This window comes from Lampetra planeri, chromosome 1 (assembly GCF_965212315.1).
Source record: "Lampetra planeri chromosome 1, kcLamPlan1.2.h2, whole genome shotgun sequence".
Classification (NCBI taxonomy): domain Eukaryota; kingdom Metazoa; phylum Chordata; class Hyperoartia; order Petromyzontiformes; family Petromyzontidae; genus Lampetra; species Lampetra planeri.
Window position 1 is genome coordinate 6118032 of NC_136107.1, and position 1153433 is coordinate 7271464.

At 44.9% G+C, this 1153433-nt stretch overlaps 8 protein-coding genes and 1 long non-coding RNA gene across 17 annotated transcripts; 2 read left to right on the top strand and 7 right to left on the bottom strand.

Annotated features, from left to right (window-relative positions):
• Positions 1-49246: 49246 nt before the first annotated feature.
• On the top strand, positions 49247-67783 carry LOC144733290 (indian hedgehog protein-like). Its single transcript, XM_078615153.1, has 3 exons — positions 49247-49856; positions 62151-62412; positions 66360-67783. The coding sequence occupies exons 1-3, from the start codon at positions 49512-49514 to the stop codon at positions 67097-67099; spliced, it is 1347 nt and encodes a 448-aa protein (XP_078471279.1). The 5' UTR covers positions 49247-49511; the 3' UTR covers positions 67100-67783.
• Positions 67784-74059: 6276 nt separating this feature from the next.
• Positions 74060-89313, bottom strand: SLC23A3 (solute carrier family 23 member 3). The gene is given in 13 exon segments (XM_078615279.1): positions 74060-74774; positions 74777-74932; positions 74935-75150; positions 75817-75984; positions 76436-76541; positions 77553-77806; positions 81116-81239; positions 81704-81821; positions 82187-82368; positions 83468-83535; positions 84186-84298; positions 86236-86432; positions 88312-89313. Coding segments are annotated over 13 exon segments (1878 nt in total). The 5' UTR covers positions 88459-89313; the 3' UTR covers positions 74060-74745.
• A 6335-nt stretch (positions 89314-95648) lies between these two features.
• Positions 95649-152584, bottom strand: RBM33 (RNA binding motif protein 33). 3 transcript variants are annotated; one of them, XM_078615468.1, is made up of 19 exons: positions 152499-152584; positions 149722-149803; positions 149441-149480; positions 148704-148789; positions 136296-136563; positions 135367-135576; positions 130640-130802; positions 129005-129249; positions 123915-124917; positions 122603-122667; positions 120426-120585; positions 119194-119750; positions 118360-118851; positions 117513-117890; positions 112130-112906; positions 109608-109751; positions 107022-107225; positions 106026-106114; positions 95649-105100 (listed from the first exon to the last, which is right to left on the bottom strand). In XM_078615468.1, the coding sequence occupies exons 2-19, from the start codon at positions 149799-149801 to the stop codon at positions 105049-105051; spliced, it is 5013 nt and encodes a 1670-aa protein (XP_078471594.1). In that variant the 5' UTR covers positions 149802-149803; positions 152499-152584; the 3' UTR covers positions 95649-105048. The 3 variants fall into 3 exon arrangements, with proteins under 3 accessions (XP_078471594.1, XP_078471682.1, XP_078471516.1); XM_078615556.1 differs by having other exon boundaries at positions 130640-130799; positions 152206-152569; XM_078615390.1 differs by having other exon boundaries at positions 152206-152569.
• A 62631-nt stretch (positions 152585-215215) lies between these two features.
• Positions 215216-237241, bottom strand: EN2 (engrailed homeobox 2). Its single transcript, XM_078615673.1, has 2 exons — positions 236673-237241; positions 215216-215595 (listed from the first exon to the last, which is right to left on the bottom strand). The coding sequence occupies exons 1-2, from the start codon at positions 237184-237186 to the stop codon at positions 215261-215263; spliced, it is 849 nt and encodes a 282-aa protein (XP_078471799.1). The 5' UTR covers positions 237187-237241; the 3' UTR covers positions 215216-215260.
• A 69792-nt stretch (positions 237242-307033) lies between these two features.
• On the bottom strand, positions 307034-362018 carry INSIG1 (insulin induced gene 1). 7 transcript variants are annotated; one of them, XM_078615837.1, is made up of 7 exons: positions 340154-340531; positions 326281-326402; positions 324704-325204; positions 321768-321892; positions 320526-320692; positions 313508-313634; positions 307034-312012 (listed from the first exon to the last, which is right to left on the bottom strand). In XM_078615837.1, exons 3-7 carry the CDS (start codon positions 324996-324998, stop codon positions 311971-311973), a joined length of 756 nt encoding a protein of 251 aa, XP_078471963.1. In that variant the 5' UTR covers positions 324999-325204; positions 326281-326402; positions 340154-340531; the 3' UTR covers positions 307034-311970. The 7 variants fall into 7 exon arrangements, with proteins under 7 accessions (XP_078471963.1, XP_078472100.1, XP_078471903.1 ...); XM_078615974.1 differs by lacking the exons at positions 326281-326402; positions 340154-340531 and adding an exon at positions 361832-362018; XM_078615777.1 differs by lacking the exon at positions 326281-326402 and having other exon boundaries at positions 340154-340525.
• A 19594-nt stretch (positions 362019-381612) lies between these two features.
• Positions 381613-388429, bottom strand: HTR5A (5-hydroxytryptamine receptor 5A). The gene is made up of 2 exons (XM_078594090.1): positions 387686-388429; positions 381613-381939 (listed from the first exon to the last, which is right to left on the bottom strand). Exons 1-2 carry the CDS (start codon positions 388427-388429, stop codon positions 381613-381615), a joined length of 1071 nt encoding a protein of 356 aa, XP_078450216.1.
• Positions 388430-404254: 15825 nt separating this feature from the next.
• Positions 404255-493220, bottom strand: PAXIP1 (PAX interacting protein 1). The gene is made up of 20 exons (XM_078616301.1): positions 492986-493220; positions 491705-491839; positions 489517-489560; positions 487182-487245; positions 475631-475744; positions 472094-473173; positions 470191-470332; positions 469145-469239; positions 468780-468875; positions 467080-467217; positions 465660-465781; positions 458457-458641; positions 456894-456937; positions 453791-453855; positions 450400-450502; positions 448597-448765; positions 438066-438166; positions 424938-425072; positions 423142-423217; positions 404255-415828 (listed from the first exon to the last, which is right to left on the bottom strand). Exons 1-20 carry the CDS (start codon positions 493217-493219, stop codon positions 415752-415754), a joined length of 3219 nt encoding a protein of 1072 aa, XP_078472427.1. The 5' UTR covers position 493220; the 3' UTR covers positions 404255-415751.
• A 1859-nt stretch (positions 493221-495079) lies between these two features.
• On the bottom strand, positions 495080-897788 carry LOC144734254 (inactive dipeptidyl peptidase 10-like; the record flags this gene model as incomplete). Its single annotated transcript, XM_078616418.1, has 26 exons — positions 495080-499093; positions 504899-504972; positions 507085-507157; positions 510621-510679; positions 514042-514141; positions 517542-517596; positions 518608-518802; positions 520808-520877; positions 524611-524709; positions 525613-525660; positions 531574-531692; positions 535917-535964; positions 539420-539523; positions 543354-543461; positions 546626-546664; positions 549660-549783; positions 557967-558064; positions 569184-569338; positions 608822-608942; positions 631566-631647; positions 639541-639593; positions 671975-672049; positions 675073-675167; positions 704376-704474; positions 762125-762239; positions 897672-897788. Coding segments are annotated over 26 exons (2469 nt in total), but the record flags the coding sequence as incomplete, so codon positions are not given.
• Positions 897789-1085745: 187957 nt separating this feature from the next.
• LOC144734357 (uncharacterized) lies at positions 1085746-1087696 on the top strand. Its single transcript, XR_013588506.1, has 2 exons — positions 1085746-1085917; positions 1085979-1087696. It is a non-coding gene; the product is annotated as an uncharacterized LOC144734357 (long non-coding RNA).
• Positions 1087697-1153433: the final 65737 nt, after the last annotated feature.

The window sequence follows — 1153433 nt, forward strand, 5'->3', positions numbered from 1 at the left end:
TGCTCTGGTTTCCTCCAAGCTGAAGCGTTATTCGCAGAAAAACATTGGCCAAATGTGCGAAATAATTACGGCCGTCGCATATTTTCCGATGCAGAAACAACAGATTCAATTATCATTGTTAATGAAATAAGAATAATGATAATACTCGTTTGATAAGCTGTCAGCTACTGGTCATGCATCTCAACTGGTGACAATGTCCGAGCCTAGGAGCCCAGCCTGGGCGCCACCTCTCGCTGCTCCCTCACCCTTGGCCATCTCTGGGAAAAAAACGAAAGGCGCTAACCCCCAACACTCCACTTGAGTCGATTCTTCCCACCCGCAAATCCAACATGGGCCCTTCCCAACATGGACACTCTTGCGCGCCTGATCCTTGTCACTCGGGGCCGAACGTCTCGCTCAATATCGTCCGGGTCACTCGTAGACCCGAAGCGGTGGACGTTTGACAAGTGAGCCACAGCCATAGCGAGAGGCATATACTGCACGTGGTATGCCGGATGCGGAAAGATATTTTCCTGGTCAACGACACAGACGACAAGATCCGGCTGAATGAAAATGAAGCCCTCATGCCACTGAATCCGCCCGAGGGCTGCGTGGCTAGCGCGCAGGCTGCTTGTTGTTTGCGTGTGCGCCTCCTAACGTCTCGCGAGCACCCGTGGGTCCCGCTGGGCTCTTAACAGCAGTGACAGCCCTTGGCACAGGCAGCTTTTCGCACGGTGAATACTGACAGAAGCGCATTTATTTAATTCTGCTTTGTACATCGCGTACACTTGAAACAATAAAAAAAAAATCCCCTGGGGCGTGGCCACTCGCCCCAAAGGCGCCCCCGTGAATGAAGGTGTTCAATTACAGCGTAGTCGCGAGGCGGCAGGCAAAGTCACGTCTTCGCCAAGGCAAAATGGGGTGCGCAAACAGGCGTTGGCTCTTATCGCAAAGTGTAAGAGTTTTGTTGGCCGCACGGTAACGACGAGGTGTGTTGCAATCGCGTGCTCGTGATGATGGCGGAACGAGTTGAATGGCGCGGTCGCGAAAATCGGCGCGTCCAATTTACGCTGGCGCGGAGTACGCTTTGTTGCTTGCGTTGTGTACAGCGCCACGTGCCATGTTATTGACCGTCGATTGGAATGACTGCTACTTTTTAAATGAATGCAACGTTTTACCAAACACTCACTTTTTTGAAGTATGTTTTTTTTGTGTCGAACGGTGGCTTCGGAGAAAGAACCCGATTTAAGGCTTTTTGAATGGTGCGGTTGCAAAGTGATTGACTTACGATTGAGTGTTTTGAAGTTCCCTGTGTGGGAGTGCTCATCAGCCCTCTGAGTTTTATAAGTTGATTACCACATTGTAAGAGATTAACGGTTGTCCTATATATAGAGACTGGCCCTTGACGTAGAACACCCCCAATCTAACATCCAACGGGATGCTGCAACACTGAGGGAGTATAAGAAGATCTCGGAAAGTCAAAATCTCCCTCTGCTGCACATCCACATAACATTACCACCAAACCCTCGCTACTGAAAATTGAGAAGTCCATTTTGGACGCACGCCCTCGACTCTTCTGTCAGCCAAAAAAAGGACCCCAAGTTGCCAACCAAATGGCGCGTGACGTGGGGACGCAGCGGTGTCCCCAAAGAAGAAACCGAACTGAAGACCCGGACGAAGGCACACAGCCCTAGTTTATGTCTGCTGCTCTGACGACAATTGGGGACGGCTCTCAACCAACGTCACAACAACAAGACGGGGAAGATGATGGTGTGGATATTGCCTCCATAACTGGAACGATCAACGTCTTGCCAGGCTGCGAATGCGGCTGAGGTGCAATCCATCAGGCACAATACCGCCGACTGTTCGCCAAATACAAAACGTGTACTCTGGTGAAACGTAGATGTATATGTTGAACTTCTTTTGCACCGTACGTAGCCAACCGTAATCGACGGTGCGGAACAAGCGGCCTCCACTCAGCTGCCCCAGGTGCCATGCAATGCCTTACCACGTTTCAAATGCAATTGTAGCCTGCTTTTTTTAATACGGCATACAAACATAAGAAGATTTCCACCAAATGGCAGAGTGCCATCAATGAAGGTGAGCACACTGAATGAAGCTGGACAACTTTCACAAGATGGGAATAATTTCCATGAGGTTACCAGCAGCTGCACCATGCTGAAAAAGATCAGCAATCGACGACTTGAGTGGTCTACTTTGCCAATTATAAAAAAAAATGTTGTATCAATGGACTCTCACCTGCTTTAGCTAGAGGACTGAACATCATTACCACGCCTTGTTTCTATAATATCACAATTGTCTGCCAGGACGTCCATGTTTCTCAACTATCTACCCTCGTCAACCTTTGTCATCGTCACCCACCCCCACCGTCTTCTTCCTGACATCACCATCTCTTTTGTGAACTCCATGTCCATCATAGGCTGATGGTAGTGGGACTCTTTAGCATGGGTAGTGTTTTCCGTCTTTAGAAGGAGCAAGAGTATGTACATGATTATATCCCTACCACATGTTCACGTGGAGTCGGCTCCGGCTTTCTTCAACGGTTAGGCGTTACCTTGGCCAAATATGTCGATAGTGGATGGTGAAAAGTAGTGTCCAAATTAATTGAGCATTAACTAGCTACGTACAGACTTGGTTTATGTTCGACTGCCTTCTGTGAGCGCACATGGTCACGTGCTGTTTGCCATTCGACGGTTCGACCACCGTTTGACCCACATGGTACAAGTGCCACGTTGTCGCCGTGTTTTTCGGAGTGGAAGATGGCAGCCTTCACGCGGCCCGCCCTGCTAAGTGATAAATCGCGACGGACGCCGCCGACGCGGCGACCGAACATCGATAATCGATCTCCCGGTCTCCACGGCAACAAAAACACTGAGTGCATCAAGTCAAAACGTCGACGCCAACGTAGACTTAATGTTCAACTATAGTAACCCCAATCTAATGCAATGGCGTTTTTTTTACCACAGTGGATTACGCTGCCAACGAGCCGTTTAGAGAAGGAGTTATTGACTTTTAATTTTAACTTGCGGCACAGCAACAACAAAAAAACCGCAGGCAAGGATTACCCAGCACTATTCAACGAAGGTCAATCCCATGCTGATCTCAATTCTGCCATTTCAACCAATCAAATCGATTAACAATTAAATATGCTATGTACAGTACCGAGAATATATTAATTATTATTGTAATTATATAAACACTGCTCCGTGAGCCAAACCCAAAGTCGCAGCAAAGCCACAGGTACTTTGCAAGCGTGCCTTTTTAAATACAGCTCCATTGAATCCAAGGAAGTCCTTCGCACTAGTTGAGTGATGCACGTCAAGGCACTTTTTGAGTCCTTTCCAAGCGTAATTACACACTACACACGGCAGGCGTGTGCGCTGCTCAGGAGGAGGAGTGCGAGATGCCTGCACGGTCTGGCCCGGAACCCGAGCGTATGAAGTGAGACCGGCAATGATGCTACTCTTGGCCTGCCAGCTCACAAACACGCTTTCCCTGTTAAACCATCTCGTGACGTCCCCCATCAAGAGCCAGCCATTAATTTCACTTTAATAACAGGCCGCGTTCAATATGCTGCTGATGACGATGATAATAGAGGTAGCTGGATGGTTCAAGGCGACTTCCTTCTTCCGGACGTCTGCGACAGAGAGCGTAATCGCTCTTCGGATTCCTACAGTCTAAATAAAGGTTCTGATTCTATGGATCCGGTGCCTGTGGTGTTACTTTGGCGAAATATTAGACGCAGAAGTAGTCTCAAGTCGTCCTCCCAGCAGCCGCAATGATATATATCTGAATGTGTGTGTGTGTGTTCTGGGGATACAATTTGTTTTCATTTCCTAGTGTGTGTTTAAGCAAATTGTGGTTTTTTGGTGCTGTTACCCATCCCACGTGGGTCTCATGATACATATTCCAAGCGGTGTGGCCGCAGCGTAGAACGCGACTTAGGGGCCGTCCATAAATGACGTCACGCGATTTTGGACGATTTTTTTTTACCCCCCATCGTCACACGGCGTCACAAAAAGTCAGACCCCCCCTCAAATATGACGTCACAAAGCTCTGCCCCCCCCCCCAAAAAAAAACTAAAACATGCTTCAAATCGCTTTAAACTATTGTCATTTCATGGGACCTCCTTTGCCAGTACCAAAATATACTAATAGGGTTTTTCCCCTTTTTTATGGCAACAAAGCTGACACCTTTTGCAAGGAATCATGTTTATATTAACCACAATACTTACAGTCAAATGCAAACAAAAACAATACTCTGATAATTTATGCATTGTCCTTGAAACGGATTTGTCCGCACCAGAGACAGCTTTCTTTAGAGCCTTTTGGCGTCATCTGGTCGAACACCATATGAGACTAGGCTCATATGGTGTGGGCAAGGCACCCCCTGCCCCCACGCTCTTTGCACAACTGCAGCGGGTGCAGCTGTAATGCTCGCAGATTGCGACTGCACCAGTTGCTGTAGCACCAGCTGCTTGTTTTTCCTGCATAAGTAGCGACGGTTGGCTACGTACGGTGCGAAATAAGTTATACATCTGTAGTGGGTTCAACTGAGTCGCAGACGTAGACTTGGAGGCAACACATGTATTCAGTTCCAACACACGGGGTAACTTCCCCTGAACAGAATAACAACCTAAGGTGGTGACCACCAGGCTAACTACACTCGTTAGAACGTAACTGCTACTACGGACTGGGACCAACGACTTCGGCCCGGGTCCACGTGTTGGAGACTCGTTGAACGGAGATCGTAGACAAATGGTTTCTTCCAGGATGAACAACAACCCCGGTCCATCTCGGGACCCGGCTCATATTCTCTGTGGCGTGGCCGGCTCCGCCCTTGGCCACGACCACCTTCCAGAATCCTCTGGAAGGATCTGGGTCCCAATCACGTGACTCTCTCCCTAGGCCCCTTGGCAACTTAACCGGTCACGTGTCCTCCTGGGTCAAGCAGAGCACCATGGCCTCACACAACCTCATCCTTCGGCCGGCACCCACACACACCCTGTCCTGTAGGGTCGGCACTGCACGCCAAGCGTGGTGCCATCTCGCGCTAATATTCAACGCACACCGTGCCCCTCTAGGGCCGGTACTGCACCCACAGCCTGTTGACATCCAGCGATGTCACTCCACGTACAGCTGGATTTCAGTGGCATTTCCTGGCCGTTGCTGCGACTACTGCGGCGGCTGCTACTGCTGGGGCGCCTTCTGATGCTGCTGGGGGGATGTTGTAGTGGGCGAGCCGCTCCGTGCCACTCATTTTAACGACCTCCTAAAAGGGATGAAGAGCCGAGTCAACCCCTGAAGCACGCGGAGTCAGTGGCTCGTTGCTGAGCGTCTGCGAGCCGCCACGGCGAGGCGGTGGTGCAATAACTTGCCGAGCCTCTTCACCAGTGGCGGCTCCTGCAAAATCTCTCAGGGGGGGGGCAAATGTCTGGATGATTGATAAGGATAAGGTCCACCCATGCAATGGATAAATTAACAGCTTAAGCATGTAAAGGCAACTTCACTTATTTAATATTAATGAAAAATAAAGTGACTAAATTTCGATTTAAAGCTTTCGTGACTGCAGGGATTCATCTTCTTGGTTCTTTCGGTAAAGTCACGTAGAAGGGAAGTAATAAAATAATAAAAATAAAACATAATAGAATGAAATAATTATCACGACGTTTCGGCTACAACGCAAGCAGCCGTCCTCAGGTGAAGATTGAGGCACTACCAAGCTAGGAGCTTATATAAAAACTGGGTTGGAGGTGGAAGAGCGCCTTAACAAAAAGAATGTGCATATGAAGAGGAATTTAGCATATTCATGGCAAATGCGTAGGAGGTGGGCGGGGGGGGTTTCAAAGTCATATTATGCCAATGCATTATGCAGGATCAGCAGCACCAAGGGGGGGTGCAGGGAGTAGCATTAACAAAGGAAAGGAATGTTAATGATATGTAGCTGCAGTTACTAAACAACCACGTAGAAAACTAAAGTATAAACTACATAAAAAAACTAAAGTATAAACTGCATAGCACCATCAGTATACTTACTATACTCTACAATAAGCTGAGTTACTAACAGCAAGTAATACATTACAATTCTACGTCGTAAAAATTATATAATATGCTTCCATCTAAACTTTATTCTCTTACATCACACGAGCATATACCATACTATATACTGCCATAGATAAACCCAACATTAAATTATATACTGTATTACTATAAACCACCCTCTACCTTATACATTTCAACATAACACTATGTATTATTCTACCCACCCTAATGTGTATCGAAATGGTTTATTACGTCCTTCCAATGATTGCTAAGCCAGAATCCATCTTCTCGGTTAAAATTGTCTCTGTGTTTGTATATGTGGATCGCCTCATGAACGAATCTCTCATGATAGCCAGATGGCTTGCAGAGAACCTCTGTCTTGGAGAAGTCAATGTCATGTGAGCCCACTGAATTGTAACAGTGATCTGCCACGGCTGAGGTGTTTGTCCTACCGTGTTTCAGGTCTGCTTTATGTTCACGGATGCGGTCCGAGACATGTCGTTTGGTTTCCCCAATGTAACTGCTACCACAGAGGCAACTTAGTTTGTAGACACCAGGGTACTGTATGTCTGGAACCACATCTTTTACAGACGGTACCAGATCACGGATTTTATGTACTGTGTTGAATCGGACCTGGATCTTGTGTTTAATCAGGATTTTGGAGATCTTTTTTGTGACCCCAGCAATGTAGGGTAAGGTGATGGTCTTGAAAGGCTCCTCAACAAGATCCTTCTTGATGGTTGGAGTGATGGCTTTGCGGATTGTGTAGTCGGAGTAACCATTAGCCTTAGGAGCTTGGCGTACGTGTTTGAGTTCACTGGAAATGTGTTCATGGTCGGAGATGCATTGGGCTCTATGATATAGAGTCTTGATGAGGGAATTCTTCTGGGATGGATGGTGGTGGGAATCCGGTTTTAGATAAGCATCCGTATGGGTGGCTTTCCTGTAGACAGAGTGGCTCATTGAACCATCAGGTCTCCTTTTGATTAGGACATCCAAAAAGGGTAGCTTGCCATCATTTTCGACTTCCATGGTGAATCTGATGGCTGGGTGTATGGAATTGATGTGGTCGAGAAATTGGTCTAGAGAAGGCCGGCCATGTGGCCAGATGACAAAAGTGTCGTCTACGTACCTCTTCCATAAGGTCGGGCGTAGAGTGGCAGTCTGGATGGCGTCCGTCTCAAATTTCCCCATGAAGATGTTGGCTACAACCGGAGATAGGGGGGAGCCCATTGGGGTGCCCTCAATTTGCTTGTAGAAAGTTTCATTCCAGGTGAAGTATGTATTGGTTAAGCAGTGTCTCACCAGGGGGGGTACCCCAGCATTCAGTCCTTGATGAACCAAGTCTTCAATGATTGTGATGGTGTCAGGAACAGGAACCTTGGTGAATAAGGAAACCACATCAAAACTGACAAGCAGGTCGTCTGGGGACAGGGCAATACCCTTGATTGTCGATACCAGGTCAGTAGAGTTGAGTACTGCAGAGGTGGTTTTTCCAGTGAAAGGCCGTAGGATTTCAGACAAAAAACGAGCCAGTTTATAGGTGGGGGAGTTGATAGTAGAGACAATGGGACGAAGAGGTGTATCTTCTTTATGTATCTTTGGCAAGCCGTATAATCTTGGTGGCCTGGCTGCAGAAGGTTTCAACGAGAACTGGCTTAGCAATCATTGGAAGGACGTAATAAACCATTTCGATACACATTAGGGTGGGTAGAATAATACATAGTGTTATGTTGAAATGTATAAGGTATAGGGTGGTTTATAGTAATACAGTATATAATTTAATGTTGGGTTTATCTATGGCAGTATATAGTATGGTATATGCTCGTGTGATGTAAGAGAATAAAGTTTAGATGGAAGCATATTATATAATTTTTACGACGTAGAATTGTAATGTATTACTTGCTGTTAGTAACTCAGCTTATTGTAGAGTATAGTAAGTATTCTGATGGTGCTATGCAGTTTATACTTTAGTTTTTTTTATGTAGTTTATACTTTAGTTTTCTACGTGGTTGTTTAGTAACTGCAGCTACATATCATTAACATTCCTTTCCTTTGTTAATGCTACTCCATGCACCCCCCTTTGGTGCTGCTGATCCTGCATAATGCATTGGCATAATATGACTTTGAAACCCCCCCCGCCCACCTCCTACGCATTTGCCATGAATATGCTAAATTCCTCTTCATATGCACATTCTTTTTGTTAAGGCGCTCTTCCACCTCCAACCCAGTTTTTATATAAGCTCCTAGCTTGGTAGTGTCTCATTCTTCACCTGAGGACGGCTGCTTGCGTTGTAGCCGAAACGTCGTGAGAATTATTTCATTCTATTATGTTTTATTTTTATTATTTTATTACTTCCCTTCTACGTGACTTTACCGAAAGAACCAAGAAGAATAAAGTGACTATTACAATACATCTTGTTTGTTTCTATACTCACTATTATTACAATCCACTCAGTTTCTTTTATTAAAGATTTCACTAGGTGGCGACAAATAATATTGTTGACTGAAACGTGCTTACGTATGATGACGTAAGCACGTTAGTGCGAGCCCTCCCGGAAGCCATAGAGAATGCATTGCAGCGCCCGCCGTTCGAAAAAAAACATCTTTGAATGTAAGTCTATGGGAACACTCTTGGCGATTCTCAGCCGGAGTGAAATCGCCCAAAAAGAGGCGGTACTCCACAGAACGTGACATGACGCTGATTGGACTATATCTAGAGGCACAGTAACGGCTAGCATGATTCTGTGGTTGAATGAGATTGGTGGTGCGTCGCCCAATCGCCCTAATGAAGAAACCGCCCCTGCTCTTCACACACCCAGATGGGTTTGTCGCGGCTGCGTGGCTGACACCGCCCGCCAGAACACAGTGTTCGCAATCGCATTGAGATATCGATAAGTAGCCAGTATCACCAATTAAAAGGAAACCACAAGTGCAGAGCAGAGTTAGCAAAGCAGCGTGTTTATCCGGCACTGGCACTCGTCCAAGCAAAACAAATCGCCTGTCAGTGTTTGTGTGAGTGAGCGTGTGTGTGACGTGTGTGTGTGTGAGAGCGTGCGTGTGTGAGCGTATGTGTGTGTGAGAGTGCGTGAGTGTGTGTGTGAGCGTGCGTGCGTGTATGTGTGAGATTGTGTGTGTGTGAGCGTGTGTGAGCGTGCGTATGTGTGTGCGTGTGTGAGAGTGTGTGTGAGCGTGCGTGTATGAGCGTGCGTGAGTGTGTGTGTGAGCGTGCGTGTGTGTATATGTGTGAATGTGTGTGAGCGTGTGTGTGAGTGCGTGTGATCGTGCGTGTGTGTGAGCGTGTGTGTATGTGTGTGAGCGTGTGAGCGTGCGTGCGTGTGTGAGCGTGCGTGTGTGAGCGTGCGTGTGTGAGCGTACGTGTGAGAGCGTGCGTGAGCGTGCGTGAGCGTGTGTGAGTGTGGGGAGCAGCAGTGTAGTGGTTAGCGCGCTCCGCTACGAACCTGGCGACCCGAGTTCGATTCCCGCTTATGGCCAACACCAGTGACGATTATCTGAACCGGTCCTGGGCCTCCAGCAGGTCGACTCAGCCTCAAATTAGTACCTGGTGCGATGTGTAAACACCGCCACGAGGGAGACAAAGACGGCCGGGCGTGGTGCTGGCCACCCACCCCCTTGTGTGCCGTGCCGGCCTTTATAGGTGCTCGCTAACAGCGCTTTCCCTAACAGTCTGTTAAAGGGTCTTTTGTATGGGAGAACGGTAGCGGTTAGCGCACTGCGTAACGAACCCGGCCACCCCTGTTCGACTCCCAATCACGACCAACAACAGTGGCAAATATCTGAACCCAACCTGGACCTGTCCTAGGTCGACTTAGCCTTAAATTACTACCTGGTGCGGTGTGTAGGACTGGGGAGACAAATGCGGTCAGGCGTGGTATTGGCCACCCACCCTCTTGTGTGTTGTGCCGGCATTTCTTTATAGGTGCTTGTTAACAACATTTTCCGCAACAGTCTGTTAAGGCTTTTAAGGCTTTCACGGCGGTGTACTTTGTGTGTGTGTGTGCTCTCTCACCCCAGCACCTACAAGAGCGTGTATGCGAGGGGTGTTTTCATAACTGTTCACACGCTGGGAGAATCAATGTTGAAAGAGCGTAAATAGCCCAGCTACCTGAGTTCTGTTCCCGGCCGTGATTTCATAGCGCCAGTGGCAAGTGATGTCTAAATCTGTATTGCACCTCGCCTAGGTTGACTTGACCATAACCGAGGGACTGGTGCGGTGTGAACATCAGGGACCGGGGGGATTTGGCTACACCGCATCCTTTGCGTGCAATGATGGCCTTTGAATGGGTGCTCGCGAACAGAAACTTGCATCTCAAGTACGTTCTGTGAGGCTAAATAACATGGGGGGATCCGCTGTGCGTGTTTTTGGGCGTGTGTGTGAACGATGCAAACAGCTGCTACTGAATCTGTCGGCAATCTGATACTGCAGAAGGAGGGAAAGGCAGCCTCAAAGTGAGCCCTCTGCACTGTTTACAGAAAACAAAATCATCCTAATATTATACTCTCTGTACATCAACTTTTTTATGTGGCTGTTAAAGTGGAGAATTTCACGTGGCCGTACCTGGAGGGCAACGTAAAGATTGATAACAACAATGTTTACACTGAAGGCCCTCACTCGACCCCAAGAATCACTGTTTTCGGGAGCCCTGTTTTAATTGGAATTTTGGCCAATTCGTGTTTTTTTTTATTTTGTGAGAATGTTGGCCATTTGATATTCCTTTAAAGTATATTGTGTGGGATAGGAAACGCGAGCGTCAGGAGAACTTTACACATCAGTAGAGAACACACTGCACACGTAGAACATACACCGACTTGCTGTACTGCCTCTTGGTGGCAACTCGTTGCCCTCTTGCAGGTGGGTGCCTCGTGAAAAAGTGGTGGCTTTACATTTCTTGAGTGATTTCCCCCAACCCCACCACCCCTCCACCAACGCCTCCACATCGCCGGATTACAGCCGTGCGCCACCACGCGAAGAGCGTAAAGCTGCCAAATGGAACCGGTTGCTGTTGATGCTGCTGCTGCCAGAAATGAAAATGTTAAAAGTAGCCATGCTGGGCGGGACAATTAATGTGTAGAGGGATTGTGGACCCCGCAGCATCGACGCCGTGGATCGCTGATGCCTGCTAGGAACAGCATCCAGACACATTGTGCCAGTCGTGTGAACCTTGCCAAGACCAAGGTCATTGTGAGTGACCTAAGTCTGTGAGGACAGTGTTCTGCTACGCTATGATTGGCAGATATAACTTCATAAAATAAACAGATAAAAGTCGATCTCCGTCGCACAAAAAAAATATTCTGTTTCTCATAACCGTCCACGACAAGGCATGGTGAGTTTTTGTAAAGTATTGCTGTGTTGTGCTAAATGGGCCCCACAGTTGTCATCAAATGCTCTTTCCAATAACATCTGTCACCCAGTGATATTTATTTAACAGGCCTGACTCTGTTGTTGCAAACCAAAAAGTTTAAACTGATTTAAAGGTTTTTTTCCAGATCAATCACACGATCCTGGAGAACATTAGTCCAAGAGGCCTAGAGGCTGATGGACACAGTGTAATATTTTTTTATTCTGTTTATTTAGTTACAGCTGTAACTGTTTTCAAATTTTTTTTGTATGTGGCAAGCAGATGTAGAATCGTATGCTGTTGGATTTGAGTCACTGTCGTTTTGTTTCAATATTATAACTGGCCAAGTGACATTGTTACTGGTCGGCGTTGGTGTTTTTTATAGACTTGTCCCCAACATTGAACTATGAAATCTCCACCAACTGGCACATGGTGGCCAATAAAGATGAGCACTGGCAATGAGATACTTTGACTATTGTATGCGTTTTATTTATTTAGTGCACTTTCCTTTTGAATGGGGGTTTCTTAACGTCGGGTGGCTCTGTGAACAAACGCAATGACTGAAACAAATGATGACAATGCAAGATCATATCTCGTGAATATTCAACAGAGTGGTCGTCATTTCATCGACCCTGGATGAAAATGAACCGAGCCCACCCCTCGACCGATCGAGTGTGGGAGCGCACACACGCACGCACGCAAAGCCGATGCTCTGCATGGCAGCCATCCACCATCCGCCGCCAACACAAGGCGCTACCTGCTGGCTCGTTGCCCCCGAAGCGGCAAGCTCCTTCCCATTCCGAGTGCTCGACAATCACTCGGTCGGCTGCAGCCAGGAGGGGAGCCTCACCTGGGAGTTAAACGAGCAAGGATTATTGCAACGGGTACCCCAGCAAGTATGCCTTTTGTCATTTCCCCCCGACAGCATTTAACGACGTACTTACAATGTGTTCCGCTGTGTCCGGACTTTTTTGTACGTGACACAATTTCTACGACAATGCCAGCTTGAGTACATCAGAGGGCATTGCAGAGTGTGGATGGACTCTGCTGCTCCGTCTTCCATGCAGCCCCGATGTGGCACGCTCAGTTCAAGCTTTTCAGGCCCTTTGTAGGAAGTCCATTTAGGCAAAAAAAAATGTAAATGACGCGGCTTGTAGAGCGCTGTTCACAAATGATTTCACAACGCGGATAAATCTTCGCTTCCTGTGTGATGGATGTTTGTGTGCAAGTGCACAGGATAGGATGCTGACGTCCGGTTGATACGTACTCGGCTAAATGTTCATAATATTCCCATTTTAAGGAAAATCTCACATTTTATATCAATTTCGCCAAAAACATATTGAGAATTTTTTTTTTTATATTTCGAGGGCATTATTGGTACGCGTGCTATACCAAAAGGACAAAGACAAAGATCCTCCGTATCGCATTAACAGATTGTTGGGGAAGGTGCTGTTAGCGAGCACCAACGAAGGGGGGGGGGTGGAGGCAGCACCACGCTCGGCAGCCTTTGTCTCCCTAGTGGTGATGTTGACACACTGCACCATGTACTCATTTGAGACTGAGTCGACCTAGGGGAGGCCCAGGACCAGTTCAGATAATCATCACTTGGTGTTGGCCATTAGCGGGAATCGAGCTTGGGACCCAGGTTCGCTACCGCTCCCCACGAAGGAAACTAACACACAAACACACCGCTATAAACCTTCGGCTGGGGGAAGTATCCGCTGCTGGCACGGAACGAGGCGGTGCCCCTCCGGCGTTCTCTCTCACGACTGCTTTTTTTTTGTCACAAAGGCGAATTGTAGAGAAGTGGAAGTGTCCTTCGGAGGTGACCGGAGAATCGGCGTGCCCCCCCCCACAACCAACCCTCTCCCGCCCCGTGCCCCGCGACCCACGGTAACGCGAGATACGCCGCTTCGGTGACGATCACACCCTGGGACGCGCGTGACTCGTCGGGGCTGGGAAGGGGTGGTGGTGGTTGGGGGGGTGTTTTCAAGGCCTTTTGTCTATGTTTTGGTTTACTTCTCTTTGTGCGCACGAGTGTGTGTGTGCCCCTGTGTACGTGTGTGGTGTATGTGGGGAGCGGTGGTGCAACGGTTAGGGCGCCGCGCTACGAACCCAGCGACCCGACGAGTTCGATTCAGGCTCACGGCCACCAACACCAGTGACGATGATCTGAATCGGTCCTGGGCCTCCTCTAGGTCGACTCAGCCTCAAATTAGTACCTGGTGCGATGTGTAAACATCGCAACTGTCTTTGCGTGTGGTGTGCCTATTGGGAGCGGTGGCACAGCGGTTAACCGAGCCTGAAAAAACCCGAGTTAGATTATCGCTCACGGCCAACAAAAGTGACGCCTATCTGAACTCTTCCTGGGCTTTCCCTAGGTGTGTAAACATCGCTGCTAGAGAGACAAAGGCAGCTGGGCATTGTCCTGGCAACCCTCCCTTTCGTGTGCTGTGCTTGCCTTCATAGGTGCACGCTAACAGCACTTGACCAAACATTCTGTTTTGTTTGCGTCATTTGCGTTGACGACTCCGCAATTAATGCCATCGGTACTCTTGCTCAGGTGCGTGATCTGCTGAGCATCACAGTGAACGAGCAATGGCTTCGACCACCAAGTCACATCACCTCTCGTATATCCAAGGTGTCTGGCCATCTGATACCGAGGTGATTGTACGTCGTGTGGTTTAAGGGGATATGTTTAGGAGCTTTTGTTTGGTTGAAGGGTAGGCTGTAGTTTTGTGGTCATGTATTTGAATGCATACACTATTTATGCTCATATATTCATGTCTCTTGTTAAGCCACTGCAGGCTGGAGGTCTCCCCATACCATGTCGGTCAATGGGGATGGTCGCCCATAATTATTTACCTACCAAGCGGTTTACTGCGGGGTTTTGAAGGGGTATGGAGGGGGGAACCCAGGACCAGTTGAGATGCAGTATTGTTCAGCAATGATGATGTTATCCATGGCCAGGATTTGGACTCAGACCACCGGGCTCCCATCCAACGACACGCGCGTCGAGGCACACCTAGCATCATTGTACATAGCGAATAATACACACAATGTTGGAGCGATGTAGCCTCGAGTCACGTGGCTTCGGATTCAATTAAACCCTCTCGGTGTGTCGTGGCACCGACGCTGCCTAAAAAGTGCAAATTATAGCAGAGCCAAAAGCAAATATTTGAAGTGGGCCGTGAAGACAAAAGTCAACTTTACACCGTAGCTATAAGACACAGGGTCCACAAAGAATCGTTTAATACCAATCACACACTGTGTGACTAACATTTAACAGCCGCTTCCACGGCAGCTCACGTGCAGTTTCGGAGTTCCATGAAAATAAACGAATTACTCGCAGTGTCTTTTCAGAGCAACAATACTGAGCGCAGAATTCAAGTACAATAAAAATGTGTTATCTTTGTTGTCAGGCCTTCTTGAAGTGCAACTGCATCTGGAGACGCCGTGCAAAGAGCGGGGAATTTCAAGGGAAGAAGAAGACTTCTGTGCAATGAGCTTTGATGTCGGTGACATGATGATGATGATGGTGATGTAGGTCGGAGAGGGAAATGGTGAACGTGCGGATGAGGACTCTTGATACAGAGAGCCAGGCATAGACAGAAGTGGAAATGCACTGGTTGGTTACTTACTATGAATTCCTATTATTTTATTCTAAACGTTTTAATTAACTTCCATGTTCATTGAAAATTATTCCCAAAGCAATGATTTGGAAAAGCCATTGAGCGAACAGATTTGGGTTCATGTGAGGAGAGGCAAATTTGGATGGGCATTGGCGATCTAGGAAGCTACTATACCTTACAAGGCTGCTTGCTGACGGTGTGCGTGATTGTCTTTTTTATTTTATGATCACTTCCGAGGATTACATGTTTCACGTAAGATATAAATTCACGCGTCAGTGTGTCATACCGCACAATTTGAAGCTGTAAATTCAAAATCCTGGTTCTGGGTCAACTCGGTCCTTTATCCCTCATGGGTTTGATGAAATGAGTACCATTTTTTGTAAGTCAACAATAGCCACCCTTTGAAGAGAATGGCCTTCACCATAGTAATGTAGAATTTCCACTACTGGATCTGGGCCTCCGCAGGAAAAACACCACCGCCCACTCATTTGATCTGGGAGACCATTCGACTTTGACATGTAGAGTCGGCTACTGCTTATCATCATCATTTTTATCACACCTTTCACGAAAGTCGCACAATGCAAACACAATGATTAATGATCACATGGCTCAGAACTGGCTTTCTGGAAATTTTCTATAGCTTGGGAAAAAAAGCACTACAGTAAAGCGCTTTGATGCAGGTGACAGTCAGGGAAATTCGAACGCGTCCACACTGGCGATGAGGTTTTGAAAGGAGGCTACGTTGGTTAGCGCGAGGTATGCGCGGCGTGTGCGCGGGGGATTTGAGCATCTTAGGAACGCCGCGCTTGTCCCGTGGCAGCGAGGTGAGTGTGAGTGTTGGCAGCAGAGATCAGCCTTCTCAACACTTCAGGTGTATCGGGCAGCTGTGGCCTCCTGCGTAAGGAACACCACTGCACGACGCACACCTCCTCCAAGCACCACCTCGGTCACTCCCGTAATCGTGCGTGCGTGCGTGTGACGGGCCCTTCTTGCGATGCGAAGTATTTGGCGAGTTAAGAATCTGCGAGTGTCATTGTAGCTTTGTAAGAAAATACACCGAGCAGTGGTCGTAAATTATTTCCTTTAGTTTTTTTTACCGTACAGATGCATTTAGCCGAATAATAATGGGGGTGATACAAGTGAAGTTAATTTGCTCACAATCTCGTTTGTCCAGTGGTGGAGAGCAACTCGTTAGGAGCAATGCATTACTTTCAGAATACCAAGAATTAATATTCAATTTTCACGTTGCATTCTGAATACTGTCACTTAGCATTGGCCAGTTGATTACTTTGTATGAAGATTTTCATATAAAAAAAATCCATAATTACTAAGAAAAAAAACAAGTGTATATAAGGAAATTATTATTTCAAGAGCAAAGGGACAGATGCAGCAGCTGGTCCGCACATATCCTCAACAATCGTAGCAAAGTACCCCCTGAATTTTGATTTAAAGCTTTCGTGACTGCAGGGATTCATATTCTTGGTTCTTTCGGTGAAGTCACGTAGAAGGGAAGTAATAAAATAATATTGTTCTATATTTTATTTATTTTATTGTTTCCCTTCTACGTGACTTTACCGAAAGAACCAAGAACATAAAGTGTCCCCTGGTTACGAGGCTAAATCGGCCGAGTGTAAAGTACTTGTAAACATTATCAAGTAAACAAATTGCGCTACGTTGCAAATAGCAGGCGTGGAATTGTTCTAGCTGAACCCGACCGACGGACATCGTGAAGTGCACACGTGACATTCACGATGCAATTTGTTTTGTATGTTCCAACTTTGCAATGTTTCTTGCTGTATTATTTGACGGGGGGGGGGGGGGGTTTGACAGAGATCCCCACTTAATGTCTTGTACCAGAGCCCATGCCAATGATGGCACTCCAATCATAATGCTTGACTCACAATAACATGAAATAAATCCTTCCCTAATCATCACCCAATGTTGATTTGAAGCTTTCGTGACTGCAAGAATTACTCTTTGGTTCTGTCGGTGAAGTCACGTAGAAAGAAAATAAATTAAATAACAGAGTACCACGTTTCGATTGCAACACAAGCAACCGTCATCCGGTAGAACTAAATTTGAGAGAGAGACAAAAACACAGACACAGAGACACACAGACAGACACACAAGCAGAGAGAGGCAACACAGAGACACAGAGAGAGAGAGTGACAACATAGACACACAGAGACCCAATGCCTCTGTCGAGGCCTTAAATAGAGAGAGAGAGAGAGGGGGCAGAGAAAGAGGTGGGTCTGCTGGGGCAGCTGCTGGAGCAGAGAAATTAGCATGTCAATGAATCCACCCAGAAGCGACTGAGGGAAAGAAGATCGAATGGCCCTATGAGAGCCTGGTAAATTTTAGAGACAGAAATAGTTTGAGAAAACAAATTTTAGCAAATCTTTGGAAATGCAATGTAATGCAACACGGAGTCGGCTAACACACAGTTAACGCATAGCCTGGTTGATTATGATCTTCAAAGATTGCTAAAATTAGAAGGTAAGTGTGAAATTTGACGAACAGAGAGTGAGAGAGAGAACAACTTACATCCTCCCCGTAGAGATGGTTCAAACTTGATTTGAAGCTGTCGTGACTGCAGGAATCACTGCAGACCCACCTCTCTCTCTCTGCCCCCCCCCCATCTCTCTATTTAAGGCCTCGACATAGAGGCATTGGGTCTCTGTGTGTCTATGTTGTGTGTGTCTCTCTGTGTGTCTCTGTGTTGTCTCTCTCTGCTTGTGTGTCTGTCTGTGTGTCTCCGTGTCTGTGTTTTTGTCTCTCTCTCAAATCTAGTTCTACCTGATGACGGTTGCTTGTGTTGCAATCGAAACGTCGTACTCTATTATTTAATTTATTTTCTTTCTACTTGACTTCACCGAAAGAACCAAAGAGCATGACCCAATGGCTGATCATATAATAAGTACCACTTTGTAGGAAACCATCAGTGCAGATCGTGTGCAGATGCTGACCCCAATCACGGAAACGTGGAATTTGCACCACTGGTTCTAAATGGCAATGTGTGCTGTCCCATCGCCCCTTTAAGATGAGAGACGTGCTGATTTTTTCTTGTTCCTTGTGCCGTGTTGCTGTGACCAGCCGGTTATGTGATGCAACCTTGGCATGGAATCGCGGTACCGGTTTGTGTGGCTCCATGTAAGGTGGGGCGTCACACGCGCCGCGTCGGAAGCCCGTGTATCACACCTTGACAAATCCTCCCGATCTCGTCACTGCCGCGAACGCATCCTAATCCAAGAGATCCGGCTCTGCTCCACAGAGTCGTGACCAACTCGCAATAAATATTCACTCCAGCAGTCAGGCTCATCGTGCGCCCAGTCGAGGCTTTATAGTGCACACGACACCACGCCCAGACACAAGAGCATTCTCTCAAAATATGTCGGGCACAGACTTGGCACTTACCTGCATATTGGATTCAATGTTATTTAATTCATTTCAGGAGACAAGAAAAACGAACGCGCTTCCCTGCTTTCAGCACAAATATTTAGGAGCTACGAAACAGCGCCATTGTCCATAACATCGCCTATTATATATATGTTTCCTCCGAAGGTCACCGTGTTATTGAGTCATGTTTTGCTGTTTATTTTTGTTCATTGTGCTTGTACGCCATTGACAACGCAGGAGCATCGCCAAATAATGTGCTAAGTATAATGTTTATTTCCCATTCATTGTCTGAAGCAAGCGCATAACAGTTTCGCCTCACTATTATTTTTGCCGCAACTCAATGTGGGATCCCATAATGTTCACCGATGCCACTTTGCCTGTGACATCAGGTTACACGGTAACATTGGTATGAGGGACCACACCCTGTTGATGAGACTTGAGTGAAGCCGTAACTGTGTTCATCACTCAAGTCCTATTTGCTTGTGTAAACAAATGTCACCGGGATGCAATATTCCAGAAGGGACATTGATTACATTTTTTCTGAGCGTTTGCAATTAAAAAAGCTGTAGTCATTGTAAAAATCCACTGGCGATGTACTCCAATATTTTTTAATGAATCTGAAATCTGGAAATCGTGCTTAGATGTAAAATTTCGAACGATCCGAATGTTTTATTTATTTACATGCCTAAATGTGACGTCCTTTCGACAACTAAGCATCGCCCAACGTGGAGACAGTTTGGGGGGTTTGTAGCGGTGTATTTAATTTAACATTACGTATCTCACGCGTGCGCATTTTATATATAAATGCGAAGGCAAAAGTCGGCGTGGCACAAATGAAAAGAGCGCGACAATAAACGCGTGAACAAAAGTGGCCCTCCACTATCTGTATACATAACCCCCCCCCCCCCCCACTTGTTCCTTCATGCGAGAAACATGAATAGAGATGGAGATGGGCGTTGTTGTGGTTAAATTCGCTTCTCCAAGCGGACAGGAGAGCGTAGCTTTGCCCTACGTGTCGGTGTAACGCACACCCTGTGCGCTTTCACGGCACTCGTTTTTCATGCTCCAAACGACTGGCAAGGGACCAAAGCGTCAACACGTGGAACGCGAGCGACTGGAAAGTGTGTCCGCTCTCTGCGCAGGAGGAACCTTTCGTGAGCACAAAGAGGGCGCAGAGCGCGGGAGGCTTGCGAGGCCACCGTCGTCACCCACCAGTTGACCTTTATCGGTGCCAAACGTCCAAACGCCCAGAGCCCTCCCTGAAACGTAAGCCTTTCAGACTCGGTGAAGCTTTGCCTGCAACGAACATATGTTGAGGGCATTATTATAGGCATTTTCACCTCGCCCACCGCGATGGTGAACACTGCAATGAAAACGCTCAACTGCACAGCTATGGAACAGGTTATAATAATAATCATCATCATCAAGTGAAGCTGGAAGTGTCTGCATGCGTGATGACCTGGTAACGCTGAGATTCTGAGTTGAAGTCCATGTAGCCATCGGTTATTAAACCTTTTTCTCCATGGGTTTTCGTTGACTTTATTCAATGTATTCCAGCTTTGAGAATTACATATTTTTTTCTAGATTTGAAGCTTTCGTGACTGCAAGGATTCATACTGTTAGGTTTTTTCGGTAAAGTCACATAATATAAATAAAAGAATAGTGATTTATTATTTTATTTATATAATTATTTTTATTATGTTTGTTTGATGGGCATGCGATAAAAAAAACATTCTTCGCAGGGCATAGTAAAAGGTCTTCCTATACGGTGGAAAATTAGGCCGATTGAAGTGACGTGATAATTTCACATCATCACATCATCTGCAAGAGCCATTGTCTGAGACAGAGTGATGGGTACACTGCTCACTTAAAGTAGTATTCATTATTATGATACGATGCCTAAACTACTTTTGGAATATAATTAAAATAATAAAATAGAACAGTAATAATCTTAGTTTACAGTACCTGCATGATAATGTGAGCTTTGGCCAATAACCATTTCCATAGGGGGCCCTAAACAAGAGATCGAAGTTCCATATTCCTATAGTGGGGACCAGTACACTCAACGGGATATAATTGTTCACTTAACACAAGGTTGTACCTATATTATTGGTTCTTTCGGTGAAGTCACGTTGAAGGGAAACAATAAAATAATAAAAATATAAAACAATAAAATTCTCACGACGTTTTTCTTGCTGTGGGTTTCACACCTGATGACGATTGCTTGTGTTGCAATCGAAACGTCGTGAGAATTTTATTGTTTAATATTTTTATTATTTTATTGTTTCCCTTCTGCTTGACTTTACCGAAAGAACCAAGAATATGAATCCCTGCAGTCGCAAAAGCTTTAAAGTAAAGGTTGTACCTGTTTTGCGTTGGCCTGTCAGGAATGATGGGCTGAGTCAACCCTTTCACAGAGATTTCAAATCACGATGTTATTTCTTTGTGTCGGCTGCATGTTTGAGGGGTTTAGTGTTTTTGTTTTGAAACATTTCTCGTTTTTTGCCAAAACGTTTGAATGTAAATATTTTCTGAATTAAGATAGGGGGGGGGAAGGTTCGGTTAAGTTAACGTCAGGAATCGACATAGCTCAATCATCTCACTGGGATAAGCATAACGATTATCACCTTGTAGGATTTCAACCAAAGTTCCCCGTGATGAGACTGATCTGTGGAATTTTCACCACCGGCTTAGGGCCACCAATTGAAATGAATTCCACCCCATTGCTCGATTTGAGCCGGGAGACACTCCGCGTCCACATCATAGTCCGTCAAATGCTGGTTGAAAAGTGAATCCGTTCAAACTTTATTTGAAGCTTTCGTGACTGCAGGAATTACTCTTTGGTTCTTGCATTACACTTCCAAATTTTACTAAGTTTGTTTTGTCAAACTTCCGAATTTCTCTCTCTAAATGTTGCCAGGTTTGTTTGTCTATAGGTCAATTAATGATGGGAGTTACTCCAAAATTAAAAGCGATCCTACTAACAGCCTAACGACAAAAACCAACAAGATCATCACGAGTTCGACTTCCCTAATCGAACCAACCAAACGTCCCTCTCTAAAACCCTCGGCTGCTAGACCTCCCAGACTCTATGGTCTTCCCAAGATCCATAAAGAAGGCACCCCGCTACGACCCATCGTGTCGACGATTAACTCCCCTACCTACAAACTAGCCGTTTTCTATCAGATACTCTACTTCCCTTCACAGGCAAGACCTCTTCGGCAGTACTCAACTCAATCCAATTATGGTCAAGGACATGGTACTATCTCCTGATGATATCCTCGTCAGTTTTGATGTAGTATCTCTGTTTACCAAAGTTCCAGTGCCTGACACCCTAACAATAATTGAGGACTTGGTCCATCATGGATTGAATTCGGATGTACCTGTGCTGGTTAGGCATTGCCTCAACAACACTTATTTCACCTGGAATGGCACCTTCTACAAACAGAATGAGGGTACCCCTATGGGCTCCCCCTTGTCACCAGTGATAGCCAACATGTCCATGGAAAAGTTTGAATCAGACGCCATCCAGACATCCACCCTGCGTTCTTCCCTGTGGAAGAGGTATGTGGATGACGCTTTCGTCATTTGGCCACATGGCCTTCCAGCATTGAACCACTTCTTGGACCACATAAATTCCAGACATCCATCCATCAGATTCACCATGGAAGTGGAGAAAGATGGCAAACTACCATTCTTAGATATTCTGTTTGAGAGGAGACCTGACAGATCCTTGGGACATTCTGTCTACAGGAAAGCCACCCACACAGATTCCTACTTGAAACCGGATTCCCACCGCCACCCATCTCAAAATAATTCTCTCATCAAAACGCTATACCACAGAGCTCATGGCATTTCTGACCAACACCGCCTGGCCAGTGAATTAAGACATGTGCATCGGGCCCTCAGGATGAACGGATACTCTGAACGCACCATCCGCCAAGCTGTTTCTCCCACCATACAGAAACAGCCACTTGAAACTCCGATCAAAACTGTCACGTTACTATACATAGCAGGCGTGACCAAAAAGATCTCCAAAATTCTAAACAAACATAAGATCCAAGTCCGATTCAGTACAGTACATAAAATCCGTGATCTAATTCCATCTGTGAAGGATGTCATCCCTGACTTGCAATACCCTGGAGTCTATAAACTGAGTTGCAGCTGTGGTGACTGTTACATTGGGGAAACGAAACGTCATGTCTCTGATCGTGTCCGCGAGCACAAGTCAGATTTGAAACACGGCAAAATTGAGTCTTCCACCGTTGCCGATCATTGCTACAACGCGGTGGGCTCTCGTGATATTGTTTTTTCCGAGACTAAGGTGCTCTGCAAACCCTCTGGCTACCATCACAGGTTTGTACACGAAGCCATTCAGATATACAAACACAGACATCATTTCAACCGTGATGATGGGTACAAACTTAGTAATCATTGGAAATATGTTATCAACCATGCAAAAAAGATTTAACTACACATTTTTGGACCATCTTATCTGACAGGCACTATTTTACTTTACCGAGTGTTAACATCCCTAGCATTTAACAGTACTCTCTTTATTGTCAGCCAACACTGGTATAAACATGGGCATTTTCGTATCTTCTCTATCATGTGCATCCACAGTGACTTGCGCACAAACACGTCCACGCCCATGCCCACGAGTACCCGTGCCCTCTTTTAGCCCCGCCCCCCCCCTCCCGATACGTTCCATTCATTGGCTACCACATTCTGATAAGCTCCTCCCCCTCTCCTCCCCCCTTAACTGGTATTTAAGAGCTTGCATCTTGAATCCCTCCCTCACTTTATGCAGCAAATCTGGCTGTGACGGTCCCACCTGATGACGGAGACTTGTGTTGCCTCCGAAACGTCGTGATTTTATTGTTTTATTTTTATACATTTTTATTTAATTTTTTACCTACGTGACTTTACCGAAAGAACTAAGAGTATCAATTTTCTCTCCTCCGGCCGCTCCAATTGACATGCTAATTTCTCTACCCCACCCACCTCTCTCTCTGCCCCCCCCTCTCTCTATTTAAGGCCTCGACACAGAGGCGTTGTATCTCTGTGTGTCTCTGTTTGTCTCTCTCTGCTTGTGTGTCTGTCTATGTGTCTCCGTGTCTGTGTTTCGTCTCTCTCTCAAAGTTAGCAATCTTTGGAAGAAGGGTGTTGACTGTTGTGTTAGCCGACTCTCTGTGTTGTATTGCATTATATTTCAAATTTTACTCGGTTTGTTTTCTCATTCATTCTTACCTGATGACGGTTGCTTGTGTTGCAATCTAAACGTCGTATTCTATTATTTCATTTATTTTCTTTCTACGTGACTTTACCGAAAGAACCAAAGAGTAAATCCGTTCACCTGATGTAACGTTCCAATATGGCATTACGTGACATTACTTTAGAAAGCTCGCGATATCCGTAACCAGAGTATGTTAAAGGCTTCCAAAGTCACCCTCCGGACACGAATAGCGATTGCAATGATATTGTTGTGGGTATACCAGTGAACAAAACTTGTTGAGTACAATGATGCATGAGTCGCTGGGGTTGCGTAACCTTTTTTTTATATAAGCGTTTTGTTTTTATTGAGAGCACTTTAGGCTGCAAACCGGAATCAAACGGACCTTCGAGTCACAACACGGCACAGCATTTGAGAGCTGATCAGGGCACAGAGAAAAGGTTGAGACGTATTTCGCATTTATGCCGGCCACGAAGTGAACGGCTCGCAGCTGTCGAAATGAAGGGACGTTAAATTGATCGCGTTACAAATGACCATCATCATTATTATCATCATCATCAACCGTCCGAAAAAGGGGACTCACTAGGCGTGGAACACGAGGCCAAAGTTGTCATTAATTCGCAAAAGGTCTCCATTGTCTCGCAACAAACAAATGGAACTTCTCCTTCCGATGGGAATGATCGGATGAGCAATGAAATATACAACTCGTGCACACTGGTCAATTTACGCCGTTTTAGTATATCCACGCATGCCACCGCCGAACTGCGGGCAGACCGGCGGTGGCTCGGTCACCGTGTGGCTCGCGTCGGCCCGACTGCGATAGCTCCGTGGCCCTTGGAAAGCCGCCCTCCATCATCATCATCACGAGACCCGAGCAGTACGCCGGCGAGACGAAGAGCCGCCGCTGAACGCGTAAGTCGCGCAGGGCAGCGGAGAAGCAGTAGAGGAAAAGCCGCAATAAGTTCACGGCAATTAACTACAGAGGAGCTGCAGCAGGAGTTGTCGTTGAAGTAATACCGCCGTGGAGCTGGTTTAAAGCCGATTCTGAAGATGTGCCGCTGTGGTTGAAGTTTGATTTTGTAAACAGTCGGCGGTGAGTGGAGATAAGTGCGACTCATGGAGAAGATCCGCAAGGAGCAAACACCTACCGCACTGAACTGTGCCAACAAAGTCACTGAGCCGTACTTAGCACGAGCTAAAGAGTGACCAGAGCTCCAAGTCCGTGGACGATCGTCACGGTATCTGTCCAGCTGTCGCATGATGGGCGGAGAGAGAGAGAGAGAGTGCCATGCTGTCTAGGTCCACGAGGAGATCGCGTGTGTCGTCAGAGTTGAGCACCGACAGCACCGACGCTGCTGCGTTGTCGTCAGCGTCAAGGGGGGCCGTCGTTAGTCAAGCTGCCCAGATGCCACTGCTAGCTTGTGGCTCTTTCGCTGCGGCATCGCGCTGTGAGCATCGATGGGGGCCATCGTGCGCGACGACTTCTAGAGGCGACAGAAGACGCCTGCTCGTCGACTGTTGACTTGAGGATTCCAGACTGTGCTGAACTCCCAATCATCGATCAGTATCATAACTACTTCGCGTGGTTGTGATACTTATTGCATATACATTCACTACTTTTGATATTGGATTGTGTTTTTTTTATTATTCATTTCAATACCGGCATAACAGTATTAAGTTGTACCGAACACCGGTTGCATATGAATGACTGCTATTCTGGGTTTTTATTAAAGAAAGGATTTGCTTACATCAAAGTGATGTTCCCGTGTGTGTGTGTGTGTGGATTACCAGTGTGTTCAACCGTCTACGCTTACACTGCATCGTGCACTTTCGGATGCGCTTCTGTGGCCGTCTGGAACGCTCCTCCTTCGATATTAGGAGCCACTGCACCGATGCACTTTCACATTTAGATTAAAACTGAGTTATTTAGAACTGCTTTTTGTGTTTAATTTGTTGTACTTTCCCCGCATCTCCGATTAGTACGGTTGGCTACGTACGGTGCGAAAGAAGTTCAACATACTTACGTACATTCCGTTGTATGCGACACTTCAAACGAATTTTTTTTCAATTGGCTACTGTCATTATTCAACCATGCCCCAGACAACGAAACATCCAAATAAGATACCAATTGGAACGACAATATTGCTCTCATGGGCTAACATAACTGCTGGCAGATTCCCCTGCGGAGGAGGAGAGTGCCCATTTCTCGATGCGTGTCCTCTCATTCCCTGTGCTTAGAGACATATTTGAACAGTCTGGCAACGCCCGCAGATTGTGACTGGTACAGGACAATACAAAGGCCTCTCTGTGTAGTAAGGAGTCTTAGCCGACACCTATGTATTTCCTCAATTTATTTTCCTTTTCAGTTCTACCATTTTTTTTTACATCCTGAATTACAGGCATGAGAGCGACTGTGAAATGTTGGCACAGGTAGCTGCACATATTGTGACACGCAAAAAAAAACGAGACACTGACAGAGATCCTCCCTTCAGCTTCTCAGACTGTCTGGGGCCAGGACTTTTAGCGAGCTCCTCTTGATGTTGCCCCGACGACACCTCGTGCACGCTCGGCCATCTTTGTCTTCCCAGTGCTGATGTTGATAACATTCAAGTTCGATTTTAGACGCAAGAACTCGGAGGATCGGGACGGGTTCGGATACCAATTAATCAGTGGTAATATTGCACGTATGTTTACAGATTTTAGTCTCTCCGTGTCTCTGTAAAACATACATTTTTGTCCTTCAGCCTATGGGCCTTAAATAGCAATGTTTCGCAGCCGATTATATGTAATGAATTTAATTTAAAACAATTATGCTGGTGTTGTGCATGACCAACAATTGAACCTGAATTACTTTGCTAATACAGTTAACGCGGCCAATATATCCCGTGTAGCCTTATAGACTGCTGGGGCAAGCGCTGACAGCAAGCACAAACGATTATAAAATTGGCCAGAAGCACCTCGGCCGCCTTTGTCTTTCCAGTGGGGATGTGGAAACTCCGTAACCAGGAACTCGATTTAATGCCGAGTTGATCTAGGGGAGGCCCAGGACCTGTTTCAGACATCGCACGCATCCGATTGCTGGGTTCATAGTGCGTCTGTCTGCACGGCGGTCTCACGCACGCAACACGCAGCGGTAACGAAAGCAAACAACCTCCAATAGCGACAGAATTACGCCGTGCTCGAAATTGCTGTTAGCGAGCAGTCATTAAGGAAGAGGGAAACATACACAGGGAGACGATCTGATACACACGGACACAATGTGAGTTGACTTGCAAAGCGAGACACATTTTCTTGCACGCACAGACACACACATACTCACGCGTGCACGCACAGATGCACACACCATTAAACATTTCCTAGGTTGTCCCTGAAATGCTCAGGTATAGGAGGTTGCCGCTGTTGCATGTGTGGACTTAGTGAGTTCAACGTGTGTCTGTCCCATCTGCATGCCTGTTGATGTGTATGTATGTATGTGCAATATATTATAGCCTGTTACAGAATGTCGGAGCATGTGCTGTTGGCGAGCACCTATTACACTTTGTACAACTAATTTGCCGTGCATGCACGACTATGTTGGTGTTTAGTACGTGCTGTCAATGTTTTGTTTGTTTGTCCATGTACTATCGTGTGCGAGTCTGCCCATGAGGATGTTGGTGCCTGAAAATCAGGAGGACACACTAATAGCCAGGCTATGCGTTAATTGTGTGTTGACCGACCCTCTGTGTTGTATTACATTACATTTCGATATTTTACTAGGTTATTTAATTTTAGTGTGTCCTTCTCCTGATTTTCAGGCTTGCTTGCCGTGCCATCGCATTCGCAGCACCACGTCTGTTGACCACTCATTGATATGCTAATTTTTTCTCTAACCCTCCTCCCTCTCTCTGCCTCCGCCCCCTCTGTCTATTTAAGACCACCACACAGAGACGATCACCCCTCTCTGTTACCTGTGTTGCTCTCGCTATGTATCTTGGTGATATCTGTCTGCTAATATGTCTGTCTATAGTTTTCTGGTTAGATTTTATGTCGCTATTTCATTATACCTGATGATGATTGCTTGTGTTGCAATCGAAACGTCGTATTCTATAATTTAATTTAATTTATTATTTTATCTTTAGACGTGACTTAACCGAAAGAAACAAATAATAATTCCTGCAGTCACGAAAGTTCTAAAATTAAGATTGAACCACTTCTACGGGGAAGTTTTAAGCTTATCTTTTTTCTCTCTCCCTGGCGACTTGTTTTCTCTGCCTGTGTCCTCTCTTTAGATTGTTCACACTTAAATTCTAACTTAGCAATCTTTGAAATACGTAATCAACCAGGCTATGCGTTAATTGTGTGTTGACCGACCCTCTGTGTTGTATTACATTACATTTCGATATTTTACTAGGTTATTTAATTTTAGTGTGTCCTTCTCCTGATTTTCAGGCTTGCTTGCCGTGCCATCGCATTCGCAGCACCACGTCTGTTGACCACTCATTGATATGCTATTTTTTTCTCTAACCCTCCTCCCTCTCTCTGCCTCCGCCCCCCTCTGTCTATTTAAGACCACCACACAAAGACGATCACCCCTCTCTGTTACCTGTGTTGCTCTCGCTATGTATCTTGGTGATATCTGTATGCTAATATGTCTGTCTATAGTTTTCTGGTTAGATTTTATGTCGCTATTTCATTATACCTGATGATGATTGCTTGTGTTGCAATCGAAACGTCGTATTCTATAATTTAATTTAATTTATTATTTTATCCTTAGACGTGACTTAACCGAAAGAAACAAATAATAATTCCTGCAGTCACGAAAGTTCTAAAATTAAGATTGAACCACTTCTACGGGGAAGTTTTAAGCTTATCTTTTTTCTCTCTCTCTGGCGACTTGTTTTCTCTGCCTGTGTCCTCTCTTTAGATTGTTCACACTTAAATTCTAACTTAGCAATCTTTGAAATACGTAATCAACCAGGCTATGCGTTAATTGTGTGTTGACCGACCCTCTGTGTTGTATTACATTACATTTCGATATTTTACTAGGTTATTTAATTTTAGTGTGTCCTTCTCCTGATTTTCAGGCTTGCTTGCCGTGCCATCGCATTCGCAGCACCACGTCTGTTGACCACTCATTGATATGCTAATTTTTTCTCTAACCCTCCTCCCTCTCTCTGCCTCCTCCCCCCTCTGTCTATTTAAGACCACCACACAAAGACGATCACCCCTCTCTGTTACCTGTGTTGCTCTCGCTATGTATCTTGGTGATATCTGTATGCTAATATGTCTGTCTATAGTTTTCTGGTTAGATTTTATGTCGCTATTTCATTATACCTGATGATGATTGCTTGTGTTGCAATCGAAACGTCGTATTCTATTATTTAATTTAATTTATTATTTTATCTTTAGACGTGACTTAACCGAAAGAAACAAATAATAATAATGATGTCCACAGTGGTTGAGTGGTCTAAAATCGTGGCCACTGAGCTGCGTTGGATTCCCTGGCCATGCGCATCATCACCGTCACCGACACGCGATATCTGAACCTGTCCTGTGCCTCTTCGAAGCCGACGCATTGCACTCGAATAACATCATCAGCGCTCGAAAAGACAAAGATGACTGGGTGTGGTATAAGCTACATTACCCACGCTTGTGTCAAGCCAGCCTTGATAGGTGATTTCTAACAGAAATCGCCTCTGGTCTATGTAGGTTAGAGAGGGGATCTTTATTATTAGTTTTGTGTGTGCATGCGAGAAAGAGATTGTGTCGTCATCATGTGTTTTTGTGTGTGTTGACGCGCTGCACTACGAACGCGGCCGAACGAGTTCGATTCCCGCTCACGGCCAACACCGGTGACGATTATCTGAACCGGGTCCTGGGCTTCCCCTAGGTGACTCAGCCTCAAATGAGTACCTGATGTGGTGTGTAAACATCTCCACTTGGGGAAACAAAGATGGTTGGGCTCGGCGCTGGCCACAGATCCCTTTAGTTAACGGCACTTTCCCCAATAGTCTGTTAAGACTCGAGGGAGGCCGGGATCTTTGTCTTTGTTTAAGACAATGTGTGTGTGTGCATGCGAGTGATCGTGATAGCGTGGCGACAGGCCGTGTACTGCTCGAGTGGCTGGGGTTAAGTACAGTTTACGGCACGGGTCGCTATGCGGTGAAGGCCGGCTCGATTAGCACGGTTGGCTACGTACGGTGCGAAAGAAGTCCAGCACACATAGATATAAGCGTGGGGAAGCACTGGGTGAAGCGGACGATGCTTACTGTGAGAATCCCAGTGGACGGTTTCTGACCCTCTCACCCCTTAAAGACCTTTAGGGTGGTGGGCAAAGCTGCGTAGCCAGGAGTCAGAGCGAATTCATGCCCACGTCGTGGCACGGCAAAGGTGTTCTCTTTTCATCTTATCAGGTAATGCCCACTGAGATATACAGTTATTTTTTAGAAGCGACCCGATAGCCCAAACGAAGTGGCTTATCACGTCGAAATTCATAGCAGCCAAATGCTCTAAACGCGTAATGTTGATTCTAAATGTGGAGGGATAAACCGCAGGACCCGGAGAAAAATCCACGACCCCCTGTATACCGAGCGAGCTAGTTAACATCTCGCCACCGTGGCGCACTGTTGACCACACCTGATCGATGTCCACGTGTGGCCAAGGGATGGATGGATCTCTCTACTCGTCAACCATGTTGTGTATGCTAATTTACTGGCAATGGCTGCTAACTCGGAAAAGTTGTCAAGATGATCAGCCTCTGTACAGGACGCTACTGGGCAGTTGGAGGCAGTCGCCCTCTCTAACAGCGCACGGCCAGGGGCAACGCTCAGAACAACGAGCAGACCGCCAGGCAGGTAAAACACAGTTGACACAGGCGGAGCATCCAACAGCCATCTCGGTCAAATCCATAGCACCTGGATTCGTTTCGTGATCTGCAAGCGACCCCTTCCACATTTCTCACGTCCTCAAAGTGCACCTAGCCTGGCACGTGCCGTGGTAACGTCACCGTCACTTGGTGGTGAATGGCAGTGGTGTTAGTTGTTGTGCTTGTGTATAACAATGTGTGTGTGTACATATGTGTACATATATATGGGGAGCGGAAATGTAGCAGTTAGCGCGCTGCGCTATGAACCCGGTGACCTGCGTTCGATTCCCGCTCACGGCCAACACCGGTGACGATTATCTGAACCGGTCCTGGGCCTCCCCAAGGTCGACTCAGCCTCAAATGAGTACCTGGTGCGGTGTGTAAATATTGCAACTGGGGAGACAAAGGCGGTCAGGTGTGGTGCTGGCCACCTACTTGTGTGCCGTGCTGGCCTTTATAGGTGCTTGCTAACAGCACTTGCCCCTACAGTGTGTTACAGGCTATACGGGGGAACTTTGTCTTTGTACACATATATACGAGGACAAAGATCCCCCCTGTAGCCTTAATCGGCTGGCGTCATATCGGGGAAGACATTGACACATTTCAGGTTCTCCTCTTGTGAGGACACCTTTCGGATCTTGAGCAATATCTGAACCGCACCTGGGCGGACCCCTCTCCCCACCACCCTTGGACCCGCACAGACGATTGACCAAGGGCTGAATATTGCATGCTTTATATTTCGATTTAAAGCTTTCGTGACTGCATGGATTCATATTCGTGGTTCTTTCGGTAAAGTCACGTAGAAGGGAAATAATAAAAGAATAAAAATAAAAATATAATGAAATAAAATGTATCACGACGTTTCGGCATTACTCGCGCAACGCAACACAGCCCTGTTCTTCACCTGAGGACGGCTGCTTGCGTTGTGGCCGAAACGTCGTGATAATTTTATCTTATAATGTTTTATTTTTCATTATTTTATTATTTCCCTTCTACGTGACTTTACCGAAATAACCAAGAATATTGCATGCTGTACTCTACACACCCTTTTATACGAGTCAAAGTGTCTGCTCTTTGTCATGTCATTAGCACGGTTGACTACGCACGGTGCGAAAGAAGTTCAACATTGTCTCTCCCGATTAAGAAACAAAGGATACGCTGACGCAAGATTGGCTCGCGACAAACAATGCACACGTGCGTACTTAGTTGTCATGTTACTTTTTTGTAAGGGGCCGTCCATAAATGACGTCACGCGATTTTGGACGATTTTTGACCCCACCCCCCTTCGTCACACGGCGTCACAAAAAGTGAGACCCCCCCTCAAATATGACGTCACAAAGCTCTGCCCCCCCCTCCCCCCAAAAAATAAAACATGCTTCAAATCGCTTTGAACTATTGTCATTGTAGTGCGTATTTAATGTGGCGCTGCACTGTGATGTTGTAGGAAAAAACATTTATCAAAAAGTCTATTTAATTAAGTAGAACGTGTTGTCTATATTTATTTAAAGTTACGCATTTTGATGTGACGTCACATTTCTCAACCCCCCCATCGTCACAAATGTTTGACCCCTCCCCCCCCCTAGGTGCGTGACGTCATTTATGGACGGCCCCTAAGGAGTTGTGAGCTCAAGCCAAGGCAGTCACAACGTTGTTTCGAGTGAACAGGTCGATACGGAGGCAACTTGCACGAAGGACCTTTTAGGATTAAGTTCACTGTTAGTAAATACACGCGTTACTCGCGCACCGCACAATTACCATGAGATTCAGAGGCGCGGGGAACCACGGGCAAGCGGTTAAAGGCAAACCGGAACCGGCGCCAACAATTGCCCAAGCTCTATGGCCCTATACCTGGATATCTGGCCAACTCCATCAATGCGTGTTTCGCACACGTGGTAGGAAACTGAAGTAGCCGGTGAAAACTCCCGCGCGCGAGGTTGGGGGGGGTATCACTCAATCCCCCATACAGATGGAAATTAATCCGCTAAATGTCACATACTCGAAGAATACGCTGGACATCCTTATAATTGTGATGTTTTTTTTGTTCGTGGCCGATAGAAACTAGGAGATACATATTTGCAATTGTGGCATAGCCTTGGATTACGCGATCATACTGCTCATCGACATTTCGAGGCATTCTATCTACTGCTGGATGAAGGCCTCCCCATGCCGTCATCATTCCTCAACATATCCTGCAAGAACGCGATCCACCTCACCCCTGCGCACGAACCGATTGCATTGCTATTACTCCATCACTGCACATTGGAGACGTGACATCCACTTGAAGAAAGGAGCGCATGGGTAGGACACATCGCAATAAGGGACGATGCTCGATGGACAAGACGGGTGACAGAATAGCAGGCAAAGGAGGGGAATGCACTCGTTAGTTTAATACTCGTGTTGAGTATTCTGCATTGGGATATATTAGAGTGCCTATCGAATCCACGCATATAAGAGGGGAGAGCACTTACGTTCTGCACAATTGTCAGAAACAAAAAACCGAGTTGCTGTCCTGCCTCCTACTGATATATTGTTACACCATTAATAAACCATACACGTTGACGTTTCAACTTCCGTATTTTGCAGTTCTCTGTGTGCCGAATGCTTTTGATGTGCGTTTGTGTTGCACATAATAGGGTAATGTAGGGCCAGTATTTATGTGGGTTATATTTATGCTCACTTATTCAATTAAATATTGATGACTCGTGATAATTGTTGAATTATTAATGACTCACGCATTTATGACCCTTGACATGTTTTGAAAATTGCCACTACTGTTTAGACGGTGATATTTAAAACAGCTGCAACGTTTCCCTTTATGAAATGTATTAACTTAGTGCAAGATAGAAAAATGGCAAAACTATATAATATTCAGTAAACTTGTCTTGTACCAATGTTGCCTAATGTACACGTGAATCCCATTTGTCCCTCCACTGCTGAACGAGGCCTTCCCCGCGCCGTACATGCAGGGAGGGTTAGTTGACCATACTTCACGACGCCGGTCAATGCTGGTTGAAGGTGGGGAGCACAGAACAATTGATTTTTGCTGCACTGCGCTCTCTCCTGTCCACAATGCTTACTACAGCCATTTTTTGCGCTTGATAGTCCATCACTATCGAGGCTCAAACCCGACGCAGCTTCCGAGGTCCGATGTGAACATTTAAGAGTGATTTTGGTCACAGGCGTTTCCCAAGAGCGTAAGTTTTAACATCGCAAACCCACACCGGTTTCCATTTATTTGAGGGTCATCAGCAGGGTGTGGCCAGCTAATCCATTGCCACCGAGTAACCTAATGTTAGAGGAAAAAGGAATTCATCAACACTACTATCTATTAAAAACATAATCAAATAATTATGCCCATGGGCATTTGGAACTGTTCATATGTATAACACGTAGGCTGTTCATATGTATAACACGTAGGCTTTCGCGACCAATATTAGTCATAATAAACGTTTTTGGGTTAGATCGCGTTATTTATAAATGTGTCGTAACCCTCCACCACCCGACACGCAAATCAGCAAAAAAAGTGTCACGTGAACTATTTAGTCTTTTGTCAACGTGACACTTTTTTTGCTGATTGGCCGTGTCGGGTGGTGGAGGGTTATGACACATTTATAAATACCGCGATCTAACCCAAACACGTTTATTATGTTCATATGTAGCCCAACAACGTAAAGTGGTCTCCCTCTGCTCTCAAGAAGGCCTTTGCCTGGAACGTCAGACTAGTATTACGTTCTGTATTCGGGCAGGGTTAATAACACATTTGTTTTTGTACGAAACAATGTTGTCTGAACAAATTGTAGGGAAATATATTCACGCACAGAAATTAAGTTTCTATAATTGGAAAAAGAAAATAAAATGTATTCAAGAAACAATGGCACTTCCAGATCATTGTAGGGAAGCAGTTTTTATAATATACTGGGGGGAAACCCCATTCTCTCTGGTGTAAACTTGATTTGAGTCTCTTCAGCAATTATCAATTGCAGCCCTATGTCAATCCACCGCTGTTTGAAGGCCATGCTGTATCGATAACACTATGTAACACAATTATTGATCCAGGGTAGCAAGTGTTGTTTCGTAATTGCTCATGCCTAAAAAGTATAGAAAATGGCTATTTTTCCCCATAAAACTTTGCTTTTGTGACCAGGAAAGTGATATTTTGAAATTTACCTATTTTCAATGAGAAAACGGGCGAATTTGTGTCTTTTCGTTCACATAAAGTCAGAAAAAACAACATATGAATCAAAATTAACATGTATTTATACTAAAGTAATACAAAAATTAGGACAAAAGATTTAGAAGTGAGTAGTTTACTGTAAAACACTTTCACGAATCAGCCCCCAAATGTAGTTTCCCATCATGTTCTCGTTATACTGTCCTTGGTAGCGGCGTTCAAAGTCCAGTATATCCTGGTGGAAGCGCTCGCCTTGCTCCTCCGAGTACGCTCCCATGTTCTCCTTGAATTTATCAAGATGAGCATCAAGGATATGGACTTTGAGGGATATCCTATAGCTCATTGTGCCGTCGTTCTTCACCAGAGTCTTAACCAGCTCCACATAGTGTTTGACCTTGTGATTGCCCAGGAAGCCACGAACCACTGCGACAAAGCTGTTCCAAGCCGTTTATCCTTATTGGTGAGCTTCTTGGGGAATTCATTGCACTCCATGATCTTCTTTATCTGTGGTCCGACGAAGACACCGGCTTTGTCCTTTGCCTCAGACAGCTTAGGAAAGAAGTCTTGAAGGTACTTGAAGGCTGCTGACTCCTTATCTACAGCCCTGACAAATTGTTTCATAAGGCTCAATTTGATGTGCAGTGGTGGCATCAGCACCTTCCGGGGGTCCACCAGTGGCTCCCACTTGACGTTGTTCCTCCCCACAGAGAACTCGGTCCGCTGTGGCCAGTCCCGCCTGTGGTAGTGCGCCTTGGTGTCTAAATCTTTTGTAGTCATTAGTGTATTACTTTAGTATAAATACTTGTTAATTTTGATTAACATGTTGTTTTTTCTGCTTTTATGTGAACGAAAAGACACAAATTCGCACGTTTTCTCATTGAAAATAGGTACATTTCAAAATATCACTTTTACAAAAGTAAAGTTTGTTGTGAATAATAGCCATTTTCTGTACTTTTGAGGCATAAACAATTAGGAAATAACACTTACTACCCAGGAACAAAACACATTTTGCTACACAGTGTAATGAGGGTTGATTGAACATTCTTCAACTACACTGGTCAGTCCGGGTTGATGAAGGGAAGTACCCAGGACCAGTTGAGTCTCATCAGCAGTGAGTAAAACAGTAGATATGTAGGGGAAAAACAACAGAATGTGTCTAAATAATCAGTCAAAAAAAATGTGTGTTTGTGAGCTACAAACGCAGACATTGCCAGAGTCAATAAACGGGCACTGCATTCCACAGCGAAGACCTCTCGGGATTCCAGATGAGTGGATGATTAACACGCGCCTAAAATCCCCAGCGAGTACTCATCACATCCCATTGTTAGGTGCTGCTTTGAACTGCCACGCCCGGGAGTACAGCAGTGGCGGCAGCAGTTAGCGCACGGTGAACCTGATCCTCTAGGTTCGATACCCGGTCGCGGCTAATATCAACAACGGCGAGTGAAATCAGAACGGGTCCTGGGTCCGTCCCCCCGCCCCCCCGCCCCCCTGTTCACCAACCCGCACTAGGCAGCGTAGTGAAGTACGGTCAACATCAAAAAACAATGACCGAGACGGCGTGGGGAGGCCTTCATCCAGCAATGGATTGAAAAAGGTCCCATTTTGTTCGTGATTAACGCGTGAGTGCGTCTCATTACACCCGTTCATTCATATCATTTCAGTTCATTTATTAGGTATAGCCCTGTGAGCCATTCGGCTCTTGAATCGGGTGCAACCGTAACAAACAAAAACATGAACAAGAAAACATCTTAAAGTGACTACACGCAACAGACAAATCCAGGAAAAAACAGCAAAGTCTTCCAGAAAAAGCACCGCATATCAATGCTGGGTGCAAAAATCCCAGTGGGATGCAAGTCCACGCGTCTTGTGTGAAATTGCACAATTCTATTCTTCCCAATAATGTGCCAGTTCATAAATTTCCCTCATCGCCATCTTCTGAACTAACACGCCAAAAGCTCGCCACAGTGAACCCTGTGTCCAGCACAAATTGGCCCAGGATTGTTAAAAATTGCTTTCCTCGGTTGTTATTGTCAGGCACTGTCGCACACGACAGTCATCGATACGTGGAGTCGGCAGGACGGTGAAATCTCATCGTGTGTAAGAGATACTCACCTACAGGGCTGCGAGCGGCCAGAGTCAGGCAGTAGAGCAAATAGGTTACTGACCCGTAAGCGATAATCTCTAGAATTTCTCCTCGTCAGAATGGTCACAAAAAAATACTCGAGATAGATTTCGCCGAACATCCTCAGTTGGACTCTGCTGGACGACGGAAACGTGATTTATTATCCTCTTAGTTTATGACACCTTGATGCAGATGAAAGTTGTCATTGCTAAAACCTACGCCAAGTGTGTGTGTGTGGAGCTAGCAAATATTGTTTTCAGTGCTTGAATGTTGCCACTGGCTACATATTACCAGATATAATCCTCTCTGAGCCCCTATTCATTATTTATGTTGTTTGTGTTTGTGCACGGCTGCCAATGTGACTGCAACACAGACTGTCAGTCATTTATATAATCAGATCTTTGAGATTAAATGTCTCCTTTTTTTTAAGAGCTATCCAGGGTGAACAATAAACCCCTCGGCTAATAACAATAACAATTCCAATTCCAAATCAGAGTAGAGTAAAATATAACACAAAGGATGAAACCGAAATAGTTTCTTAGCGCGTCATTCTGCCTACTTCAGCAGTTTGTTCTTGCTGTGGTTGTCCCACCTGATGACGATTGCTTGTGTGGCGATCGAAACGTCGTGATCTATTACTTTTTATACCTACGTGACTTTACCAAAAAAACCAAAGAGTATGGATCCTTGCAGTCACGAAAACTTCAAATCTAGAAATTGACTATTGCTGCTGCGGCAGCATATTTCAGAAGAGTATTTAATATAACTACTTCTGCCCAGGGGCCTCCACCAGCTGGAGCGCCTCCAGAGATTAAGTGAAAAGGTTATTTCACTTGTGAATGCTCAATTTTATTTGCTGTTAGCCTTGTAAAAAATAAATTGTTATTTTTCTTTAACTTTGTTTTCCTTTTCAAAATATTACTGGGGGGCCTCGCTGTACTTGTGTAATGCGAGCAAGGATTGAGGGGGGGCGGAGTCTGGGTCAAGTGGGGAGTGGGTGGAGTTAGGGTCACGTGGGGGAGAGGATTTAGGGAGAGAACCGGAAGGGGAAGAGGGAGTTGAGACGGAGTGAAACACGAGGAGGCCACGCTGGGCAAGACGGAGAGAGTGGCGCGGTCGCCACGCGGTGGGAGACGTCGACACCGACAGCCATCGGTGTCAGACGAAGAGAGCTAACGGGGCAGTGAGAGGCTAGCTGTGAAAGGGGCAGCAGTGACGCTAGACAGCGGGGCAGCGGTGTGGCTGCAAGGATTGCCTGATGGAGCAGCAGGGAGATTGCATATTGGAGCAGCAGGGAGACTGCATAACGGAGCAGCCGAGGGCTGTGGAGAGGTCGTCGAGCAGGACGCGGGCCTGAGCGAGACGCCGTGGTATCGAGATTCTATGAACTCAATAAAGGACAACGGAGATCGACATCTGAGAGAGAGTCCTTTATTACATTGGTGTCAGAAGTGAAACGGCATGTCAAAACAGCTCAGGAGGAACACCGTCCCTGCACCATCTTCGGCAACATCTTCCGACGACGACCTCCCTCCAGCGGTGGCGCTACCCACGATGGAGGAGGAAAGCGGAGCGGGGACGAGCGGGGTTCCAGCTGTGCAGGACGTGGCCGCCTTGGTGGGCCCACCCACGCGACTGGACGCTGAGGACGGATGGCGACAAGTGGCGGCGCAACTGGAGGCGCTGAAGACGGTGTTGGCGCAATTGTGCGTCCTCGTGACGCCGGCGACGACTTCGGGGAGGCCCGGTGAGGAACAACGGGCCGGGGCCTTGCCGTCGCCATCAGCCCTCTCGACCACGCGGCACAAAGATGCCATCTTGGGCGTGGCCGAGGAAGAACGGCGGGAAGCCGCCATCTCGCGCCTTCCGCCGCGGGAAGCCGCCATCTTGCACACGTTGTGGAGCGACGCCATCTTGTCGCTGCCGCGCGTGTCACCATCGGAGGAGGACGGAGGAGCAAGAACCCGCAGCCGTCATTTAACAACGGTCAAAGAATTCTCAATCGGCGGCGATTGGAGCGCATTCGCCTGCCGTTTTCAAGCGGCCGTACGCTCTGCCAAATGGACGGACGCGGAGGCCCTGGAAGTCTTACCAACACTTCTCGACGACGAGTCCGTCCGGTTCTTCCGCTCCATCAAGGCCGACAAGAAGAAGACGCTGCAGGGTGTCTTCGAGGAGATGGCGGATGCGTACGAGCCTCCGGACGACGCCCATCGGAGATTTGTTCAGCGCCAATGGGCGCCTGATGAATCGCCGGTGGCCTTCAGAGGCGCAGTTCTGGAACTGGCGATGGCGGCATACCCCGAGCCCCTCGTGTTGGGCAAAATGCTCCAATTATCTAGAGACCTGGAGATCCCCATGCCGGTGTGCAGCCATGATAAATTGACGTCCCGTGCTGTGGGTAAGTGCTTGGACGCTCAATTTAATCTCCGACGCTGGAAGCAGGTGTCAGCTTGGACGGGGGGGCCCGTCGTTGAAGGCGGTGCTACGGGGTGGGATCCTACGAAGGCGATCTACGTTCTTGACGACAAGGGTCCGCAGGAGTTGACGGCCGCCTCCGCCCAGTGGCCTGCTCGGGGGGGGACGGGGCCGAGGTCTGGGCCGCCGGCGCGGGAGCGTCGGGACAGGGGGGGTGCCGCGCGTCGGAACGACATAGAGTGTTTCCGCTGCGGCCGTAAGGGCCACTTCGCCAGGGACTGTTGGGCTCGCATCCCGGGGCCGCCCCAGCAGGAGGCCTCGACCACGGACGTCGCGCGAAAAGACCCACCAGGACAGGCAAGTCGGTGCGCACCAGACACCCGGCAAGGCCTGTCACCTCATGCATCACCATCGCCGCGCGGTCCGTGTGTCGTTAACAACAAGGTGCCTCCGGTTGACCCGTGTCGCTCGCTGACGCAATGGCGCCAATTGGCACGGAGGGTAGTTGCGGCCGTTACGGGGTCGTCCATGGTACCGGGTTCCATTCAAGGGGTCGAGGTGCGGATTTTGGTGGACTCCGGTGCGTCCGTGACCATTATTTCGGATGTCATTTTCCATCTTTTGGGCATTCCGCCAGGGAGAGTGCGAGCGGTTTATGATTCATGCATAGCGGCGAACGGGGGAAGTATGGGCATTGTGGGCCAGGTGGACGCCAACATATCCATTGGGGGGGTGTCGGCTTCAGGGACCGTGTTGATCTCTAGGTCCCTCACGGTACCCTGTTTGTTGGGGACTGATTTCCTGGCAAAAATGCCCATTCAAATAAGGATTGATCAAAACTGCATTGAATTACCAGGGGGGCGCAAAATTTCGTTCCTACCGTCGCCATGGGGCCGGCCTGCCCCTGTTTGCCAGGTGCAGGCGCTGTCCAAGGTATCTGTTGACATTCCACCTGGTTCGCAGATGCTTATCCCGTTGAGATATCGGAAGCCAGTACCTGGCGTTGAGGGAGAGGCGGGGGTTCTGTTATCACCGTCCACGGCTATAACGGGCGGCTCGGCGCTGGTTGGGGCACAAACAATTGTCCGGCCGGGCCAGCCCCCGTTCTTACAGGTGCTAAATAGGAGTGCAGAGAATGTCAGTGTCCCGGCCAGAACGGTTGTGGCTCACGCCACGACCGCGTTCACGACCCATGACAACTGGGTCCGCCGGGACATGGTAGGGGGGGTTTTGGGGCCAACGGGGCAGGATGACCGTTGGGTTGCCGAGTTATGCGGGGAGAATTCATGCCTGACCAGAGAGCAACGGTCCGCGCTTCGCGCGCTGTTGCTAAGTTATTCCGACGTGTTCAGCTCGGATGATTTTGACTTGGGACGCACCTCCCTGCTTTCCCACCACATTGATACGGGGGATGCCGCTCCGATTCGGTTGAACTCGCATCGGTTGAGCCCGACGGAGCGGGATCAGGTTCGTGGGGCAGTGGAGGACATGCTAGCCGCTGACATTATATCCCTGTCTAACAGTCCATGGGGCGCGCTGGTAGTCCTTGTGTAGTGACATAAGAAGGGAGGGGCTGCTGGGGGCTCTGGGTTCCCGGGCGGGTCCAGACGCTTAAGCGGCCCCTCCCTTCTTATGTCACTACACTTGTGAAGAAGAAGGATGGGAAACTGCGATTTTGCGTCGATTTTCGGAAATTGAATAAGGTGTCCGTCGCAGACGCGTACCCACTTCCGCGTATGGATGATTCCCTCGATGCCTTGTCTGGGGCGAAGTTTTTTTCAACATTGGATCTCTCTTCGGGATTCTGGCAGCTTCCCCTTGATGAGTCCTCGAGGGAAAAGACGGCTTTTCGCATGCCGCAGGGACTGTTTCAGTTTAATTGCCTTCCGATGGGCTTGAATGCGGCTCCCGCCACTTTTCAGCGGTTGATGGAGCTGGTGTTAACGGGTCTGCAGTGAGAGACATGTTTGATTTATTTAGACAATGTCATCGTCTTTAGCCGCACATTTGACGAACATTTGCAGAGATTGGAGACGGTTTTTGCTAGGATGCGCTCCGCAAATTAAAAATTCTAACCGAAAAAGTGTCACCTACTGCAACGATCTGTGCGTTATTTGGGACACATAGTCAGTGCGGACGGGGTGGCCACGGACCCGGAGAAGACGGCGTGCGTCCGCAACTGGCCAACCCCGGCCTCGGTTGGGGACGTACGTCGCTTCTTGGGGTTCGCCTCATACTATCGCAGGTTCGTCCCGAACTTTGCTATGATCGCTAGGCCCTTGCACCTCCTTATGGGTAAAGGTCGGAGGTTCAGTTGGGGTCCGCCGGAGGAAGCGGCGTTTCAGGGCCTACGCGATCGGTTGGCGACAGCGCCGACATTGGACTATCCGGATTTTGATCGACCTTTTATTCTGGATACGGACGCTAGTGACACTGGGATTGGGGCCGTTCTGTCACAGTCCAAGGGCGGGGTGGAACGTGTGGTAGCTTATGGTAGCCGTGTACTGTCCCCGACAGAAACCCGCTACTGCGTCACCCGCCGCGAATTATTGGCTATTGTCTATTTTCTCCGCCAATATCGGCCGTATCTTTACGGCCGGTCATTTATTGTGCGCATGGATCATGCGGCTCTGCAATATGCCCTGAGGGTTGACCAACCATCTGGCCAACTGGCACGATGGTTGGAGACCCTGCAGGAATTTTCCTTCGACATACAATATCGGAAGGGGTCGCGTCACGCGAATGCGGACGCACTCTCCAGATTACCGCAGGGGTCCCCTTGCGCTTGCGCGTTGGGTACGAATAGGTGTACGCCGGTTCAGCTACCCCCTCGGCCTGTCGTGTCAGCTGTCTAGGTGCCTGGGGCTCCGGTGTGCCCAGGACCGGCCGATGGAGTTCTGAACCTGCCGCCCTCGGTATGGATTCGCGAACAATTGCTTGACGACTCGTTGGGGGCTTTACGGAGTCGGGCTGCGAAGGGAGCGGGGAGATTGCTGTCCGGTGGGACGCCGGGGGCCACTCTCCGGGATGGAGAGAGGGATTGCATGACCGCTGGCGTCTGGTAGTATCGTCGTCGCTTCGGTACGAATTGATTCGGACTCTGCACGGCGACACTTTATTACATCTCGGGGTGCAGAAGACTTTGTTAACATTGCAGCGAGACTACTTCTGGCACGGCATGACGACCGATGTCGTCGGACACATTCGGGCGTGTCCCGAGTGTGCCCGGCGGAAGCCACCTAAAAACCCTTACGTGCCGCCGGTGCAGTCTATACAAGTGTCTCGAATCAACGAGTTGGTGGCGCTGGATATTTTGGGACCTTTCCCGCCATCCGCTAGGGGTAATAAATATTTGCTGGTCGGGGTGGAATATCTTTCCCGCTGGCCGATGGCTTGGCCCTTGCCCGACCAGTCGGTGGCGTCCATCACGGACGCCTTCCTATTTGGATATGTGATGGACAAAGGGGCGCCGGAGAGGCTACTCACGGATCAGGGGCGACATTTTTCTTCCAAATTGTTGGCGGAAGTGTGCGCTGCTCTGGGAACCAAGAAGGTTCGTACGTCTCCTTACCACCTGCAGACGGATGGCATGGTGGAACGCCTTAATCGGACGCTGTCGGCCATGCTATGTCACACGGTTGACGAGAAACAAGCTGATTGGGACTTGCATATACCTGGGGTACTCTCCGCGTATCGGATGACGCCTCATGCGTCCACTGGGTATTCTCCATTTTTTCTCATGTACGGCCGCGAGAATGTGCCGCCGGTGGAAGTACAGCTGAGTACGGGGGCGAAGGGTCCTGTTAAACCTCTCCCCGAATACATTCAGGACACGGTTCGATGCGTCGCCAAGGCACGGGAGGGGGCCCAGTTGGCTACTGCCAAGACTCAGGCGCGAAACGAGCGTTGCGCCCGGCGCTCGACCGGTACATACCCCTGGCGAGTGGGGGACATGGCATGGCTGCACTGCCCGCAGGTGCGGCCGGGGACCTCCCCTAAGCTTCACAAACCATGGCAGGGGCCGGTTAAGCTTATTGAAGTCCCTTACCCGCAATCCGCACGGATTCGGTTCGGATCGCGGCACTGGTACGTTCATACGTCTAGGCTGAAGCCCTACGTGGCCCCGCGGACGGATGCGTCATCCCCTGATGTTGCCTTGCCGGTGTCTGTTGCGCCCGACGCACCTCTGTCCTTGCCTGTTGACTCTGCAAGCGCGCCTGTCGTGCCTTCTACAGACGAACCAGCCGTGACGCAGGTGGATGTGGCGAATCCTGCTCTGGGTGGGCCTACCACGGCGACGGGGCCACTTGGCCCCGCTGCCCTTCCAACCCCACCACAGACACGGTTGCCAGAGACCCCGGACTTGGGTCTCCCTGGGGAACGGGACCTTGGTGTTTACGGGCCTCCAACAGCGGCGGGCGGTTCTACTCCCGTCGATCTTAAGACCCCGTCGCGTTCTCGGTCCGTGGGGGGACCGCCGCCCGTTCGGGACGGTCCGGCAACCCGCACGCGTTCCAAATCCCTTTCTTTTCGTTGATTGTTATTGTTCTTGTTGTTCTTGTTATCGTTCTTATATTCTCCGTTGTCCAGTGATGCCAGATGGTTCCAATATTGCTCGCATTATTTTCTTGTAATTATTGCAGCCGAGGACGGCTGGGTTTTCATTAGGGGGGGGGTCGTGTAATGCGAGCAAGGATTGAGGGGGGGCGGAGTCTGGGTCACGTGGGGAGTGGGTGGAGTTAGGGTCACGTGGGGGAGAGGATTTAGGGAGAGAACCGGAAGGGGAAGAGGGAGTTGAGACGGAGTGAAACACGAGGAGGCCACGCTGGGCAAGACGGAGAGAGTGGCGCGGTCGCCACACGGTGGGAGACGTCGACACCGACAGCCATCGGTGTCAGATGAAGATAGCTAACGGGGCAGTGAGAGGCTAGCTGTGAAAGGGGCAGAAGTGACGCTAGACAGCGGGGCAGCGGTGTGGCTGCAAGGATTGCCTGATGGAGCAGCAGGGAGACTGCATATTGGAGCACCAGGGAGACTGCATAACGGAGCAGCCGAGGGCTGTGGAGAGGTCGTCGAGCGGGACGCGGGCCTGAGCGAGACGCCGTGGTATCGAGATTCTACGAACCCAATAAAGGACAACGGAGATCGACATCTGAGAGAGAGTCCTTCATTACACTTGTAGCCCCGGGGGCCTACAAACGCTTAATTCGGCCCTGCTTCTGACCGTGTTGATGCGCTCACGTGTTGCCCGCAGACACAACTCAACAAAGCACTCCACGTGCGTGCGTGCCTGGGAAGCGGAATGACGCAAACAGCCCCCCCGCCCCCCCGCCGCCCCGCCGCGTTCGGCGGAGGAGTAACCCGGGCGCCTGGCTACACATTTCCCCCGGTGCCTCTTATGCACGTGACATTGTCTCTGTGGAATGCAGTCGGGCGAAGAGGACTAATTTTTGCGGGGACAGCTGCTATAAAATAAACACCGTCTTCATTTCCATATGGGGGGGGGTGGGGGGTAAGCGGAGCCGATGGGGTAATTGACGTGAGTCCGGGGCAGACAAACGTGAGGCTGCGCAGCTCCGCATGTGGTCGGGATGGGGATCGGCCGGAGCGCCTTCATCATCTGATCACACGCGGACGTGGACACGCGCGCGCACGTGTACACATGCAGAGATTCCCCCTATAGCATTAACAGTCTATTGGGACAAGTGCTGTTAGCGAGCACCGATGAAGACCAGCACATCACACGAGGAAGTGGGTGGTCAGCACCACGTCCGGTCGTCTTTGTCTCTCCCGAACTGACGTGTACACACAGGTCCTCCAGTAAGTCTGCGTCGACCTACTGGAGGCTCGATACATGGTTCGCACGACGCGAGCCAGGGAGCTCTTACGCGTGGTTGGGATCGGAGCGCAATGCGCAAACCGCCATCGTCAGATGCCGAGTCGAACTCAACGTAAATATTTCGAAGTATTTTTTTTTTATCGTTTAAACCACTATTTTGATAATCTTTAATTGTATTATTTTAAGTCTTAATTTTTTAACACATTTCATAATCTACATCTTTTGTTTCGCATCATTTCATACTGATCACTGTAACTATTTCCTCCAGGAAAGCCTTTACCGAGCCGACACATATATTCGTGTTATCGGCGTCATGTCGCGCACGAGGTGAACACGTTTTCATTTGGAACGCTCGCAGAAAGCAGTGCATCACCCGGCGTTGGAGGTCACTTCCCGAAGCCTCGTATTCGATTCCAACCGATGAATCGGTAACGATGCATCGATTCATCCGTTGTAATCAATGTTTCAGCCTCACGCTGCGTGCATCGAATCACGCGCGTGACGAGCGAACGACGACGCTTTGATTCGTCTGCCCCTCTAGGATGCACGTGACCTGCAGCCGCGAGCGACCGCTGCATTCAACGCATTGGCTTAAAAAAAAAATATCGATGCAGTATTTGAGTTGGGACTGCGACTCTGCGGTACGCAGTCGTTGCGTGCGGAATCTCCTGGGTTCTCTATGCCTTGGGATGCTTTCCGAACGCGGAGACATCTGTGTAAGAATTCTAGATTTTAAGCTTTCGTGACTGCAAGGATTCATACTCGTTGGTTTTTTCGGTAAAGTCACGTAGTTTAAAAGAGAACAAATACATTAAATCACGACGTTTCGGAGGCAACACAAGCTTCCGTCTTCAGGTAAAACCGTCACAGCTACATTTCTGTATCAAATGTCTGTATCACTTGATACAGAGTATATGTGTAAGAGTCGGAGCAACGCGCGGGCGTGTTATCCTGGGCATCTCCTAGTTCGACTCGGCATTAATTGAGTGAGAGTGCCCGTCGCGGTGTGTGAACATCAACACAGAAGATACAAAGGCGGTCGGGCGTGCTTCTAGGGCTGCACAACCCACCCCACCGTGACCCTACCAATCTTAAAGAGGCGCCTTCTCACAGCACTTGCACCATCAGTCTGTTACGTCTATAGCGGGGGGGTGGGGTGTTGTATGCGTGTTTGTGTGAGTTCGCCTACTCCGACATGCTCAGAGTTGTGTAGCAGGTTTGGCTCATCACACACCCAACCAATGCGCTTCTCTGCCAAGTGCAACACTACCGCCACTCTGGTCGTACTAATTATAATGGTCGGATATGAAGTTGGGCAGAGTCCAGCTCTGCTGGATTTGGAGTGGGATGCACGTGGCCTTCTCGCGTGGGGTAATGGATATTCGGCATCACGGATGAAAAACAAATATCAAGGCAACGTCTTGTTGATGATGGTTCAGACACACAAACAAGTTGTTTTTTTATATATATGAAAACCTCACTCTCCACTTCAATAATTGGCTCTGGATTAACGTCAAAAGTTAGTGCACCGCGCTTGCGAACCCGGACAACTGACTTCGATTCGCGACCACGGCTAACATCAGTGGCCAGTTCTATACGAACCGGTCCTGCCCCCCCCCATCCACCCCCAGCGTAGCGAAGTATGGTCAAACAACCCGCGAAATAAGGGATGATGATCGATAGTCAAGAATAATAACAGAGTGGCAGCCAAGGAATTAAACGTGTCCTCCAGGAACTACTTTCAGAATATTCGGAAGAATGTTTTATTTATACTGAACAAATCTGTAACGGGCGCCACGGTGGCGAGATGTTAACGACCTCGCCTGGTGTACAAGAGGTTCGTGGGTTCGTACCCGACCCTGACGCCTGCTGTATATTTGTAGTTTGCGTGTCTCTCTCTCTCTCTCTCATTACCATCACGATAACTAGGAGATGTTAACTACCTCGCCTGGTATACAGGAGGTCGTGGGATTCGATCCAGACCCTGACGCCTGTATATTTCGAGTTTGCGTGTCTCTCTCTCATCATCATCACGATAACTAGGAGATGTTAACTACCTCGCCGAGTATGCATGAGGTCGTGGATTCGATACCGACCCTGACGCCTGCTGCTGTATTTTTGGAGTTTGCCATGTCTCTCTCCCCGTGGTCGCGTGGATTTTTTTCTCCGTGACTTTTGGTTTTTTACTCCACATTCAGAATCAACGTCCGTTGAATGTAATTGGCTGCTCTACATTTCCACGTGATAAGCCACTTCGTTGAGCTATAATTGTGGCCAGGTCGCTTCCGAAAAAAGAGCTATATAGTTAAAGTGGACCTTACCTGGTAAAAAATAAAAAAAAGTTTCGTTTAGATGTAGCAATTACATCAGATTGCGTGCAGGTGCTAGCGGTTGATTGTTTGACAGCAGGATTTGTGAGAGACGGTGGCTGCTTGTTGAGGCTTTCATCCAGCAGTGGATCGATAAAGGTTCCATATTACACCGGGGAACGTTTCGGGGTAAGTGATTCTTCTTTTGCGAGGAGAGAAGGCTTGTGCGGAATGGATGTCTCATTTAAAGTGTGCGGTCTTTTGCAAAATGTCCAACAACTCAAATGAGTTGACACGAACCACTTTTCATGGGCGTATGAAGGGTTTTTCCACGGGACGTTTGAGTCGCGGATACATTTAAACCCGAGCGCACGGCATCCACAAACGAGTTCACGTGTTTTTAAATGATCAATTTGAGATTGCGGAATTGCATCATGGGAGGTAAACATCACAGACAAACAAAGACGTAAAGTAGTAGAGCAATGTCCATTCGCTCTCTTCGCGCACAGCCTCTCCTGCATCACCTTTGTTCATATTCTACCGTCATTACGAAACGAGTTAGAGGTTAGCCAAACATACTCCTCTAAAAGAGGGCAATTGCCCGTAACGTTGGCCTGCTGTTTGTATGTATGTTTCCGCACCCCTGATTAGCACGGCTGGCTACGTAGGGTGCGAAAGAAGTTCAACATACATACAAAGTAGGAGAAATGATGGATATGCCGTGTTATTTTTCGTGTTTGATTACAGACGTGTAAGCGTAAATCGGAGACATCATGCACACAAGCACTGAGGAGGACGCTTTGCCAGCATGGATGATTGTCGATGGTCGAGGCTGCGTGTATGTGTGTTGAACTTCTTTCGCACCGTACGCAGCCAATCGTGAGTTTTCAATTCATATTTAAAAGTGCATGGCTCCAGTGGCGTCCGAATATCAGAAGGAAGAGCGCTCTAGACGGCCGCAGAAGCGCATTTTAAAGCGCGCGATGCAATGGCCGTCTTTGTTCGATGTATAGCCAAAAGCCGCCGTGAGGATGATCCGAGTTCGCGTGATGATGGTTAATACACCTTGACGATGTCAGCAGGGAAGGACGACCACCGGCGCAGAGGACGCGTTGAGTGAACGCCGCTTGATTTGGCATCGCAGGGCCATCAGGGATGAACCGCATCTAGAAGTCGATAAACAGTGATTGATGCTGCTCGTACTGGTTGTGGTGATAATGTTGTTGTACGGTAGTGTAGTGGTTAGCGCGCTTGCGCTACGAACCCAGCGACCCGAGCTCGATTCCTCCTCACGACCAACACCAGTGACGATTGTCCGAATCGGTTATGGGCCTCCACTAGGTCGACTCGGCCACAAATAAGTACCTAGTCACAATGTGTAAACATCACCACTGAAGAGACAAAGGCTTTGTATTAGTGTTTGTCGTGCAGGTGGTGATTGGCGCATTGCGCTATGAACCCGGCGGTCAGAGTTCGATTGCGAGCTGCTCAGCTATTGCTGCTGCTATTGACGATGATCTCAGCTATTGATGCCGCCGATGTGAATGCAGCTGATGAGATTCTGATCTCAGCTATTGATTGTGATGCTGAGCGCATGCGTGGTGGTCCCGTGCGCTGCCTCGATAGAAGCCGCTGGCGGCCGCCGCAGCCGCCGCGCGTTTCGGCATTGGCGGGCATCGTACGGCTCATAAACGCTCGCACGCAAATTGGGGCGGCGTTGCCCGCCCATCCCATTGTGTTGCAACTCCGACACCCAGCCACCTAGTTCCTTTAGAAGGGGGTGGGAGGAACGGGCCGGGGAGGGTGGCGGCGGTGGGAGGTGATTGAGTGGGTTTGGGTCCGAGGTACTTTATAAACGTGCACAACTCGAACACAGATAGTCACGCGCGGCGCAGTTCTTCCGCGGCGGGCGGGCGGGCGGGCGGGCGGGCAGGTGCGACACGGACACGCGCACCCTCGCACTACGCGGGAGAGAGGAGCTCGAGAGAGGAGAGTGGCGGAATAGCGGCCGTCCCAACACCTTGACGCGTGCGGACGAAATCAAAGAGAGCGAGAGAAAGAGGCGCGCGCGCGTCCGTGCGTGCGTGCGTGCGCACACCTTGAAATCTCCCTCCTCGTGGGACGTGGTGAGGACGCCCCTGCCATGGCCGTGGGGTGGATGCGGCGAGCGAGGCAGCGCGTCACGGTGCTCGACCTGCTCGTGCTGCTCGTGGCGCTGCTGGTGCTCGTGAGCTGCCCGGCGCCGGCGCGCGGCTGCGGCCCGGGCCGGGGCTACGGCAGCCGGCGGAGGCTGCCGCGCAAGCTGACCCCGCTCGCCTACAAGCAGTTTGTGCCCAACGTGGCCGAGAAGACCCTGGGAGCCAGCGGTCGCTACGAGGGGAAGATCGCGCGCGGCTCCGAGAGGTTCAAGGACCTGACGCCCAACTACAACCCCGACATCATCTTCAAGGACGAGGAGAACACGGGCGCGGACCGCCTCATGACGCAGGTGAGGGAGACCGCAGAGAGTTTCCTCTCAGCGGGCTGCGCGGCTTTCTTTTGCGAGGCGTTCACGTCGCGACTGATCGCCGTGGCCCCGCGGTTTGGCCCATTGGATACCCGCCGTGGAGTGTGACGGGACGAGCCGAGTGTGTCCCTCAACACTGGGTGCTTGTACGCGCTTGGCGGTGCCCGTGGGTTAAAGTAGTTGAATAGGTGCTATCAGATTAAGGTGACGCGTCTTTAAAGCGCACTTGAAATGTAGTCGAGGGTAATTTCCGAACGAAGCCCCCCTCTGATGCTGTGAGTGCTCGTGTTGGTTTGGGGGCTCAGAGTATGCGGTAGGAATTCCACATTAGGCATGTTCGGAACATAGGATGACCGCTCGTGATATTTCACAAACTAGTATTCATTTTAATTCACCGCGTATGGATGATGGGCTCCAACGAACTGTGAGGTGGGAGTCGAATTAGCAACATTCCGGATTCGTTTCACGATGATGACGCACTGTGTCAATTCACGGCAGTGGAGCAGTGAGTGCGGTGCGCGACGGACCCGGCGACTTGAGTTCCTATCCCGCTCAAGGCCAAACACCGGTGAAGATTATATCTGAGCCGGTTCTTAGCCTCCCCTAGATCGACTCGGCCTCAAATGAATACTTGGTGCGATGTGTAAACATCGTCACGAGGGAGATAAAGGCGGCCGGGGGTGGTACTGGGCACCCACCCCCTCGTGTGCCGTCCCGGCTTTCATCGGAGCTCGTTCACAGCACTTGCCCCAACAGTCTGTGAAGGCTACAGGGGGATCTTTGTCTGTCTTAGCCTCTGTGTGTACAAGCCTTACTCCGATGTAAATGGTAATATTGACAAATGTGGTCTGATTGGTGCCAGCATGAGCGTCAATAGTTTGTAGGACAAGGACATTGGTCGGTCGACCTCCGAGGATGTATATATATGACTTGTGCGAGCTTGCATGGAGTTAACCAACTTCACCGGGGTGGTTCTATCCGCCCCCTAGCGTCACAGCTTCACGTCAATCAGATGATTAACGTGGCCCAATTAATTAATTATCTACACTTGATTTCTGTTACAGCTGACGGCTGATTTCATATTATTATTATGAGATGTGATTGTTTTTTTTGTTTGTTTAAGACTGAAACTATTCTTGTTAGCATGACGCCGCGTTGTCGCTGTGAAAAAAATAAGAAGCAGACGTTTCGGACAATTCCTCTTATAGTAGAACATAAGAACTACACACAGCACGTGAGCTTGCTTGAGTCGGTGGCGCAGGCCTCTGTAATGCGGCGCTTTCGGAGGCAAGGGTTGGTGGATCATACTTCAGATTTGGTAAACTCCTAAACCTTGCCGGGCTGCGAGGTCGCCGAGAGATGGCAGTGCAGAAAACGAGTCCGTAAAGCCGTACGTACGGACCTTTAGAAGCAGTCGCCCTCCAGCAACAACGGAGCGGCTAAAACGCAAGACAGTTGGCACGAAGGGGAGCACAGTTGGTGCATTCTGCCAACCGCGGTGCCTGGGTCTGTCCCGTGACCTGCTCGCCTTCGACACTTCACGTGGCCTCAAAGTGCACCTAGCATGGCACAAGTTCCGTGGTGACGTCACCGCCACTTGGTGATGAACGACAATCGTTGTGGACCTTCGTGTAGTTTTATTCCTCGCATTCGAGGTGGGTTTTCTGCGGGTACTCCCTGCAGCTTCCTCCCACACGAGGTCAAACACTCCTTGAAACGGCATTTGCAAACATACCCAAATGCAGGAATCTCCTGAAAATGAGCATTGACACTGGGTGCGGACGCCATGTATTCGTAAATAGCACGAATAGTTGAATTGACGTGCATTGTTCAGCGATAACGTTCACCATTTATTTAATTCTACGCATTTTCGACCTGCGATGCTACATGCCACGGTGGCGAAATGTTAACTACGTCGCCTGGTCTGCAGGGGTCGTGTGTCCGATCCAGTCCCTGAGGCCTGTATATTTGGAGTTTGCATGTCTTTTTTGGCCCCGTAGTCGCGTGGATTTTTCTCCGCGTCCTCCGATTTTTCCCTCCATAATTTAGAAACATTCGTTTCGAGGATTTGGCTGTTTTACATTTCCATCTGGCAAATCACTTCGTTGAGCTATCATTTGTGGCCAGGTCGCTTCTGAAAAAGAGCTGTATGAGTCAGTGGGCCTTACCTGGTAAAATAAAAAAAATCGTTTAGTTTAGATAAGTACAGTCCTTAAATGGTAATGTAATGATAAGGGGCAGAGCAGGGCAGCGAGGTCGTGTGAAATGTTCACTAACGTTAGACAAGCAACGGTGGGTGAGTCAGCTCCAGGTGATGCCATGTTTAAGCTGCCATCTCGCGTAATGTAACGTCAATAATCCGGTCAGAAAATACCTCGTACGATTGGGCACCAAATAGTGTTAGTAGTAAATCACGTAAGCATGACTGGCCACTTCATTACAGCGATAGATTGTATGTGCATGTTCATGTATGCCTATCTTGCAAACGCGGGATTTCTCGGTCACAAGCATGCCCTCTGGTATCTATGCTTGCGTAACTTGGACCGTTTATGGGAACACCGGCGCCGGCTTGAAACGTTCAGGCTGGCCTGCAAATACGATCCATCGTGTGCTCGTCTTTTTGGTTCTTTCGGTAAAGTCACGTAGTTATAGAATAAAATAAATTAAATCACGACGTTTCGGGCGCAACACAAGCTTCCGTCATCAGGTGGGACAACCACAGCAAGAAACAATTGCTGAAGTGGGCAAAAGGGTCTGATGCTGTAACAAGAGGCTGTGGTTGTCCCACCTGATGACGGACGCTTGTGTTGCGCCCGACACGTCGTGATTTAATTTGTTTTATTTTATACCTACGTGACTTTACCGAAAGAACTATAGAGTATGGATCCCTGCATTCACGAAAACTTCAAATCTAGATTGGTCCATCTTGTGGTTAACCAGACTTGATTTGTGTTGGGAGATTATCGATCCTTGAGACTTCTGGACACAAACCCATCAGCGGGTACCCTCCAGTCGGCGATGATGTGTTGTTTGGCCGCGCCATGTAGCCCGGATGCCCAACCACGTCGCCTTCGTGCCCAATTAGCTTCTGTTTTGTCCCGATAGAGGCGGATGAACGGACGCCGGCACAGGTTAGCGATGAGACCGTTTGATGTGGCACAGGAGGACTTGGGGCTGAATGGACTTGTCGTGGTCTGTCCCGGTGCTCGGAAATTGCAAGGCGGCTGTCCTCAAGCAACAGCGAAATGCGGAGGAGCGACGCTAAACAACAACAAGCGGAGCGAGTGATGCGGCGCAGTGGGGAGCACAAGTGGTGGCATCTGCCAGTTAACCCACAAACACGTGGGTCCATTCTGTGACCTGCCGAAGAACCGTCGACACGTCGCGTGGCTTTTAAGTGCACCTAGCCTGGCACAAACGCTGTTGCGACGCCGCCGACCATCAGTGGCGAAGGTGGATGATATTGCTGTATATATATGTGTATAGCAGGGAGTGGTGGTGCAGTGGTTTGCGCACTACGCTACGAACCTCGTCACGGATATATTTATTGACAGCGGTTTCAACACTTGTCCCAAATCTCCCCTAGCACCTGGTGCGGTGTGTAAACATCACCCGTGGGGAAACAAAGGCGGTCTCGGGCGCGGTTGACGGCCATACCACGGTCACAGCGCTGACTTTAATAGGTGCTCGCAAACAGCACGCACTCCATCGGTGCCTTGTGACGAGTGATCTCTGCCATTGTCTCGCGTGTAGGTACGTGGAGCGCCGTTTCGGCCTCAAGAGGTGCTCACGAACTTGACTTGCTCCCACACCGTGGGAGAATTTCGTCTTTTGTTTTGTATTCGTGGGGATATGTGGCGGAGCGGTTAGCGCACTGTGCCACGATCGCGGAGGGACCGAGGTTTGCTAGTGGCGAGTGATTTCTCAACCGGTTCCGGGCCTCCCTCCGACCTCAACTCGGCCTCGAAACGAGTACCCGGTGCGCTGTGTAAACATCGCTACTGGGGAAACAAAGGCGGTCTCGGGCGTGGCGTAGGCCACCTGTGCCGTACTGTAATAGGTGTTCGCGAGCAGCACCTTGCCCCAACAGTCTGTTCAATGCTATACGGGGGATCTTTTTCTTTATGCGCATGCATGTGTGTGGGGGGGGGGTGAGAAACACAGTGTGTCCACCATACCCGTACTTTGAACGTAAATGCGAGGTCAATGGTACCAAACAAAAAGCGTGTGCCTCTAACGACATCGGTATTTATAGGACCCTCGCTTCGCTGTGTATTGGCCGGCTCGGTGGTCTTACGAAACTCGCCCGCTGCCTTCACTCGCAGGCGATCCCGGAGGTCGCCGGGTCGTGTGGATGGGCAGGTTGAAATTGGACGGTAGGTGGACCAGGTGGGCAATTGGGGGAGTGGACAGGCGTGTAGGTGTGGGCAGGTAACAAGGTGGATAAGTGGGCATAGGTGGTCCTGGGTCTGCCCTAGGTCGACTCGGTCTGAAAACGAGAACCTCGGTGTGTAACCATCGCCACGAAAGAGACAAAGGCGGCCGGGCGTGGTTGTCGGCCACCTTACCCTGTCGTGTGCCGTGCCGGCCTTCATAGGTGACTCGCTCACAACACGTGCCCCAAAAGTCTCTTAAGGCTATATTTTATTTCTTTATTGGTGGATAAGTGGCTATGTGGATATAATGGGTGGGCAGGTGGGTAGGTGGGGTGCGGGGACGTGTTCTTAAAGCTGTGATTGCACTTTGCTCACCTTTTTCCGAGAACTTCGCCGTTGCGGAACCCCCACCGCGCCCTCCACCCGCCGTGTATGTGTTTACCTGTCGTTAGTACAGGTGTTGTTGCATTCGCGTGCGCTTTGTAAATCCAACCTGCGCCCCGCGGTTTAAATGTCGCGAATGTCGGTGTACACGGGTCGGTGTTGTGCCCGAGCTCACGTGTCGGCGAATGTTACTTTTGGTTCGGGCGATTTATTTTCCTTTCTCCTAACACATATATAAAAAGAAAAAAACGCAGCCAGCGGTGGATGATGTCTCACTCACCACCATGGCCGCAGCGTTTCGGCCACTCTCTTGCCAAGGTGCGATTTTAATTCTGAGAATTGGGCCTTCGAGAGAGACGGCCTCGCGAACCGGCAAAAAGGCTCAATGGTCGTCGGTTCCATTCGATCTCCCGACGCGGAAGTTTTATTTTATCTTAACCCCCCCACCCACATACCCACTTTGCCCACCCAGAAGTGTACGCACATGGGGTACAACCACGGTTAATGAACCGATCGGCAGGTTCGTGTGGTGGGGTCAAGTGTGGGTCATCTCCCATCTCGTCGCAATGGAAAAGCGGGAGAAATGTCCTCCAGGGAGGTGCTCTCTTGAACTTCGTCTAGCGGGACGGCGCTTCATCCGCCAGCAGCGGCGTGAGCAAGTCATTGCAGAGCTGCGCCTAAAGGCTAGACACGTTCTACTTGCACTAAGGCGGCGGTGGTTGGCTGTGAACGAAACCAAACCGCTGACGAACACGTGCTTGCTGCTCGGCCGATCATTTGACAAAGTTGGAAATTTTAATGTTGGTTAACCGCGCGAATTGTGCATTAATCCGAATTGTCATATGAATATCGAGCGACCGCCTACGTTGTCCCTGCGACTATAAAAAAGTTCAAATAAGACTGGAGCACGAATGAGACCACGTTCACCGACACATTCTTAAGAGCACAAACGAACATAAACGATTCCCCGAACATCCATCCACACAGACTGTCGGGCAAATGCTGTAAGCGAGCACCTATTGTGGCTTGAACGGGAGACGTTGTTGGCAAAGCTTGTGTCGCCGCTGGTGTTGGGATTTTCTCAGAGCGCCAGGTACTCATTTAGAGTCGAGTCGACCTAGGAGAGGCCCATGTCACGTTAGCCGTGAACGCGGTCGGGTTACCCGGCTCATAGCCCACTGCGCGAATGGAACACAGAGCTACATATGTCGACACACTGCGCGTATATATAGCTTATATATAGCTGTACATGTATATATGTAATGATGATGGAGCGGCCATGGTTGCAATGTTGGATTACTTTGTTTAAGGGGGGTGGAGCGGTGGTGCAATGGTTAACGCAATGCACTATATACACATCCACATAAAATCGACACCTAGCCAGGGCTAACTAACGTTAGTGGCGAGTGATATTTGAACTGGTTGCCAACCTGTGCTGACTAGCGTGGTGAAGTATGGTCAATCAACGCCCATCAAGCAGTGGATCGACAAAGGGCGGAACATTGTTAATTTTGTTTTACAAGAGTGGAGTCGTCTAAGTTGCTGTTTCAGTGAATGTATAAACTGAATTACGTAAAAATAGGCAACGTTTTAACACAGTGCTATCGATGGCAGTACAGCAAGTAGGTTGTCATAATCTGCACAGACTTGTGAGTCCTCATGCGCGAGCTCGACTCGCGACCTTAAAGAGTTCAAATCCCAGCCGATCAGTCGTTGACTCGGCCCACCATCGTAAAAGTCAGTTCAGTGCCCTAAAAAACAACAGTGGCCTTGCTATGTATGGCTCGACTGGCTGAGCACCCATATATACCGTACAACATAGCAGTAGTGCAGCGGTTAGTGTGCCACGAACCCGGCGACCCGAGTTCGATTCCCGCACACGACCAATAACAGTGGCGAATGTATGAACCGGTCCTGGGCCTCCCTTAGGTCGACTCGGTATCAAATGAGTATCTGGTGCGGTGTGTAAACATCGCCACTCGGGAGACAAAGGTGGCCTGGCGTCATGCTGGTCATAGGTGCTCTACAACAGCACTTGCCCCAATAGTCTGTTAATGCTATACAGGAGATATGTGTCTTTGTAGAATATAAAATGGACAGAACTGCAATATAACTAACGCTTCGGGGGGGGGGGTCTTAGAATAGCAATGATTGTTTAACAAGTGTGACACATTCCTGATGAGCTTCCAGATTAGCGAAACTGGCCCATATTTTTATTCAAATGCAATTCCACATAATGGATTATTTCTTTATTTCAAACTTTAGAGCATCAACAAAGTGTAACTGCCTTTATCGACCACGGTAGGATGCCACCGGTTTAAGTTAATGATTGGGGGTGAAGTGGTTAGCGCGCTGCGCTATGAACCCGGCGACCCGAATTCGATTCCCGCTCACGGTCAACATCAGCGGCATGGCAGGTGGCGTTATTAGAACAGGGTGCTATCCTCCCACACTTGCTTCACCAACCTGCACTTGCAAACGTGGTCAAATATGGCACACACAAAAACTACCGTGCAGAATGTGGTGCAGAATGCGCCAGCTACACTTCATCATCATACTACCTTTAACACAACTGAGTTTATTTAACAATGCATATTTTTATTATTGAAGGGTTTGTCTGTTACTCAATAGCTACTAATATCCATATGGCTAATAAAAAAAATTGTTCATCAGGAAACAATTTTAAAATGTAATGATCAGACCCACTGGTGTGTGTCAAGTTTAGTGTGTAATGCACAGTATCCCCTCTATCTCTCTGGCCTGTCTATATGCCATGAAGAAGGGCCATTGCCCGAAACGTCAGCTTTTATATATTAGTCATTTGACGGCCACAGTCTTATTGCCTGAATGTCTTGAGACGCGTTGTTGTTCCATGGCGTGGGGGAGGAAGGCCATCATCCACTTGTGGATAGAGAATGGCAGGGGGTGTGAGTTCGATCGGAGGGCTCCTCTCTCCAGCCTCGCTACCCATTAACTGAAGCGCAAACACAAACGGAAACAATATGAGCTCTGCGGCCAAATCAAACAATGCCGATGCTGCCGCCGCGAATCCATTAACCACGGCATTATCTTCTCCAACTGATGATGAAATAAACATACCCCCCCACCACCCCCACCAGAGTGGAGCGAGATAAGTAACTCGTAGAACTGCACAGTGCATCGCCCAGTTTAACCGCAATGTTACCATTCACGCTATTCCTAATTTATGAACGAATCACAATACCTTGATGATATCGTCAAGGAGCATAAACCATCACGCGAACTCCGGTCATCCTCGCAGCAGCGGCTTTTGGCGAAACATCGAACAAAGACGATGGTCACCGCATCGCGCGCTTTCAGATGCACTCCTGCGGCCGTCTGGAACACTCTTCGTTCCGATATTAGGAAGCTACTGGAGCTATGCACATTTCTTTAGGACAGATTTTTGTGTTTATTTTTAAATCCTTTATATTAAGTTCGCGTGCTTGCTTGCTTGCGTGCTTGCTTGCTTGCTTGCTTAGGACCGTGCAAATCTTTCGGTCGTTTTTTAACCCACTTCCCGTGATCCAATCGAGCTGACATTTTCCACACATACTCGTTGTGCCAGACAATTATTGTTCGTGAAAAAAAATTCCCAAAATTGTACACTTTTTAGGCAAAAAAAGATTATTTTACATATATTCAAATAGAACGCATTCATGGCTTTGGCTGAACGTCAGAGTGTAAGAGCCCAGAGCGTAACCCCTCCACAGGCCGTGGCGGAGTAGCGCAGTTGGTAGCGCCCTCGCTTCCCATGCCAAAGGTCGCGGGATCGATCCCCGCGTCCTCCACAGGCGAATATATTTTTTGAATCCTTTATATTAAGTTCGCTTGCTTGCGTGCTTGCTTGCTTGCGTGCTTGCTTGCTTGCTTAGGACCGTGCAAATCTTTCGGTCGTTTTTTAACCCACTTCCCGTGATCCAATCGAGCTGACATTTTCCACACAGACTCGTTGTGCCAGACAATTATTGTTCGTGAAAAAAATTCCCAAAATTTTACACTTTTTAAGCAAAAATGTTTTATTTTACATATATTCAAATAGAACTTATTCATGGCTTTGGCTGAACGTCAGAGTGTAAGAGCCCAGAGCGTAACCCCTCCACAGGCTGTGGCGGAGTAGCGCAGTTGGTAGCGCCCTCGCTTCCCATGCCAAAGGTCGCGGGATCGATCCCCGCGTCCTCCACAGGCGAATATATTTTTAAATCCTTTATATTAAGTTCGCTTGCTTAGGACCGTGCAAATCTTTCGCTCGTGTTTTAACCCACTTCCCGTGATCCAATCGAGCTGACATTTTCCACACAGACTCGTTGTGTGTGACGATTAATTTTCGTGAAAAAAAATCCAACATTTTACACTGTTTAGGGAAAACAAATTAAATATTTAATTACCAATTGCTTAATGGTGGCAGACAATCATCTGACCCATAGGTGGCAGCCATCTCAAGCCAGAGGACGAGAGGACTCTAGCCGCCACGCATATAAAGGATTTATAGTGAAAAACTTTGTTTTTACGGGTTTACTTGTGTTGTCCTTCCCCCGCACCTCTGATTAGCACGGTTTGCAACGTACGGTGCGACAGAAGTCCAACACACAGTACATACATTTATAATATTCATGGAGTAGCGGTGGCGCAGTGGTTAGCGCACTGCGCTATGAATCCTAGTCCAGCAGTGGGTTCATCCAACTTCCATTAATCCAATAGTGGACTGACGAAAGGCTGTAAATGAATGTTGCGTGTGTGTGTCGTTCATGTATAGAGCAATTGTGATGAATATCGATGGGTGTGTATACAGTATAAGTATACACATAAGCGCACATGGATGTGCAATATGGATAGCGGTGACGCAGTGGTTATCGCACTGCGCCATGCATCCGGCACGGCTAACATCAGTGGCGAGTGGGTTCTGAACCAACCGGTCCTAGGCACTAATCACAAACCTGCATTGACCAGCGTGGTGAGGTATGGTTTAACTACCTTCACAACTGACACGGCTTGGGAAGGCCCTTCAACAAAGCAGATTGATATAAAATATATTTTTTTAAACATTCTCAAGTAAAATGTTCAGTTAACTTACACGATATATTATTTAAAGGGAGCCGATATTCGTCGCGTCATTATTGTTATGCCTCAAGAACATTAGGTTCTTTCGCACCGTACGTAGGCAATCGTGCTAATTGAAGGTGTGCGGAAAAGACAACAAATTATGCAACAAAAGCAGTTATAGAGAAATGAGTTTCAATCTCGATTCAAACTTTCATAGCTCCAGTGGCTTCCTAATATCGGAAGGAAGAGCATTCCAGACGGCCGCGGAAGCGCGTCTGAAAGCACGCGATGCGGTGGCCGCCGTCTTTGTAGGTTTCGTGGACTCCTCCCGTTGTCGTGCCTTCCCGGCAACTCCTGAGCGCTCACTCCAGCCAGTCGCTCGGAAACTCACCACACACGACGCCAATTTTTGCCTTCAAATTGTGGGCAATATCGGCATCTGAATAACTACAACAGAGCGGTCGGGGTTTAGGGTTGCGATGCGAACTTGACGCTCGTGTTTTGCAGCCCGTATGCCGTGCAGGCGACAATTATCATCGAAGAACGGCAGCTACGTTGTCGTCGATAGTGGCTGGGCAGCTTGCGTCCTTCTTGGATGCAGGTTCGACTCCCTGTTTCAGTGGAGGGGACAGTATACATGCCTCCTCGGCTACAACGTATCTCAACTTAATTAGTGTACAGCACTGTGTATACATCACATTTGTAATGTTTTATAAATAGCTTTATTTCAACAATAATACGTGTGCGCAAAATCCAGCATTCTTGTTTTGTTGTTTAAGTTAAACCAATTGGCTCCTAGTTTAGTTTCGCCCCCAAATCTGTCACCCACCTCCCCGTGGCGCCATCTTTTGCTACCACACAACAAACAAAAGCATAGATGCCCCTTGTGGCTTGCGAAGAGTGCTGGGGAAAGTGTTGTTAGCGAGCACATATTCATGCTGGCGTGGCGCACGAGAGGGCTAGTGTGGTCAGCATCACGCCCAGCCACATCTGTTTCTCCAGGGCTGAGGTTTACACACCGTGCCAGGCACTTACCACGTAAGGCCGAGTCCTCCTCGGGGAGTCCCAGAACCAGTTCAGAAAGGAGTCCCAGAACCGGTTCGGATACGATTCGCCACCGATGTTGGTCATGACCAAGAATCTTAACTGAGGTAACCGGGTGGTGCTAACCGCTCCACCACCACTCCTCACACAAACACACACACACAGAGCACAACACGATACGTGTTATAGACGTGTAGTGTAATAGTGCCGACTGCTGTCCAGCAGCGGCAACTGCGGTGGACAAACAGTACACACGCCGGTGAGCATATACACGGGTGTGTCGGTAGGGTGGAGAACTGGGGCAAGGGTCACGGAAGACCCCATCTGGAAGCCCCTGGAACCTGCTAGTGGGTTCGAAAAGGGAGCCGTGACCAGGGCGGAGCCAGGCCGCGCCAGGTAGCATAAAAGCAGCTGAAAGCAGAAGCTCAGGGCTGCCGGTTCTGGGAGTGGACTCGTCTCGTCATCGCTGTCGTCTTCACCGCCTTCGTCGCTGCTGTCTTCACTAGATATTGCGTGACCGGATAGTTGTTGGCTGTCTCGGTCAGCGTCATTGGTGTTACACGGCCAGGGTTGTGTTTAGGCTAGGCTAGACGACTAGGGAGAGTGCGAGGGGGAACCTGTGAAGGTGTTAATAAAGAAGGTGCCTCCTGGAAAAAACCTTTTCTCCCGCTCTGCTGACACTACACATGCGTCGATAGTCCAGGGTTAGGGGTGGGGAACTCTTTCAACACATTTGTCAATAACACTGGGGCCTTAAAAGATAAATAAAACACTTAATATGCTACGTTTCGCAAAACAGCCCTTATTTATAGCACTCAGGTCGAAGAGGACTTTCAATTATCTTGTCACCGCAAGTATGTACCATATGTATGTTGAACTTCTTTCGCACCGTATGTAGCCAACCGTGCTAATCGGAGGTGGGGGGCAGGAAGGACAACAAATTTAAGTATTATATATAATCACACGAGGCCGTTGCCAGTGACAAGTAACTGACCGTGCTGCAATTAGAAACACAACGTTGCCTGGTGAAGCACAGTTCCCGACAGTACCCGGTGAGTGCGGCTACTGTGCTCACCCACAGCAAGGAATGGACATCGTTTGCGGGCCGTTTTGAAGCGAGAGGCCATAATGTGGCTGTGCGAGCCGTGTGACGTGAATGAAGGCGCACCTTTGATTAGCACGGTTGGCTATGCACAGTGTGAAAGAAGTTCAACATACGGGACATAACATGCACCTTCGATTAGCACGGTTGGCTACGCACGGTACGAAAGAAGTTCAACATACATACGAAGTCGCGGAGACAGGTGCAGCCCCCATGTCATACGAGTTGCTTCTCTTCCCCTGGCCCAATCTGATCCACGTACCATGCTGCCCCCTCACCTGCCCGCCCTTGCCTCCTTTCGCTCCGCAGCGCTGCAAGGACCGGCTGAACGCGCTCGCCATCTCCGTGATGAACCAGTGGCCCGGTGTGAAACTGCGCGTCACCGAGGGCTGGGACGAGGATGGCCACCACTCGGAGGAGTCGCTGCACTTCGAGGGGCGCGCGCTCGACATCACCACGTCGGACCGCGACCGCGCCAAGTACGGCATGTTGGCGCGCCTGGCAGCCGAAGCGGGCTTCGACTGGGTCTACTACGAGTCCAAGGCGCACGTGCACTGCTCCGTCAAAGCCGGTACGAATACTGGACTGGGATCGAGTAGTGTGCCAGTGGTTGAACTGCACCAGGGCCCCGTTGCGCCCCGTGGGGTTAGGGGTTGCCCCCTGTATAGGTTTTTGCCAACTGCGTTTTGGGTAGCGAGGAATTGGTTTACACCGAGATCTGGTACCGGTATTGTGTTGATGTGTATTTGAGTTTACTGCATGGTACGTATGTGTGTGTATGTTGAACTTCTTTCGCACCGTACGTGGCCAACCGTGCAAACCAGAGGTGACCAATTGCTGACTGAGAAACGTGTGTGGGCTTGGTCGACAGAGGACAAAAGGTGGCAACCCTAGCTGGAGGGACCCAGGCACCAGACTAGGAGGAGGGATTAGACAGGGGGCCTCATTTAAGTCCTTGAACCAGGGCCCATGCCAACTGCGCTATGCCACTGATCATAATGACATGGGAACATTTGTTTACAGCGCTTTGTCAGTCTCACCCTCGCTTCCATGATTGCAGGTGTGTGCCACCACGCCCGCTCACATCCCTCCATCGCCCAAGCTGCTTATCCTTCTACACTTCTCGATACTCAATTTTCCAATCTGTTTGCGAACTAGTAAGGTTGACTGGCGAGAGCGAGTGACTCGAATCGAGAGATTCAGCCTTGCTGATCTAGTCAAGGAGCATAAACCATCATGCGAATTCCGGTCATCCTCGCAGCGGCTTTTGGCTAGACATCGAACAGATGTGCTTCTGCGGCCGTCTGGAACGCTCTTCCTTCCCATATTTGGAAGCACTGGGGCTACACACTTTTAAATCTAGATTGAAAACTCATTTCTTTCGAAGTGCTTTTCGTGTTTAATTTGTTGACCTTTCCCCCACACCTCCTATTAAGCACGGTTGGCGATGTACAGTGCAAAAAAAGTTCAACATACATCCCTCTGTGGTTTCTAAATTGAAAAGCACGAATTTGAAAGTCCCCACCATGGGAATTTGGAATTCCCAGCACGAGCTCGTGGCCATCAATGGATAGGATAACTATTTTAATGGTCGTTTGAGTATGGAAACATGTTTTACCTTTTAAAGCTTCCCTTACATGCCAATAATAGGTAGCACTAAGAATAGTGAACCAGAGTTACTTAATTATTACCAAGTTTCTAAACGTCTGCTCAAAGTTAATTAAAATGACGTACTGTACACTCTTTTAAACAAAAGCTTGCCGAGAGAACTGCGTCTTGCTGAGATAGTAATCACAATCGTAATATTTGGCTTTGTTTATGTAAATCCAGTTGATGCGATCTTTGTTTTGTAAGGGGTGCACAATAGCCATTGGCGTGCCCTTGGTAATGCGTAACTGAGTGAAAGTTGTTGAACTGTCTTGTATTCAAATGCTGGAGTCAGGATGTAATAAGGACTGCATTAAGGACACATGGCACTGTGGGTAGAATGCTCAATTCACGATCAGAGAAATTCAAGAGTTCAAAGCTTGGTAAGGGGTTGACTTTCGTGCTTTTGCAGCCAATAACAATACCAATATACGTACAGTAATACCCCTGCTTACGTCACCCCCTTTGACGTCGTTTCGCAAATACGTCGTCACTTTATTAATACCAATACCTGATTTGCATTGCCTCAACCCACTTACGGCGCTAACATAATCCGTCCGTTTTCGTATCTGTCGCCTCTCAGCCTCTGCCTCCACCTGCCCTGTAAATTGCTTTGATTTTGCGTCGTTTTGATATTCGTCGTCGCACCTTTCAGGAACGCATGCCCGACGTAAACCGGAATATTACTGCATTACTTTGGGGAACGTCAAAAGCAGTTGAAGTATGAAACGACTGGTCCTTGCCATGATAATGTAGAATTTTTGTCAGGCTCAGGATCACCAGTCGGGATAAGCATTGCTGAGCAATTGTTTGAACGTGGATACATGGTTTGAATCGCGTGATGGAAAAACGCGGATTGTCAGCGATCAAATTGGTCCAAATATGCTTCACTTGATCCAAACATTTCCATAGAGGTGGAAGCGCTGGTCTTCCAGAAGTTGGTGCTGAATTAATTTTAGCTGTGGATAATATTGATCGTAGTGATGGTGGTAAGGTGTGCATCTAAAAGTCAAATAGTATCTCCCTGCTCAATGGGGTATAAGGAGGTGCTTCTCTCAATTGGTGACCCTGCACCGGTGGAGGAAACTCCACATTTATATGACAGTGACCAGTCTCTCCATAGCAAGACAACTGCAGACTTTCCACATCATTAGAACTCGTGTGTTTTTGACTCTTGAGTCGAGTGTTGTTCTAACCACAGTGCTGCCCTGCCGGATTCTAGACACATGCGGAAACTATCGCTTGGAGAGGGAGGCTCTAATCATTACACAATGCAGGCAGCCCATAGTGGCTCCACGTTTGCCTTTTCATCTCAACAATGCAATATCTCTCTACCCTCCCTCATCTCTCTATCTGTGCCGGTTACCCATTCTCTCATCCACATGGCCTCTGCTCCAGAAATCAATGCCTGAGTCAACCACCACTGAGTGGGAGGTCACTCCTTCCCCTCTGCTGCTCCCACAGTCTGGAGCTCCATCCTCATGGCTGTCCACACTGCTGACTCCCTTCCACGAATTCAAGTCCAGGCTGAGCATTTTCTTCTTTTCCTCTGTGTGTGAATTACTTTCCTGGCCTTCCTGAAAGCATTGTTATATTTAGTGCCCCATACTGTTTTGTGACGCTCTGGGTGCATTGCCATTAATTTGTCCACGTTGTAAAATTAGTGACTACATCGTTGCTTACATCAATTTGTAACATCTCAGATAGAGATGTCTCATGCTTGATCACTGCTACACCTACATCCTGTGTTGTCTTTCTTCTGAATGACGCAGTTTCTAGGGATATAATTGTGTTTAGATGCTTTTACAACAACAAAAAGTACACTGTCCTTCTGGGGGTAATTAAACCAAGTACTACTTTGTAGAAAATGTCAACTGTGATCATCCTATGGATATACTTGTAAATGGCATGTAAATTAGTTATTTCCAACACTGGGTCAGAGGCACAAGTGGAGATGAGGCTACCCCAAAGCTTTGTGGGAGCAGGGAGAATGTATCCTTCTTTTATTCCACTAACATCATCGTCAGCCACGATCTATACACTTCTGGATGACGACCTTCCCCAGCCATTACCTTCCCCAGACTATGAGAGATCATAGTCTCGCAATGCAAGAGTCCATCGAGCTCCTGAACACGACCTAACTTTGATGCTCCATCTTCTTGTGATGCCAATCGTACAAATCTGCATATCTGATTCAATGAAAGAGAGTAGACAGTTGAACTATTAACATTGCTTTAAACAATGTCATAAGAGCTGTCTCTTAAAGAGATATGCTTTATTGGGATCAGAGCCATCGTAATCTACACCTTTGTTGATGCTCCTATTGTTTTGCAAAGGCACAGCAGTGGTTATTAATGATCTTGACTCAGACTTGACACAAACGGCGTTCGACACGACACGAATTACTATTCACCCTCGACTATTCGACAAATTGTCCATGATTCAGGGAGTCTTGATTAAATAGTTTTTGTCTAATTCTTACCGCATCATTGCCATTGTTTCAAATAGTTTTATTTAATTTTATATTTTTTGCACAGTTCTATTCCTCTCCACAAGTCTAAATGTTAGACTCGTGGTGTCTGCTCCTGAGACGGTTATCTGGCTTGACCACCTGAATGTGACATTCTAGTTGTCGTACCACATCTACATCAGCCCTACGAAGTCTAAAAGTAACAATGGCACAAACTTTGTTAATCAACCGCTTGTCCGGCTCATAACTCGACGCACTACCCATGGTGCGACGCACCCACGATTAGCATGGTTGACTACGCACGGTGCAAAAGAAGTTCAACACGCGTATGTACAAAGCACGTCTAACGTCCGCTCACTGCCCCATCTCCCTCCCCCCCTCCCCACCGCTCCCCCCCTCAGAGAACTCTGTGGCCGCCAAGTCAGGCGGCTGCTTCCCGGGCGAGGCGAGCGTCTGGCTGGAGGGCGGCGTCGCCGCTCCACTGCGAGACGTGCAGCCAGGCCAGCGTGTGCTCAGCGCCGATGGCTCGGGCGCGCTGCTCTACAGCCCCATACTGCTCTTCCTTGACCGCCAGCCACGCGTCCGCCAGCTCTACTACGTCATCGAGACCGGGGAAAACCCTCGCCGCCGCCTCAAGCTCACGCCGGCGCACCTCTTGTTTGTCGCACCCAACGACACGGACTTTTCCCGCGGCGACGGAGTCGACGCTATTTTCGCGAGCAGCGTGCACCCGGGCCACTTTGTGTTCGTGCGTGAAACGGCGGCGATGCCGGGGGGCCACCCGGGGCGCATGCGGCCGGAGCGCGTCGCTGCCGTCTACACGGAGGAGGCGCTCGGGGCATACGCGCCGCTCGTGTCGAGCGGCACGGTGCTCGTGGACGACGTGCTCGCATCCTGCTACGCCGCCATCAGCTCGCACGAGCTGGCCCACGCGGCCCTGGGGCCTGTGCGTCTCCTGCATGGCCTGGCGGCAGGGTTGGGCCCGGGCCGGCCCGCCAACGGCACGTGCAGCAGCGGCGAGCCGGCAGACGAGCGCTCGTCGGAGGAGGAGGGCGTCCATTGGTTCTCGCGTCTGCTGTACCGCGTCGGCTCGCTCGTACTGGACAAAGCCATGTTCCATCCACTGGGAATGCCGGACTGAGACTCGGGTGGGTGGGGGGCGGGTTGGGGGTGGAGGAAGAAGATGTGGGGGGGGAGCTGTGAAGGAACGGTGAGCGTCGCAGCAACGGACTCGCTTCGTGATAATAATAATAATAGTCAAAGTCAAGTCAGAGCATCATCTCCCTGCGAGTGTGGAGCAGCACTCAAATCTGCTGGCTGCCCTGAGCCGGTAGTGGAAATTCTGCATTCCCATAGCACAACCACTGTTGAATTTCCACAAAGTGGTAGCATTGTATCGACTCCGGAGGGATGATGGTGATGATAATGGGCCAAGTCGACCCCCCCAACCAGGATTTGAACTCGCAAATGTCCAATTGCGCATCTTGGTGCTCTAACCACAAGAGCCACTTGACTGGATTCTCATAACAACTTCCATAAATAACAACACCACACGTGGGCCAGAGTTTATGTGCGGAGATGCGTAGAGTGATTTTGTTTGTCCGTTTGTTTGCTAGGTGGTATTTATTTGTGTAGCGTATTTACAAGTTAACACGGATTGCCGTCATCACGAGAACTGGTCTGCTGGTATATTTATTCGATGCTGGGGCAGAAAATCCCCCCTGCTCCATTTTTAGCAGCCAGGCAGGTCTGTGGTGGCATGTGGAGATGTGTCTATTTTTATATGTGGAAATTACGCATAAACTAATTCCTATAAACATTGCAACACGAGTGGACATTTAATCTGCGAGGTGTGCCAAGTAAATTGTATTACAGCTTATGCTATTTGCCCGCGAACAAATCACTCGCCGGCATGCATGATCTCATCATATCGCCGAAGCTAAGCCAAGCTGAGCCCGGGTAGTACTTGAATGGGTGTACACTGATGCGTTAAAATAGTTTTTATAAGCTGCCGTGGGGCTTCGTGGCAGGCAGAAGAGGGCAGTGCAGCATAAATCCATTGTTGTGCTGTTGCCCCACACATTCACCAACCAGCACTGACCGGTGTGGTGAAGTATGGTCAATTAAACCCCATAACATGCTAGGCATGGGAAGGCCCCCATCCCGAAATGGAACGGACCAGAGAGCTGTAATCCTTTTATGTCGCATCATTCATGCTAATCTAATAACATCCCATAACGCTGTACTTTATTTATATGTAAGGACCAAATCCCATATACAGCTACTACCAAGCAAATGAAAACCCTACTATCAAAATAAATAAACAAATTAAGAAATGGCAGCAAAACAAAAGCACAAATAACAAAAAGGTTATCACAGCATGGAAATTAGTCCATTAGGTCACATCCCAGACCACAACCCCAACTTCCCAAACACAATGTATTCGGAGTGAGTGCATTGTGATATCGGGATGGATGTGCACAATGTTCAGCGAATTCCTGATCGAGCCAAGTCACAGCATCTCCGTGGCTCGAGAGCATTGGGCGGTGCTCACTTCCACCGATTTTCCTGGGCCAGTGCTGGAAATTCCACATTCCTATTACTAAGATCGACATCAGTATACGATATCTGATGACCCACCAGAAAATGGTACTCATTTTGATAAAATACAATGATGAGGATGAGCTGAATTCACCCCAGACTGACATTTGGTACTGTATTTTAAAATTCATGTGAGCTGGGCATTCTAACTGCAGCGTCACCTGGTTAGCTAATGTGTGTAAGGGTACGCAATGCATCAGTCACATAAGAACCCTATTTTAGACTTGGATACAATTTCTAATATCACAGTGTTTCACATTTTAAACAGATAGCAGCCCAGCTGTAACTATGGGTCTTTTATAACCTACACCAGCTGTAAACCTATAAACATCACCAGGACAGTAAACGCACAAGACTATTTCTAGCATGTCCTTATATACTAGAGTGTTGCATCGTTTCCATACATTATTTTGTGATGCTGCAGCGTTGGCATTGGTGCACAAGCACAGTTAAAACTCAACACATTCATCAACAACACTGTTTAAAAAACAAATGTCATCGGCAACGTTTCAGGCAACGGGCCCTTATTCATAGAACATGTGCTATGAAGGATGGCCCTTTTTACGGTTTGAGTGACATATAAATTCCAGGAAGAGCTATACCATAGAGGATGACCAGGAGGCATGGACCATAGACGTCCGTGTCCTCTAGCTCATCTGATCTGTTATCACTTTACTTTGCAGCTTTTGTTACATTTTGGTGTGTGTTCCCAGGACATCAACAGGTCATGAGCTCGGAGCCAGAAGTAAATCCTATAAGTGCTCGATATGAAGTTAAATATCACTGTCAAAATAAACAAACACAATTGCACTGTAAGGTTGGAGAGAAAAAAAATATAGACATTGTCATGTTACATTTGACTTCAGCATAATATTTTCATGTCGTTGGTTAAACAAGCAAGTGCAAAGCTATTCTAGTATTTTTTGACACTTTGGTCTGATAGAATAACTTCAAATATCGGCCTCTCGGTCATTACCAATGACACTCGCAGTTCCCCGAGAGTTTCGATAAACAGAAAACAATCGCTATGGATGACCACCTGTAAGATGCTTGCTGGGGAGCAGGCTAAATGGGCATGGCACGGTCTCGAGAATAGATTGGCTGATGTGCTAAAAGAGGACTTGGAGCTGTGGACTGTGGACTGTTTGTCTACATTTATAAAGAAATAACTAAAACTACCAGTGGCTAGTCAAAGTGCAAACCAGGCTCCACATTGCTTTGCTTTTTAGATTGGACAAGATCTTGGGAGTGTAGAGCGATGGCAGTCGTGTTTGTGTATTTATGGTGCAATGTGTAAGCATTAGCACATAGTTCTGAGCAACCCCCTCTCTTGTGCTTTGCCAGCCTTAATAGGTGCTTGTGAACAGTACTAACCCCCAACAGTCTGTCACTAAATGTGACATCGTTGTGTGCGTGTATGCATATATTGCATAATTGCCTCTGATAATCTGAAATGAGGTTACCATTATCAATACGATGCCAAAGGAAATGCACACAAGATATGGTAGTTACATAACACTGAAAACATATTTTATCTTGATTTGACGCTTTCGTGACTGCGTTGCGCCCGAAACGTCGTGATCTATTTTATTTGATACCTACGTGACTTTACCGAAAGAACCAAAGAGTATAGTTTATCTTAATCAAGATGTTATACAAATATACGTAGATAACTTTGCTCCTTTTAAATAATCTGATGGAATTCCTCGGCAGACATGGGGTTATTTGAAATGAAGTGGGGTGTCTGTTTGGGCCACGAGACGAGAGAGAAAAAAACACCCCATGCTACTGTCGTGATGATGTTCGTTTACAAGGGGCGGGCAGAGTAACGTAGTCAGATGGCTCAAGAGTTCCGGTTTCGAATCCAGGTTTCGGCCACCTGGATCTCAAGTGCAGTGAGACGACGGTTTCATCCCTGAAACAAAAACATCCCCACCACAGTACCTTTGACGTAACACTTAAAAGTGTTGCTAAAATGTACTGCTCTGAGAATAAAAAAAATGCATTTTAACTGCCACGTCACAATCTCGTCGCGGGAGTGTGACACGTGGTAGAAAAATAATTTAAAAAATCAGCTCAAGGATTTTTCAGAAGTCCTGTGTGTGGAGGCCCGGTGGGGGGGGGGGGTTGAAATACGTAACATGTTTGTTAAAGGAATGCAAGGAAGAGGCATGTGGAGTCTCGGTGGAGCTTCTGAACCGTGAAATGTCACGTTTCAATTCCTGTCCAATAATCGCGAGAACGCTCAATAATCTATAGAGATAGGTCTGCAACCCACATGCTGTGTTACCTCATTCTGGCTACCTCGTAGCCTCGTTTCACATCCAAGTATAAGCCACCAACATTACCATCAAAGCATTGTATTACAGGTGTGCAATACCACAAGCTGTTTGGTGATATTACAGACGTTACTGTGAGTTATGAACGCATGTATGTTGAACTTCGTACGTAGCCAAACGTGCTAGTCGAATACAGGACCAGCAGCATCATACAGCGATTACGTAAGCACGTGGTTGCTACACAGTATTTGCAAGGCAAGCCCTTGAGGAATAAGACCCGAGTTATAAACGCATTGATGGTCATTGCAGCTTATTCAGCACCCTGGACAGTAGCCATTGGGCTTTCATTCGACCACAGCGTGATACACATCCAACATCTCCATGTCCCAACACAGATTATACATTTAGAGTTATCCATAGACCGCATACACACAGGACATGTCAAAACAATATTTAATGAAATAACCACAAATGACACTTATGCAAAACATCGCTTTATCGTTAAGCTACAGCCGAATTGTAGTTCATGGTGCTGTACTTACTACATCATTGACTATAGCATGCACAATTTTACTATTGTCATGCAGAGTGTCAGACTGACGCTACATCCCCTGAAACGTTCAAAAGGTTTTTAAAATACTGAGAAAACATTACCATACACATGCACACCAACCTACACGTGACTAACTGCTTTACCATAAAATCACCGTGATCTCTAAATCATAATAAATACATTTACCGTAGACAGTCATGACATTCAACGTCGGCGAGCAACATGTCGACTGGCAATCCAGTAAACATACAACGTTGCCCCAACAGTGCACCAACGTTGTATGTTACTGGTAGAAACCTCCTGGTTACACCAGCCCACAGGGGATTATTGTGTCCGTCCGTCGTGCATCCAAAAATGGGAGGGGTGGGGCTGGGTGGAGAGGGGAGGGTGGGGAGGGTGGGGAGGGGAGGGTGGGGAGGGGCTGGGTGGGGAGGGAGGGGCTGGGTGGGGAGGGGCTGGGTGGGGAGGGTGGGGCTGGGTGGGGGGTGGGAGGGGTGGGGCTGGGTGGGGGGGGTGGGGAGGGGCTGGTGGGGGGTGGGGCTTCGTGGGGAGGGGCTGGGTGGGGAGGGGAGGGTGGGGAGGGGCTGGTGGGGAGGGTAGGGAGGGGCTGGTCACCCCGTGGTGCCCTTATAAAGCTCAACGTTTTCCTACTCACACCGGCTTGTGCCCGCCCTCACAGTCGGGCATATTTGCGGAATACACCACGCCGCCGTTGACCCTGGCCATTGACCGAGCAACTGAACGTTCCTACCAGCTCCCTCCGCAGGAATGTGTTTAAACCCCATAATATGCTCGGTATGGGAAGGCTCCCAAAACTCCACTCTTCATAAATTGCCATTCAAAAATGTCATTAAAAAATCACGAAGTTTTTGTTATTTGTCTCCCTTTTGTTCTGTCTCACTCGTAGCATTGCCTCAGCAGCTTTCCCGCTCTTTTTTCTCCTGATGACGATTGCTTGTGTTGCGATCGAAACGTCGCAGTTTTTTTGTTGTTTTTGTTATTTTCTTTGAACCTATCTACGTGACTTTACCGAAAGACCCAAGAATATTAATTCCTGCAGTCATGAAAGCTTTCAGTCAAGATTTAAAATAATAATTCATTAAAGTCACAACCCTTTATCTGTCTACTGGTGGATGAAGGTGTTATACACCATTGTTGGTCATTGGGATGAATTGACCATACCTCACGACGCTGGACAGTGTGGGTTGTTGGTCAAGAGAGGAGGGGTGGGGGCAGGGGCAAAAGTGATTCAGATCTCACTTGGCAGTAATATTACCTGCAGCCGGGAACTTAACTTAGCTGACCGGGTTCACAGCGCAGTACGCTAACCACTGTGAAACAACTCCATCCCCCATGAAGGTTGTATTTGCGTAAAATTTGCAGTTCTCATAAATAACAAATGCGTATGCACGCGACTTGACCCAAGCATAACAATTCATTATAATTATTTGGTTCTTTCGGTAAAGTCACGTAGAAAGAAATACAATTAAATGATAATAGAATACGACGTTTCGTTTGCAACACAAGCAACCATCATCAGGTACAAATGAATGAGAAAACAAACATAGTAAACTTAGAAATACAATGCAATACAACACAGAGAGTCGGCCAACACAAGATTCAACTCCCCACCCGGTTGATTACGTTCCTCCAAAGATTGCTAAATTTGAGAGAGACAACACATAGACACAGACAGACACACAAGCAGAGAGAGACTCACACAGAGACAAACAGAGAGAGTCACACACATGGGCACACAGAAAGACAACGTCTCTGTGTCGAGGCCTTCAATAGAGAGGGGGGGTGGGGTAGAGGGGGAGTTGTGTGGAATTCCTGCCCAAAGCGGACGGACGAGGTGGGCACTGGACATTTAAATAAACAAGCACGGAGCGTTGTGTGGAATTCCTGATTTCTACCGTGCTTGTTCCGTGCTTGTTTATGGGTCCATTCTCTCCTCTGGCCGCTATGGGCAGGGATTCCACACAACTCCCCCTCTGCCCCCCCCTCTCTGCCCATGTGTGAGTCTCTCTCTGTTTGTCTCTGTGTGAGTTTCTCTCTGCTTGTGTGTCTGTCTGTATGTATGTCTATGTGTTGTCTCTCTCTCAAATTTAGCAATCTTTCGAGGAACGTAATCAACCAGGTGGGGTGTTGACTGTTGTGTTGACCGACTCTCTGTGTTGTATTGCATTATATTTCCAAGCTTACCATGTTTGTTTTCTCATTCATTTGTACCTGATGATGGTTGCTTGTGTTGCAATCGAAACGTCGCATTCTATTATTATTTGATATAATTTCTTTCTACGTGACTTTACCGAAAGAACCAAAGAATCATTCCTGCAGTCACGAAAGCTTCGAATCTAGTTTGAATTCATTATAATTTGATTAATCATTACATTCATATTCGAGCCAGAGCTCCGAACCAAAAACAAAAATCCACCATAGTCGCCTGTACTCTTACATAACAAGACGAAGGTCATCAACAGGCACTTGCGCTGTGGCTCCGACGGTCAGCAGTTGGAGTTCGCGCCCCGCGCCAGCGACTGCATCTCGTGAACGGGGGCCGCGTTTCCCGGCGCCGGGCGATGCCCGTTGGCTCGGGCAGCCCCGGAGGCGGCTCGTGACGTCACAAAGGCACGGAGGGTCGAACAGCGCAGCGCCGCCCAGTGACCGCGCGCGGCACTGCGAGTAGCCGGCCTCCCGGGTTCGCCCTGAAGATCCTGGGCCAGGCGCATCGCGAAGAGACCCCGCTCCTCGGGCGTGCCTGGTGGTCACACAGTGCGGGACAGCTTCCACGACAGGTCCATGCGTGCGTGTGGCAAGCTTCTAGCCCGACGCGGCGTCAACGCGGGCTGCTCCATGCTGCAGCAATGCAGCCTTCGTCAGTGGAATTGTTCTTGTGCCGTAGCAGGTATTGGGCTCTGAAGGCATTGGTGGCCAATCACGTAGATCCCGATTTCAGTTTAAAGACGGGGAAGGTAACCCATAAAACAAGGTTCACCAACGCTGAATGTGAAACTGATATCAAGGCGAAGTTATTTATGCAAGATCCATTGGATTGGCTACTGGTGCCTTTATAAGCAGCTCCTGTGCATGGTGAAGGGAGAAGGATCGTCTACTGTGTTCCCGCTCTGCAGAGTAGCTTTCCTCCATGATAACGCTGCCACCTGCTGTGACCAAATCCTCTCTTAGTAAGTCTGGGCTGCGGTCATTGATGGCAGGTTGAGCCAATATTGTGCTGAACACCGTCAGGTCCGTGGTATTACAGGGATCATATCAATCTTGGAAAGTGCTCCATCCATGTCCCCTGATGCTTCCTCCCGTTCTGCATTTTACCATTATTGTCTTTTATTCCCTTTACTTGAGTAGCTTCCCCCTGATCTTCTCAACACCTTCGTCATAGCTCTTTGCTCTCGTTCTGCACCCGCGATGCCTCCCGCACCTCTGATTAGCACGGGTTGGCTACGTACGGTGTGAAAGAAGTTCGCCATACATACACACACACACGCCTCAATGTATGTGCACATCCACACTCGACGCGTATCTCCGTCGGGTGGCACCTTTCGCGTGAGTTTCCTACATGGGAAGTTATCGTGCACGTGTAACCGTGGTCGATCGTTTCACGTTGGGGTTCGAATCCTTTCCTCCCGTCGATTGATCCCAGTGTACCTGACACGGTGGTGTCCAGCAACAGGGACATGGCGCCTCCCAGGAGTACGGGCGTGCGCAGCAGCGACTGGAGGGGGCTGTACCACGCGCGCCCTGCGCAGGAGTGCACCACGCGCGCATAGACACGCAGATGTGAGCACACAGAGGCAACAACCGCGATCCCACGCGCAGCCAAGGGCCCACATACACATGGACACGCAGGCACAAACGCGCACTGTATTCACACACACACACGAAAATGTAGACGCGAACATATGCCCGCTGAGACAGGCACGCCAACACGAACACGTGTTTGCATGTTCTCCCATTGGTCACGTGGATTTTTCTCCGGGTCCTCCGGTCTTTCCCTCCACATTTAAAAACACGTGTTTAGAGTATTTGGCTGCTATACATTCCACATGATAAGCTACTTGGTTGCGCTATCATTTGTGGTGAGGTAGCTTCTGAAAAAGGGCTACAGAGCTAAGTGGACCTTAACTGGTAAAAATAAATCAAAGTAGTTTTAAACAATGCACTGAGATAACACGACCAAGATCGTAGGTTTGAATTTGAGCCTCACTCACCCGTGATTAAAGTGAGTTCTCAAGCCGAGTGAGCTGATGGTCTCAGTCCGGTCACCAATGACCACGCGGGAAAAAAAACAACAACCCATCACGTTCAATTTCTATTCGACCAACCACATCCACACTCGGACCGAGATCACAGGTGAGCGCCAACGCGGATGCCGTCTGGGACACAACCCGGACGGCGCGGCCGTACCACTGGCAATGCTCTGCGCGTGGTCCTGCATCCAGCGGGGCAGTAGCAGCGCCATGAAGAGGGAGAAGCCCACGATGAAGATGCACCGTCCCGAGTCCATGTCCAAGTACTGGAAGTAGGAGATCCCAGCGCCGACCGCCACGCTGTGCGTCACTCCGAGCACCGCGCCTGCAAGTGCCGCACACACGCTCGCGAGTCGGTGTGTGGAGCACCGAGTTCTGCCGGAGTCTGTTACTGCAGACATGTTATCCGGCGGCACTTGTCGAAATCCACAAACTGGACCGGCGTTGCTCTTCTGGGCAGCATCAGCCCCTTGATAGTTATCAGCTACTGTCGGTTTACAAGACGTTATCGGTAAGTGCCCTCTGTCTGCACCATGGGGCATTAGCGAAAAAAAACCCACAATATTGTTTAAAAACGTCGACGAGCATTGTAGAGAAACGATATAAACGAGGCAGTACGAACGAGTAAAAGAAAAAATATTTCTTGAATGGAATGCCAACCGTGATTCTTGACAATTCATCGAACCGGGGGTTGGAATTGTTAGCCGAGCGTTACATGCCGGGAGTGCTGGTTTGTGCCTAGTGGTGTCGAGCGTTTGGAGGCAGTGCGCACGCACCCAGCACGGGCAGGGGGAGTGAGGCGAGCAACGCTGAGAAACGAGGACTCATTCCCAGCAGCAGACAGAGCACGGCTGCCAGCAGAACGCTCCGACGGCTGCCCTCCTGCCGAACACCCCCCCCCCCCCGTCCAATGGAGGGATGAGTTGGAGTGCGGCGGTGATGGGGGTGCGGGGAAAGGGTTGTGTGGGGGGTGTGAGGGTTATGGCGGGGAGGTTGAGAGAATATAAATAAGGTCATTACGAGAAAAAAGAGTAAACGTGTCGCCAGGTTCAAACACATTGTCCGGTGCCCATCTCAATGTTGCCGATGCAGTGGCTCTGATCCCACATTCATATGGTGGGGGCCAGATTGTCCAGAACATAACAACTGCTGGCTTCCTAGAAAGTGATCCTCAAGGGCATCGGATGTCCTTAGGCGAGCGTTTGATCTGGCGTTGGGGTTGGCTTGTTGGAGGACTTCTGCCGGTTGACAAATGTTGATTCGGTGTAATTATATGAAAATAACGAATCGGCGCAGAAACAACATTCATAATAAAGGTTGTATAGGTTATATCGTGTGAATATAAATGTGTCGTTAATCCACCACCACCCAACACAGCCAATTAGTAAGGTTTGTCACGTAAACAAAATGTCCCAATTAGATACTGCTTCAGCACACCGGTGTGTTGGAGAGTAAACCCACAACATGTTATATATAAATAAATAAAAACCCATGCGGCATTTCTTTTTGGCCTATCCCACGCATTCAGCCAGTCCAAAGACAGCTGGGCAACAGGCGCTGGCCTCGTCACGGTGGCTAGGAGATGTTAACTCCCTCGCCTGGTATGCAGGAGGTCGTGGATTCGATCGCGACCCTGACGCCTGTACATTTGGAGTACGCGTGTTCTCCCCGTGGTAGCGTGAATTTCTCTCCGGGTCCTCCGGTTTTTCCCTCCACATTTAGAATCCACGTGCGTTTAGAGTATTTGGCTGCTATAAAATTCCACGTGACGATAAGCTATCATTTGTGATAGGCAGGTCGCTTCTGGGGAAAAAAATCCAGCTGCACAGCTCAGCGGGCCTTACATAGTTTAGCAGTTTCGTTTAACCTCGTCAGGAGCGTCCACACACTCACGGCGGTGAGCCCCAGGGCACAGGCGTTGGGCAGGCTAGCGGCGGCCGCGGCCGGAGATCCCAGCAGCCCCGAGACGGCGCAGCCGAGCCCCTGCGCGGCGAGGCCGCGCGAGGCGGCGCTCGCGCCCGGAGCCGGCGAGCGGAGCAGTCGCGTCGCCAGCACGTAGCAGCCCAGCGTCTCCGCCGTGCTCGCCGCGGCCAGCACCAGCCCCGCCAGCATCGCGTCGGCACTCAGCACCGGCCAGCCCATGCGGCCTGCACGCGATGAGCACAGTGCGGACCTGGTGATCACCGTGACCGTCAGCAACGCCCGCTGCCCCCATAATCGTTGTCGTCATAGTCACCGTTATCATCGTTTTCTTGTTTATCTCGAAGCCGAAGTGTCTTGCATCGTTCAAAACGAGCACTGGGTGGTGTTTAGTTTGTTTGGCAGTCCTGGAACGTCGGTGAAAATTCGACATTACCACAATAAAGATACGTTTATTTACAAGAGCAAAACTGTTGACTTCTCACTAAACGCTAATTATGCTATTTACCCCAGAGGAATGATAGACGTAGGCAATCCCTGGCCAGGTTTTCGATTCCCAACCTTCGTAAGGGAAATCTCAGTTGGTCAAGCAGTCGTGCTCCAAATCGTGGGGTTTCCCAAGTTCAAATCCCGGCGAGGGTTGACTTCACCCCATCAATGGCATTATCGTCAACATTATCAACATCATCCCTCCGAGTTCAGTCAAATAAGCACCCATCTGATGAGGTGCTATCACCTGGTTAGAAGTCAACAATGATTGTCCTATGAATCCCACTGATCTCTGTCAACTAAATTGAGATTTTACACTTGGCTCATGACTGCCATTAAGTAATGACCACCACCGTAGTTTGTGCACTGCGCAAACAATCTCTGTGCAATTTATGGCCACGGCTAAAACATCAATGACTAGTGGTATCTGAACCGTTCCTAGCCGCCCGCCCCTATTCATGATGAATTATGGTCAAATGCATAGGTGGGACAAAGTCATTGTTATGCAAGTCCAAGTCGAGTCGCAAGTCATCAAATTCATGACTCGAGTCTGACTCGAGTCCAAGTCACATGACTCGAGTCCACACCTCTGGTCAAATGGTCCCACGATCCGAGTGGAGCGGTCTTCATTCAGCAGTTAATTTCCAACATGGCTATGCAAGTGCCGTGCAATCGTCAGTAGCAATGGCAGACAGAGCCACCAGGTGGCGATCGCGTCACGATGCCTCGCGTTGATGACCACCACGTCATGTGCAACATCACCGCGTCACGTGCAACACCACGGGCGCGTGCAAGTGGGCTCCGCCGTCTCTCTGTATGGCTCTGTAACAGTTCCTATGATCACTGTTTCATTGCTTTTATGGCTTTATTTTGGTGATTTCGAAAAGTGTATTGGTTTAGCCATGTTTGTTTGTTGCAGTACGGAGTAAGACTGATGGCCTTAATCTAAGTTGTCTTGTGGTTGTTGTTGTTTGACGTGCATCCCACTGGGATTTTTGCACACAGCGTTGGTGTACGGTGTTTTTTCTGCAATATTTTTCTGTCTTTTCTTGGATTTTCTGTTTGCACTTAGTCACATATTCACTTTAAGATGTTTTCTTTTTCATGCTTTTGTTTTTTGTTTGTTGCGGTTGCACCCGATTCAAGCGCCGAATGGCTCACATGGCTATACCTAATAAATTAACTTGAACTTGAGACTGCAGGCTCTAACCACAGCACTTTAAAATATCGCGTCAAAATGGCCAAGGTGTCTCAGGTAATAAATACCAAGTCAGTGCACTGAGCCAGCACCACTTAAATCCTGGATTCCCCTCTGGGTTTCAGCCATCTGTGATTAAATCAGGTTCTCAAGTGCAGTGAGTTGATGGTCTCAGCCAAGTTACCAAGGACTGCACAAACACACCCATCGCGTAAAACTTAGGTTTGCACTGAATTTAATGTCCATTTCAGCGATTTTAGAAGTAGTATGTCCTCTGACACAAGGTGATGTAGTGCTTGCTGCAAGGGTTATGAATAGAATATTGATGGTTCCATGATTGACACAACAACGAAAGCCCAAACGGCGTAAGGAGTAAAAACAATATAAAAAAAATACCAAAATACAAACTGTCCAAAGTCATTCCCTGCTCAACAAAGCATTGAGGCAATGCTCATCACCTGTTCACAGCGCTGAGCCATGGAAATTTTTGATTATTTAAAGTGTACAAGAAAAACTTGGAGATACATGCTGGGAATTACACCGAAAGGCAGAAAAACATCGATCACAGAACAACTGCAAATTCAGAGATATCTTGTTGACTGTTAAGAAAGTGAATTTGGAAAATGGCTGAGGGATGAGGCTGGTGAGAGAATGTCAGCCAAATGATGGAACTTGTTCAAAGTCAGCAACTACCAAGGAGAGGGAGAGATTAGATCAGCTCTAGTATACGAGCAAATGGTGATTACATCCAGCAGTGGACAGATCGTTTCTGATGATGACGATGATGGAAATGCTAAATAGGCCTACAGATATCTAGATTTGACAGTAAAGTTTTTTTTTACAATTAGATAGGAGAGTGGTGTAATGATTGTCCTATTCATCGATATCAATTCTGACCACGCAGAAGTGACTGATTTACCAAGCACAGTGGGGGAGGGTATGTTCTTTTGACTTCGCAACAGTGCAACAGGTAATGGGCCATGTTTGACGTGGCTGTATTCATCGTCACGACCATTTCACCCAGCACGAGTAGCGAGTCCAGTCGGCACTCCACTGTGAATGAACGCTGGAAATACTTAACGACCACCGTGACCACCATTTCATCATTATTATACGACTCTAACAGGGGTTTTTTTCTTACATCCCATAAACACATTACGTCCTTTAGTGTCTAAATGAAAAAATGTAACGAAACAATGATCAAAGTTGGGTCAACTTGGATGGGGTAGTGTTTTACGATTAAAATACGGCCCCGTCATGAATCGTAATTAAAACATATAAAATGTAAAGTTCCTTTGCCATGTCGTGTCCGTCATGGGGGTTGCTTTATCATACTTCAATTTATTATAAGTACGTAACATGAAGCTGCGTTAGTGTTGCCACTGGTCCAGGTATACTACCAGAAGAATCCGGGTATCAGGAATCGACTTAATTACCATACACTGCATCGTGTTGATAGACCTCGGCCCACCGAGACACGTGTCCGAGTTTGGTCTGTGGAGCACGTGGCAACCCTAGGCCACATGCTCCAGAGGCGGAGGCAGTGGGTGGCCGTGCACTGGGGTGCCACAGTGGCTAGGAGATGTTAACTACCTTGACTGGTATGCAGGAGGACGTGGGTTTGATCCCGACCCTGACTCCTGTATATTTGGAGTTTGCATGTTCTCCCCGTGGTCACGTGGATTTTCTCCAGGTCCTCTGGTTCTTCCTCCATGTGTAGAAATGTGCGTTTAGAGTGTTGGCTGCTATTAATTTCAAAGTTATTAGCTACTCTGTTGAGCTATTATTTGTGGCCAGATCGCTTCTGGGCCTGACCTGGTAAAAAAAAAAATAGTTTAGTGGAGTTTACCTGGGTAGGGCAGGCTGAGCCAGGCCACAGTGGCCGCTCCGTCGTTTTGCGAGCGGCCGGGCGGCAAGGAGAGTGAGGGCAGAGCAGAGCAGAGAGCCCAGCTCAGAACAACAGTGAGCAGCACCTGCCGGCGAGCACAGTGACCCACACAGTGACCAGGACAATGCACACATAACAACCTGGACAAGTGGACAGCACAATTCACACAGCAACACGGACATTGATCGGTTGTGTGTAATGCTTGAACTATGAAAATTACGTCACATTTTCCATTATATTATCTTAAATGTAACACTAATATATGATTTTATTAGAATTTACATTTTTAAAAATGCTGCATGAAGGCCTCCCCATGCCATGTCAGCCATGGGGGCTGTTTGACCATGCTTCATCACGCTGGTGCGTGCAGGTTGGTGAATGAAGGCCCAGGACCAGTTTTAGATTTCACTCGCCAACGCTGCTGCTAGCCGTGAGCAGGTTGGCGGGTTCACATTGCAGCGTGCCAAGCACCGTGCCGCACCGTTGTGCGTACTCGAAGAAAGGTGAGGCGACCGAGGACGCGGAGTGGCAGTGCGTTTCGTGCCATACCGAGAGTTTCCTACAAGCAGCCGGCACTGCCCACAGCAGACGGAGAGGTCCCGCCTTCCCTTGTGCAGGGCGATGCCTCTCCATGTGCTGGGACAGGAGCACCAGCAGCAGCGTCCCCCTGCGGACGACACCACCGTCAAGGCACCGAGTCCAGAGAGTAAAAGCACACGTGCGCGCAAACGAACAATCGGCGGCGGCGGCGTTCACCCTCTCCGGGAGGGTGCTGAGCAAGCGCTGGAAATTCCACATTACCATTTAAGGGGTCGCTCTCGACCGGAATCAACCACTGATGTCTTGCCACAACGCGGTGCTCGTTTTATCGACTCCAGAGACACGATGTCATAGCACGAGACCAGAATATATAATCCCGATTTGCACAAATGCTTTAGGAAACCCGGACAGACCACCGGGACATTTGCTTGAACCCAAGTGGACAGATGGACGGACGAACGGACGGACGGAACGGGATGTGGCTGTAGTTACCCGGCAGTAAGACCCCAGTGGCTGCCGCCAAGTTCGCCCGTGTGCTGGTATCCGGCCAAACCGAGAAGGCAGAGTACGGGCGCCAGCACCATGGGCCCACACAGCACGGCCAGCCGTGCCGGAGCCCCCAGGGCCCCGAGCAGCACCTGCACCAGGCCGGACAGCAGCAGCGCCCCGCCCAGCTGCACGACATTGCACACACGAGCGGATCTCATCGCTGCTCCTTTGCTCCATCTCTCCGCGGTGGATGTGTGCTCCGACACGAACCGCCTCCTTTGGCTGCCACTCAGTCGTGCTGGCTATCGGCCACAATCCCTCCGAGCAATTGCTACATGCCATACTGGCACTTCTCAAAACAATTTCCAATTCCTCTACAGTACTATGTTTCCGCAGAGGGGACATGTCAGTGAACACGGGCTGCAGGATGAAGAGGTTTCATGACAGGGACTTATACATTTACTTTTCGACGAATGGCTAGAAGCCTAATCAAGCACTGATCGCAACTAAACTATTATTGTCTCAACACCAGTTGGTCAGAAGTGAAGAAGCTTGTCTTCCATTGGCCAATCTGGACACCACCCCATATGTATGTCACTGTATTGTGCGCCACCTAATGATTACATTCTGCTTCCACTTTTGAATAAGCTACCCCATTGAGAACAAATTTGTAAGCTTGACAACGAGCACTGCAATCCACTTTGGTGAATCTCAACGGGCTCCGCGATCCACCAGGAAAGCTATGCCCAACGATTAACCGGGATAGATTTAACCCTATAATCAGTGCCGGATTAAGCTAGTGCGGGGCCTGTAGCATATGTTATAAAGGGGCCCTAAATAAATATTAAAACACTTTTTTTTACTTGCATAGTAAATTGTATTTTTTTCATTTGCTATACAGCCAGATAATACGACAAATCGCTAACCTTAAACACACAGTCGTTCATAAACGTTGAAGGCAGTATAGTACTATAGTAATAGAGAAAGTGGAGAATCACTGAACCGGAATTGACAGCTTGAAATAATTTAGCGCGGGGCCCTTGAAAGTGCGGGGCCCGTAGCTGTGTGCTACTTTTGCTACATGGATAATCCGGCACTGCCTGTAATAATATACAGTACTAAAGAAATAACACCTCGGTGGTGAGATGTTAACTACCTCGCCTGGTCGTGGGTTCGATCCCGACCCTGACGCCTGCTGCTGTATATTTGGGGTGTGCATGTTCTCCACGTGACTACTTAAGTGTTTCTGCTGTGGGGTTATGGTATTGAGTGCATTTCATTCACCTCCCCGGTACGCTCTGGCCACTCGTAGTTGGCTGTGGCATTGATGCTGGAGTTGCTGTTATTGGTACCTAATGTGGTTAGGAACAAGTAACACACAGAGACAGATTCGTTACTAATTGCTGCGTAACTTTTATTGGTAATGATATCCCAGAAGGTAGGTGCCGTGTTTATGGTGCCGGATTCACAACCAGAAGGTTCTAAATTCAATTCCCAGCCCAGGGGTAGCCTAAGCCCATCATCTGTTCTATGTTGGTGTATGATTGCCACAGTGGATAGTCAACAGTGGTTGAGATGAGCATTGCCCCATGCTCACATGAGCAGACAAATGTTTGTGTTATTCAACATTGACGAATGTAGGAACAGGGCACTTACCCCCACCCATTGCAAGAAACTGTAATCAATAATTAATATCGACGTATCGTCTTTTGTCCCCCAGTATGTCTCTGCATGTATCCGCGCCTCTATCGGTCTCTGTGCCTCTCTTCGTATCTTTCTCTGTCTCTTGGTAGCTCTGCGTTTGTCTCCGCGTCAGCGCATCTGTTTGCAACCGTGTCCACTATCCGTGTCTCTCTTTGCGGCCACGTCTGTCTTCCAGTCTTTCTCCCTCTCTCCGCGTCTCGCTGTCTCCGCGTGCGTCTCCCACGTGTCAACGCTGAGACTGCCCCCCCCACTCGCTCCCCGCCGTTGTCCTTCCACCCTCGATCACGCCGCCACGTACCCGCGGCTTGCGCGGAACACGCCGCGTCGCCGGGGGGGCAGGATGAGTAGCGGCCCAGCAGCAGCAGCAGCGGAGCCGAGGCCCCTGTGGAGGCCCCTTGCAGCACGGGCAACCTGCACACAGCGCGACCCTTCCCCTTAGACAGTGGAAGTTGAACTCGGGGACATGGCGGACAACAACAACAGCCGCTATTCGCCACTAAGTGGCTGTGACGTCGCCACGGCGCATGTGCCAGGCTAGGTGCACTCCGAGTTCACGTGAAGTGTCGAAGGCTCGTTGCTCGCAGGGGGTCACGGGACAGACCCAGGTGTCATGGATTGACTGACCGGGATGACTGGTAGATGTAGTGCCGGATTAAGCTAGTGCGAGGCCTGTAGCATATATTATAAAGGGGCCCTAAATTTTAGTTTTTGTGTAGTGAGTCCAACTGAGTCGCAGACGTTATCTTGGGAGCAACACTATTTATTCCGCAACTTAACACAACATCACACAATCTTCACTCGCGTCTCGAATTCCCATCTAACCACGCTACGGCAGAACTAGACACGGTTCGCTATCCCGGCCCAGACCACAAGGTGGGTCTCGGACGGCGTGGCTAAAGGCTTCTTCTCCCCGACGTGGATCTTCTTCACACCAGCGCACGAAGAACATCGAGCTCCTCACCGGGCCCCCGTTATATGCCCCCGGGCTGGGGCTGGCTCCGCCCTACACCCCGCCCACCTTCCAGATCTCTCGAGCTCTTTCTCGAAGGCTCCTGAGAGCTATTTTAGACCACATGACCGCCCAGCAGCCTCCGTCCACCGGTGGCCCCCCTCCAATATCATCCGGTCACATGTCAGCAGGTCAACCAACGTAACCCTGTCTGGCTGACGCTCCCTCTCGCTCCCTCACCAGGAGCCCGCACCGCACACTGTACGTGGTGCCTCCGCGCTGACCAGCGCTCACCCAAGCACCACTAGGGCTGGTGGTACTACGCCCAGTAAGCGGGGTGCACATAATGCCAACATATTATTCGCCGTGGCTTCGTAAGCCCGACACCACACAGTGACAATCACAGTCACGACACTAGCATAGTAAAGTAATTGTATTTTTTCATTTGCTATACAGCCAGATAATACGACAAATCGCTAATCTTAAACACCCAGTCGTTCATAAAAGTTGAAGGCAGTATAGTACTATAGGAATAGAGCAAGTGCAGAATGACTGAACCGGAATTGATAGCTTGAAAGCATTTAGCGCGGGCCCCTTGAAAGTGCGGGGCCCGTAGGATATGTCGCTACTTTTGCTACTAAGATAATCAGTGCAAACTTGCTGCGTTTTAGTCGCCCGGCGCTCCGCTCGTTGTTGTGAGCGTCGCTCCACTTGCTCTCCCGTTGTTGTTGGAGGGCGACAGGCACTCGTTAACACCGACAACCAAACCGTACTCGTGTACCTCCGATTAGCGCGGGACAGTTCAAAATACATACATATACTTGACGTAACTTTGGAAATTGTAGGCGCCAACTCTGGCTGCGTTCCCGCTTGTCTGTGGTTTATCGCGCCTCTGGTCATTATCGCTCGGGATGAACGAAAACTGTGCGCCTGACAAATTTTCCATGAGAAATAAAACCTCAGCAGTGAAGACGACCAGTGGGGGAACAGTTTCAGCCTTGGTGAGCAGCAGAGAGGAAGCAGTGATCTCGTACCGAGCGGATGTGGTCGAGACTTTAGTTGCTCAGCAAGGGTGAGCGTCTGTACCTAAACTATTTTTGTTTACGAGGTAAGGCGCACTAAGCTATACAGCTATTTGTTTCAGAAGTGATCTGGCCACAAAGGATAGCTAATCAAAGTGGCTTATCACGTGGAATCGCAGCCACATACTCTAAACGCATGTTCCTAAATTTGGAGGAACAACCTGGAGGACCCGTAGAAAAATCCGCGCGTCCACGGGGAGAGAGACACACCACAAACTCCAAATATATAGGCGTCAGGCTCGGGATCTAACCCACGACTACCTCCTTGTATACCAGGCGAGGTAGTTAACATCTCACCACGGCGGCGCCCTGGTTACCTGGAGCCCAGCGTGAGCTGCACGAGCGTGGAGAGGCCCGAGCAGAAGAAGCCCGTGGCCAGCAGCTGGGGACTGGGCCACGGGCCGTCCGCGTGCAGAGCCGAGCGATGCGAGCCGGGGCCACCGACGCCGGCAGCTGGGGAGAGCAGCAGCAGGAGGTAGCTCGCCTGCAGGGAGGCGGCGAGCAGCAGCACGTGCTGGCGGGAGACGAGTGGGGTCGAGACGAGTCGGAGGGGCCCCTCTGGGCAGTTGTGGAGGGGCCCAATTTCGACACCGACTTTTGGTCAGCCGCCACAGCCGGTGTGTGGGGCTTACGCCAAAAAAACAACAAGGCAGGCAAACAAACTCGCCGATCGGGACCGTCCACCGCAGACCCAGTGCCCGACCTCCTGTTCTACCCGAAGCACCTCCGATTAGCACGGTTGTCTACGTACGGTGCAAAAGAAGTTTTACATACATACAGTACATACAAGCTATTCCTTGCAGTCCAGCAGGTGGCCGAGAGACTACAACTCCGATCTCTGTTTCATACCTGCAGATAGGAACGGACAGCACCTCTGCACGCGAGTACGCGACCCACGGTGACGAGATGTTAACTACCTTGCCTGGTATACAGGAGGTCGTGGGTTTGATCCCGACCCTGACGCATGTTGTGTATTTGGAGTTTGCATGTTCTCTCCGTGGTCACGTGGATTTTATCGCGGTCCTCCGCTTTTTCCCTCCACATTTAGAATAAATATATAAACAGCTTGCGTTTAGTGGCTTCCCTTTTCCCTCCTGATGACGATCGCTTGTGAGTTTTTTGTTTATTTTTATTATTTTTTGAACCTATCTACGTGACTTTACCGAAAGACCCAAAGAATCAACACGCGTTTAGAGTATTTGGCTGCTATAAAGTTCCACGTGATAAGCCACTTGCTTGAGCTATCATTCGTGGCCAGGTCGCTTCTGAAAAAGAGCTACATAGCTCAGTGGGCCTTACCTGGTCAAATAAAACATTGTTTTAAAATAGTGACCCAAAACATTCCTGCCTGATTTACGTGCACAGCCAGCATCGCCCATCCGTGATTCACACTGAGGTCCGAGATCCACAGCCAAAATCGAGGACAGCATCAAGAGCCTCGAAACTGACCCACAGATTTTCTTTCAAATCATCAAACTCCCTGCCCGATATAACATCCCCACGGCCATCGAAAAGCCGATAAGCCGTGTTGGCTCCCTAAAACGGAGGCACTGCTGGGGGCAGCACAAAGCGGACAAGGCAATGCAAAGATATCTCGACTCGGCCCGGCGAGAAACCGCTGAGTATCTCATGTTCGCACGTTCCTGCCATGAAGAGTGGAATCTGCTGTGGACCCTTGGGATGGCTAAGCCTTCCCGGCACCGACCACTCAAATGGCATGGCCAATGCAGTGGACAACGGGCCTCTCCAGAACACCAACGGTCGCAATGAGAAGCCTATTTAGGCAACCAAGTGCTCAGCCGCATCCCAGCTCTCATCCTCTTACACGAGAGTTGAATTTGAGGCCACCTTATTGACCACCAAAGCTGTGAAAGCGACGGGACCAGACAACATCGAGCACAGATGGTTCGCGCAATGTAACGATATTAGACAGCCGCTTGAGCGATGCAAATCTAGATTCAAAACTCATTTCTTTAGAACTACTATTTGTGTTCAGTTCGCCGTCCTTCCCCGACACCTCCGATTAGCGCGGTTGGCTACGTACGGTGCGAAAGGAGTTCAACATCCACTACACACATCCATCCACGAGATAGAGGCATCGCCCTGTGGCAGCCCTGAGGCCACCGAAGGGCAGGCGCGTTCCAGCTGCGTTGCTTCTGGCTCGTTTAACACCGCGACAAACGACCTGCACAGGCCAATGTTTAAAGTTTCAAGTTTCATTTATTAGGTATAGCCCTGTGAGCCATTCGGCTCTTGAATCGGGTGCAACCGCAACAAACAAAAAAAACATGAACAAGAAAACATCTTAAAGTGACTATGTGCAAACAGAAAATCCAAGAAAAGACAGCAAAATATGTCAGTGCGCGCAGAGCGGAGCAGAACATACGACTCACCTGCACGGCGTAGAGGATGGCCACCATCCAGGCGGGCTCGGCCGTGCCTTGCCGCCACCCCTTGGCAACCCTGGCACTGCCCCGGTCCCTCGTGTCGCGAGTGCCACCAATGCACAGGGCCGTGCCTTTGTAGCACCACGGTGACATCTTTGCGATCGGGGAAGCGTTGGGAGGTTACTCTTTGGCAAGTAATCGGGTCCCGTCCGATTAATGATTGCTCGGCGTTTTAGAAATGACGCAGTGTAACCTAATATTTGGTATTTTAAAACGCAAAGGTCGCGTTCTTCAAATGAACGAGTATTGTTTTCGCGTCATAAGAGCACATTCCTGTGACCGTGGGCTTGGTACGGCGATCTCTGTGCGTCGAGTGCTGCTCTCCTCACGTCGACCAAAGCAGCTGACACCATCATTTCCCCCTTTTAATTATTTTTGTAATCATCTTCAAACTTTGAGAAAGTAATCATAAAAAAAGTAATCGCGCTAAGTAACCGTAACCAAATTACACTAACAAGTTTACCAGTACCTACCTTGGCTAATCTTGTGGCAGTAATGTGCTGGCTTGTAACGTGTTACTACTCCTGAACACTAAGCGTAAGCTCCCTGCGTAATTTGGATTTAATCAACAATTGGCAATTTTATGTATTTTATACCTACGTGACTTTACCGAAAGAACCAAAGAGTACCCAACATAACCTCCAGAGATATGACAGCCAGGCAGGCAGTTAGTTATATAAACTATACGACCGTCAGTAATACCAGCTAGATCATGTTACTAAGACATTGCACTGTACATGTTAAGCTCTTTTTTTACAGCTATGGCTAGATGATGCCTCCGCTGTCTAATTTTGTTTGCCTGCGTTATTCATTTGAGAGGTAATTGATCTGCAAGCTCAATAATTAACCTGCACTATTGCCCCAGCTTTGCTAAAGGTGTATCCTCTGGAGCATATAATCGCTGACAGCCTTTCCGTGCTCGGTAATAATTAATTTAGACCTTCTCCAGGCCCCGTGTCTTGTGTGTGTGTGTGGCACGGTTGCATATCCAACAAAGACATTGGTAAACTCTGATTTGATCAGAAGGCTCAGAGCAACAGCTGGTTCAAACCTAATCAACAGGAACCACTAAGTCGTATGTTATTTTTTAATCTGGATATTCTTCTATTGTTAGTGCAACATGTGTTTAGTATTGTGCAGATTTTTTTATCCGTTACAGCCTTGATGTGTGCTCTATATTCCTGCCAATTAATTTTGCACCGATATACTTGTACTATAAACGTTCAGCTCTAGCCATCAGAAAGTGAGATTGTTACCAGACTCATGGATTTCATTTTAGGTAACAACTAAAAGTGGAAATCTTTCCAAATGTTTCAATGTACCCTGGACATAAGTGTTAAAAATTAGATGGACCTGAACACCACGGCAGATCTCTCGCCTACTTCAGCAGTTTTTTCTTGCTGTGGTTGTCCCACCTGATGACGATTGCTTGTGTTGCGATCGAAACGTCGTGATCTAGTGCTTTTTCTACCTACGTGACTTTACCGAAAGAACCAAAGATTATGGATTCCTGCAGTCACGAAAACTTCAAATCAAGATTGTACCTGACCATTTAATCAGCATTGGGGTGTTTTTTTTGTACCCTGGAAGTGTAAATCATTTCGCTTCTATTTCGGGGGTCCTGCTTGTGGTAGGAAAACTGACTGGAACTCAAAGGCGCCACAGTGGCGAGATGTTAAATACCTCGTTCCTGGTATACAGGAGGGTGTGGGTTCGATCCCGATCCCGACTCGGACGCATGTTGAAATTTTGGAGTTTGCATGTTCTCTTCCCGTGGTCACGTGGCTTTTTCTCTGCCACCTCTGGTTTTTCCTTTCACATTTAGAATCAATTTGCATTTAAGAGTATTTGGCTGCTATACATGTACACATAAGCCACTTCGTCGAGCTATCATTTGTGGCCAGGTCGCTTCTGAAAAACAGCTATATAGCTCAGTGAGCCTTACCTGATAAAATAGCTTCAAAGCTTATATTGAATGATGAGGCATCGTGAAAGCGCCACCAACTGGCAGCGGACTCCAGTAGGGCAGCTGTGCGTGTGTGGAGCCTAAGCCAAAGTACAAGCGGGCAGCTTTTTCTAAACTTCACAGGCTACATCTGCAGGACATGTGTAGGGGACTGTAAGGAGAAAGTGCGAGTGTACACGTTGAGATAAACACATTCCTGCGGAGGGAGCTGGTAGGAATGTTGGGTTGCTCTGTCAATGGCCAGGGTCAACGGCGGCGTGGTGTATTCCGCAAATATGGCCGACTGTGAGGGTGGGCACAAGCCGGCGTGAGCAGGTTAAACGTTGAGTTTTATAAGGGCACCACGGGGTGACCAGCCTCTCCCCACCTAGCCCCACCCCTCCCACCCCCCACCCAGCCCCACCCTCCCCACCCAGCCCCACCCCACCCTCCCCACCCCACCCAGCCCCTCCCCTCCCCACCCAACCCCATCCTCCCCACCCAGCCCCTCCCCACCCAGCCCCTCCCCACCCTCCCCACCCTCCCCACCCAGCCCCTCCCCACCCTCCCCACCCAGCCCCTCCCCACCCTCCCCACCCAGCCCCTCCCCACCCTCCGCTCTCCACCCAGCCCCACCCCTCCCATTTTTGGATGCACGACGGACGGGCGGACCCAATAATCCCCTGTCGGCTGGTGTAACCAGGAGGTTCCTACCAGTATTAGGTGGCCGTAAGGTCCTGTATAGATGACACTTGTCCGCATGTTTCAGGATCAATGAAAGGTACACGAAGTACGCCTATAACACTGGTCTACAGCCATAATGTTTCCGAAATAAATGTAGTCCAACTTTACTAATGCTGTGTCACTGAGAATGAAAATTATGCTTAAAATTGTTGATTGGCTCTAGTTTTCAAAATATGCTACTGGGTCAGTATATACGACCATTGACGTGGGAATAGCAGAGGATAAGTGAGTTATAAAGGGAAGGGACCACAATTTAAACCAGAAATGACTAAAATACATATTTGACTGGATCTATGAATAAATCTATGACTGGGTTTGGACAGTACTTGCTTTTTGAGCAAAACAATGAATGATGCAATCTGAACCTGGCATTGCATCATACATGATATGAATTGCATCATGTTATTCGTAGAAATCATGGATGATGCAACAATAACTAGGCTGACATCCATCTGCTGAACAAATTGCCCTACATCAGCTCTAGAAAAATCATAGTGTTGTGCTCTCTTATTTGTCAGTGTTTGATGTTGCAAAGGGTCACATTTATGTTTAGCCAAAGTGAGCAGAGATGCCTCGTACTTGTGTGAACAAAGCAGATAACTTCTGCTATGTTTGTGTTGAAGTGACTTTTGCATCGCAACAGTGCAGTATAACCACTATGGTTAAGAAAGCCTATCACCTTTATTTTCGCTGCAAAATTGAAGATCAGGACAAGATGTGGGCCCCACACAAATGCTGCAACACTTGTGCAACAAATCTTCACCAGTGGTTGAACGGAAAGAGGAACTACATGCCTTTTGCAGTGCCAATTATTTGGAAAAAAGCCAACAGATCATATCAGAAATTGTTACTTCTACATGGCGCCTCCAGTTGGAAAAGGTGTGTCAAAGAAGAAAAGGTGGACTGTGAATTATCCAAACATTCCATCAGCTATACGCCCTGTACCCCACGGAGAAGAACTATTGGTTTCTGGTGCACCAGGATCATTCTCACTTGAGTCAGACGAGGATGAGGATGAAACTTCTGGTCCTGAACCATCAAGGCCACATGACCCAGATGTTCTCCCATCCTCCTCCTCTGAACCACACCTCATAACACAAGTGAACTGAAAGACCTTGTCAGGGATTTAGAACTACCCAAGATTAAGGTAGAGCTGTTGGGCTCCAGACTGCAGCAGTGGAATCTCCTGGCAGGTGATGTTAGGGTTTCCATGTTCCATGACCATCAAAAGGATCGTCCCATTCTTCTTCATGGAAGTTGATCTTGTAGCCTGCAACAACATCGATGGTGTGATGGCAGCCCTCAACATCGTTCATGATCCAAATTAGTGGAAACTGTTAATTGATTAATCGAATAGAAGTCTTAAAGCTGTTTTGCTGCATAATGACAATATTTTTCCATCAATTCCAGTTGGCCATGCAGGCCACATGAAGGAAACATATGACAACATAAAACAACTTGTGAGGTGCAGAAACTATGACCAACATTAGTGGCAGCTTTGTGGCGATTTGAAGGTTGTTGCTCTTTTGCTTGGTCTGCAGACTGTATACACAAAGTACTGCTGTTTTATCTGTGAATGGGATAGTCGTGCGAGAGATTCCCACTACATTAAAATAGATTTGTCACTCCAACAGTCATTGGAGCCTGGGAGGAAAAGTGTTCAGCATCCACCACTTGTTCAATCAAGGAAGATTGTTACCACCCTTCCACATCAAGCTGGGTCTGATGAAGAACTTTGTCAAAGTCATGGACAAAACACAAGCAGCTTTCAAGTACATCCGTGGAAAATTTCCAAGGTTAAGTGAGGCTAAGATAAAGGAAGGTGTCTTTGTTGATCCTCAGATTCGTGAACTTCTTCAAGATGATGCATTTGACAGTGCACTGCGTGGCAAGGAAAAGACGGCATGGAACGCCTTCCAGTTCATGGCAACACATTTTCTCGGAAACAAGGCAGACAACTACAGGGAGTTTGTGGAAAACCTTCTCAAGGCATACAACATGTCACGAAAGACACATTTTTTGCACTCTCATCTCGATTTTTTCCCCACCGAACTGCGGAGCAGTGAGCGACGAGCATGGCGAGCGATTTCACCAGGACATTGCAACAATGGAGAAACGCTATCAGGACAAATGGAGCCCATCAATGCTTGCAGACTATTGCTGGACAGTGACAAGAGATGCTCCGTTTAATGAATACAAGAGACAAGCCAAGAAGCACAGAGTAAACACTGAATAAGAACTAAAAAATGTACTATATATACGTAAGTTTTTAGCCTTTTGTTTCATAATACATTTTATTTATATAACTCTTTTGCTGATTTTTTTAAGTTACATGAACAGGACAGATGACATTTTATCATGTAAAGCATCCATAAACATGTAATGCGAGCAAGGACAGGGTGGGCGCTGCGTCCGCACCACTCACACGGGCCGGAGTATTGGGGAGGCGGAGCCTGGTCGACGGGGCGTGTGGGAGGAGCCACTGCTCACCTCGGCTCCAATGGGAGTCGGGGTGAGTGGGGGCGGAGACAGGGGCAGTGCGGGAAGGAGGAGTCAGGGTCACGCGAGAAGGAGGATATAGGGTGAGAGCCGGAAGAGATCTGGGAGTCGGAAGAGAGTGGAAATAGGGGAGAGCCACGCTGGGTGGTGGCGGAAGAGTGGCGCCATTTGCCACGTGGTCGGAGTCACGGCACCGTCGGCCAGCGGTGTACGTGGGGTAGCAGTAGCTAGCGGGGTGTGAGGAGTTAGAAGAGTGTGCGGGGCAAACGGAGCAGCGGTGTGGCTACGGAGTGTGCGGGGCACACGGAGCAGCGGTGTGGCTACGGAGTGTGCGGGGCACACGGAGCAGCGGTGTGGCTGCAGAGTGTGCGGGGCACACGGGGCAGCGGTGTGGTTGCGGGGTGTGCGGGGCACACGACGCGTGCGCGGGGCACACGACGCGTGTGCGGGGCGCACGACAGAATAGGCGCGGGTCCGAACGCGGACATCGCCGGGTGCGAGACAAAAACCCAATAAAGGACAAACGTAGACCTACATCGCCTAAAGAGTCCTTTATTACAAACACATGAAAAAACCTAGGTTTACAATTTATGAGTAAAACACTATCTACACATTGTACATAGAAGTAAAATGTAAAAACTTAAATATCTTGGGAACAGTAGCCAATCAGCTGTTTTAATTGTCATATTTGAATTCAGCACAAAATGTCTGTTTATGTTTAACGCGCGTGACGTCACTTCACATGCTGCACCCCCCCCTCATTAATATTCATGCGCAGGTGGATTGTTTCACTCACGCAGGTCGAGCTTGAAGTTGGACGTTTCTTTATTGAAAGTGAATCTAATAAATACTTCTACGCAGCAACAAAGTAGATTTGGTGTCTTTATTTTTTATCTTCAGCACTTGAGACAAAAGGTAAGTCTAATTTAAGCTTCTACATTATGTTAAAATAGACATTTCTTAGTGATTTTCCAAATATTGTATCGAATTCCAATTTATTTCAAGCCCAGCGACCGAAAACAGAAGAGAATAAAGTATCAGAGCAGTTTATTTGAACAAATAGGTCAGTTATATACAGTGCTAGTGACATGAAGCGAGGTGTTTTGACATAGTTTTGTGCAAGAATCACTGCCATTAATACAGTGCTACAGTGAAATGCAGGGAAGTGTTTGATGGCATATTTTCGCGCAAGATTCACTGCCATTAAATTTACAAAAGATACAATTATACTCCGTCTTGATTTGAAGCTTTCGTGACTGCAGGAATCCATACTCTTTGGTTCTTTCGGTAGTCACGTAGGTATAAAATAAATCACATTAACATTGGATAGCACTTTCATGCTCACATGTCCTTTGGATTGCGCTCTCATGCCTTTAGATTGCACCACTCTTCGTTCCTACATTAACATGCTAATCTCTCGCATTAACATAGCCACTTCCGTGCCCTCGTCGAGGAGGCCACTAATTTCTCACATTAACATCAATAGCGCCGCCCACTTCTGTATAACCCTTGGGCTACACCCATTTCAAACCTTTTAAAAGTCTGCCTCAGCAGCAGACCATGCTTTCTCACCTGATGACGGACGCTTGTGTTGCGCCCGAAACTTCGCGATTTATTTTATTTAATACCTACGTGACTTTACCGAAAGAACCAAAGAGTAAGGCTCAATTTTTTCGTAAATATTGCAGCTTCCGTCCATATGACGGGCAAACAAGCTAGTCCATAATAAACAGCACATTTCATCTCTGAAGCAGACGTATAAAAAATTGTAGACCAGTGTTATTCTATAAATACACGTTGAGATCATTAAAGACACGTGCCATAGTGGGGTGGATGGCACTGTCCGACAGGAGCGGGCCGAGCATGGATATAAGGGGAGTGAGGCCCGCAGTATGGGCGCTTGCCCAGGAACCAACAAACGAGGTGGAAGGCATCAGGGCTGACTGATCATGGGCGACGAGTGGAAACCATTGGGGCTGACCGATCGCGGAGTTATAAATAAGTTATTCTTAGCAATAAAGACTTCACCTTTTTAAAGAATGGACGTCTCAAAGGAGCTTCATTACACATGTAAGAAAATGAGCAAGAAACAAAGTTGCCTTTTGAAATGTGTTTATTTAAAAACATTCAGGTTTACAGTCTTCATAATATAAAAATAGAATGTTGCTTTAATACAAAATCCTGAATATCAGAAGATTTAAATGTCATGCACATAGTACAATACAAGATCCAGCATCCAGGTGCTAAAAGAAACAAAGTAGCCAATTATTTATAATATTCAGGTTTAAAAAGTCTTAGTATAGGAGTAGAATGTTTCTTTAATACAAATATCTGAATATCAGATAAGGCAGATGTAACACACACAGTGCAATACGTGTTCCAGTATCCATGTATTGATGAACAATGGAATTTCAGTTCTTAAAACTCGACATGTCACGCTTTTTAAGATCTTAATATAAGATTACAAAGTTCAGTTGGTTTCCAAAAAATGCAATGTGTAATGAAACCAGTGGTGTTAAAATCCCAAATCCACTTCGATAGGAAAATCACTGGAGGCCCAGGTAGGATGACTTCACTTGTTCCTGCAAGTAAATTGAGTACACATACAAGGCCCTGCACAGGCCAGCAGGGCATCTGCAACAGTTGGCAAGTTCTACATTGATCAACCGATTTACAAACAACCAAACACTTCACTTAAAAAAAATCATTAATGGCTTTTTACATACAATTAACAAAACATGCTGCAGCAAGGGTTAATGCTGTTTCAGCTGAAAACACACAAACACGTGAGACGTTATGAATTGAGTTTTAAATGAATCCACACGTTTTTATTTACCAATCCGACAGTGTCGATGAGAAGCCCACAAACACACAAATTTGGAGATGAAGAGAAACCTTCTTCCACCATACAGTCACGCCTGATGAAGAAAACACTCAAAACGCTGCAATGAACAAAATGTTAAGTGGGGTGGTCTGAAGGAAATGGAAAGTTGTGTCCTGCAGTCTCCATTGAAGAGTGATGATAAGAAATCTGTAAGAGAATCAAATCTGTCAGTAAGTGATCATTACAAAGAGAAGCAGCTTGGTCCCCCGTGTGTGCCGGCACGTTCCCTGTGAACTCTCGGTCGGTTACTATTGAGACGAGGCATGACGAGTACAAACACGTTATTTCCCCCAAGGGGAATCTGCACATCCAGAAGCCTGAGCGAGCCTTGCTCCTGGTCCATGTAACCTATACCTGGAAAAGGTTTAACTATGACCGTTAATCACTCAAAACCACACCAAAAAAACGCTGTGCCTCCAGCCTGTAATAAAAAGCAATTGACCAACAACCACATGAAAGCACATGAAATGCAATCTAACCCAAATAACTGTATTATGAAAAACGTACAAGTTACCTTGCTTAACACACTAAAAACCTTTAGTAAGCGATACACAATGTTAAAACAGTTTTTAAAAACACAAATGTAACACAAATGGAAATGTATGCTGGTAATTATGAAGGCAGTTGCACACATTTGAAAAAATATACAATCGAAATCTTTGTATTTACATGGTGCTATAATGCCTCAAACTCTGTGCCTTGCAACACATCAAACATTCAAAGGGGACCCCCCCCCCCTCCAGTGGCAGCTGTCCCCTGTGTGGCACAAGGGCACTTTGGTACCGACCTGCGAGTGGACATTGGTTGATCAAATGACTGTGAAGAGTAATCCAAATTATATTACGCACCTACGATTAGCTACGTACGGTGTGAAATAAGTTCAACATACAAATTTGCTAATTTTTTTCCAAATTGTGCCAATTAGGACCATTAAAAACCCACCCAATACAACACAATTCAACATTTCAACTTGTATAAACATATATCACACGTACATAAAGGACAACACTTTTTTTTGCAGGTATAACGGGTATATCTGCACCTTTCAAGGATACCTTTTGCCATTGAGCATTTTGATGAGAATGTTTAAATAAAGTGCAGAAAATGCATGTAGGGCTTTTAACAAACAGTATTACACATACATAAAATGCATACAACCATCACATTGCCAAAACAGACGACTGACACCAAAGCAGTACGATGTGGCATGTAATTTGTTTTAAACCTATATTATTGCACATTGACTCGTGATTTCAGAATTCCAGTGGTGCTTAGAAAACAAATCCCGCTTGTTTTCCTCTAAAATAAACATTAATATGAATGCGATAATGTGTCGATCAAATTGTATACATTGTGCAGTATGGCGCGCGTGCACACACACTATTTTTAATCCTTGTGCAATACCAGAATGCTGCAGGGCAAAATTTAAAATAATCCAAAGAAATACTCATGCAAACTTATGATAAACGGGCAACACAATGTGAAAATCCTGCTCTGGGATGTTGTATATATCACCTGCACACACATGAATACCTCACACCACCACATACCCGAGATTTTCTGCACCACCCCCATCTACAAGTGGCATCTGTACTTCTGAAATGTGTATGCACCAAGTCCCAGCCACTGTGCAATCAGGCCATTCCACCCATTCCTATTCTGATTCACTGCTGAGCTGCATCAGCATTTATAGTTTGCAAAAATAAGAGGAAATTCAAACCATGCTTGGGAATGCAAGCACAGGGCTGTCAATATGTTGGCCGTGTCACCATTGTGCATTCGAAAAAATGCCTATCAAAATTGCTGGTACATTTATTTCTTATGCAATCGTTCCTTATTCTCCATAGCATTGTTTTTGTATACAACAACAAAGTGCATCCTTCCCTTCCAAAAGCAGAAGGGTCCTGTTTAATCCTTCTAAAAGTACAACGCTAAATAATTGGGAATAAACATGTACAGATCCGAACGTAATAACGCACTGCAAGGCACCACAATGAACATACATGTCACAACAAAAGGCATGTATGTGTTGTAGGCCACTCCTTAACAGCCAGTTGTTTAGAATTATGAGCAACAGCATTGCAACATGACACAATTCCCATTCATAGTACTGTTTTAACGAGTGTTGGGATATTGGAATCCTACTGGATATGGGCAGGCCGCAAGTCTAAGTGGCTGTGCAAGCAAGCATAGCCAAGGTTGCACACAGAGCGACACCGACCCTAATGGAAATTGTAAAAAAAATTAACCCGTAAAAACAAAGTTTTTCACTATAAATCCTTTATATGCGTGGCGGCTAGAGTCCTCTCGTCCTCTGGCTTGAGATGGCTGCCACCTATGGGTCAGATGATTGCCTGCCACCATTAAGCAATTGGTAATTAAATATAAAAAAACATTTCCTAAAAAGTGTAACATTTTGGAAAAAAATTTCACGAAAATAAATTGTCACGCACAACGAGTCTGTGTGCAAAATGTCAGCTCGATTGAATCACGGGAAGCGGGTTAAAAATCGACCGAAAGATTTGCACGGTCGTAAGCGTGCAAGCAAGCAAGTGAACTTAATATAAAGGATTTAAAAACCTTCCAGTTAATTGACCACGTATTAGTTCACTGGGAATTGACAAGAGTTGTGCAGAGAAATACCAGCTGAAGAGATAACATGTAATTCTCCAAGAAATACTGAACAGGTAGTGAAAGTACAGCACAAACCGCCTGTTGATTAGGAATAGTCTAAGGAGACCAAATGATTCTATGAAGGGGTGCACAGCCAACAACACATGCATGTGATTTATAAACGAATTATGAGGCATCTTATCCTCCAGTGTAAGAGTAATTAGTTTATAATTCCGATGTAGTTAGACACGTGCAAGTTCATTGGGTGTGCATCTCATCTACACAGCCTTGCAGTCATCCCCTTGAAGTGCTAAGGACTAATTAGGGCTGGGATTCAATGCTCAGGTTGACGAACGAAGCCACAGTGAATACAGTAGTCTGATGTCACCTGATTAGAGGTTTCATTTAGTGCTTGTGCATACTGGAATTCAAGTTCTGTCATCGTGAGCACGTTCAATTAACACTTTTGATAAGACTACGTTGCTTCGTAACAAAATAATTAGTTTCCATGCAATGGAGCTACACACTGATTACTGCCAGCGTGTTTAATATGTAGTCTGCACATCAAATCGCAAATTAAGCATAAATGTACTTCCTAATTAAGTATCGAACGGGACAGCCTTAATAAGCGAGAGATAACATTTTTGTGGCAGGGCCATGGGCATGCAAAATAGCATTATGCTCTATCTTACGAGGCAGAGTTATTTAACTTTTGGATATGGACAAAATGACATTATTAAATACATGACAGTCATCCACGAATGGGTTGGCACATGCAGTACACTAACACTTTAACTTTACATACAACAAATGTACTTCTTAAATTGTTTTAAAATGTGTCTATTGAAAGGTTTTTAAAACACTGTCGCTATTTAAAATGCGACATAAAACCAGTTTCAAACAGTAAAAAAAAAGACAAGGAGCATGCTCAGATTATTGTCCCAAAAAATAGATCAGGCTTCAATTTGCCTTAACATTTCTACAAAACAAATATGGGGCAGGTATTGACAGAAGAGAGGTCAAATAAACAAAACGGATGCCCTGGGTTGTAGATTATGTTCAACCTATAGCGTTACAGTATACTGATAGATTTACAGTAAGTCTCGCTCTGATATGGAGAGGGGTAAGCAAGAATGGGGCCTATGGAGCATCCCACCTGCTCCATTAATTCACAAAAGTTGACAATGACGTGCACAATATGCAATGAAGTATGAAAAGGGTGCATATTTTTGGACCGTAAAGTAATTTGACAAATGTAACATGTATAATCGGATTATTGAAGATGCAAAATCGATCGTCGGTAAGCAGTACATGTCAAGGAGACACGACTGTAGGTTCATGATATCGATTGCAAAAATTACACATTAAATCCCAGCCCTAACGAATTACAATAATAATACATTGTATTAACAATTGTTCAGGACCTGTGCCAAAATGTCCAGCAGTGCAGAAAATCACCAGAATATTTTTACAAGACATAAGTAGTAAAACGTAGCAATGCCCAGTTAGGCAAATGACACTTCCATTCTCAGCATAATTTAAGTCCTCTGTATGCATGCCAACTACTCGAAACAGCTGATGCAGCAAAAAGCAGGTCCCTAAATATCATGGCCCAGGAATGCGTGGCATTGGTACTATTCCATCTGTTCAAATGAAGCCCCTTGTTCAAAAATCCAGTGAAGGAACAAACATCACTCATTAACTTCAGTGTTGTATAACCAAAAACAATCGTTGCAAACAAATCCCATTGTTTTCATGGCACACCCGCTTCGGTGAACACGCTAAAAAGCTGTGTCAAAATGCGGTCATGGTAACATGGCAGAAAAAATACCCATTCTCCTGTGATACCCGAGTATATTATGAAAAACAACAAAAAGCTATTAAGAATTTAGAAACATGCCAAATGCCAAACTTGTATCTATGCAAATTGAGTGCTACAATCTAAAGTGAATTTTGTATTAATATAAAATGTACAGCCATTGTTAACTCTGCACTTTGGCAGTTATTTTCACATCATATGCAAATATGACGTGTCACTAACTTCACGTAACCTGAAGTTCGTGAAAACACGTGGCCAATTAGAACATTCAAGTCTTGAAAAACAAACCCTCTTTTTTAAGGAGCACTCGTGCTGTTTGATATTCAGACTGTCCCACGTATACTTACTGTCATTTTAAATCATGTTTACGAATCAGGCATTATCTGCAGTAAATGCCAAGGTATGTTGTCATCTTATACTGTATAATGCACTCCAAGTATTCAAAAAGATATATCTATGTGCAGCATCACATATAAATAAAACATACACGTAAAATCACCCTTAACTGTGTCACTCATGACAGCGTTTAATGTTTTAATGTTTTCCACAGCAAGTACACGTAAAAAAATTCTCTCCCAAGCCTTGGTTTGTGACAAAAATGTGATTCGGGGAATGACAAACTATGAACGACCTGCATCTACAAGGAAAGCAGACTAGTGGCCTCTTGAGCATGCTATGAAAAGGTCCCAAAATAAATCAAAAGTACCTGTACCGATGGCTCCTGGGAGCATTTTGTATTAGCAAGTTAACGTGCTGTCCAGGGCTCTCCAGTGTACTGCTGGAAGGAGCACACTGAACCCAGGTGACAACAATAAAACAAGCTCCTGCCCCTACCTAAGCTGCTACTCGCATCCACAGTTACTCTGTCATACTTCTGCTCTTTCTGTGACAACGTTCACGATTAGCCTCTTTGTGTAAAGATACGCTGACACAATGTGCCAATCCAAAAGTTAAATCAAAACCATTGTCACACTCAGCTGTCCCCGTTGCACGCAAAAAGGTTTCCTGAAGTCAAAACTTAATGGAGCAAAGTGTCACTACCCACTTTCGAGCTTTAGGAGCCTCTTGAGCAGGCTGCGATACCAAGATGATTCCCATATAAATCATTAGGTCTCAAATAGTTATCCTAATGAAAACAGTACTTAACATCGAAGTAGTCTTTAAAATCCTATGATTAACAACTTAAAGGAATCCAACATGGTCACAATCTTTTTTATAAACACTAACTCATACGCACGCAACTCGGACAGCTATGCACACCTATTGAAAAGAACAAGATTATACAGAGGACAAACAGAAAAAAGCCAAAGTTAACGTCTCTATCTAGGTACGTGTTCTGCAATGTAGATATCCTTTTCATGGATAAGGCAAGTGCCACTGCATAAATATCTCTACTAAAGATATATCGACCTAACAAGGGGACACTGGTCTCATGTGAACTTAAGTCAAGCCTTGGGTGGTGTTGGCAGTTTGTGAATAAACATTATCTTCCAGTGAAGTAACGCAACAGATGACATATCTTTAAGCCATAATTATACTTTAGTCTTTCCAGCATCCGCATGGACATGGTATTTCAGCTGCCTTCTGTAAGATACGCCCGAGTCACAACACTATGGGTCTACGAAGTCCTGTGGATCAGCTGTAGCAAAGAAGCATCAGATGCACTCCGGTACCCGAGCCAGGCAGGCATAGGTAATCATTTCCTCCTGGGCAAAATGCAGAGGAGAGCCTGAAACAGATACTTTTGAATCATTCCCATGAATAACTAATGCATACATGGGACTGCGTCCATCTGGATTCTAAATACATATCCCTTTCATACAACAGGCTCCGAATCTATGTTGACTGTGTTGCATAGACAATTTTTTACAATTATGACAAAGGCTGGAATTAAAGTAGTGATTAATTGATATCTATTTTTAGGAACAGGAACTAATCAGGACACATTCAGACGTCATATAAGTGTATCTACAGAAGTTATTTTAACTGGAATTTCCTGCCACCGTGTTTTTCATTGGCCGTATTAATGATGTGATTTAATACTTCAAAAGCACTTGAAGGGAAGATTCTAACAATGCTGAGGCCATTTCGCAGTCTCCTCTTGAACCACCTCTTCCTTGATAATCATGTGAACTTGATGTTATGTCGTCTTGTGTTAAAATTTACCAAAACTCTGACCCTCTGGCCTGTGCAATGAGGCCCAGCTACCACAAATGTATACATTTGACACAACTGTGATTTTTCCCAATGTGCTCCTTCATATAATCCACCTGTGAAGAGGGTAAAATGTATACAGAGGTAGGAATTACTTTGAACACCACCTTCGGCTCCTCTGGGTAAACTTGTTTTCTTTCCAGGCTAAAGGTACTCCCTTACCAGGCCAGGTGGTGCTATGACTCGAGTGCAAAACTCACAATCATCTTATGGAGACTTGGCTTCCACTATGGGAATGTGGAATTTCCACCACTGGCTATGGGCCACCACAGTAGGACTGAGCACCGTGCCATTGCTCATTTGGACAGGGAGACACTCCACGTGCTCTTGCACCTCTACGCAGTGGAAACACTTCCATGTCAGTCTCAAGCCACTAACAATGCAGACAGTGTTTTGCTGGGGGAAATAACTGAACCCTCGGTGAATGAGCTGCATTCTTGTCCAAAGGGAAATAGTTCCTTCATGACAAAAAGTTTGCGCCCTGTCATGTGCACCTTGCGATAAAAAATCGAATAATTCAAGCCGCAATCACTAAAATTGCCTCAGCTTAAAAAAGTGCCCATTCAACTAAACATTCAGGACCAGCTCAATAGCAAACAATAATTAATAACGATACATCCAGACAAAACTGCAACTGATGTAGACAACCTAACATTGCTGCTCAATTTTACACAACGCATCAGCCTTACCTTATTGCAAAGGCAATGCCAACGCACCTGCCTGTGAGAATGAACCTGTCGACATTACAGCCCAGGTGCCACCAGCAGAACCAACACAACAAGAATTATAAGGATCTGTCTGGCCACTCACTAACTAGTCGTGAATTTTCAATTGCAGACTTAGTCCGTGGCAGTCAAGCTATTGTCAGAGTGCAACAACTGGACTTCTCAAGGTAGGCCAAGAATCGCTTCCCTAATGGCATGAAGATTTCGCAAAGCAGAACTCTGAATTGTATAGTTACATTACCTAATTACAAATACTGCAAATTAGTATTAAGTAATTGTTTAACAAGGCATAAAGCTGCAGTTGATTAAACAAAATCCTGCTGAGAGGTTTTGCCACACAAATGCATCAGGCTGATACACGTGCATTTCACATGGTTCTGTGCCATTTGTTGCACTACAGCTTTCAACTCGTTGTATGCTGCAAAATGCAGGCTTTGAGGAATTAAAAGCAAGGTTTTACTCTCTGGGCCAAGAAAATCAATAGCTATGTTACATGAACAAAAATGTGTTTTGGTCAACATCGTAAGAACTGCCTTCTAGGCTACCTGGTAATTCAAACAAAACGTTAGCCCTGGGATTGCAATGAAAGTCTTATTTTAGAATTAAGTGATCATCTCACTTTAAAAACTATGATGCCCATTGTCTATATATTGGTGATTGATCTGAAATTCTATGAAAGGAGTACACTTGTTTTCTCTGTAAAAAAAAATCTCACTGGGTTCCTCCCTATTATTCTACGATTACTCAAGAGACCACTAACCTGCTTCCTACTATATTTTACAATAAATGACAACGTAAAGATAAGCACAGAGGCGTGAACACAAACCTACTAATAACAACTCTGTAAGCTAAATCGTTGCCCGATTTTATTTACGACACAAGGCAATAAAATGTATAACTTCTGCGACAAAAATAATTACAACATATGCAGTTGACGTAACTGCAGTGGCGGCACATTGTCCGTTCTTCTCATCTGTCGCCCCACGGAGAATTGTCACTCATCCAGAGTCCGTTACAAATCACAGCCCATGCTCCATTGCTGTCAGTTCATCTGAACGCTGTGGCCGACATGGCTCTACACATGTTACCATCGAGTAGCGTACTTTGCTGTGCACACGGGGAGGAGAATGGAGGAGGCTCTCTTGAGGAGGGAGGCGTTCTCTGTCTCGGTCCAACGAGTGCTGCGCTGGGGCAACGGGAGCGCTGGAGGGAGGCGAAGAGTCGCCGACGCGGGCAAAGTTCACCCTTCCATCAGCACCGTGACATTAATGTGCGAGAGGTCTACCATGTGCCTGTGAATCCACAAGGAATGGAGCAATGTGTTAATAATTTAGACTTCAGCTCACATTTCACGAACCATTTTGTTCACTATTTTGGTGGAATATCATAATTGTGATAACATAGTGATGTTATGAAACAGTAACACATCCTTTCAGGATTTCTCAACACCAGCAGGCAAGGGATATTTTGGAAAATAATACCATAACTACATAAAAATGAGAAATTTTGATCAGCCTCTGTTACCCAAGAATATATGGTACTCCTTTTTTCTCTGTAAAGTTAATCTCGTGTTAACTCCACAGTATTTTTCGATTTAAAGCTTTCGTGACTGCAGGGATTCATATTCTTGGTTCTTTCGGTAAAGTCACGTAGAAGGGAAATAATAAAATAATAATGGTGTATTATTTTATTATTTCCCCTCCACAGTATTTCTTATTACTGTTATCTGCCATAGTTGGGTCAGGATAAATTACGTAAATATATAATGTTTAGTTGTTTCTGTAATCATTGGTGACAAGGCTGAGACCATAAACTCATTACACTTGAGAAACTGGTTTTTATCACAAGTGACATCCTGGAATCAAAACCAGAATCTTAGAAGTTCAGGATTAGTCCAACTGCCAGGAGCATCACCAGCTCTTTAAAGTCACTCACCTCTTACTTTTAAAGTAGGCAACCGCACTATGCGCCATTAATTTTGAGTAGAGCTCAACATACAACAATCTAGTGCTGCACAAGTTAAAATATGCAGTGGATGAAAATGTATAGAGATATTTAAGTGAGATGAGGGGCTCACTAATATAATATTTGTTTATTTTATGTGTTAAGTTTGTTGTCCTTCCTCCACACCTCCGATTAGCCACGGTTTGATACATATGGTGCAAATTAAGTTCCACATACATCCATACAATATTGTATCCTTGTCACATAGTTTACCTGTGGTATTGCTGCTGGAAGTCGACAGCATGGGCTGGATCAATAAAGGTGGCGACAGCTCGTCGGTGATGTGGCATCATCTCCAAAGTCTAGGACAAAAGAGAAAAAATCAGCATCATAATTGCATCTTCCATCATATATAGAACTCTGCTTTTCGATTAGGTGGTACGCGCTGGACTCACAATCACAAAGTTGAGAGTTCAAATACTGGTTATGAGTAAACTCGGACCATCGTCCCAGAGGGTCATGAAACATGAGTTCGACTTGTGAGAATTCAGCATTTTTCATCCTATTGAGATATACTGAAAATCTCTTGAAAATATTCATGCATTTTCTTGTGATACTGCGTTGGCAGTGGTGCATAAGCACACAAAACTCAACACATTTGTCAATAACATTGCCCTGGAAAACATGTCAAATTTATGTCATTTCAGGTCAACTATGTGCTATGAAGGGGCATTGCCCAATCCATCACCTATTTATATATATTTTCCATTTAGGGTAGTGTTATTCATATGTTGCTTCCCAGAAAATATGGAATTTCCAAAACATAGGGACACAAACATGAGTGCTACCACAATGCACACAAGAGGGGAAAATCTGAAAACCAGGGGAATCAGCAAGTTTGAATTCACAAAAAACGATTTCAACTGTTGCATTGCTATGCATCAATACTGGAATAAGATAGCACCCAATAGTTTGCATGGTTACAAGTTTAAGAGGCTCCATGGTAGTAGTGGGGCACCACCTTCTGGTTAGGCACTGAAAAAACATTTTCATCACAGCACTCAAAAACTGAGATGAAATCTAGTAATGGGCAATAAAGGTCATCCTTACTACGTCACAATACAGCATGGTAATACCAGTGAGTATCAAAAGTATAATTTAATAAAAAAAATACATGAATTTCAAGTACCACCCTTATCACCCATTGAAATTAATGATGCACTCCATCCTCACCAGTGTCGTCATCATTACCCTTGGACTTCTACGTACCTCTATGGGTCCCACCGAGCCTAAGATGGCCCTCAGCTGGCCCTCAGAGGTGTTGATGGAGAGGCCATCGATAGCAACGCGGCTGGGCTGTGGCCTGCACTCCACAACACGCAAGTTCTGGGGGTGCGGGACTCCTCGTGCCTGCCCCCTGCCTCCAGCCATGTGAGGGGGAAATCCCCCCTTGCCTCGCATCGCCATGGGCATCTGAGAAGATGAGACACACCAGATACTCTTAAACAAAGCCAAGCACGCAAATAACATTTAAAAAAACTCAATACATTAGTCAAAAATATTTCCATAAAAAGCAAAAAATATACAACAGGTGACATTTCGGACAATGGACCGTTTTCAAATCAGAAGCCAGAGGTAGAGTGCCAAATTACTTGTTTGATATAGCAGCATATGATTGCTTGACGTTTTTATGCCACTTTTATTACTTAATTTAATAATAAAATGATAAATCCTATATCCAAGTGTGCCATCGGCATCATGTCACAAGGTGATGAAATGTCCATTCAGAACTCACAGTAAGCAGGGTACCACGTCGTGTCAGTAACCCCATGACATGTCACAACTTTTCTAGTCGATTGAATACGCATCTTATCTACGTTAAGTAGCATGCCCTCTATATGCAGTGCAAGAAGCATTCTTTTAGTCCTCAAACCTCGAATATTTCTGAATTAAATGTGAATTAATACATGATGGTTTTCTAATGCAATCATTTTAAATCAGGCTAAGACCACAAACTCTACACTTAAGAACCCAGACAGTTTCATTCATGCTACTTGCAAAATTACAATCTGAATTGGTGGCCCTGTGGCAGAGCCATCAAATCCCGATTGGTAATTGAATCAACCCATCATCCACCTTGGGTCAGTAAAACAAGTTCCAATTTGTGCTGTCTACCATTAACTCAAGACCACTAAGAGCACTGCAGTGTAAGGTAGCGCTACAAATAACGAAATATATCCTCATATCGAAGCAGCACTCGTTGCAGATAAAATCACAAATGTCATCTGCAACGCCATAAGGGGCACAAAAGAGCATCAAATTTAAAATGATTTGGAAATAAATTGTGAAATAATTCGGAGATAAAATGCCACAAAGCTTGCCATGATAGCAGGCATGACAACAAAGCAACCTTGTTGGTATCTGGTACCACAATCAGCATCAGCTCTTCAAGATTACACTGAGAAATGCAAAACGCTGTAGACCGTGAAGAGTCATGTTCTCACATTAAGCACCCTGTCCGTGACAGAACACCCTGCAGGGTGGGATGGACCATCAATCAACTGCGGAATTTAGGCAGGAGCACTGTATGGCAGTGAGGCAGCAGCATCTAACAGGATGGGATCTAAATAATCAATCTCACACCGATCAAATGAGTATGGGGCGGTGCTCATCTTATTTGGCCACTTCAGTCCAGAGGTAAAATTCAACAATCCCATCCATGGCAGAGGTCTGTGTAACTTAATTACAACCACTGACAACTTCACACAAAGTGGCAATCACCACAAATACCAGAGAAATTATTGGCTGATTAGACCCACAACCGGAATATCAATTAGATTTTGAGTTGAGTGATCTAAACACACTGCTTCCCAGCCTGATATAAATGCATCTATACATATGTATGCATGGTGAACTTATTTCACACCATAAGTAGCCAACCGTGTAATCAGAGGTGCAATACCACAACCAGATTGCTATTTGTGCAAAATAACACTAAATGTGCAAAATGCCTTTGGTGTATATCAATCACTAAGTCTTTGGGGTATAGATTACAATTAGACAATGTAGGATTTGGTAACAATATGCATCAGCATGAAAATAATTGCATGATGAACTGGAGAATAGACATCTGAAAATTCACCTACAAAACAGTCCAGGATTTGCCTTGGTTAAACAAACACAACTTTATGAAATAGGATTTTTTTTTAAATACCAACTACAATTTGCTGATTTGCTTAAATAGTTTTAATAAGAAAGTGAACATTTTTTGAGTCATTGTATGTTATTAGATTAAGGGATCATTCAATTTTTATTTAAAGCTTTCGTGACTGCAGGGTTTCATTTCTTGGTTCTTTCGGTAAAGTCACGTAGAAGGGAAACAATAAAATAAGAAAAATATAAAACGATAAAATTCTCACGACGTTTCGACTGCAACACAAGCAATCACCATCAGGTGTGAAAAACCACAGCAAAAAAAACACTTTTTTCAAATTTTCTTATCGTTTTATATTTGTATTATTTTATTGTTTCCCTTCTATGTGACTTTACCGAAAGAACCACGAATATGGATCATTCAATCTTTATGACTTCTACCGGGAGAGCCAGAAACCAAGGGCACCTTTCAAAATGCTAAATCATGATGTGAATCAGGCCTCCTACTTGTTTTCTCTGTTGCACACATAGTCATGTATCAATAGACTATGTTGCTAAACAAGAAAAAGGTAGTCTTCTTGTGCAACAACTGACAGCCATGAGTGTACTTTTGACATCACCACTAAGATTTGTACACAAACGCTCCCGAGCGCAATGTTGGTCATTGGATGTTCAATGACACAGTGGAAACTATAAACTGACCCTGTTGCCGGGCTGTCCCATGGGCCCAATGCCCGGGAGGTTCCGTCGTTGCTGCATGGGTGTCCCGTGTGCCATTCCCCGTGCCTGCTTGTATTGATGTTGCGCTGTGGGCTGCAACCCAGCCGACAAAATGTTTTCCATGAGCTGCCACACATGAAGAGAAAAACATTTAAACGTAACATTAGGAATGTAGGGCTCATTTCTAAAACCAGTGACGCAATCTCTGTACTGAATACAACGAAGATTAACTTAATTAAATGTTATAGGCAAGTGAGTGAAGCTGCTCATGCCTGTGCTGATACAATCCTATTGTCCACACTGAATAGCGCATTTCCCTTTTCTGAGTGTAATTAAGTACGTGAGCTTGGATAAGATGATTCATTTGAAGGTAAAATCAAATTGCATAGCACCTACTTCTGGGTGGAGATGTCACCGCAGAAAGAGTGTCATCGTTGTTGCCGCCGTTGGCTGGTCGGGACTACCGGGACCTAGAATGCAACTACCTGGACCACCAATGAGACCATCGGAGACTAGAATCTGAACTCCTAGGACCACTCATAGGACCATCGCCTGGACCAATACTGAGACCACTACTGGGCCCACCAGATGCAATAGAACAACCAAGACCATCACTTAGAAAACCGGGACAATGGGGACGACCATGGAGACACCATGAGGACCAATGGGGCCTTCACTGGGATTAAAAGGACCACAAATAGTAATGGGAAAATGAGGGGGAACACCAGGACCACCAAAACTGCAGAGATGACCAGAACACCACAGAACCACCATGAGCGACGATTGGGCCCCACTGGGAAAATCATTGGGATCAGAAAGTTGTGCATGTGCACATGCTCAGCGCTTTCAAAATGTGGAATTTCAAATGAACGTCCCACCATGTCTGGGTTACTCCTCTTATCCATGGTTAAGTGTGGATAACAGGAACATCTACTAATCGATTTGGTGGGGGGAGGGTGTAATATGTAGCATGATCAATAATAGGGGTGTAAGAGGAGAGTAACTGCAGGTGGCACATTGGTTATAGCGCTCAACTTCCAATTGAAAGGCGTAAGTTCAAATCTCCAGGTGGTCAACTCCGTCATTCTCCCTGGGGTTGGAAAAATAAGTTCACCTTAATTTGACTTTGAAGGGCACCAACAGCAGCTAGCCTATGTAATGATTTGATTTCTACCCAAATAGTGGAATTTCCACAAATGACTCGGGACAATAAAGGGATATGAATGCCGATATGTTAAGGACATTGCCCGGTTCAGTTTAAATAAGCAATGGGGAAAAAATATTAAGACACCTTTATCCATAAAAGCCACACGAAGTATAATTTTGGTTTTCAATCATGTTCTGCTTCGGATATAAAGCCAATGTCATGAACGTAAATTTCCAAACAGGGGGAAGAAGAAAAACTCACACATGCAAGTACAGTAATCAAATTACACCCAAGCATATTTAATATATTATTAAGAATGATCTGCTACAGGCAGAGTAAGGACAGTTATTTTCTCAATTGAAAAATCAGTGACAATTGTGATGGCCTAGTAAGTACTTTATGACAAAAAAATTATAGCCACAAGTGAATTACTGAATGTAAACATCCATTTCTGATCAGGCCTACCAGATTACCCTTGCAAAAGGCAAACTTTGTCAGCAGGGCCTGACCTGGTTGAATGAAGGAACACGTTTGATAGCAAACAGCTACCGAGCGTATGAAATATAGGATAAAAATTACACAGATGGGGAGAAAATAAGGTGCAAACACAGTATCTTTTGAACCACAGCAATAATATAAGGGCAATGAGTGTGGGAAGGGAAACCCCATCGAGATGAAGGCCTGAGTGTAAGGATGTGAGTAATGATATCTACTGCAGTGTAAAATATATTACAGTGGATAAACAATGAGATTCAAGATGGATGGCGAAAAGGGAGAATAATGTGGAGTGATAGCAATGGATTAGAATGAGAACGGGTGTTAAATTTACAAATGCAAGTGTCTGATAAAATTCAATATATCACCATCGTTGTCACCAACACTGCTTTCCAACAAAAAACATGAAGTAACACTATGGATAATGGCTCTTCTTCGAAGGGTTATTTACTCCGCAATATCTTCTAACGGTAATGTTCTACGTCAAATATCTAAACATTTCTCAGTGTTTGTAAGAAACCGTATTTTATGACTTTTTTAACACTATTACAGGCCAGTGAATCTAGTCTGGCTTCCATTTATTCTGTCTGTTACAACTGGAACACTGAGAGTTAAAATATAAGTTGTGGGTCAGCTCACCCATATATCCAGCATGTATAACACGAGTATCACCATGTGGGAAGATGGCAGTAATATTTTATGGAGACTTGTCACACCTCCATCTAACCCACAAACATATTGGAAGGATATGCCAATGATATGGTTGAGGTCATTTAGCTCCGTGCACATTCAAACACGAGTATTTTGAACACGTGCCATAAAAGGACTGACTTACAATTGCCAAATCTCAAGGTATCCTTACCATAGTAGGGTCCTCTGTCACCACGCGCACCTTGGCCATTCCCATGTGCTGCCTCTCAGCCTCGCTGTCCTGTCGTTGCACCACAGTGCGCTTCATTCCGACCCTCTCCAGCACCGGAACAGTGTGGCTCAGGCCACCTCCTAGCACGGGGCTGCCCCCCGGTGGCAACTGCTGCACCACCTCACCAACCGCCTGACTACGCTGCTGCATGATGGACACGTTCCTGCGGGTGGCCTCGGCGGTGGCGGCGGCCGCCGCCTGATTGTAACCTAGCTGTCCCACCGCGGGGACTTTAGGCTTGACTGTGTTGAGGCGGCTTTTGATGCTCATCTGCTGTGGATGGGCCGAGGCAGTGGATGCTGTCCCCTGCTGTGCGAACGGCTGCGAGTCTCTCTGCTGCACGACTGCAGGCTGTGTGCGAAGCTGATTGTTCAGCTGCTGCTGCTGCTGCTGCAGTTGTTGGTTTGATGGATGGTTCTGCTGGTGCTGCTGCTGCTGCAGTTGTTGATTTGGCGGTTGGTGTTGCTGCTGTTGCATTTGTTGATTTAGTGGCTGGTTCTGCTGCTGTAGTTGTTGATTTGGTGGCTGTTGTTGGTTATGCGGTGGCTGCTGAAACTGCTGTGCGGGAGTTTGCTGGTTGATGCGCTGCAAGAGCTCTTTCTTGCGCTGGCCCGCCTGCTGGTGGCGCCGAGCCTCCTTGCGACGCATCAACTCCTCACGGAGACGCTTCTGCTGCTCTAGCTTGAGGTGGTACAATCGCATCTCCTCATCCTCATCCTGGGCATAGAAAAATAACCTCATTTAGTCTTACAAACAGCAAATCGCACGTACTGTTAGTTGACATGTAACAATTTACCGCCGTCACAAATTGACGGATTGTTGTAATGTTGGGTCACGATTTGATTTAGAGTGCATTCCTTTTTAAAACAATGTAAATGTAATGCCTCCAGTGGCTGACGGGGGGGGGGGTCACGTGAACCAATAACATAAAACATGAGAATATAATCAATGGTCACATGCCCGATTCGAAACAAGTACAGTCGGCATAAAAATATATTTTAATTGACGAAATGATACATTGTTAAATGCGGTGTTGTTAGTGAGCACCACCTAAGACATTACACGAGGGGGCAAGTAAGGCCAGCACCACATTCGGAACTATGTCTCCCCAGTGCTGATGTTAACATAAACATATCACAGCAGGTACTAATTTCAGGCTGGGTTAACCTAGCGGTGGACCACAGAATTAGCCAATGCCATTGACCATGTGCATGGCCAGGTATTAAACCTATGTTAATTAGAATTAAAGTGCACGTGTTCATAATTTTAAGGCAACAGTCCCCCATATGAAAGCAGGAACACACCAATAGATAATATTTTGATATGTGCATAACTGCATTCCTCACAAGTGTTAACATCAAATAGTTAGCTGGGTTAGCCTTCATTGATCTGTATCAATGACTTGTCAAAAGCATTTTTGCGAGTATTTTCTGTGGAAATTCGACTAGGCGGTGCTACGGAAAAGCATCCATCTCATGATCAGAAGGTTTAGAATTTGGTGTTCAAATCCCAGTTAAGAAATATATTGGCCTATCATCCTTCCAGGATTGATAACATGACTGACACTTGTGGTCAGTCATCAGTTTTCATCCTATTGGAGGACTGATCCCTGCCATGAAAACATGACATTTAAAATACTGGATCAGGGCAGCCAAGGGAGAAAAGTGTAGAGACAATGAATTAGCCTACCGATTCCATATTTGTAATGAATAATACATAGTAAAACACAAATCTGTAAGGAAATAACACACAAACAATTCTCAGTGAAACCAGCAACCTACCTAATGAACTGATATTCTGGCCAATTTGTAGCCCTTCAGGTTCTGTACTGCACACGTGTAGGCAAATCTGCATGAACCACCAATACCACCTCTAAAGTGAGGAATTACAGGTGGCTGTCACCACATCATGCAGTGCAATGTGTTCTGGTGGCATACAACATGCTCACTTAATGGAATGGATGGCCAACTTGCTAACTTAAAATACAGCCCCAGGGAGCACATAATTACGGCACTTGGAAACACAGGCAGCAGGGAGCACTTAGGACAATCCAATACATTGATGGCAAACTTATCAATTAGTTCCATTCTATCTCACTGGATATTAAATTATATTGCATTTTGGTCTCCCCCCCCCCCACAATTCATTCCAATTGTGATGTCAGTGTCATTTCATGGGATGAAAAATCCATTCGGAAATCTCAAGAGCAGAGCAGCCCAACACATTAGAGAATAACCCACAAGCATTTTCTTACAGGACCCTACCGTAACGAGTGCACTTTCACACAGGTTCTACAATAAGATTGTCGCACAATGGTCAAAGCAATGTTTTTATTCTCAGAGCTGGAATTTAGCACACAAATTACAATTAAATGTGATTCTTTTTTGCGTGCAGTGAATCATGGCCTGGCTGAGACAACACCTTACCCAGCTATGCACTAACTTTTGAGCCACCCACTCTCCACCTATATTGAATAGAGTTATAAAATGTGCATAAAACTAGAAATCACTTAATTGCTGGGTGTGGTGTTGCACACATGTAAACCAACTCTTTGTAGGAAAGGCTGACAGCTGACCCTTGGATGCGACTTCTCTGGCAACTCAAGATTCCCCCTCAAATAGAAAATAAATCCCAATTTATGACACCCCTAAACGACTTGTTGAAGCCTGAATAAAGGGCGTTAAAATGTACCATTATTTTACAATCACCAACAAAAATCAGCGACTCACTGCTCAAATAAGCATGGCGTGGTGTGCCCATCACCGCAAATTACGGAGATTTCTATGGCAGGGATAGTTTCTCCATAGGACAACCACTCCGTGCGTGAAAATCGACCCCAGAAGCTTGATGGGCCATGTAAAACCACGACAAAAATTTTTTTACGTGTGGGCTTCTAATTACAAGCAGACCTCCCTGACCAGAGCACCAGCCAAATATATGGTGATGCTAAATAACATTGTTGCATCCCCGTATATTTTCCTACCACTATAAACCCATGCAATACATTTTTTTTAATGTATCAAATGAACCAGTGTTAAAGTCAGTTATTTAAAAAGACCACCTGCTCCAAGTAATGATATTTATCTTCTCATGAATCAATTATTGGCCAATTAAACGCACACTACAGTACATAAGTAGAGTTTTGTTGTTTGAACAGCAGTTTGCACTGCATAATACGTACTGCTCTGCCCCTGAAGTGCATTAGAACTGCAGTGTAAAGCCTTAGACAGGCCCAGAGGGGAGGCAATCGATTTTCTCTTCACAAGGACCTCCCATGCAGACCAAAGCCATTAGTCATTTAATAATGGCCTTTAATCAGCTGGCAGGCGCACTGCCACCTCCTTGTTAAACAGAATATCATATCAGCGGGATCATCCGTCTTCATATCAATCCTTCCTCTTCCCCCACAAATATGCTCAGTGGCTCAGGGACTTTGGTCCACGATGACCAATGGACAGTGAGAATGCACGCGGAGGTGCCCCCAAGGGGGTCACTGTGTGTTAGTGCAGGACCATAAATATCCATTAGGGCTGTCACTACCGCTTCCCACTCACTGGCCGCCAGCACACAAGGCATCACGGTGCACATGTCCGGGAACACAAATTGCACTTAAACACCCATGCGAGCGAGCAAGCATACATGCTGGGGCTCAATGGCTATGTGCGGCAATGCTGAATTAGATATTTTGTGTAGTGGCCTCCACTCAAATGTACTTAGATCAGCAAACAAAACCTCTCGCACTCTCTCTAGCATACTCTCACCACATACACGCAGGATTAATAACTATGTCGCTGCCTTGCACCGTTCTTCATTCTTAACACGTGGCAACATCGAGAAATCTATAACCGAGCCAACCAACTGTGAATTCAATTAGCGTCGGACGAAAGGATCGATCGGCCATCACAAACAGGTTCTGTGAGCAGTGGGAGGAGGATAGACTGAGCTCTTTCCCCAGGGACTCCTAAGGTTTACATTTGTCCTCCATGAGCCCGGTGCCCTGGGCAGCCTACAGGAACATTAGCTCCCCATTATTGCTTTTTTGCCAGTGTAAGGAATAAACCAATAGTTTGTAATCAAATTTCATTAGTCACCTTTGATCTGTAATTAAACCAGCTTAAAAGGAGAGTGTCAGTGTGTGCAAAATCAGGGTCCGTCACCGATATTTGCCGTGCTTGAGTTTATCAGGAACACAAATGTGTGACATCAAAATGCATAATCTATAAACAGTGAAACCTGTGTGCAACAACTGACCGTGTCTAAATGAGTATCCATTTACAGAAGGGCAATCTACTACACGAGATTTGTCTAAGTGAGACAAAATATGCTCCCCTCTCAGTCAACCATGGTCGCTGCCCATGGAATTTCGACAATAATTTCCTATATCTTGGCAATTCCTGACATGATAAAATGTCCATCAAAGTATAATGATTTCCTCATAAATACCGGAAACATCAAGCTGCATGACGACATGTGGCTTGACGTTTTAAGGAAGCCGATAGGATACTTACTGCTATGCTTGGGAAATATTATGACTGTCCATCCATCGGAGGGAACATGTTTCCAGTAAAACTATAAAATCCCTAAATTAATCACTACAAAACTTACCACACATAATGAATGCCAATGGCCACATCTGTGTAGTTTTGGGGAAAATTGTTTACAAAATACCTCAAGGGGTTTAATTACATCAATGATATGCTATGTATGCTCTGTAGCACGGTGATGAGCGCCTTGTTAGAACATGAGTACAAATGCGTATGTTTGCACACTAAATGTGTATGTTTGTGTGGTTGTGTGCTTGCATAAGCTACTTTCGAAATCAGTTACATTACGTAACAAAAGCAAACATATTTTTCAAATGATGCTCGGAGTGAAGCAAATTAAAAGAACAAAAAAACGTAGTTATAACAAATTCAATTATCGGATTACCATTCATGCCAAATTAGACAGTGCTCATTAAAGATGACTTAACATCACATCCAATGACACATATCTTGAGAGTTTTCATATTTATAAGATTAGAACATATCTATAGATGTGGCACTGTAGTCAGAGCACTTAACCCGCAATTATCAGGTCGCAAGTCCAAATATTTGTGGTCAATACAGCCCATCGTCCTTCCAAGGCAGAGAAAATTACTACCAAATTTGCATTAAGTCAACAGTTGCTATCCTATTAAGAGGCTTACCCCGCTGCCACAGAAATGTTAAATTTCCACCACTAGCTCTGGTTCGCCACAGGAGACAAGAGCACCCCCCCCCCCCACTGCTCATCTGCATGGGTAGACACTTTCTCTTTGGACTGCTCCAGTAAAGACGCTCACCTGTGCCCCTTGACCCTTCTCTGTCTCTGGTTCAGGGTTTCTCGGTGCCCCGCTCGCCTGTACTTTAGCGTGCGCTGTTCCACCTACGACCGCCCTGCCCATCTGTGGCCCCCGCTGCATGGAGGCTGGAGCAGGTTTCAGACGTCCAGTCAAGCCCTGTGTTGGTGTGGGCTGGTTTGCGGGCCGAACACCGCTTGCCCCCAGCAGCCTCTGCTGCCTGTTGGCGGCGTTTGCAGCAGCAGCGGCGGCGGCAGCGGCGGCGGGGGTGGTGTTGGCGGTAGCAGCAGGGGTTGGGGGTAGCTCGACCTTGGGTAGCTCACGCAGGTTTCGGGGAGCTGGTGGGGGTGGCTTGGACAGTTGCTGCTGATTCGGCAGGTTCTGTGCAAGGGTCAACAACAGAGGTTAATTTAAATAAACGGGTAATGTGAAATAATATATTATGTCTACCAAGGGGGTTTCTTTTGAAGTAATGTTTTTACCAGTATTGTTTTTAGTGAAGGCACACTCTGGAAAATGCACTTGTCCGAGTAGGTGTGCGATTCCGTTCAAAGACAGGACAATTATGCAATGTATCAGTAGGTTGTATTACAAGTGATCCAATTTGGCTATGAAAGAAAATGCCTGTGAAGCGAGCAAACACTTTCTCAAGAGTGTTTACACAATATAATACAAGCAGGTTTTAAGTGAACCATTTAAAAAACATGTAAACATGAAGAATACATCTCACTAAGTTTATCGAAATAAACTAAATATGTACACTCAATGTGTTTCCACGTTTATGAAATTACCAAATACTGAAAGCATATTTTTTGTTATTTGCGACAAAAAAGACGAGAATATATCTTACTGCTCTGACTTTAGCTTGTCCAGGAGCTTGCAGTCTTTGGGCCCTGTTTGGTGCCTGCGTTGGAGATGGCTGTTGTCTCACCCCTGCCTGAGAAGGGTGCAACCCCTGCATGGAAATCTGGTCCGGTGGCCTCTGGTCCATGTGCTGTTGATGTGGGCTGTGTTGTCCAAACTGGCCCTGTTGTCCAAACTGGCCCTGTGGTCTTGGCTGGCCTTGCAGCCCAGGATGGGGAATGACTTCATTTCTCACTGAGTGTGGGTGCTGGTTCCTTGGCTGGAAAAGGGGCTGCTGCTGCTGTTGCTGCTGCTGTTGCTGCTGCTGTGCCATGTTTGACTGCATGATTGGCCGAAACGGGGCCTGCTGATGTTGGTTCTGATGCTGATGTTGATTCTGATGCAGTTGAAGTTGCTGTTGTAGCTGCTGCTGCACCTGCATCTGAAAGCCTTGAAGATTGATATTCATGGAACGCAAGCTCATTGGCTGCTGGTTGGCCTGCACACAAGCACGTGAAGTATTACACATTCAAAAACGTGGAATACACTACACACCCAGCCACCATTACCATCATCACAACTATACATGCATTTACAAACATGCCAGGCTTCACATTCAAATTGAGCTGAAAGAGTAACAATTTTCACAGGAATACATTTGACCAAAAATGTAAATTTATCCAAACAAAATATGCTTTGTGAAAGCACACTATCTCGGTGTTGTGGTACATGCTAGTAATCCTCTGCGTAGGCAGTGAACTCCTGAAAATGTTATTTGGAAAGACTTTCCCGGGCAAAGGAAAATATTGCTATAATAATGACATTAGTGCAGTGAACACACCTGCATGGGAATGAACGGCTGATTTGACAGCGGGTTAAACGGGGCTTGCTGTCCTGGAAAGTGACGGGGCCCATGCATGTCTGGTTGCTGCTGTTGATACATCCCAGGACCACCTGGTCCACATGGCCCACCTCCTGGCCCACCAGGGCCAATACCAGGCCCACCATGCCCAATGCCAGGCCCAATGCCAGGCCCAATACCAGGCCCAATACCAGGACCGCCTGGTCCAATACCGGGATGACTGGGCCCAACATTAGGTCCACCAGGCCCACCCGGTCCCCCACTGAGACCAACAGGACCTCCAATGGGCCCTGCCAACCCTGCACCTGGACCACTTGGTGCACTGGGCCCACCCAGGCCACTTGGCCCATCCCTCATGAACATGGACTGAGCAGAAAGGCCTGGTCGTGGGCCATTATTGCTAAAACCCAATGGCTGCTGTGGGTTGGGGTTGTTGAAGCCCATTGGGGCTGGAGGAGCAGGCGGCTGTCCGGGGAATTGTTGATGATGACCACGGTCATAGTGCTCGAACCCTCCTTCCCCTGGGAAATGGTGCTCTGAGAGAGAGTGGGGGAGGGAGTGACATGGGATGTGTACGACAACATTTTAATTCGCGAAATATGATTATGCTCACTTAAGTTGTCATCTTCTTATGTAGAAATAATAGAGTTAATATAAAATACATTTCCCAAGTAATAAAATTACAAAAGGCTATTGAATGCCAAATAGGGACATTGGTGAAATACTTTTTAAATTTGCAAATTAAGCCAAATAAACTTCACGCTTGATAATTTTACTGTTAAAATACTTGAAATAGCCAAGTCATAAAGCAATTTCCTCATGATCAGGTCTTAAGTTCAAATGTCATAATGCCTCCAGTGGGTAAAACGAACAGCTCCTGGTGATAACCACTTTGGGAGAAGTCAGCAGCACCCTTCCCAGGAACGACAAATTTCTATCGCTTACCCATGACCCATTGTCAAGAACACTAAATAGTAATGCTCAAAAGAACATGGTAAACTTTGACATCAGTCAACAATGTTGTGGTAGGTTAACAATAGTTATCCTTGAGACTGGTCCCCATCTTAAGAATGCAGAATTTCCACCACTGGTTATTTCGCCATGGGGAACAGTACCCTCAAATACCTATTTGAACCATGAGACAATTCGCTTAAGACTTTATAAAGAAAAAAAATACACAAGTTGTGCACACTGACAGCAGCATATTGTACCTCTATTGAAGAAGTCATCATGGCCCACAGTCCTGGGGGGGCCCCACTGCTCAGGGCCAGTGGGTCCAGGCCTCCCATCAAATACTGGGGGTCTCTGTGGCATGGGTGGCGGAGGCTGCTGCTGCTGCTGGCCTTGGGGTGGTGGTGGTTGCTGCGGAGGCTGAAATTACAAACAGCGGAAACCGGTGAAGTCTGTTGGCCAAAATCCCCAGTCACCCAAACACCACCCCCTCCTCCCTTCTTTATCTGCTATCTGTCCTTCATTTGTAACTAGCTTAGTTTTAAGATGGGTTTTAAAGTGGAACAGTCAAAAGGTTGAGCTCATAAATGGTGAGGATGAAAGATATTGTCTTGCACATCTCAGGCAGCTAGAGATAAATTCTTTCAACACAGCACTGCCAGCAAGGAATGAGGTGTTTAGAAATCCAAATCCAATACCTCTTCAACTCAATGGTGGACCCATCTTTCAAAATCCCAGTCTTATCCTTCTCATTACCCTTAATCCTCTTAGCCCACTGGCTACAGAGCCGTAGCTGCCATTCAGCTGACCCACCATACTACAAATTGCCTCATAACGTACTGAGCCAGGCTAATTGTTTTGATGTTATCGCTATTAATCCAGCTTGAACGGTGGAATGACGGAGAGGGCTGCAGCCGAGTGCTTTTCGACACCTCCATTAAAATGCAAATCCTGGGCAGCTAGGGAGAAATAGCCGAACCCAGGCAGATCTGGCGAGCGTGCCGTCATCTTGCGGGTAAAGTAAAAAGGGGAAAGTAATTGCGGTTTGCTATGATATGACTGTTCATTTACCCATACAAATCAGCCTAATCAAACAATTTATCCACATACAGCGGCCCAGACAAGCTCATAATAACGCCGCTCAATTCTGATTAGGCGATGCGCTTCCATGCTTGTGGGGCCAGGGTAATGGAGCCCTGATTATACAGATTGATGAAGTGGGCCCACTCCCGTCCGCACACGCCATAATGTAGAGGCGACTTGCCTAACTACCAGACACAAATCACTTGGTGGGGCTGCGAGCGCTAGCTGGGCCCTCCGCACACAGACACTGACAAATGAGCGCTCATAATGACCACTCCGATAGCGCTCACCAGAGCCATTCATCTTGCGCACGCCACATTGTGAGGCTCAGCGCTGCTGTCGAAGGACACCATTATGCAAAAGTGAATCAAAGCCAGCCAATCTTAACTGATGTATAGCATGACATGTGTAATGGGTTTTATGGTTCGGGTTTAGCAGAACATACATTTTCTTCAATGCATTAAAAATGGCTAAAAGAACGGGAATACCTACTCTACCTTTTGAGGGAAAACCATGACCCCCCCATATTCGAGGCATTACAGTCAACTTACATTTTAGCTCATCCCAGCTTAACCTGAACGCAAATAAACCTGTGTCCTCCTTGCCGTATGAATTTTAATTAGCGCGGAGTTGTGTCCTTTGTGCAAAGGTGACATGAGGCTGGGGGCAGAGCTAAAATTAGCCATCATGTCCACAACCACAGTTGAGCAAATGCTGAATCTGTACATCGTTCCACTTTAGCATACGTCGATTTCCGGTGATTTTTTTTTAATCATTTAGCTTCTGCGCTTCACAGGAGATCATTAAAAAATGACTGCAAATGCGCAACGAAAAAAGTTGTACGAGTATATACGCATGTCCACAGTGGCTGTCCTACAGACTGGCTCCCACCATAACAATATGGCATTGACACCATCAACTAAGATGATTAGCACGGTCGGCTACATGCGGTGCGAAAGAAGTTCAACATACACACATACTATGTGTGTTAATTGAAATACGTCAGCACAAGAATTACACACTTTTCTATGATATAAAACGTTATAAGTATTGTATAAGACTAAACAACAAAATGTATACAAACAACCGTTTCAAAAATGGGTTTATCAAGGGCTTTTCAGGTCAAATAAGAGCTGACAGTTCGCAAAAATACAACACATTTAGAAACGTCATCCCACTCACAACCAGGACATAAGCACATACACTTATTTTATTTTTTATAAATGCATATAGGATGCATTGAATAATATAAAGAGGATAAAAGTCTAGTGTTGCCATAATTGTATAAAATTATCCCACTTAATTGGAAACCCAGTGAGACTGTAGTAAATTTGTGTTGTACTGGATATCTTACTGGAAAGTGTTGAGGAGCCGGACTAATTCCAGGTTGGTTTGGCGTTGACATCACTGGTAATGGCACTGCGGTAAAACATAAAGACAAAATATAAAACAATGCAGGTATACATGTTCCTCAATTGTTCATGCACAATTCACAAGAGCAGCTATATGCAAAGATTAGAAACCAACGTCAGGACAGCAGGCACTATTTAGCTGTCATCCCTGAATGAGCAAGTCATTGCAGCATTTATTTTCACATGCATCCTCAAAATTTAATTTAGGACCTCACACAGTGTCCTAAATTTTATGGGTCACAATTGGGCCAGCTTTCACTATCTGGCACAAAGGCAGACCCCTTCCTGGGTCACTAACATCTGTCCCCTGTGCCCCTATCCATCATGAACGGTAGAATGGGGCCTCAGCCGCCCTGCATACCAGACCTCCCACTTCACAGATGGGTGATTCACCTTCATGGGATAGGGAACATTTAATTTGCCCAAGACTTGAATTCAATTACCAAATATGCATTTGTTCTTTACAAGGTAATTTTGCGTCCAACACTTCCACTCATCATTCTCCTTTGTAATTTGTGTTTTTAAATGGTTACTTCAGAGGTATAAAATTAGATTTCAAATAAGCAGCACAATAAAGTAACTCACGTCTTAATGTCCAGAGATAAGCCATACATTTCCAATAAACGTATGTAATTTACAAAGGTCACAAATTTAAACCAACTGCATTTCACAAACTGGTCACATTTATTATACAAGGTGATCAGTCAATGATTGGTCAAAATAGATATTTTGCTCTTCACAAAACACGAAGATTTAGTCGTAGAAACGAACTTATAAGAAATGTAAATATTCATACACATGCAAGAGATAATTACTCGTATGCAATTTGGGTAGGTTTGTTCAAGTATCATAGTGGATGGAGCACGTGACTAGCAAATGGACAAGAACGAGTTGGAAATCCCTGTTTGTATGATCTGTACAAAATAGTAGTAAGACAGCAAAGTCAACAGAGTTTAAAGGAGATACTACAAATTATATAAAATGCATGAGAAAGTACAAATACGATAGCGTAAGAGAAAGATAGGAGAGACATGATGGTAAAAATAAGGAGCACCATCAAGACCGCTTACACAAGACAGAGGACACAGGCACGCAAGCCAGCATCAAAAACACAGTACAAATAAAGCACAAAAGTATTACTTCTTGAATCAAACCATGACCCAGGATCATGACAATATATCGCATCAAAGGGTAACGGGTGACTCATTACATGCCCAATGATGAGGTGCCCAGGCCACCGGTTGGATGCGTTACCGATTGGAGGCGACGCAGTGGATGTGGGGCCGCGGAAGTGTGGATTGATGTGGATCTTCTTCGAGAGCTGCTGCTGCTGTTGCTGGATGGGTGTTGGGGAGTGAGGCTGACGCACCTCCAGCCGAGGAGCCTCCAGCCTAGGAGGCGGCTCGTGCCTAGGTGGCTCGTGCCTGGGCACCGCCACCACACTGGGCACCTCTGGACGGGGCACTTCGTTGCGGGGTGGTTCCTTGCGGGGTGGTTCCTTGCAGGGGGATTCCTGGCAAGCGACCACCGAGTGCGGAGCCATCTGACAGGCAGCCTCCTGGTGCGGCGGCGCTTGGCGTGGAGCCGTTTGGCATGGAGCGGCTTGCTGGGAAGGCACCGGACGAGGAACCACGGCGCGAGGCGCCACAGCTTGTGGAGTCGCAGCACGTGGAGCGGCAGGCCAGGGACCCGAGTGCCGTGGAGTCGATGGCCGGGGACCTGCCTGCTGTGGAGCGGCCGGCCGGGGACCTACCGGCTGTGGACCCGCAGGCCGGGGACCTGCTGGCTGGGGAGCCGCTGGCCGAGGGGTCTCCTTGCGTGGGGCCTCCATGCGGGGCAGTTCTGGACGGATGGGTTGCCGGGGAGAATCTTGTTTGGGGGTCCCTTGTTTGGGGGTTTCTTGTCTGGGAGCCTCTTGCTTTGGGGTTTCTTGCCTGGGCGGCTCCTGCCTGTGGGTTGCTTGACGTGGAGCCTCTTGACGTGGAGGCTCCTGCCGGGGAGGCGCTTGCCCATAGGGTTCGGCACGGGGACCCTCGTGATGTGGGCCTCCCTGGTGGGGCCCCTCTTGGCGAGGATGAATCGGGCCCCCTCCACGGGGCTCATGAAAGTGAGGGACCGGTGAGCGGAGGCCCTGCTGTTGCTGCTGGTGGAAGTGAGGGCCGCCCATGCCCATGTCTGCGCGGCCGCCTCCAAACATGAATCCCATGCCACCACCTCTCCCGAAAAATGGCATTGGGTGGTCCATCAGTCCACCCCCCTATTGGGCAGGAGGGAATATCGTAGCACACAGAAAGGTCATTTAGTGCATACAAATAACATTGGGAGCAAAGTGCATTGGTGATGACCAATACTGGACATCCTCATACACATCACTATGCAGTGATGTAATCTGTCTACCTGCATGGATGCATATTGCTTGATTTGTGTCCAATCAATGTAGCCATGTCAATAATCAATATCAACACTAAGCCACCAAAACTTCTCTATTTTGCATGTGTTCGAGATTGTGCATGTTGTTCATATAATTTACAACATTGTGTTGTAGGCCCCACAAGGTGAAAAATATTAATATAAATTGAATGAAATGTTTCACATTTACATGTTTGACAATTGTGAAATATAATGATTCATTACATGGTTAATTTCAACATACCACGCCTACAACATATAATTATTTGCACTATGCCACTGAAAGTGATTTTTAAGGCCGCATAGATGCTGCAAACGCACAAATGGAGCTAGAATTTTACCTGTGATTTCCAATAATTTGAAAAGGTCGTCCACTTGAAATTATTGAAGAGAGTTTGAAGTTTCACAAAACATAGGGCAACTATCAATACCATGCAATGCTCAAAAATGAGCCGTGTTCTTCCGAATTATAATGTGCCAGTTCATAAAGCCTGTTTTCACCAGGCAAAAGTTTTCAATAAATATAATTAACCTGATATGATTTCTGACAAAAAAAAATATATGATCAGACATTAACTACTCCAAACATTTGTATTTTTCTGAAAAAAAAACCTAAATTGTTGATGACTTGATTCAACTTCTTATATTTGAAGACGTACCCCCACAGGAAAACGCTCAATTTAAAGATTCTGTAAATGTTTTATTAGAAAGAACAAAAATGTATGAACTCAATACTCTGAGGGGAAGCTCCTATCTTTTACCATTTTCGAATTATTGAGATTTTAAAACCACTTTAATCCTAAATATGTCAAAAACAATGAAAGATAGAATGGTTCTCACTTAAATTAAATTTGTTTTGCTCTATCAAAGGAAAATACCGCAATCTTATATTTTGAACAGTATCTGAATGGGGCACTTAAAATCGAGATTTGTGGGGTTTAAAAATTACACGTTGGATTTTCTTATATTATTTATTTTCCAGTTGTGTCCTAAAAGATACCCATGTACCAAATGCCAGCTTTCTACCTTGTGGGAAGTACCACATACAGATTAAGGTTTTTATTTATATAGATTGGCTACGTTGAGGAATCAGCATCAGTGTGGGAAATTGACCGTGATGTACCTACGGAAAATGTATTGCAGTGCAATGTGCACAATTATGTATAAAAATTTCTGTTGCAAAACTCATTCCTAAATGCATAAATTGGACATACTTTAATACAAATTAGAAAGCAAAATAATTCATTACATTGCTGCAACATTGTAGCGAGCCGAGGTCAAGTCCAGATTCTCCGTCAATGAGTCTTTGTAATAGCAACATGACATATTGTTAAGAACTACAGGATACTCAATCTAGTGGGACACTATGAAGGTCGCCCTCATATAGAGAAGAGACAAAGGTCCTCCTTCAAGGCTTAAAAGCCTGTCAGGAAAGTGCTAATAACCACAATATGTTATGATCAGCAATGGACACTGGAATCCGTTGGAACACCAACACATTTGGCCACCTTTAACCTTTACTTTAAGGAAACAGAAAAAGGAGCACATGGATCAGAGAAGAAATGCTCATTCATGAGACGCTTTGGTGGCTCAAGTCAGTGGGCTCGGGGCAGGTCGCATCACGAGAAGCGCGGGGTGTTTGCAATGGAAACAATTGGAGACAGAATGGCAGTCAATGGAGGGGACACGCCCAAGAAGATAAAAACCAAGGGAGAGCCATGAGACCGAGTGAAATATATTGTGCAAGGGAAGGGTTCATTCAGCAGTAGAGAAGATAATGGCTGATGACCCTTTTTGTTATCACCACTGGTGCCACGCAGTCTAACAGAATATTTGTGTAAATTTGAAGACAAGGATGATTTCGGTAACATATAAGCAAGTAAGCTACTTTGTAAATACAAAAACAAATACATTCAGCGTTATTTTGCAACGTAACATCATTAATAGATAATATTTTACCGAAAACTGCTTCACTGGATCTCAAAACACAGTAGAGTAATGCTGAGTCCGTTTGGTCAATTACGTTTGAATATTACACTTTTGATACAAAAAACCAGATGAGCAGAAGAAACCCATTCATACTAATCAATGATAGGTCAAAAGCCGACTGAATGTACTGCCCCTGCAGGAACCTCCTGCACCCAAAACATGTGGGTGCATCTGAATTACCTATTCCCCCATTACAATCTCTTATAAAGTTAATATCAAGTTCAAATGCAAGTGCTGTAGCTTATATATTAATGTACAGTGTCATTGAAAAGTAGGACCGAAACTACATTTTAAAAGCCAAAATCAGGCAAAACTGTCGAATTTTGTGCAAACAAGGTTTGACAAAAGATTGAAAGCAACAAAAAAAACTATTCTAATTAATCGTGCACAAAAACTCTGATAACACCAGTTTACATCTGAACCATATTATATTATAATGTAAACACCGGCTATTATCAGAGAGTTGTTCATGAAGCCATCCAGATATATAAACACATACACAACTTCAACCAAGAAGATGGGTACAAACTGAGCAATCATTGGAAGTACGTTATTAACCAGGTAAAGTCTTTACTGTGATGTCTCCATCCGACCTGCCCATGTCAGCTGTTATTTCCGACTCTCTGTCTTTCTCTCTATCTCTTTGTGCTGCCCTGCTCCCCCCCCCTGCAGTCGACCTCTCCAATGCTGCTGACTCACTTTACTCCACCTCATGCCACGGCAGATCTCTCGCCTACTTCAGCAGTTTTATCTTGCTGTGGTTGTCCCACCCGATGACGATTGCTTGTATTGCGATCGAAACGTCGTGATCTATTCTTTTTCTACCTACGTGACTTTACCGAAAGAACCAAAAAGTATGTAAACAAAAAACTTTGCTCTTTTTCACCAATGGGTTTGAAGGATGGTGGCAAGTGGTCTTGTTAAACTATGCCTTTAAAACTGAAATCTACTTCTAGATTTGAAGCTTTCGTGACTGCAAGGAATCATATTCTTAGGTTTTTTCGGTAAAGTCACGTAGGTAAAACATCAAAATTTTATTTTATTTTATTTTCATTAATTTTGATGTTAAACCTACGTGACTTTACTGAAAAAACCTAAGAATATGAAATCTACTTGCCTGCAGTACCTCTATTTAAATATACTATCGAAAAATTATTTACACCCCTCTTTCAATCATCGTGTTTCTCAGTGTGGATTTCGGAGCACACTTTTTAAACAGTGCATAAAATAGTACGCGTTTTCAATGCGCTGTTCATATTGTAACAAGCGTTTATACCAATATTACTCTACAGAGTAGTGGGTCGCCGCTCCTCTTATCCGCATTGATACGAGCGGTATGTGGGGACTATGGCTTAACCGCAACAAAAAAAAAACCTATCTGCACAGATGCATACGGACAAGAGACATTATCAAACAGGTGGAATTAACGGTGCAACGCATCTCATCTTTTAAATGTCTGCAGCTAAATGGATGGTCACTGTCTGGCTGCAGACATTGGTAGGTCACAAATAATAATGAAGATAAGAGAGCAGTTTCACTGTATTATGCATACCGTTATGACAAATAAAGGACTTAAGTCGTGTAGGCAGTTTGAGCAGCTTTGGATAAGACTTATGATCCTGCCCATACCCGAGCATGGAGTGCATTAACTTGTTCAGCTCTTCTGCGCATTCGTCCTCGCTGCGCTTGGACGACATAACAACAATGATCTGCGCCAGGTGGGTCGCGGCGTTTATGTGCACGGTGGGACGGAGTCACCAAAAATAAATTAATTACGATTTTCACTTCCGTTTATTCGGGACCCCGGGGTCCCGCCATAAGGTTCATCTATGTAAATTAAAAATTGCAAAACATATTTGTTATGTTTAACAAAACTCAAAACACATAAAATGAACACGTTGTGAATATTTCAATCAGTTTATTAGAAACAGCATGTGTACATTTACCTGGAATCTGAATTGTGGACCTCTTGATCCCATCATGAAGTGCTGCATGTGGTTGTGCTGGTGGTGCTGGAACATAGGGTGGTCCATGCCCCTGCCCTGCGGACACCAGCCCATGCCCACCGTCTGCTGGCCCACACCCCCCCTGTTGCCCCGGGCCCGGCCCCTGCCTCGCCAGTGCTGCTGCTTGCGCTGCATCTCCTTATCCTCAAATTCTTGCAGCTGCTGCTTCATTTCGTCGGAGAGTTCTGCAGAAGGTGGGAGATGTTGTGGATATGATACAATACAATCTGGTTTTATACATTCTACTAAATTATCTCCAACCAGAGAACTGATCTCCAGCCAGAAAACTATGGTTATAGTACTCAAATCACAATCAAAAGATTCCAAGTTAAAAATCAGGTTGGAAGTCTACTTAGCTCATCAGCCTTTCCGAGCTTGTCAAAAGTCAACTGTGGTTGTCCAACTATATTTGCCTCCATTGTACGAATGTGGAATTTATATCACTGGATCAGTCAGAGCTGCCAAGCAACACCCAATAATCACTTGAGCCAATAGAAAATGTTTTGGGCCAATTCAATTATTGATGATAAAGCCAAAACACATCATGGATCATTTTCCAATTGAAGGTAACGTTGACACTGGTATGCTTTTGCCAAACAGTGGACGAAAAGCAGCATTCACCAACACCTGAATGACCGTTAAGACTTTAAGAACAAGCCTTGCAGATCAGTGGGAAGCTCTGTACCCACTACGCTCTTAATTCAATCATTACATTCATAGTGCTCCATAGGGGTCGGCACGGTTTGGCTCAAACCACCAAACCGCGGTTTGAACCGAACCAAATCGGTTTGGTTTGGCTCTGTTTGAACTGGTTCGGTTTGGTTTGGGGCTACGAAAACCGACTCGGTTTGGCTCGGAGAGGGTGGAACCGGCTCAAACTAGTTTGGTTCAAGCCAACTTAAGAGGTTTGGTTTAGCTTAGTTTGGTTTGGTTTTGGTTTGGTTTGGTTCAGTCGTCGCTGGTTTGGTTTGGATTGCTCAATTTGAAACCAGTTTGAGTCGGTTCAAACCGTGCCGACCCCTAGTGCTCCACATTATTCTGACATTTAATACTGGAACATAAACAGTGAATTGTTGGGACTGAATAGTTAAAGATGCAGCTCAAAAATAAAATGGTTGGCTATGACAGGCTGTCCCCACACAAATGTGAAGTTTGAGGGAATTTTTTAAAAAACTGTCAGCCACATGATTTTCAGGACAACCGCTCTTCGGTCTTCCATTGAAGTCAAAGCCAGACGGGATTATTTTACCTGCAATTTTAGGTGGGTGCCACCCTATCACCCCTGCTACATCGCTAATTGGTCCATGGAGCAAGCTGCTGTGCATGTTCGTGAGCATGAGGAGAGGAATTTGAATTCCCTTTATTGAAAACCCTACATTCCTTTAGACGGAAGCTGGAATTTCTGAGGCGAATCGGCAGGTTTTCATTCACAGAAACCAACTTTTTTATGGATGCATTGCCATGGAACAACATTGCTCTGATAGTTAAGTAAAATAATAGTCAGTTTAGTGGGTAGCATTTTACAATAATCTACCAGCTTTTGACGAGAGCTCTTTTGGTCAGGGTCTGACTCACCCAGTGTGTCAGGAATCTCTCTGTTGGTACGCGAGGTGCTGATCAAAGAACGAATGACCGAGCCTTCCTTGCGCTCCGTCTTGAATCGCAGACGGCCCGAGTCATCCTCATCTTCCTCATCATCCTCCAAGAGCCCATCTTCTTTCGTAAAATCTGGTGTCTGCTAGACCACATGCCATCCAGCAGCAAAGAGTGACAAACACACATTTGAATTCATTGGTAAGTCAGGAATTATTAGATTTGTTGCATGCGAGCTATTTCAATTAACAATATTAAGATGGGTGACAGAGTTGATGCACTGACAAATAAGATTTGCACCAAAGGAAACGGTGAAAGTTCAGTTAAAAGTTAATAAAAAAAATGTGTTCAATAGTTTTTTGTAAGATCAAACAGATAGTCGTGAACAATTACAGGAGTTGGTATTTATATATCTCAAGTGCAGAAAAAAGGTCACAAGTTAAGCTATTTGAAAAAAATAAGTGATAACCATGGGAAGGCAAGAGAGGTGGGGTGGTAGGAGGAAACAGTGTGGGATGTGTGACATGCCAGTGGGGACTTGTAATCTAAGCATGCATTAAATTAAAAAACCTTATTACTTAAAACAATTATCAAATTAAATTGCACTAAAATCAATGTTTTTGAAAGCGTTAAAAAAATTGTGTACCAGCTAAGATACATTGAAAAAATTTAAACCCATTTATAAAACCAGAAGAATCTAGAGATAAATCATTTCTAAGTTGGGAAACCCATACTTGTTAGATCTGGACTCCAGTGAGATCCATGTGTTTCTATAGTTTAAGAATCACTTTCCAGGTAAGCACATCTCTGTGATGCATGATATGATCGAGTGGTTTGTTGAGAAGACAACAGGAGTTCTTCCTGACAAGGATTAGTATTGGGATATTAATAACCAAGGTATAGTATTGCTCTGTCAAATGACAGGATTTTTATATCGTCCTTTGTACCTTACACACAAAAAATAGACCACACATCAGCGTGTGCTACTGAAGTATGAGCATGATATATTTTAATGTTGTATTTTGCTGTATATTTCACGAGTACACATTTACCCGAGTCTACATTCCGAGATAGTAGTTTTTTCTATCACTAAAGGTTGTATATACTCATTCCCCAAAAGTCACCACCACCCTCACCAATGTCGAAAGCACAATTCACATTGGTCTCTCTCTGCTAGGGCCACCCTATGGCGTCAACACAATCTTCACAGTGGTAGACAGCTATTTGAAATGTTTCAATGGCCTTGAGTTGCAGAAGCAGATCTACGACACTACAATACCAATATCTCAACAAGACTGATCCGGTTCCAGCAGATGTAGGAATTCTGTTTTGAACGGTGCCATCCTCCTCGGAATGCTGGTGTATTCTCGGGGCAGTGAACTACACCAACCATGTCACCATGCACACCACGTTCAGACTGGTCGTGCGAGTGATGTCTACTTGTCTAGCATAAAGCTACACTATATTCCCAGAAGCGGATAGATTATTTTTGTTCCACCAGCATCACAACACCTGGGTGGTAGTGCACGCATGTGGGAGTTTTATTGTAGAAGAGGCGAGGTTGATGGTGATGGAGAGGAAAAGCACTTTCCACTTTCCATGATGATGCTAAGAAAGAGTCAAGCTGACTGACTAAGTGCTGTATAAGGACAATATCAGTGGGGGAAATGCCCCAGGTGTACCTGGTCAGCTGCCTTGTTGAAGTACTAATGCAGGCTCTCTTTTTATGCATTGAGCAGGCCAGGCAAAGAGCAATACATATCCAGGTATGGCGGTGGTACAGAATATTCAGTATAGTGCTCCAATAGACAAGATATATTTTGTACGTATTTTCAGGAACTTTCCCAAGCTTTGAAAGATGTCAAAATAAATGTATTTCATTATCTTGTGAATGTTATTAATTTCACCAGAGGCATGCTCCTACGCAGAATTTTGAAAGTATTATTATTAGAAGGCAAAGAGCATGTACTGCTGTTAGCCATGAGCCTAAGCCTTTCAGCTCCCAAAGGGCTGATGCCTGCCTAGTCATGTGCAGAACACAGGAGAGAATTGCATTTCAGGCAGGAAGGGGCCTGCTTGTGTAGCTCTAAGGTGCCACAAAATGTTTTATACAGTCGAGTTCAAATTTACTCTATCCAATATTTAGTTTTGGAATGCTAAAACATGTTTATAAAATATATGCATGAAGTTAAGTCCTGCAAAAAATGTGCAATGAGGTGGCAGCTCGTGGAGATTTGCAGCCCCTAAGCGAGTGGTGGAAATGTGGCATTCCCATGGTAGAGTCAGTAACTGCACAGGATGACCACTGTCGAAGTCCTACAAAACTATACGTATTTTATATAGGAGCCTCCCCTATTTGGGAATTAATGTGAGCAGAAAAAACGAATTCTTTACATGGTCCCCTAAAAGTGTAAAACACTTAGTGTATCAATATTTCAAAGCTGTAATAATCCCTGCTTTGAAGATATTTTTCTTTGCTCCATAAAACCACGAATTGACAGAACTTTCCTTAATTTTCACCCGAATGTTATTTTTCTTGCAAGTGATTCTAAAGCATGCAGAATTGAATGGAAGCTGGGTCTAAATATGGTTATCTCCTAGTTCTCTCATTTCTTTAGCTATATGTGTATTTTGAATACAGAATTTCCCAAGTATTCAGTAAACACACAAATCAAATACAAGTCTTTTTATCATCAGAGCTGAAAATAAGAAAATTAAGTGCAAACACAGAAATGTATTACTGGTAGGAACCTCCTGGTTACACCAGCCCACAGGGGATTATTGTGTCCGTCCGTCCTGCAGGGAGGGGCTGGGTGGGGAGGGGCTGGGTGGGGAGGGTGGGGCTGGGTGGGGAGGGGAGGGTGGGGAGGGGCTGGGTGGGGAGGATGGGGAGGGGCTGGGTGGGTGGGGAGGGTGGGGAGGGGCTGGGTGGGGAGGGTAGGGAGGGGCTGGGTGGGGAGGGTGGGGCTGGGTGGGGAGGGGTTGGTCACCCCGTGGTGCCCTTATAAAACTCAACGTTTAACCTACTCACGCCGGATTGTGCCCGCCCTCACAGTCGCGCATATTTGCGGAATACACCACGCCGCCGTTGACCCTGGCCATTGACCGAGCAACCCAACGTCCCTACCAGCTCCCTCCGCAAGAATGTATTATTGTTTTGGACTGTCGTTGCTGACTGGGCTAACATCAACTTGCTACACTTGAGAACCTCCTCATGTCAACGCAATGCACTGGCATGATATTAGCTGCCCGACCCAGGAGTGGATGGAACTATAGTGCTGTATGTTGCACAGCATAATATTCAAGAGCTTAGAACAAATAATGCAGTTTATATTACTCACCTCACATGAAGTCTCCTTGTCAACATGCTTGGACCACTGCACTATGGACTCGGTGACCTCCATTCAATTCCTCACCACGGCTAACATCAATGGGCAGGAACTTCCGTACGGATCTTGGTCCCAGTCCCTACCCTTTAACCAACCGGTACTGACCAGCATAAGATATGGTTTAACAGCCCCCATGGATGACTTGGTGGGGGCACCTTCACGCAAGAGTGGATCTATCAAAGGGCTGATTATTATAACATACAATTGGCACATTTTTCAGGGCTTATACATTATATTTCCCAGGTATGGACAAGAACACTGACTGAAGTGATAAATACAGTATTTCAGTAACATTATCTTCAAGGGACATTTTTTTTCCAGGACAATTTTTAAACAATGTGACGCTACCACTGGCGGAGCCCCTCAATAATCTGATCGAAATCCCTAATTTCGATCGGATCATCGGGGTTTACTAATACTCTTTGGTTCTTTCGGTAAAGTCACGTAGATATAAAAATAGCTAATAGATCACGACGTTTCGATAGCAATACAAGCCATCATCTTCAGGTGAAACAATACAGCAGGCAGACTGCTGAGGCAGGAGGAAATGTAGCGACAGAGCTACTGCAACAAAAGGTTATATACGTTTGTGGTGGGTACAACCCAAGGGTAAGTGGGCGGGGCTAGGCATGGAATTTGCAAGTAAATGTAAGGCTGGCAAACGTAAGGCTAGTATAAACGTCAGCTAATGAAATTTACAGAGGGAAGGTGATAGAGAGAGAAACAAAAGATATCAAACTTAGCAAACTTAGAAATGTAATGCAACTCAGAGAGTCAGCCAACACAACAGTTAACACTACACCTGGTTGATCAAAGTCCTTTCAAAGACTGATAAATAGCGCAACTGCATTATTAGTAGTAAATCGGCATTTTGCGACCCCCACTAACATTGTGTAGCATATTATCATGTGCCAGGGACTCTATGAGATGATAGGACAATAGTCTGAGTCCATAATTGGCAATAAGTAACGGCAAAGCAGTTATAAGTGACTCACAGAAATGTGCGCAGTTGCGTATACAGTACACGACTTCCCTGAAGGCATTCACCTTCAGCGAGCACGATGCCGTCTAATAACAACACACATGGTTCGAATTCGACCCTCGATCGATGGCTGCGCCATCACCGCACACGCAAGGGACAAGTACTTACTTACTAACAACTCCTATCATTTTTCATTGCTGGAGGGGTTGCCCCCCTACCTGAAAATCCTGGCTCCGCCATTGGATGCTACACTACTAGCAGTGACAACTGCGCTTCACCAATAGCGCAACTGCATTACAATTGCATCATAACTTAAGGGAAAAAAAACGAACACCCACCTCGTCCTCAACTTGCTCTTCTGTTTCCTCAGCAGCCTCTGGAACATCGGGCTCTTTGACTGCTTGTGGTTCCCCTTGCGAGGTCGCACCCTGAGCTTCACATGCCGTCCCCTGCCAGCTTTGCTCTTCCCTGGATGGCTGTTGAGGCTCGGTTTGTTTGCCATGGGAGGCAGCACTCCGGGAATAATCTGACAGCAACAATGAATCATCCTGCAACACACATCATGCTGTAAGGAGCTTGAACATGCAGATAATAATAATGATGTCCTTAACGTATGGAGGAAACCATTGCTAACTGTCAAGACTCCTTTTCAGGAGGGTCCTGCTTAGGGTATTTGCTAATTTTTTTGGTTTTAGCAAATGCAAGGAAACTGGGCTACAGAGGTAAAAATAATTTACTGGAGGACCCTGATGAGGCTTCAAATTCACACCATATGATAAGCAACCATAATTGCTGTACTGCCAACTCCTAATACAAATAATGCCATATGAAATAAACACATGTGTATCATACATGTTAAGTGTCTCTAACATTCAACAAAAGTGACTGAATCCCAATTTTACCACCAAATTAAGATGGCAGAGAAAGTATCAAAGATAACAAGAAATTCAGACAGAAAAAACACGAGGTGAACAAAAGTGAAGCTGTGCTATCAGTTAATCCATCATGCAGATTCTCCATTGGCTTTGCCAGCCAATTACTTTTCAGGGCTGATATGTGCATGTGGGATGAAACTAAACTGCCCAGAGAACTTATGCAAACAAGGAAACCGTGAATCCACTTGCTGCACCGCCACCATCAAACTACCTCGCAGCCCAGCAAATCTGAGAGATACAAAGTACTATAATGCCCACAGTCGATCGCCGCAAAATTTTATGAAAAAATTGCTTGTTTTACAGGTGGCGTCTTCCTTGAAATTAAACTGTACCTGAAAGTCGTCATCGAGGGGTTCGTCAATCTCCAGGTCCAGCACTGCGTCGTCTCCGTACGTGTCCAGCTCGTCATCGTGCCGCGCGGCCCTGGATTCTCCCGCATCCCAGCTCCCCTGCTGCTCATGACTGGAGTCCCCGAAGCTGCTTCCCCCCTCCGGCTGCTGAAGGTAGCTCTGATGGGCCTCCCGCGCACCGCCTCCGTCTCCAGCCCCACTTTGCCGAGGAGGCTGTGCCGACGAGTTCGGGGCCAGTGAGAGGCCTCCGCTGCAATGCACGTGGATTTGGGTTTCATTTAGACAATGTGGTACAGTGCATCAATTCTACATGGAAATCTGTTGCGGTATTAAAATATTGTGCAAGATAGCATGCCACACACTTCAATTTTGTCGTTTCTGTTTTGTAACAGCAGCACATTGAGACATTGTAGTCAATCGTAGCACACATTCATTACGACTGCAACACAGGCTAGAACATTTCAAGACCCTATTGCCCAATACAGTATCTTTAGTGGGTTTTTTCTTTCACAATTTACTTCAGATGTATGCATGTTGAACTTATTTCGCACCGTACGTAGCCAACCATGCTAATCTTGTGCGATGAGAAAATCAATTAAGAATTTCACAGAGCAAAATGCGCAATGTCAGAGAATGGCTGAGAATTTGTATTGCACAGAACTTTTGAAAAGTTATTTTAAGTGGCCTCTATCATTTATAAATTTCCACATGTATTTCCTGAAGTCCCCTTACAAAGAAACCTCTGTGAACAGGATTTCCAATGGTTATAAACTAATGTTGTTCATTAATACAATGAACCATTTTTAGATTTATGAGGGATGCTGCCGTACTGTAATGGCGAGCACAATGGACTTCAAATCCAAAGTTAGCCCAGTTCAATCTCACGGCAGAGATTCAAATAATGAGAACATTTCTTAAACCCACACCCCCTCTGTCCACCAAGCAGTACAAATTTAGACACCAGTTAGTCGATCAGCAGGTCAAGTAGTGGGATAAAGTGTGGGTACATTCACCTCCTTTAAGACATCTTGTCCGGAGGCCTAAATAACCTCCAGAGGTGGTTCTCCCCCAAGAACACTCTGCCAGCAGTTGCTGAGCAAACATTTGTAAGGCTGCACATTTACCTTATATCATTATATTGTGGAAACAATAATTCCCAAACCAATCATGTAAAAAAAATTCTAAAAACTAAACTAAAACCAGACTCAACCAATTAAACAAATGATAACATTTCCAAGCTAAATCTAAAAACTGTTGGCACTGTGGCAACCCTTTATAAAACATTGGTCATGTGCCCACATACTACTCACATCCCTGTTTGGCCACTAATCAAAATGTATACTGATACCAACATAAGTTACATGTAATTTCTCCAATGGTACGTTTGCAGTTGAGCATTGCTGAATAATCATCAGTATGAATGCATAATCATATATATCTTTAAGCAATGATGTGGAAGGTGTGCCTCGTAAATAAGGGATTTTGTTTATGTAGTAGGGTAGTAATCTTTACTGCGATTGGCATCTAAAATACGAGGCATTTATAATACGAGTAAACACAACTGGCATGTAACATGACTCATCGGTTAAAACTTTACTTTATAAAATGTATGGCTCAATGAGGCTGTGCAAAGCTCTAGGGCTACAAAGCAAGGTGGTCTACAATCAAGCTATATAAGTGTAGAATGCAAGAACTGGCACATTTGGGCGCTAACGGTGGCGAGTATTGATCACTCTTGTTCAATGCTCACTCTTCTCATTTTAGAGTTCAGGAAAGCAAACCTAGATAAATGGTATTCTATTAGTCTCCATGAAATACCGGCTAAACGAGAGACAGCGTCCCGTAGCACAGCTGTCTCCATGCAGGACTAATTGGCGCGGTCGCAAGACGAATGTGAGAACAATTTCTTCCCAGTTCCTCGCCTCTTCCTTTGTGTGGTGCCATCCCCTGAGTCTCCCAGTGGCGTGGACACCCCGCCTATTTTAATTATGGCCAATCCCTTCCTCAATTTACATGCACTTGTTCAGGCCCATTACCAAAACAATGGTTTCTCCGCTTCCTGGACTACATGATAAAATTGTAATTAGAAAGCCATTCATTGGCATGCATCAATGCGACAATGGTGGGAGCACCCCATTCATCACCACTGCTGACTTGCTATATTCATCAGCAGCCAGAAGGGACCAAGGCTGTAAAACCCAGTTGGTCCCCAAACAGCCCCCTCCATATTCATGTGCAGGCTTTGCGGACACTCATTTTATACCACAGGTTTGACCATTCAGGTTAAAACATAGCATGTGTATACTCCAACTTCAAGTATGCCAAATTTACAAAACTGATATTTCTTTCTTAATTGTGTAAATTTCACCATAGCCACAATAAAGATGGGTAATACCATTAAATCTTAATATTCTCCAACATGTCTTGCAAAAGCATTGCATTTAACACAACTTACTTTATCTGCTTTATATCATGGAACACTGCCAACATAAACCTTTAAATAATTAATAATACTGCTTTATATAATCTCAATTATTAAACGGTTTGAACATAAGTCAACGCCGCAGGAATCATTGGCAGATGAGTGGCAGCAGGCAGTAACCGGGCCACACGCACTCAACATAATGATCTCCATTTTTTTATATTCCTATATAGCTACAAAATAAGCCCAAAATATTCAACAAAATTTTTATCACCATTTTTACTCGACCAGCAATTGTGGAAGACCCACATATTTAAGTGGAGTAAGGACATCGAACTGAATGTGTGAAAGAAATAAGTTAATCTGTCCATGCATTTACCTATGATGTACTTCTAAAGAAAAAGCCCTGTGGCTTCAATCTGACATTCCTATATATCTCATTCAAACTTTATGAGTTAGGTATACATCCAAATCTTACACGTTTGCGGTTGAGAGTTCAAGAGGATTGCCCAAAGCATCACACTTCTGAAAGCATCCAAAAATCTTGATTATCCACTCACATAAATCAATCATCTTTTCAACAAGTGTTGAAGATCATAATAATTTAATACACATATTATAAAATTTGCAGCCCATCTTTCCAGGCATATCTACTATTTTCATGGGGTGGTGAATTTCCCTAAACTTTTGTTAGCAAGATCTCAATAGGATCATTGCAACTCAGCTGAGGCCTTTGACAATGGAAATGTTACAGTGCCAAACATATAATATTGGTAGTGCTGCATGCGACTGGTCCCCATAATGGGAATACAATTATAACATTTCGAGCCCATTTGGGCAGAGGGACGATGATCAAATTATTTTATCACAATAATATTCCAATAAAATTGGGAGAGAATGTTTTGTGCTTCACATGAGATGAAGTTCCCCTTCTAAACTCTTGCAATGAGCATTATATCACCCTTTCGAAGAGAATTCCATTAACATATAAAAATCACACAAGTACTTATGAACTACTACTGATGAAGTTCTTTCATTTGGCCTTATCATCAACACTTGGGCCACACATGAAAATTATATAACACTCAGACCTGTAATATGTACAATTTAGTGACAAACAAATTTTATATCCTCTTTCAAACAAATGTTTACAAGTGGAGGCCACCCAGACAGCCTGCCTAACTCTGGACCAATTTTGATTCTAATATAGTGAGTTGGTGAAAATGGTTCATAAGTTTAACACAGGTGACAACCAGTGTGACAGGTAATGTACAAAGAGTTGTTATATCATCTTGGAATTTTTCTTATTTCAGATAAATATGTTTTCACTCAGTACGAAAATAAATGGTAGTCCCCAGACATACATTGTGGAGGGAAATGCCACTGTACATGGTTAAAAGTAAAAACATTGCAAAACATGATAACTTTGACCTTCCATGACTTAAATGTTTATGTTTCACTTTATCTAAAAGATGGACCTGGTTCTGCATGTTCTGGCACAATTTACATGCCAGTACTGCTCTGGCACACACTTCTATGAAAATGCGTACCGCAATAAAGCATCCGTATTATTTATCCTGCCAATCCTTTCAAAGACATTGGGATGTTAAATGCCTCCAGATACAAAGCTATGGGTGTTGTAAATATGGCTTGACACCCAAGATGCCTTCCTTTGTGGAAAGCTGATTTGTACGCAGTCCACACTGGGGTAAATGTTTTATACTGATACTTTGTCATTATGCCCTCAGCATAAACGAATTGGCAACTACTCTTAAATTGATCACATTTAGTTTCATTTTTGTGACCATTATTACACAATTGGTGAATTATGGCTATGTTTAATGATCCCACACCTCAAAAGGATGTCCCCCTTTTGTGCCTTAACATCCCTTCCATTTGTATAACCTACCTACCGAATTTTCCCGCATATGCATATAACCCGCAGATGCATATACCCCGCAAAAATAGCGTTTTGTGTAAAACAAATTTCAGATAGCCCACACCTCCATATACCCCCGCATGCATTCATATCTTTAACGTAGTTAATTCCATCATATTAATACGAAGTTTACATTTGTAATACATTCCACTATCAATTGTTAACATTAAAATCATAACGTGCACAAAGAAAACAAACTAACCGGAAACGAGTGAACTTAAAACAGCAAATAAGTAACAAAAGTAAATATCCAATAAATAAGTAACACATAACTGGTAGATAAGTAAGCGTACTGTTATGCTTATCAGCATTCGACCTCATCATATGACCGGTAGTTACCCCTGTACAGTTTTAACACTGGTAGATAGCGCACTGCTCAGACAAAAGCGGCACTACGGTAATGCCATTGCCTCCCCCCCAACCCCCCACCTCTCTCCCCCTAGCTCTCCCGTCGCTGGTAAACAAAGTGTGCCCACTTCAAACATTGTCGTTTAATTGTACAAACAATTTGAATAACTTAAAACGTGATAACACGTGCAATTTTAGTGAGTGGTTTATTCAGCAGTGCTTTAGTCAAAGGTAAGTGTTGCATAGTGGATAGTCCTAGTTATGACATGTCACACGTGTAAAATATTGGTGAGATAGCCCACACCTCCACATACCCCGCAGGGTCTTATTTTGTTTCTAAAAAGTGGTATACCCCGCAGGTTATATGCGGGGAAAATACGGTACTTCTCTAGTTTAAAACAAGTTTTAGAAAATCACTTTTAATTTGGATCCACTCTTCTAAGCATGGGTGGGTTTCTAGTATTGTCTTCCTATACATCTCTCTTGCATCAGAGCTGACTGTTGACCAAAACTGACTTACATACTGAAATGAACAATTCATTCATTGGATGAACCACAATATATAGGTGGCTTCCTGTTCTGGTTCAGGACTTTAATCAGAATTAACTGCAATTTTTAAAGTGTGAAAAGCAATATGTTAATCCCTTTTTCAACCCCAGAGAAATTAGGCCAAATCAATTCCCATTCAAGGTTAAAATTTTCAAATTTCCAATTGCGAGCAAAACTTTTGGCAAAAAGCTATATAGTACTAGAAGTAATCACTAATTAAGAAATTTTACGTAAAATACTTCATTTACATTCATGCCAAAGCCAACAGATAATTTCAAACGATCTAAGGACTACTTATCTTACCCGTGAATGCTATTACCTATAACTTCTCAACCAACATCGAACATTAGTGGAGATTTACCACATTTAATTGTAGTTTTCACAACAAGCTCGCAGTTCAGACACAAAAGTTATCCAAAACAGGTTAAGAAGACCCATCAAGAGACAACCATAAGAAATATATGTTTTCATATCTTTGACAACCCATAGTATGTTGCAAGCATACAAGAGGTAAAATTGGTATCATTGTATGCATGCATGTTCATGCTCGCAAGTAAAAGTTGATTTACACTAACTCCTCACCTTCTCACTTACTTCACCACACATGCGCAGAACAAACGCTTTAAACCGCTGATAGTGATGAGCAGAAACGTGCGGTCGTGCCTGGGCCATGGGCTGCCTGTACTTGGAAACTTCGTCAAAAGTCGAAACCGTATTGCTTATTCAATGAAAGATAAACCTGAGTACCAAAGGCTATTTATCTTAACAAAGCGCAAATCAAGTTTGTAAAGCGGCGGAGAAGGGGTTTGGTGTGCAACAAGAAAGCTGGACTCTAGTAAGCCAGAATTCAGGCTAAGTTAGAAAGGTGACACAAAAATGAATAAAACAAAGAGAAATAAGATCCAAAAAAATTAACGAAAATACACATTTTTAAGACACCCAAAAATTATCCACGGAACACTATTTACACTTAATTAAGTTATGCGTGTTGACATACGGCATTCTGCTGTCCTTCTGCATGCATGAATCACATGGTCTGCTGGTGAGGATGTGAGCACTGTCTTAATTATTTGTAACTGTGATTTAAGTGTAATGTTAAAATTATGGAACTATTTGCATACTCTTTGATTCTTTCGGTAAAGTAATGTAGGTAGAAAAATAAATAATAAATCTCGTCGTTTCAATCTCAACACAATCGTCATGAGGTGGAAAGATACAGCAGTAGAACTGCTGAACAGGAAAGGGCTGCTGCAACAAGAGGTTATATATAGGTTTGAGGTGGATGTCACCCTAGGGTAAGTAGGCGAGGTCAGAGATGGAAAGGAGTCCCGTCGCCGCACGCACAACAGGTGCGTTAAAGGGAGATATTGGCATGTCAATGTAAATTAGTTGAATGGGAAGATAGCATGTCTGTGTCAGAGGACCGGGCATAGCGCCACCTCGTGGGCAACACAAGCAGCTACGTTGGCTGCTGCAGTGATAGGCCAGCGTATCAACGCAAGAAAACCACCGTAACTGTGGCTGTGCCAGTGAGACATTCAGCCTATTAAACAGCGAGAGCTACCGTTACATCGAGGCAAAAGGGAGCAGCGGTGGCTATGTTAGTGAGCCCTTAATCTGTTAATGTAAAGACATTTAACAAGGTGATGTAATTCAGTCGGAAATAACTGCTAAACAATGGCAGGAAGGATGGAAACATCACAGCAAGTTATGACTTTACCTGGTTAATAACATCCTTCCAATGATTGCTCAGTTTGTATCCATCTTCTCTGTTGAAACTGTCTGTGTTTATATATCTTTTTGGTAACACCTGCTATGTATGGCAAGGTGATGGTTTTGATTGGGTCCTCAGATGGTTCTCTCCCCATGGTTGGGGATACAGCTTTGCGGATTGTGCGGTATAAATATCCATTCATCTTGAGGGCTTGGTGTACGTGCTCCAACTCACTGGCTAGGTGTTGAATTTCGCTGTCACCCCTAAACACGTCACCCCAAAACACATCCCAGTGGATGATATCATTGCCCAGGTCGACATAGCCCTCAAAGGTTTGGGGCACATCCCGGCAGACGTGGCAAGATCTGAAATCGCTGCTATCCTCAAAAACGCTAAAAAAAACATCAGTAACATTAGTAAGGACGAGCGGTTTGAACTCGCTCAACTAAAAAAGAGATGATATTGTTATCCTCTCAGCCGACAAGGGCAATGCCACTCATCATGGATAAAACCACACAACAACAAAATTCAGGACCTTCTTAATGATGGCAGTTATACCAAAATCAACAGAGATCCTACCATCCGCCTGGCCACAAAAACCAACAATATCATCACCAATTCGACTTCCCTAATCGAACCGATCAAACAGCAACCCACACGGATTCCTATCTAAAGCCTGATTCCCACCACCATCCAGCCCAGAAGAACTCCCTTATCAAAAGACTTAATCACAAATTTTTTGGACCATCTTATCTGACAGGCACTATTTTACTGTACTTTACCGAGTGTTAACATCCCCAGTTATTTTAACAGTACTCTCTTCATTGTTCAGCCAGCATTGGTAGAAACATGGGCATTTTCGTTCTTTTGTCTATCATGTGTATCAGACCCCCCCTCCCCCTCTCTCTCCATTGTGTTGGCGTGTGCAGTAATTGGCCGCTTGCGCACAAGCGCTTCCACGTCCGTCGCCCACCCTTTTGGCCTCGCCCCCCCCCCGCCCCCCCCCTCCCTCCCGATACGTTCCATTCATTGGCTACCATAGTCTGATGAGCTCCCCATAAGTTTGTACCCATCATCATTTTCGTTCTTTTGTCTATCATGTGTATTAGACCTCCCCTCCTCCTCTCTGCCCATTGTGTTGGCGGGTGCAGTGGCTGGCCGCTTGCGCACAATCGCTCCATTGTGTTGGCGTGTGCAGTAATTGGCCGCTTGCGCACAAGCGCTTCCACGTCCATCGCCCACCCTTTTGGCCTCGCCCCCCCTCCCTCCCGATACGTTCCTTTCATTGGCTACCATAGTCTGATGAGCTCCCCCCTCCCTCTCCCTCCCCCCTCAACTCGCTTTTAAGGGATTACATCTTGAATCATTGCCTCACTTGATACAGCTAATCTGGCTGTGACGGTCCCACCTGATGACGGAGACTTGTGTTGCCTCCGAAACGTCGTGATTTTTGTTTTTATTTTATTTTACTTTCTACGTGACTTTACCGAAAAAACCTAAGAAGATGATTCCTTGCAGTCACGAAAGCTTCAAATCTAGAATCCCTTATCAAACACTACACCATAGGGCATGTTGCATCTCCGACCAGCAACACCTAACCAGTGAGCTGGAGCACGTACAGCAAGCCCCCAAGATGACTGGATATTCAAACCACACATAAGGCAGATTTGAAACACGGCAGAACCAATACCTCTGCCGTGGCTGATCACTCTTTTAACACGGTGGGTTCACACGATATTGTTTTTTCTGAGACCAAGGTACTCTGCAAACCTTCGGGCATCCATCAAAGGTTTGTCCATGAACCCATCCAGAAAAATAAAGACAATTTCAAACGAGAAGATGGTTACAAACTGAGCAATCATTGGAAGGATGTTATTAACCAGGTAAAGCCATAACTTGCTGTGATGTTTCCATTCTTCCTGCCGTTGTTTAGCAATTATTTCCGACTGAATTATATCACCTTGTTAAATGTCTTTACAGTAACAGATTAAGGGCTCACTAACATAGCCACCGCTGCTCCCTTTTGCCTCGATGTAACGGTAACTCTCGCTGTTTAATAGGCTGTATGTCTCACTTGCACAGCCACAGTTACGGTGTTTCTCTTGCGTTGATACGCTGGCCTATAACTGTGCAGCAGCCAACGCCGCTGCTTGTGTTGCCCACGAGGTGGTGCTATGCCCTGTCCTCTGACACAGACATGCTATCTTCCCATTAAACTCGTTTACATTGACATGCCAATCTCTCCCATTAACGCAGCAGCTGTGCGTGCGTGCGGCGACGTTACTCGTGTGCGACTACAGGGCTCATTTTCCATTAAACTCGGTTTACATTAACATGCCAATCTCTCCCTTTAACGCAGCTGCTGTGCATTGCGGCGACGGGCTCATTTCCCTTTATACTCGTTAACATTAACATACCAATCTCTACCTTTAACGCAGCTGTTGTGCGTGCGGTGACGGGACTCCTTTCCATATCTGACCCCACCTACTTACCCTTGGGTGACACCCACCTCAAACCTATATATAACCTCTTGCTGCAGCAGCCCTTTCCTGTTCAGCAGTTCTACTGCTGTATCTTTCCCCATGATGATTGCTTGTGCTGCGATGGAAACGTCGTCATTTATTATTTATTTTTCTACCTACGTGACTTACCAAAAGAACCAAAGAGTATGGATTCCTGCAGTCACGAAAATTCCATATCAAGATTTAACTATTTGCAGTCTGCTGAACATTCCCCATAACAGCAAAGGCTCTCCTCTCAATCAATAGCTTCCAGAGGCTTTTTTATACAAACAAAAAACCAAATAGCTGTTATTTTACACTAGTCTCTAAGGTGAGTGTCTCTCTGTTGGTGTTCAACACAAAGCTGAGCTTCAGTGAGGCCATTGCTGTCAAGAATGCTGCACATGTTAATGCATCTACTCCACAAGGTGGATGGGGAAAGTAGCCAAATTCATCCAGTGCATTAAAAATTGTATAGCAAAGAAATATAAATGGAAAAAGTATTAACCACCTGTTGACAGTCTTATAAAAAACAATAGAAATGTATTATATTAAAAAAACGAATTACTTAAGAAGGCTGCCCAGTTGGGCTAAATATAAACGAAAAATGTTAAGTTATGTGCCAGTTCAGTGGGCAAATTAAAATATTGTTGGAGGGATACAATTGGAAAACCTCAGAGTATATAAACCCTGGGCAATTGTTGAGCAGATAGATAAAAATGACAAGATTAAAGAGGCAAGTGAGATCAGGAAAGAGTGGTTCTGTAAATGTTTATTTGATAATTAAAAGCAATATAGCAATGTTAAGAAGTATCATCAATGCATATTGCCTGCCATGACATAAACATAAAAAAATCTGGAATTAGATAAAAAGCGAAACGCATGATGTAAGAACAATTTCAATTTAGAGACATTTGTTGGTTAAGCAAGAAACACTTACATGATCATCACCAGAATCCTTTCATAAACAGACCACTCAAAAGACTCGCCATAATCACCTTCCTACCCAACATAGCAACCTCCTTATCCAAACATTCATGTCAGCCTCCACATCCACCAAACATTTTATTTTGTTTTTCTAAACAAGAGTGCCTAATTAAGCAACTGCATGAGCGACATACACAAGGCCATACTGAACCTGCTCGGCTGCACACCACTTATCATCAGTCACTACTATGTTTTGACCAAGGTAAAAGGTTACAGGCCATGCATAACTCATCTCCCTTATCCATTGCATCCTCCAAGTTTGCCACACCCTTACCTCCTGTGCCATGCACCACCAAAAGGCACATTCTTACCGAGGTGAAAGGCCACACACTGTACAAAGTTCATCTCCAATATAATCTGCCTCTAATTAATTTAAATACGGAAAAAAGAACTAAATTTTTAAGAAATACTGCCTGGTAAAGGGACATTCACAGCTCCTACAACAAACATGTCAGAACTGCATGTGGTGTCATTTAATGTTTTTCTATAGTACGAGGATTTTCTGCTATGAAAAGGAGGCACGTTATAAAATAAAAAAAATTAGTGATATAATCCCCCAATGTAATCTTTATAATGAGATTATGCAGAACAAATTTAACATTATGTGAAAATCCTCATTGAAAGAAGTCATCTTGTGATAAGCAATACAGGATTACAGTATTGTATTAAGAGTGACAGCCCGATGAGAAACAAAGTCTGTAAATGTTAATCTCAGGATTTTGGAAGGCACCCATGACCTCCAAGGGTACATTTAAGATAGTTAAATGTCATATTTCCCTGTAATGCACCACTAAGGAAGCAGGGTCGGGAGTGACTATGCTTACATAATCATGCATAGAGGATTTCATATGGCCTACAGAAGGCAAAAGCGGTATGTTGCCGGCATATCCAGAGTTTTCTCTGGGTGTCTGGTTTATCTACAAAAAAAACAAGGTTCAGCTATTTTCATAAAATGTTGTGGCTAGGTTTAAATAAAAAATTATCCTCAACCAATAAATCTGCATTGTTTGGGATTTGATACTTTTTTTTAATATTCATATTCTTTGGGTCTTTCGGTAAAGCCACTTAGATAGAAAAATTTAAAAAATATCACGACGTTTCGATCGCAACACAAGGTGAACAAATATAGCGGGAGAGCTGCTGAGGCAGGATGTTATAAAGGTTTGAGATGGGTGTAGCTCAAGGGTCATAAGCGAAGTGGGCGGGGTTAGATGAAATTTGCATGTAAATGTAAGATCGGAGAGCTGAGCTATCTCCACGACGACGAAGCTATGGAGGTGGCAGCCCTTGTATTGTGAGAGATTAGCATCGCAATGTATGCCTTCTATTGGCATAATGAAGCATAATTGATCAGTGTTAATTTATTTCAAGGAACTTTAAAGGAGTTAATTAACACTTGTTAAGATATACCAATCGAATATCTTTGGTGTAATCTAAATTAACTTCTGGTCACATTCAATGCTGTTTGTAACTCTCATATAATCTGAACTGACGAATCAAATATTTTTATATTGAGACCTAGTTATTTCCATGAAAAGATCAACAACCTGTTCAAATATTGCACAAGTGCTCTCAACGTCTCCTACTTTACATGCTGTCGAGTGTCTGCAAGACATGAATCTTCTACCCAACAAAAACTAAAACCATTGTCATTCAGCCTAACATTAGAATGTAACTCTTAATTCTGATTAAGTGATTATCCAAAAGAGAGATCGCCACTGCCATAGTGAAGTGTAATGTCCACCAATTTAACAGCACCGACAAAGAACACTGTTCCATGCTCAATTCATCAGAAAAACTCTTTACTTGAAAGTGACCAAGACCAGCACAATAATAACACTGCAGTAAAAATGAACACCACAGAAATACCAAGAGTACATGAATGAACAACACAGCATTAAATGATTTTAAGGTGGTGAAAACGACTCACCCCTTGAACTCAGCATCTTCATCACTCTCCAGCAGCAGGTCTTCATTGAGCTCCTCATCATTACTTCCCAGTAATCCTGCCGGGCCCTGAAACAAAAAACATACGAGATGGCGTTTTGTGAAAATTGTGCATTTACGAAATTATTCTTCATTCAACGCGGAGATAGGATGTGACTTTGCGTTCATACAGAATACACTCGAAATTATGTGGGCAAACATTCCATGTACCACATGTAATGCGGTTTCTATGAAGAGAGAAACATAAAAAAGTATTGTATCTCTATGTATATTTTTAAGAAATCAAGTCTTATTTCAGGTCTTCAGTTTATAACAATCCACATATATGACATTTAAATTACACTATGAATCCTCTTACAACGTATAAACTTGATTTACAATGCATCTTTTGACATGATTCCAAACACATTTTTCCGATGCGACTTGGATTTTTACCTATTAAACCCTGTTAAATATGGCTGATAAAAGGAAAAACACACCGGAAAGTGATGTTTTAACCATTCATACTATCTATGGGAAAATAGAGTCCGATTTACGACGGGGTTTCCAGGAACAGATTGTCATAAAAGCAGGGACTACCTGTAATGCTATTTTTTTTTTCTCTTGAACAAAGCTGCAATCTGGTGTCTAACAAAGTAGAATACATAGCCAAGGTAAATGTATGTAAGACAGAAGGTGTGTGCGCTTTTTGGGTTGTTTATTCGATTAACGGGTACTCACATTAGTATTAAATGTCTCTTCATCGCTCAATAGTTCATCACTGAAAACACAACGCAGACTATTAGCCTTCAAAACATCGCATGCCACATATGTTATGATAGTCAAAAGTAGACATGCTAAAACAAACCAAAGTGAAAAAAATCATTGTTTTATTTCCAACCCAAACTGCTGTGTCTACAGTTCAGCGCAATAACCAAAACTTTCCAATTGTCACCATGCACCCAGCATAATAAACTCACAGCTGGAGCTCTAACCCATTGGCAGTCCTCAAAGACACTCACCTATCCCAGTCATCGGTTGCCCGCCTCCTACGCAGGCGTTGCGAACCAGGCTTCTCCAATTCAAAGTCTTCAGCCGACATCCCTGAAACACGGGGTTAAAGAAATAATTTCAAACAACTGACACATGTGGTACTTTAGTCATGTCAACTTGTCAGGTAGAAATTTTTACTCAATTGCAAAGTTGCAAACTGTCTGGTCGATTTAAACCATCGACCCTTTGTAATTGATCTAATTAGAATACAAATGCCCTGCATTTTGCCACTGAACATGTGCAAAGAAGTGCAGAGTATAATAATAAAAAAAACATAACCAACAAAGCGTGTTGAGGCCTTATCGCAACAAACTGATAAAAAGCCAGAGATCATCAGTCTGTAGACTTTCATGATGGTTCTGCATTGTGATGTTTAACATTCCAAGTTCAGGAAGATAGAATCAAAATCCATTGTACTTTCAACTCCTCGCAGCCCAAGCATACAACACCTGGTATTCCAAGGCGGTCTCGCTTTCAAGTACTATTCCAAGTATGAAATCTGAAAATCGGTTTTATTCAGGTTGATTTGGTACTAGGCGAATGAGTACTAGTACTTGGTTTGGCAAATTGGTTATGTCCTCGGAATATATTGATCTCTGCCCAGAACTGGAATTTAGATGACTGGCTCAGGATTGCCATCTTAAGTGAGCAATGGTCCATTACTCATGAGCAGGTAGACACTTTCAAGTATGAATTGAAGGCAAAAAATAATGTCCTTTATTGGGAGTAATTCGCTTAATATTATTTTCTGGCTACATTCTTCGTGGTTACTTTCATTTATGGAGAAAGCTGGAGGTCACAAAAAAACCCATACAACCAAAAATGTGCAGGAAAGTCTAATACCATTCACTAACCACGTTATAGCCCTGGAGGAATAATGTTATTGTTATATGTGGCTATTTGGATAATTAGCCTACCCTACCTTGAAAGTGTGGATTATAAGCATGCAACACAACAACCAAGTTACTTTGGAATCATACAGTAATGGAGAACTGTAAATAGGAAATAATGACCAAAGAATCGTACGCTTAATCACACTAATCTGTTTATAAATAATCTACACTGCATTAAAACCATGGAAACATGATATGACTGCTTTTAAACAAAACGGTGAAAATATAGACGTTTGCTCATGTATTCAAAAGCCCTGAAAGCACTGGGAACATTTATGTTAACATTTTCTAGTCCAGTGGCTTGAAACTTAGTTGTAGGAGTCTGGCATATTGGTTTCTGATTGCAACAGGACGACAAGGATCTCCTGAAACTAAGTTTCAATAGACGATGTGGCTGTGTTAACAATCTGGGCAGCAATTGGAGAGCTGAATAAGCAGGTGACAAAACATCACGGTTTAAGTAAGGCTACATGTGTAATGTGATGTTCTATAATTGCTATTGCTAGAGCTAGAAACAGGAAATAAAAAAAAATCCACTCGAGTGCTGGAGAGAACAAAACAATGAAGAAGCCCCCGTGACAGATGGCAGAAATTAGTTGAGGGGTGGGCCAAGATACGGGCACCAGTAGCTGTCCTATAGCCTCACCGCGAGGTGTAGAAAATAGCGATGCTGACATGTTATTTTACGATATTACTGTATTTCAAACCGTTTTACGTGAATACAGTGCAGATGCATTGAGGGCAAGACATTTCATTCAAAATGCCTACAGTATGGGACTACCAATTAACCACAAGTGCGTCTTCATAGCCACTCTGCCAATGTGTCTCTCTACTCAAAAAGGCAATAAATGGGGGTGTCACCTATCTAACCTCTTGGAAGGCCATGAGCTGTTGGCGAATAATTCTACGTTCCCATGGCAAGGGGTGGTTGACGGAAAAATAAAAATGTGCATACAGTATTTGGTGCTTAAACAGCAAGCGCATGATCACGTCTGGTGCCAATCCTACAATGTAGCACTGAAATAGTAACACCTCAATACTTTTAAATAGTATGCATTGTATCATTTTTTTTGTAACGCCTTAATGTTGGCCCTTTGGCCAAATAAACCGGGATGTGCCCGGCCTCGTCACTTTTCGTAAGCCAAGCAGAATTGAACCTAGGAGACTCGGACGCGCAAACAATGTGTCAAAGGGCTCGCATGGTTACGTGGTGGGCCGGAGGGAAGTGCACCAAAATACAATGTTGCTCAGTACTTCAATGCTCCCGCGTTTATCACACCGTGTGTCAGCGTAAAGTCCCACAACCAAAATCCACCAGGGGATTTAAGGATATGTGCAGGTTTATAAGTTAGGAATATATTCAAATAAAACACTGCAACATTCTAAAACAATAGCACGTTATTATTGCAAACACCTGGCAGGGCCAGTCTCGCTAGACAATGGCAACATTCCTTCCAAGCACCTCCCCAGCTGTTCACATAAACGTGCCATCTAAAATTAATACCGTAAAAGCCCCTTTTGTGAAGCCAAGTGTTTCATTTTTTAAACAAGTTCAATTACCTCGCCCAGTTTCGTTCTAAGTCGCCGCGCGGTCGCTGTTCACGCAGGCCACAGAGCTAGGCCGAGCCCTCGTGTTCGCCTAGAAGCACCGCGGGGATTGCGGAGCCCGAGCCGGCAGGAGCGGCCAGGAGTGAAGGGGTGCGGGCCCAACGGGGTAGGCCCAACCTAATGGGCCGCGGGCTGTGTTCGACGACAAATTGTGTCGCATGGCATTCTAAGTAAAAAAAGAAAAACACGAGCAGCCGAAGCGAATACTGTCGCCTAGGTATCTCTGGTAACTAAGTAAAATTTACTTGTATACGACGGTTGTGGAGAAGATGGCGGCGAGGCTACATGCGAAGTGGGGGGGTGCAGAGCATTGTGGGTAGAGCCGGTCGCCGGAGCAGGAGCCCCGCCCCTCAATCTAAGCCCGCCCCAACTATTCTCAAGCCCCGCCTCCTCCAGCATTAGCTCCTCCTACTCCTTTCATCGCCCCACCCCGCCGCTTGCCCCACGCCCATCAATGGGTTGTTCCCACCCTCTACCCCCACCTCTGCACTATCACCCCGCCCCTTAGTCTAGACCACGCCCTTTATCCCCAAACCCCCTCCCCTTACCCCGCCCACAATGCTCCGCCTCTATCCCAATCGATTCGATTCAACATCTAAACAAGTCGATTCGTTATGCTCACCATGCGTGCATCGAATCGACCATGTGGGAATCAACGCAATCAGATTACAAATCGGTTCAACTAAAATAAAACGTAGGGTAGCCGATCTTATGAGCCGTATTAGTTTTTTGGGGTGAGGGTTTAGGTTTATTTTGGTGTAACCAGGTCACCGTGAGTTTTGCCCGTGCCAAAATAGAAACCTAAACATAGGGGCCGTCCATAAATTACGTCACACACCTAGGGGGGGGGAGGGGGTCAGACATTTGTGACGATGTGTGACGAGAGGGGGGGAGGGTTTGAAAAATATGACGTCACATCAAAATGCGCAACCTTAAATAAATATAAACAATACAATTGTTATAACAACACTGATTTTGATTAATTTTCATTATTTACTATTTGATTATTTAAATTTACTAAGGTCACCTTTTATTTATTCCATGAAAGAGCATTTTGCTTCTCCATGGGATAGTGGAGAAGCATACATTTTGTAAATGTTTTGAATTATTGTTATTAAACATTTTGATTTTAATGATTCTACCAAGGCTTTTCATTCTGTGGTATGAATATGTGATTGTTAAAATTGTACTCTCCATTTTGCTTCGTTCTACTACAAAGTTTCAAGTATTTTTTCATAGTTATAATTACTTTTAATATTTTATAATTATAAGAGAATTTCAATCTAATATTCTGAACATCTGTAGTTTTAGTTAGACGCTGAATATTTTCTAGTGAATTTTATGCTAAATTTCAGCTTTCCAACGCCTCCTTTGTAATAAATGTTTTCTCCTACAACATCAGAGTGCAGCGCCACATTAAATACGCACTACAATGACAATAGTTTAAAGTTATTTGAAGCATAGAAATATGGTTGGAGTGGGGGGGGGGCAGAGCTTTGTGACGTGATATTTGAGGGGGTCTGACTATTTGTGACGCCGTGTGACGAGGGGGGGAGGGGGGTCAAAAATCGGCCAAAATCGCGTGACGTCATTTATGGACGGCCCCATAGTAGTCATGCCAAATTTCGTGTAATTTACCCTCCTCTTCAAACGCGTATTCCACTATAACCTCCACTCACGGCCCACCCAATCTCGTAAATTGCACCTCAAATTATTGGTAAAATCACCTCCTGTTCAACTCAGATACATCCGTAACCCATGTCCTATGTATGTATTGGTCGCGAAAGCCTACGAGTTAAACTATGTATGCTGAACTTATTTCGCACCGGAGCCAACCGTGGTATTCGGCGGTGCGGGGAAATCGGAGGTGCTTAGGCACCAGGCAGCGGATCACCAGGGTGTCACTCGCTCACAAAATACTGAGCGCTGGCTCCAGCATCGGTCTCCGAAATCATCTGAAAATCCTTGGCATCATCTCGTCCTCAACACCATCTCAAGGCCCTCCTTGTAGCACATCCCGCCCAACGTTGACTGCAGCCAGAGCAAGTGTACTCTGGCTTGCGGCATCATCCTTGCTGAGACATCAGAAAAAACACCTCAACAAACTTAAGCGGTTCAAAAACAACCCGCTTTGCCATTAAATGCTATTTGTGCTTCGTTTGGTGTCCTTCCCCCGCACCTCCGATTAGCACGGTTGGCTACGAACAGTGCGAAAAAAGCTCAACATAGATACATTAAATGTGACTTTCTAGCTTTCAAGGCTTAGCTAAAAAAAAATCCACTGCCTCTTCATAAAATTCATGATCCAGTGTAAAATCGCCATCCTGTGTCATCGAGCCGTAATCACAAGGTCTTGCGCTATACCTCCTCCATCATGGTCACTCCACTGACCGCAGCAAACAGCCGCAAAACCCTGCGGAGAACGTCTAACAACCAGAACCAGGACCGACTATCCTGGCTGAGCGGCGTTGCTCCGTCGTTGCACTCTCTCCCATGTACTTGCACAGAGGCGGCGGCATCCCAAATCGTCATCCATCGTCAAGCAGCAACTCAAGGCTCTCTCACCCGTACAGGCTCTCACTCGTTCGTGTTGGCATGCGAGGGACTTTGAGCTCTTGACTCCGCGCGTCCGTGTTTTTCGATTGAACGTTGCGCCCGATGCGCAAAAATATGCGCGCGTTATAAATTGTAGTTTATTTTTTTTATACAACGATATATTTGTCAACGTGACAAATCTAGTCGGATGGTGGAGGGTTATTGACAAGGAAGTTGGCACAACATTGCTTGGCCATATCCCAAAGGATGGATATAACTTGTTGCTTTATGCTAAGGGATCAGGTTAAATGGCTTTAAAATGAACATACCAACGCACCTAAAAACACTTTACTCGACATGTACTATTTGCTATTGTCGGTGACGAACGAAAATCTACAAGAAAAGCTGAATAGTGCACAAAGGTGCATGGAGAGATGCCCGCTTAGAATTACACTGAGAGGCATAAAGAGCTCACGAATTAGAGAACACGCGCAAGTGAATTCATCATCCAATGTTTGAAGCAAAGTGGGTTTGGGCATCACACGTCGCTAGGAGGGATCATGACCGAAGGTTGGGAATTCAAATCTTGGTTGGTGGTTGGCTCTCTGGGGTCAAAATCAGCACCACTTTGTGGGAAATCAAAAGTAGTTGGCCTATGGAGACACTTTCCCCTTGCCATAGTAACGTGGCATTTCCACTCCTGGTTCATGCATTTAAACAGGAGATGAGCACTGCCTAAATGTAAATTTTGATGATATCACTTTCACTTTTTTGAGCCAAGAAAATGGAATGCATCCCAGCAGATGTCCTCCGAAGAGACTGAGCAATTAAATCCGTTCATTTAGCGGTGCAAGGTGGATTATTGCATTGTTTTTTTAATGGATTATTACATTGTTGACTTAAAGCCTTCATCCAGCAGTGGATAAACCATGACAACACGTGCAATAAAATATATTAAAACACCAGAGCCTATTTACGTTTATAAAAAAAACCCACATAATCTCATTCATACCAGAATTTTAAATGAGAATTGGCTACCAAAATTGGCATTATTTGGACGAGGTCGGAAATTTTCATATAAATTGCGTAAATTTGTTTTGCAAAATGCGTTCGGTTTTAGGACAACGCACATTGAATTGGTTCCATTGTTTGCTTGGGGTCATTGCCAGTAATTTGTTGCGTTAGCAGGTGTGGTGACATGGAGGAGATATTTACAAATTATGTTATTTAAACACGAATTTATATTAGTATGGTAATATTCCTTTGCAATGAAAATTAATTGCAATTATGAAGTGATACCTGTATTATGCATGATCATCATTCGGCGGCTCATACATTTTGCATTTATGCTGATAGTAAAAAAAAAGACATGGATGTAACATTTTGGGCAAATATTTTTTTTAACGCATATTTTGGACAGCAGGTATTCTAAGCATTTTAAGAATATGGGTTTATGTCAAAATATTTTGTCTTAATTCGTTCATTCAGTAATAGTAAACCCCATTTTAACCCGATAGTCCATGCACCAGGACCAGATATTTTATTTGTTGGTACCACCGAAGTTGGCATAACGTTAGAGGCTCACATTTCTGTATATGACCAAGTACGGTGAATTACGTGATAATCGTTTCACATGAGTGGGTTATTCAATAATTAACTCTTATTAGCCACGTAAATAAATCGGTATGATTAAAGTTATGACGGTTGGCTACGTACCGTGCGAAACAAGTTCAACATACATACGTAACGATTTATGCTTTGGCCATTAGACTACTCGAGGCTTGGGGCAAGTGCTGTTCGTGAACATCTATTATGACCAGCACAGCACACATGGAAACTACTTTACAATGTACACTATTCTGCCTTGTCTCCCCACTCCTGTTATAAATGTTTAGGTTGAATTGACCGAGAGCAGGTTGAGTACAGGTTCAGATACCACGTGCTCATGGTGTTGTGCATGGTCAGGAATCAAACCGGATTGTCGGGGACTGGCGGGGGGCAGTGTGTTGAACACCACTGCTTCTGAACTGCAACACAACTCGATTATCTTCTTCATTGTCGCTTGGTGAGAAGCTGATCAGCAAGTCGAGATTGGTGAGTGGAACAGTAGCCTGGTAAATGCCTGAAATCCTGCTGGCGAATGATTGAAGACGGAAATTGACTGACTATAGGTTGTCCGTGGCTTGAGATCGGAGACCGGAGTCACATTCAGAAATGAACTTTGAACCGACATAGGAGATGGCCACATATACCGTGCGATGTTCTGATATAGTACAAGACAGACTATCGTTATTAATTTATTTGACACAATGATGCACACATTTATAGAAAAAGCAGAATTTCCACATTTACATTTCAGAGACCAATCTGTACATAATGTCTCACAAATACTGATTTTATCAAGCACCGAGGATGATTGGCTGATCTATAATAAGCAGAACATGGTATACGTGGCAAAGTATATTTTATATTCCTGGGAGCTGTACACCTTTTCCACTTGGAGTCCATTATTTTGTGTACGTTAACTCAAAAATATGCCGATGCAGCATCAGCGGCCAGAAAAAAAAACCCTTAGCACAGGATACAGCCCCATAATGGTGAGGCACAGACAGCCAGTTTCATGAGCATTCAGCCTTCCCAGCGTCATCCCAGGCGGAGGAGAATGGGGCGGCATCAGAGCGGAACGAGCCCTGGGCGGCCGCACTGACCCTGAGCTTGGGCAGAATGGCCTCGCGACAGCCGTCCATAATGGTGGTGTGAACAGCGGGGGCCCTGAGCATTATGTCCCTATTTAGATTGGCGACCTGAGCCCCGAAAGGATCGGTCTGGGGAATAAAACGGCAATAGAAAAACGCCGGGTGCTGCAGACAGATGAATTCTATTGAGTACATTTTAGCTCGTGGAACTTTTGCAGGAAATCGTAGAAGGTTTAGCCACCTAATTGAATTTTGGACGTATGTAGATTGCTCTCGTGGGACCCAACCAATGTTTGTCGCACAAACATGTGCGCAACATCCTTGTTGGGTGGTGGTGGCGGTGGTAGTGGTGGTGGCGACGGTGGTGGTGGCCCATGGCTCAAAGTGTCCCCTTGCTCAAACAAGCATTCTCGTAGCACGCATCTCCACTTGCAGCCACAAAGCCAGCCATGAAATTGTCACATTCCTATCATCATCCGTGATCACTCCACTGCTGGATGAAGATATTCCCAAACCTTGTCAATCTCTCACAGTCCTACGAAGTTTAAATCCATTCATGGGAGCTGCATGTACACGCGCTGCCTTTCATCACGAAATCTCTGCGGAGAGCGTCCCCTCAGGTGCATTCCTCCCCTTGGCTGCCACTCTGACAGCAGTCTTGTCCACGAGTAATGTGTCCTGCCCAAACAACTTTTTTTATTAAAAATCTCACAGCGATTATCAATCTCCCTGTAGGACAAGTATTGTTTGACTTCCTACCAATAGGTACTATTGTATCGACCCTGGAGGAATGATGGGCCAAGTTGACCATAAACTGGGATCCGAACCCACAATGTGTTCGTCGATCAGAAAACGTCTTAAAATACTGAAATTGATGGACCCTTGATTGGACTCTTTATGTAAGCTTCGTGTAGAATCGTTGATATAACTTGCTCGGTGAAAGACAAATGCAGCATGAATATCGAACCTCCGATTAGCACGGTTGGCTATGTACAGTATGAAAGAAATTCAACATACATGCGTACATATCGTCCATATGCTTCAACACGCAAGATGTATTGGTGTCTGTGACCGTATTGCGAGAATCACTTCGATTGCAATGGAACTTGCAATGAACAGACCCATGTCCAATACAATTGTCACGTCCTTCTTAGGCCAAGATACTGCAAACAACCCGTTGCTTGTGGATATAATGAGCAATGCACATTGATGTTGCAGCACTTGATAAAAAAAGTTTAAAAGTAAATAATGTAACATGTTTCTCGAAATGAAACAAAAAATATGTTTGCTAAATCACATCTGCTATTTTGTGTTAGACGCATATACATAGGGAAATTTGATTGATCGTTTTAACACCGCTTTAACCAAGCTGTAACCCATTGGACTATTGTTAGATGTAATCTACTTATTTGGCACTGAGGTTAGAGGCACTCAGCTCACAATCAGAAGGTTACTAGTACAATTCCCCTATCATCCCTTTTTATGCATGTGTAATGTAGCTCTCAGAGACGCCGTCTTGTCTTCTGTATATTTATTATGAATAAAGTCCAAGAACAAATCAACACGTAACTGCGAGTGACTATGTACACTTGGGTATTGATATAACTCTCTTCTTCTGAGACAACATAGCTTCCAATCTTAAGGCGACTCGCAGACGATGGAGACAACCCGATCCAAGGCGAAGGCGACGGCAGTTCCCCACACCAAGCAGCCCCAAGCCTCCGCTCACGCTGCCATTTATTCTCGCCCACTCCGGCCACACCCTAAGCCTCAATCCTCCTCACCGCAACTGGCCCTGCCCCTCACGTCCTTCTCACCCTTCCCCGCCATTGGATCCCGGCTGATGAATCCTCATGAACTCGTCCATTAGTAACACTTCCCCGCCATTGGATCCCGGCTTATGAATCCTCATTAACTTGTTCTTCCCCGCCATTGGCTCCCATCTCATTAATAGCTCGTCCATTAGTAACCATGGTCCTGGTAGCTTGTCCATTAGTAACCATGGTCCCAGGGAGCCACACTGTCCCACTATCTCTCTGCACTGTCATTACACATATGCATAAGTGGTCGGAATATGAACACACCTTTGGAATGTGGAATTTTCACGACTAAATCATGGCCCCCAATGCGGATGAACACCACTCAGCACTCATTTGAACTTGGAGACAGTTTTATTTACAGTCCGCCGACGGATAGTCTACTTTTACAAGGTTTATCTCTTGATTACGCTTGGCACTGTTATATTATTTAGTTTTAAATGTATCCCTTGCAATTTAACAATGGAATCATTTTATTTTAGATCTCCCCTGCAAATGAAAATATTATCTCAATAAACTTTTGCTAAGTCAAGTTTACGAGCAGTAACCATTTATACAAGATCCATTTTTCGTTTATCTAAATCTTCAAGAAAAAAGACATGGTCGTGTAAAAATGTGCAGGGTTCAGTCATTGTTGTGTAACGTTCCTCATACCGTACATCAATACGGAAATGCAAAGCTTTTTCAGGATACATTTTTTTTAAACTGTTATCAGCGATGAAGTATAGCATCCTTAACAGTAATTCAGCTATAATGGGAACCAAGTAGGAAACGAGGAGGGCAACATTAATCTGCCGATTGTCTTAGAACTGTGACGCAAGGAGCCACAAAGGGCTTTGTTGTGAGCATTGAAGTTTGTTAACACTGTTGCGTTCCCATCCAAACATGTTTATTCCTCTAAGGGTTAACCAATAAAAATTAATTGTCCTATAACCTTGCTCCGGCCAGTCTGGGTCATATGACATCACATGTCGTCATCACTGCATTTGCTCTCGTCACTGGGACATTTTACAACATTGTATCAGCTGGCTGAGAATTGAGCTACAGCAGACTCGGGCAGTATTTGTGCTGTTACCACTCATCAGTAAGCCATGGTTAAACATTGCTATGTCGTTTTATTTTCCCACACTGCATACTGTAAATTAACTCCGGGACTGCATTGGCAGTCGTGCACAAGCACATAATTTTTTTACAATTCACCACATTCATCATTACCACTATCGCATAATAACAGAAACAGACTACATAATGTTTCTACTCTGAGGGAGGACCATTTCCCTAAACGTTGGCCTGTTTGATATGTTTTCTGTTGAAAGCCAATATATATGATGAACGTGATGAGTTTTGCTTTTGATTCTATTAAAACGTGGCAGGAATTTATTTGGCAAAAGGCAAATTACCAAAAAGGGTTTGACATTTAAAACAAAGTCACACAGCGTTAACCGCATTTCTGTATTTTTACTTCATGCACATGACATGAACTATCTGCATTCTAGATTTGAAGCTTTCGTGACTGCAAGGAATCATATTCTTAGGTTTTTTCGGTAAAGTCACGTAGGTAAAACATCAAAATTAATGAAAATAAAATAAAATAAAACAAAAATCACGACGTTTCTGAGGCAACACAAGTCTCCGTCATCAGGTGGGACCGTCACAGCCGAATTAGCTGCATCACTTGATGTTTTACCTACGTGACTTTACCGAAAAAACCTAAGAATAAGAACTATCTGCAGTTGTATCTATAAACATACACCCGCATATCTGTACACAAAATAGCGGAAATATTATAATTCGGCATCACAACTGTCGAAAACCTTTGAATCATTAGACACAGATTTCGGCTTATCATGAGGTCATTATAATAAAAACGGGTCTCGCCGGCGCGCATACAGACGGGCCAGGCTATTGAAGCCTGCGATCACCGTGTGTGTATTGTGTTCTCCTTGTGCGCCTGACAAACGCCTGTCACTTGTAAGAGGTGACAAGGCCCACGTATCAGACGCACATCCTCACGCGTGAACTTCCATACGCATTATAAAGTAGTCATGTACGTGAACGGCCCTCTTGTCAACTCATTGCTGGATGAGGGCCTCCCCACGCTGTGCGGGTAGTGGGTTGGGGGGTAGTTGACTATACTTCACCACACCCGCAAGTGTGGGTTGGGAAAGGTTTGGAACATGGATGTGGAGGCATAAACGCACAGTAGAGTAATGCATTTTGCTGCATCTGTCAACTGCTGCCAATCATCTAGCTCTGTAGTCCTATTACAAACCTCTTTGTACTTGGGAGGTCATCTATCCAATAAATTATCCAGGCTCAATTCTGCTTCTGGTCGAATCCTCGTGGAAAAATATCTCCCTGTGCAAATGAGAAATGCAGAGGCGGAGGATCAAGTCCATTGACGATGATCCTGAGCCAGCGGAAGAAAATCCAAATGCCCATGGTGGTGACCAGTCTCTCAATAGGATGACAACTGCTTACTGAAACGAATATAAAGATCCCCCGTATAGCCATAACAGACTGTAGTAACAAGTGCTGTTATCGAGCACTTATGAAGGCCGACACGGCACACGAGGGGGCAAGTGGCTAGCACCACGGCCGACCACCTTTGTCTCCCCAGTGGCGATGTTTACTACACACTGCACCAGGTACTCATTTGAGGCTTAGTTGGCCTTGGGGAGACCCAGGATCGGTTCAGATAATTGTTACTGGGTGGTGGCCGTCAATGGTACATGAACTCGCGTCGCCAGGTTCGTAGCGCGGCGCGCTAACCGCTACACCACCGCTCGTCCACACACACCGCAACACACATACACAGATTCACAGAGACACAATCATACTGATACACACATCGACCACAAAGACACTCAGTCTACAAAAACAAACACACGTACACATGTACAGATAAAGATCGCCTGTGTAGCTCACATTGGCTATTGAGGCAGGGGCTGTTAGCAAGCAACTTGGAAGGCCGGCCACGGAGCCCAAGAGAGGTATAGAGCCAAAACCATGCCCGGCCGTCTTTATCTCCCCCGTGCCGATGTTTACAAAAAGCACTATTCATTAAAGGCCGAGTCGACCTAGGGGAAGCACACGACCGGTTTAGATAACATTCGCCAATCGAGCTTGGCGGGGGTCGCCTGGTTCGTAACTCAATGCCCTAACCACTGCACCACCACTCCCCAGCACATGGACAACGTGCAATAACACACGCGCGCGCGCGTGCAAACAGACCTCATTTGCAATTCCTGGCGCACAAGTCGCTACTAGGGCTGTATCACCACGCACAACGCACTTGCTTCAAGAGCCATGGGTAGGAGCCCGCGCCGCGTTGGTAATCTCCGAAAGGCAATTATCGATTGTCATCAGCCGTCCCCTTGGAGGGGCGCGCAGAAAAGGTACACGCGGAGAGCCCGCCGCCGCTGCTGCCAAGTCTCACTTGGCAGCAGCGGCGTGCTAATCAATGTGGAAAAGGGGGGTGGACAGCGGCTGACCTGACTCTTCTGTGGGGCGAGACCCAACCTCCTCCTCCCCCCACCACCACCACCACCAACCAACCAACCACCCCTCCCGGGTCAAGAGATTAGAGCTCTCGGGGTGAATGGAGGGGATTGGGAGCCCTGGGTGATGATAATAATAACAACGCGGCCAGGAAACGACTGTGTCGGTCGGTCGGCCGGGGCGCGTTTAATCGGCGCCGAGCGGGGTCCGCGCGTCCGCGAGATAAGGGGGAGCCGCGCGGCGCGCCGCCCCCATCTCATTACGGGTGACAGCGACGCTTCCCGGCAAGAGCTGTGGGAAACGAGGCGCTTTGTCCGGCCCAGGGGAAGGGGGGGGGTAAAGGAGGCACATGGAGATTTGAGTGCGCCTATATATATACACGCACATTTACACACACACACGCGCACGCATATTATGTGTGTATATAAATCAAATACAGTAGTGTATACGCAAAATTCATTCCATTCTGTCTCTCCATCATCATATCATACTATATTAGAAAAAAAAAGTTTTGCTGGCTGGCTGACTGACTGACTGGCAGGTCGTCACGTCCGGAGGGACAGACGGACCTGTTAAATGCAGAGGACGTGCGGTCTGCTCGCTTCAGTGAAAATATTGGTTTTAGTCCATTGGCCTATTAAGGACCGTGCCAGCAATATTTGATCGAATATTTTATCATTTTACTTTTCATACAGAAGAGTTTATCTAGAAATGCATTGTATTATTATTTATTGAAGGGATTGTCTGTTACCCATTAGCTACGAATACGCAAATATTCATATGGAAATGTAAAAACTTCATCAGAAAACTGTTTTATTTCATTCCTATCAGGCCCCATGGTGCAAAGTGCAGTCTCCAACTTGTATACACTCCATCTCTCTGGGCTCTCTATGTACGTGCAATGAAGAAGGGACATTGCCCGAGACGTCGCCTATTATATATTTTCCTTTTGAGGCCAAAGTGATATAATCGAATGTGTTTATGCAAAGAAAACTCTGAACCGGTTTCGACCGTCCGGGTATCATCAGCAGGCTTGTTCACCAAATGCTGTTAGATTACCAGCTCTTATTGGCCAGAGTGCTCCATTGAAATTACGGGGCGAAATGCAATCCCATATCGGGAACGGGTGCGTTTTGTCCAGCCAAAGAGAAGGCAACTGCAGAGTTAATTGCGCCGCTTTGGAAATGGGGCGCTATGCAAATGCAGCTGGGATGTTCTTTAGAAAGCAATGTTGTATTTGTAGAAACCGCTATTGTGGGCTCGTGCAGTGTACTAACCACTGCGCCACCGTTCTACCCAGAAACCCGAGTCCCAACGCAACGTATACGAATAAAATTAAGTCCATTCATATGCACTACACACACGATTATACGCATACATCCTGAGAAATGGCAATCTTTATTAATCGATGCTGCATCGTTACACCCTTAATACAGTCCTCCAAATAAGTACACTTTAACAATTCAGAAAAGGTGGCGGAGCACTGTGCCACCGAACCTCTTAGTCCGAGTTCGATTCCCGAGCCCCCTCCGCCCCTCCTTCACCAATCCCGTACTGTGACCAGTGTCCCGTGTTTATCATGAGAAAGAAAAAAAACTCCTATCAAGTTAGGATATCAGTCTAGTTATGCAAATGTACATGTCTTTCCATAGGTTGATGCGTACGAAGCACATTACGCTCACCCTGAGAGGAGCGTTGGGGCAGTGGTTAGCGCACTTCCCGATGAACTCCGTGACCTCGTATAGATTCCTTACAACGGCTTATGCGTATGTATGTTGAACTTATTTCGCACCGTACGTAGTAGCCAACCGTGCTAATCGGAGGTGCGACGGCCGCACAAACCCCTTCACTCGCTGCACTGATCACCGTGCTGGAGCATGGTGGTCAAACACACGCCCAGGACTAATACCCACCAGCAGTGGCTTGGACGAAGTCCACTCCTGGACGAACGTTTTCCCACGCCGTGTCGTTCATGGGGTCGTTTGACCACACCTCACCACGCTGGCCATTCGCACCTGATGTCAGCCGCGGCAGGGAATCGAACTCGGATAGACGGGTTCGTAGCCGCCGCTGCTCGTCCTCCTACCACACGCACACAAATCACCACGGACAAAGATAATCGACGGCAAATTTGAGTTAGAATGAGTCGACTCATTTCGCTATACTCTCTACCGCGCGCTGATTATCATCGACGAAGGCCGCGTATCAAGCGCCTCGCAATTAACTCAGCCACTCTCGCCTTAACTTGTATGATGTTAATAGGATTAAGTGACACCCGGGATGGAAACCCGGAATATTTCACTTTAGCGGGCAGATGGGTGGGGAACAGAAGAGCAAAGGGCAGGCATCGGGGGAGTCCGGGGGGAGGAGATGGTGGGGGGTGGGAGGGGGTCTGGGGATTGGGGGGCTGGCGGCGGTGGGATGGCGATGGGGTGGGAGATGGGTGCGGGGTGGCCCCCTTTTTGCGTGATCTCTGTGATCGGCCAGCTATGGCGAGCGCTCTTGTTTGAGGCTGTCCGTCAGCTGACCGCCTGTGAAATTGCAGTGAAGGCGGCGCTCCCGTGCGGCTTCTGCGGAGCCCGTTCACGCGACCAGAGGGGTGATGGGGGTGATGATGGGAGGTGATGGGGGTGATGATGGGAGGTGATGGGGAAGGGTTGTGTTGGGGGGAATGGTACGAGGGGGTATGTTTTACTCCAGAGGGTGTGAATTCACATTCCACCCTTCCCTTACCCGGCTCGGAAACCCTGCATGCGTGGAGTTGAAAGGCGGGAGGAGTTTGTAAGCGAACCCATTGGATCCTCTTTATTGTGACCGGGGAAATCGTATTTCCGTCCCGTCCCATCTGTCCGATGCGGGGCCCAGCGGTTGACTGCACAAAACACCCCTAATTGATTGTATCCCTGAGCTCGCATTGCTTTAAGCGCATTGGCTTACATGGAAAAGCGAACGGGATATTGCACTTCAAATGTTTCAGGCAACCAGCTTCATCAGGCGACACCTATTTGTAATTACTGGCCAAACGTCGTACTCAGATTGTAAATGTTGTGGCTTGGCTCTCCAACACACCGATGTGCTGTACTAGTGACGCATTGGCATGTTCTGTTTACGTGACAACCCATACTAGTTGGCTGTGTCGGGTGGTGGCGGGTTTTAACGACACATTTATTTTGGCGATCCAAAAAACTATGAGGCGTGTGCTCCATTCATGTTTTATGAATATTTACCGTGTCACCCACCACCCCCCTCGAAATTCTATATGAACCCCCTCAAACCCGCTTTAAGCGAGGTGAAGCTGCAGTTTGCAAGTACACTTCCAACGTTTTCACGAAAACGACAAAAATCCCAAAAGCAACCGCTATGAATCTCACCACACAGCTCACCGACACGATACTAAACTCACCACTCAGCTCACCGACACGATACTAAACTCACCACACAGCTCACCGACACGATACTAAACTCACCACTCAGCTCACCGACACGATACTAAATTCACCACACAGCTCATCGACACGATACTGAACTCATCACTCAGCTCACCCACACGATACTAAACTCACCACTCAGCTCACCGACAAGATGCTAAACTCACCACTCAGCTCACCGACACGATACTAAACTCACCACTCAGCTCACCGACACGATACTAAATTCACTACACAGCTCATCGACACGATACTGAACTCATCACTCAGCTCACCCACACGATACTAAACTCACCACTCAGCTCACCGACACGATGCTAAACTCACCACTCAGCTCACCGACACGATACTAAACTCACCACTCAGCTCACCGACACGATACTAAACTCACCACTCAGCTCACCCACATGATACTAAACTCACACACACAGCTCACCGACACGATACTAAACTCACCACTCAGCTCACCGACACGATACTAAACTCACCACTCAGCTCACCGACACGATGCTAAACTCACACACACAGCTCACCGACACGATACTAAACTCACCACTCAGCTCACCGACACGATACTAAATTCACCACACAGCTCATCGGCACGATACTAAATTCACCACACAGCTCATCGACACGATACTGAACTCATCACTCAGCTCACCCACACGATACTAAACTCACCACTCAGCTCACCGACACGATACTAAACTCACCACTCAGCTCATCGACACGATACTAAACTCACCACTCAGTTTACCGACACGATACTAAACTCACCACTCAGCTCACCGACACGATACTGAACTCACCACACAGCTCACCGACACGATACTAAACTCACCACTCAGCTCACCGACACGATACTAAACTCACCCACACAGCTCACCGACACGATACTAAACTCACCACACAGCTCACCGACACGATACTAAACTCACCCACACAGCTCACCGACACGATACTAAACTCACCACACAGCTCACCGACACGATACTAAACTCACCACTCAGCTCACCGACACGATACTAAACTCACCACAAAGCTCACCGACACGATACTAAACTCACCACACAGCTCACCGACACGATACTAAACTCACCACTCAGCTCACCGACACGATACTAAACTCACCACACAGCTCACCGACACGATACTGAACTCATCACTCAGCTCACCGACACGATACTAAACTCACCACTCAGCTCACCAACACGATACTAAACTCACCACTCAGCTCACCCACACGATACTGAACTCACCACACAGATTTTCAACACCAATACTAACTTCAGCTAAACTCTGCACACATCTCGTCAACACCACCAGTACAAACTCACCACGAAGCTCACCCGCACCAATGCCCGCACGGTTATCGATTGAAGCGACGTCGCTTGGGACGTTCGTCTGTGTGTGCGTGTCTGTGTGTGCGTGTCTGTGTGCGCGTCTGTGCGCGTGTCTGTGTGCGTGTCTGTCTGTGCGCGTGTCTGTGTGTGCGTGCCTGTGTGTGCGTGTCTGACCGTTGACTGGCGCGAATTTCTTCGTCAAAAATCAACACGCAGACCATATGTCTCCTTCCCATATTTGTCGCTCCACAAAAAGTATTTACGCATCCCAACAGCCACATGGCCTCCTGTGAGCGGATATATAGAGATATACATATTTTGTGCACCATTGGTTAAATACAAAACAAACTCTGTAGCTGGTTCATACGTTCAGCGTTTCACATCAGCAGGGTCCGGGCTCGCTTAAACTAACCATATCTGGCCTGTAGACATCAGTCAGTTCACCAGCATTGCTTTACTATTACATCTCAACGACAGGGTATTTGTATATCATAGAATGTGGCCTGTTAGTAAAATGTCAGAACAAGTAAATCATGGCCTTGTTGTTCTAAGTTGTAACTTTCATCTGTTGGACTTGCTAAGCATGCTGACTGTGCTCAGTGCACCGTGCAGTATATTTGAATGTGTGTACGTTGAACTTCTTTCGCACCGTACGTAGCCAACCGTGCTAATCGGAGGTGCGGGGGGAAGGACAACAAAACTAAACACGGAAATAATTTCTAAAGAAACAAGTTTTCAATCGAGATTTAAAAGTGCATTGCTCCGCTGGACTCCTCATATCGGAAAGAAGCGCGTTCCAGGCGGCCGCGGAAGCGCATCTCACGTGTAACTTCGTCGGAGTGGAACGCTGTGAAACACAGACAGACGCACGGTCACAATACAGAAATTGCGATTGGTGGCATTCGAGCCCGAGATGAGGGATCCTCTGTGATGATGGGCTGGGTGGGTGGGGGGAGGCGAGAGACGGGTGGCCCGTGGAGTGGCAAATGAAGGAGGAGGAGGAACGTGGACGCTGTGGAGACTGATAGAAGAAGTCAAAGTGCATGGGGATGTGGAAGTCGTGGTGGGGGGAGGCGTAGGGGGGGGGGGTCTCTCTGACTCGAGGGGGGAGGGGTAGGAGGAGGAGGGTGTGTTAAGGGGGGGTGGGGGGCTGGCTATTGGAGGGTACGGGAGGCACGGTAGCCAAGGCACCCGCACAGATCGGGTCAAACGTGCCATTGTGCGGGCCGTGCATGAGGGGGAGATTTACATTTCCAGGCTAAAGCTTTCAAGCCTCGCCGCTTCCCCTCCACTCGGAGCACGCAGAGCTCCGAGCAAACTAATCAGCCAGGACCCTCGCACGCTTTCCTCTCTCTCTCTCGGCTGCCCCCATTGAGTGAGGAGGGGTCCTCCCCGGCCCCCATTGTGATACCAAGTCTCCCCCTGCACAGCGCCCGCGGTCTAATTAACGCGCTTTGAAGATCCTTACTGCCCCCCCCCCCATCACTACCAACACCGCACGCACATCAGCACCCCACCACCACCACCCTGCGCCAGCCAATATGAAAGTGGCGCTAATGAATCTATGGAGCGCTTAATGACGCCTAAATTAAAGTGGAGTGGTAATGCCATTAATGACACTCCGAGCGAGCCGCTAACTCACAATGGGACCGCCGAGGACGGCACAGGGGAACGAGACCCCAGGTCGTTGTTTCGCGCACAATGTGCGCCGTGATTGGGGGGGTCATGCTTCCCACAATGCCTCATCTCTGGCTACAGTTGAGCTCAATCCCCCCCCCCACCACGCCCCATTGCTGTCCGCATCTCGAGACGTCAATCCGCAGCGCGAGTTTCACGAAATAAAATAAATAAAGGTTAAAAGTCGGCGCGGAGCGGTGGCGCCCGTGGTTACCGCACCGCGCTGCGAATCCGGCCACCGGATCTCGAACGCGTTTTAAGAACGGAGCTCGTGGAGCGGTTCGCACGGCGGTTCGCGCTGCGCAATGAACCCCGGCAATCCAGGTTCGATTCCCGGGCACGGCGAACATCAGCGGCGAGTGATACCTCAAATCGGTCCTCCTTATACCAACTCCGCAGATTAACCCAGCGTAGTGATGTAAGGCCAAACACCCGCTAGTAACGATCGGCCTTCTACCACAAGTGGATTCAATAATGGGTGTACAGGTACCAACCGACTGGATAGGCAAGGGCAGCGGTTGGGCAAACCTGCAGCTCAAGAGCCGCATGCGGCTCTTTCACGGGCCCCTACGTGACGTTACGCGTGCTGTATGTGTGTGTGTATTCACATCGCGTTGCGGCTCTCGAAATATTGAATTTTGTACCCGATTCGGAAAAAAAATATTTTCTTGTTATTCTGGTTGCCGACCTCTGGGCTCGGGTTACAGAGAGAAATGTGCGTCGCTTTAGCTCTGCACGTCGCCCCACAGTGGATGTACTGCGACTCAGCTGATCGGGCTGCATGTTCGGTCCATTGTGAGGTTGCATCATCATAACCAGCAGCATCAGTACCATCATAATCATCAGAAGCAGCACAATCAGTCGGAGCAGCAGCAATAGTATCAGCATTATAATCAGAAGCAGCAGCGACGCTATTATCAGCAGCAGCAATAACGGCAGATAAAGCATCTTCGTCGTCAGCAGCAGTAGTATCAACAGTAGTATAGCAGCAGCATCAGCAGTAGTAGCAGCAGCAGCAGTAGCATCATCAGCAGCAGAATTAGTATCAATAGCAACAGCAGTAGCATCAGCAGCATCCCTCTGGATCTGGTTAAATGAGCACCACCTGCTGAGGCTCTACCACTTTGCGGGAAGTCCACAGTGATTGTCCTGTGGTTGTCCTATTAAGGGATTTGTTCCCAAAGAAGCTATGGATAGGGTAAAGGATCTTCAGTAAACAATGGCTTCTAAGGACGTGCAGGGTGAGGGGTGTAGGCTCAGTTGAAAGGCCATCAGTGGGCAATGCATTCGAGATTGGTTTCGAAGGAGCGCCGATTATCCGCCGTAAGCAGACAGAGGAAATGGGAGAATGCTTACAACAGACAGGAAGAGAGCGAGGTTACAAATCAAACAGAGAACAAATTGTCTGAAAGCACGAAAGACACGTTCGCGATGGCGATTCATATAATGAACACAGAGATGCGAAACTTGAAGCTCGAATCACCCTAACCTCTGCAATGATTAGGTAAATAAATGATAAAAAAAAACATCCGAGACAGAACACAAGAATGATTGCAAACGTCATAGCAAGCAATGGGGGGGAGGGGGGAGCAGAGAAACAGCAGAAGAGGAGGCTGATGATTGGCAATTCACAAATCGCAACTTTTAGGGGAAAAGATGGATGCACAACGCATGCATGGTAGAGATAGAATCTTAAAATGAGTGGAAGAGGTTTGTGCAGATCTCTATTGCAAAGAAATACACAGTCCAAGAAGAGAGACCGACTCTACCGACTGCACAATGAAGGGGAGGAAGTTCCGGGTCTTACACCTGAAGCAACCAACTCTGCCCATCGCTGTCTGAACCGTGCAGGGATAGCTCCTGGATCAGATGGTATCACTGTGGACATCGTCAAAGAAGTGGGACCAACTGCTGTAACACAATTAGTGGACCTGTTCACGAAATGTGCACCATTGTGTCTCAATCCTTCTTCTATTTAAATAGAGTGATGGCCAACATTTTCTTCTCACACTATGTTTGCAGTGTTCAGATTCTCGTGTATTTCGCTTGTGGCCGTTAGATATCTCGTTTATTAGTGGTGCAGTATTCCTTAAGGACCAAGTACTCGTTTTCTGCAATGTCGATGTGCTTGTCTTTGGGTTTTTTTCTTGCTATTGGTGTGCTCAGGCAGCACAACGGACCTCGTTAGTGAAATAGCCTGGAAACTGTCTGAATGGGGTCGTCGGTGTAACAAATCAAATAAACCCAAACATTAAGAAGTACAGATAAATTAACCTCTTATCACACGTTTTTAAATTGTTCACAAAGACCACTGTAAACTGGATATGTAACGATTTAGAGGCCAATCAACCACGGGAGTAAGCAGAGTTTAAGAAAGGTTTCTCTACAATCAACCACATACAAACTTTCAATCAGCTTCGGGAAAAGGACAATTAATTTCAAGTGCAGTAGACTTTGAAAAGGCGTTTTACGCAGTAGAAACTGATGGAGTCATCCAAGCTCCCATAAATCTAAGCCTAAATAAAATATATTTAGAAATAATGAAATCCACTTGCAAAAACCTATGAGCCACGCTCAGATTACATGAAGTACCAACATACATATTTTTTGGGTCTCTCAGTAAAGCCACGTAGATAGGTTCAAAAAAAAATAACAAAAACTACGACGTTTTGATCGCAACACAAGCGGTCATTATCAGGAAAAGGGGGTTAGCTTCTAAAGGCAAACTGTTTATAAAGGTTTGAAATGGGCATAGCCCAAATGTCAGCAGCTAATGTTAATGTAAGTGGTGGGCAGCAACCACGACGGTGGTTGGTTTTCCACCAATTAAAGGGCTGCCAGGTGAAAATTTGCATGTTAATGTAAGATCGGTGAGCGGCCTCCACGGCACGCGCTGAGGTGACTATGTTAATGTGAGAGATTAGCATGTTAATTGCAGATTGTAGAGCAGCAATCTCTAGGTTGGCGCGCGAAGTGGCTGTGTAAGTATGAACCTGTTAATGAACAACTAATATCGGAAGGTGGTAGGATGGGAACATCACAGCCAGTTATGACTTATACTGCTTGATAACGTCCTTCCAATTATTGCTCAGTTTGTACCCATATTCTCGGTTAAAATTGTGCCTGTATATATGGATGGCTTCATTCATCTATAGGACTGTGACTTTTTCTGGATAAACAGATGCGCTGTGCACTGACGATCAAGAAGGCATTGTGCCGCTCACAGTAGGGACAGCGTGCAGCGATCACACATGGGACTGCAGCGGAGAACGCCTGAGTATATGTCGAGGATCGTTGCATTTTGATGTCGAGACTTTGGGCAAGCATGCGATTGTCTGTGTGTGCGTCGAGGACGGCTCTGGCAACGTGTTTGCTGTTGCGGCATCCTGTGTAATTATAATTATTATAGGATAAAGACAGGAGCCACGAGCAGGGTTTCCAAACAGGACCTTGTCCAGGGCATAGCACCTCTTGGCATTTATAGGCACTGAAGCTGGGCACGAGGGTTCTAAACGTGCGCTCCCTTACAAAGCATTTGATGGCAGTTGTTAGAGACGGGTTCTCCGCACCTCTATGTATGTTTAACTTTTTTCGCACCGTACGTAGCCATCCGTGCCAATCGGAGGTAGGCAGTGAGAATGGCAGTAATGTGCATAATTCAAGGCGTTGTGAAAAAGAGGTCACGAGACGTTGTCTGATTCTGATTCATGAGAAACGAATGATCGAAGTGGGTAGTGGTGCTACTTATTGCTCCATTAGGATCGAGTTTATTTGATTTGTTAGCCATTTTTCCGGCTAATTTACATGGAAAATCCGTGGTACGTGAACACAGCAGCAACAACAAAAACAAAACAAAAACATCAATATTGCGGAGAACGAGTACAGGATACTCAAAGGGATATTGCACAAATTAAAAACTAGGTATTTTTACAGGCTTAAACAAAACACACGTGAATAAAAACAATATTGCAAATATCATGCGGGAGCAAGAGGCGCCAGAAAAAAACGTTGGTACATTGCAAAATAAGCTTTGTGTTTCAGTCTAATAAGAGACACGAAATACACGCGAATCGAAAAAAGTGTAAACATAATGTGAGAGCAAGAGGAGAAAAGTTAGGAGTTAGTTGCAGGTGCAAGAACGCTCTGTGTTTCGGTCTTACGTGGTGCGAGATTGGTGACTGTGAGCTCGTCTTGTTAAGGCTCATTTTGAGAATCTCACACTGCAAACCATTCATTTCTGTCGCCAACGTTGACTGCGATTTTTGCATAATGCTGCCGTTGAATGGCGCCGTTAACATTAGGGCTGAACGATTAATCGATTTCAAATCGAAATCGCAATTTGAAACAATGCGATTCGCAAATCGCAAAGGCTGCGATTTTTTGTGACTTGAAAAGTTCTATTACTTTCTTATTTGAATTGTTTATTTTGTATTATAACTTTATTTATTTAACTTAACAATTGTTCTATGTTTGATTGATCTATTTCAATTAAACATTTTAATAAATACATGTTGGAAGCAATTCATATATTTTAAGTTCTCATCCTTGCATTAGAATATATAGAACAGTTCATATTGTGATGGCATCATGTGGTAATGCTCCATCACATGTTTTAAATCTTTTACACAGTGAATATTGAACTGAAGCTTGACTAAAATTTGTTTGATCGAAAATCAAAGCGCAATATCTGTCAGAAAAAAAAAGTCACAATTAGATATTTTCCCCAAATTGTTCAGCCCCAGTTTACATCCGGCGCGTGAATGAGTGCAGGGGGACAACCCCTGTGGTCTCCAGACGGGGCGCGCTGTCAATCACAACGCGCTGGTGCAGCCCTCGTCTGGGGTAGCACACAGACATCTCTCCCCCCTCCCTCTCCAGACGCCGGCGTCATATCATCCGCAGCCCGCTCACACAGCCTCAGCTCTGCACTCCCGTCCCACGCCACCCAGCCCCAGCGCAGCCAGCGACTCTCTCATCTCGCGCTCCCTTCAGCCCATTCAGCCAAAAGGCGTCGTCCGTGCACGGATGCTGCCCTACAGCGCGCGAGTGACAGGCTGCCCTCTGTATATAACACCAACAGCTGCAGTGCGTTATTGAGTCAAAGGTTCCCTGCAAGCCATTGTTTTTGTCATTCGTCATACCACACCAGCCACAGCGCGAGAATAACTTCCCAATGAAAAACGCGGCGAAAATGTTAACGACTGCCAACACCGTTTTGGCCCGTTAAGTTTTATTCACGTGGAGAATTGTATGACACGCAGTGTGAAGTGCACTGCTCATGAGCAGCATTGGCCGTGCGTCGCGTCTCTCATTCGTTCTGGTGCATACAGCACGTACTCTTATAATTATAATAACAATTGTTATTATATTGCCTTTTCTTAAAGCCACCGCTGAATTAAGGCCTTCACATGCCACGTCGGTGATGACGGTTCCTCTGAACATACTTCACCACGCTGGTCAGTGAGGGGGGGGGGCTCATGATTAGCTCAGGGATCTCTTACCACTGATCTTAGCCATGGCTGAACATCAAACACAACAGCATCAATAAATTACATCAATATTGCATAGAACGAGTCCAGGATCCGAAAGGAATATTGCACAACTAACAAACGAGGCTCGTCAGGAGTAAGCAGTACAACACGTGGACTAATCGCCATCCGTTTCCATCTGTACGGAGAGTGTTGCCTCTGGGTGTTCCAGTTTACTCCTCCAACGTGCATAATAACCCCTCGTCGTTCATTGGCTGAAGACATCTTAAAATAAAATAAAAACTCAATGCAGGACTCACCAGTCATATGACCAAGTGTAACTCGTGGTTAAGTCAATCATTGTTATTAATATTAATTATAAAATACATGGAATGGCACTCATAATCCATGGTGGTGTAATAAATGACTCTCTCTCAGATGTCGATTTCCGTTGTTCTTTATTGGGTTCGTAGAATCTCGATACCACGGCGTCTCGCTCAGGCCCGCATCCCTCTCGACGACCTCTCCACAGCCCTCGGCTGCTCCGATATGCAGTCTCCCTGCTGCTCCGATATGCAGTCTCCCTGCTGCTCTGTAAGGCAGTCTCCCTGCTGCTCCGCCTTGCAGCCCCACCGCTGCTCCGCTCTCTAGCTTCACTGCTGCCCCATATACAGCTAGCCTCCCACAGCCGCTAGCTCTCTGCGTCTGACACCGATGGCTAACGATGTCGACGTCTCCCACCGCGTGGCGACCGCACCACTCTCTCCGTCCTGCCCAGCGTGGCCTCCTCCTGTTTCACTCTGTCTCCACACCCCTTTCCCCTTCCGGTTCTCTCCCTAAATCCTCTCTCCCACGTGACCCTAACTCCACCCACTCCCCACGTGACCCAGACTCTGCCCCCCCTCAATCCTTGCTCGCATTACACGACCCCCCCCCCCTAATGAAAACCCAGCCGTCCCCGGCTGCAATAATTAGAATAAAATAATATTGGAACCGTCTGGCATCACTGGACAACGGAGAATATAACAACGATAACAAGAACAACAAGAACAATAACAATCAACGAAAGGAAAGGGATTTTGAATGCGTGCGGGTCGCCGGCCCGTCACGAACGGGCAGCGGTCCCCCCACAGACCGAGAACGCGACGGGGTTTTAAGATCGGCGGGAGTAGAACCACCCGCCGCTGTTAAAGGCCCGTCAACGCCAAGGTCCCGTTCCCCAGGGAGACCCAAGTCCGGGGTCTCTGGTAACCGTGTCTGTGGTGGGGTTGGAGGGGCAGCGGGGTCAAGTGGCCCCATCGCCGTGGTAGGCCCACCCAGAGCAAGATTCGCCACATCCGCCTGCGTCACGGCTGGTTCGTCTGTAGAAGGCACGACAGGCGCGCTTGCAGAGTCAACAGGCAAGGGCAGAGGTGCGTCGGGCGCAACAGACACCGGCAAGGCAACATCAGGGGATGACGCATCCGTCCGCGGGGCCACGTAGGGCTTTAACCTAGACGTATGAGCGTACCAGCGCCGCGATCCGAATCGAACCCGTGCGGATTGCGGGTAAGGGACTTCAATAAGCTTAACTGGCCCCTGCCATGGTTTGTGAAGCTTAGGAGAGGTCCCCGGCCGCACCTGCGGGCAGTGCAGCCATGCCATGTCCCCCACTCGCCAGGGGCATGTACCGGTCGAGCGCTGGGCGCAACGCTCGTTTTGCGCCTGAGTCTTGGCAGTAGCCAACCGGGCCCCCTCCCATGCCTCGGCGACGCGTCGAACCGTGTCCTGAATGTATTCAGGGAGAGGTTTAACAGGACCCTTCGCCCCCGTACTCAGCTGTACTTCCACCGGCGGCACATTATCGCGGCCGTACATGAGAAAAAATGGAGAATACCCAGTGGACGCATGAGGCGTCATCCGATACGCGGAGAGTACCCCAGGTATATGCAAGTCCCAATCAGCTTGTTTCTCGTCAACCGTGTGACATAGCATGGCCGACAGCGTCCGATTAAGGCGTTCCACCATGCGGGTGGTAAGGAGACGTACGAACCTTCTTGGTTCCCAGAGCAGCGCACACTTCCGCCAACAATTTGGAAGAAAAATTTCGCCCCTGATCCGTGAGTAGCCTCTCAAGGCGTCCCTTTGTCCATCACATATCCAAATAGGAAGGCGTCCGTGATAGACGCCGCCGACTGGTCGGGTAAGGGCCAAGCCATCGGCCAGTGGGAAAGATATTCCACCCCGACCAGCAAATATTTATTACCCCTAGCGGATGGCGGGAAAGGTCCCAAAATATCCAGCGCCACCAACTCGTTGATTCGAGACACTTGTATAGACTGCACTGGCGGCACGTAAGGGTTTTTAGGCGGCTTCCGCCGGGCACACTCGGGACACGCCCGAATGTGTCCGACGACATCGGTCGTCATGCCGTGCCAGAAGTAGTCTCGCTGCAATGTTAACAAAGTCTTCTGCACCCCGAGATGTAACAAAGTGTCGCCGTGCAGAGTCCGAATCAATTCGTACCGTAACGACGATACTACCAGACGCCAGCGGTCATGCAATCCCTCCCTCCACATGAGCAAACCATCCCGGAGAGCGGCCCCCGGCGTCCCACCGGACAGCAATCTCCCCGCTCCCTTCGCAGCCCGACTCCGTAAAGCCCCCAACGAGTCGTCAAGCAATTGTTCGCGAATCCATACCGAGCGCGGCAGGTTCAGAACCCCATCGGCCGGTCCTGGGCACACCGGAGCCCCAGGCACCTCGACAGCTAACACGACAGGCCGAGGGGGTAGCTGAACCGGCGTACACCTATTCGTACCCGACGCGCAAGCGCAAGGGGACCCCTGCGGTAATCTGGAGAGTGCGTCCGCATTCGTGTGACGCGACCCCTTCCGATATTGTATGTCGAAGGAAAATTCCTGCAGGGTCTCCATCGTGCCAGTTTGCCAGATGGTTGGTCAACCCTCAGGGCATATTGCAGAGCCGCATGGTCCGTGCGCACAATAAATGACCGGCCGTAAAGATACAGACGATATTGGCGGAGAAAATAGACTATAGCCAATAGCTCGCGGCGAGTAACGCAGTAGCGGGTTTCTGCCGGGGACAGTACACGGCTACCGTAGGCTACCACGCGTTCTACGCCGCCCTTGGACTGTGACAGAATGGCCCCAATCCCAGTGTCACTAGCGTCCGTATCCAGAATATAAGGTCGATCAAAATCCAGATAGTCCAATGTCGGCGCCGTCGCCAACCGATCGCGTAGGCCCTGAAACGCCGTTTTCTCCGGCGGACCCCAACTGAACCTCCGACCTTTACCCATAAGGAGATGCAAGGGCCTAGCGATCATAGCAAAGTTCGGAATGAACCTGCGATAGTATGAGGCGAACCCCAGGAAGCGACGTACGTCCCCAACCGAGGCCGGGGTTGGCCAGTTGCGGACGCACGCCATCTTCTCCAGGTCCGTGGCCACCCCGTCCGCACTGACTATGTGTCCCAAATAATGCACGGATCGTTGCAGTAGGTGACACTTTTTCGGTTTGAATTTTAAATTGGCGGAGCGCATCCTAGCAAAAACCGTCTCCAATCTCTGCAAATGTTTGTCAAATGTGCGGCTAAAGACGATGACAGCGTCTAAATAAATCAAACATGTCTCCCACTGCAGACCCGTTAACACCAGCTCCATCAACCGCTGAAAAGTGGCGGGGGCCGCATTCAAGCCCATCGGAAGGCAATTAAACTGAAACAATCCCTGCGGCGTACGGAAAGCCGTCTTTTCCCTCGAGGACTCGTCGAGGGGAAGCTGCCAGAATCCCGAAGAGAGATCCAACGTTAAAAAAAACTTCGCCCCAGACAAGGCATCGAGGGAATCATCCATACGCGGCAGGGGGTACGCGTCTGCGACGGACACCTTATTTAATTTCCGAAAATCGACGCAAAATCTCAGTTTCCCATCCTTCTTCTTCACAAGGACTACCGGCGCTCCCCACGGACTGTTAGACGGGGATATAATGTCAGCGGCTAGCATGTCCTCCACTGCACCGCGAACCTGATCCCGCTCCGTCAGGCTCAACCGATGCGAGTTCAACCAAATCAGAGTGGCATCCCCCGTATCAATGTGGTGGGAAAGCAGGGAGGTGCGTCCCAAGTCAAAATCATCCGAGCTGAACACGTCGGAAAAACTTAGCAATAGCGCGCGAAGCGCGGACCGCTGTTGTCCGGTCAGGGACGAATTCTCCCCGCATAACTCGGCAACCCAACGGTCATCCTGCCCCGTAGGCTCCGAAACCCCCCCTATCATGTCCCGGCGGACCCGGTTATCATGGGTCGTGAACGCCGTCGTGGCGTGAGCCACAACCGTTCCGGCCGGAACACTGACATTCTCCGCACTCCCATTTAGCACCTGTAAGAACGGGGGCTGGCCCGGCCGGACAATCGTTTGTGCCCCAACCAGCGCCGAGCCGCCCGTTATAGCCGTGGACGGCGACAACAGAACCCCCGCCGCTCCCTCAACGCCAGGTACTGGCTTCCGATATCTCAATGGGATAAGCATCTGCGAACCAGGTGGAATGTCAACAGATACTTCGGACAGCGCCTGCACCTGGCAAACAGGGGCAGGCCGGCCCCATGGCGACGGTAGGAACGAAATTTTCCGCCCCCCTGGTAATTCAATGCAGTTTTGATCAATCCTTATTTGAATGGGCTTTTTTGCCAGGAAATCAGTCCCCAACAAACAGGGTACCGCGAGGGACCTAGAGATCAACACGGTCCCTGAAGCCGACACCCCCCCAATGGATATGTTGGCGTCCACCTGGCCCACAATGCCCATACTTCCCCCGTTCGCCGCTATGCATCAATCATAAACCGCTCGCACTCTCCCTGGCGGAATGCCCAAAAGATGGAAAATGACAACCGAAATAATGGTCGCGGACGCACCGGAGTCCACCAAAATACGCACCTCGACCCCCTGAATAGAACCCGGTACCGTGGACGACCCCGTAGCGGCCGCAACTACCCTTCGTGCCAATCGGCGCCATTGCGTCAGCGAGCGACACGGGTCAATCAGAGGCACCTCGTTGTTAACGACACACGGACCGCGCGGCGATGGTGATGCATGAGGTGACAAGCCTTGCCGGGTGTCTGATGCGCACCGACTTGCCTGTCCTGGTGGGTCTTTTCGCGTGACGTCCGTGGTCGAGGCCTCCTGCTGGGGCGGCCCCGGGATGCGAGCCCAACAGTCCCTGGCGAAGTGGCCCTTACGGCCGCAGCGGAAACACTCCACGTCGTTCAGGCGCGTGGCACCCCCTCTGTCCCGACGCTCCCGCGCCGGCGAGCCAGACCTCGGCCCCGTCCCCCCCCGAGCAGGCCACTGGGCGGAGGCGGCCGTCAACTCCTGTGGACCCTTGTCATCAGGAACGTAGACCGCCTTCGTAGGATCCCACCCCGTAGCACCGCCTTCAACGATGGGTCCCCCCTTCCAAGCTGACACCTGCTTCCAGCGTCGGAGATTAAATTGAGCGTCCAAGCACTTAGCCACAGCACGGGACGTCAATTTATCATGGCTGCACACCGGCATGGGGATCCCCAGGTCTCTAGATAATTCGAGCATCTTGCCCAACACGAGGGACTCCAACAAATCGGGCTCCGTCTCGGGGTATGCCGCCATCGCCAGTTCCAGAACTGCGCCTCTGAAAGCCACCGGCGATTCATCAGGCGCCCGTTGGCGCTGAACAAATCTCCGATGGGCATCGTCCGGAGGCTCGTACGCATCCGCCATCTCCTCGAAGACACCCTGCAGCGTCTTCTTCTTGTCTGCCTTGATGGAGCGGAAGAACCGGACGGACTCGTCATCGAGAAGTGTTGGTAGGACTTCCAGGGCCTCCGCATCCATCCATTTGGTGGAGCATACGGCCGCTTGAAAACTGCAGGCGAATGCGCTCCAATCGCCGCTGATGGAGAATTCTTTGACCGTTGTTAAATGACGGCTGCGGGTTCTTGCTCCTCCATCCTCCTCCGATGGTGACACACGCGGCAGCGACAAGATGGCGTCACTCCGCAACGTGTGCAAGATGGCGGCTTCCCGCGGCGGAGGGCGCAAGATGGCGGCTTCCCGCCGTTCCTCCTCAGCCACGCCCAAGATGACGTCTTCGTGCCGTGTGGTCGAGAGGGCTGATGGCGACGGCAAGGCCCCGGCCTGTTGTTCCCCACCGGGCCTCCCCAAAGTCGTCGCTGGCGTCACAAGGACGCACAATTGCGCCAACACCGTCTTCAGCGCCTCCAGTTGCGCCGCCACCTGTCGCCATCCGTCGTCAGCGTCCAGTCGCGCGGATGGGCCCACCGAGGCGGCCACGTCCTGCACGCCCGGAACCCCGTTCATTCCCGCGCCGCTTTCCTCCTCCATCGTCGGTAGCGCCGCCGCTGGAGGGAGGTCGTCGTCAGAAGATGTTGCAGAAGATGGTGCAGGGACGGTCTTCCTCCTGAGTTGTTTTGACATGCCGTTTCACTTCTGACACCAATGTAATAAAGGACTCTCTCTCAGAAGTCGATCTCCGTTGTCCTTTATTAGGTTCGTAGAATCTCGATACCACGGCGTCTCGCTCAGACCCGCGTCCCTCTCGACGACCTCTCCACAGCCCTCGGCTGCTCCGATGTGCAGTCTCCCTGCTGCTCCGATATGCAGTCTCCCTGCTGCTCTGTAAGGCAGTCTCCCTGCTGCTCCGCCTTGCAGCCCCACCGCTGCTCCGCTCTCTAGCTTCACTGCTGCCCCATATACAGCTAGCCTCCCACAGCCGCTAGCTCTCTGCGTCTGACACCGATGGCTAACGATGTCAACGTCTCCCACCGCATGGCGACCGCGCCACTCTCTCCGTCCTGCCCAGCATGGCCTCCTCCTGTTTCACTCCGTCTCCACTCCCCTTTCCCTTTTCGGTTCTCTCCCTAAATCCTCTCTCCCACGTGACCCTAACTCCACCCACTCCCCACGTGACCCAGACTCCGCCCCCCCCTCAATCCTTGCTCGCATTACAGTGGTACTGAAGCCGTGGTGGTTAGAGGGTTAGGGTTATATTGGTCAGGTGCCATCTCAGCCGATCACCATTCTTGGGGCGATAAAGTGAGTTGCATTTTGTGGGAAGTCAATGGTGGCTGGATTCATTGAGTTTTTGAAAAAGTCGAGTCGATGCTCAATATATCGAAGAAGAATCGTTTCCAGTATCGCGATGGACAATCAACAACGCACAATCCCTAGCATCAGTGCATGGGCTGAGTCATTCTACTGCCGTGCTGGCCTGGAAGCCATATCGCTTAAATGTGTAGTGACATATGACGTCACTACCGTGTTTGGTCTGTTCACATGACGTCACTGCTATGTCGGGTCGGTACGAATGACGTCACTGCCGGGTCGGGCAGTGTGGAGGCTGTTGAGTGCCACGGGGGTCGTGTCAGGCCGTGGCACTCTGAGTGAACCCGACCGGACACGTGACCGGATCAAGGTGGGGGCCAGGGGCCTTGGGGGTCACGTGGTCGGGGAGCAGAGCCTTCTCGAGGGTTCGAGAAGGTGGGCGTGGCCTGGGTGTGGCCGACCACGCCGAGGCGCATATAAGCGGGCTCCGCACGCAGAGCGGGGCTGTTCGTGTCCGGAATGAAGACGCCTCATGAAGACTGAAGACAGAAGCCTCAAGTCGTCAAGCAGAAGCCCTCCTGAGTATTCGAGTGTTAGTGAGATTAGGACGGTGGTCACCTGTAGAGGTAACTTCTTTATTACAATCCAACACTCCAACAGTGCAACACTCCAACAGTCCAACACTCCAACAGTCCTGATACTCTGTTACAGCCTAGGTACACAGCCTAGGTACACAGCCTAGATACACTACTCTGGCTACGCTCTGGAACTCGCCCTCACAAGGTCGTAGAGTCGGGAGTTCCAGAGTCCCACCACTGGCCCTCACAACGTCCCAGGGTCCTCAGATGGCTGGTCTTGGGTCTTGGGTCTTGAGCGATAACTGGCCTAGATCGTCCAGGGAGCTCCCCTTTTATGCCTAGTCCCCAACGAGGGGTGGGGCCGTGTGCGCCCCCAGATATCCCACAGACCACACACAGCCCCCCCCGTTGGTGGCGCCAATGGGCTTAAGCGCCTGGGAACCCAGCGCCCGGCGCCAAGAGGCTTAAGCGTCTGGGCCGCCTGGGAACCCAGCGCCCGGCGCCAAGGGGCCCAAGCGCCTGGGCCGCCCAGGGTCCCAGAGCCCCCCAGCATCCCCTCCCCTCCCATGTCACTACATTACCCTCCTCTATGTAGCCTCCAGCTGTCCCGGCTGTCAATAATTAGAAAGTTTAAATTAACAAAAGGGAGAGAGAGAAAAAAATATGCGAGCCTCAACAGGAAAAGAAAAGAGAACAAGAAAGCAACCATAAATACCATAACCAACCTGTACAACTCTATACTATATACAAGCATCAATCAACAAAAAGGTGAAGCAATGACACGTGAACAAACGACCCGCGGCACACCTAGCCCTCCTCGGGATCCGCATAGAAAACGGGGAATTAACAACAACAAATATACAGATTCCGACGCTTTGGATGCGCAACCACTGCATGGATGGCAGGGTTCCACACCACCCTGCCATCCTCCCATCTGTCAGGTGGAGAGAAGGCGAAGACCAACATGTCGAGCATCCCTCTATACACACTAATCCGGACGTCTGTCTACATCCCGGGTCGAGATGTCGTACTTCAGGGCCGACCCATGTACTGGGCAAAGAAGTCGCACTTCAGGGCTGCTCCAGTATCTACATTTTAAAATATATATATAAAATTGACATGACACAAACAAAATAAATCTGCCTGCTCCTGTCCATAAATGGTGGCCGCACGCGCGAACCGCATCTCCAAGGCATCCCGTGCTTGCGTCCCAGCAGCCCTCAATGAGGACCACCACCGACATTATATGTCAACCGTTAGCACCCCCCGCCTTTCCAACGTGGCGTCTCCATCCTAAAACCCCGCACGTCGGCCATATCGGGGGGGAATTTCCGTGTTACCACCCCACCGCCTTTCCGACGCGGCGTCACAACCAGTAGCACGCGTCGGCCATATCGGGGGAACTTCAACCCAGTCTCTCTCCAAGACTCGCATCACAGCATATAGCTGTACCGACTGTGCTGAGACCCAGTCTCTCTCCAAGACTCGCATCGCAGCATATAGCTGTACCGATCGAGCTGAGACGACCCAGTCTCTCTCCAAGACTCGCATCGCAGCATATAGCTGTACCGACCGAGCTGAGACGACCCATCGTTCACTCCCTGCACAACATGCACCCTAACAACTGACGGATACAGTCCCAACGTAACGGGACAACTACACCTGAACACCACGAATCTCCAGCCCACTGTTTCAACGCGCCTCGGAGTGTTTCAATCTCCGGGCCGTCAGGGCGAGCCGTCAGCCATAGCATGACGGGACCACACTCTCCGAGCCATGTGAGCACACAGCCCACTAGGCTAGACATGCCACGGAGTGTCTCTATCTCCGGGCTGTCAGGTCAAGCCGTCAGTCATAGCATGACGGGACCACACTCTCCGAGCCATGTGAGCACACAGCCCACTAGGCTAGACATGCCACGGAGTGTCTCTATCTCCGGGCTGTCAGGTCAAGCCGTCAGCCATAGCATGAGGGGACCACAACTCTCGTGTTTGACACGCAACACCCGCTGGGCCATCCTGGTCAGGATCTGCACCCCAAGATATTTGAGAGCCAGCATGACAATTCCAAATCCTTGGCAGCCTGTCACCATCTCAAGATAAATGCCCCATACAGTCTATACATCGTTAACAATGACAGCACAAGCAATACATTAACAATCACGAACAAAGCTCAATACAAACCATACATTGTTAACAATCACAAGCAAAGTTTCGCACACACATTGACAACACTCACGAGCGAAGCTCCACACAGTTTACCCAACAACAATCACGACTCCCCGACGACAACGAAGAAAATGTCAACAAAAATCATTAATCCGGAGAGCGTAAATGGACGAAGTGTCAGGGGCCTGGTCTCCCGACCTCCAACCTTTGGCCAGAGCAGAGGCGACGACCAGCGTGTCGGTCGATGTGCCGGCCCCGGCGCCGGTTACAGTAAGAATGGCGCTCTCACTGTCCGGTCGCAGCGCTGATGACGCGGTATGCTAGGTTTAAGCCAGCTGTCGTCCGGCGGTGAAGGTCGCAGCGCTGATGACGCGGCGTTGTTTGGTTTGACCGCGCTGGGCCTGGAAGTGACGTTACTCCCAGCGGTCATTGCTCCCTCCGCAGAAGTGACGACACACCCGGAAGTATCCCCCACATTTGTGGCGGGAACGCCGGTCGCGGGAACGGCGGCGACGGCGGGCTCGGGCGAGCGCCGCGCCTCTTCTCTCCCTCCCGCTATCGCCTGTGAGCGCCGCATCCCGCCCAGGAGGGAGGCGGTGGCGCAGAGAAGCTGTGTGAGGCGAAGCAGCGCCTCCTCCATCCCTGCTCCCGACGCTGGAGAGGGGACGGTCGGCGGAGCAGACAGCTGCTCAGCCGGCGATGCGGCATCGTTGTCGGCCGGCGGTGCAGCGTCGTTGTCGGCCGGCGTTGGCCGCCCCATCGCTGCTTGCCCCTCGACATCGCCGTCAGGACTGAAGGTACGTGGCTTACTTCGTGTCTCCATGGCCACTTCTGACTCCAAATGTAATGGGTTCCGAAGACACTTGTAGAGGTAACTTCTTTATTACAATCCAACACTCCAACAGTCCAACACTCCAACAATCCAACACTCCAACAGTCCTGATACTCTGTTACAGCCTAGGTACACAGCCTAGGTACACAGCCTAGATACACTACTCTGGCTACGCTCTGGAACTCGCCCTCACAAGGTCGTAGAGTCGGGAGTTCCAGAGTCCCACCACTGGCCCTCACAACGTCCCAGGGTCCTCAGATGGCTGGTCTTGGGTCTTGGGTCTTGAGCGATAACTGGCCTAGATCGTCCAGGGAGCTCCCCTTTTATGCCTAGTCCCCAACGAGGGGTGGGGCCGTGTGCGCCCCCAGATATCCCACAGACCACACACAGCCCCCCCCGTTGGTGGCGCCAATGGGCTTAAGCGCCTGGGAACCCAGCGCCCGGCGCCAAGAGGCTTAAGCGTCTGGGCCGCCTGGGAACCCAGCGCCCGGCGCCAAGGGGCCCAAGCGCCTGGGCCGCCCAGGGTCCCAGAGCCCCCCAGCATCTCCTCCCCTCCCATGTCACTACATTACCCTCCTCTATGTAGCCTCCAGCTGTCCCGGCTGTCAATAATTAGAAAGTTTAAATTAACAAAAGGGAGAGAGAGAAAAAAATATGCGAGCCTCAACAGGAAAAGAAAAGAGAACAAGAAAGCAACCATAAATACCATAACCAACCTGTACAACTCTATACTATATACAAGCATCAATCAACAAAAAGGTGAAGCAATGACACGTGAACAAACGACCCACGGCACACCTAGCCCTCCTCGGGATCCGCATAGAAAACGGGGAATTAACAACAACAAATATACAGATTCCGACGCTTTGGATGCACAACCACTGCATGGATGGCAGGGTTCCACACCACCCTGCCATCCTCCCATCTGTCAGGTGGAGAGAAGGCGAAGACCAACATGTCGAGCATCCCTCTATACACACTAATTCGGACGTCTGTCTACATCCCGGGTCGAGATGTCGTACTTCAGGGCCGACCCATGTACTGGGCAAAGAAGTCGCACTTCAGGGCTGCTCCAGTATCTACATTTTAAAATATATATATAAAATTGACATGACACAAACAAAATAAATCTGCCTGCTCCTGTCCATAAATGGTGGCCGCACGCGCGAACCGCATCTCCAAGGCATCCCGTGCTTGCGTCCCAGCAGCCCTCAATGAGGACCACCACCGACATTATATGTCAACCGTTAGCACCCCCCGCCTTTCCAACGTGGCGTCTCCATCCTAAAACCCCGCACGTCGGCCATATCGGGGGGGAATTTCCGTGTTACCACCCCACTGCCTTTCCGACGCGGCGTCACAACCAGTAGCACGCGTCGGCCATATCGGGGGAACTTCAACCCAGTCTCTCTCCAAGACTCGCATCACAGCATATAGCTGTACCGACTGTGCTGAGACCCAGTCTCTCTCCAAGACTCGCATCGCAGCATATAGCTGTACCGATCGAGCTGAGACGACCCAGTCTCTCTCCAAGACTCGCATCGCAGCATATAGCTGTACCGACCGAGCTGAGACGACCCATCGTTCACTCCCTGCACAACATGCACCCTAACAACTGACGGATACAGTCCCAACGTAACGGGACAACTACACCTGAACACCACGAATCTCCAGCCCACTGTTTCAACGCGCCTCGGAGTGTTTCAATCTCCGGGCCGTCAGGGCGAGCCGTCAGCCATAGCATGATGGGACCACACTCTCCGAGCCATGTGAGCACACAGCCCACTAGGCTAGACATGCCACGGAGTGTCTCTATCTCCGGGCTGTCAGGTCAAGCCGTCAGCCATAGCATGACGGGACCACACTCTCCGAGCCATGTGAGCACACAGCCCACTAGGCTAGACATGCCACGGAGTGTCTCTATCTCCGGGCTGTCAGGTCAAGCCGTCAGCCATAGCATGAGGGGACCACAACTCTCGTGTTTGACACGCAACACCCGCTGGGCCATCCTGGTCAGGATCTGCACCCCAAGATATTTGAGAGCCAGCATGACAATTCCAAATCCTTGGCAGCCTGTCACCATCTCAAGATAAATGCCCCATACAGTCTATACATCGTTAACAATGACAGCACAAGCAATACATTAACAATCACGAACAAAGCTCAATACAAACCATACATTGTTAACAATCACAAGCAAAGTTTCGCACACACATTGACAACACTCACGAGCGAAGCTCCACACAGTTTACCCAACAACAATCACGACTCCCCGACGACAACGAAGAAAATGTCAACAAAAATCATTAATCCGGAGCGCGTAAATGGACGAAGTGTCAGGGGCCTGGTCTCCCGACCTCCAACCTTTGGCCAGAGCAGAGGCGACGACCAGCGTGTCGGTCGATGTGCCGGCCCCGGCGCCGGTTACAGTAAGAATGGCGCTCTCACTGTCCGGTCGCAGCGCTGATGAAGCGGTATGCTAGGTTTAAGCCAGCTGTCGTCCGGCGGTGAAGGTCGCAGCGCTGATGACGCGGCGTTGTTTGGTTTGACCGCGCTGGGCCTGGAAGTGACGTTACTCCCAGCGGTCATTGCTCCCTCCGCAGAAGTGACGACACACCCGGAAGTATCCCCCACATTTGTGGCGGGAACGCCGGTCGCGGGAACGGCGGCGACGGCGGGCTCGGGCGAGCGCCGCGCCTCTTCTCTCCCTCCCGCTATCGCCTGTGAGCGCCGCATCCCGCCCAGGAGGGAGGCGGTGGCGCAGAGAAGCTGTGTGAGGCGAAGCAGCGCCTCCTCCATCCCTGCTCCCGACGCTGGAGAGGGGATGGTCGGCGGAGCAGACAGCTGCTCAGCCGGCGATGCGGCATCGTTGTTGGCCGGCGGTGCAGCGTCGTTGTCGGCCGGCGTTGGCCGCCCCATCGCTGCTTGCCCCTCGACATCGCCGTCAGGACTGAAGGTACGTGGCTTACTTCGTGTCTCCATGGCCACTTCTGACTCCAAATGTAATGGGTTCCGAAGACACTTGTAGAGGTAACTTCTTTATTACAATCCAACACTCCAACAGTCCAACACTCCAACAATCCAACACTCCAAAAGTCCTGATACTCTGTTACAGCCTAGGTACACAGCCTAGGTACACAGCCTAGATACACTACTCTGGCTACGCTCTGGAACTCGCCCTCACAAGGTCGTAGAGTCGGGAGTTCCAGAGTCCCACCACTGGCCCTCACAACGTCCCAGGGTCCTCAGATGGCTGGTCTTGGGTCTTGAGCTACAACTGGCCTAGATCGTCCAGGGAGCTCCCCTTTTATGCCTAGTCCCCAACGAGGGGTGGGGCCGTGTGCACCCTCAGATATCCCACAGAGCACACACAGCCCCCCCCGTTGGTGGCGCCAAGGAGCTTAAGCGCCTGGGAACCCAGCGCCCGGCGCCAAGAGGCTTAAGCGTCTGGGCCGCCTGGGAACCCAGCGCCCGGCGCCAAGGGGCCCAAGCGCCTGGGCCGCCCAGGGTCCCAGAGCCCCCCAGCAGCCCCTCCCCTCCCATGTCACAACACATGCATACAGACACAGGTGTGAACGGGCATGCACAGTGGCGGCGAGATCAATACAAAGTGTGTGCCGTATACACGTGCCAGTTAAAGCGGGGATGTCTCGTTCACCAAGCAGCGCAGAGCTGAAGCGCAAGCGCCGAGTTTGTATGTGTGTTGAACTTCTTTTGCACCATACGTAACCAACCATACTAATTGGAGGTGCGGGGGGAAGACAACAAACCAAACACATAAAAAAACGTTCAAAATGAATGAGTTTTCAATCTAGAATTACAAATTATAGGCTCATAGAAACACTTTAACTAGAAATGGAGTGACAGGAATTGTAAAAAAATGTATTAATATTACGTACATGGTAATAGTAATCGTTATAACTGCACTCACATTAACGTACGGGCGTGATGTTAATCTGTTGTGCTTTGTAACTGACGCCTGTTTGCCATAATATTAAACATATGGGCTTGCCTCTATCAGCATCATCCTCATCATCCTCCTCATCAGCCATGGTCAATCCACTGCTGGATGAACGCCTCTCCAAGCCCGCGCCGCCTCGCGCGGGTCACTCACCGACGTTACGTAAAACGGTGCAGAAGCAACAACGGCCCACGTGTTCTGAAAAGGTCAAAACAGCTGTTTCTATAACGTGGCGCTAGCGGCCTGCTATCTAATACTGCGGCGATTACGATCTGCTGTGATTTCGCGTCGACTTTATTGACGCAATTTCACACGCTTTATACCCGACCATGCGCTATATATTGTGTATTGAATGGACAATTGACATTTGTATGGCGTAATCCGTTTATGATACCCCACCATATATATTTTTTACATTATCGGGAAAATACATTTGCATTTCAAAGCCTCAACTGCACGCCTCCCGAGCAAATCTCAATACAGGTATTGAATGATTCACCCCCCCCCCATCCTCTCTTTGTCGAGAAACATGTCATCGCTTGGATAATTTTCAATTGGCTGTTGGGAAGAAGACAAACGTGAGCGGTTCGTTAGAATTCACTGGGGTATCTATAAATAGATCACCCCGTTAATGGATCTGCGTTGAGTTTGTCCTGGCTAGTTCAATTCACCCGGGGTCGGGTCCATTTAGCTAAAGAGTTATTTGGCAATGGTGACCCCGAGTAGGGGGGGAGGGGGGTAAAATGATGCAGAACAATGAAAGATTTTAATCCCAACATAACAGTAAAATTATTTTCAAAATTAAAATCCACCACAACAACAGCACCTAAAATAAATAGCCATTTCAGACAGTTATGCTGGTTCTCACTGCAGCAATAACCTCGCTCGCGACCACTCGCGGTTCTTCGTGGAGCGCAGATGACATCACACAGACAAAGATCCGCCGGATAGCCTTAACATACTGCTGGGGTAGGTTCAGTTAACGAACACTTATGAAGGTCGGCACGGCACACGAGGGGGGATGGTGGCCAGCACCACGTCCGACCGCCTTTGTCTCCCGAGTGGCGATGTTTCCACACAGTACCAAGTACTCATTTGGGGCCGAATCGACCTAGGGGGTGGCCAGGGACGGTTCAGATAATCGTCACTGGTGTTGACCGTGAGCGGCAATTGAATTCGGGTCGCCCGGTTCATAGGGTAGCACGCTAACCGTTACACTACCCCTACCGCTCCCGATAAGTCCATGACATCAGAAGCACATAGCCACGTGCACAGGTATAACCCCGTCTACTAAGCTAAATATTACCAATGTGTCGTGTCGAAACACTCAGTCGGACGTGTTCCAAGTCACCTGCTTACACTTTATTACTCTCTCTTGCACCATTTGTAGGCACTCCTATCTGTCTATACGGTCACTTTGTTAACCAACTTCCCCTATCTATCTTCTTGGTTCTTTCGGTAAAGTCACGTAGAAGGGAAGTAATAAAATAATAAAAATAAAACATAATAAAACAATTCTCACGACGTTTCGGCCACAACGCAAGCAGCCATCCTCAGGCGAAGAATGAAACACCCCAAGCTTGGAGCGTATATTTAAGCTGGGTTAGAGGGGGGGGAGGTGGGAAGAAGAGCGCCTAAACAAAATAATTTGCATATCAAGAGGAATTCAGCATATGGAAAATGCGTAGGAGGTGGGCGGGGGGGGTTCCAAATCAATACTATGCCCGTGCATTATGCAGGATTAGCAGCATCAAAGGGGGGGGGGGAAGGGGGGGAGCATTAACAAAGGAAAGGAATGTTAATAGTATGTAGCTGTAGTTACTAAACAACCACGTAAAAAACTACAGTATAAACTGCATGACAAACTAAAGTATAAACTACATAGCATCATCAGTAAACTTACTATACTCTACAATAAGCTGAGTTACTAACAGTAAGTAATACATGAAAAATTCTACGTTGTAAAAAATTATATAATATGCTTCCATCTAAACTTTATTCTCTTACATCACACGCGTCTATACCGTACTATATACTTCCATAGGCAAAACCAACATTAAATTACATACTGTATTGCTATAAACCACCCTATACCTTATACATTTTTAATATAACACTATGTATTATTCTACCCACCCTAATGTGTATCAAAATGGTTTATTACGTCCTTCCAGTGATTGCTAAGCCAGAATCCATCTTCTCGGTTAAAATTGTCTCTGTGTTTGTAAATGTGGATCGCCTCATGTACGAATCTCTCATGATAGCCAGATGGCTTGCAGAGAACCTCTGTCTTGGAGAAGTCAATGTCATGTGAGCCCACTGAGTTGTAACAGTGATCTGCCACGGCTGAGGTGTTTGTCCTACAGTGTTTCAGGTCAGCTTTATGTTCACGGATGCGGTCCGAGACATGTCGTTTGGTTTCCCCAATGTAACTGCTACCACAGAGGCAACTTAGTTTGTAGACACCAGGGTACTGTATGTCTGGAACCACATCTTTTACAGACGGTACCAGATCACGGATTTTATGTACTGTGTTGAATCGGACCTGGATCTTGTGTTTAATCAGGATTTTGGAGATCTTTTTTGTGACCCCAGCAATGTAGGGTAAGGTGATGGTCTTGAAAGGCTCCTCAACAGGATCTTTCTTGGTGGTTGGAGTGATGGCTTTGCGGATTGTGTAGTCGGAGTAACCATTAGCCTTAAGAGCTTGGCGTACGTGTTTGAGTTCACTGGAAATGTGTTCATGGTCGGAGATGCATTGGGCTCTATGATATAGAGTCTTGATGAGAGAATTCTTCTGGGATGGATGGTGGTGGGAATCCGGTTTTAGATAAGCATCCGTGTGGGTGGCTTTCCTGTAGACAGAGTGGCTCATTGAACCATCAGGTCTCCTTTTGATTAGGACATCCAAAAAGGGTAGCTTGCCATCATTTTCGACTTCCATGGTGAATCTGATGGCTGGGTGTATGGAATTGATATGGTCGAGAAATTGGTCTAGAGCAGGCCGGCCATGTGGCCAGATGACAAAAGTGTCGTCTACGTACCTCTTCCATAAGGTCGGGCGTAGAGTCGCAGTCTGGATGGCGTCCGTCTCAAATTTCTCCATGAAGATGTTGGCTACAACCGGAGATAAGGGGGAGCCCATTGGGGTGCCCTCAATTTGCTTGTAGAAGGTTCCATTCCAGGTGAAGTATGTATTGGTTAAGCAGTGTCTCACCAGGGGGGGTACCCCAGCATTCAGTCCTTGATGAACCAAGTCTTCAATGATTGCGATGGTGTCAGGCACAGGCACCTTGGTGAACAAGGAAACCACATCAAAACTGACAAGCAGGTCGTCTGGGGACAGGGCAATCCCCTTGATTGTTGATACCAGGTCAGTAGAGTTTAGTACTGCAGAGGTGGTTTTTCCAGTGAAAGGCCGTAGGATTTCGGACAAAAAACGAGCCAGTTTGTAAGTCGGGGAGTTGATAGTAGAGACAATGGGACGAAGAGGTGTATCTTCTTTATGTATCTTTGGCAAGCCGTACAATCTTGGTGGCCTGGCTGCAGAAGGTTTCAACGAGAACTGTTTGGTCTGATCAATTAATGCGGTTGAAGCAGAAATGATGTTGTTGGTTTTGGAGACGAGGCTGTTGGTGGGGTCTCTTTTTATTTTTGTATAGCTGCCATCGGTGAGTAGTTCTTGAATTTTGTTGTTGTATTCTATTTTGTCCATGATGACAGTGGCATTGCCTTTGTCGGCTGAGAGGATGACAATGTCATCCCTCTTTTTTAATTGAGCTAATTCAAAACGCTCATCTTTGCTGATGTTGCTAGCTGGCATCTTAGCGTTTTTGAGGGTTACAGAGATTTCCGATCTTGCTACGTCTGCAGCGATGTGACTCAAGCCCTTGAGAGCTACATCTACTCGAGCAATTATATCATTAACTGGTATGTGTCTAGGTGTGACTGCAAAGTTTAGTCCTTTAGCTAAAACGGATTTCAAACCTTCAGAAATAGGACTGTTACTGCGATTAATTACGACTTTGTTAACATCTAGCTTTTCAATGTGTGGGTCCGGTTTCTTGTTTGAGAGGCGGTTGAATTTGGAAATCAAGTTGTCCTTACATTTAGTCGACATAGCGGCAGCTGAAGAGGCAGTCATTTTTTCCACATGTTCCCAATCCGATGTGGACATTGTTGCACTCAAGGATAAGTGTGATTTGTAGAGTGTCTTGTCTAACTGATCTAGTTCGGTGCGCGTAAGTCTGATTTTCTCTGAGATAAGAGCTAAGCTAGTTCTAGACAGAATTCGTTTCGCATTAGAAGAAGTTACAGCAGCAGATGTTAGTGTAAATGCGTTCGGTATTACCTTAGAGTCGCGGCATCTCTTCAGAAAGGTGAGAGACTCGATTAGCTGAGCCTTCTTGTCCCGGAGCTTGTTGAAGGATCTCAAAGTTATGTGGAAACCCTCCCCGTAGAGGCGGTTAAATTTCGATTTAAAGCTTTCGTGACTGCAGGGATTCATCTTCTTGGTTCTTTCGGTAAAGTCACGTAGAAGGGAAGTAATAAAATAATAAAAATAAAACATAATAAAACAATTCTCACGACGTTTCGGCCACAACGCAAGCAGCCATCCTCAGGCGAAGAATGAAACACCCCAAGCTTGGAGCGTATATTTAAGCTGGGTTAGAGGGGGGGGAGGTGGGAAGAAGAGCGCCTAAACAAAATAATTTGCATATCAAGAGGAATTCAGCATATGGAAAATGCGTAGGAGGTGGGCGGGGGGGGTTCCAAATCAATACTATGCCCGTGCATTATGCAGGATTAGCAGCATCAAAGGGGGGGGGGGAAGGGGGGGGAGCATTAACAAAGGAAAGGAATGTTAATAGTATGTAGCTGTAGTTACTAAACAACCACGTAAAAAACTACAGTATAAACTGCATGACAAACTAAAGTATAAACTACATAGCATCATCAGTAAACTTACTATACTCTACAATAAGCTGAGTTACTAACAGTAAGTAATACATGAAAAATTCTACGTTGTAAAAAATTATATAATATGCTTCCATCTAAACTTTATTCTCTTACATCACACGCGTCTATACCGTACTATATACTTCCATAGGCAAAACCAACATTAAATTACATACTGTATTGCTATAAACCACCCTATACCTTATACATTTTTAATATAACACTATGTATTATTCTACCCACCCTAATGTGTATCAAAATGGTTTATTACGTCCTTCCAGTGATTGCTAAGCCAGAATCCATCTTCTCGGTTAAAACTACTGACCTGGTATCAACAATCAAGGGGATTGCCCTGTCCCCAGACGACCTGCTTGTCAGTTTTGATGTGGTTTCCTTGTTCACCAAGGTGCCTGTGCCTGACACCATCGCAATCATTGAAGACTTGGTTCATCAAGGACTGAATGCTGGGGTACCCCCCCTGGTGAGACACTGCTTAACCAATACATACTTCACCTGGAATGGAACCTTCTACAAGCAAATTGAGGGCACCCCAATGGGCTCCCCCTTATCTCCGGTTGTAGCCAACATCTTCATGGAGAAATTTGAGACGGACGCCATCCAGACTGCGACTCTACGCCCGACCTTATGGAAGAGGTACGTAGACGACACTTTTGTCATCTGGCCACATGGCCGGCCTGCTCTAGACCAATTTCTCGACCATATCAATTCCATACACCCAGCCATCAGATTCACCATGGAAGTCGAAAATGATGGCAAGCTACCCTTTTTGGATGTCCTAATCAAAAGGAGACCTGATGGTTCAATGAGCCACTCTGTCTACAGGAAAGCCACCCACACGGATGCTTATCTAAAACCGGATTCCCACCACCATCCATCCCAGAAGAATTCTCTCATCAAGACTCTATATCATAGAGCCCAATGCATCTCCGACCATGAACACATTTCCAGTGAACTCAAACACGTACGCCAAGCTCTTAAGGCTAATGGTTACTCCGACTACACAATCCGCAAAGCCATCACTCCAACCACCAAGAAAGATCCTGTTGAGGAGCCTTTCAAGACCATCACCTTACCCTACATTGCTGGGGTCACAAAAAAGATCTCCAAAATCCTGATTAAACACAAGATCCAGGTCCGATTCAACACAGTACATAAAATCCGTGATCTGGTACCGTCTGTAAAAGATGTGGTTCCAGACATACAGTACCCTGGTGTCTACAAACTAAGTTGCCTCTGTGGTAGCAGTTACATTGGGGAAACCAAACGACATGTCTCGGACCGCATCCGTGAACATAAAGCTGACCTGAAACACTGTAGGACAAACACCTCAGCCGTGGCAGATCACTGTTACAACTCAGTGGGCTCACATGACATTGACTTCTCCAAGACAGAGGTTCTCTGCAAGCCATCTGGCTATCATGAGAGATTCGTACATGAGGCGATCCACATTTACAAACACAGAGACAATTTTAACCGAGAAGATGGATTCTGGCTTAGCAATCACTGGAAGGACGTAATAAACCATTTTGATACACATTAGGGTGGGTAGAATAATACATAGTGTTATATTAAAAATGTATAAGGTATAGGGTGGTTTATAGCAATACAGTATGTAATTTAATGTTGGTTTTGCCTATGGAAGTATATAGTACGGTATAGACGCGTGTGATGTAAGAGAATAAAGTTTAGATGGAAGCATATTATATAATTTTTTACAACGTAGAATTTTTCATGTATTACTTACTGTTAGTAACTCAGCTTATTGTAGAGTATAGTAAGTTTACTGATGATGCTATGTAGTTTATACTTTAGTTTGTCATGCAGTTTATACTGTAGTTTTTTACGTGGTTGTTTAGTAACTACAGCTACATACTATTAACATTCCTTTCCTTTGTTAATGCTCCCCCCCTTCCCCCCCCCCCCTTTGATGCTGCTAATCCTGCATAATGCACGGGCATAGTATTGATTTGGAACCCCCCCCCGCCCACCTCCTACGCATTTTCCATATGCTGAATTCCTCTTGATATGCAAATTATTTTGTTTAGGCGCTCTTCTTCCCACCTCCCCCCCCTCTAACCCAGCTTAAATATACGCTCCAAGCTTGGGGTGTTTCATTCTTCGCCTGAGGATGGCTGCTTGCGTTGTGGCCGAAACGTCGTGAGAATTGTTTTATTATGTTTTATTTTTATTATTTTATTACTTCCCTTCTACGTGACTTTACCGAAAGAACCAAGAAGATGAATCCCTGCAGTCACGAAAGCTTTAAATCGAAATTCCCCTATCTACTTTACACCTCGCTGACCTACCTGCGGCAGCTCTTCCTCTCAGCAGCTCCGCACAGACAGCAGCTCACACAGAGCTTGCACACAGCAGTGCTCACACGGAGGCTTCGCTCACACGGAGGCTTCGCTCACACAGAGCTTGCACACAGCTGCTCTCCCTCTGCGCCGCTGCCTTCGCCTACGTTCCCTCAGACCCACTCACTCGTCCAATCCGGGCGGGGGGACTCGTGAGGGTTGAGGTCCGTCCCTGGCTTGAGCGGCAGCGGCGACATGTCTTCACCTTGGTCCCAGAACCCGAACTCCCGCTCCGCTCTCACACACCCCCTTATATCCTCCTCCCAATTATCCAGCTCCTCTCTTGTGTCTCTTTAGGGCCCGACAGGCCGGCGCCTGTCAGGCCATCAATCACTCCTTATTGTACGTTTCCAAGGCGATACCTACGGTGCCAGCGTACGACCCCGGACCGACCCCATCTGCAACGAATCTCCCGTTAAAGAGGTGGCGGTTTGCACGTGTAACCTTACGTTGCACACGCGCACCTGCCTGCCCTCGGTTGCCCTCGGGCAGCAGTGCGCACCACTTATTTTACCAGACTAGAAATGTAATACAGTGTTCCTTATACATGTGTAGTGGGTCCAACTGAGTCGCAGACATTGTTCCTTTTAGAGGCAACACATGTATTTGTAACTCGTAACACAAAGGAGTTACTGCCCCTTTACCAGATACAGCCTAGGGTGGTGACCACCCAGCTAACTACTCTATACAGAGGAGTTACTGCTACGAAGGGTCGGACCCTCGCTCGGGTCTCCGACCACTTGGTACCCCGTAGGACGGGGCGCTTCCAGCTTGAGACGTAGAGCTTCCAGCTTTTAGAATGCAGTGACCCCAGTACCTCTCAGGGACCCGCCTTATATCCCTCCACGGGTCGGGGCTGCTCCGCCCTTGGCCCCGCCTCCTTCTAGAGCCTTCCAGCTCCCTATCGATGCTTCTCGAGAGCTCTCCCCGGGCACGTGATCACCCCCTTTGTTCCCCCACCTGGAGGCCCCTCTGTGGCCACTCCAGATCACGTGTCTGCGGGGTCAACCAGAGTGCCATGGCCCGGAGCAACCCTGCCCCTGGGCTGACACTCTCTCACTCCCCCCCTGTAGGGGCCCGCACTACACGCTATGCGTGGTACTCGCGTTATTCCAGCGCACACCAAGCCCCGCGAGGGCTGGTACTACACCCGCCCACGGGGTGTATGCGATGACGGTGCATCGCGTGCCGCGGCAATCTCAGGCCGGCACCATACAGTGACATCCCTGATGTCACTACACATGTACAACTCAACAAGTACCTTATAGGTGGTGGAGCGGTGGGACAGTGGTTAGCGCCACGGCTAACATTCTCGATAGCAGTAATGAGTGATATCTAAACATGTGCCTCCGTCCTCCTTCAACAACCAGCATCAAGCAGCATTGATTAGTGCGGTTAAGCAAAAACACCCCCATGACTGAGAGGTGTAAGGAGGAGGAGGCTTTCATCCAGACTATACAGCTTAAAAAATGTTTTGCTGGCTAGCTGGAGGGATGGATGAACGGTCAACGGACGTGAGGGCTGCTAGTTCTATGCACACGTTTATAGAGGTAATCCTTTAATTAAATGTCGACTTAAAACTTTCGTGACTGCAGGAATTCATATTCTTTGGTGAATAATAATAAAAAATTAACCCGTAAAAACAAAGTTTTTCACTATAAATCCTTTATATGCGTGGCGGCTAGAGTCCTCTCGTCCTCTGGCTTGAGATGGCTGCCACCTATGGGTCAGATGATTGTCTGCCACCATTAAGCAATTGGTAATTAAATATAAAAAAAAAAATTCCTAAAAAGTGTCAAGTTATGGAAAAAAAATTTCACGAAAATAAATTGTCACGCACAACGAGTCTGTGTGCAAAATGTCAGCTCGATTGGATCACGGGAAGTGGGTTAAAAAACGACCGAAAGATTTGCACGGTCGTAAGAGCGCAAGCAAGCAAGCAAGTGAACTTAATATAAAGGATTTTTAAAAAGAAAGTGAATAAAATTGCATTTTTATAACTTTTTATTTTTATTCACTTTCTTTTTTATTATTATTTTTTTCGTAACTTTACCGACAGAACCAAATAATATAATCATTTAATTACATGTGAAGTATTGGAAATGACGGCAGGAAACTCCTTGACGGGTAACACACTTCTTTTATTAAATCTTCGCTTATCTCGATACAACGTGTAGTCTCTATTCTCCCTCGTACGGTCACCAGACACCGGTACAACTCGTAACCTCTGCTCTTCTTATAACACACCATACTGAACTCGTGTAGACTCCAAGCCTCTGGCTACACACGCCTCACTCGTCTCGTGTAGACTCGCCTCGTGTAGACCCTATGCCTCTGGCTACACACACATCACTCGTCTCGTGTAGACTCTTCTCGTGTAGACCCTATGCCTCTGGCTACACACACATCACTCGTCTCGTGTAGACTCTTCTTGTGTAGACTCGTCTCGTGTAGACCCTACGCCTCTGGCTACACCCATATCACTCGTCTCGTGTAGACTCTAGGCCCCGGCTACACACTCGGCATGCTGACACTGCATGCTCACACTACCCCCGCCTCTGGGTTACACAGAGTCCCGGTCCTCGTAGGACAGCGGGACTAGGTACCGCAGGGCCCTGGCTCTTCCTCCCGTCTTCAGTCTTCGCTGGTTACACTCTCCCCATGCGCCTGTGCGCATCCCCTTATATAGTCGTTCCTCCCGGGAGACGGAGCGGATGCGGACCTCGATGCGAGCATCGCTTGTTAGTGAACCAATCACAACGCGCTATCTCTACGATCCTTTTTCCCCAACGCGTGTTTTCACTCACCAACCAATCACGCCGCGCTGCCACTCGATCACTCCCACACCAGCACGTCACCGGCACCCAGCCAATCAACACCGCACAACCCACAATCCCGCGCTGACCCCTGATCCCTCACCGTCAGCGCGCGTCACCACCCACACACCCAATCACAACGCGCTGGCACCTGATCGCTACCCCAGCGCGTATCACCACTACATCACCCCCCCCCCCACATAGCTTGCAGCCGTCCCGGCTGCTAACCAACAACCTCCCACATCGTTAACACAACAAAACCCCCCCCCCCCAGTGTGCCCCGTAACACAACAACAACACAACAGCAACCTATGTACAATCTGACAATAACCGCAAGAAAAGGTAACAATACCACACACAACACCTTATATATATAAAAAAACTATATACAGCCCGACGAACAACATAATAAAAGCGATTTCTAGAAAACGAACGCGCCCCGCGTCTCTGCAACTAACGAAGTGACGAGGCGCTCCCCCTGCCTCGACTCCTCACGTGGCAGGTCAAACAAAGTAGCGCGACCTGGCGCGAGTCCGTCTGGCCGGTCCGTCATACGGGACGGGACACTGACGACCGTCAGGCGGCTCCAGCTGCTCTAGACGGCGTGGAACGGGCCTGAAAGGCCCGGCCCCGCCGCGAAGATCCGGCCGCCGGTGGTCGGCAGCTGTCAGTTCCGAGACACCTGGGAGCAGATCAGGCGGAGACATGTGAGGATCAGGCAGAGACATTTCCCCCTTTGGGTCGTCGGTCACGTCACATGCTCGGCCCTCACGACACAATGGGAGGCCATATGGAGGCGAGAACGGTTTCAGTCGGGAGGGGTGGACGTACCACCGTCGTTTTCCCCATTTTATCTGAACGCACTGGGGCCGTGCAACGCGCACGATCTCCACGGGCCCCCGCCATGGCCTCAACAATTTAGGCGACGTGGCCAAGGGCGCCTGAGGGCAATGCAGCCAGGCCCTGTCACCCGGTTTCCATTCGTGCACGGACACCTTCCATGCCCGCAGTCGTTCATTAGCAATTTGGCGAGCCCGCGAATTAAGCCGTGCGGCCTCCCTTGCCTCTGTTAGCTTGTGAATATTGAATTTAATATGTTCCGCCAATTTAGAATTGGTTCGTGGAGCGGACAGGCCAAGCTGCGTTTCCATGGGCGGGTCGGCTTCCCGACCGTACATCAAATAGAATGGGGAAAACCCTGTCGCTGCATGGGGGGCCATTCTGTACGCGGCAAGGACCCCCGGGACCTGCAGGTCCCAATCTACATGTGCCTCACACACCTGCTGGCACAGCATAGAAGTCAAAGTCTTGTGAAGTCTTTCCACCATCCCGTCTGTCTGCGGGTGGTACGGGGAGGTACGCACCTTTTTAGTACCCAATAAATCGCACACCTCTTGCAACAATTTACTCGAAATTTTTTTACCTTGGTCGGTCAGCAAGCGTTCGGGAGCCCCCTTGTCCAGGACATAGCCCTGGACAAAGGCGTCCGTCACCGCCGCTGCCGACTGGTTGGCGAGAGGCCACGCCATAGGCCACCGGGTGAAATATTCGACCCCCACCAACAGGTATTTATTCCCTCTAGGCGTGACTGGAAAAGGCCCCAAAATATCGAGTGCAACGAGCTCGTTAGTGCGTGAGACCTGAATCGATTGCAGCGGTGGATTAGCTAGCACGGGCGGTGGTTTCCGTCTGGCGCACTCAACGCACCCCTTCAGAATATTTATCACGTCACCCCCCATTCCCGGCCAATAATAGTCACGCTGAAGCAGGGCAAGCGTTTTGTTTACTCCCAAATGCAAGAGGCGTTCGTGTGCGGCCAAAACAACTTTCCCCCTTACAGCAGAAGGCACCACCAGCGCATGCCGCCGGGAACTGTCCCATCTCATCAACATGCCCTGTTTAAGTACATAGGAGCCAGTTCGCTCCTGGTCCTCTTTAGGACCACCCACCCTGCGGCGCAATGCTAGCAGGGAGCTGTCCGCCATTTGGAGGCGGCCCCACTCCCCCAGCGACAATGAGAGCAGCAAGTCCCGATCCTGATAAGTAGCGGGGACATCCCCGAGTGGCGCGCCCGCAGTCGCAGCCAATGTCCCCTTATCTTCCACAACCGGCGGTTTACAGCGCGCCGATCCCGATAGACACGCACATTTCTGACACGGCAACAATCGCGACAGGGCATCGGCATTTGTGTGTCGCAACCCCTTACGGTATGTGGTCGTGAACTGATAGTCTTGGAGGACTTCCAACCACCGTGACAATTGGCCCGAGGGTTGGGCGACCCTCAATGAATACTGTAGCGCCGCGTGGTCCGTCCGGACCGTAAAGTGACGCCCATAGAGATACGGTCTGAACTGTTGTACAAAAAAAACAATGGCGAGCAGTTCACGACGGGTGACGCAGTAGCGCTGCTCAGCCGGAGACAATACCCTGCTACCATAAGCGACCACCCTTTCGACTCCCCCAACGACCTGGGACAGTACCCCCCCAATGCCCATGTTGCTAGCATCCGTGTCTAGCAAGAAGGGACTCGCAAAATCCGGATAACGCAAGGGTGGGGCACCCACCAAGGCGTCCCGGAGGGCGCAGAACGCGGCCTCCTCTTCCGGTCCCCATTTGAACTTCACACCCTTCGCCGTGAGAGCGTGCAAGGGTTTCGCAATAGTGGCGAAGTGCTCAACGAATCGGCGATAATACGAAGCAAACCCAATGAAACTGCGCACGTCTGCAACTGACGTGGGTGTCGGCCATGAACTGACACAGTCCGTCTTTGCGGGATCGGTAGAGATCCCCGAAGAGTCGACAATGTGACCCAAGTATCTAACGGACTTACGAAACAGGTGGCATTTGGCCGGTTTAAATTTCAATTTAGCCGACCGCATTCGCAAGAACACCCCTCTCAATCGCTGGAGGTGTTCCTCAAATGTTTTACTGAAAACAATGACATCGTCAAGGTAAATCAAGCACGTCTCCCATTGCAAGCCTGACAAAACCAACTCCATAAGGCGCTGAAACGTCGCTGGAGAGGAGTGAAGTCCCATGGGTAACCGGTTAATCTGGAACAGGCCCCCTGGAGTCCGAAATGCTGTCTTAGGTTTAGACTCTTCGTCGAGTGGCAACTGCCAGAATCCCGATAACAAATCAAGAGTCGAAAAATATCGCGCACCAGACAATGCATCGAGGGACTCGTCCATCCTGGGGAGCGGATACGCGTCAGCCACAGAGATCTTATTCAGGCGACGGAAATCTACGCAAAATCGCAAGGAGCCGTCTTGCTTCTTAACCGGCACAATAGGTGCTCCCCACGGACTGGAGGAAGGCGAAATAATGTCGGCTTCAAGCATATCGTTAACGGCCGACTGAACATGTTCCTTTTCGGCAGGACTCAGCCGGAAGGGATCTAACCTGACCGGTGCCGCATCGCCCGTGTCAATGTGGTGGCGTAACAAATCCGTACACCCAATGTCATATTTATGTTTGCTGAACACATCAGAAAATTCCATTAGTAACTCGCGCAGCGCACCCAACTGCACCCCTGACAAATCGTCCGAGCCCGCGCAAAGCGAATGGACCCATTCAAGGTCCTCCCTCGGTTCAATATTCTGCGTGGGGCTCGGATCAACATGCGCAACCAGCCGTTCCTCCGCAGGAACCCGCGCCGCGTGAGCCAGCACGGTACCCTGCTGAATGACGGCTGGCCGCGATCCAGCGTTTAAAACCATCACAAACGGATCCTTGTCCGCCCGAACCAAAGTGTGAGCCACCGACAAATCGACCCCTCCTACAGCCCTGTTAGAAGGACCCAAAAGCATGCCTTGTTCTGAAGTCCCCTCTACCTATGGTTTCCTTAACCGGAGGGGAATTAACATCTGTGAACCCGGGGGCACGTGCACGGTCTGCGTCGCCAATGCTTGTATCGTGGCGCACGCCGTCCGAATCTCAGTAGGGCTCGTCAAAAATGAAATGCGGCGACCCGAAGGTAGTTCAATGCAACGCTGATCGATTAGAATTTTAATGGGCATCTTAGCCAAAAAATCAGTGCCCAGTAGACAAGGAACCGCCAAAGAAGACGAAACAAAAACGGGTCCCGACAATTTGATATCTCCAATGCAAATGGACGCCCTAATCTGACCGATAATGCCCAACGATCCCCCATTTGCGGCGAAAAACGGCACATCCACTGGGAGCAGTGGACGGCACTGGACGGGGAGAATGTTATAAATGAGGTCAGATATAATAGTCGCCGACGCCCCCGTGTTCACCAATACCCTGACCTCTACCCCATCAATAGAACCCGCAACGACGGATGAACCCGCTGAAGCAGCCACAATTCTATGTCCCAACTCCGACCACTCAATGTCTCTCCGGTCCCGGCCGAAACCCCCTCGCCGTACCGAATCCCCGAACCCTAACCGGCCCTCTTCCGTCGCTCCGCGACGGCCCATGCGTGTCGAGTGTGTGGGCCGAGCATGTGAGGTGCCGCGACTTGCCGGGGTTTGTAGGGATGCCTTGGGGCCTTGGTCGTCGTCCAGCCGAGATCCCATGGCGCGCTGACGGGGAGCGCGGCAACCGGACGCCACGTGGCCCCCGAGGCCGCAGTTGTAGCACGTGATGAGGGTCGTCGGTGATCTCGGTTGCTCCAGCTTGCGGGTCGATCGCAGAGGCGACCGACCCCCCGACCTCCAGTCCCCCGGTCGTCCCGCGGTGAACGCCTCCTCTCGCGGACTGACGACTTGTAGTTCGGTGATCACCAAACCCGGAGTTGAGGCCACAGCAGCGTTGCAGACGACCCCCTGTTTGCGTTGAAGGGCCTCGTGCGCTTGTATACTCGTAGCGACCCGTAAGGAAGAAATGTCGATCTCGTCGGCCGTGTTGATGGGGACCCCCAGGTCCTGTGCCAACTTAAGCAGCAGCTCCAAAACCATCGCATCCTGGCCCTCCTCGTCCATCCGAGGGAATGCAGCATCGGCGAGAGCCAGCAACGCCGTGCGATAGGCGAGCGCGGTCTCCGTGTCCGCCTTCCGCCTCGCGTAAAAATGATGGCGGCACGCCGAGGGAGGTCCGTAGACCCTGGCCATGAGACCCAGCGCTGCCTTAAGCGTGGATCGGTCCGACCTCCGAGCTGACATGAAGGCCGCGAGCGCGTTGTCGTCCAACATGGCAGGCAATGCCCGCAGCGCCGTAGCATCGGACCAGGCCGACATCTCCTGATGCGCCAAAAACCTGCGCTGAAACTGGCCCCAGTCCCCGCCTTCCGCCTTGAAGGCTGACAATGCGGGGAGGCGCTGTTGAAAAATGAAGTCGTCCTCTGCGTCGTGGTTCCTTCCCGCCGCGCCGTCGGTGTGTAAAATGGCGGCTCCAATGGCGGACGCCTGATGGCGGTCCGCAGCGCGCGTCGATGACGTAAGATGGCGCGCTTGGAAACCCGCAACCACGTGGCGGTCGCCGTTCCCGCCAAAAGTCGCCGCCGATGAAATGGCGGGAATCGCCAAGTCATTTTAGCGGGAATCTGCAGGGCGACCCTGTAGAATGTCCGCTGCCGTCTCCGCTCCTGCCGACGAGCTGATCTCCGCCAGGATGGACGCGGCGGCGAGCAGCAGCTCCGCCAGACGAGAGTGCGCCTCCCGGAGCACGGCCTCGGTCCCCCGCCGCTCCTCCGGCGCCGCCGGCAGATCCTGCAGCGTGGGCCATTCTTCGTCCTCACCCCCCGACGGCCGCTGGCCCGGGTCGTCAAGGTTGTCCTCGCGGTCACTCCCGTGGGTCCGAACAGTCTTCCTCGTATCCATGCTTGGAAGACAGTTTCACTTCTGACGCCAGTTGAAGTATTGGAAATGACGGCAGGAAACTCCTTGACGGGTAACACACTTTTTTTATTAAATCTTCGCTTATCTCGATACAACGTGTAGTCTCTATTCTTCCGCGTACGGTCACCAGACACCGGTACAACTCGTAACCTCTGCTCTTCTTATAACACACCGTACTGAACTCGTGTAGACTCCAAGCCTCTGGCTACACACGCCTCACTCGTCTCGTGTAGACTCGCCTCGTGTAGACCCTATGCCTCTGGCTACACACACATCACTCGTCTCGTGTAGACTCTTCTCGTGTAGACCCTATGCCTCTGGCTACACACACATCACTCGCCTCGTGTAGACTCTTCTTGTGTAGACTCGTCTCGTGTAGACCCTTTGCCTCTGGCTACACCCATATCACTCGTCTCGTGTAGACTCTAGGCCCCGGCTACACACTCGGCATGCTGACACTGCATGCTCACACTACCCCCGCCTCTGGGTTACACAGAGTCCCGGTCCTCGTAGGACAGCGGGACTAGGTACCGCAGGGCCCTGGCTCTTCCTCCCGTCTTCAGTCTTCGCTGGTTACACTCTCCCCGTGCGCCTGTGCGCATCCCCTTATATAGTCGTTCCTCCCGGGAGACGGAGCGGATGCGGACCTCGATGCGAGCATCGCTTGTTAGTGAACCAATCACAACGCGCTATCTCTACGATCCTTTTTCCCCAACGCGTGTTTTCACTCACCAACCAATCACGCCGCGCTGCCACTCGATCACTCCCACACCAGCACGTCACCGGCACCCAGCCAATCAACACCACACAACCCACGATCCCGCGCTGACCCCTGATCCCTCACCGTCAGCGCGCGTCACCACCCACACACCCAATCACAACGCGCTGGCACCTGATCGCTACCCCAGCGCGTATCACCACTACACATGTAAAAAATCCCCGTGCCGAATAAACAATTATTACGCCATCCATTCACGACTTCACATACACGTGCGTGCTGGTGAATTTGTAATGAGGGTTTACGCGGCTGAATGAAGGACACAATGCAGCTGTTAATTAATTGCTTTCTATGAACAAAGGCACCGCACCGGGGTACGATTGAACGCTACATCGCGAATCAAGTAGATTTTCTCCAGATAAGCCAATACGAGCAGAGCTTGAGGCGATGGTGCGACTGATCTGCCGTTGATAACACATTCCTGCAGAGGGAGCTGGTAGGAACGTTGGGTTGCTCGGTCAATGGCCAAGGTCAACGGCGGCGTGGTGTATTCCGCAAATATGCGCGACTGTGAGGGCGGACACAATCTGGCGTGAGTAGGTTAAACGTTGAGTTTTATAAGGGCACCACGGGGTGACCAGCCCCTCCCCCACCCAGCCCCACCCTCCCCACCCTCCCCTCTCCACCCAGCCCCATCCTCTCCACCCAGCCCCACCCTCCCCACCCAGCCCCACCCTCCCCACCCTCCCCTCTCCACCCAGCCCCACCCCTCCCATGCACGACGGACACAATAATCCCCTGTGGGCTGGTGTAACCAGGAGGCTCCAACCAATATAACTTCCCCATCTATTGGACAGGGATAGACATCCCACTGCAACATTAACGCCAAAAGAGCCCCTTAGAACTCACTAGTCCCTCATTGTTGCGATGGGAGGTCTGATTCGTAACGTTCTGGACGTCTGTGAAACTCGAGCTTTATAGCTCATCGGATTACTCCAGTATGAATAAATATTCTGATTAAGAGATGAAATACAGAAGAGCGTGAATTACAAAGTGTGTCAACAAGACAAATAAATTTGCTCCAAGTCTAAGTGGAACGCTTACATGTACGATCACGCAAAGCATAGGGGAAAACCCCCACGTGCGTTAAATAATTCAAAGTGAGAGTGACAGTTAATTTGTTATACAGTTGAAAGGTCTTTGTTATTTCAAACTCAATATCTGTTTGTCTGTTTAACACGTTGGCTTTCTTGACCAATATCATCGATAATAGAGGTTTTTGGGTTAAATCACGTAAATATATAAATGTGTCGTTAAAACCCGCCGCCACCTAACACAGCCAACTAGTAAGGCTTGTCACGTAAACAGAACATGCCAATTCGTCACTAGTACAGCACACCGGTGTTTTGGAGAGCCAAGCCACAACATTTACAATCTGAGTACGACGTTTCGCCAGTAATTACAACTAGCTTCATCAGGCGACAGCCATATTTGTGGAGAAGTCTTACTGTTTCGTTCCTTATATATAGTGGAGTTGATGTGTTGACCACGCTTCTGCGCTCTTGCACAATGTGGGGTGGGGGGGATTACTGAGGCAACGTACATTTTGCATGTGCATTATGCGAGCCCATTGAACTTGTCTTTCCTGTCTATTGTGTTGATAAAAATAGCCCTACCAAAGGTAATCCATATTGTACTAGTGATGAATTGGCATGTTCTGTTTGCGTGACAACCCTTACTAGTTGGCTGTGTCGGGTGGTGGCAGGTTTTAACGACACATTTACTTATTTACGTGATCTAACCCAAAAACCATGTGGATGGGTATAGTGAGGTGCAGTGCCCCACCCATCTCTACCCCCCTCTCTCCCCCTATCTCTATCCCCCCTTTCTCTCCCCCCTATCTCTACCGTCTTCCTCCCCCCATTGTCCAACACACTTGGACTGCGCCCTCGCCTTCAGCTCCACTTCTATCTTTACCCCACCCCCCTCTCTCTCCCCCTGTCTCTGCCCCCTCCCTCCCCCCATTGTCTAACGCACTCGCTTTACTTGCACTGCTTGTACTTCTGGTGCTTTGCTCCTACATTGGCGCTGGCTGCCCCGCCCATGCTGTTGACGCCGCACAGCTTTGCTCACTCTGAACGCCCGTATAAGCAGTTGCATTTGGTGGCTTGCCCCCTCTTTTCTCTCCGCCTGATGAAGATCGCTTGTGTTGCAATCGAAACGTCGTGGGTTTTTTGCTGTTTTTTTTTCTATCTACGTGACTTTATCGAAAGATCCAAGAATGTGAATTCCTGCAGTCACGAACGTTTTAAGTAAAAAAAAATATCCTCATGCCTCGATGGGATTCTCGCCATTTTATTTGATGTATGGGAGGGAGCCCGAACCTCCAGTTCAGGTTCAGTTGGGATTGCGCCCTCCTCGGAAGGGGTGGGTAGTGCCGAACCCCATGGCACAAACGCTTGAGCAGCTGCGCTTGGCCCGTGAGGCCGCTAGGAGCAACTCGACCCACAGGCAGGCCGGGAACGAGCGGCTGCGGGGACAGGGAGGGCCGGGGTGCCTTGGAAAGAAGGGGACATGGTGTGGTTGCATTGCCCTCAAGTGCCCGTAGGCACATCCCCAAAACTGAACCATCCATGGCAAGGACTAGTCAAGGTCATTGAGGTCCGGCGGCCACAGTGTGTGCATATTCGGTTGGGCCAGTGGCGCTGGTTCATGCATCCATCGCAGTTAAAGAGATACGTCTTGTCCGGTCCTGTAGCTTCATCTCCACGTCCTTTGCGGCCAATGTCTGATGTGTCCGGCGCTCCGACTGCCACACCTGAGGAAACGGGATGTGAGGAGGATTGTTCTATACCGCCTACAGGACCGGAGAGCCTAATGGCCTCAGACGTTGCGATGAGGACTCCTACAGCCGACCAATCATCACGCCCGAGCGGAACCATCTCTACCAGCGGGGACAGTCGTCCCGCACACACTCGTTCTCTACGCATCACTTTTCGTTAATTAGGATGGTTTGTTCTCGCCATCACATTTCCTTCGTTCTTGTTATTGTTCTTTGTTCTTCTACGGTCACTGCTTACGGTTACGTTAGTCATGGGTCATGTTTGTACATATTGACAGCCGGGATGGCTGCATTTTTATTCGTGGGGGGGGGGGATGTAGAGGAGTGAAATACGCGGTGCGCACAGTTAGCTGAGGGCAACTGAGGGCAAACGGGTGCACGTGCGCAAACGTTACGTTTGCACGGACAAACTGCCAGCAGTTAAGGGGCACAATAGGTGCAAACGGGGTCGACCGGTTGTGCACGTCAAGACCGGAGGTGTTGCCAGGGAGACGGAGATAAGGGTTGATTGATGGGCAAACAGGCGCCAGCCTGGCTGGGCTTAAAGAGACACATGAGAGGTCTCGGATAATTGGCAGCGGGTGTGTGCGTGAGCAGAGCGGGGAGTTGTTGCCGGGGACAAGAGTGAATACATCTCTCCACTGCCGCTCCAGCCGTTAACGGAACCTCAACCCTCACACGTCGCCAGGTGGGTGTTGGCTGATCCCCCCGCCCGGGACAGACGAGTGAGCGGGTCTGAGGGAGCGTCGGTGAGGGCAGCGGTGGAGGTGTAGAGTTGCTGTGTGCGAAGCCGCTGAGTGCGAAGCTGTTGTATGCGGAGTCGCTGTGTGTGAAGACGCTGTGTACGGAGTCGCTGTGTGTGAAGACCCTGTGTACGGAGTCTCTGTGTGCGAAGACGCTGTGTGTGAAGACGCTGTGTGCGGAGCCGCTGTGTGCGAAGACGCTGTGTGCAGACTTGCTGTGTGCGAAGATACTGTGTGCGAAGACGCTGTGTGCAGAGTCACTGTGTGTGGAGTCGCTGTGTGTGGAGTCGCTGAGAGCAGAGCTGCCGAGGGCAGGATAAGTGAGGTGTAACGTAGATACGAGTGGGAAGAAGTTAGATCTAAGTGACTGTACAGATAGTTCTAGGAGTGCCTACAACTGGGGCAAGAATAGGTCAATAAAGTGTAAGCAGGTGACTTGTTACAACGTGTCAGTCTGAGTGATTTTGAAAACACAACACGTTTATTGATGCATTTGAGTTCACTTGGACGTGTTGCACGGATAATTCCGTTTTGCCAGTTGCCCAGCTATTTTAAAAGAGCGATCCGTGGCGCATGAGCACATCAATGGCCATGATGATCATGTTAAGTTTCATAAATATATTCAACGTAGTCCTGTATATATTAATATAACCGCCACCCATATATATCCTGCACCACCAGCTTTTAAAACGTTCACATTTTGACTGCTAATGTCACAATGTAAAGTGAATGAGTTTGTGAAATTAAATGTGACAGTGGCTGCTACGTCACAGAATCCGTTTCTTTCACATCATTTGATTCGACCTTCTCAAAGCTGGCCTGGGCAAAATGGTTCGCAAGTTGGACTTGGAATCTGTGCTCGTGCTGGATCCAGCCACATTTGCCAATGCGATTTGTAACGTAGGTTCTTATCCGTGTATCGATAGTTCAATTTTAATGTGCAATTTAATTGAGGGACTGTGTTGTCTTGGTGTGGTTTGGGACTGTTTTTGTTGCTGTTTTGCTGCCTTTCCCAAGCTGTGTTGACAAATATGCAGGAATTTATAAACTTCTGCAATTTATACTTCTGTACTGTAGTTATACTTATTCGTAGCGACTATTTTGCACTCCTCTCTTGCTGAACCCGTGCCCCTACTGGATATCTGCGACAAAGAGCTTAGAAGCTCATCGGATTCCTCCTCCAATCAAAATACAAATTCTGGGGCCATCCATTTAGCACGTGAGCATGGAGGGAGGAGGGGGGGGGTTAACCCAAATGCGTACGCTTGCGTATGGGGGGTCTACTGACAATGTACGAACGCATAGGAAACGAGGAGGGGGGGGGTGAAGCCTCGATAATAATTTGTCTACATTGGCCTTCAAATGAGTTAGATAGTCCGGCGGTGGACTATCTGTTTGCTTAAACACGTTAATATTATGTATCCTTGATCGTTTCTGCATGATTAAATATCGGTCGTTCTATATGATTTGGGGGATGCGGGTGCGTCAAGCATACGTACGCAGGTTGTGGGGTATGTGTAAAAAGTACGTGTGCGTACAGGGAGGGGGGAGGGGTCAAGTTTTGACAGATTTTTGCGTACCTACTCAATGGATGGCCCCTCTGATTCTGCAATCCAGAGGGTCGCCAGTTCGAGTCCGTCCTCCGGCGCGACAGTGGAAACAACGCGGCAATGTTGATCAAAGATTGACCCGTGCAGCTATGGCGCACCTGTGGGTGTAAACGAGGGTCAGAGGGCTTACAATGCTCCTATGGCCCGTCTGACGATGGTAACCCAACGCGTAACCGGAGTGGCGTTCTTGTTGTTGCTCTTGAGGCGCGTGGGCCCTTGACTTTATGGACTCTGATCAGAAGATACTTCTTCCCCCGTGTGTACTGTGGGCTTGACCCCACTACTCTTGCCCCGTGTGGGCTTGATCCCACTCTTCTCCCTTGTTCACTGTGGGCTTGATCCGACTTTTGCCCCGTGTTCACTGTGGGCTGGACCCCATGGTTCACGCGCACGCTCAATCCCACCGTGGGTCGTTTCTATCCCCGAGGGGTTTGCAATGTTCTTCCCCGCTCACTTCCCAGCCCCGGCATTTTGTCGTACTCGTTGTTGGAGCTTGCACTTCTCCACTCCCCCTACCCCACACCCCCACCCTCTCTATCTCTCCTCCCTGGCTCCTTCCCCCCCCTTTCTTACCTATATGGCCTCTTGTTACAAGCAGCCCCCTTTTGCCGACTTCAGCAATTGTTTCTTGCTGTGGTTGTCCCACCTAATGACGGGCACTTGTGTTGCGCCCGAAACGTCGTGATTTTGTTTATTATATTTTATACCTACGTGACTTTACCGAAAGAACCAAAGAGTATGGTTCTTTAATGTATCGCATATTTGACTATTGTAAACTCATATATTTATTTGTTATATGTACCCTGCAGTTTGTTAATATTTCTTGAAACTTGATCATTGGTGTAATGAGCACCTGTTTAAATCTTGACTCAAAGCTTTCGAGACTGCCGGAATTCATATGCTTTGGGTCTTTCGGTAAAGTCACGTAGATAGGTTCAAAGAAAATAACAAAAGACTACAATTTGTATTTTCTTTGAACCTATCTACGTGACTTTACCGAAAGACCCAAAGAATATGAGCACGTGTCTACCAAGGATATTTATATTATGCGATAATCTATCAGACTAAACCATATAGCAGCAACCAGCTGCAAACGCAAGGTTGTCGTAGTCAATAGAATGATCCATATTTGTTTTTGGGTGAGGCCACGTCATAGTGATTAATAACAAGCATTCCAACTTTCACGTGCTCTAGCACAAAAATAAATATTGATCAAAATTGCAACTGTTGCTTATTCATGAAAAAGTTTTTTTAATATACAGTATATAATCATGGTCATTCAAGTGAGCGGTGGCGCTTGGTTGACTCACTATAGCTACCAGAGTTCGATGCCGGGACACGGATGACATCAGTTGGTAAGTTAATATCTGAACCAGTTCCCGGACCATCCCCCTTCTTTACCAACGCCGACGCACCAGAGTGGTGAAGTATGGTCAAATATGGCCAAACAACCATCCATGATTAAGAAATAGCTGAAAATTAAGGACTGGTTGTCTTAGGATATATCTGCGAAATTAATTAGGCGTACTGTACGTTACACATTACAAATACGCTAGAGTCAAAGACAAAGATCCCCCTATAGCCTTAGAATACTTTTGGCAAGTGTTGTTAGTGAGGGGGTATGTGGCCAGCACCACGCCCGGCCGCCTTTGTCTCCCGAGTGATGATGTTTATATATCGCACCAGGTAGTCATTTGAGGCTGTGTCGACCTAGGGGAGTCCCATGACCGATTCAGATTGTCACTGATGGTGGTCGTGCGCGGGAATCGAACCCGGGTAACCAGCAAGACTTTGTGTTTGCAGATATAATGCCCTTCACATTATTGCTTCTTTCGGTAAAGTCACGTGACTTTACCGAAACAACCAAGAATATGAATCCCTGCAGTCACGAAAGCTTTAAATCGAAATGTAATGCCCTTCAAGTAAGCTTATATTGAGTAAAAAGCAAAGATTCGCCTTTGATGATATACTGTATCGATAGACTGTAGGGGCAAGTGCTGCGAGTGAGCACCTATTCGACGCTTAAGTTGCACACAATGTGGTGGTGGTGGTGTGGATAGAACCACTCGGCCTCATTTGTCCTACCAAGTTCTGCTATTAACTGCACCGCGGCAGGAGCAGTCTGGGATGCCAGGAATCGAAGCAGAGTCGCCAGGACGCTAGAGCGTAGCACGTGGATCAATTAGTCAAAGATCCCCCGCATAAATTGTAACAGGCTGTAGGGGGCAAGTGCTTTTAGCGAGCACCTATGAAGGCCGGAACGGTACACAAGGGGGTGGGTGACCAGCAACACGCCCTACCGCCCTTGTCTCCCTAGCGGTGATGTGTACACATAAATACCAGTAACTCGTGTAAACCATTGGAACCTCATTTGCAAGTAAAAAAATATGATAATTGATTTTTTACCCTTCTATCTGGCAACAAAACTGACACATTTTTTTACAAGGAGTCATGTTTGCATAGACCACAATACCTGCAGTCATAATGCAAACCAAAAACATAACTCTGATAATGTATGCACTATCCTTGAAGTTGATTGGTCCACACCCGAGACAGCTTTCCTTAGAGCCTAGTCTCACAGGCTCTAAGGAAAGCTGTGAGACTAGGCTCTAAGGAAAGCTGTCTCGGGTGTGGACCAATCAACTTCAAGGACAGTGCATACATTATCAGAGTTATGTTTTTTGTTTGCATTATGACTGCAGGTATTGCGGTCTATGCAAACATGACTCATTGTAAAAAAGGTGTCAGTTTTGTTGCCAGATAAAAGGGTAAAAAAAAACAATTATCAACTCGTATAAAGTTAAGTCGACCTAGGGGAGGCCCAGGACCGGTTCAGATATTTGTCACCGATGTTGGTCGTGAACAGGGTTCGTAGCGCATTAAGCTACCCACTACACTACCGCGCCCCCACAGACACACATAAAGCCGTCCCAATGTGTCCGATCACATTCAGAAAACCAAAAGAATAATTTCATTCAAAATGTGCCATTTATTCACGAACGTTGTGTGTTTGTGTTTATATAACGCGATTTTCTCTAAAAATCTTTGGTCCGCAGTAGCACGGAATACAGACACGGTGAAGTAATACAAGGGGCATAGCCACTGCTGGTCTTGATGCTCACGAGATGACAACGCCACGACACATCCGACCTCCAGCGCGCCGCGTCACAACAGCACCATACGATACACGGACAACTTCACAAACACACACGCACACACGCGGGGTGGACACGTTCATACAAGCACGGCCAATCAACACTTATATATATACCAATCGATATTTGAGATGCCGGACAAATTCTCTCGTGCGAAGGGATTCGACTTCGATTCATCACCATCATAATTATCATCGCCGTTATTATTCTTATTATATACAACCGGTACAATCGCTCTCAAAAATTCGCAAGACTACATTAATTCTTGCCGTTGGTTGGTGTCGTTGAATAATATAAGTTCATTTTAAAAAGTACACGCAGCGAGTCTTGCAAATGCGCCAAGGATCCAGCAGGTGATTAGTCGTCATCATCACCCCCGTTGGCATCATAACCATCACCGTCAATGCCAAGACAGGGCCCGTCGGTGGAATCTTATTCTTCGGCTGCGGAATAGCTCGGTGCCTCCGAGTCCATTAGCGCTCCTTGTACCAATTAAATTAGCGCTTCCAGAGACAAGGCTTCCCGCTCTCGCTTAACACACGCTGCCCCCCCCCCCACCCGGCCTGAGACAAGGGCCCCCACCCCTATTCACCTCCCCCAACCCTCGTTAACCCCCCCCCATCACCCCCCCCCCCCGTTCCCCATCGCCGCGTCTTGCAGCCCCCTAATGGCTCTCATAATATCCGTCGTGTCATGCTGCTGCCAAGCGCAGCCGCCGTGCGCCTCCATTCATCGGTGGCCGGGCTGGCTCTCACAACTCAACCCCACTCACTCCGCGTTCCCGCGGCGGGTCCCGTGGCGAGATTGTTTTAAGGTGTCCGTCCTCTCTATCTCCTCTCTCTCTCTCTCTCGACCATCTCGGTCGCTCGCTCGCTCGCCAGCTCAGTCGCTCATCTCGTCACGGTCTCCTTCTCCCGCGTGCGACGTGGTGGAGTGGTTGTAGAGGCCCTGCGCGAGCAGCTGCAGCGCCAGTTCGTTGCGCACTCCGTTCGCCTTCTTGAGCTTGGCGCGCTTGTTCTGGAACCAGATCTTCACCTGCGCCTCGCTCAGCTGCAGGTCCCTCGCCAGCGCCTGGCGCCGCGCCTCGCTCAGGTAGCGCGATGCCTGGAATTCGGCCTTGAGGCGCGACAGCTGCTCCGGTGTGAAGGCGGTGCGCGGCCGCTTGGGCTCGCAGCCGCCACCCTCGGCGCGCTTCTTCGCCTTGCGGATCCGCGGGCCTGCGGGATGGGAACACAAAGGGGTGGTGAGTGGGTGGGGGGTGAGGAGGAGCCGGGTCACTTTCGCTGACACACACGCACGGTCTATTGTGTGTGTATATGTGTGTTGCACTTCTTCCGCACCGTACGTAGCCAATCGTGATGATCGAAGGTGCGGAATCCACGCGGCGAATTCACTGCTGGATGATAATGCTGCACCAGCCCACGGCATGTCGCTCTCACGGTGGGGATTTGTTTGGTTGTTATATTTCAAGCTCACGGGCCACAACTCCCGAAGCGCATTCGCACAAAGCGTGGCGGATGAAAATTTTAAACAACATCGCCAGTGCGCCACCGCCACTGTGGTCACTACCCAGACTAGAACCATAGAAAACACAGAAGGACTCAATGTCAGATTCACAAATACGAAGGAGGCAGAATAATCACAACAGCGATTGCATAGCTACGCTACTACTGACGCAATCATCTGGGCTCAACCACCTCGATGTAAAATTATAGCTGTTGCTCTTACATCAGCCATATGCAGAGGAAGCAGACGCCACCACGCTGTGTCAGTGCGGGGTTGGTGATGGCTAGGGGATGGGATGAAAGACCCAGGAGTAGTTCACATCTTCTACATCAACATCGGCTGGAACTGAACTCGGGTAGCCGAGTTCATAACCCAGTGCGCGCTAACCACCACTTGTCATAGATAGAGGGGAATACTAAACTCTCGCGGCTCAGAGACTGGAGAATCGCGGATGCGCTTTGTGTGCGCCCCGCGCTTTAAGGGGACGAATTGGAAGCCCCGCTGTTAAATGGGGGTTGAGGGGGGGGGATTAAAGTCACGCAGGAAAATATCGCTGCAGAATTCTCATTCACGGAAGTGGCCAAGTTTCGCAATTGCAGTGGCGTTTGTGTCAAAATAAAAGTCGTAACAATCGGTCAGATTATCATGGATAAGTAAAAAACATTGTCGTTATTAATTTTAATCACAGTATTGTAACCGTATTATTAGTTTTCATGTAAATATGATTATAATTCGCGATCTGGCTGGATTATGGGTGATACATAATAAAGACATACACATGGTAAATAATATAAAGAATAAACATGGGAGAAATAAACTACAACAATCTAAGTAACATTTTAGTCCATGGCTTTTAAATAGGCATGTCGGACCAATGTTCTCAAGCTGAACGTGTTTACTCGCTGAACGTTTTTGGATCGTGCCGTTTCCACTTTCAGAGGCTCAGCAGCAGCGCGTGGCCTGTTAAAAACTAAACTATTAACAATTTTTCTTTATTTCACCAGATAAGGCCCACTGAGCTACATAGCTCTTTTTCAGAAGCAACCTGGTCACAAATAATAGCTCAACGAAGTGACTTTTCATCATGTGGAAATTTATAGCAGCCAAATACTCTAAATGCGTGTTGATTTTAAATGAAGGGAAATAAACGAAAGACCCTGAGAAAAATCCGCGCGAGCACTGAGAGAGAGAGAACACGCAAACTCCAAATATACAGCAGGCGTCAGGGTCTGGATCGAAAACACGACCTCCTGCATACCAGGCGAGGTAGTTAATATCTCGCCACCGCGGCGAGATGTTAATTCTATTTATTCTGCTGAAAACCATTGCCCCAAAATGCCCATACAGAGGGGGAACAGGTCTGAACGTATATTGCGATTTGAGATCTGATAGTCAAAACAGACTCTTTCCTGTTCATCAATTATTCATAATCAGGGTCAGGTTCCCCCCCCCCGTTATGACACTCGAGTAACGTGAGCTCTATACGTATTAATATAACGTCGGATCAGCGAGGTCGATGTTTTTCACAACTTTGGTGTGCAAACAATGAAGACAATTGCCGTTGTTTTAGGTGCTGCGCTTTCGTTTCATGGCACAGGCAGGACGAGCCAGAATGTTTCAGTTTTGCACATTCGTATTCTTGGGTCTTTCGGTAAAGTCGCGTAGATAGGTTCAAAGAAAATAACAAAAATAACCAAAAAGTACGACGTTTCGATCGCAACACAAGCGGTCGTTTTCAGGAAAAGGGGGGTTAGCTTCCAAGGCAAACTGTTTATAAGGGTTTGAAATGGGCGTAGCCCAAATGTCAGCAGCCAATGATAATGTAAGTGGTGGGCAGCCAACCCGACGGTGGTTGGTTTTCCACCAATCAAAGGGCTGCCAGGTGAAAATTAGCATGTTGAAGAGAAATTAGCAAGTTAATGTCAGAATGCGGTGCCGCAACCAAGGGGTCGGCGCGCGAAGTGACTGTGAAAGCGCAAGTTTGAAATGGGAGTAAAGCACAACTAACATCGGCAGGTAGGATGGGAACATCATAGCCAATTATTATTTCAACTGGTTGATATCGTCCTTCCAATGATTGCTCAGTTTGTACCCATCTTCTCGGTTGAAATTGTGTCCGTGTCTAAAAAATGGATGGCTTCATTAACTAATCTTTTTTGATAGCCAGTGGGCTTGCAAAGTACCTTTGTCTAAGATAAATCCATTTTGTGTGAACCCACCGCATTAAAACAATGATCAGCCACGGCCGAGGTATTGGTCCTACCGTGTTTCAGATCTGCCTTATGTTCACGAACACGGTCCGAGACATGTCTCTTAGTTTCCCCAATGTAACTACTGCCGCAGACACAGCTTAGTTCGTAGACGCCGGGGTATTGCATGTCAGGGATCACATCCTTCAGAGATGGGATCAGATCACGAATTTTATGTACTGTGTTAAATCGAACCTAGATCTTGTGTTTGGCCATGTTTTTGGAAATCTTTTTAGTGACCCCTGCTATGTATGGCAAGGTGATGGTTTTGAATGGGTCCTCAGATGGTTCTTTCCCAACGGTTGGGGTGATAGCTTTACGGATAGCGTAGTCTGAATATCCATTCATCTTGAGAGCTTGGTGTACGTGTTCCAGTTCACTGGTTTGGTGATGACGGTGATAAATACTTCGAGCTCTATGGTGTCGAGTTTTGATGAGGGAAAACCAGCCACCGTCGGGTTGGCTGTCCACAACTTACATTATTTTTTAGTTTTTCTTAGTTTTTGTTATTTGAACCTATCGATGTGACTTTAACGAAAGACCCAAGAATATGAATTCCTGCAGTCACGAAAGCTTCAATTCAAGATTTTCACAGTCCGTTGTGCGGACAACCTCGGAGCCACAGTGGCACAGCACTGCGCAGCTACTTGGGGTGGCCCTGACGGTGCAACGCATTAACCGATACCCAATGTCCGCCTTCCTCCTCGAAGTAGAACCGGCGGCTGGTCCTCTCTATCCCGTGCCCCCCCCCCCACCCCGCAGTTGCACCGTCCTGCACACTCGAGAGCAACGCCACTTTCGTAAACCACGTCCTCGCTTCTTTCATCTCTGCGACGGAGTACGATGCTGCATAACAGGCCGCATTACCCGAAACGTCAGGCCACTCGCTTTGCACTGCTCTTCTATTTATGGCAGCGTTCGTTCACTGTACTGGAACACGGTGTTTTGTCATGTTGAGTGGGAGGTCAGGAAATACAGGAGCGTGTTCATATCGTAAACAAACGTCCGACATGGTAATTTATGTATACTGTACATACTTTACCTGTCCATGCCAAGTACACGTGTGCCTACGTGTGCATAGATAGAAGCACTACGATTTTAATATGTCAGTGAGTGTATGTATCCTCGTATCGACTTGGGTCGTGTTATATACCCCTGCGCATTAGAACCCTGATTGAGATAAGAGTGATTGATTTCAATCATACATACGCTTATAAATCGTGTTATTATTAATTGTATAATTGTCCGTTCAAGTTTGACAAAAGTTTGCAATTTATGAATGTAGTTGGAGATTGCACGTATAGCAAATACTACACATTATTATAACACACGTGTAGTTTACAGGCCTGTACCTATCCACTGCTGTATGCAGACCTCCCATGCCATAACGGCTATGGGGGGGAGGGGGGGGTGGGAAAGAGGTTGACAATATTTCACCACTCTGCTGGTTACGGCACGTTGATGAACGCGGAGTGGACCAGAACCCGGTTCAGATATCACTCGCCACTGATGCTAGCCGTGGCCAAGGGGCGGTGCGCCAACCACTACGCCACCACTCACTCTCTCATCGCTTCATACAGTGCGAGTGATGAAACAGGATTTTGTCAAATAAATCATCTTACCTCACAGTGTTACGTGCCAAGTGTCTCCCTGCTTCGAAAACAAAATTGTGGTGAAGCCTCCTTTCCGTTCAGGACTCTCAGCCATCGGTGGTAGAAATTCAACATTCCTGCGGTTGAGGCTAGCCTCTATATACGACGACTACGGTTGACCTCCTGCAACATGGAACTCGCTTATCAACCACGGACTAATTGATGGGCTGTGCTGGCCACCAAGCCAGAATTGAAGTCACAAACCTTCCGCGTGCGAGAGACTTCTGCAGCACCCAACCTGCCGTGGATTGCGACATCTGTGAAAAAGAGCTTCATAGCTCATCGGATTCCTCCTCCAGTCTAAATCAAGATGATGATTCTGAGTGGGAGATCGCTAGAGATAACCTGCAGGTAGCATTCGAGTGAGATGCATATGTCCTTCATTTCAAAATACACCTGGGAGATAAAGTGTGTTACAAAATACGGGAGGACATATACAAATTTGGAAATCAAAACAATTATTGTAACGCCAAAATAAAAAAAAGTACAAACTCATAACGCAAATAAACACGTACAGGCAAACGTTTTACAAAATGGTTGTCAATGAGACAATTAAATATAATTAATGCTACAATTACAGAACCAAACTTGATTTTAAACTTTCGTGACTGCAGGAATTACTCCTTTGGTTCTTTCGGTAAAGTCACGTAGAAAGAAAAGAAAAGAAATAATAGAATACGACGTTTCGATTGCAACACAAGCAACCGTCATCAAGTAGAAGTACATTTGAAAGAGAGACAACACAGACACCCAGAGGCACACAACATAGACACACTCTGTTTACAAAACCAGTTATACGTCAATTGCCGTACGTGTATGCATGTATACACGTGTATGTCTAAATGTGGAGGGCGGCCGTGTAGTGGTTAGCACACTACGCTACAAACTTAGAAAGTCGAGTTCGCTTCCCGCTCCTGTTCAACATCGGTATCGAATGTCTGAACCGGTCCTGGGCATCCCCTAGGTTCCCTCAGCCTTAAATGAGTAACTGGTGTGAATGTGTAAACATCGCCGCTAGGGAGACAAAGGCGTTCGGACATGGTGCTGGCCACCCACCCCTTCGTGTGCCGTACCAGCCTTCATTAGGTGCTCGCTAACAAACACTTGCCCCAACAGTATTTCAATGCTATGCGGGGGAGCGTTGTTTTTTTATGTATGTGTGTAGGCTACGAGTATTAGATGAGATCATTATGAATAAAGTCTCAATGGCACCACAATGACCGGCGGCAGGTTCCATGGCAATGCAGCTGGTTGGTTGAACTGACGAGACACGATGGAAATACAACTGTCGAATTAAAATGCATGGCGTTATCCAACTTGGAAAGTCGAGAGATTACCATATATTCCTGTGACCATTGCTTCATATCCAAGGCGAAAGACTTTTTTTTTCCATCCTGGGACCGAATTCTGAGTGTATACACGTGCAAAATTGTGCTTTATCTGCACACTCAGTATTGGTGATGGAAATGCCAACATTTCTATGCCGGGGCGAGACGACCCAAGAGAAGACGACCACCATCGTTGGTCTTGCTCCACGCGCCTGCTGTGTTGTCCCCGTGATATCCCTCAGGTCTCTCTTGCTAAAGGAGACGTCGGTTTTGGAGGTAGGATAGGTGGTATAGCAAGCATCGCAATACACGAATGAGTGACAGCACGCGGCGAACTGCCCGCGTTCAATGCGCGCGCGCGCTCGCACATCGAACGCAGAAGTGACCCGCGCGTTCCCCGCGCTGCTCCAGCACAAGGCCGAGACCGACTCTCGCTTTTGACATTGATCTTAGCGTGCGAAGTAAATAAATAATACTATCGACAATGATGCTTGTACTAAGGATACGTTTCGGACAACTGTCATTGCTCTGTGTGCACTGTTCTGATTAAGGACAATGTGCTCCATTTTTATTACGGAGGAGCGGTGGCGCAGTGGTTAGCGCACTTCGCTCCGAAGCTGGCGACCTAAGTTCGATTTCCTGGCCGAGGACGAATATCATCAGGGGGCGAGTGATGTCTGAACACGTCCTGCTATTCGCCCCATCTTCAGCCACCCTGCATTGACCAGCGTGGTGAAGTATAGTCACCCCCCCCCCCTCCCCCACATGACGACCGCCCGCACGGCACGTGGCGAAGGCAATTACGCCGCGGTGAAATGACAAAGCGCCGTGAATTATTAATTCGTTAATAACGACTGTGGAAGACCTACGTCTCGCTTTGCCTGTGGGCCTTTAACACACGGACACACGTCGATGTGCAAAGACCCCCCCCCCCCATAGTCTTTAAACAGACTGTTGGGGCAAGTGTCGTTTGTTATGGAGTAGCAACCCAATAAGGCCGGCACAGCACGCGAAGGGGGAGGGGGGGGCAGCGAGCACTAAGCGCGAGCCGCCTCCGTCTCCTCCAGCGGCGACGATTTACGCACCGCGCCAGGTGCTGGAGGCCGAGATGACCTCGGGGGAAGAAGCCCAGTGACCGGTTCAGATAACCCGGTCGCACTGCTGCTCGCCGTGAGTGGGGGATCGAACTCGGGTGGCTAACGGCAGCACTAAAAGACGTCGATTGGTGCAAAGCAAAAGACAAAGCTCCCCCGGTATAGTATTTAACAGACTGTTGGGGCAAGTGCTGTTAGCGAGCACCTATGAAGGCCGGCACGGCACACGAGTGGGTGGGCCAGCACCACGCCTGAGCCGCTATCGTCTCCCCAGTGACAATGGTTACACACCGCGCCAGGTACTGATTGAGGCCGAGTTGACCTAGGGGAGGCAAATAACCGGTTCAGATAACCGGTCACTGGTGTTGGCCGTGAGCGGGAATCGAACTCGGGTCGCCGGGTTCGTCGCGCAGCGCGCTAACCACTACACTACCGCTCCCCACGTGTGTATGTATGTCAACCGTAGAGACAATTGCAGTTAGCAAGCGCCTATTAAGGCCGACACGGCCCATGAGCGGGTGGTGATGTGACCTGCAACCACGCTCAGCCGCTTTTGGTGTCTTCTCCCAGTGGCCAGCGTGTCTTATTAATACGCGTTGTTTGGAAATAAATATTCTTAAGTGAACGCTCTTAACTGCTCACTTTGACCGGTCGTATGAAAAACCACGTGGGGTCAAATTCTCGCATGCATGTCAATGCATTCCCCACATCCCTTTCTACACAAGTAGCCATTGCCTGTGTAGCAAGCCTGTGCCTGCGCAAGTTGTGATGAAGATGAAACGGATCAAAGTGACATTTTTCGTAGAGTGGAGTGAAAATGATCGAAGTTTTGCCCTTCTTTCGTGTAGGCATCCCGATGAAATTATTTTCCATAAGTCACTGGACCACAAGGCAGCAGAGAGACGCCATTACACGTGTGTGTGTGTGTGTGAGCGAGCGCCGAAAGTGGAGTGGACGCTCGCCCAGAGCGGTTACAGCCGACGCTGCTCAGAGCACTCGAGCACGCAGTGCACATGGGGGGGTGGGGGGGGCGACGATCTTCTGGAACTGCTCGACGGTGGCATTGAGCCAACGGTGGAAATTCCACATTCTCGTGGTGGTGAGACGGGCGATCTCCGCACAGGACAGGTGGACGAACGCGGTGTTGACTTTCTACCAAAAGGTTGGTGGAGGTCCGCCTGTGTTATCGATCATGGGAGAGACGACAGGCCGAATTTACTTACACCCCCCCCCTCCCCTCCTTCCACGGCGACGTGACCGGGAGTTGAACTCACAGGCTTTTTAGCGCGAGGCATGGGGCTGTAACGGCGGCGGCACCGGTGATCGAGCGTAATGAACGAATTCCATCTGCTCCAAAGCAGCTGTAGCCCGCAAGCCCGTCTGCCCACCGCGCTTCGAACTGAGACTAATGACACCGCGACAGGGCGAGACGCCCCATCTCGCGATATTGACGTCAGCACTCCTCACTCACTCACGGACCTATTTATTGGACACGCATGCACCACCATTGAGCGCGGTGGGACAATATGCGTATTGAGACCAAAATCAATTCAATGTGTATTTGTATGTATGTCGAAATTCTTTCGCACCGTACGTAGCCAACCGTGGTAAATCTGGAGGTGCCGGTGAAGGACGACGAGTTTTAGATGAAAATATCCTTCAGCCAGTTACCCAGCTAGGTTTGCAAGGGAGACCCGTGGTGCATCAGCAACAGAATCAGAACAGCGACATCACTGCAATCCGTATGGAGGAAGAGGCAACATCGGAACTAAGATCGCGTCGGAGGACTCCAAGTTGAATTGTAATCGGCCACCTGCATTACCGAAGTTACGGTCTGTAGTTGATTAAACGACTGCTAATTGTGATCAGAGTAGTTCACCAATATTCGATCAAACTACTTTCTAATCCCGTTACCGTGTTGGTCATTAAAACCCCGAAATATCGATTCGCGTGGTGGGTCTTTAAAACAAAACAGCAGTGCGCCGTTTAAGAGTCGAGGTTTTACCTTTTTCCACGCAAAGAGAGAGGAGGCATCCTCACCGAGTATCAAGATATATCCTGCAGGAGGGTCGTCTCGAGGTGTTTGGCAGGTTTCTATAACGGGTGGGTTGACGCGTGCGTGCGCGCGCGGTATGAAGCCAGAGAACCCCCCCCCCCTGCGTCGTCGTCTCTGCACCACCGGTCGCGTATCCGAAATAAAAAAATAAAAATCACACGAGCAGAGAGGATTTGCAGCGAATTCGCGCGGGCACCGAGTTTCACGCGATTTCTTATACCAACAGACTGTTTCTGGGGCTATCTATGATGCAATGGGTTTATATATATAATGAACATATATGCCATAGGTATATATATATGTCACTCCTTCACCGTGTGCGACTGTATGGCAACCGATTACAATGCATATTAGAAATATAACATTATCACCAACTTTGCGTTCATGTTCATGTCAATAAAATACATGTTTCCATGTTTACAGAATTTACATTTAGACGGGTGCATTAACACGGCTAAAGTTTACCACATTATCGAGCAGTTCATCTATGGAACTATTTTTTTACTATTTGTTTTATTTTACCAGATGAAGGCCACTGAACTATGTAGCTCTTTTTCAGAAGTTACAGCTCAACGAAGTGGCTTTATCGCATGGGCATTTATAGCAGCCAAATACGCTAAACGCATATTTCTAAATGGAGGGAAACCCCGTATGACCCGAGGAAAAATCCACGCGACCACGTGGAGAGAGATACGCAAACTCCAAATAAACAGGCGTCAAGGTCGAAGTTCGAACCCACGAGCTCCTGCATACCAGGCGAGATAGTTAACATTGCACCACCCCAGCACCCCTCGAGTTACTTTTCCACCGCGCCTCCTGCCCGTGGCCTATGTTCCGCCAGTCCGCATTAGCACAACGGACAGTCACTTGTCGATCCACTGCTGGATGAATGCTTCAACCCCCTACGAAGTGTCCATCGGTCGTGGTGATTTTTTCCCTCCACTATGCTCCGCCACGCTCTTCTAAGGTCGGGTTGGTGAGAAAGGATAGATGCCCAAGCAATACCGGTTTGGATGTCACTCGCCGCTGATGCGAGCCGTCAAATGCAGGAATCGACTTCATTATAGTAGCCCGGTTGAGTGCTAACCACTGCGCCACCGCTCCAATCTCTCCCCCTAACTCGCCCCTCCCTCCCCCCATCCCAATGCCACGAACCAGTCTCCGAATGAAATGAGTGGTGGCTTTCATAAATGCAAATTGTATGATTTGCAATTTCCCACTATTTATAAATGTATCTGAATTTCACATGAATTGCCAATGATAATCTAAGTAAAACTCTAAATGCATTTTCTATTTCGGGAATAGTAACTGGATGCAATACAGCACAAGTTCGGTCATTACCACGCGTGTTTTTTTGTGTTTAATGAGTTAATGTGTGTGCGTGTGTTTGTGTGTGCGTTTACTCTTGCGGGGAGTGGTGGGGCTGTGGTTAGCGCTGCGCTACAAACCCGGCGAACTGAGTGGTACTGGCCACCCACCTCCACGTGTGCCGTGCCGGCCTTCATTTAGGTGCTCGCCAACAGCACTTGAACCAACAGTTTGGTAAGTCTATACGGGGGATCTTTGTATGTCTTACTCTCAGCTAGCGCCGTGAGTGGTGATCACGACCTCATGGCGTGGGCCCCGCGTGTTCACCAGAAGCGACGATGGTCGCGACCTCTTCACAACAAACACCATTGTCACGTCACACCGGCGTGTGCTGTTGTTTGTGCGCATCTCACGACGAACGCCGATAGGCCAATTAGAAAAAATAACCCATAAGTATCATAACAATATTAATAACTATATTATTAAAGCATAGAAACCAGTGTTTTTGAAATATATTTGGTTTTTTTCCGTTTTTTTCCGTTGACCCCAATAATTATGTAGACTATGTCAATCAGTCTTTCCCCCCATTCGAAGATCGATTGTGCTCCTCTGCCGCCACCGTAATCAGCAGCTCGAGTCCGTTGACTCCCTGCCACTTACTCTTCAAGTCCAGGTTCAAGACCTCCCTACCCTCTGCTCCTCTGCCTAAGACCGACCGCCGCTTTTTCTCTACAAAACCACACGTGTCATCCACTCTCCCTTTTAACAGCGTCTAGGAGGTGCAACGCACGAGGCCTGCAATTCTGTACGTTACACTGTCACGTTAGAGAGACCCCCTTACTTTTACCACTAGCCTCTCCAATATTTTAACAACCCTGGGTCTTCCTTGGCGCTCTGCAAGCCGGGTATGGCTCGCTGAGTCAGCCTTATTATGGAGAGGCAATGTGTGTTCGTTGTTTTTAGGCTTGTCGACTGAAAAATATATGTATGGATCTGAAATTGTTAACTTGTGGGCCTGAACGTAAGACATTTCAAAACGGGACCCTTTGTTATTTAAGAGGTTGCCGAGCACAGGGCCCGACAGGTTTAACAAACAAAAAAAAACTCAAAGGCCACCAACGAATAGGACTCTGAAAATTGTAAGAGACGAAAGATTATAGCGCGTTTTGTTTAATTGAAAAAGATAAATATCGAAACGAAGTCATGGTGAGTTCCTGCGGCCCTCAGTCAGTGGTTGAATAATCGACATCCCCACAAAGTAGTTGCACTGCTCACTGCGTCAGCTCCAAATGTATTTCAATGAATTAGGAGGCACAGCCAGAGGGTATCAATCATCTGATCACTATTTGACTCACCACAAAATAGTGCTGCTTACTTTATCGACCGCGGAGGGATGATATAGTGAACAGCCCCCCCCCGACCCACCGTAATTTGAGCTCGCGAATTTCCGGGAGCGAGTCCAGCGCTCCGGGCACGACGTTCCGCGACTGGGAAAGCCAAAATTAGGGTTCACCAATCATCGGGCGCGTGCGGCGTGGAACGAGTTAATTTCTATGTGGGAGACGTCACGTGTGGTGGGGAGTCGCGTGGACTCGAGTTCGGGAAACCAGTTTTCTACAAACACACACACACCCCTACGCACCCACACTCACGCCCCACACACACACACACACCATACTCACTTCACACACATACACCCCTACGCACCCCCACTCACGCCCCACACACACACCATACTCACTTCACACACACACCCCTACGCACCCCCACTCACGCCCCACACACACACATCCTACTCACGTCACACACACACACACTCCTACGCACCCCCACTCACGCCCCCCACACACACACCATACTCACTTCACACACACCCCTACGCACCCCCACTCACGCCCCACACACACACACCCCCACTCACGCCCCCACACACACACCCTACTCACGTCACACACACACCCCCCTACGCACCCCTACTCACGCCCCACACACACACACACCATACTCACTTCACACACACACACACCCCTACTCACGCCCCCCACACACACACACCATACTCACTTCACACACACACCCATACGCACCCACACTCACGCCCCACACACACACACCCTACTCACTTCACACACACACACACACCCTATATACACCCCACTCACCTCACACCCACACACGCTAAGAGTTACACACCCCACAACATCCCCCACCCTAAACACACCCAACACACACCCCTACGCACCCCCCCATCTCCTCACCCCACTCACACACACCCTACTCACTTCACACACACACGCACACGCGTGAGTACACGCACACACCATAGACACAGACGCAAGTACACAGATACCCGACACAAACAGCGTACACGCCTATGACCCTGCACGCATCGTACAAAAATACAGACATCAGGACATATACCGGACCTCAGACGTGGGTACATATACCGTGTACACACAGTGGGTGAGGGTCCGTACAGCGCGGGACATCAGAACGTGGTGAACACACATACGGGACCACTTACAGGAGATCCGAGCACACACGTTGTACACAAGGAGTCGCGTCCACAAAATATCGTTCAGTTTTCAACATGAAACGTGACCACGCCGAGCTTGTATCGTCGTGTTGCATTAAGGGCCCTATCGATGGGCTAATGTTGAAGAGGAGGATACGGCGATAATTGACAATATCGCCACTGATGCCTCAAACAATGATCGGCAATTGTACACGAGGCACTGCGTATATACACACACACGCATATACCGAAACGCTTGGCAATCCACGCACACATTAGACATGTACAATGCACATGCACGAGTAAATTAATACACATACGCAGATGTTAAACGTACACACAATGACGCACGTGTATATATATATACACACATCTCACAAACATGTTCTCGACCTCTAGATATGCATAAGTATATATATATACACACACACGTGCTTGTAAGCGCGCACAGACAGTACGCACATCGGTATATATGTAATGCATACATCAACGCGCACATGCACATGGGACCGATATACTTAAGAACAGAAATACATAAAACAGTTACGTACATCCGTATCGTTGTAATGCAGAAATGCATACGCTCGACACACAGACAATTGTAATGTATACGTAAATTTATATACACCCGCACAGATCCCCCGTATATATATCCCTGAACACCGATTTGAAAAGGCAACTAAGGCCGACACGGCGATGCTGATGTTAACACACCGCACCAGAAACCCATTTTAGGCTGAGTCGATATAGGGGAGCGCCCAGAACCGGTTCGGATAATCGTCACCGATAGTTGGTCGATGAGTGGGAATCGAACTCGAAGTGGCCGGGTTCGTGCGCTAACCACTGCGCTACCACTGCCCACACAAAGCCACGCGCGCACAATGCGTGTCTAATTAAAACACAGAAAATGCGTTAAACGGTCCGTTTGTTCGCACACCGGATCCATGCGTGTTGATGTGTTAACGCAACACGCATCTTGTGTAAGAGTACAGCAACCTCGACACACCGCATTGCCTCTGTTTACACACACACGCGTCATGTCTACGACCAGTGAGTGCATCCGCGGTTGGCGCACTGGGCTACAAAGCCGGCAACCTGAGTTCGACTCCACGCCACGGCTCATATTGGTGGCACGTGATACCAGATCCGACCCCGCCCTCCTTTCCCCCGTTCTTAATAAACTGCAGTGACCAGCGTGGTGAAGTATGTTTAAAAAAATCCCATAACTGACGTGACGGGGAAGAACCTTCATCCATTGGTGGATTGAGAATGGCTTCAAATATATATATTTTTAAATGTTATATTCAAATAACGGTCCATACTGCGCACATATACACGCATTCAAGTCGCCATGGTGTAAAGATCGTACGCGCGTGACTTACACGCACTTTTTTTTTATATCGAGTGCAGCACTCAATAGCATCGCATTGAGTACGTCGGTGGCTGGGCCGTCACCACACCATCTACAGGACTCGCTGCACTCACGTAAACACACAGGTCGCCCTTGCAAAAAGAAGCGACGTAGTTCCACACGTCTCAATAGGGGTTTACGTTGCTGCGCGCCCCTAAAGTTTAACTAACGGGAACTCTGATGTCGGACGGGACTTGGATCTTTTTTGCATCCCCAGAAGGAAGCTCAAGTCCATGGGCGATTCTCTGGGGCTTCGCTTCCGTGGCAGCACCCGGACTGTGGAACTCTCTGCCCAAGGCTGTCACGGAGTCCGGTTCAGTTGGATCTTTAAAGTTCATCTGCCTAAAAAAAATTACATTTCCCTTTCAGAATGCATTTTCTAATTTAACTCGGTGCAACTTCTCTCCCAACCTCACCCCCCCCCACCCCCCATAATCATGACGTGGAGCGCCTTGATAATTTATGAAAGACGCGATATATAAGCAGTAAATTATCACGTCGTCTTCTGGTTAAATTAAACGATGATGCAGCAACAACAATTTGCAGGGTAAAGTGGGAAGTTGTTTCTATGAGACGAGCTGCTTCATGAGCGGACTGCGACTCGTCATCTCCAAAACCGGACAATAGATTCGTCCACGGGGCACATCGTGAAGTGCGTGGCGTGCCGATGGCCCGTTACGTCTCATTTGTTCACAGCCGTTACGGAAGAAAATATTCGGCTAAAACCACGCGCCCTTGAGAAGATGCTCAAGTGCTCGTGTCGGACGATCTCTGCTGGAGATAGCGATGGACGGTGCCGTGTATCCATACCGACCACGGATGCATGTACAGGAGATGAGTGCATTTCAAACGGAGTTCTACGGGATAAACTATACAGCAGTGAATGCATGCAGACTATCGTGACCGATGCAAATTCTAAGGATGTTCTCGACAAGCTAGAAATATAGTCGAGTCTATGATTGCACCAATGCACAGCCAAAATCGAACTCCTTCGAATTTGGGTCCCCCCCCCATCCCCAAAGCTCATCGTAGGGCAGTGTCAGCCTGCCGTGGAGTGTGACGCGAGAGGCCGTATAGAGCGTAAGGGCCTCTCTCGCGGTCGACACTCGCGCCGATGACGAGCATCGTCGTCGTCAGCCCGAGCGTTGCCGTGCTGAGAACATCTCGACTCGAAGGCCGCCAGTTCAAATCGCCATCGCGGCGGGGTCGACCCCCAGCCAATCATCAACACGGGGCCATTAAACACAAGTACCGCGTAATGGGAATCCAAGAGTGGTTACGTACTACGGATATAGGTCAATTCTGACCTCGCCATGGGAATGTGGAGTTGACGAGCGCTGTCCCAATTTCTTCGCGTGATTATATAGACTTCCTGACAACATTGAGAGGCCAGAAGGGAAACACGCGGAGTCGAGCACACACGCTGGTTAATAGCGGCGGATAAATGAATACAATTAAGTGTGGAGCTTCGGCGGGACGCGTCACTCGAAGGGATACGTGGCCGATGGTCAAGAATAGTGACAGAGTAACGACCAAGGGATGGAACGCATCCGAGAGAGAGAAACATCCACCGAGGAGATGGAGCGATCCACATCAGCTTGTGGTGTTCAGGCGCTCCGTGGAATGTTGCATCGTGGGATCGCGCGAGCTGACGACGGCTTGGGGAGAGGGGGAGGGCGGCATCTATCCAGAAGTGGATTGATCATGGCTGCTAATGATAACCTCGTGTGGGCAGGGAATCAGGAACCATTTAAAACAATGACGCGATGTATGAAAACAATAAAACTCGCATTCGTCAATAACACTGTGGCCTTCAAATAAACAAATCATAATCCCGGACGTTTTTGTAAATCTTCCTTCCTAAGAGCATAAGGTTCATTGCTAGAAACGTGGTCGATTATGTACATTTATTTTTGTATTGAACAAAGTCAAAATAGTTCATCTGTGTATTGTTCAAACGACAAACTCACCATATCGCACGCAGACGAAATCAATCGCTGGTCCGACAAGCGAACTTTTGTTGTTATGTCCACGGACTTGCGCAAGAAGCGAAGTGAGCGTCGTGTGCACGTGACTCGCGAAAACACCTCCCGTGAGCCCCGCAATTCATGCGCGCGTAATTACGGGGCCGCGCAGCGGACAGAAAACGCCTCCACTGCCTTCCACATTATTCTTATTGCTGCCCCATAGAGCAGACACGTTCATTAGGGGCTAACGTTTCGAACAATGACCCCATTCCGGAAAAGATCAGATTAAAGAAACATTTCCGGCGTTGTGCACACACATACGTGTGTGTGCATGCATGCCCATAGCGAGCTCGGTATATTACGGCAGGATATGTATATACAAAAAGACAAAGATCCCCCGAATAGCCTAAAAAGACTGTTGGGGCAAGTGCTGTTAGCGAGCACCTATGAAGGGCAGAACGGCACACGAGGGGGTGGGTGGCCAGCACCACGCCCGGCCGCCTTTGCCTCCCCAGTGGCGATGTTTACACACCACACCAGGTACTCATTTAAGGCTGAGTCGACCTAGGGGAGGCCCAGGACCGGCTCAGACAATCGTCACTGATTTTGGTCGTGAGCGGGGATCGAAATCGGGTTCGTAGCGCAGCGCGCTGACCGCTACACACATAATGAAATAATAATACGTATGAACACATACATAGACACGTAGCGCCTACACACACGCATAAGACCATCTATAAAACTTGAAAACTAAGATCCCTTATACAGTATAGCTTTATCAGACCGTTGGAGCGAGTGCCGACACGGCACACGAGGGGGTCTCCAGGAACCACACCGGACCGCCCCCCGTGTCTCCCCAGTGCCGATGGTTTACACACCGCACGAGTTACTCATTTGAGGCCAAGTCGACCAAAGGGAAGAGCCCAAGGCCGGTTCAGATATTCGTCACCGATGTTGGCGGTGAGCTGCGAACGAATTCGGGTCGCCGGGTTCGTAGCGCGATGCGCTCGCCACTGCACTACCGCCTCCCCCAGCCGCCCTCGGTGAAGTCTCTTGCTGCGCACGTGTTTGCAGTCGCTGTGTGAGTTCAGGTTGGACTTCGCAAATGTAACGCTGCCAACGCGGCTCATACGTTGAATTGGTGCGCCTATTAGGACTTTGTCTAACGCCCTGGGCAGTACTCATTTGATTTCTTGACAGCAAAATATATATCATTCCACTGCTGGATTTAATGCCTCCTTCTCTCGGGGGTCGTTGGGACCATATTTCACCACGCTAATCATTGTACGGCTCGGTGGAACGGGGTGGAATCCAGGACCAGTTCGGCTATCATTTTGCCACCGATGTTAGCTGTGGCCGGAAACGGAACTCGTGATAACGAGTCTGCAACGTAGTGTGCGGACCGCTGCGCCACCGCTCCACCAAGAGGCACTGAGTGACAGTACGACATTGCAGGACGTTATCGCGTGAGATAGTAACGGGCGAAAAATCGTAACGGGCAGTTGTTATCGAGAGTATCGTCGTAACTAGCGCGCATCTGATTAGAGTATCCACACGGACACAAACACATATCGGGCACGTGCACAGAGACAGTTGTGACTGGCTCGTGGACATTCATTCGAATAATGGTTTCGTGAAGGGTTAACGTCTTAACATTTGGACACAAATATAGTCACGTGTATCTGCTTGTGATTATAACATTCGACAAAAAAAAGTTCAAATTCTGGCGCCCGTATAGGGGCAGGGTGAACCCAACGTTTTAAATTGTACCCAAGTAATGCGCCTTCCGTGGTCTCTATCAACGCAAATGTAACCGTGTTTTTTTTACTTTATAAGAATGTATTGCGACTCAAAAGCCGATACCAAAAAAATACGGGCACGAGCTCGCTTTGAGTTTCTTCTACGTAATGACAAAACATTAAGAGAGCGTTTACGTGACCGCAAAACTCCAATCATTGCACCACGCAGAGGCACAAGAAGGCTTATAGAAGTGTGAACTCGAACGGAACGGACCCCATTAAGTCCTTAAAACCTCTCCGATGCTCCTACATACTTGGAAAACTGTCAACGAAGTGTTTTAACACGTATGATTGTTGTCAAATTATTTCAGCTGCTAGCGCGGTTATCCCAGCCAACGGCGATGTTGCCATGATTATTATTATTAGTATTTACGGCAAGTTTATTGCGATTGCTTGGACCTAACCCCCAGCGAAAGATGTTACGCGGCTCTGAGCGCCGCGAGTGTTATTGTGCGGTCCCCCACAGGACGTCTTTGTCGTGAACGCGACGCCACGAGATGCGCGAATATACGCCGGGCAACTTTGCACAACGCGCGCAAACCGATTTCACTACGACAGCAGGCAATCACTGAAGCTTCCCTTCCCATCGGGCCTCGTGCACACCTCACGCTAGTACGACGACAGAGACGTGACATGTACTGTGTGTGTGTGTGATTGTTGAAAGGGGGGGAGCGGTGGTGTAGCGGTTAGCGCTACGCTGCGCTATGAACCCGGCGACCCGGGTTCCATTGCCGCTCACGGCCAACACCGGTGACGATTATTTGAACCGGTCCTGGGCCTCCCCTAGGTCGACTCAGCCTCAAATGAGTACCTGGTGCTGTGTGTAAACATCGCTACTGGGGAGACAAAGGCGGTCGGGCGTGGTGCTAGCCACCCGCCTGCTATATATTTTGAGTTTGCGGTCTCTCTCTCTCTTCGTGGTCGCGTGGATTTTTTCCCCGGGACCTCTGGTGTTTCCCTCCACATTTAGAATCAACATGCTTTCAATTTCCACAAGATAAGCCACTTCTGTTGAGCTATCATTGTGACAAGGTTGCTTCTTAAAAAGCTATATAGCTTAGTGTGCCTTATCTGGTAAAAAAGTGGGTACTTAAGAGTTAAGAGTTGAATGTTGCAGTGAAAAACGCGAAGCTATACGGGCCATGTTCTGCGCAACAGACAAAATTGTCAACGCTCATGAGTGAATTCAGGTTGTTCAATCGTCGAGGTGTGTTCTCGAGAAAAAATTAACTCTATACCCTTCGATATATAATTTGTTTCAATTAAAAACGATGCTCAAATCGTGTTCGTGGTTTTAGCCACGTCCTATCATAATTAAATTGACGTTGTGTTGTGGCAACAAGCTTGGATAGGTTTCGATAAAAATCGCGGTGTGTTCGACCGTCATTAAATGTTCATTAAGAATTATCATCATGATCGGTTCTCCTCAAGTCGCAAGGCTATCATTCAGCAGTGGGTTGATACTTTGGCTGTCAATTAATTGGATTGTTTTCTCCGGCTAAAATATGACTAAAGCAGATGAGCCAAGTTGTAGTCATTGTTTACGTGATCCGATCATATATATATATATGTTATAATTGTATAAATAATTCGTTAAATATATTTTTGGTTTATGGAAAGTGTTATTTGACCATTTAAAGGATTATATATATATGTAAATAATCGGAAATGTATTATTACTAAAATATGGCATAGTATGTGCAATGAGATCATTGGCGAACCTAATTACTAGGTCTTGCGATTCGTGCACAAATCGACGCTATATATAAACAATATTAGTATACACATTGCAAGCTGAGGATTAACTGCGGAGAGAGAGTCATCGATAAGATATTTTACACAGCTACGTGTGCTTGCACCTATATACGATATTACGTATACGTAGCAACATATGCGTCTATTTCGCCACATTTATATAATGCGTGCAGTGTAACTATATATGCCCATCTTCTTGGTTCTTTCGGTAAAGTCACGTAGTAGGGAAATAATAAATAATAAAAATAAAACATAATAAAATACAATTCTCACGACGTTTCGGCCACAACGCAAGCAGCCGTCCTCAGGTGAAGAACAGGGCTGTCGGAAAGACAGCGTCTGAATGAAGCTTGGTGGTGTTCATTCAGACGCTGTCTTTCCGACAGCTCTGTTCTTCACCTGAGGACGGCTGCTTGCGTTGTGGCCGAAACGTCGTGACAATTTTATTTTATTGTTTTATTTCTATTATTTTATTATTTCCCTTCTACGTGACTTTACCGAAAGAACCAAGAAGATGAATCCCTGCAGTCACGAAAGCTTTAAATATACATGCCCACTTAGGCGTATGGAATTACGCGTGCATGTAGCGTGCACATACGTTCAAGAATGGCATGTATATATATGAAAGTCTATAAACCCATATCCACTTACGCCTTTGTAGTACGACATATACGAGGCTGAATATACATGCACACATGGGCTTGGCGAGGCCTTCATCCAGCAGTGGATTGACCGTGGCTGCTGCTGCTGCTGGTGATAGGCATAGCCACACGCGTGTGTATACAAAGACAAAGATCGGCCCTATAACCTTAATAGACTATTGGGGCAAGTGCTGTTAGTGAGCGCCTTTGATGGTCGGCACGGCGTACATCACGCCCGGCCACCTTTGTCTCCCCAGTGGCGATGTTTACAGATCGCACCAGGTACTCATTTGAGACCGAGTCTACCTAGGGGACGCTCGGTACCGGTTCAAATAATCGGCACAGACGTTGGCCTCAAGTCGGAATTGAACTCTGGTCGCCGGGTTTCGTAATGTAACGCGCTAACCGCTGCGCATAGCGGCGGTGTTGTATCTCCAGCCGCGCACGTGCACACGCGTTCGCATGCACAGGCACGCGCGTGTGTGCACAGGCACACGGGGCTGCCGATGCAAAGCGGCACGAAACCGATCACGCGATCTCATGCACGCAGCTCCAACGGCAGAAACTCCACTCGCTGCAGCAAGGCGTGGGAGCTCTTCTTACGCGCGTGCGTGCGTGGGTGCGCGTCGGAGTGTACGTGTGCGTGTGTGTGCACGTGTATGGGGAGCGGTAGTGCAGTGGTTAGCGCTACGCTGCCGCTAGGAACCCGGCGACCCGAGTTAGATTCCCACTCACAGCCAACACCGGTGGCGATTATCTGAACTGGTCCCGGGCCTCCCCTAGGTCGACTGAGTCTCAAATGAGTACCAGGTGCAGTGTGTAAACATCGCCCAGTGGTGAGACAAAGGCGGCTGGGCGCGGTGCTGACCACTCACCGTGCCAGCCCTCATGAGGTGCTCGCTAACAGCACTTGCTTCGACAGTCTGTTAAGGCTATACGGGTGAGCTTTGTTGCGCGTGTGCGCGCGCGTGCGTGCGTGTGCGTGCGTGCGTTTGCATGGTTGGAATACGCACACTTACCGGACGAAGGCCTGTCAGAATACCGCGTGCAGTACACCCAAGCCGGCCACATGAGCGGTTTGACCCCGCTCGGAGGCTGCCCGTCCGCGCCCGCAGCGGCCCCGGCGCCCACTCCACAGGCCCCGGCCGGAGAGCCCACGGGCGGCGCGCCTCCGTCTCTCTCGCCGAGCCCCACGGACGGAACTCGACCCTCCGCGCCCACGGCTTCCAGCGAGCCGGCTGCCAAGACCCCCCGCAAGGCATCGCGCTGACCGGCAAATGTACCACCACTGCTACCGCTACCACCACCGCCGCCGCTGCCAGCATCAGCACCAGGAGCGCTGGCGGCATCGGCGCTCCGCCGTCGCCCGAACTCGGGGCTGAGGATGGTCTCGATGAAGAAGTCTGTGGGCCTGTGCGGCGCTGGCGGCGGCGGTTGCTGCTGTGGATCGCGGGGGGTGATTCCGTCCCCGCACGATGATCCATTGGCTTCTCCACCGTCTCCCGGCGCCGCTGGCGACTCGGCCATGGCTCGCGGAGATCGTCGCGGCCGGCGCGGTGAAACTTCAGCGGTTTTGCCAACTTTCGCCCAGCCTCGGGGGTCAACGCTCCACAGTTCACGACTCGCCGCTGGCGGTCACCGTAAAAGCGATCTGCGTGTCGCCTAAGGTGTCGATCGCTTTCTCTCGCTCTCCCTCCGTGTCTCTCGACCGCGCGCGTGTGACGGATGGCTCTGTCAATTCATCCAATTCGCATGCGTCTGTCGTCCCTTACCTAAACCGCACGCACGATAGCCTGCACTCGAGGCGTGTGTGCGTGCGTGAATGACGCGTAATGTTATCCCTCCACAGCCCCCGTCTGACCGTCCGATTGTATTTCTCGCCGTTTGCCATGCGAGGAGGTCGCCGTGAAATTGGCTCGCAACGCCGCGCGCAAAAAAACTTACACGGAGGCCAATGCGCGCGCGTGCACGCGGCCACCGGCACCCCAGCCCCGGCTATTCGTGGCTACAGCAGCCCGCGCGTGCTGTGCCCGTGTGCAGCCCGCGGAAGCAGAGCGCAGACACCCGCCACCCTACGACTACCCGCGCTCCCTACGACTACCCGCACGCGGTGCGTCCACGCTCCTCCTGTGGCACCCCCCCGGCTCCGTGCCTGGGTGAAATAAGGCCCCACCTCTCCTGCCCTCCATTTTTTTTCTTCTTCTTCTGGGCAGGTTGGACGTCAATCTTCTCATTCGATGAGCGTGTTCGGGGTAGGGTGATGATGGAGGTAGGTGGCTGTGGGGGGGACGGGGGAGGGGAGGTGTGATGCTAAGGTTGAGAGCTATTGGCTAAGACGCCGACAAAATGCGTCCCTGCCCAGGCACCCGCTCCTTCCCCCCCCCCCGTGGCACCGCCACCTTCTCATAATCGTCATCACCATCGCCACTCCCCGCGTCGTGCTTGGAGGAGCTACCATCCACTGTTCTCCCACCAAAAAACCCACACGACTGCGCCTACGACTTAAACGAGTATCAATATCGCGAGTACTGCAAATGTAGATCAGACTCACGCTTACTACAAAGCTCACACACGTATAGGCAGCTACATGCAAAAGACGAATATCCTCTATAAGGCCGGCACATGAGGCGGTGGGTGCCCAATACCACGCCTTTGTCTCCCCAGTGCTGTTGTTTACACACCGCACCATGTCTTAGTTAACTCTGAGTCGACCTAGGGGAGACCCAGGACAGGTTTTGGATAATCGTCAAATGGTGTTGGCCGTAAACGAGCATTGCACTCGTGTCCCTGTGTTCGTAGCGCAGTGCGCTAACCACTGATCCACAGCTCCCCATATGCACACACCGATTATTCACATGTAGAACCGCTTTCGGCACCGTACGTAGCGAACAGTGCGAATCGGAAACTAAAATACACAAAGGCGCGTGCACACATGTACATAAACAAACACACGTGTGCGCATGCAGAATAAGCGCGCAAAAGCTCACACACGTGTGTGACATGTATCACATGTTACACGCGTCCCCCTGTACCAACCCGCACGCGAACATTATATATAAACACACACACACCAACACCACGTATAAACCCAGACCACACACGCACACATCCAAACCCGCAGAAACACACAAAGACGAAGGTCCACCCTATTGCTTTTAACAGACTATTGGGGCAAGTGCTGTAAGCGAACACCTAAAGGCCGGCAACGCACACGCAGTGGTGGGAGAACACCAAGACCGTAATTATAATATATATTGGGGGGGGGGGGGCATCCCCGTAGCCCCCCACAATATATTGCTATTAAATAGATTTCTGTTTATATGATTGTGGTTATGGTTGTACTTGATTAATCCCTAATCTCTGCCATTACATACAATGCAACAATAAAAAGTAGAAAAGAAAAAACAGAGCAATGTAATACAATACACTATTAGACATTATTGTAAAAAAAAAGTCCATTCTATGTGTTAGTTAATTATTTTTATATTTATATTTTAGGCAGGAAATGGCAGGAAATTCGTTTTCAAATTTAGATTTTTATTTCTGGGGGGGGGGGGGACCCCCAGACCCTCTGGAAGATTTGGTCCCCCCCAATGTTGACTCCATGGCTACGGCCTTGGAGGATACCAACACGCCCAGCCGCCTTCGTCTCCCCAGTGGTGACGTTTACACACACACACACACCCAATCGCCTATTCAATATAGATGCGCACACATGCATGCTTTCTACGATATAAAAACACACAGAGGAAGCACAGTTACATAAGCACTTCGTATTACATGTTTACGTCAACGTCCGGTCACGACTAACATTGTTGGCGAGTGACATTTGAACGGGTGACTACATGGGCTCCGCGACTTCACCGAACCGCATTGATCGACGCGGTTCGGCATGGTCAACAACCAACCCACGTGACCAAGAAGCCCAGATATAGGCTTTCATCCAGCGGTGGATTGAGAAAGGACTCATTTTTTTTATCATGCATTCTCGTACTGTAGATGTGAACACGAGTTCGGCGAATGTAGGGCAAGCCAATCATATAGCGGATTACATTGCTCGAGCGCGCTGTGCCACTGCGTTGCATTCGTGCAGCGTCGCCTCGCCGTGCTGCATTAGGACCGTGGAACGTCCACAGGCCCGGGATGATGGCTGAAACTAACGTTTCAGGCAATCGTCATGTCTGTCCGTCATACGGGTTGCTTGACCACACTTCACACTGAGCAGTGCTTCTTGTTGTTGAAGACAGGCGGAGCCCATGGACCGGTTTCAGATTGAACTCGCTCACTGCTGCTGTTAGCCGTGGTGTGGACTCTAAACAAAAACAAAGAGCACCCCCCCACACCACCACACCCTCCGTTTCGACTTTAACAGACTGCCCGGGGCAAGTGATGTTAGTGAGCGCCGATGAAGGGCTCTGTACACGCACAGCCACACAAAACCCTCTGGAAAATAACCTCCTCCTGGACTCAAACCTTGCATTTTGGTGGTGGTGCTCACGTCCATTTGGCGGTAGCCAAGCCACTGATAAATATTCCACATCGCTACGACTTGTCCCTACGACAGCGATGGCCTTTTGGGTTACGTTGATCTCGAGTTCGATTCCCGGTTATGTCTATCATAAGCGGCGAGTGATGTCTGAACCCGCCTAATAGGGAAATGCGCACAACCTTAAGAAAGATTCGCACGCGCAACTCACGTTCTTACCGAGGACTGAAGGCGACCGAGACTCGCATGAAGACGAGCACGTTCAGGACGATCGCTCCACGTCTCTGCCTGCGCTCCCTCGCTTTCGCATTTGCAGCCATCTACCTCGAATGTCGAGCGTACAGTTGTATTTATTCAATATGGCTCTACAATTAAAATAGACCTCCGTGTGGAGCTGTGACGCAGTGGCTTCCGGTCCTGTGATATTGAGCCGGCTACTTTAAGTTCGATTCTCGCCTGGGAGCTGCTCTGCATGCAGCAAACCGCACTGACCAGCGCAGCGAGTGAATGCGTGGTCAAGCAACTGCCATGAGGTCTGCAGCCAGCAGTGCCGTGGCACAGGGACGCTGGTTAAAACCCTGAGTATCATATATACTAACGTGCTTTGTTTACCTTTCCTAAAGTTTGCAATCCTATCGTGTTTTTTTTGCACTGGCCATTTACACAAATGTACAGTATTTCACAGAGGTCCGTCTGGAGCGCGTCCCATCTACACAACAAGGAGGGACCCTCAGTTTAAATCACGCAAATGAAGATGCTACGATCTGCTACAGACACGCAGTGTATTATGCACACATACGTACGTGTAGATACATGCAGATACGGACGCATCCACACGTGCCCGTGTGTGTATCTGCGTCCATGAGCCTGTACGTGTGTGTGTCCGCACACGGGTGAGTTTCCGTACGTGAATGTGAAGGTGTATGTATGAATGTGAATGTGGGGAGCGGTAGTGTAGCGCATTTCGCGACGAACCTGGCGACGATTATCCAAACCGGTCCTGGGCCTCTCCTGGGTTGACTCAGCCTCAAATGAGTACCTGGTGCAGCGTGTAAACATCGCTACTAGGGAAACAAAGGCGGCCGGGCGTGGTGCTGGGCACCCACCCTCTCGTGTGCCACCGTGCCGGCCTTCATTTGCTCCGTAACAGCACTTGCCCCAACTGTCTGTTAAGACTGTACGGGGGATCTTTGTATGTGTTTGTTTACATGCATATCTGAACTCGGCCGTAGTTCATAGATATTTCATTCATACGGTTACGTGTGAAACGTGTATATACGAGACTGCCGGTGTGAATGTGCGTTTCGCGGATGCATGTGTTTATAGATTAACCGGTCATCGCTTTCAGAACCCATTATCGGTTACAAACTCATAAAACCGATAATTATATAATCGAATCCATTGGAAATGTTCGTATGAACCAAGGCACCCAATCGATTGGCACGTGCGAACGTTCAACCCGCACGGCGCGCTCAGTCACCGCAATTTACGTTCTCAAACAGGGTTGGCCAACGAAAATAAACAAGGTGAGACATTTTTTGGAATTCGATTAAAAAAAACTCAATATTTCAAGAGCCGCAATGCACGTGGTGGATACGAGACGGCGGTCCTTAATAAATAACGTCCTGAAGCAGCCCATTAAGAGGGCCGCAAGTTGTCGACATCCACAGGGCTGTGCATTTATTTGCATCGTTCGACATCTCAAAATCAGTATCATCATCATCAACAGCGAGGCTGAATCCTACCGATGGATTTAGGCCTCCACAATAAGCCGTCGCCCTCCCTCGCGACTCTGCGATGTAACAACTCACACGCACACGCGCCGATTTCACGACTCCATCCCGTCGGTGGAAGGACTCGACGTGTGCGTTCCACTCCTTTTACTGTCATGCCGTCGTTACTCTCGACGACCGGTCATCATCATCATCAACGGTGCAGAGCCCGCTTACTTTCATTGCAGAGTTTTAATTGTGCCATTAGGCTGCTCTGTGTTCTCCGATCCGAGCGTTCATCTCGCCATGCTCCGTTGCATCCTTCCCGGTTTTTGTTTCGTTTTCTCTATTAATGTTCGCTTTTAATCCACGTGCCATATAGCGGGCAATTCATGTAGATATAATATAGACCGCGTGCAACACGGTCTGCTTGACATGCCCAAAAGCACTCAAACATCGCTCTTTAAGTAAGGTGTTGATTCCAGTCCGTCTTCAACAGCTGTCTTTGTCTACCGTCTAGGCTGTGTTTACCAGTCGCGTATCCCACCGACAGACATCTCCAATTGCGTTCGCAACTTTAACATTTGTTGAACGCGTTCTTATTCTGACCCCCCCCCTCCCATCTATACAATCTCCGGTTCGTCACGTATCTCTAGACTAGTGGTTCTTAACCTTTACTGCAGCCTTGCACCCCTTTGGTTCTCAATTGTATGTGTTTTGAATATGTTAATAAATACATAGGATCGATGAAACAACATCAAGTTGTACCTACGTGCCCGTGCTTAACTTTAGTTTTCGATGCTTTACCTTCTAAAAGGATCTGGCCATGTCTCGCACCCCCAGAACGGGCATCTCGCATCCCCAGGGGTTACGCGCGCCCCAGGTTCAGAACCACTGCTCTCTAGACGTGTGCACCTTCGCCGCAAACGCTACACAATGGATTGACAACCTTGGTGGGCAGCGAGGTGTGGTGATGTCGTGGTCAGGGAACTGTGCTACGTAGCCGGCGATCCGAGTTCGATTTCCGGCTAAGATCAAGTAGCAATAATGCGAAGCGGCCCACAAGCTGTACGCTCCCTGGTGGTCTGTGAACGATCAGGGCGCCGAGGGGCCACCGGACGTAGTTCTGACCACATGATCACAGACAAAGACCCCCCCCCCCCACCTCGGAATAGCCTTAAAATACTTTTAAGGGCAAGTGCCGTGAGTGAGCAACTCTGAAGGCCGGCACGGCACGCGAGACGGTGGGTGGCCGGAACCAAGCCCGGCCGCCTTTGTCTCCCTCGTGGCGATGTTTACACATCGCACCAGGTACGCATTTGAGGCCGAGGAGAAGCCCTGGAGCGGTTGAGAAAATCGTCACTGGTTTTGGCCGTGAATGGGAATCGAACACGGGTCGCTGTACGCTGTGCCAGACTTAATAGGTGCTCGCTAACAGCAATTTCCCAACAGTCTATTACGGCATTCGAGGGATCTTTGTTGCGTAAATGCGGACAGCGGCGGCAGAGCGTGTCACGCACGCCTCTCGCAGCGGCCAGGTTCGACACCAGGTTATGCACAACACCAGCAGCTTGGGTATCCACCTAGGTAGACTCAGCCTGAAATAAGTAAGTATATCTGGTTTTGTATGCCAACAATGAATACGAGAAACAAAGACGGCCGGGCGTGGTCATGACCACACCCAATAGAAAGTCGTGCTGAAATAGGTGCTCGCCAACGGAACATTCGCCAAGTCAGCCTAAATTATTAGTATATTTAACCTTCATTAGGGATATGCCCAGTGCAGATTATAATCAATATTGAATGCCATAAATGCATACACATGTATTTTATTAATCGAACTCACGTCGCCGGGATCATAACACATTGCGTAACCTACCACACTACCGCTCACCACACATATGCTGTACTGACACACACACAAGAATACACAAAATGGTACAACAACAACCGCCATTCGCCACAAAGTGGCGGTGACGTCGCCACGACGATTGTGCCAGGCTATGTGCACCTTGAGGCCACGTGAAGTGTCGAACGCACACACACACACGGGTATACCCACACGCTTAAAAATACACGCACGCGAGTACGAATGCGTTGACACGGGAGGGAAGCAAGCGAGTCTCCCACAAGCACACACGAGTGTGAGCACACGGTGGGTACGGACGTGCAGTGGCTGTGCATGCATCGACACGATTCAAATAAGTGTGCACACACGCATCCATACGGACACGCTCATAAACGAACGCACGTATATATGTACACACACGCACAATTATACATATAAATGTACAAAAACAACCAAAGGCAGATATCTCCCCGTGTAGCCTTAACAGACTGTTGGGGCAAGTGCTGTTAGCGAGCACCTATGAAGGCCGGCACGGTACACAAGGGGGTGGGTGGCCGCCACCACGCCCGACCGCCTTTGTCTCCCCCAGTGGCGATGTTTTTACACACCGCACCAGGTACTCATGAGGCCGAGTCGACCTAGGCGAGGCCCACGATCGGTTCAGATAATCGCCGCTGGTGTTGGTGGTGAGCGGGAATCGAACTCGGGTCGCCGGGTTCGTAGCGCAGCGCACTAACCGCTACACGACCGCGCCCCAATGTTTCTGAACCCATTAGTCTCATTGGGGCAGTGACATACATGCGAGTCTACGGCCTCTGCAATTACAACGCACGCATCGGCGGGCATATGCAACTCAATGATCCACGCGGCTATTAAAAAGGAAGGTAGTTTACGACACGTGCCCAGAACGGATCAATGTATGCATAACCCCCTCTCTTTACGAGCCGCTGAGAACGCGTTAAGTCATTAAACCATTAAGCTAGTGTCTGTTTTACACGCGATCGGCTGCCACTGGCTTCAAAAATAAACAACGGGACATACGACTCGCGACGGGCATGTACAACACGCGTGTGACATGTGTGTGACATATGCTACACGCGTGTTGCAAAGGATATTACAATGGGCCGTCGTATATACACACGCACGCGCGCACGTACAGCGTTGCACACTGCACGTGTACGTGAGCGATTGGCATGTTTCACATATTTGCAAGCGGTATGACGGGTTACAATACATGGCACGCATGCATGTTGAGCCACCGACATGAATCGTACATAATGCGCGATGGCTGTGTCATGGTGATACATGTTTTTGTTTGTTATTGTTCGCAGCGAATATCTCAACAAATTGCCGGAGGAAATCCTCCCACCGCGTACGCCACATCGGTCGTGCGGTTTTGTTTGACCATACTTCACCAAGCCCGTGATGTGTGCGGGTTGGTGAATGCGGGGGCGGGGTCCAGAACACGTTCGGATATCACGCGCCACTGCTGTTGACCGTGCGCCGATAATAAATGTAATCGATGATCCAGACGGCACCGAGTCTCGTCTGCAAGCACAGGTCCCCCAGACTCCTCTTCGGAGTGTCCAAGTTGCTGTGTGTGTGTGTCCATTGGCGACACGATGTATTTTTTTACAAATCAGAGCGCCTGCAGTGCTGTGAGCGACTGTCGTCACAGCTATTTCGTATCGACATTGATCGTGGAGACACGATCTATCTACCGCTGAATGAACGCCTGCCCCCAAAGCGGTCACCCGTCTTTATCTCCTGCAGCTCACGGGCCGATTTCATCGATCCATCTCTCGGGTGCCTTTTTCCCTCCTCTAGCTGCCACGCGTTCCTTAGCCTCGACCACCGGTCATCGTCCCGTGCAGCGGCGCGTCCTGGCCATGCCCAATTCATTTCCTTCGCAGTCAAAAAAACCATCACCTATCCTGGGTGTATATTCTTGACCCATGCGTCTTCATCCTATCGGTGATTATAGACGGAATGTAACGATCGCTCACATAGAGCGGCTGCGCGCCTACAGCCGTGCACATGCACGGCGACAACAGAAAAAAACGACTTGGCGCGTTTAGCATCAAAACGGCTTTGTAACCGATGAATAGCGTGACAGGCTGACGTTTCGGGCAATGGCCCTCGCCCACCCTCCTCCTTCGGAGCACGTCACAGAGTACGATATCCAAAGATAAATACGTGAATCTCCCCTTCTCGTCTCCGAGGAAGGGGACATTGGTTCGAAACGCCAGTCTAATGTAGCTGCTACGAAAGGTTGTTGTTACTTTATGACTGCGGTGAGTTTCTTACGTACGTGTTTGTGTTCTACTAAATACATGTGTGCGGAAGATGTGATTGACCAATTTAGTAATTCAATGCGGAGGTAAAATATCACGATGGTTTACAACCGTTGTTAATCGGCATCGCTTTGTAACTAAACAAACACATCGGCCTGCGATATATCGGGAAAATAGACTGTCGTGTGTGTAGGATACGCGTATCCGCACGAAATCACTTGCTTATACCAGTAGACATATTAAACAAATATAAATATACACACAGTATTGCCTTTGACCGTAGAATGCGGCCTAGTCAAGGATAAAGTCAATGGGCATTCCTAAAGTTAGGCAAACAATTAATTTGATTCATATTCTGCCATAAAACGAGACTATTTGTATATACTACGGTATTTCCTTAATCGCAGTAGTAGGAGTGCATGCTCGAAACATCACCCGCAGTGCTGGTAGTAATAGCATAGACGAGGCAGACTCTGCACACAGAAGAGTTCCAATTTCAAATAAAAGTAGCAACGTCGTCTAGAGAGACTCGTGGGCAGAATGTTCATCAATATTGGTGGCGTTATATGTTAGCCAGACCGCGTTTACACTCGGCCATATGTCTATACCCAATACGCGAGTGGCAGCCCTTCGATTTAAGCATATATATACACAACCGTACCTGTCCATAGCCCCGAAAAGGACCAACAATGTCATCGTCATTACGCCGACTGACGTCAATGAAGGATATGCCAGGTGGTGTTTCGCAATCTCGTGTTTAAATGTAAGATGGTCACACACCGATTAGGTGGGCACGTGGCTGTTGATTTACAATATAATAATGTTTAGACAACACGTCGGCGTTAGCTGCAAATATAATTTTAGACAACATATCGGTATCAGCTACAATATAATTTTAGATAATGCATCGATATTAGCTGCAGCAATTGTAGCCCGGCCCATATATACACAGATGCTCTACGTACACTCCGACCGTTGTCAAACAGTAGCCGCTAAGGATATCGATTCGTTAATGACGACACATTTACCTAGTCTTTGACGAAACAAGTGTACGATTGGAAACCAATCGAGTTGTGCCTCTAAACATGCCCCTTGCACCTCCGATTAGCACGGATGGCTACATACGGTGCGAAAGAAGTCCATCATACAGTACACAACATTGGGGAACGCAACGACCCTCAACTCGTACAGGACAGCTGGTTAATGCGGGTGCATGAAAGAAGGGGGGGATCGTTCACGGCAGGTTCAGAGATACACACACACATGTAGCACGTGCCACTGATGTTAGCCGTGACCGCGGATCGAACTCTATTCGTCGGGTTAAGAGAGCGGTGCGCGAATCACTGTGCCATCTATACAAGTAGAAATATATCCACTTGTCACACACACCCACACGTGACGCCGATATGTTTACGCTATACAATACATGATGGTACTATGGTGTAGTGGTGGGCCTCGTGACAATGAGGTAAGATCGCAATCGGAAGGTTACGAGATCAAAGCCCGACCTATCGTCGGCTCCTGGAGTCGAAGGGATACCTCGATGCAACTCTGAGCGGAGAGTCAATCAACAATGGTCCTCTTGTTAGAGCGACTGATCCCCGCCATAGGGATATCGATTTTCTCCACGGCCAGTTCAAGGTCGCTGGTGAAGATGAACGACGCAAGAAGAGTCGTCGACTCGACTCGCAATTTCTTGTGCACACGCACAGACGAATCGTGCACGCAGGGACGCGCGCACGCCAAGATACGCTCGTTCGCGTGACGCCTCCAGGGTGGCGTTTTGCTCTCTTGAACGTTGGGCTTCGACGGCAAAACACTGTCGCAAAAAAAAATGATCGTGGCCGATGGTCGAGGCTGATGACGGAGAAGCAGCCGAAGGAGGGACAATCACCGCGGAGACGGAGCGATGGGATCAGCTCGTGTGCAGGGAGAGCGATATGGATTGTCGTGGCATCGCCCCAGCGCGGCGTGGGGTTGCCTTCATTCAGCAGTGGATAAAGCATTGATGTGGATGCTGCTTGATCATCATCACCATCATGCTGTCAAGTTCAAAATCATCATCGTTATTTATCCTGGGGAGAAACCCGATGAGTTATAAAGATATTTTTCACAGATGTCCAGGAGAGGGGGGTGGGGGGGGGGGGGAAACAGCGAGTTACAAACAATAAAACAATACAAGGACAACGAGAGCAAGAAAATAATGAAATTAATTAAAAATGAAAACAACTAAATAAATAAAAATACTTACGTGACTTTACCGAAAGAACCAAAGAGTATGGATCCCTGCAGTCATGAAACCTTCAAATCTAGAAGCAAGAAAAGAAGTAAGCAAGTCTCTATGAATATATTAATAAAATCTAAGTATAAATTGAATCGTCCATGCAACATTTGCATGTGCCATGCATGATTAATAGACACGAGTCAGTCTCCACGCGTAAGAGTTCAATAAAATAACATTGACTTATCGGCCTTCGGAAGCTATATTTTTCGCTTCAGCAGCATTTGGTCGAACGGGCAAAGTCTGTCCCTTTTTCGACTCTGATTTCTCATCAAGAGAGAGAGAGCATTGTCCTCTTGAAAGCAGGTCACACCTGCCGTGGTAAGATGACCATTCATAACACCGTCGTCCCATAGACAGCCAACCGGCGTTACAATAGCGTACGTGATGTTGCATAACCACATTTCCCATGTTATAATTATGTTCGGGAGGACCGAGGAATACGGAATTCCCACCGCTATTTCCGGGCCGTTTACGGAATTGTGCGCTTGCAATGCACGCTCGTTTCAAGGAGGTTGATACATCTTTTGCTCACTCGCTAGTTTTTTGTTGTTCCACGGTTTAGGTCAATGTTTCATGCTTGTGATCATTATGCCATAGCAGGCGAATAAGTATGGGGATATTTCAGAGAATCGTGTTGGGAATTACATCGAGCGGCGGAAGAGTAACACACGGAGAATGGAACATACGCAGGTGAGAGTCAAGATAGACATACATATATATAAGTGGGCATGGACGGGACACGTAGCGAGATATGACGAGGACCCGTGGTCAAGACTAACGTCGGAGTGGAAGCCAAAGAGCGGACACACCCAAGTGTGAATTCTGCGGAGACGGAGCGGTGAAATCGGATCGTTTGCAGGACCGCGACGAGTTGCTATTTCGCTGGACCGATTGGTGACATGGCTTCTGCTGATGACGACGACTGATATTTACTCCAGGACAGACTTACACTTTGGGGAAACATGCGAAGCACCGAGAAACCCCCACAACCACGCAAAGTCTCCCTCTTTAGCCAAAGTCGTGACACAGGGCCAGGTCGCGTTTATGCTCAAGAAGGGGGCGAAATATGAATCGACGCGAATCCAGTTCACGTGGTTCCGATGAAACGCCCTTAAAACTAAAAACAACAAAAAAACGGCCGAGCAAGCGAGAGCTTGTCAAATGGGCGCAACGCAGAAACGCGAAACAAGCGAAGGATTATCTGTACCACGCGTAAGCCAATCAATTAATTAGTATCAGCTTCATCACTCATGTTAATTAAATATCGTTAAAAAAAAGCTCACGCGGGCGTCTACATTTTGTTCGTGCTGATTCTTTGCAATAAACACGCGTAACGATCAATTACATATCTAGATACACAGGTGCAGTTATTAGGTAACCAGATGTAATTCATGGCTAGCAGTTTGATCATTCACAAATGACATGGCGACGCGGTGGCCGAGATGGACAACCACGCCCTCGTACGCCCGGGTTTAATGACGGGGAACCTCCGGGTTTCCACCCACACGTCGCGGAAGATTCTATACTATATATATGTTCACTGGTCACACATGTCAGGGCGTCACCCTCCTGTAAAAAAACGTCTTTGGACTGAATTACGTTTCGTGGAAAACGACGAATGGTATTATGATAGCATTCCAGGCCGATCCTTTGTTGTTGCACGTTCAAGTTTCCGTGATGTCGTTCGCAAGAAAAGACCATTGTGCCGTGACCATGCAAATATCAGCGATGAATGTTACCTGCAGCGACTAAGACCATCCCGTACACTGGCAACAGCCCTTTACATTTGCCTGTGTGTGTGCCCCGGCTTAATAGGTATATGTAATAAATACATATATAAATATCGACTCGTAACCGCTGGACAACGTTTGGCCAGTTTTGCGTGGTGTTCAATCCATCGCGTGCACACAATTACAAGCAAAACGATCCTCCACGCGGATCTGCTGGGGCGAGTGACGTCTGCCACAATCTCGTTGTTGTTCGGGCTCTGAAACGGCGCACGAGGTTGGTGGCTGTGGCCAGCACCTCCTGCCCAGTGCCGGATGAAGCTAGTGCGGGGCCTGTAGCATATGTTATAAAAGGGGCCCTAAATAAAAAAAACATAACTATTAAAACACAATTCTTTTTACTTCCATAGTAAAGTAATTGTATTTCTTCATTTGCTATACAGCCACATAATACGACAAATCGATAACCTTAAACACCCAGTCGTTCAATAAAAGTTGAAGGCGGTATAGTACTATAGTAATAGAGCAAGTGCATAATTGATAGCTTGGAAGCATTTAGCCCGGGGCCCCTTGAAAGTGCGGGGCCCGTAGTTACTACATATGTTGCTACTGTTGCGACGAGGATAATCCGGCACTGTACCTGCCGCGCATTTCCCTGCCTCCATGTGTTGGATGTTTACGCACCGCGCTGGACAACTCGTGAAAAAGAGAGGCGACGACGTCGACCCGGGGCGATGCGAGGCAGTTTGGTAGCGATTTTTAGGAGGTGGCCGAGAATTCACTGTGTAACACGATTTTTCCCTGGGTAGTAAGTGTTATTTTTTAAATTGCTCATGCCTCAAAAGTATAGAAAATGGCTAATATTCCCCACAAACTTTGCTTTTGTGACAAGGACGTTATGTGAAGGAAAGACACATGCACACGTTTTCTCATTGAAAATAGGTACATTTCAAAATATCACTGTCCTGGTCACAAAAGCAAAGTTATTGGGGGATAATATCCATTTTCTGTACTTTTGAGGAATAAGCAATTTGGAAATAATGCTTACTACCCAGGAACAAAAAAATATATAATTTTTTTCTTACACAGTGGAATCCAACGCAAGATGGGCAGGGTTTGTAGCTCAGTACGCCTACACCTGCGGGTTTGCGAATGCTTATACATTCATTATTAAAACAATAACACTTTTTTATTCATCAGGTAAGGCCCACTGAGCTGCATAGCTATCTTTTTTGTCAGAAGCGACCCGACCACAAAATGATAGCTCAACGAAGTGGCTTATCAAGTGCGAATTTGTAGGTAAGATATACGCATACATAGCAGGCAAATACTCGAAGCGCAATTTTTCTAAACGGAGGGAAAAACCAGAAGACCCGGAGAAAAAGACACGCTACAACGGGGAGAAGAAACTAAAATGAATAGGTGTCAGGGTCGGGATCGGGATCGAACCCACGACCTCCTGTATACCAAGCGAGGTAGTTAACATCTCGCTACCGTAGTGCCCATTTATTAAGGTTTTTCCTTCCGATTGACCATAGTGCCATACGCATGAGATGGGTCGTTACTCATCTCCTTGATATACAGTCCTGGTGGAAATTCCACATTCCTATGGCAGGGGTGCGTGACACCACACCACAAATTGTAGGCTTATAATGTAAACGCTACTCATTTAATTGTGATTGGTATGGATATGCAAAAGTGGATTTGCAGTTCATGTTTTTTTTTTGAAAACCGTGTTGTGTTTTTAGAGTGAAAATGTTGAAACATTCATTATGACTATTTAATAAAATAACTAAATAAAAGTACTTTTGGACATTATTCAAGCACAATAAAGACCGGGACACAGTTTATATATCCATGTCATTGCGTCTTGCGAACAAATGCATTTCGGACGCAGTGTGAAATATTATACTAATACACATTAGCAGTCCTCCCAATTTCTACTGGAATTACAGGGCCGGTTTGAGTGTTTATATGGCTGTCTGTATGTATATTTGTGTGCGCGAGGTCCTTGCGGGGAGCGATAGTGCAGCGGTTAGCGCGCTGCGCTACGAACTGGGCAACTCAATTTCGATTTCCCGCTCACGGCCCACTCTGGCGAACATTCGAACCTGAACTGGGCTTCCCCTAGGTCGATTCAGCCTTAAATGGGTACCCGGTGCTGTGTGCAACTATCATCACTGATGGCCAGTCGTGTTGCTGGCCACCCACCTCGTATGCCAAGCCGGCTTTTATCAGGCTCTCGCTCACAGCACGTGCCCCCAACAATCCACTAAATGCTATACAGGGGATCTTGGTCTTTTTGCTCGTGTTAAAGATCCAAGGGTCATATGTATGGACACTGATCTACAAGCCAATGATTACCTATTACACGAAAACTGTATGTAGGGAAACTATTGATATGAATTGTGGTTATGATAAAGGAACGCCCAGATTATCGGGTATTACATGTCTGCAACAATCCTACTAAAAGATAACCTCGCTAAGACGTGAATTAATGGCTCTGCGGTTGTAGTTGTACGTTTAATGTATACCGTTTTGTAAAACCCCTCTTAGCGCAATTTATCAATGCACGATTACAAAACGCGTGTACTGTATATGTATACATGTGCGGAGTGGTGGTGCAGTGGTTAATGCGCTGCGCTACGAAACTGGCAATCAAAGTTCGTGTCCCGCTTACCTGGTGCGGTGTTTGAACAATGCCACTAGGGAGACAAAGGCGGCCGGGCGTGGTGCTGGCCACCCACCCCCTCGTGTACCGTTCCAACCTCAATTAGGCGCTCGCTAACAGCACTTGCCCCAAGTCTCTTATAGGCTATACAGGGGACGTGGGGGGGCTGTATTTGTATATATGATTGTGTGTATGTACATGTCTGTGTGGGGAGCGGTAGTGTAGCGGTTAGCACGCTGCGCTATGAACCTGGCGACCCGAGCTCGATTCCCGCTCACGGCCAACCGATCCTGGGCCTCCCCTAGGTCGACTCAGCCTCAAATGAGTACCTGGTGCGGTGTGTAAATATCACCACTAGGGAGACGAAGGCGGTCGGGCGTGGTGCTGGCCACCCACCCCTTCGTGTACCGTTGCGGCCTTCATAGGTGCTCGCTAACAGCACTTGCCCCTACAGTCTGTTAAGACTACACGGGGGATCTTTATCTTTGGTTGTGCGCAGGTGTACATGTGTGTGTATTACTTGCTGGATGTATGTGCGCGTGTTTGTACCTGTGTGTGTGTGCTTGGTGTGCAAAGAGTAGTGTGGACTGTGTGTCAGTACTGGACACAGACGTGTACCAAAAAGGTAAATGGGTTCGAATTCCCGTGTAGGTGGGTGTCAAGTTTCTTCATCCTTATAAAATGCACGGGAACCACACCGCCACTGAAACGCAGCTACTGTATATGGTGCGCGCTTGCATTACACCTCACACAGTATTGGTCATATCGCTTCAACGCAAAACAGACAACGCGCGCTGGCATCCCGGGCTGTTCCAACTTCAAAACGGTATCTGGCAGATCCGCGCTTATCGTGAATTATGATACATAAAAAAACACAGCGCTTTCGCGACCAATAACACAGAAATCGAGCGCAATCCAACATTTATCAATTTCCAACACAACACCGGTGGTGCTGCCGAAGCTGTAACAATAACATTAAATGCGCGTTTAATCACCGACAACTTTTTTCATTGGCTGCGTCGGGTGGAGGGAGGTCTACGACACGCATTTTTCTTCCACGATCGTACTCAGAGGGATCAACAATGAAGCTCACGATGAATAGCAATCTCGTAGGTTGGTTCCAGGAGCGGGTGGCGTCAGTGGTTCGAGTGCTCAGCGTCTGGCCGCGGATAGCATCAGTGGCGAGCGACATCTGAACCGTTCCAGGGCCTCCATCAGATCTTGCATCTCGCACTGCGCCGACCGCCGCGGGTGAAGTTCGATCAAACAATCTCCGTGAGCGACGGAGGCGTGGGGAGGCGTCCATCCAGCAGTGGATTGACACAAAGGGGTTGTAATGCAACGATTACATCTCAGAGCGTCATCGTCGTCATCCCGCAGTGAGGTCGGGCGGAACTGCGGTTGCGAGGGGCCCCCACGCCCACTATCGGAACCCGCTGCCGGTGAAATTCCGCTCGGGCTACGACTCTGCCCCCACTCCCCCCTACCATACCTCATTAGGATGGATAAAATAAGCCCCACCTTTGTGGGACGTCGACAATAATTGTCGGTCTGGACGGACTGGTCCTCCGTGATCGTAATGTGGATTTACACGAATTGCTCGGTGCTGTACTGTGAATATTATCAGTGGGGGAGGTGGGGAGCGTGGTGCTGCTAGACACACCACACCGCCTCGTACGCCGCGCCTGGCCCTACCTGCCCATCTGCCTTAATAGGTGCTCGCTAACAGAACTGGCTCCCGCAGTGTCCGATCAGGCCACGTGGGTAATCTGCGTGCAGCTGCAGGGCAGAAGTGGTGCCAATTGCGCCACCTTCAGCACAGGCGCGGAGCCATGAGAACGATTTATCCAACCACACACACGCAATGTTAACTCGCTAGCCATCAGGGTAAATAGCTTAAGGTCTAAAGAAAACAATGATAATAATCAGTTTCAAAGACAATGAATATATTATCAGAGTATGTTTTTTTTATTTTTTGCATTCTGACTACAAGTATTGTGGTTAATGCAGACATGATTCCTTGTAAAAGGGTTCAGTTTGGTGTTTTAACATCTTAACACCTGTTTTGTTGCCTGAAAAAAAGGGGAAAACCTATTCTCAATAATAGTTTTATTTATGACCAAATCTCAAGATTCAGGATTGCCCTCACGCGCTGTGATGTTCAGACAATCACCTTTCGAGAGAGGAGTGGTTTTCTTTCGAGTGCAAGGAACCTGGAGTGTCAGGAGGAAACTTTAAAAAAACACGCACACGCAAAAAAAAGGTCCGCACAGACTGGCTCAGGGAACTACTTTCAGGAGGATTTATCCACAAATCTGACTGTCGCCTGATGAAGCTAGTTGTAGCTACTGGCGAAACGTCGTACTGAGATTGTAAATGTTGTGGATTTGCTCTTCACACTCGTACAGCACACCGGTAACGAATTAGCATGTTCTGTTTACGTGACAAACCTTACTAATTGGCTGTGTCGGGTGGTGGCGGGATAAAAGACACATTTATATATTTACGCGATCTAACCCACAAAAACCTAGATTATACTTGCGGTCGTCTCATCTCCTGGACACTTTCCAACCCGGTGGGTGTTTTTAGAAGGTTCACAAATCTGTACGTGACCCACCAACCCTCGCCCGGATCACTGGCACGCATCAACCACGCTCGTGGAAAGGTGCTGTTCTTGCGCAAATTACTTATCGACGAATTCTCTCTGGCCTATTATTATTTATTACCTTATTTTAAGGCCACAGCGTTGACAAATCTATTGCATTTCTGGAGAAAACTCAAATGTTGTTTTCCTTCCCGCGTACAATTACAATTATCTTGTAAACCTATGTAGAACTTCTTTCGCACCGTCCGTATAGCCACCAGCCCCAGGTCTCCCCTTGCGATGGAGGCCCCGAGTCTCAATGGGCTCGCAAGCTCGTTACAATATCCGTGGTCGGTCACGTTTCGGTCTGACGCTTTGCAATTCGCCGCTTCTTTTACAAAAGGAGACAACGCCCATCAGTCTGTGAACCCCAGGGCATGTTGTGCACCAGCAGCACTGCGTGCAATACCCGCGTCAGTATAGGCAACTCCTATCTCGTTACACAAAGGGAGCACGAAGACGCCCCCATATAGACTTTAACAGAACGTCGGGGGTAAGTGCTGTTAGAGAACACCTATGAAGGCCGGCACGACACACGAAGGAGTGGATGGCCAGCGCCATCCCCGGCCGCCTTTGTCTCACCAATGCCGATATTTTGTACCCCTCACCAGGTACAGTACGCATTTAAGGCCGAGTCGACCTAAGGGAGGCCCAGGACCGGTGCAATTATTAATGTTTGCCGTGAGGAGGGAATTTAGCTCGGCTCGGTGGGTTCGTAGCCCAATGTGCCAACCACTGCACTACCGCTCCCCTCGTTACACACACACACGATCCAATGAAGTGTGCACATGATGTGTGAAGAGCGATCCAACGCCATGACCAAACAACGCAGAATGCGCCCCAACTCCGAAGCTAAAGCAGGTTTTTGAGCCCGGATAGCGTTTGGATGGGTGACCGCCGTGCGTAGAACGAGCATCAAAAGGCTGCAGCCGCAGGGCTACGTTGTCGGCAGAGGGCAGTGTGGGAAAAAAATCCATGCCCCCCCCCCTCACGTACTGACGAGCGTGGCGAGGAAGAGAAAAAAAACCTCCACGAGGCCCTCATCCGGCAGCGGATTTGACCCAGAGGAGAGGTGATGGGGGGCCGTGCACGCATCATGCAATCGCGCCTCGACGAGTGAACAAAATCATTCCTCTGCAACATCAACGACAGGAAGCAGCCGCGTTCCCCTCGCCACATTTGTCCCTCAACCCGACTCCAGGTGCGGGTCAAACATCGCACAAAACTCGCCAATGACAGTGACTTTGTTGGGCATGAATTCAAACAGCGGAGGCTTTCATTTTTGACTTTGAGCCTGGATCGCGTTTGGATGCGGCTGCAGCCTTTTGATGCTCGTTTCTCTCCGCCTGATGATCGAAACGTCGTGAGTTTTTGGTTTCTTTTTCTTTTTATTAGTTTTCTTTTATTTGCTATCTAGGTGACTTTACCGAAAGAACCAAAGAAGCGGAGGCTTTATTAAAGCCTAACACAGTGGTCACGATTCCACTTCCTAACAGCTGGTTAGAATTGTCTTTGGGCAACAGGTGAGGAGGGCGGGGGGGGGCTTTAATTCTCCACGGAGCAGACCCGAGTTTGTTCTCCGTGTCCCTGTGGTGGATCTTGGTTTCATCTCCAGACGCTAAATTGGATGTTATCATTGTCTGGATCAACATTGAAGGCGGCCAGAAGTTTATAAGTTGATGGCGGGCAAGTTTGGTGCCGAGGGATCGATCCATCATCAAGCGCTCTTCTCAGACCACCCCTACGTGGGCGTGCAAGAGTCATCGCAACGTTCTTATGAGAATGCCGACCTGGCAGCGCATTGCACTATTGCCCCCCTACATTGAAGATCGTATTTATCGCCTTTTCCCACAGTCGAAATTGATGGATACGCATTTGTGTTGTGGTTGCCACCTTTCCGGGTCAAACTCGGGTCAATCCCAGGACAGTGGCAACCCTAACACAGGATAGTCGGGGGGATTGGCATACGTGTGGTGTTAATGGCAGGAATTGGCTTGTACCGAAATCTGGTGACTGTGTGCGCACGTGGAACTGTTATTATCTCCATATATATAAGGAAAAGTTGTGAATATGTTTGACTATTCGAAATGTTTAGTGTATTTCCCGACATACAACAAACTGGAAATTTGCCATGTGGGTACTTTCCAGACTGTACACCATGAAAAAATTATAACAATACACTTTTTTGGGGGGGGGGCTCAATAATGCATATTTTTTTGCACGGCAAGTGAGCTGTGACGTCAAATCTGTCACGTGACCCGCGCACGTGGAAGCGAAGGTTAGGGGCCGTCCATAAATGACGTCACGCGATTTTGGACGATATTTGACCCCCCCCCTTCCCTTCGTCACACGGCGTCACAAAAAGTCAGACCCCCCCTCAAATATGACATCACAAAGCTCTGCCCCCCCACCCAATCCATATTTCCATTTTGAAAATAAAACATGCTTCAAATTGCTTTAAACTATTGTCATTGTAGTGCGTATTTAATGTGGCGCTGCACTCTGGTGTTGTAGGAGAAAACATCTATTAAAACGTATATTTAATTAACTAGAACGTGTTGTCTATATTTATTTAAAGTTGAGCATTTTGATGTAACGTCACATTTCCCAAACCCCCCCCCCCCCTCGTTACACATCGTCACAAATGTCTGACCCCCCCCCCCCCCCCCAGGACGGCCCCTTATCCCAAAAGTCTTGCCTCCAATTTTTAGTTAACAATAATTTGTTTCATGCAACCGATACAGAGATTTAGATGTTAATTGTTGAGAATGTCATTAAAAATGGATTTGGCTCATAGTCACCACATGAAGTCTCTTATCCTCTCCGATGCATATGCGACAACGTGGAATCTGGAAAAGCACGACTTAAATGGCAAGAGGATGCATCATCATAATGTAACAATTGGCAAACAAAAAAACTAATTTGTACAACAGGTGTCATTTCCTAAAATATTACCCAGATAGGGCATCATTCAACGAGCCGAACAAAGAGTGCCAGACAATGGCGGAGCCAGGATTTTCAGGTAGGGGGGGCAACCCCTTCAGCATTGAAAAATAATAGAGGAATTGTTAGTAAGTAAGGACTTGTCCATTGCTTTTTATTCGACGCGTGTGCGGTGATGGCGCAGCCATCGATCGAGGGTCGAATTCGAACCGCGTTGTGTGATCGGCATCGCGCTCGCTGAAGGTGAATGCCTTCAGGGAAGTCGTGTACTGTATACGCAACTGCGCACAATTCTGAGTCACTTATAACTGCTTTGCCGTTACTTATTACCATTTATGGACTCAGACTATTGTCCTATCATCTCATAGAGTCCCTGGCACGTAATAATATGCTACACAGTGACAGTGGGGGTCGCAAAATACCAATTTATTACTAATAAACCCCAATGATCCGATCGTAATCCCTAATTTCGATCGGATCATTGGGGGGTGCACGTGCCACCCACCCACCCCCCACTGGCTCCGCTAGTGGTGCCAGATCTGGTCTCCACCGTGGCCAGGGGAAGCACCGTCGTCCACCTGCATCGTCGCGCAATGATCTCGGGTGTTCTCTTTGCGCGCGCGCGGTCCCACGTTGTTTGGTGTCGTCAGAGGGAGGGCATCTGCAATTTAATAAGTGTATGCCATTCATGACATTCGCTTGAATTAACTCCTATAAAGCGTAATGTGAGTTCAATAAAAAGTTCCTAAAATATATATAACAGAAGTATTTTTTGGGTTAACAAGCACATTCCGAAAACAAAATATAAAAACGGGGCGCTCATTTACCGATAAAATAAAATGTGCTATTCGATTTGCCAATTGTACAAAAAAAAAATCCGAACCTACCTGACGGCATGTGTCACTGATGTTGTGCATGGCCGGGCTTTGAACTCAGGTCCATGGGATTGTAGCACAATGCACAAACCACTACGGTCACCATTCCACATAGCCTTCAGACTCACGTGCTGGAAAGCACCTCTCCTGGCCGTCTTCGTCTCCTCAGTGCTGCTGTTTATACGCCACACGAAGTTATCGCGTATGGTCAAGTCGACTTAGGGGGAGGCCCGGAGCCGTTTCTCATCACCGCTCGCCCACTGATGTTATCCGTTGCCGCGGGAATGCAATTCAGGCCGCTGCGTTCGTAAACGCAGTGCCCTAACTACTACGGCCACCACTCCTCACAAAAGACAAAGAGATCTCCCTGATAGCCTTAAGACATTCGGGGCAAGTGCTGTTCGCGAGCACCTATGAAGGCCGGTACGGGGCACAAGAGAATGGGTGACCAGTAGCACCGCGCACCTTTCTCTCCCCAGTGGCGATGATTACACGTCGCACGAGGTACTAATGAGACCGAGTCGGCGTAGGGGTGGTCCAGGAACCGGTTAGGATAATCGTCACTAGCGTTGTCCATGAGCGGGAATTGAACTCAGGTCGCCGAGTATCGAAGCGCGGCAGCCCTCATAGAATACACTTACACAGCACTGCACATACACACGTAGGTGTGTGTGTGCGCGTGTGTAGTATGTCGGCAGTGAAAGCTGTAGCAATTAGCGTCCGATTCAAACGCTGACACGTACAAGTGTTATTTCTGCACGGAGCACGCCGGCTATTTGCGCACGTGTGTAGTAGTAGTAGAAGTATGCCGGCCAGCTCTACAAAAGACGCCGTCAGCGGTAGTTAAGGGCTTATTTTGGTGACCCGCTAGCTACATCCACGGAACATTTATTTTCACTCGGTAGTCGTAATCCGTAACAGAGTTTCCTCTCGGCGCCGCGCGCGCGTTGGTTCATTGCTCGCCGGGGGGAGGCATTGACACGGGTCCGGCTTTGCTGTGGAGCGTTACGCGCATGGCCCGGTTCCAGCCACCAGTCGTAGGCTGCCGGGATCCAAACCTGGGATTAGAGCTCCTCGCGGTGCATTTCCCCAGTCACCGGGTAGACCGGCACGCGGCGAGTTGGGGCAGCCGTACTCGGCGTGGTGTGACGTACGTGGGAACATTTGTTTAACTGCTTTGTGTTTAGTTTGTTGTTTTCCTTCTCCTGCACCTCCGATTAGCGCGGTTGGCTACGTACGGTGCGAAAGAAGTCCAACATAGTTTAACACGTAGGCTTTCGCGACCAATATCATCCATAATAGAGTGTTTTTTGGGTTAGATCGCGTAAATATTTAAATGTGTCGTTAAAACCCGCCACCACCCGACACAGCCAACTAGTAAGGGTTGTCACGTAAACAGAACGTGGCCAATTCGTCACTCGTACAGCACACCGGTGTGTTGGAGAGCCAAGCCACAACATTTACAATCTGAGTACGACGTTTCGCCAGGAATTACAACTATCTTCATCAGACGACAGCCAGATTTGTGGAGAAGTCTTCCTGTTTCGTTCCTCATATAGAGGCGTAGATGTGGTGAACACGCTTGTGCGCTCGTGCGCAAAGTGGGGTGGGGGGGATTACTGAACCAACGCACATTATGCATGCGCATTATGCGAGCCCTGTGATCTTGTCCTTCCTGTCTATTGTGTGTATTAAAATAGCCGTACCAACGGTAATCCCTATTGAAGTATGGTGGCATGTATAGGCAACAATGTATTATTTTATGATTCGCTACCACGCAGCACTAAGGCGGTAGCTATCCGAACGGTTAAAGTTATTTTTTTTCTTTCAAATTCGATAAATTCTCTAATTAGTCTTGGCCAGCAGTAGCTAGTTTTGCACAGAACTTCAACATTGTCAAAATAAATTCTAGTGTCTTTGTTGGCACGAGTGTTCTGCTACTGCTGACAGTTGTATTTGGGAGTATTTAATATTTATCTGTTCTTTAAGTCTTGTTTACCCAACAACATTTGCCACACGTGTAGTTAATCCTGTACACACCTTCTGTTGATAGCTTCGGTAATACATCTTTTGTACCAGATATTAATTTCTGTATTTTATGTACCGTGCCAAATCTGACTCGGATGTTTTGTTTTTCCAAACATCTGGCTAGTTTATCAGTTGCTCCCGCAATGTACGGTATTCTGATCGTTTTAATTACTTGGGCAGATTCAATGCTCATGTTATTTGATTTGGTTTTGGCATTCAGTGCCCTGTTGATTTGTGCATCATTGCAACCGTTCATTTGCAGCGCTTCTTTAACATGTTGAATTTCAGTTCTTAGACTGTCACTATCTGACACTTTCTTAGCTCGATGAATGAGCGTCTTGATAAGAGCAGATTTCTGTGCAGGGTGATGGTGTAACTCTGCATTCAGATAGGCGTCAGTATGCGTTTTCTTTTGGTAAACGCTGTGTGTTATTTTACCGTTTCGACCCCGTCCGAGCAGAATATCCAAAAATGGTAGAGTTCTGTCAGCTTCCACTTCCATGGTGAACTGGATGGATGGGTTGTGCGAGTTGAGATGATTTAGAAATGCATTCAGTGTATCTTTGCCGTGTGGCCAGACCACCAATGTGTCATTCACATATGTAAACCAAGCAGAGGGTTTTAGTGTGCTTGAAGCTATTGCTTTTGTTTAAACACGTTCCTTCGGAGTGGGCAGGTAGGAATTTGGCTGAACAGCGCATTCGTGCACGAAAGAAAGCTCGCGGTCACGTGACGCACTTCAACCAATCCGGGAGCGTACATGTTTGGGAGGGGCTATTCACGACAGACAAATAATCCCTGGTGGGCAGTTTGAAACTGTTGTTCCTCCCTGTAAAATCTTCCATGTACAAATTCGCTATCGCAGGAGACAAAGGAGAGCCCCAAAAACCTCTATTATGGAAGTTCACCATACAGTACATACATGTCGACCCAGACAGACAGCGTTTTGATATTCAGCTCGGGGGGATAAACAGGGTTTGTCTAAGCATGGTCGAAATTCCACATGCTCATGGCAGAAGACATTCTATCCACAGGACGCCGATGTTGACGTACCACAGAGTGGTATTATTTTATCGACCTCTGCGTGGTGATGGGCCGAGTCGTCTCCCGACTGTGGCGTTGTACAAGAGGGTTGAAAGCGCTGGCGTTGACAATCTCGGTACAACTCGCGTACACAATTCCGTTTGCCTGTACAGTATTAGTATAGGCGCTACAGGATTCAACTCCTATGATTCAGTAAATAATATAATCTATTATTTAGCGTCACATTTGTTAATACATTTTAATTAATAGAATTTGACAAAATTATTTGTCGTTACTGGCCCGTACATGATCAATTATGGTTGGATACAAAAAGAGTGGGAAATGCTCCGTGGATGTAAACACCGGGAATACAAAGGCGGTCGCGTATGGTAGTTGCCTTGCCAGATAGATGCTCGCAAAGGAGCGTTGCGCAACGGCATGCAGCACCCAACATCGTAGGACGGTCTTTCTCTGCGTATGTTCAACGCGCCATCCAAGGAGCGCCTTTTCCAATTAAATCACAATCTGAGCCTCACTCCTGGGATGATAATTTGCGGCGATGCGGAGTAAATTGAGTGGCGAACTGCCTGCGCCGTGGTAATTATACTAATTAGAATGAAGCTGCGATATCATAACTACAATCTCGTGCAACAAAGCGAGGAGCGCTCACCCTGACAGAGCCCTCTTCAGCCAGAGTCGACGCGTCTCCGCACTCACACGAACCCTCCGCAATGGCTCATCGTTATTCTATTTGGCGTTTACCAAGCCGGTAATGTACATTCCACATTCGTATGGCCGCGGGCAAGATATACCGCATTAACAATTTTACTTCACCGTCTTTTGTCAACCAACTGCTTGGCTAAAGGCATTACCCACGCTGCTTCGATCATGGGGGTTGTTTGACCATACAGCTGGTTGGTGAACGCGGGTGGGGTGGGGGGGGTCGTGGATTGTGAGCGGAGCCGCTCTGGAACTTGTTCAGATGTCCGTCGCCACCGATGTTAATCATGGTCGGGAATCGAACTCAGGTTGTCGGGGTTATAATGCAGTGATCTAACCACCGCGCCACCGCGCGGCCGCTCCCTTCACCACTAATACGTTATGGCCGGTAGTCGAGACGAGCGATGGAGTGACAGCCAACGGAGAGGGAACTCGTCCGAGAGGTCAGCGACCGCGGGAGATGGAGCGGTGCAATCGACTCGTGTGCAGGAGCGAGATTGTTGCATCGCCAGAACGTGAGAGACACGGTGATGGCTTGGGGGAAGCTTCATCCAGCAGTGGATATCCATCGTGGCGCTGGTTACAATGATGACTCAGGAGAGCGGCTTCGCAGCTGCTCTCAGCACACCGAGACTCCGAGGCGGATCGAGAATCATCCCGATGGGACGGCGCGGTGGCGAAATTCATTTATTTATTCTCATGGAAAACGATATTGATCTGCCAAAAAATAAACTAATATCAATAGAATACCAATTGGCTGGGATCTCGAGGGAGGACGGAGCGTTTGTAATGAGAAAAAGCACGCTTCAAAAGGTCAAGTTCAAGTCTGCGATCAAGCGTTCAGCAGCCATGGCAGTGACGTCACTGCCGCCTTTCATATCAGAGTCGGAATCTTTATTTATCCTGGAGAAATCCGAGGAGCTATGAAGCTTTTTCTCACACATTTCCAGGAGCGGCACGCGGTCAGAAAGTTAAGCAATAAAAAAAAAACACGATAAGAAGTGTAAAGTTTAGGAAAAGTAAGCAAATCACTAGAAAATAAACTCAACAATGTTTTTCTATTTCCAGGTAAAGAAGCGACCTCGCCACAAATGATAGTTCAACGGAAGTGGCTTATCATGTGAGACTGGATTGCAGCCAAATAAATACTCTAAACGCGTGATGTTGATTCCTAAAATGTGGAAATTGAAATTTGTTCCCAGGAGTCACCCAGAAAAACGTCACAAGGACGTGATCTGCCCGAGCGCCCGACCGTCACCCTACATATTTTGTTACCATACACAAAAAAAAACCCCAAAGATCTGAACTGTGAATGGGATTCGAGGGATTTCCACGGCGATTCTGGATCACGATTACACTCTAGAATTAGACCGTAATGCGACTATGTCATAGCAGAGTATGGGAAAGTGTGCGCCCGATCCTGCGTAAGGGATACAACCGGGACGTTCACGAGATATATCTTGCGTGGCCGTTTCCATCCGGACACACTGCACTGCGAGACTTCCGACTGAATTCATCGATTCATGGACAGTACCAATGGCGCTGGAAAATGAAATCGATGACAAATAATCATTTACAAACGTAATATCATACAAAATACGTAGACATTATGTATCAGCTCTACCACGCTGTCTGCTCCTGCCTCGTAAGTGTGCATCATTTTTGCAAAATTAACCGGCACGCACTTTCGGGTAACAGCGACCATCATATTCTATTTTTATTACGCACAGTTACAGCTTCGTTCTCTTGAGATTTTTTCGTATCAATTTTTATAGATTACTTGTGTTACTTACCCTACAAAGGCAGGCCAGCGTCAAGCCCGGACACACGTGTTCGCGCCCCATGATTGCGCGCGTGTTTATCAAACGCGTCAATCAAATCGTCCTGGGGAGGAGTCTCGCCGAGCCTCTGGGCTTGTCGGGGCAGGGTCCTTGCGGCGCACTCGGAGGTTCGGTGGGATACATTGACGTGGTGCCGTGCCTCGTGTGGAGCAAACACGGAAGAAACATGGAGCTCACAAGGAGGGGGGGGGGGGCGGGTGGGCTGACCATGGCTGCATTGGGATATCTGGCCAATGTCGTACAAATGCCATTGTGCGTGTGTTTTTTTTGACGACGGGAGGTGACCCCGTGTAGAACACGGCGAGGCGGAGCATGACAACCTCGCCACGCAGAAAGGCGCCCCAAAGTCGGGAGTGAAACGCAGCCCCTCCTTGGCGTTAGACGCACGAGTTTACCACCGTGCCACCTCTGTAAAAATACATTATATTTATCAGAAGTGCTACTTGGCAGCCTTCGTGTAGCACGGCATGTCCTCGCTCAAGACGGGCGACTCCACAAACCAACTTGCTGTTCTGCCATCTCCTGGTCCCCTCAGCCCAAGATGTTTCGCCGTTTGAAGCCAGCTTTGTGTGCGATGTGCGCAGTCTCTAGGTTGGTAAGTGGTATCCGCATAACAGAGCCTTGTGTTGCGTCTTGCTCCATCTAAACCCATGGCCAGCCTAAAGTGGCACAACCACAAAACTGGGCTTGGAACAGAAAGCCAACATGAGGCCGAGGGGGGGGAGGCGAACGACCCAAGGTGGAGTTTGTTACAGTTCGTGTCAAGGGTATGGCTGGTGCGGGGAGCGGCTTGGCGGGATGGTTCGAGTTCGAGATGCGGCTATATTTCAGGTTGACTGGTTGGTTAGGGATAACGCCAGCACGCGTCTGGCTGGAGTGTTGTTCCTCCACCGCCCGCCCACACTATTCTCCCCCCCCCCCCCCATTGGCACGCAATCACCACCTCGGTTTAGTGACCACGCTTTCTTTCGGGCGCTCATATCGAGAAGAGAAGCGAGCCACGCGGGCCGGATGAGCCGCCCTAATTACCCCCTAATGCTAATAGTTGGCCACTCACAGCCAGGGCTTCAACTGGTGTGGATTTGCACGCAAAACAAATATCGAGAATAAAGGAAGGTCAACACGCGTGGTAATTACGCGAGAATGAGCCGTGGTTAGGATGATTGCCCGCTGATCGATGATGTCATGGGAAGGCTGCAAAGGGGGCCAGGCGAGGCAGGAAGAGGCGAGGAAAGGCAGCCTCACGTTCGGCCGCCAAGTCCGCTGTTTGCACAGATGGTGGGCCCGGGCGCTGCAGCGACTCGCCGCCTCATTCTCACCGCGGATTCTGCACCGCGAACACGGGGGAGAGGAAATTGTCGCTTCTAGACTTTATAGATGGTGGTTCCTCCTTTCCCCCCCCCCCCCCCCAATTTCAGGTCTCACCTCTCAAAGTCTCCGCCACTGTATGCGGTGCCATTTAAAAAAAGGTGAAGTCCTCGTTTTAAGTGCCGCGCTTGGGCGAAACGCGTTAAGCGAAAGACGTTTTCGCCGTAAATTTACGTAACGATAACGTTTAGCGTGACACGATGCACGCACACACGGGTGAGATGGCGGGATCAAATAACGGAGGATACGCCGCCGCATTACGTGATGATGCCGCGTGCTTTATCACACCGCTCAGCCGCGCAGCTCGAGAAAGTAGTTCGTCGTCGACCGCTTAGGAGCCGCGTTATAACGGTAGAGCGCGTTCCGCGTTATAACGGGCGTGTTTGTGTTGTGCTGAAGGTGTTCCCGAATGGAATAGGCGCGTTATTGCGAAAAGCGTTGTCTGAAGACGCGTCAAATGAGGACTCGCAGTCCAATACGACTACCCAGTTGCACGATTGAATCCATACCGAGGTCACACCCTGGCAAACTCTTTAGTCTGACAACAACGAGGAGCTGGGTTTAACTCCAGACTTGGGTGCCTTTCTGCGTGGGGGGTTATATGCGCCTCACCCCGTTCTACAAAAGGTTTCTTCTCACACATTATGGCATCCGTACGCCACTGGCCAGATATCCCAATTCATCCATGGTAAACCTACTGCTTCAATTTCACATGTGGCCCAGGAGGCACTGGAACGCGAACGAGTCTGGAAAATATGCAGCTATGAATTATGATCATTTGAAACAGGTGAATACTCAAATATGGTTGTTGGGCGTGTGCATGGCCGTATATAATGGGTTTTGGAACACATCGACATAACAGCGATTTCGATTCCATATTTAGATCATATGCTCGAAATGTATGACCTCATGCTGTAACCAATGCACAAACTCGCACACAAAAACACAATTCATGCTCTCACTCGCGCACTCCATGCTCTCACTCACACACTGCGTGCTGTAAACCCATGCTCTCACTCACACACTCCGTGCTGTAAACCCATGTTCTCACCACACACTGCGTGCTGTAAACCCATGCTCTCACCACACACTGCGTGCTCATTCCGTCGCACCACAGCGCCAACGGAAAGAAGCTCCCTGCCATTTACTGTCGAGGAAAACGAACTTCATAGCTCATCGGATTCCTCCAGTAGTCCAGTAGAAATACATTTTCTGATTCTGAAGTTTCCATCGCTGATAAACATCGTGCGTGCCAGCCACCAGACGCCCCCCCCCCCATCTCCCGCAACGCTGCACTACACGCAGTGTTTACTGCAAGGCCCGCGGGCACTACACGCAGTGTTCACTGCAAAGCCCGCGGGCCACTGGCTGCCCCTGGTGGCCTTTCGTGCGGCACCCCGACAAGACATGAAAGAAAAAAATACCCCCCACCCCACCATCGTGCTGTCAAACCCCCAATGGTTTCAAATTTGTGGCGGCCCTCACACCGATAGTCTTATCGGCGATAGTCCCCCCCCCCTCCCCACGATAATTAGTGAAGAACAATTAACTATAATAGAGGTTTTTGGTTTAGATCGCGTTAATATATAAAATATATAAATGTGTCGTTAAAACCCGCCGCCACCCGACACAGACCAACTAGTAAGGGTTGTCACGTAAACAGAACGTGGCCAATTCGTCACTAGTACAGCACACCGGTGTGTTAGAGAGCCAAGCCACAACATTTACAATCTGAGTACGATGTTTCGCCAGTAATTACAACTAGCCTCATCAGGCGAGAGCCAGATTTGTGGAGAAGTCTCACTGTTTCGTTCCTTATATAGAGGCCGTATGTGTTGACCATGCTTCTGGATGATATTAGTCGCGAAAGCCTACGTGTTAAACACTGAACTACATAATTATACTATTTTCGTGACGACTAAACCACCAATGACGCGCTGGAGAAACTCCAAAGGAAGATATGAGGATACCACGTGGTGTAGGTTGCTGGGCGGCCAGGACATATCAGCAGAGCAAAGGATTCTGCAACCCATCTGTGCGGAGCTACGAATATGAGCTCCTCGTGGATTGTTTTCTAGCTGCTCTGGTTTATCTCACATATGCCAAACCCCTCTTTTAAAAAAGAAAATTGGGCTCGGCCGAACAGCCCCCACTACGATCCTCGTGGGTAAGTCTTGAGAACGAGGCTCTCGGCAACAAACAAACAAAAAATACATATTCTTGGTTCTTTCGGTAAAGTCACGTCGAAGGGAAATAATAAAATAATACGTGACTTTGCCGAAAGAACCAATAATATGAATCCCTGCAGTCACGAAAACTTTAAATCGCAACCTCCCTGAGTCTGCAGGGAGAGACGGTCCGTCTCGCTCGTCCCATTACCCCACCATCTCGTCAAGGCGCATAAACCAGCCACGCGTACTCGGGTCATCCTCGCAGCGGCGACGTTTGGCCGTCGAACTAAAGACGGTGACTGCATCGCGCGCTTTCAGATGCGCCTCTACGGCCGTCTGGAACGCTCTTCCTTCCGATATTAGGAAGCCACTGGAGCTATGCAGCTTTTAAAATCTAGATTGAAAATTAATTTATTTAAAACTGCTTTTTGTGTTTAGTTTGTTGTCCTTCCCCCCGCACCTCCGCTTAGTGCAGGTTGGCTACGTACGGTGCGAAAAACGATCATACGGACATACAAAACCTGCCCACCTGCTGTACTTAGCAACCCCAGGGGGCGCGCCTGCCGTGTGCGAGTGTACGTGAGGCCGGACAAATGACCTGTGTCACGCGGCTGCTGTTGTTGACACAAAATTCAAAATAAAATCAAGCGAGAATATGGGACAAGGCGCGTCGTGACAACAGCTGACGCGGGATGGGAGACTGCGGAGTGGCGGCCGAGAGAGAAGGGATGCGACGCGGAGGGCGAGACCTTAGATGAGACGATAAGAGTTCGGAGGCTAGGACAAACTCGGGCGAGGAAGGATGGCAATGAAAGAGGCCTCGGGTCTCGGCAGTTTAGAAGTTGGTGGCCGACCCACAGGTCCCAATATCGCGGTGCGCCGCGAAGGGACGGGCGCGCGCGTTGACAAACAACGCACCCCTACCCCTGCAGCAGACGCCGCGGTAATTAGCGCCAGGAATGTGGACTTCAGAGAAGCTGCCGGTCTCGATTTTGTGGAAACAAAGCGGGTGTTTAGCGAAAGCCCTTGCGGGTCGCCCGTTGACAAAGCTCGCGGCGTTTTGCGGCTTCGGAATAGAGTTCCGTGAAATTTCACGGCACAGTTACAGGGGGGGGGGGTGCTTCAAGGGGAATTGAGACATTTAATAATTCTTCTCTGCGGCCTATATTGTGCTATGGAGGCCAATTTCCCGAAACGTCGTATATTATATATTTATCTTAAGGCAGAATTTTTACGAACGTGTCGAGTTTTTTGTTTGTTAACTATATGAGTGCGATTTCAATAAAATAGCGTCACGAATAGGGTGCAACATTCTTTCCAGATTACGTTTCATTCTTTGGCTGTCATTCTCTCCACAGTCTCGACCACCGGTTATCACCCTTCGTCCTGCCCAAGTCGACTTATTTTGACCAGTTTGATTGATGTCATTTGCCTGCATTTGGTCACTCGACTCCACGCGTTCCTTTTTCCGTCTCGGTTATTCCAAGGGTCCATCTATACGCCTTTTTCACGTCTGACAATAACAACTCACCCATCCCAATATCAAATCATCAACCGCATTCCCCAGATACCCCCAACCTGCACCCCCCTCCTCCCCCAGGTGCCCCCCCCCCAACCACACACTGCACACCGCCCCCCATTCCACCCCCCCACCCATTCGTCTCCACTGCCAGAAACCCCGCGCGGCTCTGCGCATGACGCGTTCTGGAAGCGCCGGGTGATTAATTCCTTCAACCCTCCACCCGCTCCCCATCGTCTCCTGTCCGCGCCATCGCCTCCTTCACAATGGGAGGAGGATGATGAATCGAGGCACCGGTAGCCCCGGCCACGCCGCTAATCTGCGCGCTCGCAGCTGCGGCGACGACGCCGACGCCGCCGCCGCCGTGCGAGTCCCGGGGTCGCCTCGAGCCGCGGCGACAAAAGCGAGCTAGAGGAGGCGCGGAGAGACGGAGAGGCCTGGAGAGGTTTGGTGCCATTGGGGGCGATGGGGGGCGGCGTTGGAGGAGGTGGTGGTGGCGATATTGAGCGGCGCTGCCTGTGGTGGTGCCGATTGTGGGGAGCGGTAGTGCAGCGGTTAGCGCGCTGTGCTACAAAAGCCGCCGCTGACCCGACTACGATTCATACCTCGCGGCCAAAACACACACGTGTGACAATTATCTGCAACGGTCCTGGGCCTCCTCCCCGAGGTAGACTCGGCATCAAATTAGTATCTGGTGCCGTGGTGTGAACATCGCCACTTGGGAGACAAAGGCGGCCGGGCGTGGTGATGGGCACTCACCCCCTCGTGTGTCATGCCGGCCTTCATTAGGTGCTCGCTAACAGCACTTGCCCTAAAAGTCTGTTAAGGCTACACGGGGGATCTTGTCTTTGGTGCTGGTTGTGGCATTGGGTTCCGTTTCTGGAGGTGGTGACGGTGTTGATATTAACTGGTGCTGGTGGTGCTTTTGTCGTTGGTAAAATGGCGTTGTTTGTGTTTTGGTTAATCTCGGCGTTCGCAGCGATGGTGGTGTTGATGGTCAAATTTGAGTGGTTTCGTGGTGGTGGCACTTGGTGGGTGGCGAGGTGATTTTCTGCAAGCACGCTTCTCTGATGAGGCGGCGAATGATTGGCGTAGGACATTTGGCAGGCAAGATAGGCGCTCACGACAATAATATATGCAGAGCGAGTGGGAGCACAGGTAATGTCCCCACTCAGACTAATTAACAGATTAAAATGAACAAAGTTTAAGTCTTTGTTTGGGGAAAAGTGGTTGATGATCCGTTAATTACACATTCAAATAGAGTACATGAATGGTATGTTTTACACAGACCAATCACTCCTAACTGCAGTGAACGAGTATTATCAGATAACAACACAATGGCCCCTATACAGGTAGGAACAACAGGTTCCACACTGCCCACCAGGGATTATTTGTGTGTCTGTCGTGCATATTTGTCTGTCGTGCACGAATGCGCTGTCCAACCAAGTTCCTACCTTCCCACTCCGAAGGAACGTGTTTCAGTAGTAGCTGCCATTATATATTTTTCAATCCTGCCGAGTGGTCCTGTGATTTGAACACCTGACTCCATCAGAAGGTTGCGAGTTCCAATCATGGTTGCGGGTAAACTAAGCCCATCATCCTTTTGGGGGTCGATGCAACGGGTACTGTACCAAGTTGTGGGAAGGCAACAGTGATCCGTCCGATGGCAAGCCGGGGTTGTCCCACCACGGAAGGGTGGGATCACCAGCACTCGCTGACGGTCATCAACAGAAATTGGTGTCGCACGACTTATATTGTGTTTTCCCCCATAATCGCAGCGAGAGACTTTCACTATTTAAAATCACATTATGTTTTCTTGGCTAATGTTATTGTTTGCTATTGAATATTTTCAAATAAAGTAACGTTCTCATCTTCAGATTTCCGAGCTGTGTTTAAGGCAACATACGCATCCGCTAACCGCAGGTCTGTGTCTATATATATTCAATCTGCCCATCCTCTTTTCTCTGAAGGATGGCCATTCGCCGATACGGGGTGGTGTTAAGTGTGTGACTATCGGCGTAACTGACAACACCTCCGATTATCACGGTTGGCTACGTACGGTGCGAAAAAGGTTCAACATGCACACATATACATACAAACATCACGTGTATATAATGAACACCATGACACGCTACTGTTCACGCATAGTTTTGCTTGGCTGCTCCTCTCAAAATATTATTTAGGAGTTCGAATACCACACAAATGCGCCACGTGAAAGTGTCAATAGTTCTGAGATCGTCAGCGTTTTAGCAGGTGGGGGGATGGTAATTCGCATGCGTCTTACCCCCTTGTTGTGATGGGCCGAGAACCGGCAGCCAAAATACGAAATGCTTCAGTGAATTGCCCACAACCCGTTGCTTTAACGCGATCAGGCTATTCGGAATTTGTATAAAAGCTGACATTTGCACGCTCGACCAAGAGAGATGAACAAGTCAAGAGAATGCGCGCGTCTGCACGCATGTGCTAGTGATTAGGGTCGGACTTGATTTTGAAAAGCAGCACGTGATGATAGTCTCCTGCAACTGCTCAGGTCACGGTGTTTAGTATCGTGCTGGAAGTAATTGATTCGGTGTGGCCACGTGAACTCTCACTGGGTTTCCCTTTTTTTCCCACCTCAAATAAAGTTCTGCTTATTTTCGTAACGCAAAAAAAAGTTCGGAAACTCGATTAGACGGATTTTTTTTTAAATGCTTCCTTGGAGAAAAAAAATTGAAAGCACACTCAAGACTAAGGACAAATATTTACACCTTCTTGGTTCTTTCGGTAAAGTCACGTAGAAGGGAAGTAATAAAATAATAAAAATAAAACATAATAAAACAATTCTCACGACGTTTCGGCCACAACGCAAGCAGCCGTCCTCAGGCGAAGAATGAGAACATTATCAAGCTAGGAGCTTATATAGGTGTAGCGAGGAGGAGCGCCTTAACAAAAGAATGTGCATATGAAGAGGAATTTAGCATACCAATGGGCAATGCATAGGAGGTGGGCGGAGGGGTTTCAAAGTCGCATTATGCCCATGCATTATGCAGGATCAACAGCACCACGGGGGGGCGCAAGGAACAGCGTTAATAAAGGAAAGGAATGTTAGTGATATGTAGCTGCATTTGTCAAACAACCACGTAGAAAACCAAAGTGAAAACTACATAAAAAAAAAAAAACTAAAATATAAACTGATACTTACTATACTCTACAATAAGCTGAGTTACTAACAACAAATAATAAATTACAATTCTACGTCGTAAGAAGTATATAATATACTTCCATCTAAACTTTATTCTCTTAGCATATACAGTACTATATACTGCCATAGATAAACCCAACATTAAATTATATACTGTATTGCTGTAAACCACCCTATACTTTATACATTTTAATATAACACTATGTATTATTTAACTCACCCTAATGTGTATCGAAATGGTTTATTACGTCCTTCCAATGATTGCTAAGCCTGAATCCATCTTCTCGGTTAAAATTGTCTCTGTGTTTGTATATGTGGATCGCCTCATGAACGAATCTCTCATGATAGCCAGATGGCTTGCAGAGAACCTCCGTCTTGGAGAAGTCAATGTCATGTGAGCCCACTGAGTTGTAACAGTGGTCTGCCACGGCTGAGGTGTTTGTCCTACCGTGTTTTAGATCAGCTTTATGTTCACGAATGCGGTCTGAGACGTGTCGTTTGGTTTCCCCAATGTAACTGCTACCACAGAGGCAACTTAGTTTGTAGACGCCAGGGTACTGTATGTCTGGAATCACATCTTTTACAGACGGTACCAGATCACGGATTTTATGTACTGTGTTGAATCGGACCTGGATCTTGTGTTTAATCAGGATTTTGGAGATCTTTTTTGTGACCCCAGCAATGTAGGGTAAGGTGATGGTCTTGAAAGGCTCCTCAACAGGATCTTTCTTGATGGTTGGAGTGATGGCTTTGCGGATTGTGTAGTCGGAGTAACCATTAGCTTTAAGAGCTTGGCGTACGTGTTTGAGTTCACTGGAAATGTGTTCATGGTCGGAGATGCATTGGGCTCTATGATATAGAGTCTTGATGAGGGAATTCTTCTGGGATGGATGGTGGTGGGAATCCGGTTTTAGATAAGCATCCGTGTGGGTGGCTTTCCTGTAGACAGAGTGGCTCATTGAACCATCAGGTCTCCTTTTGATTAGGACATCCAAAAAGGGTAGCTTGCCATCATTTTCGACTTCCATGGTGAATCTGATGGCTGGGTGTATGGAATTGATGTGGTCGAGAAATTGGTCTAGAGCAGGCCGGCCATGTGGCCAGATGACAAAAGTGTCGTCTACGTATCTCTTCCATAAGGTCGGGCGTAGAGTGGCAGTCTGGATGGCGTCCGTCTCAAATTTCTCCTTATCTAAAACCGGATTCCCACCACCATCCATCCCAGAAGAATTCCCTCATCAAGACTCTATATCATAGAGCCCAATGCATCTCCGACCATGAACACATTTCCAGTGAACTCAAACACGTACGCCAAGCTCTTAAAGCTAATGGTTACTCCGACTACACAATCCGCAAAGCCATCACTCCAACCATCAAGAAAGATCCTGTTGAGGAGCCTTTCAAGACCATCACCTTACCCTACATTGCTGGGGTCACAAAAAAGATCTCCAAAATCCTGATTAAACACAAGATCCAGGTCCGATTCAACACAGTACATAAAATCCGTGATCTGGTACCGTCTGTAAAAGATGTGATTCCAGACATACAGTACCCTGGCGTCTACAAACTAAGTTGCCTCTGTGGTAGCAGTTACATTGGGGAAACCAAACGACACGTCTCAGACCGCATACGTGAACATAAAGCTGATCTAAAACACGGTAGGACAAACACCTCAGCCGTGGCAGACCACTGTTACAACTCAGTGGGCTCACATGACATTGACTTCTCCAAGACGGAGGTTCTCTGCAAGCCATCTGGCTATCATGAGAGATTCGTTCATGAGGCGATCCACATATACAAACACAGAGACAATTTTAACCGAGAAGATGGATTCAGGCTTAGCAATCATTGGAAGGACGTAATAAACCATTTCGATACACATTAGGGTGAGTTAAATAATACATAGTGTTATATTAAAATGTATAAAGTATAGGGTGGTTTACAGCAATACAGTATATAATTTAATGTTGGGTTTATCTATGGCAGTATATAGTACTGTATATGCTAAGAGAATAAAGTTTAGATGGAAGTATATTATATACTTCTTACGACGTAGAATTGTAATTTATTATTTGTTGTTAGTAACTCAGCTTATTGTAGAGTATAGTAAGTATCAGTTTATATTTTAGTTTTTTTTTTTATGTAGTTTTCACTTTGGTTTTCTACGTGGTTGTTTGACAAATGCAGCTACATATCACTAACATTCCTTTCCTTTATTAACGCTGTTCCTTGCGCCCCCCCGTGGTGCTGTTGATCCTGCATAATGCATGGGCATAATGCGACTTTGAAACCCCTCCGCCCACCTCCTATGCATTGCCCATTGGTATGCTAAATTCCTCTTCATATGCACATTCTTTTGTTAAGGCGCTCCTCCTCGCTACACCTATATAAGCTCCTAGCTTGATAATGTTCTCATTCTTCGCCTGAGGACGGCTGCTTGCGTTGTGGCCGAAACGTCGTGAGAATTGTTTTATTATGTTTTATTTTTATTATTTTATTACTTCCCTTCTACGTGACTTTACCGAAAGAACCAAGAAGATGAATCCCTGCAGTCACGAAAGCTTTAAATCGAAATATTTACACCTCTATATAAATGCAGCCAGTGAGATGAGAAAGGCTTTATTTGCAGAAGTGGAATCTTTTCCCTTCCGAATGCAAAACTTTGTCAGTGGCAAGGAGCGGATTTCTGGGCAGAAGTCGCAAGTGACAGCACTGAACCTGAATTCACACTCCGACGACGAAGGAATGAACACGACACATTAAATGAGGACGCACTGTGCCGCTAACTCGGCAACCAGAGCTCAATTCCCGGTTACGGCAATCGGTGGCGAGCGATATCAAAACCGGTCATGGGCAACCCCTTCACGAACAGTGACCCAGTATGGTCATCCAACCCTTATGGCAGCGGATTGGCAAAGGGGCTCGTGATTATTTGTATTAATATCATTGACTTAGTCTGATTAAAGAAGTGTCTGCTGCAAAACGGGTCCGCAAGGTTCACAGAACAATGACATGTTATTTTACGAGGACATAACATTTGTGTAAGGAAACATAATTTATTGCTGCATCCTATTTTTTTTAAGTGGATAATTTAAAACTACCTTAGTTGCAATGTAGGATCGTATAGACAGCATATATCGTATAAACAGTCCATTTCAGTAAGTAAAACGATGCAGAGAATTTCCCTGCTCAAAGGACAATGGGATGAATCTCATCTCCGCTGGCAAACCATAAGCAGTGCTGGAAATTCCATCTTCCCATGGGCAGGAGTTATTTTATCCATGCGATGACCACTTGAATTTTCACAAGTTGATACCTATTTTATGGACCATACAGATATTATGAACCGAGTCGTCCCCGGATGGAGACTTGTAATAGCCCGACAACAACTGCTGGGCTCGATCTCACGTGCATCTCTTGGTCCATCCAAAATCAAACCGCAAAATATCCACCCCTCCTATAGCAACAACAAGCAAATTAGTCCCCAGTAGGACTCTAAATATGAGATTCTTCACACACACACAGACGGTTCAATTAAACATGAAGACATTTCTTTTGAAAACTTAACCGTTGTATAAAAGCATCGGATTATAAAGAACGCAATGTGCATGTATAAAAAGGAAAACAGCGGGGGAGTGGAATTAAAGTAACGCTATTAATAATAACGATTTCAAGTTTAAAGCACGGCACAGTACTCACGCGCTCTAAGAGAAAGGGAACGACTCCGTGGCCCACGGAACCACAGACAAACGGCAAGGCAGCCACGCGGTGAGCTGGTGACAAACGCAAGGGGAGCGACATTGCCACGTAGAGATGGAGCAGCTGCGTCATTGTGGCATGGCGAAGCTGAGGATTAATTCTGTAACGTGCGGTAGCCTCGGTTGGTTTTCTCGTCAATATTAATGAAACCAAATGAAATCACAAAACCCACCCCTTTCATTATCCGTGCTTCTTGAGAAAAGTTGGGCTTTTTTTGTTTTATATATGTGTGTATATAAAACCCAATCGATCGTATGTTTTTTTAAATAAAACATTTTACTGATAACATCTAGAACACTTTGTCGTCTTATTTTCTCAACTCAAAAGTTGCTTATCCTATTCTGCATTTATAAAACGACCAAGTAGGCTTATAGAACTCGGACCTTGCTTTGCAGGTTTAAGAGCGTGTGCGCTGGTGATCTAAACCAAGGCTGTTTGCATTACGCATGCAGTATATGGCAGACCAAGGATCAATTTCAATTGTAAATTGCAATTCGCAATGAATTGTAAATCGCAGCATAATTGTAATTGTCCCCAGGTGTGATTTGTGGCGATCTCACGTGACATGCAAAGCATCATGGGGGAGTCGGACCCCCTATGGGCAGTATTGCTTTACAGCCTGCACGCACGTTCCAGCCTGGAGTGGCTTTTCCTAATTCGTGTGTGTATGTTGAACTTCTTTCGCACCCTACGTAGCCAACCGTGCTCATCGGAGATGCGGGAGAAGAGCAACACACTAAGCACAGAAGGCAGTTCTAAAGAAATGAGTTTTCAGCCTAGATAACACATTCCTGCGGAGGGAGCTGGTAGGAACGTTGGGTTGCTCGGTCAATGGCCAGGGTCAACGGCGGCGTGGTGTATTCCTCAAATATGCCCGACTGTGAGGGCGGGCACAAGCCGGCGTGAGTAGGTTAAACGTTGAGTTTTATAAGGACACCACGGGGTGACCAGCCCCTCCCCACCGAGCCTCACTCTCCCCATCCAGCCCCTCCCCACCCTCCCCACCCAGCCCCTCCTCACCCCTCCCCATCCAGCCCCACCCTCCCCTCCCCACCCAGCCCCTCCCCACCCTCCCCACCCAGCCCCTCCCCACCCTCCCCTCCTCACCCAGCCCCACCCTCCCCACCCAGCCCCTCCCCACCCTCCCCACCCAGCCCCTCCCTCCCCACCCAGCCCCTCCCTGCACGACGGACAGACGGACACAATAATCCCCTGTGGGCTGGTGTAACCAGGAGGTTCCTACCAGTATAAACGTGCATAGCTCCAGTGGCTTCCTAATGTCGAAAGGAAAAGCGTTCCAGACGGCCGCAGAAGCGCGTCTGAAAGCGGGCGATGCGGTGACCGCCGTTTTTGTTCGATGGCGAGCAGCCAAAAGTCGCTGCTGCTGCGAGGATGACCGAAGGGCGCGTGGATGGTTCACGCTCCTTGACGAGAAAGCGCCGGATTTCATTTCTGTACGAATTTAATCGAGCGGCACGCGGCCGCTACCCAATCGCCTCCCGCGGCCGCGTCGGAGCAGCGCGTTCGGTCCACGGCAGCGCTGTGTACTGCGATTACCATAATTACCGCGGCGTATTGTGCCGCGAGACGGACGCTATCGAGCCGACTTTAATGGCCAGCGCTGGATTAATCTCTCTCGGCGTGACACTGCCGGACGGCGCGCGTTTGGCATTGATGAATAGCGCCAAGATAAAGCGGTACCACCGTTCCGGCCACAGCGTCGAAACATCCTTCCTTGCTGTTGCTCCCCCGTCTAGTGCACGGGAGAGTCCGGACCAACGTTCTTCACTCGAGGGGGCGGGACACTTTTGCCGATAAGACATCAGTTTGAGGGCCGCCACACATTTGAAACCATTGTGTTTGACAGCACGATGGGGTGTTATCGCTGAGTATTGTCGGGGGCCGCACGTTAGGGGCCGTACTAAAGGCCACCAGGGGCCGCCGGCGACCCGCGGGCCTTGCAGTGAAGAACACTGGGCTAGAATCGAGCGCATGCAGCGATCACACGCAAGTGATGTACTCCAGATGCGCATACATATACGTAGGAAGTAACAATGATGTTGATGTATCCATGCAAATCCACACCAAGTCTTTTTTTACGATTATTTTTTCAGAGTCTCGCGTCGATGTGATTAGGCCCAGTGTCAAAATATCACAACCACACAGAATACACAAACCGCATAAGGAACGCAAAGGATCATGAAACGCTCGCGGAACGTAAAGGATCGTGGAATTCCAAAGCCAACCACAAACTGGACCAACATTTCCCTTCACAATACTGCATTGGCATCTCAACATTTGTCAATAACCTCCTGAGGAAATATACGTCATCAAGTGATCGAGTACAATCGCATGGATTTTACAGCCACTATCACCGTGTATTTGACAGAACATACCAATGCTCACAGCAGTGTACATTTGATCTGTGTGATGTTACGTATGGTAGAGTACTCGACTTACGTATGGTAGAGTACTATGGTAGAGTACTCGACTCACAAGTTCGAATTCTGGTCAGGGGTTGACTTCGCCAATCTCGCTTTTCGGGGCTCAGGAAATTAGTACCGCTCTTGAGAGATTTCTACCTACAATGGAAATGCAGACTTTCTATCACCGGTTCTGAGCTGCCGCCGATGGGGAGGAGCACCCCCATGCTCGCACTAATTACACACAAATTGCTCGCCACAAATGAACCACAATACTTTTGTGAGTTTGTTGAACGCGGAGACACCTCGACTCGAATAAGCCAGGTCATCAAGCACGCCTCCCTAGGCGACCTGCGCCAGAGACAAACCCCGTGGACAACATCGAATTGCACAATGCTCTCATGCTTAAATCCCACGTAACAAAGTGTAAGCGATGACGTGAGTGCATCGTGCACTATTTTTCACCATGTCTACTCACAACAGGTTCAAAGACTATGTGGTGGCAGGCCGATAACTTATTGCATGTGAGTGTATTGCTAGTGCTAGTATTTTGGATACAATCATGAATTGCGATATTCAAATATTAACAGATGAAAAATCGAGATGTCATCATGGCTAATGCCTATAATTTAACTACACCTTGCCATCACTTCCTTCCTTTTGCATTTCTCGCCACAGAAGGAGCACCACATTTTAAGGTAAAAATATATGCTACAGTATTAGCAAGCAGAAAATATACTGTATTTTATCACGAAATAAAACAAAATAATGTGCAGTTCATCAACTAATAGCATATCCCAACTGATGCTTTCGGGATAATTGGATGGTGGAAGTAAATGTTATTTATGGCAATAAACAGATGTCTACCCTGTTGCTATCCGTTTATAGTTCCGTATATTTATGCACAATCCATCACAACACCACATATTAATTTTACATTAAAAAAACTAACTAATGTTAGATTGAAAATTTTGATTATTGAAACGTAATTTCACACAGGATCTTTCTGATAAGAAAATGACCCTGCCCTAACTGTGATCCTAACCCCATAAGCCATTATTTCGAACGATCACTTCCCCTTTACACATATGTAATATTAGCTTATTTGATATAGTGTTCAAAAATCATGTTTAGCACAATGAGATAAACACAATTTACTTGTCAACATAGAGCACATTATAACAGTTCAAGACGGTATTATATATTTATATATTTAGCCGAAATATTTGCTGCAATTTCTTTATATTTGTGACATTTATTTTTAATTTTAATTCCACTGTTTTGATCACTTTTAAAAGACATACAGCGCACCAGTGAATTATATTGATTTCCTGCTCTAATTTACCCATGCAGTCCCCATAAGAAATCATTATTTCCCACTGATTACTTTGCGAGGGCTTTTTGACTTGATTTAATATTTGTTTTCAAGAACCTTGCTGAACACAGGCCCAGAAGCCAAACAGCCAGCACTGAATAGCCCTATCAAAGTTCGAGTGGATAAAAGTGAACATACTTCTTGAACTGAGAAAGTTTATAAGCACCTGGAGAAAAGAGACGATGGGAGGGAATTCCCAAGTCGAGCGGTTCGAGAGATAAAGCAGAAAGTGTTTTCATAGAGGGCCACGGTGGCGAGATGATAACTACCTCTTCTGATATACAGGAGGTCGTAGGTTCGATCCCGATCCCGACCCTGACGCCTGTATATTTGGAGTTTGCATGTTTTCCCCGTGGTCGTGTGGATTTTTCTCTGGGTCCTCCGGTTTTTCCCTCCACATTTAGCAACATGCGTTTAGAGTATTTGGCTGCTATAAATTTGCACATAAGCCACTTCGTTGAGCTATCAGTTGTGGCCAGATAGCTTCTGAAAAAAGCTATATAGCTCAGTGGGCCTTACCTGGTAAAATAAAAAAAAAATAAAACAGTTTTTAGTTTATACTTTTGACGAACAGCGTCGGGTGGCTGAACGGAGCATTGGTGAGACAAAATACTCAGTCGAAACAGTTAGGATGCTTTTTATATCAGTAGGCATAAAGTCAGCCAAATACTGGTGTTTTCTGGTTTGTAAACAACTATGTTATGATGGAGTGCTATGCTTTATATCTGTGAGACATCGAGTTGTACAAAGTATTCTTTAGGGCTGATGTGGGTCACCGGGTACAAAAGCATTCTAAGGTTGCCATCAATGTAAATGGGGTCTGTTGCTTACATTGACAATGCAAAGGCGTGAGGTTCAATAGCCCCAGGCTTTGCCTTAAGGCTGCCCGAAAGGTTTTTTTTTTTTACTGAACACCCAGACGCTGCATGTAGTGAGCATGGTTCGGCGTCTTCACAGTGCCCTCCACAAAAACGAACTCTGATGGGAATGCAGACAAACAAGATGGTGGAACTGTAACAAGATGGAGGCATTGGGCAAGACAATTTGGGGGGGAAATGGTCCAGTCTGTGATTCGAGTCACAAAACTTCTATACAAACACTGCAAATCCTCTGGGAGGAGAACTTCCAGGTAGAAGACTTTTTAAAAAATGCCAGCAAGTGATCTTCTCTTGTTAGAAGCAATGTGGACTAACTCTGATTGAAATTTGAATTATTTACATGCTTAAAATGAATCCACTACTCTTGTTCATCTGAAAGCAACACAATTCAGAGGCTAAATCCTCTACGAGTTGAGTAGATCGAGTCATTTTCAAGGCTGTGTCAACAATAAATTATACATTCCATGAATGGCAAGCGCCACATGTTTATGCTATGTATTTGCCAAAAAATATCTCTCAAATGTTCTTCAACTTTTCAAAGATTGCAGATAGTTACGTGAGAGCCGTTAGCACCCAGATATCGACATTTCTGGTATACCCAATGAAAATAATTGCATGCACGCTCAAACACTGGGACGACTGCAAATGTTCCATAATAAATTGGGCAAAACGTTTGATGTGTAACAATGCATTTAATAATAAATTCATTAATATGCATTCTTAATCTCACGATTGGTGCATTGAATCTCATTTGTAAGAATTAATATTTAACGATTCACGGGTGTTTTACATAGAAGTTCACGTGACCCCTGCTGATAGCTGCCAAATGCGACTATAGGTTAACCGTGTCGTTCAAAATTAGTTGTATTCTGTTTGAATGAAATCGCGACCCTGCATCCCAGCGGTGAATTGAATCGCCGGACGTGGGGAGGAGGAGTACATCTCCCACGCCTCTACCTCAATCACACACTGGCAAATGAACCCATCTTCATCAGATCTTCATGGTGAAAACGGGCAGACGTCTCCGGCGCAACAAATGGGAAAATTGTCACGGTGAATGGTGCGGATGGTTTTGTCCAAATGCGAGGCTGATGGTGCCGCTCATGGAGGTCTCCCCCACTCGAGTGCCTCGGGGACGTAAGACTTGAGGGATAGTAAAGTAAGCCGCTTTACAAGAGCCAAATTAACTCAACTTGCATGCCGCTTTTATTTAGATTCGTAGTAGCCAATATGATTTTAACAGGGTCATTTTATGAAATGATAACCCACATACACTCATTGCATATCTTTACAAACGCAAACTTTAAATCTACTGTGGCGAGCGAGCATGCCAAAATAGTCATGTTTAAGGTCTCATATTCGGGCGGAGAAAATAGTGGCTTGTAATGTACCAGGACGAAACACGCAATGAGATTGAAATACGAGACATTGCACATGTCTGGGCAATGTCATCTTGGAATGGAAGGTTCATTTGCATCACCACTCCTATGTGTCAGCACGTAAGAGACAAGGCTCACAACCCAATACAGAATGAGTGATCTTCCTGAATTTCCTGACATGAATTGGCACACTGTTAGGAGGTGTAAATGATGCGTTGAATCATCAAATAATAATCGACGCATCTATTGATACATGACTGCGTTTCGATTCTCTGTATGTTTGTAATGGGGATCATATACGCTTTGCACGGACTAGTAGCCTCTAGTAGTAGCCTCTACATTCCCCCATAATGGATTGCGTAACTATCCGGCATGCGCGGAGGCAATGGGGTTGGGGTATTGGTTCTGACATCAGGGAGGGTGCGGGAAACCCCGAAATACATTTGGTCAGTTTTTTTACAAAGGAAACTTTGGGAAGAGCAACACAACATTCTACTAAAGTTGTTCATATTGGATCATCTGTACGAGAGTTATTGTGCCCCCCCCCCCCTCAGCTCCACGAAATAAACAGATGGAAATAGCTACCCCAATACCCCTCGAACCACACATCATAACACACCGTATACACATTGCCATATCAGATACGATCCTATTGGTGATGCACACCGTGATGCAAATAAACAGTGTGCGAAACCATCTTGTCGTTTCTTACCCTGCGATTCAGAGTTGTCACGATTGAGTTTACGATTTGATTAAATAAAACCTTGTTTTAAGTATGTCTCGTATGGGATGCCACGGTGGATAGATGTTAACTATCTCGCCTGGTATACTGGAGGTCGTAGGTTCGATCTCGACCCTGACGCCACTATATTTAGAGTTCGTATGTTCTCCCCGTGGTCGCGTGGATGTTTCTCCGGGTCCTCCGGTGTAGTCCCTCCACATTTAGAAGCACGCGTTTAGAGTATTTGTCTGCTATAAATGTCCAAAATGGTAAGCCACTTCGTTGAGCTATCATTTGTTGCCAGGTCGTTTCTGAAAGAGAGCTACAGAGCTCAGTGGGATCTACCTGGTTAAATAAAATATTTTATAATAGTATAGATTCGTAATATCGATCTCGTTCATTCTGTCTTATTCAGTCTCATTTGTACTGTCTTTATTGTTAGTACTGTAAGTCTCGTCTGTTGTCTATGTTGCGCATTCCAATCACAGTCGTCTGTGATTGATTGTTGCAAGCTCGGGCGAGAGTTGTTTTGCTACTTGCCTGAGCTCACCCGAATATTTTTCGCCAGGTCTGGCAGAAGATTAAAGGAAGTGGGAATCCTTACGTAACTGCTTTACACCAGAGGTCTATGTACACTTCATTTCATGGACAACATTTGTCAGCCGTTTTTTAAAGAAGCATATTCCTGACATGTGCAAGTGCTTTCTGGTTGTGAGATTTTAACAGTGACCATTCGCACCTCCGATGAGCAGGGTTGACTACGTCCGGTGCAAAATAAGTTCAACAAATATACCATTCAACCAACTGTAATAAAGCCGGTGAGATAAGCAATTCACGAGCATCGTGTGAGCTCACACTCCAAACAAAGGCCAGAGCGTCATCTCTCACGATATATTGTTTTCTCCAAAATACTGCTTATCATCGGCTGACTTGGAGTAGGGATTGTCGGCGTAAGGCACTACGACTAGAATACAAGGAATGCCCTATCCATAGGCGTAAAGAAGATATATCATAGTACCCTATCATTCCCATAATCTTATGAACAAGGTTTAGGACAAAATTTAAAAAAAACATCACATTGGTCAATAACGCTGCGTTAAAAAGGAAAGAATATATAATAGACGTGTCGAGTAACGACCCTTCCTGTGACATAAACAGGGCGGTTGTGCACCACAACCAACGCCGCATCACCAAATATTTCGTTTATCTTTCAATACAAAAATAAAGGGCGAGGTGGATGTGGCTGGGTGCCAAAATAATTCCCAGAACAGCCTTCCGGAAGGTTCGGCTTGCGGCGGCGACGACGTGATCATGTGCCCCCCCCCCCCGTCTCCGTCACAGAGCCAGTGCCGTCACGTGACACACATCACGTCCACCACGCGCCCAAAACCCAGCTGATCCACCAACTCAAGTCGCCCTCACCATGCGAGCCGGATCATCTGCAGGAGCCACCCCGACGTTCTGTTGCGCTCAATCGTAGGCCGAGAGCCCTAGAGCACAGTATTGTTTCAATCGTGTTTGATTGCGAAAGTTAGTCGAGGTGCCATACCCTAACTCGCCAGGAGACTGCAGTACTTCAAGTGGACTAATCTCCATCTGTTTCCATCCGTACGGGGATTGTGTTGCCACCTCGGCGCACGTGGGTTTTCTCCAGGGTGCTCCAGTTTCCTCCTCCCAACTTGTGTAATGAACACACTCATCGTTAATTGTCTGAAAACATCTTAAATGAAACGCCAATTTAGCAGGACCCTTCTCAAAAGAGAGGCCTACAACTCGGCCGGGGCTTTGCTGGATAGATAAGAGTCCACTATGTATGCATCGTACACATATGAGATCGAGCGGTGGCGTAGTAGTCAGCGCACTGCGCTCTGAACCCGGCGATCTGAACAAACCATCCTGCCCTTCACTAACCCCACACTAATCAGCGTGGTAAAGTATGGTCTAATAATAGATTTGAAGTTTTCGTGACTGCAGGGATCCATACTCTTTGGTTATTTCGGTAAAGTCACGTAGGTAGAAAATAAAATCAATTAAATCACGACGTTTCGATTGCAACACAAGCAATCATCATCAGGTGAGAAAGCCACAGCAATAAATTTTAGTTTTTGTTGCTGAATTTCCTTGCTGTGGTTTTCCCACCTGATGATGATTGCTTGTGTTGCAATGGAAACGTCGTGATTTAATTTATTAAATTTTATACCCACGTGACTTTACCGAAAGAACCAAAGAATATGGTCTAATAACGACCAACATGGTGTAGGGGAGGCATTTATTCAGCAATAGATTTACAAAAGATGTACAAGTCATTACAATAAATACTTTAAAACATAAAGATCTCCCGTACAGCCTTAACAGACTGTATGTTTGTTTAACTTCTTTCGCACCTTACGTAGCCAACTACGCTAATCGGATGTGCGGGGGAAGGACAACAAACTAAACACACACAAAACAACTTGTCTAAAGAAATTCGTTTCAATTTGGGGCAAGTGCTGTTTGCGAGCACCCTATGAAGGCCGGAACGGCATAAGGTTGGTGGCCAGCACCACGCCCGGCCTCCTTTGTCTCCCTCGTGGCGATGTTTGCACAAAGCACCAGGTCCTCATATTGAGACTGAGTCGATTTAGGAGAGGACTAGGACCGGATTATATAATCCTCACTGGTGTTGGTGGCCGTGAGCTGCAATCAAAGTCGGGAAAGACGCACAGAGACATGGACACAAGCAGACGACACATCCTCCTCTTCTCATCCTTCAAGTGGAGTCTGTCTGTCTGTCCCACAAAACCCAGAACGATGCGAGTAGATACACCAATAACCGATTCGCCTTTTGCTTTCCCTTATTCGTTTACTTTTTTTTACAGCACACGAAAGCTGTCGCCGCCTAATCCGCACTACTCTGTGGTCCTCGAAAGCAGCGTTTCCCCCTCAAGGTGCGTGAAAGTCCGCTGGCATTGTCCGGCAATTGTGCCGCGTGAACCCCACGTGGCATTCACATCCGCACGGAGTCGGAGGAGTTGGGAGTGGGTGGGGGTGGGGGGGTATGCCGAGTACTGAGAGCCGCCGGTCAATGTGGGGGTCGGCAAAGGCGAGAAGGAGCCGCCGGGGCTGATGAGAGGTCAGGTTTTCTCTGGGCATGGCGAATGGATTTCCGGTGCATGTGCGGATCAGTGCAGGAATTTTTTTTGGGGGGGGCTGATGGTATAGCATCATCCATGCCCAATCCACTGCTGGATGAAGGCCTCCCGAAGACGTTGCCATCTCACACGATACCTGCGATGTACAGTAGAGCGATCCATTAGCAGATTGCATCTCAGCGGTGGACCTCATTCATTTCGCCCCCCCCCCCCCGCTTTGGTTGAAATTATGGCGTTGTATGTATGTGTGGACTTCTTTCGCACCGTACGTAGCCAACCGTGCAGTGGATAGATCAAGGCTAATGATGAGTACATTTTTTATGGATATTCCCAGCCATTACATCGAACTATCCGGTTACACATAGACAGATAACAATCTTCAATCAAGTGAAAGTATTTTGCGACCCCTCTTTTGCAAGGGGAGTGTGAACAATGTTAAGTTAAATGCAGGCACATCTGTAGCGACACGCTTAGAAGGGGGTACGTGCAAGTTTAAAGTGAGATATGCACAATGATTCGAAACTTGTGCAGGTTGACTCATCCACGTGCATCTTCTCTCTCCGGGTAATTCCAAGCGTGTAAGCTCCGCATGTTCATATTCGCCTCTTACTCGTCCAAAAAACCAATCCCCCCCCCAAAAAAACACACACAATCGCGAAATTGTATCTCTTTTGCCTTTAAGAGATCGGCCACTTCACCAGCATTGAGCTATAAGCAAATACTGATGATGAGACACCGAATTTGAAACCCGTCCAGAGTATGCTCGCAGTAAACCCGGATGCTGTAGAAAACGTGGCTGATGGAATGCAAAAATGTATATATTTGTTTTGTTAGATAACAGAGTGAATCGTGTTTATTTATTTGCTCAAAACGACGCGTGACGCGCACGCGGGAGTCCCCGCGTCCCTCTCTTCACCGCCTCGAGATGCGCTCACGTATCACCGCGCAGGGGCCTTCCGAATACGCGCGCTATTGCCTCCCTCCAATTCTCTCGTTGTCCGCAGAGTTTGATGAACGAGTGTTCGCGGTGGCCGCCAGATTGTCGTCAGGCACCAGTCTCCACGCCGCCGCCTCTCTGGGGCCAACTGAACGCGGCAGAGGGATGAGAGGGAACGCGCTGGAGCATTGCGCCATTCACACGTCCCTCTCATTGTCTCCGCGACCCTTTACAAAGACTTAACCCGACTTACCACCATGACCTCATCTCCTCGCGCCCTTTCATCTCCGGCAAACCCACCCCACGCCCTCTGCTCCGACGGCTATAAAGGCTTCCCTCCGCGTGTTCCCCCGTGGGTTTCCGCTCAATGGGGGGGTCGCTTCTGTTTGCCTGTTGCCTCCACTGTCTGGAACAACTTTTCCCCTTGGCCCTGCACTGCACCTGTGTCTCCTTCCGTCTGTCTGCATGTTCAAGTGCAACCCACCCCACCCTCCCCACTCTACCCCCGCCACTATCTCTCTCTCTCCTCCCCAGCAAGAAACAGACGCCTTGTCTCTCAATGGGCGCTCATCGAATGCTGGCCATCGAACAAAGACGGTCACTGCATCGCGCTTCTGGAACGCTATTCCTTCCGGTATTAGGAAGCAAACGGAGCGATGCACTTTGAGATATAAATTGAAAAGAATTTCTTCAGAACTGCTTTTTGGGTTTAGTTTGTCCTGCTTTCCCACGCACCTCCGATTAGTGCGGTTGGCTACGTACGGTGCGAAAGACGTTCGTACATACATACATACATGCAGTACCTCCCAGAGCGGCATGCCAAGCTCCTTAAGAATCACAAGAGACAGCCCCGTGTCACACCACTGCTGGATGAAGACCTCCCCACGCCGTTCTGGTATTTCCATTTCATATGACCATTCTTCGCCACGTTGGTCAGTGCGGGTTCATGACGTGGAAAGCATCCGGAAGAGACGGCCACTTTAGTTTCGGTGCAGATTCTACATTTGGTTGAGTGCAAACGACTGCCAATGTCAAACAGTGTCATTAACGACGCATGCACGCAGCGCCTGCGAACGATAACAAACAAGTTCAGCCATTGGCAATCCACCGCTGGATGAAGGTCTCCCACGCACTCCGTGTACGACAAGGGCCGATTCAGATATCACTCGCCACTGATGTTGTTCGCAGTCGGGAATCGAACCGATGTGGCCAAGTTCCCAGCGCAGGGTCAACCACTGCGCCACCGCTCGCTCCATCCCACAGTACAAGTCAGTCTGTAGCAATGCAAGCTATCTAACAAATTCCTGCGGAGGGAGCTTGTAGGAACGTTGGGTTGCTCGGTCAACGGCGGCGTGGTGTATTCCGCAAATATTCCCGACTGTGAGGGCGGGCACAAGCCGGCGTGAGTAGGTTAAACGTTGAGTTTTATAAGGGCACCACGGGGTGACCAGCCCCTCCCCACCCAGCCCCACCCCTCCCACCCCCCACCCAGCCCACTCTCCCCACCCAGCCCCTCCCCACCCTCCCCACCCAGCCCCATCCTCCCCACCTAGCCCCTCCCTCCCCACCCAGCCCCACCCTCCCCTCTCCACCCAGCTCCACCCCTCCCGTTTTTGGATGCACGACGGACGGACACAATAATCACCTGTGGGCTGGTGGAACCATGTGGGTTCCTACCAATATAAACAGCAAGAACTCGAGACTTTTTTTCCAACAAGGTCCTGACCGATAACTCTTAAATGAGTGTTTTGTTCGTGCGCTTATAATGACGTGAACAGGGCAATACATAGAAATGCCAAGTCACATTTTCACGAAAACAATAAAGCAATGACATTTAAAATGATTACGAGCCACTGCGCCGGTTGTACAGAGAACTCGTGGAGAAATACACCAACTTTCTCACCTTAGCATGGTGTTTTAAAAAATAAACTGGCAGAACATCATGGCTGTATGCAGAGTGTGGTGATCCATTAGATGGCAGTTGGCGCGTTGCGCTACGAACCCGGTCACGCAAGTTCAAATGCCGCTCACGGCCAACGTCGACGACGATTATCTGAACCGCGCCTGTGCGCTCCCCTAGGTCGACTCGGCCATAAACGAGTACCGGGTAGGCGTTGCGTAAAACATCGCCACTAGGGAGACGAAAGCGGCCGGGGGGTCGTTGATGGTCACCCACCCCTCCTTGCGACGTGCCGATCTTCATTAGGTGCTTCTCGCTTACAGCACTTGCCCCAACAGTCTGTTAAAGACTGTACGGGGGAATATTTGTCTTCCCCCCCCCCCCTTCCCGATGTGAGCGTATAATGGAAAAATGTGGGTAGTCGGTCGTGCTGCTACGCGATGAACAGATCGCACTTCACCACGTGCACAATCGGGGCGACTCGTCCACGTCCCGCGTGTGTGAAGAAAGCTGCCCGGACCCGCCGCGTGTTTGTTCGAACCCAATGGAGCGCGGCCCATTGTCGAGACCAACTTTAAAAAATGCTCAATGACGAGCAAAGGCCGTTCTAGTCGACGGAGCAGCACCGAGACGAACGGGAGGCCGACAGAGAAGGGGGGAGCGTTTCATCGAGCAGAGGCAGTAGGAGGAGATCATGTGCAGAGGGCGATCATCTTAGCGAGGCCACGGTTGAGAGAAGAATGGGCAAGATTAAATCTCGTGGGATCTTTTTTATTTATATAAATGGAAAGATGCCGCACGCGGCAATGAGATACCAGTGGAAGGACTTGATTTCTGAGTGTAACGCGATGATTCAAGTCAATCGATTACTCTACGAAATTATCGATTCGATTACTCTTATCGGAGCTTATCAAAGTGGAATGTGCTTTAAATAAACGTGTTATTTGTTTATTAAGAACAAACTCATCGAGACTCAATAAACAAAAATTGTTTCAGGAGAATCTTGCACCGTGATGTTTGGTCAGTTTTCATTTTTTTCATTTTTTGGAGAGAGAGATATCTTCACGAATTGTGTTTTGATCAACCGTTGGATGGTGCTGTTAGCGAGCACGCGTTGTGTTTTATAAAAACAGGGCCTTTATGGACACCCTATATAATCCGACGATGTATCCAGTGAATACTTCACCACCATCGTATACGCACAGAAGGCCAGTCTTGTGAATTTACGCTGTACGACATGATACGTGAACGAGATTGACTAGACACGACAGGTGTACATGCTGTTTAATATGTGCTCATATTTATTCCCGAATGTGCCATGTACTGTACACGGTAACAGCAACGTGATTCATAACCCTGAGTACGTGGAGCGGCGTGAAACGGAGTGTGAGGTTCTTGGGGGGTATTTTCTGTTGTAATTGCGACGCTCCAAATGTGCAAATAAATATTGACATCTCCACACGGTGTATATGAACACAATTAAAAGTCATAAGCTCCACTGGGTTTGCACTGTACGATCGCCTTTACACATACCACATTATATTCCAAATAAACGTTTTTAAATAACTTCCTTCCCAATATACTACCTGGTATATACTTATAGAATAAATTATATAAGCAAGGCTAATATAATATTATATATTATACATCACACATTGTCAATATGTATTGTAAAACGTATTTAGCTTCTGAACAATATGACCATATGCCAAAAATAGCATTGTCATGTGTATATATTAAGTGTACCCTCAATTCGTATATTCGCTGGAGCGGTAACGCAGTGGCTCACGCCTTGCACTACGAAAAGTCAAGTTGGGATCCCGGCCATGGCTATCAGTGGCGAGGGATACCTGATCCAGCCTGACCTTGTCAACCTCCACCAACCCGCACTGACCAGCGTCGTGAGTTCAAATAACAGAGGGCCGCAACTTCCAATTAAATGATATCATATTCCCGATGCATTATGTTATGCTCGTGGATATATGGTTAGAAGTTTGAACGGGAATCGAATGGCGCTGCTCCATGGGTCGTTCGTTTGCATTCTTTTCAGATATCTCCAATGCATTCAGATTTGTCTCTTATGAAGCTCTCACTCGTAAAATAAATGTGACCGAATTACTGGGCAATAATACATTGCATTTTGCAAGGCATTGTCACAGCCATATAAATGTGGAATTCCCACCACTGACTCAGGAACGTAATCAGAGATGAGCACCGCCTCACACACTCGTCTAACGAGGGAGACAGACAAAGTTCCCCCGTATAGCTTTAACAGACTGTTGGGGCAAGTGATGTCAGCAAGCGCCGATGAAGGCCAGCACGCAACACGAGGAGCTGGGGTGACCAACACCACGCCCGGATGCCTTTGTGTCCCTAGTAATGATATTGACATTGTATCAGGTATTCGTTTTCAGGCTGAGTCGACCTAGGGGAGGCCTAGGACCGGTTCAGATATTCGCGACCGTTTTTGGTCGTAAGCGGAAATGGAACTCGGGTCGCCGGTTTCCGAGCGCTGTACGCTAACAACGGCACTACCGCTCCCGACTACAGGACGTAATAATAACGCCCTACGTAACGATACGCTACACGCATACATCCCAACACCCACACACACTATCGCAGGCACAAACCGACCCCACACACAAACAAAACACACCACTACGCACATGCGCACCGATACAGACACAGAACGAAAAAACACGAACCGACGTACACACAACGCAACACACGCACACTTCCCCGTTATAGCCTTAGACTTTTTTGGGAAAGTGCTGCGAGCGAGCCCCTATGATATGAAGGCTTTAGCTACTCACAAAAAGACAAAGGTACCCCGTATAGCCGTAAACAGACTTTTCGGGCAAGTGTTGTTAGCGAGCACCTATGAAGGCCGGCACGGCACACGATGGGGTGGGTGGCCAACAACCACGCCCGGCCGCCTTTGTCTCCCCAGTGGCGATGTTTACGCACCACACCAGGCGCTCATTTGAGACTGAATCGACCAAGGCGAGGGCCAGGACCCGGTTCAGGTAAATCGTCACTGGGTGTTGGCCGTGAGCGGGAATCGAACTGCTAGAGTCGCCGGGTTCGTAGCGCAGCGCGCTCACCGCTACACGACCAGTCGCTCTCAGACACCGACACACGCGCGCACATTGCATCGGTCGAGATGACCGCCACTAAGCTGCGGAATTGACGCGTAGCGCGGGCACTCACAGAGCTCTCGACTCGCGCACACGCGCGGCGCAATGCGGACACGCGCCGCGCTCTGACCGAGCTGGCGCTGACACATTAGGCGACAACAACAACAACAACACATTAGTGGTAATAATCATAATACGTGAGTTTCATAAAGCGCCTTTCAAAAAGCATATTCACGAAGCGCTGAACAGATCACGCAGCAGTATTGTGGCCGTAAGTGAAGGTCGTCCAAGCAGTACGGAATGCGTACAAATATGGAACTTCTTTCGCACCGTACGTAGTCAATCGTGATAATCGGAGGCGCGGGTCTGCAATGAATATGAAAGAGCTGTGATGTAAGTAAGAGCAGTAATAAACATGGGTGGGGGGGGGTTATGAGGTTGGGAGAACCGTGAGCAACAGAATCAAGATGAGTTTCGAGGCATGCCTTGGTAATGTGAACAGGGGCCGAGTGACGGACGCGGTGATGATGTGCTTTCTATAGGCGGGAGTCACGAAGCAAGAGGCACGCGCACTCTGAGCTCGCATATGCGTCCTCGGGATGCCGGGAATGACTGCCAGGATCTGAGAGGAGCGAAGGGTTGCGAAACGGTAGCGTGAGGATTCAATATAGGTCACGAATAAACCACGCATTACCACCACGACCACGTGGCATTCCCAATTAAAGACCGGGGCTGAACCCATGCACTGTGATTATGTCATTGAGCTGAACCTGTTTTGACGAGTCGCTTCTCAATTGGGTTCATTGCAAGTGACCGCACGTGTATAATTGAGCACAGTTGTGAAATGAAGCGTCAGATGAACGCCACGTGTCGGCCTCTACTCAACGTTAGAGGCGTGTATTGTGCGCTATAGGCATACATACCTGCGTATGTTGAATGATACTTTTAATACACTTATCAGCGAACTCATGTCGGTATAAAATACTGCAGCAATAATGCGTAACTCGTTGACTATCCACTGCTAGATGAAGGCCTCCCTAAACCGCCGCCACCTCTCAAGATCTCGTGTTGCAAATAGCCACCCAGCGCCTGCACTTGAACCGATTCCATGGTGTATGCAGTTTGTTTGTAAAATAATATGGACTGATGTATTAAATATATACTGTCAAACGTAATCAACATTCTAGATTTGAAGTTTTCGTGACTGCAAGGATTCATACTCTTTGGTTTTTTCGGTAAAGTCACATAGTTAAAAATAAAATAAATGAAAAAACAACTGAATTAAATCACGACGTTTGGGAGGCAACAAAAGCTTCCGTTTTCAGGTGACACGAATCTCGTGTCTCTTAGAGCTCTCTTCACTTGATACAGTAATTTTGCTGTGACGGTTCCACCTGAAGACGGAAGCTTGTGTAATCAACATATTTTATGAAAATGACAATGGCTAAGCAGACAATATGCCCCCATTACATATCTGTCTCTGCACGTAAAACCATTCCTGTAAATGTATGAAAATAGTTTAGTTTAAATTAAAAGTACAATATATTATTGATGTATATATCTTGTGTGATTACCATTCTGCATCAGTCCGTCTTGCCTGTGTAACACCGTAAGATTGAGTAATTGCACGTCCACGTCAGATAATATCATGTAAGAACTTATTCTGATATTTACCCACAGAGCATCACTAAGTATCCGTTTAGAGGGAGAAAGGGCTGTATTGTTTGCTCGCTGTAAACATGTCCTTAGGATTGCACTCTCATGCCTTTGGATTGCACCACTCTTCGATCTTACATTAACATAGCCACTTCCGTGCCCTCGTCGAGGAGGCCGCTCTCTGTTTTTTGGATTGCCCCACTCTTCCATCTTACATTAACATCATGCTAATCTCTCACATTAACATAGCCACTTCCGTGCCCTCGTCGAGGAGGCCGCTCTCCTCCTATCTTACAGTTACATGCTAATTTCTCACATTAACATCACTAGCCCCGCCAACTTCTTTATGACCCTTGGGCTACACCCATTTTACACCTTTCAAAACAGTCTGCATCAGCAGCAGACCACGCTTTCCCACCTGATGACGGACGCTTGTGCTGCGCCCGAAACGTCGTGATTTATTGTATTTTATACCTACGTGACTTTACCGAAATAACCAAAGAGCATGGATTCCTGCAGTCACGAAAGCTTCAAATCAAGATATAATTAAGTGTCGTTTTGGAGAATGTACGTTCAAATACAATACGTAAACAGACATTACATCTCTTGCTTGTATTGAACCAGTGTTGCTGAAACTACGTACTCTCAGAAGGCCCTGCGGTTTACGAGAAGTGCAAAAAGAAACGTATTTGTTACGTGGAGGGACATATCTATTAAGATGTAAATATCTCATTTAAAACGTGACTTTGTCTATTCGTATACATTACAAAAATATATAACGAGATAATTACTCATCGCTAATGCCTGCAAGTAATCTTGCAAGTAAAGTGCCCCATTTAAATGTATCCACATTTTTAAAAGTACGCGTCTTCAAAGACATGCGTTGATAAACTGTAAAGAATATTAATGTTACGTTTGACATGTGAAGTGCTTGGAAAAGAACGCACATTCAAGGAGCGTGACAACCACCACGTGTTACTAACCCGTGAACGTGACTGCAAGGGTCGTCAGAGCGAGGCGTTAATCTGTAATTTGCATTTTTTTCAGCACAAAATACCACGCGTTGTCTGCTGTCCTCACGTTTTAATAACACGTTCATGGTATTGATCATCTGAAAATGCATTACACAGACTCCAACGCTAAGTAGCATTATAATTATAAATGTTAGTGAGAACAACAATGTTTATTATCATCATCGTCGTCTACGGTTCTTATAAAATACGCGATTTATCCAGTTCTCATTCATTCCCATTACACACTTTGCAAAGTTGGTCATGTAGACTATATGAAATTTAACAAAGTGAGTCGTTGCTGCGCAGATGAACAAGGAGGCGTTTGTGCTCATCGCCTGTTTACAGGCCTGCAGAGCCAGTGGTGGGAATTCCACATTTCTATGGCGTGAGCGAGACGATTGAATTTGCCCACAAAGTGGTAATCGTTTTATCCATATTCTTAGGTTTTTTCGGTAAAGTCACGTAGGTAAAAACATTAAAAAGTAAAATAAAATAAAAAATAAAAATAAAAATCACGACGTTTCGGAGGCAACACAAGCTTCCGTCTTCAGGTGGTACCGTCACAGCCACGACAGCTATATCAAGTAAATGACGTTGGGCTGATTCAACCCCACCCCCCTCCTCCCGCAACCAGAATTTGAATTCGCAACCTTCTAAATAATAATACAGTACTGTGTACCGTCATTAAATGAAATAAAAACTACAAAGGGTCTATTGTTGTTAACCACGCATACTTGAGTAAACTCACTATAGGATAAACACCAGCTTAACTAGAAATAAAAAAACACCCCTAGAATTACTATAATTTACCGAAAGAGAAAACCGCATATTAATCCCGCATGTACAATACCGTCACTCAAGTCGCTTGATGACAACAGTCCAGGACAGTTAAATCGCAGAACGTGTATGATGATCCTTACCTAGGCTCCCGATCTTCCGGCTCGGCAAAGCAGTAGCAAAACTCCACCGTGGATACGTTGACCTCTGCCCACAAACGACTGCGTCACGCACCCTCGCACGCGCCTCGCCAGCATTCATCATCATCACCACCACCATCGCCGCAGCATTCAGTCACTTCTCCAAATCGTCTCCCCCAGAGGGCAGCGCAAGAAGCAGGGAGCGACATGGCCAGGGCCCAAACTCTCACGCAACACGATCCCGTGAGACGTTACAATCAGCCAACTGAACCCGTGACTCTGGAAGACACGCGTACAACCTACTTACGACGCTGCCTATATTTCCGACGGTGGCCTACAGTGGAACACACTCGTACAACCTACATGCTACGCTGTCCGTCTTTAACGCCGAGCATAGGCGTAATCGCGCCCGTATATCGGTGAGCCCCCGTAACCAACGGGCGCTTGAACGTGCGATACGCGGTTTCAATTAAGGCGATCCCTAATCAATAATCGTCCATCGCTCCACACGCATGCATCGCGACTACGTCACAGTCGACGTAAAGATGAAACAAACACAGACGGATCCGCAGAAGAGGTGTCCAGAAAACCACGTGCATCGCGCGCACACCAAAAAAGTCTCCCACCGGATCCGGGCGCCTGGGGTCACGAGGAAGAGTGTGCAGAAGCAGTAAAAGTTTGCGCGGAAACGAGGAGGGCGGCGGGGGGATCGGAGCCCCGGTGGGGTGAGGTGAGGGGTGGTGGAGTGGGGATGGTTCTGGTGGGAGGAAGATGGGATGCGAGGTTTGGGGGTGGCGGGGTGGCCTGTGGAGTGACGTGGGAAGGGAGGAGGAGGCGTGCGTCAATGTCTCCCCAGGGCTAGGGAATGCGCCGACAGTCGTTTGTGAGGGTCGCCAGGGCGCCCTGTCATTACGGGCCACACCGAGAATGTCCAGAGGCCCCAGACGAAGGAGGCCCTTGGCTGTTGGCGGCAGCTCATACCACGGCCTTAATGACTTCATGCCGGCACGACGGGCACCTCTGGGCTCTAGCGCAGACCCATACTTTACTGGCGCGCAACACCCCTTACAATCACAGCGGCGTCAATCTGCCCCGTGATGAATGGCGCGCCGAGCGTCGCTGTTAGCAGCTCTGAGCCACGGTGTCATTTCAATGGTCAGCGGCACGTCTATTCGTGAGTCGACCAACTTTACGATTTGGCACATTGTGGTACTGACAACATTTGCATTAACCAGTAATCACATTTGCAAGTTTAGGTGAGACACGTAGACGGTTACGTACACTACAATGAGAGGACTTTGTTCGGACCGAACTGCCTTTGGCAATAGTTGGCATCGTGTCCCTGAATTGTGTGTGCACAACACAACAGTGAATTGTGTTTAATCGAGCGATGGCTGTATTCTTACACCAAATAACATCTAACGTAACTTGTATTATAAACATTTTTGCTCCCGCAAATATGTAGTGAATACGTGCCACTATGAGTAGGGGGCCGTCCATAAATGACGCCACGCACCTAGGGGGGTCAGACATTTGTGACGATGTGTGACGAGGGGGGGAGGAGGGGAGGGAGGGTTTGAGAAATGTGACATCACGTCAAAATGCACAACTTTAAATACATGTTAATTAAATATAATTGTTATAACAACACTCATTTTGATCAATTTCAAATATTAACTATTTCATTATTTAAATTTACTAAGGTCATCTTTTATATATTCCACGAAGGAGCATTTTGCTTCTCCATGAGAGAATGGAGAAGCATACATTTTGTAAAAAAAAATAATGATTGTTATTAAAATTTTGATTCTAATGATTCTACCAGGGCTTTTCATTCTGTGAAATGAATATGTGATTGTTATAATTGTACTCTCCATTTTTCTTCGTTCTACTGCAAAGTTTCAAGTATTTTTAATAGTTATAATTACTTTTAATATTTTATAATTATACGAGAATTTCAATATAATATTCTGAACATCTACAGTTTTAGTAGGACGTTGAATATTTTCAAGTGAATTTTTTTGATAAATTTAAGCTTTCCAACGCCTCCTTTTTAATACATGTTTTCTCCTACAACATCAGAGTGCAGCGCCACATTAAATATGCACTACAATGACAATAGTTTAAAGTTATTTGAAGCATGTTTTATTTTCTAAATGGAAATATGGTTTTGGGGGGGGGGCAGAGCTTTCTGACGTCATATTTGAGGGGGGTCTGACTTTTTGTGACGCCGTGTGACGAAGGGGGGGGGAGGGGGGGTCAAAAATCGGCCCAAATCACGTGACGTCATTTATGGACGGCCCCTAACAACATCTGTTTGTACTACAGAGAGACTGCTCCGGCCATAGCAGTGTGAGATATCCACCAACGACGTCATGACCGCCGACTCAAATAAGCTCCGCTCTCTATGCTCGTTAGAGCAAAAATACACGGTTGTACAACGGAATAGATACACAGACAACATGTTTCCTTTAAAAATCTGTCTCTCCACATCAAATGTAAACCGTTTTTACACAACCCAGTGACGCACAGGACAATTGTAGTTGAGCTCAGACAGTAGGACGCTACGTCGCAAGTAACGGAGGTCACATCCCAACCAAAGTGACCTCAATTCGATCATCGTCAGTATATTCATCACCACCGACCATCATCATCGTACTTACCATCATACTTATGTTACCACTATAATCAATATCTTCATCCCGAAGCTGTCGGCAATACGACAACCGTTCTGTCGTGGGAGATTAATCGTATATTCACGAAAGATATACTGGCCCTTGCCATGGGAATGTGGAGCTTCCACCACTGACTCAAGGCCACCGATGGAGATGCCAAAGGCGAGTCAGAGGGAGCCAGTGGTAGACATTCCACGTTGCTATGGCGAGCACCAGCCCCTCCATGTGACTACGACTGATGTCCTCCCACGACAGAGTACTCGTGTTGTGCGACTCTAGAGGGACGGTGGCAGAGTCGACCCCCGCCTGATGTGAGCACTCCGAGCGCTGCCGACCGCGACCTCTTGACAACGGCAGCCAGAGACCACAGTCAGGGATGGTTGATGATCCAACAATCGCTCAGGACACCCCGGTCACTCACTCACCGGAGGTCAGTGGTCTCATTATCACTCTTCTATCGCCACTAGCCCCGTGAGGCTCACTCCTGGATGTAAGCGGGTTGATATTGCGTAACCAGGTCTCCACCGGTAACGGGGATCGTTGCCCGATGGGTTTTACCTGTGCCAAAATAAACCAAGCCAACGTTGAGGACTCTATCTATACCAGACGGAGTGTGTCGTCTCATCTACACTGTTCAACCACCACCACCATCACCGACCTGCAGGTCACGAACATTTATCTTTCCTCGCATTGCTCTACGGTACTCTACTTTGGAATCGCTCTCTCTCTCTAACTATTACACCTTCAATCGTGCTGTTTGTTGCTGTCGGCTTGGCGTTAGGAGCATCCCTTTGGACCGCGCTCGGCGACCCTGCTTGAACACCACGCACCAGACACTGGGTCTCCAATCACCGCCTCGGCGTCCTCTACGACAGAGGTGACCCCGTGACCTCTGCCCGGGTGAAATCGCAATAAAGGAACCCACGGCGCCGCTGATAATTACACGGAGCGAGCGGGGTGGGGGGGGGGCTCCCCGGCGCAGCAGGGCGCATTGAGGCGCGTGACTGCAGGGCGCGGTGCGACAGGTGAGGGACAGGTGAGAGGGGCGGGTGAGGGAAGAGCCCACGCCCCCTCGGTCTGCGAAGCGCGCGGAGAGACGCGATCTGCGAACGTGCCCCGCTTATCGCCCGTGGCGCAGGGCCTACAGAGAGCGGTTTGATGCTAGATATTGAAGCTTTAGTGGCTGCAAGGATTCATACTCTTAGGTTTTTTCGGTAAAGTCACGTAGGTAAAATAATTATGAATAAAAAAATCATAAAATATAAAAAATAAAAATAATAGAAATGATAATAGAAATAAAATAATAAATCACGACGTTTCGGAGGCAACACAAGCTTCCTTCATCAGGTGTAAAAAACATACAGCAAAATAACACCTGATGAAGGAAGCTTGTGTTGCCTCCGAAACGTCGTGATTTATTATTGTATTTATATTATTATTTATATTATTAAATGTTTTTTATTTATTTATACCTACGTGACTTTACCGAAAAAACCTAAGAGTATAGCGTACAGATGGTTTCATAGCAATACCGATGGCCATTGCGCGTCAATGTCGCTTGCTCACGCCATTGCTGATTGGACAGGGCCCTCCCTCTATATAACCTTGGAAGAGGTGGGAGTGCCCACACTTGACCCAACCACGCGCTACCAGACGATCGACTAACTGGTGTACTAGTTTATAACTGGCATATAACTACTGGGTGGACAGAAGCGGGTGGGGGGGGCAGTGGTGGGTGGTGTACGAAATACGAACCACGGTTACAACTGCCGAGCCGGCATGTGGAATCGAACTGGATTACAGGTCCAGCGTGCTGACTGCTAGACCACGGCTGCTCTCTGGAGAATGTCAATGCACTGCTGGATGGAGGTCTCCTCACGCCGTGCCTCCTATGGGGTGACGGGGACGGCCAGGGCCCGGTTCGGAGATCGCTCGCCACTGATGCTGGCCACCGTCGGGAATAACATTCAGGGGTTGTCGTTACTGCTCCACGCAATTGATTGATATGCTACATTAATATCGATTTAAATAACCCAGCTATGGTACGGTAATGCATGTAAATGTAATACAAGGTAGGGTTTTAAAAATAATAATGTGTATGCAATAATAATGTGCATGCTATGAAGGGCCATTGCCCGAAAAACATCGCCTATTGTTTATCTTTCATTTTAAGGACCACATTGTTATTGACGAATGTGTTTGGTTTGTATTTTGTGTTTTTATTCATTCTGCTTACGCACCTACTGCCACCGCAGCAGCAGCGGCAAGTAGCTTGTTCTCATTCATGAAGGCAGTCGTTCTTTTGATTTTCATTTGCCCTTGCACAAGCGGGCGCGAACCGAAACGTAATGTCGGTGCTCTGGACGGTACGGGCAGGTTAGCGCGGCCGGCTACGCACGGTGCGAAATAAGTTCAACACCCATACACATGACCCACTCAGAGTCACATCTAGACGGAGCAGACGGCGCAATGCACAAAACGGGCGACCACGAATGCAGTTCTCTTGCGCTGGTGGTCTGGATGAGGCCGAGACGAGAGCTATTGTGCATCTGATGCAACAGAGCAGAGCGAAGCGAGTGACGCCGGTGGGCGCACGCACCTTGCACACCACCAGAGGCTGTTTACACGCGGCGCCCGGGAGAGACGGGAATGCAATAAGTCACGCACCGGCTGCCTCGCGTCACAAAGGCGGCCGTGAAAGGGCAGCGGCGCGCATCAAAGAGCGGAGTCCGACGACCCCAACGCGACCCCCCCCCCAAACCAACGTTTATTCATAACGCGAACGTGCACGGGCATGCTGAGAGACACACACACACACGTGCAGGCAAAACCAACACGCACACACACGGATATTGAAACACACATACACGCAGAGGTAGGCATAGAAACAGAAAAAGACAAAGACCTCACCAGGCTCTTCGAGGAAATACTGCTAGCGAGCACCATATTCCTGAAGCTGCCACATCACACTAGGCGGTGGGTGGATAGCACCACGCGCGGCCGCCGTTGTATTCCCAGTGCGGATGTCCTAGACAGGTTCAAATATTCGTTACCGGTGTTGGCACTGAGCGGGAAATCGAACTTGGGTCGCTGTTGGTCCGTGGTTCAATGCTCTAACGACGCACATGAGCAGTTATGATTGTTCTAGTGGATTGGCAATGCCTAAATTAAAGAGACGAACTGGATCTCAAGAACAGGTCTGTCGGGAAGACAGCGTCTGAATGAAACACCACCACGCTTGGAGCATATATTTAAGCTGGGTTGGAGGGGGAAGAGCGCCTTCCCGACAGACCTGTTCTTCACCTGAGGACGGCTGCTTGCATTGTGGCCGAAACGTCGTGAGAATTATTTTATTATGTTTAATTTTTATCATTTTATTATTTCCCTTCTACGTGACTTTACCGAAAGAACCAAGAAGATGAATCCCTGCATTCACGAAAGCTTTAAATCGAAATTGGATCTCAAGAGCTGCGTAGCGCAATCATAGCGCAGAGTAGCGATGCAACACAGCGCCCACAAAGTCGAACTTTTGCTGTCGGAGACGAAGCAAGTGGTGCAGTTGACTACGAAGTGATTATTATTATGATCTCACACGGTGGACGGTTATGTGGTCACAGTGCACATGACAACTCGCCTCGGCATTTGTCTCCGTAAGGAGCCTTGTGTTTAGCCTGGACGCACGTTCATCCTCCCCGGATTTAATTGGCAGCAACGTTCACAAGAAAAGTCGGCTCGGGAGACTATGAGGCAATGGTTAAGCGACAATGGCTTCGGGACAATATTACAAAATCAGAATGAGAATATTTATTTATACTGGAAAATGTATTTATGAATCCGATGAGCTATGAAGCTCTTTTTTAGATGTCCAGGAAATGCAATGGCTATGAGCCAAAAAGACAATGGCCGAGACACTAAAACAATGCTTATGATGCTATAACAATGAGACAATTAGGCAATGACCATGAGACACTGAGACAATGGACATGAGGCGGTTGTAAACAAGCCACTGCACATTCACAGCCAGGAAGACCACGGTGCCAAACTGCTTAATCCACGGAAATTCCATAACAAACCGAGGAATATTTTTCTATCATGGCAAAAATAAATATCAATGTTTAGTCCGTAGACTTTTTAAGCAGCGCTTCCCCAGGCAAACAAAGCCGTGCTACACGCGCGTCAACTGCAGAGGTCACCACGCGTCGCGTCAACTGCAGAGGACGCCACACATCGCGACAACTACAGAGGACGCCACGTGTCGCGTCAACTACAGAGTTCGCCACGTGTCACGTCAACTGCAGAGGTCACCACACATCGCGTCAACTACAGCAGGGGCCACGCGTCGCGTCAACTACAGGGGAAGCTCCTATCTTTGACCGTTTTCGAATTATTCAGATTTGAATATCATAAAATACGTATATTTTCGTTAAAACCCGCTTGAATACGAAATATCTAAAAAACAGTAAAAGATAGAACATTGGTTCTCGTTTTAATTTTATTTACAGTATAACGCTCTATCAAACGAAAAAAACGCACTTTTATATGTTTAACGGTTTATGGATAACACGTACAAACATGTTTATGGGACACTTAAAATCGAGATTTGACGGCCTTAAAATGAAAAATCTCGGATTTTCGGATTTTCCCGTCGTTTGTGTCCTAAAAGCTACCTATTACCAAATTTCAGCTTTGGACCTTGTCGGCAAGTACCCTAGAGGTTTTTGAGACATATATACATACAAATTAAGGTATTTATATAGAAGATATGTAAGTACATTATATGTGTGCGTCTTTAGGCGGGGGTGTGTGTGCATGCAAATGAATGTATGTGTTTGGGCGCGAGTGCATTGGTCCGTGGGAAATATCTAGCTGATTTTAAAGGCGCTACTCATAACCCAACTTCATTCACTGTAGCCCCGTACAGTTTAAGGCCTCCTGTCCAACTACGTATATATGTTGAACTTCTTTCGCACCGTACGAAGCCAACCGAGATAATCAGAGGTGCGGGTGAAGGACAACAAACGAAACACAAAAAAACTGTTCTAAAGAAATGAGCTTTCAATCTGGATTTAAGAGCATAGCTCCAGCGGCTGAAATTTCAATCTAGAAAGGAGTTTTCAATCTAGATGTAAACCAGTGGTTCTTAACCTTTATTGCAGCCTTGGACCCCTTTGGTTTTCAATAGTTACACACATGTATAACGTTAATAAATACATCGATTTGATTAAACAAAATAGTTGTATTCACGTCCCCGTGCTTAATTTGTGTTTCTATGATTTACCTTCCAAAAGGATCTGGCCATGTCTCGTACCCCCAGAAAGGGCATCTCGCACCCCCATGGGATGCGTGCACCCCAGGTTAAGAACCACTGATGTAAAAAGTGCATAGCTCCAATGGCTTCCGAATGTCGGAAGTGAGAGCATTCCAGACGGCCGCAGAAGCGCTTCTTGAAGAAGCGCGCTATGCTGTGACCGTCGTCAAATCGCATCTGCTCTGTCATTACTCGTTGAAAAAAAGATCTGTAGAGTTCAGTGGGCCTTACCTGGTAAAATAATAAAGAGTCAAGGTAGCAGGAACGTAAGGTTGCGATGTTTTCAACAACCTCCAGGGCACACCACTGCAACTCTCTGGCGCCATGCACTGGCGAGGCTGTGTCACTGCACACCCCACACAGGGCTTCGCTTCACAGCAATCACGGCAGGAGGAGTCGGTCAGTGCCCGTGTACCAGCATTGTGGGATCAATGCCGGATATCGTAGTAACAAAAGTAGCATATGCAACGAGCCCCGCACTTTCAAGGGCCCCGCGCTAAATGCTTTCAAGCTATCAATTCCAGTTCAGTGATTATGCATTTTCTCTATTACTATAGTACTATACTGCCTTACAACTTTTATGAACGACTGGGTATTTAAGGTTAGCGATTTGTCGTATTATCTGGCTGTATAGCAAATAAAAAATACAATTACTTTTACTATGCACGTTACAAATTTGTGTTTTAATATTTATGTTTTTATTTTATTTAGGGCCACTTTTTAACATGCTACAGGCCCCGCACGAGCTTAATCCGGCACTGTCTGGGATGGCGTGCTCTCGTCTCAGTTGGCGACCCTGAGTCAATTGATGGAAATGCAACATTCCCATGACGGAGACAAGTTCATATATAGATTAACCAATGTTGACTGCTCGCAAAGTAGTGGTCGCTTCATCGACCCCCCCCATCCCCAAAGGGATAATAAACTGTTGAGTTGACCCCAGCCCCCTGCCACCCGAATAGCATTTGCAATCATATGAACCAACGAACTGTTTTAATCGAAGTGGCATTGGTCGGTTATCTATATATGTAAAAAAGTCAAAAATTGTCTGTTTGTGGCTTTGTGTGCATTCGCGCGCTTGCGAAGGATTTGGCTCTCCAAATAGTCAAGTACCATGCCGTAAGCCCCGCCGTGAGCAAGCGCTATTCCTTTTTCACATCCGTCAACTTTTAATAAGTTTAATTAGCGATTTAGTGCGATTTTTTGCGCTATTTCTTTATTTATTTATGACGCGTGCACGACCATACCAACTGACGCGCCTTTTATGGGGGGGATGGCCCATGCCAAGTCGCACGCCTTCGGTGGGAGTGAGGGGTACATTTTCCTTTGCGTTAAAAATGCTTTAGAAATACAATAAACGCTGAGCTTAAATCTTCACTGTGTGATGCCCTCCCCCCACCCCGATGCGTGCAGTTACTAATATATAGTCGCTAGATGCTACCACTATAGGCCGTAGATATTACTGCAGAGTGGCTGGGAAGATCGTGGCTGGGGGGGGGGTCAGTGGTAGCAGCCTGCCAAGGTGCCACCTCGGCCGGCTGGACAATCTAGGCGAGGCCGGAGGCTCTGCACGGGACTAGGCCTCACCACGCCACTCTGTCAGGTGAGTACTTTGTGCTATAGAGTCGATAAATACTGCTATAGAGTCAGCATGTACTACTGTAGTGATAGCAGATACTACCACAGTCGGTATGCACTGCTGTAATCATAGCAGGTACCACCACAGTCAGTACGCACTGCTGTTAGATTTTTAAGAGTAGTTTTGAAATATTTTTGTTTGGCCTGGGCAATCCCAAAAAAGGGCAGTACAAGGGAAACAGAGAGAGCAGCAATGTTTGTAACCGGTCGCGTGGTGGTTGAACACCATGCGTGGGACGGAATAGGTGCCTGGTAGACCGAGTACTAGCCATGTGTGCAGAGATCACGGAGTGGTCATGGGGAACAGTAGCGATAGAAGAGTGATACGGAAGCAACCGACTGCCGGCGGGCAAGTGACTGGAACCAATCGGTGACTGCAGTGAGGCGTAATCTCCGGACCTTCCGATTCGGCGCGTAATGATTCAACCCCACCGCGATTCTAATTGTTATGGTGAGAACCAGCAGGTCCAGACGGGAATTATTGTACTGTAGTCCTATACATACCCACAAAGGCACACTTGTTCAGTTACACAGCTTGGCTAAGTAGCTTCATAGAGGCATTGGCTGCGTCAAGGTTTGGCAATTTACATTCTGAAAGAGCAGTAAACTCGTAGCAAGTGTGTCTCGACCCTGATGACTGCATTCTCACATTTGACCAATTATGTTTGCAAACGATATTGTCCTTAAAGTCAGAAGCAACTACTTAGAACTTTAAGTCGATGCATCTCCCTCCTCAAGAGCATTGGAATGACATTCACCTCTACTGGCAGTGCTAAGTCAGCAATGGAAACTCCACATGACTATGACAGGGGTCAATATATCCACAGCTCAACCACTTTACTTTTCACAAAATGGGACTAATTTTATATACCTCCCCAGAGAAATAATGGGCTTAATCACCCCCGCCCCCAATGGTAATTGGCACTATAACCTTTTGATTGTGAATCAAGCATTAACCAGTGTCACCCCAACTATATTTTGCAATAAATACATTAATCACGTTCCAGATTCTCATATAGGAAAATTCTATACATTTACTAACACTGCTATCATGCAGTTTGCATTGTTTTTGTGTGCAAAATTAAATTAATAGTTTCGAGAAGAAAAGCATCTGAGCGATATACCTTATATTTAGGTTCAGCACGTGATTTGAAAACCCCACATACATTATGACACCGAAGTTGTCGCGCGTGGTGGTGTATTTTTTATTGAAGAAAATTAAAGAGCGTTCTTATCGGTTAACGTCGCATAAAAAAGAGATTTTCCCGACAAACAATGAAGACTTAATTGACTTTTGTATGCACATTCGAGCGAGGTGCGTATTGCCTACAAAGAGGAAATAAGCTCGCCAAATTTGCATCACGTAAATGTATAACGACAGGCAAGTCCATTTTTTGTGGAAAAAAAACCGTACAAGGTGTCCTTAAAGGTACCATAAATTTAATATACACATATATATAATTAGACAGTTTGATGTTGGTCTATACAACTATATAGATGCACAAACTTGGTAGGATTAATATTTTATCGCACAAGTTTTAGGTTCTTATTTCATCAAGGCCCAAATAAGTTGTTAGGCTCTATTTCGTGGGCTTCCTGCGACCGTCCAGATGTTATACAGCGCAAATCCTAGTCAGATCATGTCTTACATAGGTCGCGACGCAAACGGCAAGTATCGGTACACGCTTTAGACGTTCAAGTTCCATCCGTCGAAAGCTACACGTGTCCACCATGGCGTTAGCGCCATCAATTGTCAATATTTAAACCACGCAGCTCGAAGCGCTGTCCACTTATAATTAATTTTAATGCAGATCAAATGAAAATGGGAGTGCTTTTGCAGGCGGGGGAATTTTTTTTAATGAGATAGCAACACTGTTCAGTCAAATAAACCGGAGGTGAATAAGTCCTCTTGTTTAACCTGCCAGGCAATGCTAACCATGTCATATCATATCAGTGACCCCCTTTATCAATTATTCACTTTTTTTGTACAGTGTGGCATTAGGCAATTGGAAATGCATATACATTAGAGTTTGAACACAAGTATACAGAAATATGCTATTACACTGCATTTATGATACGTACATAATCCTAATTTTTTTACGACGGTGGTTGGTGCCTTGCAAGGGGGATATAAGGACAATGCCCACAGTGCCACGTGATCAAATGTGGTTCCCATTGCATTGATCCTATAGGGATGACGATGTTGGTGATGATGGACCGAGTCAACCCTGGCTGGGATGTGAACCCCTGGGCTCACAATTGGGAGCCCTCTGCTCGACCGAGATGTATCTGGGTTCACAAAGCAAGGTCACAGAGCAGAGTCTCAAGAGTGGGGACTAATGCATTGTAAGCAATGATATTGTAGTTATATTACCAAAGGTAGGGTATTGGTAATGACATATTCTGTTTTCAGTGTGTAGTCGCGTTAGTTAGCTTGTATCAGTTGTTTACTTACCCTATTTTAAGAAAAAAATGGAAACATTATATAAGCAGCTTGGTTTAATGTGAGGACATTAGCCAATGCAGATTATGCTACGAAGTTCACAGCCATAGTACAGGACTTGACTTTATATTTCCATGGCCAAACAAACCCGGTATGAAATTGAGTCGTAATAAAACTAAGTAATCAGACCATGCTACTGTGAAAATAGGTTACTTCTCTCCGGTAATCAGACTAATTAATTTACTTAAATGGTCCCAACACTGGATACGTGGATCATGCAACACCCTGCTCGCGTCTCAAACCTATGACATGGTAATGGAGGGTTCCCCGCATGCTCATTCGGCACCTGTGCTGTCAAATCCCTTTACATGACCACCGTGAACCAGTCGGTGCACGCCGCACGCTGCCGACACTGACCTGGCACAACAGGTCAGTGTCGACAGCGTGGAAGTTACCAGAGTTTAATGTTCAAAGGTCATACCCGGCAAACACATTCAGAGATACCCTTTTGCCAGTTCAAGGAAACGCAATATTTATTTAATGAACTCACTTATACATTTGCTAAATGTGGCCGAACAGTTTGGAATACATTGAGAATAGTTAAAAATGTAATACAAATTAATATTACGTGCTGCATTCAACTGGCCCCTCGGATGTTTGTGATGTCATTTTAAGAAGATTGTACACGTTTGTTTTGTAGAGTCTTTCCCTTTAAGCAAGGCCAAGAAGCGCATCAGCGGTGTTCACACAAGGGAGTGTTATTAAACTCTTGATTTTGTTCTAATCTGAGCATTTATTCAGAATTAACTCTCCAGTGTAAACACTGGTTGAGTGCCATGGCCAGATTATCTCATCTACCCATGTTGGGTTGTTATTATTTTTATAACACTTGTCCAGGGCCTCCACTCTTGAACTTCATCGTGCACACTCAAGGTCACATTGCTTGAGTATGATTTCAAGAGGTGCAACATTTATACCCAGACAATAAAATAATCAGCTTGAATTAGCCTTAACAGGTCGTTTTTGGCTTGGACTCTAAAATAACATCGGACAAGCGATTGCAGAATTAAACTTGACGAGTCTGCCTGCCCAAATAATGGGGCAGCACACATCTCCAATGGGGAGACTCGAGCTAGCGGTGTAAATTCCACATTCCTAAGGAAGCCATTTTCTCCACAGGACACCTCCTGTTAACCTTGGGAGTTTCCGTCACTTGTAGTAATGTTTTATGTGTGTTAGATAAGACATTTCAAGAGTTTCCGTGTCTTATATTTCTTTTTATATGTAAGAGATATTTCCTCGAGACGGGGGTAACACAATTTTCACACCCTACATCAATGCACAGAGAAAGCAAATTCCAGCAAGCATGTAAGAAATATCACATGAACATTCAAACAACCAATAGCTCACATGAATATTTTAACAAATTAATATATTTGACACACGTAAGGTTATCAATACACAAGTGATATTTATTTTTTATTTACAAAAGCCAATCAGCCACTTCTTTTTTCCTCTAGGTAGTCAAAAAAGACCTATATAGTTATAGATGAAGATTGTGTTATAGTTTGACGCAGGCGTGGATGCATATCGTCTGCTAGTATTGCACTTAAAACGTTTAAGATACAGATTCTCTGAGGAGGATCTCAATAGTCAAAGCTAAACATTTGCACAATTACTTAAATCTCTGAATATTCAGGTCACGTTCAAGTATTCTTAACGGAAGGGATGCACGTGTGTGCTGTGCACCTTAACATGTATTGCAGTAGCATAGCAGCAAGAGGCAAGGGACATCTGTTGCAGTCTACTTACAGCGGTAATCCACAAATACCGAGTGTCAAGAAGGTATAGAATCAACAAACCAGTAGGCTGCAAATGGCAAAATACTCAGAACATTGTTCATTTTGGAGTGACAACATACACCGTAGCGGATTTTAAATAAGAATAAGAGTGTTAGATCGGTTGCCTGGAGCCAGCCGTAATGATTAACACGAATGAGGTTTCGTTTAAAGGAAGACAACCCGTAAGCAAGATAGCTGCTATTTTGTAGCTGCATGCTTGTGCATACAACTGCCACGTGGGGATTACTCTCCTCTGTCTGGTATTATTGCCACCAAAGCATATCAATTGACTTCTAATCGGACTTCAGGGAGTCCCGATTCATTCACCGCACCATGCACACATGCACGATAAGCCACCTGTGCGGCCTCAATGCTGACTCACAGCTACGCTGAAGGCCATCACCTCCGTTCACAAAGTGTTGCCCCTCTAACTCACGGCAATATCATGATAAGCATCACTAAGCGGGGGGGGGGGGGGAAGAGAAAATTAATGTTTAGTGAATGGAGCTCATAACGGTCACAAATCCATCTCGAACCAGTAAATGGGCTTTTGGGGGTGCACTGGCACGTTATTATTCTCACACAAAGTGGATTTCCACTGCAGCATCTCTGTGGACCGACACCCTGCTCTGACATAGAAACTAAACAGAACCCAGTTGTTTCTTGGGCTGTGTCATTCGTTAACGAACCTGTGTTTCTTTCGCACGTTCCAGACTGGACAAGGTCCCTCTCCGATCATGAGGATAGGGAACGGTCGATGTGTATGCATTCCAAACGATAAGTTAACAGGAGCTATTACGAAATATTTTGGATATGTTCTAGATTTGAAAAAAACCAAAGAGTATTTTGGATATGCCCTGAGAATTCACAAAAGGCACAACCTCTGTATTTACAAAAACATAAAGGGTGAATGGAAATTGTCGAATTCCTTTCAACATGTCCCACTTTTGCCAATTATTTTGTAACTGTTGGATAAAAACCTATGTCAATTTAGCTATTACTTTTCCAAATGTATAGCTTCATGCTGGGATATGCACACGGGCACGCGATTTCTAATCGTCTCACGTTCTGATAAGTTGTGGTTGCTTGCAGTTGAATAGCAAATGCTTAAAACAACCACAATTTGAATTGAGTTTCTTGATCAACCATTGAAGCATCAATACATTTACTTTTATGTTGTTCATTTCAAAATGGTGCATTACATTTTAACTGCAATTTACACATTTCCTCCGGTAATCGCACATGCTGAATTGAAAAGTAAAAAATGAAATACCTTTACAGTTGATTTGTTATGAAACTCAACTGACACGAATACTTCCGTATAAAGAAAATTGATCAGAGTTCTCTAACCAACTCTAACACCTACTGATGAACTCTGAAAGGTGTCAAAAACACTGGATGCTTTGAGCAAGATCTATGGTTTCATCATTGGCATCGTACCTCGCATGATCGGATATCAACAAAACAACACTGTTCATGTAAAAAGATGGCCACATATTCTTAAAATGTACTCTGGAGTGACCTGTGTATACCACTTAATTACTGTCTACGCATCAACAAGCTGTCGGCAAATGTGTCGCTTTTCATATTGGGTTTGCATTGCTCACTGCAACGTGGCGGCGTGCGTCACGCTAGCATACACCGCCCTATACACACACAGCTCTTCCCCACGTGGTTAACTCAGTATCCAACTCGAAACCCACTGTGCAGCCGTATTGGAGATTCACGCTCTTCTGGGACCGACTCCCAATGGGATCACTCCCGTCTCTCTTCTCTGTCTCTCTCCACGCTTTCCCCTCGCCTCCGTTGTGCACGAAGCTTCGTGGCTGACACCAACCGTCCTTTCACTCCTGGTGCAGCTTCTCGTGAGTCAGCTGACGTTCGTACTGTCGACACGAGAAGGCAGACAACAAAAACATTTAAAGCCTTTAACATTCCGTTATAATACGCCGCAGCCCAAACTGAAACATAACTCATGAGCTGACGTACTTATTGTTGAAACATGCTAGTGGGCTTGGGCAGAACATTCACCCGAAAGTGTTATGGCTGGCGGTCGAAACTAATGATGGAGTGGCAGCCAATGTTAAGAAGTCGAAAGGACATCCACCGAGGAGATGGGAGTGATGAGATTAGCTTATGTGCAAGTGCAAGATGAATTGTTGTATGGGAGATGGTTGCACCTTGGGATGGCCTTCATCCAGCAGTGAATTGTGACTCATGGAAATTATGATGACATAGCAAAGATCGCAATCGTTTTTGTTTTTTGCAAACTTATTACGATGAAATGCGACCTGCTTGGTTTCTGATGAGCCCCGAAGAGATCGAACGGACGCAAGATTTTTTGGTTATAGGCTGTGATCTCATAACATACTAGTTTTATGCACACGACACCAATGTAAACATTGTAAAAACAAGTCTGGAATATATAGAAAACTCACTTCCACTTATGTTGAAATAATATGTAAAAAAATTACTTTGATTACATCACCCAGAATGCACTTAATCTCGACAGACCTCCAAAGCCTGGATCAGGGCTTGGATGTGGCGGCCATCGTGCATGGCTGTAGGACGACGTGGTGGACAGCAGAGGAGCCGTGTCGCAAAATACATTGTTGTACTCTACTTTTATAACTCCCATATATCTACGCTCCCCACCTGCAACAATCCGCACTCACCAGCTTGGTGAAGTAAAGTATAGCAAAATAACAGCTATGATCGACATGGTATGGGGAAAATCTCATCCAGCTGAGGACTGACAACAGGGTTATAAATGTTAACGCGTACTAAACAGTTCGGAGACAAAGCCAAAACCAATGCAGCAACCAAGCCACTTGAAGAGAATAAAGGACCCAGTAAATGTGCAACTTTGCACCAAAGTTGGTAGGTGGTTGGCGAAATGTTGGTCCAGCGTTCCATGTTGTGGAAGCCACTGATATTCTGATATTAAGAAGCCACTGGCGCTATGCACTCTTAAATCTAGATTGAAAACTAATTTATTTTTGAGAAGAGGTTTTCCCCTTTTTTCTGGCAACAAAACAGCTGTGTTAAGATGTTAAAACACCAAACGGAAACCTTTTACAAGGAATCATGTCTGCATTAACCACAATACTTGTGGTCAGAATGCAAACAAAAAACGTACTCTGATAATATATGCATTGTCTTTGAAACTGATTGGTCCACACCAGAGACAGATTTCTTTTGAGCCTAGTCTCAAAACGGTGTTAGACCAGAGGACGCCAAAAGGCGTACATTTATTTTTGTGTTTAGTTTGTTGTCCTTCCCCCACACCTCCGATTTGTACGGTTGGCTACGTACGGTGCGAGGGAAGTTTTAACATTTCCACAAAAATGTTTAATGGGGAGGGTGTGAAGTGTCACGCACGTGCTTTGTTGTGGAGTTTGGTTTTACCATTGCGAGCTGCCGGCCGATGTTCCCCATTGTGACTCCTCCTGCAAAAAATATACATGGCAGCCAGGAGCGCACGTAGAGGAAGTCTGGAGACGTGTACCTGTCCACAGAGAGAGAGAGACCGGCTCCCGTCACTAACAGCCACAGTACAGTCAATAGTTATATTGCGTAATTTAAACTGACAGGGCCCGTTCTAAATTTCTACGCTGCCATGGGATAAACAGGGAGCACACTGGACTTGCAATTCAGAGGTCGGAGGTGTGCTTTGATCTCCGAGCATAGCAGTTAAAACAATGGGTAAGTGTACAGAAGATTCACCACCTCTCTCCACCCAGCAGTGAAAATGGATATACCACAGTCAATCAGCAAATGACGAGTGGTTGGGGTAAAGAGTGGGTACTGCCACCTCTTTCAAGATATCTGGCCAACATGGAAGAGTCCTTTCAAATACCAACTTGCACTCCCTCTAGTGGTAGGCCCTCCAGCCAGCAATGGCGTGAGTAAGCGATTGCAGAGCTTTGCCTTTTATCAGTTTCAATCCACGAATGGATGAAGTCGTCCCCGTGCCATGTTGGTCAAGGGGGTTGTGTGACCAGTGCAGGTTGGTGAGCGAGGGGAGATGAACCGAGGACCGGTTCAGATATCACTTGCCACTGGTGTTAGCTATGGCTGGGGATTGAACTCTGGTCGTTTAAAACTAGAACTCAACTAAGGTAAGACCGACTGAGCTATATAGCTCATTTTCAGACGCAACCTGGCCACATATGAGAGCTCAATGAAGTGGCTTATCACGGGGAAATTTCTAGCAGCCTAGGCTCATGTTGCTTCTAAATGTGGTGGGAAAAACCAGAGGGCTCAGAGAAAAGTCCATTCGATCACAGGGAGAACATGCAAACTCCAAATATACAGGCGTCAGGATCGGGATCAAACCCACGCACCTCCTTCATGCCAGGCGAGGTAGTTAACATCTGGCCACCCTTTGCGTCCCCTGACTCGGTTGCCTTTCTGTCTGGAGTTTGTATGGTTCTCCCCCTGTTCTGCACGAGTTTTCTCCGGTTTCTCCGATTTCCATATCACTCAACTGCGGTTGCACGAAGCAACATCGCCCCCTACTGCAAAAAACTTGGCAGGACCCCCCCCCCCCCAGAAAGCGAGTCTTGAGACTAAGTGAGTCTTCCTGTGTAAACAAGCATAATATAATAAAACGAACATGTAAGAGTCAAAAGTGCAATAAGACATTACAGTACAATGGATTGTGTAATAAAATGCTGTGTAAAAGCACGTGGTCTATTGCGCATGTGCAATAGGGACTGCTCCTCGACCTCAAGTAAACTCCAGTGAAACCTGTAAAGAGGCCCTTTCATGACCGTGCAATAAAACCAGATACAACTCCTCTCCAGTGGTAGGCTAAAACGAGATAAGTGAAATTGCTGCCTTGTATTGCATGCACGTTTCTAGTAAAGTGTATCGCGATATAATACAATGTGCAAGGGCCAGCACTGTCAAAGTCTGAAGCATGCAAGCTTTCGTACGAGAGAAACCTATCTGCATCGTACTCTGGCCCCTCATTCAAGTCCAGTCTCAACAGCTTCCCTATTTCCTTTGCTGACACACTGTTATCTATGAGGTACCTTAATTTGCACAGCCTCCTAACACACACACACCTGAGTTTCTCGAGCACCCCGTGATGCACACGTGACTTGAGAAAGTGGTTTCACTTAAACGCCTCGTGAATCCCAAAAACGTTGTGGTAGGTAGAAAATGCAATTGTGTAACACTAACGCACACAATGGGACAGATGTTTTCATCATTTACTCTTCAGAATATGGAGCAAATGACATCCTGCAACATGGATAACTTTTTACGTGACATCAAATGGTATTTGCAAGCGACCCTGTTATAAGACTTTTCGATTCTTGTTATTTAATTTAACGTACAGTCCTCCTAATTTCGTGTGGGTCGTGAGGGTTATTTGACCATACATCACCACACTCGTCAGTAGGGAGGTGATGAAAGCAAGGGTGCATCGACGTGGAAGCCAAGAAGTACATTACAATGCACCTTGCTGCAAAGCCCTCTGCTGCCCACCACATAGCCCCAGAGCCTATAGCAGCCTGTTTTATGCATGGTGGCTGTGAAATTCAGAGGGCATATAGCCTTTCAGACCTGATCTGGCTGATGCCAATGGCTCGGCAATAGAAGTTGTAGTAAACAAGATCGCCTCTTGTAGTAGACTACTACAGGCGCGATGTAATGCAAGGGTCAGATGACGCAAATGCCAAACCAATAAGGCCACGAATTGTTCCCAAGCGTGGGAGACCATAGGTTAACCAACCTAACATTGCTTCGCACATATGCATGCAGGTGTAAATATGCATACACACAAAGGTTATTAAGGTGAGTCATGTTAGCAACCACCGATTAACACCAGAAAACCACAAAAGAGCTGTGTCCAACACCACCTCCAGCTGCCACCGTCTCCAAAGTGATGTTGACCAAGCTACACAGGGCAAAGATTTTAGGCCGAGTCGACTTAGAAGGCCAAGTCAGGTAGATACAAATTACCGATGATGTGCATGGCTAAGGATATAATGCTGTAGGTTGATCATGTAGTAGGGTGCACACATTACGACGCCCATGGTGTGTGTACTTCTGAATATACATAACGTGCGCAACCACTAGTGCACTGCACATACAAGTCTAGCCAGCTGTCATTACCATCGTAGCATTTGATTCAAAACGGAAAGCCTGCGAGTTTATACCACGGTGGTGGTGGTAAAGTGAACCCATCATAAATTAAGCACTCATTTGTGAGACGTGAACTGTGGTGGGCTCATGCTAGCATTGTCCCCACTATTGGAATGTGGATAATTCCACCGCTGGATGAAAGGCACCGTCATGAAGACCACCGTCAAACACAGCTCAAACGATCATCCGAGCAGGGAGATGCTTTGAGTCGACTTGTGTATAAACAGTAAGCATAACATTTTCCAAAAAAGTTAAATTAGACTTTCCACAATACCTCCAGCAATATTCCAATATATCCGTCAATGCAGTTAATTTATGTTGCAATGAACTTTAATTTTGAACTTTTAGTGACATCTACCAGGTCGGCCTTACAAACCAGCCCATTCAAGCACAATTGCCAGCTGGTAATATTAACTCTCCAACTATAAATGGTGCAGGACAGAACTACAAAAAAAGCACTAAGTAGGATACTAGAAATGTGTACAGCTCCATAACAAAAAAAAACTAAATTCATTTTTTGGCCACGTGTACAATCAACAAGTTAGCAGACTGCAGTAGTTCATGGATCGGGAAGTCAGAGGTTATTGCCCTGGAAGCTCCTAACCTTCACGAGATGGATAACAGTGTACAATCGAGGAGCAAACATCCTGTCACTAAGATTGGAAATTATTATACTCGCAAGCACTAACATGTACCTTTTAATTTGAAATTAAATTATATCTGTTATATCTACAAATGTCTAAAATCTAAATTTTCTCATTCTATCGCATATTCACAGGAAATTATCATTTAATGTGCAAACGTTATGTTTTTGTTAATAATTGACAAGAGGCATGGAAAACACTCCACTCTTATCTGGTTTGAGAGGATGAAAACAAGTACTTTGGTTTGGTTATGGGATATTATCACAGATAACGTGGGTATTTTCTGAGACAGTGATTCTCAACCGGGAAATGGAAGGTCCCCATTCTGAATAATGGCCATGAGTTAACTGTAGAAATTCCACATTTCTTTTGCAGGAGGTACCTTCGCCACAGGACCCTTCCACTGATTAATTTAACGTTATACTCACTTTATCAACCACAGAAGGATGATGATGAGCTGAATAAAAATTCTCAATTATTATGTCCATACTTTTAGTCAAATAAAAACACACCAACTAAATTAGGTTTCCATGACGTTCGATCCATCAAACATTTAGAACTTCCCAAAAAAAATGTACGATCTTTAGACACAGCCTTTCTGCTAAATAGGCTCAGTTCTCCCCTCTTCTTATTACATTCTACCTAGGACATAAAAGTGGGGTTATTAGAAAGGAAACGCTTTGTATATTAAGGCCTGAACTGGATTTGCTGTAGCAAGCAGTCTAACTCATGTCTGGCTAGTATTATACCTATGAGCAGCAGCATACTAACGTAGAAACCAGATTGGAAGTTCCAAATGGTCTCCTTTAAGAAAGAAGAGACCACCTGCAGACTTCACAGCACAGCCCCGGCCTGTTTTTAATCGTTAAAGTGAATTACTCGATATGTTGAATTCCACCAACAACTCAGTTGTTCATAATACATATTTTTGGAATTAGATTGCATAAATATATAAATTACTGAACTCAGATGTTCGGTAATAATGTTTAGCTGGTGGCAAATTCAGTACTTTGAAGGCAACGATTTGTGGATGAAGTAGACTTGAGAAACTACCCAACCTGGTGGGCTGTGCATTTAGCAAGAGATGGCAGTGTAGGAAGTGGGATTTGTGAACCTGTCGATGCAAACATTTGAGCATTATCCCCTCTAGGCTCTTCAATAGCCTCCCACTCCCAAAAAACGAAATAAGCCCAAAATTTACACTGTTTTTCGAACATAAAAACGCCATTCTGGACGAGTAAAAAACTGGCCCACAATAACAATACAATTAAAGGAGGTGGCTGGGTAGCTCAGAGGTCAGCATGCTCAGCTGGCATAACTTAGATCCTGGGTTCGAATCCAGGCACTGACATTAAACTGGGCTTTCAAGTGGAGTGAGATGATGGTCTCAGTCATTTCAATGAAAGCACAAAAAAGCAATCTCATTAAATTTGGTTGTGCACTTAATTTGGTTAAATTCCAGCTCTGACATTTGAAATTAAAATGATACTATCATGCTTCAAACATCACCGTATATGCAGAGTAGATGGGAAAGTGCTGCTCCCTACTGTGTTGAACAGAGGTGAATTAAAGGGATCTCAGAGGTAGCTCTGTGAAATCTACTTCTGTGGGCCATTTTCAAACGCAAAGGGTTGGACTCTTCTGCAGAAGTTCCGAATGTTTTCCTTGTCTCATGAAATGGTGGCAATAGCAGTCATGATACAATTGGGATTTTTTTTACCTGCCACAAAAAAACAAAGCCACAATGAGGTGGGTCAACAGTTTATTTGTGAGTGCTTGCAGCATAAGGACAAAGAGCAATATAACACCAAGATTCAACCTTTGGACCCTCTTGTTTGTTTATGAAGCAAAAATATGGATTGGTGTAATTCCAAACTCAATATAAACATGCTTGGTTAGACCTTCCCCAGGTTTTGATCGACCACTGGAACAGATTGAATTACTTTGGATGTCAACAGCCTATTATTTGCTGACTGACTTTACACCACTCTCCATATGCAAAATATACAACGCGTTATAATATAGTTTCCAAGCACAACACATTAAGACTCTAGATACAAAACTATTTTCCAGCTCCCTGCCACAATGTGGTGAATGACCATGACATGGGATCGCGATTGTACTCAATAATCTATTATTTCTTTAGATTTGTTTGCCATGTCTGTCTCTTTGGTCAGTCTTGTTCGGAATGTACTATGTATCTCATCAGGACCGTCTTTATCATTTTTTTCTGCCTCATATATGTGCCAGGGTTGCCACAAAATTAGGGGCAAGATGAGGAATTTGCAATATAAACACAAAAAGCTGTACATGAAATGAGCAATTCTGTCAAAAACACCTCCCAGGGTAAAAACATAATGCGGGTCAAAAGTTTCTGCCACGTGTACACCGAGCATGTCAGAGGCAGCAACGCGTGCTACAGCCATTCAGCTCTAGGGTCTCTTGAGGTCACGGGCCCTAGAAATAGTTAACTCTTTTAAAAAGTCTGATAAAACTGCGGTCCTCTTGAATTGTATCACTTCCACGTCTCCTGTTGACCACTATTTCAACTCTGACCAATATGTACAAATATTCTAAGATAAACGCATCAGCATTGCTGACTTTTGCTCCGGATTTTACATCAGATAAAAGGGTCAAAGGAGCATTATTTTATTTTCACGGATGTGTACGTGACCTTCAGTTGGACTACCTGTGTTTATTTTGCAGTCGGAGTATGTCAATAAAGAATAAAAATACATTGCTTCATCAAGGACGGTTAGGTATTGTAGTACATTAAATCATAATCATCATTGGCCACTGCTGGATGAAGGCCTTCCCAAGCCATCACCAGGGTGGGGGTCACACGGGGTGACAGCAGCCACCCTCCCCTCCATCTTCCTTTCACCATTCACTTACACACTCACCACACTCCCATCGAACAAAGACGGTCACTGCGGCCGTCCGGAACGCTGTTACTTCCGATATTAGGAAGCCACTGGAGCTACGCACTTTTAAATCCCCCACGCCCCCCGCCCCTCTCCCCCACGCCCCCCGCCCCTCTCCCCCACGCCCCCCGCCCCTCTCCCCCACGTCCCCCGCCCCTCTCCCCCACGCCCCCCGCCCCTCTCCCCCCGCCCCTCTCCCCCACGCCCCCCGCCCCTCTCCCCCAAAATGCACAATGACGAGGTCAACAATCTCTACATTCATGGGCAATCCAGGTGTGTTCCTGAACACACGAGAATTATAAATGCATGTTCTAGTGCCCTGAATATGCCACACACTGTTTGTACTACAATGGTGGTGTGTACGCATATTTAAGTTCACTCAATCACTTATTTGCACACATGTAGCCTTGTGTTGCTATGCGTGAGACTGTAGAAGCCAATAGCGGGCATGTGTTGCAGGTATTTAAAGTGAACATTCAGAGGCATCTGGCCTGGTTCCCAAGATGACATTAGCACCTGGTTTCAAAACTCGATATGAGTTTTGCATATGAGAGTGATGTTCGTCGCATGACAAACCGATATTTCAATTATAACAGGTGGAAATGAACATAATTCGAAGTGTTAATACACTAGTAAGGTGGGAGTTCAGCAGCACAGCGTGTGAGCACAACTCACTGGTACACTCCGTTGTAGACCAGCAACTGCGTGACCAGCGTCGCAAGGAAGGCGATGCCGATGCCAAGGCCAAAGCCACTCCGCGATCTGTCAAATGTCCACCACAAGCCGATGGACAGGGCGGCCAGCGTCAGCGACAACTGGATGTTGTTGGCAAAGTCCACTTTCTGGAAGGGGTCACAGTCGTTAAGAAAAACCTACAAACTACATGATTAATTCTCATTTTGTAATCGATATTCCAAATTGTAAATTTTCAGTGTTGTTCGTCTCATTAGTATTGTTAGTTCGATAGTTTTTTAGTAATTAGCATGTGATATTTGCATATATTTTGCATGACTCGTAAGAGTTTCATACATGATATTACAAACAAGTTTGCACCACCACGCTCAGCAATTGGTAATCATTGGCAAAGTATTTTTTTTGAACAGTTGTAGTTAAATACTATTTGTCAACAGAATAAACTATTTATTTTAAATTAGACTGCCTTACGAAAAATGTATCGTATGGCATTTCTATGTATATAAAACTGACGGGCACTTAAATCAGGCGTTGTTCAAACCCATCTCCCCTTTACCTTGGCTGACCCAACTTGACAATACAGCAGGAGCAGCTACTCAACAAAGTTTGTATTTAAACTGATCAATACATTCTTGTTAGAGTGATGTACTCAAGGTCAGACCAGTGTGCAGATCACAGGTGGCCTCACTTAACATTGCTTAATTGTAGCAACACATGGCTCGGTCACAGACACGGCCGCATACCATGTCTGCGGCCGTCTGGAACGCTCTTCCTTCCGATATTAGGAAGCCACTTGAGCGATGCACTTTTAAATCTAGATTGAAAGCTCATTTCTTTAGAACTGTAGGAAAAAAGTTAAATATACATACATACATACTAGCCTTAATTGTAGCATCACATGGCCCGGTCACGAACACTAGAGCCTTTTTATAAAACGAAAAATTATCCACATACTTTTTATTATTGCTCACACTGAATGTCCTGCAACTGCAGTGTAGTAGCATGGCTAGCATGGACCCTGGCGAAAGAAAAAAAACACAAGGTCCTCTTTTCCACCTTCCCCCCCCTCTCTTTGTAGTCCACCACCTGCACCCCTCCAGCAAGCGCAGCCCCGGTGCAATTGCACCGACTGCACACTCCACTGCACACTCCACTGTTGTGCAAGTTCTATTTGGGTCAGAAATACCCACTGCACACCAGGCAATGGGTGCAACCAAAGGATACGGCACTGGCGTGGTTGATTCCAACGAAGACGGCGACACACCTCATTACGCTCGACCACTCGCGCTTGAATTTGTGAGGCTCCCCCAGGCGTCTATCGATGCAGGGGTACAGCAGCCCAATGACAACTGCCAGGCGTGAGGCAACAGGTAGGAAGGGGAAGGGACAGAAACACGTTACGATAACTATAGTCACAATAATATTAATGTCCCTTACGTACATGGTAAACACAACTGCATAAGATGCATTCATTAGGCATGTTACAAATCATGATCCCCGAATTGATCATTTTCACCAAAAAGGAGTAATTATGATTAAAAATATAATAGGCTTTACCCTTTCAGGCAATAAAACATGTGTTAAGATGTTTAAACACCAGATGCCTTTTTCAAGGCATCAAGTCTGCATTAACCACACATACTCGTGGCAAAAATTTGCAAACAAACATGCTCTGATAATATATGCATTGTCTATTAAACTGATTGGCCTACACAGGAGACAGCCTTCTTTATGGCCTTGTCTCACCACTGTCAGACCAGAGAACGCCAATAGGGAAACAGTACAAAGACAACGCAAGTATCGGAGCATTTATAACTCGGGTTGAGCAGTTATAGCTATGTTACCTTTTTGCCAGTATCAATGATACTGGTTGATAATATGTAATCGATTACTTAAATATTCATAATGCCCAGCTGTGGCATAAATATTGCAATGTCCCTTTTTAAAAACAGAGAATGCAAGGGACGAGGTCAAAAAGAGTTTGACCGAATGTTGCAACTTACACACATCAGCCTTAAGCAATGGAACACTGTATTCAGCGGACACAGCGAAATCATTTAGGGCAAAAAATAAAAATGCATTGGCAAGCAACCAGCATTAATGCAATGTCACGCGAGCAGAGGGTGAATCGTGTCGGGCAACGCTTTCCATGCCAGCCTGCTGTGCGAGAGCCCTGTAATAGGAAACCGTGACAGCTGAAGGAGCGGGGGAGGATCAGTTGGGTCAAGTACAAGCGCACAACCCTGGTACTCGGTGCTGATGCAGCTCTTTTGGTGGGATGTCATTAGAAACCAAGGGCAATGTCATAGCATTGCGGGTGCGGAGACAACCTCAAATGCCATTGGTTCTCGGGCACGACAAGAAAATGTGTTGCTCAAAGCCACAGACAAACAATTGTGTATCGATTAAACGTTTCAACATTGAACTGCTCACATGGAAAACAACACGAGTATGGAGTTAGACATTCACCCCTTTGATTTGATGAATTGTCAAGAATTTAAGTCACTACAAGATTCAACAAATCAATTATTTTGTTTGTCTCTGTGGTGAACATACAATCTAGTGCAATAAAAAAAAAGCTTCATAAGCATATTAATAAAAAATAAATGCTTCTTATATGTGTAATGTAGCATTCAGAGACGCTGTCTTGCTTAAGTTAAATATATTGATTATATATTACAGCCCACCCGACTCTATGCCATGTTATCAGGTGGACGCAGGTTGACTATATACAACTGAGTGACTCTATGTAGTTGCTACGCGATGTTCACTATATAGCTGACTGACTATATAGGAGCCGTCGATGTAGTAGCCACGGCGAAGATATACAAATTCTTTCCTAGCCTTCGAAGACGATGAGGGCGGTCCACCGTGATGACAGCGACGACGGTCCGGACCCCGAATCCCCACAGCAGCCCTGAGCCCCGCTCCACGCTGCCTTTTATTTCCCCTCGGCTCTGCCATGCCCCTTTTCCCCGAACTCTCTCCTTTGCCTCACTATAACACCCCCGGGGGTTCCATCTCTACCCCCGCGTTGACGCCTCAACCAGTTACCTCACTTGACCCTTCCTGTCCTCGTTCGCTGCAATCATTATTTATAACAACTTGGCCCCGTACTGTCCTTACATCTGTATAGTTAATCCATTGATTGTGAATCAAGTATAAGAATGGATTTTTATTGATGATATGCTAAGAGCTCAAACAGGAGCATTTAAAAATAAGAAAACATTGCTATGTAAACAATGCAGGCTTTAAACAGAAGTTTAAGTAGTGTTGCACAATGGACAACTGCCATTCATGTCACTGAAAAGGGAACAAAAACCATTAGGAATGCATTTATATATACAATAAAATCCCAGTTTACGTCGGGGATACGTTCCTAAAGGTGCGACGAATGTCGAAACTACATAAATCAAAGCAATTTATAGGGAGGGTGAAGGCGAAGACCAAGGCGATGGATACGAGAAGTGTGGGTTGTTGAGACGATGCAAATCAGGTAGTGGTGTTAATAAAGTGACGACGTATTTGCGAAATGACGTAACAGGAGGAGATGCAAATAAAGGGTATTGCCGTATATAGAGGGTCGCTGGAAATCAGTCAGGCATCCATATGTAATAAAGCACTTCGACGACGATCTTGGATTCGTGTCTTCTTTATTATTTATATCTCGACAGCTGGATAGCTCCGCGTTCTTTCCACGTAATACCGCTCGCTCCTCGTTCCGCGGTGTAAGTTGTTGTTGTCCTGTGCACGGCTCGCTCACGCTCCCCGCTCCCGCGCACCGCTGGCAGACGGCGCGCGAGGAGACAGCCACCGGACCGCCACGTGGCCGCTGGCGTTCCGGAGGCGCGAGACGTGGTCCCGCTTCCAGACTTCACACACTGACCACAAGCCTCTTCCTGCTTCCCCTTATAACCCCTCTCACACGTCACCAAGCCCCGCCTATAGCCACGCCCCCTCACGAACCCTCTAGATGGTTACCCACGAGCACCCTTGAGCTCCGCCCTTGAACTTTGGCCCAATTGACCCCATCCACCTAATCGGCTAATGGCTGAAGCGGCAGAGCCTATCCCACCGATCGGCGACCGTCAGTGTACTCTTGTATTACACATATATGGATCACCCTGTATAATAATAATACAAAAGGGAATCCGGCATACCTGCTGCAGTGCCGCAGCAGAGCGGCACCCACCACGCGGAGGAGAAGAGGCTGGCGATGACGTCGGGTGGGAAGAGCGTGACGTTGCGCTGGATCTGCAGCAGGTTGAGCACCAGCGCGAGGAAGACGCCCACGGCAAACAGCACGGCGCCCCGCGCCACTAGGCTCACCCACGAGTGGGTGCACAGCGGGCCCTGCAGCCACGGGCTGGCAAACGCGGCCAAGGCACTCCAGTCCAGTCGGCCCATTGTCGAGGAGGTCTGCTCTGAACTCGTATGAGACATTGCAGGATTCATCTGAAGCGTTGAGAGATTGATGATTTCCAAGCGGAAGATGCAATCAAAAACAAACGTGTCGAAGGGTCCCCTACTCTTAGTTTGTACTTTCTCAGTTTGCTTTGTTGTCTGTATTGATACACTTTAGCTCAAGTCTACATGGTTTGTTGTTCAAGCTCTCAACTTGATCAGAGTGGGTTTATGGTTTTCCAGGACATCAAGAGTACCTGTAAAAGAATGCACAAAGAAAAGTTTTTTGCATAGGTAATTATGAATTATGGTAAATTAAGACATTCTCTCTGTCGCCATATAAATTATGACATTTTGGACTGTACTTGTTATCAAAACCTCTGTATTTCAATTTTATGGTACTAGAATTTTCCCCTCCACCACCCCTCCCCAATGTGTGTGATACTACTGCCATATTTGCCTCCAAATTTCCTTTTTGGGGGGGGGGGGGGGTGAAAATGTTTTTTGGGGGGTTGACAATTTTTATAAACCTGTTGGATCAACATTTTACCCCCACATCTGGGGGGGGGTCTACTTTCTATAACTTTTTGATTCAGGCCTTCTGAGAGGCTCTTATAATTTAGTTGACGGACAAACGGATCGCCGAGGTTTATTAATAGTTGTCTTGGTGTGGTCTGGGACAGTTTTTGCTATTGTTTTGCTGCCTTGCCCAAGTTTGGAAATTGATGTACTTTTGCTGTTTTGTTGCCAGAAAAAATGGGAAAACCTATTCTCATATTTTGGTACTGGCAAAGGAGGTCCCATGATGTAGCTGCTCACCCCGAGCTCTCATTACTCTGATAGTGGCATTGTCTTTGTGCTGTTCGCCTTTTGGCATCCTCTGGTCTAACACCTTTTGAGACGACACTCCAAAGAAAGCTGTCTCTGGTGTGGACCAATCAGTTTCAAAGACAATGCATATATTATCAGAGTTTGTTTTTTCTTTGCATTCTGACAAGTATTGTGGTTAATGCAGACATGATTCCTTGTAAAAGGTTTCAGTTTGGTGTTTTAACATCTTAACACCTATTTTGTTGCCAGAAAAAAGGGGAAACCCTATTCTCACTGTGAATCGTATTTAAACATTTCATGTGCCACTAACAGTATTTATTAATCATGTTTATCTGTATTGTTTTTAATGAACCCCTAATATGTTGGTCGTACGTGATAAATTACAATGTCAGGAACACATCTCCATAGAGCCTATGCTATAATTAACCCGTCTAGCGCTGATTCACTTCTCGCTCTCGTTTCCAGGCACACATCCCCCACGCTAAACGGGGTATGCCTGTACCTTGCACTCCGATCGTTGCTTGTATTGTTTGTTTCTGTAACTTCCTGACCCGCCCCCTACTGGACATCCGTGAATAATAGCTTCATAGCTCATCACATTTCTCCAGGATAAATATTCAGATTCTGAAAAGAATATTAAATGGATAAATCAGTAGTATGGCGAGGCACACATTTGTTGTTGTTAATTTCATCCTATATAGTTTCGGCATAATGTCGCCTATCACGCACTCACACCTCTCCAGATATAATAAGAAAAAAATCACACTTTGCACACGTTTACCGATCCACACACCATGGCAAATATTTTATGGGGGCTTACAATTTTGAATGGCGCTCAATATGTATTGCAATCGGAGAGGAACAGCTCTAGACATGCCGGGAGGTTCATAATGTAGCACATACAATCACAGCCAAATCATACTGATGACATTTAAACCGTAATTATTTGAGCAATACTTCTCATTCTATTAATTCCGATATCATGCTGTTAGTAGTTGTGTAATTAGCATAAATTATTAATATATTTACACACGCTGCTATGCTGAATGGTAAGAATTGATTTTAACTGATTGTTGCATACCTAATCATAAACGTATTGGCCACGAGGCCATTTATCTATAAAAATAAGTTCACTAAATGCAACTGTCAACAAGACTGTGACGTTAAACATTTACCGACAGTCATGACTGCAACAACACATTAACTGCTGACTCACAACAGAGCAGTTCTCTTGCAAAACAAGATACATAATTACAATGGGCCCTCAAATGACTATTAACAAACACTTATTACCAATTTGCAGGCGTGTTTGTTGCCATACATTAACTGTAGGGTATATTATGGTTCATACTCGATAGAAGCCAATAAGTAATTAAGAGCCAAACCCTGCAGTTATTGAGGGGTTTGGTGAGCAGTCACACGGAGGATCCAATGTTGCCTGCAAGTACCAGTACTCTACAGGCACAACTGCCTTCTGAACAGGAGCCAAATGTGTCAGACAAGATAACGTATTTTATTATCCTTTTAAAAAGAGGTCCTCATGGATTTCTCTCGTCCGTGTTTTATTTTCTTATCTAAGAGACATGCTAGCTTGGGTGTATTTTTTATATGGTGACCAGATGTTGAGAAGCGGCCATCTGGTCATTGAAATTACCAAAGTATCTTCTCATGCTCAAATACTCAGTAAGGATTAGTATTTTAAAAAATAACAGACATTTTACATTAACGGTTACTTAATAACCATTAACTATCATCATTATTCCATCATTGTTCTATCAGCATCGCCGTCAAACATCATAATTCAACTCTATTTTCAGCATTCCATCATCAGACATCTTCATTAATTCATCACCATCAATCCTTTCTACGCACCTTCGATAAGTACGGTTGGCTATGTACAGTGTAAAAGAAGTTCAACATACATACAACTATTCAGAGTTTAAATAAGTATTGGTTCAAATTAAGTGCGACTTCCCAAGATGAATTAAAAAATCATGAACATCAAGTCAAAGTGTCTCCCTGCTCAAATGGAAAATGGGATGAGGCACTTCCATTGATAGCGTTGGCTGCCCTCTGCCAATTCCACACACCAACATTTGTACATATTTTACTGTCCCCAAAATAATTATGGGTTGAATCGAAAACTGTCTCGGTTTGTACTCATGTCCTGCCAATTGTGGGTAAAGTGCTATTAACCGCAACACACCCAGACAGAAATAACTTTATATGTCTGCAGAATTTAAAACGTTAAGTTGTAAATTGAATTGTGAAACATATAGACCTATAGCTGAAGGGTATGATGTGACAGTCAGATGCTTTGCAAATGCTGCACATTGTACAAAGTTTTATGCTTTACTCTTGTAACCACATTATACGTTATGATTGGAAACACCAATTGGATATTTAAACCCTGTAACAAAATGTTAGCATTTCACAAGAGCTGCACTTACACTAGGACCCTTTATTTTAATGAATAGACACTTGTTAAGAGTACAGGTGAAAGAAGTTTAAACAGCCAAAAGCTGTTTATATCAAGAGGAGATGAAGAAACATTCGTGCGAGGGATTTTCGTGAATGTCTTGTGAACAAGATCCAGTTTTAATTAAGTTTGCTCGGTTGACATTGAGCCTGATGAGATTTTGATGCCCCCGTGCAAACACAGCACGTGTATGGCAGTGTCAGGGGCCATGTCCCAAACTTTTACACAATCCACTCTGCAATCTCTAAACAGTACGTGGACCCACAATGCATGTTTTCCCCATTAAGTAATTATCACTAGCTTCGATAAAATTACACATAGTTACACAGGGCCGAGTTCACATTGCTGATGCGACATTATGCGACAATTGATGCATGTGCAAATGTGTAAATGCCTCGTAATGAAGCTCACTTCAATCGTCACCAAGTTTACGAGGTGTGGTGATGATGCATGCGTGTTGTAATCGGGTTGAGGAGTTGGTGGATTGCACAAACATCATCATGTAAGTAGACTCTTCCAACATGATGGGTTTCCTCGGGCTACTCTGATATTCTGATTGAATTTACTCAGCAGTGCATTGTACAAACATTTATCACAGGGCTCCACTGAAAAAAAGAGGGCTGTATTGAGAATATGTAACACAATTTTTGTTCCTGGGTAGTAAGTGTTATTTCGTAATTGCTTATGCCTAAAAAGTCTAGAAATGGCTATTATTCCCCACAAACTTTGCTTTTGTGACCAGAATAGTGATATTTTAAAATTTACCTATTTTCAGTGAGAAAACGGGCGAATGTGTGTCTTTTCGTTCACATAAAGTCAGAAAAAACATCATTAATCAAAATTAATGTGTATTTATACTAAAGTAATACAAAAATGACTACAAAAGATTTGGAAGTGAGTAGTTTTTCGAGATTTACGATTATACTGTAAATCACTTACACGAATTAGCCCCCAAATGTAGTCTCCCATCATGTTCTCGTTATGCTGTCCTTGGTAGCGGCGTTCAAAGTCCAGTATACCCTGGTGGAAGCGCTCGCCTTGCTCCTCCGAGTACGTTCCCATGAACTTCTTGAATTTATCAAGATGAGCATCAAGGATATGGACTTTGAGGGACATCTTACAGCCCATTATGCCTTAGTTCTTCACCAGAGTCTCAACCAGCTCCACATAGTTTTCAACCTCGTGATGGCCGAGGAAGCCACGAACCACTGCGACAAAGCTGTTCCAAGCCGCTTTCTCCTTACTAGTGAGCTTCTTGGGGAATTCATTGCACTCCAGGATCTTATTTATCTGTGGTCCGGCGAAGACACCGGCTTTGACCTTTGCCTCAAGACAGCTTAGAGAAGAAGTCTAGAAGGTACTTGAGGGCTGCCGACTTCTTATCTACAGCTCTGACAAATTGCTTCATGAGGCCCAATTTGATGTGCAGTGGTTGCACCTTCCGGGGGTCCACCAGTGGCTCCCACTTGACGTTGTTCCTCCTCACAGAGAACTCGGTCCGCTGTGGCCAGTCCCGCCTGTGGTAGTGCGCCTTGGTGTCTAAATCTTTTGTAGTCATTTTTGTTTAACTTTAGTATAAATACATGTTAATTTTGATTCATGTTGTTTTTTTCTGACATTATGTGAACGAAAAGACACAAATTCGACCCGTTTTCTCATTGAAAATAGGTAAATTTCAAAATATCACTGTCCTGGTCACAAAAGCAAAGTTTGTGGGGAATAATAGCCATTTTCTTTACTTTTGATGCATAAGCAATTAGGAAATAACACTTACTACCCAGGAACAAAAAACAATTGTTACACAGTGGAATCAATGAGGCTTTACCAGATATGTATTCCCCACCTTCTAACACAGGTTATTTCGCTTTTTCCCCTTCTTTCATTTATTTCTAAAATGGTATATTGTGATAAACACCTTCACAACCTCTTTATCTCACTTTAATACATCAAAAATGTGCCTTTTACTACAATACTATTTCACATCTATGCATAAACTGCACTACAGCATATTTGAAAGTCACAAGGGGTGCATTTATATATTGTTTCGCGGGAGAAAAATTCTTGCTTGGTCAATTGAGTATCTTTGTTAATTATTTGTTTGTGATAAGCCGACCGGTACACTGGGGCCCGTCTGAGACAGCTACAGGCTCTTCATTAAAGTAACTATAACAGTCAAATTATTTGGGTGTTTCGGTAAAGTCCTGTAGATAGGTTCAAAGAAAATAACAAAATAACAAAAAACTACGACGTTTCTTTGAACCTATCTACGTGACTTTACCGAAAGACCCAAAGAATATGAATTCCTGCAGTCACTAAAGCTTTAAGTCAAGATTTATAATAGTCAAGTATCAAGTCAGGAGTTTTCATTTTTGCACATGTGAAGACAAGCTCAAACACAGGTAGCTGGACTGGACAGTGCTGATAAAAAACACACATTCGGCGTTATTACTGTAGTGGCAAAGTTTATGAATGGGGTTTGAGTTATGGAAGCTGTTTCCTTGTTTTCTGCATGGAAATAGCACCCACCATGGAGACGGAACGATTAAATGAGCTCAAGTGAAGGTACTCGGTGGATTGTTACATCATGGGACCGTGACAGATAGAAATGGCTTGGGGATTCCTTCATGCAGCAGTAGTTTGGGCATGGCTGATGATGGCGTGTCAATTCGTGAAAATATATCCAGCAAACAAAAGCAATTACACGAATCACAGCTATAGGTTCGATGTACTTGACCTAGTAATGGTACCGATTATATCTGCGCGGTTGGAAATACTAAAAATGCAGGAAAGCTTGAATAATGCATCTAAAACATGATAAAGCGTATCAACTATACAGTACTTGCTCATGTCATATACAAGAAAACTAAGTGTTCAATCATCGCACTAGATGATTTCCAATTAACGCCACTCATTGATTGAATTTAATCAATAGGAAACCCGAAGAGATCACGCTGTTTAGAAAAGACATAAAAAAACACAGTTTTGCAGATAAAGCTAGTCTGCCATCAAACGTGATGTCACGGTCTTGAAAATTTATCACAGCTGGTGCGTGTCATTTACCAAATAAATTACGTGGCAGAGGAAACTGAACAAGGCAAGTTAGGGACACAATGACTGCAACGCTCAGCTTTCCCATTACCACAGTGTAAGGTTCATTGTGCAATGTCTGCCTACATGTTTAACTGCTGATCTGTCTGCCAGTGAATAATACATCATATGGACCTTATGGCGGGACCCCGGGGCCCGAATAAACGGAAGTCAAAATCGTAATTAATACATTTGTAATAAACGACTGGACCACGATGTCTGGCTCAGTGTCCTTTATTATTCGGTTCGTGCTGTACACCCACACGGCTGTCTTTACTCTAGCTTCTCCACGGTGCTGACTCCAATGTCGGCCCGATCCACAACAGCAGCTCCGCTGCTGTTTCTCCCACACAGCCCCCCTTGGCTGTACTCGCTGCTGCTCTTCTCCCTCCGCAGCTCTCGCAGCTTCTTGCTCTCTCTCTCTCTCTCCGCAGCTCCTCCTGGCAGCCACTCCGCTGCCTCTAACAAGCAGCCCTCTCTCTCTCTCTCCGCAGCTCCTCCTGGCAGCCACACCGCTGCCTCTAACACGCAGCCCTCCTGGCTGTCTCCTCTGCAGCTGCACACCACTCCGCAGCTTCCTCTTATCTTCGGGGTTGGCTCCCGATGGCCGTCGGCGCCCCCCCTCTCCACACTCGCCCGCGTGGCCTCACCCTTTTCCGCTCACACCCCGACTGCCTTCCCCTTCCGGTTTACCCGCTTAAGGCCCCGAACCTTCCCCCCACGTCACATGACTCCACCCCCCGTGACGTCACCTCCGGAAGGTCGCTTACGCCCGCATTACACCACCCTCCCCCGTAGAAAAATCCCAGCCGACCTCGGCTGACCAATAGCAAATCGTAATGCGGCGAACCGAGCTTCCCCCCCTAAAGGACACTAAGCATATAATGTAACAGCAAGAACAACAACAACGCAATTAACATCAACGACCGTACAAAAGCATGCAATAAATACAACTGTAAGAAAAAAAATAACAAGACAGCAACAATCAACGAAACGTAAGCGATTTGGAACGTGTGCGGGTCGCCGGCCCGTCCCGGACGGTCGGCGGCCCACTCGCAGAACGGGAACGCGATGAAAGTCGAGGAATGACAGGGGGTAATCCCCCTGTCGCAGCTGGAAGTCCACCGACGTCCCGTGTCCCTAAAGAGTTAGTCTTGGGCTTGTCCTGTGACCGTGCCCGCAGCTGGGTCGGAAGGGCTGCAGGGCTCGAAGGTCCCGCAGACCTGGCAGGCGTCCTCCGAGCAGGGCCCCTCGTCCCCCGCAATGTCACGGCCGGCCTGTCTGGAACAGGTACGACAGGCGCTCTAGCGAGATCAATGGACGCAGGCAGGGGAGAGTCAGCAGCAACAGACCCCGGCAAGGCAACATTGGGGGATGACGCATCATGTAAGGGAGCAACATATGGTTTCAAGCGCGACGTATGCACAACCCAGCGACGAGACCCAATCTGGACGCGTGCTGACTGTGGGTTGGGAACCGCAATGAGGCGTACGGGACCATGCCAGGGTTTGTGCAATTTCGGCGAGGTCCCCGGACGTACCTGTGGACAATGAAGCCAGGCTAGGTCCCCAACCTTCCAAGGGCACTCCCCCTCAGACCGTCGCGCATATCGCTCGTTCCGGGCCTGGGCTTTGGCCGTAGCCACGCGGGCATTCTCCCGCGCCTCCGTGACTCGGCGAACCGTGTCCTGAATGTATTCAGGAAGTGGTTTACGAGGTCCCTTCACCCCAGTTCCCAATTGCACATCCACCGGCGGCACGTTTTCCCGACCATACATAAGGTAAAACGGCGAATATCCTGTAGCCGCATGAGGCGTCATCCTGTACGCCGAAAGCACCCCGGGGATGTGCAGATCCCAATCTGATTGTTGTTCACTCACGGTATGGCAAAGCATGGCAGACAATGTCCTGTTCAGCCGTTCAACCATACCATCCGTCTGCGGATGGTATGGGGATGTCCGCACTTTCTTAGTCCCAAGGCCCGCGCACACTTCCGCCAATAATTTAGAAGAGAAATTCCTGCCCTGGTCCGTGAGGAGTCTCTCAGGCGCCCCCTTATCCATAATATACCCAAACAAAAAGGCGTCGGTAATGGCCGCGGCCGACTGATCGGGCAACGGCCAGGCCATCGGCCAACGGGAGAGGTACTCAACCCCTACCAGCAAATATTTATTACCCCTCGCCGATGGTGGAAAAGGTCCCAATATGTCCAGTGCCACCAATTCATTGACTCGAGACACCTGAATCGACTGGAGAGGCGGCACGTAAGGATGTTTCGGCGGCTTACGTCGTGCACACGCAGGGCACGCGCGCACGTGCCCTACGACATCTGTCGCCATGCCGTGCCAAAAATAATGACGTTGCAACGTCAACAAGGTCTTCTGCACCCCTAAATGTAAGAGAGTGTCACAATGGAGGGTTTTAATCAACTCGAATCGCAAGGACGTTGGTACCACCAGGCGCCAACGTTCCTGGAACCCCTCCCGCCACATAAGCAGACCATCTCGGAGAGCGGTTTGCGGCCCCACAGCCGTACCCGGACTCCCATTGTCCTTAGCAGACCGCTTCCGCAAGGACACCAATGACTCATCCATCATCTGTTCCCGGATCCAGACAGACCGCGGCAGATTCAAAACCCCGTCAGCCGGTCCCGGTTCCATCGGAGTGTCCGACTTCTCGACGGCCAACGTAAGCGGCTGAGGGGGGTTTGGAATCGGCGAACACCTATGCGTCCCCGACTCACATTTACAAGGGGCGCGCCGCGGTAATCTGGAAAGTGCGTCAGCGTTCGCATGGCGCACTCCCTTCCGATGTTGAATTTGGAAGGAAAATTCCTGTAGCGTGTCCAACCAACGTGCCAACTGTCCGGATGGCTGGTCAATTTTAAGGGCATATTGCAAGGCCGCATGATCCGTACGCACAACAAAAGAACGACCGTAGAGGTATGGTCGAAATTGCCGTAGGAAAAAAACAACCGCCAATAGTTCTCTGCGAGTGACACAGTAGCGGGTTTCCGCAGGAGACAAGACTCGGCTACCATACGCCACGACACGCTCTACACCCCCTTTAGACTGTGATAATACCGCCCCAATACCTGTGTCACTCGCGTCCGTATCAAGAATGAATGGGTGATCGAAATCGGGATAATCCAATGTTGGGGCCGTGGCCAATAGATCACGCAGACTCCGAAAGGCCGCCTCCTCCGGCTGTCCCCAAACAAACTTCCGTCCTTTACCCGTAAGGAGATGCAAAGGCCTCGCAATCGTCGCAAACCCCGGCACAAATCTTCGGTAATACGAGGCAAATCCCAAAAACCGCCGAACATCCCCCACGGTGGCCGGAGTCGGCCAATCCCGGACGCACGCCGTCTTTTCCGGATCCGTGGACACTCCCTCAGCGCTCACAATGTGCCCCAAATAGCGGACGGACCGTTGCAGTAGGTGACATTTCTTTGGTTTGAATTTCAATTTGGCAGAACGCATCCTCGTGAACACTGTCTCCAGCCGCGTCAAATGTTCATCGAATGTGCGGCTGAAGACAATGATATCGTCCAAATATATAAGACATGTCTCCCACTGCAACCCCGTCAAAACGAGCTCCATCAATCTTTGAAATGTAGCAGGGGCCGCATTCAATCCCATCGGGAGACAGTTGAATTGAAATAACCCCTGTGGCGTACGGAATGCGGTTTTCTCCCGTGAGGACTCGTCAAGGGGAAGCTGCCAAAATCCCGAAGAGAGGTCCAGTGTGGAAAAGAACTTAGCCCCCGACAATGCGTCAAGGGAGTCATCCATACGCGGCAGGGGGTAGGCATCTGCCACCGATATCTTATTCAATTTGCGGAAATCAACACAAAATCGCAATTTGCCATCCTTCTTCTTAACCAAGACGACTGGAGCGCCCCATGGGCTGTTAGATGGCGATATAATGTCCGCAGCCAACATGTCTTCCACTGCCCCCCGTACGTGTTCTCGCTCCGTAGGACTCATCCGATGCGAATTTAATCGAATAGGGGCAGCATCGCCCGTCTCAATGTGATGGTAAAGCAACGAAGTGCGGCCCAAATCCAAATCATCGGAGCTGAACACATCGGAATATGTCAACAACAATTTACGCAGCGCACCACGTTGCTCCATGGACAGGGAAGAATTTTCGTCACATAAATGAGCAACCCAACGATCATCCGAACTCCTTGGCTCGGAAACCCCAGCAACAACTCCCCGGCTATGTGGACAATCATGGGTCGCAAACGCCGTAGTGGCATGTGCCACAACCGTACCGGCCGGGACACGGACGTTTTCTCCCCCCGCATTAAGCACCTGTAAAAACGGTAATTGATCCGGCCGGACGATGGTCTGTGCCCCCACCAACGCCAACCCGGTTGTTATCGTGGCGGACGGTGACAACAAGACCCCTACTGCTCCTAGCCGATCAGGCAGGGGCTTCCGATACCGCAAGGGTATAAGCATCTGTGTACCCGGTGGGATGTCCACAGATGCGACGGACAGCGCCTGCACTTGTACGGCCGAAGCAGGTCGCCCCCAGGGCGACGGCAGAAACGAGATTTGACGGCCCCCCGGCAGTTCAATACAATTCTCATTGATTTTGATCAAAATGGGCATCTTAGCCAAAAAATCGGTGCCTAACAAACAAGGAACCGCCAAAGATCTCGATATCAACACAACACCCGAGGCCGACACATCCCCAATAGATATCTTAGCATCCACCTGACCCACGATACCCATGCTACCCCCGTTCGCAGCGACGCACGACCCATAAACCGGACGCACAGCCCTCGGCGGAATGCCTAACAGATGGAAAATGACATCCGATATAATAGTCGCAGACGCCCCCGAGTCGACCAAAATGCGCACGTCCACACCTTGTATGGACCCCGGTACAGTGGACGAACCCGTAGCGGCCGCGACAACTCTCCGTGCCAATTTGCGCCACTGCGTAACTGAATGACAAGGCCCCGTCGATGGCCTTTCCCTAACAACAACAATAGGATCGCGCAACACAGGTGGTGGGTGAGGTGGAAAGCCTTGCCGAGTGTCTGGTGCGTGCCGACAAGCCTGTTTCGGAGGATCTTTAGCCGACTTGACCGGTGCCGAGGCCTCCTGCTGCGGCGGAGCCGGGATGCGGGCCCAGCAGTCTCTGGCGTAGTGGCCCCTACGCCCGCAGCGGAAACATTCGGCCTCGTTGCGCCGAAGCGCAGGCCTCGCCTCCTGACGGCCCCGTTCTGGTAGCGCCGCGCGCGGTCTCGGCCCGCCGCGTCCCGTCCATGGAGCGGAGGCGGCCGTCAGTTGTTGAGGGCCCCGGTCATCCGGAACATAGACAGCCTGCGCAGGGTTCCACCCCAGCGCATCCTCTTCTTTGACGGGCCCTCCCGTCCACGCCGTCACTTGTTTCCAGCGACGGAGGTTGAATTGCGCATCGAGACACTTAGCAGCCGTCCGGGAAGTTAGCTTCTCATGCCCACACACAGGCATGGGGATCCCTAGATCCCGAGACAGCTCCAACATTTTCCCTAATATGAGAGGCTCGAGCAGATCCTGTGGCGTCTCAGGATAAGCTGCCATGGCCAGCTCCAGCACCGCACCCCTGAACGCCACGGGCGACTCCTCTGGTGCTCGTTGTCGTTGAGCGAATCGCCGATGCGCATCATCTGGTGGCTCATAAGCATCGGCCATTTCTTGAAAAACACCACATAAAGTTTCCTTCTTATCGGTCGTTATGGAACGGAAGAATCGGACAGATTCGTCGTCCAGGAGAGTCGGCAACACCTCCAAAGCCTCCGCATCGGTCCATCTTGCTGTGCGTACCGCCGCCAAGAAGCGGCAGGCGAACGCGCTCCAGTCCCCACCGACGGAAAATTCTTTAACCGTTGTAAGGTGGCGACTCCGACTCCTCTTCCCGCCGTCTTCCAATGGTGGTGGCTGTGATGGCAAATTCAAAATGGCGTCGGCCCGCAGCGTGGCCAAGATGGCGGTTTGGCGCCACGGAGCGCGCAAAATGGCGGCCTCTTGCCGCGTGGGCAATGGCGGCGGCAGGACAGGCAACGTGGCGGGCCGCAGAGCACCACTTGCGTCTTCCATCGTCCCTGGCGCGACGAGATGGCATAGATGCGCCAGGACGTCCTTAAGTGCCTCCAGTTGTACCGCCATCGCTTGCCATCGTTGATCCGCGTCTGATGATGTCGACGGACCCGCCACCGCGCCAACATCCTCCACTCCCGTTCCCGTGGTCGCCTCAGCCGGGCTCTCCTCCACCACCCCAACAGGATCCGTGGTTGGAGGGAGTTCGTCGTCGTCGGACGAAGAAGCCGATGCAGGCGCCGGATTAACTTTCTTCCTCGACATGCCGTTGCACTTCCGACACCAGTGTAATAAACGACTGGACCACGATGTCTGGCTCAGTGTCCTTTATTATTCGGTTCGTGCTGTACACCCACACGGCTGTCTTTACTCTGTAGCTTCTCCACGGTGCTGACTCCAATGTCGGCCCGATCCACAACAGCAGCTCCGCTGCTGTTTCTCCCACACAGCCCCCCTTGGCTGTACTCGCTGCTGCTCTTCTCCCTCCGCAGCTCTCGCAGCTTCTTGCTCTCTCTCTCTCCGCAGCTCCTCCTGGCAGCCACTCCGCTGCCTCTAACAAGCAGCCCTCTCTCTCTCTCTCCGCAGCTCCTCCTGGCAGCCACACCGCTGCCTCTAACACGCAGCCCTCCTGGCTGTCTCCTCTGCAGCTGCACACCACTCCGCAGCTTCCTCTTATCTTCGGGGTTGGCTCCCGATGGCCGTCGGCGCCCCCCCTCTCCACACTCGCCCGCGTGGCCTCACCCTTTTCCGCTCACACCCCGACTGCCTTCCCCTTCCGGTTTACCCGCTTAAGGCCCCGAACCTTCCCCCCACGTCACATGACTCCACCCCCCGTGACGTCACCTCCGGAAGGTCGCTTACGCCCGCATTACACATTTAGTTTTGGCGACTCCGTCCCACCTGGCGCAGATCATTCTGTGTTCATGTCGTCCAAACGCAGCGAGGACGAATGCACAGAAGAAACAAAACTTTGAAACTCGGATTAGCGCATCGTGTAGAACTCGTTGAGAGGAATAGATTGCCGTATGGTTTGCCTTCAACAGACATAAAATGACGTCGCAACGCAGTTTATGCGAGAGCCAGGGGCTTATGGGAACCCGGGGTCCCACCGTAAGGTTCATATGATCTTTTCATCTAATGTACTCTTCATCCCATGAAGACACAAGTAACGTGGATTCAACTTTTAACCCAATGCAAAAGTTATTAAATTTTTATATGACGGACATTTAATTCAATAAAGACCGAATGTGGCCTGAGGTTACAGCATCCGAATGTGAATCCTACTTGGGGATCAACTCAGCTTATCATCTTTCTGGGGGTTGCTAAAATAAGTACCAACTGTGGGAAGTGAACAGTGGGCATCCTATGGAGAGACTGGTTTCCACCATGAACTATCCAAACTGGATCTAAGAAGCCAACTGAGTTGAGTGTGATCTAATTAATTTGACTGCGTTGTTTATGTTGTGATCACCCAATGCACGTTTCAGCCAATGAAGATCCAATATTTCACCCAGTAAAAAACAATGTAATGTACTCATGACCAAAGAACTCGTGGACCAGGTGAATACTGCATCCACACAATATGTGATTATGATTGCATGAGATGTTGTGACTATTGCATCCACGGGGCATATATCATGCAATGAAATTCAGATGGGCATTTTACTATATTTAATGGAAGCATTTCACCCACTTATCGTTCGAGCATGTGCCAAATACAAAACACAAGAGTCAACAATAACAAGGCGACCAGACGACCAATAGGAACGCTCCAGCCAGGCCTTGCCCACCCACACGCCTCCAGTCACCACCACGAACAAAAACATCACAAACACCTTTAACAACAACACTACTTCAAACAACACTGCAACTAAAACACATTAAAAAGACCACCACTACTAATGAAACAACACAACCACCGCAAATGCTACGACACAAAAAACATTAGCAACACCAATGCTAATACAATACAGCACCACCATCAATAACACATCAAAAAACACTGTGACAAAATAATTACTGACACCAAACACCAATACCACAACAAAGCCACCACCACGACCATCAATAACATGAATATATACTGTGTAAAATGTACCAAGACCATCGTGAATATTGCCAACAACCTAATAGCGACACAAACACTAACAGCAGATACGCCACTAACGCTAAGAAACCAATACATATCATCGAAGCAGCACACTAATAATAATACAACAGAATAATATTACCACCCACCAACACGATACCATCAACAACCAATTCAACAACAATACCCGCCATTCGCCACTAAGTGACGGTAACGTCAACACGGCGCTCGTGCCAGGCGAGTGAACTTTGAGGCCACGTGAAGTGTCGAATGCTCGCCGACAGGTCTCAGGACAGACCCAGCAAGTGCCATGGGTTGGCTTAATGAGATGACTGGTACATGCACCAAGCTTGTACCCCCTGCTGTGCCAACTTGCTGTATTTTTATATTCTTTGTTGCTGTATTATACCCACCCGGCGGTCCGCTCGTTGTTGTGAGCGTCGCTCCTCTGCCCCCTGCACCTCAACAACCATCAAAAACCACCAACAGCAATACCACAACCATCATAACGATTATCGACATCCACATCATCACCCTCACAGCACCTACACCATTATCAACACAACAATGATGATACCCTAAGCACCAACTAAATAGCACCACCAGAGCCAAGCCATCCTTACCACAGCCTCCTGGTGATGTCTTTAATGTCTTCTTGTCCCACGCCTGGGTGTCTAAGCGTCTTTGTGGCTAACCCGAACACTCAATGTATGAAACTCACGATGGCTATGTATTAAGTCCGTCTGTGCATTAAACTGTCTATGCATCAGTCTGTGTTAAGACTATATTACTTTGTATCTCCGTGCATTACACTGTGTTTGAGTTTCTGTATCTCTGCATGAGCCGAGTCTTTATGAGTTTGTTATGTCCCGCTGTGTGTGAGTCAATCAAGATTGCCTGTGTGAGTCTCTCTGTGAGGCCCTCTGTGTGCGAGTCACTGTCCCCGTGGCGCGCGGCCTCGCGTGAGCCAGCGCCGTCCAATCAGCGCGCCGCACGCGCGTGACGTCACCACCACGGTGTGTTTTTTTGTTTACGACTTTTTCACTTCCGCTACCGGGCGTGGACGTCGAGCATCTTCCGGAATCAGAAGACATCTTCCGGAATTGGAAGACATCTTCCGGAATTGGAAGGCATCTTTCGGAATGGTAAGACATCTTCCGATACTTCTGGAAGAGGAAACATCTTCCAGGATGAAGGAAAACCTTTCTTCCCAAAGTGGAAGAGGGCTTCCAGAAGACGCAGACGTCTTCCTGTAGACGAAGACGTCTTCCAGAAGTCGTCTTTGCTCGGTCGTTCACTTCCATTTGCACAGGAAAAGGGGGCCGTGTGAACTATGGGTTACGTAATTGTATTTTTTTACTGTTATATAAATTTACCCAAATGTATGATATACTTAGCCACTAAAATTTACTTTAACGTGGATTACTTCTGCGTGGAGTCATCAAGGTGTGCATTAAGTGAAGTGGTTCGCAAGAGTTGGCTATGATGATATAACAAGTTTAACACCGAGGCTTTCGCGACCAATATCTCCATATATAGAAAAGGCAAAGTTGTGATTATGTGTGTCTGTTATAAATGTTCCCGATATGCAAAAAACTGGAAATTTGCCATGTGGGTACTTTCCAGACTGTACACCATGCAAACATTATAAAAATACACTTTTGTGCACACAATCGACAGGAGGTACAAGAACAATGGGCTTGCATAATTGATTACCATTCAACTAACCCAATCATCAATGGATACCCATAGTCATTTATATGCATTCATTAATCCCCCCACTTTACCCAATACGTTGCTCACAAGGAACGAAACAGGAGAATTTCTCCACAAATCTGGCTGTCGCCTGATAAAACTAGTTGTAATTACTGGCAAAACATCGTATTCAGAATGTAAATGTTGTGGCTTGTGCTCTCCAACACACGGGTGTGCTGTACTACTAACGAATTGGCATGGTCTGTTTACGTGACAAACCTTACTAATTGGCTGTCGGGTGGTGGCGGGTTTAACGACACATGTATATATTTCCGCGATCTAATCCAAAAAAATCTGTATTGTGGCGTTACAGTTTTGATGTGGCAAATACAACTTTGTGGGGCAGTAAGGAGTCTCAACCATTGATTGGTGTGAGAAGCCTCCTGAGGTTATATTCTGGGGGCTTTTCCCTCACGTGATGTGACGCAGTTGTTCACTTTAACAATTAGGGACGAATATTTTTTCACCTCAATGCTTTTTTTCGTAGCATGAAAAAGTAGTTTTGAATAGACTAAAATTACTTACCTAAACGCCTGTCTAGTTTAAATGAGATGTTCGGGTTGAGGCATGTTGCAAAAGTGTATTTATGTGGTTGACTCTTAGAACTCTCTCAACTTTTCTGCACAACAGATAATTTTGGAACACATGATTCGTTAAAAAATAATTGTAAAGGACATTAAGTGGGCTTTGGTGGGAAATCGCAAATTAGATCATGGTATATGGACAATGTTGGAGGAAGATATGAATCCAGAGGGGACAAGCCCGAAAATATGACCACCGTGGATATAAAGCAATCGCAGGACTCTGAAGAATGACAATGTGGGCAGGCTTCATGTAGTACATGATTGGCTATAAGCGGCATTTGTGTGTGTTGGATTTGCCGAACGATTTGCGTGGCCCTCATTTTCAGCCAACAATCCCGCTGGAAGAGATTTTGTGGGGTTACATCCAGACTCTTGATTTCACCACAAAAGCAGGAGACATCAGTGACATTAGCTGAATCATCATCGAGTGTTAGGCTATGTTTGACAAAGCAAATCATATTTTGCTTCACCGTATCAGCATGCTGGGCACGGAGGGAAGCTTTGCATCCATGGCAAGTGAGCCGGGCCGAGGCTGCGCATTCTTCCTCGTCACAGTCCCGGCCGGGACTCCGCTGCTGCACTGCACGGACATTGCGGATATCGTCGGCGGAGTGAGGGACTCGATAGCGGTGGCCCCTTCTCCCTTCCGGCTCCAGCCCCTCGCCGCCTTCCTTTGTCTTCCCAATGCAATGTTCGCTGATTACCGTTCAGCCCGCCAGCTTTCTGTCGCCCCCAAATACGACCAGGCCTATCCCAAACCCTCTTTATCAATCCATATTGATTTGCTACATCAAAACTACACCACGTACAATAACCCAATTCTTTCTGTCAAATTATTGCCATGCTATGCACAATTTTATATTCTTTGGTTTTTCGGTAAAGTCACATAGATAGGTTCAAAGAAAATAACAAAAAATAACTAAATATCTTCTTGGTTCTTTCGGTAAAGTCACGTAGAAGGGAAGTAATAACATAATAAAACAGAATAAAATACAATTCTCACGACGTTTCGGCCACAACGCAAGCAGCCGTCCTCAGGTGAACAACAGGTCTGTCGGAAAGACAGCGTCTGAAGAAATCGAAATAGCAAAAACTACGACGTTTCGATCGCAACACGAGCGGTCGTATTCAGGAAAAGGGGGGTTAGCTTCCAAGGCGAACTGTTTCTAAGGGTTTGAAATGGGTGTAGCCCAAATATCAGCAGCCAATGATAATGTAAGTGGTGGGCAGCCAAGCCGACGGTGGTTGGTTTTCCACCAATCAAAGGGCTGCCAGGTGAAAATTTGCATGTTAAAGAGAGATTAGCATGTTAATGGGAGATCGCAGAGCCGCAGCCCAGGGGTCGGCGCGTGAAGTGACTGTGAAAGCGCAAGTTTGAAATGGGCGTAAAGCACAACTAACATCGGAAGGTGGTAGGATGGGGATATCATAACGTCCTTCCAATGATTGCTCAGTTTGTACCCATCCTCTCGGTTGAAATTGGGTCTGTGTCTATGTAGAGGTGTTACGGGAGGGCAAACAAACACATTGGGCGTGGTTATGCCCGTACGCGAAGAGATGCTTACATCCACGTCCGCACCGTTTAGCCTGGGGGGCTAACACGGCGCTGGGATCCCCCACGGCCCCACCCCTCAGTGGGGGAGTTGCTATATAAGGCGGTGAGCCGGAGGGCTCGGGGTTCAGTGTTCAGCTTAAACCAGCGAAGCAAGAAGACCGGCTAGATAGGCCCTGGGACTCCCCTGGATCGCCGTCCTTCTCAGGACCGACCAGGGCAAGCCAGTGGCGTGGCCCCGAGAGCCCAGAGCCGATGTTCTTGTAAGAGCCGGTCTGGGGACTCAGGGTGCCGCAATCCCAGCTTAACCAGAGCTGGGTCAGCTAGCCTCCCCTAGCCCTGTAGTGGAGGACCTGGGAGTAGGCTAGCCGGGGCAGAGATTGTGGGATCTCCCTGTTAGACGGGTGAAGGGGCCGATACCCCTTCGAGTGTTGTATATCTCGGCCTGTAATATACACTGTGGTTAATAAATAAGTGTGCCTCCGACTACGTCGTCCAAGTCTCCTTGAACCTACTACAACTGGTGTCAGAAGTGGGGTTGCGGTGCGGGTCTTAGTTGATACAGGAGCATCGGCAACTATTGTGTCCGATTTAATTTATAACATTCTCCCCGTTCAAAGCCGTCCTTTGCTCCCCGTTGATGTTCCATGTTATGCTGCTAACGGGGGCTCGCTGGGCATTATCGGACAGATCCGCGCGCAAATTTGTATTGGGGACATCAAATTATCTGGCCCGATATTGGTCTCCTCCTCGCTGGCGGTTCCGTGCCTGTTGGGGACGGATTTCTTGGCCAACATGCCAATTCGTATCTTGATCGACCAGGGTTGCATCGAACTCCCGTCGGGCCGACGTATGATGTTCTTGTCCTCCCCCGCTACTGTCCGTATGGCATTTGCGACGGTACAGGCGCTGGTTGCGAGGACGGTACGCGTACCGCCGGGAGCTCAGATGCTCGTGCCTTTTAGGCTGCGTCGACCATTTGCTAAGGTGATTGGGGATCGGGGGGTTCTGTTGGGACCATCTAGGGCCGGGGTCAACGGACCTGATTTGATAGCGGCCCAGACCATTGTGAAAGGGGACGGGGACCCCTTCATCGCGGTCCTCAATGTGGGGTCGCGAACGGCTGTGGTTCCTCAAGGGACCGTGCTTGCGCATGCGACGCCGGTACCCTGTGAGGAACCGGTCATTGGTCAGGTGAGCACCGCTCCTCCGTCGCAACCGCATTCGGACCGTGATGAGGGGTGGCTGGATGCGCTTTGTGCGGGATCATCGGACCTGTCCGACTCACAGTGTGAGAGGCTTCGAATCATCCTGCGCGAGTTTTCTGACGTTTTTAGTCAACACAAATACGATATTGGTTGTACTAAACTGCTGCGACACCATATTGACACGGGTGACAGCGCGCCAATCTGCCAAAATCCTTTTCGATTGAGTCCCACCAAAAAGGATCATGTCAAATCGGCCGTAGACGACATGCTAGCTGTGGATATTATATCCCCTTCTACCAGCCCTTGGGGTGCGCCGATCGTCTTAGTTAAAAAACACGACGGCTCATTGTGGTTTTGTGTCGATTTTTGTCGGCTGAACAAGATTTCCGTAGCCGACGCATACCCGCTCCCTCAGATGGATCAATCGCTTGATTCCCTGGCGGGGGCGCGGTTCTTCTCCACATTGGATTTACTGTAAGGGTTCTGGCAGCTCCCTCTGGATGATGAATCTAAACCTAAAACTGCTTTCCGTACGCCGCACGGCCTTTTCCAATTTAACCGCTTGCCGATGGGGCTCCATTCAGTGCCGGCAACTTTTCAGCGATTAATGGAATTGGTCCTGGCTGGGTTACAATGGGATTCATTATTATTTGTTTCTTTCGGTTAAGTCACGTCTAAAGATAAAATAATAAATTAAATTAAATAATAGAATACGACGTTTCGATTGCAACACAAGCAATCATCATCAGGTATAATGAAATAGCGACATAAAATCTAACCAGAAAACTATAGACAGACATATTAGCAGACAGATATCACCAAGATACATAGAGAGCAACACAGGTAACAGAGAGAGGTGGTCGTCTCTGTGGGGTGGCCTTTGAAATACGTAATCAACCAGGCTATGCGTTAATTGTGTGTTGACCGACCCTCTGTGTTGTATTACATTACATTTCGATATTTTACTAGGTTATTTAATTTTAGTGTGTCCTTCTCCTGATTTTCAGGCTTGCTTGCCGTGTCATCGCACTTGCAGCACCACGTTTTGTTGTCCACTCATTGATATGCTAATTTTTTCTCTAACCCCCCTCCCTCTCTCTGCGTCCGCCCTCCTCTGTCTATTTAAGGCCACCCCACAGAGACGACCACCTCTCTCTGTTACCTGTGTTGCTCTCTCTATGTATCTTGGTGATATCTGTCTGCTAATATGTCTGTCTATAGTTTTCTGGTTAGATTTTATGTCGCTATTTCATTATACCTGATGATGATTGCTTGTGTTGCAATCGAAACGTCGTATTCTATTATTTAATTTAATTTATTATTTTATCTTTAGACGTGACTTAACCGAAAGAAACAAATAATAATTCCTGCAGTCACGAAAGTTCTAAAATTAAGATTGAACCACTTCTACGGGGAAGTTTTAAACTTATCTTCTTTTTTCTCTCTCTCTGACTACTTGTTCTTTCTGCCTGTGTCCTCTCTTTGGAATGTTCACACTTAAATTCTAACTTAGCAATCTTTGAAATACGTAATCAACCAGGCTATGCGTTAATTGTGTGTTGACCGACCCTCTGTGTTGTATTACATTACATTTCGATATTTTACTAGGTTATTTAATTTTAGTGTGTCCTTCTCCTGATTATCAGGCTTGCTTGCCGTGTCATCGCACTTGCAGCACCACGTTTTGTTGTCCACTCATTGATATGCTAATTTTTTCTCTAACCCCCCTCCCTCTCTCTGCGTCCGCCCTCCTCTGTCTATTTAAGGCCACCCCACAGAGACGACCACCTCTCTCTGTTACCTGTGTTGCTCTCTCTATGTATCTTGGTGATATCTGTCTGCTAATATGTCTGTCTATAGTTTTCTGGTTAGATTTGATGTCGCTATTTCATTATACCTGATGATGATTGCTTGTGTTGCAATCGAAACGTCGTATTCTATTATTTAATTTAATTTATTATTTTATATTTAGACGTGACTTAACCGAAAGAAACAAATAATAATTCCTGCAGTCACGAAAGTTCTAAAATTAAGATTGAACCACTTCTACGGGGAAGTTTTAAACTTATCTTCTTTTTTCTCTCTCTCTGACTACTTGTTCTTTCTGCCTGTGTCCTCTCTTTGGAATGTTCACACTTAAATTCTAACTTAGCAATCTTTGAAATACGTAATCAACCAGGCTATGCGTTAATTGTGTGTTGACCGACCCTCTGTGTTGTATTACATTACATTTCGATATTTTACTAGGTTATTTAATTTTAGTGTGTCCTTCTCCTGATTATCAGGCTTGCTTGCCGTGTCATCGCACTTGCAGCACCACGTTTTGTTGTCCACTCATTGATATGCTAATTTTTTCTCTAACCCCCCTCCCTCTCTCTGCGTCCGCCCTCCTCTGTCTATTTAAGGCCACCCCACAGAGACGACCACCTCTCTCTGTTACCTGTGTTGCTCTCTCTATGTATCTTGGTGATATCTGTCTGCTAATATGTCTGTCTATAGTTTTCTGGTTAGATTTGATGTCGCTATTTCATTATACCTGATGATGATTGCTTGTGTTGCAATCGAAACGTCGTATTCTATTATTTAATTTAATTTATTATTTTATCTTTAGACGTGACTTAACCGAAAGAAACAAATAATAATTCCTGCAGTCACGAAAGTTCTAAAATTAAGATTGAACCACTTCTACGGGGAAGTTTTAAACTTATCTTCTTTTTTCTCTCTCTCTGACTACTTGTTCTTTCTGCCTGTGTCCTCTCTTTGGAATGTTCACACTTAAATTCTAACTTAGCAATCTTTGAAATACGTAATCAACCAGGCTATGCGTTAATTGTGTGTTGACCGACCCTCTGTGTTGTATTACATTACATTTCGATATTTTACTAGGTTATTTAATTTTAGTGTGTCCTTCTCCTGATTATCAGGCTTGCTTGCCGTGTCATCGCACTTGCAGCACCACGTTTTGTTGTCCACTCATTGATATGCTAATTTTTTCTCTAACCCCCCTCCCTCTCTCTGCGTCCGCCCTCCTCTGTCTATTTAAGGCCACCCCACAGAGACGACCACCTCTCTCTGTTACCTGTGTTGCTCTCTCTATGTATCTTGGTGATATCTGTCTGCTAATATGTCTGTCTATAGTTTTCTGGTTAGATTTGATGTCGCTATTTCATTATACCTGATGATGATTGCTTGTGTTGCAATCGAAACGTCGTATTCTATTATTTAATTTAATTTATTATTTTATATTTAGACGTGACTTAACCGAAAGAAACAAATAATAATTCCTGCAGTCACGACAGTTCTAAAATTAAGATTGAATGGGATTCATGTTTGATTTACTTAGACGATGTCATCGTCTTTAGTAAAACATTCGATGAACACCTCCAGAGGTTGCGTGCTGTGTTCCTCAAAATGCGGGCTGCTAATTTGAAATTCAAACCCCAGAAGTGTAATTTGCTCCGCGAATCGGTGCAGTATCTGGGTCACATTGTCGGACGCTCAGGTATTGCCACAGATCCTGCCAAAACGCAATGTGTCAGCTCCTGGCCGACTCCCACCTCGGTGCGGGAGGTCAGGAGTTTCATTGGATTCGCGTCATATTACCGACGGTTTGTCGCTGATTTTGCAACAATTGCGAAATCCTTACATGCCTTGACATCAAAGGGGGTCAAGTTTCACTGGGGACAGGAGGAGGAGGCTGCTTTTCGCTCCCTCCGGGACGCCCTAGTGGGGGCTCTGCCATTGAGTTATCCTGACTTTACAAAACCCTTCTTGCTCGATACAGGCGCAAGCAACACGGCATTGGGGGGGTGCTTTCGCAGGTTGTTGGGGGCGTAGAGCATGTGGTAGCATACGGCAGTCGGGTGTTGTCTCCGGCGGAACAAAGGTACTGTGTTACCCGTCGGGAACTATTGGCAATCGTTTACTTCATTCAGCAATATCCCTCATATCTGTACGGTCGACATTTCAACGTCCGCACAGATCATGCGGCGCTGCAGTACGCCTTGCGGGTTCAACAGCCATCGGGACAATTGTCTCGATGGTTGGAGATTCTCCAAGATTTCGATTTTGAGACTACATATTGTAAGGGCGTTCGCCACACCAACGCAGACCCTCTGTCGCGGTTGCCGCCGACCTCCGAGTGCGCTTGCCTCCTGGGTTCGGGGCGTTGCAGACCTTCGAATGTGATCTCTGATTTGGTCCTTGCAGCCGCCGCTGATGCGCCTTCAATTGCGGGTCCTATTGAGCAAGAAGGGAGGGATTCTTTGCTGGGATTGTCTGTTGCGGAGTGGGGGCGCCTCCAAATGGAGGACACCTCCCTCCTCGCTTTGCGCCATCGCATCGGGGGAGTTGGTCGGGGAGCGGAAAATGTCGACTCGTGGGGGTTATTCCAGGGTCTTTTGATGCATTGGGATGGGAGATCCCGCCGCCACTGGCTGGTGGTGCCTTCCGCATTGAGGGGTAGAGTGGTGTGGGCTGCGCACGAGCGACTCCTTCACCTGGGGCCTCACAAAACCTTTGCCATGCTCCAGCTGGATTTTTCTTGGCCGGGCATGGCAAGGGACGTGGATGATCTTTTGGGGTCGTGTACTCAGTGCGCACAACGGAGGCCACCAGCGAGGGGGTCCAACCCACCGTTGCAGTCTATCAAAGTTTCCCGGGTTAACGAGCTCGTCGCACTGGATATTCTGGGCCCATTCCCCGCTACACCTAGGGGAAATAAATACCTATTGACTGGGGTAGAATATTTTACGAGATGGCCTATGGCCTGGCCCCTCGCCAACCAGTCGGCAGCAGCCATCGCAGAGGCCTTTGTCCAGGGCTACATCCTCGACAAAGGTGCTCCGGAGCGGCTGCCGACCGACCAGGGTAAAACATTTTCAGGTAAGCTTCTCCACGAAGTGTGCGAGCTCCTGGGTACAAAAAAATGTTGTACCTCCCCATATCATCCGCAAACTGACGGGGTGGTGGAGCGTCTGCATCGGACTATCACGCCCATGCTGTCCCAACAGGTCTCTGAATCCCAGACCGATTGGGACCTTCATATTCTGGGGGTTTTGGCGGCCTACAGAATGGCTCCTCATGCGGCGACCGGATTTTCACCCTTCTTTCTAATGTACGGCCGCGAGGCTAACCCACCTGTCCCGACTCAGCTGCAGATCTCCATGCCGCATGGTAAATCAAAATTGACCGACCATGTCAAATTCAACATCGCTAAATTGACAGAGGCGCTGGAGGCGGCCATCCAGAATTCAGAACTCCGCCAGAGGGCGAATGAGAGGCTCAGGCCGGGTCGGGCACATGTGCTCCAGTGGAAACCGGGTGACAAGGCGTGGTTGCACTGTCCCCAAGTACCACTGGCGACCTCGTCTAAGCTGGTGCGGCCATGGCGGGGGCCCGTGGAAGTGGTGCAGGTCTTGCGGCCACAATGTGTACGTGTCCGATGGGGGAAGCATCGGTGGTTCGTGCACCCCTCCAGGTTGAAATCGTTCGTTGCACCCCATGTTCCTACCACACACACGCATGGCCAAACATGTGAGGGGTCCACCGACTCCCGGAGTCTGACTTCGCTGCTTTCGCCTGACTTGCCACCGACTGTTCCACCTCCAGGTGCACCAGGATTGACGTGCTCACGACCGCCTACCCCTCCCGGGGGGGTCGGGGGTCGCTCATCGGCGAAGCCAGACACTCTCGCACCCGGACTGTTGACACCCACCACTGGGCCAACCGGGGCTGCCCCTTGTGACGGCCCCGCTGCAAGAACGCGCGCCAAAACGCGCAGACTTTTGTGAGATTGGCCGCTTGTGCGGCCCTTGCGGGGGTCGCGGGGTGGGGGGGGGGGTCCTGGGAAATTGTAGATATGTTTTTTTTTTACGGGATGGGGTATTTATTCGGGGGGGGGGGGGGAGCGTCGGGTTATTTTTCTTTCTCTTGTTGTTGTTGCTGTTGTTGTTAATTACGCGAGGCACACACGGGTATGGGGGGATGCATCTTTATTGTGATTTTGTTGCAGCCGGGACGGCTGCGGGCTGTACAGGGGGGGGTGATGTAGAGGTGTTACGGGAGGGCAAACAAACACACTGGGCGTGGTTAAGCCTGTACGCGAAGAGATGCTTACATCCACGTCCGCACCGTTTAGCCTGGGGAGCTAACACGGCGCTGGGATCCCCCACGGCCCCACCCCTCAGTGGGGGAGTTGCTATATAAGGCGGTGAGCCGGAGGACTCGGGGTTCAGTGTTCAGCTTAAACCAGCGAAGCAAGAAGACCGGCTAGATAGGACCTGGGACTCCCCTGGATCGCTGTCCTTCTCAGGACCGACCAGGGCAAGCCAGTGGCGTGGCCCCGAGAGCCCAGAGCCGATGTTCTTGTAAGAGCCGGTCTGGGGACTCAGGGTGCCGTAATCCCAGCTTAATCAGAGCTGGGTCAGCTAGCCTCCCCTAGCCCTGTAGTGGAGGACCTGGGAGTAGGCTAGCCGGGACAGAGATTGTGGGATCTCCCTGTTAGACGGGTGAAGGGGCCGATACCCCTTCGAGTGTTGTATATCTCGGCCTGTAATATACACTGTGGTTAATACATAAGTGTGCCTCCGACTACGTCGTCCAAGTCTCCTTGAACCTACTGCATCTATATAATTGCTGTAAAGTGCCTTGGTAAAGGCGCTATATAAATATCATGAAGATAATAGAAGATTTAACAAATTACTGCAACAACTTCTTGGTTCTTTCGGTAAAGTCACGTAGAAGGGAAAAAATAAAATAATAATAAAACATAATAAAATAATTCTCACGACGTTTCGGCCACAACGCAAGCAGTCGTCCTCAGGTGTTCACACTCACATTGCTTGCAGGTGAGGACGGCTGCTTGCGTTGTGGCCTAAACGTCGTGAGAATTATTTTATTTATGTTTTATTTTTATTATTTTATTATTTCCCTTCTACGTGACTTTACCGAAAGAACCAAGAAGATGAATCCCTGCAGTCACGAAAGCTTTAAATCGAAATTTTACTGCAACAAGTTTAAAGTAATGTATTGATATTGCTGAGAAACATGTAGAGGCATTGAAATAAACGTGTTTTCTATACTGTAATTTCTCGCTATCATTTAAGTTGGTTAACTATAAATGGATTACCCTGTATTTCTTAATGGAATACAGCTTTATGAGGCCTAATTTCAGCGGACCCTACGCGTGATTTCCAGGTAAACATGAAGGCCTGTCCACCTATGGCCGTTATTGTCAATCATATGGATAAAACAACATAGTTTACACAAAATATAAAAACCCAAATTAAAATGAATCAACAATTAAATCGTTATGGACACTACGTAGAAATTACATAACCTAAATTGTTACGAATATTTTTGTTTCAGAAAAGAGTTATGTTAACATATGTTAATCTTGCAACTATAGTTATATTTCAAGCACAATGATAAATAAACTTCTATCTTTTATGTGTGAACACTGCTGAGAGAGAATCTATGCATGAGGGGATAACATTCAAGAATTGTGGATACATCAGTAAGACACCTATATGACTTACTCATAAACAAAGGGGTTTTTTTCACAACCAAAAATTATAATACCATATACGTTCATGAGCCTGTGGGTTTTCTGGTCCAATGTTCCCCCAATATGCATTTAAAGCAGACCCGCTCTGAACCTGTGTTCATACTCACATTGCTTGATGACTTGCCTGACGTCACATGTTCATACATACAGTGATGGTAATCAAATACACATATAGCAGTTTGACGCTCAATCTCAAATTAAATTGTCATACTTATAGGCCTGTGTCTATTTAAACGGTGTTACCACATTGGGGGACTGTAAGGATGATTTACATCTCTAAATTGTGTTCACGGACTGGGAATGTGTCATCACCAGTTAATTTCAATAAAATTAGTGTGGGGCAAGAGACACACAAATAGGATGAGAAAGATACATATAATTCTGCAAGTCTGCTGAGCGAAAGGAATCAGCTAATATCTAAAATTGTTCGATGTGTCATGACCTATTTGGGTAGTACATGATGGTGATTGTTATAAAACGCTGTATTTGTTTTTATTTCTTGTCGCTTAAATGCGAATGAGCACAGATCAAATTAGCAGTGTCCTATTGCTGGGGATTATACATTAAAACATAGGAGCAATGACTGTGCGAGTGTGTAAAGGTCACTGCAAAAAGACATATCCTCCCGCAGCTGCCTAGGACAATATCACCGGATTACCCCTGTTCTCTAGTGACCCCCTTTAATATACCACGGGCACTCGCAATTACAGCCTGCAAAGAACTCCTAATTATAATATAGTAGTTATTTTCACGAGTATTGTTCGGCAGCCAATGCCATTGCCCTCAATTGGTTTATGTCAAATGACCTATGGCCGAATATAAGCAATACAATAAATTATTGCATTGATTGTCGATGAGACGTTGTCCTTGTTTCGTTTAATATTGTACACTACTGACTATACCCTTTTCTCTAATTAATGAAAGCCAGCCCCGGTAATGCACTCAATTTGCAATCGGAAGGTTGTGAATTCAGTCGGGGGTGTCTCGGCCCATCATGCCTCTTCGATTGACATGAGTTCTCATTGTGCGGTGGTGGAGTTTCCAGTTGTGGTTGTCAAAGGGATTTACTTGCCCCTACCATGGTAATGTGGAATTTCCACTGTCTGGTCAGGGACATATTTGAAAATGAGCTCAACGAGTAATTCCACTAAGTTGCGGCCCTTTGTCAATCCACTGTTTGATGAAAGATTCCCTGAACTGTAAAAGTCCCGAGGGTTGTTTAAACAAACTTTACCAAGCAGATCAATGCGGTTTGGTAAATAAGGGAAGCCGAGGATCGGTTCAAACCACACCATATACTCGTGGACTGGTTCGGATATCTACGTCCAAGAATCGAACTCTGGTTACAGGGTTCATAGCACACTGCCCTAACCACTGTGCTACCGAGTATCGCACTGTGTTGTCTGATAAATGCAGTTAAAATGTTGCATTTATATATTCATGAATAAATTAAACGGCTAATCATATACTACACTGTATGTGTGAATACATTATATCCGTATATGTTTATAATGTCTTCTAGATTTGAAGTTTTCATGACTGCAAGGATCCATACTCTTTGGTTCTTTCGGTAAAGTCATGTAGGTGAAAATAATAATAATAATAATAATAAAATTAAAAAGTGAAAACAACTAATTTAGTTGTTTTCACTTTTTTATTTTTATTTTGTTGTTTTCCCTTTTTTAATTTTATTATTATTTTCACTTACGTGACTTTACCGAAAGAACCAAAGAGTATGTTTACGATGTGTTCATTAACAAGGCATCTAAGCGAGAATTCAATGAAATTTTAATGATTTAATTGAGCATCACTTTGCATGAAACACACCTACAGTTCATGTATTGCGAAAGAATGTTAAATTAAATCAAGTTCAATTTCATTTATTAGGTATAGCCCTGTGAGCCATTCGGCTCTTGAATCAGGTGCAACCGCAACAAACAAAAAACAAAAACATGAACAAAAAACATCTTAAAGTGAATATGTGACTGAGTGCAAACAGAAAATCCAAAAAAAGACAGCAAAATATTGCAGAAAAAGCACCGTACACCAATACTGTGTGCAAAAATCCCAGTGGGATGCAAGTCAAACAACAACAACCACAAAACAACTTAGATTAAGGCCATCAGTCTAACTCTGTACTACAACAAACAAACATGGCCAAACCAAAAAACTTTTCGAAAATCACCAAAATAAAGCCATAAAAGCAATGAAACAGTGGTCGTAGGAACTGTGACCGAATTTTCACAATAAACGACGTAAACAACATGTGTAACGGGTTCCGGAGACACTTGTAGAGGTAACTTCTTTATTACAAACCAACAGCACTCCAACAGTCCTGATACTCTGTTACAGCCTAGGTACACAGCCTAGGTACACAGCCTAGATACACTACTCTGGCTACGCTCTGGAACTCGCCCTCACAAGGACGTAAAGCCAGGAGTTCCAGAGTCCCACCACTGGCCCTCACAGCGTCCCAGGGTCCTCACATGGCTGGTCTTGGGTCTTGGGTCTTGAGCTACAACTGGCCCCGATCGTCCAGGGAGCTGCCCTTTTATGCCTTGTCCCCAACGAGTGGTGGGGTTGTGTGCGCCCCCAGATATCCCACAGAGCACACACAGCCCCCCCCCCCCCCCGTTAGTGGCGCCAAGGGGCTTAAGCGTCTGGGTTGCCTGGGAACCCAGCGCCTGGCGCCAAGGGGCTTAAGCGTCTGGGTTGTCTAGGGTCCCAGAGCCCCCAGCAGCCCCTCTCCTCTTATGTCACTACACATGTACTACCAAACTCTGCAGCCATAGCTGGCTGCATGAGTCACGCCACAACAGTAGGAGCATCAGTCGGAGTATCAACATTTTTCAATGCACCTTTAAGATCAGCACACTAAATCAAAACACAGATCATACTTTGCAGCGATCATCCGGAGCGAAACATTGTATTTTAGGCCACTAAATTACAGTGGCAGCTAGGGGTGTACAACTCCTCTAGAGCAGTTTTGAGTGAAGATCTCAAGTTGCAGTTTATTGGCAATAGCATTCCAGACCTTGGGGGCATCAAATATGTTTAAAGTAATATCACGATATACTAGTGTATATGCATGCATAAATAAACAATATATAGATACTGTAATTAAATAGTGACGTAGTGGTTATTGCACCACACTTTAAAAAATGTATGGCCACGGCTATCATCAGTGGTGAGTGGCATCTGAACGAGCCCTGGACAGCCTGCAAGTGACCAGCGTGGTGAAGTATGATCAAACAATCCCATGACTCACACACATAAGTTCATTAACGGCCTTCAGGGCAGTTAATTAACGAAGGGTTAATTTGAAAATGTGATGCAAACCTTCCTATGGAAACGCTTCTTATGGGGTTTACAATGAGACGCACGTAGCACAATGCGTACATATGGCAGTAATTACACGAGGAGGGAAGCATCTGTTTTGAAGCATCACTCAATGAGCTTTCTGGACGGATGTTTTCGGTGGAAGATTTAAGCAGTTCAAAGCCCGGACCAGGTTCTGACTTCTCTGAGTCTCATCGGCAACATACTTGCTCTACTGCCTTTCTACAGGCATCTTCTTACAGTGGCGGGTTGGTGTTCAATGCCCTGCACGAGACCCCTTATCCACCTCTGCAGGAACGCTCCATTTATGCTTGGTCCACCAACCCCAGTTCCAAACCGATGTAGTAATACGTGCTCTAAACATAATTTTGGACATATGAACCTGTTGGCGGGACCCCGGGGTCCCAAATAAACAAGTCAAAATCGTAATTAATTTATTTATTTTTGGCGACCCCGTCTCACCGCGCACATAAACGCCGCGACCAACCTGGCGCGGATCATTCTGTTGTCATGTCATGTTCAAGCACAGCAACGAGGACGAATGCGCAGAGGAGCTGAACAAGCGAATGCCCTCCATGCTCGGGTATGGGCAGGATCATAAGTCTTATCCAAAGCTGCTCAAACTGCCTACACGACTTAAGTCCTTTATTTGTCATAACGGTATGCATAATACAGTGAAACTGCTCTCTTATCTTCATTATTATTTGCGACCGACCAATGTCTGCAGCCAGGATCAATCGATGACAATCCTATTACCTGCAGATATTTAACAGATTAGGTACGTTGCACCGTTAATTCCCCCTGTTTGATAATACTTCTCGTGTCCGTATGCATCTGTACAGATAGTTTTTTTGGCGGTTAAGATATAGTACCCACATACCGCTCGTATCAATGTGGATAAGAGGAGCGGCGACCCACTACTCTGTAGAGTAACATTGGTATAAACGCTTGTTACAATATGAACAGCGCATTGAAAACGCGTACTATTTTACGTACTGTTTACAAAGTGTGTTCACAAATCCATACTGATAAACACGATGATTGACAGAGGGGTGTAAATTATTGTTTCGATAGTGTATTTAAATAGAGATACTGCAGGTAAGTAGTTTTCAGTTTTAAAGGCATAGTTTAACAAGACAACACTTGCCACCATCCTTCAAATCCATTGGTGAACAAGAGCAAAGTTTTTGTTTAAATTATTTTCTACTATAATGAGCCAAGAATATCTGTGTCCCGCACGTGACATCACTCTACGTCGGCCAGCCCCCCTCATTAATACTCATGACCAGGTGACGTCCTCCAAATGGACCCCCCCCCCCCTCCACATTAAGAATAATTAGCGGGTGACGTCACTCCACATGGGCGGGCGAGGCGCCTCCTCCCCCCTCCTCGACGTCAACTTACAATCCTCACTACAAAGGCAGAACCCTCACGTCATGCAATCTCCATACCGCTATTGAGACATCAAAGTAAAAAGGACGTCATCATCAACAAGGGATTATAACCTTAAAATGAAATAGGTCTGTGTCACTGCGCCCTTACAAATTGCACACTAATTGATGCGATGAATATGACGTCTCGGTCTGCTTTTCGCTTGCAAGTTTCAGATTTACTGCAATACACCTGTCCTTGGACGGGCAAAAGGCTAGTAATATAATGTTTATGTGAGAGCTGGGGGCTTCTGGAACCCCGGGTTCCCACCATAAGGTTCACATCATGCTATAGACAGGCTTGGTGGCTGGCTGGCGGTTGTGACGTGCGCAGTTGGGGCACCAAATCTGGTGCATCGAAATCCATGCTGCTGACGATCCTTGATGTACAGTCCAAAAGGGGTGTTGGCAAGCGCATTGGCACCGCTCTGTTTGAACACTTTCAAAACCTCGGGCACAATGTCTCGACTAAGCTGCTCGCTGTCACCAGCGACAATGGCTCCAATGCGATTAGTGCTGTCAAAACGTTGTTCGCCCTGGTCAACGCGGATGCCGGATATGAGCAGTTGCGGGCTTGCCACCATATTCGCTACGTGGATCATTCGGTCCAGATCAGCGTTGTCCAAGTTCTCAAACTGATCAAGTCGACCAACGCCAAACTGCGTGAGGCGCTCGTCAATATCAGGTGCAGCAGGGTCGTCCGGCAGTCGTACCGCCGCGAGGCCGAAATCGCCAAACTCGCCAGCAAGGAGCTGACGCACCAGGACTCGCCGACCAGGTGGAATTCGACATTTGACATGGGCGAAGACGCCATCAAGAAGTGTGTCCCATTGGACATCCAGGATGTGATCAGCGTCGGTGCTGTCTCTGAACTGCAGTGGGCAAACATCGAGGGCCTGACAGCATTCCTGCGAATGCCGCGCCAGGTTATGACCTCGTTGTCGGCGGACTGCAAGTCGACATTGGATCTCGTGCCGGTGACGATGGAGCACCTGATCCGTCATTGCGATCGCGGTGAAACCACTCTTAGAGTGATCGATGAGTCCTTGACCACGATGGGGATGAAGGCCAAGCTGGTGCGGTACCACGACTTCCTGTTTCAGGTACCCGCCATTGTGGCATTCCACTTGAATCCACAGCTGCCGAAAACGACAGACCAAGACGAGCTGGCGACACTGAAGGCCACGATCCGCTTTGTCCTGCAGCATCGCTACTCGGACATGCTCGAGATCCTGCTGATGGCAGTCGCTGCCCATATGGAAGAGGGGTTGCCGTTCAGCACCCTATTCAGCAACGTCAGCAGCTCCATCGACGATGGCTATGAAGTCGATTGTTTTTTGAGCATGGGCGTCATGACCGCCAGCGCCTTCATTTACGCAATGCAGTGGTGTTTTCCCCGCAAAGAGCTGCTCCCTGCCCACTACAAGATGGCCTGTGACTACTTGGGAGCGCCAGTAACGTCAACTCCCTGCGAACGCGCAAATAGCGGAGCCGGGCCGGAGTTCACATGAGTTCGCCAGTCGCTGTCATCGATGCTCTTCATCCAGTCCATGTGCTTGCTCTCGTGCATCGCGGCCGGCTGCCTGAAGGTCCCGTCTAACTGGACCAGAAAGGCGCATAATCTTATTCGTCCGAGGATGACGGCAATGACGAACTTGATCAGGTTGTTGATGAGATCGTCATTGACCAAGCCGACTGGGATGAGGAGGTTATGGAGGACGGTGTCATCGACAGCCTCAAAGCCCAATTCAAGAGTATTCTTACGAATAAAGCGCTCTACTTCGCATTTACCTGTTATAAACCTTTTTCATGTGTAGTACCCCAGTAATTACCCTGTAATCAGGTAATTTGTATGGGGTAAGGGTAAAAGGTATGGTAAAGGTAGGCTCGTTATTTTTGAACTTTTACCTTTTACCTTACCTTGCTAAAGGGTAAAAGGTAAGGATAGAGTGATCGTATTGTGGTAAGGTATAAGGTAGGGTAAAGGTTGGCTTGTTTTTACCTTTTACCTTACCTTGCCACGGACTAAATGCATCTCTCCACGCATATTTGCACACTCTTCAGCTTTTATCCCATTATTTATCCTACAACTCTTTCTAAACCAACAGTAAATCTTATTAGCAATGAATTTGGACTCGTGAGATTCCAATAGTGAGCCGTGCACTCGAACCACGTTGTGATGCAAACCCCGGCGACGTTACAACGAAACGTATAACAATTAGCATATACATATCAATATGCTAAATTACCTGACACAGATTTACCTCCGTAGCATAATTAACTAGGACTTGCTAATCAGGCCATCCGAGGCACACCGTACACCGGCAATGCCGTCGTTATGAGTGGCTTACGCACTCAAGGTAGACGCCACAGCTCCATGCGAACTGAGGCCCTGCCCTGGCAGACAGGTGTAAGTGCACGTGACGGGTGCAATCTGTCGCGGCGTTAATTACTTTCATTGGCTCAAGGGATAGGTGGTGGGGGGGGGACAGGCACTCATTAAACAAATCAGGGGAGGGTGTCGCTAACGAGACAGAGCTGTCACGGGTGACAGTGTTGAAATCAGCGGTGGAGGGGGTTGAGGAGCGGTTGGAGCGCGGGTAAAATTAGGAAAACACTGAAACATTTCGAGCGAAATGGGACACTGACAAACAACATATGGCTGCACTTCACGATGACAGTGCTATGTCCAAGAGAGAAGCCTCGGAGGGCACATTCTGCTTCGCTACCACCGCGATCAAAGCACCCTTTAATTGACTACACGACTAACAACGCAGAGGAGAACACAACGCAATTTCTCCCGATGCCGGCCGGATTTGTAGTGCAGGGACTTGGTGCTGGAAGTTGGTGGATTACTCAGAGATGGTGCAGTCGTGTGTGCGTGTCACCTTCAGGGCTACGAGAAACTTACATGAAGGGGTAAAGCGAGTAAGTCCCTGACATATCTGTTTGGAGTGTATACCATGTGGCATTTCTTCCAACATGCAAAACTTTTCTAAAATAATTTGGCAAAATGTAGCATGAAAAAGCCTTGCGACTCTTTTGAGGGTTTATAAGATAAATCAAGGTGCGATTGAGATTTCAATAATAAATGTTGTATTACTTTATACAGCATTGCCTGACCATATGGTGCTTTGTGGCATAATTCTAATTTAAAATGAAAAGGTCACGAGTTCACTCCGGGATCAATGTTATTATGTTCATGAGATATAGAGCTGGAGTTAATAGCATAGTAATCTACGAAAATTGGAATCAACTAATTTTATGTTTATCGATCCTTTGAAAATGGCGGCCACCCTTGCCTTGTGAAGACAGAAATCCCCGATAGCCCACACCCCTGCGTGACGTAGCTCATGATGCCTATGACGTTACCATCACCTGCGGTCCAGCGGCACACGTGGGAACAGAGGTAATACTTTTCCTCCAATTATTTTCGTACTTTTAAATGAGTATTTTTTTCATCGGACCGAGGCTCTGTAGAGTCATTGATTACTTAAGTAATCGTATATCCCAACGTGCAATAGACTGTCTCCGTTTACTCCTGTTTCTCTCCACAGGTATTAAATACTCTTTGGTTTTTTAGGTAAAGTCACGTAGGTGAAAATAAAAATAAAATAAAAATGAAAACTCAATTAAATTTATCTTTATTTTCACCTACGTGACTTTACCGAAAAAAACAAAGATGGATCCTTGCAGTCACGAAAACGTCAAATCTAGGTATTAAATAGTAAATGATTAATGTGGTAATTCGCCTCGAGCAGGCCTTGGATGACATGGAATTCTAGGATTCGGCAATGCTTTCTTTGGTAAACAATCATTTGCAAGCTAGTAATCATGATGGTGCAGCGGCGCATTTTCGCAATTAAGTAGACGCATCTCAATGGACCCTCACCTGACTCAAATTAACGGACGTGCAAATATTGCACTTGAAAGGCATGAAACTAAAATTACTGCAGGCGAGACAGGCATTCAAGGCGGGGACAGCTCTAATTGCACGCATCTGCTCTCCATTCAACAAACTTCAGCCCGGGGTGCTTCGAGCTGAGAGCGTCTCTGCGAAGCGACGAGGCAGATGGAGCATGTGGAACACTGCACCGTGGCATGATTAGCCTGTCAGGGGAGCGTTCAAGCAAGCAGGGCCTGAAAGCCAAAAAATTGGACAGACAGTTCCAAAGAAATACAATACAATTTGGATCTATATGGCATTCAAATGCCATCGCATCTCGAGACGCTGTACAAAAACAATAGTGCATGGGCATCGCGGGGAATATATGCATATACATGTATTTATAATGAGAAAGAGACAGTCAGTCATAGGCTGAAGACAAGAGGAAAAAAATATTGAGCATGGATATGAATAGGAGTAGGGAGTCGACACCACTGATCCCTGGGGGGCAGGGGGGGGGAAGTGCGAGAGAATGCCTGAGAATCTATGGGGGATAGAAAACAACTCAAATAATTCTACGAAACGTGTACTATTAACAACAGTAATTGCAAATCAATTCCAGAGGGTTTAGCACTGATAGGGAGATTGTGCGTGAGAGAACGTGGGCAGTGCAATGGACAGAGCAGGAAGTATGCAGCACGGACGGTTGAGGGAATAGAGTTGATGACCATCGGGGCAGCAAAGGAGAAAGAGCGAGAACCGCGTGCTCAGCGAAGGTTGACTCGGTGAGGTCTTCGACAGAAGGCCTTGGCTGCTGGAGCACAGCATGGTCGCTCCAGCTTCCCCTGAAGCACAACCCACTCACTTTCTCTTCCGTATGCGCCCACAAACCCAGCACTCAGGCTCGCCAGAATAATGTGTTAATTGACGTGGTGTGTTCGGGGTGTGTTGTATCACCAAGCTGCTTGTCTTTTACTCACCTTTGCAATGTGGGCCGTAGTAGACTGAGATGCGGGAGGGACATGGTAAGCCTCTCCGTCCTGCATCTTGTCTGTGTGCTCGTGTATATCTACATGTCCCCGTGCCCCACCACATTCATTTAAAGGTACACCTAGCCTGGCACAGTGGTGATTCTGATGAATGCTGATTGTCGTCTGTGTGTGCGTGTGCCTGTGGGTAACATTAGTGGCGATGACCTGAACTGGCTTTGGGCCTCCCCTCGGATGACGCAGGTTTAAATGAGCACCTGGTGTGGTGTGTAAGCAGCACTGGAGATACAAAGGCGGCGACTATGCGTGTTGTCCACACCACCCTCTCGTGAGCCATGCAGGAATAGGTGTTTGCAAACAGCAGTTTCCCCAACAGTATATATGGCTATAGGGGAATGTATTTTGTCTTTGTATATGTGTGTATGCACGTGTGTTGTGCTTGTCCATTGCCTGATGATAATTCAGAGAGCCTTGCCATCTGCAATGAGTAGCGCCGCGTGTCACGCCGGTTGAACGTCAGCGCGACGTTCAATTCAACGCATATTCTACGCACTGACGTCTTGATGTTCCAACACTACTCGCCTCAAATTAGGAACCACGGGGGAGATATCTGAATGAGCCAGTAAACAAGCGAAGAGGCAATCTGGCATCTTCGCATGCTGCGCTCTGCGTGCACATGCACGCGTGTTTTTTTGAAAACGCTATTCAATTAAATGGGGAGAGAGTGGTTGCACAGTGGGTAGCGCACTGTGATATGAACCCGACGACCAGGCGTCATGTCTGAACTGTTAGTTTCCCCCCCCACGCTCCACCTCTTCACAAATCCACATTGACCAGTGTGGTGAAGGATGGTAAAATAACACGTGACCAACGTTGCACGGGAAGGTTTTTACGTCGCAATTGATTGGAAAAGGACTATGAGCTATCATTGTCATGGTTATCTTTAATTTAGTGGTAAGGATGACTCACAATCAGGTTGTGCGATTGAATCATGTTTGGTGGTCATCTCAGCTTATCGTCCCTTGCGTATATATTTAATTCGAAAAAAAACTACTTTTCGAGAAGTCTAGTGGCCACGCAATTATAAGGCTGGCCCCTGCCATGCGAATGTGGCATTCCTATTCCGGGCTCAGAGATGAAAACTGCTGCCCAAAGTCCTTTGAGCAGCTTGACGATTTACATGAACATTTCTCGTGAATAATTTACGCGACAAACATGCCCCCCCCCCCTTTAAATGTCACACTTTCCCAAATTGCACGTTGACTAAAATTAAAGTGAAACTCAATGCTGCACAGCAATGGTGTAACAAGCAGCATGTGCTTAACGCTATGCTGCCAATGTTTTTGTTTATCCCGACAGATGACTAATCAGCACTTCTCAGAAATAGATAGATGCCAATTAAATAATTTCATGAGGTTGCCATAAGATACTCAAAAATTAGTTTTTTTATGTGAAAATGGCATCGTCACAAGCGGCTTGGCGGTTGTTTTCATCACTTTTGGCATATTGCGCAGAAGGCAATAAAGTTGAGACGAAGCGGTCCCAGAGCAGATGTTTACAGTGATGGCCCGTCAGTGTGTACACATGATCGGTGCCATTTCTCTCCCGGCGATAGAGCCCCTCCTGGGATGAGGCAAGCCATCTGTCCCCGTGCGAGCTGTGACAAGCGACGGTGGCGATAGGGAGAAACGGAAAGTGGAGGGGGGTAGCAGGGGGTGGGAAAGCAAGGTGAGAGAAATGCAAGATAACAAGCAGAGCAAGCAATTACGCACACCTTTGGGGTTGCGGGTGCCTGTGGGGTCGTGTGTTATGCGTTGCGAGGGTTAATGATGAAAATAAAATATAGTTACACCGTGGCCAGTAAGTGAGCACTTAACTCTTCTCACCCAAAATTCCCCAAACGTAGCGAAGAAATGTTATTCCAACGAGGTGGGTTTCTTCATCATCAGCAATGGCATCGTATTCATTAGCCATAACCAGGGTTGGCAACCTGAGGCCCCGAAGCTGCATGCAGCTCTTCAAGGACTGCTTCGTGGCGTTATTTTATTAAGGACCCCAGTTTTGTATTCACGTGCATTGCGGCTCTGGAAATGTTGAGGGGGTTCTTTTTTACCGAATTCGAAAACAATTTATCTTATTGTTACGTTGGTTGCAGACGCCTGTCCGTGACCAATACACTGCTGGATGAAGGCCTCCTCAAGCCATCGACAAATATATCGTGGTCCTGCGATACGACGAAGCTTGTGTTTTGGGGGTTGTTTTATTGTCCTGGTTATTTATAAGGTGCGTGATATTTGAACATGCGACCTCCGACCCCTCCCCCTCCAGCAGGTTTTTTTTAGTTGCCACGATTTGTGGGTAATGTTTACATTCAAGAAACTATTATTTTGTTGCCAACTCTTTCGTTGTATCTATAATGTATTTCCGTCTCCTTTCGTGCAACTTTGTTCGCCAACTGTAACATTTGTATATCGTTTGCATACATTGTAAATAATCGTACAATATAAATAATTTTACGTCAGAGTGAGCATGCATTTTATTCGACGCATCACGAGAGGTTTGTTTATTATACGATAGCGTAGGTAAAATATTCCGTCCAATTTAATACAGTAGTAATAAATAATATACTATTAGATTGTCAAATTCCAGTTTTCCCATGACAACCTTCTGCAACCTTTCTGCAGATATTAATAATACCTGGCAACAAAACTGTGCATTGTACACACATGGAGGCAGAAATGTCTCCTTTAGTGACCATATGCACATGGGAGCGGTGTGTACAACAACACACGGCCACCTTTGTCTCTCCAATACTGTTGCACATACATTGTACAACACTCATATTTGGGTATATATTGCTGAAATAGGTGTTCCTGAAATTCTGGGAGTGTTTAATTTCAAACACATTGGTGCTGCTTATATTATGCTCTCCCAGCAGGCTGTGTGACTGATGGGATGTGAAAAAACGCAATTTTTTTTTATCTGGAGGGACAAACATGGGGAAAGGAGGCGCGTTGATAGTAGCCGTAGATCAATGTCTCTTTGTCCAGACACCAGGGGGTCGGTTTAAGACGTAGGCTTTCGCGACCAATATTATTCAAAATAACCTTTTTTTGGGTGATTTTATTTTATACCTACGTGACTTTACCGAAAGAACCAAAGGGTATGGATTCCTGCAGTCACGAAAGCTTCAAATCAAGATATAAATATGTCCTTCAGCGGCCACCACCCGACACAGCCAATTAGTAAAGTTTGTCACGTAAACAAAACCGTGCTAATTCGTGACTACTTCAGCACACCGGTGTGTTGGGGAGTAAACTCCCGCCACTCAAATTGTAAATTGTGAATGTTGTGTCGGGTGGTGGTGGTGGGTTAACGACATTTATATTTCCGCGATCTCACCTGACAAACCCGTTATGGACACCAGGAGGGTGTTACGTCATCGCTGGATGCTGGCCAGCTGGGATACCTCACACAGCGCTCTAGCGCCACATAGTGACCAAAGTACATAATACAAACGCTGGGATAGAGGGTCACATCAGAATCTGTATTTAGACTGGAGGAATCCGATGAGCTATGAAGCTCTTTTTCACAGATTTCCAGTTTGGGCGGGTCAGCAAGTTACAACAGCAAATAATACAAAAACGACAGGAGTGCAAAATAGAGAAAAGGGTAAGGAAGTCTCTAAATTTAAATAACAATTAAATTATATAAGTGCAATTTATCAATCTTGATTTGAAGCTTTCGTGACTGCAGGAATCCATACTCTTTGGTTCTTTCAGTAAAGTCACATAGGTATAATATAAAATTAATCACGACGTTTCGGGCGCAACACAAGCGTCCGTCATCAGGTGGGAAAGCATGATCTGCTGCTGAGGCAGACTATTTTAAAAGGTTTGAAATGGATGTAGTCCAAGGGTCATAAAGAAGTGGGCGGGGCTAGTGATGTCAATGTGAGAAATTAGCATGTAAACTGTAAGAACAGAGAGCGGCCTCGACGAGGGCACGGAAGTGGCTATGTTAATGTGAGAGATTAGCATGTTAATGTAAGAACGAAGAGTGGTGCAATCCAAAGGCATGAGAGTGCAATGCAAAAAACATGTCAACATGAGAGATCGAAGAGAGAGGCAGAGAGAGAGACACACAGAGAGTCGGAAATAACAGCTGACATAGGCAGGTAGGATGGAAACATCATAGTCAGTTAAGACTTTACCTGGTGAATAACGTCCTTCCAATGATTGCTCAGTTTGTACCCATCTTCTCAGTTGAAGTTGTGTCTGTGTTTATATATCTGGGTGGCTTTATGAACAAATCTCTGAAGGTAGCCGGTAGGTTTGCAGAGTACCTCCGTCTTGGAAAAATCTATTTCGTGTGAGCCCACAGCGTTAAACCAATGATCAACAACGGCAGAGGTATTGGTCCTGCTGTGTTTAAGATCTGCCTTGTGTTCACGAACGCGGTCCGAGACATGTCGTTTCGTTCCCCCAATGTAACTGCTGCCACAACCACAACTCAGTTTGTAGACACCAGGGTATTGCATGTCAGGAATCACATTCTTTACAGAAGGGATTAAATCACGGATTTTGTGTACTATGTTGAAACAAACCTGGATCTTGTGTTTGTTTAAGATTTTGGAAATCTTTTTGGTGACCCCTGCTATGTATGGTAAAGTGATGGTTTTGGTTGGATCCTCAGAAGGTTGTCTCCCCATGGCTGGGGAGACAGCTTTGTGGATTGTACGTTCCGAGTATCCATTCATCCTGAGGGCTTGGTGTACGTGCTCCAACTCACTGGCTAGGTGGTGCTGGTCGGAGATGCAGTGTAGTGTGGCTTTCCTATAGACCGAATGTCTGAACGAGCCATCAGGTCTCTTCTCGATCAAAACATCCAGGAATGGTAGCTTGCCATCCTTTTCCACTTTCATGGTGAATTTGATAGACGGGTGTATGGAATTGATGTGGTTGAGAAATTGGTTCAGTGCTGGCAGGCCATGTGGCCAGATGACGAACGTATCATCTACGTATCTCTTCCACAAGTAAGAACGTAGGATGGATGTCTGGATGGCATCTGTCTCAAATTTATCCATGACAACAATCGCTACCACTGGCGATAAGGGAGAACCCATTGGGGTACACTCATTTTGTTTGTAGAATGTACCATTCCAGGTGAAGTATGTGTTAGTAAGGCAGTGCCTTACCAAAGTTGGTTCATCTGGATTCAGTCCTTGTTGGACCAAGTCTTCAATGATTTCAATGGTGTCAGGTACAGGTACATTGGTGAACAGAGAGACTTCATCGAAACTGACAAGCAAATCATCTGGAGACAGTGAGATATCCTTGATAAGAAAAACCAAGTGAGCTGAGGTAAGTACAGCTGAGGTGGATTTACCCGTGAAAGGAAGCAGGATCTCAGACAGAAATCGGGCCAGTTTGTAGGTGGGTGAGTTAATGTTGGAGACGATAGGACGGAGCGGGGTACCTCCTTTGTGGATTTTTGGAAGGCCATCAAATCTGGGTGGTCGAGCAGCCGAAGGTTTTAGGGAGCTCTGCTTGGTCTGATCGATTAGAGAAGTCAATTATAATAGCAATGCCATCTGTTGGAAATGAATAAAAGCCAACTGGCCCTCTGCTAAAATAAGGTGTGGTTTCTACATATCCCCAAGCAGCCTTGAAGTAGTGGTGAACGGAATTCCACATTCCAATGACAGGGCCACTATCACTTTGAAACTACCACTGTTTGCTTGCCACAAATGATTCCTCAATTTATTAAACATAAACAGATGATGGATTAAATTTACCTCTGACCAGGATTTGAACTTGCCATCTTCCGAATTTGAAAATGTGCACTCTTCCATAGACCCCCATTAAAGTTAGTCTCTGGACCCTATTAAAACCCCTTCCTTTCCCTGCGGCCTCTTCAGGGTGTTAGGAGCCTCAATTAAAAGCCCTTCCATCTTGTAACTTCTTGTCTTAGTTTGCATGGCCAAGGGTTAAAACATAAAAGTACGTGTATAATTATTCACCCTCTCTCGTGATACATTAAATTGCTGCAATTCATGGTTGAGGTTGTATTCAAGGATCTATTATGTTTACAACGCAGTGAATGTAGCAGCTTCTGGTGGTTTGCAGGGTCAAAAAATTTGTCACAAGAGAGACGATTTAAAAAAAACATTATTGTTCCACGCAAACAAACAATGTATTGCACGTGTGTATTATTTTGGTTCAAGATTAAAAATTAATCAATGCATTGTTACTCCGCGACTTTAGATGTTTTCATGCAATCGGCAACTGGATTATTTCTGGTAACAGTCCTTTGAACCTGCCGTCTGCTTTGCAGCTGAAACCAATGTGACTTGCGGAATTGATATGACGATGTAATGGGTATGTCTTGATGCTTTTTTGTTCAATATTACTTTTTGCAGGACAATGATTTCGTAAGTGCTTTGTATTTTTTAATGAAGTTATTTCATTGTCAGAATAAGACTTAATTTAGACTGGAGGAATCCGATGAGCTATGAAGTCCTTTTTCACAGATGTCCATTAAATTATATAGACGTGATCCTAGCCATTAATCCAAACTGTGTGTTTCAACACATCAAGTCACATTCTTATTTGGGTTCGGGACACATCGTCATCTGGCCAAATGTGTCATTAAGAACCCTCCAACATCCGACATAACCAAATGAATGAAACTGTCACGTGTACGACCATTTCACATGGCGTTTGTTATTGTGTCAGCTCACCGGTAAGATGAATAATTCTCACAACCAAACTAAGTGTAGCGTGGAAATGTATTATCAATCATAATATTGACTCGGGTAAGCCAACGTGTTGCATGAATTCATATTGATAAAATACATGGTGTGCCTTTCAGAGAATGCTGCTCGGTACATTGTGATCATGGCATACACTGACTGAAGTCATACTAATAATACACTAGTATTGAAATGTAACATTCAGAATGACAGATCACGTTACCTAGAGGTAAAAAACCCAAGCCATCTGTTACCAAAGGAGGCATGAAAAATAAACCTGAGCATTCATCTAAAGAAACCAGTCAAGTCACGAGATAAGTAATTCAGTAAATGCAGTTTGAGATTGTTTTTCAAAAGCATGTGTTATCAGAGAGACTTCAGTGGCATGATCATATTTTCCAGAGTATTTATGGGCATTGAATTAAAGATGGTTCTCCATTTTTTGCTTAGCTATAGAATTGTGAAAGGCATTGATTTTACAACCTCCAGCCCTTGTTGGTCTGATGATAAGCTATTCACTCAGCTAAAGTGGATCATGATTGTACCAAACACAATAGGCAATACCGTGCCAACCCCACCATGTTCCTGCGTCCAATGTCAGGTCTCAGCCACCTGAGATTAACCGGGTTCTCAAGTGAGTTGAATTGATGGTCTTAGTCTGGTCACCCAACCACAGCTGATGAGACACTGAATGTCAAAACCAGTCCAGAGTTTGCTTGTATGAAACCAATGCTGCTGAAAAAAATCACTTACAGAAGGTCGTGTGGCTGATGGGATGTGTAAAAATGTGTCAACGTATGTGGCGAGATTATTTCGCCATCTGTATGTAGTTTACGAAAGTCAAAAGTGGTAATTCTATAGACGAAATCGCTCCTGTCATGGAAATGAGGAATATCCACTGCTGGGTCAGGAATACTAATGGCGATGAGTGCCACCAGTTGCTAGTCTGAGTATGGAGTATGTAAACAGTATAAACACACACACTAAAGAACAGGTTAGTGATAAGACTCTTTTTTTATCATGTTTTCATATTTCACATTAAGGGCATTTTAGACTTTCTCTGCCATTAATATGGATGAGAAAGGGTTTTAATATATTTGTTTAATTTATCTTGTTTATTCCATTTGGAATTTCAAACGCTCTAAGTCGGTCTAGCACATAAACCTTATTTTATTTCATAACCGTATTTGGAATGTATTATGTGAAGGATTTATGGGCTCTCGGATTAAGGAATTCTGCTGGGGTTTGCAGCTCAGTTCTGCATCGTCAGGGTAATAATCCCGGAGGTCAAGAACTGTATGGACAAAAAAATTACGAAAGCTAATTTTCATATCTGTAGTAAGATTACGTGGATATGTAAAACTAGCATCATGCTTCATTAGTACACATGGATCTGTAAAGAAAATGCATTTGTTCCTGCCTAATAGAAAATACCTTGGTAGCCTCAAGTGGTGAGGCTAAAATGTGAAAGTCCTTATTGTAAATTACGGGAATGTTCTCAAATGGATTTGTCGAAAGGCGAATATTTTTGGCCATTGCTGCTTTCACGACTCGCATGCCGTTTTAATGTTAGCGCTACGCGGTGCTATTAACACAAGTGTCTGCACAAATTGTAAGAGCACAGGGGAATGAGGACCTGCGGAGGACTCTGTAGTGAGCGGAGCGGACGCTGTGCACGACTGGGCCCCCGGGGGAATGAGTGCGTGGAGTTGCTCACTCTTCTACACTCACTCTTCTTCTCGCGCAGTCGCTTGTAAATCCCAATCAGCGTAACCCTCGCAGGGTCCATAGAGAGCTTCCCTCACTGAAACTCACCAAACAACCCCTGCCGGTACACCAAACCCCCTGCCCCAGTCCGGCTCTCGCCCAGTCAGAAGCACTGGCCTCAGGCATGTCACCGGTGCGAGATTAGCAGAGGTAGAATTCCCTGGCGTAGTGGGGGGGGGCTGTTGGGGTTCCCCTTGATAGGTTAGGGGCCCTGGGTGCCGCCAAAGTGATAGAGGCTCCAGATCCTGCTGTCTTTAATGTTAGCGCTACACTAACATTAAAGCTTACCTCCCGTTAGCACCGTTGGCGAAATAAGTTCAACATACATACAGGTATCCTCAAGGCCGTGGGTGTGGTTCTCCAATTGCCACATCTGAGACACATATACTAAATTAGTCACCAGCAAATGTAATGAGATCCAAGATCGCTCCATCACAAGTCCATCTAAGCAACCTTTCTCACCAAATGAGGTCGTTGGTTGGAGAAATTTCCAGAGCCAAATGTAGCTAGCAGAGGCCAATGTGGTAGCATCTATTATTATACCGTATACTTGTATGTCGCCACGTCTATTTTGCCCTTCCCCGATCAGGTATAGTCGAATTAACCAACCCCACTACGACCCGCACCCCGTGGGGAAATCTCTCCTCCGGCAGTCGATCGACGAGGAGGGCTGGGTGCCTGCGCGTGCCGTGGGAAAACGTGCACGAGCCTCGAATTTCACCCGGGTCGAAACATTCCCCACCGGCGTGGAACGCGCGCCCTTGCCAATTATATTGCGCGCGTGCGTGTTGTGCTTTCTCAGCAGCAGAGCGACCTCCAGGTTAGCAAACTTCTCTGGTACGTGTCGTGACGGGTACTCCAAGATCCTCCGACCGTGTCCGTCCAGTGCTCGCCGAGATACGTTGGTTTCCGTTTGCCGAACCAATACGTTATGAGGTCGCGCTCAATACACACAAAGTGCTTGCCACATATGAACCACAATACCATACTGATCTCGTCAAGGAGCATAAACCATCACGCGAACTCCGGTTATCCTCGCAGCAGCAGCTTATCGTTAGCCATCGAATAGAAACGGTCACCGCATCGCGCCCTTAAAAATGCACTTCTGCAGCCGTCTGGAATGCTCTCTTTTGGATATTTCGAAGCTACTGGAGCTATATGCACTTTTAAATCTAGATTGAAAAGGAATGTATTAATAACTTCTTTTCGTAGTAGGTTTTTTATCCTCTAAACTGGTACAAAACTGACACCATTATACAAGGCATCATGTTTGCAATAACCACAACACAAGCAGTCAAAATGCAAACAGCCTAGGAACACAGCCTACGGCTACGCGTACCTGACACCGGCCACTCTCTTAAGTCCTCCGGCTATGTACTTCCTAGAGGAGGCTATCTGACCCGACCTAGCCAGGGTACGGGTCCCAACCACTGGCCCATCAACCCGGCCCTGACAAGGACGTCGGGCCGTGAGTACCCAGGGTCTCACCACTGAGCCACACAGAGTCCCGGCCCTGATACGGGCAGCGGGGCTAGGGGTCCCAGGGTCCTATTTAGCTTGCTCCGTCTTCATTCTTCACTGGCTTCAACGACTCCCCGAGCGCTCATGCGCACCGCCCTATATAGCCCTCTGCCCCCCGAGGGGCGGGGCTAGTGCGGACGTCGGTGTAGCCACCCATGTGCGGACCGTGATGTAGACACCGGCTACGCGATGGCTCGCTACATCCCGGTACGTACCACCTCTGCACTGGTACAGCACACGGGTGTGTTGGAGAGCAAAGCCATAACATGTATTATCTGAGTATGACGTTTCGCCAGTAATTACAACTAGCTTCATCAGGCGACAGCCATAACTTAATTAAATTTGCCCGCAAGTACTATATAGGCAGGCGTGGGTGGGGAGATAGGGGGCCCTATTCATTTCAAAGCATCTTATATATCTGGATGTGTATTGATTGCATAAAAACACTGGATAGACGGAGATTTCCGTGGTGTTCACATCGCCACACAACAGGCGGCTTTCATATCGGTCGTCCCTCACATCTCAATCAAGGAGGTGGACGACCGCGAGACTTCAATCCCCAATTATGATTACAAACTGTGCCCGCGAGTGACAAGAGGCAATCAGAGAATCTCATAAACAGCGATATGCCTGTCCATTGAAGGGTAATTGAGCCGCCTAGGAAATTGAACGTTACACAATCACGCATTGCGATTGCTCGACGGCGGTGGCTGTCGACGTCGTACAAAGGGATAATTGTGGCCTGGAGCCATTGACGCTGCGGAACGTGGATGTTGATGCCCATCGGTAGTGCTGGGAGGATTTACTCGTTTTTTTCCCTCAAAAAAAGTACAAGACTCGGGCGCCCATGTGGAAGATATGGCTGATTAAAATAAAATAGTAAAATATATGTAACTTTTTTATGTTACCAGTTAAGGCCGACTGACATATACAGCAATTTTTTTCCAGAAGCGACATGATATCTTAACGAAGCGGAAGCTTATGTGGAAATTCATATCAGTGAAATACTCTAAACGCATGTCGATTCTAAATGTGGAGGGAAAACCCGGAGGACCCGGAGATTAAAATCCATGCGACCACGGATAGAACATGTAAAAAACAAATATACAGGTATCAGAGATCAGGGATCAGGGATCAGGGATCGAACCCACCACCTCCTGTATACTAGGAGAAGTAGTTAACATTTCGCCATCGTGGCCCACTGCCCGACTACCCCACCCGGCCCTCTTCCTCCCCCACCCGCTCCCCTCAGAAATTAATTCAATTAAATTGTTCGCGACATTGGCCTATATGTCACGATAGCGTTCATTTGCATGCCATTTTCATAATTTGGAAGTCATCCATTATTACACAAGTCATTACATGTAAATGCACACATGCGAATTAAATAAAGACCTAAATTGTTACCAAACCATGTACAGTATAACCAATATGGAACGCTCTTCCTTACGATATTAGGAAGCCACTGGAGCTATATGCACTTTTAAATCTAGATTGACAACTAATTTCTTTTCCACTGCTTTTTGTGTTAAGTTTGTTCTTCCCCTGCACCTCCAATTAGCCCGGTTGACTACATACGGTGCGAAAGAAGTTCAACATACATACAATATCCTTTACGTGCATTTTAATGTATACGTGTTGAATCGTATGTGAACATAATACGTACTTTGTACTGTTAAAATAAAATAATTTGGCTCATACCGCCTTGTCCACGAAACCTCGTTGTTGCCCACACTGGAGTGTCGTGGTCGTGGGGAGGATACACTCTACTGATTGCAACCCTCAATCGGCCAATTATGCCACCGATGTCTCCACTAAGTGGGAGGTTGCTCCTTCTCCTCTGTTGCCTACACGGCCTGCAACTTGCCTCGGTCATTGACACTGCTGACTCCATCCTCCATCTCCTGGGCTGAAGACTTTCAAGTGCAGACTGAAGACTTCTCCTATACACCTATCTCTCTTGGTCAATCTCATCACTTTCCCAATTGTGTACAGTATTATTTGTTTTATTCCCCACCATAACTCCTGTATCCTCATATCCCTAACCTCCCTCTTCCCAATTATTTCCTCAAACAAAGTCCTCCCATAGCTACCTCCGATTAGCGCCGTTGGCTACATACGGTGCGAAAGAAGTTCAATAGTCACAAAAACTCGGGGTCGCTCCGTGTCCTTGTGCGACGTACGAACTCTATCGACGACACTACATGGAACACACAAAAGGAACAAAGATCCCCACCGTGTAGACTTTGAGTCACCTTATTCCTGTGAGAAGCCAGGGTGAGTGAGTGTACGGGTAAGTGAGTGTATGCATACATGTTATGCACGCAGTTTCCTTCAGTGTATGGCATCTTCAGATGCAGCTGCATGCAGAAATGTACGAAGAAATACAATCGATGGTGGATATAAAAATAAATTCAGTCAAATTGTATTTAGGATGCCTTTGCATTGGCTCGAATTTCTCTTGCTATTCACTTCATTGATACACTATGTTTTTGAAGAGTCGGAGACTGGTTAACCACTTCTTTATTCTTCAAACCACAGCCAGACTCGTTCCTCAAAACCAACCTCGAACACGCGTTTCACAGCCCCTTTTAAAACCCTCCATCTCCGCCCTCCTTCCCAATCCACATCTCTGTCTCGCGCACCGAGTCCGTGTGACGTCAGTGGCCCTTAACCCTTTACCCCCCGTCTCATGCATTCCCGTGCGTGTGATTGGTGTGCGCTATGTTGAGTTGCGGAGATTGTGTCTGTGTGGTGAGAGTGTGTGAGGATGGCTCGGACATACCCTACATTTTTATAACATTGCTTTTCTAATGTTAGTGTCCCAGGCCACGCTCGTATATTGAGACGAATTCTTGTCTCCTGAGTTCTCACCTGGTTAAACGACATAAACTTGAATGCATTTTTTGGCCAGTATAATGAAGCAGTGACTCTCCTCGTAACTCAGACAGATGAACATCAGCTAATATCAACGCTGTCTTACAAAACGTTCATACCCCCCCCCCCCCCCGGTTAAAATAGTCGCTAAGATTCAGCAGTTGCCATTTATTACAGGACCGCAGTGGTTGTCCTGTGAAGTCGCTGGCTCCCAACACAGGAATGTGGAATTGTCACCCCTGACTCAGGGCTGCACAGATGAACCCCGGCACCCGCACTCTAAGCAGGCAACCACTTTCTACAAAAATAATAACGCTGAAACTCTGCGGCTGAAACAAAACCTTTATTAAGATTCATTCAGATGACTTTTATTTACTCGACAATACAATGAGTGTGATGGCATTACAACAGTATCAGCAGGTTAAGGAAAACATACAGTAATTCACACAGGATTTAAAATGTGACATCTATTACCATTTAAGTGTGTGTTATTTTACAACAGTCAAAACAACCAAGACCACCATTGTTCTTATACATTACACAAAAAAGACAGGATAATTATTACAGTTGAAGTATCGGAAATGACGGCAGGAAACTTCTTGACGGGTAACACACTTTTTATTAAATCTTGACTTGTCACAATACAACGTGTGGTCTCTATTCTTCCGACGACCCACTTTACTTAACTCGTGTAGACTCTCTCTCTCTGGCTACACTCTGTACTTAACTCGTGTAGACTCTAGGCCTCTGGCTACACACATCACTCGTCTCGTGTAGACCCTATGCCTCTGGCTACACACTCCACTCGTCTCGTGTAGACTCTAGCTCTCTGGCTACACACGTCACTCGTCTTGTGTAGACTCTAGCTCTCTGGCTACACACATCACTCGTCTCGTGTAGACTCTAGCTCTCTGGCTACACACTCCGCATGCTGACACTGCATGCTCCCCCTACACTCCGCCTCTGGGTTACACCGAGTCCGGGTCCTCACAGGACAGCGAGACTGGGTACCGCAGGGCCCTGTCTCTTCCTCTCCGTCTTCAGTCTTCGCTGGTTACACTCTCCCTGTGCGCCTGTGCGCATCGCCTAATATAGTCCCTCCTCCCGGGAGACGGAGCGGATGCGGACCTCGATGTGAGCATCGCTCCTTAGTGAACCAATCACGACGCGCTATCTCTACGATCCGCTTTCCCCCAGCGCGTGTTTCCACTCATCACCCAATCACGCCGCGCTGCCACCCGATCACTCCCACACCAGCGCGTCACCGGCCCCCAGCCAATCAGCACCACACAACACACGATCCCGCGCTGACCCCTGATCCCTCACCGTCAGCGCGCGTCACCACACACACATCCAATCCCGACGCGCTGGCACCTGATCGCTACCCCAGCGCGTATCGCCACTACACAGTGGTGCTTCAAGATTTATGGCAAAGAAGGTTTAATTCAAAGAGAGAATAACTCAAAAAATAAACCCATGTACAGCAAACGAATTATCGGTCAGCCATAACTTGGGCGCGTATGGGCGCGGTGGTCACTGCGATCGTGAATAAGAATCGAGTCTAAGAGTGATATCTTGGAGAGTCTAAAGTGAAATCTTGAAAAGAGCTGTAATAATGTTTGTATTTTACAAGCACTGTACGTTGTCGGTTTAACAGTCATGTGAAGGGTTGTAGGGGCATCGCCGCTGTTGCTATGCAACTCGAGCATTCCCCAATATTCTTATTATGGTTAAATCAGTCTATTCACTTCCATACCGAATGCCAAAACAACTAAATTGGTCACTTTAAGGTCTTAAAATATAGCAGTTTTAATATATAGTATGATTTTTAAAATAATTAAAATGAACACCATTTTTTGGGACATTTCAGATGGAGTACTGCCCCCACTTATTTCTATGACCTTTCCGTGAGCTTTGAGTGAATTTTATTCGAAAATTACGATGCCAAAATAGTAGCCTTAGTTATCAGTGATATCAAAACATAAAACAAGAGAAGAGCAACAGATAGTGGATGATGTACCATTGTAAAAGGAAATATGGACTATTAAATCGCACTTTGGAAAATATTAAACATTTGAGATCAGGGTTACAGAAGACACAGCAGCAGAACTGCTGTCTTTTTTCTACCTACGTGACTTAACCGAAAGAACCAAAGAGTATCAATTCCTGATTTTTTACCTTTAAGTTGACGAAGGGTTAAGGTTATTGTGAGGATTAGGTGTTTACTGTCATGTATGTATGTTGGACTTCTTTCGCACCGTACGTAGCCAACCGTGGTAATCGGAGGTGGTTCACGGTGAGGGTCGGTAGTTTTTCACACCACTTGCATTGTCCGGTATCTACAGGAACTGTGGTCTCAGCCATAGAATAATTGGACCATGACTAGCCAATGCAGCTAGGCCTCGGCAAGGTAAGGTAAAAGTTAAAAACAACGAGCGTACCTTTACCCTACCTTTTACCTTACCACAATACAATCACTCTACCCTTACCTTTTACCGTTTAGCAGGAAAGGTAAAAGGTAAAAAGCAACGAGCCTACCTTTTACCCTACCTTTTACCCTTACCCCATACAAATTACCCGATTACAGGGTAATTACTGGGGTACTACGACATGAATAAGGTTAATAACGGGAAATGCTAGGTAGAGCACTTTATTCATATAGAATACTCTCTATGATTCCAATTTTACACGCTTTCTTTGAACTCACTGTCTGTTGTTGTTGTCGTTATTGTTGTTGTTGTCGTTGTCATTGTTGTTGTTGTCGTCGCTGTCGTATCCTCAAATCTTGTAACTCAATTTTTACCCACTTCCTAATGTGGTATCGACTGCAAACTTGGTATACGTATGTCATAATGGTGGCAATACTATATTATATCACAAAAAAAAAATATTTTCAAACGATCTTTTTAATATGTTATGTTTCGGCTTGGCTCTAATTGTCCACGCTCAACTGACGTTGGCTGTAATTGGCCACGGCCCCTTACGTTGTGGCAAGCTTCGGGCCCTTTCTGGAGTCGTGGAGTTCTGCCATTACGAGTACGTTTAATAAAAGCGTGTTTTTAATAAAGTTTTTTTAAAATATTAATTATTAAATGGAGGCCACGGACTGCGCCACGGAGCTTCTAGCGGTAAACAAGGTACCGTATTTATCGTGTAATACTTCGCGCTACCTTTACCCTACTGGGTAATTCTTCCGAGCTACCTTTACCCTACCCTTTACCTTACCCCTTGGCATGTCGACACCTTTACCCTTTACCTTTACCCTTTTACCCGGTAAAAAGGGTGAATTACCTTACGTTGCCGAGGCCTAAATGCAGCGTCGAAATTAAACAATCACGTGGACGTCGTGCTGCCAAGCAGAACATATCTATACAGTCCATGACGAGCCCAGATGAGATATTTCACTTGTAAGTGCCACCTGAGGTGGTATAACCTGAGCGGTTACAATGTATGTATGTGGCCAATAACGGTGAATTGTGTTATAACAATTTGAAATGAAAAAATTGACTTAAAACTTTCGTGACTACAGGAATTCATATTCTTTGGTTCTTTAAGTAAAGTCATGTAAATTGAAATGTAATAAAATAAATTTAATAAAAATAATGAAAATAAAATTAAAATAATAAAAAACAAAAAACCACTAATGTAGACTGTAGCCTGGTTCTAAATCGTAGTGAATGTACTGGCAGTCAATAATGTAGACTGAAGCCTGGTTATTAAGCTGGGTGAGTGTACTGGCAGTCTATAATGTAGACTGTAGCCTGGTTTTTAAGCTGGTGAGCATATTGGCAGTCTATGATGTAGACTGTAGCAATGGTTATTAAACTGAGTGAGCGTACTGGCAGTCTATAATGTAGACTGTAGCCTGGTGCTAACCTGAATAAAATAAAATATATTTAAAAAAATAATAATAAAAAACACGACGTTTCGATCGCAACACAAGCGGTCGTTATCAGGAAAAAGGGGGGGTTAGCCTGTAAAGGCAAACTGTTTATAAAGATTTAGAGATGGGCGTAGCGCAAGTGTGTCAGCAGCATGGGCGGGGCAGCTAATGTTAATGTAGGAAACAACTAAGCAGTTAGTGGGTCTCCACCAAAAGGGCTTCCAGGCAATCATTGCACCTTGCTCCACACACCCACACTGCTGATAGTGGAGGTTGACAAGAAAACATAAATCAAGTCATGACCCAAAGTGGTTGATGACATCTTTGCAATGATTTCTGAGTTTATAACCATCCTCTCGGTTGAAATTGTGTCTGTGTCTATATATATGATGGCTTCATAAACGAATCTTTGTTGATAGCCAGTAGGCTTGCAAAGTACCATCGTCTTAGAGAAATCAGTTTCGTGTGAGCCAGCCGCATTAAAATAATGATCGGCCACAGCAGAAGTATTGGTCCTGCCGTGTTCCAAATCTCCCTTATGAACAGGGTCTGAGACATGTCGCTTAGTTTCCCCAATGTAACTGCTGCTGCAGATACAGCTTAGTTTGTAGACGCTGGGATATTGCATGTCAGGAATCTTGTCCTTCACAGATGAGATCAGATCACAAATGTTATGTACTGTGTTAAATCGGACCTGGATCTTGTGTTTGTTCATGATTTTGGAAGTCTTTTTGGTTACCCCTGCTATGTATGGCAAGGTGATGGTTTTGATTGGATCCTCAGATGGCTCTTTCCTCACGGTTGGGGTGATGGCTTTTCGGATTGTGTAGTCAGAATATCCATTCACCTTGAGAGCTTGGTGTATGTGTTGGAGTTCACTGGTTAGGTGTTTATGGTCGGATATACATTGAGGTCTATGGTGTAGCGTTTTGATGAGGGAATTATTCTGGGCTGGATGGTGGTAGGAATCAGGTTTTAGATAGGCGTCAGTATGGGTTACTTTCCTGTAGACAAAATGGCTCATTGAGCCATCTGGTCTCTTTTTGATTAGGACATCCAAGAAAGGTAGCATGCCATCCTTTTCGACCTCCATGGTGAATTTGATGGCTGGGTGTATAGAATTGATGTGGTTAAGGAATTGGTCAGAGCCGGTCGGCCATGTGGCCAGATGACAAACGTGTCATCCACGTACCTCTTCCACAAGGACAGGCGTAGAGTGGATGCCTCGATGGCGTCCGTTTCAAATTTTTCCATTAAAATATTGGCTACAACCGGAGATAATGAAAAACCCATTGGGGTGCTTTCAGTTTGTTTGTATATTGTTCCATTCCAGGTGAAGTATATATTGGTGAGGCAGTGTCTCACCAGGGCCGATACATCAACATTCAATCCTTGTTGGACTAAATCTTCAATGATTGCAATGGTATTGGGCACAGGAACTTTGTTGAACAAATAAACTCCATCAAAACTAACGAGCAAATCACCTGGGGACATTGAGATGTCTTTAATTGACGATACCAGGTGAGCTGAGTGAAAATTAAAAGAGATCCCACCAATAGCCTCGTTACAAAAACGAACAGTATCATCACTGATTCAGCTTCATTAATTGAACAGACCAAACGGTTTTCCTTAAAACCTTCTGCTGCTAGACCACCCAGATTATATGGCTTACCAAAAATCCATAAAGAAGGTAAACCCCTTCGTCCCATCGTCTCCACCATTGGCTCACCCACCTAGAAACTGGCCCAATATCTGTCTGAGACCATGCAGCCATTCATTGGTAAGACCACCTCTGTACTTAACTCAGCTCACCTGATATGATATGGGCAGCGCAGCAGCCGTAGGGGTGGGAGCTCCGTGCCGACTTGGGGGGAGGGGGGTGGGGAATCACGCTGAGCCTGTGACGTCACGCTCAGGCTACATGCGTGCATCGCCACCAGCGGCCAGCTTCTGGGAGTTGACTCAATCTATCATCACCATGACGACCATAACATGACTACCACTTTGTGGGAAGTCGAGATACTGACCCAATCATTGGGATGTGGAATTATCACCACTAGGCTCAGGGCCACTGACAGAGATGGGCCCCACTCATGCCGTTATACAGGGAGGAACAATGTTCCACACTGCCCAGCAGGGATTATTTAGCTGTCTGTCTGTCTGACTGTCTGTCTGTCGTGCATAAATAAATATATAATACACACAGCTCTTTGATTGGTGGAGACCTTACAAACAGCTCTTTGATTGATGGAGACCTACTGCCGGGTACGGAGAGGGGAGGTGCCTAAGGGAGGAGGGTCAGAGGAGGGGCCTAAGGAAGGGGGGAGTCAGGAGAGGGGCCTGAGGGGGGGGGGGTTCAGGGGAGGGGCCTGAGGGGGGGGGTCAGCGGAGGGGCCTGAGGGAGGGGGGGTCAGGGGAGGGGCCTAAGGATATGGGGGGGGGGGGGGTGCTCAGGGGAGGGGCCTAACAGAAGGGGGGTCAGGGGAGGGGCCTAAGGGAAGGGGGGTCAGGGGAGGGGCCTGAGGATATGGGGGGGTGGTCAGGGGAGGGGCCTAAGGGAAAGGGGGTCAGGGGAGGGGCCTAAGGAGGGAGGGGCCTAAGGGAGGGGGGGGGCGATAGTTAAGGGGGCTGTCTGCCTGGCTACCTAAAGTCAAGTTATCTTTTATACATACAGGTAGGAACAACAGGTTCCACACTGCCCACCAGGGATTATTTGTCTGTCTGTCGTGCACGAATGCGCTGTCCAACCAAGTTCCTACCTGCCCACTCCGAAGGAACGTGTTTAATTCCTGCAATACAATGAATTATCATCGCTACTGATAAACGCTGTGCTATTTTTTATCTTGTGATATTATCATTACTATCACTTTTGAGTGCGCACCGAGTCTCAGACTTTTATATACAGCCACGATAGTCAGACACAAAACCAAACAAAGCAGAACAGCAAACACTGCAGAAATCCCTACTGCTTCATGAAAATATATTCTGGAAAGCGTTTTTGTAGTTTTTATTGAAGGCAGTGTAGATGAGCGGGTTGAAGAATGAGTTTGAGTAGCCGAGCCAGAGGAAGATGCTCTTCCACACGGGCGGCACGTCGCAGGAGCACAGCGGGATGATGAGCTCCTTGATGAAGAAGGGTATCCAGCAGAACACAAACACGCCGATGAGGATGCCCACCATGAGCGCCACACCCTTCTCCTTCTGTTCGCGCCACGTGTCCCCCTCGCCTAGCTGGAACGTGACGGTGGCGTGGTGCACGGTGAACACCGTCTGCGGCTTGCGCGATGGGCCATTGGCCTTGCAGGCACGGAAAAGGCAAGCACAAAACAAAGACAAAGATCTTCCTATAGCCTTTAAAATACTGTTGGGACAAGTGCAGTTAGCGGGCACACCAATACTAATATCCGCCATTCGCCACTAAGTGACGGTCACGTCACCACGGCGCCTGTGCCAGGCCAGGTGCACTTTGAGGCCACGTGAAGTGTCGCTGACAGGAGGTCACGGGACAGACCCAGGTACCATGGGCTGGCTGACTGAGATGACTGGTATATGCACCAGATGTACCCCCCACTGTTCCAACTTGCTGGATTTTAGCCACTCGGCGCTCCGCTCATTGTTGTGCGCATCGCTCCTCTACCCTCAACTGTTGTTTGAGGGCGACTGCCTCTAACTGCCAGTAGCATCCTTTACAAGCCTCCTCCACAGAGGCCGATCTTGACACCGTTGGTACCAGTCATTGGCAAGTTCACTCAGCTCCACATCCTCCCGTACCACATCAGTCCATCTCTTCTCCAGCCCATGTCGTCCTCGTTTAGCGAGAGCACACACCAGCCTTCCCGGCGATGGTATTGATTGCGCCCGCACCAGGCATTCATCATGGGCTGCGTTAATCGAGGGCAGCCACGCACCGAGTTGGGGGACCAATTGGAAATGACGTTGGTGCGTGGCCGGGAATTGAATGCGAAGTGGGTGCTGAAAACAGTGAGCGTGAAAATAAGAAAATAAGAATCAGGTTAAGCAGCGGGGGGGGGGGGTATGGTTAGGGATAGGTTTAAGGGAAAGGCACATTTTAGGGAAGGCTTGGCTCCAAATGTGAGGCCCTCCTATCTGTTTGCCAAGTACATTATGTCCTGTTCACTTCTGGAGCCAGATTCACACGAATAAACGTCCAAAGCACATCACTTTGGAGATGAGCTCATTTGTCTGAAACATCGAGAAAAGAACAGCAAACACATCACCCCAGCTCCCACCATCGCCACAAATGCAGCATTTCACCAACAAAAAGTGTGATTAAATCAGTTTCGAAAATGGTAAAAATGGCAAGGTCTTCAATGTCAACCAATCAAGCAAATTTAGTTAGCGGTGATGAGATGTTAACTCCCTCGCCCGGTATTCAGGAAATTCGTGCGTTCAATATTTGGAGTTAGCATATTATTTTCGTGGTGGCGTGGATTCTTAAAACAAAACTATTTTAATTTCATCAGACAAGGCCCACTGAGCTATATTGCTCTTTTTCAGAAGCGACCTGGCCACAAATCATAGCTCAACGAAGTGGCTTATCATGTGGAAAAATATAGCAGCCAAATACTTTAAACACATGTTTCTAAATATGGAGAGAAAAACCGGAGAACCAGGAGAAATATCCACGTGACCACGGGGAGAACATACAAACTGCAATATACAGGCGACAGGATCGGGATCGGGATCGAACCCACCACCTCCTGTATACCAGGCGAGGTAGTTAACATCTCGCCACCGTGGCGCCAACAACACTCTCATATCCGTCCACTATGCCTCGTTTGTGCGTGTGTATGTATGTATACTTACGTGTTGCGGTCTGTCTGCATGTTTCAGGTTCAATGAAAGGTACACGAAGTACGCCTATAACACTGGTCTACAGCCAAAATGCTTCTAAAATGTAGTCTAACTTTACTAATTCTGGGTCACTGAGAATGAAAATGATGCTTAAAATTGTTGATTGGCTCTAGTTTTCAAGATATGCTACTGGGTCAGTATATAGTTATAAAGGGAAGGGATCTCAATTTAAACCAGAAATTACTAAAATACATATTTGACTAGATCTATGAATAAATCTATGACTTGGTTTGGACAGTACTTGCTTTTTGAGCAAAACAATGAATCATGCAATCTGAACCTGGTATTGCATAATACATGATATGAATTGCATCATGTGATTCCTAGAAGTCATGGATGATGTAATCATAACTAGGCTTACATCCCTCTGCTGAACAAATTGCCCTATATCAGCTCTATAAATAATAGTGTCGTGCTCTCTTATTTGTCAGTGTTTGATTTTGCAAAGGGACACATTTTTGTTTAGCCAAAGTGAGCAGAGATGCCTTGTACTTGTGTGAACAAAGCAGATAATTTTTGCTATATTTGTAGTGAAGTGACTTTTGCATCACAAAAGCGCAGTATACCCACTATGGTTAAGAAAGCCTATTACCTTTATTTTGGCTGCAAAATTGGAGATGAGGACAAGATGTGGGCCCCACACATATGCTGCAACACTTGTGCAGCAATTCTTCGCCAGAGGTTGAACAGGAAAAGGAAATATATGCCTTTTGCAGTGCCAATGATTTGGAGAGAGCCAACAGATCATATCAGCAATTGTTACTTCTGCATGGCGCCTCCAGTTGGGAAAGGTGTGTCAAAGAAGAAAAAGTTACCTGTGCATTATCCAAACATTCCATCAGCTATACGCCCAGTACCCCACGGAGAAGAACTGTCGGTTCCTGATGCACCAGGATCATTCCACTTGAGTCAGACGAGGAAGAGGATGAAACTTCTGGTCCTGAACCATCAAGGTTACATGACCCAGAATTTCTCCCATCCTCCTCCTCTGAACCACACCTCATAACACAAGGTTAACTGAAAGACCTTGCCAGGGATTTGGAACTACTCAAGAGTAAGGCAGGGCTGTTGGGCTTCAGACTGCAGCAGTGGAATCACCTGGTAGGTGATGTTAGGGTTTCCATGTTCCGTGACCGTCAAAAGGATCTTGTCCTATTCTTCTTCATGGAAGGTGACCTTGTAACTTGCAACTACATCGATGGTGTGATGGCATTCCTCAACATCGTTTATGATCCAGATGAGTGGAGACTGTTCATTGATTCATCGAAGATGAGTCTTAAAGCTGTTTTGCTGCAGAATAGCAATGTTTTGCCATCAAAACCAGTTGGTCATGCAGTCCATATATAGTGAATCACTTCAGAAACACTAATAGTAGGAGGCACTCTCGTTTATTCTAGCCATCACAGGTACAGGGGATAACTATACTATGGTCAGGACAGCTAGCACGCTGCCTGACCAACAACGCTGAGGAGGTGAGGTGAAGACAAGGACAAAGACGGGGACGAAGACTTGGTAGCACGACGGGTTCAATTCCGGACGACAGCCCCGACCCTGAGTCGGGGCCTCCCTTTTACTCCCGCCCCCCCCCCCCCCAGCGTGGCCTGGTTCTGCCCTCGGCCACGCCCCCTTCTGGAACCGACCAGTAGGTTCCCGGCTTCACCTCACGTGTCTCCTCCATCACCTTTGCCCTACATCCCTTTCCCCGGCCTATCACATGCCCTGCCGGCAGACCGGGCTGCAACACCGACAGATCCCCCTCTCTGCCAGTAACCAGCGCTATGTGCCCTAGTGACCCATTCTATGTCACTACACATATGAAGGAAACCTATGACAAAATTTTACAAATTTGAGGTGCATAAACTGTGATCAACATCAGTGGTTCTTTTGTGGCGATTTGAAGGTTGTTGCTCTTTCGCTTGGTCTGCAGACTGGATACACAATGTAATGCTGTTTTCTCTGTGAATGGGATAGTCGTGCGAGAGATTCCCACTACATCAAGAAAGATTGGCTACTCCGACAGTCAGTTGAGCCTGGGAGGAAAAGTGTTCAGCATCTACCACTTGTTGAATCAAGGAAGATGTTGTTACCACCCTTACACATCAAGCTGGGTCTGATGAAGAACTTTGTCAAAGCCATGGACAAAACACAAGCAGCTTTCAAGTACCTCCGTGAAAAATGTCCAAGGTTAAGTGAAGCTAATATAACGGATGGTGTCTTTGTTGGTCCTCAGATTCGTGAACTTCTTCGAGATGATGCATTTGACAGTGCACTGCGTGGCAAGGAAAGCCTTCCAGTTAGTGGCAACAAATTTTCTCGGAAACAACAAGGCAGACAACTACAGGGAGTTGGTGTAAACCCTCCTCAAGGCATACAAAAGCCTTGGTTGCAACATGTCACTAAAGATAATTTGTTTGCACTCTCATCTCGATGTTTTCCCACCGAACTGCAGAGCAGTGAGCGACGAGCATGGCGAGCGATTTCACCAGGACATTGCAACAATGGAGAAACGCTATCAGGACAAATGGAGCCCATCAATGCTTGCAGACTATTGCTAGACAGTAACAAGAGAAACTCCATTTAATGAATACAAGAGACAAGCCAAGAAGCGCTGAGTAGACACTGAAATAGTACTACACTATGTACTTATATATACAGCATAATTTTTTCCCTTTTGTTTCATAATACATTTTATTTATATAACCCTCTTGCTATTTTTTTAAGTTTTACATGAACAGGACAGGTGACATGAGTAAAACTCTACTATCTACACAATATACAGACGTAATTTGTTTGTTAAATATCTTGGGAACGGTAGCCAATCAGTTGTTTTAATTGTCATATTTGAATTCAGCACGTACAAATCCATAACAAATAGAACATTTCATCTCTGAAGCAGACGACGTCTAAAAAATTGTAGACCAGTGTAAGCAATCGTGAAAAGCAGCGAGGCACCTGAACTCAACCAATAATCGCTCGTGCAAAAATTATATATGCCAGCAGCAAAGCCTGCTAATGAAGAGGAGGTGTTCAATTTATTCTGGACACTTTTTTTTCACTGCATCATTACTCGTTTAAAGTGTAATTGCCACACAAGGCTGGACTTTTGAGTGGTTCATACAAACAGAAAGCACAAGATAACAAATCACGAGAACGATGGTGCTGGGCGAACCAGCCCATGTTATGAAGCTGTCCACTTGACAGTGTGTTGATAAAGACCACGATGCAGCAAATGGAATAACTCTTGACAAATAATAGCACAGTCGTAACACGTGTGCCTCGCAGCAAGAAAGGATTGGGTTCCATTCTCGACTCGGGTGCCATTCTGTGTGTATGTTCTCCTCCTGTTCTGCATTGGCTTCCTCTGGATTTTCAGGTTTTCTCCCATAGCTAAAAAGTATATAAACCATACAATGCAACTGGTATTTGCCAAACACCCCAATACATGAACATTGCTCAATTGGGATCACACACATAGCCGTAAACCCCCACCACTGAGAAAACTCAACAGGACAGCTGCCTGGAATACGGGTCTTGCGACTGTGAGGCTTTCCTTCAACTGTGTTGACAACTACACATACCTCGAATGAAGTAACGGTGGAGTAATTACAGTGTCCCATAACAATTACTCGTCATCACTGTTTTTTCATTCTTCTCACGAGTTATTTTTTCACACGATAATTATACTGCAAGCAAAGTGTTTATAAGTATGAAAAAATAAGAATATGTTTTACCCTTTCTGGCATAAAACAGGTGTTAAGATGTTCAAACACCAAATTGATACCTTTTATTGGCATGTTTTTACACAGGTATGTGTGGTTAATACAGACTTGATGCCTTGCAAAAGTTATCTATTTGGCGTTTAAACATCTTAACACCTGTTCTATTTCCATAAATGGTAAAACCAATTCATCCTTTTGATACTGGAAAAATGTTCCATAAAGTGTTTATCGTTGATGTAAAATGATTACCTTGAAAGACACGGGACTACGTGAGGGCATTGAACTATGTGAAGGGAAAGGGATTAAGTGAGGGCATGGGACTGCTATGTGAGGGCATGGAACTGTTATGTGCAGGGCATGGGACTGTGCGATCGCGTGTGGTTTGTGACACTGACGGACCTTCGTGAAGGGCTAAGCACAGCGCCAGCACGGTGAAGTAAACGTCGTACCTCAATCTCGTCGGACATGGGCATCACTGAGTTCGCCTTGTGGCTGCCGAAGCAGAACTTGGTCGCCTTGTAGATCTTCCAGTAGGCAAAGAGCACCACGCACAGGGGCAGGTAGAAGGCGCCCACCGTGGAGAAGACAGTGTACAACGGCCCCTGGCTGAAGTGGCAGCGCTGCGACTTGTCCGAATAGTATCCCTCGCCCCAGCCGAAGAGGGGCGACAGCGAGATGGTGGCAGACAGCAGCCACGTGAGGGCGATCATGAGGTTGGAGATACACTTGCGGACCCTCATCGTGTACTCCAGGTGCCTGGTGATGGACCAGAAGCGGTCGAGCGCGACGGCGGTCACGTTCCAGATGCTGGCCGTGCAGCAGAGGACATCGCAGGAGATCCACACGTCGCACATGACGGGCCCCAGCCTCCAGCGCCGCCTGTGCAGCTCACTGACCAGGCTCAGCGGCATGACGAGCGCCGCGACCAGGACGTCAGACACGGCCATGGAGGCCACCAGGTTGTGCGGCACGCAGTGGAAGGTCTTTACCCGCAGGATGGTGACGATGACCAGGACGTTCCAGGCGAACGTGGCGAGGATGAGGATGGCGAGCAGCGTGAACGTCAGGATGCTGAAGAAGGAGAAGGGCTGGGGCTGGTCGCCCACGTTGTGGTCCGGCCATGGGTCGCTCCCGTTCATCGGCCACGTGGACATGTTGGGACTGAGGTCGTCGGAGTGACGGTTCCCGTCCATGGTCAGCGGAGGAGGCGCGCTTCAAGTCCTGAAAGGCAAACGCGACGCAGCTCGTAGCATACAACGAGCAGCTCGTCGTATATTTACTGGACATTTGTGAAACGGAGCTTTATAGCTCATCAGATTCCTCCAGTATAAATACATATTCTTATATGTTTGGGGGAGCGGTGGTGCAATAATTAGCGCACTGCACTATATGTACCCGACTATCTGAGTTCGACGGCAGACCACAGCTACCATCAGTGGCGAGTGATATCTAAATCGATCATGATCCTTTTCCAGATCGACTCAGCCTTACATGGTTACCTGATGAGGTGTGTAAACCAGGGGCGGTTTCTTCATTAGGGCGATTGGGCGACGCACCACCAATGTCATTCAACCACAGAGTCACGCTAGCCGTCACTGTGCCGCTGGATATAGTCCAATCAGCGTCATGCTACGTTCTGTGGAATACCGCCTCTTTTTGGGCGATTTCCCTCCAGCTGAGAATCGCCCCGAGTGGTCCCATAGACTTACATTCAAAGATGTTTTTTTTCGAACGGGGGCGCTGCAATGCATTCTCTATGGGTTCCGGGAGGGCTCGCCCTAACGTGCTTACGTCATCATACGTGCTTACGTCATCATACGTAAGCACGTTTCATCCAACAATATAATTTGTCGCCACCTAGTGGAATCTTTAATAAAAATAAACCTGAGTGGTTTGTTTTAATAGTGAGTATAGAAACAAACAAGATGTATTGTAAGAGTCACTTTATTTTTCATTAATATTAAAGAAGTGAAGTTGCCTTTACATGCTAAAGCTGTTAATTTATCCATTGCATGGGTGGACCTTATCCTTATCAATCATCCAGACATTTGCCCCCCCTGAGAGATTTTGCAGGAGCCGCCACTGGTGTAAACATTGCTACTATTGAGACAAAGGCGTACGGGTGTGGTGTTGGCCAGCTTCAATAGGTGCTCGCTAACATGACTCTCCCTAACCATCTTAAAATATACGGGTGATATTTGGGGCCGTCCATAAATGACGTCACGCACCTAGGGGGGGGGGTCAGAGATTTGTGACGATGTGTGACGAGGGGGGGGGTTTGAGAAATGTGACGTCACATCAAAATGCGCAACTTTAAATAAATATAGACTACACGTTCTACTTAATTAAATAGTCTTTTTAATAAATGTTTTTCCTACAACATCAGAGTGCAGCGCCACATTAAATACGCACTGTAATGACAATAGTTTAAAGCGATTTGAAGCATGTTTTATTTTGGGGGGGGGGGGCAGAGCTGTGTGACGTCATATTTGAGGGGGAGTCTTACTTTTTGTGACGCCGTGTGACGAGGGGGGGGGGGGGGTCAAAAATCGTCCAAAATCGCGTGATGTCATTTATGGACGGCCCCGTTGTCTTTGTACCGTTGTTAAAGAAAACCCTGCTCCTCATCTCACTTGGCGCGCAGCCCCTGAGCCAGAGGTGTAATTTACACATTCTTATGGAGGGGAGAGTGAGGCATGTCCGTCCGGGGGAAAGCCACAGTGGACTTGTAATATCCTCCTCCAATGAATCACGGGTTGAGCCTATCAATCCCAATTGGGGTTCACAATTTCTGATGAATTAGTCAAGCGCCCAGCAGGACTCTCCAGCAGGCAGCCGCGGAAGCCGCAGCGGATTGGCGTGGGGGCATACCTGGCGCCGCCCATTACCCGGCGCGTGCCGAGCATCGCCGACTCATCTTAACATTTTCTCCCACTGCACACCTAAAAGGGCTTATTTATATTTTCTTAGAAAACATTCAATCCCAAATGTATTGGGCTGCAAGGAGAGTTTCTGCTAATCGGTCCATCTCTCAGTAGTATGCGTCTCTTGAAGAGATTACGCGAATGTTTAACAAGCTCAATCAAAGTAAGCCGGCAGGATTCACGTTTTAATTATAACTAACTACGTAGCCAACCGTGCTGATTGGAAGTGCGGGGGAAGGACAACATACTAAACATAAAAATCAGATCTAAAGAATTAGTTTTCAATCTAGATTTAAAAGTGCATATAGCTCCAGTGGCTTCCTAATATTGGAAGGAAGAGCGTTCCAGACGGCCAAAGAAGCGGTGACCGTCTTTGTTCAATGATTAGAAAAAATCCGCTGCTGCGATGATGACTGGAGTTCACGCGATGGTTTTTGCTCCTTGACGAGATCAGCAAGGTATTGTGGTTCTTTTGTGGCAATCATTTTACATATATACAGTGAGGGAAACAAGTATTTGATCCCCTGCTGATTTTGTACGTTTGCCCACTGACAAATAAATGATCAGTCTATACTTTTAATGGTAGGTTCATTTGAACAGTGAGAGACAGAATAACAACAACAAAATCCAGATAAACGCATGTCAAAAATGTTATGAATTGATTTGCATTTTAATGAGGGAAATAAGTATTTCATTTGTGATATCCATGTCGCTTCTGAAAAAACGAGCTATATAGCTCAGTGGGCCTTACCTGGTAAATTAGAAAAATGTATAGTTCATATTTTTCAGTATACCCGTTTTTTTTAGCGCATGCAGTGTGCTAGCCACTGCGCCACCGACCACCTCCCATTTCACAACGAGTTAACCTTTACGCCTGCTTTCTACGAGGTATTTTTTTTTATGCTAACCGACAACGTCCACGTTCATCTGTTTAATGCGGTGCATTGGAGATGTATGCCATACGTGACTTTCATAGATATCCACGAAACGAACGATCGTCAAAGTGCATGGAGTCTAGGCGACCTCCGCATCGCATTACATGCCGCGTTCGTGTCAGTGCACTGCGCCGACTCCTAACGATAGCGACTAGGGCTCTGAAGGCACCTCCAGAGACAAAGATCCCCCGTATAGGCTTAACAGACTGTTGGGGAAAGTGCTGTTCGCGAGTAGCACCGATGAACGCCCGTACGGCATACGATAAGGGGTGGGTGGCCAGCACCACGCCCGGCCAATTTTGTCTCCCCTGTGGCAATGTTTACACACCGTACCAGGTACTCATTTGAGGCTGAGTCGACATACGGGAGGCCCAGGACCAGTTCAGATATTCGTCAGTACACTACCGCTCCCCACTGCGTTGACCCCTAACGATAGCGAGTTGGAGCGCTAAAGGTACCTCCACACTCACCCATGTACGGACGGGCTGACTCCTTAAGCCTCTAAAATCCCATCACATTACTGACCGCAGCGAAACTGAACACAACAAGCAGAACGGCTGCGACTGCCGCGATTTACGAGAACCTCCTGGCACAGCGAACTACAACGACGACGACAACAACAACAACCGCTTGCGTTAAACAGGTACAAGAAAATAAACGCATATCAATTAAGGGCAGACATGCGTGCGTGTGTTTTAAACTCAATTTATCATCTCGTTAACGCGAGTATTATACCCTAGCGAGCAATGCCCCCCCCCCCCAGCGTGATCAAGTCGCAATTTGTTTGGCATCTGAATAGCCCGCGCCGTTAGAACACTGCTCGCAAGCAATTGATGTAAGGTGTTTTCTTTTACGATTCGGAGCATTACCGGTGCTAATATAATGCGAGCGCTGCGAGGGATCTTGATGGGGTATGCCACACATGATGTCTGCGTAAAGCGCGCGCACCCAGCCGGCACACTCCTTCCCCTAATGACATCGCCGTTTGACCGGCCAATTCAAGCGGTTGTAAACAAGCAGTGGTGATGATGCAAAAGATCGCCTGACCACTTGATTGCTAATGCCACCTTTGGCCTATCGGTGCAATCTTCTCGAAATTGGCACCGTGATGATGACGCTCAACGAATTACCATTGACCAAGACGTTTGCAGAAGTCATCACTGCCCAATGCGTGAATCACATCTTCAACCACTCTCGCTTAAGAAACAACGCGATTGCACGAACACAAATCGTACCACTGTCGCGCATCCCATAATCACCTTCCGAAATCATCACAGTACCAATTGTTATTAATGACGGCTTCGGTCCATTATTCGTGTATGCACGTACGCAGCGTGCACTACGACAACTCGAGCCCGTCTGAATTAACACGAACACACAAGATAAAGACCCCCCCCCCCACCCCGTGTAGCCTTAACAGACTTTTTGGGCAACTGCTGTTATCGAGCACCTATGAAGGCCGGCACGGTACACGAGGTGGTGGGTGGTCAGCGCCACGCCTGGCCGCCTTTGTCTCCCCAGTGGCGATGTTTACACACCACATCAGGTACTCATTTGAGGCTGAATCGACCTAGGGGAGGCCCAGAACCGGTTCAGATAATCATCACTGGTGTTGGTCGTGAGCGGGAATCGAACAGGGGTAGCTGGGTTCGGAGCTACCGCACTCCATACGAACACACACACGGGCGCGCAAACTTACCAGTAAAGTTGCGCGCGTCGCTCGCCACAACCCCCGGACAGCTCGACTGAAATCTCGAATCAAAATCTTCCAGCTGAACCCAATGAACCCACCACCACCTCCTCCTACTCCCCACCCCCTGCCACGCAAGCCTGGTTCCCAAATCACAGCTCGCGCGTTCCGCACGCCTCTCCCTGCTCCTCTTGGCCCTCGTCAGGGGCAAATTGACAAAATACGGGACACGATAACATGCAGGGTTTGTGCCAAACTTGCAGCGAGCCAGCGCCTTAAATAGCTCGCCCATTGCTGCCGGGATGGAATCGCGCTTGAGAGGGGGTTCGTGCTCTACACAGCGAGGTGGTCGTGATGGCAACGGAGTTGGTAAAAAAAAAGATACACCCAGTCGCTGCTTAATTATGGTATTTAAACAGCTGCCAGTTGCGCGCTAATTGTGAGTTATTATTATGAATATCATACATCTTATACATCCGTCATCCGTTGGGTCTGTTTGAACTGTAACATATTGCCACATATAAAGGGCCAGAGAGGATGATTCATGGCTTCCGAGTAGAGATTACGGGCCCCAAGATGCGTGTCTTCATCGTGAGTTACATTTGGAGAAAACGAGCGGGAAACAGAGGCAGAGAGGGAAATGTGGGGAAAGAGGGCGAAGCAAAGCAAGTAATGCCCACTTGAGCTACACGGGTCGACAATGCTTTTATACTGCTGCCGGTCTTGGCCGGACAGCAGGTGAGGTTTACATCCCGTATTAACGCATGGATTGTGTTTGTACATGGTCGCTTTGTAAACAGGAGTACATTGCACTCATTGTACTGTTATTGTTTACTGCCATTACTTTCACTGAAGTTTACTGGTTTGCAATGTGTTGTGCCGTTCAGCGACGCGCCCCTGTAATTCAGCGACTTGGAAGGTGGGGTGGGTGGCTCATAAGGAGATGGAGTCATCATCTGTGGGTCAAAGGGTGTTGCTGCTAATATCAGGTAGCACAGTAATTAGGTTAGCAATGTCTCGTTGCAAAGTGTGGTGCGTTATCCCCTCGTGTGTGGAGGGGGGGGTTCTCCCGACATTCGGGGTTCTTCCCACACGAAAGAAGAACACGTGCAAACAATCCCGATGCTCTACAGACGAGTCGTCTTGGGCCTCAGTGAAGCTTTTTTCTGGGAATGATAGAATAATATTGATCGAATTGCTATCGCCTAGGACAGGGGTCGGCAACCAAAATAACAAGAAGAGCCATTTCTTTCCAATTCGGTACAAAATTCAGTATTTCAAGAGCCGCAATGCATCTGAGTACATACGTACATATCGTCAAGAAGCAGCCCGTAAAGAGCCGCATGTGGCTCCAGAGCCGTAGGTTGCCGACTCCTGGCCTAGGACAACATCAATTGCCGCCGAGGACAAAATACATGATTGGTTACGTACGGTGTGAAAAGAAGTTCAACATACATTCATACGTCAGATCTCGGAAGCTAAGCAGGTTTGAGCCTGGAATGGCGACCACCGTGGCAAACATAACGGGGTGAGGTCGGCGCTTTGATCAGTAGAGGGCAGTGGATAAATAAATCCATCTCCACCCTCCCAGCCCCCACTCCGGACCTTCATAAATCCACACTGCTCATCGTGAAGCATGGTTAAATAACCCCCACGAGTTAGACAGAGTGGCATAGGCCCCTCATCCAGCAGTGGATCGACAAAGGGCTGTACACGGACATGTACAATTATTATGAGTACATCGCGGGGAGTGGGCGGGGGGAGCTTTAGACACACTCGAACACGAATCGATTAAGTAAGAATTTTCATATGGGATTTAATAACATGAACTGTAATTGCTTAATATGGAATTAATATGGAATGTATTCCTTAAGTGGGGCCTCTTAATCCATGCTACTATAACCATGCTTTCGAGACAAACTTATAAAGCGCAGGGGTGACTATTATGAGTGATCAATGTGCGCAATGATTAGTCGCGGTTTACCAATGTAACTGTGCATCGGGACCGGGGCTGATGGTCTCATTCGATGTTATGACCGAGTATATAGTGAAGGTGTTTGAGCAGCAGGGTTTTCAATCGAGATGTACAAACTCCATTCAAAATCGCAGCCTACTGGGTCGCCTAGAGCCCACTGTCATCATCTCTCAACACTACAACTAACTGTCCACCTGTGTAATAAAATATGTTGACGACACACAGCTTGGTCTCCGTCTCTTGTTTATGCTTGTTATGCCGCTCACCGCCGATCCCGACAGTGGACCGGCTGTCTCTCTTGCGCGCCCTGCGGCGCCCTTTCCGTCAGTCGCACTTCCTCTGGCTCCCGCACACCGTTGGCTGACGGTGTGCTTGGAGTCGTCTCCAGCCACGTGGCTGATGGCGCAGGAGACACCCCACAACCCAACGTGGTCCCACTCTGTGACTACACCAACTGACCACGAGTCTCTTCCGGATCCCCCTTATATTCCCCTCACACGTCATCCTGTCCCCCACCTTCCACCACGCCCTTTCCGAACCTTCCCGATTACACCCTTCGCTTCACGCCCATCTGGCTCCTACCCTGATCTTCCGGGCATCCGATTGGACCGGAGGTGGGCGGCGGACCTTCCCATACGCCCACATTACTGGGCCCAGCCCCCAATACTCCGGGCGTCTTATTGGCCCAGAGCTGAGCGGCTAAACCTCACTCACGCTCGCATTACGCCTGGAAAGCTCCGGTATTACAATTTAATTTAATGTTGAATTTACTCGCATCAAAGTGCCCCAATCGAGCACTGGGGCTAGCAGCGCTCGTCTCTGTTAGAGCCAGTGGTGGACTTTTCACAATCTTACGGCAGAAGACAATCTCTCCACAGGGCAACCATTGCCAAACTTCCAAAACGTAGATTTATTTTCCTGACCCTGGTCGGGATCTGTGCTCGTAATCCTCCTGATGGCAACAACAACACCGCACAACAACGCTGCACCGTGTGTACAAAATCCTTATCAGACCTGAACACAATGGAAACAAACACCAGTTCCCGAATAATTTCAGCTGTAGACATCTTGCCTTAAGTCACCGTCTGACTAATCTACAGGCAGCGGTGAAACAGAGGCAATTGCAGATTGGTTTTGTCATTATTATTATGACTCATCGGTACAGCAATTTATGGTGCCTTAAGACACGATGACCAGAATCCAGTTGTTCAGGAATATGGTGGCTTTACATCATGCTTAAATTTGTGAGAAGTTTGCAACTCACACTTAAGCACCGTGCACGTGTTCATGTAATCGTTGACACTTTTAGTTTTTCTCCGACCTGCGCCGATATTTAGGTTGAGACGAGTTTCCTCATCCTTCACAGGTTTGAGTCGAGCACCGCTATGTATGTATGTTGAACTTCTTTTGCACTGTACATAGCCAACCGTGCTAATCGAAAGTGCCAGGGAAGGACAACAAACTAAATACAAAAAGCAGTTCTTAAGAAATAAATTTTCAATCTCGATTTTAAAGTGCATATCTCCAGTTACTTCCTAATATAGGAAGGAAGAGCGTTTCACGCGGCCAGTTTATGACCCAGCAGTAGCGTGTTTGCTACGTGTTGTCGGGGTTCACTGTTCGAATTCAGTGGCTGCCCTAATTATCACTGAGTGTAATGGCCACGATAGTATGCACCGTTTGCCTCACAGTGGAGTTTGAAGATCCTCTGACGTCATTCGCAAGAATAGGCCACCGTGTGCCGGCGTCATGGTCCAAGTTTGCCAAATTCTAGAATTACCTGCAAATTACCAATTGCAATGGCTACGTAGCAAAGCATCCCCACCCCACACCCTACCCTCTTGAGGCGGATGAATGCCCCATGTCACTCTTGCAAATGAGACTATCATAGTCTCTTGGGTTCTCACCTGGTTAATTAAAACTAACCAGAAACTTGGGTCTGTCAACAGAACATTGTTGCTAACGCATTGTTAATATTGTAATAAAGGACTCGTTCACTGGGTCTGTCTCCGTTGTCCTTTATTTTGGTTCTTTACACTTGTCCCACACGGCCCTCGCTCAGAGCCTCCCCGCTTGGCAGCTCCACAGCTGCCTTCGCTCCCGTAGCCTTTCTCGCTCCTGCAACTCCGCTGCAGGTCCCCTGTGCCGTCCTCCGGCTGCTCTCACTGCAGCTCCACCACTGCTGCCCGTTCCTCCGTGCTCGGTCACCGCTGGCCGACGGTGCCGAGTCTTACTGTGTGTGTGGCGATCTCGCCACTCTCCAACCTCCGCCCTGCGTGGCCTCACTCTGTCTCTATCCCCAACACTCTCCCGTCTCTTCCGGTATCTCTCCCTTAAGACCTCACCCCTCTCTCTCACGTGACCTAACTCCTCCCCCCCGTGACGTCATATCCGCCAGGCCGTTTACACCCGCATTACACCACCCTCCCCCGTAGAGAAAATCCAGCCGACCTCGGCTGAACAATAACGACAACAAGTAATGCGAGCGAACACAAACATCACACATGCAAGGACAACGAAGCATACAATAAATATAACAATAACAACAAGAACACAACAGTAAAATTCAACGAAATGTAAGGGACTTCGACCACGTGCGGGTCGCCGGTCCGTCCCGGACGGGCGGCGGACCTCCTGCAGACCGGGAACGTGACGGGGTTTTAGGAACGACAGGATGAAGTCCTCCTGTCGCTATTGGATGCCCGTCAACATCCCGGTCCCGTATCCCTGAAGGCCCAGCGTCGGGGGTGTCCCGCGATCGTGTCTGCAGCTGGGTCGGAAGGGCGGCGGGGCTTGGAATCCCCGCAGCCGTGGTAGGCACACCCCGAGCAGAGTCCCCTGTCTCCTGTAGTGTCACGGCCGGCTTGTCTGTAAAAGGCACGACAGGCGCTCTTGCAAGGTCAACAGGCACAGGCAAGGATGAGTCGGCAGCAACAGACCCCGGCAAGGCAACATCAGGAGATGACGCATCAGTTTGAGGGGCCACATATGGTTTCAAGCGCGACGTGTGAACGAACCAACGCCGAGATCCAAACCGAACACGCGCAGACTGTGGGTTGGGAACCTCGATGAGGCGAATCGGCCCTTGCCATGGTTTATGTAATTTAGGAGAGGTACCTGGCCGCACCTGCGGGCAATGGAGCCAGGCCATGTCCCCCACCTTCCAGGGGCACTCCCCCTTGGAGCGTCGAGCACACCGCTCGTTCCGGGCCTGGGCCTTGGCCGTAGCCATACGGGCCCCTTCCCGCGCCTCAGTAACACGGCGAACGGTATCCTGAATGTAATCAGGAAGAGGCTTAGTAGGTCCCCTCACTCCAGTTCCCAACTGCACATACATCGGCGGCACGTTTTCGCGACCGTACATAAGGAAAAACGGCAAATATCCTGTAGCCGCATGCGGCGTCATCCGGTATGCCGAAAGTACCCCAGGGATATGCAAATCCCAATCTGATTGTTTTTCACTCACCGTGTGACACAACATGGCGGACAAAGTCCGATTTAGCCGTTCGACCATACCATCCGTTTGTGGGTGGTAGGGAGATGTCCGTATCTTTTTAGTTCCAAGAGCCGCACACACTTCCCCCAACAATTTAGAAGAAAAATTCCGGCCTTGGTCTGTGAGGAGCCTCTCCGGCGCCCCCTTGTCCATAATGTACCCAAATAGAAAGGCGTCTGTGATAGACGCCGCTGACTGGTCAGGCAACGGCCAGGCCATCGGCCAGCGGGAGAGGTACTCCACCCCAACCAGCAAGTATGTATTACCTTTAGCGGATGGCAGAAAGGGTCCCAAAATATCCAACGCCACCAATTCATTAACTCGAGACACCTGAATAGACTGTATCGGCGGCACATATGGTTGTTTAGGTGGCTTTCGCCGGGCGCAATCGGGACACGCGCGAACGTGACCGACGACATCTGTTGTCATGCCGTGCCAAAAGTAATCTCGCTGCAACGTCAATAGGGTCTTCTGCACCCCCAGATGTAAGAGCGTGTCGCAATGCAGGGTCCTAATCAATTCGTACCGCAAGGATGCCGGTACAACCAGACGCCAGCGTTCCTGTAACCCTTCCCTCCACATCAGCAGACCATCGCAGAGAGCGGTTTCCGGCATACCCCCCGTATCCGGTCCCCCACTCTTCTTCGCAGGCCGATTCCGTAAAGTCACCAATGAATCGTCCAATATTTGTTCCCGAATCCACACAGCCCTTGGGAGATTCAAAATCCCATCAGCCGGTCCCGGCTCCCTTGGAGCTTCAGGCACCTCGACCGCCAACGCAACAGGCTGAGGGGGATGCTGAATCGGCGCACATCTATGCGTCCCAGACGCGCACGCGCAAGGGGATCGCTGCGGCAACCTAGAAAGGGCGTCCGCGTTCGCGTGACGCACCCCCTTCCGATGGTGAATTTGGAAGGAAAATTCTTGCGTGTCCAACCACCGCGCCAACTGGCCGGATGGTTGGTCCATCTTAAGAGCATACTGCAAGGCCGCATGATCCGTGCGTACAATAAACGAACGACCGTAGAGATACGGTCGAAATTGGCGGAGAAAGAAAACAATAGCCAAAAGTTCCCTGCGAGTGACGCAGTAGCGGGTTTCTGCGGGAGACAAAACCCGGCTACCGTACGCCACCACGCGCTCCACACCACCTTTGGACTGAGACAACACGGCCCCAATGCCCGTGTCACTCGCGTCCATATCCAGAATGAAGGGGTGATCGAAATCAGGATAATCCAACGTCGGTGCCGAGTCTTACTGTGTGTGTGGCGATCTCGCCACTCTCCAACCTCCGCCCTGCGTGGCCTCACTCTGTCTCTATCCCCAACACTCTCCCGTCTCTTCCGGTATCTCTCCCTTAAGACCTCACCCCTCTCTCTCACGTGACCTAACTCCTCCCCCCCGTGACGTCATATCCGCCAGGCCGTTGACGCCCGCATTACAATATGAACAGGCAGACAGACACTCTATTAAACATTTCAAATGTGGCTTAAAGGTGCCAGATTTTATTGCACAATCCTTGTTGAACACAAATACGCCAGCAATAAAGCAATCACGTTGTGCATTATTCAATTATATTTTCTTGTACCTCGGCATTTAGCTATTTATATACACACAGTATGTTTCAATATTCTATTAGATATGCCATAGAAAGACAGGCTTTAGGAAAATAACTATAAAAAATTGGATTGTTAAGAGATTAAAAAAGAGTTATTATTCACAAAAAAATGCATGTTTATACCTGAGAATAGGTTATCCCCTTTTTCTGGCAACAAAACAGGTGTTAAGATAATCTTTAGTTCTTTCGGTAAAGTCATGTAGGTAGAAAAATGGTTAATTATTTTTCTACCTACGTGACTTTACCGAAATAAGTCATGTAGGTAGAAAAATGGTTAATTATTTTTCTACCTACGTGACTTTACCGAAATAACCAAAGAGTATGGATCCCTGCAGTCACGAAAGCTTCTAATCAAGATTGAGGTGTTAAGATGTTAAAACACCAAACTTAAACCTTTTTACAAGGAATCATGTCTACATTAACCACAATGCTTGTGTTCAGAATGCAAACAAAAAACATCCTCTGATAATATATGCATTGTTCTTGAAACTGATTGGTCCACACCAGAGACAGCTTTCTTTTGAGCCTCGTCTCAAACGGTGTTAGACCAGAGGACGCCAAAAGGCATACAGCCCAAAGACAATGCACTATCAGAGTAATGAGAGCTCGGGGTGAGGATCTACACCATGGGACCTCCTTTGCCAGTACCAAAATATGAGAATATGGTTTCCCCTTTTTTCTTGCAACAAAACAAGTGTTAAGATGTGAAAACACCAAACCGAAACATTTTACAAGAAATCATGTCTACATTAACCACAGTACTTGTGGTCAGAATGCAAACAAAAAAGTACTCTGATAATATATGCATTGTCTTTGAAACTGATTGGGCCACACCAGGGACAGCTTTCTTTAGAGCCTCATCTCAAAAGGTGTTAGATCAGAGGACGGTTAGACCAGAGGTGGTCTAAGATTATGAAGAACTCTATAACACTACCTTATTATATTCAATTTAACATTGTTCATTACACTGGACAAGGGATGTAAACTAATGGAATCTCCATGGTTATTTATGATTTCAACCCCGCTTCATCCATCATGCGGTAAATCACATTAGTCCATGTGTTTAAAGCATTAACTCATAGCCAATGGGTTATGACATTTTCCTACATAGTTGAATTCATTTAAAACACAACCACAGCTCTGCCTTTGCTTAATAATAATTTATCTTATGAAATGCCCACTGATGTAAGGGAGATCAGCCTATACGCTCAAACCCAACTGCCCTCTGCTCTGTTTAGGTATGTGGATGACACATTGGTGGTCTGGCCACACGGCAAAGATACACTTAACGAATTTCTAAATCATCTCAACTCGCAAAACCCATCCATCCAGTTCACCATGGAAGTGGAAGCTGACAGAACTCTACAATTTCTGGATATTCTGCTTGGGCGCGGTTGAAATGGTAAAATAACACACATGCAGCATTTACCAAAAGAAAACGCATCCTGACGCCTATCTCAATGCAGTCACACCATCACCCCGCACATAAATCTGGTCTCATCAAGACACTCGTACATCAGGCTAAGAAAGTGTCACATGGTGATAGTCTGAGAAGTGACATTAAACATGTTAAAGAAACGTTGCAATTGAACGGTTACAATGATGCACAAATCAACAGGGCACTGAATTCCAAAACCAAATCAAATAACACGAGGGTTGAAACTGACCAAGTATTTAAAACTATTAAAATACCATCTATAATAGAGGTTTTTGGGTTAGATCGTATAAATATATAAATGTGTCGTAAAAAAACCCGCCACCACCCGCCACAGCCAACTAGTAAGGGTTGTCACATATACAGAACATGCCAATTCGTCACTAGTACAGCACACCGGTGTGTTGGAGAGCCAAGCCACAACATTTACAATCTGAGTACGACGTTTTGCCAGTAATTACTACTAGCTTCATCAGGCAACAGCCTTATATAGAGGCGCAGATGTGTTGACCACGCAGCTGCACTCTTGTACAATGTGGGGTTGGGATTACTGAGGCAACGTACATTATGCATGCGCATTGTGGGCCTTACCAACGGTAATCCCTATTGAAGTACGCGTCCTTTGTAGGCATGCCCTGTTGATTTAAAAGAAATCAAAATAACTTTTAACTGTTCGGATAGCTACTGCCTTAGTCCTGCGTGGAATCGAATTATCAAATTATACATTATTTAAATGCATGCCTACAAAGGGCAGTGTACTTCAATAGGGATTACCGTTGGTAGGGCTATTTTAATAATAAACACAATAGGCAGGAATGACAACGAGCTCACATAATGCACATGCATAATGTACGTTGCCTCAGTAATCCCACCCCCACATTGTGCAAGAGCGCAGCTCCGTGGACAACACATCTACGCCTCTATATAAGTGTAGGGAGTCCAACTGAGTCGCAGACGTTAACTCGGGAGCAACAATATTTTTTCAACACAACAGCACCAACATAACACAACCTACGCTCGGGTCTCGAATGCCCATCTAGCCACGCTACGACAGAACTATACACGGTTCGCTATCCCGGTCCGGACTACAAGCTGGGTTCCGGACCACGTGGCTAGAGGCTTCTTCTCCCCGACGTGGATCTTCGAACACCAAAACTTGAAGAACCCCGAGCTCCTCACGGAGCTCTCGTTATATGCTCCCGGGCTGGGGCTGGCTCCGCCCTTAGCCCCGCCCACCTTCCAGGCTCCTCGAGCTCCTTCTCGAATGTTCCCGAGACCTCTCTGGGACCACGTGACCGCCTCTCGGCCCCCGTCCACCGGTGGCCCCCCTCCAGTATCGTCCGGTCACGTGACAACAGGTCAGCCAGAGTGTCATGTCCCAGAGTAACCCTGGCTGGCTGATGCTCCCTCTCGCTCCCTCACTGGGAGCCGGCACCGCACACTGCTCGCGGTGCCTCCGCGCTAACCAGCGTTCACTCAACCACCGCTAGTGTTGGTACTGCAGTCCGCAATCCAGCTGCCCGCAATGACATTACCGGCGGGTGACTTCGCAAGTCCCGGCACCACACAGTGACAAGAGCAGTCACTAAATAAGGAACTAAACAGGTGGACTTCTACAAAATTCTGGCTGTTGCCTGATGAAGCTAGTTGCAATTACTGGCAAAACGTCGTGCTCAGATTGTAAAGGTTGTGGCTTGGCTCTCCAACACACCGGTGTGCTGCACTAGTGACGAATTGGTATGTTCTGTATATGTGACAACTCTTACTAGTTGGCTGTGTCGGGTGGTGGCGGGTTTAACGACACATTTATATATTTACGCGATCTAACCCAAACAACCTGTATTATGGATATTGATCGCGAAAGCTTACGTGTTAAACCTACTGCCCTCTAATTATGACACATTGAGGCGTTAATAAGCAATATAACGGGGTTTCAATTCAAAAAAATAAAATTACTAGAATCTGTAACTAAAACAAATCTCACCTCATTCATTCACTGCATTCTAAATGCATGCATATCCATTTCAAACTAAAGACATGTAATGTATGTCCTGTTCTTGAGTGAGATATTTTTTTCCCAGTCTGATCATTTTCTGAAACGTTTTACTTGCTTCAGCAACCCATACAAGAAGTTGATAGGAAACCCAACACTAGTATAAACAGTAGCGCAGGCATGAGAAAATTCTTAGCAAATTATATTTATTTCACTAATCCTTTAAGCTGTGCCATTTCCTCTTATTAAGAAGACCGAAATACATTTTGGTAAGGCCGTTCCCCGCTGACAGCTCAACTCAATTAAGAGTTGTGGCAGTGTATGTCAAGCATATAAAGCACTGATCACCCCTTATAAAGGCGAAACAAGTGTTGTATACCTTGGCTATTTCATACCGTATTTTAGAGAAAAAAAGTTGTGCTGGCTGCCTGGCGCGCGATGACATCACCTGCATCAGACTTCAAGCACGCCATGACATTTTATGGGTTTCCCATTACCACCATATTTGCATTGATTTCATCTTGGCCAGCACCACTTCTCGTTTCTATTTTCTTCATGAAGATGTGTAATACGGGTGTAAAAGTGGCAACACTCAATTCGGAAGTGTTTCTATAAAATATTATGACCTTGCAGTTTTAAACACCACTGCATCGAGTCAAACCAAAAGCGTCAGTGTTTCGCTCCGCATATGAGTAGTGGAGTGACGTTAATATATTTTGGGAGCAGTAGTCATTGGTCGAAATTTCACATTTCAATTGCAGGGACCAGTCTCTCTCCAGAAAAAAATACTTTCCACAGTGGTTCTCATTTTATTAACCCCAGATGTAAAATAGGTTGAGTTGGGATTTAAATGTACATGTTTATACAGCGCCAAGAGGCCAAATAAAGTATTACACATTTTCACCAACATGCTATACCGGTACACATTTGAAAATGACATTCTCACACGAGGAAAATGAAAAAGATTATTTATTTTTTAAGTTAAATATCAGTTTCTAACACTGCTACCAATAAAAAACATTCAAAATCTACCAAATGTTAAGGAAATGTTTCAAATGTAGCCCTTTTATTAGGGTTATGTAGTTTACAAGGTTTCACAGCTCTTGACTTAAATGAAAGCCTTTAAGCTTGCTAAGACTGGAGAAAGCCAAACATATATAGTTTCATTTGCAATGCATGAAATGAATAGTTCACTCAATTGTAATAAACCATATGCCCTATCACATTTTTACAATTCGTCTTTAAATAACACTTGGGAGGTTTACAACAGTTTATTTTATTTGCCCAGAAATACTTCATTACAGAATGCAAAAGCAGACAGAAAAGGTCAGAACAGATACAGGACTTGACTGTAAAACAAATCATGAATGTTACAGACATGAGCAGCTGATGTCAAGCAGTATAATACCAACTTCAATATCCGTGGAGGAAGATCAAACACATCCCGACATTTGCTAGGCCAGGGTTATATAGACGTATCCATAATACGAGGGAAAAGAAATAATACCTTGGGTATGATTGCAAGGTCTTCCAATTATGCATAAACTGCAGCAATGAGACATCCATCACTAACCAAAGGCACGTGTTTTTATCTTCGAATTACAGTGAAATCCTGATTAGCAGTCAAAATGAATGGACTCATACTCCTAATTAAGTTTTCTAGTTTTAATCAAATTCTTTTGCGTGTCCAACGAGTTTTTCTAAAATAAATAACGAATGTTATACAACTCATTAAATCTGAAGTCTCTTTCAAGAAATGTACGAACAGAAAATGGCACGTTGACGTTAAATATAGTTGAACAAAGCAATAATTATTTGTGCATGCAAAGGGCGTTGCTGTATTCTTGAAAATTGAACTCTGTGCATGAGCACACATTATTATTGTTTGAAGAATACATCCAAACAAGCAATGCTATTTCGATGTATCCTCGACAGGAAATCAATGTCCGATGAGATCATATTAATCAGTAGCTGTTTCCGTAGGAGTTTGCACATGCGCAGATAATTCCACGATCAATTATTGCAAATTCATAACACAACTATTAAAAAACTACAATATTTTAAGTGGTGATGATGCAGTCCCTAAGCATTCAACAGTGAGGTATTGGTCCAGGAATGATTGTTTGAATCACATATTATGCATTTACAAGCGTGCATGCTTTCCTATTAAGTCATTCATGTGAAAAGATGAATGCGGGAAAGTCTACGTAATTGTTAATGTTTGTAAATACAAATGCAGTTTCTCAATTTGCTCATAATGCAGATTCTGCCCACGCTAATCAAAAAGATCTGTTGATGCATCTGGCCTCCTTCAGCTGTTGTAAATATTCAGTGCTTAATGGAAACACATGGATGGTGAAAGTACACACTATTCTTGTGTATGGCTTCAAAACAGAGTTCACGTAGTTTTGCTATTCCTCAGATGAAGGAACGCAGAATATAGTGGTTTACTATATGGTTCTTAAGTACACAATCTAGCATATATTACAGTATAAAATTAATTCATTTAAATTTTCAGGGATCAGCAGACATAATTAAAAAATTCCAGATGGTCTCTAATTAAAAATCCGAGGATTCTATTTGCTGATATTTTAATGTTTTATTTAAAAAGTTATTCAGCAATGCCAACTTGTATGTTGAAACAAATCATTAATGCCAGCTTATATGTAAAATACTAAAGTATCGAGCTAATCTATAGCAAGTGCATGAGTTCATCGTTGATATTGCTTTATCTTTATATTTAAGTTCTACAATATATATAAACAGGACATTAATTGAATAACCATACAGTACTGCTTACAGTATATTTATAAAGTGTACGAATTCATCTTGATCTATGCAATTTAAGGAAAGCTGTGGCCATTCCGTGATTATTTTAGATTAACGCGTACACAAACGGGATCTGTGCCAAGTTAGATTTCCCCACATTCAGAGAAACAAAAGTGAAATTGAAAAAATGCCTTAACATTTTGAGTGGTTAAACTTTCGCAGTTGGGAACACGAATGAAGGTGGCAGTGGCTGAACATTGTGAGAAATGGCCAAAACTACTGGTGTGTAATGCCCTTCATTTCTCAAGATTTGGTCACGGACACTTTCCAACTTGTTTTAAATAAGATTATAAGGATATCACTTTATCAATTTGAATTTTGCTCGGCTACAACGTTAATGCAGCCGGTTTATATTAGCGCTGGTCAAGACAATCGGGATACTCACCACAATGTAGCAATGTGATACGTATGTACTGTTTGTATGTTGAACTTCTTTCGTACCGTACGTAGCCAACTTGTATGTACAGCCCTACATCGGTGAGACATATTCATTAATTTGCTGATAATTACAATGAAGCTGCGAAACGTCGTACTCAAATTTTTAAATGCTGTTGATTCTCTCTTCAACACACCGGTGGGCTAAAGGAGTGAATTATTTTGTCCTTTGAAAAACGTGACACTTTTTTACTGTTTGGCCGTGTCAGGTGGTGGAGGGTTACGACACATTTATAAATAACGCGATCTGACCCAAAAACCTTTATTATGAATTTCTTAACCAAGCCACAATTTGATAATTGAACCCGTTTTCGTAAAAATTACAGCAACTTTTGATCTGACATTAATGTGGAGGGCTGAAATTCCGAACGATTAATGTCATTCCCTTTCAGTAATATAACACCTTTCCTAGACATTACATCAATGCAGAGAGATGACAACTGTGAATGAGCATGTGGGACATTATCTGACCTTTAAAATACTTGAAAACAGTAAGTCTGTACTTTTGTCACTCGCACTTCCAAGTATAATTGCATATGGGCTATGTTTAAATCAGCATTGCTATATTCGTGATTGTCAGTCATCAACATAGCACGTGTACTTAAAAATACCAACACTTTTTCAAATTACAATTACAGAACTACAAACAATTGCACCTTTAAAGTCGTTTAATGTTTTTTGTTGCTCGCTAATCTGTTTGATATCCACTAGAAGAATTCAGAATAGTCCTAATTATGCTTAATTTCACCGCATAGAATTGGAAGATCAATGATAATCACAATACGTGCTTTGTTCATTTATCCACAACATTGGAGAGAGGCAAGATGAAATGAGTTGTGGAAATTGATAGGGTTCACAGTAAATTCACAAAAAATGTAATCAACAGTAGATCTTCACACTGTGACTTCTGATTAAGTTCAAAAGCGCAAAAATACATGCATTTATCAACAAGCATAGTCGATGCCAATCAGAATAAAATTTGCTGGTGCACTACAGAGGAAAAAACAATTATTACACACTGCAAAGACTCGTATACTCTAAAGACAGAACCACATACATCAATACCAGGTGTTACACTCTACACATTACATACAATTCTTTGGAATTGAATCGCCAATACAATATCAGGACAATGTTGTCTCTGAATGGTTACAGGTTTTCTTCTAAAATCAAACATTTAAAGTGAACCGGTACAAAATAGTTGCTTTGTCTTTGCAACACAATTGCTTTTGTGATAACCTGAAGCGGTTTACAATGATACAAAATTTACATCTGAAAATAATGTGAACACGATAGTAAAGAACCTGTATCTGAATTACAAGGCTTGTGATACATTTTTAAGTACTAAATGATAACCGATTAAGACTCAAAACTCTCTCTCGCAAGGGTGACCTGAGTTAACAAGTTACAACCCATAGCAATATGCTCCAATTCACTGGTGGGTGAAAGCCTCTCCACCCTCCCTGATGCCATTCCTCATGTTCTTGTGGTCACAATGAATCTCACTTCTGTACACAGACAGATATCACGACTCCCATCTCCATGGTGGCCATCCTCTTCAGCTGCCACTATTAGCCTCGTCCATGAGCCATCAACCCTTTTGGTGAAGTGTTCTGCCCCAGCCCACTTATTTAGGTAAGACATATCTTTTTTGTTTGTTCTCGGATCGAGTTCCTCTTTCTGTCTCAGGATAATTCCAAGCATGCATCTCTACACACGTGAGTGATTTTTTTCTGCTTTGGTTCAATTTCATCGATTAATGTTCATGTTTCTGATCCACATCATAGTGGGAATTTTATCCCAATTGTAAAATGTATGCTTTACGAAAAACGAATCACTGCTTTTCGTTATTGAATTTAGTTTATGAAGGGGCACTCCATCTCCATTTCTCCTCCGTTCGTCTCCATTTCGTCGCACCTATCCCAATCCGCATTCAATAATTTCCTTCAATCTGTTGCTTTCAGGATTCTCTCTCCAACAGTTTACTTCACTCAGGAGTCAACGTCACTCGGGACACTTCGTAAAGCCGATTGTAAACGCTGCAGCTTTCCTGCATGTAACGTTGTCTAGTTAACATGATTTGTAATATTCCGACGTTAAAAAATACAACCCAGTTAATTACAAACATTAGTGGTTACTGCAGCCATTACCGACGTCTTTAATGATTATTGGAGGCTAGATGGCTGACCCTAGCTCACCAGCACACAGGTGGCAAAATACACAAGCAATGCCTCTGCAGCCTACAATTTGTAGTCAAAAATGCTTGAGATATAATTTGGAAATGTGCAAATTAACTCAAGCCTTCAGACATATTATTCCACTTTTATTATTGCATTTACAAAAGAAAATCCCACCATGACCCATGTGTAATCTTGACCAGCCAATCCCAGCACTAGCACATGGGCAAACGAGATGTTTCAAATCGTATTTTGAACAATGTTGTTTCAGACCCACCAAACAATATTATAGCTCAAGATAAACTGAACAGCGAAAAGCACTGCTGGAAGCTGCATCATTGCACGAGAGTGGCATTGTTGTATTTACAATGGGGCACATGGTAGCGTACAAGACCTCGAAAGCTTGTACATCCCATGTTTGCCCTTCGCCCGTAGAATTACTCTCCCATTGCGCCATCAGTCAAGCGATAAGACAAACATTTCCATTCTAAACTCAGTGAGAACCTCAATAGCCTCTTGTAATACAAGGTGGCATGTTTTTTTTTATACATGCCTTCCAAACAGTGGTCGTCGCAATACAATTTTATGAAAATGTTGGTCCTCAATTGCAATATGCCAATGTTTTCTTGAGCAGTCATCGGTGGTAGGACTGAGACGACCAACTTGCTACCCACAAGAACTCAGATGAAACCCAATGTTACAAAATGTCAGGGTTGTTGGCAATGATGCTCTCACATGGCATTAACTCCAACAGCCACCTGCTCACCTGGACTTCAAAAACAATGGTGGACGTTTATGAATTGTATTAACAATAGGCGCTGTGGTGGTGAGATGTTATCTCCCTCGCCTGGGATGCAGGAGGTCGTGGGTTTGATCCCGACCCTGATGCCTGTATATTTGGAGTTTACATGTTCTCCCCGTGGTTGCGTGAATTTTTCTCCAGGTCCTCTGGTTTTTCCCTCATTTAGAAACATGTGTTTGGATTATATTTGAAAGTTATACATTTCAACATAAGCCACTTAGTTGAGCTATGATTTGTGGCCAGGTCACTTCTGAAAAACAGCTAATTTCTCAGTGGGCTTTAACTGGTAAATACAAGTTTTATTATTATTGTTTTAAATCCCCCCTCCCCCCGCCTCTGTACGCCCAGCAGTGTAAATGGATACACCACAGTTAGTCAATCGGCAGGCTACGTGTGGTCAGGTAAAGTAGTCCCACCCCTTTCAAGATATCTTGTCAGCATGGGAGAGAATGCAATATACAGCGGGAATACACTCTAGTGGGAAGTCCTTCCACCAGCAGTGGAGTGAGCAAGCAATTGCACAGCTGCACAAATTGACCTAATTGTGTTTTTTACAAGTTTAGAAAAATTAAGGAGCAGGTGATTGTCTCAAAGGGGTAGTAGGATGAGGCCTAGGAGAGTGCTGCAATGCAAAAGATGGCAGGGAAGCGGCCCCGCACGACCTCCTGAGCCGACACCAGCCAGTGGGCCACCAGACGCAAGGGAGATGGAAGACACCGCCTGTTGAGCTCGTTATCCCACGGCCTAGGTGAATCTATACGTGCGAACTGTCAAGGCACTTACATAGGAGCAAAGGTAATTAGCACAATGTTTGCGTTGCACCTTAAAAAAACATTCAAGGGCAGTTAATCCCTTGCCCGAGTTTTTCCCATGTTCAACAGAATTAAATTTTATGTTAAAAATTGGTGAAATTCATAGATTGACTTGTTTTAGAATATACAATTATAATCAATGGCTGCATTAAATAATTTAAATAAAATATAATGCATTACCAAGTAAATATGACATCTGATTCATAGAATTAAATAAATGAAACCTTTAAGTTCCAAATTAAACATTAACACTCTGGACCTACACAAAACGAAGCAATTATAACATTGTTCATGAGAGTACTTATACCAAGGTGGATTTATCCACAAGATGAATATATACCCATCTAGTCAAATCGGATTTTTTACTTTTATAATAAGCAATAATTTCATCTTGTTGTATCTATACCCTTTTTTTAAAATTAATATTAAGAATAATTCTGCCAATACTATATTTCCTTCTAACAGCCACCGGTGGCAACTTGGGAGCAAACAAAGACGAGTGGAAAACCCGTTCCCCCACTTCCACAGATGGGTGCACACCTCACTTCAAAGGCCAGAAAGCATAAAAGAGACAACCATCAAATGTCATAAAACTTCCCCGAATTTCACACGAAAGAAAAAAGGGGGGGGGGAATTGCAAGGGGGTGTTAGGATAACACCCACGCTTCAGAAAGCCCCCCTCACGACACAGGGACAGGCGCCACGAATAATATATATAATTATATTCTTAACAAAGAAAATAGCATCGACAACAAGAAAGCACAGACGGGTTTGAATCCTCATGTATTAATTCCATACTGACATTATTTCCCTTTAATAATTCTCTATGCGGCCGGGCCGAAGCATCAAAGAATAATTATGGCAGTCAGGGTCGCTCCTAAGACAAAAAAATAATAATAAAACAGGCTAAGTCAATAATAAGTACGAAATTAGAGTGGATCTCCCAGGAAAGATAAGGGCGGAGAAGTCGATCATAATTAACCAACATACAACACTCCAGGGGAAGCGAGCAGCTCACAGCCGTCTTTGTCTTCCCGAGAGAAACGGCCAGAGCACACACAGCGCCGGGAAATGGCCCTCATAAAGTTTGTGGCGAGCGGGCGACGGCTCGAGAAAAGGAAGCAGATGCTCTTAAAAAAAATAAACACACGCGCAGGGTGCTCCAATGACGGAGCACAGCCGTCTTTGTCTCCCCACAGCACGGACAGCAAGATTTGCGCACGCGAGCAAATAACATTTCCCCATAGGGAGATCAAACCACGATGAAATACCGTGAACACGGCTACGGCATGCATTGAGTCACTTACCGTCAAATCACAATACTACTAAGCAGCAAAAGTTAGTCATTTTAACTTCCAAACCAAACGAAGCGATGAGAGACAAAGGATAAACGCCCAGAGCGAGGGAAGGGATTATAAGACTGGCTTAACGCGTAGGCTTTCGCGACCAATATTCATAATCAAAAACGTGGATTAGGATTGTGTAACCTCGGTACGAACGCGAATCGTCGGTCTGGTTTAGTTGATGACTCGTGTGTGGCGCCGTTCGCGAGAAAACCCCACCCCTTCTTCCAGAATTATTACGGACAGCTGTGTCTTTAAAGCTCCAATAAACACACACGCGACACATACGGACGGACACGCACACGACACACACGGACGCAGATGTGTCCACCCCCACAACGGAAGTTATAGGGTCCGGCCTTTGAACAACTCGAAAAAAAACCGAGTGGATTTCCGATATAAGCCGAGGCAAAATCCATTCAAACCATCCTCACCGGGGCTCCGGCCCCCATCTCTCTCACCGGGGCTCAGGCCCCCCATCTCATCTCGTCGCCAACAACGAAGGAGCTCTTCCGTCATCCAGAATGACGATGTTCGCGGGGTAGCGACGTGCATTGACAAGCTGAGGTCTGCACCACCTAAGAAGAATTACTACACTGAGCCGCCGAGCTGCGAGTGAAACGGACGGAGATTCCAGCTATCACTCTCGAGCCAACAACTTTAACCCAACGTCAATACCAGCAACGAACGAAAGCATCGTTCATCGCCAGAGCGACAACCAACGAGAACCGACTCGTCATCCAGCAGTGGAGAGAAAGAGCGCGCCACCGCGCCGTCAGCTACCGAGAGCGCGCCACCGCGCCGTCAGCTACCGAGAGCGAGCCACCGCGCCGTCAGCTACAAGAGCGCGCCACCGCGCCGTCAGCTACCGAGATCGCGCCACCGCGCCGTCAGCTACAAGAGCGTGCCACCGCGCCGTCAGCTACCGATAGAGCGCCACCGCGCCGTCAGCTACAAGAGCGCGCCACCGCGCCGTCAGCTACCGAGAGCGCGCCACCGCGCCGTCAGCTACAAGAGCGCGCCACCGCGCCGTAAGCTACCGAGAGCGCGCCACCGCGCCGTCAGCTACGAGAGCGCGCCACCGCGCCGTCAGCTACCGAGAGCGCGCCACCGCGCCGTCAGCTACAAGAGCGCGCCACCGCGCCGTCAGCTACCGAGAGCGCGCCACCGCGCCGTCAGCTACAAGAGCGCGCCACCGCGCCGTCAGCTACCGAGAGCGCGACACCACGCCGTCAGCTACAAAGAACGCGCCACCGCGCCGTCAGCTACCGAGGGCCGCCAAGCGCCGCCAAGCGCCGCCGCTCACCTCCCTGCGGAGAAAGTCGCGGCTGCAACCCGCACGGGCGAGAGGAATCTGCGAACCAGGGTCGTATCACCTCCCCCACTCACAACCTCCAGGAAGCACATACACACACACGCACACACCTACTTCCCGCGGGGCATGCAAGAATTTATCCAAGAGACAATCCACCTCTCTCACAATGGGACCAACCCTAGCCAATCATCAGAAGACTAATTATAAAGTTTGAACACCAGCTGGCCGTAAGGAATCGTGGACCTCTGAGTAATTAAGAATCCGTCGGTTATAAGAGGGTGAAGTTTTTTTTTCTTGCCTTTTTTTGTTTCTCTTATCGCATAAACGACCAATAGATTCGTCGATGCAAACTAAAACCCTCGAAATCCTCATTGCGAATCGACACGTTACAGAGAGAGAATATCGTGTCAAACCTGTTTCTTTGTCATAGAGCCTCGCTGAAGAATTAATTAAGGCAGAGCCAGATACGCGCTCACACAAACACACGCCCTCAACCACCATTGTCTCAAACATTTCATTAACAGATATAATCTTGCCAACGAATCGATTGACGTATGCTTTTTGCCTTTGCATGCTAGAATGTCACATGTTTGTTTAGAATAAAATTGTTAACACAGAAGTATCTCGAGTGTTTCTTCCAAGTCCATGCAAAACTGTCTTATTCATAAGAACTGTATCCTGCGATGAGATATGAAATTGGAGACCTAACATAACATAAACACACTAAGATAATCAGTAAATGTTTAATCAAAGATAATCGTTTTATCCCAATTGATACTACTCTGGATAACGAAGCTAAGCCTAATTATTATAACTGCACACATTAACATAATCGCAAGCGTTCGCATACATTACTACGATTATCTCCGTGATTATCATAATTCATGCATATAATTACACACATTAACATAATTTATGCGATTTGCACATTTTTTTCATTGTTATTATTTTTATCAAAATTTCATAATCCAACATATACAATCTTATAGTTCAAATTATGCAAGTAATCCATGAGTGAAATAGACAAACTAAAATAAATCAATTCTTAGTATAATCCTTATGTTCACTGGCAAATAAAAACGATATTTCCAGTTTAATTTAGTTTAGCTAAAGATGGGGCAATTTAGCCAAGACTCAGCTTAATTGCTTTGACTGCAAGTAACATTTCCTGGCCTGTTAATTAAAATACGACAAACAGCTTTTCCTGGCAGCAATTTTAATAACCTGGATATGTAGTATTCACTACAATCCAGCTCTACAAATATTTAAATATGAGCATACTTGGAAAAAAAAATCACTGGCTACTCTGTTATCACCAGACAAAAGGCAACAGGGAGACATAACACGTGGGCGGGGAATAAACTGCATCTCACATACAACGGGCCTTTTTTGGAGAATCCTAAAAATGAATACACTGAAAACCCCTCCCCAGCTCAAAATTTGAAGGGCGCGCACAACAACGCTGTGCAGAAACTTCACGTGGTCTCAGTTTATCACCGAGTTGTACAATAACCACTGTAGCATTCAAATGCATATTTCGGAATTGGCTTCTTATTTTCAGTGGTGCATTTTTGTTACCTCTGTTGCTTTTAATATTTATAACATACTAGTATCTACCAACTCTACAGCAGCATCTACGACCCTACAGTAGCATCTACCGACTCTACAGTAGCATCTACCGACTCTACAGTAGCATCTACCGACTCTACAGTAGCATCTACCGACTCTACAGTAGCATCTACCGACTCTACAGTAGCATCTACCGACTCTACAGTACTATCTACCGACTCTACAGTACTATCTACTGACTCTACAGTAGCATCTACTGACTGTATAGTAGTAACTGCACACATTGCGGTGGGGAGGAAAAGAGGACATCACACTGTTCAGGATTTACCTCAGTGGTGTGCTTTTTTTGCCTTTTTAACTCGAAGAACTTCTCTCCCGTCGCAGCTCAGCGAGCTCGTGTGCGCTGCTAGGGCCAACCGCGAGTCAGCATTCCGCGTTTGCCCAGATGCGTGCTTTGGTGCCGCGATCAGCGTAAATTATAATAAAGTGTGATTTTATTCGTTTACATTTGACGGAGGGAAAAAACAAATAGCGAGTTTCCGTTTGGGGCTTAGTTTGTTTTAACTGTGTACTTTGTTGAAACGTAAACCCAACAGTTTGTCAGTTAAAAGTGACACACGTCCACACACACAGACAAAAAAATACTTTTATAGGTAAGATAAAAAGCTAAACAAAAATAAGCTGCCAATGGGATAAATTTGGCCTAGATGGAAATAATGTTTGTTGTTATTAAGAAATCTTATATACAGGGGCACCCCAGCCCTGCTGAATTAGCCCAGTATTGAGAACACACTTTAGTTGAAAATGGCGACTCGCAGTGACATGCACATAAATCGTCAGTGATTCAATAATTCCTTGCAGCTGATAGTGTTGTCGTCTCTCAGTAACATTCACGTGTGCATGACAGTTGTCTCAAAGCACTCAGTGCTTGTGCAAGCACTGATAGAAGATGGGGAAAACTGAATAAAGATTGCACGAAATATAATTAATATTTTAAGCTTCTCTATTCATATGGTTATTCCACCGTTGCCATTTGTTAGAATAAAGCAAATATGACAGTAGAGTAGTGAATATTTTAACATTAAACTCTGTTTAAACCGCACATTTAGTATACAATAATCAAGGCACCTTTGCGACAACAAAACATGTTTTACACAAGCACCGTTTTCATTGCAAAGGATATGACTCATAGTCGAGGGTCTGTGTCAATGCTCCCGTCAGGACAAATTCCGCATTGTGCACTTCTGTCGAAAGAGGGAGGGGGGGGGTACAGAGCAGGGAATAGACGAGCAGAAATAGCATATTGATTACAACTGCCCTGACATGCAAATACAAGAGCAATTAATTAATTTCAGCTTATATAATCCACGAAGTGTATTTGAACATTGCTCTATGACATTCAATATTGATGACCAAAGTGAAATATATTAAACAATGCACGAGCTCATTGCACGCCCCAAACATGTGTCAGGATTTTTTTTTACCCCAGAACAATTAACAAAATGTTCATCATGGAATATACCTTCATGTCGATGGCTGGGTAAATGACCTGATGTATTTACATGAGCCAGGTTAATATCTGGTAAACCAAAATTCTAAGTTCGTGTTTTCGTCAAATGCAAACAAAGTAACAATTGCAACATATGATTGATTGATGATTATTTTATTTCTAACTACGTGACTTTACCGAAGGAACCAAAGAGTATGGATTCCTGCAGTCACGAAAGCTTCAAATCAAGATTGCAACATATGACTCCATAATACAGGTTTTTTGGGTTAGATCGTGTAAATATATAAATGTGTCGTTAAACCCATCACCACCAACACAGCCAATTAGTAAGGTTTGTCACGTAAACAGAACATGCCAATTCGTTACTAGTATAGCACACCAGTGTGTTGGAGACAAAAGCCACAACATTTATAATCTGAATATAACGTTTCGCCAGTAATAACAACTAGCTTCATCAGGTTATAGCCAGATTTGTGGAGAAGTCCTCCTGTTATGACTCATAGGATCCCGACCCTGGCACCTGTATATTCGGAGTTTGCATGTTCTCCCCGTGGTCGATTGGATTTTTTTTCTCTCCATGTCTTCCGGTTTTTCCCTCCACATTTAGAGACATGGGTTTAGATGATTTCCTACAATAAATTTCCACGTGATAAGCCACTTCGTTGAGCTATCATTTTTGGCCAGGTCGCTTCTGCCATAAAAACTAATAGCTCAGTGGGCTTTACCTGGTAAGACAAACATTTTTAGTTTTTCGATTTAAAGCTTTCGTGACTGCAGGGATTCATCTTCTTGGTTCTTTCTGTAAAGTCACGTAGAAGGGAAGTAATAAAATAATAAAAATAAAACATAATAAAACAATTCTCACGACGTTTCGGCCACAACGCAAGCAGCCGTCATTAGGTGAAAAACAGGTCTGTCGAAGCGACAGCGTCTGAATGAAACAGCACACGTGCTTGGAGCATATATATAAGCTGGGTTGGAAGGGGGGAAAAGAGCGCCTTGACAAAAGAATATGCATATCCCTATCCCCTCCCTTTGATGCTGCTAATCCTGCATAATGCACGGGCATAAGTAGAACTATTCACATACCTGCATTTCCCATATCCCCTCCCTTTGATGCTGCTAATCCTGCATAATGCATGGGCATAAGTAGTACTATTCACATACCTGCATTTCCCATATCCCCTCCCTTTGATGTTGCTAATCCTGCATAATGCACGGGCATAAGTAGTACTAATCACATACCTGCATTTCCCATATCCCTTCCCTTTGATGCTAATCCTGCATAATGCACGGGCATGAGTAGTACTAATCACATACCTGGATTTCCCATAAATATGCTAAATGCCTCTTGATATGCATATTCTTTTGTCAAGGCGCTCTTTCCCCCCCTTCCAACCCAGCTTATATATATATGCTCCAAGCACGTGTGCTGTTTCATTCAGACGCTGTCGCTTCGACAGACCTGGTTTTCACCTGAGGACGGCTGCTTGCGTTGTGGCCGAAACGTCGTGAGAATTGTTTTATTTTTATTATTTTATTACTTCCCTTCTACGTGACTTTACCGAAAGAACCAATAAGAAGATTTTTAGTTTTATTTGTATACATTTTAAAGTTATTTATCTACATGTCCTATACTTTGCACTCCTATCGTGTTTTTGTATTGTTTCTTGTTGTAAAATTCTGACCTACCCCGACTGGACATCTGTGAAAAAGACCTATATTGCTCATCGGATTCCTCCAGTATAAATAAATATTCTGAGTCTGATTCTGATCTCAATAAAAATATATCCGAATTAGCTACTTAGAATATTTTGCTGCGCTCAAATCCTGGATCGTGATTTATTGTCTATTATCCAAGTGATGTTCGATAAAAAATGACTTTACTGGAAGTCCACAACGGTCACCCGATGGATAAACTGCCCCCCACCATGGGAACGATGAACTTACAAAACTCGCTCGGGGTTACCGCGTGCAAGGAGTGAGGTCCCCTCTTTTTTAAGAGAAGGAACATTTAATTGGACAAAAAGCTCTATGCAAGTTGTCATTCTTTACTATCCCTTGCAGTTGCAAACCAAATTCCTTGTTTTCATCGCCCTGATTTGGTATTCATGCACGCTCCGGCTCCCAAATGCTATTCTCCCTATATAAGCGATAATCTATGCTCACAACAATTTTCCTTAGCTTATAGCTCTTATTTTGTCTGACTGATTGCCTTCTAGGAATTATGGCCTCTGCTTAGCATCTGTGATTAAATACATCATGCCAGAGTCAACTTGTGTTTTATAACACCAGAGTGATTTTCCTGTTGTGAATTACCACATATAGTTTAGATGTGAAACACGGCAGAACCAATACCTCTGCCGTGGCTGACCATTGTTATAACGCTGTGGGCTCGCATGATAGTCTTTTCCGAGATCAAGGTACTCTGCAAACCTTCGGGCTACTGTCAAAGGTTTGTTCATGAAGCCATCCAGATATATAAACATAGACTTAACTTCAACCGAGAAGATGGATACAAATTGAGCAATCATTGGAAGGATGTTATTAACCAGGTAAAGCCTTAACTGTTGTGGTTGTTTCCATCATACCTGCCGGTTACTAGTCTATTTTTCCAAGTCTCTTTCCACCCGTGTCCCCAGCTTTCCACTTCTAGCCTTGCCTACTTCCCCCCCCTCCAGCCTCACTTCCTCTCCCCCTAGCGCTCGCGCAACCCACCTCCTACCCTCCCCCCTTGCTCCTCCCCCCTTTCTTACCTATATAACCTCTTGCCACGGCAACTCTCTCGCCCACTTCAGCATTGTATCTTGCTGTGGTGTTCCCACCTGATGAGGATTGCTTGTGTTGCGATCGAAACGTCGTGATTTGTTTCATTTTATATTATTTTATTTCTACCTACGTGACTTTACCGAAAGAACCAAAGAGTAACTTAATTCTACTTTAACATTCTATAAAAACATGCAGTGAAATGTGACATTCACCACTGTACACAAGAGTCACATGTTGTATGAGAGTGTAAGGCTTCTGCAATGATAGTTGCATTCAATATTGACTGTTAATATTTACTCTGTCAATATTGAATGATTAAACCCATATACAAAGAGCTTCCCTTTGTAAATGAGATGCACACATGATTTGGTTTTCCTGTAGATAGCGCAACTTTAGCGAGTGTAAATGAACTATAAGACAGATTTTCCTATCATGCAGGCAATGCACATTTCATTGAAAACAATTGTCTTTACATGGAACAAGTCTGACAATATACATGCCATCCACAGATAGCATGTTTCCACTCTACTTCAAATAAATGGATTTTTTTTATTAACGAACTGGAGGAAGATAATCTAGCTCCCCAATCCATGTTGTACTACATTATTACATAGAACAGTTAGGAGATCAATAATGGGGCAATTAATCACAGTAGGTAAAGCAAAGGGGCACACTATATCTGCCTCTGTACTGGTCATTATGTCAGCAAACAGGACATTAATCCTGAGAGATTTCCATAAGTTTTTTTCTCAATCTCTCGTATGCTCATTTACAAAAATGTAAACACTACCTCCTGTTGACTGACAAACCACATTCAGTGGACCCAATTCCAAGGGATAAAATAGTCCCTGCAAACAAATGTGTTAGCATATGAACACTCATGAAACGAGTCCAATATCTTCAAAAAGAGTCTGAACAATCTTTGATTTAAAAGAGTTCATAACAAAAAAACTGTTTTTGAGACAACATATATCAACTTATCGTTACATCATCTATACTGTATATATAAAAGTTAATCGTCTTGTGCATCTGTGCGTGAGTGTGTGTCACACGGTACTCGTCTCCAAAATGTAACGTTGTTTCTTTCCGGCTTGTGGGTTGGACAAACTACATTTTAAATCGGGGATTGGCAGAAAGTGCCTGTTTTATTCACCGTGGTCTTTTGGAGCCCAGCGATTGGTCAATGTACAATTTTATTCGACATGTCTCCATTTTATCACGTACTGCATCTGTACCGTGTTGTAGGAAAGGGTGTATGAGTATGCGCAATGATGATACATCGGTGCTTTGTTGCACAACATTAATGTGACTTTTCCTTGACGACAAACACTTATTATTTTCTCAAAATACCCTCACCATTTACTGTATACAGCTCAGATATAGCACATGGTGAGGGTAAGTAACCACATTACACACGTGTACTATTTCTGAGCTGTACAGTAGATAGTGTGATGTGTAATGTTAGGTGGGGCAATTATGCTCTTAGAATTCTGGACTTCATCCACTCAACTGCACGTAGTGGCCATTGTCCACGAAAACACCGGCTAAGTGTTTAGGACGTAGGGAAAATATAACTTTAAAGCGTAACTACAGGACATAGTGTTAGGTGTTATGTTGTTGACTCAGCAAAATAGATCACACAGGGCTAGTGTACAGGTAACATCTAATGTCGTGTGTGATGGGACTGTGATTGTGTACTCACACCTTTTATTACTGCGGCCACATGGTGCATGCGATAGAACGGTGCGTATGACACAAACTGAAAATATTGGACATTGCAGATTGGCCTGTTTGACCAGATAATTTTACTTAATCTTCCATATCACAGCGAAGCAAGTACATGAGTACACCCAATTTATATTGGGATTGCAAATTCATTATTCAAATATATTAAATATGAACTGTTTATAAATATAATATTCAACCGTCCGTGACAGTTTTTGATGTCTGTATATATATATAATCCGTTCTTTGGTTCTTTTCGGTTAAGTCACGTCTAAAAATAAAATAATAAATCAAAATAAAACAACACATTACGACGTTTCGATTGCAACACAAGCAATCATCATCAGGTATAAAAGAAATAGCAACAAAAATCTAACTAGAAAACTATAGACCGACATACAAGCAGACAGACATCACAACGGCACACATAGAGAGGAGTATACAGGCACACGAAAATTAAATAACCTAGTAAAATATTGAAATGTGATGTAATACAACACAGAGAGTCGGTTAACACACAATTAACGCATGGCCTGGTTGACTACGTGTTTCAAAATTTGCTAAGTTAGAATTTTAAGTGTGAGCAACAAATATCTAACTAGAAAACTATAGACAGACATACAAGCAGACAGACATCACAACGGCACACAGAGAGAGGACACAAATCGGCTGTGTGAGCAACAAAAATCTAACTAGAAAACTATAGACAGACATACAAGCAGACAGACATCACAACGGCACACAGAGAGAGGACACACATCGGCACAAAGAGATGGTCGTTTCTGTGACGGTCCCTTAAATATAGAGAGGAGGGGGAGGGGACGAGGGGAGGGAGAGGGCGGGGAGATCAATGGGTGCACGCCAACGTACTCCTATTGTAAGTGAGATGATAGACGCGGCACGGGAGGCAAACCTGAAAATTAAGACAAACGCGGCACGGGAGGCAAGCCTGAAAATTAGGAGACAAGCACACGAAAATTAAATAACCTAGTAAATTATCGAAATGTGATGTAATACAACACAGAAAGTCGGTTAACACACAATTAACGCATAGCCTGGTTTATTACATGTTTCAAAATTTGCTAAGTTAGAATTTTAAGTGTGAAATTTCAAGGAGAGGACACAGGCAGAGAGAACAAATAGCCAGAAAGAAAAAAGGATAAGTTTAAAACTTCCCCGTAGAAGTGGTTCTGTCTGCTTGTATGTCTGTCTATAGTTTTCTAGTTAGATTTTTGTTGCTCACACAGCCGATTTGTGTCCTCTCTCTGTGTGCCGTTGTGATGTCTGTCTGCTTGTATGTCTGTCTATAGTTTTCTAGTTAGATATTTGTTGCTCACACTTAAAATTCTAACTTAGCAAATTTTGAAACACGTAGTCAACCAGGCCATGCGTTAATTGTGTGTTAACCGACTCTCTGTGTTGTATTACATCACATTTCAATATTTTACTAGGTTATTTAATTTTCGTGTGCCTGTATACTCCTCTCTATGTGTGCCGTTGTGATGTCTGTCTGCTTGTATGTCGGTCTATAGTTTTCTAGTTAGATTTTTGTTGCTATTTCTTTTATACCTGATGATGATTGCTTGTGTTGCAATCGAAACGTCGTAATGTGTTGTTTTATTTTGATTTATTATTTTATTTTTAGACGTGACTTAACCGAAAAGAACCAAAGAATAATTCCTGCAGTCACGAAAGCTCCCAAATTAAGATTATATAATCCGTGTTGAATGGGGGACCAGGCCTCATGCTTCCAACCACCAATGGTGCTCAGGGTATGGGTTTTATAGTTCTCATGCCCTGCTGTGCGATGGCAACCCCTAAGCTGTGCTCAGTATGCCCTGGAGTATTTCACTTTTCCAAGGCCCCCGCCACGTTTTCTGTGTGCTGTATATGCTTGGTTATTATGTTTTTTATGATTTTTATGTTTCATTGGTTTGTTTTATTGTAGTTTCGGTTATATATGTGTGGATTGTTGTGTGCAGACCGGGGATGCGTGCGAGCTTGCGTGGCAGACCACAAAACCCGGTTTGGGCCTTGCGGAAACCCCATTCGGGAAAGGTAGAGAGTAGTGGGGGGGGGGGGGTTTCAGCCTTCTGCCTCTATAAACCTCAGTCACCTCCTCGATGAACCGGTCCTACGGAGGACAAGACTACAACATATCAGGCCTGGAGGAAGGATATACTCGTCCGCGATCCCTGATTGTTATATAACAGTTACATCGCAGAGAAACATCTCTTAGGAATCCGGGATATCTAATATGCCGTATTAATACTAAGAGCCATCGCCTTTGTCTGGGACCGTGTGTAGACATGGTTCTCATTCAAATGCAGATTGCACTCTACCTATTCAGCTCACCTCCAGCCTGTATAAATTAGCTCTTTTGTTCATGTTAGAACTGATGTATTCTTTTATAGTGTGGCGTGACTGTATACTTAGACTTTTTTCTGTCTACCGTTTTGTTTTGAATATACTGTATATTTGAATATATATCGGTCTGTGTAATGCCCCCCCCCCAGCTAGTTTATATTATTTCCGCTCTTAATGTGCACTTACCAATGCCACGGACCAAATATTCACGACACAGGTGTAGGTCATTTTCACAGGATATGATGATGATCTCTGGCAAGTTCTGGCAGAGACACAAAGACAATTAAGAGTTACATTCTAAGACAAGTACACAAACTTCACTTACATACTTTGTCATTCAAAGCCAGGTCAAAGTAGATCTATGCAACCAGAATGGGGAAGGCATACATCTCAGCTGGGGGAAAGGAGCATAATAACACGACAGGGCAAATGTCTCCACAGCATGACCACAGTTGACGCCCAACAAATTGTACATATTTTATTGAAACTGTGAAGAATAAAAAACTGAGTCGACCCCCAGCCAGGATTTGGGCTTGTGACCAAGTGTAGTTAGCGACTTCCGAGACACGTCGAGTAGAATGCTTCTTGTTTATTAAGAGCATACGGGGCGATACATTACATAATGCAGCTACACATAGGCGATCCTAACACATAGCCCATCTCCGGCATACGCTCCGCTAGCTGTCCGACTAGCGCAGCGACGGAGAGGGTCTTGCAGCCACGTGGTTGGAGACGAAGAGATGACAATGAGCAGCGACGCAGCCAGGACCCACAACAGCACCCGAACCTCTGGTTCGGCCCCCCTTATATGCGCCCCGGCGCGGCCAAGCTCCGCCTCTGGCCACGCCCCCTTCCAGAACCTTCGAGTAGGTTCCCGGAGCCTCTGGACTAACTCCACCTTTCACCTTTACTCCAGATACGCCTCCCTTATAATAAGGCATTATGTAATACCCCTATAACCGCAATTACCTATTCAGGCCGACAGGTGTCACCCTGTCATTACACAACTAGAGAAATACACTAATACCCACTGTAATTATATATTTCAACCCATTATTCTCTCGTACAGTACAATGTTGCATATCCACAGCTCATTGGGGACTAAGGTATTGGCTGATGTTGCCAATCTTCCCAGCGTAAGAAAAAGGTAGAAATGTATGGAAGATGTAAGGCACCCGTGACAGAATGTTTTAAGGTTGTGTAAAAACGTGAGCACGATGCTTATACCAGGATAATTTAACATTCTCTTAATGGGGATTTATTTGGGGCTCAAAAAATTGTCAATGATAGCTGCTGGTAAATGCAAATGGGAAAATAATGACATTTCACTGTAAACAAAGTGTACTTGCAAAACCGTGTGCATGCTTCTGCTCCTACATATATCCATAAACCTTAATAAGTGTGGACTCAATGCAACCAGACTGACTGTGGATAAATTACAGGCCATTCAAAATTGTCTGAAGACGAGTCCTTTCAAGCGTTCAAATGACTTTGTGAGAAGGCAATGTACTATTTACAGTGGTGGTGGCATGCCTTAATCCAGCAAGGTGGAGGTGAGGGTTGGTGGATCGCACAAATGTTGGGAAACTTCCTTGCCATTGGCGTCGAGGTGCCATACCCTAGCTCGCCAATATGGCAATACAGCAGGTGGACTAATCTCCATCCGTTTCCATCTGTATGGGGATAGTGTTGCCCCCTCGCACTTGCAGGTTTTCTTCAGGTGCTCTGGCTTCCTCTCACTTGAATAAACACTCATCAATTGGCTGGTAACATCGTTTTTTTTAGGACCCTCCTAAAAAAAAGAATCCTATGACTCAGTGTGACTTTCCTGCATAAATAAGTAAACTATCGTTATTATTACACAGTCATTGATGCCCAGGCGTGAGACCAACCACTCCCTCCCCATGGACTGGAACCCAGAATCCCGGAGGTGCTGGCTCGGTGCTGTGACAGGGAGTGCCGCCCCCATCCCCACCCCTCACCTTGTTATTGCGGTGCTCAGCGAGGCGCTGCAAGCCTGGCTGCTTCGTTAACACTCGCCCCCCCGCACACTCAATGATGGAGCGCATGGTGGCCAGGCTCGGGCACATTCCGGGTGTCAGGTAGAAGAACAGACCCTGCGTCACAAGGACACATAGCAGCAAAAGTGGTTCATTTAAAAGTTTGAAGTTCATGACAATAAGTTGGCACTCTTACCTAAAACTAAAAAAAGAGTCATCTGTACATTTATTGATTTAAGTTTTAAAAGTACCGTCATGTCTTTCACTGTTGGGCATTCGATAGTATTATTTATAGTCACCTCACATTAACCCAAGTCACGAACAATGTCATTTTCCTGTATTATGTATTAAAAAAATAAAAACTTTAAAATGTTGATAAAATAGCAATATAAAGCACAGAGATGAAGCACTACATGCTAGGTAATGGTGATCTCGTGATATACTAACACGGAGTAAAAATATGGGATGACCCTTGCCTATGAGTTTCCAGCAAATACAAGCTTCATTCCTATTCAAATAAAATCTGACATTTGCAAAATCTCTTGCCGGTTTAATTTGTTCAACATTCGCAAAAATCCGACAGCTTATTTATACCTCTGCTGAAAAACTCCTCATCCATTCCCTTATCCATACTTGTCTGGACTACTGCAACTCTCTTATGCTCAGTCTGCCCATTTATTCTTTTGACCTCTTTTAAACAAATCCAAAACAACTCTGCTCGGATCATATTCAACCTTCCCTATAATTCCCATACCTCGAGACCCTCCTCGCGCAACTGCACTTGCTCCCTGTACTACCGTTGCCTGTTCAAATTCCTCACAATGGTCTACAAATCCCTTCATGGTCGTGCCCCATCATATCTTGCCATGGTTGTATCTTTCTACGTGCCTTCTCTTGCTGTCTCTCTCTGCTCCTCCTCCGACTTGCGCTCAATCACGCTTTCGCTTTTTCTCTTCTTGCCCCTCTTCACTGGAACAAACTTTTTTTTTGCTTTCTATCTGCGTGACTTTACTGAAAGAACCATAGAATACGGTAGGCCTCGGCAAGGTAAGGTAAAAGTTAAAAACAACGAGCCTACCTTTACCCTACCTTTTACCTTACCACAATACAATCACTCTACCCTACCTTTTACCCTTCAGCAGGTAAGGTAAAAGGTAAAAAGCAACGAGCTTACCTTTACCCTACCTTTACCCTTACCCCATACAAATTACCCGATTACAGGGTAATTACTAGGGAACTATCACAAATGAACAAGGTTTATAACGGTAAATGCTAGGTAGAGCGCTTAAATCATATGGAATACTCTCGATTATTCCAATTTTACACGCTTTCTTTTAACTCACTCTGTCGTTTTGTAGTTATTGTTGTTGTATCCTTAAATCTTGAAACTCAATTTTTACCCACTTCCTAATGTGGTATCGACTGCAAACTTGGTATACTTAGGTCATACTGATGACAATACTATATTCTATCATAAAAAAATCGATATCTTTTTAAACAATGTAGGCCACGAATGAATAAGTGTAAATTAATTGTAATTGCATCTCTCATATTTGTAAATTCCACAACCTTAAATTTAAAATGTACATAAACATTTCAAAATGTAGTACTAACGGGAAGTACCCGGCGTTGCCCGAGGGAATTTAAAAAAGAAAAAAACTTTTCAAAACTTAAAAACATAACATATACAAATGAAAATAAAACTTTGATCATTACCTAATTCATTAAAATAAAACCCAACGAGCGGTGGAAATAAAAACTTACGCTCGTGCGCCAATATTCGATTCTTTAAATCGAGCAAAGGAATCGAAGGTTGTAGTTTTCTTTAGAATCGGCCGCTTCCCATTTAATCGCTACCACAAACGCTCACCACATATCGATTCTCGCCCATCCTGTATGTGGGTTGCCACCACACGCTTCATAGTCACTCCCCCCCTCCCAAAATACAAAAGTCTATTTTTATACGTTTTACATTGTGTACAGTATGGGAGCTAGCCATATGGGAAATTAAAAGTTTGCAGCCTAGTATATAATATCCATTATTCCCCCCCCCCAGCCGTGCATTTGTGCGGGATACAGGGCCTACGCGTAGGGGTAGGGTTTGGGGGGGGGGGATGCGTGACGTTAGCACAGACATGGGCAAACTACGGCCTGCTTTTTAATCCGGCCCGCCGAACTTGTCCAACCCGATTTGGTCGTGACTCGAACCTAATTTCCCCACTGGATTGTATGTTAATACAATTAATCCGTTCCAGACTCCTACGAACTGTATATAAATATTGTTTTTTTAAAGATTATTAAGCACAAAAATAGTTAATTACGCCATAGAATTCAGTGTAATAGTAAACTAAATGTAACAACATTGAATAACACTGAGATAACCTTGAATAACAGAGAAAACTAACATTGCCACATCAAGGTTTAGAATCGTTCAACAAGATGATTGTTTCGTCTGCTACATCAGTCGGTCGATTCTGAGAGAGAATATTCGTATGAGCAATTCATGTTTCTATTGAAAGTAAGTTAACAGTAATATTTGGGTACAGTATTGTTTTTGGAAGCATTCACCGTAATATCGTATCAACGTTTACTTCACCGCATCATCGTATGAATGATGCGAGAAGAGATTAACGGGTTCTTATGTTAGCGATTTACGTACTCGGCGCTTTCGCTCTCTAAATTACGGCTTGAAAGAAGGGGAGGGGTATGACTAAACTCGCAAAATTAATATCTTACTAGGAATTTTATATAACAAAAGTTATATACATAACTGTTACGCTTTGTGTAATTCAACAAAACAAACAACACTTAACTCCGAGTTCTCTCCAAATTTCACGAGTCCGTTCTAGACCCCACAGTTTTTTAAAAGAGTTTTAGGCACAGAACACATAATTAAAGTAAAAAAAAATCATTAATTATACAAACTTTTCAATAATTTCCTTCTTCACTTCGATTTTAATTTTCTTTAAAACCTTCTTCTCACCAATATTACCACTCATTACCACTTTCTCCGAAGGCAAGTTTGTAAAAGAATGCATGGTACAGACAGCAGACATCTTGTGTCCGGAGATCAAAAGCAAATATCAAAAAGTCAGCTTATCACGCAGGACTGCGACTCGCCGTGTGGAACTGATTGATAAAAACAGGACCCTGCGGGGTGGGCTGGTAGGAACGAATAACCAAAGAATATAAACATAATGTATTATTACACTTGTTAAGCCAGGAAAGCCCCACTGAGTCAAAAGGTTTTTGTAGGGTCCTGCCAAGTGTTTGCAGTAGGGGTCGATGTTGATACACGGACGGACAGACGGACGATATAATCTATTGGTGGTCTGGTCCACTTCGTTCCTACCAGTAAAATATAGCCAGTCAATTAAACAAAAAGTCTGATTCCTTTGAATTATATTCACTAGCACTGGATGAAAGTACGGACGTAAAATACACTGCTCAGCTCATTTTTGTCCGAGGCATTGACAGTTTTGCAATAACAGAGGAGGTTTTGACCATAGAGTCCCTGAAAGGAACAACGCGGGGAGAGGACTTGTATAACCAGGTATCTCTGCTGTCATCGAAAGAATGACGCTACCTCGGAGTAAACTTGTCAATGTCACAACGGATGGATCGACAAATTTAACTGGAAAAAATGTTGGGCTGCTGAAAAGAATCCAGGATAAAGTGAAAGAGGAAAACCCTGTCCAGGATCTTATTTTCCTTCACTGCATCATCCAACAGGAATCCCTGTGTAAGTCTGTATTGCAGCTTAATCGTGTCGTGAATCCAGTCGTAAAACTTGTGAACTTTATACGAGCAAGGAGACTTCAGCACCGTCAGTTTATTTACCTTCCTGGAGGATACTGATGCGGATCATCAGGACTTGCTGTACCACTCTCGTGTCCGCTGGTTAAGTTTGGGGAAAGTGTTACAACGAGTGTGGGAGCTGAAAGAAGATATCATCACATTTTTGGAGTTGATGGGGAAATCTGACGAATTCCCTGAGTTAAGCGACAAGAACTGGCTTAGTGACTTTGCGTTTACTGTGGACATATTTTCACACATGAATGAGCTGAATGTGAAACTGCAGGGGAAAGATCAGTTTGTTCATGACATGTACAAACATGTGAAAGCCTTCAAATCCAGCTCACTTTGTTCTCCGGACAAATTGCGAACAAATCTTTTGCTCATTTCCCCACACTTGCCATGCAGGAAGAGGCACCGCGAAACGCAAAAAAATACAGGTTCTCTGATTTCGAAAACATTGAACAGTCACTTCAGCTGGTCTCCTGTCCCCTGTCACAAGACCCTGAAACAGCACCACAGGAGCTGCAGTTGGAACTGATAGATCTTCAGTCTGACTCCGTCTTAAAGGAGAAGTTCAACTCTGTTAAACTGAATGACTTTAATGCTTCACTTAACAGAGCCACGTTTCCAAACCTCCGGAGGACTGCACAGAAGATACTGACTTTGTTTGGCTTGACTTATGTTTGTGAGCAGACATTCAGCATCATGAACGCCAACAAAGCCCGTCACAGATCAAAGTTAACGGATCAGCACCTCAGATCTATCCTGAGAATTGCCACAACCAAAATAACTCCAGACTTGGATGCACTGGCAAAAATGGGAGATCAACAACACTATTCCCACTGAAACTGAAAGTGATGATGTGTTGCTGCAGCGAGGTTGAAGCCAAATCTCCGCAACACAGCCTGCGTGGCTGCTCTAACCTGTTAATGTAGATAATAAAGAAGTTCAAGTGAGGTAATTGGTTTGGCGCAGGGCTCAGATGTTTTCATGATGTTTGATCAGTCACGTTACAACATGTTTTTGTATTGTTCATGTTCGTGAAATTTGTTAAATTGCCTTGCAAATAAACGCTTTGCTACCTGTTAAAGGCCAAATCCTTTCATGTAATGATTTTTACGTGTCATTTATATTAGTTCACACAAACACTCCATCCACCTGTTCCTAGCCCGGCCCCTCTGTCAAATTTTAGAACCCATTGTGGCCTGCGAGTCAAAAAGTTTGCCCACCCCTGCGTTAGCAGGCATACTGCGTAACGCTGCCGCATGCGGGTGACATGACAGAGGTGTGACGTCACTGCTCACCTGCGTGCAAAATATATCCATTATTGCGCACCCCCCCCCCCCCCAAAATATATATATAAAAGTCTATTTTTATACTCTTTGCATTGTGTAGTCTGGAAAGTACTGACATGCCAAATTTCAAGTTTGTTGCATGTCGGGAAGTACGCTAAACATTTCGAACAGACACACATATTCACAAATTTCCATTTTATATCTATAAGACTAGCACCACAGAAAAAAATCACTCCCAAGGAGGTCGTGTGGTCAATGGAATGTGTAAAAAATACCTTTGTTTTTTTACGTGGAGCAACAGATATGGGAAAGAGGTGCATGTATATATATATTTTAAAGACGATACGGCAATGTAGGCTACTCCAGAATCAGTATGAATTGCAGTATATTGTACTAAATAGACATTTATTCCCCACTCCGAGTGTCATAATGCAATTCTGCAGATTTCACTTGGCTATTTTTTTTTCAACCATAGCATGCGTTGGCAGCTCTGCTAGCCCTTTATTATATAAGTGAAGGCTGTTTTTTTACATATTATAACAGTTAACCGAAGAGATGCAAACACCCCATTATTATTGTACTTATGGGTTTTGTGGAAATGTCTTGCTGTTAAATCGCAGACCGTAGCACATACACTAAACAACTCATCTTAACCACGGTAATGTGAAGTACCCATATCGCGGATACTATTTTAATATAATCCATGGGGTAAAAACGCAGATAACCGTGGATAATAGGATGAATAGGGCTGCCGACCCCACAGTTTTGATGGATAGGAATAGCGTTTAATAGGGCCGTGGATAAAGTTGGTTCAGAGGTCAGAGTAGTGAGCTGGCACTGCTGAGCTCCTGGGTCCAAATCCAGGGAGTTTGTCTGTGTATAAACCAGGTCCTCGAGTGTTGGGGTTGATAGTTTCATTCCAGTCATCAATGTGCAGTGACATAGAATCGGTCACTTAGCAGCATATCGCTTCTTGCTGGCAGGGAAGGGGATCTGCAGTTACAGCAGCCCTGACTGACAGCAGGTGATGTGATAGACCAGAGAGAGGGATGTAGGGGAAAGGTTACAGATGGGGCATGTGGGGGAGGCCCGGGAACCCGCTAGTAGTTTCTAGAGAGGGGGCGTGGCCAGGGCGGAGCAAGGCCACGCTGAGAGCATGAAAAGGGGCCCTGAGCAAGAGCTCGGGGCTGTCGTTTGGAGTGGGATCCTGTCATGCTGCTGGAGTCTTCGTCACCTTCTCCGTCTTCACCATCTCGGTGTCGTCAGTCAGGCAGTCTGCCAGCTGTCCTGACAGGGAGCGGTAGTTACTAAGTGTGAACTGTTAAGGCTGATAATAAGGAGTGCCTCCTACTCTTAGTGTCTCTGAGTCAGTCACTACATTTGGTGTCAGAAGTTTTAAAGAATTATTCAGGATGTCCAAGTCGGCCAAGAAGAAGACTCCAACTATTGTGTCCTCGGGTGAAGAGGATGTTATATCTCCAACAGCCCCGGAATTGAGGACCCTGGAGATTGGTCCCGAGGCGCCGATCCCTGTGGTGCAACGTGAGAGGGACGTCGACTCCTCGCTGCCGCAGACCGGAGAAGATGGCGCGAGCACAACGCACGTCTCGCGGACTTGCTCTCTGCTGCGGCGGAGCTGGTTGCCCAGCTCAGGGTTGCTGCGCCTGCTGAGGATGCTGCAGCACGGGGGCACCGGGCGGGCAGCTCGACCGTCGCCATCGGCCAAACGTGGGAATCGGCGGAGCTTTAGCCCGCACAAGCGGCCGCCATCTTACCCGCCGTAAGCGGGGCGCCAGATTCGGCCGCCATTTTGTCAACTGGGAGGGAAACGCTTCCCACCAAATTCGACTTGCCATCAGTGTCTCGTCCTAGGCGCCTTTTTTTCAAAAGCGTCTGCCGTTCGTCAGGAAATTTGTGGCTGCGGGGGGCGACTGGACGGCTTTTCAGCGCCGTTTCGCCACTGCTTGCGCCCTCGCGGGATGGTCCGACAAGGAGGCGCTGCGGGCTCTCCCGACCACCTTGGACAACGACTCCTTGGCGGCATTTGATGCCATCCCCGCAGTGGAAAGAGCGATGCTGCCTCAAGCTTGTGCCCAGATGGCTTCCATTTTTGACACGCCTTTCAACGCGCATCGGAAATTTGTGTTGCGAAGACGGGGGGAGACCGAGACGCCCCTCGCCTTTCGCAGCGCGCTGCTGTCACTGCGCCACGCCGTATATCGGCGGATGGAACAGACAGCGCTAGATTCTCTGGCACTGGAGAGATTGCTGTCGCTGGCCCAGAAGATGGGCGTCTCTCTGCCTGCCACGAAGGAGGACGACTTGTTATCATGGAAGGTAGCCCGATGCATCCAAGCCCATTTCTACTGACAGCGGTGGCCCGGGGTGGCCGCCTGTGCAGGGTTCTCTGAGGACGAGCTAGAATTCGTACAGGCTCAGTCCCAAGGAAAAGGATCATGTTCACCAGGTGGTCGACGAGATGTTGGCCGTGGAATTTATCTCCCCTTCCACCAGTCCGTGGGGAGCTCCCATTGTCCTGGTTAAAAAGCAGAATGGGAGTTTGCGTTTTTGTGTGGATTTCCGTAAATTTGATTAAAGTCTCCATGATGGATGCATACCCGCTCCCACGGATGGACGACTCATTGGACGCCCTGTCGGGTGCGCGGTTTTTCTCCACCCTCGACTTGCTGTCAGGGTTTTGGCAGTTGCCTCTGGATGAGGGTTCCAAACCTAAAACCACGTTCCGAAAACCCCAGGGGTTGTTCCAATTTAACTGTCTCCTGATGGGACTTCACTCAGCTCCGGCCACGTTCCAGCGACTTTTGGAGCTGGTTTTGGCAGGTCTTCAATGGGACTTATGCCTCATTTATTTGGATGACGTTATTGTGTTCGGACGCACGTTTCAGGAGCACCATCAGCGGTTGCGGTCAGTTTGTCAAGGTGCGGGCGGCCAATCTTAAATTAAAGCTGCAAAAGTGTCACCTTTTGCAGACATCGGTTCGCTATTTGGGTCACATTGTCAGCGAATCCGGGATAGCCACGGATCCCGACTCCCACGTCGGTGGGTGAAGTCCACAGTTTTGTCGGGTTCGCGTCATACTATCGCTGCCTCGTACCGCAAAGGGCCAGAGATTTCGATGGGAAGAAGAGGCTGCGTTTGTCAGGCTGCGCGACGGCCTCACCAACGCACCTCCCCTTGGGTACCCCGATTTCTCTCTGCCATACAGATGCCAGCGACACCGGAATCGGCGCTATACTGTCGCAGGTAGTGAACGGAGTAGAGAAGGTTGTAGCTTACAGGAGCCGTGTGCCGTCCCCCGCAGAGCAGCATTATTGTGACGCGCCGTGAATTGTTGGCCATTGTGCATTTTGTACAGCAGTACAGGCCTTTACGGTAGGCAATTTGTTGTGTGCACGGACCATGCGGCTCTTCAATGTGTTCTGGCCAGCTTTCCCACTGGTTAAAAATTTTGCAGGACCATTCCTTCACGGTCACCTACAGGAAAGGTGCACGTCACTGTAATGCGGACGCGTTGTTGCAGTTACCGCCGAGGGACCACTGTGCGTGTTTGATGGGTGACGGCCGATGTAAACCTGCAGCTGCAGGATTGACGTGCACTGTTGTAGCGTTGGTTTATGTTCCACAACCCACGGCAACCGCTCCCTGTGACAACACGATTGGTCTCACGCACACGGAATGGGGCCGCCTCCGGCTAGAGGACGCTTCCTTGTTGAAATTACGGCGTCGCATCGGAACGAGGGGTGGTAAAAAGATGCCAGCGGGAATGTCTCTCATTGTCCTTCGTGATGGGCTGTTGATGAGGTGGGATGAGGAAGTGCAGTGTTACTGCACGGGCTGTCCACGTGAAGTTAATGTATCTTGGGGTGCGGAAAACCTTGTTGACCCTGAAGCGCGACTTCTTTTTGCCCGGAGTGTCGAAGGATGTGTACCACATGGTCAAAGGTTGTATTGAGTGTGCTCGCCTAAAGCTCCCGCCGGGGCAGGCCCGGCCACCGTTGCAATCCATGGAGGTGTCCATGTATTAACGAGCTCGTTGCCCTCGACACCACGGCCTATTTTCCGCCACTCAAAGGGGAAAAAAAAACTTTCTTCTTGGCGGGGTGGAGTACCTGTCTGAGTGGCCGGTGGCATGGCCTTTGCTGCATCAGTCGGCCGCGTCAATCGCGGACGCATTGCTACATGGGTACGTTATAGACAAGGGGGCCCCGGAACGTCTCCTTACAGATTAAGGTCGTAATTTTTATTCTAAATTGTTAAGGGAGGTATGCGACTCTCTGGGTACTAAAAAGATCCGAACGTCACCCTACCATCCCCAGACTGATGGGATGGTAGAGCGCTTGCACAGGACTCTTACGTCCATGCTGTGCCAACAGGTTAACGAGGCACAGTACGACTGGCATTTGCACGTTCCAGGTGTTCTGGCCGCGTATAGGATGGCCCTCACGCCTCAACAGGGTTCTCCCCCTTTTCCTCATGTATGGGAGGGAATGTGATCACCCCATGGAGGCTCAGTTAAGCATGGACCTGGGCAAATAGAAGGTTGCTGTGCCCATGCAGCTTACTATCAGGTGGCTGATGGAAGCGCGGGAGGCATCTCGGGGAAATTCGGCCAAATGGCACCAATAAGAAGCTTGTCGGGCTCCGTGAATCCAGAAACCCATGAACCCCTGGGGACAAGGCATGGCTACATTGCCCCCAGGTGCCCCTGGGCACGTCCGCTAAATTGCACCGGCCATGGCAGGGCCCAGTTGAGGTGATGGAGGTCATGAGGCTGCAGTGCGTGCGTGTCCAGGTCGGTCGCAGGCGCTGGTTTGTGCATCCGTCATGGCTAAAACCTTATTTTCCACAGTGTGATGTCACTTCATTCCCACCACCTGAGTGCCGGGTGTCTGATGTGTCCGGTGAGCCAGGGCGAACAGTCGCGGTGGGTGCGCCTCAGCAGGATTCTGGCGCCTGACACCCGCAGACCCACCGACGGCACCATCTACAGACGGACCGAGGACGATGAAACAGCCGTCATCTCTTCTTCGTCTTCTTCTCAGGAGGGGCCGCACCCATTAGGACATTTACATATCGTCCCGGGGGTCCCTAGGAAGCCCATTTGTCTCCCGCCTGGGAGCCCGGCGAAGAGGACCCGCTCTAAAACTGTTCAGTTTCGATAGCTCACCCCTTTTTGTTGTTGACCAAATTAGTTCCGACGCTGTCCGGTGGGTGGCCGCAGACGCGAGCTGGGCTAAGACTACTGGTTGACCTGGAGTCCTTCCCGACGCCGCGGGCTGCGGCACGTTGCACGTTGACGGTCGTCAGATATTGTTCAATACCTTGGGTCCGGGTTCATTACTATGGGTTCTCGTCGGTAATTGTTAATTATCCCGGTTGGGTTTGTATTGTTCTTGTTGTTTCCGCTACGCGGAGGATGGAGGTCAACCGGGATGGCTGATTTTTTTTTTTACGGGGGGGTGGGGTGACACACTTAACGGCATAGCGCTTGTTGCTGGCAGGAAGGGGATCTGCAGTTACAGCATTCCTGACTGACAGGTCACGTGATTAACCAGAGGGAGGGATGTAGGGGAAAGGTTCCAGAAGGGACACGTGGGGGAAGCCCGGTAAACCCGATAGTAGGTTCTAGAGAGGGGGCGTGGACGGGGCGGATTGAGGCCATGTGGGAGCATAAAAGGGGGCCCTAAGCGAGAGCTCGGGGCTGTCGTTTGGAGTGGGATCCCGTCGTGCTGCTGGAGTCTTCGTCGCCGTCTCTGTCTTCACCATCTCGGTGTCGTCAGTCAGGCAGTCTGCCAGGTGTCCTGACTGGGAGCTGTAGGTACTAAGTGTGAACTGTTAAGGCTGTTAATAAACAGAGTGCCTCCTACTCTTTGTGTCTGAGTCAGTCACTACAAATGTATGCACACATTGGGTAGTAAATGTTGGGCGATTGAAATTTGACAAGAGGCAGAGACGTCTCCAGTGTTATTCACAAACACTAGAAAAGGCCTGGCTACCTGTCCTTGTCCTATAAGCGACTAATCCACCACACCATGGCATTAGCTGTGATAACTGAATATGCTGACATTGAATGCTACAGGCACCATGAAGTATAACTTTACAGTTTAAAAAGTAGAAGCACAAACAACAATGTTAGTTTAAACACTTAAAGAGATCCAACTTTTATATTTCCCAGGAAAAGCGGTCATTCATTTTGGAGTGCCTAAATAAGCAATATTCAAGTCTCATTAAGTACCGTCGCAGGGTGTAGGCGTAAGCTATTGACAGCCATAATTAACCAACTTATACGTGTTATCAACCCAAACAAAATAAAATGTAACGTGAACAAAATGTAAACGTTTCTTAATTTTCACCTCTTAAATTTAAATAAAACAAGCAAAGCTCATAATAATTCATATCCACATTGATGACATGAGAATATGGAATGAGAAGAACTGGGTATTAAAAAAATAGAAAATTATCATGGTGAATGCACACTGGAAGCAATGATAGGCCAAAGAAAATGTAAAACTAAATTCACAGAGAATGGCTGAACAGGACACACTAACTAGACCATGATATAGTTTTTATTCATGTGTAGTGACGTAAATGGTGTCACTAGGGTGTTCGCACCAGCTGCTGTTACAGGAGTGCAGCTGTGCGTCTGGAGCCTCTCTCTAGAACCAGAATGGGTACGGCATGTCAGCCAGCCCGAGGGTGCGTGGTCCTGGTGGTGGCCTGAGTGAACCCAGGGAGGGCACGTGATGCTCAGCTGAGATCCTACGGGAAAGGTCTGGAAGGGGGCGTGGCCGAAGGCGGAGCGAGGCCACGCTCAAGATTATGAAGGGGCAGTCCCGAGCTTGGCTCGTCTGTGGAATCAAGCCTGGGTCCCGCGCCTCATCGTCTCCGGGTCTTCGTCTAGAGTTAATTCACTCTTCACATAATTAGCCACATCACCTATTATAGAACCCGAGTTACGTTCAGTGTTACCTGCTAGTTGTAAAATAAAAGTGTTACCTCCTAGTCTAGTTCATTATAATAGGCAATGTCCATGTTTCTCCCTGCTTAAACGTATGGGACAGTGCTAACTTTCCAATGGTGGGAATTCCTCATTCCTTTGACAGGGGCTAGTGTATCCAAAAGACAACTACTGCTGACTTCGCACAAAGCGGTTCTTATTTTGTCAACCCTAAAGGGATGGTGTGCAGTCAACATCCATCTGGGATTTTAACTCAAGTATTCTAACCACAGCACCACATGGGTCTAATTTATTACGGATTTTTTTATTATTATGGAGGGCATTAAATTCAGTTACATTTCACAAAGTTTATGATACAATCACAATTTATTAATTATAATTCACCCACTACATATTTTATTCCATGATTGCTTATGCCATTTTATGGTAATGTAGCATCAAAGAGGTTTTAAAACCTAGAAATCTTTCATAAGATGCATTTGCATAGAATATCACCATTCTGTATTTTGCTGCACTTTGCTCAGTCTAAAGTGGTATTTAAATGGTCCTTAGAACACAGTAACCCATTCACCATAAGTGACTCATAGACCCATAATGGATATACAATGCTAGTCTGCAGAATGTCTCAAAAAACCATTTGATGACAAAATTAACTCATGTCGCCTGACTATTATTTTCCTTTTAGAATTGTGGCTTAAAGTATAAGCATCATTTGTTAGAGAATATAATTTTTACTTTTCATATTTATCTTATCCACATTGACGACCGTTAAAAACTAGTTTAGCTGTGAATTATACATTGTTGGTAAGCGACAGCAAGAGAAGGACTCTGGGAAAATGTGATTATGTATGGAAAACATATAAAAAGAGGAGAGCAAAGTACGAGGGATGGTAGAATACTAAACATGTGGATGCATTTTGGATGAAAAGCAAGAATTCAAACGACTGGAGGAAGTAGTGGGGTACTTGTAACTGGCAGTGTTGTGAGCACAGCTAATACAAATGGCAAACTATGTATCTGCTAGTGGGCAGCATTACCTGGAAAAGGGGCTTCACACGTGCACGGTTCATAGACTCCTCCAGGCTGAAGCTGAACAGTACTTCAGCCTCTGCATCCCGTAGCAGGTAGGCTCCTTCATCTGAGAGAACAATGTCAACATCAAAGAACGTCAGAACGTCAACACGTAGGTGGTCAAACGGCACAGCGGTCGTGCTTTTGCCACTTGTTTCAGGGATTCGTGGGTAGAATCCAGCAGGTCACTGGTTAGAACTGAGGGTGTATTATCCGTAGAAATAAGTGCCGTCTACTCAGAACATATGTTAGATATGCCCTGATGTGATTTGAAAGAGTGTGCCACAATTTGAAAAATTACTCAGTACATATAGCATAATTAATCCCTATACGCAGACTATACGTCCCTGAAACATAGCACCTTCATTATAGCCCGGCACGATAAGAACGGCACGAATACCAAAAGCACTAAATATAATTTTCACATGTTTGCATCATACGAGCCTATCTCCTACCTTTTCGGCAATCTGTACCAAAAAGCGATTCTATTTCATTTGCATCTCCTGCAGAAAGATATTGCAATAGTGAGTTGTATTTGTGTGTACATTTGTGTATGTTATGTAAAAACATGTTCTGCATTGAATCAAATTATATCTGGCTGGGTGGTGCTATGGTTAGAGCACAGTTGATACACAATTTGAAGGTTGTAAGTACAAACATCATTCGGGGGAAGACCCAGCCTATCATCCTACTAGGGTCAATAAAATTAGCATTATGATGTGAATAGCAAACAGCAGTTTTCTGATGGAAAGAAGGCCCCCACATGGGAACACAGAATTTCCACGACTAATTCAGAGCCATCAACAGCATTGAGTACCATCACATGGCTTGTGTTAACAGGGAACTCACTTGAATTCTGAATTGATCCCACTCGGCTCTGTAAACATAAGGCCTACTGCTATAAAATGTGATTGGTAATTTGTACGTACAGTGAGGGAAAAAAGTATTTGATCCCCTACTGATTTTGTACGTTTGCCCACTGACAAAGAAATGATCAGTCTATAATTTTATTGGTAGGTTTATTTGAACAGGGAGAGACAGAATAACAACAAAAATCCAGAAAAACGTATGTCAAAAATGTTATAAGTTGATTGGCATTTTAATGAGAGAAATAAGTATTTGACCCCTCTGCAAAACATGACTTAGTACTTGGTGGCAAAACCCTTGTTGGCAATCACAGAGGTCAGACGTTTCTTGTAGTTGGCCACCAGGTTTGCACACATCTCAGGAGGGATTTTGTCCCACTCCTCTTTGCAGATCTTCTCCAAGTCATTAAGGTTTCGAGGCTGACGTTTGGCAACTCGAAACTTCAGCTCCCTCCACAGATTTTCTATGAGATTAAGGTCTGGAGACTGGCTAGGCCACTCCAGGACCTTAATGTGCTTCTTCTTGAGCCACTCCTTTGTTGCCTTGGCCGTGTGTTTTGGGTGTGTTTTGGGTCATTGTCATGCTGGAATACCCATCCACGACCCATTTTCAATGCCCTGGCTGAGGGAAGGAGGTTCTCACCCAAAATTTTACGGTACATGGCCCCGTGCATCGTCCCTTTGATGCGGTGAAGTTGTCCTGTCCCCTTAGCAGAAAAATACCCCCAAAGCATAATGTTTCCACCTCCATGTTTGACGGTGGGGATGGTGTTCTTGGGGTCATAGGCAGCATTCCTCCTCCTCCAAACACAGCGAGTTGAGTTGATGCCAAAGAGCTCCATTATGGTCTGATCTGACCACAACACTTTCACCCAGTTGTCCTCTGAATCATTCAGATGTTCATTGGCAAACTTCAGACGGGCATGTATATGTGCTTTCTTGAGCAGGGGGATCTTGTGGGCGCTGCAGGATTTCAGTCCTTCACAGCGTAGTGTGTTACCAACTGTTTTCTTGGTGACTATGGTCCCAGCTGCCTTGAGATCATTGACAAGATCCTCCAGTGTAGTTCTGGGCTGATTCCTCACCGTTCTCATGATCATTGCAACTCCACGAGGTGAGATCTTGCATGGAGCCCCAGGCCGAGGGAGATTGACAGTTCTTTTGTGTTTCTTCCATTTGCGATTAATCGCACCAACAATTGTCACCTTCTCACCAAGCTGCTTAGCGATGGTCTTGTAGCCCATTCCAGCCTTGTGTAGGTCTACAATCTTGTCCCTGACATCCTTGGAGAGCTCTTTGGTCTTGGCCATGGTGGAGAGTTTAGAATCTGATTGATTGATTGCTTCTGTGAACAGGTGTCTTTTATACAGGTGTAGTGAGTTCCAGGGAGACTGACGACGGAGTCGAGGCACACTCTTTTTATTAACTCAAGGACAGTTACAATAGTTGAAGGGGTAACGGCCCCTTCACCCGTACTAGAAGGGAAACCACCCCTAGCACTAATTCCCCTGTCCTGTTCCCAGTGCTCCTCTAATAGTGCTACGGGAGGCTGTCTGATCCGGCCCTGGTAAGCACGGATCCCGGCACCCAGCTAAGCCGGCCTTGCCCTTACAAGAGCAGAGGTCCGGAAGCTCTTGGGCCGCGCCGCTGGCTTGCCCAGCTCGGCCCTGACAAGGGCAGCGAGACAGGGGAGTCCCAGGGCCTATTCTGCCGGTCTTCAGACTTCACTGGTAAGCTTCTTCTAAAACTGGCCACGAGCTCTCTGGCTCCCCGCCTTTTATAGGGATCCCCTCCGAGGGGCGGGGTTATGGGGGATCACAGAGCCCCCATGGCCCCCCAGTGGTTAACGGATGCGGACGTGGGTGTAGACACTCGTGTGTGTGGGTGCAGACACCCTTGTGTTTCCCGTCTGCCTTTTCTCCCCGTAATAACCCCTACACAGGTAACAAGCTGAGATTAGGAGCACTCCCTTTAAGAGTGTGCTCCTAATCTCAGCTCGTTACCTGTATAAAAGACACCTAGGAGTCAGAAATCTTTCTGATTGAGAGGGGGTCAAATACTTATTTCCCTCATTAAAATGCAAATCAATTTATAACATTTTTGAGCATGCGTTTTTCTGGATTTTGTTGTTATTCTGTCTCTCGCTGTTCAAATAATACTACCATTAAAATTATAGACTGATCATTTCTTTGTCAGTGGGCAAACGTACAAAATCAGCAGGGGATCAAATACTTTTTTCCCTCACTGTACTCTTTGGGTCTTTCGGTAAAGTCATGTAGATATAACAAAAATCACGACATTTCGATCGCAACATGAGAAATCGTCTTCAGGTGAAAAAATACAGGAGGTGAACTGCTGAGGCAGGAGAAATATATCGAGAGAACTACTGCCACAAGAGGTTATATAGGTTTGTCATGGGTACAACCCAAGGGTAAGTGGGCGGGGCTAAAGATAGAATTTACAAGTAATATATCTCGGCCATTGTATTGCTAGAGATGAGCATGTCAATCTGTTAATGTAACCCCATGACTACGGTGCTGAAGCCATTGTATTGCTAGAGATTAGCATGTCAATGTGCGATGGGCTCCCGCAGCAGCGGCTGTGTTAATGAGACACATTCAGCCTATTAAACAATGAGAGCCACCACCACATCGAGGAAAAGGAAAGCAGCGGCTATGTTAGTGAGACATTTAGCCTGTTAATGTAAAGACATTTAACAAGGTAATGCAACTCAGAGTCGGAAATAACTGTTAACATCGGCAGGTAGGATGGAAATATCACAGCCAATTATGACATTACCTGGTTAATAACATCCTTCCAATGATTGCTCAGTTTGTACCCATCTTCTCGGTTGAAATTGTGTCTGTGTTTATATATCTGGATGGCTTCATTAACAAATCTTTGTTGATAGCCAGTTGGTTTGCATAATATTTTCGTCTTGGAGAAATTAATTTCACGTGTACCCACAACGTTAAAACAATGATCAGTCACGGCAGAGGTATTAGTCCAACTGTGTTTCAGATCCACCTTGTGTTCACGAACACGGTCTGAGACATGTCGCTTGGTGTCTCCAATGTAACTACTGCCGCAGGCACAACTTAGTTTGTAAACACCGGGATATTGCATGTCAGGGATCACATCCTTCACAGATGGGATCAGATCACGAATTTTATGTACTGTGATGAATCGAACCTGGATCTTGTGTTTGCTCATGATTTTGGAAATCTTTTTGGTGATCCCTGTTATGTATGGCAAGGTGATGGTTTTGATTGGGTCCTCAGGTGGTTCTCTCCCAACGGTTGGGGTGACAGCTTTACGGATTGTGTAGTCTGAATATCCATTCATCTTGAGGGCTTGGTGTACGTGCTCTAGTTCACTGGCTAGGTGATGGTCGGAAATGCAACGAGCCCTGTGGCTGGATGGTGGTGGGAATCAGATTTTAGATAGGCATCCGTGGGTGGCTTTCCCGTAGACAGTGTCCTAATGAGCCATTTGGTCTCTTTTAGATTAAAACATCCAAGAATGGTAACTTGCCATCCTTTTCCACCTCCATGGTGAATTTGATGGCTGGGTGTATGGAATTGATGTGGTTGAAGAATTGGTTCAGAGCTGGCAGGCCATGTGGCCAGATGACAAATGCGTCATCTACGTACCTCTTCCACAGGGACGGATGTAGAGTAGATGCCTGGATGGCGACTGTCTCAAAATTTTCCATAACAACATTGGCTACCACTCAAAATAAGGGAGAACCCATTGGGGTACCTTCAACTTGTAAGTGTTGGCGAGACAGTGTCTCACCAGGGCCGGTACATCAGCATTCAGTCATTGTTGGACCAAATCTTCAATGATTGCAATGATGTCAGGCACAGGAACTTTGGTAAGCAAATAAACTACATCTAAACTGACAAGCAAATCACCTGGAGATAGTGAGATGTCTTTAATTAGAGATACCAAGTGAGCTGAATTAAATACAGCTGACATGGTCTTGTCAGTGAATGGAAGAAAGGTCTCTGACAGAAATTGGGCCAGTTTGTAGATGGTCGAGACAAAAGGACAGAGTGGTGTACCTTCTTTATGGATTTTTGGTAGGCCATACAATCTGGGTGGTCGAGCAGCAGAGGGTTTTAGAGGGAGCCGCTTGGTTGGTTCGATTAAAGATGTCGAATCAGTGATGATATTGTTGGTTTTTGTAACCAGGCGGTTGATAGGATCTCTATTGAGTTTGGTATAGCTTCCATCATTAAGTATGTCTTGATTTGTATTACTGTATGTGTTTTATCCATGACAGTGGCATTGCCCTTGTCGGCTGAAAGGATGACTATGTCATCTCTCTTTTTCAGTTGAGCAAGCTCAAAGCGTTCATCCTTGCTGATGTTGCTAATGGGTTTCTTCGCGTTTTTTAGGATTGCAGCGATTTCCGATCTCGCCACGTCTGCAGGAATGTGTCCCAAGCCTTTAAGGGCTACGTCGACCTGGGCATTATCAACTGGGATGTGTGTAGGGGTGACTGCGAAATTCAACCCTTTAGCTCGTACCGATTTTAGGCTGTCGGAAATTGGGCTGTTACTCTGATTGATAACAATCTTATCAACGTCTAACTTTTTAACGTGCGGCTCTGGCTTCTTCTTAGACCGGAACTTGGAAATCAGGTTCTCTTTGCATTTAGCTGACATCGAGGCGGCTGAAGAGACTGTCATGTTATCTACATGGTCCCAATCAGATGTAGACATTGTTTCTGTCAATGCAAAGTGTGATTGTAAGAACATTTTGTCTAAATTATCGAGTTCAAATCGGAGCAATCTTATTCTCTCTGAAATCAGGGCTAGGCCGGCCCTGAACATGTTTAGCGAGTCATTGAGACCCTATTTAGGAGGCCACAATATTTATTTCACACTTACATAACACCTATTCTCACTCTTGTTATGCATAGGACTACAACACACATTCTCACTCTTGTTATGGGACAATCTCATCGGGTCAGCGCAACAACGTGCTGCCTGCCCACGATGTCGAAGACGGGGGACGAAGACATAGCTTTTGGGTTTCTCTTCACACTAGACAGCATGGATCTGTGATCCACCTTCAACCACGCCTCTATCGAGAACTCTCTAGACGTACTCAGCTACTCAACCCCCTGTGCCCCCTCATTCACCTTTGGCCCACATTACAAATCCTCACATAGCCCCTACCACCAGCCGCCCCACCACCACACTCTTACAGTGGCGTACTCTGTGGTGATTCCCTGTGGCGCTGGTGGAGGCTGCAATCCCATACTCTGTCGGTAGGACTCGTCAGTCTTCCTCCTGCTAGCACCCAGTACCATGCCCATAGTGGCCCACTGCATGGTACTGCATTGTGTGTTAACATACAAGGAATCTAAAAAAAAAATTTGCTCAATTTTATTCCAAGTCGATGACTTCTATTAGGAATCACGCAAAACAGTCTATTACCACAGGAGATGCAATTGCTCATCGGAGGAGACATAGTGATCTCTTTATGGCTCTGAGAACTGACCTCTTTAGTCCACGAATAGGGGGCCCATGCACTATCCCACAAGCCCAGCTATGGATTGCAGTCAAACCAAAACACTGAACACTCAGAGCTGGAATTTAGCAGAGCTACATTTATTTATATATTTTTTTGTGCATTCATTGATGACCAGGCTGAGACTATCAACTCATTACACTTGAGATCCTGTGTTTAGTGACAGGTGGCTAATTGGATTTGAATCTATGATCTCTGTGCTCTGATACACTAGAATAGTGTTATATCCTTAATTCTGTATTTCACACACACTAGAACAAAAATATGTAATGCATTTTAAAAGCACTGGAATAGCAGTAGTGTATACTGTATTTTTTAAAAAGTTACTACGGTGTGATGGGTATCATGAGTTACCATTGTGTAAGAGTGGTGAGTGAGACACTTTGGGTTGCATCCCCCACTATAGGACATAAGTGGCACATTGTGTCTAGGCCATACAAGGGCCACCCCTAGATTTAAGCAGATTTTCATTGGTCCTCAATATTGCCAGAATTCTCAGCACTTAAATATGATTACACATTGTATGTTGTTTTAATGTTGTGCTTTCTAAACTCAAGCAATAAAGATTTCAATATAGGTTAAATTTGGTTTCACAAGCTCAGGGGAAATTCAGGTTTGATTCGGCAATAATAGATTTGACCCATTCCTAGTGTAAATAAGCTCCTTGGAGACGTCCATTTTGTAGAAGTAGAAACTGCATTTCTATCGTCAACATATTTACAGTTCCGAACGTAATAACCGCTGCACTCGTAATTACTATGGCTATCTTCTTGGTTCTTTCGGTAAAGTCACGTAGAAGGGAAGTAATAAAATAATAAAAATAAAACATAATAAAACAATTCTCACGACGTTTCGGCCACAACGCAAGCAGCCGTCCTCAGGCGAAGAATGAAAGACCACCAAGCTTGGAGCGTATATTTAAGCTGGGTTAGAGGGGGGGAGGTGGGAAGAAGAGCGCCTAGACAAAATAATTTGCATATCAAGAGGAATTCAGCATATGGAAAATGCGTAGGAGGTGGGCTGGGGGGGTTCCAAATCAATACTATGCCCGTGCATTATGCAGGATTAGCAGCATTAAAGGGGGGGGAGGGGGGTAGCATTAACAAAGGAAAGGAATGTTAATAGTATGTAGCTGCAGTTACTGCAGGAAAGGAATGTTAATAGTATGTAGCTGCAGTTACTGCAGCTACATACTATTAACATTCCTTTCCTTTGTTAATGCTACCCCCCTCCCCCCCCCCTTTGATGCTGCTAATCCTGCATAATGCACGGGCATAGTATTGATTTGGAACCCCCCCAGCCCACCTCCTACGCATTTTCCATATGCTGAATTCCTCTTGATATGCAAATTATTTTGTCTAGGCGCTCTTCTTCCCACCTCCCCCCCTCTAACCCAGCTTAAATATACGCTCCAAGCTTGGTGGTCTTTCATTCTTCGCCTGAGGACGGCTGCTTGCGTTGTGGCCGAAACGTCGTGAGAATTGTTTTATTATGTTTTATTTTTATTATTTTATTACTTCCCTTCTACGTGACTTTACCGAAAGAACCAAGAAGATGAATCCCTGCAGTCACGAAAGCTTTAAATCGAAAATTACTATGGCTATCTTCAGCCCCGATGGTTTCCAGCAAGTTGTTTCTCGATCAGCCAGCCCCGATGGTTTCCAATTAGTTGTGCTCAAACAGTTGGCCGCAATATCGTCCACCTTGGTCGGCGATTAGTCCCCAGGCAAGCGCCCGGATCGCTGCGTACCGCAGGTATGGTAAACTAAGCTAACCTCAATGTTGACTACTCTGTTAAGGGGGGACATTTCAACACAAGGCAATACACAACCAATAGGTACTCTAACATCCACTGCAATCCGTCAATGTGTGTGTGGCTGAATGACACGTCCGTGCCAGCGATGCTCCTCCCCAGCGCTTTCTTGGATGACTCCATCCTGCTGATCTTAATTGGGATCGTTCCTGATTCTTTCTTGTTAAGTCCTACAATGTTGCTCGGAGATGGCTTGGTTGTCGAGTCGACTTCACCCCGGCATCATCTTGCAATGTGGCCCGGCCTCCCGCACCAGTAGCAATAGATCTCCACGTGATCCCGGGTCCCTCCGCGGGTCTGCCATGGTCACTGCTGTTGTCGATCATGCCTTGGGTTATTGAAATTCCAGATGGCCGCTGTCATCTCCTCCAAGGTCGCCTGAAGATCGTTACCCATTCTGGGCCCGGCGGCCACCGCTGTTGTCGCTGCTCCTGTCGGCTTCATTTGACCTCTGATTCCTCCGCTCTCCGTCATTTCTGACACCTGTGCCACCACCTGAAATGGCGTTCTTGCATTTTCGTGTGCTCGGAGGAACTTCATGAACCACATCGAAGTCTGGTCGCTCTACGGCACAATCCGTAGTACAAGGCAGCTCCCTTAGACGAGGCCTCGCATCCGCTCCGCCACCAGCGCTTCCCAGGCCGCCTCATCCATCCACGGGAACACCACATTTGTGAGCACCAACAAGGCGCTACGGTATGCCATCGGCGGCTTGTTATCCCCTCGTCGTCGGGATGAAAATCGCTGCCTGGCGCTAGACGGTGTGCAGAAAATCTCTGCCATCTCTTTGTAGGCCTGTCGTAGCGTCGTCAAGCACCGTGCGCAGCGCTTGAAGGGCCTCCTCCTCGCTCCATCTGCTGACTTTGACGGTAGCCTCGAATCTTTGAATGCTACCCAGTTGCCTCCGTGCGCCGTAAATTATTTCAAGGGTCCCGAGGTCCTATGCGCTCCGCCGGACCTCGGGTTGGTTCAGTGGAGGTCCTTGGTGGCAGCTCGCGTGACACATTTTTGGCTGGGATCACCACTAGATGTAGCTCCTGCGTTGGCGAAGTGGTCGAGGTCCGCGATGCAGCTTGTGACAGTGGCCGGACAAGTTGATCGACTCCCGCTTGCTGCACTGCGAGGGGGAGCGGCGGCTCCTGCTCTTTTGTCCCAGTCCACTGCGCTGCAAGAGGAGATGATGGCTGCATCCACGGAGCTTTAGCTCGCTACGTGGCGGGTGGTGGCGGCTCCGTCTCTGGAATCCCAGCTCGCCGTGTGGCAAGGGGAAGTGGCGGCTCCGTCTCCAGGCCGACAATGTTGACTCAGTGCTAAGCGGGAATTTGCGGCTGCTCCGGCTCAATGACATCGGCTCCTTAAGACTGCGGGGATCGACGGATGCTCAGGTTGCCCGGTATCGGCTCTTTTCCCCTCTCTCCTCGACGATCGCCGTCAGCAACCGATCAATTACGGAGGTAAGGCGGTCCAGTCTCAGCTATCTATTTCCAACTCTTCCGTCTCGGCAATTCTTGTTCACCGGTCTGTGGCAGGGCCTCCACCTCCTTTGGGAACATAGCTGTAGGCAGGGACCGGTTCCCACTGGGTTCCGGGTCTCGGGGACCCGTGGCGTTTAGAGACGACGCCTCTACCTCCAATGGAGCTCCTCTCCGGGTCTTCTTTCGGGATACTGTAGACTGAATCCCACAACTGCCACCAGTGCAAAGAAGCTCCTTGGAGACGTTCATTTTGTAGAAGTAAAAACTTTATTTTTATCGTAACGTATTTACAGTTCTGAGCGCAACAACCGCCACACTTGTAATTACTGCGGCTATCTTCCGCTCCGATGGTATCCACCAAGTTATTTCTCGAACCGTCGACCACGATGTCATCCACCTTGGTCATCGATTAGTCCCCGAGCAGCGCCCCGACCGCCGGCCTCGCTGCCCCTTATATACTTGCTCGGCCACACCCCGATCGGACAGTGACCCCATCCCCACTCTACTATAACAGTGTATTATTTATTGAATAATAAGTACAGTGTCTTCTAGCACTTTCTCTGTACAATCCCCTACACTAGTATTTCCTAAACCATCCTGACCACTGAAACCACAATAAGCTAATGAATACAAATCCTGGCTGGGTGGGGGTAAACTCAGCACACCATCCCTGTGTAGTCAATAAAATAGGCATGCCTGTGTAGGGCATTCAATGTAGCTCACCCATCAAAGTCTCAGGGCTGCTGTTGGGCGGTAAGACACTTTGACCTGGAATGTTTAACTTGACCACACGACTCACCCAGAAACCGCTGCTGCTTAGCGCTGTCTTCAAGCCAGTTGGGCATCACGATATTCTTGACAACGGAGATGGCCGTTAAAAACTTGACGGTACGAGTCACCTTATTGGCGACCAGGTGGGTGCACTTGTGCACGCTTTCGGCGACCTCTCCACCAAGGACATAAAGTTTCTGGCGGAGCAACAAGAGAAGGCGATGTACATTGGGCAAACAAAAAAGTGTTCTTTTGAACATGAGACCTTACCATCAGCCCCACCAAAACTAAGCACCTGCCTGGGTATTTTGTACCATTGGACACTCCACCCCCACAACTCCCAATTGGTGATAGGGCAGTTGTGGAGAGGGTGGAGAGTTTCCCATACCTGGGCAGTGTGCTCATGACTGGCTCCGGTTTAACAGCAGAGGTCACACTCCGAATCAGTCGAGTGGCATTATCTTTTCATCTGTTATGTAATGCTGTGTGGAAGCTACCTCGTCTGTCGCTCCGCACGAAGCTTCAGGTCTTCTCGGCCACGGTCATTCCCTCCCTTCTCTACGCTTGCGAAACGTGGACCCCCCTAATGGAACATCTTCCCCGATTTGAAAGATTTAGGCTGGCCTGCCTACGATCCATCCTGGGTTTAACCAGGATGGATTGTGTGAGCTCACAAATCCTTGAAAGATATGGACAAAGTCCCATCGGTGAACTCCACCGGCAGGCAAGGCTGCGTTAGCTGGGTCATGTAGCTCGCATCCCTAAACAGCTTTTGTTCGGCCGGATCGAGGGGGCTAAACGGGCGCGGCACGGGCTAGGGAAGAGATGGAGTGATGTGGTACAGGAGGATGTGGAGCTGAGTGGACTTGCCGATGACTGGTACCAGCGGTGTCAAGATTGGCATCTGTGGAGGAGGCTAGTGAAGGACGCTAGTGGGCAGTTGGAGGCAGTAGCCCTCCAACAACAACGGAGGGCGGAGGAGCGACGCTCACAACGAGCGGAGCGCCGGGTGGCTAAAGCACAGCAAGTTGGCACAGTAGGGGACACAGGTGGTGCGCATCAGCCAGTCATCTCAGTCAGTCGACCTGTGACATCTGGGTCTGCCCCGTGACCTCCTACTAGCGGGTGTTCGACACTTCACATGGCTTTAAAGTGCACATAGCCTGGCACAAGCGTCGTGGTGATGTCAGCGCCACTTAGTGGCGAATGGTGGTTGTTGTTGATACTACAAGCTGACTTAAAAAATTTCGCACTGCTGCCATCTTTTAATTTAGTATATCAGTAAAATGGTAGAATATTAAAAAATGTGACTTTTTCAATGTGAAACCTTTCAATACAAAATCAACGAATATTTTAGGGCTAAATCTCAAATGATAGGGCCACGTGGCACAGTTGTTAGAGCTTGCAACTCACAGCCACATGCTTGTAAGTTAAAATCTGAGACAGGGGAAAATTTTGCCCATAATTTCTGTTGTCAATTATAAATTATAATAGTACCTTTTGCATGTATGTATGTAGATATGTTGAACTTATTTCACATATGTCTACTGGATATCTGTGAAAAAGAGCTTCATATCTCATCGGATTCCTCCAATCTAAAAAACTATTCTGAAATAGCTATTTTCGGCAATACCTCAGCAATACAAATTGAGAGGAGCACCCACAACAGTATGAGAAGGCAGGCACTTTGTCTGTGACCTTACACATCCATATCTGCGACAAAGCATGCCTGTGGCAGTGAATGATGGACGAAGGTGTTGACATTGGCAATGCTGTCAAGGTGGCCAATAGCACTGTGTGGATGAAGTGTGCCTGCTGCATCTCTCACAACCTTCATGTACTCGTGCACTTGGAAGAGCTCAAAGCCAGTGAAGATCACCCGGTGAGTGGCATCGCACGGTCCACGGCGTTGGGAAAGCAAACCCTCCTCCAGCCTGCACATGGGAGCACGGGATGTACGGAGACATGATGAAGAATTAGTGGTGTCAATCAAGCAATTCATGAGGTGTCAGGCATGAAAGATGGGATGGATATACAAAAGAATAAGGGCTATTTCACCACTTCGAGATAAATTTCATACAATGTTCTTCGACTGCTTGAATGGTTCCCACAGCGGTCATGAAGGACTCTTGCCTAAAACAACAGGCATCCTGGCAACATTTAAAAGCCAGTGTGTGCTGATGAGAAACTGAAAGCCAAAATTAGTCCAGAGGTTTCACAGTTTAAATGTTAATAGCAGATACTGGCAGAGGTGTGGACTCGAGTCATGTGACTTGGACTCGAGTCAGACTCTAGTCATGAATTTGATGACTTGCGACTCGACTTGGACTTGCATAACAATGACTTTGTCCCACCTATGAGATGTGGACTCGAGTCATGTGACTTGGACTCGAGTCAGACTCGAGTCATGAATTTGATGACTTGCGACTCGACTTGGACTTGCATAACAATGACTTTGTCCCACCTCTGGATACTGGTCTAGAAGGTCCTTTAGCTGAGGGACCTGAATATAATTTGTCAGTTTAATAAAATATTTTGTATTACTTTCATCACTCAAAATCCACCAAGACGGTGCATAAGTATTCCGTAAAAAAGTAATGTTTTAAAGAAAAAGGGCATAAAAATACTAAAATTATTAGATAAAATTAAGCAATAAATTAAAATCAAAAGTGTATGAGCAAATAAAATATTAATGGCCAACTGCATACTTTCAAATTGTGAAAGATTATTCAACACACTGTGTAGTGTTAAGGTAAGGGAATCATTTGTGGCAATAGTAACCAGTTGGGCATTGGTATGCAAAGATCACCCAATAAAAGATTAGAAGGCCATGAGTTGGCTGAGCCCATCATTCAAATGGAACTGATAAAATGATTACCACTTAGTGGGAAGTTGTCTTTTGGAAAAACGGGTCCCTGTCATAGGGATATCAAATTTCCTCCAGTCAGAATTTTAGTTGTAGATGAATAACACCAATGCACATTTAAGTGACTCAAAGTGTGTTTCCTCTTCTAATGAGCAATGTGTTTGTGAGCAATGTGCTCTTTAGATAAGCAATGTTGTCACTAGAGCATGGAGACACTGTGTGACAGCGATGAGTGAGTCGTGGAAATTCCACTTTCCCATGGCTGGAGCCAATAGTTTGGATTTTAATATCTTATATAAAATAAACATTAGGCTTAGGTATAGGGCGTGGGGTAATACATATATAGCTTCCATATATTTGAATGTAAAGTCTTACTTAAAAAGGTGACGATAAACAGACACCATCATAAGATGAATTATCTGGCATGTTTGTAAAAACAACATGTCAATCTTAAGCATAACTTCTTAAAAAGTTTTACGACCCGAGATTTTTTTTTTATCACACTGAAAAGGGTTAGAGGCTCTGCTGTTATTGAAAAGAGTGGTTATTAGGACCTGTGAGGGTCCTTTCGGGATGGCAATCCAAGTACAGTGGTAAACAGGGTCCAAGATATTTTCATCTGTCATGTAAATCAAGTAGTACATGTACATGTGTTGCAATAACCTACATCACTACATATTGGCAGTGATTTGCATGAACACCAAGTTATCATGTTACCAAGGGAGTGCCCATTAATATATAGGCATTCCTCAATGAACGAAACACACCTGTTCCTGAAAAGTTGTCCATAAAGTCAAATTCCATATATATCAAACCTATTTTCCCATTGGCTTCCAATGTATAATTAGAGATGCGCTCCTACAAAAAAAATTAGGCCCGAAGACTTAACAAAATCGCACTTAACAATGCAGAGTATTTTTTTAAGAACACACCTTAATTGGCAATTCAATACATGTGAAGTATTGGAAAATGACGGCAGGAAACTCCTTGACGGGAACACACTTCTTTTATTAAATCTTGACTTGTAACGATACAACGCGTGGCCTCTCTTCTTCACAATGCGGTCACCATACAACGGTACAACTCGTGACCTCTTCTCTCCACCCTACGCTTCTCTTGACTCTCTTAGATTCTGTGCTGCTGGCTCTCTGTGCCTCGTGTAGACTCCGCGCCTCGGCTACACTCTTCTCTCGTCTCGTGTAGACTCTGCGCCTCTGCTACACTCTCCACTCGCCTCGTGTAGACTTTGCATCTCTCTCTCTGGCTACACCGTATGCATACTCGGCTCGTGTAGACCTTTCTCTCTCTCTGGCTACACACTATACATTACTCAGCTCGTGTAGACCGTTCTCTCTCTCTGGCTACACACTATACATTACTCAGCTCGTGTAGACCGTTCTCTCTCTCTGGCTACACACTATACATTACTCAGCTCGTGTAGACCGTTCTCTCTCTCTGGCTACACACCTATACCTTACTCTCCTCTACTCTCCATTACTCTCCTCTCCGGGCTCTATCTCTGCACCTTCGTCTTCATTCTTAGATGGTTCCACTTCTGCCCCCTGCTCCTCTGTGCATCACCTTATATACCTCTTCTTCCCGGGAGACGGAGCGGATGCGGACCTCAACGTCGGCACCGCTCCTCAGTTACCCAATCCCCACGCGCTATCTCTACGATCCGGTTCCGCTCAGCGCGTGTTTCCACTCCCCGACCAATCACACCGCGCTGCTACCCGATCACTCCCTCTGGGCGCGTCACCGGCACACAGCCAATCAGCAGCACTCCCCCCACCCGCGCACTGACGCCTGCTCCTCCCCGTCAGCGCGCGTCACCACACACACACCCGTACATACGCGCTGGCACACGACGTATACACCCAGCGCGTATCACCACTACACATGTTATGACAAAAATATTAATACCGAAAATAAGTCACAAAATAAAACATACTGTACAGTACTTACTTACATCCAAGGTAATTGCTTTATGGTCTCTTTTAGCACTTCTGCTATGACTTGCACTTAATGGCCTCTTCCCAGACACGTTGACAATTTTACTGAAGAACGTTATAAAAGGGTGAAATCGTGCACAGTACTGTGTACCAGGCGTGACCAACACAAAGGAGTGAACAAAAACAAGATGAGTCTGAGCGGCATGGAGAGTGCAGGAACCCAGTGCAGTGTAAACAGTGCAGTATTCCGGCTAAGTGTTGCTCTTATCGTTCCAGAAGATTCAAGAGGATGCATCAATAACATTCCCTGATAAAAATCAAAGCAGCAATAAATGTACACGGGAGCTAAAAGCGTCTGTGAAAGGGGGGCAGTGTAGATTTTAAAAATAATGTCATGATGGTACCTGGGTTTCTTTACAGATGACTGAATACCATCCGAGAGTTTTCTTTTAGGAATATTTCTGGATGCCTGAAATGTAAAGCAGTCAAAGGTTAAACGGTTGCGAGTCGGCAGTTTTATTAGACCGCACAAATTATTGATGGCATCAGCATCCCTGTACTGCTGTGATTAGAAAATACATTTTGAACATCAGAAAGATTACGAACGACAGGGGCCAATTTGGCCCACCTTGTTTGTTAGGCCAGACCAGGAAACTGCAGACAAGCTGGAAGGAAGGGAGCCAGGAAAAAGCACACTCGCCCAAGCTCTGTGGTCTGCAAAAGAGGGGGGTCAGATACTAGTGATGTATAATCTCAATTAAGTTCTATGTGGGAATAAATTAAGAGTGGTTAAAGAATGTGACTTCCAACTTAAGAGTAACTAAGCTTATCATCCCCCTTAGGGGTGGATGAAATGAGTGAGCGCTTTGAAAGGTCAACAGTGGTCATCTGATGGAGAGATTTGTGTCTGCTTTGAGAATGAGGATTTTCCACCATTGATTCAGGGTTTAGATGAGCATTGCACCATGTGCACTTGGAGCATGGAGAAACTAACTTTTTGGTCTAGAGTAATAGGGTATCCACGGAAGTATCATCCATTATTTTCTTTTAATACAGAAAGTTATAAAAATATTTTCCTTACGGTTGGAAATATTGGCAAAAAAATGTGTAAGCATATAATTAGAGTAATTTGCCTATTGAAAAACTACCCACGGAATGAGAACGTGGAAATTCCACCACTGGCTCAAAGGGTGCTTTGGAATGCTCATTTAAGCAAACAACATATGACGAGCTATCGCTGTATAGCAAACAATTTAAATCGATAGGTGTTTTTCTCCACGAATAAAATATGAAACGGCTAACGTTCACTTTAGACGACCTCAAGCCCATGCTTATAGTATTCCTGTCATCCACGACTTAACTTCTCGAACCCTCAATGATTAGCTAGTAATAAATCACCGACATTAAAACTGTACCATATAATATTAATTACTAAACCAAACTGTCTAGTTTTAAGTAAATGAGTAAGAGTAGTGTTCTTTCCTGCTACCCACCCTACGCCAGTGGTTGAAATTCCACATTCTCATGGCAGATGCGAATTCCTCCACTAGCCAGCTACAATTTACATCCTAAAAAAGTGCAAGTAAGTTTATCAATCCTGAGTGGAAGATCGACCTCTGACTGGGATTTTAACTCGCAACTTCCAATTGTACGTCACACATTCCGACCACAGGGCTGGATAAAAACCATCACAATCTCAAAATATAACAGAGAGAGAAAAGGATGATGGAGCTAAAAACAGCTGAAACCTGCAATGAACACTATTGGACTGCAAGGCAGCTTCAAGCCTGCTTGCGTTTAGCTCATCCTTCCAAAGCCAGTCACTGAAGACCTTGAATGGCTTTTCTACCATCTGCCTATTCACTGACACTATTAAGGTGTAGGTCACAAAATCATAACTTGCCATGGCAGAAAATGTGATTCCCAAATTCTCGGTGCACGTCGGTCAAGGAGCACACTATAAGTGAGGTTGTTGGACTGGCCAATATCACCTTGAAGCCCAAAATGTGAGGCTGCAAGTTATCTAAGAAATGGGAATATTTTAAACAGATTGCTAACCCATCTGTGGAGAAGTCTGAGTGTTAAAACCTTGCATGCATGAGCTTTGAAGCTTTCCTACGTCATCAAATGATACTCTACTGCTCAAACAACTGTGGATGATCATTGTAATTACTCCCATTTTAGAGTTCCTCCACTGTTATGCATTTCATTGTGCATAAAATTATAATAAAATTTGGTACACTGAAGTTTTTATAGCAAACTATAGGAGTGGGTTTAGGTTTTTGTTAATCTGTATGTAGTTTTTAAACTGCAACATTTAAAAAAATCCATTATTTCTAATGGAAAATCACTAAGGTTGAATGTATAAACGAAATGATCACCGTGTTATTATTTTTATTTTGTTTTTCTACCTACGTGACTTTACCGAAAGAACCAAGGAGTATGGATTCCTGCAGTCACGAAAGCTTCAAATAAAGATATCACCGTGTATTTATTTTTACTCAAGTCAATGGCGACGAGGGGATGAAAATGTCCAAGCGAGATGATGACCGAGCCTACTGCAAGAGACAATTAACGAGTCTGAATGAAGGCACGCACATTGGTAAGCAATTTAAATACAGATGTAACGTTTGATCAATGCATTGAGTACGTTAGTGGTGAGGGATGGGCGATAGGCGATGAAAATGAGGGCGGAAATGTTGTTGACTTAATTCCAACGGTAAAAACAAACCTGAAAGCCTCATTCCTTTGACATGGAAGCATTAACCCTGTCGGCAATTCTGACCATCAAGCCTACTGCTTATCAATGTTGATGCTTAATGCAGCATTTCTATGTAATTAAGCATGCAACTTTTCCATGCTTAATTTACACAGGTGTGGGAATTTTTTTTAATGATGCTTTTGTTACCACTTCTCTCCCTACTTGCCAAATTACCTATTGTAAATTTCCTATGCACTAGCTGTGCAGCGGCTTCAGACTCTAATGCATTTTAAAGCTATTTAAATTCAAATTGTGTAGCATTATGCAACCCTTCATTCATTGTTTCGTCATTATTTAATCCACAATATCACAGATAAGAAGTTGAATCTAACCCACAGACAATGCAGTGCATCAAAGAATGGGATTTTGGGTGACAATAATTGGATATCAGGATATGGTGAACTTTATTGGTGGAATTTTATGGGGACAACTACCTAAACATGTGCAATGGTTATGTATAAATACATCGAAATGCAAAGAAACGCTGGAATAAAAGAGTTATATTTACTGCACGTGGAACAAATATTCATATTTAATCATAAAACCACAAATACAACACATTAATTAAACATTGTAATCCAAATGAACAAAACTATACATGAATATTGATTATTCACCAAGTGGAACCGTCATGTTTCTGGTAAAAAAATACGTGAAATGTGCATGAGGACAAGACCTTTAGCTGTTCACCTGCATGCTTGTTACTAAGAATTGCAAACGTCCACAGGGCAGAAGCATAAACTTACCAGCAGCGCTTCTTTTGAGATTCTTATTGGAACTTTCCAAGAAACTATGGTGGATTTCATTGGAGAAATAGAACATCCATCATATAAAGTTAAACATTAAAATCTAATGTTTATATTGAAAGCAGCGTTTTCAAAATGAACACATTTTAGAAATGTACAACGACCACAATAAAACACAAAATATATATAAGAACCAAAGAATACAAAATATATGTCCAATGTCCATTTTCTTTACAGTAAAATGCATTTAAACAATGTCAACATATTACATTTCTTAAGTATTAAATATCATTCATTGCAATGATACAATCTGGCTGGAAATGTGTTTCTATTAAAATAAAACCAAAAAGACAACAGAAGTACCTGGATAGTGTTTAGTGGGTGTGTGGCAATCAATTGGAATTAAAAATACAAATAGTAATTTATAGAAAGAATAATTGTTTGGGAGTTGACATACAACACAATGAAAACGTTTGAAATGGTCCAAAAACACATTAAAAGTATTTTTATATAATTTACACAAGCTCTCAACATGTCCTCTGGGATATGTCAAGTATGATAATTGTTTTTTTACCCTTTTATCTGGCAACAAAACTGACACCTTTTTTACAAGGAGTCATGTTTGCATTGACCACAATACCTGCAGTCGGAATGCAAACAAAAAACACAACTCTGATAATGTATGCACTGTCCTTGAAATTGATTGGTCCACACCCGAAACAGCTTTTCTTAGAGCCTAGTCTCACATTGTGTTGGACCAAAAGGCACCTTTTGGCGTCATCTGGTCCAACACAATGTGAGACTAGGCTCTAAGAAAAGCTGTCCCGGGTGTGGGCCAATCAATTTTAAGGACAGTGCATACATTATCAGAGTTGTGTTTTTTGTTTGCATTCCGACTGCAGGTATTGTGGTCAATGCAAACATGACTCCTTGTAAAAAAAGGTGTCAGTTTTGTCGCCAGATAAAAGGGTAAAAAAACAATTATCATGTTTTGCTACTGGCAAAGGAGGATCCAATGGTATATGTCAAGTATGTTTAGATGGCAAGAGTAAAGCATTGGCAAGAGTGGCGGAGGGGTGGGAGCCACCTTTTAAATGTGTAGCTAAATTACTGTACAGGCATACCTCTTCTAGCACTGCCTCTCATAATGCTGTTTCGTTATAACGCTCTTTGTCCTGGAGGAAAATTCCTAATCGGATAAATCCATATATGGAAGAAAGTTAGCGTGGATTTGTTCGTTGAGGCGTCTTTTCCTATATATGGTCTGTTTTTTTCCAATGCATCGATACAATTCTACATTAAAACAATTGTTTTTGAAATTGCTCCCCCCCCCATCATCAACAACTACAATTCTGCAATTTGCACGTTTCAGCTTCAACAGACTGCATGAATAAAGCTAATTACAAGTGAAAATAATCTGGTCTGGGGCATTTGAGAGATAAGAACAAAATGCCAAGTCACACACCTCCTTTGGCAGCCCTCAGCCAAGTGGAGCAATTCCACATTCCTATGGTGGGACCGGTCTGTGACGAGGGGTGTAATCAACACACGCTCAATGCTTACCAAGCAGATTGGCCACCAGCTGGCGATCTGGAGCGAAGGGGTCTGCGAGGCTGAAGGTGGTGTAGCGCACATGCTGAGGCTGCCTCAGGGCTTCTAGGTTTCCCGCAAGCACATCGCAGAGCCAGGTGATGTTCACGCATGGCACACGCCACTCACGTGCCTTATCAAACTTCATGCCGCTCGGGCTGCATGCATTGGTGACAGATGGAGACGTTCACATGATTAGCACCTTCATAGGCAGATACAGGCAGACGTAATCGATTTTTAAATCAAGTCGTGACGATTTCACACATTCAAGGTTTTATTTTGCACACAAAAACTATGGTGGGGACGAAGGCCTCCCATGCCATGTTGGGCATGGGGGTTCTTTGGCCACAATATCGACCACACTGTTGTCAGTGCGGCTTAAAATAAGCTTTCTAGGTTCATTGCGCAAAGTGGTGATGCAGTGGTTCGCGCACTGTGCTATTGAGCCGAGCGGTCGGAGTACGGCTCCTTAAATCAAGGTCAACTAAAATTGATTGTTAGGTTGTGCGACTAAGTCAGGTTGCTTCACATTGGTAGAGAAAAACTCTGCAGTGAATCGGGTGAACTTGACTTGCAGGGTGGCTGAAAAAACAGCACCATTCCTCAAATTCTATTTAGCACAAACTAATCACTGCAAATAAGAGGTCTATGGATAGCTTATGAACAAAAGTTAGTCACAGCAACAGACAAGGGTACAATTCCAAGTCACTTTTTGAATGGTACAACCTGAAGGGTTTTTTTTCTCTCACCGCTGAATACCACTAATATTATAGATAAATAACACATCTCCTCGGAGTAAGCTGCTAAAACCCAACAGCATCTTTCAACAAATCAGATTTGAAATACACTGGGATTTAAATTAGAGGTCAGTAATATATTTACAGAATATATATTGCCAAATTTATGTGAATATCCCTATATAGCAAAGTATTTGCACATGCTGCTGCACATAGCACTGTGAGTTATTGAGTTTAAAGTCCAAGCATCAAATGATGTAGGCTGGAAACTCAAACATAAGACCTTAGGGAAGACCTTCAAGCTTAAATTATTCTACAATTATGAATGGAAATGCCTTTACACAAGCTTAGTATTTGATGTAAAATCCCCCACCATACATTTAGTTCAGAATTTAATTAAAACAAACATCTTCCATTCCAGGTTTTTACTGAAATATAAAGATATTTTATATTATTCAAACAAATATATAAGCCTACCAAATTTAAGTATTCCTTTATACTTATATTAGGAGGCTCAGAGATAGAGTGAACAGGTCCAGTTTGGAAGATTGCAAGTTAAAATCCTGATTAGGGGCTGACTCAGCCTATCATCCTTCTGAGGTCGATAAAAGTAGAACCAATTTCTGGAGAAGTCAACAGTGGATTACCTCGCCACCGCCATAAAAGCACGGAAGTTCCACCACTGGCTCAGCGCTATGTACAGGATATGAGTACCATCTTCGAGCTCAATTAAACAAGGTAACACTGACAATTCCTTTTTGAATTTTTCTTCAAAATTACATTTGCTACATATCAATTGGAATGTTCAAGTTACCCAAGGGCAACACAACAAACCAGCATAACACATCTTAATACCAATAATTATTACGGAAGATTTAAAAAAAAAATGGTTTCTAGAGTTTGGTTTAATTGGCCTCTTGTCCCACACAGGAATCGTTTAAAATACAGTAGATCGAGCGCATCGCTTATACCAAGCAAGCAGCACAAGTCGCAAAGCATCTTCAGAATATTAATGACCGATGTAAAAACGGGATAATTGTATATAAAAATATAAACACATTAAATCATGCACAAATGCTCAAGGGACCAAGAGAAGTGTTTTCCATTGAATACAACCTAAAGAGAAAACTAATGAGGCACAATGTGAGTTACAAAGGGTCTTCTAGTTCAGTGTCGATTCTGTGAACCCTGACAACCCCGCATGAATAAAAATATGGAAGGTGAATGTGGCAAAAATTGAATCAGTTAAGAGCTAAGGCCTCCATGTTTAAATGGGCACGGGACAGTGGTGGTCTGCTTTTGCAGTCCTAAACCAGAAGAAGTTCCACCATACCATTGCTGGCACCAGCATATTCGCGCTTGACTTTCTATAAAAAAGTGCTCATTATAAAGACGCCAAAGGGATAGTAAAGGGCGAATTGTAGATATTGTGGGTTTACTCTCCAACACACCGGTGTGCTGAACGTGTAACGAATTGGCATGTTTGTTTACGTGACAAACCTTACTAATTGTCTGCATTAACCACAATACTTGTGGTCAAAATGCAAACCAAAAACACACTCTGATAATATATGCATTGTCTTTGAAACTGATTGGTGCACACCAATCAGTTTCCATTACAGCTAGATCACCTCTGTTGCACTGTGTAATGTATGAAGGGGTCGAACAGCGCAGCTTGTGCGGCAGATAGCCCGCTCCGCGCCCAGATCCCCACCAGCTACAGCCACACCACCTAAATAGATTGCCCCGCTACATTCACTAATTCTTACCATCCGTCCCCCCATCTTCCCGATGTGTGACTCTTTAAAACCTCATCGCCACCCATCCACACTCTAAAAACGCCCTGGAATTCCCGTTCAGTCTGTAACAAGCCCACTTCCACCCGAGACGCCTTCTTCTCATAAAACCTTCAAGTCCTAGTAATTACAGAAACCTGGATATCCACACTTCTGCCCCAGCTGCACTTTCCACATCCCGCACCAACTTCATACATTCCCCACGACCATCTGGCAAGCCTGGTGGCGGCGTTGGGTTGCTCTTCTCCTCCACCTGGATCCCATCGCCTCCACCTGTTGCTCTTCCTTCATTTCCCTATTTCGAATTTGAACTATCGTCTTTCTTTTTCCCCTTTGCAATCTAATTTCGAATTATTTACCGCCGCCCTGGTCAGCCCTTCTCGTTCGACAACTTGGATTGACTTCTCTCCACTATTCTTCCGATCTCATCTCTGTTGATTCTTCTGGGTGACTATGTCCTCGACTTAAATTTTTCTCACTAGCTCTTTCAACCTACACCTGGTCTCCTCTCCTCCGACCCACTCCTCTGGTAGCACGCTTGACCTTATCTTCACTTCCGCTTGCTCAACTTCCCATTCCCTAGTTGACCCATGTCCTCTGTTCGATCACCTATTACTGACCATGACACTCTCAATTCCATGCCCCTCACCATCCAGCCCTTAATCTGCCCCCACACGCCTCCACCGAAATCTACGCTACATTGATCACTCTGCACTTCATTCCCTGGTTCCCACTAACCTACCACCCCTATCTAATTTCTCCTACCTCCACCCAGAAAAAGCATTATCCATCTTACATTCTGCACTATCCTACTCATTAGACACTCTTGCCCTCCTAATCATCCTCCTAGGCCTTGGCTAACACCTGGGCTAAAGATTGAACGTCGCCTCGTACGCAAAGCCAAGCTAACCCATAAGACCCTACGCACTACTGATTCCCACTCGACTTACATTTCTGTGCTTTCCGTTTTCAATTCTGCACTGGAGGCCGCTCACCAATCCCATTTTCTATCCCTCATGTCTTCCATTTCTGCGCACGCTGCTCAATTTTCTACCTTAAACACTCCACGACATCCTTCGTCATCCTCAACTGCTATTTCTTCTTCTGTCCCCTACCCTTTAGTCCTCTCCAAATATGTCATGGAGATCTCTCAAATTCGTTCGACCCTCCTCGCGACCTCCCTTCCTGCCAGCATCATACCTACTTGCCCCTCTCCTCCAATTCTTCATCTACTTTAAATACCTTTTCCCCTGTGTCACTCCTGGAGCTGTCAAACATCATCTCCAGTACTCACCCAACCTTTTCCTCCCTTTATCCCCTACCGCCTACCTTGCTTCCATCTGTCATCCTTACTATCCTCTCATTCCTCCTAGCTCTTTTCAACTCTCCCCTTTCATCTTACATCTTCCTCCACTCCTTCCAAACTACCATCATTCTACCCCTTCTGAAAAAACCTTAACTAGATCCTTCCATCCCGGGACACTATCGCCCTATTTCCTTGCTTTCCTACTTCTCCAAACTCCTCGAACGCCTAGTTCACACCCAACTCACTTCCTACATCTCTTCTCACTCTCTCTATACCCTCCAGCAGTTTGGTTTCCGTCCACTCCATTCCACCGAAACCGCTCTCCTCCACATGGACAACCAATTGTCTAACTCAGGTCACTCTGTCCTCGCTTGACCTGTCTGCGTCTTTCAACACCCTTGATCACTCCATCCTCTTATCCACTGTCTAACCTCTGTATCTCTGGCACCCCACTTCAATGGCTCTGCTCTTACCTCACTTCTCATTCATCCAATGTCTCTTTTAATCATGGTTCTTGCTCCCCCATCATGGTTGGCATCCCCCAGGGTTCTGTACTTTGTCCTCTCCTATTCTCCTTCTACACATCCCCCCTCGAGCCCATCCTTTCTCATTCTTTGGGTCTTTCGGTAAAGTCGCGTAGATAGGTTCAAAGAATTTAAATTTTTCGTATCACCTATTTGCCGACGACACAAATCTGATTTTCCTTTAAGGCTCTTACCCCTGACCTTTCCGACCTTATCTCATCCTGCGTAATGGCCATCCAAGAATGGATGACACAACATAGCCTTTACCTTAACCCTTCGAAAACCACTGTGATCTACTTTTCTGCCACCCGCTCTCCTTCTCCTCCCCCCTCCATCCAAATTCTTGGTGCAACCTTTGATTCCTCATTTTCCTTCACTTCCCACATCGCCAACATCACTCACACATGCCGGTTCCATATTTTCAATATCAGGAAAATTCTCCCCCTCATCACCATCACCGCTGCCAAACTTCTTGTGCACTCCCTAGTCTTCACTCTTCTGGATTATTGCCACTTGCTCCTGGTTCTTCTCTCTGCCAACACCCTTGCCCCTGTACAACAAATTCAAAACTCAGCTGCACACACCGTCTTTAACCTCCCCTTCAACTCTCATTGCTCCCCTCTCATTTAACAACTTCACTGGCTTCCTATCTATCACCGCTGTATCTTTTAATTGCTCACCTTAGTTTTCAAAGCTTTTCATGGACTGGTCCCCCCTTAACCCTCTTCTCTCATTTCCTTATATGTGTAGTGAGTTCAACTGAGTTGTAGACGTTGTTCTTTAGAGGCAACACATTTATTTGTAACATCAACAAGTAACACAAAGGGGTAACTGCCCCTTCACCAGATACAGCCTAGGGTGGTGGCCACCCAGCTAACTACCCTATACGGAGGAGTTACAGCTACGAAGGGTCGGGCCCTCACTCGGGTCCCTGACCACGTATTGATGCCTCGTAGGATGTAGAGCTTCCAGCTTGTAGACGTAGGGCTTCCAGCTGTCGAACGAAGAACTCCGGTCCCTTATATCCCCCCGGGTCGGGGCTGGCTCCGCCCTTGGCCTCGCCCTCCTTCTCCAGCGTTCTAGCTCCCCCTCGATCCCTATTGGGAGCTCTCCCCCTAGCCTCCCCACTTGGGGCCCTCTCCATGGGCACTCCGCATCACGTGTCTACGGGGTTAACCAGAATGCCATGGCCCGGGGCAACCCTGCTCCTGGGCTGACACTCTCCCACTCCCTCTGGTGGGAGGCCGCACTACACGCTATGCGTGGTGGCCGCGCTATCCCAACGCTCACCAAGCCCCGCTAGGGCTGGTACTACACCCGCCTACGGGGTGTACGCGATGACGGTGCATTGCATGCCACGGCCTCAGGTCCTATCTAATTTTCTCTTGCCTTTACCCTTCCTCTTCTGCCACCCCTACCAGCAACACCTAACACCTTTCCAGCCAGAGCCTCAGCCTCCACCTCGCTCCCTCCACCCTAGTCACTACCCAATCGCCATCCCTTATCTTGCCATTTTGTACCGTAGTCAGTAAGCATTGTCAAGCACCTTGGTGAAAGGTGCTTTATAAAACCAAAATAGAATAATTATGCCTAGCAATCAGATTACTTGCTTGAAGGTGATAACATTTTAAAATGTGCAGCATAATTCGGGTGAACACTTGTAAACATACGAGTTCATTGAACTTCACATTTAGATTGTTAGGTTTTTGCCAATTTTCGTCAAGAAAAAAATTATAGGCACAGGTTTGAAGGAGATTCAATTTAAACAGGAATATTTAAAAGCCAACTTCATATTTTTTTTTTCCATTGATGTTGTTATATATACTCAACTCTCGTATAGCTTTAAGCTGTTACACTAAAACATATGTATATGGGCCAACAAATCCTGTCTTCTTGGTTTTTTCGGTAAAGTCATGTAGAAGGGAAATAATAAAATAATAAAAATAAAACATTATAAAATAATTCTCACGACGTTTCGGCCACAACGCAAGCAGCCGTCCTCAGGTGAAGAACAGGTCTGTCTGAAAGACAGCGTCTGAATGGGCACCACCAGGCTTGGCAGCGTATATTTAAGCTGGGTTGGAGGGGGAAGGGGCGCCTTGACAAAGGAATTTGCACATCAAGTTGAATTTAGCATATTTATGTTAAATGGAGATATGGGATTAGTCACTACTTGTGGAATGCGTAGGTGGGGGGGGGGGTTCAAAGTCATATTATGCCCGTGCATTATGCAGTATGCAGGATTAGCAGCATCAAAGGGAGGGAGTAGGGTTAGCAGTAATAGAGGGAATGAATTTTAATAGTAAGGAGCTGCAGCAGCTAAACCACCACGTAAAGAACTAAAATATAAACTACATCAGTATCATCAATATACTAAATATACTCTCCAAAATTAATAAAAATAATTTTAATTTCATTTTTTACCTCCGTGACTTTACCGAAAGAACTAAGAGTATGAATCCTTGCAGTCACGAAAGCTTCAAATCTAGAATTAGATTTACTGTATCAAGGGTTAAATATTTTTGTTATTAGTATTTATTATTTTTTATATATTTATTTTTCCCTACGTGACTTTACCGAAAAAACCTAAGAGTATGAATCCTTGCAGTCACGAAAGCTTCAAATCTAGAAAGGATTCAACAATACCAGAAGGCACATTCTATTCACTAAAGAATCATATGCAATGAAATATAAAATAAATTCCTGCACACAATAAATCAGAGTAAGCGTACCATGATGGTTGTCAATTTTTCATCGAGTGATGCATGCAGAAACAGTTTGTCGCACACACAAAAGAATAACAAAGATCTTACTCTTTGCAAACAAGCAGCGTGTTGCTCCGGCTAAGATAGCCAGTGTATCTGCCTCCTGTTAGTGCAATCATCAGCTTCAGATCCTCCCTGTCTTGGTCCACAAACCCAGTTACTGAGATGATCTGTGCAGCACAAGAATAAAGCACAAAGGTCACTTAGCATTTGGAGAAAGGTTGATGGAGTAAATTTCAGTCAAGGTGGCGCATACTTATTTAAAATCAAGCACTTTGGATGCGGTGCTATCAATGTCAGACAAGCGCAACTCTCAAACTAAAGCGGTAGCAAGGTACCAATAGAAGGTAGAACAGCAAGTAGGTTACTGACCTAGCATTGCAGTGTTTTGAGTGTAATTTCTCCAGGCACTCCAGTTGATTCACACATTAATTGTTACTCAAGTTAAATGTATCAAAACATCCTAAGCGAGACCCTCTTGATAAAATGGCCTTTAGACTTAACTGACGTTTTGATGAGTGCGTTATGATGTACTTGTGTTGCCCATTTAAAATAAATAAATCTAAAAATTTCTTATTTTAATAAAACAAAACAAATTAGTTGGTGATAATGTGTCGGCAGTGGTGCACAGGCAAGCGTTCGTCAATGTGTTGTGAGCAGTGTTATTGACCAGTGTGCTTATACAAAAAGCATTTCTGACTTGTCTGTGGTAACTGTACGTTTTTAAATGTTATTACCATTGAAAGAAATGCATTTTTTATCCTATCTTGTTTTAAGTTATTATAAATGCATTGGATTTGTTCAATTACATCAAAGATATAATAACACTCGACATCTGCAAATGTCTTTTGGAGAGTATGGATTGAAAATTGTGTTGTGAATTATATACAGTCTTATCTTATTTATACATTCATTGAACCACATGTAATTCAAAGTTTTATTTATTTTTATGTGATATGTAATGGGTTCATGTCACCTCTTCAGCCACTAGAGGTGCTATTGACTGAAAAGTAAAACAAGATAAAAAATAAAATTTAAATCAAATGGCGACCTGGAACCGTGACAATTCATCTAATCATACTTTAGAAAAAGACAGTCTGAATGGGTTCTCCCATTGTAAAATGAAGTATATCAACGGGGATTAAATAACCAATTATCTGCCAATTCTGCCAGGTGGCAGTGACAGTATCCAACTCAATCAAAATAGCATGGGTTCAAATTCCAGAGGTTGGCTCAGCCCATCATCCATCTGGGGATCATAAAATAACTACCAGCTTATAGGTAACAGTGATTATCATACGGGGATACTGGCAACTACCACGGAAATGCTAAATTTACACAATTGGAAATAGCTACCAATGAGCAGATGGTATTGCTACATATTTTCAGAGTCACACTGGAGGATTCACAATGTTAACACATGTGTGCACAGCGAAAAAGCCTGTTGTGGAATGGGGGTGAGACTTGCATGGCTCGCGCAGGGCTTGGCAGAATGTTGCAAGGCCATGGGGAGGTGCAGGGCGCGATTTGGAGGGATCACCCGTCTGCTCTTGAGCGTGTCATTGAGCCAGTGCGCGGTCACACAGCGCTTGCCCTCCTTTAGTGCCTGCGCCATCACAACAGGTCACACTACAGTACAGTAGGCAGATACAGTGTCTGTGAAAGATGGGGGTGAATGGCAGCAGATTGTGTATTAGAGTTCAGACTCAAAGAGGATACCTACACACCCTACATACAATAGAGTGAGTAGTATCTAGTGACTCTATAGTATTATCTGGCTCTACGGTAGTAGTATCTACTGACTTTATAAGGGCGGGGCCAGCCACGACCCGGGAAGATATAAACAGGGTCCGCACAGGGACCGGGGTTCAGCATTGCTGTCGTAATCTGAAGATCTACCATCTACATTCTACGTTCAAAAAGAAGTCACCAACACGTGGACGAGGACCCCAGGTAGAGTCCTGTCCGTTGTAGCTACTCCCAGTAACTAGCATAGTTAGCCTGGTGGTCCACCACCATAGGTTATCTGGAAAAGGGGCAGTAACCCCTTTGTGGTAATGTGTTGGTGTTAATAAATGTGTTTCCTCCAAGAAGTACGTCTGCGACTCAGTTGAATCCACTACAGTAGTATCCACTGACTATTGTAGTAACTACTAACTCTATAGCAGTATCTGCTGACTCTTTAGCAGTATCTGCTGACTCTTTAGCAGTATATGCTGACTCTATAGCCGTAACCACTGACTCTAAAGTAGTATCTACTTACTATAGTAGTAACTACTAACTCTATAGTAGTATATGCGGACTCTATAGCTATATCTGATGACTAAAGCAGTATCTACTGACACTACAGTAGTATCTCCCGACTCCACTGTAGTATGTACCGACTCTATAGTCGTAACCACTGACTCTACAGTAGTATCTGACTGTAGTAGTATCGACCGACTCTAGAATAGTATCTATCGACTCTATAGCAGTATCTACTAACACTACAGTGCCATGGGGAGGCCTCGTCTGGCGGAGTGTTGCTGGCCTCGGATAGATTACCCAGCCGGCCGAGGTGGCACTTTGGCCGGCTGGGGCTGGGCTGGGCTGCACCCCCCCACCCCCCCAACGCCTCCCCACACCATCCCCCCCCCCCATCCCCCGGCCTCTCTACAGTAGTATCTACTGACTATAGTAGTATCTACCGACTCTATAGTAGTAATTGGACACATTGGGGTGGGGGCGGGGACATCACACTTCAAAATTTACCTCAGCGTTGTGCTTCTGTTTTTTTGCGTTTTTAACGTGAAGTAGAATTTCTCCCACGTCGCCTCAGAGCTCGTGTACATTGCAAGGGGTAACCACGAGTCGGCGTCGCTAGGGGCAACCACGAGTCAGCGTTTCCGCGCCGCAATAAGCGTAGTAATAACAATAATAAATTGTTAATTTAACTACTTTAAATTTGACGGATGGGAAAAACAAATAGAGCTTTTTTGTCCGGTTGCTTATTGCGTCGTACCTGTGTACTTTGTTGAAACATAAACCCAACAGTTTTGCAGTTAAAAGCGTCATAAGTTGTGTGCGCAGACACACAGACAGACAAAAAATGAATATAAATAAGATGGTGGCTATGTAATTGCCGCCAGACCAATCACCGATGCATTCTAGGTGAGAATTCTTCTTTACCTGTGCAAACACCGGCCCAGTCTGACTTTCACATAGCAGGTGTGTGCAGCGAGGTGAGTGAGAAGCTTCCACCAGCCCTCCATTCTGAATGATTGCCTAAGGAACATTCAACACAACACATCACAGTCAAATCAAAGTATCTCTCCCCTCAAAACAAGAAATGTGGCAATGCTCATATCAGACAGTGATCCTGAGTCAAAAGTGGGAATTCCACATTTTCATTGTAGAGCCTGTCTCTCCAAAGGCCCAATAAACCATACGGTTTGTAGGTTGGCTTTTGACCTCCAATGTGCGGTCAGGCCTGAACTGGACCAGAAAATTCCCAACAAAAAGGCCTGGCTCTCGAGGCGAGTGTGACTTCCAACCTTTTTCCACGAGTTGAGCAGTTGCTTGTCCAGCATCTGCTCCTGGTACTCGGCGATGGCGAACACACAACCGAGCAGGCAGCAGTCGCTCGGCGCTGTAAGTAAAATCAGACAAATCTAATTGTACTTTCCAAATTAATATGGTCTGTCATCTTGTTTTACCAGGTGACAGCGATTGCACATTTACTGGGCCTGATTCGTACGAGATCCAGCCAGGTGGAAGTGTTGGTAGAGCTTTACTTACAATTGGAAATTTACGAGTTAAAATCCAAGTTCGAGATCGACTCAACCCATCATCCCTTAAGTACCATTTTGTGGGAAGTCAACAGTGGTCATCATATGGAATCACTGGCATTGTCATTGGAATGTAAAATTCCTAACGTTAGCCCTGGGGCAACAAGTACATCAGCACTATGGTTCGGTAATTTGAGCAGGAACAATTAGTTGTTTATAGTTCATATTTGGGATGAGCAGCGGTTCTGCCTATATTTATTGGAAAATTGGTATAGATATGGCAGCAGTCTGGCAATTTTTGAACAATGTAAATTAACCAGGTAAGAACCTTCTGAGATTCACATCTGCTTTGTAAGCCAGGCTTGTAGGAATGTCAATAAAAGTCAAGTAGAAGGACAACATCATGGGACCTCCTTTGCCAGTACCAAAATATATGGTGTTAGACCAGAGGACGCCAAAAGGCGCCTTTTGGCATCCTCTGGTCTAACACCATTTGAGACTAGGCTCCAAAGAAAGCTGTCTCTGGTGTGGACCAATCAGTTTCAAAGACAATGCATATATTATCAGAGTATGTTTTTTGTTTGCATTCTGACCACAAGTATTGTGGTTAATGCAGACATGATTCCTTGTAAAATGTTTCAGTTTGGTGTTATAACATCTTAACACTTGTTTAGTTGCCAGAAAAAAATGGGAAAACCTATTCTTATAGAAGGACAACAGTAAAAACAATAAACTCAATGCAAACACATGTCAAAATAAGGACAATGGATATCAGTGGTTAAACCTCATTGGCCGTGTATCCCTTAACGCACCCTCTGTGCAGTACTCCACAGCACTGCTGGGTTGACTCGTTGCTGGCTTGACCTGAATGTAGGCCCCCTCATGTAGAGGCCTGGGTTCTCCTGGCCGGTGAGTCTCCAGTGTGCGTGTGGGCACTGACATGCTCTGCAGCACCTGTCGCATGTACGAATACCCAACACAGTCAAACGGAGAATGGACTCAAAGGGCACATGCACACACGAGCCGGGATATTAATAAGATGTATATTGTACAACTAACACCTATAAAGGCTCAAAACACACATATAGAATGATATATGAACACTGGGATATATTAAACTGCCAATTGATCCCTTTGACTTTTCTTAAAATAACCTCCGACATTCTATCAAAGGATTAAAGCATGTGGGTCATGATATTTTCTACATACGGCCAATGTTAAAAAAGGATACAAATGAGTCAATTTAGTCATGCCAAATTAAAAGTATCCCATTTTGAATTATTATATAAATGAACCCCCTGGAACCCCAATGGCCGGGTGATCATGCTCGGAGGAACACCATTCACATGGACATGGAAATGCCAATCAGTCGTGTAGTGACACACTCAGATACAGTAACTACTTAGAGGAAATAAGGGATTAATGGTTGCAAAATAAAAGATAAAGTCATGAAATATTGCAAAAGTTTGTCATTTCCCTATGCCTACATGGAATGCAATGTTCTAAACGTGTCAAGAATGTGTGGGATGATTACATTTATAATTTGCAACACTAGTGGGATTCCTTGTCAGTGGCTGCAATTAAAAGGGCAATATGTGACAAGCAAATCAATGCCCATGAGTACAACATTTGGAATGTTATGCTCAATTTTAAACGACACTGCAACCAATAAACACACATCTGTGCTGTAAATACATTCGTAGCCTGTGTATATTACGGATGTCTGACAAGTCTGAAGCTTTTTTGGAGAGAAAAAGGAACAAAGTCACAGCCACGTGATTTTCAGGTGAACCACCACCTTGCCCTCTCATAACTTAGACTAATTATTTGGTGATGATGCTTTTTGTTCATTGTGCTTGGCAGTTGCGCACAAGCACAATTAACAACCTCACTCCTCCAACCTTTCAGCTGTCAATTGCTTTGAATCCTATCACCCAAAAAGCTCACATTTGTAAATAACACTGCCTTAAAAGAAAAAAAATATGCAATAGGTGACATTTTAGACAGTGAATGGCCCTTCTTCATAGCACATAAATAAAGAGGCCAGAGATATACCGTTAACAAGGGGTGGAGACTGCACTTAATACCATAGGGGCCTGATGACAACTAAATATTACAAATGTTTTTAGATATTTTTTTCTTTATTTAGCATATGAATAGTTATCTCGTTGTAGCTATTGAGTAATAGACAACCCTTTCAATAACCAAAAGGTATTACTAAACTCATATTAAAAGTAAAATTATAAAATGTTGTTGGCCCATTGCATCGTAGGAAGATTTGTTCTTGTGAGGACACAAGGCGGAATCCACCCAGCAATGCACTCCTGGGCTCAATGCCCTCTAACAATGCAGCAGATAAACTACTCTCATATGCTATTACTGCACCGAGCAGCTGAGAAGCAACAACAAATAATCACTCATGTCAGTAGATTGCCTCTACTCTGGAGAAAAAAAGTTTAAATATTCCAGCCAAAGAATAACCCATGTACTATATAACTATTTGCAGGGTTTGTCCGTAAACATTGCCACGCAGTGCATCTGTTAAATAGTTCTTAGGTACCTGCATTATCAACTTTTCAATTCAGCTTCAAAAAGCATAATTTTCCTATATGCTCTCTAGTGCAATTCAAAAATAATGCTTTTGTTTTTAACAATTCGTGTACAAAAAAAGCCACGCCAAATCCTCTCTGTTGGGAAAGTGTTCTGTGTACTCACGTGAGCCACATTGGATGCCCTGGAGACCTGCAGTGCCTCGGCGCTGTTGGTGATGTTTCTCAGGGTCCTCACCATCGGACTTATCCCCGTGAACTCCAGCCCAGGTCCCGGCCTGTTCCCCCCCATGCTCATTGGTGTATGTTCTGGCCGGGGCCCTGAACCCCCAACCGCCCCCTGGAACCCCAATGGCCGGGTGACCATGCCTCCAAGTCCCTGAGCCGTGAGCTCAGAGACATGCATCTGTCTGGACATGGCAAATCCTTGCTGCAGCCGGCCATCCTGGGATGTGGGCATAGCGGAGTTTGCTGCAAGAGGGCGGGCGGGTCTGCCTTGAACAGTCTGGACCCACACCTCACCAGATGGCAGAGTCATAACATCCAGCTGGAGCCGCCCGTTGGACGGAGACGGAAGTGCACTGAGGCTCTGGCGCATGCGAGCATCCATACTCGGCCGAATGGTGTGCAGGGTGCCTAAACTGGGGGCGGCCCTCGGACCCGGAAGGGGGATGCAAATGCCTGGCGGGGGTTGAGGAATCATCAGACTCTTGGAGGAACCAGACAGCACAGGTGAAGACTTTAACATTGCCGGTGGCATAAATGGCGGCCTCTCAATCATTGGTGTGCACTTTGATGATAAAGCCCGAACAGGTCTCTCGTTAGTCGGCCTCTGAGGTATGTGGACGCGATGCAAATCCCCGACTGCCTGTTGTTCAGTCCGCCTTTCCTCCACAAACTTCCTGGATGGCGAGTCAGTGGTGCTCATTGGGGAATCGTCCTTTGACCGTGCGGAACCAGAATCTTCAAAGTTAACGCTGCACCCCTTGTCTTCTTCTTCTTCTTTTTCCTCTTCGTGCTCATCCTCTTTCTCTTCATCATCGACGTTGGGATCGTCACCTTCATGGTCGCTATCATTCGCAGTCCTCGGCTGCTCCAGAAGGAGCTCCTCCTCCCTCGGCAGGAGCACCAGGCGAGGGTGGTACTCGGTCTCCTCCTTCCTGCTCTTGCTCGATACGCAGTCCACCACCCAGTCCGGAGTCACGACGCGGATGCGGCTGTGTTTCAGTGCACATGTGTACTTCTCCTGCGCACAGTGTGGTACACGAGCGCATAGGGCACAAGCGCAGGCAGAAAACCCACTCGTCAGACAATGCAGAACAAAGCGTCACTTTGGCATCGGCTAATAACACACGATTGTAAGCATTAAATAACGCTATCTACTAAATAACACCACCTACTAACATATATTCAGCTATTTCCTATCACTTTTTGCATTTGTCTGGCAAAATAAGTGAAAATTTGTTTACTGCCAAAATATTCAATCAGGCACTCAGTTACTGTAATTACTCAAGCCTGAATAAACCTAAAGCATGCATCATTCTAGATTTGAAGTTTTCGTGAATGCAGGGATCCATATTCTTTGGTTCTTTCGGTAAAGTCACGTTACGGTAAAGTCACGTTATGTCACGTTCCGTGACTTTACCGAAAGAACCAAAGAGTAGCGTGCATCATGACACAAATACTTTCATTTATAAGGTGTGAATCGCATAACCAAACGTCAAAGCAGCTCCGCACAATTGGGGGATAATTAATTGGACAATGAGGGAAAACAAAGGAAGGTGGAAAGTTTGGGCAAAGAGAAATGTTTTCAGCAGCGAGTGATTTGAAGGCGAGAAGAGAAGAGGCGAGTTGAGGATGCGTGGGGACCGAGTTGTAGAGGACAGGGGCGCAGTCACTGACAGTGGTCATCAACAGTGGCACGGAGCGAACGTGGGGTGTGGTGGAGGCCAGGGCTAGGAAGGTGAGCGAAGAGGACGAGCGGATTTGTATGGTTGGAATAAGTTACTCAGAAAGGGTAGGGGGGGGGAAAAACATGGAAGAACTCGTAGACTCAGAAAATGATCATTAAGTCAACCCTTTGAGCTAAAATATCTACACAAGCAAAAGCTTTGAAGTGATGCAAACAAATGATATCATTATCTATCGGACTGTGCACAATGTGATTATACATTAGGTTTGTGTAATGATTCCCTCCCCCCCATGATGAATTTCATGACTTAAGGTCTTGATTAAAAAAATTATGCTTCTGTGGTGAACACAGCAGTTCCAATAACTACAAGGTTTATATAAATCAATTAAACAAAATATGAAGAAAAAAAATCTAATTATTGTAGCTTTTTCTCACAATTTTTATTTTTATTGTGCTTTTGACATTCATGCCATAAAAACTAAACTTCCAGTGGAACTCTACAAGGAGCACTGCATCACTGTGTAAGAGAATAAGCCAAGAATAAGACATCAAAGAACTAATTCTGAAATTGCTTCAAAAGACTGAATAATTATGAGGGATGCACCTGTTAAAGCCATTAAAATGTTGTAAGTGGCATACTCAATTAAATCAAAATGTATTACGCTTCAGAGATGGCACAGGCCAAATGAAATAAAAATTACATTTCATTGTTTTTGTTGCAGTCATAGGTGAGTAGGCTGAACAGCATCTACAACAGTAGTAGGATTGGGACCTCCTTTGCCAGTACCAAAATATAATAGGTTTTTCCCCTTTTTTTCTGGCAACAAAACAGGTGTTAAGATGTTAAAACACCAAACTGAAACCTTTTTACAAGGAATCATGTTTGCATTAACCACAATGCTTGTGGTCAGAATGCAAACAAAATAACATACTCTGACCACAAGCATTGTGGTTAATGCAGACATGATTCCTTGTAAAAAGGTTTCAGTTTGGTGTTTTAACATCAGTAGCCAGAAAAAGGAGGAAAAACCAATTATCATATCAGTAGGAGGATTGTAACTTATCAAAATATTACCAAAAGCAGATAAGCCTCTAGTCGGCCAAGTGTCTAAAAGCACAAGAAGCAGTGGCTGCCCACTTGATATCTCATCTGCACCAAGATGACCTGAGCTGATAAAATCAAGGACTAGCATGACAGCCCTATATAAGACTTATTTTATTTCTTTCGCATGATTTTATTTCACTAAAAGTATTAATTAATGCAATGGTATGAATACATTTCCATTCAGAACTCTCACAGTGAGTGATGCAACAACTGGCAGATACTTCCCATTGCAGAACATCATAATCATCATTGATAACTTATATTGCACAAGTTCCAGTGTAATACAATTCACAAAGTGCCAAGGTAAGTACAATTCATTATCATTTATTTTAGATGATATCAATCATGTCAATCGAGTTATCCATACTGTCTTTATCACATATCACAATCAAAAACAACATTTTAATCTTAAAGAGTTGGAATCAACCAATGTAAGTGATAAACCAAATTTAATACAGTGGACATTTGTGTTATTATCGGTGAACGGGCTGAGATCATCAATGTGTTACACCAGAAAACGTGGTGAAATCACAGTTTAATTATTGGTTAATTATCCTGGACTGGAACTCAATCTGGCAGGAGTGCTGGGTTCAGTGCTCCGACACAGAACTCCCCCAAGTTACCTGGCCAACCCAACGTGCAATGTGATCGTAAGCTGGGTATGCGGCGATGCAGGCAGGACTTACCCCCTTGGGCTCGGGGATAACCAGGTGGGTGCAGCGCTTGTCGAGCAACAGCTGGCAGGCTCCACCATAGAAGGTGAGCAGTGCCCAGAGCGGAGCTCGGTCCTCCTGTGGGATCTGCAGACAGCAGTGGGTGACGGTGGTGGCGTTGTCCCGAGGGTACACAGGCACGCAGGCAGTAGCACATACACACGCACAGGCACGTGCACACGCACAGGCACATGGAGGCAACCACGCGCATTGGCACGCGTACGACGAGTGCGGCTTCGGTAGTAGGTAAATGAGTCAGGGGTATACATCATACGCAGATGCACAATATGAGACCAAAACACGCACGGATACCAAGTGGGTGACAGAACAGATGCATTTTTAATATCACCGGAAATATCCACGTGACCAAAACAGCGGGTCAAAAATGCATCGCTGAGATTAAAAGGCCAAAAGTCCATTGATGGAACAGTTTGACCCTCGGTGCACCCACACAGTGCTTTGAAGGCAAGCTATGAAGATGTTTTATCAAAAGGTAGCAAGAACACTGGTATCGTCAAGGCTTGGCAGGACACTCACAAGGCTTGTTCACCTGTATTGGCCATCCAACACTGGATGCTGCGACATATATTTTTAACTAGCTTTGCTATCCGGCTTCGCCCAGTAATTGGATTCTTGTCTTGGATTAATACACGGCCTACGCGGAGGGTTTGGGGGGGGGGGGATGCGTGACGTCAGCAGGCACACTGCGGGTGACATCACATCCATTATTGCGCCCCCCACCCCAAAAAAAAATACAAAAGTCTATTTTTATACGTTTTGCATTGTGTACAGTCTGGAAGCTACCCACATGCCCAATTTCAAGTTTGTTGCATGTCGGGAAGTATGCTAAACATTTAGAACAGACACACATTCACAAATTTCCTTTTTATATACATAAGACTAGTTGTACTTCCCGGCTTCGCCCGGGACTTGGATTCACCACACCCGGCCGCCTTTGTCTCCCCAGTGGCGATGTTCACACACCACACCAGTTACTCGTTTCAGGCCGAGTCGACCTAGGGGAGGCCCAGGAGCGGTTAAAATAATCGTCACCGGTGGTGGCCGTGAGCGGGAATCGAACTCGGGTCGCCGGGTTCGTAGCGCAGCGCGCTAACCACTACACTACAATGCGTTACGCTTCCACATGCGTGGGTCACGTGACAGATTTGACGTCACAGCTCACTTGCCGTGCAAAAAATATATGCATTATTGAGCTCCCCCCCCCTCCAAAAAAAATAAAGTGTATTTTTATAATTTTTGCATGGTGTACAGTCTGGAAAGTACCCACATGGCAAATTTCAAGTTTGTTGCATGCCTTTTATATATGTGGAGATGATGTTGACCACAATTCATGATTCTATTAAAGTAAAATTAAGGGACTGTTGATTGTGGTCCAGAAGCGGGCTGCAAATAATTAGAGCTCCAATAGCATAAATGCATCTAATCTTAAAATGTTTATCTTACCTATAAAAGTAATGTTTTGTCTGTCTGTGTGTCTGTGGATGTAACTTGTGATGGTTTTAACTCGCAAACTGTGGGGTTAACGTATAAAAAAAAAATTACCCAGATACCAAGCGATAAGCCCCGGGGTGAGCCAGGGCTATTCGTATTTCACATCCGTCAACTTTAAAGTACTTAAATGAACAAATAATGACTATTAATTATTATTTTGCTACGCTGAGCGCACCAAAGCACGCATTTGCGCATGCGCATAAAAGCTGACCTGTGGTTGCCCGAGCAATGCTCACACGCAATCGGTGGGGCAGAGAAAAATGATCATTCGCGTAAAAAATGCAAAAAAAAATACACAAGACTGAGGTAAATTCTTCAGTGTGATATCCTCTTCTCCCCCCCCACCCCAATGTGTGCAGTTACTACTATAGGGTGGGTAGATGCTACTGTAGAGTTTGTAGTTACTGCTATTGTAGAGCGGGCGGTGGGGGGGGGTGTAGCAGCCCAGCCCCAGCCTGCCAAGGTGCCACCTCGGCTGGCTGGGCAATCTAGGCGAGACCAGGGAATATGTACGGGACTAAGCCTCACCACGGCACTCTGTTAAGTAGTTAACTGCTATAAAGTCGATAGATACTATTATAGAGTACGTATATACGATGATAGAGTCGGTAGATACGACTGTAGAGACGGTAGATACTACTGTAAAGTCGGGAGATACTACTGCAGAGTCGGTAGATGCTACTGTAAAGTCGGGAGATACTACTGCAGAGTCGGTAGATGCTACTGTAGAGTCATTAGATACTGCTATAGAGTAAGCAGATGCTACTTTCGAGTCTGCAGATACGGCTAGAGTCAGAAGTTACTACTATAGAGTTAGTTACTACTATAGTCAGTGGGTACGACTATAGAGTCAGTAGATACTATATAGTCAGTAGATACTACTACAGTAGGCTTATACTGCTGTAGAGTCGGTAGATGCGATAGAGTCAGCAGATACTACTATAAAGTTAATAGTTACTATTATAGTCAGTTGATACTATAGAGTCAATAGATACGACTGTAGATCCAGCAGATACTACTAGTCATTAGATACTACTGTAAAGTCGGGAGATACTACTGCAGAGTCGGTAGATGCTACTGTAAAGTCGGGAGATACTACTGCAGAGTCGGTAGATGCTACTGTAGAGTCATTAGATACTGCTATAGAGTAAGCAGATGCTACTTTCGAGTCTGCAGATACGGCTAGAGTCAGAAGTTACTACTATAGAGTTAGTTACTACTATAGTCAGTGGATACTACTGTAGTGACTTGTAACGTCACTACCGTGTGGGTCTGTACACAAACATGACGTCACTACGTGTGAATGTGGGAATGACGTCACGGCCGGGTTGGGGAGCCTGGAAGCCGTCGGTCCGTGCCACGGGGGTTGTCTGAGGCCGTGGCACTCTGTATGAACCCGGCCGGACACGTGACCGGATCAAGGTGGGGGCCGAGGGCCCCAGGGGGACCTTGGAGACCACGTGGCCAGAAGCAGAACCTTCGAGGGTTTCGAAGGTGGGCATGGCCTGGGTGTGGCCTGGCCACGCCGAGGTGCATATAAGCGGGCTCCGCACCTGGTGCGGGGCTGCTCGGGTCCGGGATGAAGATGCCTCATGAAGACGCCTCATGAAGAGTGAAGTCAAGCCTCAAGTCAGCATGGCCAAGCAGTAGCCCTCCTGGCTTGGCCACGCCAGTTGTTATCAGTGTTAATAAATAGTGTTGCCTTCCCATAACAGTGTGTGCGCCTCTATCGAACCATTTCACTATTATACAGTCAGTAGTTACTACTATAGAGTCGGTAGATACTACTAGAGTTGGTAGATACTATAGAGTCAGCAGATACTACTACGGTCATTAGATACTACTAGAGTCAGTAGATACTACTGTAGAGTTAGTAGATACTGCTATGGTCAGTGGATACTACTATAGAGTCAGTATTTACTACTATAGAGTCGGTAGATACTACGATAGAGTCAGCAGATACTACTATGGAGTTAGTAGTTACTACTATAGTCAATAGATACTACTATAGATTCAGTAGGTACTACTGTAATGTGAGGATATATCCGGGTTGCTGATGGATCACACCTCGTTACGATGATTGGCTCTACCGGTCCTGGCCCATAGCCAATGGGGGAAAGTCTAGGGGCGTGGCCCTGACGTAATGGGAAGGTGACATCTGTAAGTAGAGGATTGGATCTGCTGGCTTTAGCCACAGCCAATGGGGGGACGAGTCAGGGGCGCGGTCCTGGAAACGTACGATGGAGTCTAGAAGATTCCATAGAGGTTAACCAGGATTGGTGGAAAGGTACCACGTAACCCGAGTATTAAAAGGGGTGGAGACGGACAACACGTGGTCAGATCTGGAACGAACGGAGGGTGAGGCCACGCTGGAGGGGGTCCAGGCTGCCACGTGGCCGCGCGTGTCTCTCTCTCTCTCCCTCTCACGCTGTCTGTCAGCAGCATGAAGGAGTAAGATAGGAGTGTTGTGAACAAAAGACAAATAAAGACCGGATTCCAGAATTCTAGAATTGAAGCTTTCGTGACTGCAAGGATTGATACTCTTAGTTTTTTCGGTAAAGTCACGTAGGTAAAAAATGAAATTAAAATTCATAAAAAATAATCAAATCAAATAAAAAATCACGACGTTTCAGAGGCAACACAAGTCTCCGTTATCAGGTGGGACCGTCACAGCCAGATTTGCTGTATCAAGTGAGGCAGGGATTCCAAGATGCAAGTTCTTAAATACAAGTTAAGAGGGAGGAGAGGGGGGGAGCTTATCAGAATGTGGTAGCCAATGGAACGTATCGGGAGGGGGGGGGGCTAAAAGAGAGCACGAGGTGCACGTGTACGTGGACATGCCTGTGCACAAGCACCTGTTGGTGCACATGATAGAAGAGAACGAAAATGCGCATGTTGTTTTTACCAGTGTTGGCTGACAATAAAGAGAGTAATGTTAAACGCTGGGGATGTTAACACTCGGTAAAGTAAAATAGTGCCTGTCAGATAAGATGGTCCAAAAATGTGTAGTTAAATCTTTTTTGCATGGTTAATAACAACTTTCCAATGATTACTAAGTTTGTACCCATCATCACGGTTGAAATTATGTCTGTGTTTGTATATCTGAATGGCTTCGTGTACAAACCTTTGATGGTAGCCAGAGGGTTTGCAGAGCACCTTGGTCTCGGAAAAAACAATATCATGAGAGCCCACCGCGTTGTAGCAATGATCGGCAACGGCGGAAGACTCAATTTTGCCGTGTTTCAAATCTGACTTGTGCTCGCGGACACGATCAGAGACATGACGTTTCGTTTCCCCAATGTAAAAATCACCACTGCTGCAATTCAGTTTATAGACTCCAGGGTATTGCTTCTCTCATCAAAACGCTATACCACAGAGCTCATGGCATTTCTGACCAACACCACCTGGCCAGTGAATTAAGACATGTACATCGGGGCCCTCAGGATGAACGGATACTCTGACCGCACCATCCGCCAAGCTGTTTCTCCCACCATATAGAAACAGCCACTTGAAACTCCGATCAAAACTATCACGTTGCCATACATAGCAGGCGTGACCAAAAATATCTCCAAAATTCTAAACAAACATAAGATCCAAGTCCGATTCAGTACAGTACATAAAATCCGTGATCTAATTCCATCTGTGAAGGATGTCATCCCTGACTTGCAATACCCTGGAGTCTATAAACTGAGTTGCAGCTGTGGTGATTGTTACATTGGGGAAACGAAACGTCATGTCTCTGATCGTGTCCGCGAGCACAAGTCAGATTTGAAACACGGCAAAATTGAGTCTTCCGCCGTTGCCGATCATTGCTACAACGCGGTGGGCTCTCATGATATTGTTTTTTCCGAGACCAAGGTGCTCTGCAAACCCTCTGGCTACCATCAAAGGTTTGTACACGAAGCCATTCAGATATACAAACACAGACATAATTTCAACCGTGATGATGGGTACAAACTTACTAATCATTGGAAAGTTGTTATTAACCATGCAAAAAAGATTTAACTACGCATTTTTGGACCATCTTATGTGACAGGCACTATTTTACTTTACCGAGTGTTAACATCCCCAGCGTTTAACATTACTCTCTTTATTGTCAGCCAACACTGGTAAAAACAACATGGGCATTTTTGTTCTCTTCTATCATGTGCACCAACAGGTGCTTGTGCACAGGCATGTCCACGTACACGTGCACCTCGTGCGCTTTTAGCCCCCCCCACCCTTCCAATACGTTATCATGCGCACCAACAGGGACTTGCGCACAAACATGTCCACGTGCACCTCGTGCACCTCGTGCTCTCTTTTAGCCCCCCCTCCCGATACGTTCCATTCATTGGCTACCACATTCTGATAAGCTCCCCCCCTCTCCTCCCCCTTAACATGTATTTAAGAACTTGCAACTTAGAATCCCTGCCTCACTTGATACAGCAAATCTGGCTGTGACGGTCCCACCTGATGACGGAGACTTGTGTTGCCTCCGAAACGTCGTGATTTTTTTATTCTATTTTATTTTTTATGAATTTTAATTTCATTTTTTACCTACGTGACTTTACCGAAAAAACTAAGAGTACGGATTCCAGAAGTCGCTTCCACGACCTTTATTACACTACGATGGATTCAGTAGATACTACTGCAGAGTCAGTAGTTACTACTATAGTCGGTAGATACTACTATAGAGTCGGTAGATACTACCATAGAGTCGATAGATATTACTAGAGTCAAGAGATAATTCTAGTCAGTAGATTCCACTATAGTCTGTATATACTGCTGCAGAGTCAGTAGTACCGACTATAGAGTCAGTAGATACTGTTATCGAGTCAGCAGATACTACTATAGAGTTAGTATTTACTACTATAGTCGGTAGATACTACATTAGGGTTAGTAGATACTACGGTCAGTAGTTACTACAGTCAGTAGCTACTACTGGGCTCAGTAGATACTACTGTACAGTCAGTAGATACAACTACAGTCAGCAGATACTACTATAGTCAGTAGATACTACTATAGTCAATAGATACTAATATAGAGTCAGTAGATATGACTGTAGAGCCAGATACTATTGTAGAGTCAGACACTACGATAGAGTCACTAGATATTACTCACTCTATTGTATGTAGGGTGTGTAGGTATATATGCCTACGTGGGGGTAAAACAAATTTTTGAGGTGGGGTTGACAATTTTCTAAACCTTTAGATCAACTATTTACCCCCCACTTTTGGACTTCTGTAAGCCTTTTATAATTTTGGTTTAACACATAGGCTTTCGCGACCAATATTATTCCTAATAAAGGTTTTTGGGTTAGATTGCGTTATTTATAAATGTGTCGCAACCCTCCACCACCCTACACGGCCAATCAGTAAAAAATGTGTCACGTTGACAAAAGACAAATAATTCACTACTTTAGCCCACCGGTGTGTTGAAGAGTGAATTCACAACATTTCCAATTTTTGAGTACTACGTTTTGCTTGTAATTACATCCAGGATCATCGGGCGATTTGCCAGAATAGTGAAGCCCTCCACCTGCTCCCAGTCTTAAATAGAGCAGCAGGGTGACGTCATCATTTAACCCAATGATGTGATTTCACTAAGGTTCCAGTTAACGAGTCACTTAAATTACTTGATACACTAGTAAAGAATGCAGGTTTACCAAAAGATATTCCAAAACTACCTGACCATTGTTTAAATAACACTTACTTCTTATGGAGAGGTGATTTCTTTAAACAAAAGGAAGGAGCAGCAATGGGCTCTCCATTATCTCCTGCTATAGCAAATCTGTACATGGAAAACTTTGAAACAAGAGCACTTGCCTCATATACATTAAAACCATCTTTTTGGTTTAGATATGTTGAAGACACTTTGGTTGTCTGGCCACATGGTAAAGATACACTTAATGAATTTCTAAAGCATCTCAATGCACACAACCCAGCCATCCAGTTCACCATAGAAACGGAAGTGAATAACAGACTCCCTTTCCTAGATATTTTGCTTGGACATGGCCTAAATGGCAAAATAACACACAGCGTATACCGAAAGTGAACGCACACTGATGCCTATTTGAATGCAGATTCACATCATCACCCAGCTCAGAAATCCTCTCTTATCAAGACATCGGGCTAAAACAGTGTCAGATGGTGAAAGTCGAGGGAGAGAGATTAAACATGTTAAAGAAGCACTAAGACAGAATGGCTACAATAATGCTCAAATTAACAGAGCATTGAATGCCAAATCAAGATCGAAATGCAACACTATATCTCAGGAGTAATTGTCAAATTAGCCTGTGTTTTGCAAAAGCAACACATTAAAGTAAGATTTGGTACAGGACACAAAATTCAAAAACTAGTAACTTGAACTAAAGACGAATTACCTAAATTATCAACAGAAGGTGTATATCGGATTAATTGCTTATGTGGCAGATGCTATATTGGACAGACGGGACGCAGCATCAGCATTAGACTAAAAGAACACCAAATAAATATTAAATTATCTGAAACACAACTGTTGGCAGTGGCAGAACATGCTTTCCAACAAGGCCACTCAATTGATTTTGATAACGTTGAAGTGTTGTGTAAAACTAATTATTACTGGCCAAGACTAATTAGAGAATACATTGAAATTGAGAGAAATAAAAATAACTTTAATCGCTCTGACAGCTATAGGCTTAGTGCGGCCTGGAAGCATATTATTAAATAATACATATTACAATTCCTTATAGGGGAAACACATACTAATTAACGGATTACTAACGTAGTATATAATTACAATAACCCCCCTCCGCCACCTCTGATTTCTGCACCTGATTAGGTATAGTGATTGGGTGGTTCAGTTATTAAATAATACACATTACAACTGATGACTAATCTACAACTAATTACTAATCTACAACTGATTACTAATCATAACAAGTAACTGCTTACTAATCTACATATATATAAAAGGCGAAGTTGTAATTATGTGTGTCTGTTCAAAATGTTTAGCGTACTTCCCGACATGCAACAAACTTGAAAATTGCCATGTGGGTACTTTCCAGACCGTACATCATGCAAACATTATTAAAATACACTTTTGTGTTTCGTTTTGGGGGGGGGGAGCTTAATAATGCATATATTTTTTGCACAGCAAGTGAGCTGACATCAAATCTGTCACGTGACACGCGCATGTGGAAGCGTAACGCATTGTAATGTAGTGGTTAGCGCGCTGCGCTACGAACCTGACGACCCGAGTTCGATTCCCACTCACGGCCACCACCGCTGACGATTATTTTAACCGCTCCTGGGCCTCCCCTAGGTCGACTCAGCCTCACACGAGTAACTGCTGTGGTGTGTGAACATCGCCACTGGGGAGACAAAGGCGGCCGGGCGTGGTGCTGTCACCCGCCTCCTCGTGTGCCGTGCCGGCCTTCATAGGTGCTCGCTAACAGCACTTGCCCCCTACAGTCTCTTCTCTTACCTATTAAAGTCTCCGCGCGCGTGCTCTTGCGAGGGATTTGCCCCTCGAACGGTGGCCTTTACGTCCAAAAAAAATTGCGAGCCAGCACGCCCTAAGCCCCGCGGTGGGAATAGGAAATTCCCTTTTCATGTCCGTCACCTTTCAATTAGTTTATTTAGCGTTTTTTTGGAGATATTTATTAAACTTTAAGGGTAATTTGCCTATTATTTATTTATTTCCCTTCACCGCGCACTGGGTCACAACGCAGCTAGCTGCACACGCGCCATCGCCCAAGGTAAGTCGCACTTTTTTGTATGATATGCTTTTAGATAACACGTAAGTCCCACTAATTTGTCTTATAAGCATTTATCTCATTCCACTTTGCACTGCCCACATGGGTTGCCCCTAGCAACGCACACACGATCGCCACAAATTTTCTTTCGCCTTAAACATGCAGCTAAAACACACCAAACACGTACATTCTTCACTGTGCGATGTCCTCTTCTCCCCACCACACCCCAATTATACCCCAATGCGTCCTGAAACTACTATAAACCCCCTACATATCATTATTATAGCGCTTACATCACATTATTGTCGTGTTGCCGGGGGGACCGGCCCAGCCCCCAGCCTGCCAAGGTCACACCTTGGCGGGCTGGGAAATCTAGGCGAGCCCGGGGGCTCTGCACGGGACTACGCCTCACCATGGCACTGTCTGCTTACTACTTTGTGCTATACATTCCATATACACTGCTATACAGTCAGCATGTACTACTGTAGTGCTAGCAGGTACCACCAGTCACTATACACTTCTGTAATCATAGCAGGTACCACCACTGTCGCTTGCCCCGCTCTAATAATAGCAGCTTACACCACAGTATGCATGCACTGCTGTAGGGAAAGCAGGTACCACCACAGTATGCACTGCTGTAGTGATAGTGCATACCGTGTGTGCGTAAGTCCATGTGTGTGTTAGTCAATGTGTGTGCGTGGTGTGCGTGTGTAGACAACTACTCTTTTTTAATTCAGTTACTTCTTTTCACAATAATAATGCCTGCAAGTCAATGTGTGCGTGTGGGTTGATGTGCATGTCTGCGGCAATGTGTGTGTGTAAGTCGATGTGTTTCTATGTGTGTGGGTCGATGTCTGTGTGTAAGTCCATGTGTGTGTCTGCCTTTTGCGCCCGGGCAACGCCGGATACTTAACGCTAGTTCCGTATATATTGCTATACAGTCAGCATGTACTACTGTAGTGCTATCAGGTACCACCAGTCACTATGCACTGCTGTCATCATAGCAGGTACCACCACTGTCGCTTGCCCTGCTCTAATCATAGTAGCTTACACCACAGTATGCATGCAATTATGTAGGGAAAGCAGGTACCACCACACTTTGCACTGCTGTAATTATAGCAGGGACCACCACAGTAACTATGTACTGCTGTAGTTAAAGCAGGTACCAAAGTCCGTATGCACTGCAGTAGCTAAAGCAGGTACCACTACTGTATGCAGTGCTGTAATCATACCAGCTACCACCACAGTCACTATGCACTGCTGTACTGATAGCAGGTTACACCAAAGTCACTAGCCACTGCTGTAGTGATACCACGAACCACCAGTCAGTTTGCACTGCTGCAGTTTAAGCAGGTACCACCACTGTCCGTGTGCACTGCTGTAGTGAGAGTGCATACCGTCGATGTGTGTGTGCGTAAGTCCATGTGCGTGTGTTAGTCAATGTGTGTGCGTGGTGTGCGTGTGTAGACTCCTCTTTTTTAATTCAGTTACTTTTCACAATAATAATGCCTGCGTCTAAGTCCATGTGTCAGTGTGGGTCGATGTGCATGTCTGCCGCGATGTGTGTGTGTAAGTCGATGTTTCTGTATGTGTGTGAGTCGATGTGTTTGTGTGTGTGAGTCGATATGTCTGTGTGTTTGTGTCAGTCGATGTGCGTGTGTGTTAGTCGCTGTGTGTGCGTCGCTCCATGTGAGTCAGTGTAAGTCCATTTCTTTCTGTGTGTGTTTTGGTCCACGTGTGCGTATGAGTCCATGTGTGTGTCTGTACATACATGTGTGTCTTTGTACGTACATGTGTGTGTGTGTGCGTAAGTCCATGTGTGCGTGTGAGTCCATGTGTGTGTGCCTCTACAGTGAGGGAAAAAAGTATTTGATCCCCTGCTGATTTTGTACGTTTGCCCACTGACAAAGAAATGATCAGTCTATAATTTTAATGGTAGGTTTATTTGAACAGTGAGAGATATAATAACAACAAAATCAAGAAAAACGCATGTCAAAAATGTTATAAATTGATTTGCCTTTTAATGAGGGAAATACTTTTTTCCCTCACTGTATGTGCGTGTGGGAGTACATGTATGTTTGTGTGGGAGTCTATGTGTCAGTCGATGTGTGTACGGCAATGTGTGTATGTGTGTGAGAGTCCATGTGTGTGTGTGCGTCGATGTGTAAGTTCATATGTGTGTGTAAGTTCATGTGTGTGTGTCAGTCTATGTATGTATCCTCTGCAGACACAATCGCAGAAATCGTGGCTTTAGTGCAACAAAACTGCAGTAAAATTCACACCAAGTGATCTTACCTGTGATAAACATGCTGTGACTCCCAAGAATGGTTGACCCGTGTCTGGAGAGAATCCCGTTACACTGGCGATGAAGGTCCGTCACAGAAAATAACAGGAACACACAGGAACACCACCAACATGCAATGTGTGCAGTGCTGATTTTTAACCACTTAAAAAGCATTCCACATTCACTAATCTCTAGAGAAATAATGTATGTAGGTATGTTTAACTTATTTCGCACCGTATGTAGCCAACCATGCTACTTGGAGGTGTGGGAAACTAAGCGTTGAGTATGGATGAAATAATTTTGTTTTAACTTTCGACCAATTATATTCCAATTGTGACATTTGTCTTGACATGAAAAATAAAAATCTCTTACAATTAACCCTTGTGTCAATACAGTGCAATTGGGATTTTAGCACGGCTGGCTACGTACGGTGTGAAAGAAGTTCAACATACATATACAGGTAATCCTCTACTTACGATGGAGATGCATTACGACGACCCCATCGTAAGTCGAAGATGGCCTAGCCTACCCAGGAGTCTAAAAGAATGGTGATAATTTAGCAAAACAGAGCAATTTACAGTACCGTACTGTATAAACTATATTCTGTATGTATTTATTAATTACAATACTGTATTGCACAGTAAAATGTAAAGCAAAAAAAACGATGTAAATTCTTAGCCTACCTATATGAACTGCAATTTAATAACGTTTTTTCAGGAAACAATCCTATCTGCTATAAAAACTTTTAACATGCATTGAACGTATCGTATCGTGGTAACCTTAAAATGAAATCGCTAAAGCTACGTATCATATATGTATTGAACGTATCGTAACGTACCATATTGGACTGTACTCACCAAGATTCTGTCCGTCGTCTGCATACTTGAACGATGTTAGGTTGTTGATGGCAATTTTGTCGTATCGCTATCGCCATCGTAAAATCGAAATATCGTAAGTCAGACCATCGTAACTCGGGGACTACCTGTATATCAATGTTCAATGTGATACACATGTGAACCTGATTTAATCTCTGTCGGCTGTCTAAATGTCAACCTAGAAACAAAACGGCTCAATGGCTCTGTGCTTTTGGCAAGGCACTAGTCTCGGAGAAAACCATCCACCTGATAAAAAAAACACTGCTTCGGCATAAACTACTATTTATTATAAAGCAACCAAATGTTTTTGGTTAAAACATAACGGTATCTACAAGGATGAATGTTGTTGATTTTTTACATAACACCAGGAATTATGAATATTTGATGTGGTCCTCAATATCCAAAAAGGATTCTCAGAGTCTCAAGACTAAGGATTTTCTGCATCTCACGGCTCATTGCGATGTTTAACCAATGCCTTGTGAATAAACCAATGCACTCATGAGGATATAAGACTGTCCTTCCCCCGCACCTCTTATGAGCGGAGTTCGTTATTTACAGTGCGAAAGTTCAATAACAAAGCTGATGTACTGCCCTCTACTGACCACCTCATAGGTCTGCAGGTAAATGTTTGACAGTGAAAACTCCAATCTCATGTTCAACATGTTGGATTACATTACCCTGTTGGTACTAAAAGGCCTGGATAATTTTTTGTGTTCAAACTGCTCGTAAAAATCATATTGGGGGAAAAGGCATTTTCTAAAGTATAGCAAATATACCAAAAAACTAACAATTCTATGACACTGTATTTCATATAGTTGATTTATATGTATGTGTCAAAAAACCTCAAGACACGTACGTAAGAAGGCCTATCAATTACCCTTTAATATATTAAATGACAGTTCCTACTTTAAGGAAGTTTTGCAAAATAATCATGAAAACTATATTATAACATTAAATGAAAAAATATTTACAAAAGATATTTCAGGATAAATGCAGTATATCGATATGCGTTCATACCACAATATGCAGATAATTTAAAGTGTCCCGAAACCCAACCGAGTATTGTGCAGTTAATGTGCGTTGGTGGTCCTGAGCCTGTGGTGGAAATGACATTCCTCTGCAGGGAGATGGAACAAGTCTGTAAGACCACTCACTGTTGGATGGCTGGCAAAATGGCACTCATTGTATAATTACCATATTATGGGCTAAGTTGACCCCAAACAGGATATGAGCTTTCAAGCTTCCTAATGTGTGGACACCTCCTGGCACAGCATTTCCTGGTCAGACCATCATCTGCAGGAAGTGGTCATATAAAATGTGAACAAAGGTTGACATTTTCGAAAACCAATTACCAAAATACAATTTCTTTTGATTTTCAAATGTGACTTTTGTGTTGACATGTTGATTCTGCATGTACAATATCTGATGGTTTGTGATGCACGCAACTCAATGTTCTTTTGTTAAAGGATACGGCAGCAGGACTCCACATCTCAGAGACAGCATCACCCACGATGGCTGAATGGAGAAAAAAAAGCCACAGTGCATTAAAACAGATTTAAATGAAAAAAATTACATTCTAACTTCATAATCATGTTTAGATATGGACAGTGCAATGTTTTCTAGCATATTCACATTAAATATGTTGTACAATGAAACAATGGTAAGTTCAAATAAAAATAAACTATTCAACTATTTTTTTATTTACCAGGTAAGGCCCACTGAGATATACAGTAAAACCTTGGATTGCGAGTAACTTGGTCTGTGAGTGTTTTGCAAGACGAGCAACATTTTTAAATGTTAAGTTGATAAATGAGCGAGGTCTTGCAATATGCGTAGTACGTATACGCTTTGTCTGCCGAGCGTCACGTGATTACAACTGATATACGAGTGCTTTGGATTACAAACACGTTTCCGGAACGAATTATGCTCGCAATCCAACGTTTTACTGTATAGTTCTTTTTTTATAAAGGACCTGGCCACAAATGATTGCTTGAAGTGTCGGCTTATCATCTGGAAATTTCTAGCAACCAAATACTCTAAACGCATGTTGATTCTAAATGTGGAGGGAAAAATGGGAAGACCCGGAGAAAAATTCACACGATCACGGGGAGAACATGCAAACTCCAAATATACAGGTGTCTTGGTTGGGATTGAACCCACACCCTCCTATATACCAGGCGAGATATTAAACATCCAATACACCAAACACCAGATACACCATTTCTAAAAAGTGTCTACCCAATACACAAGCATATTATTTTGCACACAAGCCTAGTACTGTATATCTGAAATGTGTCCAATGTACCATTACTAATACATGTACAATTTAACGAGTGAAATCGCAACATGAATATGAATGACACTTGTGCGCAATATTTTAATGAGAACGAGATGAATTGTCTAAATGGAAACTGAAAAAATATATGTAAACTCTTGAGCATGAAGGTCATCTCTTTGCTTTCTCTCCCTGTAGTATTTCACCCCCCACTTCCCTTCAAATATCCCTCTTCTTCAAAATAGTGACAATTATGTGGCTCTTTCAATACAGAATTTTAAGATGTGGTTAAATTTAAGTGCTTCAAATAATATAACCTTTATAATATCTTGCCCGATGAAGCTGATTGTAATTATCAGCAAAACGTCGTACTCAAATTTAAAAATGCTGTTGATTCTCTCTTCAACACACCGGTGGGCTAAAGAAGTGAATTATTTTGTCCTTTGAAAAACGTGACACATTTTTTACTGTTTGGCCGTGTCGGGTGGTGGAGGGTCGCGACACATTTATAAATAACGCGATCCGACCCAAAAACCCATATTATGAATAATTTTGAATATTGGTCGCGAAAGCCTAGGTGTTAAATATAACCTTTAGCCTCATCTGTTATTTGCTCTTATTAAATTGTCTCCACTACCTTTAATTTCTTTGACATAGTTTTAAGTGTTTTCCATGATGTATCGATTGGCTAAAATGTTTGCTAAAATGGGTTAATTATAAAATACCTCAGTCCACCTAAACCCTATTTTTTTACTCTATGGGTCTCCAAACTCCAACACGTGTGAGGCACTGCTAATTTTCACCCATGGTGCTGAGGCAGCTGAAGGAATTCTCCACTCCTACGAGTGGTCAATCTTTCAACACTTGCGACTTCCCACAATGTCCCAGTAATTTATTAGCCAATAAACCACAAATGCTTTCCACATAATATCATGTTGTGATGGTTAATTGTGTAAAAAAAAGTTTTTTTATAGATGTAATTTCAACCCGCTGCATTATCAAAGGGATATTGCCAATTAGTTTCCAATAAGTAAAAACACTAAGTCCATTAATGCAATTTCTATAGCCATTTTTATGAAATGTTGTGCTTTGTAAAAATATACAAAAATATACAAATACTGTAAACATGGTGGGCAGAACTGTTAGTTGGTCTTACCTATTCATCTATGATCTCCTAAACATCGATTCAAATGATTGAGGTTTATTCTACTGGCCTGGAGGGGGTTTACCTTTTATGAGGTACACGTTTTTATTTCCCCTAAATAGTTTTTTATCACTTATCTGTCTGGTTGTCCCTTCCTTTGACATACACAAAGAATGGAAATTCAAATTATAAGCATGTATTTTACCGTGACCTTGCAGAGCATGAATATCCTGAACCTACCTTCACCACGGGTAGATCAAACACCTCACGGGCCTCGCTCACTTCCGCATGCTCGCCATCCTCCGATATGACATGCGATGCCAGCGAGAAACAGGACGCTTCCTTCCCCTTGTTGTTCTTTAGAAGCTCCACCACCTGCAGCACGAGCAATGCACATTGAGGTATCATCAGTCACATCCAAACGAGCAATGTAGTGGTGCTCTCCAACATTGGTGGCCCTGAACCAGTTGTGGGTACGGGACATTTCCAAATCGGGAGTCAGTCTATCGGTAGGATGGGCACTGTTCACTTCCCACAAAGCAGTACAAACTTTATCAATGCAAGATAAATTATGGGCTTAATCAATTCCTGAATGCGAGTCAGATAATTTACGATTAACGCCATCAACTGTATGTTGAACTTCTTTTGCACCGTAAGTAACCAACCGTGCTAATCTTTAAAATGACCAGCTATTTTATCATGTTGTCGCGAAGGTTGTATATTGAAGACAAAAGTCAGTGTCTCCCTGCTCAATTTGAGCATTGGGATGGCACTTTTCTATACTGACGGCCAACTGTGTCAGTGGTGGAAATTCCACATTCTCATTTCAGGGGGTTATTCTCTTTATACAATATACGCCCACTGTTAACCTCTTACGAAACATTTTCATTATGGGCCCTGTGGGTATGGCCATGCTAAGGCGACCCACCGTTGTTCACTACACATAAACAAACTTTAGAGGCCGGTAGAGTCCCCTGATGTACTTTTACGTGCCTATGTGTATGTACGTGTTCGCGGGAACGGCAGCGATGCGGTGGTTCACACTTTACTCCAGTCTCAACAATCAGTTCAATTCCAAGTGGCACGCAAATTAATGTGGCCGAGACAAGAGTGGGGAGAAGGGAGAGAAGACGGGGCTGCTAAGAGAGATGTGTTTCGTGTTGGTAGGCCTGTGCCTCTCCGTGCATGTATCTATTGCTGTGCCCTTCTCTATGGCTTTACGCGTGGCAGTACTGTATCTGTCGTCTTTCTCCGTGTACCCTGTCTCTTTCCCTTTCAATGTCTCATCGTCGCTTTGCTTCTCTACGTGTCTGTCTCTCCAGGTCTGTTCATCTCTCTCTCAATATCCCTCCATACGTCTCTTCGGTCCCTCTCCGCGTCCCTCAACGCGGACAAGTCACCCCCGGGGAACTCCCCGACCCCGTGCAGCCTTTCCCGCGCTACAGCCGCGCACTGAGGCCCCCTTGGCGGCATGGGCTTCTATCCGAGAGCGGCGGCTCTCCGACTGCGTAGGCCTCGCACCTTCTTGTCGACGTCGCCCACCACGTAGAACTTGACGTCCTTGAAGAGATCATCGGGGGTTGGCGGCTGTGCCCCCTGGCCCTCGGAGGCCATGAGTGGATTTCGGGCGAAGAGAAAGCGGTCAAGCTCCGTATTTTTCCTCCCAAAGCAAAGCGCGGGAGAGAAAGGCGGGCTATGGCGCAATCCACTGCGTCCCCTGACGTGGGGGCGGGTGTCTGTGACGTCATCATACATCATCCGACCCCACAGTCGATGATGGCGCAAACCATTACGTTAACACCCCCCTCCCCTCCCACAGGCCGTTGGAGACGATGAAACAGTCCACTGCGCTTACCTTATATGGGTGTGGATGGCGTAGTCCATTCTGAGTTTCAGTCACGAGGGGGGGTGGTGGTTAGGGGTTAGACTTAACTTGACAACATTTCATTACGAGGCTGGTCAATGTAAATGTGGAGGCAGGGTTTTCAATCAAATAGGTAAATGATGAGACAAACAGTAAGAGAAACACGGAACCAGGTTCTGCTAACGTATTGTATCCAAAATACTCCACAACAACGCATAGTTTGTATCCAATATTGCGGTTTGCGTTGACCAGGGGCACGTAGTGTAGATGGAGTACTCTTGCCAATAACTGCTGACAAACCTAACAACATTTGTTTAACACGCCTGGCTGCTGATGATATGTAGAACGTTGAAACTGGAATATCACTAGGCCGGTGGAGTAAATGTTACATTTTATATGGGGAAGCTCAGGAGTGTTCTATTTTGTATCCATAATGGTCCACAACAATGCACAAACAATTCGTGCCATGGTCATTAGTTTGCGCTATTTTGGCCTAATATTCTAAACTGGCCATCCGTCTTGGACGCAGTGGGAGTGCCTGCAACTTTAAAATTGCTGGATATAAAACGTTGTAGACGAGGTTGTGGTTGACTTTCAGTGCGGTCCACCTCTGCTCTCCTTGCCCTTTTATAAATCTGTTATTACAGGCGACCCCCGCACCTACGACCTAATTGGTTCCTGGACGATGGTCGTAAGTCGAACCCTTATTTCCCATAGGCTCAATGTTATACATTGGGATTCCGTTCCTGAAAACCCATTACATACCATAAAATATACCAAAATTGACCACGAAAATAAATGTAATAACCCTAAGTAAACATAACTTTAAAATAAATGTATTAAGCATAAACAAACACTTACATTTGAAAATGTAAAAGTAATTTTCTGCACGCACAGCACATATCCTCTTCTCAGACGTAGCGAAAGGTGAAAATGTTTCAAAATTTGAAGAAAATGTACAAAGAGGCGAAGAGCGCTGTGAAAGAGACGCTGCTTCGTTCACTCTCGGCGCAGCTGCAGACTTGTCAGGCTATATACTCGAACATGACAGAAGAGCAAAAGCAGCGCCACCAGGCGACGAGTGTGCGCGTGACGATGTCCCAAACATTTTCACTAAGGGCTGGGGTCTAAAAAAAGTGGGCGGGCATTCATAGAAAGGGTGAGGGCCTCGAGAAAAGGTGTGGGACCTACAGTGAGGGAAAAAAGTATTTGATCCCCTGCTGATTTTGTATGTTTGCCCACTGACATAGAAATGATCAGTCTATAATTTTAATAGTAGGTTTATTTGAACAGTGAGAGACAGAATAACAACAACAAAATCCAGAAAAACGCATGTCAAAAATGTTCTAAATTGATTTGCATTTTAATGAAGGAAATACGTATTTGACCCCCTCTCAATCAGAAAGATTTCTGGCTCCCAGGTGTCTTTTATACAGGTTACACTCCTCTCTGTGTATTCTCTCTCTCTCTCTTTGTGTGTCCGTGTCTGTGTTTGGTCTTTCTCTCAAATTTAGCAATCTTTGGAAGAACGTAATCAACCAGGTGGGGTGTTGTCTGTTGTGTTGGTCGACTCTCTGGTTGTATTGCATTGTATTTCTGAGTTTACTATGTTTTTTTTCTCATTCATTCGTACCTGATGATGGTTGCTTGTGTTGCAATCAAAACGTCGAATTCTATTGTTATTTAATTTATTTTCTTTCTACGTGACCTTACCGAAAGCACTAAAGAGTAATTCCTTCAGTCACGAAAGCTTCGAATCCAGGATTACTTTTATTCAGAATGCAACTCCACAGGAAATTAAAACAGGCCGATAAATGCAGGTCCCTCACGTCTTATACACCCTTTGATAATCTGAATGCACATTAACGAAAGCGGCACAGAACAACTGTTTTTTACGACGAAGGGGAAGCATTTTCCACAAAAGCAAACGACGTACATGCCGCAATTACAACACACGTCACCGTGGCTACTCGGCTAACAGAATGCAGTCAGACTTCATTAGCATGTGAGTCTACAATTCCACGACCCGAAGCAGGATAGGGCCAGTCTCAGGCCCAAGCCGTGCTCAATCTCATATCCATGTCCTCTGCATGTGCTCGTGCCTTCCCACCTCATGTAGTCTTCACATTCACACACCCTCTATTCTCCTACCTCTTGTGGCCAAATGACTGACCCGTGCTTGGAAAGTAGCAACTTCACTGAGAACGAAACTTAATTAGTTTTCATGGGACATACAACTTGTCAACTCGAGCTGGCCTGATATAACCTGATGTCTCCCAAACTCGAGTGGAAGGGCACCTTTAGTTGGTAAAAAAATGGAGTTGCCATATTTTTTTCAATATGAAATGGACAGGTCTTTTGCAGAAATACTTCACAGTAAGACTCACTCAGAAATACTTCGAGTAAAAGGTCAAGACTGCATTGCTGATGAGAATGTTAAATATTATAATAAAATTAAGTCTTCCTGCCACCGACATGTATTGTTGTAATTTGGGGAATTCTGACAAAATTTGACCAGAGAATTCAGGCTACACCAAGAATTCGTGACCAAGTCGAGTTTGACAAAAACAAAATATGGGAAATGCCCTGCCAGGTTGACAACAAAAATTGAAACTCGATTAATGTGGCTCAAGGGAACGTGACTTCATAGCGATCAGGGCAACCATGGTATTAAGTGGATAACAAAATGTTTAAAAAACGCTGTTCTTAACAAAGTATTTATTCTAAAGAAAGTGTAATGCAAGGGTGCTTCCACTTGTAAGAACACTTTTATGATAGCACAGGTCACACTTTTAAAGTCATGGGAAAAATACGTCAGGCATATCACCAACTCAGCCAGGATATGGCACGTTTTCACACGTCGTGGAAATGAGGAATTATTGCCACATGAGCAATAGAAATGTGTTGATGGGCACGTGATTTACCAATTAAGTGTGGAGACATCCATTTCCGTTGTAGATTGCTCAAGTTTGATGGACACACGATACAAGTGTAAACCCTGCATTGGCCCTAAAATGCTAACTTAAAGAGAGGACTGAATACACTAGATTTATGTTAGGGTGAAGATTATAGCTAACATTATGCCCCCCTGCTCCATGTAACATCCCAAATAAATTAGTAAAGTTGTATGCATCTCATTTTTAAATTACATGTTTTCCACAACTGATGAAGTGTCTCCCTAACCCATAACACAAAAGCAACCTGCAAATAAACGCATTTTCAACTGTTAAATGCGAATATGAAAATATTAACATTTAAATCACACAGAACTACACGGTACATCACAGGAAAGATATTAAAATTAAATTGACATGCACATTCTTTTTTTATTCATATGGATACTGCTCTGGGCGGTGCAAATGTCATGCATTTTTATTCCTTTTTTCTAAACTCAAAAATATTTAAGTGATTGCCACAATTATACTGTTATACACATGGTCCATTTTTTCCCTTCCAAACCAAGTTAAATTAGTGCATTAATCTCAAAATGTGAGCTTGTTGGTATATTACCGATATCTTAAATTTAATTTTTTATTTCAATTTATAAGTCAGTGAATGTTCTGTCCACAGAACAATCTGTTCTCTGTGTAGGTTTCTTAACTCTAAATGCCAGCATTGTTGTTGTACATTATGCACAATATTCATCAAATCGGTCTATATATTTAAGTCTGGCAGCGTGGTTGAGTGAAGGATTAATCAATATCAACATTTAAAAGAAGTCTACAGACAGAGCCGGCCCAGCCACTAAGCGACCCTTGCAATTGCAAAGGGCCCCGTGGACAGCAGAGGGCCCCCCTAGAGTCACTGCTAGCTAGTGGGTGAAAAAAATCATACATCAAAGGGGCCTCCAACCAAATTTTGCTTAGGGCCCCCAAAGGTCTAGGGCCGGTTCTGTCTACAGATGATACCTTCTCATCTCCCACGCCACAAAGAGTACATTATTAATCCCCAGAGGTCTCTCAACAGGTACGCTTCAAAAAAATTGCATAACCAGACTTTCCCCCTCCTCATAGCATGCCGTTATACACCCGTGTTTGATGTTTATAATGATGAATAACCCCTTAAGGACTTCGAGGACCATTATGGCAAGCAAAACTACGAATATAGTTTCTCCAGAGACATTTCCAGTGAACTTTATACAGCAGCTTACACATATTACAATTGAATTCCCAGCAGTCCTTCGCTGTAGAGGCGCTGCTTGTATTTCATACGAATTGCCATTTGCTTGTGTGTTGAAGGGGATGCACACTCGTAATAATTTAAGTATCTCCGCCGCTGTTTAGTGAAATCTTGTTGCAGTCGACGTTTTTCCCACGAAAGTCGCTTGCTCGGGATTGTGTTCAACGAGCCATTCTCTGCAGGTCACGTGGCAACAGATGGGAGTTCCAATAAAATCACTCTTGCATCTTATTTTTTTCATACTTATTTGAACTAGTGTATTTTCTCAGTCGTTACAAAACTACTGGTTGAGCACGTATCACTATCGGATCCAAGCCTTTGCAAGGCCATTGTTCACGTTCGGGATGCATGCACTTCTTCACAAAGCATCAGCTAATTAGCTGGAGTGTGGAGGCAACTTCACTGACCAACTTCAACAGGAGTTGCACCTTTTGCCATGATCATTCGTGGTAAACCCATGCGGTGACAGTACTACACGCACTAGAAAATGGTGGCGGGTGCAAGCTGAGGAAAATATGTAAAAAAGTCCCCACTGAACATGAAAGGAAAACATCATGGAAGGCGGAGGGAAAAATAAAGTGTACAAGAAAACAAGCAAACTTCCAAAAAGGCAGCCATGTAATTCATTTAAAATGTAAGCTTAAATTACACTATTTATAAAGCTACAAAACTGTTTTGTTTAAATATGCGAACAGGACGATACAAAAATTAGCTGATGTTAGAAAAAATATTACAGACAACAAAATGAACACAAAACATCCCATGACAGAGAATTCACCTGTAGTCTCCATTTACTTACTCAGTAGCTTCGGTCAGCTCTATTTCTCCTCTTAAAGTCCAAGTAATACTACTATACAGTCCTTGTTGGCTTGCATGGCCATCAGTTAAATTATCAGAATGTTTATACAGTATGTTGTATATAACCCTTTATGTTTCTCAACCACAAGCAGGATATACTTTGCCTGAGCTCTTATTCCCACTTGTTTAAAAAAAGAAACATTTGTATATTTTTACATGAGCATTCCCTTAGTCTATGAGATACAGCTTAACCATTTCCACATCAGAAAGCTGCATTGGCACACAAACATAATTTCCCCAAACGGTACAGAAGTGCCATGCCTAGAATTAATCTCCTGGGTATCCAGAATAATCTTAGGCACGTGTTTAGTTGCAGTCTTGACAAAGGTTAAGCAAGCATTTCATCTAATATGCAATTGTCTTCGGCAATATTTTAATTTCACAGTGCTTTACTAAATTAACACGTTTGTTTATTTTCTTTAAACAAAGATTTAGGGTGGCTACAATAACAGGAAGCAGTTCTGTTGGAAACAAGATGTGGGTGGCACAAGTGTCTGGGTGCACCCTATCACTGCTGGATGTGGACCCAGCTGGTGCTTTGAATGGTTGAAGAGAATAATAATTAATCAACCGGGAAAATCTTCTTACTCTTCCTCTTCGTCATCCACCTCTTCAAACCTCTTCTCCTCCTCTTCCTGAAAACACTCGATGAAGAAGTTGGTGATGGACTTGTAGAGGTGCCTTCTGGCCCGATCCTCCATCAGGAAATGACCCATGTCTGGGAATATCTGCCCGGAATAAATAAACGTTAATGCATTTTTGTTAACCAAAAATTTGCATTTAAACCTCCCAGTCTCACGTGGCTTTATCTCAGTGTATTTAAAGAGGGGGTGTATATTGGGTTTGAATGTTGCAAAAAATATGTTTGACTAGAAGACTATACACAATACACTGCATGTATTGCCATGTTGGCAACTCTGGTGGCAAGTAGACGACAGGGAAAATAATGCATTGATTCATGTTATTTGAATTATACATTTAACAATCTATCTTTCTGACAATTGAACCTTATGGCGGGACCCCGGGGTCCCATAAGCCCCCGGCTCTCGCATCAACTGCGTTGCGACGTTCATTTTATGTCTGTTGAAGGCGAACAATATTGCAATCGATTCCTCTTGACGAGCTCTACACGATGCGCTAATCAAAGTTTCAAAGTTGTGTTTCTTCTGCGCATTCGTCCTCGCTGCACTTGGACGACATGACAACAGAATGATCCGCGCCAAGTGGGTCGCGGCGTTTATGTGCGCGGTGGGACGGAGTCGCCAAAAATAAATAAATTACGGTTTTGACTTGTTTATTTGGGACCCTGGGGTCCTGCCATAAGGTTCACTTGCTGCACATGGGAAAGTGAACAGACATTATAAAAGTGAATGATGGCGCTCAGTTTAACTTGAAGGGAAATGTCGAATTATTGACCAAACAACGGGGGATGCCCTGTATTGGCTAGGTCTAATGATGTTATAGAGTGACATAAGATTGCCTTACTTTCCAGCTATGGGGTGAAATAATATAACAGCAAGCGGCCTTGTCAGATTAAGTCATGTTTTCACTTATTCATACGGACATCCTATACACAGGATAACTTGTATGCAATACATTTTACACCAACCTCAAGGCAGATCCCACAACAAGTGGGATCCTACTCATATATATATTTTTTAAATTAATGTTATGTTAAAATGCACGTTCAACAGCCCAAGGCATACAGCAGCACAGCAATCAAGATGTATACTGCATATGTTGTGGTTGAATTAATGTGTTATAGAGATTATCCACGAGGTGGCGCGCACACCACAATGGATCGTCGCAGCCCAGGCCCGATAGGGACCAACCCACACGATGGGGCTCTGTGGCCGCGTGCATTAAACACCTTCAGTGATTTCCCCCTCCATTAATTCACAACTGTTTTAAATGAGAAAATCTAGGAGAATTTCCTGAAGATGTTCAAGCAACCAGTTACTGAGGCAAAAGAGCATAGTGTAATGGTGTCAGCATGTAATTTTTACCCCTTCAAGTTAAACGATAGAAATAACCTATATACTTTTGACTTAAAACTTTCGTGACTGCAGGAATTAATATTCTTGGTTCTTTCGGTAATGTCACGGAGATAGAATAAAAATAATAAGTTGAAAATAATAAAAGCAAAAAACCCACGACGTTTCGATCGCAACACAAGCGGTCATCATCAGGCGGAGAGAAAAGAGGGGGCAAGCCTCCAAATGCAACTGCTTATAAGGGTTTCCAAAGTGAGTGGGAGGGGGGCGAGAGCTGGGAGGAGGAGGGCTCCACAGCGCAAACAGCATGGGCGGGGCAGCCAGTCAGCCAGTGCTAATGTAGGAGCAGACAATGCGGGGGGGAAGGGGGTAGATATAGGGGAGAGAGAGGGGAGGTAGAGAAAGGGGGAGAGAGGGGGGGGTAGAGATGGGGGGGGCATTGCACCTCGCTACAGACATCCACACTGCTGACGGTAAACGTTGACAAGAAAACACAAATCAAGTCAAGAGTTATCTCAATTAAAAAAGAGGGAAGATATCGTCATCCTCTCAGCCGATAAGGGCAATACCACGGTCATCATGGACAAAAACGTGTACAATAACAACATTCAGGACCTACTTAATGATGGTAACTACACAAACATTTTACGATATCCCACAAACTTTCTCGTTACAAAAACTAACAGTATCATCACTGATTCATCTTCATTAATTGAACAGACCAAACGGTTTTCCTTAAAACCTTCTGCTGCTAGACCACCCAGACTATATGGCGTACCAAAAATCCATGAAGAAGGTACACCCCTTCGTCCCATCGTCTCCACCATTGGCTCACCCACCTACAAACTGGCCCGATATCTGTCTGAGACCTTGCAGCCATTCACTGGGAAGACCACCTCTTCTGTTCTTAACTCAGCTCACCTGGTATCGTCAATTAAAGACATCTCACTGTCAAGAGTAAATTTGTTAATTCGTTTTGATGTAGTTTCTTTGTTCACCAAAGTTCCTGTGCCCGATACCATTGCAATAATTGAAGATTTGGTCCAACAAGAACTGAATGCTGATGTACCGGCCCTGGTGAGACACTACCTCACCAATACATACTTCACCTGGAATGGAACATTCTACAAACAAACTGAAGGCACCCCAATGGGTTCTCCCTTATCTCCGGTTGTGGCCAACATTTTCATGGAAGAATTTGAGACAGACGCCATCCAGGCATCCACTCTACGCCCATCCTTGTGGAAGAGATACGTGGATGACACGTTTGTCATCTGGCCACATGGCCGACCGGCTCTGAAACAATTCCTCAACCACATCAATTCCATACACCCAGCAATCAAATTGACCATGGAAGTAGAAAAGGATGGCATGCTACCTTTCTTGGATGTCTTAATAAAAAAGACACCAGATGGCTCATTGAGCCACTCTGTCTACAGGAAAGTAATGTATACTGACGCCTACCAAAAACCTGATTCCCACCACCATTCATCCCAGAAGAATTCCCTCATCAAAACGCTACACCATAGAGCTCAATGTATCTCTGACCATGAACACCTGACCAGTGAACTCAAACACGTACACCAGGCTCTCAAGGCGAATGGATATTCTGACTACACAATCTGCAAAGCCATCACCCCAACCGTGAGGAAGGAGCCATCGGAAGATCCAATCAAAACCATCACCTTGCCTTACATAGCAGGGATAACCAAATATTTCCAAAATCTTGAACAAACACAAGATCCAGGTCCGATTTAACACAGTGCATAAAATTCGTGATCTGATCCCATCTGTGAAGGACAATATTCCTGACATGCAATATTCCGGTGACTACAAACTAAGCTGTGTCTGCGGCAGTAGTTACATTTGGGAAACTAAACGACATCTCTCGCACTGTGTTCATGAACATAAGGCAGATCTGATACACAGCAGGACCAATCCTTCTGCCGTGGCTGATCATTACATTATTGCGGCTGGCTCACGTGAAATTGATTTCTCTAAGACGATGGTACTTTGCAAGCCGACTGGCTATCAACAAAGATTTGTTCACGAAGCCATCCATAGAAACAGACACAATTTCAACCGAGACGACGGGTTTAAACTCAGCAATCATTGGAAAGATGTCATCAACCATTTTGGGTCATAACTTAATTTGTGTTTTCTTGTCAACCTCTACCGCCAGCAGTGTGGATGTGTGTAGCGAGGTTCAATGCCCCCCCCTCTCTCCCCCTATCTCTACCCCCCCTCTCTCTCCCCCTATCTCTACCCCCCCTCTCTCTCCCCCTATCTCTACCCCCCCCCCTCTCTCTCCCCCTATCTCTACCCCTTCCTCTCCCCATTGTCTACTCCTACATTAGCACTGACCTACGCCATGCAGCTCTCCTCCTCCCAGCTCCCCCATTGTCTGCTCTTACATTGGCACTGGCTGATTGGCTGCCCAGCCCATGCAGTTTGCGCCGTGCAGCCCTCCTCGTCCCAGCTCTTGTCCCCCGCCCACTCACTTTGGAAACCCTTGTAAGCAGTTGCATTTGGAGGCTTGCCCCCTCTTTTCTCTCCGCCTGATGAAGACCGCTTGTGTTGCGATCGAAACGTCGTGGGTTTTTTTGCTTTAATTATTTTCAATTTATTTATATATATAAAAAATTATACGTGACTTTACCGAAAGAACCAAGCATATAACCTATATACATGACATAAAATAATTAAGCAATGTGTCCTTCACACGTCCGTCTCTCCGAATAAAAAATTATTATTTCGTACACAACCCATCAGTCGCATTGCCATTTGGGAGCACACAAGTACAGCAGCATTGATTCAAGACAAGCAAACTCTGAACCGGTTTAGGCATACAGTGCAGTGTTTTATCAGCGAAGTCAGGCTTGCATGAATCAATGGTGGTGAAAATATACAAAACATTGTGTTATGTGTACACTCGCATATAGTTGTCTGTATATTTACTACTGCCAAGCCAAAAGGCATTGTCTTTCATGATGAAACAATCAAGGGGCATTGCTCATATCTGTTGGGCAGTGGAGTTAATTTCACATTCATATGGCTGTAGCCAGTGGCATTGATTTAATCGACTGTGAATTCCCCACACAGTGGCATTGATTTAAATCAGCCCTGGAGAAATGAAGGGCTGAGTTGACTGCTGCAGATATTGTACTTTGGGGTTACTCTGCCCACCATAAGAATGTGTAAATGTTACCAATAGCTTGTATAATAATATAACCATAGCTCTAATTAAAATAACCCTTCAATTTCTTAAAAAATATTAACACGTACTAAATGAATGTGACAAACCTACCAGAGCCAAGTTTGTTAAAATATATTCTCTATTTACCTGCACTATAAAAAAAAATCTGCATGAAGGTGAGATTTAAATATTTGTTCATGAAACTGAGTTCAGTCCGGGCCGTGGCTAACACCAGTGGTGGGTGATATCTGAACCGATCCTGGGTCTCCCCTTTATGTAACCTGCACTGACCAGTGTAAAACAAGTGGACTGACAATTTGCTGTAAATCGCTCCTGTATTGTCATATATCTACGCTGGGTAAAAGTGGGATATGAATTAAGTTATGTATGTATGTAGGTTGAACTTCTTTCGCACCGTCTGTTGCCAACTGTGCTAATCGGAGGTGCAGGGAACGCCAAACTAAACACAAAAATCAGTTGTAAAGAAATTCGATTTCAATAGAAATTATAAAGTGCAAAGCTGCATTGACTTCCTAATATTGGAAGAGCATTCCAGATGGCCGCAGAAGTGCATCTGAAAGCATGCGATGCGGTAACCGTCATTATTGAGGTAACCATTTTTTTACTTAACTGTGGAGGTACAAAAGGGTGCAGCTGAAATTCAACAATACACAGAGTCTGTTTCAGCAAATTATCATACGTTGACAGCTAATTGTTACGTACACAAATGTCTAAACAAAATAAAGATGTTCATATTGGCAAAGCAAAATAGTAATTTTCAGGGGTGACAGCAATTTAAAAATAAAATGCTAGATTTAAGAGTAGAATCTGTGGGTGTGATTCCAGAAAATAGAAACACGTCATTAAATATTATTTGGCTCTTTCGGTAAAGTCACGTAGATGGAAAATAATAAAATACAAATTATGAAAAATAAAGTCATAAAAACCAAAAACTCACGACGTTTCGATCGCAACAAAAGTCTCTCTGATGCTTGTGCTGCGATCGAATTTTTTTTTATTCTACATGACTTACTGAAAGAACCAAAGAATATGAATTCCTGCAGTCACGAAAGGTTAAAGTCAAAACGTAATTAAATGTCAAGTTTTCCATTACAAGTCCAAGTCAATGTCAGAATAAAACGGAACCTCGTTCCACTGTTGTTGAATTACAGAATACACAAGCCTGGCAATTTAAAATTTAGCTGCACACGGATAATTGGGTATATTGCCACAAGGACGACACCAATAAAAGTTACAAACGAAATGCCTTGTTGTTAGCGGTGATTGCATTAAACACACCGTAACATTGCATGCACATTTACTGCAGACAATCAGCAGCCCACCTGGAGGGAGTAATTGGCTTCGGCGGCAATAAATTGCTTGATGAGCTCGGTCGTATGCTGAAAATGGACCATTGCTACAAAGAGGAGAGATCATCGCAAATGTTACCCACATCCAAAATAAACAACCACCAACAAAATACAGCAGGGATTACTTTTAATCTATGGTTGCATTTGACAGGATCTCACTAGAATTGAGCAGCAAGGGCTAAAACGACAATAAAATAAAACTTGCTTCCTCTACCCTGCTTACAAGGTTCATGATTTTAAAGCATGTGCAAGTCTATTTGATACCTTTCATCCTTATATTTCTCGAGAGCATCTATGAGCCTTTTTGAAATTGTTGATAATTGCACCCAAGAATGCATCGTTTAATGGAGTATTGTCATTAAGGTGTCATTGACCTCAATACAACAGTTCTACCCATAATGCAATGTGCCAGAAACACTTGATTAATTTTACTTGTAATACAATTGAGTTCAGTTCGTTGTGATTATTGAAGGGGTTGTCGATTACGCACTACTAACTAATAGGTAATTATTTATATGCCATATTAAATACTGTTCATCAGGAAAAAATACATACATTTAATTCTCATCAGGCCACATGACGTGAAGTGCCTTGTCCAACCCTTATTAACTAGATCTGTTTTGCTTCCTTATTCATGTTTTATAAATGAAGTCCACTATCTGAAACGTCACCTATTACATTTTTCTTTCTTTTTAAGGCAATGCTATTTATGTGTTTCAGTTTTTTAGTTTGTGGGAAAATGTAAGTATTGCAATTGACATGCAAAAGGTTGGATGAGTGAGGTTAGGCATTAATGATTGCCTTTTCAGAGTATCCTGCTAGATGGCACATTTATAACAGTGTGCAGCCCCATTGCTATATATTCTTTTTCAGATTAATACAAATGTTTTAAAAACAAATCTTAACCAGTGGCAGTCGCCTCTGTGGCTGTCCACAACCGGTCTAAAATTGTAAATAAAAAAACATATACGGTGATACTGTGATGCCAGTGGTGCACAAGCACAAATAACAAAACAAAACTCAACACACTCTTCAACGAATTATATGTAGTTAAGATTTCGATCGTTATCTCCTCGTATGAGTGTGGGATTTTTTGCCTTCTGCATCCTCCAGTTTTTCCCCACGCGCAGAAACGCTCTGTAATGAATTAGCCAAACTCTAAAGTAGGCCCCCTGGAAAAATATTGCTGTAGTCTGGAGACTGTGGGGCTTTCCTGGGTCATATATATATAATTTACCAAGGAGTAATGGGACGTAAAATGCTGGCCATATGTGAATACATTAATCACCGGATGAATTTTAAATACTAAAAGCGAATGAATATTTTTTTTGCAATTTTAATTAAGTTTAATATTATAAGACGAATAAGACGAATCACACTAAGATGTGAATTGGGAACACTTAAATCTACAGGATCGTACCCACTTTACCCCTTTTACACACGCGTAACATTGACGAGCGCTCTCCCTGCATTCTAAAGGAAATCCATTCATTTATTGAGCAACTAATTTTAAATACTTCACAAATGAATGTTGTACAAATCAGGCTCACTTTGTAAATAATTGTAAACGAAGTGAAGTTTGTAGCTCGTTTTTTTATGTTGTCAAACACAATACGATAATCATATTACATTTTTTTCAGAGGGTAGAATGTTATTTTGTTGTAGTGTTATAGATTCAGCATGCTATCTGACAAACCCGCAACTGTATTTCATCCTTTCTCACTTTTAGAGTGTTTTTTTTACAAATAAGGCAACAGAGACATTTAAATGAGCCCGAAGTGTCGGAATACCTATTATAATTTGCATAGAACATGCTGCATAATTATAACACTTTAAATAAACCAACTGTGAAGTTCATGGAATTATTTTAAACATAAAAACACAAACCAGTTTTAATTATAAGGGGTTATCGTCTATTAATGAACGTCTTTCAAAGCCATCCTTTGCTATTTTATTTTCTGCTTTTATCTTCTAAAAATGGAACCATGAAAAGCAACAAAAAGCTACAACTTGCGAATCCGTTTCCACCTGGCGGAGAGCCATCAAAGCGAGCGCGGCAATAACCAACCTTGCAGCAAATTGGCAATAATAATGTGGATTAATTGGCTGTGTAATAATTTTTCCTCTTCGTGCAGTGTATCGTGGATGATTGCGTTTACCGTCAGCTGTGCCGTGGATCAGCAGCACTTTCTCGTCCGTAAGCTTGGCCACCCTGTGGACAGCTCGTGACACCTGCATGCAAACACGGACATCGGAGGCACACTTAGCAGCATGCAAATATCCGGCCGTGACATTGCCGATGTTAAAACGTTATGGAGCTCTAGATTGTGCAAACAAGAAGCCTGGAGGTGTGTGTAAAAAAAAAAGGTTCAACAGTCTCCAACTTTTGCGCAGCAACCCATGTTAAAAATCAGCATAAAATGTGTTGCAGCCTTTTGAAATAAGAGCTAAATATTATTGAGATATTCTAGGCAATCACAGCGTATCTCTTTCATAATTGATACTGCAGAGGCTACAGATTTTACTGTATATATATCCCAGTCCAAAGAGCTCACCCAAATCAGGTAAAGGAACAACGATACTAATTGTGGCCGACTCAGGCCATGTTGAAATGATTCTAGATTTGAAGCTTTCGTGACTGCAAGGATTCATACTCTTAGTTCTTTCGGTAAAGTCACGTAGGTAAAAAATGAAATTAAAATCAATAAAAATAAAATAATATAATAAAATAATAATATAATATAATTATTTTATTTGTATTAATTTTAATTTCATTTTTTACCTATGTGACTTTACCGAAAGAACTAAGAGCATGTTGAAATGGGTGGGGCATTGCCCCCCATGCCCCCCCTCCCGCAAACTCCGCCCATGAGCACAATGTTACTAAAGTTAAGGAGTGTTTTTTATGGAGTGGAATTATTTTCGCCCCTGGCCAAGGTCTATTGATTTTCGTTATCGTGAAATGTAAACTAATAAACAATCTAAAGGCAGCAGCAGCATTATTTTCCACAGAAAAATACGCCTGGCGCTCTTAAATTCGTCAAGCTGAGAGCATCAGATTCAGTTTGTGGTTGGTGTCATCTCTACCTGCATTAAATAATTATTGATTTTGGCCACAGTGTGCAGCAGGGCTTCTCAAGACTCATCCCTTACACTTCAGGAGTGGGCAGGATATAATTTATTATTATTAATTAATGGCAGTGTGCAACGTGTAATGACGACGATAAACATTGAAAAGTAAAAGATTGGTGCACATGGAAATGTGAACCCAAGGACGTGTTAGGGGTGTGAGGAATGAAGTTTGGAAAAGTTTGGATAAATATACGTGTGTGTGTATATGCCACCACGTCTGAATGCAAACCATGGATCACCGATAGAAAACATAAATACAACCACATTTTGCCCTTACTGGTCCACTGCTAAATGTGACTCCAGGTGATTGAAATGTGATGTGGTGGACTCATCGCTACTGCCACTCATGTAAAATGTGATCCACGACGTCACTTACAGTCAACACTGGCTGTATTTCCAATTTTTTTTTTATTAAACTGAAATACTGCTGACTGCTCTGAACCAGCAACATTTACATGGCACATGAAAGTACGGATGAGCGTGGGCTATTATCACTGTCCCTATTGTCATTCCATATTGGTATTCAATTCAAGTACTGATTCAATAATGTTGTCAAAGAGGAGATGTAAAAGTGCTGGATTTTGTTAGGTCATTATGTGCTGGCATCATCTTCCAAATGTATAAAATTGCAAACATTACCGACAAATTACTCAATTTGAATGACACTTCGCATTCATCGTCCCCCTGCTGGCAGACTAATTCTTGCTTGCAGGCCGGTGCTGTGTTCACCTTGTGCCGCACAGCTGACATCAGGGGTTCCATTAGGCTAAAAACATTATTGTTTAAAACTGAGTTCTGATACGTTTTGTTATATTATGGGTGCGGTATGAACACAATAATTTTTTTTAATTACTATTACATGTAATGTCCAAACAATTATTCAAACCAAACAATATAGGAACATACAACAAAACAATTCACTTATATTTAATTGCTCTAATTAATTTAGTGCAAGCTACTCATACCTAAGGGAGCTAGAACAAGTTTAAGTTTATTTACAATTAGGTGACAAATTGTTCTCAGACATACATTTTTTAATTCATCTCAACAGCTTTTGAATGCATCCACTGATGACAAACTGCCTGTGGCATGCTCACAGCGATGTATTCTCAACATGTGCTCTCTCCATTGTAATTCTGTTGCTCCAATTGTTGCTACACAACACTGCCCATGAATATGGCTGTCATGATATACCATGATATATCATACACTATAAAATCTATAATCGTATTGTCCGTTTTGAAAAATATAATTATATCGTGATTATCACAGCTCATTTTATTTTCCGCAATATTTCATTTTGTGACAAAATATCTATTAAACTAAAAATCATTAAATTACCCCTTAAATTAGTGATTTGCATGGCAATTATACGATGCAATCATCATTCTTGTAGTTTATTCCAACTATTTTGTGTAACTGATGGTATGTGCATGATAAGCGTTATAGATTGCAATCAGTGTGTTGAGTCAACTGCTGTTGAAGAACTTTTAAAAGTCATCTTTATTCAGATCAGAGGTATAAAAAAGTGAAACAGAATATTCATATTGTGAAATTCAATACCGTATCATATTGTGAAAAATGATATCGTGGCAACTGTAGTCATGACACCCAATGTTAGTAATTTAAATATACAGTATAGATATTTTCAACTTTATCCTGAAATGTATGGCGAGGTCTTTTTAAAATATATTTTTTGAAAACGTATTCTTCAATTAAAGTAAGGTGTGTCACCCCATGATTAAAACTGTATTTTGTCAATCCTCTTTGCAACAGTATTGGACATGCATTTCAAGTCGCATTCTCATTGCATTAACGTAAAGTTGCTCGCTCATGCACATCTGGTCTGTCGCACCCTTGTCTACTAAATACTCATAAATTGCATCCCGACGATAGGACAGAATAGGCAATACAATTACAGCTAGTTATTATCTTTTTGAAAAGCTGCATATTTCAGGCTGCTGGCAAAGTGCACACGGAGGGTGAATTTCACAGTTTGGATGTATGAGGAAAATAGCAGCATGCATGATCTTCACGCTCACAGCAGACCAAGTTAAAGATGAATGCCTTTTAAAAGCAGGTGAAAATCTTGGGGGAATTAGATTGCCATCTAGGAAGGGCACAGAGATAGTGGTTGCAGCAAGGGTGAACATTTCTCTCCTTGTGTATGGCCATCATTTAACATCAGCTTTCACCAACTGCTGGCTGATTATTTTCCCACCTATCACTATATAGGAAACTAAGGTTTTCAAGTTTGAGGGTAGAATATCAATTGTCAGTACTGCAGTGGCAGGTGTATATTTATGGCCCACATTCAAACACATCCCCATTATAGCTGCCAAATTGTTGTCTAGTGCCCTTCTTTAATTTCAGAAGGCCAGCGATTCCACGCAACAACCGTGGGGCATTTGACATGTGTAAAAGCAAACTACACATGGCATTTTGAAATAAAGCCCCACAGTGCCACACAACATGTCAGACGTAATTGTAAAGGCTTTAAAACCGTATGAGGCATCGGCAGCATTCAACAAGAGGAACAATAAGCAAGCTGTAGCTTACGTACCTCGTATATTTTTTCATCATGATTTGGGTGGCCAAGGTAGCGCTCAGAAAAAGCAGACGCTGGAAAGATAACAAAAATACCTGTTACATTTAGTCATACATAAAACATTTATTTGTGCTTACATACAACATTTTCAATAAAACTAAATAACATTTCAAAATATTACGTAAAAAAAGAAAGTATGTTTAAATATATCGATATATATAAAAGTCAAAAATTGTGTGTGGGTTTGTGGGTTTGTGTGTGGTCGCACGCTTGGCTCTCCAACGGTGGGGTTTATGTAAAAAAAAAAATAGCCAGGTACCACGCTGTAATCCCCGCGGTGAACAAGCGCTATTAATTTTTCACATCCGTCAACTTTAAATAAGTTTAATTAGCGAATTTGTGCACTTTGCGTTCATTTATTTATTAAATGGCGCGTGATCGACCCTACCAAGTCACACGTGTTCGGTGGGGGGGACGGCTTTTACCAAGTCGGTCGGGGTGAGGGGGACATTTTCACACAAAATGCTGACGTTAATTCTTCGAAATGTCATGTACGCCCCCACCCCACCCCAATGCGTGCAGTTACTGCTATAGAGTCCCTACATATTCATTTTGTTTTATTTGCAATTTTGTGCTGTTTTCGATTATGTATTTATTAAATAGCACGCGGTGCTCAACCGTGCCAACTCTTATGCGTTCACTGGAGGGGACGGCTTTTACCAAGTCGGTCGGGGTGAGGGGGACATTTTCACACAAAACGCTGAGGTTAATTATTAAAAATGTGAAGTCACGTAGGTACCCCCCCCCCCCCCCCCAATGTGTGCAGTTACTGCTATAGAGTCCCTACATTAATATTATATAGCGCTTCGATAGTCATTATTGTAACGCGGGCGGGGGGAGTGGCCCAGCCCACAGCCTGCCAGGGAGCCACCTCGGCCGGCTGCACAATCTAGGCGAGGCCGCAGGTTCTGCACGGGACTAGGCCTCACCACGGTAATGTTAAGTACAATTGTATTGCTTCTGTCGCTAAACTCACGTATATAGAACAAGTGATATTAAAACAATTGGTTTCGAAATATAATAATCATTTTTTTTGTGTGCAGACAACTTTTTTTATTGCTTCTTTCGCTAACCTCACGTAGATAGAAACCTATTATTTATTTAATCACCTTGTAAATAATAAATTACTTTTTTTTGCATGCAGACAAATATTATTTCATTTTCTTGCTTCTTTTGCTAAACGCACATACATAAAAACCTATCATTTACATAACCTTGGAAATATTAACATCATATTGTTATTGTGCACGAAAATATGATTTCATTTTCTTCTTTCGCTAAACTTACATACATTCAAACCTATTTTTTTAAATAATCACCTTGCATTTATACGAATAATTATGTTTGTGTGCAGACAACCATTTTTCACAATTTACTTGCGTTTTTATGTGTGTGCCCATGTCTTTGTGTCCATGTGAGTCCATCTGCATGTCAGCGACGGTCGCTTTGTGTGTGTGTGTGCGCGAGTCGATGTGTCTTTGTGTGTGTCGATGTTTGTTTGTGTCAATGTGTATGTGTAAGTGCAAGTGTGTGCGTAAGTCCATGTGTGTGTGCGAGTCAATATGTGTGTCAGTCGATGTGTCTGTCAGTCGATGTGTTTGTGTGCGAGTCCATGTGTGCGTGTAAGTCGATGTTTACGTGTTTGTAAGTCAATGTGTGTGTCCGAATCGATGTGTCTGTTTGTAGGGCATTGTGTGTGTCAGTCTGTGTATGTGTGTGTGAGTCTGTGTGTCTGTCGACCCGTGGCACCTGGGTCTGCCCCGTGACCTCCTGCCAGCGGACGTTCGACACTTCACGTGACCTCAAGGTGCACATAGCCTGGCACAAGCGTCGTGGTGACGTCACCACCACTTTGTGGCGAATGGCGGTTGTTGTTGTGTGTAAGTCGATGTGTGTGCATGGCTCCATGTGTGTGTAAGTCCATGTGTGTGTGTCTTAGTCGATATGTGTGTGTGCAAGTCCATATGTGTGTTTAGGTCCATGTGTGTTGTTGTCTATGTATGTGTGTGAGTCGCTGTATGCATGTACGTCGATATGTGTGTGTAACTCTATGTGTGTGCAGCTAAAGTCGATGTCTGTGTGTGTGAGTCCATATGTGTGATGTGTGTGTGTGTAAGTCGCTGTGTTTGTGTGTGTGGGTCGATGTCTGTAAGTGTGTGTAAGTCGGTGTGTGTCTGTCTTTTTGACCCGGGCAACGCCGGGTACTTCCCGCTAGTATATATAAAAGGGAAATTTGTGAATGTGTGTCTGTTCGAAATGTTTAGCATACTTCCCAACATGCAACAAACTTGAAATTTGGCATGTGGGTAGCTTCCAGACTGTACGCAATGCAAAAAGTATAAAAATAGACTTTTGTATTTGGGGGGGGGCGCAATAATGGATATATTTTGCACGGCAAGTGAGTGGTGACATCACATCTGTGATGTCACAGCGTTACGCAGTGTGACTGCTGACGTCACGCATCTTCCCCCCACCCTCCGCGTAGGCTGTGTATTAATCCAAGACAAGAATCCAAGTCTCGGGCGACATACTCCAGTACTGTCCAAGTGAGAAACACTAGTGTTTACTAAACTAACCCCACAGTCAATTATAATATCATGTAAAGGCTGCCAATTCCACAGTTCCTTCCATCATAGTTAACCATGACATTCTTAGCCATACTGAACACAACAATCTCATCTGACCTGTCAGGAAATGGCTATACAGGACATCTAATCTTATCAGCGATGAAATGGGGTATCGATAATCGGGGATCTTATTATCCGTGGGGTGAGCTACGAATTCACTCCACTTATCTGCTGGGGTACATGCAAAAATACTTAATGAAAATTATAGACCATTTCATTATGACATGGACCCAGTGGTAGTGCATACAGTGCACATTAAAGATCTCCTGATGTAATGTGTGCTTGCATCATGGTCCAAATTTAAAAGATTACCCAAACTACTCAATTGGGACTACACGTCGCTACATTGCCCCTACTGGTATAGACTATACATCTGTGAAACATAGTACCTTTGCGATATCCCTGGGCTATAAGAATAATGAACAAAAACATGTTCATATTTTACAAGGTAAGGCCCACTGAGCTATTTCGCTTTTTTTTAGAAGCGACCTGGCCACAAATGATAGATCAACGAAGTGGCTTATCACGTGGAGATTTATAGCAACCAAATACTCGAAACACATGTTTCTAAATGTGGTGGGGAAAACCGGAGGACCTAGAGAAAAATCCACGTGACCACAGGGAGAACATGGACACTCCAAATACCTCTGTACCAGGTGAGGTAGTTAACATCTTGCCACCATGGTGACAATGGGGCAAATACCAAATGTACTAAATTACTGCTCATTATCAAGGAGAGCATCACCTACCATAGAGTCGCCAGTCAGTGATGGGAGCCACAGCAACGCCACACTTAAATAGGGCTTCTCCAGAGCCGAGCAGCAGCGTGGTGACATATCCTCCATAAGCCTGTGAAGAAACACAACAGTGTCAATCCAATTTTCACAGACGTAAAATGAAAGAAGATGAAATAAACAGGCAAGGAAGTTTAATACATTGCCGAATAGAAATACATTTTTATCTGTTGGCCCGTGGTGAATTGCAGATATTTTTTCAGGAACATTACTGATATCACTGGCTGAGATCCTAAGTGGGACACATCGTGAGCTTGCTTGACGTAAAGGAAATCAATGTTTCAACTAAGCTGTTGAATCGTACATGTAGTTCTATATTTATTTTTGCATGTAGTTAAAGGTTTTGTGTGTGTTTGTTTTAGTATTCAATTCCATGATTTTATTTTACAATTGTTCTTTTGTAATGTGAGCGTAAATGGGAAGGCCGGATGTGACGATCCGATAGGGAGGAGTCAGGGTCACGTGGGAGAGAGGTTATAGGAGGGAGCCCCGAAGAGATGGGGCCAGTCGATGGAGTGAAGAGGCGGGACCACGTTGGGTGGCCGCCGCGCCATCAGCCACGTGGCTGATGGGGCTTGGGACACCGTCAGCCAGGCACACAGAGCTAGCGGAGTGGCTAGCGGAGCGTGCGGAGTGCACGGGCTAGCGGAGTGGCTAGCGGAGCGTGCGGGGTGCACGGGGCTAGCGGAGTGGCTAGCGGAGCGTGCGGAGTGCACGGGGCTAGCGGAGTGACTAGCGGAGCGTGTGGGGCACGTGAGAGACGACGCTGGTCCGAGGAGGAGGCCAGCGGGGTGCGGAGGAAAAGAACCTAAATAAAGGACCAACGGAGAGCGACATCTTGTGACTGAGTCCTTTATTACACTTTTATGCATTTCCCAAACCCATATCTCCCTTTGGAAAAGATATGTGTGTCTCAGTAGGGCTCATGTTAATTACAGGTTTCTGTTTAAAAAATAGGTTATGACTAAATCATCTAAATATACCTGATCTCATTTGATAATAGAAGCTAAATATGCTGGTGCTTGGATGGGCAACCACCACACACACTTGGCAGTTATAGGTGGCTGTGGGGCCATTTGCTGGGCAGCAGAAGGCAGTGCAGAAACATCTATAGTTGTACTCTACTTTCTATGCTGCCACATCTATGGTCAAGAATTTATTTTGACCGCCATGACCAACGCAGCACGGAGAAGCCCTCATCCAGCGGCGGACTAGCAAAAGCGGACGTGCATATACGTGTCTAAATTAATCATGTTTCCCACGATCATTTGTTTTGGCAAGGCAACCTTGGGCTGGCTTCAACTTTACCAAGTCCGATCAAAAGAGTGTGGCCATATAAAACAATTGCCCTGGCCACCATGATGCTAATGAAAAGAGACAACCACATTGTGAGGCCTGAACGTCTGAGCTGTGCAAAGTAAATCCTCCCAATGCTCATGTATGGCTGCCTTGAGTTTAAATCTATCAATAACATTCCCAATTAACATCTTATGGAGAGAGTGTCCACCCCACCATGGGATTGTGGAATTTCCACCACTAATTCAGGGCAGCCGAGAGAATTAAGCACCGGTCAATTGCTCAATCGAGCAGCAAGACACTGAGTTTGCCTTTTGTTGGTATTCACAGTCACATTGGGAATACAAATTGCGTTACTACCAGAATCAAAATCTGTATTTATACCGGAGGAATCCTATGAGCTATGAAGCTCTTTTTTGTACAAATGTCCAGTAAGGGCAAGTCAGAAAGTTACAACAACAAATGGGAGTGTAAAGTAGGGAAAGGTATGCAAATCATGAAACATTTTGAAATAAAAATAAACTATTTAAATCAACTATTTTTATTTCATGAAAATAAACCAATTTTTATTTTACCAAGTACTGTACAGTAAAGCCCACTGAGCTTTTAGCTTTTGTTTCAGTAGCGACTTGGCCACAAATGATAGCTCAAACGAAGTGGCTCATCATGTGGAAATTATAGCAGCCAAATAATATAATTAATCTAGGCCCCTAACATGGCACAATCACAAAATGAGTGAGTATGCTGGGCCGACAGTAAATTATAACTCTTGTAAAATGGGTCCACATAAATGTATTAAACTTAGCACCATGGCAGTCCGTACAGGCTAACGTTGCAGATGCCTTACGCTGAGTGCTGCATAAATCAACGCCCGCATGTCTACGCTCCTTTGAGGTCACAGAATGAACAGCTGCTCCTTTTAATTGTATGAAATGAGGTAACTGGTCGGGTAAAAGGGGTCTCCAGATTTACCATGTGCACTAAAATGACAGTTGTAAGTCATTGCGCTCTGGTGAGGCTGCAGACTTTAATCGTGTTGGACTGTGCTACAAATAGCGCTGCGCTGTTGATTAAAAAACCGTCAAAATAAGTTAAATGTAAAATTTAGCACGCAGCACACAGACAGCTGCATTAATCTGCAGCGAATGCTGCCCACACTTTTTTGTGAACCCAAACTTAATTTCATTTTCTCACATTATAATAATTCATCAGCATAAAGCATCCAACGTTCAATTATGCTGCTTTCCTTGTTTTCCATCCATAACTGTCGTTTATAAAGAGCAGTTTCCATTAGCTAAGTGGCTGATAAAGAAAAAAAATGAGTGGCAAGATGGGAACCTCATTGTTAAAGGGCTGTCAAACTGAATTCCACCTGCTCTAAATTGCTGATGGTGCTGCAGTGGCTAGCGTAAATCAGCAGGCTGATGGCAAAGGACAAAGTGGAGTAATTGCTCACTCTGTCCAAAGTCCCATAATTAGCGACATCAAGCTGCTGATGGCCAAGTGACAGAATAATTATTCTCTTCAGTTATGGTTTCATTTAATCAAGATTCCTTTGACGACTAGAGAACAGTATTCATTTGTATGGTAACACTCTGCAAGCGTGCAGTCAGGTACGGCTGAGACTACAACACACACTTCGATCACAACAGGAATGTTAAACATTCAAATCCTAATTTCGTGCTGGCTCAGCATATCTACTCTCTCGGGTCAATAAGGTGTGCACTTTCTTTGTAGGAAGCCAACAGGGCTGCTTGTAAGTGGAGGAGGGGCCCCGCCACGAGCATGCGGAAATTCTGCCACCGGCTCTGGGCCACCAACAGAGATGGGCATAGCCCCATCAATTGTTTGAGCAGAAAGTCCCTTTGACTTTAATTTGACTTGATTCTTTAGGGACAAGTGTCATTACCAATTGTTAACATAACCGATTCCAATACGAGATGGTAAAAAACAAACAAGGAAAGGATACCTTGTGATATCTAGGCTAGGCTATATTTATTTATTTGTCCTTATGTCGCAATTTGTATAGCTAGGTTAACCTTGGATATCGATGTAAAACATCGTGGACGAATAGTGATTGCAGTACGAACATAAACAGCATTCAAGGCACTAAATTGTGTGTGTAAACATTGCATGAACTGAAATGACGGTGTAATTACCTTTCCATACACCCCAATTCGCAACTTGTCAACATAAGGAAGGTCCAAGAGTGTCCTGTGAAAACAAATGTCAGCATTTAGCGCTGCTGTAATGGCCACTATGTCTGCGTCACCCAGAGAGCTCATGGCACGGCCAACTGCGGTAAAATTGACGACCTCGAGAACTAAACACTACCCCTCCACGCGGCCGCCTCCCGTGTGAGCCACTGCACTTGGACTCTCAACCAGAGCCACTTTCACACGCAGCTGTTAGTTTTTTCTGGCGCTATGGCAAGATACTCTTTGGTTCTTTCGGTAAAGTCATGTAGGTATACAATATTTTATTTATTTTATTTTATACCTACGTGACTTTACCGAAAGGATCAATAAGTATGGATCCCTGCAGTCACGAAAACTTCAAATTTATGGCAAGATGTTAAGTATCTCTCTCGGTATACAGGCGATCGTGGGTTCGATCCCATCCCTGACGTCTGTTGTACACTGGGAGTTTGCTTTTCTCTCTCTCCCCGAGGTCACATGAATTTTTCTCCGGGTCCTCTGGTTTTCTCCTCCACATTTGCAAACATGCGCTTAGAGTATTTGGCTGCTCTAAATTTCCACGTGATGAGTCACTTCGCTGCACTATCATTTGTGGCCAGGTCGCTTCTGAAAAAAATCTACATAGCTCAGTGGACCTTACCTGGTAAAATAAAAATTTGTTTAGTTTAGTTTTGGCTTAGTTCTTGTCCAAAATTGCCCAAGTCAGGGTAGATGTTATTAATGCGTGCAGGTGTAGTGTTGCAATTCCTGCATTGCATTTTTACAACTCTTCATGGAGAAATTTCGCCCGTGCACATGAGGTGATAACATTCGAGCAAGGCATGCCTGAACCAATCCCGGTGACTTCCAAATGTTTATAGGCAAGTACCCTCTATTTTGTGTTAAATAAATAAAAAGTACATCTTTTTTACATCTCATCAGCAGCCACAAGGCATTCTGATCACTTTGTCCGTGTGTAAACACAGTGCGTCGCCGTGAGCGAAATATGGAGTGACCACTGGGCATGCAGGGGCGCGACCGCGGGCACCTCAGAGCTGCGATCTGGTCGCGGTCTTCCAATGCCCCCAGGCGGTGGTGTAGCTCGTGCAGGAGTTTGTTTCCACGGAAGCCGGAGCCCCGCCCGTCGAAACGCGCGGTGATGACACCGACCGAGCTCACCAGGTGCGTCTCCCAGTCCATTCGGAACTCCTCCGTGACCACCTGGCTGCCGGGAGAACTGTCGCTGTGCCCCGGGACAGGGGGAACGTGGAGAGGAGAAAGTGCACTGAGCAGATGGGAGCATTTCAAAGGGCACCCCCAGTGCTAGTTGTCACTGTGCAGCATGTATGTATATATGTATGTTGAACTGTACGTAGCCAACCATGCTAATGTAGGGAAGGGCAACAAACTAAACACAGTTCTAAAGAAATGAGTGTTGAATCAAGATTTAAAAGTGCATAGATGCAGAGCTTTCCTAATATCGGAAGGAAGAGCATTCCAGATGGCCGCAGAAGAGCATCTGAAAGCGCGCAATGTGGTGACCGTCTTTGTTCAATGGCTGGAGTTTGCGTTATGGTTCATGCTCCTTGACGAGATCAGCAAGGTATTGCGGTTGATTTGTGGCTAAGCACAAGGTAAGTCAGCAACGGCCTGAAAGTAGGCATCAGACTGCCTTCATTGTGCTTACTTTCAACTTGACAGTCTCAATTATTACTTAAAACTTTCGTGACTGCAGGAATCTATATTCTTTGTTTCTTTCGGTAAAGTCACGTAGATAGAAAAATAATAATAAAAAGAAAGTGAATAAAAATAAAATAATAAAAAACCCAAAACCATTCATGTAGAATGTAGCCTGCTTCTTAATCGGAGTGAGTGTACTGGCAGTCTATAATGTAGACTGTAGCCTGGTTATTAAGTTTGGTGAGTGTACTGGCAGTCTAAAGTGTAGAATGTAGTAATGGTTATTAATCTTGGTGAGTGTACTGGCAGTCTATAATGTAGACTGTAGCCTAGTTGTTAACCTTGGTGAGCATACTGGCAGTCTATAATGTAGACTGTAGCCTGGTTCTTAATCTCGGTGGTGTACTGGCAGTCTATAATGTAGACTGTAGCAATGGTTATTAGGCTGGGTAAGTTTACTGGCAGTCTATAATGTAGACTGTACAAATAGTTATTAAGCTGAGTGAGCGTACTCGCAGTCTATAATGTAGACTGTAGCAATGGTTATTAAACTGAGTGAGCGTACTGGCAGTCTATAATGTAGACTGTAGCCTGGTTTTTAATCTTGGTGAACATACTGGCAGTCCACAATGTAGACTGTAGCAATGGTTATTAAACTGATTGAGCGTACTGGCAGTCTATAATGTAGACTGTAGCAATGGTTATTAAACTGAGTGAGTGTACTGGCAGTCTATAATGTAGAATGTAGTCTGGTTCTTAACCTGAGTGAGCATACTGGCAGTCTATATTCTTGGTTCTTTCAGTAAAAAAAAAATAAAGATTTGTTTTATTTAAAAAACACGACGTTTTGATCACAACACATTATAGACTGCCAGTACACTCACTAAACTTAATAACCAGGCTACCGTCTACATGATAGACTGCCAGTACACTCCGATTTAGAACCAGGCTACAGTCTACATTAATGTTATTTTTTATTTTTTTGTTCACTTTATTTTAATTTTTTCTATCTACGTGACTTTACTGAAAGAACCAAAGAATATTGATAGTCTAACTTATTGTTTTCATTATCAGCGGAGGGATAGGGTGCTTGAAAACACCTAAGCAGAGCCAGCGAGGTACATGCTGCAAGTAACAGATTACTGTCATCTGATTACTCAAGGCAGGTGCTAGAAATACTGTACGATTATACGTCTTTGGTGTGTCATTCAATTACTGTTACTAAGCATGGACTGGTTGATTAAGTTTTAAAATTGGATTCATAAAACAAATTAAAAATATTCAAAACAACTAACGGATGAAGACGATTCATGCTACAATGCCTTAAATCTCAGCATGGATAGTGCTGCTGTCATCGCTGCAATTAAACTGTTTTGAGATATTAATTTAGAAATTAAAAAGCAATTAAATTGTGCTACTTGTGCAACGTACATTAGGTACATTAAGTGTTGCATGCGGTGTGTATGAAACCCTGCAAGATTGTCATCATTATGCTTTTAAGAACAATAACAATGAAAGGACAAGTATGGATGCCTGAAATGTCGTATACAGCACAAGGCACCACTTACACCATGAGCAGCACGGGGTAGTGTGCCTTGTCTGAAAAAGTGATGGGGAAGCTCAGCTGTAAGGGCAGCACTGCAAAGGGAGATACACGCGAAACCCATCACGAACACAATCACCAGCACAATCGCCATTTAAGGCCACGGAAATAATTGAATTCTCTCATCGATTTGTATTTCAGTGCCAAAGTAAATGAGATGCCTGGCAGCTCGTGTGTGTTGGGAGAACATTCGGGGGAAAGAGACCGAATTCCTCATCGTTATTATTATCAGCAGCTCATAGCATGTGTGTCTCTACAAAGTGTACCATATATTATGCCTGCGGAGAAATTCACGAGGACAGTCTTTTCCAAGGTGCTGGCTGTTGAAGTTGGTTGATTGACTGCCGACTTTTAAAGAATACAATGTTCATGAGAGAACATGTGGAGTTAACCAACACTACCTATTACCCGTGTCACAATTGTGAACAGATCAACGTCTTGATGTACTTGATTTTGGATTACTTTTCCCATCATGGGGCTGGGTCCTGGCTCGTTCAATCAAAAGTTCAGAACATAGACTTATAAGTCACATGTAATGCACTGCAGCATTATAGGGACGAATTTTAAAACTACTGGAATAATTTGCAATGATTTTTGGCCATGATTTTTCAGTAATAGTAACAGCAATTCTAACCAATTACATATACTTGAATTTCTTTACTCATTTGCATACTGAGGCAATTGAACAAGGCTTGCGCTCACTTGTACATTCTCTCAATTTGCACTTTCTCTTCATCTCCCTCCGTTCCTACCTTTAGCTGGTTGCAAATATTGTTCTCAGTTGCAGTCTGGGGCTTTTTGCTTGGGGGCAATAAAGATGATTTATTTTGCTAGGGCCCATTTACCCACAGAACAAGGAAACTGGCCAACAATGATCTGAAGTGCAAAGTACCATGCCAAGTATACCCCACAGCATCCAGCATATCCCTTTAAGGGGAGAGACACAGTAAGGTTATGTGTGTGGTTTGAATAACAAGGGTTTGACACCTGTGCCAAGCACAGCAATGCAATGTTATACAATGTGGGTGTGGGGGCTACTGCCCCGAAGATGCTCGGTTGAAATGTTTCAGCAACCCACGGTTAAACCGGTTATTCAAATATATGGAGTTGATGGTATACATCTATTCACTATGTGTGTATGTGTTTATAATGTGTAAAAATGTGATGTGTGTAACAATTCTCACAACTGTGCAAAACATGTATACAGTTTACTCATATTCTAAGGACAGTGTCACTGAGCCACAAGTCTATTTTTGAAGAGCACCTTGCTTGGGATGTTTGGCTCATTCCTTTATTAAATAAAATAATCATGCGTTTAGAGTATTTAGATGCTGCTAAAAATATCCAAATGACAAGCCACGTCATTGAGCTATCGTTTGTGGCCAGGACACTTCTGAAAAAGGGCTATATAGCTCAGTGGACCTTACCTGGTAAAATATAAACAGTTTTTAGTATGGTCGAAATGTTTCTTTGTGTGGATTACGTAACTTTCATCGCACAACTCAGTAGGGAGGAGTGCTCTGGCACTGGATTGGCATCACTTTAAACCTCCCCGAGTCTTGCCTAGTGACGTGTGGCGACCTGCTGAGAGGACAGATGTCCATTATACCGGCAGCACATGGCACAGCTGCGAAGGCAACAGCAGTAGGTGCTTGATAGGTGGGACTTATGATCTATATTAAATCAATAAAGGAGTCGCTGAGAGCTCAATATGGGTTCACTTAAAAACTTCTCTCGAGAATAAATTTTGGTTCAAGCACCATGTCTCATTAATTACGTTTCCCAACAAATTAAGTTGTAATATTTGCATCTACAAGACTAAACCGGGGATCATGACTGCACTAGTGTCCGTGTCCTCGGGCACTTCCCCTCGCAGATGCAGCTGCCACGTTTCCTAGCGAGTGACTCCACGCGTGACAGTAACACACACCAGGTTTGGCAGGCCCTTGTCACAACTCGCATAGCCCGTGATCACGTTCACAGGCCATGTTCCCTTGTCTGTGTACAACCCAGCCCTCTGTGTACAATGCTATGTGAGCCAATACACGACAGTGGACTGCGGCGCATTGCCTTTTTATATCTTTCCGTGAAGACACAGAAGCCACGCCGGGGCCACGGGGTGACATTTTCACTGCAGAGAAACTATACGACCGTAGCCATTGTGGCTTCAGTGGCGACAGCCACTCAGGCAGCAAACGTTTAAAAAATACGACCAACTTGCCTTCTGGTGCGAGCTTAGCCAGGTGCTTGTGCAATAAATCTTCATGATTTGATGGTCACATCCATACAGTGTTATCTAACAGAACACTCTATGACTGGACTATTACTTTGAGGTTGTTTCCTCCTAACATGTGATTGTTCTGGCAGTGGGTGAGCAGTTACAATCAGCCCAAAAACTATCAATTATCAGTGCTAGCCAATCTTCAGCGGGGGGCTTGGAGTAGCTTCCTTGTGCACAATTCTACACACAAACGTATTGAATACTGTGTCACTGCCACTGTGATGGAAATATTTATATTCCTTGGAGTGTATAGAGCACTGACTACAGAGGCGTTACATAACATTCTGTGCAAAGCCATGAGCACTTTGACATTCCCTAGTAACATCCGGATAAGCACAAAGTAAACCACGAAAAGAAAACTTTTCTAGTAAAACTATCGTGCATGTAAGACAACCTTGATTGTTTATTACTCTTAATATTCTGTCATTGATTGCACTTAATTTGCAACGACTACCAATCATGAATACCATCCTGGTATAACAGTGTGGTTAAAGCTTTTGACTCAAAATTGCAAGCCTATAGGTTAATTTTGTTTGGGTGATTAACTCAGACCTTTATCCATTTGAGGTAGATACACTTAAGTACTATTTGTTGTGAAGTCAGTAATGAATGGTATAGAGAGACACATCTTCTTTGGATGGACTGGCCACCACCATTGGAATGTGGATTTTTCAGCACTCGCTCCAGGCCATAAAACGCAGATGAGAAGCCTCCCAGCATTCATCTGAGCGAAGAAATAATTTAACTTGGTCTTGATTCAATATGCACACACATTATTCAAGCACAAGTGTTGTTCACCCTCAAACCTCTTTGGGGCTAACTGTTTAACCCCCTCAACAGAAGGTACCGATGACCCCTTAACCCACATTGCTAAAACTAGATCAAGTTTGTCAGACTTATGCGTGAGCCTGGTCGAGGTCAAACTAGACTCTAGCCAGCTGAGGACCAAGCTGGCCCACGTCCCTACGAATGGCGTGGAATTTCTCCCACCAGCTCCACGCCCTGACTCAAGCCTTGACACTCACAGCCACGTTCTCTCTCTATGCCAGCGGCCTCGTGCCTGACTTCCGGAGGGTGCACAGTCGCTTGGCAGGCATTTAGGCGCGTTAATAATGTAGAGATAATGATTAGATGCCGTTCATTATGAAGGAAGTTGGGGACACAAACGAGACATGGAGAATCATCTCCATTTGATGGCCAATGTTGACTTCCTACAGAGCAGACACAATGTTATGTTTTACATGGCAATCTACCATACAATTTTGGTGTTTCCAAGATGTACAAATTCTTGTTTATAAACATAGTTTAGGTGAAAGCATTAAGTGTGGCTCTCTAAAACCAATTATTTAAATAATAAAATTAACAGGCTACACATATTTTTGGGATAAAAAAATATTAAGTTCCAGTATCTAAGACCAAAAGCAGGAATGAGTAAATAAGCACCTGAGACAAAAATCCCATCAATATATTTTTTCAAATTCACTTACCGTAGTCATCTATATGGACATCGTGGTACTCGGTCCTGGGCATCAGCTTTGTAGCCACTGCCTCTCGAAGCAACGTATTGTTCTCCAGAGTCATGTAATCTGTCACGGTGAGCAGCGGCCCGGGGGTTACCAGCGTGCCGCCTCGGCAGCCGCTCCAGTCACATCAACACACATCGTCAACCCACAGAGTTTGTAAAGTCATTTAAAACACTACAAGAGGTTCTACATTGCTTTGAAATATCAAAATAGTTTTGGCTCCACGATGCAAAACAAATTAGTTTTTTTACGTCGCGTCTAAACTCAACCGCATCTCAAGCTTCTTTAAGAAAAAGAATGGTGCATGGGCATCCTGGAGAAATTAGGCATATTTAATAAAACGACAGTCACGGGCAAATGACAAGAGGAAAATCTTGAGCCTGGATTTGCACAATTGCTTTTCGATGGTGTCGACAGCTTGTGTGGCTAGGGTAAGGCAGTTCCATATAGAAAAGATTGACCTCCCGCTGAGCAAACGTTTATCGGGGTCTTTGGCAGAAGGCCTTGGTTGCCGGTGTAGCGAGTGCGTTGAGGGGAGTAGAGTGAGATGGTAGGAGAGAGGGGAGAGGTAGGAGAGCGTGTCGAGGGGAGTAGAGCGCGATTAGTGGAGAGAGGTAGGAGTTTCACAAACCAATTTTGGCTTGACCAATGTGAAATTGGTTGAATTTGTCGCATGCTGAAACCATACTCAGACCCTCAATTTTCCAATAAATAGCACCTATCACTCCATCAACAGATGAAGCTGCACTCGATACTGAGCTGCCACCCTGTCTCTACATCTCCCATCTCTATTAGACCTCCTACGCAGAATTTCAGAACAGGCTGCTGGCAAAATGATAGTGAAAATATTCTCACCATATACTCCAAGGATAATTGATTTAAATTGTTTATACACGCTGCGTATACCCAAGCTGTCAAATCAATTTGTGTTCATTATGTGTCATTGTTAAAAGTAGTTAAACTCACTGTTTATGTCGCTCATGGTGTGGACGGTAATCTTGGGGACAGATGGTCCTATAAAATAAAAACAACCAACGTCGGTACCGTCATTAAAAACAACAAGCATCAGCATCCCACTGTTGGCCATAATATTCCATATCGGGTTATTATATTAGTTCACTCTAATTTCACGTAGAACTATTGGAATAACATTATAACTGAGGCACATTTAGTTAAACCGTCCAGATTTCAACATAATTGTGTATGTGCCGTACATGTGTCACACACGAGCATTTTTTGACTTTCACGGCCACTTAGGAAAGCCATGATTTACGGCGAGTTTAAAACACCACGAGGAGAAAGGGGGAGATAACGGCTCATCACACAAACACAGGATAGGGCAAGGCTACATAATGAGCAAAATACAAGGTGGCATAGAACAGGTGTCACCATGAATCTCATTTGCGTTTCTATAACGTATGTAATTATTTAAGGAATGTCACATGTTAGTGAAATTACAAATGATCACCGCGATCATCGATACCAGCCATGATCAATCCACTGCTGGATTGATCGACACGAGCTTCCTCAAGCCAATGCCATCTTTCACAATCTTTCGATTTTCGTTAAATCATAAACCATAGCACGCTGTATGCATCGATTAGTATTGCTATTGTTCAGGCACAATGACGTGTTGCTTTTCATTATCCAATTCCAAAAGCACTCCAACCTGCTCTCGGCCACGTTGTTATTTCAACACATTCCTGCGGAGAGAGCTGGTAGGAACGTTGGGTTGCTCGGTCAATGGCCAGGGTCAACGGCGGCGTGGTATATTCCGACTGTGAGGGCGGGCACAAGCCGGCCTGAGTAGGTTAAACGTTGAGTTTTATAAGGGCACCACTGGGTGACAAGCCCCTCCCCACCCAGCCCCACCCCTCCCACCCCCCACCCCTCCCACCCCCCACCCAGCCCCTCCCCACCCAGCCCCTCCCCACCCTCCCCTCCCCACCCTGCCCCTCCCCACCCTCCCCACCTTCCCCTCCCCACCCTGCCCCTCCCCACCCTCCCCACCCAGCCCCTCCCCACCCTCCCCTCTCCACCCAGCCCCACCCCTCCCATTTTTGGATGCACGACGGACGGACACAATAATCCCCTGTGGGCTGGTGTAACCAGGAGGTTCCTACCAGTATAATTTATTCTGGTCTGACTTTAATAGCTGTCCCAGGCACACATATACTCTGCTGTATGTATGCAAGTTGAACTTATTTAACACAGTAAGTAGCCAACCATGTTGTTTCTTCCAGTCGTGTATATATCCAATTATTATTCAAACTTTTTTGTACATGACCTTTGTTTTGTTCATATTTATCCTGAGCCCTAATTGCAGGCTTTTATTTATCTATTTAAAAAGTTATTCTGACATTTCCTGTAGTTAATTCCTATTGGACGTTCCGACAACCGCCTGAGATGGCGGTTAATGTTTTTTTCATGAATATTTATGCATTACTTTTTCCAATATTTTTTTTATAGAAAATAACTTATAATGTGGCTATGAATAACTTTTGCCATAGCACATCATGTTGCCCGACTTCCTTTACAATATATATTGGGAACTTTCTTCATTCGATCTTAATGCAGCTATCCAAATTTTGTCAAACGTTTCTCATTATTTCTAAATATGTTTTTTTTTTAGGCCAAGCTTTGTGAGAGCTGGGATAATTGCATCTTGCTTCTACTGACAAGTGAGTCGAATGCGTGTGTGACTGAACGTTTGAGTTACTTTGCTGGAAATGCCTGAAATCGTAACTCAGCCGTTTGTCATTTCAATTCAGGGAATCCACTTTGACTCACTGCTGCCACGTGCGCACTGCATTATTGCACACTGTACCTCTCGGCTCAAGTCATAAAAATCAGAAGGGACATTGGGATCAATGTCACGTCCAACTTCTTTTGCTCAGCTGGGCATTGCATTTTTTCGGTGGCTCGTTTTTCCCCAACATTGTCTGCTTTCGCCACTTTTCACAAATGCTCTCATTTACGAAACACAACCATGTTATCAGCTTTCATTTTGGGATGCACATCAACTTTCTCTGTCACAACATGTGCTGAAAGCTATCTGTCCAAGACAGACAAAGCCATTACTGTTTGGAAACATTTACAAATGTGCTCGTGCGATTGATTGAAGCATAGATGCAATCATCTTCTTTAAACGTATAACTGCGTAGAGGTAATTTAAATCACTGTTGAACACTGTGCCCTTGCAAGTCATACCAGTCGTGCGTCTGATAAGTGCCGTATTTTATGCCTCATTACTATGGTCGTCATATCCTTGTGCCTGCAAGTTCCTCAGAATTTAATTAATTTCACTTTTTAACTCGAAAGCAGAGGGAGGCCCCATGGCACTCTGGCTCAAAACCCACGCATAAACATGCAAGGGAAACAATTAAGGGGGGGGGCAGCTTCAGTGGATTCAAATGATTTCTGCATCGATGGCACAAAAAAACATTAAAATGTAAATCAACGTCATGTTATGGCGGATGGCTGGGTAGAATATTCTCAGCGTTTTGGTTTAATTAACGATAAAGAATCCTTCCACATACCAAAATACTCAAAAAGATACAGAGGGTCACATCATAGAGAGCACCAACTGCAAGAGTGTTTAATCTCAGTGGGGCATCATCAGCACCACCATCAGCATCAGCTGGGCTCTACCCAGTAATGGAGGAAGGCCTCCCCAAGCCGTTGCCACCGCTCATGGTCTCACCATATATGTATTTAAATTTAATTTCTTTCTCACCATACGTAGCCAATCGCGATAATCGGAGGTGCAGGAGAAGGACAACAAACTAAACACAAAAAGCAGTTCTAAAGACATGAGTTTTGAATCCATATTTCAAACTGCAAAGCTTCAGTGGCTTCCTAATATCGGAAGGAAGAGCGTTCCAGGCAGCCGCAGAAATGCATCTTAAAGTGTGCGATGCGGTGATCATCTTTGTTCCATAGATTTCCAAAAGCCCATGCGAAGATGACCGGAGTTTGCGTGATGTTGTATGCTCCTTGACGAGATCAACAAGGTATTGTAGTTCATTGTGGCAAGCACTTTGTGTGCAATTAGTGCGACCTGTATAAGGAATGAACATTGCTTCATCTCCATGGTGATCATCCTTTTGGGTGTGTTCTCTCCTTTGGTTGCAACTCCATCACGAGTCTTATTATCCATCATCCCTTTTAGCTATGTCATGCCCAAACCCATTTACTTCTTAACCACCAATAAGATGTCTCTTATTTGCAGTGTTGGTTCCTTGTTCCACTTATCCCTCGTTCTGTATCTCAGTTTAATTCCAAGGATACATCTCCGCATGCTTCTCTGCGCACTTTTCACGTTTTTTCTAATTTTCTTAATGTCTGTGTTTCTGATCCATATGTCATAGCAGACGGTGAAAAAAATACTTACAACTTTTATCATTATATGTTTATATCTGTGCATGGGAGTTTTTATACAGTAAGATCTCACCATATATATGGTCTGCAGTGTAAATTTCTGCTTCAAATAGAAAAAAAATCCCAGAGTTTGACATTGCAAGTTAATAATGGTCAAACTCAGCAGGGAAAATAGACAAAAGCTAATGCAACATGAGTGAATGGAAGCCTGTAATTCCCAGATGAGCTATAGAAGTACATTATAATCTGTAGCCCTGGTGCTCCATATTAGCCCAGCTGCTTCTGTTGCATTTTGTTATGAGAACTGTGCATTATACAGGGGAGGGGGAATCTACTTTATTTATTTCCATTTAGTTGTTGTTTTATTCTATGAATTTTGCAAGTTTATGGCTATAATTTTTATACATACCTAGTGCGAGTACATGCTTTCTGAAAATGCTTAAGCATTTAAAAAACAGTATTGTAACTGTTTGAGGTGCTGCAAATATCCGTTTGTGTACTGCACTTCTACGCTCTCCACCTTCGGCATGCAGCATTGACCAGCGCGGTGAAGTACGATCAAAGTAACCTCCACAGCCATACAAGGCGTAGGTGGAGGCTCTAATACAGCAGTGGATTGATAGAAATTGTCTGTGCATGGAGATTACAAATTTCAGATCCGTGGCGACTGAATGCAGCAGAAAAATTAAAACCACAAAACGACGGTAAACGCCGGTGACAACGTTCAGGAAATGTGGCGGGTGGCTCTGGAAGACACATTTACATTCGTGGTGTGCTCCTAGGCTGTGTTAAAGCAAAGCACAAATGCCGACCAGAATAAATCACGCCATGGCAATGCAGAAGCACCGCGTGCAGCCACTTCTGTATGTCTGCAGCCGCTCCTCATTATTTTCCAAAGGGAAGAAATGCACTTAAAGATACTACGCAAGGCTAGGAAAGAACCTTGAAGGAATTAATTTGCAAATTATCAAGAACATGGATTACCACACAAAAGGACAGTTGAGTTTGATCAGCGGGTCACGTGAGATTGATCAGTGGTGGAGTGAGACCTGCAGAGCTTTATACATTGTGAACCAGGACTTAGACCTACAGTGTTACATGACTGTGGTGAGGGCCAGATCTGTCTGGCTGAGACCGACGACTTGGTAAGCTTGAGGTGGGTGACTGCCTTGATTTAAACGCCAGATCTCATCAGAGCTGCCTCACTTATTTAGCAATGTTCCATGAGAATACTGAGTAAAGTTTTCAAAATGTGACAATTATCAAAAGCGCTATGGAAATGTTCTTACACTTCATCTTTACAATATTTAAAGGCTTGAATTATGTTGTTTTCATCGTGACTTGATGCTGAAGCATTTAATATAATTAAAATATCCTATGATATGACGTGTGGTGGCAAATGTAGCAATGCAAAAGGCTATGATGTTATTTTTCAGGGTTATAGAATTGCACCTCGATCCTATTGTGATATTACAAATGGCCGTGACATTGCACCCACTAATGTCGCAAATGACAGATAATAATAGGAAGCAACTTGTAACGTGCTCAGAGGTGCATGTAACTAATGCCAAAATCCCCCCAAGCTCTATATATTAAGATGTCATCAGCTAATTAATGTGTTTACATGCAGGAGGAAATAGGAGTACCCGCAGAAGACTCACCTGTGCAAAGGGATACACTATCCCATACACAAACAGATGGAGATTAGTATACATGTTGTGACTAGATTAGTCTAACATGTTGTTGCAAAATATTCTCCTGGCAAGCCAGGGTATGGCCCCTCGACACCTTCGGGAAGGGAGTTTTGCAACATTTGTATAATCCATAAACCATCACCTCCACAGTGCTGGATTACAGGTGTGTGCCACCACCGGTACACGAGCGCATGGGTGGCCAGCACCACGCCTGGCCAGCTTCGTCTCCCCAGTGCTAATGTTTACACATCACACAAGGTACTCATTTGAGGCTGAGTCGACCTAGGGGAGGCCCAGGAGCAGTTTAGATAATCATCTCCGGTATTGGCCGTGAGCGGAAATCGAACCCGGTTCGCCGGGTCACCGGGCCGCCAGGTTCGCCGGGTCACCGGGCCACCAGTTTCGGAGCACAGTGCGCAAACCGAAGCATTACCGCTGCGCACAAAGACAAATATTTTCCATATTGCCTGAACAGACTGTTGGGGCAAGTACTGTTAGCGAGCACCTAACAAGGCTGGCACAGCATGCAAGGGGGTGGGTAGCCAACACCACGCCCAGCCGCTTTTGTCTCCCGAGTGGCAATGTTTACACACCTCACCAGGTACTAATTTGAGGCTGAGTCGACCTATTTGAGGCCCAGGACCGGTTCAGATAATATAATCGTCACTGGTGTTGGCCGTGAGCGGGAATCGAACCCGGGTCGGCAAGTTCGTAATTCAGCACGCGAACCACTGCACTACCACTCCCCCACAACACACACACACATTTGTGGCGATCGCGCATAAGGAGCTGTTTCAGTACAGCCTCACGCCATGATGGACAAAGGGCATGAGTGACCGTGAATGCAACTCACCCAGACAATGCAGCACAAAGTGCGAGCTGCCCGGACTGAAGATGGTACGGTAGTACATGCAGCCAGGGATGAGGTCACATGAGAGGCATTGCCGATTAAAAGTCCCTGTGGTCTCCGCACTGCAATTACAATCAAAGTACAAAGTAGTGCAACAAGCCAATTCAGACAAAAACATGTGGCCTACAGACAATGCACAGTTACAGTCAAGTCTATGCATCCAGACACTCAAGCAATGAAGTGCACGTGGTGCTCGTGTTGATTTGTGGCCCTCAACCAGTGGTGGAGACTCCACAGTCCCATGGTGGGGGCCAGTCTGCCAGAGAAGAAGCACTGTTGATTCACATTAAGCTACAGTAAAAAATCTCTGCATGGGTCCACATTGTGAGTTGTCTGAATCTATTACGACCCTGCCTCTTTTGTTGCATCACATCCACTCACCATGCAGTACACACGCAAGGTGCCTCTGCAGCTTACACACTTAACAAAAATCGAATTTGTCGGCCATACATTTCCTCGGCCGTAATCCCATATGCACCAAGGTGGAATCCACATGGTACGTTTTCCACATTCTTAATCACATTTGTTTTAAACACAATTTATGACGGGAAATGATGTCAGAATTCACATCACAAAACGGGAACATGAAAAAAAAAATTGGTATGGAAAAAACAAGTGGCATGGCATGTTCGCACAGTATCTGATAAAGCCTCCAAAGTTATCTGGCGAAGGCTCCAAATTCCAAATTATTTGATAAATCCCAGTCGGGATTTGGTTTCGTCTCTCCGGAGTCAATACAATGACTATAGTACTACCTTTTGAGACTTAAACAGTGGTTGCCTATGCGAAGACTGACCCCAATCATAGGAATGTGCAATTTCAGAATTGGAAATGTTTCACAGTTGTCAATGACCACTGCCAAATATTTGTTTGAGCGGACTTGTGTCTGGTTTGTTTATCTATCGGGAATGGCAAGTGTAAACATATTGAGTGCATGACATTTGTCAACACGTTGATGCTTTTCAAAAAAAGGGAGTTATTGATTGTTTTCACCAAGCTGTGTAATTGCCGCGCATCACTCTCTCATCTTGCTCTATTCTTCTCTCTCTTTTTTCTCCATTCCCTCCCCTTTTTCACTCACATCTCTCTGCTTTCTATACTTTCTCAGATCACAACAAGGATAAACTCACTTGGCTCCATCCAATCATTCCAGTTGCATCGATCCCTTGTACCCGAGTTTTGTTTTTTCTCTACTTCATTGTAAAAAAAAACCTTGAGTTATATAACAGGGATAATTCAAATATGATTACCCAATAACAATTCACACAAAGCAAAACAAGGGGAAGCAATGAAAAAGCGTGATACTCTCTGAGGCAGCTGCACACATGCGATCACGAGTTCACGGTGAAATAAATTAACAGCAATGCACTTATGACTGCACCACATTGTGTTTGGTACAGGCAGAACATAAAAGATCTAGCTAAGCTACAATGCCGAATATTTGTAATAAAAACATGCATTCTTATTTTTCACTAATCCGTAACAGCATACATTTTCTGACAAGGAAATGAATTACAACACTATGTATTTGCACACGTATTCCAATTTTGTCTGGCTCTTCCAATGTAAATGCAAATGCCGTCAGCAAAGAAGAAAGTTTCATTCTCCTTGACGTCACCATTTCAGCTCCCTTCCCTTAATCCATAATCGCTGGTTCTTGCAAAGTACATGGTACAGCTTTTTTTTAATGTGACGTTGAAATTGACTTTTCCAAGACGAAGGTACTCTGCAAACCCATTGGCTATCATCATAGATTTGTTCATAAAGCCATCCAGATATATAAACACTGACACAACTTCAACCGAGAAGATGGGTACAAACTGAGCAATCATTGGAAGGACGTTATTAACCAGGTAACGTCTTAACTGACTGTGATGTTTCCATCCTACCTGCCTATGTCAGCTGTTATTTCCGACTCTCCGTGTGTCTTTCTCTCTTTCTGTGCATCTCTCTCCGATCTCTACTCCAGTGACCCGGGGGCTGCTGCGGGGTCCACTTTCTGCCCTGCATTCTCCCCCCTCTTATCTCTCCCCCCCCCCCCCCTGCAGCCGACCTCTCCAGTGCTGCCGCGGTGGCCCACTTTACTCCAGTGACCCGAGTGCTGCTGTGGGGTCCACTTTCTGCCCCCCCCCCCTTCTCTCACCCCCCTTTCTCTCACCCCCCCTACTCCCGAGTCTATATAAACTCGTGTCACGGCAGATCTCTCGCCTACTTCAGCAGTTTTTAAATCCTTTATATTAAGTTTACTTGCTTGCTTGCTTGCGCGCTTACGACCGTGCAAATCTTTTGGTCGTTTTTTAACCCACTTCCCGTGATCCAATCGAGCTGACATTTTGCACACAGACTCGTTGTGCGTGACAATTTATTTTCGTGAAAATTTTTTTCCAAAATTTTACACTTTTTAGGAAAAAATTAATTATATTTAATTACAAATTGCTTAATGGTGGCAGGCAATCATCTGACCCATAGGTGGCAGCCATCTCAAGCCAGAGGACGAAAGGACTCTAGCCGCCACGCATATAAAGGATTTATAGTGAAAAACTTTGTTTTTACGGGTTAATTTTTTTCTTGCTGTGGTTGTCCCACCTGATGACGATTGCTTGTGTTGCGATCAAAACGTTGTGATCTATTATTTTTCTACCTTCGTGACTTTACCGAAAGAACCAAAGAGTATGGATTCCTGCAGTCACGAAAGCTTCAAATCAAGATTGGTTTATAAACAATTCATAATTCATTTTCTCATTCCCAACTGAGAAATAACTACGTTGATATCATCTCTTGTAACGATTCCTTTAATCCATGTTCAAGAGTATACAGTATTGGCCAACGGTACATGTATTGTCCCTTATTTATTCGAAAAAAACAACTATACAAAATTAACGCACACTAAATTAACAAAACGTATGTAATTTAACGACGTAAATACTGTATCATCAGCAGCAGCCACTGTCTATCCACTGCTAGATGAAGGCTTCCCCACATCGTCACCATTTCTCAAAGCCCTGCGACGCCCCAATTCATGTCACTTGTTCTCATAAACTGATCTCATTGCTCTATCTCTGTGGTGGTCATCCTCGTGGGCATGATCTCTCCTTTGGCTGCCACTCCATTGTGAGTCCCATCCATGGGGAAAGAATGAATGAATTAGCATCGGAATGGACAGTGCATTGAAAACATGGAAAAAAACTCAAATATACAACAAGATATCTGTAGCCACATACAATGTAGACAAGCATAAATACCGACAAAAATATAGCATACGTAAATTTCTTCAGATAACAAGAGAACATATATCATAGGACACACATGAAACTATGGGAGCATAAAAATAGCAATAAGGGATGTCCATAAGGTGGCACAAGCTAGCGGCAGTATCATAAAACACATGGAAATCCAGTGTCCTGTGGAATTGAGTTTGATTTATCAACGGCCTATGACATCGGTAAAATTAATCCTGAGACCAACGTCTAATTGCAATAAGTGGCACACTTCCAGCTGGATTAAGCAGGCTCTTGCACTTTGTGCATGACACCTGCATTAGTCATAGTGGGCAGCCACTGCTACACACTCTCAGTAGGTGAGTGTGTGGGAGTGCTGAGTATCTGGTGAGTGTGTCTAGTATGTGTTAGCAGTAAATGGTCGGGTGTAAGGTGAGCAGTCAGTGTTATGGTGTTTAGTGAATGTCTTGTGAGTGGCAAGTGATGTCTGGTGAGTTTTATGATGATTTTCAGCTGAGTGGTCTCAAGTTAATATTGGTGACATGGCCTAGCGGCAGCACATTTTCCGATTGTTTCAGAGCTTCATGGCTCGAATCCAGCAGCCGCCATGATTATTACTGCAAGTGTAATAACCACAATGGTATGCAACACCTGCTAATACAGGTGGACGTGGAAGATCCCCCGGCGTCATGTCAAATTCTAAAATTACTCATACATTATTCAATTGGGACTATACATAGCAATCATCACCCTGTACTAGCAGACTAATTCTTCAGATCACACTTGCAAATATACTTATCCTGGTCTCTCAAGTTCTCACCTAGTTAAGCTAAATAAACTTGAAACTCGTCCTGGGCAACATAAATGACAATATGACATCCATAACAGCGTCCAGGTGGAGTATATTTAGATTGTGCACGAAGGACGTGATGGGAAAAAAACATTTAGCGAGCTGCATTCGTACAAATACATATAACGAAAGCATTGCACACTTGTGTTTGACTTAAACATTATTTTACAGAACACCTCGACATTCCATACACGTTCTCCCATTGGGCCACTGCTCACCTGTACAGTTGGCGACGCTTAGGTGAATCCTCTGTACTCAGAAAGTACCTGGACGAGAAAACAGAACATTGAGCACCAACGGTTAAGCCACAATTCTTCATAAGAAGAAGAAAAACTATTAAATTAAAATAAAACACTTATCAGCTCAGACATGGTTTGCCAAACATTTAAAAATTGTGCCCTCTCTGGTTGTGTTTTTGTTTCGATTCTGTGTTCATTTGATATTAATTTCACCCCCCTTCAACTAGCAAATCTTGAATTACGCTAACATAGGCAGGACAGCAGTCATCATGCTGCCAGGATAGTAAATGTAATACGTATAACCCTTGTTTCTGTTTCCAAATTAGTATCACTTTGCATTATTTTATTGGCACGTGTACAACGTGATTGCATAATCGGTTTTGCTAAATATGTGGCTTGCAAAGATTGTGATAAAACATACGTTGAAATAATAGCAGAACATTTAACAAAAAATGCTAAATCTCCATCATGAAATGTTGTTCAGCACAAACCACTGGGAATGCAAGAATGCTTTGGTAAGGCACCAGAGAATGGTAGATATCTCTATTCATGTTGAAAATCACGTAAACTCATTAATACGTAACAAAAAAATATATATAACAAAACAAATCTATCCATGAAATGTTTTTCTACTGGGGGTTAAAGATAATAATTGTTGGCAACGCAGTATAAATACACCAGAATCTATCCTTTCTTGGAAAACTAAAAACAATACCAGAAATGATGGTAACAATAGACAAATGCTCCAAGCACAACATTTCATCATCGGTTATAGTCGGTGCGGGGGGGGGAGGCTTGGCAACTTGTGCTAATGATTTAAAAGCTGAACATAATACATGTTTTTACAAAAAAATAAACAAATAAAACAATGGATGCTTTGTTGATACCATTTTAAATCAAAACAAAAAAATGTATACGGTTATAATTTATTCAACAGTAAAAAAAAATTTACCTCGTGGCTTTATCTACAATAATGAATATGAACTGACAATTACAGTGCAAATTTATTTTGTCCTATTTTCATGGTAATGCAATTCATTTGGTTATATCTATGATAAATTAAACCCTGTTATGCATATGATTTGCGTAACAATCACACTTCGATAATGCCTTCGTTCAGAAGTGCAGCAGCGCATCACTGGTGCCTGACGCAACACCGAGAACCCTTATCTTCACAACGCAATGCAATGGCCAGAGGATAGAGTTTGGATGGGAAAAGAGGCTGGCTTAACCCTTGCACCTTTGACATTATTTTGTTTTATTAACCGAGGCCCTGAAATAGGAGCCTTTTCGCCTGCCTGTAATTGCGTTTGACCCTAACGTGGCAACTGGAACTGCCATGTGAATGTGAATAAGATACTGCGTCTCTTTTGGCCTTTGATCCCACGCTCATGAAATATAGCGCTGGGCTATTAAATACTCAGGGAATCAATGTTAAAATAAAACCAATCATGAGCACTACATTTCCAACTGTACATTTAAATATATATCCAGTATATATATCTATATATACAGCTTTATATACAATATGTGCAAGCAGGTACGTAGTTTTGCAAATATATAGACAGGTCAGACAGTTATCCACAGTAGATGGAAAGACAGATATTAAACATAGATCTAAAAAGTTGGTGTTTTGGTAAATGCACTCAACTCACAATCACTAGGTTGCAAGTTGACATATGACTTTGTGGAAGGCAAACAATAGTTTTTCAGTGGATATTCTGGCCCCTGCCATGGGAATGTGGAATTAACATCACTGGCTACAGGCTACCAAGAGTGATAAGTGTTGATCCATTTGCTCGTTATACCAGGGAGACATTTTGACTTCACTTTTGACTTCTACTAGAAATTTGTGGAAGTGTCTGAGATTTACACACTCAAGCTTAACAAATGCTATGGAAACTTGTGTACTCCAAACGGGCACATGATAATGCACACCCTGCCAATATACACTCATCCCAGCGCCCCTCATGTCAGGCTACCTAATGCTGGCAGCACAGACGACTCTTGGTCGGTCCTAGAACCAAGACGATATCACGAATCTCCCAGCCTTGTCACTGCTTGATCCGCCTTTTATGAAGCGCTAATTTCAGGGGTCTGAACGGACAGAAGTCCGAAGTGGCTCGGACTGGGCTGTACGCTGGATGTTCCAGAACAATGCATTCCACATTACCCAATAATCCCATGATTGAACGTGCAGATCGTAGGGTGTGTATTATTGTGCTGAATCACCATTCCCTTTCTCAACAGTCCACAGTATTTCTGAAAAATATTCACAAACAAACCCTGCATGCCCAAAAAGCTGCCGTCATTACTTTTCCGACAGAAGATTGTGGCTCAAATGTTTAATTTACCGAAGAACCTGATTGTTTCCATGCAGTGCTCTGGCACTCACTCTACAGCTCATAATGGCAGTGATGATGTGAGAAAACAATGTCGACTTCACAACGCCAAGAAGGCGTGACGATTGTGAATCCTGTTTGCTTTATAAGCTCCTGTTAACATGTTTGGCATTGCAACATTTGGCATCAATCTTTTTTATTTTTTTCATGAATTATTGAATTAACTGTTCCAACAGTTCTCCCTATGCAGTATGTGATGCATTACAACTTGTCCATCATCCCAAATCAACCTCTCCAGTCTCCACATGAGTGACGTTGGTTGGAGTTGAAGCATCGACCAGCCTACCACTTCTCCTGTCGTCACAAACGCATTCTTATTGCTATGATTTAACAGTTGTCACCTCGTCATAGCTTAATGCTTTAATACATTCCACTTATCTTTACACACTCAAGAGGACAAAAAGTGAATGAATAACAGTTTGTTGTACTTCTAATCGACAGTTGTGCTAGGGTGCCGCCATCTTGGATGACATACGTTGTTGAAGCACCTCGTGGCAACATTTGGAAAAATATATTTTACAAGAGCACCAGAGTCATGACCTATTCAATGTGCAAAGCCCACTAGTGTACATTACAGCATGATTGAAAATCTCTTTAGAACTTAAAATACCCTCATATATATCAGGCTAAGATATGGACAGTGGCCCCTCTTCTCATTGCTATAAAGAAGCATCCCTGTTTTTTTGGTTTTGTGCATGGATACCATTTTAAAAACAGTTCTTTAATTTTGTATCGATACAAGAGTCTTGTGTCTGTTTATTTGAACAATGAGATCTCACTGTTCATCTGAGATGGGGCTAATGACCTGTTAAATGAGTGGAATAAAAGGGGGCACAAGAAGAAACACATTCGCAAAAGTGGGAAAAACAGCATTTGGTCGAGGTCATTGGCCAAGCTGAGCTATCTGAATCAGTCATGATCCGGCCCTTACTGCTGGCACCGCTGCTGCAGCTTTAATACTATCTACATACGGTAAACCATTCAGCAATGTAATACATAAACAACAGTATAATCACATTATCTTTGCTATGTAAGGACAATTTTTTTGTGAGTGAGTGCTGGTTGCACGTGGCGACTTACACTTTTTGTTGGCGTTCATTATAAGCCAGAATCTTCGTCACCTCCCAGTTTCCCGAAGTAATGAACCTCACGATGGCCTGCCCTCCTCCTCCAACGATCCCCCGCTGCCATGATACAAAGAGTATAATTAAACAATCGTCTTAATTGGCCTTAATTCAACAACTTTGTTATCACAATGTCAAATAATCTGTCGCTCCAGACACACGGCGTCAATTCTTATTATGGTCAAATTGCACATCTAAAAACTAAGTGCTTGCTTCGTACCAAAATAAATTGAGGATAACATGTTTATGCCGAGAAAATGTTAAGGTGTTCATGTCTGACTTAATCGAGCCGATTCACATTAACATTAAGATATGTGTGCGTGTACACGTGTACCAGGTGTCGCAGACAGTGTTGATTGCTGAGCGCGTCACGAGGGACGTGTTTAACAATCATCGGGTGCGTGCAGCGTGGAACAAACTAATTGGCATTTGAACGGGGAGTAAATTGCTAAGCGCGGAAAGACTTGGCATACATGGTGGGTCGCGAGAACTGGAATTTGGAAAACAGTGACCTCGTGAATAAGCAGTAGTTTTGTTACATGGAGCACAAAAAATGTAACAGCGAAGGGAGTGGTGAATGAGTGCACTGCATGCACACATACACAGTTGCCGCCAGGTGGCACAATATGCCCCTAAATCAGAAGTTGGCAAACAACGTAAGAAGAAGTGCCGTTTTTTTCTTCTGAATTCGGTTTAAAAAAAAACCTAAATATTTCAAGAGCTGCAATGCACGTGAACACGAGGTTGGTGACCTTTCTAAATAACGTCACGAAGCAGTCCTTAAAGAGCCGCATGCGGCTCCGGAGGCGCAGCTTGCAGACCCCTGCCGGAGATGCAAATCAACCCAGAGCAAAAGCGCATGCAAATTGGTTTCACGTACGTGGTTCAGATTTGAATGATTGTCATTTCAAATAAAAAAAAAAGCCAGATGACCCCTAACCAAGGTTGGCGATTACATGTTTAATCACGCAGGATTAAATACCTTTCAGCAAAATAAAATGCATAGTTGAGCCATGCGAAACTATTTTCCTTACAGTGTTAATGACTGGAAAGCACTTGCTGTTCATTAAGGACTGTAATCAAGCATAATAACGATACAAATGCACTTAACCATTCATGGCATATGCTATCATGCGAAAGCCTAAACTCATACATAGTAAACATTATAAAAATGAACCCCTTTATCACATCTTAAATTATAGTTGCATAAAAATTTAAAATATATGCATGGTGTAAAAAAAATTCAGCATACGTTAGAGAATAGGTTTTTCCCCTTTTTTCTGGCAACAAAACAGGTGTTAAGATGTTAAAACACCAAACTGAAACCTTTTACAAGAAATCATGTCTGAATTAACCACAATACTTGTGGTCAAAATGCAAACAAAAAACATACTCTGATAATATGTGCATTGTCTTTAAACTGATTGGTCAACACCAGACACACCTTTCTTTCGAGCCTAGTCTCGTTGCATATATTATCAGAGTATGTTTTTTTGTTTGCATTCTGACCACAAGTATTGTGGTTAATTCAGACATGATTTCTTGTAAAAGGTTTAAGTTTTTTGTTTTGTTTACATCTTAACACCTGTTTTGTTGCCATAAAAAAGGGGAAAACCTATTTCTCATATTTTGGTACTGGCAAAGGAGGTCCCATGACATACGTTGTTAATTATATTTTAAGGTACCTTTATTTGTATTTTTAAATGGCAGCTCCTCACACTAGAGCAAACCTTTTTTTGTATTGATCATATGCTCAGTGCTTATGGATCGGCTTCAGCAATGCCTTGAGGTTATTGGTTGCTTCATGGAAATAATTGATATCAGAAAGGAAGATTCCCGCAATATTGTCAACATATCACTCGCATTCATATTTCTGAAAAAAAAATTCGATTTATTTTGGTCGTGTTTGATTTTCAATGGGGGGAGGCTTTGCGTAAAACACAATATTTCACCCTAATGTGGCTGTTGGACTTTTTTTTGCTTCTTGCTTGTGAAAACGTTGTGACAGCGCTCCCCAATATAACTGTGTTTTCAATTACACAACGTCGAAAATAGCATGATGGATCGAAAGTGCATTTGACCGAAGCAAATGCCATGACGTGGGGATGGTATTCGTGTAGCTGATTCAGAGAAAATTCACGATGCTTGATGTGCTGTAGAAATGTAGCCCTTGCTGTATAATAAAGGTAGACAATATCTAACCTCCGAGTATCAAAAACACACATTGGCTGTAAACTTATTTTAGCAAAAAAAATGCAGTTTTTACCTTATGTTGGAAACATTTATGATTGCCAATTATGCTTTTTTCAATAAAGTCCCACTCAGGAAGTTTGTTAAACTATTTTCTGAGTTTTTTTATTACTTGTTGGGGAAAACGTCAGCGCCTCAAGAAATGTACATACACAAGAGATTACCAAATGCCCATAGTAATAGAGCTGCAACGCAATTTCTTCACTGCCTTCGAACGGCACCTCATTGCAGCTTGGGTGTCTCGCAAACATGAATGAGCCAAATATTATCCAATCTCACCGCAAAATCACTAGATTGCAAGTGTGCATCATCACACTTAATTATAAATAATTCACAAGAGCGATATGCTAAAGCCACTGTGGAAAGTGAATGCCTATACGCTAAATATCAGATCTACTCGACCAAAATGTGCACACGATACAATCGTATTTGGGACTCCTCAGAAAAAACACACATTGGTGTCAGCTAATAAAAACAAAGATCAGGACCAGGTCGACATAACGAAGCGGTGGGCAAGTCTGCACATCAGTTTGCCTGGTTGACTGAGAACATGACAGAGGAATGGTTATTATGAAGCCAAAGATCCATTATTATTCTTACGCTTGCTTACCCAGGAAAGCCTCACTGAGTGTCAAGGATATTTTCATGAGGGTCCTGCCAAGTTTTTGCATTAGGGTGCGATGTTGCTATGTTTAATCCTAATTGGGCAATGTGTATGCATGTATCGTTGAACGTTTTTTGTACCATATGTAGTCAAGTGTGCTAATTGGAGGTGAGGGGGAAGGACTACAAACTAAACAATTTGTAGCTATTCTTTCAATAGCAGTTACATTGTATAATTTAGCTATGGGAGGAAACCAGAAAACCCAGAGGGGACCCACGCAGAACAGGGAGAGAACCATACAAACACCACATAAACACTACACAGAAAGGCACCTGAGTCGGGAATTGAATCTAGGGACTTCTTGCTGCGAGGCACAAGTCTTTCCGCTCTGCCACCCTGCCACCCATTAAGTCTGAAATCACATTGTGTAAAAGCACTGCACAGGTCCCTGGTTGGAGTGATGGATAACTAAGCTCAAGCAAGAGGGTCCTAACTGTAGCCAATTATCCAGCGACTAGACACAGCAGTGTTGGAAATAATGCCCGGCATGTGTGCTCATGCATTCACACATTACAAAGTTGCACTGAATTTTAAACACTGCGTTCACCAGTTTATTTACTGATATTGCCTTGGTGACTGATATATTTTGTTATCAACTATAGTAGATGCTTAATATAATACACTTGATATTATGCAAATTCTCTCTGCCAGAAAGTTCTGCAATGTACATATATTATTCTGAACGCATTACACTGACACTTTTACACTGTATCACAGTGAAATAATTGGTTGTGCATAATATTTTGTCTTTGCAATCATTTGTGACGTTTATTCGCCTCAACTGATAGATGACACGTTTAAGAAGTACAAATGCTCGTTAGTGGTGAACATCTACATACATTTGAATATGACGTTGAATGTACAAAGTGTTCAATTGTTGTTTACTTGTCACAGCCGTCCATTTCATCTACACAACCGACTTCTCCCACTCTAGTACCGGCTTCATGTGCTCATAAAGATTACAAGCGAAGGTTACCTGAAGTGCAAACATGGCAATGTGATGGAAGTCTCCTCTCGCTCCTTGCTTGGCAGGCACCGGCAAGAAAAACTTGGATCCATCTCTGGAGAACACTGGCGCTTCATCCTACACAAGCAGAGACAGATGGATGGGGGAGGGTGGACAGATGCGCAGACCAATGGACAGAGAGGGATATAGGTGGCATTAAAGTAGCATTCCGTCCCACTCGTCACATGTTTATTCGTGTGTCAGTTCTGGTTTGGGTTGCAATGTGACCTCGGTCCATAGCCTTCTATTGCAATGGACTCGACATTGCACATTCTAACCATATTGTAAATGGGTCAGAGCTTAAAAATATTTTACCTGGGCAATTTTGAAGTCACGAAAAAAATAATGCTTTTGGAATGACCTCAGATTTACAGTCAAATGTATGGTCATTAAAAGGGTTAAACCCTCAATATCAACATTTCATCATGAAACAGTGCGCATACTAGTTTCTTTGGGGGGTGTTGAAGCAAAAATTTTACTTTAAAAATTTGACCTCTTGACTGTGACACAAAATATAGTTTCCTAAATTTCGAAAATGAGGCCTACAGTAGCTCCAGCATAAATAACATGAACTGTTTAAATATAACCTTAACAAATATTTACAGCCGTTGGAAACGTAGTTGTATTTGGTAATTTTTTACCAAAACAAACGCACAACCTAACACTACTACAGTTCTTTTTTTTAAGTATAATTATTAAATTGAGTGAATGTCATAGCATTTTTAAGATAAGTGCATTAAATCAACAGGGTAAATCTTCGTAGTCTATCTTTCATGCCAATCATCTCGATAGCCGCACCTCCAATTATCATGGTTGGCTACATACGGTACGAAAGAAGTTCAACATACATACATATCAACCATAATATCTGTCATCTTGTTGATGACTTTCAGCACCGAGTTGCTAGTCAACCTACTTTTCCCTCTGCTTTTACTCCACTCCATATGTTCTCAACAACATTCCTTTTTCACTCAATCCCCATAAATTTCTGGACAATAGAAAGTTGATTTTTATAATCTACTTGCTCTTAAGTGTGGAACATATTTTCCCATTCTGACAACATATTTATAGCTTATCTAAAAAGGATTCACTTTTCGAATCCCCTTAATCTATTTAACATACGAAAGTGAATACTCTTTGGTTCTTTCGGTAAAGTCACGTAGGTATAAAATAAATCACTACGTTTCAGGCACAACACAAGCGTCCGTCATCAGGTGGGGAAGCATGGTCTGCTGCTGAGGCAGACTGTTTTAAAAGGTTTGAAATGGGTGTAGCCCAAGGGTCATAAAGAAGTGGCCGGGGCTAGTGATGTTAATGTGAGAAATTAGCATGTAACTGTAAGATAAGACTTTCGGCTGGGACTGGAATTTAAGTCAACCCAATCAACCTCTGGGTGCTAGTTTTCAGAAGCAAAATTATAAATAGTTTATATTTGGATTTACCTCACCGTATGCAAAAATGATAGCTTTCCAGCCTTTTTAGAATATCATTAGCATTTACATCAGATGCTCAATCATTCAGGATATATGTGTAGTGATAAACTCGGAGATGATAAGACTTGGAGGCACTTCTTTATTAGTGAGCACCATCGTGGTTAACACACTTAATATTTAGTCCGTCTATTATCGGCTACGCTACTCAGCCAGGACAGTTGGTAGGCTGCCTGACTAGCGGCGCCTCGAGATGGTAGAGATGGAGACGACGACGAGAAGAATGGTGAAGACGATGAGAAGAATGGTAAAGATGATTAAAAGAATGGCGACGATGGACTTCAGCAGCATGATGGGGATCCGACTCCAACAACCGCCCCGAGGTCCCCTACCAGGGCCCCTCTTATACTGTCAGCGTGGCCTCGTTCCGCCCCGGCCACGCCCCCTTTCTGGAACCTACTAGCAGGTTCCTGGTGGGCCCATTCTGTGACCTTTCCCCTAGATCCCCCTCTCGTGATTATCCTAGCCTGCTGACATCAGGACTGCCGTATGCCGCAGACCCCCTTTTCTGCCAGCAGCCAGCGCTATGCCACTACATATGTATGATTAACTTCTTTCTCACCATACGTAGCCAACCGTGCTAATCGGAGGTGCGAGGGAAGGATAACAACAGTCACGATTTTTCCATATGTATTAGATATACCGAATATGTATATTATGTGGCTTGTCATTAGCTTAGCTTCACAATGTTAAACCCGACCAAAATTGTATCCAAAAAAATATATGTTTCATTTTACCAACTAAACTTGTGTATGATTTTTGATTTAAAGCTTTCGTGACTGCAGGGATTCATATTCTTGGTTCTTTCGGTAAAGTCACGTAGAAGGCATTGTCAAACAAGAAATATGGAGTTTCTACTATCTGTAAATATATATTACGTGGTTCTGTGTGATTATTATTCAGTATTAAACTTTAACAACAGATTAAGAATGTTTTGAACAGCATTTGTCGAAAGATCATAATTTATTTTTTTGTTTTAAGATTAAGAACTGCCCTTCTGGAACTCTCCAAGTAAAAAGTGTAGCACATTGGGCAGGGAATATTCCACAGATTAGTGTTGACATGAGAAAGCATCTATAAAAATTAGGAGTTGATCTATAAAATTATTTTTTCATGGAAGACACAGGGTATCCCGTCTCAAAACACGAGAAACTCACGACAGCGCACGCCCCATGGGACGCGGTGGGAATGATGATGATAATGGTGACATCATGCCTTGGGTTTGTCACCATTATTTATTGATGCAAATAATATTTCAATTGTATTTTTTCGAGCCATCGAAGCAACAACCCATCAATACAAAAGTCCACTGACGTTCTGCAGAAGATGATGCAAGAAAACTACTTCGGGAATATTCTGAATGGGCACCAGTTACCAAACACTACACGGAGCCCCATATAATTAAACAAGTGTTATTAAAGTATAAATTATAATTAAACAAGTTTAGTTATAATTTATACTTTAATAAAGGGACATCTCAACAATGGAGTGACCAATATTTTGTGCACATGCCAAGGTTGTGTGCCTAAGGCCATCCAACAAGAGTTGGAAAGACCTTCAATGGGAAAAAACAGATGGTTGAGGGCTGGAAAAAGCAACACTCCAACACTGGTTCCAAGTCTTTACCCAATGTGAATTAAGCTGAAGGATCTTTTTTTATCACGTAATTTTAAGACTTTAAAGTTTAAGAAATGAATTAACTGTAATTTGGATGGAAATCCTTGGGAAATAGAGCAATCAAAAGATACTCACCTGCCTGGGTAGCCAAGCCTCCGACATTTCTCGATGTCTCTGTGATATACAAAAAAAACGTACACGGATTACATAAAATTATCTGAATGTTACAAAAAATCACATCATGCCACGTATAATATTCAACTAAATATATATATATCTTTCTGTCAAAAGTCATATCGATTTCAGATATTTTTTCATAGAATACACATATCTGTCTCTTCACATAAAAGATAAAAAAAATTCTTACATAACCCATCAGCTGCACAGCCTCCTGGGAGTGCGTAATTTCAGCAGCATTGATTCAAGCAAACTCTAGACCAGTTCCAACATAAGTATCCTCCACAACAACACTAATGCTCATTTAGTTTTACAAATTTAATATAATTTTTTTGCGTGCAGTCATTGGTGACTAGCGAGAACTTGTTGCAAATGTGGGCGGTTGTGAGAATTCCAACCCAGAATCTCAATGGCTACAGTTCACTAGTAGGCTTTAAAAGGTCAATGGAAACCATTGTTTGAAGCATAGCAATCTTGATATCAGGTTTGCAATAGATCTTCACTTCTGATGTGCACTTTACTTCACCGGAATGGTTATTAAGTCATCCTTTTTTTGTTATTTTTAGCTTCACCAGATCCCGAGGCAGAACAGCTAACTCTAGTGGGTTTTCTAAAGTTATCTCTGAGAGCCATATTATGCATCGTTTGATACTATTAATACACTTTGTATCTCGGACACTCTTAATTACTTAACGTCAGCAAATCTGTATGTGATGCACTCAGACGATACATGTTTTTCAGGATCTAATGGCTGTACAATGTTAATCAAAGTTTTGTTTACTTCTATATTGACCAATGGCTTACTGTTGATATAGGAACACCCTAAACAACGATTAAATTATTTCATCACATTGTGAGTATTGATCAAATCACTCGGGGACTGGAATCACTACTCCTGCTTTCTGCTACAGCCTTGTAACACCTGCTACTGCGCAGCCATACACATCCCCATGATCTATTGGCTTCGTGCGCCGTGGTGTACATCCACTCTCCTAACCCAGCAGTATTTATTAAGCCAAACTTACACACATAAGCATATGTCATAAAACCATACATGTGTAGTGTCTTAAAAAATGACTCACACCGACACGTTGTAACAAGTCACCTGCTTACACTTTATTCACTTATTCTTGCACCAGTTGTAGGCAATCTTGATTTGAAGCTTTCGTGACTGTAGGAATCCATACTCTTTGGTTCTTTCGGTAAAGACACGTAGGTATAAAATAAAATAAATCTCGACGTTTCGGGCACAACACAAGCGTCCATCATCAGGTGGGAAAGCATGGTCTGCTGCTGAGGCAGACTGTTTTAAAAGGTTTGAAATGGGTGTAGCCCAAGGGTCATAAAGAAGTGGCCGGGGCTAGTGATGTTAATGTGATAAATTAGCATGTAACTGTAAGATCGGAGAGCGGCCTCCTCGACGAGGGCAAGGAAGTGGCTATGTTAATGTGAGAGATGAGCATGTTAATGTGAAATCTAAGAGTGGTGCAATCCAAAGGGCACCGTCTACAGCATCCCACGTCAGAGAATGAGGAGGCTTACCGCAGCCTTCGCTCGGAGGTCCGGAAAGCTATGAGGCACTGCAAGGATGGGTGGTGGTCGCGGGTTGCTGAGGAGATGGAGTCTGCCTCAATGGCCTGTGATCATCGCTCTTTAACTCCATAAAAAAGTAACTTGCAGCGCCACACCTATTACCATCATTAGGGGAAAGAACGGTGATCCAATCTCCGACCCCCAGGAACAGGTTTGCAGATTTGTTGAGCATTTTTGTGAGGTCCTGGGGGAGGGGAAATCCCTCAGCCTAGAAAACATCGTGGGACAAAGTGAGGATGACCCTGCTGAGGCTGCGGTGCCTCAAATATTGGAAGATGTAGTCACCCCCTGTGAGTGGCTGACTGAGGTGCCATCTGTTGAGGAAGTACTGAAGGCAATCCGGAGTCTGAGACCAGGAAAGGCACCGGGCAGAGATGATCTCACAAGCGAAATGCTGAGGGAGGGAGGCGTTTGTGCACAGACTCTCCTACATGACATAATAACAACAGTCTAGACCACTGGACGGGTTCCGCAGGATTGGAAGGATGCCCTGGTGGTCCCCCTCTTTAAGAAGGGGGACCGCACAGATTGTAACAACTACAGGGGCAAGCATCATTCAACATCGCCTTGCCAGGCACACTGAAGAAAGGCTTGCGGAGCCCCAATGCGGTTTCAGGGAAGGGCGGTCCTGCACAGATGCCATATTTTTTGTCCGTCTGCTTCAGCAGAGGTGTCAGGAATTCCAACAAGACCTACATCTCTGCTTTATTGAGCTGGTCAAGGCCTATGATGCCATCGGTAGGCCTGGGCTCTGGGTTGTTCTTCATACAACAACAATGGAGGGCGGAGGAGCGACGCTCACAACAACGAGCGGAGCGCCGGGTGGCTAAAGCACAGCAAGTTGGCACAGTAGGGGGGCACAGGTGGTGCATCAGCCAGTCATCTCAGTCAGTCGACCCGTGGCACCTGGGTCTGCTATGTGACCTCCTGACAGTGGGCGTTCGACACTTCAGGTGGCCAGAATGTGCACATAGCCTGGCACAAGCGTCATGGTGATGTCACCGCCACTTAGTGGCGAATGGCGGTTGTTGTATTTGTACAAATGTATGTTGAACTTTTTTCGCACCCTATGTAGCCAACCGTGCTAATCAGAGGTGTGGGGGAAGGACAATATACTAAACACAAAAATAATTTCTAAAGAAATTCGATTTCAATTTAGATTTAAATGTGCATAGCTCCAGTGGCTTCCTAATATTGGAAGTAAGAGCGTTCCAGACGGCCGCAGTAACCGTCTTTGTCTGATGGTTAGCCGAACGCCACTGCAAGGATAACCAGAGACTGATTACTTTTCAACAGTAATGCTCCCTCCCAACCGTGCCTACGGTATCCTACGGTTGTGACCAACACTCCTGGACGTGAAACCCCCTGAGTCAGAGATGGATGACTGCCTGTAACCAACCTCGATGCAGGCTCCTGTGGCAGCGTCGCACACGGTTAGGATGGAGAAATTCTGTGCACGGTTCACCCAGTTGACAGCGATGCGAGTCCCTGTGGCCCAGTGCACCATGCTCACATAGTAGTCCCTAGGCAGCAGCAGCACACAGTCACGCATATTCCACATCAATGCATATCCATAGTCCAGCAATTGTGGATCGGTGATCATCTGCGTTGATGGTCCAGTCAGGATTGAAAATTCCACATTCCTATGTCGGAGGCCAATTACTCCATAGGACACAATCTATTAACGCCATACAGTAGCACTTACTTTAACAGCCCAGATATGGAGTTGTATATGGTGTTGTATATATATTATCACCATATAGATATCCAATACATGTCAATAATCATACAATTATTGTACTACTCATACCACAATTGGTTTCATATAAATATGCTATTAATGAAACACAATTTAAATATAATGCCTTATACAAGCAGTGTTTTATTTTAATATCAGCATTTATATACCTGTTTTACTCACACAGTAATGTCATGTCGCAGGAAGAAACATTTGTTTTCACAATTCTAACATCCTGCATAGGGTTACATCATGACAACAAACGCACATCTGATTAGCAAAGTTGGCTATGTGTGGTGCGAAAGAAGTTCACCATCATTCATATGTAGTGACATAAAATGGGTCACTAGGGCGCGTAGCGCTGGTTACTGGTAGAGAGCGGGAATGTGGGTGTAGTAGCCCGGTCTACCAGCAGGGCAGGTGAAATGTGCCACTAGAGTGGGTAGTGCCGGTTGCTGGCAGAGAGGGGGGATCTGAGGACACAGCAGCCTGTCTGCCAGCAAGGCACGTGATAGGCCAGGGTGAGAGATGTGGAGTAAATGTGACAGAGGGAACACGTGGGGCAGAGTCCAGAACCTTCTGGTAGGTTCCAGAAGGGGGTGTGGCAGAGGGCGGCGCCAGGCTACGCTGGGGAGGATAAAAGGGAGGCCCCGACGCTGGGTCAGGGCTGTCGTTTGGAATGGAACCCATCATCTACGCAAGTCTTCGTCCCCATCTCACCTCCTCGGCGTTGGGGGTCAGGCAGTGTGCCGGCTGTCCTGACCCGTGTGTAGTTATCCCCTGTACTGTGGAAGTGTAATATAAACGTGTGTGCCTCCTACTAGTGTCTCTGAAGTGACAACTATACATTGAGCAGCCTTCGAAGAGGATGCCACACAATTACTCCTCGGGTCGTTTCAATAGGGCCTTGCCATCCATCAAAAGATGGCACACCCTTATGTTGTGGAAAGGTAGGTCTCAGGACAGCTCTCAGAGCTTGGTTAGGGCAAATTTAAATAGAAGCTCAATTTTCATTAAAAGAATGTTGTGAGCCTCGCCGATGAACATATCAGCCAGAATGCGCCCGATCTCATCAGACCTCGAAAGCTAAGCAGCGTGTGTAGCCTAAACTGCACTGGGATGGATTGACCACCATGCATAACATAATGTTATAGGCTGCGGGGATCACAGGTGTCCTTTAATTTACCAACAAAAATTCCCATTAGCGCAATTGACAAAGTAGGGACACATTTCTATTGACGAAGTCGAATTTCCGCATTCCCGAAATTTCACTCAGCACGCGTCATGAGATAAAACAAGAGCTCTCCGGGAGGCTGCATCATCCATCCACGACAGTCACGGTATCCCTACAGTCCAACAGTAACGCCTCCACGTCACCTTTCCAGGCGTTCCAACATGCAAATCTTTTGGTGAGTTCCATGAAAATGTTAAGTATTTTTGTTTTAAATAAATTATAAGTCAATAGTTCTCATATTTATGTTCTTTATTATTATTATTATGACTATTTGGTTTTATTGAGCAGAGTTGGAATGACTGTCCGAAACAAATCCCAATTTGTTAAAATCTAATTAATGGGAAAAGCCATTCCGATGTACGACATTTCATTTTATGCATGTTTTTTAAAGAACGCATGCATCCCTTTCATAAATTGAGGGATACCTGTATTGAGTGAGCAGCAAAGGACAGTGTTTCAAAATTCATTGCTATACTGTACTTCTGCGTTCCTACATCTATAATCCCTGCCTTCATCAACCGGCACTGACCGGCATGGAGAAGTATAGTGAAATGACCCCCACAACCCGTTCCATTTTCAGAGGCCCTCATCCAGCAGTGGATTGATAAAGGACTGTACATGGACATGTGTTTGCGCAGTTATGGGCAACCTAGCTGAGACCAACATCTCAAACATGAGATTAACCTTGTCAACCCCTGGGTGTGGTGGATGCTTTAATTCAAATTCAGGATTCCAGTGGCGTTTTCTCAGTGAACTACCAGCACCGCGTGTGCTCCCTGAGCCACCGAGGAGCCTATTACATGTTAATTTATCTTCTTGGTTCTTTCGGAAAGACAGCGTCTGAATGGCGCTGTCTTTCCGACAGACCTGTTCTTCACCTGAGGACGGCTGCTTGCGTTGTGGCCGAAACGTCGTGAGAATTGTATTTTATTATGTAAAATTTTTATTATTTTATTATTTCCCTTCTACGTGACTTTACCGAAAGAACCAAGAAAGAACCCTGTAGTCACGAAAGCTTTAAATCGAAATGTTAATTTATCTCTTACAAATAAACAAATGTGCAGAATGCAGGACTTTCAATATATCAACTGGAAAGATCCAGCGGCTATGTAAATTCTGGTTAAATCGGCATGTCACAGGCAGTTTTAGTCGACAGCGTTCCCCTGGGTGGGTGTTAATGTTAAGGTCTTTATCAGGCGTGGCTGAGCCAATATGAAATCAGTGGTTTACATTCAGCTTTCATTTGCTTCAATTAACCACTCCTGGCATAGGGTCAACACTTGCATCAAGCCACAGTGCATATAACCTGTGATGGGTTTCTTTTTATTCTGTTGGATATTTTAATTTTGAATATTTCCTGAAATTACTCAATTATATAATACGAAAAAATATGAAATCATTTATCAATGAAGTATACTTTGTCTTCAGTATGCAAAACATTTGGCACATTGTTGTGAGTACATTTTAGCAGGTGCCCTTCTCAATAAGCGATGCTGAGCCAGCATTGTAAATCTACTCATCTTCTTTGGTGTCAGTCAGTCCATCCATTGGGCAGGAAAAGTAATAATTTTAACTTGAAACACGCACGGTATTTACTCATTCGCAAATAGACAGACTAATTCAGTGGTGTGACAAACTACAAACAAGTGGGAAATGTAGCCCCAGTAATGAACTGGCACAAAATTCTCCCTCCAAGCTCTGTTGTCCTCTTTGTATAAAGGTGTCATCGGCCGAGTGTTTACATGTGGGAAGAAACCAAGAAAATCCACACGTGCAAGGGGGTAACACTCAATCCCATACATATAGAAAAGGTGGAGTCCCCATTTTGCCATACCGCATTTCTCCAGGCAAGGCAGGGTATGGCTCCTCAATGCCCATGGGAAGGGAGTTTCAAGACATTTGTGTTATCCGCCAATGAATCAGAGAAAATATTGAAGTAAGATACATTATAATGACCGTGAGTGTGTGGGCTTGGGCAAAACACATCGCTAAGGGCATTGTAGCCAATGGATGGTATTGGCGACTGAATCGAAGACAAAAGAGGGAACACGCCTAAGAGGATGACCACCGTGGAGATTTGAGCAATGAGATTGCCTCACGTGCAGGGGTGAGATGGATTGTGTCAAAGCAAAGCCAATGAGCGAGGGCAGCAATGTAGAGAGGCCTTCATCCAACAGTGGGAAAGACCATAGCTCACGATGATGGTGACGGTGGAAAGGATGACATTTTAAATTTTACAATTTTAAACAATGCTTGACATTTCAAACCCTTTTAAGAGTGGGATTTGTGCAACTACCTTTAAAAGTTTCATTTTATTTACCATAAGGGTAAATTAGCTGTTCTATTATTCATTCGTCCATTCAGGTTGATGATAGCTATTAAATTTCGGGCAGTGCTCTTTCACCCCTTGTACAATATTTTACGAGCCTCTCAGTATATATGTTAATAGCTAAACTACACAGTACTGCAAGTTGATGATTTAAGAAAATGGTCACGTTTGCCAAATTCATTGTGGTTTGCAAAGAAATCGTACAAAGGCTCGGATAGCAATCTCCTCTGTCATAGTATTGGTTGTGAAAGACCAGGACAAAATATAAAGTAATTCCCTTCAAAATAAAGATTACAAAAGCACCAGCATTGACAAAACCAAGGACGTCTGCATGTGGTATCGACTAAATTCAGAATTCTGGAAACTCTATCTCATACATTTTTTTTCACGGTTTTAGAAAGTGCATATACTAGTTTAAGTGTGTAAGTGCACTATGCACTTAGTTTAAAATGTTTGAACCAAATTAATAGCTTGAGACATAAGGGACATAACATAAATTGATAATAGCAGCCGTATTTCAACCGCGCGCAAACAGAGTGGCAATTGAAGCTGGAAAATAGCATTTTTCCATGCTGGGTGTCGTGCACGTCTGTAACGCCGTGCTTTACAACAAGACAGAGTCGGTGGATCATCATGTGCATGATACACTTCTCGTAAAAATGTAAAAGTTTCTAAAAAGATGACAATCTGCCAAGTGTGTTGCCAACCTTTCTGTGGGCTTTTGACAATGTCTTCTCTCACGTAAAAATACTTACAAAGAAAAGGTTTTAACATCCCAAGCACTACCCACCTAAAATAATCTTGAGACGAATTTAACAGGCAAGGGAAGGATAAAGGTAATAGGATCTTGGGCTTGCTTAAATCTAGCCTTCTTTGCAGTGGGCTGGGATCATCTTCTTGGTTTTTTCGGTAAAGTCACGTAGAAAGTAAAATAAAATAAAAACAAAAATCACGACGTTTCGGAGGCAACACAAGTCTCCGTCATCAGGTGGGACCGTCACAGCCAGATTAGCTGTATCAAGTGAGGCAATGATTCAAGATGTAATCCCTTAAAAGCGAGTTGAGGGGGGAGGGAGAGGGAGGGGGGAGCTCATCAGACTATGGTAGCCAATGAAAGGAACGTATCGGGAGGGAGGGGGGGCGAGGCCAAAAGGGTGGGCGATGGACGTGGAAGCGCTTGTGCGCAAGCGGCCAATTACTGCACACGCCAACACAATGGAGCGATTGTGCGCAAGCGGCCAGCCGCTGCACCCGCCAACACAATGGGCAGAGAGGAGGAGGGGAGGTCTAATACACATGATAGACAAAAGAACGAAAATGATGATGGGTACAAACTTGGGGGGAGCTCATCAGACTATGGTAGCCAATGAATGGAACGTATCGGGAGGGAGGGGGGGGGCGGGGGGGGGGCGAGGCCAAAAGGGTGGGCGACGGACGTGGAAGCGCTTGTGCGCAAGCGGCCAATTACTGCACACGCCAACACAATGGAGAGAGAGGGGGAGGGGGGGTCTGATACACATGATAGACAAAAGAACGAAAATGCCCATGTTTATACCAATGCTGGCTGAACAATGAAGAGAGTACTGTTAAAATAACTGGGGATGTTAACACTCGGTAAAGTACAGTAAAAATAGTGCCTGTCAGATAAGATGGTCCAAAAAAATTGTGATTAAGTCTTTTTTGCGTGGTTGATAACATCTTTCCAATTACTGCACACGTTGGCGTGTGCAGTAATTGGCCGCTTGCGCACAAGCGCTTCCACGTCCATCGCCCACCCTTTTGGCCTCGCCCCCCTCCCTCCCGATACGTTCCTTTCATTGGCTACCATAGTCTGATGAGCTTCCCCCTCCCTCTCCCTCCCCCCTCAACTCGCTTTTAAGGGATTACATCTTGAATCATTGCCTCACTTGATACAGCTAATCTGACTGTGACGGTCCCACCTGATGACGGAGACTTGTATTGCCTCCGAAACGTCGTGATTTTTGTTTTTATTTTATTTTACTTTCTACGTGACTTTACCGAAAAAACCTAAGAAGATGATTCCTTGCAGTCACGAAAGCTTCAAATCTAGAATTAGTGGGCTGGGATTTGGGAGTGGTGTCAGGGTTGAAAGGTGATAACATTTCATGTGGAGAATCTACTCCTGTATTCATACAAAATAAAACATGAGTTTGTAAGGCTTCATAGCTAAAATGCTACCCATACACTCAATATCCACAAAGAAACACATTATCATTTAAATAAAGACAGAAGGATAAAGAAGGACAATGTCTAGCGGACCATCTCGTCAGATCCCAGACGCTAAGCACGGTCGAGCCTGGGTAGTGCTTGGATGGGCAATCACCATGAATAGACCAGGGGTTGCAGGCTGCTGTGGGGATATATCAGTAGAGGGCAGTGTAACAACAGGACCCTGCGGGGTGGGCTGGTAGGAACGAATAACCAACGAATATAAACATAATGTATTATTACACTTGTTTAGCCAGGAAAGCCCCACTGAGTCTAAAGGTTTTTGTAGGGTCCTGCCAAGTGTTTGCAGTAGGGGGCGATGTTGCTACACCGAATCGGACGATACGAAGGGAGAGTGTGAGGCCTAGTTCTAGGCTTTAGGCCTAGCTGTAGGCGTTAGGCCGCTGTGAGTTAATTTCTAATTTAAATGTTTTAATTATTTATGTAAAAGCTTTAAATGTAAATATTTCTATTTAATAACATCAGGGAATGTAACATTGTTAAACATTAACTCCCTTTCACACACGCGGGGGTACGATACGAAGGGAGAGTTTGAGGCCTAGTTCGAGGCTTTAGGCCTAGCTGTAGGCTTTAGGGCGCTGTGAGTTAAATTTTAATTTAAAAGTTTTAATTAAAAGCTATCTCAGGGAATTAGAAGGGAATGTTACACTTGTTTAGCCAGGAAAGCCTCATTAATTTAAATGTTTTAATTAAAAGCTATCTGAGGGAATTATAAGGGAATGTTACACTTGTTTAGCCAGGAAAGCGTCACTGAGTCTAAAGGTTTTTGTAGGGTCATGCCAAGTGTTTGCAGTAGGGGGCGATGTTGCTACATGGATGGACGGACGGACGATATAATCTGTTGTAGGCTGGTCCACTTCGTTCCTACCAGTAAAATCCATCGTTGTACTGTACCAACTTCTATGTGCCCAGCCTTCACCAACTTGCAATGACCAGAGTGAAGGATAGCCAATAACTACCACCATCAACATGGCATGATGTCATCGCACCTCCAATTAGCACGGTTGGCTATGTACGGTGCGAAAGAAGCTCAACATACATACCATCAATCGTTAGTAAATAAGTGATAATTTGTGGGGAGTTAAACATTTCTAGTGTCCATCGATAGAGAGTTCCTGGCAAAGTAACGTGGCATTCCAACAACTCGTGGAGAACCACCATTGGAAATGGAAACTACCTGGTGCTTGCTTCACCTTGTGAAATTGAAACAGATCCAACTATAACTTAACAATATTCTGACTTCCTGGATGTTTATTATAACTGACTGTACCCTGTGCTGGTGGTAGTTGATGTTTCAAATGAAACTTCCTAAATGCTAAATTTGGTTCTGAGAATTGTTATTCAACTAACCGGTGAGTTGAAACAATAAGAAGTCGATCGCTTGAAGACGTGACAATGTAATCTGTTTGGCTGTGTCATTATGTGGCCTTACCCAAAAATCTATAATAATGACATTTATAACGCGCCATATTTTGCAAACAAGTAAAAAACTCAGAGGTGCGGAGCCAAGCTCTGCGCTGCTCAAAGGCCTGACCAACCTGATAAGCCTGTAGATGTTTATACTCTTTGGGTCTTTCGGTAAAGTCACGTAGATAGAAAAATAATAAAATAAAATAAAATCACATTTCTATCGCAATACAAGCAATCGTCTTCAGGTAAAAAAATACAGCAGGCAGACTGCTGAGGCAGGAAGAAATATAGCAAGAGAGCTACTGCAGCCAAGGGTTAGAGAGCTGCTGCAGACAAAGGTTATATATGTTTGAGATGTTTCTTGAAAGTCAGAGTACATTTGATGTTGCGAATGTTCAAAGTTCCACACCGAGGGGGAGACAGCAGAGAACCGATGTGAGGCTGCAACAGTTCGAGACCTTGGTGTCAGAAGCAGATTTTGAGTGACATTACGTAGGGTTCTACCATGAGCTTCAGTGCAAGGCGAGAGTAGTGAGGCGAGGTATGGTGGGGAACCGGTGGTGAAGGTGCGATGACAAAGGCAGGCGATTTTATAATTTGTCCTGCTGGCGAAGGGAAGCCAATGAAGAGTTTGGAGAGTGGTGGCTGAGTCGAGTCGTAGATTATGGACAACAAGGACAAGACGAGCAAGGGTTGAATCAAATCCATCTCTGGATTTGTGACAGAGAAGGCCTCGGAACCTCACCTGGAGCGGAAGGCCTCGGGTGGGTTCAGCTCCTGCGTGTGAGTCAGTCCATAAAGTGTGACCACAAACAGTCGCACCCTAGGGTTCGGCTGCCCAGCCTGCATGGGAGAAGGTGACAAAATAAGATGTTACCGAATGTGAAGAGGCGAACGAAAGAGATCCAGCACATACTAGTGGCGTCTTCAGGAAGATCGTTTATTGATGCAAACCACACAGGACAAAAGGAACTCGAACTCCCTTTGCATGTTGTTTGGTGGCTGAATGTTTGGTGACTTTACGAGGAGATGGCAGTTCACTGAGTGGGTACGTGAACCCATCTGTTTGTGTTTTTGAGGGTTTTGCATCGTAGGTTTCAGTTTTCTTCAAGTACTCGAGTTTCCCTATCACATGCACAATGCTCATGAAAACAAAATTGTCCAAGCATTGCAGTCCTGGACCCTCCCGAAAAAAGATTATTGAGATGCTCTCCTGGGTAAATAAATCTTATCGTCATACTTATATTTTAATAAATGAAGCGAAAGCGACATCAAAAGAGCATCGTCAAAATGACACCACGTGCCAGAACCTTTTGGCGGCCATTGCTGGGATGTCATGATTTCTGGATCGATCCGAAGATCGGGAACACATCCCCAACACAAATCCATTCCACGTACAAATGCTGGGCTGCAACCTATACGAAAGAAAACTGGACACCCACATCAGTGCTGTAACAATGAGCCAAATCGTCACGGTGGATTGTTTTTCACCTCGTAAAGACAAATTTAATTACACCGTTCAGCTGCTTTGAACAAATATTTTTTTGTAAGGTTATTGTAGAGCAGTATTTGCGCGGCAGCTCATTTCACGCCACAGTTTTGCTTACACAACCCGCAAAACCAGTATTTCACATTTATTGATGCTATTCGCAAGGCGCTGCGTTTTTGCGGGTTGCACAATGGAAACTGCACACGCACATTAAAATCACATATCCTACTCGGGAATGCAGGTGTTAGGGTTAAATGTTTCAGATTTTACAATAAGTGTCCTCGGGAGGTGAAAAAAAATCCACGTACATTGTTCCGGGAGAGGCAGCGAGCACGAGCCCAGCTAACATAACCATCCGTCACAAGTCATACACAGCTGCCTCCGAATCTGCCACCGTAAACGGAACTGATTTGAATTTAATGATTAACGAGGGGCTGTGAGAGAAAACGAGCTCCAGAAAGCTACCCCCGAGTGAGTTAAGCAGGATGCTTGCAGATGTACATCTCCGCTGGGGATGCATCTGGTGCTCTGCCACAGATGGTTATTTCACTTCCATTATTCAATTCCACGCTAATGCACGCTCCGTGTTGTGCATGCAACGGGGAAAGGTTTCATTGAACGCAGAGCGCCGCCTCGTAAAAGTGTTTGTCAGAAGGCCTCATTGCTGCGTGTAGCGTCGTACGTTTCGTAAAACCCACGAATGAAAAAAAATCCACGTCAGGCATTATCTCAAAGGAGCGTGGAGATTTTAGTAAATTGCCAGATAAGGAAATGCAAATGCGGATTAAGCATTGATTGGAGATTAGACAAATTACTGTATATGTAGATTGTAAGTGTTTATTGAATGACGTAACGGCGTACTGATGCGAAATTATATCAACTCCTAATATGCAACGCTGCTGTCAGGTATTTCTGTATTCATATATGTCCATAAAATTGCGATGGCCAAATGTGGAGATACAAATTAAACCACACACGCCCACAATTTCCCATGTTTGCAACGTTTAACCTTCCTTTGTTTTACATAAGCCATGCCCATATTCCAATAACCTTCCACATTCCTTTCAGTTTTCTGTGCATCCCAAAATCTTACTTCTTCCATAAACTCCAAATATCTCAGTTGCTAGGCATCGATACAATCATATCCTCGCATCTGTTTGGACGATAAGAGCAACGCATTTAGAGTGTGAGACGATGGAAATCCAATATAGAGCTGATGACCTAGGATTGTGCCATCACAAGTTAATGTTGGTAAAAAGTCGCAGGAGAAAAAGTTAACAAAAGCAAGGAAGTCTGGAATGGTCAGCTGAGGTCGAGGCTTCAACCATAATCTGTGCCCGTTGGTAGTTCCCAAGGATTAGCTAGCTGCTGCTGCTTCTTACGCTTCACATTAGCTGAAAACGTGCAAAAAATATAGCACGAGAATATTTCAGTAAGTAAAGAGACAACAGTTATTTCTCGAAAACATATTTGTTATCACCAACGTGACAGACAAAATACGTCACACTCTGAAAACACTTGTCACTAGGGGCCCACATGCTTCATAATGCCAGCAGCACACAAGAGTCTTTAGCACAGTTTTTTTCTCCAGTAATGTGTTATTTAATCAATATAGATCTACTATGTCTGTGTTACATATCCACTGTTGAATTGAAAACATCATAGTGTCTTTTGCTCTGATACATTTCTGTGGACTCAATTCCCTTCGGCAATTCTATCTGCAGTCCCTTTAGATACTAGAAATGGTCCAGATTGCTTATGGGTTCTGCTCAAGTGACCTTTGCAAGTCTCAGTTACTTAATTTAACTTTCAGTGTTATTTTTTAAAGGACTGGGTCAGCATGTTACGTTCTAAGCTAATTACCCCTGACTCTGTGTCACACTGGGCATCACCTACAAGTTGCAGTGTGGGCAGGGACTGACCCTGTAACATTGTGTGCCAGTTTACTGATTGCATTTACTCAGTAACTGTCTTCTCTTAGTTCCACTTGCAGGCCCTTTTTCTAATCAATACAAAGAGAAGCACACTCCATTCACTTACACTACTCAAAGTGAAACCTGATTAAAGCAACCAGCGTTTGTTTTGTGCATCGTCCCATGTTGCTTCTGTAGCGGCCTCTTTTCCTATGCGTGCAAGGGTGCAGTGTTTCTTGGTGATCTGGGTTAGAGGCTATAGAGTTGGAGATGTCCTAGACAGACAGGCAAAAACATTTTAAAATAACCAGGTAAGATCCGAATGAGACCCGGTGTCGCTTTTGCAAAGGAGTCTCGAATCAGAGTAAATACACAATGCAAAGAAATGCAGAGGGTGTCTACACTCGACAAGACCATTAAACGCAAATACACATTTCGATTTACAGCTTTCGTGACTGCAGGGATTTATATTCTTGGTTCTTTTGGTAAAGTCACGTAGAAGGGAAATAATAAAATAATAAAAATTAAACAATAACATTCTTACGACGTTTCGATTGCAACACAAGCAATCATCATCAGGTGTGAAAACCACAGCAAGAATTTTTTTTAAAAGTGGCGTTTTTTTCTAAACGTTAGCACCACGGACAACAACTGGCGGTTGTTCTCTGCTGTCATTTTCACACCTGATGATGATTGCTTGCGTTGCAATCGATACGTCGTGAGAATATTATTGTTTTATTTTTATTATTTTATTATTTCAAACACACATGTTCAACATGGTCCCAAGCCTAACCAAAGGCATGCATAATGAAGGCAAACAAAATACAGCATGAAGCTAAATTAAAATATACATGTAAAGTACAAAGTAAATAGAAAGGAGGAGTATATTAAAAGTATTTGCATTAATGGTGATCGAGTAGTGAATCCAGTGGCCAAACAAGTCCTGACTTCCATGTAAAGCACATACAATATTGTTCTTTTGGCAAAAAGCATCATGCTCCAAAGAAACAAAACATCCACATTCAGCATTAGGAGACATAAATGTCAAATAATGTTATGTCAGCAGGCTCTAACCTATGGTGGTTGTATCTGTGTTTGCGCACTTATAGTCTTCCTTTGTAATAGCATGGGGGCCTATTACTACGGCCCTTCAGTCAGAGAGGTAACTGTAGATATTTTCCATCACAAACCCAATTAATTATCCATCAATACAGCAAAACACTTGCATTAATGATGTGCTACCCCGCAATGGGCTTTACTTATGAATATAATTTCCACAGGTGCCTCAGGACAGGTTTACACTCTGACTCAACTGTCCATCCTGTAATAATTGCAGGAGGAGCAGGCAATAATATTTTACAGATGATTAAGCAGGTCAAAATTCGATGGCTGTCAGTATCAATCCTGGTCAGGTATTGCCTCAACCCTCTGTTTGTTCTTGTGGTGTAAATGCAAGTGCAAACATTGTGGAAAGTCAACCGTCGTTGTTGTTCTGAATAGGAATGACCACGAAGACACTTTGATGCGTTTCCTGAAATGTGTATGTTCTTCGTATTAATCTGATATTCAAATCCAGAGAGTCCTTGACAACTAACTCTCAAGATATAACGTGTGCAGCACGGTCCTTCAGAATACAGTGTAAAGCATTGGACAAAGCATGGAATGGATTCGTCACAATTTAACAGCTCGACCTCAAGTCAGAAGTTTTACCATTTTTCCCACAATGGTCGTACAGCCTGATAATGATGTTCATAATCTTTAACCCTGGTCCTATTTACTAAACTGCAATTAAACTCAAAATATAATTTACTGTACCCTACATGGCACAGCTCACTGGCTTTAATAACTCCACACAACGTGCTACACACAGTGAATGACGCAGGGGTATTGTAAAAAACGCTGAAGTACAGGTACCGCAAAATAAGATACCAGCAATCCTCAATACAAATGTTCGCTCATAACTCCAACTTTGTTCTTAGAGATTTACATTATACCACATGCTCAAGTGAAGCCAAGTTAAATCACTGTGCATTGTTGCAGTAATCTATTGGATCTGACAAAAACTATAGTCAGGAGAACGTTTCTCAATTCACATCTGCGGTCTTTTTAGGAGCCATTGAAACTACATTTCTGGGCGTTGTGATGCACGCCTGTAATTCAGCGCATTCGAGGTGGGTTGCTGGCTCGTACAGACATCACCACATCGCAAGGCTGAGGGGTGCCCAGCAGAGAGCAGACCCTTACAAGATGTGCTTTTCCATGTGTAATGACAGAGTGCCACCTGTAGGCCTGAAGGGGATATCGCGGTTATGAGCATGTTACGTAATGTCTAATTATGAGGGGGGCGTATCTGGGGTAAAGGTGAAAGGTGGAGTCAGTCGGGAAGCTTCAGGAACCTGCTCGAAGGTTCTGGAAGGGGGCGTGGCCGGAGGCAGGCCTTGGCCGTGCCGGGGTGTATATAAGGGGGACCGAACCAGAAGTTCAGTGCTGTTGCGGGTCCTGGGTCCTGGCTGCGTCGCTGCTCACCGTCATCTCTCTTCATCGTCTTCCTTTTTAATAGCATGCCGATCTTCTGCAAGGCTCTCATCGTCACCGTCGCTCCAGTCAGACAGCTATGTGGTTGGACGCCGACGATGGGGTTGTGTAGAAGGGTCGGCTATGTGTAGCTACGTAGAACGTTACATAGATGACTCGCCCAGTGTTGTGCTTAAAGTGTGAGAATAAATAAGAAGCCTTCTACACGACGTGTCTCGGAAGTCTCTCACTACACATGTGTAGTGTCATGTGTCTCTTCTTCATTCTCGCTCGAGCCTTGTGTGTGCGTGCGAATGGCGTGCATCACACACACACTCAGTCGGAGACGAGGTAGTCGCAGGAGGCACCGTCCTCCCCTTTTATTATTGTTGAGTTCACGCCACCACTCGACCCCCCTCTCTCTCACGACCATGCTGCCGCACGACCTGTTCCAGACGTAACCCTGTTTGCGTTGCACCGACAGCGTCGACCGGGACAGCCAATTACTGTGCAATGATCGAGCGAAGGCGGCAGCGACGACGAGACGAGTCCAATCCCAGAACCAGCAGCCCGGAGCTCTCTGCGTAGGCCTGCGCCCCTCTCCACATTCCCCTCAGTGCGGCTTGGCTCCGCCCTAGCCGTGCCTCCCTTCTCGAACCCACCACAGGGTTCCAGGAGCTTCCCCACGTGGTCTACCGTGACCCTTGCCCCAGTTCCTCCGCCCTGCCGGCACACCCGTGTATATGCTCAACGGCGTGTGCGCTAAGTGCCCACCTGCAGTTGCAGTTGCTGAACAACAGTCAGCGCTATGTCACTACATCACCCCCTCCTCCTTAAAAAAAACAGCCCTCCCCGCTGTTAACACAGCAGCAGCAACCGGCAGGCAGGCAGGGCAACCCCCTTAACTCGAGGAACATCAACGAGAAAAGAAAAAAAACCTCCCTCACAATCCCGCTACAACTACGGCATCCTCCGCAATCAACAACACATTCCACTGCTCCCCGGCACCCCGGAACTCGCGAATCGGCACACCACCTCAATCTCCCTTTAACCCAGGCCCTTAGCCCCAACACCACTTCACCCCCGGATCCCCTCTCAGTGCAAGGGAGAGTCCCCCCATTCGGGGATATATGTGGCACATTAGGAATGGACCACTCTTTTAATGATTTCCTTGTGCAGCAAGGGAGTAAAGTGTGGTTTTGTGAAAGTCCTTATGTGCTGTGCAGTACATCAATGCACGTGTGTACACCAGCATGCGATAACTGAGTTGGGCCTGTGGGTGGCTGGCAGGGTTCTTGATTAACCTGACTTGTACACCAGTCACGTGGTTAATGGCGACACGGTTGAGAATTGCTGTGTGACACACGTGCTGTTGCATTTTTCAGATAAAGGACCCAAAGGTTATTTTTGATCGTTATAGAAATGTTCTAGACTTGTTCTAGACTTCAAGCTTGGCTTTGAATTGTTAGTTTGTGATAAATTCAATAGGAGGGGTTTTAGCACTGTGCACTGTAAAGGATGATGTACTGTAGTTAATACTTGTAATTCTCTAACCCTAATACTATAACCATGCCCATGCACCCAGAGTATGACTACTTGAAATGCTATTGAGAATAGAACACATGTACAGTTATAAGTTGTACAATGGTGACAAGTACAGTACGTATACTATACACATACAGTACAGATAATGGGTGTAAGATACCGATATAAGTGGATCATATAGATAGACATACAGCTTACGATTAAAGTCATATTTGAATAGTGAAGTGCAAAGGTTATTGTCAAAGACAAAGATGATTCATCAGTAGTAAAATTGGGTTTAAGATAAACTGTTATTGATTAACCGGACTTGTACACCAGTCACGTGGTTAATGGCGACTCGGTTGAGGATTGCTGTGTGTGACACACGTGCTGTTGCATTTTATAGATTTACCACAATACATGTGTTTGCCCTCGATTTGGAGCACCTGCCCACGTCCATGTCCTTCATATCGAGCGTGCAACACATAGCTCACGTGATCCGGTCCATGGCACCGGTCACCTCCGTCCCAGCAGGGTCCTGCACCTCTGGAACCTGGAGGGCGAAGAGACGATGGAGATGGAGTCCTCGCCTCAAGGGTGTGGCCCCTCACCATTCGGCAGTGCCCGCTCGAGTCCAGTCACCAAGATCTCGCACTTGGCAGTCTCGATAGGCCTCAGAAATCCGGTTCGACGGGGCTTGAGTTGACTGTGCCGGCGGCCCAATGAGCACAGGTGACTCTACCAATGCCTACTCATCACCCCGACACTCCGCAGCAGTGTGACCCGACCGACCACACACATGGGCGTGGGTCCCTAGGGCAGAGGGAGCTGTCCCCGCTACGGGTCCTCCCGCAGGGATATTGTTGCTTGAGCCCCCCTGCCCTCCACCGCCGCCAACATATTTTGCAGACTCCATGCTGTGGCCTCCCACCTTGCCTGCTGCTGTTGCTCCTCAAATATCTGTATGGTTCTAGCCACCATTGAGGATGAAATCTCTGTTCCAACGACGGAGGGCGGGCAACCCTCAATCATCTCGCCAGCCCCCGCAGCCTCTTCGCCACCCGAAGGTCGAGCGCCCCCTCACCCACAAGTGGGTATGCCTCGCGTCCAGGATCAGCAGCGCTGCCCGGAAGGCGTAGGGCGTCTCGTCCTCCATCCGCTCCCTCAGGAGGAATCTTGTGCGAGCCTCCCGTGCCAGATAAGGAGCGGCCTCCTGAAGCTCCGTGACTCACCGCGCCTCCTCCGCACGCTCCCGCGCTTGACTCAAAATGGCGCCACTCGGCCACGGGAGGTCCACCGGTGACAAAATGGCAACCACCATGTGCGTGGTCCCCCGTCCAGAGCCCCCTGCTCCAGCTCCGACGGAAGCTCCCGCTTTGTTTTCCGCACTCTCCTCCACGCCATCCCCTGGGGTCCGGGCCTCGTGCCAGCCCGCACCCCTCTCCACATGGCGGTCCTCCGCCATGCTGCTTGGTTGGTGCTTGACCACGGGAAAATCTCAGCCACTCTCCCCGTCGACGTGCAGCTCTCACTCTCTCTCCGTTGACGTGCAGCCCCCATTCTCTCTCCATCGACGTGCAGCCGCTCTCTCTCCGTCGACATGCAGCCTCTCTCTCTGTCCACGCTCACTCGCTCCCGCCACCTGGCGTAGCTACTCTTGCCGTCGACGCTCGGCTGCTCTCTCTCCGTCGACGTGCAGCTTCTCTCTCCGTCGACGCCCAGCAGCTCTCTCTTTGTCGACGCGTAGCCGCTCCCACCTCCTTACGTAGCCACTCCTGCCACCAATGTCCAGCCAATCTCTCATCGGCAGATGCGTAGCTGCTCGCCCCGCAATTTTTGCACAGCAGTTGTCCCGCCAAACTGCGGCAGCTCCTCCGTTGCCCACAGGCTTCGAAATTGGGATCCCGGGTCCCGGGGCTGTCAGAGGGACAACCATCTCGCCGTCCTCGTCCCGATAATATCCCACTTCTGACACCAAATGTAGTATCGTGCGTCTCTTCTTCGTTCTTGCTCAAGTCTTGTGTATGCGTGCGGGTGGCGTGCGTCGTACACACACTCAGTCGGAGACGAGGTAGTCGCAGGAGGCACCGTCCTCCCCTTTTATCGTTGTTGAGTTCACGCCACCACTCGGGCCCCCTCTCTCTCATGAAAATGCTGCCGCACGACCCTTCCAAGACACGACCTAACTCCTACAACCAAACTCCCCTTTCCCTCCCCTGCCGTGCCTATATAAAGCCACAACAGCAGATATTTTTTCTCACCTGAAGATGGTCGCTTGTGTTGCGACCGAAACGTCGTGTTTTCTTTTATTATTTTTTCTATCTACGTGACTTTACCGAAAGAACCAGAGAGTATGGATTCCTGCAGTCACGAAAGCTTCAAATCAAGATTGTATTGTACTAGTAACGAATTGGCATGTTCTGTTTCTGTGAGAAACCTTACTACAGTAATTGGCTGTGTCGGGTGGTGGCGGGTTTAATGACACATTTATATATTTACGCGATCTAACCCAAAAAAACCTGTATAATGGATGGTAAGCCTTGTGCAAATAGTCATTATAGAATATGGAAAATCCTCCATGTTTGATGTGCCACATGCATGAAACAATGACACATCTGCGTTACAATTATAAATTATTGCATCTCAGGCAATCTGAAATATGCTCTCCATTTATTTACCTGGGCAGTGATTACATATTTTTCATGAATGTTAATGAGTTAAAATTTTCACTGGATTATTTTTTCCTATGTTTTCATGTTTATTCTTCGAGTTAATTCATTTAACGTATTAAATCACATTTAATTTATGTACTGTTTTTCTACTTTGTACAGAACCTTTTGTGAGAAAGTATAAACCACCAAAACTATTCAAATGTATAGGTAAAGTAGAATTAATTTTTATGGATTGGAGAAATAAAGGCATAAATATGAATAATAAGCACTATGAAACATTTAACATTTGCTTTTGACAAAGTCATGATAACCACCAATGATAATGAACTACATATTTTCCTTACTTTGTGCGGATTCGGTTTGTGCAATTTAGCGTATATGCGGCTAATCTATTTATACCCAAAATTCGTGATATGCTATTTGAATTCTCTCATATGCGGCATATTACGGTCTGACGTGGTACAACATTGCTGTGTGTGATGTGTGCGCTACTCAGCTGGCAGCTGTCTCGTGAGGTTTCGCTTTGTGCACCATTTTTTTTTGGAATGTATCTCCTACTGCATAAAGCGAGGGACAACTGTACAGGAAATTATCGACAAACTAATGAATGCATTTGAAAAGTGGGACTAAAAATAAAAACGAGCAAAATAAACGTCAAAACACAACAAGTTCCCTGAACAAAAGAAGATACTTGTTTGAAAGACGCAAGTATAAAACACAACAGAGTATGCATACCTGGGGTAATTATTGAAGGTGTACCGGGATCAAAATGATTAACTGTGAGCTACAGCAAGATGGAGTGCTTTTAGACAATTAAATTTAATAATTAAAAGCAACATACCGATGAGTCTCAAGAATAAAGTTTTTTTTAACGCGTACGTATTATAACCTGCCATGACATGGATGCAAGAAAGGATCTACAAATGTACGCTGGGAATTACACTGAGAGAAAGAAGGAGAAACACATGCATGAGAGAATGCAAATTAAAGACATGTGTTTGACTTAATAAGAGTAAGCGATAATGGGCAGGACACATTGCTCAAATGGATGGTGGCCAATGGAGGGCAATGGTGACAGCTTGGCAGTCAGAGGGGGGAACGTGGCTAAGAGGACAAGCACCATGGAGATGGAGCGAAGTGATCAGCTCAAAAAGGAAGTTTAGTTTCAATGTACTCTCTCTTGGCCTTAAATAATGAACGTCATTGATTTATTGATTGTACACGTGCTCCCCCCCCGCCCCACACTTAATTTATTGTGGAGCTCCATGCCAGTACAAATACTATTAAGAAAAACAGAAGCAAATTGAGCCCGGCAAGACTTGTCACGAGAAGAGTTGGCAATTAATGGACAAAACTAACGAATGAATAGAAGCTGAATGAGGCAGCTCATTCAATGGGGATTTAAACTGTTCAATGAATATAAGCAGAAGGGAATGGACTAGGTTAGCAACTTCCCAAGATAACAACAAGGCCCTTTGTATGCTGTGAAATGCCACAATTTTACATCAACAATGCATTTATGTTTCTCGTTACAGAGAACGTTTCCAGCATAACAATAAACAAGCCGCACGTCTGCGTATCCACTTAAGTTTTTTTAATGCTAAAATATCCAAACCAAACTGCACTTACCATAACATCACCTACATGATTTGGAGTTTACAGAATGTGCCCAGTTCAGATGTCACTCAATGCTGACGTTAGTCATGCCCAGGAGTTGAATAATATTACATGAATTTGTTTACTTATTTACTTTACTCATAATCCATCTCGGAAGCATAAATATATATGTGCAGGGGATTTCCTAATTGTGAGGTCCTTGAGTGAAGTGTTGGGATTTGGGTGGCACTCACCTTGGGGTATGGGTACCGCCGGCTGCCCGGGTAGAGAGCGGCTGTGAACAGTGGGATCTCCATGCTGGGCACCGTCGTTTCATTGATGGTGATGTAAGCCAACCTCGTGCCATCGGGAGACCACCAGTGTGTCTTGTGTGAATGCAGTATCTCTTCTGCCGACAACGAGAGAAGAATCAATAAAAAGTTATCTTTGTCGAGGCACCTGTGTTATTTAATTTTATGAACAAAAAATGTATCCTCGCCAATAAGGTAAGTTAAAGGTCTTCTAGTAAAGTGAGTATTTGCTGACTTCCATCGCCTTGATATTGCTAATGGAATTCAGCACGTTCCTGGAATAACTTTACATTATTATTGTTTTCATTCACAAAGCATCAAACTATGCGATACATAGCCTAAGTGTGTGTCTACCAAAACACAAAACAGAGCTAGTGATAAAAACTCCAAATGGCTATGATAGGGATCGGTCTCTGGACAGAACAACCACTGTTGATTTCTCACAAAGTGCGACTCTTTTTCATCCCTAGAGGAATGGTATGATATGTTGATTTTGCATTGAGCACAGTACCACCACAGAGTCTCTTATCTGGATGATGTACCATAATATGTCCATGCCTTTTTTAGTAAACCCTCAAAATGCATACCCACAATTATTTTTCAGATGGTTTTTACTTCATGTGATAAATGTGACCCACATTGTTTCTCACCTCTCCTAAAATACAAAGTAATGGCATTAAAAACCCAATAGCCAAATATGCATGCTCCCGAGTGGAATGACATTGACAATGTGAAGAAACTTCACAATAAAATTACTGTTCATGAAAGCTCCACCGATTCTCAACATTTTTCAGTGAGGTCCTGCTTGGCATAACTCTTTTCGAGTGTTTTTGCTCAAAACCGCCAAAATGAAAACCCACACAAACTGAGAGAATAAGTCAAACTAAACATAGACTGACCACAGCCCACTTATTGTACTGCCTTCGAAAAGCACTTCACTCTGCCTGCAGGCTAGTGTCTAACGTGCGTGCTCTTGGCAGGATTCGCCGACTCAGGGTGGCCAATTTAAATTTGTGAGCCACTCTGCACTAATGAGGGCACACTCGCTCTAATTGAACTACACGCACAAACGGACAAGGGGTTATTGGGCTTGCTTAACCTTGACCAAACAGGGTCCCCCACAGGAACAAGTTCGAACCCATTAAAAGATCAAGGCAGCATGGTGTTCATCTTATACTAGATGTCTACATCTGCATTTACATGATGTTCTCTCCATACACTCGTCAAGGAATGATCTTGTCTAGGAGCATAAACCATCAAGTTAACTCCGGTTATCCTTGCCTTTGGCTAGCCATCTGGAACACTCTTCCTTCTGATATTAGGAAGCCACTGGAGCTATGCACTTTTAAATCTAGGTTAAACACTGGCTCAGGGCTGTAAACAGGAGATGAGCATGTAGCCTTAATGCCTCCTTCCATTAGCAATTTCTGTTCCAACGACTGCGCCCACAATTTAGCCATTTTGGTTGACGACAGTGCGGCTATGACTGCCACCACATACAGCTGCTGCGTGGCAACCAATTGGGTGGGACACTGCACTTAGGACATTGTACTCCCCGGAGCACGGTTGTCAAAAAAACGGATTTGTTCAAGGCATAGTTTATTTAGTCTTCATCCCTTTTCCAATGCTGAAGCCCCCCGCATCAATAATGGTGGTTGTTTGACCATACTTCACTTCGCTGGTCAGCACAAGTTGGTGAAGTGTGGGGGGGGGGCAGTGTAGGTTTAAATCTCGCACACACGCTGCTGATTTTATCTGCGGCTGGGAATCTAACTCATGTTCATAGTGCAGTGTACTAACTACGACGTTTGTATGGCACCTTAGCCTGTACAGTACCTCAAAGCCTAAAACAAACAAACAATCTCTGAAATTGCACGACACAAGGAACATAAAATAATAATGGAATTTGTAAAACTTTAGAGGAGGCACACAAATACAACAATCGGTTGCCCCCACGCACGCAAGTCGCACAATCCACAGAGGCTCAAGAACTAAACCCTGCGAACGGTCAAAAATACACACAACAGATTTCCTCAGGTAAATACCACGACGGCCAGATTAAAATCAACGTCTGCCTCATACCCACCCGTTAAGTGGTTCCAGAGAAATCATGCAATATCCATTTTTTCACGATGACTAAAATGTAAAACTGATGTATTAATTAAGATTAGAGCAACAACAAATGTATTATATTTCAAACGAGAGAAAGCCCATTGAGACAAGTTTATTGTGTAAGGGTGATCTGGACAGATGTAATTGATTCCCCTGTTCAACAACTTTTTGGTGTCACTGAGTAACCTGCTGTCCTTCATCCTGCGCACATTTGCCACCGATAAAACTCCAAATGAGTCTAGAATTATTCATGTGTGTATATATACACACATATGTCGTGGGTTCAAGGAGAGTGGAGAGGACTTGTAGAGGCAACACATTTATTTACAACAACGGTAACAATAGCAGTCTTTCACACAAAGGGGCAGCGGCCCCTTTGCCTGCTACCTGGGGAGGTATAGCCTCCGGCCTAGTGTGCCCTATCACTGGGACCACGGGCTCTCTCTCCTCTGGCTAAGGGTGACCTAGGGGGGGGATATACTGACCCGACCCAGCTAAGGTACGGGTCCTGACCACTGGCACACTCGGTCCCGGCCCTTACAAGGCCTCGGGGGTTCCCAGGGTCTCACCACTGGCCCACTCAGTCCCGGCCCTTAGAAGGGCAGCGGGTCTAGGGGTTCCCAGGGTCCTAGGCTAGCTGGTCTTCTGGCTTCAGTCTTCAGACTGGCTCCGGACTCTTCCAGATGCCCGGCTTTTATACACCTCCCCAGGTGTGTCCGCCCCTGGCGACACCTCCCTTCCAGAGAGTTCCAAGGGGGGGGGGGGGGGGGGGTGTCTCGGGGGATTCTAGAACACCCCACAGCCCCCCCCTGTTTTAGGGTTGGGGAAGATAGCGACCCTCATGCCGGTCCAAGTTACTACCCCTGGTGGGCCCTGTCTGCTACTGCAGGTAAGTACACAGCCCATTTACAGCGCTACACAGATAGGAAATTGTTGTCTACAGAGTATGCCCTTGGAATCACTTGGGCTTTAGAACCCACACAAGGGTTAATAAAAAAAAAAGGCAAAGTAATTTTCAGAAAGCTATAAGTCGCTGGTCAAAAGGTACATCTTTTAATATTCTGCACCATGTACAATTGTGAGAGGTGTTTCTGCTTGGCTGCACAAACGTTATTGAAGTCAGCAAAGCTCAACGCCTAATTGTCTTCTTCTCCAACACCCTCTGAAATCCCAAGAGCATGTGCACTACAGCTTGCAATATAAACAAAATTCATAAACATGTGCGGAGCACACCTCTGTGACACTATATACTATATATGTGGATACATCATGCTCATGCCGATTTACATGTACAACAGTGGTGGCTCCTGCAAAATCTCTCAGGGGGGGCAAATGTCTGGATGATTGACAAGGATAAGGTCCACCCATACAATGGATAAATTAACAGCTTAAGCATGTAAAGGCATCTTCTCAGGTTTTTTCTAGATTTTCAAATCTAGAATCATGTAAAGGCAACTTCACTTCTTTAATATTAATGAAAAATAAAGTGATTCTTACAATACATCTTGTTTGTTTCTATCTCACTATTATCACAATCCACTCAGTTTCTTTTATTAAAGATTCCACTAGGTGGCGACAAATAATATTGTTGACTGAAACGTGCTTACGTATGATGACGTAAGCACGTTAGTGCGAGCCCTCCCGGAAGCCATAGAGAATGCATTGCAGCGCCCGCCGTTCGAAAAAAAACATCTTTGAATGTAAGTCTATGGGAACACTCGGGGCGATTCTCAGCCAGAGTGAGATCGCCCAAAAAGAGGCGGTACTCCACAGAACGTGACATGACGCTGATTGGACTATATCCAGAGGCACAGTAACGGCTGAGATTGGTGGTGCGTCGCCCAATCGCCCTAATGAAGAAACCGCCCCGGATGTACAACCATGCACAATAGAATGGTCCAGTCATGCGGTGCAGTGGTTGAAGTGAGTGAATTGCTCGACTCACAATCGGATGTTTTGCCAGGTCAATTTTGGAATGGAGCTCAGCTCGAACCATTAGCCTTTAAGAGTCAATTAAATGTATGTATGTTCAACTTCTTCTGCAGCGTACATAGTCAACTGTGTTAATCGGAAGTATGGGGGAAGGATAACAAACTAAACACAAAAAGCAGTTTTAAAGAAATGAGTTTTCAATCTAGATTTTAAAGTGCATAGTTCCTATGGATTCCTAATATCGGAAGGAAGAACACTACAGGCGGCCACAAAAGCGCATCCAAAAGCGTGCAATGCAATGACCGTCTTTGTTCCATATCTAGCCAAAATCTGCTGCGAGGATGCCCGGAGTTCACATGATAGTGTATGTTCCTTGACGATATCAGCAAGGTATTGTGGTTCATTTGTGGCAAGCATTTTGTGTGTAATCAGTGCGACCTTATCACATAATCATGCAAATGAGTACAAATTTGTCAGAAGTCAAGAATAGTTGTTGTCGGGAGATACTGGAATCCGCCATGAGAACGTATAATTTCTACCACTTGCTCAGCGCCTCCAGCGAAGATGAGTGCTGACCCTTTGCTCATTTGAGCAGGAAGATGCTTTCTAAATTCAGGGTATATTGTACCTAAAGCAGGCATCAACAAGGTTTGCGTAAATTTAGACTTAAAAACTTTCGTGACTACAGGAATTAAATTTCTGGTTCTTTTGGTAAAGTCACATAGATAGAAAAAAAAATTCTAAATTTAATTTAGATTTTTGGTTTTCGTAATAAGGTTTGCATAAAAAAAATATATATATACTTTGCAATATGTTTACCATTTCAAAAAAATACATCTACAGTGATTGTGTTATGAAACAAGCAGCACATTGAATAGTCAAGTGTACAATACAAGTAACAGCAAATAAATACAATGACTGTGAAACACCGCCATGCTTGGCTGCATTAACAGTCTTACCCAGTGCTAATTTAGACTCACAGCACCAGGCACTAATTTTCAACAAGTCGACCTTGGGGAGATCCAGTCCACGTTCAGATTACAATTGCCCCTGGTGAATGGGATATCAGTAAAGTGCAGCACTCGTGATTCCACTATTCCCCGCAATAACATACACAACTGCAGTGTGTAGAAGCAGCAGCTGGCAAATTGTGTTTTACTGATAACTTGTGGTTTTCTACTGACTGCTGTGAGATCAGGTCCTTAAGGCACAGCTGCTGTGAAAAGACCTGCACTGAGGGTTGTGGAGACAGAACATGCCTCTAGCATAGGGCTCCAGGGACTAGGCACTAATACCATGCTACTGGTGAAGAGCAGTCACATGGGAATACAGAGAATGCAGCTGGACATTACATGGTACGTACCAGAAGTTGACAAGCTACTGTATATAACAGCTGCACGCTATCAACAGTGGTGCACACCTTTGAAAGGATGCTGCCGTGGTGCAAATGATGGCACACTGGACTTGCAATCCAGAGACTGCCAGTACTATCTCCTGGTGCGGCAGTTGAAATAATGCGAAAATGTCTTAAATCACCTGGCCCCTGTTCACCCAGCAGTATACGTATGCAAGGATACAACCACAGTTTGTCATTCGGCAGGTCACATGTGGTGGTTAAAGTGGAAGAGTAGGCCGATAAAACTCTCCAGAGGGGCTCTCTAGAGCTCTCCCTCGTGGAGGCTCTCGGCAAGCAGTGGCGTGAGCATGAAATTGCAGTGCTGCCCCTTTACCACCCTCACCTTTAACACCTTTTAAAAGGAAGGTGTTTGGTTTCTTCTAAAAGCCACAATTATCACAGCTCAAAAACAAAGTCGCATACGTATCATTTGATGTGCTCGGGTTATAACATGTGGAATATAAAAATCGCTACTGGCAACAGAACATCACATTGGATTTGGTCAAGGCTGAGAAAAAGGTGCAACGGTACATAACAGAAAGTGTTTTTATTAAATGTTTGTCAGACAAACATTTTTCTTGGTATATGTTTTACATTAGTGTACTCATGTACTGTATTTTCCACTCGAAACTTACAAACAAAATTTGAAATCAGGAAATTTTCAGAATGTTAATATAAAACATTTTGACGAATATAGTAATAAATCAATGTAGATTATGAGAATGCAACTCCGTTAGAGATTTAAAAAAAAATCCATGTTACTATGTTCTGCTACATTTACTTAGCTATTATTACAAAAAGAATACATCTCCACTAAGTTCGCATTATTGTTAAGCAATGCTGCAGGTACGGGTAATTCACTGAACAACTGTTATCCATTAAATATCACCAACGGGCTTTCCTGGGTCGATATGAAGGGTAAAATGCACTTAACAGAGGATACATGAGGGTAGTTCACTTGCTAGAGAATTGGGCTCGTGATTTCAACACTGCGAAATCATAAACCTGGGCAAAAGTCCCTTCGGTTTGATAAATAAAGCACCTCCTGGTATGTTTCACTTTATGGGTAACCAAGAGTGGCTGTTGTGTGTAAATAACAATACGAATGTGCAAAATCCACCGTCTGGTTCATTCTGCCTTTGTAAAAGATGTAAAAAGAAATATAGCATTGTAGTAGAGCAAAGGATATCCTGGGTTATGATTGCGTGAGGGTTGCACGGAGATTGAAAGTAAATAGAATACCAGCTGTGCAGACGGATATTAAAGTCTTATCTAAAATAACTGAATAAAGCAACACTTTATGCAGCTCTGACTCATTCATAAGCAACCTGCTGCAACTACCAACATGCGAGTGGGAAGTTGATAACATCTTTGCCTGAATGTTATAAGCACAGTGTGACTGGGGTTAATTATAATTTGAGGCAAAAAGTAAAATAGGTAGGACAATGAATTGTCCTTTACCCGTCATTGCTTCCTTAATAACCAGTAAAGACGTTTCAATATAAAATTGTATTTGATGGCTTTTGTGATCCAAGAGAATAATCACTGCAATTAAATTCGATTATTTATATTGCAAGAGAACACAGTTGACTTTTTTTTTAATGGGGGCATGCTTGTTGGGGGGGGGGGGGTCACGTTTTATAATTCTTCAAGGCTGTTCTATTACAACTGGAATGAAGAAGCAAAAGCAACAACGACGAAAAATTCCTTCGGCTAAAACAAATATAAAGCATGTGAGTGTGTATGTGCGACAAAATATATCTTAAACCAAACAAAAAGGCATGTACCAACCTGGAAAAGTTTAAAACATGACATGAATAAAATCTGACTTTCGCTATCTGAAAAAACTAAAATGAAAAAATTATTACTTTGAAATGCAAACGGGAGCATAAAAATGGTCCCTTCATGCTACAGCCAACTATGTCCAACGCTGCAAGCGCAAACATTTCCTTGGAAACAACTGGGACCAGGCGTGAATTCTAATGCAACCAATATTTCCTGAGACGAGCTGCATAGAACATGCTCGTTATTAGCCGTCCACCTTGAGGACAATCATTTATCAGCAGAAAAACGGCACGCTTGTTTTCAGTAATGCTACGATTATGTGAGTGCCTGATTAAAACAGCAGTTAAATGATGGTGCGATGCTGGACAAAGCACGCGAAGCGCCACACATCTCACTCGCTGTGTCGCTCCAGCACGGTGAAGCTGGCACCACCACAATCGGGTGAATGCACGCAACTCTGCTGACATTTTGCTCAACTTGAAGGGCGGAATGGCTTGCAATTGCGAGCTTATGAGTTCAAATCCTGGCCAGGGTAAACTCGGTCCTTTATAATCTCCAAAGTGACTCCCCCCCAACCCCTCGTGGAATTTAGAGTCAAATAAATAATAAGTATAACCCGTAAAAACAAAGTTTTTCACTATAAATCCTTTATATGCGTGGCGGCTAGAGTCCTCTCGTCCTCTGGCTTGAGATGGCTGCCACCTATGGGTCAGATGATTGCATTGCACCATTAAGCAATTCGTAATTAAATATAAAATTTTTGTCCTAAAAAGTGTAAAATTTTGGAAAAAAAATTTCACGAACATTAATTGTCACGCACAACGAGTCTGTGTGGAAAATGTCAGCTCGATTGGATCACGGGAAGTGGGTTAAAAAACGACCGAAAGATTTGCACGGTCCTAAGCAAGCAAGCGAACTTAATGTAAAGGATTTAAAAAATGCTGTTACTCACCGATAAGCCTTTGAATGGACTTCCACCTGTCTACCTAAGTAAACTGTTCTCACGCTACACTCCTGGGCACTGGACGATTGCGCAATCTGCTGCTATGCACCAAGACGGTGGACTGCTATCCCTACGTATGCTCAGGAATCGTAATCAAATCTAGCTTGAAAACATATTTTAGTTACAGTATTTACCTTTTCCTGTAGTCAGATTGGATATAAACCGAAACTGGGAGTGGAATGATTGTTATTGACTTTTATCGTACTTTGTACTTCATTGTATCTATATTGCGAGTGCAATTATCATTATTGTTATGATGTAATTTGTCAGCCTTTACTGTTTCAATTCGATTTTATCAATACTTAGATTTTAGTTTTTTTATGTCCAGCCCGTTCAGATATGTCGAAATAAGGTCCTTTATAAATAAAGATGATTATTATAAAAATTTACAAAATATGGAATTTCCACCAAATAAATGTGGAACTTCAATCACTGGCTTTGCACTGCTAAGCCTAAAGAACAGCATGCCATTCTTGGCTGCGCATGTAAACATTGGATATGAAAAAAAACAAATATAAATAAAATTCCTAACCCTAATTTTGATCAAAGAGTATAACTATCCAATGACATTTCAACAGTTGGTTAATTTTAAATGACTCACTAATTTAATTGGACATTCGGAAGGTAATTGACTCTGTGCCTTACTCTAACCATAAGTCCATACGCCTTGTGTTGGCTTAAGATAGAATGCCTCTCCGATAAGCCTGACTTCTGGTTGCAGGATCAGGTGTCGAGGTGACCTATTCATCAAAATGCATCGTCTCCTATGAGAGTGCTCAAGAACAATCTCTCTTTACTGTTCAACGGAGTACTGCCTGATAGTTGCTAATGAAAGCAAAAGAATACACACGCCAAGTACATTGTGTGTATTTGTTCAAATATGGCATTGTAGGGCATTGTTTTATTTAGAATAACTCCTTTCTTCTAGGATGCACGTAAAAATGTTTCACATTTAGGAAGCATTATGCTAACTACAGCAAATTCACGACACACACAGTAGCCAGGAATGCATTCAAGTCAGGTTCAATTGTTCCAAATATATTCAAAGTGCCTTTGTATAGATTATTTCCTTCATAATGTTTTCTACACTTTCATATTCAAGGCCTAAATGCAAAAAGCATAGAAATTACAAACAGCATTTAAAAACAGGGAACAACTATGCTGAGATTTCACGGACAAAGTAACAAGTTAGGGAGAAGAAGACAATGAGATATTTTCTCACAAAGGCTCTATACAGAACATCAAGGAGACGTTTCTATGAATTGTAACGGAGAAATTAAGATGTAAACTGATTTAGGATTATACATCTCAGATTTGTTGATGGAGCAGTAATTATAACAACCAATGTAAATTAACTACAACAATTTGTTAAGGAATTTTACAATTAGCGCTGCAAAGTTGGACTCCAGATATATAAACGCAAAACAACAGCCACGAACAACACATTTTTGAAACAGAATCAATTAGTTGTTGGATCGACCCAGCCGGAAATGGAAAACACAGCAAAATATGTTTATCTCTGCAGTTACCAATCAAAGGGAATAAAGAGGTAGCGGAGAGCACAATGCAGTGATTCTGGAAAACTACATTTGATAATAAAAAGCAATACACCAATTATCCTAAACAACAACGTTTTCAATCAGCGCATACTGCCTTACATGACATATAGATCAGAAACATGTACACTGACAAATAATGTCAGAAAAGCTAAAAGTGCATAAATAAGCATAAACAGGTTGTCGCTTAGCATTACATTGAGGGGCAGAAATAACACCTAGATCAGAGAAACAAACACACATGCTAGATATCATCCTGACTGTTGATTAAAGTAAGCAGGCTTGAGCCAGACACCATTTTCCTGCAAGGGATGGTAGTCAATAGCCAAGACTGATGACAGAGTGGCAGCCAAAGGAGGGAATGTTCCAGAGAGAATGGCCACCATGGAGACAGAGCAATGAGATAGCATGTGCAGGAGCTAGAAGAAATGTGACATCATTAGATGGTGAATGGATGGAGATGGATAGGGATGACTTGAAGAGGCCTGCATCCAGCATTGGATAGAGCATGATGATGATGAGAATATTTACATGAAATGTCACAATCTGGTACCCCCTGATTCCGCAAAGAGATGAAATCATGCCCAACGAATCAGCCACCCATCGCCTAATGACCTATTCATTGCAGGTGACATAATCAGGTTATAAATAAATTACAACAGAGAACAATGGGAAAGCAGAAGCAATGTTTATTACGTCGGTGGGTGCTCAGTCTGTTATTGCATTTCATAACATGCAAGCTTATATGTATTATCAGCATACACTTCATGCTTATGTATGCCTTCGATGTGTTTTTAAAGTAATTAGCATGCATGTTAGAAACATTCACGTAAGTGATATACAATGTAAAAATGAGAAATAAAGGGCATAATACAATTAATTCAGGTAAATTATACTCTAAATTACATTACTCAAATGTTTCTATAATTGTAATAGATAAAATAACATCTTAAAATACCGACAGTAAGCTATACATTATTTCAGATATTGTGCTTGACAAAGAACACATACAAGTTTTAATTGCAGCGACGTGAGATGTTATCATTACGCCTTTCTAAAATGTGCTTCTGAAAATTCAGGTCAATCATTGAGCTCTGTGAAATGTTAGATTGTGCCTCCAATCACCTCGAATACATATACAGTGAGGGAAAAAAGTATTTTATCCCCTGCTGATTTTGTACGTTTGCCCACTGACAAAGAAATGATCAGTCTATAATTTTAATGGTAGGTTTATTTGAACAGTGAGAGGCAGAATAACAACAACAACAACATCCTGAAAAACGCATGTCGAAAATGTTATAAATTGATTTGCATTTTAATGAGGGAAATAAGTATTTAACCCCCCTCTAAATCAGAAAGATTTCTGGCTCCCAGGTGTCTTTTATACAGGTAACGAGCTGAGATTAGGAGCACTCAGCTCGTTACCTGTGAAGTATTGTAAAATGACGGCAGGAAACTCCTTGACGGGAACACACTTCTTTTATTAAATCTTGACTTGTAACAATACAACGCGTGGCCTCTCTTCTTCACAATGCGCTTCTCTTGACTCTGGATTCTGTGCTGCCGGCTCTCTGTGCCTCGTGTAGACTCCGCGCCTCGGCTACACTCCTCTCTCGCCTCGTGTAGACTCTGCGCCTCTGCTACACTCTCCACTCGCCTCGTGTAGACTTTGCATCTCTCTCTCTGGCTACACCGTATGCATACTCGGCTCGTGTAGACCTTCCTCTCTCGCTGGCTACACCGTATGCATACTCGGCTCGTGTAGACCGTTCTCTCTCGCTGGCTACACACTATACATTACTCAGCTCGTGTAGACCGTTCTCTCTCGCTGGCTACACACTATACATTACTCAGCTCGTGTAGACCGTTCTCTCTCGCTGGCTACACACTATACATTACTCAGCTCGTGTAGACCGTTCTCTCTCGCTGGCTACACACTTATACCTTACTCCCCTCTACTCTCCATTACTCTCCTCTACTCTCCATTACTCTCCTCTACTGGCTCTATCTCTGCACCTTCGTCTTCATTCTTAGATGGTTCCACTTCTCCCCCTGCTCCTCTGTGCATCACCTTATATACCCCTTCTTCCCGGGAGACGGAGCGGATGCGGACCTCAACGTCGGCACCGCTCCTCAGTTACCCAATCCCCACGCGCTATCCCTACGATCCGGTTCCGCTCAGCGCGTGTTTCCACTCCCCGACCAATCACACCGCGCTGCTACCCGATCACTCCCTCTGGGCGCGTCACCGGCACACAGCCAATCAGCAGCACTACCCCCACCCGCGCACTGACGCCTGCTCCTCCCCGTCAGCGCGCGTCACCACACACACACCCGTACATACGTGCTGGCACACGACATATACACCCAGCGCGTATCACCACTACATCACCCCCTCCCACATAGCTCGCAGCCGGCCCGGCTGCTAACAACAACCAACCGCGATGATAAAACGACAACCAACAAAAAAAAACCCCGTAACCCCCCGAGTGTGCCCCGTAACATAACACAACAACAACAACAACAAGAATAACTATGTACAGATTGACAATGAACACGAAAAGTCAACAATAACACGATACGAGCAAATTCGAAACGAACGCGCCCCACGTCCCTGCGACTACACGCAGTGACGAGGCGCTCCAACTGCCCCGACTCCTCACGAGGCAGGTCATGCAAAGTAGCACGACCTGGCGCGAGTCCGTCTGGCTGGTCCATCATATGGGGCGGGACACTGACGACCGTCCGGCGGTTCCGGTTGCTCCAGACGGCGCGGAACGGGCCTGAAGGGGCCGGCCCCGCCGCGGAGATCCGGCCGCCGGTGATCGGCAGCTGTCAGTTCCGAGACACCTGGGAGCAGATCAGGCGAAAATACGTGTGGATCAGGCAGAGACATTTCCCCCTCTGGGTCGCCGGTCACGTCACACGCCCGGCCATCACGACACACGGGGAGGCCATATGGAGGCGAGAACGGTTTCAGTCGGGAGGGGTGAACGTACCAACGGCGCTTTCCCCACTTTATCTGAACGCACTGGGGCCGTGCAACGCGCACGACCTCCACGGGTCCCCTCCACGGTCTCAACAATTTAGGCGACGTAGCCAAGGGTGCCTGAGGGCAATGCAGCCAGGCCCTGTCACCTGGTTTCCATTCGTGCATGGACACCTTCCGTGCCCGCAACCGTTCATTAGCAATTTGGCGAGCCCGCGAATTAAGCCGTGCGGCCTCCCTCGCCTCTGTCAGCTTATGAATATTAAACTTAATATGTTCTGCCAAATTAGAATTAGTTCGTGGAGCGGACAGGCCAAGTTGCGTTTCTATTGGCGGGTCAGCTTCCCGACCGTACATCAAATAGAATGGGGAAAACCCCGTAGCTGCATGGGGGGCCATTCTATACGCGGCAAGGACTCCCGGGACCTGCAGGTCCCAATCTACATGTGCCTCGCACACCTGCTGGCACAGCATGGAAGTCAAGGTTTTGTGGAGTCTCTCCACCATCCCGTCAGTCTGCGGGTGGTACGGGGAGGTACGCACCTTCTTGGTACCCAACAGATCGCACACCTCTTGCAACAAGTTACTCGAAAATTTTTTACCTTGGTCGGTCAGCAGGCGTTCGGGAGCCCCCTTGTCCAGGACATAGCCCTGGACGAAGGCATCCGTCACAGCCGCTGCCGACTGGTTAGCGAGAGGCCACGCCATAGGCCATCGGGTAAAGTATTCGACCCCCACTAACAAATATTTATTCCCTCTCGGCGTGACTGGGAAGGGCCCCAAAATATCGAGTGCAACGAGCTCGTTGGTACGCGAGACCTGAATAGATTGCAGCGGTGGATTAGCTGCCACGGCCGGTGGTTTACGCCTGGCGCACTCAACGCACCCCTTCAGAATATGCACCACATCACTTCCCATTCCCGGCCAGTAATAGTCACGCTGAAGCAGGGCAAGCGTCTTGTTAACTCCCAAGTGCAAGAGGCGTTCGTGTGCCGCCAAGACAACCCTCCCCCTCACAGCGGAAGGCACCACGAGTGCGTTCCGCCGGGACAAACTGTCCCATTTCAATAACACTCCCTGCTCAAGTACATAGGAGCCGGTACGCTCCTGGTCCCCCTCGGGACCCCCAACCTTGCGGCGCAATGCTAGCAGCGAGCTGTCCGCCATCTGGAGGCGGCCCCATTCGCTGAGCGACAGCGAGAGCAGCGAGTCCCGACCCTGAGAGGCAGTGGAATCATCCCTGATCGGTGCGCCCGCTGTCGCAGCCAGTGCCCCCATCTCCCCCGCAAGCGTCGGTTTACAGCGCGCCGATCCCGACAAACACGCGCATTCATCACAAGGCAACAACCGCGACAAGCAATCGGCATTCGTGTGTCGCAACCCCTTACGGTACGTAGTCGTAAACTGATAGTCCTGGAGGACTTCCAACCAACGCGACAACTGGCCCGAGGGCTGGGCGACCCTCAATGAATACTGTAGCGCCGCGTGGTCCGTTCGGACTGTAAAGTGACGACCATAAAGATATGGCCTAAACTGCTGCACAAAAAAAACAATGGCAAGCAGCTCGCGACGGGTGACACAGTAGCGCTGCTCCGCCGGAGACAACACCCTACTACCGTAGGCGACAACTCTTTCGACACCCCCAACGACTTGGGATAGCACCCCCCCAATGCCCGTGTTGCTAGCATCCGTGTCCAGCAAAAAGGGACTGGCAAAATCGGGATAACACAAGGGTGGGGCACCCACCAAGGCGTCCCGGAGGGAGCGAAACGCGGCCTCCTCCTCCGGTCCCCATTTGAACTTCACTCCCTTCGCCGTTAGAGCGTGCAAGGGTTTTGCAATAGTGGCGAAGTGCTCAACGAACCGCCGATAATAAGAAGCAAACCCGATGAAACTACGCACGTCGGAAACGGACGTAGGTGTCGGCCACGAACCGACACAATCCGTCTTCGCGGGATCGGTGGAGATCCCCAAAGAATCGACAATGTGACCCAAGTATCTAACCGACTTCCGAAGGAGGTGACATTTGGCCGGTTTAAATTTCAGCTTAGCCGATCGCATTCGCAAGAACACCCCTCTCAATCGCTGGAGGTGTTCTTCAAACGTTTTACTGAAAACAATGACATCGTCCATATAAATCAAGCATGTATCCCACTGCAAGCCCGACAAAACCAACTCCATAAGTCGCTGAAACGTCGCTGGAGAGGAGTGAAGTCCCCTGGGTAACCGGTTAAACTGGAACAGCCCCCCTGGAGTCCGAAATGCTGTCTTAGGTTTCGACTCTTCGTCGAGCGGCAACTGCCAAAACCCCGATAACAAATCAAGAGTCGAAAAATATCGCGCACCAGACAATGCATCGAGGGACTCATCCATCCTGGGGAGCGGATACGCGTCAGCCACAGAGATCTTATTCAGGCGACGGAAATCAACGCAGAATCGCAGGGACCCGTCCTGCTTCTTAACCAGCACAATAGGCGCTCCCCACGGGCTAGAGGAGGGCGAAATAATATCGGCTTCTAGCATTTCGTTAACAGCCGACTGAACATGTTCCTTCTCCACGGGACTCAGTCGGAAGGGATTTAGCTTGACCGGCGCCGCATCGCCCGTTTCAATGTGGTGGTGCAGCAAATCTGTGCACCCAATGTCATACTCATGTTTACTGAACACATCAGAGAATTCTATGAGCAACTCGCGCAGCGCACCCAACTGCGCCGCCGACAAATCGTCCGAGGCGGCGCATAGCGAATGGACCCACTCAAGGTCTTCCCTTGGCTCAACGTTCCGCGCGGGGCTCGAGCCCACCTGCGCAACCAACCCATCATCCACAGGGACCCGCGCCGCGTGAGCCAGCACGGTGCCCTGTGGAATGACAGCTGGCCGCGACCCCGCGTTCAAAACCATCACAAACGGATCCCTGTCAGCCCGCACCAAAGTGTGAGCCACCGATAAATCAAGACCCCCGACAGCCTTGTTAGAAGGACCCAAAAGCATACTTTGTTCCGAAGCCTCCCTCACCCATGGTTTCCGCAACCGGAGGGGAATCAACATCTGTGAACCCGGGGGCACATGCACGGTCTGTGTCGCCACCGCTTGTATCGTAGCGCACGCCGTCCGAATGTCAGTAGGGCTCGTCAAAAATGCAATCCGGCGACCCGATGGCAGTTCAATGCATCGTTGATCGATAAGAATTTTAATGGGCATTTTAGCCAAAAAATCAGTGCCCAAAAGACACGGAACCGCCAAAGAAGACGAAACGAAAACGGGTCCCGACAATTTGATATTTCCAATGCAAATGGACGCCCTAATCTGACCGATAATGCCCAACGATCCCCCATTAGCGGCGTAAAATGGCACATCCACTGGAAGCAGCGGACGACATTGGACTGGGAGAATATCATAAATGAGGTCCGATATAATAGTTGCCGATGCCCCCGTGTCCACTAACACCCTAATCTCGACCCCATCAATAGATCCCGTAACAACGGACGAACCCGCCGAAGCAGCCACAATTCTATGCCCCAATTCCGCCCATTCGATGTCTCCCTGGTCCCGGCCGAACCCCCCTCGCCGAACCGAATCCCCGAACCTTAACCGGCCCTCCTCCGCCGCAACGCGGCGTCCCATGTGTGCCGAATAAACAGGCCGAGCGTGTGAGGTGCCGCGACTTGCCGGGGATTGTAGAGATGACTTGGGATCTCGGTCGTCGTCCAGCCGAGCACCCATGGCGCGCTGACGCGGAGCGCGGCACCCGGACGCCACGTGGCCCCGGAGGCCGCAGTTATAGCACGTGACGAGGGTCGGAGTAGATCTTGGATGCTCCGACTTTCGGCCCGATCGCAGAGGCGACCGAGCCCCCGGCCTCCAGTCCCCTGGTCGTCCCGTGGCGAACGCCTCCTCTCGTGGGCTGACGACTTGGGGTTCGGTGACCACCGAACCCGGAGCTGCGACGACAGCAGCGTTGCAACCAACTCCTTGTTTCCGTTGTAGGGCCTCGTGCGCTTGAATACTCGTGGCGACTCTCAAAGAAGAAATATCAATCTCGTCAGCTGTGTTGATAGGGACCCCCAGGTCCTGCGCCAACTTAAGCAGCTGCTCCAAAACCATCGCGTCTTGGCCCTCCTCGTCCATCCGAGGGAACGCAGCATCAGCAAGAGCCAGCAACGCCGTGCGATAGGCCAGCGCGGTCTCCGTGGCCGCTTTCCGTCTTGCGTAGAAATGATGGCGGCACGCCGAGGGAGGTCCGTAGACCCTGGCCAACAAACCCAGCGCATCCTTCAGCGTGGAGCGGTCCGACTTCCGTGCAGACCTGAAGGCCGCGAGCACGTCGTCGTCCAGCAGGGCAGGCAACGCCCGCAGCGCCGTAGCATCGGACCACGCTGACATCTCTTGATGCGCCAAAAACCTTCGCTGAAATTTTCCCCAGTCTCCGCCTTCCGCCTTGAAGGCTGACAACGTGGGCAGACGCTGCTGAAAAATGAAGTCATCCGCCTCGTGGTTCCTCTCCGCCTCTCCGTCGGTGTGTAAGATGGCGGCTCCAGCGGCAGACGTAAAATGGCGGACCCCCTCGCGCGCTGATGACGTCGATGCGCGCGCTTGGGAACCCACCACCACGTGGCGCTCGCCGTTCCCGCCAAAAGTAGGCCCAGGCGCAATGGCGGGAATCCCCCATTCGTTTTGGCGGGAATCTGCGGGGCGACCTTGTAAAATGTCCCCCACCGTCCCCGCTCCTCCCGACGAGCTGATCTCCGCCAAGATGGACGCGGCGGCGAGCAGCAGCTCCGCCAGTCGGGAGTGCGCCTCACGAAGCACGGCCTCGGTCCCCGGTCGCTCGGCCGGCGCCGTCGACGGATCCTGTAGCGTGGGCAAGTCTTCCTCCTCGCCCCCCGCCACCAGCGGCCCCGAGTCGTCCAGGTTTTCCTCGCGGTCAATCCCGTGGGTCCTACGGGTCTTCCTTGTCTCCATGCTTGGAAGCCCGTTTCACTTCTGACGCCAGATGAAGTATTGTAAAATGACGGCAGGAAACTCCTTGACGGGAACACACTTCTTTTATTAAATCTTGACTTGTAACAATACAACGCGTGGCCTCTCTTCTTCACAATGCGCTTCTCTTGACTCTGGATTCTGTGCTGCCGGCTCTCTGTGCCTCGTGTAGACTCCGCGCCTCGGCTACACTCCTCTCTCGCCTCGTGTAGACTCTGCGCCTCTGCTACACTCTCCACTCGCCTCGTGTAGACTTTGCATCTCTCTCTCTGGCTACACCGTATGCATACTCGGCTCGTGTAGACCTTCCTCTCTCGCTGGCTACACCGTATGCATACTCGGCTCGTGTAGACCGTTCTCTCTCGCTGGCTACACACTATACATTACTCAGCTCGTGTAGACCGTTCTCTCTCGCTGGCTACACACTATACATTACTCAGCTCGTGTAGACCGTTCTCTCTCGCTGGCTACACACTATACATTACTCAGCTCGTGTAGACCGTTCTCTCTCGCTGGCTACACACTTATACCTTACTCCCCTCTACTCTCCATTACTCTCCTCTACTCTCCATTACTCTCCTCTACTGGCTCTATCTCTGCACCTTCGTCTTCATTCTTAGATGGTTCCACTTCTCCCCCTGCTCCTCTGTGCATCACCTTATATACCCCTTCTTCCCGGGAGACGGAGCGGATGCGGACCTCAACGTCGGCACCGCTCCTCAGTTACCCAATCCCCACGCGCTATCCCTACGATCCGGTTCCGCTCAGCGCGTGTTTCCACTCCCCGACCAATCACACCGCGCTGCTACCCGATCACTCCCTCTGGGCGCGTCACCGGCACACAGCCAATCAGCAGCACTACCCCCACCCGCGCACTGACGCCTGCTCCTCCCCGTCAGCGCGCGTCACCACACACACACCCGTACATACGTGCTGGCACACGACATATACACCCAGCGTGTATCACCACTACACCTGTATAAAAGACACCCGTTCACAGAAGAAATCAATCAATCAGATTCCAAACTCTCCACCATGGCCAAGACCAAAGAGCTCTCAAAGGATGTCAGGGACAAGATTGTAGACCTACACAAGGCTGAAATGGGCTACAAGACCATCGCCAAGCAGCTTGGTGAGAAGGTGACAACAGTTGGTGCGATTATTCGCAAATGGAAGAAACACAAAAGAACTGTCAATCTCCCTCGGCCTGGGGCTCCATGCAAGATTTCACCTCGTGGAGTTGCAATGATCATGAGAACAGTGAGGAATCAGCCCAGAACTATACGGGAGGATCTTATCAATGATCTCAAGGCAGCTGGGACCATAGTCACCAAGAAAACAGTTGGTAACACACTACGCCGTGAAGGACTGAAATCCTGCAGCGCCCGCAAGGTTCCCCCTGCTCAAGAAAGCACATATACATGCCCGTCTGAAGTTTGCCAATGAACATCTGAATGATTCAGAGGACAACTGGGTGAAAGTGTTGTGGTCAGATTAGACCAAAATCGAGCTCTTTGGCATCAACTCAACTCGCCGTGTTTGGAGGAGGAGGAATGCTGCCTATGACCCTAAGAACAACATCCCCATCGTCAAACATGGAGGTGGAAACATTATGCTTTGGGGGTGTTTTTCTGCTAAGGGGACAGGACAACTTCACCGCATCAAAGGAACGATGGACGGGGCCATGTACCATCAAATCTTGGGTGAGATCCTCCTTCCCTCAGCCAGGGCATTGAAAATGGGTCGTGGATGGGTATTCCAGCATGACAATGACCCAAAACACACGGCCAAGGCAACAAAGGAGTGGCTCAAGAAGAAGCACATTAAGGTCCTGGAGTGGCCTAGCCAGTCTCCAGACTTTAATCCCATAGAAAATCTGTGGAGGGAGCTGAAGGTTCGAGTTGCCAAACGTCAGCCTCGAAACCTTAATGACTTGGAGAAGATCTGCAAAGAGGAGTGGGACAAAATCCCTCCTGAGATTTGTGCAAACCTGGTGGCCAACTAAAAGAAACGTCTGACCTCTGTGATTGCCAACAAGGGTTTTGCCACCAAGTACTAAGTCATGTTTTGCAGAGGGGTCAAATACATATTCCCTCATTAAAATGCAAATCAATTTATAACATTTTTGACATGCGTTTTTCTGGATTTTGTTTTTGTTCTTCTGTCTCTCACTGTTAAAATAAACCTACCATTAAAATTATAGACTGAACATTTATTTGTCATTGGGCAAGCGTACAAAATCAGCAGGGGATCAAATAGTCATGATAGAAACAGCCATAATTAAGCCTAACTTCTTTATTTATTTTTGAGTGGGTGTGGAGTCATTTGTGAATGGGCTTAGACACCAAGCTTAGAGAATATGAAAACCTAAAAAAACTAAGATAACCAAATGTTATTTTACGCATGAATCCACAAACTTAGATGTGCTGGCTCAGGACTCCACATGAGCAGCAGCAGCAGACACTTTATTTAACCAAGTAACATTCACCACATACAACATAACCCTGGTAACCCCTCTTCCTGTGACAGTTGGTGGTATTGCTATGCTGACTCATAACCTTTCTATTTTGAAAGCAATAGACGCAAAAGCTGTGCGGTGCCACGCTACCATTGAAAATGCCATTTGTATTGGTCAGAGTTCAAGAGATATGTTTGGTACGCGCACACACACAGGGATGACAAAATTAAAGAGCACCGTAGCCTCTTGACCTGAAAATCAATCCCAGATGGGATATTGTGGCCCTGGGTAACAACTGAAAATTTCATGATTGGTGAAATGGTGGAAGGGCTATCGAGTGTGCAGACTGGGGACTGATTACTCTCTGTACATCAATTTTGCAGTGTAGAGAGGGCAATTACCGTTTTCAATGCTGATACACAAAGAGTGCATATCGGGAAATATTGATTCGTGAGTAACCGACATGTCAAAATACCACGAGTGGCAATCACAAACATACATGTTTTAAATACTGCGTAATATTTCGATTTAAAGCTTTCGTGACGGCAGGGATTCATCTTCTTGGTTCTTTCGGTAAAGTCACGTAGAAGGGAAGTAATAAAATAATAAAAATAAACCATAATTAAATAAAATAATTCTCACGACGTTTCGGCTACAACGCAAGCAGCCGTCTTCAGGTGAAGAATGAGACACTACCAAGCTAGGAGCTTATATATAAGCTGGGTTGGAGGTGGAAGAGCGCCTTAACAAAAAGAATGTGCATATGAAGAGGAATTTTGCATATTCATGAAAATGCGTAGGAGGTGGGCGGGGGGGTTTCAAAGTCATATTATGCCCATGCATTATGCAGGATCAGCAGCACCAAGGGAGGCTGCAGGGAGTAGCATTAACAAAGGAAAGGAATGTTAATAGTATGTAGCTGCAGTTACTAAACAACCACGTAGAAAACTAAAGTATAAACTACATAAAAAACTAAAGTATAAACTGCATAGCACCATCAGTATACTTACTATACTCTACAATAAGCTGAGTTACTAACAGCAAGTAATACATTACAATTCTACGTCGTAAAAATTATATAATATGCTTCCATCTAAACTTTATTCTCTTACATCACACGAGCATACACCGTACTATATACTGCCATAGATAAACCCAACATTAAATTATATACTGTATTGCTATAAACCACCTATACCTTATACATTTTAATATAACACTATGTATTATTCTACCCACCCTAATGTGTATCACACTGCTATATGTTTACTATACAATCACGATACTATATATTACTTTGTACATTGTATTAAGCAAATAAATGTTATACTATTTGTTATTATACACTGTACCATTGACAGTCGTGTCAATGGGTGAGTCGTGGGGGGAAAACTTGCAGCGGAGCAAAGAATCCATTCCCTGCGGAGAATACAATGCCAGTGAGTGGAACGCGGTCTGAAAGTCACCGTAAACGTGAACACAATCAGTTAAGATCCGAAATGGTTTATTACGTCCTTCCAATGATTGCTAAGCCAGAATCCATCTTCTCGGTTAAAATTGTCTCTGTGTTTGTATATGTGGATCGCCTCATGAACGAATCTCTCATGATAGCCAGATGGCTTGCAGAGAACCTCTGTCTTGGAGAAGTCAATGTCATGTGAGCCCACTGAGTTGTAACAGTGATCTGCCACGGCTGAGGTGTTTGTCCTACCGTGTTTCAGGTCTGCTTTATGTTCACGGATGCGGTCCGAGACATGTCGTTTGGTTTCCACAATGGGTGGGTAGAATAATACATAGTGTTATATTAAAATGTATAAGGTATAGGTGGTTTATAGCAATACAGTATATAATTTAATGTTGGGTTTATCTATGGCAGTATATAGTACGGTGTATGCTCGTGTGATGTAAGAGAATAAAGTTTAGATGGAAGCATATTATATAATTTTTACGATGTAGAATTGTAATGTATTACTTGCTGTTAGTAACTCAGCTTATTGTAGAGTATAGTAAGTATACTGATGGTGCTATGCAGTTTATACTTTAGTTTTTTTATGTAGTTTATACTTTAGTTTTCTATGTGGTTGTTTAGTAACTGCAGCTACATACTATTAACATTCCTTTCCTTTGTTAATGCTACTCCCTGCACCCTCCCTTGGTGCTGCTGATCCTGCATAATGCATGGGCATAATATGACTTTGAAACCCCCCCCGCCCACCTCCTACGCATTTCCCATGAATATGCTAAATTCCTCTTCATATGCACATTCTTTTTGTTAAGGCGCTCTTCCACCTCCAACCCAGCTTATATATAAGCTCCTAGCTTGGTAGTGTCTCATTCTTCACCTGAAGACGGCTGCTTGCGTTGTAGCCGAAACGTCGTGAGAATTATTTTATTTTATTATGTTTTGTTTTTATTATTTTATTACTTCCCTTCTACGTGACTTTACCGAAAGAACCAAGAAGATACTGCGTAATAACACTGGTCAACACACTTTTTCTGGCATAAGATATTCCAACGGTTTTAATGTAATTTTGGGGTGCTGATTCTAAATCTGGCATCAGTTTTTGTCTATCACATCAGGTTTTTGAGATATCAAATATTGCATTTTCAATAAAAACAGCAAATTTATGCTCATATACGAATAACTAAACAGACATCCATACAATAATAAAATAAGATACAATATACAATAATAATGAAACAAACATTTAATGAGCCGTACCACAAAGTTGTGAGAGTGACTGCATATCAATGTGAGTGAATGCATATTACCATGTAAGAATTGAATTGTGAAGATAAGAAAAATATGTACAAAAAGGTCATTCACAATAGTGAAGTTACATCTGCATAAACGACCTCTTCTTTGACGATCTCCGATTTAGAGTTCTAGCCAATTCAATGCATTATAATGCATTGAATTGGCTAGAACTCTAAAATACACATGTTAATTATTACAATATGTAATTAAAAAAACTCTTCAATTAAAAATTCTTCACTGTTGCATTTTGTCATATGTTTTTGGTTAGATGTTTGATTTAATTTAGAAATATATATACCCACTGGCGGAGCCAGTGGGGGGTGGGGTGGCACATGCCCCCCCAATGATCCGATCGAAATCCCTAATTTTGATCGGATCATTGGGGTTTATAAGTAACTAGCAGGAAGTACCCGGCGTTGCTCGGGTCTTAAAAATATTTCAAAACTACTCTTAAAAATGTAACAGCAGTGCGTACTGACTGTGGTGGCACCTGCTATGATGACAGCAGTACATCCTCTGGTGGTACCTGCTTTCACTGCAGCAGTGCATTCTGTGGTGGTACCTGCTATGATTACAACAGTGCATAATGTGGTGGTACCTGCTATGATTACATCAGTGCATACTGACCGCGGTGGTACCTGCTATGATTACAGCAGTGCATACCGACTGTGGTGGTACCTGCTATCACTACAGTAGTACATGCTGACTCTATAGCAGTATTTATCGACTCTATAGCACAAAGTACTCACCTGACAGAGTGGCGTGGTGAGGTTTAGTCCCTTGCAGAGCCTCCGGCCTTGCCTAGATTGTCCAGCCGGCCGAGGTGGCACATTGACGGAATGTCTCAACGAGCAATCAGGTCTCTTATCGATCAAAACATCCAGGAATGGTAGCTTGCCATCCTTTTCCACTTCCATGGTGAATTTGATAGACGGGTGTACGGAATTGATGTGGTTGAGAAATTGGTTCAGTGCTGGATGTTTTGATCGAGAAGAGACCTGATGGCTCGTTGGGACATTCGGTCTACAGGAAAGCCACCCACACGGATGCCTATCTAAAGCCTGACTCCCACCACCATCCAGCCCAGAGGAATTCCCTCATCAAAACACTACACCATAGGGCCCATTGCATCTCCGACCAGCACCACCAACAGTGAGGGAAAAAAGTATTTGATCCCCTGCGGATTTTGTACGTTTGCCCACTGACAAAGAAATTATCAGTCTATAATTTAACAGTAGGTTTATTTGAACAGTGAGAAACAGAATAACAACAATAAAATCCAGAAAAACGCATGTCAAAAATGTTATAAGTTGATTTGCATTTTAATGAGGGAAATAAGTATTTGACCCACTCTCAATCAGAAAGATTTCTGGCTCCCAGGTGTCTTTTATACAGTGCTCCTAATCTCAGCTTGTTACCTGTATAAAAGACACCTGGGAGCCAGAAATCTTTCTGATTGAGAGGGGGTCAAATACTTATTTCCCTCATTAACATGCAAATCAATTTCTAACATTTTTGACATGCGTTTTTCTGGATTTTGTTGTTGTTATTCTGCCTCTCACTGTTCAAATAAACCTACCATTAAAATTATAGACTGATCATTTCTTTGTCAGTGGGCAAACGTACAAAATCAGCAGGGGATCAAATACTTTTTTCCCTCACTGTAACTAGTGAGTTGGAGCACGTACACCAAGCCCTCAGGATGAACGGATACTCGGACCGTACAATCCGCAAAGCTGCCTCCCCAGCCATGGGGAGACAACCTTCTGAGGAGCCAACCAAAACCATCACTTTGCAATACATAGCAGGCGTTACCAAAAATATTTCCAAAATCTTGAACAAACACATGATCCAGGTTCGTTTCAACACAGTACACAAAATCCGTGATCTAATCACATCTGTAAAGGATGTGATTCCTGCCATGCAGTACCCTGGTGTCTACAAACTGAGTTGTGGTTGTGGAAGCAGTTACATTGGGGAAACGAAACGACATATCTCGGACCGCGTTCGTGAACACAAGGCAGATCTGAAACACGGTAGGACCAATACATCGGCCGTTGCCAATCATTGGTTTAACGCTGTGGGCTCACACAAAATAGATTTTTACAAGACGGAGGTATAATCTTAATTTTAGAACTTTCGTGACTGCAGGAATTATTATTTGTTTCTTTCGGTTAAGTCACGTCTAAAGATAAAATAATAAATTAAATTAAATAATAGAATACGACGTTTCGATTGCAACACAAGCAATCATCATCAGGTATAATGAAATAGCAACATAAAATCTAACCGGAAAACTATAGACAGACATATTAGCAGACAGATATCACCAAGATACATAGCGAGAGCAACACAGGTAACAGAGAGGGGTGATCGTCTCTGTGTGGTGGCCTTAAATAGACAGAGGGGGGGGCGGAGGCAGAGAGAGGGAGGAGGGTTAGAGAAAAAAATTGCATATCAATGAGTGGTCAACAGACGTGGTGCTGCGAATGCGATGGCACGGCAAGCAAGCCTGAAACTCAGGAGAAGGACACACTAAAATTAAATAACCTAGTAAAATATCGAAATGTAATGTAAAACAACACAGAGGGTCGGTCAACACACAATTAACGCATAGCCTGGTTGATTACATATTTCAAAGATTGCTAAGTTAGAATTTAAGTGTGAACAATCTAAAGAGAGGACACAGGCAGAGAAAACAAGTCGCCAGAGAGAGAGAAAAAAGACAAGCTTAAAACTTCCCCGTAGAAGTGGTTCAATCTTAATTTTAGAACTTTCGTGACTGCAGGAATTATTATTTGTTTATTTCGGTTAAGTCACGTCTAAAGATAAAATAATAAATTTAATTAAATAATAGAATACGACGTTTCGATTGCAACACAAGCAATCATCATCAGGTATAATGAAATAGCAGAGACGATCACCCCTCTCTGTTACCTGTGTTGCTCTCGCTATGTATCTTGGTGATATCTGTCTGCTAATATGTCTGTCTATAGTTTTCTGGTTAGATTTTATGTCGCTATTTCATTATACCTGATGATGATTGCTTGTGTTGCAATCGAAACGTCGTATTCTATTATTTTATTTAATTTATTATTTTATCTTTAGACGTGACTTAACCGAAAGAAACAAATAATAATTCCTGCAGTCACGAAAGTTCTAAAATTAAGATTGAACCACTTCTACGGGGAAGTTTTAAGCTTATCTTTTTTCTCTCTCTCTGGCGACTTGTTTTCTCTGCCTGTGTCCTCTCTTTAGATTGTTCACACTTAAATTCTAACTTAGCAATCTTTGAAATACGTAATCAACCAGGATATGCGTTAATTGTGTGTTGACCGACCCTCTATGTTGTATTACATTACATTTCGATATTTTACTAGGTTTTTTAATTTTAGTGTGTCCTCCTGATTTTCAGGCTTGCTTGCCGTGCCATCGCATTCGCAGCACCACGTCTGTTGACCACTCATTGATATGCTAATTTTTTCTCTAACCCTCCTCCCTCTCTCTGCCTCCGCCCCCCCCCCTCTGTCTATTTAAGGCCACCACACAGAGACGATCACCCCTCTCTGTTACCTGTGTTGCTCTCGCTATGTATCTTGGTGATATCTGTCTGCTAATATGTCTGTCTATAGTTTTCTGGTTAGATTTTATGTCGCTATTTCATTATACCTGATGATGATTGCTTGTGTTGCAATCGAAACGTCGTATTCTATTATTTAATTTAATTTATTATTTTATCTTTAGACGTGACTTAACCGAAAGAAACAAATAATAATTCCTGCAGTCACGAAAGTTCTAAAATTAAGATTGAACCACTTCTACGGGGAAGTTTTAAGCTTATCTTTTTTCTCTCTCTCTGGCGACTTGTTTTCTCTGCCTGTGTCCTCTCTTTAGATTGTTCACACTTAAATTCTAACTTAGCAATCTTTGAAATACGTAATCAACCAGGCTATGCGTTAATTGTGTGTTGACCGACCCTCTGTGTTGTATTACATTACATTTCGATATTTTACTAGGTTATTTAATTTTAGTGTGTCCTTCTCCTGATTTTCAGGCTTGCTTGCCGTGCCATCGCATTCGCAGCACCACGTCTGTTGACCACTCATTGATATGCTAATTTTTTCTCTAACCCTCCTCCCTCTCTCTGCCTCCGCACCCCCCTCTGTCTATTTAAGGCCACCACACAGAGACGATCACCCCTCTCTGTTACCTGTGTTGCTCTCGCTATGTATCCTGGTGATATCTGTCTGCTAATATGTCTGTCTATAGTTTTCTGGTTAGATTTTATGTCGCTATTTCATTATACCTGATGATGATTGCTTGTGTTGCAATCGAAACGTCGTATTCTATTATTTAATTTAATTTATTATTTTATCTTTAGAGGTGACTTAACCGAAAGAAACAAATAATAATTCCTGCAGTCACGAAAGTTCTAAAATTAAGATTGAACCACTTCTACGGGGAAGTTTTAAGCTTATCTTTTTTCTCTCTCTCTGGCGACTTGTTTTCTCTGCCTGTGTCCTCTCTTTAGATTGTTCACACTTAAATTCTAACTTAGCAATCTTTGAAATACGTAATCAACCAGGCTATGCGTTAATTGTGTGTTGACCGACCCTCTGTGTTGTATTACATGACATTTCGATATTTTACTAGGTTATTTAATTTTAGTGTGTCCTTCTCCTGATTTTCAGGCTTGCTTGCCGTGCCATCGCATTCGCAGCACCACGGCTGTTGACCACTCATTGATATGCTAATTTTTTCTCTAACCCTCCTCCCTCTCTCTGCCTCCGCCCCCCCCCCCCTCTGTCTATTTAAGGCCACCACACAGAGACGATCACCCCTCTCTGTTACCTGTGTTGCTCTCGCTATGTATCTTGGTGATATGTCTGCTAATATGTCTGTCTATAGTTTTCTGGTTAGATTTTATGTCGCTATTTCATTATACCTGATGATGATTGCTTGTGTTGCAATCGAAACGTCGTATTCTATTATTTAATTTAATTTATTATTTTATCTTTAGACGTGACTTAACCGAAAGAAACAAATAATAATTCCTGCAGTCACGAAAGTTCTAAAATTAAGATTGAACCACTTCTACGGGGAAGTTTTAAGCTTATCTTTTTTCTCTCTCTCTGGCGACTTGTTTTCTCTGTCTGTGTCCTCTCTTTAGATTGTTCACACTTAAATTCTAACTTAGCAATCTTTGAAATACGTAATCAACCAGGCTATGCGTTAATTGTGTGTTGACCGACCCTCTGTGTTGTATTACATTACATTTCAATATTTTACTAGGTTATTTAATTTTAGTGTGTCCTTCTCCTGATTTTCAGGCTTGCTTGCCGTGCCATCGCATTCGCAGCACCACGTCTGTTGACCACTCATTGATATGCTAATTTTTTCTCTAACCCTCCTCCCTCTCTCTGCCTCCGCCCCCCCTCTGTCTATTTAAGGCCACCACACAGAGACGATCACCCCTCTCTGTTACCTGTGTTGCTCTCGCTATGTATCTTGGTGATATCTGTCTGCTAATATGTCTGTCTATAGTTTTCTGGTTAGATTTTATGTCGCTATTTCATTATACCTGATGATAATTGCTTGTGTTGCAATCGAAACGTCGTATTCTATTATTTAATTTAATTTATTATTTTATCTTTAGACGTGACTTAACCGAAAGAAACAAATAATAAGACGGAGGTACTATGCAAACCTACCGGCTACCTTCAGAGATTTGTTCATGAAGCCATCCAGATACATAAACACAGATACAACTTCAACCGAGATGATGGGTACAATCTGAGCAATTATTAGAAGGACGTTATTAACCAGGTAAAGTCTTAACTGACTGTGATGTTTCCATCCTACTTGCCTATGTCAGCTGTTATTTCATGCTAATCTCTCACATTAACATAGCCACTTCCGTGCCCAGTTACATGCTAATTTCTCACATTAACATCATGCTAATCTCTTACATTATCATAGGTACTTCCGTTCCCAGTTACATGCTAATTTCTCACTTTAACATCATGCTAATCTCCAGAGGTGTGGACTCGAGTCATGTGACTTGGACTCGAGTCAGACTCGAGTCATGAATTTGATGACTTGCGACTCGACTTGGACTTGCATAACAATGACTTTGTCCCACCTATGAGATGTGGACTCGAGTCATGTGACTTGGACTCGAGTCAGACTCGAGTCATGAATTTGATGACTTGCGACTCGACTTGGACTTGCATAACAATGACTTTGTCCCACCTCTGCTAATCTCTCACATTAACATAGCCACTTCCGTACCCAGTTACATGCTAATTTGTCAGATTAACATCACTAGACCCAGCCACTTCTTTATGACTCATAGGCTACATCAATTTCAAACCTTTTAAAACAGTCTGCATCAGCAGCAGACCATGCCTTCCCACCTGATGATGGACGCTTGTGTTGTGCCCGAAACGTCGTGATCTATTTTATTTTATACCTACGTGACTTTACCGAAAGAACCAAAGAGTATGGATTCCTGCAGTCACGAAAGCTTCAAATCAGCTTCAAATCAAGTTTGTAATATATTACTTTGGAAGCTTTTATGCAATTGCACAAATCTACGATAAAATCTTTGTAACATGGAGTTTACTCATACTTTATCTTGGTCTCTTGCAAAATATGTTTTGTTTCAACGAGTCCTCATCCCGTATTTAGAGGTCGTTGTTTGGTTCAATTACGCATTTTTAAAAGTACAATATTTTAACTTTAAGCAAAATTGTATGAATTATATCAATTTAACACGTAGGCTTTCGTGACCAATATTATTCATAATATAGGTTTTTTCGGTCAGATCGCGTTATTTATAAATGTGTCGTAACCCTCCACCACCCGACACAGCTAAACAGTAAAAAATGTGTCACGTTTTTCAAAGGACAAAATAATTCACTTCTTTAGCCCACCGGTGTGCTGTAGAGAGAATCAACAGCATTTTTAAAAAAATTGAGTACGACGTTTCGCTGATAATTACAATCAGCTTCATCATTTTAAAATGCTGTTGATTCTCTCTACACTTGCGAAACGTGCACCCCCCTAATGGAACATCTTCGCCGGTTATAAACATTTAGGCTGGCCTGCTAACGATCCATCTTGGGTTTAACCATATATGTGTATATGTGCGTCTAAGTCGATGTGTTTCTATGTGTGTGGGTCAATGTCTGTGTGTAAGTTCATGTGTGTGTCTGCCTTTTTTTGCCCGAGCAACGCCGGGTACTTACCGCTAGTATCCTATATAACAAATGTCCCATCACAAATAACTCTCGCTACAGTTATTTTGCTGTGCCTTTTTACACCTGATGAAGGAAGATTGTGTTGTCTCCGAAACGTCGTGATTTAATTTAGTTATTTTAATTTATTATTTTATCATTATATATTTTTTTACCTATGTGACTTTACCGAAAAAACCTAGGAGTATTTAAGTATTCTGCTATGCCATGTTTGTCCTGGTTCTCACGATACCAATGATGGCATCACGATACCAGTGATGGCATTACGATGCCAATGATAACATCAAGGACCGCACGTCCTGCGTGCCTGCTGAGGCCAACGCTCACCGTTTCAATTTTATTGTTGTCCTTGAGTTTGAGATCATACCAACACATTTTCCACTTTGTTAACATGGGAAACATTAAACGTATTTGTAATGTCGGAAAAGGTCTAAATATAGTTTAAATCAAAGTTTTTTATCCAGGCTATTCAAATGTTGCACCTGGCAATATGCAGTGTCGAAAGCTTCAAATCAAGATTGGACCGCCTATACGGGGAGGATTTCCACACAACTCAGACATAACTTCAACCGAGAAGATGGATACAAAATTTAGCAATATTTGGAAGGACGTGATCAACCAGGTATAGTGTTTAACGGTTGTGTTAGCCGACTCTCTGAGTTGCATTACATTACATTTTTTTGTTAATTTTGATATCTAAGCTTCCTTTTCCTTTTTTCTCTCTCTCACCTAAACCCTCTTTGAATTTCACCCCCACCCTCTCGCCAGTTACGCCTCCCCTTCCTCCCCCCTCTTTGATCTATATAATGCCTCGTCACAACGCCATGCTTCTCTCTCTCACCTGAAGACGATTGCTTGTTGTTGCGATCTAAATGTCGTGATCTATTATTTATTTTCCTATCTACGTGACTTCACCGAAAGAACCAAAGAGTATGCTCCCATTAATTATTAGAGGAGAGTATCCGGAGTAAAGGAGAAATAAATTGTAATAGCTCGTATGTTATAGATAATGAATATGTAAACAGGATTACTAACGAACGAGTTATAACGTGAACAGCATTCACCATTGCTGTAGACTTGTTTAACCTTCTTTAAACTGCGTAATAATCTTGTTGATGCCTCTAATGGGCGATAAATATTGTGATTCTCACCAAAGGAAAACCAGTTGCAAAAAAGTGTCATTAACTTTGTGCTGACGCACTTGTTTGATATAAGAAGGGGTTTGACAGATAAACACGTGCAACAAGCTAATACATGTGCTATGGTCATAATATTTTGACCACTAATCTAGCTCCCAGAATTCATGCTAGCATCCACACCAGCATTAAAATTTCGTATTTATTATGCAAAAAATAAAAATGAACAACTCTAGTAGATAGGCTATCTTTATTGATAACCAATGTTGATGCGGCTCCCATGTAGCTTACATTATTAATGGTGCGAGAAAGTAGGATATTTTATCGATTAATAATGTTTTAGTCTGACTTATCCTTTAATTGTAATTGTGTAAAAACTGGCATTTAACAAAACATGATTTCACAAATAAAGGTGGTTTATGTGATAGTTGTATTGCATGTTTGCAAAATCAATACAAGTGTGCGCTAGAATACAGTTAATGGCTACATCATAATGTAACCAAGCATCAACATGAAAGATGTTTTTTTATGACAATTTGGATGCAAAATACATTCAAGATAACAGCAGCATAACTAATTCAACCTGCATTTTTACATGCAGCCCAGGGTATGCTTAAGTTGATTTGCATTTTCCCATTGTGTAGAAAACCCAGCAATTATATCCACGTAATTGAGTTGTCCATTTGCTCATCAAGTGATGCACAACTCTATTGTTTATGTCCACAACCTGAAAAAAAGACGTGAGCTGCAAACCTTTTAAAGCGAATCAATGAACTCATTTATGTCTCTTGTTACGATAAAACACATTTGAACCCATCACGCAGAGACCAACATTGATTTCACTGGACGTGTGCGTGTGAGCGCTTGGAAGTGGGAAGTGATCAGGCTGGCGATTAAGCATGCCCCCTACAATCTGGGGTGACCACGATTTGACTCTTAACCATGGTATAACACGTCAGCAGGAATCAGACAGTATTTAAATGTAATCTGGGTCTCGTCTATGTCAACTCAGCCTAATATAAGTATCTGGTGCAACTGTGTGCAAAAATGCATCCGGGTGTAGTCCTGCCGATACGATTGGGGGAGTCGTAGTCTCATAGCGCGTGAGCCGGGTTCGATTCAGCCTTACATGAATACCTGGTGCGGTGTTTAAACATCACTACGAGGGAGACAAAGGCGGCCAGGCGTATTGCTGGCCAACCACCCCCGAGTGTGCCCTAAAAGTACGTTGCGAATATACGGGGGATCTTTGTATTTTGAATTGCTTGTACTGGCCATTAGCATACTATGTTGGCATTAAGAGATGCTCGCTATTTACCTGTGCCCCGACAGTCTATGCATCTGAATGAGTAATAATTGTGTGTGCACAACTCAGCTGCACTCCCATGTCCCAACCAATACACGGGCGCCACGCTACGACGCCAACATTCCGAGCAAATGTCAGTCGCCATGCGTGCGCACGCGCACGTGTTCACTTGATTGTACTCAATTCTGAGGCTGGCGCGCTTCAACCATTACACTGGTCAACAACAACAAAACATTCTGGCCTGGACTTTTGCAGCTGTTTTAGACTAATTTCATGGTGCTGATTCCAAATCTGATCTCAGATTTGCTCTATCACATCATTTCTATGCTATCGGCATACCCCATTTTAATTGATTTTACCCGAAATTAACTCTGTCACTTATGATTGCAAGTTGTTGCGAGTCAGTGACTGCTTTAGTGTTAAAATATGGTGCTGTATTTTTTGCATAGTGTGTTTATAATATCATTTTATGTAGATATCCACATTTATTTAATATTTTTCTTCTGCAGTTTTTATTGAAAATGCAATATTTGATATCTCAAAAACCTGATGTGATAAGACAAAAACTGATGCCAGATTTGGAATCAGCACCCCAAAATTACCTTAAAACCGTTGGAATACCTTATGCCAGAAAAAGTCTGTTGACCAGTGTTATCGGCGCGCGTGACATAAAATACTGGCGCACGTTATACAATGAACTGATGCTTTCATATCTAATAATGACACACATTGCTCAACATATGGATTCATGCACTAAATGGTGCCAAGGCATTTGGAACAATTCACTATTCATGCACTTTCATCTTGCTCTTTGGCATAAAGAATTTGGGAAGTTAAAATATTTTTTCAAGGAACGTATGGCTAAACGTTTACATTCCTTGTTGTCTTTTTTGGAGTTTAAAGTATTCAGTGATGTTTATTAAGAAACCAAAATAGGGAATTATATTTTTGCCAATTGAATCACAGTCTTTATTTACGATTATTTTCAAACGATACATAGTCCTACGTGTAGAACATGTCCTAATTTTTTTGTAATTAATATCTAGTAGAAATCAATGTATAGTACGATTGTTCAGATCCATCCAATTGCTAGCTTTTGTGTTCATTCGACAATTGCAAATGTTTTGTATTTCTTCGTGACACAAACGGAATTATACATAGAAATAAAATTAGTTGTTCAGCTCTACGTAAAACATTTCCTGAATTGCATCTTAAATCTGAGACTGGATCAACAAAAAAGGAAAAATATTGAGTAAACAAATCTCAGAATTTGTATTTGATCTTTTGTCACGCAGAGAAAACATATACATTTTGAACTTTTTACGTTTCAGGCCATTCTATTATTACATCAGGATGCTCCTCTGGACGCATTTAAATCCTGGGTAATTAGCCTGAAAATAACAATTAGATTCAATATAATTGAACGATTTTCTTAATTATGTGTGGTAAGATGATTAAGTGTATTAATTGATTGATTACACAGTAGGTTAACATTATTTAGGAATGTTATATTACCTGCGTTTGTTAGTGGCATTTATTTGAGTACAATATTCCATTGCATTTTTATAAAACATCGTATAACACTTATTTTTGTAATATTGAGTGCTGAGAACAGATAAATGGAATAATTATAATCAATAATCAATGTTTATCACATATGCAGTTTTATTAGCATTGTAATGGATGTAAATAAGGTGCCCACCCAAGCAAACACCACAAATACTCAACAATTGAATGTGTTAACAGTTAAAAGTGCATTGTACAGCAGTGATATGCAGCACAATCGTTCAATTTGACCTATGATTGATCACAAAGTTTATATCCAATTGGGCAGCCCTGTGGCCAAATCTGCTAAACTGGTTGTTTTCAGAAGACGTCTATAACACCACATCAGAGCCAAGGTGTCGCTATGCTCAAACGAGCATTGGGCAGTGTTTATTTTCATCAGCAGCCCTCAACCACAAGTCGATATTGCACGTTGCTTTGATGAGGAATCTTTTGCACATAAGACAACCGCTGTTGACTTCTCACAGAATAGTACCAATTTTATCAACCACAGAAGGACAAGAGGCTGAGCTGACTATTGAGATGGATTTGATCGTGAGATGAGTGCTCTGCTACAGTGCCAGCCAGGCAGCATTAAGAAAAAATGTATAGGTCAGTATTTCTAAAACAAGTGATTACACCCCACATCTGATCCCTACAGATATATATAGACTGTAACATTTTTTTCAAATATATACTTACATATTTTTTTCGGTTGCCAAACGAATACATTATAATGTCACACTCATTATATACAAATACATATTCTGATTCTGATTCATTGCTTGAAATGTAAGATGCTTAGGACGGCTCTATTGTGTGCATAGAATAACCACCGTTAATTTCCCACAAAGTGATGCTCATTCTATTGACCGCTAAATGGTGATTGGCTGCGCTAACATCTAACTGGAATCTGAACTTAACACAGTCAGATTATAAGAGCCACCAACTGATTCTGCTACAGTGTCACTCAACCGTGTCAATGGTTGAATGCGTGCATATAATTATAATGCTCTTCGCTAATTTAATCCATTAATTCACAGTCACAAATCTGACTATTTAACACAAGGCTACCATAGAAACAACTACAGAATCTAACAGAGGGAAGGAAGCAATGGAGACATTGGTGGCATCAACGGCAATGACCGTGCGGACCCCCTTGCCTCGAATGCTTTTAACACATTAATGATTTACGTGAGTCATGCCGATCTGATCAGCTGATGGCAGCATTGGTTTGTGCAGCCAAGCAACGGATGCATTTCATGTGCATCCGTGGAAATACGTTGCCTCCCGTGCACGTGTCTCTGTGCTCTGGTACTCCTGAAGCCAAATGCCGTGCAAAGTGAAAATAGGAAATAATATTTTTAGCATGGCCGATGTGCAAAAAATGCCACAAGGAGAAGAACAGCGTGAACTCTAAAGGCATTTTAAAGTAATGCATGTTATTGAGGATGTGCAGAAAGGTTTCTAAGGGTTACTATTGCATAACTGTCAGTGTAAGATTTGAAAAGGTCATGCACTGTATTAATATGGGACATTCAAACAGACTCAAACATGACATACCACACTTGACGAGTGATTATTAAAACAAGTTTTAAGTCATATTTGTTCTTGCATCGGTGAGAGGTATTAATTTCTCCAGTAGTTCACTTTCATTCTGATAATAATAAAACATACTCTTTGGTTCTTTCGGCAAAGTCACGTAGGTATAAAATAAAATATCTACGTGACTTTACCTGCAGTCACGAAAGCTTCAAATAATAAGAATGATATGTATGTTTACTTTGCAACGCATCAAGCATATTAAAGTCATATGAGGGTTTTCCCAAGAAAGTATTTCCTTAAAATGATCTTGAGACTAAATTAGGCTTTCTGAAATAAATTACTGAATCATTACACAATATATTTTTTTAAAATATCTTGTCATTGTTTTTTCTCATCCCGCATTGCTATTAATAAAGTAACAAATGTTGCAAATATCATACAAACATAATCTACAAGCTCTGAAAATGTTCAACTAATTTAAAATGCAATGCGAACCTGCAAAGTTTTTAATTGACGCAAATCTCGAATAATGTTTGATCGAGAAACGTATCTCTGCCATGAGAACGTAGAAGTTCAATCTGGCTTAGAGACACCAAATGAGGTGAATGATGGCTCCTCAATGCCTTATCACTGAGACACTAAACTTTGATGAGACTTGAATCCCTAGCATGGCAATATTTTATTATTGGTACTGCACACTACAATAACTAAATAACGCATATGAGATATTTACCAGTCTTCATATATACTGTTAGAAATGTCAAGACAAGTGACAAGCCCGGTGCTGTGGGACTTATCACAAATAGTGGTTATTTCTTCAATAGCCTCTAAATCACAATTTAAGCTTTGCCGTCTTTTGTCTTAGAGAAAATCTTCACAGATAAGAGAAGCTTTGCTACCAATAATTGGCTACCAAAAGGGGAGCAGGCAATGACATTGGCAGTTTGACCTGCAATAGCAACGTAGTCTCTTTAATGGTGTGTTTTTGAGATTGACAGATCCTATTATAAAAACGCAGAATTGGTTTTAACAGACACGATCATAAGCATGAAAATATGCTTTCTACAGCATCACCTCTTGACACAGATATAATGATAATGACTTTAAGACGGCATGTTCACTTTATCATTAAAGCTCGTATCATTACAGCTTCAACAGCTTCACCTCGTTTTTGTGCTCGACACGGATATCATGACTTTATACAGCGTATTCACTGTACCGTTACAGCCTGGGAATTGTGACACGCAAAGGTACATACTTAGCCTTTATGCTGCCACCTACGTCGAAGGAGTTGTGTTACGCGAAGAATAAGAAGAGGCAGTAAGGAACAATAATACCGGTTTGGCGTCACATCACACTGCATGACGCCTCTGTTGAAGTGCTGCCTTCAAGTTAGTGTAAAGACAGTACGGAGCGATAGTGGGACAATATGGTTCCCCGGGACCATGGTTACTAATGTACGTGCTAATGATGATTGATGAGACAAACGTTGACAGGGTCAAGTGAGGGGGAGCACGGGATACAATGGCGGGGGAAGTGTAATTAGGGCGGTGAGTGACAGAGCAGGTGCGGCGAGGAGAATTCGAGAATAGGGGCGTGGCTGGACCGGGCTGAAGAGCCGGCGCGAGCCGGAGCTGGTGGCTGTTGGTGTGGGAAATCGCCGTCGTCATTGTCGCCTTGGAACGGGTCGTCTCCATCGTCTGCGAGTTGTCTTAAGACTAGAAGCTATGTTGTCTCTGAATAGAGTTGTCTAAGTACCCCAGTGTATAGAGTCACTCCCGGTTACTCGTTGAGTTGTCAGTGGACTTTATTCATAATAAATATATGGAAGACAAGACAGTGTCTCTGACAGCTACATTACAGTGGTGTCAGAAGTTGCTATTCTAAAATGCCGAAGAAAGGAAATAGTAAGAACCCACTTGTAGCTTCTTCAGAGACGGAGGAGGGAGGCGGCCATGGAGTTCCCCCAGCAGCCCCGGGAGCCGGGAGCCCGGTGATAAAGCTCGAGGGTGCAGAGGATGCGGCACCTGCGTCGGAGGAGTGGCAAGCCCTGATGGCGGAGGCAGATCGGCTCCGGTTGACTGTCGCTGACTTGACGTCGAAGAGGAGAGTGGCGACTTCGGGAGCCGACGCGGCCGGGGACGAGCCGCAAAGTTGTGCGGGGATGGTGCCATTGATCAAGGAATTTATGGCGGCGGGGGTGGACCGGAGTGCCTTCACCTGGCGATTTGGGGCAGCATACCGGTCTGTCGGCTGGACAGAGGAAGAGGTGCTGACTGCTTTGCCTACGGCTCTTGACGATGATGGCCTCGCGGTGTTCTTGGCCATCCGTGAGAAGAGGGCTATGCTTCAGGATGCCTACAAGGAGATGTCTGCTGTATAGGACCCACCGTCGGGGCCGAGGGGTGTCTGCAAGCGTGCAAGACCTTATGAGGACGGCCTTTGGGGGCTGCATGGAGCGTAAAATCTCTGTGTGGAGACGAATGGGCTGGCCGACCATCCAAGATTGTCGTGAAGCCGTCGCAAGAAGAAACGGAGTCTTCAGGGGGAGTGACGGTGGCGGATCGCGGAGGGTACCGGCGGCGACGGAGGACACCGGGACGGCTCCGGGAGTGGTGATCCCGGTCCGTTTTGACGCCTTCGCCGCGGGCGCCCTGGCTCGCCTGCTCTGCTGCGACCAGCTTCGACCCTTTGTGCGGGGATGCCAAGGATAATGGGGACATCATGGGGCCCCTTGAGTCCACCGCCTCGTCGACAGCTACGGCCCGGCCCAGGCGAGTCGTGATCCTCCAGACACCCGACCGCTAAAATTCCCCTCACGCATCAGGGTCATCGGGGATTCGGCTACAAATCCACCAGGGGAGAAGTACCGACGTCAAGAACTGGACATTTCAGTGACGGATCGCCTGTGAAGTTGTGGTTTTGAATTGTGTGTGGATGGGCATGTTTGAAATGTCCGTTGCTTGTCGTGACGATCGCAGGGGTTGCGTGCGCTATTCGAAATTTGGGCATTGTTAATGTTGTGTTATGAGTTGGTTGCAGTTGTCCGCATTGTTCTTCTGAGGAGTTAGTTGGTTCTTCAATCCTCAAACAATTTTTGTACGTTGTGTTAAATGGTTGATTCGGCCTGAAAAGAAATTGGTTGAAATTGTGTTAGCTAAGGACGGCAATTTTTTTTTAGAGAGGGGGGGGTGATGTTAAGACAGTACGGAGCGATAGTGGGACAGTATGTTTCCCGGGACCATGGTTACTAATGGTCGTGCTAATGATGATTGATGAGACAAACGTTGACAGGGTTACGTAAAAGGGAGCACGGGATCCAATGGCGGGGGAAGTGTAATTAGGGCGGGGAGTGATGGAACAGGTGCGTCGAGGAGAATTCGATGATAGGGGCGTGGCCTGACCGGGTGAGGCTTCAGAGCTGGCGCGAGCTCGAGTTGGTGGCTGTTGGTGTGGGGAATCGCCGTCGTCGTCGTCGCCTTGGAACGGGTCATCTCCATCGTCTGCGAGTTGTCTTGAGGCTAGAAGCTATGTTGTCTCTGAATAGAGTTGTCTAACTATCCAAGTGTATATAGTCACTCCCGGTTACTCGTTGAGTTGTCAGTGGACTTTATTCATAACAAATATATGGAAGACAAGACAGTGTCTCTAAATTACACGAGTATGTGTGCGATTTAGCATTGTGTGATACAACCGAGACCCCCAATAAAGTTGCTGATACAGACTGCCAAGGGGGAATGGCAAAATTCAATTTAGGATTGCCGACACAGCAAGAGCAAAGCACATTGTAACAAGAGGAGCACGCAGAGAAGAGCACTCACCTTCGTACAACCAGTCAGCAATGCCATTAAAGATGACGCCTTCCTTTCCGGAAGAGGTCAGCCGCAAGGCACTGCTTCTGACCTCCGACTGGTAGTAAAGGTTATTCTCAAAGATGTAAACCTGGAGACAAACAAAATAACCCAACATTTAACTTTCAAATGTCAACAAATCATTTGATGCAATTGATGCTTCAAGAATGTGACTTTAAGATGGTAAACAAGGGAAATGTCAGCATGCCATGTGTGATGGCTGGATTACTGAAATGTGGAGGGGATTTTGACACGTTCGATTGAAATGCCTTTAAAGAAATTGGAATATGTGTTCAGCCAACCAATTATTAAATCTGACATTTCACCCAGGGACACCTGCCAAGGGATACAGAACACTATCTGTCTTTTTTATTATTATTATCATTATTATTTAGGATTACGCCAGTGGAACACATGTTTTCAATGAGAGATACTCATGACCTTTCTTCATTTAAATTTGTGGAAGACTGTCAAAAAGGCTCTCACTAGCTACATGAGCAAGTAAGTTGAGTTAATCAATAATAAATCTCTCTGACACTTGTAAGAAAGACTGTGGTTTACCATAACATTTTGGACTCAATTCACAAATGTGCCATTTCTAACAAAAAATTGAATATTTCTGTGATGTCAACCCTATTTGGATACATTTTTGCCATTGAACCAAGTTATAAATACAGTCATTGGTCATGAGATGTTATAATAATGCTGTTGTATGTTTTATTTTTCTGTTTTACAAATAAAAGTACGTATTATATTATGCTTACATTTATATATTATCAATTTAAAGCTTTCGTGACTGCAGGGATTCATCTTCTTGGTTCTTTCGGTAAAGTCACGTAGAAGGGAAGTAATAAAATAATAAAAAGAAAACATAATAAAATAAAATAAATTTATTATATTATTACTATATTATTTTATTTTATTATGTTTTATTTTTATTATTTTATTACTTCCCTTCTACGTGACTTTACCGAAAGACCAAGAAGATATATATTATCAGTTAGAAACTACATTTATGTATATATTTTGTATATTTCTCCCTCAATTTTAACCCAATTGTGCTTATGGCATCATTTCATGAAATGAATAATTCATCCGGATCTCTCAGGGCAGTGCAACCCTTGATGACAGAGAAATTGTTCATGGAAATATATATAAAAGTTACTTCTGACATCCATTCACATCACCACTGTTTCACAAGACTTTTCAAACCACTCTGCATATGAGAGCTATGTTCATCGCATGACATTCAAACTAATATAAAATAAAATAAATTAAATCACGATGTTTCGGGCGCAACACAAGCCTCGGTCATCAGGTTGGACAACCACAGCAAGAAACAATTTCTGAAGTGGGCAAAATGGCTGCCGTGACAAGAGGCTATACAGGTAAGATAGGGGGGAGGAGCCAGGGAGGAGAAATAGAGAGGGAGGGGGGGTAGGGGAAGTGGAGCACTGCTAGAGGGATTTACCGAAAGAGCCAAAGAGTATGGATCCCTGCAGTCACGAAAACTTCAAATCTAGATTCAAACTAATATTTTAATAATTATCAGAGCTGGAATTTTATAAAATGAAGTGTAGATACAAGAGTAATGTGAGGTTTTATTTTTTCATGCAGTCATTGGCAGCCATGTTGAGACAAACAACTAACTTGAGAACTCATTTTAATCACAGGCAACTGTCTGTATTCGAACCCAAAATATTAGAAGTTGCAAGCTCCACACTTTGACCTTTAAGCTACCCAGCCACCTCAGGTCTATGAATTGTTAATTGTCAAAAGCTAAACGTCTATATGCTTGAAATAGCGACGGTGCCGTGTAACGACTGAAATGTTTTATGGGCTGACTGGTTTGTAAATTAAATGTATCTCCTCAATCAGTCATTTTGTCATCTGTGTTTAAAATTCAAGCTTATGGAATTTCATATTTTTCGGACACCGTCTTTTCCGTGTAATTTTATTATATTCTTATAAAATTGCTATATAAGCAGGAATGCTTTAGAGTTCGTGTTTTTCATGTTGCTTTTGGCTCTGGGAAAACATAGCTCACTGACTACACTACACCAGTATTTGGAACAGTATTATTCAACATCCCATGATAACTTGAAATTTGGCTGATTTCCATCATACTTAATGTTGCATTTCAAATGCTGATTACAGATTATTGTCTTATATAGCATCACATAAAGTGTTATGCTCTGCTTCGTAGAGCATAACACTATGATTACCAATCAGTGTGAAATGCACAGTTGTTTTAGAAAAGCTTAAAGGCAATGACAATCATCAAAGACCTGCTCGACTCTCACCATGGCAGCCATCCTGAGAATGCCTTCCGACAAAGCATTCTAATATATTAAATAAATAACGTTAGAAAACCTTTCCTGTAGTTTTATTGCATTGCAGTACTTTAACAAATCAATGCAAAGCATTATTTTCGTAACTAACGCATCAATATTGTTTGCAAAATCCACGTCTGATATAGAACATATTTAAATTGTGCTCATAAAAAATATACGTTTGAATAGTGGAGATGTGATTCTTGTGTATGAATTATTTATTACATATATATACTGTATATTTATATTTTTTATTGTTCAAGATCCCAACATACAAATATCCGCGAGAGAAACTCAGGTCATGAACACGTAACATTTCGAGCGAAACCCCCTCAGAAAGGGGATCTGTTGGAAGAATTTTGGCTCGCAGCCACCGTAGGGGTGATGATCGGTAGTAGCATATTTGAAGGGGGGGGTGGATGGGGAAGGGGTATGAATACATGTCTTAATGCCGATTGATATTTGTCTTTAATTGAAAAACATAATCGCCTATTAATTAATTTATCTGTCAAAAATAAATATTATGACGGAAGCAATCAAATTGTTGAAATGAATTGAATTACAAAAGTGAGTAACAATAAGGCCATGCATAATATTCAAGACTCTGAGATTTCCTGGTCTGTGCACTGGTAAATGGGAATACAGTGAAGGCACCTGCGGGTCAGTGTATTGTGGTGCCTTTTATGGGTTCAGCCATGGGCCCATAAACAGCATTCCATACATAAAACGCTCAAATATGAAACATAAATACACCAGATATACATGGTCATGAATTGTACGGTCATGGGCTATTCATCACACTTTTCTCGTTTGCGAACAAAAAAACAATCACAGTGTTTGCTGACTTTAATGTCATGGGCAATATCAGCACACCCGTTATTGGCTGCCCATCTCTGCAGCCGATGAGTTGATCCCCACTGTCTGGTGGAGATGCTGTTTGTTTGTCTTTAAAACAATTTAAAAGTCCGAAGGCGATGTGTGTGTGTGCCTTTTTTCCCATCCCCCACATTGTGAACAACACAATTGTTCTCCTTTATGTTTTTTTCACTTCTGCTGGCCCCATTGTACGTTTTGTGTGATAAACGCTCAAATAGATTGTATTGTCATGGCAGCCCTTCTCAACAATGTTAGGGGAAAGCAAGTACACATTCTGCACTCGTGAATCATCATAAGGGAACAATTGCCATTCACTGTGACAACCTATTGTGTACAATATGGGATCTTCCATAAATAAGCCATGTGTTGCCATTCATTTTTATGAGGAAGCCACCTTTACATCTAAATTAAAAACTAATTCCTTTAGAACTGCTTGTTGTGTTTAGATTGTTGTCCTTCCCCCGCAGCTCCGATTAGTACCGTTGGCTACGTACGGTGCGAAAGACATTCAACATACATATATATACAATAAAAAATAAACGCTAATATACAAATTTGACTAAACATTCAGATTCTTGGGGGTAGAAAAGTATTTATTACTTAATCAAAAATTGGTCAACTAAATGCTAACCAAACTCTACCCTAAAACACAAAAAACGTGATAGATTCAATAACATGGCGTTATTGACGGCTTGTGCTTTAGACAGAAAACGTATCGACAATGCAAGCGTATTGATTGAGTGATGCCACTTTCTACTCCCCGACCTTTATGGTGTCAAGAGAAAATGTGGGAAAGGGGTGAACTATTGTTGTGGCCAATTAACAAGCTGGCAGGCCAAATCTTATAAGTGAGGCTGCACTCTGTTTTCGTGCAATGTAATTCTAACCTACGATGCTCCATCTTTTTAATGGTGGGCATGACAGCCCACAGCACTCAGAGGGACATACGTGCTTAAGCCTTTGTGGCAGACATGCGGCATGTCCATTAAGACACACACTTTGAATAAATGGCAGTACTCTAATACGATTTCTCCCACAAATAATCAATATATCTGGCACTGACAATCAGAAAAACTTGATAGAAATGTCAATGCATGTTGTATATACATTGGGGATATTTTATGTATTTTTAATTTAGAACCTATTATGTTGATGAAAGTTAAATACATTCCAACAACACTATAAATGCTACAATTTGTGGAATGTATGTCAACAATTCTATTTTTTTTTATTGCTGTCACCTGAGTGTTTTTTGAGTTATTGAGAAATGTGTGGAGTTGTATAACCAGATACGTACAGAATTCAGCAAATACATGAACACAAGGTAGCCTCGATTTGCGCTAACTCAAAATCTAAGAGGACAAACCACTGATTTATAAGAACAACATTACTCGATTCGGTCTTGATTGTAATTGCTGGGCATGTTCAAAGTTTGCATAACATTTGCCAACTAAAACTTCTCATTTCAGGCTTGCCTGGGGACAAAAAACTAAAAACATTTTGTCGCCAAAATTACAACTGTTGCAAAACAGCATTCCCTAAAGAAGAATGAATTTCTACCACTTGAGTGGAAATCAATCTTAACTACATCCCGTAAGTATTACGCATAAACCTAGTAAAACCCCTCCATTGGCAAACTCAGAATATTTCCCCTGCATGCTTACCCAACATGCAACCTACTCGCATCACATTTGATATCATATAGTATCACGAGATGATGTATTATGTTGTGTTATACTGCTTTGAGTTTAATCTTGTCCAATTGCATATACTGTACTAATATATTATTGCGTGAACATGGAGATTTAAAGTTTATCAACAAAATGTACTCAAAAAGGTGTTTTTCCCTCTGAAAACGTGTGCACTAATTCGATTACTTTGATAATAAATTACAATATAAAAATTAATACTACTCAATGGCCTGAATCATAAGCAAATGGAAAACTACAAAAAACAGATCAATTGGTATAACATGGATGATATTTATATTCTCAGGTTTTTTTCGGTAAAGTCACGTAGGTAAAAACATTAAAATTAATGAAAGTAAAATAAAACAAAACAAAAATAAAATTCACGACGTTTCGGAGGCAACACAAGTCTCCGTCATCAGGTGGGACCGTCACAGCCGAATTAGCTGCATCAAGCTTCAAATCTAGAATGGATGATATTTTGCCACATTTTGACCAAATTTTGGAAGAAACTTAACTTTTACTAACATTGTATTTGACAAATTAAATTATTAATATTAATTAAATACAATATTCACTAAATCATGATTTTGATGCTCTTTAAATGAAAAATATATTTAATAGTTTTAATATTGTACTATAAACTGATGCATACCACATTTGCAGATTTAAATTTCCTTCAGACAGCTTCTGTACGTAATTTTTTTTATCAATAAATACGCCTGTCATTTCGAATAAATAAAAAGTGATCCTCGATAAACACGAGAGAACTTTTTTTCTGCTTGCGTTAAAAAGCAGAGGTACTCTTGTGAACATTCCACGAAGGATTATATAAATGTCACACATACACGGGAGGCAATTGTCATGTCTGAGGAAGCATTCTAATTTATGAATTAAGAATAATCAAATCATATCATTAAGATCCTTCGATTGTGCATTGCTCACTGTCCCACGCTCTATGCTTCACATTTGGGGTGACGGTGCCTTTGCAATTGCAGCACAAAAACAACTCTAGAATTTCTTGCCCTTCATGGTCAGGACGTCCGGGACATGACAGATCTTCAAATCTCGACTGTTTAATATGGATTTCTCACTTTCGTTATTTTCAAACGTCTTTCTCACTATTTCAACCTTTCCATGCATAGTGCCCTGAGAACGATTGTTTAAGGGCGCTTTATAAATTTTAATTATTAAGTTATTAAGTTGAATTTGATGATGAAAGTAACATAACAATGTGCCTAAAGAAGATAGTTGTTAACCAGTGCACACTTGTAAGGTATATCAACATGAAAACTAAAGGGACATAGGTGGCCGAGTATGGGTGGTGCTTGCCCTATCACGCTGTTCTGTGATGAACTGGCCTTTATAGTTGCTCACCAACAGCACTTGCCCCAGAGCTCTGTAAATTTAAACAGGTGACCCGACAACAACACCCCCCTCTCTCTCGTTTTGCAGACGGAGCTACGCGTTCTATTCTGAGCTGTCGATGATGAGTTTGAGGCTTCATTATTTGTGAGAAACAAGACTTCAAAGACATTTTTAAGATCGCCGCCATTAGGGCCCACATTACAGTGCCATTGTCCAAGAGTTTTAGAGTGGCGTGAGCGGCATCATTAGAGCACACAACAGCGGTGGCTCCTAAGAGCGACTTTACTAAATGTCAAGATTCGGAATTGCGATACGATACTGGAATTGTGGAGGGTTTTTCTGACCCTTCTATAGTTCCTTTTAAGTCCTGTCCCACTTGACATAATTTGCTCCATTCCCATCAATGTAACTCTAGCATTCAATTTAAGGAATTCATCCTTGCAATGCATGTTTTAATCTGCGTATCATTCAGGGTGAGAATCACTTTAAATTGACAACTCAAGTGTTACGTGCCTACTGAGCGCAGCACAGCACGGGAAAGGTCAATGCGTGCAATATTCGACAGCAAAGGATGATGATGGATGTACGGCATCATCTTGTGATAACCAATGCTCACGTGATGGCTTGATGCTACACGTGAATGCTAAGCTAACATGTCATTTTCGGTGAAATCGCTGTGTGTCATAAACATAACGCTTCATTCGTTTTCTGCACACGTTGGATTTACCCTGGATTAAAAAATGTCACGAGTGGCCTTGGAATGAGGATGGTGGTTGCTTAAGAAGACGAAGCTGCTCGTTGTGTGGAGATGCACGCAATCGACAATAACACATCTCACCCTTCTTCCAACATTACAGGAAACAAGCTGGAGATGGGATTGTGAAGAAAGCTTTTCGGTGAACTGGTGAATACCTTTAATCGAGTTGGTGGATTAAGTGGAGATGAGTAAATGAAGGGCAAATGACACCCATCTACATGACAACTGACGTAGTACAATAAGGAGGTGTCTAACCTATAGTATATTAGCAAAGTCAGATAGGGCAGTCCCCGACATTCGTAAGTCGAATGTATCGTAAGTCGGAACACGATAATGTACCGTGTTAAAATTCCCATAGGTCAGTGTTATGAAATGTCTTACGGATAAAAAAAAGGAAGCATTGTTAAGCTCATAAATAAGGAATATTGTACATATGCTGAACCTAATAGTTCCGCCGTTAAGTTCACGAGTGCGAGTTCACGTTCAAATGTCAGATGGTTAAAATAAATATGTAACGGAAGCTCACATCGATGTATTTATTTTGTGTAATGGGTATTTCTTTATCCAGAGAATTTGATGTCCCATGTAAAAAAATATTAATTCGCTAAATATCTCAGCAGAGACCCGACTTAAATGTAGTCTTTAGACTCAGGATGCCCTGAGTTCTATACATTCTTGTAATACTTTGTCATTTATTATTGTTTGACAGCAAAAAAAACATAATGCAGGAATAAAAGTTGTCTTTAAGCAAGCAAAGGAGCAAGACAGCACAAGCATACAATATGCACGAGATAAATATAGAGGCGCTGAAAGAGATGTATGCAAAGCAAGTTAACCGTGACACTCAGGAAGGGCTGAACTGTTGAAATTTTTAAAAATACAATCTCGACATGCTGAAGGCCATTACCATGAATGGATCTGCTTTTTTACTTTTTCAAGCACTCAGTTCCTGTGGGTGTTTGTAGTGAAGTAATGGGGTATGCAGCAAGCACAAATAGATATTAAGCAAAGGATTACTTCATATATGAATTAGGAATACTACAATGCCTCTCTTATACCTGTATATTACTTGTGTTTGCAGCATATATCCACACCTTCAGTGTTTCTTGAATGTTCTGTTTTCTAACATGATGAAACAGTAGGCTTCAGTTCTGCTTATGTCTCCAGCACACAAAGTATAGGAGCTCTCCTGGTTTTGCCCTTGCTGGATGCTCATTATAATTTTAGAGCTTGCGCATAGTTATAAATATTAAAATGTTTTTTTTATATCATCTTTCATGCAAATTGCATCTCAGAATTGCTGAGGAACCAAGGACAAGCTGACAGGCAGCCAGGCATTGAGCTGACGCCAACACTTTCCCAAACTATGCAAGTCTTCTATGGATTAAATGTGTTTCCAGCCTATGAATAAGAGTTGATAGATGATTGAGCAAACCGGAGCACCCAGAAAAAAACCCACACGTGCAAGGGGGGCGCACTTTATCCCATACGGAAGGGACAGATGCTATTCTTCTGCACTTTCCTGTATCGCTTTCTCCTGGCAAGCCAGGGTATGGAACCTCGACACCCATGGGAAGGGAAATTCACAACATTTATGCGATCCACCAACCCTTGCCTCCACAGTGCTCCATTACAGGCAACATGCGAAACCACCACTGCCCGGTTTTAATAGGTGCAATTAATTATCAGCAAAAAATGCCAAATATAACATTTTACACATGCTAAAATGTGTTTTCATTATAATTTTTATATATAATGGGCAACGTGTCGGTGCATCGAATGATCGGCATCTTTGGAAACCATATAATAACAATATTTTATTCACAGATACTAGGTAGCAAACATATATGTAAATAATTTAAATGGAATATTACGAATACATTTTATAAAACCAAATGAAAACAATTTTGTTTTGTTTAGTTCAACACGTAGGCTTTCGCGACCAATATCATCCATAAGATATTTTTTGGGTTAGATGGCGTAAATATATAAATGTGTCGTTAAAACCTGCCACCACCCGACACAGCCAACTAGTAAGGGTTGTCACTTAAACAGAACATGCCAATTCGTCACTAGTACAGCACACTGGTGTGTTGGAGAGCCAAGCCACAACATTTACAATCTGAGTACGACGTTACGCCAGTAATTACAACTAACTGTTACGTCCATTATATAGAGGCGTAGATGTGGTGATCACGCTTCTGCGCTCTTGTGCAAAGTGGGGGGGGGGGGGGGTATTACTGAGCCAACGTACATTATGCATGTACATTATGCAAGCCCTTTGATCTTGTCCTTGCTTTTGATTTAAAGCTTTCGTGACTGCAGGGATTCATATTCTTGGTTCTTTCGGTAAAGTCACGTAGAAGGGAAATACATTAAAAAAACGCCACTTTTTTCAAATTTTCTTGCTGTGGATTTCACACCTGATGATGATTGCTTGCGTTGCAGTCGAAACGTCGTGAGAATTTTATTGTTTTATATATATTTTCCCTTCTACGTGACTTTACCGAAAGAGCCAAACATAATTGTCCTTCCTGTCTATTGTGCGTATTAAAATAGCCGTAACAACGGTAATCCCTATTGAAACAGTTAGATTTCTCCACAAATCTGTCTGTCGCCTGATGAAGCTAGTTGCAATTACTGGTGAAACGTTGTACTTAGATTGTCAATGTTGTGGCTTGGCTCTCCAACACACCAGTGTGCTGTACTAGTGACGAATTGGCACGTTCTGTTTACGTGACAACCCCTACTAATTGCCTGTGTCGGGTTTTAACCACACATTTTTATATTTACGCGATCTAACCCAAAAAAACTCTATTATGGATTTTTTTTTTTAATCTGTACTTGCATTTTTAAACATTATCTGTTCATTAACTCTTTTCACTTTTTACAAAACCTGCTTCACTGATACTATCTCAGCTCCTTTATCTAAGCACTGGTTGCTACGGCTCATTAAAGAGTAAGGCATTTTCTAGGAATCAGCGCTGTCATGTTTTTGTATTGTTCGTTGTTGAAACCTTCTTAGCCGCCCCTACTGGACATCTGTGAAACAGAGCTTAAAAGCTCGTTGGATTGTGCCCGTATAAATAAATATTCAGATTTTGTTTAGGACACGATCAATGCGCACAGCTGCTCTTTAAGCAGCTCGGAAGAACTTAGTTAAGGCACAGCAACAATTCCTGCGTAGATCGTTAGGTGTAGCACAGAGGTACAAAGTGTTTAACGTTGCAAAGGTGCTCTAGCATTTTGCTTGAGTGTAGCAGAGGAGGTAAACTTTTGTGAATTTAGAAAGAGGCATGAGCTGAGCAGTGTTGCATCGCACGTTGTTCCGTAATGCGCAGATCTTGCTTTTGCGAAGGTTGAGCTACATACCAAGCGATAAGAATGACTGACGTGCCTGTGAAAGTTCGCGTAGCATCCACTGCATACTCATCATATGAAAATGTGGAATGTATAAAAAGTTGTTAAAACAACACACATTTGGTTACCAACCAAAAAAGAAGTATGCTCTCCAAATGAAATGTGAATTTCTGCCCGAAAGAAAAAGATTTATGCACCTAACAACACAAATTTATGAAACTTTTCCTATGCGTGGTCCTGCTTGGGATGTTGAGCCAGTTCACTTTGGATGTTGGCATAGAGGAAGTCTCCAACAACAATTTATGAACTGTGATATATATAAAAATGGCAACAGTATTAAATACTATATCTTAAGAGACCAATACACATTTCAGCGATACTCCACGACAACATGCATATATTAGAGCATTATCTCCTGATATACAGTATTTAACATCTGTTGAGATACTTCTTTAAACATAGGGCTAAATATCATCGGTATGAAATAGTGTGTTAAATGCTGATTATCAAGAGATCGATAAAATCTTCTTCACGCATACTGCATGACATCATGCACAAACCACGAGAAATATATAGGAACAGCATTAGCAATAGGAAATATAGATATGTGAAAAGTAAACACAGATTATGCAATTTACACATTACACAAGTTATAAATCTAAATTACAATGTTCTGTACTCTTGCACATTTAAAGTGTTTCCAAAAAAAGTCACTGATACAACTTGGAAAGAAGTCAATAAAAAAGTGAGGAAGTATCAGAATAATAATATTTAGGCAGGAGGAATCCGATGAGCTATGAAGCTCTTTTTTTGCAGATGTCCAGTATGGGCGGGTCAGCAGTAACCATCCAGAGCTACACGAATACAATCAAGACAGGCAGAACTCGGGAAAATGCCTCATTGAATGAAACATGAATAATTCAATCAATGAATGAATGCTGTCAGACACGACGACGTTGGATTAGAAGCACAGTCACTGACACAGAAAGTGGCTTAAACATATACAACGCTTGCAGTGGCGCATGCACACTATGATCCATCATTACTAATTAACGTGAACATGGCGGGATTGGAGCCAAATCAAATGTACCAAAGTTAAGGTAGGTTGTATTAGTCTCGAAGATAGAAAATATTTGTTGGCACACAAACTGGTCAGCAATGTATTGGAAATCATTTTACAACACAGATGTTTTATGGACAAGACTGTAATAAATATATCCAATCAATTGCTGCTCATCCTATGAAATTGTTTAATATCATACTGGGTTTCAACATTTCCTACATTAATCATTAATATGCATGCTTAATACGCATGTTTTACGTATTGCTTTCTTTTCCTCAAAACGTTCACGAAATGCATTTGGCCAAAGATTCTCTGTACCGGTACCGGTCCGTGGCCTGTTAGGAACCGGGCCGCACAGCAGGAGGTGAGCGGTGGGCGAGCGAGTGAAGCTTCATCATCTGTATTTACAGCCGCTCCCCATCGCTCGCATTACAGTCTGAGCTCCGCCTCCTGTCAGATCAGCGGCGGCATTAGATTCTCATCGGAGCGCGAACCCTACTGTGTAAACTGAGCATGCGAGGGGATCTCGGTTGCGCGCTCCTTATGAGAAGTCAGAATCCGACACTTATTTTAGTCCGCGCATGGCCACCCGTTATTTTATTTACCACTTCTTTCTGCGCCTCTTTCTCGCACTGCGCATTTGTCTCAGTCACAGTATTGGTAAGCACACAAGCCCTAACCCCTAGCCAAAATGAGTAAAAAACAAACGTCGCTGGAGAGCTTCTTTGAAAAGGAGGAAAGACCCAATGATGACCCCCCCCCCGGTCCGTGAAAAAATTGTCTTCCACAAAGCCGGTCCCTGGTACCAAAAAGGTTGGGGACCGCTGCTGTATACTATTGAGTGGATGTTGCAATGAGTGGTGGGGTTGTCTTTGGCCTTTTCTCAATGTATTCTGTTGTACCCATAAACACAGAGTACTTCAGTTGTGGAAAAATAAATCAATATAGCTTGGATTTGTAAACTGCCTACAGAGCAAAACAGTTAATATTGTGCATCATCTGTACAGAGGCTGCACACTTCATTCCATTATTCCAGTTGGTGTTTTCACTCCCAGGTGGCCTCCATCTCATCTCCCTCCACTCAGTATTGACCTCTTGCTCTTACATTCCTTGTGGATTGGTTAAACAGCTGCATTCTGTTGGTCTGTCACGTATACGGGAAATAATAAAATAATAAAAATAGAACGTAAGAAAATAATTCTCACGACGTTTCGGCCACAACGTAAGCAGCCGTCCTCAGGTGAAGAACAGGTCTGTCGGAAAGACAGCTTCTGAATGGCTTTCTGACAGACCTGTTCTTCACCTGAGGACGGCTGCTTGCGTTGTGGCCGAAACGTCGTGAGAATGATTTTATTATGTTTTATTTGTATTATTTTATTATTTCCCTTCTACGTGACTTTACCGAAAAAACCAAGAAGATGAATCTCTGCAGTCACGAAAGCTTTAAATCGAAATTTAGCTGCATTCTGGTTGTTCTATTGCAATAGTTAGTCCACATTAGATTCGACCTTTTAACTGAAAGCACCACGGTGATTATATCTTGAGCGAGCACATCGCAACATGTTGAGGTGATGGATCTATTGTCGAATTAACGGTGGAAAACAAGTGGGATCATTTGGTCATGAGTTCAAATCGATCAAATTGACTCCTTGATTATTTGACCAGTACCAATGGATGATTCGATTATTCAACCAGTGGCAGAGGTTTTTCGGTAAAGTCACGTACGAATATGAATCCTTGCAGTCACGAAAGCTTCAAATCTAGAAATTGATTGGGTTGTTTATGGCATTGTGCTGTAGGCCTGCTAATGGGCGCCGTGGTGGTGAGATGGTAACTACCTCACTTGGTATACAGGAGGTCATAGGTTCGATCCCAACCCTGATGCCTGTATATTTGGAGTTTTACATGTCTCTCTCCCCGTGGTTGTGTTGGATTTTTCTCCAAGTCCTCCGGGTTTTCCTTCCACATTTAGAAACATGCTTTTAAGAGTATTTGGCTGTGATACATTGACAATAAATATTGAGTCATCCACATTCATCAGACTTGGCTCCCAGTGCCTTTCACATGTTTCCCTTTTGAGGACAGCGGTTTTCTAATGATAGCAAAGTGATATGAGCATACGATTTATGTTGTGTTATGTACCATACGGTTTTAGTCAAGCGAGGGAAGACCCATCATCCCCTGATGGTTTGCCAGAACTGAGCTAAGCGGGGCCTCACAGCTGATGGGACATCATGTGTTGAAATCGGTCCAGGGTTTGCTTTTATTGAATCAATAATGTTTCTGGATTGATACACTCCCAAAAGGCCATGGGGTTGATAGGTTGTGTGAAGGTACTTTTATTGTTTACATCGAGAGACGGATATGTGAAGGAAACGCATTGTTTGCTATGTACTTTGAGTATCAAAACAATTAGATATTGTGGGCAGGAATGAAGTTGAATTAATTGCACCGTACTTCGTTGACAAATTACATTGCGGAAAATTAACAATTTTTTTCACGGTGAGTCAGTGTACATTAAATCCCAAAAGCAATTAGAACATTCTAATTTTAGTATTTACATTCCAGGTACTGCACTGCACAAGTCCCACAATATCAGCACAGATCCTCCTTAAAAATAAATGTATAATGAAGCCTCTCCAAACTTTGTATTGTATTATGCAAATCACTGAATATTACCATATTTATTATAACATCAGCTGAAAAGGTATTAATTTAGGATTAAAATGTACGTGATTACAGATACCGATAACTTAGGCTGTTATTCATTCTAAATAGCCCCCTCAATCATGACATGTCTGAAGCAAAGCTGATTACCTATCAAGTAACTTTTTTTCCTAATCCATCCACTCAATATGCATGCGTGGCATTTACAACAAAAGTTCGAATTATTTTCAGGCAGGATTTACTACTATAATGAGCCAAGAATGTTTGTGTGTCCCGCGCGTGACATCACTCCACGTCGGCCAGCCCCCCTCATTAATACTCATGAACAGGTAATGTCCTCCACATGGACCCCCCCCCCCCTCATTAATAATCATGAGCGGGTGAATCTCACTCCACATGTAGCACTCCCCCCCCCCCCTCATTAATAATTAATAATCATGCGCAGATGACGTCACTCCACATCGAACAGCCCCCTACATTAATAATCATGAAGAGGTGACATCTTCCAAATGGACACCCCCACCATTAATATTAATTAGCGGGTTACGTCACTCCACATGGGGGGGGCGAGGTGCCTCCTCCCCCCTCCTCAGCGTCAACTTACAACCCTCACTACAAAGGCAAAACCCTCACGTCACGCGATTTTCGTAATTCTATTGAGACATAGAAGTAAAAAGGACGTCGTGATGAACAAGGGATTATAACTTTTAAATGAAATAAGTCTGTGTCACCGCGGCCTTACAAATTGCACACGAATTGATGCAATGAATATCACGTCGCGTTCTGCAAGGGTGCTGAATTGTGGTTGTTGGCACTTTATAGAGCATTGACAACAAAGGGGTTTGCTGTGACAGATGAGAAATTGCTGCATAAATTACGCATGCAATAAATTAATTATAGGCCATCAAAACCTGTGTCATTGTTTTTGATGCCGAATTGATGCCCTGCATGTCTGGCTTCTGCCGATGCATCACATTTACCACAGGAATTAGCAAGAGATAATGAGCAAGTGTGAGTGAGTGGTCTTCCAGAGTGGGTTTACTTATATGGGAGAGTACTTAAGGTTCGATTTAAAGCTTTCCTGACTGCAGGGATTCATCTTCATGGTTCTTTCGGTAAAGTCACGTAAAAGGGAAGTAATAAAATAATAAAAATAAAACATAATAAAATAATTCTCACGACGTTTCGGCCACAACGCAAGCAGCCGTCCTCAGGTGAAATCAGGTCTGTCGAGGCGACAGCGTCTGAATGAAACAGCACACGTGCTTGGAGCATATATATAAGCTGGGTTGGAAGGGGGGGGAAAGGGCGCCTTGACAAAAAAATTTGCATATCAAGAGGAATTTAGCATATTTATGGGAAATGCAGGTATGTGATTAGTACTACTTATGTCCGTGCATTATGCAGGATTAGCAGCATCCAAGGGAGGGGATAGGGGTAGCAACCCAGGTTATATATATGCTCCAAGCACGTGTGCTGTTTCATTCAGACGCTGTCGCCTCGACAGACCTGGTTTCACCTGAGGACGGCTGCTTGCGTTGTGGCCGAAACGTCGTGAGAATTATTTTATTATGTTTTATTTTTATTATTTTATTACTTCCCTTCTACGTGACTTTACCGAAAGAACCAAGAAGAGTACTTAAGGTGTTAAGAAAAGCAAAGCTATGAAAACGAATGTTTTTAAACAATGTACAACATCATGGTCACAGTCAATAATGGATGTCTTAGATAAGTAAAAATTTTGTTCTGGAAGCCAAAGAAAAATGTATTTCAAAAATATTGTTACCAAATTATATTGCCTGCGACATTGTTAAATATGTTTCCGTATCATCATCTATATCGGTGCATATGATATTTATTTGTTTCTCTGCACGTCTATACAAGCGTCTATTAAAAAAATAAACTACCTAAATGGTATTGACTATTGTGATATCAATGGAACCAGGATGACAGGCTGAGGATTATAGGAGTAGAAATTTGTTAGCTGACCTTTTTTTAAAACCCTAAGTGCTTGTGAAAATGTTTGACATACCACAACATATAAAGGCTACATACCTTTGTGTACTACTAAATACAAACATGCGAAAGATGTGTACATTTTGTGACAATCAATTTTTATACTCTTTGGTTCTTTCGGTAAAGTCACGTAAGTAGAATTATAAAATAAAACACAAAATAATATATGACGACGTTTCGATTGCAACACAAGGGGTCGTCCTCAGGCGGAAAAAATAATCTAGTAGTGGAATCGCTGAACCAGCGAGAGAGCTGTTACAATAAGAGGTTATTTATGTGGCGAATGGCAAGCAGGCGAGGTCTGAGCTGGAAAGGAATTCCATCCCCGGACGCAAGCACGTCAGTTATGTTAATGGTGGAGATGAGGGAAGGAGATATTATGGAGAGAGATTAGCATGGAATGAGCTTCCGTTGCCGCATAAGAGTATCATCCCTGTATATGCGCACAGGGAGATTAGGGGTATTAGCAAGTTAATGTCATGCGGCGCTGCCAACTGCGCTGTGAGGCAAACGCGTCCACGCAAGAGAACCACCGCAATGGTGGTCGCGCCAATTGAGACACACAGCCCATCACACAGCCAGAACCATAGAGGGTAAGGGAGCAGAGGTGGCCATGTTAATGAGACCCCAGCCCGTTAATGCAGAGGCACCTAACAGGGCAATGCAACTCAGAGAGTCGGAGATAACAGCCAAACGGCAGGGAAGAATAGAAACACCACAGCAAGGTACGACTTTGCTTGGTTAATAACGTCCTTCTAATGATTGCTCAGCTTATACCCATCTTCTCGGTTGAAATCAATTTTGTGTAATTTATGCACTTCTAACAGTCGTGAGGAGTTTAAATTCCAGTTTTGATTTGACAAAGCCCATCACCCCTCAGGAGTGAATACAATGAGTCCCACAGTTCACGGGTGAATCAAAACTATGTCATCCTCAGGACAGAATGGCCCCTTCCATTGGAAAGTGGAATTTTCACCACGGGTCGAGGGACTATCATTGAGGATGAGTGAAATACCATGTTTAATCTGAGTAACTCCTGCACTCCTGAGGGTTTTGTGCATAGTCAACAGATATATAGCCTATATTAGAATAATTTATATATATTTTTTAATATCTTATGTGGGGAATCTCTATTTTCTATTACGTTGTAGTAATTTCCATATTGGGAGAAAGGCCACCAAATGTTAACGTGTTTAATTCAAATACTTTTCACAACATTTCCACGTAGAAATATTTAATGGAAATTGTCATAAAATCGCACAAATGTCACTTACATATTCACATTATAACGACAGCATCAAATTGCCTATATATACAGTGCCGAGAAAAAGTTTGTGAACCCCAATGATAATTATGGATTTCCATAGTTTTACCATGAGCCTTCTTGAATCAAAACCGGTCTTTTCTTAATATCTAATAGGGTTTATATTAACCAATTCTATGTCTTTTGAAATAATGTCTGATTTAAACAAACTATGAGTAATTAAAGTTCAGGGTATGTGAATAAGTAAGTGAACCCCTGGTTTCATTAGCTCAATTAAGGGAATAATTAGAATCAGGTGTTTAAATAATTACTAGATCTTGAGGGGTGAGTTTGGGAGGCCCAACCCCATACAAAGATTATAAACTTTGTGAGTATGGTCTTCACCATACAAATGTGTGGAAAAAAGTCATGCCACAATAAAAATAAATCTCTGGGGACCTCATAAAAATATGTATTGATGCTCATCAGTCCGGAAAGAGTTACAGAACCATTTGTAAGGATTTGGAGTTTCACTGTTAGACAGATAGTCTACAAATGGAGAAAGTTCAAGACCACAGTCACTCGACCCAGGAGCGGTCGTCCTACTAAAATCTCTCTAAGAACAAACCAGAAAATCATCAAAGAAGTCACAAAGACCCCAGAGAAACATCTAAGGATCTGCAGGCCACTCTCAGCATGACTCAACTATCAGAAAAATACTGAACAAGAATGGTTTTCATGGAAGTATAGCAAAGAGAAAACCACTGCTCTACAAAAAATACATTGCTGCCCGTTTGAAGTTCGCCAAAGAGCACATAGATGATCCACAAGACTTCTGTAACAATGTTCTCTGGACAGATGAGTCTCAATGAGAAACGTTATGTTTGGCGAAAACCAAACACTGTTTTCGAACAGAAAAATCTCATCTCAACCGTCAAGCATGGTAGTGGGAATGTAATGGTTTGGGGCTGCTTTGCTGCCTCAGTTCGTGGACGGCTTTCCATCGACACAACCATGAATTCTGCATTGTATCAGAATTTTCTAGAGAATGTCAGGCCATCGATCTGTGACCTGAAGCTGCACTGAAAGTGGGTTTTACAGCAAGACAATGATCCTAAACATACAAGCAGATCTAAAAAACAATGTCAAAGTCCGAACTTAAACACCAGAGAAATGTTGTTGCAGGACCTGGAGCGAGCTGTCCATGCAAGCAACCCTTAAATGTCACTGAGTTGAACGAGTTCTGTAAGGATAATTGGGCCAAAATTCCAACGGTTCCAGGAAGGGCTTAGTTGCACTCATTGTTGCTGGATCTAAAGGTTCACATACTTTTTCAGACATGGTTATTGAATGTATAATAATTTGAGGATATATATGTTTTTGCGTCATTTGTTTAATCCGGCTATCATTATCTATTATTATGACTTAGATTAAGATTATAATAACAATAGGTTTGATATATCTAAAATATGTGAAAACCCTAAGGGGTTAACATGCTTTTTCTCGGCACATTAGATCATTATTTCGTGGGCATTTCAGTGATTTCTGGAGAGCATTAATTTTTTCGTGTAGTTAAATGTACTCCATCTCAAGCACTTTATCTATTTCCTTTATGAAATAACCCAGTTTCTTTCGTAACATTTGCGGATTTTTATCAAGCAATTATAAATAACTGTGATTGGTTATTTACCAAATTTAAAATGTCATCCTGCGGTTGATGAAGTTAATTTTTGATTGAAACCCGCTTACAGCATTAACATTTTGCAGTCGGTGCACCGTCATGAATGCAAAAAAATATTCAAATTAAATGCCTTAAAATTGCATAATAAGGAACACAAACGTATTTTTTGCAGTTTTTGAGTTGGCAAATTCCACACATTTGTATACTTACATATTTATTCCACGAAAGTCTAAGATAAAATAAAAAAATTTTACCCTTCTGATGGCCATTCAATAAGACCAAATGTATTTGTATTCTGTCATATTTGTGGCATTAGAAGCTTGCACACAGACACACACATAACAGTATAATACCAAAAATAATATTTATTTAGCACGTGATAATAAGAAAGCATACCACAATAACAGAGAAATAACAATAGCAATAACATGATCACCAAAATGGCAACAACAAAAAAACATAAATATTGAGTTACATATTTATTTTTACTATAGAACATCTTAAAGCTTTTGGCCGTAAGTGGTCTAATTAACTGAATGAGACTCATGTTACAGCCACCGTGCTGTAACATGAGCCACTGCTCACTTTTCCGTGGTTCACGGTGGCTTTGTCACATAAAGTGCGAATGAAAGCCACTCTGCCCCCGAATCCAGGAATCTAGTTCATGACATTTATTAAACCTGATGTAATGCACGTTGCGGCGTAAGTTTACTACGCTGTGGTTTACAATGGCAATGTGGATAGTTTATTCAAATCAATTATTGACAGCACAGTGGGTCAAAATTTGAATCAGACACAAGAACAGATTTATTCAGAGCAAATAGGAAGCTGGGAAACATTATGATTCAAATATGTAGGAATATTTATAGGAAAGTAACAACGTTATATTTAAAGCACTGGCTTAAAAGGGGGTATGAAGATGAAAACAGACTATGTAATTTGAATGTACGCACTGTTTGTGATAAAATACTGGGTCAGAAGTGAGTATTTATTAACGGTTGACAATAGGATTAATTTGTTGCAGAGGTAAAGGTTGAAACAAGTAATGCAAAGAACTGCTCGATTTATTTACACAAACCAGGTCAAATAGCAGTTGCTGAGAACGAAATATTTTCAAGAATGTGATGAAAATAACCGAAGTTTATCTTTCAAACGAAGGTCATCCTTCAATAAACAGTTAAACATTTCTTAAGCATCCCAAAACAACTTTAGGATAATATTAATTTTAATTCATTGTATTGGTTATCCATTCGTGTTATAAGATCCACTATAGATTAGAAAAAGTGCCAAGTAGAAATGGTGAGATTAAATAGCAAATGGTGATACATATCAATAAGCAGTGCTTACATTAATTGGCGGACCTGCGCCTATGATACAATTCCTCATTCTCATGGAAGGAGCAAATATCTCCTAATGAGATATGTATATAGCAGCTGTTTCCTTCTCAACAGATGGTACACATTTCGATTTAAAGCTTTCGTGACTGCAGGGATTCATCTTCTTGGTTCTTTCGGTAAAGTCACGTAGAAGGGAAGTAATAAAATAATTAAAAAATAAAAATAAAACATAATAAAATAATTCTCAAGACGTTTCGGCCACAACGCAAGCAGCCGTCCTCCAAGCATGGTGCTGTTTCATTCAGACGCTGTCGCCTCAACAGACCTGGTTTTTCACCTGAGAACGGCTACTTGCGTTGTGGCCGAAACGTCGTGAGAATTATTTTATTATTTTTTATTTTTTTTATTATTTTATTACTTCCCTTCTACGTGACTTTACCGAAAGAACCAAGAAGAAGATGGTACACATTTTACTGACCTATGATCATGCTGACTCAGCCCTGACTGGGATTAGAACTTAGGTCTCAAACTTAAAGCCCTGATAATCTTCCCATATATATCACAGTCAGGGTTAAACTTTAGAGTACAGATTTTATCTTAAATTATACTTTATTAGCATGTCCCCAAATACACATTTTCAGCATCAACAAAGTCTCCTTGTGAATAGAAAGTAAATCAGAATAAGAAAATTTAAGTGACTGCATTTCTGATTCCTCAAAACATAGTCCTTGTAAATTACATTGTGGAGGTTGAATATTATTTTTATTTGAAATTAAATAATATTTCAATGAACAAAGCAAAACAAACCAGGAAATAACTAAGTAAAGAACAAGGGCATGACATAATGACAATTTGATGATTGTTGTTGAAATCGAACAAGAAGATAAAATCACAACAGGACAGAGCAGAAAGTGGAACAAAATGCTATTTACACCATTGGAACCTCATTTGCCAGTAGCAAAATATGATAATTGGTTTTTTACCCTTATATCTGGCAACAAAACGGACACCTTTTTTTTACAAGGAGTCATGTTTGCATTGACCACAATACCTGCAGTCGGAATGCAAACAAAAAACATAACTCTGATAATGTATGCACTGTCCTTGAAGTTGATTGGTTACCAATCAATTTCAAGGTGTCCGTTTTGTTGCCAGATAAAATGGTAAAAAAACAATTACCAAAATGCTATTTGTTCTGTATTATTATTCTTAAGAGGCCGAGTTTAATAATACCACATATCCAATTTTAAACGTGTGATTGTATGATGTATGTTAACGATTGTATCATTGTGTGGCCATGTATGGAGGCCCATGCATGTCATCCAGTAATCTAGAGTGAAAATTATATTAATGACTGCAATGCTGCATGGTGTACAGTATGATCTCCAAGCATATGTTTTCCATATCGGTTTTATAGATTGTCAAGGTCTTGCAATAGTAGGTCACCTTAGACACGGAGATTAACTTGGTGATTTTTTTTACTGAAACTTAAAGGTCGTGTTGGTGAATACAAGAATAGAGTCTCCTGACATGTTTACAGGAGCGTCCTCTTGAAATGTTTGATCTGGTGGAGTATTATTGTATGCAGGAGCGTACAGGAGTACCAGGAGAAAGCCCACATATACAAGGGGAAAACAATATGCATCCAGTAACTGGTGTGCTATACGGTCTTCTACAGGCAAGACCTTTAAAGCAAGCGGACATATCATGGGTATGGTGACTCCAACTTTGCATGAGCCACCAACCCTGATTCCAGCTCGCTGGACTACAGATGTGTACCCGATTTTAAATGATTGGAAAATACGTGGTTGGAAAAAAACTTTGCAAGTCTGTACATGAATGTGTTCTGGTGGCGGGAGAACACACACACACGAGCTGAACATCAGATTATTTAATGCGAGTGTGAGATCAAGCAAATTTTAAGTGAAAAAGGGTAATAAGTCCATGATGAAGAAATAATTGTTGTGTAACACCTATATATATAAACAAATATAAAATTGTACCAGGTATGGTCCACTGAGCTTTGTAGCTCTTTTTTTCGAAGCGCCTGACCACAAATGATAGCTCAACAAAGTGGCTCATCATTTGTAAATTTATAGTAGTCAAATATTCTAAACGCATGTTTCTAAATGTGGAGAGAAAAACCGGAGGATCTGGAGAAAAATCCACACGACCACAGGAAGAACATGCAAACTCCAAATATACAGCAAAGCCTCAGGGTCTGGATCGAACCCACGACCTCCTGTATACCGGGCAAGGTAGTTATACCACACGTGCAGATGAGCGCTTTGAGAGCGAGTGCGGCGGTCACACTGTGCTGCTCACCAGCTGCTGGCCATGCACTCCCCAGGCGGCGTGCTGCAGCACCGAGTCTTCCACCTCCGGGGGATTCAGCTCGCTCACCTCCCTGAGGATGAACGCCGCCAGACACGCCATCAGCTCACTCAGCAATGCATCAGTCAGCCATGCTCACCACAACGCATCATCAAAGTGAACCACCACAAAATATAATCGGAATTTTAGCCCACCACAAATTATCACCAAAGCAGACCACCACAAAAGACAACTGGCCTTGCCACAAAACTCAACCGGCTCAACTACAAATTATCATCAAACCACCCCATCACCAGAAAACAACACAACAAAACAAACCCACTACGAAATATCGTGATAGCAGCCCTTCGTAAAAAACATCAAATGTCATGCCACACAACACTGCTAAACCACCCTTAATGCAGAGGCGGAGCCAGGACTTTCAGGTAGGGGGGGCAACCCCTCCAGCAATGAAAAATGACAGAGGAGTTGAGTTGTTAGTAAGTAAGAACTTGTCCCTTGCTTTTTATTCGACGCGTGTGTGGCGATGACGCATGGCCTGGAAGTATGACATTATTTGATTGTTCATCACCATCGCAGCAGTCTCCTTCTCGACATACAGCAGGATGGCGTCATTGAAGTAGTCGGAGCCCATTGCGGTGCGCAAATGCGTCTTGATGATTTTCAGGACGCTGAAGACGCACTCGGCCGTGGCTGTCGCCACCGACAAAGTCAGTATCAGCCACAGCAATCGGTATACAAGGTGGTAGCCGGCCGTGGCCCGGCCGGTCTGCACCAGCATGACCGATAGTTCAGGGAGTGTGTCCACATTCTCCAATAGCTCGTTCTTCTCTATCTCCCTGCTGAAGTGGACCAGCTGCTGATCGAGAAGCATTAGGTTGACGTCAGGAAAGTCGATCATGTAGAACTTGCGGACCAGCTCCACGAGCTTGTCGACATTGAACGAGGCAAACTGCTTGTGTGGAGAGATACATGCTGCTAGCCAGAGCATCTCCATCGCCTCGGTGCCGAATCTGTAGGCGAACTCGGCCAGCATCATGTCGATCGCTGTGTAGAACAGGTCGACACGGAAAACATGATCATTGGTGTTCATGTGCCCATCGCGATGAGGCCGGCCAGGTCGGACGAAGTTGGCGGTCATATTGGGCACCTCAATCTTGTGGGTGTCACAGAACTGCTGCACCTTGTGGAGCAGGTCGTCATAGCCGGTAACGCGCATCTCTGTCAGTGCTTCGACGACGCCAATCGACCAACCGCAATGCATTGACGATATCCTGGTCCTTGGTTTGCAGCGCCTGCAACAGTTCATGCGTGATAAGCAGCATCTTCTTCATTAGGTGCAAGATGAACGCAAACTTGAGCATGCACATGCCATCGAGCAGGCGCGTCGCCTCTATCTGCTGCTCCGACTTGCCGCGGAAGTTGGCGATCAGGCGACCACGATTGGTCTGCATGTCGACAATGGAATCGCGGAGCGTGGGGGCACATGTGTCGGTGACATGCTTCAGGTCGACGAGACGCTCGCGCAGCATGCCAGTCTTGATCTCAATGAAGCAGTTAACGATGGTCAGTTGCTCCTTCTTGCTCGCATCGTGCGTCTCGTCCGCTATGATGCAGTAGAAGGCGTCGGCTTGTTCATCATCGAGGAGCTTTCAGAAGATCTGGGCGTGGGCATAGATACTGTCCTTCTGGATGTTGGGACTAGTCATGATGGAATTCTGCGGGGCGTTGTAGAGCATGATGCAGGCCAGCTGGACATCCCGTTTGCACAGGAACTGAAGCAGCTCGAGGAAGTTGCTGCGGTTGAGAAACTCTTCCGACTCATTGTGGCCATGGCAGGTCAGTCCCTGCTTCATCAGAAATCGAATCGCATCGACTGATCCCTCCAACCGACTCCGATTTTCGGCGATCGCCTGGGCCGTCTGCTTCTCCAGGCCGTGCTTGCCCGTGATAATATGCATCTCTGTGTTCATCATGTCTCTGGCCTCCTGTACCGCCTGGTTGTGGAGTGACTGCACGCCGCCTTGATGTTGGAAAAGGCAGAAATTGCGGCCACCCACCTTATTCCAGGGCGAGAACCCGTCCGAGATGAACGCGTCTGAGAGATTGCAGGATGGGAAGAGGAAGTATGGGAAGCAGTAGATCGATTCGGTGTGGAATGAGTACTAGAGCCAATCGTACGTCTCAAACCACGATGGCTGCAGGCGGCGCTTTTTTCGCCCCATCATCATTGACGGATACATGCTGCCATCCGACGAACGGGGGCGTGGAACGAGCCGGCCCTGCATCAGGTACGAACGACAGATCTCATTGACACTGTTCGGATCATACGTCAAAATGTCGGGTCTCGCCCCGGGATCCCGATCGACGATGCGCACCCCTGCGGGCAATGGCGCTGGAGGTGGGGAGTTGGCTAGCGTTTTTGATTCCGATTCATCAGCTCCCGCCGCTGAAGACGAAGGGTCAGGAGATCGCGATCGGTGACGCTGAGCTGGAGGACGATCTGGCGAACGACTCGCCGGGCGCTTCTGCAGCCATCGATCGAGGGTCGAATTCGAACCGTATGTGATCGGCATCGCGCTCGCTGAAGGTATGCCTTCAGGGAAGTCGTGTACTGTATACGCAACTGCGCACAATTCTGTGAGTCACTTATAACTGCTTTGCCATTACTTATTGCCAATTACGGACACAGACTGTTGTCCTATCATCTCATAGAGTCCCTGGCACGTAATAATATGCTACACAGTGGCAGTGGAGGTCGCAAAATGCCGATTGATTATGAATAAACCCCAATGATCTGATCGAAATTAGGGATTAGGGGGATACGTGCCATCCCACCCCCCCTCCCCCCACTGGCTCCGCCACTGCCTAAATCAACAACACACTTGGGGTGTGAGAAATCACCCCCTCGTGATCCAATTAATTTCCACAATTCTTGGTCGATTTTTGTTGTTGTTAAACATTGTGGTGGATATAGCGGCCTTTAGCAGCTGAAGGGGTTGCATGAAATTACATACAACATGAATTAGACAATTCAATGCTTGAATCGTTACACCTGTAGAGGTGTTACGGGAGGGCAAACAAACACACCGGGTGTGGTTATGCCCGCACGCGAAGAGATGCTTACATCCACGTCCGCACCGTTTAGCCTGGGGGGCTAATACGGCGCTGGGATCCCCCACGGCCCCACTCCGCGGTGGGGGAGTTGCTATATAAGGCGGTGAGCCGGAGGGCTCGGGGTTCAGTGTTTAGCTTAAACCAGCGAAGAAAGAAGACCGGCTAGATAGGCCCCGTCCTTCTCAGGACCGACCAGGGCAAGCCAGTGGCGTGACCCCGAGAGCCCAGAGCCGATGTTCTTCTAAGAGCCGGTCTGGGGACTCAGGGTGCCGTAATCCCAGCTTAACCAGAGCTGGGTCAGCTAGCCTCCCCTAGCCCTGTAGTGGAGGACCTCGGAGTAGGCTAGCCGGGACAGAGATTGTGGGATCTCCCTGTTAGACGGGTGAAGGGGCCGATACCCCTTCAAGTGTTGTATATCTCGGCCTGTAATATACAACTGTGGTCAATACATAAGTGTGCCTCCGACTACGTCGTCCAAGTCTCCTTGAACCTACTACACACCCATACGAACCACAAAAACCAGTTACACAATCCAAAAACAACACCAAACAACCCCAACACAATACTTTTAAACCACTCTATACACTCTATCAACCTAAAATGATAAAGCACCATAATGCAGCGAAAGACAACCACATCACTAAACTCCTCCAGAAAATACTGTCAAAGTACACCATCACACCAAAGCAAAGCATCCATGCACCCCACCCATAAAGAGCACAACCCAATCTCATACAATCGTAAAACACTGGTAACACTGCTAAACCACACAACCAAACCACTCAGCCCATCATCCCTCTGGCGTCAATGCAGCAAGTACTATGTAGGGCAATCAACAGTGGCTGTCCTATGGATAAATTGACCTTTGCAAGAGAAATATGGAATGTCCACCACCAGTTCAAGGTCTGTAAACAGGAAATGAGTGCCACCTCATTGCTCATTTAAACAGGAAATAACTTTATTTATTCCTCCAGCAAAGCTCACAGCATGACAGTGCTGTAGAAAGGACCTATTGTGAAGTATGCTTAGTCCCTCCGGACAATATTGCTGCCAGTCAGAGACTCCTTCAGCACAAATTCTCTCAAAATGTCTTCTATGAAAATGCTTATATTCACTCTTTTTCTATAAATAATTTTGCTTCTGTTTACAGTTTTTGATACATATGTAGTGTAATAGCGCCGACTGGTGGACAGCAGCGGTAACTGTGGTGGACAGATAGTATACACGCTGGTGAGGGTGTGCAGGGTGTGTGGGCAGAGGGGAGGAACTAGGTTAAGGGTCACGGAGGACTCCGTCTAGAGGCCCTTGGAACCTGCTAGAGGGTTTGAGAAGGGAGGCGCGGTCAGGGTGGAGCCAGGCTATGCTGGGAGCATAAAAGGAGCTGAGAGCAGTAGCTTGAACTGCCAGTTCTGGGAATGGACCCGTCTCGTCGTTGCTGTCGTATCGTCGGCCCTAAATTGACCGGACGGCGCTCGACTCCTTAGCTGTGGAATGGTTGCTGTCATTGGCGCAGGAGTTGGGGGTCATCCTGACGATCACGGAGAATGATGAATTGACATCCTTGAAGGTGGCCTGGTCGATTCAGGCCAAAGAAAACTTGCAGAAATGGGCCAAGGTGGCAGCTTGGACGGGAGATGCTGAGGTGCAGGGGCCCACGTGCCGGGAAGTCAAGATGGTGGCTGCGGTGTACGGCTATGGGCTGTGCGGGAAGGGCCACTACAGAAGGCCGATGGCTTGGAGTTGGCGAGAAGGACAGCCCCTTCTGCCCTGGAGTCCCATGGCCACCTGCTTTAGGTGTGGTCGGCCAGGCCACATCGCAATTGAATTCCGGGGTGTTAATCCGACATCGATAGTGCCAGCGACAGCCTCCACCCTGTGCGCTTCTGCTCCTCAAGCCCCACAGGATCTGAAACTCTGATGCCGGAAAATAGTCTGAGGTCACCGTGTGCGAGGTATCGGAGGCTGGAGCCCGGTCAAGTGCTATTGAATCCAGGGAGGGGCTATGCCTTTTAGGTGGTTTTTTTGTGTTCCTCAGAGCCCCAAGAAGTACAAGATCCTGCCCAAGGCGGGGGACCAGCGTCATAGACTCACGTGAGCATTGTCCGGTGAAGCAGACTCTCCCTTGTACTGTCTAATTGGGGAAAAATGGCATGTAAAGGGTAATGGGAGCTGAGAGGGGGTTGTGTGGTGCTGCGTGTTGTGTTGGTTGTCGTTGTTTTTGATGGGGTTATTTTTTGCCTGTGCCGTGCGCCGAGTGTCACGGCTGTTGTGTTTAAGGTTCGTGGGGGGCGCCGCAATTGTGTGGTGTGCCTGCGCGCATGCCGACTTGCTCGGGTGGAACAGCTGTTTTTTTTAAACAAGGGGGCTGATGTAGTGTAATAGCGCCGGCTGGTGGACAGCAGCGGCAACTGTGGTGGACAGATAGTTCACACGCCAGCAAGGGTGTGCACGGTGTGTAGGCAGAGGGGAGGAACTAGGGTAAGGGTCACGGAGGACCCCGTCTGGAGGCCCTGGAACCTGCTAGCAGGTTCAAGAATGGAGGCAGGGTCAGGTTGGAGCCAGGCCATGCTGGGAGGACAAAAGGAGCCGAGAGCGGGAGCTTGCGGCTGCCATATCTGGGAATGGACTCATCTCATTGTTGCTGTCGTCTCATTGTCATCGTTGCGCTACGAAGGTTAGTAGTTGGCTATCTCAGTCAGCGCCGTCGGTGTTAGATGGCTAGTGTTGTTTACAGGCTAGGCTAAGCTACTGTGGAGAATGTGTGGACGAGACCGTGAAAATTGTGAATAAAGAAAGTGCGTCCGAGAAGCACATATAAAATGAAATGCCATGATTTCTCTTCTGAGCATAAAAAAGCATGGCATTCACAATATACAAGGCAGTGTAGTGAAAATACTAGAATAATGGTGTGTGAAATGTTGCATATGAACAGCATCAGATAATTAATTTGAAGCTTTGATTAGAAGTGCAATTTCTGTATATTCATATCATCAGATACCATGAAGAGATATACTAGTCCTTAGATCAATCTGTCTCAGTGCTCAAAGAGCACGGGGTGTGCTCATCTTCCCATTGGTGGCCTCGATGCAATGGCGGGAAATTCCACATTAATATTGCAGAGGAAACGTTTCTCTATACGCCAATCGACAGATGACATCCCATAATCGCAGTATTCAATTTATTGACAGGAGATGCATAACTGGCTACCTTGATGCCTGGCTATGAGTAGAGGTTGGAACATGATATTTTTCATAGCAGAATAAAAATTCACAGTGCCTCTATACCAAATGGAATGTGCAAAGCAGTAACGCAATGTACCATCCACTTTGGCAATGTCCGTGATTCCACAAAATGTGTTGAACGATGCAATTCCCAACTGTTAGTCACAATTGAGCACCTTTCTGTGCTCGGAGGATAATTTTCCAGAACATAAACATATTACATACAGTAATGACCATATCTTTGTCACTCCTTTATACGCCTCTATAAAAGCAGTCCTCTTGAGCTCTATTCGAGACTAATCATTGACACACTGGTACTTTCCAGTACTCTTCTGTGGCTACTTTTTCAGGGGAGCTGAGCTTAAATTCTCCGAACGTCTATATAGTCTGAGTGTAACGACTGCCACACTCGTAATTGATATGGCTATCTTCAGCCCCGATGGTTTCCACTAAGTTGAGTCTTGAACGATCAACTCTGATGGTTTCCACTTTGTCGATCTCGAACAGTTGATCCCGATGTCGTCCACCTCTGGTCGTCGAATAGTCCCCGAGCAAGTGCTCCGACCGCGGGGCCTCGCTTCCCCTTATATACTCGCTCGGCCACGCCACTATCGGACACTGCCCCCTCCCTCCCCCCACTTAATTATAACACGTGTGCTTAAAGTGCCTTCCAGCCACCTGTTTTCAACCATCTCAACTCGACCTTCCTGAACCTTCTCTTGTACAGTCCCCTACATATGTACGTTTAACTGCGGAGAAAGGACAACAAACTAAGCACAAGTTTTAAAGAAATTAGTTTTCAATCTAGATTTAAAAGTGCATAGCTCCAGCGGCTTCCTCATATCAGAAGGTAGAGCGTTCCACACGGCCGCAGAAGCGCATCGAAAAGCACGCGATGCAGTGAGCATCTTTGTTTGATGGCTAGCCAAAAGCCGCTACGAGGATGACCAGAGTTCACGTGATGGTATATGTTCCTTGACGAGATCAGCAAGGTATTTTGGTTCATTTGTGGCAAGCACTTTATATGTAATGAGTGCGACCTTACTATGTATATACTTAAGTGTCTAATATAAACACGAGCAAGACATCGCGTAATTTTTTTTATTCAGTCAACCTTTCACCAGTACAGCATTATCTATCATGACACTGCCATATACGACTATTGATTCACCTCTCTTTGGTTCATAACCAGTTAAATAGTTTTTAGTTTATATCTGTGCATCAATTTGCATGCTGACCATGGTATAGATATGACTTTGGATCGCAGTATGTGCTCATTCTGTCAAATTTCACTGGTTGCAGAGCATCATCTGCTGTTGATACGGCATGATTAAGTCATGTGCGATGAGGGCTGATCAGTGAAATCTTGGGCCCCAGGGCAACGTTGCAGTGAAGGTCCTTCTATATCATTCATACCAGTGTCAGAATCCGTGGTAAGACTTGCAGCCCTGCAGAAGTGTTTTGGGTTTCACCTAAAAAATTTGACTGACCAAAGTATGTCTTACAATATGAACATTCAGTGCTGGTATATGGGGCAGGAATACTTCCTACCCATGGGATCTTACACAGTTTGGGCCTTGAGTATACGTTCCAGCTACTTTAGAATAACAGTGGGTGTTGTGCTCTACCTGGTGTGGATGTTGTAGATGGAGTACGATGCCACGTAGGAATGCCGATAAACCTGTAACACACATGGAAACATGATCATTACTACAAATGAATGTTACACCTGAAGGAACTGACGAAATAACTTAATGTATAGCAGGCACTTCTCACGTCAGCTGAGAAACTGTCACTCCACCTTTACTTCATGTCACGATCAGTGATTGCAGATTCATCTTCTGTCCGTAGTTAATTTATAATATTTAAAATATGCTGTAAAGAAGCTAAGCTATTTGTTGTATGTTCCAACGATTTCTAACCTTCTATAACGTTGCAGTATGTTCGAAGTTGCAATATTATTGTTGCCATTTTCTCAAGTGGTGGCGCTAACATTACCCTTGGGCTGGACTGTATATAGTCAAAAGACAACATTTATTCGTGATGAAAAGCTAATTGCCTCCATTGAAGTTCGTACAACATTGATGAGCCAGGCATCAAATTACAATCCTTACACTGTGGAAATTTACACGATCACTGTTCTTAGAAAAGTTGCAAACTCGTTCCCCCAAGACGAGCCACAAGTTTGTTAAACCCACTCCGCATGGACATCTCATCCATACTTTGCACAAGTTGAAATAACTTGTATGCCAATTACTTTTCCATAAAACGTCTAAACCAAGCAGTTTACTTTCCTCCTATATTTATGTCTCTGTTTCCATCAATATGTAATTGCACGGAATACTTGACGCAGCAGAATGACGGACCAGTCTCTATCGCCACGAACGAACGTTACGTTTCCGAAACGCAACTTTAATGCGCACGCAGTGCGCATTTACAATGTTTATTTATTCAATATACATAAGAGTAAAAATACACATTTTATTTGAAGCCTTCACATGTTTTTAATTATATATGTACAGGTGTTATGTATGCAATCTATGCTCCATATACATTATTCCAGATGTTACACAAGCTAAAAGTCTCGGGACACACAAGCAAGTAACCCATTGCAGGATACAGTTAATGACAAAGATACATTAATCTACTGATTGACTTGAAATTGCACTGGCAGGGGGTGCATAATGTTTATACTCTAACAATTTAAGTTAGTTACCTCCATGTATTCTCTTAAAGACATTTTATTTAAACAGAAATCTATTCTAAATGTAAGGTCAACAAACGATTTTCATAGTTGACTGTGTTCAAGACAGACATGCACACATTTTATAACAGTAATATGAATAAATATTGACTTAAAGGTTTCGTGACTGCAGGAATCCATATTCTATGGGTCTATCGGTAAAGCCACAGAGATAGAAAAATAATCAAAATATCACGACGTTTCGATCGCAACACAAGCAATCATCTTCAGGTGAAAAAATACAGCTCGTGATATTTTTAATTGTTTTCAATCTATGTGGCTTTATCGAAAGACCTATAGAATCATATGAATATTTTTTTGTTCCATAAATGGTAAATGTTCTCGCCAAAGAACACAACAGCAGTTCGGATTAACCTTTTAAAATGGTAAACTAAAGCTTCATAGGTACGTACCATAATCACATTTTGCACCAGAGACAACTTTTTAGCGAAGTTAACGGCTTTTGTTCTGTTGCCACTCTAAGACAAAGGCTCCAAGTCACGTGATTGTTTGACTTAGATTTGTCTTCAAGAAAATGAGGATATTTGCAATTAATCCTAAGTCGACGCGTTAGCGGCCGTGTCATCACAACGAGCTGAGAGGAAAATGTAAACGTTTGTCTTTCATTACGCCAATTTGAGAAAGTAATGCAAACGCCAGTTCAGCCAGCACTCTCTTCATTGGCCCCAAGTAACCTCTCACAACCTTCATAAACTGCATCTACTGCTCAATGAACACCCTGGTAAATAAGAGTTTAGATAACGCCTCAGTACAAAAATTACGCAGGAGGTGCTTTAGGACTTAGAAAATAGATACATCCACCCCTTCAATCAATGGTAGGTAATAGGGATGAGTGTCAGATAAAATTGTATAGGATTTTAAAGGACCATTTTGGATCTTTTTCAGATTTCATGAAATACTAATTTCAATATCTTCATGCTAACAATAGTGACATCACCTGATGCAACCTCACTCCACGTTTGGTGGGAAAAAGAATGAAAATGAAACCATACGAGTGATATAACTGGTTTTCAGATGAATCTGAAAAAAAATATTTATCTCGTCTGAAAATATCTTGTATATAAGCCTGGTTTTTGTTTTTCGGATTAATCTAAATATTGGAAACACATGCTTCCTAGGTAGATTGGGTATTGATCTGTTGGCATTGCTCCTGGTGTATAATAATTACCCAAAGGAAGTGCAGTGTTGGGTAAAAAAGTGGAGAATTCTGTGCAGCGGTTAGTTTGGGCATGACGCTTCCAAACAACGGGACTGCAGGTGTCCCCTTTATTTTGCTCAGGAATTAATAAAGGGAGGGACCTACAGGAGCAATCGCTCACCAATTTTAGTTCCATTCAGGGTAAACCAGGTGGAGAATGTGCTTCCTGCTCCCCGTGAGCCGAAGTCCCTGAATAAACACAGCGGTGACTCAGCTGGGGATGCACGGGACACGGAAACTGGCAGTGCTTCGAGCTTGATAGGTCATGCTGCCTGGAAGGAGTGCATATGTTCTCATTACACAGGAAGCCCTCGCTGGGGGGAATGTCCTCTCTTGGAAAATTCTTAATTAACCCTTGAGTATATTCCACCTCCAGCAAAACCTTTTTCTCCAATCATGCACAAACACGCATTCACATTTGCAGATTTGTATCTACTTTTGCAAATGGATCGCAAATTTAAATGTTAAATTCGTCAAATGAATAATTATCCAATGCAATGGGTAAACATGTATTGCTAGACTCTCCAGCGATATCATTACAAGCTAAGCCTCACTTGTACGGCATGCGAGTTGTGTCCACTTCACTCAGTTAATTCAAGTTATCAAGTGCAGTGAGCTGATGTTCTCAACTCATTCCCCAAATATCAATTAATGCATAAAAAACAACAATGGTAACATTTGGATTTGCACATAATTCGATCTCACCCAACCATGCGGGCTAATTCAAAAGTTACCCAAAGAATTAAGGATGCAGTTGATATTCATTTTCTCGGGAACAATTTAGAGACTGTAATTTGGTAGAGTACCAGTAATTTATTGCTGTTCAGTCAATAGAGTATCTCTTTATCAAAAGTCAATCGTGGGTTTCCTATAGATAAGACTAGTTCCCACCACAGTAATGTGGAATTTCCAACATAGGATAGGATAGCTCTGGATAGCCCCTAAAGATGAGAATCACTCAACACTCAATCCAGTATGGAGACACACTTTGCCGTTTTAAAAATTAGATCCCAAAAGGATCTCAGATGTCACTTCAAGATTATCCTCCAGGCTAACGTGTGTTCAGCTGCTGCATGGCATCATGGGAAATGGTCGTTCTCTTTACCTAAATATCAATAGCACATTTGATAGTAATTGGTGAATAAAATGCACAAAACATCCATAATAAAAAATGTTAATTGTATAGTCTATTGTTCAATCATGTGAAGTAATATTTAGTTATCATACATTTGACATGTTGACATTGATGTCAGTGTTTTTAAATATCCATTAAAAATACCGCATCTTGTTACTGAAAAAAATCCCCGTATCCAATTCCATTGACATCCCCCACATTTTTAGTGTTTGACTTAACCTCTAATCTGAGCGAAATGCTGAAGCACATTTCTTACTGGGCCATAAACCCTGCGCAGTGTGGCATTAACTGGAGGCCAATAGATTTTAAGGCAACATTGCAGCATCCCCCATTAGAAAAATCGGTGCTTCATATCGACAGTGTGAGAATTTCTAAAAAGGTCAGCTGTTGGAATGAACCTCCATCTCTTGTATTTCTCCTGGTCCACGATGTGCATGGTCCACAATCTCACGTACATTTAAATGTCATGAAGTCAATGGAGCAAAAAAAATGCACATCAAACACAGGACGGCTGCTTGCGTTGTGGCCGAACCGTCGTGAGAATTATTTTATTATGTTTTATTTTTATTATTTTATTATTTCCCTTGTACGTGACTTTACCGAAAGAACCAAGAAGATAAACACACCCGTCGGATGCAATAAAAGGGTAATGTTTTCAATGGAGTAAACACAAGCAGGTAGAATTTAATATAACAAAGACAGTCTCAAGGCTTTACAATGGTCGAAGTGAAGGAGATGCTGTTTTCACACAGGAGAATTCAGAGAATCATTTACATATGGGTATGATTTAAATAATACAGAAAATAAGTATCGGTATTGTATTTTTTGTAGGTTTATTAATGGATTTGCAAAATCACATACAAAACTACATATATAAAATAAAATAAAATGTTCGCAGCTTTGATAAACCACAGTAGAAGAACTCATACAGCTGTGAAAAATAACTGACTGCCAACTCTTTGTTTATAAATGGATGTACAAAGCGACAAGGTGGAACATGTGTCCAGGTGGCAGACCTGGCATATTTTACTAGCAGACAAATTAATAAATGACCTACCACTAAATCACCACAAGTGCACTCAATTCGATTCATTAATAGATTAGTGACCACCAGGGCTTACCAGGTGTACCAGGCGTGTGCCTGCGAGGTGTGGTCACGAAATGGCAGTGCTGAGTGTCACCCCCTCATATTCATGGGTTTTATCCGGGTACTTTAGTTTCTATCCACATGAAGACGCTCATTAATGAATGTGATTGGTTAAACATGAAATCATAGGGCCCTCTAGGGAGTCTGTGAGACTTTCCTAATTGGAATCATTCCGATTATTCATCCAATATATATCATTGTTACATTTGGCAGGCCCTTAAACGTGTCATTAGACTGTTTAGTATATCAGACATACAGATGTTTTTCACCTTTATATGTCAAGTCAACTAAATTACACAGTCCTGTTTAGTCAGTTACCTAGCTAGTTTGCAGGGGAGATCTGTGGTGCATCAGCACAGAACAAGAATGACATCAGAGTGATCCATATGGAGGAACAGGCAACATCTGAACAGAACGTGTCAGAGGTGCAGCCAGAAAAAAAACAAAAATGTACAATGTTAACAAAATAAACGGGCATATTGATCCAAAAACCAAGGATGATGTAATTAATGGTTGGAGAGGATATTGGAGAAATGTGCTCATCGGCAAGCCATCTACTGTGCATTGCCACAAATATTCTGAAGATATACGGATCTTTTTAACCATTTCCCGTTTCGATGACTTGTGTGTACGTCATAATTTTTCTTCTGATTCCGTTCTGATGACATAAGTAAAATAACATGCAGGAGGGCGTGTGGGACAGTTTGGCGCCAGCTATCATAGAGTGTGGTCGTGTGGCTACAGTTCTCTGCGGTAAGTACAATGTCTTTAAAAACAGCGGCGCTATGTCTATCTAAATAAAATTTACGCTAACCGCTTGCACGTCCTGAGATTCAGCTGTGAACGGGACCCACCCTGCAACTTACAGACATCTCGGAACGGGAAAGAGTTAAAAGTTCACCAGTGACCCATACCCAAAAATGACTCATGTACAGGCAATGCTTCTGAATGAAAGGCATTGGCCTTTCTTGAATTCTGTCAGCTGAATAATTGAATCAGCATTTGTTTGTGCGTAACATAGTGCTTATTTATTTAGTTAGGTTTGCTATCGGTTTACTTAAAGCAGCATGAACAACATTTCTCAATGTATCCTATCTGGGTCTGGTGATGTGATGTCAAAGTGTTCGACTGATATTCGGAAGGTCATGCAGTGAAAATCCTGGTCAGCCCATCATCCCTTTGGGGACAGTAAATATCTACGACTTGACGAGAAGTAAATAGTGTATGTCCTCTTAAGGAACTTGCCTGTGCCATACGAGTGTGGATTTCCATCACTTATTAGGACCATAAGTGGATATGATCAGCACCCAATGTACATTTTCCCATGAAGACACTTTCACACCTATCTTGTATGGTGATTTATGAACGAGATGTTATATATCACGCATTGTAATAATTATCAACATAACATAAGTCAGAATTATGGTGGTGATGAAGATGGTGTATGCCGACAAATATTAATAGATGTACTTAACATTGTTCATATATGATGTGTAATATATACACACATGTAAAACATTTTTTACGAATGTTAATGCACGCACCTTATACAAACTATCTGGAGCTGATCACAAAAGGCATATCCGATTACAGAGACATCCTGGTTCGCACGGGGGTGGTTGGTGCAATTCCACATATCATTCGCTGCAGCATATTATTATTGCAGGAGAGCTCACAGGCCCTCAAACCACCGAGCATCACAGGCAGGGAAAAAAGATAGTTGGGAGGTAGCACATGGGTCTGAGTGACCTGCTGCGCACTGCCCGTGGCTTTGTGCGCTATAGGGAGCAGTGGGATGAATGCGCCTGTCAAACGGTTCACGGCTGCATACACTGGTTTCCATTAATACCGCGGCAGCAGTGAGACCTCTGAATGATGGAGCGCGTCCACGCTTCTCTCTGTGAGAATGTACATGTACAGGCACCCATGTGTTTGCGCATCGCAAAGTGAAGAACGCTTTCACAATGCTCTACGCAGCGACATTAATATAACAACGTGGAATCTGCAAGCTATATTATTAACTCAGTGTATAATATTACACGCGATGACAACGTTAAAATGCTCGGGGTTGAATGTAAACCATTTAAGTTACCCATATTCAGAGTTTCCTGGTGTTGTGGTTAAAGTGCTTGACTTGTGCGTTTATATTCTGATAAGAGTCAACTCAGCCTATAATATCTCTGGAATTGATAAAAGCGAGTACCACTTTGTGATAAGTCAACAGTAGTTCTCTTAAGATGAACATGGAAAACATGTATTCATTCATAATGTATCGTTAATAATTAGTCTTGAATTAACTGACATTAATTTATTAATTGCTAGATAACAATTATTATTAAATTAAAAATACCCCAAAAAAATTAAGGGGTGTTTCCAGTTTCAAAGGAGTGTCGTTTAGTGTCTGAAAAAGTATATCAAATTTAAAACAATTACACTTTTTAGAAATACCTTCATATGGAGGCAGTTTTTAAATATGCACTTTGGCTTGAGGATCAAATTTGTATTCATAACAAGGTTTCAGTCGCTTAAGTAGGTTAAAATATATTAATTAGCTTTCATTAAAATTCTTCAAAACACGTAATGGCCCTGCACCTTTGTGAGCTTTTCCCCTAAGTCATCATTGTCATGTATCATTGGATTCCATATAACCTAGGGCATCGCTATTAGTGATGCAATTAGTGAAATGCATGCCCATACAACTCACGAATGCAAAATAAAAATTTGGTAAATTTGTTCAGGACTTTTCACCACAACATTTCTGAAATGTACAACCAAGTAATAGCTTGAATCCTGATAACTGTCATACAATGTTGTAAACGGTGCAAATTAGAGCAATTGTTTTAATATTTTTGCCAACGGTATTTTTTTTCCCCATGTAATATGTATTTTAAGATTTTACAGTTTTATTGTTTTCCACAATACCTCGTAAAAAGCCTGGCAATGTGGAGCACAACAAGTTATCACAAAAAGGTCATGCATGGTGCAATAAAATAATACTAAAACCAATGTCCTGTTACATTTAAATGCCACAGAAAAGGGAATACTGCAGAGAGTGTGTGTGTATGTGGGGAGCGGTGGCGCAGCGGTTAGCGTGTTGCACTATGAACCTGGTGATCCGAGTTCGATTCCCGCTCATAGCCAACACTGGTCCTGCCCCCCCCCCTCCCCCGGGTCGACTCAGCCTCAAATGAGTATCTGGTGCGGTGTATAAATATTGTTACTCGGGAGACAAAGGCAGCCGGGCATGGTGCTGGCCACCAACTCCCTCATGTGCCGTGACGGCCTTCATAGGTGCTCTGGTGTGTGCGAATGTACAGTGGCGCATGTGATGTTCATCATAAAGTAATCTTCGCTCTGCATGTTAATAAAACCAGGGCCCATAGTGGATGTCACAATAACAACAGACAAGGAACGCATTGTAATCATTTAATGTATTTACTTTAAACTGTCGGTTTAATCTTGACTTAAAGCTTTCGTGACTGCAGGAATTCATATTATTGGGTCTTTCGGTAAAGTCAAGTAGATAGGATCAAAGAAAATAACAAAAATAACAAAAATAACAAAAAAACTAAGACGTTTCGATCGCAACACAAGCAATTGTTACCAGGAGAAATAAAACCGTTGAAAACTAGCGGGAAAGCTGATGAGGCAGGCTGTTTTAAATGTTTGAAATGGGTGTAGCCCAAGGGTCATTAACGAAGTGGGCAGGGCTAGTGATGTTAAAGTGAGAAATTTGTATGTAAATGGAAGATCGGAGAGCTACCTCCATGACGACGAAGCTGCGAAGGTGGCCATTGTATTGTGAGAGATTAAGATGTCAATGTAAGATCGCAGAGCCACCGCCACATCGAGGACACGGGCGATGATGACTGTGTTAGTGTGAGACCTTTAACCTGTTAATGTAAAGAACAAAGAGCGGGGAAGCTGCTGAGGCAGGCTGTTTTAAAGGTTTGAGATGGGTGTAGCCCAAGGGTCATAAGCGAAGTGGGCGGGGCTAGTGATGTTAAAGTGAGAAATTTGCATGTAAATGTAAGATGGGAGATCTACCTCCACGACAACAGAGGTGCGGAGGTGGCCAGAGATAAGCATGTCCATGTAAGATCATAGAGCCACCGCCACATCGAGGACACGAGCGACGGTGGCTGTGTTAGTGTGAGACCTTTAACCTGTTAATGTATTACCAGAGAGTCGAAAATAACTACTAACATCGGAAGGTAGGATGGAAACATCACAGCCAGTTGACTTAAACTGGTTAATAACATCCTTCCAATGATTGCTCAGTTTGTACCCATCTTCTCGGTTGAAATTGTCTGTGTCTATACATATGGATGGCTTCATGAACAAATTTTTGTTGATAGCCAGTGGGCTATGAACACCGAATTAATTAAAACAATGATCAGCCATGGCCGAGGTATTGGTCCTACCGTGTTTCAGATCTGCCTTATGTTCACGAACACGGTCCAAGACATGTCGCTTAGTTTCCCCAATGTAACTACTGCCGCAGACACAGCTTAGTTTGTAGATGCCGGGGTATTGCATGTTAAGGATCACATCCTTCACAGATGGGATCAGATCATGAATTTTACGTACCGTGTTAAAAAAATATGAATTCCTGCAGTCACGAAAGCTTTAAATCAATATTTAACCACCTCTATGGGGAGGGTTTCCACACAACTATTAGATCTTTTAACAAACTTCGAGACAAGAAGGCTCATCTGATCGAGTTGCTCCCTTTTCTGAAGAGATGCTGCGACACTAAGGTAATACCGATCGTCTTTACACTGACATCTGCTGCTGTCACATCTCCCAATGCTAAACGGATCTTGATCAGGGCTCGCCTAGCCCTGATCTCAGAGGGAATAAGATTGCTCCGATTTGAACTAGACAATTTAGACAATACTCTCCTGAAATCCCACTTAACATTGATGGAAAACATGTCTACATCTGATTGGGAACGTGTAGATAACATGACAACCTCTTTAGCCGCCTCAATGTCAGCTAAAATTCCAAGTTCAACCTCCTTTCCAAGAAGAAGCCAGATCCACACATCAAAAAGTTATACATTTGTAGTGGCATCGTGGGATGCCACTGCTTGCCACGTTAGGCCGGCCCGTGTGTGGAGCATGGGCCATGCTTCTCACACCACCTGCAGCCTGGCAGCTGTGCAACGTGCATTCCATTTGCAGTGTCAGCCCTTGGCGACAAGGGGGCGAGAGCGCCGGGAGCGGAGCAGGGGTGACAGGGGGCCATGGCACTCCGGATGAACCCGGAGGGCTAGTGGCCGGATGTGCCGGGGGTGGGGCCCCCAAAGAGGGGGGCTGGGGGACCCCTGGACCGGTTCCAGGGGCCTCTGGAAGGGTTGAGAAGGGAGGCCTGCCAAGGGGCAGAGGAAGCCCCGGGACTGGAAATATAAGCTGGACCCCTGAACGGGTCCGGCGGTTGTTGCTGATCTGAAGTCATGAAGACGTCCTCCTAAAGAAGACGCCCCGGTGTCAAGACCAGGACTCGGGTCGGAGTCTGGCTTTACGGCTCCCTTCTCCCAGTCGCATTAGGGCTAATTAGCCCGGAGGGACCATCTTCCCAGTTACCTAGTGAAAGGGGTAGCCACCCCTTGTGCTAGCAGTTGTTGTTATAATAAAACGTGTGTCTCCAAGAAGTCTCGCTCTTCCTTTGTACCCACTACACATTGACAAGATTGTTATCAATCAGAGTAACATTCCAATTTCAGACAGCCTAAAATCGGTTCTAGCCCAAGGGTTGAATTTCGCAGTCACCCCTAAACACATCCCAGTTGATGATATCATTGGCCAGGTCGACATAGCCCTTAAGGGTTTGGGACACATTACTGCAGACGTGGCAAGATCGGAAATCGCTGCAATCCTCAAAAACGCTAAGACACCTATTAGCAACATCAGTAAAGATGAGCGCTTTGAGCTTTCTCAATTAAAAAAGAGAGATGACATTTTCATCCTCTCAGCTGACACGGGCAATGCCACAGTTATCATGGACAAAACCACATACAATAACAAAATTCAGGACCTACTTAATGATGGTAGCTATACCAAAATTAAAAAAGATCCCACCAACCGCCTCGTTACGAAAACCAAAAATATCATCACTGATTCGACATCTTTAATCGAACCAACCCAGCGGTTTTCCTTAAAACCCTCTTCTGCTAGATCACCCAGATTGTATGGCTTACCAAAAATCCATAAAGGTACACCCCTTTGCCCCATCGTCTCCACCATTGACTCACCCACCTACAAACTGGCCCAATTTCTGTCACCATTCACTGGTAAGACCACCTCAGCTGTACTCAACTCTGCTCACTTGGTATCGTTAATTAAGGACATCTCACTATCTCCAGGTGATTTGCTCATTAGTTTCGATATGGTCTCTTTGTTTACCAAAGTTCCTGTGCTTGGGACCATTGTAATCATTGAGGATTTGGTCCAACAAGGACTGAATGCTGATGTACCGGCCCTGGTGAAACACTGCCTCACCAACACTTACTGTAATCACCTGGAATTGAACATTCTACAAACAAGTTGAAGGTACCCCAATGGGTTCTCCCTTATCTCCAGTTGTAGCCAATGTTTTCATGGATACATTTGAGACAGATGCCATACAGGCATCCACTCTACGTCCGTCCTTGTAGAAGATGTACGTAGATGACACGTTCGTCATCTGGCCACATGGCCGACCAGCTCTGAACCAATTCCTCAACCACATCAATTCCATACACCCAGCCATCAAATTCACCATGGAGGTGGAAAAGAATGGCAAGTTACCATTCTCGGATGTTTTAATTGAAAAGAAACCAGATGGCTCAATGGAACACTCTGTCTACAGGAAAGCCATCCATATGGATGCCTACGTAAAACCTGACTCTCACCACCATCCATCCCAGAAGAATTCCTTCATCAAAACTCTACACCATAGAGCTCGATGTATTTCTGATTGTCATCACCTAGCCAGTGAACTGGAACACGTACACCAAGCTCTCAAGATTAATGGATATTCAGACCACACAATCCGTAAAGCTATCACCCCAACCGTTGGGAAAGAACCATCTGAGGACCCAATCAAAACCATCACCTTGACATACATGGCAGGGGTCACTAAAAATAATTCAAAAATCATGAGCAAACACAATATCCAGGTTAGATTTAACACAGTACATGAAATTCGTGATCTGATCCCATCTGTGAAGGATGTGATCCCTGACATGCAATACCCCGGCGTCTACAAATTAAGCTGTGTCTGCGGCAGTAGTTACATTTGGGAAACTAAGCGACATGTCTCGGACCGTGTTCGTGAACATAAGGCAGATCTGAAACACGGTAGGACCAATACCTCGGCCTTGGCTGATCATTGTTTTAATGCAGTGGCCTCACACGAAATTTATTTCTCTAAGACGAAGGTACTTTGCAAGCCCACTGGCTATCAAGAATGATTCATTCATGAAGCCATCCATATATATAGACACAGACACAATTTCCACCGAGAAGATGGTTGCAAACTAAGCAATCATTGGAAGGATGTTATTAACCAGTTTAAGTCATAACTGTCTGTAATGTTTCCATCCTACCTTCCGATGTAAGTAGTTAGTTTCGACTCTCTGATTTTACATTAACAGGTTAAATGTCTCACACTAATACAGCCACCGTCGCTCGTGTCCTCGATGTGGCTGTGGCTCTACGATCTTATATTGACATGCTTATCTCTCACAATACAATGGCGACCTCCACACCTTCGTCGTCGTGGAGGTAGCTCTCCGATCTTACATTTACATGCAAATTTCTCACTTTAACATCACTAGCCCCGCCAACTTAGTTTATGACCTTTGGGCTACACCCATTTCAAACCTTTAAAACAGCCTGCCTCAGCAGCTTCCCCACTCTTTTTCTTTCCATTAACAGGTTAAAGGTCTCACAATAACACAGCCACCGTTGCCCGTGTCCTCGATGTGGCGGTGGCTCTGCGATCTTATCTTGACATGCTAGTCTCTCACAATACAATGGCCACCTCCGCAGCTTCGTCGTCGTGGAGGTAGCTCTCCTATCTTACATTTACATGCAAATTTCTCACTTTAACATCACTAGCCCCGCCCACTTCGCTTATGACCCTTGGGCTACACCCATCTCAAACCTTTAAAACAGCCTGCCTCAGCAGCCTTCCCACTATTTTTTCTTCTGATGATGATTGCTTGTGTTGCGATCGAAACGTCCTAGTTTTTTTTGTTATTTTTGTTATTTTCTTTGATTCTATCTACGTGACTTTACCGAAAGACCCAAGAATATGTCGGTTTAAATTTATTTATAAATATTATGGAATATTATTTTAAAGGCTATGAGAATTGGGGCAAAACCTTTACAAATACTTCAAAACATTTCTCTAGAAAACAAATGTTGAAGATGAGTGACAATTGGAAATAACACTCCACAATACTATCTCTAAATACTGATATTTTTTTTACACTTCCCCGAGTTTCTTGCTTTGACTGATATTAAAGTATTATTAAGCATAACAGGAAAACAGAGGGTATAGATAGAGGCCACAAATAGAGAACACTCAAATTCTCTATACATTATTTGGAACCCAGCTTTATTCATTCCCTCATAAATGCGATCATGGTATCTTCAGACATGTTATGACTGAATTTGGAGCTTTCGTGACTGCAGGAATTATTCTTTGGTTCTTTCGGTAAAGTCACGTATAAAGATAAAATAATAAATTAAATACTAGCATACAACGTTACGATTGCAACACAAGCAATCATCATCAGGTATAACTTAAATAGAAACACAAATCTAGTATATTTAGAAATGTAATGTAAAACAACAGAGAGTCGGATAACATAACAGTCAACACCCTATCTGGTTGATTACGTTCTTCCTGAGAATGCTAATTTTGAGAGAGAGATTAAACACAGAACCAGAAACATAGACAGACATATAAGCAGACAGATATCACAGAGATACATAGATAGGGTGTTGACTGTTATGTTATCCGACTCTCTGTTGTATCTTCTTATATATAAAAGTCTCTGCGCGCTCGAGCTTGCGGGGGATTTGGCTCTCGGACGGTGACTTTCACGTAGAAAAAAATGTGCCGGGCGGCACGCTCTAAGCCCCGCGGTGAGAATAGGCTATTCCGTTTTCCCATCCGTAAACGTTAAAGTACTTTAATTAACAAATTTGTGCCGTTTCTATTATTAATTATTTACTTATTGCACGCAGTCGACCGTACCAAGTGACGCCAATTGCGTGGGGGGGGGGCGGACCCTACCAAGTACTGCGCGTTCGCTCCAGCTCACAGGGACATTTTATTTCACGCGTTTAACATGGAATAAATATACACATCACGCTGCCGGTTTCTCTTCACAGTGTGATGTCCCCTTCCCCCCCCACCACCCCAATGCGTGCATTTACTGCTATTAAGCCCTTACATATTAATTTAATATTATGACAACGCTTACATGGTATTATTCTGCCTCGGGCGGGGGGATGGTTGGGGGGGGTAGCGGCCCAGCCAGCAGCCTGGCAATGTCTCACCTCCTCCGGCTTGCCAATCTAGCCGAGGCCGCGGGCTCTGCACGGGACGAGGCGTCACCACGCCAATGTAAAGTACAATTTAATTGCATCTTTCGCTAAGAACTGAGGTTTATTGTTCACTATTATTAAACAAATACGTTTACAAATATTACAATGACAATGTTTGTGTGCACATAACAACTCTGCTTCGTTTACTATTATGAAACTAATAAGTTGCCTAATATTACAATTATAATGTTCGTGTGCAGAAACTACATGTGTGTCCCTAAAGTCGATGTCTGTGTGTGTGAGTCCATATGTGTTTGTGTGCGTGTAAGTCGATGGGTTTCTACGTGTGTGGGTCCATGTCTGTGTGTTAGTCCATGTGTGTGTCTGTCTTTATCAAACGGACAACGCCCCATGTGTGTGTGTACGTACAAGTGCGTGTGTGTCAGTCCATTTGTGTGTGTATCAGTCGCTGTGTGTGTGTTAGTCCACATGTGTGTGTAAGTCCATACATGTGTGGGTGTCACTCGATGTGTGTATGTAAGTCAATGCGTGTGTGTGAGTCTATGTGCCTGTTAATCCATGTGTATCTAAAGTACATGTCTGTGTGTCACAGTCCATATGTGTATGTGTGTGTAGGGTAATGTGTGGGTCAGTCTATGTATGTGTGTAAGTCCATGTGTGTGTGTCTTAGTCGATGTGTGTGTGTAAGTACATGTGTGTTTACGTCAATGTGTGTGAGTCCACGTATGTCTGTGTGTGAGTCGATGTATGTGTGAGTCGCTGTATGTGTGTACGTCGATATGTGTGTGTAATTACATGTGTGTGTATCTCAAGTGGATGTCTATGTGTGTGTGAGTCCATACGTGTGTGTGAGTCGATGTGTTTGTGTGTGAGTCGATATGTGCGTGTGTGTTAGTCGCTGTGTGTGCATGCCTCCATGTTAGTCAGTGTAAGTCCATTTATTTGCGTGTCTGTAGGTCCATGTGTGCATCTTAGTCCATGCGTGTGCTTTATTGACCTGCTCAAGGCCAATGATACCATCAGTAGGCCTGGCCTCTGGGTTGCTCTTCGTGCTTTCCGAGTCCCTGACCCACTCATCACCATCCTTAAGGACCTTCATGATGATGAGCGACCCCGCGTCTAACTACGTGGCCGTGAATCAGCGCCATTCTCTTTACACCTTAGGGTGCAACAGGGATGTCCTCTGGCGCCCACATCATTTTACATATATTTGGACCACGTAGTTCGTCAAGTCTTCAATGCCTGTACTGGAAGAATTCCCATCTGCTACAGATACAATAGGAGGCTGATCGATGGCCGGGTGCGGTCAAGGGATCGCTCCCTATTGCTCAACCACGTTATGTATGCAGATGATCTGCTAATTGCTGCTCACTCGGAGGACGAGTTCGAGGTGCTGCTGCTAAACCTGGAGCTTGCCACCAACAGTTGGGGGGCCTTACCATCAGCCCCACCAAAACTAAGCACCTGCCTGCCTATTTTGTACCATCGGACACTCCACCCCCGCAACTCCCAATTTGTGATGGGGCAGTTGTGGAGACAGTGGAGAGTTTCCCATACCTTGCCAGTGTGCTAATGACCGGCTCCGGTTTAACAGCAAAGGTCTCACTCCGAATCAATCGAGCTGCATTATCTTTTCATTGCCTGGGTGACGCTGTGTGGAAGCTACCTGGTCTATCACTTCATACGAAGCTTCAGGTCTTCTCGGCCACGGTCATTCCCTCCCTTCTCTATGCTTGCAAAACTTGGACCCCCCTAATGGAACATCTTCGCCGGTTAAAAACATTTAGGATGGCCTGCCTACGATCCATCCTGGCTTTAACCAGGCTGCATTGTGGAGCAAATCCTTGAAAGATCTGGACAGTCCCATCGGTGACGTCCGGCAGGTAAGGCTGCGTTGCCTGAGTCATGTAGCCCGCATGGCCAGCCACCGCATGCCTAAACAGCTTTTGTTCTGCCAGATCGAGGGGGCTAAACGGGCGCGGCACGGGCTGGAGAAGACATGGAGTGATGTGCTACAGGAGGACTTGGTGCTGAGTCCACTTGCGGATGACTGGTACCAGCCATGTCAAGATCGGCCTCTGTGGAGGAGGCTCCTGAAGGACGCTACTGGGCAGTTGGAGGCAGTCACCCTCCAACAACAACGGAGGGCGGAGGAGCGACGCTCACAACAACGAGCGGAGCGCCGGGTGGCTAAAGCACAGAAAGTTGCCACAGTATGGGCCACAGGTGGTGCATCAGCCAGTCTCCTCAGTCAATCGACCTGTGCCATCTGGGTTTGCCCCGTGACCTCCTGCCAGCGGGCGTTCGACACTTCACGTGGCCTCAAGGTGCACATAGCCTGGCACAAGCGTTGTCGTGACGTCACCACCACTTAGTGGCGAATGGCGGTTGTTGTTCAGTCTATGTATGTATGTGTGAGTCTATTTGTGAGTGTAACTCTATATGTGTGTGTCAATGGATTTGCGTGTGTAACTACATGTGTGTCTGCCTTTTTCGCCCGGGCAACGCCGGGTACTAACCGCTAGTTACATTATATTTCTAAGTATACTAGATGTGTTTGTATTTAAGTTATACCTGATGATGATTGCTTGTGTTGCAATCGAAACGTCGTATGCTAGTATTTAATTTAATTTATTATTTTATCTTTATACGTGACTTTACCGAAAGAACCAAAGAATAATTCCTGCAGTCACGAAAGCTCCAAATTAAGTTTGAACCACTTCTACGGGGAAGTTTAAAGTTTGTTTTTTCTCTCTCTCTGGGTTTTTTCGTTGTCTCTCTCTGCTTGTGTATCGGTCTTCGTGTCTGTGTTTTTTCAAATTTCACACTTAACTTCTAATTTAGCAATCTTTGGAAGAACGTAATCAACCAGGCTATGCGTTAATTGTGTGTTGACCGACCCTCTGTGTTGCATTGCATTACATTTCGAAATTTTTGCTAGGTTAGTTAATTTAGTGTGTCTCTCTCCCTGCCTCCTAATTTTTTCAAGCTTTCGCACCGTACCACTCATCGTGCTACTCATTGACATGCTAATTTCTCTAACCCCTCTCTCTCTGCCCCTGCCCCCCTCTCTCAAGCTTTTTACACCTTGCCACTCACCGTTTCCACTCATGGACATGCTAATTTCTCTAACCCCTCCCTCTCTCCCCGCCCCCGCCCCCCCTTTCTCTATTTAAGGCCTTGACACAGAGGCGTAGTTCCTCTTTGTGCCTATGTTTGCTCTCTTTCTATGTATCTCTGTGATATCTGTCTGCTTATATGTCTGTCTATGTTTCTGGTTCTGTGTTTAATCTCTCTCTCAAATTTAGCATTCTCAGGAAGAACGTAATCAACCAGATAGGGTGTTGACTGATATGTTATCCGACTCTCTGTTGTATTACATTACATTTCTAAGTATACTAGATTTGTGTTTCTATTTAAGTTATACCTGATGATGATTGCTTGTGTTGCAATCGAAACGTCGTATGCTAGTATTTAATTTAATTTATTATTTTATCTTTATACGTGACTTTACCGAAAGAACCAAAGAATGTTATAACTGGGTTTTTGTTTTAGCTGCTCTTGTAGCATGCAACTTTTGTTGATGTATAAAATAAGTATATTTCTGAATTGGATCTAGATGAAGATTAACAAGTCGCTAAACAAATTGAGCACAGAATAAACAACTGAAAATATTGAACAGCATGAGGAACTGTTCAGGGAAGAGTTTTGCATTGAACATTTTTCAGATGATCCGGAGGTCAATTCAAATTGCAGTCACCAAATAGCCTGTTGCATTCACTCCAGCACCCCTTGAAAGCGAATTAATTAGCTTCTTATAACAATTGGTTATTTATGCTTGCAGCTGTGCTATTTTTCAAAATGCCAGTCATGAGGCAGAGTAAGAGTGGCTTATTTATTATGCATGCGTGCATTTATCACATTAAAACCATTAGTGACTATCATAAAGATGCCAATTAATTAAATAAATGTGTAAATTTTTATACTACTGGGACCTAGGTGCTCGAAACATGATTGGGTTACCAATTTTGTCTTTAAAAAATTCATAAGATCTTACCCAGATTAATTTTGCAATGCTTCACTCTGCTAAATACAAAATTTCGTATCCCATGCTGTTTGTGGATGGTTGTTGCCTGTATAAATAGGATGCACCCAGTAAAATGTTTTCAACATGCCGGACACACCTAGTGCAGTCAAAACTGATTGGAATTTTCCAACACTACTGCAATGCAATGAACAAGACCATTTAGTTTATGTATTTTATGGAATTTCATTTGCATAATGTTGCCCATGGCAGTAGCTAGGTAGATGTATGTGCTAGGAATCACTGGGTAAGAACAATAAATTGTTTTATTTACCGGGTAAAGCCCACCAAGATACTAGCTTTTTTAGAGGCCACACCTGATAGCTCATCAACGGGGCTTATATGTAGTAGCCACATTATCTGAATGCATGTTTTTAAACGTGGATGGCAAACCAGAGGACTTTTATACAAAAGTGGGCAAAAGATGCAGAGATGGGAAGATTGGTAGGTTTGGCATTGGAGTAAAGAATGAGAGCCGAGCATCTACGAGTGTGCAGCCAGCTGAGATTTTATTTTAAAGAAGAAAATGTACGTAGAAAGGTCCATGTGGTACATTCAAATAATGAAACGAATGAAACTTACTTCATTCTAACATAATAAAGGTTTTTGTGTTAGATCACGTTATTTATAAATGTGCTGCAACCCTCCACCACCCGACACGGCCAATCAGTAAAAAATGTGTCACGTTTGCAGCGATTAAAATTATTTGAATTTCGATTTAAAGCTTTCGTGACTGCAGGGATTCATCTTCTTGGTTTTTTCGGTAAAGTCACGTAGAAGGGAAGTAATAAAATAATAAAAATAAAACATAATAAAATGAAACAATTCTCACGACGTTTCGGCCACAACGCAAGCAGCCGTCCTCAGGTGAAGAATTAGACAATCCAAGCTAGGAGCTTACATATAAGCTGGGTTGGGGGTGGGAGAAGAGCGCCTCAACCGAGCATATACCGTACTATATACTGCCATAGATAAACCCAACATTAAATTATATACTGTATTGCAATAAACCACATTTCAACATAACACCATGTATTATTCTACCTACCCTAATGTGTATCAAAATGGTTTATTACGTCCTTCCAATGATTGCTAAGCCAGAATCCATCTTCTCGATTAAAATTGTCTCTGTGTTTGTATATGTGGATCGCCTCATGAACGAATCTCTCATGATAGCCAGGTGGCTTGCAGAGAACCTCTGTCTTGGAGAAGTCAATGTCATGTGAGCCCACTGAGTTGTAACAGTGATCTGCCACGGCTGAGGTGTTTGTCCTACCGTGTTTCAGGTCAGCTTTATGTTCACGGATGCGGTCCGAGACATGTCGTTTGGTTTGTCCAATGTAACTGCTACCACAGAGGCAACTTAGTTTGTAGACACCAGGGTGCTGTATGTCTGGAACCACATCTTTTACAGACGGTACCAGATCACGGATTTTATGTACTGTGTTGAATCGGACCTGGATCTTGTGTTTAATCAGGATTTTGGCGATCTTTTTTGTGACCCCAGCAATGTAAGGTAAGGTGATGGTCACCTTACCTTACATTGCTGGTTCCAGACATACAGCACCCTGGTGTCTACAAACTAAGTTGCCTCTGTGGTAGCAGTTACATTGGACAAACCAAACGACATGTCTCGGACCGCATCCGTGAACATAAAGCTGACCTGAAACACGGTAGGACAAACACCTCAGCCGTGGCAGATCACTGTTACAACTCAGTGGGCTCACATGACATTGACTTCTCCAAGACAGAGGTTCTCTGCAAGCCACCTGGCTATCATGAGAGATTCGTTCATGAGGCGATCCACATACACAAACACAGAGACAATTTTAATCGAGAAGATGGATTCTGGCTTAGCAATCATTGGAAGGACGTAATAAACCATTTTGATACACATTAGGGTAGGTAGAATAATACATGGTGTTATGTTGAAATGTGGTTTATTGCAATACAGTATATAATTTAATGTTGGGTTTATCTATGGCAGTATATAGTACGGTATATGCTCGGTTGATGTAAGAGAATAAAGTTTAGATGGAAGCATATTATATAACTTTTACGACGTAGAATTGTAATGTATTACTTGCTGTTAGTAACTCAGCTTATTGTAGAGTATAGTAAGTATACTGATGGTGCTATGCAGTTTATATTTTAGTTTTTTGTATGTAGTTTATACTTTAGTTTTCTACGGTGTTGTTTAGTAACTGCAGCTACATATCATTGGCATTCCTTTCCTTTGTTAATGCTAATCCCTGCACCCCCCCCTTGGTGCTCTTGATCCTGCATAGTGCGTGGGCATGGTATGACTTTGAAGCCCCCCCGCCCCCTGCGCATTTCCCATGTATATGCTAAATTCCTCTTGATATGCACATTCTTTTTGTTAAGGCGCTCTTCTCCCACCCCCAACCCAGCTTATATGTAAGCTCCTAGCTTGGATTGTCTCATTCTTCACCTGAGGACGGCTGCTTGCGTTGTGGCCGAAACGTCGTGAGAATTGTTTCTTTTTATTATGTTTTATTTTTATTATTTTATTACTTCCCTTCTACGTGACTTTACCGAAAAAACCAAGAAGATTATTTGAATTCTTCTCAATTTCAATTGATTCTCTAACTAATCTTGGCCAGTAATAATTAGTTCTGCATAACACTTCAACGTTATCAAAATCAATTGAATGTCCTTGTTGGCAAGTATGCTTTGCCACTGCTGACAGCTGTGTTTTGGAGAATGTAATGTTCCTTTGGTGTTATTTTAGTCTTACGCTAATGTTACGTCCCGTCTGTCCAATATAACACTTACCGCATAAGCAATTGATCCGATATACAGCTTCTGTTGCTAACTTTGGTAGTGAAATATTTGTCTTTTGCAAATGTGACACATTTTTTACTGATTAGCCGTGTCGGGTGGTGGAGGGGTTGCTACACATTTATAAATAACGCAATCTAACCCAAAACCTTTATGAATAATACTGGTCGCGAAAGCCTATGTGTTAAATAAACTTCATTCTAACAAACAAACATCAGACTACAATGCCTATCCCAGTGTATTTAAATGGTATGATGTACATTATATATAATTGAGTATAAATAGACATTATACACGCTATTGTAGGGCATTTAAAATATACACTACATAACTTTTCCTAAAATACTGTGCACTAAATATAAACTGCAGAAGAGAATATATAAATCATGGTCCTTGGTCACTTACATGTCACAACTCTGATTTAGCAAATACGATGGTGGCAGGATAGGCAGGAATGGGGGCTTTTAAGAACCACTGGGTAATTACTAGCAGTTAAATATAATTCAACTACATGGTCTAATTACAAGCCAGGATGATGAACAAAGTACACCAAAGGCGTGCATACATTAACCAAACTACTGATGAGTAACCGGTAACTTTCATGTAAGAGTAGGTTTACGCACGCTTACATGACTGTCTGGAAACCCATGACAATACCATAACATTCACGTAATTTTAGCTCATATGCTAAGAAATCTACGTTCTCAAGATTTGTAAAAATGTTTTGTTTTTATTATTTACGAAACACTGCTGGCTTTTTGTGAACGTATGAATGATTTATTCCAATTCAAAACCTATACTGTTTTTACTAAATGTTTTTTAGTTGGCGAATGTATCTATTTTTTTATTATCAGGCCGTCCCAAACAACCAATCACGATTATCACCAAGTTATTATGTGGCCTCTGACAATATAACTTTAAATGCACCCGATCTCATGAAATATTGGAAGCTAAGCAGGCTTTGAGACTGAGTAGTGCTTGGATGGGTGACCACCATGCATAACAGGTGTTACAGGCTGCTCTATGAACAGCAGAGGAGAGTGCAGTAATATATTTTGTTACATTGTGCCTCTGCCCCCACACCTCTTCTCCCCCATCTTCACCAACCCGTGCTGACAAGCATGGTATAGTATGGTCAGGACAGCACAACATGCAGAAGTCTTCATCCAGTAGTGGATTGAAAAAAGGTTGTGCATGTACATTCATTACTTTTAGAGATTATTTTAATGCTTTCATAGTTTTATATGACAGAAGTTGCATTGTACTGCTATGATCAGTGTTAATATTAGCATGTGTCCACGTGGTTTTGATGTTTTGATATTAAGCTTGGTTGGTTCTAGACTCTCATTTATGGATTTCCAAAGGCGAAATCAATATGCAAATAATGAAGTCTTTGTTTGAATGTTCATGAAATCATTAAAATTCCACACTGCCTCCTCTTGTATTTTAATGAAGAGCATTGCACACAGCATGAAACACGTGGCACACCGCATGCTGACATACTTAATGATTTTGGTCACGTGCTTCCTGAGAGGTGACCCCACTTCTTGAGTGCTGAGCATTGCCAGCACAGCATCCTGAGCTGTTTAACTTCCATACATAATTATTATTTGGTTCTTTCGGTTAAGTCACGTCTAAAGATAAAATAATAAATTAAATTAAATAATAGAATACGACGTTTCGATTGCAACACAAGCAATCATCATCAGGTATAATGAAATAGCAACATAATATCTAACCAGAAAACTATAGACAGACATATTAGCAGACAGATATCACCAAGATACATAGCGAGAGCAACACAGGTAACAGAGAGGGGTGATCGTCTCTGTGTGGTGGCATTAAATAGACAGAGGGGGGGCGGAGGCAGAGAGAGGGAGGGGGGTTAGAAAAAATTAGCATATCAATGAGTGGTCCAAAAGAAAACGTGGTGCTGCGAGTACGATGGCACAGCAAGCAAGCCTGAAAATCAGGAGAAAGACACACTAAAATTAAATAACCTAGTAAAATATCGAAATGTAATACAACACAGAGGGTCGGTCAACACACAATTAACGCATAGCCTGGTTGATTACGTATTTCAAAGATTGCTAAGTTAGAATTTAAGTGTGAACATTCTAAAGAGGACACAGGCAGAGAAAACAAGTCGCCAGAGAGAGAGAAAAGTTCTAAAATTAAGATTGAACCACTTCTACGGGGAAGTTTTAAGCTTATCTTTTTTTTCTCTCTCTCTGGCGACTTGTTTTCTCTGCCTGTGTCCTCTTTAGAATGTTCACACTTAAATTCTAACTTAGCAATCTTTGAAATACGTAATCAACCAGGCTATGCGTTAATTGTGTGTTGACCGACCCTCTGTGTTGTATTACATTACATTTCGATATTTTACTAGGTTATTTAATTTTAGTGTGTCTTTCTCCTGATTTTCAGGCTTGCTTGCTGTGCCATCGTACTCGCAGCACCACGTTTTCTTTTGGACCACTCATTGATATGCTAATTTTTTCTAACCCCCCTCCCTCTCTCTGCCTCCGCCCCCCCTCTGTCTATTTAAGGCCACCCCACAGAGACGATCACCCCTCTCTGTCACCTGTGTTGCTCTCGCTATGTATGTATCTTGTGATATCTGTCTGCTAATATGTCTGTCTATAGTTTTCTGGTTAGATATTATGTTGCTATTCCATTATACCTGATGATGATTGCTTGTGTTGCAATCGAAACGTCGTATTCTATTATTTAATTTAATTTATTATTTTATCTTTAGACGTGACTTAACCGAAAGAACCAAATAATAATTCCTGCAGTCACGAAAGATCTAAAATTAAGATTATTCCATACATAAGTTGAATACACTTCAGTCAGCTTTGACGCTCACACTTTTTTTTAATTTAGCACATGTGTAGTGTCTTGTAAAATCACTTAGACTGGCGCGTTGTAACAAGTCACCTGCTTACACTTTATTAACCTCTTTCCGCACATGTTGTAGGCACTCTTTTTGCTATCTGTATGGTTACTTCTGTTAACCAGTTCCCACTCTCATCTACGTTACACCTCACTAACCTGCACACAGCAGCTCCCGCTCTCAGCAGTTGCGCCTCAAGGCTTCGCACACAGCAGCTCTCACACAGAGGCTTGCACTCAGCAGCTCTCAGACAGCTTCTCACTCAGAGGCTTGCATCCAGCACCTCTTACACAGCTTCTCCCACTCCACCGCTGCCCTCACCTCTACGCTCCCTCAGACCCACTCACTCGTCCGTCCCAGGCGGGGGGATCAACCATCACCCGCCCGGCGACTCGTGAGGGTTGAGGTCCGTTCCCGGCTTGAGCGGCAACGGCGAGACGTCTTCTCTCTGGTCCCCAGCAACACGAACTCCTCGCTCCGCTCTCACGCCCTTCTTTATATTCCACTCCCAATTATACAAGACCTCCCTTGTGTCTCTTTAGGGCCAGACAGGCTGGCGCCTGTCAGGCCATTAATCACCCCTTATCGCACGTCTCCCTGGCAACACCTCCGGTGTCAGCGTGCAACCCCGAGCCGACCTAGTTTGCACCAGCTTCTCCCCCAAATTAGGTGGCGGTTTGCCCGTGCAACCTCATGTTGCACACACGCACGTGTTTGTCCTCGGTTATCCTCGGCCAACAGTGTGCGCCGTGTATTTCACCCCACTACACATGTAATAGCTCCCCGTGTATTGCATTGGTAACAATGGCATCGAAGATGATTTCATGTTTGTTGGCAGCTCAGTAAAGACACAAACTAAAAACTTTAAATTATTATGTTTTCACTAGGAAAGGCCCACTGAGCTATGTAGCTAATTTGCAGAAGCGATTTGGCCACAAATGATAGCTCAACGAGGTGGCTTATCAAGTGGGAATCTATAGCAGCCAAATACTTTAAACACGTTTCTAATTGTGGATGAAAAAAACAGAAGACCTATAGAAACTACACATGACCATGGGGAGAACATGCAAACTCTATATATACAGCCATCAGGGTCGGGCTCGAACTCACGACCTCCTGTATACCAGGCGTGGTAATTTAACATATTGCTACCACGTGCAGCCAAATAAGAAGGGCTGGGAGAGGACGACCACTGTAGAGATGAAACGATGAGACCAGTTCATGGGCAGCAGGATTGCAACATTGCAAAACTGTTAGGGATGTGCAGACAACGTGATACCTTCATCCAGCAGTGGATAGGCAATGGCTGATGATGAAGTAAAAATACTGCAATGCAATCAAATGGAGTAAGATGTTAATTCATGTATCCAGTTAAAATATTTACATTAATGCATATATTTACCAATACGGTTAAAGAAGTTGACTTTAGCAGTGTAAGAACATAATTGTGGTTGACAAGTTGGATGCATCTTCTTGGTTCTTTCGGTAAAGTCACGTAGAAGGGAAGTAATAAAATAATAAAAATAAAACATAACAAAATAATTCTCATGACGTTTCAGCCACAACGCCGAAACGTCGTGAGAATTATTTTATTATGTTTTATTTTTATTATTGTATTACTTCCCTTCTACGTGACTTTACCGAAAGAACCAAGAAGATGAATCCCTGCAGTCACGAAAGCTTTAAATCGAAATTTAAGTTGGATGCAATGACAGTGAGTGTTGCCATAACAACATTTAGTTAAATGGCCCTGGTTCCCAGGATTGCTATGTTACCAACAACAACATGCATTTGCTTAACTTAATGAAAACACAAATAAATATTGCATACTGAGATTATTAAAACCATGTTTCCCATAGCATCTGTTCACCTTCATCAGCTGTCTCACCACGGCAGATATATTTTAATATACAGTCTGCAGAAGGACTTTTTTTCATATACATAGAAACTCTTTGAAACAAGTTTCATACTTCTTGGCACAGTAATGTTTGTTATCACAGTGGTGTTATTCCTCTGATCTTGGCCAATATCATCTTTAATACGCCCACTTCATTGAGGCCCACTGTTGATTAAATGAAACCGATGATATTTTTTCATTTTACAATCATTATTTCAATGCCAGTGCACTTTACACTTGTTCTTGGAATTTTAGCCAATTGCACTTTAGATAAAACCAGGATTTTAAAAAAAAATGATGTAATTGTTATAGGCTCCAATTTGCTCTAATGAAATTTCTTGTGCTTTAAATGCAATCATTGTTTTTTTGATAAAACAAAAAAATCATGCTACAAATAAAAATGTTAACGCTCCACAATTGCATTTTTTATGAAAAAAAATTCTGCATATTTTTTTAAACTTTTACAACAGCAATCACTGTTTCACCTCATACAGCATGTGTCTTAAACGTTATATTATGGTTCCAAAGGAGAATATATTTTACTGTAGCGACAGTTTAATTGCAGTGCTAATTGATTTTCGCGGGGTTGCGTTTGAAATTCTCGCCGCTGTCGCATGCGACAACCCAACAAGAAGTTATCAAGCACGGGAGCGACGTGGATCGTGAGAGCACGAAAGTTGCTAACGCGACGCCGCCCACTCTCCCTCTACCGCACAGTTTACATGCGAGTCCTCTCCTTCACAATTTTTTGGGAATGACTGCTACGTACAGCACACGATTTTTGTATTTATTGATACTTGCACTTTTAAATGTTTACATTAACCGTTAAGGTAAATTAAATAACGAAATAATACGATACAATATATGTATTCGTTGATATATACATCCAGTTTATATGTTTAAACGTAACATATGTTTATGCCCCCTAACCCTGTTTTATCACAAGCTTTGAGTGGTAATATTTGCGGATTTAATGTTCGTGTTGTTCTCGAGGAATGTGTCCCCGCCAATATTAAGGCTTCCGTGTGTGTCTGCTTTAAAGGAAGTGGCCGGATGGCTCAAAAGATCAAAGCGCAGAACCAACGTCTGGGTTAGAATCCAGTGAGCTGCTTGTGGTTAAACCCGATTCTTAGGTGTAGTAAGTTGATGGTCTCAGGCTGGCCACCAATGACTGGGCTAAAGAATATATAATAATTTGGAAATGCACTTACTTTGGCTAAATTCCCACTCTGAGAATAAAAAAAAATCTGGTTGATTGACAAGCACTGAGCTTAACTCTCATATGCAGAGCCGTCTTATGTGTGTGAACAAGTCACTTGAATGGGTCTCAGAGGTCGCTCCGTGATATCCACCTCTGTGGCTTATTCTCCAATACACAAAGTTGTACTGCTCTGCGATAGAGGCGAAATGACACTCCATTTCGTGACTATAGCACAGTCGGGATACAATTTACATACGAATGAAAAATATTGCAAACAATTTATAAAAATTGTTATCACGTATGCTGCTATTGCAGACCAACTTATTGCATGAAAGATATAAGTGGAAGACAGGGGATACAAACATGCATCAAATAATACAATACAGGAATACTCAGATAAATGTATATGCAAATGAGATCAACATATGCAGAGATTAGGGCTCACAAAGAAATGCAAGCATTATGGCATCTCCGAGACAATTTTGCCATAACTTAATTTACTATGAGGCAATATGGAATGAGAAATGCCTTCTGGGAAATGATCAAACATGTGGGGGAGCAGTGGCCAGTTGGTTAAGAGGGCCCAGGCCCATGTCAGGGCAGCATTGTCCGTCATGATAACCTTAAAATCAGGTTCTCAGTTGTCAACCTCATCCCAGCCATTAATGACGGCACACAAAACAAAAACACGAAGAAAAATTAGTGTATTAAATCCACTTAAGCCTAGCATTATGGGCTAAAACGTATCAGATAAATTCCATGTGGTTGACCATTTGCCACACCGCATGAAGGATCGACGTCTGGCGTTGCGTGACAGCGGTCTACATAAGTAAGTGCAAAATAATGTATTTTCTGGTATTATTCCAGGTATCATTCTCTGACATGATGTGAAGTTCTGCTGACCATACGAAAGTTCCATAAGGACTTATTTGTACCTTTTGACGTGACTCCAAATGCACATACAATTTGTCACAAAGCAAAAAGGAGAGAGAAAATACATGAGAAAAAAAGCAATTCCGAAAAGAGTCAGTTGAAGAAGCTGACTGCTACTGAGGCAATTCATTATGATCCCCCATGACCTATATTATTCTACTCTTTTGTTCTTTCGTTAAAGTCCAGTAGGTATAAAATAAAATAAATCACGACGTTTCGATTGCAACACAAGCAATCATCATCAGGTGGGAAAACCACAGCAATAATTTGTTTTTGCTGAAGTGGGAGAGATATGCCGTGGTAAGAGGTTATATAGGTAAGAATGGGGAGGGGCAAGGGGGGAGAGAGAGGGGGGTGTAGGGTAGGGGGGTGTAGGGTAGGGGAGCGCTGCGTCAGCCCTAGGATGAGAGGGGACGCGAGGGAAGTGGACGGGCTAGAAGTGGGAGGCCGAGAGAGCTGGGGATGCAGTGGGGAAGTTAACTCGGAATAAGTATAACCCGTAAAAACAAAGTTTTTCACTATAAATCCTTTATATGCGTGGCAGCGAACTTAATATAAAGGATTTAAAAATATATTCGCCTGTGGAGGACGCGGGGATCGATCCCGCGACCTTTGGCATGGGAAGCAAGGGCGCTACCAACTGCGCTACTCCGCCACGGCCTGTGGAGGAGTTACGCTCTGGGCTCTTACACTGTGACGTTCAGCCAAAGCCATGAATGAGTTCTATTTGAATATATGTAAAATATTTTTTTTTTGCCTAAAAAGTGTAAAATTTTGGGAATTTTTTTTCACGAACATTAATTGTCTCGCACAATGAGTCTGTGTGGAAAATGTCAGCTCGATTGGATCACGGGAAGTGGGTTAAAAAACGACCGAAAGATTTGCACGGTCGTAAGCAAGCAAGCAAGCACGCAAGCAAGCAAGCACGCAAGCAAGCAAGCAAGCGAACTTAATATAAAGGATTTAAAAATAGACTAGTATCCGGTAGATAGGATAAACAACAACCAAAAAGCAGTTAGGGTTTTACCTGGTTAATACATTCCTTCCAATGATTGCTCAATTTGTATCCATCTTCTCGGTTGAAGTTATGTCTATGTTTATATATCTGGATGGCTTCATGAACAAACCTTTGATAGTAGCCCGAAGGTTTGCAGAGTACCTTGGTCTCGGAAAACACAACATCATGTGAGCCCACAGCGTTATAACAATGGTCAGCTACGGCAGAGGTATTGGTTCTGCTGTGTTTCAGATCTGCCTTGTGTTCGTGGACATGGTCTGAGACATGTCGTTTCATTTTCCCGATGTAACTGCTGCCACAGGTACAACTCAGTTTGTAAACTCCAGGATATTGCATGTCAGGATTGACGTCCTTCACAGATGGGATTAGATCACAGATTTTGTGTACTGTACTGAATCGGACCTGGATCTTGTGTTTGTTTAAGATTTTGGAAATATTTTTGGTAACACCTGCTATGTATGGTAACATGATGGTTTTGATTGGCTTCTCAGGGGGTTGTTTCTCCATAGTTGGAGAAACAGCTTTGCGAATAATGCGGTCCGAGTGCCCATTCATCAAAATCCAGGACCTTCTTAATGATGGCAGTTACAACAAAATCAACAAAGATCCTACTAACAGCCTGGCTACAAAAACCAACAATATCATTACCAGTTCGACTTCTCTAATCGGACCATTCAAACGGCTCTCCCTAAAACCTTCTGCTACCAGACCACCCAGATTATATGGTCTTCCTAAAATCCATAAAGAAGGTACTCCACTTCACCCCATCGATTCCACTATCAACTCACCTACCTACAAACTGGCCTGTTTTCTGTCTGATACATTGCTTCCATTCACGGGAAAGCAGTACGTAACTCAGCTCACTTGCTCTCTCTAATCAAGGGCATTTCACTGTCCCCAGATGATTTGCTCGTCAGCTTTGATGTAGTTTCTCTGTTCACCAATGTTCCTGTACCTGACTCCTTAGCAATAATTGAAGACTTAGTCCAACATGGACTGAATCCTGATGTACCTACTCTGGTTAGGCACTGCCTTACCAACACTTACTTCACCTGGAATGGTACTTTCTACAAACAAAATGAAGGTACCCCCATGGGTTCCCCCTTATCGCCAGTGGTAGCGAATGTTTTCATGGAGAAATTTGAAACAGATGCCATCTAGACATCCACCCTACGTCCTTCCTTGTGGAAGAGATACGTAGATGACACTTTCGTCATTTGGCCACATAGCCTGCCAGCTTTGAACCAATTTCTGAACCACATCAATTCCATACACCCATCTATCAAATTCACCATGGAATTGGAGAAGGATGGTGAGCTACCTTTCCTGGATGTTTTGTTTGAGAAGAGACCTGACGGCTCGTTGCGACACAATATCTACAGGAACTCCACCCACACAGATTCATACTTAAAACATGACTCCCACCACCATCCATCCCAGAAAAATTCCCTCATCAAAATTCTACACCATAGAGCTCGATGTATTTCCGACCATCATCACCTAGCCAGTGAACTGGAACACGTACACCAAGTTCTCAAGATGAATGGATATTCAGACGACATAATCCGTAAAGCTATCACCCCAACCGTTGGGAAAAAAAACATCTGAGCACCTAATCAAAACCATCACCTTGCCATACAAAGTAGAGGTAATCAAAAAGATTTCCAAAATTATGAGCAAACACAAGATCCAGGTCCGATTTAACACAGTACATGAAATTCGTGATCTGATCCCATCTGTGAAGGATGTGATCCCTGATATGCAATACCCCGGCGTCTACAAACTAAGCTGTGTCTGCTGCAGTAGTTACATTGGGGAAACTAAGCGACATGTCTCGGACTATTGTTTTAATGCGGTGGGCTCAGACGATATTGATTTCTCTAAAAAGAAGGTACTTTGCAAACCCACTGGCTATCAACAAAGATTAATTCATGAAGCCATCCATATATACAGACACAGACACAATTTCAACCGAGAAGATCGGTACAAACTTAGCAATCATTGGAAGGACTTTATCAAGCAGTTTAAGTCATCACTGGCTGTGATGTTCCCAACCTGCTACCTTCCAATGTTAGTTGTTATTTTCGGCTCTCCGATTTTACATTAACAGGTAAAATTTCTCACACCAACACAGCCACCTTCGCGCACCGTACCTCGATGTGGCGGTGACTCTGCGATCTTATATTAACATGCTAAGTTTTACCTGGTAACCCTTTAATTGGTGGAAACCCACCGCCAATCGCGGTCGCTGCCCATCATTTACATTAACATTAGCTGTCCCACCCATGCTGCTGACATTTGGGCTATGCCCATTTTAAACCTTTATAAATAGTTTGCCTTTAGAAGCTGACCCCCTCTTCCTGATTACGACCGCTTATGTTGCGATCGAAACGACGTAGTTTTTTGTTATTTTCTTTGAACCTATCTATGTGACTTTACCAAAAGACCCAAATAATATGAATTCCTGCAGTCACGAAAGCTTTAAGTCAAGAAACAAAACTGCTCTCACAACTCTCGTCAGGAGACAAGACAGCCTCCGATGCCATGTATCACAAATCATGCAGATAGATGTAATCCATAACAAAGCCAATTAAAGCGTGATTAACCAACATCACTTGTAAGGGTAAATAGCTGTTTAGATATACAATGTTTGAAAATTACATGGGAAAAAATGGCAAATTATCATTTGTTGAAATATAGTAATAACATAAAGTAGGATGCAATGTCACTCTTGTCCAGTACAACTCATTTTTAATAAGTAAAAAAAATATCAAAAATTTCTATCTCTACATTTGAGCGGAAAAACATTTGTCCAACAACTTATTTTCCTTAAACTTTGAAATCCGCATGCCTTAAACCACTTTTACACCATTTCTTTACATTTTCTGCAAGAAGTAAACATCCTTCACTATTTTATGAGCAAATGAAATCGTTACTGCACTGCCCTTTTGATGAGAGTTGCAACAATACCATCTACCTCCTTTGTGCTCTTGTGATTTTATATTATTCCTGGTCCTCTCTGGCTCAGAGACACCACATGAGGTAGGAATGTCACCAGTGACGCAACCAATGAGTCAATGCTTCAAGGGTTCATAGCATCAAAAGCAGAGAAATACAAGCCACAGCCGATGGTGAAATTAAAACTGTTACTATTCCATATTCAAACAACTAAATAATACATAATGCTGACCTAATATAAAAAAAAATACATCAATAATTTACTCACTGAAATTACATTCACTTTTCAATACAAAAAACCTCATCTAAACCTCTCTAGCACAGGTTAATACAATGTACTATATTGTTCACTTAAGTTGGACCAAAAATGTAATATTAAAATATTGAAGAACCTGCTGAAATATTAAAATATAGACATTTAAAACAGAGTGACAAATCAATGCCTACGCGTGCCTTGCCTCACCTGCTTGACATCATATGCCAGCAGCACGTATTTGAGGTCCGGAGATACTTGATACTTGGTTGCCTTTAGGGATACCTGTCAAGATAGTGAAGGACAAGACGATTTACTCTCAATATAAACTTTACAAAATCACCAACGTTGCATTAATTACAGGTGATATTTTGTCACTTTCATGAGGAATGTCAGTCCATAACCCATCTAGGATTGATAAAAACAAAAGTACCACTTTGTTAGAAGTTACCAGTCGCTGTCGTGTTGGGAAACCTTCTCATTGTAAATGCTGATTTTCCACCACAGGATCAAAGCTCAAAAAAGGGATGAACACTGGCCCATGTATATTTAAGCACGAAGACCATTTGAATTTGTAATGGATAAGGAAATATATGTATATAAAAAAATGCACTAATAATCTGTCAAATTTATGCCATTATTGTACGGTTCATTTTCTTCCCCATACTGATTATAATCAAATTATGCCATTGTCATCATGTCAAGAAACAAATGCATTTCCATCTGGCACCTTCACAGCATGTGAGCAGCACATCATCTTTTGTCAGAGAACAGAGCTGCACAACCAATCAGGATACAAAAACTTGAGGTAATCACAATTCTCGGACCTGGGCTAGTTAAGGGGCCAGGACTATTTAATAATTCAGGGATCGGGGATAGTTACGTAAATTTTAGGATCCTGTATCTGTGTCCTAAAAATATCCCTTTATGTATATCTAATGATTATGATTTGCAGACACCGATATCAGAAGAGCTTACAAATGTATTCGGTGATCGGAAATGTGGGTTTGCAGTGAGTGTTCAGACTTGTATTTAGATTGCTGTGCAAAAGACTACCAAGCTAAGAGTCATTCGGGCTGTCCGCATGGTAGACAAGAGTTACTCAGGCAGTGAGCTCAGGCTCCAAAGGGTGTGATAGGGTGGATATAACAGAAAATTCGTGTTCAGGTGTTCCCTTTGATTTTATTTCTTCAGAATCATGTTTTGTTGTAACTGTATTAAGATTACATTCACAAATGCTGCTGTTTAATACAGTTGTATTTTTAGGCTGTGTACTACACTTGTGACTACGGCATTATCGATGTTCATACAAGCATATAGAAACTCAAATAAAATGAAACAAAGCTGAAAAGTGCATACAAAATAAAAGAGCATATCTGGAATTACACTCGGGGACAAAAAGTGTAGTACATTGATTAGGAAACAAATGAAAATCAGTCACACCGCATTGACTGTTGAGAATGGTAAGTGGGCTTGGTAGGATACATTAGATGGGATGACAGCTGATGGATGAGATTGGTGATTGAATGGAAGTCAAAAGAGAGAACATGCACAAGGATGACAGCCATGGAGATGGAATAATGAGATCAGTTCACGTCCAGAAGATGGATTGTGGCACAGCAGGACTGTGAACAATTGTGATGGTGTGAGGAGGCCTTCATCCAGTAGTGAATTGTCAACAGCTCATGACGATGATTAATATGTAGAGATTCAAAGTACTCGTTGCATTCCTGAGCTATTTATGCCGAAAGGGATCTTATTACACATTCAAGTCTGCCCAGGGCATGATACGACGTGAATATGACAAATGTTTTTTTTTAACCATGTTTCAGAACATTAGTAAAGTGAACCCCCAGGGCAGGTTTGGATATCACGATCCACTGTGGCCAAGACCAAACTCTGGTCAGTTAATTCATAGCACAATGTGGTAACCACCATGCCACCACTTCTTTGGATGTATAAATGAATATAAATACTATGCACAAACTTGAAACTGTGTCATGCTTATAGCATTTTAAATAGGCTACGATAGAAACATGAATACAGTTGATGAAACATTCTAAAGAACTTTAAAAGTATTGTGATATTAAAAAATGGCAATGCTAATAAAACACACTTAATCAAACGCTTTGTTCACTTCAAGCATTCTGAATCAACATAGCAGTATATTCTTTTAATTAAAGTAATACCATAAAAGCAATGGCAAGTGAAGTAGATGCATCTGAATAATAAAGTAAAATTACTGTACGATAGTAAAACACATTGATATGAAGCTCATTCAATCTTGACCAACTATGATTGCATATTTCTCCCTACTGAAAATAAAGTGAAAAAAATACCAGCATCGGCAAATAAATAGAGCATGCGTCACACATCTGGACAACAGCGTAATGGTAAAATATGGCTTAACTGTGAGGGCTTGTCTTATTGTGTGTAGAAGATTGTATTAGCAAATCCAGGGACTTGAGGGTAGGTGTCTCACTCCGGTAGCCGTTCGTATAGCAAGGGAGTATTAAAATCAGGCTTTATTTGCCGTAGCCAAGAAAGCCTTCACATGAGGCCGGTACAAAGTGGGAGGTACATGGTCGTGAATCCTCAGGCCAATACGTATGAAAAAAAATACATACTTATAATTTTATAAATTCATTGCTACATGAAAGCCTCCCCCTGCCATTTGATCATGGGGGGCTGTTTGATCATACTTCACCATTTCGTTGATGAAGGGGACACCCAGGCCTGGTTCAGGTATCACTCGCCACTAGTGTTAGCCATGGCTGGAAATCACACTGAGTTCATAGTGCAGTGTGCTTACAACTGTGTCACTGCTTTTTCACCCCTGTGTATATACATTTACATTTGCTTTTCCTCAGGAGATACACCTTGGTAGGCATCCAAATATATTTATGCAGAAGGTCAACAGTGATTTTTCCTGTGAAAAATACATATGTAATTCTGTATTTGACATTAGGAAGTAGACCACATGCATTCTTGATAAGTTAATGTTTGAGATAGTGAATGTTTTCAATTGAGTGTCTTGTTGTTTGTATTTAGTTCTGGGCTATGATCTGGTTTTGAGGGTTTTTGGTCTTTGACAATTTATCATGCGATCAAAATTAGCTAATCTAGAACAAAATTAGCTACTAATATTACATTTATACATTTTCACCCACCATATCTGTTGAATATAATTAAAATTCCACGATGACAAGGTTCTGCATGAATAGAAGAAAGATTTTAATTATGAGAACATGAGCGGAATACAATAGACATCTGCAGTGCGTCAGAAGTGAGAACTGTGCATAACTCACGAAGATGGAATTTTCCACCAGAACAAAGCTCGCATTGGTCTCCACGTTGAGTCGGACTACGTCTCCATTGTTATTACGGTATATCAGCTCACTTCCTGCAGGCACAAGTACAGGAATACCAAAGTTATGTTTAATGATGCAACAAACGTAACAGAAAAAACTGCATCCCAAAGACAAAAATAGCCATGAGTCGCTTGTTTATGAAAATACAGCAGGCCATTTTCATGAAAAACATATATTTTCATGTATAAAAAGATACAAATATGCATTAAAAAATATACTTTCTTAATAGCCAGTGCTAATACGCATTACTACACGACCCATTTCTGCCAGATAATTTGGTGAAGTTGGTGTTGCTATCGGGGCACAGTCTTCTCGCTATTTTTCTGCCAGACTTGGCTGCTTGCTTCATTCATTTAGTTTAGAAAAATGGATTTAACGTCAGACTGACAATGGGGAAGGGGCAGAGGTAATTGTGGTGGTAATGGTAAGGAAATTGGCATTCACTCTGTATGCCGCAATTATATATTTTTTGCAAACAGCAGCACCCTTTGGCTATCATTATTTATATAAGCAATATTGATCTTAGTGTCATTTACACTAGAAAATGTTGTATTTATATTCACTAAGTATACTTGGGAAATAGAACAAAATGATATTATGTTGATACGTAAATATAATTACAAGGACAACCACACAACACAATGCTATAACCCTGAAGGTAAAATGTTTTAAAGTGTCAAAATAGGTAGGTGTTTACTCTAAGATATTTTACGCATCATGGGTTTTTTTTCATAGCCGTTCAGACTAGGCCATCAACTCTCTATACTAAATCACCTGGTACATTCATGGGTGGTTGCCTAGATTCAATCTCAGGATATCAGTGGTGCCAGTTCAGTGCTCTGACAAAGTGTGTACTCCCAGAACCACCCAGCCACCTGTAATGTCATCAGTTTATTATGCTCTAACCTGAGCAGAAGAAACCGAATAATACATCTTTCAACAAAGCCCGGCCAAGACAGCTTGTCTGATTGTTCACAGCTCCATGGTATCGCCGCATGAATACAGGTTGGCTGCGTGAATTTTATATTCCTAAATTTAACCTCATTTTCTAATATAAGAACGTATCCAATTTTGCAGGTATCATTTTGCACGGAATTATTTAAATATAGCACATTGCCTTTATAGACATCTGTGTTTTTACAAGAACACAAAAACAGATGGTGCAAGTGCATTTAGCCAGCACCGATGGGGTGGTGCTGCCATTATCACGCTTAAACACTGCACTGATATATCTCCACAGTCCTGATATTGACAACACTGTTTAACACGTAGGCTATCGCGACCAATATCATCCATAATACAGGTTTTTTTGGGTTAGATTGCGTAAATATAAATGTCGTTAAACCCGCCAACACCCGACACAGCCAATTAGTAAGGTTTGTCACGTAAACAGAAAATGCCAATTCGTTACTAGTACAGCATATCTTCAACATTTAAAATCTGAGTACAAAGTTTCGCCAGCAATTACAACCGGCATCATCAGGCAGCAGCCAGATTTGTGGAGAAATTATGTTTTGTTCCTTAAATAGAAGTGTTGTGGTTAATGCAGACATTATTTCTTGTAAAAGGTCTCAGTTTGGTGTTTTAACATCTCAACACTTGTTTTGTTGCCTGAAAAAAGGGGGAAACCTATTCTCATTCTGAAATCAATCTGTGAAATATATATATACTGGCATAGTTATGCCCATTTGCAGGGCAGTACTGCTTTCACCTTTGTGCCGCACAGGGACAAGCTGCCATGACGGAGTCCCCTAGGCTAAAACAAACTGTGATCAGAGACATTGTGTTATGTTATGGGTACAATATAATGCAAGTATTATTAAATCTGTAATTTGCTAAAATGGTAATTCCAAGATGGAGTAAGTCAGCTATCATGGAAAATAAGAAATGAATAAAGATTTAAATCTAGTAATTAATGGGATTTATTTTATTCTAATGGTCTATGAGGATTTAATTCTAATCTCTTAAGTTGGTGAGTGACATACATTCTCATACAAATTACTTTTATTCCTCATAGATCTCTCAAATAACTAATGTCATTTTCCTATAACCTTTGGATGATCATTCTGATTCCAATGAGGCCACATTTGTTTCTACTCTTTTACTTCTGTAGCAGTCGAATCTGGCACACAAAACACATTTTACAAACTCATATAAAATATGTAGTGGAGAAAACAAATATTCAGTCCTCTTATCGAGGGAACTCTCTTAAAACAACATTGATATTTGTTTTACCTATCAGCTTTTACTATTGAACTGGGTAAAAACAATTAGAACATACAACTTTGTAGAAGCAAAATAATGAAAATTCACTCAAGTTTGTCATCATTAGCACTCTTGCCTCCCTTAAAGAGATTATATATCAGTTACATATAATTCATTGCTCTTCACACTAATAACTGACCATGTATTGCAAAAAAAACCCAATCAACATCGAAGTCTCTCCTGTTAAAATAATGCGGGAGTGTACTCTACACCTCGAGCCGTAATCTTCTTTAGCAGAGCTCTGTGCCCTCCTGGTGCTCTAGGAAAATATCATCGCATGCAAGCGTTTCATACGAGCTTTGCTGTCTTGAAGCAAACGCATGATACAAGCAGTTCAAACATTCTGTCGAATGGGGTTTTATTTATCCCAATTCGTGTCTGTTAGAATACTCAAACTTGTATGCACTGTGGTTGTTCCCGGGACTTTTGTGCATAACTTAACTTAAAACATTTAGTCTACTGCATATTCGAGAAAATTAAGTGATCTTGCCAGTTGTTTATAACCAAATGTTTATACACTGATGTTTATATAATTTAATTCACACATGATCTATCAGATGATCATATGCACTGTGTTGAGTTTTTCAGTTTGAAATAGGGCAAGGCAATTACTGTAATTAAAGCTCAATGTTCCATGAGTAAGACAAATTCCACGTAAATTTGACAATGTTAAAACATCTTAATTGTCACCGGCTTTGCCCCTTAGAAACAACTGCAATATCATCCAACCTGCTAACCACATGGGAGAGCATATAAACATCTTGCAAGGGAGAACAGAATTTCCATATGGTCAGGTAATTATTTCACTATTTTGAGAAAACTGTTGTCAGTAGATTACACTCCATTCAAACTACGAGCCTGCTATATGGCTCAGCGGAGTGGCAAATGGCTCGCAATCAGAAGGTTGCGAGTTCAAATCCTCGCTGAGGGTTGACTACTAAGCCCATTATGCCTCTGTCATCAATGAAAAAAATACACCTTTTGGGAGAAGTGGCTGTCCTATGAAAAGACTCACCCCTGCTAATGTAATATGAATTTACCACCCCTAGCTCAGGGCTGTAAACAGAAGATGAGCACTGCCTCACACTGCTCATTTGAGCAGGATATCACTTTGACGTTTGCCTTTGGTTCGTGAGTGCATTAAACACAAATTTATTCAACCGTGATATTATTAACTGTGGTGAGATGATGTGTGCCAGCTTCCTCATGAACTCTCCCTTTCGTTTCGATATGAATACACCGACACCTGGATAAGCACTTCTTAACATGCTGCCAGACAATCTAATATGGCAGTGACTAAATATATCCTCCATTGCGGCATCGTTACGACGTTTCGATTACAACACAAGCGGTCTTCATCAGGCGGAGAGAAAAGTGGGGGCAAGCCTCTAAATGTAGCTGCTTATAAGGGTTCCAGAGTGAATTGGCGGGGGAAGGGGCTGCGCAAGCAACGGTTCCCGCAGCTCGTGTAAGCATTTAGCGCGTTGCTTCCGCAGCTCGCGTTGCATTCCAGTACCAGCAAGCACAGTGATTGGTGCGCTCAACTTACAATGGAGGGGTTGTGGGTTCAAATTCCAAGGTCATCAGTGACCGTCCCATGGATACACTAGCAGCTGCCATCGGAATATAGAATTTATATAACTTGTTCAGGACTGCTCATGGAGATGATTACTTTTGTATCGTTAGTTTGAGCAGAGACATACTTTAGCTCCAGATAGACTGATACATTCAATAACTTGCAACAATAAAACTAATACATGCTTCATAAGAGTTTAATTAGTCAATACCGGGAGTGAGCATTGCAGTGTGAGTGATTGTCGGTAAATTAATCAAAAGTAAACACTATATATTTAATTTTCAGTCCTTTTGTGAAAGCATTTTAATCCACATTAGCATTGATAAAATTATTCATGTATTACTTGGCTTCTCGTGAACATAGTGTTATTTTGTTTTCATCTTTGCATTGGTGAACTTGTTTTCTGCATTTTTTGAACCCCTAGTGTCCCTTGAAAAAGAAAACACATTGTCTCAATGAGGTGTTCCCTGGCCATAATCTGGTGAATAAAAGAAGGTATTGGTTGCAGAAAATGTAATCATATGCAGTGTTACTTTAGGTGCAGATAGTAAGCATTACAGATACTATCAGCCCTCCTGTATGTATAGTAACTCTAACGGAATGTTAAGAATGCTTTAATATCTACAAAGGCCCTACCAGTTAACAATAGCGAAATAATAATGCATTTGATTAAGGTAAATTCTGTCCACTGTCTGGTGACAATTACAGTTGGACTCATATCAATGACTTGATCAGAGATCTTGGTCTCACCAAGTCCAGTGCCGAACTTTTGATGTCTCGGCTCAAGCAGTGGAACTTGTTGGATGAAAGTGTGCAAGTCACAGATCAGAAGAAGCGTCACCAACCTTTTTGCAGCTGTTTCACCTATCAAGATGAGAATAAGATGAGCTCTGCTTCTGCTACAATGTGACCAGTCTATTCGAGGCAATCGGAATCACCTGTAACCAGAATAAGTGGTGCCTCTTCATTGACAGCTTATCCAGGAGCCTCAAAGCCGTGCTGCTCCATAATGGTAACAAGTACCCGTCTCTTCCCCTGGCTCACTCGGTGCACCTCAAAGAGGATTACAACAGCATCAAGACCTTGCTGGACGTCTTGAAGTATGATGAGTACGGCTGGGAGGTCATCAGAGACTTCAAATGGTAACATTCCTGATGGGTCTCCAAGGCGGTTTTACCAAGTTTCCCTGTTATCTTTGCGTTTGGGACAACATGGACACGAACGTGCATTACCACAGGCGGGACTGGCCACAGCAAACAGAGTTCTCTGTGGGGAGGAACAACGTCAAGTGTGAGCCACTGGTGGACCCTTGTAAGTTGCTGATGCCACCATTGCACATCAAATTGGGCCTTATGAAACAATTTGTCAGAGCTGTAGATAAGTAGTCGGCAGCCTTCAAGTACCTTCAAGACTTCTTCCCTAAGCTGTCTGAGACAAAGATCAAAGCTGGTGTCTTCGTCGGACCACAGATAAAGATGATCCTGGAGTGCAATGAATTCCCAAAGAAGCTCACTCGTAAGGAAAACGCAGAATGGGACAGCTTTGTCGCAGTGGTTCGTGGCTTCCTGGGCAATCACAAGGTCGAAAACTACATGGAGTCTATATCCTTGATGCTCATCTTGATAATTCAAGGAGAACATGGGAGCATACTCGGAGGACCAAGGCGAGCGCTTCCACCAGGATAAACTGGACTTTAAACGCCGCTACCAAGGCTGATTCGTGAAAGTGATTTACAGTATAATCATAAATCTCGAAATACTACTCACTTCTAAATCTTTTGTGGTCATTTTTGTATTACTTTAGAAAAATACATGTTAATTTTGATTACAGTTTTTTTCTGACTTTATGTGAAGGTAAAAACACAAATTTGCCCGTTTTCTTATTGAAAATAGGTAAATTTTAAAATGTCACTGTCCTGGTCACAAAAGTAAAGTTTGTGGGGAATAATAGCCATTTTATATACTTTATAGGCATAAGCAATAACGAAATAAAACTTACTACCCAGGAACAAAAATTGTGTTACATAGTGATTATTTACTGTATGTTTTGTAAAATTATTTGGCTACCCACTGTTGGATGGATTACTATCCACTCATATTGTCGTGGGGGTTTGTTTGACCATACTTCACCAAGCTGGTCAGTGCGGGTTGGTGAAGTGGAAGGGTGGGCACTGAGTTCATTGCGCACCACCACTCCAACCCACCATATTATTTAACACCAGTTCATGAAGCCTGTCTTCGCCAGGCAAAGTTTTCTATAAATATCCTAATTTACCTGATATGATTTTTAAAATATATATATATTATCTACACTCAGACACTAACTACTAATTTTTTGGGGGATTTTTCAAGAAAAAAACCCACGAAAATTGTTGACGACTTGATTCAACTTCTTATATTTAAAGACGTAGCCATCGGAAACCACTCAATTTAAATATTCTGTTCTTGTTTATGAGAAAGAACAAAATTAACTTAATACTCTATGAGGAGAAGCTTTTATCTTTTCGAATTATTCAGATATGATACGTCATAAAATGCATATTTTTTCGTTCAAATATGCATTTGAATCCAAAATATCTAAAAAACAATAAAAGATAGCACAATGGTTCTCGCTTAAATTTTATTTGCTGCTTAACGCTCTATCAAACGAAAAAAAAACACAATCTAATAATGTGTTTCTATGTGTGTGTCTCTCTCTGCGTGTGTGTCTCTCTATGTCTCTCTCCTCTATGTGTGTGTCTCTCTCTCTATCTCTCTCTGTGTGTGTCTCTCTGTGTATGTGTCTCTCTCCGTGTCTGTGTTTGTCTCTCTCTCTCTGTATATGTGTCTCTCTCCAAGCTTGCATTCACACCTGATAACGGTTGCTTGTGTTGCAATCGAAACGTCGTATTTTATTATTTATTTAATTTCTACGTGACTTAACCAAAGAACCAAAGAGCACAATCTAATAGTTTGAACGGTTTCTGAATGACACGCACAAACATGTTTATGGGGCAATTAAAATCGAGATTTGAGGGCCTTAAAATAAAGAATCTTGGATTTTTAGATTATTCATGTTGTTTGTTTCCTAACGGCTACCTATGTACCAAATTTCAGCTTTCTACCTTGTTGGGACGTACCCTAGAGGTTTTTGAGACTTTCAGATTATGATCTTCATTTATAGAGATAAGTGGGGTACATAATTATTTGGAGATACTCAATTCTTTGCATAAATACAAGCCAAAGTAAAATCAAGTTATCTACCTGCACATACATTCAGTTGGCTGCCCTGAGCTAGTGGACGAAATTCCATATTCCCAGGACAAGAATTAAACTATCTGAAGGATGACCACTAATGACTAAAAGTCATGTTTGCTCCACACAGGAGGAGGGACAAGCTTTCCCACCCACACTGCCGCTGACAGTAATGTTCAGTATGGAACAGTAAAATATATATGATTAAATACATTGGCACCATTATATGAATGAGACAAGGATGATTAAACAAAAGTGCCTTCATCTTGTGCAGCAATACTTTTTACCAACTTTTCAAATTAACAGCCATATAAGCAGCCAATATAATATATGGCTTCTTTTTTTCATGACAAGATGTTTACAGCTGTGTTAATGAAGAGTAATACATTGTTTTTACATTTCACGACGTGGACCGCTTGTTAGTGACTTTAGTACGTTATATAAAGAGACTAGCATTATTAACTCGACCTCATCACAGGAAAATATGCAATTATGGACAATGGTACTTCTTCAGAGTGTAATGAACGACTTCCGATATGCAACTTGTAGAGGGGTTATTATTTATTTCTTAATACTTTAAGGACAGGGTCACAGAATAACATAAGCGCTGACTCATTTATAGCTTAGCCACCCATATCGGCATCCTGACACGACAAGAGCATACATAACTATAATTGTTCCTCAAATTTGGGTAGCCAGATTCTCATATGGATTATTGCTCCATCTTGCATTAGAGTGATCAATGCTTCAATAAATAAAACTTGCTCACTATTCCCCATGAAGGTGTTTTGCCAATTTGTACAGAATGTTCTCCAGCGACCATGATAACTGAGTGGACCTCAGTGACCTTTGTAAATCTGACTGTGCTGATGAGACAATGTATATGTCGAAACCGTTCCAAAGATTGCTGGTGTTGAACCAATGCAGATAAAATTATACACTCCAGGAAGGCCTTGTAATTGATGGGATGTGTAAAAAAAGTTTTAATTTTTCACATGGACTGACAGATATGTGAAAGAGGTGTAATATCTCTGTATTTAATGTGTTACTAATAAGACGGAGAAACATCCCTTGGAAAGCATTTTAGTAACAGGAGACATACTTAGCAAGATTCTTTCTATGCAATATTTTCACTTTAAAGCACTACGAAACGATGAGACCAGTGCACAACATAGGCAGTGAAATATATAGAGGCAGTAAAATAGAAGCAGAAATAAGCACACCAATTGATATATAATACAACAATATAGTATAGCAACAATATTGCTATGCCCTTCAAAATCAGTCAGATCCTTTTCATTATTTTGAAAAAATCCTGCACGCAGTTAATGCAGCACCTTATGAACAGTGTGCATGCTTCTGAATTATTCATACCGGGTAAAAAAATTCAGTTTACAAGTCCCTTCTTATTCACTGTGTAACGGGTTCCGGAGACACTTGTAGAGGTAACTCCTTTATTACAATACAACACTCCAACAGTCCTGATACTCTGTTACAGCCTAGGTACACAGCCTAGGTACACAGCCTAGATACTCTACTCTGGCTACGCTCTGGAACTCGCCCTCACAAGGTCGTAGAGTCGGGAGTTGCAGAGTCCCACCACTCACTCTCACAACATCCCAGGGTCTTCAGATGGCTGGTCGTGGGTCTTGGGTCTTGAGTTACAACTCGCCCCGATCGTCTAGGGAGCTCCCCTTTTTATGCCTAGTCCAACGAGGGGTGGGGCCGTGTGCGCTCCCAGATCTCCCACAGAGCACACACAGCCCCCCCCTTTGGCGGCGCCAAGGGGATTAAGCGCCTGGGAACTCAACGCCTGGCGCCCAGAGGCTTAAGCGTCTGGACCCCCTGGGAACCCAGTGCCTGGCGCCCAGAGGCTTAAGCGTCTGGACCCGCCCGGGAACCCAGAGCCCCCAGCAGCCCCTCCCTTCTTATGTCACTACAACTGCATGAAAATGTATATGGGAAAAATCACAATAACCGACCAACGTACTTATTTATACCCGCCATTAAAGGAGCACATGATTAAACACATGCTTTAACTGATACAATGTGTATTAACAGCAGTAATTAAGTGTCAATAATATCCATGTAATTTTTAAAAGAGAAGGGAACCTGAGTCCCTCTGTTATTAGGAGTAATCATTTTTATTTGTAGAAGATTATATGAAAGGGTAATTAAGGATGTGTTACTAATTAAGGATACTAGAAAAAATACCGCGGATTATTAAACAAAATGCTTTTATAATTTCACCGATACAAGTACTGTGTTACTACAAGTTATTAACTGCAGTACAAGAATCACGAGTCACACATTTAATAGGGTATTCCGATAAATGATTATAAGCATGCAAATCATTGTAATGACAGTAGAGTCTACCTGCGGTGTGAGTGGACTAGTGGCCACGGAAAGTAATGACAGGGGAGTCAGCCTACAGTGTGAATGCACTAGTGGCCACGGTAGGTAATGACAGGGGAGTCAGCTGTGAGTACGAAGGGACTGGTGGCTGTGGGAATGATCGAGAATGGGACCGTGGTCAGGTGATGGAAGAGGACGATAGAGTCTGCTGGTGGAGCCACCGTCCAGAGTCAGCGAGAAGGTTCGGGGAGGGGGGCGTGGCCTCGGTCCACCTATAAGGGAGATGCGCGAGAGACTCGGTGCTGTTGCAGTGAACGTGTCTTAAATAAAGAAACAATCTCAAGAAAAGTGTGTCAAGTCGTCTTGACATAATTTTCATGATATTATATTGCCACATTGCTGAATATTGGCATGGGCTAAATGCTCATTGTGGCGACTCATTGTTCTAACACACTCAATTGATGTGAGCAATTGTCATTTGTAAACACTTGCCACTCGTGCTGAACATACTATGTGCAATGCTCAGCCACGCACTCCTATAAAATTACACACATTCTTGTGATTATTAATTAGAAATGGCGAGCACGCACACAATTGCAGCACAATGATGCACGTTGTAATTGCATTTGGTTAGGTGAAGATTGTAAGAAGTACAACAGCTCCGTGCAATGGTTGCAGACACGTTCATAAATCTACATGCTATTTGCGCTGAAAGGTACAGCATAATCTTGTTCTAGTTTTATGTACTTAAAACTTGTTCAAATGAATCTTTCTCAGTGTTGTTTTTTCCAAATTATATATTTTTCTCAAAAGTTATTAACATTGCTGTGAGCCATTTTTTCTAGCCCAGACATTGTCGATCTGACCAGGCAGAGCATGGCACTCAATCGGAAGGTCTTACGTGCGTTTCAGTGCTCACTGATGGTCAACAGGAAGTCAACAATGATTGTGCTCTGGAGAGACTGGTCCCCATCATGTGAATGTAGAATTCTCACCACTGACTCAGAACAACCCGCAGAGACAGGCACCATCACTCACTCATTAGAGCAGGAACGCACTTTGACTTTCAGGAATTACTTGATCTGCATATACTGTATTCAGGAGAGTATTGTTTCTGAATAAAATTCGGTTTACCAGCCCTCAACTGGCTGCCATTGATTGTGATTTTCACACTGCAAAAGGTAAGAGTTTCACTCAAAATATATCAGCTAAAAGCATTGCACTACTATCAATTGCCTTTCTCTTTGCCAACATTTATTGTTTTACACCCAGAGAACCTCTTATTAATAAAAGCATGTTTTCAAGGGTATACTGTTCAAACAGAAGTTTACAGTTACAAACTCGTGGGCTGAAATATATAACAAAATACTGCATCCATACATTTTGTTTTGCAACAGATAAATAAAAGAATGTTATACAATCTACCATTAACATATGTACAGTGAGGTGTATTCATTTACATACGTTTATCATCTTCATCATACTCTATCTACTGCTGCACCAAGTTCAGGGTGCCACGGTGTCGGGATGTTAAATATCTCCCCTGGTATACAGGAGGTCGTGGATTCGATCCCGACCCTATATTTGGAGTTTGACGCTCCCGTTTGGCGGTGTGGAATTTTCTCCAAGTCCTCCGGTTTTCCCATCAACATTGAGAATCAACATGCGTTTGCAGTATTTGGCTGTTTTCAATTTCGACATTATAAGCCATTTAATTTTGTTATCATTTGTAGCCAGGTCGCTTCTGAAAAAGAGCTACATAGCTCAGTGGGCCTTACCTGGTAAAGTAAGCATTGTTTTGTATTTAATTTAGTTTAAGTAAAACATTATCTAACTTTTTTTATTTCAGGTAATTTAATATAGAAAACAGGGAATAAAATAGTGATCTCAATAATAATAATTCTCGCCCTAAGGTTGAACACGTTATAAATTGTATTGTTAAAAAAAGCTTGCAAGTCAATGTAGCTACGTGTGCATGCACCACTTGCGTAGTAGTCAACAATTGCCTTGTGCTCCCTATACTTCTTCCTCCCATTCCCATCCGGCACCTCTTCAATTCAAAGTGCCTGACTCTCTTACTCCATGGCTCCTCCTCTGAACATCAAATACATATTTCAAGTCAGTAAGTTAATTATGAAAGAGATTACATCATATGTAACGAAAGGTCGTCACGCGATACCATCATCTCGTTTTTTTACGTATTAATTTTAAACAGAAACATAGCTAAGGCCCATCATTTCCAAGGGTCAGGCCTACCCTCTCCCGGTCTTGATACCTGGGGCAAGGGGAACCCAGATGTTTCTAAAGAACTCAACATTTTCTGAAAAATCATAAACCTTCAAGTAAAACATTATCCTGCCTCAAAATCGGACAAAGTTGACAGGAGGCAGATTTCTGAAGTACAAAACTAAATTCACATTAATGCGCGTTTGTCAAGTGCATGATGTGCATGCTGTCATGCTTATAATTGCACCAGGATGCATACCCTTGCAGTTCCAGTTGTAAATATTAGCATGCATTCGGCACAGCACAAAGGTCTGCTGCGTTGCAGGATGTCATATTCTATCCACACTTCAATGCTTTTTCTGCATATAAAATTCTCTTCATGCACATTTTCCATGGTATTTTCTACACATATGAAGCTCTGCTTCCTGCATGTGCTTTACTTACAATTTATTTACAATTTGCTCATATTAAACAAGCAACTGTACCATCTCTATATTCTCTAACAAAAGACTGATACATCAGACTGATACATCAGCCTTTTCCAGCTAATTTCCAATGATGTAAAAGAACATCTATTTAAAAAAGTAACTCAGAATATTCATTGATCAAAAAAAACATTACTTTAGAAACAACGAATACAAACAAAACAAGATTAAATACATTACTACCTTGGTAAAATGGACTTCAGGAGAAAACAGACACTCCAATGTTCCCTTGAGTAAACTGCATTTCAGGCGGTCACTTTGTTGAATATTGCTATCGAACAAACCAAGATGGTTTCCTACAAATTCACTGTTTGCTGCTCAGGGAAAAATGGGTATTTATGGAACTGAAGGATGGCAGAATGTTTCTAGTAATGGGGAAGCAAATAGGCTGCATCGAGTGACGGCTTTACTGATATAAATTCTAATGAGATTCTAGAAGGGCTAGAAATGTAATACCAGACTATATAAAGCACTGACTTTATTTTTTATGAAAGGATTGGCGTTATTTTTATTTATGTTCGGATTGTATCCCCAATCGCATTCTAATTGTGCTATCTGAGTGAGATTACAAGCCTCTCATTTGGCTGAAAAGTGAAACCTCAACCTCTAACAAATGCAGAGAATAACGATGACATCCAAGTAAAACTTGTATTGTCTCCCCTGTGGATCCCCCTGCTCCAGACACCAGACTGCAATCTCGTGCTATTTTCAAGAGAGCAGCAACTGATTAAGGCCATCACAGCTGGGGAAGACCATATCAATTTAAAACCAAATCTCATGTCACGTCTTTTTCTTAAAGGAGCTGTCAGTCTGCCAACTCACTGCACCTGAGAACCTGCTTTAATTACAGCTGACCACCTGATATATAAACCCATATCTCAGCAGTATTTTGCTCAGTGCTGGTTGTGACCTTTCATAAAAGAATTCAGTCAGGATGTATAATACTACAAGCTGGTATGTATACTTTACATGGGACACCACTCTCAACAATATTGTGAGTGATTTAGGCTCCTGGAAATATATTTTTAAAATGTATTTCTACATGAATATTGTGATGGAATATGACCAAGATTTTCTGAAAAAAATGTAAGTTTGCACTTTCCCATAACAGATGGAGTGATACATCCCTGCGAGTTAGCATTGAGGTGTTAACTTTAGCTTTCTAATGTAACTTTAATTATAAATCAGACAATACACCCGAGGATCACATCCCTCATTCCCCGGGCGAGTTACCATCCCCCACTTTCCCCTGCAGGTCGAATTCCCTAATTAAATTTTCATTGGCAGCTGAGATTATAAGCCAGCCTGCAGGCTCGACAGCTAAGCAAACAATTCCTGCTTATTTATAATACATAAAGGTAGGTGGTTTGGTAATTAGCCAAACAAAGTCCACATCAGGTGAAGTCACATGCAAATCTGGTGAAAATCAACGTTAATCAAGGATGCTGAAACCTCAAATCTAAACAATCACAATAATTTCTCGAAAATAATTTACAGATAATGAGCTAATAAGTTAAATACAAATTAAATACAGCTAATATACAACTTAAAATTAATATCGCCATGCAAGCATAATTCATGTTTCTTTAGAAAAGAAGATGCTATATAAGAGGTAATGTTTTTTATTGTCTTATTGGCAGGTAATTTTCAAATTTGGGATGTGTACTATGGCAATGGCATGCAAAGGCATCCTGTTGCGAATAACGTCTAGGTGTCTTTAAATTCTATTTTACAGCAGACGGTATGGTGTGGTAATTCCCCAGGGCAATTAACAAATCGGACCATTGATCCCATAGAAACAGGCATATTGGCATGAATGCTTAGAGCCAGTCCATCCCCTTTAACCAAACTGCTCTTTGCAGCCATGTCAGCATTTGAAGGTGCACAATAAATATCCCAGCATTGATTTTCTAGCCACAAGAGGTGATACAACATAACTTGCTGTATTTAAAAATCTTTAACCAACACAATTTAATAAGGCTTCAATATATTTACTGTTTTGTTAACTGATGGTGCGGGCTTGCTCTGGATGGTAATTAGGATTGGCAAGAGGCATTCATCTGCTAATTACAATAACACTGTACGAGTACTTTATACCTAGTACCATCTGCTTGCTTATCTATTTATCAAAAATATTGCCTTTGGGCAGATGTTGACAGGGGAAACTCGGATTAAAAGCTAGTACCAATTTTAATTGTTTCAGAGATACAATGTTTATGCCTTCGAGATGTAGTGCAGTACTCGAAAGATAAACATAGCCCAAGTGGAGACACTGAAATGCTGGATGGTGAAACAGGGTCCGGTTGGATAACAAGCCTTCAGAAAGCAATACAATGCAGCACAGCTCTGGACAATAATGTTACTGCATTATCAACGTTGCAAATTCTTATCATAAAACTACAGTTGCGAATCTCACTGACTGAGGGAAAACATTATTGTACAATGCATGCATTTGGCCACAAGACTGAGGCCGCTACTGTAACAAACATACCATGAATGTATTATTCCATTGCATTATTTGTTCTTCTGTCACACATTACTTATTTTAGCTGCGATTGTAAGTTAATTTGCATGACGGTGTAGCTTCATCTCTAAAGACAGACATGAACGACCAGTAAACAATCCAAGTTCATGACAGGGGCCATTCTCTACATAAGATGACCACTGTTGACTTCCAACAACATAGCATGATATGTTATGAACCTCAAAGGGAAGGTGACCAGGGTCTACTCCTGACCAGGATTTGACTGTAAGTTGAACCCTCTACTAACAGCACTATCTGGATGGATTTATTATGTAAAGTGCATGTAAAATAACATGTATGTCGTGTAATATTATCACATGGTGAAAGTCTAGTTTTATATGAATACTAGCAGAAGTACCCGGCGTTGCCCGGGTGAAAAATATATTTCTTAATAACCTTACATATATACACAGATACTAAGGTATTGTCAAAGCCCGGTGGGCTTTGACAATACCTTTCACCACTCACCACTCACAACTCACCCTCACCACTCATCCTCACCACTCCCACTCACTACTCACCCTCACCATTCACCATCACAACTCACCACTCACCAATCTCCCTCACCAATCTCCCTCACCCTCACCACTCACCCTCACCACTCACCCTCACCACTCACCAATCACCAATCACCACACACCCTCACCACTCACTCTCACCACTAACCCTCACCACTCACTCTTACCCTTCACCCTGTCCATTTAGCCTCACCACTCACCACTCACTCTCACCATTCACCCTGACCATTCAGCCTCACCACTCACCACACACCCTCACCACTCACCCTCTCCCTCACCACTCACGCTTACCACTCACCCTCACCACCACCACTCACCCTCACCACTCACGCTCACCACTCACTCTCTCCCTCTCCACTCACCCTCACCACTCACCCTCACTAATCACCCTCACCACTCACCCTCACTACTCACTAATCACCCTCAACACTCACCACTCATCCTCACTACTTACTACTCACCTTCACCACTCACCTTCACCACTGACCCTCACCACTCACCCTCACCACTCATGCCCACCACTCACCCTCACTAGTCACCATCACCACTTACCCTCACCACTCACCATTCACCACTCACCCTGACCACTCACCCTCACAACTTATCCTCACCACTCACCATCACCATTAACCACTCACCCTCACCACTAACCCTCACCACTCACCCTCACCACTAACCCTCACCACTCACCCTTACTACTCACCACTCAACGTCACCACTCTTCGTCACCACTCACCCTCACCACTCACCCCTCACCATCACCACTCACCGTCACCACTCACCATCACCACTCACCCTCACTACTCACCATCACCACTCACCCTCACCACTCACCCTCACCACTCACCCTCACCACTCACCCTCACCACCACCAATCACCCCTCACCACTAACCCTCACCACTCACCCTCACCACTCACCCTCACCACTAACCCTGACCCCTCACCACTGACCATTCACCCTCCCCACTCACCCTTCCTACTCACCACTCAACCTCACCACTGACCACTCACCACTCACCCTTACCCTCACCACTCACTCTCACCACTCACCCTTACTATTCACCACCCACGCTCACCACTCACCCTCAACATCAACACTCACCCTCACCACTCACCATCATCACAAATCCTAACCACTCACCCTCACCACTCACTCTCACCACACCCTCAGCACTCACCCTCCCCACTCACCCTCACCACACACCCTCACCACTTAACCTCACCACTCAACCTCACCACTCACCCTCACCACTCACCATCACCACTCACCACTCACCCTCACCACTCACCACTCACCCCTCACCATCACCACTCACCCTCACCACTAACCCTGACCCCTCACCACTGACCACAAACCACTCACCCTCACCACTAACCCTCACCATCACCACTCACCCTTACTACTCACCACTCAACCTCACCACTCTTCGTCATCACTCACCCTCACCACTCACCCCTCACCACTCACCCCTCACCCCTCACCCTCACCACTCACCCTCACCACTCACCTCTCACCATCACCACTCACCCTCACCACTCTCCCTCACCACTCACCACTCACTCTCACCATTCACCCTCACCATTCAGCCTCACCACTGACCAATCACCACTCACCACTCTCCACTAACCCTCACCACTCAACCTCACCCTCAAAACTAACGACTCTCTCACCACTCACCCTCACCACTCAGCACTCACCCTCACCACTCACCCTCACCACTCACGCTCACCACTCACCACTCACCCATCACCACTCACAACTGCCACTCACCCTCACAACAACCACTCACCCTCACCGCTCACCACTCACCCTCACCACTCACCCTCACCACTCACCCTGACCACTCACCCTCACTACTAACCCTCACCACTCACCCTTACCACTCACCCTCACCACTAACCCTCACCATCACCACTCACCCTTACTATTCACCATTCAACCTCACCACTCTTCGTCACCACTCACCCTCACCACTCACTCTCACCATTCACCCTCACCATTCAGCCTCACCACTCACCCTCAAGACTCACCCTCACGACTCACCACTCACCGTCACAACCACCACTCACCACTCTCCACTAACCCTCACCACTCAACCTCACCACTCACCCTCAAAACTAACGACTCTCTCACCACTCACCCTCACCACTCACGCTCACCACTCACCACTCACCCATCAGCACTCACAACTGCCACTCACCCTCACAACAACCACTCACCCTCACCGCTCACCACTAACCCTCACCACTCACCCTCACCACTAACCCTCACCACTCACCCTTACCACTCACCCTCACCACTCACCCTCACCCTCATCACTCACTACTCACCCTCACCACCACTACTCACCCTCACCACTCTCCCTCACCACTCACCCTCACCATTCACCCCTTTCCCTTACCACTCACACTCACCATCACCAACCATCCTCACCCTAACCACCACCACTCTCCCTCACCACTCTCCCTCACCACTCACCCTCACCTTAACCACTCACCCTCTCCACTCACCCTCAGCACTCACCACTCACCCTCACCTTCACCACTCACCACTCTCACAACTCACCACTCACCCTCACCATCCCCCACTCACCCTCACCACTCACCCTGACCACTCACCCTCACCACTCACCATACACCCTCACCACTCACCGCTCTCCCTCACCACTCACCCTCACCGCTCACCACTCACCCTCACCACTCACCATCACTGTGGTGGTGGTACCTGCTATCATGACAGTAGTACAAGCTGACGTTTTGTATGTGTAATGTCAAAATCTATATTAGTGAATGTGTGTGTCTGTAAGACATGTTAAGCATACTTGGCGACACGTAAGCAAGTTTTTTTTTAAACGGGAATAGGGTGAGTGGTGGTGGTGAGGGTGAGTGGTGATTGGTGATTGGTGAGGGTGTGATTGGTGAAGATGAGTGGTGAGTGGTCAGGGTAAGGGTGAGTGGTGAGCGATGAGGTGAGTGAGGGTGAGTGGTGAGTGGGCAGGGTGAGTAGTGAGGGTGAGTGGTGAGCATCAGTGGTGAGCGTGACTGGTGAGTGGTGAGGGTGAGTGGTGAGGGAGAGTGGTGAGGGAGAGTGGTGAGGGTGAGTGGTGAGGGTGAATGGTGAGGGTGAGTGGTGAGGGTGAGTAGTGAGTGGTGAGGGAGAGTGGTGAGGGTGAGTGGTGAGGGTGAATGGTGAGGGTGATTGGTGAGGATGAGTGGTGAGTAGTGAGGGTGAGTGGTGAGGGTGAGTGGTGAGGGTGAGTGGCAGTTGTGAGTGGTGATTAGTGAGGGCTGAGGGTGAGCGTGAGTGGTGAGTGGTGAGGGTGAGCAGTGAGGGTGAGTGGTGATTGGTGAGGGTGTGATTGGTGAGGATGAGTGGTGAGGGTGAGTGTGAGTGGTGAGCGGTGAGGGTGAGTAGTTGTTGTGAGGGTGAGTGGTGAGGGTGAGTGGTGAGGGTGAGTGGCAGTTGTGAGTGGTGATAGGTGAGCGGTGAGGGGTGAGTGGTGAGTGGTGAGCGTGAGTGGTGAGGGTGAGTGGTGAGGGTGAGTGGTGAGGGTGAGTGCTGAGTGGTGAGGGTGAGAGAGTGGTTAGTTTTAAGGGTGAGTGTTGAGGGTGAGTGGTGAGGTTGAGTGGTAAGGGTTAGTGGAGAGTGGTGAGTGGTGATTGGTCAGTGGTGATTGGTCAGGATGAATGGTGAGTAGTGAGGGTGAGGTTGAGTGGTGAAGTTGAGTGGTGAGGGTGAGTGGTGAGGGTGAGTGGTGGTTGTGACGGTGAGTGGTGAGGGTGAGTCGTGAGGGTGAGGGGTGAGTGGTGAGGGTGAGTGGTGACGAAGAGTGGTGAGGTTGAGTGATGAGTAGTAAGGGTGAGTGGTGATGGTGAGGGTTAGTGGTGAGGGTGAGTGGTAAGGGTGAGTGGTGAGGGTTAGTGGTGAGGGTGAGTGGTCAGGGTGAGTGGTGAGGGTGAGTGGTTGAGGATGAGTGGTGAGGGTGAGTGGTTGTTGTGAGGGTGAGTGGCTGTTGTGAGTGGTGATGGGTGAGTGGTGAGCGTGAGTGGTGAGGTTGAGTGGTAAGGGTTAGTGGAGAGTGGTGAATGGTGATTGGTCAGTTGTGATTGGTCAGGATGAATGGTGAGTAGTGAGGGTGAGGTTGAGTGGTGAAGTTGAGTGGTGAGGGTGAGTGGTGAGGGTGAGTGGTGGTTGTGATGGTGAGTGGTGAGGGTGAGTCGTGAGGGTGAGGGGTGAGTGGTGAGGGTGAGTGGTGACGAAGAGTGGTGAGGTTGAGTGATGAGTAGTAAGGGTGAGTGGTGATGGTGAGGGTTAGCGGTGAGGGTGAGTGGTAAGGGTGAGTGGTGAGGGTTAGTGGTGAGGGTGAGTGGTCAGGGTGAGTGGTGAGGGTGAGTGGTTGAGGATGAATGGTGAGGGTGAGTGGTTGTTGTGAGGGTGAGTGGCTGTTGTGAGTGGTGATGGGTGAGTGGTGAGCGTGAGTGGTGAGGGTGAGTGGTGAGTGGTGAGGGTGAGTGGTTGTTGTGAGGGTGAGTGGCAGTTGTGAGTGGTGATGGGTGAGTGGTGAGTGTGAGTGGTGAGGGTGAGTGGTGAGGGTGAGTGCTGAGTGGTGAGGGTGAGTGGTGAGAGAGTCGTTAGTTTTGAGGGTGAGTGGTGAGGTTGAGTGGTGAGGGTTAGTGGAGAGTGGTGAGTGGTGATTGGTCAGTGGTGATTGGTCAGGATGAATGGTGAGTAGTGAGGGTGAGGTTGAGTGGTGAGGTTGAGTGGTGAGGGTGAGTGGTGAGGGTGAGTGGTGGTTGTGACGGTGAGTGGTGAGTGGTGAGGGTGAGTGGTGAGGGTGAGTGGTGAGTGGTGAGGGAGAGTGGTGAGGGTGAGTGGTGAGGGTGAGTGGTGGTTGTGACGGTGAGTGGTGAGTGGTGAGGGTGAATGGTGAGAGTGAGTGGTGAGTGGTGAGGGAGAGTGGTGAGGGTGAGTGGTGATGGTGAGGGGTGAGTGGTGAGGGTGAGTGGTGAGGGGTGAGTGGTGAGGGGTGAGGGTGAGTGATGACGAAGAGTGGTGAGGTTGAGTGGTGAGTAGTAAGGGTGAGTAGTGATGGTGAGGGTTAGTGGTGAGGGTGAGTGGTCAGTGGTGAGGGGTCAGGGTTAGTGGTGAGGGTGAGTGGTGATGGTGAGGGGTGAGGGGTGAGTGGTGAGGGTGAGTGGTGAGTGGTGACGGTGAGTGGTGAGGAAAAGTGGTGAGGGAGAGGGGTGAGGGTGAGTGTTGAGGGTGAATGGTGAGGGTGAGTGGTGAGGGTGAGTGGTGAGGTTGAGTGGTGAGGTTAAGTGGTGAGGGTGTGTGGTGAGGGTGAGTGGGGAGGGTGAGTGCTGAGGGTGTGGTGAGAGTGAGTGGTGAGGGTGAGTGGTGAGGGTGAGTGGTTAGGATTTGTGATGATGGTGAGTGGTGAGGGTGAGTGTTGATGTTGAGGGTGAGTGGTGAGGGTGTGTGGTGAATAGTAAGGGTGAGTGGTGAGTGGTGAGAGTGAGTGGTGAGGGTAAGGGTGAGTGGTGAGTGGTCAGTGGTGAGCTTGAGTGGTGAGTAGGAAGGGTGAGTGGTGAGGGTGAGTGGTGGGTGGTGAGGGTGAGTGGTGAGGTTGAGTGGTGAGTAGGAAGGGTGAGTGGTGAGTGGGGAGGGTGAGTGGTCAGGGGTGAGGGTTAGTGGTGAGGTTGAGTGGTGAGTAGGAAGGGTGAGTGGGGAGGGTGAGTGGTCAGTGGTGAGGGGTCAGGGTTAGTGGTGAGGGTGAATGGTGAGGGTGAGTAGTGAGGGTTAGTGGTGAGGGGTGATTGGTGGTGGTGAGGGTGAGTGGTGAGGGTGAGTGGTGAGGGTGAGTGGTGAGCGTGAGTGGTGAGGGTGAGTGGTGAGGGTGAGTGGTGATGGTGAGTAGTGAGGGTGAGTGGTGATGGTGAGTGGTGAGGGTGAGTGGTGATGGTGAGGGGTGAGTGGTGAGGGTGAGTGCTGACGAAGAGTGTTGACGTTGAGTGGTGAGTAATAAGGGTGAGTGGTGAGGGTGAGGGTTAGTGGTGAGGGTGAGTGGTGAGGGTTAGTGGTGAGGGTGAGTGGTTAGGGTTTATGGTGATGGTGAGTGGAGAGGATGAGTGGTGAGGGTGAGTGGTGAGGGTGAGTGGTGAATGGTGAATGGTGAGTGGTGAGGATAAGTGGTGATGGTGAGTAGTGAGGGTGAGTGGTTCGGGGTGAGTGGTGGGGATGAGTGGTGAGGGTCAGTGGTGAGGGTCAGTGGTGAAGGTGAGTGGTGAAGGTGAGTAGTAAGTAGTGAGGATGCGTGGTGAGGGTGAGGGTGATTAGTGAGTAGTGAGGGTGAGTGGTGAGGGTGAAGGTGACGGTGAGTGGAGAGGGAGAGAGTGAGTGGTGAGCGTGAGTGGTGAGGGTGAGTGGTGGTGGTGAGGGTGAGTGGTAAGCGTGAGTGGTGAGGGAGAGGGTGAATGGTGAGGGTGAGTGGTGAGTGGTGAGGCTGAATGGTCAGGGTGAATGGTGAGAGTGAGTGGTGAGTGGTGAGGCTGAATGGTCAGGGTGAATGGTGAGAGTGAGTGGTGAGGGTTAGTGGTGAGAGTGAGTGGCGAGGGTGTGTGGTGATTGGTGATTGGTGAGTGGTGAGGGTGAGTGGTGAGGGTGAGTGGTGAGGGTGAGGGAGATTGGTGAGGGAGATTGGTGAGTGGTGAGTTGTGATGGTGAATGGTGAGTAGTGAGTGGGAGTGGTGAGGATGAGTGGTGAGGGTGAGTTGTGAGTGGTGAGTGGTGAAAGGTATTGTCAAAGCCCACCGGGCTTTGACAATACCTTAGTAACTGTGTATATATGTAAGGTTATTAAGAAATATATATTTGCACCCGGGCAACGCCGGGTACTTCTGCTAGTACTGTCTTATAAAATAATGATTCAAGCTTATATTTCAGGCAGTGGAAAAACTAAGAGACACGAAGTACTATTGTCTGAAACTGTAGCCCATTAAAGTGTATACTGTTCTGTTATGAAGCAATGTTTATGATGATGGCAGCGAGGGCCTTCTGTTTATTATACAAAGACAAGTAGAAAACAAATCCCCCTATAGCCTTAATAAACTGTTGGGGAAAGTTTTGTTAGTGAGCACCTATGTAGGCCAGCACGGTACACGAGGGGGTGGGTGGTATGCCCCACACCAGGTACTGGACTCATTTGAGGCTGAGTCAACCTAGGGGAGGCCCAAGACTGGTTCAGATACTCATCACTGGTGTTGGCCATGAGCAGGAATCAAATGAGAATCGCCGCGTTCATCGCACAGCGCGCTAACCGCTATACCACACAACTACCAACATTCAGTTTAACACGAATCTGGCTGTCGCCTGATGAAGCTAATTGTAATTACTGGTGAAACGTCGTACTCAGATTATACATGTTGTGGCTTGGCTCTCCAAAACACCGGTGTGCTGTACTAGTGTAGTGATAGGGTGCCATCTGTTGACCAGGAGGGATAATTATGGGTATGAGTGCGCTATATAATAGCCAACCATAAGGGGGGTGTAACTGTGCTAAAGGTCAGAGGCGGGGATCAGTCGGGAAGCTCCTGGAACCTGCACGAGAGTTCTAGAAGGGGGGCGTAGCCAGAGGCGGGGCTTGGCCATGCCGAGGAGTATATAAGGGGGAGGTATCCGGAGGTTCAAGGCTGTTGTGGGGGTTCGGGTCCTGGCTGCCGTCTCTGTCTTCGCCGTCATCTCTTCCTCATCGTCCGGCCGTATGGCCGATTCGCTGTACGGTCCCCATCGTCGTCGCCACTGTATTAGTCAGCCAGCTATATAGTTAGACGCCGGCGATGTGGCTGTATGAGTGGGTCAGCTATACATAGCCCAGTGTATATGTCGCTCAGTGATTCTGCCTGTAAATTGTGAGAAATAAACAAGGAGCCCTCTACACATTGTCTCGGAAGTCGCTCACTACACTAATAACGAATTGGCATTTTCTGTTTACGTGACAAACCTTACTAATTGGCCGTGTCGGGTGGTGGTGGGTTTTATGACAAATGTATATATTTGCGCGATCTAACCCAAAAAAATATGTATTATGGATACCAACACTCTGTTGTGTTGTATTTGAAGAGATGATACACCTATTTTTTCCCAAGCTTCAAGTCTGAAGGCACAACACATTGTAAAATAATACGTCCAATTATAATTGACAATTTCCCCTTTCTGTTTCTCTGCTCTAAAAGTCATTGTAATGTTGCGTTAAATCATTCTGGTAAATGCTTCATAGTTAACTTTAAACACTACTCTTCTGTCTGGTTCAGCAGACAGACAAGCATAATTCATATTGAACTTGTGACCTCGGGCAACTGAGGTGACGGTAGTATGTTTCATGTATTTTAACTTGAAGCACAAGAATACAATTTATATATATTTCATTGGGGGCAAGCGTCGACACAGAAACGGCTGAAACAGCTGCAACGTTTATTGGTTGCGCCTGAGACCCCACCCCACTGTCTGCCCCACGAAAGGTATTCCTTGTAGATGTGAACAACTGAAACTCTATTTTAGCTGGTAAGGCCAATTGAGCTAAGCAGCTCTTTTATGAGACGTTCTTTGTAAGACCAAAATATAATGGTTGTGTCTATACTGCCAAATGCATAACCGTCATATGGGATGCAGCTATACCATTGCCAGGCCAAAGTGTCTCTCTGATCAAACGAATAATGAGTATGTTGGTGGCTCCAAGACAGTGATGGATACATAACATTACAGTGATACTCATTATATCATTCCCAAAGCGACGATGGACTGTTGACTCATAACTAGGAGTTTAACTCACCATCAAGCGTTCTAATCACAAAGGCACATATCCAGATTACTGATAGTCTCTTATATAAAACAATCTCATATATAAAACATGTTTACCAAATTTCCTGTTGGTACAGACTTGGTTTGACCACAACTTCATGAAACATTCTCATTTTCTTCCACTGTAATATTCGAAATGTTATTGATAAGTCATCAAGAAAAAAAATGTTACTGCCATATTATCATCAAAAGTATTGCAACAGTTAAGTTGTGCATGCCTGCAATCTAGTGTTTTGGAAGTGGGGTGATTAAATTACATTGTGTACATGAGAGAATTTCAGCATGCAGTGATGAGACCGCAAGTACTTACAAATACAAGTACATTACTGAATGCTGCTGATCCATTCGTACAGCTTTAAATTTGCACATCTAAAAGCTTTATTTTCTCTGGGTACTTGAATATCCCTCAAATGAAAAAAAGCAAATTACCTTATTTATAATACGGAAAAACTTCTTACGTATGATATCTGAAACGAAGATTGAAGCTTGCCACTCCAAATTACAGACAACACGCCTCGCTTGGCACAATAATGTATTTAACCAGAATAGAGATGTAATGATAAAAGCAAATATTTCATAGCGGTTAAACTGCATCCATTATTAAGTGCACATTTTTCCCAAACCATTTTAGTGAAGCCCTCGTGCAAGCGAATGCAAATTCCTTAAAGGCCTCATAATTTGCTCAGTGGGGGTAAACAAAGCATCACATTTAAAATGTTGGGATCCATCCTCCACCCCCAACTGATCACCGAGAGACTCCAAAAAGCATCCTCATATAACAATTGTCATAACTCAAATTGATGCAGCACAATAGGGAACAGAAAGCAACACATACATCTCTAAAAGGCCACAAGTATGGATTACACGATACTTGCGCGTGGAGCTCGGGCGTGATCGATCGCGGGACACTTCAGAATGCACGCATCGAGCCTAGCCATGAACATATTTCTCATCTTGCAAAAGCATGACTTCGTGGAAGTCAAATGCCTCTGCCATCTCATCTTGCTCGGATAAGCATGAGACACCAACATACACAATTGTGGCTGTTATTTCATACAATATGAGATATCTATATACAGTCTTGGGAATGTTTTTCTTGATTGCTGCATGACGGGGAAGGCCCCACGCTCAAAGTCCAAAGTCCAGTGTTGTGACAAGCTCTGCTTTATATTGAACATGTGGAGCACCCCCCCCCCCCCCACTATCTTAACGTATTATTTTATTTTTTGTAGGCTAAGGTGGCTCGCCCACGCTGTACCCGTCGTGTTTTTAAATGTGGTGGATAAGAAGACTCCTGTGGATAACACCAATGGTGTAAAAACACTCTCATCGTCTCCACAGTAGGCTTCAGTTGTTGGATTGTCTTTACTTGATAGATGCAATGGACTAACACATCAGACACAGTGCAGCGTATAAACATTTTACTTCACGGCAATGTAACAAAAATAAAGAATAGAAATGGTCACTGATGGCATATTTGTAATATGAATGACGTTTCGATCACAACACAAGCGATCGTCTCCTCCTGACGAGGATCGCTTGTGTTGTGATCGAAACGTCGTATTTTTTTGTAATTTTCTTGCAACCTATCTACGTGACTTTACCGAAAGACCCAAAGAATAGGCTCATGAAATGTATCTGCTTCTGCTTCACCACAAATGACCAAATATTGACAAATGTGGTCTCACTGGAGTCAGAATGATAATTGGAAGGTTGAATAAAATTGGTTAGCTGACCTTCAACCTTTGGGGCGTGTTTTTAACAGGATGCCTATACTGTAGGTAGTTATCTCCAAATATTAAGAGAAAGCCCCCTTTGTGTCCCTTAACATCGCAATTTTGAGCCAATCAACATATTAGTTTTCTTCAAAGCACATTTCTCCATTCCCAAAATGTGATCGAGAGTCCTTTACTAATAGAGCATCAATATGCGCTCGATATTAAAGTCCAATTTTGTTGACGATTGTATATATCCACACAGCATTTAACTAAGCTGTGTCCTTTGTTTACTCTTGTAAGAGGAACATTGATATTCATACAATTTTGGTATGGGTCATATGGTAACCTAAAATAATATTAGATGAAAGTATCACCCTGCTTCATTGAGCAATTGGATGCTGCTCATTTCTGTTGACGAGCCTCACGTGATGGTGAGAATTCCACATCCCCAAGGCTTCAATAAACCGAACTTAGCAGCATGGTCAAGTATAGCCAATCACCCCACATGACCAGCATCATGTGGGAAAGCCTTTATCCAGAAGTGGTGACAAAGGGTTGTAATTGCAATATTATATCATATAAGGTGGAGACCACACTTTCTAAAGAGTTATAACTGTTCTCTTAATTGTTTTCCAGAAAAATTATAAAGTAGGTATCCCAATCACGATTTATACTTTCAACCTGTTAATTTTGAGCCGAGTGTTCTAATACCAGTGACACTCAGTTTGTCTTGCTAGTGTAATGCGTCCAGCAGACGAAGATTTCGACAACACAACTCTTCTTTCCTAGCCTTTTTCCCATCCAAGGACGGGTGTATTGCAGTAAATCTGAAACTTGCAAGCGAAAAGCAGACCGCGACGTGATATTCATTGCATTAATGTGTGTGCAATTTATAAGGGCGCGGTGACACAGACCTATTTCATTTTAAGGTTATAATCCCTTGTTCATCATGACGTCCTTTTTACTTTTATGTCTCAATAGCGTTACGAAGATCGCGTGACATTGGGTTCTGCCTTTGTAGTGAGGGTTGTAAGTTGACGCTGATGAGGGGGGAGGAGGCACCCTCGGGCCCCATGTGGAGTGACGTCAGCCGCTAATTATTATGAATGGGGCGGGAGGTGTCCATTTGGAGGACGTCACCTTATAATGATTATTAATGAGGGGGGCTGTTCGATGTGGAGTGACGCCACCTGCACATGATTATTAATGAGGGGATAGGGTGTTCCACGTGGAGAGACGTCACCGAATCATGATTATTAATGAGGGGGGGTCCATGTGGAGGACGTCACCTGCTCATGATTATTAATGAGGGGGGCTGGTCGATGTGGAGTGACGTTACGAGCGTTATGGACAGACATTCATGGGTGATTATAGTAGGTATTTTCTGGACGAGCTCATGCCACATGCGACCACTCCACTCTGAATCCCACCAGGAAGCGCCCCGATCACCCAGCCTCATCCCGTGATGTCACCACACTCTCTCCTCCTGGGCGTTCCCTCTCTCACACACTCCGCCTTCTCTTTCCTTTCCTTGATGACATTATCTCAAGTGTAACCTGGGATCCCGTGGGTATTTCTACCCATCGATCATGTAAGAATTAGCACTACACTAGTACTGTCCCTGACTAACATATAAATTACATGCACTAAATGTCTGAGGCTAATTCACAATGATTCACAAATTAACTCACTCCTCAAAAAACTATTGATATTCATAATCAGACTTAAAGCATTCATGACTGCAGGAATTCATACTCTTTGGGTCTTTCGGTAAAGTCTATCTACGTGACTTTACCAAAACACCCAAAGAGTATTAAAAAAAAATGTATGTACAGTAGGTACTTTTCAAAGTTGGACTAGTAGATAAAAACCTGCTCTTGTGAAAAAAAAATGTAAACATAAAATGTGGCGTAGTCACAATTTATCAAAAGCAGTATCCATAGGTGGTGTGGAAGGGAGGAGGTGGTGCAGCAAGTGCTTCAGTCATGCAGATTGCTGGCCAAGATTCAGGGGACAGCTGACAAAGGGAAATCTGTTGTAATCCATAATCCGCTCGGAGGCTTTGTGTGCAAAAGTTTGGATTTAAACGAGAGACCACCCAGGAAGCAGACATTCTTATCAGTGAGATGAAAGTCGTCTCCTTGGGCTGTTTGGGACACCCAGTTGACTGAGGACAGCTAGTCATTCCAAATGTTAACAAGCTTGATAAATGAGCCAATCCACTGGCCTTCTTCCTTATGGGACACTTCAAGCTATCAACTATATACACTAGGATTTTCAAATCCCGATCTAATTTGCTTCCCTTTACAGAAGTTACACAATACACTCACCCTACCATAGATTAACCCACCAAATGCACTGCCAAATGTAGAGGTAATGAATGCAGAGCATAATCATTGAAAGACTAAAGAGTCCACTTGCTCCAATGAGCAATGGGGGTGGCACTCTTCTGTGTTGGTGGCCTTGAGCGAGTGAAGTATATTCCACATTCATATGATGGGGAAGCAGTCTCTCCATAGAACCTGTGTTCAATTGTCATGAAGTGTTGCTAAATATATCAACCCCAGGATGATAAAAGACTAAGTCAACCCCTGACGGGGGTTTTAACCCACAACCTACAAATTGTGAGTCGGTTGCTCTGATAGTCACCCAATTTTTTTTTATCCGTAAAAATAAACCAAAATACTGCAGCAGGAGCACTGTTCATCACTGTTCATACGCTAATGCATGGTAGGACGTGGCACTTTGCAGCCAATCTAATTGCATCTGTCTACCTGGTGGTAGAACTCCATGCTAATCATGTATAGAATATTGAGATGCACTTGTCAGCACTAGGTGTAATAAAAACAATATATGTTTGTGCACTAGCAACTGTAGAGCTATGTACATGCAATATACGTCAATATAAAGCTACATTCTTGCTATATAACATACTTCTAGAGCTATTTTAGATTTATATTACAAATAAGTAAACAAAATACAATACAGTTTTCAAACCTATTTTTAAAAAATCTATCCAGCCTTCCACATCCAGTGAGAAACCTCAAGCCTTCCCTATCCGCTTCACCGTGGAAATTCAGTGCTGATTATTTAAGTTTTATTGAATTCTAAATATTACATTGAGAATATTTAGTTTACTGTTATTAAATGTCAATGAAATCTGTTCAAGTGTGACTGTCATTTAAATGTAGCATTGCTGTATGAATTAATTATTTTCAGGATGTCAGACAGAGACTGAAACAGGAAAGGCTATTCCAAAAATGATTTCAGCTTCGTGATGTTTTACTGCACTGCCAAGAACGTGAACATTTCAGAAGGCTTCCTTTATGTGTTTGTGATATTTCCTACAGACTTATTTTTCTACCAGTTTTGCATTGGCCTATAGCAAAAGGACTGAGGCCCACAATCATGCATAGCACAAGCACTTGGCCATGCACAGTCTTCAATTAAAGAAGGGTAATGAACTGGTTCATACAACTTACCACTTATCCAATGTACTTCTGTTTCCACGGGTTGGAAGTTCTTATTGAAAAGGTCTTCCAATGACACCTTTGCCTTCAAAGCCAAACTCAAGTCTTCATCTGTAGAAAGAAACACACAAAAACACCTCGATTAGCATGGTTGGCTACATACGGTGCAAAAGAAGTCCAACATACATACATATCCATAATATAGATTTTTTGGGTTAGATCGCATAAATATATAAATGTGTCGTTAAAACACGCCATACATATGTAATGAGAGAGCACACCGACATACGGAGGGCTGCATAGGCATTGCCGCATCGGTCATAGCCAATCAGGGCTACGGGTTCAATCTGGGCCAAAGTTCATGGGCGGAGCTCATGGGTACATGGAGGAACCATCGAGAAGGTTTTGAAGGGGGTGTGGTTAGAGGCGGGGCTTCGCTCCGCCAAGGAGGATATAAGGAGAGGCAAGAGGAGGACTCGGGGTTCTGTGTGGAAGCCTGGGTCCGGACTGCATCTCCGCCATCTCGTCAGCCACCGAGCACATGGCAGCCTCGAGCGAAGCTCTCCCGACTCCCGGTGCACCGTCGACCAGCGGTGTGCGGGGAAGCGAGAGCGAGGGAAGCCACGCAGGAATGGAGGAGCAGTGAGCGCGTGCATGCAGAAAGAGAGAGAGGGTGACCGTCTAAAGAGAGTGCGGAGCCAAGCAGTCATAACTAATAAAGAAAGGACGCAAGTCTCAACGTGTCGTGTAAGTCGTTTACTACATTGAATTGTCATGAGTATACTCTCTTTGTCACGTTAAACGTCATTGGCAAACTGTTTTAGCAGGTTAGTGAGATAGCTGCTCATGGTTAAACTTTTTTCTCAAATGTAGTGAGTTGGAAATGGCTAGTATTCCATAGGACAACTGCTCTTTACCCCTGACTGGGATTTGAGCTCACAACCTTTCAACTGTGGATCTGCTATACTTTAAACAGCAACACCCAACCGGGAACTGTAAAGAGAGACACATATCACATGCACCAACACATAAGCCAATTCTCACACTAGATTAGTAAGTACATTTAGTAATAAGGTGATTGTCTTCTGGGATCCCTCGTAGTTGGGTATGATTTCCCTCCAGGTGTTACTTGTCTTTGTTGTGAGGTGGACCTGGCTGTCCATAGGTCCGGAGATAGCTGAATAGGCCAATCCGTGACCTGCAGATCTTGGCACATTGGGGACACGAATGATCCATACTGGAGCTCCCACTGTTGTTGTCTCTGTCTCTGGTGTATATGCTTTGCAGCGTGCTCTTTCCCTGGCTATCAACTCTCTTCACTCGGCCTCACAATGCTGAGTTCCATTGTTTATTTTGGCCCTCCATGATGGTCTATCAAGAGCATAGATTTCCCAGTTGTTTGGATCTATGTGGCTACGCTTGAGGTGCATTTTAAGGTTGTCACGGAAACACTTTCTTGATCTCCGGGGGCACATGATCCATCGCTGAGCTGGAAATAGAAGATCTGGTGACCTGCCCATCTGAGTTGATACTTCATCATGATGGCCTCTATGCTGGATGAGTTGGATCGCTCCAGAATACTGATATTAGTTTGTCTTTCTTCCCAGGTGATGTTTAGTATTTTCCTGAGACAGCGTTGATGAAACATTTCGAGAGATTGTACGTGTTCTTAGGTTTTTTCGGTAAAGTCACGTAGGTAAGTCGTGGCTGTGACGGTTCCACCTGAAGACGGAAGCTTGTGTTGCCTCCGAAACGTCGTGATTTTTATTTTGTTTTATTTTACTTTTATTAATTTTAATGTTTTACCTACGTGACTTTACCGAAAAAATCTAAGAATATGAATCCTTGCAGTCACGAAAGCTTCAAATCTAGATTGTACATGTTTACGATAGTGGTCCAGGTTTCTGCACCATATAAGAGGGTTGGAATGATCAAAGGCAGCACTAGCTCGGGCAATCCGATGTTGAATTTCATAATCAATTAAGACATTGTTAAAGAGATGGCTCCCAAAGTATGGGAAACTGAGAACGTTTTCCAGTATTGCATTGTTGGTAATGATTGTATGGGGTGGTAGGTGTCCTCCTGGAGCTTGTTGAAAAATTATCTTTGTTTTGCGGGTATTCAATGTTAGACCTATCCTGCTGTAAGAATCTGTAAATATGTTGACGATGAACTGAAGGTCAGCTTCTGAGCATGCACTGACTTGGGCATCATCAGCATATTGGAATTCAACCAAGTCTTCAATGATTGCGATGTTGTCAGGTACAGGAACTTTGGTGAATAAGGAAACCACATCAAAACTGACAAGCAGGTCGTCTGGGAACAGGGAGATTCCCTTGATTATCGATACCAGTTGAGTAGAGTTTAGTACCGCAGAGATGGTTTTTCCAGTGAAAGGCCGCAGGATTTCAGACAAAAAACGAGCCAGTTTGTAGGTGGGAGAGTTGATAGTAGAGACAATGGGACGAAGGGGTGTATCTTCTTTATGTATCTTTGGCAAGCCATATAATCTTGGTGGCCTGGCTGCAGAAGGTTTCAACGAGAACTGTTTGGTTTGATCAATTAATGTGGTTGAATCAGAAATGATTTTGTTGCTTTTAATGACGAGGCTGTTGGTGGGGTCTCCTTTTATTTTTGTATAGCTGCCATCGTTGAGTAGTTCTTGAATTTTGTTGTTGTAGTCTATTTTGTCCATGATGACAATGGCATTGCCATCTGGCTACCATGAGAGATTCGTTCATGAGGCGATCCACATATACAAGCACAGAGACAATTTCAACCGAGAATATGGATTCTGGCTCAGCAATCATTGGAAGGACGTAATAAACCATTTCGCATCTTAACTGATTGTGTTCACGTTTATGGTGACTTTCAGACCGCAGTCCACTCACTGGCATTGATTATATATCTTTTGTATTCTCCGCAGGGAATGGAGTCTTTGCTCCACTGCCAGTCTCCAACCATCACTCTCCCATTGACATATGTCGTTGCTTCCTCTTAGCACCTTTCACGCGACGGTCAATGGTATAGTGTTTAGCAGATTGCATAATAATAAATAGTATAAAAGTGTAATGTTTAATATAATGTATAAGGTAATATATAGTATCCTAATTGTACAGTGAATATACAGCAGTGCGGTATACAGTAGGGTGGGTAGATTAATACATAGTGTAATATTACAATTGTAATGCGGGCGTAAATGGCCTCGCGGATATGACGTCACGCGGGGGAGGAGTTAGGTCACGTGAGAGAGAGGGGTGAGGTCTTAAGGGAGAGATACCGGAAGAGACGGGGGAGTGTTGGAGATAGAGACAGAGTGAGGCCACGCAGGGCGGAGGTTGGAGAGTGGCGAGATCGCCACACACACAGTAAGACTCGGCACCGTCGGCCAGCGGAGGAACGGGGAGCAGCGGTGGAGCTGCAGTGAGAGCAGCCGGAGGACTGCACAGGGGACCTGCAGCGGAGCTGCAGGAGCGAGAAAGGCTACGGGAGCGAAGGCAGCTGTGGAGCTGCCAAGCGGGGAGGCTCTGAGCGAGGGCCGTGTGGGACAAGTGTAAAGAACCCAAATAAAGGACAACGGAGACAGACCCAGTGAACGAGTCCTTTATTACACTGGTGTCAGAAGTGAAACGGCATGTCAACACAGCTCAGGAGAAAGAATATTCCTGCGCCATCATCTGCTACATCATCCGACGACGACGACCTTCCTCAGGCGGTGGACCTGCCTGCGATGGAGGAGATCCGTGCGGGAACGAGTACGGGTCCGGGAGTCCAAGACGTCACCGCGTCGGTGGAACCGTCTGCGCCGGAGGACGCGGACTTGCGATAGAGACAGATGGCGGTGCAGCTGGAGACACTCAAAATCGTGCTCGCGCAATTGTGCGAGCTCGTCACGCCGAGGACGGCGTTGGGGAGAGCCGATGGAGGTCCGCAGGTCGCCGCCTTGCCTCCGCTGTCGGCGCCATCGGCCACGCGGCACGAAGACGCCATCTTGGGCGTGGCAGGAGAAGAACGGCGGGAAGCCGCCATCTTGCGCTCTCCGCGGCGGGAGGCCGCCATCTTGAACACCTTGCGATGCGACGCCATTTTGAATATGCCGCCTGGTGAGTCATCGGCTGAGGGCGGCGCAACAAGGAGTCGCAGTCGTCATCTCACGACCGTTAAAGAATTCTCCATCGGTGGCGATTGGGGTGCTTTCGCCTGCAGATTTTTGGCGGCGGTACGCTCAGCAAGGTGGACGGACGCTGAGGCATTGGAGGTTTTACCGACTCTTCTCGATGACGAGTCGGTGAGATTCTTCCGTTCTATAAAGGCCGAGAAGAAGAAAACATTGAGAGGAGTTTTCGACGAGATGGCAGATGCATATGAGCCACCGGATGATGCTCATCGCCGGTTTGTTCAACGTCAGCGAGCACCCGAGGAGTCGCCGGTGGCATACAGGGGTGCGGTATTGGAGTTGGCCATGGCCGCATACCCGGAGACGGAGCCTGACCTGCTCGAACCTCTCATCTTGGGTAAGATGCTCGAGCTGTCCCGGGATTTGGGGATTCCTATGCCGGTGTGTGGCCACGAAAAGCTGACATCCCCGGCGGCCGCTAAATGTCTTGATGCCCAGTTCAACCTGCGCCGTTGGAAGCAAGTCATGGCGTGGACGGGGGGGCCCATCGTCGAAGGAGGTGCCGTGGGTTGGGATCCCAAGAAGGCGGTGTACGTTCCTGATGGGGGGGGCCCGCAGGAGCTGACAGCCGCCTCTGCTCAGTGGTCGGCCCGCAGTAGGCCGGGGCCGCGATCTGCACCGCCGACACGGGAGCGTCAGGACGGGGGGCCTGCGGCGCGGCGCAACGACATCGACTGCTTCCGCTGCGGCTGTAAGGGCCATTACGCCAGGGACTGCTGGGCCCGTGTCCCAGGTCCGCCCCAGCAGGAGGCCTCGACAGCGGACGTGCCACGGAAGGATCCTCCAGGACAGGCAAGTCGGTGCGCACCAGACACCCGGCAAGGCTTGACACCTCACTCATCACCGTTGTCGTGCGATCCGGGTGTTGTTAATAACGGGGGGAGGCCATCGACTGGGCCACGTCGCTCGGTAACGCAGTGGCGTAAATTGGCACGGCGGGTCGTCGCGGCCACTACTGGTTCGTCCACTGTACCTGGTTCTATACAAGGGGTGGACGTGCGTATTTTAGTGGATTCCGGGGCGTCCGTGACCATTATATCGGATGTAATTTTCCATCTGTTGGGCATCCCACCAGAGGCTGTGTGTCTGGTTTACGATTCCTGCGTCGCTGCGAACGGCGGTAGCATGGGCATTGTGGGCCAGGTGGACGCTAAAATATCTATCGGGGGAGTGTCGGCCTCGGGAATTGTGTTAATTTCGAGGTCCCTTGCGGTTCCTTGTTTGTTGGGAACTGACTTTCTGGCCAAGATGCCCATTCTAATTAGAATTAATGAAAACTGCATTGAATTACCGGGTGGGCGAAAAATTACATTTCTACCGTCGCCCTGGGTGCGACCTGCTCCGGTCGCCCAGGAGCAGGCGCTGTCCGAGGTATCTGTTGATATTCCACCTGGCTCACAGATGCTTATCCCCTTGCGATATCGGAAGCCTGTGCCTGGTCGTCAAGGTGCAATTGGAGTTTTTTTGTCGCCGTCCCCCACCATAACGGGCAGATCGGCGCTCGTTGGGGCGCAAACTATTGTCCGGCCGGACCAGCAGCCGTTTCTGCAGGTGCTTAATGCAAGTACCGAAAATGTGTGTGTGCCGGCGGGTACGGTTGTGGCACATGCCACTACGGCGTTTACGGCACAGGATCATCTGGGCAGCCAGGTCATGGTTGGTGGTGTTTCAGGCCCTGGGGCCGCAGATAATCGCTGGATCGCCGAATTGTGTGGGGAAAATCCTTCCCTTTCCGGGGAACAACGTTGCACGCTTCGTAAATTATTATTGAGTTATTCTGATGTGTTTAGCTCCAACGATTTGGACTTGGGACGCACCTCGTTGCTTTACCATCATATTGACACAGGGGATGCTGCCCCTATTCGGTTAAACTCGCATCGGATGAGTCCGGCGGAGCGAGATCAGGTTCGAGGGGCAGTGGATGACATGTTGGCTGCGGACATAATATCTCCATCTAACAGCCCATGGGGCGCGCCTGTTGTTTTGGTTAAAAAGAAGGACGGCAAATTGCGATTTTGTGTGGACTTTCGGAAATTAAATAAAGTATCTGTGGCAGATGCGTACCCCCTGCCGCGTATGGACGACTCCCTCGATGCCTTGTCGGGGGCGAAGTTCTTTTCAACGCTAGATCTCTCTTCGGGATTTTGGAAGCTTCCCCTTGACGAGCCCTCGCGGGAGAAGACTGCTTACCGTACGCCGCAGGGGTTATTCCAATTTAATTGTCTTCCGATGGGGTTGAATGCTGCCCCTGCCACATTTCAAAGGTTGATGGAGTTGCTGTTAACGGGGTTGCAGTGGGAGACATGTCTGATATATTTAGACGATATTATCGTCTTCAGCCGCACATTTGATGAGCATTTAATGCGGTTGGAGGCTGTGTTCGCCAGGATGCGTTCCGCTAATTTGAAATTTAAGCCTAAGAAATGTCACCTACTGCAACGGTCCGTGCGCTACTTGGGGCATATCGTCAGTGCGGACGGGGTGGCCACGGATCCGGACAAGACAGCGTGCGTCCGTGACTGGCCAACCCCGGCCACGGTGGGGGATGTACGTCGGTTTTTGGGGTTTGCCTCATATTATTGGAGGTTTGTTCCGAATTTTGCGACGATCGCGAGGCCCTTGCACCTCCTTACGGGTAAAGGACGGAAATTTGCTTGGGGACCACCAGAAGAGGCGGCGTTTCAGGGCCTGCGCGATCGATTGGCTACGGCACTGACGTTGGATTATCCTGATTTCGATCACCCCTTCATTCTGGATACGGACGCGAGTGACACGGGCATTGGGGCCGTGTTGTCTCAGTCCAAAGGTGGTGTGGAGCGCGTGGTGGCGTACGGTAGCCGGGTTTTGTCCCCCGCAGAAACCCGCTACTGCGTCACTCGCAGGGAACTTTTGGCTATTGTTTTCTTTCTCCGCCAATTTCGACCGTATCTCTACGGTCGTTCGTTTATTGTACCCACGGATCATGCGGCCTTGCAGTATGCTCTTAAGATGGACCAACCATCCGGCCAGTTGGCGTGGTGGTTGGACACGCTGCAAGAATTTTCCTTCCAAATTCACCATCGGAAGGGGGTGCGTCACGCGAATGCAGACGCCCTTTCTAGGTTGCCGCAGCGATCCCCTGGCGCGTGCGCGTCTGGGACGCATAGATTTGCGCCGATTCAGCACCCCCCTCAGCCTGTTGCGTTGGCGGTCGAGGTGCCTGAAGCTCCAAGGGAGCCGGGACCGGCTGATGGGATTTTGAATCTTCCAAGGGCTGTGTGGATTCGGGAACAAATGTTGGACGAGTCCTTGGTGACTTTACGGAATCGGCCTGCGAAGAAGAGTGGGGGACCGGATACGGGGGGTGTGCCGGAAACCGCTCTCCGCGATGGTCTGCTGATGTGGAGGGAAGGGTTACAGGGACGCTGGCGTCTGGTTGTACCGGCATCCTTGCGGTACGAATTGACTAGGACTCTGCATTGCGACACGCTCTTACATCTGGGGGTGCAGAAGACCCTATTGACGTTGCAGCGAGGTTACTTTTGGCACGGCATGACAACAGATGTCGTCGGTCACGTTCGCGCGTGTCCTGATTGTGCCCGGCGAAAGCCACCTAAACAACCATATGTGCCGCCGATACATTCTATTCAGGTGTCTCGAGTTAATGAATTGGTGGCGTTGGATATTTTGGGACCCTTCCCGCCATCCGCTAAAGGTAATAAATACTTGCTGGTTGGGGTGGAGTACCTCTCCCGCTGGCCGATGGCCTGGCCTTTGCCTGACCAGTCAGCGGCGTCTATCACAGACGCCTTTCTATTTGGGTACGTTATGGACAAGGGGGCGCCGGAGAGGCTCCTCACAGACCAAGGCCGGAATTTTTCTTCTAAATTGTTGGGGGAAGTGTGTGCGGCTCTTGGAACTAAAAAGATACGGACATCTCCCTACCACCCACAAACGGATGGTATGGTCGAACGGCTAAATCGGACTTTGTCCGCCATGTTGTGTCACACGGTGAGTGAAAAACAATCGGATTGGGATTTGCATATCCCTGGGGTACTTTCGGCATACCGGATGACGCCGCATGCGGCTACAGGATATTCGCCGTTTTTCCTTATGTACGGTCGCGAAAACGTGCCGCCGATGGATGTGCAGTTTGGAACTGGAGTGAGGGGACTTGCTAAGCCTCTTCCTGATTACATTCAGGATACCGTTCGCCGTGTTACTGAGGCGCGGGAAGGGGCCCGCATGGCTACGGCCAAAGCTCAGGCCCGGAACGAGCGGTGTGTTCGACGCTCCAAGGGGGAGTGCCTCTGGAAGGTGGGGGACATGGCCTGGCTCCATTGCCCGCAGGTGTGGCCAGGTACCTCTCCTAAATTACATAAACCATGGCAAGGGCCGGTTCGCCTCATCGAGGTTCCCAACCCACAGTTTGCGCGTGTTCGGTTTGGATCTCGGCGTTGGTTCGTTCACACGTCGCGCTTGAAACCATATGTGGCCCCTCGAACTGATGCATCATCTCCTGATGTTGCCTTGCCGGGGTCTGTTGCTGCCGACTCACCCTTGCCTGTGCCTGTTGACCTTGCAAGAGCGTCTGTCGTGCCTTTCACAGACAAGCCGGCCGTGACACTGCAGGAGACAGGGGACTCTGCTCGGGGTGTGCCTACCACGGCTGCGGGGACTCCGAGCCCCGCCGTCCTTCCGACCCCGCCGCAGACACAATCGCGGGACACCCCCGACGCTGGGCCTTCAGGGATACGGGACCGGGACGTTGACGGGCCTCCAATAGCGACAGGGGGACTTCATCCTGTCGCTCCTAAAACCCCGTCACGTTCCCGGTCTGCAGGAGGGCCGCCGCCCGTCCGGGACGGACCGGCGACCCGCACGCGGTCGAAGTCCCTTAAATTTTGTTGAATTTTACTGTTGTGTTCTTGTTGTTATTGTTATATTTATTGTATGCTTCGTTGTCCTTGCATGTGTGATGGTTGTGTTCGCTCGCATTACATCGTTATTTTTCAGCCGAGGTCGGCTGGATTTTTTCTACGGGGGAGGGTGGTGTAATGCGGGCGTAAACGGCCTCGCGGATATGACGTCACGGGGGGGAGGAGTTAGGTCACGTGAGAGAGAGGGGTGAGGTCTTAAGGGAGAGATACCGGAAGAGACGGGAGAGTGTTGGAGATAGAGACAGAGTGAGGCCACGCAGGGCGGAGGTTGGAGAGTGGCGAGATCGCCACACACACAGTAAGACTCGGCACCGTCGGCCAGCGTTGACCGAGCACGGAGGAACGGGGAGCAGCGGTGGAGCTGCAGCGAGAGCAGCCGGAGGACTGCACAGTGGACCTGCAGCGGAGCTGCAGGAGCGAGAAAGGCTACGGGAGCGAAGGCAGCTGTGGAGCTGCCAAGCGGGGAGGCTCTGAGCGAGGGCCGTGTGGGACAAGTGTAAAGAACCCAAATAAAGGACAACGGAGACAGACCCAGTGAACGAGTCCTTTATTACACAATGTATAGTCTAAGGTAAAGGGTGGTGTATAGTAATGCAGTATATAATTTAATGTTGGGTTTGTCTATGGCAATATATAGCACGGGGTAGATCCATGTGATGTAAGGAAAAAGTTTAGCTGGAGGCATATTATATTTTTTGCGACATAAAATTGTAATCTATGACTTACTGTTAGTAGCTCAGCATATTGGAGTATATTTAGTATACTGAAGACATTGATGTAGTTTATATTTTAGTTTTTTACGTGGTGGTCTGGCTGCTGCAGCGCCTTACTATTAAAAATTCCTTACCTTTTTTACTGCTACTTCCTCTCTTTGTTGCTGCTTCTTCTTCTTTAGTGCTGCTTAACGGCGTGTGCGACTTCACGATGATATTGGTCCCGGTCTAGCACGGCGTGTAGAGTTTGTGCTGTTGTTAATTGTAGCCATGTTTTGATGTTACTGAGCCATGTCGTTTTTGGCCGTCCTGGTCGTTTTTTCCCTTCGATTTTTACTTCCAGGATTTGCTTTAATAGCTGGTATTTGTGGTCGTTTCGGGCAATGTGGCCTAGGTAGTAACACTTCCTGCTAATGATGGTCTTCAGCAGTTGCCTGTCAGTGCCCATATCTTGCAGAACTTGTGTATTGGTGGTTTTGGCTGTCCATGGGATTTTCAGCATTCTTCGATACAGCCACAATTCGAAAGCTTCGAGCCTTTTTGTTGCTGTTGTTGTCAGTGTCCACGTCTCTACTCCGTACACCAAAATTGACCAGATGTAGCATTTCAGTGTGCGCAGTTTCAGTGATGTACTCAAGTTGCGGTCTGCAAGGAGTGTTTTCCATTTAATAAATGCTTGCCTTGCTTGTTCAATTCTGCTCTTGATTTCGACTTCATGGTTCAACTGATCGTCAATGATTACACCAAGGTATTTAAATCGGTGTACTTGTTCCAATTTTTCACTGCCCAGCTTGATTGTTGTTTCGCTTGTAGTTCGGCTGACCTTCATAACCTTTGTTTTCTTTTTGTTAATTCGTAAGCCCCATATTTGACTCTCTGCGGCAACCGCGTCCAAGATTTGTTGTAGGTCTTGTTCCGAATCGGCCAGCAGTGCAGTGTCGTCGGCATACCTGATGTTGTTGATGTATTGTCCATTGACTTTAATACCAATGTTTTTGTCTGCTAGTGTTCGATCAAAAATCTTCTCCGAGTAGATGTTGAAAAGAATCGGTGACAGTGGGCAGCCTTGTCGTACACCTTTTTGTATTGGTGTTAGGTCTGTCAATTCGTTGTCATATTGGAGTTGGGCTGTTTGCTTCCAATAAAGAGCAATGATGAAGTCGATGTCGTTTTTATCTAGTCCCAGTTGTTTTAATAGAGCTGCTAGTCGGTCGTGGTCTACTGAGTCAAAGGCTTTCTCGTAATCTATGAAGCAGATGTACACTTCTTTCTGATGTTCGTAGCATCGCTGTAGTAGTATCTGTAGACAGAAGATTGCTTCTCTTGTGCCTAGTCCTTTGCAGAAGCCAAACTGTGTGTTCTTCAATGCATTTTCGCATGTGGAGCGTATGCGCTGTTGGATCACCTTCAGGAAGACTTTCAGCACGTGGCTCATCAAGCTTATCAGTCTGTAGTCTTCACATTTCCGGCTTGTTGCTTTCTTTGGTATGGCCACAAAGATGGATTGTAGCCAGTCGGATGGAATTTTATTGCCGTTGTATATTTGATTGTACCAATTAGTCAGTTGTCGTATGTTGTTGCTGTCTAATAGTTTGAGCAATTCTACATGGATTGTGTCGGGCCCGCACGCTTTGCCTGGCTTAGCTGTTTTGATTGCACGTTCTACTTCTGATGTTAAAATGTGCGTCTTTCGATTTCTGTTGGTCTTTTTCTGCAGGTGTTCTCGCGGCGCCAAAGAGCTTGTGTATATAGTTTGTCCAGGTGTCCATTTTTTCTTGTTTATTTAGGATTGGTTGGTTGTTGTCCGCATACAAGGTAGCTGTTGGGGCTGGTCTGTAGATGTTACCAGCTTCTTTGAGCTTCTTGTGCAGATTAAAATTGTCATGTTTTTTATTAGTTCTTCAATCTCGGCGCATTGTTCTTCCATCCACTTTTCTTTTGCCTGTCGGATTGCTTCTCTGATCTTCTGTTGCATTTGTTTGTACTTCTCCAAGTTGTTATTTTTGTACATTCTTCGTTTGCTCATTAGATCGAGAATATATTGTGTCATCCATCGTTCTTTTTTTTTTCAGTGACTGGTGTCCCAGCATGACTTCTGTTGTTTCTGTGATGCATTGTTTGAACGAGCACCAGTACTCCTGAACATCTGCTGTTTCTGTTGTTATTGAGCGGATGCTATCGTTGAGATCTTGCTGTACTTGTCTTTTATCGGCGCTGTTCTTCAGTTTCTCCAAGTCTGCTCGTCTCGTCTTTGTACATTGTATTGATCGCAATTTGAGTCTTATTGTAGCTGTTACTGGGTTATGATCTGACGATATATCGGCTCCAGGGTAGGTTTTTGCTGTAATCACACTGGACTTAAACCTGATGTTAATTAGGATATAATCGATTTGGTTCCTGACGATGTTGTTGTCGGAGTCTTGCGGCGAGGTCCACGTGTACAGTCGTCGAGGTGGTAATTGGAACCACGTGTTAGCAATACTGAAACGTTCTTCTTGGCAGAATTGAACCAGTCTGTCGCCTCGTCCATTCCTTGTTCCTAGTCCGTGTTCTCCGACAATGTTCTGCATTCGACCGTGGCCAACCTTGGCGTTGAAGTCGCCGAGGATTATAGTGATGTCTTGTTTCTTCAGCGGCTTCAGCGTGTTGGTTAGTTGCTCATAGAACGATTCAATTTCATGATCTTGTTTGTCTGCTGTTGGAGCATAAACCTGTAGAATGTTCACGTTGACTTTGTTGCCTGCTAATTGTAGTAGTGCTATTCGTTCTGATACTGGGGTAAAGTTGATGACTTTATTCGCTAATTTCTTGTGTACTATAAAGGCGACACAGTATGTTTGTTTGGTGTTTTCTTCTCCTCCGGAGCAGAAGATGTGGTGTTTGCTCGATATAATCTTTTTTGTTCCAGGCCATTTAGTTTCGCTTAGACCGATTATGTTGATTTTAAGTCGATCCATTTCTTGTATGACATTGGCTAGTTTTCCTGCTTGAAGTAAACTTCTAACGTTCCAAGTTGCTACTTTGAAAGCGTTCTTTGACACAAGCTCGGAGATTCTTAGCACCCCTGTCCTATTTAAAGGACGCCGATACTCAGGGCCTTTATTGATTTTGCTTGTCATCATTGAAGTTTTCAAGGGAGGAATAATCCAAGTAGTTTCCCGTTGCTTTCTTGCTGCTAATCCTATATAAAGGACGGGCATAATATGACGTTGAGACCGCACCCCCCCCACCTCCCACACATTCCACAAGTAGTGACTAATCCCATATCTACATTTTCCATAAATATGCTAAATTCCTCTTGATATGCAAAGGTGCCCTTCCCCCTCTAACCCAGCTTAAATATACGCTGCCAAGCTTGGTGGTGCTCATTCAGACGCTGTCTTTCCAACAAACCTGTTCTTCACCTGAGGACAGCTGCTTGCGTTGTGGCCGAAACGTCGTGAGAATTGTATTTTATTATGTTTTATTTTTATTATTTTATTATTTCCCTTCTACGTGACTTTACCGAAAGAACCAAGAAAATGGTAGAAGTCTGTTTAGTAGGATTCTTGCCAGTATTTTTCCAGCAGTGGAAAGAAGAGAGATACCTCTGTAGTTGTCACAGTCTGACTTGTCACGTTTTTTGAAGACGGTGACAATGATGGCATCTTTCAGTTCGTTGGGAATGTCTTCATCATTCCAGATCCTGGCTATGAGGGAGTGCAGGTGTTTAAGTAGGCATTGTCCTCCATGTTTGTAAATCTCAACAGGAATCTGGTCTAGCCCACTAGCTCTGTTCTCTTTCATCTGCTTGACAGCTTTAGCTACTTCAAGCATCTTTGGTTCTCCAACTAAATCCTCAGTGGTAGAGTGGGTAGAGTGTTGCGGAATCTCACTGAATATAGAAGCATCTACAACAGCGTTGCAGTTGAAAAAAGTGCTGAAGCGTTCCTGCCACGGAGATGATTGCATGTTTGTCTTTGAAGATTTATGTCCCATCCTTAGACTAAAGTGGTGCAAGTCCCTGTTTTGATGGTCCATATAAGACTTTGGTTGCTTTAAAAACATTCATGTGGGTAATTGGAATCTGCAAGATCTTGTATTTCTTCTGCTTTGTTTCTGAACCAGTTGTTCTTCAATTCTCGGATTTTAGTTTGTACTTCCGATTTGGCCACCTTATATCATTGTTTTTTTCTGTCGAGACTGTTTGTGTTGTTGTCAGGCGATGAATGCTTTCCGCTTCTTGTCAATGAGGCCTGTGATTTTCTGGTCGTTATCATCAAACCAGTCACAGTTTTTCCTTCCTGTGCTACCAATGGTATTTTCACAACTGGTTATAACTGCCGTCTTCAGTTGTGTCCAGTACTCATGAACATTTCCTGAAGCCTGGTTGGTGCTGAGTCTTTGAGCTAGTTGTTCGTTAGTCGGGCCTGTACTGCTGGGTCTTTTAGTCTGGTTACATTGAGTCTTTTCCTCTGTAGTTTTGGTCAGTGGATGTGTTTGTGGTTTAGTTTGAGAGTCATCACTGATCGAATTAGTCTGTGGTCAGTCCAGCAATCGTCTGCATTGATCATGGCACCAGTGATGCGGACGTTTGTGCTATCAAGCAACCTGACAATCACGTAGTTCAGTAAATGCCATTGGTGTGATCGAGGGTGGCACCAGGAGGTCTTAAGGATAGTCTTCTGCCTGAATAGGGTGTTGGTGATTGTCAGGTCATGCTCAGAACAGGTTGTTAGAAGGTGACCATTGGAGTTGGACTTTCCAACTCCCTCTTTACCGGTGTAGAGGAGTACTGCGGGGACCCAACGAGGGGCAATGGCGGGAAGGGGGCCAAGCAAAAAGGGGAGTGCCAGAAGGGCGAAAGAGGGTAAGTAGAAAGAGTGAGACGTCTACTAGTGAGGGAGCCAGGTAGAAGGAGGAGAGCCAGGTAAAAGGTAGGAACCCGGGCTAAGGGGATAAAAGGGGAACCTGGATGGAAGGGGAGGGGTCAGAGACAAAGGAGAGCCAGGGAGGGAGAGAGAGGAGCCAGGTAGCAGGTAGAAAGGCTCTTGGGCCAGAGAGACAAAGGAGGCTACGGGTGGAAGAATACGAGGACGCCTGGACGAAGGTCGAGGGAGTCGGAAGAGAGGGCTAGGGGACAGGGAGTTGTGAGTACCCGCGACGGAACTAAGAGTGCGGATGTTGGCATGAATACACGGCAAACAGCCCCGAATATTCAACTCTGGTCTCCGTCTGAGTCTACAATCCACAGGGCATCACGAAGCACGACTCTACACCAATTACACCGTTCCACATTTGATGGTCTCTCCCAACTCTAGCATTGAAGTCACCGAGGAGAATCAGCTTGTCAGTTTTTGGTATCTTCTGAAGGATTTGGTTATGTGGGCTGTAGTAGGTCTCCTTAATGTCTTCTTCAGAGTCCAGTGTTGGTGCATAGGTGCTGATGATGGTTGCATGTTAGTCTTTTGCGAGTTTCAGGCGTAGGGTCATAAATCGTTCATTGATACCAATTGGGAGCTCACCTAAGCTGTTGATGAGCATCTTGTCTATTGCAAACCCTACACCATGCAGGCATCGTTCATGCGCTGGTTTACCCTTCCAAAAGAAAGTGTAGCCTTCACTTAGCTCGGTCAGTTGGCCTTCATCCGCCAGACGAGTTTTGCTGAGGGCGGCAATATGGATATTAAATCGTCTCAGCTCGGGTGCCAAAAGAGCTGTTCGGCGTTCTGGATGTTGCAAGTTTGGGTTGTCTGTGAGGGTCCTGACATTCCAGGATCCAATGTTTAGGTTATATTTATTTTTGTTTCAACCGCAATTATTGATGCTCCCTCTGGTCGCAGTAAGCCAGACAGGATGTTGTGAGGCAGGCTATGTTTAGGGCACCTTTTCGAGCCCCCTCCCCATTTGGGGTGAGCAGAATGGATCCTGGTGGGCTGCTCAGTCGCAGCTGCAGCTGCCGAGTTGTACTCCTGCCTAATCCGAGTGCATGGCGACCTTCTAATAGCTGCCGCCTTGGTGCTGGGTTGTGACTAGGAGCTTCTAGCTGCATAGGCCTGCCCCGCTCGCCACTTGCCAATCGCCCAAGGGCTGTGGGTGTGTGGTGTGGTGGTGCGATGGCACAGTTTCCCTGGAGGGTGCCAGTGCGTGAATTAATTTACGTGCAGTGTCTGTTGCACACCAGCTACCGCACGGGGCTTAACCAGGAACCAAGCCTGGGTCCAATGGCTAGGCAGAAAACCAAGATGATTGGAAGGTATTATAGAATACGACGTTTCGATTGCAACACAAGCAATCATCATCAGGTATAATGAAATAGCGACATAAAATCTAACCAGAAAACTATAGACAGACATATTAGCAGACAGATATCACCAAGATACATAGCGAGAGCAACACAAGTAACAGAGAGGGGTGATCGTCTCTGTGGGGTGGCTTTAAATAGACAGAGGGGGGGGGCGGAGGCAGAGAGAGGGAGGAGGTATTTAAGGCCACCCCACAGAGATGATCACCCCTCTCTGTTACTTGTGTTGCTCTCGCTATGTATCTTGGTGATATCTGTCTGCTAATATGTCTGTCTATAGTTTTCTGGTTAGATTTTATGTCGCTATTTCATTATACCTGATGATGATTGCTTGTGTTGCAATCGAAACGTCGTATTCTATTATTTAATTTAATTTATTATTTTATCTTTAGACGTGACTTAACCGAAAGAAACGAATAATAATTCCTGCAGTCACGAAAGTTCTAAAATTAAGAATGATTGGAAGGCTTGTCCTGAAGCACCAGACATCCAGTGGCTCCTACACCATATGCCGTTAGCCATCTGGACCGTAGCTCATCTGCCCCACGGAGGTGGGCCGTTGGCCACTTGGTATCCACCCAGGATTTTATCAGGGTTTACTCCCTTAGCCTAAGTGGCTAACCAGAGCCCCGTTAGCCAGCGCGTTTCCAGGTGAGTTCAGACAATCCTTCTTGGTTACCGAAGCGGCCCAGATAGTCGAACCACCCACCATACTTCGCCCTGTCTGGCAATCCTGTACTTTACCTGTTACCACATCCCACGACGTGGACGAGGGGTTGGTTTTTGGGAGGCAAGGTGATAGTAGCAACCTCAGGTTAATAATACGTTGACGGTAATCCCACTAATCCATCACAAAGCTTGCACTACCCACAAAAGCGCACACAAATCATCCTAAGTGCTTGTGATTAAATTACCCTACATTTACATTGAAATAAAGAATAACATGTTTTTTGTTTTACATACCAATAACATATGCATGTAATTCCTTTGGTCAGTCTTGACTCATAATTGGATGATGTTCCATTTTAAATGTTGGTCATGAATTAAATCAAAAAGCGTTTGGGCAGTTTTAAACAAATAAAACAGCATTTCGGCGTGGATACTGGTTCCTGGCTGCAGTGATCAGCCACATCGTCTGTATTTGCATTAAGGTTTAAATTGGCATATGGGCTTCATAGTAACAATCATATCTGGCCACGAACACCTCTGTCTCAACTCGTTTTATAGAGGATCCTGTGTTGTGATGTTTGAAAGGAAGCTGTTTTTCCTGCATTAAACGCTAGCGATACAAAGGAATGACTCAAGAATACACACTTGATGTACTGACATCTACTAGCCACCTTGTACCCTTGCTGTTGGGTATCTCATGCACGTGACACAATCGATGTGATCCACCAATCCCAGTGTTGGATTACAGACATATGCCACCATATCCTAAGTTTTGAACCCATATTGTTCTACACTCATAATGTTAAATTAGGCAGGCTAAACACACACTTTTAGAGCATTAAAGAATTACTATATCTCATTGTGGTAAGGTCAAGCAACGCCAATTGTCATACATGTAGAAACATACGTTGGTATGTTATATGCTGAGCATGCTGCTTAGCAGACAGCATCTCTGGGGCATTACTACTATATTTACAGCAATTGTGCCATACGTAACCTGAACAGCAGAAACATCGATGGGGAGGATACTGGCCTTAGGTTACCACTTTACTCTCTGGTTCTTTCGGTGACTTTACCGAAAGAACCAGAGAGTATGGATCATTGCAGTCACGAAAACTTCAGATCTAGATTGGTTACCACTTTCTCCAAAAGCGGTGGTATTATATTTCAACAGTAGCTGCCCTATGGGTAGACTGACCCCAACCACAAGAATGCAGAACATTCACCACATATCAAGGTAACAATGGCAATGAGCACTATCCAATGCTCGTTTCAGCAGGAAATCAGATTCGTAACTTTTGTATGTATGTAGTAAGTGATTATGTGAAGGATATAAACTTTATCTTAATCTTCTTCATCCACACATTATCTACATATAGATATCAAATCAAAGCTGCCGGACTCTATTTGTGGTATGTAAAACATTATAATCGCTAGGACGTGTAATTTTTACTAAATCACATTTTTTAAGAAATACATTTTACCAAATACTGTGCCATAAAAAGGTGCCTAGTCTCAAACAGTGTTATATAAGAGGTCGCCAAAAGGTGAACAGCACAAAGACCAATCAGTTTCAAACACAATGCATATACTACCGGAGCATGTTTTTTGTTTGCATGTTCACCACAAGCATATGTGGTTAATGCAGTAACATGATTCCTTGCAAAAGGATTCAGTTTGGTGTTTTAACATCTTAACACCTATTTTATTGCCAGAAAAGGTCAAATCTATTCTTATATATTTATACTAGCAAGGGAGGTCCCATTTTGAAAAAAAATACCCTGCAAATAACAGAAATAAGTATAACCCGTAAAAACAAAGTTTTTCACTATAAATCCTTTATATGCGTGGCAGCGAACTTAATATAAAGGATTTAAAAATATATTCGCCTGTGGAGGACGCGGGGATCGATCCCGCGACCTTTGGCATGGGAAGCGAGGGCGCTACCAACTGCGCTACTCCGCCACAGCCTGTGGAGGGGTTACGCTCTGGGCTCTTACACTGTGATGTTCAGCCAAAGCCATGAATGAGTTCTATGTGAATATATGTAAAATCATTTTTTTTGCCTAAAAAGTGTAACATTTTGGGAATTTTTTTTCCACGAACATTAATTGTCTCGCACAACGAGTCTGTGTGGAAAATTTCAGCTCGATTGGATCACGGGAAGTGGGTTAAAAAACGACCAAAAGATTTGCACGGTCGTAAGCAAGCAAGCACGCAAGCAAGCAAGCAAACTTAATATAAAGGATTTAAAAAGTATAACCTGTGATGGTTGTAATTACACATAGCACCATCACTTCCAACTGGCAGGCTATATGTGGCTGTGCATTCCTCTGGGGTCAACACAATTAATGACACGAATACCAAATGCACTAGCTTATCAAAACTTTTAGATTTACATAAAACGTTAAAGTTTATGCAGTATAGTGATATTGTATGAGGAAATACATCATTGACAGGAGCCACATCAATATGCTCCCTAGGCTCTGTCACAACAATATCTCAGCTTCTATCATTGTCATCTTGCCTTCTTTCAGCACCTTACCCTCCCACTCCCGTGCAGCCCTTCAGAACCTCACATCTCTCACTCCTGTCGTACCCGCGAGACGCTTCACCACTCTCACACCTGCCTTGCCTGCCAACACCTCATCTCGATTACACCTGCCTGTAATAGCGCAGCCTTCCAACACCACAGCCTATATCATATACAATCATCCATCTCCACACCACTGTCCACTATCTTGCCGTTTCTTTCCCATATAACTCAGCCGATTTGATACAGGTCGGCCATGTATTCATTTGTCTCTGGCCAGTGCTCCCTACAATCTCGTGCCGACTCTCATTCCCTTCACTCTCTTGTGCCTTCGATCGTTGCCTTTTATCCATTCCCATCCTCTCCAGTTTCACGTGCTTCAACATATGCAGTACTTGCGACTGAGGCAATTGGTAAAAAAACATAAATTCTGTGCCAAAGATCAATACAGGTCTGTGCTCCATTCCTTAACACGTTAAACATACGCAAATACGATAAAAAAAATATATGACACCTCGTTAAAAACCTCAACATAGTGGTTAAAATCCCATAAAGTGTTTGTTGTCGATGTTTTTAGACAGAAAAACTCGCAAAGCAACACCATGGAAACCTTAATTGCCATGCATGTGACCACATTATTTGACGACTGTTATGTTTGCATTTCGCGCTACATTTAAATATGCCCCATTATATATCACAGATTCACAGTGTAGATTGTTAATAAATTCTAGTCTCATCAAGCAGTCAGAGATCAGACAACATGTCACAAAAAATGTGAATTAATTTCTAAGAGAGGAAAATGCCTATTACTGTTCTGTATTAACTTTGAAAAAAAGCACATTGCAGTCATGATGAACATCTGCAGGAAAGAAAATTAAGACCAAAACATCAACAGGTGCCAACTTCAACGCTTGAAGTCAATGCATAAAGAGTACAGATAGTCGACGTGGATACAAGTTAAATATATTCAGCCTCGCTGCTCACCACGGATTACGTGATGGATAAAAGTGCTATATCAATATAAAGATAAGATTATGAACGTTAACAAACCCATTCTTTTTACTTTTTTCCCCACAGGAAGCGGCTTTTGCCTGATTAATTCATAGAACTATGATTCATTACACCTCATCTGGTCCAACACCATGTGAGACTAGGCTCTAAGGAAAGCTGTCTCGGGTGTGGACCAATCAATTTCAAGGACAGTGCATACATTATCAGAGTTGTGTTTTTGTTTGCATTCCGACCGCAGGTATTGTGGTCAAAGCAAATATGACTCCTTGTAAAAAAACAGGTGTCAGTTTTGTTGTCAGATAAAAGGGTAAAAACCCAATTATCATATTTTGCTATTGGCAAAGGAGGTTCCAATGGTGTAAATGCTTAGCCTGAGCTCTCATACTCTGATGGTACATTGTCTTTGAGTTGTGCGCCTTTTGGCGTCATCTGGTCCAACACCATGTGAGACTAGGCTCTTAAGGAAGAACACTGGTGAACAGAGTGGAGCAACACGGACACCCCAAGTAAACACCTCATTCCAGACCCAAAGCATCGCACCTTCTGTCTTTGACTATCCTCGAAGATACTGCCATACCATCAACCGCATCAGAACATCCACCCGACTGATGTGCACATCTCCTTCACGAATGAAAAATTAAAGACAAGCCACAGTTCAACTGTGGACATGCAACCCAAACTATGGACCATATAGTATACCACTGTAGTCTACGCCCCTTCAATGGAGGAAAATAAAAATCAACACAAACTCTCTACCAAAGCCCTCTCGTGGCTAGCAGATCTCGACATTGGCATTAAGCTCCTGAACATACTGACATATGCAAGTATAGTGTTCAGTAAAGAGGGCTGAACCATTGTTGTTCTTAATTTATTGTGTCAAATATATACAATTGCTCTGGACATGACATATGCACCACACACACATCTGGTACCCAGAGCATCACTGTTGATGATAATACTTCTAAGTGCTCGTAGCAGGTACAAGTGAGCAGGCATAGAACATTGTGAGCAAATTGAGACTGTCAGCAGACACAATCCAAGCCCGGCTGTGCATTTCCCTTGCGTAAATATATACTTAATGATTGAGAAAGGTCAATGCTACACTGAGAAGTAATTGTGGTCTGGTAATGGAATTAGTTGTTAAGACTGTCAAGAGATGAAACTTGAGGGAATTATGCCGTGTGTTTGTGCACATATGTGCCTTGTGTGCATGTAGAAAATTAAATAAGGTCCAATAAAACTTAAAACCTCCTCCACTAATTGTGACCAAAGTTGTATTTTCAATTCTCATCAGACATAGGTATTATAAGAATGTGATGTGTTCAACTTATAACGCGCTGCACAGTACTCCCTGTCGAAGAGAGACATCTCAGACGCGCGAGGAACCACAGGTGCATGGGAAGGCAGCAGCCAGGTGGTGAGCTGGCACCAAATCCCCTCCCAAGCTCTGTGGTCCTCTATATATTAAGGTATTATCAGTCAATAAGGTATTATCGGTCAATGAGTGTTTACCAGGTATATGGTGGTCATGCTACCTAATTATGGTATTAAATCTAAACAGGCTTAACGCGTCCTATGATAACATTCCCGTATATACAGTACACTAGAGTACTGGATATTGTAAAATGTACTTCTACAAGAAAAGTAGTGCACATGTATTGATCAGAAAGGGCATGCATCTACTGCTCTACATTTTACCCCGACTGAATGGTACATTTTACATTGTGCTATGTGAATATTAATTTTTATAACCTTTTAAAAGTTCTGAATTTTGTCAGAAATATACCCAGATGTTAATTAATTGAATTCCACATTCCCACTTGTTGAAGATGTAAAGACAGTACGTGACCTAGTGACCGCAAATAATGATTTCAGTGATGAGGACAGGCAGGGTCAAGTGAGGTAACTGGGTGAGGAGTCACCGCGAGGGGAGGGTGGAACCCACGAGATGTTAATGAGGCTAGGAAAATCTCCGACAGAAGAGAGTTCGGGAAAAGGGGCGTGGCCAAGCCGAAGTGAGATATAAGAGAGTGCAGAGCGGGGCTCGTGGCTGCCATGGGGATTTGGGGTCCGGACCGTCGTCGCTGTCATCGCTGTGGATCGCCCTCATCGTCTTGGAAGGCTGGGAAGGGAGTTATATATCTTCGCCGTGGCTACTACATCGTCGGCTCCTATATAGCCAGTCAGATATATAGTGAACGTCATGTAGCAGCTACATAGTCACCCAGTTTTATAAAGTCAACCTGCGTGCACCACCTGCCAAAAAGTCTCAACCCCCCCTGCAGTCCATCATGGTATCCTGTGTCAATGAGCTCGTAGCCCTTGACATCCTGGGACCTTTTCCCAGTACAACAAATAGGGAACAGCATCTCTGAGTGCTACATTACATAGAAATGGGCTCTACCAAAGGAATCTAAGATATACAGCACCCAATTAAAATACATATATATTTAATATATACCAGGGGTCGGCAACCAAAATAACAAGAAGAGCCATTTCTTTCCAATTCGGTACAAAATTCAGTATTTCAAGAGCCGCAATGCATACTGTACATACGTATATATCGTCAAGAAGCAGCCCGTAAAGAGCCGCATGCGGCTCCGGAGCCGTAGGTTGCCGACCCCTGATATATACCATACACTGGCTGGTCTGTATTGTCAGTAGTGTAGCAGCAGTCTGATAATACTCTAACATATTACAAAACTTAGCTAATTTCATCTATACATCTAAATCAGGGCAAGCCTCCTGTAAATCAAATGACTTATGTGTGGCCACCCCCACTCTGAATTTTTCTCCCCACCCCCCTGTAAAAACAGACACTGATCCTTTGATCCCATTTTCCCATTTCTATTCAATATTATTCCTCTAATTCCCCATTCTTTCTCTTCTTTCTTCCCTTGCCAGTTTTTTTTTCCATACATTGTATCATTGACTCTACTCCCGGGTCCGTGGTGTGCCACAAGTAAAACGATGTATTATTATCAAATACTCACTTATGACTGAAACAGATACAACTAGATAAAGTTTGGGGTATGGGCAATTCAGAGCTGAGAGTAGAGACTAAAGGGATCTCTATCCCACTTGCTTCCCCTCACCTCTTCTGTGGTCTGTGCTCCTCTGAAGTGTTGCACAATATTCCAGCTGCCTGCCACGCTACAGTATTGTTACTACTCACCTATCTTCATCATACCATGCTAAAATGTGTTTCCTTGCTAGTCTACAGCATTCTTCACACCCCCGTACTGATAAACTCTGGAACTCATTACCCATCTACGCCTTCACACCTGACCACAACTTCACATCTGATCACAACTTGAAGTCATTAAATACAAAATGTGGTTATATATGTATTGTTTCTTTCGGTAAAGTCACGTAAATAGAAAATAAAATAAAAGATAATTAAATAATAAATTGAAAATAATAAAACAAAAAATCCACGACGTTTAGATCGCAACACAAGCGGTCTTCATCAGGCGGATAAAAAAGAGGGGCAAACCAGTCTGTGCTTTAATAGAAAATAGTATAACTGGGAGAACCAAAAATTGAGCATACAATATTTTTGTTCACAACATTATATATGTAAACAAAAGTTGAGGAATTATGTCAATTGTCCAAAGTAAGCAAGCTCTATTTAAAGCAATCAATGTCAGTTTTTCTTTTAAGTTGAAAAAAACTAAAACGCTATTGAGACAAGTGTCGATTACAAATGAAACCAGGCTAAACATTCAAGGGGACAACATTCACAAATTCAAACTGAGTGCAATATACAAAGCACAGAATAAAACTAAATGAAAAATAGAATGCAGGACCAGTCAATTCAACACAGCAGATAAACATGTATTCACACTGGTGCCAAGGAACTGCTTTACAAAATGTAGTCATTTTTATTCTAAATAAATTGAAGGATTGTTGTGCAAATTGTAAACATCATTTGTATTCTTGTAGGCTTATTGTATACCACAAGGATTTAACTCACAAAATTTTTAAGACAACTATTATTTTATAGTAGTTTTTTCCATACAAAAAATACAACTTGTCAAAACAGGAGAATACACAGCTCTCAGTTAAACATTTTTGTTGGAGACTTTATGCAATCATTTCGATGTCTCAATGAATATTCCATTCTCTACAATGCAGTCGTGGATTTATGTTTAGTTGATGGGCAAAAATGTGAGGTTTGCCTGTGCAGTTGAAGGTACCAATGGGCCCCATTCGACGGCAAACAGAATTACAAGAACAATCTGAAAGTGTTCGACATGGCACTGAAATTGGTTACATTGTATAATGCACCCCTTCTATTTAACAACCATGAGAGACGATAAAACCTCAAATGGCACTCATGTTACATTTTGTATCAAGATTTGTGTCCCAGTGTACGTACTGGAAATCTGTTTCCATGGAATTGATCATATCTATACGACACTTTATTGTACTGTAATTGAAATAATGTGGGAGGCAGCAAACAGCAGAAAAATATAACAAATAGACTAGTTACATCTTCTTGGTTCTTTCGGTAAAGTCACGTAGAAGGGAAGTAATAAAATAATAAAAATAAAACATAATAAAATAAAATAATTCTCACGACGTTTCGGCTACAACGCAAGCAGCCGTCTTCAGGTGAAGAATGAGACAATGCCAAGCTAGGAGCTTATATATAAGCTGAGTTGGAGGTGGAAGAAGAGCGCCTTAACAAAAAGAATGTGCATATCAAGAGGAATTTAGCATATTCATGGGAAATGCGCAGGAGGTGGGCGGGGGGGTTTCAAAGTCATATTATGCCCATGCAACAGCACCAAGGGAGGGTGCAGGGAGTAGCATTAACAAAGGAAAGGAATGTTAATAGTATGTAGCTGCAGTTACTAAACAACCACGTAGAAAACTAAAATATAAACTACATAAAAAACTGAAGTATAAACTGCATAGCATCATCAGTATACTTACTATACTCTACAATAAGCTGAGTTACTAACAGCAAGTAATACATTACAATTCTACGTCGTAAAAATTATATAATATGCTTCCATCTAAACTTTATTCTCTTACATCACACGAGCATACACCGTACTATATACTGCCATAGACAAACCCAACATTAAATTATATACTGTATTGCTATAAACCACCTATACCTTATACATTTTAATATAACACTATGTATTATTCTACCCACCCTAATGTGTATCACACTGCTATATGTTTACTATACAATTACGATACTATATATTACTTTGTACATTGTATTAAGCATATAAATATTATACTATTTGTTATTATACACTGTACCATTGACCGTCGTGTCAATGAGTGAGTCGTGGGGGGAAAACTTGCAGCGGAGCAAAGAATCCATTCCCTGCGGAGAATACAATGCCAGTGAGTGGAACGCGGTCTGAAAGTCACCGTAAACGTGAACACAATCAGTTAAGATCCGAAATGGTTTTTTACGTCCTTCCAATGATTGCTAAGCCAGAATCCATCTTCTCGGTTGAAATTGTCTCTGTGTTTGTATATGTGGATCGCCTCATGAACGAATCTCTCATGATAGCCAGATGGCTTGCAGAGAACCTCTGTCTTGGAGAAGTCAATGTCATGTGAGCCCACAGAGTTGTAACAGTGATCTGCCACGGCTGAGGTGTTTGTCCTACCGTGTTTCAGGTCTGCTTTATGTTCACGGATGCGGTCCGAGACATGTCGTTTGGTTTCCCCAATGTAACTGCTACCACAGAGGCAACTTAGTTTGTAGACGCCAGGGTACTGTATGTCTGGAACCACATATTTTACAGACGGGACCAGATCACGGATTTTATGTACTGTGTTGAATCGGACCTGGATCTTGTGTTTAATCAGGATTTTGGAGATCTTTTTGTGACCCCAGCAATGTAGGGTAAGGTGATGGTCTTGAAAGGCTCCTCAACAGGATCCTTCTTGATGGATGGAGTGATGGCTTTGCGGATTGTGTAGTCGGAGTAACCATTAGCCTTAAGAGCTTGGCGTACGTGTTTGAGTTCACTGGCAATGTGTCCCTGGTCGGAGATGCATTGGGCTCTATGGTATAGAGTCTTGATGAGGGAATTCTTCTGGGATGGATGGTGGTGGGAATCCGGTTTTAGGTAAGCATCCGTATGGGTGGCTTTCCTGTAGACAGAGTGGCTCATTGAACCATCAGGTCTCCTTTTAATTAGGACATCCAAAAAGGGTAGCTTGCCATCTTTTTCGACTTCCATGGTGAATCTGATGGCTGGGTGTATGGAATTGATGTGGTTGAGAAATTGGTCTAGAGCAGACCGGCCATGTGGCCAGATGACAAAAGTGTCGTCTACGTACCTCTTTCATAAGGTCGGGCGTAGAGTGGCAGTCTGGATGGCGTCAGTCTCAAATTTCTCCATGAAGATGTTGGCTACAACCGGAGATAGGGGGGAGCCCATTGGGGTGCCCTCAGTTTGCTTGTAGAAAGTTCCATTCCAGGTGAAGTATGTATTGGTTAAGCAGTGTCTCACCAGGGGGGGTACCCCAGCATTCAGTCCTTGATGAACCAAGTCTTCAATGATTGCGATGGTGTCAGGTACAGGAACCTTGGTGAATAAGGAAACCACATCAAAACTGACAAGCAGGTCGTCTGGGGACAGGGCAATCCCCTTGATTGTCGGTACCAGGTCAGTAGAGTTTAGTACCGCAGGGGTGGTTTTTCCAGTGAAAGGCCGTAGGATTTTAGACAAAAAATGAGCCAATTTATAGGTGGGGGAGTTGATAGTAGAGACAATGGGACGAAGAGGTGTATCTTCTTTATGTATCTTTGGCAAGCCGTATAATCTTGGTGGCCTGGCTGCAGGTTTCAACAAACACAGAGACAATTTTAACCGAGAAGATGGATTCTGGCTTAGCAATCATTGGAAGGACGTAATAAACCATTTCGGATCTTAACTGATTGTGTTCACGTTTACGGTGACTTTCAGACTGCGTTCCACTCACTGGCATTGTATTCTCCGCAGGGAATGGATTCTTTGCTCCGCTGCAAGTTTCCCCCCCACGACTCACCCATTGACATGACGGTCAATGGTACAGTGTATAATAACAAATAGTATATTTATATGCTTAATACAATGTACAAAGTAATATATAGTATCGTAATTGTATAGTAAACATATAGCAGTGTGATACACATTAGGGTGGGTAGAATAATACATAGTGTTATATTAAAATGTATAAGGTATAGGTGGTTTATAGCAATACAGTATATAATTTAATGTTGGGTTTGTCTATGGCAGTATATAGTATGGTGTATGCTCGTGTGATGTAAGAAAATAAAGTTTAGATGGAAGCATATTATATAATTTTTACGACGTAGAATTGTAATGTATTACTTGCTGTTAGTAACTCAGCTTATTGTAGAGTATAGTAAGTATACTGATGATGCTATGCAGTTTATACTTTAGTTTTTTATGTAGTTTACACTTTAGTTTTCTACGTGGTTGTTTAGTAACTGCAGCTACATACTATTAACATTCCTTTCCTTTGTTAATGCTACTCCCTGCACCCTCTCTTGGTGCTGTTGATCCTGCATAATGCATGGGCATAATATGACTTTGAAACCCCCCCGCCCACCTCCTACGCATTTCCCATGAAAATACTAAATTCCTCTTGATATGCACATTCTTTTTGTTAAGGCGCTCTTCTTCCACCTCCAACTCAGCTTATATATAAGCTCCTAGCTTGGCATTGTCTCATTCTTCACCTGAAGACGGCTGCTTGCGTTGTAGCCGAAACGTCGTGAGAATTATTTTATTTCATTGTTTTATTTTTATTATTTTATTACTTCCCTTCTACGTGACTTTACCGAAAGCACCAAGAAGATGAATCCCTGCAGTCACGAAAGCTTTAAATCGAGACTAGTTACAGTAAAAAAGATTAAACATGCCAGTCTGCTTCCAAGTGCGCTATTTTATGTTATCTGGCGTTCAACTTGTCTTTAAATTTAATAACAGCTATACATTCCAACTCCTCTTCTTGGTTCTTTCGGTAAAGTCACGTAGAAGGGAAATAATAAAATAATAAAAATTAAACATAATAAAATACAATTCTCACGACGTTTCGGCCACAACGCAAGCAGCCGTCCTCAGGTGAAGAACAGGGCTGTCTTTCCGACAGCCCTGTTCTTCACCTGAGGACGGCTGCAAGAACAGGGCTGTCTTTCCGACAGCCCTGTTCTTCACGTGAGGACGCCTGCTTGCGTTGTGGCCGAAACGTCGTGAGAATTGTATTTTATTATGTTTTATTTTTATGATTTTATTATTTCCCTTCTACGTGACTTTACCGAAAGAACCAAGAAGATAAATCCCTGCAGTCACGAAAGCTTTAAATCGAAATTCCAACTCCTGTTATTTATCTAGGAAGTATTGTATTAATGATTTTTCCAACAATGACCCAAATGCAGTGCAGTATGTGCCAGGCTGACATGCTTTTCTCCCTGCCTCTCAGGACCTGCAACATTTCAATATTATTATAACGGCAAAGAAACTAACAAAACACACCTTCCGCAGTGAGAGATGATTATATGGTTTACAAATTTAGGTCTGTAGATCTCTTCAGCAAATCATTTTTGCGCATGGATTATGCTTTATGTTGCGTGCAAATGAGATTGCGCATCGAATAATAAGTAAATGTATATTTTAAACATTGATTAAATCACTGTGAAAGCTAGGATGGCCAATGATACCAGCAGTCTCCTTTTAAAACAAGTCTTATACCCAGTGGATATAATTGCCAATTGCCGAGAGAAACGGTAAAATCCATTGTTAATCAGTCATGTCAACATGGCTTGCAGTGACAGAAACTGTAGGAAAATTAATGAGAGACAAAAACAGCACTCATTCACACGGGTAGTATAGAACAATAATGCAATGAAAATGATCAAGCCACTGCTGCTACCAAGTCAACATATGCTTTGAGCGTTGTGAAAACCTCTAAGTAACAAGATGAACAAGATGAATACATAATGCTACAATGTCTAGTATAGGAATCAAATAATAAAATTATTCCTCTGGAAAGGTCAGTGCATAAAATATGGATACTGCGATGCTTATGGGTTTTATTGCAACATGTAAAGTCAAATTCACGTGACCCCCATTAACGACCAGTGCTTTCTGCCAGCTGTGAGACCTAGGTCAAATATAGTAAAGTAGCTAAGAAAAGGGGTACAAAATCAGACAAACATACAAATGAGTACAGCGGCAAGCACGCATGTAATCAACCAAGGACAGGTCACAAGCGAGAAAAGCACATCGATTGGCAGACAAGTAACTAGTTTTTACACGCTTTTAATTAACTGTCTGTTGTTGTCGTATCCTCAAATCTTGTAACTCAATTTTAACCCACTTCCCAATGTGGTATCGACTGCAAACTTGGTATACTTATGTCATACTGATGACAATACTATATTCTATCTATATATATATATATATAAAAAGTATTTTTAAACATTAATTTTTATGTTATGTTTCGGCTTGGGTCTAATTGTCCACGCTCGGCTAACATTGGCTGTAAATCACCACGGTCCCCTTACGTTATGGCAAGCTTTGCGGCCACTTCCTGGAGACGTGGAGTTCTTTCATTACAAGTACGGTACATTTCATTAAAGCGTGTTTAAAAAAAAGTATTTTATATATTACTTTTTTAACATTATACTCACCATTTACAACATAAATTAATCACTTTCATCGAATACATTACTCTGGGATGGACAGGTGATTATAATTATTGTGGGTGACTAACCTCAATTATTTAACCTTTTTTGCCGATTGGCTCGAGCCAATGAGCCTTCTACATGGGGGGTGGGGTTGAGAAAATACTGAGACAATTAACTATACAGATGTAGGGGTGATACGCGCTGGCAGTAGGGATCGTGGGGCAGCACGTGGTGATTGGCTGTGTAGTGGTGACGCGCGCTGACAGTGATGGATCGTGTGGCAGCGCGTGGTGATTGGTTGTGCGCTGACACAAGCTGGAAAAAGAGATCGTGTGGCAGCGCGTGGTGATTGGTCGACTAGGGTGGGTGCTCACATCGCGGTCCGCATAGGCTCCGTCTCCTCGGGAGCGGAGGGCTATATAAGGCAGTGCGCGCGGGCGCTCGAGGAGTTGGTGACCAGTGAAGACGGAAGACGGAGGAGGAAGAGATAGGGCCCTGAGACACCTAGTCCCGCTGTCCTTGTAAGGACCGGGACCCTGTGTGGCTCAGAGGCGGGACCTTGGGACCCGGGGCCGGACGTCCGTGTGAGGGCCGGGCCGCGGGACCCAGTGGTCGTGACCCATACCCCAAGCTGGGGTGGGTCTGGAGGTTCCCCCGGATGCTACGGGGCTGGAATGCCTGTGTGTGTGTAGCCGGGTGGAACGTGTAGCGTTAGCTGTAGTAACCACACGTGTCGGGTGGAACGTGTAGCGTGAGCTGTAGTGACCACACGTGTTATTGTGGCAAGACTAGTGTTAATAAAGTGTGCTACCCGTCAAGTGGTCTCCCGCCGTAATTTACAATACTACACATATATTATTCATAAGTTGATGATGATGTGATGAAGACGACATGGTCAGTGTGCATTTGCCACAAAAGTTTAATTCTAACGCCAACAATGTAATGGCCCTATACCAAGTTTATAAATGCCACAATATTACACACGTTTTAAATAGGATATAACGGCTACACGCACGGGAATACAGATGCATTATGATCATCGCACGTGATGGTCAAGTTGGACAGTGACAGGGCCCAGCGAAAGCACGTTCGCCACTCGTTGCAGAGGTTTATGGTGTTAATCAAGCGGCCGCCCTGATTATACTGCAGGTGTAATAACTATAATAATACTTACTACATGCCGTCTACCTCACAGTGCATGCGAAATATACCCTGAAGTAATTTGCTAGAGTTGGCCAGTGTGTGCCAGCGTGAGGGTCCATATTTGTCAAATTCGAAAATTGTATCCTCATATTTCTCAATTGGGATGGCACATAGCAATCGTCGGCCGCTACTGGCAAGCTAATGCCCCCAGGTAACAATACCGTGGTCTCTTGAGTTCTCGCGTTGTAAAACATTTTTAATTGATGTAAGTGGCAAATGTTTGCGTCCGGTTTGTACACAGCAGATAAAGATGTTGCTGTATATGCACGTTATTGGTAAAAACATGTGAAGTAAAAGTGACTTAACGCATTACAGGGATGAAATGCACATCACCTTTGCTTTGTACAACACCAACGTGTGCTTTTCCACACATGTATTAACTGAATGTGTGGACCAAGATGTACTGGCAAAATCCCTGAACCATCCGGTATTCCCATTGCGTGATTGTCTTGTTTACATTACCTCCTTTCAAAGCTAACAAAGACAACTCTGAGGCTATTTTGTTCAAAAAAGCAACGCCTTTTCATTGCACGGATATAGCAAAACATATGTAATTTACTGTGTTTGCTGATGACACATTGCATATTCCAATCACAATGATGGAATACTAGAGGTTATGATGACAGTTGGCCATAGTCACTGCATATGTCAGTGTATACTCGTCATAGCCATACATCTCTCCCCTAAGATATGACCATTATATGTCTTTCAGATGTAAACTTGATCTTCTTCACTCTTTATTGCATTGGCTTCCATTCTCAGCTTGAATTGTTACCCTTAAATATTTTCACATCATTAATCCAAAATGTACTGTACACCCTTAACTAATGATCTTCATGCCACCAGCAGACACTTTGTTCAAGGGTGGATAAACATTTATTTTCCACAAGAATAAACATTTCCAACTGGTAAAATTTGTAATTTTTCGACACCACTTTTGCAGAACACACTTTCCTTGGATCTGAGGAGAAATCTGCATGATCTATCAACCATACCTCGAGGCAGATTCCTGGATTGCAGGCATGTGCCTCCATTCCCGGCTATTGATGGCTAAAATTGTGATGCCGGACTTGCCGAGGCAGAAAATACAAAACCTGCAGGTCAACCACCAGCGCCATGACGCCTTCCTTCAAGGGCAACATGACAATCACATACCTAAAAGCAGCCATCACTTTGTTAGAACTGCATATCACACCACTCTTCAACAGAAATGAAAGGCATTCTTGCTAAGATGTATTTTCTACACAACCCATTTGCTGAATTCATCCACTTACATCCATGAGGGAACAGTGAAAAAATGTTACCAGTAGCCATTTAATTTATTTTTATGATGTACTTGATTCTTCTTTTCATTTTCCAATTTTTGTAGGTAAACATGTCTTGACATTTAAGCAATTTGCGACTGAGCTGTAAAAAAGATATAGATAAAAAATATATAGATATTTTTTATGATAGAGATTATGTCGTTTGAATTTCAAAAGCCGTAATATAGCAAACTAGCTTTTTTACCCGGCTTCGCCCGAGACTTGGATTCTTGTCTTGGATTATTACACGGCCTACGCGGAGGGTTGGGGGGTAATATATGATGTCACCGCTAACTTGCTGTGCAAAATATATCCATTATTGCGCCCCCCCCCAAAAAAATACAAAAGTCTATTTTTATACTTTTTGCATTGTGTACAGTCTGGAAGCTACCCACATGCCACATTTCAAGTTTGTTGCATGTCGGGAAGTACGCAAAACATTTAGAACAGACACACATATTCACACATTTCCCTTTTATATATATAGATGTACTCCAATGTACTCCAATTAAAGTTCAAGGATGTTCGTATTAAAAGTAGAATTTGTATTCGGCCATGCCTAGTGCAGTTAAAATGGCCCATTTATATAATTTGTTCAAATATCTCATGTTGTGAAAATCAGAATGAAAATACGACTTATTACAGATATCGAGTACAGATAGTCCCCGAGTTACGATGGTCCGACTTACGATATTTCGATCTTACGATGGCGATAGCGATACGACAAAATTGTAAAATATTTAAAATTCCGCACGGCAGGCAAACGCAGCAGCGTACGAGGTACTAAGTTAATTTTTGCCATCAACAACCTAACATCGTTCAAGTATGCAGACGACTGACATAATCTTGGTGAGTACAGTACAATATGATACGTTACGATAAGTTTAATGCATGTATGATACATAGCTTTAGCGATTTTATTTTAGGGTTACCACGATACGATACGTTCAATGCATGTTACAAGTTTTTATAGGATTGTTTCCTGAAAAAACTCTCTATTAAATTGCAGTTCATATAGGTAGGCTAATAATTTACCTTGTTTTTCACTTTACATTTTACTGTGTAATACAGTATTGTAATTAATAAATGCATACAGCATATAGTTTATACAGTACGGTACTGTAAATGGCTCTGTTTTGCTAAATTATCACCATTCTTTAAGACTCCTGGGTAGGCTAGGCCATCTTCGACTTACGATATTTTTGACTTACGATGGAGTCGTCGTAACACAACTCCATCGTAAGTAGAGGACTACTGTAGTCACCTGCACAAATGGAGAGGCAGTCAGACATGCGTGAGCATTGTGTGGACCGCGGGGCCGACGAGCAACATGGCTTCCTATTGGCTGCAAAAGCGCACCTACGAATAAGCTAACTTGCCAATGGTGGAGGGAGACGAATGACGTCAGCACGTGCCTCCCGATGTGGAAGGTGAGCGATCGGAAGGTGCGCGCAGCAAATGGGAGATGAGGAGAGGCGTGGCGAAGGACGAGAGGAGAGAAGTGATTGGTTGGAGGAAAACGGGAGAGAAAGCAGGAAAGAGAGAGGAGAAGAGGATCGGGGGAAGGCTTGGGGCACTTTGAATGGTGTAAATTGACATGAACGCACGCTGCAGAAGATAATGGAATCTTATACTGGTAGGAACGAAGTGTACCAGACCCACCAATAGATTATATCGTCCGTCCGTCCGTCCGTGTATCAACATCGCCCCCTACTGAAAACACTTGGCATGACCCTATCCGACAAGATGGCCGCCCGCTCCCCCTGCGATCTGTGAATTAAACAAGATGGCCGTCGCTTCCAGCGCCTCACGGCGAAACTTTTTGATCGACTGACTATGGGCGAACTCATTTATTCTGGTGGGTGAACAGTGGCGGGGAGGGGTGGAGGAGGAATTGATGATAAAAACAAACTTGCACCATCGTTACAGCTGCCGCGACGAGAGATGTGGGAGGAGAAGCAGCGACCGCTGCCTTGCAGGTGAGAGGTGCGTGTGTGTGCGCGTGTGTGCGCGTGCGTGCGTGTATGTGTGTGCGTGCGTGTGTATGCGCGTGTGTGTGCGTGTGTGTTTGCGTGCGTGTGTGTGCGTGTGTATGCGCGTGTGTGTGCGTGTCTGTGTGTGCGTGTGTGTGTGTATATGTGTGACTGTGTGCGTGTGTGTGCGTGCGTGTGTGCGTGTCCGGCCCACTCGAGCGGCGTGATGAATGGGCGCTATTGGGCTTCGGATCGTTATTCACGGCGAACTGGAAGCGTAGCAACACAACTTCATTACGTGTGCGTGTGCGTGCATGTGTGTGTACGTGTGTGTGTGTGTGTGCGTGCGGTGTGTGTGTACGTGTATGTGCGTGTGTGCGCGTATGTGCGTGTGTGTGTGCGCGTGTGTGTGCGGTCGATATCCCTGTACCGGTATTAGTATTATTCCTACCAGCCCACCCCGCAGGGTCCTGTTTCTTTGGTTATTTCGGTAAAGTCACGTAGATGGAAAATAATAAAAATAAAGTGAAACAAAAATAACCATTAATGTAGACTGTAGCCTGGTTTTTGATCGGAGTGAGTGTACTGGCAGTCTATAATGAAGACTGTAGCCTGGTTATTACAGTGAGGGAAAAAAGTATTTGATCCCCTGCTGATTTTGTACGTTTGCCCACTGACAAAGAAATGACCAGCCTATAATTTTAATGGTAGGTTTATTTGAACAGTGAGAGAGAGAGAATAACAACAACAAAATCCAGAAAAACGCATGTCAAAAATATTATAAATTGATTTGCATTTTAATGAGGGAAATATGTATTTGACCCCCTCTCAATCAGAAAGATTTCTGGCTCCCAGGTGTATTTTATACAGGTAACGAGCTGAGATTAGGAGCACACTCTTAAAGGGAGTGCTCCTTATTTCAGTTTGTTACCTGTATAAAAGACACCTGTTCACAGAAGCAATCAATTAATCAGATTCCAAACTCTCCACCATGGCCAAGGCCAAAGAGCTCTCCAAGGATGTCAGGGACAAGATTGTAGACCTACACAAGGCTGGAATGGGCTATAAGACCATCGCCAAGCAGCTTGGTGAGAAGGTGACAACAGTTGGTGCGATTATTCACAAATGGAAGAAACACAAAAGAACTGTCAATCTCCCTCGGCCTGGGGCTCCATGCAAGATGTCACCTCGTGGAGTTGCAATGATCATGAGAACGGTGAGGAATCAGCCCAGAACTACACGGGAGGATCTTGTCAATGATCTCAAGGCAGCTCGGACCATAGTAACTAAGAAAATAGTTGGTAACACACTACGCCGTGAAGGACTGAAATCCTGCAGTGCCCGCAAGGTCCCCCTGCTCAAGAAAGCACATATACATGCCCGTCTAAAGTTTGCCAATGAACATCTGAATGATTCAGAGGACAACTGGGTGAAAGTGTTGTGGTCAAATGAGACCAAAATGGAGCTCTTTTGCATCAACTCAACTCGCCGTGTTTGGAGGAGGAGGATTGCTGCCTATGACCCCAAGAACACCATCCCCACCGTCAAACATGGAGGTGGAAACATTATGCTTTGGCGGTGTTTTTCTGCTAAGGGGACAGGACAACTTCACCGCATCAAAGGGATGATGGACGGGTCCATGTACCGTCAAATTTTGGGTGAGAACCTCCTTCCCTCAGCCAGGGCATTAAAAATGGGTCGTGGATGGGTATTCCAGCATGACAATGACCCAAAGCACACAGCCAAGGCAACGAAGGAGTGGCTCAAGAAGAAGCACATTTAGGTCCTGGAGTGGCCTAGCCAGTTTCCAAACCTTAATCCCATAGAAAATCTGTGGAGGGAGCTGAAGGTTCGAGTTGCCAAACGTCAGCCTCGAAACCTTAATGACTTGGAGAATATCTGCAAAGAGGAGTGGGACAAAATCCCTCCTGCGATGTGTGCAAACCTGGTGGCCAACTACAAGAAACGTCTGACCTCTGTCATTGCTATCAAGAGTTTTGCCACCAAGTACTAAGTCATGTTTTGCAGAGGGGTCAAATACTTATTTCCCTCATTAAAATGCAAATCAATTTATAACATTTTTGACATGTGTTTTTATGGATTTTTTTGTTGTTATTCTGTCTCTCACTGTTCAAATAAACCTACCTATAAAATTATAGACTGATCATTTCTTTGTCAGTGGGCAAACGTACAAAATCAGCAGGGGATCAAATACTTTTTTCCCTCACTGTAAGTTTGGTGAGTGTACTGGCAGTCGAAAATGTAGACTGTAGCAATGGTTATTAAGTTGGGTGAGTGTACTGGCAGTCTATAATGTTTTGAGAAGAAACCTGATGGCTCGTTGGGACACTGTCTACAGGACTCCCACCACCATCCAGCCCAGAATAATTCCCTCATCAAAACACGACACCATAGGGTCCGTTGCATCTCCGACCAGCACCACCCACCTAGCCAGCGAGCTGGAGCACGTACACCAAGCCCTCAGGATGAATGGATATTCTGACCGCACAATCCGCAAAACTGTCTCCCCAGCAATGGGGAGACAACCATCTGAGGACCCAATCAAAACCATCACCTTGCCATACATAGCAGGGGTTACCAAAAATATTTCCAAAATCTTAAACACAAGATCCAGGTTCGTTTCAACACAGTCCACAAAATGTGATTTGATCCCATCTGTAAAGGATGTGATTCCTGACATGCAATACCCTGGTGTCTACAAATTAAGTTGTGGCTGCGGCAGAAGTTACATTGAGAAAACGAAACGAGTTGTCTCGGATCGTGTTCGCGGACACAAGGCAGATCTGAAACACGGTAGGATCAATACCTCTGCCGCTTCTGATCATTGTTTTAACGCTGTGGGCTCACACGAAAGGTATTTTTCCAAGACGAAGGTACTTGGCAATCCCACCGGCTATCAGAGATTTGTTCATGAAGCCATCCAGATATATAAACACAGACACAACTTCAACCGAGAAGATGGGTACAAACTGAGCAATCATTGGAAGGACGTTATTAACCAGGTAAAGTCTTAACTGACTGTGATGTTTCCATCCTACCTGCCGATGTCGGCTGTTATTTCCGACTTTCTGAGTACATCACCAGGTTAAATGTCTTCACATTAACGGGCTAAGTATCTCACTAACACAGCTACCATTGCCCCTTTCCCTCTCATTTTTTAGCAGACTATAACTGGCTGTGATGTTTCTGTGTATGTGTCTCTCCGTGTTTGTGTCTCTGTTTATTTGTCTCTTAGTGTGTGTATCTCTCCGTATATGTCTCTATGTATCTCTCTTTGTCTCTGTGTGTCTCTCTCTCAGTGTCTCTCTATGTGTGTGTCTCTCTCTGCGTAGGAGTTGTCTCCCTGTGTGTGTCTCTCTCTATGTGCTTGTGTCTCTCTATGTGTCTCTGTTGTTGTCTCTCTGTATGTCTATCTCTGTGTGTCTCTGTGTGTCTCTATGTGCATGTGTATCTTTATGTGTGTGTCTCTCTCTGTGGTTGTATCTCTGTGGTTGTATCTCTGTGTGTGTGTCTCTCTGTGTGTGTCTCTTGGCACAGTAGGGGGCACAGGTGGTGCATCAGCCAGTCATCTCGGTCATCTCGGTCAGTCGACCCGTGGCACCTGGGTCTGCCCCGTGACCTCCTGCCAGCGGGCGTTCGACACTTCACGTGGCCTCAGGGTGCACATGGCCTGGCACAAGCGTCGTGGTGACGTCACCGCCACTTAGTGGCGAATGGCGGTTGTTGTTGTTGTCTCTTTGTGTGTTTCTCTCTGTGTATGTGTCTCTCTCTCTCCATGTGTATCTCTCGTTGACATGCTGGTCTCTCCTCGTAGTTGCTCTTGCGGGTTTTTTGTTCTTGTTGCCCGGTTCTCTGACGTTGAAATGATAATCTTCTCATTGGCACAATCCCTGGTAGCTGGAGCCGTCTCACAATGACATGCTAATCTCTTACATTTACGTACAAATTCCATATCTAGCTCCGCCCACTTACCATTGGGTTGAGCCCACCTAAAGCCTATATAACAGAGGTCGCAAACGGGTTTTGATTCCTTACCCGTACCCGGCCACACCAGGGTCGCAAACGGGTACCCGTACCCGTACCCGGCCATACCCGTACCCTACCCGTACCCGCCTGGGTACGGGTTGATTCTAGGAACTTGAATTGTGAGAAGAGACAAGACGTTGGGAAATGAGTGACAAACAGTTACTCACCAGTGACTCACGGTCTTCCCGTACCCGGCCGCACCAGGGTCGCAAACGGGTACCCGTACCCAGCCGGGTACGGGTAGCCGGGTATCGGGTAGGGTACGGGTATCGGGTATCCGGTTGCGACCTCTGCTATATAACCTCTTGTTGCAGCAGCTCTTTCTCCTGCGTCAGCAGTTCTCCTGCTGTGTTTGTCTCACCTGATGACGGTTGCTTGTGTGACTTTATCAAAAGAACCAAAGAGTATGGATTCCTGCAGTCACGAAAGCTTCAAATCAAGATACAAAAATATGACCTTATATAAGGAATTGTGCCTGAATAACCACTGCTATTTTTTTGTTTCTAAGTAACTTGGAGTATATTCTTGGTTCTTTCGGTAAAGTCATGTAGAAGGGAAGTAATAAAATAATAAAAATAAAACATAATAAAATTATTAACTGATTGTTTTCACGTTTACGGTGACTTTCAGACCGCGTTCCACTCGCTGGCATGGTGCAGTGTGCAGAGCAATGTATGGTGTCGTAATTGTATAGTGAATATATAGCAGTGTGATACACATTAGGGTGGGTAATATAATACATAGTGTTATATTAAAATGGATAAGGCAGCAACTGCAGCAGCAGCAGCAGTAACTGCAGCAGCAGCAACTGCAGCAGGAGCAGAAACTGCAGCAGCAGCAGAAACTGCAGCAGCAGCAGCAACTGCAGCAGCAGCTGCGGCAGCAGCTGCAACTGCAGCTCCCTTTGATGCTGTTAATCCTGCATAATGCACATGCATATGTAGTACTAATCACATTCCTGCATTTCCCATAAATATGCAAAATTCCTCTTGATATGCAAATTCCTTTGTCAAGGCGCCCAGCTTATATATATGCTCCAAGCTCGTGTGCTGTTTCATTCAGACTCTGTCGCCTCGACGGACCTGGTTTTCACCTGAGGACGGCTGCTTGCGTTGTGGCCGAAACGTCGTGAGAATAATTTTTTTATGTTTTATTTTTATTATTTTATTACTTCCCTTCTACGTGACTTTACCGAAAGAACCAAGAAGATGAATCCCTGCAGTCACGAAAGCTTTAAATCAAAATTTAACTTGGAGTAACATGGGAGAGGTTACCATCGTTATATCAGTATTGCTGCCACACCAGCCAAGAGCATACGTTTCACCTTCCAAAACCACTGCTTGTGGATACCTGTATGTACATTGCAGCCCGATAAAGAACGGTCAATCCATGTGCACTATCGTATGGTAGGAGCTTTGAGTGTGCTGGTGCCAGGGCCAACACCACTCTCCCTTCAGCCACGTAGCTCCAGTCTCACAAATTCGCAATGTTAATCAATGCTGCACATATTTTCATCCAACAACTGCACACATCAGCACACACTACTGTCCTGCAAAATATCACCTAGAGGAATGGAGAAAGCAAAAGCGAACTTTCAAAATGTCAAATGTTCTCTTGATAATGTGTTTTCCAGGAGTGCACACAATTGTAGCTTTTCTCAGAATGGGTGACAGGGTTCAGCCTAAAGCTATTGCCTCCCAGCAGGAATGATTTGTGCTGCTCTTGTCCAGCTGTGCCCACTGGGCAATAGAAATATGCACCAAGATTGGAAGTGTCACCAGTGGTTCCTGCCTAATTCAAAATAATAGACTATGTGAGAGGAGGTCTCACAAATTATCGTACGCATCGTGCATGTGGCAGCGTGTGAAACACAGAACCATGGGGATGCAATTCCAAAGGACAAAAAAATGTCATTGTTAGTGACATTGTTGACAAGGTGAAGATTTTGCTCTTCTATCATATCTGCAAATCACTAGAGTCCATAGGTAGCCCAAACAATTACAGATCAACTGCCCCCCAGAGGTGACACAATAAGATTTGTTGATACCATTTTCCATAGACAGGAAATGTAAGGTATACACCCTGTTGTTGATCTGCTACTGCCCCATTGGGACACCAGCCTAGGAGATTTCAAGCCTTGAGAAACAACAGGACGTCATGCAAAAAAATAAAAAAAATAAGTCCCAAGGAAAACCAAACACTGCTGAAAAATATCTCTGAGAAATCAAAAGTGCACGTACCACAACCCCAGATTTTAACAATGAAAAATAACAATGTCAAACAGGCAAAGTATTATTACTTCTAACTTTAATAAAACGTGGTTTCCGGGTTGATATTTCCCTGTGTACTATATACAACCTTTCTTTATTTGAGGCCTAAAAAAGTATAAAATTCAGAAAACACGGGAGAGGACAACACCAAAGGTTGCTGTCCGTTATTGTTAAATGGCAACCGCTAAGCTGGTAACAGTTTTAAAATCTGCTACCGGTTCCAAAAGTCGGGAACTGGGAACCATTTCCAGTGGAATGTTAGAAAGTAATGCACTGATTGGTATGCACGAAGGTACAAACCGCATCGATCTGAATGGAAGAGGAACTTGTCTCATTTTAACTGTCATACAGATAAATATAATTTAATTATGGTGCTCTGGATTGCAAGTACAGCATGCTATTACACCACGACAGCTCTGTTAATTTCTCAGTTAAAATGGTGAAGATGTTTTGTTTATTGAAAGACGTTTCTATATGTGTGGCAAACTGTTAACCGGATTTATTCCTTCCGTTTCCAGTAAAGTAAAATAAATAATTTTAACATCCCTCATTAGTATTAAACTTGTTTGTGTACACATTTATGATTATCTTTTCAAATCTTACAACTGAAAATCATGCGCTTAATGTTATGTATGCAAGCAACCATAGCCTACTCAACGTCAGTGATACAATCACTTGGGAGTGGTATGTACGAATTATGTGTTTTTATAATTAATTAATATTTTAGTAATAGCTTTTTACCCTTTTAACTGGTACAAAAACTGACACCTTTATGCAAGGGATCATGTTTGCAAAAACCACAACACAAGCAGTCAAAATGCAAACAAAAAGAAACAACTCTGATAATGATAATGATATGCACTGTCCTTGAGGTTGATTGGTCCACACCCGAGACAGCTTTTCTTAGAGCCTAGTCTCCATTGGTGTTGGACCAGATGACGCCAAAAGGCGTACAACTCAAAAACAGTACACTGGTAAAGGAGATGTCTCATAGTGTAAATGCTTACCCCGAGCTCTCAATACTCTGGCAGCCGGGACGGCTGGATGCTATGGAGGGGGGTGTGATGTAGTGATGTAGTGACTGGGTATGTCACTATGTGGTGCCGGGCCTGCGAGCCCACGGCGGATAGTATGTTGCCATTATGTGTAGCCCGGTTACTGGGCGCAGTTCCAGCCCTAGCGGGGCTTGGGTGAGCGCAGGTTAGCGCGAGGGCACCATGTACAGTATGCGGTGCGGCCTCCCGGTGAGGGAGCAAGAGAGAGTGTCTGCCAGCCAGGGTTACATTGGGGCATGATACTGCTAACACGTGACCGGATGCTATTGGTGGGGAACCACCGGTGGATGGGGGCGGAGCCAGCGCCGGCTCAGGTTGATATAACGGGCCCGTGTGGGGCTCAGGGTTCTTGACTGTTGGTGAGTGAAGATCCACGTCGGGTTGAAGAAGCTTCTAGCCACGCGGTCTGGGTCCGTGTCTAGTTCTGCCGTAGCATGGTTAGATGGGTGTTCTGCCTCACAGCAGGGATTTTGCCTCACGGCAGATGGGGGGGGGGGGGGGGGGCGTATGTACACAGGAATTTCCTGTTTTTGATGCTAATTTTGGTCACGTGACCAGGAAGTTGCGATTTAAGATTCCCGCTCAACCACGCGGGCATCGGCCATTACACACATAATTCAAGATGGCGGCACACATCGTGTCCCAGTGAAGCCAGCCGCAATTGTCCATTGTGGGACTTTAAGAAGCATTGTCTGTAAGTTCGTTTATGTTCTTATAATATTGGCAATGCTGTTGTAGAGGAGTAGAGGAGAGTGGTGGCGCCGTGTGCGCTGTCCGGTGCGGTGACATCACGGGACGTGGGGTCGCACGCGCTGGGCAGTGCACGTGACGTCACGCCTCAGAGGGTATTTAAGGGAGACCCTGTGACGTAAGCGGGGTCACTGGAGGAACGGGGATAGTAGAAGGGGTGAAGAGGGAACCAGGGATAGTGATACGTGTTAATAAACCCTGGCGGAAGCCCCTAACTCACCTCCGTCTCCGAGTACCTACATCTACTACTCAAAAACTGGTGTCAGTAGTTTACACCATCGCCAACATGTCTAAAGCGGCGCACGGCGTAAGAACCCACCGGCACATCTCTTGGAGGGTGCCGAAGGCGGAGAGGAAGCTCCAGCAGTGACCCCGGAGCCCGGGACCCCGGTGACGGTCCCCATGGACACGAGCGGGCCGGAGCGGGAGGAGTCGGCTGCGGGGAGTGCCAGCTCACCGCCGCCGCCAGAGACGGAGAGCGTCCCCGCAGCTCTGCTGCAGCAGGTCCTGCAGGCGGTGGGGCAGCTGACCGTCAGGTTGGCCGAGGTGGAGGCGCGGACGCAGCCAACCGGCCCGCACTCGGGACGGGAGCAACCGTCAACCGCCCTACGTTGAAACCGCCGCCGATTTCCCAGCGACCGCTCCACCGGAAATGGCCGCCATGTTGGCTGCGACGCAATCCGCGGTGGCCATGTTGGCTCGGGAGCCGTATGTGGCCGCTGCTACGGCTGCGACGCGGCGGCCGGCGGACATTGTTGCTGCGACGCCGCAAGTCGGCGCCATGGCTGCCATGGCGACCGCGACGCTGCGTCTCTCCACCGACGCGGCCGGGGTTTCTCGGCACGCCGCTCCTGCGGGACCAGCCGCCGGCGATGACGCGGCTCTACATCAAGCTGCGCCCGCCGGGGGGGCCCCGGGTAAGTACGCGCGTGCCGTCCTTGCCGGGCCGCCGGGGTGGCCAGCGGCGGCTGCCGCTGCCCCGTACATCGCCGTGCCGCCGGAATGGGCCGCGGGTGCTGCCGCGGCTCCACCTGTCGCCGCGCTCACGGGGCCGGCCACCGGCGATGCCGCGGCTCTGCACCTCGCCGTGCCTGCGTCCCTTGTCATGGATGCCGCCGCGGCTCCGTTTTATACCGCCGCGTCTTCGGCGTGGCCCGGGGAGACCGCAACGCCGTGGTGCCTCGCCGCGTCGCGAGAGGTTGCCGCGGCTACGGCCGCTGTCCCGCACCTCGCTGCGCCGGCGGGGTGGGCCGCGGGGGCCGCTGCGGCTCCGTGTTATACCGCCGCGTCTTCGGCGTGGCCCGTTGAGGCTGCAACGCCGTGGTCCCTCGCCGCGTCGCAGGAGGCTTCCGCGGACGACGCCGTGGCATCGTACGCCGCCGCTGACAGGTGGGTCGCGAAAGCGGAGGCGCCTTCACACCTCGCTGCGTCTATGGCGTGGCCCATGAGGGCCGCAACTCAGCCGCACTTCGCTGCGTCTACGGCGTGGCCCATGGGGGCCGCAACTCAGCCGCAATTCGCTGCACCTACGGCGTGGCCCATGGGGGCCGCAACTCAGCCGCACTTCACTGCGCCTACGGCGTGGCCCATGGGGGCCGCAACTCAGCCGCACTTCACTGTGCCTACGGCGTGGCCCATAGGGGCCGCAACTCAGCCGCACTTCACTGCGCCTACGTCGTGGCCCATGGGGGCCGCAGCACCACCGCACCTTTCCGCGTCTCCGGCGTGGCCGGGGGGTGCCGCAACACACCCGCCGCTTGCCACGTCTCCGGCGTGGCCCACGGGTGCCGCAACGCTGCCACCGCAGCACCACGTCGCGTCTGCCGGGTGGCCCGCAGGTGCCGCTTGGCTTCCACACCTCGCGGCGCCGCGCGGCCAATGGCAGCGCCGGTTACCCGACGACGCGCCGTTTGTCGCGCAAGGGGGCGACTGGTCGGCCTTCCAGGACCGGTTCGACGCGGCATACATGTCGGTCGGCTGGTCCATGGAGGAGGCCTTGCCGGCGCTTCCGACCTGCTTGGACGAAAGGGCTCTGCAGGCCTTCAAGTCCATCCATCCGGCCAATCGGGCTACGCTCCCGGCGGCCTATATCCAAATGGCCAACGTTTTTGAGCCGCCGTCCTGCGCGCAGCTAAAGTTTTCATTGCAGCGGCGGCAGGAGAGGGAACTGCCGCTGGCCTTCCGCTGCTCGCTCCTGCCCTGGCGCAGGCTGCATACCCTGACCTGTATGGCAGGGCACTTGATTCTATGGCCCTGGGGAAGCTGCTTGACCTGGCAAGGGAGCTAGGAATTGCTCTGTCGATCAACAATGATCGGCAGATCACATCCTTGGCGGTCGCCGAAAACATTCAGGCGCACCTCTCCCTCCGCCAACGGCCTCAGATGGCGGCGTGTGCGGGGGTCCCGGCGCCAGACGGGGGGGCCACCTCTCAGGGGGTGGACACCCTCGCGGCCCTGGCAATGCCCGATCGTCGAGGAAGGGGGGCGGGTGGTCGCCGTCCGGAGCAGCGGGGGCGGCTGGGACCATCCCGTCCGCAGGAGGTGGACACGGTGGCCTGCTTCCGCTGTGGTCAGCGGGGCCACATTGAGCGGGGCTACCGGAATGCCCCGGGGGCCTTTGGAAAAGGGACTCCACCTTCTCCCAGACCCTCGTTGGCATCGGGTCCGGGGCCCCAGGCGAGTCGCGACACATCATCTGCGCGGCCGCTCCCTTCACCTCATGCATCTAGCGGGGCTAGGGCCCATCGTCATGGGGTTGTCCTCGAAGGGTCGGGTGCACCATCGTCATCACCCCCTCAATGGCCCAGACAGACCCGCCACTGGGATGCGCTTGCGCATAGGATGGTGGCGGCAGCTGCCGGCTCCTCAGCGGTGGCAGGATATGTGCAAGGGGTGCACATTCGCCTCCTGGTGGATACGGGGGCGTCGGCCACCATTATTTCTGAGGCCATTTTTGGGCTGCTACCCCGCAGTGTGGGTCCGTTAAGGCCGGTTCGCGGGGCTTGTGTCGCCGCGAACGGCGGCAGTTTGGGCATCTTGGGTCACGTTGTAGCGTCGGTTCGGGTTGACGAGATTGAGTTGGCCGGGCCTATTTTGGTCTCCAGGATCTTGGCAGTGCCATGCCTCTTGGGGACCGACTTTTTGTCTAGGATGCCCATCCGAATTCTCGTTGACCAGGGCTGTGTGGAAATGCCGTCAGGGAGGCGGCTGCAATTCATACAATCGCCTACTGTCCTGTCTCCCTTGGTCGCCGGTGTACGGGCCTTGAATAAAGCGCCGGTGACCGTACCACCGGCATCACAAATCCTGATACCCCTTAGGTTGCGCAAACCGCTCGAAATGGGCTCCACGGAGACGGGTATCCTCCTGTCCCCGTCAAGCTACTTTTCAAGGACGAAGGGGTTGGTGGGCGCCTTGACAACCGTGTCGGGGAGCCAGGACCTTTTTTTGCAGGTCCTCAATTCGGGACCCTTGCCGGTCGTAGTCCCGGCCGGCGCCGTCCTGGCACACGCAACCCCGGCTCCTCCACCCGAGAGCGCTGCCCCGGATGGAGGGGTCGTGGCAGGCGTGATGCGCACGGGGGACCCCGACGCATCATGGATCGCCACGTTGTGCGACGAGAATGCCTCGTCCTCCGGGGAACGTCGGCAACTCTGCGACCTCATCGAGCGGTTCACCGATGTGTTCAGCCAAAGTAAGTTTGATCTGGGTCGCACTACTCTTTTGGACCACCACATAGACACGGGCGACGCGGCCCCTATTCGACTTAATTCCCACCGCTTTTGCCCAGCGGAAAAAGATCATGTCCGCTCGGCTGTCGAGGAAATGTTGGCGGCGGACATCATCTCCCCATCTACTAGCCCTTGGGGTGCCCCCATTGTGCTAGTCAAGAAATGGGACGGGAGTCTCCGGTTCTGCGTCGATTTTCGTAGATTGAACAAGATCTCGGTAGCTGATGAATATCCATTGCCTCGCATGGATGATTCCCTGGACACCCTCTCGGGCGTGCGGTTCTTTTCGACTTTAGATTTGCTCTCCGGCTTCTGGCAATTGCCACTGGATGAGGCCTCTAGACCCAAGACAGCGTTCCGCACGCCCCAGGGGTTGTTCGAGTTCAATCGGCTTCCTATGGGTCTCCATTCGGCCCTGGCCACCTTCCAACGTCTCATGGAGATGGTCTTGGCGGGGCTGCAGTGGGAGTCTTGTCTAATCTACTTGGATGACGTTATTGTTTTTGGCCGTACATTTGGCGAGCACTTGCAACGCCTTGAAGCGGTGTTCTTCAAAGTGCGTGCTGCTGGTTTGAAATTCAAACCCCAGAAATGCCACTTGCTACAACCATCGGTGAGGTATTTGGGACACATTGTTAGCACGTCAGGTGTCGCCACGGACCCGGATAAAACGGCTTGTGTCCGGACGTGGCCGACTCCCACATCTGTCGTGGAGGTGCGTAGCTTCGTTGGCTTCGCATCGTACTATCGCCAGTTTGTCCGCGATTTTGCGACAATTGCGAAGCCACTGCATGCCCTTTCCGCCAAAGGCCAAAGGTTTCACTGGGGCGCGGAGGAGGAGGCGGCTTTTGCGGCGCTTCGCACGGCATTGGCGGATGCGCTGCCCTTGGGGTACCCGGATTTTTCGAAACCCTTCCTGCTCGATACCGATGCCAGCGACACGGGAATTGGGGCTGTCCTGGCCCAGGTGGTCGATGGGGTTGAGAGGGTAGTAGCCTATGGCAGTCGCGTTCTGTCCCCGACGGAACAGCGATATTGTGTGACCCGGAGGGAGCTTTTGGCCATAGTTTGTTTTGTTCAGTTGTATAGACCATATTTGTATGGTAGGCTGTTTACGGTCCGAACCGACCTCGCGGCCCTGCAATATTCGCTGAAGATTAGTCAGCCCTCGGGTCAGCTGTCTCGCTGGCTCAAAGTGCTCCAGGATTACCCCTTTGATGTAATCCACAGGAAGGGGACACAGCATGGAAATGCGGACGGTTTATCCCGATTGCCGGCAGGCGGCGGGTGTGCTTGCGCCCTGGGCTCTAGCCATTGCAAGGCCCCAGGGGACGCCGCGGCCCAGTTGGTCGCGTCGGCCGAGGCGGCCACCCCTCCAGGTGTGGCAGCACCCACGGATTTCGGCCTTGGACTTCCCCGGGAGGTATGGTCCAGCTTGCAGATGGAGGATTCCTCTCTGCTGAAGCTACAGCGCCGTGTCGGACATAAGGCCCGGAGCTCAGCTTCGTCGGCTGCCCCGGCGATCGCCGTGCATGACGGACTACTCATGCGTTGGGATGCCCAATTGGAACGCTATTGTGTGGTTGTGCCCACTAGCCTGCGTGGTAAATTAACCCGAGCCATTCACGAGAAGCTTATGCACCTTGGCTACCACAAGACCTTATTGACCCTTAAGCGGGAGTATTACTGGCCGGGTGTTGAGGGTGACGTGGCACTGATTTTGAAGGGTTGCCACGACTGCGCGCGGAGGAAGGCCCCAGTTGTCCGGGACTGGGCCCCGCTGCAGTCCATCCGGGTTTCTCGCGTTAATGAGCTCGTGGCGCTCGACATTTTGGGGCCATTCCCTGCATCCCAACGGGGCCACAAATACCTCTTGGTGGGCGTTGAGTACCTCACACGTTGGCCCATGGCATGGCCTTTGGTCGATCAGTCGGCCTCTTCTATCACCGAGGCCTTCATCCAGGGGTACGTGTTTGACAAGGGCGCGCCGGAACAATTGTTGACTGACCAGGGGCGGAATTTCTTGTCTAGGTTGCTCAAGGAGGTGTGTGACCTCCTTGGCACCAAGAAAATCCGCACCTCGCCCTACCACCCCCAGTCAGACGGGATGGTAGAGCGCTTGAACCGCACCCTTACGTCCATGCTGTGCCACCAGGTGAACACGTCCCAGTCAGACTGGGACCTGTTCGTCCCGGGGGTCTTGGCGGCGTATCAGTTCGCCCCTCATGCCTCCACGGGATTTTCGCCTTTTTATTTGATGTACGGTAGGGAACCGGAGCCCCCGGTGCACGTCCAGATGGACGTTGGCTCGTCCAAGAAGGGGTCGGCGGTGCCGACCCCTTTGAAGGTCACGCTTGATCGGCTGCGCGAGGCGCAACAGGCCACTGCCGAGAATTCCGCAAGCCGGCAGGCGGCTAATGAGCGGCTGCCCAAACACCAGGCAGCTGGCCTCCCGTGGGTAGCGGGTCAAAAAGCGTGGCTGCATTGTCCCCAGGTCCCCGTTGGCACATCGGCCAAATTGCATCGCCCTTGGCAGGGACCCGTGGAGGTTGTGGAGGTCCGCCGGCCGCAATGCGTCCGGATTCGGTTCGGTCGCCGGCAGTGGATAGGGCACCCGTCCCGGCTCAAACGTTATATTCCATCTACCCTGGGGGATCCACCCCCAATTCCGGAACGGCCGGCTGATGATGTATCCGGCGTGCCTGACCGGCCGGGTCTCATTGACGGAGGTGACGTCCGACCTGTGTGTGTGCCCCCAGGCCCCTCCCGAGTGAGGCCGACAGAGACCCCCCGGTCACCGGAGGCCACGGCGGTGGGCCTGTTGCCCGCTGACGGGCCACCTGCATGGGTGGTGGACACCGCACGGGGGAGCGGGCCAGCAGCGCATACCCGCTCGAGGGGGATGCGGCTCCGGTGACGGCCCTGATGACCGTTCAGCGGGCCCAGCCCCTGGCGCCCGTTCGGCGCTATCCGGCGGATGAGGCCTTCGGGCTCTATTTGTTTTGTTTTTTTGTTGTTATGGTTGTTGTTGCTGTTCTGCTTGAGGGGCCGTGCTGCCCTAAGGTTGAGTTTTCTAGCAGCCGGTTTTACCTTCAGGCACACGAACTCGTGATTATTCGGTATTCGGTCTTCGGTCCGGTGTGGGGCCCCGCTTGCGGGGTGATTGCAGCCGGGTCGGCTGTTTTTTTTTCACGGGGGGGGTGATGTAGAGGAGTAGAGGAGAGTGGTGGCGTCGTGTGCGCTGTCCGGTGCGGTGACATCACGGGACATGGGGTCGCACGCGCTGGGCAGTGCACGTGACGTCACGCCTCAGAGGGTATTTAAGGGAGACCCCGTGACGTAAGCGGGGTCACTGGAGGAACGGGGATAGTACAAGGGGTGAAGAGGGAACCAGGGATAGTGATACGTGTTAATAAACCCTGGCGGAAGCCCCTAACTCACCTCCGTCTCCGAGTACCTCCGTCTACTACTCAACACTGTTATAATGTTAGAATGACCGTTATAATGATGTAAATGCCTTTATAATGCTGTTAAATTGTTATGATAAATACGAGACCTAGTTAACAACGAAGCCTCCAACTTTCCTTATTGTGAATGTTACTTGTAATTTAATAAGTCGAGTCAAACTTGTACCCAAGTAACTATATTGCGATCCTGAGAGCAAGGATGACGAAATATATCATCCACAATTTTGTGTTATGTTTAATACTGTACATTTGGGGTGCAGTGTGATGAATACACGATGTGCCTTTATGCTCTTGTATAGTTATTCAGTGGTAATGTAGGGGCCTGGTCCATCCAGGGTCTATTGTTGAGAAACATGTTATCTAAGACAATGTTCTGATGGTGTTCATTCATTGTGTTGGTGTTTCCGGGTATTAACAGATGCTGTATAGAAAACTCTACTGACCTGGTATCGACAATCAAGGGGATTTCCCTGTCCCCAGACGACCTGCTTGTCAGTTTTGATGTGGTTTCCTTGTTCACCAAGGTTCCTGTGCCTGACACCATCGCAATCATTGAAGACTTGGTTCATCAAGGACTGAATGCTGGGGTACCCCCCCTGGTGAGACACTGCTTAACCAATACATACTTCACCTGGAATGGAACCTTCTACAAGCAAACTGAGGGCACCCCAATGGGCTCCCCCCTATCTCCGGTTGTAGCCAACATTTTCATGGAGAAATTTGAGACTGACGCCATCCAGACTGCCACTCTACACCTGACCTTATGGAAGAGGTACGTAGATGACACTTTTGTCATCTGGCCACATGGCCGGCCTGCTCTAGACCAATTTCTTGACCACATCAATTCCATACACCCAGCCATCAGATTCACCATGGAAGTCGAAAAAGATGGCAAGCTACCCTTTTTGGATGTCCTAATTAAAAGGAGACCTGATGGTTCAATGAGCCATTCTGTCTACAGGAAAGCCACCCATACGGATGCCTACCTAAAACCGGATTCCCACCACCATCCATCCCAGAAGAACTCCCTCATCAAGACTCTATACCATAGAGCCCAATGCATCTCCGACCAGGAACACATTGCCAGTGAACTCAAACACGTACGCCAAGCTCTTAAGGCTAATGGTTACTCCGACTACACAATCCGCAAGGCCATCACTCCAACCGTCAAGAAGGATCCTGCTGAGGAGCCTTTCAAGACCATCACCTTACCCTACATTGCTGGGGTCACAAAAAGATCTCCAAAATCCTGATTAAACACAAGATCCAGGTCCGATTCAACACAGTACATAAAATCCGTGATCTGGTTCCATCTGTAAAAGACGTGGTTCCAGACATACAGTACCCTGGCGTCTACAAACTAAGTTGCCTCTGTGGTAGCAGTTACATTGGAGAAACCAAACGACATGTCTCGGACCGCATCCGTGAACATAAAGCTGACCTGAAACACGGTAGGACAAACACCTCAGCCGTGGCAGATCACTGTTACAATTCAGTGGGTTCACATGACATTGACTTCTCCAAGACAGAGGTTCTCTGCAAGCCATCTGGCTACCATGAGAGATTCGTTCATGAGGCGATCCACATATACAAACACAGAGACAATTTCAACCGAGAAGATGGATTCTGGCTCAGCAATCATTGGAAGGACGTAATAAACCACTTCGGATCTTAACTGATTGTTATTCACGTTTATGGTGACTTTCAGACTGCAGTCCACTCACTGGCATTAACTGTGTATCTTGTGTTCTCCACAGGGAATGCATTATTTGCTCCGCTGCGGATCTCCTGCCACCGTTTTCCCATTCACATGTTTCATTGCTTCTACATACTATTAACATGCCCTCCCTTTGTTAATGCTACCCCCCCCCTCCCTTTGGTGCTGCTGATCCTGCATAATGCATGGGCATAATATGACTTTGAAACCCCCCCGCCCACCTCCTACGCATTTCCCATGAATATGCTAAATTCCTCTTGATATGCACATTCTTTTGTTAAGGCTCTCTTCTTCTTCCACCTCCAACTCAGCTTATATATAAGCTCCTAGCTTGGCAGTGTCTCATTCTTCACCTGAAGACGGCTGCTTGCGTTGTAGCCGCAACGTCGTGAGAATTGTTTTATTATGTTTTATTTTTATTATTTTATTACTTCCCTTCTATGTGACTTTACCGAAAGAACCAAGAAGATGAATCCCTGCAGTCACGAAAGCTTTAAATCGAAAAGAGCAGGTTGTTCCTATTGCACTGTACTTATATGTGCTCACATCCATACTCTCCTCCTTCACCAACTCGCACTGACTAATGTGGTGAAGTATGGACAAACCCTTCCCACTACCTGTACCATGTGGGGAGACCATAGTCTAGAAGTGGAATGACAAATGGCTGCACATGTACATGTATACAATACAACGTTCCATGGTTTTGAGTGGCTGTGTCATTCATACTACCATACGCTTTAACACTTTTAAATAGCAACCGAATGCATCCACATGGTTAACAATTTTTAATTGAATCCCTTTTGTAAAATCACAGATAGGCTGCAGAATTTGTGCTTGCTCTGTGGACTGAAGTTTTGATTTTATTTATAAGCAATGGCTTTTATGACAATACGTTGTATTACACACTGGAAATGCCATAGGACTTAATTGGCGTGAGGAGTATCAGTGAGGTATTTAAGTGAATTGTGCATGCTCAAACGAACATTGTTTTCTCTGAAGAAGTATGACTTGTAAGGACCGTGCCAGTCTTCGTATACGTAATAATTGCATTTTATATAGTGTAATTCATGTAATTGCATCCCACAACGCTGCACATCAATTATCCAGTTCCGTACACAGATAATACAAAAACAAAACCCCACTGAGCAAATAAAAAAATGAATAGATAAATAACGATAAAAAATGCATGTACCCCAGCACACGATCAGTTATCTGCCTTCTATCACACCATCAAATATAATTCTACCCTTGCCTTTTCCTTTTAATTCACATTACTCTAACAATGTTTTTGTACATCCGCTCACTCATTCACCTCACCCCATCACCCCCATTCCTTTCCCACCCACGAGCCATCCACCTCTCTTACTCTTACCCTCCAATAATTCATATTTCATCCCATAACCCCTCCCAAGAGCCACCATTTCCAGATAACTCCCATATCATCACTACATTTCCCTTCAAAACATTTCCCTTCAACTCCAAGCTCCCTTCACTTCACTCTCCACTTCATAGATGGCATGCTGCCATCGCACTTTGTGACTTATCTTTGCCACAGTGAATTAATTCCTTATCTCTCATCACTACCTCTCATCCAGAGGCGTAGCTATGGGGGGGCAGGGGGGTACATATGTCCCCGGGCGCCAAGGTAAAGGGGCGCCAAAATGAGGCTTACAACTTTACAATATAACTTATTGCGGCGGGCGCGGCAGCCTGAAACTACTGCACAAATCTACACCTCAACCTAAAAGTTTATATATCCCGCCACACACAGCCTACATGTCATGTAATTACATTTTGGTACGCGGAAAATTTGAATGCGGATGAGGATAAAAATGTTGGAAACTTTCTCGCGCTGATCAAACTCGTTGCTCAGTATGACCCATTGTTAGCAAAACACGTACAGCACGCAGGAGAAAATCCGGGATCAGTTTCTTATTTGTCACCGGAAATCCAGAATGAATTTATCCACATACTTGCGTCGACTGTAAAGAACCAATTGTTGAGTGATATCAGGAAAAACAAATACTACGGTATCTTACTTGACTCAACTCCTAATCTAGGACATCGGGAACAGCTTTCTCAGGTCATAAAATTTGTGGATGTGGATTTTCAAACTAAAAAAGTAACTATCAAAGAATCATTTTTAGGTTATATCGAGATACATGCAAAAGATGCAGCAAGCCTAGAAAGAGTCATCGTCGAGAGACTGAAATCTGACAACATACCTCTAGCCGACTGTCGGGCACAATGTTATGACAATGCTGCTGTGATGACTGGGCATATATCCGGCCTTCAACAACGAATATGTGACAAAAATCACAGAGCATTGTCTGTCAACTGTGACAACCACAGCTTAAACTTAGCAGGAGTACACTCAGCTAAACAGGATCCACTTGTCGTCACATTTTTTGGAACAGTTGAAAGTATATATTTGTTTCTCGTTCAACAATTCTTTGGGAAGAGTTAAACAAGCTGTGCCCATCACAGTAAAGCGGGAGGCTGAAACACGCTGGAGTGCACGATCAGAAGCTGTTAAAGCTATCTATGAAGGACTGGATGAACTAGTAGGGCTACTAGACAAATTATCGGAGGACGTAACTATGACGCCTGAAACCAGAAGTGATCAGAAGCGCTTACATGATCCTACTATGAATTTCAAGGAAGCAACAACTGATCTTGAATCTTTGGAGCATGAATTTGTCAAGCTTCGTGATGATTTGAGCCAAGTTGCTGTAGAAAACGCCAAAACAAGATGCACAGCCTGGGGGATCGATGTGGACAGAAGAATTAGGCGACGTTGGAAGATGCCAGGAGAACTGGCAAGAGTTGCAGGACTTTCAGCAGAAGAAGAAATTGTGCACGTTATGAAGAGTGTATTTTATCGACTTCAACAGGAGATGTCAACACGGTTTTTACGACTAAAAAGACCTGAACACAAAATTTGGATTTCTGCTGGACGTACAAACTCTTCTATCCGACACAGATGTCGATGCAATTCGTCGAAATTGCACAGATTTTGGAAATTTCTATGACACCGACATCAATGGCCACGAACTTTTCACAGAAATTGGAGATTCCAAAATGCTGCTCAGTAACCGGAATGAAGTTCTACCAGAAACTCCTTTGGATCTTCTTGGTTTTATTGTGTTTCATGGAGACGACGTATTTCCGAATTTGCGAATTTCACTGCAAATTGTATTAACAATAGCAGTTTCAATTGCAAGCTGTGAGCGGTCGTTCAGCAAATTGAAACTTATTTTGTCGTATTTGCGTGCTTCAATGGGACAAGATCGTCTCAGCGATCTTGCTCTTCTTAGCGTTGAAAGAGAAACATTGGAAAAAACTGATTTTGATTACGTGATTGACCAGTTTGCGACAGTGAAATCAAGAAAAAATAATCTTTTGTAGACTATGTCAACCAGTCTACGACAGTGACTGAGTGAGCCATGTAATATAATTTCTATAAATTTGCTTCTTTAAATACAATGTTTCATTACAATTTAAATTGTTATTCCTTATTCGATGTAATAGGAAAATGTGAATAAACGGGGGGGGGGCGCCAATTTTATAGTTCGTCCCCGGGCGCAAAATATCCAAGCTACGCCTCTACTCTCATCCTCACCAGTTACCCGATGTCATTCTATCCTCCCTAACCAGTCCTTGACGTGTCATGGTACGGTGATTTCAGTAATATCGCCTAATACCAAAGAAAACATTAACACCAAGAAAACATTATCGAAAAAATCATTCCCTTTGTTAAGCCACAAGAAGCGGGATACTCTCGTCTGGGCCTACACTACTCAAATGGAAACTATAAATGTACAACAGCAACCGCCATTCACCACTAAGTGGTGGTGACGTCACCACAGCAATTGTGTCAGGCTATGTGCACTTTAAGGCCACGTGAAGTGTCGAATGCCCACTGGCAGGAGGTCACGGACAGACCGAGGTGCCATGGGTTGACTGACTGAGATGATTGGCCAATGCAATCATCGTACACACACATATGCACATGCACACACACGTACATGCATGTTTGAAAGGGACACTGCATTTTCAACAAAGCCAGTCACGAACGGCTATGTAGGTGATGGCATCGCAAAGCGCAAGGGATCGTAAGAACCACATGTCTTTTGACGGCTTTCTCCACAGAACACCAATGAGCTGCTTGCACTACACCAAACACGTGAGCCCTTTGGCCGTCATGCTCACAGAATCAGTGACGTGCGGTGAGGTCAATGGCTGGGGAGGCACTGGCTAGTGTCAGAGCCAGATTCACACACTGAGGGGGGGCGTGGCCTCACGGAGGGGGGCGTGGCCTCACTGAGGGGGGCGTGGCCTCACTGAGGGGGGCGTGTTACACACGTCCCCCTCAGTGAGGCAGATGTGATAGCTGCCTCCCCTGGTGCTTTTTCATTGCAGTTTCATGACGAGACCAGCGAGCCTAAACATCTTTATACACAGACGTGAAATAAGTTACCTGGAGTATGGAAGGCGAGGACATTGAAATGAAGGGGTCTACAAACATTACATTGGTGACATACTGAGATAGTAACAGGCACGCGCTTATTGCCCGTGCTCCATCCAGTTACTGAGGGGTTGCGCAATCAGAGGGGAGGCTTAGCTCGTCGCTGCCTCACCTCTCGTCTCTTCCTGTATTTTCAGCAGAGCTCCGCAAATTTGGCGATTTTGACTATAAAAATGATTGTAATCGTACAGAAATGACATTTATAACACAGATCAGTGGAAAAATCTTAATATTTATTTTATTTGATTATTCTTTTTTTTTTCGTAACAGCTATTTTCATTGGAGTATGACAGGTGAGGCTCTGCCTCCCCTGCCTCCCCTGACGGCACATCCCTGCACAGAATTCAGGGGCCCACGGACCCTCAGAACACACTCGATATCTCCCAGTGTGGAGCACTGCAGATTTATGGTCAATGGGCCCCAGAAATTTAAAACACTTGAGAATTGTGGGCAGGAAAGGAAGTCACGTGATGTGCAACTAGTTCAAAGCTGAGGCACTAACCGAGCAGTTTGCCTGTCTTTTTAATATATATTGTATTTTTTTTTCATATTGTGAAAGGGCATGGAACAGAGTTAATGTGTGTTGAGCATTGAACATGCAAATAAATGGCCGCTGTAAGGTAACTGCAAATGTTTTTTTTTGTGTGCGATTTCTTAATTTGTTTATTAATTTTAGATTTTGCTTGGTAGTAGGGTTTTCATTTACTTGGTATGTATGTGTTGGGCTTCTTTCGTGCCGTACATGGCCAACCGCGTAAATGGGATTTGGTCTTTATATATAATTCATGTACAGCGTTGTGGGATGCTGTTGGCATGAACGACAGTATGACACTATATAAAATGAAATTATCCTACAATAAACACAGCTTCTAAATACAACCAGTAAACAGCCAATTAATAAAATAATGTCTGAGCAGATTCAACAGATTTTGGTTGTTTAAGCACTGTCTCCTGTAACGAGTTGGCATGATCCCAATATCAACTAATTTATAACTGCAGTCGTTTCAGGCTAGAGACAATAATAACAATGTGATGAATAAATCAGAGGGTTTACATGGATTTACATCCCAATTAGCCTTATGTTTATATATTGCTACATAATTCTAAACAATATAGTCAACGGATTCTGGTAATGGATACCTTGCCCTACGTGCAATGTATATTTATATTTTACAAAAGTCTTGGTAAAGGTCAATAAGCATCTCATATGAAGTAGAAGCTGCATTTAAGAACACATGGACAAGAACACATGCAAACTATGAACGAATATCTCAACAACTGACTTGCTCTTCTAATTCCAACAAGACACCTTTTTGTGCCTGCAAGTGGGTGTCTAGACTAGTTTGAACTCTGGGAGGTGTGAACTCTTAATTACAAAGCAAGTGTCAATACTGAGGCACGTTGAGTTCAAATAATTTACATTCTCGTTAAGAATAAAAATGTCAAAACGTAACAAGTATAGTTTGCAAAAGGAAATAAAAACGATTTAAACTTAATTTGAGGAGTACATTTTCATGATCATCATAATAAAGCAGTGCTTTACATTGGGGCGTCACAACATCCAGTTTGTAGAGGGTTCATTTTATCAGGCTATGCCAAAAAACAGCAACTCCTGCCTATCATTTGGATGGAGTATATTTACTGTGTCTACATATGGACAAAACATTGCGACTGATTAAAATAGTGACGAATGATACAGATGAATAAAGTTCAAGGTTTGCATTAGTCTTACCCGGAGTAAGGAGAATCACGGAGGTGACGATGAGTGAGCAGACAATCATAATGACCAGCAGGGCAATGGCAATTCCCTTCCAGTTCCTCTGCGGGGGGTTACTGCCCACCAGCTCCTGTTGACATGAACACGAGCGCATACACGCAGGCAAAACACATTAATAATCATACACGTATACATAAAATACTAATTCAACTTATAATGCGATTTTAAATTTACAGAGTGTCTAGATGCCACTGCCGCCTTCACCAATCCCAAGCTTCACTTGGATTACGGTCAATTGCTTTTTATGTAGCGTTACGTAATTATTTTCCTTTTGTAGCATAATGTAATTGTTTGTTTTCTATGCCGAGAACTATATTTTTTCCCATGTTTATATTGCTAGTTTTCTTCATTTTAAGTTAATTTCATGAGCTATTTCCTGTAGGTATTTCATTTAACACAATTACACTTTGATTGATCATGGTCTCAGCCAACAGCGATCGGAGAAGTCTAGGCCTAGCTTAATGAATGGCAAACGAACATTCAGAAGCGACTGCTTTTTATTAACAATTAATATTAAAATTTTCTTGGTATTCATAAACAATTGGATACAGTGTATGCTCCACTAGTTTAATTATGGGTAGTGTTATACATCGATACGATACAAGTCGTGATGAAAACGAACAGCGCGATGCAGTACTGAGGGAAAACAGTAGCGGAGGCATATATATTTTGATTATGGAGGGAAAATTGTAAAGTTTGTGACATACGGAAAATTTGGGTCACGGATCGTTCTCGGGAACCTGACCCTTCCCGTAACCCTATGAGAGGCCCATGCTGTTTAAAGTACGGTTAACTATTTACCACAAATTTTGGGGAAATGTGTAGCTACATTTTGTTTTCTCAAACTGCCTATTTCTCTCTCTAAAATTTACCAGGCTCTCATAGGTCCATTCGCTCTTTCTCTCCCTTGGTCACTTCGGGGTGGATTTCCACACAATTCTCTCTAAAATGTACCAGTCTTGTTGAGTCTTTCAGTGACATGCTAATTTCTTTGCTCCAGACCCACCTCTCTCTCTGCCCCCCCCCTCTCTATTTAAGACCTCGACACAGAGGCATTGGGTCTCTGTGTGTCTATGTTGTGTGTCTCTCTCTGTGTCTCTGTGTTGTCTCTCTCTGCTTTTGTGTCTGTCTGTGTGTCTCCGTGTCTGTGTTTTGTCTCTCTCTCAAATTTAGTTTTACCTGATGACGGTTGCTTGTGTTGCAATCGAAACGTCGTATTCTATTATTTCATTTATTTAATTTCTACGTGACTTTACCAAAAGAACCAAAGAGTAATTCCTGCAGTCACGAAAGCTTCAAATCAATTCACCACTTATTTGCGTTGCCAGCAATGTAATCCAGTTTGTTTGGCTTGAAGCACAATGTAGTGAGATCCCCACAACATCTATTTACAAAAGCAAATAAACTTAAGGGACTATGTTGGCCGCTATGCACATGCAGAAGCTGAAAATTACTGCATTGATGTAATGCATTTTGCAGATACTGGTGAGTCTTAATAAGGTATTGTGTATTTGTATACTACTGTCTGTTGGTTTGCCACAGTTTCTAAAGCTTTTGAGTGGTGGTTTAAAACAACATGAAGGCCACACATCCAGTTCTATGAAGCTGGTGGTGCATAAGGCTTGAGAGCTATTGTGTATACAATACTGCATACATTTGTTCGTGGTTAAATCTATTTTTTTCTGGCCGCATTAAGTTTTCTGTTGTGAGCATTTTTTCCCATCATTTACTGATCCTAATTGTTATTTTGTTTAAAACTATTGTGTGGAAAATGTGTTCATCAAAATAGGCAGCACTCTGCCCTATTTATAATGTTATACTAAATTATAAAAATAAACATCCCTGCTGTAAAATAAATTAGGTTTTGTTTAAGTAGTGTACATATGCGAATGGGTCATTTCAATGACTGCTCTAAGCATCCATGCAAAGACGTTTTCTATGTGAAGGTGTAGAAATTGATTGAAAAAGCACTATCTATGCGGTTCATACTTTACAATTGCCACCTTAATTCCAAACACCCAACCACGCTACCAATCTTCTTTAAAAAAATATATTTTCCCCATTCTACCCGACTCCCAGCTAATGATTATAATCTAAGGCTGGGGGTAAAGCATCTCATTCATAATTCAGCCACATGCACTTTGAATAAAAAATAGCAATGTTAAGACTTTCCACATATATTTGTTCTTATCCTAATTTGAAGTACAAATATGAAATCCAGATAAATGTAAAACATTGAGAGTCTATTGATACACATTTTAGTTTTTCAAAATATATCTAAGCATTGCCTTAATTTGGGACACAGTTGGCTTAATGTCTGCAAACGTTTTAAGGCCAATTTCAAATGTGGAAATTTGTCTTAAAAAAACAGAGCAAGGCTGGCTGTTGTGAATGATGTTATTGAGTATTTAATACCAATCTACTGCAGGTGATATGCTCTATCATGGAATCTGGTTCGGAACGTATTTAAGCATTACTGTGAATTTTGTCAAATCTAAAAAACTAAATTAGATTTAACTTATATTTTATTCACATGAATCCTACAATTTTATATTTACAAACAAGAAGTTCACATCCATGATGTCCATGCCTAATCAAGATTACAGAGGTACTACATTCTATTTATAGTCACCCCAACCACAAACCTACATTGCTTAAAGCTAATTTTCCATACTGCATTGCATTTCACATCAGATCTATACTGCTGTTTTCTGTGAGCAATATGTATTGCATTGTATCCACTGTAATTGATATTCATATTGAGATTATATAACTCTTCACCAAAACAATTCAAAGTACTGCTTTACCCACAAAACAATACAACAATTAATGAGATGGTAATCTTTTACATTCTGTATGTTAATACTTTGTTTCCAAATATATTGCATGCAATGCCCAAGTTGCCTGGGACAAAAGTGAGTTTTGCGTTAGCTTACAGTGAGGGAAAAAAGTATTTGATCCCCTGCTGATTTTGTACGTTTGCCCACTGACAAAGAAATGATCAGTCTATCATTTCAATGGTAGGTTTATTTGAACAGTGAGAGACAGAATAACAACAACAAAATCCAGAAAAACGCATGTCAAAAATGTTATAAAATGATTTGCATTTCAATGAGGGAAATAAGTATTTGACCCCCTCTCAATCAGAAAGATTTCTGGCTCCCAGGTGTCCTATATACAGGTAACGAGCTGAGATTAGGAGCACACTCTTAAAATGAGTGGTCCTAATCTCAGCTTGTTACCTGTATAAAAGACACCTGTTCACAGAAGCAATCAATCAATCAGATTCCAAACTCTCCACCATGGCAAAGACCAAAGAGCTCTCCAAGGATGTCAGGAACAAGATTGTAGACCTACACAAGGCTGGAATGCGCTACAACACCATCGCCAAGCAGCTTGGTGAGAAGGTGACAACAGTTGGTGCGATTATTCGCAAATGGAAGAAACACAAAATAACTGTCAATCTCCCTCGGCCTGGGGCTCCATGCAAGATCTCCCCTCGTGGAGTTGCAATGATCATGAGAACGGTGAGGAATCAGCCCAGAACTACACGGGAGGATCTTGTCAATGATCTCAAGGCAGCTGGGACCATAGTCACCAAGAAAACAGTTGGTAACACACTACACCGTGAAGGACTGAAATCCTGCAGTGCCTGCAAGGTCCCCCTGCTCAAGAAAGCACATATACATGCCCGTCTGAAGTTTGCCAATGAACATCTGAATGATTCAGAGGACAACTGGGTGAAAGTGTTGTAGTCAGATGAGACCAAAATGGAGCTCTTTGGCATCAACTCAACTCGCCGTGTTTGGAGGAGGAGGAATGCTGCCTATGACCCCAAGAACACCATCCCCACCGTCAAACATGGAGGTGAAAACATTATGCTTTGGGGGTGTTTTTCTGCTAAGGGGACAGGACAACTTCACCGCATCAAAGGGACGATGGACGGGGCCATGTACCGTCAAATCTTGGGTGAGAACCTCCTTCCCTCAGCCAGGGCATTGAAAATGGGTCGTGGATGGGTATTCCAGCATGACAATGACCCAAAACACACGGCCAAGGCAACAAAGGAGTGGCTCAAGAAGAAGCACATTAAGGTCCTGGAGTGGCCTAGCCCGTCTACAGACCTTAATCTCAGAAAATCTGTGGAGGGAGCTGAAGGTTTGAGTTGCCAAACGTCAGCCTCGAAACCTTAATGACTTGGAGAAGATCTGCAAAGAGGAGTGGGACAAAATCCCTCCTGAGATGTGTGCAAACCTGGTGGCCAACTAGAAGAAACGTCTGACCTCTGTGATTGCCAACAAGGGTTTTGCCACCAAGTACTAAGTCATTTTTTGCAGAGGGGTCAAATACTTATTTCCCTCATTAAAATGCAAATCAATTTATAACATTTTTGACATGCGTTTTTCTGGATTGTGTTCTTGTTATTCTGTCTCTCACTGTTCAAATAAACCTACCATTAATATTATAGACTGATCATTTCTTTGTCAGTGGGAAAACATACAAAATCAGCAGGGGATCAAATACTTTTTCCCTCACTGTGCATATGAAATACTGGCTATGAGGCATACATTTGTAGAGTAGTGAAATACGCGGTGCGCACTGATAACCGAGGGCAACTGAGGGCAAACAGGTGCACGTGAGATTTGCACGGACAAACCGGCAGTTGTAAGGGGCGAAGCAGGTGCAAATGGGGTCGACCAGTTGTGCACGCTGACACCGGAGGTGTTGCCAGGGAGACGGGAGATAACGGTTGATTGATGGGCCAACAGATGCCAGCCTAGCGAGAGCTTAAAGAGACGCACCAGAGGTCTCGGATAATTCTCGGATGATTAGCAGAGGAATATAAGGGCGTGTGCGTGAGCAGAGCGGATTGTTGTTGCCGGGGACCAAGTGTGAAGACATCTCGCCGCTGCCGCTCCAGCCGTCAACGCAACCTCAACCCTCACGCCGTCGCCGGGCGAGTGATGGCTGATCCCCCTGCCCGGGACAGACGGGTGAGCGGGTCTGAGGGAGCGTAGGTTAGGGCAGCGGTGGAGGTGTAGAGTTGCTATGTGCGACGCTGTGTGCGAAGACGCTGTGTGTGGAGAAGCTGTGTGAGGAGACGCTGTGTGTGAAGACGCTGTGTGCGGAGTCGCTGAGAGCAGAACTGCTGAGTGCAGGATAAGCGAGGTGAAAGGTAGATAAGAGTGGGGAGAAGACACTACACATTCAATTAAAATGTCCAGTGTCACATATAATTGTTATTGACAATACTTCATACAATATATATTACAATTATGGTGTTTGTGGCAGAGCACTCATATCACAATTTGAAGTTCGTGAATTAAAATGCCATTTGAAACTTGACTCAGACAATTATCCATAAAGGGTCAATAAAACAAGCTTGTTTTGTAAAAAAACAACAGGCTGATATTCTTTAGAGACTCACATCTACCATGGGAATGTGGGGTTTCCACTGTTGGTTTATGGTCTCTAACAAAAATTAACATAACCAACATTTGTTTCAGCAGAGAGACACTAACATTTTCAAATTAATATTCTATTCACCACCAAAAATGTTGATATGATGCTACTTTATATTTTATCTTGCCTTGTTGCAAGGTCGTATTCACTCCAGGTCTCCCTTATGAAATACATTTATCAATGGATTGCCATCTGGTTTAAATATAGAACATTATTTATTGTTAACTAATTCACCTCTAAAATTATTAAGCAATAGAGGGAATCAAACCATCGACCACATGCAAGTTGAACCAATGTCATAAATACTTGGCTATTCAGCTGGAATAGCAATACACTAGCATCTATAGTATGTGTAGTTCAGTAAAATGTAATCCTATGACCTTAATGTGGACCATTTTTTATATATTATGCTCATACTGTATCTAGTGATTTTTTTTACTCCCATTGTTAGTTTATATTTAGATAACAGCAAAAAATATAGATATCAATAAGGAAAATATGTACGATCATCTTGGCATTGAGAGCACCCTATCTACTCCAGTTTTATTTTCAGCACATTTGCCCAACCAACATTCAAATGTCACCTCTAGGGGCATGTAAAAAAGATAGATGGATCAGTCAATGCAAGAACAAAGTTATACACATTGTGTCAGGATTGACAGCTTTGGCAGTTGGGTTTCGTGTACAGACGCTGGGAAGCCTTTGTAGAAGTTTTCTATGTAATCTGACTCCCGACTCATCTTGCTGCAATGCATCAAAGGGAGGCAGCACAAGTCCTGCTAGAGCCACACATGAGCTAGTTTACATATCATTGGCGAATATTGTCAACGGAAAGGAAATATATATTTTCTTTCGGAATATAAATGGGTTTATTGTTATGAAAAGAATTATTTAAAGGTGTTGCAAATACGTTTCCATTTGAAAATAAAATTTTAAAGCAGTCGCTTAAGGTCAATTCTCTTTCTTTGTTGCTAAATAATGCTTGGAGAGTAAATTTTCCGATAATTGTCTTTAAATTCTACCTAATTTAGTTTGCGCTCTTGATGGGAGCAGTCAGATAAGAGAGACTTCTAATGGATATGTAGTGGTGATACGCGCTGGCAGTAGGGATCGTGGGGCAGCGCGTGGTGATTGGCTGTGTGTTGGTGACGCGCGCTGACAGCGAGGGATCGTAGGTCAGCGCGGGGTCATGGGTTATGTGATGGTGATTGGCTGTGTGTTGGTGACGCGCGCTGACAGTGATGGATCGTGTGGCAGCGCGTGGTGATTGGTTGTGTGCGCTGACACAAGCTGGAAGAAGGGATCGTGTGGCAGCGCGTGGTGATTGGTCGACTAGGGTGGGTGCTCACATCGCGGTCCGCATAGGCTCCGTCTCCTCGGAGCGGAGGGCTATATAAGGCGGTGCGCGTGGGCGCTCGGGGAGTTGGTGACCAGTGAAGACGGAAGACGGAGGAGGAAGAGATAGGGCCCTGAGACACCTAGTCCCGCTGTCCTTGTAAGGACCGGGACCCTGTGTGGCTCAGAGGCGGGACCTTGGGACCCGGGGCCGGACGTCCGTGTGAGGGCCGGGCCGCGGGACCCAGTGGTCGTGACCCGTACCCAAGCTGGGGTGGGTCTGGAGGTTCCCCCGGATGCTACGGGGCTGGAATGCCTGTGTGTGTGTAGCCGGGTGGAACGTGTAGCGTGAGCTGTAGTAACCACACGTGTCGGGTGGAACGTGTAGCGTGAGCTGTAGTAACCACACGTGTCGGGTGGAACGTGTAGCGTGAGCTGTAGTGACCACACGTGTTATTGTGGCAAGACAAGTGTTAATAAAGTGTGCTACCCGTCAAGTGGTCTCCCGCCGTAGTTTACTATACTACAGATATATTATGATGCTCGTTGACTTATGGTTTTGATATCTCTAAGAATCGATGCCCCAATGCATCTCACATGAGTTCATCTTATTGCTATATCTTCACGGAGGTCGACTTCTTGGATGTTTCCACTGTTGTGTATGTACATATGTATGTTAAACTTCTTTTGCACTGTATGTAGCCAACCATACTAATTGGAGGTGCGGGGGAAGGACAACAAACTAAACACAAAAAATTGTTCTAAAGAAATTCGTTTTCAATCTAGATTTAAAAGTGCATAGCTTCAGTGGTTTCCTAATATCGGAAGCAAGAGCGTTCCTGACGGCCGCAGAAGCGTATTTGAAAGTGCACTATGCAGTGACCGTCTTTGTTCGATGGTAAGCCAAAAGCTGCTGTGAGGATGACCGGAATTTGTGTGATGGTTTATGCTCCTTGACGAGATCAGCAAGGTATTCTGGTTCATTTGAGGCAAGCACTTCGTGTGTAATGAGCACGACCTTCACTGTCATTACCTTGTCTAATCCATTGCCCACCATTCCTTCCAGAGGATGGTTTCTCCTGCCCAAGCCCACTTACTTTCATGGACAATCAATAGAATGTGTTTCATTTGTGCTTTTCCCTGATCATTGTTTTCTGTCGCTCTGTAATTCCAAGCATACAAACATTGCACTTATTTGTTATCACAAAATTCCTCTAAAGTGATTATCAACACATGTATAGAAAGGTATTTCAACTTTATTCAGGTATTACTGTGTGTATGACATCATCACCAGCTGTTGCTAAAGTCACCCTCCTCTCTCTATTTTAAACGTATGCAAAACAAAATTAATGGGACCTTTTGACAGTACATTTGCCAGTCAGGTTTCTAACTTTATAGGAACAAGGCCCACATAACAGTGAGTCAGTTGACCTGGATATTACATTCCCATAAATGCACTGATATGACAGCAATAAAACCTCAAGAATATGTGCCAAAGGCCCTGAAATAGTTGAAACATGCTCTGAGAGCTACCTTGTTGCTGCATAACTATAATAAGTAACGATCCCAGAGTTCAAACCTACTGACCTTACATTAGAATACGATGATATCACGATAAGCGTTGGGATTCCACGGTCCTGTGTGGGCCTTGGTACATGGTGTAGACTTACTGGAATAAATTAAAGACAAAAGGGTTTGCCTGCACTTCGACCCTAGATACAGATGCACAGAAATGTCGAGACTATAATTTCCATTGTTTAATCTGCAGACTATTTCTAATAGGGACGTCTTTTACAGGTCATTTACCACATCAAAATTACTTAACACAAATATCTCTGCATTAAAATAAATTACAAATTTTATAGAATATCACTACTTCATCGTTCCCTCTTTCAGTCAATGATACATTGCATTGAAATATCATTGGTTTGATGTTTATAAGTTCTACAAAATTGGAAACAATTAGGAAATAATTCCACTAACATCACAACCTCATACCCTAAGTACCCACACCCCTTGCATTTATATGGCCAGAAATCTTAAATGGGATTAATTGAACAAGTGCACTGATCTACTGCTGTAGGTCAGAACATATTCCCATTTCTAGTGTGTATTAATTAAAGGTTGTATCGTTTTCAACATTAATACAATTCCAGAGTACTACACTGATGTTTACTGCATCTGTTAAAAATTGCCGTTAATATTGTTTTTGTTACACATACTACAAAAATATTCACATTATAGTCCCATTACGAACATTGGCAATAAGTAAACATTTTTCATCTTAAAATTGCACGATCTGTTTTACCCTGTGGAATCATTGTTCTGTTCTTGTCAATTTGGATTTAAACCAGGTTTTATTGCTATTGATGTCTACAATCTGCAAATAAAAGAGTCATACAGTATCTTCAATACTTGATTTGAACCAAAGAGTAGTATCTTCAATATTCAGTCAGTTTCGCTCTTATCTGGAGAGCAGATGTGGTTGCATCCAGTTATTTTCTTACTGCACATCCATCTGTAAATTATCTACGAAAGATCCCATGGGTTTTATCTTCCGTTGTGATTTTTTCGTGCAAAATGATCTTCATGATCCACTCCGAATGAATAAAAATGCTATATCTTCAGCCAACTTCGGCTACTTTAACCAACATACATTGTTCGTTCAGGGAAGCAGAAGCCAAAGTTGCAAAGAAGTAAAGGCATATAATTAAATCCCCCCTCCCCCTCCTCACTTTGGCTAAAGATCGTCACTTGGCATGAACGTCAACTTCTGGTTCAGTAGACTCCTGGGCTTAGTTTATAGATTTGCGTTTTTGAGATAACCTGGTGGTGGATTAGCTAATTATACGACCAGTGTGAGAGTCTGCGAAGCACAGAGTGCTTGCTAGTTGCAAGGCTATGCAGTCAGTTCTTCTCTACTTGTGGTGAACGGATAGCTCTGCAAGCAACTCATTATCACACGTTGAAAAGCAAAGTCAATGTGATCACTAATTGCTACCACTGCGTGTTTCACTTGCTTGCAATTATATTGTAATTCTATAATATGGGAGGGAGTCAGAATATTGTGATTTTGCATACTATTCTATCAAAGTACGTGCGAATCTAATATCTGCTGCTTATAATCACCCATGCCTTAAGGAATGGTATCCAGCTATGTATTGTCATCTCTTATATAGATAAGATACAAGATAATGTTTTGAACGCCTTTGAACTTTTGTAAGCATATTCATAATTACATATATATTAGAACATAGTATTACAGTACTTTATATTTAGAACTCTGTCATTTTTTTCTATTTCATCTGCCTAGGTGTTTCTGCTGGTGCAGCACTCAATTGGCAGTGTATGAGTTCTAATCCTGGTTAGAGGTCATCTTATCTTTTTATTCCTCCAGTTGTAAAATTGAGTGCACATTTGTGGGAATTTATGACACAAATAGGAATTTCTGCTGCTGAAGACCACCAGTGGAAATGCACACCACGCAAAATCTCATTTGAGAAGGGAGACATTGATTTTAAAAACCTAAATTATATGGATAATTTGTTGATTTTTTATTCAATTGAAATGTTATTAGACAATTCTAAGCTCCAGGATGTGTGTTATAGTGTACTACTTTAATTTACAGCCTCTGCTATTATTTTCGGAAAATTATACAGATTATAGAACTTTTAATTTACAATTATTTCTGTATTTTATTTAATGACATGTTCCTTCATTGTTTTATGCCTTAATTTCACTATGCCTTCATCAAATAGCCAAAGCATTTTTCTTAAATAAGATGCTTCAAGTAATTTGTATTTTTCCGTCATCACTGCAAGGGAACAGAAGAGATAAAAAAGGAATTAACGTAAAAAGGCACAACACTGCACAGGATCGCAATTTCATCACTTATTTCGTGTCACAACTAGAAAAGTAATGTAAATACAATTAAACCGTTTAAAATTTATGGAGGAAATATGTCCTGTTATAGAGATGAGCAATTTGCACTCCGGGTTCAGAGCTACCAATGGAGATGAGCTCCGCCCAATGCTCATTTTTGTAAAGGAGACATTGACAATTACCACTATTATGCCATGAACAAATTGTTCCGTTGTGAGGCCATCATCAAGATAACATTTGGAGTTTGCATGTTCTCCCTGTGGTTGCGTGGATTTTTTCCTCTGGGTCTTCCTGTTTTTCCCTCCACATTAAAAAACATGCTTTTAGAGTATTTGGCTGCTGTACATTTTCACATCATACGCCATTTAATTGGGTGATCATTTATGGCCAGGTCGCTTCTGAAAAAACCGATATAGCTCAGTGGGATTTACCTGATAAAATAAAATAGAAAATATATAAATTCCTATGATAGATGGGATTTGTAATTCCCTGCTAACTTGAATCGTTTGATATTGTAATACATGTCCACGTGTGTTTTTGTATTTGTGAGTTTGTGTGTTCCCGCGTATGTGCGCATGTGAGTATATGTTCGTAGGCGCATATGTTTTTGTGTGTGGGCTCATCCATGTGTTCATTTTTGTGTCGTGTGCGCGTGTTGTTGTGTCTATGTTTGCAAGGTTATATGTAGTTTTCTGTGTGTATTCTTGAGAAAGACCAGCTGTGCGTCTGTGTGTGTACATGTTGTGTGTGTGTTAGCATATCTGTGTGAACGCATCTGCGTGTTTCTGCGTGTGTATCTCTGAATTTGCATCTCTCTCTCTGTATCTCCACCTGAGTGTGTCTCAGACTGTCTATATCTCCATCTCTCTCTCTCTCTGCAGCATGCTCCTGGAAAAGCGTTAAAAATATTGAGGCTTCCCATCATGAAAGGAATTAAGGCGATTCAAAGTACATAATACATAAATGCAATATTTCTCACTAAAACTATCTTTTCATTTAACACTTAATTAGCATTCTCTTTAGTATGTTTTCTGTCTTACAAATGTTGCACTGAAGAGTGACACTGCTTGGCAACATTACAATGCGTTTCTTCCAATGATCTCATTTTGCTGCTCGTCTGACACGTGTTCATACATCGGACACAAAACCATGGGGGCTGTGTATGCAAGGAAGGTGTCTTGATTTGCAAGCAATCCACGTTAATTGCAGGCTCAATGTGTCGTTACTTATGCTACTACCGCTGCATGCTCATGCTTCTGAAAGAGACACTCCCTGCACAGCTGCAACACAGCATATGAATTTTAAATTGCAAAATACTTCCTCATTGCCACGTATCAGTTATGTGATTAAGGGACACAAATTATTATTTGCAAAGATGCTTATGTTACTGCTACGCCTACTACCACTCATTATTAGTCTCATTTGCACTGAATTTTGGGAGGTACCACAGATAAGTGATTCACAAATATGCTAACCAGGCCACATGGCCCAATGGTCTGTGCACCAATGCTTTGCAGCACACTCATGGAACACAGTTAAGTCTTAGTCACATCCAATCTCATCTCATGCCCAATGACTCCATCACCATTAACATTTTGGAACAGCACCACAAATACCTGCGGTTTGCATACATTTATTATTGCATTTGCCTAGGCTTATTATGTAGCCTTATTTCATTTAAAAAGATCTACATAAAAATAATTTTGCATGGTCTGTGAAACATTTGCTTTAAAATGTCCTTCATATCAATGTGGATTATGGTGCATAAATCATAATTATTGCGTCGCTGAAATGAATTTTATATTCATAAATACATTTTACTTGCGGTAATAGCTTATGCTTTTGATCTTATATTTATTTAATGAGAAGAGAAAAACTTACGTTCATGTGAAAATATGATTAATTTTCATTCCTGAGTACAGTAAAATGTGAAATGTTATACGTTACTGTATGAGGCATCTCAGTAGCTTCAGGCTACTAACATCAATGCAGCAAATCCATCCTTTTTCCCCATTGGCTGTTGATTCCTGACAATTAAGGGAGGGAGGCGTGGTGAGAAGTGATAAAGCAATGGAGGGTACGAAGAAGTGAATGTAATGAATTTAAAACGTAATAAATGCCCATTTAATAAATATACTTCTACCCAGAGGTGGGCCGTCAGGGCCAGCAAGGCCTTCTCTGCTGGCCTAGAGATTATCAGAATCAGAAATAATATTTTTTATAATTTCATATATATTTTCATTATTGCTATATGTATTTTACAAAGTTCGTTCCCATCAGTCTATTAACATCATTCCATTGCTACTCTCTCCCACAGTTGCACTGCTTCCAGTGCAGCTCATAAATTAGAGCTTTTATCCAATCAGATTTTCCACCTGTGCTGTCTCTGCCTCTCCGGGTGAAAAATCTACCCTGAGGCCTTCAGAATGTCGAGTGAATCCCCTCTGCTATTGAATCAAATGGGGACGATGTTGTTGATCGTCATATTATTTAACCAACTAGATTTCGAGTTTTCCATGTTGGGCGTATTCTTTGACACGCCGGAGCCTTCTAGCTGGCCTAGCCACGTTAGCATTTTTTGTGTGGCGCGATCGGAGGGCCAGTTAGCTAACTGAAGTAAAACTAGCTAGCACGTAACATAGCATCACCTAAACTTTATTAAAACTTTCTTTCGTGACGTTGAGATTTTTAGATGTAGTGCTATAGATTTTTTTTCTGTGGGAAGCCTGTTGTCATCCTGATTGTGTTATTTGTGTTTTACGGAATTTTTGCTTGCTTGATGGTCGTATGAGTAAATGTGACCGGTTGTTGTGAGTTTGTTCTTATTTCTTTGGTAATGACATTGATTTTGGCTATGCGATGTCTATTTGTGATGCAGCATCTTGTCATACTGCTTAATAGTGGTACATCCTTGATGGTTTCAGTAAGCAAGTATTCATGTCTCTGCAATTAGTCTATTGTAACTCTTATAGGTGTTGAGCCTCGTGTTAAATCACCTTATTCCATTCGATAAAGGTTACTGTCACTGTGAATATGGGGTGTTTACGTTGAATGACAATAGCCTATAGCCCTAGTGTCATGGTGAGGTTATTCGAAGGTGGTTTAATTGCGGGAGGATAGCACTGAAGGCCTAGATGTAAAATACACGGCGCGCCACTGCTTCTACCATTATAAATCAAATAACTAAAACACTTTATTGCAAATCCTGTAGGAGCCCATTAACACAACAATGCTTTTGCGAAGGGAACCCTTGTAGATAAGAAAATTGAAATATAAGTGAGTCGAAAAAATAGATATAACCTTCCTAACTACATGAATACAAGTCATGGACAGATCTTGAAAATGAACTCTTAGAGCAGAAAAACTTATGTACCTTAAATAATAGAGCACATCTTTAAAATAAAAAAAGAATATACGGTGGTCACCACCTTAGGTGTAGGGTGTGTTGCAGTTGTGTTGCAATTGTGTTGCAGTTGTGTTAAAAAAATAGTGTTGCCTCCACACGAGTGTAAGCGCGTCTATCGAACCATTACATCTGGTGACAGAAGTGTCAAAATTTAGGTTAGACTTACTTAGAGCAAGGCGGGATGCTCACACATCGTCGGAAAACCTGCCAAGAATTCCTCGGGAGAAGAAGACGACGGAGACTTCATCCCTCCAACAGCCCCGGGGATGGCAACCCCGGAGGGTTCCGCCGAGGCTTTGCCGCCAGCGGAACAGCGCTGTGCGGCTCATGCGGTAGATTCATCGCCGTCCGACACTCGTCGGATGGCCAGCGCCCGCCTTGCTGAGTTGCTGGGCACCGCGGCCGAGTTGGCCGCCAAACTCGACGCCAGAGAGCTGTCGACGGAGAAGATCGCCCTGGAGCCAAGTGGCGTCGACATTGTCGCTGCCGCCGTCCAAGCGCGCGACTCTCCCGCCATGCCGCCCGACCGAGCAGCATCCATTTTGGCAGGAACGCGCGGCAGGGAGGCCGCCATTTCCTCCCACCCACTGGGCACGCCGCAGGACGTTCCTGCGCTGCATCGCCGGCTCCCATTTGTTCGTGAATTCACAGCTGCTGGCAGGGATTGGGAGGTGTTCAAACGCCGCTTCACTGCAAGCTGCATGTTGGCAGGGTGGACGGAGGAAGAAGCATTGAAAGCACTCCCCACCTCTCTTGACAACGACGCCTTGGCGGCATTTTACGCTATCCTGCCAGCACAGCGGTCCACGCTATCGCATGCGTTCAAGGCGATGGCCACAGTTTCGGACCCACCGTCCAGTGTACGTAACAGATTTGTTGACCGACGGCGAGGGGAAGCCGAGACGCCCTTAGCCTTCCGAAGCGCTTTGCTGTTCCTGGCGCAGGCGGCGTTTCCGAAGATGGAGGCGGCGGGCATTGACTCTTTAGTCTTAGACAGACTGTTGGGGCTGGCAAAGGAGCTGGACATTGCCCTAGCTACCTTGGAGGAGGATGATCCGTCATCCCTCGTGATCGCTCATTGTATACAGACTCACCTGGGGTTGAAGAAACGAACGGGGCTGGTGGCATGTGTCGCACCTGCGGGTTTGCGCGTTCTGATTTGTTGGGAGGCGCACGTTTTGTTCTTTATATGGTCACAGCCGGGATGGCTGTATGTTACACGGGGGGGGGGGGAGATGTAGTGACATATTACGTCACTACTGTATCGGGTCTGTATACACATGATGTCACTGCTATGTTGGCTCTGTACACGTGACGTCACTGCCTGTTCGGTATGGAGGCTGTTGATGTGTGCCACGGGGGTTGTGTCAGGCCGTGGCACTCTGAGTGACCCCGGCTGGGCACGTAACTGGATCCAGGAGGCGGCCAGGGGCCCTGGCGGACCCTGGGGGTCATGTAGTCGGGGAGTGGAGCCTTCTCGTGGGTTGGAGAAGGGGGGCGTGGCCAGGGTGTGGCCAATCACGCCAGAGAGGCTTATAAGCGGGCTCAGCGAAGAGAGCTGGGCTGTTGGTGCCTGGGATAAAGCCGTCTCATGAAGACTCTGAAGGAAGAAGCCTCCAGTCATCGTGGCTAAGCAGAAGACCTCCTGGCTTGGCCACGCCAAGTAGTACCCGAGTGTTAGCAAGAATAGGATGGTGGTCACCACCTTAGGTGTAGGGTGTGTTGCAGTTGTGTTAAATAGTATTGCCTCCACACGAGTGTAAGCGCCTCTATCGAACCATTACATAAGTAATCAAGTATATTCTTGTCAATTGTCATTTACACAAAGTAGATAAAATAAATTCAAGAACATGTAATGCATTGAAAAATGTATGTATAGTATGGAAAGATCAAGACAGAGAAGCAGTAACGGCACAGCAAATCCAAACTATTTGAGCTGCAAAGAAATAAGGACTAATTCGTTCTTAGATTGTTGACAGTTTGAGAAGGCAGTATTTTTTTTGGGAGAGTGAGAATAAGAGTATAAATAAGGTCATAGAGATAAGCAGAAGTCAAGTTCTCCAAATTTTTGAATTGGAGAAAAACATTTTTGCAAACATTTGCTAAAACAAGCTGTGCTCTGCAGCCAATGAGACTCCCAATCGACTTTACTTGGAGAATGTTTGCCATGCGAGACACACGTAACAGTTCAGCCCATGGCACTCGTTTGTGCTGTACAGCCTGTACTAAGTACTCCATACAATACAGTACAGTAATAGCATTATCTCCAGTCGTCTTCACGTGCTGAATTGGGGAGGGTTGACACTGGAAGGGAAAGACAGTGTAAGTGAGTGATTGAGTCCATGAGTGACGCAAAGCATTATGTTACATAGGAAGAGATTTATTATGCAGAGTTTCTGAACTGCATGCAGTTATTGCACAGAAAGAGACAGAGTTTTATTAGAGGAATTATAGAGTTTTATTACACCGGGAGATGTCACAGAGTGAAATACTACTGTCATATTTTGCAGTGGTAAGAAAAACATGCGGGCACCTTGCCTTTAATTATTTGCCGCAACGTTGCCAAGCCATCTGGTCTACTTCTATGCGGGAGTGTAGAAGCTACGCAGCAATTTTAACGATTGACTGCATACTTTGTCCTCAGTGGTACAATTGAAGAAACGGCACGTCTGTTGGTATAGGAACAATGAACTAAAACACCTCACTATTATTAACACTGCATTATTACATTCATGTTCATGAATAGAGTGGCGAGGCATTGTTGGTGTCTAAAGATGTTCTTACTGATATTAGAAAGGCAACTGTTTAAACAAATTTACTTAATTCGAGCTATTCGAATTATAATATGAAATGAATCCATAATTTGAAAAGTTCATAGTGAGCACACGTTGATGTAGAAAAGCTCCAGGAAGTCGATGTCAAAAAAACGTATTCTGATATAACTTCAATAAGCCTGTTATCCACAGATATGAAATCTGCTAGATAAACAATTTATTTCAATAAAATAGGGTTTTTTGTGCAGTCATTGGTTCGCAGGCTGAGGCCAAAACTCTGTACTTTTAAGCAATGTCATACACTACATACCGGACTTAACACCCTGAAGCAAAAAATCCCAATTGACCCTCCGCTCAGTGGTGGCCCTGCCTGGGTATGGGTAAATTGCAGAGGGAGGATGCACTTAGATTGTCAGCTTCATCGCAATGTCAAGTTCCCGGGCTCATCACGGGATGTGGGCATGAACCTTTGCGATAACGCCTCTTGCAAAGACAGTGTAGATATAGTTCACATCAGCACTCTGATTTTTACATTGGACCAGGAAAGCGAGACAAATGGAGAGTCCGTCGAGCTAAGTATTCTCATCATTTCCACCATGCTCGCCATGCTCAGCACACCTCCAATTGACCTTCACGCTAATGACAGTACATACCCTGCAGGGATGTAATGTAGAGGTATGTGCAAATCCTTCCCATTGCCAAGACAGATGTGTTTAATATTCATGGCCAACAGAGATTTATACCACGTGTAATAATGGAAAAATTGCACATGCTGAAGACGCACACTGTCCATTTATGAAAGCGGCTATGTGTGCGAAGAGATGTAAGAACTAAATCTATTTCTATCAGTATTGAAAATGGTATATGGCGCCGATGCCATGCTACAACTTGGATACCTTTATACTTATGGGAATGCTATGGTTTCCATAACACTGGTTATAGGCAAGCCTTTTGACGTCCATTTCCTGCTTAAATTAACGTTGGTGTCGTTGGTGATTCCACGTGCGGCTGCAATTGAGTGGCGACAGCCTCCTATGGGTGAAACCGTAACGGAGAAAGCATGAGGTGTTCTGCAATATTGTTGGATTTTTACCCATGAACACAATGGAACGTCATACTAAGTTTGTATTGAACACCATTTGGCGCACGTTTGTCTGTTTATCATGCGTTCAGCTCAGTGTTTGTTCGCCTCAGATTGGACGCTTAACTACGTATCCATGTCAAGTATTATGTTATCTCATATTTTGCTATGCAGAGGTCAAATTTAACGTGTACACCAATGTAACCTTGGAAACTCAATGGAGGCTTTCTACAATAGAGATCACAGATTAAATTAATTCAGCAAAATAATTAATTACTGTACATAAGTAACGAGGAACCACAACCACCAGGTTAAAATGCTACAGGAACACAGTTTTAGTTGAGTCTTCACATATTGTTAGGATCGACCTTCCAGTGAACTCTAAACAGAAAACATATTAGATGTTGTAATATAGTACCAAAATTAAACCATTACGGATAATTTCAAATTTAATTCAGGAATTTAAATTAGCATTATCGACTGCAGTGCATGTGTAGGAACAGGGCAATTGACCTTTATTCATCGTGGCTAAAAAGTATATGTAAAAGTGCTACTGTGTATTATTTTGTGACAGCACAGATGCATGACATTCACTACACAGCTGATAGCTGTGTTTGTAAGGGTGTGTTATAGGCCAATGCAGTACTAGTCATGTGGCTGGGATGTCATTAGATGCTCTCTTTCAATACAGTGCTGGATGAAGGGCTCCCCATTCCATGTTGGTCATATATATGGGATGCTTGAGCATACTTCCCCATGCTGGTTACTGCAGATGGGTTGGTGAAGGGGTAGACCCAAGACTGGTTCAGATATCATTCGCCACTAATGTTAGATGTGGTTGGAAATATAACTCAGGTCGTGGGGTTATTAGCGCAGTGTGCTAACCACGGTGCCACTGTTCTATTCAGCTGGGACATACTGTAGCTTAATTGATTGAGTTACAGAGATGCAAATCTGTGAGGAAACCGTATGTTTAAAATGCTGTCATGGTCCACTCATCATCTTCACAATCAGCACCACTGTCATTACCGGCATTACTACCATTAGCATCACCATCACGACCATTACCACTATCACCACCATCACAATTATCCTAATCGGCACGACGATCATCATCATTGCCCCGGGATTAACCACGAGAACTACCTGGTGAGGCAGCATCACTTAGCAGGACATAAATGTTACTTGTTGTTTAGAAGGACCGCTCTCTACTAAAGGAACGTGCAACATCCCACTGTCTCAGGACCACAAATGGACATGGGCACTTCACAATGTTTCTTGAAGCATGGGTTCCTGTGATTTTTTTTTTACAATTTATGGGTCAAGCAGTGGTTCGCACAAAGTGCTATGAACCGGGCAACCTGAGCTTGATTCCCTGCCATGACTTTCAGTGACACGTGAACTGGTTCTGGCTCACCCTTCACACAAACGCACATTGGCCAGCAAGGTCATACAAGTTAATTGACTGACATGGTGTGGGGAAACTTTAATCCAGAAGTTGATTGACAAAGCACTGTCATGTACTGTACTGTATTCGTATTATGGGTATAAAGGGATATATTGCTAACACAGCAGAATATATTAACAGAACGTGCTTGTGCTTTTGCCTTCAATGTCCCCGATGCCAAATGAGCACAGCTGATAGCACCGCAGGCAGATTGGTGCACCAGATGCAGGTCTGGTCGTAACAACGAATGCCTTCAGAAATTAGGATGACACAGGTAATTAAGCATGCATTTGTGCATTTTCTTTAACTACCAGATTGACAACTCGGTTCAAAATAAAATGCACAATATAAAATGTTTCTATCACCAGGAGTAAATAGTTGACAGATAGTATTTGATTCCAGTAATCGTTTTAGTGAAATGGAAATGCATAAAATAAAACCGTGAAAGGGGCCAATTGCAGAAAATTGCGAAATAGATTTGATTTTCATTAAAAAAATAGATCTATCATTATGACAAAATTATCTACAAATTCTGAAATGCAAAAAATATATTACCATGACCGTGAAAAACACCAAATGCATGCTGCTGCTACTGCTTTTGCCAATGCTTATGTGAACTTGCTTTGTCACGGCTGAAAATAAAACAAAATAGTTGTTAAAATTCGCACTGCTTTATCCCCCACTCACCTCTTCCCTGGCAACAGCAAACGCCTTCGTAAGCATGCGGATGGAGGCGTCAGTATATGCGGCACTTCATTACACAGCACTTATCGGTGCAGGCGCACACCTTGGCCCACACAGGCTGCAACCGCCCGATAATACCCTCTCCTCTGTCCCTCTCTGTGCACCTCATGATGGCTTATTGCTTTTTTTTGCAATCATCACATTTGTCAGTCGCATATCCAGTAATTATTAAACACAACGACACCCAAGAAGGCACCGATTTAAATGGGGATGAACGATAGCAGCTCTAAGACTCTAACGCTATTGTGGAGGCATCTCAGCAAAATGAAGATGCACATTTACCGTCTTGTGCAACACAATTTTAACACTAGTGGAACCACAAGACAAGCAAGTTGTAAGCATGACGCTGTTGGGAAGCTTGTTATTTTACCTGGCCAGTTTGTACTGTGGTGAGAGCACTCAATTTACTGGACATCTGTGAAAAAGAGCTTCATAGCTCATCAGATTCCTCCAGTCTAAATTAAGATTCTGAATTCACAAATCGAATGTTCGAGTTCACCCCTGATTAGGGATGAATGCAGCTCATTCACACTGAGGGGTTCATAAAATGAGTGCCACTTTATATACAAATTAGTTTAAGTCGTAATAATAATGGATTTCCACGACCAGCTCAGGACCTTTAATCAACCATTTTTTGGTCGAGTATGGGGATGCTGACATATTCCACAATTATTATACAATAAGCATGACATTTTGTATAAGCTGGTCTTTTAAATGCATCCATTCTATATTCATAGCACTGTACTACAGTTTATCGTCACAAGTTAATGTGCTGACTTTTTGTTTTGAATGAAAGTTATTTTCAAATGAAATACCACCGCTAGAATTCAGTGCCAAACACATTACACGCAATAAAGGTCACATACATACAAGTGCAGAGGCTTTGCCGTGATCAAATTAGAATAAGACAATGTTGTGCAGTAACAGCCAGTTCAAGATTAAAATCAATGGACTTCCAGCCTCTCACCCACTGGCTGGACTGATGCCAGTAAATGTATTAAGAAAATAGATTCCATTAGAAAACTGATTAACTCTTTCTCCAAATTTAAGTCAAAATTAATTCATATTATGTTCAGAAAAGAGAAGTTATTTTAGTTTTGTTATGGCAATCTCTCAAGAATAATGCCTTATATTTCATGGCTGGGCAAAATGTTATCAGTAAGCAGCGAGTGTATAGTGCAAGGCTAGACACCCACCAGCATCGCTTTGACTTAGGCTTCATGCTGGCATCATGTATTTTTCATGGGGTGTACACAACCATCACACATGCCGCACTCAACCTCCATCCTTGGAGGTCTAACAATACTATAATTCAGTTTACCCACATTCAATCCATTGAAGAGAATGAAATTAAAGAGGTACAAATCATTTCGGCGGGTTATGCATTCAAGTCTAGTAATAACCAATAAAAGAAAAAATACAGAATTAGGAAGAAAGTATAGTTTTTTTTTTAAATGATACTATTGTGGCAGACTTTGAATACCCAACAATTGTAGCTCAAAGTTTGTACTACTGCATCACAAAATAGTGTTATCAGATTGCACTATCGATATACTATTTTTAAAGAATTCTAATAATCGTTGTTTGTTTTACCATTAAAATCTAGCCAGGTGGTGCTGTGGCTAGAGTGTTCAATTCATCTGTTATAAATGTTAAACCAATAACATGAAAATCCCTTTTAAGTAGGTGAATGGTGGTCATCATATGGATAATTGGCCTATTCATTAGCGTTTTGCATGTGGGAAAAAACTGAGGGAAATACGGAGAAAATATTACAGGTCACAAACCCATTTGCTGTACTGCCATCTCCTGTTCAGTATATAGCCAGCAGGTTTGGAGTTTTGCAGCACATTATGAAACATGCATGATCCACCATCCCTTTCTCCCATAGAAATGGATTACATGCATTTGATACTATTCAGCCACACCACTTTTAAGACACTCACTTTTGAATTCCATTTGCAAACTGACAACCACAAATATATATGCAAGCACACCAACTACCTCACCAGCTTAAACGTCTTTTTCATAAAATCACCTGGCATGTCTAAATATTAGCATGCACTAAGAATACACACCATTAGCACATACCAGGTAGACTCATCCCCAACCAAGTGAGTAATGCAACGATGTATACCAATATGAAAATAAAACCCAGTGCTAACACGAGAAACACAAACCGATGTACACAGGTGGAGTATATTGCATGCAAACACAAACACACAAAGACATACCATTGCATAGCGGTGTACACCAAAATAAAAACATAACCATGTCACCAAAGCAGCAGCATAGTTCAACGTGTCAGCAGTTAGCATGCTTCATTGGAAACTGCTTCATACATTGGAACCCACGTGAACAAATGTCAAGATCCACATATGGTATACAAAACACGATTGCACACAACAACACAAGCCATACTTAGTAACTTACTCATGACTAACTATACATACTGTAACGTGTTAAGACAGTGCAACTCACACAACCAAAATCTAATTTACACGAATTATCTAAAAAGAGTATTAAATTGACATATTTAAGAAACTTCCACGTTGTCTCATTGGTGATATAACACTGTATACTTTGGAATTTTTTTTTTTAAGTAGAACAAGGGGACACTCAAAATAGCACGTGAATCGAATCCTTGATAGAGCAAAAACAATGAGATGCTTTTTTTGCTCCATCATAAATAGACAAAGTTGGAAAAATCTAGTGGTAGCAAAATGAGAAGTGGCCACCACCAGCATAATTGAGTTGTTACCAGGACATCTAACTTGATCCTGGGTTTACATTTTGTGCATGAGCACTGCAAGTTGATTTGTGCACGATGCACTAAATATAACTGATTACATAATGCCAATTAGAAAAAGACACTTTTGCCTGCGCATCAGTTTCGCCTTATTGTAAATACTGTAAGTGGAGTTGATGCAGCAAGGTTAGTGTCACATTGCAAACATACATAACTTCAGGCCATAATGGGCAGTTTCCATTGTACTTTTCAACAATGTTGAAGACCATGCTGTAATATTTATACGAGCATAAAAAACTATTTACTTTCACTTTAAAATAATAATAGTATTGTCTTATGTATACCATATGCCAGGCACCCCAACAAACCATCACATCAACACAATGATACAGAATGATACAGCCTTCGATATTAGAATTACTGGAGTTACTGGCCGCTAAATTTCCCTCAATGTATTGCCATTACACTGTTAATCAATTTGAAAAAAAGTTATGTCCTTTCAAACACACACAGAAATTGATAACAGGTAAAACCAAGCAGGAATCAAAAGACAAAAACTAATCTAAAAATGCTGTGGTGTTTATTGTGTAGCATGGCTGCAAGAACTCTATCGATTACCTTGGAAGGGTTTTTTAAAAGATGCATCGTCAAGGTTACGGTGAGCTCTCTTATAAGTATGGACAATACAATAGATATTATATTAAGCACTGTATTGTGCACATAGTAAGCGTTAACAAAAATAAAGCCAGAGTCCCCCTGCGCAAGTGATGGAGATGCTCTACTCATCTCTGCTGGTGGCCTGAACTCGTGGTGCAAATTACACTTTGTGATGGCGGGGATCAGTATTTGGACATCTGTGAAAAAAGAGCTTCATAGCTCATCAGATTCCTCCGGTCTAAGTAAAGATGTACTATCTTCATGACACCAGCACCTGCTGCCTACCCACAGAGAACTCAGTGTAGCTATAAAAGTATTTATTTTCATCATCTCAATGAACTTGGTAACAATCGGGTCAAAAGTTAAATCCTGGTCAAGGGTTAACCGAGACAGTGATCCTTCCAGGATGAATGACGTATGTACTGTACAGTACTACGCTGCGTAAATCCAGTCGTGGTCATCCTATGGGAAAGTCTCACCACCCTCATTAGAATACAGCATATGCTTTACACTGTTTCAGAGCCACCCAGAGATGAACAACAACCCCCGAATCACATTTGGACTATTTTAGCTATTAAAAGGATAGGATGAAGTGAATAATGTGGCGGTATGTACCATAAAGCAATAATGTAGCACAGTATACAGCTGTATCGGTGTTCCAGTACGGGGGGTGCTGCCACTGCTGAGATTCTGGCTTCAAATCTGGGCCCCCGGCCCCCCGCCCACGATTAAACGAGGTTCTGAAGTGTAGCAAATAGAGGATGGCAGCGCAGTCACTAGAGTATTTACTGCCAAAAAAACCCATCATACAGGATAGAATTCGTTTCTGATTTGGCTACATTTTAACTCTTGATGATTAAACATGTTGGTGTCACTGTTATGAGGCAAACAGTCCCATAACAGGGTGTATAGGACAATGCAAACCCGACTGTGTAAATTATAAGGACCCCTAAAGGATTTTGGGGGGAAACCCTGTCAAAAATCTCTGCCGCAGTCATTGTCTGACACACAGGGCACACTGCTCTGCGAGATTCCTGACTGACATGGTGTCAATAGCACAATTGGAATAGACGTGGAAAAATATCAAATTAGAATGGTTTTAGAGCGTAAAAGAGACCTCCTCTAATGCACGGTGATATGGGAAACCAATATCACAGATCCTACTATCTGCGGGGTTATCTGCGATTTTATCTGCGGAGTAAAAATTACAGATAATAGGATGACGTAACACTCATTACCTGCGCATAACCCAGCGGGCAATATGATTAATTTGCCACGCGAAAAAATTGCAGGTAATAGGAAGCCACTCCGCTATGATAGTTGGGTAATACTGCCGAAAATGAGAAATAATAGGAAAACTAGGCCCGTGGCAAGAAGAGCTTTCGTGTACCCTACATCTCCCTAGAATAATATGAGTCGTAGGTAATGTCATAACAAACAGATAAGAGGAGTTATCTTGTATACACTTGTTTCAGAGCAGTGTATACAGTACATTAGTTTGTATACAGTACATTAGTTCGTGTACAGTGCCTGGTGGCTTAGTGGCCAGAACATTCAACATCGGGGCAGTCTGCACGCAGCTTATATCGACGGATACCACATCTGTCCAAACTTGTATGCAGCTTGATTACCCCATTTTCTTTGTCTGCTGTAGAGTGAACATCAAAAAATGCTGTGACACTCATAAGAGGTCATTGCATGCCATTCTCATATCCCACATACCAAATGTGAGAATTACAATGCAACCAAACGATAACGAACACCAGTCTAGACTCATTCAGTCAATAAAAGGAGTACTGCTTTGTGAGAAGCAGTGGTTGTCCAAAGGACAACCCCCACCCGAAAATAGGAATGTGGAATTTCCACCAAGAGCTCAGGAATAAGCTGTAGATGAGCACTATGCTATTCCCATTTGAGTTGTAAGCCACATTTTTTGTTCAGTACATTATTTAGCATGCAAAATTTACACTTGAAATGTGAAATGACATTAATTGAATTTAAATCAGCGTGCAAGTCCCACCAGAAAATGACAACTTACATTGCACTGTGCATCATCGTTATTCATCTTTAAGAAAACAAACAAATATCCTGTACAAATCACTGCTTATAGCTTTCAGCAGCCACTGTCCATGGTTCTGAAATCAACACATGTGGGGATGCAATATCATCTGCACAAGCCATTCGAATACCGTATTTGCCCGATCCTCTGCAGACATGCGCGTGTGTCCATGCGCCTGAATGTTTGTATGGATGCTGTCTGTAAGAGTCGGCGTGTATGTTCGTGCAACCCGTGCGTGCAAAGCTCGTGTGATTGAGTGCGATCGAGTTAGCACGCGTGTGTGCGCGTGTGCTAACGTTTGGATGTGCCTGTATGTACATGCGCGGGTACACATATGATTGCGTTAGTATGCACGTGCGTGCGTGAGAGAGTTTGTTTGATCATGTTAGTGTGTCTGGCAATTTGTGTGATTGTGTTATGTGTGTGAATTGGATAATGCTGTGTAGTATGTGGCTGTGCCTTCGAGCAGTTGTATTCATTACAAGGTGCGCTGCAGCTGGATGTTGGAAATGAGTTGGTGAATATGATCTTGTTCATTTGTCTACTAGCACGTTACGTTCTGCCAACGTTACTGCATGTGTATGCTTGCTTGTGCTTGTGTGAACGTGCGCACGGACTAGGTGTGCTTTGTACACTGACAGCACTGTACCTGTTCCTGTAGCGGTGCACCATCCTTGGCAGTCGTCATGATTAAAAGCTTGAGAAGCAGGAGCTCCAGAACAGAGAGGAAGAATGTCGAAGAAATTGCACAATTCCAGTGCTTAGCTATAGGAGCAGGGGATCTATATCCTAACATAAACACACCGATGGAATAGGCTCTGGAGGGAGGACAGGATTGGGGCAGCTGGACGAGCAATGTCAAGTGCGCATGATAGAACCACTGTTGACACTACGGTACAGTGACACCACTGCAGATATTCGGAAACCCGAGAGGCGATGCCGAGGACGAGAGGGTCTACACACACTGCTCGTATGCTGTTCTGGTCGCTTCACAGCGGGCTGGGCGACAGAGGCAGTGAGAAGGCACCGAGGAAACGCAAGGCCGGCATATGGGAGCTTAAATGGAAGCTACACGGGCATTGTTTAGCGACATCCCGGTCCCTTTGTGCTCACTCGCATTAGCGCACTAACTGGCAGCTCAATCAGCCTGGGAAGCGGATGCCCCTCAGCAGCAGCGGGCAACGCTCAGCGGCTCAGAAACAAACAGCAAATGTCAAACTCGCTCTCCCCGTCATTACTGGGATGTACCATCCAGCTGGGCCGTGGAAGAGAGGGGGATGTTCGGGTAGAACCAAAAATCACATGACAAATACATTTCCATATTCTCTCCGTTCAGGTGATACGAGTTGCTTTGTAGCGATTGGGTTTTCAGTGTCGAACCCCATCCCATGCTCTCCTCCTTTTGTTGTTAATCCCAATTTAATGTGGGGAGCTCTGCGGTAAACACTCGCTGCGATCCGGCACGTACTGGAAGGCTGTATGGATATGGCGCACAACGGCAGTGTCATATTAATTGCTGGGTGGAAATGGCTTTAAACCGGCACGAGGGAGAGGCCCGGGACTGCATAGCAGCAACCTCAGGATTCTGAGACATACGTGTACAGCGATCAACAAGCCCTACGCCTTCCACTGGATTACCCCATGAATACATGCTTTGTGTGATACTTAATGACAAAGTTACTTAATTTTATAATCACCTCTCCTGGTATACCGTTACTAAACATATTTGTAATATGGTAAGGTATACAGTAGTTTTTTTTTACTGCGGTTGTTTGGACTGAGGGTGGACGTTGTTATGGATTAGTCAGGATTATATTAAAGCCGTCAGAGGTGAATTGCCAGATGGGATTGAAGGGATGTGGGCTAATTGTGCGGCAAAGCAATAGTGCTGCATTGAAGAAGAGGACCAATTTTTTTTAATAAAGTCATTGTAAGGCATATGCTAATTATTTAATTTATATATAGCATATGACTTTTGATTAAACAATAATATTAAAATCCAACATACTTCTAAGATATGCGTACCTTTCATTCCTCACTCCACTACCAAACCTACAAATAATCCTCTCAACTCTATCATTTACCTACTTTTACATTAAAATCAGTCATTACAATGGAATGTATTTTATCCTCAGTATTTGGGTAATATCGTGTGAAATCAGATATTTCAATGATCTTTAACTTGTAGCGTTACAGATTTAAAAATATATAACTAAACTGAATGCTTTTTTTTTAAAAGAAGCAAACTAGGAAAGAGGACGTAGATAGGCCCAAAAGGTAAACAACCTCCCAATGGTCAGAGACATCTCTGTGCTCAGGCTGGTGTGGATGCAAGTAGTACTTTAACATGGCCAAGGTGAGGAAAAGCTGCTTAAATCCAGGTAGTGTTATTGAATCATGGGTTGAGTTTTAATTAGAGTTAAAATCAAAATAGTTACCATCATTAAGCTAGGCTAGCAGGTAGCTGATTTTAGAATAACTCTAAGCAACACATGCAATGCCGAGAGGAGTAAAATCAAATTAATGTCAACTTTTAAATGATACATTTACTATCATAGCAATGGATAGTGCATTGAAAGTGGGAGTAAAGGTTAGAAAGCAAAGAGAAATGTGTTTTAAACCACACAAACAACTTTTCTAGAGAGTTACATGAAGATAAACAAATGATTAAATAACTGAACTCTGAATTGATTTGGAAACAAACACCACTCAAAAATAACTGAAGCAATGTGAGCATGAACGCAACAAAAAGGTTGACAATTGGAAATTGACAAATTATATTCCTGAGGTGGAACGATGGAAATATAATACGTGAGATAGAACCCTAAAATTATGGAAACATTTTGTACACAACTGCAAAGTAAAAAAAACTTATAAACCCCAGGAATCAAACAGTTTCTAAGCAGAAAGAGAGGATGAGGATCCAGATGTCGCACGTAAAGCAGCAAACTCTGCCATCGATCACATGCATGCTATAATCAATATTCTGGAAAAGAGTAATTAATTTCTAATATCATTGTGCCTCGTCTTTGTAGACTATAAAAACATATTTGTCTCAGTATAAATTGAAGCAATCACCAAACTGTGACAAAGGTCTAGATAAAATATATTTTTGATCTTTACGAATAATAAAACAATCTACAAAAATGGAATCACTACACTGGCAGTACATGAATTTCTGAAATACAGTCAGTCACGGTAACACTTTCATCGAAGTTTTTCGCAATAATATATTAATTGGATGACATACACACTTGCATAAATATCAATGACTAAAAGATGAGCCATTATATAACATCCAACGCAGATGAACTACAGGAAATGTTCCAACAGCTCAAAAGGAAAGCTGCGAAGTTGGGCAAAATGAATACCAGATAAAAAAGTCACGAATTAAAAGTTCACGAAACAATTGGAGACGTCTGTCAGAGACAACACATGGGCAACACAGCAGAAAAATGCAAACACATAGCACAGCTAGTGATGACGAGACTGGAATAAAATGGATGTAGAGGTTAATGAGAGTGTGTGGGAGTGCTTTTGAAATCGTAACTTGACCATGAAAAGCAGTGCACCGTTGTATTTAAGCAGACGTTGTGGAGCACACACGTGGACAGTGACAAAGGAAATTGAACAAACGATAAAAAGTGCACAACACAATGAAGCGAGGACAGAGGTGCATTCGTATTACATTGATATATAGAATGTGCCCAATATGCATCTAGTGTCTTTACTTGATTGTTTTATAGTAATTAGACTTCTCTTCTCCTGTTAAATACCTTTCTAATTACTCTTTCTGTCAATCCAGTTTAACACGTAGGCTTTGCGACACATTTATAAATAACGCGATTTTACCCAAAAACCTTTTTATGAATCTGTCAATCCAACTGACTTTCTGAATATTGCACCATACCACTATACCCACAACTCAAGACGTTCAACAATTTTTTACTCAGTCCAAATTTCAACACTTAGGTCCATACGAGAGTCTTCACGACTCTTTTTTCAAATCCTCTGCTCTGGTTCAAAATAAAGTAAATTAAGTTATACAAGAAAATAAATTAAATAATAGAATACGACGTTTCGATTACAACACAAGCAACCGTCATCAGGTAGAACTACATTTGAGAGAGAGACAAAACACAGACACGGAGACACACAGACAGACACACAAGCAGAGAGAGACAACACAGAGACACACAAAGAGAGACAGACAACATAGACACACAGAGACCCAATGCCTCTGGGTCTCTAAACTGAGCTTTTGTGGCCAAAATCCTTATTAAAAAGAGCTACAGTGAAGGAAAAAAGTATTTGATCCCCTGCTGATTTTGTACGTTTGCCCACTGACAAAGAAAGGATCAGTCTATAATTTTAATGGTAGGTTTATTTGAACAGTGAGAGACAGAATAACAACAAAATCCAGAAAAACGCATGTCAAAAATGTTATTGATTGATTTGCATTTTAATGAGGGAAATAAGTATTTGACCCCCTCTCAATCAGAAAGATTTCTGGCTCCCAGGTGTCTTTTATACAGGTAACGAGCTGAGATTAGGATCTCACTCTTAAAGGGAGTGCTCCTAATCTCAGCTTGTTACTTGTGTAATAAACGACTGGACCACGATGTCTGGCTCAGTGTCCTTTATTCGGTTCGTGCTGTACACCCACACGGCTGTCTTTACTCTGTAGCTTCTCCACGGTGCTGACTCCAATGTCGGCCCGATCCACAACAGCAGCCCCGCTGCTGTTTCTCTCACACAGCCCCCCTTGGCTGTACTCGCTGCAACTCCTCTCTCTCTCCACGGCTCTGACAGCCTCGTGCTGTCTGCCTCTCTCCCTCCGTAGCTCTGACAGCCTCGTGCTGTCTCTCTCTCTCTCTCCGCAGCTCCACCTGGCAGCCACACCGCTGCCTCTAACACGCAGCCCTTCTGGCTGTCTCCTCTGCAGCTGCACACCACTCCGCAGCTTCCTCTTGTCTTCGGGGTTGGCTCCCGATGGCCGTCGGGCCCCCCCTCTTCTCACCCGCCCGCGTGGCCTCACTCTTTTCCGCTCACACCCAGACTGACTTCCCCTTCCGGTTTACCCGCTTAAGGACCCGAACCTTCCACCCACGTCACATGACTCCACCCCCCGTGACGTCACATCCGGAAGGTCGCTTACGCCCGCATTACACCACCCTCCCCCGTAGAAAAATCCCAGCCGACCTCGGCTGACCAATAGCAAATCGTAATGCGGCGAACCGAGCTTCCCCCCCTAAAGGACACTAAGCATACAATGTAACAGCAAGAACAACAACAACAACGCAATTAACCTCAACGAACGTACAAAAAGCATGCAATAAATACAACTGTAAGAAAAAAAATAACAAGACAGCAACAATCAACGAAACGTAAGCGATTTGGAACGTGTGCGGGTCGCCGGCCCGTCCCGGACGGTCGGCGGCCCACTCGCAGAACGGGAACGCGATGAAAGTCGAGGAATGACAGGGGGTAATCCCCCTGTCGCAGCTGGAAGTCCACCGACGTCCCGTGTCCCTAAAGAGTTAGTCTTGGGCTTGTCCTGTGACCGTGCCCGCAGCTGGGTCGGAAGGGCTGCAGGGCTCGAAGGTCCCGCAGACCTGGCAGGCGTCCTCCGAGCAGGGCCCCTCGTCCCCCGCAATGTCACGGCCGGCCTGTCTGTTTCGGAGGATCTTTAGCCGACTTGACCGGTGCCGAGGCCTCCTGCTGCGGCGGAGCCGGGAAGCGGGCCCAGCAGTCTCTGGCGTAGTGGCCCCTACGCCCGCAGCGGAAACATTCGGCCTCGTTGCGCCGAAGCGCAGGCCTCGCCTCCTGACGGCCCCGTTCTGGTAGCGCCGCGCGCGGTCTCGGCCCGCCGCGTCCCGTCCATGGAGCGGAGGCGGCCGTCAGTTGTTGAGGGCCCCGGTCATCCGGAACATAGACAGCCTGCGCAGGGTTCCACCCCAGCGCATCCCCTTCTTTGACGGGCCCCCCCGTCCACGCCGTCACTTGTTTCCAGCGACGGAGGTTGAATTGCGCATCGAGACACTTAGCAGCCGTCCGGGAAGTTAGCTTCTCATGCCCACACACAGGCATGGGGATCCCTAGATCCCGAGACAGCTCCAACATTTTCCCTAATATGAGAGGCTCGAGCAGGTCCTGTGGCGTCTCAGGATAAGCTGCCATGGCCAGCTCCAGCACCGCACCCCTGAACGCCACGGGCGACTCCTCCGGTGCTCGTTGTCGTTGAGCGAATCGCCGATGCGCATCATCTGGTGGCTCATAAGCATCGGCCATTTCTTGAAAAACACCACATAAAGTTGCCTTCTTATCGGTCGTTATGGAACGGAAGAATCGGACAGATTCGTCGTCCAGGAGAGTCGGCAACACCTCCAAAGCCTCCGCATCGGTCCATCTTGCTGTGCGTACCGCCGCCAAGAAGCGGCAGGCGAACGCGCTCCAGTCCCCACCGACGGAAAATTCTTTAACCGTTGTAAGGTGGCGACTCCGACTCCTCTTCCCGCCGTCTTCCAATGGTGGTGGTTGTGATGGCAAATTCAAAATGGCGTCGGCCCGCGGCGTGGCCAAGATGGCGGTTTGGCGCCACGGAGCGCGCAAAATGGCGGCCTCTTGCCGCGTGGGCAATGGCGGCGGCAGGACAGGCAACGTGGCGGCCCGCGGAGCACCAATTGCATCATCCATCGTCCCTGGCGCGACGAGATGGCATAGATGCGCCAGGACGTCCTTAAGTGCCTCCAGTTGTACCGCCATCGCTTGCCATCGTTGATCCGCGTCTGATGATGTCGACGGACCCGCCACCGCGCCAACATCCTCCACTCCCGTTCCCGTGGTCGCCTCAGCCGGGCTCTCCTCCACCACCCCAACAGGATCCGTGGTTGGAGGGAGTTCGTCGTCGTCGGACGAAGAAGCCGATGCAGGCGCCGGATTAACTTTCTTCCTCACTTGTTTCGACATGCCGTTGCACTTCCGACACCAGTGTAATAAACGACTGGACCACGATGTCTGGCTCAGTGTCCTTTATTCGGTTCGTGCTGTACACCCACACGGCTGTCTTTACTCTGTAGCTTCTCCACGGTGCTGACTCCAATGTCGGCCCGATCCACAACAGCAGCCCCGCTGCTGTTTCTCTCACACAGCCCCCCTTGGCTGTACTCGCTGCAACTCCTCTCTCTCTCCACGGCTCTGACAGCCTCGTGCTGTCTGCCTCTCTCCCTCCGTAGCTCTGACAGCCTCGTGCTGTCTCTCTCTCTCTCTCTCTCCGCAGCTCCACCTGGCAGCCACACCGCTGCCTCTAACACGCAGCCCTTCTGGCTGTCTCCTCTGCAGCTGCACACCACTCCGCAGCTTCCTCTTGTCTTCGGGGTTGGCTCCCGATGGCCGTCGGGCCCCCCCTCTTCTCACCCGCCCGCGTGGCCTCACTCTTTTCCGCTCACACCCAGACTGACTTCCCCTTCCGGTTTACCCGCTTAAGGACCCGAACCTTCCACCCACGTCACATGACTCCACCCCCCGTGACGTCACATCCGGAAGGTCGCTTACGCCCGCATTACACTTGTATAAAAGACACCTGCTCACAGAAGTAATCAATCAATCAGATTCCAAACTCTCCACCATGGCCAAGACCAAAGCGCTCTCCAAGGATGTCAGGGACAAGATTGTAGACCTACACAAGGCTGGAATGGGCTACAAGACCATCACCAAGCAGTTTGGTGAGAAGGTGACAACAGTTAGTGCGATTATTCGCAAATGGAAGAAACACAAAAGAACTGTCAATATCCCTCGGCCTGGGGCTCCATGCAAGATCTCACCTTGTGAAGTTGCAATGATCGTGAGAATGGTGAGGAATCAGCACAGAACTACACGGGAGGATCTTGTAAATGATCTTAAGGCAGCTGGGACCATAGTCACCAAGAAAACAGTTGGTAACACACTACGCAGTGAAGGACTGAAATCCTGCAGCGCCCGCAAGGTCCCCCTGCTCAAGAAAGCACATATACATGCCCGTCTGAAGTTTGCCAATGAACATCTGAATTATTCAGAGGACAACTGGGTGAAAGTGTTGTGGTCAGATGAGACCAAAATAGAGCTCTTTTGCATCAACTCAACTCGCCGTGTTTGGAGGAGGAATGCTGCCTATGACCCCACACCATCCCCACCGTCAAACATGGAGGTGAAAACATTATGCTTTGGGGGTGTTTTTCTGCTAAGGGGACAGGACAACTTCACCACATCAAAAGGACGATGGACGGGGCCATGTACCGTCAAATCTTAGGTGAGAACCTCCTTCCCTCAGCCAGGGCATTGAAAATGGGTCGTGGATAGGTATTCCAGCATGACAATGACCCAAAACACACGGCCAAGGCAAGAAAGGAGTGGCTCAAGATAAAGAACATTAAGGTCCTGGCGTGGCCTAGCCAGTCTCCAGACCTTAATCCCATAGAAAATCTGTGGAGGGAGCTGAAGGTTCGAGTTGCCAAACGTCAGCCTCGAAACCTTAATGACTTGGAGAAGATCTGCAAAGAGCAGTGGGACAAAATCGATCCTGAGATGTGTGCAAACCTGGTGGCCAACTACAAGAAACGTCTGACCTCTGTGATTGCCAACAAGGGTTTTGCCACCAAGTACTAAGTCATGTTTTGCAGAGGGGTCAAATACTTATTTCCCTCATTAAAATGCAAATCAATGTATAACATTTTTGACATGCGTTTTTCTGGATTGTTTTGTTGTTATTCTGTTTCTCACTGTTCAAATAAACCTACAATTAAAATTATAGACTGATCATTTCTTTGTCAGTGGGCAAACGTACAAAATCAGCAGGGGATCAAATACTTTTATACCTCACTGTATATGGCTCAGTGGGTCTTACCTGGTAAAACATGAATATAATTATATTTTAAAAGGTTTGCCAAGATCATCTAATAACAAAGCCAAGTTATGTTTATAATATTAAATGGAATGAAATTGTTGCTTGATATAAAAATTTCGATGACTTATCCATGGATAATATAATTTTGCTATCCATGAGTGACTCCCCCCCCCCGCTCCCGTCACTGCAATAGTAATCACAACTCCACCGTTTCTTGCTTTATAGTTAACTTAAGTTGTTTGTAGTGGAGGTCTCATGTGAAATGCACTTTTCATCAAATCAAAGCATTAGCCTATTTTGAATCTCGTTTTTTTCAGAGTTGGCCACTTGCAGGATGAACAAGGGATTCTGAATTCAACGAGCTCAGTTCATATTTAAATTTCGAAATTAAATGCAAATGGTGTATGGCTGATGTTAGGATTCAAAAATATTAAAGGTGATGTAAATTACCTGTTTTCTGACAACGAAAACACGGGTGCACAATTCTGTTAATTAAAAAATAATGTGAACACATTAACATGTTACCTAATCCCAGGGCGCGCTTGCTAGTCTGTGAACATGCGATGTCCAGCAATGAAACCGCACATGCAGAGTAATCACATTTTTTGTGTATAATTGTGAGTCATACTTGTGTAGTGAGTCCAACTGAGTCGCAGACGTTATCTTAGGAGCAACACTATTAACACAACCACAAGAACATAACACAACCTACGCTCGGGTCTAGAATGCCCACCTAACCATGCTATGGCAGAACTAGACACGTTTCGCTATCCCGGTCCGGACCACAAGCTGGGTCCCGGACCGCGTGGCTGGAGGCTTCTTCTCCCCGATGTGGATCTTCGAACACCAATACTTGAAGAACCCCAAGCTCCTCACGGAGCTCTCGTTATATGCTCCCGGGCTAGGGCTGGCTCCGCCCTTAGCCCCGCCCACCTTCCAGGCTCCTCGGGCCCCTTCTCGAATGTTCCCGAGACCTCTCTGGGACCACATGACCGCCCCTCGGCCCCCGTCCACTGGTGGCCCCCCTCCAGTATCGTCTGGTGACGTGACAACAGGTCAGCCAGAGTATCATGCACCAGAGTAACCCTGGCTGGCTGACGCTCGCTCTCGCTCCCTCACTGGGAGCCGGCACCGCACACTGCTCGCGGTGCCTCCGCGCTAACCAGCACTCACCCAATCACCGCTAGTGTTGGTACTGCAGCCCGCAACCCGAGATGCCCGCAATGACAACATTACCGGCCGTGACTTCGCAAGTCCCGGCACCACACAGTGACAATTACAGTCACTACACTTGTATTGAAATAACAAAAACTAATGTGTGTCAATAACACTGCCTGAAAATAATATATATAATAGCAACATGTACTTTGATGAAGGGCTATTGGCCAAAATGTGGTGAGTGCTTATTACGTGTGCTTGTGCAATGCTGTCAATGCAGTATCTCCAAATACTATCTATTGAAATAGGTTAAGGGTTAGGGTCAGGTCTTGGTTCCTGTTGTATCCTTTGTTATTTTTGGTCAAGCAAACTGTACCTGAGTAGGTCTAGTCCACTGAGTATCTATATGCAGTATATGAAAAGTGGATAATAGCTGCATTTCCAAGCCAAGAGATCATCATAGTCAATATAATTAATGCCAACATTCATCGATGCTGTTTTTGTATTTACTCCAGATTTCATAACTGTTACAACGTCGACATCTAACCTCCGAGGTCTACTCTCACATTATCCCACAGTCTGGATTTAAGGTCAAGTAACCTGCCCTCCACCATCCTGCGCATGTGCCCCAGCCATCACAATCTAATTTTCTCATTAAATTTGAATTAACATACAACAATTTAATTATTGACTGATAAACACATCACCAAGATTCATTATTGAATATTATTATTGACTGAGACATGGCACGATCATTTATCTCACTACATGCATTTTTCAGTGAGTGATGAAATTGCCATCAACGCATCATTGGAAAAAAACTACCTTCATACAATTCCAAAAATGGATTAATGATGAATATTAACAAGATACATCACTCAATATAATAAAAAAAACTGTTTAAAGAATATATAAAATGAGAAGCATTTAGAAAAGATATACTGTGTTTGGCATGGTGGTGGTACACACCTATAATCCAGCAGGTGGATCATAATGAAATCTCCTTGATCCACCATACATGAGACATTCAACTCGCAGGGTTGAGGCAGCTGTAACATGGTTGTACAGCAATTAGATTACTCGCTGAGGGAGGGTGGATTAAACAATGTCAACTATACAAACAATATAAACTCACAAGCTGAAGGACACATTTAAACCAAAATGGCTTTTCATTATTTGGTCCCAAACCGGCTCTTCAAAGTCATGCAAACCATTCCAGCCAACCAACTAACATGATGCATCAGGGGACAATCCTCATTCCCATGTCCTAAAAGCATCATAATCATATCGACCACGGGGTTCTTCCACAGTGAGTTCTTCCACAGTGAGATCTTCAGGAAGCTCTAACTTGCCCTGGGAGACACTAAACTTCTGTAGGCATATGCTGCCCTGTGTCAATACACTGCCCTCCTCCATCATATCAATCTGTCTCATGTCCATCTCTTCCTTCCCTCCAGATAGTGCCAGTTTTACACCCATTGAGTGGATTGCATAACCTAACACCCATGGCCACCTCCAGATGGTCAGAGTAATATTTAGGTCTTCTGAAACCCTAGGCTCTCTAAACAGTAGCATATATATATTTTTGAAAGTCAATAACACAGCCAATACTTATACTTCTTCTTCAAATAAGCAGTGTATATTCAACGTTTTAACAACGCAGATAGATATTCTTTCGTCAGAATCCCCCATCGGGTTACAATCATGTATCCGTACGTTGGATTTTTAACTGTGTGTTATACTGTTTGTATGGGTGGATTTTCTCCGAGTACTCTGGTTTCCTCACACACACAAAACAGTAAAGTATCATATTTCCAAAACTGGACCCTCTTGAAAAAAAAGGTCTTGAAACTTTAATGGGATTTTTGGACAAGGGCACAGTGGAAGCGTGAAAAGGGAATTCCATAATTAAGTGAATAATTGCAAAATGCCTGGAAGGGTCCTCAAGCAATGTAATTTGCCAATGACGCGTGTTGTAAACACATTGCTGACTTAATTGTCAGCACAGTTGGCTACGTCCGGTGCAAAAACACATTCCTGCGGAGGGAGCTGGTAGGAACGTTGGGTTGCTTGGTCAATGGCCAGGGTCAACGGCGGCGTGGTGTATTCCGCAATTATGGCCGACTGTGAGGGCCGGCTTGAGTAGGTTAAACGTTGAGTTTTATAAGGGCACCACGGGGTGACCAGCCCCTCCCTACCCAGCCCCACCCCTCCCACCCCCCACCCAGCCCCACCCTCCCCACCCAGCCCCTCCCCACCCTCCCCTCTCCACCCAGCCCCACCCCTCCCATTTTTGGATGTACGACGGACGGACGGACACAATAATCCCCTGTGGGCTGGTGGAACCAGGTGGTTCCTACCAATAACAGGACCCTGCGGGGTGGGCTGGTAGGAATAATACTTAGTACCGGTACAGGGATATCGACCGGGTATAGAGGAGTTAAATAAAAAATTACTGTATTCTAGTGGAACGTTAATTAAAAGTGTTTAAATTTCGATTTAAAGCTTCCGTGACTGCAGGGATTCATCTTCTTGGTTCTTTCGGTAAAGTCACGTAGAAGGGAAGTAATAAAATAATAAAAATAAAACATAATAAAATAAAATAATTCTCACGACGTTTCGGCTACAACGCAAGCAGCCGTCTTCAGGTGAAGAATGAGACACTGCCAAGCTAGGAGATTATATATAAGCTGAGTTGGAGGTTGAAGAAGAAGAGAGCCTTAACAAAAGAATGTGCATATCAAGAGGAATTTAGCATATTCATGGGAAATGCGTAGGAGGTGGGCGGGGGGGTTTCAAAGTCATATTATGCCCATGCATTATGCAGGATCAGCAGCACCAAGGGAGGGTGCAGGGAGTAGCATTAACAAAGGAAAGGAATGTTAATAGTATGTAGCTGCAGTTACTAAACAACCACGTAGAAAACTAAAGTATAAACTACATAAAAAACTAAAGTATAAACTGCATAGCACCATCAGTATATTTATTATACTCTACAATAAGCTGAGTTACTAACAGCAAGTAATACATTACAATTCTACGTCGTAAAAATTATATAATATGCTTCCATCTAAACTTTATTCTCTTACATCACACGAGCATACACCGTACTGCCATAGATAAACCCAACATTAAATTATATACTGTCTTGCTATAAACCACCCTATACCTTATACATTTCAACATAACACTATGTATTATTCTACCCACCCTAATGTGTATCACACTGCTATATGTTACTATACAATTACGATACTATATATTACTTTGTACATTGTATTAAGCATATAAATGTTATACTATATGTTATTATACACTATACCATTGACCGTCGTGTCAATGGGTGAGTCGTGGGGCGAAAAAAAAACTTGCAGCGGAGCAAAGAATCCATTCCCTGCGGAGAATACAATGCCAGTGAGTGGAACGCGGTCTGAAAGTCACCGTAAACGTGAACACAATCAGTTAAGATCCGAAATGGTTTATTACGTCCTTCCAATGATTGCTATGCCAGAATGCATCTTCTCGGTTGAAATTGTCTCTGTGTTTGTATATGTGGATCGCCTCATGAACGAATCTCTCATGATAGCCAGATGGCTTGCAGAGAACCTCTGTCTTGGAGAAGTCAATGTCATGTGAGCCCACTGAGTTGTAACAGTGATCTGCCACTGCTGAGGTGTTTGTCCTACCGTGTTTCAGGTCTGCTTTATGTTCACGGATGCGGTCCGAGACATTGGGGAAACCAAACGACATGTTAATGATTAATGATTAGCATATACGCAGATTGTGTGGTTGGAGTCGTGGTGAAGTAAGCTGAGTTTGATTCCTGGCTATGGCTGACATCAGCGGCAAGAGATGTCTGAACCAGTCCTGGCTTACAAACCCTCCAACAAACCGCCATTGACCAATGTTGATGAAGTAGGGTCAAGCAACCTCTCATGACTGATATTGCATGGGGAGACCTTTATCCAGCACTGGATCGATAACGAGTTTAACATAAGTATTAGCAGCTTGGAATAATGTATTTACATTTGATTTACATAAATATTACAGAGTTGCTCCATAAAAGTACACGAGAGGGTGGTCCAGATGTCTTGTTATCCCCATTTAATTATCTAAAGCTTAAAAAAAATTAAGTAAGGTTTATTTAAAACAGAAATGAATGTACAAATGAAAAAACAAATGTTAGGGATCAATTAATTTGGGGTCACAAGACACCTGGACCACCCTGGACTTCATGTTTCCTTTATAACGTACAATTTACAAAAGCCCGGTGCACAATCTCCACCCCCCCCCCCCCCTTTGCCCCCATTTGAAAAGCATAGAATGGATTGGCATGTGGCATGCGCGGTGGTGCGTGCCGTGGTGGCAAGATACCTGCGGTGCGCGCGACGTGTTATTCTTTTATTTAGCACCGCATATTTTCGCAAAACACTCATGTTACACAATTTGTCGTCAATTATTCTCAACGGGATTTCGACTAGCTGGTTAATTTAAAAAAAGCCAAGTGCGCGCTTTTATTAAATGTGTGCTTTCGTTGTAATCGATGCATTTTGAACGTTGTCATCTTCATATTTGCTGTTTGCCGCTGTCCATCTGCACGGCTTGTTTTAGCAGGGAAACCCCTTGGGCCTTTTGCTTTCGGGGCTTGCTGTTATATTATAAATGGAATGGTGCAAGTCCTCAAGTTTCTTCCGTGAGATAACTTGATTTGTTCACAGCTTCGCATGAAGTGACAGTCTGTTGCAATTGGATGGACCCTGCAGGAGCGTTCTCGAGCATGGCTAGATTGCAGTCGGTAAGCAATTTTCGCAGTGTGCAGCCCGTTCACGTGTTGAAAATGAGTGGTGTATTGGATTGGTGAAGCAATTGGTTCAAGTAGAAGCTTTAAGAATGGTTAAAAGGCTAGCGAGTAATGTACAGCCTCATTAGGGGTTGTGCTCGTGGCTTTTGGACTTGTTCTGATAAAGTGTACCACTGTTTAATTACTATTACAGTAAGTTTAAAATGTAAAACTTTAGAGTGTTCAAAATGTATGAACCACACGAACCGTTCAGGGAGTGCAAATTACAAAGATTAGCAATACAATTATTTGCTGTTAGTTATTTTTTTAACAGTTCATACTTTAGCACAGCAGTAGCAGCGTCTGATAAAATTAAAGAATGTTTCATTATCGAGTACAGTTTAGAGAATTGTGGCTTAGCTTGAAAACTTTTTGTAAATGTAACAATTATACAGTAAACACGTAGGCTTTCGAAACCAATATTATTAATAATAAAGATTTTTGGGTTAGATCACGTTATTTATAAATGTCGCAACCCTCCACTACCCGACACGGCCAATCAGTAAAAAATGTGTCACGTTGACAAAAGACAAATAGTTCACTACTTTAGCCTACCGGTGTGTTGAAGAGTGAATCCACAACATTTACAATTTTTTAGTACGACGTTTCGCTGGTAATTACATCCAGCATCATCGGGCGATTTGTCAGAAGAGTGAAGCCCTCCACCTGATTAATATATTATACTGCTAAATACGTTGGACTTTCTTAGCTACAGCCCATTGCATTTCGTCTCTCATTTTGTTACATTTGTGGGAACATCACCCATTTAAATTTTGCCATACCGCACCTTTACTTTCCACCAAAGCGGGGAGCACGCAGGGAGGTTCAATGCCCCAAATATTGTTGACGTTGCTTTCTTACTGTGGGTGAGGAACATTGTGAGAGAGACATTGTTCTTCCATACCAAGAAAACACCATCGCACAATTTCCTGACACTAACAGAGCATACGATGCCTTACAATAACACATTTTCCTGTCGCAAGGCCAAGATGGGTACCACGTCAAGATTCCTCGAATTACAAAGCTGCAGGACAGAGACATCCTCACGAAACTGTCTCCTCTAAAAAAATTATATTCCTTTGTGATCATGGACAGAGGAGGAAACCACATATTATGGTGCGCCAACCTCTTTCACCAGTATGTTGTCCATGAGTATGCCAACATTGAGAGTGAGCGCCTTCTTTACATTCAACTGAATCAAAACCACCTGCGTGTGAACAGTATGTTCATCTCTGGGATGCCATCAATGCCGAAAGAGATGCAAACGGTCACAATATGGCCTGATTAGTTATTTTGCCTTCATCCTTCACAGCTCTACCAAGATACATGCATGAGAAGACTCAGGATGCCATGATGTACATCAGCCAATATGCCACACCCCATCTCTTCATCACCTTCACTTGCAATCCCAAATGAAAGGAGATCCAGGTTTACCTTTATCCAAACCAAAAGCCAACAGACAGACATGACATATTAGCGAGGGTCATCATGAGATCATAAACTCAAAGTTTATGACCTCATGAGGCTTATTACTACAAAGGAAGAAGGCGTCTTTGGATAAACAAGCAGTAACTTGCACACCATTGGGTGACAAAAACGTCTACCTCACATTTCGATATGGATGAGGGAAACAATTCATGCAAGTCACATTGACACATTTATCAGTGCTGAGCTACCTCACCCCCAACAAGACCCTGCCCTTTTTCTATGTGGTCTGCATTCAAATGGTCCATGGCCCAGGTGGCCAGTTCTATCCAAATGCGCCATGTATGCAAGACGACAGGTGTACCAAGAGGTATCCACGGAACTACTTGAAAGACACTCAGTCGGCCCATGATGGCTATCCTCTATATCGTCACAGAAATACTGAGCATGGTGGATTTCAAACAACACTTAGACCTGCCACTAACTCGCTAATTAAGGTTCACAACCGCTGGATCGTTCCCTACTGCCCTCTTCTGTGCAAAATCTTCCAGGCCCACTTTAATGTGAAATTCTGCTATTCTAAAAAAAGCCATCAAATGTTTGCCAATACATCAACAAAGCTCTGGCATGGCTGTCTTTGCCTTACAAAACAGAGGGGCAAAGTGTGCATGAGCTCAAACTTTTTTTCCAAGGAACATACATCAGCAACAATGAGGCCATTTGCAGAATTCTTGGCTTCCCCATCCATGACCGTTCCCCCACAGTCGTCCATTTGGCACTTCACCTCCAAAATGGTCAACGCATCTACATCACCAAAGGAAATGCCCAAAAACAGGCCCTGGCTCCACAAGAAACCACCCTTATGGCGTTCTTTGTTTCGTGCCCAAGTGACCCATTTGCTGCCAACCTGCTCTACAATGAAGTTCCCTCCTACTATACATGGAGTTCCAACAATCAGCAGTGCTACTTTCTCCCAATGCTTCTCCATGTTGCCAAGGGGCACAAATCTTCCCAAGACCTCTAAACAGTGGAAGGAGTTGTCTGTCAAACATACAGGGAAGCTTGCTATCTTCGTGCAATTCTTGCGCATGATCACCATCTTCATAAAGCTATGACAGAAGCTTCTGTTGGTTAGTCTCCTTTCCAACTGACATTGCTGTTCTGCATACATCTTCAAGTTTGTAGCCCATCTAACCCCATGGGACTCTGGCAAAAATACAAAGAAGGCATGAGTGAGGACATCCTCCTCGGATCTCAATGAGAAAATACAAACCTCGACGTCAACTTTTCTGATGTCATCTTCAAACAGGCCCTCATTCTCCTTCAGGACAAACTGCACTCCATTGGCGGAAAATACCTCACATCTATGGGACTATCAACACCCTATAGGGACAACCTGCATGCCCTTGCTCAAGAGATCCTACGTTAAATATGCTATTATGCTTTACAGCTTCTTAAATTTACTTAGGAAATATAACTAAAGCTCTTGGATGCACAAATAAAAGCCTACACGAAAATCTTGGAAGACATTGAGACTACAAATCTAGTAATTTTTTTTCCTTGATGCACCTGCCAGTACTGGGAAGACCTTTGTTTTCAAACTGCTCCTCGCTAAGGCTCGCCAGAGAGAAAACATTTCTCTATCTGTGGCATCATCGGGGATTTCTGTGTAAGTCGATGTGTGTGTGTGAGTCGATGTGTGTGTGTTTGAGTCCATACAGTGAGGGAAAAAAGTATTTGATCCCCTGCTGATTTTGTACGTTTACCCACTGACAAAGAAATGATCAGTCTATCAATTTAATGGTAGGTTTATTTGAATAGTGAGAGACAGAATAACAACAACAAAATCCAGAAAAACGCATGTCAAAAATGTTATAAATTGATTTGCATTTTAATGAGGGAAATTAAGTATTTGACCCCTCTGCAAAACATGACTTAGTACTTGGTGGCAAAACCCTTGTTGGCAATCACAGAGGTCAGACGTTTCTTGTAGTTGGCCACCAGGTTTGCACACATCTCAGGAGGGATTTTGTCCCACTCCTCTTTGCAGATCTTCTCCAAGTCATTAAGGTTTCGAGGCTGACATTTGGCAACTCGAAACTTCAGCTCCCTCCACAGATTTGCTATGGGATTAAGGTCTGGAGACTAGCTAGGCCACTCCAGGACCTTAATGTGCTTCTTCTTGAGCCCCTCCTTTGTTGCCTTGGCCGTGTGTTTTGGGTCATTGTCATGCTAGAATACCCATCCACGACCCATTTTCAATGCCCTGGCTGAGGGAAGGAGGTTTTCACCCAAGATTTGATGGTACATGGCCCCGTCCATCGTCCCTTTGATGCGGTGAAGTTGTCCTGTCCCCTTAGCAGAAAAACACGCCCAACGCATAATGTTTTCACCTCCATGTTTGACGGTGGGGATGGTGTTCTTGGGTTCATAGGCAGCATTCCTCCTCCTCCAAACACGGCGAGTTGAGTTGATGCCAAAGAGCTCCATTTTGGTATTATCTGACCACAACACTTTCAACCAGTTGTCCTCTGAATCATTCAGATGTCCATTGGCAAACTTCAGACGGGCATGTATATGTGCTTTCTTGAGCAGGGGGACCTTGCGGGCACTGCATGATTTCAGTCCTTTACGGCGTAGTGTGTTACCAACTGTTTTCTTGGTGACTATGGTCCCAGCTGCCTTGAGATCATTGACAAGATCCTCCCGTGTAGTTCTGGGCTGATTCCTCACCGTTCTCATGATCATTGCAACTCCACGAGGTGAGATCTTGCATGGAGCCCCAGGCCGAGGGAGATTGACAGTTCTTTTATGTTTCTTCCATTTGCGAATAATTGCACCAACTGTTGTCATCTTCTCACCAAGCTGCTTGGCGATGGTCTTGTAGCCCATTCCAGCCTTGTGTAAGTCTACAATGTTGTCCCTGACATCCTTGGAGAGCTCTTTGGTCTTGGCCATGGTGGAGAGTTTGGAATCTGATTGATTGATTGCTTCTGTGAACAGGTGTCTTTATACAGGTAACAAGCTGAAATTAGGAGCACTCCCTTTAAGAGTGTGCTCCTAATCTCAGCTCGTTACCTGTATAAAAGACACCTGGGAGCCAGAAATCTTTCTGATTGAGAGGGGGTCAAATACTTATTTCCCTCATTAAAATGCAAATCAATTTATAACATTTTTGACATGCGTTTTTCTGGATTTTTGTTGTTATTCTGTCTCTCACTGTTCAAATAAACCTACCATTAAAATTATAGACTGATCCTTTCTTTGTCAGTGGGCAAACGTACAAAATCAGCAGGGGATCAAATACTTTTTTCCCTCACTGTATGTGTGTGCATTTAGGTCCATGTTTGTATGTAAGTCGATGTGTGTTTGTGTCTTTTTTGCCTGGGCAACGCCAGATGTCTGTGTGTGTACGTCGATGTGTGTGTCAGTCGCTACGTGTGTGTTAGTCGATGTGTGTGTGTTAGTCGATGTTTGTGCATGGCTCCATGTGAGTGTGTAAGTCACTGTGTGTGTGTATCTATGTGTGTCAGTTGATGTGTGTGTGTACATCGATGTATATGTGTGTGAGTCTATCTGTGTGTTAGTCCATATGTGTGTGTAAGTCCATATGTGTGTGTGGCAGTCAATATACGTGTGTGTTAGTCGTTGTGTGTGCGTGGCTCCATGTGAGTCAGTGTAAAGTCCATTTCTTTGCGTGTGTGTAGGTCCATGTGTACGTGTGAGTCCATGTGTGCGCATTATTGACCTGGTCAAGGCCTACGATACCATCAGTAGGCCTGGGCTCTGGGTTGTTCTTCATGCTTTCGGAGTCTCTGACCCTTTGCTCACGATCATTAAGGACCTTCATGATGGTGAGCAGGCCTGGGTAAAACTACATGGCCGGGAGTCAGAGCCATTCCCTGTACACCTTGGGGTGCAACAGGGATGCCCTCTGGCTCCAACATTATTTAACATCTATTTCGACCACGTAGTTCCTGAAGCCTTCAGTAGCTGAACCGGAGGAATTTACATTTGGTACAGATACAATGGGAGGCTGATCGATGCCCGGGTGCGGTCAAGGGATGGCTCCCTATTGGTCAACCACGTTATGTATGCCGACGACCTGGTAATTGCAGCTCACTCAGAGGAGGAGTTGGAGGCCCTGCTGCTGAAACTGGAGTGTGCCACTAAGAGGTGGGGCCTTACCATCAGCCCCACCAAAAGGAAGCACCTGCTTGGGTATTTTGTACCACCCCCACAACTCCAAATCAGTGATGGGGCAGTTGTGGAGAGAGTGGAGAGCTTCCCATACCTGGGCAGTGTGCTCATGACCGGCTCCGTTTTAACAGCAGAGGTCTCAATCCGAATCAGTCGAGCGGCATTATCTTTTCATCGGTTGCGTAACGCTGTGTGGAAGCTACCTGGTCTGTCGCTCCGCACAAAGCTTTGGGTCTTCTCGGCCACAGTCATTCCCTCCCTTCTTTATGCTTGCGAAACGTGGACCCCCCCTAATGGAACATCTCCGCCGGTTAGAAACATTTAGGCTGGCCTGCCTATGATCAATCCTGGGTTTAACCAGGCTGGATTGTGTGAGGAGCTCACAAATCCTTGAAAGATCTGGACAGAGTCCCATCGGTGAGCACCTTCGGCAGGCAAGGCTGCGTTGGCTGGGCCATGTAGCCCGCATGCCCAATCACCGCATGCCCAAACAGCTTTTGTTCGGCCAGATCAAGGGGGCTAAACGGGCGTGGCATGGGCTAGAGAAGAGATGGAGTGATGTGGTACAGGAGGATGTGGAGCTGAGTGGAATTGCCGATGACTGGTACCAGCGGTGTTAAGATCGTCCTTTGTGGAGGATGCTCGTGAAGGACGCTACCGGGCAGCTGGAGGCAGTCGCCCTCCAACAACAACAGAGGGCGGAGGAGCGAAGCTCACAACAACGAGCGGAGCGCCGGGTGGCTAAAGCACAGCAAGTTGGCACAGTAGAGGGCACAGGTGGTGCATCAGCCAGTCATCTCGGTCATCTCAGTCAGTCGACCCGTGGAACCTGGGTCTGCCCCGTGACCTCCTGCCAGCGGGCGTTCGACACTTCACGTGGCCTCAAGGTGCACATGGCCTGGCACAAGCATCGTGGTGACGTCACCGCCACTTAGTGGCGAATGGCGGTTGTTGTTGTGTGAGTCGATGTGTGTGTAAGTCTACGTGTGTGTGTGAGTCAATGTGTGTGTGTAACGCCATGTGTGTGTGTCTAAAGTCGATGTCTGTCTGTGTGAGTCCATATGTGTGTGTGTGCGTGTAAGTCGATGTGTTTCTATGTGTGTGGGTCGATGTCTGTGTGTAAGTCGATGTGTGTGTCTTTTTCGCACGGGTAACGCCGGGTACTTACCGCTAGTTAAATATAAAAGTAGGGCAATTCTGTACATTTTCAAGTGTGAATTCCCGCAACTACAATGAATTTGTACTAATTTATTTGCAATAGCATTTTTGATGTATTACAGACACTCCTGGTCTTAAATGTAGGTGCACGTAGTGGTGTATGGGAATGTAATGGCAGCATTGGGTAAGCAACTTTGAGTTCAAATTAAGGCAACAACATACAAGTGTGATTGACCCTCTTTGTACGGAGAACAGATCATGCAAATCTATATATAAATTTCTGCCATGCTGCTAATGTGATGACTTTTCATTGTATTTAAATGTCAGGTACCGAGATTTATAAACATTTACTCTCTGACAGATTAAAACGAAGCTACAAGCAGCCATTGTCAGAAATTTCACTTTCCTATAGCTGTGGCAAATCCATTCTTAGGGTGGTAAATGTTGCCTTTCCATAAAATACCACTAAGTTGCTTAGGGGCCGTCCATAAATGACGTCACGCACCTAGGGGGGGGGGTCAGACATTTGTGACAATGTGTGATGAGGGGGGGGTGAGAAATGTGATGTCACATCAAAATGCGCAACTTTAAATATAAACAACACGTTCTACTTAATTAAATAGAATTGTTATAACAATGTAATAACAGCCATAGAGGGTCCACGTGGGGATTGGCTTGCCGGTCCTGCTTGTAGCCAATAAGGGTTGAGATAGGGACCATGGCCCACGCGTGATCACGACAGGTCATCAGGAGTGATTGGCCTAGCCATTCGGGGCCCCAGCTAATGGGGAGCCGGATGAGGGGCGTGGTCCCGGGATTGACAGAGAACCATCGAGAATGGTTAAAGCTGTCCATGAACGATTGGCTGGGGGAACCACGTGACGAAGGTATTAACAGCGAGTGAGAGAGAACGATCGGGAGCAGACTGAAACTGACAAGAGCAGGGTCACGCGCGGACGGGGGCTCGGGGTGCCACGTGCGCGGTGGGGACTTAGTGCGTAGTCTGTCCTCTCTCCGTTGTCTGCCAGCAACGGAGAGTGAGTGAGTAAAGTGTATTGTGGAGTGGAAATAAAAGGACTGATTCCGAAGCCGTCTCCCGAAGGATTATTACACTGGTGTCAGAAGTAATTCTGCGACTGTTTGGACGATCGTCAAGATGTCTAAGCACCTCAGAAAAAAGAACCTGCCCGTGCCTCTATCGGAGGAAGAGGTCGAGACGGATGAAGATGAGCTGTTGGGAGCTACAGCCCTGGTGCCGCCGGCTGATGACGCTCGCCTCGACGCCTCTCAGCGTCGACCGGGGGAGGATGCGACCACCGCAGGACCGAGAGACGAATGGCGGCTGATGACGGAGCAGATTGAGTCGTTGCGCGCAATTCTGCTAAGCCTGGTGACCGCGGTGGCGTCCTCACCAGCCGTGGGTCGCCAGATCGCCGATCAGCTGGACGCCGCGGGAAGGGGTCCTGCTATGGAAGCGGGACCCGCCATTGCTCCTGCCACGCGGGAGGACGCCGTCGTTTTGGGTGGGGCGGCTGCGCCGGAGTCGTCGGCCGCCATTTTGGGCGCGCCTACCACCACGCGGCCGCCGGACGCCATTTTGTCTGCACCGAGCGGAGAGCAGGAACGGCAGCCGGAGACGCCCGCGGCACGCGCCTGCCACCGCGGACATCGCCTTCCACAAATAAAAGAATTTATCGCCGGGGGCGATTGGAGTGCTTTTACGTGGCGCTTCGAGTCAGCTTTTAGATCTGTCAACTGGACGGAGGAAGAAGCGCTGGGAGCGCTACCTACGCTGCTCGATGATGTGTCTCTGGGAGTCTTCCGCTCCATCCCGGCGTCCAAGAAGAAGACACTGCGGGATGCGTTCACAGAGATGGCGGAATTTTACAACCCGCCGACATCGGTCACCAGAAAATTTATGTCGCGTCGCCGGGCACCGGAGGAATCGCCGTTGGCCTATCGGGGGGCGTTGATGGCGATGGCCATGGCCGCCTACCCCGACGCAACGGCCGAGCATTTTGATCCACTCATCCTTTCCCGCATGCTGGAGTTGTCTCAGGAGCTCAACATCTCTCTACCAGTGTGTGGCCACGAACCGCTTTCATCGCGGTGGGTGGCGCGCTGCCTGGACGCTAAGTTTAATATCAAGCGGTGGGACCAGATGGCGGCGTGGACGGGGAAACCCGAGATCGACGGGCCGCCTCTGGGGTGGTCTCCGCGACTGGTTGTCCACTGCTCCGACGACTTGGGCGACGATGACATGCTGGCTGCTGCTGTCCCGCATAGGATTCCGGGACGGCGGCTGCGCGACCAGCGGGGCGACTACACGGGCCGACCGCGTGCGAGGGCCGGGTCGTCCGACCACCGGCCGACGTCGGCCGCGTGTTTTAAGTGCGGCAGACGGGGCCACTTCGCCCGTGACTGCCGCTGCCGACCTCTGCTGTCGCCTCCTCCGCCAAGGGGACCTCCATCTCCTCTACCTGCTGCGGAGCTGCAACAACCTCGGGCGAGTCGGCACAAATCGGACACCCGGCAGGTCGTGTCACATCACTCATCCACTCGCACTCATTCTTACACTCCTAAGGATAATTTTACTTCTCCTGCTCCATTGACACGCTCTGCTACACAGTGGAAGAAATTGGCTCGCAGGATTGTGGCTGCGGCGTCGGGCTCGTCGACGGTACGTGGTACCATCGACGGCGTTGACGTCCGTATCTTGGTGGACACGGGCGCATCGGCTACCATCATTTCGGATGTAATTTTTCATTTGTTGTCCATTCCTGCGTCGAGAATACGCAAGGTTAATGATGCGTGTGTTGCCGCCAATGGGGGGAGCATGGGTATCTGCGGACAGGTGGATGTGAGCATCGCTATCGGAAATATTACCGCCGCAGGACCTGTGTTAATTTCTCGCTCGCTAGCTGTTCCATGCTTGTTGGGTACGGATTTCCTGCGCCGGATGCCATTGCGAATACGGGTCGACCAGGACTGTTTGGAAATGCCGGGGGGTCATAGGATGGCGTTCCTGCCTTCCCTGCTGGCCAAGGCGCCTACAGGTAACGCAGTTACTGCTGTAGTTGCGGCTACAGTAGAGGTTCCATCGGGAGCGCAAATGCTTATTCCGCTACATTACCGAAAACCACTTCAAATGGGAAGGGGTGCGAAAGGCGTGCTATTATCCCCATCGAATTCCATATCGAAATATTTTTCTTTGGCGGCGGCACAAACGATCGTGCGCCCAGGTCAGGCACCTTTCATACAGGTGTAATGCGGGCGTAAGCGACCTTCCGGATGTGACGTCACGGGGGGTGGAGTCATGTGACGTGGGTGGAAGGTTCGGGTCCTTAAGCGGGTAAACCGGAAGGGGAAGTCAGTCTGGGTGTGAGCGGAAAAGAGTGAGGCCACGCGGGCGGGTGAGAAGAGGGGGGGCCCGACGGCCATCGGGAGCCAACCCCGAAGACAAGAGGAAGCTGCGGAGTGGTGTGCAGCTGCAGAGGAGACAGCCAGAAGGGCTGCGTGTTAGAGGCAGCGGTGTGGCTGCCAGGTGGAGCTGCGGAGAGAGAGAGAGAGAGAGACAGCACGAGGCTGTCAGAGCTACGGAGGGAGAGAGGCAGACAGCACGAGGCTGTCAGAGCCGTGGAGAGAGAGAGGAGTTGCAGCGAGTACAGCCAAGGGGGGCTGTGTGAGAGAAACAGCAGCGGGGCTGCTGTTGTGGATCGGGCCGACATTGGAGTCAGCACCGTGGAGAAGCTACAGAGTAAAGACAGCCGTGTGGGTGTACAGCACGAACCGAATAAAGGACACTGAGCCAGACATCGTGGTCCAGTCGTTTATTACACTGGTGTCGGAAGTGCAACGGCATGTCGAAACAAGTGAGGAAGAAAGTTAATCCGGCGCCTGCATCGGCTTCTTCGTCCGACGACGACGAACTCCCTCCAACCACGGATCCTGTTGGGGTGGTGGAGGAGAGCCCGGCTGAGGCGACCACGGGAACGGGAGTGGAGGATGTTGGCGCGGTGGCGGGTCCGTCGACATCATCAGACGCGGATCAACGATGGCAAGCGATGGCGGTACAACTGGAGGCACTTAAGGACGTCCTGGCGCATCTATGCCATCTCGTCGCGCCAGGGACGATGGATGATGCAATTGGTGCTCCGCGGGCCGCCACGTTGCCTGTCCTGCCGCCGCCATTGCCCACGCGGCAAGAGGCCGCCATTTTGCGCGCTCCGTGGCGCCAAACCGCCATCTTGGCCACGCCGCGGGCCGACGCCATTTTGAATTTGCCATCACAACCACCACCATTGGAAGACGGCGGGAAGAGGAGTCGGAGTCGCCACCTTACAACGGTTAAAGAATTTTCCGTCGGTGGGGACTGGAGCGCGTTCGCCTGCCGCTTCTTGGCGGCGGTACGCACAGCAAGATGGACCGATGCGGAGGCTTTGGAGGTGTTGCCGACTCTCCTGGACGACGAATCTGTCCGATTCTTCCGTTCCATAACGACCGATAAGAAGGCAACTTTATGTGGTGTTTTTCAAGAAATGGCCGATGCTTATGAGCCACCAGATGATGCGCATCGGCGATTCGCTCAACGACAACGAGCACCGGAGGAGTCGCCCGTGGCGTTCAGGGGTGCGGTGCTGGAGCTGGCCATGGCAGCTTATCCTGAGACGCCACAGGACCTGCTCGAGCCTCTCATATTAGGGAAAATGTTGGAGCTGTCTCGGGATCTAGGGATCCCCATGCCTGTGTGTGGGCATGAGAAGCTAACTTCCCGGACGGCTGCTAAGTGTCTCGATGCGCAATTCAACCTCCGTCGCTGGAAACAAGTGACGGCGTGGACGGGGGGGCCCGTCAAAGAAGGGGATGCGCTGGGGTGGAACCCTGCGCAGGCTGTCTATGTTCCGGATGACCGGGGCCCTCAACAACTGACGGCCGCCTCCGCTCCATGGACGGGACGCGGCGGGCCGAGACCGCGCGCGGCGCTACCAGAACGGGGCCGTCAGGAGGCGAGGCCTGCGCAACGAGGCCGAATGTTTCCGCTGCGGGCGTAGGGGCCACTACGCCAGAGACTGCTGGGCCCGCTTCCCGGCTCCGCCGCAGCAGGAGGCCTCGGCACCGGTCAAGTCGGCTAAAGATCCTCCGAAACAGGCATGTCGGCACGCACCAGACACTCGGCAAGGCTTTACACCTCACCCATCACCGTCGTTGCGCCATCCTAACGTTGTGGTTAAAGCATGCCCTTCGACGGGGCCTTGTCGCTCGGTCACGCAGTGGCGCAAGTTGGCACGGAGAGTCGTCGCGGCCGCTACGGGCTCGTCCACTGTACCGGGGTCTATACAAGGGGTGGACGTACGCATTTTGGTCGACTCCGGCGCGTCTGCGACTATTATTTCGGATGTCATTTTCCATCTGTTGGGCATCCCGCCGGGGGCTGTGCGTCCGGTTTATGGGTCGTGCGTCGCTGCGAACGGGGGTAGCATGGGTATCGTGGGTCAGGTGGATGCTAAGATATCTATTGGGGATGTGTCGGCCTCGGGTGTTGTGTTGATATCGAGATCTTTGGCGGTTCCTTGTTTGTTAGGCACCGATTTTTTGGCTAAGATGCCCATTTTGATCAAAATCAATGAGAATTGTATTGAACTGCCGGGGGGCCGTCAAATCTCGTTTCTGCCGTCGCCCTGGGGGCGACCTGCTTCGGCCGTACAAGTGCAGGCGCTGTCCGTCGCATCTGTGGACATCCCACCTGGTACACAGATGCTTATACCCTTGCGGTATCGGAAGCCCCTGCCTGATCGGCTAGGAGCAGTAGGGGTCTTGTTGTCACCGTCCGCCACGATAACAACCGGGTTGGCGTTAGTGGGGGCACAGACCATCGTCCGGCCGGATCAATTACCGTTTTTACAGGTGCTTAATGCGGGGGGAGAAAACGTCCGTGTCCCGGCCGGTACGGTTGTGGCACATGCCACTACGGCGTTTGCGACCCATGATTGTCCACATAGCCGGGGAGTTGTTGCCGGGGTTTCCGAGCCAAGGAGTTCGGATGATCGTTGGGTTGCTCATTTATGTGACGAAAATTCTTCCCTGTCCATGGAGCAACGGGGTGCGCTGCGTAAATTGTTGTTGACATATTCCGATGTGTTCAGCTCCGATGATTTGGATTTGGGCCGCACTTCGTTGCTTTACCATCACATTGAGACGGGCGATGCTGCCCCTATTCGATTAAATTCGCATCGGATGAGTCCTGCGGAGCGAGAACACGTACGGGGGGCAGTGGAAGACATGTTGGCTGCGGACATTATATCGCCATCTAACAGCCCATGGGGCGCTCCAGTCGTCTTGGTTAAGAAGAAGGATGGCAAATTGCGATTTTGTGTTGATTTCCGCAAATTGAATAAGATATCGGTGGCAGATGCGTACCCCCTGCCGCGTATGGATGACTCCCTCGACGCATTGTCGGGGGCTAAGTTCTTTTCCACACTGGACCTCTCTTCGGGATTTTGGCAGCTTCCCCTTGACGAGTCCTCACGGGAGAAAACCGCATTCCGTACGCCGCAGGGGTTATTTCAATTCAACTGTCTCCCGATGGGATTGAATGCGGCCCCTGCTACATTTCAAAGATTGATGGAGCTCGTTTTGACGGGGTTGCAGTGGGAGACGTGTCTTATATATTTGGACGATATTATTGTCTTCAGCCGCACATTTGATGAACATTTGACGCGGCTGGAGACAGTGTTCACGAGGATGCGTTCTGCCAAATTGAAATTCAAACCAAAGAAATGTCACCTACTGCAACGGTCCGTCCGCTATTTGGGGCACATTGTGAGTGCTGAGGGAGTGTCCACGGATCCGGAAAAGACGGCATGCGTCCGGGATTGGCCGACTCCGGCCACCGTGGGGGATGTTCGGCGGTTTTTGGGATTTGCCTCGTATTACCGAAGATTTGTGCCGGGTTTTGCGACGATTGCGAGGCCCTTGCATCTCCTTACGGGTAAAGGACGGAAGTTTGTTTGGGGACAGCCGGAGGAGGCGGCCTTTCGGAGTCTGCGTGATCTATTGGCCACGGCCCCAACATTGGATTATCCCGATTTCGATCACCCATTCATTCTTGATACGGACGCGAGTGACACAGGTATTGGGGCGGTGTTATCACAGTCTAAAGGGGGTGTAGAGCGTGTCGTGGCGTATGGTAGCCGAGTCTTGTCTCCTGCGGAAACCCGCTACTGTGTCACTCGCAGAGAACTATTGGCGGTTGTTTTTTTCCTACGCCAATTTCGACCATACCTCTACGGTCGTTCTTTTATTGTGCGTACGGATCATGCGGCCTTGCAATATGCCCTTAAAATTGACCAGCCATCCGGACAGTTGGCACGTTGGTTGGACACGCTACAGGAATTTTCCTTCCAAATTCAACATCGGAAGGGAGTGCGCCATGCGAACGCTGACGCACTTTCCAGATTACCGCGGCGCGCCCCTTGTAAATGTGAGTCGGGGACGCATAGGTGTTCGCCGATTCCAAACCCCCCTCAGCCGCTTACGTTGGCCGTCGAGAAGTCGGACACTCCGATGGAACCGGGACCGGCTGACGGGGTTTTGAATCTGCCGCGGTCTGTCTGGATCCGGGAACAGATGATGGATGAGTCATTGGTGTCCTTGCGGAAGCGGTCTGCTAGGGACAATGGGAGTCCGAGTATGGCTATGGGGCCGCAAACCGCTCTCCGAGATGGTCTGCTTATGTGGCGGGAGGGGTTCCAGGAACGTTGGCGCCTGGTGGTACCAACGTCCTTGCGATTCGAGTTGATTAGAACCCTCCATTGTGACACTCTCTTACATTTAGGGGTGCAGAAGACCTTGTTGACGTTGCAACGTCATTATTTTTGGCACGGCATGGCGACAGATGTCGTAGGGCACGTGCGCGCGTGCCCTGCGTGTGCACGACGTAAGCCGCCGAAACATCCTTACGTGCCGCCTCTCCAGTCGATTCAGGTGTCTCGAGTCAATGAATTGGTGGCACTGGACATATTGGGACCTTTTCCACCATCGGCGAGGGGTAATAAATATTTGCTGGTAGGGGTTGAGTACCTCTCCCGTTGGCCGATGGCCTGGCCGTTGCCCGATCAGTCGGCCGCGGCCATTACCGACGCCTTTTTGTTTGGGTATATTATGGATAAGGGGGCGCCTGAGAGACTCCTCACGGACCAGGGCAGGAATTTCTCTTCTAAATTATTGGCGGAAGTGTGCGCGGGCCTTGGGACTAAGAAAGTACGGACATCCCCATACCATCCGCAGACGGATGGTATGGTTGAACGGCTGAACAGGACATTGTCTGCCATGCTTTGCCATACCGTGAGTGAACAACAATCAGATTGGGATCTGCACATCCCCGGGGTGCTTTCGGCGTACAGGATGACGCCTCATGCGGCTACAGGATATTCGCCGTTTTACCTTATGTATGGTTGGGAAAACGTGCCGCCGGTGGATGTGCAATTGGGAACTGAGGTGAAGGGACCTCGTAAACCACTTCCTGAATACATTCAGGACACGGTTCGCCGAGTCACGGAGGCGCGGGAGAATGCCCGCGTGGCTACGGCCAAAGCCCAGGCCCGGAACGAGCGATATGCGCGACGGTCTGAGGGGGAGTGCCCTTGGAAGGTTGGGGACCTAGCCTGGCTTCATTGTCCACAGGTACGTCCGGGGACCTCGCCGAAATTGCACAAACCCTGGCATGGTCCCGTACGCCTCATTGCGGTTCCCAACCCACAGTCAGCACGCGTCCAGATTGGGTCTCGTCGCTGGGTTGTGCATACGTCGCGCTTGAAACCATATGTTGCTCCCTTACATGATGCGTCATCCCCCAATGTTGCCTTGCCGGGGTCTGTTGCTGCTGACTCTCCCCTGCCTGCGTCCATTGATCTTGCTAGAGCGCCTGTCGTACCTGTTCCAGACAGGCCGGCCGTGACATTGCGGGGGACGAGGGGCCCTGCTCGGAGGACGCCTGCCAGGTCTGCGGGACCTTCGAGCCCTGCAGCCCTTCCGACCCAGCTGCGGGCACGGTCACAGGACAAGCCCAAGACTAACTCTTTAGGGACACGGGACGTCGGTGGACTTCCAGCTGCGACAGGGGGATTACCCCCTGTCATTCCTCGACTTTCATCGCGTTCCCGTTCTGCGAGTGGGCCGCCGACCGTCCGGGACGGGCCGGCGACCCGCACACGTTCCAAATCGCTTACGTTTCGTTGATTGTTGCTGTCTTGTTATTTTTTTTCTTACAGTTGTATTTATTGCATGCTTTTTGTACGTTCGTTGAGGTTAATTGCGTTGTTGTTGTTGTTCTTGCTGTTACATTGTATGCTTAGTGTCCTTTAGGGGGGGAAGCTCGGTTCGCCGCATTACGATTTGCTATTGGTCAGCCGAGGTCGGCTGGGATTTTTCTACGGGGGAGGGTGGTGTAATGCGGGCGTAAGCGACCTTCCGGATGTGACGTCACGGGGGGTGGAGTCATGTGACGTGGGTGGAAGGTTCGGGTCCTTAAGCGGGTAAACCGGAAGGGGAAGTCAGTCTGGGTGTGAGCGGAAAAGAGTGAGGCCACGCGGGCGGGTGAGAAGAGGGGGGGCCCGACGGCCATCGGGAGCCAACCCCGAAGACAAGAGGAAGCTGCGGAGTGGTGTGCAGCTGCAGAGGAGACAGCCAGAAGGGCTGCGTGTTAGAGGCAGCGGTGTGGCTGCCAGGTGGAGCTGCGGAGAGAGAGAGAGAGACAGCACGAGGCTGTCAGAGCTACGGAGGGAGAGAGGCAGACAGCACGAGGCTGTCAGAGCCGTGGAGAGAGAGAGGAGTTGAAGCGAGTACAGCCAAGGGGGGCTGTGTGAGAGAAACAGCAGCGGGGCTGCTGTTGTGGATCGGGCCGACATTGGAGTCAGCACCGTGGAGAAGCTACAGAGTAAAGACAGCCGTGTGGGTGTACAGCACGAACCGAATAAAGGACACTGAGCCAGACATCGTGGTCCAGTCGTTTATTACACAGGTCTTGAATGGGGGACCTGATCGCGTTGTTGTTCCGGAGGGATCGGTGCTGGCTCATGCCACTACTGATTTCGCCTCTTGTGAAAAACCGCCGCGCGCTCGGATGCCCGCGGATGGGCCTCTGCATGATCGTTCACAAGAACGCTGGATCGCGGATTTATGCGGAGAGAATTCTTCCTTGTCAAATGAACATAGGAACGCCTTGCGTTCGCTGTTGCTGCAGTACGCTGATGTGTTCAGCAGAAATGATTTGGACCTCGGCCGCACATCGCTTTTGTCGCACCATATTGAAACCGGTGCGGCGCCTCCTGTCTGTATGCACCCTCACCGCATGAGCCCGGCGGAAAGGGAACACGTGCGTGGGGCGGTAGATGAATTGCTGGCGGCGGATATTATCTCGCCATCCAACAGCCCTTGGGGCGCGCCCGTCGTTTTGGTTAAGAAAAAAGATGGTGGTACGAGGTTTTGCGTTGATTTCCGCCGGTTGAACAAAATCTCGGTAGCGGACGCGTACCCCTTACCGAGGATGGATGACTCATTGGATGCTTTATCGGGTGCTAAATTCTTTTCCACCCTTGACCTGTCCTCGGGCTTCTGGCAGCTTCCCCTCGATGACGAGTCAAAAGCCAAAACGGCATTCCGCACGCCGCAAGGCCTCTTTGAATTTAATCGGTTGCCGATGGGCCTGAACGCGGCTCCGGCCACGTTTCAGCGGCTCATGGAATTGGTGTTGGCGAGACTGCAGTGGGAAACGTGCCTCATATATCTAGACGATATAATTTTCTTTAGACGCACGTTCGAGTAACATCTCCAACGCCTTGAAACAGTTTTTCAAAGAATGCGTGCGGCTGACCTTAAGTTTAAACCGAGGAAATGCCACCTCCTGCAACACTCCGTCCGTTACCTGGGTCATATTGTGAGTTCGGACGGTGTATCCACTGACCCTCTGAAAACGAAGTGTGTACGTGAGTGGCCCACACCCACTTCAGTGGGTGATCTTCGGTGGTTTATTGGATTCGCTTCCTATTATCGCCGCTTCGTTAAGAACTTTGCGACGTTGGCAAAACCATTACACGTTCTGACTGGCAAAAATCAAAGGTTTAAATGAGGGGCGGAGGAAGAAAGTTCCTTTATGGCACTTCGGGACCACCTCGCCACGGCGCCTACGTTAGATTACCCAGATTTTTCACAGCCGTTCATCCTTGATACGGATGGGGTTGAGAGGGTGGTGGCATATGGCAGCAGGGTTCTGTCCCCTGCGGAAACGCGATATTGCGTGACAAGGCGGGAACTTTTGGCAATTGTCCATTTTGTTCGATTGTACCGACCGTACCTGTATGGACTGAAATTCCTGGTCCGCACTGATCATGCGGCTTTGCAATATTCCCTCAAATTGGATCAGCCGTCAGGCCAATTGGCCCGGTGGTTGGAATCGTTACAGGAATTTTCCTTCGATATAACATACCGAAAGGGGGCCCGTCAAGCGAACGCTGATGCGCTCTCAAGGCTGCCGCCCGTTCCTCCGTGCACTTGCCTGACGGGCACGCACCACTGCGCCGCACCGCCCACGTCGCCCTGCCCGGTTATGGGGGCGATAGCGAATGAGGACGACGCAGGGGCGAAAGCGAAGGAGGAGGACCAGCAGGTGTCAGTGGACACCGATGATACCTTACGGCTGCCGCACGCGGTCTGGTTGCGCGAGCAGGAGGCCGATGCCTCGCTGTCTCCGCTACGTAAATTGGTTGGGAAACAGAAATCGCAATTGGCGGGCTGGAAGTGGCAGATGTTCCGGGGTAAGTCGGGATTGCTAATGTGTACCGACGGGGTGTCTGACCGACCACGCTTGGTGGTGCCTACTTCGCTTCGCTACGACCTGCTCCGTGCTCTGCACGCTGATAAGTTGATGCACCTCGGCGTCCAAAAGACTGTGGCCGCGATGCAAAAGGATTTTTTCTGGGCCGGTATGACGGTGGACATCAATGATTTTGTCCGCTCGTGCCATGATTGTGCGAAGAGGAAGCCGCCTCGGAACCACTATGTACCACCGTTGCGTTCCATTCAAGTGTCCCGTATCAACGAATTAGTGGCTCTCGACATTCTGGGGCCATTTCCCCCGTCGGCTAGGGGCAATAAATACCTTCTGGTCGGGGTGGAATATTTTTCTCGATGGCCGATGGCCTGGCCTCTGCCCAACCAAACGGCAGCGTCCATCACCGACGCTTTCTTGAACGGGTATGTCATGGACAAGGGGGCACCTGAAAGGCTGCTCACAGATCAAGGCCGGAATTTCTCCTCTAAATTGCTTAGGGAAGTTTGTGATGCGCTAGGTACAAAGAAAGTTCGCACCTCCCCATACCATCCACAAACAGATGGTATGGTGGAACGATTCAACCGTACCCTTTCCGCTATGCTTTGTCACAGGGTCAGTGAAAAGCAAACCGATTGGGACTTGCACATACCAGGCGTCTTGGCGGCATACCGCATGGTTCCGCACACGTCCACGGGATACTCACCGTTTTTTTTTATGTATGGCCGTGAAAATGTTCCACCCATCGATGTGCAACTGGGTACGCCGAGTAAACAACCGTCCCGCTCCCTGCCTGACCACGTGCGTGACTCGCTTGAACGAGTAACGGAAGCGCGAGAGGCTGCCCGGTGTGCGACGGCCCGTGCTCAGGCAAGGAACGAACGGTACGCGCGTCGATCGCATACTCGCATGCCTTGGTCAGTGGGAGACCTGGCGTGGCTCCACTGCCCCCAGGTACCGGCGGGCACATCCCCTAAACTGCACAGCCCATGGCGGGGGCCTGTGACGCTCGTAGATGTTCGGAACTCGCAAAGTATCCGCGTTCAATACGGCAAACGTCGGTGGTATGTTCATTCCTCGCGACTTAAACCCTATGTTGACGCGCGTGTCGGTCCTTCATCCCCAATAGCTGACCTGTCGGGTTCTGCTGGGCCGACTACGCCGCTTGACACGCCCGTTGATCCCAGGGGGGACTGTGTTGTGCCTCCTGCAGATGAACAGGTTCTGAGGGCTGAGGAAGCCCCCGCTGCCCCCCCTCCAACGGGGCCCGCCCTGGGCGTGTCCAAGCACCAACAACCGACTTCTTCTTCGAGCCTGCCACCTCCTGTCCATCCGGAAGCAAAGCGACCTTGCATTGGGAGCGGAGAGGGTCCCGCGTCGCGTACGCGGTCGAAATCTCTTCCGTTTCGTTAACGTTTGATCGTTCGCTGATTCCCTGTCGTTACCGCGCTGCAGGGGCGCCCTAATGTATGTTGTGATTTTTTTTATTATTATGGGTGACTGTTTTAAATGTTGTTAGGCGCGGGAACGCCGGTTCACCCTCAAATTGTTAAACGCACCTTGGTGCCCTAATAAGATGTTGCGGAATTGGTTCTTCACCCTTTTCCCAGCCGAGACGGCTAAATTTTTTCACCGGGGGGGGGGTGATGTAATAACAGCCATAGAGGGTTCACCTGGGGATTGGCTTGCCGGTCCTGCTTGTAGCCAATAAGGGTTGAGATAGGGACCATGGCCCACGCGTGATCACGACAGGTCATCAGGAGTGATTGGCCTAGCCATTCGGGGCCCCAGCTAATGGGGAGCCGGATGAGGGGCGTGGTCCCGGGATTGACAGGGAACCATCGAGAATGGTCGAAGCTGTCCATGAACGATTGGCTGGGGGAACCACGTGACGAAGGTATTAAGAGCGAGTGAGAGAGAACGATCGGGAGCAGACTGAAACTGACAAGAGCAGGGTCACGCGCGGACGGGGGCTCGGGGTGCCACGTGCGCGGTGGGGACTTAGTGCGTAGTCTGTCCTCTCTCCGTTGTCTGCCAGCAACGGAGAGTGAGTGAGCAAAGTGTATTGTGGAGTGGAAATAAAAGGACTGATTCCGAAGCCGTCTCCCGAAGGATTATTACAACAACACTAATTTTGATTAATTTTCATTATTAACTATTTGATTATTTAAATTTACTAAGGTCACCTTTTATTTATTCCATGAAGGAGCATTTTGCTTCTCCATCGGAGAATGGAGAAGCATAAATTTAGTTATTCAACATTTAGATTTTAATGATTCTACCAGGGCTTTTCATTCTGTGGAATGAATGTGTGATTGTTATAATTGTACTCTCCATTTTGCTTCGTTCTACTACAAAGTTTCAAGTATTTTTTTATAGTTATTATTACTTTTAATATATGATAATTATAAGAAAATTTCAATATACTATTCTGAACATCTGCAGTTTTAGTTAGACGATGAATATTTTCAAGTGAATTTTATGCTATATTTCAGCTTTACAACGCCTCCTTTTTAATACATGTTTTCGCCTACAACATCAGTTTAGGGACACATTAAATACGCACTACAATTACGATAGTTTAAAGCGATTTGAAGCATGTTTTATTTTAAAAATGGAAATAAGGTTTTGGGGGGAAGGGGGGGGGGCAGAGCTTTGTGACGTCATATTTGAGGGGGGGTCTGATTTTTTGTGACGCCGTGTGACGAGGGGGGGGGGTCAAAAATCGTCCAAAATCGCGTGACGTCATTTATGGACGGCCCCTTATCAACCTCTGAGATATTATGTTCTGAGTCAACCCCCAACCAGGATTTGAACTTGAAAGCTCGTAATTGTGAATCACAGTGCGGTCAGTAGTATTGTATACTCATTTCTAGTTAACTCAATATTTTTGTTTTCATATCATCCCTAATTTATTAAGGTAACTCAATAATGTGCATGTTTAAACCTTGTGAAAAGGGGCCGTCCATAAATGACGTCACGCACCTGGGGGGGCGGTGGGGGTCAGACATTTGTGACGATGTGTGACGAGGGGGGGGGGTTGAGAAATGTCACGTCACATCAAAATGCGCAATTTTAAATAAATATAGACAACACGTTCTACTTAATTAAATCGACGTTTTAATAAATGTTTTCTCCTACAACATCAGAGTGCAGTGCCACATTAAATACGCACTACAATGACAATAGTTTAAAGCGATTTGAAGTATGTTTTATTTTTGGGGGGGGGGGGGGGGAAGAGCTTTGTGACGTCATATTTGAGGGGGGGTCTGACTTTTTGTGACGCCGTGTGACGAAGGGGGGGGGGTAAAAAAAAATTCGTCAAAATCGCGTGACGTCATTTATGGACGGCCCCAAAACTGATACATTAGTCTTGTGAATCTAATTGAAAAGCCAAGGTAATGGACTTTTGCAGACTCTTACAAAGTGGTTTATTGGTAGTAATTGTTTTGGAATCTCTTTTCTCAGGAGGGTCATACCCTCGGTATAGGAAGACTCCAGCAATTGTTTGCCTTGTTTAAACAAATGATCACAGTGGGGCGTGTCCATAATAACCATTGGTTGATAGATAGTGTTATTAAATGTATTTATTTAAATAAATGCCATTCGATAGTTATTTATTTTTATTACAAGAATAATTGCCAATCAAATTGCACTTACATATAGATAGCAGTACAGCGCATGTCAGAGACAGGATGGTCTTGAATAAGAAGTTTCACTCGACTCTCACTGTTCTAACAATAACTTCTGTGACAATTTTAGTGCCAGAGGAAACCCTATAACGTGCTCTATTAATTTCCCATTAGCACCTAAATAGGTCATCTGACTTCATGCCTCACTAAAAACATCAAGTGCATTGTAATCAGTGTGGCTCTTCCCACTGAATTTTGTATGGTTGAATTGCATTTGCACACTTTGGTCTGCATCGGTAAATGTGTACTTGTTTAATTTCGATGTTATGGATTCGGTTAGTTTGCTGTTAATAGCTGTCATATGCCGTGCAATATGATACGCACACCCTTATGGTTAATACGGTTATATAAATCTACCTCTAAATCTATAGAAATGTTGCCTCCTGTTAGGGGTATGACCTATCCAGCGCTGGCTACGGGCCACCAAATGAATGTATCACTGCCCAGTGGCCATCTGCACATAGAAAACGCTTTCGTTTTTAATTTGCATTAATACAGTTGTACTTTACTGATTTGACGGGGAATGTTAAGTATACAGTACTGTATCTTATTATAAAAGCCCGACGTTCCGTTTGACCGTTTTTCTGTCAACTAAATTATAAGAGCATTTCAGAAGGCCTGAATCAAAGAGTTCTAGAAAGTAGACCCCCCCAGATGTGGGGGTAAAATGTTGATCCAACAGGTTTACAATTATCGACCCTCCCCCGGCCCCCCAATTTTTAAAATTTATTTTGTAGGCATATATGCCTACACACCTTACATACAATCGAGTCAGTAGTATCTGCACACATTCCCCGGGGGGGGGGGGAGGGGACACATCAATGGGGGCGACGGGCGAGGCGCCAGGCGCCGAGAAGCCCTCAGCAGGAGGTAGACTAAGACGGCCATAGGCCGCCGAAATTCTACTAAGTTAAAACGTGAAGGTGCAAAAGTTTGACGTTGGGGAAAACTATTTCAGAAACTTTCATTGTGATGCCCGTATGATTAGCGTTTAAAGGTCGCACGACCTGTGCAAATTGCAGCCCTGGCATTTCTTCACTGTTTCAACGATTTATATTTTAGACTGCAGGGATTGGGGTAAGTGTGCCTATACTGTATTGGTATTCACAAATAAACTGGGAACAAGTTTACCAAAGAGATGTAATTGTTATACAGTGTTTCTCATTTACATTACAGCACACAGTAAAATCTAAGTGTATTGTTGACAAGCAAAACACAGATGATCAAAATACTGTATTGCATCATTATTTGCCTCTTTCTACATGTTTATCAGTAAAGACAACAAAATATAAAATAATGACTATTTGCATTCACACTACTCGTATGAATTTAGTTTCCCTCGAAATACATTGAGTTCAATGTTATCATCATTGTCAGTTGATGATATGTATTCATAGTCTACCTCCTGGCCCTGCAGAACAGCTGCCAGTTATCACCTCCATGAATCTAAAGACATTTGCGGTGGGTTAGGGTTTGCAACCTTCAAATACAGTTATTTTTCCCCAATTTACATTATGAGAAACCCTGTTTTTGATCTTATACTTCAATGACAAATCAAACCTTGAATTTCATATCTAGCATTACAGAACTACATAGCTAATCCGGTTGCCTTGCTTCCTGATTTATTATCATAAGTGACATCCCCTCTGACCTATACAGCACTCGGTAAAGCTCCCTTCTCGATTACAGCACCTTTTAAGTTGCCTACTCATACATTTATTTCACAATTCATGAGACCTTCCCTAGAACTTTGTTTCCTATGTAACTACAATATTCCGTTTTTTTTCCTGTAATGATCTGCATCTCCCCTCCAGAAAAAGATTAACTTGTTTTGGTTAGCACCATGGAGATGATACATTCAGTTACATAATAATATTCAATGAATGCACGAGTGATGCATTATTGAAAGACAGTGGACTACTTTATTAACTTTCACATGAGAGAAAAAAAATATTGGGTAATAGATTGGAAGTGATTTGTACTGCCTAATGGCATTAAAGGATTGGCTCACTTAATGGTTATTGATCCAGAATGTGTCCACCTGGGAAAACTTGCAGTAATCTTGCAGTCATGTTGGCATTGAGACTACCATTGAAATATTTAAAATGTGTACATTTCACATTTTCATTTTTATATTTAATTCAAAGCATTTAAGCGATATACGATGCTTCTGCGTGTTGATCATGGGGATTGTTTGACCACACTTCACCAGTGTGGGTCAGTGTGGATTAGTGAAGGGGGAGACAGTCCTGGTTCAGATATCACTCGCCACTGATGTGAGCCATAGCTGAGAATTGTTACGTCATCGTAATTCCCATCAAGTAACGTCAATGTGTTTCCTGCTCAAGTAATCAAGTAAGTGTTTAGCAGTGCTCATTTCATGGTAGCCCTAGGCCCGTAGTAAAAAAAAAAACATTCCCATGGCAGGAGCCAGAGTATCTATACAACAACAGTTGTGGACTTCCCATACTCTGAATCATTAAATTGTGAGTCAAACACTAACCTCAGCAGCACGGTGCAGGCTTATACATGCTCCCTATGGGCAACTGAACGAGTGCATATGACCTCTGCTTTCAATAGTACAGCATATTGATTATTTACACACCTCCGCTGTGGAATGGTTCAAGAACCATATATTCGTTGTAACTATATGTAGAGAAAATGTATGTACATTAAATGATGCCTTTACAATTAATGCTAACTCTTCTCATCTTCAGAAATCTGGAGATATATTGTTGACTCAAACCTTCAAATATGAGTGACAAGTAAAAAAATAAATTCATATTCAACTGTCAGCCAGTCATATGAGAGCTCACAGACAACAACTCTATTTTATAACAGGAAAAGGATAGCAAGGTAAAAAGAAGTCTGTGCAACACGAAAATAGTACAAAAGGGACAACTCTTCAATCTTCATTCAAAGATTCAAAGTAATTATTTGGCTTTTATGACATATCTTCCAAACCCTCTGCTTTGTAACCTAACACTGCTGTCACTCATGTCCCATCACCTTGCCGTCCTTTAACACATGGAGGGCCATATTCACATCTTGACAAAATGGTCAAAACACGTAGCAATGTCCTATTGTTGGTTTTATCCTTTTGTATGGCAGGAGGAAAAAACAATAGTTTTGAAACATGTTATAGTGGAATCCTAATTATTTTCAACCAATTCAAGGAGGCAGTCGATACTTTATGGACTGCAGTGACACCACCAGGATGTGCATGAATGGCACATTCGTCAATTATGTGTTTGATGATTTGAACTTCACCACAGTTGCAGTTCGGCGATTCTTTGATCATCCATTTGTGGAAGGTGTAACACGCACTTCACATTCGAGTGTGGTTTAGCAAGGTCCACAGTTGTCGTGGGAGAGAGAAGCCCGGTGCTTTCACAGTCTGATTCTCATCGAGGTTTGTATTGTTTTCCACGTCCATAGCCGCCGACGATTCCAGCGAATGCCATTGTATTTATTTTCGACTGCTACAGGAGAGGCACGCATCAAAAAAGGTTTCCTGGATTCCAGCCTATGGAGTGGGAGTTCTTTTAGGTCTCGTTGGAGCAGCAGAACAACATTTTTCATAATATTCTTGTATTATCAGTCACTGCGGCATCACATCTGATGTTGGCTGTCGCGATATTTGCTAGCACAGAAAGTCACAAGAGTGTAGTTGACTTCAAGGCACCACTGATGATCGAAAGTGCGTTGTTGATTTCGGTATCGACGAGACTTGTGTGATAGTTGGCACTCCACACTGGAGCACAGTACTCCACGGTGGAGTGGACCAGGACTTGTGTCAATATCTGCAATATGCGGGCGTCAATTCCCCATGTTGTTCCTGCAAATATCTGAATAATATTCACTCGTGTGTTTGTATTTGTTTCGGCTTGTTCCAGGTGGTGGCAGTAGGTGAGCGTCCCGTTTAGGGTCACTCCGACATACTGGGAGTGGTGGTTGTGTGTTAGTGGTATTCCACAGAAGTTGACATTTAATGTTATTTGTAGCTGTTGGAAGACGGAGACAATGCTCTTGGAGGTTTTTGGCTTCAGGCTCCAATTCTTAAAATACACTTCTTGGGTCCTAATATATTTTTGAGGACTTTTCCACTGTCTTCTATTGTCCGGGCTTGGGTTGCCAGCGCGATGTCATCCACATACATACAATTGTGGGAGGATGCCATCAGAATGTCGCTGATGTAGAGATTCAACAGCGCTGAGGCAAGAACAGATCCCTGCAGAAGTCCTTTGTTAAAATTTTGCAGACAGCTGGCAGCTTCACCAAGGTACACGGCAAACCATCGGTCGCTCAGCATTTATGTGATTCCTCTGATGGTCTGGTGGCAAGGCACGGCTGTCACAATCTTCAGCAGGAGACCCTACCGCCATATGGTATCGTATACTGAGATGAAGTCGATCCAAGTTGTTGCTGTTTTGAGCTGACGTTTGACGCAGGCCTCAGTGTGATTTGTTAAAGCAAGCACCTGATTGCAGCAATTTCGAACTGGTTCTGATCCCGGCGTGTTCCTCGGGGACTATATCCTTGAGGACAGGCTTCAGTTTTTGGATCAGCAGTCTCTCCATTAACTTGTAGCAGACGCCGAGGGAAATCGGGTAGTAGTTTTTGGTGTCCGATCTGTCCTTGCCGGGTTTAAGAATGGTTATAATCTTAGCCACTTTCCAGTCCTTTGGTATCACACCTGAGGAGTGGATGTCAAGTGAGGAAAGTGGTCGGACATTTTGACTTCCAGAAAAATCCCATCAAAGCATGTGGCTTCCCCAGATTTAATCTGAACAATCCCAGTGTCCACTCCCCCCATTGACAAACAGATCGGAGAATGCGGAGGCTTGTTGACAATGGTCAAGGGCTCATTAGAGGTTTTAGTAAATTTGCCCTCGTGTTTTTTGTCGATTGGCACTTGCGAGTTGATGATTAGCTGTTGGGTAATGTAGTCGGGCTGACTTGTTGTTGGTGATGGGACAATGGCATGTATTAGCCAAAAGAAATTATGAAAAAGAGAATTCATCAACATGTGTCAGCCTTTAAAATACATTCACACTGACTCAGGCTTTATATTTACTATATTTGACTATATATTGCCCTGGTTTACTCTGTGTATACATACAGGTATGAAAGATATTTTTTAATAATAAATCCCTATGGTATGCATTTCAATTAAAAATGTTCTTTTTTTATCCTTAAATATGATATGTCGAGTTCTCTCAACATGTTCAAAAACATTCATAATCAACGTTTTTGGGTTTAGATCGCGTTATTTATAAATTTGTCGTAACCCTCCACCACCCGACACGGCCAATCAGTAAAAAAGTGTCACGTTGACAAAAGACAAATAGTTCACTGCTTTAGCCCACCGGTGTGTTGAAGCGTGAAACCACAACATTTACAATTTGAGTACGACGTTTCGCTGGTAATTGCATCCAGCATCATCGGGCAATTCGCCAGAATGGTGAGGCTCTGCTGTGTCTCCCGTTCTTATATAGAGCAGCAGCAGGGTGACGTCATCATTAACTCATTAATTCGTCAGGTGCAAAGATTTGAGGGGGGGTTATTGTAATTATATACTAGATTAGTAATCAGGCTATTGTTACGATGCGAGTTGTAGATTAGTAATAATTTGGCATGTGTTTTATTGTGATTATGCTACATTAGTAATCAGTTAGTGTTTGTTTTCCTTATAAGGAATTGTAATGTATCTTATTTAATAATACGCTTCCAGGCCACACTAAGCCTGTAGCTGTCTGAGCGATTAAAGTTATTTCTGTTTCTCTCAATTTCAATGGATTCTCTAATTAGTCTTTGCCAGTAGTAACTAGTTTTACACAATACTTCAACGTTGTCAAAATCAATTGAGTGTCCCTGTTGGCATGCATGTTCTGCCACTGCCGACAGTTGTGTTTGCGATAGTTTAATATTTCTCTGGTGTTCTTTTAGTCTTACGCTAACGTTACGCCCTGTCTGTCCAATATAGCATTTGCCACATACACAATTAATCCGATATACACCTTCTGTTGATAATTTAGGTAATTCGAAGGTGTATATCGGATTAATTGTGTATGTGGCAAATGCTATATTGGACAGACAGGGCGTAACGTTAGCGTAAGACTAAAAGAACACCAGAGAAATATTAAACTATCGCAAACACAACTGTCGGCAGTGGCAGAACATGCATGCCAACAGGGACACTCAATTGATTTTGACAACGTTGAAGTATTGTGTAAAACTAGTTACTACTGGCAAAGACTAATTAGAGAATCCATTGAAATTGAGAGAAACAAAAATAACTTTAATCGCTCAGACAGCTACAGGCTTAGTGCGGCCTGGAAGCGTATTATTAAATAAGATACATTACAATTCCTTATAAGGAAAACAAACACTAACTGATTACTAATGTAGCATAATCACAATAAAACACATGCCAAATTATTACTAATCTACAACTCGCATCGTAACAATAGCCTGATTACTAATCTAGTATATAATTACAATAACCCCCCCTCAAATCTTTGCACCTGACGAATTAATGAGTTAATGATAACGTCACCCTGCTGCTGCTCTATATAAGAACGGGAGACACAGCAGAGCCTCACCATTCTGGCGAATTGCCCGATGATGCTGGATGCAATTACCAGCGAAACGTCGTACTCAAATTGTAAATGTTGTGGTTTCACGCTTCAACACACCGGTGGGCTAAAGCAGTGAACTATTTGTCTTTTGTCAACGTGACACTTTTTTACTGATTGGCCGTGTCGGGTGGTGGAGGGTTACGACACATTTATAAATAACGCGATCTAAACCCAAAAACGTTGATTATGAATAATATTGGTCGCGAAAGCCTACGTGTTAAAATGTTCAAAAACAGTGGCATAGAGATGATAAAGTGTACTGGGTGACTGATTTATATCAAATATATAGTATACACCGATGTTAGTCCTCAATTTAGCATTCAGGTTTGAGCAAAAAAACAGAGCCTTGCCTTATGCCCATGCAGCCAAACTAAACCCATGAGGCCAGGCCCGAATTCTCCACTTTAATTTATTGGACGAAGGGTTGTGCTAAGAACATCCTAATTGACTACCGTAGATCTTATCTTATATAGAGCGCCTTCACTCAAGGCATTTAACGTAGTCAAAAAAAATAGAATTTGGATGGCAGGAGCGTTCAAGGGTTGAGGAATGAGTAACCGCGTTAGAGGGCACTTGGGGGTCACGGAAGGGGAGGGGAGGGACGGGAAAGAGTGCAGAGGCGAGGGGAGATAAGATAATGAGCAATGGAGAAGAGGTAGAGCCTCCTTCATTATTTGGTATAGAGGACCAAGCAAAGGGCGTTTCTGTTCCCTCGGTCTTTGTGCTATTGTGAAAAGCAAATGAATGCCTATAAATTATTAACGTGGGATTACACATAGCAAACATTGCCTCCTACTGATGAAAACGTTGCAGGACCCTCCAGAAATAGAATATTGAGACTTCGTGAGGCTTTCCTGGGTAAACTAAGTGCAATAATAAATAGATTATGGAATTTAAATGCACTAATGCTTGCCTTTAGTAGACCAAAACACAAACCGTCGATGTTAATTTAACATGGAATGTTATTTTGTTGATGATCTGTTACTGCCAAATAAATGTCCTTAAAGCATGTAAAAGCCCTATGAGATGCAATGCAGCAAAATTATAATCAGTGTTTATATAGCTATTTATATAACCTAGTAAGTTCGTAATGCTCTTCTTAAAAAAAAGATAAAACATATGAACAAAAATATATGCATACAGCCAGTATTATTTTACCTTCACACAAATAAACATGAAAACTATTTCACACTTCATCATTTTAAATAATTTAGAAATGTGTTTTCCAACTAATGACTGAATCAAAAAATAAAACAAGACTTCTATAATATTTCGATTTAAAGCTTTCGTGACTGCAGGGATTCATCTTCTTGGTTCTTTCGGTAAAGTCACGTAGAAGGGAAATAATAAAATAATAAAAATAAAACATAATAAAATAATTCTCACGACGTTTCGGCCACAACGCAAGCAGCCGTCCTCAGGTGAAGAACAGGTCTGTCGGAAAGACAGCGTCTGAATGAACACCACCAGGCTTGGAAGCATATATTTAAGCTGGGTTGGAGGGGGAAGAGCGCCTTGACAAAATAATTTGCCTATCAAGAGGAATTTAGCATATTTATGGGAAATGCAGATATGGGATTAGTCAATACTTGTGGAATGCGTAGGAGGTGGGCGGGGGGTTTCAAAGTCATATTATGCCCGTGCATTATGCAGGATTAGCAGCATCAAAGGGAGGGAGTAGGGTTAGCATTAATAAAGGGAAGGAATGTTAATAGTATGGAGCTGCAGCAAATAAACCACCACGTAAAAAACTAAAATATAAACTACATCAGTATCATCAGTATATTATTCTACCCACCCTACTGTATACCACACTGCTGTATATTCACTATATAATTATTATACTATATATTACCTTATACTTGATTTCCAAATTCAACCGCCTCTCTAACAAGAGACCGGACCCACACACCGAAAAGCTAGACGTTAACAAAGTCGTAATTAATCGCAGTAACAGTTCTATTTCTGATGGTCTGAAATCCGTTTTAGCTAAAGGACTAAACTTTGCAGTCACACCTAGACACATACCAGTTAATGATATCATTGCCCGAGTAGATGTGGCTCTCAAGGGCCTGGGTCACATCGCTGCAGACGTAGCAAGATCTGAAATCGCTGCAACCCTCAAAAACGCTAAGATGCCAGCTAGCAACATCAGCAAAGATGAGCGTTTTGAATTAGCTCAATTAAAAAAGAGGGATGACATTGTCATCCTCTCAGCCGACAAAGGCAATGCCACTGTCATCATGGACAAAATAGAATACAACAACAAAATTCAAGAACTATTCAACGATGGCAGCTATACAAAAATAAAAAGAGACCCCACCAACAGCCTCATCATTAAACCAACAAAATCATGTCTGATTCAACCGCATTAATTGATCAAACCAAACAGTTCTCGTTGAAACCTTCTGCAGCCAGGCCATCAAGATTATATGGCTTGCCAAAGATACATAAAGAAGATACACCCCTTCGTCCCATTGTCTCTGCTATCAACTCCCCCACCTACAAACTGGCTCGTTTTTTGTCTGAAATCCTGCGGCCTTTCACTGGAAAAACCACCTCTGCGGTACTAAATTCTACTGACCTGGTATCGACAATCAAGGGAATGTCCCTGTCCCCAGACGACCTGCTTGTCAGTTTTGATGTGGTTTCCTTATTCACCAAAGTTCCTGTACCTGACACCATCACAATCATTGAAGACTTGGTTCATCAAGGACTGAATACTGAGGTACCCCCCCCTGGTGAGACACTGCTTAACCAACACATACTTCACCTGGAATGGAACTTTCTACAAGCAAACTGAGGGCACCCCAATGGGCTCCCCCCTATCTCCGGTTGTAGCCAACGTTTTCATGGATAAATTTGAGACTGACGCCATCCAGACTGCCACTCTACGCCCGACCTTATGGAAGAGGTACGTAGATGACACCTTTGTCATCTGGCCACATAGCCGGCCTGCTCTAGACCAATTCCTCGACCACATCAATTCCATACACCCAGCCATCAGATTCACCATGGAAGTCGAAAAAGATGGCAAGCTACCCTTTTTGGATGTCCTAATTAAAAGGAGACCTGATGGTTCAATGAGCCACTCTGTCTACAGGAAAGCCACACATACGGATGCCTATCTAAAACCGGATTCCCACCACCATCCATCCCAGAAGAATTCCCTCATCAAGACTCTACACCATAGAGCCCAATGCATCTCCGACCAGGAACACATTGCCAGTGAACTCAAGCACGTATGCCAAGCTCTTTAGGCTAATGGTTACTCCGACTACACAATCCGCAAAGCCATCACTCCAACCATCAAGAAGGATCCTGTTGAGGAGCCTTTCAAAACCATCACCTTACCCTACATTGCTGGGGTCACAAAAAAGATCTCCAAAATCCTGATTAAACACAAGATCCAGGTCCGATTCAACACAGTACATAAAATCCGTGATCTGGTCCCGTCTGCAAAAGATGTGCTTCCAGACATACAGTATCCTGGCGTCTACAAACTAAGTTGCCTCTGTGGTAGCAGTTACAATGGAGAAACCAAACGATATGTCTCAGACCGCATCCGTGAATATAAAGCAGACCTGAAACACGGTAGGACAAACACCTCAGCCGTGGCAGATCACTGTTACAATTCAGTGGGCTCACATGACATTGACTTCGCCAAGACAGAGGTTCTCTGCAAGCTATCTGGCTACCATGAGAGATTCGTTCATGAGGCGATCCACATATACAAACACAGAGACAATTTCAACCGAGAAGATGGATTCTGGCTCAGCAATCATTGGAAGGACGTAATAAACCATTTCGGATCTTAACTGATTGTGTTCACGTTTACGGTGACTTTCAGACCGCAGTCCACTCACTGGCATTGACTATATATATTTTATTCTCCGCAGGGAATGGATTCTTTGCTCCGCTGCAAGTCTCCGACCACCACTCTCCCATTGACATATTTCGTTGCTTCCTCTTAGTACCTTTCACGCGACGGTCAATGGTATAGTGTATAGCAGATTGTATAATAATAAATAGTATAAAAGTGTAATGTTTAATATAATGTATAAGGTAATATATAGTATAATAATTGTATAGTGAATATACAGCAGTGTGGTATACAGTAGGGTGGGTAGAATAATATACTGATGATACTGATGTAGTTTATATTTTAGTTTTTTACGTGGTGGTATATTTGCTGCAGCTCCATACTATTAACATTCCTTCCCTTTATTAATGCTAACCCTACTCCCTCCCTTTGATGCTGCTAATCCTGCATAATGCACGGGCATAATATGACTTTGAAACCCCCCGCCCACCTCCTACGCATTCCACAAGTATTGACTAATCCTATATCTGCATTTACCATAAATATGCTAAATTCCTCTTGATATGCAAATTATTTTGTCAAGGCGCTCTTCCCCCTCCAACCCAGCTTAAATATACGCTTCCAAGCCTGGTGGTGTTCATTCAGACGCTGTCTTTCCGACAGACCTGTTCTTCACCTGAGGACGGCTGCTTGCGTTGTGGCCGAAACGTCGTGAGAATTATTTTATTATGTTTTATTTGTATTATTTTATTATTTCCCTTCTACGTGACTTTACCGAAAGAACCAAGAAGACTTCTATGATAGTCTACACATTAATCATATTACATTTTAACATACATTTCTCCGACTTTACATGTTTCTGCTGAAATATGCAGGTAACCATTGCACCTGTGTATGTTCTTCATTTTGGTCACCTTCAAATAGATGTGCGTAATGTTTATGTAATCTCTCGTGGTCGATATAATGACATGAATAATATGTTATTCATTGTTTTAAATATATCTTTTTTTATTGAACAGCATCTAAAGTCAGTGATTTGTTTGAAATGGTTGCATACTATTCCCATGTCGCAAATGTTGCATGCTATGTGAAGGCTAGGGATGTGTTCTGGATTTTAAGCACAATTTCACATATTTTACCAGATTATCAGATCATGTATATTATGCAGTAATTTAACGTGTCTTTGTATCAACAGAACTTACATCACCAATTGCCACGTGATGCAACTTTCAGTGGGGAAAGCACAAAAAGTGATTCCGTGTAAGCGACGCCTTTTCCTGTGATGGTGTACATTCGTAACAATCCAAAAATATTTTTTTGAGATCATCCTAAATTTTGTAGCTAGGCCCGATTATCAGTTATTTCGGATTGATCTTAGAATTAGGAACACATTCCTAGCATAGGCAATGTTTACTGGTTTGTGTATCTTGGAGGATTACTCAATGAATACAGGTAAGAACATTAATTGCTTGCTAATGGAGTAGGTTGTGCGCTTTTAAAATTCCCCAAAAACCTATTTCTTTTGTCCGTGGTTTAAAATTAGTGTTGGAGAAAATTTATTTTGCCATAATAGCCTTTTGGTCATATTTTGTATAAGACAATAAAAATCTGTATTATCGCAAACAGCATTTATCCTCTTGAGAACAGTAATTCCATGCTGTATTGTGGGATTTGGAAATAATTTATTTCTCAAAATTTGGATACACATGATTGTTTAATTATTGAAAGTATTTTTATGATGACTTCATTGAAACAACACATCTTTTCATGAGAGATTGGAATGAGAATAGGGAATGCCTTGAAAATATTACCCGGCAATACTTTTAACTCAAACACTTGTTCAGTTTGCCTTGAAGCTTGTTCACAATAACAAGTTGGCAACATTCCACAACAATAACATTACATGTTCTTCAGCTTTATAGTAAAAAATAATTACTCAGAAATTGATGTGTCAATTATATGACATGCATGTAGCACATAATAAACAAAGACATACATAACAAATAACAAGGTATAATATATCAGTGACAAGGCAGCATATTAATGGTATCCTCTTCAAAATGCTCAATACACATGTGAATAACACCACCTAATTTTTTTAAACCTACCCAACTTCTCAAAAAGTGAGTTAAGATATCTTGCAAATTAAGACAGTTTTTCATTTCCCTCGGAGTTCTAGGGGCAGATAATTCCAGATGTGAGGACCAAGGACCGAGAAAGCATGAGCTCCAAAATGTTTTGATTATAATGTGGCTGACCTCATCATGCTATCTGCAACGAACTAAACTAAAACTATGCTATTTTATATTTTACAAAATTATTTTATTCCCTGTTTTCTATATTAAATTACCTGAAATAAAAAGTTAGATAATTTTTTACTTAAACTAAATTAAATACAAAACAATGTTTACTTTACCAGGTAAGGCCCACTGAGCTATATAGCTCTCTTTCAGAAGTGACCTGGCCACAAATCATAGCTCAACGAAGTGGCTTATCTTGTGGAAATGTATCGCAGCCAAAAAACCAAAGATCCCCATGTACTGCTAAAAGCTAATCTGGTCGATGCTGTTTGTGAACATCTATTAAAGTATACTAACAGGACCCTGCGGGGTGGGCTGGTAGGAATAATACTTAGTACCGGTACAGGGATATCGACCGGGCTGGGTGGGGAGGGGCTGGGTGGGGAGGGGCTGGTCACCCCGTGGTGTCCTTATAAAACTCAACGTTTAACCTACTCACGCCGGCTTGTGCCCGCCCTCACAGTCGGGCATATTTGCGGAATACACCACGCCGCCGTTGACCCTGGCCATTGACCGAGCAACCCAACGTTCCTACCAGCTCCCTCCGCAGGAATGTGTTCTATGTGCCACTCAGTCCGTATTTAGCCGCCTATTCTGTTGTTCCACTCGGTCGACTGAACGGGTTTAGGGCAGTGACTGGAGAAAATGTGTTGCCCGTAGTGTGCAAAAAACTCATCTTGCTGTGATTTGCTTACTAATGTAAAAGCGGGGTGCTGCATCATTGTTTTTAATTATAATATCACTCAAATATTGGTGGGGGGAGAGGGCGGGGGCGGGGGGCTGGGTGGCGCGTCTTACTTCTCGGTGGTTTTGTTTGTGTGCAGATAATAAATCGCAACAAAATTGAAGCAGAGAAGTTCACCGCCTCCTACACCATTTGACAGCCCCCCCCCCAACACCCCCCAACACCACCCTCAACACCACCCCTCCCACCAGCCCTCACCACCCCCCACCACCCCCCCACCACCACCCAACCCCACCACCACCACCACCACCCCACCACCCCCCCACCACCACCTTCTGCACTAGGCCTCGCGAAGCCTCCCACACTAGGCCTCGCGAAGCCTGCCGCACTAGGCCTCGCGAAGCCTGCTGCACTAGGCCTTGCGAAGCTTTCTCTGCAGTAGACTTAGTGAAGCCTTCTGCACTAGGCCTCGCGAAGCCTGCCGCACTAGGCCTCGCGAAGCCTTCTCTGCAGTAGACCTAGCGAAGCCTTCTGCACTAGGCCTCGCGAAGCCTTCTCTGCAGTAGGCCTCGCGAAGCCTTCCCTGCAGTAGGCCTCGCGAAGCCTTCTCTGCAGTAGGCCTCACGAAGCCTTCTCTGCAGTAGGCCTCGCGATGCCTTCTCTGCAGTAGGCCTCGCGAAGCCTGCCGAACTAGGCCTCGCGAAGCCTTCTCTGCAGTAGGCCTCGCGAAGCCTTCCCTGCAGTAGGCCTCGCGAAGCCTTCTCTGCAGTAGGCCTCGCGATGCCTTTTCCGCAGTAGGCCTCGCAAAGCCTGCTGCACTAGGCCTCGCGCCGTGCTTTTCGTGCACAAATAAGGCGATTAAATGTATCTCGTCTCTGTGTTAATAAATGTATCTGTGTTAAAAAAACGTGCTGGGTTTCAGTAAAGTAAATTTGAAGCGAAGTTTAAAGTTTCGCCGTGAGGCGCCGGAAGCGACGGCCATCTTGTTTAGTTCACAGATCGCAGGGGGAGCGGGCGGCCATCTTGTCGGACAGGGTCATGCCAAGTGTTTGCAGTAGGGGGCGATGTTGATACACGGACGGACGGACGGACACATTAATCTATTGGTGGTCTGGTCCACTTCGTTCCTACCAGTAAAATATATATTAAAGTTTTGAGAGAGGAGAGCTGGCACCACCATACCTGGCTGCCTCTATTTTTTCCATTATTTTTGTTTAAAATCTGTGAAAGGTACTCGTTTAATTCTGAGCTGATCTAGGGGAGGTTCAGGGTGACGTACGTATATATCAGAACTGCTGTCGTTGAAATTGTTCCTGGTTAGGAACAGAATCGGGGTCAATATAGATATGTAAAATTACACTGTCTACTGCAATAACATATCCACTTAGTCCACAAACGCACACTCGTAGATGCATTACAGATTTCACACGAGGTTTGGTAATTTTGCATGGTGAGCAGCAACTGAAGTTGTACACTTTTTGAGCGTATTACTTGTGTTATTTCATCAAGACGCTTTATTCCCCTTTGTACTCAAACCTGTTATTAATTTGCAACATAAAATGCAGCACTCTCTTCTCCGCATTATCACTTCTCTAGGACTGCTCACGGAGGCTGATACTCCACAAATTACAAAAAGCGCTTTAGTATTTTTCCTCATTTGCTTTCACCAAGCTGAAAAGCTTATATGATTCACCATGTCAGGTGTATGCCTCCAATTCTACAGACATCTTCTTCCACGTTTTTTTCATGCGATGCACAACATATTCGGCATTCTGTACTTCTGGAGTAAAAAGGCTAGAGAGTTTTGTCAGATAACAAAAAAAAAATTCTCTGGCCACAATAAGGACTGCCAGCACTGCTCTGCTTGAACCAAAGCATTCGGCCTATCCATGAATCTTGGGCACATCTTCCTGTCTGCAGCGCCTTTTATAACGTGTCCTTCTTCTTGTTTCCAGGCAGTGGAAATCTTTGACTCTCAATGTTGTTCGAAAGCAGCGCATTGCTAGTCGAGTGTTAGCAAGCAGAAGTGATACTTGAAGTGTGATCGCACCATTGGCATTGGCCATGATAACCTCTTCACCTGCTGTCAAGCATGATGCTTTACTTTGTTAGTTGATAATAATAATGAGAAGAAACTCAATTAGAATGTGCCTTTCTACAAAGTACTCAAGCTACTCAATGTAAGGAAGTCAAGGTAATTCAGGAGATTAAATTGTGCTGTACTTTTATGAGTATTGATATTATAGCTTCATTTTGTAGAACTCATGACCATGCATATACAGCAAGAAATCTTGAACTTTTCCATGAATAATTATGATAAATAAAAGGAAAACCTCCGAATAGGACACACTTATATAGACAAACATAAGCTTAATTCTAGATTTGAAGCTTTCGTGACTGCAAGGAATCATATTCTTAGGTTTTTTCGGTAAAGTCACGTAGGTAAAACATCAAAATTAATGAAAATAAAATAAAATAAAAACAAAAATCACGACGTTTCGGAGGCAACACAAGTCTCCGTCATCAGGTGGGACCGTCACAGCCGAATTAGCTGCATCAAGTGAGGCAATGATTCAACTTGCTTATAAGGGATTACTTCTTAAATCATTGCCTCACTTGATGCAGCTAATTCGGCTGTGACGGTCCCACCTGATGACGGAGACTTGTGTTGCCTCCAAAACGTCGTGATTTTTGTTTTTATTTTATTTTATTTTCATTAATTTTGATGTTTTACCTACGTGACTATACCGAAAAAACCTAAACATAAGCTTGTATCAAAACTGTTGAAATTATACTTTCTTTCATTGAAATTATTTGGTGATGCTGCATTGCACAAGCTATGAAGAAGGGCATTTACCTAAAACGACGCCAATTATATTTTTTCCTTTTAAGCCCACAGTGTTATTGAGGTTTAAGTATTTTTTTGTTGTTACACGGATGATCCCGTTTAGCCAGGTCCCTGGCTATTTTACAAGGGAGATCCCTGTTGAGTTTTTATTTACTGACATCCTTTGATGTGAAGATGCCACATTCTTAAATTCATTCAGGAATGAATGTTTTTTTTTGTGGACGGGAAGGTGTGCAGGTGAAAATAGGGGGGAAGGGGAGAAATACATTTACTCATTTTACAAATTCTTTACAAAACTGCACTCTATGGTAATTTCTCATTCTCAAAATCAGTCACACCCATGACAATCTGGAATACTTGTTTTCCATATAACCTTCAGTCAATAAAGCCGAGGAACTCGGATAACTCACAGTGACTTATTGGATGACTCATTGGTATGTGAATAGTTGAAATGTGTCTACAAGGCCTCCAGCATTTAAACACAATGCCAGTATTTGAGAAGTGAAATGTAATTTTCATTATTAGATAAATCGATGTTATTGCCATATTAGCAAACAATTTATATTGTAATTGATGTTCAAACAAAATACATCAGAGTATACTTTTTTGTGGATTGAACCTTTAACAAAGGAGTGAGTTAATATTAGCAGTATAATATAATATCGCAGATCCTGCACTTTAATATGACCTGTTTATACACTCAGTGTTGCCACATGATTTGAGAGCAGCATCGTCAAACTGCGGCGACCCCTGGATCATGCTGTTGGGAACATTTTATTTCATTAACATTTAGTTTTGTACAGTTTTGAACTTACTAATTATATTCAAATTCTGTTGTCGGAGTCATGTCAGTGATGACGAATTAAATTTTTGGAATTTTTGTAGCCAGCAAAGCATCACATCTCAGCAAAAGACCACTGGAGGATGATACCACAAAACCACTGCCACCGCTTCATGTGGCCTTTCTTGTATAACACTAGGTACTGTGTATTCATGCCTTGTGAATAAAGGTTTTATTATGAGTCATTCATTCAATATATTTGTCACATGTTAGTCTTTAGAGGTCAGATTTGTTCAGTTAAGTGAACAAAGTAAATGTTGTATATTACTGTATTGCCTTGTGTGTGCAGTTATTTGCGACTATTAACTTGCTACAATTAAAATACTGGTTTAATCAGGGTTATTCAAAATCAAGATTCCAATCAAGGATCTCATTAGTGTTCTCTAATAGCTCTAAGATGGGCATTCGTCTGTAAGGCATCTGGCAATCTATTTTTTGTATTGTTGAATCCATTGTGTTTTTCGATTAATCTGTAACACAAGCCCCCTTGCCAATTCTAACCAAGACATTACAGTAAAAATGAATTGTTTAAAGAAATATAATCCCCCTACATGATGGAAATTAATTAAAATATGCATATATTACTTGATGCATTTAACCATAAAACAAAAAAGACAACGTGCAATTATCCTCAGATATCAATTCAGTTTTTTTTTAGGTCAAGTTATAACAAATGTTTCAGTGCTAGCTGACAAACATCACTGCCACAACAGGGCTCAGCATATGCCTGGCAGCCAGCCATTATGAGAGATCAGGCAAGGGGAATCGCTGTGGCGAGTGGCCAGACCTCAGTCTGAGCCAAAGCAGATGGAAAGAGTGCATGCATGGGAAAATGAACTGCAGGCAACAACAGATGAGGCCGACTGGCTGCTGGTCCTGTGAGGTTGCATTAGGTAGTTGGCATTTCTAGACGGTAAATTGCTCCAATCCTTCACTTGGATGAGACGCCCTCATCAATATGGATTCTACTTGAGATTCAGATGCAAATAATGTAGTTATTATCTCAATGAGAACTACCTGTATACACGTTTCTACCCCAAGGAGCAAAGAAGGTGGTTCACAATAACCTTGAAAACATATTTTGTCTTTAGACAGCAGCACCACCAAACACTGGCTGAACAACCGTAGGTCAGCCCTGGTTGCCTGAATACTGATGAGCCCAGAGGAGGATCTATAGATTGTGAAAAAAGAATTGTATTCAGTGGAATGTGATGCAGTCACCCAAGCTCTCGCAAACCAAGGCCTTAACAAAAAAAACATATATAGATATTATTACAACCATTTATAGAGTTGTAAGAGCTTTTTTGTGCAAATCAGAAGGGGATTCGGGGAAGGTGTCTGCATTAGAAAATATAGTCACTGTCATCAAACTAAAGGAGAAAGTATTAACTATCACAGATTTGCTGGTGACATAAACAATATAGCAACTAATGAAAACGAACCACAGGAAATGGTTGATACATCTAACAAAAAACATTGCAAAATTGGAATAATGATACATATTAGCAACACAATAGTCGCATACAATAATAATAGGACACAAATGGAAACAATGCAGCATTATTTATAAGGAAAGTATTTCATATAAACTGGGATCAAAATTATTAAATGAATACGCAAGTGAGAGCAAGGTGGAATCCTTTTGGAAGATTGAATTGTATTATGTGCCCAACGGGGAAACATTTCAATCAGCAGATATTAGCTGTTGCGATACATAAAGCGGAAAAATAGACACGGTCAAAGAAAATGAAACAAAGTTGAACACTACATGAAGACGTATGCAGAGGTACATGCTTTGAATATAAAATAGTGGATCGGAGAATAAATGCTAATTCTAAATATCATATAGATTGTTAATAAAAGTTACTTGAGCTGGACAAATCTCCAGAAAGAAACATGGCTATTGAATGAGACTGATGATAGAATGGCAGCCAATGGAGGATCCAAGAGGAAGACCACCACGGAGATGGAGTGATGAGACCAGATTGCATGTAGTAACGAGATGGATTCTGGAATCTTGCGATTGTGAGAGATGGCATCATCTTGGGGAGCTGTTCATCCAGTAGTAGATAGATGATGATTAAGTTGGAATAATTATTTTGAAATAAATATTATTTGTTTAGTTTTTTTAGTTCATCATTATACCACATACAACCCAAGAAAACACCCAAAAATATTCAGCCTTTCTTATGCACTGTTGCAGATCTGTGTATTTTGTTTTGGGTGTCATGTTTATTGCGGAATCGTAGATTGGGATTTTCCATGACATCAAGGGCTGCCCAATTGCATTGCTTCGCCATGAATCTGGAAATGTAATCTGCAAGAACCATAGTGGGTTCGCCAGATGAAGACTAATCATGGATTTTTAAATGATTATGCACTTTTTATTTACAAATAAGACATCACGATGATGCTACTGTATTGGCATATATCCTAATGTCACTCTTTATATCATCATATCTTTTGAGGTAAGCAAACACTTTTATCAATTTACCATAGTTATCATTGTCAACACATTTCAGTTTCTGGTAGACCAGAATGCAGAAGATCTATTTTGAAAATAACTCTTGCTTATTCTAATTAAGAATTACAAATTCTTGTGATTCATGGGAAGGCTCAATATATTCTTCTTTTTCTTGACTGTCCATGAATGTTTGGACATCAGTGGCCACTAGAATCAATGTGAAAAGGTATTCTTTTTAAGTAATTTAGCAAATAACATTAACTACTGTGCATGTATTCACTGAAGCCATACACCAAACTATTGTGAGCAATGACAAAGATACATAAGCATGCCATTCCAAAGTGAGAGGGAGAGACAAGCACACTATGTACCAATGTTCACTGCAAAGGATCTTCATAGAAGGAAAAATTTAGGTATTTTTTTTACCTAAGATGACCACATAATCGACCAGTGGAAGGAGCTATTGACGTTTTTTTAAAAAATGTATCCAAAAGGTGAGATACAAACAGTGTATAGCTGAATACATCAAAGAACAGATCCAAAATAATCCATTGATTAATGAATTACAGGGGTTCTATGTTTTTTGTTGTTGTACATCACAGATATCATTGGAAATTTATATTCAGACTAATTTAATCTGTTATGGGTATAATAATAGCAGCTTAATACCACCCATTATATTATCTAACCCTTGATTAGCAATGATGTGCAGTTTTTCATGTTTAAAAGATGGAATTTTATCTTTTCATGACATAAAAAGAGTGTGCATGAACATATGTCCAGATTCGTAGCTGTCACTAATTAGATGAGACCTCCTGCATTCAAAATAATGAAATGTAAAAAAGCTGGCTTTTAAAAACAGATATAAAAACATTCAATACATTGGCTGACTAATCTGCCAGAGGAGAGCAGCTGTATTGAGTGCAATATTAAACCAACTGAAATGAGCATGTTATCTTCCAAGGCTGACAGCATGTTGATGAAGAATGCAATTATTGATTGTGTTAATATCAGTCGCTCAGGAATTAATTAATACTTACTGTATAAAATGATATGTGCATTCTGTGATTAAAAAAAACATTTGTTGAGTGTTACAAAAAGGGCAACGGAGCCTAAGAGCATAATTGTCATCCTATCCTATAATATATCCTGGATATAGATGTAAGATAAATCATGCAGCAGGTTCTCATCAACCATGATCTATCTCCTGCTGGATGAAGGCCTCCCCGAGCCGTCATCTATTCTGGTTATGCAATGCAGCAATCATTTTATCTTCAGAACTGTCTTAACGACAATGTATTTACAATATCAACTCCACATGCATATTTAATGGCGTTCGCAAAGGACATACCTTGGACATTAAATAATACCTATCAGCCAAACTTATGGCAGATATTACAGATAGGTTTAGTCAACAAAGGTTATCAGCATCTGTCCAGCGTCACAGATATTGTTCGTGCCCAAAGTACAGGAAGAGTCAACTAAGTAGGTAGCGTACGTACAACTTTGGATCATCTATTTACTGCAAATTACAATACTGCTTCACTGAGCTCGTGACAACCTGCCAGCAAATCATTTTTTTTAAACGTCTTTTTTTTGCACAATATTGTATTTTATCATAGAAAATTCGAAATGTACAATGATGTATTTTTTCAAAAAGACATTTTGAGCGATATTAAAGCTGCCTGAAATGTAACTTTAATATCAAATGTTAATTTAAGCTTTTTGCAGCTCATATCAATCTCATTCGAACAGGTGCTCGACTGCCAGAAGGTGTGATCGTATCTTCTGTGGAATGGAGATATCCAATGTCCATTTTATATTTATGGCCGTTTATCCTAAAAATTCACAAAATTACTTTTACTAAGCGGAAATGCTGTGCAGTACACTCTTTTGGCATTTGGATTCAGTTTGTTACTGAACTCAGTTAAAACTTTCCTCTTTGCTGGTTAGATTATGCACTGCTGCCAGGTGGCACTTTGGCAGAACACTTTCCTCCAATCAGAAGGTTATCAGTTAAAATATTGGCTGAGATTCGACTCATTCAATCATTACTCAAAAGGATATTTAATGAGTAGAACTTTGTGGAAAGTCAAACGTGGTGATGCTACGGAAATACTCAGTCTCTGCACTCGGAACATAGAATGTTCCCAACTGGCCTAGGACCTCCAACAAACATAATGCCTGCACAATCTCTGTTCTCTACTGTATAGTACATTATTACATCACAGCAAGTGTCGTAATATTATCTGATATCTTTCACAATAAAAGACATTCATTTGCCATTATCACAGCCCAACTGCCTGATCTTAAAATTAACCTGCAAGAAATGATAGTAAAAAAATGGATATCAATCTTCCATGCCTAATTACCAACAATCCCCTACATAAAGTAAATTCATAGCTGTTACTAAATAAACAACTTGACCAATAAAATGTCTTTAGTGACATGCAAAACAATCAATCACGAACAAAAGAATAAAGATATAGATGTCATTTTTCCTCAACCTTAGATTCATGACCTGGATGGTTGTGAGTAATGCAGGAAATAATTGAAGTACAGTTCTTAACCTATTTGTACAGGTGTTGAGAACTATCCATTTATATTGCTTATATTTTTTCCCACGTACACAAATATGTATTTAAGAAATAGCATAACATCTCAATGGTTAGACTGTATGAGAAATGTATGAATACTGTAAACAAATGACACTATTATTAAAATTATAATTGTATGTGTAATTTCCAATTTACTGGAGAATGCAGCCTTGTACATGTGTAGTGACACCGGGGATCTCACTGTATGCAATGGCGGAGACAAGATTTTCAGGTCGGGGGGGCAACCCCTCCAGCAATGAAAAATGATAGGAGTTGTTCGTAAGTAAGAACTTGTCCCTTGCTTTTTATTTGACGTGTGTGCGGCGATGGCGCAGCCATCGATCGAGGGTCGAATTCGAACCGTGTGTGATCGGCATCGCGCTCGCTGAAGGTGAATGCCTTCAGGGAAGTCGTGTACTGTATACGCAACTGCGCAAAATTCTGAGTCACTTATAACTGCTTTGCCGTTACTTATTGCCAATTATTGACTCAGACTATTGTCCTATCATCTCATAGAGTCCCTGGCACGTAATAATATGCTATACAGTGCCAGTGGGGGTCGCAAATTTACAATTTATCTTCTGTATATATAAAAGTCAAAATTTATCTATGCGTTTGTGGCGGGGTTTGTGTGTGGGTTTGTGTGTGTTCGCGTGCTTGTGAAGGATTTGGCTCTCCAACGGTGGGGTTTACATAAAATAAAAATAGCCAGGTACCACGCCGTAAGCCCCGCCGTGAGCAAGCACTATTCCTTTTTCACATCCGTCAACGTTTAATTAGTTTAATTAGCGACTTTGTGTGATTTTTGTGTATAGCATTTATTTATTTATTCATGACGCATGCACGACTGTACCAACTCAAGCGCCTTTGGTGGGGGGGACGGCCCATGCCAAGTTGCACGCCTTTGGTGGGACTGCGGGGGACATTTTCTTTCGCCTTAAAAATGCTATTAAAATACACTAAACACTCAGATAAATTCTTCACTGTGTGATGTCCCCCCCACCCCGACGCGTGCAGTTACTACTATACAGTCGGTAGATGCTACCACTATAGGCCGTAGATATGAATGCAGAGTGGCCGTGGAGATCGTGGCTGGGGGGGGGGGTGTCAGGGCTAGCATCCCAGCCTGCCAAGGTGCCACCTCGGCTGGCTGGACAATATAGGCGAGGCCAGAGGCTATGCACGGGACTAGGCCTCACCACGCCACTCTGTCAGGTGAGTACTTTGTGCTATAGAGTCGATAAATACTGCTTTAGAGTCAGCATGTACTACTGTAGTGATAGCAGGTACCACCACAGTCGGTATGTACTGCTGTAATCATAGCAGGTACCACCACAGTCAGTATGCACGCCGGGTACTTCCGGCAAGTACAATAATATAACTCGCCACTGCCATGAGCTGTGGTCTGGAATCAAACTCAATTTACCGGGGTCATAGTGCAGTGCACAAACCATTGTGCCATCTCTCTGATTATTTTTTAATGTAGATGGAAATATTTGTGCTGCATTTGGTTTGTGGCATTTTGAAACCACATATTTAACATATTAAATTCTGAAAATTTTCACCTAAAAATCTAATTTAATTTGCAAGTAGGTGGCTCAGTTGCTCTACCAACTGATCCCAGCCAGGTGCTGCAAATAATTATTGCTTCATAAAAACAAGCTAAGCTACAGTATGATTTATTCACAAAATAACTTGATATAAAAAAATATACTTTTAATATCCCAATTTTGAAACTCTTACAGCAAATTTAGTAATGCGGTGTTGTTATAGAAAATTTTCTCAAAAGCTGCTCAGCTATTCAATAAAAATCCCGTTGAGATAAATTTGCAGGGAAACACTAATCATTTAAACTTTATATTTGAAGGTCTCTAGACAATGAAAAAGCTTTTAAGTTATTTTATTAATAGGGAACAAAAGATATAAGCTTCCATGTCATTAATACATTTTGTAAATGGTTATAACCAAGCTAAATGCATATCGCATGTAGTTTAAATTTTGTTATGTTTATTAAGAAAAGGGTACTAACACTGGATACAATGATTTTTACAAATGCTATGTATGTGCCAATAAAAACGTTGCTTTAAAACAAAATGTGATTGTTGGATTATTAATATTTTTGCGATCTTGAATATTCAGATCGCGCGGCCATTGCCTGGCATACTGGGTTATCCAATAAAGAATCACAAAATGTACCAATATCATGCAACTCACGTACATCACCTGTGAAATACAATTCATAGCCCCAAAACAGATTTTAACTGAGTGAGATGGCTGGAGGGAATTTGGAGACTGTATCAGAGCTCTGAGCTGATGATACTGAGATTCTGGATTTGAATCTGCCAATAAACCAGGTTTTGAAACATAGCAGAGCAAACGGATGGCATTAGCTGCATCGTGGTGGCACATGCCTGTTGTCCAGCACTGTGGAGGCGAGGGTAGGTGGGCTGCACAAATGTTGCGATACTCCCTTTCTATGGGGGTCAAGGAGGTGCCATGCCGTAGCTCACCAGGAACAGATTAACTCCACCTGTATGGGGTATATTGTTGCTCCCTCTCTCATATGTGGGTTTCTTCCCACGTGTAAACACTCATTATTTGGGTGATAGCATCTTAATATATATAGAGAACGGCAGAGCTTGGGGAGGGGAAGCACCGGCTCTGTCTGTGGTTCCTCGCGACTCTAAGTCGTTTTCTTTCTTTGAGAGTGAGGAAATTCTGTGTGCGTTAGAAGATAAAAATCATTCAAATTATTAGCATGGTCACCAGCAAGAGTACAAGATGAATCAATAAATAAACCAGGGGCGGTTTCTTCATTAGGGCGATTGGGCGACGCACCACCAATGTCATTCAACCACAGAGTCACGCTAGCCGTCACTGTGCCTCTGGATATAGTCCAATCAGCGTCATGCTACGTTCTGTGGAGTACCGCCTCTTTTTGGGCGATTTCCCTCCAGCTGAGAATCGCCCCGAGTGGCCCCATAGACTTACATTCAAAGATGTTTTTTTTCGAACGGGGGCGCTGCAATGCATTCTCTATGGCTTCCGGTAGGGCTCGCCCTAACGTGCTTACGTCATCATACGTGCTTACGTCATCATACGTAAGCACGTTTCATCCAACAATATAATTTGTTGCCACCTAGTGGAATCTTTAATAAAAGAAACTTGAGTGGTTTGTTTTAATAGTGAGTATAGAAACAAACAAGATGTATTGTAAGAGTCACTTTATTTTTCATTAATATTAAAGAAGTGAAGTTGCCTTTACATGCTTAAGCTGTTAATTTATCCATTGCATGGGTGGACCTTATCCTTATCAATCATCCAGACATTTGCCCCTCCTGAGAGATTTTACAGGAGCCGCCACTGAAATAAACCACTGCATGTTGTATACAGTTTTTCACTTAATGTGGTAATAAACATTCTTTACAAGACATACAGTGAGTATAGAATGCAAGAGGCCTATTTAAGTATTATTATGACTCATTGTGTGATGTTTGTTCATGGTCTACAAAAGCCAGACATCATGTTGTTTGATAAATAATGATATAGTTATTACATACACCAATTGAAATGATACATAACATTTTTAAAGGACGTAAAAAAGAAGGCTGCAAGGTTGGCTCAATATAATTACAAGCATATCAATTCATGTACAACTAATTTTCTGAACAAAACATTTTCTGGAGGTACACAATTAGAAAACACAACAGTATATATATACCTAGGGAAATTATTAAATGTGAATTCAAGACAAATTGATACAAACAAGGGTGAGTGAGAGCAGATTGGTGCTTTTGGAAAATTAATAATGAAAAGCAACGTAACTATGTGCCAAACAAATGATATATGTATTCGAATATATTACCTGCTATGACGTGGATCAGAATATAGCTAGTGAAAATACATGGAAGAAACGTTTAAAAGTGTACAAAGAGGCATGGCGAGGTATAGGCTTTGAATTACAAACTAGAAACACAATATTGACAGTTGGGAAACAAAATTGGACGTGTGCAGGATATGTCACTTGATAGTATGATGACTGATGATCAAGGCTGGTGATGTCATGACAGCCAAAGATCACGACCAAGAGGAAGACCGCCATGGAGATGGAGGGAAAAGACCAGCATATGTGAAGGAGCAAGATGGATCGTACCATCGCAGCACCGTACGAAAAAGCAAATAACATTCTTCCAGTTATGGAAAGATGATGGCATGATGAGATGATGATTGCATCTTCTGAGGGGCATTGCCTGACATTCTGCGTTCTGTGACAATTAAAAATGGAAGTTTATTCATATCACGAGGTTGTGCAAACCCTCACGAAATGAAATATGGGTTGCAAATATATATATCTAAATAAAAGCATTAAATAGGGCCCCTTTCAATAGGTCCAATATGGAGGGAATATGGATACTGGAATACAGGGGGTTGGGAAAAGGGGACGTTAAGGGTGTAACTAATTTTCCACTGAACTCAATCGGTTTCAATAGTCAATGAGGGGAGTTGGACAGTATTACCTGCGGTGGCAATTTTACTAATGTCCATCATTACAGAAATAATTATCATAAGTGGCATCTGTTTCATAAACACACCATTTTAATTTTATATTCTGAAGAAGTTTCATCACATTTATTCCCGCAAAAACAATATTGCCTGTAAAATATATACTATTACTACAATAACTTTCTTTAGCATAATTTTTCCCTTTAAAATCTATGAAAGAATGGTGAAAAAATGATGCGGATGGATTGTAGGCAGGCCAGCCTGAATGTTTCTAACCAGCGCAGATGTTCCACCAGAGTGGTCCATGTTTCAGAAGCATAAAGAAGGGAGGACATGACTGTGGTTGAGAAGACCCGGAGCTTCGTGCAGAGCAACAGACCAGGTAGCTTCCACGAAACATTACGCAGCCGATGAAATGATAATGCCGCCCGACTGATTCAGAGCGAGATCTCTGCTGACAAACCGAAGCTGGTCATAAGCACACTGCCCAGGTATGGGAAACTCTCCACTCTCTCCACAACTGCTCCATCACCACAATCATGATCATTATCATCAAACCCAACCACCTGGCTGGGATCAGATGGTAGAGCAACTGAGCCACCTACTTGCTAATTAAGATCCTGACTATGACCAAATCAGCCAATCAACCATCATTCATTCGGAATTGGTCAAATGAGTGCCACTCGGTGAGCATCTCATAGAGCCAGGTAGCAGTGGTCAGAGCACTCAACTTAAATTCCAAACAAATGAGTTCAATACCTGGTCAGGAGCTAACTCAGCACTTCATTCCTCCAGAGCCAATAAACCATCACAACTGTGTGAGAAGTTAATAGCATTTGTCCTGTGGATAAACTGGCCCCTACCATGAAAATGTGGAGTTTTTTTTCCAAATAATACAGATTTTTATTTTTTTAGATGAGCACTACTTGCGGGCAACTCAACAATAGCTGTCCTATGTGTAGGATGGTGCCCATCGTAGGAGCGTTAGCAGTTATGAGCATCAAAACAGTCTCCAGTGGGGTAGCTATCGAGTGTGCAGGCAAAGCAATTGCACTAAGGCCCACGGGTCAAAAGAACCCAAGTTGTGGTCTGTAAAGAGGGGGGGGGGGGGGAGGTTGGACAGGGGCCCCCATTTTGTTCTTTGTACCAGGGCCCATTCCAACCACATTATACTACCGACGGTCTCCAAGCATGATATGTTACATTTAATATTTGTTTAGACATTCTAGGGGGCGTGGGGGTTCATTAAAGTGTTACATGTCATTAATACATTACTCATAATGGTAATATATGATACAGTAATACATTTAAAAAACAACCAATTGCATGAAGGCATTCTTGCCTTCTTGTTAAAATTAAATGTGAAAGAATGGAATTGCATTCGTTTAAGTACATAATGGACTTTTTGCTGTAAATCTGATCATCAAGTTACATTTGTGTGGAATTGGGTTATTCAAGGAAAGCCAGAGATTATTTAATGTCACCCATCATCTAATTAATTGAAAATCTACGATTGGCACCATCTTCTACATATAGCTTTGTGAGTGGTGGTAGACACGTTTGGAAAGTGGGGTATACATTATAATGTGTATGGACATTAACTTTATATGTTATGTTTAATCCAGCAATCCCTGGTCACCCCTCCATTTAGAGAAAAAAACATGGCTCCCAATAAACTGAGCGCATGAGATAACATTCCAGGCAGATTAAACTCAGTCCTTTTATATTTTATAGGTCAGTAAAATGAGCACTATCCGTTGACTTTGCTCCACCTTAAAATATCCTATGAGGATAACTGGCCTCTGACATACGCATTTACCCCATTGGCTCATGCCCACTAATTAGAAGATAGTATCCAGTAAAAAAAGTACTTTTGGAACCTAATTTTATATGCACAATACAGTATTATGACAGGTCACAGGGCTCCCTGCTCAAATGAGCAATGATTCATGCTCACCTTCATCAGGGTCTTGAGCCACGATGGAATTCTGTAAACCTGATCATCAACAACATTTCATCGTGGGGACCAATCTCCCCATAGGATGATCGAATGTTAACTTCTCACAAAGTAGTACTAAATTCATAAACTGTAGAGCTATTATATGCCGAGAAAACCCCCGACTGAATTTGTGATTCAAGGTAACCACAGTGCAATCCAGCCAGATTAAATATTAAGGGAATGTAACGTTATTGACTGGAGTTACTATCTTGTTACGTGTAGAAAATTCAGATTAGCAGAATTAAGAAATGAACGTGCGCTTTTTATGATGTTATACTGTATTAAAGATCTTTGGAAAAAAAATCTAATTAACATAAATGACTCTGAAACTGATATCGCTGACATGACAAAAACTACGTTATTAATTTCATTTTTCTTTCTGGGCATTACAGAGAATGCATTACGAGGCTTCAAATCATGGCACTTTTTTATCTATAAACACAGTCTCAGAGGAGTGGATTTCAATCCAAAAACAAACTGAGCATCGCATTTTGATTGTTCGACACCTTTGGAGCACATCCTTATTTTGTGTGCAATGCCAGTCACTTTATATACCACAGTAGGGACATCAATATTTTTTAACTGCTCTTCAACTTTATTCCTTCATCCCCAATGTATTTTTGTACTTCATAGGAATAATTGTTGCAGAAGAAAATGCAATAATAGCCTTACTTTTATGATGGCAGCTAGGTGTGCACCAAGTTGGTAATTTAAAAAGTGAATGCTTGTGCTCCTCAATTTGGTGATCTCACAACAAATTCATGGAAGTTTGTTGCATTCAAGGCCGGATCATGGTCCCGTGAGGCCCCTGGGCACATGTCTTTTGGAGCCCCCCCCCCCCCCCGCTTTCCTATATTGGTGTCTTTCTTGCCGTCCTCGCAAAATCATCCACTAGATCATCAAAATATAGCTGTCTGTCTTCTGAAAGACTTTCCCCCATCTGTGTGTGGAAGATAAGCAAAATGTGTATAGTGACTGCAACATGTAAAAAAACTCGTCAGCCTCTGGGCTACTGCCATCTAAGGTGTTAACACCAACTAAGTTAAGTGAATGCGCTGCACAAGGAACATACTCTATCAGAGGGTTATTTTGTTTCAGGTGGGCCTTTAGCCCATTGTATTTTCCTGACATGTTGCTTGCATTGTCATATGACTGACCTCTACAGTTTGAGAGGTCCAACCCAAGGCCCTCCACCATCAAAGTCACACAGTCTGCTAAACTTTTACCAGTGTGGCTCTCAATTGGCTCAAAGCCCAGGAATCGCTCCACATTCCCGCTGCTGTTAACAAACCGGAATATGAACGTCAATTGCTCCACATGTGACAGGTCTGGGGTGGAGTCAACCATTTTTGAAAAATATTCGGCATCCCAAAACTCATCTGCTATTGTTTGGCGAGTTTTCTGACCCATTAACTCAAAGAGTTTTTCACATATTGTCGATGACAAAAATGACACTGTGCCTCTTCCTTTTGCATCAAACTTTTTTTTATATGTTCAGCTACGAATGGGTCAAATTGTGATAGCAATTCTAGGATGCCAAGGAAATTACCGTTATGGGTTGACCCAAACCGTTCATCATCTCCTCTAAACGCAAATCCTATTTCATCCAAGAACATGATCACTGCTACAACTCTTTTCAAAATGTCCCTCCAGTATTTACGTTCCCCATCAAGTTGCTGCTTGAGATTTGCATCTATAGCACTGCCCTTTGTCCGCTGGTGTTCCCCTAGTGCTTCCAGTCACCAAACCCCTGACTAAAGCCACCGGGCTTGCTGGAAAACAGTTTGCATGCAAAACAATACACACAACCTGTTGTGGGGAGTACAGTATCCACTGTCTAGAAACCTTCTGCCGATTTGGCAATATACAGTTCAGAAGTTAATTGTTGAGACTTCTAGTCTCTCCACCAAGCGCTCTATCTCGGACTGAAGCTAGTTATTTTTCTCTGCGGTTTTGGAAGGGGACTGCTCCTCTTTCAATAAGCACGAACTTAACAATGTCACTGGAAGTGATTTGCCATAATGCAGGGTCAGTGACCTCATAGCACCAGGAATGGCTTGGTTGCTGATTTGATTCTTGTGAACTGCCCAATTGCTCCTGAGGTGGAAATTATGGTTCTTGTATACCATTAGCTGTTGAGGGTTCGCCTTCAAAGGATGGCTCTGGGGGAGTGACAACATTACTGGAAACTCAACTAGTGCTAGTTCCTTCCTCACAGCTGACAATAGTGCTGCTGTCATCATTATTACTATCAGAGGGTTTTTGAAAAAAGTTGGCAATGAGTGGAACACTGAAGCAAAACTGCCTCTCCTGCCTCCTTTTCTTTTTGGCTTTCCTTTTAGAAGCACCAATATTCCAACGCTTGTGGTCCATATTTCAGAACTAGTAAGCTATTTATATGAAGATATTTATAGCATATCTCAATACTTATTAAATAATAATTCAATTAATATATATTAATTATGGCAACACCCTTCAAATACTGTTGTTGGAAAATACAATCAAAGTGGTAGTATTTTATAGTCTACTTGTACATAAAGGCAGCTTTGAGTAGATAAAAAAATAGACAAGCACGTAAAAGAAAATAACCCTAACCCTTTAAAAAGGCTGTTAGAAAATAGCCCTTAGGAGAGACTGTTGAAATAGCCTTTAAAAAGGCTGTTTTTTTTTAGAAAAAGATGAAAAAAGTCTGAATATATTACAATGGCGAACCAAGCAAGAAAACAGGCATCTGTCTGTGGCGTTTCCTACCAATAAATGTCATATATACCTGCCTGACACCGAGATAATTAGGTTGCTTGAAATTCAAAAGATGACTTTTTTTATTGGCTGAACAACCAACAAAGGTTTCTGATAAGTCAGTGAAATGACTTGGTGGAGACAATGCACATAGACCACACCCCATCGATGGGGAGGGGAAAAAACCCTCATAAGAGCTGTCGACAATTTGCATGTCAACGTTAGCATGATCTACTTCCGTGGATCTAAAAACAGACGGTCTATGGAAAAAATTAATGAGGTTTTCCTTAATCTTTAAGTATGGATTGAGTCTTATATATGCCTTAGTGTATAAAAAAATATAGCTTTTGGCATATTTTTTTAATGTTTCACAAAACCACGTGTATTTTTAATAATTGATTTGTCAGCAGCTAGCTGGAAACAAGTAAACCCGTAAAAACAAAGTTTTTCACTATAAATCCTTTATATGTGTGGCGGCTAGAGTCCTCTCGTCCTCTGGCTTGAGATGGCTGCCACCTATGGGTCAGGTGATTGTCTGCCACCATTAAGCAATTGGTAATTAAATATTTAATGTTTTCCCTAAACAGTGTAAAATTTTTGAATATTTTTTTCACAAAAATTAATTGTCACACACAACGAGTCTGTGTGGAAAATGTCAGCTCGATTGGATCACGGGAAGTGGGTTAAAAAACGAGCGAAAGATTTGCACGGTCCTAAGCAAGCAAGCGAACTTAATATAAAGGATTTAAAAATATATTCGCCTGTGGAGGACGCGGGGATCGATCCCGCGACCTTTGGCATGGGAAGCGAGGGTGCTACCAACTGCACTACTCCGCCACTGCCTGTAGACGTGTCACGCTCTGGGCTCTTACACTGTGACGTTCAGCCAAAGCCATGAATGAGTTATATTTGAATATATGTAAAATAAAATATTTTTGCCTAAAAAGTGTAAAATTTTGGGAATTTTTTTTCACGAACATTAATTGTCTCGCACAGCGAGTCTGTGTGGAAAATGTCAGCTCGATTGGATCACAGGAAGTGGGTTAAAAAACGACCGAAAGATTTGCACGGTCGTAAGCAAGCAAGCACGCAAGCAAGCAAGCAAGCGAACTTAATATAAAGGATTTAAAAATGGCAGCTTGCTAACTAATTTCTGTTAACAAGCTGAATAATATGGGCAGCTAGCTAGGGAAAATGGGCAGCTAGCTAAAATAAAGGGATAGCGAGTTACAGTAAGTCAAATAACGAACAGCTCTTCAAACTGTCCTGTTATGCAGAATGAACTGACTTGTTGGTGAATATTGTATCATGTCACAGCATATTGTAGCGTGCCATCCAGTTGCTCAGTTGTACACCACTGTACTAAGTATGCACTGTATGTACCAAGGGGCCCAGGTGTTACGCTCAATGTATGCGCCGAGGGGCCCGGGGGCCCTAGTGGTCAGCTCACACTGGAAGCACCGAGGGGCCTCACATTGTAAGCGCTGCGGGGCCTGGGGGCTCTAGTGGTCAGCTTACGTTTTAAACACCATGGGGTCTGGGGGGCCCTCACATTGTGAGCACTGAGTGGTCTGGGGGGCCCTCGTGGTGAGCTCACATTTTAAACACCAAGGAGCCTAGTGGTCAGCTTGCACTGTGCACACTGAAAGCCCTGGCGTTTTGAAGTTTTGGGCCACGCACCGTGCGCGGCCTGAGGCTTGGAGGTCCCCTGGCAGTCCGAGGCCCCGGGGCACTGGCCCCACTGTCTCGGTCCATAATCCAGCCTTGGTTGCATTGTTGTGGAATGGTCAATAATATCTGCCATGGCAATACAAAATATTTGGGATTATATCGATTTAGTGTATTCTTAAATGTTATAATAAGAACATGGAAGATAATTATGACATGGTTTAAAAACCATGTTTGAATCATGTCATGTGCATGTCAGCTCAAAACCAAACGATTCCATAATCTACAAACTAGCATTGGGCAATCCACATCTCCCCTTGATGGTCCTACCTTTGACATGGACCCATGTGTTTGCTGTGTGAATTTAAAGAGTGAATGTGTATTTTTCATTATAAATTAGGGGACTAATCTCCTCTGATGACTCTGACTTAGTGGAAAACAATTCCACATTCCTATGGCAGGGTTCACTCTCTGCTTAGGATGACCTCTCTCAAAGTAAGATTAAATTTACACCTCTCCCCCTCTCACAATTTATACAGTATCTTGAGAACCATCGCATTTAGATACTATGGAAATTAAAATTGCATTGCATTTTATCACCCCTGAAAAAAATCATCAACTTAATTGCTTCTTGACTATAATTTGAACTCACACCAATGTGAGTCTCGTACTCGAGTAACGGTACAATGTAGCTGGATTAGAAGTACCAATTACTTTCGGCAGATTTTTCATTTAGTGCGGCTCGTTTATATTCATGAAGTAGAAGTGGGTCGGTGCGAACGCATCTAAAACGGTAACTGTGCAATGGTGAACGATTAATACGTGAAAAAAATCTACAGAAGTGTATTTTACCTTTGGCACCACTGCTCACAACTCTGCTTATTAAAAATAGTAGGTTTGCCACCGGCTCAAAGAAAAACGTCATAGTTTATCCGCAGCTCATAAGTAATGCTGCAACGTCTGCTAAACAATGACAGAGTGGATTAGTGTCACTGGGGAGAAGCAAAGAGCACACTTGAACAAAATAAAAACAAATACAAGTTTTTACTTTTTATTTCACCTGGGAACCATAAAATTAGGAATCTTTCCCTTTAGTGAATATATTCAAAAGACATTATCTAAACTTTGCCATCTACAACGTATACGCAATAATGTTGTTGATGGTGAAGATGATGATAAAGTGTGATGATGTTGACAAAGATGATGATGTGCGTGAAGATTATGTTGCTGTTTCGACTGTCGCTGCTGTTTCTGATGATGAAAACGATAAATTGATGCGGGAGAGGTAATGGAACTTGAAAGGTTTGAGTCCTAAGACTCGTTTAAAAAGGGTGTTGCATGTGGAAGAATACTGGAGTGGCCAAAGAAAAGCCATGCTGGGTGCAGTTGTGCAAGCTTGTCATTCCTCCGCATGGTTGGGGATGAGTGGATTACACACACATGATTGCGAGACCCAACCTGAATGCTTCAAGGTGGCCAGGTGATGGCAGTGCAGCAAATTATTTCCTCACCTATACAAGTTTCCCTCATTTTGTGTGTTCGGTTTGTGCGATTTTGGATATGCAGTATACGGCGAACCTATTTCTACCCAAAATTCGCTCTCTGCAGTTTGAATTCACTCATAATGCGGCCATGCGGTCGGACGTGGGACAACATTGCTGTGTGTGCTGTGTGTGTACTGTGTGTGCTGTGTGTGTACTGTGTGTGCTACTCGGCAGGCAGCTGTCTTGTGCGGTTTTGTATTGTGCACCCTTTTTTGGAACGCATCTACTTCCACATAAAGTGAGAGAAATCTGTCTTAACATTTTTTTTCGTGTTATCCTCTCACATCTGTACCAAATTTCTCAAGCAAGACCCTTCCACAAAAATAATCTTAAGAATCACGTAACATTACCTGGCTAGATACATGACTGTTTTGGGGTTGGTAAAATGAACACCACATGCTGAAGCATTTTAGCCTGGAGGTTAACCGGGTTGTCCTGTGGAGAAACAAGTACCTATACTTGTGACATGGAATTGTCACTAATAGCACTGATATATTGGGTACGGCCCAATGCTCATTAGAGCATGGAGACACTGTTTTTATTTAAAAAAATTGTAGCTTGTAAAGTAATTAGGTAAATTTGTACTTAAAACTTTCGTGACTGCAGGAATTCATATTCTTGGTTCTTTCGGTAAAGTCACATAGATAGAAATTTTTTAAAAAAAAATAAATGAATTAAAATTTAAAATAAAAGCAAAAAACCACAAAGTTTTGATCGCAACACAAGCGGTCTTCATAAGGCAGAGAGAAAATAGGGGACAAGCCTCCAAATGCAACTGCTTATAAGGGCTTTCAGAGTGAGCAAAGCTGTGCGGCGTAAACAGCATGGCGGGGCAGCCAGCGCCAATGTAGGAGCAAAGCACCAGAAGTACAAGCAGTACAAGAAAAGTGAGTGCGTTAGACAATGGGGGGAGGGAGGGGGCAGAGACAAGGGGAGAGAGGGGGGTAGAGATAGAAGTGGAGCTGAAGGCGAGAGCGCAGTCCAAGTGTGTTAGACAATGGGGGGAGGGAGGGGGCAGAGATAGGGGGAGAGAGAGGGGGGGTAGAGATAGGGGTGGAGCTGAAGGCGAGGGTGCAGTCCAAGTGTGTTAGACAATGGGGGGAGGAAGAGGGGAGAGAGAGGGGGGGTGGTAGAGATAGGGAGAGAGAGGGGGGTAGAGATAGGGGTGGCATTGCACCTCGCTACACCCATCCACACTACTGACGGTAGAGGTTGACAAGAAAACACAAATGAAGTCAAGACCTAAAGTGGTTGATGACATCTTTCCAATGATTGCTGAGTTTAAAACCATCGTCTCGGTTGAAATTGTGTATGTGTCCGTATATATGGATGGCTTCGTGAATGAATATTTGTTGATAGCCAGTCTGCTTGCAAAGTACCATCGTCTTCGTTAGCTTCGATGTAGTTTCTCAGTTCATCAAAGTTCATGTGCCCGATACCATTACAATAATTGAAGATTTGGTCCAACAAGGACTGAATGCTGATGTACCAGCCCTGGTGAGACACTGCCTCACCAATACATACTTCACTTGAAATGGAACATTCTAGAAACAAACTGAAAGCACCCCAATGGGTTCTCACTTACCTCCAGTTGTGGCCAACATTTTCATGGAAACATTTGAGACAGACGCCACCATCCAGGCATCCACTCTACGCCCGTTCTTGTGGAAGAGGTACGTGGATGACACGTTTGTCATCTAGCCACATGGCCGACCGGCTCTGAAACAATTCCTCAACCACATCAATTCCATACACCCAGCCATCAAATTCACCATGGAGGTAGAAAAGGATGGCATGCTACCCTTCCTGGATGTTTTAATCGAAAAGAGACCAGATGGCTCAATGGGACACTGTCTACAGGAAAGTAACCCATACTGACGCCTACCTAAAACCTGACTCCCACCACCATCCATCCCAGGAGAAATCCCTCGTCAAAACGCTACACCATATAGTTCAATGTATCTCCGACCATGAACATCTGACCAATGAACTCAAACACGTACACCAGGCTCTCAAGGCGAATGGATATTCGGATTACACAATCTGCAAAGCCATCACCCTAACCATGAGGAAGGAGCCATCTGAAGATCCAATGAAAACCATCACCTTGCCTTACATAGCAGGGATAACCAAAAAGATTTCCAAAATCTTGAACAAACACAAGATCCAAGTCCGATTTAACACAGTGAATAAAATTTGTGATCTGATCCCATCTGTGAAGGACAAGATTTCTGACATGCAATATCCCAGCGTCTACAAACTAAGCTACATCTGCGGCAGCAGTTGCTTTGGGGAAACTAAACGACATGCCTCGGACCATGTTCGTGAACATAAGGCAGATCTGAAACACGGCAGGACCAATACTTCTGCCGTAGCTGATCATTACTTTAATGCGGCTGGCTCACATTAAATTTATTTCTCTAAGACGATGGTACTTTGCAAGACAACTGGCTTGCAACAAAGTTTCATTCATGAAGCCATCCATATATATAGACACAGACACAATTTCAACCGAGATGACGGTTTTAAACTCAGCAATCATTGGAAAGATGTCATCAACCACTTTGGGTCATGACTTAAATTTGTGTTTTCTTGTCAACCTCTACCGTCAGCAGTGTGGATGGGTGTTGCGAGGTGCAATTCCCCCCCCCTCCCATCTCTACCCCCCCCCTCCATCTCTGCCCCACCCCCTCTCTCTCCCCCCCCCCCCGTCTCTGCCCCATTCCTCTCCCCCCATTGTCTGATGGGTGTCGCGAGGTGCAATTTCCCCCCCCCTCTCATCTCTACCCCTCTCTCTTCCCCCCCTATTTCTGCCCCACCCCCTCTCTCTCCCCCTGTCTCTGCCCCATTCCTCCCCCCCATTGTCTTGACTGGCTGCCCCGCCCATGCTGTTTGTGCTGCACAAGCTTACCTCCGCCCAACTCCCCCCTTTGTGTTGCTCCTGCATTAGCGCGTTGCTTCCGCAGCTCGTGTTGCTTGCACAGCCCCTTCCCCCGCCCACTCACTCTTGAATCCTTATGTAGGACTCGTACTCTCATTGTCTTTCTCGTCTCGTTTATTCACGCTTTAGAGTTCACACCTCCTCCTCATCATCGCTCCGTGTCTCTCCGTTCGCTCCGATGTAAAACCCGCCATCAACAACACTCCCTCTCTCCCAAGATCCGTTACTCCGCTGCTACCCTACTCTGTACTTACCCCATCCACTGCTACTACTGCTACCGTACACTGTATTCTCTCTATCCACTGCTACTGTACACTGTATTCTCTCTATCCACTGCTACCGTACACTGTATTCTCTCTATCCACTGCTGCCGTACACTGTATTCTCTCTATCCACTGCTACTGTACACTGTATTCTCTCTATCCACTGCTACCGTACACTGTATTCTCTCTATCCACTGCTGCCGTACACTGTGTTCTCTCTGTCTACCCTTATCGTATCTATTCCTGCTCACTGCTGCTCCGTCTCTGTCCTGGGCACCAACCACTCCAACTCCAACCCCAACCAAGACACCCGTCTCTCCGTTACGCTGTGCCCTTTATCCCCGCACCAATCAGTCCCAATCAATCAGTCCCAATCAATTATCTCACCCCCCGCTTTGCTACTCGCCCCCAGGCCCCCAGCCTCACGTGACCATGTTATTGCCGCCAGGCCGGCGCCGGTCATTAGCCACTCACCCTCCTAACCAATCACCGGCCTGCGTCCTCGGTTACCCCTAACACCTGTTGCGTTTCTTAACGACCCCCCCCCTTAATGCCACGACAACAACAACCTTGTCCTCAGATGCCCCCCACTGTACGCTGCTCGCTTGCATAGCAACAGAACGCGTGGCGCGTGATATTTCAAGTCCTACACTTATAAGCAGCTACATTTGGAGGCTTGCCCCCACTTTTCTCTCCACTTGATTAAGACTGCTTGTGTTGCGATCGAAACGTCGTGGGTTTTTTGCTTTTATTATTTTTTTTATTTTTGCTTTTCTATTTACGTGACTTTACTGAAACAACCAATAATATGTTTGACCAATTCTCTAATGAGTGATTTTTCATACAGAAAGAAACCACTAAATATTCTCCACAGACCGGTTAGAAGGTAATTAACTTTATTCTCACCTTCTCACTACCTCACAGGCCATCAGTGAACACAATATTTTTGCATTACAGGTGAACGCTATGTCAACATGAATCAATAATTAGTGTGACTCCAGTGCATCACATGAATGTATAATGGACTCAATTCTGCATTACAAATCTCAAAGACAATTCGTTCTTCCTTCATCTGGAGATTATAGACTGCTGCTGTATTTCTTTTTGTGCACCCGACAGATTAAATCACAAGGTCATGTCTTATCCACAATTGATATACGGTAATGCCTTGTCATGGTCTCTCAAAGAAGCACTCTTAATACATCTGTATGTAAATAATTTTCACAATACCTAAGTAGACCTCGTAAAGTATGGGCAATAAAATTATTACCTGACCGTTGTATTACATGCATATTATATTGTTTTTGCCAGTGTTTGTTCAGCATTACAAACTGTATAAATACAATACTGCAAGCCACAGTAATCCCCTTGGAAAAATCATAGACACACAAACCAGGGACGTGCGGTCAGGGGAGGCAAAGCCTCACCTGTCATACTCCAATGAAAATAGCTTTTACGAAAATGAAAAAAAGAATAAAATAAAATAAATATTAAGATTGTTCCACTAATCTGTGTTATAAATGTAATTTCTGTACGATTCCTATCATTTTTATAGTCAAAATCGCCAAATTTGCGGAGCTCCGCTGCAAATACAGGAAGAGACAAGAGGTGAGGCAGCGACGAGTTGAGCCTCCCCTCTGATTGCGCAACCCCTCAGAAACTGGATGGAGCGCGGGCAATAACCACGTGCCTATTACTATCTCAGTATGTCACCAATGTAATGTTTGAAGACCCCTTCATTTCATGTCCTCGCCTTCCATACCCCAGGTAACTTATTTAACGTATGTGTATAAAGATATTTAGGCTCGCTGGTCTCGTCATGAAACTGCAATGAAAAAGCACCAGGGGAAGCAGCTATCACATCTGCCTCACTGAGGGGGACGTGTCTAACACGCCCCCCTCAGTGAAGCCACGCCCTCTCAATGTGTGAATCTGGCTCTGACACTAGCTAGTGCCTCCCCAGCCATTGACCTCACCGCACGTCACTGACACAAACTGGTATTTAATTCCAACGATCACTGTTCATGAGAGTTTATTACCGCAACCATTTGGGCTACAAGGTAAACATGATATGGCTCAAAAGTAAACACATTCGTCAATAACACTGTCTTAAAATTAAAACTATTTCATAGGTGATGCTTTGCACAATGGTCCTTCTCTATGTGCTATGAAGAAGAGCTATTTCTCGAAACGTCACCTATTCCATATTTTTCATTTTAAGGCCAAAGTGTTATTGACGAACGTGCTGAGGTTTTTTGTTGCGTTTGGCACCACTGCCAATGCAGCAACATCAAAAAATAATTAATTTCATTACGAGATGGCAGTGCAGTAAGTAGGTTATAGCAGATATAAAATTTCCTCCCCCCAATTCAGGTTTTTCTCTCAATCATTGGTCATCCCAAGCAGTACCCTCCTAAAAAAGTCTTGACCTTCAGTGAGACCTTCCTGAATAAAGTATTTTTAAGCAATGGCCCTTGAGCTCTCTAGACCTTTGCAGCTTTAGAAAGAGCTAAGAGAATATACAGTACAGTGATACCTCGGTTCACGAACGCTTCGGTTCACGAACAACTCGGTTCACGAACAGAAAATTTCATAAAAATATGCTCCGGTTCACGAACTCCGCTTCGGTTCACGAACAGGAGCCGCGGCCATTTTTATGCTAATTCCAGGCTGTCACATGGTCGTGACTTCCTGTAGGAAGATCGTGGAGAGAAGCAGAGACACAGAAAGAAGTACTGTGAATACTGTGAAGACACTTTCAGTGACTTTTTGATTTTTGGTGTGCTTTTTAGCACATACAGTACTGTACTGTACTACTGTACTGTACAATACTGTACTTACTGTATTGTACAGTTCACCCGTTTGAGTGCTTACTGTCTCCCACCCGCCTCCCACCTGCCTTCCTCCATGCCAGAAGTCATCTCAAGCAAGGTTAGTGTTCTCTCTTTATACATTACTATACTGTACAGTACTACAGTAATGTGTATTGTCATTTGTTTATATTTTTGTGCTTCAAAAACCAAAAAAACAGGTCAGAACGGATTAACCGGATTTACATTGAACCCTATGGGAAAATGTGCCTCGGTTCACGACCAATTCGGTTCACGACCAGAGTCAGTTCACGAATTAAGTTCGTGAACCGAGGTATCACTGTACATTACCATACTGTAGCTCAAATTAAATGTTCGTGTCACTTTCACAAGTATGGCTGCAAAAACCTACGTATTAAGTTCGCCAACATACTACTAAAATGCAAATTATCATGCATCGCATTGCCCTGCCTTCTTGGTTGCCACAGTGCTTTGATCTCATGGTTTACTCAGTTGTTAAACTGAACCAACTAGAAGTGCAAAGCCACGTGGTTCAATGCTGGCGTAACTTCAAAGATTAATCTGTATCTCGGCTGAGGCGAATTGTGGTATATGCACTTATGAATATAATCCTGCATTATGAAACCCTTATATTCACTCATGTAGACTTCTTTAACAAAGTTATTACGCAACGTAGAGCTAAATAGCACATCATGCCCATGTAGTTGCACGATTTTTAAAAGCTCCAAAACCCGGCAAACAGCGTGAGGCATAACAAATTGCACATCCATTTCAGTAAATTGATCATGTATTTTTGAAATAATGTTTGCGTAAACGAAGTGCTGCATTTACATTTAAATTGTTGAAATAGAAACAGAGAAGATTTTACAAATGAAACAAGAAAAAGTGCAGTCGAGAATTTAGGATGCTCTTTTTCACAAAAGCATAAGCTTATTGGAATTTCCCTCCTGAAAATCCTGTGCGAGCATATTCAGTTAGCTATTTCAATAAGCAACTGGGCACATTCTCAGCAATGAATCTGAAGGTCACGCACATGTCATAACACAGGGCAGAGTATGAGGTTTTGTTACAGCCTATGAATAGGCACAGGGCCAAAGGGCATTTTTATTGTTTTCCTCATAAATGCTTCCGTACTTGCAGTGCTGTATGTTAGGATACGGCTAGGATTTTTACAGGAAGGCTTTTTTGTAAAGGAGCTCTAGCTTAGCTCTGTGAATGGAAAAGCCTTTCACTAATTTGAGGTGGCTCCCTGACTCTCAGAGCTAATATCCATGTCAGGTCACTGAGGCAGCACCTCTGAAAGCTTAGATTAAAGCCCTGGGGTGGACAAGAGAAAAATTAATGTTGCATCCCGCTCTTGCTGCGGTGAGAAAGTGTTTTAGCGTGCAGTGGGTTTTATGGATCCAGCTAAGTGATGGATAACTAAAAAAAAACATTTCCACCAAATTGATATTTTTTAAGCAATTCAGTGATTTTCTGTTTCAGAAATAGAGAATAGAATGCAGTTATGATGTATGTATGCTGAACTTCTTTCGCACCACACGTAGCCAACCGTGCTAACCGGAGGTGCAAATTGCTTGGCAATCCAGTGTGAGTTGAATCCTGAATATATTTGAAAAAGTTAAGGTCAAGAAGTCACCAAAGCGAAAGTCAATGATACCACCCAACCTCGCTATCGCTACCTTTTGCTCAAAAGAGGAAGTGATGCATCGCTGCACCATTAGCACCTGACCCTCAAGGTCTGCTCTACAGTCTTCCACCATCTGGCTTCAGGGTGTCCCCTTGGTCATTAATCTCTGGGCACCACTTCATTCGTGGTAACATGCCCTTTCTTATCCTGTACACGTTCCACCCATTACAAACTCCTACATCAAAGTCAATGTCTTGCCTCTTGATATTGTTAACTTTCAAAGTGCAAACCCTATCCTACCATAAAATGCTCAACATCCTCCATATGGACCGATATTCAGAGATCAATAGCCTATGAAAGCCATATGTATAAAACACATTCAAAGTTCAAAGACATTCTTGGATAACAATGTTTGCTCCTTGCCAGGCAGGTATGGTGGCACAAGCCTACAATACCAATTACTTGTAAGAAAGGTTGGTGGATAACAGAGACGGAGCCATCATGTGCATAAGCCAACTCATTTATAGGGCAATGAAGTATTTATATGAGGCAGTATAACATGTAGGTTTTTGAACTTACAGCATAGAGTGAACTACCCTAATGTACAGATTTTTCGAGGTATTTCAGTTTTCTCCCACATACAACAGCTTCTAAAGGAAATTTGGACCACTCTTGATTTAAAAAAAACACTATGATATGGACTCTTGAGACATTTCCTGATGAAATTAATAATTCTCCAATTATGGTAATGTCACTTTCACTCTGTGAAGTATTTTATCGAGTTGTTGTAGATCATAACGATGCCCGACGTTTTGCTCTCCAAGCCAGGAATTTTTTTGGGAACTTACATTTTTTTTAAGCTTCTTCACAATTCAGTTAATGAAGAGGCTATCAGTGTGTGGAGCAAAATGTCGGTTGTCATGCCGAACGGTGCACAACACGATCCGAAGACACATTGGAGAGCTGTGCGGCACAACTACGGAGAAGCTTTCTGTCACTTTGCCCAAAAAGGAGATTGTTCATCTCACTGTAGAATTGAATAAGGGTAAAAAATTATTCCAGACAATATTATCGACACAAGGAGCCCAAGCTGGGCTGAGTGGCAGATAATTTAAATTAAGTTCATGATAATGTTTAGCTAATTGGGTGTAGCCAGGCAGATGAGGCTTCGACATTCAAATGAGAAATGGTCACCCTCAGCATAACTGATTACATATTTCTCAGAACAGGAAAAAAAACTACTTATAGTTAATTTCAGCAAAAATTGGGTTATTTTGCAACTATCCATTGAGCAGTATAATGGTGAATTCTAATGAACAGTACAGGATTAAGTAGAACAGTGATGGGGTTAGGTGCGTACAGTGTCAATTTACCAATTACTGCATTGCTATTTAAAATAGCATTTAACATACAACTATACAATTTTAGCAACATTATATATATTACCTGCACGCTCTATTAATGTGGGTGGTGCTGTGATTATATAATCTGAATCACAATTGTAAGCTTGTGAGTTCATGCATGTTCTCCCCGTGGTCATGTGGATTTCTCTGGGTCCTCTTGTTTTTTTCTCTATATTTAGAAGCATGCGTTTATGTTACTTTGATTATTTTACTGCTATATATTTGCACATTATAAGCAACTTCGTTGAGCTACCATTTGTGACCCGGTGGCTTCTGAAAAATAAGCTAATAGTTCAGTGGGTTTTACCTGATAAGATAAAAAAAAATGTTTAGTTGTATTTGTATTTTTGTTACCGATTTGTTTAGCTTTCCTCTACTTTGCACTCCTATCGTGTTTTTGTATTGTTTGTTGTTGTAACGCGCTGACCCGCCCCTCCTGGACATCTGTGAAAACGAGATTTATAGCTCATTGGATTCCTCCAGTAATATTTTTGCCACCAGCCCAGCGCTATTATAGGGGTGAGTGTTGCCCCTCTGCTGGGATGCCAGGAGTTTCACGAGGCCCAATTGTATACTTTTCACAATACCATTAAGATCGACATAGTATCTAAATGCCACCACATGTTAAGACACCGTACAAACAGTGGGGGACATGGTCATCCGTGAGAAACGATCCTTATTTATCAGTAGGCAGAGGACAAGAGGAATATGTTGAGCCTGGATTTGAACAGGGGTAGGGAGTCCACAGCAAAGATTGCTGGAGGATGTGGAAGTTACAGACGAAGGGGAGGGCAAAGGAAAAAGAGCAACCTCCTCCCACCTGAGAGAATGTTAATGGGAACCTTCGACAGAAGGCCTTGGCTGCTGGAGCAAATGATGCGTGCAGGAGAGTAGAGGTAAGAAATGAGAGATAAGGAGGGGCGAGTCTGTGGATGATCTCAGAGGTGGCGAGTGCGGTCTAGGACTGAATTGGAAGACAGTGAAGGCATCTGGGTACTGGTGTGATGTGGGCTTGTTTACATATGTGAGTGAGGAGCTCGACTGGCATTTTTAATCATCCTTGGGTAAACCAGTGAATTTCATTGTCATGTCTACTTATTTCCTGGAGCCATTACAGTTCACTATTTTACTTGTTACATGTTGGTATGCTGCTCTTGAAACTGGTTCTCTAAGCCTCGGGTTTTAACATTCAGACCATTAAATCATAAAGGGATGTTGCACTTACCTTACTGGTAATTGTATGCATTACAGAGCAGTGTAGTGTTTGCATATGATTTGAGCTCACAGTTGGCTTGTAGCCGCAATGCTAACAACTGTAACACAATTCATTAGTTTGCAAACAAACAAGGCCACTGTAAATACAATGGTTATCATAACTCGTATACAAACAAATACATCTCAAGTGGCAGATGTACACATTCGATAAGTTCATTAACATGGAAATGCCCTTCACGCTCCTGTCACTGCAGGAATCTTCACGTGGATAAATTCAGATCTTTCAGCACTGTAGTTCAAAAGGAGCCCAAATCTATTTGATCTGGTTTGGCAGGAGTTCGCCGTGTGTGATGCCTGTGTGTGTGTGAGAACATCGTGGTGTGTATCATGTATGTACATTCTATACCCCGCAGCGGGGTGGGCAGGGAGAGGTTGAAGTGCAGATACTCAATATTATTCAGGGTCTTCACGTGTGAAGCTATGTGGACAATAACAGGAAGCATTCCATGCTAACTCTGGGGTATGGCAGGGACATTAATTCAGCGCGATATCACCTAACCTTTTTAGCAATGTAATTCCAAAAGCCTCAAGGGCTGTTCCTGGAAGACTCCATTGTGTACGAATAAAGCAATGCTGATTGATGCCATAAAGTAGCTTTGCTCCAGCGGTGCCTGCCACTCCCTCTCTCCCAGCAAATTCCTGCTGAAGCTCCACCAGCCAGCTGTTGCCCAACCACTGGCTACATCGGTTGTGGGGTTGGTGACGTGACCCAGCAGTAGCACATTCACCCCTTCCTGCAGAGGTCTGCGGTTTCAAAACCTACTCATTCTAAAAGAGTAGGCCAAATCTGAAAATGTGCCTGCTCAATCTGGATTACGTACAACAGTACCGCCCCTCCTGTGAAACTACTGGCGCCTTTGTGATAGCCTTGCACTATAAGAATATCGCGAATACCAAGTGTACTAAATTATGATTATATTGCACCTCAACTGTATTGCGTATATGGCTAACTACTATTTATTCATAGAGAGATCAAATTACAATACTGATGGGTTTTTTTTAATGACCATATAAATGTGATTTTTGTTTTGTTTACAAGTCAAAGTGTCTCCCTGGGATAGCATTGATCGTGGGGGCCATGCACTTCATCGGACATCTGATGTGGTCTATCCACAAAGTGACCATAACATTTTATAGACACAGGAATGATAATGTATTCAGTTAGACCCCAAACAAGATTTGAACTCAACCTTTGGATTGAGTGTCAGGGGCCATAAACAGCACCACCAGCACCACCAAAACTAAGGTAATTAATGATTCTTAAACGTAATTACACTCCCAGATATTTGCCCATTCCAATCTCTTAAATCACTGATTGCCAAAACCCAAATATACGGGTGATGATCATGAAAGTTATCAAAAAAGTACTTGCGACTATCAGCTATGCAGTAAAAAAACATGATTTATGCATTTAAAACTTTATGCTATTAGATTCGAGACAAACATAATGTTCCGCGTGGTTGTTCGTTTCACATTCTTGAAAGCTAATGTGAATGGACACAACTGTGCTCGTAACTGGGCTCACGGGCCCAATATGCCTTAACAGCAAGTGGCATGAGAGAACGAAGCATGGTAATGAAACGTGGCATCTAAGCATGTAGCCACTTTGCTGGAAAACATAAAAAGTCAACTTCTGCTGATTGTCATGAATTTTGTTAGATACCAGTATCATTCAAATATAAATGTGCCGTTAAACCTGCCACCACCCGACACAGAACATGCCAATTCGTTACGAGTACAGCGGAAATCCACAACATTTACAATCTGAGTACGACCTTTCGCCAGTAATTATAACTAGCATCATCAGGCAGCAGCCAGATTTGTAGAGAAATCTTCCTGTTTAGTTCCTTAAATAGAGGGATAGATGTGATGGCGTCAATTGTGAGCCCTTCACCTGCGAAGTGGGGGGGGGGATTAATGAATGCATATAAATTACAATGAGAATCCCTTACCGATTGGGTTGTCAAAGCAACATTTAAATTATTAAGATGATTGTGTTTAATCATTGTTACCGATTATGATAATTTCAAATTATTTCAGCAATCCAAATTATTACAAATCACAAATTGCATTATTGAAAAAAATGTCATGTGATTATCACATTATAATCAGAGGCTATTTAACAGTAATTAGAAATTACAATATGATCCACGATCAGTCATATTTTGTGGAAGTTAATATTTAACTTTTTTCAAAATAATAAATTTAACACAATATCATAATATGGAAAATTAAAAAGTGCCAACTTATCATTGCATTACCATATCCAGAAACCCAAATTTCAATTTGTAAAACGCTATTATTTCTTTAGATATTATCCTGTTCATTTCTTTCTTTCTTCTAAGCCCGTTTTTTAAAAGTTCACAGTTGTGGCGTTATTCTTAACTCGAATAAACTTTGCTTCGTAATCTCTGTAGAAACCTCCATTTTATCAACACCACAACATTTGCCATTTTAGTCAATGCATTGACCACTTGACTGCTGAAACCATGATCAATTCCTTCACGAGCTATCCATTTTCATCGCTTCACATGTTTTTGCTCACAGCCTACCCATCAAGACCAAGACCTCAACAATGGACCTCAACGCCAACTCAAGTTCCGATCCCCCTTCTGGGATTGTGCTGTCACCATCCTAGAATCTCCACCAGATCTGAAAGGATGCTGGCGAACAGAGTAGAAAACTTATAGAATAATCACCTCATGTGAGACCCAAAAATCGCACCTCCTGGCTTTGACATTCTTCTAAAAACACTGATGGAACCATCAACCGCATCAGAACATCAACAGGCCGATGCGCACATCTCCTCCATAAATGTAAAATCAAAGACAAGCCACAGTGTGACTATAGCCATGCAACTCAAACTATGCACCATCTATTAAACCACTGTAGTCCACGCTCCTTCAATCGAGGAATAGCAAAACTACACAAACTCTCTCCTGAAGTCCTCTCATGGCTGATAGACTTCAACACTCGCATTTAGCTCCTGAACATTATGACGTAAGCAAGAATAGAACTTCAGATTACAGTTGATTAAAAAATATATTATAATGATACTGCGGTGACAGCACTTGCCTCACATGAGGAAGCGATTGCGAGTTAAAATCCTGGTTGTGATCAACGTAGATCATCACCTGGTTGGAATCAATATAATGAGCATCACTTTCTGAGGAGTCGATGGTGATGGTCTGATGGATAGCAGTCCTTTTCCATAGGATAATTAAATATAAGCAAGACTTAGGTCTAGAAAAATACATTTGCTGAACAATTGGAGACATTTATATTCTTGGTTCTTTCGGCAAAGTCACGTAGAAGGGAAATAATAAAATAATAAATTATTTTTTATTTTTTGTATTCTTATTATTTTGTTATTTCCCTTCTACGTGACTTTACCGAAAGAACCAAGAATATGAATCCCTGCAGTCACAAAAGCTTTAAATCAAAATGTTATTGGAGACATTGTTTTAAAGACACAACTGGAAATGGAAAACAGCAGAGTATGTGCAGCTAGGACAGTTACTGAAGGCATTCCATAAGAAAAACGAATGAAATAATGTGGAAGACGTGAGTGGGTTGGAGTTCTATATAAAGCTGAACTTGATCATGAAAAAGCAACATACTAATATGCCAAAAGAAGAATGCTTTGATTGGTGTAAATTACCTCCTATGACATATGGATCCGAAACGTGAACATTAACACTCGCCGGGCACTTCAGAGCTCGGCAATCAACTTGCCCACCACGCGCAGAGCCAGGAAGGACCGAGCTAAGTGGCGTTTGTTTCTCCGTGGCTGCACCCGTTCTCTGAAACTCTTATCATGCTGCACTTTGCAGCATCCGAGTTCCCTCTGCTTTCAAGAAGCAGCTGAAGGCACAGTTGCTCCTGTGAGCATACGAGGAAGTCCTAGGCAAGATCCGTGCGTCTGAGTCACGATCTAGAAATACATAATTAAATGCGTTTCGTTTTATTCGTGTGCGTCGTTGTTTTATGGTAAATATTTGTTTTTATTTTGAGCAAATAAAATGAAACAACAAAAATTGCAATGCACAAAGCAGCATGTAGAGATACATTCTTAGGCTGACAATGAGAGAGACAAAGAGGGAGTATGGAACATATACAAGTTAAAGGCATAATTTTGAATGCGTTTGCACTGCACTGTGAACTCAGCGACCTGAGTTTTCGATTCCTCACCATGACTGGAAAGTGGTATCTGAACTGGTCCTGAATCCCCTCATTAAAATGTACTGACCAGCGTGATGAAGCATGGCCCAACAACCTTTATGACTTACATGCTGTGGGGAGGCATTCATGCAGCAGTGGATTGACAAGGGGCTGTAGATTAAGGTGATAAATAATATAGACATTGAGTCACACCTTCATCTCCCGCCTACAAAAGCAAAGTCCTGCTGTTCCAGCTACTCGCTACTAGCAGCACTTGCCCCAACAGTCCTGCTGCAGGCGACATAAAATAGCTTTGTCTGTGCAGGCTATCTGGGGGACCTTTATTTGTAGCTGTGTGCTGACCTGTATTTTCCCAAAAAAAAAACATGAGCCATGCTTCTTACTGATGGTGATTCTGAGCCGATACTAGAAATTCCACATTCAATACCGGGAACTAGACTCTCAACAGTTTATTGACCCCGAGGAATGATGAGGACTGTCTACATCCATAATCTTCTCGTTTTAGGTCATCCAGAATATTTATGTCGATGCTTGTTTTAGAATTATCTATTCTGGGGATAAAATTCGTATGACTTCAAATTATTGCATTTTTAGCAAAGCAATTTTTTTTAATCTCCCAAAAATTATGAAACACACTTGCAACAATAGTTTTTATTCTTATTTGTCATAACTCACTTAATTACAATTCTCATTTTGGGATTGGTTAAAACTTGTGTAACCTTTAAATGCTGCAGTTATGTTAAATGTTAATGTAATTAATGTAATACTTTTGAATTATTGCCTTCTCAGTAGTGTTGCCAGAGCAGCTACAAAAGCCATCATTTACGGGAGTGGTTCCCCACTTTCCAAAACGCATACCACTTACAGCCTTACGAATACCTCATGGCTGCTCATTAAAACATGCTTCCAATAACTATAACATATCATCTCGTTTCAGCCAATCACAAAAAACAACAAACGGATAACACATGGATGTGGCCAAGTGACACCAGTTGGAATATTTAATCGGAAAGTTGTGAATGTATTCTGCCCGGACTGAGTACCACACTCTTGCATCGCGATTAACCTTCTCCCCTCTGAAAGCCGCTGTGTTTTTCATAGCGCATCCCTCAACCGGCTTGTCGTCCCTAAATCACGGACCGTGACTACCGACTGACCCTTCTCCACGGCCGCTCCATTCATTCTCGAACTCCACTCCTCTTCACAATCCCTGTGGAGCATTCAGTCTTCATTCACTTAAAAAAGGCATCTAAACATCACCTGTTCTGGCCGAGAACTTTCGACAGAGTCTGAGCTGGGCTCTGCACCCTTGAGTTGTGCAAAAACGTGTTCATCCGTCCGAGAAATTGTGCGTGTTAAAAGTAGTCTTCTTATTATTAAAGTTTGCGTGTTAAAATATCATTCAATTGTCAAATTAACCTATTATCTCTTCAGGGACAAAAACATAATACCGCTTTGTAATAAGGCAACATGCAATGCTCATCATATAGATAGACTGGCCTCTGCCCTTGGGAATGTGAAATTCCACCATTAACCTATCTCTTTGCATGTATGTGTATGCAGTGTATGCAGCATATTTCTGCACTATGTAATGTGCTGCTATGTTTCCTGCATCTTCATTAATTAGGACAGGTGAAACTGATTAGCTATCTTGACTGCTCAGGAGTCAACTCATTCTATCATCACTCTGTAGTTAATCAAAGTAATATCACATTATCGGAATTCAAGAATAGTTACCCAATGGAGAAATCCAGTTTACAGAAACAGTGCCACCCAGTCTGTTAATTACAAATGAATCAGTGATTAAGTGAGTTTTCATATTCTAAAATATTAGCATTAAATGTAAAATTAAACCATATTATTTTTGTGAAACCTATGCATGTTGTTATATTCCTGTTTTTTACACGTAGAAGTGTGTCATTTTCCCATGCCTCACCGTTCTGTGATATAATAATCCCTCTAGCACCTGTCTACCAAACACAATTTATGAGACTTAAAGCTTTCGTGACTGAAGGAATTCATATTCTTTGGGTCTTTCGGTAAAGTCACGTAGATAGGTTCAAAAAAAATAACAAAAAACTACGATGTTTCGATCGCAACAAAAGCGGTCATCATCAGAAAAAGGGGGTTAGCTTCTAACGTCAAACTGTTTTTAAAGGTTTTAAATGGGCGTAGCCCAAATGTCAGCGGTGACCGCGACGATGGTGGGTTTTCCACCAATTGAAGGGCTGCCAGGTAAAAATTAGCATGTTAATGTAAAATCGGTGAGCGGCCTCCATGGCAAGCGCGATGAGGTGGCTATGTTAATGTGAGAGATTAGCATGTTAATGGAAGATCGCAGAGCCGTAAGCTCTAGGTCGGTGTGCGAAGGTGGCTGTGTAAGTGTAGGAAATTTTACCTGTTAATGTAAAATCAGAGAGCTGAAAATAACAACTAACATCGGAAGGTGGTAGGATGGGAACATCACAACCAGTTATGACTTAAACTGGTTGATAACGCCCTTCCAATGATTGCTCAGTTTGTACCCATCTTTTCGGTTGAAATTGTGTCTGTATATATCGATGGCTTGAACGAATCTTTGTTGATAGCCAGTGGGTTTGCAAAGTACCTTCGCTTAGATAAATCAATTTCATGTGAGCCCACCGCATTAAACAATGATCAGCCATGGCCGAGGTATTGGTCCTACCGTGTTTCAGATCTGCCTTATGTTCATGAACACGGTCCGAGACATGTCCCCAATTTAACTACTGCCACAGACACAACTTAGTTTGTAGACACCGGGGTATTGCATGTCAGGGATCACATCCTTCAGAGATGGGATCAGATCACGAATTGTATGTACTGTGTTACCTGGATCTTGTGTTTGCTCATGATTTTGGAAATCTTTTTGGTGACCCCTGCTATGTATGGCAAGGTGATGGTTTTGTTTGGGTCCTCATATGGTTCTTTCCCAATGGTTGGGGTGATAACTTTACGGATTGTGTAGTCTGAATATCCATTCATCTTGAGAGCTTGGTGTAGGTGTTCCAGTTCACTGGCTAGGTGATGATGGTCGGAAATACATCGAGTTCTATGGTGTAGAGTTTTGATGAGGGAATTCTTCTGGGATGGATGGTGGTGAGATTCAGGTTTTAGATAGGCATCCGTATGGGTGGCTCATTGAGCCATCTGGTCCCTTTTCGATTAAAACATCCAAGAATGGGATCTTGCTATCCTTTTCCACCTCCATGGTGAATTTGATGGCTGGGTGTATGGAATTGATGTGGTTGAGGAATTGGTTCAGAGCTGGTCAGACATGTGGCCAGATGACGAACGTGTCATCTACGTATCTCTTCCACAAGGAAGGACGTAGGGTGGATGTCTGGATGACATCTGTCTCAAATTTCTCCATGAAAACATTCGCTACCACTGGCGATAAAGGAGAACCATTGGGGTACCCTCCTTTTGTTTGTAGAATGTACCATTCCAGGTGAAGAATGTGTTGGTAAGACAGTGCCTTACCAAAGTTGGTACATCAACATTAAGTCCTTGTTGGACCAAATCTGCAATGATTGCCATGGTGTCAGGCACAGGCACTTTGGTAAACAAAGAGGCTCCATAAAAACTAACGAGTAAATTACCTGGAGATAGTGAGATGTCCTTAATTAATGATACCAAGTGAGCTGAGTTAAGTACAGCTGAGGTGGTCTTACCAGTGAATGATTTGGGAAATATTTTTTGGTTACCCCTGCTGCGTATGGCAAGGTGATGGTTTTGATACGATCCTCGGATTCCTCCTTTCTCGCGGTTGGGGTGATGGCGTTGTGGATTGTGTAGTCAGGATATCCATTTGCCTCGAGAGCTTGGTATACGTGTTTGAGTTCACTGGTTAGGTGTTCATGGTCGGAGATAAATTGAGCTCTATGATGTAGTGTTTTGATGAGGGAATTCTTCTGGGATGGATGGTGGTGTGAATCAGGTTTTAGGTAGGCGTCAGTATGGGTTACTTTCCTGTAGACAGAATGGCTCATTGAGCCATCTGGTCTATTTTTGATTAGGACATCCAAGAAAGGTCGCATACCATCCTTTTCTACCTCCATGGTGAATTTGATGGCTGGGTGTATGGAATTGATGTGGTTGAGGAATTGGTTCAGAGCCGGTCAGCCATGTGGCCAGATGACAAACGTGTCATCCACATACCTCTTCCACAAGGACGGGCGTAGAGTGGAAGCCTGGATGGCGTCCATCTCATATTTTTACATGAAACTATTGGGGACAATCGGAGATAAGGGAGAACCCATTGGGGTGTCTTCAATGTGTTTGTAGAATCTTCCATTCCAGGTGAAGTATATATTGTTGAGGCAGCATCTCACCAGGGCCGGTACATCAGCATTCAATCCTTGTTGGACCAAATCTTCAATGATTGCAATTGCATTGGGCACAGGAACTTTGGTGAACAAAGAAAATACTATGAAACCAATGAGCAAATCACCTGGGGACAGTGAAAAGTATTTAATTGACGATACCAGGTGAGCTGAGTTAAATACAGAAGAGGTGGTATTTCCAGTGAATGGCTGCAAATTCTCAGACAGATATTGGGCCAGTTTGTAGGTGGGTGAGCCAATGGTGGAGACGATAGGACGAAGGGGTGTACCTTCTTTATGGATTTTTGGTAAGCCATATAATCTGGGTGATCTAGCAGCAGAAGGTGTTAAGGAAAACCGTTTGGTCTGTTCAATTAATGAAGCTGAATCAGTGATGATACTGTTCGTTTTTGTAATGAGGCTGTTGGTGGGATCTCTTTAAATTTGTGTGTAGCTACCATCATTAAGTAGGTCCTGAATTTTGTTATTGTACACGGTTTTGTCCATGATGACCGTGGCATTGCCCTTGTCGGCTGAGAGGATGATGATATCATCCCTCTTTTCCAATTGAGATAACTCACAACGCTCATCCTTACTGATGTTGCTGACTGGTATCTTAGAGCTTTTGAGGGTTGCAGCGATTTCAGATCTTGTCACGTCTGCAGCGATGTGTTCCAAACCCTTACGAGCTACATCAACCTGGGCCATAATGTCATCCACTGGTATGTGTTTGGGGGTGACTGCGAAGTTCAACCCTTTAGCCAAAACCAACTATAGACCATTGGAAATTTTACTATTACTCAGATTAATAACAACTTCTCAACGTCTAACTTTTTAACGTGTGGATCTGGTTTCTTCTTGGAAAGGAGGTTGAACTTGGAAATCAGGTTATCTTTACATTTAGCTGACATTGTAGCGGCTGATGAAGCAGTCATGTTATCTACATGTTCCCATTCAGATGTAGACATGTTTTCTGTCAATGTTAAGTGTGATTTCAAGAGGGCCAAGCTAGCCCTGAACAAAATTCGTTTGGCATTGGAAGATGTGACAGCATCTTACCTTAGAGTCGCGGCATCTCTTCAGAAATGTGAGTGACTTGATCAGATGAGCATGTTTGTCTCGAAGTTTGTTAAAGTATCTAATGGTTATGTGGAAACCTTCCCCGTAGAGGCAGTACAATTTTGACTTAAAACTTTCGTGACTGCAAGAATTAATATTCTTGGTTTTTTTCGGTAAAGTCATATAGATAGAAAAGAATAATAATAAGTAAAGTGAATAAAATAATAAAATTAAAATAATAAACAACAAAAAACTACTAATGTTGACTGTAGCCTGGTTCTTAACCTCGGTGAGCGTACTGGCAGGCTATAATGCAGACTGTAGCCTGGTTCTTAACCTCAGTGAGTGTACTGGCAGTCTATAATGTAGACTGGAGCCTGGTTTTTAAGCTGATGAGCGTATTGGCAGTCTGTGATGTAGACTGTAGCAATGGTTATTAAACTGAGTGAGCGTACTGGCAGTCTATAATGTAGACTGTAGCCTGGTTCTTAACCTGAGTTAGCGTACTGGCAGTCTATAATATAGACTTATTATTGGTTATTTCAGGAATTTAAATATAAATAAGTATAACCCGTAAAAACAAAGTTTTTCACTATAAATCCTTTATATGCGTGGCAGCGAACTTAATATAAAGGATTTTAAAATATATTCGCCTGTGGAGGACGCGGGGATCGATCCCGCGACCTTTGGCATGGGAAGCGAGGGCGCTACCAACTGCGCTACTCCGCCACGGCCTGTGGAGAGGTTACGCTCTGGGCTCTTACACTGTGACGTTCAGCCAAAGCCATGAATGAGTTCTATTTGAATATATGTAAAATATAAAAATTTTGCCTAAAAAGTGTAAAATTTTGGGAATTTTTTTTCACGAACATTAATTGTCTCGCACAACGAGTCTGTGTGAAAAATGTCAGCTCGATTGGATCACGGGAAGTGGGTTAAAAAACGACCGAAAGATTTGCACGGTCGTAAGCAAGCAAGCACGCAAGCAAGCACGCAAGCAAGCAAGCAAGCGAACTTAATATAAAGGATTTAAAAACTGACGTTATCGAAAGAACCAAAAAAACCTGTTCCTCCAGAACGCCTTCACTCTACAGAGCGCAATGCTTCAAAGAAGGGCCTTGGAAAGGTGACACCAGATAACTGCTTCTGAACTAACTTCAAGAGGCCCTTTCACCCTAACGTAGGTAGTGCTCTCTCCCATGATGTAAAGAGTTGTTGGCTAGATGACAAGCACCTGATATGTCCCATTACCGTATTGCCTTGCATATAAATATTGTTTTGCATGGGAATTAATGTCTCATTCTCTAAATATACTGTATATAGTAATTATAAACACGTTATATTCTTGGTTCTTTCGGTAAAGTCACGTAGAAGGGAAATAATAAAATAATATTAATATAAAACAATAAAAATTCTCACGACGTTTGAATATAAACATGTTACTTATGTATTTCATTCCACTGTGAGGATATACTTTTCTATTTTAACAGCCTGCTGATATTATCTAATATACCCAATAGCAATTGTCGATGTTAAATTTACATTTTGCACAAAATAACAAACTACAATGTGTGCTATTTCCATTTGGTAATATTACCCACAATAAACATAAAATATCAAGAGTAAGTTATGATGTAACATTTGCAGTCAATCAAAAAAATCAATAGAACCACTATATAGCTATCCATAATCCGTTCATAACTTGCGATTGAATCCAAAATCAGTTTTTTTGTCAGTGTCCACACTTTCAATCATGATACTACACTGCCATTGTCAAGCTATGAGTATTTCACTTCGTGAGAATTATTAAGGGAGAGGCATCGTATCCTGCTGTTATGTTCTCCACGGGCGGTGGTCGCAATAATTATTGTACATTACTCTGCAGTCGATGCTTACGTTTCACATTTACTTTAATTGGGTCAGTAGAGACCTGAGCACATTTGCAATGCATTGGCATCGCCAGCTGTTCCGATGGCTAGCAGAAGGCAATTCAACATCATTGCACGAAGGAGTGTGTGACACAGGTAAAGAACAAACACACTCTTTGGTTCTTTCGGTAAAGTCACGTATAAAGATAAAATAATACATTAAATAATAGCATACGACGTTTCGATTGCAACACAAGCAATCATCATCAGGTATAAAAGAAATAGCAACAAAAATCTAACCAGAAAACTATAGACAGACATATAAGCAGACAGATATCACAAAGACACATAGAGAGAGAACACACATCGGCACACAGAGAGAGAACGTCTCTGTGACGAGTCCTTAAATAGAGAGAGGGGGTGGGGGCGGAGAGAGGGAGGGGTTAGAGAAAAATTAGCATGTCAATGAGTAGGACGACGCGTGGTAAAGTACGCAAGCTTGAAAATTAGGAGAGCGGGAGAGAGACACACTAAATTAAATAACCTAGCAAAATATCGAAATGTAATGTAATGCAACACAGAGAGTCGGTCAACACACAATTAACGCATAGCCTGGTTGATTACGTATTTCAAAGATTGCTAAGTTAGAAGTTAAGTGTGAAATTTGAAAGACACAAACACGAAGATCGATACACAGGCAGAGAGAGAACAAAAAACCCAGAGAGAGAGAATAAGATAAACTTAAAACTTCCCCGTAGAAGTGGTTCAATCTTAATTTGGAGCTTTCGTGATTGCAGGAATTACTCTTTGGTTCTTTCGGTAAAGTCACGTATAAAGTTCTAGATTTGAAGCTTTCGTGACTGCAAGGAATCATCTTCTTAGGTTTTTTCGGTAAAGTCACGTAGGTAAAACATCAAAATGAATGAAAATAAAATAAAATCAAAAATCACGACGTTTCGGAGGCAACACAAGTCTCCGTCATCAGGTGGGACCGTCACAGCCAGATTAGCTGCATCAAGTGAGGCAATGATTCAAGATGTAATCCCTCCTCCCCCCCTCAACTCGCTTTTAAGGGATTACATCTTGAATCATTGCCTCACTTGATGCAGCTAATCTGGCTGTGACGGTCCCACCTGATGACGGAGACTTGTGTTGCCTCCGAAACGTCGTGATTTTTGATTTTATTTTATTTTATTTTCATTCATTTTGATGTTTTACCTACGTGACTTTACCGAAAAAAAACCTAAGAAGATCACGTATAAAGATAAAATAATAAATTAAATAATAGCATACGATGTTTCGATTGCAACACAAGCAATCATCATCAGGTATAAAATAAATAGCAACAAAAATCTAACCAGAAAACTATAGACAGACATATAAGCAGACAGATATCACAAAGATACATAGAGAGAGAACACACATCGGCACACAGAGAGAGAACGTCTCTGTGACGAGGCCTTAAATAGAGAGAGACGTTCTCTCTCTGTGTGCCGATGTGTGTTCTCTCTATATGTATCTTTGTGATATCTGTCTGCTTATATGTCTGTCTATAGTTTTCTGGTTAGATTTTTGTTGCTATTTCTTTTATACCTGATGATGATTGCTTGTGTTGCAATCGAAACGTCGTATGCTATTATTTAATTTATTATTTTATCTTTATACGTGACTTTACCGAAAGAACCAAAGTGTAATTCCTGCAGTCACGAAAGCTCCAAATTAAGAACAAACACACTGTGCCATGAACCTGAGTTTAATTCCTGACCGCGGTTAACGTCAATAGTGAGTGATATCTGAGCCAAGCCCAAGGCATCCCCGTCACCTTGACCAACCTGCATTGACCATGGTGGTGAAGTATAGTGAAAGAACCTTTATGACTGGCATCGCATTGAGAGACATTCATCTTGTATTAGGGTGTCAAGATAAAATATCTTGAAATAAAAACAAATATTTGCATTAGAACGCAAAATCCATTATTGGATTAGCAAGTATATCCATATTTTTCGTCGGTAACTACACTTCCAATCACTTTACCCTACTGTCATTGTCAATCTTGATTTGAAGCTTTCGTGACTGCAGGAATCCATACTCTTTGGTTCTTTCAGTAAAGTCATGTAGGTATAAGGCATGAGAGTGCAATGCAAAGGACATGTGAGCATGAGAGATCTAAGAGAGAGAGACAGAGAGTAAGAAATAATAGCTGACATAGGCAGGTAAGATGGAAACATCACAGTCAGTTAAGACTTTACCTGGTTAATAACGTTCTTCCAATGATTGCTCAGTTTGTACCCATCTTTTCGGATGAAATTGTCTGTGTTTATATATCTGGATGGCTTCATGAACGAATCTTTGTTAATAGGCAATAAGTTTGCAGAGTACCTTCGTCTTGGGAAAAATGGCTTTAACGTTTTGATCTGCATTGGTTACAAGCTTCTGCAGTTATTTGTTAGGTGAGAGATACACTTTGTAGTGCTTACAATACATGACAGTACATTGTCTATTTTCCCATTCTTATGTAGTTGGTAGATGGGGCTTCGATTGTAAAGCTGTTGGAGCGTGCAACTAAATTAAGCTGTTTTTATTTTACCAGGTAAGGCCCACTGAGCTATATTGCTCTTTTTTTAGAAGCGACCTGGCCACAAATGATAGCTCAACAAAGTGGCTTATCACGTGAAAATTAATAGCAGCCAAATATTGTAAACGCATGTTTCTAAATGTGGAGGGAAAACCGAGATCAAACCCTCGACCTGCTGTATACCAGGTGCCAGAAGTTTTTAGGTTTAAATCTTGGCCAGGGGCTCGACTTAAACTTTTGTCCATCCAGGGTCTATAAATGTAGTAGCACTTTGAGGCAAGTCAAAAGCGGGTCTCTTATAGATACTCTCCATTACTGTAAGATTTGGGAATATGTGTAGTGCCATAGATGGGCCACACTTACCAGCAGGTAGCTCGGACCCCCAGGGGAGGGGCCACTGTGCCAGCCCAAGAGGGGAGGGGCTGCTGGGGGCTCTAGGATCCTAGACAGCTAAGCCCTCGGCGCCAGGCCCTAGGATCCCAGGCAACCCAGACAGCTAAGCCCCTTCGCGCCACCAACGGGGGGCTGTGTGTGCTCTGTGGGCTATCTGGGGGCACACACAACCCCACCCCTCGATGGGCAAGAGGCATAAAAGGCCCGCTCCCTGGCAGATCGGGGCCAGTCGCAGCTCAAGCCCCAAGACCAGCCAGCTTAGGACCCTGGACCCCCTCGTCCCGCTTGTCCTTGTAAGGGCCGGGACGCTGTGCGGGCCAGTGGTGGGACTCTGGGACTCCCGGCTCTACGTCCTTGTAAGGGCGAGTTCCGAGGAAGCCAGAGCCTAGACCCGCACCTTGGCTGGGTCGGGTCAGGTAGCCTCCCCTAGGATAATTGTAGCCGGAGGACCCCAGAGCGTAGCTAGAGTCAGGTACGCTAAGAGTAGGCTGTGTACCTAGGCTGTCTACAAAGGCTGTGTACCTAGGCTGTAACAGAGTATCAGGACTGTTGAGGTGTTGTATTGTAATAAAGAAGTTACCTCTACAAGTGTCTTCGGAACGCATTACATATGCATCACTAGCTTAAGGCTACAAGCAGGCACAAATTACCACACTGTTCACATGAGCAGGAAACCCCTTTGACTTTTGATTTAATGGTTTATTTACATTGTATATCAGTTCCAGTAGACACATTAATCCTGAATAACTGTAATTAAAAATATATTTTCGTGAAATGCTCTCGTCAATTGTTTCAAATGCTTATGAGAAATAAATAAAAAATACTTAATGTCAATTAACATCATTGGTCTGTGGAGACATTTCAGTGTTGCGAGTTTTATATCTATACTCTTGTATGTGTCGGTTTGCTCTGGGTACTCTAGTTCACTTCCACATGCCAAGCACTTTTAAAGACACGTCTTAATATGGGGAGGCATTCTGAATAACAGCAACTCTTCTCCATTATCCTCATCTCCTTCATCATCATCAGTAGCAGATGTAAAATTATCAGCAGCAACTATGGAAACAGCAACACCATCATCATCATCCTTGTTTTCATCTTCTTCATCATCCTCACTGTCATCTCATTCATGTGCACGCATGCCTCCATTCCACCGCTTGCCACAAAATGTAGAACAAGAAACCATGCACGACAATTTGTGTAAAACAATCGTAAAAAAGTAGTATTTAAAAAATACTTTTTTAAAAACACGCTTTCATGAAATGTACCGTACTCGTAATGGCAGAACTCCGCGACTCCAGGAAGTTGCCGCAAAGCTTGCCATAACGTAAGCGGCCGTGGTAATTTACAGCCAACGTCAGTTGAGCGTGGACAATTAGACCCAAGCCGAAACATAACATATAAAAAAGAATGTTTAAAAATATTTTTTTGATAGAATATAGTATTGTCATCAGTATGACATAAGTATACAAAGTTTGCAGTCGATACCACATTGGGAAGTGGGTTAAAAGTGAGTTACAAGATTTGAGGATACGACAACAACAACAACAGACAGAGTGAGTTAATATAAAGCGTGTAAAAAGATCGTTTACATTTTTTTATCTTTTACTTTTTATGATAGAATATAGTTTTGTCATCAGTATGACGTAAGTATACCAAGTTTGCAGTCGATACCACATTGGGAAGTGGGTTAAAATTGAGTTAAAAGATTTGAGGATACTACAACAACAACAGACAGAGTGAATTCAATAAAAGCGTGTAATAAAAAAAAGATTGGGAATGGAGTGTCAAAACATGCACATGAATGTGTGTGGATTGGGTCACCATTCCCTCTCAGGGCTCCCCACACAGGACATGCCCCAATAGCACGATTGACACGAATCTGTACAATGGCTCAACCGTAACCTTTGCCCTAATCCCACCCTAATCCACAACTGTCAGCATGAGCAATGGTGAAATTGGTGGACAATATCATTTTTTTTGCAAACCACATTTTCTCTGTATTTACTTTCAGCAACTTAACCTGTGTAAAAGTATATATATATATATATTCCATATATAGAAAGACACCTCTCACAAAATATTATTCAAATCGGTTAATCTTATTATGTTGGGGTGGGGCTGGGGGGGGGGCAGGAAATCTGTGATTCTCATTGATATTTGCTGATCTGCGAGGATTGGAAGATAATTTAGATAATGGATAAGAAAAACTCTGTTCACGGCTGCTCTCTCTTGCAGCCTTGCCATCTCGTCGGATTATATATCAATGACAGGAGGTGCCCAAGCAAGGGAGCAGTCTTACCTCACCTCAACTCACTGCAATTCCTCTCCCTCTCTCCACACTCCCATCACACCCCTAATCCCCAGGTCATCCTGGTTTCCCGCTTACGCTACTGTTAGTTCATCGCCGCAGGAATAACAATGTCCTTTAGTCACATGGTTACCCAGACAATCCAATCTTGAATTTAAATTATTTATTTATGTGACAGCCTTAAGGAAGCCTTAATGCATAACACCCATACTCAGCAATGCAGTCCTTCTGGTCAACTACAACTTGCATAATTTTCACATAAGCTTGCCCAGCAGCTAAGCCTGCTTGCTGGCTGTCTCCTTCACTGCATTAGACATCCATCTTTTATACCTCGACTGGGATTAGTCACATGACCTCCTAATACCACTATTTTGTACAATGAAGTTAGGCCATATATAGGCCCTAATACTTCACCTCCAGTCATTTGCACGACCATGCTGGCATGGTGCTTGCACCGAGATGGGCCAAAGAACCACGACAGCTGATCAGGCATCATGGTTCCCATTTAATCATAGAACTGAGCCGTCAGGTCCGCTTCTCACATGGAACCACACATTTAAGAGCTGGGATGACCGTAGAACCATTCGAGATGTGACGGGATCAAAGCAGAAACGAGACGAAATCACTGTGACGGCATTCGCTTAGCACAACTTTCTCGGCTGTGTTGATTTTATGGCTAAGAGTGCACTGTATTCCCTTACCACTCACTAACCCCAGGCTGTAACGGGTACGGGAGAATGGAATAGGAGGGACAGATCCCATCAAGCCTCAGTAGCCACTTTTTTTAAAGGAAAGAAACCATGGCAACTGCAACAAATATCGTTTTATCTGAAAAGCTCCACTGTTTGACGAGCATGAGAAAGCTTTCCAGTGGTTTTGGAAACGAGGAATAGTTATCTCTACGTAGATGCACAAAACTGATTATTGTCATCTAAACCCATTGTGCAGAGATAGTTTCAGGAGGTGTGCCGTCACTCAACGTGAATGCTCATTTTCACAAAGTGACTTCTCACAGAGCCTCTTGTTCCCGTCTGGCAATTTCACCATCCCACTCCTATCACTTCCACACCTAACCTCAGCAAATAAGACAGCATATCACCTCACAGTGATTTTTTTATTTAATGGTTTTTGCTTCACCTCTAAACACCCAGGGAATACAATACACCTATTCGCTCTTAACTTTCTGGAGGGAAATAAATGTTTAAACAGCATAAGGCCCAGTTTATTAATTTCAAAATTCAAAGAGGGGTTTGTTTATAATTAATCAATCAATGTATCAGATGTAAACTATGCATTGTAATGCAGTTATAATGAATATTGTGTGCACATTTCTGAAGGAGGTAAATTAACTCTAAGATTGGAGGAGGGTGATGCGAATTGTCATACATCCACTTTGCAGGAAGGTAACAATTGTCATCTTAAATAAAGAATGACCCCACCATGGTAATGTGGTATTTCCACCCCTGGCTCAGTCACCAAAAGAAATACATGCCACCGCATTGCTCCTTCTAGCAAGGAGATGTTTTTACTTGTGAATTAATTGTATACATATTGTCAATCATGAGTCTTGCTATACCAGTATCAAATCTGAAACATGAAACTTTTCACACAGTTGAGCTTAATTTTTTTTCAATATAACGCAAACAACTAGTTATCATGTTAAACTTACGTATGTCAAAACAAAGTATTTTAAATGAATATTGAATTATGTTAACAAAATGACGTGATGTCATCCATACATTAAAGTAATAATAACTGGATTGTTGATTCCGGCCAGTTGAGTGATAAGACTTCAATATGATAATTTTAAAAAATCGAATTTGCATAAGCACACATTGTAATTCTTATATTTTAAACCCAGCCGAATTCTATTTGATTTATTCGTCTATAATTGTAAAGGCATGCACGATAAGACATGATTAATAGCAGCTGCAACGGTCCCATTGTAGATGTTTGTGCAGTACTGTCGTGATACAACTGACATCAGCTTTACCATCCCCTTACTCATGGGAATATGCGTTAGTCAATGGAGTAGCATTTTCAAGGGTACGCAATCATCCATCCACGTTACGGTGTGCGCATTTGTTTCCAGTGTAATTATACGCATAAGTGAATAAGTCAATTGCTAAACTGCTCACACGTGCATGTGCATCGCACGTGATTGTAAAAGTCAGTTAGATACTTGTATGACAATTAATAACAGCAATTGTTGAGAGGTTATTTAATAATTTGTAGCCAACCTTGTGTTGTTCAGAATACACTTTCCCTTTTAAACATACTTGAATGTAAATTTGGCAATTTAATAAGACTACGGGTAAACTGGTGCGACAGGAGGAAGAACAGAAGAGGTCCTGTGAGAGGATGGATACAAGAAAATGACAAGAGAAATCTGGCGAGAGAGAAGGTGATGTGCAGGACATGTGTAGTGGTTTAACGCGTGCCAAGGGGGGTAATTGTACACACGTGCGGGTTGGGAACAGTGGGGTTGAATCGGGACATGCTGCTGTTGCTGGGGGGCCAACGAGTGAGTCGGAGACGGCCCGTTGGGCAATTATGGTGCAGGGCAGTGATTGGCCAGTTGTTGTTGTTGAGTACAAGGTGGCGCCTCCAAGTCTGATAATAGAGACAGGTGGCAGCGGGAGCCGGGGGCGCGGGGCGTTAGGGGGGACGCCAACTAATTAATTGAGAATTAATGAGGAGGGGGATAAATAAGGGAGCGTCAGAGAAAGACGGGGAGTTGTGCTGGGAGCTGGACGCAGTCGGTCGGGGCAGGAGAAGAAGTATAGAGTAGCAGAGGAGAAGAAGAAGTGTAGAGTAGCAGTGGAGAAGCAGTGGAGAAGAAGTGTAGAGTAGCAGTGGTGGAGAAGAAGTGAAGAGTAGCAGTGGTGGAGAAGAAGTGTAGAGTAGCAGAGTAGAAGAAGTATAGGGTAGCAGTGGAGTAGAAGAAGCATAGAGTAGCAGTGGAGTGGAAGAAGACGTATAGGGTAGCAGTAGAGACGGAGAAGCTGAACGGGAGATATAGTCGGAGTGAGACGGGGAAGCCGAGAAAGAGCGACAGCTGGAGTGGGACGGGGAAGCAGAGAAGGGAGTCGGGATAGACGGAGAGAGAGGGTGGAACGGAGCGAGCGATGCCGGTGTGGCGCGGCGAGCGAGCGGAGAATGCGTTTAAAGGATGGCGGTGAAATGTGCTGTTGGACAAATAAAGTGACGACAGAAAATAAGTTGTCCGCGTAAAGTTCAGCACTACACATGTACTAAGAGGGTCAACTGCAAATATGACAAATATGACACGGACAAGGGAAGATGGAAGTGGAAATGGGAAGAAAACAAATTCGATGGTGGAGCAATGTGAGTAGTTGAATCGGCCTTTCCTTAAAAGATGCCAAAGATCATTATGGTGGTACATTTGGTTTTCTCGCCATTCTCATAGCACAAAGGCTATCAAGAAATGGATAGCGATGATAACACTAAATACATATTTGAGAAATTATGCACTGTTAAGAAAACACATTTAAAACTACTCTGCAGAGTAAATTATTAAATAAATGTAACACACAAGCTAATTAGTTATCGTTAGGCATTCATCAGAGGTGAGTCCTAAATCAGAGCCGAGCTGCAGCACATCTGAGGTGAGAGCTCCGCAAGAAACAAGCAAACATTTGCTCCATGTGAAACTAAATGCAGGCAATGCAAGTTGCATACATTACATGGACTTTGATGTACGTGTCGAAGGAACACACTCCTACGTTATAAAGATGAATAATGTAAAAAATATATATAAAGTAAATATAACCATACTTGCAATTGATTGATTAAGACATATAATACACGGTATACCAATGCCATTCAATATTTATCCCGCACCTTCCGATACATCGGGACGTAAATCCAGTATCGCCTATTCGCCTAAAATCACGCCACCGCTTCTGGATTACAGCAGCGTCCTCACTCTACGCCACAAATAACAATGAAGGCGAGAGATGGAAGCAAGTCTGAACTACGGCCGACGTCGAAAATAAACATCTCATGCAGGACCCTACCATCGAACCTCCCGGCTTCAACCTTTCACGTCGCCAATGGTCGACCATCAACCGAATCAGAACTGGGCATGGCCGATGCGGCCACCTGATGCACAAATGGCACATCTAAGATTCTGCGGCCTGCGAATGTGGCCACCAATCCCAAACCATCGACCACATCGTAAACAGCTGCTCCTTTGAAGGAGGAACGGACGAGATCCACTCTGCGTCTGAGCAGACAATTGAGTGGATAAGAAATCTAAAGTTACATATTTAATCTGCTACTATGGATCTATACGGAAGAAGTAGAATAGTATTAAAAAAAAAATTCTTGTTGTGAGTCTTATACAATTAACCTTGCCATGGTTCATTGATTAATTATAATAATTTGTCTAAATGTAGCGAATGCTCTTTCTGGAAAGAAAAAAAACATGTATGATTCGAGTGGGGTGGCAAATATTCCTTACTGCATGTGAGGAGGAATAGCAAAACAACACGAATTCTCCTGAAGCCCTCTCGTGGTGGATATCAGTCTTTGACACTGTCGTTTAGCGCCTGAACATATTGCTGCCCTCATACGCAAGTATAGCATAGAATATGGGTAATGTGCTATATTGTGTTATGTTATTGTTATAAACCAATAAACGATGCCAACAACTAAAATGACTCGCCACAAAGAGAAACATCTTGCATCTGTTTAATCCATTTGTACTTTTGGCAGAATAACTGTATAACTGCTCTTGCATTGCCCTATAATGTATTCATATTAAAATAGCACTAGGACGCCTCTGAGATGCCCTTAACCTTGTATTTAAGTGGCCCTAAACCACCTACATCAATCAAACTCGACTCCAGCAGAAACTTGATATTCAAGATAATCAAAATCCGGCATTAACTTTGCGACTCAAAAGACCAACAATGAATGGTTGAAGTAGTGAACATTTACAATACAGTGGGCATCTACAACTGTCAGTTATAACTGTTTGAGTTTTACATCAAGACATGTTAAGAACACATGGGTAAGCTTGAGCTCTTGGACAGTTCGCCTCTATGTGCAGTAATCTTTGAGCTCAAAACCATCCTTGAAAAAAATTCCTGAAAAGACATTGTCCTATGGTACCAGAGCAGAGCTATCGGTGACATTCACTGTTCCACAGCAGTAACGTTAGGAGATGCCTGAGGAAATTCCTGGCTTCAAAATGTTTCACAGTGTCTCAGGGTGGTACTTTGTACTGTCCAATTTAATGAGGTCTCTGGTCACTCATGAAATGTCTCCCATGCTCTAAAGTTCTGCTGGCCACACCTGCATTGTATTTACATCACAAACACAATGCCACAGTTCCCCTTCACAGAGCCTTTATACCAATAGTAAGGTGCAGCTGGAGGATCATATCGACACTGTGGTGAGATATTGACTACCTCGCCTAGTATACATGAGGTTGTGGGTTCGATCCCAACCCTGACGCCTGTATACTTGGAGTTTGCATGTTCTCCCCGTGGTCGCGTGGGGTTTTCTCCGGGTCCCCCGGTTTTCCCCTCCACGTCTAGAAACGTGCGCTTAAAGTATTTGGCTACTCTAATTTTCCACACGGTAAGCCACTTCGATTATCTATCATTTGTGGCCAGGTCGCTTCTGAAACACAGCTATAAAGCTCAGTGGACTTTACCTGATCAAATAAAATAGTTTTAATAACGCAACGATCATCTTCTATTGATTTATCTAACGCCTTAGTCCAAGGTGCTTTACAATAATTATAAAATTGTACATAAGATGATAGTGGTTAAAATAAAGACTGGGGTTATTAAAAGTGGTGTAGTGATGTAATGTGCTGATGTGAGTTTCAACAGAAATACAAATCCACATATATTTCCTATTAAGACTCCGGAATTCATGGAACAATACTTGTCTTTGCTTGTTTAAAGCTTTTAGTACTAACATTACCTATCTTGTGTTTGCATGAGCAATGCGTGCTGTTTTCACATTGTCATGAAATATGAAAACCACTTGCATAAAATATGTTTGCAACTGATCCTTCAAATTAAATTCCTGCAATGTACCAGAAGGACATGTATTTAATGTAAAAAAACTGAGTCAATAAATATTAAATAACATTTAAAATGACATCGTTTTGAATCATAAAAAACATATCAAAATAGCTCAAGCTTAAATGACCTACTCATGCAAATACCTTTGAAATAATAGATACAAGTAATACATCTCCATATTCTTGATAGATTATAGGCAACACATCTTATACAGTAATTGCATTTTATATACAGGTCATTAACCTTCGTGTCTTTTGTATAACATATATATGAATATATATATTACAGTAAAATACTGCTGTTACCAATGTAACTTGATCATTATATGTATTGTATAATAATACCATAGCGGTTTCCATATCCTGCACAGTAGATTATATACGTGACTAGCTTTACTACCCGGCTTCGCCCGGGACTTGGATTCACCACGCCCGGCCGCCTTTGTCCTCCCAGTGGCAATGTTCACACACCACACCAGTTACTCGTTTTAGGCTGAGTCGACCTAGGGGAGGGCCCAGGACTGGTTCAAATAATCATCACCGGTGGTGGCCGTGAGGGGGAATCGAACTCAGGTCGCCGGGTTCGTAGCGCAGCGCGCTAACCACTACACTACCGCTCCCCCCACACACACGCGCGTCCATATGTACACATACACGCGTTTGCTGCAGACACACACAACTTTCAGGGTGCATACGGAAGTAAACGACTAAAATAATAAAGCAATGCTGCGCGAAGAACGCCTTAGACCTGCAACACATTTGTATGGCACTTTACTCGCGGAGGGTTGGGGGCGGAATGCGTGTCATCAGCACACACTGCGTAACGCTTCCGCATGCGAGTGACATGACAGAGATGTCTATTTTTATAATTTTCGCATGGTGTACAGTCTGGAAAGTACCCACATGCCAAATTTCAAGTTTGTTGCATGTCGGGAAGTATGCTAAATATTTTGAAAAGACACACATATTCACAAATTTCCCTTTATATATATAGATAGTATAATATATAGTAGATACATGTTTTAGGTAATAGCACTTCGATGACCATACGTGCCTTGCAAAAGTGATCCTCGTCCACGCACTGTCTTTACACTCGTATTATAAATACATTTTCAGTCATCTGGGCTGCGAAATTCCAAATGAAATGAAACAATAAAATTAACATGATGGTGTTTTGCACAGCCATTAGTTACAGGGATGTGACCATAAAAGCACGATGCTACAGAACCCGATTTCATCATGGGTCACTGCCTGGATTAAAACCTGGATCTCAGCTCGACGAGCTCAGTGCTCGGACTTGAGTAGTAATCCCTGAGTCACCAGGTTACCTCACCGCTTATCTTGGAATATCCACTGTGTTACTCATTGCAATAGTGTAGTTGCTTGCTGTTGCTGATGTTCCCATAAGAAGACTGTTGCTGCTGAAATTATGTTCAAGCTCACCATGGAAAAGCCTTTTTAAACGAGTCCTCACACTCTGTTCCCATTCCAGGAAACATTGGATATCATGCAAGAAGAGCTTTTGTTTGCACGGTGTGCATCTGGCACAGCTCAACCCCTATGCATTTAAAAGTGATGTACTGTGTTTTTACGAGCTTAATATTCGTTTTTACAATGCGCAAACGTAATGCATTCTTAAGTTATCCAATCTGAGTGCTCGTGCTGCCGAATGCTGTATTTGCTTTTATATCAGTGGCCACTCTCATTCTATGACAGCGTTCATTTGAAAGTGCATATTAAAACCAACATACAGTACTTCACTTATGTTAACACACTTCATAATGGTCAATATAATCTTGTAAACTTTAAGTTTTAACCCAGTTCTCCATGTTCGCTCCCTTTACCTCTCGTAAGCCACCATTACAATGTAATCTTCTGACATTCACACTCGTGGCTTTGTGGAATATTCGACGTACGATCTGCTGTAAAAATTATCGTAATGACAATCGCGATCGTAACAGTGAGCATGGCAATAATTGGTGGGTCTGTTGTAACACGACACAATGGATTTATTGTGAAACATTTTTTTTACAACAGCATGAGCACTGAAACCTTTGATCATGTGGGGTAACCTCACCTCCAGAATACTAGCAACACAGGGTGTTGGTTCTGTTTTTAATTTACGATTTGACATGACATCGCTGAAGGCATACATTCTCATAAAAATGTATATCTACCGAAAGACCCAAAGAATATAAAAATGACCAGTTGACCACCGTATTTACTTTCGTTTGGGTTATTTTGTGCAGGCAGGTTTGACCTCTTGCCGAAATCACGAAAAGCATTGAACGTTCCGTCACATCCCGCACCCCCGATGAGCACGGTCGGTTACGTACGGTGCGAAAAAAGTTCAGCATACAAAAAGAAGCACTGAGTTTGGCGTTTTTTTCAGGGCCACATACATATGAGCAGTAATCAACTGGGTATCCATGTGCAGGTGTTTGTACAATACAGACACGCAGTAAGGATGGGTAGGGCAGCTGCCCGAGGCGGGGAGTTGAGGGCGGGGGTGGGCTACCCGAATGTGTAGCAGCAGAGTTATTGGAAATGAAGCAAGCAAGTGACGGCTGGTGGCTTGGTAAGGCAGTGTCGGTCGCGCATGCGGTGGGGGAGGAGGCAAGGATGGGCACTCTGCCCTGGGCTCCACACGATCTACTGCGGATCTGTACACATACAGCTGTACACTTTACACACACACACCAACCTCCACCGAGACGCACACATACAGCCAAGTTAATTTTGCATTATATGTTTACCATCCCAACCGAAAAAGGTATACGCATTCACATGTAAATGCTGACGGACATGCACGCATGACACAGACGCATACGCCAGTGCGTAATGCATACTAACATGCACTGGGCACTTTATAAACATACACAAGGCAGCTGTTTGTTTGTTTACTGTACCTGCTATCCTGTGTTTGATTTTAAGCGTGAGATGGAAATTAAACATTCACGTTTTGCTTTGGTATTTCCAATGTTTAAATATTTAACTGAAACCAATTTTTCTCTTGACATGAAAGACCACGGATATATTTTTGTTGCAAAGACAGCAACCATATGTGCAAAGACAGTTTAATTCGTATTTTTTCACTTAGATTGTTAGAGGTGCGTGCCATTTGTTACAGCATATGCCCATATCTTGTAACTCAGAAATAATTAACATATGTTGTCTAAGAAACAAATTGCTTTGCTTATATGGTTTCATATCTGCATATACCCCCGAGTATACCAAGACATGCATCATAGGCTTTCAACAACATGGGTATGTACGCACATTACTTATTTCACTAACCAGATGTTCAACAACACAAAAAAAACTTTGCAATTAAGTTTAATGGTAGTGGTACTTGATTAAACGTGATTGGTCCTCTGATTTACACTTTCATTCACCACTGCAGAATGAAACATCACCAATAAAACTGTCACCCAGATGATCGTGTAAAAACCCCAGAAAATATTTTTACTTTCAAAATTAACTGCTTAATTACCTCGGGTTATCCTTGACAATAAATTTGAATTTAAATGTAGAACGTTAATTTGTTAATTGCCTAAGTATCCCAAAGTGAATTGTTTGGAGTGTGGTACTTCCATACATAAAGTGAATATCAACATCCGAAGTGTCTTCTTGATTAAATGACCAATGGGATGGCATTCGTCTCACATGGTGGCTCTCAGCCTGCTTGGATATTTCACACTCGCGTGGAAAGTGTCTCCAGAGGATAAAACACTGTGTGGTTCAACTGAAGGTTGTAACACGTTTTCCCATCGCAGATAAAAAGTAGCAGCTCAAGGCTGGGGGACAGAGGCGCCTTGGGTTTTCCAAATTCAGTTGACTCGCAGGTTATTTAGTGTTTGTAATGCAAAGGCAACAAACAACAACATGCCAACGCTGGGCTATTACCAGAGCAATTCTCCTGGGAAGCTGCATGGATTACCTCCCACCATCTGCTGGAGGAAGCTTTGATAAAGTCAGTGTCCGTATACTCACCCAATTTGGGCACTTCTAATCTCCAACAGCAGTCCAAAGGAAGTGATGGAAATTATACATAAACATGGTAGCGACCATTATTTCCATGGGACATGTTGTATCTATAGGCATTTTTCCAAAAATGTATATTAAGAATGATTCTGCCTATTTTTTTTTAAGTTTGATCTGGATGTAGGTGCGGGGGCATGGAAGGGGGTCACCCCCACCCCTCAACCCGCTGCCTCTCACAAGCCACACAAGAAGGCAGCTGTAGATAAGCCATAAAATGTAATAAAAACCCCGGTGCAAGGGGGGGGGGGCAAAGGCCGCCATAAAACACTGACAAACAGCAGGGACGGGGAACATTGCAACTGGTGGCTTTTTTGATAACAGTAAAAGTTCGAAACTTAGCGACAATAATAAATCGACATTATAGACTGCAGTCTACCTTAGTGGCTTTTATTATAACTTATTTGCTCTTATTCACCTCATATATTGTTTTTTATTGTATCTTTCTATCTATGTGACCTTACCGAAAGAACCAAAGAATATGAATTCCGCCGGTCACGAAAGCTTAAGTCAAAACCTAGGGTAATTCAAAAGAGATACAAGGCGAAATAGGTCAATCACACACGACCAAGATAATATGTATTCCATAGGACCAGAGCCTCCAAACCGCCTTTGTTTTCCAGCAATTTGACAACACATGGTAGCAATAAAATACGTATGAAGGGAGGATGCCTCCCCTTGAGATAGAGGGGGGGGGGATACAAACCAATAAACATAAACATGGTGATGGAAAGCAGCCAGTCAAAGGTCAAAAGGGGGGGGGGGGGCAACCAGGTGGCTGCGGCCACGGGAGGAGAACGAGACAGAGGGATTCTGTTTTTTTTCACGAGAGACGTGCAGAGGGGGGAGAATTTTAAAATATAACGACGAACACACACAACGCACTTCAGTCTTACAATGGCTCCGGGGATGGTCCTCGAAATCAACCATGGATGTCGAGTCTTGCAGAGGAGAGGGGCGATGTGTTGCTCGGTGCTGAGTTCAGCGATGACCGACAGAGTATCGCTGAAAGTTTAATTCTACATTTATCCTGATGTTTTCAGTCGCTTTCAGAGTCAAGGATAGCGATAAGTGGTATTGTACGAAGCTATAAGAGTTGTAAGAAGCTAAGAGGTGTGCGAATGCAACGTATGAGTTCTGAGAGTAAGCGAGGAGCTGCGACGAGCAGCTCACAGCAGGAGCCCTCTTGGAAGAAGGGCGGAGAGCACGAAAGTAGAAAAACGGCGCTGTACACCAGCAAAGGTCGAGTCTACAAGGATCAACGGAACTTGAGTCTTGCTGCGGAAAGCTCCGGGGGTGGGGCCCGCAATCGACCATGGATGGCGAGGCTTGCAGAGTAGCGATGTGTCACCGAGTGTGAGTTCGGCGCTGATAGACAAAGTATCGCTAAAAGTTTTATTCTACATTGAGTGCCAGCTCCCACCAGCAGCTGCAGCAAGAGAGAAAGATAGAGAAAGAGTGACGAGCAACGACAAGCAATCAACCTGGAGAAAGGGCAAAAGCGCCAAGCATCAACCAAGCGAGCATCGCACAGAGAGCTGGCTTGAAGGAAGGGTGGGAGAGGCACCACCAGGTGCCTGCGCGAAGCTGGCAGCTGCACGTAAGGGAGAGATCATGGAGCAGTGGAAAGAGCCTGAACCAGTGCAGCAAAAAGGAAGAGTGTCGGCACAGGCAAGAGCGCCGTGTGTTCAATACACACACACGCTGTCCCAGCGGCTCTGCTGGGAACCTGAGGTATTTTCAGTACAAGGAACGCTGTACCGCGTAAGCCGCTAATTCAGCAAGTGGCAAAGAAGACACACACATATAAGACGCATATCGGTTATCTTTGTGTTTCGAAAAGGGTTACCATTCCAAGGTGGTGCGTTAAATATTAAATATTAGCTGATCGTGAAAAGCATTGCTGCTCGTAGAGTTACATGAATACTGTCGTTTAGAAGTATTTTAGTAATTCGTTTTTTTTATTGCATAATCTTACAATTTAACTAATTGAGGTCTATTTTACTTTGGGTACATGTTTCTTTATCACTGTTCGTATGAATATTGTCATATTAAATGTTTTTAAAGGAATTTTCCTATCGCCATGTATACTCGCTCGACTCTGAGGGATTAGCCGATGGTTTTGTGCTCAGTTTAACAAACGTAACCATTGATGGTTAAATGTACGGATCAATGAGGAGGACATCTTCAGGAATACTATGTTGACTTTCCTAGCATAAGAGTTCGCATATTAGAGTGTTATGTTTTTTTTAGATATTAAAATTGTTGAACACAGAATAGTCTGTGTGGTGCCTTCCTAAGTTCATGCATAATAATCTTAATTATAAGAACTGTATCCTGAGGAGAGATCTGAATTTTGAGACCTAACATAAACACACACAAACATAATCAATAAAAGTTAAAGCGACAATCATTTTGATTATCACGAATGTGAATATAATCCTAGACAACGAAGCTAAGTCTAATTATCATAATTGCATACGTTAGCATAAGCACATACACTTGTATAACATCCCAAAACTACACATAACTAAATAGCATAAATGCATACTTTGCAAAATTACATACATTTGTATAATTTCTGATTATTACACAATATCCATTTCTATGTAATTTTTATTCAAAATTTTCAAAACCTAATATATACAATAGACAACCCAGTGGGGGGAAATGGGTTAAGCCAAATACGATTTGAACTTGAAACCATCAGATACTAAAATTGGCAATATCGCACATGGCAATATCACATTTCATTTAAAATATAGTATATCTGCACACTCGAATATAATTTTCAGCATGCTTATTTACTTTTGGCAGTGCTGAGAAAATGGTGGAAATTCAATGTTCCTGTGGTAAGAGGTCAGTCTTTCCACAGGACGTCATTGATATCTTACAAAGCAGTGCGCAATTTACTAACCCAGACACATGCTGGGATGCTTCTAATTTTATAAACTAATCTATAATATAATTCAGCATTTTACTATTTTATTATACCTTAACCTATTCATCAATTATTAAAATACAGAAAAACGGAATATATAGTTCCATATTCACAATATTGTATGTCAGATTTCCAAGATTTATACTCGTTTTCCTCTTTTCACAGGTTTTCACTGGATGTTGTTCGCTATTTTATGCATTCAATTTGAACCTCCCAACTCTTAAATTATAAGGGAAAGCAATCTTTGTGAATTATTCAAAGGGATTGGTCGACGTATTAAACGTATGAAAAAAAAAACATTTTGTGCTCTAAAGATATCTCCTGATGTGTTTTCTTATACTCCAAAATGGTTTGTTTGGTTATGTATATGTAATAACAGCCATAGAGGGTTCACGTGGGGATTGGCTTGCCGGTCCTGCTTGTAGCCAATAAGGGTTGAGATAGGGAGCATGGCCCAGGCGTGATCACGGCATGTCATCAGGAGTGATTGGCCTAGCCATTCGGGGCCCCAGCTAATGGGGAGCCGGATGAGAGGCGTGGTCCCGGGATTGACAGGGAACCATCGAGATGGTCGAAGCTGTCCATGAACGATTGGCTGGGGGGACCACGTGACGAAGGGATTAAGAGAGAGTGAGAGGGAACGATCGAGAGCAGACTGGGAAACTGACAAGAGCAGGGTCGCGCGCGGACGGGGGCTTTGAGTGCCACGTGCGCGGTGGGGACTTAGTGCGAAGTCTGTCCTCTCTCCGTTGTCTGCCAGCAACGGAGAGTGAGTGAGTAAAGTGTATTGTGGAGTGGAAATAAAAATGACTGATTCCGAAGCCGTCTCAAGAAGGATTATTACATATACATATATCAAATTACAGTTTGGTGTGTACAGTACTGTATTGTGTGTTTACCACTGAAAATTATACATGCTTTTCTAAAAGTTATTGTTGACGTCATTTCATCTATCTTCTTCTCTTCTATCTATATATATATAAAAGTCAGAAATGTGAGTTTGTGGATTTGTGTGTGGTCGCACGCTTGGCTCTCCAACGGTGGTGTTTACATATAAAAAAATATCCAGGTACCACGCCGTAAGCCCCACGGTCAGCAAGCAATATTCCTTTTTTACGTCCGTCAACTTTAAATTAGTTAAATTAGCGATTTAGTGCGATTTTTGTGCGTTCCACTATTATTTATTTATGACGCGTGCCCGGCCATACCAACTCACGCCCCTTTGGTGGGGGGGAACGGCCCATGCCAAGTCGCACGCCTTCGGTGGGAGTGAGGGGGACATTTTCTTTCGCGTTAGAAATGCTATAAAAAATACAGCTTTAAAAATGCTAAAAATATACTAAACGCTGACGTAAATTCTTCACTGTGTCATGTCCCCCCCACCCCGATGCGTGCAGTTGCTAATATATACAGTTGCTAGATGCTAGCACTATAGCATACCTTTTATTTATTTATTTATCACACGCGCACGACCATACCAAGTCACACACCTTTGGTGGGGGGGGGGGGATTTTCTTTCGCATTAAAAATGCTATAAAAATACACTAAACGCTCTGGTAAATTCTTCACTGTGTGATGTCTCCCCCACCCCGATGCGTGCAGTTATTACTACTATTCAGTCGCTAGATGTAGCAGGTACCACCACAGTCTGTATTCACTGCTGTAATCATAGCAGGTACCACCACAGTCAGTATTCACTGTTGTAATCATAGCAGGTACCACCACAGTCAGTATGCACTGCTGTAATCATAGCAGGTACCACTGCACAGGACTAGGCCTCACCACGCCACTGTCAGGTGAGTACATTTTGCTATAAAGTCCATAAATACTGCTATAGGGTCAGCATGAACTACTGTAGTGATAGCAGGTACCACCACAGTCGCTATGCACTGCTGTAATCATAGCAGGTACCACCACAGTCAGTATGCACTGCTGTAATCATAGCAGCTACCACCACAGTCAGTACGCACTGCTGTTACATTTTTAAGAGTAGTTTTGAAATATTTTTAAGACCCGGGCAACGCCGGGTACTTCCTGATAGTTTCCTATAAAAGTGTAAATTTAATGGCACAGCCCAGACAGCAGATGCAGCATAGATACATTTAAGGTGGAGACAAGTATCTCTATTTTCACTCACATCCCTGTTTTAAGATGAGCACTCTGTCAGTCACAATGCCATTTAGCTGAATACTACGAGCCTTAAGTGAGTGAGCGTTTTGCAATTTGAAAATAAATTTTCTTCAAGAGAAACTTTCATTCTCGAAAAAACATGAATATGTTTTACTTTTCACAGGTGAAGCGTTACTCTAGGCAGGTGGCACTGTGGTTAGAGTGTGTGACGCAACGTTGGAAGATTACAAATTCAAATAAGTGCATTTGGTCTTCACACCATTACTATAGCACAAGTTTACCTCTTAAAGCCCTTTCAATCCTTCATAGTGGTCAAGCTCTGAAGGAAATGGGCACTGCTCCGGAAATGTAGAATTTCCACCAGATAGTCGAATGGAACCGAAAACCTAAACTGAAAAACCGGTTTTAAATGGTAATTTTCCTGAATCGAAATAGAAAACATAATAAAAAAATGTTCCACTCCGGAATGAAAATCCCAAAAATCTGTGGTTACTGATTCAAACCGGTTCAATAAATATCATGTACTGTATTGCGCTTTGGAGAAAAATTGTGTTTAGATAAAATAAATATTATTCATGTTCACAGTGCATTGTAATGTTATGGGGTTAAACTGTTACATAACGTTATATTAAAACATCTAATGAAATGTTCATGGACTTTGTTGGCAGTGGTGGGCATACATATTTGTAACAAAAACGATGCTATGTTAACGCTTTAATAAAATTCCGATTAATAATTAAAATTTTACAAATTTGATAAGCAAATTAAAAGTATAATACCTAACTGCAACTGCATTACCCACCACAGTGTTACCTAAACATGTTTTAAATATAATCCAGAATTGTATCTATTTATCCCTTTTGTAATATTCCTGGATGTGTTGTAGTAAATTATGCAACAAGCTTATAAGATTTGTAATTCCATAATTGCATATTATACTAAGATCATTATCCGTAGACTATTCACAAGCAACTATTAAATCTGGCATGGCAACAAGATGGCATTGTAGCCAACACCAAACCCCAAGTGATGATGTTTACACTCTTAATACTGCATTGGTTAATTGCATATTATGTCAGCATAAGGGAGGTCCAAATCAAGTGCAGATATTAATTTGCAACTGGATTGTGTGATCAGTAATCAAACTCTGGTAAATAGGATTATATCTCTGTGTATTAAGCACTACTTGACTTCTCATCACACGCGTGACTATCTTCATATTCATAAACAATGTAATGCCCATTTATGCGTTCAATGTTGAAACGTTTGAATAATTAAATTGCAAATATTTCACCTATGAAATTAATTTATGTAATTTATCTCTGACAGGTTGTTCTACCTGGGAAGTAATTGGTTCCTCTCTCAGCACTATTCCTGCCATGCACCATAACAGCAAATGGTTTGGTGATGCTGCATTGGCAGTGGTGCACAAGCACAAATAACAATAAAGTTCACCACATTCGTCAAGAACACTGGCAATGGCCCTTTCTCCCAATGTCCTATGAAGGGAGCCATTTCCCATAGCAGCGAAGATAATTCAGCTTTGCATATTGCACATGCAGAAAGAGAATGGGTTACACACGCGGGGCAAAATTAAAATGCAGTAAATAGAACATAAGCCTGCGAGCGTTATTATCTGGCATTGCTTGTGGCGCAATTGGCTTGCGATGAATTGCAAAATTGCATTTTTCCTATTGCTACAGAGCTGGGCAGAGAGATCCGAAGATAGACACCCCAGTACCACATGGGAGAAAATTATGAAAAGGCAATCTGTCATGTTTTGGATGCCTGTGTGTCACTTTACTGCTGTTGAGTAAGAGAATAAAAATTTCTACCATCTGGTTGGAGTTTTATAGATGTGAGTGACTGCACTCCAGAGAAATGCAACCAAAACCCCGAAGGAGGCTGCTAGCCTTAAAGCAGGAACAGTTATTGATCTTCTTTTATGTTGATCTTGGAGATTTATTGTGCAACTGCCTCACAGTGCAAAGAATGGGGCATGAATGGCCATGATCAGTGATGCGATGAGCATTATAAAATATTGTAATGAATGACTGTTGGACTTTTCATCGCATCTCTATTCTGGCAAAATAGACCCATTTTCCTGAATAAAAGTACGAAGCAAATAGTGACAGAGTGTTTTCTTCTTTCGTACTATAAAAATAAGAGAACATTGAAGGTTAATAAATATAACATATCCATTGTATGAAATGGGAAATAGTTTCAGAAGCCATATGTATGCATTCAAAATAATTGCATATCAGTGTGTCGAAACATGGACACATACCATATATGCAATAAATAAGAAATGCTGATGGTGGCTATACGTAATTATTAAGGCAGGTAGAAATAAATACAATTTGACAGAATTCCTCTACAAATAAATCAAGGTTTGACATGTATTTAATCTCGGAGGTACAAGGGGTTGTTGAGAAGCAGCTCATAGCGCAACGTCCAAATAACAGAACGGCACAGTATGTTGAGAACAGTAACTGTCTTCTTGGTTCTTTCGGTAAAGTCACGTAGAAGGGAAATTATAAAATAATACAAATAAAACATAATAAAATACAATTCTCACAACGTTTCGGCCACAACGCAAGCAGCCGTCCTCAGGTGAAGAACAAGGCTGTCGGAAAGACAGCGTCCGACGGTCCGAATGAGCACCACCACGCTTGGCAGTGTATATTTAAGCAGGGGTTAGAGGAGGAGGGCGCCTTGACAAAGGAATTTACATATCAACAGAGGAATTTAGCATATTTATGGCAAATGCAGATATGGGATTAGTCACTACTTGTGGAATTTACACTATGAGATCTCTTTTACCAGTGGCAAAATATGATAGTAGGTTTTTACCCTTTTAACTGGTACAAAACTGACACCTTTATTCAAGGCATCATGTTTGCAATGACCACAACACAAGTAGTCAAAAAAGCAAACAAAAAGAAGCAACTCTGATAAGGATGATAATATGCACTGTCCTTGAAGTTGATTGGCCCACACCCGAGACGGCTTTCTTTAGAGCCTAGTCCCCATTGGTGTAGGGCCAGATGACACCAGAAGGCGTACAACTCAAAAACAGTGCAATATCAGAGTATTGAGAGCTCGGGGTAAGCATTTACACTATGAGATCTCTTTTACCAGTGGCAAAATATGATAGTAGGTTTTTACCCTTTTAACTGGTACAAAACTGACACCTTTATTCAAGGCATCATGTTTGCAATGACCACAACACAAGTAGTCAAAAAAAAAGCAAACAAAAAGAAGCAAATCTGATAAGGATGATAATATGCACTGTCCTTGAAGTTGATTGGCCCACACCCGAGACGGCTTTCTTTAGAGCCTAGTCCCCATTGGTGTAGGGCCAGATGACACCAGAAGGCGTACAACTCAAACCCAGTGCAATATCAGAGTATTGAGAGCTCGGGGTAAGCATTTACACTATGAGATCTCTTTTACCAGTGGCAAAATATGATAGTAGGTTTTTACCCTTTTAACTGGTACAAAACTGACACCTTTATTCAAGGCATCATGTTTGCAATGACCACAACACAAGTAGTCAAAAAAGCAAACAAAAAGAAGCAACTCTGATAAGGATGATAATATGCACTGTCCTTGAAGTTGATTGGCCCACACCCGAGACGGCTTTCTTTAGAGCCTAGTCCCCATTGGTGTAGGGCCAGATGACACCAGAAGGCGTACAACTCAAACACAGTGCAATATCAGAGTATTGAGAGTTCGGGGTAAGCATTTACACTATGAGATCTCTTTTACCAGTGGCAAAATATGATAGTAGGTTTTTACCCTTTTAACTGGTACAAAACTGACACCTTTATTCAAGGCATCATGTTTGCAATGACCACAACACAAGTAGTCAAAAAAGCAAACAAAAAGAAGCAACTCTGATAAGGATGATAATATGCACTGTCCTTGAAGTTGATTGGCCCACACCCGAGACGGCTTTCTTTAGAGCCTAGTCCCCATTGGTGTAGGGCCAGATGACACCAGAAGGCGTACAACTCAAACACAGTGCAATATCAGAGTATTGAGAGCTCGGGGTAAGCATTTACACTATGAGATCTCTTTTACCAGTGGCAAAATATGATAGTAGGTTTTTACCCTTTTAACTGGTACAAAACTGACACCTTTATTCAAGGCATCATGTTTGCAATGACCACAACACAAGTAGTAAAAAAAGCAAACAAAAAGAAGCAACTCTGATAAGGATGATAATATGCACTGTCCTTGAAGTTGATTGGCCCACACCCGAGACGGCTTTCTTTAGAGCCTAGTCCCCATTGGTGTAGGGCCAGATGACACCAGAAGGCGTACAACTCAAACACAGTGCAATATCAGAGTATTGAGAGCTCGGGGTAAGCATTTACACTATGAGATCTCTTTTACCAGTGGCAAAATATGATAGTAGGTTTTTACCCTTTTAACTGGTACAAAACTGACACCTTTATTCAAGGCATCATGGTTGCAATGACCACAACACAAGTAGTCAAAAAAGCAAACAAAAAGAAGCAACTCTGATAAGGATGATAATATGCACTGTCCTTGAAGTTGATTGGCCCACACCCGAGCCGGCTTTCTTTAGAGCCTAGTCCCCATTGGTGTAGGGCCAGATGACACCAGAAGGCGTACAACTCAAACACAGTGCAATATCAGAGTATTGAGAGCTCGGGGTAAGCATTTACACTATGAGATCTCTTTTACCAGTGGCAAAATATGATAGTAGGTTTTTACCCTTTTAACTGGTACAAAACTGACACCTTTATTCAAGGCATCATGTTTGCAATGACCACAACACAAGTAGTCAAAAAAGCAAACAAAAAGAAGCAACTCTGATAAGGATGATAATATGCACTGTCCTTGAAGTTGATTGGCCCACACCCGAGACGGCTTTCTTTAGAGCCTAGTCCCCATTGGTGTAGGGCCAGATGACACCAGAAGGCGTACAACTCAAACACAGTGCAATATCAGAGTATTGAGAGCTCGGGGTAAGCATTTACACTATGAGATCTCTTTTACCAGTGGCAAAATATGATAGTAGGTTTTTACCCTTTTAACTGGTACAAAACTGACACCTTTATTCAAGGCATCATGTTTGCAATGACCACAACACAAGTAGTCAAAAAAGCAAACAAAAAGAAGCAACTCTGATAAGGATGATAATATGCACTGTCCTTGAAGTTGATTGGCCCACACCCGAGACGGCTTTCTTTAGAGCCTAGTCCCCATTGGTGTAGGGCCAGATGACACCAGAAGGCGTACAACTCAAACACAGTGCAATATCAGAGTATTGAGAGCTCGGGGTAAGCATTTACACTATGAGATCTCTTTTACCAGTGGCAAAATATGATAGTAGGTTTTTACCCTTTTAACTGGTACAAAACTGACACCTTTATTCAAGGCATCATGTTTGCAATGACCACAACACAAGTAGTCAAAAAAGCAAACAAAAAGAAGCAACTCTGATAAGAATGATAATATGCACTGTCCTTGAAGTTGATTGGCCCACACCCGAGACGGCTTTCTTTAGAGCCTAGTCCCCATTGGTGTAGGGCCAGATGACACCAGAAGGCGTACAACTCAAACACAGTGCAATATCAGAGTATTGAGAGCTCGGGGTAAGCATTTACACTATGAGATCTCTTTTACCAGTGGCAAAATATGATAGTAGGTTTTTACCCTTTTAACTGGTACAAAACTGACACCTTTATTCAAGGCATCATGTTTGCAATGACCACAACACAAGTAGTCAAAAAAGCAAACAAAAAGAAGCAACTCTGATAAGGATGATAATATGCACTGTCCTTGAAGTTGATTGGCCCACACCCGAGACGGCTTTCTTTAGAGCCTAGTCCCCATTGGTGTAGGGCCAGATGACACCAGAAGGCGTACAACTCAAACTGGTAAAAGAGATCTCATAGTGTAAATGCTTACCCCGAGCTCTCAATACTCTGATATTGCACTGTGTTTGAGTTATACGCCTTCTGGTGTCATCTGGCCCTACACCAATGGGGACTAGGCTCTAAAGAAAGCCGTCTCGGGTGTGGGCCAATCAACTTCAAGGACAGTGCATATTATCATCCTTATCAGAGTTGCTTCTTTTTGTTTGCTTTTTTGACTACTTGTGTTGTGGTCATTGCAAACATGATGCCTTGAATAAAGGTGTCAGTTTTGTACCAGTTAAAAGGGTAAAAACCTACTATCATATTTTGCCACTGGTAAAAGAGATCTCATAGTGTAAATGCTTACCCCGAGCTCTCAATACTCTGATATTGCACTGTGTTTGAGTTGTACGCCTTCTGGTGTCATCTGGCCCTACACCAATGGGGACTAGGCTCTAAAGAAAGCCGTCTCGGGTGTGGGCCAATCAACTTCAAGGACAGTGCATATTATCATCCTTATCAGAGTTGCTTCTTTTTGTTTGCTTTTTTGACTACTTGTGTTGTGGTCATTGCAAACATGATGCCTTGAATAAAGGTGTCAGTTTTGTACCAGTTAAAAGGGTAAAAACCTACTATCATACTTGTGGAATGTGTAGGTGGTGGGGGGGTCTCGTGTATTATGTAGGATTAGCAGTAATAAAGGGAGGAAGTAGGATTAGCAGTAATAAAGGGAGGGGCATTTTAATAGTAAGGAGCTGCAGCAGCCAAACCACCACGTAAAAAACTTTAATATAAACTGCATCAATATAATCAATATACTCTCCAATAAGCTGAGCTACTAACAGTAAGTCATACATTACACTTCTATGTCGCAAAAAATATAATATGCCTCGAGCTAAACTTTTTTTTTAACAGCCTCAACTACCCTTGCAATTACAGCAGGTCAAGCGTCAACAACAATCACGAGTGAAAACATTTCCAACAATGTCTGCAAACACCAGACTAAATTACTGAAAATGTCGAATCATTTATTTAATCTGGTACCGTTTACTCGGATTATTTGGAAATAACCCATCACCCAGCAATTATGAGTGAGATAGGGGGAGAGAATGGGCAAATGGCAGTGAGCATATTGAACAAAGATAAGCATCAGAACGGAGAGACAGATATACAGCGAGACTCTTCACCATAGCTGCAGTTATGGTAGGAACGCATTTATTTTTCTAGGATTCTGCGTCAGTTGACATATCGCACTTACGTATTAAATTAATTTGCCTTCCCACCGAGCAGTGATACTGAGTCTTGCTGCTGACTTATCTCTAGCTGCCAAACAATGCTATAACATATTCTTTGGGTCTTTCGGTAAAGTCACGTAGATAGGTTCAAAGAAAATAACAAAAAAACGACGTTTTGATCGCAACACAAGCGTTCGTCATCAGGAACGAACGCTTGTGTTGTGATCAAAACGTCATAGTTTTTTATTTTTATTTTTTGTTATTTTCTTTGAACCTATCTTAGTGACTTTACCGAAAAACCCAAAGAATATGAATTCCTGCAGTCACAAATACTTTAAGTCAAGATTTCATGCTATAACAATTGCACATTCTATGGCAATTTAAAAAAGCAAGACAAACTTATCAATATATATCTGAGACGAGGATAATGTGTTGTTTCATTCCCTAGTCTACCAAGCTTATGTACTAAAAAATATAAGAATTTTTAAGATAATGTGTTGAATATACGGAGATTAGGAGCACACTCTTAAAGGGAGTGCTCCTAATCTCAGCTTGTTACCTGTATAAAAGACACCTGTTCACAGAAGAAATCAATCAATCAGATTCCAAACTCTCCACCATGGCCAAGACCAAAGAGCTCTCCAAGGATGTCAGGGACAAGATTGTAGACCTACACAAGGCTGGAATGGGCTACAAGACCATCGTCAAGCAGCTTGGTGAGAAGGTGACAACAGTTTGTGCGATTATTCGCAAATGGAAGAAACACAAAAGAACTGTCAATCTCCCTCGGCCTGGGGCTCCATGCAAGATCTCACCTCGTGGAGTTGCAATGATCATGAGAACGGTGAGGAATCAGCCCAGAACTACACGAGAGGATCTTGTCAATGATCTCAAGGCAGCTGGGACCATAGTCACCAAGAAAACAGTTGGTAACACAGTACGCCGTGAAGGACTGAAATCCTGCAGCGCCCGCAAGGTCCCCCTGCTCAAGAAAGCACATATACATGCCAGTCTGAAGTTTGCCAATGAACATCTGAATGATTCAGAGGACAACTGGGTGAAAGTGTTGTGGTCAGATGAGACCAAAATGGAGCTCTTTGGCATTAACTCAACTCGCCGTGTTTGGAGGAAGAGGAATGCTACCTATGACCCCAAGAACACCATCCCCACCGTCAAACATGGAGGTGGAAACATTATGCTTTCGGGGTGTTTTCTGCTAAGGGGACAGGACAACTTCACCGCATCAAAGGGACGATGGACGGGGCCATGTACCGTCAAATCTTGGGTGAGAACCTCCTTCCCTCAGAAAGGGCATTGAAAATGGATCGTGGATGGGTATTCCAGCATGACAATGACCCAAAACACACGGCCAAGGCAACAAAGGAGTGGCTCAAGAAGATGCACATTAAGGTCCTGGAGTGGCCTAGCCAGTCTCCAGACCTTAATCCCATAGAAAATCTGTGGAGGGAGCTGAAGGTTCGAGTTGCCAAACGTCAGCCTCGAAACCTTAATGACTTGGAGAAGATCTGCAAAGAGGAGTGGGACAAAATCCCTCCTGAGATGTGTGCAAACCTGGTGGCCAACTACAAGAAACGTCTGACCTCTGTGATTGCCAACAAGGGTTTTGCCACCAAGAACTAAGTCATGTTTTGCAGAGGGGTCAAATACTTATTTCCCTCATTAAAATGCAAATCAATTTATAACATTTTTGACATGTGTTTTTCTGTATTTTTTGTTGTTATTCTGTCTCTCACTGTTCAAATAAACCTACCATTAAAGTTATAAACTGATCATTTCTTTGTCAGTGGGCAAACGTACAAAATCAGCAGGGGATCAAATACTTTTTTCCCTCACTGTAAGGGTGTGTGTGTGAGCAAAACGAGAGAGTTGTTGCTGGGGACAAGAATGAAGACATCTCCCCACTGCCGCTCCAGCCGTCAACGGGACCTCAACCTTCACGCGTCGCCGGGACAGACAGGTGAGCAGGTCTGAGGGAGCGTAGGTGAGTGCGTAGGTGAGTGCAGCGATGAAGTTGTAGAAGCTGATGTATGCGAAGCTGCTGTATGCGAAGCTGCTGTGTGCGAAGCTGCTGTGTGCTGAGACGCTGTGTGCGAAGATGCTTTGTGTAAAGACGCTGTGTGCGGAGTCGCTGAGAGCAGAGATGCCGAGGGCAAGATAAGTGACGTGTAACGTAGTTATGAGTGGGAAGAAGTTAGATCTAAGTGACCTTACACATGGCTCTAGGAGTGCCTACAACTGGTGCAAGAATAGGTCAATAAAATTTAAGCAGGTGACTTGTTACAACGTGTCAGTCTGAGTGATTTTTGAAGACACTCCACTATGTACCACTTCATGCAGCAAATACATGTAATTCTTTCTGATAAATAATTAGAATTGCCCATCATTTATCCACGGTTAATGGAATGGACACCACGATATGAAAAGACAACAATTGGTTTCCTACAGACTGTCCCTTACCTTATGAATGTGGAAATTCCTCCATAACCTGGCCCACCGACAGGAATTAGCACTACCAAATGATTAGAAATCATAGATACTCTTTGAGTTATTCTAGATCAATAAACATAAATGTATTAAAGCACACGCATGTATCAAATATTGAAGATCAAGTTAAACTGTAACGCGTATAATTATTCACCATCGGTCATGATCTAGCCACTGCTGGATTAAGGCTTCCCAAAAATCCATTTAGCTAATGCACATAAGCTGATTTCATCGCTGCATCACCATAGTGGGTGTCCACTGAGGCATGCTCTCTCGGCAAGCCATTTTCCAATGATGGGATAAAAGCATGATCATGAAAATAGTTGTTACCCTTTCTAAATTGTATATTTGTTTTTAAAACAAAAATGTCTACATTTCAAGTTACTCAATGATGTAAATTAAATATACATCCCAGCAGTGTTTCTGCTTCTACAAGAACACTCAACCCACATTCTTCTTCGTCTTCTACTAATCTTTCAGAATTTTGATTGCCATTCAAATCGGAATTTCACGTCCACTCAGTCAATCATTCCTCCTAGGTCAATGAAATGAGAACAGTGTTGCGGTAAGTTAAGAGTCGCAGTCATATGGATAGACTGGCCCTTGTCATGGGAATATGCAATTTTCACCATTGGCCCATGACCATTAAGAGGAAAACAGTTTGTTTGATGAGGCATAGACTTCAAGTTTACGTTGTAGTCTTACAAATATATACATACAATATGATGCATTGAATGGTTTGTGGCCTCGTGAAAAGGGGCTTGTTTTTGGATTCCCGGATCGCCAATCCAAATCTAATGTCAACCTCAAGACACAAAATCACATATCACACTGCGCTCATTCAGTATATATACACATAAAAAAATATTGTGATATTGTTAAGTATCACCTGCAAGCGAAATTAGAAATCAACTGCATTTTCTTAATATCTGCGAGTGACAAGAATCATTGCCTGAGTTAACATGCAAAAAATTATGTTCACAGCTTGTCAGAATATAGTCGCTGTCTCTATATATATTTCAAGTGAGGTGTCTAAGTAGCTCAAGGGACTAATGCTATAGTCAATACTCTTTGGTTCTTTCAGTAAAGTCACGTAGAAAATAAAATCAAATAATAATAGAATACGACGTTTCGGTTGCAACACAAGCAGCCATCATCAGGTAAGAATGAATGATAAAACACGCACACGGAAACAACATAGGCAGACACACATGCAGAGACACACTGAGCTAGACACACACCAAGAGAGGACTGGGGAGGCGGACACACGATGGGACCATCATACAAACAAGGGGACAAGGAGGGAGCAGCTATATAGTCAATGCCAGCTTTCCGTGGTGCTCACGTTAAGAAAAAACCGCCACTTTTTTCGACATAGAAGTGTAATGTATAATGATTTATTGTTAGTAGCTCAGCTTATTGGAGAGTATATTGAGTAGATTGATTATATTGATGTAGTTAATATTTAGTTTTTTCACATCGGTGTATTATATGGTAGGAGGGTATTTACAGTTCTTTAGAAACTCCTTTTTTGCTGTCCACATAATGCACGAGCTTGATATGCAGTGGTTTGGCTGCTGCAGCTCTTTACTATTAAAATTTCCCTCTCTTTATTCCTGCTAATCCTATTTCCCTCCCTTAATTACTGCTAATCCTACATAATACACTAACATAATGACTTTGAGACCCCCCACCACCTACACATTCCACAAGTAGTGACTAATCTCATATCTGCATTTGTCATCAATATGCTAAATTCCTCTGTTGATATGTAAACTCATTTGTCAAGGCTCTCTCCTCCTCCGACCCAGCTTAAAAATACGCTGCCAAGGTTAGCAGTGTTTATTAGGACGCTGTCTTTCCGATAGCCCTGTTCTTCACCTGAGGACGGCTGCTTGCGTTGTGGCCGAAACGTCGTGAGAATTTTATCTTATTATGTTTTATTATTATTTTATTATTTCCCTTCTATGTGACTTTACCGATTTTTTTTAGTAAAATTAAGAAGTGTAATGTAGTGCAATACAGGTCGGTTAACACACAGTTAACGCATAGCCTGGTTGATTAACGTTCTTCCAAAGATTGCTAAATTAGAAGTTAAGTGTGGAACAGACAAGCAAGGATAAATTTAGAAAGTTTGACAACAAATGTAAAATTAGAGGATGTAATGTGATGCAATTCAGAGAGTCGGCTAACACACAGTTAACGCATAGCCTGGTTGATTAACGTTCTCCCAAAGATTGCTAAATTAGAAGTGGCTCTCCTCCAGCCACTGTGGTCTGGAATTCCACACCGCTCCCTCCTTGTCCCCCCGTTTGTCTGCTGGTCCCTTCATTTGTCCGCCTCCCCAGTCCTCTCTCTGCCCCGGCCCATACCCCCTCTCTCTATTTAAGGCCTCGGCACAGATTCGTTGTCCTTCTGTTTGGCTTGGTGTGTGTCTCGCTCGGTGTGTCTCTGCATGTGTGTCTGCCTATGTTGTTTCCATGTCTGTGTTTTATCATTCATTCTTACCTGATGATGGCTGCTTGTGTTGCAACCGAAACGTTGTATTCTATTATTATTTGATTTTATTTTCTACGTGACTTTACCGAAAGAACCAAAGAGTAATTCCTGCAGTCACGAAGGCTTCGAATCTAGTTTGCTATAGTCATGTCCGCTAAGTAAGCCATCACTGCTGAAATCCAGTTTTCAAAACACAATTTCACACCAGAGGGTTAACAGTTTTAAAGTGCAGCAAGTTAATGCCCTTAGCCTGATCACTAAACAATGCACAAAACACCTATCATATAAATATGCTTTCTCATTTAATTTGAGCAAACCCATCTGAGGGTGGTCATACCTTTAACTATATATGTTTGTCTCCTATCATAAAAATGTGGAATTTCTAAAAGTAACTCTGGGCCAGCAATTAAAATAAGTGCCACCGCATTGCTTGTTTAATCGGAGAAACACTTTCACCCTCATATTTATTTTGACAAGAAGAGCAAAACTCTAAAAAAAATACATCAAGGAGGGAATCAAGTCAATGAGTGTCCTTGCTCATGCGAGCATTGAGCTGTGTTCCGCTCCGTTAGCCACTGCTGGAGCCAGATGCACACTCCACATTACTATGGCAGAGATCACCCCTAGGACAACTAGTATTGACTTACCACAAATTACAACTTTTTCAACACCGACACCACCATTCGTCTTCCTGGTTTCGACCTGCCACGATGGTTATGGGCTCTGCTCAACAGTTTCTGTACCAGCCAGGGCCCGTGTGCAGCCAACCACTACAGCTAGAGCCAACATGGCAACAATTCACTTGGTGGAAGTGGTCAGCAACAAACCATGTAGCAAATCAGAATTATAATATTTATTTATCCTGGATAAATCCGATGAGCTATGAAGCTCTTTTTCACAGATGTCTTTTTCACATTGTCGACGAGTGCCCCCTGACCAGACTCGACGGTGGATGCAGGTCCTTCCCTCCACGCTGCTGATGAAATGGCTTATCGCCTGGCTCTGAAAGAGGAGCATGTGATACTAAAAAATAAAATAATCTTCATTTGTAGCCTCATTAGGTTAGGCCCCTTTTTTTATCAACCTTGGAGAGATGATTCGTGTTTAGGCAGTCCTACCCAAATTCTAGAACTGGCAACATTGATCTACCAACTAAGCCATGTGCTGCCAATTTGAAGTTAAGGTAAAACAGTCATCCATTATTTAAGAAAACGGGAGGTGGTTCAATGGTGTCACTGAGATATTGTCAGGATATCTATTTCAAGTTAGATTGTGTTTTCTTTGCCAAATGTATTGAAGCAATGGCACACCTGCGATTTGATTGGTATGATAATAAATAAATATTAAAACGCATCAACTATGTAACTAAATTGTCCCAGTAAAAGAGAATACGGTTCAATACTAAATTTGTATTATAAAATTAAGTTCAATTACAATGTTCAATATGGACCCGAAACCTTATTTCAAACAAAAGCTGTTAAGACACATTTTCAACCACAACATGTGTTCCATTACACCCAAACGTCGTTATAAACCTAACTTACTAAGCTACCAAACTAAAGCAACACTTCCCGGGGAATGTGGGAAAATAGAGTTATGCCTGTGACATAACCATCAACTGGCAAGTGCGATGCACACCAAAACTTTGACAAAGGAAATATCAATACACACATATAAAATGTATGAATGCATGTGCATGCTCCCCTAAATCTTGCATTATACATGCGGTATCTGACAAGTGTGTCATGTGGAACAATTGGCAAATCAAAATATTGATTTTAAAGGTCTGTCGAGAAAGGGTTAGGCTAAAAGACTGATCTTTGTATGCTACTAGCGAACATTCAACATTGACATACATTTTTTCGACAATTAATATGGGTAATATGTGTACGTATGTATGTGTGTACACTAATGTTAAGTTACATTACAGTGTTCAAGATGGGCCCTAACCCTCATTGAAAATGTTCAAGATGGACCTTAACCCTCATTTAAAACAGACAAGTATACACAGACATCAAATAATAATAGAATACGACGTTTCGATTGCAACACAAGCAGCCATCATCAGGTACACATGAATGAGAAAACAAACATAGTAAACTTGGAAATATAATGCAATACAACACAGAGAGTCGGCCAACACAACAGTCAACACCCTACTTGATTGATTACATTCTTCCAAAGATTGCTAATTTTGAGAGAGAGACAAAAGATAGACACGGAGACACACAGACAGACACACAAGCAGAGAGAAACTCACACAGAGACAAACAGAGACAGAGAGACACACACAGTGTCAAACATATGTGTGTGTGTATCTCTCTCTCTCAAATTTAGCAAATTTAGCAATCTTTGGAAGAATGTAATCAACCAGGTGGGGTGTTGTTTTCTCATTCATTTGTACCTGATGATGGTTGCTTGTGTTGCAATCGAAACATCATATTCTATTATTATTTAATTGAATTTCTACGTGACTTTACCGAAAGAACCAAAGAGTTATTCCTGCAGTCACGAAAGCTTCGAATCTAGTTTTATACACAGACAATTATATGGGAAGCAGCGGTGATGTGGTTAGCACGTGCAATAATATTGGCAACCCATATTTCATTTCTGGCGACGCAAATCAGTCGCAATTTAGCTTTATGAATTGGCCTGAATTGAGCAGAGACCTATCTAGAATCCTGCACTCTGTGAGATCAATGTATTAGGTATGTGTCCCACAGGCTCACAGTGGCAGTATAGATTCCCACACCATTAATGCATGGGAATGGACACTTTTTGTTATAAAAAACAAACATAGCAATGCCCTCCCTACCTGTTTTACATCACCCAAAGTCAACAGCACAACTCTGCCCCCCACCACTCATCCAAATCTTAAGTTCAAGACACCACATGCCAATCTCGCTCCACCTCACGCATTACCCACCATAAAACATCAAAGGTTTGTGAGTACATCAGCACTGGGGAGGCTGTGCATGATGCCAGACACAATATACCCTGATGTGGAATACTGGCATTAACAGGTGGTCACTGACAAAACCCATGCTTACAGTTTATACTTGTTTTAATGCAAGTGTAGGACTTGAAATCACGCGCCACGCGTTCTGTTGCTACGCAAGCGAGCAGAGTACAGTGGGAGCATCTGAGGACACGGTTGTTGTTGTCGTGGCATTAAGGGGGGGGGGGGGTCGTTAAGAGACACGACAGGTGTTAGAGGTGACTGAGGACACAGGCCGGTGATTGGTCTGGAGGGTGAGTGGTTAATGACCGACGCCGGCCTGGCGGCAATAACATGGTCACGTGAGGCTGGGGGCCTGGGGGCGAGTAGCAAAGTGGGGGATGGAATAATTGATTGAGACTGATTGGTGCGAGGATATAGGGCACAGCGTAACGGAGAGACGGGAGTCTTAGTTGGGATTGGAGCTGGAGCGGTTGGTGCCCGGGAGAGAGAGACGGAGCAGCAGTGAGCAGGGATAGGTACGATAAGGATAGAGAGAACACAGTGTACGGTAGAGTAGATAGAGAGAACACAGTGTACGGTAGTAGTGGATAGAGAGAACGCAGTGTACGGTAGTAGTGGATAGAGAGGATACAGTGTACGGTAGAAACGGGGAGACATGGAGTGTTGTTAATGGCGAGTTGTGCATCGGAGCGAACGGTGAGACACGGAGCGATGATGAGGAGGTGTGAACTCTACGCGTGAATAAACGAGACGAGAAAGACAACGAGAGTACGAGTCCTACACAAGTATAACAATCGCAAGCGTTTGTTTCTTCGCTGACCATCGTGATCTATTTAGGTCTGTGAATCAATAAAGCAATGATGAGGCTCCCCTCCAAACTACTGCGTTATATTTGTATGAATGCACTTACAAAGGTCAAAGTGTCTACCTGCTGGGATAAGCAATGTCCTATTGGGGCTGGTCGACAGGGTTAAAATGTTGATGAATGTACACCACCAGCTTGGCCCCCAGTGGAGATGAGCATTATCCCTTTGCTCACCTGAGCAGATAAACCGTTATCCATCTGTGTGAATGCAAACTGCCTTCACCTTGCCAGGGGATGATGTAATTTTGGCCATTTAATTTCTCGATTTACCAGTTTGACACTGTGGCAATGAAATAAAAAACATGTAATTTATTAAGTGAAAAAGTCAAGCTACAGAGAATTCTAGAAATCAATCCAGTGTGGACACAATTTGCAACTCATGCTCTCACTCCACATAATGAATAATCAAGTCCAATCACATTATCAGTCACTTTTCGCAAAGTTCAGGCTTTCAAGTAGCATAGCTTTAGTAAATGTAGGTTTCTGGAAAGCACGGGAGGTATTTGTGTATAATATATCATCTAAACATTGGCACACAACGAGAGGACATTTTACAGGCTATAATGCATGCAGTACATGAGCCCAGTTGCATCAATAAATAATAGTAACACACACACGATATCCAAAAAAACATGACCATAAACACGATGGAAAATTAAAATGCTCGTAAAGATTTGGCAGTTTTTGGTTGTTATATTTCATCACTTCCACAAATCATTTTTGTCCACAAGGTATATATTTTTCTTGTCTTACCTATACATGTCATTTTTGTCTGTCTGTGTGTGTGTGCGCGCACGCTTGCAAGGGATTTGGCTCTCAAACGGTGGGGTTTACGTAAAAAAAATATATAACCAGATACCATGCCGTAAGCCCCGTGGTGAGCAAGCGCTAATCATTTTTCACATCCGTCAACTTTAAAGTACTTAATTTGGCGATTTTGTGCAGTAGACATTTATTTATTTATTTTAAACGCCACTCTGCTGACCGGGGGTTGCCGCTGGAAACGCACACGCGTCATCGGTGGAGGGGGGGATTTCTCTTTCGCCTTGACAATGCAAATCAACGCTGAGGTAAATTCTTCAAAGTTTCATGTCCTCCCAGATGCGTTCAGTTACTACTATACAGTAGGAAGATATTAATATTATCGCGCTTACATAATATTATTGTAGCGCGGGCGGGGGGATGGTGGGGGCGCGGGTAGCGGCCCAGCCCACAGCCTGCCAAGTTGCTACATCGGCCGGCTGGGCAATCTAGACGAGGTCGCGGGCTCTGCACGGGACTAGGCCTCACCACGGCAATGTTAAGTACTAATTTCTTGCTTCGTTCGCTAAATTCACGTACATAGAAAAATATTATTATTATTATAATACGTTTGCAAATCATACAATATTAATGTTTGTGTGTAGAGAACTAATATTTTAAAAAAAGTAGCAAATTATTAAATTATTTACGTGTGTTTTTATGAAGCAGCGCCAGTGTACTGGCAGTCTGTAATGTGGCCTGTTGCCTGCTTATTAATTGACGTCAGTTCGCTGCCAGTCTATTATCTACACTGTTAATATTGCTTTAGGGCAGGATGAGTGTATGCCAGTCTATAATCTGTTGCCTGCTTCTTTAGCTCGCTCAGTGTACTGCCAGTCTTTCATGTAGACTGTATCCTGCGCTGCTGACCGTATTGACAGCTTATTATGTCCAATGTAGCAATGCCTATGTAATTGAGTCAGCGTACTGGCAGTCTATAATCTAGACTGTAGCCTGCTTCTTAACTTACTTGTGCGTACTGCTTCTCTATAATGTAGACTTATTATAGCTTCTTTAATGCATTTCTATTGTTTTGAGTGCTCACGCCACGCTATTTACTGATATGTAGTACTGCGATGCTGATTACAATGGTATACTGATAAATACGTTGGACTTCCTTAGCTACAGCCGATTCCATTTCGTCTATCATTTTGTTGCATTAGTATGAAAATTAACCATTTGAAATTTGGCGTACTGCACCTTTTCTTTCCACCCAAGCGGGCAGCATGCAGGGAGGTTCAATGCCCCAACTTTTGTTGAAGTTGCTGTTCTTACAGTGGGTGAGGAACATGGTAAGAGAGACATTGTGCTTCGATACCAAGACAACACCATCAAACGATTTCCTGAGACAAACATAGCATATGATGCCCTACAATACCCAATTTCACTGTGGCGGCCAAGATGACTACCACGTCCAGACTCCTTAAATTATATTTATCAAAGCTACAGGACAAAGACATCCTCACTAAACTGTTTCCTCTAAAGACTTATATTCCTTCATGATCATGGACAGAGGAGGAAACCACATATTACGCTGCGCCAACCTCTTTCACCAGTATGTTGTTGATGAGTATGCCAAAATTGAGAGTGAGCGCCTTCTTTACATTCAACTGAATCAAAAACGCCTGCGTGTTGAACAATACGCTCATATCAATGCCGACAGAGATGCAAACGCTCAGCATGTGGGCAGATTCGTTTTTTTGCCTTCATCCGTCACAGCTGGACAAAGATACATGCATGAGAAGACTCAGGATGCCATGATGTACATCAGCCAATATGGCAGGCCCGATCTCTTTATCACCTTCATTTGCAATCCGAAATGGAAGGAAATCCAGGTTGAGCTTTATCCAAACCAAAAGCCAACAGACACACATGACATCTTAGCAAGGGTCTTTAAACTCAAAGTTGATGACCTCATTATGCTTATTACGAATAACGAACGCGGCGTCATTGGAAAGACAAGCAGTAACTTGCACACCATTGAGTGCCAAAAATTCCATCTTCCTCATGCTCATATTTTGCTATGGATGAGGGAAAAAATTCATGCAAGTGACACTGACACATTTATCAGTGCTGAGCTACCTGACCCCCATCAAGACCCTGCCTTTTTATATGTGGTCTGCAAGCAAATGGTCTATGCCCCATGTGGGAAGTTCAATCCAAATTCGCCATGTATGCAAGACTCTAGGTGTACCAAGAAGTATCCACGAAACTTCTTGAAAGATACTCAGTCGGGCCATGATGGCTATCCTCTATATCACTGCAGAAATACTGAGCATGGTGGATTTGAAACAACGCTCGGACCTGGTACTAACTCTCAAATGAAGGTTGACAACTGGTGGATCGTTCCCTGCTGCCCTCTTCTGTGCAAGATCTTTGAGGCACATTTTAAAGTGCAATTCTGTGAAAGCCATCAAATATGTTTGCCAATACATCAACAAAGGCTCTGACATGGCTGTCTTTGCCTTACAAAACAGAGGGGCAAAGTGTGGATGAGGTTAAACATGTTGTCCAAGGAAGATACATCAGCAGCACTGAGGCCATTTGGAAAATTATTGGCTTCCCCATCCATGAGCGTTCCCCCACAGTCATCTATTTGGCAGTTCACCTCGTAAATGGTCAACGCATCTACTTCACCGAAGGAAATGCCCAACAACAGGCCCTGGCTCCACAAGATACCAACCTGATAGGGTTCTTTGGTTTGTGCAAAAGTGACCCATTTGCTGCCAACCTGCTCTACGATGAAGTTCCCTCCTACTATACATGGAGTGCTAATACAAAATGGAAGCTACGTGCTGCTCACGGTGATTCTGATGCCTTACGAAGAGTCTACACAGTTCATCCCAAAAATCAGGAGTGCTACTTTCTCCACATGCTTCTCCATGTTGTCAAAAGGCCCAAAGTTTTCCAAGACCTCAAAACAGTGGGAGGAGTTGTCTGTCAAACATACAGGGAAGCTTGTAATCTTCGTGCAATTCTTGCGGATGATCACCATCTTCATAAAGCTATGACAGAAGCTTCTGTTGGTCAGTCCCCTTTCCAACTGACATTGCTCTTCTGCATAGATCTTCAAGTTTTCAGCCCATCTAACCCCATGGGACTCTGGCAAAAATAAAAAAAGGTCATGAGTGAGGACATCCTCCACAGAGCTCAACGAGAAAATCCAATCCTCGACGTCAACTTTTCTGATGTCATCTTCAAACAGGCCCTCATCCTCCTTCAGGATAAACTGCACTCCATTGGTGGAAAATACCTCACGTCTATGGGACTACCAACACCCTACAGGGGCAACCTGCATGCTCTTCCTCAAGAGATCCTACATAAAATATCCTATGATGATTTAGAGCTTCTTACATGTATTGAGAAAAATGAAACAAAGCTGATGGATGCACAAAGAGAAACCTACACTAAAATATTGGAAGACATTGAGACAAAAATTTGAGTCCTTTTTTTCTTTGACGCACCTGGCGGTACTGGGGAGACCTTTGTTCTCAACCTGCTCCTCGCTAAGGTTCGCCAGAGGGAGAAAATTGTTCTAGCTGTGGCATCATCAGGGATTGCTGTGTAAGTCTATGTGTGTATGTGAGTCGATGTGTGTGTTTGAGTCCATATGTGTGTGCGTGTAGGTCAATGTGTATGTGGATCGATGTCTGTGTGTGTGTAAGTCGATGTGTGTCTGTGTCTTTTTTGCCTGGGCACTTCCAGCTAGTATAATTTTGAAACCTTTTCTCTAAAAAAACGTTGCTTGTTATATTATACTGAGCTCTAAACATGCACTACATAACTGGGAACATGGAGTAAAGTTCTTACTAGAAACCAACTTGAACCTCATTATGGTGCAATTTTTTCACATTCTGGGCTTGTCAACCCAGCAGCTAAAGCCAGGAGTAACAAGCTCTCTTAGCAACAATCACAAGACAGCAGCGGTCCCCAACCTTTTTGGCACCAGGGACCGGTTTCGTGGAAGACAATTTTTTCACGGACCGGGGGGGGGGTTCATCATTGGGTCTTTCCTCTTTTTCAAAGAAGCTCTCCAGCGACGTTTGTTTTTTACTCATTTTGGCTAGGGTTAGCTTGTGGGCTTACCAAAACTGTGACGGAGACAAGTGCGCAGTGCGGGAAAGATGTGCGGACAGAAGTGGTAAATAAAATAATGGGCGGGCCACGCGTGGACTCAAATAAGTGTCGCATTCTGACTTCTCATAAGGAGCGCGCAACCTAGATCCCTCACATGTGCAGTTTACAGGAGGGTTCGCGCTCCTATGAAAATCTAATGCCGCCGCTAATCTGACAGGAGGCAGAGCTCAGACGGTAATGCGAGCGATGGGGAGCGGCTGTAAATACAGATGAAGCTTCGCTCGCTCGCCCACCACTCACCTCCTGCTGTGTGGCCCGGTTCCTAACAGGCCACGGACCGATACTGGTCCGTGGCCCGGGGGTTGCGGACCCCTGGTTTACGGCTTTTGTAAAATCTCAAGGCATTTTACATCAATGACAATGAGGGTGGGGTGGGGTTGGGTAAGAAGTAGTTGAGTTAAAATAGGAAATGCCTTCTGAAAGATACATATTTTTAGGTGGAACTTGAAGATCCCAACTGAACCGGACTCCCTGACGAGGATGGCTCACTCTGTGTCATTAGAAACCGTAATGCAAATGAAGATTGACATGCTCGACTGTGACTCCCCACTTGGTAGTCACATAAGGCTACAACTGCACAGCAGACAAGCATGTGGGGATACGTAGCTCTTGGTAGTCCTTAGTCAGTGGTGCAATTCCACATTCCTACGTCACATTTTCACAATCCTGGGCCAGTGTCATCAGAGGAAAATTACAACCGACTCCTCACAAATTAGTATCAATTGTATTGACCTCGTAGGGATGACGGGTTGAGTTGGCCACTAACTGGGATTTTAACTTGCAGTTCCTGAAGGTAAATGGTAAGCCTAATCACGGATTTTTTTTTGTTTTTTTACAAATGTAGGATCGGGGCCACGTTTCTTTAATCAATCGCCGAGGCTTAAGGGGTGAGAAAAAAAGTGTGTAGTTCGTTTTAAGAACATGTTTTCTTTTCGACAGTCAGTTTGGCAATTTAATTCCATTTACTAACAAAAATATCACCACACTTCCATAGCACTGCATGAAGGTAATTCATAAAGGCGTTCTCACAGATAGCAACGCAGTCTTAATAAACCTTTATTTACCCAGGAAAGCCCCACTGAGTCAAATAACTACATTATAGAGCAACTCATTCCTGAGTGTTTGTATCTACAAGGAAACTGAAGTTCAGTATTCTTAGAAAGCACATACTCGTTGATTACACTAAAACTCAAAGTCTACTGACCACACCTAATAACGATGCTATTTGAGTCTTACACAAGTATAGGTGTGAGCCACTAACCCCATATAAAAAAAACTACAATACAGGCATGCACAAATACATCTGGCCATACATTCAAAAGTCTCAAAAGTTTGTTTTTACAAATGTACACACAGCCGAAGATGCAGAGTTTAATAAAAGTTGGAGAGCGGAACGGAAATTGAGCGCTGGCCTTGGCAGGGATGTATGGGTTTTTCACAAAATGAGATACGGGGGGGGGGGGGAGGGGGAGGAATTGTAGATTGACCACTCAAAAAAATCATGAATTTATTTAAGGCAAAGCTGCACTGCAAAGAATTGCGCTTACTGCATGTGAATGTACGCTCTCAGAAGGAAATAGGTCTCTCACACCACACCTGTCACTCATTGACTACCACATAATTGCAGTGGTCAACTTCTCCTTCAACCACTTCAAAAGACAGAATAAAAAAGTGCTATCATCATCCAACCATGATTCAGTAAGGCTGAAGTTTTAACCATATTAAAGGTGCAATATAATCTACAGAATAATGGATGAGGCGGATTTCAGTTATTTCACTCTGGTGAAATCACAGCAGTCATGTAATTTAGAATTTAATTAAAATGAATTTACTAAAATAACCACAGCAGATTTATTTTATTTTAGGGCTTCCCAGCAGTGTGCTGCAATTCAGCTTTCATGCTGCAATGATGGTAATTGAAGAGAATGAACTGAATGTAAACCAACAGTTTTCACAGGAAGATTTTTTTAAAGATAACCAATAACACCAATGGGACATGAGTAAGATACAGTCTCAATAAATATTTGTATACAATAATTAATTGTGCTATGCTCGTCTTCAATTCCGCAGTGCTAAGACTTGAAGGCAAGCAATTCCACTAAGCAAGGCCCTTCCCTGTGAAGACGACATATGCCACTTAAGCATATGCCACTTCAGACCAATGGTTCTCAAGATTGGGCTATGATACCAGATAGTTTCATAAATGGTGATGTATGTATGTTGAACTTCTTTCGCACAATACTTAGCTAACCGCGATAATCGTATGTGCGGGGGAAGGACAACACACTAAACACAAAACGCAGTTCTAAAGAAATACGTTTTCAAATGAGTGATGCGTACATCTGGGAAAGAGCAGCGATCCCCAGGCATTCACAAATTCACCCCTCCCACCACTCCCTAATGTGCAATAAACTGTGACAATTAAAAGTCGTGATTCCATCCAAAAAACATTTCTTGTTGTCCAATATGGCATGTGATCGAGTATGTGCTACTCTTGCTCTGATGATATCATTTAAGTCTGTCTCTCTACCTATGGGTATTTAAAACATATTTTTTAAAAAACATTGCAGAAAACCCCATGAGTATTTGTTGTAATTTGCCATGCAGATTCTATTATCTGTGATATTTAAATCCATGCCCATTGATTTTGGGAAAAGTTTAGGATAATTCGAAGAGTAGGGCTACAGGTAATATAAATGTTTGTGCGCCTTACAGCTCCCGTGGGTCATATGGCCATTAATAAGAGGAGTTCCGTATAGTTACCTGTTTTATTTACTGCCCTCAAATGACAATATTATTTTGTAACTATGGGATTTTGCATTTAGAGTATATCCACGGATGCCTCTTATTTGATGTGCTGCACAGGAGCAATTGCGTGGTGGACCACATGGAAAACTCTGAACCGACTTCGTACCCAAGTCGGCAGGTCAAGATCCAACCCAACCAACTGTCAGTACTCCATCGAACCAGGCAGCTGGGACTACTGCGACGAGAAAGGCCCCTGCACTGTGCAGGATAGTGCAGCAGATGACCTGCGAGCGCTGAAATGTGCTCGCCCCCTGGAAGGACATTTGACTTTGGTGGACAGACACGTGAATAAGGAGGTATAGCGGATAACTGTGGGCACAAGGGTCAATTCAAGTATTGACGGTGTGCATACACAGCACGTGAGAGCGTACACTTGTGCCTGGAGAGTAAAGGGGTGACTGAGCCAAAGCGTGAAGAATACAATAGGGGTCTCTAATCCATGGTCTGTGGCAAGCTGTGCTGCAATGTTAATGCTGCATCAGATAGTGTTCTGCCCCATGGCAGATATGGGGGTGTGCTACACAGGAACTTCCTGATATGGTGTTGAGTTTGGTCACGTGACTAGGAAGTTACGATTTAAGGTTCTATAAGCCACGAGGCAGGGGTGTCAGCTTATACACAGAGTACAAAATGGAGGCACAATTAGCGTCTCAGTAAAGATGGGTGCATCTGTTCATTGTGGGACTTTAAAAAGCATGGTCTGTAAGTTCGTTTATGATATTATAATACTGCGAATGCTGTTATATTGTTAGGATTGCCGTTATAATGCTGTAAATGCCTTTATGATGCTGTTAAATTGTTATGATGAATATGAGGCCTAGTTAACAACGAAGCCTGTCACTTGCATTATTGTGAATGTTATTTATAGTTGGATAAGTCAAGCCAGACTTGTGCCCATGTAACTTTAATGCATTCTTGAGAGCAAGGATGAAGAAGTATCTCATCCACAGTTCAATGTTATGTGCAGTGCTGTATATTTGGGCTGCAGTATGGTGATTACACAAATTGACCTTATTTAACACTGTAGCTTACTATTTTGTTGTATAGCTATTCAGTGCTAATGTAGGTGCCTGGTCCATCCAGGACCTATTATTGAGATGTTATCTAAAACAATGTTATGATGCTGCAGTCTTCATTCATTGTATTGATATTGCAAGTATTAACAGATGCTGTATTTTGTGCTGTTTTTTCATCAGTTTTACCTCGTTCTATTCATTAAATACGTTGGAGTCGGATGTCACCTTGGCTCTGGAAGTTTATTGAATGCGAGGTTAACTACTTGGATAGTGGTGCAACGCAGTGCACAGTGAGGCCGAGACAGATAGCGTGAATGATTATGCCCATGAGCATCCTGGGCCACGGTGGGAAGGACGCATCCTCTGCAATCTGCTGCTTGACCACGACGTGCCTACGTTTCTATTTGTTGTGCATTATGGGTATAATTATTCACCTCTATTATGATTTTCTGTGTTTCAGAGTTGTGACTAAATTAAACAACCATTTTTTAAAACTGTAGTGAATATAGCAGCCGCTAGTGGCTGAAGGGGGTGTTTTTTTAAGACTCTTACCCATATGGTTTTATGCATATGTGGCACATTAGGAATGGACCACTCTTTAAATTATTTCCTGGTGCAGCAATGGAGTAAAGTGTGGTTTTGTGAAGGTCCTTATGTGCTGTGCAATACACCAATGCATGTGTGTACACCAGCATGCGATACTGAGTCGGGCCTGGAGGTGGCTGGCAGGGTTATTGAGTAACCTGACCGGTACACCAGTCACGTGGTTAATGGCGACTCGGTTGAGAATTTCTGTATGTGACACACGAGCTGTTGCATTTTACAGGTAAAGGACCCAAATATAGTTTTTTATAGTTATAGAAATGTTCTAGTTTTAAAGTTTGGCTTTGCATTGGTAGTTTGTTATATATTCAATACGAGGGGGTTTAGCACTGTAAACTGTAAAGGATGATGTACTGTAGTTAATACTGGTATTTCTCTAACCCTAATACTGTTTATTCTATAACCAGGCCCATGCACCCATAGTACGATTACTTGCAATGCTGTTAAGAATAGAACACATGTACAGGAGTAAGTTGTACATTGGTGACAAGTACAGTACACATACAGTACAGATAATGGGTATAAAATATCAATATAAGTGGAGGGAATAGATAGACATACAGCTTAGGATGAAAGTAATATTCGAATAATGAAGTGTAAAGGTTATGATTAAAGACAGACGGTTTATCAGGAGTTGGAATTGGGTTTAAGGGAAATTGTTAGAGTAACCTGACCTGTACACCAGTTACGTGGTTAATGGCGACTCAGTTGGAAATTGCCGTGTGTGACACACGTGCTGTTGCATTTTACAGACTACCACAATAAATGTGTTTTCTCTCGATTTGGATCACCTGTCCACATCCTTCATTTCGAGCGTGCAACACATGTTTTGTATGCTAAAAGTGTCTGTGTAGGCAGCCTGGAAGCTGATTCACTGGGATTCTTCAAGATGAGATTCTAGAATCGATCTGCTACCAACAACCGAACAAGACAGATGGACGGAATGGCCCCCTCTCGTTCGTAACCTTTCATATGTTTTCATGTATCATGAGACCATGCAGCTGAATTGCAGCAGCAGCATTTCAGCAGCATAGTCATCCTCTTATTCACGTGAAACCATGGATTATTGGACAGATTTACTGCCAACCCTTATTTCACTCACAAATATTTGTGGTGCCCAAAACCTCAGCTAGTTGTCTGCTGCTTGCAAAGACATTGCAATCTCCGGCTTCGATTTGCCTCCATATTAGCTATTGTTAATACAAATGTAGTGCCATTGTTAGGACCCACTCCACTTGGCGTCAGAAGTGCCCATGGAGACAAGCTAGAAGAGAAGAATCGTACCAGGAGCCCGGACGAGGACACAGACGAACCAGCAGCCATATGGGGTCGACAGCCTCAGGCTGAAGGCAGCGAGGGGCTGCCGGCCGAGCAGCAGTCCGCCAGGCCCCCACCAGCTCACCGCCGTCGGGCAGTTCGCTGCGGGAGGCTCACTCCTGCCTCGCGGAGCTGTTTCATGCCGCGGCCTCCATCCTCGGGGAAATCCACCACTGGGAGGCTATGGCAGGGGAGGGGGATGCGGCACATCAGGCAACGGACGTTGCCTCCGTTGGCTCTACAGATCCCGCCCAAGATTTTGAAATTCCTGCCACGCCTGGGGGAGCTTCCGCTGGAAGCCAGGTGCATCCTGGGGTGCGCGCAACTTACAGTCCCAGCGGGGACCAATCAGAGAGTGCCGCGTCATCAACGGCGCGACGGGCTCAAGAGGCCGCCATCTTGGCTGTTGCTAGCGACGCCGTTCCAGCCAAGAATGAAGAGGTGCGACTGCCCGGGGGACGCGCGCCGTCCATTCATCAATGACTGCCCACCCTGAAATTATTCTCCGCTGTGATAGGGGACTGAGCAGCCTTCCAACGGCGCTTCCTGTCCCACTGCAAAATGGCTGGGTGGTCAGAGGCGGAGGAGCTCCGAGCACTCCCGGCCGCACTGGACGACGATACCCTCGCCGCCCTCATTACAATACCCCAGGCAGACCGGTCCACGCTGCAACAGGCGCTACCCAGCGAAAGGGTGAGTCGGAGACTCCCCTTGCCTTCCGAAGCACGCTACTGGCCCTTGCCAAGGCCGCGTTTCCTCACCTGGGCCACAAAGGAATCGACACGCTCGTGCTGGAGAAACTGCTGGGCCTGGCTCGAGAGATGCGTGTTGTCATCCACGCTGTGGATGACGAAGACTTCTGCTCCCTGCACACCACAAGATGCATACAGGCGCATCTACTCCTCCAGAGGGAGACAAGTCTTGCGGCCTGCACCGCAAAAGCCAATGCCTGCAACTCCACGAAGGAGTCGCAGCACGACCAAGCCTTCGCAGCGACACAAGCGAGGAGTTGGAGATCTCCGACAACGTGGACGGACGTCTCCGCGCTTGGACTCAACAAACATCACATGCTACAACTGCAGTCTATGGGGACATGTGTCGTCGGGCTGCCGAGCACCTCGACGCCGCATCCCCAGACCGCGATCCTTGGCTCCGCACTCACCCTCGCCTCCACGACGGTTTCAGGCGAGTCGCGGCACGACACGCTCTCAGCTCCCACTCTCAACTCGCACACACCATCACTCACCGCACGATCACCATGTGTCGGACGGTAGGGGGCCGGAGGATTGTAGAACCAATCGGACGCTCGGACCGGGTCAGTGGTCTGAGTTGGCCCATAGAGTTGTTGCCATGGCTGCAGGGTTTTCTGCCATTGTGGGTTCCATAGAGGGGGTCGATGTCTGGATGTTGGTTGATACAGGGGCATCAGCAACCATCATCTCAGATCTCATTTCTAACATCTTACCTGGTAAATGTCGTTCCTTGCAGACTGTTGATGTGCCGTGTTTCACCACTAATGGAGGGTCGTTGGGCATATTTGGTCGGATCGACACCGAGATTTGTATTGGTGATGTAAAATTGGTAGGTCCCATTTTGGTTTTCTCGACCCTCACTGTTCCAAGTCGACTGGGAACCGATTTCTTGGGCAATATGCTTATCAAAATCTTGATAAACTAAGGTTGTATTGAACTCCCCTCCGGCCGACGCATGTCCTTCTTGCCTTCGCCCACTCGATTGCGCACGGCCTGTGCTACCGTTCAGGTGTTGGCATCCTGAATAGGTATGCATTCTGCCAGGGGTGCAAATGCTCGTTCCCCTTCGGCTTCGTAAACCGCTGGACTCGGGTGCGACGGCGGTGGCTGTTTTGTTGGGGCATTCGAACACTGCAGTCCGGGGTGTGGAACTGGTCGGTGCACAGACGCTCGTTTCGGGTGATAGGGAACCCTTCCTCCAAGTTTTGAATGCAGGGTCCCTCAGGGTACTGTGCTCGCTCACGTGGCACCAGCGCTCCTGGGGAATTCGTTGGTCGGTCACATAGGGGATGTGTCTCGATCGCAACCACATTCAGACCTTGACGAACAGTGGATTGACTCGCTTTGCTCGGCTAGTGGCAACCTGTCTGACTCCCAGCGGGTTAAATTGCGTGCGCTGCTGCATGAATTTTCAGACGTTTTTAGTAAGGACAAATTTTACATTGGGTGTACTAAATTGCTAAGCCACCACATTGACACAAGGGACGCCGCTCCCATCCACCAAAACCCATTCCGCTTGAGTCCTGTCGAGAAGGAGCATGTCAGATTGGCCGTCAATGACATGCTGGCGGCAGACATTATCTCCCCATCCACCAGCCCATGGGGAGCCCCGATTGTTCTCGTCAAGAAGCATGACAGAAGCTTAAGATTTTGCGTGGATTTTCAAAAACTTAACAAAATCTCGGTGGCTGACGCATACCCACTTCGACGAGTCGCTAGACGCCTTGGCAGGTGTGTGCTATTTCTCAACGCTGGACCTCTTGTTGGGGTTTTGGCAATTGCCTCTTGACGAGACGTCGAAATCTAAGACGGCTTTACATACAACGCAAGGCCTCTTTGAGTTCAACCGGCTGCCCATGGGTCTTCACTCGGCCCCAGCGACATTCCAGCGACTGATGGAGCTGGTCCTCGCTGGGCTCCGGTGGGATTCATGCCTGATTTATTTAGACGATGTTATCGTCTTCAGCCGTACATTCGACGAGCATCTTACCGATTGAGGGCCGTTTTTGTTCAGATGCGGGCTGCGAACCTGAAGTTCAAACCGCAAAAATGCCACCTCCTGCGGGACTCCGTTCGATATCTTGGCCACATTGTTAGCCAGTCAGGCATTGCCACTGACCCTGAAAAAACGAGTTGCGTCCGCTCATGGCCGATCCTCAGTTCAGTAGGGGATGTACGAAGCTTCATTGGGTTTGCGTCTTATTATCAGCGGTTCGTGGCAGGGTTTGCATTCATCGCAAAGCCACTCCATGCACTAACGGCAAAGGGAGTGAAATTTTATTGGGGGGAGGTCGAGCAGGCCACATTTGACTCTCTTCGCGATGCCCTGATAAATGCCCCTCCCTTGTGTTACCTGAATTTTTCCGTGCCGTTTGTCCTCGACATGGACGCCAGCAACACTGGCATCGGGGGGGTGTTGTCCCAGGTCGTCGATGGTATCGAACGTGTTGTTGCCTATGGCAGCAGAGTGTTGTCGCCCGTGTAACAACGCTATTGCGTCACCCATCGCAAACTGTTGGCCATAGTCATCTTTATTCAGCAGTACAGGCAATACCTATATGGTAGGCATTTCACCATGCATTCAGACCATGCGGCACTTCAATACGCGTTATGAGTTGACCAGCCATCCAGTCAACTCTCTCGCTGGCTCGAAGTCCTTCAGGACTACACGTTCACGGTCACCTATCGAAAAGGTGTCCGACATGCTATCGCTGATGCCTTGTCACGATTGTCGACTAGCGGAAAGTGCGCGTGCTTCCTTAGTTCGGGGCGTTGCAGGCAACCAGTTGACAGCTCGCCTCTGCCCCTTGCTGCTGCGGCCGATGCTGGGATCAGTCCCCCTGGGGTATCCGACGCATCAGTCATGCAAAACGCGCTACTAGGCCTGTGTCTGGCTGATTCTTAAGTTGCGCCGTCACGCCAGAGAGTTGCACGGGGGTAGAGGTCGTGGGGGTCCCGCTTCTTTCACCGTACGAGACGGCCTCTTAATGAAATGGGACGGCTGCTCGCAAGCATACAAATTGGTGGTGCCCACTGCTCTGTGGGGCAAGGCTGTGTGGGCTGCTCACGAGCACCTCCTGCATTTAAGAGTGCACAAAACACTTGCCACGCTCCAGCTGCCCTTCTTCTGGCCGGGCATGGCAAGGGACGTAGCCGACTTGCTCCAAGGCTGCACCCAGTGCGCCCGCCGAAAACCTCCTGTGAAACCGTACTGCCCGCCGTTGCAATCCATTCAGGTGTCCCGCGTCAATGAACTTGTCACCCTGGACATCCTGGGGCCATTTCCTGCCACTCCTCAGGGTAACAAGTACCTGCTCGTTGGGGTGGAATACTTCACTCGATGACGTATGGCCTGGCCACTCCCCAACCAATCGGCAGCAGCCATCACGGAGGCTTTCCTCCATTTTTTGTCCGCCTTGCTGTGGGACGTGTGCAACCTGCTGGGCACGCAAAAGATTCATACCTCGCCATATCACCTGCAAATGGACGGTATGGTCGAGTGCCTGCACAGGACACTCATCTCGATGCTGAGCCATCAGGTGTGTGAGTCGCAGGTCGATTGGGACCTGCAGATTCCCGGGGTCCTGTCTGCGTACAGGATGGCGCATTACAAGGCGACTGGTTTCAACTTCATTCTACCTAATATATGGCAGGGAGGTCAACCCCCAGTGGAGGTTCAGTTGCACATTAAGCTGCCCGCCTGTAAATCGAAAATCGCGAATCACATAAGCTTTAATGTTCAAAAATTGGTCGACGCGCAGCAGGCCAACGAACGCCTGAAGGGCCTTCGTATGTCCAGTCATAAATGGGTCGAAGGGTACTAGGCTTGGTTCCATTGCCGCCAGGTGCCCCTGGTGACATCGCCAAAACTGCTTAGACCTTGGAGGGGTCCGGTTGAGATCATCCGGGTCGTCCGGCCGCAATGTGTTAAAATTCAATACGGCGCTGGTACGTCCACCCGTCGCGTCTTAAGCCTTTTGTCAATACACACGCTTCATCCACACTACACGGGGGCCGAGAGCGTGATGTGTCCGACGAGCCAGGTCGTGCATCCACGGTGCCTTACTCTCAGCCCAGCCATGTCATTGCAGATCCTGAGGACAAGCACTCACCCGCCCTGCCAGCGATCCCCCATGTTGATCCGTTTCCTGCATGACCCGCCACTGCAACCCTCTGCCACTCCAGACAGACCAGAAATGCGCTCAGAAACTCAACGATTTTCATGAACCTACCCATACTCTCACGGCCTCCACACCACACATTTACCCTCGCATCCGACTGGCAGTTTTGTTCGGTGATTATTCTTGCCTTTGCCTTGCCGTCGGTCGGCCGCAGTGTTAACATCACTGGCTGTAAATTGATTGCAACTGGTGATCATCATAAAATTACTGCATTGCTGCATTTAATTTAACATTTACGAATTGAATTCTATAGTATTCCAAAACGTCGTATAGTTTTTAACTATAATGTACCAGAGGGTAAAATGACTCTGCAGTGAAAAATATATCGATATTTCAACATTTTCAACTTATTTGGAAATCAAATTCTCCAAATTAGTTTTTGTTTCATAGGTTTAAATATCAATGTATATCCAGTTACGTATATATACAAACTTATTAAAATGTCATAAGGGCATAATAAAGATTATTAAATTACAGTACAAATAATAACTTAATTGAGTGCCTTGCTGGATTAGCTATTTTCACCAGGAAATTACAAATCAATATTAATATATGCTGTGATAACTAGAAATAATTTAGGAATATTTTTTACCAAACCACTTATTACGTTCACACCATCTGAATATTAAATTCCCAATAGTTTATTTTTGCCTGCATATACAATTACATAAAAAATATTGTGATAAAAGTAACTTGTTCGTCAATCTCTATCAAATAACACATTTTTTGAGCTACTGCTCAAAGAAAAAAACACTTAAAATTATCAAAACGTTTAACATTTGAATTTCTCTCTGTATGGTTGGTAATACTGTGAATTGTGTCTTTCACTTCTATTATATTGTTGAGTCGACATTCATTATCAATAAGTAAAAAAAAATATGGTAGAATAACAAAAAAAGTTAAAGGCAATTATTGCCACTCCCTTTATCCCCTTGAATATAACCCTTCATAGTGTGGATAATAACATTACCATAAATACATATCACTCCTCTCCCCGAACTCACAATTTATATATTGTTACATAGCTTGAACTCAGTAAGCTGACAAAATATTATTCTTATCCACACTATAATGCAAAAGAACACGAATGCATGAGGGTTTACAAAATGTTTAACGAATGACAATTATTGACAATGAACGAAGGTATTGAAAGAGTTTATTGTAGAAGAGAGGCTCCCTACTGATGTACGCTATAAAAAGGAGTTTTCAACCTCGTTGCATTGAGAGCTTTTCAAGTATAGAATTTGCACCCCTTCTTTGTATTTGCTTTGTGAACCTCTTACCACTCTGCAGGCTTCCTATGGAGCCCAAGATTATATGCAGTCTTGTACAGTCTTAAAAAGGTTGCTAATGATTTCCCGTTTGCGAGTACCAAACACTAACAGATGCACTATTCTTGCTCTTTGCATTTTCACGTGAACCAAATTATTATGATGTTGGCTATTTCTGTATGTTTATTGCATGGCTTTCTTACCCAATATATTTTTATTGCCCACTTCTCTTCATAATCACATGGCCCTGGCGACTCTCGGTTCTGTTGATTAAAGCTGTAACATACACTGCGCAGCCAAACTCCCTGGTGCCTCAATGAATTAAATAGCTGCTGTGTATACACAGACACAAGTCGCATTACATTACAGTGTTTAACCATTTTTTTTTGTTCCTGTGTAGTAGGTGTTATTTCCTAATTACTTATGCCTCAAAAGTACATAAAATGGCTATTATTCCCCACAAACTTTGCTTTTATGACTAGGATAGTGATATTTTGAAATTTACCTATTCTCCAGAACAATCCAGATAGATTCAGTGCTGAGTAAACTTGAAGTAACTTCTAGAACATTCTAGAACTTTCCAGTAATATAAATAGTAGTATAAATACAGGGACCTTAAGCCCACCAGTTCAGTTTAGTTCCAGCTGCTTAAGTGGATACATATCTGCATTTTTCAGAGATGGCATCAAGAGGCTGCAAGCATCCGGCAGACGCATTTTGCTATGTTTGCGGCCAATTTATTAAGATGAGCGAAAAAGTATTCTGTGGAAGCATCTGCTAAGATGTGTGAGGCCTACAAAGAATATTTAAGCATGCCTGTCGGGGATCAAGACAAACCCTGGGCACCTCATTTCACCTGCGAACAATGCAAAAAAACTCTGGAAGGTAAGATGGACAATTGTTGCTCGGAACTTAATGTTTTAAAGTGTGTTACAATTTTTTAAATTGTAAAAGTTTTTAATTTTAAATTATTTTACAATTTTCAATGTCATTGAAAAAATATATCATATATGAAAAATGTTGCGAGAATCTCTTACACATTAGTCATGGGTGAAATAAATGTATTTTTGTAGGATGGTACAGAGGGGAAAAGAGAGCCATGAAGTTTGCTATCCCAATAATTTGGCGGGAACCCACTAATCACTCAAGAAACTGCTACTTCTGCATGGTGGACCCTTCCAAACGTCGGAATGGCAAGAATGCACCTGCTATCACGTATCCGGACCTAGGAGGTCATCGGGACTTCAAAATGGTGGCATTCCTGATGGCTCTCCAAGGCGGTTTTACCAAGTTTCCCTGCTATCTTTGCCTTTGGGAAAGCAGGGACACCAAGGTGCACTACCACAGGCAGGACTAGCCACAGCAGACCGAGATCTCTGTGGGGAGGAACAACGTCAAGTGGGAGCCACTGGTGGACCACCGGAAGGTGCTGCTTATGAAACAATTTGTCAGAACTGTAGATAAGAAGTCGGCAGCCTTCAAGTACCTTCAAGACTTCTTCCCGAAGCTGTCTGAGGCAAAGGTCAAAGCCGGTGTCTTCGTCAGACCACAGAAAAAAAGATCCTGGAGTGCAATTAATTCCCCAAGAAGCTCACTAGTAAAGAGAAAGCGGAGACTCTGGTGAAGAACTACAGCACAATGGGGTGTCCCTCAAAGCCCATATCCTTGATGCTTATCTTGATAAAGTCAAGGAGAACATGGGAGCGTACTCGGAGGAGAAGGCGATTGCTTCCACCAGGATATACTGGACTTTGAATGCTGCTACCAAGGACAGTATAACAACAACATGATGGGAGACTACATTTGTGGGCTGATTCGTGAAAGTGATTTACAATATAATCGTAAATCTCAAAAAACTACTCACTTCTAAAAATGTTGTAGTCATTTTTGTATTACTTTAGTATAAATACACGTTAATTTTGATTCATGTTTTTTTCCCTCACTTTATGTGAACGAAAAGACACAAATTCACGCGTTTTATCATTGAAAATAGGTAAATTTCAAAATATGACTGTCCTGGTCACAAAAGTAAAGTTTGTGGGGAATAATAGCCATTTTCATAATCAACGTTTTTGGGTTTAGATCGCGTTATTTATAAATGTGTCGTAACCCTCCACCACCCGACACGGCCATTCAGTAAAAAAGTGTCACGTTGGCAAAAGACAAATAGTTCACTGCTTTAGCAATTCACCATTCTGGCGAATTGCCCGATGATGCTGGATGCAATTACCAGCGAAACGTCGTACTCAAATTGTAAATGTTGTGGTTTCACGCTTCAACACACCGGTGGGCTAAAGCAGTGAACTATTTGTCTTTTGCCAACGTGACACTTTTTTACTGATTGGCCGTGTCGGGTGGTGGAGGGTTACGACACATTTATAAATAACGCGATCTAAACCCAAAAACGTTGATTATGAATAACATTGGTCGCGAAAGCCTACGTGTTAAATAGCCATTTTCTATACTATTTAGGCATAAGCAATTACAAAATAACACTTACTACCCAGGAACAAAAATTGTGTTACATAGTGTTATCATTCAGCACAGAATCTGCATGGGTCTGATAAGTTATATCACGCCAATTTAAAACATTTATTGGACGGAAAAAATAAATTACAAAATAAAGATAAACCTTTTGTAATTGCTTGTATAAGCAAATGTTTTTTTTTTATGAAAGGACAGGATGCAATCCAAATAACTTATTTGTCAATACTATAAAATGTTCTCTAATTAAAACGTTCAACCCTATTTGTGATTGATGAATGCAAAGATGCATTGACATTAATGTTGTATTGGTCACAGCTAGATATGTCATTGCATCAATATAAGCTTGAAAACAAATGCACTTGTCCCCGTGTTGTTAACTTGTTGGCACTCATCTAACACATTAAGTTCACAACAAAACCAGATTTAAAAGTTTTAACAAGCATAATGCACCTGTGAAAAAGTCTAAATACAGTACACGGAATAATGAGGCCGAGTAACTTATTATTAACCATGATATTGTAAATGAGCATCACAAACGACTCCACAGTATTCACAGATTACTTGGCAATCCAATGGTTTAACTTCGTCAGAAATGTGACCAGTGCATCTGCGACCAGACTCCAAGTGATTGAGAGCTTAGTTCGAGGGAGACGGCTGTCACTTGTTGGACACATCGCCCGCCTTGATGCGCAAACTCTAGAATATTCCGGAGTGGCGCCACCTCCATGGTTGCCCCCATGATACGTGGATCAAACAAATTCATCGAGACATCGGAATGGCAGAAATAGCAGTTTATGCGAATACTGTCGCAAGAGGTCACATGTTTGCCGCAACGGTCCTTTGCGAATGATGCATGATGAATTTCCTATAACACTTAGCCACCTGGCCACATCCTAGAAAGGTCTCTAAAATGCACCTTCATGACATCTCCCAAATCTACGAATACCTTGATGATATCAATGAAACAAACTGGAGCAATGGCCGGAGATAGGGGGTTAAACGGGCATGGCACAGGCTAGAGAAAACATGTGTAGTGTAATAGCGCCACCTGGTGACCAGCAGTGGCAACTGCGGTGTACAAACATTACACACGCCAGTGAGCATATACACGGGTGTGTCGGCAGAGTGGAGGAACTGGGGCAAGGGTCATAGAGGGCCCCATCTGGAAGCCCCTGGAAACTGCTAGTGGGTTCGAAAAGGGAGGCGCAGCTAGGGAAGAGCCAGGCCACGCTGGAAGCTTTGTTTTAGTTTACCAATCCCATCTTCGTGAAATCACGGATAGAGAGCAAGACGTGGGCGAGGGTGGAGAGGTTGGCCTTGTTACAGATTGACTTCTGCAGAGTTCCAAATTATCCAATATGCTGTAGTGAGGAGACTCAAAGAAACAATGTCTCACTCCAATCATCAAGAGCCCATGTGCCTTTTCATTCACTTGTAAATCCACTCCAATAAGGCACTTTTTCTTTTCATGGTCCTCTTTTCCATTTGTCTTACCCCATATAATTATAATGTGCTCCTCGTTTACTTGTGTAGGGTAATATACATGGCAAGCGTTATAGTGGGGTCAGTGGAGATGGGTGGAAACAGGTGCAGGGTATTGTACAGTACGAGGGAAGGTTTGAGAAGGGAAGTAGAAGACGGTAGAGTCGGCTGGAAGAATCTACCGGGGGAAAGTGCTGGAAGTTACCAATGCATGGCCGAGTGGGTATATAAGGGGGAGGGAGGCCCACAATCGGGGCGCTGGCTAGGGGACTGAAGGACGACTGCAGGTGGACGACATCAGGGCCGACTGTTGGAGATTGACATCTTGGAAACCATCGGGCCAACTGTTCAAGATCTACCTGGTGGAAACCATCAAGAAACACTGTCTGAGATCTACATGGTGCGAACCATTAAGAAGGACTGTTCAAATAAATCTAGTGGAAACCACCGGGGATGCAGATAGGCATAGCCTTGTGAAACGTGTTAGTCATACTCTCACCTTGTAAATGTGTTATCGTGAAATAAAACATCTAGAAAATGGACCAATCAGTTTCAAGGACAATGCATACATTATCAGAATGTTGTTTTTGTTTGCATTCTGACTGCAAGTATTGTGGTTAATGTAAACATGATTCCTTGCAAAAGGTTTAAGTTTTGTCGCCAGAAAAAAGGGGAAAAACACTAATATTATATTATTAGTATTTCAGTATTTTTGAAAAGTGTATTTGCCGTTAAAGTCCACCATCATCAGATTTTAAAAATACGTAATGATAAATTATAATTCTAATGTATCATGTTACCAAAATTATCCTCAACACCACCATTCAAACTCTCCACTGGCAGAAAAGTATCTCAATATGGCACTAACGCAGATCACTCTGAAAACAATGAATCGGCTCCTATCCCGTTATGCCATCCTGTCTTGTTCATGCAGGATTTATTTACACCTGGTTAATAGCCTAACAGTGTGAAGCACAAAACAATACATGTCATAAGGGAGCTCATCTGTAACACCTAATGACACTCCCGATGGGGTACAGCAGGATTTGATGAGTCGTTAATATCAGACATTGGCCATCCTTGACAGGACAAATCATGTAATCCTGCAGTGTTATGCAAAAATATATATTGCCTCGATCTATTTTGAAATGGCAATATTTTGTAAGATAAATGTACTATTATGAAAGGCTAATCTGTAGATTATGATCCCCACCTTTGTAGTTATACCATGTGCGGTCAGTCTAGGAATTCCAATTTGCATCTGGGATAATAAAGAGATGCAATACAGACAATAGAGTCTGGCAATTGGAAGGAAGATATTGGCATATCTCGCGTTTTTTCCAGTCCCATCCTCATCCTTACTGCCACTCAAAGAAATTGCAAATCCTCTACCTACCCATGATTTGGTCTCTCCTTCCTCACCCAACAATCTCTGCTTTCCTGTCCTCTCGCTTAGTGCTCCATTCCCCTACTCCCCTACCTCTTTTGGCCAGACCATCCATTGCTATCCCTTAACATTCCAATTACACCCACCTCCTCCACCCCTATTTTAGTTTTGTCAGAACCTTGTACTGATCTGGAAAAAGGAAAACTTTCACATTGAAATCGAACCATCAGCACAAGATTCTGGCTGATGATGATTATTATGATGATTTTCTTCAGAGGGTCCTGAATCAGTGGTGTAAATACCTCATTTGTAAGGCAATGATCAGTCTCAACCACATTACAGCTACGATGCACACCATCACCATGCCTCACTGTCCAGTGCTTTACCATTAATCTCCTGCACATTAACTCATCTTATTGCTCCTTCGCAGTGGTCATATCCTTGGACACGTTTTCTGCTTTGGTCACCATTCCTTAACCAATCTCATCCATCGGCCATCATCCTGTGTAGCGATATGTCCTGCTCTAGCCCATTAATTTTTCTTGTCAACATGATGTCTCTGATTTGTGTTTACTCCCTGAATCATGTGACTTTTTCTGTCCCTAAGTGTAAGTTAAAGAGTGCATCTTTGCATACTTATTTGTGTAATGTGTAGATTGTTTCATATTCTTTTTCCGTGGTTATGATCAATAATGTCATATAGCTGGAATTGTGGAATGATTGAAAACATTTTTCTTCAGACACATGGGTCACCATGTGTTTTTGGCGACCAATATTATTCATAATAAAGGTTTTTGGGTTAGATCGCGTTATTTATAAATGTGTCAATCAGTAAAAAATGTGTCATGTTGACAAAAGACAAATAGTTCACTACTTTAGCAATTTCGCTGGTAATTACACCGGTGGGCTAAAGTAGTGAACTATTTGTCTTTTTCTAGATTTGACGTTTTCGTGACTGCAAGGATCCATACACTTTTGGGTTTTTTCGGTAAAGTCACGTAGGTTAAACAAAGAAAACAAATAAATTAAATCACGACGTTTCGGAGGCAACACAAGCTTCCGTCTTCAGGTGGAACCGTCACAGCAAAATTACTTGATACAGTAACCGTCACAGCAAAATTATTTGATACAGTAATTTTGCTGTCGGTTCCACCTGAAGACGGAAGCTTTTGTTGCCTCCGAAACGTCGTGATTAAAAAAAAAAATTCTTTTTTAACCTACATGACTTTACCGAAAAAACCAAAGAGTATTTGTCTTTTGTCAACGTGACCCATTTTTTACGGATTGGCCGTGTCGGGAATTGCGCTTAAAACAATATACAGTATATGCCAATGCAGTCGAATAAATATAATGGAGGAATAACCTTAATTAAAACATTGCTAAAGAAGTACCTGAACTGTGATAAATGTACTCCAGTTGTGTGCGTTTTAAAAAAGGAGATCAAACAAACGTGTTCGGAAACTCTATTGGTAATGCATCATGGAACAGGTGGAAGGTGGCAGTGGCAGTTCTTGCAAGGAAATGCCACGTGCTTGCTGTAGATTTAAGGCTAGGGGGCGGAAGCAGAGGTCGCAAACGGGTTTTGATTCCTTACCCGTACCCGTACCCGGCCGCACCAGGGTCGCAAATGGGTACCCGTACCCTACCCGATACCTGGCTACCCGTACCCGGCCGGGTATCGGGCAGGGTACGGGTACGAGTACCCGATTGCGACCTCTGGGATGAAGCCATGTTGCAGGCGCGGGTGGGTTGATTCTAGGAACTTGAATTGTGAGAAGAGACAGGACGTTGGGAAATGAGTGACAAACGGTTACTCACCAGTGACTCACGGCCTACCCGTACCCGTACCCGGCCGCACCAGGGTCGCAAACGGGTACCCGTACCCGTACCCGGCCGGATACGGGTAGCCGGGTACGGGTATCGGGTACCCGATTGCGACCTCTGGGCGGAAGGCAGCGGGTGGGGGCTTGTCATTCTTTTACAGAATAACACCAAGGGCACGCAGAGTGAACAAGGATTGGGGGAAACCAGCCAAGGTACAAATTTGAAGCACTTCTGAAAACAAATAAAAATTCAGATCACAAAGATGATATTCCCACGGTTTTCCCCTTTTTTAAATCAGATATAGTGTTGCATAAGTGTCTGGTCATGTATAACAACTCCGAATAAAGCTGTCTATGTCTTCCCTGATGTCCCCTCCTCAATGTCAGAGTATGAAGTGTCTAAACTACATCTCAGTCTCTGTCATGGTTTTACCTGGATACACAGGTCCTGTATCTTTTGCAGGGTGTTGAGACTCACCTGCATTTAGACACTAAAGGAATACAAATTATAATGCATTCACCCGTTTATACTAAAACATACTTTGATCTTGAAACATTTATATTCGTTCTATGTTCCTTGCAATGTTTATCTACAATGTGTTATATTCTCTTGTACAACCCCTGTATTTATATCAGATCTCCCTTGCAAAAGGCATGCGTTCTTCATCGGTCTCCAGATCCCCAAAGCATACTGTTGCAGGCATTTCTTAGATATGTCTGGTGTTTTTTAAAATAGTGCTGTTGATAATAGCTTATGAGCCGAAGAAATGTATATTTGGAACTTTTGCAGAGTAGTCTTTGAGAAGGGTCTTTTGGAAGATGAAATATAAAACTACTTCTGAGATCCCTTCAAGTCACCTTTCATCCAAAACAAGGTGTGCTGCACTTTCTCAATATTATTGAGGTGTTCATCACGTCGCAGTCAAAACAACATTTTAAATACTTAAACCCGGAATTTAGCAAACCGAATTTTACGTAATGGGAGTTTTTTTGTGTGCATTCATTGTTTATTGGCATGATACTATCAGCTCAATGCAATTGAAAAACCAGTGTAGTCATGGGTGGAGATTCAGATTTAAACTCAGGATCTGAGTGGTGCCACCTCAGTGCTCTGACCACCCCAAAGTCACATGGCCACTTTGTCGACTTAATTTTATCTGTGTAATTTCAATTACAATGTTCATTCAGTATACAAAGCTCCCACCTCTGGCAATGAGAATCATCGCCATATTTTCCACTGTATAATCTCCCTTCCTGGTATGTAGGGGAATAGGTGCAATTGCTTATAGTATTTCCCAAAAAAACAGTGCACGTTTTAATAGTTTTATAATACCGTATATTTATACCCAAGATGGCCACTTTTCCTACTCACTAGTCTCCCAGCTACCTTGTCATGCTGCCTGTGATTGTTTCTATTTATTTTCCCATTGTATAAGGACAATGTGATGCTTCTTCCCAGGGCTGTCCATAGCGGAGTGCGGTGCCCAGGTGAAATCACAGTGTGGGCCCCCCAACGCCTTCAAACTAAACCGGAAGTATTATGTCTGACACCGTAATGTCGAAGTATTACATCTGACACCGTAATGTCGAAGTGCGGGGCCCCCAAGCGTGGGGCCCTAGGCAGTCGCCCCGATTCGCCATACCCTTGGGACGGCTGTCACTTCAGTCTTTCTTGCCTGCTCAGTTTGCCAACGTGTTGCACTGCCATGCTCTTGTACCAGCTGTACTTTTTAACGTCCAAATAGTTTTCTTTGGCCATTAATATCCATCCCCTGTGCATGTATTACGTCTTGGGTATGTTGATTTGTTTGTGTTGTCTTTGCATATCAATGTGCTCCATCTATAAATTGCTGATACTTGAAATGGAGTGGTGTGCTCTGTGATCTGTTGATCAAGTGCTGCAGACATAAGTGGGGGGTCTGGATGGGGGATGGCATCTGGACGGTGTGTAGGTATATCATTGCAGAATGCATGCATCTACAGGCTGGCATTATGCTGGAAGCTGAAAGAATAGTGCTGATTAACACGTGCTGAAATGCGGTTGCATGATAATATGCTGTAAATGAACAATAATTCATTGTCAGCTCTACAAATATTGTAAACAGTGTCTGGCCTACCTGGGCTCAATTATAATGCAACATTTTTTGTTTAATCATTGATGATGACCACAATGAACTGTGTTCTGCAATGCTTGTCCTTTTTAAATCCTTTATATTAAGTTCGCTTGCTTGCTTAGGACCGTGCAAATCTTTCGGTCGTTTTTTAACCCACTTCCCGTGATCCAATCGAGCTGACATTTTGCACACAGACTCGTTGTGCGTGAAAATGCATTTTCGTGAAAACATTTTTCCAAAATTTTACACTGTTTAGGGAAATTTTTTCAAATATTTAATTACCAATTGTTTAATGCTGCCAGACAATCATCTGACCCATAGGTGGCAGCCATCTCAAGCCAGAGGACGAGAGGACTCTAGCCGCCCCGATGCCACGCATATAAAGGATTTATAGTGGAAAAACTTTGTTTTTACGGGTTATACTTGTTATCTCTATCGGATGCATGGCTTTTAGCTAACCAATAATGTCTTTATTTTAGCAAAAATCTCAGTAATGAAGCACAATGACAGCTAGTTTTCCACATTTTGTCTGATCACACTTTTTTCCGTGAAAAAAGTATTTAATCACACTTAATACAGTTATTCATTAACGAATGGCACTTTATTTTATTTATTTTACAACTGGGGCATGCTACCTGAGGGAGTTGTAGGATTTTGAGGGTGAGGATTTTGGTGTTTCAGGTTTAGAGTCAAGTAATATATTCCTGATTGGGTTATAGGTCCTGCACCTCCGATTTGCACGGTTGGCTACGTACGGTGCAAAATAATTTCAAAATATAAACGTACAGACCCAGCATTTAAAGACAAGTAGGCTATGGTGAGAGAAGGAATTTAATTGGCATATGTAGACAAGTATAATGACAATACCACAAAAAATGTCACATGAATAAAACAGTATACTCAAACATCCAAAGTAATTTAGATTTTTAAATGCATTCATACAACAATGTTTATTAAAATAATATTACTTTATATATAAAACCTATATTTACAGTAATAATGTGAATAAACTTCTGAATACTGCAATAAAAATGAAAGCATTTAAATACTGGATCATTCAAAAAGCAATCTTCATTTTACCGCAATTTGTATTATTATTATTATACATTTTCTAACATGTTTATGTTTAAATGAGATTTATATGCGCAATATATCACAACATTGTTGCAAATGGATTGCTTTTTAAAGTTTACAAATATGTCAAGGGAAGGGAAGGCTCAAGGCCATCCATGCAAAAATAATAAAATGTGTCAGTTGCTATTTCCCAAACTGGTCCCTAAGCACTAAACGCATGCTTGCATTCAGAGCAGGTGGCCTTTTTTACGAATGCCAAACCTGCACGCACCTGCTCAATTTGGATAAAAAATTAAGTGCGTGCAGAAAAGCACCCATGCTTCAAAGTCACTATGTACTCCAATAATATTGTGAGTTACTGCAAACTAGAATGTATGGAATAATAATAACACTAATAAAGTTTGCCATGAAAAATGCAATGGCTGATGGAATTATAATTAATCTTTCTATCACAACCATCTGAAAGCAATATCATACAAATAGTATTTTTGTCTCGAATCTTTCATAAGAATTTCATCATCAAATCCAAATCTAATTTAGACAAACACGATTGTGCCCACGTATGCAAACACAAACACACCCGGTGTAAAAGTACAAACACAAATCCCCCCCCCCCCCCCCTTTAGCTTTATAGACTACAAATGCTGTACCTGTTAAGGCTGGAGAAACACACATGGGAGTGGTGCGGTCAGAAAAATGCCTAGTCACCTTTGACTTCCCATTGCTAATATTGACATATTGCAATAGGTAGTAAATGTAGGTCAATTTCCACCTCGAAACAGCCGAGAGTAATGTCAGATACAATTTCCAATTAGTGGTGTTCATGGCCAAGAAATGAACCTGGGTGGCCAAGATTGTAGCAGAGCATATTCAGCATGCCACTACTCCCATAACACACATACTCAACGACACACACACACACAATGATGCAAACACAAACATACTGCAAAAATTCAACAACAACAAAAACTGATTTTAGACAATGGTCCTAAAGGGAATTCAGACCCAGTCCCAACATGCAGCTTGTCATGATGCTGGTAGGAAAATCGATTATATTTGAAGCTGTGAATAAGGAATTGAATTTGAAATGGAAAACGTCGCCCAAGGGCACCCATTGATTGACCAGCAGAAGGTTTTACTTCTCCGAGAATGTCCCCCTCTCCTTTCCTCCTCCCTTCTCTCCCCTGCAAATATCTGCCTCCAGTCCATTCAAAATCGTTCCAAACTCAACCTGAATTATAATCAGCACACCACACCTCTCCACCCCTGCACCCAGCCTCATGCCAGTTTATCAGCATGCAAAACATGCGGAGGAGTGTGCTGACATTGTAGAATTTTGGGGAGCGATGGATTGTATAGCTGCAATAAGAATAATAAAACAACATTAAAACAGAGGGTTTCAATGTGCCAGTGCATTAAATGTGCAGAAATGTGGGTTCATTGTGTGGTGTATTTTGGCATAGAGCTCCAGTGGTAAAGTAATTTTCCTTTATAATACTTGTATATAAATAAAATTTAGGTATGTGGGCAATAGTTCATTGAAAATGAGACATTGCATTCCTGAAATATGACATCAATAACACCAGATATTCTTTTAGAGAATAAGTTTAAAAAGTTATGGTTGTCTCAACACAACATTAAAGTGAGATCAATATCCTAACCTAGAATATTCCTATCATTAATGGAATACTGTAATTCTACATGAAAACATAACATACTGTGACTTTATAAATGGTCCCTGTTTTCAGTATATTGTGCATGCCCAAAAATGGACGTAATTTCAGGTCGCAGAGGACTTAGTCATGAGACAAAAACCTAGGTGAGAAAATGTTTTAACTTTGTCAATATCAATTTAAAGACATAACCTGGAATGCATATACTGTCCTCGACCATAATCGGTTATTTTGTTTCCACTATACGGTTTTGTGGTCTCGATTTAAAGCTTTCGTGACTGCAGGAATTCATCTTCTTGGTTCTTTCGGTAAAGTCACGTAGAAGGGAAGTAATAAAATAATAAAAATAAAACATAATAAAATAATTCTCACGACGTTTCACCTGAGGACGGCTGCTTGCGTTGTGGCCGAAACGTCGTGAGAATTATTTTATTATGTTTTATTTTTATTATTTTTTTACTTCCCTTCTACGTGACTATACCGAAAGAACCAAGAAGATGGTTTTGTGGTCATTTAGGGACAATATTGTTAATATCTATTTTATAGCCTAACAAATACTAAATATTTGAAAATATACATGCACTAGATCTCATCTATTGTTCACAGACACACATCCTTTTTAACCATACCAGAAAAATGTGGCCCATGGAAATTGGAATCATTCACCTAAATTCTCTATTGCATTTAAGTGAGACGTATAAGGCAAGCATTCGAACTTAATTCGAACTTAATAACAAACAGGACGAATTATCAGCACGAGACTAAAAAAACGTCCGGGAAATATTAAATAGTCCCAAATACAACTGTCAGCAGTAGCAGAACACGCGTGCCAACAAGGATACTCAATTGATTTTGATAATGTGCAAAACTAGCTACGACTGGCCAATACGAATTAGAGAATCTATCGAAATTGAAATAAATAAAAAATAATTGTAACCGTTTGGATAGCTACCATACTTTAATATGGATGACTGTTGGTACAGCTATTTTAATACACACAATGGACAGGAAGGACAAGATCAAAGGGCTCGCAAAATGTGCATGCATAATGTACGTTGACCCATTAACCCCCCCCCCCCCACTTTGCGCAAAAGCGTAGTCACCACATCTACGCCTCTATATAAGGAACGAAACAGGTGGACTCCTCCATAAATCTGGCTGTCGCATGATGAAGCTAGTTGGCATTACTGTGAAACGTTGTACTCAGATTGCAAATGTTGTCGCTTGGCTCTCCAACACACCAGTGTGCTGTACTAGTGACGAATTGGCATGTTCTGTTTACGTGACAACCCTTACGAGTTGGCTGTGTCGGGTGGTGGCAGGTTATAACGACACATTTATATATTTATGCGATCTAACCCGTGCCAAATCTGACTCAGATGTTTTGTTTTTCCAAACATCCAGCTAGTTTATAAGTTACTCACGCAATGTACGGTATTTTGATCGTTTTAGTTACTTGGGCAGTTTTAATGCTCGTGTTATTTGATTTGGTTTTGGCATTCAATGCCCTGATTTGAAGCTTTAGTGACTGCAGGAATCCATACTCTCTGTTTTTTTCGGTAAAGTCACGTAGTTAGAAATAAAATAAAATAAAACAAATCACGACGTTTCGATCGCAACACAAGTGGTCGTCATCAGGCAAAGGGGTCAGCCTCTAAAGGCAAACTGTTTATAAGGGTTTGGGGATGGGCGTAGCCCAAGTGTATCCACAACACCAGAAGCACGGGCGGTGCACGAGTGCCAATGCAGCAACAATGCCAATGCAGCAACAATGCCCAAACCTTTATAAACAGTTTGCCTTTGGAGGCTGACTCCTTTGCCTGATAGCGACCGTTTGTGTTGCGATCGAAACGTCGTGATTTGTTTTATTTTATTTTATTTCTAACTACGTGGCTTTACCGAAAGAACCAAAGAGTATTCAATGTGCACCATTATAACCGTTTATTTGCAGCGCTTCTTTAACATGTTTAATTTCACTTCTCAGACTGTCACCATCTGACACTTTCTTAGCTCGTTGAATAAGCGTCTTGATAAGAGCAGATTTCTGTGCAGGGTGATGGTGTGACTCTGCATTCAGATAGGCGTCTGTATGCGTTTTATTTCGGTAAATGCTGTGTGTTATTTTACCATTTTGACCCCATCCGAGCAGAATATCCAGAAATGGTAGAGTTCTGTCAGCTTCCACTTCCATGATGGACTGGATAGATGGGTTTTGCGAGTTGAGATGATTTCGAAATTCGTTAAGTGTATCTTTGCCATGTGGTCAGACCACCAATGTGTCATCCACATATCTAAACCAAGCAGAGGGTTTTGGTGTGCTTGAAGCTATTGCTTTTGTTTCAAAATATTTCATGTACAAATTTGCTATCACAGGAGACAAAGAAGAGCCCATTGCTGCTCCTTCCTTTTGTTTATAGAAGTCACCTTTCCATAAGAAATATGTGTTCTTTAGACAGTGTTCAGCTAGTATTGGGATATCTTTGATGACACTGCATTGCCATTGCATTGGTAGTGGCGCACAAACACGACTTAAAGCAATACAAGGCATATTTACATACTTGCTTGCATATATGTTTTTTTACCAGAAGAATGTGTGCTTGCACAGATATAATGCCTGATAATTGATATCTATTTGGTGTTTGAACATCTTAACAACCGTATTCATGCCAGAAAGGGTAAAATCTTTTCATCATTCAATATCTTGGTACTGGAAAAAAGGTCTGATAGCTACAACAACAACTCAAGACATTCATAAATAACACTGTGGCCTTCAAAGGAAAAATGTATAACAGGCGACATTTTGAGAAATGGCCTGTCTTCATAGTACATAGAGAGGCCAGAGAGAAAGATTGGAAAAGGCTTGAAGACTGCACTTTACACCATGACTAATACTGCGATGCTTATGAAACTGTAATGCATAAGCCAGTTCCACGTGCCAAGATTCCAACGACTATCCAACATGCATCTTTGGGACCACTATTTATATATCGTCATGCTTGCCTGAGGGGCCCATTTGGCACCCCTATCAGAGCAATGCTGCAAGTACTTCACTACATGTGAAGACTCCAGTCAGAGATCATCAACGTCACTCCATGTCAGATGAATTTATTTTATCTCCCTCAAGACAACGTTGGATATATTTGCCAGCCCGAGGCAATAAGCCCATCATCCCGAAATCTACTTCAGCCATACCCTAACGTTGGCACAAGCCCACACAGCCATCAGGCTGTTTTTACTTGCTTGTGTTGAAAGCTGCAAAGCATGGGGAAAACCATGGTTACTGCTACTAATAGCCACACAATTATGGAAGGGTGATTTTAGTAAGTAAACCAAAATATGTAGTGTTTTCAAACATCGTCGCTGTCGTCTTCACTCGATATTGCGCTGCTAGACAGTAGTTGGCTGTCTCGGTTCAGCGCTGTCAGTGTTTGACGGCTAGTGTTGTGTATAGGCTAGCAACCCACGTAGAGTTGTGTATAAGCGAGCGACATAAGAGTGTGTACCAGTGTAGGGTGTGTGTTGTGCAAAGGGTGCTCGGTAAAATAAAATAAGTGCCTCGTCGAGATGAGTCGATTGCTGCATCACCGACCATCCACAGACTAAAAATGACTGCATCACGGGCATTATGCAAGAGCTGGGGTACCCCGGGGTACCGCCATAAGGTTCATATATACAAGACAGCTGAGAGCACTGGCGGAGGCCAGTGGGGGGGGGGGGGGTGCGGTGATCGGATCATTGGGGTTTATCTATATATATGAAAGGGAAATTTGTGAATACGTGTGTCTGTTCGAAATGTTTAGCATACTTCCCGACATGCAACAAACTTGAAATTTGGCATGTGGATAGCTTTCATAAAAATAGACTTTTGTATTTTGGGGGGGGGGGGGGGGCGCAATAATGGATATATTTTGCACGGCAAGTGAGCAGTGATGTCACATCTGTGATGTCACCCGCATACGGCAGCTTTACGCCGTGGTTCTGCTGACGTCACGCATCCCCCCCACCCTGCGCATAGACCGTATATTAATCCAAGACAAGAATCCAAGTCCTGGGCGAAGCCGGGTAGTAAAGCTAGTTAGTAATAAATCGGCATTTTGCGACCCTCACTGCCACTGTGTAGCATGTTATTATGTGACAGGGACTCCATGAGATGATAGGACAATAGTCTGAGTCTATAACTGGCAATAAGTAACGGCAAAGCAGTTATAAGTGACTCAGAATTGTGCGCAGTTGCGTATACAGTAAACGACTTCCCTGAACACATACCTTCAGCGAGCGCGATGCCGATCACACATGGTTCGAATTCGACCCTCGAATAATGGCTGCGCCATCACCACACACGCGTCGAGTAAAAAGCAAGGGACAAGTCCTTGCTTACTAACAACTCCTATCATTTTTCATTGCTGGAGGGGTTGCCCCCCCCCTACCTGAAAATCCTGGCTCCGCCATTGATGGCAAATGGAGCAAACGCAGAGAAATAAATGTATATTTAATATACAGCACATTACTTATTCAAATTTTCCCTAATGCCTGCCCAGAGTAACTTAAACATATTATGGATGTGAGCTGTGGTGAGTAACATAAGTCATGTAATGATAATAATTAGTCCTTAAAATAAGTGAACTTGATTGAATGATTACGAGTCTTGAGATTAAACAATGAATAACATCTAATCATATTTTACATTAATTGTATTCACCAATTGGTACAGTGATTAGTGCACGGCACTATGAACTCAGAATATTGAGTTAAATTCCTGGCCATGGCTAAGCGACGAGTAAAATCTGTCCAAGGGTTGCCTCACCCCTCTTCTCCAACCTGCACTGACCAACGTGTTGATGTATGGTTGAACACCCATGATGCTGTGGGGAAGCCATCATCCAGCAGTGGATTGCCAAAGGGTTGTAAATGATTACATTTCTTTTCCCAAGAAATACCTTGGTATGTATGACTTGGCTTTTCACTTTTGCGTCATTGAAAAAGATCAAAATTTCCCAATCTGGTAAGGTTTAAGAATATTACATTGTAACACCATATAAAGTGATGCTGAACCCCTCAGTATAAATGACATAATTAAACGTTTACCTCAATTAAAATTTAAATCTGCACAGCTTGGCTCCTGACAAATTACACCTGGAAGCTGCTGAAAATGTTTCAGTGAACACTCGTTAATAAAGCAATAAGCAGGTTATGTCAATGTCCTTGTTATGGAGTGGTAAATAGGTAAGTTCAGCTCGGTTCGAGGTAGCAAATCCTCATGGAGGAAAATCTGTATCGATGCTGGGCTATACAGGTGATCTGTTTCACAATTCAGCATTGCAATCTGGTAATAGGTATCAACCTGAAAGTCAACCAGCTGCTCTCGAGTCCTCTCGCTGGATGTGGGCTTGGCTCCACCCTAACCCGGGCGTTCACGATGGCACAAGGGAGCAGTTGGCACTCAGCAGCACTGCCATTATCTCGTCTAATTTATCATTATAGAGCGCCTTTACTCAAAGCACTTGACATAGCATAATGGAATGATGTACTGTAGTTGGCAGGGGCATACAAGGATTGAGAAATGAGTGACAGCAATAGAGGGGTACTTAGGGATCACGACAGGGTAGGGGAGGGACAGAAAGGAATGGAGGGTTGAGGGGAGAGAAGAGGAAAAGAATGGGCCATAGAGAAGAGGTGTGCTTTAAGAGAGGAGCTTAACGATATTAAGGAGGGGGACTGCTTAATATACAGGGGAAGTTTATTCCAGTGGATGGGGTGAGAAGGACCGAAAACGGGATTGGGCACAGGGAGAAACAAACAGACGATTGAGAACGGAGAAGATGAGAGGGGACATAGGAGACAAGAGAGGCGAGATAATATCAGCCTCTGTTGAATATGCTACGCTGCGTTCTATTTCTTTTGTTTATACACTTAAATAGTTTTGCAATAATGACTGATGTGTTTCGTTTTTCACTATTAAATGTTTTCAATTGATATTGTCTAATAACTTTAGTCATTTAACATCTTTTTACTCCTGACTCCAAACAAGGCTTGAGGCTAAAGCAAATTTACACGCAGTAATTTGCTTTTGAATATTGATATCATAAGCATCATTTTGATTTAAAGCTTTCGTGACTGCAGGGACTCATATTCTTGGTTCTTTCGGTAAAGTCACGTAGAAGGGAAACAATAAAATAATGAAAATATAAAACAATAAAATTATCACGACGTTTCGACTGCAACACAAGCAATCATCATCAGGTGTGAAATCCACAGAAATAAATTTAGAAAAAAGTGTCTGGTTTTTTCTTAACGTCAGCACCACGGACAGCGATTTGGTAGTTGTTCAGATGGACGAGTCCATCTATGTTCGGAAAAGAGGAGGGGGGAGAGGAAGAGAATGAAATGCAGTCTGAAAGTCGCCGTAAGCGTGAACACAATCAATTGAGACCCGAAATGGTTTATCAAATTCTTCCAATGATTGCTAAGCCAGAATCCATCTTCTCGGTTGAAATTGTATCTGTGTTTGTATATGTGGAAAGCCTCATGAACGAATCTATCATGGTAGCAAGATGGCTTGCAGAGAACCTCTGTCTTGGAGAAGTCAATGTCATGTGAGCCCACTGAATTATAACAGTGATCTGCCACGGCCGAGGTGTTGGTCCAACCGTGTTTTAGGTCTACTTTGTGCTCACGGATGCGGCCCGAGACATGTCGTTTGGTTTCTCCAATGTAACTACTACCACAGAGGCAACTCAATTTGTAGACGCCAGGGTACTGTATGTCCGGAATCACATATTTTACAGATGGAACCAGATCACGGATGTTATGTAATGTGTTGAATCGGACCTGGATCTTGTGTTTATTCAAGATTTTGGAGATCTTTTTTGTGATCCCCGAAATGTAGGGAAAGGTGATGGTTTTGAATGGCTCTTCAAGAGGGTCCTTCTTCATAGTTGGAGTGGTGGTTTTGCGGATTGTGTAGTCGGAGTAACCATTAGCCTGAAGAGCTTGGTGTACGTGCTTGAGTTCACTGGCAATGTGTTCCAAGTCAGAGATGCATTGGGCTCTATGGTGCAGAATCTTGATGAGGAATTCTTCTGGGATGGATGGTGGTGGGAATCCGGTTTCAGGTAAGCATCCGTATGGGTAGCTTTCCTGTAGACAGAGTGGCTCATTGCACCATCAGGTCTCTTTTTTATTAGGACATCCAAAAAAGGTAGCTTGCCATCTTTTTCGACTTCCATAGTAAATCTGATGGCTGGGTGTATGGAATTGATGTGGTCGAGAAATTGGTCTAGAGCAGGCCGGCCATGTGGCCAGATGACAAAAGTGTCATCCAGGTACCTCTTCCATAAGGTTGGGCGCAGTGTGGCAGTCTGGATGGCGTCAGTCTCAAATTTCTCCATGAAAACGTTGGCTACAACCGGAGATAGGGGGGAGCCCATTGGTCTGCCTTCAGTTTGTTTGTAGAAAGTTCCATTCCAAGTGAAGAATGTATTGGTTAAGCAGTGTCTCACCAGTGGGGGTATCTCAGTGTTCAGTCCTTGATGAACCAAGTCTTCAATGATTGCGATGGTGTCAGGTACAGGAACTTTGGTGAATAAGAAAACTACATCAAAACTGACAAGCAGATCGTCTGGGGACAAGGAAATACCCTTGATTGTCGATACCAGGTGAGTAGAGTTTAGTACCACAGAGGTGGTTTTTCCAGTGAAAGGCCGCAGGATTTCATACAAAAAACGAGCCAGTTTGTAGGTGGGGGAGTTGATAGTAGAGACAATGGGACAAAGGTGTGTATCTTCTTTATGTATCTTTGGTAAGCCATATAATCTTGGTGGCCTGGCAGCAGAAAGTTTCAACAAAAACTGTTTGGTTTGATCAATTAATGCGGTTGCATCAGAAATGATTTTGTTGGTTTGTATGGCGAGGCTGTTGGTGGGATCTCTTTTTATTTTTGTATAGCTGCTATCGTTGAATAATTCTTGAATTTGTTGTTATATTCTATTTTATCCATGATGACAGTGGCATTGCCCTTGTCGTCTGAGAGGATGACAATGTCATCCCTCTCTTTTAATTTATATAATTAAAAACGCTCATCTTTGCTGAGGTTGCTAGCTGGTATCTTAGCGTTTTTGAGGGTTGCAGCGATTTCAGATCTCGCTACCTCTGCAGCGATGTGACCCAGACCTTTGAGAGCCACGTCGTTCAGATACTGGGTATTACTCATGAAGGAATGAAGTACCTTGATAAGGACATTATTCGTAATATTGTAAAAATAATAGTCAACATTGAGCATAACCTTATACTGATATAGGCAATCCCCATGGACTAGTCTGAAAAATGGTAGGCAACATCAAGTTGTTGATAATACTCTATATCAGTTGTGGTTTCAGAATTATAATGTATATTAACCCATACAGGTGTAGTGACATAGCGCTGACTGTTGTGCATCAGCTGCAACTGCAGGTAGACATTCAGCGCACACGCCGTTGAGCATATAAACGGGTGTGCCGGCAGGGCAGAGGAATTGGGGCAAGGGTCACGGTAGACCTCGTGGGGAAGCCCCTGAAATCCTCTAGTGGGTTCAAGAAGGGAGACGCGGCAAGGGCGGAGCAAAGCCGCGCCGAGGGAAATATAAGCAGCAGAGAGCTCCAGGCTGCCGTTTCTGGGAGTGGACTCGTCTCGTCGTCGCTATTGTTGTCGCCGTCTTCGCCTGATCATTGCGCGGCTGGACAGAAGTTGCCCGAGTTGGTGGCGTGGACTCAACAACGATAAAAGGGGAGGGCGGTGCTTCCTGCGAGTACCTCGTCTCCGACTGAGTGTGTGTGCGACGCACGCCACCCGCACGCACACACAAACCTCGAGCAAGAAGGAAGAAGAGACCTATGACACTACACAGGTAAGTGTATTGCGAATTGTGTGTCTGTGGGAGTTGAAAGCAATGCATGCAGGTACAACATATAATGGATTTTTATACATTTTAAATGTAATACTGTACTCCCAAAATCCAAATATAGCTTACAGTGAGGGAAAAAAGTATTTGATCCGCTGCTGATTTTGTACGTTTGCCCACTGACAAAGAAATTATCAGTCTAAAATTTAATGGTAGGTTTATTTGAACAGTGAGAGACAGAATAACAACAAAAACATCCAGAAAAACGCATGTCAAAAATGTTATAAATTGATTTGCATTTTAATGAGGGAAATAAGTATTTGACCCCCTCTCAATCATAAAGATTTCTGGCTCCCAGGTGTCTTTGATACAGGTAACGAGCTGAGATTAGGAGCACACACTTAAAGGAAGTGCTCCTAATCTCAGCTTGTTACATGTATAAAAGACACCTGTTCACAGAAGCAATCAATCAATCAGATTCCAAACTCTCCACCATGGCCAAGACCAAAGATCTCTCCAAGGATGTCAGGGACAAGATTGTAGACCTACATAAGGCTGGAATGGGCGACAAGACCATCGCCAAGCAGCTTGGTGAGAAGGTGACAACAGTTGGTGCGATTATTCGCAAATGGAAGAAACACAAAAGAACTGTCAATCTCCCTCGGCCTGGGGCTCCATGCAAGATCTCACCTCGTGGAGTTGCAATGATCATGATAACGGTGAGGAATCAGCCCAGAACTACACGGGAGGATCTTGTCAATGATCTCAAGGCAGCTGGGACCATAGTCACCAAGAAAACAGTTGGTAACACACTACGCCGCGAAAGACTGAAATCCTGTAGCGCCTGCAAGGTCCCCCTGCTCAAGAAAGCACATATACATGCCCGTCTGAAGTTTGCCAATGAACATCTGAATGATTCAGAGGACAACTGGGTGAAAGTGTTGTGGTCAGATGAGACCAAAATGGAGCTCTTTGGCATCAACTCAACTCGCCGTGTTTGGAGGAGGAGGAATGTTGCCTATGACCCCAAGAACACATCCACACAGTCAAACATGGAGGTGGAAACATTATGCTTTGGGGGTGTTTTTCTGCTAAGGGGACAGGACAACTTCACCACATCAAAGGGACGATGGACGAGGCCATGTACCGTCAAATCTTGGGTGAGAACCTCCTTCCCTCAGAAAGGGCATTGAAAATGGGTCGTGGATGGGTATTCCAGCATGACAATGACCCAAAACACACGGCCAAGGCAACAAAGGAGTGGCTCAAGAACAAGCACATGAGGGTCCTGGAGTGGCCTAGCCGGTCTCCAGACCTTAATCCCATAGAAAATCTGTGGAGGGAGCTGAAGGTTCGAGTTGCCAAACGTCAGCCTCGAAACCTTAATGACTTGGAGAAGATCTGCAAAGAGGAGTGGGACAAAATCCCTCCTGAGATGTGTACAAACCTGGTGGCCAACTACAAGAAACGTCTGACCTCTTTGATTGCCAACAAGGGTTTTGCCACCAAGTACTAAGTCATGTTTTTCAGAGGGTCAAATACTTATTTTCCTCATTAAAATGCAAATAAATTAATAACATTTTTGACATGCGTTTTCTGGATTTTTGTTGTTGTTATTCTGTCTCTCACTGTTCAAATGAACCTACCATTAAAATTATAGACTGATCATTTCTTTGTCAGTGGGCAAACGTACAAAATCAGCAGGGGATCAAATACTTTTTTCCCTCACTGTATATAGTGTCTCTGAAATGATTCTAGATTTGAGGCTTTCGTGACTGCAATGATTCATACTCTTTGGTTTTTTTCGGTAAAGTCTCTGAAATGACTCACGACACATGTATCATGAGCATAATAATCAATGGCTTATATCATTGGTATGTGATATCTGAAACCGATTCTGATCCCCCCTCCCCACCAGTTCACCCACCTGTAATGTCCAGCATGGTGAAGTATGGTATAATGATCTCCATGACTTACATGGCAGTGGAGGGAGGCCTTCATCTAGCAGTGAATTGATAAAGGTCTTAAAAGTATGTATTTTTAATACAAGGTGAAACAAAATTTATGAGAAAATGCTGCGCTTCTCTGCGAGGGATAAATGATAGAAACAAGTTGCTCAAACAGAACACACTGATCTCTGCTTTCCGGATAGGATAAGAAGGTCACAGAGACAAGCCAAGATATGCAGGAAACACATCAATCAAACTGTCAGCACCATCAATGAGCAGAGGGCGTAAATAAGAGATGGGACCAGCTCGTAAGATTAAGTGGCGCAAGAAGAAGGCGGCAGAACAGAGACATTTCGATGACAAAGGTGAATGTGCACTGTGAAAAGCACGGGCCCATTTTTTCTAAAAAAACTCCATTGTTGGGAAAGAATGTAAAATAGATCAGACCATAACTTGACATTGCTAGTCATGAATTAACTGAATTACCTTCCCTCATAAGAAATGTCATGCCGTTAGACATCTTGGAATGTTATTTTGTGGGGTCATCTGTATGAGCAAAATAGGATTATAAAGGGAGATTATAAAGTTGAGCATGAAGAATTGTTACGTGACAATGAGAATTAGGTTTATCACAGAACAACATTATACCGACCTATAATTCATAGATGTGTTGAGTAGTTGTTGTGGTTGTAGACGGAGGTACTCGGAGACGGAGGTGAGTTAGGGGCTTCCGCCAGGGTTTATTAACAAGTATCACTATAAGGGTTCCCTCTTCACCCCTTCCACTATCCCCGTTCCTCCAGTGACCCCGCTTACGTCACGGGGTCTCCCTTAAATACCCTCTGAGGCGAGACGTCACGTGCACTGCCCAGCGCGTGCGACCCCACGTCCCGTGATGTCACCGCACCGGACAGCGCACGCGACGCCACCACTCTCCTCTACTCCTCTACATCACCCCCCCCCCCCGTGAAAAAAAAACAGCCGACCCGGCTGCAAGCACCCCGCAAGCGGGGCCCCACACCGGACCGAAGACCGAATATTCACGAGTTCGTGTGCCTGAAGGTATAACCGGCTGCTAGAAACTAAACCTTAGGGCAGCACGGCCCCTCAAGCAGAACAGCAACAACAAAAAACAAAACAAATAGACCCCGAAGGCCTCATCCGCCGGATAGCGCCGAACGGGCGCCAGGGGCTGGGCCCGCTGAACGGCCATCAGGGCCGTCACCGGAGCCGCATCCCCCTCAAAAGGGTATGCGCTGCTGGCCCGCTCCCCCGTATGATGTCCGCCTCCCGTGCAGGTGGCCCGTCAGCGGGCAACAGGCCCACCGCCGTGGCCTCCGGTGACCGGGGGGTCTCTGTCGGCCTCACTCGGGAGGGGCCTGGGGGCACACACACAGGTCGGACGTCACCTCCGTCAACGAGACCCGGCCGGTCAGGCATGCCGGACACATCATCAGCCGGCCGCTCCGGAATTGGGGGTGGATCCCCCAGGGTAGATGGAACATAACGTTTGAGCCGGGACGGGTGCACTATCCACTGCCGGCGACCGAACCGAATCCGGACGCATTGCGGCCGGCGGACCTCCACAACCTCCACGGGGCCCTGCCAAGGGCGATGCAATTTGGCCGATGTGCCAACGGGGACCTGGGGACAATGCAGCCACGCTTTTTGACCCGCTACCCACGGGAGGCCAGCTGCCTGGTGTTTGGGCAGCCGCTCATTAGCCGCCTGCCGGCTTGCGGAATTCTCGGCAGCGGCCTGTCGCGCCTCGCGCAGCCGGTCAAGCGCGACCTTCAAGAAGGGGTCGGCGGTGCCGACCCCTTCTTGGAGGAGCCAACGTCCATCTGGACGTGCACCGGGGGCTCCGGTTCCCTACCGTACATCAAATAAAAAGGCGAAAATACCGTGGAGGCATGAGGGGCCAACCGATACGCCGCCAAGACCCCCGGGACGAACAGGTCCCAGTCTGACTGGGACGTGTTCACCTGGTGGCACAGCATGGACGTGAGGGTGCGGTTCAAGCGCTCTACCATCCCGTCTGACTGGGGGTGGTAGGGCGAGGTGCGGATTTTCTTGGTGCCAAGGAGGTCACACACCTCCTTGAGCAACCTAGACGAGAAATTCTGCCCCTGGTCAGTCAACAATTGTTCCGGCGCGCCCTTGTCAAACACGTACCCCTGGACGAAGGCCTCGGTGATAGAAGAGGCCGACTGATCGACCAAAGGCCATGCCATGGGCCAACGCGTGAGGTACTCAACGCCCACCAAGAGGTATTTGTGGCCCCGTTGGGATGCAGGGAATGGCCCCAAAATGTCGAGCGCCACGAGCTCATTAACGCGAGAAACCCGGATGGACTGCAGCGGGGCCCGGTCCCGGACAACTGGGGCCTTCCTCCGCGCGCAGTCGTGGCAACCCTTCAAAATCAGTGCCACGTCACCCTCAACACCCGGCCAGTAATAGTCCCGCTTAAGGGTCAATAAGGTCTTGTGGTAGCCAAGGTGCATAAGCTTCTCGTGAATGGCTCGGGTTAATTTACCACGCAGGCTAGTGGGCACAACCACACAATAGCGTTCCAATTGGGCATCCCAACGCATGAGTAGTCCGTCATGCACGGCGATCGCCGGGGCAGCCGACGAAGCTGAGCTCCGGGCCTTATGTTCGACACGGCGCCGTAGCTTCAGCAGAGAGGAATCCTCCATCTGCAAGCCGGACCATACCTCCCGGGGAAGTCCAAGGCCGAAATCCGCGGGCGCCGCCGCACCTGGAGGGGTGTCCGCCTCGGCCGACGCGACCAACTGGGCCGCGGCGTCCCCTGGGGCCTTGCAACGGCTAGAGCCCAGGGCGCAAGCACACCCGCCGCCTGCGGCAATCGGGATAAACCGTCCGCATTTCCATGTTGTGTCCCCTTCCTGTGGATTACATCAAAGGGGTAATCCTGGAGCACTTCGAGCCAGCGAGACAGCTGACCCGAGGGCTGACTAATCTTCAGCGAATATTGCAGGGCCGCGTGGTCGGTTCGGACCGTAAACAGCCTACCGTACAAATATGGTCTATACAACTGAACAAAATAAACTCTGGCCAAAAGCTCCCTCCGGGTCACACAATATCGCTGTTCCGTCGAGGACAGAACGCGACTACCATAGGCTACCACCCTCTCAACCCCGTCGACCACCTGGGCCAGGACAGCCCCAATTCCCGTGTCGCTGGCATCGGTATCGAGCGGGAAAGGTTTCGTAAAATCCGGGTACCCCAAGGGCGGCGCATCCGCCAAGGCCGTGCGAAGCGCCGCAAAAGCCGCCTCCTCCTCCGCGCCCCAGTGAAACCTTTGGCCTTTGGCGGAAAGGGCGTGCAGTGGCTTCGCAATGGTCGCAAAATCGCGGACAAACTGGCGATAGTACGATGCGAAGCCAACGAAGCTACGCACCTCCGCGACAGATGTGGGAGTCGGCCACGTCCGGACACAAGCCGTTTTATCCGGGTCCGTGGTGACACCTGACGTGCTAACAATGTGTCCCAAATACCTCACCGATGGTTGTAGCAAGTGGCATTTCTGGGGTTTGAATTTCAAGCCAGCAGCACGCACTTTGACGAACACCGCCTCAAGGCGTTGCAAGTGCTCGCCAAACGTACGGCCAAAAACAATAACGTCATCCAAGTAGATTAGACAAGACTCTCACTGCAGCCCCGCCAAGACCATCTCCATGAGATGCTGGAAGGTGGCCGGGGCCGAATGGAGACCCATAGGAAGCCGATTGAACTCGAACAACCCCTGGGGCGTGCGGAACGCTGTTTTGGGTCTAGAGGCCTCATCCAGTGGCAATTGCCAGAAGCCGGAGAGCAAATCTAAAGTTGAAAATAACCGCGCGCCCGAGAGGGCGTCCAGGGAATCATCCATGCGAGGCAATGGATATGCATCAGCCACCGAGATCTTGTTCAATCTACGAAAATCGACGCAGAACCAGAGACTCCCGTCCCGTTTCTTGACTAGCACAATGGGGGCACCCCAAGGGCTAGTAGATGGGGAGATGATGTCCGCCGCCAACATTTCCTCGACAGCCGAGCGGACATGATCTTTTTCCGCTGGGCTAAAGCGGTGGGAATTAAGTCGAATAGGGGCTGCGTCGCCCGTGTCTATGTGGTGGTCCAAAAGAGTAGTGCGACCCAGATCAAACTTACTTTGGCTGAACACATCGGTAAACCGCTCGATGAGGTCGCGGAGTTGCCGACGTTCCCCGGAGGACAACGAGGCATTCTCGTCGCACAACGTGGCGATCCATGATGCGTCGGGGTCCCCCGTGCGCATCACGCCCGCCACGACCCCTCCATCCGGGGCAGCGCTCTCGGGTGGAGGAGCCGGGGTCGCGTGTGCCAGGACGGCGCCGGCCGGGACTACGACCGGCAAGGGTCCCGAATTGAGGATCTGCAAAAAAAGGTCCTGGCCCCCCGACAAAGCTGTCAAGGCGCCCACCAACCCCTTCGTCCTTGAAAAGTAGCTTGACGGGGACAGGAGGATACCCGTCTCCGTGGAGCCCATTTCGAGCGGTTTGCGCAACCTAAGGGGTATCAGGATTTGTGACGCCGGTGGTACGGTCACCGGCACTTTATTCAAGGCCCGTACACCGGCGACCAAGGGAGACAGGACGGTAGGCGATTGTAGGAATTTCAGCCGCCTCCCTGATGGCATTTCCACACAGCCCTGGTCAACGAGAATTCGGATGGGCATCCTAGACAAAAAGTCGGTCCCCAAGAGGCATGGCACTGCCAAGGTCCTGGAGACCAAAATCGGCCCGGCCAACTCAATCTCGTCAACCTGAACTGACGCTACAACGTGGCCCAAGATGCCCAAACTGCCGCCGTTTGCGGCGACACAAGCCCCGCGAACCGGCCTTAACGGACCCACGCTGCGGGGTAGCAGCCCAAAAATGGCCTCAGAAATAATGGTGGCCGACGCCCCCGTATCCACCAGGAGGCGAACGTGCACCCTTTGCACATATCCTGCCACCGCTGAGGAGCCGGCAGCTGCCGCCACCATCCTATGCGCAAGCGCATCCCAGTGGCGGGTCTGTCTGGGCCATTGAGGGGGTGATGACGATGGTGCACCCGACCCTTCGAGGACAACCCCATGACGATGGGCCCTAGCCCCGCTAGATGCATGAGGTGAAGGGAGCGGCCGCGCAGATGATGCGTCGCGACTCGCCTGGGGCCCTGGACCCGATGCCAAGGAGGGTCTGGGAGAAGGTGGAGTCCCTTTTCCAAAGGCCCCCGGGGCATTCCGGCAGCCCCGCTCAATGTGGCCCCGCTGACCACAGCGGAAGCAGGCCACCGTGTCCGCCTCCTGTGGACGGGAAGGTCCCGGCCGCCCCCGCTGCTCCGGACGGCGACCACCCGCCCCCCTTCCTCGACGATCGGGCATCGCCAGGGCCGCGAGGGTGTCCACCCCCTGAGAGGTGACCCCCCCGTCCGGCGCCGGGACCCCCGCACACGCCGCCATCTGAGGCCGTTGGCGGAGGGAGAGGTGCGCCTGAATGTTTTCGGCGACCGCCAAGGATGTGATCTGCCGATCATTGTTGATCGACAGAGCAATTCCTAGCTCCCTTGCCAGGTCAAGCAGCTTCCCCAAGGCCATAGAATCAAGTGCCCTGCCGTACAGGTCAGGGTATGCAGCCTGTGCCAGGGCCAGGAGCGAGCAGCGGAAGGCTAGCGGCAGTTCCCCCTCCTCCCGTCGCCGCAATGAAAACTTTGGCTGCGTGGTGGACGGCGGCTCAAAAACGTTGGCCATTTGGATATAGGCCGCCGGGAGTGTAGCCCGATTGGCCGGATGGATGGACTTGAAGGCCTGCAGAGCCCTTTCGTCCAAGCAGGTCGGAAGCGCCGGCAAGGCCTCCTCCATGGACCAGCCGACCGACATGTATGCCGCGTCGAACCGGTCCTGGAAGGCCGACCAGTCGCCCCCTTGCGCGACAAACGGCGCAACGTCGGGTAACCGGCGCTGCCATTGGCCGCGCGGCGCCGCGAGGTGTGGAAGCCAAGCGGCACCTGCGGGCCACCCGGCGGACGCGACGTGGTGCGGCGGTGGCAGCATTGCGGCTCCCGCGGGCCACGCCAAAGACGCGGAAAGGTGCGGTGGTGCTGCGGCCCCCATGGGCCACGCCGTAGGCGCAGCGAATTGTGGCTGAGTTGCGGCTCCCATGGGCCACGCCGTAGGCGCAGCGAAGTGTAGCTGAGTTGCGGCCCCCATGGGCCACGCCGTAGACGCAGCAAAGTGCGGCTGAGTTGCGGCCCCCATGGGCCACGCCGTAGACGCAGCGAATTGCGGCTGAGTTGCGGCCCCCATGGGCCACGCCGTAGATGCAGCGAGGTGTGAAGGCACCTGCGCTTTCGCGACCCACCTGTCAGTGGCGGCGTATGAAGCCACGGCGTCGTCCTGCAACGCGGCGAGGGACCACAGCGTTGCCGAAGACGCGGCGGTATAATTCGGGCCTGCAGCGGCCCCCGCGGCCCACCCCGCCGGCGCAGCGAGGTGCGGGACAGCGGCCGTAGCCGCGGCAACCTCTCGCGACGCGGCGAGGCACCACAGCGTTGCGGCCTCCCCGGGCCACGCCGAAGACGCGGCGGTATGACACGGAGCCGCGGCGGCCCCCGCGGCCCACCCCGCTGGCGCAGCGAGGTGCGGGACAGCGGCCGCAGCCGCAGCAACCTCTCGCGACGCGGCGAGGCACCAGGGCGTTGCGGCCTCCCCGGGCCACGCCGAAGACGCGGCGGTATGACACGGAACCGCGGCGGCCCACGTGGCCCACCCTGCCGGCGCAGCGAGGTGCGGGACAGCGGCCGCAGCCGCGGCAACCTCTCGCGACGCGGCGAGGCACCACGGCGTTGCGGCCTCCCCGGCCCACGCCGAAGACGCGGCGTTATAACACGGAGCCGCGGCGGCATCCATGACAAGGGACGCAGGCACGGCGTGGTGCAGAGTCGCGGCATCGCCGGTGGCCGGCCCCGTGAGCGCGGCGACAGGTGGAGCCGCGGCAGTACCCGCGGCCCATTCCGGCGGCACGGTGATGTACGGGGCAGCGGCAGCCGCCGCTGCCCACCCCGCGGCCCGGCGAGGACGGCACGCGCGTATTTACCCGGGGCCCCTCCGGCGGGCGCAGCTTGATGTAGAGCCGCGTCGTCGCTGGCGGCTGGTCCCGCAGGAGCGGCGTGCCGAGAAACCCCGGCCGCGTCGGTGGAGAGACGCGGCGTCGCGGTCGCCATGGCAGCCGACTTGCGGCGTCGCAGCAACAATGTCCGCCGGCCGCCGCGTCGCAGCCGTAGTAGCGGCCGCATACGGCTCCCGAGCCAACATGGCCGCCGCGGATTGCGTCGCAGCCAACATGGCGGCCATTTCCGGTGGAGCGGTCGCTGGGAAAACGGCGGCGCTTTCAACGTTGGCAGTTGACAGTTGCTCCCGTCCCGAGTGTGGGGCGGTTGGCTGCGTCCGTGCCTCCACCTCGGCCAACCTGACGGTCAGCTGCCCCACCGCCTGCAGGAGCTGGTACAGCAGAGCTGCGGGGACGCTCTCCGTCTCTGGCGGCGGCGGTGAGCTGGCACTCCCCGCAGCCGACTCCTCCCGCTCCGGCCCGCTCGTCTCCATGGGGACCGTCACCGGGGTCCCGGGCTCCGGGGTCACTGCTGGAGCCTCCTCTCCGCCTTCGGCACCCTCCAAGTCATGTGCCGGTGGGTTCTTACGCCGTGCGCCTGCTTTTGACATGTTGGCGACGGTGTAAACTACTGACACCAGTTGTTGAGTAGTTGTTGTGGTTGTAGACGGAGGTACTCGGAGACGGAGGTGAGTTAGGGGCTTCCGCCAGGGTTTATTTACAAGTATCACTATAAGGGTTCCCTTTTCACCCCTTCCACTATCCCCGTTCCTCCAGTGACCCCGCTTACGTCACGGGGTCTCCCTTAAATACCCTCTGAGGCGAGATGTCACGTGCACTGCCCAGCGCATGCGACCCCACGTCCCGTGATGTCACCGCACCGGAGAGCGCACGCGACGCCACCACTCTCCTCTACTCCTCTACAGATGTATTCCAGCATAATAAATAAATATCAACATCAAAATTATGCATTATAGATATGCGTTTATGCAGATTAAGCATTGATGCAATGTACAAACTTACGTACCTAAAGATGCATGTGGCCAAACTGTCACGAGGCCATTTTTTGTACCCATCTTCATTTTATTTGATTTGGTACACAAATGGTCCCGTTTAGCCAGTTTCCGGGTTATTTTACGAGGGAGATTCATGGTACGTGAGCAAAGCAGCAACAAAAACAAAAAACAAACAAATTAATATTGCAGAGAACAAGTACGAGGTCCTTAAGGATATTGCAAACATAATATGAGACCAAGAGGTTGCCAGAAAAAAAAGTTAGATGAATGTGAAAGTAAGCTATGTGTTTTGGTCTAATTGCATCATAAAGAGGGGGAGTGAAGGGAGTGAGACAAGCTGTAGATGAATGGCAAGGCTATTCAATCAATTTTGAACAACAACCACTGTCTTTCTTTTGTCCTCAGATTGGAGGATTTCAGAGTAAATCCAGTCTGGTCAGGCAGCTTTCTGGTTCTTGGTGGCCGATATTGCCAAATTCATTTCCTTAAGCGTAAATTGGGCAAATATTACAAATATGACTCAGCTCTGCTGTAATTTCCTTAAATATAATTTCTCGACCTCCCGTCTTTTAGAGTTATCTGACACATTTACTGTCTGGCTCTTTGAGGGAGCAGTGGTCCCCAAATGTTGCACAGTAATGCCCATGCTTGGTGGCTGGAGTGTGTGAAGTCTTCTGCCACCTTTCTAACTAGGCAAAGTCGAATGACTGTTAACGTTAATTTCATACTGATTCAGTCTTTCACATTCTGGAATCCAGTACTATGTATAGTCTGCCAGAATCCTCTGGGAATGTGATTGGTGGCAACGACATTCAATGCAACGATGAACTGGTTAAACGTTTCCAGTTTGTATCCTGGACTCAACCTGATTGGTGAAAGTGGGCCAGTCTGCTATCCTGAAATTCAATTGTGGTTTTGGCACAGGCATGATGTTTCAAGAGGCTGGGAGTGGTATTCCTTTATTGTCTATTTAAACTAAGCAGAAGTCCAGGTTGTTGCCCCATTCCTATTTCGTAAATTGGAAGGTGTTCTGCTGTTATGGGTCATATTGGAGGTAGAGTCCTTCAAGTGAGGCCCTGTTTGTGAGCTGATGGCCTGCAGTATCATTACCGTCATTGCCCCACTCAGTGTATGGTTATTAAATTGCCAACATAGATGGCTGGGTGGAGGAATGAAGGTATGGCAGGGGTTGGCTAATCTGTGTTTCGGGGCTTGTACATACTTGTGACAGTGACACGCCTGATCGTTACCATGGCCAGTGAAATCCCTGTGTTTGATTTGTCCAGTATTATCGCATCTAAGCCATGCCTGATGTACATGATTAAGCTATGCTTTGGGTGGTTCACAGAGACAGTAATATTGAAGCTTCTGATATTATATATTTTGATTCACTCGTCATATTTTATGTGAGTCCCTTGTAGGGTGGCAACATCGACATTGTTATCCATAAAGGTCCTGGATAAGTAGTCGCACTTCATGTGCAACAGTCCTTCTACATTGAGGTGGACGATACATAGGACTAGTCGTGCAGCTCAGTGGTGTTTTTAGCTGAGAATTGACAGCTTGTACATAAAACGTTGCTATTCATACTGAACACACAATTGTGGGTCAATGTTTGGTAGCCAGTTGACAAAATTCGTTGTGTTGACTGATACTGCATTACACAAATCAAGAGAGAACACTTTAACAGGAGCACCGCATGAAGGTTGTCGTCTTGCTCCCAATGAAAATGTCGATGGCCTATCACAGATGCCACTGGACATTGATGAATTTATAGCGGAGTACACTGAAAATGTCAACCCGCAAGTGATTAGTGCCACCATGCAGAGAGTCACAATTCAGCCTGAAGAATCAAACACTGCATGCCATTGAAGCACAATAGGATTTTGACCGACTACCTAGCTCAGTCCTGCCCATCCCGAGAAGTGGATGCAGAGAGGTCAGGAATAGAGAATCGGTTGGTTATCTTGGAATATGAAGCCAAGAAGCAGAGGCGTCATATCTTCATTTTAAATTTGCAACATAAGCCGCGTCAAAGTAGATTGCAACACATTGCATCAATGAGGCTAATTGAGATTCCTACCAGCACTTCTGCAGTGAAAAAAAATCAGGGGTCGTTAATCAACACGCTCTCAGAATAACAAAGAGGAAATCATCCATAATTTCTAACAAAAGGCTAAACCGCAATATATCTGTTCTTAATATGTTCTAAAAATGCTTGCAATATATTTTCCAAAATTTTATAGCAAACCTAACAAGCCCATTTATAAATTTTCAAACCGCCAATAAAAATTCCATGGTCGTATGCCAATAGCACAACAAACGTAAGCAGATTGTAAAAAAGATTGTGAAAAGTAAATTGTCTTCAAATTATGGTGCAGGGAATTTAATGCAGGCAATATACAGCATTTCGACCAACATTGTTGTCATGGTTAAGAGCAGTACACTATGGGTCTGATTCACGTATTACATTTAAAAAAATAATTTGGTGGAAAATGTCCAAATCAGGAGAAAATTGCAGTGGTTTGGCTGATTTCAAATCAAATAACCATGAAAGTTGTATCTGCCAATTAAGGTTGACCTCTATCAGGCCTAATAGCTTAGATCCTGCTGAAAAAGTTCCATAACAAAAGTAAAGAATTAGCTGCTGGATTTTCTTCGATTTTGATAAGCCTTCGATTATCATACACCATGCCATATGTCAGTTTCCTGAAATAGCATAAGTACATATATTAAAAAAATCACACACAAAACACACTGACAACATATTAATGCTCAATTAAAAACTTTGTCCACAATATGCCACCCTCATTCCATCTAAGACTGTCTGCAACCTGGAGACTAATTTCCCATTGCTTTATTTTAGCAGTCACACGGAGAAATCAAACATTTCCACATATATTTTTCCTTAAGTTATTATCAGCATTCTTTTGCTCACTCCAGGATTGTCCATACTATGGCATCAGGCCAGCTACGGCCCATGTGCTCACTTAATCCCGGCCCGTGCATATTTGAAGATTACCATGAAAATTTCACTCAGCTGGTTTGAAATTATCCAGTATGTTAAGTTTTTATTTCACAAGACTGTGTAAAATCTTTACATTAACTTTCATGCTCAGCATGTAGACAGAATAGTCACGTGATTGTGGGCGTGATATTTGGGGGGTGGGTGGGTGGGTAGGGGAAGAGGGCCCTGGTGAGTGAAGTCTTTGAATAGTTTTCATTGGATGACTAAAGTACTTAAATGCTTCATTTTAATTTTACCAGGCCAGACGCACTGAGCTATATAGCTCTTTTTCAGAAGCGACCTGGCCACAAATGATAGCTCAACGAAGTGGCTTATCATGTGGAAATTTGTTTCAGCCAAATTCTCCAAACGCATTTTTTTAAACGTAGAGGGAAAACCCAGAGGACCTGGAGAAAAACCCATGCGACCAGAGGGATATACAGGTGTCAGGGTCGGGACCGAACCTGCGACCTTCTGTATACCAGACGAGGTAGTTAATATCTCGCCACTATGGCACCCCGAAATGACCTCTCCCCTACCACCAGTTTTCTATTTAATCTGAATGAAGATTATATCAATTTCTTCTGAATATAGTACTATCTCATCACATTTCTCTTCTATCTCCCTTTATTCTATCATAAATATAATGTATCAATATTCATATCTCCATTTTGTCTGAATACATGACACTCCTAAGATCTCTATTCCAGCTTGTCTGATTACATCTCTGTTTTGTCCATTTCTTCTAAATGCATAATTATTCTGTAGAGCCCCTATCTCTCATGAATACAGGACACCTCTTCTTCTGTCTCTTACAAATACGGTGCATCTAAGTTATCTTCTAACTAAATTGAATGTATCCCACTATTATCATCTCACTCTTTCTATTCCTATGCATATATCAGTCTCCTACAAATCAGCTGTAACGAAAAATCAGATGCTGTCATTTTGCGTATCTGTATACCTTTTGCGTATTTTGTTTGGTTATTTCTTACTTCAATATGTTTCTAGCAAAAATAAATACAAAATGTGCATCTTGTGTGATTATAATTACTAATATTACACATGAATTTGATTCAATCCACTGCTGGATACAGGGCTCCCCACACCATGTTAGTCATGGGTGTTGTATGACCATACTTCATCACAATGGCCCTCAATGCAAACAAGTTTGAACACTAGAGGCCGACCGAAATTCGGTTTCGGCGCCGAAAGTTGGCAAATGGCCACTTTCGGCATACTTTCGGTTTCGGCCGAAAATCTATTTTAAACTTTCGGTCTGGTTTCGGTTTCGGCCGAAACTGATATTGACTTTCGGTCGTCAACCGAAGATCTATTTATAGAATATAACGCTATTGCTAAGTCTATCAGCCGGTCAGTCGGCGCTAGGCAATCCTATGCGATAGGCTGCATACACACACACATCAGCAGCAGCTTGCCAGCGAGGTTACAGCCGCAACCATGGTTCTGGGGCCGTCAATAAATGACGTCACGCACCTAGGGGGGGCAGCGACTGCGTAGCAATTCGGGCGCTGCGCTACGAACCCGGCGGCCCGAGGACGATTTTTTTAACCGGTCCTGGCCCTCCCCTAGGTCGACTCAGCCTCAAACGAGTAAGTGGTGTGGTATGTCAACATCGCCACTGGGGAGACAAAGGCGGCCAGCCGTGGTGAATCCAAGTCCCGGGCGAAGCTAGTATTTCATAAATCTTGTGTTCGGTAACTTCGGTTATATACCTTTCTGTTTCGGTCTTGATCGAAAGTGTAGTTAAACTAGTTCGGTTTCGGCTTCGGTTTCGACCAAAAGTGTAGTTAAATTTCGGTTTCGGCTTCGGTTTCGGCTGAAAGTAATTTTTTAACTTTCTGTCTGGTTTCGGTTATGGTCGAAACCAGAAATTCAGTTTCGGTCGGCCTCTATTGAACACCTTTGGGTTGCCCTCATCATCGCCTCCAGAGATGTTTTAAATAATTGTATCAATGTTACAATCATAGAATATATTCATAGGATTGCGATATCTAAAAAGTAAAACTTCAGTAATACCCAAAAAACTCATAGCCCATCCAAGGCACAAAGAACCAAACTTTGCATGAGGATGATTTAGGAGCCATCCATAAATTACGTCACGCGATTTTGGCCGATTTTTGACCCTCCCTCCCCCCTTCGTCACACGGCGTCACAAAAAGTCAGACCCCCCTCAAATATGACGTCACAAAGCTCTGCCCCCCCCCCCAAACCATATTTCCATTTTGAAAATAAGTGTGCCAGTGTGCGCTTATCGTGGACAGTGGTGTGTGCGGAAGTGAGGGTCATCTTTGGGTAAAACCAACACTCTGAACGAGCGAGAACATAGCTGGCGGTCGCGTAGGGACTTGGTAGCGAGCAGGGTAGAGGCACTGCGTGTATCATATATCTGTCGTGACAACGTTTGTGCGTCAGTCGGGTGGACTTTATCTGCCAGTACCCGTGCGCAACAGTACATCGAGATATATATTGTACAGTGCTTCAGATGTCATGTACTGAGAGGCGATGCGGTTTACATAGGCTTTCTGTCTAACGCGTCACATTTGTGTACGCAGACTTCCAGATATCTGACGACAGGCACCACGATGACTACAAGCCGTGGTCGTGGAACGCGGAAAGGGTGCGTGAGCTGCTCAACTATTTCATAGTCACCGTCGCCAATTCTAACTACTCATCCCTATAGCAAGCGAAAGAGAGAGACACGAGAGAAGCTCGAGGGCGCTTTGCACAAAAACGAAATCGTAAAAGCAACTCCTGCCACGGCCGAGCCGAAGGAGGTCAAAGATCGTCGCCGCAATCGCCGCCGAGTGGAGCGATTTCGGTTGAATAAGGCCATGCGAGAGCTTGACTTGGGGGATGTTATCGATGAAGGGCACATAGAAACCAACGCTGGCATTGATGCAATGGATCAACCAAGTGATATGCAAGATGTCCTCATGGACGTACACGATCATGTCGTTTCTCCCGGCGACTTCCACGTGGATCTGGAGGAAGGTAAGCGAGAAGAACACGACCCTGACTTTGTCATTGCCCGAGCCGCAGCGCGGGAGGATCCACAACTCACACTGGGCCTTCAACAGTTGCGTCGCCTCAAGCGCAACGAGAAGGATCGCTTGTGACGTGCTGAGCGATCTCCGTTTCAACAAGATGCTGAGCGAGCGCATCACGCTGCGCTGCAGGCCCAGCGTCGTTCGAGAATGACTGACAAGCGACTACTGGATGAACGATATCGTCGCAGTGACTCGGAAGCTGAGCGGCGCGGAAGGTTGACGGAAGAGCAGCAAGATGAAGAACGACGTCGCCACAGTGTGCTGGAAGCGGAGCGCCGCGGGCTGTTAACTGAGGAGGAGCAAGAGGAGAAACGACATCGCCACAGCGTGTTGGAAGCTGAGCGCCGCGGGAGGTTGACGGAAGAACAGCAGGAGGAAGCGCGTCGACGCCATGCTGAGCTGGAAGCTGAACGTCTCGCCAAGATGACGGAAGAACAACAACCACATTGGAGAAACCAAACGACATGTCTCCGACTGCATCCGTGAACATAAAGCAGACTTGAAACACGCTAGGACAAACACCTCAGCCGTGGCAGATCACTGTTACAATTCAGTGGGCTCACATGATATTGACTTCTCCAAGACAGAGGTTCTCTGCAAGCCATCTGGCTACCATGAGAGATTCGTTCATGAGGCGATCCAGATATACAAACACAGACACAATTTCAACCGAGAAGATGGATTCTGGCTTAGCAATCATTGGAAGGACGTAATAAACCATTTCGGATCTAAACTGATTGTGTTCACGTTTACGGTGACTTTCAGACCGCGTTCCACTCACTGGCATTGTATTCTCCGCAGGGAATGGATTCTTTGCTCCGCTGCAATTTTCCCCTCACTACTCTCCCATTGACATATTTTGTTGCTTCCTCTTAGTTTCTTTCACACGACGGTCAATGGTACAGTGTATAATAACAAATAGTATAACATGTATATGCTTAATTCAATGTACAAAGTAATATATAGTATCTTAATTGTGTAGTGAATATACAGCAGTATGATATACATTAGGGTGGGTAGAATAATACATATTGTAATATTACAATGTATATAATATAATGTTGTGTTTGTGATGTAAGAGAATAAAGTTTAGATGGAAGCATATTATATTTTTTACGACGTAGAATTGTAATGTATTACTTACTGTTAGTAACTCAGCTTATTGTAGAGTATATTTAGTATACTGATGATACTATGTAGTTTATACTTTAGTTGTTTACTTGGTGGTTTCAGTTACTGCAGCTACTTACTATTAACACTCCTTCCCTTTATTAATGGTACCCCTATCCCTTCCCTTTGATGCTGCTAATCCTGCATAATGCACGGGCATAAGTAGTACTAATCACATACCTGCATTTCCCATATCCCCTCCCTTTGATGCTGCTAATCCTGCATAATACATGGGCATAAGTAGTACTAATCACATACCTGCATTTCCCATATCCCCTCCCTTTGATGCTGCTAATCCTCCATAATGCACGGGCATAAGTAGTACTAATCACATACCTGCATTTCCCATATCCCCTCCATTTGATGCTGCTAATCCTGCATAATGCACGGGCATAAGTAGTACTAATCACATACCTGCATTTCCCATAAATATGCTAAATCCTCTTGATATGCAAATTATTTTGTCAAGGCGCCCTTTCCCCCCCTTCCAACCCAGCTTAAATATATGCCCCAAGCATGGTGTACTGTTTCATTCAGACGCTGTCGCCTCGACAGACCTGGTTTTCACATGAGGACGGCTGCTTGCGTTGTGCCCGAAACGCCGTGAGAATTATTTTATTATCTTTTATTTGTATTATTTTATTACTTCCCTTCCACGTGACTTTACCGAAAGAACCAAGAAGATAAATCCCTGCAGTCACGAAAGCTTTAAATCGATACCCAATTCAAGGCAAGACGCACACGGTTGTCACGCTCGACATCCACCTTCCCAACAGTCAGTTCGTAACTTACGCTGGAACCGCTGATCCACAGCAAGTCTTGGATAATGCTCACCATACGAAGCTCACGAGTATATATACACCACCCGCGAAGCGGGCGGCGACTGCTAGTAACACTATATAAGTACACATTTCCCAAATGTTATATAGTTTGTAACTGGCACATGCCCATTTGAATAAGTCCCTCTACCTCACAGATTAAATTGGTTTCACTTTCCTTTACACTCGTGTGTGTTTTATATAATCTTTGCCATGAATGTACTTGGTGTACAAAGGGGGTTTAAATTGCCAATTCTACATTTATTTTATTATTTATATTTAATATTTGTTTTATTTCTGGATTTGTGCTGGAGGGAAAATGCTGGAAACTTTTTTCTCGATACAAAAAAAAATAAGAGGAATTACTATATAACAAATACAATCGTATATCTTTAAAAATAATGAGATTCCTTTTATAATTGTATGTATTACTTTTTACTCACGTATTTGTTTGCATTTAGTTTTCATGTAATTTATGTGATAATATTGGTGTGTGTGTGTAAATGCTATGAGCAGGTAATTGTGAAATATGTTCCTCACTGTCAATATTTTTGTCTTGCTAAAAGTGATAGCAATTTAAACTAGAGCACTGAGGCTGAATGGACCGAAATAGTAAATGCATGTTGCATGTATATTTCCTATTGGGGGGTAAAAAATATATGATTGTGAATATTTTGTACGTATTAACAATACTCATAATAAAGGTTTTTGGGTGAGTGTGCGTCAGTATAAATGTGTCATAACCTTCCACCACCCTACACAGTCAGTAAGGTTTGTCATGTAAAAAAACCCGTGCCAATTAATTACTACTTCAGCCCACCGGTGTGTTGGAGAGTAAATCCACAACATTTACAATTTGAATATGATGTTTCGCTGGTAATCCAGCATCATCGGGCGATTTACCAGAATAGTGAAGCAATCCATCTTACTGGCTGTGTCGGGGGTGGAGGGTTACAACAGATTTATACTTACGCGATCTATCCCAAAAACCTTTATTATGAATATTGGTCGCGAAAGCCTACATATTAAATTGACAATACTGTTTATATGTAAATGTAATTTTTCATTGTATCCCAGTTGGGCTATCCCATTGAAGGCACAGAGTGGAAAAGTAGCCTTTCTGGTTGGTCTCTACAAGAAACAAATCATTCCCTCCATTCGCAGAACGACGCCAGAAGATACCTAAAGATAATTTTTGATGTTTCTTCAATAGGCCTATTTAATCGAAATGAAATGACACTCAAAGTAGTCTTTCATCCACAATATCTATTTTGTGTATATTGCAAAACACTACTTGAAAAGCTATTGGTCAAATGTCAAAATGAAGGACCCTCCTGAAATGTATTGACAGTCATTGACATTTTTTTGGATGAAACACATTTATATATATGTTATACAAGAAAACCTGCACTCGTCTGTGATGTGGACGAGGGCTGTCACAGATAATTTGGAGATACTATAAGTTAGCTGCCAGGTCATACCATCTGTGAAAAAGAGCATCATAGCTCATCAGATTCCTTCAGTCTAAATAAAGATGATGATTTTTTTTATGTACATGTAGCACACGTATATATTGAGAGCATAGTTGTCATAATACTGGATTATGCAAGTGTATAATCTAATATTGCATATACCATGCAGGTGGTGGCATATCTGAGCAAAGGAGTTTAATTGTTCTATGAGTTAAGCATTTAAATATTCACACACACACACAGGTTTTCAGTTCAGCACATACTATTCATGATCCACATATTCTGTGATGCAGTTTGGCCTGCAGAGCACTGCAGCTTACAAACGAAAGAAACATTCAAAAATGCTCATATATTATGCTGCGTAAGTCGGCATAAGTGCATAATTCATTTGTGCATTGCTCTACGGGAAATGGCATGTTGATACACCATATTCGCTACATATATGATCGTGTGCGTCAAACTCGAACACACCGAGACTTGCCTTAATCTCTCCCAAGTATCTCTGTGGGAGAGATAAGGAAAGCAAGACTCTTCGGACAAGGATAACATCGCTTATTTCGAGGTGCATGCATCATATACATCACAGATCATATGACCCACAAAACACCTGGAAACACAGAAATGTTCTCGAGTTGTCACCGACATGATGAAGATACTCGCGTTCAAGGCAAGCGAAACATAATTAGCTTCAAAAGCCTGGAAAACTTGCCCAAGGACAGCCAAATGTGTCTGTTTATTTCATTTAAATGCCAAAGAAGCCCCGTGCCATTTCACAAACATCATTGTAGGCCTGGGAATTCTACACCCAAGTGTAGACACTTCATGGTATTTTAATTGTCATGGCCAAGAGAATGTGTCTCCGCTTGATCATCGGATCCCAAGAGATAACAAGGTTTGTGAAGGAGAGCTGTCATGCTGGAAAGTGTTTACAAACTAAAAAACATTTATAGTCATTCCAAAATATGTTCCAATGATTGCTTTGCTTCAGATGCAAACTTAGTTAAATCTCAGTAACGACCCTGAAATTCGAAATCAGAATATTAAACCGCTTTTACATGCACATTATGCCATTGAGCCAATTAGCCACTACCTACAGCATTGGGTTATAGTAGACATAATGTACACATTGTATAACTATTATAACATAATGATAAAATAATAACTTGTTCTATCAAACTGAAAATTCTATATTCCCATGCAGTGAATATAGCATTGTAATCACATTGGTTTGGTTGTCTCCTTATTTATTATTATAATTCATTAAATGTATCATTATATGTGCAATTTATTATTTTTGTTACATAAAAGCTGGTTAACCTATACATAATGGCGAAGCCAGGATTTTCAGGTATGGGGGGCAACCCCTCCAGCAATGAAAAATGATAGAAGTTGTTAGTAAGGACTTGTCCCTTTTTATTCGACTCGTGTGGCGATGGCGCAGCCATCGATCGAGGGTCGAATTCGAACCGTGTGTGATCGGCATTGCGCTCGCTGAAGGTATGCCTTCAGGGAAGTCGTGTACTGTATACGCAACTGCGCACTATTCTGTGAGTCGCTTATAACTGCTTTGCCTTCACTTTTTGCCAATTTTGCACTCAGACTATTCTCCTATCATCTCATAGAGTCCCTGGCACGTAATAATATGCTACAGTGGCAGTGGGGGTCGCAAAATGCCGATTTATTACTAACGAGCTTTACTACCCGGCTTCGCCCGGGACTTGGATTCTTGTCCTGGATTAATACACAGCATACGCAGAGGGTGGGGGGGGGATGCGTGACGTCAGCAGGCACACTGCGTGACGCTTCCGCATGCGGTTGACATCACAGATGTGACGTCACCGCTCACTTGCCGTGCAATATAATATATCAATTGCGCCCCCCCCCCCCCCCAAAAAATACAAAAGTAAATTTTTATACTTTTTGCATTGTGTACAGTCTGGAAGCTACCCACATGCCAAATTTCAAGTTGTGTATGTCGGGAAGTATGCTAAACATTTCTGACACACATATTCACACATTTCCCTTTGTTTATATATAGATAAACCCCAATTATCCGATCTAAATTAGGGATTTCTATCGGATCATTGGGGGGGCACGTGCCACCCCCCCTCCCCCCCACTGGCTCCGCCAGTGCCTATGTAGGGGTGTTAGAGAGAGAGCCCGTTATGCATGGCAGCTTATGGCAAACAAACACAGTGGGCGGGGCTACGTGAGTGCACGGGGAGGTGCTCTCTACGACGTCCGCGCCAGGCGCCCCGGGGGGGCCCCACCCCTCAGCGGGGGGTTGGGTATAAAAGGGGATGTATCGGAGGGCTCGGGGTTCTTGTTAAGCTAACCAGTGAAGACTGAAGACGTCTTAGCTAGAGCCCTGGACTCCCCTGGTTCGCCGTCCTTATCAGGGCCGAACAGGACCGAGCCAGCGGCGTGGTCTCGAGATCCAGAGCCGGTGCTCTTGTCAGCGCTGGTCTGGGACTCAGGGTACCGGGCCCGACTTACCAGTGTCGGGCCAGATAGCCTCCCCTAGCCCGTTAGAGGAGGACTAGGAGGCAGGCTAGGAAGTAGCTAGCGCGTGTATCCCCAGCTAGCCGGGTGAGGGGGCCGACACCCCCTCTAGTGTTGTATGCCAGAACCGTGCTGTGTGAATAAAACCCGTGTGCCTCCAACTTCGGCGTCCAAGAGTCGTGAACTCTATTACACCTATAAACCTCTTACAGCATTGATTAAACAAACACGTTAATGTTTTAAAAATATGTATCAATACAGGCATTCCTCGGGTTATGGAAGGGTCAGGTTCCCGAGAATTATCCGTATGTCGGAAACTGAATAATTTCCCCCCAAAATCAAGATAAAATCCCATAGCCGGAAATAGTTGTGCCTCCTCTACCCGATTACTAGTTCGTTTTCTCTCAGTACCGTATCGCGCTGTCGTCCGTTTTCTATTGCTCCCTGTATCGTATCGCTGTACATAAGCTCTGCACTTCCTATGATTCCCTTAATTTAATCGAATATCTACCCAAACACTACCCATCATTAAACTAATGGAACATACACTGTATCCAATTGTTTATGAATACCATGAAACATTTTAATATTAATTGTTAACAGAAAGCAGATGCTTCCGAATTTTCGTTTACCGTGCAATAGGCTAGGCATAGACTTCTCTGATCGCTGTTGGCTGAAATCATAAGCAATCGACGTGTAAATGTATTAAATAAAGTACATACAGTAAATAGCTCATTAAATATACTTAAAATGAAGAAAACTAGCAATAGAAAGTTACGAGACAATGCGGTGGGTATACACACGGTAACAATGTAACATGACTGGGATTGCAGAGCGACTTTACACCACCACTCTGGGGAAGATCCTGCCCACCTTACGCCTTGCTCCGCAGTATTCATCCGCAACCTCACCACACTGCACTACTTGCACTTACGTAACAAATGCAAAAAAAATGTGTATTGATTTTTTTACATGGGAGCATTTTTCCATAAGTTCGGATATCCGTAAGTCGGGTCTTCCACAACCCAGGGACTTACTGTACTTGCATTTATTTTTGCACAGCTGGGCCTCACTGTGCTTTACAGAAAACCTCTCCACATTGAAATGCTGTGTCGTGAAATCCCACTCAGAGGTCAACTCAAGCCATTAACCCACCCTGGGAGACTGGTACCCACCACTAGAATATATAATTGCACAAACGCATGCTGTATCAAGCATGGAGTAACCATTCCAAACTTGCTCTTTCAATAAATAGAAAAACAAATTACGTGATAAAAATAAAATATGCATTTCTTGAAGAGTTAAGCAGGATGTAAAAAAATTACCTGCAATGACTTCCACTTCTGCACCAGTCCAAAGATCCCCAAGTCACTATGCTAAACATTTGATTCTTTTTAAAGCTCTAATGTCTAAATCTCATGATGAAAATCCTGAAAATGTCCTGCTTTATAAAATCCCTTGGGTTTAGTAAATTGAACAATGAAACATTTTATATTCAAAAGACCGAGGCGATTTGGGTGATTTAAAATGCATTTTAAAGATGTATGGCCAAATTGGGATTTCCATGATTCTAGCCACCTATTTATTCCTGCTCCATCTGTTGGTAGTCACACAAGCGAGCCGGAGGGGTCATTGGCTGATCCTGGCTCTTTTTGTGCTCGCGGATGGTGACACGCATATGGGGGCAGGGTTGTACATATTGTCTGGAGGTTGGGCCAGTCCTTGTGCATTGTGTTTTTTTTTGCGCCTTCCTCGGTTGTTGTACATATTGCGCAGTCGTCAGTTGTTGTTGTGGTTGGTTCATGGAAAAACATTTTTGGGTGAGGCACATTGCTTTATGGGATTATATCAGCCGGGACAGCTGTGTTTTATAAAAGGGGAGGGGGGGGTGATGTAGTGATGTAGTGATGTATATTGAGTCACTATGGCGTCTAGCGCTAGCTTTTGGAAGAGTGGTACTGTACATATTAGCGTCTCTCTCTGGCACCAGAGTGTGTATGGCATCGAAGCAGGCTAGAGGGGGCATGCTTCTGGTGACAGCCAGGACATGACAGTCTGGGTGAACCCGAGAGGGCACGTGACCAGGACAGGGTAGCGAGGGGGGCCAAGGGGTGGCGAGAGGGACACGTGACATAAGGCCCAGAACCCTCGAGTAGGATCTAGAAGAGGGCGTGGCCTAGGGCGGAGCCAGGCCATGGTCACATGCATTTTTCTCCGGGTCCTCCAGTTTTTCACTCCACATTTAGAAACATGCGTTTAGAGTATTTGGTTGCTATCAACTTCCACATGATAAACCACTTCGTTGAGCCATCATTCGTTGCCAGGTACTTTCTAAAAAAATGAGCTATATAGCTCAATGGGCCTTACCTGGTAAAATGAAAAATAGTAAATAGTTTAAAAAGTTAATCGAGTACAATTGATGGATATAAATTTTATTTTGTTATGTGCAAAGCTCTATTGTTAAGGATGTAAACATAACATCAATCAGGAAAATAATCTATTAAAACAATACTTTTCCCGTGAATGTGATCAATATCCCACAAATCTAACAATCCCTAATTAATAAACAAGCTATTGTAATAATATTATTTGATAAAATTGTGAATTATTTCAACATTTTAAAAATAAGGTCTCAGCAAAAGGCACTGTTAATGAAAGAGAGGGAGAGCAAGCTGCCACCAACGAGTGACTAAACATTAATATCTGGCCTTTATTCAAACAAGTCACCTTCTTGCATTTGCTCCTGCATCCTATTTTTCATAATGACTTCAAATGGATAGTACAATCCACTTTTCTAAGATTACAGATTCAAATTAGAAATGTTGCCAGTAACCCCCAAGTGCTCTGCTACTGTTTTCTAAGTGATGCAGAACACAGTTATTGAGAACATTGGCTTTTCCCTATGGTGAATGGATTCTCAGGATAAATGATTAAAATGACAAGGCAACAACTAGTCACCCTGCCAAGAACGTGCCCTGCCACACCACATTAATTTGCTGGATTTTATTAAAGAGCTGGCATCGCATATATGTTTATATCACAGATGTCAAGAAAAAGTGATATTGCAATTCTAATGAAACATCTACTCCTTCAGTTGGCTAGGAAACCAAGTGTTACAAATACATGTAGATGTTCACATCATATGCAGATCTTCCAGTGAAATAAATGTATAGAAGGCCACTCTCATATACCATTTGTTGAAATATCATATACAGTAGAACCTCGGAGATCGAACACATCAGAACTCAAACATATCGGTGATCGAACGATATTTCCGAACATTTTTTGCCCCGGAAACCGAACGAAATTCCGAGGTCGAACGGGCAATCGCGATTTGAAAGAACCTGTACGGCTGAGATGCGTATGGCCAGCGTGCATGACGCGTGCCCAGACAAAGGTTTTACTGTATGACAACCTCTTTAGATAAGTTTTTAGTCAGAAAGAGCTCAAGTGACTCACAGTTAGTGGCAGAAAAGAGGCACAAAATAACCCCAGAAGGGCAGTTACCCGACGTTATTATAGAAGAGGACTCCCCTTCAAAACACCCCCACCTCCTCCTCCTCGCCACCTTCCACTCAAGCCGTCAACTCTCCTTACTACAGGTAAAGTGAAGTTCAATGTTCATTTATTTCATTTATTCCATATATTTATTCATTTATTCCATTTATTTATTGTGTTTCTTGTTTTTTCGTATGATTTTATGCATGTGTAGTGGGCTTATGTGACGACGGAGGTTGATGGAGGCAACACGTATTTATTACAGATAAACACAATTACAGGAGGGTAGCGACCTACGAAGTCAACTTCTCCTCGTTCCGAGGACCACAGGCGAGTCGCGACGCATCATGCACATGGCCGTTTCATTCCCATCACTCGTCCGCGCCGCGAAGCCCTGTATCCGTTCATCCTGATGGGTTGTATGATGATGGTAAATGGTGTGCATTGGCATATTGGGCATTCGGTGCCGTGCCGGGTTCGTCGGACGTTATGGCGCTTATCCAGGGCCAGGGGGTAGAGGTCCACGTGGTAATCAACACGGGTGCTTCAGCTACCCTCGTTTCGCTGTCGACTTATAAATCGTTGCTGGCGTCACCCCAGCCACTAGAGCAGGTGGACGGGCCATGTATTGCGGCAAATGGTGGTAGTCATGGGATTGTGGGTCGCATGATTGCTACGAAACAAATAGGGGATGTACGTATGGATGGTCCTGTGTTGGTTTTCACGACTTTGGCCGTGCCGTGCTTACTGGGCACAGATTTCTTGTGCAGGATGCTCCTTAACATTCGGCTGGATAAGGGCTGTATTGAGATGCCATAGGGACGGCGCCTGAACTTTTTAAAAACAAAGTATACGACGATCAATGCTGTTGTGCAGGCTATTGTTAGCGCGCACGGTACACGTTCCACCAGCCACGCAGATGCTTTTGCCATTACGGCTGCGTAAAAACTTGCCCTTGGAGAACACGGCGGAGGGAGTCTTGTTGATTCCCTCAAATGCGGTGTCGCAGATACCCTCTTTGGTGGGGCACTAACTGTGGTGTCGGCAAATAGCGATCCCTTCATTCAAGTCGTTAATGCGGGGCATATGCCGATTGTCATTCAGGAAGGCACCGTGTTGGCACACGCGACAGCGGCCGTGGGTACGGAACAGATGGCGTGCATGTCAGAGGAGCTGGCACAGGGGTTGCCGGTATGCGATGCTGAGTGGCTGCGGCGATTGTGTGAGGAAAATCGGGAATTGAAATCTGAGCAGCGGGCATGACTTTGCCGGCTTTTGCATGAGTTTAAAGATGTTTTTAGTGACGCCAAATACGATATAGGCCAGACAACCCTATTACATCATCATATTGATACGGGGAATGTGCCTCCGATTCGATTGAATTCCCACAGGATGAGCCCACATGAAAAAGATTGCATTCAGCAGACGGTGGAGGAGATATTGACGCAAGACATTGTCTCTCCCTCCACAAGCCCTTTGGGGGCGCCCATTGTATTGGTCAAAAAGTGTGACGGTTCGTTTGCGATTTTGCGTGTATTTCAGGAAACTTAATAAGGTTCTGTTGCAGATGCATACCTGCTACCGCGCATGGATGATTCTTTGGACGCCTTGTCCGGTGCTCGATTCTTCTCGACCCTCGATCTTTTGTCGGGATTTTGGCAATTGGCTTTGGACGAGGAGTCGAAACCAAAGACGGCTTTTCGTACACCATAGGGGTTGTATCACTTCAATGTCCTTCCGATGGGACTCCACGCCGGCCACCTTTCAGTGCCTTATGGAATTGGGTTTGTCTGGGTTGTGTTGTGTATATACCCCCTTTTTATATTTTTTTATATTATGTTTTTTTAAGAATTATTCTGCCAACATATATAATATCGTTTTTTTTAATAGACACGCGGCAACGTGGGAACGGACACGCCCCTACACTTCCACAGATGCGCATACCTCACCTCAAAAGACTAGAGGGCATGAAAGAGGGCATGAAAGGTCATAAAAACTCCCCTAATTTCACACAAGAGGAACAAGGGAGGGGGGAATTGCAGGCGGAGGGTTAGAATGACATCCTTTCGTTACATTTTCTTACATAACCAGGCACCACGGAGGAAGAGATAATTATATTCTTAACAAAGGAAATAGCATCGACAAAAAAAAAACACAGACGGGTTTGAATCCTCATGTATTAATTCCATACGGACATTATGTACACTTGGTAGTTTCTACGCGGCCGGGCCGAAGCATCAAATAATAATTATGGCTTGGGCCGCTCCAAAACAAAAATTCCTAGCCGGGATATCAGATTAAATAATCACAAGAAGTCAAATAATAAGTACGGAATTAAAGTGGATCTCCTAGAGGAGCTAAGGGCGGAGAAGTCTCTCATAATTAACCAAACGCAACACGGCCGTCTTTGTTTTCCCGAAGAGGATCTCCACACCCACACACCAGGGGCCAGGAGATTGCCCCAATAGAGGTTGGAACACATGCCTCCGAAGATAAATAAATAAGCGCATGCGCCGGGTGCTTCCACCGTGGAAACAACCGTCTTTGTCTCCCCGCAACATGGACAGTAAAAATTGCACACGCGAGCAAATAACATTTTTATGGGGAGATCGGCCCATGATGAAACACCGGGAACACGGTTACGGCATAACTCGGGTCGCTCGCAATCAAGTCACAATGGAACTAAGCAGCAAATAAGTCGCATTTCAACTTCCAAACCAAAACAACTTAAGCTGTGTGAGACAAAAGATATGATCCCCGAGCAAGGGAGGGAATAATTAAGCTCGCTTAACACGTAGGTTTTCGCGACAAATATTATTCAGTAACAAAAACATGGATTAGAATATTTTTTTTATATAACTCGATGCGAACGCGGACCATCGGTCTGGTTAATGGATAATGAGGTGGCGCGTCGCGAGGCCCCCACCCCTCCTCCCAGAACGATTACACAGCTGGTCTTCAAAGCTAATAAACATACGGACTAAAACACACGGACAAACACACACGGACAGACACGACACACACGAACGCACAACTTCACCCCCACAGGAAGGTTTTATGACAGCCTTTGAACAACTCGGGAAAACTGAGTGGAATTTCCCGATATAAGCCGAGGAAAAATCCATTCAAACCATCTCTCGTCAGGGGCTCTGGGCCCCATCTCGTCACGGGGCGTCGGCCCCATCTCATCTCAACGCCGACAACGAAGAAGTTTCTCGTCATCTGTTCGCGGGGTAGCGACGTGCAGCAACAAGCCGAGGTCTGCACCACCTGAGAAGAATCGCTACCCTGAGTCGCAGAGCTGCGAGTGAAGCCAACAAAGACGCCAACATCCACCCTGCCTCGAACGAAGCATCGCTCCTCGTCAGAGTGACGACCAGCGAACAACCCGCAGGAAAGGCGGAGATCGCCAAGCGAGCAAAGCAGAGAGCGCGAAGCAGTGGAGAAAGCCTGGTCAAACGGCTGTGAGGAAGAGGACAGCGCTGTTGAATGCGCCGTGTGTCTAATACACACCCAGATCAACCAGCATCAACCAAAACCGACTCGTCATCCCGCAGTGGAGAAAGAGAGTCAAAGTCTTCCGAACGAGCGCCGCCGTCAGAGCTGCAGAGAGGCGCCATCGCGCCGTCAGCTACCGAGCGCCGCCAAGCGCCGCCGCTCACCTCGCAGCGGAGAAAGTCTCGGCTGCAACTCGCACGGACAGAGGAATCTCCTAACAGGGTTGTATCGTTTCCACACCCACAGGCTCAAGGAAGCACAGAGAATATCTTGTCAAACCGGTTTCTTTGTCAGAGTCTCGCCGAAGAATTAATTAAACCAGAGCCAGATTCGCTCTCCCACACACACGCCCTCACCCACCATTATATCAAACATTCCGTTAAGAGGATTTTATACTTGCCGATGAATCTATTGACATATACTTTCGCCTCTGGGATACAATAAGTGCTTTATTACCGCCATATGAAGTGTGTCATGCTTGTTTTCAAACTCGGCCAGTCGCCGATTGTGATCGATACATGAGAGAACTAATGAGATGCCTGATGGAAAGGTAGAGGTTACGATTGTTAGAAGTGTTTTAGTCAACCATTTTCGTTAATTGCATAATCTTGCTCATGAATTATTGACGCATGTATGACCTGCATGATAGAATGTCACATGCTTGTTAGAATAAAATTGTTATCACAGAAGCATATCGAGTGTTCCTTCCAAGTCCATGCAAAACTATCTTATTCTTGATAACTGTATCCTGTTATGAGAAATGAAAATGGAGACCTAAAATAACATAAACACACTAGGATAATCGATAAACGTTTAATCGATGATAATCGTGTTATCCTGATTGATATAACACTGGATAAACGAAGCTGAGCCTAATTATCATAACTGCACACATTAACATAATCGCAAGCTTCCGCACAAATTACTACGATTATCTCCGTGATTATCATAATGTATGCATATAATCACACACATTATAATAATTTATGCATATCAATACAGACATTAACATAATTAATGCGATTTGCGCATTTTTCGGAAAATTATTAATTTGTATTATTTTCATCAAAATTTCATAGTCCAACATATACAACATAATGGGTGGCGTCGTCCGGGATCTCTCGCAGACAGTGTTTTGCATGGATGATGGAATGAATCACTACGTGTTAACCAGAATATCGGGATCGAACATTGCATGGTGATTGTAAACGGGCGTAAAACAAAAAAAAACGCCCTCTAAGGTTAAAACCCAGAATAGCAGGTTGAAACAGAGACAGTGGAATTAAGATAATATCGTATCAAACCGATTGCATCCTGTGATAAATGGGGTTAGAGGTACGCACTCTGAATCGGAATATAACAGAATAGCTCGAGTCAAATTGACTACACTCTGTGAGATAATTGTTTTATATGCACTCTGAAAGGAAATGTCAAACTAACTCCCGCCACACTTGAGATGCTTGGATTAAGAATAATTTTTGAATGGGTTACGGGGTACTGGGAGCTCGTATTAAAACGTACTGATCGATCTGTTACAAAGCAGTACAGTCAGAGAGACATATGGGAAGGGAGCTGTATCGATAACACGAACACACCTCGGGGGAAACTAATTGACTGGATAAAATGTAACGAAGGCGAACACGATGCAAAAACTGCAGAGAAGGCAGGACAGGACTCATGCCTTCCCACACAGGCATACAGACAGGGATTGTGGAATGAGGAAAATTTTGGAAAGGAAACGGGAGAGAAATCGTCTCTAATAAATGAGGAGAAATGTCCTCACACCCTCGAGAGGGAGGAGAAATCAGTGCTCGCGACACCAGCGAAACTCACAGACGTTGATCCACAGAATAAATATGGAAGTAACAGTAAATCACACTCTTGGGTACATGGACAGAGTCCAGGGACTGATCGCACAAAAATTATGGATATCGAACAAAAAATCCTTGACAAAGGGAAACCCTCACAATTCGAGAGAAGGGATGGAGAGATACATATGCAAACAAAAACATGGGAGACTGACAACTTCACAGATAGAGGGAGGCAAAATGTTAAAGTAAAGTCGACAGGACATGCTCCACTAAGGGCAGAGGCAAAAACTGAAGGGAAATGGCAACACGAGCGACACAGCACTGAGCGCTCACACAAAAATGCACGCTGCTGAAACACTCCCGACACAGCACAGACCAAAGTGACAGATTGCCTGATGATAACTTGTTTGATGATGACGCTGTCGGCAATCAACTTTCGGAATACCTATTCACCAGTAAAACCCTTAAATTGATGGACAAGGCTCTAGTCAGAATTCCCGATTTTGACCCCCACAATAAGTCCATGGATATACACACACATATCGCAACAGTAGAAGAGGAGGCAATGATTAGAGGGCTGAGGAGACGGGATGAAAAAGCGAGTTTGTTGAAACGAAGCTTACATAGAGAATCTATACCATGGGTAAAGTCACTACCACACAAGGTTAGAAATGATTTTAAACAACTGAGCCTGGCAGTGATTCGGCAGTTTGGAGAATATTCGACACTCACTGAGGGGTTTTATGCGGTAAAATCGATGACCCAGGGCATGGACCAAGACCCACGTGACTACCTTTTACAATTTAAAAGAGCGTATTACGCAGGCGATGTGAATCAATACCACGAAGGAGATAAAATGTTCAAAATTTTTTGAATCCTTGAGCCCAGAGATTACAGAAAGGGTGAGAATGGTTTTGAATCCAGAAACCGGATCCTTACGCCGCATAGAGAGCAAGGCGTACATGGCATGGTTATACAGAGCTAAGAATCATAATTCGGATCCAGAACACAGGGAGAGGGATAAGGAACCCAGCCTCTCAGAGAGGAATAAAAATCAACAAGCAGTCCCACAATGCAGGGAGGAGCAAAGACGCACGCACACATGGCAAAATAACCCAGAGAGAGGGGGGCACGAGAATGAGAGCGGCACAAAGGCGAACATTCAGGAGAATCGCAGGGGGAGGTTCAGAGCAGAACCATATCAACACCCCATACCACGACACACGCAAGGTCAAAATTACTCACAAAGATGGCGAGATAACCATCTAGCGAGAAGGTGGTACACAGACTGCGGAGGTACGGAGGCGAACATTCAGGAGAATCGCAGGGGGAGGTTCAGAGCAGAACCATATCAACACCCCATGCCACGACACACGCAAGGTCAAAATTACTCACAAAGATGGCGAGATAACCATCTAGCGAGAAGGTGGTACACAGACTGCGGAGGTACGGAGGCGAACATTCAGGAGAATCGCAGAATGTGGAGACCAAGGGCAGAATCATATCAACACCCCATGCCACGACATACGCAAGGTCAAAATTACGCACAAAGATGGCGAAGTAACAATCCAGAAAAAATTTGGCACCCAAATGGGAAAAAACACTGGGCCAAAAATGTACGAGAATCGTAGGAGGGAGAGGTTCAGAGCAGAACCATATCAACACCCCATCCCACGACACACGCAAGGTTCAAATTACACACAAAGATGGCAAGATAACCATCTAGCGGGAAGGTGGTACACAGACTGCGGAGGTATGGATGCGAACATTCAGGAGAATCGCAGAATGGGAGGTCAAACACAATCGGTCCAATTCCGACCAATTTCTCCACCGGCTATACCAGGAGGGAGTAGAGGAATAACACAGAATGCGGTCCAAATACGTGATGAACCACCCACAGTGATTGAGAGCGAGCAGCCCATACGCGCCACGCACGCTGAAGTTTTGTTAAACCCTGGCCTCATTGGGAAATACAAGCAGGCTGCAAGTGACAGGGTGGGCAAATACCACCACGACCGGGAAACATCAAATGCATACGATGCGGTAAGAAACGCGGACAGTGCTCCCGTAAATGACGCGCAAATCGAATGTAAGGACAGGGCTGAATTGAAGTGTGATCGGACAGTAGATAACAGACAGCAGAGACAAAGAGAGAACACAGAGACACGCCCTGAGGAGCGCAGGCGTGAGCCTTTGAATGAAAAATATCCAAGGGAAACCAAAATTTATGCGGATCGGAGTGCTAAAATGGAGACGAATGTTCATGACATATCGGGAATGGTGTTGGAATCTAACACACTCGTAAAAACAAAGAGGGCAACATTACGAGGCACAGAATTAAATCGACACACTGACTCGGCAAATGTGTATGTAATCGCAGAGAGAGTGAATGCCACGAACCAAGTGTCAAAGTTGGTTGTGTGCGCGAATTCTGTTCATGTGCAGCACAATTTTTCACCACACACTCCCACGACGCGAGAGAGTGAGAGGGGAAATTACAAAAACGAACCGGAAAACCGTGATCGAATGATCAAAGTGATAAGTGGTAAACCAGACACTCGGAGCTTGGAAAAATTATGGCGACGAGGTAACATGAGGAAGGTAACGCATAAATGCGTTCGAAACCGCTACCTAGCGTTTCCCAGGATTTAACAAAAACAAAAATGAATATTCGTCGGAGTTATGATGTAGGAGAACCGATGTAACTGGTGATATCGATGTTTAACGTGTTGTTATTTTCTTTGCTTATTTCCAATGTAACCATGTTAAGCAAAAACAAAAATGAATATTCGTCGGAGTTATGATGTATGAGAACCGATGTAACGCAATATTGATGTTTAACGTGTTGTTTATTTTCTTTGCTTATTTCAAATGTAACCAGGTTAAGATCGTAATACGTGCACGCGCGTCGTAAGAAATAACCGCCGAGAGTAAGGGCGGCTGATGGGATTCATGACAAAAAAGGGGGCATTACTTTGTTTGAAAATTCGCAAGTGGCCAAATCGACCCCTGATAATTTTCAAAAGGGCGGACTGTTGTGTACATACCCCCTTTTTATTTTTTTTAATATTATTTTTTTTAAAGAATTATTCTGCCAACATATATATCGTTTTTTTTAATAGACACGCAGCAACGTGGGAACGGACACGCCCCCACACTTCCACAGATGCGCATACCTCACCTCAAAAGACTAGAGGGCATGAAAGAGGGCAATAAAGGTCAAAAAACTCCCCTAATTTCACACAAGAGGAACAAGGGAGGGGGGAATTGCAGGCGGAGGGTTAGAATGACATCCTTTCGTTACATTTTCTTACAAAACCAGGCACCACGGAGGAAGATATAATTATATTCTTAACAAAGGAAATAGCATCGACAACAAAAAAAACACAGACGGGTTTGAATCCTCATGTATTAATTTCATACGGACATTATGTACACTTGGTAGTTTCTACGCGGCCGGGCCGAAGCATCAAAGAATAATAATGGCTTGGGCCGCTCCAAAACAAAAATTCCTAGCCGGGATATCAGATTAAATAATCACAAGAAGTCAAATAATAAGTACGGAATTAAAGTGGATCTCCTAGAGGAGCTAAGGGCAGAGAAGTCTCTCATAATTAACCAAAAGCAACACGGCCGTCTTTGTTTTCCCGAAGAGGATCTCCAAACCCACACACCAGGGGCCAGGATAATGCCCCAATAAAGGTTGGAACACATGCCTCCGAAGATAAATAAATAAGCGCATGCGCCGGGTGCTTCCACCGTGGAAACAACCGTCTTTGTCTCCCCGCAACACGGACAGCAAAAATTGCACACGCGAGCAAATAACATTTTTATGGGGAGATCGGGCCATGATGAAACACCGGGAACACGGTTACGGCATAACTCGGGTCGCTCGCAATCAAGTCACAATGGAACTAAGCAGCAAATAAGTCGCATTTCAACTTCCAAACCAAAACAACTTAAGCTGTGTGAGACAAAAGATATGATCCCCGAGCAAGGGAGGGAATAATTAAGCTCGCTTAACGCGTAGGTTTTCGCGACAAATATTATTCAGTAACAAAAACATGGATTAGAATATTTTTTTTATATAACTCGATGCGAACGCGGACCATCGGTCTGGTTAATGGATAATGAGGTGGCGCGTCGCGAGGCTCCCACCCCTCCTCCCAGAACGATTACACAGCTGGTCTTCAAAGCTAATAAACATACGGACTAAAACACACGGACAAACACACACGGACGGACACGGCACACACGAACGCACAACTTCACCCTCACAGGAAGGTTTTATGACAGCCTTTGAACAACTTGGGAAAACTGAGTGGAATTTCCCGATATAAGCCGAGGAAAAATCCATTCAAACCATCTCTCGTCAGGGGCTCTGGGCCCCATCTCGTCACGGGGCGTCGGCTCCATCTCATCTCAACGCCGACAACGAAGAAGTTTCTCGTCATCCAGAATGACGAGGTTCGCGGGGTAGCGACGTGCAGCAACAAGCCGAGGTCTGCACCACCTGAGAAGAATCGCTACCCTGAGTCGCAGAGCTGCGAGTGAAGCCAACAAAGACGCCAACGTCCACCCTGCCACGAACGAAGCATCGCTCCTCGTCAGAGTGACGACCAGCGAACAACCCGCAGGAAAGGCGGAGATCGCCAAGCGAGCAAAGCAGAGAGCGCGAAGCAGTGGAGAAAGCCTGGTCAAACGGCTGTGAGGAAAAGGACAGCGCTGTTGAATGCGCCGTGTGTCTAATACACACCCAGATCAACCAGCATCAACCAAAACCGACTCGTCATCCCGCAGTGGAGAAAGAGAGTCAAAGTCTTCCGAACGAGCGCCGCCGTCAGAGCTGCAGAGAGGCGCCATCGCGCCGTCAGCTACCGAGCGCCGCCAAGCGCCGCCGCTCACCTCGCAGCGGAGAAAGTCTCGGCTGCAACTCGCACGGACAGAGGAATCTCCTAACAGGGTTGTATCGTTTCCACACCCACAGGCTCAAGGAAGCACAGAAAATATCTTGTCAAACCGGTTTCTTTGTCAGAGTCTCGCTGAAGAATTAATTAAAACAGAGCCAGATTCGCTCTCCCACACACACGCCCTCACCCACCATTATATCAAACATTCCGTTAAGAGGATTTTATACTTGCCGATGAATCTATTGACATATACTTTCGCCTCTGGGATACAATAAGTGCTTTATTACCGCCATATGAAGTGTGTCATGCTTGTTTTCAAACTCGGCCAGTCGCCGATTGTGATCGATACATGAGGGAACTATTGAGATGCCTGGTGGAAAGGTAGAGGTTACGATTGTTAGAAGTGTTTTAGTCAACCATTTTCGTTAATTGCATAATCTTGCTCATGAATTATTGACGCATGTTTGACCTGCATGATAGAATGTCACATGCTTGTTAGAATAAAATTGTTATCACAGAAGCATATCGAGTGTTCCTTCCAAGTCCATGCAAAACTATCTTATTCTTGATAACTGTATCCTGTGATGAGATATGAAAATGGAGACCTAAAATAACATAAACACACTAAGATAATCGATAAACGTTTAATCGATGATAATCGTGTTATCCTGATTGATATAACACTGGATAAACGAAGCTGAGCCTAATTATCATAACTGCACACATTAACATAATTGCAAGCTTCCGCATAAATTACTACGGTTATCTCCGTGATTATCATAATTTATGCATATAATCACACACATTATAATAATTTATGCGTATCAATACACACATTAACATAATTAATGCGATTGGCGCATTTTTCGGAAAATTATTATTTTTTATTATTTTCATCAAAATTTCATAGTCCAACATATACCACAGTTGCAATGGGAATCATGCCTTATTTATTTGGATTACGTCATTGTTTTCGGGCAAAATTACGATGAGCACTTGCAGTGGCTGCGCTGTTTTTTCCCAGGTGCGGGACGCTAAATTGAAATTCAAACCACAAATGTGTCACTTGCTACAGACTTCAGTTAAGTATTTGGGTCATGTGATTAGCGTAGTAGATCGCTACTGATCCGGAGAAGACGAGTTGCGTGCGCACGTGGCCAACCCCCAAATCAGTGTCGGAGGTTCGCAGCTTTGTGGGGTTTACCTCATACTAAAAAAAAAAGGATAAATAAATGTTCTCTATTTTGCACTCCTATGTTTTCTATTGTTTGTTGTAACTTGCTGACCCGCCCCTCCTTGACAGCTGTATAGATAAGCTGATTCCTAAAGTCTAAACAATATTCTTGTTTTGATTCAATTGTTAATTATCCTGTTATCTATGAAACAAGGAAGTATTGTACCATGGTAAAAAAACTATCTTTTGCGAATAGTTGCTCGTGTCCAGTTTGGTCCTTATTCAATACGTTAGCATGATACATCACATTCTTGACCCTGTGGAATAGTGCTAATGTAAGGACCAATCTCTAGACGCTGGCAACAACGAACAAAAAATAGCACACAACAGGATACAATTATGAATCTCTTTCTTATCCATTCTACCTTTTGACTACAGATTGACAGATTGCAGGAATAGCTCATTTGCAGATAATGGGACGAGACTCAACCCTTCACATAACAGGAGTCATAAACTGAGAGAGCTGTGTATAATTAGATTATGGCTATCGCCTGATGATACTGGTAATAATTACCAGAGAAACGTCGTACTCGAATTGTAAATGTTGTGTATTTACTCTCCAAAACACCGGTGTGCTGAACTAGTAACTAACTGGCATTTTTGTTTACGTGACGAACCTTACTAATTGGCTGTCGGGTGGTGGGGGGTTTAATGACACATTTATATTTACGTGATCTAACCTAAAAAACTATATTATGGATAATTAGATTGATATGTTTATTCAGGCTATGTGTATGCAGTTGGTAAAACAAAGTAACTGCAAATGAGAGGGTTTTTAGCTACATAACTGATCTTGTTTGCACTAAATTCGCAAAATTTTGAGTTTTAGGAGTTTGTTTTCACTTCCACAGACTTAGATTAGTGTTACCTGCATATCATCAAAATAGCATGTAGCCCTATCTCGAAGAAGTGTAACTGTATTGCAGAGCAACCAATTTGGTGACTTTTTAAAAATGTATTTACCATAGAAAGTATCAACACATCTTTGCATATATGACTGACAAATTAACACTAATCGGGGTGAGGGGCACAGTGGTGAGCATGTATTGCAATCAGAACTTGCAAGTAAAATTCCTAGTTGGGTGCAAACGCAGCGCTTCATCCATTCTTCCTTCCCGGGATGAAACAAGTGACTCAAACTTTGTAGGAAGTAACCAGTGGTTGTTCCAAGGGCAGACCCACCCCCACCATACGACGTGGAGTTCCCACAAATAAGAATATAAACAAGCATGGAGATCTGCACCATGTTATTTTGAGCAGGAAACCACTTAGACTTTTTCAAGTAAAAGCTACTAAAATTTAAATTAAACCAAAACAAATTATATACTGCGCAGAGTAGAGGAGAGGGTCTTGTTTCGATTCATAGAGAGAGAAAGCCACAAACATGTACAGCAAAGGCAAAGCCACTCCAGAATTAGCAGAGGAGGAATATAAAAATGTCTTCACTCAGTTGATTAACAAAATTGTGCTTTAGGTGAAGGGAGCCATGAAGATATGGTAAGAAGAACCAAACCCATTAAAAATTCTGAAAATGTTAACAAGTGGGGAATGGGAATCTAGATGAGGTACTAAAAGGAAAATGAAGTTATTGGTGGATAAAAATTCATGCATGGTAGTTGTGTAGGGGTGTTAAGGGGTGTTAAGGGGGAGCTGACAAACGCACACGGGTGTCTGTTCCCACACACTACACGGGTGTCTACACCCACGTCCGCAAACGGTTTACGCTGGGATCCCCCACAGCCCCACTCCTCGGGGGCTCGAGGTCCCAGTGGGTAAGCTTCAACCAGTGAAGAAAGAAGACCAGCAGATAGGCCCTGGAACTCCCCTGGCTCGCCGTCCTTGTCAGGGCCGAGCAGGGAAAGCCAGTGGCGCGGCCCTAAGAGCCTCAGAGCCAACGCTCTTGAAAGAGCCGGCCTGATGGTTAAAGGTGCCGGGATCTGTGCTGAACCAGGGCCGGATCGGTTAGCCTCCCCTAGGACCCAGTGGAGGAACTGGGCCGAGGATAGCTGGGGATAGTGCTAGTGGGAGATCCCTGTAACATGGGTGAAGGGGCCGCTACCCTTCCAGTATTCTATTATTGCCCGGGTGTTAAATAAATAAGTGTGCCTCCGACTACGTCGTCTCCGTCTGATTGGAACCCACTACATTTGGCGTCAGAAGTGGTCTTCACAAAATGGACACAAGACGAACGGCTCGTTCCCAAGGATCCACAGAAGAGGACACCTTGGCTGACTCGGAGCCTGAACCCGTCGTGGACGAGACAGCGCAACTGCTACCGGGTCCACCACCACTACAGCAGCCGGACAGGTGGGGGTCGTCGGCTGATGGGCTGCGGATGGCTCACTCCCGCCTGGCGGAGCTACTTTACGCCGCAGCCGCCACGCTCGAGGGAATCACTCGCCTGGAGCTGGGAGGAGCGGCACGGCGGGACAACGGGCAGCACTCAACGGCAGTTCCCGCCACGTCGCCGGGGCTGCAACTTGATTTTGCCGCCATAACTACAGTGAGTGCTGCGGGCGGGGCCCCGGCACATCAGGGGGAGGATGCTGACCAACCAGAGGGCGCTGCGTCATCAACAGGGGCTGCTTGCTGCTGTCTCCACGCAGCAGCCGCCACGTCATCAATGGCGGCCGACTGTGGTGTACGTTAAGCATCGGCCAGCGCGTCACCAGTGGTGCGACCACCGATGGCGCCCACCATTGCTCCCAACACTGTATGGGAGAGCGGGAACGGCGACCAGCGGAACGCATCGGCGGCGTCCACATTCCAGCAGCGCCTGCCTCAGGGTCCTCAAAGAATTTGTGTCGGACGGCGGCGACTGGGCTGCATTCGAGCGACGTTTCCTGGCTCACCAGGAGATGTCAGGGTGGACAGATGAAGAGGCATCACGAGCGCTCCCGGCGACGCTGGACAGCGACGCCCTCGCCACCCTCACTGTGACGCCGAAGTCGGCGCGCGCTACGCTGCTATCGGCACTCCGACTCCTGGCCACAGTCTACGGGCCACCATCTGACTGCAGACAGCTATTCTACGAGCGACGAAAGGGCGCGAAGGAATTGCCCCTTGCTTACCGCACGGCTCTCTTGGCCCTGGCGAAGGCGGCTTTTCCACGAATGGATGAAGGAGTGGACGCTATGGTAGCAGAGAAGATTTTGCTGCTGGCTGAGGACCTGAACATCGTCATCATTGCACAAGACGACGCGGACATGTGTTCTCTGCGTGCTGCAAAGCACATCCATGCCAATCTACTGTCCCAGCGTCGTAAGGCGAACAAGGCGGCCGTCGAGCACTCCGTGGCTGCGACCGCCCCCGCACCGGAGGTCTTTGCTGCGGGTCGCCCTGCAGAATGGAGGTCCGGCAAACGTCCGGCTCGGGATGTGCCAAGCCACCAGGATCACCCCAAGCCGACCGGGGCGCTCACCCGGTGCTATAACTGTGGCTTCCGGGGCCACGTAGCTTCTGGATGCCAGGCTCCTCGGCAGCGCGGTGCAAGACCTAGGCCGGACGATGCTCCTCTTCCCAAGGCTCCGCAGCGAAATCCGGCAAGTCGTGGCACCACACATGTTCGGCCCACATACGCACCTGTCACTCACTCATGCGGTGCAACGGACGGGTTCCGCAATTTGGGTGTTGTTGGGTCGAACCGCAGCGCAATGGGGAGGGTGCTCCAACCGGGACAGTGGTCCGCGCTGGCTAACCGCGTTGTAGCCACGTCGGCGGGGTCGTCGTTTGTTGCGGGCCATATTGACGGGGTTGAGGTGTGGGTTCTGATTGATACGGGAGCATCGGCAACAATTGTGTCCGAATTAATTTACAACATTCTTCCCGTTCAAAGTCGCCCTTTGCTTCCGGTCGATGTTCCATGTTTTGCTGCCAACGGGTGCTCATGGGGTATAATTGGCCAGATTCGCGCACACATTTGCATTGGAGACATTAAATTATCCGGGCCGGTGTTAGTCTCGTCCTCTCTGGTTGTCCCGTGCCTGTTGGGGACGGACTTTTTGGCTAAAATGCCGATCAGGATATTGATCGACCAGGGTTGTATTGAACTCCCTTCGGGCCGACGTATGCTATTCCTATCCTCCCCCGATACTTTGCGTACGGCCTGTGCGACGGTATAGGCGCTCGTTACGCAAACAGTACGTGTTCCACCGGGGTCTCAGATGCTCGTGCCTCTTCGGTTGCGTCGACCCTTCGCTAACGGGGTTTTGGATCGCGGTGTTTTGTTGGGACCGTCTAGGGCAGCGGTGAATGGGCCGGATTTGATAGCTGCCCAGACGATTGTTGGTGGGAACAAAGAGCCGTTCATCGCGGTTCTTAATGTCGGGCTGCGGACGGCTGTGGTTCCCCAAGGGACCGTGCTTGCGCACGCAACGCCGGTACCTTGTGAGGAACCAGTCATTGGGCAGGTGACCACCGCTCCTCTGCCGCAGACGCATTCGGACCGCAATGAGAGTTGGCTAGATGCGCTTTGTGCAGGATCATCTGACTTGTCCGACTCACAGCGTGCCAAACTGCGAACCCTTTTACGCGATTTTTCCAATGTTTTTAGTCAGCACAAATACGACATTGGCTGTACGAAATTGCTGTGACACCATATTGACACTGGTGAAAATGCACCGATCCGCCAAAATTTCTTTCGGTTGAGTCCCGCCGAAAAGGATCATGTCAAATCGGCTGTGGATGACATGCTAGCTGCGGACATTATATCTCCTTCCACCAGCCCTTGGGGCACACCCATCGTGTTAATCAAAAAGCACGATGAGTCTTTGAGATTCTGTGTTCCGTCACCTGAACAAAATCTCGGTGGCCGATGCGTACCCGCTTCCTCGAATGGATGAATCCCTTGACGCCCTGGCTGGAGCACGATTCTTTTCCACGTTGGATTTGCTGTCGGGGTTCTGGCAGCTCCCTCTGGATGATGAATCAAAGCCGAAGACGGCTTTTCGAACGCCGCACGGCCTATTCCAATTCAACCGCTTGCCGATGGGGCTCCACTCAGCTCCGGCAACTTTCCAGCGCTTGATGGAATTGGTTCTTGCTGGCTTACAATGGGATGTTTGTCTGATCTACCTGGACGATGTCATTGTCTTCAGTCAAACATTCAAGGAAAACCTTCAAAGGTTGCGGGACGTTTTTCTTAAGATGCGCGCTGCAAATTTTCAATTTAAACCGCAGAAGTGTCACTTGCTCCGTGATTCTGTGCAGTATTTGGGTCACATTGTCGGTCGGTCAGGGATTTCCACCGATCCCGCCAAAACACAGTGTGTCAGCTCCTGGCCCACTCCCACCTCGGTGGGGGAGGTCAGGAGTTTCATCGGATTTGCGTCGTATTATCGGCGGTTTGTCACGGACTTCGTGACGATTGCTAAGCCTTTGCATGCTTTGACGGCGAAGGGGGTGAAATTTCACTGGGGCCGGGAGGAGGAGGCCGCTTTCACTCCCTTCGGGACCCCCTAGTGGAGGCCCCGCCATTGAATTACCCCGACTTTTCAAAACATTTCTTGCTCGATACAGACGCAAGCAACACGGGCATTGGTGGTGTGCTTTCCCAGGTAGTTGAGGGCGTAGAACGCGTGGTGGCATATGGCAGTAGAGTTTTGTCTCCAGCGGAGCAGAGATACTGTGTTACCCGTCGTGAACTAATGGTGATTGTTTTTTTCATTCAACAATATCGCCCATATCTGTACGGCCGGCACTTCACCGTCCGCACAGATCATGCGGTGTTACAGTACGCCTTGCGGGTTCAACAGCCTTCGGGACAATTGTCTCGATGGCTGGAGATCCTTCAAGACTTCGATTTCGAGACCATATATCGCAAGGGTGTTCGCCACACGAACGCGGATGCTCTGTCGCGCTTGCCGTCCACTTCAGATTGCGCTTGCCTCCTGGGTTCGGGGCGTTGTAGACCTCCGAATGAGAGCCCTGATTCGGTCCTTGCTGCCGCCGCTGATGTACCTGTGATTGCGGGTCCTATTGAGCAAGAAGGGAGGGATTCCTTGCTGGGGTTGACCGTTGCGGAGTGGGGACGCCTCCAGATGGAGGATGCCTCCCTCCTGGGGTTGCGGCGTCGCGTTGGGGTGTCTGTTCCGGCTGCGACGGAGGTTGACTCATGGCGGCTACACCAGGGTCTCCTGATGCATTGGGACGGAAAGACCTGTCGCCACAGGCTGGTGGTGCCTTGCACACTGAGGGGTAGAGCTGTATGGGCTGCTCACGAGCGGCTCCTGCACCTGGAGACTCACAAGACCCTTGCCATGCTCCAGCTGGATTTCTTTTGGCCGGGCATGGCAAGGGATGTGGATGATCTCCTCAGGTCCTGTACTCAGTGTGCGCAACGGAAGCCACCGGCGAAGGGGTCCAACCCACCGCTGCAATCTATCTCTGTTACTCGGGTTAACGAAATCGTCACACTTGACATTTTGGGTCCATTCCCTCCTACGCCTAGGGGTAATAAGTACCTATTGGTTGGCGTTGAATATTTCACGCGATGGCCTATGGCTTGGCCCCTCGTCAACCAGTCGGCAGCAGCCGTCGCCGAGGCCTTTGTCCAGGGCTATGTCCTCGACAAGGGCGCTCCGGAGCGGCTGCTGACTGACCAAGGAAAAAACTTCTCTGGTAACCTGCTGCACGAGGTGTGCGAGCTCCTGGGTACAAAGAAAATTCGTACCTCCCCATATCACCCACAAACTGATTGGATGGTAGAGCGGCTACATAGGACCATCACGACCATGTTGTCCCACCAAGTGTCGGAATCCCAGACCGATTGGGACCTTCATATCCCGGGGGTTTTGGCGGCCTATAGGATGGCTCCCCATGCAGCAACCGGCTTCTCGCCCTTCTTTTTAATGTATGGTCGCGAAGTTGAACCGCCTGTCGCGACCCAGCTGCGGGTATCCACGCCGCATGCTATATCCAAATTGGCTGACCATGTCAAATTTAACATCTCTAAATTGGCAGAGGCTCGGGAGGCGGCCATCCAGAATTCACCGATCCTGATACGTGCCTCTATATTCCCAACAATCCCCATGCTCTCCCCATTGGCAGCAACACACACGTTCACGACCGGCCTAATACAACGGTTCTTTGGGGGCAGCAAATCATAAATCACATTCGAAATAATGGTAGCCGAGGCACCCGTATCAACGAAGACCTGTACTCCTACCCCTTGGATAAATCCCGCTATCACTGACGAGCCCGCTGCGGCCACGACCACTCGGCGCGCCAACTTTTCCATTTTGTACCGGAATCCGGCCAACTATCTACTGTCGAACCCGTCACAAAAGCCTACGTGTTAAATTCTCGTCTATATTGGCCATCTATGTAGACAATATAAATTACTAATTTGGTCTGAACCAATCCGTGAAATCATTCTTGTGCAGTAGTATTATCATGAGTATTACACCACGGGTGGTAGGCGTCTTAAAGTACCGGTGTGATAGATAACACTGGTCAACAACAACAAAATTCTGGCCTGGATTTTTGCAGCTGTTATAGACTAATTTCAGGGTGCTGATTCCAAATCTGATCTCAGATTTGCTCTATCACATCTCATTTTATGCTATCTGCATACCCCATTTTCATTTATTTTACCCGAAATTAACTCTGTCACTTATGATTGCAAGTTGTTGCGAGTCAGTGACTGCTTTAGTGTTAAATATGGTGCTGTATTTTTAGGATAGTGTGTTTATAATATCATTTTATGTAGATATCCACATTTATTTAATATTTTCTTCTGCAGGGCGTGATCTAACAATGGCTACAACATCCGAAAGGAAATGCAGTAATGACCCAGATATCTTCTGCTACATCTGTGGCAGCTTCACTTTGCAGGATCAAAGGCGCAACATCAATACCTTTGTCAAGGTTAATCTTGCCTACTTTAAAGTACGACTAGGAGACAAAGACTAAAATTGGGCTCCTCATACAATGTGTAAAACCTGTGTTGAAACTTTGCGATCATGGTCTAAAGGAAAGAATGCTAAGCTGAAGTTTGGTGTGCCAATGGTTTGGAGAGAACCTACAAACCATTTGGATAACTGCTACTTCTGCCTTGTCAATGTAAAAAGTTTAATAAGAAAAACAAACAACACTTACAATACCCAGATATCCCATCTGCCAGACGACCAGTTGAGCACTGTGAGGAAATACCTGTGCCCGTATTTACTGAGCTACCAGAGATTGATGTTGAATCCATGTTCATGGATGGCTAATTTGTGTTGATTTGAAAATGGTTAATTTCTGCTGGGTCAGCAAGGAGGTCACACCAAATACCCTTGTTTCCTGTGCTATTGGGACAGTAGAGCTACATTAGAACACTGGGTTAAAAAGAACTAGTGTTGTATATGCCGGATTATGAAATTTTGATAAAAAATTAATAAAATTAATGAAATTTTCCGAAAAATGCATAAATCGCATAAATTATGATAATGTGTGTAATTATATGACTAATTAAAAAACATGACAATTTTACTCTGCACAAGAAGCTCAAAGAAGCTGGTAACATCTACAGACCAGCCTCAACAGCTACATTGTATGCGGACAACAACCAACCAATCCTAAATAAACAGGAAAAAATGGACACCTGGACAAACTATATACACAAGCTCTATGGCGCCGCGAGAACATCTGCAGAAAAAGACCAACAGATGTCGAAAGACGCTCTACACATTTTAACATCAGAAGTAGAACATGCAATCAAAACAGCTAAGTCAGGCAAAGCATGCGGGCCCGACACAATCCATGTAGAATTGCTCAAACTATTAGACAGTAACAACATACGACAACTGACTAATTGGTACAATCAAATATACAATGGCAATAAAATTCCATCCGACTGGCTACAATCCATCTTTGTGGCCATACCAAAGAAAGCAACAAGCCGGAAATGCGAGGACTACAGACTGATAAGCTTGATGAGCCACGTGCTGAAAGTCTTCCTGAAGGTGATCCAACAGCGCATACGCTCCACATGTGAAAATGCATTGAAGAACACACAGTTTGGCTTCTGCAAAGGACTAGGCACAAGAGAAGCAATCTTCTGTCTACAGATACTACTACAGCGATGCTACGAACATCAGAAAGAAGTGTACATCTGCTTCATAGATTACGAGAAAGCCTTTGACTCAGTCGACCACGACCGACTAGCTGCTCTATTAAAACAACTGGGACTAGATAAAAACGACATCAACTTCATCATTACTCTTTATTGGAAGCAAACAGCCCAACTCCGATATGACAACGAATTGACAGATCCAACACCAATACAAAAAGGTGTACGACAAGGCTGCCCACTTTCACCCAGTCTTTTCAACATCTACTCGGAGCAGATTTTTGATCGAACACTAGCAGATAAAAACATTGGTATTAAAGTCAATGGACAATACATCAACAACATCAGGTATGCTGGCGACACTGCACTGCTGGCCGATTCGGAACAAGACCTACAACAAATCTTGGACGAGGTTGCCACAGAGAGTCAAATATGGGGCTTACGAATTAATAAAAAGAAAACAAAGGTTATGAAGGTCAGCCGAACTACAAGCGAAATAACAATCAAGCTTGGCAGCGAAAAATTGGAACAAGTACACCGATTTAAATACCTTGGTGTAATCATTGACGATCAGTTGAACCATGAAGTCGAAATCAAGAGCAGAATTGAACAAGCAAGGAAAGCATTTATAAAATGGAAAACACTCCTTGCAGACCGCAACTTGAGTACATCACTGAAACTGCGCACACTGAAATGCTACATCTGGTCAATTTTGCTGTACGGAGTAGAGACGTGGACATTGACAACAACAGCAACAAAAAGGCTTGAAGCTTTCGAGATGTGGCTGTATCGAAGAATGCTGAAAATCCCATGGACAGCCAAAACCACCAATACACAAGTTCTGCAAGATATGGGCACTGACAGGCAACTGCTGAAGACCATCATTAGCAGGAAGTGTTACTACCTAGGCCACATTGCCCGAAACGACCACAAATACCAGCTATTAAAGCAAATCCTGGAAGGAAAAATCGAAGGGAAAAAACGACCAGGACGGCCAAAAACGACATGGCTCAGTAACATCAAAACATGGCTACAATTAACAACAGCACAAACTCTACACGCCGTGCTAGACCGGGACCAATATCATCGTGAAGTCGCACACGCCGTTAGGCAGCACTAAAGAAGAAGAAGTGTAATTATATGCATACATTATGATAATCACGGAGATAATCGTAGTAATGTATGCGGATGCTTGCGATTATGTTAATGTGTGCAGTTATGATAATTAGGCTTAGCTTCGTTATCCAGAGTTGTATCAATCGGGATAAAACGATTATCATTGTCCCCTTGTAAAATTAATTAAATTTTTCTTAGAGCCGGGAGTTGTGTCGTTAGCTTGTGGGGTGGGGGGGAGGAGATACAACCAGCGGCCAGAGAGGTTCCTATTCTCAGGTTTTTTCGGTAAAGTCACGTAGGTAAAACATTAAAAGTAATGAAAGTAAAATAAAACAAAACAAAAATAAAATTCACGACGTTTTGGAGGCAACACAAGTCTCCGTCATCAGGTGGGACCGTCACAGCCAGATTAGCTGCATCAAGTGAAGCAATGATTCAAGATGTAATCCCTTATAAGCAAGTTGAAGGGGGGAGGAGAGGGGGGGGGGAGTTCATCAGAATGTGGTAGCCAATGAATGGAACGTATCGGGAGGGGGGGGGGGTGGGAGGGGGAGGGAGCCAACAAAACATTTGGCGACGGCTTGGACGCGGCTGCTGCGCACGCCAACACAATGGGCAGAAAGGGGGGAGGGGAGGTCTGATACACATGATAGAACAAAGGAACGAAAATGCCCATGTTTATACCAATGCAGGCTGAAAAAATGAAGAGAGTACTGTTAAAAATAACTGGGGATGTTAACACTCGGTGAAGTAAATTAAAATAGTGCCTGTCAGATAAGATGGTCCAAAAAGTGTAATTAAGTCTTTTTTGCGTGGTTAATAACATCTTTCCAGTGATTACTGAGTTTGTACCCATCATCACGGTTGAAATTATGTCTGTGTTTGTATATTTGTATGGCTTCGTGTACAAACCTTTGATGGTAGCCAGGAGAGGTTCCTCTCGCTTGGGCGTGGCCGCAGCGAGCCCGTGCTGCTCCCTCTCTCCACTGCTCGATTGAGCGGCGTTGGCACGATGCTCGCCGTCGTGGTGCGCCATGATTCCATCGTCGGATAGCGCGCAGCTCCTCCACGAGTCGGCACGACGCTCGGTGACGCCCGAGTCGTGCTGCTCGTGCGCTCTCTCTCTCCGCTGCTAGATGAGTGGCGTCGGCACGACGCTCGCCGACGTGGTGCGCGATGATTCCGTCGTCGCTGCTGGATGTCTTGTCTGTTCTCACTGGGTGTTGGTCGGTGTGTGTGTATCAAACACACGGCGCATTCGATGGCGCTCTTTCTCTCTTGGTGGCAGCTCCAGGCTTCTCCACTGCTGGATGATTGTTGAGTCGGCACGATGCTCGCCTTTGGCAGTGCGCGATGATATCGTCGTCGCTCTCTCCTTGATCGCTGCCAACTTCACACGGACACTCGCCCTTACTTCAGGCTGTGTTGGCTCAGGCTCTGGACGACGCGGCTGTGCGCGCTCACCGGCTTGGAGTGCTCTGGCGATGAACGATGGCTCTTGTTGCTCATCCGCTGCTGCTCGTCCTTTTCGATGCTCGCTTGGTCGACGCTTGGCGATTTCTGCCCTTTCTACAGGTTGATTGCTTGTCACTCGTCACTCTCTCTTCTGCATGCTTTCCTTTGTTCGTGCAGCTGCCAGCTTCACTCGCACTTAACTACACCTCGTCACTTCGTTCTGCGAGAAGCGACACCTGCCATCGGTATCGGTGTTTGCTCCCTCACGACGCTCCGCCAGCCGGAGCACGGCTGAATCCAGCCTCGACCCAGGTTGAACTCAGACTTCTGCGACTCGAACGACCCCTCCTCGTTCCATCTCTTCTCAAGGCACGACTCGCCCCAGCTCCCTTGCGAGCCCCGTCGCAACGCTGCGTCGCAAGCCGAGTCCCGAGACTGAGCACGACTCGAACCAGACTGCACTCAGACTGTCACTCTAACGACCCCTCGTCGTCCCATCTCTCCTCGAGGCACGATCTGCCCCAGCTCCCTTGCGAGCCCCGTCGCAACGCTGCGTCGCAAGCCGAGTTGCGAGACTGAGCACGACTCGAACCAGACTGCTCATTCGTGATGTGCGCTTGTGCTTAAACTCAAAAACGTGAACCCCTCCCCTCTGCGCATCTCTTGCGAGAGAAACAACAACCGAAAAACAGACGTCCCAGCTATGCCAGCACAGACCCCCCCCCTCGCGACCCTTTGACCCCTCCTCTCTCTGAGTGGGTTATTCCGAGGCCAGACCCCCAATACGTATTCAGGCTGGTATGTGTTTGTGCCAAATCGTTGGAAGACAAAGGTGGCCGAGGAGATTTTTGCAATACATTTGTGGTCCTGTGTGTTACATTTATTCTTGATATTTCTTATGAGACCATGGTCCCAGCCTGATGAGGAATTCCCACCACTGGCTCAGGAAAATGTACAAAATGTACAAAAGTGCTTTCGCAGAAGCAAACCTTAATTTGTAACAATACAAACAATGAACTGCATCATTAAAAATAATAATGGAGAAAGTACCATTTTTATTAATGAAAGATTAAAATAGTTTGGGCGGAATTATTAATCCAACAGTGAATTCATTTTGAATATGGTTAAATTTTTGACTGCATGAAAAGCAAAGACCATTTAAAATTTCAAATAGATTATCTGGGCAATTTGTCAAGCTCTACTGTTTACGGTCCAAAAATCTCCAAATAAAACGCAACATAAATAATCCATCCAATTAACCCTTGAACTGACTGTTCCCTCGGCTTACAGCTCTCATTCCGATAAGAGGTGTACAGTGATCCCTCGTTTATCGCGGTTAATGGGGACCGGAACCCCTCGCGATAGGTGAAAATCCGCGAAGTAGGATTGGCCCCCTAGGAATTTCCGTATATGTGTGTGTGGGTACCAGAATGTTTAAAATATGTATATTTATACTCTATATATATATTTTACTTAAATCTATTTAATTATAAAACCTTAATATTATACATTCACTCTCTCTCTCTCTCATACGATACGTATTATGGTGTTCTACACTCACCAATGACAGTAGTATCTTGAGACTTGACTCCAGTAATGACGACGACGACGATGACAACGATGATGCGCAGCCAATCAGCTCACGGGATACATCCACTCGTGCTCTCATTCGTCGATCTCGCGCCGGGAACCAATCACGTGCCTTGTCTGAGTGCCCGTGGGTATGTACAAAGCCTCTGAGAGAGTTTCTCTCTTTGTCTGGCATCCTGGGAAACCGTTTCTCTCGCGCATCACGATGAAACAACGCTGCTTTCCGCAATACGGCTGCCGATATGGCGGTATTTTTGAATTTTTATTTTTCGATGAATATTTTTGAAAAATCCGCGATGCACTGAGGCCGCGAAACTTGAACCGCGAAGTGGCGAGGGATTACTGTATTGGCCTCTATATGACCGTTCCATGATTATGTAGCCTACTGCCTTCTCACCCAGGAATCAAAAGACATGAGCAAAGGAAATGGTCTTTCACATCTGTTCACATTCATGCTACATATTGGTCTTCATGAGCCAAAACATAGTGTCTAGATCTATGAAGTAAGCATACGCCACCAGATTGTGAGTAATAGATAAACAGGTCAAACATACGCTTCATTACAGAAATACAATCACATTGGGTCAACTGACTGATGGGTCTTCAAGAGCGATGTTTCCTTGTGGCATGTGTTCAAGCAATGGACACTTAGGACAACATGTTGATTACCCTTAGTTTCATCAAACCTCCATCTTGGAGAAATAACAGGCCAAGTTGATCCCTAACCCAGATTTGAAATGTCGACCTTCTGATTGTGTAAAGTGCTCTTTTCGCAGTGGATTTGTATAATACGAAGCATATATCAACAAAGCAACACAAACACTCAAGTCTCTTTCTCTCTTTCAAGATCCCTGTGGAATATTCTCCGTATTTACCTTTACAGACTGGGGCCTTGAACATGTAGAAAGCAATGCCTTGCTTCATAGAACAAGAGAATGCACAGATATTTCAACGTGGTTATATCCTTCCTTCTGGAGAAGCATTCAGCAAAGTCCTCATTCATGATGAAACAAGTCTCAATACCACTCCTCAACCATCTATCCATAACCCCTCCCTCACAATCCTCCCATACCTTTCCTTAATACTGACCTCAAACTTCCTCATACCACCTGAATCCTTGGTGTTATTCTCCACCTTGAGTTCAGGCGTTTATCTCACATCCTCTAGCGAAATATAGACAAATATTTTAAATGATTAGGTATAACTGTGTACAAATCACACCTACAATGGCAGCTCTGAGCAAGTGGTGGATATTCCACTTCCCTATGATAGGAGCAAGCCTCTCCACTGGATGAGCAATGTGGACTTAAAATCAAGAGGTTATCATTTTATCTACCCCAAGAGCTGAAGAGCTGAGTCGACCCCTAACCAAGATTTAAATTCAAAACCTTGTATGTATGAACTTCTTTTGCACCATATGTGAGTCAAGCATTTTAACCTATGATGTAATACAGCATCATATAAAATAATGTAATAGAGCACCTACAACAATTATTGCATATGCAGTAATCACAATACCAATGGCACAACTAACCCTTTCACACAGATGTACCTCGTTTTTATTCATTATACAATTATATTTATTAATGCTGTCATCAAAAACATCACAGTACTGTGTATGTCTATTGTTTACCCTCCACATAGTCAAGATAATGTTTAATATCTTTCAACTAACACTCTTGTTTGCAAGTAAAATAATGTCAATTTTATTCATTTGCATTGAATATAAAACAAAGATTTAAAATCGCATGCTCAAATTATGATTTGCAAACACAACTTCGAAGAGTAAACAGCATATGTCCATTAAATACGAATAGTATGAAAGGAAGTCAAGAAAATGCAGCAATTATCAGAAATGAGTTCAACTGAAGTACCATGTATCAGCAAAGAGCACATACAAGGAAATTATCACCATTTAATCTTTAAGAGGAAAGCTTTTGCTTTACATGATAATTGATGCAAAGCCAAATGCAAAATAAGCTCTCGGATTTGTATATCATTTCCCACAAAATGCAAACCCTTCAAATACCAATCATTCTCATTTAGCAATTGTCTTAACACACTGCATTTGCTAAGCTAAAACGTGATGAGTATTGGAAAACAAACTCCATTTCCCACGGTAACACTTATTAATGCACAAGTATTGACAAGATTAATAAGCATTGGCAATGAGATACACACTCACTTCAAAGTGACAAACCTAATGATAGAGCTGTAAAACCATTCTGTTATGCACAAATCAGTGTTGTAAAGGCATCAAAGAAACATACAGCAAAAAGCTTCATTTTTTATCATTTGTTTCAAGTGCAACGTCAAAGTCAAAGCTTACGACCACTCACATAAGCACAAGCTGTGCTAATATTGCATTTGTGGCCGTGAACCAGTAATTTTATATTCCACATTTCTATGGTGGAGGCCAGTCTTCCAAAGCCACAAAGTGGTACTAATTTTTACGAAGCAAATCGCTCTGCCAACTGGCCAGATATAAGTGCTCAACGTGTGCAGCTTCACGAGATGCTCGACGTAACGTTGTACTCTAAAACGCAATGCATTATATATTCTGAAAAAACGTATTTCAAAGACATAATCTTAAACCAATATTCAGTTCATATTGAGGTTAATCTTGAAACTGATAAGGAAGATGGCCCAAGCACAATTTGTGAAAGTGTACATTTTAAGCATTTATTTTGAACTGTAGTGATTTCACAAAAATACTGAATATACATTAATTTACTTACATGGCGTCAAATGAACACATCAACAAATTCCTGCGGAGGGAGCTAGTAGGAACGTTGGGTTGCTCGGTCAATGGCCAGGGTCAACGGCGGCGTGGTGTATTCCGCAAATATGGCCTACTGTGAGGGCGGGCACAACCCGGCGTGAGTAGGTTAAACGTTGAATTTTATAAGGGTACCACGGGGTGACCAGCCCCTCCCCACCCAGCCCCACCCCTCCCACTCCCCACCCAGCCCCACCCTCCCCACCCAGCCCCTCCCCTCCCCCACCCAGCCCCTCCCCACCCAGCCCTTCCCCACCCTCCCCTCTCCACCCAGCCCCACCCCTCACATTTTTTGATACACGACAGACGGACACAATAATCCCCTGTGGGCTGGTGTAACCAGATGGTTCCTACCAGTATAACATACACTTATATACATGTATATAACACATCAAACAGTTAAACTTCTTGAAGTTGGACTAATTACAGGGTCAGTCTTTCTGGTAAATGGGGATGTCCAGAATACTGAACACAATAATGATTGCATAATTACTAAAGTTACACGTAATTAACACTAAACAACATAATTAATAGTCAACAACAATTAACTACATTTACAATTTAGCGATTCATAAAATATGTGTTTTGGGGTCGGTCGTGTAAAATTTAGTAATTACAATTTACTGACACTTGCAAATAATACAACTATCTTTTTAAAGAGAAAATCAGCAATTAGTTTTCACAGAATGGTACTGCAGTAGTTGCACAAAATTAGTACTTTGTCGAAGTGTGGTGACACATGCCTGAAATCCAGTGGGCTGTCTGCATAGTTTTTCTGTATAGATTTCAGTGCCATCCCTTGTAATCATGAGTGTTTTCTCTCTGATATCCCAGTTTCCTCTGATATATGAAAATCTTAAAAAAACAAATTGTCAAAACATGCTCTCGTGCATTGTAAGCTGATGACTGAATTGCTTTCCAGTAGTTACGACAAAATCATCACTTAGCTATTTTAGCTTGCATTGTATTACCCTATGTGTAATTTAATATAACACTATTTAACAAAAAAACTGAATGATAACAATAAGGCCATCTGTAAAATATAACATTTCACCCAAAATATATAAATGGGAAACGTAGGTGAAGGAAGGTAATTGAGACTCAATGAATGATGTTAACGACATTTAAAGAGCATATACTGTACCAATACTTATAATATGCTGTTTACTATTGTCACCAGTGCATATTACCTACTATGGCATATGGATCATAAACATCTACATTGATAAAAAAAAAAATGAACAAAAGCTTAACAGGTGTAAAGAAGCATGCAAAAGTGTATGCTTGGAATTACACTAAGAAAGAGGAACAGGAAAACATTGGACAGAGCACGTGCTCAAGTTATCTTCATGGACTATTAAAAAAATAGGCTTGGGCAAGACATGTCTCTTGAAGAGATGATAAGTGGTCAAGACTAACGTCGGAACAGTAGTGAAAGGGAGTGAACACATCCAAAATGACGTGCAGTAGCTAGATGGATTTTTGCATTCCAAACTGGTGAGGGATAATGACAGTTTTGGGAGACCTTCATCCAACAGTGGATAGGTCAAGTATCATGATGAAGAAGCTCTACATACATAAATTGTGTTTATGCATGTGTAGTGACATCGCGGGATGTCACTGTGTAGTACCGGCCCTCGAGAGGCACGGCGTGCTGTGTAACGACATCGCACATACCACTATGGTGTGGGTGTAGTACCGGCCCTAGAGGGACTCGGTGAGTGCTGATTGATAGCGCTGGATGGCACCACGCTTGGCGTGCAGTGCCAGCCTGAAAGGATAGGGTGTGGGAGTGCCGGCCATAGGAATGAGGTTACTAAAGGCCATGGGACTCTGTTTGACCTGAGAGGACACGTGGTCGGGGTCCAGATCCTGCTCGAGGATTCTGGAAGGTGGTCGTGGCCAAGGGCGGAGCCAGCCACGCCGCAGAGAATATAAGCTGGGTCCCCCCAGAGGGACCGGCGTTGTTGTTCATCCTAAAGAAACCTTCGTCTATGTCTACGTTCTACATTCTCCGATCAACGAGTCTCCAACACGTGGACCTGGACCCAAGCTGTTGTCCCGGTCCATAGTAGCAGTTATGTTGTAACTAGTGTAGTTAGCCTGGTGGTCACCACCATAGGTTGTTATTCTGTTAGGGAAAGTTACCCCTTTGTGTTGGAGATAAATAAATGTGTTGCCTCCAAGTATACGACTGTGACTCAGTTGAACTAACTACACATGTATGTTCAAGTATCTGCACAATACCACCGGCAGCACTTACAACAAAGGATGAACAGATTAATTATATCTGACAGAATGCCTCAATTAGACAATTATATAGAGAGATATCTACGTGAAATGTATGTACAGTACTTTGATATCCAGTGCATTTCATTTAATGGTGATTTGGAACACAGCCACCTCGCTCGCCGAGTCCGACGTTGCTGCTCTGTGATCTCCCATTAACATGCTAATCTCTCACAGTAACATAGCCACCTCCGCGCCCTCGTGGATGCCGCTCTCCAATCTTACATTAACATGCTAATTTCTCACATTAACATCACTAGCCCTGCCCACTTCGTTTATGACCCTTGAGCTACACCCACTTTAAACCTTTAAAACAGTCTGCCTCAGCAGCTTTCCCCCTCTTTTTTACTACTGATGACAATTGCTTGTGTTGTGATCGAAACGTCGTAGTTTTTTTGTTCTTTTCTTTGAATCTATCTATGTGATTTAACCGAAAGACCCACTGTTGGGGCACTGGCTGCACTCTCTACCGTCTTCTCCCTCCCTCTATTCATATGTATTTGGGGCTATCCTGAGGAATATATATTTGAGAGTCATAGTAATGTGGAATTTCCTCGACTGGTGCAGGGATGTAGAAAAAGACTACTTGATACAAACACACAGTGGCTCGAGTGGATTAATAAACACGTAAAGACTGTGAATCTGATGGGAGCAACCAATACCGAGCTTAGCCCACCACACATCCTGCAGTGCCCGCAGCGCCCGCTCCTATGGGCCACAGCAGAGTGGCGAGTCACATAACGCCACTGAGGGGAGTGTAGCCAACGCATACCTGTCAACTCATACGGTTTACCCATATACTTGTGCAGGAAAATTGCTGGGGTCACAAAAAAGATCTCCAAAATCCTGATTAAACACAAGATCCAGGTCCGATTCAACACAGTACATAAAATCCGTGATCTGGTCCCGTCTGTAAAAGATGTGGTTCCAGACATACAGTACCCTGGCGTCTACAAATTAAGTTGCCTCTGTGGTAGCAGTTACATTGGAGAAAGCAAACATGTCTCGGACCGCATCCGTGAACATAAAGCAGACCTGAAACACGGTAGGACAAACACCTCAGCCGTGGCAGATCACTGTTACAATTCAGTGGGCTCACATGACATTGACTTCTCCAAGACAGAGGTTCTCTGCAAGCTATCTGGCTACCATGAAAGATTCGTTCATGAGGCGATCCACATATACAAACACAGAGACAATTTCAACCGAGAAGATGGATTCTGGCTCAGCAATCATTGGAAGGACGTAATAAACCATTTCGGATCTTAACTGATTGTGTTCACGTTTACGGTGACTTTCAGACCGCAGTCCACTCACTGGCATTGACTATATATCTTGTATTCTCCACAGGGAATGGATTATTTGCTCCGCTGCAAGTCTCCCGCCACCACTCTCCCATTGACATATTTCGTTGCTTCCTCTTAGTATATTTCACGCGACGGTCAATGGTATAGTGTATAGCAGATTGTATAAATAGTATAAAATTGTAATGTTTAATACAATGTATAAGGTAATATACAGTATCGTAATTGTATAGTGAATATACAGCAGTGTGGTATACAGTAGGGTGGGTAGAATAATATTTAGGGTAATATTATAGTCGAAGGTATAGAGTGGTGTATAGTAATACAGTATATAATTTAATGTTGGGTTTGTCTATGGTAGTATATAGTACGGGGTAGACCCGTGTGATGTAAGAGAAAAAAGTTTAGCTGGAAGCATATAATATTTTTTGCGACATAGAATTGTAATGTATTACTTACTGTTAGTAGCTCAGCTTATTGGAGAGTATATTTAGTATACTGATGATACTATGTAGTTTATACTTTAGTTTTTTACGTGGTTGTTTAGTAACTGCATCTACATACTATTAACATTCCTTCCCTTTGTTAATGCTACCCCCATCCCCTCCCTGTGATGCTGCTAATCCTGCATAATGCACGGGCATAATATGACTTTGAAACCCCCCGCCCACCTCCTACGCATTTCCAATAAATATGCAAAATTCCTTTTGATATGCAAATTATTTTGTCAAGGCGCTCTTCTTCCCCCTCCAACCCAGCTTCAATATACGCTCCAAGCTTGGTGGTGTTTCATTCTTCACCTGAGGACGGCTGCTTGCGTTGTGGCCGAAACGTCGTGAGAATTATTTTATTATGTTTTATTTCTATTATTTTATTATTTCCCTTCTACGTGACTTTACCGAAAGAACCAAGAAGATGAATCCCTGCAGTCACGAAAGCTTAAAATCGAAATTTAAAACAGCTAAATGTTAAAGATTCAGAGGCAGGCCTAACAAACCAATTCATATATCTCAGGTGTCTTATTCATTTTACAACAAGAAACATTTCTACCTAATTTTGTATTATAAATAATACATTATCCATTACTACAGATATATGTTATCAAATGAATTATCACAATAAATATACTGTGTGGACCATAAAATAATATTTGGCCCATATGTATCATTAGAATTCCACGAGGAATAAGCAACTAGAATGAGGCTCAAGCTAGTGTCCCCAAGGCAATAATGCTGATGGTGTGAGCGTGCAGCCTGGAATCTACAATGTCACAGAAAATAGTAAACAAATGGTCTTCAGCTGAATGGCATGACTAGGCAGTATGCCTTTGTTCGCACAGCATCAGGAGCTTGTGTCCAAATGAAAACCAAGCTATGTGTGAAGTGCACTTGATAGCACATTCCCATGAATGGTAAATGAGATTCAATTTAAAAAAATAATGCCACGTGCATTGTTTGTTGTATGTGGCTTTTCAAAGAGGTGGGAATTCGATGTTGATGTGTGTGTCACCTGCAAACAGGGCTCTCTCCCAATTCCAAAGACTGGATCCATTGTTAGTTATCTGGAGGCAGGTCTAAGGAATCTGTCACCACAAACTGAAAACAAATGGCCTGAGCTGCAGGGCATGGCAACAGTTAGCAGTCACCACGTTTTGAGGCCTGCATGATTGATACCTCTAGCAGAATGGCAGTGGTAATGACCACCATGGCTCGAGATGAACAGCTTGCAGTCCAAACATACTCTGTTGTATGTAAACATTGTTCTTGCATTGTATTCACGTCTTAAAATTCAACACTGCATATTCCCACAAAAGTATCTATTAAACATGTACAGAATAAAATTTAAGAATGTCTTGCAGTGCATTTTTTGTTTCAGAACTTGAGCTATCTATAATTATGGTTAAAGCTTGATAAAACCATTATGTAGTGTCTTCAAAAATTACTCACTCCAACACGTTGCAACAAGTCACCTGCTTACACTTTATTCACCGATTCTTGTACCAGTTGTAGGCACTCCTATAACTATCTATAGGTCACTTATGTTTAACTTCTCCCCACTCTTATCTACCTTTCACCTCACTTATCCTGCACTCAGCAGCTCTGCTCTCAGCGACTCCGCACACAGCGTCCTCACATGCAGTGACTCCGCACACAGCATCTTCGCACACAGCGTCTCCGCAAACAGTGTCTCCGCAAACAGCGTCTCCGCACACAGCATCTTCGCACACAGCGTCTTTGCACACGTCTCCACACACAGCAACTCTACATCTCCACCGCTGCCCTCATCGACGCTCCCTCAGACCTGTTCACCCGTCTGTCCCGGGCGGGGGGATCAGCCAACACCTGTTCGGTGATGGCGTGAGGGTTGAGGTCCCATTGACAGCTGGAGCGGCAGCGGCCAGATGTCTTTACTCTTCGTCCCCGGCAAACAACTCTCCCTCCGCTCATGCACACATCCTTATATCCCTCTGCTAATTATATGAGACCTCTCCGTGCATCTCTTTAAGCTCTCACCAGGCCAGCCCCTGTTGGCCCATCAATCAACCCTTATCTCCCGTCTCCCTGGCAACACCTCCGGTTTCAACGTGCACAACCGGTCGACCCTGTTTGCACCTGCTTCACCTCTTAACAACTGGCGGATTGTCCGTGCAAACCTCATGTTGCACACACGCACCTGTTTGCCTTCAGTTGCCCTTGGTTAACTGTGTGCACAGCGTATTTCACTCCTCTACAATTATATTAACTATACATTCACTAAAACTATAGTATTGTGCATGTATGGGTTAATATACCATACAGGAATTAAATGTCCTGGTAATGAACACATTTCCGTACGTATTCACATCATATTAATGCCAATTTTATCCCACTCATGGATAGCACAATAAAACTCCCCACATTCCAAACAGGTTCTAAATCTGGGTTCTTGCCCAGACAGATGTAACCAATGAGATAATAATGGCAATTAACGCAGGAAAATATTGGATGCTATCTTGTAGTCAATACTGTCAAAACTGCAGCCGTAATTTGCATGCTTTGCACAAAAAAGGAAAGAAAAAAGGGATACCGGCGGGCCCCCGCCTTGTTACGTTCCTGAGACTCGTCCGTAAGTCGAGTTGTTCATGTCCTGGAACTCACTAATGAACCATATTTAGTTGTATTGTACACACGGTCAGTGTTTTAAAATGTGTTATGGTTATATACAAAAGGAAGCATTGTTAAACTTATAAATAAGAAATATTGTTCATTTGCACATAATACTGTAATAGATACTGTACTATTTAGTAAAAAAAACACAAGATAAAGTAAAATAAAAAACAGTTTTAATTTCCCTTACTTTGAGTCCTAATGCTGTTTTTTGTCTAGGATGGATGATTAATTGGAATAAGATAACGTTACATGCATTTACCTTCACTTTAAATATATTAAACCACCCACTTCACTCACACTTTTGTAGTGACTGTGATTGTCACTGTGTGGTGCGAAGCTTACGAAGCCACAGCGGATAATGTGCTGACATTATGTGTAGCCTGCTTACGGGGTGTAGTACCAGCCCTAGCGGGGCTTGGGTGAGTGCTGGTCAGCACGGAGGCACCGCGAGCAGTGTGCAGTGCGGGCTCCCGGTGAGGGAGCGAGAGGGAGCGTCAGCCAGCCTAGGTTACATTGGGGCATGATACGCTGGTTGACCTGCTGACACGTGACCGGATGATATTGGAGGAGGGCCACCGGTGGACGGGGGCCGCTGGGTGGTCACGTGGTCTAAAAGAGCTCTCGGGAACCTTCGAGAAAGAGCTTGAGAGATCTGGAAGGTGGGCAGAGCGAAGGGCGGAGCCAGCCCAGCCCAGGGGCATATAACGGGGCCCCGTGAAGAGCTCGAGGTTCTTTGTGTGCTGGTGAAGAATCCTCGCGTCACACGGTCCGGGACCCAGCTTGTGGTCCGGGCCAGGATAGCAAACCATGTCTAGTTCTGCCGTAGCATGGTTAGATGTGCATTCGAGACCCGAGTGTAGATTGTGTGATGTTGTGTTAAGTTGCGGAATAAATAGTGTTGCTCCCAAGGTAGCGTCTGCGACTCAGTTGGATTCGCTACACTTTCACCTAACTTAGCCTTCAAGTCCTCGTAGACTTTTCGATTTAAAGCTTTCGTGACTGCAGGGATTCATCTTCTTGGTTTTTTCGGTAAAGTCACGTAGAAGGGAAATAATAAAATAATAAAAATAAAACATAATAAAATAATTCTCACGACGTTTCGGCCACAACGCAATCAGCCGTCCTCAGGTGAAGAACAGGTCTGTCGGAAAGACAGCGTCTGAATGACAGTGTCACCAAATGACAGTGTCACCAAATGGCAGTGTCACCAAATGTAAAATCCCCAAGTTCAGCATGAAGGTGGTGGTTAGGTTAAAGCCATTATCTGTTAAATATTAATTATTTATTCGTTTACTTACAGTATTTTCTAAATTTGCCAGTTGAAAGAGAATGTGAAATGCTGCCTTATTTCAGCCATAATGCAGCCATACAATTCCATGCTCTTTCGATTTATGCCATGGGGTCTTTAACATCCACTTTACAGCAGATGGTGAAATTTGAAAATGTCCCACAGCCCTAACAAGCGAAGATGGGACATTAACCGGTAAACCCTTTCAATCCGCTACATCAGAGGCAAATACACAGATCACTTAGCGACCGAGCCATTCATGAAAAAAAGGTGTTTTTCATGTATCGTTCTAGACTGTATGCTGTCAAAATATTTCTCAATTGCAACATTATATGCACCCAATAAAACAATCGCACATATACAGTATAAATTACTTTGAGATTTGGATAAGCACCACAAGACGCTGCAATGCCTTAAAAACTACTTTTGCAGAAAATACATAATTGCATTATATAATTGATGTGAATTGTAGGTTCCAGAGAAATGGACTAAAATAGGTAAAAACTATACATTGTTATTTTCCTATACATTTTTCTTGAATTTCTGTTGTTACAAATGGGAAAACAAATTGGCTTAAAAAAATTGTCCATGGACAAAAACATTGGACATTGTATTACCTTGCAGCAATATCATATCTAGAGTATAGGTAAAGTTCAGTTTAAAAGCGATCCATTTAAAAGTGTTCCTACCTGTAATATGGATCTCTGTCGAGGGAGGGGTTGGTGAAGAATTTACTGGGCAGTTAGTGACAGTATCTCTACAGCAACAGCAGGAGAAGACGTGATGCTCGCAACAATGATTAGTGTGCCAGGCAGCTAGTTTAAAAGTGCATCCTGTTTAATTGGATATCTTTTCTGGTATTTGCATTATTGTGCATATATTCAAATTATGCATATAACACTGGCACACGGGTGGCAATATTGTTAAACAAAAAATTGGCATTGGTTGATTGGCATATTACCAAGATGTATTGTTGGCACATTGATGTGTATGCTTTGAAGGTGGTGAAAGCATAATCTTTATACGTCGACTCAGGCTCAATGGCCACCTAGTGCGGTGTGTAAACATTAGTCCTGGGGAGACAAAAGCGTGGTGCTGGCCACCCACCCCGTTATGTGCCGTGTTGGCCTACACAGGTACTCGCTAACAGAACTTGCCTCAACAGTATGTTAAGGAGAAGTGCTGTGCATGATGGAGACCATGTTGAGCAGGGGCGGTTTCTTCATTAGGGCGATTGGGCGACGCACCACCAATGTGTGAAAGGGACTTTTTCAATCACATTAACAATCTCATTCAACCACAGAGCTATGCTAGCCGTCACTGTGTCTCTGGATATAGTCCAATCAGCGTCATGTCACGTTCTGTGGAGTACCGCCTCTTTTTGGGCGATTTCACTCCGGCTGAGAATCGCCCCGTGTGGTCCCATAGACTTACATTCAAAGATGTTTTTTTTCGAAGGGCGGGCGCTGCAATGCATTCTCTATGGCTTCCGGGAGGGCTCGCACTAACGTGCTTACGTCATCATACGTAAGCACGTTTCAGTCAACAAAATTATTTGTCGCCACCTAGTGGAATCTTTAATAAAAGAAACTGAGTGGATTGTAATAATAGTGAGTATAGAAACAAACAAGATGTATTGTAAGAGTCACTTTATTTTTCATTAATATTAAAGAAGTGAAGTTGCCTTTACATGCTTAAGCTGTTAATTTATCCATTGCATGGGTGGACCTTATCCTTATCAATCATCCAGACATTTGCCCCCCCTGAGAGATTTTGCAGGAGCCGCCACTGATGTTGAGGAATAAGTGGGCTGCCATGATCCTGTAACAAAACCTTTTTTTTTCTGAACAGCAAAGGACTGGGAGTGATTTGATCTGAGACATGATGATGTGTGATCATAAAATAAGTGCAGATGCAACACGTGTCATTCCATGTAAGCTAAATATTGTAGACTTTGGAAAATATATGTATATATAAATTGTAATTTTCCCCCAATGATATCCCGATTTTGCTATCGGTGGCTTGCAATGAGACGAAGTTGCCATTCGAACAGGATTTAATTTTACACTGATGAAAAAAAGCTATGCCCACACAAAAAATACAATCATTGAAGTTATCAAACAACAGTACACCATGGCACATTGTTGCATTACAACATTATTGCAAATTGTTAAAGCACTCAGGTGCTTCATTGCCTTTCATGGAACACCACAGCTTATGGAAAACCTCGCAAAGTGTGGAACTTGTGATGCATTGTATTTTGGTTATGGATATATTAATGCAGCATGCTATTTTGTGCATATACTTTTGTAAAAAATACATTTGAATAATTTTGCATCAAAGTGTATTTGGCATCATTCATCACAACAAAAATGCAACTTTGACAGAAATTCTTATGACCTGAAGCTTGAAAGAAGTGAATTATTATTCAGTTAAAATATGCCATGCATTACATGCTGTCTGTAAAAATATACATCCATCGGCTCATTTTACTGGCTTAAAACTATGTGGATGAAGACCAGCCCCACAGCTTGGTGAACTGTTTTTTTATCAACGTGGATTTACCGAAAGACCCAAAGGGTATGAACTGTCATCTCATCCATAGTTTTTCTTGTGCAAGCACAGGAAACAACTTTTCATTAATGCTGTAAATCTGATCGCAACATTGTCCATTCTTTGTGTTGCAATGCACACCTGTAATCTAGCACTGTGGAGGCAGGATTGGTAGACTATACAGAAATCGTTATGAGCATACACTGATCAATCTGGCAACAATACAGAAAGCAGTAAAAGCAAGTAGTTTTCTAAGCACTGCACATATTTGACGTATCATTTAAACAGGTTTTAATTTGCTCTGGCTCCCTGGAAAATACTCAATGATAAATTGCAGAACACCAGAAAAAGTAAAAAGTGACTCTATAGAAGTCGCAAGTTGCGTCCACAAACAGATAGAGACAGACAGACAACAATTACTTTTATAGGTAAGATTCCTGTCATTTTAATTTCCCTCATTCCTCAAATACAGAACGGACATCATATATTCAGCATTTTCTAACACTCTATTTCTTTTAGTTTATTTCTGTGGTCGACAAGGCCTATTATATTTTCTAAAACCACCCGTCAATTACTTTTTCAGGCAGTATAAATTCTTTACATGATTGCCACTACACGATACCAGGTTAACCACAGGGGAAATGGTGCAGGTGCTGCGAGCCTGTCAAAAGTATTTGACCTTGTGAAGAAAATGATAGATGCGGGCACATACACAGACAATGTTCGGCCCAACACAAGCATCTGGCATAGGCGCTTACAACTCTATCTCCCAGCACAAACTCCCATACAACTCATTAGCGCTGGGATCCCTAGTGGCCACTCGTCTGGCTTAGTTGTCACCATACAAAACACCCACATGTGATTGGAATACATTTCTTCCATACGACCAAATGTATCTTGCAGACAATATTCATTGGTCTCTGTTATTGTTGGTCTTCGTGATTTACTTCTTCATACGCTATATAAATAAAGTTACGCATTTGGAATGAATTGAATTGTTGTTGAAATGTAAGCCTCATCTCTCAGTAAAATACATCGTCGTCACGTAAAAGTAATGTTGAAGAATACATGTAAAACACAGCGCATCTATATATTGCATTTTTATCTATCTTTGGACTATAACTCCTGCATATATATTTCCACTGATGCTGTGCTTAATGTTTTTTATTTAAGTATTTTGGTTTCATAAAAGCTGTATTCGTCTCCATGTGGTAAATTTGAGCTTGCGACATAGGCCATAGTGGTAACAATATAATACGTTTTCACATAAGCTACGCAAATATGTTGTTTTGGGGCACCTGGGTGGCGAGATATTAACTCCCTCACCTGTATGCAGGAGCACCTAGGTTCAATCCCGAACCTGACACATGTATATTTGGAGTTTGAATGTTCTCCCTAAGGTCTCATGGATTTTTCTCCAGGTACTTCGGTTTTTCCCTCCACATTTAGAAACATGCGTTTAGAGTATTTGGCTGCTATACATTTCCACGTGATAAGCCACTTCGTTGAGCTACCAGTTTTGGCCACATCGCTTCTGAAAAAAAGCGTCATAGCTCAGTGGGCCTTAACTGGTAAAATAAAAAGGGTTATTCCTGATTTGAAGCTTTCGTGACTGCAGGAATCCATACTCTTTGGTTCTTTCGGTAAAGTCATGGAGGTAGAAAAAAAAATATATCACCGCTTGTGTTGCGATCGAAAGGTCATAATATATAATTATTTATTTATTTTCTATCTACGTGACTTTACCGAAAGAACCAAAGAGTATAAAATGGTTATTTTTTTTGTTTCAGTTTCATTTTGTGTAACGATTATTTTAGTACAATTATTTACATACCAGCTGGATGGTGAGCTGCCATCACATTAGGAATACGCATTATGGGATGTGCTATCAGTCATTAATTTAGGTTAAACAAGTTGGAGAAAGACAAACGCATACAAAATAGTCAGCAATAGCCAGCTGATCCGTGCCGATCCGTGCCTCCTGGTGGACTTCACTGGTTCTGCTCCTGCTGATTTTTTTTACTCCATATGAAATGTAAATATGCAACGATTGAGCATCCAAATCCAGCTGAGTAGCACTGTGGTTAAAGGGTGTATGTATGTTGAACTTATTTCACATCGTACGTAGCCAACAGTGCTAATTGGATGTGCGGGACATGGACAACAAACTAAACACAAAAAGCAGTTCTAAAGAAATTAGTTTTTCATCTAGATGATTTAAATTGCATGGCTCCAGTGCCTTCCTAATATCGGAAGGAAGAGCATTCCAGATGGCCTCAGAAGCACATGGGCAAGCGCGCGATGCAGTTTCCGTCTTTGTTCGATGACTAGCCAAAAGCTTTGACTCACAGCTGGAAGGTTAAACGTTAAAATCCCGAGGATTGACACCTCTCCATCTTTATAGGGTCCATTAAACAATTATAGTATCACTTTGTGGGAAGTCAATTGCAGCAAAACCTCGATATGCAAATATTCCATATATACGAAGTTTCAGTATATATGTAGTGACATAGCACCGACTGCTGTCTAGCGGCGGTAACTGCAGTGGACAGTTAGCGCACACGTCGTTGAGCATATACACGGGTGTGCCGGCAGGGCGGAGGAACTGGGGCAAGGGTCACGGAAGACCTCATTGGGAAGCCCCTGGAACCCGCTAGTGGGTTCGAGAAAGGAGGCGCGGCCAAGGTAGAGCCAGGCCGCGCCGAGTAGGATGAAAGCAGCGGAGAGCGAGAGCTCTGGACTGCCGGTTCTGGGAGTGGACTCGTCTTGCCGTCGCTGTCGTCTTCGCCGCTTTCGTTGCTGCCACCTTCGTTGCTGCCACCTTCACTTGATAATTGCGCGGCCGGACAGTTGTTGGCTGTCTCGGTCGATGCTATCGGGGTAACGCAGGGAGGGTTGTGTCTAGGCTGGGCTGTACAACAACGAGAAGGAAGGAGGCAAGCCTGTGTGAACCTCAAGAGTCTTACAATAAAGAAGGTGCCTCCTGCAACTATCTCGTCTCCGACTTGTGCTACACTACATATGTAATGGACTTTGGATGTATTACCATTATAGTAATGGTAAAAATTTAAGTAAATGTTTGAATAAATAAACTAGCATTAATAAGTGAATAATCAAATTACCCATCTACAGTACTATATCAATAACATTGGAATTATATAAGATACGTTTCTTGAGCGTTGCACATCGAGATGTGTCGTAGAATGTTTAATTACATTCGTCTCGGCTAATCAGCATGCAGCAACGCACTATGTTATGGAACAATGGTGTTTGATTGGCAATACAACATTATGACTGCACCGAAGACTACACTGGTGAGTGTGAATATATTTTATAGAAGAGTACAGTACGTTCATTTAATTCATGTCAATTTATTTATTTATTTTAATACTGTACAGTATAAAATATATTATTGACAAGATAAATTGTCTGTTTCCAATATGAACAGTAAGTTATGAAGTGTTTATAGTATGAAATGGAAAGTTACGAAGACTAGGAACGCATCCTCATAGTACTAATGTTATAAGTTATTCAATTTACGAAGTTTTGATATAAAAATATAAACGTATATCAAGGTATTACTGTAGTGTCGCAGTTGTCCTACAGAGTGGTCGAACCATAAGAAAATTTTATTTCCCCCCACTGACCCAGTGTTTACTTATTTGAGCAAAGAAACAATGTTGACTTTTGAACATACACTTTAGTTCTTTCAGTTAAGTCACGTCGGTAGAAAAATAAAATAATATATCACGACGTTTCGATCGCAACACAAGCGGTCGGCTTCAGGTGGAAAAAATAATCCACCAGTAGAACTGCTGAACCAGGAGGAAACACAGCGAGAGAGCTGTTACAACAAGAGGTTATATATGTGGCGAAGGGCAAGCAGGCGGGGTCTGAGCTGGAAAGGAATTCCATCCCCGCACGCAAGCACATCGTGCTGCTGGAGTCTTCGTCTACGTCTTCACCTTCTCGGCGTCGTCAGTCAGGCAGTCTGCCAGCTGTCCTGACTGAGAATTGTACTTACCTCTTGTGAGCTGTGAAGGCTGATAATTTTAATAAATAGAGTGCCTCCTACTCCTAGTGTCTCTGAGTGCATCACTACATATGTATTAATGGAGTTTTACTGTAGAGTAATCCCACTGAAATAGCACACAGTAAGTATACAATAACCAAGTGTAGTGTAAGCACAGAAATAAATGCTGCATGCTCCTGATACAAGCACTATATACACATGATTCTTATATAATGCATTTCTAAATATCTTAGATATTTATATCACACCTTTCAGAACATCATTATAATGACAGCACAATCAATTTGGATTTTATTTTGTAAAGAATCTAAATGCACCTGCATATTAATTCCAACCAGTTGATGCTGCAGCACAGTGACCATTACAAATTCACAAGCTTGTCACTAGCTGTTGTCCTCTGGAGATACTGGAACTCACCATTGATATGTGGAAATCCCCCCACCATTAGAAGTTTCCAAATGGCAAATGTAATATTCAACTGTATTTTTGTCAGAGGTTATTTATTTAACATGTTTTCCTGATATAAAGAGCTGCAAACAAACGAGTATTTTACACGTGTTATGGAAAGCAACTGCTCCACTGTGCTTAAGATTGTCGAGCACATAAATTGCTTTTAAAGCAGTTTACCATTCATTGCAAGTCTCATTGGGAAGCTTTTTCTCTCTCGGGTCCTGCCAACTATCTGTCACCTGGGATGTTCAGTGTATGCTGCACCGCTGCAGCAGTACTCCTAATGAAATAAAAACGTACACACAGTTTACTGCCTGACTGCCTCCTGAGCACAGACACAGGGTTTCCACCTGTCAAGTCAGGGGTGCAATTACCCTTAAAACACACACCTACATTGACAGATGTGCTGGGTCCTTACTCATTGTTATTTAAAGTCAATGTTGACAGCTTTCACCCATGTATCTAGAAATAGTAAAGTCAAGGACAACAACAACAACAAAAAACACCACCACCAAAAAGTGCAACCATTACTTGTTACCAAATCGCATTAGGCCAGCTAGGTTTTGATTGGCGTATTAAAGCTCAAATAAATTTAAAAGGCACAGAGTTGCTAATCATCTGCACTGCACAGACACCATGATTAATGATAATTTACTTAGCGTTCAAGCATTTCACGCAATTAATGGTTATTCAAGCCCACGTGTGGGCTTGTCATAATATGTAACATTCAATGTGACAGTGACTATGACATGAAACACACATAACGATAGTTCACAAGCAAAGTACAGAAATATTGTAGATATACAGCGAGGGAAAAAAGTATTTGATCCCCTGCTGATTTTGTACGTTTGCCCACTGACAAATAAATAATCAGTCTATAATTTTCATGGTAGGTTTATTTGAACAGTGAGAGACAGAATAACAACAAAAAATCCAGAAAAACACATGTCAAAAATGTTATAAATTTATTTGCATTTTAATAAGGGAAATAAGTATTTGACCCCTCTGCATAACATGACTTAGTACTTGGTGGCAAAACCCTTGTTGGCAATCACAGAGGTCAGACGTTTCTTGTAGTTGGCCACAAGGTTTGCACACATCTCAGGAGGGATTTTGTCCCACTCCTCTTTGCAGATCTTCTCCAAGTCATTAGGTTTCGAGGCTGACGTTTGGCAACTCGAACCTTCAGCTCCCTCCACAGATTTTCTATGGGATTAAGGTCTGGAGACTGGCTAGGCCACTCCAGGACCTTAATGTGCTTCTTCTTGAGCCACTCCTTTGTTGCCTTGACCGTGTGTTTTGGGTCATTGTCATGCTGGAATACCCATCCACGACCCATTTTCAATGCCCTGGCTGAGGGAAGGAGGTTCTCCAAGATTTGACGGTACATGGCCCCGTCCATCGTCCCTTTGATGCGGTGAAGTTGTCCTGTCCCCTTAGCAGAAAAACACCCCCAAAGCATAATGTTTCCACCTCCATGTTTGACGGTGGGGATGGTGTTCTTGGGGTCATAGGCAGCATTCCTCCTCCTCCAAACACGGCGAGTTGAGTTGATGCCAAACAGCTCCATTTTGGTCTCATCTGACCACAACACTTTCACCCAGTTGTCCTCTGAATCATTCTGATGTTCATTGGCAAACTTCAGACGGGCATGTATATGTGCTTTCTTGAGCAGAGGGATCTTGCGGGCGCTGCAGGATTTCAGTCCTTCACGGCGTAGTGTGTTACCAACTGTTTTCTTGGTGACTATGGTCCCAGCTGCCTTGAGATCATTGACAAGATCCTCCCGTGTAGTTCTGGGCTGATTCCTCACCATTCTCATGATCATTGCAACTCCACAAGGTGAGATCTTGCATGGAACCCCAGGCCGAGGGAGATTTACAGTTCTTTTGTGTTTCTTACATTTGCGAATAATCGCACCAACTGTTGTCACCTTCTCACCAAGCTGTTTGGCGATGGTCTTGTATTTTTCGATTTAAAGCTTTCGTGACTGCAGGGATTCATCTTCTTGGTTCTTTCGGTAAAGTCACGTAGAAGGGAAGTAATAAAATAATAAAAATAAAACTTCCCTTCTACGTAACTTTACCGAAAGAACCAAGAAGATGGTCTTGTAGCCCATTCCAGCCTTGTGTAGGTCTACAATCTTGTCCCTGACATCCTTGGAGAGCTCTTTGGTCTTGGCCATGGTGGAGAGTTTGGAATCTGATTGATTGATTGCTTCTGTAAACAGGTGTCTTTTATACAGGTAACAAGCTGAGATTAGGAGCACTCCCTTTAAGAGAGTGCTCCTAATCTCAGCTCGTTACCTGTATAAAAGATACCTGGGAGCCAGAAATCTTTCTGATTGAGAGGGGGTCAAATACTTATTTCCCTCATTAAAATGCAAATCAATTTATGACATTTTTGACATGCGTTTTTCTGGATTTTGTTGTTGTTATTATGTCTCTCACTGTTCAAATAAACCTACAATTAAAATTATAGACTAATCATTTCTTTGTCAGTGTGCAAACGTACAAAATCAGCAGGGGATCAAATACTTTTTTCCCTCAATGTATTTAATTGTATGTTAAGGTTAGTTTCAACATAATTAGCAAATGGCGGTTCTCCTACATACAACATTTTGTATTGCAAAACAATATTTTTATCATATGAAAATAATCTGTTCTAGGTACTCGTCATATGACAATTAGTGCTTTAGATATGGAGTTGGTAGATTATGCAATCGACATGAAATATACAGGGCTAACAGGTAGCCAGTAGAGAGCAGTCCATAAAGTATGTCGTCAAGTTGTCTGCTTGGATATTTCAGCATTACAAGCAGTCCCCGGGTTACAGAAGGGTTAGGTTCTCGGAAACTGAACAATTTTCTCCCAAAATCCACGATAAAATCCCATAGCCGGAAATAGTTTTGCCTCCCCTACCCGATTACTAGTTAGTTTTCTCTCAGTACCATATTGCGCTGTCGCCCATTTTCTATCGCTACCTGTATCGTATCGCTGTACGTATGCTCTGCACTTCCTATGATTCCCTTCATTTCATAGAATATTTACCTTAACACTCCCATTATTAAACTAATGGAACATATACTATATCCAATTGTTTATGAATACCACAAAACATTGTAATATTAATTGTTAATCGAAAGCAGTCGCTTCCGAATTTTCGTTTACCGTGCATTTGGCTAGGCCTAGACTTCTCTGATCGCTGTTGGCTGAGATCATAAGCAATCGAAGTGTAATTGTGTTAAATAAAGTACATATAGTAAATAACTCATCGAATCAACTTAAAATTAAGAAAACTAGCAATAAAAACATAGCGGGAAAGATAGTTCCAAGCATAAAAAAAAACAATTATGTAATACCGTGGAGCGAGGCGTAAGGTCTCACTCCGCTACACTACTTCTAGTTATTAACTAACGCAAACATTTCTGTATATTGAGTTTTTTCTTAACATGATTTATGGGAGCATTTCCGTAAGGTCGGATTTCCGTAATTCGAGTCTTCCGCAACCCAGGGACTTACACTATCTTCTTCTATGGTTACTTTTTCTTCAAATACTTATTCTCGAGGGATCAAAGTTGGAAATAATCCTCAAGTGGATTAATAATTGGTCATAATAGTATTCCATAAACTCAAAACATGATTATGGGTTTTGAAAACAAGAAAAAATTATCCAACCAAGGATGAGAAGGAGAGGGTGACTTTCCAAGATAAGGTAAGAGTTTGAAATCATTGTCTTGCATTATGCCTGGGTGATAAATCTGGAGCCATCTTGCAGAGAAGGAACATTTCAAAACAGGGTGACCAAATTTAATGGGCATCTTGTCAAAGAAAGGCTGAATAAGCACAAGTCAGATGAAATGTCATGTTACTGCATTACACACATTTATGTTTGAAGCAACGTCTTTGCTGCACCTGCTCAGGACACTCAACACCACTGCGACGCCCGTGGGCATCTGTGCAAGGCAGCGGCTTTTGGTTGGCCATCGCGCGCTTTCAGATGCACTTCTGCGGCAGTCTGAAACGCTCTTCCTCCTGATATTAGGAAGCCACTGGAGCTTTGCACTTTTAAACTTAGATTAAAAACTAATTTGCTTAGAACTGCTTTTTGGTTTGCTATGTACGGTACATATATACAAGACCAGGATTGGGCTTGTGAGCCACCTTGTGCAAACAAAGTTGCATTTAACACGTCGGCTTTCGCGATCAATATCATCCATTAGAGATTTTTTGGGCGAGATCGTGTAAATATGTAATAAGCGAGCGCCATCTCCTGCATTATTGTGGAGTTACGTTTACATACTGCCAGGCAGTCCACGCATTATGAGTACTAGGGATTCTATCTGGGGAAAAGGTGAATGGGCGGATCTAATATGGGAGCCTCTGGAACATTCTCGAAGATTCCTAGAGGGGCGTGGCCAGAGGTGGGGCTTAGCCTCGGAGAAGAGAATATAAGCAGGGGGTACAGCAACGTTAGGGGTCGGTGTTTGAAGATCGAAGAGGAGCTCCCCGTCGCTGCTGCCCCGCCATCTCCACCTGCCACGTGGCGGCTCGACCTCCAGCCGCTCAAGCCGCTCCCCAGCGCGCCGCCAGCCGGTGGTGCGGTTTAGATAGGGGTGAGCGCCACGTGGCGCGGGGCAGCACAGCCACGAGAGTGGGTCGGCATCCGCGGAACGGGAGGAGTGGCTGTACCAAGAATTGAATAAATATACCGAAGTTACTTACCGTGTCGGAGCCACTTATTACAAATATATAAATGCGTCATTAAAACCCGTCACCACCCGACACAGCCAATTAGTAAGGGTTGTCACCTAATTAGAACATGCCAGAATGTAAATGTTGTGGCTTGGCTCTCCAACACACCGGTGTGCTGTACTAGTGACAAATTGACATATTCTGTTGACGTGACAACCCTTACTAGTTGGCTGTGTCGGGTGGTGGCAGGTTTTAACGACACATTTATATATTTACGCGATCTAACCCAAAAAAAACTATATTATGGATAAAGTTGAGTTTATTGTGGTGTGAAATGTACAGAGAATGCTTGAAGGCTCCTAATACAGACTTCACTATGTGGCCACTAAAAATATAAACATGCATTATAAACACGCCGACATAACCACCAAACAACTGGTGTTATTTTTTATATATAAACAAAGAGTTATTATTGAATCTGTTGCATTTCCATTGCCCATACTCCATTTTATTTTTAAAAAAGTAATAATTTCAGCCCTTTGTCAATCCATTGCTTTTGTGAAGGCCTCCCCACACGGTTATGGGGTTGTTTGACCATATTTCCATTAAACTATTGGCTGACCGGGAACTGAAAATGAAAACTCGCCTTCGAATCCTCGAATGGTCTATGTCAGGGGTCGGCAACCTACGGCTCCGGAGCCGCATGCGGCTCTTTACGGGCTGCTTCTTGACAATATGTACGTATGTACAGTATGTACTCAGATGCATTGCGGCTCTTGAAATACTGAATTTTGTACCGAATTGGAAAGAAATGGCTCTTCTTGTTATTTTGGTTGCCGACCCCTGGTCTATGTAGTCGATGGGACTGTACAGATGAGAAACTTGGGCACTGAAAAAGGATAGAAGCATTTGGGATGTGGTATTTCTGAGGATTTTGATAATGGAATGAACAAGAAAATTGCATGAACAAATTAGTGGTAAAAAAATTAAAGATGAGAGAGTGCATACATGTGGTACAAGGCTCGCAGGGGGGCCATACCGCCACATCACCACCTTGGGAAAATGGAATGCAGAAGGTCATGAGGAAGACAAAGATGAATGTGGTGGTGGTGGGATGCCATTAAAGAGTGGACCCAGCACGGGGGACATCACAGGAGATTGTGCCAGCATAAGTTTACCCATTGACCTCAGGACCCCGGGTCTGACCCCAATGGAATGAAATTCTTACTAGACTGTACAGCAAATACGAGATGCATGGTATTTGGATGTAAAATGTATGTTAATTATTTGAATACATTTAATTATATATTGACACCTCAGTACTCAATAAAACACAGACATTTTACATTTGTATGTCCTCAAATACCTTTACAGCCCTTCTCATTTTTTAAAATTTCATCAGCAATTGTGTTCCATTTGTGTTACTGGCATTAAATGTTTTGCCACAATTTCTTCAGTCACCAGAGCATCACGTCTGGGATTGATCCTTTAAAGATTACACAAAAAACTATTATTTCAGGGGTCTCTCTTCAATAACGTCCTCTCGCCAATCATTAGATGCATCTCCTTCATCCTCTGAAAACCTATGCCACGTCAATCAAAATCTAGCTTTTTGTAAGTCCACTGTTGGAAGAAGGCCTCCCCATACTGTGACAATCAGGGAATAGAACCATTAACGCATCAACTCTGTCTGTCTGTAACGCGGGGAGGGGGCATGATAACTCTCGTAAACATAATGTAATACAAACAACAAAAAGTTTTCGTATAAAGTTGGGATGCTATGATGGACTTATCCGATAGAGCCCCGGGAAAATTATCCAAGGGTGTCCCAAAACGGTGCAATATAAAACCAGCGCAAATAGGGTTTGTTTGTGATGAAGTCACAATGCCATGTCGTGATGTCAGATCATACACAGTAATGGAATCGTGTACCCCTGGAAACGTGTCCTCATTATCACGGATTAAATAGTTGCAATGACTTATACGCTACACATGTTGGATATCAATATAGAATATATGCGTATATCCATTATTTGTGATTTGGGCCAACCTTGTACTCTTGGGACTTGGGTTGCGATATAAACAGAAGATAGGATTTTTTTTAACATACCCGATGAAAATTTCAATCCAATATAATCAATATTATCTCAACCCAAAAATATAAATAAACATTTATTTGGCACAAATATGTTTACCATCGTATCAATAATGCTGTATTGCTGTTATGTACGGGACTAAATCATTACATTGTACTGAACAAGTACCAATGTTGAAACATGCATATATAGTGCCACCACATGGTATAGACTCCGTATGGCAGTTAATACAATTACAATCCACTCAATGCACACTGTAATACAATACATTTAATACTCGACTAACAACGGCACAATTAAAAATTCAATACAGCACTATATTATGACTTCCACACGACAAAGTCATAGCTTTAATAAGGACTATACGTAAATTGCAACGGCTACGCTGTTATATATACACACACAATAGCACTTGTACTGAAGCAATAATGTAGTAATGTCCAGTATTGGCAATTTAAATTGTGCCATTTTGAAATCATAAAATGTATGAGAGCGCAATAAGAGTGCAGTCGTCGTATTAGCTGGATACTCCGTGGCCTCACCCCAGAAAGCACCAAGCATTTAATTTGCATTGAGAGTACTTTGTATGCACACCGTATGCTCTCAGAACGAGATGCGTTCTGTATGCAACTAACGCTGGTGTGTGCCGTCTCTACACATACAGTACTTATCAAAACACCTGTACTGTAAAGTGCATGGGGTGGTACTCATTCCTTAAATCTGTTTTGCAGCATCATAACTAGCAGCCATAATTTAGACACAAGCCATTCGCAAACATGTTTCTGAAATACACCAATACAGTGATCGAGTTGTTGTTTTAAACCATTATAATAACATAATTTTTACTTCTGCAGAGATTCTCAAACTCGTGTCGGGAAAGTGCAGCATAAAGATGTTTTTGGTCAGTTTCTGAGTGGAAAATAGAGGGAGCTTACACAACAAACTGATATAGCCTTATTTACTGTCCTTTCATCTACGAGACACCTCAAACCGGAGTCCTTCAGACTTGGAGTCTCAATACAATACGGTAGAATGTTTTCTTAACTTGACTACAGTATTCATACGTGCTGTTTGATTTTTGTTGGCTGCATGAACAAACAGTAATTCGTTATGCATAGCTTCCTCTGAAAGCCACCCAGTACAACAAAACATATCTTATTAGGCATCCAGGAATATAGAATGCATAGAAACTTGCAATAAAATGTAGGTACCATAATAATAGATTCAACAATCTTTGAATTCTACAACTCTGACAATGTAACGCTGCCACCAGAACGTATTACTGTGCACATGTTTATTCTACTAATTATGCTCTTATCACTCTAGACCAGGGGTCCTCAAACTACGGCCCGCGGGCCACATGCGGCCCACCGAGGGCATTTATCCGGCCCATGGTCACTAATTGGGCTGCGCTTGTGAGCACTAATTGGGCTGCGCTGGTGAGCACTAATTGGGCTGCGCTGGTGAGCACTCATTGGGCTGCGATCTGTGAACAAAACTGCAGGTGTAATTAACTTTTTAATGGCACCCGCACCAGTGTGAGCCTGGGGTAAAAGCGGAGTTCCCACAATCAGACTGCATTGATGGGCAGTGCAGTCTGTATGTCTCTGTGTGGGCAAAGTTATTGCTGGTATATTGTTTTTGTAGCGCTGTATATATATTGGTATTTTACTAATATCAATTTTGACTCCCTAGAAAACAATGATGTCAAGAAAGAGAAAAATTTACTCGGAGTGTAGGATATATTCAAAAAACAGTGGACTTATGATTACTTTTTCATGCAGTACAAGGAAAGAGCTGTGTGTCTGATATGCCAGAATATAGTGTCTGTGTTCAAAGAATACAATTTACGTCGACACTATGAAACTCAACATAAAGATAAATATGATAGTTTGGTCGGAGAAGTGAGAAAAGATAAAATATAAAAACTGAAAAATACATTAACAACTCAGCAAAATACTTTTGTGAAGCAGAAGCAGCTAAATATTTCATCACTGCGAGCAAGTTTTCAAGTTGCCAAGCTAATAGTGTGCACTGGCAGACCATTCGTTGAGGGAGAATTTGTTAAAGAATGCCTTATTTCTGTTGCCAAAGAGATGTGTCCAGAGAAGGCCGATTTATTTAGTACAGTGAGTCTTTCAGGACCTACAATTACACGGAGGATTGAAGAAATGGGAGACAATTTCCATCAGCATTTGCAAAACTCCACAAAAAAACTTTCCTATTTTTCCTTGGCACTCGACGAAAGCAATGATGTTCGTGATTCTGCACAACTTCTAATTTTTATTCGTGGGACGAATGACTATTTCAAAGTCACAGAAGAGCTTGCTGCACTGCAAAGCATCAAAGGAACAACTACAGGAGAGGATATCTATGAAAAGGTTTGCCAAACTGTGAATGGTTTGGAGCTGAACTGGGCTAAACTAGCCAGTGTGACAACTGATGGTGCTCCTAGCATGGTGGGGTCTAAGAAAGGAGTAATTGCTCGCATTAACCAAGAGATGGACAAACATAACCATTCTCATCCAATAGCCATACACTGCCTCATCCACCAACAAGCGCTATGTAGTAAATCACTGAAGTGGGACTCTGTTAACTTCATTAGAGCTCATGCACTAAACCACAGACAATTTCAGGAATTTCTGTCTGAGCTAAATGTTGACTATGAAGATGTTCTGTACCACACAGAAGTCCGTTGGCTGAGTCGAGGGAGAGTTTTGAAACGTTTCTATGACTTACTTCCACAGATTACAGCTTTTCTGTTTTCAAAAAACAAAGAAGTACCAGAGCTCAATGATGCAGAATGGAAATGGCACCTTGCCTCTCTGACAAATGTAACAGAGCTACTCAACAGTTTAAATGTGCAACTTCAAGGAAAGGGGAAGCTCATCTGTGATATGCAATCACATGTCAAAGCATTTGAAGTAAAATTAGGCCTCCTCATCAAACAAGTGAAGGAGGAAAACTTCTGCCATCTCCCCACAACTCAAAATCTGTTAGCGGAAAAACCATTGGTTGCATTCCCAAACAAAACATGTGTGGATTCACTGGAAAAATTGCAAAAGGAGTTCCAATTTAGATTTAAAGAGCTTCATCTCCATGAACAGGACATACAGCTTTTCCGTAACCCATTTTCTATTGACATTGAAAATGTGGATACAATTTACCAAATAGAACTGGCTGAACTGCAGAATTGTGACTCTCTGAAAGACGCATTCAAGTCAAGCAGCCTTCATAATTTATATGCATTTCTCCCCTCTAAGACATATCCTCATCTCAGGAACCATGCACTCAAAATGGCAACCATCTTTGGCAGCGCTTATGTCTGTGAACAAACTTTTTCCAGAATGAAACATTTGAAATCTCCAACCAGATCTAGACTAACGGATGCACACTTGCATCACTTGTTACGACTAGCAGTGACAAATATGGAACCGGACATTGACCATCTCATTAGCCAAAAGCAGGCCCATAGTTCCCATTGAAATACTGGCAAGTTTGTTGATTTAACTTTACTTGTTCTTCATTTTAAATATTGTATTTGTTCCCGTTTTGTTTCGTCACTTCAAAATAAGATATATGCAGTGTGCATAGGAATTTGTTCATAGTTTTTTTTAACTATAGTCCAGCCCTCCAACGGTCTGAGGGACAGTGAACTGGCCCCCTGTTTAAAAAGTTTGAGGACCCCTGCTCTAGACGGATGAATGTTTGTTCTTCATAGTGGACTTTGACAGGTCTTCATGCGCTCTGTCTGCATTGAATGTCTGTTGTGTTCAGGGTATTACCACTCTAGAACAATGCAATACACGTGTTTTCTGTTTTCACTACAATCAGCAATGCACTCACTAAAGTCGAAATAAAGTTTAAGCAATGTCTTGTCTTAAACAAGCAATGGGGTCGCCTTCACCTGCAATAGAAGTCATGAGCCAAATATGAAAATGCCATATGTCTATGGTAGAGGCCACTGTTCATCTACTGTGAAGCATATTTAAATGCACTGCCTTCTGATTGTAAGTAAAGCAATCAAACTACAGCGACACCCATTCAGATGTAATATGCAGCAGTATAAAGCAATACAATGTGTATTTATGCATTTTATAAATATGTACAAAAAGCGCTGTCTCTCAATATGTTTTACAGATTGCAAGGTAATTCTAGGGGCAATAAGGTATAGTGGGGAAGGTGGGAGAGTGGAAAGTTTTTTTGTATGCATGGGGAATGAGTTTGGCGTTTGAGAATAGATCAAATATAAAGTTTAATAAGAACGGAGTGATGCTCATGCAGAGGAAGAGAGACAACTCTAAGGTCTGGAGATGAACAATGAAAAAGGGTCATTAATGTGCACAGCCAGGGGGAAGGGAATTCTGAACAAGCATAGGCAGTAGAGAGAGAATGACCTTCCATTCAGAAGGCGTTGCTGCTTTGTGTTATTGAATAAAGGCCCTGGTTACTGAAGCAAGGGGAGTGGAGATGTGGTCGGGAAGGTAGGCGAGGGGAGAGCTTAAGCTCGTTGTTATAGAACCCCTAGAAGGGGCTTCTTCATGTTGCGCATAGAGTAGTTCGCTGTATGCCTGTTATATGTATAAGTATACAGATATTAGTCTGGGCGTTGGTATAATCGGAGTGTTAGTGCTGTAATTGTTTTCCAGGCGAAGACCGTCAATTAACTGGACTATAAAAACCTTGTTTCTCCTCTTGTTTCTCTCCTTTGCCCTTCCATCTCCATCCTAATCATCAGTCCTCCTGTTCTTTTACTGGCTGTATATATTGATGTTGTTGATGTTGCTTCGATCATAACACATTGCAGTACACTTGTATTCTTAATGTGCTGTTTATATTTATATGCTTAGTGTGTACGGCTTGATATGCTTAGATTTTTGGTGCTATATACATTAAAATAGCTGTTATCTGTGGTGATTGTTTTAGATCAAAACTGAGGATCTTCGTGGTACCAACTAAGTGCTCCGACAAAAGCATTAGCCCTTCTCAGACACTTAGCAATCACAAAATGCTTTAGACAGCAGGACCAAATTGACTTTAAAGCAGCTCTTAAGCGGTGGTGAGCCTTTTTTTCTCAATCTATCGGCAATTGTACTTGCAACATCAGTTATAGGGCGATGTCTATTGAGTGTATTCCGTCACTGTAAGCATAGTACTGACAGCATTGTGACAAATCCTGGCAGAGAACAGCTCCAGGAAGATCTCACAGAGCATGTTTAGTGAATTATTTATAAAGCTTGTGAAATGCATTAACTAACCGTGCAGGTGATTGTGTCATTTTATCTTTGATACATTTATTTTGTTATTCTCAGGATACTGTAATTGTAAGATGCATTGGTTTTAGTGCTTAATTATCAGGAAGATTTGCAGTCAAATTTCTCTGGGGTGAATACAATCAGTAACATTGTGGGAAGTTAATCATTGACTTTTGGAAGACATGGCCCTCTTCATAATGTTCAGAGGTGAAGATCTCAGCCACATTGCTAAATTAAATTAGGTGACATTGTTTGGTTTGGAGTCTTTTTACGACTGTAAGTCCAATCCAATGGCACAAGGGATTTTTTGTCTGTCTCCTTATGGACATGTGTTTAATAAAGTTCACTGGCGAGTTGCCTGAGACATCATATAGGAACCCTGTTAAAGAACAGCTGAATAGCCAAGTGGTTGGCATGCCTGTCGCTGAGGCGGTTTGCCTAGGATCAACGATTCCATTCGCACAGCCACCCAGCAATCCTGCAAGGCATCCGCAAAGCATGCCGCCCACTGTAAACATTAAACACCCTGTGACATCGTACAGAGTGATAGGTTATTGTCTTTATTGTTATGGTACAAACATTATTTTCTGATTTTCTTTTTGCATTTTTTTTCACCAACTATAACCCAATGGTGTTATTCACACCTCGACAACGTGTGAAGACATTTACTTTCTGACATTCTCCAAAAGCTGATCCATAAAGTTGGAGAATGACTCTAAAGAGACATGAAGATGTTTTAACCAATATTGCTGCTTCTTCGAGACTGGACTCGAAATGGAAGGTTCGCTCTGCGCCTGTCTGCTGAATAAACTGCTAGGGAGGAAAACACCAAAGTGAAAAAACAAATTCTATGATATCAGTAATCAGAGTGATGCCATCAAACCCAATAAATATTCTTTGGGTCTTTCGGTAAAGTCACGGAGATAGGTTCAAAGAAAATAACCAAAAACTACGACATTTCGATCGCAACATAAGCGGTCATCAGGAAAAACCCAATAAACTTGATAAACTGGTTGAGTCTTGTATGATTGCCCAAATCCAAACTGGAATTTTGCCTCCAGATATTGCAAATGGAAATACTAAACGTTTAACTGTAGTGGGTTTTTTTCCTCTCAACAAAATGTTGCCTCTTATATAAACACAGAAAACGTAATTGGAAGTCAGTTGAGCCTTTACTCCAGCTGGTGGCCAAGTTCTTTGACTGAATATCTCAGTTGTGCCAGTTCAGTACAATGACACAATTTTTTACAACAACAAAAAACAGCTCTACAAACCCTAGCGGGAATCCTGTTGAGATCCAACAGTAATGAATTACTTTTAGAGAAGCTCGCACTCATGGGCATCTCATCATGCCACCCACCCTAGCATACACGCCTATGTGTCATATGATTTCGAAATGGGTCTCACATTTATACACTACACTGGAGTAAAAGATAGAGCGGTTACGTAGCGTTGGGGGCCGACAAGCCCAATTGCACACTGAACAATAAACGTTACCATGGATTAAATATACGAAGTGACTTAAATAATACGAATAGCACAGCTAGAGAAAGTGAATATATACCCTCACAGCTATCGTTCAATTGCAAACAATGCAGGATTAATTTCTGCGCTCCTGACTGTACGACTGTGTTAAATTTTCCTTTAAAAAATAAATGTCCCACGTATATCCTCGGCGTCACCAAAACCACACTCGGGCACATACAGTGTGTTTCCCTCGCGTTGATTTTGGAACGACTACCATGAAGAAAACACATGCTGACTACAGCTAGAGCAGGCAATACTAGATCAAGTACTGATCAGCAATCTCAACTCGGCATGCCTTCAACGGATACAGCAACTCCACAGTACTCTTCAAATGAATGACCCATTAGCCCAGAGGCACATCGTAAGAAGAGCTCATGGTCTGAAGAGCAGCCCCGCTGGGCGCGAGGCGAGCTGTCAAAATGTAGGCAATCGGAGACACCGTAGACACAACGCACGCGGCTCATTGGCAGAACCGGTGTGCGAAGCGCGCGTTGTCAACACCGTTCCAATATGAGCGAACCTCCACCTCGGAGCGCCATGGCAGAGCGCTTTGCCCATTGAATACATACACCCCAGTTATCCCAAACAGGGTGGTGTTTAAAAAACCTATACCAACTTGCCCAGGCGGTGATTTAAGACACCGGTGTTTTAGATGATCTATCACACCGGTGCTTTAAGACGCCTACCACCCGTGGTGTAATACTCATGATAATACTACTGCACAAGAATGACTTCACGGATTGGTTCAGACCAAATTAGTAATTTATATTGTCTACATAGATGGCCAATATAGACGAGAATTTAACACGTAGGCTTTTGCGATGGGTTCGACAGTAGATGGTTGGCCGGATTCCGGTACGAAATGGAAGAAGTTGGCGCGCCGAGTGGTCGCGGCCGCAGCGGGCTCGTCAGCGATAGCGGGATTTATCCAAGGGGTAGGAGTACAGGTCTTCGTTGATACGGGTGCCTCGACTACCATTATTACAAATGTGATTTATGATTTGCTGCCCCCAAAGAACCGTTGTATTAGGCCGGTCATGAACGTGTGTGTTGCTGCCAACGGGGAGAGCATGGGGATTGTTGGGAATATAGAGGCGCGTATCAGGATCGGTGAAATCGTCTGGTCCTGTGCTGGTTTCGAGAACGTTGGCGTGCCTTACCTCCTGGGTACCGACTTTTTGGGCAAGATGCCCCTGAAAATTTTGACTGACCAGGGCTGTGTCGAGATGCCGTCGGGCGGGCGGTTGCCCTTTTTGCGTTCTCCAGGTAGGGTGACTGTGGCCAATGCCACAGTCCAAGCACTGGCGAGGGAATCTGTTGAGATCCCGCCGGGCGCGCAGATGTCGGTTCCGGTGCGCTACCGTAAGCGGCTGCAGTTCGCCGATTCTGAGGCGGGAGTTCTTTTAACGCCCTCGAACACAGCGACCCAGGACCTCACACTAGTGGGTGCTCAGACAGTCCTGAGGACGGAGAGGAGCCATTCCTGCAGGCGTTAAACGTTGGGTTGGGCACAGCTGTTGTCCAGGCCGGCATGGTCTTGGCTCACGTGAGAGCTAAGGACTGTGAAGCTGTCAACTCAGCTGCAGAAAGGGTCGTGGGCACGTTGGACCAAGGAGGCGAGTTGGATAGCACATGGGCAGACAAGTTGTGCGCGGAGAATCCAGATTTGTCTCAAGAGCAATGAGACAAAGTGCGTACCTTGGTGCGGGAATTCACTGATATTTTCAGACAAGGAAATTTCTATATCGGCCGCACCTCTTTGCTGCAACGCCGTATTGACACTGGCGATGCAGCTCCAATTCAGTAAAACTCGTATAGGCTGAGCCCAAGGAAGAAAGAACATGTTCAGCAGGCGGTTGAGGAGATGTTGGCCGCTGACATTATGTATCCCTCTACCAGCCTTTGGGGTGCGTTGTCAGGTGCATGGTTCTTCTCGACTCTTGATTTGATAACGGGGTTTTGGCAGCTACTCCTTGATGAGGATTCTAAACCGAAGACCGCATTCTGACCTCCCCAGGGACTATTCCAGTTTAACTACCTTCCTATGGGGTTGCATTCAGCGCCAGCCACGTTCCAAAGGCTAATGGAGATGGTCTTGGCAGGTCTACAATGGGACTCGTGCCTTATCTATCTAGACGACGTCATTGTGTTCGGGCACACTTTGTATGAGCATTTGCAGTGGGTGCGTTGTGTTCGTCAGGATATGGGCAGCTAATCTCAAGTTGAAACCAGAGAAATGCCATTTGTTACAAATCTCTGTGCGGTATTTGGGTCACATTGTCAGTGCTTCCGGGATAGCCAAGGATCCAGACAAAACAGCGTGCATACATGATTGGCCAACCCCTAAGTCGGTGGGTGAAGTTTGCAGTTTTGTTGGGTTTGCGTCCTATTATTGACGGTTCGTTCCTCAATTCGCGAGAATTGCCAAACCGCTTCATGCTTTGACCGCTAAAAACCAAAAGTTTCGATGAAGGGAGGAGGAAGCTGCATTCACCGCACTGTGATCACCTTGCTAACGCACCTCCTCTTGGCTATCCGTATTTATCCTTGCCATTCGTATTAGATACGGATGTCAGTGATATGGGCATAGGCGCTGTCTTGTCCCAGATAAAGAATGGCGTGGAAAGGGTGGTCACGTATGGTAGTCGCGTCCTGTCCACCGCGGAGCAGCGCTATTGTGTAACCCCGCAGTGAGCTTTTGGCCATGGTATATTTCATACAGCAATTTAGGCCATATCTTTATGGCAGGGACTTTATAGTTCGCACGGACCACACGGCCCTCCAGTACTGGAAATACTCCAGGAGTACTCATTCAGGGTGGTTTACCGAAAAGGTCTGCAGGACTGCAATGCAGATGCACTGTCCGGCCTGCCGCCGAGTAAGCCATGTGCGTGCTCAGCGGGTGCTGCCCAGTGTAAACCACCAGCGGCTCGGTCGCCACAGGTCATGGCGGCATCGAGAGACGCAGTACCAACCGAGGGGGGTTGCCCTAGAGGGCAGCACGTTGGGCCTCACGCACACCGAGTGGGGACGGCTGCAGGTGAAAGACGTGTTATTGCTGAGCTTATGGCGCCGAGCTGAGTCGGATCGCGAAAATCTCGCTCCATCGGGAGTGTCCCAAATAGTCCTTCGAGAAGGCCTTTTGATGAGGTGGGATGAGAGGCTGCAGCGCCATTGCATAGTGGTTCCCACTGCCCTGCAGGGTAGAGTGATGCGCGTGTTGCACGAATATAAATTGTTGCACCTCGGAGTTCGGAAGACATTAGACGCTGCAGAGAGATTTTTATTGGCCGGGTATGTCAAACGATGTGTACCACCTGGTGAAGGGCTGCGCTGAATGTGCGCATCGGAAACCACCATTGAGAAGGGCTCAGACACCATTGCAATCCATCACAGTGTCCTGAATTAATGAATTGGTTGCGCTTGACATTCTGGGGCCGTTTCCGGCTACCCAAAAGGGGAATACATTTCTCCTGGTCAGTGTGAAATATTTTTCCCGGTGGCCAATGGCTTGGCCACTACCAGACCAATCGTCTGCATCCATTGCCAACGCTTTATTGCATGGCGACGTGATGGACAAGGGAGCGCCCGAGCAGCTTCTCACGGATCAAGAGGCAATATTTCGTCGAAGCTGCTGCGCAAGGTGTGTGATGCTCTGGGCACCAAAAAGATTAGAACTTCACCATACCATCCTCAAACGGATGGCATGGTTGAATGCCTGCACAGGACCTTCACGTCAATGCTCTGTCAGGCTGTTAATGAGGTACAGACGGATTAGGATTTGCACATCCCGGGAGTTCTAGCAGCTTACAGGATTGCCCCACACGCCACAACGGGATTTCCCCCGTTCTATCTTATGTATGGGCAAGAGAACGAACCTCCCATAGAAGCTCAATTGGGCATGGCCTTGAAAGCAAAGAAGGCCGCCATGCCCACGCCTATGCAGGTCACGTTCGGGCGGTTGTCTGAGGCACACGAAGCGGCTAGATGGAACTCCGCCAAAGTGCAGGCGGCTAACGAAAAGAGCGCAGGGCGGCAGGAGTACGTGCTTCCATGGATAGTTGGGGACAGGGCTTGGTTGCACTGCCCGCAGGTACCACCGGGTACATCCCCAAAATTACACCGGCCATGGCGAGGGCCTGTTGAGGTGGTGGAGGTTCGAAGACCACAGTGTGTGTGGATACAGGCGGGGCATCGCCATTGGTTTATTCACCCGTCATGCCTGAATCCCAATGTTCATCCCCAGATAGACAGTTCATCCCCAAATCCTGTACGGCCAGTGTCTGATATTTCCGACGAGCCAGGGCGGTCGGCCCCGGAAGCTGTGCCTCAGAAAAGTTGCATTGTGCTGCCCGCAGGATCCGAGCCACTAACGTCTGGGAATCCTTCCGAAGCCACCTCGGGCGAAGGATTCCAGGTGGGTGTCCGGTCGAGTCCTTCTGATGAGTCCAGGGAGGGGCCAAGCCCTTCAGGCCCTTTGTGCGAATCCCCAGAGCCCCAAGGAACACAAGACCCTGGCCAAGACGGGAGACCGGCATCGAGAACCCTGTCCAAATGTGTAAAGTTCTGTTAATCGAATGTCCCATCCCATGATGGATATTATTCAAGTCGTGAGCGGTTGTAAAAGGGAATATGCGTCGGAATCGTGTTCGTCGAGCGACGGGTTGTGTTTTTTTTTTACTTCCCTCGCCCTTGCGTCGTGTTATTAGTGTTATCATAGAACCGAAGGTCATTGTTCCGCACTACTGATGATTATGTGTTGATCTGTGGGATGTTGCTCTGCCCTAAATCTTCTTTTTGCTCAATATTAGCCGGGACGGCTATCTTTTAAAGAGGTCGGGGGGGGGGGAGGTGATGTAGTGTAGCAGCGCCGACTGGCGACCAGGAGTAGCAATTACAGGTGTACCTACCAAAGGGGAAGATCTGGGGCATGGGTCAGCTTGCTAGCTATCTAGTCAGATAACACCATCGTTGCTAGGCGGTCAGTGTTGTGTTACGTGCTAGCGGGTGTAACAGTGCAAGTTATGAGTAATACATAAGGTGCCTCTACAGTTTATTGTCTCCGGAGTCGTACATTACACAGGTATTGAAAAGGTCAGACATTTCCATCACTGTCTCTTTTTTAAGAATAAGAGTAAATAATTCAAAGATATGATGTCAAAGGCAATTGGATATAGGTTAATGCTGGTGTCAAAGCACATGAGTTCTGATCTGGTTAAACCAATACATTTTACTTGAATAAGCCTTTTCAGCGATGTCAATTTTTTCATTTTTTATGACGCAAACAGAGATAAATAAGACCACAGTACGCAGGCTCAATGCAACCACAATAATTGGTTGAAAATATATATTATCTAGGAAAGTAAAGAGAAGCAGAAGAAAAATTAAGTACAAAGAGTGACAGTGGCAATAACAAAGATCAAATCAGTAATGAGTCAACAAGAGGAGACCACACCAGGGGCGGTTTCTTCATTAGGGCGATTGGGCGACGCACCACCAATGTCATTCAACCACAGAGTCACGCTAGCCGTCACTGTGCCTCTGGATATAGTCCAATCAGCGTCATGCTACGTTCTGTGGAGTACCGCCTCTTTTTGGGCGATTTCCCTCCAGCTGAGAATCGCCCCGAGTGGTCCCATAGACTTACATTCAAAGATGTTTTTTTTTCGAACGGGGGCGCTGCAATGCATTCTCTATGGCTTCCGGGAGGGCTCGCCCTAACGTGCTTACGTCATCATACGTGCTTACGTCATCATACGTAAGCACGTTTCATCCAACAATATAATTTGTCGCCACCTAGTGGAATCTTTAATAAAATAAACTTGAGTGGTTTGTTTTAATAGTGAGTATAGAAACAAACAAGATGTATTGTAAGAGTCACTTTATTTTTCATTAATATTAAAGAAGTGAAGTTGCCTTTACATGCTTTAGCTGTTAATTTATCCATTGCATGGGTGGACCTTATCCTTATCAATCATCCAGACATTTGCCCCCCCTGAGAGATTTTGCAGGAGCCGCCACTGGACCACACCATCCTTTTGTATGTCAGCAAAACCTGCAACGGCCACCTATCAATTAAATGGCTCTGCAATGTCCTGCAGTGATTGATGCTTTCAACTATTTCATCAATGACTGCACAAGAACCCTCTATGGTATGTGGGTTCTCCTCTAATTTGGCCCAGAGTATTAAACATATGGATTTCATTGTGATGTTGTTGTATCCTAACCCTTCTTCCAAACTTGATATTTTTATATATTATCATCATTGATATATAATGAATGAAAACACTAAAGCGCAGCAAACTGCAAAACACCAGGGGTTGTAGTAATGAACGGGAGGAGGGCTAGGATCAGAATTGCAACCTTGCTTCAAGGAAAGATAAGGCCTGATAAACGACACCTGTCACCCGTGCAGGCGGCAGAGACAGTGGGAGAGTCAGCCAGACATAGCTAAGGCAAAAAGCCCAACCATCTATGACCTCAGCACATGGGCGAATAATGGAACAGTGTCGACTCGAATGCAATGAAAGGAAGCAGAGGCGCCTTTGTCTGGATCACGGCCACAGAAGGCCGGGGGGGTCATCACTGATTGTGTGTTAGGAATTTCGAGCTAATTGGAACACGTGCACACAGGGAGGAGTAATACGCCTTGTTCTCTGCAGCTGAAAAAGCCAAGATAAACTCAGCTCAAGGTTGTGTACACAGGAGAGGGGGCTGATTAACAACCACTGCACGTCTGAACGTGAGGGGGCCTTGTCCTGAAATTAATCACACTCCCAGAGCATAAGGTTGGATGACCACAGTGAGACGAATAAGAGTGTTGTGCCTCTCTCAAGGCTGCAGGCTCAGCTGAACAGCGAGGCTGCGGGGGGCCGCCGGGAGTTCGTGTTTGCCTAGTTAAGTCAAAAAGCTCAATTATTCTGTATTGCTATTAAAGTCACGTTAAAGTCGGAATTTAACAACAGGGTAGGCTCGACCCGAAGCATAACGGGATAAATCACCACCAGGTCGAAATAAAATACATAATAAAAGAGCGATGTTAAATCCAGGGTCGGAGAGAAAGGGAGATCCCGGCCGTCTTTGTATCCCCACAGCGCGGGATATGAGTGTGTATACGCTCGGGGAAACACCTCCACTTGAGTCAAGCACCACGATGGGAAATGACAGACCTTAGGTTACACATAGAATCATAACTGGGAAATGGTAAGGGACAAATGTTAAAACTTTTAATCATTTCTTCGTGCGTCAGCGAAGGTCGGAGGGAGTGTGCCCCTCCCTCCAGGTGGTGCAACACGGACAAAGATGCCTGTGATACGGTTTGTAACGTCTGTGTTTTGGTTCATGAAGAAGGCCAAACAAGGGATAAATCGCACCCAGACAGAGAGACGACCTCGAGGCAATTTGTAACACCTGATTGTTTGCTCGTGGATTTTATGGAGGGAATATGACCACGGGATATATCGTGGGTGATGCACACAAGGACACACGGACGTACGGACACACACATGAACACACCTACACACGGACAGATCCTGACACAGTAAATCAAAAGAAAACCCCGCCTTGTGGGCAGGACCCAAAGGGATTTTTCGGCATAAAAGAAAGGACTCTGAGCATTGGAAACCAGTTCGACCAGGAGTCAACTCATCACGAGTGCGACCAACGGGTCGACTCATGAGCGAGCTCGACCGGAAGGGTCGGCTCGACTCATCAGCCGAGTTCGACCAGGAGAGTCAACTCATCACGAGTGCGACCAACGGGTCGACTCAGGAGCGAGCTCGACCGGGAGGGTCGGCTCGACTCATCAGGAGTTGACCGAGCGGGTCGACTCAAGGGCGAGCTGCGACCAAGGGTCGGCTCGACTCTTCAGCTTCTGGGACTCAGCCGAGTTCAGCCGGCTCTCGGGGCTCGACTCAAGCGGCTCCCCATCTCCTCTGCAGGCGGGCAAGACCCGCTTGACAGCTCAACCTCTGCCGAGTCGGTTTCCCTGCTGCCGCGAGAATCGCGGTTTGGCGACGACGCTGCGAGCGAGCTGTGGGCGCCACCTACCGACCGGGTTCCGAACTACGACAGCGTATCAACAGGCATCCAACCAATTCCCCACGGCGACAGAGGAGCGACTAATACGTATGACGCGCACCGCCCCCTCACCACACGACCCCCAGGCATCTGTTTGACATAAAGAACCGACTCCGAACACTGACTATTGAAGACAACTCTTACCACTCAAACCCACTCGAACCCATAAGCCATCCGTGGCTGTGAAGAAAACACTCGAGACCGAGTGATGGCCATCCGTCGTTTATAAGAGTATTCGTAATTTTATCTTTAATATTTAGTGGGCTGTACTCTTAATCGCATAAATTCCCAACAGATCCATCAATACGAATTGATTCTTGGCACCTCCTTCCGCCGAGCAACGCTCACGTGGGGAGTGGTGGCCCACCAGATCCTTATCAGGTGATCTGGTCCCCAATTAGTAAATTTGATATAAGATAACGATCTTCGGAAAAGGGGCATCGTCGCCGGCCCTTACTCCGAGCCATTCTGTTGTCAGATAACCTGCCGATGTATCTGTTGAGATTGGTGCCTTTAAGAATAATAACTGTTTTGATTGTGTTTTATCGCCGTATAATCTTTCAAGTATCTTTCATTCATTAACGTTAAGGTTTTCTTAGCATAGTATTTGCATGTTTTAACGACTCTCTCCCACTAACAACCATCGCGTTACGCGGGATCCATGTGCCGTTGTCAAGTGAAATCAGACAATCATTGATGATACTGTATTGATGCCGTGTTGACGTTCCGGGATTGAGAGTTCGCATACTATATCATAGTCGAAGTTGAATTAGTAATAAATTGATTAATACAGAAGTGGTTGTGTGATTCTTTCCTGAAATGTATGCATAAGATCTGCTTCTGCGTTGAGATCTGAACTTGGTGACCTTAATAAACACACTAACACATACTCAATAAATGTTAAAGCGATAACGGGGTGAACCGGGGACCTAAAGATAAGCGAGAATGAGACGAACCTAGACAACGATGCCGAGTTAATCTAAGTTAATCTTGCATACTTACACCACACCTGCATAACTACATAAGATTAATTGCCTTATTCCGATCGATAACCCACCCTCGTCACCGAGGCGGGGTCTGGTTATCATAACGACTGGCATTATCATAATTACTCCCACTCGCATAATTACTACAATTACCTCTCGAATTGGCATAATTAAATGTGCATAATTACATAAATTAACATATTTCCGGATAATTACACATTTGGCCAAATTTCAATTGATTATTATTATTTTCACTGAATATTCATAACCCACACATACAACATAATAATTTCACCCACGCACGCATACAACACATCAACATTTTCATATCCAACATATACAACAATGTGATGAACACTATTTGCCTATTTGTGTGTCTCTCTCTGTGTGTCTCTGTGTTATCTCTCTGCTTATGTGTCTGTCTGTGTCCCCGTGTCAGTGTTTTGTCTCTCTCTCAAATTTAGCAATCTTTGGAATAACGTAATCAACCAGGTATGGTGTTGACTGTTATGTTAGCCAACTCTCTGTGTTATATTCTGTAGAGGTGTTACGTAACGGGGAGAAACGGGCAGTTACACTGGGGTGTCTACATCCACGTCCGCAAATGGTTACCACCCTGGGGGGCTGTGTGGGGGGGAGGCTGGGATCCCACACAGCCCCGCCCCTCGAGGGCATGTTGGTATATAAGGCGGAGACGAGAGAGCTCGAGGCAGTCGTTGGGTACAGATCAAGATGAAGAACCAGTGAAGACTGAAGGCCAGCTAGCTAGACCTGGAACTCCCCTGACTCGCTGTCCTTGTAAGGGCCGAGCAGGGCAAGCCAGTGGTGCGACCTCAGAGCAGCGAGGTCTGATGTCCTTGTAAGGGCCAGACTCGTGTAGCTGAGGGTCGGAACCTGCGCCGAAGCTGGGCCAGGTTAGCTAGCCTACATTTGGGGAAGGTCTGGGATAGAGGGAAGTAAGGAGTTAACGGGGAGCGTTAGCTGGGGAACACTTCCTCTAATAGACCGGGTGAAGAGGCCGATACCTCTTCGAGTGTTAGAGTCGTTACTCTGCTGTATTGAGAATAATTGTAATAAATACGTGTTGCCTCCATCAACTTCTCCTGCGTCACATACGCCCGTTAGAATTGCATTACATTTCTAAGTTTACTAGGTTGGATTTCTCATTCATTCGTACCTGATGATGATTGCTTGTGTTGAAATCGAAACGTCGTATGTTATTATTTCATTTATTTTTCTTTCTATGTGACTTTACCAAAAGAACCAAAAAGTATAAAAAGTACTCCTTCTAATGTGGGTAAGAGTCCTATTGAAGTCATCTTCCAAGATTTGTGCTCCGTAACTATACACTGCTCACTGTGAGAGTTCCGAGTGAAAAACTGTTCATGGCGAAATTATCGATATGATTGTAAGGCACTTAAAACACATATATACAGTGAGGGAAAAAATATTTGATCCCCTGCTGATTTTGTACGTTTGCCCACTGACGAAGAAATGATCAGTCTATAATTTTAATGGTAGGTTTATTTGAACAGTGAGAGACAGAATAACAACAAAAAAATCCAGAAAAACGCATGTCAAAAATGTTAGAAATCGATTTGCATTTTAATGAGGGAAATAAGTATTTGACCCCTCTGCAAAACATGACTTCGTACTTGGTGGCAAAACCCTTGTTGGCAATCACAGAGGTCAGACGTTTCTTATAGTTGGCCACCAGGTTTGCACACATCTCAGGAGGGATTTTGTCCCACTCCTCTTTACAGATCTTCTCCAAGTCATTAAGGTTTCGAGGCTGACGTATGGCAACTCGAACTTTCAGCTCCCTCCACAGATTGTCTATGGGATTAATGTCTGGAGACTGGCTAGGCCACTCCAGGACCTTAATGTGCTTCTTCTTGAGCCACTCCTTTGTTGCCTTGACCGTGTGTTTTGGGTCATTGTCATGCTGGAATACCCATCCACGACCCATTTTCAATGCCCTGGCTGAGGGAAGGAGGTTCTCACCCAAGATTTGACGGTACATGGCCCCGTCCATCGTCCCTTTGATGTGGTGAAGTTGTCCTGTCCCCTTAGCAGAAAAACACTCCCAAAGCATAATGTTTCCACCTCTATGTTTGACGGTGGGGATGGTGTTCTTGGGGTCATAGGCAGCATTCCTCCTCCTCCAAACACAGCGAGTTGAGTTGATGCCAAAGAGCTCCATTTTGGTCTCATCTGACCACAACACTATCACCCAGTTGTCCTCTGAATCATTCAAATGTTCATTGGCAAACTTCACACGGCCATGTATATGTGCTTTCTTGAGCAGGGGGACCTTGCAGGCGCTGCAGGATTTCAGTCCTTCACGGCGTAGTGTGTTACCAACTGTTCTCTTGGTGACTATGGTCCCAGCTGCCTTGAGATCATTGACAAGATCCTCCTGTGTAGTTCTGAGCTGATTCCTCACCGTTCTCATGATCATTGCAACTCCACGAGGTGAGATCTTGCATGGAGCCCCAGACCGAGGGAGATTGACAGTTCTTTTGTGTTTCTTCCATTCGCACCAACTGTTGTCACCTTCTCACCAAGCTGCTTGGCGATGGTCTTGTAGCCCATTCCAGCCATGTGCAGGTCTACAATCTTGTCCCTGACATCCTTTGAGAGCTCTTTGGTCTTGGCCATGGTGGAGAGTTTGGAATCTGATTGATTGCTTCTGTGAACAGGTGTCTTTTATACAGGTAACAAGTTGAGATTAGGAGCACTCCCTTTAAGAGTGTGCTCCTAATCTCAGCTCGTTACCTGTATAAAAGACACCTGGGAGCCAGAAATCTTTCTGATTGAGAGGGGGTCAAATACTTATTTCCCTCATTAAAATGCAAATCAATTTCTAACATTTTTGACATGCGTTTTTCTGGATTTTTTTGTTGTTATTCTGCCTCTCACTGTTCAAATAAACCTACCATTAAAATATAGGCTGATCATTTCTTTGTCAGTGGGCAAACGTACAAAATCAGCAGGGGATCAAATACTTTTTTCCCTCACTGTACGTAGTCTCGCCTACCTGTGCATGTTAATTGTGTAACGACTACAGGAATATGTAGCATGTACAACGTTAACAGGGCTCTGGCTCAAATATTGGTTTCCCACTGGGAATCTCCAGTGGGAAACCAATAAAAGTAATTTTTTGTCTGTCTGTCCGTCTATCTGTGTGTGTTCACGCGCTTGCGAGGGATTTGGCTCTCAAATGGTGGGGTTTATGTGAAAAAAAATTGCCAGGTACCACGCTGTAAGCCCCATGCTTGGCATAGGCTATTCCTTTTCCACGTCCGTCACCTTTAAATTAGTTAAATTAGCCATTTTGTGAGATGTTGCTTTATTTATTTATTTATTGCGCGAAATCGACCGTACCAACTCACGCGCATTCGGTGGGGGGGGGGGGGGGTGGACCCTGCCAAGTGATGCGCGTTCGGTGAGGCTGAAGGGGGCCATTTTGTTTTACATGCAATACATATACACATAACGCTGCAGGTATTTCTCAGTGTGATGTCCTCTTCGCCCCCCCCCCCCCAACACGATACGTGTAGTTTATACTACAGAGTCCATAGATAATTAAATTATAGTGCTTAGATAGCATTATTGTTGCACGGGCGGGGGGATGGTGGGGGGGTGTGCGGGGGTAGCGGCCCAACCCCCAGCCTGGCAACGTGCCACCTCCGCTGGCTCCAGGACGGGGGCTCCGCATGGGACTAGGCCTCACCACGGCTATGGTAAGTACAATTTCCTTTCTTCTTACGCTACAATCACGTACGTACAAAACTGTTGTTTTATTCATCACCTTGGAAATTTTCTATTATTTTTGTTTGTGTGCTCACAACATATATTTTTTGTTCATAACTTGGCCATTACTTTAATCTTTTTTGTTGTGTCAACTCACGTTCAAATACACCTCTTTACGCAATTATCACCTTCCTATTTTTACATTACTTATCTTAACTTACAGCTTTCGTGACTGCAGGATTTCATATTCTTTGCCGCCCGGGTAAAACTACATGGCTGGGAGTCGGAGCCATTCCCTGCACACCTTCGGGTGCAACAGGGATGTCCTCTGGCTCCCACATTATTTTACATCTATTTTTACCACATAGTTCGTGAAGCCTTCAATAGCTGTACCGGAGGAATTTCCATCTGGTACAGATACAATGGGAGGCTGATCGATGCCCACGTGCGGTCAAGGGATGGCTCCCTATTGCTCAACCATGTTATATATGCCGATGATCTGGTAATTGCTGCTCACTCAGAGGACGAGTTGGAGGCGCTGCTGCTGAACCTGGAGCTTGCCACTAAGAGGTGGGGCCTTGCCATCAGCCCCACCAAAACTAAGCACCTCCCCGGGTATTTTGTACCATCGGACGCTCCACCCCCACAACTCCCAATTGGTGATGGGGCGGTTGTGAAGAGAGTGGAGAGTTTGCCATACCTGGGCAGTGTACTCATGACTGGCTCTGGTTTAACAGCAGAGGTCTCACTCCGAATTAGTCGAGCGGCTTTGTCTTTTCATCAGTTGCGTAACGCTGTGTGGAAGCTACCTGGTCTGTCGCTCCGCACGAATTCTTCAGGTCTTCTCAGCCACATTCATTCCCTCTGTTCTCTACGCATGCGAAATGTCGATACCCCAAATGGAACATCTTCACTGGTTACAAACATTTACGCTGGCCTGCCTACGATCCATCCTGGCTCTAACCAGGCTGGATTGTGTGAGGAGCTCACACATCTTTTAAAGATCTGGACAAAGTCCCATCGGTGAGCTCCTCCGGCAGGCAAGGCTGCGTTGGCTTGGTCATGTAGCCCGCATGCCCAGCCACTGCATGCCTAAACAGCTTTTGTTCGGCCAGAACGTGGGGGCTAAACGGGCGCAGCACGGGCTAGAGAAGAGATGGAGTGATGTGCTACAGGAGGATGTGGAGCTGAGTGGACTTGCCGATGACTGGTACCAGTGGTCTCATGATCGGCCTCTGTGTAAGAAAGGCTCGTGAAGGACGCTACTGGCCAGTTGGAAACAATCGTCCTCCAACAACGGAGGGCGGAGGAGCGACGCTCACAACAACGAGGGGAGCGTCGGGTGGCTAAAGCACAGCAAGTTGGCACAGTAAGGGGCACAGTAGGGGGCACAGGTGGTGCATCAGCCAGTCGTCTCAGTCAGTCGACCTGTGGCATCTGGGTCTGCCCCGTCACCTCCTGCCAGCAGGCGTACGACACTTCACGTGGCCTCAAGGTGCACATAGCCTGCCACAAGCGTCGTGGTGATGTCACCGCCACTTAGTGCCGAATGGCGGTTGTTGTTATATGGTTTTGTGTGATATTTTTTACACTTTCAATATTTTTCTATCTACGTGACTTTTCCGAAATACACAATGAATGTACATTAATAATGTTTGTGTGCAGACAACTCATTTTTCTATTCTTTGCTTCTTTCGCTCAACTCTTGTACACAGAAACCTGTTATTTTATAATCACCTTGAAAATATTCACATATTTTCGTTTGTGTGCTCACAACTAATAATTTTTTAATAACTTGTTCTGCATTCTTTTTTTCGTGTCAAATCACGTTGATAGAAACCTATTTTTTAAATAATCACCTTGCAAATATTACAATCATAATATTTGTGTGCGGACAAATAATATTTATGTTCCTTGCTTCTTGCACTAAACTCATGTACATAAAAAGTGTGTGTAAGTCGATGTGTGTCTGTCTTTTTCGCCCGGGCAACGCCGGGTACTTACCGCTAGTAGTATATAAAAACCAACCTGATTCATAATGTATTTTATTCAATGCCTCTGAACATTGAGCTTACAGATGATCCCTTAATATAATAAGGGGATCTAATCCCCTGGAGCTTATGACTGCATGCGAAGCCAGCAGATTGTTTCCATGTGGGATACCATGGCTTTTTTGGTCATTTGGCATTTGCATCACGCCTGAGAGCACATCCACCGTGGAGATGATGCGGATGGGTGAAATCAGCTCGTACGCAGGAGCTAGGCAGAGTGTTGCATCACAGTACTACAACAAATGGCAATAACTTTGGGAAGCTTTCATCCAGCAGTGGATTGATCATGACTTATGATGATCTGGGAATTATATGTGTCACAGAACTAACAAGCTAGAACTCGGGCTTTATTTGTGGTAAAGACACTCACATTGGTTTTAATGAGATACCACAAATTCCTGAAGAAACCACTTGCATTAAGCGAGATTCAATACACTTCCTCGTTAATGGGCTGCTACCACTCTGTTGGTCCAATGCGGCCATGTGTAAGTGTCTGCCGTGTGTGGCAGTGGGACCGCTTTTGCCCGGGTCTGGTGGGACTATACCTGAAATTGTTTACTTCAGAGGCATGGTTGGTAGATCATGGAGAGATTGGCATGTGTTGTGAGACTTGCTGGGATGCCAGATTGGCAGGAGATGGCAATTCTGAAAACTGTTTTTTGGCCTGTCTGTACAGACCTTTGAGTGTTACCCCACCTCCCTTCCCATACAAGTGGGTTTTTTCCCTTGTGCTGTGGTTTCCTCTCTGATGCAAAAACTCATGCAAACATACTGGCCAAACATTTGGATACAGAATAAATTAAGTTTTATAATATATACAGATACACATTTTTGCAAGCCTTACGCATGTTCATGCATTGCTATCAAATGAGCTCACTTAATTTAACACCTGACAACTCCTGCGTCATGCCAGGATTCCTGCTACAGATGTGGTAACATTCTTATATTGAACACATGCCGTGGTACAGCAGGAGCATTTTAATGTAATGTATTTTTACAATGTAACCTATACCCTATTGTGCACAAATGATTAGCTGTGGACATTTGTATCATCAGCCGTGTCGTGTTTTGTTGCATTTAATGAAGGGATTTTGAGTTACATGAGGCAAGAAATTCACTGCACACAGACGCACAAATGATAACACCCATGGGGGGAGGGTGGGGGGGAGGTACATCTTATCTCAATTATCACACGCCGATAACTCTGCCACCCTGTTATCGAATTAATGTATGTTGAACTTATTTTGCACCATACGTAGCCACCATGCTAATCGGAGGTGCAGGGAAAGGACAACAAACTAAACACAAAAGGCGGTTCGAAATCAATTAGTTTTGAATCTAGATGTAAAAGTGCATAGTTCCAGTGGTTTCCTAATAGCACAGGGACCTGAAGCCAAAATAACAAGAGCCATTTTTTGGGAATTCTGTAAAAAAACCCGCAACATTTCAATAGCCACAATGCATGTGAATACGAGACGGTCCTGATATTATGAATACATATTAATTAATAAATAACGTTACGAAGCAAGCCTTCAAGAGCTGCAGTTTGCCTAAATACTATTTAGGCCACAATTTCTGCAGGTTCTCAGGATCCTGCTGATCCACCATCAAAGCTGGCAGATCACTCTGCAGAGCTGGAAGATGGCCATCAGGCGAATTTTGACTACATATTACAGTAATTAACTGACTAAAACTTTAACTAAATTGCGTACCTTTCTCAACACAGTGAACGTCTGTTTTTTGGTGTAGGGTCTTTTTGTATTAAAAGGTCTGCCAGCCTTAATTTGGGAGATGTGAATTGCTCTTAACAAGGTCATGCATCTTGGTCATGCCCGTCTGTCAAATGTAAGTTGGGTCGACATGCACCTCAAAGATAAAAGTCCAAATCACAAATGCAGGTGAATTGCAGTATTACGGTTGGAACTCTTAACTTACAATCAGAAGGTTGCAAGTTCAAATCCCAGTTGGGGTTCGGCACAGCCTACCAGCCTGTACAAGGAGTACCACTTTGCGGACTACTGACAGTGATCATCTGGAGAGACTGACTCGTACCAAAGAGGATTTGCACCGCTGGCTTAGGGCCTCTCATGAAGTTGAGCCCCGAGCAGTGTTAATTTTAGTCGGTGACAAACAGCATGAAAACAAGCGATAAGCTGCTATGCACACCTAGTGCTATACACGTACTGAGTGCGCAGGCACAAGAAATGCACGTATTATTACGTGTGTACTGTATTTTCACGATAAATACTGTACTGCCCCCAAACAGCCATGCCTTGCGGTGTTGCGTATTTCTTGCTAAATGTAACAGGCATCCCCCGTTGCTCAGCAGCATTGCCTATGTAAACAGAATTGACAGTTTTATTCCAGAAGCTACCGGGTACTTTCCTGGAGAAATTGCCCATGCAATTTTCCATAAAGTAGACATATGATATAAAACACCTTAGTGAAATTATGGGTGGAGCCCTATTCCACGCAACAACTAAAAATACCCCGCAGGCAGTTTAGGAGTCGGTGCAACGCACGCTGAAGTCAACGCGCTTTTCCCACCGGTAGACCAAGTATAATGGCCATGGGGGCTTTTCTAACCATACTTCCCAAAGTTGGTAGTCTGGGTTGGTAAAGTGGAGGGGCCATTACCAGTTCACATATCTATCTCGCCACAAATGCTCACTGTGGCCGGGTCTTGTCCTTACCCCACACCTACAATGAGCAGTTGGCTACGTACAGTGCGAAAGAAGTTCAACATTTCTATACATACATAGCGCAGTTCGCCGCCGCTCCCCTTCATATATGTTGAGAATACATAATCAAATATTGGATCGGCAAACAAACCTTTACTTAGCAAAATGTAAATACAACATCAGTGGCAAGCGGGATCAGAATCTCTTCCAAGCTTCCTCTCGGTCGACTCAAACGAAGATGGGCAACTAGTGCGGTGAATGCACGGCGATTGTGATCCATCACTTTAGATGCGTGGGTTGGTGGATTACTTGGAGATTCATGAAACTCCAAAACCGTTTGACTGAAAGATAGTCAGGAGAAGCATTACATATGTAAGTTGTTGTTATTGTTTTATAAAAAAACGCATTCAATCAGTCAAACACTGGCAGAATGATGTCGAAAGTGGCTACATGAATCAGGCCCAGTAATTTTCTTCGTGTGCCTGATTTATTGTAGACACCAATAATGATTTTATGTGTCCTTTTGTTGTCAGAAGGGTCCTGTTAGCAATGTTCGGCTGTGTATTTCGACATTTGAGAAGGAAAACAGAGTCCCCAAAGAAAACCCACACATGAGGAGATACCAAAGAAAACAATATGGATAGGTTTGCATACCACTTGCTGTACTGCCATTTCCTGGCTCTCCTAGCCGTGTAGACTGAGAGCATCATGCACGTGTAAGGTTCACCAACTATACCTCCAAAGCATTGTATTACTAGCAATCCCCACTGGACTGATAATAATTATAATTACAGCATTGTCATACTTTAAATGCTTTATTGTATTGTTTAAAATTCAGTTTCCACCTCAAATAGCACACTGAACATGTTTATTTTTTAACAAGTGGACAATTATGAATACACAAAATAACCTCGCTGTTTGCTGGACTTGATAAATATATTGCCCAAAAATGGAAGATGACCCAACGATGAGTTAAATTTCATGGCAACTCCCATGGAAGAGTACACACACTGAGCCAGTATTCCATGGAATAAATGTGAGTGAACCCATGTGCCTAACAGCCATCCAAAATATTGATCCTGCATGAACGTAGTGCTCCAAGCTGACCCAACTGATCAATGTGGACAGTGAGCAAAAGGGGACATAGACGATAAGAAAGGTGAATAAGGTACCAGCCAGCCTTTATTGCCCAACAAAAGTCAGTCTCAGCACAACTATATGTGTGATGATTCCCTATTCATGTGTGCAGAAGCCACCAATGAAAGAGGTAATTGTATCTCACACGACACAACACGCATCCAGTTTAGTGAGCTTCACAACACCTGAGTTTGCTTGTAAACAGGGTTAAGAATATAAACAGATATACCAGAGAGCATATGGTGTCCAGGTTGAAGGAATGAAGAAACCTGAGAAAAACAGTGTCTTGTAGGTGCCATCTCCAACCTGGAAGTTGGCTACCAAATCGATACGGTTGCTGCAGTGGTGAATTTTCCCATTCCAATATTTTAAACAATAATGTAATCATAATGTAATGTATGAAATCCTGCACCGAGTCTCAAGGCTCTTATTAAAAATATTTTTCATTGGGATATTTGGCTAATTAATTTGTAAGGCATATTTTTACGTGAGGGAAAAAAAAATGTTTTACCTGGAGAAAGCCTACACATACAACGGTGATAGCACTCAAAAGGTCTTCAAAAACAAATTCACGAACTCATTTGGTGCATGTCCACCCTCCAGCCACCTTGCAGCTCAGTGGGTTTATGAGTTTCATAAATATACGTGATCCACCAACCCTTGCCTCCAAAGCTCTGGATGACAGGCGTGTGCCACAGCAACCAGCTAAAACCTCTCCAATCTTTAAGATCTGACAACCAGATTCTTATTAATCATCCTTTTTCCCTCTTTCCTTAAATCTTTCGGATAAGCAAGGAGCCCAGCTGTGGTCCACGTAGTCACAATTTACCGGCTTTATTTTTGTTACAATTTCAATCATTTATATTTGTACAAATGTTCACAAATCAAGTTTATACATTTTCTGGGCCATGAAATTGTAATCACCTTTCTGTGAATGATTGGAAGGCTTCCAATACTCCTGTGTGTTTTGCTTCTGTAGGAGTCTTGTTTTCTATACATTATATATTAAAGCTTCATGCAACAAAATGTGTTATTGTGTTGTTGACAGTGGTGTGCAAATACAAATAACACTCAAAATTTTTGTCGATACCACTGCTCTGTCAAGTATATATAAAATCTGCAATATTTTAGGCAATGGTCCTTTTTTTGGTCATGAAGAATTGGTCATTGCCTAAATTGTTGCCAATTACGCATTATATTCTCTTTTGGATAAATGTGTTGAGTTTAAGTTATCTTACCATTTAGGTTCTTAATTTAATCGGACAATTATAGAAAAATTAAGCATTTCTTAGACATATTTTGCTAACTCCGAAGAGCTGCCATTGTCTTCCGCCCCTCCATTTGGAGAGCACCTCTGGCTCAACTATTGAGTCCAGATGTGTTGATTCTTGACACAGATGTGTACATACAAGTGCAATGACCAGAAACTAAAGAGCCTATTGTGTGTCGTTCAATCAGTGCCCGCTATTTTGCATAAATCATTTGAGACAGCAAGAAAAACTTTTCGTGGAATATTTTTTTTAGGAGCCTTCTGTAAAAGTGCCCTAAATCTCAGCTGACATTTAACCATAGCAAACATCTCCATGTGACCGTGAATGTGCTGAAAGGGAGAATAACAATGGCTTTAACAATACCTCCCTGGCATTCATAGCCAACCAATAGAGAAGCTATATAATACAAGGCACTGTAATGCAGGGCTGTGCGTTTCGCAGACTTGCACAGTAGTCTTTGCATGGTGCACTGAATATATGCTTAAAATGTGATTATCTCTGTATAGAATGGAAAAGCAGAAGCTAAAGCACCACTGTATACTTTTTTTTTATTTTCGAGATGTATGTATTGTATACGTATGCTGCTAGTATGGTATAGATAACCTTGTAATGATACACATATCCAGAACCACATATGGCTGTGCATGTCACTAGTAGTCGTTTAAAGGATAGACTAGTCCCTGCCTGAGATATGTGGAATTTCTGCAATTAGTTTGGGTTTAGAATGAAGATGGGCACCGCAAAACGCTAATTCACCACTGGCAATGAAAATGCAGTAAGGATACACACTTGTATAAGCCTGTGTGCTTAACAATTGCAGAAGTGTGAATTGTATAAAGCTTGACTTAAAGCTTTCGAGACTGCAGGAATTAATATTCTTTGGGTCTTTCGGTAAAGCCACGTAGATAGAAAAATAATAAAATATCACGACGTTTCGATCGCAACAAAAGCAATCGTCATCAGGTGAAAACATAGCGGGAAAGCTGCTGAGGCAGGATGTTATAAAGGTTTGAGATGGGTGTAGCCCAAGGGTCATAAGCGAGGTGGGCAGGGCTAGTGATGCAATTTGCATTTAAATGTAAGATCGGAGAGAGCTACCTCCACTAGCTCTTATGGTGTTGAATAAAGAAGGTGCCTCCTGGAAAGCCTCGTCTCCGAATCGCTGACACTACACGAGCATGACAGTGTCATCAGCAAAGAGATTTAATTCTAAGCGATTTAAATTTAGTCCAAGATTGTTTAAATATAATGAATAGATAACTGGACCCTATTATAGCATACATTAGATTATATGCATATTTAGAAACTATCAATATGCAAATTACCTTATTGGCAACTGGACAATTAACAAACTGAAAACTGACATGGCACATTCAAGGCCATTTAATCAGTGTCCTATGAGATAATGCTTTTAGCGCCAAGTTAATGGGGAAAGTGCATGCTTAAAAGGTTTCGTATATTTTTGTGATTACACTCACACACAGGCATGATACATTTTAACACGTAGGCTTTCGCGACCAATATTATTCATAATCAACGTTTTTGGGTTTAGATCGCGTTATTTATAAATGTGTCGTAACCCTCCACCACCCGACACGGCCAATCAGTAAAAAAGTGTCACGTTGACAAAAGACAAATTAGTTCACTGCTTTAGCCCACCGGTGTGTTGAAGCGCGAAACCACAACATTTACAATTTGAGTACGACGTTTCGCTGGTAATTGCATCCAGCATCATCTGGCGAATTGCCCGATGATGCTGGATGCAATTACCAGCGAAACGTCGTACTCAAATTGTAAATGTTGTGGTTTCGCGCTTCAACACACCGGTGGGCTAAAGCAGTGAACTAATTTGTCTTTTGTCAACGTGACACTTTTTTGCTGATTGGCCGTGTCGGGTGGTGGAGGGTTACGACACATTTATAAATAACGCGATCTAAACCCAAAAACGTTGATTATGAATGATACATTTTATATTTAACAACACACAAAGATGTGCTTTGCATGTACAAAAGCTCTCAGCCAAATATATTTTCATTACGTGAAACCACGAGTTCATAAGAATGGCATAGTGGTCGTTTTGTCTGAGCCCACCATCAATACATTGAAAAAATGTAGACAAATGAAAGGCAGAAGTGAAGCAAAGGCACAAATGTATACTAGTTTCATCCTTAGTATGGCTCATATATGAGGCCTCTAGGAGCCTCATATATGTAGAGGGCATGCCTTTACACTATTGGGCCCTGTTTGCTTGCCTTATAGCAACAATAAATGAAATCTACAAATTACGAGAATGATATACTTTGCATAAAAAATTGCAGCCAAGCTACAATGTTGACACCCACCGAAATGTAGTGTCACAAATACATTTGCTCATGCCTCAATCACAAATTACACAGAAGCAAGTTATGGATAACAGGGAGGTAGGTAGGCTCAAGGGAAACTCCTCTTCACCACTCTTTCTCTCAGCCACACTGGCAGTCACTGATTTTACGGCAAATATAATAAGAGTACATTACAGCATTCATTTATTAATGATCAAAAGGTAATATTCCCAAACGTAGCTAATTGGGGTCAGATTACGCTAGTAGCATTCTTGGCACATGTCAGGAGCCCAGTGTGCCTTAACTGGCGTGCCCTTAGTTGCTAGCTACCAAAGGACCATGTAACTCCCTAATCAGGTACTGGTACAGCTCAAAGTATAATATTATCATGGTTATTGAGCTCACCACTGGGTCAAATTTCATGGAGCCAGAAGATTGATATCTGGAACTGCGTGCTGAAATTATCAACATGTTTTATTTTAAATAAAGTGGGTGTTTAACGATTTTGTAAAGCATAATCTGCAAGCCGAAACCATCAACAACGAAAACTTAACAAACGCCTGAAAGTGCCCAGACGAGCAAGGAGAGGTGTATGCTTGGACAAAAAAACACCGAAAGACAGAAAGAGGAACACGTGGATCAGAGAACAATTTTACATGAGAGACGTATTTAATTTGAAGAAAATAACATGGGATTTGGCAGGGCACATTGCTAAAAGGAATGGTAGCCATGGGTGAAAAGGTAATGGAATGGCTGCCAAATGAGAAAGTACACCGAGAAATTAGCTCGTGCTGGAGAAAGAAGGGGGGTGAGTGTGGCTTGACTGAACTGCAGCCGTTACAGACGGGGCCACAATTTAATTGTCTCTCGGGAGTGTATTTGTGGGGAGGGAGACGAGCCTGGAATCGGCGTGTGGGTGTTTAGAACTGGGTGAGACGAGACCAAGGGAGAGGTTGACGCAATCCTCTTAAATTGGTGTGGGTCTCGGAGGAGGCATTAGTTGTACATGTGATTGGGTGTGTGGGGGGGTCTATTTGTACACCTTTACAGTAGCCATCTGACTGGCTATTACTCCTCTGCACTGAGGCGGTTGACGTCAGCTCTAATCGAAAATGTAAAGCTGGCTTCCCTAACAGTTGGGTCTGTTGTCTAACACGAGCTCGCCCGACACGTGCCCCAACAGTTAGCCACCCTGAAAGGGCAAGAGACGGCTTTGGTTTTTCTGGACAATGTGACAAAGCTGGACCACAGTTCGTGGGCATCATATCAAGCAAGCTGAATAAGCACAAGTTAGATAGAACTTAAATCTTACCGCGTTATACGCACATTTGAGGATGCGGTGAGTTAATATAACTACGTGTAGAATAATACATTTCATGGTTAGCCCTCAGGAATTTGGCAGGAGGTCCCCATTAAAGGTCTGAGTCGATTGAACGACAAGAGGACCTCATATCAAGGCAGAGCCCAAGCAGACCTCCGGGGTTAAGAGACCGGAGCATGACCGAGCAGTCCGAAGATCAAGGGCACTCACGGGAAGTCTGATCTGGTTGTTTTTACAGTTCATGTCTTTAGAACTGCTTTTCGTGTTTTTAGTTGTCATTCCCCCAGCACCCCCGATTAGTACGGTTGGCTACATATAATGCGAAAGAAGTTCAACATACAGTCTCTGGCGTATCGTATAACTTGTGTAGAACTTATGGGGTGGTAAGGCGACAGTCTATCACTGGATACATATACACTGGGATGTGTAAACGGTGATAAACAATAACTGAAAATAACAATATTCTCTGTTGGCTCTCTTATTAAAAAAACGCGTGGAATGTTATTCCTGTGGTAAAAATAATTTTAGCTGTTTAAATATTTTTTTCTTCTTTGCTACTTATGCTTCTGTATAAGTATTGGTGGTATGTTCGTCAATTGTTTTGTTCCTGCATATTTCTAATATGTGTGAGTGTTCCGCGATCACACCCAGTTATATCAACCAACCACTTTTCAAATAGCTGCATTAATTTCGTTTGTAACTACAACAAACAAAACTGATTATTTATCAACTAAATTGTAAAATAACATTTTACAATTCATATGTACAGCAGACTTGTTAATCTTTTCTATCTTTATTCAGTTGTACACTTTATTGCCTTTTTATGCAGCTGCCAGCATTTCTTTTGACAAATAAATCTAGCCTTGAAGTGGTTTCACTCAGGTTTGGCTGAAAAAAGGTAGAAGACATTTCAAGCGAGTCAATCGTTTTCAAGAAAAACATTGCTTCAAGGAGCACTTCGAGAATACTGGCTATCAACAAAGATTCGTTCACGAAGCCAATAATATATACAGACACAGATACAATTTCAACCGAGACGATGGTTTTAAACTCAGCAATCATTGGAAAGATGTCATCAACCACTTTCAGTCATGACTTGATTTGTGTTTTTTTGTCAACCTCTACCATCAGCAGTGTGGATGTGTGTAGTGAGGTGCAATTCCCCCCATCTCCCCACCTCTCTATCCCCCTATCTCTACCCCTTCCTCCCTCAATTGTCTACTCCTACATTAGCACTGGTTGACTGACTGCCCCGCCCATGCTGTTTGTGCCGCGCAGCCCTCCTCCTCCCAGCTCTCGTCCCCCGCCCACTCACTTTGGAAACCCTTTTAAGCAGTTGCATTTGGAGGCTTGCCCCATCTTTTCTCTCCGCCTGATGAAGACCGCTTGTGTTGCGATCGGAACGTCGTGGGTTTTTTGCTTTTATTATGTTCAATTTATTAATTTTATTTTATTTTCTATCTACGTGACTTTACCGAAAGAACCAAGAATGAGTACTTGAGAGTTTGTGGTTAGGACCTTCACTTTCACCCCTTTTTCTATAGCCATTAAACGCATCCTTGACCTTTCTTGGCTATTTTCATAATTTATACGTGTGTGTAAACCGTTTAGGTACACTTCAATTCCGTTTGAAACGACTGCGATCAAATGTTTAAGATACTGGGACAGTTTTATTGCAACGTTTTGATGTTAAATTTGGACATGCCCACGTGCAGTTTGTAACTAAACTACACAATTATTGTTTGAATAAATGTAAAGTACCATCTGTTCTCTGAAACCAAATTTCATGTATTTGGAGTGCAATTTGATGATACGCTCACCATGCAGACTGGCAGAGTATGCTGCCCTTGATAATACATTTACTGTACTTTTAATATAGTCCTCTCTTAGTAACAAAATGTGTGAATACCAAGAGTATAACTAGGCCATTTTCATAATCTACTCTTGCGATGCTATATTTGGATGCAAAAATTGTATTCCTGAACTTTACAATGGTATTGAAAAGGCGGCATTAATCAGCTAAGGCATTGATTGAATTTAAATATTTGATTATGGCCTTTGATATTTTTCTGGGCTCACTTATTGAGCTGCTGGCTCACCATGTTCTGAAGCGTGACCCTGAGGTCAACAAATCAACTATTCTGCCAAGTGCAGGCAGTGTGCTGGGCAGCCCTGCTTTGCATATGTAGCTCCATAAACGTGGAATTCCTTCCAACAACCTATTTGGGTGATTGACAGCTCTTCCATGTCAAAATCCCAACTCAAAAGGCATCTATATAAAGGCATCTATATAAAGGCATATACATACGACCGATTGTATATTCTATATGCACCGTGCAGATATTACGGACTGATTGTGTGGTGTTTTTCAGGATTGTTTTTGTTATTGCCTGCTCTGTCAGTTTACATGGCTTACATTGTTGAAATGTCTGTGCTTTTAATGTAATTCATACGAATGCATGTTGATTATCAAAATAATAAGACCTGGTGAAAGGCCTGATATAAATAATAAACAATCATGATATCTGTGTATATACTGGATCATACATTTATAATCACTCGGATAGTGTTTTGAGAATACAAAATTGTGGGTCTGTACGGTATACGTACAGACCCACAATGTACGGTATACGTGTAGTGACATGGGAGGGGAGGGGCTGCTGGGGGGCTCTGGGACCCTGGGCGGCCCAGGCGCTTGGGCCCCTTGGCGCCGGGCGCTGGGTTCCCAGGCGGCCCAGACGCTTAAGCCTCCTGGCGCCGGGCGCTGGGTTCCCAGGCGCTTAAGCCCCTTGGCGCCACCAACGGGGGGGGGGGCTGTGTGTGCTCTGTGGGATATCTGGGGGCGCACATGGCCCCACCCCTCGTTGGGGACTAGGCATAAAAGGGGAGCTCCCTGGACGATCAGGGCCAGTCGTAGCTCAAGACCCAAGACCCAAGACCAGCCATCTGAGGACCCTGGGACGCTGTGAGAGCCAGTGGTGGGACTCTGGAATTCCCGACTCTACGACCTTGTGAGGGCGAGTTCCAGAGCGTAGCCAGAGTAGTGTATCTAGGCTGTGCACCTAGGCTGTGTACCTGGGAGTTGTTACAGAGTATCAGGACTGTTGGACTGTTGGAGTGCTGTTGGATTGTAATAAAGAAGTTACCTCTACAAGTGTCTCCGGAACCCATTACATACGTACAGACGGAAGCTGCCGTGGTGTGAGGGCTGTCACACTTGAGTTACAATCTTGAGGTTGCCGGTTTGATTCAATCTACCAGAGCAGCAGTTGAAATAGTGGAACCTCGGTATACGACCGCTTTGGAATACGTCGAATTTGGTATGTCGTGTTTTTTTCGAGAGAAAAAATGTCTTGGGATAAGACGTCTTCCTTGGGATACGACGCATTTGCTAGAACTTGTGTAGGGGTGTTACGGAGGAGCTGTATGTGTAGGGGTGTTAGAGAGAGAGCCGTTATGCATGGCAGCTTATGGGAAACAAACACAGTGGGCGGGGCTACGTGAGTGCACGGGGGGGTGCTCTCAACGACGTCCGCACCAGGCAGCCCGGGGCCCCACCCCTCAGCGGGGGTGGAGTATAAAGGGGGATGTGTCAGAGGGCTCGGGGCAGAATGTTTAAGTAAACTCTTGAAGACCGAAGACTGCCTAGCTAGAGCCCTGGACTCCCCTGGGACGCCGCCCTTGTCAGGGCCGCGCAGGACCGAGCCAGCGGCGTGGTCCCGTGAACCAGAGCCAGGACTCTGGGACTCCGGGTACCGTAGCCCGACTGACCAGTGTCGGGCCAGACAGCCTCCCCTAGCCCAGTATTTGGAGGATTAGGAGGCAGGCTAGGGGTAGCTAGCCGTGTGTTCCCAGCTATCCGGGTGAGGGGGCCGATACCCCCTCCAGTACTGTATGTCCCCAGTGACTGGTGTGAAATAAATACGTGTGCCTCTACTCGGGTGTCCACGCGTCCTCAACGGTACTACACTTGTATGGGTCGGGATGAGTCACCGCGTAAAGTACCCGCATATGCCCCGTTCACGACTTAAACAAAGCGAGAGGGACGGGGTGGCGTGGGGGAGAGGGGCGGGGGACGTGGGTGGAGAGGGGCGGGGGACCTGGGGGAGAGGGGCAGGGACGTGGGGGAGAGGGGTGGGGGAGAGGGGCAGGGGACCTGGTGGAGAGGGGCGGGGGACGTGGCGGAGAGGGGCGGGGGACATGGGGGAGAGGGGCGGGGGACGTGGGGGAGAAGGGTGGGGGAGAGGGGTGGGGGAGAGGGGCGTGGGGGAGAGGGGCGGGGGGCGTCAGGGGCTGCCCCCATGGAGGGTGGAGCCCCGGGTCGAGGGGCACACGACGTGCGGGGTTGAGGTACGCCACGTGACCAGCGCAGTAGGCAGCAGCGCGGTCACGTGGCTTCTGTATGCATTTTTGTAATTAGTGTCTAAATTATTTTATACAACCCCATTAATGTATAATATGCCATATAAAATATAATTTATTTTCCTCTGGAACGGATTATTTCCTTTCCCTTTATTTCTTATGGGAAAAATTTGTTTGGTATACATCATTTTCGGTATAAGTCCTACCTTCTGGAACGAATTAACGATGTATACCGAGGTTCCACTGTAATAGGCAAGTTTCTTAAATTCCCACCACCATCCAGCAGTGTAAACGGGTACATCACAGTTTTGTTAATTGGGAGATCGTGTGCAGTGGGGTAAAGTCTGGGTACACCCACCTGTACAACACATCTAGTCAATGGGGAATAGTATTGCAAATACTCTAAAGTTCACGAGTGGATGCCCTTCTACCAGCAGTGGCATAAGGAAGCAATGGCAGGCCAGCACCACTTTATATATGTGAAAGAAGACTGGCCCTTTTCTTTGTCACCAAGGTAGGGTCTTTATTTTACGCCACAGATCCACACCTTCATCTTTGCTCTCTCCCACAACGCCTCAAACTCCGCCTCCCGCTCCCTCTTTTAACCTCTTCCTGGCTCCGCCCCTCATCGCACGCCGTCTCCACCAATCATCTTCTCTTAACATGACCTGGTGTAACCGTCCCACCTGACGCTCACCCAACCCTCTAGCTATTTTCCCTTTTGAATGATCTGACCAATCCTCTTGCTCCCCATGCCCTAATCAGAGTGTGGAGTGTTTGCTCCCGCCTTCTTGATTGCTCTACATCACCCCCCTTGTGTAAAAAAAACTAACCGTCCTCGGCTAGGTCCACCCTTCCCTGTAAAGGATGAGGAGTTGGCCCCACCGCAGGGGATGACCCGACATGCAACCAAACTTGTGTAACCATAAAAAAAATTAATGTAACGAACAAACCGCCTCGGTCTGAAATGCTTGCATGTGTGTGTCTGCTGTGACTGAAGGTGAAATGTCCCCAGGGTAGTGTATGGCGGACGATTCTTGGTGACACGTCGAACTCGTTCGCCACAAACATTCATCCACGGCGTGGCCCCATAAATTTGACCGTAAGGACCTCGCACGCACTCGCGACCGGGTAATCGTCCCGTCTTTGGGTGGCGTCGGCCCGGCTGTCCGTTGTTCTGTCAGCGGTCCTCCTGCGAGGGGGTACATGCAGGTGAGGGAGAGCGGGTCCTTGATCTGAGCAGGCAAGGCAATCCCTCAGACCCCGGCAACGGTGAAGGTGAGTAAGGCACATGATGGGAGGTGACATGGGGTTTGAGCTTGCTGGGATGGATAAACCACCGGCAGTGGCCGAGTTGCACGCGTACGTGCTGGGGGCGCAATGTAATTTCGCAGAGGTTCCCACTGGGACCTGTGGGCAATGTAGCTAGGCCTCATCCCCAACCGTAAAGGGCACAGGTGTAGCAGCTGTTAACTTTTAAGCGCTCGTTGGCCTTTTGCACCGCCGCTGACGCTACAGCGGCAATCTGCGGCCGACCTAGGCGGCATGTCATCGAGCTGACGCTCAATAGGCGGTTTGGGGTCATGGCCATACAATAGAAAGGTGAAAATCCTGTGGAGGCATGTGGGGCCCTTCAGTATGTGTCTAGTACTGCCAAGATGTTAGCGTCCCAATTCGTTTGCTCACCCTCTACTTCCTGCAATACCATTGCGATCAACGTACGGTTAAGCCTCTCTACCATCCCGTCCATCTGTGGGTGATAGGGAGAAGTCCAAAACTTCTTGGTCCCCATAACGTCACATACGTCGTGGAGTAGGCGTGATGTATTTTTTTCCCTTGATCGGTTAGGAGTCTCTCCGGGGCCCCTTGTATAATACATATCCCCGTATAACAGCATCTGCTATGGACTGAGCTGTTTTGTCAACCAACAGCCACGCCATGGGCCAGCGGGTATAATATTCGACCCCCACCCATAGAAACTTGTTCCCTTGAGCCGACCGTGGAAAGTGCCCCAAGATGTCCAGCGCAACCAAGCTCGTTCACCCTGCCGACTACAATGGATTGCAAGGGGGGCTGAATTGGCCGCGCTGGAGGCTTGCGGAATGCACACTGTTTGCAGGCGGCTACCCCCTCGCAAATATCTACCACCATGTGTGGCCAGAAATACACGTTTTGGAGTGTTAACAGTGTTTTCCGTTCAGCCAGATTCTGGAGTCACTTGGCATGCAAGGTGGTGAAAAGCTTGTGCCTCAGTGAGGTAGGAACTATGAGGCAACGCTTTTGACGACTCACATCCCAGTGCATCAGCAAGCCTTGCCACAACACAAACTGACTCTCCCGTGGTGGTGAAGTAGCAGCGGATCTGTCTCGTGCAATATTCTTAATTGGCTGCAGCAATACAATCTCAAGCCAGCCTTGAGCCAGTCGCCTAGCATCCCAGGTCATGATCTGTTAGAGGATCCTGTCGGCTATGGTCCCATGATGTGACAGGTGCCAGCAGTTGCACAGATGGCTGAGGCGATGTCTTGCAACGTGCGGTACTATCTGTGCAAGGACATGATGTGACCGGTGGAAGGTGCGAGAGTGGGTCCGCGTTACTTTGCCGAGTGCCCTTGCGTTGCACTACATCGTAGGTGAACTTCTGCAAGGCCGGATATATGGTCCATTCGCAATGAGTTTTGCAAGGCAGTGTGGTCTGTACGTACCGCGAATCATCGACCGTACAAGTAGCGCCGAAAGAGCTGAACAAAATGAACAACCGCTAGTAGCTCCCGGCGAGTGATGCAATATCTCTATTTGGCGGGCAATAACACTCGACTGCCGTAAGCACTTGTCACAGCACTGCCTCGATGCCAACATCATTCACGTCAGTGTCCAGGATGAAATGTCGGTTGAAGTCTGGGTACGCCAAGGGAGAAGTTTGGGAGACAAATCCGATAAAATGGCGAACCTCAGACACTTTAGTCAGGTACGGGTCAATTTCTGATGCAAGCCGTCTTCTCTGGGTCGGTAGCGACTCCTGCAGCACTGACAACGTGGCCCAGGTATGTTACAGAAGACTGTACCAAGTGGCACTTGGAAGGTTTGAGCTTTAACCGTGCTCATGGAGAGAGTGATGATATCCACCTATAACATTTGCTCGACTGCTCGCTGTACGTGAGCCTTTTCCATCGGCCCCATCTTATACAAGTTTTGGCGAATCGGAGGTGAATTACCTGTCTCAATATTATGCTGCATTATTATAGTATGTCCCAAGTCGTAGGGTCCCTAGCTAAAGGTGTCCTCATATTCTCTAAGTAGCTGCACCAACTGCTGTCGTTGCTTATCGGACAGATCTGGATTCTGCATAGAGATGGACATCCACAAGTCATCCGACGTACTGTTCCTCCCTGTGACTGCTCCTAGCGGATCTGGTGGGTGGCTCTTCTGCAGTGTGGCCATAGGCATGACATGTGCCAACAATGTCCTTGCCTGTACCGTCGTCGCTATCTCCGCGGTGTTCAACAACTGGCGAAACAAAGGCTGGTTGCTGCGCAGCACTGTCTCTGCTCCCACTAATTCGAGGTGACCGATGGACGCTGTTATTGGTGTGATGAAGACAAACGAGTCAAGCCGGGTTGTAACTAGGGGCGTTCTGTACCATAATGGCACTAATATATGTGCTGTCGGTGGAATAGTAACAGTCTCACAGACCACAGCATGTACCACCCCTTGGACTCGTTCCTGAGCCACAGAAAGTGTAATATCCACACAGCCTTGATCTGTGAGCATCTTCAGGGGCAGGCAATTTATAAAATCAGTCCCCAACAGATACGAAACCGCCAAGGCTGTGGAGACGAACACAGGACCAGTTACCTGCAGCTCCCCAATACACAGATCTGTGCACACCTGTCCAATGATACCCATGTTCCATCCGTTAGCGGCTATGTACTAGTTGTATACCAGTAGTAACGGCTGGAACTGATGGAGTAACAAATTTAAAATGTGCATGGACATGATGGAAGCGGATGCCCCAGTATCCACAAGCATACGCACGCTAACTCCTCCCACCGTTCCAAGCAGCACCCACGTTCCTGCTGCTGCAGCCACAACCCGCCTAGCCAATTTGCGCCACTGTGTCCCTGAACTCGACCAGTGTTCCTGAGATGCCGCCTGTATCTCCCAGTGATGGACTATGGGATGAGTGCGATTCAGAAGGCAACGGCGGAGGTGAGTGATAGTGATAGTTTTAGTGTGAGATGGAGGTGTGAAATGCCGGGGTGCCCGAGGGGTCGCGCCGTGCCTGTGGGAGACCAGCGAGTGCCGATGCTGGTGGTTGTCCCAACGTCCCAGCTGACGGCAGCGGTTGGCTCCGGCATCCCCACCCTATGTGGCCAGTGCGACCGCAGCGATGGCAGACTCCATCGCTCCAAGGGCCGGTCGTCTTTTGCTTCCTTCTGGTCTCTGACGTGCGCGGCGACCCGCGGCAGCCGTCTGACCTCCTCTTGCACCCGGAGACATTTCGCCTCTGAAACTTGTGATTGAGGGGAGATCGTAGATCTCAGTCATCTCCCGGTGTGCAGCCGCCAGTGTGCTCTTCCTCTCCTTGGGGATGGCATCATAAACTTGTAATGCGTCGTCGTTGAACACGGTGGGTAGCGCTTGGAGGGCTTCCTCCTCTGACCAATTCAACATATTATATGCCTCAAATCTTCGTACGAACGAGCGCCATTCCCCGCCAGCCACTATGAACTCGCGGACTGGGCCCAGTCAATTTGTTATTCGGCTGGCTCCCGTGGTCTCCTAGTTCTCTTGAGTCTGGCTGGTGCTGCCTCGCTCATGGGTGGTCTGCTCTCTCCCACCTCCGCCGCTCTCCACCTCCCCCCGCTGTTGCTCGGCGGACGGCTGGGGGTCGGCCTCTGCTGGTTGAGAGCCCGTAGCGGGAAAATAATCCGTTGTCGGATGCTTCACAGCAGGTGGCCCCTTCCCCCGTTCCCGCGCCATGCTGGGTCCCTCTTGCTGCTGGGGTGGATTGCAGGGCCGGAAATGTTGTAACTTGTTGCAGTAGCATGGAGACTGTGTTGGTCAGCTGGTCCACGTGGCCCTCCAATCGTTCCCATCTCTCGACCCCATGTGGATCTGCAGGGTTTAGGGTTTTTCTGCCGGATCTGCACCCTCATGGCTCGGGCCGGTCAGCCCAGCCTCCCCTCGTCGGGCCATTTCCGGGCTGTGCAGTCCCAGGGAATTTGGAAGAGATGTGGATCCCTCCTCAACCTCATCCAGACTCCCGGTGGGTACTTTCTTGCAAACCAGTCGAGACATCGCTTCGTCGATCCCACCGCTGTCACCACTGAAAGAAGACTGGCCCTTTTTTTGTCACCAAGGGCAGGTCATTATTTTACGGCATGGGTCCACACCTTCATCCTCGCTCTCTCCCGCAACGCCTCGAACTCCGCCTCCCGCTCCCCCTCTTTTAACCTCTTCCTGGCTCCACCCCTCGTCACACTTCATCTCCATCAATTAACTTCTCTTTACCGGACCTGGCGTAACCATCCATCCTGACGCTCACCAAACCCCCTAGCTCTTTTCACTTTTAAATGATATGGCCAATCCTCTTGCCCTCTGTGCCCTAACCAATAAGAGCGTGGAGTGTTTACTCCCACCTTCTTGATTGCTGTCCCAGGGATCACATGGGACAATCCCTACATTTGTACAGTATTATAACAATACATGGTGTCGTATTCCACCTATAGAAAGACCGATCCGATCCCCACTACCATATAAGAATGTGGAATCTACACCCCTGGATCTGAGTTGTCAACAGAGATAATTATGCTAATTTCAGCATGGAGCCACAGTGACCATACTGTACGGAGATGTTCTATGTACACTGTTATGTATAATCACAGAATGTACACAAACAGCTATGGCCTGTATAAACAAAATTACAAAGTAATTAATATATGCATATGAATATAAAGGACCTGATTTGGTCCTTTGTAATGCTTTGAATAATAATGATTTTTAATTAAAAATTGTGTTCGAATTGTTGATTTCATCCTTTGCCATTTAATGTATTAGAAATGTTTTGTAGGTTTTCTCATTACATTTTTGAGAGTTACATTTATTATTCCTGTATTTTCTATTGTTAAAATGTTTATTTTCTGTTTAGCCTTGTGCGTCTTTTTTTTTTATTTGCCTCCAATATCAATAAATGCAAAAACGATGTGCGTTACTTGGTGTTAGTTTGAAGAAACTCAGAGTCAGCAAGAAGCACAATTGCTTAAGAAGGCATTAATATAAACACGAACTGCCAGTAGTAATTGGGTAATGCACTGAGTATCAAGACAAACATAAGGTCCATCACGGCCAAAGCCACTGATACCATTCTACTTCGCCATCATTTCTGTCGTCCTTGTAGATTCCTTGGCTTTTTGAGGATGTCAACACCTGAGCCCTCTCTCGCATCTAGTTTTTCAGCATCCCACCATCTGGTTGAAGGGCTTTCCCTTGGTTCTTAAATTCCACATTACCTTGTGATTAAGGCAATTACAATGAATCATGCTCTTGAAATGAATAGGCAACACCCACGCATTGGTTATATTATGAATAGTTCATCTGGGACTGCTTATGATGTTAATACGTGCAGTTATTGGTCAGTACAGTGCTCTAAACCACTGCAAATAGCAAATAAATCGGACCTGAATGTCAACGTATATGATGTGTATATCTGTATTTTACCATTGTAGGATATAGCATTTCAGTATACTGTATTATATTGCCTTGTTTTAGTCTGTTTTGCTTTTGTTTCATTTGTTACCATTAAGATAACACATTCTTCACGAAGAAACATTATTCACGTAAAGTGCTGTACACAGTTGCAGCAGTGACGACATTCAACTTCGTAGCTTCCCACTCGCACAAGTAGGCCTCGGCAAGGTAAGGTAATTTACCCTTTTTACCGGGTAAAAGGGTAAAGGTAAAGGGAAAAGGTGTCGACATGCCAAGGGGTAAGGTAAAGGGCAGGGTAAAGGTAGCTCGGAAGAATTACCCGGTAGGGTAAAGGTAGCGCGAAGTATTACCCGGTAAATACGGTACCTTGTTTACCGCTAAAAGCTCCGTGGCGCAGTCCGTGGCCTCCATTTAATAAGTAATATTTAAAAAAACTTTCTTAAAAACACGCTTTTCTTAAATGTATTAGTAATGGCAGAACTTCACGACTCCAGGAAGTGGCCCCCGAAGCTTGCCATAACGTAAGGGACCGTGGCCAATTACAACCAACGTCAGTTTAGCGTGGACAATTAGACCCAAGCCGAAACATAACATATAAAAAAGAATGTTAAGAAATATATATTTGTTTAATGATAGAATATAGTATTGTCATCAGAATGATATAAGTATACAAATTTTGCAGTCGATACCACATTAGGAAGTGGGTAAAAATTTTGTTGCAAGATTTGAGGATACAACGACGACAACAATTACAACAACAATGACAACAACGACAACAACAACAGACAGTGAAATTTCGATTTAAAGCTTTCGTGACTGCAGGGATTCATCTTCTTGGTTCTTTCGGTAAAGTCACGTAGAAGGGAAATAATAAAATAATAAAAATAAAACATAATAAAAATAATGTTTTATTTGTATTATTTCCCTTCTACGTGACTTTACCGAAAGAACCAAGAAGAACAGACAGTGAGTTAATAGAAAGCGTGTAAAATTGGAATCATCGAGAGTATTCTATATTAATAAAGCGCTCTACCCAGCATTTACCGTTATAAACCTTGTTCATGTGTAGTTCCCTAGTAATTACCCTGTAATCGGATAATTTGTATGGGGTAAGGGTAAAAGGTAGGGTAAAAGGTAAGCTCGTTGCTTTTTACCTTTTATCTTACGTGCTTAAGGGTAAAAGGTAAGGTAGAGTGATTGTATTGTGGTAAGGTAAAAGGTAGGGTAAAGGTAGGCTCGTTGTTTTTACCTTTTAACTTTTACCTTACCTTGCCGAGGCCTACGCACAAGCGTCGGGTGGTGCTCATCTCTTGTTTACAACCCTGCTGGTCGCAAAAAATCACAACTTATGGTTGGAACGAGTCTATCCATAGACAACGACTATTGACTTCTCAAACAGTAATGATACATTTTTAAGTTGTTTTTGTAGCATTTTGTGTCGTCCGATTCACAACGGGATTTATGCACAGATTGCGTAATTTTGCACAACAACGTATGAATGATGCGGAGCAGCCGTAAATCTGCCATATACTCTGTGCCACGGGTGCATGAAAGGCTGGTGTTTTTGCATTTGTGTGTTTGTCTTCTCTGTGGCTCTTGTTGCTGGGTGTGTATGTGTATTTGAGCGGTTGTATATTCTTCTGCAGTTGTGTTGGCACACTTTTGTGATGTATGATTGTGGTTTGAGTGGTAAGTTGGATAACCTTTTTTTTAAACGGTTAACATTTATAACACAGAGCTGACTTGCACAGAACTTTTTTTGGCGCCTTTTGTTCCCACATGTTTGCACTCTTTTTCGATTCGCGTGTGTTTGGTACCGTTAGATGGATCTTGCTTGCACTTGTAGCTAACTTTGTCTGGTACAGTACCTCTTGCTCTCATTACATTTGCACTGTTTTTTTATTCTATTGTGTTTTGTTTTTTGACTGATAAATGTGTTATTTGTTAGTTTTGCAATACCGATGTTTTTTTAATCTTTTGTATTGTATTGCTAATGCGCTGTGCTCACGCACCATGGATCTCGCCTTGTAATATAATCGGGTAACTGGCTAAATGGAATGTGCATAACAAATAAAAATAAACAAACTTAAAAACGATAGCGTAAGCGTATTACATTAACACTGCATTCTACTCTATCATCAGCTTAAATACAATTCTTAACGTGGTTAACATTATTTTTTACGATAGAAAAAAATATTATTCACATAATTATGATTGCCTTTGCCCCTTTCTTGCATGGCTCCCACTGCTGCCACCGCTAAGTTCTGGGTTAAGTTCACGGAGGTGGACACAGCTCGCATCATCAAACGAGGGCAAAAAAAAGAGACATAGATCCCCCCCCCCCCCCCCCGTATTGCCTTAACAGACTATTGGGGCAAGTGCCGTTCGTGAACACCTATGAAGGCCGGCACGCTGCGCATGGGGGTGAGTGGCTATAGCGCCACGCCCGACGGCCTTTATCTCCCCAGTGGACGATGTTTACACACGGCACCAGGTACTCATTTGAGGCTGAGTCAACCTAGGGGAGGCCCAGGACCGCTTAATATAATCGATTTGGTTGATGTTGGCCATGAGCGGGAATCGAACATGGGTAGAAGAGGTTCACAGCGCACTAACTGCTACTAAACGAGGGCATCCATCTCATCACACGCTGCTGCTGTTGCAATAGAATTAGCATCTGTATAAAGTTGGTTCCAAAATCCCCGCTGGAACCGATTTGGCTGAGACTGTGGGGCAGGAGTGCCGATGTAGTCCAGAGCAAAGGCAGCAAAGCGGCTTTGAACTTAACTTGTCTCAACTACGACTTTTCGACGCGTGCGCAAAACACATCTCTGCTTGGATTTACACAATGACGCTGTTGTACTCTGGCCCCTGGAGGGCTGAATAGCTGAGCAGAAGATGAGATGGGTTGACGTCGCATCCCTCAGATTGATCCATATTTGAAAATATACTGTTTAAGTTAACCTTCAGGATTGCGAGCCGTGCACTCCAACAACTTTGACTAGACGTCCTCAAAATGTATCTTTTTTTTAAAGCTAGTAAACCAGTGCTTTAAATTAGCATCTGGAGTGGATCGCGAATCCCTTAAACCACACGTGGCCGAGAGTGGTATTGGTGGGGGTTCAGTGTGCTGCACTAATAACTGGGTGAAGGGTGGTGGAAGACTGGGTGTCAGGTGGCAGAGACAGGGGAGGAGTCTTTGATAACGTTCAAAATATCTGGAAAATTGGACATGATCTCGGTCAAGTGGCTTGCGTCAACAACAACAGGGATGATGTAATTGGGTACGAGCCAATCTGGTAGTAGGGTGATGATGTGGAGGAGTAGCTTGGTACCAGTAAGTCTGGGGGGAAGCCAGGTGAAGCTGATTGGCCGCAAGGATATTTCAGCTGAAGCACCCTGCTTTTAGAGTGTCCGGGGAGTTCGTCTACGTTCCTGAGGTCTCTCACTCCGCCTAAGGCGGTCCGCACCTGAAGAGCTCGGGAAGAAGCACATCGTCCTTCCGTTACCACTGCTAGTGTGTTCAGTCATCAGTGGGTTCCCTTGAGCTGTGTGCACTATATTACGTTGATTAGGGGAGCAAGTGCCCAATGTAATGGTAAGTGACTGAATAAGGAGTTCCATAATCGAAGACATACGACTGGAGAGTGCCTCTATTCCTGCTATGTTACCCAGTGCCAGTATTGATGCACCACTAACAACCCAATATTCCACATCTGTCATGTATTGTCTTGATGCTATATACAAGCAAAGGTTATGCATACTTAGCAACGTCTATATTGTATGAGCATAACGACGTGATTTTAACATTGGTCATGCTAAGAAAATACAAGATACAGGTAATTTTTATGTACATTTTGTGAACATTTGAATGTATCTTATACATGCATTTGTGTATTGCATGTAACATGTGTATTGTCTACAACATTGTGTAATTTGTGCGTGGTGTGTACTTACCCAGGGTGTGTCGATGCATAATTTCACTCATTAAGACTCAAAGCTAACGATATGTATCAAATAGATTAAAACATCCATATTCCTTGGTTTATGCAAACTGTATGTAAATTATATGACGATGCTAATACATTAGAAACAAGACACAAAAGAGATGAACAAAACAAGAATGTCGGTAAATAAGACAAATGATCAATTGTTGAATCGAATCTTCACACCGAATCACAATAAATCAAACCAATGGGGAGTGAATCGTTTGTCTCTCATAAGTACTCATGTACTGGATAGAATGTACCATTGTAATGCAAACACTGCCCATTCTATATGATAAACATTAGTTTGCATGTATGTAGCACTCAATATTTGGCAGTATATTTAACATTTCCATAAATGTTTGTTTTCAAAATGACAACTTTTAAAACATGTTTTAACCTGCAGTACTTGTACATTAGGTTAATATGATCACTCCCTAAAAGTTTGTACCATAAAACTATCTTGTAAACATATAACCATTCTTCATATTGAGCACGGATCGAATAGAAAACTATAGTAAAGTATAGTCAATGGAGACTCAATCCAGCAGTGATTATATGCCAGACCATTCAACTGGAAGAGCTTGAATTGGAAGGATTGACAGCCTATAATCCATCAAGGGTCAATAAAACACGTATGTACTCTGTGTTGTTGTGGGAAGTTACCAGTGGACAAAGCTTTGGTGTGGATTGCAGTGGACATGCGAGTGACACATGGACAATGCGGAAAGGATGACATGAAAAGACAATGGGGTTTTTTTTTACATAGAATGGAAATAATTAACTTGTGCAATAGGAATATGAATGAAAAGGTTTTGAAAGAGAACACAAGCAGGAATTGCTGACAAGTCTGATGAGAAGAAATGTGGCATATGCAGGGCATGTCATAAGAGAGTCCGTTGAAATAATTATAAAGACAATTCTGAAGGGTAAAAGGGACGGGAAGAGGAAGGAGACTGATCAATTAATTTGGTGGATTATATCCTTTGCTAGAATCATTATCATACTGTAAATAACATCACCATCACATGGCATCAGCAGAAGTCATTCAACAGAAGTACTATAATTTATATTGGAAAATAGTAAGTTACTCAACTTGTTTAAATGTTTTTTTTCTGTTAAGAAGCTGAGCTATATTTTCTACTTTTCATTTCGAAATGAGCAGTTGGATGGAACTCTCCATGAGAGACGCAAAGGATTGCAAACAATGGAGAGCATCTGCCATGGGCATCAACCCTCAGTTACGAGGATTCCACTAGGTAGATAATGGTAACCATTATAGAGAGCCTAATACCTACCATAAGAATGTAGAATTTCCACCATTGGCTGAGGACAGCCCCACCCTCAATTGGGAATGGGTTTTTTTTTCTTCAAATGGTGGGTCATGCTCCAATTCAGAGAAGTGACACAACACCCTTGCATGAGATCCCCTGTTTCAGGTAAATGTGCCCGTGATTCAATCATAAGAATATAGGGCCAGTGATGGGCACACAAAACTCTGCGCATCTTCACCAAGGAACACCTCTCTAAACCATCTCAATGCTGGTGACTTATTCTACACATTTCCTCCACATTCTAGTGATTCAATAAAAGCATTTGTATATGTCATCCAAAACTGGAAAACTTGAGACCTAATTTATCGCTTCCTTGAACTGGAACCTCAAGTCGCCACTGGTCAATGCACACAAATGTAAGTGATATTGATTATTTTCATTATATGAAAACAGTGTAACAAATATTTTTTTTCCTGGGTAGTAAGTGTTATTTCCTAATTGCTTATGCCTCAAAAGTACAGAATTATTCCCCACAAACTTTGCTTTTGTGACCAGGACAGTCATATTTTGAAATTTACCTATTTTCAATGAAAAAACGTGTGCATTTGTGTAATTCCTTCACGTAAAGTCCTGGTCACAAAAGCAAAGTTTGTAAGGAATAATAGCTATTTTCTATACTTTTGAGGCATAAGCAATTAGAAAATAACACTTACTACCCAGAAACAAAAATCGTGTTACATAGTGAAATCAATGACTCAACCATTTTGTTAGTCCCTGAATTTGTACTTTTTAACAACATAACTTTTAGCCTATCTTTAAATGTCATTGACCTAAACATATTTCAAAAGTGTGATGCTTTAAAAACACTGGGGAATGTAAATAGTATCGATATATTAGTAGTATACGATCATAAAGTTATAAAAGTATATTAATTTCCGGATCTTTGTTGATCCACTGCCAAATGAAGGTCTTCCCACCATGCTTTCAGTTGTGGAGGTTGCTTGAACATACTTCACCACACTATTCAATATGGGCCGGTGAAGTTGAGGGGCCAAGACCATTTAAAATACCAATTCGTCACTGATGTTAGCTGTGGCCAGGTAGTGTGGGATCCACTATGACACCACCCCATAAACCATATATAATCCAAACTTGATTTGAAGCTTTCGTGACTGCAGGACTTACTCCTTGGTTCTTTCGGTAAAGTCACGTAGAAAGAAAATAAATTAAATAGAATACAGTAATCCCTCACCACTTCGCGGTTCAAGTTTCGCGGCCTCAGTGCATCGCGGATTTTTCGAACTGATTTAAAGGCCGCATTATACCTGTGCAGTAACACCATCATCATCATCATTCATCATCACATTCATCGAACTGCACAGGTCTGTCATCGTCGTCATTGTCATCGTCATTGTCATCGTTGTCGTCGTCATTACTGGAGTCAAGTCTCAAGATACTACTGTCATTGGTGAATGTAGAACACCATATTACGTATTGTATGAGAGAGAGAGTGAATGTATAATATTAAGGTTTAATAATTAAATAGATTTAAGTAAAATATATATATAAAGTATAAATATACATATTTTAAACATTCTGGTACCCACACACACATATACGGAAATTCCTAGGGGGCCAATCCTACTTCGCGGATTTTCACCTATCGCGAGGGGTTCCGGTCCCCATTAACCGCGATAAACGAGGGATCACTGTACGACATTTTGATTGCAACACAAGCAGTCGTCATCAGGTAGAACTAAATTTCAGAGAGAAACAAAACACAGACACGGAGACACACAGACAGACACACAAGCAGAGAGACACACAACATAGACACACAGAGACCCAAAGCCTCTGTGTCGTGGCCTTAAATATAATCCTGTGGTGGAGTCCAAACCATCAACCACATCACCAATGAATGTGCCATCAATGCACATCCTGGCGGTGTTGCTACATTTCACTCCTGCCATACGGAACTGCCTTTTAAACGGATTTACAAGTCTAAAAATCAAGCACAATAAGATGTGCGCGAGCCAAAATTACACGAAAATGGACTGAACTCAACTTTAGCTGAAAACATAATCAACACAAAATATAAGGTGCAATATATTATTCAAGGCAATCAATATGCTTCGAGTAGTACTGCACAACTATAGTGACATACCCAATTGTGTGTAAGCGAAAATAATCAAGACGGATCATGAATACACTGTTGACACAGAAACCAAGTGTGGTGGTCTGGTTTTGGAAGGATGGATTCCGTCACAAACAATAAAATAAACCATCCTGTGATAAATCAAGTCTTCAATAATTGCATGCTGTCAGAAATGACACATGCACCTGAAATTCGTGTCATTCTGGTACAGTGTCATGCACAAATAAATGTATTTTTTTTAAACACAATGGGGAATGCTTGGAAAAACTCAAGACAATCAGATCTCGGAGGGATCAAGCACCATGAGATTTCAGTCACGACTAAGAAACATTAGTGGACTCTGCAGATGGAATGATAAGTATTGTGATGCCGCCACCACGAAGCCGTTCAGCAGGCTCCCCATCTGCGGCCTCGCCACCACCAAGCGACGGAGCCGACCCCACGTCCCCCTCACCTCACATGAACACACCCGCACGCATCCCCCCCCCCCCATAGAGCGGGAAGGGGAGGACACCTGATCGACCGGTTTTTATCCGAGAAACCCTTATCGGGATTAACTCTCACGGTTTCCGGCGATCAGGGAATTGGATGACCTCCCCCGACGCTACGTTGCACCGCGGCGCTGCGACCGGCCTTAATATGGTGTGGCCGCGGCGAGGGGCATTCAGCCACCATGGTTGAAACGCATCCCCCACACACACCCTCCCCCCCCCATGCGTCGACGAGGCCAGCAGGGGAAGGACGGGACAGCATGAGTAGCAGGACCGCAGGGGCTCTTGCGCATAGTCGCGGAAGGTTGGGATAGTTGCGCTTGAGCGCGCAGGCACAATTGTTGGGGAGGGTAAATGATTGAGCTGAAGGTATGAATATATCGGGAGAGGGGAGGCGCGCGGGGAGCCTGTGCACAGATTCCCACGGCGAGCCTTTGTGACGGACGCCGCCGCATGAACTGCAATAATGGGGGGGCCTGCGTGAGAAAGGGATTGATTGGAATTTGCGCCGCGCAGGTTGAGCATTAATTAGCATATCAAAAGCGCCCGGAACCGCCGTGCGCGTGCCAGAGGGTCGCGAGCCTATTGTTCAGAGCCGCATCCCTTTGAGGTAGGGAGGATAAATAGGGAGCGCAAAGGGGAAATCGGGCTCTTGTCTCCAGCGCCAGAGGACCAGCAGCAGCTCCAGCCAGCGACCCGGACGTCCGAGCGACGCACCGAGGTACGCTGTTAGCACAAGGATCAGCGGACCGCCGTGGACACTTGACGGTGAGTGGGGAGGTGAAGTAGGATAATAGCCGATAGATAGGGAATAGGTACAGGTTTAGTGGAACAGGCCAGCCTCGTCGACTCACTGATTTAACATCAATTACCAGGTAGCAGATAATAAATCATTAATAGCGAAGCATGGCCTCGCGTGATCTTGTTGAGCAGTGTGAGCGTGTGGGTACGCGGGTGTACACAGTGGTTCGCCACGTGAGTGAGCGCTGCGCGGAGCTGAGCGCGTGGGTGAGCGTGTGTACACAGTGGTTCTGTAGTGCTGCGGCTCGCCTCGGGGGAGCGCTGCGCAGAGCGGTGCGAGAGTGGGTGTCGCGTGTGTTCACTCCGTGTGTGATATAGGTGCGTGATCATAACGCGAGTATTCAGTGGTGAGTGAGTGCCGCGGAGAGCTGTGTGCGTGAGTGCGCATACGTTCGTTACGTGTCGGATACGGATGCGCATTGGTAACGTGGTTATTCGACGTGGAGGCGAGTGCCGCACAGGGCTATAGACGGGCACACGCTCGCAGTGTGCGAGAGCTGTACGTAGTGGTGTAAAGAGGGGGAGTGTGGCGTTTGATTGATGATGCTGTGCGCACGTATGCTCGCAGCGTGGGAGCGCGGCGCGAGGCTGTAACAGTAGGGGCGTCGCGTTCGAATGCCGGCGAAACCGTAGCGGGGAATAGGGAGGTGGGGTAACGTAAACGGAATAGGGGATGCAGGCGGGAGGGACCCCGGGGGCCAACGGCCCCCACATATTGGTGTCAGAAACAGGACGATCCCCCGCACTCCCAAGGGAAAGAGGCCCCCCAACCCAGATTAAAATCAAATGCACATTTACAGGCAAAGGAATTCCATCATGGAAATCGTTTGCCCGCAGCATCAGAGGGGCTAAAAAAGTTAATGGGTGGTCAGATGAGGAGGCGTTGCAGCAGTTAGAGCTACATTTAGATGGGCGGGCAGCTGACTTTGTGGAAGCTTTGCCCGCAAGCGCACAAACTCAGTGGGAAAAATTAATGTGGGAAACTCGAACGGCGCTTCGGCGCCTATGACGAGGAGGATGCGCAGGCGGCCTTAGAGGCACGCCGTCGCCAACCCGGCGAGGATCTGCGAGATAACGCCGAGGATGTACGCATGTCGACCCAGCTCGCGTACCCAGAGTACGAGGCCAAAATAATTGAGGGCCTCGCCGCCGGTAAAATCCAACGATATTTGGCACGCACCCCGTGGTGGCAGCCAAATGTAGACGGTGCACGCCTCTCCTTTAACACCCTCGTCGAGCGCGCGCGCAAATGCGAGAAACTCTCGGGTGAGCGCGCGCAGCCTCGAGGGAGGGGACGAGAGTGCGCCGTAGCGAGCCTACTCTCCGACGAGGAGGAAGAGCTCGCCATCGCAGTAAGGGGACGGGCAAGGGAGCCCCAGAGACCCAGCGAAACAACCCCGGGTTGGGTAGCCGGGTTACAGACCGGCATAGGAGATATGGACGGTAAGATAACCAACGTAGGTGAGAATATGACCAAGCTGCAATCCTCCGTTGAGACCATCCGATCCGAGATGGGGGAACTAGACTCCACGGTAGGAGGGCTAACTGGAAGGATAGCCCAACTAGAAGCAGAGTATGAGCAGCAGCGCACTGGGGGAGGAGGGAGTGGGCAGAGAGCCCACTACGGAGCCGCCACCCCTCCCCGGGCGTGTTATGTGTGCGATCGGCGAGGGCATCTCAGGAGGGACTGTCCTCAGGTCGCCCGAGCTAGACAAGAGCTAAGGTCAAACACTAAGGCCCCCCTAGAGAGGGGACCACCGGGGGGTCAAATCGACGTAGCCCCGACACAAACAAGCTGTGAGAATAATGGCGAGCGAGTGATCTCCACACAGGATCCAGCAACAATGCCAACGGAAACGGTGACTCATGGCGACTGGCTACGGGAGCTGGTGGCGGGGATCACGGGGGCCACGTCGCTGGTGGAAGGGGAAGTAAACAGAGTGCGTACCCGAATCCTGCTGGACACGGGGGCGGTGGCCTCGCTCGTGAGCGCAGCGCACTGCAGCGCGATCGGGGTCGACGTGCGTCACCTGCAGGCCCCGGACCGCGCGCTGCACACGGCGAGCGGAGCCGGAATGGGGTTGCTGGGGAGAACCACCCTAGAGGTCCGCATAGGCAGCCAGGTGTGCACCCAGGAGTTCTACGTGTCGAGTGCGTTGTGTCACGAGTGTATTGCAGGTACCGACCTCTTAGAAAAGCTGGGACTCAACGTGCAACCCCGCCAGCGATGCGCCACCATGGAGAGCAACGGCGAGCGGATTCCATTCCTGGGACGAGAACCAACAGGCCCCCGCTTCGCACCTGTGGCCGCTATCCTGGCGACGGCAGTCACCATCGGGCCGCTCACCGAGATGCTGGTGCCGGTGGCAACATCCCCCACCGACCCCGCGCTCCGACCATCAGGAGAGGTAATGCTAACTCCTCACCCGGAGTTGGCAAAACGGTATGGGGTCGTGGGATCCGCCACGTTGGTAAACGCAGATGGGGACCGATTGTTTACGCGGATGTTTAACCCGCACAATACCCCAGCGATACTGCGACGGCGCACCCCGATCGCCACTGTACACCCCCTGCACGCACGCCACTCTGACGAATCGGTGTTCGCACTCTGGGCTGAGGACCCCGGTCGTTCGGAGGGTGACCAGGACCTGGCCTGGCGAGTCGGCCCGACTCCCCGAGCCGAGGTCGTCCCCCTGCTCGACGCGTTACATGTGCCATGGGCGGATTTACCTAAGGGAGAGGCCGATCGGCTGCGCGAGTTACTGCGGGAGTATGCCGACGTGTTCAGTGAACACGACTCGGACGTGGGTCGGACCGACCTTGTTAAGCACCAAATTGTCACCAGTGCAGCCCGACCCATTAAACTCCCTGCGTACCGAGTGGGCGCACCCGAACGCGCCCAAATCATAGAGGCAGTTGGGGACATGCTTCGCGATAACATAATTCAGCCCTCGGCGAGCCCCTGGTCAGCCCCAGTGGTACTAGTAACGAAAAAGGATGGGTCAACCCGGTTCTGCGTCGATTACCGTAAACTGAATGCAGTCACGCTCGGCGATGCCTTTCCCATACCCCGCATCGACGACACCTTCGACAGCCTCGCCGGAGCGCGATATTTTTCCACCCTCGATCTCGCGTCCGGGTACTGGCAGGTGGAGATGGCGGAGGAGGATCGGCCGAAAACCGCATTCACCACCCCGATGGGGCTATTCGAGTTTCGAGTACTCCCGTTCGGACTCACCAATGCGCCCGCGACGTTCCAGCGGCTGATGGAGTTGGTGATGCGGGGCTTGCAATGGGAACAGTGCCTGATTTACTTGGACGATGTGATCGTGTTCAGTAGATCTTTGTCTGAGCATTGGTCCAGGCTACGAGGTGTTCCAGCGACTGCGAGCGGCTCATCTCAAGCTCAAGCCACGTAAGTGTTACATCGCACAACGCGAGGTGGGGTACCTCGGGCATCGCGTCAGCGAGGCAGGCGTGCGCACCGATCCGGAGAAGTTACGCGCCGTAGTGGAGTGGCCACGGCCAAGGAATCTGACGGAGATCAGATCATTTTTGGGGCTCGCCACCTATTATCGTCGATTTGTAAAGGGATTCAGCGAGATTGTGTTGTGTATATGCCCCCTTTTTATTTTTTTTAAATATTATTTGTTTTTAGAATTATTCTGCCAACATATAAAATATCGTTTTGTTTAGACACGGGGCAACGTGAGAACGGACACGCCCCCACACTTCCACAGACGCGCGCATACCTCATTTCAAAGGAAAGAGGGCATGAAAGAGAGCAATCAAGGTCATAAAAACTCCCCGAATTTCACACACGAGGAACAAGGGAGGGGGGAATTGCAGACGGGGGGGGGGGGGTCAGGAGGACATCCTTTTGTTAAAAAAAACCCTTTGATAAATACAAAACCAGGCCACGAAATATATAATAATATTCTTAACAAAGGAAACAACATTGACGATAAAAAAAAACACAGACGGGTTTTGAACCATGTTAGATAAACAATTACCAACTTAGCCATGAAGAGTAAGCAAACAGTATCTATCCTTACTCCAATTGATAACCAGACTACAGGCACCAGAATCGTGACCCATCATTGTTAATTAAATACTGACATGATTTACCTTTAAAGAATTTCTACACGGCCGGGCCGAAGCATCGAAGAATAATTATGACATCTATTTCGCTCCAAAACAAAGATCCCTAGCCGGGATATCAGATTAAATAATCACAAGAAGTCAAATAATAAGTACGGAATTAAAGTGAAAGAGGAATCAAGGGCGGAGAAGGCTCTCGGGATTAGCCAAATGCAACACCCCATGGGAAGCGAGCAACACGACCGTCTTTGTCTTTCCGAGAGGATCTCCACACGCAGGCACAAAAGCGAGGAAATGACCCCAATAAAACTCCCGGGCAATGGCTCAAAGGAAATTAACACGCTCTCGGAAATAAATAAATAAGCGCATGCGCCGGGTGCTTCCACCGTGGAAACAACCGTCTTTGTCTTCCCACAACACGGACAGCAAAAATTGCACACGCGAGGAAATAACATTTCCATGAGAGATCGGGTCACGATGAAACATCGGGAACACGGTTTCGGCATAACTGGGGCATAATGGAAATAAGTCGCATTTCAACTTCCAAACCAAAACAACTTAAGCTGTGTGAGACAAAAGATATGATCCCCGAGCAGGGGAGGGAATAATTAAGCTCGCTTAACGCGTAGGTTTTCGCGACAAATATTATTCAGTAACAAAAACATGGATTCGAATACCTTTTTATATATAACTCAATGCGAACGCGAATCATCGGTCTGGCTAATGGATAACTTCGGTGGCGCCGTCACGAGGCACCCCCCCCCCCCTCTTCCAGAACGACACACAGCTGTGTCTTCAAAGCTAATAAACACACGGACGGACACACACACGAACACAGGAAGGTTTTATGACAGACTTTGAACAACTCGGGAAACTGAGTGGAAATTTCCCATATAAGCCGAAGGAAAATCCATTCAACCCAGATCGTCAGGGCCTCTGGCCCCATCACAGATCTCCAGGGCTTCGGCTCCAACTCTTCTCGTCGCCGCCAACAAAGAAGCTTTTCGTCATCCAGAAGGACGAGGTTCGCGGGGTGCCGAGGCGCATCGCCTGCCGCAAACGAGTACACGAGACTCAACCCCCTTGCCGTGTCACCACGCCGAGGTGCTCGCCTGCCGCACACGAGTGTACGAGCCCAGCTCCCTTGCCGTGCCACCACGCCGAGGTGCATCGCCTGCCGCACACGAGTGTACGAGCCCAGCTCCCTTGCCGTGTCACCACGCCGAGGTGCATCGCCTGCCGCACACGAGTGTACGAGCCCAGCTCCCTTGCCGTGCCACCACGCCGAGGTGCATCGCCTGCCGCACACGAGTGTGTGAGCCCAGCTCCCTTGCCGTGTCGCCACGCCGAGGTGCATCGCCTGACCACGCAAACGAGCGCGGCCGCGCCGTCAATCATCGTACGGGGTCAGCCGAGGGCGGAGTCTGCAGCAGCCGATCACCGCAACCGCGACAAAGAGGGCCCTTCTCCGGAAGTCGTTCGTACCCACAACTTCCCCCACCAATAGACCCACACACACGCACGCATCGACGCCCCACTCACCTGTGAGACTATCCTATCTAGTTCACCCTTACCATCGTATCAACCCTAGTCAATTATCAGAAGACTGATTATCAACCACATGAACCATTAGCTGGCCATGAGGAATCGTGGCCCATCGAGTGATTAAGAGTCCGTCGGTTATAAGAGTGAGGTTGTTTTCCGTGCCTTTCCCTCATTCCGCTCATCACATAGGCGATCAATAGACTCGTCGAGGCAAACTCAACCTCCCGAAATCCTCATTACGAATTGACAGTTCACAGAGAGAGAATATCTTGTCAAACCAGTTCCCTTTGTCATAGAGTCTCGCCGAAGCATTAATTAAAACAGAGCCAGATTCGCTCTCCCACACACACACGCCCTCACCCACCATTATATCAAACAATCCGTTAAAAGGATTTTATACTTGCCGACGAATCTATTGACATATACTTTCGCCTCTGGGATACAATAAGTGCTTTTTATTTCCGCAAAATGAAGTGTGTCATGCTTGGTTTCAAACTCGGCCAGTCGCCGATGGTGATCGATACCAAAACGAACTAATGAGATGCCTGGTGGAAAGGTAGAGGTTACAATTGTTAGGAGGGTTTTTAGTCATTCAGTTCGTAAAAGCCTCATGTCGCAAATGCATAAGTGTTATTCATTCATATTAGTTAATGCATAGTCTCGCAAATGCATAAGAGTTTTGAGTTATTCAATTTAGTTAAATGCATAGTCTCGCAAATGCATAAGTGTTTATTCATTCATTTTAGTCAAATGCATAGTCTCGCAAATGCATATGTGTTCATTCATTCATTTTAGTCAAATGCATAATCTCGTAATTGCATAAGAATTTTAGTTATTCATATTAGTCAAATGCATAATATCGCAAATGCATAAGAGTTTTGAGTTATTCAATTTAGTTAAATGCATAGTCTCGCAAATGCATAAGTGTTTATTCATTCATATTAGTTAATGCATAGTCTCGCAAATGCATAAGAGTTTTGAGTTATTCAATTTAGTTAAATGCATAGTCTCGCAAATGCATAAGTGTTTATTCATTCATTTTAGTCAAATGCATAGTCTCGCAAATGCATAAGTGTTTATTCATTCATTTTAGTCAAATGCATAATCTCGTAATTGCATAAGAATTTTAGTTATTCATATTAGTCGAATGCATAATATCGCAAATGCATGAGAGTTTGGTTATTCAATTTAGTTAAATGCATAGTCTCGCAAATGAAGAAGTATTTTTAGTTATCCATGTTCGTTAATTGCATAATCTTGCTCAGGAATTATTGACGCATGTTTGACCTGCATGATAGAATGTCACGTGCTTGTTAGAATAAAATTGTTATCACAGAAGCGTATCGAGTGTTCATTCCAAGTCCATGCAAAACTATCTTATTCTTGATAACTGTATCCTGTGATGAGATATGAAAATGGAGACCTAAAATATCATAACACACACTAGGATAATCGGTAAATGGTAAATCGATGATAATCGGGTTATCCTGATTGATAACTCTGGATAAACGAAGCTGAGCCTAATTATCATAACTGCACACATTAACATAATCGCAAGCATTCGCATAAATTACTACGATTATCTCCGTGATTATCATAATTTATGCATATAATTACACATATTACCATAATTTATGCATGTTAATACACACATTAACATAATTAATGTGATTTGCGCATTTTTCGGAAAATTATTAATTTTTATTATTTTCATCAAAATTTCATAACCCGACACATACAACAATTGCACGCCCCCTCACCCAACTCACCTCCCCTAAGCACACCTATCAGTGGACGGGGGCCTGCCAGACGGCCTTCACCACTCTCAAAGACCACTTCACCCACGCCCCCACCCTCGCTTTCTCCGATTTTACCAACGATTTTAATTTGGACACCGACGCCTGCAGCAGCGGGCTGGGCGCGGTGTTGTCACAGGTACAGGATGGGACGGAACGAGTCATCGCGTACGCCAGCCGGACCTTGAGTGGGGCCGAGCTGAACTATTGCGTGACCCGCCAAGAGTTGTACGCCGTGATTTTCGCATGCAAACAGTTCCGGCCGTATTTGTACGGCAGGAGATGTCGCGTACGCACTGACCATTATGCTCTGCAGTTCCTTCTTACATTCAAGGAGCCGCGGGGGCAGATGGCCCAGTGGTTGGCGCAGTTGCAGGAATACAACCTGCAAATCGAGTATCGGGCTGGCCGGACGCATGCAAACGCGGACGCCTTGTCGAGGTGGCCCACGGTGTACGCCGAGACAAGGGCGGAGGAGGCCTGCCCGTGTTTCACGGGGGGACGCTGCCGGCAGGCAACAGACCCCCGAGAGGCCGCGGCCACTGACCCCCCCCCCAGCGAGAGAGAGTGCAGTGTGCGCCACAGAGACCCTCACAGGTGGCACCAAGAATCCCGTCGACCGCCCGGCAAGCACGGGACCCGCGGCTCGGGACCCGATCGGACGGATCCAGGAGGACGTCGGCTGCGCCTTCCCGGGCCTAAACGACGAGCAGCTGAGACAGACCCAGCAGCGAGATCCGGATCTGGCGGCAGTGGAGGCGACACTGCGGGAGGAAAAAAGCGCCCTACCAGGACCCTGGAGCGGTTTGTATGCCCGGTTGTGTGTGCAAAACGGAGTGGTACGGGAGTTAACCGAGGCCGGCCAGCCGGGGTGTATCTGTGTTCCTGCCCAGGTGCGACCCCAGCTGCTATGGCTGGTGCATGACCACCCACTCGGGGGCCACGATGGGGAACGACGCACTCGAGAGACCCTGCGTCGCCAATATCTCTGGCCCAAATTGGCACAAGACGTGGCGGCCTGGGTACAGGGCTGCCGCGCCTGTCAGCAGTGCGGGCCGAAACCGGCACGATACCAGGTACCCCTAAGGCCGTTCCGCATCAGCCGCACGAATCAGCTGGTCGGGATCGACCTACAGGGGCCATTCCCGCGATCCCATCGAGGCAACCGGTATATCCTGGCCATCCCTGATAAAACGGCCTTGGTGGTGGCCCGGGCATTTGTGGAACATTACGTACTGAAGCACGGGATCCCAGAACGAGTCCTCACCGACCAGGGTAGCGAGTTCGAGGCCGAGCTGTTCCAGGCACTGTGCCGAGAATTCGGAATCCAGAAGGACCGAACCACAGCGTACCACCCCCAAGCGAACGGTATGGTAGAGCGCATGAATCAGACCCTAGCGGGGAAACTCGAACGTATGGCGGCCGCAAATCAACGGGATTGGGACGAACACCTCCCCTACGCCCTTTTCGCCTACGCCACCACCGTACACACGTCGACGGGACAAACCCCGTTTTTAATGATGTTCGGCAGTGAGTCTCGTTTACCCGCAGATCTGCTATTCGGCGTCCCTTCCCCCCAGCCGGAGGAGGGAAGCCGCCCCGTGGAACACCTGTTGGAGACCCTGCGAGAAGCCCGAGGCCGAGCATACCCGCAAGGGGAAGCCGCGCATCGGCGGCAGGAACAGGGCACCCGACCCCGCATGGAACCCCCCTTATTCCTGACAGGCGCTAAGGTGTGGCTACACACCCCTCGCGTCGGGGCCGGGCAGGTTGGGAAACTGACGACCTACTGGCGGGGACCCTGGACCGTGGTGCGACAGATCTCCCCCTGGACGGTACTAATTTATGGCGGGGAGAGGGATCGAGAGACGGTGGTCAACGTCCGCCGCTTAAAACCATGGAAAGCGGCCCCGGCGAGAGAGAACCCCGTCACCCGAAGGCCCCGAAATCCCGGAGTACCCGCACCCCTCGTGTTGGGGGGCCTCGCACCCTACATGGGCCTCGCCGGGCCCCTGAGACGCCCCGATCCAGTCAGGTGACAAAGCGGACGACGGCCCCTAAACCCTTCCGCTGCTGAGTTTGTGCCCCAGCCCACAGGTGCCGGAGGACGGGGAGAGCCGCTGGAGTGGAGGAGGAGGCCGCCGCAGGAGCTACAGAGGACGGAGCCACCCGCCCCGAGACCAGCCACCAGGTCCGGACGGATCCCCCGGACCCCACAACGTTTCCTCGTGGGCGCGGCCCAAGCAAGGTGCTCCAGTCAACCCGGGACGGGTACTGGCACCTCGTGGGGCTATGTGATGCCGCCACCACGAAGCCGTTCAGCAGGCGCCCCGTTTGCGGCCTCGCCACCACCAAGCGACGGAGCCGACCCCACGTCCCCCTCACCTCACCTCACATGAACACACCCGCACGCATCCCCCCCCCCCCAATAGAGCGGGAAGGGGAGGACACCTGATCGACCGGTTTTTATCCGAGAAACCCTTATCGGCATTAACTCTCACGGTTTCCGGCGATCAGGGAATTGGATGACCTCCCCCGACGCTACGTTGCACCGCGGCGCTGCGACCGGCCTTAATATGGTGTGGCCGCGGCGAGGGGCATTCGGCCACCATGGTTGAAACGCATCCCCCACACACACCCCCCCCCCCCCCCCATGCGTCGACGAGGCCAGCAGGGGAAGGACGGGACAGCATGAGTAGCAGGACCGCAGGGGCTCTTGCGCATAGTCGCGGAAGGTTGGGATAGTTGCGCTTGAGCGCGCAGGCACAATTGTTGGGGAGGGTAAATGATTGAGCTGAAGGTATGAATAGATCGGGAGAGGGGAGGCGCGCGGGGAGCCTGTGCACAGATTCCCATGGCGAGCCTTTGTGACGGACGCCGCCGCATGAACTGCAATAATGGGGGGGCCTGCGTGAGAAAGGGATTGATTGGAATTTGCGTCGCGCAGGTTGAGCATTAATTAGCATATCAAAAGCGCCCGGAACCGCCGTGCGCGTGCCAGAGGGTCGCGAGCCTATTGTTCAGAGCTGCATCCCTTTGAGGTAGGGAGGATAAATAGGGAGCGCAAAGGGGAAATCGGGCTCTTGTCTCCAGCGCCAGAGGACCAGCAGCAGCTCCAGCCAGCGACCCGGACGTCCGAGCGACGCACCGAGGTACGCTGTTAGCACAAGGATCAGCGGACCGCCGTGGACACTTGACGGTGAATGGGGAGGTGAAGTAGGATAATAGCCGATAGATAGGGAATAGGTACAGGTTTAGTGGAACAGGCCAGCCTCGTCGACTCACTGATTTAACATCAATTACCAGGTAGCAGATAATAAATCATTAAAAGCGAAGCATGGCCTCGCGTGATCTTGTCGAGCAGTGTGAGCGTGTGGGTACGCGGGTGTACACAGTGGTTCGCCACGTGAGTGAGCGCTGCGCGGAGCTGAGCGCGTGGGTGAGCGTGTGTACACAGTGGTTCTGTAGTGCTGCGGCTCGCCTCGGGGGAGCGCTGCGCAGAGCGGTGCGAGAGTGGGTGTCGCGTGTGTTCACTCCGTGTGTGATACAGGTGCGTGATCATAACGCGAGTATTCAGTGGTGAGTGAGTGCCGCGGAGAGCTGTGTGCGTGAGTGCGCATACGTTCGTTACGTGTCGGATACGGATGCGCATTGGTAACGTGGTTATTCGACGTGGAGGCGAGTGCCGCACAGGGCTATAGACGGGCACACGCTCGCAGTGTGCGAGAGCTGTACGTAGTGGTGTAAAGAGGGGGAGTGTGGCGTTTGATTGATGATGCTGTGCGCACGTATGCTCGCAGCGTGGGAGCGCGGCGCGAGGCTGTAACAGTAGGGGCGTCGCGTTCGAATGCCGGCGAAACCGTAGCGGGGAATAGGGAGGTGGGGTAACGTAAACGGAATAGGGGATGCAGGCGGGAGGGACCCCGGGGGCCAACGGCCCCCACAGTATCACGAGTCAACAATAGTATCCGAGAGAACATATAAATAGTCAACCAAAGAGGGAATGGAGTGATTGCCTCAGTACACAAGAGAGGGTGTAGTGGCACGGTATTATAGTATATTAAGTGAATACTTCGTGGATGGATATCGATGTATACAAAAGTGATGCAGGACACGGTCGCATCAAACCAGATTGGCCAAATCTGTACAATGGTACATTCTGATGCAATTAGCATAGGGGGGCAATTGTCAATTGTAATTTTCATTGACCTTACCGAAGCTTCACATAAAGCCAAACAAGATAAATTACACGATGCGTTATGAGCCCAAGAACTTGGAAACAAAGCCCGGAGTTTTGTGTGGATTACCTTGTAAAATAGGAGACAATGCACAAAGCCAGGTCATCTCTCCATTCCCCTTATTATATGCTCAAACTAGCTTTACTACCCGGCTTCGCCCGAAACTTTGATTCACCACGCCCAGCCGCCTTTGTCTCCCCAGTGGCGATGTTCACACCACACCAGTTACTCGTTTGAGGCTGAGTCGACCTAGGGGAGGCCCAGGACCGGTTCAAATAATTGTCACCGGTGGTGGCCATGAGCGGGAATCAAACTCGGGTCGCCGGGTTCGTAGCGCAGCACGCTAACCACGACACTACCACTCCCCCCACACACGCGCGCGCGTCCATAGGTACACATACACGCGCTTGCTGCAGACACACACAACTTTCAGGGTACGTATGGCAGTAAACGACTCAAATAATAAACCAATGCTGCGCGAAGAACGCCTTAGATCTCCAATACATTTGTATAGCACTTTACTCGCGGAGGGTTGGGGGGGGGGTGCGTGACATCAGCAGGCACACTGTGTGACGCTTCCGCATGCGGGTGACATCACAGATGTGACGTCACAGCTCACTTGCCGTGCAAAATACATGTATATGCATTATTGCGCCCCTCCCCCCCAAAATATAAAAGTCTATTTTTATACTTGTTGCATGGTGTACAGTCTGAAAACTACCCACATACCAAATGTCAAGTTTGTTGGATGTCGGGAAGTATGCTAAACGTTTCGAACAGACACACATACACAAATTACCCTTTATATATAGAATACTAATTGATCGGCCTTATTTAAATCAGGTACAAAGGGGACTTGGCAAAAATGTAAGAAAATGTGGGTACAATGATAAAAATTTGTATAAAAAACCTTTAACGCATGACAGACATATCAATATATTACATAGCTAACAACATTACAAATGTACAACCAACATTGCAAATGTTGTACAAGTTAATGCAGAACACTTAAAAGTTGTACTGTATATGCAGATGAGTGAAAGTTCAGGAGTTTAAAATGGTTTAAATGTGTCGTTTATTTCCTATTTGACATTATCGTAGAAAAGTATCAGGTTTAGATATAAGTTGCTGTTGAGCAATGTTAAAATCAATCTCTTATTGTTTTTGCAACACTTAACAAGTTTTGTAGGTGTTAAATTATATAGTCTGCATACAATTGTCATGTATAACAAAGTACATTATACCCAAGTCAATGTTATGTATATGCAAATAAAAAACGAATGAACCAAAGATTGATCCTTGCAGAATCATTTTAAAATCGCTGTAGCATCTGAAATTAATTTGTAAAACGTTATACATTGCCTCATATTCGTTAAGTAAAGCGGCTCATTAACAGATTCTCCTAGGGGTCAGTTTGTATTATCTTCGTGCAAAAATGCTGTTTAAAATAATATACTATGGATAACATTGAATGTTTTCCACAAATCTCTGGATAATTTTAAAACAAATGATATAAAAGTATATAATTGGTGCTGAAGTGAACTACTCAATTAAGGAGAGTAAACTGCTGAAAGGAAATAAGATAAACTTAAGCACAAAAAAACTGGAGATTTCCTCTGCATTTCTGAATTTGACATTGTTTAGAAATTGTTCCTGCCGGGTAAAACAAATCACATGTTGCTGATTACGGTTGTTAAACGATAATCGGTAAAACAATTCCTTGCCATGAAATGCTAATCGTTTCCAGGAGAAGTTTCGTCGTTGAGTGCGCTGATTTGCATGAGCCAATGTACAAACTGCATGGCGGTCTAAGTCACCACGTGGTACATAGGCCCAAATTTATTGAAAGGGCAATGTTGCAGCCATGTAATTGATACTTGCTCATTTCACTGCTAACCAAACGACCTCCACTAGAGGGAGGCCTAAAAGGGTATTTGGTCCCTTCCCTGTTCACCAGATGTGTTATAAGAAGTGGGTATACCCACACTTTACCGCGCTGGGAAATCGAATCTAACTGGCAGCCTCTGGATTGCAAGTACAGTGTGCCAATAATTACACGACAGCCCCCATTCGTTTCTCATAAATACATTTTTTTAAAGCATTGAGTTAATAATGTTAAAGAGTTAAACATATTACATTCATGGATACATATTTCCAAATGTACGGCAAACCGGTAGCTAGTTTTATTGTGTGGATAACAGAAGTACAAAATACTATCTTAACTTTATTTCTGATGAGGTCAGTTGAAATAACCAGTAAATGGTTGCCTTCTTCAAACATGCTAATAAAATTAAATTTATGTAATCTGAAAATCCGATTGGCCAGTAAATCCTATTTTATTATTATTATTACACGCTTTTATTTAACTCACTCCGTCTGTTGGTCGTATCCTCAACAAATCTTGTAACTCAATTTTTACCCACTTCCCAATGTGCTATCGACTGCAAACTTGGTATACTTATGTCATACTGATGACAAAGACTACATTCTATCATTATTTTTTTTATATATATTTTAAAACATTTACACGCTTCTTGGTTCTTTCGGTAAAGTCACGTAGAAGGGAAATAATAAAATAATAAAAATAAAACATAATAAAATACAATGTAAAGTCACGTAGAAGGGAAATAATAAAATAATAAGAATAAAACAAAATACAATGTGAGAAAGAACCAAGAAGATGAATCCCTGCAGTCACGAAAGCTTTAAATCGAAATTTTACACGCTTTTATTTAATTCACTCTGTTGTATCCTCAAATCTTGTAACTTAATTTCAACCGTCTTCCCAATGTCGTATCGACTGCAAACTTGGTATAGGTATGTCATACTGATGACAATACTATATTCTATCATTAAAAATTAAAATATTATATAGTTTTAAACAATCTTTTTAACGGGTATAATTGACCACGCTCAACTCACGTTGGCTGTAAATGACCACGGTCCCTTACGTTATGGCAAGCCTCGGAAAACCACGCCGAGGGGCGGGGGATGTGGAAGGAGGGGAGGGGCGATGGGGGAAGGGATCACGAGGAGGGGCAACTCGGAGTTGGCCGGGGGGGACACTCCCTTACGCTATGGCAAGCTTCGAGGCCACTTCCTGGAGTCATGGAGTTCTAAATATTTATTTATTTAAATTTCCGTTTAACCTCATCTATTTTTATTGTGATTTCCTTAGGCGACAAAATATTTGAGCACATAAATTGTTTTAAGTGAAATTTTATTTTACTGTAAGCATTTTTACATATTGAAATTAACCTTTATTACAGGCACTAATGAACATCTTAAACTTGAGCAATACATTTCTAATGATTAAAAATTTTATGTATAAAAAATAATAACCCTGTATTATTTAGACGACTGCAGTGCTAGATACTTTGTGAAGGTCGCCCTTTGCAAGGGAATAAGTTTTGTCTCAATAAGCACTCGCATTTTTCATAAATAAATAATACTATCCAGACGGTCGTACGATTTAAAATTTACCTCTGTAGTGCTGTTGGATGAACAATGTAGGGTGATAATCGACCCCTAAAACTCTTAATTACACAACTTTTTTGGATGCAATGCATTCGGAGCAAAGCCATGGTTTAAAAAATCCACACCATCCCCACTCCCACGTGCTCTTTATAGAATTATATTTAGTTTAGAAGAGCGTTTAATCATTGTAAGATTTATAACTTTAAACAATTTAAAGCCTACATACTGCTGACTGAAAGGCAGAAAGGCAATGTTAACTGAAATGGAACAGTAACCAGTTACGAAAACGTAACAATTGAATTACAGTACATAACTTGAAATTGAACATTTGGGCGATTGGACAACCGATACAAAGTGAAGTAGATTTATAAGTTGAATGGACACCATAGCATGCTCTGCCAATATCTGAATAAGAACTTGGCCGCTGTGTTATGGTCAAGTGTCACGTGTAAATTGTACGACGGTAAACACTCCCGACACCTGATATTGAAGTTAAAAAAGTGTGTCCTCTATATGTAATCTTCTACTCCTGCAGTAATGACCCAATGCTGTAATGACACTGGCCTAAATGAGTCCAGAACCATTAAAAGGTTCCATGACATTGTTTTGTTGATCATAGACCTTTGAGAAATAGTAATACTTTGGAATGCCTGTGGTAACCATCGGCAGATTACAACAAAGCCATGAGCAAACCATTACGATTCTAGATTTGAAGCTTTCGTGACTGCAAGGATTCATATTCTTGGGTGTTTTCGGTAAAGTCACGTAGGTACGTGACTTTACCGAAAAGAACATTACGAGTCAATAGTTTGCATGATCCAGGGAATTAGCATTTCTTATGTATTAACTACTTAGTTTCCTTTATCGCTCAATGTCCTACCCTGTGAATAGTAAAGTTCTACTTTCAGCACGCTACAATAAATAACAGAAAAATGCAACCTGATCATTAAGTATTGCAGAGACATGCATAGGCTGTGTGCCTGGGCTATCCTGCACACATATTAAGCATCGGTAATAAAATATGAGACTTAAAAAGTAAATGAAGCATATTATTCAGCGCTAGCTCGTGTATTAGATCACTGCAGTGACATCACTAGAGTACACATGAAAGTAAATTTTAAATATTTGGTTTAATCAGTAAAAAAGGTTAACATGCAGGTTGACTAACTCGGAACACACAGCCTGGTTATACGTCTATACAATTAGTATTTTTATAATGATTATTCAAGAATGTTTCGTGCGATTGTATAATTATTATCGTTGATTAAGTATAACTTCAGGATAGGAACCAACATTTAAAAATAAGCTTAACATAAAATACACTTTGAAACGTAAAAAAGCAAGCAACGTTGTACCTGTGGCACACCACGAGAAGGGGAATAGTCGAGGATATATAATGTGTGGAGGAGGAACGGAAAGGGAAGCGAGAAGTGAAATAATGGGAAATGAGAGAAAAAGGATGGAAAAGGAATGGAAAAGTGGGACCAAAGGGTCAAAACAGATTAGGATGGGGAGGATGAAGCTATAGAACGGCCTCGATGCTGCAGAGCAACATCCGTTTTCAGAGGGGTGGGGAAAGGGCAGGAAATCCAGAGTGGGGGTGGCCACAGAGTCATGTGAATTACAGAAGGCTTGAGCTGATTTACAAAAAATATATAAGACTTCAATAATAATGGGCAGAAATAAACATACCTGTCAATAAGATTTCCTTCATGAAGAGGTCAATTTCAGGCAAAGACAACCAATTATTACCATATACATAATTGCACAGTTTAAATAGAATTGGAAAATCTGTTTTTATTTGTATTGTGATGGGTGGATTTATTGACATAGACTTGTTTAACAGGGTTGTCTGGTCACCACAGGGGAATAAGTTATGGTATGGATTAGTCAATTGGGGAGAGGTTTGCCAAGGCCAGGGATCGTATTGACATGCATTAAGCTTTTACCAGGGACAATGGCGTTAACTGCTTTGCTCTTATCAGAGCTACTACCCCTCAAAAGGATGGTATTTCCTTGGAGGTCAGCCATCTACATAGAAAGCAGGCCTGAACCCTCCCTTGATGTAATTTCAGGAAGGCCAAATAGCTATGTATTATATTGCTTCAGGCCGATAAAATTGCAAATAATGTGACAGGAGGACAAACTGTTTGCGTTTCCATTTATCGTTTATTGAAATACAGTATATTAATTATATGAGTGTGTATTAATGTGTTGTGCAATTTAAAATATGTCCTAACATAATGTATAATATATTACGTAGGTAAACGATAGGGAAATCACTATCTACAGTATAGACAAAGTATAACATGTAAAACAGCACAACAATGATATGTAGTACATACACATAAAACAATGTTTTATGAATGTAAAACATTCGTCCTTTTGATTAATGTGGCCAATTAGGGTAATCATTCTATTCAATTGGCAGGTGTGCAATTTGGAGTGGTTTCATGCCTCTTAACTCCCAGAGAAATATTTGAACACACAGGGCAAAGCGTGCAGCTGCATGTTACATTACAAGAGATTGACTTAATCAACAGCACTAGTACAGCACACCGCTGTTGCTGTACCGCTGTTGCTGTACCAGTAACGAATTGGCACGTTCTGTTTACGTGACAAACCTTACTAATTGGCTGTGTCGGGTGGTGGCGGGTTTAACGACACATTTATATATTTACGCGATCTAACCCAAAATAACATGTATTATAGATTAATCAACAAAGTTGGTTTGCAAATGTTGCAGCATTCACAATCGGCCTATTGAACAACAACCACGAGTCTAGGCGTGATGAAGGCTGCATACTTATATCTTAAGAGTACTTACGCAGCAATGTATGTATAAGCGTCTACCTTCCTTGGAAACCCTTACCTATACGACTGGAGTATATAAATATGGCATGTTAAATGAAACGCACTATTGAGCACGTCTCGTATATCAATTACTGTGTAAAAATGCTGCTTTTGAGACGCGATATCATATCGTGCCAGACATTCAGATCGTGTCATTTTCTAACACACGGGTGGTATACGTACTTTAGTCAGTAGCTATAACACATCGTCGTGGGGGAACTAAATGCAGCATACCACAAACAAGCAATAACTGATTCCATATCAAGCGCCAAACACAACATATCAACATCACATAGCTGTGACATGTATATCGTATACATGTTTACAGAGCCACCGTGGCCACGGCTGTTTGGGAGACGAGATATTTCCACTACTAAATAAGAGTAATAACCTGTATTCCGTGTACGGCCACACGCGTCGCATCGCCAAATGAAATCTTGGTTAAGGTGTTGGGAGGGTGAACGTGTAGGGAGATCGTTTGAGCTTCGCCATAGCACCCGGGACGTGTATCGGATTACCATAACTCACGATTGCACCGACGCTCTCTATCGGAGCCTCAAGCGACAGCCAAATCAATAGGAGATACAGGCATAGCGTGAAACCCTATCAGCAAATTCTCAACAACGACTTCGTGCCTTTATCACGGGCACGCCACCGCACGCGACCAGCCGTCAATATTTACTGCCAAAGTATCTTTCAAAGCGACGACAAACTCGTGCGTAAATACGCACACGGGCAGTACTCTCCGCGCAGTCGCGTTCGCGCAGTGGATCATTTCGGTGCCTCACGTCCCACACACACACAGACACAACACACCACATACAACACACGACACACACAAGCGCATCTCGCCGGCGGGGCTCTCGACGTTCGCACACGCGGCCGCGAAGAGCAAAACGGCCAATGGCCACAAAAAAAGGGGGTTTGGTGCGGGGAAGGTGGCAGACGGCTCACCATCATGTGTCCCTCCATGCGGGCCGTTTTGATCATGGGCTCTTCCCCCATGGCGGCTCTCTGGGTGTGGACGAACTGACGGGACCGACGGGGATGGGACGCGGATGGTTGACCTCAGCAGCAGTAGCAGCAGTCGTGTCCGCGGGCCGGGTTCTGTGGCGAAGCCTCCAACGTGAGCAGCAGCAGCACCACCGGCATGAGGAGCATCATCAGTGGCGGTGGCAGCAGCATCACGGAGGATCCCCTCCCTCCAGGGCCGTGCGCAGCGAGCGGCGCTCACGTGTTTGTGTGTCGAGGAGTGTGCTGCGTAAAGTGCTCTTCTTCTTCTTCTCCTCCTCCTCGCTCTTCCTATGCACGTCTTCACAGTACCGTCAATAATGTTTGATTATACGAATAATAATAATACCGTGGTGGTTTATGATTGCGAGTATACCATAACGTACCGTGTCGTTGTTATGAATTGTCTTATTATAATTGTAGGCAATTATTATACACCTCTGTATTATTCGCATTCGACTGTTAATAATTCCATCGCTTGCTATTCCTACGTAAACTGTAACACCATTTACATTGTTTCATTTCTTTTCATAGACTGACGCATTGATGAACGCGACTATCAACGCGCTATTGAAAAATGATATCACCAATAACACCACAGCGCTAGGCTACATTACACTAAATCATGTGCAGTACGCACATGCATTTATTTCTTTATTTCCCCGCCCCATTCCCACTTCTCGATTCAATCCTCGTTGCAGCAGCTGCGTCGCAGATATAGCAACCTCCACCACCACAGTATATGGGCCCCGGCGCTCCTACACCACGTGTCACTGTTCTGGCTGCTGCTGCTGCCGTGGCCAATACGGGACCCCCCCACCAACCTCCCACCTCCACATTGCCCCGAGCCTGCGAGGACCACCCCGCGGGTTGCTCCGGGAGATGGGATAAACTGATGGCTACTGGGATGCGAGCAGCAGCCACGAGGTGGCACCGCCCTCTCAACATTCACACGCGTGGCCCATGTGGGGTGCAGCCACGGGTGGGAGGAGGTGGACACGGGGCCCAGTGCATCGTGCGCGTTCCGCCGAGCAAGTGCGTGCTCCGATGGAGCTAGCTCTCGACAACCGAGATGCCGCCCGCTCACGAGTTCCACACGTGTACATGCCTGCCGTGTGGAGAGAAGCGTCTGGAAAGTCCACGTTTGCCTTGGTGGAAGCCAGTCCGTCCTCGGGACGGCCACTGCTGATTTCCCGAAATGTATACAGTATATGATATGGCGAGTCAAGAGTTCAATGTAGAGCAGTGTTCTTCACTAATTTTCAGAGGGGGCGGGACACTTTTGCCGATTAGACATCAGTTTGAGGGCCGCCACACATTTGAAACCATTGTGTTTGACAGCACGATGGGGTGTTATCGCTATGTATTGTCGGGGGCCGCACGTTAGGGGTCATACTAAATGCCACCAGTGGCCCGTGGGCCTTGCAATGAAGAACTGATGTAGAGCATTGCTCGGCTGGATGCGTTTCGTTGTCAATTTAAACTGGCTGACAAGACCAAATGTTAACAAATATATGCACTTTAGTAATAATGTCCCTTGCACATAAAAGCCTAAATTAGTATCAAGAGAGTGCTGTTATTTAAAATGCTTTTGATTTACGGTGCAGTATTTGGTTTAATTTAATTTTTAACGCATTTCATATGGCGAGCTTCTGGTTATCGCCATAATGTGTATCCCGGGGCTATTGTGAAGTTCACCGTCCCTGTGCCATGAGAACCCAGAGTTAAATAAAGGAATACGTTATATATGTGGGTCCTGCTTGGGATATCTGGCCAATATTTATTGAACATTTTAGTGTTCAACAAAACCCAAACCGAAAACTAAAAAAAATGGTGAAGGAAGTATACGACTCAAAACCCATATTGACCGGTCAGAAGCACGTTTCCTGTGCTTATATCAATTGACCATCGTGTGTCCCTGTAGATTAAGATTCTCACACCCAGGATGATGTCTGCACGGTCCAACAACCCCACCCCCAAAGGGCTATGTTACAGACGTGTTGCACCCCGTATATACATTTATATGGACAGTATTAAATTTCTACTGAATCGGAGAGCTTACACAGTACATTATATATTGGGAAGATTTTCCTTCGGTCTGTTTTATTCCTAACCTACTCCCTCTGCCGTCACTTGATAACACCACTTACTGTGCCACTGGTGATTGTCATAAAAGCAGGCTGGTCCCGCTTCTAGAAATGTGCAGTGCTCGTAACACAACGCGTGCCGCACAATTATCTAAAGAGCACAAAGCACCTTTGATCAGATTTTATGTAGTAGAAAGGCAGTCAAGTTTCCACGACGCTGTGCCATTTTAACGGACTCCTACAGACCACGGTAAATACAGTATTTTGATTCTGACAAATCACTCTCCCCCACAGGCCATCCAATCGCCGTGCTCCTCCATGGCTCTATCCATTCCTCCGATCATTGTACTCACACTTGCCACCCACGCTTCCCGCAACACATCTCCTCTCAGCTGCCATCAACGTGATGCATCCCATCCCATGCACAGGGGCCGTCGGTCCACAAGGAGTTTTCCAGCCCCGCCCCGCCCCCTCTCCCCCACCCACAGCAATTGCATCCAATTTTACGAAAGCTGAAAGATTCGTTTTCGGGACCTTTCGAACATTAAACAAATTCGAACATACATAGCTGGACAGATACCAAAACACGCATCAGCCAGTGCGAGCTGTCCATGTGTAGCACGAGGCAGAGACACGAGAGGCCAAGCAACGACATTTCAGCAGTGGGCTGAGCTCAAGGAGAGCTAGCTCGAGCACCATCCTGCGGCGGTGAAAGGTGGCGGTGCAAGCGTTACAGCGGAGCCCACAGCAGCCAAGAATCTGCTGTCCCTGTCTGGGGGGGTAGCTGTTCAACCCTAGCACACGTTCGAGAAGCCGTGCATGTGACGAGTGCGGCAAGATGTCTTCTCGCGCTCGGCCTACAAGTATATGGGGTTTTTTCCACGTGTGTGTTAAACTGTGTGTACCCCGGATATTTTAAAGATGGCAATTATCCTGCTGTGTATCCTACTGCTGTCCCTCCCGGCCATATCTAGTGCCACATTCAACTTTACAAACGGCTACCCTCGTTACTTTGCGTCCATACTTGTTGCTCGATTTGCCACTACACCTGCTAATGAAACAGCTTATAGACACTTCATCATTGTATCCTTTTAACCCCTATCTTTGTCCCATTACTTCACCAGCACTCCTTCCAAACTTAATTCTGCTCTTAAAAATAACACCATCTGCGAGTTGCTGCTATTCGTCCAAGGTTCGCCGCTCTTCATCTTTTCACAGAAAATACCTGTGCAAACTATTAATTCTACTTTTCTTATTTCTGGGTGGTATTGAGCTTCATCCTGGCCCAAATGTAAATAACTCGTATAATTCTGTAGATTTTTCTGGCAGAAAAGGTGTTGGTGTTCTACATGTCAACATCAGAGGGCTTGTGATTAAATTAAGTCAACTAAAACTATAAGTGGCAAATCTTGATCCGGATATGTTTTGCCTAACAGAAACATTTCTCACTCCTGCCGTAAATGACTTGCAGATTACGATTGAAAAATACAACCTCTTTCGGCTTGACCAAGGATCTGAAGGAGGTGGAGTTGCCATCTATGTTCATAATACTGTACTATTGCATGTTCACCAGCTCACTCGTTTAAAAAATATATTTGAAGGTCTGGCTCTCAGAATAACGCTCGCAAATAATCAACAGATATTGGTAGTGTGCTGCTATAGACCGCCTAGTGGGAAGGATGTTGAAGCTGCTTCTGCACTGAGAGCTTCTTGGGGGCCTCCCTAAAGGTGAAATAGTTTTAGTGGGTGATCTAAATTGGAATTGGCTAAACCCGCCGGCTGTGGCCACAAATTTTGCAGATTAATTTAACCTGTTTCAATTATCTTCTTGGTTCTTTCGGTAAAGTCACGTAGAAGGGAAGTAATAAAATAATAAAAATAAAACATAATAAAATTATTCTCACGACGTTTCGGCCACAACGCAAGCAGCCGTCCTCAGGTGAAAACCAGGTCCGTCGAGGCGACAGAGTCTGACGGACCTGGTTTTCACCTGAGGACGGCTGCTTGCGTTGTGGCCGAAACGTCGTGAGAATAATTTTATTCGTTTTATTTTTATTATTTTATTACTTCCCTTCTACGTGACTTTACCGAAAGAACCAAGAAGATGAATCCCTGCAGTCACGAAAGCTTTAAATCAAAACTCTTTCAATTAATAAATGTCCCCACAAGACCCAACCTAAAAAATCCAGGACAGTCATCTCTGCTTGACGTCTTATTGACAAATGCCCCTCACAATTTCGCACTGACTGGTGTTCTGGGTAATAACCTTAATGATCACTCCTTCATTTTTGGGGTGAGATCATCAGCCAGACCCAAAGCCCCCCCTAAATTGGTTGAGAAGCACTCCATGAGACACTTCAGCACTCAGGCATTTACTAATGATGTGCTTCACTCAGATATTGACAACCTGACTACGGCTTGGGAGACTTTCAGGTACACGTTTCTCCAAATTCTTAACAAACATGCTCCATTGGTTAGATTTAAAACTAAAGGCAACCGCCCACCATGGTTTTATCCGTTGATTACTAAGCTCATGAAAACTAGGGACAAGGCTTGGGCATGTGCTCAGTAATGTGGTCAGGTATAGGGTGGTGTATAGTAATACAGTATATAATTTAATGTTGGGTTTGTCTATGGCAGTATATAGTACGGGGTAGACCCGTGTGATGTAAGGGGAAAAAAGTTTAGCTGGAAGCATATTATATTTTTTGTGACATAGAATTGTAATGTATTACTTACTGTTAGTAGCTCAACTTATTGGAGAGTATATTTAGTATACTGATGATACTATGTAGTTTATACTTTAGTTTTTTACGTGGTTGTTTAGTTACTGCAGCTACATACTATTAACATTCCTTCCCTTTATTAATGCTACCCCTATCCCCTCCCTTTGATGCTGCTAATCCTGCATAATGCAGGGGCATAATATGACTTTGAAACCCCTCGCCCACCTCCTACGCATTTCACAAGTAGTACTAATCACATATCTGAATTTCCCATAAATATGCTAAATTCCTCTTGATATGCAAATTATTTTGTCAAGGCGCTCTTCCCCTTCCAACCCAGCTTAAATATACGCTCCAAGCGTGGTGGTGTTTCATTCAGACGCTGTCTCCCCAACAGACCTGGTCTTCACCTGAGGACGGCTGCTTGCGTTGTGGCCGAAACGTCGTGAGAATTATTTTATATGTTTTATTTTTATTATTTTATTATTTCCCTTCTACGTGACTTTACCGAAAGAACCAAGAAAATGAATCCCTGCAGTCACGAAAGCTTCAAATCGAAATCTACTAACTGTTGGTCACCTATTATACAAACATATAGCCCATATTTTCAACCTGTCCATCAAAGAAGCATCAGTTCCTCTAGAATGGAAACATTCCTATGTTCGTCCACTTCACAAAAGGAGCCTAAAGATGATCCAATTAACTACCGACCTATCTCAATTTTGTCCCCGTTGATGAAATTTTTTGAAAAATAATTGAACTTCCAAATTAGCAGTTTCCTGTCCGCCAACAATCTATTACATCTAAAACAATCTAGGTTTCGAAAAAAATACAGCACCACATCTGCTGCATTAGACTCTCTGAATCACATTTACAGTCGCCTTTATAATAAGCAGTACTGCGCCTGTCTTTTTTTGACTTGTCCAAAGCCTTTGATAGTCGACCACAACACCCGGCTTAGTAAACGAAGTTGCCTCGGTTTTTCCGAAAACGCAGTAAAATGGTTAAAAAATTACCTCTTTTCTCGTTTCGCTCCGGATGACCGCTGCAAATTATTATCTGTGTTTTGATTTAGTGTGCTGATCTTAAAGGTGCATTGAAAAAATTGATACTCCGACTGATGCTCCTGATGTTGTGGAGTGACTCATGCAGCCAGCTATGGCTGCAGGGTTTGGTGGTACATGTTGTTTATGTCGTTTATTGTGAAAATTCGGTCATAGTTCCTATGATCACTGTTACATTGATTATGACTTTATTTTGGTGATTTCGAAAAGTTTTTTGGTTTGGCCATGTTTGTTGTAGTACGGAGTTAGACTGATGGCCTTAATCTAAGTTGTCTAGTGGTTGTTGTTGTTGTTGTTTGACTTGCATCCCACTCGGATTTTTGCACACAGCGTTGGTGTACGGTGCTTTTTTAAATCCTTTATATTAAGTTCGCTTGCTGGCTTGCGTGCTTGCTTGCTTGCTTACGCCGTGAAAATCTTTCGGTCGTTTTTTAACCCACTTCCCGTGATCCAATCGAGCTGACATTTTCCACACAGACTCGTTGTGCCAGACAATTAATGTTCCTGAAAAAAAATTCCCAAAATGTAACACTTTTTAGGCAAAAAACATTTATTTTACATATATTCAAATAGAACTCATTCATCGCTTTGGCTGAACGTCACAGTATAAGAGCCCAGAGCGTAACCCCTCCACAGGCCGTGGCGGAGTACCGCAGTTGGTAGCGCCCTCGCTTCCCATGCCAAAGGTCGCGGGATCGATCCCCGCGTCCTCCACAGGCGAGTATATTTTTAAATCCTTTATATTAAGTTCGCTGCCACGCATATAAAGGATTTATAGTGAAAAAACTTTGTTTTTACGGGTTATACTTATTCTGGACTTTTTGCTGGTTTTTCCTGGATTTTCAGTTTGCACATAGTCACATAGTCACTTTAAGATGTTTTCTTGTTCATGTTTTTGGTTTTTGTTTGTTGCGGTTGCACCCGATTCAAGAGCCGAATGGCTCACAGGGCTATACCTAATAAATGAACTTGATAATAAATTAACTTGAGGCATGCTGCACACACGGGGTACGCACTCCAGGACAACAACTATAGAGTCACGTCGAGGCGGCTGTGTGTGTAACGTCCCAGGAAATGAGCGAGGAGAGCGCTATGTCTTCTACTGCATACACAACCTGCAATGTGATTTGGACAACAGTTCTATTCTGTCGTGTATGGACTGTGCAGTAAACTGTAGTCTGCGCTCATTCAATTGAGTAATCGCGAAACTACACGAACTCTCTCTTTCCTGAAGCCCTCTTGTGGCTAGCATACCTCGACATCGGCATATAGCTCCTGAACATGTCGTACACAAGAATAGAACGAAATGTACCCACCCCGACGTTCATGGACTAGGACAGGGGTCGGCAACCAAAATAACAAGAAGAGCCATTTCTTTCCAATTCGGTACAAAATTCAGTATTTCAAGAGCCGCAATGCATCTGAGTACATACTGTACATACGTACATATCGTCAAGAAGCAGCCCGTAAAGAGCCGCATGCGGCTCCGGAGCCGTAGGTTGCCGACCCCTGGACTAGGATATGCAATTCATATTACCTTCGTAAGATATACTCCTGGGCAGTATATAATCAGGTCTTAATTTTTCACTTAATATGTTTCGCTGGTAGACTGGAAAGGATACGTGACTATTAGCCACATCTGTCGCGAGAGGTATACTGAGCGTGGTATGCTGGGTGCAGAAATGTTTATCGGGCCTCTGACCCGTCCACACCCGGCTCAAATTAAGAACTAAATATATCCGTATATATTACAATAAAACACAGTTATGTAATTAATATGTAATTAATATTGAATGCACACAAAATTTCGTTATCTAACTTGTATCATCAACTATGTTTAATTCACTGCTGGATAAAGGCTTCACCAAGCTGCACCCACCTCTCATAGTCCTGCGATTCATCCACGAAGCGGCTACTGTAAACTCCATCTGCTTGGTGCACGTTCTCTCGGATGCGTTCCATTCCTTGGCTGCCACTCCGTTACTATATTAGGCTATCGACCACGATCCCTTCTTGCGAAGGCTCCTGCCCAAGCCTAATTACTTTTCTTAACCATTTGAATTATGTCAAACGGTTAATTTCTCGCAATGGGTCCCCACACGTTTAGATAAAGTAAATAAAGTAATGGCACTCAATAGCCTCCTGCCATATGGTTTAATAAAGAATGTAAATAAACAATGAACCCCTGGATCATCATCTTTGATTTAAACCACTGCTACAAGGTAAGCCTAACCAATACCGTTCATTGTCTTTGTCTTACAGAAAAAAATATTAATTGCCTGATTTTTTTTTCAAACTGATGATTCTACTGTATTCCAACCCGTGCGCTGTTTACATTATGAAAAAGCAACCGGTCGCATATTTACCTAACCTATATAACACATCATAAAGCAACACTTTTACGCCGTCTTTGTGATGAGTTTTGTTGATAACTTATGGGTTATGCAACGTATCACTCTGACAGTATTAATAAAATGTACAGACATTTTATTTTCGAGTGTAAACTAACAATTCCCATGACTTGGACGTAACCAACCGTCTGCCAGTCCACCTCTCCCGACAGTCAGTCAGCCATCCAGCAAAACTGTATTGTAATGTAGTACGCTACTGCAAAGACCTGCTCCAAATGTACATATTGTTATACACTGATGAAAACTATTATCTTGAAATTTATAGAACTGTTGAATTAAGCCAGGCATGTCCAAAGTCCGGCCCGTGGGCCAAACACGGCCCGCGGTCAGATTTCATATGGCCCGCAGCTTCGGTCTTATAATGTGTTATTTATGACTCGCTAGCTCTGTCAGAATGAATAAATCATAACATTTTTAAGATGTAATTCCTCCTTTCACCACACGGTGGCAGCACCATTCTAATGCTATCTGGCTCTGCATCCGTGCCGCGAACCCTTCTCGAATAATTTCTGCCATGGCGACTGCAAAAAAAAAGAGAAAAGTTGACAGTGAGGGCCGCCGCTTTCAGGAGCGGTGGGAATTACAATACTTCTTCACTGAAAATCGAGGCAATTGTGTTTGTCTATTTGTAAAGAGACGGTTGCCTTGTTTAAGGATTTCAACGTAAAGAGACACTACGAGACTAAACATGCTACAACATACGACAAGCTAACAGGGAGTGACCGCGCTGAAAAAGTGAAGCAACTCCAAGCTGCTCTGGCATTGCAAAAGCGATTCTTCACTTGGGCCTGTGAGTCAAAGGAAAACATCACCAAAGCCAGCTATGAAGTGGCCATGTTAATAGCTAAACATGGCAAACATTTTACTGAAGGTGCGTTTATCAAAGACTGTCATGAAAATGGTGGAGAACATTTGCCCTGAGAAGAAGCAAGAATTTACGAATGTATGAATGTTTGCCTGGCACGCCAAACTGTGGCACGGAGAGTTGAGGACATATCGTCAGATATTCAGAGACAACTGGGGGACAGGGGAGTGGCTTTTGATTATTTTTCATTAGCCTGCGATGAAAGCACCGATGCATCTGACACTGCACAACTAATTCCAGATTTGAAGCTTTCGTGACTGCAAGGATTCATATTCTTAGGTTTTTCAGTAAAGTCACGTCGGTAAAAATTTAAATTAATAAAAGTAAAATAAAAAATCACGACGTTTCGGAGGCGACACAAGCTTCCGTCTTCAGGTGGAACCGTCACAGCACGTTTACTTTTATAAATTTTTACCTACGTGACTTTACCGAAAAAACCTAAGAATATGGACTGCACAACTACTTATTTTTTAAGAGGAGTTGATGACAACATGAACGTGACAGAGTAGCTGCTTGACCTCAAAAGCCTTAAAGGGCAAACCAGAGGAACAGATTTATTCGTTTCTGTTTGTGAAGCTGTTGATGATATGAAACTACCATGGAGTAGAGTTTCTGGGATCATTACCGATGGTGCGCCTGCCATGGCTGGTGAGTGAAGTGGATTGTCCACACTGATCTGCAATAAAGTCAGCGAAGAAGCAGGTAACGCTATTAAACTTCACTGTATCATTCACCAGCAGGCTCTCTGCGCCAAACATCTCAAATTTTACGATGTTATGAAACCAGTGGCAAAGGCAATCAATTCTATTTGCTCTAAAGCTCTATACCACCGACAGTTTCGGCAGTTCTTGCGTGACATCCAGGCTGAATACGGTGACGTAATACATCACGATGTGAGGTGGCTAAGTCGGGGGTCTGCACTGCAGCAATTTTTCTCTCTCAAAGAGGAAATTTGACATTTTTTGGGTGAGAAGGGACAACCAATGGAAGAACTGTCCGATCCTGTATGGCTGGCAAATCTGCCTTTTTTGGTTGACATAACGAAGCATCTGAATGCGCTGAATGTTAATCTTCAAGGAAAAGATGCAGTGGTAAGCCAGCTATACGCTCACATCAAGGCCTTTGGAACCAAACTGCAACTTTTCCAAAGACACTTGTCCCAAACAGAGCCCTGCACCGCGCACTTCCCAGCTTTGAAAGAGGTCATTGACAGTTTCTCACAGGACAACATCGGTGCGCAAATGAAGAGTTAAGCAACAGCTATCGCATCTCTTTCTGTGGAATTTAACAAACGCTTTCGGGACTTTGCAGTTATTGAAAAGGACATGTTGCTTTTCTTTTTTCCCTTCTCCGTGGACCCTGATGATGCTCCTCCACAGCTGCAGCTGGAGCTCATTGAGCTGCAGTGTGACGATGAGTGCCGCGGAAAACACCAGCAGTGTTCTCTTGTTGACTTTTACCGGCAGCTGGACAAAAGCAGGTTTCCAGAAATGCGGTCATTCGCTAAGAAAATGCTGAGCTTATTCGGCTCTACATATTTGTGTGAGCAAACATTCTCAGTCATGAACTTAAACAAGAACCAATTGAGGTCAAGGATGAGTGACTCCCACTTCCGTGACATTTTACACATCTCAACCACTGCCCTCAAGTCAGACCTGGTCTCTTTACTGAAATCTAGATCTCAGTATCACCCTTTTCATTAGTGTCAGCAAGTTATATGTTCCTTGATCAATCTGAAATTGAGTGTTTTGAACGGTAACATCTGTCACTATTAACAGTGAAAAGCCTAAAGCACACTAATGCACATGGACTTATGGCACTTGTTTTATTAAACTCTTGAATAAGATTTGGTTATAACTGTGATGTTATGTACCTGTAGATGTGACACAAACTATTGCTTTCTGAAAGATCTTGTAAAAGACAAGGGCAAAATTCACTTGTTTTAAAGTTTAATGATAACAGACCATTTCGATTTAAAGCTTTCGTGACTGCAGGGATTCATCTTCTTGGTTCTTTCGGTAAAGTCACGTAGAATGGAAATAATAAAATAATAAAAATAAAACATAATAAAATTATTCTCACGACGTTTCGGCCACAACGCAAGTAGCCGTCATCAGGTGGAGAACAGCTCTGTCGAGGAGACAGAGTCATATTTATGGGAAATGCAGATATGCGATTAGTACTACTTGTGAAATGCGTAGGAGGTTTGGCGAGGGGTTTAAAGTCATTATGCCCGTGCATTATGCAGGATTAGCAGCATCAAAGGGAGGGGATAGGGGTAGCATTAATAAAGGGAAGGAGTGTTAATAGTATGTAGCTGCAGTAACTAAACCACCACGTAAACAACTAAAGTATAAACTACATAGTATCATCAGTATACTAAATATACTCTACAATAAGCTGAGTTATGTTTTCTTTTTATTATTTTATTATTTCCATTCTACGTGACTTTACCGGAAGAACCAAGAAGATAACAGACCACTTTGCATTACTTATAACTCCTGTTTAAAATTTTCATGAGGCAAAGATATTTAACTCATGGAAATTTAAGGTATTCTATACAGTTTGTTCAATGTTATCTGACTGAATGAAAGGCAGAATTGTGTTTTAGAGTTGTTCACGTCTGCTTGAGTGGCTTATATTTGGTTACATTGTCGTTTGAAAAATAAAGGCAATCGTGACAATGAAAATTGTTTTATAACAGTGTGAATTTTCACGTAACATTTGTGGTTACAAAAAATGTCAGAAGGAACTATTGGCCCCCGGGCATCTTCACTTTATCAAATTTGGCCCTCTTTGCAAAATGTTTAGACACCGCTGAATTAAGCAGTCAAATATTGAAGGTTTGAATGTTTAACGTACGTTTTAGCCCTGCCCTATTAATGATACATTATAGTTTATGAAATTGATTTAGCCCATATTCAACGCATTGCATCTTACCGTATTTTATGTAGAAGTATATATGTCTACATACGTTACAATGTTGTAGCAAGTGAAAAACATGTAAGAGAGCAAGGTGGGTGCAACACTAGAGCAGGCATTTAGCATTCAGACTTCAACTGCAAAACTCATGAATACTCATCATGTCATTCTTATACGCTGGCTCGTCATGCAAACTGTGTAATGAGATCGAAGGCCTTGAAATTGTCTTGTATTCACTTTGGATTCATAAGTTATCCTTGTTTTTCTATGGCAGCTCTTATTCTCAACGGCCATTAAAGGCAGTAGATTATAGAACTCTCAACTACACGCTGGCCTATTTTTATGAGCCTTGCAGATTTCTAACCTCCACCTTTTTTAACCTCTTTTCGTCATGGTGTGCATGATATAATCGCTCATTTACTTTACAAAGTACCTGCACCCATTACGATTGACTGCAAGTACTCTGGCACAGTCAAAATTATATAGTCTCAAAGTGTTCTTGCTGGACTAGAAACTTTCCAGTTCTCTAATATTTGCTCACACCATGGAGCGAACCCATGCGATAGTTAACAAAAAAATACTCAATAAGTAAAGATAATGATCTGTACATAGGTTACATCTCTTAAAGACTGCTTGCTGAATGTATGAAATAGGTTATTAAATTGATACAAATAATCCCAACAAAGGTCAACTTCAATCAAGAATAAGAGAAAGTGGGATCAAATATTGTAATTACAAAAAAGACAATGTGGGTCATATTTATGGGTTTGTGATTGTCTTTCTTTGAAAGACAAAACTAATGGACCAAATCCCCAGTGCAATGCGTTTCCACCATTTCATCCATACTGTGTGAGAACCTGGTCCTGAGAGTTTTTTGATCAACGCACAAAAAAACATGTTGAATATACCGGTAACTTCATATGTAACCAAAGGAAATGCAGTGTCATGAAGCCAACAGGTGATGTGTAAACCATCTTCTAGTTTAATGACTGATGTATCATCAAACCATGAAAGCAATATACTGCAATATGTAATTAAATATCAGCTGCATAATGTCATACCTTAAACATTAGCCTCAAATGTCAATTAAAGGCAGTAGTTTTATTGAGAACAAAACAGTGAATCGACTGTCGAAACATTGAGCATTCAGGTAACAGTAAGGCAGCGGTTAGAACTCTTGACGTATTAAACTTTCAAAGGATTGCATGTGATTTAAAGTACACCAAAATATTGTTAAGTCACTTCACATTTCTTGAAACTAAATTAGAGTGGCTTCACGATTTAAAATGGAACCAAAACACAATGCTGTAGCCATTTTAGATTACATTAACTCTGCAAACTGGCGTGTATGCTTCAAAAGAATTACATAATAACAACATGTGCACAAAGAACCCATCAGTTTCTTTCAAATCTATTGATTGTTATCTATGAAAAAATAACTCGACTTGTATATATTGACCTTTGAGTTAATATTTTTACCTATACAAGTAATATTTTTAAAAAACTTATTTTTTTAAACACGCTTTAATGAAATGTACCGTGCTAGTAATGGAATAACTCCACGACTCCAGAAAGTGGCCCCGAAGCTTGGCATAACGTAAGAGACCGTGGTCATTTACAGCCAACATCAGTTGAGCATGGACAATTAGACCCAAGCCAAAACATAACATATAAAAAAATTAAAAATATGTTTTTTCTTTTTTATGATAGAATATAGTATTGTCTTCAGTATGACATAAGTATACCAAGTTTGCAGTCGATACCACATTGGGAAGTGAGTAAAAATTGAGTTACAAGATTTGAGAATACAACAACGAAAACAACAACAACAACAGACAGAGTGAGTTCATAAAAAGCATGTAAAAAGGCATTTTTTACAGGTAGGAACAATGTTCCACACTGCCCACCAGGGATTATTTGTCTGTCTGACTGTCGTGCATAAATATATATAATATAAACAGCTCTTTGATTGGTGGAGACCTACTGCCGGGTACGGAGAGGGGAGGGTCCTATGGGAGGAGGGTCAGGGGAGGGGCCTAAGGAAGGGGGGAGTCAGGAGAGGGGCCTGAGGGGGGGGGGGGGGGGGGGGTACGGGGAGGGGCCTAAGCAAAGGGGAGGGGCCGATAGTCTAGGAGGCTGGCTACCTGGCTGGCTGCCTGGTTACCTCAAGTCAAGTTATCTTTTATACAGGTAGGAACAACAGGTTCCACACTGCCCACCAGAGATTATTTGTCTGTCGTGCACGAATGCGCTGCAAAGTATTTGGCTTGCGAACTGTGGGGTTTACATTTTAAAAAAAGTAGCCGGGTACCACACCGTAAGCCCCGTGGTGAGCCAGCGCTATTTGGTTTTCCCATCCGTCAACTTTAAAGTAGTTAAATGAACAATGAATGGCTGTTTCCCATTATTTAATTATTTCCTCGAGCCACTACAGCTGCCCAGGGGTTGCCCCTGGCAACGCACGCGCGTCATCGGTGGAGGGTGGGGGGGATTTCTCCTTCGCGTTCAAAATGCAAAAAAAATACACAACGCTGAGGTAAATTCATCAAAGTGTCATGTCCTCTTCTCTCCCTTCACACCCCAATGTGTGCACTTACTACTATAGGGTCGGTAGATACTAATATTATAGCGCTTAGATAGTATTATTGTAGCGCGAGGGGGGAGGGGGGGGGGTAGCGGCCCAGCCCACAGCCTCAGCCGGCTGGGCAATCTAGGCGAGGCCGGGGGCTCTGCACGGGACTAGGCCTCACCACGGCACTGTCAGGGAGTAGTTTGTGCTATAGAGTCGATATATTCTGCTACAGAGTCAGCATGTACTACTGTGGTCATAGCAGGTACCACCACAGTATGCACTTTTGTAATCATAGCAGGTACCACCACAGTCAGTGTGTACTGCTGTAATCATAGCAGGTACCAGCACAGTCAGTATGCACTGCTGTAATCATAGCAGGTACCACCACAGTATGCACTGCTGTAGTGAAAGCAGGAACCACCACAGTATGCACTGCTGTCATCATAGCAGGTACCACCACAGTATGCACTGCTGTAATCATAGCAGGCACCACCACAGTATGCACTGCTGTAATCATAGCATGTCAGGAATGACACCCTTCACAGATGGGGTTAGATCACAGATTGTGTACTGTATTAAATCAGACCTGGATCTTGTGTATGTTCAAGATTTAGAAAATATTTTGGTAACACCTGCTATGTATGGTAATGTTGTACTATAAAAGGTTTGTTCATGAAGCCATCCAGATATATAAACAGACATAACTTCAACCGAGAAGATGGATACAAATTGAGCAATCATTGGAAGGATGTTATTAACCAGGTAAAACTTTAACTGTTTATGGTTGTTCCATCGTATCTGCCGGGTACTAGTCTATTTTAAAATCCTTTATATTAAGTTCACTTGCTTGCTTGCCTGCTTGCGTGCTTGCTTGCTTACGACCGTGCAAATCTTTTGGTCGTTTTTTAACCCACTTCCCGTCATCCAATCGAGCTGACATTTTGCACACAGACTCGTTGTGCGTGACAATTACTTTTCGTGAAAATTTTTTTTCCAAAATTTTACACTGTTTAGGGAAAATGTTTTAAATATTTAATTACCAATTGCTTAATGGTGGCAGACAATCATCTGACCCATAGGTGGCAGCCATCTCAAGCCAGAGGACGAGAGGACTCTAGCCGCCACGCATATAAAGGATTTATAGTGAAAAACTTTGTTTTTACGGGTTAATTTTTTCCGAGTTAATTCCCCCCCTCACATCCCCAGCGTTCCCAGCCTCCCACTTCCAGCCCCACCCAATTCCCCCCCCCCCCCCCAGCTTCACGTCCTCTCTCCCCCTAGCGCTCACGCAGCGCCACCCCCCCCTCTCTTTCTCTCCCCCCTTGCTCCCCCCCCCTTTCTTATCTATATAACCTCTTGCCAGGGCAGCTCTCTTGCCCACTGCATTGGCATTGTTGCTGCATTGGCATTGCTGCCACATTGGCATTGCTGCTACATTGGCATTGCTGCTACATTGGCATTGTTGCTGCATTGGCATTGTTGCTGCATCAGCATTGTTGTTGCTGCATTGGCACTCGTGCACCACCCATGCTCCTGGTGCTGTTGATACACTTGAGCTACGCCCATCCCCAAACCTTTATAAACAGTTTGCCTTTAGAGGCTGACTCCTTTGCCTGATGACAACCACTTGTGTTGCGATCGAAATGGTCAGGATTTGTTTTATTTTATTTCTAACTTTGTGACTTTACCGAAAGAACCAAAGAGTATGATGCTCCTTGTGTTCATTCATTGTATCGATATTGCAAGTGGAGTGCTGTACTTTACACGGACAACTTCTTGCTTTTCTGTCGTCACTTTATTTCTACTAACGCAGCACATCTGAGTAACATTCTCCAGCGCGTTCTCCGCTCGTCTCTCTGCCTCACTCTCGCCGCTCTCTCGCGGTCTCCCCGTCTCACTCCAGCCGCTCTCTCTCGCGGCTTCTACGCCTCACTCCAGCCGCTACACGATACTTCCTTCACCCCACTGCTACTCTATACTTCTTCTGTTACTCCACTCAGGGGCGGTTTCTTCATTAGGGCGATTGGGCGACGACCACCAATGTCATTCAACCACAGAGTCACGCTAGCCGTCACTGTCAGCCTCTGGATATAGTCCAATCAGCGTCATGTCACGTTCTGTGGAGTACCGCCTCTTTTTGGGCGATTTCACTACGGCTGAGAATCGCCCCGAGTGGCCCCATAGACTTACATTCAAAGATGTTTTTTTTCGAACGGGGGCGCTGCAATGCATTCTCTATGGCTTCCGGGAGGGCATGCACTAACGTGCTTACGTCATCATACGTGCTAACGTCATCATACGTAAGCACGTTTCATCCAACAATATAATTTATCGCCACCTAGTGGAATCTTTAATAAAATAAACTTGAGTGGTTTGTTTTAATAGTGAGTATATAAACAAACAAGATGTATTGTAAGAGTCACTTTATTTTTCATTAATATTAAAGAAGTGAAGTTGCCTTTACATGCTTAAGCTGTTAATTTATTCATTGCATGGGTGGACCTTATCAATCATCCAGACATTTGCCCCCCCTGAGAGATTTTGCAGGAGCCGCCACTGACTCCACTGCTACTCTATACTTCTTCTGTTACTCCTTGTCTTCAGCTCCGACCATCTGCATCCACTCCCAGGCCCGACTCCCCTCCAACTTCCCGCAACTCTAAAACTCCCTTCTATTTATTCCGGCCCTTATTAATTCCCAATTAATTAGTTGGCTTCCCCCCGACGCCCCACGCTCCCAGCCCCCGCTGCCACCTGTCTCCTTTCCCAGACTGGGAGGCGCCACTCAGACTCAACAACAACCAGCCAATAACAGCCCTGCATCCCTAATTGCTCGACGGGCTGTCTCCGACTCACCCTTCAGCCCCTGGTAACAGCCGCATGTCCCGATGTGCCCCCACTGTACCTCACACGCACGTGTGTGTAATTTCCCCCCTTGGCGCGTGTTAAACCACTACACAAGTATTAGCAGATGCTGTATTTTGTGCTGTTTTTCCATCAGTTTTACCTCGTTAAATGCATTAAATACGTCAGAGTCAGATGTTCACCCTGGCTCTGAAGGTTTATTGAATGCAAGGTTAACAACTCGGATAGTGGTGCAACGCAGCACACAGCGAGGCCGAGACAATAAGGATGATATGGAGGCACAAGACTGGAGAAAAATTTCTCCATTATGGCAACTACCTGATGATGCTGGTTACAACTAACAGCTAAACATCTGTACACAAATTGTAAAATCTTGTGGATTGCTCACCAACACAACGAATCAGTAAGAAGTTAGCATGTTTGTTCACACATTTAACTTATGCGATCTGACGCAAACATCAATTATTAATCCTAATATTTGGTTGTGAAACCCTACCGTGTTAGGACTATATCAGTGTTCAAGGCAGGAATAGAGGGGCTTCCGACACATCCTGTACCAGAGCACTCAGGTCATCTCCTCCAAAACCTAAACTCTTTTTCCCTTATCCTCTTCGCTTCATTCACCTTCACCCTCCAGATGAGCATTTGTCGTTTAATCCCACTGTGCCATTTTTTCCATATAAGTTGTATACTAATGTTATTAAAATATCACCCCATGCTTATCTACATACAATTGTTTTTTTTTTAATTCCCGTGTCTTGACAAAGAGAAATGCAAAGCAGTCCAGCTTATGAAATCAGCCATCAATGTTGTCTGTATTCTACATTAACCTTTGCAATTGTATGCATGGAAATCATTAGCGAGAGTACTGTGTGCAGGACTGACCTTCACCTTTTCATATGAACTTCTCAAATTGGCCATTTACTCACTGTCAAACTTAACAAAACCAAATGTGGTGTGATAAAAGGTAAAGGTCAACCGAGCATTATACAACAGCACTCACCACTTCCAGCAGGGGGCTGCCATTTTCAAAACAAGCATATGGTGTCTGTCTACTATTGTCATGGTGGAGTAAAAAGCCTCATGAAAGTGAACGAAAGAAATGGTGCAATTCCTTTCATTGAAACATAGTCAAGCTCTTGCCAAGCACATGTACCATACTGCGATTTAAACCAAAAAATATATATCCAGGATCTTCACGTTAAATTGTGAGATTGGTTTTTGTGTTGTAAATTATGTCAGGTACAATGTCAAAGGTCTCATCGACCTACACAACACAGACTGGCATCTTGGAAACCAAGTTAGGATGTTAAAGCATAGTAAACCCTCTCTATCCGTGGAGGTTATGTTCTTGAAAACGCTCGTGAATCAAGCACTGGCACATAGCGAGGGTTTATTGTATATTGTCTCCGTCTCGTCGCAGTCCTGAGCTAGTGGTGGAAAGTCAACAGGCTTAGGAATGTTAACTTCCCAAACAGCGGTACCCATTTTTATCAAATTTGAAGGACATTGGCTAAAATTTGAACTCGCAGATATAACTGTATAAAGTGTAAATTTAACTTTAAATGAGTGTTTATGTTAATTAACTCGAATTGTTCATTAATATTCTTTAAATCTCTATTTTTAACATTTACTAATAAGCAGCTTAGAAATACAGTATTGTCCAATTCGTTATTGAGTTTTTTTTGTTTCAATGCCATCATCCTGTCTGTATTCTTGTTGTTTTGACGTATTGTTTATCCTGAATAATATAAGGCAGCCTTCAGGATTATGTACCAATACATAAATTATAGGCCAATGAAATACTCTTCAACAAGAGATGAGTTGATTGTTCAAAAGAGAAGCTAGAAGATACACAGCATATCCATCATCATTATCATCAGCCATGATCAATCCACTACTGGATGAAGGCTTCCCCAAGCCGTCGCCATCTCTCATAGTTCTGGAACGTAACAATTCTTCCAGGATCTGCAAACGAAGCAGCTTTTTCACACTGCTGGTGAACATCCTCCATTACAGTCTTCACTTCCATACACCCACAGGCCAAGAGTCAACTGGTGTTTTTAGCTTAGATCGCGTAAATATAAATGTGTCGTTAAACCCGCCACCACCGACACAGCCAATTAGTAAGGTTTGTCACGTAAACAAAACATCCCATTTAGTTACTTCAATATTATGCTGTACCTATTTGTCAGATTAACATGATTAACATGATCCATTGTAACTTAGATGACTACATTAACCCCCCTCTGGTCTTCGGACCTGATATACTCAAAGTGACATCACCTTTACCCCCCTATTTAAGACTGAAACAGGAGGACTTCTTCACAATTCTGGCTATCGCTAATGAAGCTGGTTGTAATTACCAGCAAAACGTCGTACTCGAATTGTACATGTTGTGGGTTTACTAACTAATTGGCGTGTTTGTTTTACGTGACAAACCTTACGAATTGGCTGTGTCGGGTGGTGGCGGGTTTAACGACACATTTACACGATCTAACAAAAAACCTTTATTATGGATATTGGTCGCGAAAACCTAGGTGTTAAACCAAAAGCCAACTGTCATACCACACAAAACCCACTTTAGTAACTAACATCCCTTTGAAAAAAGAACTCAAAGACGACATTGCTTTAATGTCCACCTCCAACATACATCAAAGCACACATTGTATAGAATCCATATATGATAATTTAATGAAAAATTTGACCCACACTATGCATGCCGAAATATACTGGACGTTGCTTGTGAATATTCTCACCTCCCACTGTTCCTAGTGTGGCACATTAGGAATGGACTACACTTTTAAATATTTCCTCGTGCAGCAAGGGAGTAAAGTGTGGTTTTGTGAAAGTCCGTATGTGCTGTGCAGTATATCAATGTACGTGTGTACACCAGCATGTGATAATAGAGTTGGGCCTGTGGGTGGCTGGCCGGGTTATTAACTGGACTTGTACACCAGTCACGTGGTTCATGGCGACTAGGTTGAGGATTGCTGTGTGTGACACAAGTGCTGTTGCATTTTACAGGTAAAGGACCCAAAAGTTGTTTTTGATCGTTATAGAAATGTTCTAGACTTGTTCTAGACTTCAAACTTGGCTTTGAATTGTTAGTTTGTGATATATACAATAGGAGGAGTTTTAGCACTGTGCACTGTAAAGGATGACATACTGTAGTTAATACTTGTAATTCTCCAACCCTAATACTGTTTATTCTATAACCATGCACATGCACGCAGAGTATGACTACTTGCAATGCTATCGAGTATATAATACATGTACAGTAGTAAGTTGTACAATGGTGACAAGTACAGTATGTATACTGTACACATACAGTACAGATAATGTGTGTACCGCTATAAGTGGATGGTATAGATAGACATACAGCTTAGGATTAAAGTAATATTTGAATAGTGAAGTGCAAAGGTTTTTGTCAAAGACGAAGATGATTTATCAGTAGTAGAATTGGGTTTACGATAAACTGTTATTGATTAACCGGACTTGTACACCAGTCACGTGGTTAATGGGGACTCGGTTGAGGATTGCTGTGTGTGACACACGTGTTGCATTTTACAGATTTGCCACAATATGTGTTTGCCCTCGATTTGGAGCACCTGCCCACGTCCTTCATTTCGAGTGCACAACAATACATAATAATTTTTGTCTTAATCTTATTACACAAACAGGCAAGGGAAACCAACAAACAATCATTCGTTTTAGACAGAATTTATGTTCTGCTACAAACGTCAGATGAACATTTAAAGTGTCACTTTAAAAACAATATATGTTAGATTTATAGCTGAGCTCAATTTATCTTTAATGGCGCTGCCTTAAAAGGAAAAATATATAGAAGGCGACGCTTCGGGAAATGGTATTGTATGAGTGTTTACAGTGGTGACATTTAAATAGTGTTTATTTCTCGACTGTTTTCAAACACAATCTTGTATTTTTGGCTTCAAAAGGGGTCTGGGAGCTTTTAATAGGGGACAGCTAGGGAAATATTCAACATTAATCTGCGGTGTGTAGGATGTTTATTGGTGTCTCCGAGTGTTTACTTTTAGGCCTTGTGGTTCCTCTGGCAATAGGTCCTTGGCTAGATCACCAGCCAGGACTGCAACACCTTTCATGGTGCCGATGGCAAGGCACGGGCGCCGCTGGGTAATTGTTAGCATTATTGATTCATCACGCTTTAGGGATTTGTGATTTGGTGTGATTGAGATCAGAAACCCATTGTCTAGGGCAATTTTATGTCAATCGTTGCTGATAATCATAATCACGAGCTACTATGGAAACGGAATGAGGGAGCGACGCTCACAACAATGAGCGGAGTGCCAAGCGACTAAAACACAGCAAGTTAGCACAGTAGGGGGCACAGTGCATCAGCCAGTTATCTCAGTCAGTCAACCCATGACACCTGGGTCTGTCCCTTGACCTGCTAGCGGGCGTTCAACACTTCATGTGCACTTAGTGCACATAGCCTGGCACAAACGCCGTGGTGACGTCACCGCCACTTAGTGGCGAATGGCGGTTGTTGTTGGATTGTACTGTCGATAGTTTTGTATATTTTAAAGTTGAAATGTTATAAAGGTCTCTTCACCCGGACACATTGTTAGCTCTACGTTGTGGTGTGCTGGTGTCGTGATCCAGCATGCAAATGTTAACACCGTAATACAAAAAAAACAGACTGTCAAGGATGCCTGAGAAATTTTATTATGAACAGGGTGCCACCGATATAAATTATGAGTAGTGTAATAAATCATGAATACTTAGAGGTTGACTACAAAGTAAAAAGAAATGTAGAAACAATATGTGAATGTCGTCGTTCTGTTAAAAACTCAGACAAACCTGATTTGAAGAATTACAGACCCAATAGCCTCCCATCACAAGTACAGTATATACATTATTCATAATTGTGTAATGCGAGCATAAATGGGGTTGTTGCTGGGCTCTGGTCTAATCACACGGCCCGGGGTATTGGGGAGCGGAGCCTGGTCTGCGGGGTGTGTGGGAGGGGCCACCGTTCACCTCGGCTCCAATGGGAGGCGAGGTGAATGGGGGCGGAGCCAGCGGGGTAGTATGGGAAGGCCGGATCTGACGATCCGGAAGGGGAGGAGTCAGGGTCACGTGGGGGGAATGGATATAAGTGGGAGCCTGGAAGAGATCGGGGCAGTCGGGGAAGTTAAGAGTCTGAGCCACGTTGGGTGGTGAGAGAGAGATCCGCGCCATCGGCCACGTGGCCGAAGGACCTCAACACGCCGTCGGCCAGCGGTGTGCTGAGTGCGGGAGTAGAGGAGCTAACGGAGGAGCGTGCGTGGCACGCGAGAGGGAGCGTGCGCGGGGCGCGCAACACAACGCTGGTCCGTGGAGGAGACCAGCGGGGTGCGGAGAAGAACCTGAATAAAAGACAAGCGGAGACCAGCAGTGCCTGACGGAGTCTTTTATTACAATTGTAAGAACCAATAAATATCAGCACAGCAAAAGTTACATAGAAGCTTGCTCATATTTTAAGGAATTGTTGGAGAAATACAACTAGAACATAGCAAAAATCAGGATACAATTTTTTTAACAAAAAGATTAACAAGAAAAGGATGGAATGAATTGTTTTAATCTGAATTTGTTCATAAAAAAGCAGCATGAAGGAGCAAGTTTTTGGTCAGGGCATATTTCCAGTTATGATTTATATCAGAGACCTGGACATTTAGATAAAGAAACTGGAACAAAGTCCCAAAAAGTACAAAACCAAACCTGAGAGATGTATGCAAATCGGAGACATTCAAGTTTCATGTTTTGTTAAGGATAAAAAGTGAGCTTACACAAGACACATCGCTAGAATGTAGGATGGATGATGGACAAAACTGCTGAATATATAGTGGTGAACATCATGGGACCTCCTTTGCCAGTACCAAAATATGAGAATAGGTTTTCCCCTTTTTTCTGGCAACAAAACAGGTGTTAAGATGTTAAAACACCAAACTGAACCTTTTACAAGGAATCATGTCTGCATTAACCACAATACTTGTGGTCAGAATGCAAACAAAAAAACACTCTGATAATGTATGTATTGTCTTTGAAACTGATTGGTCCACATCAGAGACATCTTTCTTTTGAGCCTAGTGTCAAAACGGTGTTAGACCAGAGGACGCCAAAAGGCGTACAGCACAAAGACAATCACTATCAGAGTAATGAGAGCTCGGGTTGAGCAGCTACATCATGGGACCTCCTTTGCAGTCAAATTAGAGACCTCGCCAAATTAGACCTCGCCAAGGAGGATGGCAATTAGATCAGTCAATGTGCAGGCGTGAGATGGATTGTGGCATCGTGGAATAATGAGGGATGGCGATGGCATGGGGATGCTTTCACCCAGCAGTGGAGAGACAATGGCTAATTTTAATGATTGCAATTATAACTGCAACATACATTTATCTACTAAATAAAAAAATGGAGGCTCTATTACAATAAGATGTCTGCAGCTTAAAATTACGTAATTGTTTTCACAAAATATTTAAATGACATGACAAAGGTCAGGGATGAATACACCATTCCAAAATGTATTTGGCCTGTTTCATATATTCAGTTAATTTGTTGTATTGACAGATATTTGGCAGTAAAACCTCCACATCTGCTGAAAACGGTAAAATGTAGAATTTTTCGTCAAATATTAGCACATATTGCCTTTTTAACAGCATATGAATCACAATAATAAATGTTTTTAAATCATTGCATTATATATAGAGTATAATCTTTTATTTTAAGTATTTGGCATATGACACGTTTAAACCAATCATGAAGCTAGCTTCCATTATTCACGATAAAATATACAGAATAAATTGCATGCAAGCTAGATTAAGGTGACATTAACACGTAATGGGAATCAATCCAATGTAATTAGAAAAACACATTTACTCTCACACAAGCAGACCTACATTGAAGGCGAGTCAAAACAAATATTGCTTAGTTGATTACAGGACATCCAAAACAACCTAAGAAATGTAGATAATGATTTCAGGTAAATGTTACTACCCTCAAGATAACGACTCAGTTATCCAAAGGTACCTAACCTCTTGATCCTACTCAACACAATCTGTATGTCCATCGTTACTATAATTGCATGTAGACTCATTCAGTAAAGTATATACTGCCAGTTGTTCCTAATAGTTATCAGTAAAGTTTTATGTTTGGCAGATGCAGAATATAGATTCTGCTTAGAGGTTTGGCAAATCAAATCTGTAAATGATGAGAAAAGCCATAACATAAATGCAGGCCCGAAAAGAGATATCACAACATCCACACCTAAGGTCACATTGTTTCATAACTACTCTCTTTAAGACTATGAGAATGTTATACTGGTAGGAACGAAGTGGACCAGACCACCAATAGATTATATCGTCCGTCCGTCCGTGTATCAACATCGCCCCCTACTGCAAACACTTGGCATGACCCTGTCCGACAAGATGGCCGCCCGCTCCCCCTGCGATCTGTGAATTAAACAAGATGGCCGTCGCTTCCGGCGCCTCACGGCGAAACTTTTTGATCGACTGACTATGGGCGAACTCATTTATTCTGGTGGGTGAACAGTGGCGGGGAGGGGTGGAGGAGGAATTGATGATAAAAACAAACTTGCACCATCGTTACAGCTGCCGCGACGAGAGATGTGGGAGGAGAAGCAGCGACCGCTGCCTTGCAGGTGAGAGGTGCGTGTGTGTGTGTGTGCGTGTGTGTATGTGCGTGTGTATGCGTGTGTGTGTGTGTGCGTGTGTGCGTGTGTGTTTGCGTGCGTGCGTGTGCGCGTGTCTGTGTGTGCGTGTGTGTTTATGTGTGACTGTGTGCGTGCGTGCATGTGTGTGTACGTGTGTGTGTGCGTGCGGTGTGTGTGCGTGTGTGTGCGTGCGTGTGTACGTGTATGTGCGTGTGTGCGCGTATGTGCGTGCGTGCGATCGATATCCCTGTACCGGTATTAGTATTATTCCTACCAGCCCACCCCGCAGGGTCCTGTTATAACCTTAAATAACATGTTGTTTTGACAACAGTTCTGTGAAATTATTGGTACACAATGTTGCATAATGTCCTGTACTGTTTTCTGACATTTCTTGTATTCTTGATTTGCTCATGTTCACTAATTTTGGACCTCAGATGTCAATGTGTAATAACACTCTTTGAGACGACTTCTGGAATCCGTCTTTTATTCACTTTGGGTTACATCTACTTCACGCTGCTGGTAGACAACGTGAAGGGACAGATAGACCGAGAGAGACGCACTGCCACGTGGCAACTCGAAGCCCCGCTCTCGCGTGGCTCCTTCCTCCATTGGTTCCCGTTCTGACCACGTGTCATTCCTCTCTACCCCTATTTAATCCCCGGGTCACGTGGTACGCTTCAGCCAATCCTCGTTAGCCTGCATCAAATCTTCCAGGCTCCCTCGTCAACTCCCGGGACCATGCCCCTGACTCATCTCCCCATTGGCTGAGGCCAAAGCCAGCAGAACCAATCTCCATAGCTGTCACCCTTCCATCACGTCAGGGCCATGCCCCCAGGCTTCCCCCCCATTGGCTGTAAACCAGGACCAGCAGAGCCAATCACCATGACAAGGTGTGATACATACTCTTAGTTCTTTCGGTAAAGTCACGTAAGTAAAAAATGAAATTAAAATTAATAAAAATGAAATAAAAAATAAAAAATCACGACGTTTCGAAGGCACGAAGTGCTATGTAGGCGTCGGCGACGTGGACGTGTTTGTGCGCAAGTAACTATTGTTGCACATGCTAACGTATTGGACGAGGGGGGGGGCTAAAAGAGAGTACGGGGTGCAAGTGTACGTGGACATGTACATGTGCAAGCACCTGTTGATACACATGATAGAAAAGAACGAAAATGTCCATGTTTATACCAGTGTTGGCTGACAATAAAGAGAGTACTGTTAAACACTGGGGATGTTAACACTCGGTAAAGTAAAATAGTGCCTGTCAGATAAGATGGTCCAAAAATGTGTAGTTAAATATTTTTTACATGGTTAATAACATCTTTCCAATGATTACTAAGTTTGTACCCATCATCACGGTTGAAATTATGTCGGTGTTTGTATATCTGAATGGCTTCGTGTACAAACCTTTGATGGTAGCCAGAGGGTTTGCAGAGCACCTTAGTCTCGGAAAAAAACAATATCATGAGAGCCCACCGCGTTGTAGCAATGATCGGCAACGGCGGAAGACTCAATTTTGCCGTGTTTCAAATCCGACTTGTGCTCGCGGACACGATCAGAGACATGACGTTTCGTTTCCCCAATGTAACAGTCACCACAGCTGCAACTCAGTTTATAGACTATTTTACTTTACCGAGTGTTAACATCCCCAGTGTTTAACAGTACTCTCTTTATTGTCAGCCAACACTGGTATAAACATGGGCATTTTCGTTATTTTCTATCATGTGTATCAACAGGTGCTTGTACATATACATGTCCACGTACACTTGCACCCCGTACTCTCTTTTAGCCCCCCCCCCTACTCGTCCAATACGTTAGCATGTGCAACAATAGTTACTTGTGCACAAACACGTCCACGTCGCCGACGCCTACGTAGCACTTCGTGCCTTCTTTTAGCCCCCCCCGCTCCCGATACGTTCCATTCATTGGCTACCACATTCTGATAAGCTCCCCCCCTCTCCTCCTCCCTTAACTTGTATTTAAGGGCTTGCATCTTGAATCCCTGCTTCACTTGATGCAGCAAATCTGGCTGTGATGGTCCCACCTGATGGAGACTTGTGTTGCCTCCGAAACGTCGTGATTTTTTTTATTAATTTCATTTTTTACCTACGTGACTTTACCGAAAGAACTAAGAGTATGAATCCATGCAGTCACGAAAGCTTCAAATCAAGGTGTGATACGTCAGTGAGCCGGATATATTCTCATATTACAAATGCACTCTCTGAAGAAGTTTAAAACATACAATCAAGTCAACTAATTTTATAATCAATCATTCAACCTGGTGACACTAGCAAATGAGGAATACAGTATATTTAATCTGAATCAAAGTTGCAGATGAACTTAGTCAATCATCATTCTGGCATCAATAAAATAAATACCGTTTTGGTGGGAAGTGTACAGCAGATGTCCTGTGGAGAAACTGACTCCTTACCATACAAAATAAGCACCACCAATCCGCTTTTGAGCAGGGTTATTTCGAAAACGTAGCTCTACATATGTGAAACATGCCCCTTGCATTGAAGTCTGAAAACGATATACTGCAAAATGGCTTCATTTTACTCTCGTTAAGCCATGTAGCATTGCTTGCTGTGTGTCTGGTACAATGCAAGAAGAACGTGCAGCTTGGCCATTCTACACGCGAATTACTATGACCAGAAGTTTCTGTTCATTTCACAAAATTTATGTCAGGTAAATAAATGTCTTATGAAAAGTGGTAAATCTGTGCATCTCCCGACAGGAGATGAGCAGCAATCAATGCTGAATTGAGCAAGGAGACACTGACTTGAATATGAGACTGGTTTCCTGTTCATATTGCTAGTTGTGAAGGCATCTGGGATAAACAACGGAATGGTTGTTCACTTAGGTCTTTGAGGGACATGTATGTAATCGACACCACTGAAAGGTGATGGTGTACTGTATTATGCTTCTGAATCACGACACAATCGGAGGACAGACATCAAGTTGGCAGCCTTGTGGAACCCCAGGAGAAATCAAATCAACAATCGCCTGAAATCAATTTATCGAAACCTGCACTTGACCTGTATTTATTACAGGGTCTTCAGAATAAGCTGTACTTTTCGTCACGTGTAATTTCGAAAAGAATACACATATAAATTGATATTATATGGGAGTTTAAAATTATGTCAAAACATTTTCAAGATGGGAGCCTCCAGCATCCGCAATCATATTGTTCACCATGAACACACGCGGCCTTGCACTCGGCGCTGTCCTGTTCACTACCGTTCACCATGAACACATGCGCTGCTCAGTGCTCTAACATTCACTAATTCCATAATTTAGTCACTGTAGCGGAAGGTGATCATGCAATCACAGCAAGCCCTCACTGACAACGCCAACAATGAAGGCACCATCAGCAATCACAGTCAAATTCAACCTATTACATGTTAATGCGTATTAAACCGGAATGGTAATGTACTGGAGAAATCGATGCACCGAGCTCATTGAAAATTGAATACGAGCCATCCTTTACATCTACATAATAACACGGCTGGTGAGTGATGTGTCTTCCTGCAATATGCATTTGATACCCGGGAACCCCTTGAGGAAATCCAAATGTGAAAGTTTCTATTCATACTGCATACCAATGAAAGCAAGAGTAGGCAACGTGAACACTTTAATACCTGCTGGGTGAGTCAATTATTTGAATGTTTGCATGAGACAAGTTGATAAAGAAAGAAAATCTCCCTTGTAAGACGATTGAAAAGGCATCAAGACATTATTACACGACAAATACATTATTCCTTTAATAATAACATTGCAGCTCACTCAGAGGTCTCCGCACAAAAATGGAAATCTTCGTTAAGTTAGGTGATCGAGTTTGACGTCTGAGTTTGTGTTAAAACTCGACCGATGGTTTAAGAACGGAGCGTTACCTTGCAATTCTGTGGGGTGGGGAGGTGTGAACAAGCTTGCAAATAGTTTGAAAATCAACAAACAAAAAAAGGCTTGCATTACGTGTTAAGGAATGTGTTCGCGCAATTAAATCATTCGACGTTTCCACGCACGTTTGTTGACCACTTTCATGCACACGTTAAACATCTTCAGCCCCATATTCAGTCAGGATTGAAAAAAAGTACAACTTTGTAGAACTTAAGTAATTGACTTTATTGTTCCTGCCATCGTAATGTGGATTTCTCACCGCTGGCTGAAGGCTGCTAAGGTCACGTAAGCACTGCTCCGTCCTGAGAATAAACTTTGACTAGACTATAATATTGTATGTGTGGACACATTAATAAGGCGTTAAACCATGCATGCATAATGTGAATACCCTCATGGAAAGCTCGTATTAGTATGACGCAGAGGTGGGACAAAGTCATTGTTATGCAAGTCCAAGTCGAGTCGCAAGTCATCAAATTCATGACTCGAGTCTGACTCGAGTCCAAGTCACATGACTCGAGTCCACACCTCTGGTATGACGCAAAGTAAACGTAAGCGGGAAGAACTGTCTGGTAGGTGCAAAGAAAACCATACCTGATTGTGTACGTAACTACGTATAGAATATACATCAAAGAGAGAGCTTGGACTGAACTAATACCGTACTATAGGTACATTCAACAGCCATCTTACATCAGGAGCATAGGCCATGCTAAAAATATATCTGAAAAACATGTACAATGTTACAGAGCAAAAATATTGTTGCATGTTTAGGGACAGTGCGAAGAGAGAGACAGTGCGTGTGTGGAGACAGTGCGGGTACAGGGACAGTGCGTGGCCAAGTGGTCACGAGTGATAATTACAGGAAGGGATCCATCTGAGAAGTTCGGGATTTGCTGAGGCAGTTCGAGAAGGGGGCGTGGCCGGGGGCGGAGCGAGGCCACACGGGGGGGGGGGGGTATATAAGGCGGTGGGCAAGGGAGCTCGGGGCTGCCGTGGGATCGGGATGGACTTTCTCCACGCTGCCGTTGTCTTTGGGCTGTCGCCGTCTCTACGTCGTCGCTCTCTTCGCGTCATCGCTACTTGGGTGCTGTCCTAGCCGAGTGTGTTATCCTACTTTCTGCCCATCCCCCCCTTCTCTCTCCCCCCCCCCCCCCTGCAGCTGATCTCTCCAGTGCTGCCCCGGAGGTCCACTTTACTCCAGTGACCCGGGTGCTGCAGCGGGGTCCACTTTCCGCCCCCCCCCCCCTTCTCTTTCCCCCCTGCAACCGATCTCTCTAGTGCTGCCGCGGTGGTCCACTTTACTCCAGTAACCCAGGTGCTGCTGCGGTGCCCTGCCTCCTTTCCCCCCTTCTCACTTCCCCCCTACTGCCGAAGCCTATATAACCTCGTGCTACGGCAGATCTCTCGCCTACTTCAGCAGTTTTTGCTTGCTGTGGTTGTCCCACCTGATGCCGATTGCTTGTGTTGCGATCGAAACGTTGTAATCTATTATTTTTTTACCTACGTGACTTTACCGAAAGAACCAAAGAGTATGGATTCCTGCGGTCAAGAAAGCTTCAAATCAAGATTGTGTTATCCTAGCCCAAGTATCTGTTATCCTAGCCCAAGTATCTATATGTTAATTCTAGCACGTGTATCTGTAGGATATGAGACCACGTTATCTGCGTGACGTGCCTTAATAAATAGATAACGAAGACAAGAAGTTGTCCAAGAGTCATTCCACATGTATCGTACGTCACACAATTGAGGATGTTTCAACCAGCAACAATATATTTGAAAAAAAAATGTGATTCAGAAGACTTCACCAGTGATAACTTTTTTTTATATTGTCAACTTATAATTTGCACAGTATTCAGTCACTCTTAAAGAGCAAGAACAACCAAGAAATGCGAGCAGGAACCATAAGCAAGCAGGAAGGCAGCAGCAGCCAGGCGGTGAGCCACTACCAACAATTGCCCAAGCTCTGCAGTCCTCTATATTAATGTGTTATCGGCAAATTAGTGTTTAGAGGTGGGAGAGGAAAACAGAGCACCTGGAAAATACCCACGTGTGCAAGGAGCAACGCGCTATCTTTACAGATATAACAGCCAGGGTATGGCACCTAAAATCCCACGGGAGTTACACAATTCTGTGATCCACCAACCATCGATTCCAGTGCTGGATTACATGCAAGGCCGCCAGCCAATGATCCATTGTAGACAGATCAATAAACCTAAAACTTAACAAACACACGCATATCCTGAATATTTATCAAATTGTCATATATGCGTATTGACTATGCACACCGTATGTGCACTCTAGTCGGTTTTCGTGATATTGAAGATTTTTGTGTTTTCCCAAGATGCGACGTGGCTTTAAATTATTTTCACTTTGCGTGATTTATTTTGTGTTTTGTCTTAGGCTGCACACATTTCCCCCAGCTGATGTAAATTATCTTTGGCTTCGACGAATGCGAGTTGTGTATAGATAGACCTGCCTTCACTGCCCATGTTTTATTCTGTGTCATTGAGATTTGTGAGTGTGGTAGAATGTTTCCGTATGGGATTCAACACATGCAACCAGGGAAAAAAAGTCATAACTTCTGTTCAGAGTCGGAGTGTGGAGACATTTATACCTTTTCTTTCTTGGAAACCAGAAATTATCTTGCAAGTAAAAGTATAATACAACCCAAAGGGAAAGTTGATCAGAATTTGCACTGATAAATTATTCATTCGGCCCACTATTCTGCACTTCGCAGCTGCGTGTGAACAGCCAGTATAGATGATTCCAATGTAATCTTCTAAATGCCATATTACGAATATTTGGAAATGCATCAGTTTCAAATTCATGTCTAAATTCTACTTTAACAAATTTTGAATGCTAATAAAAAATCCAAGCACTATTAAAATGACAAAATGATAGAACAATCAGTTTTGGAAATTTGTTGGCAAAATTTGAAGTTTGAACAATGAAATATTCATGAATTTGATGGAACGAAGAATGGCACAAGAAACAAGAGAGGTAATATAGGAAGTTAAAATTGTAAGCTAAACTCGTGGAAAGGGGCCATCTATTTCGTACGTACGCATGGAGGGGGGTTAACCCAAATGCGTACGCTTGCGTATGGGGGGTCTACTGACAATGTACGTACGCATAGGAAATGGGGGATGGGGGGTGAAGCCTCGATAATAATTCGTCTAAATTGGCCTTCAAATTAATTACATAGTCCGGCGGTGGACTATCTGTTTACTTAAACACGTTAATATTATTCATCCTTAATCGTTTCGGCGTGGATTACATATCGGCCGTTCTATAGGATTCGGGGGGTGCGTCAAGCGTACGTACGCAGGTGGGGGGTGGGGGGGTAGAATGAGTGCGGACAGGGAGGGGGGGGGTCAAGTTGACAGATTTTTGCGTTCGTACTAAATGGATGGCCCCTAACTCTGTCAATATCATAGAAAGAATTGACAAATAAAAACAGCTAAACCAAAGTTGTAATATCTACGGCAAGAGAATTTTACATAAAACAACTAGCACCTGTCTGGATGCCATATAAGTAATATTTAAAAATACTTATTTTTAAACACGCTTTAATGAAATGTACTGTACGAGTACAGTAATGGTAGAACTCCACGACTCCAGGAAGTGGCCCCGAGGCTTGCCATAACGTAAGGGACCGTGGTGATTTACAGCCAACGTCAGTTGAGCGTGGACAATTAGACCCAAGCCGAAACATAACATAAAAAAGAATGTTAAAAAATGTTATGATAGAATATAGTATTGTCATCAGTGTGATATAAGTATACCAAGTTTGCAGTCGATACCACATTGGGAAGTGGGTAAAATTGAGTTACAAGATTTGAGGATACGACAACAATAGACAGTGAGTTAAATAAAAGCGCGTAATAAATGGAGCAACTTTAAACAAGAGGCTTGAGGCAAAATTTGTCCATACATTTTTTCACTGCAACAGGATCCAGAAGCAACTTCACCTGTTTAAATCAGAACAATGTTAAAAAGGAAGTTAGTCTCTACATATAATGTTTAACTTTCACATCTTATGAGTCTTCCAGACAAATGTTTCAGAACAGCATGTGTTGAAGCAGGGAAACTCTGGATTGGTCTTGACCTTCTGAGTTCCATCCACAGTCAAGTCTGTAAAAACAAATGTGGCCATGTTGCCCGGTGTAATAGGTGTCATCCATCTAAACTGCGGGGCCCATCAGTGCAAAACAAGACTGTATAAAACCACCAATGTGCATAATACATTGTTTAACCCTTTGCCAATCTACTGCTGGTTGCAGACCATATGTCACTGCACTGGTCAGTCGTGGTTGGTAAAGGGGGGAGCCAAGACCACTTTACATATCATGCAGCACTGATGTTGGCCATGTCTGGGAATGGAACACAGCTTCATGGCACAAAGTATTGTGGATAACAAATGACAAGTCTATCAAATCTTGAGATGTTTTTGTTAGTACATCTTGGATCTAACGAAACTCAACAATACTTCTGTTGATATCCTCAAAAGTGCTGCTCATTGTATTTGTCATGTACTGGCTGACTGGACTACTGAACGGAGTGAAGAATTTATAATCATCTTCAAATTACGAGTTAAACATTTTCTAAATTGTGATTTAGCATTAGTAAATAAAGCTAACAACATCCCTGCATTAGTATTTATTTAATTATTCTGGATAGGCATACCCAGCCTGTTATCTCCTCCCAGAGACACCAAAATGTTCACAAGAACCACAGGAGATTGTAGTTATTTCAGGCTAGTCGATATGGAAAAGGTTACACGTCTTGGCTCAAGATAATGTATTTTCAAAGCACTGAGCCAGCTCTACAGCCACTTGAGGCTAAATCGTCTTAAAAGATAGCAAGTTCATGGGGTCAGCCTGGTCAATTACTTTACAGTCATGACTAATACGGGGGTTTTAACTCAATTTGGCTTGTTCTGGCTCAGATGACAAGATCAATATAATAATTTGAAGAACAGACATTCGGCGAACACTTTGCTACTGCTATGTTTAATGTACAAAGGAGCACCGTGCAGTGTTCGGTAAGAGAGGAATATTTATGTTATGTAACACTATTTTGCATATGAAAGTATGAAAAGAACATTAATTTACCGATTGATGTTACTCTGCTGCCACTTATAATTTGGATTCCTCCAGGATAAATAAAATTCTGATTATGACTTTAATATGGTCGGGTGACGAAAGTCCACTTTTGCTAGATGACATTTTTCTTCTTGGTTCTTTCGGTAAAGTCACGTAGAAGGGAAATAATAGGGTGGGTAGAATAATACATAGTGCAATATTACAATGTATAGTCGAAGGTATAGGGTGGTGTATAGTAATACAGTATATAATTTAATGTTGGGTTTGTCTATGGCAGTATATAGTACGGGGTAGACCCATGTGATGTAAGAGAAAAAAGTTTAGCTGGTAGCATATTATATTTTTTGCGACATAGAATTGTAATGTATTACTTACTGTTAGTAGCTCAGCTTATTGGAGAGTATATTTAGTATACTGATGATACTATGTAGTTTATACTTTAGTTTTTTACGTGGTTGTTTAGTTACTGCAGCTACATACTATTAACATTCCTTCCCTTTATTAATGCCACCCCTATCTCCTCCCTTTGATGCTGCTAATCCTGCAAACCCTGCATAATGCACGGGCATAATGACTTTGAAACCCCCCGCCCACCTCCTACGCATTTCACAAGTAGTGACTAATCCCATATCTGCATTTCCCATATATGTTAATGTCCTCTTCATATGCAAATTATTTTGTCAAGGCGCTCTTCTCCCTCCAACCCAGCTTAAATATACGCTCCAAGCCTGGGGTGTTTCATTCAGACGCTGTCTTACCGACAGACCTGTTCTTCACCTGAGGACGGCTGCTTGTGTTGTGGCTGAAACGTCGTGAGAATTATTTTATTATGTTTTATTTTTATTATTTTATTATTTCCCTTCTACGTGACTTTACCGAAAGAACCAAGAAGATGAATCCCTGCAGTCACGAAAGCTTTAAATCGAAAGATGACATTTTCATAAGTAATACAAATTATTACAGCTTCTGTCAACAATTGGCAACTAAAGAACAAAAGTACAGTATTGGTTTGTACGAATGGATTGTGTAACTTGGGCCAATATTAAAAGTTTATTGCTCGAGCTACTGCTTCTGTAAAGATGCATGTCCATATCGAAGCACAGTACTGCAGTTGAGTGTAAACAAACAGTATTACCAAATGTCATAGCAATAATTAAAATGTGCTGAAAAGCGTCAATTCGGTCAAGTGAAACATAGAAAAAAAACACACAAACACGTGGAGCAAAATCCACAGCGACCAGTCATCATGCCCTACTTGCACAGGCTTCCACGGGTAAAGGATTCACTTAAAAAGGAAGTAGTTTTTTTCGAGCAACAGAATGATTTCTGCCGCAACGTGGTCGTTTGAGGTGCACGATAAAAAATATTCCCGGCCTGTGATCAAAGCTTTGGAACATAATTGGCCCAAGTGCTTCAAAGAGGTAACAGAGAAAATGTGTTTTCATCAAGGTCAGTCAATGCCTTCTGTATTAGGCCACAAACTTACCGAGCACCTTCGAGAAAATTTAATATAAGGGTGACTTTATATTTGCTGTGGGATACTGGAAGCCATATAGTGGTAGTGGTATAGGAAATACATGTGTACAGTGATACCTCGGTTCACGAACGCCTCTGTTCACGAACAACTCGGTTCACGAACAGAAAAGTTCATAAAAAATATGCTCCGGTTCACGAACTCCGCTTCGGTTCACGAACAGGAGCCGCGGCCATTTTAATGCTATTTCCAGGCTGTCACATGGTCGTGACTTCCTGTAGGAAGATCGTGGAGAGAAGAAGAGACACAGAAAGAAGTACTGTGGGTACTGTGAAGACACTTTCAGTGACTTTTTGCTTTTTGGTGTGCTTTTTAGCACATACAGTACTGTGCTGTACAATACTGTACTTACTGTATTGTACAGTTCACCCGTTTGAGTGCTTACTGAAGTCATCTCAAGCAAGGTTAGTGTTCTCTCTTTATACATTACTATACTGTACAGTACTAATGTGTATTGTAATTTGTTTCATATTTTTGTGCTTCAAAAACCAAAAAACCAGGTCAGAACGGATTAACCGGATTTACATTGAACCCTATGGGAAAATGTGCCTCGGTTCACGACCAATTCGGTTCGCGACCAGAGTCAGTTCACGAATTAAGTTCGTGAACCGAGGTATCACTGTATATAACCACATTCAAATGTATTTAGGATAGCATACCTTTAAACTGGTGGTTGAATGGTAGTGCAGTGGTTCATGGATTGTGATACAAACCCGACAACCAGAGTCTAATTCCCGCCCAAGGCTAACATCAATGCTGAGTGATATATCAACTGGTCCTGGCCATACTCATCACAAACCAGTACTGACCAGTGTAGTGAAGTACGATCAAACAACCCCCATTACTGACAACATAACGAGGTTTTAGTCTAGCAATGGATTGAGAAAGTGATGTAAATTATGTTATTTAGCTTGACTTAAAGCTTTCGTGACTGCAGGAATTCATATTCGTTGGGTCTTTCGGTAAAGCCACATAGATAGAATAAAAACATACGACGTTTCGATCACAACACAAGCAATCGTCATCAGGTGAAAAATATAGCGGGAGAGCTGCTGAGGCAGGAAAAAATATAGCGGGAGAGCTGCTGAGACAGGATGTTATAAAGGTTTGAGATGGGTGTAACCCATGGGTCATAAGCGAAGTGGGTGGGGCTAGAGATAAAATTTGCATGTAAATGTAAGATCGGAGAGCTGGGCTACCTCCGCGACAACGAAGCTGTGGAAGTGGCCATTGTATTGGGAGAGATTAGCATGTCAATGTAAGAAAACGAACAACATGAAAACCACTGCCACATCGAGGAAAACGAGCAACGGTGGGCTGTGTTAGTGAGACATTTAGCCTGTTAATGTAAAGACATTTAACCTGGTTATGTAACTCAGAGAGTCGAAAATAACTGCTAACATCGGCAGGTAGGATGGAAACATCACAGCCAGTTATGACTTAAACTGGTTAATAACGTGCTTCCAATGATTGCTCAGTTTGTACCCATCTTCTCGGTTGAAATTGTCTGTGTTTATATATCTGGATGGCTTCATGAACGAATCTTTGCTGATAGCCAGTGGGTTTGCAGAGTACCTTCGTCTTGGAAAAATCTATTTTGTGTGTGCTCACAGCGGAAATTTTTGAGACAGATGCCGTCCATGCATCTTATGTCCTTCCTTGTGGAAGAGATACGTAGATGACACGTTCATCATCTGGCCACATGGCATACCAGCTCTGGGCCAATTCTTCAACCACATCAATTCCATACACCCAGCCTTCAAATTCACCATGAAGTTGGAAAAGGATGGCAAGTTACCATTCTTGGATCTTTTAATCGAAAAGAGACCAGATGGCTCAATGGTACACTGTCTACAGGAACGCCACCCATACGGATGCCTACCTAAAACTTGACTCCCAACACCATCCATCCCAGAAGAATTCTCTCATCAAAACTCTACACCAAAGAGCTCGCTGTATTTCTGACCATCACCACCTAGCCAGTGAACTGGAGCACGTACACAAAGCCCTCAAGATGAATGGATATTCAGACTACACAATCCGCAAAGCTATCACCCCAACTGTTGGGAAAGAACCATCTGAGGACCCATTCAAAACCATCACCTTGCCATACATAGCAGGGGTTCCCAAAATATTTAAAAAATCATGAGCAAATACAAGATCCAGGTTCGATTTAACACAGTACATAAAATTTGTGATCTGATCCCATCTGTGAAGGATGTGATCCCTGACATGCAATACCCCGGTGTCTACAAACTAAGCTGTGTCTGCGGCAGTAGTTGCATTGGGGAAACTAAGAGACATGTCTCGGACCGTGTTCGTGAACATAAGGCAGCTCTGAAACACAGTAGGACCAATACCTTGGCCGTGGCTGATCATTGTTTTAATGCTGTGAGCACACACACAATTGATTTTTCCAAGATGAAGGTACTCTGTAAACCCACTGGCTATCAGCAAAGATTCGTTCGTGAAGCCATCCAGATATATAAACACAGACACAATTTCAACCGAGAAGATGGGTACAAACTGAGCAATCATTGGAAGGACGTTATTAACCAGTTTAAGTCATAACTGGCAGTGATGTTGCCATCCTACCTGCCGATGTTAGCAGTTATTTTCGACTCTGAGTTACATTACCAGGTTAAATGTCTTTACATTAACTGGCTAAATGTCTCACTAACAGCCACCGTTGCTCGTTTTCCTCGATGTGGTGGTGGCTCTCGTTTTTTTCTTATATTGACATGCTATTCTACCAGGTTAAATGTCTTTACATTAACAGGCTAAATGTCTCACTAACACAGCCACCGTTGCTTGTTTTCCTCGATGTGGCAGTGGTTTTCGTGTTGTTCGTTTTTCTTACATTGACATGCTAATCTCTCACAATGCAATGGCCACCTCCACAGCTTCGTCGTCGTCGAGGTAGCCCAGCTCTCCGATCCTACATTTACATGCAAATTTTACCTCTAGCCCCATCCACTTCGCTTATGACCCCTGGGCTTCACCCATCTCAAACCTTTATAACATCCTGCCTCAGCAGCTCTCCCGCTATATTTGTTTCACCTGATGACGATTGCTTGTGTTGCGATCGAAACGTCGTAATAGTTTTTTTCTACGTGGCTTTACCAAAAGACCCAAAGAATATGTTACTTATATTTGTAACTTTGTTAAAGTGATCATGTGAGCATACAATTAATTAAATGGGCTATAGTTAAATAGAGTATTTACGTTGTGTACAAAGAAAAAGAGGCCCCATACAGCTGCACCACCTGCAGTCATAATACGGATTCCCAAGCACCTGTGAAGGCAGCACCAAGCATAGCCACCGGTCCATCTCTGTCTCACTGCCACTGCTGTCAGTCGGTCACATTCACTCAAATATATTTAATCGTGGACTATAATGCATTGACTTAAAGCTTTCGTGACTGCAGGAATCCATGTTCTTTGGCTCTTCCGGTAAAGTCACGTATATATTTTAATTTAACCTATCTACGTGACTTTACCGGAAGACCCAAAGAATACAATGCATTTTTTCAGGAACTGCTGATGAGCTTTTGCCTAATGCACAAAGGCCAAGTGATTTTTGTACAAATGTCTGTTTTGTTTCTGGCCTGCATGATTTTTTTTGTTATGAAGTTTCTTGATATTTGGAGACTTTATTTGCCACCTTTGTCTTCGTATCACCACTGACACAGTGCATTACATCCTCTCACACTGGGAGGATGCAGATTGGGTTCACACAGGACTTGCTCCTGATGTGCATGGCCATCAATCAAAACAATGAGCCAAATATTCGATACGCCTTTGTAAGTCGAGGTCTTCTCCTATGCTTAAGATGGATCATGACCACCCAGGTCGATTTAAAGTAGAGCAGAATCGATTTGTTTAAACAAATCTCTCCTGACAAGTTACCACTTTCCTTACAGAAGAAGCTCTACAATGTGCTGTATACTACCACCTATAACACAATAAAAACATGGCTCCCTGTGCTTATAATATGTAATTGTTTTATTCTCACACACAAAATCTTGAAAATGTTTCTGGAATAACCACAGCGCTGAGAAGCAAGAAAAAAAATCACACCGATTTGACAACGTGTAAGTACTAATCGGAAACATCACAATCGCTACTGTATTTACAATTTCAGTGTCCTAATATAATGGATCAGGGCACTTTGCTGAAAAGGAATATTTGTGGATTAACCCAAAGATGGAGTTACAGCCAGAGGAAACACGCACCAAGGGACTACCAAAGCGGAGACAGAATGATGGATCGCAGCTGTAAATAACGGGCCGGTGGTGTTGGCATGAAAATATTTCAAGTACTTAGCCAGCAACCAGAACTTAATTAAAAATGACTGTGTATTATACAAGCTAGGGATGTGTTCCCAGTTTTCACATTCATCCAAAGAAAGTAATAAAAAAATTGCTATAGTTATGACATTTTGGATAATCCGAATTTGTGCTGTGAATTCAGCAGAGAATGTGGGTGGCATCTCAGGAAGCCACGTCAAGTCCGTGAAATCACCGTTTAAGTGACTAAAACATGATATTTACATAATCACTTCACTTTTGAGACTTTATTAAAAATCAAAATGCAATGGTTAATAATACAAATATAAAAATGGGTGCATTTAGTGCATAAACTAGAGGTTTTCAAATCGAATTTATGTATATCCAAAGATATGATATAGAATCTGAAAATCGGCCTAAAACACTGAAAATTCGACGTCGGAAATTAAATCCGAAACTCACTTCTTGTAGGCACCTATAGGCCATGCAATTTTTTCTTATTGTACGATTTTCGGCACAGGTCTTTTGGCAACAGGTCGGGCAGTGAAAGTTTTCACAAATTCCACACGCCTGCATCATAATTTTATTGGGTACATAATGGTCAGTGACATTGTTATGGACGACATGTGCATTATGTTTAATATGGTAAATATGGTGTTGGCATACAGACTTGTTTTAATCACTTGTATGTTCCCACACATGAGCCATACAACAGTCGAAGTTTGTCCTATTCCAAAAAGTGCCCAGCAGAGGCCACTCTGGACTGGGGCATAAGAGTACGGACCAATGGGATATGCAGAGTGCACAAATAAAGTGTTAAATTTAACTGAGATAATTTTATCATTTCAAACTAAATACTTTACCACTACCATTGTTCATGAACACTACATCGTAACTGTAGGGAGTGTTCTCGTTGACAATGTACTATCAGCCTGTGGTTCTACACGTGACGTTTTGCCAGGTGTAAATTGTACCCTAATCAAGCACGTATTCCAGCTAAGATTACTTTAATAAAAGTAAAAGTGTTACACTTAAAGTGGGCTAGTTATCCGTTTTCTATTACAGTTCATGTATGCAGACGAATATCAGTATGAAAATGCAGGTCATAACTTAAATATATATATTTGAATAACATTCTTATTTTACGCTCAGCAGATTCTCCAAATAACCTAAGAATTAATCTCGTGTACGTTATTTTCAATAACTGATCGAATATAATTGTCAACATTGAATTCATAATATTCAAAATATGCTGATTTGTTTTTTTAGCTGGTAGGCCCTACTGAAAATAAACACAGTACAGAAAGACGTAGTTTATTACACATTACAGTTAGAAACATTACGTACGTAGGCGTGTATAAACGTTTTTACATATAAAAATAGCAAACAATTTGTTTGTCACATCCCTCCGGGGGATTCATATCTGATATTGAGTACAGGTACAGTGCTTAAATTGGCACGGGCAAGTTTAGTTTTAGTTGAATCAGATGTGTAACAAGATTCAAAATGTTTCAGTCCGCATCGTCGAGTTTATTAAGCACCTGGGCGCACTTGTCTTAAGAGAAATTTGATACGCCATCTTCACCACTCATTTGCAAAGCTTCTGCAAATGAACTCTCTGCCACCTCGGATAGGAATTCTCTGCGGACTCCCGCATAAACGAACCCGTCTAATTAAGTAACACTCGCGGACTCGGAATGTTAACTAAAAGAACACGCCGTGTAATTGGCAAACGAGACGGGGCTGGTTCGCATTGCGGACAAGTCCCCCCCCCCCCCCCCCCATTGTGTTAAACTTGGTATAATCCTTGCCACTTATTACACGGGGAGTCAATTGAGCTTGCCTGCTGCCTTGAGACCGTGCCAGAGAACTAATTTACTAAATGAAGCACATTCCCCAAGATAGGAAAGCCCTTATAGCGCTGTGCCGCCTGAACACGCCGAAGAATTTCTCGGCACGCCTGACAAGGTGATGCTAATTAACATTCGCGTGACCCCCGGGTGCGCTGAGAAAAGTCACTCGCAGCACCCGTCAACCCACGTCGTTTCCTTGACACGGCAATGCGCTCCGCGAAGAAGGGCTTTTGTCCAAATATTGAGCTAATATCTGGTAATGGATACATCATGCACAGGAAAATCCCGCATAATTACAATTGCAAACGCACGTTTCCTTCCACAAATATTCCGAGTACAGCACTTAGTATGCCAACGACGCACAGGCGCGCAGCTAGCTACACAGGCACGCACAAGCCTTTCATGACAAGTTGGTGGGGAGACTAGGCTCGAAAGAAAGCTGTCTCCGATGCGGACCACTCAGTTTCAAAGACAATGCATATATTATCAAAGTATGCTTTTTTTGCTTTCTACGTGGTTAATGCAGACATGATTCCGTGTAAAATGTTTCAGTTTGGTGTTTTAACATCTTAACACCTGTTTTGCTGCCAGAAAAAAAGGGGAAACCCTATTCTCATATTTTGGTACTGGCAAAGGAGGTCCCATGATGGCGGGGTCTCGTTTACAGTTGCCAAATTGGCTTCTCCCCCGGACCACGCATGGCGCTGAGAGCCTCTATCTGGTTCGTGGATTCGTGTTCAATCGCGTACAGAGTCGCGATGAGCGTGGGGGTGGGGGCGGGCGATGCGCCGTGCACAATCAGCCGCTATTGCATTGCCATGCAAACCAAGACTTGGCTGTGGGTCGGCGTAATCAACCACTTCAACGTATTCTTATTCGACGAGTCAATAAACCAATCGCGTAACAAATGGGGGGGGGGGGGGGCAAATCGCTCCAATGCCACGTGGTTTAATGAACAAACGCGCAAGGGTTATCGCGTATTAGCGTACGCAGAGCACCCTCGTGTAAACACGCGGCGAGAGACATCCGCGCTTCGCTCTTCAGGCGGCAATCGCCGGGAAAATATCTGCATATCAATTTGATTAATCGGCCCGCATATTTTCGCTGTAACGGTTTTCGCCCTGTTCAAAAGTTCCACACACGCGCCAGTTACCCCACCACTTTGCACAGCAACCATCCCAATCCCCATCGTCTACTTTGGGAGCAGTCCAATTCACAACGCGCTCGTCCGCATAAAAGTCCCAATGCACATGCGTGTTTATTCGTAAAAGCAAACATGGTGCGACGGGTGGACAAGCACCAACAACACACGGCGCAGACGCCCAGTCGTCCACACATTACCCACCTTCATGCCTTTGCTGGACTGGCACTTGACCTGGTTGGAAACAGACGCAGTTTGGTTCATGGTGGCGTGTTTGCTTGCCCTGCCTGAGCTTTCGCCTGCTGTTTGCTGATGCTGCTGCTACTACAGCACCAGCGTCGTAGCCAACAACTGCTGCGCTAGAAGCTACACGAGCAATGCTGCTACGAGCGTGTGTGGAGGGAGGTCTTGTGTTATTCTGCACCCAACCCCCCTCTGGATAAAACATCTACATTGTACAAGAAACGTGTATGCTGCTTGTACTTTGTCAATGCGCGCGTGTAATTACACGGAAACTAATAGGTGTGGGAAGCAACAGGCGGTATTAGTGGCTCGCGCACTGCGCCATTAACCGGGGACATTAGTTCGATTACCGGCCACGGCTAACATGAGTGGCGATTGATACCTGAACTATCCCTGATCCCCTTACCCTTCAACATGCACTGACCAGTGTAGCGAAGTATGTGGTCGAACACCCCCATCACTGAAACAGTTTGGGTAGGCCTTCACTCAGCAGAGGATTTGCAATGGGCTGTAAGTTTTATTATTTTAATAGAGCCGTTGTAATATGGAAACTGCTTTACACCTGGTATGTTAATATAACGTACAATGATGGCACAACAAGATATGAGCCCAACACATTCACAAAATACTCTACATAAGCCAAAACACGAATTGTTTTCCAACGTAACAATTAGTCAATGAAGGGTTTTGGGTTAGATCGCGTTATTTATAAATGTCGTAACCCTCCACCACCCGACACGGCCAAACAGTAAAAAAATGGGTCACGTTTACAAAGGACAAATAGTTCACTACTTTAGCCCACCGGTGTATTCAAGAGTGAATCAACATAATTTAAAATTTGAGTACGCCGTTTCGCTGGTAATTACATCCAGTTTAATCGGGCAATTTGCCAGAATGGTGAGGCTCTCCTCTTGCTCCAGGTCTTAAATAGAGCAGCAGGGTGACGTCATCATTTAATTCATTCAGGTGCAGTGATTTGAGGCGGGGAGGGTATTGTAATTCTATAATAGATTGGTAATCATTCAATTGTTATTCATTGGTATTTGTTTCCCTTATAAGGAATTGTAATTGTATTCTATATTTTATTTAATAATACGCTTCCAGGCCGCACTAAGCCTGTAGCTGTCAGAGCGATTCAAGTTATTTGTATTTCTCTCAATGTCAATGGATTCTCTAATTAGTCTTGGTCAGTAATAATTCGTTTTACACAACACTTCAACGTTATCAAAATCAATTGAGTGTCCTTGTTGACAAGCATGCTCTGCCACTGCCGACAGTGGTGTTTGAGATAATTTCATATTTCTTTGATGTTCTTTTAGTCTTAGGCTGATGTTACGTCCCGTCTGTCCAATATAGCATCTACCACATAAACAATCAATCCGATATACACCTTCTGTTGATAATTTAGGCAATTCGTCTTTAGTGCCAGATACCAGTTTTTGAATTTTGTGTACTGTACCAAATCTTACTTTAATGTTTTGCTTTTGCAAAACACAGGCTAATTTGTCAGTTACTCCTGAGATATATGGTATTTTAATTGTTTGAACAATCTTATCGCTTTCAGCAGTGTTGCTTTGCGTTCCAGATTTGGCATTCAGTGCTCAGTTAATTTTAGCATTATTGTAGCCATTCTGTCTTAGTGCTTCTTTAACATGTTTGATCTCTCTCACTAGATTTTCACCATCTGATACTGTTTTAGCCCGATTTATGAGTGTCTTGATAAGAGAGGATTTCTGAGCTGGGTGATGATGTGAATCTGCATTCAGATAGGCATTAGTGTGCGTTTGCTTTCGGTAAGCGCCGTGTGTTATTTTGCCATTTAGACCATGTCCCAACAAAATACAGTGATACCTCGGTTCACGAACGCTTCTGTTCACGAACAACTCGGTTCACGAACAGAAAAGTTCATAAAAATATGCTCTGGTTCACGAACTCCGCTTCGGTTCACGAACAGGAGCCGCGGTCATTTTAATGCTATTTCCAGGCTGTCACATGGTCGTGACTTCCTGTAGGAAGATCGTGGAGAGAAGAAGAGACACAGAAATAAGTACTGTGAGTACTGTGAAGACACTTTCAGTGACTTTTTGCTTTTTGGTGTGCTTTTTAGCACATACAGTACTGTACTACTGTACTGTACTGTACAATACTGTACTTACTGTATTGTACAGTTCACCCGTTTGAGTGCTTACTGAAGTCATCTCAAGCAAGGTTAATGTTCTCTCTTTATACATTACTATACTGTACAGTACTAATGTGTATTGTAATTTGTTTCATATTTTTGTGCTTCAAAAACCAAAAAAAAAGATCAGAACGGATTAACCGGATTTACATTGAACCCTATGGGAAAATGTGCCTCGGTTCACGACCAATTCGGTTCGCGACCAGAGTCAGTTCACGAATTAAGTTCGTGAACCGAGGTATCACTGTATCTAGGAATGGGAGTCTGTTATTCACCTCCATTTCCATGGTGAATTGGATGGCCGGGTTTTGTGCATTGAGGTGATTTAGAAAATCATTAAGTGCATCTTTACCATGTGGCCAGACAACCAAAGTGTCATCAACATATCTAAACCAAAAAGATGGTTTTAATGTACTCGAGGCAAGTGCTCTTGTTTCAAAGTTTTCCATGTACAGATTTGCTATAGCGGGAGATAAAGGAGAGCCCATTGCGGCTCCTTCCTTTTGTTTATAGAAATCACCTCTCCATAAGAAGTAAGTGTTATTTAAACAATGATCAGCTAGTTTCAGGATATCTTTTGGTTAACCTGTATTCTTTACTAGTGTATCATGTAATTTAAGCGACTCGTTCACAGGAACCTTTGTGAATAGATAAATCACATAAAAACTCACCTGAATATCATTAGGGTTAAGTTTGATATCTTTAATCACATTCACAAGATGTTCTGAATTTTTTATGAATGAAGATGTCCTACCGATGTAGGGTTGTATTTGTTTAGTTATATATTTTGCTAATTTATGTGGCAGAGCCAATTGTACTGACTATGGGTCGTAATGGGATGCCGATTTTATGAACCTTTGGTAGCCCATACAATCTCGGTGGTTTTGAGGCCCTGGCTTAATTCGGTATTGCTCATTCTTCATGATTAATGAATTTGCAATGATTGCAGTAGTCTTACGTTCTAAAGTATTAGTTGGATCTCGTTTAATTTTAACGTAGGTACTTTCATCTAGTAAATCTTTAATTTTATTATCATAATCGGCTCGTGACATCACATCACTACAGTAGTGCGGCCTTTATCAGCTGCCTTTATCAGCTGCCAGGATTTGAATTCTCTAACCCCTCCCTCTCTCTCCGCCCCCGCCCCTTCTCTCTATTTAAGGCCTCGACACAGAGGCGTGATTTCTCTGTGTGCCTATGTTTGTTCTCTCTCTATGTATCTTTGTGATATCTGTCTGCTTATATGTCTGTCTATATGTCTCTGGTTCTGTGTTTTATCTCTCTCTCAAATTTAGCATTCTCAGGAAGAACATACTCAACCAGGTAGGGTGTTAACTGTTATGTTATCCGACTCTCTGTTGTATTACATTACATTTCTAAGTATACTAGATTTGTGTTTCTATTTAATTTGTACCTGATGATGATTGCTTGTGTTGCAATCGAAACGTCGTATGCTAGTATTTAATTTAATTTATTATTTTATCTTTATACGTGACTTTACCGAAAGAACCAAAGAATAATTCCTGCAGTCACGAAAGCTCCAAATTAAGTTTGAATATCTCTATTTAATTGGATCTCTCTTAAGGCTTTTGCTTCGTTCGAGCTAATATTTACTTTTGGTACTTTACTATTCTTAATTATTTTGGCAACCTCGTGGCTAGTCATCTCTGCCTCATTATGTGGAAGTAGTCTTACTGCTGATTTTACCTCAGCAATTATCTCATCCACTGGAATTGTGCGTGGGGTAACGGCAAAGTTGAGGCCTTTAGAAAGGATGGAAATCATGTCACTGGTTAAAACAGTGTTAGTTAAGTTCATTACGGTTTTGTTTTTAAATTGTTCGTTTTTAGTAGGGAATTGTTTATTATGAAGTCTAGATAATGTATTAATTTGGCTAGTTTTTGTTAGATTAAACACATTATCAGCCGATTGTTGTGTTATGGTATCGATTATATTACAATAATGCATGGATACACTATTGCTTATATCTAAGTGCAACAGCCTTAGAGATTCCGAAATGTAAGACAATTCACTCCTGTTGTGCTGTATTCTCTCTATTAATAATAATTCACTAGCTTTGTGTAGTATTTGATTAGCTTTAGCAGACTTTATATGATGCGTTATTTTAACTGTGTTTGGTATTATCTTCGAATTTCTGCACCTTTTGAGGAACGTTAGTGACGATATCAATTTCATCCGCTTGATGCGGAGCTTCTCCAATTTTCTGGTTTTAAGAAAAGTATCCTCCCCATAGAGGTTAGTCAGTTTAACACGTAGGTTTTCGCGACCAATATTATTAATAATAAAGGTTTTTGTGTTAGATTGCGTTGTTTATAAATGTGTCGTAACCTTCCACCGCTATTTACGATTTGTATTCTCTCTGGGAAGATGCTTTCCTGTAGCGTATTCAGTCTCTTTCAGCTGATCATCATCCTCATCTTTTTCACCCTCAAAATGCATTCCACACAGATGCTCCTTCAGTTTTGGAAACAGCTGAAAGACTGGGTTCTGGATCTGCAGAATAGGGAGGATACAGGCGTTCCTGCAGGTGGCAATCCATAACAGCATCAGTCTGTGTGGCTGTTGCGGAGTTTGCTCTAAGGTAGTGTCGTGCAGAAGCAATTGTTCATAATAAAGGTTTTGGGGTTAGATCGCGTTATTTATAAATGTGTCTCAACCCGCGAAAGCCTATGTGTTAAACAGAAGGAATTGTATGGCTCTTATTTTTTCACAATACTTTTCTCTGGCTCAGTCGATGGAGCAAGTCTGGATAATATTTACCTGAGATCTATCTGCCTGTGTGACATGAAGTCAATATACACGATCACCTTTAGCATTTAGAAATGGTGCACATGATCTTGCCTGAGAGAGCTTCGCCTTTAATTTATTGGGATGCTGGAGAAGTTGGATGCTTCCACCGAATGGACTGGGGTCTAGATTCAAGGTCATAATTAACATCAAGTCAAGGTCTCATCGCTCGTGATAAATCACTTCTTAGACTTTTCCCAGTCTACCTAAGTCAAATCAAAATTATCCTAAAAATTATCAGGAACTTTTCCTTCATGTCCACGCGCTAACGTTCTGGCAACCCAACATGCACACAACGTTTTAATTCCTCCATGACAATGCAAGGTTATTTTCACTGATCCCACACGGACGCCCAATGTGTCAGCGAGCTCTGCAACAGTAACAGGCCACCATGACCTGGGATTATTTCCAGAGTCTGTCATGACGAATTTTGTGTGTCGCTCTAAACCAGTGGTGTAAATTTCACTGTCATATGGTGGGGGCAGTCTTGCCGTGGGACATGCACGGTTAATTTCCTTATTAAGTTTCTGTGTTACCTGGTACCGTTCTTTCAGAGTGTGAATCTCACAATCGTGAAACTGCAGGGTCGATCAAATGTATATACCACATTGAAGAAGACAACAGTTGCCATCTTATTGACTTCTCCCTGGCCATAAGAATGTGGAACTTCCGCCAGTGGATCGGGGGCACACACACCTTGCTGAGCCCCACCATATTGCCCGTCTAAACAAGGCAGGCGGCCTCACTGTGTGAACACGCAGTACTCTCCTATGTCAAGAAAGGCAAGAAACCTTTGTTGGCGTGTTCAACCGGTGCCTGCAGCGCGCGGTAGCAGAAGGAGGGGAGTTTATACTCAGTGCCGCGGGACCCAGCTCTGTGATTGCAGTACTGGAGCCACCGAGGCTCTGCAACATCTCCCTCCAGGGCACCTCGCTGTCAGGTCATGACCCCGCATCGCAACGAGGACCTCTGTGGGTTATATATTAACACGGGGATATTTTTAGAGCAGCGGTGGCGATAGGCAATGGGGCCAATCGGACGGAAGACAGATACGGTATCCGTACTCCCCGATAGCATGCTCGTTCTGTAAATGCACTCGCTCAAGAGTTAGAAAGTTTCCACGCAGGCACGGTTACGACCCAACATTTGTAAGAATGGTTGGTGTGTTTTGCAGAGCACATTTATGGAAAACCTACTTGCACGGCTATAACGCGCTCTGCAGAAGGAAAAATAGTAAGCACGTTGTTGCCGAGCCCACCAGAGCATGTGGCTTGCAACTCAGTTGATATATTTTATTGATAGTTGTAGAAATATTATAATTACTCTATAACATAATATGATTATTTATACATACACATGGCATGGAAATTAACATCTGTTTACTGTTGAAAAGCACGTATAAAAACAGCTTGCTTGACAGCAGAGACAAAATATTTCAAAACAGTTACTGTATCCCATCATCACTTCTTTGCCTATACTGTACGAGCAAAACATCGTGAAACTCATTTTGAATTTTAAACCTGGAAAGTGCAGTTTTTTTTAATATACCTTACTTGGTAGGATTTATGACCTTTAATAAAATACCAATTGTAGAAGATTGTAGTTACATACATAGATATTACAGACGTGAACATGGGTATTCTTGGGTTTTCATCTTGGTTAACACGTTAAAGGAGCAGAAAACAGGAGAAGAAGACAACAAGGAAACATTTCCTGTACTTCTGGGAATTTATTAAAATACCGTGCCTACTGCAAAATGCAATCCTTAGCCACGGCTAGTAATCTGTACAATACATTTTGGATAACAGGAAGAACATGGCCATGTATTAACTTATATCCGTCAAAAGGATCAACAATGATTCTTTATGTTGCCTGTTTGAATTTTAATTCATTTATAAAGTGTATCTCTCTTTTTATGCTACATAGGAGTCAAATGTTCGTACATACATGCACTACCCTGCACATGTTTTATACAAACTACAGACAAAGCAAGCTTCAAGAAAATATATTGCATATACGGAGTCAATAAAGCAATATGTGAAATACATGCGCAATACAGCACTTTATAATGCATTGCAGCACCGTGGCGCGCCACGGAACAGCATAATGTTGGTTTTAGTTCAGAATCCCTGCCGTGCTGTGCATACAACGATGCTGTGCACTGCAAGTGCTTCTGATTTCTGGAATCGACGACAGCAAATGCACATTCATGAAGCAGAAACAAATAACAATGTGCTGCCCGAGTACGAACAAACCAGTGACAACCAAGAGCAACGACACCTTGACAGAAAAGTAAAAAATTACATATATTTCACCAAGATGTGAAATTTTAAGACGAAATATATGGCAGAAGTTTTGTTGCACGATTGAAATTTCGACTAGAGGGTCTGATTTATATATTGGCAGGAAGTAAATATAATCAGAAACAAACTTTCCATCAATACACAAATATGGGCCTACTTATTTTCATTTGAATATCTCTATCATACTCCATGAGCAAATGTAATTCGGCTTATCAAGACTCCCATTCAAGCATGTCCTGATGGTAATTTGACCAATTATTTATTGTCATTACAAGTGATTGAAATAATAAGCATTTTCTTTTGGAGAACCAAAGTATAAAACACAGCACCCCTATTTATATTTTTAATATCCCTCGTTCATATCATCGTCAGTATTCTGAACACAGCTAAGTTGCATACATTGCATGTCAAATTCCACGATGAGATGGGAGAGCACCGTTATTTCTTTACTTAAATGTTAGCCTCTTCTTTTTTGGCTCATAGTGAAAGGAACAAACAGTAAGCAATTGTACTAGTGCAGGAAATATACTTAACTATGTTAACTTTACACGCATTTGGTAATTGTTTTCCCCCACTGATTATGTATGCTTCTCACGTGACATAGATCAAAGCACAAAATCTGGATGCTATTCCTTAGACAAATGAATTCTTCATGAGATGACACCTCAGCATTCAGTGGTGCCTTGCATTCACGTAGTTTTTTACTGCACCATGGAATCACTTATTGCTTATTGTTGATGCCATGTTTTTTTGGTAACCTATTCAATTCCTGTGCTTTGGAAATGCCTTAACATTGTACAGTCACGCATGCCTAATAATGCAAAGGACTAAATCAATGCTAAACAAATGTTCTCAAGCAGATTTACAAACTCCAACAAAAGAGACAAAGCCCCAGCAATTACAGAATGTACTTTTCAGTGTCCAAAATTAATGTCCTAAGGTCATCATGGCCAGTAATGGAACTGCACTTTACTATTGTTTCCTTCTGTTAGATTCCTCAGCTGCTGTAGTCAGTCAGCAACCAATCGCTAAGCCTTTTTTCTTGCGCTGTCTCACTTTCTGGCTTCAGTTTCCCCCTCAGTCGCCGAGCTCTCGACGCCACCTCCAAGCCCATCACCGTAACCTGGCCCCCTCCATCCTGCAAATGTGCCTCGCCCATTGGGGTTAGGTATGGCCAGGGATGACCCATTGATTCGGTTCGTATTTGGAGTTAACTTTGCTTCCATCCAAAACAACAGTGCATTGGCAATAATTCGAGAGAGGCAGTTGTTTTATGCCAACCATCGGCTGCTAGAGGATGGTTTCCAAAATAACACTCAAGTTCAATTAAAGCAATGGTATGTTCGCTGAGAAAACGTGTATATGCATGGTCATAGGCAACTGTAGTTAATGCCACAATATGAATGATCAGCATGTTGTGCCACTTATTGAAAAATGGAAGTAAATTAAAAATAAAATCGTAAAAAAAATATCAAGTGAACACGGGTTAATACAACTACAGACTTTTCTTCTGGAAATGTTCCAGGAAAAATTGAGTGAAAAAATAAGTATTCGATCTTTACTTATTGTCGGCACTGTATACATTCTAGATTTGAAGTTTTCGTGACTGCAGGGATCCATACTCTTTGGTTCTTTTGGTAAACCGAGAAGATGGATACAAATTGAGCAATCATAGGAAGGATGTTATTAACCAGGTAAAATCTTAAATGCTTTATGGTGTTGCCTTCATATCCGCTTCCCTTTTGCTTTTGCAGCTCCTCTTCCCTCCCCACCCCCCGACAATTCCCTTTAATCCCTTCCGATTTGTTGCTTGCTGCTTCCCTTTCCCCTCCCCCACTCCGCCCCCCGACAATTCCCTTTTACAGGTAGGAACAACAGTTCCACACTGCCCACCAGGGATTCTTTGTCTATCGTGCATAGCCCTTCCCAAACATGTACGCTCCCGGATTGGTTGAAGTGCATCACGTGACCGCGAGCTTTCTGTCGTGCACGAATGCGCTGTCCAACCAAGTTCCTACCTGCCCACTCCGAAGGACCGCGTAAACCCTCCTGTAGCATTGACATGCAATTTTTTTCACGCTCCGCCCACTTACCCCTGGGGTTGAGCCCACCACAACCCTTTATCAGCTCTTGTTGTTAGCAGATATTTCTCCTAAATCAGCAATTGTCCTGCTGTATCGGTTCCACCTGATCACGGTCGCTTGTGTTGCAATTGAAACGTCGTGATTAATTTTTTTATTTTATGTTTTATACTTACGTGACTTTACCGGAACCAAGGAGTACTGTATACATTGTATACTCTGCATATTGGAAGAATATATACAGTATTAAGGGAAAACAGGTCTTTCACAGAGGAACAAAACATATTTAATCTTTAGTTGACAACACATCAAGATCGATATTTTCCACAGGCAATAGTTCAACATGACACACATGGAATGCCTTTGAGCTGATGGGCATTCTCATTGACCGGAAGGGGAGTTGGCTCATCACTCAGCCAACCATCACGTCACAGTTGCCAAATAGGTAGTTGTCATGGGCATGAGCCAACATAAATACCTTGGGGTCCATGACAAAAAGTATCTTATAGTGTAGGTGTGTATATCGTGGATTTCTGCTTCAGTAGACCAATTTAATAGAAAACAAAGAATGCGTAAAATGCAATCCATAACCGGCGACACAGCATAATACAGTTTCCAGATGCATATGATACACGTTTGTAACGATTACACACTTGTTACTTTCTATGTGTTTACCTTTATTGGGCACGCACCTGGATATATGATCCTTATGGCGGTACCCTGGGGAGCCAAATATTACAAAATGGCCGAGGCAATTAAATATTTTATTTCTGGGACACAAATTTTGCCAGGGGTGTACTTAACTCCACGAATGGGGTACCAATCAATCCGAAATCAGTGCTACTACGCAATGTCGAAACGCAGCAAGGACGATTGCGCTGAAACCCTGAACGCACGTATGCACCATAGTGCATCGTGTACAGCTCGTCGAGATGAGTCAATTGCCGCATCGCCGACCATCAACAGACTAAAAATGACTGCATCACGGACATTATGCGAGAGCCGGGGTACTATGGTACCCCGGGGTACCACCATAAGGTTCATATAAAGAAATGTAATTAA

Bases quoted from the DNA above. Each gene is read 5' to 3' on its own strand.
- LOC144733290 (XM_078615153.1), top strand. From the start codon at position 49,512: ATGGCCGTGGGGTGGATGCGGCGAGCGAGGCAGCGCGTCACGGTGCTC. The intron at 49,857-62,150 runs GTGAGGGAGACC...TTCGCTCCGCAG, and splicing joins CGGACCGCCTCATGACGCAG to CGCTGCAAGGACCGGCTGAA. The intron at 62,413-66,359 runs GTACGAATACTG...TCCCCCCCTCAG, and splicing joins GCACTGCTCCGTCAAAGCCG to AGAACTCTGTGGCCGCCAAG.
- RBM33 (XM_078615468.1), bottom strand. From the start codon at position 149,801: ATGTCGGCTGAAGACTTTGAATTGGAGAAGCCTGGTTCGCAACGCCTG. The intron at 149,481-149,721 runs GTGAGTGTCTTT...TTGTGTTTTCAG, and splicing joins GCAACCGATGACTGGGATAG to TGATGAACTATTGAGCGATG. The intron at 118,852-119,193 runs GTGTGTTCACTG...GCTTGTGTGCAG, and splicing joins AGCCGTTCATTCCCATGCAG to GCCAACCAGCAGCCAATGAG.
- EN2 (XM_078615673.1), bottom strand. From the start codon at position 237,186: ATGGCCGAGTCGCCAGCGGCGCCGGGAGACGGTGGAGAAGCCAATGGA. The intron at 215,596-236,672 runs GTGCGTATTCCA...CCCATCCCGCAG, and splicing joins CAGGCCTTCGTCCGGTAAGT to GCCCGCGGATCCGCAAGGCG.
- INSIG1 (XM_078615974.1), bottom strand. From the start codon at position 324,998: ATGAATCCTGCAATGTCTCATACGAGTTCAGAGCAGACCTCCTCGACA. The intron at 320,693-321,767 runs GTATCCTTTGGT...GACCCCTTCCAG, and splicing joins GAATCAACCACGCCAGTGCC to AAAGTGGACTTTGCCAACAA. The intron at 313,635-320,525 runs GTGAGTTGTGCT...CTCTGTGGACAG, and splicing joins GTCTACAACGGAGTGTACCA to GTACACGTCTCCAGACTTCC.
- HTR5A (XM_078594090.1), bottom strand. From the start codon at position 388,429: ATGGACGGGAACCGTCACTCCGACGACCTCAGTCCCAACATGTCCACG. The intron at 381,940-387,685 runs GTACGACGTTTA...CGTGCCTGCAAG, and splicing joins CCATGTCCGACGAGATTGAG to GCCAATGGCCCATCGCGCAA.
- PAXIP1 (XM_078616301.1), bottom strand. From the start codon at position 493,219: ATGTATGATGACGTCACAGACACCCGCCCCCACGTCAGGGGACGCAGT. The intron at 456,938-458,456 runs GTAAGCATTGAG...AATCCACCATAG, and splicing joins GCTGGTGGCCAATCTGCTTG to TTTCTTGGAAAGTTCCAATA. The intron at 415,829-423,141 runs GTAAGTGCACAT...CTCTTTCGACAG, and splicing joins ATATTTGGTCCGTGGCATTG to AAGTGCACAATGCGGAATTT.